Raw genomic sequence first — 961,632 nt, forward strand, 5'->3', positions numbered from 1 at the left:
ACAGGATACCAAGTATATTATTTGCAAAATTGCAGTTTACAAAAAACTTTCAACATTCATTGTACTTGCTTTTGCTTTTAAGATTTTATGCCAGGATGGTTTCCTTGTCTGTGTTTGTTGTTGCTGATTTCCTGCTGGGCTTCATTAATTAGCCTATGTCACCCTTACCTCTGCTGCCCTGGCTGCAGTCTGGCTGATAAGAGAAATCCGTGGGTTTTGCCTCCTTTATCCCCACTGCAGCTTCAGATAGTCTATCAAAAACAGGGATGTGAAGGAGGGTGAAAATTCTGTCCTGGGCTTCTCAGGGTGTCTTCTCTGAGCAGCTTCTGGTTGTTGCTTCTCCAATAGTGCAGACCTTTCCAGCACATCTGCCCTGGAGAGGCAGCTATCAGGTGGAGAGCTGGCCTGGAAATAAGGAGACCTGAACTCCAGTCTCTGCTTTGCTACTGATTTTTGGAGTTACCTTGGGTCATGGACCCTCTAAAAATTAGTAATTTGGACTAAATTAAGGTTCTTTCCTGCTGTCAACAGTTCTAACTCTGGTCAGGTCTGTTTCTCGGTTTTCAACTCCAAAATGAAGGAACAGATTTATACCTCCCTACCTTTTGCCAAAGCCCTGTGTCCCCAAGCAAGTCAACCAGAAATGATAGGTTTCTTCAATCAGAGACCTCTACAGTAGCCCGGGAACCCAGAGAGCAAATAATCCTCATTTGGGAAAAGTCTGAATCCTGTGCCACACAGAGGAACTCAGTTGTTAGGAAGTAGCAACTGTGTAACATGATCTGAACAGGCCCTTGGCAACGGAAAGTCTCTGTCTGCCTCTCACTGGTCCCAGGCCCTGGGACTGGCAGGCTGGCTTCCCGCAGTGTTCTGGTCCCTATCAGCTCTCCCACATGTTGGCAGGATGCCCTATTCCTTATCTCTCAAGCCAGAATGGGAGTTTTTCCAAGACAGCTATCGTCATTCACAGCAGAAAGCTATGACCTGGCCACAAAGCCAGGACCCTAAAAGGCCAACGCCAACCCAAGACTTGGCTGAGGTCCAAGCGGGAGATTCCCAGCAACAAGAATGGCACCAGGTTTTCAGAAAGCCCCAGCCTGCCGAATGCTAGACTCATTCAACAACGGAATAAACTCCAAAGACATTTTTCTCTGGAGTTACTCCCAAGTGTACTTCTAAGAGGACGGGGAGTGGACAACAGTCTTCTCCATTTTTGCTCCAAATGTAAAGCCTAACTAACAGTGTGCCTTTTCAACAACAGTTTCCTTATGTCCTTAGCACCATCACATTAATTCAGTAATAAATGAGAGGTGCCTGGAGTCCAGAAACCAAGCAGCAAATGGGAACTTCTCATCCCCGCCCTCAGAGGCAGCTTCCCACGGTTAGAAGGGGCCTTTCTGCTTGGGTTCGCACAGCTCCTTTGACATCTAGTGCAAAGTTCATTACTGCCCAACAGGGTAAGTCCACAAACAAGGAGCTGTACTTGGGGGCTTGAAAAACCCATTTCTAAATGAGCAATCTCTGAATTGCTTCTACTGTATGAGTCAACTACTGAGTGACAAAACGTAAACAGCTCCTCCTTTGGGAAGACATACAATTACTGAAGATCGCTATGTACTTCTAAAACTTGACATTCAAGTTTAATCAGACACATCACAGCTAACACCTCACAAATGACTAGATTGGACTGTTTTTCTTCACTTAATTAACAAACACTTCAGAACACCAGACACCATATACTTGGGTGGAAGAATAACGGCTAATAAGCGCTCACTATTTACCAGTTGCTACTCCAAGCACTTTACATGTATCTAGTCCTCATCACCGCCCTATGGAGTAGGGACTATTATTGCCATTTTACCAATGAGAAAACTGAAACCACAGGTTAAATAACTTGCCTAAGATCACACAGCTATTACGCAGCAGAAAGCTCTGAAGCCAGGCAGTTGAACTCTAAAGTCCATGCTTTGCTAAACTGCTGGTCAAGCTGTAAAGTGATCCAAGTTGGATCTGACTTATATTCATTCTTGAGCCACACACTGTTAAGGATGGAAAATGTACTGGCTAATCACTCCACACACTAGAAATCCTTGGCTTGGAACACATGGAGCGTGTGTGTGGCACAGTCCCCCCAGGCCACTTGGCATCATGAGGTAGGGATAGGCTTGGACAAAGCCAAAAGAAAAAAGACAACCTTTAAGCAACAGTATTTGCTCATAAAATCAAGGGATGTTGGAGGAAAAGGCATGATCTAATCCCGTTTGATAAGTGGAGTTCCAGTCAGGTACTCCAGAGATGGGAAGTGAAGCCTGAACAGATGCAGAGGCTCAGGCCTGGACTGAGGCTTGAGGGGTAGCAATCCATATGCCAGAAGAGGTTTGGAACATTAGCAAACTGGGAAGCATATGATGCTAAAGGTTCTCAAAGAATTTTAAGTTTAAGCACTTAAAGAGTGCTGGATGGCCAAACACATCAATCTGTGGGTCAGAGTGGTCCATGGGCAAGAAATCTGTCTCCCTGGACTAGAGCAGATTTTCAGACAGCTATCTATGGAAGAGAGGTTGTGAGCAAATTCGTAGTAAGAGAAAAGCCTGATGTACTGAAAATACCACCTTTAAGTTCTATTAATTACATGGGGTGGTGGATAAAAGCAGACTGGATTCCAACTTAGTTTCAAGTACTTCCCCGCTCTGAGGATCAGCTTACTCTTCATACAATAGTGCTAACGCCAACTGCTTCACAGGGTTGCTGAGGATAAAAAGAAATCATAGCTGCTCCTCTAGTATATTAAGTGAATTTATTGGCCCACATACACTGTGGGAAGGCAGTGGTGGATTTGGCCTAGGGGCTGACTAAGGCTTCAGTGCCTTAATTAGGGCTTCCCCACCTTTTGGCTTTGCTCCTGTGTTAGATTTATTCTCTTGAACCGGCTTCTCCGCGTGGCAGGGGTACATGGCAGCTCAGACCTCACAACCTTACAGCTTTGTGACCAGAAGAAAAGGGCTTCTTTTCCCACCTCCAGTATGAAAAATCCCAGATAAGGATTCTGATCAGTGTGGTGTGGCTCAAACGTCCATCCCTTAGACCCGTGGTTCCCCAGATCAGCATCAGATCGTCAGGGAACTTGCTAGAAATGTAAACTATCAGACCCCACCCAGACTGTAGAGGTAGGGCTGAGCACTCGGAATGTTAATAAGCTCTCCAGGTGGAGCTGATGCACACAGAAATTCGAGAACCAGTGCCCAAGAAAGGGAGTGAGGTACTACAATTGGTCCATCTTGGGTCGTAGTTCAATTCGGGGTTATTACTAAAAAAGAAGATGGGGTACTGGGCAGACAAAATCAACACGTATCCACTGCATGTCCTTTCTTTCACGTTGACACACAGGAACTATGACCGGCCGCCCTCCCGGGAGAGGGGCAGGACGAGGACAGGAGGATTTGCAGTACTGGTTAGAGGAGGCTTATCAGAAAGCCGCCCACCCAGGAAGAGCCTTTCCCTTCTTGCCACTCTCAGAAATCTTTATAAGATCCTTATTTTCCAGTGGGAAGCTCCTTGATGGTGGCTCCCTCTCCAGCAGAAATGCTCAGATTCCTCAGGCCCTCTCTTCCCACTTTCTCCCTCCCTTCCCTTAATAAATACCTGTTGAGCACCTAACTGTCCTGCTCTTGTGGAGTTCATTCTGGTAAGGAAGAGGTACAAGTAAACAACCAGAGCCATGAAGTAAATAAACAGCGGATGTGTTTGGTCCAGAGAATAAGCAGCCAGCCATCTGAATAATCTGGGGAAGTGAGCTACAGGCGGAGACTATAGTCCCAAAAGCCCCGAGACAGGAAAGAGCTGGGCATTTCAGGAGGCACAAAAAGAAAGTCTGAGAGGGTAGAAGGTAGAGTACTATGAAAAGAGGGAGGCAGAAAGCCAGTTCTCTCCGTGAAGGAGTTTGGATTTTATTCTCAGCATAATGGGAAGCAATTAAAGTTCTAAGCAGGCGAATGACAGCCTCCAATTTACTCACGATTATTTTAGCTGCTGTGTGAAGAATGGATTATAAGGGTTAAACACGGAAGTTAGGAGGCTGGTGCCATGCCAAAGGCCTCCAGCACCAATTGCTTCTGCTGCTTGTGAACTGCTGATAAAAATACCATATCTTCCCTTCACCAGCTACTAGACTTCGGTAAGAAAGTACTTTCTTTTTTTAAAGATTTTATTTTTTTCCTTTTTCTCCCCAAAGTCCCCTGGTACACAGTTGTATATTCTTAGTTGTGGGTCCTTCTAGTTGTGGCATGTGGGATGCCACCTCAGCGTGGCCTGACGAGCAGTGCCATGTCCACGCCCAGGATTCGAACCGACGAAACACTGGGCTGCCTGCAGCGGAGCGCGTGAACTCAACTACTCGGCTACGGGGCCAGCCCCAAGTACTTTCAATATGCTAGGTGAGAGGCTCTAAGAGCCAATGTGAGTTGGCATTTCATGTTCTTTGCTCTTCGCAGTAAATCAGAAACCCAGTTTATCAAAATCCATACCCACAAATATATCTTGCTTCAAAAACATCTTCAAAACCATTAACTCAAAGTTTAAGAAAGAAAGAGTCCTGAGAAGAGGACTTGCAATAACAGCCCATCTGAAAATACCCACTACAGTAGCCCCTGTCTCACTACCAGAAAGAAGAATGTTCATGAATTCTTCTTCCTCGTGTCAGGATAACATCATGATGATTATCAATGTGAGCAAGGGCCATCAGTGCAAAGGGCTTGTGAAAAACAACCCCCCTTCCCCACACTGGACACTCTAAAATTGTAGCTATTAACTTACCATCTGTCTGCGGAGTTCAGCTACTCTCGTGGACAGAGGTCATTATTCTCACTGTTTCAAAGCTGAAGGGTTGGCTCCGATTCTAGAACCGGCAGAATGTAGCCTATTCCCACACCTTTAGTAGGGACAGTGCTGGAAGCCAATTTCAGTGTCACTGATAGCGTAGTACAGGCTTCCCAATTCACACGGTTCCTAAGACTCGCTTCTGGATCCTAAGTGACTAGATTAACTACGTGGCCCTCAGAAAAAAGCTGGGCTCATCTCTTCTGCCACGCCGACTCATCCAGCAAGCGTTCAGTTCGTCACTATGACCAGGCTCTTGAGGCAAACCCTCAGTTACTTTTTTCAACTTTTTCTGTGCCAAGAAATCTGGAGCCTACAAGCACTGATGTTACTGAAGGGGTTCAAAGCCAACAGGTGCCGCTCCTCCTTTAATTAGAATCAGTTTTAGATGTGTAAAATCCATACCTTATTGATAATGCTGCTTCATTCATATGCAGAGAAAAACTTTCTGTGGAAAGCATCCAAAGATGACTGCATCTTCTAGTGGACAGTAACTTTTCTCAAGAAACAAAAATCTAAAGGATAGTATCTCAAAGTTTCCTTAAATACTTTATGAAATGGTAAATGGTTTTAGTCTATCATTAACATTAATCAGATGGATCCAGTTATTGTCCTGAGCTAATGCCTATTGCACAGAGTGATAAAGCAAACAAGAACAATGTGGACAATTAAAACATGCAGATCAAGCCAAACCCCTTTTGTAAAATTTCACTGATGCCTCTAACAAAAATTTTATGGATCAGGAAATGGGTTGTAAAGGGACTCATCTGGATTTCTGTTTCGATGTAAAGAGCAAGGAAATAGTCAAAGGACAAATGGAAAAGCAAAGTCTGGATACCAGTATGTGGACAACCAAGCTCTGAAGAACCAACGAGCACCTAGCGCTGCTGCTATTTTTAAACCACCCCTGTACGGTGTAGGAAAGGGCTGGGGAGAACTAAGCAGGCTAATCAATTTTTTGTGGGATGTTTTTAGACCCCAAGACTTTCAAAATAGCAACTACAAAGTCTATTTAAATTAATATTCCCAAAATACATGTGCCTCATCCATTTACTAACTTCTATATGTCATTTTAATATCAGCTTTAGTGTGTTGTAATATAACTCTTAGGAGCTAAAAAAGAAAAACGAAGAAAAAGATTGAGGTTATTTTTCTGTAGTTAAAAATGATACTTTAGGGGCAGGCCCGGTGGCACAGTGGTTAAGTGCGCATGTTCTGCTTCAGCGGCCCGGGGTTCGCCAGTTCAGACCCTGCTGCAGACCTACATCCCGCTTGGCAAGCCATGCTGTGGCAGGCGTCCCACATATAAAGCACAGGAAGATGGGCACGGATGTTAGCTCAGGGCCAGTCTTCTTCAGCAAAAAGAGGAGGATTGGCGGCAGACATTAGCTTAGGGCTAATCTTCCTCAGAAAAATAAAAATAAAAATAATACTTTATATGCAGAGCTAACAAATAGTCCAATTAACTTTTCCTAAATACATAGAATTCACTTACTATATCTTTCAAACCACTTAGAAAAAGTACTATTTTAAGATGTTTATATAATGCAATGAAAATTTATAGTTACTCCATCAAACCCTTATGTTTCACTAGAATTACCAAAAACTACAGCCCTGTCTAAATCTGGATTGTGAGCATTAAACCATTGCCTGACCACAGACAAATACCTATTCTGACATACACAGAACTGAGAAAAAATTCTTACCGAGACCATTTTGGATAGGCCTCAGGAAAATCTCACCTAACAGTGGGCCTATCAGTAATTATATTCAATGCAATGGTGGAAATTTTGTAGTTTGGACATTTTTACTCTAAGCTTTTTTATTAAAGAAGCATTTATTAAGGACCTAGGTTTTGTGTGCATCGTCCTAAGGAGGAAAATGTATTTCAAGAGATGAATGAGTGCATCCACTCTTTTAACAGGCCAGCCTATCCAGCCGTGCGTCACTTAATGACGGGGACACGTTCTGAGAAACGTGTCGTTAGGTGATTTTGTCGTCCTGTGAACATCATCGAGTGTACTAAAGGGGAACAAAATTTGCCACCCCAAAATGTGTTTAACATGAGGATTATTTTAAGCTGATTATTTTTAAGAAACAAAAGACAAAGTTTTTGTTAATTCCCCCATTACCGCCTAAAAGAATTCAGATTAAAAAACCTGTCTCAGCTATCACCTTAGCATCTCACGAACTAGGTAGTAGAAAGGGAGGAACCTAGAAAAGCCTGTTTGTTGGGCTCCCTCTGTGTTCTTCTGTTTCTGTGTGGCCAAACACTTGTTTTTCCAAACATTTGCTCCTTTTCACCTCCCTGTGAATTGCCTTCCTTCCCTTTGAAGTCCCTGACTCTCCCCACTCCCAACATCCTCTTTTGTCTTTAACTGAGGGCTTCAGCGATTTTGGCAAGTTACTTGGTTTTCCTGGGTTCCTCTGATGTACACGTTATTAAACTTTTGACTTTCTCCTGTTAATCTGTCTCACGTCAATTTAATTCTTAGACCAGCCAGAAGGACATAGAAGGGTAAAGGAAATTTCTTCCTCTCCTAAAGTACTTACACAAATCTAGATGGTATTAGCCTCCAAAACACCTAGACTATATGGGACTAATCTTATGGGACCCACCATTGTACACACAGCCCGTCACGGAGCAAAACGTTACGTGGCACATGACTGTAATACTGACTCATTTCTGAAGAGAGCAGGAGCATCAAACAGAGGAGGGGCAAGAAGCTGATGGAAACACGAGATCTCAACGGCAAAATTCTTAGAAACTAGGACCAAGAGGGAAGAAATTAAAAGGAATTCAGCTAAGTCTCCAAAGGACTAATATAATGCAGTCAGAAGAAGACTGCTCAGAACTCTGATGGCTCTCACGCCCATGCCTCCCACGATGGGGACAGCTTGAACCAGGCCTGTGTCTTAGAGAAGTCTAGTTGAATGTAAGATTGGAGCAGGGCAGTTGCACAGAGAGGGTACAGAAGGAGTATTTACAAACTATCTTCTCTGACTTTCTCCCCGCTCAGAAAAAAAGAAGATGATCTTTAAATTCAGGTGAGTAAATTTAATATTATTTAAGGAGATACTAACCAAAAATCTATCTTTTCTCATGTTAATTAATTTTAAGATTAAAGGCTTAAAAAATGAGTCAAGGTTATTACATCGGCTATGATGCACTTCCATGCAAGTGTAATCAGTTGACTCTAAGACATCGACAGCTAGCCAAAGCCTCTATAAGCAGAGAATGCCACCAAACTGCCTACATTTCTCAATTATGCCAAGGAAATTTACCTTCTTTACTGTTTACCATTTATAGTCGCAGGACCACAGGCAGCTCTGCATTTGACTATTTTATCGTTATCCCTTTTTAAAAATGCACTTTCTTACGAAGAAGCTTTGTATGCAGAAGATTTCTTACCTCAGTGCTCTCTGTATTCTGGAAAATCACACTGTTGATGTCACATGGCAGGGGAGTCTTCCAACGCCCAGTTTAAGAGATTCCCCCCAGAGAATACTCAGAATTGAAAAGGTTTGTGTGACCCAAACTACAAGTATCTGAAAGTATTTCAGCTTGTTGGGTTTACATTGAAAAGAATAAGATTCTTTCTCTTTTTTTTCCTGGTCAGGCTTTTCAGACATTTCAAATCCTACAACCAAGCTTGAACACATTTTGCCCAAATCTAAATACATTGCACCTATTATTTGGCTTTAGAAAATTTGAAGCTATCAAGCTTCTAAATTTATGATTAGATGGTATTAAATGCCAAGCTATAAGAAATACTTCCCCAAAAGAATACATACCTAGAGGTTTAAAAGTAATTAAATTTAAAACATCTGTTTTAAAGAAAGGATAACTTGGGGAATATTTTTATGTTATCATCTCTAACTTTAGTCCTTTACAACTGTATTATAACTTTATTTAACTTAGTAAAAGCCAAAATTGATGGTTCTTAACATGGTATGTGGAGATTAAAATTAAAGAATACAAAGTACCTAAAAAAAAAGCGCTCAGCTCAATACTGGTTCCTTCAATATTACTGCCAAACTTCTGTGAAAGAAGCCTTGTAATAAAGAAAGACTAAGAGCAACATAGAAGATGATTTTAAAAAAAAAGTTCATTTACCAATTTTAACAATCTAGAAAAAAGAAAGTCTGACTATAATACTTGGTGACATAGACATCATGTTGAAGTAGAAAACACAAGGATAAAAAAAGTAATATCACTGAAAATATTGCACAACTTCAGGTGTTTCCTCCAAATTTACTTTATGTAATTGGGTGGATATAAATTAGAACAAAAACTTAAGCAAGATACATGTAACAATTTAACAGAACCTGATAATCTAATTTCTTTCAATTTTTCTCAAATTCATCTTTGTCTTTCCATCATGGGGCTCATAAGAAATTAACCAACATATGGATACTACAGTCAAATGCTGAATCTTTGAGAAGTACTTATGCCATACTTAAATTCCTCTACAATGCAATTATGAAGAACCTTCAAGATACTTGTGTTCTGTATGTAGAAAAGTGTTAGAGTCAAATATTCAACTCAATATAAAATAATAGGAAACATTTCTGATTTGTTAGGTTGAGATTGCTTCTCCTTTTGCTAATGAATGCTTTCTAGCTGTAATGTCACTGAGCTGAACAATAAGTCGCCTTGGAACACATAAGGAAGATAAACACAGGCTAAACGGAGAAAACACTACAACCAGATCTTTACTAGACCATCTCTACCTCCAACACTTCAAAAGCTTAGAGATTCAGGGTGTTCTTACATCAACTGCAAGAAAAAGAAAAAGGAGAAATTCCTAATTTTTGAGATCACAACTATGAAGTCATGTGGTTATACAAATTCTGCACGTGTGCAAAACATGAGATACATTTATCTTAATTCTCCCTGCTTAGACTTGTCAGTCAGCTAGCAGGACTTTCCATTCCAAGAAGCAGAGACTGAGATGTGTTTTATATAACTTCAATAACCTCAGTACTGTAAGAATGAGAGATGCAGTATCCTTTTGCTATGGTTCAAGACAACAGGGGAGGAGGTCACAGGGAAGAATAAATCAAAATTTTTACAACTGAGAAACCTTTCTCAGTTTCATCATGGTGCCACTTTCATTTTTACATAAGCATGTGGCATAATTCAAGCTCAATAAATCAGAAATCTTAATACTTAAAATTTACCTTGACTTTTAATTATCACCATATTAACAACCAAAATAATTAGATAAAATGTATAGGAAAGGGTAATATTAAACCCCACTTTCCTAGAGTTGGTTTCTTGACACATAAACTCATTTTTTTAATAGAAAAGGGATAGTGCATCTCAGTTTGCTTACAAGCTAGGAGATCACTTTGAATTCTGCATTTCCTAACTGCAAACAGATATAGCACTTATAACAGGTTATAAATAAACTGGTTTTCAAGCATAGAGCCAGCCCCAACGATAATACACTATTTAAAAAGACCTAAGGCAATGAATTCCATTTCCAATGGAAAAAAAGAACTGTGCAAACAAGCTTTAAACTACTTTTTTTTGTGCCAGTGTTATAAAATGTAGCTTTTAATAAAACCTTGACCCAAATGCCAGCAACTTGAGAAAAGAATTTGGGAGGGGGGAAGAAGAAAGTTATTTCATTTAGGAAAAACAACCACTATCTTTTTTCCTAATCTTCAACACACACAATTTAAACATATACAGCTGCTGTAACACTTTACACAATTCCTATGTACTGGAGCAATAACAAGATCTAAATACAATTATATTTTTAAACACTGGGTCAAGGCTTTACATAAAAATACCATCCTACTTTTCCCCCTAAGTTTCTAAAATATCACGTACTTTTCCCCAACATCTGCAGCCATTCAGGAATTTCTAGGAAACTTTTGTGCATGATCTTAATTCCTAATCCCTGGCTCTTTGGGCTCAGTGACAAAAGATCAAAACCACCAAAAACGATGGTTCACTTGAAGTCAGACGAAGAGACCCCGGCTCAGTTAGTCTCGTAGGACGAAAGCAGTGCTGCATCAACGGGCTCCATGCAGGAGGGGCACGTGAAGGACCTCATCAGCCAGTCGTCTATGCAGTCCAGGTGATAGATGTGCATGCACGGCAGAAATCGAATTGGGTCCCCATAAACAAAGTCCATCATACAGATCACGCACCTGTTGAGGGCGAGGGAGAGAAATCAGAAAGCATTTTTAGAGATGTTAATCTGAACAGATGAAAATGGCTTGCCTGTCATCCTTCCACCAAAGCATACAAATTGAACTTTTTCCTAATAATTGTTGATCCATCCACAATCTCTTATTTCAATCCCCTGCGAATTTGCAGAGTTTGAGAGCAACCAACAAAGCAGAGAGAAAAGAACTACGTGGGATCAAGTGCACTGCTAGAACTGTGCTTGTAAAACCGCTACATAATGGAAGACACCTGAAGGAGAAGGTGGCGCTTCAGTGAGGAAAACCATCAGTTAGATCAACTTTGTTTACTTAAACTGAGTTTTTAGTATAAATCCAGGAGTAAGACAGTTTTCATTTTAATAACTATATGTAAAAACAGGACCACTAATTTTAGCCCCCTCACTGGGCTGCTGTAGGCTAAGGGTTCTTTATTAACCCCAGTTTCAAGTTCACTGCACTTTTGTACAGGTTCAAGAAGCAACCCAATTCTGCAGCGTTTCAGAGTCAGTATTCTAGATAGGTTATGATCCCAAATACTAGCACTAAATCGTGCTATGGCTCAAAGAGCCAAACATAAACATAGTAAATCAGATTATGTCTGTGTTAGCAAGACCATTCCCCAACCTAAAAGGAGAACGGCTGTCCTCATCAGGGATTCTCAGACAATAATGGGCTCCGAGGACAAAAACTCCCCAGAAATAAAATTTTATATTCAACTCATCAAGCTTAAAATTATTCCACACGTTAAGAAATGGACAGGTTTTCCTCACATTCCTAAAAATTCTTAGCAAACAATTTTAATGGCTGCATAACCCACCACATATTCTTATACCACAATTAACTATATCTCTATTGTTGTTTTTCAGTAAATTAAAAAAAACTATGGTGAATATCTTTGTGCATAAAGCTCTAGGGATTGAAGTGGGGTACACATTTTGGGATAGATCTCTAGATTTAACTGCCTCCACGGGTTCTTGAAGGTCCTTGACATATTGCTAAACTGTTTTCCCAGCTGACAAGGCCACCAGCAATGTTGTGACTAGTTTGCACTCACACGGGCGAATCATTTTTAACTGACGTCAACCGTCATCTAAACGGACAGGGGTAACATAAAATAGTCAGAATTCATACCATCATTTCTTAGCTATTTTTATATGAAAATTCTTCTTAATTGCCACATTTAAACATTCACTTGCATGAACTGATTATATTAAATATCTGACTTCCAAAATGCAGAAGGGTATTTTTCAAAAGCACATCTATGAAGACAGACCTTTGAAACATGTACAGATTTATTAAAACTTACTCTCGGATCTTTTTTTCTGATCCATCTCTTCCAGGGTCATAAACTCCTTTAGGCAGATGCTGTATAAGGCCTATTCTTTGAGCTATCCTAATTTGTTCCTCTTCAGTCAGCTGAGTTGCTAGGCGAGTCTGGCTAGGCGTTGGATGATAGACTGGAACTGGAACTTGTTCCTAAATTTTAAAAAAAGGAGAAAAGGATTATTTTTAAAAATCTGTTTTCTAGGGTAATGTTTTCCTTTAATTTCTTCTTTTTTTTGGCTGGGGTTGGGGAGGAGGGGGCTCAGGAGAGAGGCAGGCTGGGCTAGTGTGCAGCAGGATGAGCTTCTATTTTACCCTGCCTTAACTTGAGCACGTGACCTACTTTTAAAGGATATAAACACAAATTTCACTGAAAAACTGGTATGGAATGTTATTTGAAGTATTTCCACATGAAGATCACATAACCCATATATTTATTCATTCCTGATACACAAATAGATAAATCAATATAATTAATTAATTAACCAAATCGACTATATTCAATATTCTATAGGCCACAGTGGCGTTTTATGGCCTCAGTATACCATTATTTACATTAGAACTGGCCATTAGAGACTCTTCTTAATTGCAGACTCATTTTTTTCTTTTCATATAGAAAACAACCTTAAAATTAATTTATTATTTTTTGCAAAGTGGAAATTAGTGCAATAAATTTTGTTAAAATTCCTTTTAGGCTTTTGGATACATACTTGGATATGACAACTGAGTGAGCCAAATGAGGCCACCCTTCCTCCCAAATGGAATACATAAGTTTTCAGGGATGTAAATTAATTATAGCCAAATATCTACTTATAACATTTACTTATATAAAATATATTAATTTAGACATATTGCTTTCTTTCAACTCACATTTATGAAATAATCTTCACACTCTTTGTACAATCTTTCAACAGATACTTGTTGAGTATCTATTACGTGCCAGGTGATGGGAAGTTGAGAGTAAACAAAATAAAGTTCCTAGAGTGATGGGGGATGCCACTTTAGATAGGATGTTCAGGGAAAAACCTTTCTGATGAGACACTTTAAGAAGACACCTCAATGAAGTATGAGGAAGACAGTGTGTTTCTGACCTAATGATTTCATTGTGGCTAGAACCATTTTTGAGCCACATAATATGGTTTTCCAGAGAACATCTCTACTGAATAAACTGACTGAGACACAACACTTTGAATCCATGTATGAAGCTTTCATGGGAAATTCTACATCAAATCACAATTACTTATTTACATTACATTAGGAAATGTTATTTCCATTCATTCTGTAGGTTCACTCATGATCTCCACAATTTAAGCGCTTGTTTACAATGACAGGCAACATTTGCAATTGTGAGATTATGCTTCCAGGAATAATTGCTAAATTTGAGTTAAGCTTTAAAAAAAAAATTCTGTGAGATGACCTCCATAATCATCCAGAACTAGCATCAACTGAGGCTGTTTTGAGCTAATGGCTTTCTGTAGTTCAAAATAAAATAACTGAGAAAGTACTCATAATGAGAGACTATCAAAGCTCAAGAATAAATATCCTTTTCAAAGAGAAATTTTAGAAGAAAGTCTCACACATATAAATTACGGTCAAAAACTGAAATATTTAATTCAAGAAGAAAGAAATTACCACAATGTCTCCTAAGGATGCCGTCGTGTCCTTTTAAATTAGCCTATTCTTATAAACCCCTTATCTGACAGTAGTCACCGAGTTTCTTGTCAAAGGCAGTTCCACCTAAGACTTTAAATATTCCTTTTCTCTGAGATTCAGAACAAATGTATAATTACAGATCTCAAAACCCAGTAAATCCTTTATCAAATAATTAAGAGTATATTCTCTGGGACAAGTAAAATGCCAGTAGTTCAAAGTTTCATGTTTTATGAATTTCCACATAAAATCATTATGGTTACTTTAAGTACTTTCATAGTTCTGTCTTAACATTTAGGAAACAATAACCAAGCATATGAATGCTTATCAGAACTATATTCTTCATCCAAATATTTATTTACTGCATGTTACACACAAAGCGCCGACCCTGGTGGTCTAGTGGTTAAGATTCAGCACTCTCACTGTTGTGGTCTGGGTTCGTTTCCTGGTCAGAGAACCATACCATTTGTCTGTTGCTGCTGTTGCTGTGATGCTGAAAGCCATGCCACCAGTATTTCAAATACCAGCAGGGTCACCCATGCTGGACAGGTTTCAGCAGAGCTTCCAGACTAAAACAGACTAGGAAGAAGAACCTGGTCCCACCCACTTCCAAAAATATTGGCCATAAAAACCCCATGAAGAGCAGCATAGCATTGTCTGATACAGAGCTAGAAGGTGAGAGGATGGCACAAAAAGACCAGGCAGGGTTCTGTTCAGCTGTACACAGGGGAGCTAGGAGTCAGAATTGACTCGATGACACTAGCAACAAACAAGCGAAGAAGACATCGTATTACTAAGTGCAGCTCTTGGATCCAGATAACTGTGATCTTAAGCTACTTCTCTGCCACTTAGAGTGACCATGTTTAAGCTATTTAACCTATCTGGCTTAGATCCTACCTTATAGCGTTGCTATAAGGAAGGCTTAAATGAGGAAGCTAGTGAGCCCTGGAATGGCAGGAGCTCAATAAATGGTAGCTATTGTAACTATTAATGTTGCTTTCAAAGAGCTGTATGTATTGCGGCCAAACTAGCTCTTTCCTATAAGTTCCATGCTTTTCCATCTTACTGCCCTTGCTCTTGCTATTCTACCTTTCCATGCAGGTCTATTGGTCCAGATTCTACCTTGTCCAGCAAGTTGTTGACATGAACGAAGCCTTAGCCAATCCTTCTCCCTGCCATCCAATATTGACAGACTCTGCCTCTAGCCTCTGCTTCATTATATAGGTGTTGTCTACCTATAAGCGAATTAGGAAGATTATACAGAATACAGAGAAACTTCAGTTATCAAGTGCAGTCATCAAGTGAGAATTCTTGATGCCAATTCTTCTAGCTTTCACAGAGGAAGGTAAGCGCCAAACTGAGTGCACTTCTCTAGTACAGCTTGAAAACTTTCTTCCAGCCCTGTATACCTACAGCACTATGACTATAGGCCTTTGTTTGTTTTGCTAAGGAAGATTCGCCCAGAGCTAACATCTGTGCCAATCTTCCTCTGTTTTATATGTGGGTTGCTGTCACAGCATGGCTGCCAATGAATAGTGTAGGTCTGCACCCAGGAACCAAACCCGGGCCACAGAAGTGGAGCACGCTGAACTTAACCAACTAGGCCACAGGGCCAGCCCCTATAAGTTATTTATTTATTTTTTTTTTGCTTTATAATGTTATTTTTTAAATAAACATTTCCTTTTAAATGAGCTTTATACATACACAAAATTTTTCAGTTTGTAGCTCAAACTCAGAAAATCTTTTATATGCAACATGTATATTAAAGATCTATTTTACGCACTAGAAAAGTAACTGTTGAACAGGCTTTATAGTGCATATAAAAGTTACATGACCCTTTAGTTATTAATGATCATAAATATGGCTGTTGCATCGCTGGTTTAGCTATTCACCTCTTCAAGGTTTTATAGCTATTAGGCAAATTATCAATGCAGAAAAGTTTCATGGTTCAGACACACACATAAAAGCTCATTAAGTAAATGTTAGCTACTATTGTTACAACTCTACTATATGACTATAGAACAGTATTCCAAAGTTTACTTTAAGAAGTGGGTTCAATTTACAATTTTATATGTCAATTCAACCTCAATAAAGCTGAAATTGAAATAAATAAAATTTAATCAAAAAAGAAGAAAAGGATAGGGGACCGGGCCCGTGGCCGAGTGGTTAAGTTCGTGCACTCCACTGCAGCAGCCCAGGGTTTCACCAGTTTGAATCCTGGGCGTGGACATGGCACCGCTCATCAAGCCATGCTGAGGCGGCATCCCACATGTTACAACTAGAAGGACCCATAACTAAGAATATACAACTATGTACCAGGGGGCTTTGGGGAGAAAAAGGAAAAAAAAAAAAAAAAGAAGAAAAGCATAACCAAAACTTTAAAAAAAAGGAATCTTAGAATTCATCTAAGACCACCTCTCCCATTTTATAGGTCCAAGCTTGCCTACAGTCACATCATAATTAGTGACAATGTTGGAATTAGAATTCTGATCTCCCCCCCTTTTTTTTTTTGAGGAAGATTAGCCCTGAGCTAACTGCTGCCAATCCTCCTCTTTTTGCTGAGGAAGGCTGGCCCTGAGCTAAGATCCGTGCCCATCTTCCTCTACTTTATATGTGGGATGCCTACCACAGCATGGCTTACCAAGCAGTGCCATATCCACACCTGGGATCTGAATTGGTGAACCCTGGGCTGCCGAAGCGTAACGTGCGCACTTAACTGCTGCGCCACCGGGCTGGCCCCTGCTCTCCTTTTTAAGCCAGTAATTTCCACTACATCCTGCTTGGCTGCTGGAAAGCAAGGAGATTCTGTAAGTTAAATGCTTTGGATTTTGTCTATTTACATTACTTTGAAGAACAGTACACTGAAATGACATTTTAAGAAAGCCAACAAAATAAGGCATTTCTTTTTTTTTTTTTTTTTTTTTTAAGATTTTATTTTTTTCCTTTTTTTTCCCAAAGCCCCCTGGTACATAGTTGCATATTCTTCGTTGTGGGTCCTTCCAGTTGCAGCATGTGGGACACTGCCTCAGCGTGGCTTGAGGAGCAGTGCCATGTCCATGCCCGGGATTTGAACCAATGAAACACTGGGCCGCCTGCAGCGGAGCGCGCGAACCCAACCACTCGGCCATGGGGCCAGCCCCAAATAAGGCATTTCTAATAAATGGTTCTATGAAGGTTTTTCACCTGTGATAGAAGTTCTCTAATTTCAATAACTTCTAGAATTTAAAGATTTCAAAGAACATCAAATCCATCTTTTAATTGCCCCTGTAAAACAGATTCTATTACTGACAGAAAAATAAACTCAAAGTCTACTCATACCTTCTCTGTGTGTCCTTTGACTGGAACTCCTGCGAGCTCCTTCAGGTCATTCTGACTGTCAAGCTGGGAGAAGGTCAAATTCCGGTGATACCTATGCTCAGAAAGTTGTTTTAAAACAGCAGAGGACAGTTTCTCCTCTTGCTCACTTCAGGATTTCTGTTATCTGGTGTCACTTTCTTAAACTACCTGGCCTAAAAAGGTAACAGAGCCTACTAATCCAATGGGTTTCTTAAGCAATGAAATGATTTTGTTCACAGGAATCTTATTTGTAATCATAATATTTGAAACTAAGCTACTCCGGTGGGATGGGGCAGGGATGGAATGTGACCAGGGAGGGATGAGGATCACCATTACCACCTCCACCTGGAGTACCTCTGCAGAAGCCTAGGAATCATGGAACACAGTTTTGAAAACACTGCTTTTTAAAAAAATGGGATTTTTCAATCTGAAAATTAAATCATAAGATTTGGGTCTCTGCTATTTTATGGTGACTTCAGCCAAGCCTCTTTTTTTTTTTTTTTTGAGGAAAATTAGCCCTGAGCTAACTGCTGCCAATCCTCCTCTTTTTGCTGAGGAAGAGTGGCCCTGAGCTAACATCCGTGCTCATCTTCTTCTACTTTATATGTGGGACCCCTGCCACAGGATGGCTTGCCAAGTGGTGCCATGTCTGCACCTGGGATCTGAACCCGTGAACCCCGGGCCGCCAAGAATTGGAACCGCTGTGCCACCGGGCTGGCCCCAAGCCAAGTCTCTTAATATCTCTGAATAAAGGAGATAACAGCACACCTTTGCAGGGTGATGATACAATCGTAAGACAACATCAAAGAACTTTGTAAATGCCAATGTTTGTAAGTTATTCTAACCTTTTGTTTTCTCTCCATCATCAAATGACTCTGGTTTGCAGACTTGTAAGCTAACTGCTATTGTCCCTGGCTTTGGTCCTGGCTTTCTGGATTGTCCCTGAATACAAGAAACTCTTGGGCCTCTGTTATGACCCCTGCCAGCTCTGAGTTTTCAACCCCTACCATTCCATTTCCAGTCTAGATCACCTTCCTGATTCTCAGTCCCAGTCCAGCTGACCAGTCTTAATGAGCTGCCATCCACACTAAGATATGATGTATATGAAGTCACACTGGAACAAGTAGTATAAGACTCTGGGTAATAAGTGACTCCAAAATCCTTGAACATACCTACTACAAACAAAAAGAACTAAACTGTCGTAGAAATAACAATCTCTAAGCATGTGCTTTTTAAGAGGCTAGACTTCTTCGGTCTTGTGGTTCACATATGTGTACAGAAAGTAGAAAAGGAAAGCTCTACTTTACGAAGAAACATATTAATAGATATTAAAATAAAAACCCTATTTTTTAATAATTTACATTATGTATATATTTTCTTCTTTGGTGTTTTTTGTGAAACTAAAGGAGTCCTCTAAGTAGCGTCTAGATATTTAAAATGATTCAACGTTCTAACTTCAGTTTACATGCAACTTTTCAGAAAGCCACAGAGGGAAGGAAATGACTAAGAACTCCTGATATTTTAAAGATGGACGTGGCCTCCCCCTTCTTACCACACAAACCTAATTTTAATTTCTATCACACTTGTTAAAAATGGACTGATGTACGGTATGAGTTATTAATTGTTTAGTAACTAGAGATCCACTGGTATTTTCTGGGTGGCAAAATGGAATCTTGTTTCTAATGTCAGCTGAAGGGCACTGAATGGAAGATTAGACAGGGATATAAAACAGCAATTTTAAAAGGTTCAGATTCTGAGACAGTTCTTACCATTCTCTAACTGAAGGCTCGCTGGGCCTAAATTCTTTGTGTAAACAGTATGATTTACGCTGAACACCGGCTTTGCCTCTGGGAGTCTGGAATTCTGGTATGTGCTAGGCAATGGGTGCCTACTCAGTACCGTGGGCTTCCCTGGTAGACAACCCTTCCACATGTCAGCACAATTCCACACGGGAAGAATTAAGCACATTCTGTGTGACTCCACTGGGAGGGGACTCTTGGAAGCTTGTGCCTATCTTCTGTGACCCTATGCAGCTTTTCCCTTCGCTGATTTTGATTTGTATTCTTTTGCTGTAATAAATCATAGCTGTGATTACAACTAGATGCTAAGTCCTGTGTGTCATCCTATGGAATCGATGAACATTCTAGATAATGTTCAGACTGACGGATAGCACCTGCGTTGACTCCTTTGTTTTCAAATAGTTTATGTGGCAATGTTCATTAGAAATGCTCCTTTGAGAAAAGGGTGTGTTTTGACAATGGTGGGTATACAGTACTTGTGTTTTATTCCTTTTCTCAAAGTAAATTTAAAAAGACCCTGTAGGAACTATTATTTTGAACATTTATTATTTAGCAGAGAGAAAAACATTTTTTTTTAAGATTTTTATTTTTTTCTTTTTCTCCCCAAAGCCCCCCAGTACATAGTTGTACATTCTTCGTTGTGGGTCCTTCTAGTTGTGGCATGTGGGACGCTGCCTCAGCATGGTTTGATGAGCAGTGCCATGTCGCCGCCCAGGATTCAAACCAACGAAACACTGGGCCGCCTGCAGTGGAGGGTGCGAACTTAACCACTCGGCCACGGGGCCAGCCCCAGAGAAAAACATTTTTGAGATAGACATGTTGTTATCAGCTGAACTGTGTCCCTCCATATTCCTATGGCGAAGTCCTAACCCCAGTACCTCCAAATGTGACTGCATTTAGAATCATAAATGTGACTAGCTTTGCTCTCCCTGGCCTCCTCTCCTGCCCTATTCGCTTCACCTAATAACCATATCTATGTTGACAGCTACAATTACCACCTAGATATAAATTACCCCCAAATTTATATTCCAGTCTAGATCTCCCTTTTATTTATTATTATTTTTTGTGTGAGGAAGACTGGCCCTGAGCTAACATCTGTTGCCAATCCTCCTCTTTTGGCTTGAGGAAGATTGTCACCAAGCTAACTTCTGTGCCAATCTTCCTCTATTTTGTACGCAGGACGCTGCCACAGCATGGCTTGACTGAGTGGTGCTAGGTCCACGCCTGGGACCCAAAGCTGCAAACCCCGGGCTGCCAAAGCGGAGTGCACCACCTTAACCACGACACCACCAGGCCAGCCCCAGATCTCCCTTTGAAACTCCAGGCTCTACCTGACAGTTCCAATTTGATGTTCCAAAAGTACCTCAAATTCAACATGTCCAGAAATGAACTCCCCTCTAAAATCTGGTCCTCTTTTAGGTTTCCATATCTCAGTGAATGACATAAGCATCTTTCTAGTTCTCCAAGACAGAGACATTGTTGGCACTTCCCTCTCCCTTACTCTCCCATATTCAATACTTCACCAAGTTCCAGCGAATTTATTTTCTATTGAAATACTGACAGAATCTGTTCATTTCTTTCCATGTCTATTTCCAATATGCCAGTCTAAGCTCCCACTTCTTCCCTGGTGTACAATATTAGCTAGCAAAATCCCAATTTGTCCCCTACACAGAAGTCAGAAGAATTCTTTCAAAACAAATCCAATCCTATGCCCTTCTCGCACACACCTAAAAGTCCTTCAGTAGCTTCCCACTGCTTTTAGGATGGAGGCCAAAGTTCTCAACAAGACCCCCAAAGCCTTGCATAGTGTGGTAACCTCCCGCCCTCCCTCATCTTACTACTCGCTCACTGCTGTCCAGCCCCACTGGCCTTCTTTCAGATCCTTCAAAAAACCATGCGTTCTCCTATACGAAGTCTTGGCACCTGCTATACTCGCTGCACGAAACACTCTCCTCCATCACTGCTCTGCTGAAATACCTCCTTTTCTTCCCTCAGGGCTCAGTTCAACTTCTACTTTCTCAGAAACCTTCCCTAACTAACCATTCTCCTCTATTATAGGCTCTTACAACACCAAGTAAGTTTCCTTCACAGCATCTGTCATAGCTGTAATTTTATGTTCAGTTATAATTTGAATGTTTGTCTTCCCTACAAGACTGCAAGATTCATGATAAGAATTATGTCTGTTTTTGCTCCTCACTGAATGGATAGATGAATAAATGGTCTGCTAAAAATATAAATAGCTAAAAATAGCTAAAATAAAAATATAATATAAAGATAGCTAAAAATAGTCACCCATTAACTTATTCCAGTGTTTCTTTTCATTTCAGTGTTTCTTTCAATTTCCTGGAACCCCCAGCCAATTGTTAAATACTTAATAAAGTTAGTCTACACGCCACAACATTGGGATTATAGAGCTGTTTTTGTTTTGCTAAGTATATTCTTTAAGAACGATTGATAATAATTGTATCTACCTCCACCGCTGCCCCCCAAATGTGAACCCTAAATAAGATTTTGAAGACCTATGGAAACTGATATTTACAAATTAATCATTCCCAATGTACAAGGGCACTTAATATAGAAAGGAATACCATGAATCAGTTTGTGAAAATCTAAATCACTAATGTATTAAATTGCTAATTATTATAAATGATGGCACCTTCAAGGGTGGTTCAATTGGCTGCCCTCACCTCTATGTCTATGAATATAATTCATGAGGTATTTTGTGCTTGAGCTAAAAAGGTGTGTGATTATTTGCACAATTATTGGATTAATGTTATTTCCTCACCAGTAGACTATAAACTTGACAAGGGCAGGGACTGTGTCTGTTTTGCTTACCAATGTAAACTCCTTACTCAGCACAGTGTCTGGCAGGTAGTAGGAACTCAATAAACATTACTGGATGACTCAGTAATTTAAATCAAAGCACTTATGTTCTTGTAATCCATATCAGATATTCATATCAGGATTCTGTAACCATGTTATGAAAAAATTGCTAATGATTTGGATTAAGCCACAATTAAAACCAAAAAGGAAAACTCAATATAAATTACAACCAACATTCTTTCTCCAAGTGACAATACCTGGTTTGTTGCCTTTCAAATTTCTACCTATCTATCCCACAAAAACTTCCATACGTCCAAAACCAAACTAATTATCTCTACTTCCACAATCTTTCTCAAACTCAGAATTTTCTATGCACACTATCTAGATTAACGATAGAGAAGTAAGTGGAAAGAACATAGACATTTCATGGAATTTCAGCTCTGAGACCTCAGATGTTCAACCACAGGCAAGTTACTTAATACCTCTAAGCCTAAGGTTCCTCATCAGAAAAATGAATAGAATACCTACCTTAAAAGAGCGTTGTAAGGAATAACTAAGAAAATATAAGTAAAGTACCTACCAAGACAGGGGCTCAATATCTGCGCCTTCCTATAATGACATTACTAGTCATCCAAGGTAGACATCTTGTTCTTCCTGATTCCGCTGACTTTCTCCCTTCCTTTTACCCCATCATCTACTTAAATGTCTTATAATCTTATCTAACTACCATTTCCTCAATGTTGATAGGAGATACACATGTACTTGCCCTGTGAGTTTAAATTTTGAGAAAGGGGGAATTCACAATAAGAAAAGCAAATATATCTCAAACAAATTTAAACAATTTTTTTCTCCTTAATGCTTTAATTCTCCACATAAGTCTTCACACAAAACAGCAACAATCACTCGAGAATCCAAGGAAAAGCATTTATTTGCCTTAAAGGAATAATTTAAAATTAAAATGTGTGTTAGGAAAAGAAACGCAGCATCACGGAAGGGGGTGGAATAGCAAAGGAACAAGGGATTAGGAAATATGCTGAGGCAGAGCAAGGGGAAAAGACAGGGTCAGTCACACAAAAAAGCAAGGTCTGACCTTCTGATGAGAAAAACCTCTGAAGCATTCCAGTTGTTTGTTAATACATAATGAAGCATTTATAAAATGATGAATGTTGTGAAAAATATAATAGGCCCCAATCTTAGGGAGTTTACAAGCCAAGAAAGACAGAAACAGATCAAAGAGTAAACATGTCTATCTGAAAGGCACTGCATTAAAAGTTGGACCCAATTTAGGGAATATGATACAATTTCAGAAACTAAAACAATGCAGTGGGGAAGTGCCTAAATAATGTGCTGAGGCTGGAAATAGTACAAGTCTGGTTTGTGGTGAAGGAAAAATAAAGTCACTGCTAAAGAATGCAGCTTGTCACCAAAAGCTGTATCCTTTCCTCCAGTAGGAACTAAGAGTCAGCTCTTCTGATTTTCTCCTTACAGCCTTACAAGCTGCTGCCGGCACCACCCCCTCCCCAGCTGCAGTCTCCTACTGGGAATGTTTTCTCCGAATTTTGCCAGACTGAAACTGAAGGCCATAAAATGGAGGATTTGGAATCGATGGTTTCAATGCATATTCTAACTCTGATGTTCAATGAATCTTGACCAAAAAACCCAACCCAAACAAACGAAAAACCCAAAGATTAGCATTAATGCAGTTCCTGAAGCATAAAGAATAACAATTATAGAGGGGAAAAAAGTCAGCATCCCATCTTTGATACTGACAAGTGATATGATGTTATGTTTAATGAGAAAGTAACAGAAACCAGAGTGATCTGCATGGAAAAAGAGCACAACTTCTAGGGAGGTGGCTTGGCATTTGTTTGCTTGTTTTTTAAAGAAATGAAAAACTTGGCTCCTTTCATTCATTATTGACTGAGCATTTATTATTACAGGGTTGTATGTTGTTGCTGTTAGTGCCGTCCAGTTGAATCTGACTAGACCTGTGTACAGCAGAGCGGAACCCTGCCCAGTCCTTTTGTTCCTTCCTCTCACCTTCCGGCACTATATCAGACAATGCTATGCTGCTATTCACAGGATTTTCATGGCCAATTTTTCGGAAGTGTGTGACTAGGAAGGACCTGGTCCTGTCTAGTCTGGAAGCTCTGCTGAAACCTCTCCACCATGGGTGACCCTGCTGGTATTTGAAATACTGGTGGCATAGCTTTCAGCATCACAGCAACACACACCTGTCACTGATAGAGAGTGGTGTGGGTCCCTGACCAGGAAATGACCCAGGCCACTGCAGGTGAGAGCACTGAATGTTAACCACTAGACCACCAGGGCTGGCTAGAGGGTTATATACGGTATCCTAACTAGGGGAGGGTTGTCAGGCATTATCACCACAGGCACTCAGCATTAGCAAACCATTAGATAAGCTTCTTCATCCACCTACAGCTCAAGACAACTGAAATCAAGGTCACATTTTGAGCCCAGGCATCAATTTTTTCAACACCCAACCACATTTCAGATGCCGTTTTAGGCAAAGGAGATATAGTGGTGAACAAGACAGATAACGTAAGGTCTCTGTCCCATGAAGCCTAATTCCCTTATAGTAGGGGAATACAGAGAGTAAACAAGAAAAGATAACCACCTCACCCACAGCTCCTACTATTCCTAAATTGCCCAGGACCTGGCAACTTTGACAGGCATGCATTCCAGTGGAGCGATAGGCTAGCCAACATTTGATGACTTGCACCTCCACACTGCTGAAGAGAGGCTGAACCAATCAGAGTCTTTCTTAGAATTAGAACAGGAAAGCTGAATCAATTGACCTGAAAGGTCATCGAGCAGCAAATAAGAGGCATGTGTAAATTGAGCTTATGAGGAAACCGGTAGTATTAAAGACAGATTACAAATGCTGAAGGAAGCAGTCATTACAAGAGTCCACAAATGAAAAACTCTGAAGGCCCTGGGTAAAAGAAATGGGAGAGAGTGGCTGCCTTGGTTCCCTGACAGCTTTCTGATTCTAATCCATGTGTATCATTAAAATAAAGCATTGGAGCCGGCCCTGTGGCCAAGTGGTTAAGTTCACGTGCTCTGCCACAGCGGCCCAGGGTTTTGCTGGTTCAGATCCTGGGCGTGGGCTTGGCACCACTCATCAGGCCACGTTGAGGCGGCATCCCACGTGCCACAACTACAAGGACCCACAACTAAAATATACAGCTATGTACTGGGGGGATTTGGGGAGAAAAAGCAGAAAGGAAAAAAAAAGGAAGATTAGCAACAGTTAGGTGCCAATAAAAATAAATAAAATAAAATAAAGCATCTTTCTTCTGAGTTAATTTTGTCTAAACCCAGAGTCTCCTAAACACCACCACCATTTTCTTTCCTAAATTAGACCTAAATTAGATTACTGTTTCCTTCTCACCAAGCAAACTGGTTTCCAGAAGGGAAATGGCACCCACTTACTGACAAACAATTGCTTACCAGTGGGGCAGATCTCCAGTGTTGTTGTAGGATAAGAGAGAGGCCTCTGACTTAGTGCACGAGTTGTTGGAAACACTTCTTTGCTATAGCCAAAAAATACTAGAATTTTTCTCATTTAAGCATTCTATATTTGAATTTTACGAGCTCAAAGAATAAGAATACACATTTCAAAAACTGTTTTTTATCCTTATACATATACACAGAATATACAGAATATATGTAGCCTTTAAGGAGTTAAAGGATGAAAGTTTTAAAAAAACATATTAATTCCAAAAGGAATATGTCTGTTGCAGCCAAGGATTGGCTTTGGAGCTCAGGAAGTCTGGTATTGCATTTACTGCACTAAGTTCTCTAACAGACACTCTCCCCCCTCTTTTTTTAAAGTTATTTTTTGAAGGACCAGGGCTAACGTCACCAATAAAAATTAATCTCCTCCAAAGACTGGTGAACTTCAGTTCTAAGAATGTTGCAAAAATAACTCTTTAGGAGAAGGTATATTGGCTTCTAACAGTTTTTAAGGCTAAATGGAAAACCAACAGTTTTTAAGGCTAAATTGACGTAACATATCAGTTAAAACATACATTCTGATTTCAAAAAGCATTGAAAAGTTTAAAAAATACATTGTAGCATTGAGGAAATATGATATCACTATAAGGTAAAAGGCCTACATTTATTATTATTATTGTTTTAACTTTTTTTTTTTTAAGTTTGGCACCTGAGCTAATATCTGTTGCTAGTTGTATATTCTAGTTGTAGGTCCTTCTGGCTCTGCTATGTGGGATGCTGCCTAAGCATGGCCTGATGAGCAGTGCTAGGTCCGCGCCCAGGGTCTGAACCAGTGAAACCCTGGGCCACCAAGCAGGCAACTGAACTTAACCACTCGGCCACAGGGCTGGCCCCAGGCCTACATTTAATATAACACCTTTAGTGAGATATAATTCACACAATATAATTAACCCATTTAAAGTATACAATTCAATGGTTTTTAGTATGTTCAGAGAGTTATGCAACGATCATTACAATTTTAGAACATTTTCATTATCCTCCGCCACAAAAACCCATACCCATTAGTAGTCATTTCCCCCATTTCTCCCCCAAATTCCCCAGCCCTAGACAACCATTAATCTGCTTTCTGTCTCTATAGATTTGCCTATTCTGGACACTTCATATAAATGGAATCAAACTAATGTGGTCTTCGGAAGTCTAAAACATGTTTTCAAAGTTCACCCAGGTTGTAGCACATATCAGAACCTCATTCCTTTTTATTGCTGAATAATACTGCATTGTATGTATATACCACATTTGTTTAGCCATCCATCAGCTGATGGACATTTGGGTTGTTTCCACTTTGGGGATGTTATGAATATACTGCTATGAGCATTTGTGCACAAGATTGTGTGGATGTATGTTTTCATTTCTCTAGGATATACACCTAGGAGCAGAATTGCTAGCTCATATGATAGCTCTATGTTCAGTCCTTTGAGGAACTGCCAAACTGGTTTCCAAAGCACTTGTACCATTTTACATTCCCACTAGTAGTATACGAGGGGTTCCTTCCCATTTCTCCACATCATTGCCAAATCTTATTTTCTGTCTTTTTTATTATAGACACCCTGGTGATTTTGATTTGCAATGTTGTTAAGCATTTTCCATGTGCTGATCAGCCATTTGTATATCTTCTTTGGAGAATTGTCTGCTTAGATCCTTTACCCTTTTTAAAATTAGGTTCTGTCTTTATTGAGTTATAAGAGTTCTTTATATATCCTGGACATCGGTCCCTTATCAGATAAATGATTTGTAAATATTTTCTTGCATTCTATGGGTTGTCTTTTTCTTTTTTTTAAAGATTTTATTTTTCCTTTTTCTCCCAAAGCCCTTGGTACAAAGTTGTATATTTTTAGTTGTGGGTCCTTCTAGTTGTGGCATGTGGGATGCCGCCTCAGCATGGCTTGATGAGCAGTGCCATGTCCGCACCCAGGATTTGAACTGGTGAAACCCTGGGCCACCAAAGTGGAGCATTCAAACTTAACCACTCAGCCACAGGGCTGGCCCCTGGCTTGTCTTTTTCTTTTCCTATTGGTGTCCTTGGAAGCACAAGTTTTTAATTCTGAGGACGTCCACCTTATTTTTTTTTTTTTTTGTAAGATTGGCACCTGATTTAACAACTGTTGCCAATCCTTTTTGTTTCCTCTGCTTTATCTCCCCAAATCCCCCCAGTACATAGTTGTGTATCTTAGTTGCAGGTCCTTCTAGTTGTGGCACGTGGGATGCCGCCTCAACGCGGTTTGATGAGCAGTGCCATGTCCGTGTCCAGGACTCGAACCAGCGAAATCCTGGGCCACTGCAGCGGAGCGCGAACTTCACCACTTGGCCACGTGGCCAGCCCCTCCACCTTATTTTTTTTGTCATTTGTGTGTATATGTATCATATCTAGGAATGCTTTACCTAATCCAAGGTCATGAAGACTTAACTCCTATATTTTCTAAGAGTTTTACAGTTTTTGCTCTTATATTTAGGTATATGAACCATTGAGCTAATTTTTGTATATAGTGTAAGAAAGGGGTCCAAATTTATTCTTTGTATGTGGATATGCAGGTGTGCCAGCACCATTTCTTGAAAACTGTTTTGAAAAGGCCTACATTTTAATGTGATATTTTTCCTAGAAGCTTAGTGAAATATTTTGGGGTGAGGGTGAAAGGAATAAGGATCTTACAACACTGCTTATCTGAAGCAACCAGGATCTCTTGAGGAGGCCTAAAATTACTCTGACCAAGCAGGTTTGCGAGATCCTCTGTCAGATCAGCGGTGGCAGCTTCTATATAGGTGGTTCCTATTTTCAAACGCACTATTCATTCAATGCCACATCCCCAATACTTGCTTTCTAATTGTTTATGTTGTTTCATGCAACATACCCTAACAGACGAAACAAGAAAAATTACACTTGTTTTATGATGGTCCTCTTTAAGACACAGATACTGAGAATGCCCTGGGTCTCAACGTTGAGCTGTACTAAATGAAAGGTGAGATGCTGATATTTGTCTACTAGACTACTCAGATTGTGCCAAATGTCAGCACCTACAAGTCTGGAAGTGGAAAACTAGGTTTAGTCTTTAGATCCTTCCTCAAGCTCAATTGCAGGTCAGGTCATCAGGAAACTGTTTTAACTAGTAAGAGAAATGGAGACTAGCATAACATGGAATACAGAGGACTTAAATCCTCTTGGCAATGCACCTCAAAAAAAAAAAAGCTTCCTAACTTGACTTCAGTAGTACAAATGTAAATAAAACAAAACTTAAGATTACTGGAGAGTTATTATCCTTGGAACCCAAATGTAAAGTTGTTCTAAGCAAGGCTATCTACCCACCAGCCAGGTATTTATAAGTTATTTTCAAATTGAAACTGTCAGCACACTACTTTTTCATAAAATGCTCCCTGGCACAATTTCTAGATAAGAAGTACATCTCATCATCTCCTCTACCACCACCAGGAATCAAGAAATTTACCTTGGAATATAAAGAAATAACCTAAATATACAGGAGAATAATACAGACTTAATGGAATTTTTTTTTCTGCTTTTTTCTCCCCAAATACCCCCAGCACATAGTTGTGTATTTTTTTTTAGTTGTGGGTCCTTCTAGTTGTGGCATGTTGGATGCCACCTCAGCGTGGCCTGATGAGCAGTGCCATGTCCGCACCCAGGATCTGAACCAGTGAAACCCTGGGCCGCCGAGGTGGAGAGCATGAACTCAACCACTCGGCCACCGGGCCGGCCCCAAGACTTAATGTAATATTTAATGGCTTTTAAAACTTAGAGCTCTAAAAAACTGCAGCAACATGAGAAAACGCTTATAAAATGACATTAAAAATTAAAAGGATGCAAAAATACTATATAGAGTAGTTTATTACACATACATTTAAAAATATTTACATTTGGAAAAAATCATAAGGAAATATACATTGAAATGTTAACTATGGTTGTATCAGAGTACTGAAAATGTGAGTTATAATATTTATTTCTAGGTAATTATATTTAATTTGCAATTTATTATAAAAAAGGAAAGAAAACTTTATAAAGTTGGTGTCACTAAGTCAACAGCTAATTTTAAAAGTTATTGTTAGAAAATCCAATATATAAGCTGAACAGAAAATGAAAGCAAAATAGAGACAAGTCACAATGCATATTTAATTCTGCTAAAAATATGACTTTTACAGCTGAATCTAACTGCACTTTTTTTAAATTGAGGTGAAATTCACATAACATAAAATTAACCAATTCAAAGAGAACAATTCAGTGGCCTTTAGTATATTCACCATGTTGTGCAACCACTACCTCTATCTACTTCCAAAACCCTTTCATCACTCCAAAATAAAACTCTGTCTCCATTAGGTAGTTACCACCCATTACCCCTTTTCCCCAGCTTCTGGCCACCACCTGTTTCTATGGACTTACCTATCCTGGATATTTCATATAAATGGAATCATATACTACACGACCTTTTGTGTCTGGCTTCTTTCACTTAGCATAATATATTTGAGGTTCATCTGCATTGTAGTATGTGTTAACTTTATTTTTAAGATATGAATAGTGAATCAGTAAAATATATATATATGCTTTTAGTCTAATATTCTTTTGAGAGTCCCTTGCCTGTAGCATTAGCTAAGCAATATTTGGTTTCAACAATGCAGCTTGGAATACAAAGGTATACAAATCAGTGGAAATTAATTTTGTTTTTAATACTTACAAGTTTAAACTAAAGAAAAAGGATAGATTGTTAATGAATTCCAAAACATCTTTTTCCCATTTAGAATTATATACTATTCCCAGTTTAGAATTATATAATGAAATCCAATGACAGAACACGCTATGTACCATAAGTCAAGAAAATTCGGCTCAGTCTGGGGTTACAAAGTAGCTGTGTGACCTTGTCACATCCACTCAAACTTCCAAGAATAGAGGAAAACAAATGTTCTTAAATATTTGGCCTTTATATTAAATAGAAGCTCCTGAGGAATCACTGAAGAGGAATCAAAGAAGCTGTATTTTAACAGGTTACCTGGCAGTGGTACACAAGACAGACTGAAGAAGGCAACGAAAGAAGGTAGGAACGGAAGTTTGAGATGACAGACCAGAGTTTGTTAATGTGAGGTCCAGGGCTTAAGAAAGCACAGTCACACATCCTATTATGACGGGAAACGTTCAGAGAAATGTGTCATTAGTTTATTTCTTCGCTGTGCGATCATAGAGCATACTTACACAAACCTAGATGGGACAGCCTATTACACACCTAGGTTACAGGGCACTAATTTTATGGGACCACTGTCGTACATGCGGTCCATCACTGACTAAAACGTCGTTATGTGGCACATGACTATACATAAATTCCTTAAAATTGCATGCAAAATTCTGTGCATCTTTCTAGGAAGAGGACTTATGGTTTATGGTTTTCAGCTTCTCAAGAGTTATTAAACAAAGAAAGGGTTAAGAAACACCTATGTGAACTTAGATGGTTGCCATAGAAACAGAAAAACCACTGGAAGGAATATAAGGAAAAAATCTAAACAAGGGGATAAGAGAAGTCTTGATTTTGATACTTGAACTTCCAGTCCCTCAAAAAGCCCTCTCAAACAACTCTAACCAAAAGTTAGCTCTCCCACCTCAAGCCTCCTCTAGCCTCCTTGTCATGCCTATGACTTTTTAGTGTTTCATGTGTGTGCATATCTTATACTTGGCCCCTGGTACCTAACAGTGCAAGAGACATCACAGGTCCACTAAAGTTGTTGAAAAAATTATAACCACTTAAAGGTGGCTTAAATCATTCTGCAAACAAATTTATAACTTAGGCTTAATCAATTTTTCTATTTTAGATTAAAATTACAGGTTCTATAATTGACAATGGTAGAAAACTGAAATTCTTTGGAAATTACGCAGAAATGTCTTCTTACAGAGTTTCTGAACCCAAAACACATTCTTTCTCCTAAAGAAGGCTCCTTGACCTCCAGATGGGCTAGATCCATTTAGACTCGAATGGAGGGTCCCAGTTTGAGGCTACCAAAAGTAGTCCTAATTCTTCTTTAATAAAATGTGACTACTGAAAGTGACTACTGACTGACAAAACATGGTTTCAGGAATTTTCCCGGCTGTTAGCTCCAGCTTTGGTCCAGGGACTCCTTACCTCCATCTAGTTTACCAACCTGGCCAGACTTCCCTAGGTAAAGTATAATTTCTGCTCATTTGACTATGTAAGTATCCACATATCAACTCTTTAACCTAAATATTCAATTTCCATCTGCTGGCCCCAAAATGGACCATCAAGGTCCCTGCATCCACATCACTGAACTCCTTAAATTCTAGAGGCAAACATACAGCCCTGCCAGCATGTATAATATCTCCAATTAGTTTTTCCATCTTGTTAAAATAGAGGCACTCTCAAAAGAATGGTAATAACCTAAATGCTCAAATAGGGAACTGGGTAAATAAATAATGGTACATACAATGAATACTATGCAGCTCTAGAGAAGAATGAAACTTTTTATGTACTGATAGGGAAATAGCTTCAAGATATAGTAAGTGAAAAAAAAGCAAGGTCTAGAATTGTGTATAGTGGGCTATTTTTAGGTAAAGGGCTGGGGGAGAACTATTTGTATTTGCTCACGTGTATAAAATCACTTGAAGAATCCAAAAAAACCTTAACATTAGTTGCCTATGGGATGTGGAACTGAGTGGCTGGAGAACAGAAGTAAGATGTTTCATCTGTACCCTTGTAGAGTTTGACCACACAAATGTATTACTTAATAATTATTAAAAAATAATTTTAAAGATTTTATTTCCCTTTATGTAGGCCAATCCTACCACCACTGTTTGGATTCCATCTGTTTCCACCTTGTCAGCATCCTTACACTGTAGATTTTTGCTGCTCTCCCTATTCAACCTCTTCTTTTCACTGGATCCTTCTCATCAGCTTATAAAAATGATCAAGTCTTTCTCATTAAAACAAATTAACCCACCTTCCATTCCTTGTCCTTTTATCGCGCTATTCCTATACCCCTTCACAGCCAATCTTCTCCCAAAAGAATCTCTTCTGGATGTTTCTATCCTAATCTCCTGGATACATTCTTTCCATTCAATCCATTACTAAATTCTGCTGTTTTCCCCTCTTAATTATCAACAGAATTCATAACTCAATCTCTATTGCCAATGCCCTATAAAAATATCTGCTAATGCAGTGGCTTCCTAACTAGTTTTCCCATATCCACTACCCCTTCTAATTTGTCCTCAGAGATTTTTTAAATAAAAATCTAATTTACATAATCTCCCCCCCTCCACCCCACTTAAAATCTTTTAGTGGCTAGCCTTCCACTGCTCTAGGATAAAGTCCAAAATCCTGAAGAAAGATAGTAAATGTAAATGACCTGGCACAAGCATCTTAGGGACTATTCCCATCGTATAAACACGTACCCACTTTTCTAAAATGCTCTTTTTAAGACAGGCAAGTTTGGATTCCTAAGACATCTTGTTTGAGATACCAGACATGCAAAATATTTTAAATGTATTTCACAATCTTATCTTTTTGGCTCTATATCTTGGAATGTTTTCTAAACTGCAGGTCACGACCTATTGGGGGTTGTGAAATTGGTCAAAACTAGGACTTTTTAGAAATGAAATCGAACATACAGAATATACAGTAAGAGTCAACACTCTTATATGAATATCGTTTCCGTTTTTATAAACTGAAGCATGGTGTAGAATTTTTTAGTATGAGTTGCCAAAAAGTGTTTGAAAGCCCATAGTCCTAGCACTTTTTTTGAGATTATGATGCTGCCGTTCTTGTGACACAAAAGTTTTTCATCTAGGACTAACAAATTATACTTCAAGTTCATTTTCTCAATGGATTTTAGAATTTCAGCCATTTTAAAATGGCCCCGTTTCATGCTACCTCATCTTAAACAAGGTCTGACAATTTATCTAACAGTGTTGCAATGGCAAAATTTAACTGAATTCCTATACCACACAGCCATCAGAACTCTGTGGCACAAACCACAAAGGCTTTGTGGTTTTCACAGCAGTGATATGAGCTCATGTCCTGCAACTCAGAGACTGCCTTTGAGACATTCTTAACCTTCTCTGTGGCATGGAAACCTTTGGCAATCTGACCACGGACCCCGAGCTGGCAATGGACCCCTTCTTGGATAGTGTTTTTAAATGAAGACATAAGATTACCAAGGAAATCAGTTATATTGAAATGCAGTTCTATCCCTGACCCTATAGGGATTTGTATACCTAAAGGTAAATATTCAACAGTCTAAAGATTACAGTGAGCTTAGGAACTTAGATCTTAGAAGGAGTCCTAGCTAATTAAAGCATGTATTAAAGGATAAATAAAAAGTATTTTGAGAAAAAAAATCTAGGGACAACATAAAATTCTAGATAATGAAACACAGTAGGGGGAAGAGAGGATGTGCATGTGAAAAACGAAACACTGATAAGGCTTGACTCCAGTACTAAAGAAGGTTCCCTCCCTTTCTCTACTTTTTTTACTCTCATATGCATGTGGACTTCCTGCTAAAATTGACTTTATTTACTTAAGCAAATTTGTGCCAGGGAAATTTTTCAAATAAATTTAAACTTAAGAAAAAATACAAGGTGCCCATGTATCCAAATCCTCAAATAGTTTATTCAGAAAGAAAAATGCTGCTTTACTCATAGGTAGTGCCTTTGGGCTCTCTCTATTGGCAGCTGCTTCCTTAGGAAATATTATGACAAAATTGATTATCTGGTTTTCCAATATGCAGAATATTAGAAGAGGAGTTACTGCAAGGGCAGATGCATTAACAGCAGATGAAGACCATCTGACAGTGGGAAAAGATAAAGAGAAAAAATGATAAAAAGCACGTACAAGAATTAAAAGCAGAATAGACTCACCCAACAACACAAATAGTCCTATGTTAATTCAGACTCTGGAGGCACCGTTCTATTACCTCCACAGTATAATAAACTAATCTTTCTAATAATTTTGAATCAATAAAATGAGATGAAAATCTGCTCAGAAGTCAATATTTCAGTGATTTATGAGGGAAAGAGCGAGAATGAAAGAGGAAGGTTATGAAGTTTGAAAAAGGATACAGTTGAGAATCAGTCTTAGTAAGACACTATTACCAAAGGTAGTATACTGGAACAAAAATTGTTGACAAAAATGTTGTTAAAAATGTATATTTTACAAAGTTTTCTATCCAAAACTTATCTATTTAAAATAAATCCTGTTTAAAATGGAAAATTTCACTTAAATCTAATTGCAGTTGTACTTTCTACAATTGGATCCAGTGGATTCTCCCGTGATTTTAATACCCCATCTTCTTTAAGAGTCCTGTTTTTTGGGACCCCGTTGTTCCTCCATTATCCTGAATAGACCACTTATCAGTATCTATGACTTCAGGGCCCTCTTAGCACCAAGTCTACTTCTGTCACTTGTACATTTTTAAAAATATCACACTAAAAGGCAAGAAACTAAGATCCAGATGACTAGTGGAGGTAATGTTAAATCACACACATCCAAACTATACTACAATTAGCCTTAGTTAATAGATAGGAATTGGTGCCTTACTATCAATGATAAATGTATCATCTCTTATTTTGATTTGGGAGAGAAAGGTTAGAGTGGGAGCCCTGAACGCCTAAGGGAGAAAAGAAAGGTGAAAGGGGAATCACCAATTGAAGATAGAAAGGAGGACACAAAATATCAAAAACATACTTTGTTAACTTCAGCAGTTTTGTCAATTTAGCAGAACACTGTTGTGCTATATGAAATCTACCTTCATATGATTTATGAAATACTTCCAGAAGATCTACTGCATTATAAAGGGGTCTCATTACCTCAACTATCACTGGCCGCCCAGCTCTATGCTAAGCCTGTTTCTTCATCTATAAGATGGGAAGAATAATATTCATTTTCATAGAATTATTATGAAAATTAAGAACTAGTTTCTGGTCTGGCAGGTAAGGAGCTTAGAAGTCACTACACCTCACTAACAAATTAAAAAAAGCTGAACTGAAAAATCAACAACTTTTCTTAGATCTGTTGAAGAAGTAAGGTCACAGGGCAAATGCAGACCCCAAAATTGGAGAGACAGACAGGTGGATAGAGAAAGCCACAACTTACCAGAGCAGAAACCCATAAGCAGAACCAGTGCTGGGGCAGGAAAGCCTGAACTGTAATTGATGGACTGCTGGGGCTCAGTGTGGAGAAGTCTGAGTTACAAACTCCAAGGGAACTCCACATTTTTTAAAGTTTTATCTCCAGGAGCCCCACCAGGTCCTCATAGTGAACATGAGAAAAAAATCATCTCATGCTTCGAACAGGGGGAAGGGGAAAGGAACCATTTTGATATACGCCAGAGCATTCCATTTTTCCTAACAAGGCCTGCCCTCAGGAGAAACTATTTTGACAGAGCCAACCTGCTGGGGTTTTATCAGAGCCTAACCCATCGGAGGAAAGGGAAATACTCAAATCCAGCTGGGCCTAGCCTTCCACATGGGAGAAGGGAAATATCCAACTCCATTCCCCTCTTCCCATCCTGTCCCACCTAAGGGTGGGGGGACACACTGAGAAGCACTGAGAACTGCAAATTCTAACAAACAAACAAACACACACCACTATACGCCTATTAGAATAGTGAAAATCCAAATACTGACAACATCAAATGCTGGAGAGGACATGGAGCAACAGGAACCCTCGCTGACTGCTGGTGGGAATGCAAAATGGCACAGCCACTTTGGAAGACAGTTTGGTGGTTTCTTACAAAACTAAATGTACTCTTACCACATATGATCTAGCAACTATACTCCTTGGTATTTACCCAAAGGAACTAAAAATTTACATCTACCCGAAAACCTGCACACGGATGTTTACAGCAGCTTTATTCAACTGCCAAAACTTGGAAGCAACTAAGACGTCCTTCAGTAGGTGAATGGATAACTAAACCGTGGTACATCAAGACAATGGACTACTAGTCAGCAGTAAAAAGAAACAAGCTATTAGAAGCCATGAAAAGACATGGAGGAACCTCAAATGCATATTACTAAAGGAAACTTAAATGCGTATTAGTAAGTGAAAGAAGCCAGTCTGAAAAGGCTACATACTGCATGATTCCAACTACATGACATTCTGGAAAAGTCAAAACTATGGAGACAGGGGGCCGGCCTCGTGGCCAAATGGTTAAGTTGGCGCACTCCGCTTTGGTGGCCCAGGGATTCACCGGTTTGGATCCTGGGGGCAGACCTGGCACTGCTCATCAGGCCATGCTGAGGTGGTGTCCCACATAGCACAGCCAGGGCGACCTACGACTAGAACATACAACTATGTACCGGGGGGCTTTGGGGAGAAGAAGAAGGAGAAAAAAAAGGAAGCTTGGCAACAGATGTTACCTCAGATGCCAATCATTTTTTTTTTTAAACATTTCATTTTTCCTTTTTCTCCCCAAAGCCCCCTGGTACATAGCTGTATATTTTCAGTTGTGGGTCCTTCTACTTGTGGCACGTGGACGCCGCCCTCAACATGGCCTGACGAGCGGTGCAGTCCGCGCCCAGGATCCGAACCAGCAAAACCCTGGGCCACCGCAACGGAGGGCGCAAACTTAACCACTCAGCCATGGGGCCGGCCCCCAGATGCCAATCTTTAAAACAAAAACAACAACAACTATGGAGACAGCAAAAGAATTAGCAGTTTTCAGGGCTTAGGTGAAGGGACGGATGAAAGGTGGAACACAGGATTTTTAGGGTATGGAAACTATTCTGTATGATGCTATAATGGTGAATCCACGTCATTACACATTCGTCCAAACTCAGAGAGTGTACACTACCAAGAGTGAACCCTAATGTAAACTATGGACTTTGGCTGATAATGATGTTTCAATGTAGGTTCATTAAATTAAAAAAAAAAAAAAAAGTGCCTCTATCAAAATCCCAGCAGGCATATTTGCAGAAATTGACAGCTGACCCTAAAATCCAAATGGAATTATGAGGGACTAAGAAAAGCCAAAACAATGTTGAATAATAAGAAAAAAGTTGAAAAATTCACACTTCCTGATTTCAAAGCTTTTTACAAAGCTAGTGTAGTACCAGCATTAAGGACAGACATATAGATCAACAGACCATACTTGAAGAAGCCAGAAATAATCCCTTACACTTATGGACAATGGATTCTGGGCAGGAATGCCAAGACAATGGGGAAAGAATACTCTTTTAACAAACGGTGCTGTAACAACAGGACAGTCACATGCAAAAGAATAAATATGGGCCTTCCTTACACAACTCATAAAAATTAACTCAAAATGGATCATATACCTAAATATGAGAGCTAAAAATATAACTCTTAGAGGAAAATGCAGAAGTACATCTTTGTGACCTTGGGTTAGACAAAACTTTCAGGAAAATACAATCAAAACCACAGTGAGATACTACTTTATAGCCACTAGGATGGTTATAATAAAAAAAGGCAATAAGTTTTGGTGACAATGTGCAGAATTTGGAACCCTTGTGCACTGCTGGTGGGAATATCAAATGGCACAAGTGCTTTGGAAAACAGTTTGGCAGTTCCTCAAAAGATTAAACATGGAATTATATGACACAGCAATTCCACTAAGTGTACAACCACTTGGTGTATAACCAAGAGAAATGAAAACACATCCATAAAAAACTTGTATACATATGTTCATAGCAGCATTCATGAGAACTAAAAAGTGGAAACCCAAATGTTCATCAACTGATGAATGGCTAAACAAATGTGGTAGATCCATATAACAGAATATTTCACAATAAAAAGGAATGAAGTCCTGATACATGCTACAACATAGATGAATCTTGAGAAAACATTATGCTAAGCGAAAGAGGCCAGCCACAAAAGACCACATATTAGTATGCATATTGGTGTGCATCTCTCATGGGGAAATGCAAATTAAAACCACAAGGAAATACTTCTAAGCACTTATCAGAATGCCTAAAATAAAACAGACCGACAATACCAGGTGCTAGTAAAGATGTAGAGCAAAGAGAATTCTCATACATTGCTGACAGGAGTGCAAATTGGTGAAACCACTTTGGAAAACTATTTGGCAACTTACTTTGAAATGTGTCAAAAAATACAATGTATTGATAGAGGGATGGATATGTGTTAAGCCAAATATAGCAAAATGTTAACTACAGAACCTAAGTGGTAGGAACATGAGTGTTCAAACAATTCTGTTGACTTCCCTTTATTTTTGGAATTTTCTGTAATAAAATGTTGTAGGAAAAACTAAATATATTTCTGCTCCATACCCAGCAATTCCACTTCTGGATATATATCCAAAATAAATAGGTGATTATGTACACAGAAAGAATGTTCATAGGGGCTGGCCCTGTGGTGTAGTGGTTAAATTCAGTGCACTCTGCTTCAGCGGCCTGGGTTCAGATCCCAGACATGGACCTACACTACCCATCAGCCATGCTGAGGCAAAGACCCACATACAAAATAGAGGAAGACTGGCACAGGTGTTAGCTCAGGGCTAATCTTCCTCACCAAAAAAAGAAGAATCTTCATAGATTTATACAGCCAAAAAACTAACACAACCCAAATATATACATCAATAGAAGAATGGATTTTTAAAAATGTACATTTATACAATTGAATACTGCACTGAAAAATAACATGGGCTACTGCTACATATATATATATATATAACAATATAAATGAATTTGACAAACAATGCTGAACAAGTTATTCTATTTAAGTTCAAAACTGGGCAAAACAAATATGTGGTGATAAGAGGTCAGCACAGTGGTTACCTTTGGGGAAGGGGTAATGACTGTTGGAGGGTGTATGAGAGAGCCTTTTGTGGGGTTGGAAATAGGCTATATCTTGATGGTGGTTCTAATATGTAAAAGTTCACTGGGCCATACAGTTAAGATACTATTAATTGTACTGTTAAAGGTATACTCTTCATTGTATATAAACAATAAAAAGGTTTATTTACACACACACACATATATTACACTTTCACTGTACAAGATTATACAACTCTGTCTAAATTCATGCGCACTGCCTACTGATGATTATTCTTTCAGCTCCAAGCTCCGTCACCTAATCAGGGCCGCTCTCCTGCTTACGTTCATTTGTTACAGCAACATTCACGTAAGATTTCATTTGAAGTCTTCAAAAGCTAAAAAGTAAACCTGTGATTCACTGCCCTATCACAAACTGATCCCCCAACTTCAAAAGTCTACAACTGGGGCCAACCTGTGGCCGAGTGGTTAAGTTTGCGTGCTGGGCTTCGGCAGCCTAGGGTTTTGCCAGTTCGGATCCTGGGCACGGACATAGCACTGCTCATCAGGCCATTCTGAGGCAGCCTCCCACATAGGAGAACCAGAGGCACTCACAACTACAATATACCATGATGTACTGGGGGGCTTTGGGGAGAAGAAGAAAAAGAAAAAAAAAGTGTACCTCAAACTATTTAATACTTGATTATATACTATTTCACACTGAACTAATAAATACTTCATGTGTATACATTAATCTTGTCCCCTTAACTAAAATGGTTACTCCTTAGGGGTAAAGGACTCATTTCTCCTTTCCCCTCGGTGCCTAACACATACTTGTTGACTGACAGAAGAAACTAGGTGTCCTGGTTTTTAACCTTAAGCCTTGCTACTTACTCAGTTTACGGTAAAGTGCTTTTTCCCCACAAATATAATAATTAAATTGTTAGATAAAATTAAATGTAATTTTAACTAGTTGGGTCAGTTATTAAAGTCTCACTCTTCCTTAAAGCCATCCAGCTTCATAAGAATTCAGAAAACCTTAATAAATTTAGAAACAAATATATCTGGAATATTGCTTTCTTCATTCCCACTTTCAGATCCCTTAGTTACCTTACTGTATGCTCTCTGGATTAAGTAAGTAACAAGATAATTACTCAACTGGCCCCTGGGAGCACACTCCAGGTTGGCTATTTAATTAAAAGATAGGTATATGTGCGTTCATATTAAACCAAACTCAAAGTATTCTTTAATCAGCTAAAATAAGGAACTCTTCTAAGACTTCAAAAGCAACACACCATAAAGCCAACTTGAATATCAAAATCAAAAGGTCAGGCAGATTCCCCAAGAGCAGAAAATATATTTGGTTCTCCCTTATCACTTTACTTTTCAATTGCATGTAGCAATCTCTTCTGCTATTAAAAACACACATATTGGCTGTCTATAAACCAGCTTTTCCTCACATCTTTCACTCATATTTCCACTCTATGAGTCTCTAGTATCTCTACCACCTCAGTCTTTCTTTCATTTATGTCACAAGTGCAAAAATCCTGAATTCTGATGTTAACAATATCATAAATACTTGATAAATTCACTATGAAAAGTTACCGGTAAGGGATGAACTTCTGGAAATTTCTTACAGCCTATTTTTTAATAACCTATTTGAATACAGGACAGAAATACATCATCCCTAACTCTCTGCTTAAAGGCAGGTTAATACATAGAAGATAACTATATGCAGAAATGGCTTGAGGCAAGACGACAAAGAAATATAACATCTAATTCCAATTGTATTTACAACCATCCTCTTTTCACTCCCCTCCTCATTTCTAGAATTTAACTTGGCTGAGACACAATAAAAACAGAAGACAAAGAGAGAAAGAAGTGGCAAAAGTTGAATAAAAATGGCAGGGAGAACCTACAGTAGCCATTCTGTGACAGTTTTTCTACTTAGAAGAAAAAAATAAAATTAAGATCTTTAAAAGAAGAATCCCATTCTACCTAAAGTATTACATTAAGATTTTAAAAGACCTAAATTTTATAATAGAATATGGAGGTTTCTACAAAGTATTAACTAAAAAATATTTTAAGAAAGTCAAGTTCTCACATCTTTTTTACCAAGTAACTCATCACCCCTACCTTCTCAAGTTACCCTATAATTAGCTCTAGAATTAAACTCTGACACACACACTGTCCTATTCTTAAAGGTGCATACATTCTTAATGACAAAGAATCAGCCTTAATTAAAGGACATCCAGAGTGGGAGATCAGGCATAAACAAATAAATCAAAACTTTGCAAGAATGGTTATAAATAAATAAGCAAAGATATTTGCTTATTTATTAAAAAAAAATATCGAGGCAAGCTGAACAGCAAAGAGCAAAAACCAAACTCAAAAAAGATGTAGATTAACTTTCCCAAAGCTCACGCACTTCAGAAATTAAAAGTGATAGGACAAAACTGAATATGGTCAGATAAAACAGTTAATGTGGGAGAGAAAAACAGCAAAACCCTTTAAAGAACAAAGGCCAAATACCAAAGTGCAGGATTCTGAGAATCAACTTACAGAAGCAAACAACCACAAAAGTTCACACTCTTACAGAAAAACACGATAAGTGATTTTCACATTTACTCAAGTATTTGAGTGCCTGCTTTGTGAAAGGCATAGTTCTAGCAATGCAAAGATGGAATCATCAGACCTGGATTCTAGTAGAGGAGAGGTGACATTGTTATAAATAATTAAAATCAAATAGGAAGGGTGAAGTGTCCTAAGAATAGCAAACAAAGTGCTAAAGAAGTTCAGATTAAGAAGTTATTCATGTTGGGGGAGAACAGAGAAGGATTCATGACATGTGAGCTGGACCTTGAAAGCTAGAATTTACACTGGGAATAATAAGGGGAAGAGCATTCTGGGAAATGGGAACAGAATGAGCAAAGGCAGAGGCTGGAAAGCAGAAGGCATATACAGAATACAGCAAACTGTTAAGTCTGACTAGCATATAGGTTCTATACAAGACTACAAAAAGCTCGAAGAGTTTGTAAGGAGCCAGATCATGACTTCAAATGCTAAGAGAGAGATCTTCAGCGATGAGTCATGAAGAATCATTAAAGTGCAAAGGATCTGATCTGGATAGAATTTATCTTGCAGCAAGGAATGAAATGAATGGGGAGGAGAGGAGACATCAATTAGGTTATCTGGGAGGTAATGAGGACTCCAATTACGGTGGTGGCAGCACAGCAGTCACTGGGTGTCTACAATCTCTAAGGTGCCATTCCACTCCACTGAGAAATTTTTAAAATCTTAACACATCATTCTCATTTTTAAGGAAACTGTAATTGGAAGAATAGTAACTGTTAAAGCACCAAGAGCTAATTATTAAGGTAATATATGATTTCCAGATAAATATCATAAACAAAAAGTAGTGTACTTGTAGAAATCAGGAGTGAGAGAGAAAAAAAATGGTCAGGGAAGGCTTTATTAAACAGGTTGGAGGTGATCCGTCCCTCAATGAAAAGGTAGAACTTCAAGAGGGGAAGGATAAAATTTCACACAAAGGGAACTTTTTTTTACTAAGAACAAGATATGTGAAATACATTTTGAGGCAATTTCCACCTAAATGGTAAACAAAATGCCAACATAGAAAAAAAATCTTCAATTACCTGAATTTAACCTCATAAAGATATCAGAAAAACAAGGTCTTAATATATTATTATAGCTTCAAATGCTTAAAAATATTTTATTATATTCTAGATTTTTAAAGGAGGGGGATTATTTTACTGAGTTCCATGGGGAGACCAAGTCTTTTTTTTTTTTAAAAAAAAACGCATCTTGAAGAAAGCTTTACTCAGTAACAATTTGAAATATCCAAAATTTTATGTTTTGGTATTTGCGAAAGAAGTTCCTCAAAACAAAATATAATCTGATAAACTCTCTTCCTAGTTTACATGTAAGTAACAACCAGGATTTGAACTCAATTCCACCTGACTTCAAAACCAGACCTACATTTGCACTCACTGCTGTATTAAAAATAACTTATTTTCTTCTGATTTTAAAATCTCAAATGTATTCATCACAAAGTGTAGATAGGACAGGAGGAAGAGATTAGTAAACCTCCAACTATATAACTATATAGCTACTGCAAAACTGTAAAGTGACTTTTCTCGTTGTTCAATGAATATTAAGCTCTTTCTAACAGAATGCCACTCATGAATTAGCATACGACAAGTGAGGGTCTTAGAGTGACGGTGGTACCTCAACCTGTTCACGTATACGTTCCAGCCCTGGGCTACCTACCTGGCCCTCCCCTCTTACAGACCTTCATTCTCCAGCCTTTCCTGACTACCCTCCCTCTCACAATCCCTCTGACTGCCATTAGGGAGGATTCCATCGTACTCTTTGTAAACATTCAGGGAGGACAGAGTAGAGGGCATGCCAGATTTCTCTGTTTTTACCTTCTAATTCAAGAAAAGCTCTAACCTCTTCCCTCCCATTTCTTCAAGGACAAGGACTCAAGTACTTCCTCAAAAAAAGACATGTTCGTTATAGAATATATACAGGGTGGAAAAAAATCCTAAATTATTTTATCAATAATTATTTTAAACCAATTCCTATATTTAATATTATCGGGACTTGAATTTTAGGATTGACTTCTTAAAAATGATCCATAATAAAGGAAAAAAGGCACTAGGAATATGCATAGTTCTTATAAGACATTCAACTGCACTTGCGTCAAAACAAATATATTAATTCAATGAAAAGAAATCGATTTATTCAACCAGTAATTGAGCGCTTAACATGTACCAGGCACTATTCTAGGTTCTTGGGAAACCATTTTTTTAAAATTCCCTTTCCTCAAGGTGCTTACCACCTAGTGGAAAGAGATAGATAATAAACAATAAACATTGTAAGTAAACATAGTGTGTCAGAAAGTGATAAATGCCATGGAGAAAAACAGAACAGGGTAAGGGAGAATTCCAGGGTGTTGGGGCAGGTTGCAATTCTAAATAGGGTGGTCAAAGAGGGTTTAAGAAGGTGTCATTTGAGTAATGACTTGAAGGAGGTGAGGAAGTCAGCCACGGTGATATCTGGGGGAAGAGTACCCGGGCACAAAAAACAACCAGGGCAATGGTCCTGGAGTATCCTAGGAACAAGGAGGCCAGAGAGGCTAAAGGGAAGCCAGCTCGGGGAGAGTAATAGGAAAGGTGTCAAGAGAGGTATGTGTGGGGGCAGGGAGTATAGATTATGTAGGGTTTATGCAACACTGTAAGGAATCTGGCTTTCACCCTGAATGAAATGGGAATCGACAAGATGTTGAGCAGAGTGTCATGATCTGTTTTACCAAAACCACTGTGACTGCTGGGTTAAGAACAGACTAGTCATCAGTGGGTTAAGAACAGTCATGTGTTGCTTAATGACGGAGGTATGTTCTGAGAAATGTGTTGTTAGCTGATTTCATCACTGCGTGAACATCACAGATCTAGATCTAGGTCTGTGTAAGTACACACCCCCAGGCTATATGGTACTAATCTTATGGGACACCATCAGGTGTGGTCGGCCGCTGACCAAAGGGCACTGCATGACTGCGTAGGGAGGGCAATGGTGAAAGCAGGGAGACCAGTTAGAAGGCCAGTAAAGAAACCCAGGAGAGAAACATGTACTTCTTATAAACTTTGACCATAACGGTGCAGCACTTACGTTTAAGCACAAATAAATAAATAAAACAAATCTGTCAGATCCTCTTACTAGGAAATATAGAGCTCTCAGCATATATGTACATTGTGCAACACAAACAGAAAGGATATCTTTTAACTAATCATTACAGCAAAACACCAAGTGTTTGCCTTAATAATCAGCCATTCCCTTTATGAAATTTTTTTTAATCCTATTCCAGCTGAGACTATTCTTTAAAGAAATAAGCCAATATTCCTGCAGCTCTGTTATACACTATTTTTGAAGGAAAAAATAAGTTACTTCTGTTCACTGAAAATATAAATCATTTGCCTTGGATTGGTGCTTCTCAGATCATCTAAATTAACCATTCCTAAGAATTTATTTCCTTCAGGGGGACAAATTTTTTTCTACAAAAGTTTCTTTTTCTGCTCCCATCTTTTAAAGAAATTGTTTTCTTCCAACTGATACCAAATAGGCCTATTGGTATGTGGGTCATTCACCTCAGGAAAGGGCAACCACAAAAAACTCCCACTGTCACAAATAACATGTTTCAAAACATGTTCCTTCACGATACCCAAAAAACCCCTCATTATCATGTAGTCCTCCTGGAAAAGACTACTACAACTCTCATAAATTCTAAAGAGTTATCCTTAACACTATATTATCTAAGGATGAGAGAAAGAGGGCAAGAAGTCAAAGATACTCAATTTGCCTTAAAAGGGTCTAGGGAACATGGAAGGAGATTTTGAAAAAGTTCATACTTCTAAAAACATTTGCTCATGAAACTGAAATAAGCACATTATGAGGCAAACGAAGAGTGAAATATAAACAATTTACTTGCTTCAAAGATTCAGAAAGACATCCAGGTTTAGCTTGGATTTTTAAAGAGCCTTCCCCTGTGACGATTCTTTGTAAGAAATGGCTGTGTAAACTTAGAAAACACAATACTGAATTTAAATTCATTAATTCATTCAACATTTAAGTGCTTCTTATGTCTCAGAAATTGCTCGAAGCATTGGGGATACAGACCCTGTTCTCAAGGGCTTATAGTCTTCACTTATCGCAGTTACTGAGTGCCTACTGTAGGCCAGATGCTGGGGATACAACAGCAAGCAGGAGACACAGGTTCCTACCTGCATGCAGCTTACACTGGGGGAGGAGGGAACCGCCCAAGGATGAGACACACATCTAACTAAACGAGGATATTAACACTCAAGTGCTGTATGTGCTGCTTTTGGAAGTGCAGAGGGACGGGTGGTGGGGGAGGACACAAGCAAGGAAGCAATGGGGGGGAGAGAAATATAGGAACTTCAGATACGGGGTGACACAGGAGAGCTGAGTCCTCAAAGAGGATTAGATGTTCACCTGGCCAACCTTGGGGGAAGGGCTCCAAGCAGAGGGGGCAACTGGAGCAAAGGCAGAGAGGTGTGAACAGGCTGGTGTATTGGGAGGCCTGGAATACAGAACGTGAGAGAAGACAGAGAGGCTTCTGTATGACACACTTAAGATTGGACTTTACTGGTATATATGAAAACCCTGAAGGGTTTTATTCAGAAAACCAGCATATGTGATCAGGTTTTTCTGGTGTGATGAGACACTGGTTTACACAAGAATGAGAAAAGAATAACACTAGATAATGATGTCACCACATGAAACAACAAAGGAGACTGCCTAGTTAGAAAACTAAACCCCCTTTAGGAAAAAAATTAAGCCACTTAACCACCCAAGCCCTTTTGGAAAAAGTTTTTAATCAACGTCATGTAAAATCGAAAACATAGAGGAAACATTTTTATATTTATTATGGATTATAACATCTACATGTCTATTTTGAGGTTTCTCAAGAGGTCTTGGCTCTTTATTAATTGTGTAAACACATCTGGGGCTGCTTGACTGTTCAAAAAGCAATGAAACTATTTAGGAGGAAGTCTTTGATACAAAGGGAGACAAACGAGCAACAGAAGGTATTTCTCAAGTCAGGTTTAAAGGTTTCCAAAGTTCAAGATAATCAAGTTTTATTAAGTCAGCGCGATTAAAAGGTGTGTCATAGGGGTGGAGCAAAAGAAGGAGGGGTTAAAAATTAATATACACATATATGTAAACAAGTAACTCTTGATTCGCTGGGACTAAAATCACTTGAAGACCACTTCTTCTCCCAAGTAGAAGCAGAAATGAAGACCTACCAGATCCAATTAACACCGACAGACAGGTGAGGGAGAGAGCAGGGAGGCAGGAGAGGATGACCACATACGAAAATTTAAATGGGTCGGGGGCAACCACCCAACCAGAACTCATAATCCAGTTGGCGGTGCGATGAGAAAATCATCCCCAAACCTCACAGCTTCCACACATTCCACGATTCAGACATAAAGACAGGAAAATGTCACTCCCAAACTCGACAAGCGAACCACCAGCCACTGGCCAAAGCGATACTGATCACATACTCGGATCCCAGACCTCAAGGACAGAGGGTACCATCCCCACATCATGCCTGAGGGAGAGGTGAAGGATCCCCCTTATTTTGGGAGTGGGGCGCAATCACCCTCGGATCCAGCCCTAAGGGGGTCAACCCCCCCCGCCCCGCCAGGCCTTGCCGAGGCCAGGGGCAGTGACAGCCCCGAAGCCCCCTCGATCTCGCCTGGACCTGCTTCCACTCCTCGCACCCCCTCCTCCCCAACACACACCCTCCCCTACCTGATATGGCGGCGGCGGCTCCTGATCCGGCTCCGTCCCCTCGCCAAAACTAGCCCGGTCGGACTGAGACTCGTGAAGGAGGGAGATGTCATCCGAAGTGGGGGATTTGAGGCAGTTCCCCATCTTCCGGGGCTGCGGTGTGTGATCTGGGGGAGTAAGAAAGCAGTGGCGGGGTCGTCGCACGCTCCGCGGTCAGCCTCGGTCGGCGAGGTGGGGTCGGGCGGCAGGCCGGGGCTCAGGCGGCGGCGGCTCCCCCGCCCCCCGGCGCCGCCGAAGGGCCGCTCATGCCAGCCCCCGGGGGTGGGGGCTCAAGGCTGGGCCGCGGGCTCCGCCGGGGTCGCGGCGGTTGCCTCCTGCGAGGCGGAGATGGGGGGGGGGGGGGGCGGGGAGACGAAGCACTTCCCCACCCCGCCCCCCCGCGGGGCGGCGGCGGCCACGGAGCTGCTGGGCCTAATCCAGGTCAGGAGGGGGGGGCGCGGCCGTCGCGGCTGCCTCAGCTGCTGCCTCAGCTGCTGCCCCTGCCGACGCCGGAGCCGCGGCCGCGGGCCTCATCCTACTCCGCCTCAAAGCGGCGGCGGCGGCCAGAACGAGGCCAGCTGCGGCCCTGCGTCACGCCGCTGTGCGTGCTCTGGTCCCGCCCCCGGCCCCGGGAGGCGTGGGCAGCTCCGGCGGCGCGGCCGCACCCCCTGCACCCCCAGCAGCTGTCCCTGGGCTGCGTCAGTCTCTGCTTCTCCGTCTGACAGTTGGCTGGGTGCCTGACTCCGAAACCTCCGTCGGGTCTCCCCTGCCTGCCCACGTACATTTCTCCCTCTCGGCGAGGCTCGGCTCTTACCTGTGCACTGTTCCTACAGTCTTCTCACTACCCTCTGCCAAGTGATCTATTTATAAACGCATATCTGATTGTATAACTCCCATGGTTAAAATGTTAATTGGCTTCCCCTTTATCCCTTCAGAATAAAGTCCAAGCTCACTAATGAACCTTCCCTACCTCTCTAATCACTTCCTTGTCCTCCTACATCACAACCGGACAGATTCTTCCTCCAGCTGTGTACCTCGGAGTGTTCTGTTTCTTTCCCCCCGCCACGGTAGTCCAAGCCACCATCATCTCTCGCCCGCGCTACTGTAATACCCTCAGCTGTTCTCCTTGCAGTCACCATTGCCCCATTCAGTCCGCTATTTGCACAGTTGAATTATCTTTTTAATTGTAAATCTGATCATGTCATTGGCCTGTGTAAAACTTTAATGGCTTCCCAATACTGTTAATGACTATTAATTCTTCAATGGTTTACAAATCTATCTCCCCCAACTCATTAGCAGCATTGTCTCCTCGCCTATTCTAAACTTTAGGCTGTCTAAATAAAGTACTTTCGGTTATCTAGAAGAATGTTCCCTCTGGCTGAGGCCTTTGCCTGTATTGTTTCTCTAACAGAAACTCTCTTCTCTCCGCTCCCAACCTTCTACTTCCCATCAGGCTAACGCTTATTCCCATTTATCCTTCCTGGACTCAACTTCATTTCCCCTGGGAAACCTTTCCTAACTCTCCAGTCTGGGTTAATCACCTCCTCTGTGCTCAGTCCGTGAGCTTTTCTCTGTCACAGCCGATCAAGCTGAATCATCTGTCCTTCCTCTGTGCAAGCCTGGCACATAGCCTAAGGTAGAGTAGGCTCTCTTGGTTGAATGAACAAATAGCTCAAGAAGCAATGTTTGCAAAGGAAGGAAACAAGAAACACGAGAATGCTCCTAATAGTCATTCCTTCAACAAGAAGACAAGTGGGTCTTGACTCCTTTTCTTTTGTTCACCATTTAACTGATTTTTTTTTTCACCACACCCTCTGCTAGGCACTAGGGAAACTGATTTACCAGACCTGGCTTGTTCCTGATGGAGCCTGGAGTTCAGCTGGGAAGACAAGTAAATAGATGAGTCCTTCTCCCACCCCTCATCAGAGGTTTTTAGAGGGCCCAGAGGAGAGTGATTACACCATTTGGGTGAGAATCTGAAAGGATTCTTAGAGGTAGGAGAGCATTAAACTGGTACGGACCTGAGTGCTTTAACTTTGAAGTCCCTATTCTACAAAATAACTATCTTAGGTAGATGCATTCAGATTCCATTTTAAATATAACCTTTTTGCTGTATGCCCTCGTCTCCAAGACTTGTCTTTCCTCCCATTAATAGCTCCCACCTAAATAGGTGTAACCCTAATGCCGTGTTTATATAAGAATCTTTCACACAACCCCAAGAATCATTGCTTCATTCTCTAGCTTGGAAAAGTGAAATTATTGGATCCTTTGGGAGGAAAATTTCAGGTATTTGCATTTTTTCCTGCATTGCTGTTTTGTTTGACTCCTCTGAACTATTGCGATGGCGTTTTAAGGAAGTCCATGCCTCTGCACCATCAATCCATCCTCCACACTACAGCCAGGAAAAATGTGATAAGAGAGCATTCATAGACTTCTGGTTCAGAAATTTAGCATGGCATTAAGGCCTTGCACCATTTGGTCCCGTCCTCATCTCCCATATGACTCTGACTCCAACCAGTCATCCTCCACTCCAGCCACATCACCACTACTTGCCGTGCCCTCAACCTGCACTATGCTTTTCCACGTCTGACCTTTTACCATGCTGTTCCCTTCTATTGAAATCCAGCCATCTTTTAAGACCTTCCTTAAGTATCTCTTTCTTCATGTAGCTGTCACTGATTGCACTTAGTTGGAATATAGGTAACAGTATAAAACAAATGGGATCTGTTATGATGTTGTGTATATCTAAATATCATATGTGACTATTTTAACACAATTTTTAATATATCTAATCATAACTGCTATTTATTAGCTTGATCCAGACACGTAAGTGCCCTGAAAGGATTATATTGATGTTCCTGTTTTACAGAAATAGAAACATGGCTTCACATGGATATTCAGAGGTAAAGCCAGGATTTGAATCATATACCAGTTGTTTTTACTAGGTTGTGGGAAGGGACTACATCTTTTTTCATCCTGGTGGTCTTCCCTGAATGTGTAAAAACAAGGGAATAAAGAAAGACTTCTCTTGAATGCCTTTGGCATCCACATGTACCTTTGTAAGGAAGTAGCTGTTCAGTGATCTATCTTCCCAACCTGGCTTTAGAAAGGAGCCCTTGGGAAATGCCCTATAGACCAGAGAGCGTGACCTACTCACAAAATGTAATTTAAAATCGAGAATAGTAACCAGGACCATTGCAGTGACAAAAACTCTCCTTGACCTACTCTAGTCAGGCTCCTCTAAGCCCTTAAGGCCCCAACCCTGGGCTCTGTCCTTGGCCCACTTATTCCAGTTTTAGCAAGACTCTAGCTGAGTCAGTTTCACCGGAATCCCCCATCCGTGGTATCTGACCACCTTGGCCTGCCTTCAGCAAAAATCCTATCAAGTGGGTTTAGCCAGAATTCCCCTTATCCATGTTGTCTCCTCTTAGTAAGTTTCTATCCACTGACTCCCACCCTGTCCCTTGCCCACAAATCCCCGCTTGTCCTTTTGTATTCAGAATGGAATCCAGTTCTATACTGAGGTCTCTCTTCCCCTATTGCAATAGTTCTTGAATAAAATTTGCCTTTACTGCTTTAACTTCTGTCTGACTCTGGTTTTCTCTGACAGCAGGAGATCTAATCCAGAAGCAGATATGAGAATCCAGTATCTTCTACTGAGCTGTATTTTCTAAAAAATAGACTTTATTGTTTAGACTCATTTTAGGTTTACATCAATATTGAGAAGGTATAGAGATCTATCATATACAGCCTGCCCTCACACGTACCTAGCCTCCCCCATTATCAACATTCTCCACCAGAGAGGTACATTTGTTACAATCGATGAACCTGCAATGACACATCACTATCACAGAAAATCCTTGCTTATCTTAGAGTTCACTCAGTGCCATATATTCTGCGGGTTTGAACAAATTTATAATGACATGTATCCACAACTATAGCATCATACAGAATGGTTTCACCGCCTCCCAAATCTGTGCTCCACCTATTCATCCCTCCCTCACTCCTAACCCCTGGCAACAACTAATTTCTTTTCTGTCCCCATAGCTTTTCCTTTTTCAGAATGTCATATAGTTGGGATCCTACAATATGTAGCCTTTTCAGATTGGCTTGTTTCACTTGGTAATATGCAATGAAGTTTCCTCCAGGTCTATCCATGGCTTGATAGCCCATTTCCTTTTAGCACTGAATAAGGTTCCACTCTCTGGGTGTCCCACAGTTTATTTATCCATTCACCTACTGATGGACATCTTAGTTGCTTCCAAATTTTGCTGGTTATGAATAAAGCTGCTATAAACATCCGTCTACAGGTTTTTTTTTTTTTCCAATTTTTTTAATTGCGGTAAAATACATCACTGTTAACTTAAAAGCAAATTCACCTGTTATTTTACCCTCAAAATGAGTTTATTCAGGAATAGCCAAAAGAATTGCAATTCAGGATGTGTGTGCTGTGACGAACGATAGGCAAATCCAGAAAACAAAGGAGGGAAGCTTACTTTTATAGAGAAAAAGGGAGAGTAGGAGTGGGTTGTTATAAAAGAAAGTCCATAGGGGGAAAGTAACAGTTCAGGGCTGCAATGGCTTTTATTGGCTGAGCTGCAGCATTTGTCATTGGCTGGGCTATTGCCGGATGGAAGGAGAAATCTTCCTTCAGCTGTAGTTTTACTTCCTGAGGAAGATGCAAGTGTATGTCTCTTCCTGTTTGGTGTAATTGATGACATATGATAGAGCATGAGAGCTCCCCCTACATGCCTTCCCAACTCCAATTTAGTTAAGGTTTCTTTTATTAATTTCTACACTTAATATAAAATTTACCCCCTTAACCATTTTTAGGTGTACAGTTCAGTGGTATTAAATACATTCGTAATATTGTGCAACAATCACTATCATCCATCTCCGGAACTCTTCATCTTGTAAAAGTGAAACTACCCATTAAACAATAACTCCCTATTCTCCCCTCCCCTCAGCCCCTGGCAACCACTATTCTATTTTCTATCTCAATGTTTTTGACTACTCGAAGTATCTCGTATAAGTATAGTCATATAGTATTTGCCCTTTTGTGACTGGCTTATTTCATTTAGCTTAATGTCTTCAAGGTTCATCCATGTTGTAGCATATTGCAGAATTTCCTTCCTTTTTAAGACTGAATTCCATTGTCTGCATATACTACATTTTGTTTATCCATTCATCCATTGATGGACACTTGGGTTGCTTCCACGTTTTAGCTATTATGAAAAATGCTGCTATGAATATAGGTATACAAACATCTCTTTGAGACTCTGATTTCAATTATTTGGTTATATACCCCAAAGAGGAACTGCTGGATCATATAGTAATTCTATGCTTAATTTTTTTTTTTAGATTGACACCTGAGCTAACAACTGTTGCCAATCTTCTTTTTGTTTTCCTGCTTTTTCTCCCCAACCCCACCAGTACATAGTTGTATATTTTAGTTATGGGTCCCTCTAGTTGTGGCATGTGGGATGCTGCCTCAGCATGGCCTAATGAGTGGTGCCATATCCATGCCAAGGATCTGAACCAGTGAAACCCTGGGCCGCTGAAGTGGAGCACACGACCTTAACCACTATGCCACAGGCCAGCCCCTCTATGTTTAATGTTTTGAGGAGCAGCCATACTGTTTTCTACAATAGCTGTACCATTTTTACATTCTCACAGTCTGTTTTCAGGTTTCTGTGTGGACATAAATTTTCAGTTAAGTTGGGTATATACCAAGGAGCACAATTTCTGGATGGTATGGTAAGAGTATACTTAATTTTGCAGGAAACTACCAAACTAGCTTCCAAAATGGTTGTGCCATTTTGCATTCCCACCAGTAATGAATGAGAATTCCTGTTGCTCCATATCCTCACCAACATTTGACGTTGTCACTGTTCTGGGGTTTGGTCATACTAATGGTGTGTATCTCATTATTGTTTAATTTCCATTTTCCTGAAATTTTATTTCACATGCTTATTTGACATCTGTATATTTTAATTGATGACATGTCTGTTAAGATGATTGGCCCATTTTTTAAAAAGAATGTTATTTATTTTCTTGTTGTTGAGTTTTAAGAGTTTTTAAAATATCTTTTAGAGAACAGTCCTTTCTCAGATATGTCTTTTGCAAATGTTGGCTCGCAGTCTGCAGCTTCACTTTTCTTTCTTTTGACAACGTCTTTTGCATAGCAGAAAATTTTAATTTTAATGAAATCCAGCTTATCATTTCTTTCTTTCATGGATTGTTTCTAAAAAGTTTTCACCAAACTCAAAGTCATTTGGATTTTCTCCTATGTTATCTTCTAGGAGTTTATATATTTGCATTTTACATTTAGGTGTAATCCATTTTCAGTTAATTTTTGTGAGGGGTGTAAGGTCTGTGTCTAGAGTCATTCTTTTGCATGTGGGCCTCCAGTGTCCTAGTACATTTGTTGAAAAGACTATATTTTCTCCATTGTATTGCCTTTACTCCTTTGTTAAAGATGAGTTGACTATATTTGTGTGGGACTATCTGGGCTGTCTATTCTGTTCCATTGATCTACTTGTCTATTCTTTCTCCAAAACCATACTATCTTGATTACTCTGGCTTTATAGTAAGTCTTGAAGTCGGGTAGCATCAGTTCTATAACTTTGTTCTTCTTCAATAATCTGTTGGTTATTTTGGGTCTTTTGCCTCTCCATAAAAACTTTAGAATCAGTTTGTTGATATCCACAAAATAACTTGCTGGGATTTTGATTGGGATTGCATTGAATCTATAGATCAAGTTGGGAAGAACCGACATCTTGACAATATTGAATCTTCCTATCCAGGAACATGGACTATCTATCCATTTATTTATTTCTTCTTTGATTTCATTCATCAGAATTTCATAGTTTCCCTCATATAGATATTGCACATATTTCATTAGATCTATACATAAATATTTCATTTTTGGTGGGTGCTAACGTAAATGGCATTTCAATTTTGATTTCAAATTCCACTTGTTTATTGCTAATATATAGGAAAACAATAGACTTTTGTATACTAACCTTGTATTCTGCAATCTTGCTATAATCACTTATTAGTTCCAGGAATTTTTCTGTTGATTATTTTGGATTTTCTGCATAGATGATCATGTCGTCTATGAACAAAGTCAGTTTGATTTCTTCCTTCTCAATCTGTATACCTTTGATTTCCTTTTCTTGTCTAATTGCATTAGCTAGAACTTCCAGTATAATGTTGAAAAGCTGTGGTGAGAGGGGATGTCCTTGCCTTGTTCCTTATCTTAGTGGAAAAGCTTCAGTTTCTCACCATTAAGTATGACGCTAGCTGTAGGGTTTTTTTAGATATTCTTTATCAAGTTGAGAAAGTTCCCGTCTATTCCTAGTTTACTGAAAGTATTTACATGTATTGGTGTTGGATTTTGTCAAATGCTTTTTCTGCATCTATTGATATTATCATGTGATTTTTCTTCTTTAGCCTATTGATGTGATGAGTCACATTCATTGATTTTTAAATGTTGAACCAGCCTTGCATACCTCGGATAAATTTCACTTGGTATATAATTTTTTAAATACATTGTTAGATTCTATTTGCTAACGTTTTGTCGAAGGGTTTTTGCATCTATGTTCATGAGAGATATTGATCAGTAGTTTTCTTTTAATGTCTTTGTCTGGTTTTGGTTTTAGGGTAATCCTGGTCTCTTAGATTGAGTTAGGAAATATTCTCTCAGTGCTATCTTCTGAAAGAGATTGTAGAGAATTGGTACAATTTCTTCCTTAAATGTTTGGTAGAATTCTCCAGTAGGGATCTGTCCTGTGGATGAATGGTAAAGTCCATGCACTCCACTTTGGCGGCCCAGGTTTCACTGGTTTGGATCCTGGGTATGGACATGGCACTTCTCATCAAGCCATGCTGAGGTGGTGTCCCACATAGCACAACCAGAAGGACCTACAACTAGAATATACAACTACATACTGGGGGGCTTTGTGGAGAAGAAGAAGAAGAAGGAGAAGAGGAAAGAAGATTGGCAATAGATGTTAGCTCAGGTACCAATCTTCAAAAAAGAAGAATTCTCCAGTGAACCCATCAGGACCTGGTGCTTTTTGTTTTGTAAGGTTATTAATTATTCATTCACTTTTTAAAATAAATATGGGCTTATTCATATTGTCTGTTTCTTCTTGTGTGAGTTTTGGCAGATTGTGTCTTTCAAGGAATTGGTCCATTTCATTTAAGTTATCAAATATATGGGCATAGAGTTGTTCATAGTATTCCTTTATTACCCTGTTAATGTCCATGGGATCTGTAGTGATGTCCCTTTTTTCATTTCTGATGTTAGTTATTTGTGTTCTCTCTCTTTTTTTCTTAGTTAGCCTGGCTAGAGACTTATCCATTTTATTGATCTTTTCAAAGAACCAGCTTTTGGTTTCATTTATTTTCTCTATAGATTTTCTATTTTCAATTTCATTGATTTCTGCTCTAATTTTTATTATTTCTTTTCTTCTGCTTCCTTTGGATTTAATTTGCCTTTCTATTTCTAGTTTCTAGTTTTCTAGTTTCTAGTTTCTAAGGTGGAAACTTTTTTTTTAAAAGATTAGCACCTGAGATAACATCTGTTGCCAATCTTCTTTCTCCCTCTTCTTATTCTTCTTCTCCCCAAAGCCCCCCAGTACATAGTGGAATATCCTAGTTGTGAGTGTCTCTGGTTGTGCTATGCAGGACACCACCTCAGCATGGCCTGAAGAGCAGTGCCATGTCCGCGTCCAGGATCCAAACTGGCGAAACCCTGGGCTGCTGAAGCAGAGCATACAAACTTAACCACTCGGCCATGGAGGCAGCCCGAAGGTGGAAGCTTAAGTGACTGATTTTAGATCTTTTTTCTTTTCTAATATATGCATTCAATGCTATAAATTTCCCTCTAAGCACTACTTTTGCTTATCTCACAAATTTTGATAAGTTCTCTTTTCATTTTCACTTAGTTCAAAATATTGTTTAATTTCTCTTGTGATTTCTTCTTTGACCTGTGTATTATTTAGAAGTGTGTTGTTTAATCTCTAAGTATTTTGGTATTTTCCAGCTATCTTTCTGTTATTGATTTCCAGTTTAATTCCATTGTGGTCTGAGAACAGACATTATATGATTTCTATTCTTTTAAATTTGTTAAGGTATGTTTTATAGCCCAGAATGTAGTCTATCTTGGTCAATGTTTCATGTGAGCTTGAGAAGAATGTGTGTTCTCCTGTTGTTGGATAAGGTGGTCTATAGATTTCCATTATACCCAGTTTATTGGTGATGTTGAGTTCACCTATGTCCTTACAGATTGTCCATATACTGGACTGTCCATTTCTGATAGAATGGAACCAGATATTAAAGAGATATTGCAAAAATGTAGAACATTTTTCTTGAAAATACAGTTATTTTTCATAAAAATGTGTTATTTATTTTAACATGTAATGGGCTTAATATTGTTATTTTTATTTTTTTTTAAGATTTTATTTTTTCCTTTTTCTCCCCAAAGCCCCCCAGTACGTAGTTGTATATTCTTCATTGTGGGTCCTTCTAGTTGTGGCATGTGGGACGCTGCCTCAGCGTGGTTTGATGAGCAGTGCCATGTCGGCGCCCAGGATTCGAACCAATGAAACACTGGGCCGCCTGCAGCGGAGCGCGCGAACTTAACCACTTGGCCACGGGGCCAGCCCCAATATTGTTATTTTTAAATGAATTAAATATAATTTTTATATTTCTCAGTTTTATTTTCTAACATGATATATATTGATAGATATAATTTATGTAAACAAAAGCTTACTGGTATCCTCAATAATTTTTAAGAGTGCATTGGGGTCCTAAGATAAAAAGTTTGAGAATTGTTAGTCTAAAAGCTTTCTTACTCAAAGTGTGGTCCGTGGATCAGCATTATCTGAATCACCTGGGATTGTGAGCTTGTGAGAAATGCAAAGTTTCAGGCCCCACTTGAGACTAAATAAATAAGAATGTACATTTTACTATAATATGCACATTAAAGTTTGAGGTACATTGGTCTAGGAGGGTTAAAAAATCTTCCTGACACTTGAGTTTTGTAGGATGACCAGGAGCAGCTGGGGAAGACTGAAGACAAAGGACTCAGGCAGAAGGATAGCGTGGATGAAGGCAAAGTAGAGACAAATGCCATGACACAGTGGGAAACTGCAAATAGAACACATACAGATTCTTGATGACATTTTTTTCCTAAGTTTTTTTATGATGGTAAAATATGCATAAACAAATCTACCATCTTAACCATTTTGAAGTGTACAGTTCAGTGGTATTAAACACATTCATAATGTTGTGCAATCATCACTGCCATTCATCTCCAGAACTGTTTTTTTCCCTTTTTTAAAATTGTGTTAAAATACACATAACTTTTTTTTTCTTTTTAAAATTTTTTTATTGCTGTAACATTGGTTTATAACATTATATAATTTTGGGTGTACATCATTATATTTTGATTTCTGTGTAGATTACATCATTTTCACCACCCAAAGACTAATTAAAATCCATCACCATACACATGTGCCTAATCACCCCTTTTGTACTCCTTCCTCCCCCCTTCCCCTCTGGTTGCCACCAACCCAATCTCTGTCTCTATGTATTCATTTATTGCTGTTTTTATCTTCTATTTATGAGTGAGATCATATGGTATTTGACTTTATCTCTCTGACTTATTTCACTTAGAATAATACCTTCAAGGTCCATCCATGATGTCACAAATGGCCAGATTTCATCATTTTTTAGGACTGAGTAGTATTTCATTGTGTATATATACCACATCTTCTTTATCCATTCATCTCTTTATAGGCACCTAGGTTGTTTCCAACTCTTGGCTATTGTGAATAATGCTGCAATGAACATAGAGGTGCATATATCTTTATGCATTCATGTTTTCATGTTCTTTGGATAAATTTCAGGAGTAGAATAGTTGGATCATATGGTAGTTGTATTCTTAATTTTTTGAGGAATCTCCATATTGCTTTCCATAATGGCTGCACCAATTTGCACTCCCACCAGCAGTGAATGAGAGTCCCATTTTCTCCACATCTTTTCCAGCACATTATTTCCTGTCTTGTTAGTTATAGCCATTCTGACAGAGCATGAGGCGATATCTCATTGTAGTTTTGGTTTGCATTTCCCTGATATTTAGTGATGTTGAACATCTTTTCACGTGCCTGTTGGCCATCGGTATATCTTCTTTGGAGAAATGTCTGTTCAGATCTTTTGCCCGTTTTTAAATTAGGTTGTTAGTATTTTTGTTGTTGAGATGTATGAGTTCTCTATATATTTTGGATATTAACTCCTTATCAGGTATGCGGTTTGCAAATATCCTCTCCCAATTGTTAGGTTGTCTTTTCATTTTGTTGATGGTTTCCTTTGCTGTGTAGAAGCTTTTTAGTTTGATGTAGTTCCATTTGTTTATTTTTTCTATTGTTTCCCTTGCCTGGTCAGACATGGGACTTGAAAATATGCTGCTAAGACTGATGTTGAAGAACACACTGCCTATGTTTTCTTCTAGAATTTTCATAGTTTCAGGTCTTAAATTGAAGTCTTTAATCCATTCTGAGTTAATTGTTGTGTATGGTGGAAGATAATGGTCTACTTTCATTCTTTTGAATGTGACTGTCCAGGTTTCCCAATAACATTTATTGAAGAGACTTTCTGTTCTCCATTGTATGTTCTTGGCTTCCTTGTCGAAAATTAGCTGTCTACAGATGTGTGGGTTTATTTCTGGGCTCTCAATTCTGTTCCATTGATCTGTGTGTCTGTTTTTGTGCCAGCATCATGCTATTTTGATTACTATAGCATTGTAGTATATTTTGAAATTAGGCGTTTGGAAGGTGGAGCAGGTCCTATGTGTGGCTGTTTGATATGGCCGGGGGCAATAGTTGGCTGTGGCTGTTACACCCCACTGCCGTCAGCCCTGCCCGCATGCACCCCCTGCCAGAGATGGGCCCACTCACCTCACTGCAGAGGTTCCACCCACTCCACCTACAGATGCCCACAAGTTCACCACGGATTGCTGGTGGGCGGGGCTGGTCTCTAGGGTGGGCTGCCTCCCTGGCTGAGCTGGATTAAATTGATGCTCTAGTGGGAAGGGCAAACCCCTGCACTAATAGACCAGAGGAAGAAATCCAATGGTGTCTGCCAGTGTCTGTGTCAGCATGACTGTGCTAAGTCTCAATAATGGCTGCTGCCAGTGTCTTAGTCCCTGGGGAAGTGTCCAACCACCTCCTGCCTCTTTGAGATGAGCTCAGAGCTTACCAAATGAGTCTCTTTCACCAAAGGACTATGCACTTTTCTTTCTGGTGTTTTTGTGTTGGTTTCCAGAATAGGTGAATCTGTGCATGAGCCCTTTAAGAGCAGGCTTTTCTCTCTGAAGTCCAATAGTTTTTCTGGGGATATCCCCCGTTAGTTTTCAAAGCCAGCAAAGCCAGGTATTATGGGATCTCATTTCAACTGTGCTGAATCCAAAGGCTAGGATGCCTATTGTGACATGGATCCCCACTCAGATCCCCCTACTCCTCTGGGAATGGCTTTGTACCTTTGAGGTTGTTCCCGACTGTGAAGGGCCACAGCTAGGATATGTCTTTTTCCTCAGCAGAGGTGAATTTCTGCCTCTTCCACTCCTGTCAGTTTTGTCCCTTGTCATGGGGGTTCCCTTTATCCAATTTCCAGCTCTCTCTCACAGGAAATTGTTGCACAGGTAGTTGTAGATTTGTTGTGTTTGTGGGAGGAGGTGAATTCAGAGGCCTCCTATGCAGACATCTTCCCAGAATCCTCCAGGAGGTACTATTTAGTAAAAAATAAAGAAAATAAAATGAAACGTATTCTCTCATTAAAACAATGAAAAAATACATACTTGTTGACAGAGTTTGGAATTTAGGAACTTGGAGACAATGGTCACCATGGGAAATGAAAATGGCTTATCTGATAGGAGACAGGATTGTTGGCAACGTTCCCTCTCACTCTTTCTCTTTATTCCTGCTATTAGTGTTTCAAAATAGTTTATACAATGAAAAAACAACTTAAAAAGAAGTCATTTTCCTGAGGCAGGTGAGAGTATGGATAGAACATTATGCTTGCCAAACTTATTCCTGACAAAGGAGGCTCTATATCCCAGGATAGGAATGGCTAGTCCTTGGAACTTTCAGTGAGAGAAAAATAAGTACAGAGAAGGAGGATGATTTGCTTGGTGTTTGAACCGTAGATCACAGAATACATTAGAATCAAGGGATATGAGGAGTATGGAATGGAAAATGGCTTCTTTGGTCTGTGTCCACAGGCTCTGTTCTGAATATAACAATGGAACACCAATAATCAGGCAAGGCCAGAACATAGAGATGCACGTTGTGTACATGACAAGCCAGGAAACAAGTGGCAGCTGAAATTAAGACCTTACTTTACTCTTCAAGCCACTGAAACCTGATGTGGGGCTGTATCACCCAGAGAATGTACTTTTGTGATTCTCACAAAGGCATCACAGAGGACAGGTAGTGGAATGGGACACTGACTTAGTGTGTTGAAGTCTGATGCCAAGTAAAATAACCCCTTACTTGCACCACATCAATCCCTACACCAGCAAGTACTAGGGTTAGGCTCACTGTGTAGTCTTCAAATACCCAAATGAAAAGGCATGATTAATATTCATCACACACAGTCCATTATCCATACTTGCACACATAATGAAAGACAGGGGTTTACAGGCTGGATGTAAATATAAATCTCGAAATGACCTTATCTCCCTCTAATCCTATTGCCATGATTTAACGAAGAAATGGGGTGTGGGGGGCTTGCAAATGGAAGCATAGAAAAGAAAGCTTTGGAGTCACAACTCTTAGAATCATCAATAGGAAAAACATGAAGTTGAAATGAAGTCTCCCATCACTTTCTCCCTATGCCTCTGACTGCCTCAGGAAAAAAAATGTCAAAATAATTTCTGAGTGGCTTGTACCCCTTATATCTTCTATATCAATCGTGTGAACTCCTCAATGTTTCCCAAACATACCGTGCTCTTTCACCCCGTCTGCCCTTGGCCAATGACTATAAAGTCTTTCATTGTCTTCTCTTCTCAGCAAATTCTCTTCAGCTTTTAAAACTCAGCTGTGAGTTCATTTCTCTACTGCAGAAATTAGTAAAAGAAACCTTGACTAAACTGGAGTTGGGAAGGCCGGTAGGGGGAGCTCTCACACTCTATCATATCATCAATTACATCAAAGGAGAAGAGATGGATGCTTGCGTCTTGGACAGGAAGTAAAACTATACTACCAAAGGAAGATTTCTCTCCCCACCTGGCAACGGCCCAGCCAGTGAGAAACACGGCAGCTTGGTCAATGAGAAGTCATTGCCACCCTGAACTGTTACTTTCCCTAAACGGACTTTCCCTCAGAACAGCCCCTCACTACTCTCCCTTTTTCTCTATAGGCAGCTCCCCTTCTTTGTTTGTTGGATTTGCCTATAGTTTGCCATAACATGCACATCGTGAATTGCAATTTTTTTGGTTATTCATGAATAAACTCATCTTGAGGCTTTTTCAGTTAACACTGGGAAGCCCTCCCAACACTCCCTCTTCCCCACTGTAGATATTTCCTACCTCTTGTATCTTCCTCCAGTATTTGGCGTACCTCTCTATTAGCATCTAGCATTATGCGTGGATATATCCATTGGCCTCATTAGCTTGTAGGATATCCCAGAATAGAGTTCATATCTTTTTAACGTTTATATCTTGTCTCAGTGTCTAACATGGTACCTAGCAGACATGGGGGCATTCCAGAAATGTTTGTTGAATCATGAATGAATGAATGAGTGCAGTAATGGCACATGCATGCAACTAGAGGCAGAAGATCTGGGTTCAACTCTTGGTTTTTCTGTTAAACTTCTTTATGTGGCAGATTAAATATGGCCACAAATTCTTTGATGCTCCTCCTATCAAGAGATGGTGTCTATGTCCTTTCCTCTTAAATCTGAGCAGACCCTGTGACTGCTTTAACTAATAAAATATTGCAGAAATGACACTATCAGTTTCCAAGCCTGGGATTAAAAACCTGGAAGTTCCATTTCCTATCTTTTGGAACACTGCCTCTCGGAGCCCTTGGGTGTCATGTAGCATGTGTTTGATATCCCTTCTAGAGAGACCTCATGGACAGGCTTTGAGACTACATGCAGAGAAGGGCCTGCTTGAGCCCAGACTTCATGAGAGGGAGAAGTGCTTAGTCGAATCCAGCCTTCCAACTCTTCTTGTCAATGTCTGTCATGTGAGTGAAACTATCTGAGATCCTCCAGACCAACCCAACTACCAGCTGAGTACCATCCACTGACCCTATTTCACTCTTCATGTGGAGTCGAAGAATCAATCATCCATTCTTTACCCCAAATATTGACCCACAAAATCAAGAGATATGATAATTTTCTTTAAGTTACTAGGTTTGGGGATAATTTGTTAGGCAACAACTGGTAACCACAATAGAAGTTGATACCTGGAAATGGTGCACTTCTATTAACACAAAACCCAAGACATGTGACATTGGCTTTGAGACTGCACGATGGATGGAGACTTGAAGGGCATTAAGACATGGAGAAGACTGTTGGTGAGGACTTGCAGAACAGTCAAGGAATTGTTATTGGAAACTGGAGGAAGGTTTGGCAACACGGTCACTTGTGGTAACATGGAAAATTGAAAAGTACCTAACGAACTTGAGCATCTGGCTGGGGAGTTTCTAGGCAGAAAGTACAAAGTGTCAACTGGCTTTTTCTAGCTGTCTATGAGAAGAGAGAGATAAACTAAAGAAGGGCCCAGGATAGCACTTCCAGCCAGCACAAGGATCTCAAAGGAACAGCTGGCCTCATAGTAAAGATCAAATCCAAGGTGTTACCAGAAAAATGAGATCACAGGGTAAAGAGAAGTCAAGGGTGCACTATAAAATCTTTTGTTAAGACCTCAGAAAGATTTAGGGCAGTGTCTCATAGATCCTTTCAAAATTATTCCTAGGAGGGGGAAAATTCTTTTTGAGGATCTTAATGCTGTGCCTCACAGACCCTCTGTGTTAAACAATAGGGTTTTCAAGAGTCTTAAGGGTATCATTCCACAGCAGCTTCACAGGGGGCCCAAGGTTGAGAAAGGCTATCTGAAAGAGATTTGTGGGTGTGTTTTTTGGATAATGGAATAAAGTATAACTTGATACACAGGAAACTCCTCAAATTTTAAAAGGATTACATTAGCTTGGCTGAAACTGACAGAGACAGTACAAAATGAAAAGAGGTCTTTGGATTCCCAATCTACTGTAGGCAGAGAGCAGGCTGAGAAAACTACTCAACTACAAAAATGGACTGTTTCTTATGGAAAAAGAAGGATGACTCAGAGGGCAGAACCAAAAGTCACAGAGACTCATTCCCAGGGAACAGAACTAGGCCTTAATTAAGGAACTGGCAAAAACATGTGCCTGGCTAGATTTCAGAATTTCTATGTACCAATGACTGCTATGTGTTTGCATTCTCCCTACCCACCACTACCACCATCCTCTTTTAAACAGCAGTGTCTATTGCAGTTATCTTATGCCTGTCTCACCATTGTAGTTGGATGTGTAAGGGAAAGATAACTTATTTCTTTAGTTCAGATATGGTCAGGTTGAAAGAAACAATGTTTAAGGAACTACATCTGAGGAGCCTCATCAAGCCCTGGAACTTATTCAGATGATAAGATCATAGACCTTGATCCTGAGTCTGATGCTGTAATGTGCTGAGTTTTGGGGGATAGGTCCTTTGAGGAGGCAAATGTATTTTGCGTGTGGGAAGAATGTAAATAATTTGTGGCCAGTGGGTAAACAGTGACAGATTAACAATGGCTGTAATTTCTTTGATCCTCCTATCATGGATAGATGGGGTCTATGTCTCCTCCTCTGGAGTCTGGGTGGGCTCTACAATTGTTTTGACCAGTAGAATACTTCAGAAAAGACACTGCGTTAGTTTCCAAGCCTAAGTCTTAAGAGACTTGTAACATCCACTTCCTGTCTCCAGGGAACATTGTCTCTTTGAGCCCTGAGCCACCAGGTGCCCTGCTGGAGAGATCACAATGAGACTATCTAGAGGGGGAGAGGGACCCAGATGAAGCCAGCTTTCCAGCCATTTCTGTCAAGGCTCAAGGCATGTGCGTGAAGCCATGTGAATACCACTGAGTGACCTCAGTTGACTCCCTGTGGAGCAGAAGGACTGCCTAGCCTAGCCCTGACTGGATTCTGGACTCATAAAATTGTGAGAAATAATAAAATGGTTGTTGATCTGAGCCATTAAACTTTGGGATAGTTGGTTACACAACAGTAGATAACTAAGATCTCCATGACCTTAGGTCAGCCTCTTCACTCTAGAACTATTTCTTCAGTATGGACACTCTTGGGCTACGTTAGGTGAACTCCAAGGGCTTTAATAGCTCTGATTTTCAGTTCCGATCCAGTTGAAGGCAAGTGAACTACTCTAGATGGCATTTAGACATTTGTTGGGCGACCAGAGGAACATAGAAAATATATAAGTAGGTACTCTATAAATATTTTAATGAGTTTTGAAGGATAAAGATGAACCGAGTAAGTATAAGTGAAGGGAAGGACACTTTTGTTAGAATGAACAGCATGTGCAAAGACTCAAAAACCAGACAGCCTAGGAAATTGCAAGCATTTCAGAATTGTTGAAGTAGCAAGTACCAAGGGTAGTGTGGGAGATGAAGCTGGAAAGGTAGACAAGGGCCAGATGGTAGTGAGACTTGTGTGTCTGGCCGTGTTTTAGGCTTTGTCTGTAGACTCTGGGAAACTTCGAACGGAAAATTATCACTGAATCCTCAGTCAGATAAATGATATTATCCTTCTTTTTATAGACGTAGAAACTGAAGTTTTGTTGCTTGTCCAAGATCACATAATTAGTAGGTATCTGATCCAGGATTTGAACCCGTGTTTAACAGCTTTGAAACTATATTTTAAAAGACTTCAGAAGTGATTATGACTTTATTTTTAAAAAATCATTTTGAAGACATTCTATGTGCCTGAAATTGTATAAAGTAGAAGAGATGTGAAAGTAAACGTCATAAGCAATTTGCTTATGATTAATTTTCCTTGGAGAAATGAGTAAAGCTTCTCAGAAAAGAGAATTTAAAAAAATTTGTTTGTTCACTATCCATTTATTATTATTTTAAGCCAGAGCTAACATTCATTGAGCTCTAAATATATTCTCGACATTGTTCTCCGTGTTTGACATCTATTCTCTTGTTTATGTCTCACAACAGCCCTGTGAAGTGGGTCCCATAATTTTCTACTGTTATTTCCAAAGCAAAGAGAGCTTAGGTAACTTGCTCAAGCCATACATTTAGTAAGCCTGCCTTGGATCCTAGTGGACCAGACATCATGCTTTTGATCGTTAGCAGGGACGTTTAAATTGGGTCTTAAGATAGGGAGGAGATTTGTGGGCCAAAGGGCATTTTAGAGAGAAAAACACATTCGAACGTTTGATGGCATGAAAGTTCGCTGTGTTCTAAAAATAACATTTCAGGGAAGATGAAATTTAGAGAACGAACACTGTGTGTGTGTGGCTGCAGCGGGGTAGAAAGTGGAGAGAGAGGATGAAAAGAAGAATAATAGGAGAGGGTGCTAGAAATGTAGTTTGGGGCCAGGTAATGGAAGGCGTGGAATGAGAGACAAAGGAGATTGGACTTGATCCTGCAGGCTGTGGAGAGGCAGTGAAGTTGTTTTTCTTCTTTTTGTTTTTTTAATCAAAGGACTGCCAATTAGGTCTCTGCTGGCAAGGAGAAATAGATTGAATGGAAGAGTCTGGAAGCATAGAGAAGGTAGTCAGAACTCAGTTGCAATGTCTGATATCGAGGCCTGAACGAGGAGGTGGTGGAGGGGATGGAGGAGAGGGAACTGAAGGATATGTAGACTAGTGTTTATTTTCATAGCTAATATCAATTTTCTATTGGACATAATATTTTGAAAGATAACTGAATGCTGCCTGTTTTTTGCTTGGAGAGGCTTGGATAAAAAGCTTATTTTCATAATTTGGAAAGTCAGGAACTCTGCCTACAACTCTGTGGTCCTCCGTACAGGGCAAATCAGACATACTGAGGCCATTAGAGGACACACAGATCAAAAGAATTCAAATACTTAGTTTTCCCGGCCTTCCCATTTGTGACACTGTGCCGTCTAAAGCTGTTTGCATTATTTCTACCTCAAAGACAGGACCCCAGCTACATTTTAAGAATGCAGGTGATTAAGAACATTTCTGAGATTTTAAAATGTCCACAGAAGGCCACAAAACTTGACCTGACCCAAATAAAACTGAACAAAGGCTGAGGTAAATCCCATGTTCTGCACATCCTGCCTTCTAGCCTTAACAAACATGACAAAGGGAACTTGCTGACACCTCCAACCCTTTTCACATCAATTCCATTTGCCTGGAAAGCTCTCCTTTCCATTATCCTCCTCTATGATGCAGCTCAGTTCCCCACTCCCAAGGCAAGCCAGATATGCACTCCTTTCTGCTCCCATAGCATTGTCCATATTTCTCTATTATAGCACTTGTCATCTGTTTAATGACCACTTGATTACTTATCTTTCTCTCCCACTTGCACCATGAGCTATTTAAGAGTAAATGTTTAATTTTGCACATTTATTCGTCTCTGGTGCCAGGCAAGACCTAATACATACAAAATGTTTGTTAAGTAACTTGCAGTCACCACATAAACACATGATAAAAATCTTCAGTTAAGAAACTTTGAATGAAAATGATATAATGTTAAAAAATTATTTTAAGGTTAAGAAAGTAATCAAAATAATATGTTCTCATTGTTTATAAAGTCAAATTATGCTATAAGGCTTAAGATGAAAAACTGTGATCTCTAGCCACACCCATCCTTAACCTCAAAACTTGTCCTTAAACTAGTTATTTCTTCTGGTATTTACTGCCATTAAAATATAATATGCGTGGGGCTGGCCCCGTGGCTGAGCGGTTAAGTTCAACATGCTCCACTTCCACGGCTCAGGGTTTTGCCGGTTTGAATCCTGGGCACCGACATAGCACTGCTCATCAGGCTATGCTAAGGCTGTGTCCCACATGCCACAACCGGAAGGACCCACAACTAAACATACACAACTATGCACCTGGGGGGCTTTGGGGAGAAAAAGGAAAAATAAAATCTTTAAAATATAATATGCTTATACTGATTCTTTTTGATTTACCAATTTTAGACATTATTTTTTGAATTCCTGTTATAAAAGATGAGGATTCAGCCCCTCTTCCATCACTCTAGGTTTCTATTTCCTCTCCTTAATGTAGTTAAAATATAATTTTTGATGAAACCAAAATTCACTCTTTGAATTATTGTAAATATTGTTTACTGCTAAGCTAAGTACTGTACTATAGATTTCCTTTCTTGTATATGCTTTTCCTACAGGAAATATTAATAATTTTATTTTTTCACTTGCTTAGTTCTCTATATCACTATTTTCTACATTATCAACTTTACCAGGTAATTCATCTGTTCCGTTTATTTTCCTGAAGGGATAGGTCCTAGAGCCCTCCATTCTCCTGTTCCAACCTTTATCCATGCTCAGCAGTTTTCATCCTAGGATTCTCCTTTATAATCACCATGAGGAGTCTCTTTGCCTCTCTCCTGTGTTATATCTCCTGTTCTATGAATCCCGTGTTTCTCTCTCTCTCTCTTTTTTTAATCCCTCATTTTGGTGGCACATGCCTTGTAGTAGCTTCCTCGAAATGGGGTAGGAGAAGTAATTTTTGGGGGGAGATTTTGCAAGTCTCAATGTGTCTTTAATTTTATCTTCACACTTGATAGATGGTTCTCTGGATACAGAATTCTAGGTTGAAAATAATTTTTACAAGGAACTTTTAAAGCATTGCTACTTTGTATTCTAGTTTCCAGTGTTTGTTGTGGAGACATTTAATATCATTTTATTTTTTTTATTGTTATTGTTTTATTGTTTTATTGTGGTAGCATTGGTTTATAATGTTATATAAATTTCAAGTGTACATTATTATATTTTGATTTCTGTGTAGATTGCATCATGTTCACCACTCAAAGACTAATTACAACCATCACCATACACGCATGCCTAATCACCCCTTTTGTCCTCCTTCCGCCTCCTTCCCCTCTGCTAACCACCAGTTCAATCTCTGTTTCTATGTGTTTGTTTGTTGTTATTTTTATCTTCTATTTATGAATGAGATCATACAGGATTTGTTAATGTCATTCAAATTCTCTCTATCCTTGTATGACACCGTTATTTTCTCCTGGAACCTTGAGTATACTTTATCTCCCGGTGTTCTGAAATTTCTTAGCGATGTGCTTTGATGTAGTTTTTAAAATTCATTGTGCTCAGCCCTTGAAAAGCCTGTACAAACTGGAAACATGTGTTCTTTAATTCTGGACATTTTTTCTTGTATCCTTTCTTCAATAGTTTCTTTTTCTTTGTCTCTTTGCTTTCTCTTTTTGAAACTCATATTTGGATGTTGAATCTCCTGAGCTGAGCTTCCAGCTTTGGCATCTCTTCTAACGTTGAACTCTTTGTCTTTTCGTTCTGTTTTGGAGGGAGGTTTCTTCAATTTTAATTTCCAACCCTTCTGTTGATTTTTTAAAAAACTTTCTGCTGCCATGTTTTCAATTTTCGTGAGTTTTATTCTCTTATTATTCCTTTCTTTTAAAGTAAGCATCCTAATCTTGTTCTCAAATACGCTATCTATATTTATCTGTCTAATCTTATCTCTTATCTCTTATCTACATTGATGATCATTTAAAATTTTTCTTCTGTTCCCTAATTTGTCCTTTTCCTTCGAGTTCCATTTTTCTGTTTGTTTCTTTTGGCTTCTTTCATTTTGGAATCTTTTTTCAAATATTTGGTGAATTTTTGCAGCCCTTCATATTTAATAGGTCAATTGGAAGCTCTGTGTGAATAGATGGGACTTGTTGACTGCCGGCTTCCCCACAGGGTAATAGGGAGGTTACCTGACCATTTTGCTGGGGACTCCAAAATATCAGCATTTGCAGTTTTTAAAAAATATTGTTATTAACTAAAGTCCATACTTTATTCAGATTTCCTTAGGTTTTTTGGGGGGTTTTTTTGGCGGGGGGGGGGGTGGAGGAAGATTGGTCCTGAGCTAACATTTATTGTTGTCAATCTTCCTCTTTTTGCTTGAGGAAGATTCACCCTGAGCTAACACCTGTGCCAATCTTCCCCTATTTTGTATGTGGGATGCTGCCACAGCATGGCTTGATCAGTGGTGTGCAGGTCAGCACCTGGGATCTGAACCCATGAGCCCCAGGCTGCTGAAGCAGAGTGCACAAACTTAACCACTACACCACTGGACCAGCTCCTGTAGTTATTTTTTCTGAAGCTAGTCAATTTCTCCAGTCTCTTCCCTTGGGTGGCAGAGGCAGGTATGGCTGCCTGGCTACCCAAGTACTCTAAGCTGAGCAGGGCATGGGAGCTGGAGGCCTCACCATTCAGTAAGTAGACATTCACTTAATTCCCAAGTTTTCAGTTGACTCTTCTCCCCCCCCTACCACAGTGCCTCATTTCTCTGGGCTTCGGCCTCTCAGGTGCACTTTTTCCATAGATAAATCTCTGGTCTCCTGCCAGGGTAGAGGACATAGCAGCCTGGTTGGATGACTTAGGGGAAGAGACCTGCAAGTCTAACATGTCTCTACACAGACTTTCAACCAATCTCCATGCCATCCTGCCTCCCCGAATACTCTGTGCCTCAAATTACCGAGCCTTTCTCAAAAGCAGTACCATGTTGTGGTTAAGAGAATGGACTTTGAACCCAGGTAGCCTGGGCTTGAAAGCTGGCTATGTGACCTTGGACAAGTTATTTGACCTCATGCTTCACTTTCCTCGTTTGTAAAATGGTGAAAATAATAGTGGCTACTTCAAAGGAAGTTGTGAGGATTAAATGTGTTTATATATGTAAAATGCTTAGAACAATGCCGGACATCTACTAAGATCTATAATAGTATAATATGATTCTTATTCTTCTTAGTTTCTATAGCTTCCCACTGAAATCTCCCCTCAGCATACAGTTTAGCTTTCTCTCCTCTGCTAACTTTTCCCTCTTCTAAAAGTGTGTCCACTGACAACTTCTCTTGCAATGTCTTCATCGTGAGTTGATACCTTTAAAACAACCATTTGTTCTTATTTTATTGATACTTGGGGAGAGGAAGAGAGATAAGCACATATATAGATTATAATATATACATATATATATAACATATATGTTACACAATATATAATCCATATTATATATAATACACTATAACATATTATATATATGATATTATGTGAGAAATGGTTCAATTGGCCAAAATTTAAAGCATTGAAATTATAACATCAATGTTAAGATTGTGGTGAAATAGGGAATTCATTCATTGTTTTTGTCAATATAAGTTAATAATCCTCTTGAATATAGAAATCTATATTGACTCATAAAAATACTTTGGCCTTTAAATGGTTATCCTATGGAATTATTTAGAGGAAAAAATCAATAAACAAAACAGTTATTTATTTTAAAATTAGAGGCAACAAAAATTTCCAACTCTCTCAGGATGTTAAAGTTCAGTAGATGTCTAGAGCATCCAGTTGATAATGTTACATAGTAATTATTTTCAAGTATGAATCATGTAAAAATTTAAACCTTGTGATATTACACTAAACGCAAAGAAAAGGACACAAGCGTGTGTTCACTGTGGGTAAGCAATGTAAACTTTATATGCTATAAAGGGAATATGCAAAAATAAAACCAGTTGTCTTAGAGAGGTAGAATTAAGGAGATTTTGTTTTTCTTTTTAAAAAATCTCTTTTATGTTGTCATAAAAATGTTTTTATAATTAAAAAAAAGAAAACCTCAAGCCTAAAGCTGACAAAAATCATAGTGATTGTGTCTACCAGGCCCCTTAGATGAAGATGAAAACTAAACCGGTCAGCCAAACATCTGAAAGTTCCAGAACAGCCAGGTCTTTGATGTTGGGTAGACTAAACAACCAGACGTTTGACTGAAGTTTTCTGTTTTCATCTGAAAGGCTGACATCATGTAACTATAGCCTGAACGCATTACTGATGTCAGTCACCATCAAGTTCAATGAGTTGTTAACATGGCCCCACGCAGCTCTCCTGGCCTTCCTCATTTGGTACTCACACATTTCATCTTGAGCTTGCTCTTTGCTTTAGGTGTTACATAACTCTTTGATTATTCTTCATTATGTAAAGAATAAAGACTAAACTCCTTAACCCTTCATAATGTGGCTCCAATTGGCATCTCTAGCCCTCATCTCTCATCATTTCCCTCCCTCAAAAGGTCCCTACTCTCTAGATGCTAGAAATACAGTCCCTGACCTTCAAGATACTCATAGTTATATTATTATTATTATTGTTGGCTAGAGAATATTAGCGTTATCATTCATTGAGCTATTACATGACAGAGTGCTCAGGCTTAGTACACACTATTGAATTTAATCTTCACCATAACTTTCTACAGCATTTTGCCAGTAGAGAAAGAGAAGCTAGAAAGGTTAAGTAGCTTGCCCAAAGTTATATAACCAGTAAGTTACAGAGCCCAGGCTCAGTTTGCTGGATTCCAAAGCCTATGCTCTTAATCACAATACCACAGAGACATGTCTACTAATAAATTTACTAAGGTATTATGGTGGCTATGGAAGTATGGAGAGAATGAGGACTATAAAATGACAGAAAATAAAGTAGAAATAGGCAAAAGTTTATTCCAAGTACCATTTATAGAGCACCTCGTATGTTCTGGGCACTATCCCAAGTACTAGGGACTCAGAAAAGGCAAATATCATCTTTGCCCTGAAGGAGAAATCAGTCTGATAACGGTGTCAAGCACCTAAAATTAGGGGAAAAGCATAGGTGTTCCAGAAATGGAGTCCACAGGAGTGGTGGTGTCATATATGCCCAGGGCTTGGCAGGGGTACAGGATGTCAGGGTAAAAGTTCCAGGAAAAGCAGAAAGGGAATAGACAGAGCCCAGCTACCAAGCGACTTAGGAAGAGTGCCCAGGGAGATTTCTGTCTCCCCATAGGAATATCTGAAGGATGGAGAAAGAGAAGAAACTGTTACCCATCAGAATCAAGAAAGCACTGAAACACACGACAGGCACAACTATTCAAAACAAGGAAGATTCATTTGTTTTACTAGTTCTTATTCTGTGCCTCTGTTGGGCACCCAGGATTCAGATCAGAGTCAGACACAGTCCCTCCCTGTAGTGGTCATTGTGGTTGACTTATTCTTTCCAAAAATCAGTATGGAGAACCTACTATGTGTGAGGCATTGTTTTAGGTATTGGGCTACAACAATAAACAAAACAGATATGCCTTCAAGGAGCTTACATTCCATTAGAAGGAGATAGACAAATAAATATGTAAAATATATAGTATTTTAGATGGTGATAAGAGCTAAGAAGAAAAATAAAGCAGGGAAGGGGGATAGGAGGTCTCAATGAGATAGAGAGGGGAGGAAAGGCCCCTCTAGGAAGGTGATACTTGAGCAAACACCTTGCATTGTCACAAAAAAGAGAGCATTCCACGTAGAGGGAAGAGCAAGTACAAAGACCCTGAGACTAGAGTGTGCAGATGTGATCCAGGAACAGCAAAGAGGCCAGGGTAACTGGGGCAAAGGAAGCATTATAAGAATTATAAATGTTTGACTTTTATTCTGAGAGAGATGGGTAGCCATTGGAGGATTTTGAACCAAGAAGTGATATGACTTACTTTATGATGTCACATTTTCATTGTGGTTGCTGTGTTGATAATAGACTGATGGAGGATAAGGACGGAAGTAGGGAGACCTGTTGGGAGCTATTGCAATAATCCAGGGGAGAGATGACGGTGGCTAGGGTCAGGATGATAGCAGTAGAGGTAGTAAGCAGTCTGATTCTGGAAATACTGTATTTTAAAGGGAGAGCTTGGTAAGTTTGCTGATGGACCAAATTGGGGTGTGAAAGGGTGAAGCCAAGGACTCACCCTAAGGAAATAGAAGAATAGGATTGTAATTTACTTTGATGAATAAGACTGAAGGAGAAGCAGGTTTTAAGGAAGAGGTCTGGAACTCAGTTTGGACATGCCAAGCTTTATATGCATATTAAATATTCAGGGGGGGATGATGAGTAGGCAACTGGATATATGGGCCTGGAGTTCAAGGGGAGGTCCAGGCTAGAGATAAAACTTTGGGATTCATCAGCATATAGATGATATTTGAAGCCGTGTGAGGCCCCCAAAGAAGTGAGTATATCACTTCTTTGTGAGTGCAGTGGGCACTCCAACATTTAGGTTGAGACATGAGAAACCAGAAAAGGAGACTGATAGGAATTTTTAAAATTAGAAAGAAAACCAGAAGAGGGTGGATTTTAGGAATCAAATGAAGGAAATGCTTCTAAGAAAAGGAATGATCAACTCGATCACGCACAGCTGAGAATTCGATGTTGGACGTAACAATATAGAAGTCATTGGTGACCTTGACAAGAGAAATTCTGTTGGAATGTTGGGGGCATAGCCAGACTGGGAATGTTTAAGTGAGATTTAGAGGAAAAGAAGTGGACACAGTGAGATTAGGTAAGACTTCTGAGGACTTGTGCAGCAAAGAGGAGCAGGAAATAGGTTTGAAGTGGAAGTGGATGTGGAGGCAGGGGAGGGTGATTTTTAAGATGGGAGAAATTTCAGCATTTGTGTGTGCGTGCTTACAGAAATGATCTAGTTCAGGGGTTCTCAACTTTGGCACTATTGACATTCTGAGCAGAATAATGTTTTTGTTGTGGAGTGCCATCCTTTGCATTCTAAGATGTTTAGAAACGTCCCTGGCATTCTATCCACTAGATGCCAGTTATTATCCCCCCACCTCCCCAGTTGTGATAACCATGAAGGTCTCTAGACATTGCCAAGTGTTTCCTGGGAGGTAGAGGGGAGGCGGGCAAAATCATCCCTAGTTGAGAACTGCTGATTTAGTAGGGAAGAAAAGTATTGGTGATGCAAGATAGAGAACAGGAGAATTGCTGGGGCAATATCCTTGACTTGATGAGAAGAGACGAGATCTACTGCACAAGAAGAGGGATGGTTCTGCTAGTTTCATAGGCTGTGAATCCACATTCACAGAGAAAGCAGAGGGGATGGGCACAGACACAGCTACATGGCTAGGTGTGGTGGTAGGAACCTATAGATTCTCTTCTAGTTGCCTTTGTTTTCCCAGGAGAATAAGGAGCTGAGTTAAGCAGCTGAAAGCAAGTATGTGAAAGGAGATGTTGAGGTTTTAGGAGACAGAGATTTGGGGCGAGATCTTCTAAGAGAATGAAAGACAAAATGGACAAGTGAAATGTATCGAGATCACTGAGCAGTCCCATAGGGATTATGTGATGCCTGAAACTTTTGTAGCCATCTTGTTAGTAGCCTGAGGATGCAGTTGACACTGAAGATGGCAGAGAGAGGGAAAGAACGTGGGTTCTTGATGACACTGTTGAACCACTGTATCACCAATCCTGGAGCCTACCTTACCCATACACTTCCTATTTTGAGAAATAATAAATTCTCTCATTGTTGAAGTCAGTTTGCATTAGGTTTCTGTTATGCACAACCAAAAGCATCTGATATCGCTATTCTTGAAGAGTCCCTTGCTTGTGGGAGAGCCAGACAGGGAAACAGACAATCACATTTCAGTATGTCAAGTGCTACCCTGGAGGAAAACCAGGGGGCCACGAGAGCCTTGTGTAGGTGTCTAGACTGAGAGTCAGGGAAACGTTCCCCGGGAAGAGTAGTCCTTAAACATCAGTCAAAGTTTGCTAGGCAAAGGCGGGTTTCCGGGGAGAGAGACCTGAGTATGTGATGTGGCAATGGTAAAAGAAATCTCAGAAGTGTTAGTAGTTTTACAGCCAGCAGGAATTCTAGATGACCTCTGCAAAAATACTAGTAACATTTGCTGATCAAAAAAGTTATATATGTTAGAGTTTCATTAGTTTTGAGAAACAATGCTTTCTCTTCCTGCATGTAAACAAGAAAGCATATAATATCCTTTCTGCTAGCTGCTAATTTGTGTCCATGGGGGAAGCCAGTCCCAGGATACAGGATACATACTTAGAAGGTCAGAGATGAGACAACTGAAGAGCAGTTGGGGAGAAGCCCTGATAGAATTGCCCTGAAGTTTGCCCTATTGCCTGACTTTCAGTTACATTTGCCAGTAAATCCTTTCATTAGTGAAGCTAATTTGGAATTGGATTTTCTATTACTTGAAACTGAATGGATCTCAATTTGAAACACACATACACAGGATCAGAATGTTCATTGATAACCTACATTATATTTTATATTAGCTGGTACATGAGCAATTCATAGCATAACAGCGTATTTCGTGTTTTTTATTTCTTGGACAGATAGATGAAATACAGAATGTCCAGTTCCCCAGCAGACAGCTGTCAACCCTGATGGCTTGGAATGGGATCCATGGATATAACTCTGGAGAAGTGGACATGGCACAGTATTTTATTCCAAAGATAGCGGAGAGCCAAGGGAAGGGTTTAAGCGGGTTAAACAAACAAAAGGTCCATGGTTTTGAGGATAAGCCTTTTAAAAAGGGAAATTCTTTTTCCCTGCCTTTTTCTGTCAGTAAAATTGTTGTTGATTTTAAAATCTACTTCTTAATTTAATGGCTATTTATTAAGCATTTACTATGTGCCAGTCACAGTTGTAGGAACTTAGGATGTAGCAGAGAACAAGACAGACAAAACTTCCTGCCATCAGGGAGCTTATGTCCAAAACGGCCAAATGGTATCTTCTCCAAGATGGCAGCCTAAATTCTCTCAATCATATTTAATATTTCCTTCTGCTTTTACGGCATGTTGTACCACTGTAATTACACTTATGGTCTGCTTCAAGTTAGAGGCATTGCTCAGATGTCAAATATCTCCCTCACTAGACCAGGGGTTCTTGGGATCAGAGTCTACGTTATTAATCTGTCTCCCAAGCACATGGCTGGTTTGGAGCAAGTGCCACTGGGTATTTGTTGAATGAGCAAATGACTCTGTCTACAGTCCTGAGGGGGCGGGCCCGCACGGTTCAGCTCTCCCTGCAGCCTCCGCCAGGCATTCATTCGGAGCAGTTGGGAGCTGACCTGTCATGGATTTAGGCGATCTGAGAGTTGCATAGAAATGACATTCCTAATGAGTGATTATTTCTGATAAGTGGTAATGATAAAGTTCATTTCTATGGCTATGGGCATAATAGGAAATGAAAGTCTGGATAATTCTATTATGAAATTCAAATAGCTGTCCTGTTGAATGAATGTAAATGGCTCTTTGATGAAGAAATGGAACAATGCCAATGAAAATGGTGACTGCAAGTATGTAAATATTTCTTTGGTTAAAAATGAACCAATAACTGTGTCATTTATGCATTTGAATACTTTACAAGTTATTGTAATTTAGGGGCAAAGACCTCTGATTTTCCTAAAAGCAAAAGAGAATTGCTGTAAAGATCCAAAGCAGTTTTTCCTGCGGGATGTCAAGTGGTTGCTGTTATATTGCTACACGGTCAACAGAGGGAGCCCATGCTACAAAACCTAACAACAATTTCTTTACAGAATTTTGTACATTGGTACAAAATCAGGAAAGAAATAGAAAGAAATAGAAGAAACAGAAGAGAAGAGTTAAAGTATTAGACAAATTTGGTTTTAAATTGTATTGGGAATCTGGAGTCCCTTTTATGAAACTAGTTTGGGGGATGATGTTACATTAAAGGTATTTCAAAATAGCATATATGTAATAGACTTTTTTAAAAAGCACCTTACATACTGCCAGAGTGATCCTTTACCTGTTTTTTTTTTTTTTTAAAGATTGTCACCTGAGCTAACAACTGTTGCCAACCTTTTTTTTTTTTTTCTGCTTTTTCTGCCCAAATCCCCCCAGTACATAGTTGTGTATTTTAGTTGTGGGTCCTTTCTAGTTGTGGCATGTAGGACGCCGCCTCAACATGGCCTGATAAGTGATGCCATGTCCACGCCCAGGATCCGAACCTGTGAAACCCTGGGCCGCCAAAGCGGAGTGCGTGAACTTAACCACTCAGCCATAGGGCCGGCCCTTGATCCTTTATCTTTAACGTACACAATTGTACTACTCTTCTGCTTAAAACCCTCCAATGGCATCTTCATCACTCATATGACAAATTCAACTTTGTGAAGATTAAAGGAGATAATAAATAGCATAGTGCCTGGCACTGTAAATTCTTAGTATTATTTTTCAGTACTGCGTCTTTTATTGTAGTGATCTTTCAGACTAGAATCCCTTCTAAACTGCCCCGTTGGTACTCTGGATTTCATCTGGTTAACTCCCTTCTCGTCCTGTAGGTTTCAGGATGCCAGAAGTCTTGCCTCATTCACAGTCCCGGCGCTCTCCTGGTACTTATCACACCATATTGTAATGATCTGTTCACAGAGGTGTCTCTTCCGCTTGAGAGCAGAGACCAGATCTCTTAATTTTCTCTGTCCCTAATGCTTAGCATCAGGGTGACCACCTGTCCAGGTTTGCCTGGGACTGGTCCAGTTTTAGCACTGAAAGTCCCATGTCTCTGGAAGCCCACAGTTCCAGGCAAACTGCACAGTTGTTCACTCTGCCATAGGTCTTCATACATAAGAACAGTTCAATCAATGAATTTGTTTACCTAAGCAAATTATCTTTGGTGAGTCATTTTGCTTTCTGGGCTTAAATTTCTCCAACTATAACTAAAATGTTTAAGCAAAATAATATCTATGGCCCCTGAAATTTTAGAATTGGATGTCATATTTATGGCCTGCCTACATTCATCATTTTACCTTATCTATATTAAGGAAATCTTAACTAGGTACCACTCTATCTAATTTTTTTAAAATGCGCTGCTGAAAATACTCATGATAAATTAAATGAAAAGAGTAAGATACAAATCTTGTGTATATGGCACGATTCCAATTTTGTAAAATACGTATATTTTTATGTTATATAGAAGAAAAGGGAATGGAATTATGAATACATTTTTTATTATGGCTAAATTTTCCCACTTTTCAAGTTTTCAGAAATCTCTACAGTGACCATATTATTTCATAGTCAGAAAACAATACCCACGAAACACCAATGTTTGTGCTGATGTGGCACAAAGTAGGTGTACTTTAAATAATTATTTTTCGGAAAATTGTTACCTTTGCATGAAGTTGTTAACAAAAGTTAAGTAACTGATTATATACACTTCCTTTGGTACAGCGCTTCTCAAACATTAACGTAGGTCTGGGATAAGTCTGTGATTCTGCGTTTCTGACAAACTTCCACGTGATGCCAGTGCTTCTGGTCTGTAAATCACATTTTGAGTAGCAGGCTTTAGCGTATGTGAATCCTAATCCACATTCGACTATTAATCACAAAATCTTTAATCATCCCATCCTGTGGTAGTGCTTCCCCGAATGACACACTGGGGTAAGTGTAGGAGGCTTCTCGATTCAACTTTCTGAGAGCCAAGGGGATCAGTACCTCGGGAAGTTGTGTAAGCTCTTTGAGGCATAGCGGTTGGGGATTCCCGCCTTAGAGTTAGTTGTCTTTTGTAAACAAGAAGTCAGATGCAACAAAACATATCAGACCAACCAAAATTCCAGAACACTATGTTGATAGATGCTCCACTGCTCAAAATAGATTAACTGCCCCCTCCTCCGTGCCCCTCACAGAGCTCCTAGTACAGTTGTGTTCCATAAATAGTGTCTGAATGAAGGAATGAGTTTAATTATATAATAGCTAACATTTGAAAGCACTGGTTCTCAAGTTTCACTGTGTGTGAGACTCATCTGGGGAAGTAGCTGAAATGTAGATTCCTGGACTCTACCATCAGAAATTCTGATTCTGGGCAGCAGAGTTCAAGAATCTATGTTTTTAATAGGCATCCAGATGATTCTAATGTAGGTGTCTGGTCCATATGTTGAGCAACACTGGTTTTAAATGTAAGGGAGAAAATTACCACAGCCTATAGTAAGAAATACATTTTACAGCATGCTCTAGTTCACACACACATTTATATATACATATATCTGAAACAAAACTTTCACAAAATACTAACCCTTACTATGTGTCATACAGTCTATTTTCCATTTTATTCAATTTCATCACAAAAACATTGCCCATGATCAACTACATTGATTTCACGTCATCTATCTCACTTAAGCCTCGCATGAGTGCTACAAGGCCACCACACTTAGTAGTATCTTTCCTATTTGGAAACTTAACCTTGGGAAGCTTAATGTGCCCAATGTTACACATCCAGTAAGTGGCAGAGGTGGAATCAAACTCAGAATGCCTGGGGGCTGGCCCCGTGGCCGAGTGGTTAAGTTCGCGCGCTCCGCTGCAGGCGGCCCAGTGTTTCGTTAGTTCGAATCCTGGGCGCGGACATGGCACTGCTCATCAGACCACGCTGAGGCAGCGTCCCACATGCCACAACTAGAAGAACCCACAACGAAGAATACACAACTATGTACCGGGGGGCTTTGGGGAGAAAAAGGAAAAAATAAAATCTTTAAAAAAAAAAAAAAAAACCTCAGAATGCCTGGCCTTAAATGGCCCTGACATTCCCTTACCCTCGTGCAGACATGTTGAAAAAGCCCAGCAACGCTCCAGTTCTGGAGGACATCCTGACAACCTCTGGTTTCCCCTGTTGAATCCTATCACTCTTGAATACTAGTCTGAAATTTCTAAGAGGAAAAGAATTCAACTCAACCTGGACCAGGTGTGAACTCTGATCCATTCTGTTGTAGTCAAAAGGATGCTGAGGAGGGGTCACCTGGTACAGTCATGGCCACCTAACCCCTACAGCAGAAGCTGAAGCTGGGGGTTGATTTCAAAGAAAAGGCAAAGGGCTTGGAAGTCACGTAGAAACACATTTACTATACTCGCATTTCTTCTCATCGGAGAAGGGGAATTTTCTGTCTTCCCTTCTGGGTAAATACTCACTGTAGCATCATACAAGGAGAAACTAGAACAGTAGAATCCAAGTCTCTTTCATCTCCCAACTCTGCACCAAACTTCTGCCCTCTTCACCTCCCCAAATACACAGCAGGGGTAGTCCTGGAAATTCTCACCTGAGGCAAAGGAGAACGCCCAAAGGAAAGGGGCATCTCTGTCAGTCTTTATGACTGAGGACAGTGACTGACTTTCTGGGTCAATAAAGATCATATGAGATTCAACAGTAGCTGATTCCTCCCTGTGTTTGAGGTCATCACTGTTGTCCCCTTCTTCCTGGGTCCCAGCAGTAGGTTTGGCAGCAGTCAAGTTCTGAAAACTTGACACGGCTTATTACATTATTCAAACTTTTCATCTGAGACACTATCTTAACTTTATGAAAAATGAAAAATTGCAAAATTTCTCTCAAAAGTTGTTGAATAAAGAAAAAAACATTCATAGCTTTCTTAAAAAATATTCAAAATAGAAAATTAATGAAGTAATTCTTTAACACGTTCCCTTCTTCTATGACTGTAGGCACACACCTCTTATGAAGACCCATGATAGAAGTTTCAACTATGCCAGGAAACGTAAGACTAAATAAATTAGAAAGTTATAAAAGCATATGGCATTTTTAAATGCCTAAATCCTTTTTGGACAAATCAAAGAGTGCTTTCATCTAAATCCTTTGTTTTCCTCCCACCTCTGAGGAAGATTGACAATTTTTTTGATTAAAGGAACAGTTTGATTGAAGCGGTTTTTTTTAAAGAATATTTTTAAGATTTTGCTTTCTGTTATTTTCAATATTCTTAAATGTTTAAAAGTATCTTCTTTGTTTAACATGGCAAAACAAAGATGGATTTTTAACTTGCTTCATAAATATAATTTTAATAATGTTTATTTCTAATCAAACTGTAAATTTAAAAAAAAATAAAAGCAATCTCTGAACCCTAACTCAGCAAATATTTTCCTTTTCTTCCCATTCCCTTCAAGTCTTTATACGCTATGGGCCCCCCCGCCCCCACCTCTTTTTCTTTATTGAGGTTGTGATAGTTTACGACATTGTGAATAAGTTGTACCTTATTATTTGTCAGTCAACTTATAGGTGTGCCCCTTCACCCTTTGTGCCCTCCCCTCCCCTCACTCTCCCTGGTAACCACTAAATAGTTCTCTTTGCCCATCTTCCACATATGAGTAAAATCACAGTGTTTATCTTTCCCTATCTGACTTATTTCACTTAACATAATACCCTCAAGTCCATCCATGTTGTTGTGAATGGGACAATTTTGTCATTTTTTATGGCTGAGAAGTATTCCATTGTGTTTGTGTGTGTGTGTGTATATATATATATGCACACATTGTATATATATATATATGTATACACACACATCATATCTTCCTTATCCAATCATCAGTTGATGGACACTTAGGTTGCTTCCACATCTTGGCTATTGTGAATAATGCTCAATGAACATAGGGGTGCATAAGTCTCTTTGAATTGCTGACTTCAAGTTCTTTGGATAGATACCCAGTAGTGGGATGGCTGGGTCATATGGTATTTCTATTTTTAGTTTTTTGAGAAGTCTCCATACTGTTTTCCATAGTGGCTGAACCAGTTTGCATTTCCACCAGCAGTGTATGAGGGTACCTTTTTCTCCACAACTTCTCTAACATTTGTTATTTTTTGTCTTGGTCATTATAGCCATGTTAATGAGTGTAAGGCAATACCTTAGTGTAGTTTTGATTTGCATTTCCCTGATGATCAGTGACGTTGAGCATCTTTTCGTATGCCTATTGGCCATCTGTATATCTTCTTTGGAGAAATGTCTGTTCGTATTTTCTTCCCACTTTTTGATTGGGTTGTTTGATTTTTTGTTGTTGACTTGTGTGAGTTCTTTATATATTATGGAGATTAACCTTTTGTCAGATATATGATTTGCAAATATTTTTTCCCAGTTGATGGGTTGTCTTTTTGTTTCAACCCTTGCTTCCCTTGCCTTGTAGAAGCTCTTTAGTCTGGTGAAATGCCACTTGTTTATTTTTGTTTTTGTTTCCCTTGTCCAAGAAGACATGATGTCCAAAAAGATCTTTTTAAGACCAATGTCAAAGAGTGTACTGCCTGTATTTTCTTCTAGAAGTTTTATGGTTTCAGGTCCTACCTTTAAGTCTTTGATACATTTTGAGTTTATTTTTGTGAATGGCATAAGAAAGTGGTCTACTTTCATTCTTTTACATGTGGCTGTCCAGTGGTTTCCCAGCACCATTTATTGAAGGGACTTTCCTTTCTCCATTGTATGTTCTTGGCACCTTTGTTGAAGATTAGCTGTCCATAGATGTGTGATTTTATTTCTGGGCTTTCAATTCTGTTCTATTGATCTGTGTGCCTGTTTTTGTACGAGTACCATGCTGTTTTGATTACTATGGCTTGGTAGCATATTTTGAAGTCAGGGATTGTGATGCCTCCAGCTTTGTTCTCTTTTCTCAGGAATATATGCTATGTTTTTGTATAATGATAATCCTGGGGAGTACAAAATGTTGTGTTCTCTTTTTTTCCACTTGATGATGACAACAAAAAAACATAGTGCTTTCTTTTGCAGAAGTTTATTTGCTTGTACATAATCATTATAAACATTACTTCTAAGTTCCTTAGGTATTGTTACTATGTCTCATACTCTGTCATCTGGAAGCATTGTGATGTGTATTATTTAAAATGAGTATTATTTAACAAACATTCATTTGTCCATTATTATTCATATTTACCTGAGTGAATATATCATCTAGTCCCCCCAAAGTCATGCCAAAAGTCAACCCAATAAGCATATGAAATGTAACATACATTTCCAGTTCCAATTAGTAAGCACTTAAACTGTATTGTTATTACTTTAATAAATAAACACTGGCATTTCTCTTTATAAAATAAATGCCTCAGGAAACAAATGTTTCACAAAAAATTTAACAAATTAAATGAAAACTCTTTTAGGAAAGAAAGAGGTAAAGATACAATTGAATCCTCTTAGTGGTGAACGAGGAGAGGGAATAATTGTATTAAAGACAGGCCTAAGCCAGAAATTGAATGTGCTCAGAGTTACTCTTTAAAATACTAAATCAAGTACTATACACATGGCTTTTTTTGGGAGCATGCAACTCTGAGGGTATCAATGTAGAAGATATTCATCAAATATGAAGAATATAATTCCAAAAGTACTCAAAAATGAAATCATTTGAGTACTTCACTGCTTGGAACACTGAAAATTAGTGAAGATTCCAACTTGTTTTTCCTATAACTGATTTTATCAATTCCTCCAATTTCTTTTTATGCCTGTCATCATCACCCATGTGCCTGACCAACTAAAGCATCCTTTTAATTTCTCTGTCAATAATTTGAAAAGTCTTAAAACCATTCCTTCACTCTTCGGGCAAGGTATTTAAGGTGTCTGTGCCCCAGTTTCCTCACTAGTAAAATGAGATCATAATAGAGTCCACATCATGGGGTTTTTAGAAAGATTAAATGAGTTAATATATACATATGGTGCTTAAAACAGTGCCTTGTGCATAATAAACACTAAGTTAGTGTTTGTCGATATTGTTATAATTTTCATAGGTTAAGTGCACCAATATTGTTTGCATTGTGTTCATTCCCACTGCTTAAAGTACTTTTCTCTCTCTGTCTCTTTTATTTTTATTTTTAATTGTGGTAAAAAACACATAACATAAAATTTACTATCCTAACCATTTTTTAAGTGTATAGTTCAGTAGCATTGAGTATATTCACGTTGTTGTGTAACAGACCTCCAGGACGTTTTCATCTTGCAAAATTGAAACTCTACCCCCATCAAACAACTCCCATCTCCCCCCAGCCCCTGGCAACCACCATTCTACTTTCTGTCTCTGTGACTCTGACCACTTTAAATACTTCATCTAAGTGGAGTCATGGAGTATTTGTCTTTTTGTGGCTGACTTATTTCACTCAGCATAATGTCCCTAAGGTCCATCCATGTTGTAGGCTGTGACAGGATTTCCTTCCTTTTTAAGACTGAATAACATTCCATTGTACGTATATGCCATATTTTGTTTTCCCATTCGTTCCTTGATAGGCATTTGGGTTGCTTCCACCTTTTGGCTATTGTAAATAATGCTTCTATGAACATGGGAGTGCAAATAGGGCAGGAACACTACATAGGAGTTGCTATGTCCTTCTCAGTGCATCATATCAAGAGGTAAATAATGTCAATTGGTCCCATTGTGGGTGATATAAATTTTATCACTTTTAGATTTTTTCATTGTAAAAGTACTTTCTTCTCCCCCCCCCGCCTTTTTTTTTTTGAGGAAGATTAGCCCTGAGCTAACATCTGCTGCCAATCCTCCTCTTTTTGCTGAGGAAGACTGGCCCTGAGCTAACCTCTGTGCCCATCTTCCTCTACTTTGTATGTGGGACGCCTACCACAGCTTGGCTTGACAAGCGGTGCCATGTCCGCACCCAGGATCCGAACTGGCGAACCCTGGGCCACTGAAGCAGAATGTGCAAACTTAACCGCTGCACCACCGGGCCGGTCCCATTTTCTTCCCTTTTATGCATAATAAGAGTGATTCTTTGAGATTGTGAATACCATGTTCTCAACAATCTTAAACCTAATCTTAAACCTTAAACTGACTTCTTGCATAAATCAATTATTACCAAGGAGGTTGCAAAATGGTGGTCTCCTAATTTTATCATTCTTTCTATATTTATTAGTTAGCTTTCTATTCTCATCTCCTTTAATTTTTAAAAAAATTATCAGTATGGACTCATGGATTCCTTTTTTTTTTATTGAGTTCATAATAGTTTACATCAATGTGAGATTTCAGTTGTACATTATTTCTTGACTGTCACCACATAAGTGCTCCCCTTCACCCCCTGTGCCCACCTCCCACCCCCCCTTCCCCTGGTAACCACTGAACTGTTTTCTTTGTCCAAGTATTTGTTTATATTTCATGTATGAGGGAAATCATCTGGTGTTTGTCTGTCTCAGACTGGCTTATTTCACTTAGCATAATTCCTTCTAGGTCCTTCCATGTTATTGAAAATGGGATGAATTTGTCTTTTTTTCTGGCTGAGTAGTATTCCATTGTATATATGTATATATCACATCTTCTTTATCCAATCATCGGTTGATGGGCACTCGGGTTGCTTCCACGTCTTGGCTATTGTGAATAATGCTGCAACGAACATAGGTGTGCCTATGTTACTGTGGATTGTTGATTTCACATTGTTTGGGTAGATACCCAATAGTGGGATAGCTGGGTCATATGGTAGTTCTATTTTTAGTTTTTTGAGAAATCTCCATACTGTTTTCCATAGTGGCTGTACCAGTTTGCATTCCCACCAGCAGTGTATGAGGGTTCCCTTTTCTCCACATCCTCTCCAGCATTTGTTATTTTTAGTCTTTGTGATTATAGCCATTTTAACAGGTGTAAAGTGATATCTTAGCGTAGTTTTGATTTGCATTTCCCTGATGATTAGTGATGTTGAACATCTTTTCATGTGTTTATTGACCATCTGTATATCTTCTTTGGAAAAATGTCTGTTCATCTCCTCTGCCCACTTTTTGATTGGGTTGTTTGCTTTCTTATTGTTCGGTTGTGTGAGTTCCTTCTATATTATGGAGATTAACCCCTTGTCAGATATATGATTTGCAAATATTTTCTCCCAATTGGTGGGTCCTCTTTGTTTTGATCCTAGTTTCTTTTGCCTTGCAGAAGCTCTTCAGTCTGATGAATTCTCACTTGTTTACTTTTTCTTTTGTTTTCCTTGTCTGAGAGGACATAGTATTTGAAAAGATCCTTTTTAGTTTGATGTCAAAGAGTGTAGTGCCAATACTATCTTCTAGGAGTTTTATAGTTTCAGGATGTGTTTTCAAGTCTTTGATCCATTTTGAGTTTATTTTTGTGTATGACGTGAGATAGTGGTCTACCTTCATTTGGGTTCCTTTTTAATCCATATTTTATAATCTATTATCATTCATTTTGATTTCAAATTTTCCCTAATTTGAACAGTGGGAGCCCCTTCAACCTAGCCCAGGTGCCCTTTTTGTGTGGTCCCTTCAACTTATGAGCACTTCCTTACTTTAGACACAGAAAATGTTCCAGATTCACTTCCTACTCTCCTTGCCCCAGCCCTGAATTGACCATTCCTTCAAGGAATGTTATTTCCTTTGAGTGGGGAATAGTTTTTAGAAACCAAGATCTAGGCATTAACTGTACTCATTGCTCCTGGGATGAGTTATCAATATTAACATATATAGTATGAATATATAGTATTACATATTATATATATATATATTATAGGTATTAGTGTAAGGAAATAAATGCACACACGCATACAATACATATACATACATACTGATACCTCTAATTTCAACCCAACACCATATCACAGCATTTTTCTTTTCTTCTGGTTTCCTACTCTGCACGAAGCTCAGATATTTGAGATGAAATCAGAACAATATTTAGCAGCTGGCCATGCAAAACTCTAGCAGGAGATCATTACAAGCAGAGGGCACAACAGGTACAAAGGCCTAAAGCAGAAATAAGTGTGGTACGTTTGAGAGAGAGAATGGCCAGGGTGGCTGGAATGTACTGGGCTACGGGGAGGTGGTTTGACATGAAGTCAATGAGGCAGGAAGGAGTTGCCTCATCTGAAGCTGCACGGAATATGGAAAGGAGTTATGAATTTATTTTAGTACCATAAAAAGACACTGGAAGTTTTTGGGAAGGGGACTGAAGTAATCTGATTTATGTGTCAAAATATTGCTGTGGATGTTGTATACAGAATGAATTGTTCAAGGGCAAGGGAAAAACCAGGAAAATAGTTATAAGATTTGCAGCAATGTAGGCAAGATAAAATGATGACAGATTAGAGTAACAACAGATGAGATGGAAGAGAATAAGTTTGAGATATATTTTGGAGGTAGAACTAAGTGGACTAATTCTGAATTCTTAATGGTTATTATACATTTACTATGTGCTATGCATTGCGCTGTCCTGGGGATGGAAACATTAAAAAGAGACCAGACCTACTTCTAAGGAGCTCATAACCTAGCAGGGGGGATAGATGTACAAATAATTTTCACACATGGTGATGAATACATAATAATAGAGTTAACAGTAACAACAATTGAATTCAATGCTAGATAAAACGTAGGTACAAAGGAAGAGGGAACTGACTGTGCCTGAATGCAGGGAGTGGTTATAGAATTCTCCATAAAGGATACAGAGAGCTGTCCTTTTTATTTCCAGTTTATTGACATACAATTGACATGTCACATTTTGCAAGTTTAAGGTGTACAACGTGATTTGATGTGCTTACATATTGCCTTACCACCACGGCATTAGCTAATATCTCTGTCACCTCACATATTACCATTTCTTTTTTGTGACGAGACTGTTTAAGATGTACTCTCAGCCACTTTCCAGTGTGTAACACAGTCTTATTGACTGTAATCACCCTGCCCTACTTTAAGTCTTCTTATTTCTTCTCCTTACAACTGCAAGTTTGTACTCTTTGACCGCAGACAGCTGTCCTTTAAAGGATAAAGGAGTGGGGAGTAGAAGAGGCCCAGGTGCACGAGGCCGCCCGCTGAATTTCTGGAACGCTTAGGATGACTGGAACCTAGAGTTCAAGATAGGGATTAGCGTCAGGAGAGGTTTTAAGTGAGAAGAGATAATATTATATTTGCATTCATAAAATATCACTCTGGCTTTATAAGGAAGAAGACAGATTTGTGGAACATAAAACCAGAGGTAGGACGGACTTGCACTTCTGGCTGTGAGGTACTAACAGTGACTAGATTACTTTTCCACTTAACTAGAAAACCAGATAAAATAGATGGAACAACGTTTTCAAATGTTGGGTAACTGGCAGTGCAGGACTAGACCCTGAGAAATGGGAAATAAATTATTTGATTTCTCCAGCTTACACCCTGGAGGAATTTTCCACGCTGCAGAGGAGGAAAGGGAACTTCAGCGTCTGGTGGTCTTGTTGAGTTGAGGAGACAGATGTTGGAGTTTCGGGAGGTGAAGGCAGCTACAGGTGGTGAGGCAGAGTGCCAGAGAGGGGAGGGCACAAAGAGATAGCTTGGAGATCTGCAGGGGGTCCCTGAGTCTTTGGCTGAGTATTGATCTCTGCATGCTTATGAGGAAACTGCCTGTGGCTGGGGAAAGAATGTTAGAAAGCAGTGGGCCAAACAATTCCCATGGCTCACCCAGGGCTGGGAGCATTGTGTGTGCAAAGCCAGAGTGGGACATGGTATATGCAGGCCTTGGATGGAGTTCTCAGAAGAGGGATGCCTTAGGAGTGGAGCTAAAGCAGGCCTAGACTAAGGCTGATCTGGATGCAACCTAACAAATCTTTTTTTCTTTGAGAAAATATCAATGTTTGTTTATTCTAGGAGTTCACATATGACTTTTTACTGTATTTTTCATGGTACTGTTCTGTATTTTAAAATACCAAAACAGGGGCTGGCCTAGTGGCACAGTGGTTAAGTTCGCATGCTCCACTTCGGCAGCCTGGAGATTGTGGGTTTGGATCCCGGGCCCAGACATACACACCGCTCATCAAGCCATGCTGTGGTAGCGTCCCACATACAGAGTAGAGGAAGATGGGCACGGATGTTAGCTCAGGGCCAATATTCCTCAGGAAAAATAAATAAATAAAATAAAATACAAAACCCAGCAAACCAGATAAGATATTTTCCCCAAAGAACACAAGTCTTATCGCTTTCCAGTTTTTGTTGTTGTTGTCTTTTTAACCTCTGGGCTGCTGATGAAGATATTGTCATGGTCCTCAAGAGCATTTGGCAGTTTTCTAAAGCCATAGGATTTAATGCAACATTTTGGGGAGAATTGATTGTTGTTGCTGTTTTACAGCTTTATTGAAGTATAACTGAAAAATAAAGTTGTATGTATTTAAAGTACAAAACATGATAATTTGATATACATGTACGTTGTGAAACATTTACCACAATCAAGTTAATTAACACATCCATCACCTTCCATAGTTACCCTTTTTTTGAGTGTGTTTGGTGAGAACACTTAAGATCTACTCTCTCAGCAAATTTCAAGTATATAATACAGCATTACTAACTATAGTCACCCAGCTGTATGTTAGATCCTCAGAGCTTATTCATCTTATAACTGAAAGTTTGTACCCTTTCACCAACATCTCCCCATTTCCTCCACCCCCTAGCCCCTGGCAACTGCCATTCTACTTTCTGTTTCTATAAATGTGACGTTTTTTAAGATTCCAAATATAAGTGATACCACATAGTATTTATCTTTCTCTGTTTGGCTTATTTCACTTAGCATAGCACCCTCCACTTTCATTCATGTCGCACATGGCAGGATATCCTTCCTTTTTGTGGTTTCTTTTTTTATTCTATTTTGTATACACACACCCACACATCCCATATTTTCTTTATCCATTCATCCATCAATGGGCACTTAGGTTGTTTCCATAACTCGACTACTGTAAATAATGCTGCGGTGAACACGGGGTGCAGATATCTCTTCAAGATACTGGTTTCATTTCCTTTGGATGCATATCCAGAAGTGAGATTGCTGGATCATATGGTAGTTCTATTTTCAGTTTTGTGAGGAACCCTCCAAGTTTTACATAATGGCTATAATAATTTACATTCCCACCAAAAGAAAAGAAAAGTTCTCTTTTCTCCATATCCTTGCCAATATTTATGTGTTGTCTTTTTGATAATAGCTACTCTGACAGGTGTGAGGTGACATCTCATTGTGGTTTTGATTTGGCATTTCCCTGATGATTAGTGATGTTGAGCATCTTTTCATGTACCTGTTGGCCATTTGTATGTCTCCTTTGGGAAAGTCCCTATTCAGGTCCTTTGCTCATATTTTAATATGATTATTATTTTTTGCTATTGAGTTATACGAACTCCTTGTATATTTTAGATATTAATCTCTTCTCAGATATATGGTTTGCAAATATTTTCTCCCATTCCATAGGTTACTTTTTCATTTTGTTGATGGTTTTCTTTGATGTGTAAAAGCTTTTTAGTTGATGTAGTCCCACTTGTTTGTTTTTGCTTTTGTTGCTTGTGCTTTTAGTGTCAAATACAAAAACTCATTGCCAAGACCAATATTAAGGAGTTTTCCCCTAGAAATTTTACAGTTTCAGGTCTTATATTTAAGTCTTTAACCCATTTTGAGTTAATTTTTGTGGATGGTGTAAGATCGGGGTCCAGTTTTGTTTTTTGCGTGTGAATATGCAGTTTTCCCAACACTATTTATTGAAGAGACTATCCTTTCCCCATTGTGTGTCCTTTGTGCCCTTGTCAAAGATCAGCTGTATATGCATGGATTTATTTATGGGATCCCTATTTCATTCCATTGGTCTAAGTGTCTCTTGTTTTTTCGTTTGTTTGTTTGTTTTGAGGAAGATTAGCCCTGAGCTAACTACTGCCAGTCCTCCTCTTTTTGCTGTTCCTGAGCTAACATCCATGCCCATCTTCCTCTACTTTATATGTGGGATGCCTACCATAGCATGCTGTGCCAAGCGGTGCCATGTCCGCACCTGGGATTCGAACCGGAGAACCCCTGGCCGCCAAGAAGCGGAATGTGAAACTTAACTGCTGCGCCACCGGGCTGGCCCGGGTCTAAGTGTCTGTTTTTAATGCCAGTATCGTGGTGTTTTGATTGCTATGGCTTTGTAGTATAGTTTGACATCAGGAATTGTGATGCCTCCAGCTTTGTTCTTCTTTCTCAAGATTGCTTTGGCTATTCAGGGTCTTTTGTAGTTCCATAAAAATTTTAGGATGGCTTTTCCTGTGCTTACGAAAAATGCCATTAGAATTTTAATAGAGATTGCGTTGAATGTGTAGATCACTCTGGGGAGCATGGACATTTTAACAATATTAATTCTTCCAATCCATTTGTGTCTTGTTCAATTTTTTTCACCAATGGCTTATAATTTTCTGTGTACAGGCCTTTCATCTCCTTGATTACATTTATTCCTAAGTCTCTGATTTTTTTAATGGTTCTGTAAATGGGACTGCTTTCTTAATATCTCTTTCAGATTGTTCATTGTTGGTGTATCGAAATGCAACTGATTTTTTTTATGTTGATTTTGTATCCTGCAACTTTACTGAATCTGTTTATTAGTTCTAACAGTTTTCTGATAGAGTCTTAGGGTTTTCTGTACAGGCGTACCTCAGAGATATTTTGGGTTCAGTTTCAGACTGCCAAAATAAAGTTAATACCACAATAAAGCAAGTCGCACAAATTTTTTGGTTTCCTGGTGTGTGTATAAAAGTTATGTTTACACTATACTGTAATCTACTAAGTGTGCAAGAGCACTATGTCTAAAATAACAATGTACATACCATAATTGAAAAATACTTTATTGCTAAAAATGCTAACCATCATCTGAGCCTTCATCACTGACAGACTTACTTGATGCAGGGTTGCCGCAGAGCTTCAATTTGTAAAAAATGCAATATTTGCAAAGTGCAATAAGGTGAAGTACAATAAAATGAGGTATGCCTGTATACAATATCATGTCATCTACAAATAGAGACAGTTTCACGTCTTCCTTTCTGATTTGGATGCCTTTTATTTCTTTTTCTTGCCTAATTGTTCTTGCTAATTGCTCTGTACTGTGGTGAATAAAAGTGATAAGAGTGGGAATCCTTGTCTTGTTATACAAGGAGAAGCTCTCAGCTTTTCACCATTGAGTATAATGTTAGCGGTGGGCTTGTTGTATATGGCCTTTATTATGTTGAGGTACACTCCCTCTACACCTACTTTGTTGACAGTTTTTATCATGAATGGATGTTGAATTTTGTTAAATGCTTTTTCTGCATCTATTGAGATGATCATATGATTTTTATCCTTCATTTTATTAATTGGTGTATCACGTTGACTGATTTGTGGATATTGAACCATCCTTGCATCCCTGGAATAAATCCCACTTGATTATGGTGTATGATCTTTTTAACTTATTGTTGAATTTGATTGGTTAATATTTTGCTGAGGATTTTGAATCTGTGTTCATTGGGGTTATCGGTCTGCAATTTTCTTTTCTTATAGTGTTGTTGTCTAGCTTTGGTATCAGAGTAATGCTGGCCTTGTAAATTGAGTTTGGAAGTGTTCCCTCTACTTCAGATTTTTTGAAAGAGTTTGAGAAAGATTGGCATTAATTTTTCTGTAAATGTTTGGTAGAATTCACCAGTGAAGCCATCTAATTCTGGGCTTTTCTTTGTTGGGAGATTTTTGATTACTGATTCAATCTTCTTGCTAGTTATAGATCTATTTGTATTTTCTATTTCTTCATGATTCAGTCTTGGTAGGTTATGTTTCTGGAGATTTCTGTTTCTGCTAGGTTGTCCAATTTGTTGGCATATAATTGTTCATAATGATCTCTTATGATCCTTCGTATTTCTGCAGTATCAGTTGTAATGTCTCCTCCTTCATTTCTGATTTTATTTATTTGAATCTTCTCTCTTTTTTTCTTAGTCAATCTAAAAGCTTGTCAATTTTGTTTATCTTTTTTAAAAAACTCAGCATTTAGTTTCATTGATCTTTTCTATTGTTTTCCCAGTCTATATTCATTTCTACTCTGATCTTTGTTATTTCCTTCCTTCTGCTAATTTTGCTCTTAATTATTTCTTCTTTTTCTAACTCCTAGAGGTGTATACTTAGGTTGTTTATTTAAGATCTTTTTTTTTCTAGGAAAGATTTGTCCTGAGCTAACATCTGTTGCCAATCTTCCTCTCCCTCTAAGCCCCAGTACACTGTTGTATGTTCTAGTTGTAGGTCCTTCTGGTTCTTCTATGTGAGCCACCACCACAGCATGGCTACTGACAGACAAGTGGTGTGGTGCCGTGCCTGGGAACCAAACCCAGGCTGCTGAAGCAGAGCTCACCAAACTTTAATCACTAGGCCATCAGTGCTGGCTCTCTCTCTTTTTTTAAGTGTAGGCATTTATCACTATAAACTTCCCTCTTGGAACTGCTTTTGCTGCATCTCATTAAGTTTTGCTATGTTGTATTTCCATTTTCATTTTTTTCCAAAAATTTTAAATTTCCCTTTTGATTTCTTCTTTGACCTATTGGTTGTTCAGGAGTGTGTTGTTTAATATCTACATATTTGTGAATATTTCAGCTTTCTTTCTGTTATTGATTTCTAGTTTCATACTATTGTAGTTGGAAAAGAAACTTGGTATGATTTCAATCTTTTAAAATTTATTAAGACTTGTTTGTCTCCCAGTCATAAAATAAATAAGTCATGGGGATGTGATGTACAGCATGGTGACTATAGTTAATACTGTATTGCTTATTTGAAAGTTGCTAAGAGAGAAGATCTTAAAAGTCCTCATCACAGGGAAGAAAATTCTGTAATTATGTATGGTGACAGATATTAACTAGACTTATTGTGATGATCATTTTGCATGTATACAAATATTGAATCATTATGATATACAGCTGAAACAAATATAATGTTACATGCCAATTATAGCTTAATGGAAAAAAAAAGACTTGCTAATGTATGATCTATCCTGGAGAATGTTTCATGTATGCTTGGGAAGAATATGTATTCTGCTGCTGTTGGATGGATAATTTCAAATGACTTGTCTTTGAGTTCACATATTCTGTCTTCTACTTGATCAAATCTGTTGTTGATGCTCTGTATTGCATTTTTTTTTCCATTTCATTCACTGCATTCTTTAGCTGAAGAATTTCTATGTTTTTTTTTTTTAAAGATTTTATTTTTCCTTTTTCTCTCCAAAGCCCACTGGTACACAGTCATCTGTTTTTAGTTGTGGGTCCTTCCAGTTGCAGCATGTGGGATGCTGCCTCAGCATGCCTTGATGAGTGGTGCCATGTCCACGTCCAGGATCTGAACCGATGAAACCCTGGGCAGCCTCAGCAGAGCACAGGAACTTAACCACTTGGCCACGGGGCGAGCCACCTCTATGTTTTTTTTAAAAAATAATTTCTCTCTGTTGATCCTCTTGTATTGTTCATGTATTGTTATCCCAATTTCATTGAGTTGTGTATCTTTGTTCTCTTGTAGCTCACTGAGTTTCCTTAAAACAATTATTTTGAATTCTTTGGGAGGCAATTTGTTGATCTCTGTCTCTTTGGAGTTGGTTACTGGAAAATTATTGTGTCCCTTTGGTGGTGTCGTGTTTCTTTGATTTTTCATATTCCTTGAAGTCTTGCATTGCTGTCTTCACACTTGAAGAAATCATTACCTCCAATATTTACTAACTGGATTCAGGAGAGAGATATCTTTATCTAGGAAGTCAGTTCAGCTAGGAATTCTGAGTGTTTTAAAGATGCCTTATCTGGATGTATCTTGCTCCCTCTTAAGATGGAATTCTTAAGATTGTATGCCTTCTCTCAATCCTGGAAAGACAGACTGGGTGCTAAGAGCCTCCCTTTTTTTCCCCTGGGGCAATATCCTGAAATGCTCAAGCTTATGAGCTTTCTCCCAATCCCACAGAGTTGGGCTGACTTTCTATGCTTGCTCACTAGCTGTCTGCAAAGGCTAGCTCTCACTGATCATGGGAGCTCATGCTGGGAGCCAGCCACAGTGAGATTGGCAGTATGGGTGAGATGCACAGAGAGCAGAGGGTTCCCATGGGCCAGTTAAGCTAAGCCATCCCCAGTGCCTTGTGGATGGGCTTCCTGATGGAATCCACAGATCGGTTGGTAGGAAGAACCATGAAGTGGTTAGTAGTATCCCTTTGATGTATTCCAAACCCTGGCTGCTGTGCTCCCAGCCTCTCTCAACTGCTCAGCCTTGCAGATCACCTCAGTAATCTGGGTGAGGCAAGAAAGAAGTGGACATTTTTGGCAGCATCTCACACAGTTGGAGGAGGTGGGTGCTCACTCATATACTCTCATTTTCCCTGTGGTCAAAATCACGGACTATGGGGGTCTTCCTGGCACCAAGCCCTGATGCCTTGAGAAAGCAGTGACATGTGCAAAGTGAAACTATTCCTCTTACTCTCTTCAATGTATCCATTCTTGGATTTTGTTCTTGTTTCACTGGTGTGCTAGAACTTCCATGCTGGACTCTGGGACTCCCACAAAGGTACCCTCATCCATGGGTAACTGCCAAAATTGATGTAAAGCCCCAAATCTGCGTATAAATGCCCCACCAATCCAGGGCTCAATATCTTTTTAATTTATGTTTTTATTTTAAAAATTTTCCAGGTTTATCAAGATATAATTGACATATAATGTTGTATTAGTTTAAGGTATACAGCAAAATAAATTGATATATGTATATATTACAAAATGATTGCCACAATAAATTTAGTTAATATTCATCACCACACATAGTTACAATCTTTTTTTTGGTGAAGAGAACTTTAAACATTTATTCTCTTAGCAACATTCAAATATACAGTACAGTATTGTTCACTATAGTCACCATGATGTACATTACATCCAGGAACTTATTTCTCTTTTAACCAGAAGTTTCTACCTTTTGACCACCTTCATGTGTTTCCTCTACCCCTCACTTCTCACCTCTGGCAACCACCAATCTGTTCTCTGTTTCTATGAGTTTGATTTTCTTAGATTCCCCATATAAGTGAGACCATATAGTGTTTGTTTTTCTCTGTCTGACTTATCTCATATAGCATAATGTCCTCAAGCTCCATCCTTGTTGCCACAAATGTCAAAATATCCTTCTTTTTATGACCAAATAATATTCTATTGTACATATATATACAATATATACATATATATATAATATAGTTACACACACACCATATTTTCCTCATCCATTCATCTGTCAATGGACACTTCGGTTGTTTCCATGTCTTGGCTATTGTAAATAATGCTGCAATAAACATGGGGGTTCAGATATCTCTTTGAGATGGTGATTTAGTTTCCTTCAGATATATGTTCAGAAGTAGAATTTCTGGATCAATGGTAGTTCTATTTTTAATTTTTTGAGGAATCTCCATATTGTTTTCTATAGTAACTGCACCAATTTACATTTCCACCAACAGTGCACAAAAGTTCCCTTTTCTCCACATCCTTGCCAAAGCTTTGTCATGTCTTGTATTTTTGATGACAACCATTCTAACAGGTGTGAGGTCACATCTCATTGTGGTTTTGATTTGTATTTCTCTGATGATTAGTGATGTTGAGGACCTTTTCATGTGCCATTGGCCATTTGTATGCCTTCTTTGGAAAAATGTCTATTCAGTTCCTCTGCCATGGTTCACTCTTGAACTCTTACATGCACAGGTGAAAATCTAAGGTATCCAGGGGCAAAACAACAGCTGGACACCTGAAAGAGCCAAGCAGACACCTCAGGTGTTGTTTATCACAGTGGAAACAGATTTAATATACAAAGACCAGCTTGATTTGAATAAGAGGAAAAGTTCTAGGTCTGATAAATAGGTCTAACTTGAATCAACACTGTATAGTGTTATGACTCCTCAACCACTGTGCAGATTTGAGCTAGTTCTCAGACCCAGAGCACTTGGGATAAAAGATGGCCTTCAAAGAAGGACTCCGCTGCTCTGCTAAAAATTTACACTGTAAATCTTCCCCCTGAAATATTTGCAGCCATTTGCCAGTGTGACAGTGCAATTAGGCTAAGGGAAATAATCAGATTTTAAAAACAAATTGCTAGATACTGGCTGTGAACTAACACTAATTCCTGAAGGCCTAAAATGTCACAGTGGTCCATTAGTCAAAATGGGGGCTTACAGAGGTCAGGTCATTAATGCAGTTTTGGTTTGGGTCCATCTCAGAGGGCCCAGTGGGATCCAAACCCAACCTACAGTTGTTCCTCCAGTTCCAGAAAGCATAATTGGAATAGATACACCTAGCAAATGGCAAACTCTCCACATTGGTTACCTAATCCATGGAATGAGGGCTATTACGCTAGCAAAAATCAAGTGGAAGATACTAGAACTGCTTCTCCCTACCAAAATAGTAAACCAAAAGCAATACCATATAGAGAGACTGGAGAGATTAATGCCACTTGAAGGATACAGAGGTGGTGATTCTTGCCACATCTCCTTTCAACTTGCCTATTTGGCCTGTGCAGAAGGCAGATAGAGCTTAGAAAATGAAAGTGGATTGTTCCAAACCTACTTAATCAGGTAGTCCCACTAATTACAGCTACTGTTCCAGGTGTTGTTTCATTCCTGGAACCAATCAACACTTTACCTTGTATCTGCTATCCAGCTATTCATCTAGCAAATGCTTTTTAAATTTATTCCTATTAATATGGACCACAGATTCAGTTTTATTTCATCTGGAAAGGTTAGCACTACGTCTTCCCTGTTCTACCCCAGATGTATATTATCTTTCTAACCTTCTGTCATAATCTAGTCCAAATGGGCCTTGATCTTCTTCATTCCACACTAAAAGACACCACGGGATATTTGTGATATCATGCTAGCTGGACCTGCTGAGCAAGAATCAGTAACTACCCTAGATAATTTGGTAAGATATATGCATGCCAGAAGGTGGAAATAAACTCCACAAAAGTCAAGGACCTGTTGCCTCTGTAAAATTACTAGGTTTCTAGCAATCTACAGATTCAATGTAATCCCTATCAAAGTTTCAATAACATTTTTCACAGAAATAGGACAAAGAATCCTAAAATTTGTATGAAACAACAAAAGACCCCAAATAGCCAAAGGATTCCTGAGAAAAAACAACAATGCTGGAGGTATCACACTCCCTGATTTCAAAATATACTACAAAGCCATAGTAACCAAAACAGCATGGTACTGGCACAAAAACAGACACACAGATCAATGGAACGGAATCGAGAGCCCAGAAATAAACCCACACATTTATGGACAACTAACATTCGACAAGGGAACAAGAGCATACCATGGAGAAAGGAGAGTCTCTTCAATAAATGGTGTTGGGAAAACTGGACAGCCACATGCAAAAGAATGAAAGTAGACCATTCCCTTACACCATGCACAAAAATCAACTCAAAATGGATTAAAGACTTCATGTAAGACCCCAAACCATGAAACTTCTGGAAGAAAACATAGGCAGTACGCTCTTTGACATCGGTCTTAGCAGCATATTTTCAAGTACCATGTCTGACCGGGCAAGGGAAACAAAAGAAAAAATGAACAAATGGGACTACATCAAACTCAAAAGCTTCTGCACAGCAAAGGAAACCATCAACAAAACGAAAAGACAACATAACAATTGGGAGAAGATATTTGCAAACCATATATCGGACAAGGGGTTAATATCCAAAATATACAAAGGACTCATACAGCTCAACAACAAAAAAACTAACAACTCAATTAAAAAGTGGGCAAAAGATCTGAACAGAGATTTCTTCAAAGAAGATACACGGATGGCCAACAGGCATATGAAAAGATGCTCAACATCATTAGCTATCAGGGAAATGCAAATGAAAACTACAATGAGGTATCACCTCACTCCTATCAGAATGGCTACAATTAACAAGACAGGAAACAACAAATGTTGGAGAGGATGTGGAGGGACGGGAACCCTTGTTCACTGCTGGTGGGAGTGCAAACTGGTGCAGCCACTATGGAAAGCAGTATGCAGTTTCCTCAGAAAATTAAGAATAGATCTACCATATGATCCAGCTATTCCACTGCTGCATATTTATCCAAAGAACTTGATAACGCAAAGGCATAAAGATACCTGCACCCCTATGTTCATTGCAGCATTATTCACAATAGCCAAGATTTGGAAGCAACCTAGGTACCCATCAAGGGACGAATGGATAAAGAAGATGTGGTATTTATACACAATGGAATACTACTCAGCCATAAGAAATGATGAAATCCGGCCTTTTGTGACAAAATGAATGGACCTTGAGGGTATTATACTGAGTGAAATAAGTCAGAGGGAGAAAGTCAAATACCATATGATCTCACTCATAAGTAGAAGATAAAAACAACGACAATCAAACACATAGCAAGAGAGAATGGATTGGTGGTTACCATGGGGGGTGGAGAGCAAAAGGGGTGATTAGGCTCACATGTGAGGGGATGGACTATAATTTGTTTTTGCCTGGTGAACATGATGTAATCTACACAGAATTTGGAATATATTATGATGTACATCTGAAAGCTATACGATGTTATAATCCAATGTTACTGCAATTAAAAAATTAATTAATTAATTTTAAAAAATTACTAGGTTTCTATTGGTCTGGAGCATGTCTGGATATTTTTTCCAAGGTGAAAGACTAATTGCTGCAACTGACTTCTCCAGCCTCTAAGAAAGAGACACAATGCCTAGTGAGCTCCTTTGGATATTGGAGGCAACATATACCTCATTTGGCTGAGCTGCTCTGACCCATTTGCTGAGTAGCCTGAAAGAGTTCCAGTTCTGAATGTGGCCCAGAAGAACAGAAGACTCTGCAACAGGTCCAGGCTGCCAAATTAGTTGTTCTGCCACTTGTGCCATGTGGCCCAGCAGACCCATCCTATCTGAAGTGTCTGTAGCAGATAGGGATTCAGTATGGAGACGTTAGTAGGCAACTATAGGTTAGTGAAAGACCTTAGGATTCCAAACAAAGCTATGTTATCACCTGCCAATACTTATTATTCTTTTGAAAACACTTTCTGGCTTGCTGTTAGAGTAGTAGAGACTTAACATGTGATCATGGCCACCAAGTTACCTTTGAGTTGAGCTCCTCACCATGAACTGGGTGCTGATTCACTGAGACATAAAGTTAGGCATGTAGATCTGCACTTGATCGCAAATGGCATTAGGACATATACAATTGGATTTGAGCAGATTTTGAAGGCACAAAGAAATTGCATGAGGAAATGGTTAATACAACAGTGGCTCTTATTCCTGCTAGATGGTCTTCTCTCTCTCAACACATATCTATGGCGTCAAGTGGAGTTACCTGTCACCAGTTGACTAAGGAAGAAAATATGTGAGCCCAGTTTAAAGATAGTTCTGCATGATATGCCAGCATCATCTTAAAATTCATAGCTAGAATGCCATGGCCCTGCTCATATATGGCCCTAATGGGGAGTGGTGAAAGTAAGTCTCAGTAGGCATAACTTTGAGCAAGGACCCAGTTGTATAGCCTGGAAGGATAAATGTTCAGAGATATAGGTTTTCACTGATTCATTGGTAGTGGCTAATGGTTTGGCTGGGTGGTTGGGAACTGTAAGGAGTACGATTGGAAAATTAGTGACAAGAGTCTAGGAAAGATATATGTAGGTAAATTTCTCTGAATGGCCACAGAATTTGAAGATAAATTTGAGACCCATGTAAATGCTCCCCAAAGAGCAATATAAGAAGAAGATGTTAATGATCAAGTGGACAAGATGATTTGTTCCATGGATGTCAGTCAGCCTCTTTCGACAGCCGCCTTTCTCCTTGCCCAGTGGACTCATAAACAAAGTGGTCTTGGTGGAAGGGATGAAGGTTACTCATGGGCTGAGCAACATGGATTGCCACTCACTAAGGCTGTTATGCCTACAGCCACTTCTGAAAGTCCAACTTGCCAATAGCAGAGACCAACACTGGCTCTCCATTCCCTGGGGAGAATGAGTCAGCCATCTGGTGACAGGTTGATTATATTGGACCACTTCTACCTTGAGAAAAACATCACCTTTATTCTCACTGGAATATACACTTACTTTGGGTATGGATTTTCTTTTCCAGACCGCAAATGCTTCTCCCATTACTGCTGTCCAAAGGCTTCGGTGTACCTTATTCATCATCATGGTATTCTGAAAGGATTCCTTCTGACCGGGAAATAATTGTACTTCACATCAAATGAGGTGTGTCGGTGGGTTCATTCTCATGGAATTCACTTTTCTTACCATTTTTTCCCATTACTTGAAGCGAGAGCCTGATGCAATGGTGGGAGGCCTTTTTTTTTTTTTGAGATAGTCTAAATTATTTTTGTTTATTTATACTTTTTTATTGAGGCTATGATAGTTTATAACATTGCGAAATTTCAGTTGTACATTATTATTTGTCAGTCATCTTATAGGTGTGCCACTTCACCCTTTGTGCCTAACCCCCACCCCTCTTCCCCCAGTAACCACTAATCTGTTCTCTTTGTCCATGTGTTTGTTTATCGTCCACATATGATTGGAATCATACAGTGTTTGTCTTTCTCTATCTGGCTTATTTCCCTTGACATAATACCCTCAAGTTCCATCCATGTTGTTGTGAATGGGACGATTTTGTCACTTTATGGCTGAGTAGTATTCTATTGTATATACATACCATATCTTCTTTATCCAGTCATCATTTGATGGGCACTTAGGTTCCTTCCATGTCTTGGCTATTGTGAATAATGCTCAATGAACATAGGGCTGCGTAAGTCTCATTGAGTTGCTGATTTCAAGTTCTTTGGATAGGTGCCCAGTAGTGGGATAGCTGGGTCATATGGTATTTCTATTTTTGTTTTTTTGAGAAATCTCCATACTGTTTTCCATAGTGGCTGAACCAGTTTGCGTGCCCACCAGCACTGTATAAGGATTCCTTTTTCTCCACAACCACCCCAACATTTGTTACTTTTTGTCTTGGTTATTATAGCCATTCTAATGGGTGTAAGATGATATCTCATTGTACTTTTGATTTGCATTTCCCTGATGATCAGCAATGATGAGCATCTTTTCATGTGCCTATTGGCCATTTGTATTATCTTCTCTGGAGAAATGTCTGTTCATATTCTCTGGCCATTTTTGGATCAGGTTGTTTGGTTTTTTGTTGTTGACTTGTGTGAGTTCTTTATGTATTATGAAGATTAACTCTTTGTTGGATATATGATTTGCAAATATTTTTTCCCACTTGGTGGGTTGTCTTTTCATTTCAATCCTGGTTTCCCTTCCCTTATAGAAGCTTTTTAGTCTGATGAAGCCTCATTTGTTTATTTTTTCTTTTGTTTCCCTTGTCCTAGAAGACATGGTGTCCAAAAAGATCCTTTTGAGACCAGTGCCAAAGAGTGTACTTCCTATATTTTCTTCTAGAAGTTTTATGGTTTCAGGTCTTATCTTCAAGTCTTTGATGCATTTTGAGTTGATTTTTGTGAATGATGTAAGAGAATGGCCTACTTTCATTCTTTCACATGTGGCTGTCCAGTTTTCCTAACACTGTTTGTTGAAGAGACTTTCCTTTCTTCACCGTATGTTCTCAGCTCCTTTGCTGAAGATTAGCTGTAGATGTGTGGTTTTTATTTCTGGGCTTTCAATTCTGTTCCATTGATCTGTGTGCCTGTTTTTGTACCAGTACCATGCTGTTTTGATTATGATGGCTTTGTAGTATATTTTGAAGTCATGGATTGTGATGCCTCCAGCTTTGTTGTTTTTTTCTCAGGATTACTTTAGCAATTTGGGGTCTTTTGTTGCCCCATATGAATTTTAGGATTCTTTGTTCTGTTTCTGTGAAGAGTGTCATTGGGATTGCACTGAATTTCTAGATTGCTTTAGATAATATGGACCATTTAACTACATTTATTCTTCCAATTCATGTGCATGGAATGTCTTTCTATCTATGTCATCATCAGTTTCTTTCAGGGAAGTCTTGTAGTTTTAATTGTATACATCCTTCACTTCCTTAATTAAATTTATTCCAAGATATTTTATTCTTTTTGTTGTGATTGTAAATGAGATTGTCTTCTTGAGTTCTCTTTCTGTTAGTCTGTTATTAGAATATAGAAATTCAACTGATTTATGTAAGTTGATTTTGTACCCTACAACTTTGTTCTAATTGTTGATTATTTCTAGTAGCTTTCTGATGGATTTTTTTAGGGTTTTCTATGTATAAAATCATGTTGTCTGCAAACAGCAGGAGTTTCACTTCATTTCCTATTTGGATTCCTTTTATTTCTTTTTCTTGCCTAATTGCTCCAGTCAAAACCTCTAGTACTGTGTTTAATAAGAGTGGTGAGAGTGGGCACCCTTGTTTTGTTCCTGTTCTCAGAGAGATGGCTGTCTGTTTTTCCCCACTGTGTGTGATGTTGGCTGTGGATTTCTCATAAATGGCCTTTATTATGTTGAGGTACTTTCCTTCTATACCCATTTTATTGATTGTTTTTATCATAAATGGATGTTGGATCTTGTCAAATGCTTTCTCTGTGTCTATTGAGACGATCATGTGGGTTTTGTTCCTCATTTTGTTACCGTGGTGTATCACATTGATTGACTTGTGGATGTTGAACCATCCCTGTGTCCCTGGTATAAATCCCACTTCATCATGGTGTATGATCTTTTTAATGTGTTGCTATATTCAATTTGCCATTATTTTGTTGAGGATTTTTGCATCTATGTTCATCAGTGATATTGGCCTCTAACTTTCCTTCTTTGTGTTTTCCTTGTCTGGCTTTGGGATCAGGGTCATGTTGGCCTTGTAGAACGTGTTAGAAAGCATTCCATCTTCCTCAATTTTCTGGAATAGTTTGAGAAGCATAGGTATTAACTTTTTCTTTGCAAGTTTGGTAGAATTCTCCCGAGAAGCTGTCTGGTCCTGGACTTTTATTTTTGGGAGGTTTTTGACTGCTGTTTTAATCTCTTTACTTGTGATTGGTCTATTCAGATTCTCTATTCCTTCTTCAGTTTTGGGAGTTTGTAAGAGTCTAGGAATTTATCTCTTTCTTCTAGGTTGTCCAATTTGTTGGCATATCATATAGTTTTCATAGTATTCTCTTATCACCTTTTGTATTTCTGTGGTATCCATTGTAATTTCTGCTTTTTCACTTCTAAATTTTATTTATTTGAGTCTTCTCTCTTTTTTTCTTAGTGAACCTGGCTAAGGGTTTGTCAATTTTGTTTATTTTCTTGAAGAACCAGTTCTGTTTCATTGATCCTTTCTACTGTCTTTTTTGTTTTGATTTATTTCTGCTCTAATTTTTATTATTTCCCTCCTTCTACTGACTTTGGGCTTTGTTTGTCCTTCTTTTTCTAATTCTTTTAGGTGTAGTTTGAGGTTGCTTATTTGAGGTTTATGTTGTTTGTTGAGGTGAGCCTGTATTGCAATGAATTTCCCTCTCAGAACCGCTTTTGCTGCATCCCAAATGAGTTGGTATGGTGTGTTTTCATTTTCACTTGTCTCCAGATAATAATTGATTTCTCCAATGATCCATTTTTTCTTCAGTAGCATGTTGTTTAATCTCCACATCTTTGCCCCTTTCAGTGGGAGACCTTTTGAAGACCCAGTTTTAGTGCTCCCTGGCTAGCAATACTTTGCATGGCCCAGGTAATGTCCTCCAGGGTGAGGTATACACTCAACAACAAAGATATGGTGCTGGTTGTTTCACAGTAAGGATTTTCAAGTCTGAGAAAGAATTGGTAAAAATGTTAGTGACTCTTGTATTACTCCCAGTAATCCAGTAGTGAATTTTCTTTCTTTCTATCTCAGTTGTGACCATGTTACAAGTTATAGAAATGATGGTAGTAGTTATGGGCATTTCACTCTTACTTTGAAATGAGTATATATATCAAGTCTTTTTCTTTTCTTTCCCTATTTCATTCCACTACTATCTAGCATATGTTAACAGTGGCTAACCTTATATTTCATTATTCGGGTTACAGAATAGTCAATAGAAGGCTGTGAATCATAGAAGAGAAACGAACATCACTCAAAGATGGATAAAGTGACATGTGGGACTTTGTATCCTCCTTTGGAGAAAGAGTTGGTGCATTTTTTATTATGGGAGGGATAATGTATCATGTAAGATGGGAACATGATTGCTATCATTTTTATTTGGAAGTTTTAAATATAGTTAAATTGTAAATGAAAGCCAAATTGATGATGAATGATGGTTTGTACTTTGACTCATTAAGCTAGAACTGTTTCCCAGTATCCATTTTCCTGTACAATTCCATATTAAAGTTGACCTAAAGAGGAATTTGTGCAATATTTGGAAGGCATAATTTAAGCAGAAACCATTACTGTGTGAAGGTCATCACGCTTAGATGTGGTAACAGACTGCAGAGAGAACAGTAGGTTCCAAATTGTCCTCACTCTCCTCTGCCATGTGTCCAGCTCTTCTTCCCAATGTCCAGCTCTTCCTCCTAATTGCTGACCCTGTTGACAAACAATGGCCCCAGGGCCACACCAGATGCTTGGCAGCACACTGTCAAGGCAGTTGCTGTCCAGAGGCACAGCTTCCTGTAGACAGTCCCACAAGCCTTTCCACCCCAGTCTTATTGTGGCAGTTGGACAAGGCGGCTTCTTGGATTAACTGGCAACTTCTTCTCTGACTCTCCAACTTCTCTCCTGAACCTTCACTTCCCTACAATTGTGTAAGGTATTCCTATAATAAATCCTTTATCATTTTCCCTCATTGAAGCCTGACTGGTACAAATAGAGAAATCTTGATAGAATTTGAGGCTATTCCTTCTGCTCCTGAGGTCCAGTTATAACCTTGTGCTTCCTGCCTTTAGTTGTTCAACCATTATTTGGATTCTATTTACAAAATAAATTATTTTCTTCCTAAGCTAATTTGAGTTGGTTTTCAGGTATTTGTGATCAAAAGAACTGTAACTAATACCCTATGGCAATGCTAATTATGGATTTTTTTTTTTTTGTATTTCTGCATGCTTGTGAGCAGAGACACAGACTCCCAAACTATCTTTTCAAGGATGTTTATATAGAAAACAGCCTTGAGAGATACAGTGCACCTTCTTATGGTGCAAAGAGTGTGCTTACTGCCCATTATAAAAAACTTGGTTCCCTAAAATCAAGTTCCTTTCCTTTCCTGCTATGAAATCCACTGTGCAGGCATTATTTGGGGCTCTTTGCACTGCCCTGTGGGAACTGGGGCTCATGAAATGATGCAAAAATCATGATATTTTGGGTACTGCTAATGCTATGAATACTAAACTGTTCTTTGTCACTGACCCAAGAGACATGAAATTGTTGCAGGCTAACTTGTCAGCTGGCATGGATGGTGAGATCCTTCGTAGTTCTTAAAAGTAAGGTTATTTTACACTAGTGTAATTTCATATGTACTGCTCATTAGGCTTTTCAAAGAGAACAATGTATACACCAATGATATAGAGTAACATATTAATGAACAAGTAAATGTGTTAGGTTTTGAAGAAATAAATTCAATTTATTATATCATTATATTATAACAATTTCCTTGTAAGCACAGATCTCTTTTATTTCTCATTCATAACAAGAATTTGGTCAGGATGCTTTGGTTGTAGTAACTGAAACGAAACTCTTTCTAATTTATACAAAAAGGATAATTCATTATAAAATTACAAAGGTACCTTACTAAAGCCAACAACAGTTACAAACAGGCCTCAGGGATGGTGGCCAGTAATAGAAATCAAACCTTGCTAACTTAAGCATAAAGGGGAATTTACAACGAGGATACAAAGGTGCCTTACCAAGCCAGGGGTGGCCTTCATGCAGGGCTGGAGCAAGGGAATGGAGCACTGTTAGAAAGTCAGGAATGACATTTTTCCGATCTCTCATCTCTACTTTTCAGTTTGCAAATGCTCCACTGCTCTCTCATTGCAGATTTACTGTTTTTTCTTTCCAAACCACAAGGTGGGACATGGCATCCCACAGCCCCACAGCTCCCCAATTTATGTTTCCTCTTTTCCAGAGACTAGTAAGACCAAAGCTAGACTCTCCATCTCCAACCCCAAATTCCTAGGGAAGTTTTAGGATCTGAACAAAATTAGAGACAACTTTCTTCTCTGGGATAGGCAGTAAGACAGAAGTTGGTAAACAGCAAGAGACAGAGACCAATTAAAATTTTTTTTACTGCTCCTTACAGACCTTGAGCTGAAGTAGCTTATTTAGATTTAGGAGTGGATACAGAGAGATGTTCTCACAACCCATAAGATGTTCTCACAGGCCAACCGGTAGAAATGACCAGGTGCTTGAAAAGAGAGAGGTGTTCTAATCCTTTTTAATATTTCCTCTGGGACAGAAATGATAGGCCTGGGTAATGCTACTATCTCATTTGAGACAAGTTTCTTTCCATTTATTGTAATAGACATGATTTACTTCTTGGGAAGATAAGTACAGGTCGTGGTATGAGTAATTTAAGCACAAAAGGTAATATTATACTTTGTTAATTAATTGTTTTTCCCAAGAGAAAGAAAAAAGGGACTAATTACATGGAGAGTGTTTAGGAGAAAGGGAAAAAAAGGATTAATTATATGGTGAATGTCAAAAATCCCTCAGAACCATGAATAGAAATTTGATCAAGGGTCTCTCAGATTAGAGAGGAGCTCTGATTCACCTAGCTTGAGTCAGGTACCTATGAACACAGCTGCTCACATTTTTATCACAGAGGGCTAAGAGTTGGGGGGCCATTCTGCAAAACAGACATAGAAGAGGGCAAAGAAAAATTCTTTTCTGGGTTCATCACAGTGTTCCAGTTTTTCCTGGAGGAGCAAAATTATATTGCTTACCCAAATCATGACATAACAAGATTTGAATGGTAGGTGATTTATGTATTTAAAACCCAGAAAAGCTGATGGAAGTATTCTGTCCAGCCTGACTCACATTGAAATAAAATTGAAAATGTCAAAAGCATAAGGAAATGCTGTGAATATTTTATTCAAAAATGTGCTGAAGATTTCTTAAAGTATTTCTCCTGTATGTTGAAATCACTTGTATTATATATTATGTCCTTTGATGAGATACAAGGAGTTAAGCTTAATGTTCATATCACTCTAGTTCTTCCTGTAATTTTCTTTCTAGAAATAAGAACCGGCAAGGCAAGTAGGACCACTCCACGGTAAAGAACAGGAAAAGGAATATTAGCATGGACATGTTAAGAGACTCGGAAGCTGGTAATTCAGTTTTAACTTTACATGATTTTAGTGTATACAAAGTTTCAAAAGAAAAGTCATTCAATATTATGTTGAAGGTTTTGTATTTCAACCTCTGCATTTCCTTGTGAAAATACTTCCTTAATGCTGTCATCTTTTTGATTATCATAAAGCGCCATATTCAGTACATTTTCAGGACAGTCTTCTAATGAAATGGTTGACAGGTATGAAAATACTTTTTCCATTAGAGGTTCCCTGAGAAGAGGCATTGGCGAGCTCTTTCTTGCTAGAGAATCATCAGAAAACCAGTCATCAGCTGCTTCTATGCTTTGGCTGTAGTGAGAATCAGATGGTAATGCTGATAAGCCTAAGGTAACACTGCTGCGATTTGTTGCCAAGCTGGACTCTGAGGGGTCACGAGTGACCTTTTTGGTTGTAAGGCAGAATCCATCTTTAGAGTGACCTTTAATTGCTGTAAAAGAAAACCAGATTTACTATGAATATTACATATTCATGAGACAAATCTTAATTATAAGGACAATGTTTCTTTTTAAAATTCAGACTCTTTTTAGGGCTTTGATGGACAGGATGATGCTGTAGTGAAAATTCTGAGTTGCTATCATCATCTGTACAATGCTAAATATGTAACTGGGAATTAGAAATATTTTCATGATAATCAAGAGCAGAAAAGCCTATTCTAAATAAAATCAAACTATATTAACAGGAGAAGATTCTAAACAGGCTAGAAATCTCAGTTCTGGAATGTCTCTTAAAATCAGAAAAGGCGGATAGTTTCTTAACCATTTATAGCTACATAGTGCCTCATTTAAAAAACAAATTTAAAAAATACCTGCCTCCTTAAGTAGGCAGATTACAAAATGTTTGGTTCACAGTGGGAAGGGCCTATGGGTTGGCTTTACACCAATAAAAGTAACAACTAACATTCCTATAGTGCCCTACAATTTACAAAGCAGTTTGGTATACTTCCATATCTCATTCATCCTCTCAATAATTCTTCAAGGTAGTTATTAACACCATTTCACAAAAGAGAAAACTGAGACTTGAGGAAATGACTCATTGCAAATCAGATGCAAAATAGACTTCAGTCTAGATTTTTGTTACTCTAAGTTTCATACTTTTTCCCTTATTTATGCTGCACAGTTAGTACTAGAAAATATCACCTTTATACAATGCCCTAAAATATCTTTTATAATATTTTACATATTAACTTTTGATATTAATGTATAACACTAATTTTTAAAGCTGTTTTAAATATCTTATTACATTTTATATTCAGCATTTCTAAAATTATGTAGGAGGGTAAAGTTTCAAGATATAAGACATAATACGCAGTATCTAAAGGCTTACAAAACACTTATGTCTTTTGACCCTCCGGCATTACTATATGGCAGGGACTGTGACACCTTTGGGTATAAATAAGGGGCAAGAATTAAAATTTCACAATTTAAGATATGACATTGCAAGTTTTGTTTTCTAAAGAATATATGCCCATTCATACACTAATAAATTAATATTTTCCTTGAATTTTCATGGTTTTAAAAAAATTTAGATAACATTTAGGATAGCCTCTTGATTCTTTAAGATGTGAATTGCTATAAGTTAATGACAATTTCTTCTAATAAATTGTTGAGAAAAAGTACCTTTTATGGGTGCTGTTTCTTTTCTTCTTTGCTCCTCCTACATAAAAAAATGTTATTTGTATTTTAAAAACTGAATAGTTTTTATATAATTTTAAGAATATTTTTGACATATAGTAATATTTTAACATCATAATAACATTTTGATGGAATCATGGTTTTTTCTATGATATGAATCTATTTCACCAAACAATATTGACAGAAAATTGTTGAGGTATCATCTGAAAAGAATGTGAACTAATTCAAGAAGGTAGTCTCCAGGATAGGGAATGAAAGTGTGAAATAGAGTTCAACAGGATTGTTTCTCTCCATCCTCACTAACTTAGAGGCACTTGGTTAGAACTAGAAAGGGCTAAAAAAGCAATCAGAATTCCTAGACTTATTTATTTCATTAACCAACAACAATAAAAAGTGAATTCTGGCTGAAGGCTTTTATAAAAATGCAACTATTCTTTTGAAGCAAATAAAACATTTGTTTAAACAATACATTCCAGATGCGTTCTAGGAAGTGGGTGGTGTAGTAGTTCTCAAACTTCAGAGCATCAGAATCACCTGGTGTGCTGGATAAAATGCTGATTCTTGGACATAATATCAGACCCAACCAAAACAGAGTCTCTGAGAGTGGGGGTTGGGAGTATGCATTGTAACACACTCTGCAAGTGATTCTGATTCAGGTTTCCCTTAGATCACTAGACAAACAATGGGCTAGTACATAGGGTGTTGGGATGGAGTAGATGAAGATGAGGCTGGAGAGATAATAACATTGTCTCGTGTTGTGTTCTGGGGGAACAATGTTAGTATTCTGTGCTGATCTGCATTGCCCTGTCCCCCAAAAGGCTAACTTAGGATATACATATATATAGGGTATATATACATATATGATATATTCATATACATCGGGTAACACATAGGCACTTTTTTTTATAACCAACTTTATTTCTTTGTCACTTTCACCTTTTAATAATATAAATGCAAGTATAAGCTCCTGACTGAATTGCCTGGATTTAGAACCAATTCAATTTGTGACTCCCATATAAATTATATTAGAACACTGCCTCTCAGAATTTAATGTGCCTACGTATTACCTGTGGAGCTTGTTAAAATGCAGATTGTGACTTAGTAGTTTGGGGTGGGGTCTAAGATTCTGCATTTCTAACAGGCTCCCAAGTAATGCTGATATTACTGGTCTGGGAATGACAGAGTAAGGCCCTAGATTGATTAAAATTCTACCCCAAATAAGAGAATGACAAAATAGGTATTCTTATGTATTGCTACATATAAATAGGTAGAATTTTTCTGGAGGGCAATTTGACAAATCACTTCTAGAAATTTATTATCAAGTACATAATTTTGAGTTTACCAGAATGTTCATCACACATTGTTTAGCATTTTTAAAACCTGCAATTTAAAATTCTAAGAGTAAAGAAATAGTTAAATGTATGATGCTATATAGATATTAATACAACGAATATTCTTTCAACCATTAAAAATGATGTTATAGTATCAGAAGTAAGTAATGACTCAAAAATTGATGGGGACATATCAAAAAGACAGAGAAATAATCTTGAAGGGGTGCCCACTGGTAAAATTTGGGAAACTTTGAGCATCAAAGTAATGAGAGTAATGGGTTATAATCTGCTGAATAAAATAGAAATCCGTGAGTTTATACTGATAAAAAAATAAATAAAAGAAGGAAGAAGGGAGCTCCTTCCTTACAGCAGAAAGCCAAATGACTAATATGGATAGGAGTGGCGGAATTGAAAAATCATCATTTTGCTACGGTTTTGTAAAGATTGGCTCATGCAAGAAAAATTTATATAGCTGGTAAGTAGAGTTTGATGAAGAGAAGGATATTTACATTGTTTCAAAGTGTCACCACACAAATTGTTTATTAATTGCCAGGGTAAAAATAGGAATAATACAGTGAGGAAAAATAGACATCATCTTGATCAGTGATCAACTAAAATCACTAATGAAGAGCAGATGAACACTGTGTGCCTTCAGATGTGATAAGGTGAATCTGATCACAAGAAAAGCCAAAACCAGGAACAGTCTATGATCTATAACATAACTGGTGTGTATTCTTCAAAAATGTCAATTCATGAAAGACGAAGAAAGGAAATTTTAAAATATTTTGAATGGAATAATGATAAAAACAAAACAAAAATTTGAAGGATGAGGCAAAAGCAGTGCTTAGAAGGAAATTTGAATATTAAATGTTTATATTGTACAAGAAGAAAGGTCTAAGAATAATAAAATTGAAAACTCCTAGGAAGACTGATTTAGGAAAAGAGAAATATAATCAGGAATAAAAAGAGTGACATCTCTAGGGGCTGGCCTGGTGGCACAGCAGTTAAGTTAGCATGTTCTGCTTTGGCAGCCTGGGGTTCACCAGTTCAGATCCCAGGCATGGACCTATGCACTCCTGTTAAACCATGCTGTGGCAGGCATCCCACATATAAAGTAGAGGAAGATGGGCTTGGATGTTAGCTCAGGGTCAGTCTTCCTCAGCAAAAAGAGGAGGATTGGCAGCAGATGTTAGCTCAGGGCTAATCTTCCTCAAAGAAAAAAAAAGAGTGCCATCTGTAAAGATTCTATAGATATTAGAAGGATAATAAGAGGATATTATAAAAACCTTATGCCAATAAATTCAACAACTTAGATAAAAAAGACAAATTCATTGAAAAACACAAATTTCTAAAACATATAAAATGAATGAGATAAAGGAAAATCTAGAATCCTTAAATTATACAGCTGATATTATGGTAGACAAATCATTAATTTAGAGGACAGAAATATAGAAATATTTCAGATGGAGGAGAGAGAACTAAGACTAAAAAGAAATGAAGAAATTCTCTGAGAAATATCCTACTCAGTTAGGAAATGCGACATAAGGATTACAGGGATTCTAGAGGGAGAAGGGAGGGAGAAGGAGCAGAGAGCTTGTTCAAAGAAATAATAACTTAGAACTTCCCAAACCTGGGGAAAGAGCTGGAATTACATGTAAAGTTAATAGAACTCCTAATTACATCAATGTAAAAATACCTTCTCCAAGGCATATAGTAGTAAAACTGGCAAAAAACAATGAGAAGGAAAAAATAAGGGCAGCAAGGCAGAAGGAAATAAGCTACAAAGGAACTCCTACCAGGTTTCCAGTGAATTTCTTGGCAGAAAACTTACAGGCTAGGAGAGAGTGGAATGATATATTCAAATTTCTTAAAGACAAAAATTATCAGCAAAGAATACTCTATCCAGTGGAACTATACTTCAGAAATGATGGAGAAATAAAACTTTCCCAGATAAACAAAAGTTGAGGGAGTTCATCACCACAAGACCCCCCCCAACCAAAGAAATGATCAAGAAGACCCTCACACCTGAAAAAAAGAAAGGATTTACAAAGCCTTGAGCAAGGAGATAAATAGATAGACAAAAATCAGAAAATTGCAGCTCTCTATCAGAACAGGTTAGCAAATACTTAGTTATAACATTAAAGGTAAAGGGAAAGAAAGCATGAAAAATAACTATAATCACTATTTTAATCACAAACTCACAACACAAAATGGAATAAGTTGTGACAACAATAACTTAGATGGGGAAGAGGAAAGGGATGGAACCTGCTTAGACTAAGATAAGAGGCTATCAGAAAATGGACTATCTCATCTACAAGATCTTTTATACAAACTTCACGGTAACCACTAAACAAAAAATCAGAACAAACAGACAAATGATAAACAAAGAGAAAACTGAGAAAACCATCATAGAGAAACATCAAACTGAACTGGCAGTTGGAAATACACATGATGAGAAACAAGGGAAATACAGAATAACCAGAAAACTAGTGATACAATAGCAGTCTTAAGCCCTCATATATCAATAATCACTCTAAATGTAAATGGATTGAATTCTCCAATCAAAAGACATGAAGTGGCTGGATAGATTAAAAAACAAGACCCCACAATGTGCTGCCTCCAGGAAACACATCTCAGCTCTAAATACAAACACGGACTCAGAGTGAAGGGATGGAAGATGATACTCCAGCTAATGGCAAACAAAAGAAAGCAGATGTTGCCATACTTATATCAGACAAAGCATACTTCAAGATAAAAAAGGCAATGAGAGACAAAGAGGGCAGTATATAATGATCAAAGAGACGCTCCACCAGGAGGACATAACAATTATAAATATATATGCACCTAACACAGGAGCCCCAAAGTACATAAAGCATCTATTAACAGACCTAAAAGGAGAAATTAACAGCAACTCAATAATAGTAGGGGACCTCAATACCCCACTTAAGTCAAGGGATAGATCATCTATACAGGAAGTCAACAAGGAAATAGTGGACCTAATTGAAAAACTAGACCAGATGGAGTTAATGGATATATCTAGAACACTCCATCCCAAATCAGCAGAATACACATTCTCCTCAAGTGCACATAGAATATTCTCAAAGATAGACCATATGTTGGGAAACAAGGCCTCAACATATTTAAGACGATTGAAATCATATCAAGCACCTTTTCTGACCATAATGCTTTTACAATCATAATTAAACTACAAGAAAAAAGCTGGGAAAGTGAGAAAGATGTGGAGACTAAACAACATGCTACTGAACAACCAATGGATCAATGTAGAAATTAAAGAAGAAATCAAAAACTATTTGGAGACAAATGAAAATGAAAATACACCATACCAACTCACACGGGATGCAGCAAAAGTGGTCCTAAGAGGGAAATTCATAGCAATACAGGCCCACTTGAATAAACAAGAAAAATCTAAATAAGTAATCTTAAGCAACACCTAACAAAACTAGAAAAAGAAGAACAAACAAAGCCCAAAGTCAGTAGAAGGAGGGAAATAATAAAAATTAGAGCAGAAATAAATGAAATAGAAACCAAAGAGCAGTAGAAAGGATCAATGAAACTAAGAGCTGGTGCTTCGAGAAGATAAACAAAATTGACAAACCCTTAGCCAGATTCACTAAGAAAAAAAGAAAATAAACTCAAATAGATAAAATTAGAAATGAAAGAGGAGAAATTACAACAGATACCACAGAAATACAAAGGATTATAAGAGAATACTATGAAAAACTATATGCCAACAAATTGGACAATCTAGAAGAAATAGATAAATTCTTAGACTCTTACAAACTCCCAAAACTGAATGAAGAAGAAATAGATAATCTGAATAGACCAATCACAAGTAAAGAGATTGGAACCATAATCAAAAACCTTCCCAAAAATAAAAGTCCACAACAAGAAAAATTCTACCAAACATTCAAAGAGGATTTAATACCTATCCCTCTCAAACTACTCTAAAAATTTGCAGAAGACTTCCTAACACATTTCACGAGAGCAACATCACCATGATCCTAAAGCTAGACAGGGAAAACACAAAGAAGGAAAGTTACAGGCCAATATCACTGATGAACAAAACGCAAAACCCTCAACAAAATATTGGCAAACTGAATACAGCAATACATTAAAAGGGTAATACACCATGATCAAGTGGGACTTATACCAGGGATGCAGGGATGATAAAACATCTGCAAATCAATCACTGTGGTACACCACATTAACACAATGAGGAATAAAAACCATATGATCATCTCAATAGATGCAGAGAAAGCATTTGACAAGATCCAACCTCCATTTATGATAAAAAAACTCTCAGTAAAATGGGTACAGAAAGAAAGTATCTCAACGTAATAAGGCCATACATGACAAACCCACAGCCAACATCATACTCAATGGGCAAAAACTGAAAGTCATCCCTCTGAGAACAGGAACAAGACAAGGGTGCCCACTCTCCCCATTCTTATTCAACAAAGTACTGGAGGTTTTGGTCAGAGCAATTAGGCAAGAAAAAGAAATAAAAGGAATCCAAATAGGTAGTGAAGAACTGAAACACTCGCTGTTTGCAGATGACATATTCTTATATATAGAAAACCCTAAAGAATTCATTGGAAAACTATTAGAAATAATCAACAGCTATAGCAAAGATGCAGGGTACAAAATCAACTTACAAAAATCAGTTGCATTTCTTACACTAATAATGAACTAACAGAAAGAGAACTCAAGAATACAATCCCATTTACAACTGCAACAAAAAGAATAAAATATCTTGGAATAAATTTAACCAAAGAGGTGAAAGACCTATACAATGAAAACTATAAAACGTTATTGAAAGAAATCGATGATTACACAAAGAAATGGAATGATATTCTATGCACATGGATTAGAAGAATAAACATAGGTAAAATGTTCATACTACCTAAAGAAATCTACAGATTAAATGCAATCCCAATCAGAATCCCAATGATATTCTTCACGGAAATAGAATAAAGAATGCTAAAATTCATATGGGGCAACAAAAGACCCCAAATAGCTAAAGCAATATTGAGAAAAAAGAACAAAGCTGAAGGCATCAGAATCCCACACTTCAAAATATACTACAAAGCTATGGTAATCAAAACAGCATGGTACTGGTACAAAAACAGGTGCACAGATCAATGGAACAGAAGTGAAAGCCCAGAGATAAAACCACACATCTACGGACGGCTAATCTTCCACAAAGGAGCCAACAACATACCATGGCAAAAGGAAAGTCTCTTCAATAAATGGTGCTGTGTCTCTTCAAAAAATTACTAAATATGATTTCAGTCATCTTAAATATGTTGAGGCTTGCCTTGTTCCCCAACATATGGTCTATCTTTGAGAATACTCTATGTGCACTTGAGGAGAATGTGTATTCTGCTGATTTGGGATGGAGTGTTCTAGATATATCTATTAACTCCATCTGGTCTAGTTTTTCAATTAGTTCCACTATTTCCTTGTTGACTTCCTGTATAGAAAAAGAATGAAAGTAGACAATTATATTTTTCCATACACAAAAATTAACTCAAAATGGATCAAAGACTTGAGGGTAAGAGATGAAACTGTAAAGCTCCTAGAAGAACATATAGACGGTATGCTCTTTGACGTCAGCCTTAGAAACATCTATTCGAATACCATCTCTACTTGGGCAAGGGAAACAAAAGAAAAAAATTAACAAATATGACTTCATCAGACTAAAGAGCTCTGCAAGGCAAAGGAAACCAGGAACAAAACAAAAAGACAACACACCAACTGGGAGAAAATATTTGCAAATCATATATCTGACAATGGGTTAATCTCCATAATATATAAAGACCTCACACAACTCACCAAAAAAAAAATCCAAACAACTTAATCAAAAAATGAGCAGAGGATGGGGCTGGCCCCCTGGCCGAGCTGTTAAGTTCACGCGCTCTGCTGCATGCGGCCCAGTGTTTCGTTGGTTCGAATCCTGGGCGCGGACATGACACTGCTCATCAGACCACGCTGAGGCAGTGTCCCACATGCCACAACTAGAAGGACCCACAACAAAGAATATACAACTATGTACCGGGGGGCTTTGGGGAGAAAAAGGAAAAAATAAAATAAAATAAAATCTTTAAAAAAAAAAAAATGAGCAGAGGATACGAACAGACATTTTTCCAAAGAAGATGTACAGATGGCCAACAGGTACATGAAAAGATGTTCAACGTCACTAATCATTAGGGAAATGCAAATCAAAACTACAATGAGATATCATCTTACACCCATTAGAATGGTTATAATGACCAAGACAAAAAATAACAAATGTTGTAGAAGTTGTTGAGAAAAGGGAACCCTCATCCACTGCTGGTGGGAATGCAAACTGGTGCAGCCACTATGGAAAACAGTGTGGAGATTTCTCAAAAAATTCAAAATAGAAATACCATATGACCCAGCTATCCCACTACTGGGTACTTACCCAAAGAACTTGAAATCAACAATTCAAAGAGACTTATGCACCCCTATGTCCACTGCAGCATTATTCACAATAGCCAAGACTTGGAAGCAACCCAAGTGCCCATTGACTGATGAATGGGTAAAGAAGATGTGGTATATATATATATACAATGGAATACTGCTCAGCCATAAAAAAAGACAAAATCATCCCATTTGCAACAACATGGATGGACCTTGAGGGTATTATGTTAAGCAAAATAAGCCAGAAAGAGAAAGACAAACACCGCATGATTATACTCATATGTGGAAGATGAACTAACACGTGGACAAAGAGAACAGATTAGTATTTACCAGAGGGTGGGTGGGGGGCCATAGGAGGTAATGGGCACACATATGTGTTGACTGACTAATGATAAAGTACAACTGAAATTTTACAATGTTATAAACTATTATGATCTCAATAAAAGAATAATTTTTAAAAATTGCAAAAGTAATCCAATGGAAGAAGGATTGCCTTTTCAGTCAATAGTGCTGGAACAATTAGACATTAGCAGCCCAAAAAATCAACTGGGATCTAAACTTCACACCCTACACAAAAATTAACTAAAAATAGATGAAAGATAGAAATATAAAATGTAAAACTATAATAGGCAAAACAATCTTGAAAAAGAAGAACAAAGTTGGAACACTTTCTGATAAAATTTACTACAAAGCCACAGTAATTAAGACAGAGTGGTACTGGTATAAGGGTAGATATACAGATCAATGGAATCGAACTGAGATTCCAGAAATAAATACTCACATTTACAGTCAATTGATTTTCGACAAGAGTGCCAAGACAATTCAACGAGAAAAGAATAATCTTTTCAACAAATGGTATTGGGACAACTAGATATCTACACGCAAATGAATGAAGTTGGACCAATACCTCACACGGTGTACAAAAACTAACTCAAAATGGATCAAACACTTAAATACAAGAGCTAAAACTCTTAGAAGAAAACATAGGCATAAATCTTTACAATCTTAGATTAGGGAATGGTTTTAGATATGACACCAAAAGCGCAAGCAACAAAAGAAAAAAATGGATAAATGAACTCATGAAAATTAAAAACTTTGGTTCTTCAGACACCACTGTAAGAAAGTGAGAAGACAACCTATGAGAGGGGAGAAAATTTTTACACATCATATGTGTGATATGGGACTTGTGTCTGGAATATATAAAGAAGTCTTAAAACCAAATGGACAAAGGCTCTGTATAGACCTTTCTCCAAAGAAGATATATAAATATCCAATAAGCACATGAAATGATTCTCAACATCATTAGTCTTTGAAATGCCAATCAAAATCACAATGAGATACCACTTGATGTCCACTAGGGTAAATACAAGAAAAAAGAAAGATAACAAGTGTTAACAAAAGTGTGAAAAATTGGAACCTTCATACACTGCCTGTAGGGATATAAGATGGTGCAGGCACTTTGGAAAATAGTCTGGCAGTTCTTCAAAAGTCAAACATAGAGTTACCATATGACCCAGCATTTCCATTCCTAGGTATATACCCAAGAGAAATGAAAACATATGTCCACACAAAAACTTGTACACAAATGTTCATAGCAGCATTATTCATAAAAATCAAAATGTGGAAACAACCCAAATATCCTCCAATAGATAAATGGATACACAAAATGTGATCAATCCATTCAATGGAATATTATTCAGCCATGAAAAAGAACGAATACTGATATATGCAAAAACATGGGTGAACCTTGAAAACATTAGGCTAAATGAAACAAGCCAGATACAAAAGACCATATATTGTATGCTTCTATTTATAAGAAATTTCCGGAATAGGCAAATCTATAGATCAGTGGTTGTCTAGGCCTAGGAGGGTTGGGGGAATATGGAGGGGTGGTGATTGCTAAGGATATGGTATTTCTTTTTGAGGTGATAAAAATGTTCTAAATTGATTGTGAAGATGGTTATACAATTCTGTGAACATCTAAAAACCACTGAATTATACACTTCAAATAGACAAATTGTATGCTGTGTGAACTAACTCCCAATAAAGCTGTTATATATAAAACAAAACAATCCTAAAACTGTAAAACTTTTAGAAGAGGACATAGAAGTGAATCCTTATGACCTAGATTTATGCTAAGAGTTCTTGGACAAGATGCTAAAAGCACAATCCAAAATGAAAAAATAGATAAATTGGAATTTATTGAAATTAAAAACTTATGCTTTGCAAAATTCTCGGTTAAGAGAATGAAAATACGTCACCAAATGAGAGAAAATACTTGTAAATGATATATCTGACAAAAAAAGACTCATATCCAGAATATACAAAGAACTCTCTAAATTCAACAGTAAGAAAATAATCCAAGTAGAAAATGCACAAAATACTTGGACACTTCACCAAAGAAGATATATGGATGGCAAATAAAAATATAAAAAGCTATTCAACATCACTATCCATTAAAGAAATGCAAATTAAAATCACTACACATATTTTAGAATGGATAAAATAAAAAATGCTGATCACACCAAATGATGGTGAGGAGATGGAAAACGTGGTCCTCTTACACATTACTGGTGGGTCATGAAAAATTAAAGAATTTTTTGTTCATCAGAACACATCATAGAAATAGTGAAAAGAAATTCCACAAAATGGATGAAGATATTAAAATTAACATAACTGACAAAGAATTAGGTATTCGGAACAAACAACTCTTTTAAAGTTTTATAATAAAAAGATACACTAATAGAAAAAGAGGTAAAAGCTTTGAACAAATATTTTACATAAGAGAAAACCATAATGGCTGATGAACTTTAGAAAAGACAATGATCTCATTTTTTAGCAGGAAAATACAAATTAAAACTGTAGTGAGATATCAAGAGAATGAGAAGACAAGCTGAGTGAAAATGTTTGCAAAAGACATACGTGATAAAAGACTGTTATTAAATATATACAAAGAACTCTTAAAACTCAACAATAAGAAAACAAACAACCCAAATTAAAAAATGCACACAAGATACAGACAGACACCTCACCAAAGAAGATAATACAGATGGCAAGTAAACACATGAAAAGATGTTCAACATCGTATGTCATTAGGGAAATGTAAATTAAAACAACATAATACCACTACACACCTAACATATTGATGAAAACCAAAACACTGACAACACCAAATGCTGGTGAGGATGTGGAGCAACAGGAGCTCTCACTCACGGCTGGTGGGAATGCAAAATGGTACAGGCACCTGGGCGAACAGTTTGGCAGTTTCTTACAAAACCAAACACCTCTCACTATTTGATCCAGTGATCATGCTGTTAGGTATTTACCCAAATGAACTGAAAACATACGTCCACACAAACACCTGCATGTGGATGTTTGTAGCACCTTTCTTCATAAATGCCCAAACTTGGAAGCAACCAAGATGTCCTTCAGTAAGTGAATGGATAAATACATTGAGATATACAATGAAACAGTATTCAGTGCTAAAAAGAAGAGCGCAGTCAAGCCTTGAAAATATAGGGAGAATTTAAAATGCATATTACTAGGTGAAAGAAGCCAATTGTGAAAAAGCTACATACTGCATGATTCCAAATATATGACATTCTAGAAAACGCAGAACTACGGAAACAATAAAACAATCATTAGCTGCCAGAGGTTGGGGGTGGGGGAGAGAGGGATGAACAGGCAGAGAACAAGATTTTTAGGGTAGTGAAACTATTCTGTATGATACTAAAATGGTAGATACATCTCTCTCTCTTTCTCTCTCTCTCTTTCTATCTCTCTCTCTATTTCACCCTCCCCTCTCTCTGTTCTCTTTCTTTCTCTCTATTTGCCAAACCAGTAGACTGTATGACACCAAGAGTGAATCCCAATGTAAACTATGGACTTTGGGTGATGGTGTGTCAATGTAGGTTCATCAATGGTAACAAATGTACCACTCTGGTGCAGGATGTTGATAGTGGGAGAGGCTGCACACATGTGGGGGTAAGAGGTATATGAGAACTCTGTATTTTCAACTCAGTTTTGCTGTGAACCTAAAACTGCTTGAATAAATAGTCTATTAAGAAAAATCTACCATGAGATACCACTACTGCATCCTTCGAATTGTCAAAAATTTAGGAGCCTAAAAATATCAATATTTGTTGAAGGTATTGAGGAATTCTAGCACTTAATGCATGCCTTGGGGGAATGTATATTGATACAGCCTCTTTGGGAAACAATTTGAAATTATCTAATAATATTAAATGCACACACTCCATGAATCAGCAATTCCACTGTTAGGTATATTCCGAATAGAAATTTCCTTAAATAAAAACAACTGAAAACAACCCAAATGTCCATAACATAAAATGTAATATATTCATACAGTGGAATCCCATATAACAATAAAAATAATGGACTATGGGTACATGCACCAACCTGGATGAAACTCAGAAATGTAAAATTGTACGAAAAGGGAAGAAGATATTAGACATGAAGTTCAAAAACATATAAATTTAATAATACATTGTTTAAGGATCTATGTCATTTGTGGTAAAACCATAAAGAAAAGCAAGGAAATGTGCAATTACAGGATAGTTTGGGTCCTTCAGTGAAGGATCGGGGTGCAGAGTGTAAGAGACAGATGAAGACTCAGGACACCTCAAAGGTACTGGTAATATTCTATTTCTTATTCTGGGTGGTAGGTATAAAAAATTCAATTTATTATTCCTTAAACTATACGTGTGTATTATTTTGTATATACGGTGTATTTCACAATAACAGCTTTTATAGAAACCAAGCTCTAGTTCCATATTATATTAAACCATAAAATTGTTATAATTTTCATCCTCTTGCCTGCCTGTCTGTAGTAGGAGAGGAAGAGGCAGAAATTGAGATGAGAAAAAGAGGGATAATATGAAAAAGAATTCTTTTGTACTGAAACTGATTGTGGCTGAGGTCAGCACTACCTTATTCTTTTTATACTATGGTTTCATACTATGTTTTATACTATCTTTTCTTCTGAATTAGGTTCCTATCACTGACTATCAAGAGTCCTGAGTAATATTTTGTGTTTACTTATAAATTATTTCTCTCTCCCACTAGACTATAAATCTCATGAGAGCAGGGGACTCTTGATTCACTTGTTCATTACCAAATTTCCACTTGCTTAGAACAGGGCCTGGCATGTAGGCACTTGCTACATATTTGTTGAGTGAATAATAAACAACTTAACTAAAATTTAGTACTTCTATATATGTACTTCTTGCACCACAGCACTCATGACATTTTTGTAATTGTCTATTTGTGTGTATCTGCCATAAGATATGAAGACATCGTTATATCAATAGTACCCAACAAAATGCCTAGCATAGTGAAGGGTACTCAGTAAATTCGGTTAATATTAAATGCATACATAGAAACCATTTTTTTCTCTGCAATGCAATCTCTATTTCAAATTATCCTTCATTTGAAAGTTGGAGCTAATAATCTTTAGAACTAATTTGATCATTAAACCTGACTGCCTAAAACCCTCCAGTAATCATAGAAGCATACTTGTATGGTGCTCACTATGTGGCCAGGCACTATTCTGAGTGCTTTTTACGCACTAATTCATTTACTCTGGGTAACAATTCAATGGTGATGAAATCATCCTCATTTTGCAGTTGAGCAAACAGACACAGAGAAGCTATGGAACTTGCCCGAGATTACACAGCTAGTAAGGGTAGAGCCAGGACTCTAACCTGTGTGATCTGGCTCTGCCGTCCACGCTCTTGACCATAATCCCTGAATGCCTCCCGTGCACATGTAAAGCCTGTGGGGTAAAATCCACAATCCTCAGGCTGCAAAGGAGGCCCCTCATGATCTCATCACCAGGATCTTTGTCCACCACTCCTTCTATGAACCCTAAGTGCCAAACATTATAACACTCCTACTGAACATATTAGTTCCTTTTACAGCTGCAAGCCTTTGAACATAGAACGTCCTTTGTCCTCCATCCTCCTGGCAAACTTCTATTCATTTCTCAAAACACAGCTAAAAATGTCTTCTCTGTGAAGCTTTCCTCAATTTATGCTCACTTGTCTGCATTTCTTCACTTTTGTGGCTCCTATCACATTATGTTGTAATTTTTCATTTATAGGTTTTTCTTCACTAGTAACTTTGGGCTCATCTAGGTCTGGACTCATAACTTATTTGTGTAGCCTCAGTGCCAAGCTAGTGTTGCCATAGTTAAGGCACTCAAAAAATGTTTGTTAAACAAGTGAACACTGGATTCAACTTGAGTTCAATGTTCAAGATGTATAAATGAAACTTTGACATCCCATCTATTTATCTGTTAATGCTGTAGGACCACTGAAGTATTTGTTTAGCTATATCATAGTTTTAAATTTCCACTGGTCCCTCCTTTGTTTTACTTTTTCCATATAACCCTGTTTTGACATCATGCAATTGAAGTTGACTATGTGTCTACCTTTCCCACTTGTACTATTCTGGTACCGCGAGTTTAGGGTTCGTATCTTACTATCCTCAATAGCGGGTGCCCCAAGCTTGGAATATAATGAAGCCTTACTAAATCCTTGTTAAATTGTATTTAATTTTAATTAGTTGGTTTGGATAGGTTATTTGATTATCTGAGTATCTTCTTATCTCCAAATCTCTTTCCTCTGATAGGCCTGGCAATTTGGCTTTGTTTTTCTTGTGACGTTTATTTTAATCCCTATAACAATTCCAATATGGGGAATGTAGCTTCTCAGGCTAGAGATATAGAGAAGCAACTGTAGAAAGAAGGAGATATTTTCATTTAGTTTTTCAGTTTTCTATAATATAAGCTCTTTGGGTAGTTTAAATTTAGCTCCATGTTATTATCCCTCAAATTGATAAATAACAGTGGATACCTTGTCTTTCAAATTTAAAGATAACAATCCTAAGGACATGGTGTCAGAAGAAATTACTTGAAAATATTGCTATAAATTATTACACTCTACCTGGGATTGGAATCTTCCAGTATGAAAATTTCGAGAAATGAAAACACACTGAGACTGACATTTACTCTTCGCCTTTGACGGTCGTTGCCTGCATCTCTCATCAGTTGCTTTAAATTGGGAATTTTGAAATATTTCTCTGAAACATATTTTACAGACAATATTATTAAACAGGAATTATATTATAAACCAATGAAAATTATTCTGTTCCCAATAGTTATAAAAGTTTAAAAATAAGCATAAATATACTACTACATATTTATTTTTAAAAGCACAAGTCAATTCATATATTCCCTTCTCGTATGTTATTGATTTCATTACACCTATTTTATTTATAGAATGTAAATTAAGCTACTTTCATGCAGGGTTAGTATTTCCAGTTTGAAGACTGACCACACGTTTTTGATATCCTTTTTTCTGGTTGTGAGATAATCAATCAACTTTTAATATAAATCAGTCTTTTCATAAATTTGGCTTTAATAGCAAAGGAAATTAAATGAAATGAAACTCATTGGTCAATTTTACATTTAATAATATCTCTGGCAAAAGTAAATGGAGGGAAACTGAATTGAACTAACGAGTTACAAGGGAAGAGAACCTGTGATCTTCATCCATGTGACCACAAACAATTTTGAAAGAGGGTTAAAAATAACGAAGCAGCAAGTAAAACCCCAGCTGACCAAAGATAGATAGTTAAATAAAAGGGAAGGTAGCTTCTAACAGTCATTCTAAACTTAACGATTTAAAAAATAATGCTGATTGCCATTTCTTCTTTCAAAGGTACTATAAAATTTCCAAATTTATTCAAGAGATCATGTTATGTTACTTAATGAGGTATTAACAGTTAGGACTCATTCATTCAGTGAATTCAATTTGCTTAACAAATATTTATTGAGTATTTACTATGTGCCAGGCATTATGCTGGGAGTTGTATATAGTTGCAGGGGAGAAAAAGCACAGTCACTATCCTTATGGAACTATCATTGCTCTCATGGAGTGCAAATACTAGTAAAGAAGACAGACATTAATAAAATAATCACAAGAAAATGAAAAATTACAACCATGGAAAGTGTTATCAAGGAAAGCTGCCTGGTACTGTGTGAGTATAAAACAAATGTATATATATTAACCTAGTTAAGAGGTCAGGGAATGCTATTCTGAGGAAGAATGATTGAATTGGACATCTGAAGAAATAGTAGTAGCTATTAGGTAGAGTGTGGTGGAGGAGGGGAGATGAAGGAGTAAGAATATTCTAGTCAGATAGAATATCAAGAACAAAGACCTAGTGGCCAGGTTAGGACAGTGTAGCAGAAGCAAGGGGGAAAGTGGGAGAGGAAATTGGAGAGTACACATAGGCAGACAACATAGGGCCTTAAAAGTCATGTTGTTTTGCCTTTTTCCTAAAAGCAATGGAAAGTCCTTTATAATATAGTCGGGATGGTGGATGGGTGGAGTGACTTGATCGGATTTGCATTTGGAAAACGTGTGGGAGGTGTGGAGAGGAGATTAAATGAGGACCATAGTGAAGGTAGAGGGTCAGTTATAAGTTCTACTGCAGTGGTCTGTGTGGAGGGTAATGATAACTTGGATAAGGTGATGGCAGTGGTAATGGAGAGAAATGGATGATTCGAGTGATTTATAAGGTAAAATAAATAGAACTTGGTGATGGTTCAAATTCAGTGGGGGTGGGAAAGAGAAAGGGAGATATCAAGCATGTCTTCTATCTTTAGAAAGAAAGAGAGGAAAAAAGAAACCCTTCCTTGACCTGACATTCTTCCCCGGCTGCTGCCCCATTTCTCAACTCTGCTTCACAAAAACAGACTTCTTGAAAGAGATGTCTATACTTGTCTCAATTTTCTCACCTCTTGTGTTTTACTCAAAGGTAAGCTTCTGAACCTTTCATTCTCCCAAAAGGTTTCAAGGTCACCAGTAACTTCTATGTTCCCAAATCTAAAAATTATTTCTTTATCCTTATCTTTCTCAACTTCTTAAGCACCTTCAACATAACTGATCTTGAAACATTTTCTAATTTTGACTTCCTTGATGCTACACCTTTATACTTTTCCTTCTCAGATGTTGTTGATTCTTCCTACTCTTTTGCTAGACTTCTGAGCTGAAGGGCACAGACCTGGGCTCTTCCCTTCTCTTTCAACAATCGTTCCCTGGTTAATGTCATCCAGTTCTATGACTTTAGATACCCTCTATACATTGATAACCTAAACCTTCAGCCCTGACTTCTCTCCTGAAGTTCATACATGCATATCCAACTGTCTATTCGACATTTCCACTTGGATATCTAACAGGCTTTCAAACTTACAACCAAAATACAACTCCTAGTTTATCACCACTCTGTCAACTTGCTCCCCTCTTTAATTATCTCCCCATCAGTAAATGGCATGATCAACTACTCAGTTGCTCATGTTTTAACAAAAGGCGTTAGCATTAACATAGGTGTTAACATTAATTCTGCCATCTCACTTATCTTTCCTTTCCTCATCCAAGCCAACAACTAGCCCTGCTAACTTTACCTGCAAAACATATCTCAAATCCAAGCCCTTCTTTTCATCTCCTCTACTTCCATATTAGTCCAAGACACTGTCCTCTCTGACCTGGACTATGCAATAGTCTCCTAAATTGTCTCTCTGCTTTACTCTTGCTCCATTAACATTCAGACTTCACAGAGAAGCAAAAAATTCTTTTAAAAACACGAATCATGACTCTCATACACTGCTGGTGGGAGTGTACACTCACTTTGGAAACTGTTCAGCAGTTTCTTATAAAGTTAATGATATAATCCAGCAATTCCACTCCTAGGTGTTTACCCAAGAGAAGTGAAAGCACATGTACAAAAAGATTTATACAAGAATGTTCACAGCAGACTTATTCCTAGGAGCTAAAAACTGGAAATGACCCAAATGTCCATTAATAGAAGAATGGATAAACAAACTGAGATATAATCATACAATAGAATACTACTCATCAATAACAACAATGAACTACAGATAAATGGAACAGCATAAATGAATCTCAAAAATATTATAAGTGAAAAAAGCATACATAAAAAGTCCATATAATTCCATTTATATGAAGCTCAAGAATAGGCAAAATTAATCTGTGGTGATAAAAATCGGAATAATAATTGCCTCTGGGTGGGAGGTGGGGAGCGATGCCTGGACAGGAGCATGAGGGAACTTTACAGGGTGATGGAAAAGTTCTGTATCTTGACTGGGGTTATGGCTACATGGGAATATATTTGTTGAAATTCATCATCATACATTTAAAATCGACATACTTTATTATATGTAAATTATGTCTCAAATTTTAAAAAGTGTTGTAAAAATGTAAATCATCTAAAGGTGACATTATAGAATCTTTAAAATGGGGATAATATTACTGCTACCTCATGCGGCTGTTCCGAAGTCCAAATGGGATAACACATAAAGCACTTAGAACAGTGCCTAGTATGCAGTAAGCCCTCCGTATTAGCTATGATGATGACGATGATGATAATGTCATTCCCCTGCTTAAAACCTTCTAATGGCACAAATAACAAAATCCAAACTCCATATTCTAGCCTATAAATTCCTATGTGCTCTGGCCCCTATCTCCCTCTTCAATCTCATCACTATTTCCCTCTTTCACTACAGTCTATTCACACTGACCTTCTTTCTGTTTACTGAACAATACCAAGATCATTCCCATTTGGGGTTTCTGTACTTGCTATCCCTTCAGCTTAGAAAGCTCTTCCGTAAGGTTTTCACTCATCTGGTTCCTTCTTTTAACTCAGATCTCAGATTAAATACTGCCTCCTTGAAGAGACACCCCCTGACCACTTTATTTGTTCATTGTCTGTCTCCTCCCAGTGGCACTGAAAGTGTACAAAACAGGAAACTTGTCTGACTTGTTCACAGTTTCCTGTTATCCTTAGTACCTAGAACAATGGCAGGTACTCAATAAATATTTGTTGAAAGAATGAATAAGTGAGTAATTTCTAGTTTCTGATTTGCACAAGCAGATAGGTAGTATGTACTCATGTCCCAGATAGGGAACACTGGAAGAGTGTATGGGAAGATCCTGTTACAATTTACACTTTTTTTAAACATCAGACAAAGCAAATACTGAACTTATTAAATAATTAAAAACACCAAATTTTAGGGTTGAAAGAAACCGAGGTGGCAAGGATATTTTTTTTCTGTCTCTGGCAAAAGACCACATTTACACCATACCAGAGTATTCTGTCAGCAATTAAATATCTCCTAATGGAGTCTTTCCTTCTCAGCAATGTTTTTAACCTCTAAATTAGTAGTCAAAAATTTCTAGCTTTGTAATTCAAACCCATGTCTTCTAGACAATAAAATAGATCTCATTATTCCTTAAAATTTTCATGCAAGAAAATTGCTCTTATATTAGTTGAACTATTATACTTCTAGGACTTCTCTTTTTAGGCTATTTTAAACTTGTCAAGCTTTCCCTCCCCAGTCAAAGGGTCTGCAACCATACTCCAACTTACAGAATCAACACGATTATAGTTATTTAAGTTTAATATCACTTGAAGAAAACCTTTGAATTTTTAAAATAAAAAAAGTTAAAATTCTAATAAACCTTACCTTCGTTTGCAAATCAGGAACCACAAAGCTGATGCCAAAGCAAAGAAACCAATTCCCAAAGTAACAGCACCAGCAGCCAGAAAATAGGTTAAGTGGTTAAAAACACCTATACAAATAAATTATAAAAGATTATTTCATGCATGTTTCTTCATTCTCTAGGTAAAATTAAATGACATAGTATTTCAAATGATATTACATAGTATAGTGTTAAGACATTAACTAGGAGGTTGGGAGGCCTGAATTCTGGTCCTGTGCAATTCTAATAAATTTCAAGACCCTGAGTTTGAGAATTACACAGGGCCTCATGCTGATTAGGGCCTGGGGTGCATTTCTCTGACCCTGCCAGGATTTGAGACCTAGGTTTTGTTTTACACAGCTGTCACCTCTTTTTTTCTTATCTAGTTTTCTCCCTTCCCAATCTAGCTGTGAACTTTTATGTTATTTTTACAGTACTGGTCTTTGCAGTCCTCCAACATAAAACACTTCTCATTTTAAGGTTTCTATTATCAATCACTACAAGGAGGTAGATGAGGGTAATAAAGAACAAAAATGGGAAGTTTTTTTAAGATCTTGGAAATGTTTAAACATTTTATCTCTACTTTATCACAGGAACAGTAAAAGATCATAGCCAAACGCTAAATAAAAGCAATATAAAATAGTAGCATATCATACATTTATAATTGGAAAATATTATAGGAATTATATGGTATAACTCCTCCTTTTTACAGATAATAAACTTAAGGCCCAGATAAGAGAAGTAACTGAATTAAGGTTAGGCAGCAAATTGAAGCTAGTCCTCTGTTTTTTCCTATTATCTTATCCCTGCTACCAATCATCTTAATATTTGTATGTATTAAAGAAAATTAGAATAAAGAAAGCATGAGGTAATTAGAGTCAGGTAGATTCTGAAATCTGCTCCCTAAGCACCAGGCAAACTGTGGAAAGCTTTCACAGAAAGCTGTAAAGAACTCGAAGGGCCTTAACACAACTTAGGAGTATATAATTTGGAAAAAATCAGTTTAAAAGGATAAAACTAATAGAAGATCTAAATGTGTGAACATAAAAGTTCTGCTGAGGATATGACATGATAAAGTTGTTTCCATACTTGTGCTGTTCCCTAAGTAATTTGCAGCTTCCAAGATGGTGCCTCTCAAAACTTAGTTTTCTTTGGGTTCAGAAATGCCTACATTTGGGATTAATTAATAGTACCAAAAAAATTATACAAGGCTATTTATCAAAGCGATACCTATAATGCAAAAAAAAAAAAAAATACACCTCTAAATGCCCCACATTAGGAAGTCAATTAAATAAGTTGTGATGATATATAAAAAAAATGCAGTATTCTTTAATTACTTAGTGCAGGGTTTCTCAATCTCAATACTATTGATCTTTTGCACCAGATAATTTGTTGAGGGGGACTGTCCTGTGTATTGTACCAAAGATGCCTCCAGGCATTACCAAATGTATTCTGGGGGGCAAAATTGCCCCAGTTGAGAATCACTGGGATGGTGGCATAAGGAAATATCAGATAGTGATAAATAATAAAAGCAAAGTAGATAAAACCCAAGTTTTAAAAAAAGTTAAAAAGACATAGGTATACTCAAATATAAAATAAAGATCTCTATGGACAAAAGGAGAAAAGCAACACAGAGAAATAAGTCAGGGCTAAAACCACAGGCATGCTAAACACTGAGACCTAGAGGCAGGAAGAATTAATGAAATGAAAGATAATACTGAGAAATTCACTCAATTACATAAAGAAATAAAAACATATGATAATGAAATGATGAGATGGGAAAAATTGAGAACATATAATATAAAACTAATAGGGGTTCCAAAAGCGAGAATAGAGAAGTAGCAGAGAAACAATATTCAGAGATACAAACTAAGGAGGTTTTACTTTAAAGAAATTTAAATTCACATACAGTAAAATTCACTTTTGTATGTGTGTATGTGTGCAGTTCTATAAGATTTGACAAATACAAAGAGTGTTTAATCACCATCACAATCAAGTTACAGAACACTTCCATCACCCCCCAAAATTTTCTCATACTCCCTCTTGGCAGTCAAACAGTAACTGCCGGCAACCGCTGATTATTTTCCATCCCTATTCTCCATCCTTATACTTTTGCCTTTCCCAGAATTTCATATAAGTGGAACCATACAGTATATGGCCTTTTGAGTTTGGCTTTTTTCACTTAGCTTAATGCATTCGAGATTCATCCATGTTGTTGCATGTACCAATAGTTTGTTTCTTTTTATTGCTGAGCAACATTCCATTTTATAGATGTACCACAATTTGTTTATTCCCCAGCTTCTAAGAGACCTTTGGTTGTTTCCAATTTGGGGTTGTTAGAAATAAGGCTACTATATACTTGAATACAGGTGTTTGTTTGAACATAAGTTTTTATTTCAGTAAGGTCATGTAGCAAGCCTATGTTTTAATTTACAAGAAACTGCCAAACTGCTTTCCAAAGTGGCTGTACTGTCTTGCTTTCCCACCAGCAATACACAAGAGCTCCAGGTGCTCTGTATCATCACCACCACTTGGTATGTCAGGTTTATTTCAGCCATCTTAATAGATGTGCAGTGGTATCTCATTGTGGTTTTATTTTGCATTTCCTTAGTGAATAATGATGTTGAACATCTTTCCATGTGCTTATTTGCCATCCATATATCTTCTTCAGTGGAGTATTTGCTCAAATCTTTGCTGATTTTTCAGAATTCTTTATACATTCTAGATGTAAGTCCTTGGTCAGATATGTGATTTGGAAATATTTTCTCCCAGTCTATGGCTTGTCTTTTCATTCTCTTAACAGTGTCTTTCACAGAACAAAACTTTTTAATTTTGGTAATGTCCAATTTATCAACTTTTTTCTTTTGTGGATTGTGCTATGGGTCTTATCCCAGAACTCTTTACCTAATGCGGGTCACAAAGACTTTCTCCTATGTTTTCCTATGAAGATTTATAGTTTTAGGTTTCAATTTATGATTCATTTTGAATTGATTTTTGCATAAAGTGTGAGGTATGGGTCAAGTTCTTTTTTTTTTTTTTGCATATATGTATATCCAGTGGTTCCAACACAACTTGTTGAAAAGACTATCCTTTGAGTTGCCTTTGCATCCTTGTGAAAAATCAATGAGCTATTTTTATGTCAATCTATTTCTGGGCTCTCTAATCTGTCCCCTTGTTATTTGTTGTCTATTCTTTCACCAATAACAACAATAATAATAATATCTAACATTTATATAGCAAGTACTATATGCCAGGCACTGTTCAAAGTGCTTTATGTATATTAACTCGTTTAATTCTCACAACAACTCTATTAGTTAAGTACTGTTATTTCCCCACTTTACAGATGAGGCAAAATGAGGTTAAATAACTTGCTTAAAGGCATACAACTGGTAAGTGAGGGAGCAGTGGTAAATTAAAAACTGCTAAAGTACTTCCTTACCTAGATTGGGTGAAGAATAGAGACACTGCATATCTTTAGATTTTGTTAGAAAAAATATTTAAGTATGAATGCTAAATATTTATCATAAAAGAGAATATCCAAATGGCTGATAAACATATGAAAACTTCTTTAATTATCAGGGAAATGCAAATTAAACCACAATGAGAAAATACAACAACTCTATATGATGCCTAAAATAAAAAAGACAGAAAACATCAAGTGTTGCCAAGAAGGCAGAGTAAACTGAATTCTCATTCACTGCTGGTGGGAATATAATTTTGTACAATACTTTGGAAAACTGGCACTATTAAACCTGAAAATATGCATACCCTATGACCTAGTAATTCTTAGACATATACTAAACTGAAGTGCATACATATGTTCACACAAATATGTCCTAGAATGTTACAGCATCGCTATTTGAGAGAGCCACAAATTGGAACCTGCTCAAATGTCCATGAACAGTTTAATGAATTAAAAAGTTTGAATTGATTTAAGAAGACGAAATATTCTATAACAATGGGAAAGAATAGACTACAACTATGCACAACAAAATAAGTAAGTTTCATAAATAATGTTGGGCAAAAGAAGGCAGACAAAGTTCAAACACAGACATGAGGGGGAGTTCAGGGATGGCTGGTAATGTTCTGTTTCTTGAACTGGGTGCTGGTTACACAGGTGTGTTCAGTGAAAATTCATCAAGCCTGACACTTACGACTTTTTAATAAACTAGACCTATATGTATCAGCATAAATAGAACCGAACAATATAATGTTCAGTGAAAAAAGCAATTTCCATACATTTATATTCAATTATTCCAATTATGTATTGATTCCATTTGTGCACATTAAAATAAAACACAAAATAATACTATTTTTAAAAATGTTAATGTAATAGTAAAATACACCAAATTCATTATATTAGTTGTGTCTGGGGAGAAAACAAAGAGAATGGGACTATGAATGGAAAATAAACTTAGACTTTATTATAATGCTTTATTTCTTTAAAAAGTTAAGGATCTGAGGCTTATATGACTAAAAAATATTTACTTAGTGAGAGATTCCATGAGTGTTTGTTATTCTTTGCTTTTCTGTTTTCACTTTTCTGGTTTTCTCTTAAATATTTAAAAAAATATTTTAAAAATATAAAAACAAGATGACCTCAACTTTGTAAAAAGAAGAGAAAAGGAGAGAAATATATTTGTATAAGGAAAATAATAAACATTAGCTATTCCTGGGGTAAAGGCTTATATTTATAATTTCCACTCCAGACCTTTCTATATATTCAAATTTTCTACCATAGCATCTTAGAAAAATCAGGAAAAAACATTTTGAAGCTTCATATATAATTCCTGACTCCTTTGCTTGGATGCTGTAAGTCTCTAGTAGCACCTTCCCTGTTGTTATCACAAATTATAACCCAGTTAGCTTTCTCCTCCTTAAGATTCTGCCCTCCTCTCTATACTTTTTTAAAATTCTCTGTTAGGGGAAGAAAATAAGTGTGGTTAGTACACCATTTCAGTCCCTGATTTAAATGGGTCATTTACATCTCAGGGGAATTCCAATGAGGTATAAAGAATCTGAAAGTTTCCAAACCACTTTACCAAGATAAAGACAAATTACAGTTTTGCTAATACCTTCAACAAGTCACACTTTCTCTCTGAATCAGTCTGTGAAATGAAAAGGCTTGACTCTGTGATCACTGAGATCCCCTCTCACTTTGAAGGTTTAGTCAATATATATTATAAAGAAATATTATATACAAAGGTAGTATTTTTACTTTCTTAACTCTGCCCTTAAGTATCATATCTTAAGTAACAAATCCTCACTTTCAACAGTTACTCTATCATTTCACCCTGTTTCTTTGTCTTTAATAATTACTATCATAAATAATCTTCTTTACTTATTAGTTTACTGTCTATTATCTGTCTTCCTCTACTAGATGTCTTTTTCACTGTGGTATTTTCAGAGTTTAGAATAATGATTGGTTACTCAAGAAATGATTGATTATTCAATGAATGAATGATAGGCACTGTGCTAGACACTAGTATTACAAAAACGAATAAGTATGTTGGTTAGTAGGTAGGTCATGTGTAAAAAAGAATAAATGCAATAAAAATTATTATAGGTGTTATAATGAAAGAAATAAATACAAAATACAGATATAGGAAGATCTATAGAAAGGTAGAGGGAAGTTAAAAAAAAAGGCTCCATAGTTTATTTAAACATTGTCTGAGACTTTTTATTGCCAAACGCTTGCCAAGAATTAATGATTCAAAGATAGGTAACACATGATCATTGAGTTCACAATCTGGAGGGGACAAGACATTGAAACAGATATGTTCATCAAAATATTCTAAGTGTTATGATAATGACCTGTTGACAACGATAAGACAACAGAGGCAGTTTGAGCAACTGCAGGAACAGCTTCCTAGAGAGAACACCTGAGTTGAATCTTACAGAATGACTGAGAGATAGCCAGCCAGAGATTAAGTCTTAAACCAGGTAATGACTCTTCCATTTTAAAACAAACAAAAGTCTTTCTCTACCCATAGCACTGTCTAGCTTACAATTGATCCTTTTCTTACCATTTGCAGCCAAAACTCTTAAAATGAGAATGTCTACTTCTTCACAACTTTTATTTCCAAGGTCATTAATAACATCATTAACACTAAATTGAAAGATCACTATTGACCGTTCTCTCTATCTTGCCATGGCATCTATAACCTAAATTCACTTGGTTTTCCTCCCATTTCTCTGTTTATACCCTTATTGCCTTTGTAGGTCCCTCTTCCTCAGTCCACCTATCCTTCAACATATCTATATATTTATATATAGATATAGATATATCCTTTATATGTATATATCTATATAGATATAGCTATAGATATATATCTATACATGTCTATATATTATATAGAGAGGTATGCTATATATCTATACAAAGGATATATCTTTATATATATATCCTTTAACATATCTAGCTAGATCTATATATATAGATCTATATATACGGTAGATATATAGGTATAGATACGGATAGATAAAATATATAGGTAACATATATATCTGTATCTTTAACCAGAATTACTAGGTATTTCTACCAGGAGTGTTTCAGATTATTTTTTGCAGTGCTTCCAGAACTACAAGTCCTATTTTATTTTTTGAACATTCATTCACAAATTACCTGTTTATTATACTCTTTTAGGATTATGCTAGATTTCAGTCTCAGGTTTACTCCAATTCAACAAATATCTATTGAACACCAAATACGTGTGAGATATTGTTGGAAGTACCAAGTGAGAGATAAAAAGCCATTTAAACAAGAAAAAATCCTTGCTCTGAAGGTTTAAAACTCTGTAATGAAATATAAGGAGGGCTCATATGCAACCAATATAAAAAGTTGACCATACTGATTTTTTATACTTGGTACCTGCTCTGCTTGGATAAGACTAACTAGATCTGTGAAATTGGGAAAGTTGCTTATTATGTTGGTTGAATTGCAATGTTCTTAGTTGAGAAATGGGAGTCATAGTATCTATCTAACAGAATGAGAGTAAGGAATAAATAATGTTGCAAGGAATCCATGACATAATAAATGAGAAGACATCTCAAATTTAACATGCATATATCAGGCCATAAAGCAAGACTCAACAAGTTTTATAGAATCCTCATTATACATCCCACATTCTCTGATAATTATGCAATTAATTTTGAAATTAATAACCTAACATATACGCTGGGAAAACCTTATATACTTGGGGAAATTTAAAATCACACTGTAAATAAGTCTTGCCTTAAAGAAGAAATCAGTGGAAATCTGCAGATACATACAACTAACCAGTAATGAATGCACTATGTATAAATACTTGCAGCAACAAAGCTGGAGCCAAACTCAAGGGAAATGTATGGCCCGAAATGCATATATTAGAAAAGAAAGCTGAAAAATAATGAGCTTAGCATCCAAATTACTAGTTGAAAAATGATCAGCAAAATAAACCCAAATAATGTGGAGAAAGGAGGTAAATAAAGAACAGAAATTAATGAAAATAAAAATTAAGATTTTTTGACAAATACTAGTAAGACTGATAAATCTCTAGTAAGATTAACCAAGTGAAAAAAAATCAAAGGCATTAAGTAAACAATATTAAAAATGAAGAAAAACATAATTGTAGTTACAGCAGAAATTAAAGTAAGAAAATACTTTCAACAAATTTATGCTAATATATTTTAAAACTTAAATTATATATACCTAAAAAGTGACTTACAAAACGTGACTCAAGAAGTAATAGAAAATCTAAATGAACGAGTATCCATTAAAGTGAATCAGCAGTTACAACATTTCCCCCAAAGAAAATAGCAGTCCCCAATAGCTTTACAATTTCTTCTGTATACCCATGATTCAAGTATTTCTTATCTTATACACGCTCTTCCAAGAATAGAAAGAGATTTCTGGCTGTTTGTCCAATTACTTTTTCCTCTTCTTCCCAGGCAAAAAGCTAGACTACATGTCCCAGTTTCCCATACCATTAGGTGAAGCCATATGACTGAGTTCTAACCAATGGAATTTGAGTAGAAGTGATGTCACAAAAAAAAACCTCCCAAGCACCTTTCTCCATGTTCTTTCTCCCTTTAGGCTGACTGGGATGGAGATGATCCCTAGGGAACTTTGGAAGCCATGTGTCATCATGGATCTAATTGACATTCATAAAACATTCAACCCAAATAAGGTGAAAACACAACCTATCAGGATTTGTGGGATGCCACTAAAGCAGTACTTAGGGGAAAATCTATACCAAACGACTGCAATATTAGAAAAAAATGAGTGAATAACCTCAAAAACAAGAATAAGTAGAGAAAAATAAGCCCAAAGTAAACCGATGAAAAAAAATGTTAAAAACCAGTGAAACAGAAAAACTAGAGAAAATCAATGAAACCAAAAGCTGGCTCTTTGAGATCTATCAGATTGATAAACTTCTAGCTAGACTGATCAATAAAAAGAAAAGAAGCACAAATTACCAATATCAGAAATGAGAGAGGTGATATTATTACAGATTCTACAGATATTAAAAGAATAATAAGGAAATATTATGAAACAACTTTATGCTAATAAATTTAACAACTTAGACGAAATGGAAAAATTCCTTAAAAGACATATATTTCCAAAGCACACTAGAGAAGAAAGAGGTAACATAAAGAGACCCATATCTATTTTAAAAATTGATATTGCAGTTAAAATTCTTCCTACAAAGAAAATTCCATGTTCAATTGGCTTCACTGGTAAATTCTACCAAACATTTAAGGAAAAAATACCATTTCCACACAATGCTTCCAAAAGTTTGAAGACAAGAGAATACTTTTCAATTCATCCTATGAGGCTGATACCAAAACCAGATCAAAAAAGAGAGACAGAGAGAAGAAATTACAGATTGAACACAGATGCAAAATGCATCTATGTTATCAACCATCAACATAGATGCAAAAATTCCAAACAATATTTTAGCAAATTAAATCCAACATTATATTGAAAGGATAATACATCACGACCAAATAGGGTTTATCCCCAGAATACAAGGTTGGTTTAGCATTAAAAAACCAATCAATGCAATTCACCATATTAACAAGTTAGAAAAGAAAATCCATATGATCAATATGGATCTATGTCAATAAACTTGAAAAAATTTGACAAGATCCAATATCCATTCCTGATTTTAAAAAAACTCTAAGCAAACTAGGATAGAAGGGAAGCTGTATCCTGGTTATCAGCTTCCTCAACCTTACGAAGGTCATTTACAAAAAAAAAAAAAAAAAAGTCAGACTTAATGGTGAAAAACTGAATGCTTTCCTCCTAAAATCGGGAACAATACAGGAATGCCCACTCTCACAACTTCTATTCAATGCTGCACTGAAAGTTCTAGCCAGTGTGACCAGGCATAAAAAAGAAATAAAAGGCATATAGACTAAAAATAAGCGTTTGTATTCTCCTGTTATGATCTGAACAGTTTTGTGCCCCCCAAATTCATATGTTGAAATCCTAGTGCCCAGTGTGATGGTGTTAGGAGGTGGGGCCTTCGGGAGGTGCTTAAGTCACGAGAGTGGAGCTCTCATGAACGGGATTAGTGCTCTTATGAAAAAGATCCTCAGAGCTCCCTAGCCCCTTCCACCATGTGAGGACACAGCAAGAAGCAAAAGAGGTCCCTCACCAGCCACAAAACTTGACCACGCAGGCACCCTGATCTCAGACTTCCAGCCTCCAGAACTGTGAGAAACAAATTTTTGTTGTTTATCAGCCCCTCAGTTTGTGATATTTTGTTATAGCAGCTCGAATAGACTAAGACACATACAGAACATGATCATCCATGTAGAAAATCCCATGGAATTTTATAAACTGGTAGAACAATTAAGCGAGTTTAACAAGATCAGTGTGCAAAGATCAGTTGTCTTCTGAAACTGTAAAACTCCTAGAAGAAAACAAGAAAAAAGTTACATGACATTAGTCTTGGCAATTATTTCATGAATTTGACACCAAAAGCACAGGCAACACAAGCAAAAATAGACAAGTGAGATTATATCAAACTAAAACTTTCCGCACAGCAAAGGAAACAGTCAACAGAGTGAAAAGACAACAGACAGAATGGGAAAAAATATCTGCAAAACCATAGGAGTTAACTTCCAAAATATAAAAGGTACAACCCAATAGCAATAAAACTTAATAACCCAATTGAAAAATGCACTAAAGACTTGAATAGACCTTTCTCCAAAGAAGACATACAAATGGCAAAGAGGCATATGAAACGATGTTCAACATCACTAACCATTAGGGAAATGCAAATCAAAACCACAATGAGATATCCCCTTATACCTGTTAGGATGGCTATTTTCCAAAAACAAAAGACAATTAAGAGTTGGCGAGGATATGGAGAAATTGAAACTCTTGCACGCTGTTGCTGGGAATGCAAAAAGGTGTATCTGCTATGAAAAACACTATGATGATTCCTCAAAAAATTAAAATTAGAACTACCATATAATCCAGCAATTCCATGTATGAATATTTGTTCAGAAGAATTGAAAACAAGATCTAGAAGAGATATTAGCACTCCAATGTTCATTACAGCACTATTCACAATAACTAAGAGGTGGAAAAAACCTAAATGTCCATCAATGGATGAATGGATAAAGAAAATGTGGTATGTATACACAATGGAATATTATTCAGCTTTAAAAAATAAGGAAATCCTGCAATATATGACAACATGGATGAACCTGGAGGACATCATGCTAGGTGAAATAAGCTAGTCACATTAGGACAAACACTGAGTGATTCCACTTACATGAGGTATCTAAAATAGTCAAACTCATAGAGGCAAAGAGTAGAATGGTGGTTGCCAGGGGTTGGGAGAAGGAGGAAAATGGGGAGCAGCTAATCAATGGGCATAAAATTTTAATTATGCAAGACGAATAAGTTCTAGAGATCTTTACAACATTGTGTCTATAGTTAACAGTGCTATATTACACACTTAAAAATTTGTTAAGAGGGTAGGTCTCATGTTAAGTGTTCTTATCACAATAAAATACAAATTTTAAAAACCAAACAAAAGAAAAAAATCATTTTTCTATATACTATCAAAACAATTGGAAATTGAAATGTTCAAATATTACCATTTGCAACAGCATAAAAATATTAAATACTGAGAATTAAGCCTAATAAAAGATCTGAAAGTCCTGTACACTGGCAAATACAAAATAATGCTGAGAGAAATTAAGGAAGACCTAAATAAATAGAGGTATATCTTGCTCATGGATTGAAAGACATACGGCTGTTTTGATGTCTGTTCTCCCTAACTTGGTCTATAGTTTCAATGCAACCCCAATCAAAATCCCAGCAAGCTTTCTTGTGGAAATTGATAAGCTGATTCTAAAATTCATACGGAAATGCAAAGGACCAAGAATAGCCAAAACAATTCTGAAAAAAAAGAAAAAGTTGGAGGGATAACTACTTGATTTCAATAATTGTTATAAGGTTACAGTAATCAAAACAGCATGGTATTGGTTAAAGACAGGCAAATAGATAAACGGAACAGAAATAAACCCAGACATAAGAGGACAACTGAGTTTTGACAAAGTATCAAAGGGAATGCATAGTGATGGACAACTGGATAACCATATGCATAAAATGAACTTAGCTCTCTATACCTCACAAAATATCTCATACAAATTTTAACTCAAAATTGATCCAAAAACTAAATGTACCTAGAACAATAAAACTTCTGGAAGAAAACAGGAGAAAAAAATCTCTGTGACATTGGGGTAGGCAAAGATTTCTTAGATATGACATCAAAAGCACAATCCATAAAAGAATAGATGGGCAAATGAAATTTTAAAACTTCTGTTCTTCAAAAGACACTACTAAGAGAATGAAAAGACAAGCCACAGACTGGGAGAAAATCTTAGAAAGCATATATCTGATTAAGCACTTGTGTCCAGAACATATAAAAAACTCTCAAAACTCAACAGTAAGAAAACAAACGACCCAATTAAAAACGTGCAAATGATATGTACAGACCCTTCAACAAGCAAGATATGTGTACGACAAATAAACATATGAAAAGATTCTCCGCATCATCAGGCATTAGAGAAAGACCATAAAAATCACAATGAGGTACCACTACATACCCATTAGGATGGCTAAAATTCAAAAGACTGACCATACCAAAGTTTGTCAAGGATGGGGAGGAATTGGAACCCTTATACTTTGCTGGTGAGAATGTACAATGATACAATCACTTTGGAAAATAGTTTGAGTTTCATGAAAAGTTAAACATATCTGCCACATGATCCAGCCATTCCATTTTTACATATTAATCCAAGAGAAAAGAAAATATATATCCATACAATTTTTATAGCTTTATTTGTAATAGCCAAAACTGTCAGGTCGGCAGAATTCTAAGATGGCCCCTGGTATACATGACCCTTCTCCCAGTTATTCAAGAAGCGCTAATCTAGGTACTGCTATGAAGGGATTTTGCAGATGTGGTTAAGGTTCCAAATCACTTGAGTTTTAGACAGGGAGATGATCTGAGTGGGCCTGACCTAATCACATGAGCCCTTTAAGTCTGGGTCTAGAGGTCAGAGACTGGGAAAGTCAGAGATTTGAAGCTTGAGGGGGATGTGTATATGAGAAGTTCTCTGTTATTGGCTTGAAGATGGAGGGAGCCATGTGGCAAGCAATGAGAGCAGCTCTTAACTGACAGCCAGCAAGAAAATGGGCACCTTAGTCCTACAACTAGAAGGAACTAAATTCAGTCAACAACCTGAATGATCTTGGAAGTGGATTTTTCCCTAAAGCCACGAAAAAGGAATGCAGCGTGCCTCACACCTTGATTTCAGCCTTATAATACCGTAAGGAGAGAAATCTGGCCGTGCTGTGCCTGGACTTCTGCCCTACATAACTAAAAACTAAGAAATGGTTGTTGTTTTAAGCAGTTAATGTTGTAGTAATTTGTTATGCAGCAATAGAAAACGACTTGAAACTGGAAACAACTCAAGTGTCCACTGAAGACAAATGAGTAACTAAATTGCAGTATATTCATACAATAGAATACTCCCAGCAAAAAGAGAAATAAACTGCTGATACATGCAACAACAGGCATAAATTTAAAAATAATTCTGCTGAGTGAAAGAAGCCCAAAAAAAGGCTACATACTACATGATCCAATTTACGTTAAACTCTAGAAAACGCAAACATGCAAACTAATTGATAGTGACAGAAAGCAGATGAGTGCTGGCTTGAGATGGGTGACAGGGAAGGGTTGGAAGGATGGACTACAAAGGACACACAAAAACTTCTGGGGGTGATGAATATGTTCATTATCTTGATTGTGGTGATGTATGTGTATATGTATGTCAAAACTTTGTCAAAAGTGTCAAAAAATATGTATTTCAATTCTTTCCCAATAAATCAGTTCTAAAAAGTAAAAAATTAAATTATAATATTTTTAAAAAAGAGATGGAAAAGAGAAAAATTTGAACACAATGGAAATGAAATTAAACACTACATAGTAAAAAATTAAAAAGAACAGTCTTTGGGATCTTTTTTGTTTTTGGAACCATTTAAATTCTGCAGTGAGAGAGGCATCTGAAACCTTGCAAAAGTAATTACAGTCAGTCTTCATTATTTGCAGATTCTGTATTTGTGAATTCACCTAATCATTAAAATTTATTTGTAACTCCAAAATCAATACTCCCAGTACTTTTGTAGTCATTTACAGACATGTGTACGGGCAGAGTGGTAAAAAATTTGAATCAAGTGCGTGTTTTCAGCTGAGGTCAAATAAGGCGACGTTCTGCCTTCTTGACATAGCTCTCATACTGTAAACAATTGCCCTTTTTATGATCTATTTAGTGCTGTGGTTTTTTAATGCTGTACTTTTTCTTGAAGATTTCACTGTTTAAAATGGCCCCCAAGATGCCAATCAGGATCTCTGAATTGCCAAGAAAAGAAATTTTCCCGCCCACATGTAGGCCACGGGCAGGGAATTTCTTTTTCCCTCTCACATCGCTTCCATCTCTCTTCCTAAGAAGTGATGGTCCCTCACTCAGGAGGAAGGGGACCAGGCCAGCCTCTCCAAAGAAGGAAATTTCCTGAAAAGATTAAAGAGATTGTATGACATAGTGAAAGAATACCTGGATTTGAATAGAGGCATCTTTATCATCTGTGCGACTTTAGATGTTCCATATGAACTTTCTAAGTCTTCTAGACATTGCAGGTACCTAAGGGGTCAATGCACTTCGAAGTCCTTGACACACACCATTTTAGCTTTGGAAGAAGCCTGAGAGATCGTCTAATTTAATCCTCCACTTGTATAGAAGATGAGTTGGATCATGCTGGTTATAGGATGATTACTCCTTAAGTGTCCATCAGTGGTTCATTCTAGCACCGCTCACCACATGGCAGAGATCTTCCTCCTGTTCTCCCCTCACAGGGCAAAAAATTAGAGTGGATGAGATTCCTTTCCTCTGTTCTTTCAAAGCACACAGTGTAACTCTCTACCATTTCAGCATGCCCTTACCTATTTTTTCCATCCAAGGCCTATCTCATAGTTCTTGGAATATAGTTCTTGTTCAAAAGGGTATTTAAAGCACTGCTTAGTTTAGAAATGGTGGCTCAGTAGGCTGATGGTGGGCTCTGGCCAAATTCTGAAGCACTGAACATTCTTACAAGACACCAACTTGCTGATACACAGCAGAAAATATTGAATTGAAACATGAAGCATGAAGCTCATGACATCAAGTTCTTGATGTGATCAGGAAAAAATTGTTTACCATAGTTCTAGATTTTCTTTATTCTTGAAACTTTCATGGCATATTTAGTATTTATAGTATTGCACAAAGTGTTTTTCAAATGTGTGACACACAGAGACATTAGACATTTGCAATTTCAAATGCCTGGGATAAGATATCCACCCGCCCTATGAACTGAGGAGTTGGCCTTTGTGAGCAGCTGTGGTAGATTGTTTAATGGCCACAAATTCCTCCAGTCTCTGTTCCAGGCCCCTTTGCAATATGACTTTGTTGTTCTTTTCATTCAGAATCGGAGTCTTTTTTCTTTACACCTTGACTCTGGGATGACTTTTTATTTGTTTGACCAATAAAATGTGCCAGAAGTGACATTCTGTGAATTCTAGGGGCTAGGACTTAAGAGGTTTTGCAGTTTCTGCCTTTGCATTCCTGGAATACTACCCCGAGACCTCCACATGAAGAAACTTTTGCTTACTGGAGGATGAGAAGCTGTTTGGTGACCTGAGGCTTCCCAGGTGACAGCCAGAACCAAGTATCATACATGTGAGTAAGGTTACCTTGGACCTTCAATCCCCTTGGCTCGTCCAGCTGATGCAGCCCCATGAGCGAGCCCAGGCAAAACCAGCTCAGGAATTGTTGTTTTAATCCACAAAGTTTTGCAGTAATTGGTGTGCAGCAAAAAGTAACTGAGACACTGAAGACACAGCTTCTCAAGTGAGATTGTTGAGATAGCATATAGAAAGATAGAGAACAGAGATGCATTATTAATTTCCAGATCCTTTTGGGTTTGGGAAGGGTCGCATTCCCTGATATAGAGAGTGACATGAGTAGCTTAGTAGCGAATGACAGATATTTTAATTAGTACAGTGTTTAAATGTGAAAAGCAAATCGCAAGATTAACATCTATACATTATCACTAACTTGTCTATTTTGTTCATGCAAATGTATTTTGTACAACATACTTTTTAAGGGTAGAAATTAAAATAGTTATCTTTGGGAGTTATGAGAATTAAATCGCTCGATGAATGACAATAATAGTGATTGGGATTTCCAGAGGTTCTATAACAGGAATGACCCATCTCAATTTCCCGACTTATACATGTGCTCTTTACTGTGTGTATTTGTTAACCACGGGAGGGTAACGTGCTTGAAATACATTCCTACCTACCCGCACACACACACACACAAATGGCCTCCAGGCATAATGCAGAACACCCATATAGTGTTCCTAAGTGCAAGAAGGTTGTGATGTGCCTTACAGAGAAACTATGTGAGCTAGATGAGCTTTGTTCAGCTATGAGCTATAGAGCTGCTGTTAGCTGTGAGTTCAATGTTAATGAATCAACGCTGTACCCTATAAAGTGTCTTGAGACAAAAATACACATAAAACAAGATTACGTATTGAGTGGTTGATGAAAATGTTATAATCACAGGCTTGCAGGAACCTAACCCTATATTTTCCCCCAGGAACAATGGTTCAGCATTTGTTAATTCAGTGTTCACAGCAACTTTATAGAACATAACTACTATGAATAATGAGAATTTTTATTCTCAATGAACTATGGATCTAGGTCCTATAATCTAATAGCTTGTATGGGTAGTCAGAGGCTTTACAACTGATTCTTTCTCTCATGACTTCTGCTCTGCCTATATTTATTTAAGTAAATTAAATCCAATGAATTATATAGATTTTTAGTCACTTATTCTCCATTGCAGATATTCTAATATTTCTCCTTTTTTGCTCAAGTTTTCAACCCCATCTCCCACAATCCTTAATTTGAGATGACCTCTGTCCACTTCATGCCTTACAGTACAAATTTCCTCTCACTTATAAACATTTTTAAATGTTATAAACCTTACAGTTACAGAAATTGCATAAAATTCCAACCATATGTAAAATAAGGTGATATTCCAACTGTTCTTCTTAAATTTATTTTTAAATAACTTAGATCAGCTTTCGAATGAACTGACAAGAAACATTACTGTATTTGCTATAAGATTTTTTATTGGGGATGCATTTTGCCATAGCACTAAATAGTCTCTAAATGAACTTCTAAATGAGAAATTAAATTTTTTTCAAAGGCAACAAAAGCAAAAATAAATCAGTGGGACTACATCAAATGAAAATCTTCTGCACAGCAAAGGAAATCATCAACAAAATGAAAAGGCAACCTAACGAATGGGAGAAAATATTTGCAAATCATATATCTGATAAGGGGTTAACATCCAAAATATATAAAGAACTTGTACAACTCAACAAGGAAAAAATAAACAATCCAATTAAAAAATGAGCAGCGGATCTAAATAGACATTTTTCCAAAGAAGACATACAGATGGCCAACAAGTATACAAAAAAGTGGACAAAGTCACTCATCATCAAGGCAATGCAAATCAAAACCACAATGAGATATAACCTCACACCTGTTAGAATGCTTTTGATCAAAAAGACAAAAAATAACACGTTGGTGAGGATGTGGAGAAAAAATCGGTAGAGCCACTGTGGGAAACAGTATGGAGATTCCTCAAAAAATTAAAAATAGACCTACCATATTACCCCACAATTCTACTTCTGGGTATTTATCCAAAGGAAATGAAAACACTAACTTAAAAAGATATCTGAACTGCAGTGTTGTTTACAATAGCGAAGACGCGGAAGCAACCTAAGTGTCCATTGATGAATGAGTGGACAAAGAAAATGTGGTGTATATATATATATATATATATATATATATATATATATATATATACAATGTGATATTATTCAGCCATAAAAAGAAGGAAATCTTGCCATTTGTAACAACATGTGTGGACCTTTAGGGCATTATGCTATGTGAGTTAAGCTAGACAGAGAAAGACAAATACCATATAACCTCACTTATATGTGGAACCTTAAAAAAAAAAAAAAAAGAACTCATAGACACAGAGAACAGACTGGTGGCTGCCAGAGGCAAGGGGTGGGTGAAATGGGTGAAGGTGGTCCAAAGCTACAAACTTCCAGTTTTAAAATACATAAGTCCTGGGGATGTAACGTATAGCATACTGACTACAGTTAATAATACTATATTGTATATTTGAAAGTTGCTAGGAGAATAAATCTTAAAAGTTCTCATCACTAAATATTCTTTTTCTTTTAGTCAAGGAGAACAACATAGTTGACCATATTTCCTTTTACATTTTGGCTTCTAGGAAGCTCAGAGGTAAATTTTAGGTTAGATATAATTAATGTGTAGATTTTCTATTTAAAAAAATATTTTGCCAATCCTGAATCTTTACCCCTTATTTCCATTATTTTATTGAAGGTGTTCTGCCTATAAGACCTTGTTGTAAGTTGTGTCGAATTCTTGACATGAAGATTAGAACATGCCTTACAGCTGACGTTCTAGCCTTACCATCACAAACCAGAAAGAAAAGGTTTTTTAAAATCAGTTTATTTATTTATTTAAAAATTTTTTTAAATTTAAATTTTTGTTTTTATGGCAGTAACATTGGATTATAACATTATATAACTTTCAGATGTACATCATAATATATTTTGAATTCTGTGTAGATTACATCATGTTCACCACCCAAAGACTAATTATAATCCATCACCGCACACGTGTGTCTAATCACCCCTTTTGCTCTCCTCCCTTCTCCCTTCCTCTCTGGTAATCACCAATCCAATCTCTGTTGCTATGTGTTTGTTTGTCATTGTTTTTATCTAGAAAGAAAGTTTAATATCAAATATGCCAAAATCAATATTTCTACTTATGGAAAATACTTTTCATTTTCAAATGAATAATACTAACTAATTTCATTCATTAGATCTGTGTTTTCAATTATCGTGGGTAACTTTCACAGGTAACTCATCCCGAAGCGTTTCTCTGGACGTGATATTAAAAATCAGATGGGTACAAATTATCAGCAAGTCTTTAATGATCGATGCCAAATTGCAACAAGGATTCTCTAAAAGAAAATTTCAGGCCAAAGTAATCTATACCACTTTCAATAACAAAAAAAATAGTAATAAACAAACAAAAGTACAAATAGAAACCCTTTGATATTTAAATATGGAAGAAAAGGCAGTTATCACTGCAGATACTTTTGGGACTCATCTATTTCTGAGGACGGGCTAGCCCTAGTGGAGAGGGTACTAGACTTCAAAGCAGAAGATCTGAGCTGAATTCTGATTCTGCCTCTTGACACCGAGCTCAGGGAGTTTTGGAATGGTTAAATTAGTTAATAAATTAAAATATATTAAGAGCTGGAAAAAGTTATCAAATATGTTATTAATCTGATGGGAGTAAAAGCTAACCTCCTTCATTTTCAGAACAGATCATCTACTTTATTATTCGTATACCTACCACATAACATTGATTTTCCTTCAATAAACAATAAATTACTTTGTATCTTTGCCAGATAGTTATCTTGACCTGATTGCTATCTGGCTTCTCACAAAGTCAGCGCAGACAAATGAAATTTCCAATAGTAAGGATACAATAACCAAATATTACTTGTATTAAGTGACACTACTAGAAAATATACCTAAGCCACTATATATTAGTATGTATACAGAAATGCCTTTAATATAATGTTATATTTTAATATTACGTCTTTATATTTTAGCAAGGATATAATAAAGAAAAGATTACATAGGGAATAATTATCTAAACATTAACTATATTATCCATCACGTAATTCTAAGAGTCCCTTTATGTAAGAATTCTGTGACAAACCCCTTTTAGAATTCAATATCAAGAAACATTCTTTTGGGGCTGGCCCACTGGCACAGCAGTTGAGTTCTCACGTTCCACCTCAACAGCCCGGGGTTTGCTGGTTCAGATCCCGGGTGTGGATCTACATACTGCTTGGCAAGCCATGCTGTGGCAGGCTTCCCACATATAAAATAGAGGAAGATGGGCACAGATTTAGCTCAGGGCCAACCTTCCTCAGCAAAGAGAGGAGGATTGGTGGCGGATGTTAGTTCAGGGCTAATCTTCCCCCACCCCTCAAAAAAGAAAAAGAGACATTCTTTTTAGACCAACTGACAATGTGTTCCTTTATCAGATAGTAATTATATACCCAGTGTTTCTTTGCCTTGTATACCAGAAAGTTCAAACTAAAATTCATGCTCAATTATGGGAATTATGTTAACTCAAATTTTAAAAGTATGAGTTTTCCATTTATCCTTCCTAGTGTTCATCTTTTATATTTTTATCAGTTCTATTACATGTGGCTCACTGAAAGCTACTTTAAATCCTTTCTTAAAGTAAGAAAGGTACACATTGTAAAACTTTGCTGGAACTTTGTTAGTAGTTCAAAGAAAAGGGCTACATATAATTCACTTGTGTGCTCCTTGACACTTTTAAATTTATCCTTAAATTTTACTTGCAGCATAGCACACAGTAGGGATTTAACTATGAATGGTTCATACTGCCATTTGAAGAATTGCTGCATGATGGGAGTAGAATTCATTAATTCCACAATTATTTACTGAGCCCCTGACAAGATGTGCCAGACCCTGTTCTGAAGCCAGCGACACTGTGATCCTGAGGCCCATATTTCAGCAGGAGGGTACAAATAATAAAAACAGGAGCAGGGCCAGCTCCGTGGCTGAGCAGTTAAGTTCGTGCACTCCGCTGCGGCGGCCCAGGGTTCGGATCCTGGGCGAGGACATGGCACCGCTCGTCAGGCCACGTTGAGGCAGCATCCCACATCCCACAACTAGAAGGACGTGCAACTAAGATATACAACTGTGTACGGGGGGGGCGGGGGGGAGGAGGGTTGGGGAGATAAAGCAGAAAAAAAAAATTGGCAACAGTTGTTAGCCCAGGTGCCAATCTTTAAAAAAAAAAAAACAGGAGCAAACAAGATACTTTCAGAGAGTGATAAAAGTCTTCAAGAAATCACGTATGAACCAGGTGGAAGTTGGAAAGGATACCTCAAGAAAATGTGTGTTTTCATACTATCATCCATAAAAAGATCTGAATTGTCAATTTGAAAGGGATACTGCCTACATTTGTCACCAATTCAATCATTGGGGGCACTTTTTTTTTTTTGACAGTGCTAGGGACTCTTGATTAAGGATGTAGAAATAGAGGTGTTAAACATTATACTACTGGAGCATCAAATTATCAAAAGCAATTACATTATTTAAGCTCATTATACGAACAACAGAACAGTCTGTTGACTTGCACTAAGGGAGTTCTCTAGTTTTATCCCTTAAGCTTCCTCTGCGTTTTCCTAGATTCTCTTCACTATACCCTTCCTTCCAAAAGGTGAGTGGGTCATAGGCCATAAGATAAACACGCATGATCAGCTAGGATAAGTACTTAAGTATTAGTTTCCCTCACTTGAATCAGACAGACGTGATATCATTGAGGCCATTGTTTGCTTTTCTTCATGCAGCTGCAGCATCCTCTGGTGGGCATTAATTTATTTAATAGCTTTTGAGAAAAGCTTTTATAGTTTTTGAGAAATAGCTTTTATAGCATTTAACATAGGAATAAAAGATATAGTATTTCATTAAGTTAGCAGCTTCACAAAGCATTATGTTAGTGCTTATCACTAGATTTAAACAAACATCTGAGAGATACGCAATTACTCAAGTACAAAGATACTGACACTACTACTAATAAATGGCAATATGTTATTCTGGAAAGTCTTCAATTTGAATTTTAATAGGAAAACAGAAATTTCTCATGCGATTTAAATTCTCTAATTGTGCTTATCCTTCTGTATAATTTGACTTCTATCCCATGTACATTTACTATCCATTCAAAAAAATTAAAAAGCACAACTGGAAAAGGTAAAATGAGATATTTAAATACAATTTTTTGTCCAAGGATCTATAAATTAATTTAACCTCCTCAAAACTGGCAAAAGAACAAAAGGGAAAAAAATGGACTAATCTGTTCCACAACAATCTGAAACTTCAATGCCTTAGAGAATCAGATCAATACAATTAGCAAAACTTTTTGCAAGCAATCTTATAGATGTATCTGCATACATTAAATATGTTTTATATACTTCCTTTCATGAAACTACCCACGTGAAAATTTTCCTTACGTTCAGTGTTGTAATACAGTTTTCATAAATGCTATCTTGACCCAGTTTTGAGGTCCTGGCTAGAGAGCTGTCAGTTTCCCTTTTTGAGCAGCCAATTAAGTTTATACCCCCAACCACTACCCTTATAGAGTTCTCACATTCCAGGTCACTGGACATGCACCTTAATTGCCCCAGTGTACGAGACACACAAGAACAGCCCCTATGTTCCAAAGCCTGCTGAAATTATTCAAACTAGCCGACCTTAAGCCTGCTTTCCCTGTCCCACCCCATTCCTTCCCACAGAAACCAAAGTAGAGGCAGTTACCCACTGTTCCCCTCACTCGCTCTGCTTTATGACTGACTCTCTTGCTTCCCCTGAGGGGGTCTGTGTGGCATGCTGTTTGTCTGCTGGGGGCTGTGAGTAAAACAAACTGTAAAACAGTTTCTGATTTCTCTCTTTTGATCTGCATCTGGTCTCACCACACCTCACTCAAGGTACTATGGTTAAAACGAGCGTCAATAATAGTTGTCAATAAAGTCTATAGTTGCATCTTAGACAACTATTTTCTGTTACTTTGGAGCTGCCACAAATCAGCAAAAGTGACTGGTATGTTACCCAGCAACTTCACTTTTATTACAGCAAAGTTCCAATGAGGCATTCAACTGATATGCTAGAACCGAAACGTTATCATTTGATCTTCTTCTTCTTCTTTTGCTGAGGAAGATTGCCCTGAGCGAACATCCATTGCCAATCCTCGTTTTATTTTTGCTTGAGGAAGATTAGTCATGAGCTAACATCTATGCGAATCTTCCTCTATTTTTTTGTATGTGGGACATCTCCACAGCATGGCTTGTGAGTGGAGTAGGTCTGCACCCAGGATCTGAACTTGCGAACCTGGGCCACTGAAGCAGAGCACATGGAACTTTAACTACTTGTCCACCAGGCCAAGCCTTCATTTGATCTTTTATTATCAACAAAGTTCTATATCTTAAGATTGATTTCTTTTTTTTTTTTTTTTTTTTGCTGAGGAAGATTAACCCTGAGCTAACATTCATTGCCATTCTTCTTATTTTTTCTTTTTTTGTGAGGAAGATTAGCCCTCAGCTAACATCTGTGCCAATCTTCTTCCAATTTATACATAGGATGCCACCCAGCATGGCTGACACATAGTGTAGGTCCACATCCAGGATCCAAACTCATGAATCCCAGGCCACCAAAGCAGAGAATGCTGAACTTAACCACTACACCACAGGGCCCACCTCTTAAGGTTGATTTTTTAAATGACAGCATTAATAAACAAGGAAAAACCTTTCAAAGAATTTAAACTATCCTTTGAAGAGATTATTACAAAGGAGTAACCACTTTGGATAAGCAAGACAACAAGTTAGAAGGACCAACTGCAATCTAACATAAAAGTAAGCACAAATGAAGAAAAGCACTTTTCTCACTTGCTACCATCCCTTGTACTGCAGCAAAAACATTTGGCATTGAGAGATAACCATATGGAGATTATGCAAAAGTTGACCTATATGCAAGAAAACTTAAAATATTGCATATGTCAAGTCAGGAAATGTTAAATTTAACCATTTAATAGAAAGAACCAAGAGTGATGTCAGGACCATGGCAGAATCAGTTGTTCTCTTTGTCTATCCCCCTAAGTTACAACCAATGAGACATCTATTGACCAACAAAGGACTCCCTGCACAGCACACCAGAATACCTGAGAGATCCATACATCCATCCATCTGAAGGTGGGTAGACTGGACCTCTGGGAGGCAGTGGAACTAGGTGAGCAGCCCCCTCTCCTAACTCCTCTGAGGGTAGTGGTCCAAACTATGGATGCTCACAGTGGTGCGCATGCTGGTGACCAGAAGCTGCAGGAGTAGATGTTGGACTCTAGGCTTAGCCCCTGCCCTCTCCAGTGGTAGTGGGTGGTGCATACATCCTGAGGCTTCAAGACACAGAGTGGTGACCCAGCCTCATCTCTCTCCCTCAGAAGTGGCACTGCCAGTCTTTTTAGCAGTGGAGACAGCATCCAAAACAAGGATTTCCCTGGTAGGGGCAGGGTGTCCTGACCTGAGGTTTCAAAAAGTACACTGGCATGTGCCAGTGACCAGAGGCTGCAGGAGCAGCAACAACACTCGTGGCTTAGCCCTGCCACTTCCCTAGCAGTGACACCTGTGACCTAAGGCTTCAGGAACCACAGAAGAACCTGTGACCAAGCCCCCAGTGGCAGCACCCCCAACACCAGCTCTATCAGCAGCAGGGGCTACATACAAGACCTCCAGCAGCAAGAGAGACACTTATGAACCCACTGCCCCTGGTAGCAGTGCTGCCAGCATCCCCAAATAACCTGAACCCATGGAGAGCCTGCAGAGAGCCAGTGGGGAAACAGAAGACCTAGGTGGGGAAACAGCAGAAGTGCTTGCTGCCTGGTGATTCTGGTGGCAACATGTAAGGCTTCAGTGGCATCATAAGCAGCAAGGCACCAGCAACTTAGGAAGCCCAAGCAGCACAAGGAGGGCTCTGACAATGCCTTTGGCACAGGGAGTGGAGGATGAAAAACCCAGTCTCTAAAATAGAACCAGAAGCAGCTCAGAATCAAAGTAAACAAAGCCTTACCCAAATAAGAAAAGTGCTCACTACCACAAATGTGCCAGGAGAGGATCAACTCATCAAGCACCATGAAGAATTACAGCAACACAGCAGAACAGAAAGAAAATGACAACTCTCCAGAAACCAAACTTGAAGTCACAGAAGATTACAAACTAACTAAAAAAGAGAATTCAAATAACCATGATGAAGAAACTCAATGAATTAAAGAAAACTCAGAAAGACAGTTCAATGAGCTCAGAAATAAAATTAATGAACAGAAGAGTACTTCACAAAAGAGATTGAAATTCTAAGAAAAGAAACCAAGCAGAAATTTTAGAGATGAAGGGCACAATTAATGAGATGAAAAAGAAAGTAGAAAGCATTTGGAATAGAGCACACCATATGGAAGAGAGAATTAGCAAGCTCAAAGATAGAAATCTAGAAATGATTCAGATGGAAGAGGAGAGAGAACTAAGATTAAAAAATAATTACAGAAATCCTACGAGAAATATCCAACTCAATTAGGAAAAGCAACATAAGGATAATAGATATCTCAGAAAGAGAAGAGAGATATAAAAGAGCAGAGACCTTACTCAAAGAAGTAACAGCTGAGAACTTCCCAAGCCTTGGGAAAGAACTAAAAATACAAGTATATAAAGCTAGCAGAACTCTTAATTATCTCAACGCAAACAGACCTTCTCCAAGGCATATTACATTAAAATTGTCAAAAGTCAATGACAAAGAAAGAATATTAAGGGTGGCTAGAGAGAAGAAAGTAACTTACAAAGGAACCCCCTCAGGTTATTAGCAGATTTCTTAGCAGAAACTCTACAGGCTAGGAGACAGTGTAATGATATATTCAAAATACTGAAAGATAAAAACTATTAGCCAAGAATACTCTATACAACAAAGTTATCCTTCAGATATGAAGGAGAAATAAAGGCTTTCCCAGACAAACAAAAGCTGAGAGAGTTCATCACCACTACCTACTTTACAAGAAATGGTGAAAGGTGCCTTTCTACCTGAATCAAAGGTTTACAAAGCTTTGAGCAAAGTGATAAATAGAAGCAGAATCAGAAAATTTCAACTCTATATCAGAATAGGTTAGTAAACACTTAATTATAACATAAAGGCTAAAGGGAAACAAAGCATCAAAAATAGCTATAACTATTTCAATTTGATAACAAACTCACAAAACAAAAAGGGATAATTTCTGATAAAAACATGGAAGGGGAAGCAGAGAAAGATGGAATCCACATAGGCTAATGGAGATAAAATGCTATCAGCAGAAAAAGGACAATCTCTTCTATGAGATCTTTTAAACAAACCTCATGGAAACCACAAAACAAAAATTCAAAGCAGAGTCACAAATCATAAATAAAGAGTAAACTGAGAAACACATCACAGAAAACCATGAAATTGAAATGGCAGACGGAAATACAAGGAAAAAGAAACAATGGAAATGTAGAACACACAGAAAACAAAAGATAAAATGGCAACATTAAGTCTTCAAATATCAACAATCACTTTAAATGTAAATGGACTGAATTCACCAATCAAAAGACAGAGTGGCTGAATGGATTGAAAAACAATATCCAACAATATGGTACCTCCAGGAGACTAATCTTAGCTCTAAAGACAAAGATAGGCTCAGAGTGAAGGGATGGAAGATGATTCTCCAAAAAAATGGCAAACAAAACAAAATGAGTGTAGTCATACTTACGTCAGACAAAATAGACTTCAAGCAAAAAAAAAAAAAAGAGAGAGAGAGAGACAAAGATGTATACTATATAATGATAAAAGGGACAGTCCACCAAGAAGACATAACACTTCTTAATATATATGCACACAACATAGGAGCACCAAAGTATATAAGGCAACTACTGACAGACTTAAAGGGAGAAATTGACAGCAACACAATTATAGTAGGGGGCTTTAACACCTCATTTACACCAACAGATATATCATCCAGACAGAAAGCCAACAAGGAAACAGTGGCCTTAAATGAAACACTAGACCAGACAGAATTAATAGAGAGATACAGAGAATATTCCATCCCATAGCAGCAGAATACACATTCTTCTCAAGTGCACATGGGATATTCTCAAAGATAGAGCATATGTTGGGAAGCAACAAGCCGTAATAAATTTAAGAAGACTGAAATAATATCAAGCATCTTGTTGAACCACAATGGTATAAAACTAGAAGTGAACTACAGGAAGAAAGCTGGAAAAGTCACAAATATGTGGAGACCAAACAACAGGCTACCATACAATTATTGGATCAAGGAAGAAATCAAAGGAGAAATTAAAAAATACTTGGAGATAAATGAAAATTAAAACACAACATACCAAAACTTATAGGATGCAGCAAAAGCAGTACTAAGAGGCAAGTTTATAGCAGTTCAGGCCTACCTCAAGAAATAAGAAAAATTTCAAATAAACAATCTAATGCTATACCTAAAAGAGTTAGAATAAGAACAAACAAAGCTAAAACTCAGTAGAAGGAAAGAAATAACAAATATCAGAGCAGAAATAAATGAAATAAAGACATAAAAAACAACAGAAAGGATAAAAGAAACTAAAAGCTGGTTCTCTGACAAGATAAACAAAATTGACAAACCTTTAGCTAGACTCACTAAGAAAAAGAGAAAGAAGGCTCAAATAAATAAAATCAGGATTGAAAGAAGAGAATTCACAATCAATATCACAGAAATACAAAGGATTATAAGAGAATACTATGAAAAGTGATATACCAACAAATTGGATAACCAAAAGGAAATGGATAAATTCTTAGAATCATACAACCTCCCAAAACTGAATCAAGAAGAAATAGAAAATCTGAATAGACAAATCACAAGTAAAGAGATTGAAAGAGTAATCAAAAACATCCCAAAAAACAAAAGCCCAGGACTGGATGGATTTCCTGGTGAATTCTACAAAAACATTCAAAGATTTTATACCTATCACTCTCAAACTCTTCTGAAAAAATTGAAGAGGATGGAATGCTTCCTAGCTTGTTCTGTGAGGCCAATATTACCCTGATATCAAAACCAGACAAGGACAATAAAAAAAAGAAAATTACAGGCCAATGTCACTGATGAACATAGATGAAAAATACTCAACAGAACATTAGTAAACTGAACACAACAATACATTAAAAGAATTATACACCACGATCAAGTGGTATTTATTCCAGGGACACAGGGATGGTAAAAAATCCACAAATCAATCAATATGATACACCACATTAACAAAATGAAGAATAAAGATCACATGACCATCTCAATAGACACAGAGAAAGCATCTGACAAGAGTCAACATCCATTTACGATAAAGACCTTCAATAAAATAAAGACTTTCCTATAGAAGGAAAGTACCTCAACATAATAAAGGACATATAGGAGAAACCCACAGCCAACATCATACTCAACAGTGAAAAACTGAAAGCTATTCCTCTAAGAGTAGGAAAAAGACAAGGATGCCCACTCTCCTTAGTCTTATTCAACATAGTACTGGAAATAGTACTCAGAGCAATTAGGCAAGAAAAAGAAATAAAAGGGATCCAAATAGGAGAGGAAGAAGTAAAACTATCACTCTTTGCAGATGACATGATTCTATATATAAAAAACCCTAAAGAATCCATCAAAAAACTATTAGAAATAATGAATACAGTAAAGTTGCAGGGTACAAAGTCAACACACATAAATCACTGCATTTCTATACACTAATAACAAACTTGCAGAAAGAGAAATGAAGAATACAGTCCCATTTATAATTGCAACAAGAAATAAAATACCTAGGAATAAATTTAACCACTGAAAACTATAAGACATTATTGAAAGAAATTGAAGAAGACATAAGATATTCCATGCTCATGGATTGGAAGAATAAACATGGCTAAAATGTCCATATTACCTAAAGCAATATACAGATTCAATACAATCACAATCAGAATCCCAACAACACTTTTCACAGAAATACAATAAAGAGTCCTAAAATGTATACGGAACAACAAAAGACCCTGAATAGCCAAAGCAAGTTTGAGAAAAAAGAACAAAGCAGTAGGTATCACTCTCCCTGAATTCAAAATATACTACAAAGCTATAGTAATCAAAGCAGCATGGTACTGGTGGGAAAGGAATCACACTGATCAATGGAACAGAATTGAGAGCCCAGAAATAAGCCTACATATCTATGGACAGCTAGTTTTTGACAAAAGAGCCAAGAACATACAATGGAGAAAGGAGAGTCTCTTCAATAAATGGTATTGGGAAAACTGGACAGCCAACATGCAAAAGAAAGAAAGTAGACCGTTATCTTACACCACGCACAAAAATTAACTCAAAATAGATTAAACACTTGAATGTAATACCTGAAACCATAAAACTCCTAGAAGAATACATAAGCAATATGCTCTCTGACATTGGTCTTAGCAGTAACTTTTTGAATACTATGTCTCCTCAAACAAAGGTAAACAAAAGGAAAAATAAACAAATGGGACTACATCAAACTAAAAAGCTTCTGTACTGCAAAGGAAACCATCAACAAAATGAAAAGACAATCCACCAACTGGGAGAAAACATTTTCAAATCATGTATCTGATAAGGGGTTGATTTCCAAAATATATAAAGAATTCATAGAACTCAACAACAAAGAAATGAACAACCTGATTAAAAACTGGGCAGAGGATATGAAGAGACATTTTTACAAAGAAGATATACAGATGGCCAACAGGCACATGAAAAGATGTTTGACATTGCTAATTATTAGGGAAATGCAAATCAAAACTACAATGAGATATTGCCTCACAGCCATCAGAATGGCTATAATTAACAGGACGAGGAATAACAAGTGTTGGAGAGGATGTGGAGAAATAGGAACCCTCATGCACTGCTGGTGGGAATGCAAATTAGTGCAGTCACTATGGAAAAAAGTATTGAGATTTCTCAAAAAATTAAAAAATAGAAATACCATATGATCCCGCTATTCCATTTCTGGGTATTTATCCAAAGAGCATGAAAACACCAATTCTAAAAGATATATGCACCCTGTGTTCATTGCAGCATTATTCACAATAGCCAAGACTTGGAAACAACCTAAGTTCCCATCAATGGATGAATGGATAAAGAAGATGTGATACATACACACAGTGGAACACTACTCAGCCATAAAAAGGGTGAAATGTTGCCACTTGTGACAACATAGATGGTATTATGCTAAGTGAAATAAGTCAGACAGAGAAAGACAAATACCATATGATTTCACTCATATGTGGAAGACAAACAAACACATAGGTAAGGAGAATAGATTGGTGGTTACCAGAGGGGAAGGGGTTGAGGGGAGAGTAAAAGGGGTAAAGGGGCACAGAGGTATGATGACAGATGGAAAATAGGCTTTTGGTGGTGAATATGATGCAATCTACACAGAAGCTGAAATATAATGATGTACACCTGAAATTTACACAGTGTTATAAACCAACGAGACCTCAATAAAATAATTAATAAATAAATAAGTGGAACTGCCAGCATAGTTATAATACCTAATTTTATTTTTCTGGTTATCCTGTGATCTCCATCAGGAAGTGTAATAGTTAATTAGCTGGGCTAGAGCTAGCGTTACTTTTTAAATATTTTTACAAGTATCCTGTTATTTGTCCTGGAAGTAAAGCTAAGGGTAGCGTAAGAAAAATAGTTTGAGAAACACTAAGTAGTGTTGGTGACATACTCACCTAATGGATTCCGCCTGCCGTTGTTGATGTCCTCCATCTTATCCCTAAAGAAGAACTTTAAAATTATTGCAACTTGAAAGGAAAGAGGTTTAAGCCATTATCTTTTCAATGTTTCTGTTAATAATATTCTGCTACCATTCTACTTTATCTTAAAGGTAAAATAAATCCAAGATTGACAGTAAATTGGTGTTTACTTCTTACTCAGAGTCGTAAACGTCTACAACTAGACTATGTTTTATCGTAAAATAGCTTTAGGCAAACTAAGGAAAAGCTTCTATTTGCTGCACATCTTTCTTTTTCCCTCTCTTCATTGTTCTTTTACTCAAAGTTTTTCATCTACTTTGAGCTACCCTTCAAAGCCCCCAGCCTAGTCGCTACAATCTGAGTGCTAGTTTTGTTATCTTATTAATCTCTTTTATTCGTGAAGTTATCCACATGCAAAAATTAAATGTTGTTTCTTGAATGCAATGAGCTGAAGCCAATATTTTTAAAAATAGATGTCTACTTTGAGAAAGATAGAAATTATGGATGGCAAAACTTCTCAAATAATACTAAATTTTTAAAAATTGTGTTAATTTGGATGGTTTAAAATTCAGTCAAAATGTTAAATTTACCAGTTTTCTGGGTTTTATATTTTCATCATAAATTCCACTACAGTTCTTACTGTCTCACCCAGATCTAGGTGGGTTAAGAATAAAGAATGGCCAAAAATGTCCATAGATCACTAACCAAAAACTCTTAAAGATAATTAAATGTTGTAGGAAGTTTCCCCTTTCTTGTACCCCATCACAAAATTGCTGTTGCATAAATCTAATCATGACTCTCACAGCTTACATTACATATAATTGCGAATGATTTTCATCTTATTAAATATATCTACTTATCTGCTTCTAATCAGATGTATTCCTACCTTGAAGTTAAAATAGACTTTATTCACTGGGGGAGTGACATCACCAAAATGGTGAAATAGGGGTTTTCTATCATCTTCCCTTCAAAGAACACCAATTTTGACAATCATCCATAGGTGAGAATGCCTTTGTGGAAGTCTAGAAATCTAGTGGTGAAGTTCCAGTACACCGTTGGTACAGAAAAAAAAAATCTGAGATTGGCTGCATTGAAGAGTGTGTATGAGGAACAGTTTCACTTTATGCATGTCACCCCTCCCCCAAGGTAGCACAGCCCAGTGCCAAGAGAGATCTTCTCAGCAAGTGATTTTTCCCATGGGGGAAGTGAGAGCATGTGAGTGAGCGCCCAGTTTCCCCAGTTGTGCAGGACACTGCCAAAGAGGCCCATTTCTTTCTTGTCCCATCCAAAATACTGAGTTGTGAATTGTACAACTGAGGGGCAGGGAGGGGCTGTAAGAATGGCAGCCAGGGCTCAGAATGGAACATAACAAAGGGACACAGATCCTACTAACTACTCTGGACTCCAACAGAAAGTCCATGCACAAGCCACCGGGGACACCTTGCCTGTGGATACCACAGATAGCCCATGGGCAGCCCAAATGCTCTGCATGCCTCACCCACACCCCTACACCCCATAGCTGACTCCCTGTGCATACCTCAGCCATGAGAGCAAGTCTTTGCAGATGGCTAGTGAGCACATGCAGAAAGCTGGCCCGATTCTGTAGGACTGGGAGAAAGCACAGAAACTTGAGCATTTAGCACTGCCCTAGGGAAAGCAAATGGGAGACTGTCAGCACTGGGCCTGGCTTTGCAGGATTGAGAAAAGGCACACAATCTTACGAACTCCCCCCAAAAGGGAACAAGAAGTGTGGAAAAGCTGTATCCATAGAAAAGGTCTGAGAAAGGCTCAGAATCCCTAATAGAGTTGACAGAAGCCAGTCAGTAAAGACTAGCAGAAGTGACTGCTTCTTCTAATCTGAAGACAGCAAGAAAAACTTCAAGGAACATGAAAAATAAAGGAAATATGACACCAACAGAGGAACACAATAATTTTCCAGTAACCACCTCAAAGAAATGGATATTTGTGATTTACCTGATGAATTCACAATAGCTGTTTTAAGGAAACTCAGTGATCTATAAGAAAATACAGTAAGACAATTCAATGTAATCAGGAAAACAGTACATGAACAAAATGAGATATTTAATGGAGAGATAAAAGTCATAAAAAAAGAACTATTGAGTTGAAAAATACAATGAATGAAATGAAAAATGCAATAGAGAGCACCTGTGTCAGGCTCTATCAAGCAGAAGAAAGAATTTGTTTAGTAGGGGGCCAGCCTCCTGGCCAAGTGACTAAGTTCACACACTCTGCTTCAGCAGCCCAAGGTTTAGCCAGTTCGGATCCTGGTCATGGACGTAGCACCACTCCTCAAGCCATGCTGAGAAGGCATCCCACATGCCACAACTAGCAGGACACACAAGTAAAACATGCAACTATGTACTGGGGTGCTTTGGAGGGAAGAAGGAAAAATTTAAAAATAAATAAATAAATAAATAAATAAAATCTTTCAAAACAAAAAAGAATCTGTGAAGCAGAACACAGATCAGTTGAAATTATCCAGTCAGAGAAGATCAAAGAAAACAAATTAAAAAGAGTGAAGAACACCCACATGAACTATGAGATACTATTAAGAAAGACAATCTACATATTATTGGAGTCACTGAAGAAAAAGAGAGGGAGAAAGGGGCAGAAAATTTATTTAAATAAGTAACAGCTGAGAATTTCCCAAATCTGGAGAAAAATTTGGACATCCTAGTTCATGAAGCTCATAGGTCCCCAATTCAACTCAACTCAAAAAAATCTCCAAGACACATCATAATAAAACTGTCTAAAATCAAAGATAAAGAGAGAATTTTAAAAACAGGAAGAGAAAATTTCATCACATACAAGGGAACCCCCAGAAGGCTTCAGTGAATTTCTCAGAAGAAATCTTGCAGGCCAGGAGAGAGTGAGATGATATATTCAAAGTACTGAGAGAAAAAAACTACGAACCAAGAAAAATTGATTTGGAAAAGTTGTCTTTCAGAAATGAAGGGGAGAAAAAATCTTTTTCAGACAAACAAAACCTGAGGGAATTAATCACCACCAGACTTGCCTTACAAGAAGTGCTGAAAGGAATTCTTCAAGCTGAAACGAAAAGACACTAATGAATAACTTGAAACATATGAAAATATAAGAGACACTGGTAAAGGTAAGTATATAGTCAAATTCAGAATACTCCAATGCTGTAATTTAGTGGGGTGTTAATCGCTTACCTCTAGTATAAAGGTTAAAAGAAAAGTACTAAAACTAATTAATAATAATAATTAATGGATACATAATATAAAAAGATGTAAATTGTGACAACAAAAAAATAAAACGTGGGAAGGGGAGTAAAAGAGTAAAAAGTTTTTGTATGCAATTGAAGTTAAGTTGTTATCAAATTAAAATAAATTGGTATATCTATATTTTTTTAATTGAGATTCATAATAGTTTACATCATTGTGAAATTTCAGTTGTACGTTATTTCTTGTCTGTCACCACACAAGTGCTCCCCTTCACCCCCTGTGCCCACCACCCCCTTCCCCTGGTAACCACTGAACTGTTTTCTTTTCCATGCATTTGTTTATATTCCACATATGAGTGAAATGATAAGGTGTTTGTCTTTCTCAGTCTGGCTTATTTTGCTTAGCATAATACCTTCCAGGTCCATCCATGTTGTTGCAAGTGCGATGATTTTGGGTTTTTTTTTTATGGCTGAGTAGTATTCCATTGTATATATATACCACATCTTCTTTATCCAATCATCAGTCAGTGGGCACTTGGATTGTTTCCCTGTCTTGGCTATTGTGAATAGTGTTGCAATGACCATAGGGGTACATATATTACTTTGGATTGTTGATTTCAAGTTGTTTGGGCAGATACCCAGTAGTGGGATAGCTGGGTTATATGGTATTTCTATTTTTAGTCTTTTGAGGAATCTATATACTGTTTTCCATAGTGGCTGCACAGTTTGCATTCCCACCAGCAGTGCATGAGTGTTCCCTTTTCTCCACAACCTCTCCAACAGTTGTTGTTTTTTGTCTTGGTAATTATACCCATTGTGACTGGTGTAAGGTGATATCTCATTGTAGTTTTGATTTGCATTTCCCTAATGATTAGTGATGTTGAGCATCTTTTCATGTGTCTGTTGGCCATCTGTATATTTTCCTTTGAAAAATGTCTGTTGATATCCTGTGTCCATTTTTTGATCTGGTTGTTTGGTTGTTTGTTTGTTGAGTTGTGTGAGTTCTTTATATACTTTTGATATCAACCCCTTGTCTGATAAATGATTTGCAAATATTTTCTCCCAGTTGGTGGGTTGTCTTCCATTTTGTTGATGGTTTCCTTTGCTTTGCAGAAGATTTTCAGTCTGATGCAGTCCCATTTGTTAACTTTTTATTTTATTTCCCTTACCTAAGTAGACATGGTATTCAAAACGATGTGGCTAAAACCAATGTCAAAGAGTATACTGCTTATATTTTCTCCTAGGATTTTTATGGTTTATGGTTTCAGTTCTTACATTCAAATCTTTAATCCATTTGGAGTTAACTTTTGTGTATGGTGCAACATAATGGTCTGCTTTCATTCTTTTGCATGTAGCTGTCCAGTTTTCCCAAGACCATTCATTGAAGAGATTTTCCTTTCTCCAGTGTGTGTTCTTGGCTCCTTTGTCAAAGATTAACTGTTCATAGATGTGTGGTTTTATTTTTGGGCTTTCAATTCTGATCCATTGATCTGTTTGTCTGTTTTTGTCCCAGTACCATGCTGTTTTGATTACTATAGCTTTACAGTATGTTTTGAAGTCAGAGATTGTGATGCCTCCAGCTTTGTTCTTTTTTCTCAGGATTGATTTGGCTATTCAGGGTCTTTTGTTGTTCTATATAAGATGTTTTACGTAAGTCTCATGGCAACTACAAAGAAAAAATCAACAGTAAATATGCAGAAGAGAGAGAGAAGGGAATCAAAGCATATCACCATGCAAAATCATCAACTCAAAAAGGAAGATAGCAAGAGAGGAAGAAAGAAAAAAGGAAACTAAAACACAACCAGAAAACAATTAATAAGACGGCATTTCTAAGTCCTTACCTATCAATAATTACTTTAAAGTAAATAGATTAACTTCTCCAATCAAAAGGCATGGAGTGGCTCAATGGATTAAAAAAAAAAAAACAAAACAAAACACAAGACCCAACTATATGCTACCTATAGGAGACTCACTTCAGCTTTAAGGATACACATAGGTTCAAAGTGAAGGGATGGAAAAATATGTTCCATGAAAATGCAAACCAAAAGAGATAACTCTTGTTCTCTTTGGTAAGCTATACCTTACATTAGACAAAATAGACTTTATGTAAAAAACTGTAACAAGAGACAAGAAACGTCATTATAAAATGATAAAAAGGTCAATTTGTCAAGAGGATATAACAATTGTATACACATACGCATCCAACACAGCAGCACCTAAATATATTAAGCAAATACTAACTGATCTGAAGGGAGAAATAGACCACACTCATAGAGAGAAAAAACATTGTGATCTAAAGCTTACCAACAGTTATTGTGACAGTATCATCATCTATGGAGCATTTCTTTCTTTTACTTCAGGTACTTGAAGGAGCAGGCTTATGAAAGTTCAATTTTGATGACGAGTATTCCATCTAATTAAGGAGTGTGTAAAATTAACTATTGGTTTTATCATCTCGTTTACCTGGCATAAGACTTCTCAGCCTTCGAGTTTTAAATCCTTCAGAAGAAAATTATACTTTACATTTGTAAAAAACTTTCCTGTGTTTACCCCTGATGCTGCAATTCTGTAGTTAAAAAAAGAGTGTATCTATGAGAAGACTACAGTTTTTATAGCTTTAAGCAATACATTCAACTTGTTAGGAGATTGTCATGAATTTTTCAATAAATGGAGTGATTCCTCTCTTTGATATATTTGCATTATTTGAATGTGATTTAATAACTTAACTGTGATGTTAACTATGGATCACATTCCTAGATTTACATTTTGCTTTTTTTTTCCAGAATGTTTTATTTTAGATACCCATCTATTTTGTGATTCATTCCTGCCACTTATCAATTTAAATATATCACATACAAGTTTTGGTTCTTTTGTGACATCTTCCATTTTGCCTTGGCAACTTATCATTTTACAGTTCTGGGTGAAATTCTTTCAAAATGTTCTGAAGATTCCATGTCATGACCATATTTAAATCTCATATTCTTTGACAATTTAAATGAACATAGGAATCTTAGCTTTTCTTGAATAAATTCTGACGCTGCTGCTCTGCTTTTGCTTTTGGAATAAGTGTTCCAAAATCTGTTATTCACTTTATTCCAACGTTTCCTTGAGTTATCTTGTGTATGCTTTTTCTATCACAATCAAACCTACATTTTCTGTAATTTGGTGACTCTTGAACTTTGGTTGGTTTTGTTTCACAGAAGTTAGGAAGGCTGAAGGACTTTTACTTTCCCTTTTTGGGTAAATCTTGGTAAATGATTTTTCTGAGAATACTTGTTAAATGTTTCTACCATTTATTAAACAACTTAAAAACACTTTAAATAAAACACTCTGGGTTTTCTTTCTTTTATTTCCCTGTTTCACGCATAAAACATTTTTTAAATGCAGTAATTTAAACATAGCATATGGTTTCTGTGTTCTGAAACTGATGAATTATCTTTGAGTTAAGAAATGTTAGCAATGTACTCAAAAAAATTATTTTATTTTTAGTTTCAAATGGTTGTTTTCATCATCCCGAAGAGAGTTGATTAAATTTAATACTGAGATGCTTATTACGTTTTTTTCATTCCCATGAGGTTTTCTCAATGCACTTACCAACCACGTGTCAGATCACATTGTTAATATTTATTAAACTATGTTGGACTGGTATTCTTTCAACTGCCTTCCTTCTTAAAGTAATTTAAAATTCCTTTATAATATGTCATCTGATATCTCTGTGTTTCTTCAGACTTCTTATAATTCCAAAGAATATCGTTATTGCTTTTAAAGTAGAACTGCGTTTCTTTTTCCTTGTTTATCTTTCTTAAATAGATATTTTTATGATTTCACTGATATTCCTGTTGTTTATCTTATACAATGATTCTTAAAATATTTTCAAATAAAAGCTTTTATTGCTAATTCTCGCCTTTGTGTCATATTTTCTGTTGAAACTCTCTGCTTTTCTGACATCTATAAAATCATTTTTCTTCCCAACACTTTAACAAATTAAATTCTTTGAAGGGCGGCCTGCTCTGAGTCTGAAGATGGCAGCTGCCCAATATAAGTAGTTAAGATCAGCAGTGATCTTCATTCCCTTTTATTTGACCTGAAAAACATAATAAAATACAACCATAATTTAATAAATTAGATATTTTAAATCACTTTGTTATTCAATATTAAATCATTATTATGATTACAGTTATTTTGTAATATGCTAAGAACTAGTCAAAAATACCATTGGAAAAAAATCTGCTAAAGAATATAGTAAGAAAATTAACCATAAAATGATGTTGTCTTATGAAGATCTGATTCAATTAGCCTAATTTAAGAAAGTAACTGTCAAAATAACCTCATCTATCAAATGGAAATAATGAGAATATCTACCTTATTAAGGATTGTGAGGATTAGATGAGATAATGCATATAAAGTGTGTAGTATAGAATCCAGCACTCTAAAAGCTTAATAAATGCCTGCTATAATCACTCTCCCCTACTCGCCATGCCCTCCCCAACCTGGGCCCCAAGCTGCTTTACCTCTGAATTTTTAACTCCTATATTCTGCTTTTTGACTATAATATGCTATAATATGCTTTTCTATGGTCATTATTTCAGCTTTTACTACCTTAATCCCTCTATAATTTAATTTTACATCATTGATATTTCCAAACCCTTTATTTTCCATTTCCCTCCAATTCATTACCACTCTCCGGCTTTACTTTCAACCCTACTTCTCTCTGTACCAGCATAAAACCCCATAGTCCACAAGTTTAATTGCCCTCCCTTAGGTTTTTTTAAACCCTAGAGGTGCATAAGTCATAGGATTTGAAGACAGAAAAACTCTGTGTTCAAATTCTGGCTCTGTCATTTCCTAGCTGTGAGAAACGAGCAAGATGTTTAGCCTTTCTCAATATATGTATATCGACGATTGTCAGAAGTAAATGCAATAATGTATATAAAGCATTTACCATAGAGGCTGGTATATAGTAGACGCTCAATAAATCTTAGTTCTTTTCTCTCATTCCCTTCAGTAAGTACTCCAAAATTTCATCTCTTTCTGCAAACTTTCATTTAGTTGCTTATTCCTGCTAGCTCAGCAAAAGACCTAATTTCCTATTTCACAGAGAAAATCGGAGCCATTCGGTCAAAATTCCTCTAATTTCTTCCATGCCACTTGTAAATTAATCTGCGTCAGTACTCATCTTTATCTCATTCTTTCCAGTTTCATGGAGGAATCTCCCTTCTATGGCTTAATGTTCCACCTGAGCTCAGAAACCATTAATCATCACTTCTTTCTTCTGTACTATTCTTTCCCCCTCTCTATTGATCTTTTCCCTTAAGATATAAGCATACTATTCAAAAGCCTCTTCCATCTTAAGAAGGACAAATAAACCCTTTATTATTCTTCATGGCCATGCATCTTGGAAGAGTTATTTACTCTCAATATCTCTGCTTTCTCACCTCCCATTTACTTCCTAACTTACTCTATAACTTCTGCCTATACCATTCTTCCAAAGCTGCTCTCACTAAGCTCAACATTGATCTCCATATTACCATGGCCAGTGGACATTTTTCTGAAGTAACCACACATTTGACCCCTCCATCATTCTTGTAATTCTTCTTTCTCTCCTTTGGCCTCTATGCCATAGTGTTCTCCAGTTTTCCAGTTCTAGTCTTCTTATAAGGCTCATCTTCCAATGCCCATCTCCCAAATGTCATAGTTCCCTAAGACTCTATCTTGAATCTTTGTGTTTTTTTCACATTAGCTGGGTGATCCATATGAATCTATGGCTTTAACTACAACATCTATATGCTAATGAGTCATTAAACTTTATTTTCAGTCTAGATCTCCAGTCCAAGCTCCAGAATCTTTTACTCAACTAGCTATCACTTCTGTCCTCCTAAATGTGCCATAAATACCTCGAATTCAATATACTTAAAACTAAACTCAAATTTGCTTCTACACATACAGGACTCATTTTAGCCAATAATAAGCAAGACTTTCCACAAAATTACCAAAGTCTTTCTCAATCCAGCTTCTTTATTTGAACACAGAAAATTATTTAAGTGACTATTTTATCAAATTCTCCAAGGATTAGTACTATTCCAGATGCACAGGAAATTAATTCATTGCATATAATAGATGCCTTAGGTCACTAGGGCTTAATTCTTTCACAGAACTCAGCTGAGATAGGTGCTCATTTACCTTCTATATCTATGCACCAAGTTATGTAGCTTTTACCTCTTATCTCGGGTATCTTCTACTCCTCGCCCCCTTATCTGTGTTAGTTTATGCTCCCGTGTTTTTCTGTTTGACTACTACAATAGCCTACAAATCTGAGTTGGCCCAAATCTGACTGTCTAATTTGATTTCCTGACACTTCCCTTTAGGCTCATTTTGTGACAGCTATGCTATGCTACATATACCTCCCTGACTATGACGTATTCTCCTGAGTTGAAGTCTCTGTGTCTTTCCCATTTCCTCTCTCTGGTATCCCTGCAACCTCTTTCATCAAGCTAATATTTTTTTCTTTAACTACACAAGCAGGTTTAGAGTACACATTCTTTACAAAGGGTTCACACAACACAAAAGTACACAGAGTAAAAAGTTAAGTATTCCTTTATCTTGACCTTTCTCCTCCAAATTCCACACATACATACACACATACACTTCCCTCTCCACAAATAACTATTATTAACAGTCTGGTTTGTATCATTCCAGACTAAATTCTGCTTATTCATCAACTGCAAGCTTAGGTACATCTCCTCCTAAGCTTTCTCTGACTCTCATAGACAGGATGAGTTAACTCCTCCTATTTGCTTCTATAAAACCTTGCGTTTACCTTTATCAGAGTATCACAATATATTTTAGTTGTTTAACTTTTGGTTTATACCCAGCCTGAATTGTAAAATCCTGAGAGTGGGGCTTTGTTTTTAATCTTTATGTTCCCCAGTTTTTCACAGTGCTTCACGTATTTTTATTGAAGGATAAATTACACTGTATTCTCATTAGGGTCTAGTGGGGAGACATAAATAATCTTAAAAGGAGCAGAGTGTTAAGAAATCAGGCTAGGAACATCTTCCAGGTAACATGATAACCAAATATCCTAAGTGTGAATAGAAGTAGACTAGAGGAAATAGGAATGTGCTCCACGAATAGAGTGGCACCACAATCAAATAGTAATGTATGCTAAAGAAATTACAAAGAGGTTCCTAATTAGTATTATACAATATTATTACATTGACCTATTCAAATAATATCTTTAGTATTTTTTTAAGGGCTAGGGACTTCACATCACTCTACCTATAATCTGTATTATCTCTAGTTTACAGAGAAAGACACTAAGGCTTAATTAACGTATCAGAAATTATCAGTGCCCTGTCCATATCCCCCTGGCCTACCATGGAGGCTATCTGCAGCTTCAGTGGCGATTTCCATTAACGCCATGCCACTGGCTTCCTATGTCAACCATCTCTCTTTCTGTCTGATGGTTTTGTCCAGCAGCAGGAGCATGCTACTCAAGGGAAGTACCAGAGAGTTAACAGTCCCAAGAGTAACCCTCAAGTACTGAGGGAAGGGAACCGATAGATAAATATCCCAGTTCTCCTTGCCTCAGTGGGACAATTCTGAGCTCTGTTCTACATGTCTCTCAGAAGATCTCCAATAGAATGGAGTTCCACTTGCCCTCAGTAGTAACCTGCTCATTAACAAACTTTTTATTGACTTTCCTCCCTTCCTTGTCTCACTTCCTCACCATGCTTCCCAAATAAAGTTCTTTGTACTCCAATCCTTGTCTCCGAGTCTCAGTTGTGGGGGAACCCAATTTAAGATAAAGAAGTTGCTTAAAGTCACATATAGCTAATAAATAGTGAGCTTAGGTCCATCTGACTCCACACAATCCACACTCTATTATATTTATACCACCTCCTAACTTGCTTTCAACTTTCTTTTTCCAATTCAATAGGCACATTAGATAGGCTCACAATTAAATTTATATGCGGCATAAACTCAGAGAAGAGTGGGGATGCAGAGATTCAAGAGTAGAATATTAACTTTGAATACACATTCTTGACAGTGAATAAAAGGAACTGCCTTTTGAAAAATGTATTTGATAGATTAAAATAGAAAATATATTCAAGTCGAATTGGTTGCTTTTCTTATGTTCTATGCTTTATTCTTTTGTAAGGTTAAACAAATTTAATTTTGGAATAAGTTAGTCACAGATATTACTTTGTACCTTGAAAATGTTTATACTTCATTATCGTTACAGCTCCTGCAAAAGTAAGGTCATATATGAAGGAGAGGCTCTCAACCTTTACCTTAATTAGCATGTGATAGGAAATTAGTTTCTTTCCAGAAAGTGTTCAGATGTAAGGAAGGGGAAAAGAGGGTTATGTCATCATTCCAAATGTTATTCTGGAAGGGCCAGAATGGGGCAAGGTTTTTAGTTTAGAGTTAGCACTTTCTTCATCCTTTTAAGATGCAGGCCTTTCCCTTAGAAACAGGGCAGGAGGCTCCTCAATGAAAGCCAGAGAGTCAACTAAAGCACAGGCTCTTCCACGGACTCTAGGTCAGAGGGGGGAGGTCACAGACTGCAAAACTCCAAAGCCCAAGGGATGCCAAAGAAAGAAAGTGCGAGAAAATTAGGGTGAAAATGTGTGGCATGTCTGCAATTCAGACTTGCAGTTGGAGACTCCGCTGAAGTCGCCAATCTCCATAGGAGTGAGAGGAGCGCGGGGCATCTTTTTCCAGAGGGTTCGAAGCTTGCTAGGGCGGCAGTAAGGCAGAAAGAGAGAAGTTCCAGCTAGGCAAGCGAGCAGCAGGAAGACCAACAAAGCCAACTGCCCCTGTGGCAGCCACTATCCCCAAAGCCTGGAGGTAAGATGCGGGATCAACGCTCTTGCGACTGACTGGAAGGTGCCTCTGCAGCTGGCGGGAAGCTGGAGCCTCTCAGGTGGAAAGCCTGGGCCCGGAAGGCAGCGCAAAGCCCAGTGGGGAGGACCGGAAACCTGAGGTTCGGGGGTCGGAAGCTGGGGCCTCAGTCGGAATGGTTGGCTCAATTTGGCACCAGCCCCTGGGCTGATGTATCTAAGGGAAGAGGACTAAGCCTTCTACTGTGCTCCCTGCGGGCTCCTTGGAGTCAATTTCCACAGTCTCCATTCTCGCCTCTGGTTCTTTTGAGATGACCCGCGTCCTCAGCCCACAAACCCTTCTGAGGCCGTGTCCCGGGGAGCTTCGCCTTTGTCCCCCACCCTACACCCCACCACCCTTGTCCCCCGCCGGTGGCGAGAATGAAGATCCTTAATTTAAGCTGGGTCTCCCCAGGGCATGCAGTATGTTTTAGTGACTATGAGTTTTAATTCAGCAGCATGTAGTAGATTTATTTGTGCATCCAAGTCCTGAAAGAAAGTAAAGGTCAAAAGTTTGATTTTTGGTTTTTACCAACTTTCGCATATCAGTTTCAGTAATTTTTTCAACCAACACGTGGCACCGAGCCTCTGTGTCAAATCCTGTGGAAATGAAACACATTTTTTCCTCTCAAGGAGCTTCCAAGATAGGTAAAAATATTCAATTCAAGCATATCAATACTTCTTCATATATATTAAATTCAATGAGAATTTATTAAACATTTATTATGTATTAAGCTCTGCGTTAGGTATTGGTCATAGGAAGTTGAGTCATCTTCATCCTAGTGATCTGAGCTTATAGTTTTGTTGGATAAGATGGAGAGAGCACAAAACAATTATCTTTAAAGATATAAAATGAACATGCGTAAATGATACTGTTCAGATTCAGAACAAGTCGGAGTATAGGAGACAGAGAGCTGGGCTCTATGTCTTGAGGGAATTGGAAAGGCTTTGTGGAGGAGGTAACATGTGAAGAATGCCCCGGAAGAGGAGGGGTTATGTTTACAAGTGGAGTTCTGGCTTAAGGTTTGTACTTTCTAAGAGATCTCACTTCAGGGCTTTGCTCTATTTTTCTCTTGCTTTCTCTGGCTTTCCAGTCCACTTTGCCTTCCACGACACCCACCCAGCCCTTGTTCTGTTTTCTCCCAAGTAGCCTAGGCCGGGTTTATAACTTACGAATGATAATTACCTCTTATTAAGGTACTTATTTCTGCATAGACAGTGCTTGTAAAGAAAGAATTTTCATTTTTTTAGAATTTGTTTTAGCCAGCTCAACAAAGCACAGTTCCTGTGGCCCATCTGCTTGAACACGAAAATAGCCTCACTATGTAGAAACAGATGTTTAAAATGTTATTCATTAAAATGAGATTCCACCTGTAATAGAAAACAGAAAGTGGATGCAAAAGGAATGTTGTAAGCTGGCAGTGCTTGCTATTGCTTTCCATTCCCTGAGGAATGTATATTTGTGGGTAAAATCTTGCTAATAGTAATATGCTTCTGGTTTTAGCCTTTAGTGATATGGGTTATTAGTAATACTGAAACATATCACCCTAGACTCATTAGGAGGGTTGCAGTCATGAAGAAAAATACCTCTAGGGTGAGTGCCTTCTTACCAATGAACAAGGTTATCTCTGGCAAAAAATTAATGGCTATCCTAGTAGTACAGAAATGAACATTTACTGGTTACCTTCATGTCAAGTGCCTTACTGTACGTTTTTACAAGAACACTATGAAGGAGATATCCTCACTTTACAGATGAGGAAATTGAGACAGCAATATATTAAATAACTCGCCCAAAGTCACAACTACATTGGAATCCAAGTTTCTCAGATTCCTAAGCCAATGTACTTTTATAATGTTGTTATACGGCATGTGACTGTACCGTATTTTTTTTTATCCATTCATCTATTGATAGACATTTAGGTTGATTCTTTATCTTGACTATTGTGAATAAGGGTGCCATGAACATGGGTGTACAAATATCTCTTTGAGATCCTGCATTAAATTCTTTGGGGTGTATACCCAGAAGTGGAATTGCTGAGTTATATAGTAACTCTATCTTTAATTTTTTGAGGAAACTTCATACTGTTTTCCACAGCAGCGCTGCCATTTTACATTCCCACTAACAGTGCACAAGAGTTCCAATTTCTCAACATCCTTGTCAACACTTGTTGTTTTCTATTTTTTTGATATTAGCCATCTTATGAATGTGAGGTAATATTTCATTGCGGTTTTGATTTGCATTTCCCTGTCAGTGATGTTGAGATCTTTTCATGTGCTTATTGGTCATTCATATATCTTCTTTGGAGAAGTCCTTTGCCCATTTGTGAGTTGGGTTGTTTGTTTTTTTGTTGTTGAGTTTTAGGAGTTCTTTATATATTCTCAATATTAATCCCCTATCAGATAGATGATTTGCAAATATTTTCGTTCAGTGTGTGAGTTGTCTCTTTACTCTGTGGATAGAGTCTTTTGATGTACCAGAAGGATTTGATGTACAAAAGGATTGGTATTAGTTTTTCTTTAAGTGTTTGGTAGGTTTCACCAATAAAGCCAATAGATCCAGGGTTTTTCTTTGTTGCAAGATTTTTGATAATGGATTCAATCTCCTTACTAGTTATAGGTCTATTCAGATTTTCCGTTTCTTCGTGATTTAGTCCTGGTAGGTTTTATGTTTCTAGGAATTTGTTCATTTCATCTAGTTTATCCAAATTTTTGGTGTATAATTGTTCATAGTACTCTCTTTTTATTTCTGTAGAATCAGTAACAATGTCCCCACTATCATTTCTGATTTTAGTAATTCGAGTGTTCTCTCTTTTTTTCTTAGTATATTTTCCTAAAGGTTTGTGAATTTTGTTGATCTTTTTGAAGGACAAACTTTTGGTTTCATTGATTTCTCTATTGTTTTTCTTTCCCTATTTCATTTATCTCCACTCTCATCTTCATTACTTTCTTCCTTCTGCTGGCTTTGAGTTTACTTTGTTCTACTCCTAGTTCCTTAAGTTGTTTTTTTATCTGCTGAGGAAGATTTGACCTAGGCTAACATCTGTTGCCAATCTTTCTCTCTTTTTTTTTCTTGAGGAAGATTCACCCTGAGCTAACATCCATGCCAATCTTCCTCTATTTTGTATGTAGGTCACTGCCACAGCATGGCCACTGAGTGGTGTGGGTCTGCACCCAGGAACCGAACCCGGGCCACCAAAGTGGAGTGTGCTAAACTTAACACTAGGCCACAGGGCCAGCCCCTCTAGTTCCTTAAGTTTTAAAGTTAGGTTGTTGATTTCAGATCTTTCTTGCTTTTTAATGTAAGCATTTATCACTATAAATTTCCTGCTTAGCACTGCTTTTTCTGTGTCCCCTAAGTTTTGGTATGTTGTGTTCTTGTTTTCATTCATCCTCTAAATATTTGCTTACTTCCCTGGTGATTTCTTCTTTGGTTGTTTAAAAGCTTGTTGTTGGAGAGTGATGTCAGCATTATGGCAGAATGAGTTGTTGTCTTTATCTCTCCCTCTAAGTTACAACCAGTAGGACATCCATAGACCAACAAAGGATTCTCTGCAGAGCACATCAGAATGCTTGAGAGATCTATACATCTATACATCTGAAGATGGGTGGACTGGAGGTCTTGGAGGCAATGGAACCAGGGGAGCAGCAGCAGAAGCTCCTGAGTTGCAGCTCCAGGATCGGTGGTAATGCCCATGAACAGAGGCCCTAGGAACACAGGCAACCCATACTCCCAGAGGCACCAGGAAATGCTGCGGGGCCCATGATTGGAAGCTCTGGGAACTGCAACAATATCTGTGACTCAGCTCCTGGTGGCAGTGCCTTCAATCTTGGCCCTCCCAGCAGTGGGGGCTGCATCCAACACCCTAATATCCCCAGCAGCAGTGCAGTGCCCATGACCTGAGGTTCCAGGAATCACACCAGTGACCAGGATCTAAGACTTCAGGAACAGCAGCGATTCCTGCAATCCAACCTTCTCCTCCTCCCCTGGTGGTGATGCCTCAGACACTGGCCCTTCCAGAAGAGGGGGCTTTATACAAGCAGCAGTAGCTGTGAATATGACCTGAGGAACTACACTGGTGCTCAGCAGCAGTGGCTGTGAATGTAACCTGAGGACCTGCACTCGTGCCCCAAACCAGAGGTTTCAGGAACCCTGGTGGCACTGGTAACCCGGGTACCCCTCGCCCTATGGCAGTGGCAGTGCCGACCATGACCCTGGCATACGTACAGCAGTGGTGACACCCACAAACCCAGTGTCCCTGGCAGTACTGGTCTCAGAACCCAAGAAAATGCAGGAGCATCGGCACAGGTGGCACACATAGCAGCAGCACCTGAGCCTATGGAGAGCCCACAGAGAGCCAGGTAGTATGACAGCAGAGTCCATGACCCCAGTCCTTCCCAGCTGCAGTGGCACCCACAACTTTGGCTCTCCCACCTGTAGCAGCAGTGCCTGAAAACCCAACAAACTGACATGGTGGAGGCTCCTGTGAACATGGCTCCCACACCATTCTACCTCTCCCCCTGCTGGAGAAGGGGAACCTGTGACAGAGGCAGCCCCAGAGGTAGCAGACATGCTTACCAGCCTGGTGACCCCAGTGGCAACACCCATGACTTTGGAGACATCCGAAGGAGCAAGGTACAGGCAACCTTGGAAGCACAAGCAGCACAATGAGGGCACTGATGACATCTCTGGCAGAGGCAGTAGAGGGTGAAAAGTCTAGGCTCTCAAATGCAACCAAAAGCAGCTCAGAATTAAAGTAAACAAAGCCTTACCCAAATAAGAAAGGTGTTTGCTACCACAAATGCACCAGCAGAGCATCAAGCACCATGAAAAACTACATTAACTGGTAATTTCACAAAAAGAAAATGGCAATTATCCAGAAACTAAACTTGGAGTCACAGAGAATTGCTATCTCACTGACAGAGAATTTAAAACAGCTGTCATGAAGAAACTCAACAAGTTACAAGAAAACTCAAAAAGACAGTTCAGTGAGCTCAGGAATAACATTAATGAACAAGAGTACTTCACCAGAGAGATTGAAACTCTGAAAAAGAAACCAAACAGAAATTTTGGAAATGAAGAACACAAGGAGATGAATAAAGTAGAAGGCATTATAAATAGAAAAGGTGATATAGAAGAGAGCATTAGTGAGCTCAAAGATGGAAATTTAGAAATGATTCAGGTAGAAGAGGAGAGAGAACTAAGATTTTTAAAATGCAGAAATTCTATGAGAAATATCCAACTCATTAAGATAAAGCAACGTAAGGATAATGAGTATCCCAGAAGGAGAGGAGAGGGAGAAGGGAGCAGAGAGCTTTTTCAAAGAAGCGATAGCTGAGAACTTCCCAAACCTGGGGAAGGAAGTGGATATACAAGTACATAAAGCTAGTAGAACTCAACACAAAAGACCTTCCCCAAGGCATATTACATTAAAACTGTCAAAAGTCAATGACAAAGAATACTTGCAACTCTACATCAGAAACTTGCAACTCTATATCAGAAACTTGCAACTCTATATCAGAATAGGTTAGTAGATACTTAATTATAAATTGACGCTCATTGAATTTTCTTTTTTCAAGTGTGCCATATATTTCCTGTTGAGACCCTAATGATACATGAATTTTTCAGTTGGACAGCCAATGTCTTAAGTATTAGCATTAAATCAAGCTTGTTAATTATGTTCAAATATCCTATATTACTGCATTAAAAAAAATGTGTGACCTATCAGTTACTGACAGAAGTATGTTCAAATCTCCCAGTATTACTATCATACCTTGTGTCTTTAAGAATCAGGATTCTCAGTATGGAAGAAAGGAAATAGAGAAGTAATATAGAAGATAGAAGAGTCATATAGAAACTCTGTAGTATTAAATTTGAATTGGAAGTATTATTATGAACTTGTGAGATCATATTGGTGTGCGTGTGTATATATACATATGTGTGTATTAGCTCTGTCCCCTAAAAAGGAGTAAAAAAAATGACCAACCCAGTGATAATGAGCAACCCTAACACCCACATTCCCAGATTGTAGTCTAGAATTAACATTTGCCACTCAAAGAAACGAGGGCTTCTTAGAAAAATGGTTCATTCCAGGAAACGTGCAAGATGAGCCTGTAACATCTTGTCATACTAGAAATTAAGGAAGCTGTCAAAGGCTACTAGTATTAAATCAAAAGAATACAGGCCTAAAGTTGAAGAGGTTCCCAATGGCTAGATATGGGACAAATTGAGTTTTAATAAGGATCATAATCACAGTATGTTGAAACCCATAGAATGCATGAGTTCATAATGATTAAAAAAAATTGGTCACATTCAGAAAATGATAGGGAACAAATCTGTTGCTTGAAAACTGACAAAGGGAAAGATCAAGAATTTATCCTGTATTTCCTACATGAACTATATCATTTGCTAACTAAATAATAGACAAGGAGAAGCATAACTTTAATGAAGTATTTCAACTAATAAAAAATATTAGAATTAGAATATCAGCATTTTGGAAGTCTCAGTGAATTAATGGCGATAAGCATTCAGCAGCCATAGTTGTTAAATCACTACCAGACATGAGGTGCCTCTTAATGAAAGACCACAACACTATCTAAGGTCTTGTCAACGCGAATGAACCTGAGTCTGTTCAAGCCTCTGGATCTAGCTGCTACCTTGCAAGAAATACAGGAGTCAGAGGAACACACTGAACTGCATGTTTCTCTGACCTAGTTTCAAATATGTTTGCCTTATAATAGTTCAATAAGCTATATATTCACATATTTCTTTTTATCTGTGTTTTATTTTACAATAAAAAAGAATGAACAAAATCTCCCACTATCCTTGGTAGAATTGCTTATTTTTCCCTGTATTTTTCTCAACTTTTGTCATATATATGTCATATACAGTCATGTGCTGCCTAGCGATGTTTTGGTCAACAATGGACCATGTATACAATGTTGGTCCTATGAGATTAGTATCATATAGCTTAGGTGTGTAGTAGGCTATAGCATCTAGGTTTATGTAAGTACACTCTATGATGTTTGCACAATGGCAAAATTGCCTAAGGATGCATTTCTCAGAACTTATCCCCATCATTAAGCAACATATAACTGTATATGAGAGAGAGAGGCAATTTATTAGGTACATACAAGTTTAGAATTTAAATCTTCTGGTAAATTGTCTTGTGATTCTCTATTTTGTTAATATTTTTTCCCTTAAAGCCTATTTTTATATTAATATAATGATACCAACTTTCTTGTGGTTAATATTTTCCTGGTATATTTTTGTCCACCCATTTAATTTTTAACCTTACTATATACTTTGGTATTAGATGTGTCCCTAGTAAACCAGATATTGCTAGATTTTGTTTTTTTCATCCAGTCCGTCAATATTTGTCTTTTAACTGGAGATTTTATACACCTCTATGTATTGCAATTATTGATAGACTTGGATTTGTTTTATCATCTTATTTTCTGTTATCAATTATTTTATTTTTTATTGTTTCTTTTTTCTGCTTTTTTTGCAACTTTTGAATTTTTTTAATTTTACTTTTCCACCTACCATTATTTTGGAAAGTATATACTCTATTTCCTAATATTTCAGTGGTTACTTTTTATATTTTAATATTACACTTAATATACCAAAGATTAAAATTATTTAATATGTTTATCCTTTTCCCAAACAACATAGGGATGTTAGAATACTTTAATTCAGATTAAAACCTCCTGACTTCTAAACTATTTTTTTCATGTTCTTTTGATCTGCTTTTTTAACCCTTCATGATGTTGTTACTATTTTACAAAATCAATGTTTGTTTAGAATTACCTTTTTAAGTAAGAATTATTTATTATTCTTGTTAAATTTAGAATTATTTATCCCTTCTTGTTTATGATTCATCTCACATCTCACGGGTCTTCCATCTGTGATTACTTTCTTTCTACTTGAAGTTTCTCCTTTAGAATTTCTTTTACTGAGAATCTGTTGATGACAAATTCTCTCAATTCTTGTATGTTTGAAATTACCTTTAGTTTGAATTTGTTCTTAAATGATATTTTCACCAAAATGGCAATTTTAGGTTAAAACTTACTTTCGCTATTCTCATTCAGCTTTTATTGTTATTATTAAGAAGTCATCTGTCAGTTTAATAGCAGGTTTTTTTGTAGGCAGTGTGTTTCATCTCTCTGGCTACTTTGGGGATTTTCTTGGCATTATATTCTACAGTTTCACCATCAGGTATCTAAGTAAAGATTTTCTATTTATCATGCTTGGTATTTGTTGGGATCAGTGTCTTTTATAAGTTATGGAAAATTCTAAGGCATTGTCTTTTAAAATATTGCTGCTTCTGCATTCCCTCTATCATCTCCTTCTGAAACTGATTGGATGTACATTAGACCTTTTCAATCTATCCTCCCTGTGTATTAGTTTCTTTAATTTCTTCCTGTGGCTGGTTTAAATAATTCTTTCAAGTTTATCTTCCTAGTCTTCATTTTGAGTATAACATTTTCCATTTCTAGAAATTCAGTTGTTTTCCATATTGTGTTTGTTATTTAAACAATAATCTCTTGCTCTTTATTACTATTCTCAATCCCTTCTTTTAAAAAAATATACTAAACATGGACATTTTATGATATGTTTGTAATGATTCTGAAGTCTGTGGATCTATTCTGCTAACTGTTTTTACTGTTGGCTCTCATCTATGATATTTTGTTTCCTTGGGTGATTTGTGACTTTTGTTTTTACTGTGAGCTTGTTTTTTTGAACTTTGTGGGAATTCTTTGAAGGCATTCTAAGGAATTAGCATTTGTTCTGGTGAGACATGCAACAGAATTACCAAATGGGACTGTCTTATTTATTTTATTTATTCATTTTGCTTTGCTCTGGAATAAGATTAACTTACAGAAAGACTGCAAGAACAGTAAAAAGAATTCCTGGAAATCCCACTCAAGCTTCACGAACTGTCCCAATAATGCCTTTTATATCAAAAGGATCCTGGTGGTCAGAAATCTTTTCCTCTCCTTCAATCTAGAAGAGTTCCTTGGTTTTCTTTGACTTTCAGGCCTCAACAGTTTCGAATGTTGCAGGAGAATTATCTCATAGATGTTCATCTATTTGGGTTTTTCTGATGTTTCATCACGATTAGATTCAGGTTATGCATCTTTGACAGGAATATAAAAAAAATGGATTTTTAAATTCATCCCACTGGGTGGCATGCAATGGTAACTTGTTACATCATTGATGATATTAACCTTGGTCATTTGATTGGGTTTCTTACCATTATGATTAATAAATAATTTGTTGAGAGATATTTTGAGTACCTCTCAGCCCCAGGTCCACACTTCTTTACCTGCTCTGAAAAATGCAATTGGAGCCTGTGAACATTTATCTTTTGCTGATGATACAATGCTAATCTTTGTCAGGACAGGGTGCTAGAAGGACACTAATGAAAGAACTGGTTTTTCTTCCTGGTTTTAGTATGCTTTTCTTGGTAGGGTTCTGTAGTAAATAGCTTCTGAAGTGTGTGGTGGTCAACAGCATACAGTGATCATCAGCATGTGTCACCTCCCCATGGACATTTTCCCTTGGCCCGCTGGAAGACAGCTTCCTGCACAGTGTGCAGCAACCCCAGTGAGTTCTACTGTTAGGGAACCTTCCTAGATGACTTCATCTGGTACCCCAGGGGGCCACAGCTGCACCATTTCCAATGAGGGCTAGATCACAACCTGAGTGGGGACCTCCTTCAAATTTGTTCTTTCTTTCAATGCTCTGCTCAGCCCTAGAGATAAGTGATGATCCCTGTGTCTACTATTCCTGTATTCTATAGAATTCTCTTTTCTTCTTCTTAAGTAGTCTCTGTTGTAACTCATAATCCTTTATATTAAACTTTCCCTTTTCAAATTACTGTATGGTTTCTTTCTACTGAATAGACCCTAACTAATCCAGATTTGGAACTTGGACTGTTCCCAAGAGATAGACCAGAAAAAATGGAATTTGGGATTTATTTAGTCATATCTTTGGGCTTGAATGCAGTGCTGAGATCCTTGTCACTGGGAAGTGGAGTGCTAGTAGTCCCTGCCATGCAAAATTATCACAAATAATCAGGCTATCATCTGTAGTTGATTGTCAAGAAATAACAACTGAAACAACTCACCTGTAAGCCCAAGTGGCTGCTGCACTTGAACATTACAGTAATGATGACCAAAAGAACTTGTGTAGGATATATTCTACTGAGTGCATTGGAGTGTTTACAGAGTGAAAATGACAAGTTCAAATCATTTATCTCTCAGCTGAAGTCGTAGTCTAAGAACCAGAGAGCTGCCTTGATGATCATAAAATAATCTTTTATTTCTTATGGCCAAAGAGCTAATAGTGCTAGAAATAAAATGTAAAATTTAATTATGCATGTTGCTGAATTATAGTGTCAGTTGAATTCATAGTTCCACCAAGTTTCTGAGAAAAAACTTAGAAAATTGATTGGTGCCTTAGTCTGTTCAGGCTGCTATGACAAAATGCCACAGACTAGGTAGCTTGTAAACAGCATAAATTTACTCCTCACAGTTCTGGAGGCTGGAGGTCTGAGATAAGGGTGCCAACATGGTTGGGTGAGGGCCTTCTTCCAGGTTGCAGACTTCTCATTGTTTCTTCACACAGTGGAAGGGGTTAGGAACTCTGTAAGATTTCTTTCATGAGAGGATAACCCCTTTCATGAGGGCTCCACCTTCAGGACCTAATCACTTCTAAACACCTCGCCTCCTAACACCATCATATTAAGCATTAGGATTCCAATATGTGAATTTTGTGGGGACACAAACCTTCAGACCATATCAATTGGGAAAGACTAGGATCTTGAAACATGGAATGAGGACATTTGGTTGAACCCAAATGAAACAGTCTTGAGCCCTCAACTCACTTTGGGCCTCGTTAGACATGAAAATAATTGCCCTTCTGTTTCTAAGGAGACTAGCCTTCCTTTGCTTGAAAACCTTGCAATAAGCTTATATGGCACAGATGCCTTAAAAGGGGATACTCATTTTTTTGAAGACCCACCACAGCCATTACTTTTTGCCATTAGACTCTTAATTAAGGGTCAATTATCAGCATGCTCCATAGGGTCAAGCACACACTATGACCCAGGAAGAAAAAGCTTATACACCGCAAAAAAGAGTGAAAGACTTTGCTAAAATATATCAGCAGAAAGCTGGGAAAGGTGAGAGTAATTCTAAGGGAATTGGACCAAGGAAAGTGGACTATAACACTGGATTTAATGCGTTAGCTAGTGGCAGCTTAACAGCTTACTTAATTTGTTGACTGAACTTGGACTCAACAGTGGCTGACATTTAATGAGATTGAGATACCAGAACTTCTTTGGCACGATGTGGAAGAGTGTCACCATCAAAGACTTAAAAGAACTTAAACATGGAACATTCACCAAGATAGACCACATTCTGGGTCACAGGACAAACCTCAGGAGAATTAAAATAACACAAAGTATATTTCTGGAACACAGTGGAGTTAAACTAGACATAAACAACATAAAGATATCTGGAGAACACTACTAAATAACCCATAGGTCAAACAGAATATCTCAAGGGAAATTAGAAACTTTCTAAATTGACTAAAAATGAAAACATAGGGCCTGCAGTGGGAATGATGAAATAAGAATGCCAAAAATCCTCCCCTCTTTAAAAGCAAAGAGAACAATGGCAAAAATTGTCAAAATCAACTTTTTCAGAACTCTGGACATTAACCAAATGTTTGCAGCAATCCAGGGAGAAAATTTGTTCGAGAAAAATGGCTGACCCTCATAAGCACAGTGAGCTTTGTGGCATTTTAAGTTGTCCTATTTCCATTTCCCTCTCTGTAGCTCCATCGTAGCCTTGAAAACCAACAGTCTGACAATCATGGTGAAAATCAGAAACCTAGCAATCACTAAAGGGCAGACCAAGTTTGGAGCTCCCCAAATCCCCATTATCAAAGAACTGTCATTATTTGAGCTATCTGACCATTCTCTGGGAAATTCTACTTGGGGGCTTGTCTTTATTTCCCCTTTTTCAGAGCTCACCAAGTTGGAACAGACGTTTCCTTGGGAGCATTTGTCGTAAACAGTCACAGGCAATTATCAAACATCGCAGCTGCCTAGGGTAGCAGTAACATCTGGGACAAACAAGAAGTTGAACAAAAAACTTAAAAGGAAAATCTGGGGAATGAGATGTCCACATGGGGCTTTGAAAGGCTCTGACATATTCCTGGAAATTTAGAAGGCCACACACATGCATAAGGATGTGAACATGACAGAGCTGTGCATGTGCTCAGAAAAGATGTGATAAAGCCCTAAGCTCTCACCTCTGACTGACCTTGAGTCTGCACAAGTAGGAAGTGACAGCTAAAGCAGAGTTGTAAACTGCCTGCCCAATGTGCACAGAGGCCCCCTTGGCAAACACTGAGAGACTTATTGATTCTAAGCATTTAAGAAAATCTCTGCAATCATTAGCTGACCACTAAGGTAACTGAGCAGAACTTTCAGTGACCACACGTGAAAAAGTTTACAGACTTTTGGAATTAGTTAAGGAAAGTAACTGAGCAAATAAAGAGCAACAGTAACAATAAATAAACAACCAGCAATAACAAACCCTGGGGAAGAGTGATCTCAGCATCATGGTGGAGTGAGTTGTTCCCTTTGTCTCTCCCCTCTATGTTACAACCAAATGGACATCCATTCACAAATGGAGGATTCCCTAAATAGCACACAGGATGCCTGAGAGATCCATGCAGCTACACATCTGAATTTGGGTGGACTGGACCTCCAGGAAGCAGTGGAACTAGGGGAGTGTCTCCTCCCCCTTGTGGAAGCTATCCAGGATGCAGATTCTCACACAGTGGCCAGCACAATGGTGAGTGGGGGTGGGGGCATCCTGGCCTGTGTGTGAATGCCCACAGAGCAGTGTGGCCTGGCCCATGAAAGCACCCAATGTGGGGCAGTGGCCCCACCCACACAAACATGGAACAGCCTGACCAGCACAACTATGAGCAGACAGGGCAGGAGCAGAAAGAACAGCCCCTGGCCCCCAAGCAGTGGCAGGTGGAATCTGCTACCAGAAGCATCAGGAACCACAGCAGAACCAGTGACCCAGCCCCAAGTGGCAGCAACCCCAACACCAGCTCCACCAGCAGCAGGGGCGGTTCCCAAGTCCCTGGGCCCCTGCCAGTGACAGTGACACTTCTGAACCCACCACCCTTGACAGCAGTGCAACCAGAACCCCAAGACAACCTGGGAACAGCATTATAGGTAGTGCTTGGGACAGTGGCATCCAAGGCCATGGAGAGCCAGTGGAGGAACATGAGTCCCAGGTAACTAGAACCAAAGCAATATCCAAATAAGAAAAGGTGGTTACTACTACAAATGCACCAGCCAAGGATCAATTCATTAAACACCATGAAGACCATGGTTACACAGCAGAACAGAAGGAAAATGACAACTCTCCAGAAACCAAACTTGAAGTCATAGAAGATTACAATCTGACTGACAGAGAATTTAAAATAACTGTCATAAAGAAACTCAATGAGTTACAAGAAAACTCAGAAAGACAGTTCAATGAGCTCAGGAATAAAATTAATGAACAGAAGGAATATTTCATCAAAGAGATTGAAGCTCCAAAAAACAGAAATTCTGGATATGAAGAACACAATTAATGAGATCAAAAATAATGTAGAAAGCATAAAAAATAGAGCAGACCTTATGGGAGAGAATTAGTGAGCTCAAAGATAGAAACCTAGAAGTGCTTCACTTGGAGGAGAGAGAACTAAGATTTTTTTTTAAAATGAAGAAATTCTTAAGAAATATCCAACTCAATCAGGAAGAGTAACATAAGGATTATAGGTATCCCAGAGAGAAAAAAGGGGAAGAAAGGAGCAGAAAGCTTATTCAAAGAAATAATAGCTGAGAACTTCCCAAACCTGGGGAAAGAACTGGACATGCAAGAACATGAAGCCAATAGGACTCCTAATTACATCAGTGCAAAAAGCCCTTCCCCAAGGCATAAAATATTAAAACTGCCAAAAGTCAATGACAAAAAATATATATTAAAGGCAGCAAAAGAGAAGAAGGTAACCTACAAAGGAACCTCCATCTGACTTTCAGTGGATTTCTCAGCAGAAACGTTACAGAGTAGGAGAGAGTGGAATGATATTTTGAAAAAACTGAAAGACAGAAACTAGCAGCCAAGAATACTCTATCCAGTGAAATTATCCTTTAGATAAGATGGAGAAATAAAAGCTTTCAAAGACAAACAAAAGCTGAGGGAGTTCATTGCCACTAGAGCTGCCTTCCAAGAAATGATGAAGGGAGCCCTCCCACCTGAAACAAAGGTTTACAAAGCTTTGAGCAAGGTGACAAATAGAATCAGAAAATTGCAGCTCTACATCAGAATAGGTTAGCAAACACTTAATTATAACATAAAAGATAAAGGGAAAGAAAGCAAGAACACAACTTTAAAAACTTCAATTTGGTCACAAACTCACAACACAAAAAAGAATAATTTGTGACAACAAAGACAGAAAGGCAAGAGGATGGGGATGGAACCTGCTTAGGCTAATGGAGGTAGGAGGCTATTAGAAAATGGACTATCTTTGGGCCAGCCCTGTGGCTGAGTGGTTACATTTGCATGCTCCTCTTCAGTAGCCCAGGGTTTTGCTGGCTCAGATCCTGGGTGTGGTCATGGCACCACTCATTGGGCTATGCTGAGGTGACATCCCACATGACACAACTAAAAGGACCTACAACTGAAAATATACAACTATGTACCAGGGGACTTCAGGGAGAAAAAGGAAAAATAAAATCTTTTTTTTTAAAAAAATGGACTACCTCATCTATGAAATCTTTTATATAAACCTCATGGTATCCAAAAAACAAAAAAAATCAGAGCAGGGTCACAAATCATAAATAAAGAGAAAACTGAGAAAACCATCACAGAAAACCACAAAACTGACATGGCAGACTGAAGTACAAGTCAAAAGAAACAATGGAAATAGAACAACCAGAAAACAAAAGATAAAATGGCAATAATAAGCCCCTACATATCAATAATCACTCTAAATATAAATGTATTAAATTCACCAATCCAAAGACACAGAGTGGCTGGGTAGGTTAAAAAACAAGACCTGGGGCTGGTCCCATGGTGTAGTGATTAATTTTAGCATGCTCTGCTTCAGTGGCCCAGGTTCATGGGTTTGGATCCTGGGTGCAGACCTACACCACTCGTTAGCCATGCTGTGGTGGTGAGTGAGTACAAAAGAGAGGAAGATTGGCACAGATGTTAGCTCAGGGTGAATCTTCCTTGGCAAAAAGCCCCCTAGAAACAAAAAACAAGACCCAGAAATACGCTGCCTCCAGGAAACACATCTCAGGTCTAAAAACAAACATAGGCTCAGAGTGAAGGGATGGAAGGTGATACTCCAAGCAAATGGCAAGTGAAAGAAAATGAGTGTAGCCATACTTATATCAGACAAAGCAGACTTCAAGATTAAAAAGATAATAAGAGACAAAGATGGGCATTATATAAGGATAAAAGGGACATTCCACCAAGAAGATAAAACACTTATTGATATATATACACCTAAAACAGGAGCAACAAAGTATATAAAGTAAGTATTAACAGACCTAAAGGGAGAAATTGATGGCAATAATAGTGGGGGACTTTAACACCCCACTTACGTCATGGACAGATCATCCAGACAGAAAGTCAACAAGGAAACAGGGGCCTTTAATGAAACACTAGATCAGATGGACTTAATAGATATATTGAGAATATTCCATCCAAAAAGAGCAGAATATACATTCTTCTCAAGTGCACATGGAACATTCTCAAAGATAGACCATATGTTGGGAAACAAGGTGAGACTCAATAAATTTAAGAAGATTGAAGTCACATCAAGTATCTTTTCCAATCACGATGCTACGAAACTAGAAACTGACTACAGGAAAAAAAGAAGTCACAAATACGTGCAGACTAAACAACAGACTACTGTACAATTATTGGATGAATGAATAAAGCAAAGGAGAAATTAAAAAAATACCTGGAGACAAATTAAAATTTAAACACAACATACCAAACCTTATGAGACGAAGCAAAAGTAGTACTAAGATGGAAATTTTTAGCAATACAGACCTACCTCAACAAACAAGAAAAATCTCAAACAAACAAGTTTACCCTATGCCTACAAGAACTAGAAAAAGAAGAACAAAGCCCAAAGTCAGTAGCAGGAAGGAAATAATAAAAATCAGAACAGAAATAAACAAAATAGAGAATTAAAAGAAACAATAGAAAGGATCAGTGAGACTCAGAGCTAGTTCTTTGAGAAGATAAACAAAATTGACAAATCCTTAAGAAAAAAAGACTCACTAAGAAAAAAGAGAAGACTAAAATAAATAAAATCAGAAATGAAACAGGAGAAATTAAAACAGATACCAAAGAAATAAAAAAGGATGAAAAGCTATATGCCAACAAATTGGATAACTTAGAAGAAATGGATAAATTCTTAGAATCATACAACCTCCCAAATCAAGAAGAAATAGAGAACTTGAATAGACCAATCACAAGTAAAGAGATTGAAACAGTATTCAAAAACCTCCCCTCACTCCCTCAAAAAAAGTCCAGGATCAGACAGCTTCCCCAGTGAATTCTACCAAAAATTCAAAGAAGACTTAATACACCTCCTACTGAAACTCTTCCAAAAGAATCTGAAGAATAGGGGAATCTTCCTAACTCATACTACAGGCCAACAGTACCCTGATACCAAAACCAGACAGCAACAATATAAAAAAAGAAAATTACAGGCCAATATCACTGATGAACATAGGTGCAAAAATCCTCAACAAAATATTAGAAAATAGAATACAACCAGACATTAAAAAGATCATACACCATGATCAAGTGGGATTTATTCTAGGGGTGCAGGGATGGTTCAACATCCACAAATCAATCAATGTGATACATCACATTAACAAAATGAAGAATAAAAATCACATGATCATCTCAATAGGTGCAGAGAAAACATTTGACAAATCCAACATCCATTTATGATAAAAAAAAACTCTGTATAAAATGGGTATAGAAGGAAAGTACCTCAACATAATAAAGGCCATATATGAAAAAACCCACAGCTAACATCACACTCAACAGAGAAAAACTGAAAGCTGTTCCTCTGAGAACAGGAAAAAGACAAGTACGCCCACTCTCACCACTCTTATTCAACATAGTGTGGAAGTATTAGACAGGTCAATTAGGCAAGAAAAAGAAATAGAAGGAATCCAAATTGGAAACAAAGGAGTGAAACTCCCACTACTTGTGGATGACATGATTCTATATACAGAAAACCCTAAAAAATCTACCAAAAAACTACTAGAAATAATCAACAAATACACTAAAGTTTCAGGATACAAAATCAACATACAAAAATCCATTGCATTTCTATTCACTAATAATGAACTAGCAGAAAGTGAGGTCAAGAATAGGCCAAGTCCTATTTCCAATTGCAACAAAAAGAATAAAATACCTAGGAATAAATTTAACTGAGGAGGTGAAAGACCTATACAAGGAAAACTATAAGACATTATTGAAAGAAATTGATGAAGACATAATGAAATGGAAAAATATGCCATGTTTATGGAATGGAAGAATAAACATAGTTAAAATGTCCATATTACCTAAAGCAATCTTACAGATTCAATGCAATTCCAATCAGAATCCCAATGACAATCTTCATGGAAGTGGAACAGAGTCCTAAAATTTATATGGAACAAGAAATAGCCAAAACAATCCTGAGAAAATAGAACAAAGCTGGAGACATCACAATCCCTGACATCAAAATATACTACAAATCTATAGTAATCATAACAGCTTGCTACTGGCAGAAAAACAGACACAGATCAATGGAACAGAATTGAGAGCCCAGAAATAAAACCACACATCTATGGACAGCTAATTTGACAAAGGAGCCAAGAACATACAATGGAAAAAGGAAGTCTTTCCAGTAAGTGGTCCTGGGAAAACTTGACAGGCACATGTAAAAGAATGAAAGTAGACCATTATCTTACACCATATATGAACATTAACTCAAAATGGATTAAATACTTTAAGGTAAGACTTGAAACCATAAAACTCTTAGAAGAAAATATAGGCAGTACACTCTTTGACTTCAGTCTTAGTAGTATCTTTTTTAATATGTCTCCACAGGCAAGGGAAACAAAAGTAAAAAATAGGATTACATCAGATTAAAAAGCTTCTGCATAGCAAAGGAAACTAGCAACAAAATGAAAAGACAACCTATCAACTGGGAGAAAATGTTTGCAAATCAAGTATCTGACAAAGGGTTAATTTCCAAAATATGTAAAGAACTCATACAATTCAACAACAAAAAATGAACAATCTGATGAAAAAGTGGGCAGAGGATATGAACAGACATTTTTCCAGAGAAGATATACAGATGGCTAACAGGCACATGAAAAGATGTTCAACATCACTAATTATTAGGGAAATGCAAATCAAAACTACAATGAGACACCACCTCACAGCTGTCACAATGACTATAATTAACAAGACAAGAAATAACAAGTGTTGGAGAGGATGTGGCAAAAAGAGAACACTTATACACTGCTGGTGGGAATGCAAACTGGTGCAGCCACTATGGAAAACAGAATTGAGATTTCTCAAAAACTTAAAAATAGAAATACTATATGATCCAGCTATCCCACTTGAGTATTTATTCAAAGAACATGAAATCAACAATTCAAAGAGATTTATGCATCCCTCTGTTCATCACAGCATTATTCACAATAGCTAAGACATGGAAGAAACCCAAGTGTCCATCAACAGATGAATGGATAAAGAAGATGTGCTGTATAAACACACACACACACACACACACACAAACACACAATGGAATGCTTCTCAGCCATAAAAAAAGACAAAATCATGCCATTTTCAACAACATGGATGGACCTTGAGGGTATCAGACTAAGCGAAATAAGTTGAGCAGAGAAAGACAAATACCATATGATTTCACTGGTATAGGAAAGTAAACAAACACATAGATAAGAAGAACAGATTCATGGCTACCAGAGGAGGAAGAAGTGCAGGGAGGGTGAAAGGGATAAAGGGGCACATATGTGCGGTGACAGATAAAAAGCAGAGTATTGGTGGTGAACACGATGCATTCTATACAGAAACTGAAATATAATAATGTATACCTGAAATTTACACAGTGTTATAAGACAATATGACCTCAACTAAAAAAATTAAAAAGCCCTGGGGAGGGGAAGAATCTGATTTCCATAGTTGTCACATTATATTTTTTTAAATGTCTATTTTCAACATAAAATTATGAGATTCAAAGGAACAAAGTATGGCTCATATACTGGAAAAAAGGTAGTCAATAAAAACTGCCCCTGAGAAAGACCAGACACTAGACTTATTAGACAAATACTTTAAATCAGCTGTATTAAATATGTTTCAAGAACTAAAGGAAACCATGTCTAAAGACCTAAAGGAAGATATGTGAATGATGCCTCACCAAATAGAGAATACCAATAAAGAGATTAAAAATTAGTTAAAAGAGCCAAATACAAATTCTCGAGTTGAAGAGTACTGAAATGAAAAATTCACTGGAGGGGCTCAACAGCAGCTTTGAGCTGGTAAAAAGAAAGAATTAGTGAACTTTAAGATCAATTGAACATGTGTAGTCTGAGGAACAGAAAGAAAAGAAGTATGAACAAAAATAAATAGAATTTCAGAGACTTGTAGGACAAGATCAAGTGTACCAGCACATGTGTAGTGATATTGCAGAAGGAGAGGAGAGAGGAGCAGAAAATATTCTTGAAGAAATAATGGCCAAAAACTTCCCAAATTTAATGAAAAACATTAATCTACACATCAAAGAAGCTCAACAAAATCCAAGTAGGATAAACTCAAAAAGATCCACACCTAGACACAGCATAACCAAACATAGAAAGCCAAAGGCACAGAGAGAATCTTGAAAGCAGCCAGAGAGGAGCAACTCATGATGTAGGAGATATCCTTATAAGATTAACAGCCTATTTATTTCCAGTAACCTTAGGAATATATCCTATCATTATGAATTTCAACTATGAGACTGAATCCACTCACATATAAAAAGGCCTATGCACCATGACTAAGTGAAATTTATCCCAGGAATGCAAGCTCAGTTCAACATACGTTTTACTATACTACATTAATAGAATAATGGACCAAAACCAAAAAATCACTTCATGGATGCAGAAAAAGCATTTCAAAAATCTAATATCCTTTCTTGATAAAACACTTGTTAAACAAGGAATAAAAGGGAACTTCTTCAACCTGATAAAGGGTATCTATGAAAAATCCACAGCTAGCATCATACTTTATGGTGAAAGACTTGAAAGATCTTCCCCTAAGATCAAGAATAAGACAAGAATGTCCACTCTTGCCATTTCTATACAGCATTGTACTGGAGAGCCTAGTCAGTGCAATTAGGCAGGAAAACAAAATAAAAGGTATCCAGATTGGAAAGGAAGAAGTAAAACCATCTCTATTTGAATATGACATGATTTCGTATATAGAAAATCCTATAAAATTCATACACACATGAAAAGACTATTAGAGCTAATAAAAAGGTTTAGCAAGTTTGCAGACACAAGATCAATATACAAAAATCAATTGTATTTCAGGGCTGGCCCAGAGGCGTAGAGGTTAAGCGTGCACGCTCTGCTTCGGCAGCCTGGGGTTTGCTGGTTCGGATCCCAGGCACAGACCTAGCACCGCTTATCAAGCCATGCTGTGGAAGCCTTCCAACATGTAAAGTGGAGGAAGATGAGCACAGATGTTAGCTCAGAGCCAATCTTTCTCAAAATCAATTGTATTTCTACACACTAGCAATAAACAATCTGAAATTGAATTAAGAAAACAATTTCATTTACAATAACATCAAACAGAATACAATACTTAGAAATAAATTTAACAAGGAAAGTGCAAGACTTGTATGCTGAAAACTACAAATCATCATTGAAAAAAAATTTAAAGACCTAAATAAAAGGAAAGACATCCTATATATTTGGATTGGAAGGTTTAATATTGTTAGATGTCTGTACTCTCCAAATTGATCTACAGAATCAAAGCAATCCTTATCAAAACCCAACCTGTCTTTTTTGTAGAAATTGACAAGTTCATACTGAATTTCATATACAAATGCAGGAATCCCAGAATAGTCAAGACAGTCTTGAAAAAGAAGAACAAATTTCAAGTACTCACACTTCCCAATTTAAAAACTTACTGCCCATCCATAGGGAGCTGATTGAAATAAACTATGGTACATATATATGATGGAGTACTATGCAGCCATTAAAAAGTTAAGAAGAGCTGTATGAACTAATGTGCAGCGATGCATGAATAAACAAAATGTAGCATATCCAAACAAGGGAATATTATTCAGCCATAAAAAGGAATGAAGTAGTGATGCATACTACAACATGGAGGAACCTTGAAAACATTACGTAAAAGAAGCCAGACATGAGAAGCCACATATTCTATGATTAAATTTATGTGACATATCCAGAACAGTCAATCCATAGTGACAGACGGTAGATTAGTGGTTGCCTAGGGTGATGTGGGGAGATGAGGAGTGACTGCTCATGAGTACAGGTTTATTCTGAGGGTGATGAAATATCCTAAACTGATGAAATATCCTAAACTTAGATTGTTGTGATGAATACCTGCTCTATGAATACACTAAAAACTATTGAATTCAGCACTTTAAATAAGTGAATTGTATCACTTATGAATTATATTTCAACAAAAAGTTTTTAAAAGCAACCTGAGGAGAAAAAGAAAAGAAAGAAAACACACATACTAGAATTCGTGGGATGCAGATAGAGCGTGGTTAGAGGGAAATTTGTAGGACTAAAGGCCTCTATCAGAAAATAAGAAATGTCACTAGTACATAATATTTGATTCCAACTTAAGAAAAAGCAAATTAAACCCAAAGCATGCAGAAAGAGGAAATAAAGAGAAGAATCAATGAAACTGAAACGAGAAAAATAAGGAAAAGTCAATGAAAACAAAAGCAGATACTTCAAAAGAATCAACAAAATATATAAACTTCTAGCAAGATTGATTAAGAACAATTTATGTAATTTACCGATATTAGGAATGAAGACAAAACATTACCAAAATAGTACAGATGTTAAAGGAGAATATAATGAACGGCTTTATGACAATAAATTTGATCAAATCGACAAATTCCTTGAAAGAACTGACAAAGCTCACTCAGGAAGAAATATGTAATGTGAATGGCTATATATATATTTATAAAAGAAATTATATTTTTAATTTAAAACATTTCCACAAAGAAATCTGTAGGCTTGGATGACTCCACTGGTGAATTCCATCAATTGTTTAAAGAAGAAATAATGCCAATTCTTCACAAATTCTCTCAGAAAGCAGAAGATGAGGAGACACTTCCCAACTCAGTTTATGAGACCAGCATACCCTGACACTAAAACCAGAAAAACATGTTGAAGAAAAGAAAACTACAGACAAATATTTCTTATGAACACCCTTGCAAAAATCCTTAAGATGTTAATAGTAAATCTAATCCAGTGTTATAGAGAAAGGATAGTGCATCACGACCAAGGAAGGCTTATCTCAGAATGCAAGATTGGTTAAACATTTGAAAGTAAATCAGAGTTATTCAGGATATTATGAGAGAAAAATTAAAAACTAATCATCTCAACAGAGGTAATTAAAGCCTCTGCTAAAATTTCCTACCTATAAGAGACATTCTGATAAATATATTTATGAAAAACCTACAACTAACATACCGGATGCTTTTACCCTAAGATTAGGAACAAGGCAAGGATACCCATTCTCATTACTTCTGTCCAACATTGCACTGAAAGACCCATTCACTTCAATAAGATAATAAAAAGAAATAAAAGGCATACAGATTAGAAAGGAAGAAATTAAACTACCCTTATTTAAACACAAAGGCATTGTCTGTGTAGAAAACCCAAAGAATCTATAAAAGGCTATTAAAACTAATAAATGCGTCTAAAAAGGTCACAGGATACAAGATCAATATACAAAACTAAATTGTATTTCTATATATTACCAAAGAAAAATTGGAAATTGAAACTTTAAAAACACCATTTATAATACTATAAAAATAAATACTTAGGGATAAATATAACAAAATATGTATAAGATTTGTAAGCTAAAAAGTATAAAATATTGATGATAGAAAATTTAAAAGAACTAAATAAATGGAGAGAGATACCATTTTCATCAATCATAAGACTCAGTATAGTTAAAATGCCAGTTTTCCTCAAATTGATGTATAGATTCAAAGTAATCTCAGCAAAAATCTCAGTAGGCTTTTTTAAAAAAGATATTGACAAGCTGATTCTAAAATTTATAAGGAAGAGAAATGTAAACATTGATTTAAACAAAGATCTATATGTGGGTATATATAGCAGCTTCATTCATTATAGTATAAAAGTTGGAAACAACCAAATGTCTGTCTACTGATGAATAAACAAATCATACTACATCCGTATCATGGAATACTACCAAGATATAAAAGGAACAAACCACTAATTTTTGTAACAATATGGATGAATCTCTAAAGCATTATGCTAAGAGAAAGGATCCATGTACAAAAGTTTATATACCATATGATTTTTGAAAAAGAATAACAAAGTGGAGGACCCACAGTCTCTGATTTCATGACTTGCTATAAAGCTGTAGCAATTGACAGAGTGGTATTGACCTAAGAATAGACATATAGATCAATGGAACAGAATGGATATTCCAGAAATAGACTCACATGTATGGTTAATTATCAACAAAAGTGCCAAGGTAATTCAATGCGGGAAAAGACAATCTTTTCAGTAAATTTTGGTGCAATTAAACAACTGTGTGAAAAAGAATTAATTTCAACATTTAACTCACGTTGAATACAAAAGTTTACTTGAAGTGAATCATAGACTGAAATGTAAGAGCTAAAACTATTAAAAATTCTAGAAGGAAACTTTTGTGAATTTAAATTAGTCAAGTATTTCTTAGGAAACAAAAAGTATAAACCATAAAAGAAAACTAACGACTTTTTCAAAATTAAAAACTTTTGCTCATTGAAAGATTACGTTAACAAAATTGAAAGATAAGCCACAGATGGTGAGAAAATATTTGCAAAACACATATGTGATAAAGGACTTGTGTCCAAAATATTAATAACTCTTTCAACTCAATAATAAGAAGATGCAAAATCCAATTTTTAAATGTGGGCAAAAGTTTTACACATATATTACAGAGGATATGTGGATGGCAAATGAGCACATACAAATTTGTCTGAAATCCATAGTCACTATGGAAATGCATACTAAAGCCTCAATGACCTACCACTACCCACCTGTATTAAAACGGCTAAAAGTTTTTTTAAAAACGACTAAAAATACCAAATAATGGCAAGGACGGGGGGCCGGCTCCGTGGCTGAGTGGTTAAGTTCGCGGGCTCCGCTGCAGCGGCCCAGGTTTCGTATCATGGGAGCGGACATGGCACCAATCATCAGACCACGTCGAGGCGGCGTCCCACATCCCACAACTATGAGGGTCTGCAACTAAGATATACAGCTATGTTCCGGGGGCGGGGGGGAAATAAAGCTGAGAAAAAAAAAACATTGGCAACAGTTGTTAGCCCAGGTGCCAATCTTTAAAAAAACAAAAAAATGGCAAGGGCACAGAATTCTCCTACTTGCCAATGACAATAGAGAATAGTATATCCACTTTGGAGAATAGTTTTTTTTTTTTTTAAGATTTAAAAAATTTTTCCTTTTTCTCCCCAAAGCCCCCCGGTACATAGTTGTATATTTTTAGTTGTGGATCCTTCTAGCTGTGGCATGTTTGATGCCACCTCAGCGTGGCTTGATGAGTGGTGCCATGTCTGCATCCAGGATCCAAACCGGTGAAACCTTGGGCTGCTGCCTCGGAGCGCGCGAACTTAACCACTGGACCACGGGGCCAGCTCCCGGAGAATAGTTTTGCATTTTCTTGTGGAGTTAGACATATGCTTGCTAGCAACCCTACTCATGGGTATTTGTTTAAGAGAAACACAAATATAGTTCTGCCCAAAATCCTGTACATGCAGCAGTTTTACTCATTATAGTCAAAACTAGAAGTAACCCCATGTCCATCAGTGATGAATCAAATTGTGCTGCATTTATATCATGGCATACTACCCTGCAATAAAAAGGGATGAACTACTAACTTATGCAACAATATGGATTAATCTCTAAGGCATTATGTTTGGGGAAAGAATCCAGATGCAAAGGCTACATGCTATATGGTTTTATTATATGACATTCTGGAAAAGGCTTGTAACCAGACTCCCATTCTTGCTGCTGTCCCTTGTGATGATTCTTCCCTATTCCACTCAGGTTCCAACATCCTAAGCCACGTCACCCTTCCATGCAAATGCCTTTCTCATCCCAATCAGGATCTTACTTCCTTCATACATCTGTCCTTCCACAGTAACACCCTTCCCACTCCATTCAGGATCTTACTTCCTTCATAGGTCTGTCCTTCCGCAGGGATGCCCTTCTCACACTGCTTGGGCTCTAACACCCTGTGTTGAGGTTGCCTCTCTGCAGGGATTCCTTTCTCACTATGCTCAGACTCTGATACCTCATGCTGGGCGCCTCTCCCACATGGAAGTCCTCACCCTGCTTGGGGCCTGATATCCCTTGCCTGGCTGTCCTTCTATATTCCTTGTCATCCTGCTCAAGCTCTGACACTCTACACCTAACAGACCTCCTACAATGATACCCTCTTCACCTCCCATGGGCTTCATCACCTCACTTAGGGATCCTCTCCCCACATGTTCACCAACAGAATTTTCTTCTCTTTGGAACACGGAAAACGAATATCATTATAGAACTACAGCCATCAGGTAATTTATTCAAGATATTACAAATCAAAATCAATTATACTGATTTTTTGACTCTGACTACCTTTCTGAAAGTTAAGTTGTTTCAAGTGTCCAGTATGGTGGGAGTTTATACCAAGGATACACAGGGAAATAAGGAAACATTCCAGCAGTCATAGAGAAAGGCCTTGTGAGAGCTGAAAAAATGCTCAGGATATAACAGCAATTGTGGTGTCTCAGTTGGCAGGTGTTTGTGGAACATGTACGGTACTGTGACAGAGATGAGACTAGAGAAGTATCCTGCACCTTTAAACCCCTATAAGCAGGTGGGGCCATTGAAGGTTTTTGAACAGAGAATAACGTAATTTCACTTTTTAAAGAATGAAACTGATGTTAGGATGGAAGATAAATTGAATTAGAGAGAGTAATGGCAGAAAAATCAGTTAAGAGCCTGTTGTAATTGGTAAAACTAGAATAAAAAAGCACCCAAACTAAGACAGTGGCAGCAGAGCACAGAACAGCGGGATTTGAGAGAAATTTTTGAGTTAGGACTTAAGATAAATCGAGTTGAATAGTTTTTAGGTATCTGCCGGATTTTCAGGCTACGCTGTCCATGAATTGGAAATATGAGTCTGGAACTTTATTTTGGGCAGCAATCAGTGCATAGGCCATAGATGAAGCCTCTGGTATGGATGATATTACTTAGGGAGAGCAAGAAGACTGAGAATGGAACTGTATTAGTTTCTTATTGCTACTTAGCAAATTATCACAAAACTTAGTGGCTTATGGCGTCATAAATTTATGATCTTACAATTCTAGAGGTCAGAAGTCCTAATGGATACCAACAAGGCTGTGTTACTTCTGAGGCTCTAGAAGAGAATTTGTTTCCTTGCTTCTAGAAGCTTTTAGTTACCATCATTCTTTGGCTTCTGGCCCCATATTACATAGCCTTGTGTCCCTCTGTTTTTATAATTACATCGTGATTTCTCTCGCCTGTATCCACACTATTTGGCATGCCAAGGAAATGCAGTTTTCGTGTATGTTGAATGATCAGCTCTGTAGATAGCTGGGGCTTCAGCCACCCTGCTGGAACCTCCTTCCTAAAGGACTGCCTATTGAATAGGAGTACTCCAGCCTCAAGAGGCTTCAGGGTGGACTGCTGGTAAAGAGCCCATGGGTATAAAAAGAAGTGAATAATATATAAGTTAACTGAGGACACTATGCTACTTCTGAGGAAAATCCTAAGGGATGAAATTGTGGTCACAGCTACTACTCAGAGGAGAAGAAAGTTGTGCAACTCAGGGCCTATGACACCAAAAAGAGGGAGTACCTAGGGTGTTAATTTGGTTCTAACAAGGAGACTTTGAACTAAAAGGTCTGTACAAGTGTAATCACTTTTTGACTATTCTTTTTCTTTTTCATACGTTGTTTTTCTGTTGTTAGAGGTGTTGGTAATTAAACTAAACCAATGATTGTCAATAGAGTCTTAGGATTTGTCACTCATATAGAAATGAGGTTATCATATTTGCCACATGATACATCATGGGAAGAATCTGACAAGGTGAGGAACCTATAAAGTTAGTCTTTATTTACCTTGTGATTTAAAATCAGGAGACAATAGTGCCACCTGTCAATGGAGCTCTTTCTGGTTTTCTCCTACCAGCTCATTATCAGTGGATTTTACTGTATTTGTGACTAGGTTTCTAAGAAAACAACTGAAATTACATAAAAACTAATCATTGTTGAATTACTAGTTCTAAAATGTTTTTTCTGAGGAATCTAACACTTCCTTTGCAAACTTTGGAATTATAGAGGGTGGTGTGACATAACGGAAAGAGTGCCAAACTAAAAATCAGATCTGTTGCTGTTCCCAGTTCAACAAGTGTAACTTGTTACACACAGTACTAAATGTTGTCCTGCTACTAGCAACCAAGATAGTATCTGACTTTTCATATGAAACTTCATCTCATTTGGTCTCATTTTACTCATTGGCAGAATGAGAGTCTCTCTCTCTCTCTCAAATATCAAAATAAAATTCTTTAAATGATTTCTAATAGGAAAAAAATGAACATAATAGAATTCTTTATTTTTGTTTGAGTCTACACTTTTAGTGTTAGTTACTTGTGATTCCAATTAATATTCTGAAATAGTCCCAACTCTGAATATTAATTATCCAGAGTTATTAGTTTCAATAATTGAAAGGAAAAAAATTAACAATTCACTTTTCTTTTGACTTACTAGAAAATAAATGATCTCTTAGAAGTAGCCCTCTGTGCTCTCTAAATTCTCTGGGTAACAGCCAGTCTTACACATCAGTTTATGAAGCATAAATTTGAACTCAAGTAGAATAATTTTTTATTTATTCATTCAATACCTTTATTGAAGAACTTCTATCACCAGGAGCATTTCTAGAAATTTTATGTACTAATTCTAATCTTCATAAAATAGGTAGATATTTTACATAGGAGGAAACTCCATCTAAAGTCTATCCTAGGTGCTGAGGCTTCCTATATATACATATATATGTATATATATATGTGTAATATATAAGTTCATATATATAAACTTTATGCATATATCTATATTCTCTCTATATAAATATATGTATATTATATTAATTACAATATAATATCATATAGTATATTAATATATAATAATATGTGTTATATATTATATTATATATTAAATATAATGTCTATTATATCAGTTATAATATAATTAATTATATGTAATATAATTTACATAGGATATAGTGTTATAAAATAAATATAAAAACATATTTTATAGTACATAATACAGAAATCATAAATAGACAATATATTATATAATAATTATAAATTATATATATAATATAACTCCCCCCACAATTTAGATCCTGATTCTCAGACAGACAGGAAGACTGCTTTAATATTTAAAAAATTTTCCAACCTTATACTAATTCCAGAGTCCTCATGCTTCCTCCTTGCCCCATTGCTTCTTAGTAAGAACATTTTAAAACTGTTAAAACAAAACAAAACAGACTTAACTGGTAAGTTTCATGCATTGCTGGTTGACTTCTAAAATGGTAAACCACTTTGAAAATCTGTGTGTCACCTTCTTAAATAATTAATGCATTACCTGATGACCCAGAAATTCCACTCCTAAGGATTTATTCAAGAGAAATGAAAATTTTCATAAAATGAAATGTCCAAAAAAAGACTTGTACAAGAATATTTATATCAGCTTTAATACTTATAGCCAAAAAGTAGCCAACAATACAAACATGTATCAACAAATGAATAGGTAAATTAATTATGGTATATTCGTACCATGGAATGCTACTTGATAGTAAAAAGCAATGAACTACTGATACATGCATCAACACGGATAAATCTCTAAACATTATATTGAGTGCAAGTTGGAAACACAAAAGATTGTGTATATACCGTATGATATGATGTTAAAAACTAATCTATGGTGGTAGAAATGAGAACAGTAGTTGCTTTTGGAGGAGGGAGAACTGACAGGAAAATGACGTGAAGGAACTTTTTAGAGTGTTAGGAGTGTTCTCTATCTTGATTAGAGTTATGGTTTCATGCGTATATGTTTGTTAACTTACTACACTATCCTCTTAAGATCTGTACATTTTACTTCATAAAAGTATACCTCAATAAGAAAAGCATATTGGGGGAACAAACTAATAAGTGGTAGTTCTCCCCAACCTATTTCACTTCATGCCTTTATTTATTCATTCAATAAATATTTATTGAGCACCAAAACTGTTCTAGGTGCTAGGGATACAGTGAATAAAATATAGAAAACCCTGCTCTCATTATATACGCATTGTAATGGGGGGAACAGACAATAACAAGATAATTGCATATATTTAGCATTACATACACACATATATTTAGGATAGTGATAAGTTAAGAATTAAAGCAGGGAAGGAGGATATGAAACATTGGAAAAGAGTTGAAATTGTTGATAACTTGGCCAGGAAAGACCACACCAAGAAGGTAGCTTTCAAGTCAAGACCTAAAGAAAGTGAGGGAGGTAATTATATAAACTTCTTGGGGAAATGTGTTTCAGGAAGAAGGAAAAGCAGATGCAAATGTTGAATACAAGGTCAGAGGATTAAACAGGGGAGGTCCAGATCCTGAAGGCCATCTAGGTCATGGTAGGGACTTAAATTCTACTCTGAGTGAGATGAGAATCCAATGGAGTGTTTTGAAAAAAGAAGTGATTAGCAGATTAACAGGATTACTCTGGCTGGTGTATTAAGAATAGATTCTGGGAGGTGGGAAGATTCTGGGAGGGGGTATAAGAGCAGAAGCAAAGAGATCACTTAAGAGAGGATATTAAAATAGTTTAGATAGAGGCCTGGCCCCATGGCCTAGTGGTTGAGTTTGGTGCACTCCACTTTGGTGGCCTGCATTTGGTACCCAGGTGTGGACCCACACCACTGATCATCAGCCATGCTGTGGCAGCAACTCACATCGAAGACCAAGAAAGATTGGTGCAGATGTTAGCTCAGGGTGAATCTTCTTCAAGCAAAAAGAGGAAGATTGGCAACAGATGTTAGCTCAGGGCAAATCTTCCTCAGGAACAAAAAGTTAGTTGAGATAAGAGATGATGGCAGTTTGGACCAGGGTGGTAACAGCGGGGATTGTAAGAATGATAAAAGGCTGGATGTATTTTAAAGATGGAGTCAATAGTATTTGCTATATAATTGAATATGAGATATGAGAGAAAGGAATCAGAAGATGAGAGCAAGTTTTTTGTCTGTATAAATGAAAGTATGGAGTTGCCAGGAGGAGTTGGTTTGAGGGTGAATATCACACCAAGTTTTTAACACGTTAATTTTGAGATACTATTAAATATCTAAGTGAAGATGCCAAGGAAGCAATCAATCAGGTCTGGAGTTTAAGGGAGCAGTCCAAGCTGGAGTGATTAAAAAAAAAAGTGGTCTGAGAACTGAGTGTTGAAGTACTCCAACATTTAGAGATTTTTAAACATTCATTCATTCATTCCCAAAAGGTAAAAATGGTCAAATGGGGGCCAGAGGAAAGGACCACAGTCTTGGAGGCGGTCGACATAGCTTTTAGACTGTATTGGTTGTGAGACCTTGGGCACACACTTAGGCAAGTCACTGCTCTACTCTGGGTTCATATTAGACTTGAACCAGCATTTTCAATTTGCAGGCTGCAAGTGTGACCCAACCTAGTATACCAGAGCACCCAGAGCTTGGAGAGGCTGATCTTACAAAGAGCTGGGGCAGAGGCATACCAGGGACCAGGGTGCCACTGTGTGGCAGAGATTGTCCACACCATGTAGTTGGATCTCCAGGGTGAGTATATATCGCCCATTTATGGTTTAAGGTCCTTGGGGAACCAGAACAGGTAAGTGCAGAGAACTTGAGGATCAGGGGGTTAACTCTATTATTTATGTATTTATTTATTAAAGATTGGCACCTGAGCTAACAACTGTCACCAATCTTCTTTTTTTTTTCTTCTGCTTTTTCTCCCCAAGTCCCCCCAGTACATAGTTGTATATTTAGCTGTGGGTCTTTCTAGTTGTGATATGTGGGGCACCGCCTCAGTGTGGACTGATGAGTGGTGCCATGTCCACGCCCAGGATCTGAAACAAGGAAAACACAACATATCAAAACTTATGGAATGCAGCAAAAGCAGTACTATGAGGGAAAGTTATAATGATAAATGTTTACATTAAAAAAGAAGAAAAATCTCCAAATGAACAACCTAATTTTACACCTCAAGGAACTAGAAAAAGAACAAACTAAGTCCAAATTTACAGCATAAAGGAAATAAAGATTAGAGTTGAAATAAATGAGGTAAAGAATAGAAAAACAATAGAAAAAATCAACAAAAGTGAGTTGGTTTTTTTGAAAAGATAAACAAAATTGACAAACCCTTGGCTGGACTAAAAAACAGAAAGAAGAATCAAATAAATAAAATCAGAAATGAAAGAGGAAATATTACAACTGATGCCACAGAAGTAAAAAGAATCATAAGAAACTATTATGAACAATCATAAGCCATCAAATTGGATCACCTGGAAGAAATGGATAAATTACTAGAAACATACAACCTACCAAGGTAGAATAGTGAAGAATTGGAACACTTAAACAAACAAATAACAAATAAGGAGATTTTTATCAGCAATAAAAAAACTCCCAACAAAGAAAAGCCTGGACCAGATGGCTTCACTGGTGAATTCTACCAAACATTTAATAATTAACACCAACCCTTTTTACACTTTTCCAAAAAATTGAAGAAGAGGGAACGTTTCCAATCTCATTTTCTAAAGCCAGCATTACTCTAATACCAAAGCCAGAAAAAGACACTACAAGAAATTAAAACTACAGACCAATATCCCTAATGAACATAGATGCAAAAATTCTCAAGAAAATACTAGCAAACTGAGTGCAACAGCACATTAAAAGGATCATACACCATGACCAAGTGGGATTTATCCTTAGGATGTAAGGATAATTCACCATGTGTGAATCAATTAATGTGATACACCATGTTAACAGATTAAAGGATAAAAATCACATGATAATCTCAATAGATGCAGAAAAAAAGCATTTGACAAAATTCAACACCGTTTCATGACAAAAACTCTCAACAAACTAGGTATACAAGGAATTTATCTCAACACAATAAAGGCTAAATATGAGAAGCCCACAGCTAACATCATACTCAACAGTGGAAAACTAAGAGCTTTTCTTCTAAGATCAAGAACAATGCAAGGATGTTTACTCTCTCCACGTCTATTCAACATAGTACTGTAAGTCCTAGCCAGAGTAATTAGGCAAGAAAAAGAAATAAAAGGAATCTAAATCAGAAAGGAAAAAGTAAAATTATCTCTATTCACAAATGACATGATTTTATATACAGAAAACCCTAGACTCCAGAAAACAAAAACTGTTAAAACTTATAAATGAATATAATAAAGTTACAGGATACAAAATCAATATACAAAAGTCAGTTGTGTTTCTATACACCAACAATGAATTATCAGAAAAGGAAATTAAGAGAACAATCCCTTTTAGTTCCAAAAAGAATAAAAGACCTTAAATAAACTTAACCAAGGAGGTGAAAGATTTATACACTGGGAACTATAAGTCATTGATGAAAGAAATTAAAGAACGCACAAATAGGGGCCGGCCCAGTGGTGCAGCAGTTAAGTTCGCATGTTCTGCTTCTTGGTGGCCCGGGGTTTGTCGGTTTGGATCCCGGGTGCGGACATGGCACCGCTTGGCAAAAGCCATGCTGTGGTAGGCATCCCACGTATAAAGTACAGGAAGATGGGCACAGATGTTAGCTCAGGGCCAGGCTTCCTCAGCAAAAAGAGGAGGACTGGCTGTAGTTAGCTCAGGGCTAATCTTCCTCAAAAAAAAAAAAAAAAAAAAGAACACATAAATAAATGGAAACACATCCTGTATTCATGGATTGGAAGACTTGATATTGTTAAAATGTCTGTACTACCCAAAGCAATCTACAGATTCAGTGTAATCCCTATCAAAATCCCAATGACATTTTTTACAGAAATAGAAAAAAAAGTCCTGGAAATTCACATCACCACAAAAGACCCAAATAGCCAAAGGACTCTTGAGAAAGAAGAACAAAACTGGAGTGTCACACTTCCTGATGTTAAAATATACTACAAAGCTATAGTAATTAAAATAGTATGACTGGCATAAAAACAGACTTATAGACCAATGGAATAGAATAGAGAGTCTAGAAATAAACCCACAGATGTATGATCAACTGATGTTCTACATGGGTGCCAAGAATATACAATGGGGAAAGGACAGTCTCCTCAACAAATAATGTTGGGAAAACTGGATATCCCCATGCAAAAGAATGAAATTGAACCATTATCTTAAACCATACTCAAAAATCAACTCAAAATGAGGGCCGGCCCTGTGGTGTAGTGGTTAAGTTTGCATGCTCCACTTTGGCAGCCTGGGGCTCGCAGGTTCAGATTCCAGGTGCTCACCTATACACTGCTCATCAAGCCATGCTGTGGAAGCATCCCACATACAAAATAGAGGAAGATTGGCACAGATGTTAGCTCAGGTACAGACTTCCTCAGCAAAAAGAGGAAGATTGGCAACAGATGTTAGCTCACGGCCAATCTACCTCACCAAAAAAAATCAACTCAAAATGAGTTAAGATCCAGAACTGTAAAACTCTTAGAAGAAAACATAGAGGAAAAGCTTCATAACATTGGGCTTGGCAATAAATGATATGATATGATACTGATATGGGTGTGACACCAAAAGCACAAGCAACAAAAGCAAAATTAGACAAGTGAGACAACATAAAACTAAAAGGTTTCTACACAGCAAGGAAAGAAAACAATCAACAGAGTGAAAAGGCAACCTACAAAATGAGAGAAAATATTTGCAAGCCATTTATTTGATATGAGATTGATATCTAAAATATACAAATAACTTTTACAACTCAACAGAAAAAAAACAAATAACCTATTTTTAGAATGGGCAAAGCACTTGAATAGACATTTCTCCAAAGAAGGCATACAAATGACCAATAGGTGTATGTAGAGATCCTCAATATAACTAATTATCAGGGAAATGCAAATCAAAACCACAATGAGATATCACCTCACACTTGTTGGGATGGCTATTATCAAAAAAAGAAAAGGTAACAAGTGTTGGTGATATCAAAAAAGAAAAGGTAACAAGTGTTGGTGAGGATGTAGACAAATTGGAACCCTTATACACTGTTGGTGGTAACGTAAAATGGTGAAGCCACTATGGAAAACAGTATGCAGATTACTCAAAAAATAAAAATAGAATTACTATATGATCCAGAAATCCTATTTCTAGGCATATATCCAAAAGAATTGAAACCGGGATCTAGAAGGGATATTAGCACTCCAGTGTTCATTACAACACTATTCACAATAACCAATATGTGGAAAAACCCTAAATGTCCATGAACAGATGAATGAATAAAGAGAATGTGGTATGTACATATGATGGAATATTATTCAGCCTTAAAAAAAGAAGAGAATCCTGCCATAGGTGCACAGCATGGATGAACCTAGAGGACATTATGCTAAGTGAAATAAGCCAGTCATGGGACAAATACTGCATGATTCCACTTATACGAGGTCTCTAAAATAGTCAAATCCATAGAAATAGAGAGTACGATGGTGGTAGCCAGGGGATGGAGGGGAGGGGGAAATAGGGAGTTGCTGTTTAATGGGTATCAAGTTTCGGTTACACAAGATGAATGAATTCTAGAGATCTATTGTACAACATTGTGCCTATAGTTAACAATACTGTATTATACACTTCAAAATTTGTTAAGAGGATAGATCTCATGTTAAGTGTTCTTGCCATAATAAATGTTTTTTAATTTTTCAAAGACTTATAAAGGATTTTAAGCTACAGTACTTAAAAAAGAAAATAATGATTAAAAGGATATTAATGCTTAAGAGAGTTACCATAAAGGAAATTTTCTAATTATGTTCTCCTCTTGCTTACAGCTATCTAAAATGTTATAATATACCTAGAATTCCTGTACTTTCATAGTATTGTATTCTGGAAGAATTTTGTCTCAAAATGCAATACTATTAATTTTAGTACACTTAAAGTTTTCGTATGAAAAATTAAACAATTTTAATTTGGCATACCTGTAGGACTTTGAGTAAACAGATCTTTAAATTCTATTTTAATCTCTGGATTAAAATCTCTGAAATTTGTCTGAATTCCTAAGAAGCAGGATTATGTTGTGACAAGAATTTGGACCTTGAAGACCCGAGTTAAAATTACGAGTTCTTACTAGCTGTGTGGCCTTGGTGACTTGTATAACTACTCAGTCTCCATTTTCCTCATCTGCAAAGTAGAAACAATAGTACCAACTCAGAAGATTGTTGGAAGGATTGTATTAGAGAATGTATCTAAATACCTAGCTTAAGTAGGGTCTACAATAAGTACTATTCCCCCTTCCTTTCTCCTTTGTGTAAATATGATAATGAAAAGTTTTAAATGTAATTGTAAACTCTAAATTCTGAATCTTTACAATGAAAGCGTTACAGAAAAAAACACTTTCAGTAATCTTTTTGAAAAATCACATTAATTCACCAATGGTTTTTCTGTATACTCTCTGAAGTCATTAAAACGTTGTATGATTAATACTTTTCTAATTAAAATATCATAATATTTAGTATAATTTCCTATCATAGTCAAGAAATATGTAAATCCTTCATATTAAAATAATATGTACTTTTTTATTTGATGTTGTTAGAGCTTGGCGTATATTGGCGTATCTCCTCTAATATTTAACGATTACCAGTGACGTTTCATTCTACCTCAGAAAAATTAGATTCAAAGTACGTGGCTCATAGCCAGTGAGTAATTAAACTTACATTTCTTAAACATTTCTTTCCTTTTTTTAAAACCTGCTCTATATCAATTTCCCTCTTTTAAAAGATACTGAAGTTAAGTCAATAGACAATTACAGTAGCATACGCACATTTATATTTATATGTGTAAACAAACATACACAAACACTGTACACACTAAAATATATCAGACTAAAATACAATCTATTTGGTGTATTCAGAACCAACTGGCCAGTTTGAAGCTTTATATAAGCAGTTAATGCAGAAAATGCTTTAAAAAGAAAAAGTAACCGTGCTAGAATTTGTTTGAGTTTATTTATATAAAGTTCTTTGAAAGAGATTGAGAAAGATTACTTGCAACGTTTTACTTTATCAACTTAAACTTAATTTTGAAACTTTCATTTTTTTCATAAATACCTTCATTTTCAGTGCTTCCATTTAAATATTTGCACAGTCCAGCTGTTTGATAAAATATCCACAAGATGGTGCCATGGTTAACATGTTAACACGGGAATTTGAGAGCTAGAAGGGAGAAAAGTGTTTGACACACCACTGTATGTCACAAAATTACCACCAAATTTTCTTTAATTTGCTATAATAATACTCACTTATGCATTTCAAATGTTCAAGGTATTACCCTTTAGTATTAAAATTTTTTATTCTTTGTAAACATGTTTCTTCAAAAGGAATATTAAACTATGAAATGATATTCAAATTTGCTAACAGAGCCATAAATTGGATCTTTTATGCTTTATGAATTAATGGATATATATTTTTAAGATTTTGTTTTTCCTTTTTCTCCCCAAATCCCCCCGGTACATAGTTGTATATTTTTAGTTGTGGGTCCTTCTAGTTGTGGGATGCCACCTCAGCATGGTTTGATGAGCAGTGCCATGTCCGTGCCCAGGATCCAAACCCGCAAAAGCCTGGGCCACTGAACGAGAGCTTGCAAACTTAACCTCTTGCCCACGGGGCCAGCCCCCGAATATATTTTTAATGGTCTCTTGCTCTATCTTTACTGTCAAGATTAAGAAGAATATCCAAGCGGCATCCCATTAACTAGTGTAAGTTAAATTTATACATAGGATAGGTCTTTGCTATGGATTGAATTGTGTCCCCACAAAATTAATACGTTGAAGGCTTAACCCCACATGTAGTAGTATTTGGAGGTGGGACCTTTGGAAGGTAATTAGGTTTCGATGAGGTCATGAGGGTGGGCTCTTATGATGGGATTAGTGCCTTTATTAGAAGAGACACCAGAGAGCTCCCTCTCTCCCTACCATGTGAGGACACAGCCAGAAGGTGGCCACCTGCAAGCCAGGAAGTGTTCTCACCAGAAACTTTATACTAACATCCTGATTTTGGACTTTCAGCCTCTACAACTGAGAGAAAATAAATGTCTGTTGTTTACGCCACCCCATCTATGGTGCTTCGTTATGGCAGCCTGAACAAACTAAGACAGTCTTTAACCAAGAAAATTACCAAAATTGCAGAAAACAATTATTAAAAATAAGCTCTGTTTGCATAGTTGATGGAAATTGGTATAGTTAATAATAATTAAGTATTATTTATAGTTAACCATATACAATTGTTAATAATACTTAAAACTGTTGCAATTTGAGTTCACCATAGTTGTGGTAGTAATGGTTATGTTGATGAAATATCTAATACAATCATTTTAAGAGAGTGTTCTGAAGGAAAAATTCAGAGGAGAATTTGATGAGTAGGTGGAGAGAATTTCCAAAATTAGCCAAAGGTGTGTAGCAGGAATGCATTGAAATTTAAGAAAGCACTTAAGAGGGAAGCTAGGAAATGGGTAAAAGCGAAGTGAAAAACTTGGCTGTGGAATAGAGGAAGTGTGACAATGTCTCTGATTGAATTTCCTACAAACACCTAAAGTCATTATTTTTAAAATTTATCACTAAACTATTATCCCTTTGCATTTTGCTATTACAATGTGCAATTATTATTAGTTAGCTCTGCTTGAAACCTTAAAGACTTCTGTGTTCCCAGTTCTTTATTTGACATGACTTATCCATCACAAGATTTTGCCAATTCTTCCTCTGTATAATAGATCTAATATGCTTTCTACATCATTTCTGAATTAGTTATAAAAAACTTATTAGAAACCTGAATTACTTATAAAAAAAACCTTATATACTCTCCCAAGTTTTAATTCAGTAGCTTATTTCCAACATAATCTATTGCTTAAGAATTCAGAAACCTTGCTTCCTATTGGACTCATTCTGAACTTTGCAACCTTTCAATTATTGCCTCTTTTCTCCTATCTTTCAATAGCCATTTCTCATTATTCATCATTAAATCATATGTTCATTTAATGCAGAAACACAAGTAAAAAAACATTTGATGACTATGGGTAATTGATATCTTTTTTAAAAACTTATTTTGAAGTAGTTTCAAACTAAAAAAGAGTAGCAAGAATAGTGCAAAGGGGGCTAGCCCCATGGCCTAGTGGTTAGTTTGGTGTGCTCCACTACAGCGGCCCACGTTCATGGGTTCAGATCCCCAGCATGGACCTACACCTCTCATCAGCCATGCTGTGGCAGCAACTCACATATAAGTGGAGGAAGATTGGCACAGATGTTAGCTCAGGGCCAATCTTCCTCAAGCAAAAAAAAAAGAAGAAGAAGAAGAAGAAAAGAATAGAAAAGAGGAGGATTGGCAACAGATGTTAGCTCAGGGCTAATCTTCCTTAGCAAACAAAACCAAAAAAAGAATAGTACAAAGTTTTGTATAACTTTCACTCAAATTCACTAATTTTTAATGTTTTACTGCTCTATTGTTATCACTCTTTTCTTTCACTCTCTCTACACACACATATATATATATACGTATACACATTTTTTTTCAATTTTTTATTGTGGTAAAATACACTTGACATAAAATTTACCTATCTTAACCATTTTTGAGTGTACAGTTAAGTGGAATTAAATACATTTATAATGTTGTACAACAATCCTATGCTATGGAGATGGAGCTATGAATATGGAGAGCTATCCATCTCCATAGCTCTTTTCATCTTGTAAGACTGAAACTCTATACCCATTAAACAATAACCCCACATTCTCCCCTCCTCCCAGCACCTGGAAACCACCACTTGACTTTCTAGGTCTATAATTTTGAGTACTCTAAGTATTTCATATAAGTATAATCATACAGTATTTGTCTTTTTGTGACTCATTTCAATTAGCATGATGTCATCAAGGTTCATCCATGTTGTAGCATATTGCAGAATTTTTTTCTTTTTAAGGCTGAATAATATTCCATTGTATGTATGTACCATATTTTACTTATTTATCTGTCCATGGACACTTGGATTGCTTCTACATTTTACCTATTGTGAACAATGCTGCTACGAACATGGGTGTACAAATACCTCTTCGAGACCCTGCTCTCAGTTTTTTTGGTTATATACCCAAAGTGGAATTGCTAGATCATATATACATATATATTTAAGATATGTATTTTATTTATATATATATATATATATATATATATATATATATATATATATAGTTTTCTGAGTCATTTGAGAGTGAAAGTTGTAGACATAATGCCCTTAAATATATCTGTGTGTATTTCCTAAGAACAAGAAAATATCTGCTTGTATACCCAGAGTACAATTACCAAATTTAGGAAACTTTACATTGATAAATTAGTATTATCTAATATACAATCTATATTCAGTTTTTGGCAGTTGTCTCAGTGATGTCCTTATGACATTTTCCCCTTGATCCAGGATCCAATCCAGGGTTACACACTGCATTTTGTTGCCGTGTCTCTTTAGTCTCCTTTAATCTGGAATGGTTTTTCAAATTTCCTTTGTCTTTCATGATATTGGTATTTTTGAAGCATTTAGGTCAGTATATCCTCCTCTTTGTGTTTGTCTGATGTTTCCCCATGATTAAATTCAGGTTTTGCGTTTTTGCCAAATACTACATAATGATGATGTCAGTTTGTCCTATTACATTTGTTACATTATCAGTTACATTAGTTTTTGCTTTGTTTTTCCTATGCTACTTTTTGTAAAAATCAACAGATATATGTATATTCTATTTCTCCTTATTTCTTGCATAAAATCATATTATATTTACTCTTCTTACAGTTTGCTTTTTTTCACTTTACAGTATATCCTGGAGATTCTTCTATTTCAGTTTATACAGATCTTCCTCATTCTCTTTTATAGCTGCACACTGTATTGTGTGGATATACCATAATTTATTCAACCAATCTCTTATGTGGAAGCATTTAAGTTGTTTTCAGTATTCTGTAATTACAAATAATGGAGCAATAAATAACCTTGTGCTTGTGTACTTTCATATTATTGGAGATGTATTTTGATGGTGAATTCTCATACATGGGATTGCTGGTCAAAAGATAAATATATGTGTAACTTGTTAGATAATGCCATATTCACCTCTATAAGAAATGTCCTATTTTTCGTTATCATCAGCAATGTATGAGAGTGCTTGTTTCCTAAAAGCCTCACCAATACAGTGTGTTGAAAAGCTTGTGAAGTTTGGCCAATCTGACAGGTAAGAAATGGTATCAGAGTGTATTTTTGAGCCCAAAGTACTCCCTTTAGTATTTCTTCTAGTACAAGTCTGCTGGTGATGAATTCTCCCAGTTTTTGTTTATCTGGGAATGTCTTAAATTCTCCTTTAATTTTGAAGGATAGTTTTCCTGGATATAGAATTCTTGTCTGACAGTCTTGTTTATTGAGGTTTTTGTTTTTAGCACTCTGAATATGTTACCCCACAACTTCTGGCGTAGAAATCAGTTGTTAATCTTATTTAGGATGTCTTTTACCTGATGAGTTATATCTCCCTTGCTGCTTTCAAGATTTTCTCTTTTTCTTTCAACAGTATGATTGTGAAGTGTCTAGGTGTGAATCTCTCTGAGTTTTTTCTACTTTGATTCTATTCTGCTACTTGGATGTATAGATTAATGTTTTTCATCAAATTTGGGGAGATTTTGATCATTGTTTCTTCCAATATTCTCTCTACCTTTTCTATCTCTCCTTTTCTTCTTAGACTCCCATTATGCATATGTTGATATGCTTGATGGTGTCCCACAGGTCTCTGAGACTGTTTGTTTTTGTCAGTTCTTTTGTCTTCCTGTTCCTCAGACTGGATAATCTCAATTATGCATTCTCATATACATAATGGTATGTATGTATAATGCATAATGGTAGTCCCAGAGGGAGAGGAGAGAGAGAAAGGAGCAGAAAAAAATACTTGAAGAAATTATTGCCACAGGCTTCCTAAATTTCATGAAAAACATTAATCTACACATCAGAAAAGCTCAAAAGACTCCACGTAGGATAAACTCAAAGATATCCACACCTAGACACAATCACAGGTGTCTACAAGCCAGGTTTAAAGTTTCTTTGGCAACACAATTTCCTAAAATATTTAGTAGGTTTCCGCTTTACTTCCAGACAGTTCTATGTGCTAATAATCACAGTCCAAGTTATTTTCTTGAGATTAACTTATTTACATTTTTTGTCTGTACAAGACCTATCCTTTTTTCATTTAATAGCACCTATATTGAGTCCATTTAGATTAATAACAGGCTTGGGTGGGAATGCATCACTCTTAATCTAATCTTTGCAGCTGAATTGGCTGCCACTTTCTGGAAGAGAAGTCTTAATTGAAGAAGCTTGAGAAAAATCTGGAGCAATATACTCTCTTATTTGGAGAAATATAGGCAGTTGGGTTTTTCCAACCCTGCTGGGTACGAGTCAACTCTTAACAGAAATGAATTCTCTTTCATCTCTGCTTGAAAATTGGCCAGTTCTTGTCTGAACAGATTTCTTTCTTGTAATATTTTGCTACAAGCAACAAGGAATATCCAGTACACACTACGTGCTGTTATTTGCTAATCCCTTCTTCTAGAGCACCAGGTTCTGTCAGTACATATTTTTACTTCCAAAATATCAAAGATAACAATTTTACCAAATTTTTTTTGCCACAGCATATGAAGATAATTAACTTTTCAGCATGCAATTATTTCCTTTCCATCTATGGCCAGACTACTAAGCAAATGCTGCGTATTTGAGTAATTTTGTTATAGTGTCACCCACTTCTGATACTAAATACTATATTAATGAGAGTTTGGTTCAGATAAAAGAAACAACACTAGATATTTTGAGCAGGAAGAAATTTAATGCAGGGAATTAGGTGCTTATAAAATCTTTGGGGAATTGAAGGAGTATCTTCTTGAATAAACACCCTGGAATTACTACCAGAATAAGTCTGAAGTGATACACTAGGGGACAACTACCACTGAGGCCACTGGACCCATGCTTTAAGAGGCTGCTGCTGCAATGGCCTCTTACACTCAAGAAAGCAAAGAATGAGTATCTAACACAGCAAACTAGAGATTACACAGTATGAATTCAGATGGAGAAGCATTGCCACGACCATTGCTTCTTTACTCACAGGGTGATGGACACTGGGATGTTTTTGTAGAGAGCTGTACATTTACAAAACTTGCTTTCTAGCAGCAACAGACCTGAGCTACACCTAAATAGCATCTGTCTCAATTGCACCTTCCAAATCTCACTTGGGTGTTTTCTACTGGTATAAACTGATTCATATCTAGAACTCTAGCTGCAAAGGAGTCTGGGAGATGTGTTTTCTTAAACTTAACAACCTCTCCAAATATATGAAAAGAGAAATGGAGATTGAGAGAACTATCCAAAATATCTACCATAGTCTATTAATGTGACTAATTTCAATTATGTTTTTTTACATTGCTAAGCTAAGCTTCATTTGACCATGTTGCATTTTCTAAATATACTGTTGGATTCAGTTAGCTAATATTTAGGATTTTTACATGTAATTTTGTAAGTGAAATTGGTTTGAAAGTTTCTTGTACTATCCTTATTTGGATGCCCTGTCAAGGTTATTCTTGCCTCATAAAAAGTACTCCTTCTTTTTCTTGGCTCTGTTCTCTGAAAATTTTGTAGAACTCTACTCTCTGACAGAAGCATTTGGAAAGGGGAATTAGGGAAGGAAAGAGTGAATTTACTCCCATTTTGTCTTCTTTATATGTTATTTGTTTCTGAAAGTTTCCTACCTCCTGTTGTGCTATTTTTTTCCATTTAAAAAATCTTTTCAGGAATTTTTCTTCTCATCTGTGTTTTCAAATATTTTGGCATATAATTTTTCATCATTTCTTACATGAGTTTTAAATATCTGTGATTTTTTTCTGGTTTTAATTCTATATTTTCTTTCTTCCTTTCTTTCTCTCTCTCTTTCTCATTTTATTGATCTCTCTCTTTCCTCTTGATCAGTTCTGCCTGAGTGTACCATTTTATTTATCTCAATGTACTAAAGCAATAGTCAACAGCCAGTAAAAACCCAGTTTCCCAAACTTAGATCACACCTTTGTTGCTGCTATTGTTGGGCTTGTATAAAGCAACACAATATAAAAAAAAATAGTAAAGAGAAAAGAGTGCAATTAGAAATCTCTGTCCATCTGTGGTCTCTAGGCCTCTCTGACTCCAGAACACTTTCTCCTACACTTTGTCCCCAAAACCTTCAATCTCCCTAAAGTTTTCTCACAGTTCTTGAATTAGTTGATGAGAAAGTACCTGAGATCTATCAATCCCCTTTTCCTGTGACCTCTCTCCTAAAGCGTTCAGTGGAGGGAACCAATGGGTCAACCAGAGTCTGTCAACAGGCAGCAACCATACTAGTTATTTGTAAATAAAGAATTTGATATAAATATTTTTAACAGGGCAACTGAAACAGTAAATGGAGAACTGTAAGGTATCCCAGAAGTAGTAACTGCAGAAAGCAGCTATCATCCCTAGGGCTGGGAGAACACAGGGGAGAGACTGCAGTTACTGAAATTTGTGAACTTAAAAAAGTGGTGCCAGAGATGAAACTCAGGCATCTCAGGAGGCAGTGCTTCTTGACCGCTACAGATGGCACTAAGTTTGAATGGGAGCCTTGTGGGCCTGGGACCAACACTTCTTAGGAGGGGACACCACAGGCTGACACTAGTGCTTTTGAAGGGGACTAGGGAACAATGAAGCTGGTTCTACAAGTGTTGGAATAATTGAATCCTGGATTTAGTTGATGTGATAGGAAGGGGGTCTTGCTCTGGGTGAAGAATTGCTGGGATGTCACTTATAGGAACTGTAAGTAGACAGGAAGCCCACAGAAGCCCAACTGGAGCAAGTATAAAAGAGCAAGTTTCTTCTTTCTCCTCAAGCCTTGCAGTCTCTCTCAATTGTCACCGATTGGCAGAGCCACTTTCAGTCTCCTGGAAATTTTCTGACAGTTTCTGTGTTAGTTGCTGTGAATTGTCCCGAAATCTATCAGCTATCCACCCAGGGTTTGCAAAGTCCCAGCAATAGCCTCACAAAGCAGAGTATAGAAGGATGGGTTTAGAGCTCAGGGACAGTAGCACAATAACTGAGATAGCCAGCAACTACTGCTAGTTCACCATTCTGTATGAAATCACAAATCCATAGTCTAAATGTAATGATTAATGCCACCATTAAGATTCTATAGAAAGAAGGATATTACTAAAAGAATAAGAATATTTCAGTTCCTTTGGCTATGTGGCCAGCTTCTTGTATCAATTCATCTTGTAGGCATGGCTTTGCAAATATGATTGGAATAAACAAAGAATGTGGCCACCTAACTTTACCCTTGGACATTGTTTAAATGGGCATTGCTAATATTTATGGTTTTATTCCTCCTTCTCTATGTTCTTGGATTAACATCTCCCTTGTCTAGCTTCCGTCTTCTAAATTCATTAATAAAGTTAATAAGTAATGTCTAACTGATTAACAGCCTTTGTTTTATACCACTGGCTCTACCTGCTGAACAGAAACTTTAAAATCTGCAGAAGTGGTTGCAGAATCTCTATATAGGTAGGAATCAGGGACAGCAACTAGCCTAGAGCAGTACCTCTCAAATTCCCTATGGTGCAAGTTTTTTTAAAAAAATTTCCCTATCTATTACATACCAATACTTTTGAAAAATAAAATAAAAATGTATTACTGTAAAAAAATGAAATAGTTAAAAACAAAGATGTACAAAAAGGAAGCCAAATTTCTTATTATGGGATTCAAAGACATAAAATTACATTTCAATAAAATAATTGGTACAAACATTAAATAGGAATAAAGAAAATAATTTTAACTCCGTACACCTTTAATTTCTTTTTCTTGCCATATTATGCTGGCTGGAATTTCAAGGAAAATGTTAAATAGAAGGTGGTGAGAGACAACTTTGACTTGACTCTGATTTTAGGAGGAAGTATTTAGTGTTGCATCATTAAAATATGATGTTAGATGTATAAGGTTTTGTTAGCTGCTCTTTGTCAAGTTGAGGAAGTTCTCTTTCATTCTTAGTCCCTTAAAAGATTTTATCATGAACAAATGTTGAATTTCATCATTATTTTCTGTATCAACTGAAATTATCATGTTTTCATCCTTTATTCTATTAATATGGTATATTACCTTAGTGTTAAACCAATTCCTGGGATAAGTCTCACTTGGTCATGGTGTATAATCCTTTCTATATGTTGCTGGATTCTGTTTGCTAGTATTTAAGATTTTCTCTCTGTCTTCATGAGGGATATTGGTCTGTAGTTTTATAATCTTGTGATGTGTTTATCTGACTTTGGTATTAGGGTAATACTGCCTCATAAGTTGAGTTGGGGAGTGTTCCTCCTGTTTTCTGAAATGGTTTATACAGAATTGGCATTATTTCTTCTTTAAATATTTGATAGAATTTATCTGTGAAGATATCTGAGACTGGGAACACATGTGCTCATGCATGTGTGTGTGTCTGTGTGTGCAAATGTTTCTTATTACTAATTCAGTTTATTTCCATGTTATATGTATATTCACATTTTCTATTACTTTGAGTAAATTTTGGTAATTTTTGTTTTTCTAGGAATTTGCCCATGTCATTTGAAGTGTCTCATTTGGCATAAGCTTGTTCAAAATAATCCCTGTAATCTTTGTTTTTTCTGTAGGATTGGCAGTGGTAATCATATATCTTGCTTCATTCCTGTTTTTGGTAATTTCTGTCTTCAGTTTTTTCTTTGTCAATCTAGGTAAAGATTTAGCCATTTTATTGATGTTCTTAAAGAATCAGCTTTTAGTTTCATTAATTTTCAAAATGTTCTTCTATTTTCTATTTCATTGATTTCTTCTGTGATCTTTATTACTTCCTTCCTTTTGCTTGCTTTGGGTTTAATTTGCTTTTTTCTTTGTTAGTTAAGGTTACAGCTTATATACACACTAGAAATCTGTATTCTTTTCTAACATATGCATTTAAAGCTACATTTTTTCACTTTGGCCCTGATTTTTTCTCACAAATTTTGGTATGTTGCGTTTTTATTTTCATTCCTTGCAAGATGTTTTCTAATTTCTCTTATGAGTTGTTAATGAAGAAACTCACAGGTTTAATAGCCCATGGGTTATTTAAATTATGTTGTTTAACTTATAAATAGTTGAGGATTTCCCAAATTTCCTTCTGTTTATTTCTAATTTAAATCCACAGATTGGCAAACGTTTTTAATGATGTCAGTCCTTTTGAATTTACTGAGATTTGTTTCATATGACTATATGAATTGGTATATGGTCAGTTCAGGGAAATAGTCTATATATTCCTGCAAAGAACATATATTCTGCTGTTGTTTGGTGGACTGTTCTAAAAATGCCTTAGGACAAGTTGGTTGATGGTGTTGTTCAAGTTTTCTCTTTCCTTGTTGATTTTCTGCCTGGCTGTTCTATAAGTCATTGAGAATGATGTATTGAAGTCTCCACCCCAAACTGTTGAATTGTCAGTTTCTCTTTTTAATTCTGTCAAGTTTTGCTTCATGTATTTTGTGCCTCTGTTTTTAGACATCTGTACATCTTTAATTGCTATATCTGCCTAATGTATTGAGCTTTTTAACATTATGAAATGTGCCTCCTTGTCTTAAAACACATTTTATCTGATATTAACACAGTTGCTCTAAATCTCTTATACTCTTTCAATAATACATCTTTTCCCATTTTACTTTAAATTTATGTGTGTCTTTAAATATAAAGTGAATCCTTTATATATGGCATATAGTTTAATCTTGCCATTTATACAGCCTTAAATTCTTTGCCTTTTAATTGAGGTGTTTAGTCCATTCACATTTAATTATGACATGGTTAGATTTACCTCTGCTATTTTACTATGTATTTTCCAAATGTTTAATGTCTGTTTTCATTCTTCTATTCTTTCTTTACTGCATTCTTGTTTTAAATAAATATATTTTAGTGTACGATTTCAATTCTTCTGTTGATCTTTTTAAGAGGATATTTTGTAATTATTTTCATGATATTTGTTCTATGGATTACAATATGCATCTTAATTTATGACCATCTCACTTAAGGTTAATACTGATTCAATTCCAGTAAAACATACCAATTTCCTTGGTACTACTATTGAGATATATATGAATATATATATGTTATAAATTCAACAAGGTAATGTTATGATTTTTGCTTCATACATTCTTGTCTTTTAAAGAAATTAAAAGAAGAGAAATATAGATATTTACACAGATTTTTATATTTACCCATGTATTTACCATGTCTAGTGCTCTTCATTTCTTCTTATGGATTCAAATTAATGTCTAATATTACTTCATTTCAGCCTGAAGGACTTTTTACTATTTGTTATAAGGTATGTCCACTAGCAGAGAATTCTCTCAATCTTATCTAATATGGGAAAACCTTTATTTTTCCTGAATTTTTATTATAGATTTCTTTGGTGACAGTTTTCCCCCCAGCACTTTGAATATGTTATTCCACTGCCTATTGTCCCCCATCATTGCAGATGAGAAGTCAGCTGTTAATCATATTATTGTTTCCCTATACTTGATGAATCTTTTTTTCTCTTGCAACTTTCAAGATTTTCTCATAGTACCTCTGGTTTTTTTTGAGCTTCCTGAATATCTAAGGTAATGGTTTGTTTTCTTCTAATCAAATTTGGGGAGGATTCAGCAATTATTCTTCAAATAATTTTTCTGCCCCTTTTTCCCTCTCCTCTCCTTCTGAGAGTTCCACTACATGTATGTTGGTATACTTGATGTTGTTCCATAGATCTCCAAGGCACTGTTAATCTTTATTCAATAATTTTACTCTGTGTTCTTAAGTTTGGAGTATTTGTATTGATCTATCTTCAAGTTCACTGATTCCTTTGGGGGAGACACTTAAATATGCAGTTGAGACTACCTAGTGAATTTTTCATTTTATTTACCTTACTTTCCAACTCTAAAATGACCATTTGCTTCCTTTTGATAATTTCTGCTTGTATTCATATTCCTAGTTTGTTTACTCTTTGTCATCATATTTTCCTTTAATCTTTAAACATGGCTGTCTTTAATTTTTTTTGAGGGAGATTAGCCTTGAGCTAACATCTTCCGCCAATCCTCCTCTTTTTGCTGAGGAAGACTGGCCCTGAGCTAACATCCATGCCCATCTTCCTCTACTTTTTTATACGTGGGACGCCAACCACAGCATAGCTTGTCAAGTGGTGCCATGTCAGCACCCGGGATCCGAACTGGTGAACCCTGGGCTGCCGAAGCGGAATCTGCGCACTTAACCGCTGCACCACCAGGCTGGTCCCTAATTTTTTTAACTTATTTATAATACCTGCTTTGAAGTCATTTTATGCTAAATCTGACATCTTGACCCACCTAGATTCACTTTCTCTTACCTGCATTTTTCCTGAGTATGGGTCATACTTTCCTGTTTATGTGTGGATGCAAGCAGCCCCAGGCAAGAACTCCACATACTCCTACTTTTCAGTGGTTTTCACAAAAACTTCTCAATTTGTTGTTTCAATTTCGTCTATTTCCAGAGCTGCGAAAGTTGTTTTTAACAATTTTGTCCAGTTTTATAGTTGTTTTGAGGTGAAGGAATTTGTCAAAATTTTCATTCTGCCATAGCTGGAAGTCCTTTCCCCTTAATTCCATGTTTTTAACACCACAAAGTAAATATTATTGTTGTTGCTATTGTTGCTAACAGGCAATTTTTATTTAGATTTCTCTACGTGTTTATATATACTCATTATTTCTTTATGTATTTTAGACTACCCCATTGGGATCATTTTTTCTATTCCTAAAATTAATCATTTTAGAAGATTTTTAGTTTAGGTTTCTTAGTAGTAAACTCTCATAAATTTTATTAACCTAAAAGCATGGTTTTTAAAAAAAATCATCATTCTTAAAATACGATTTTATAGTTGTTACATTGTATGGTGGTTATTTTTTCTAAGCACTTTGAAGATATTCCATTTCTTCTGCTTCTGTGATTGACTTGGAGAGATCTTCTCTCTGGCCCTACATATTATTCCTTTATAACCAACTTATTGTGTTTTGAGTTTCTCAGCAATATATGTAGGAGTGGATTTTTTGGTTTTGTTTTTGCTTATCTTGCATGGTATGTGTTATGGTTCTGATCTCTGTATATTCATGTCTTTCATCAATTCCAGAAAATTCCAAGCTATAATCTCTTCTTTGAATATTACGTCTCCTCCATTCTTTCTTGGAATCTTCTTAGACATATGTTAACTGTTAAATTCTTTCTCCTGTTTTCTTTCTTACTCTTTTTGTACCTCATTCTTTGAAATGGACTTATATCCATCTTCCTTTCTATTTCAGGTCTATTGCCCACATTTTTCTTTAGCTAATCTATTGTTTAACTCATCAACTAACTTTTTAAAAATTTCTTTTATTTAATTTTTCATTTCTAGAAGTTTTATTTACTTTCAAATTTGTCTAATCATTTTGATTGTCTCTTGTTTATTGATAATTTAAAAATATTATATCAATAATTTACTTATTTTGTTTTCTTATCTGATCTTCTAATATATGGAATTCCTGGAGGCCTAAATTTGATGTCGTTTTGCTGACTTTTACTCATGGTGACCTGTTTCCTTGTGTGTTTGGTATTATGAGTTCATATAACTTATTGAATTCAATATATAGAATCATGATGGTCTAAATTGGGATTGTTTTCCACCAGAGGTGATTTATGCTTCCTTCTAAAAAAACAAGGGGTTCTATAAATATGAGACTACTTTAGCCCCATTCATGAACTCTAGTTAATTATTGGAGTCTCAAATTCAACTCTTTCACTTTGGGGAGGATCCACATTCTGCCTCCCAATATCAGTGTTGGTATTGGCCCTTAACTCCCATGGAATCTCCACTTTAGAATTTACTAACCCTTCACAATTCAGGTTTTATATCACTGTCTTCATCTTGGCTCTTGGAAATTTCTTTCACTTTATTGAATGCTGACCAAAACTTTAAAAAATATGCTTGTTGTATTTCATCCAGGATGTCATAATAATGTAGTAGGAAAGTCCCTTAGAGTTTGTAGTCCAAAATTTTGCTGGAAGTAGATCTTTCATGTATTATTTTTTTAAGATTTTTGAGTGATGTGTTTTGTTCCAAAAAATAAATTTATTTTGATTGTGAATTTATTAAATGTACAAATTAATGAAGGGAGAAATAGCAGTTTTCTATGCTTATATAAGATAGTTTTTCTGTTTAATCAGTTTCCTTTATGCGCATCAGGTTTGTGCTTTTCAATATAAGTTTTGCGTGTTTCTTATCAAGTTCATGACCAGACATTCTTTGGATGGGTTTTTTTGGTGGTAGTTGTCGTCATAATGGTTTTATTTTCGTATATAGTAAAACATTTTGTTTTGCATATTTATTTTATAACCAACTACCTTAGTAAAGTTTCTCATGTTTCCAAAAATCTTCAGTTGATTCTCTTAGATTCTCTAGATATTCAATCATATTACCTACAAATAATAATACTTTTGCCTCTTCCTTTCAAATAAACCTCTTCTTTTCTTTGGAAGATGTCATTAGAAAGTGTTAACAGACCTTTATTAGAAGAAGGAAACCATTATACCTTATGTCTGGATTTCAGCATTCTCTGGATCTGATCTCTTTTGACAGCATATAGTGGATAGCATAGGCATGTTGACTTGATAATGAAGCAACAAGATGAATATTTAACTATGTTAAAAACAATACTCATTGGTGATGAACACAATGTAGACTATACAGAAGTCAAAATATAATGATATTCACACACACAAATGCAATATTCAATAAGTAAGAATCATAGGTATGTTTTAAGCTGGAGGCAGTCTTTGGTCATTAAAAGCTAGTGGTAGGCCTTAGAGAAATGGGTAATTCTATAACTGGGACAAGAAATATGCAATATTATCCAGAAAGTAAGAAGTAGTGACAGAAAGTAAGAGAGTGCTCAAACTAACACCCAAAATGATGGGATATGTCAAAGGGATACAGTAGTCAACTGAAAGAGATCCAAATGGCCAAAGATGGAAAAATTTGAACAACAAAATAAATGAAGTAGCAGTGGATTATAACCCAAAGTCTAAGATAAATATCAACAAGTCCACACTGATAAATAATGATTGAATACATGAATACATGGGGGAGAATAGACAAGTATCTCATGCAGAACAATTCTAAATAATTTGTGTAGATTATTCACCTTAAAGAGATGAATCATAAATCTCCACTTCATAAGAGTGAGCTGCACATACTGACTTTCTTCCAAAGAGTAAATTATGGAAAAAAAATTTTGTGAAAAAGAGAGAGAGAAATGTGATTTCACAGTAGAGAATCCTGACAAACACTATCTCAAGCCAGGTGACGAAGGCTAGCATAAACAGTGATAAGTCATATTGATAGTACGAATAGTAGTCATATTGATATGACTTGATGACAATGGCATTTTACCACTGTGGTCTGCCTCCTAAAAACCCATAACCTCAATCTATTCATAACAAAAACATCAGGCAAATTCCACAAAATACTTGGCCAGTACTCTTCAAAACTGTTAAGGTCATAAAAAACAATCAAAGTCTGAGAAACTGTCACAACCAAGAGGAGCCTAAGGAGACGTGACTACTAAACATAATATAGTATCCTAGATGAGATCCTGGAACAGAAAAAAGACAATAGGGGAAAATGGAGGAAATCTGAGTAAACTGTGGACTTTACTTAATAATAACGTATCGATCTTATCTCATTAATTTTGACAAATATACATACTAACAATGTAAGATGTTAAGAATAAGGGAAACCGGATGTGGGATAGATCTCTCTGTACTATCTTTGTAATAATTCTGTGTGTCTTAAACTGCTGTAAAATAAACAGTTCATTTAATAAATAAATTTTTTAAAAGCTAGTAGTAGGGCTTTGTTTCTTTCATGTTTGATATTTAAATGACTATCTTTGATAAACATTGATAGTGTCCCAATCAAGTTTGGTTGAGAAAAAATGATGAGATAGGTAATTTGTTAAATAAGATAATCAGGATTTAAAAGATCTCAACAGACTGGAATGATATACAGATTTCCAATGAGATGCAATTCCATAAGGTTAAATTATTTTGAATTTATGTCCAAAAATAGATTGCACAGTAAATTATGTTTGTTAGCTACAGCATATGTGAAAAAAACCTGAGAGGCTTTATTTTATGATAAACTTGATGTGAGTCTGCAAGTTTTTGCTGTCTAAAAAGTCAATATTCACCTACATTAGTGGTGTTTAGAATGAGATGATGTTGCTACCCTATGTGGTTAAAATATTCCTTGAATATGGAATTTGGTTTGGGAATGGTGCACTTTAAAAGACACAAGATAGGGGGCCGGCCCAGTGGCACAGCGGTTAATTGTGCATGTTCTGCTTCAGCGGCCCAGGGTTTGCCAGTTCAGATCCCAGGTGCAGACATGGCACCGCTTGGCACACCATGCTGTGGTCGGCGTCCCACATATAAAGTAGAGGAAGATGGGCACGGATGTTAGCTCAGGGCCAGTCTTCCTCAGAAAAAAGAGGAGGATTGGAGGCAGATGTTAGCTCAGGGCTAATCTTCCTCCAAAAAAAAAAACCAAAAAGCCACAAGATAGATTGGAGCATGTTCAGAGGAGAAAAAGTAGAAATGTGAGGAAATTCCACTGTGTACATGAAGAAATTTTGAAGGAAATGAAATGTTTAGCCTGGGTGAGAAGAAATTAGAACATAATTGGCTTCTTCACATATTTGAGGAGCAGCAGTGTAAAAGAAAAATGTGGTTAATTTTGTGTGACTTTAGAAGATATGATAGGAATAGGATGAAACCTTGAAGGAGCCCATTTCAGAAAAAAAATTTAATTTCTGAAAATGATATTTCCTACCTCAATATGAGTTCCCCGTCACTGGAGATGTTCAAGTAAAATCTCTATGATCATTTGTTGAAGATCTTCATGAGGAATTCTAGTATTTATGGGGAGTTTTAGCAGCAAGTAGTTAATGCCCTTAACTTTTATATTTTTTGACATTTCATTCAATTAAAAAATTTCAATATACATTATTATTTCCTGTGACAAAAACCAAACTCTGCATACTAAACAAAGCAGAAAGATGAATTTATTGCAAGGCTTTCAACCTGCAAGCCGGGAAACTCAAGGCTACGGGAGCAATGAGTTCCAAGGTGATCACAGATTAAGGGATTTTCATGGGATAAATACAGATTTTATTTGGCTTTTTTGGCTGATTGGTTGCCTAGTGGTCTTCTTTCTTATTTGGTTCAGGGTAGCTGAGTCGGGGGAACAAGGAAGTCCAGAGATGGAATGAACAGACTTGGCATTTGGGGATTGGCTAGTGTCCTCTGCTGACTTCTGAGAAGATCTGTAAATTCCTGTAAGGCTAGGTTGTTTCCTTTATGCACCTGCATTGACCATCTCCATTTTGTCCTTGACATAAGTGACTTCATTTTAGTTTGGTTCTACATTCTCTCCTTTTGATCAAGTCTCTGTGAGGAGGAGATGATCACCCAATATATTGCTAGGTATTTCTTCTGCTTTTATTTTTTTTTAAGTATATGAGAGTGGGGTTTTTTTAATTGAGATAGCAGCAACAAAGACACCAAATAATCTTATCCTTTCTTGAAAGTCACTGAGAAATCAGTCTATTTTCAATTTATAGTTCTGTCTTTTTTTTTGGCCCTGAGCTAACATCTGTTGCCAATCTTCCTCTTTTTTTTTTTTTCCTCCCTAAATCCCCAGTACATAGTTGGATAGCCTAGTTGTAGGTCATTCTAGTTCTTCTATGGGGATGCCACCACAGCACATCTTGATAAGTAGCGCATAGGTCTGTGCCCTGGATCCAAACTGGTGAACCCTGGGCCGCCAAAGCTGAGCACGCAAACTTAACTACTCAGCCATGGGGCTGGCCCCAAGGACTTTGCTGTTTCACTGATCATCTATTTTGTTTATTTCCCTTTGCCACACCATGATTGAACACCTTTCCTCAGGGTGAGAGAAGCTTTGGGGGTTAGTAGCAGCCAAAGGCCACATTTGAGTAACTCCTTATACTGGGTCAAAGTGGAAGGTCAAGGCAGGGAGACTTTGTCAGGGATATAGGTGTTAGATAGCATTTTGAAGCATTTGGCAAGCACTAGTCTATCAGGTTTGTTATTTTTTACAAAAGCTGAATAGAAAACAACTGAGTACTTTAAAAATCACAATACAAAATACAAGGACAAATAGAATAGAAAGACCAAATTGTGGTATAAATCTAACCCGTGAGTCCAATCCTGTTGGTAACCAGCTGAATAATTAAAAGTTCCAAGATGAGTCAGATGGGACTTGTTATAACCAATGGGCTTGTTCTTGGATTCTGTGTAACTGAGTTTCAACTTCCCCAAAAGTGTTTCTCTAAATGCAGAAAGTGGTGTTGGCTATAGCACAGGTACCTCCTTGCTCAGGTAAAAGATAGCTCAGGGCTGTTCAATTATCAAGAACTACTTTGGCCAGAGGATTTATGGATTTTTGTTGGACAGTTGTTGCTTTAGCAGCAGATTCTGCAATTTCTCCAAGGCTTAAGGAGAGGTTCCTCATCATAGCGTTATTTGCATTTACTCTTATCCAGAGGAGCAGTGACCTACCAAAGGAAGCAAATTTTGAATCACGAGTGCCTTCTAATTCCTGTTTGAGTCTGTGGCTCAGGTAACAGCCATGGAGGCCAATAAAATTTAAAGATCTGTAGACCACACAGATGGTTTTATTCTAGTTACCATTGCCTTGTGTCCCTTTGTTTGTACAGAGCCTGGACATAAGGTTCCCAGGTTTGGGATTATGAACCAGAGACAGGAAAATGGAACCCAAAGGTTAGGCAGTCTGACACAATAGAGAGGGAGCTGAGTTTGTCCCAGAGAAACTGAGGCATTGGAAATTGGGGAGAAGTTTGTGACAGGAAGAACCATGGGATCACCAGCATCATGGCAAATCCAACAGTATTTTGGAGTTTGGATTACCCCCTCTTTGCAACAGCCTGAGATATGTGAACAATAGCATTATCTTTCCAGGCCAAATAAGGCAAAATGTGGACAAGGGAATCACAAAGACCTTCCTGGTGTAAGAATTAGGAAAAGGATGGTCAGAGAGGAAAGGAAGAATGGAAAGAAGCATTCATGATCCAAGGTCTTGGGAGGAAGCAGTCTACCTCAATGTCGGCTACTTCTCTTCCTAACCAATTTGATTTTGAGGTCTCCAGCATTTGCACGGGACCAGATGTCAAGTGGAGCTTTCTTCAGTTGTGAAATATGCACCCAAGTTTCGACACCTTGTAATTTGTAATCTGTCTGAGGTAAAGAGTACTTGATAGGGTCATTTCTATGAATCTCACTTTTGCAAAAGCATCAGAGAAAAACAATAACTGTCTGTAAAATGACAAAAAAATTTTTTTAAAGATTTTATTTTTCCCTCTTCTCTCCAAAGCCCCTCGGTACATAGTTGTATATATTTTTAGTTGTGGGTCCTTCTGGTTGTGGCATGTGGGATGCCACCTCAGCATGGCCTGACGAGTGGTGCCATGTCTGTGCCCAGGATCTGAACCTGCGAAACCCTGGGCTGCCGAGGAAGAGCATGCAAACTTAACCACTCGGCCACCATGCCGGCCCCACGAAAGTTGTTAAAATGTCTATGGTTAGGCATCTGTTGAGAGTTCATTATGATGGAATTGACAAGGAAATTTGGTTATTGCTGTGACACAAATTTTAAGACAACTGGAAATACAACTGAAAGAATTATACCAGGCCATATCAGATTTTTAAGAATTTCATAAAATTTTTAGCAGACTTGTATTAATAACATTCATGCATACATATATAAGCTAGGAAGGTTTAGCATCACTTCTTAATTAATAATGGTTCCCATGTGATTTAACATATCAAGTAAACATAATTAGTTTGATATCTCTCTTTTTATAAGGAGAGGGAACAAATCTTTGAGATGTTCCAGGGTTACTCTGGAAAATCCCAAAGTTAGTTAAAGGCCAAAAAAGAGTACATTCAGAATTTTATTCTGGGAAGTTTGTCAAAAATGTCAAAAGGTGGAGTGATATCAGCAACAGGGTGGAGTGAGCTGTTCCTTTTGTCTCTCTTCCTTCAAATTACAACTAAATGGATATTCATTGATCAGCGGAGGATACTCACACAACACAAGAGGACACCAGAGAGACCCGTGCAACTATACATCTGAAGGTGCTTGGAGTACCCTGGAGCACTGTGATAAACCACATTAACAAAATGAAGAATAAAAAAGCACATGATCATCTCAATAGATACAGAGAAGGCATTTGACAAGATCCAACATCTATTTATGATAAAAATTCTCAATAAAATGATTATTGAAGGAAAGTACTTCAATATAATAAAGGCCATATATGACAAATCTACAGCCAACATCATACTCAATGGGGAAAAAATGAAAGCCATCCCTCCGAGAACAGGAACAAAACAAGGATTCCCACTCTCAGCACTCTTATTCAACATAGTACTGGAGGTATTGGCTAGAGCAATCAGGCAAGGAAAAGAAATAAAAGGTATCCAAAACTGGCAATGAAGAAGTGAAACTCTCACTGTTTGCAGGTGACATGATTTTATATATAGAAAACCCTAAAGAATCCATCGGAAAACTATTAGAAATAATCAACAATCACAGTAAAGTTTCGGGGTATAAAATCAACTTACAAAAATCAGTTGCATTTCTGTACTCTAATAATGAACTAACAGAAAGAGAACTCAAGAATACAATCTCATTTACAACTGCAACAAAAAGAATAAAATATCTGGGAATAAATTTAACCAAGGAGATGAAAAACCTATACAATGAAAACTGTAAGACATCCTTGAAAGAAATCAGTGATTACATAAAGAAATGGAATGATACTGCATGCGCATGGATTGCAAGAATAAACATAGTTAAAATGTCCAAATAGCTAAAGCAATCCTGAGGAAAATAAACAAAGCTGGAGGCATCACAATCCCTGACTTCAAAATATACCGCAAAGCTATAGTAATCAAAACAGCATGATACTGGTACAAAAACAGGCACACAGATCAATGGAACAGAATTGAAAGCCCAGCAATAAACCACACATCTATGGACAGCTAATCTTTGACAAAGGAGCTGAGAACATACATTGGAGAAGGAAAGTCTCTTCAATAAATGGTGTTGGGCAAACTGGACAGCCACATGCAAAAGAGTGAAAGTAGACCATTATCTTTCACCATACACAAAAACTAACTCAAAGTGGATTAAAGACTTGAAGGTAAGACCTGAAACCATAAAACTCCTACAAGAAAATATAGGCAGTACACTCTTTGACATCAGTCTTAGAAGGATTTTTTCGAATACAGTGTCTACTCAGGAAAGGAAAACAAAATTAAAAATAAACATATGGAGCTTCTGAAAGGCAATGGAAATCATGAACAAAATGAAAAGACAACACACCAACTGGGAGAAAATATTTTCAAATCGTATATCTGACAAGGGGTTAATCTCCATAATACATAAAGAACTCACACAACTTAACAACAACAAAACAAACAACCTGTTCAATAAATGGGCAGAGGACATGAATGGACATTTTTCCAAAGATGATGTACAGATGGCCAACAGGCACATGAAAAGATGTTCAACATCACTGATCATCAGGGAAATGCAAATGAAAACTACAATCAGATATTACATTACACCTGTTAGAAAAGTTACAATTACCAAAACAAAAAACTGCAAATGTTGGAGAGGATGTGGAGAAAAGGGAACCCTGATACACTGCTGCTGGGAATGCAAACTGGTGCAGCCACTGTGGAAAACAGTATGGAGATTTCTCAAAAAATTAAAAATAGAAATAACGTATGGCCCAGCTATCTTACTACTGGGTATTTATCCAAAGAACTTGAAATCAGCAATTTAAAAAGCCTTATGCACCCCTATGTTCATTGAAGCATAATTCACAATAGCCAAGATGTGGAAGCAACCCAAGTGCCCATCAACCGATGACTGGATGAAGAAGATGTGGTATATATATACAATGGAATACTAGTCAGTCATAAAAAAGACAAAATCACCCCATTTGCAACAACATGGGTGGAATGTGACAGTATTATGTTAAGTGAAATAAGCCAGATAGAGAAGGACAAATACCATATGATTTTGTTCATTTGTGGAAGGTAAACAAATACATGGACAGAGATAACAGATTAGTGGTTACCAGAGGGGAAGGGAGCTGTGGGATGGGCATAACAGGTAAAGGAGCACATATATATGGTGATTGATAAATAATCATGTACATCTAAAATTACATAATGTTGTAAACTATTATGACCTCAAGTAAAAAAATATATCAAAAGGTTTGGACATTTGACTAAATAAGATCACAGAGCATTATGACACAATACTTAATTATCTATTTGACCAAAGTTACAACAGGAGATTATGGGCAAATACAGAAGCTTACATTGTTTGTGAACAAAACTTATCTCTTTTGATATTGAGAAGACTGAGGTTTCTTAAGTAATCAAAGACCTGGATAGAGACAACATAAGTACAGTAAATTATTTTGGGGAGTCACAAAAATCTTTGCTATCTGGGAAGATCACTTAAAAGATAGAGAAAATCTTTCACAATCTGTCATCAAGAGCAAATCAATAGTCCAAGAAAACTTTGTCCTTTTAACAGAGAGAATCAAATTCTAATTTTGCACCAGTGTACATTTGATTTTACAACTCAATTTTTAAAAAACTTAAATAAATCCATTCCAATCTTAACCAGCTTGACCACACACAAAATTTCCTTCCCAAGATTCCTTTTCCACAAACCTTCTCTAACTTTTTTTAACCATTTAGATTTTGTTCTGTATATATCTATTTTTCTTATTCTCAAAAAACCAATCATTTTGCTTTCCTTGTCTACTTTTCATACACAGTTTTTTTCTTTCACCCTTATTATTTCTTAGTAGTTTTAATTCCATATATTGATTAGAATTCTTAACCCTTAGAGTACTTCATTCCTAGTGAAAACTAAGAAGTAAGCAAGTGTGGACTGGCAAATTTATAAACACGTTTCATAATTTCTAGAAGTATATTCTTCCTCATAGTAAATTTTTCAATGTGACACAAAACGTTTATCAATAGACCCAAATATCTTTAGTTCCTCTGTAAAGAAAGCCAAAGTTGGATAAACCTATATTCAGTAACTAATGTTCCAGAATTTTATCTTATTTGGAAATGGCCTAGATATTCCATAATGAATGTCCTTCATTTAACTTATCTCAGTATAACTTTTAGGTTTCAAGTTACCAAAAAAGACTTTTGGAAACTATTTTTAGGTAGATATACCGTTAAGCATAATTACTGTCGAGAATTTCATTTATAAACTTTTTTCTTACATCTATTTAATTTTTCTTAACGATTATGTTTAGATTACTCATGAAAATTTCATGAGACGTTAAACAGCTATCCATCATCTTAAGTTGTCTTTCTTGCTTTCATATTCTGTAACAGAGATAACACGAGCTTATTTGAGTTTTAGTAAACCTAGGGAAGAATAAAATAATTATATTTAATGCTGATAACTCTAAAGATAGGCCTGTTTTAATTAAACCAACTTAAACTAGCTTTTACTTACCAAAGATTATCCTGGATCACATAACCTTGAAAAACATTTGAGTTAGTTTTTGTATTTCCAAGAGTACACTTAATTTACATAGTGCTTGTTTGTCTTTAAGCCAATTAAGTAGAGCTCTTTACAAATTAATTTTGGCAATATCATCCAAAGGTAGAAAAGTATCATACATTTATAACATACATACATAGACATACATACACATACAGAAAGAGATCAAGGCTTTAATTTTAAAACTTTAGACCCACAAGTGCAGCCATGACAAAACAATGCATCTCCACAACATGCAGAGGGAATTGCTACCAAGAGACTGAGAGGAATAAACTTCAGTGTTCCTCTTGTTAGTCTTTCTCTCCTGGACATCAGCCCTGAAAGTTCAGCAAAGGAAAATCTCCATCTAAATTAAGAATCTATCAAAGTTTTGGCTATCATGGGTTTTAATTAGTCTAATTTGCTTCTATATATTTTTCAATACAGAGCAAACCTAAAGGGCTGTGAAGATTATATAAGTCAAACATAGCAAATATGGAGAAGATAAAAAATTTCACCTCAAAGTGTTTACACCTCATTCATCAACACAACAACAGAATAATACTAAACTATGGCTCTGCTGAAACATAGGAACTACGTGCTTATAATAAAATTTCTTAATAGTAATTTATAAATTTCTGTTTTATAGAGAATATGGCTGTATGTATCCATTTCAACAATATCTATCCTACTGTGTCCCTCACCACCAAGTAATAGACAGGATTAATCAGACTTAAATTCACTCTGCCCTAGTACAACAAAATTTGACAGCATATTCTAAGTTAATATCAACACATCTCTGCCTTCTCTGACAAATGAAAAAGATGAAAAATGCCTATCATGTATTTACCTATTCTCTGCATTGGGATAATATTATGTTAGAATTATGGTCAATTTTTTCTACTCTAAACACAAAGAGAAGCTGAATAATATATTACCAAATATACTAGTAGAATAGATAATTAAAATGTGGCATGTTTGTAAAATGGAAAACCAGAGAGCAATGAAAATAAATGAATGACTGTTAACATACAGCAATGTGAATGAATCTCATGAATATATGTGGAGAGAAAGAGGCCAGACATAAAAGAAAAAAATAACCCTTAAATTTATATGTTTCTCTTCATGGTAAGGTGACAAATAGGGACAATTAATCTATACTTTTAGAAGTCAGGACAGTGAGCTCACTTGCAAGGAATGACCTGAAGACTGATGAAAGGAGATTTAGTGACCTGATAATTTTTGGTGTCTTCATCTGGAAGACGAATACATATGTGTACGTCATGGGAAGATCCTTGAGCTCTAAGCTTGTGTGTCATATTCCAACTAAATAATTCATTTAAAAAATGTTACCAAAAAAAATTTTAGCCATGAGATAGGTACAATAATGCAAAACTCACTAGTTTATAAGACAATAGTTGGATCCAAATCATGTTTCTGGCAGATGGGATAAGTTAGGGTTACCTGCTCAGATGGCCTAAACTTTTAGTAATATTTGTCGAGAAAACCTTTAAGATTTTTCATTTGCCTAGTTTACAAATAACCTGTCCCCCCGCTTTTTTATCTTCTGATAAGAATTACCTTCCTGAAGTTTTCGTTTCAAAGAGATGGCCTAGATAAGAGTTTCTAGAGAAGACAATTTACATCTCAAAGGCACAGGAAAACAATGTAAGTTCCTCCAAGAAGGATTTTTGTTTCTTAAATCCAGAACTTTACAACACTTACAAGCCTTTTGAGCTGAGTAGGGGAGGTTTGGGGATTGGCAAAAAGGATAGGTGGGCTTTTTACCTATCCTTAGAGCCGCATTTTCTGTTTTTGTAAAGACCCAATTTATAAGACAAGGACAATTATTTATTTATTTATTTTCAAGATTGGCACCTGAGCTAACATCTGTTGCCAGTCTTCTTTTTTCTTCTCCTTCTCCTCCTCCCCTCCTCCTCCCTCCTCCTTCTCCTTCTCCTTCTTCTTCTTCTTCTTCTTCCCAAAGCCCCCCAGTACATATTTGTATATTCTAGTTGTGAGTGCCTCTGGTTGTGCTATGTGGGATGCTGCCTCAGCATGACCTGATGAGTGGTGCCATGTCTGTGCCCAGGATCCAAACCAGTAAAACCCTGGGCCACTGAAGCGGAGTGTGCAAACCTAACCACTCGGCCACTGGGCTGGCCCCAAGAACAATTATTTTTGATTCCTCAAAGAATTCTGTTGCAACCTGAACGACATCATAGGCTGACACACCCATCCAACTACATTATCCTCAATTTGCTTCTTTATATAAAGGAGAAGATCTTCAACTAAGATGGAACTCAAAAGATTTCTATGTTCTAGATTTAGAGCTGTGTGTCATTGGAATATTTTAGTAAATCCTTCCACAAAGCCTTCAGAAGGTTTTTCTTTCGCTCTGGGTATATAGTTTCATTTAAGTTTAGGAGAGAAGGTGTAAACAAGAAAGTACTTATCAGGCTCTGAATATCAGCTTTGAATTTGGCCAGCTTCTAACCATAGAGCTACTTAAAAAACTCCTTTTAAATACCTTGTCAGGTTTCAGTTGGAAGAAACAGTAAATATTCCTGGCAGTATCAAAAACCTTGGAACCTAAGAGGCATCCCAAAAGAGAGTGAAAAAGATACTACCCTTCCAAGATTTAGAGCCACTCTCAAAGATTGACTGGGCACTACAGACAAAGATCTGGGAGAGCTGACTCTCATAAGAATTCTCAGCCTTTGCCAGCTTCTGCCAGTTTTCCCAGGATCCCATCTACAGACTCCTGAGCAAGTGGGCTCTAAAGTAGAGAGTAACTCCAGTATCTACCAGAATCTGGCAAGGTTTTCCATTAATTTTAACTTTAGTTTCCCCTTGGCTTTTGAAGGGAATAACTGGTAGCAGTTTACCAGAAAATCCTTCAGAGTCCCATCAACCTTGGAAGGGGCCCGTATGGGGCCCTCCTTTGAGGGTGGATATGGGGGTGTCTATAAGGTCACTAACTTGGCAGACTTTTGTTTATGGTCTTGTAGTCTCTTTAGAGTGGAAAGACAATTCAGACAGAGGATTATTAGACTGTGAGTACTCGGGTAAAGGAGGTGTAGGGGAGGAAGACATTTCCTCTACCCGCTGTGGGTTCTTCTGACCAGAGAACAAATTAAATTCACATGAGACAGAATAGCAGGAGAAAATTAAACAAAGCTTTATAACATGTATACATGGGAGAGGCTCAGGCAAGCTGAGCAACTCACCAAAATGGCTGAAGCCCCCATCTTAAATGTCATCTTCAGCTAATGACAAAGGAGGATGTTGCGGGTGGAGGGGGAGTCGATCATGGGAGATTAACACAAGTACAGTAAACAAATGCAGATTTAAGTCCTTGCCTTTGGCATTGATTAAGAGTTTCTAGACATAAAGTCATCCCTCCTTCTTTCTGGTTCAGAGAGGGAGACACCTTTACAGATAGAGATTTCCTTTACAATGTAAATGTCTCCTAACAAAGGGCAAGCAAGTTCCACTCCTCAGAGCTTCCTTCCCGTCTGCAGTTTATTAAAGTAACCAGCCCCAAATAATACTCATGCCAAAGACATATTTTGGGGTGGCCAATTCTGGGCCCCTACAGAGGATACAGGGGAGAAGTAGGAGTCATCTCAGTCTTAGCCTTTTTGTTTAGGTACTTCTTGTCTCTTTAATTTTTCATCAACTTTCTTCAACGAATCTTTCAATGAAGCTATTTGGGAATTTTGAATCATTTTGGAGGCTTCTATATGCCAATTAAAATAGATATCCCATTCTGTTTGTTTGATTTGGGAGCCCTTGTTTTCAAGTGTACTTCTTAAATGAATAATCTTGTCTATTTGGAACTTTCCTCATAATGGCCATTGTAAAGTCACACGTCCCATAATGATGTTTTGGTCAATGACAAACCATGTATACAATGATAGTCCCATGAGAATAGTACCATATAGCCTCCATGTGTGGTAGGCTATACCATCTAGGTTTCTGTAAGTACTGCAGGGGAGGAAGAAATTTTCCTCTACTCTTCTAGGTTCTTCTGGCTGGTCTAAGAATTAAGTTGACATGAGACAGATTAACAGGAGAAAAACAAAAGATTAATAATGTGATACATGGGAGAAATCCAGGAAAACTGAGTAACTTGCCAGGATGGCCAAAGCCCTCATCTTAAATACCAACCTCAGCTAAAGACAAAAGAGGATGTTGGGGATGGAAAGAGTCAGGGATCTCAAAGGGAGGGAAGGCAATGCACGGGTAGGTGAAAAGGAGAAAATGTTTGGAAAACAAGTATTTGGCCACACAGAAAGAGAAGAACACAGAGGGGAGCCCAAGAAACAGGCTTTTCTATGTTCCTCTGTGTGTATCACCTAGTTCATGTTATGCTATTGTGACAGCTTGCTTCCTGAGACAGGGTTTTTATCTGACTTCTTTCGGGCAGTTAAGGGGCAAGTAACAAGAAAAACTTTCTGAGTCTTTTGTTTCTTAAAAATAGCCTAAAATAATCCCCATGTTAAAGAGACACATTTTGGAGTGGCAAATTTTGTTCCCTTTCATCACTCTCTATGATGTTCACATGATGACGAAATCACCTAATGACATGTTTCTCAGAAGGTATCCCTGTCGTTAAGCAACACGTGACTGTAATTCTAGGTTGTGTTTGTAAAATTTTGCCTTTTTTTGGGTAGATATTTACAGCTTCTTGGACCACAGTTCTTAGGTATAAAATAAGCAGTTTTGCTGGAAGGGGGCATGCTCAATTCTTTGAATCTTAAGGATTCCGTTTCTTTAGCTAGGCCATAGGTCTCTCGGAACCAAGTTAATACCTAGGAGGGATGTGCTGCTAGGTTGGGGATTGTGTGGTGTTTTACAGTGTACTTCATTGCATGGAAATTTTCTCGAGGTTGACAGATGCCCTAGTGTCAATCTAACCCATTATATGACCAACTTATCCTAGCATGGGAGACTTACAGTGAGATGGTGAGTGCTCTAATAGCTTTTAAGTATTCAACCTGTGCTCACCAATTTTGTGGCTTTGGCTTCTGAGATTCCCATTAACAACAGATCTATTATTCCTTTATCTCATGTGCACATTAACAGGAACCAACAGTAACCACGGAAACAGAACTGTGGATACCAGCAGTAACCAAAGAGATGGTACTACAGACTGGCCAAAAGAAGGGCTTAGGCGCACACTACCAGAAGTCCCAAAGTGGTTTTTAAATTTTGGATCCTTCTGATTCTAATTTATTTGCACAAAGAAACTAATTTAATAAGATCAAAAGATCTCCCAAATGGCCATTGTTTTCCAAACTGTCTTTTGTTAGATCATGCCATCTAGAAAAAAAGAAACATGAACAAGACTTGCAGAGGGAATTGCAGCCTCTTTAGATTGGTCAGACCTCATGACATAGAATGTACCAGGCACAAACTTGCAATAAACCTCAGAGGGCTATCAACCCAAGAAAGTGGAGCCTGTAATCTAAGAGAGCTCACCTCCAGCAATTCTGGGTCCCCCAAGGAGACAGAAAGCTTTTAAGGGCTTGACAGGTACCAGTGCCCATGTCCAATATCCAGAGGGATGTCACTGTGGATGCTGCTTCAGACTCTACTTCTGATGCCAAGAAATGTCAAAAACCAAACTGTATACTGAATAAAACAAAGCAGAAAGATGAGTTTATTGCAAGGCTTTCAACCTGCGAGCCAGGAAACTCAAGGCTATGGGAGCAATAAGTTCTGAGTTGCTCACAGACTAAGGAATTTTTATGGGATAAATACAGAAGTTACTTGGCTTTTTCAAATGATTAGTTGCCTAGTGGTCTTCTTTCTTATTTGGTTCAGGGTAGCTGAGTCAGGGGAACAAGGAAGTCCAGAGATGGCATGAACAGAGTTGTCAGCCCGGGGATGGCTTGTGTCCTCTGCTGGTTTCTGAGAAGAGCTGTAAATTCCTGTAAGGTTAGGTTAAGTTTCCTTTATGCACCTGCACTGAGCATCTGCATTTTGTCCTTGACATTAGTGACTCCATTTTAGTTTGGTTCTACACCTGTTATCAGCTAATCTTCCGAAGATTTAATATTAAGCATTGGAGAAGCAGCATGGCATATAGTGGATAAGATCATAGTCTTTGGAGCAATTGTCTGGGTTCAGATCTGGTTCTGCCATTTACCAGTTTTGTGACCTTGGGCAAGTTGCCAAACTTCAGTGTGTTGGAGATTTAACTCAGCCAAAAGCAATGTACTTCCTCATTTGTGAATTGAGAATAATAGTACCTACCCCATGAGCTTAGTATAAGGGTTTAATGACTTCAAATTTATAAAATGCTTAGAACAGCAAATGGTACTTTGTAAGCATTATAAAAGTGTTTAAAAATAATGAGGATTTTTAGTATAAGTTTTAAGAGGCTCTATCGTGAAGACTGAACTCTATATTTTATACGGTGTATTTAAATATTAAAATACATAGTTTTTCTTCTAGTATAGACCTTTTGGTGCTGTTTTGTTATATTTTTAAATAAGAGGGAAACTTTTCATGCCACAATTTTAAATAATAAATCTAATAAGATCTGTAAATTAATAATCCTTTGCTACGTAGTAGTTTGTACATTAAAATCTTAACTATTTTATATTAGATTATTTCCCCCACATTTACTCTACATCAAGTTTAAATTCCAAAGTGTTTCTCCTCTAACTTATTTTAAGGCCTGTCTTTCATCACTTTCTTTTTGCTCACCCCAAATGCAACAATATCCTTGCTTAATCAACTTAACTTATGCATCTGGAATTGCAACATAAAGGTCCCAAAACAGCACTTGAGAAACTGTGATTTATACTTAATGTGTTACAGGTGGCTTTTTAGGAGAAATGCTTATTTCTTGTGTCATTAAAATGATAAATTTCTAAATCCTCAAATTGCATTTCTGTTACAAGTTTACTGTAGTTCATTTTCTTCCAAATTTGGTTTTGCATTCACATTCCCAAATAATACTTTTGACCTTATGTTTACAAGAACAAAATTACCATTAAAAATCCTGGTAGAAATAGATGAATATTAACAAATTCAGCAACAGGATTTCCTGCCATTAAAACATCATAAGTTATTTAGACTAAACTGTACCAGATTTTATAATATCTTGTAGAGATTGGTAAAGAAATTGCGTCAGATCACTATTAAAACCAACAGGAATCTAATGGGTGAGGCAATCTCAAATATAAATTACACCAAAATAAGGAACTACTATAGATTTTAATATGTGATCTCTTACACTGATTTTTGAGAGATTGACTAGCAGACAATTTGAATCTTTCGATAATTTTCACTTCAATTCTAAATAAAAAATAGTTTACAATAAAATAAATGCAATAATCAGGCCTTGAAAACACATTTGACTATATCTTTGCTAAGTTAATGTTTTATAATTTAAAAGTTACTTTAAAAATGAATATAGGAACTAAACACATGGTTTCCAGTAAGCTTTGCTGTGATACTGAAAACATCTTTTGTTGATTTAAAGATAAAGCTTATATTGTGCTGCAATAATACAGCTAGCTTGAATTTTAGGTACACCTGCACAGATTGTCAATCAGACACCCAACATTTCGGTACAAGATAATTAATCTTGTATAACTCTGTATGTTGTATTTTAGGAAAATACTGTTTTGCTAATGATTAAATGAAGACGGTTGTTTTCAAAATTTTAAATACGATAAATGAATTTTAAAAGTCCTATGAAGATAGACGTTTCTATACTTTCTAATGTTAATGCCATTGTATTCCTGATGAATGACTGTATGAACAAACTATGGTAGCCTGATTTTCCCGCTTTTATTTCTCTCATGGTAACTCTTAAGGAAAGATTGTAGATTTACTGATTGTTGGGCCCACCTTGGGCAAAAACATCTACTCCCTATTTAAATTAATTGGTTGCTAAAATTATTTCTAGGAGTATGAACAACTTTCTATATTTGAATGTCTCCCTGAAGGAAGTAAACTTGGTGCCATCAAGTCAGAAATAAGGGAGTTGTGTCTTTTGATTCTGTGGATCATAAAAAAGCCCCAGACTCTGCTGCTAAACATGGAGAAGAAACTCCGTGCAGTAGCTTACCAATGTTTCCCCTACTCTTGTTCAGTCACTTACAAAAACTTTTATTGTGCCTAATTTATGTCAGACTCTATGCTACGTATTAATAATATTTTTTAAAAAAACAAACAATAATGGTTGTTCTCAGGGATTTACAATTTAACAAGAGAGTTAGACAAGTAATAAAAATTTACAATATAATTTGAAAATGCTATGATAGGGTGCTAAAAGAACATAGCAAAGAGGTACCAAATTGTGCCTGAGATGGCTTGGGAAGGTTTTTTGGATGAGACACTGATTGAATTAAGACTTAAAATTTTGTGTAAATTACTAGGGAAAATTCGGGATAAGATAAAAGGATGAAAAGGGAGTTTCAGGCAGAGAACAGCATTTGCGAAGGCAAAGAATTTCAAGAATATGCAGTATATTATTAAAAAGACTAAATATTTAGGCACAGCAAGTGAACAGGAGCCTGTAGGTAGAATGAAGGAATATTTCTGGAAGGCAAGGTCCAGGTCAAGAAGTATCTTCAATGAAATCCTACAACTTAAAATTTGATCCTGAATACGACACATTATCAGACTGTTTAATGGTAACCATACTACCCTTTTTTCATTGAGCTATGATCCATTGTGTACAACTGTATGAATTTTTAATATATAAACATTTTTTTAAACTATCACCCAGATTAAGATCTAGAAGATTTCCAGCCCTCCAGGTTCTCTTTCACCCCTTCCCTGTCTATGGCCACCTCTCACCCAGGTAATTGTTATTCTAACTTATATTACCATGAATTAGTTTTGCCTGTTCTTGTACTCTTTTTAAACCCTCTTCTTTCACTCAACATAATATTCATGAGATTCACCAGTGTTTATACATGTAGTACCACTTTTTCTTCTTACTGCTGTGTAATCTCTGGTATGATTTTATCACAGTTGTTTATCCATTCTACTGTTCACTAACATTTGCATTGTTCCCACTTTTTTGCCACAATAAAAGTACTATAAACATACTTTGCATTTTTTAATATGTTGTTTGCATTCTTTGATAGATACATGCATTCAATTCTGTTGGGTAGATTCTCTTGGAGTGAAATTGGATATTTAGGTTTAGTAGATGCTGCCAAAAGGCTTTCTAAAGTGATAGTACCAATTTACACACTCACCAGAAATGTATAAGAGTTCTGGTTGACCCACATCTTCATCAGCACCTGACATTCTTAGTCTTTTTCATTACTAGCTATTCTGGCGGATGCAAAGGGATATTTTATTGTAGTTTTAAATTGCTTTTCCCTGACGATAATGATGTTGATTCTTCTTGGCCATTTGGAGATCTTCTTTTAGAAGTAGTTGTTCACTTCTTTCATCAGTTTTTAAAGTTATTTTTTCTTTTTATCGTATTTGTAGGAGTTCTTTGTAAACTCAGCATACAAGTCCTTTGCTAGATGTATGTATTGTGAGTCTCTTCTCTGGACTGTAGCCTTCCTTTTCACTCTCTTACTAGTGTTTTTGTTGAACTTAAATTCTTAATGAAGTTCAATTTATTAACTTTTATTTTAGAGTTAGTCTTTCTTTGTGTCCTGTTTAAGTCTTTGCCTATTGTAAGGTCATAAAAATATTCTCTTATATTCCTCTATAAACTTAATTGTTTCAGCCTTCACATTTAGAATCATGATTACCTCAACTAATTCTTATGGATGGTATGAGTTAGGGGTTAAGTTTCATTGTTTCTCAAACAGATATCCACTTTATCTAGCACTATTGTTTAAAAGAATTCTTCCTTTACTTCATTGCAGTTACAACTTTATTGTAAATCAGGTGACTGTATGTATGTGAATCTATTTCTGAACCCTCTTTTCTGCAGCAGTGTTGATCTCTATGTCTATGGTCTTAGTCAGCTCAGACTGTTCTAACAAATTACCATAGACTGCGTGACTTCAACAACAAACATTTTTTCTCACAGTTCTGGAGTCTGCGAATCCGAAAGCGAGATGCCTGCAGATCCAGTGTCTGGTGAGTGCCTGTTTCCTGGTTTGCAGAAGGCTGTCGTTTTATGTCCTCACATAGTGGAGAGCAGAGAGGAAGCAAGCTTCCCTGTCTCTTTTCTTTTTTTGGTGACTTTCTCTCTCTTTTTTTTTTTTTTTTTTGCTGAGGGAGAGTAGCCCTGAGCTAACATCTGTTGCCAGTCTTCCTCTATTTTGTATGTGGGTTGCCACCACAGCGTGCCTCATGAGTGGTGTAAGTCCACGTCCAGGATCCAAACCTGCGAACCCAGAACCCCCCAAAGCTGAGCACACTGAACTGAACCATTAGGCCACGGGGCTGGCTCCTCCTGTCTCTTTTTATAAGGACACTAATCCCATTTTCATGAGGTCTCCATCCTCAAGATCCAAGTACCTCCCACTAGGCCCCACCTCCTAATACTATCACACTGGGGGTTAGGATTTCAATGTATGTATTTCAATATATGTGTACGTTCAACACAAACATCTATTCTTTTGCCAACACTACAATGTACTAATTACTGTACATTTGTAGTGAGTCTTCAAATTTTGTTGTTCTTATTCAGGATTATTGTGGCTATCCTAAGTCCTTCACATTTTTATATAAACTTTAGAATTAGCTTGTCAAAACTCACAAAACTGAAACCTTCTGGGATTTTGATTGGGATTGCATTTAATATATAGATCAAATTGTGGGGATTTGACATCTTAATATTGAGGTGTTTTTCTCCATCAACATGGATTATCTCTCGTCTCATGAAGATCTTTAATTTCTCTAAGCAAGATTTTGTAGTTTTCAGTATAGAGATCTTTCACATCTTTTGTTAGATTTATTCCTAGGTATTGACTTTTTTCATGTTATTGCCCATGGTATAGCTTTATAAATTTCGCTTTCCATTATTTGTAGCTAGCATATAGAAATACAATTAATTTTTATATATTAACCTTGTATCTGGCTACTGCTAAATTCAGCTATTTTTTGTATATTTTTCTTCGGTTTTCTATATACATGATCACATTATCTGCAAATAATGCAACTTTTACAACCTTTCCAATCTTGATACGTTAAAAAATTTTTTTTGTTATTGCACTAGCTAAGACCTCTGGTATAATACTGAAAAGATAGTAGTGAACATTGATGTTATCTTCCCAAATTCAGAGGACATTTAACCCAGGTGTGGGGTTTTTTTTGTTTTTTTGAGGAAGATTACCCCTGAGCTAACATCTACTGCCAATCTTCCTCGTTTTGCTGAGGAAGACTGGCCCTGAGCTAACATCCATGCCCATCTTCCTCTACTTTATATGTGGGATGCCTACCACAGCATGGCTTGCCAAGCTGTGCCACGTCCACACCTGGGATCTGAACCGGCAAACTCTGGGCCACCAAAGCGGAACATGTGAACTTAACCACTGTGCCACCAGGCCGGCCCCCAGGTGTAGGTTTTATGTAGACAACTTTTATCCCAGTTTTAAAGTTCCCTTTTTTTCTTAGTGCGCCAAAAGTTTTTATCATGAATACATGTTGAACTTTATCAGATGCTTTTGCTGCAGCTATTGAGAGAATCATATTGTTTTCCTTCTTATTCTGTTAATGTGACAAATTAAATTAATTGATTTTTCAGATGTTAAACCATGCTTGCTTCCCAGAATACATCTTACTTGGTCATGATGCATTTTCCTTTTTACATATCACAAGGTTTGATTTGTTAATACTTGGTTTAGGATTTTGGCATCTAGGTTCATGGGAGCTATTGGTTTATAATTTTCTTTTCTTATAATGTCTTTGTCAGGTTTTGTAATAAGGGTTATGCTGGCTACATAAAACAAGTCATGAAGTGTTCACTCTTTCACTATAGTCTGAAAGAGGTTGTTAATATAGGTATTATTTCTTTCCTTAAATGTTAGGAATAATTTACCAGTGAAGCCATGTATGCCTGGAGTTTTCTTTGTGGAAAGGGTTTTAATTTTGAACGCACTTTCTTTAACAGATATGAGATCATTCTGATCTTTCTTTGTTCCTTTCTTCCTTTTGTTTATATATTTTGAACTATGTTATTAGATGTGTACAAATATAGGATTGTTGTGTGTTCCTTTGGAATCAATACTTTAATCATTATCAAATGTCTCCCTTTATATCTAACAATACTTCTTGCCTTTACTTTTTCCTACACTAACATAGCCATAATAGTTTTCTTTTGGTTAGGGTTTATTTTCAAGCTTTATCTGTTCTTATCTTTACAGCATGTCTCCTGTAAACAGTATATAATTGGTTCTTGCTTTTTAGTCATCCTGACAATATTTATCTTTTAATCAGAATATCAATACACATTTAAGTACTGATATATTTAGATTTAAATCTATCATCTTGCTATTTGTTTCCTATTTGTCCTATCTAATTTTTGTTTTTTTATTTCTCTTTTCCTATGCTCATCGTCATCTTCTTCTTTTGGACTCGTGAATTTTTAGTTACACATTTTTGGGTATTATTATATTAAGGATCACTTTAGAGCAGGGTTTCCTCCACTTCAGCACTATTGACATTTTGGAGCAGATAATTCTTTGTTGTGGAGCTGTCCTGTGTATTATAGGATATTTACCAGCATCTCTGACCTGTACCCTGTAGCAGCATCTTCCCCTCAAGGTCGTGACATCCAAAAATTTTCAAGACATTGTCAAATCTTCCCTAGGGTGGCCAAGTCAACCCTAGTTGAAAACCACTGCTCTAGATTAGTGCTGTCCAATAGAAATATAATACAAGTCATAAATGTAATTTTAAATTTTCTAGTAGCCACATTAACAAAGTAAAAAGAGAGAGGTAAAATTACTTTAAATAATTTATGTGTGTGTGTGAGGAAGATAAGCCATGAGCTAACATCTGTGCCAGTCTTCCTCTATTTTATGTGGGATGCACCACAGTGTGGCTTGACAAGTGGTGCTAGGTCTGCACCTGGGATCCGAACCCATGAACCCCGGGCTGCTGAAGTGGAGTGCATGAACTTAACCACTATGCCACAGCACTGGCCCCCAATAATGTTTTTATTTAACCAAATATACCTAAGATATTAGCATTTCAACATGTAATAAACATAAAAAATTGTTAATGAAATATTTTATATTCTTTTTTCATACTATGTCTTCCAAATCTGGTGTGTTTTACTCTTATAGTGCATCTCAATTTGAATTGGCCACATCAAGTACTTAATAGCCACATGTAGCTAGTAGCTATCAAATTGGACAATACTCTAGAGATTTCAGTATTTATCCTTGATTTATTATAATTATTAGTAATTAAGTGATAAAATATAAAGTAAATCAGTACTTCCACTACAATAGAAGAATCTTACTATAGTTTAACTCCATTTATGCCCCATCCTCCCTAAATGGCATTGTTGTCATATATTTTATTTCTACCTATGTAATAAACCCCACAAGACTGTATTATTGTTGCTTTTTAAAAAAATCTGTATTCTTTTTGTACCAACTCACATATTTACTCGTCTGATATTCTTCATTCCTTTCTACAGCTCTGTACTTCTGGGATCATTTTCCTTTAGCCTGAAGATCTTTTAGAATTTATTGTTGTGTGGGTCTACTGGCAACAAATTCATTTAGTTTGTTTTCTGTCTTTATTTCACCTCATTTTGAAGAACATTTTTGCTAGGTACAGAATTCTAAGTTGAGTTATTTATTAGCAATATAAGGATGTCATTTCATGATCTTTTCGGCTTCTGCTGAAAGTCAGTTGGAAATCTTACTGTTGCTCTTTTAAAGAGAAGGTTTCCTTTCTCCTTGGATGCTTTTAGGATTTTAGGTTTTTTCTTTGATTGTCAGTAATTTTACTAAATTGTTATCTGAGCAGAGTTATCTTTGCATTTATCCTGAACCTCTAGAATCTGTGTATTACTATCTTTTTTATAAAATATTTTATTTTTTCCTTTTTCTCCCCAAAGCCCCCTGGTACATAGTTGTATATTCTTCTTTGTGGGTCCTTCTAGTTGTGGCATGTGGGATGCTGCTTCAGCCTGGTTTGATGAGCAGTGCCATGTCCGTGCCCAGGATTGGAACCAACGAAACACTGGGCCGCCTGCAGCAGAGTGTGTGAACTTAACCACTCGGCCACGGGGCCAGCCCCATGTGTATTACTATCTTTTTATTAATTTTTGGAAGTCCTTGGTCATTGTCTCTTCAAATATCATTTCGGTTCCATTCTCTTTCTCTTCTCTATTCAAGACTCCAATCATATGCATGTTAGACTACTTAACTGGGAACACATGTCTTTTTTTACTGTTCTGTTTTTCTCACTCTTGTATCTTTCTGTGCTTCAGTTTGGATATTTTCATTGGACCTGTCTTGAGCTCAATAGTCTTTCTAGTCTACTTTAAACCCATTTAATGAGTTCATTATTACAGTTATTGTATTTTTCATTTCTAGATTGTCCATTTGATTACTTTTTATAAATTTTAACTCACACTTGAAGTTCTCCACCTTTTCACCCACTTTTTTAAATCTCTTCTTTGAGTGTTGAAAACATATTTGTAATAGTAACTTTAAAGTCCTTGTCTGCTAATTTCAATGTATAGATCATCTGTGGTTCTGGCTCCAGTTTTGTTTCTTTTTGTATCCTGATTATTGGTGTCATTTTTTTCTCTTTATATGTATTGTAATTTTTAACTATATGTAGACATTGTGTGTCACAGGACCATAGAGAGTACTGGTGATGTTCTTTTCCCCCAGAGATAGATCATTCTTTTCTCTTTTAAGTAAATGGGGTAAGGTGAAGATCACCTGAGTACAATCTGGAATTGAGCTAGGTTGGAGCTGAGTTGGGGGGGGGGGGGGTTGAGGAAGATCAGCCCTGAGCTAACTGCTGCCAGTCCTCTTTTTTCTGAGGAAGACTGGCCCTGAGCTAACATCCATGTCCATCTTCCTCTACTTTATATGTGGGACGCCTGCCACAGCATGGCTTGCCAAGCAGTGCCACGTCCACACCTGGGATCCGAACCAGTGAACCCTGGGCCGCCAAAGCAGAACGTGCGCACTTAATCACTGCGCCACTGGGATGGCCCATGAGTTGTAGTTTTAGTGAAACTCAGTCCAGCTCTGACTTGTCCTGTTCCTTAGAATTGGCCCTTCTGAGCTTTTAAGTGAAAGCTTGGTAGGTCTGCAGTACTGACCTACTGTGAGAAGACTGAAACACCATTGGAGAATCATTCAGAGGTTTGAATACCATGAAACCATAAGAGATTTCACTCTACCTTTCCCACACTAGCCTCAAGTATGACCATCCCAGGCTTTTGATTGAAAGCCTGGTGAGTCTCTGTCTCCTCAGCTCTGAAATATCTTTCGAAACTTTGAAGTTTTGAATTTAATTCTTTTGCTTCTCTCCTTATGCAAGCTTAAAATCTGGCAAATTTCTTGAGAGGGAGATGTGTTGTGTTTTTGTTGCAGGCCCATTCATTGTAGCAAGACCTTTGTCTCCTAAGCACCATGAAATGTCACTCTGACTTCCTGGCCTAGGCACACGTCCACCAACTTCCTGCTCCAGTCCGTCAGAAAATGTCCCATATGATAAACTGGCTGTACATTTGGGGTGCCTCTAAATTCCAATCCCTTATGCCAGCCAACATGGCTGTCAAATGGTTTTCTGTTCCTCTTTATCCCAAGGGAGTCCCTCTGACTAGGCCAAGCCCAATTCCTCAGTCTGTGCCTAGAATCAGCAAGAGTAATGAGGAAAGAAAACAGTTGGCTATTGTCAGCTTACCTGGAAAATGCTCTTCCCTCTGAATTTTAATTCATCTAAATGAACACTGATGTATTTAAAAATAAGATTTTTGTAATTTATCCATTTTTTCTAGTTGTTGCAGCTGAACATTGATCTGTCTTTCTCACTATATCCTATCCACAAGTGGAATTGTCATTATGATTTAAAGTGAATTTTCCTGATTACTAATTAAGTTGAGCTGTTTTCATGTATTTATGGGCATTGGATTTTCCTTTTTGTGAAATATGTTAAGCCTTTTGCCTCTTTTTTCTCCTAGGTTGTCTACATTTTAATGATTTGAAGGAGCTTTTTATATATTCTATTAGAATTGATCCTTTGTAAGTTTTATGTGTTGCAAATATATTCTCTCCCTCTGTGGCTTTTTTTCTTTGACTTTTCTGTGGCTATGTAATGTATCATAATAAAAAAGGTTTGAAAATATTTCAGACATGTTGAGATTGAGATGCCTGTAAGCCATCCAAGTGGGACTGTCTAGGCCACAGTTATAGATTTGGAAGTATATTTGACATTTTTTATTCATCACCTCAGATTTTCCACTAGTATTCCTGGCCCTCGGCTGCTTGCCCAGCCCCAGCTACTGCCTCCATGACCAATTCTACAGACTCCAGTGGATCCAAGTGGTTTCACAACTGAATCTTGAAGTCTCTGACACCTCCCATAAATTCCACGCTAAGATGAAGGATCATGCCACAGAGATCTTGCTCATCCAGAAAGTACAGGAGAGGCCAAGTGACTAGAAAGTATAGGGTAATTAACTCTGTAAGGGGCAAACTTTGACAATGGGGGACAGGCCACAGGAATGGCCAGCCAGTAAATTCCCTGTTCATTCTTCTCCAATAGACTTTTCTGAGGCATGCTCTTTCTGTATAACCTGTCTGGAGATGTCCTGTTCTGGTAAGTTTCTGGATGTGTAACTTTGAGAAGTAATGGCCAGTTTAGTAACGTACCACATTGTATTTGCCACTAACTCTTCCCTACTTCACTGCCCTTTTTCCTCACTCTTACATTAGCACTTCAGCTTTGCCTCAGGATTTGTTTTCTAGGGAACCCAGGCTAATACAGCCTGTTAGTTAGTAGTCTTTCCTTCTCACCTTTAAATTCTGTCTACTCTGAAGTAGCCAATGTTATTTTCGGGTCCTGCTCAAATGCTGCCTCTTCCATTTTACTTCCTGGATTCTTTTTTTCACTCAACTCTCAAAGAACCTCTCCTCTTCCTTTCCTATTATATTTACCATTCTACCTTATAATATAATTGTAGCCTTTTGACTAAACAAGCTGGATCTGGTACTGTGCTAGAAGAAAGTAGCTTTATCCTTTCCCACTGAGTCCTTCAAGATTGCTCTCTCAACTTTTTCTTCCCCATCCCTGGATGATATCTCAGGACGTTCCATAGCTTAAGGAAGTCTCTTTTTTGAAACTAAAAAATGTCCAGTCCAAACTCTCCTGCTTCAAACTCTCATACAACGTAAACTTCTCCTTTACCCAGCTTGACCTGTGTCAGATGTAAAACCCTGTGTTGGGAAGAGTAACATAATTGACTTCTGTTCTACTTTACCGCTTTGCATTCTCACTCCTCCTACCCCATTCACTAAGCTACATTTGGAGAAGGAGGAGAGGTAAGAGGCAGAAAAATCTCACTTAACTGATGTAGTTACAACCTGCCTTCAGGATCTTCTCTATGGTAGTTGCACAATCAGGGCTCTATCTTTCATAGCATTTTTGTGGGCTTTTTCATAGACCCCTCTTTCCAAGTTCTGGGGAATCTCTCTATAATACTCAATGTCTCTTCCAGCTTATTTTTTACAACTCTCCTCAACCTTAGTTTCTGGCAGTCTACCCATCTGTTGAGATCACTTCACCCTCCAAGCAGTCCTTTTATATGAAGTCCCTTTCAAGAAGACCCAATCAGGCTCAATGGCACCCTTTAGAACAGTGGTAGAGATTGAAGCAAGACTTTAGTAAGTTGACCACAACATGTTCGTACATTTATTCTGAGTTCAGTGACATGACATTCAATAAGTGTTAAACTTTTGTTATTCAAGGACCCTTTGAATACCTCAATGCCTTCACCAGAATTCAAGGTGTGGCACAGAACTCTCAGTTTTGGGCAAGATTTCCTCTCTCGTAATACTTACTACTTTACCACATCCTCCTTGGGACCATCAGAATTAATCTTATGATGCCATTTGTCTCTGTTTATATCAATCACTACAAAAGCCCAGATATCATAGGTCATCCCTCTTATGCAAGATGATAATCTCCATTAGATTATGTACATTTCATTACCTGACTCCTTTTCCAACCTACCTCTGCCACTCACTACCATAATAACACCCTTGACTCTGTCTTACCTATAAGTAAAATCTTATAATCTCATTTTCAGGCATCCTACTCTCCAACCATCATCTGTCTTTCCACTCACTCTCTCTAAGATCCTAACTTCAATAATTCTCAAAGCTCCCTGAGACTTATAATCTATTGCTCCTGTGACCTTTTTTTTGTCCTTCATCTCACATGACCTCACACTATTCTTGTCTAATTTAAACTCCATGGCCAATGATTATAATTTTTCCCTTCCACGCATCTTCAATCCACTTGCTTCTCTTTCACTTTTTCATATTCCTGTGGCAAAACTGCTTAAATTCAACTCTCTTTCTACCCTTTGATTACATTCACACGGCTAAATGCGACTGGAGAAAAACACGCAATTATACAGACTACTCTCACTTTAAATTCAGTCACTAATCTTAAGTGGGCCCTTACTGCTATTCAGAACTCATACTATATTACCCTAGTGTTTTTACTCTTCCACTCTCCTAGAAAACTATTCATAACTTGTTTCCTCAGATGTCCAACTTCTCCTCCCGCTTTCGCATTTTCAGCTAATAACTTTACTTCCTATTTTACTGTAAAAGTTGAAGCAATCAGAAAAGAACTTCCACAACTCCCACCACACTCTCCTGGTTTCTCTCTGACTACTTCTACTCAGTGTCCTTTGCTGGTTCCTCTTCATTTCCCTGACCTCTAAATATTGGAAGGTCCCAGAACTCAACCTTTTACTTACTCTTTTTTCTATCCAACCTTATACTCTCTGGCATCTCATCCAATGTAATGGCTTTAACTATGTGCTGACAACCTCCAAATTTATATCTCCAGCTAAGTCTTCTCCCCTGAACTGCAGATTTATGTATATCCATCTGCCTACTCATCTTCTCCATTTGGATATATAACAGACATCTCATATTTTACATCTTACCCCCAAACCTGCTTCTCCTATAGTCTTTCCAATCTCAGTTCTATTTGTTCAAACCTAAAATCTTGTAGGCAAATCCTATTGGTTCTTTCTTTAAAACATATCTAGAATCTGATTATTTATCACTACCTCCACAGGTACCTTCCTTGTCCGAGTTCTCTTAATCTCCTGACCAGATTACTGCAATGGCATCCTAACTGGTCTCTCTGTTTCTGTCCTTGTCTTTGTCCTCTTCCTCAAAGTAGCAACCACAGTCATAGTGTTAAAATAGAAGTCAGATCACATTACTTTCCTGCTCAGAACTTCAATGGCTTCTTCTCATCTCACTCAGGATAAAAGTAAAAGTCCTGAAAATACTCTCCAAGGTCATACATTATCCACCTCACTATCCCCTAGTACCTCTGATGTCATCTCTTCCTATTTTCCCCTCACTCACTTTACTAATCCTACCATACTAGGTTTATTGCTGTTCTTTGAATATGTCCGTGACAAGCATTCTCTTGCCTGAGGGCCTTTGCACCTATTTTTCCCTCTGCCTGAGCACTCTTAACCCAGATATCTATATGGCTCATATCTTTTAGATGTTTTCTCAAATTTCACCTCATTGAGGCCTTCCGTGATCACCCTATTTAAAACTGCAACTCCCTCAACATTCTCTTTTTCCCTTTGCTATTTTATTTTCTTCATAGCACTTACTATCTTTCAGCATACCCCATATTTTATTTGTATATTTTGGGTTTTGTCTTGGTTCTCTCTTCTATAACGTAAGATCCATGAGGGTAGAATTTTTGACTGATTTGTTCTTAACTCTATCCTTAGAGTCTAGAAAACTGCTGGACAAATGATAGGCACTAAGTACATATTTGTTGACTATCCATAGGATGCCAGACATTTTACTAGATGCTGAGCATATTGCCGCGAACAAACATCATATCTGCTCTTGTGAAGCTTACAACCTAATTCAGGAAACCAACTTTAAACACAAAATTATCCAAATAAATATTCAACTGCAGTTATAATAAGTACCACCAAACTAAAAGTACTGGTTGATATAAGGGCATTAAACAAGGGGCCATCTAACTTGCTCTAAGGAGTCAAGAAAAGTTTCCTGAAGAAGTGGTATTTAAGTTGATACCTGACTGATGAGATGGGAAAAAGCATAACAAGTAGAAGGAATAGCATATACAAAAGCCCTGAGGCAAGAAAGAGCTTGCCCTTTCCACAGAACTACAAAATCTCTAATGTTACTGGAATATAGTGTTTGAGAGTACTTTCAATTTGTGTTTCTCTGAAAGCAGAGTCATAGACATGGCCTTGGATGCAGGTAGTTTATTTAGGAGGCAGGTAGTTTATTTAGGAAGTAATCCCAGGAATCAGGAGGGAGGGAGTGAGTAGAGTGAAATAGGGAAAGAGGAAATCAAATAGAAGGATGTGTTACTGAGGTTTCTGTAATCTGCTTTAAAGAGGCTGGAGCATTTATCCACAAACTCTACATCCTATTATTTGAGAGTTGCCCCAGATAGGGGTCAAATCTTCCACTTGTCTGAGCTGTGCTTGCCAAATGGGCTGAGCAAGCTCCCATGATGTATGGAGAAGGCTCCAGGACAGAATGCAGACTTATTTGAGTAGGACACTGGCAACGTGAAGTACATTGGAATGACGTAACACAGATATGGCTGAAATCAGAGATGGGCTGTGAATACATGATATGGGTGGTACCAGAGACATCTGCTACAGAGGGGGAGAGTGCCATTTTTATAATAATGATTATTTTTAATTAAGAATGAAGTTGCCTCAGAACATGAACAACTAAATTTGGAATCATTACATTTCAGGGTTTAATCTTCTTCCTTCTCAAAATCAAATTCAGTTTTTGTTCTAGTTAGGATGCAGTGAGAATATTTATTACATTTTTATTTATTGATTTCCTATTACTTGAACTGTCCTCATGGGATTTACAGTCTCTTTGGGGAGATAAGACAATTTGTGATTTTGTAAGATGTACAAATTGGTGAATGATTCAGAATAAAATATAAAAAATTAAGTGCCATAAATTTGGAGACACGGAGTGTTCAAGAAAGGAGAACATTCTTATCCTCATTCTTAAAATAGTAAATTGTTATTACTATAGGAAGTGGTATATTTAGTGTATTTGACATGAGAATTGGGTCATTTTGTTAACACTTTGCGCCTCTAGATGACAAAATTATTTTTAGTAAAAATCAGAAAATGAAATGAATAATCATAATGGCCAGAAAATAACTGCAGACAGTGAAAATATTTTTTTAAATTAAGATATAATTGACATATAACATTATATTAGTTTCAGGTGTATACCATAATGATTTGATGTCTGTATATAGTGTGAAATGATCACCACAATAAGTCTTAACATCCATCACCACACATAGTTACAAAATTCTTTTTCTTGTGATAAGAAATTTTAAGATCTATTCTCTTAGCAACTTTCAAATATACTGTACAGTATTATTAACTACAGTCAAAATGCTGTATATTACATCCCCAGGACTTATTTTATAAATGGAAGTTTGTACTTTTTGAACAATTTCACCCATTTCACCCACTCCCTAGTCCCCCACCTCTGGCAACCACCAATCTGTTCTGTGCATCTATGGGTGTGGGGGCTTTTGTTGTTGTTGTTGTTTTAGATTCCACATATAAGTGAAATCATCTAGTATTTGTCTTCCTCTTTCTGTCTGACCTATTTCAGTTAGCATAATGCCCTCAAGTTCCATCCACGGTGTTGCAAATGGCAAGATTTCCCTCTTTTTTATGGCTGAATAATATTCTGGTGTATATTCTTTATCCTTTCATCCATTACTGGACACTAGGGTTGTTTCCATATTGTGGCTATTGTAAATTATGCTGCAGTGAACATAGGAGTACATATATCTTTTCAAGTTAGTGTTTTCATTTCCTTCAGATAAATATCTAGAAGTGAAATGGCTGGATCATATGGTATTTCTATTTTTAATTTTTTGAGGAACCTCCATACTGTTTTCCATAGTGGCTGCACCAATTTACAACCCCACCAACAGTGTGTGAGGGTTCCCTTTTCTCTCCATCCTCAACACCTCTTGTCTTTTTGATAATAGCCATTCTAACAGGTGTGAGGTGATATCTCATTGTGGTTTTGATTTACATTCCCCTGATGATTAGTGATGTTGAACACCTTCTCAGATACCACCTGGCCATCTGTATGTCTTCTTTGGAAAAATGTCTGTACAGATTCTTTGGCCATTTTTAAATCAGATTGGTTTTTTGCTATTGATTTGTTTGAGTTCTTTATATATTTTGGAGATTAACCCCTTATTAGATATATGATTTGCAAATATTTTTTCCCATTTAGTAAGCTGTCTTTTCATTTTCTTGATGGTTTCCTTTGCTGTGCAGAAGCTTTTTAGTTTAATGTAGTCCCAATTACTTATTTTTGTTTTGTTGCTTTGCTTTTGGTGTCAGATCCAAAAAATCATCACCAAGACCAGCGTCAAGGAGCTTACAGCCTATGTTCTCTTCCAGGAGTTTTATGGCTTCAGGTCTTACATTCAAGTCTATAATCCATTTTGAGTTGATATTTGTGTATGGTGTAAGATAAGGGTCAAGTTCTATTCTTTTGCATGTGGCTGTCTAGTTTTCCCAACATTATTTATTGAAGAGACTGCCCTCTCTTCATTGTATATTCTTGGCTCCTTTGTCCTAAATTAATTGACTATATATACACGGGTTGAAAATCTTCTTTTGTTGGAAACAAACAAAAAATTAATAAATATTACAGTACAGAAGAAGAAAAATAAAGAGTTAATACTTTTTAAGTAATTTATTTTTTAAAGGAGAAAGAAACATACTTACATATTAGTCTGTTGCAATAATGAATAACATTTTGTTTTTGAGCCTTAACTTCTGCATGTTTGTCAATGACTTCATAAAAATTCTTCTTCACCACATACTCTTATTCAACAGAGAATATAGCCAGATTTGTCAATCTATCTTTACTCACTGTTTGAAGAATTCTTTTTATTGACTTTAATTTTGAAATTTCTTTCAAATGAAGTAAAATATCTACAAATAGTTAGGAAGGTCTTAAACAAAAACGATAAGTTTGGAGCCAGCCCCGATGGCCTAGTGGTTATAGTTCTGCGCTCTCATTGCTTCAGTGGCCCAGGTTCGTTTCCCAGTCATGGAACCACACCACCTGTCTGTCAGTTGCCATGCTGTAGCAGCAGCTCATATAGAAGAATTAGAAGGACTTACAACTAGGATATACAACCACGCACTGGGGCTTGAGGGAGGGGGAAAAAAAAGAGGAAGATTGACAACAGATGTTAGCTCAGGGTGAATCTTTCCCTGCAAAAAAAAAAAGGACAAGCTTGGCAGAAATTCACAAAAATCCCATTTCACTAGAAATTACACACCTCTGTTTCTTTAGGATTGATGTTAGCAGCTTTCAATCGTCTTTGCATTTTAAACTTGAAATTTTAAACATAAATATCTCCATGTAGTCATGTAAACTGACAGAATTGAAGACACTCAAGTTTGTTTCTTCATCTTTACAATCTCTGTTGTCATTATTTATACTAAATGTACTGTTTGAATGCAGAAATATGTAGTAGCACAGAAGCTGGAAACAAGAACAGCGTCTGTAGTGAACTGGAGCAATTCTGAATCGTTAGGAACTTACTCTAAAAACAAATGTGTAGCCGAGTCTGAGTGTGTTGGAGGCTGAGTCCAAATTAACTTCCACATAGAATACAATGTTTAAATGATAAAAATGTACTAATTGGAAACTTGTGTGTATATCATGAAAACTCACAGTGTAACTGCACAATTGTTTTGAACTTAGCTAACAAAAGATTTTGGAGAGGGGGGTATTTTATCACTGACATGGTTTAGAGGTCCTGGTGCTTTGTGATAGTAAAAAGCAGATCTACTTTTAGTCAGTTTTATTACTGTTTTTAATTCTCTACACTTAGTTTACCCCCTTATTGCCTTCATTCAGAGGAGACCAATCCCACTGCCCCATCCCTGGTACACCACTAACTCTAGATAGGTTTCAAGCTTTAGCCTAAATTATATCCCTATTTCTGGGATTTAGACTTAAAAGATCAATGTGATAAGCCAACTAGGAACTTGCATGAACTGATTTGCATGAAGTTTGGGAAGCAGAAAGAAGTCATAAAAGCAATAGGGTGAAAAGAAAAATTGGGATTACAACATGAGGTCTGTCTTAGAAAATGGCTCCAGCTAATGGACTTAAGTTTGAGGCCCTTAGGTACTCTAACCAGAAACAGACCAGGCTATTTTTAGAAATTACTCTGGGGAGACCTTGAGTCACAATCAGCATTGCTTGGTTCCCAGGTATATAAAGTGAGGGAAGAGGGGCATTCTCTCCTCTTCTTCTCTGAATATTGCTCATTGAAGACTCCGAGAAATCCACCACTTACTTCAGCACCTAAAGGATTTTAGCATTATTGGCACTAGCAGCTTTGGGGCATCAGGAAACACTGCCTTTGGAATGGACATCAGAATATGCAAGATGAGCCTCAGGACTAGTGGCAGTACAGAAATATTATTAAATAATTTCATGGGCAGTTGGAAGTCTGGAGATTTCACTGAAGGGAGTCTGGCAGGAGAGTATGACATGACAGACGGTAGCAGGACTTTTCATGATCTCACATGAGATATTCTCAGACTTCCAGGCATAACTGGGTGAGATTTGGGAGGTGGGAGATTGGAGATCGTATAATAATAACAACACAAATAAAACAACAACAGATAATATTTTGGGTACCTAGGTATATGCAAGATTTCTTTCTTTCCATAGGATCATTCCAATCCTACAAACATGCTCTAGTATTCCATCTTTAAAAACCCTCCCTTGACTCTAAACTCATCTTCAGTCACCACCTCATTTCTTTGCTCCTTTTCACAGCAAAATTCTCAAACTTATCACACCTACTGTCCATTCTTTCTCATCTCCCATTTACTCTGCATCCCACTTCATTCTGGCTTCTGCCTTTATCATTTCACTGAAACTACTCTGTCAATGGCATTATCAACCTTACTATTACCAAACACAATGAATAGTTCTCTTTCCTCATTTCACTTGACCTTTCTGCAGCATTCAACACTTTTCTGCTTGAACTTTTCTTGTATCTGTGACATCATTGTCTCCTGATTTTTTTCCTACCTCTCTGGTTCCTCCTGCTAAGGCTTTTTTTGTTGGTTCTTCTTGTACTTGAGCACTAAGTGTTGGAGTGTCCCTCAGGTCAATTTAGTCAGTCATGAAACTGTGAGGCTAAATTTCATCTCCAGCCTTGAACTCTTCCCTGTGTTCGAGACACCAGTATGTAGTCATTTATTTGAATTTTCCACTTGGATATCTAATTAGCATCTCAAATTTAACAGGTCCAAAACAATTTCTACTATTCCCTAAACTTCCTCCCAGAAAAACCTGCCTTTTCTTGGTTTTCCTCATAGTAGGCACTCCATAAAAATTAGTAGAATGAATGAATGAATGAATTGTCTAATTTTATTCTGACAATTGTTGTAGGTGCTATTGTTAGTCTCATCTTAAAAATGAGGACATTAGGGAGGTAAAGTAAATAATTTGCCAAAGTTCATAAAGCATGTAAAGTTTCAGAGCCAGGCTCTTAATCTCAGTCTGCTTCTCTCTAAAGCTCAAATGCTATAGGTGGCTTCTATTGAAACAAGGAAGATAATTATAATAGGATTATATTTGTGACCATAAACTGGTGCAAACTGGAAAAAAATCAGTTATATTATTATTAATTGTAATGGTCATAACAATGATTATACAGACCATTTATTGAACACCTTTCACATACCAGGCATCATGAGAAGCATTTTTTTTATTAATAGACTTCATAATTTAGAACAGTTTTAGCTTTACAGAAAAATTGAACCGATAGTAGACAGTCCCCATATACCCTCTCATCCACACAGTTTCCCCTATTATTAACATTTGATGTTAATAATATGGTACATTGTTATAAGTAATGAACCAATGTGTACATTATTATTAACTAAAGTCTGCAGTTTATTCATATGTCCTTAGTTTTTACCTAGTGTTCCTATTATATTCCAGGATCCCATCCAGGAACCCACGTTACTTGCCTCCTTAGGCTCCTCTTGCCTGTGACATTTTCTCAGGCTTTCTTTGTGTTTGAAAGTCTTGACAGTTGGGGAGTACTGGTCAGGTGTATTGTAGGATGCCCCTTAATTGGAATTTGTCTAATGTTTTCCTCATGATTAGACTGGAGTTATGGTTTATTTTGTTAATTTTTTAAAGACTTTGTTTCTTTAGAGAAGTTTTAGGTTCACAGCAAATTGAGAGAAAAGTACAGAGATTTCTCATATATCCCCTGTCCCCACACATGTAGTTTCAACATCCCTCACAGAGTGGTACTTTTGTTACACTTGATGAACCTACATTGACACATTGTAATCACCCCAAATCCATAGTTTACCATAGGGTTAACTCTTGGTGTTGTACATTCTCTGGGTTTGGACAAACGTATACTGTAATGACATGTATCCATCATCACAGTGTCATACAGAGTATTTCCACTACCCTAAAAGTCCTCAGTGCTCTGCCTGTTCATCCTTCCAAACACCCATCGCCTGGCAACCACTGATGATTTTACTGTTGTCATAGTTTTGCCTTTTCCAGAATGTCATACGGTTGAAATCATACAATATGCAGCCTTTTCAGATCGGCTTCTTTCACTTAGTCCCATACATTTAAGATTCTTCTATGTCTTTTCATGGCTTGATAGCTCACTTCTTTTTAGTGATGAATAATATTCCCTTGTTTGGACATACCACAGTTTATTTATCTATTCATCTCTTGAGGATATCTTGGTTGCTTCCAAGTTTTGGCAATTATGAATAAAGGTGCTATAAAGATCTGTGCGCAGGTTTTTGAGCGAACACAAGTTTTCAGCGCCTTTGGATAAATATCAAGGAATGCAACTGCTGGATCAAATGCTAAGAGTATGTTGAGTTTTATAAGAAACTGCCGAGGTGGCTGTATGGTTTTGCATTCACACCAGCAGTGAAGAGAGTCCCTGTTGATGCACCTCCTTGCCCAGATTTGGTGGTGCCAGTGTTCTGGATTTTGGCCTTTCTAAAACGTGTGTAATGATATGAATTATGGGTTTTTTGGAGGAAGATTACAAATGTAGTTTGCCATTTTCATGATATCACATCAAGGTTACATACCACCAATATGACTTATGATTATTGGTGTTGACCTTGATCACCTGACTGAAACAGTGTTTGTCAGGCTTCTCCACTGGAAAGCTATTCTTTTTCTCCCCCTTTCCATATGATACTCTTTGGAAGAAAGTCACTATGTGCAGCCCACACTTAAGGAGTGGATACTTATGCTCTCCTTCCTTTAGGTTAGAGTATCTACATAATTTATTTGGAATTCTCCATGGGACTATTCTTCCATTTATTAATTTATTCAATCAATCATTTATTTATAGTAGTATGGATTTATGGATGTTTATTTTATACTTTGGGTTATAATCCAATAAACTTTTATTTTCTTGCTCAAATTGTTCCACCTTTGGCCATTAGAAGTTCTTTCAGTTGGCTTCTGTGCCCCTTTGACGTAGCCCACCAATGTGTATGTGTGTGTGTGTTTTGAACAATTCTTTACTCACACCACAAGATGATCCAGGCTCATCTTGTATAGTGCCTACTCCAGTCATAGAATCAGCCATTTCTCCAAGGAGCCCTGATTCCTTTTCATGGAGAGTGGTATTAGAAGCCAAGATCTAGGGGCCAGCCCGGTGGCACAGTGATTGGGTTCACACGTTCTGCTTTAGGGGCCGGGGCTCGCTGGTTTGGATCCCAGGTGCGGACATGGCACCACTTGGCAAGCCATGCTGTGGTAGGCAGAGAAAGATGGGCATGGATGTTAGCTCAGGGCCAGTCTTCCTCAGAAAAAAGAGGAGGATTGGCAACAGATGTTAGCTCAGAGCTAATCTTCCTAAAAAAAAAAAAAAAAGAAGCCAAGATCTAGGTGCTAAGTGTGCTCACTGTATTTGGGGTGTTGTTTCTTCTAACCCTCTCAGCTGATGGAACAAAGAAGTATGTGTGCATATACTAACCCATGTACATACACATATCTATAAATATTTCTAAATTTAACCATATGTATCTATATTAATTAAACATGCATTCTTACTGATGTCTCCATCTCTAGTCCACTACCACATCCATCATTCTAGCCTATTCCTCTAGCTTGTCTGTAATTTCCCACTCATGAGAGGCATTTTATATACATATTATATATTATATTATATACTACACATATTATATATTGTAGTATATAATATAATAATAATAATATCTATTATCTTACTTAATCCTGTGAGTAGCTCTTATTATCTCATTTTATTTTATTTTAAGATTTTATTTTTCCTTTTTCTCGCAAAGCCCCCCGGTACATAGTTGTGTATTTTCAGTTGTGGGTCCTTCTAGTTGTGGCATGTAGGATGCCGCCTCAGCACAGCCTGATGAGCGGTGCCATGTTCGCAGCCAGGATTCGAACCGGTGAAACCCTGGGTCGCCGAAGCAGAGCACACGAACTCAACCACTCGGGCATGGTGCCGGCCCCTATTACCTCATTTTATAGTCAAAGAAACTGAGGTTCAGAGATGATACATTTTTTTTCAAAGACACAGCAATTAAGAGGTGAAACTAGGAGACAGAGAACATTTAAAGCATAGAAATAAGGTGTACAGTTTGGGCAGTAAGCCCCCCTAGTGAATTGGTAAAATGGATTAAGGCTATGTGGGCATGGCCCTGAATTAAACATGGATGAATTTGAAATTATGCCAATTGTTTCAATGTTGTGTGTGCCTCTTTAAGGAGTAAACTATTCTACTGAAGATCTGTTATTAATTATACATCACCCCATTAGTCAACTGCAAAAGTATTTAAATTTATTTTATACCTTCTAAAAGAGGCATGACTTGCTCTTAAATCATAACAATTATTTTGTGTTGCACATTTTAAATTGATTAAAGGGCGATAAATACGAGTGGATTAGATAGGGAAATTGAACCTCTAGTCAAAACTTCCCTGACCTACTTAAATCCAAAGCAACAATCATGCTCCTGCCCCAAATTGTGGCCTACTTTGAAACCTTTATCGTTGACTTTATCATTGGAAAGGGGGCTCTGTGATAAAAGAGCTTGGGAAACACTGCAGATATTTAATCCCCTCTTGCAAATTCATATTTGCTTATTAAAGTAACTGAGAAAACCTGCAAAAAAAAAAAAAATCAAAGTTTTGGGGAATTGTTTCCCAAATTTATTTGTCCATGGAATGCTTTTTTCATGTAAGGGCTATTAATATCCCATGGATCTAGATTTGGAACACATTCATTCATTTCATAAGAGAAGGGACTTGGTTTATTTTTTCTGTTTTCAGAATCTGAAACAGGGCTTGGTGCATAGTAAGTACTCAATATTGCTTAAATAAATGGATGAGCAAATCTTTATTAAACATCTACTATATGCCAGTCACAAGGAATACAATGGTGAAAAAATAAACATGGTCCCTGCCCTAGGTAACTTTCAGTCTTCTGAAGAAGACTATAAATAAGTAAAAAAAAAATTAGATGAAAGTGATTATGGAAACAAACACAATGTTGAGATGGAAAATAAAGGAGGTGACAGGAAGTGTATTTTAGAAGATAAGCAGTTAGCCCTTTAAAGAATTTACCCAAACAAGTCAATGGTTAACCAGAATCTGAATATTTGTAACTTCAACCTTCATTCAGAATGCATGTTGAAATAGGTATATTAATCAAAGTCCTTGCATTAAATGAATGGCATGTTCAAAAGGACTTAAAAGAGTTTTATAAAGGGATTATTTACAGACATGTGGATAAGGTTAAGAGCAGAAATAAGGGAAGAAGAGGATCTCAAGAATTAAAGACAGCCAGAAGTCATGAGCACCCTTATGCCTGAAGGACAAAGGAGTCAGTGGGAACAGAGCATTGAGGGTTGGCTGAAAAAAGTTATATTTAAGCATCTAGACCATATGCAAGCAGTGCAAACAATATCTATGTAAATAGGCCAAAACTGTGACTCCTTGTAGGCAAAAACCAAGTTCACCTTCTTGACTGTCTCAGCACATAACAAAGTCCTCACATGCAGTGCACTCAAATGCGTATTGAATATGTAAATTGCATCCAACAGACATAACTTTCTTGAACAGCAATAATCATATGTGTTTAAATGGAGAGAACTTATCTCCTTTAAAGAGTTATAATTCTTCTGAAATTTTGCATAGAAAGTAGTTACTGCAGTTAAAAAGTCAGGGTAACTTTTATAAGACTTTGAATGCTTCAAGTTTAGAACTATGTCCTATTTGGCAATTATATGTTTCAAATGAAGAAAACTATTCTCTTGTGGGTCTAATGAAGAAACCAGAGAAATCAGCAATAAACTGGACAGAGGTTTAAAAGGATACTGGCACAAAGGTGTAAAATAGGTCTTCTTCTATGCTTACTTTTAATTGTGTGAACAGTGAATTAAAGAGCACCTTAGAAAAAAATACTTTTGCCATATAGAATTTGCCATGAATTTGCATATGTATCATCACATTTTTGCATTCTATGTGGAAAAAGATAGATTAAGCATTAATAGCCTTCTAAAAAGAACACACTGGCTCTAGATAATTAAAAATATCTCTTAAAAAAGGATTTGTTTAGGTCACATAAATTAATTCACATTTGAGAACATGCTACACATGAAAATATTTTATAAAGCATGATAAGCACTAAATGCTTATTTTTCTTCCCTTTTTTCGTACTTAGTGTACTATATATGTATAGAATTATTTAATGTTTAAAATAGAGAACATAAACAATTAAATGATCATGCTGCAACATTATAGCCAAAATTGTCTTTTTGCCAGAATCCATTCATCCAGGTGCTTTGGGTGGAATTCACTCAATGACCCCAGAGATGAGCGTAACTCAGGCTTGGCCAGACAAAGCCACAGTGATTACTTCAGAGATTAGTATACTAGCTGATTAGAACCAATGAGGCTTGATGATGAAGAAAGTAAGAAGTCATCAGATTCATAATATATTTTGGTGATGCAGACAACAGGATTTGCTAATAGTTTGGATGGCGTAAGAGGAAAAGAAGTGTCAAGACTCATTAACCTGAGCATTTGGGTGATGGTGGGCCATGTACTGAGACAGGAAACACAAAAGAAGAAACAGGTTTTATGGTATAAAAGTTAAGGTTTTAGTTTTGGACATAATAAATTTGAGATGCCTATTAGACACACAATAAAAGATGTCAAGTAAACAGTTGTACAGATGGATTTGAGAGAAATTTAGAAGTCCTTAGGGTAGATTCCTAGTAGTACAGTTGCTGGATCAAAGGTTATGTGCATTTTTACAGAGTTGTGCTGGAGCCAGCTCCTGCTGGCTCATGAAAGCTGATTGTTAAATTTTCAAGAATTTTGTGAGCCAGTTGTTAGAAATAGCCATTTAAGAATTTAAATTATATAAGCTTACAATTAAATACATTACATTTTAAAAAGTGATAATGGGGGCAGTGTCAGAGGAGGCTTAGTAGAGAGTCAGCGCTTTCACCACTGCCCAGCAGTAATGAGTCCACTTCCCTGCTCCTCCATAGTGTCAGAAGAGATCACACGGGGAGCAGTAACGAAGCACTCCTATCTTTTCCAGGCAGGGATGTATCAGTTGGAGTGCTAGCGAGGAGCCAGAACTCCCATCCCTGCCCAGCAACAATGAATAGCACCCACCCTGCACGTTAGCAGAGTCAAATTAGAAACCTGGACTTCTGCTCCAACCTGGCAGTAATGAGGTGGTGTGCCCCTCTCCTCCCCTGCCATTACAGTGTCAGAGAAAGCTGGCTAAAATAGAAGATTTAAACAAGACCCAGAGTCTCATAAGACAAAATCCAAAATGTCCAAGTTTCAACAGAAAATCAGGCATCTTACCCAGAACCAGGAAAATTTCAAACTAAATTACCCTTCCCCCCAAAAGACAATCCATAGTTGTCAACCTGAGATGACAGAGATGTTAGACCTATCTGACAAAGATTTAAGGCATCATAAAAATACTTCAATGAGCAATTATAAACATGCTTGAAACAAATGAAAAAAATAGAAAGTCTTGGCAGAGAAATAGAAAATGTAAACATGAAACAAATGAAAATTTTAGAATTGAAAAATATAATTACTAAAATAAAAACTCAATGGTTGGGCTCAACAGCAGAATAGAGGGACCAGAGGAAGGAATCAGTGAACTGCAAGATAAAACAAGAGGAATTAATCTGAACAACAAAGAGAAACTAGACTAAGAAAAAAAAATGAACAGAGCCTCAGGAACCTGTGGGACTACAACAGAAAATCTAATATTTGTATCATCAGAGTCCCAGAAAGAGAAGAAAAAGAGGGTATGGCTAAAAAAGTACTTGAAGAAATAATGGCTGAAAACTTCCCAAATATGGCAAAAGATATAAACCTACATATTCAAGAATGTGAGCAACCCCAGAAAGGATAAACCCAAAGAAATCCAAACCAAAACACATCATAGTCAAACTTTTGAAAATGAAAGACAAATTTAAAATCCTGAAAGCAGGTAGAGAGAGAAACAACACTTTACTTATCAGAGAAAAACAATTCAAATGACAAGGAATTTTCATCAAAAGCCATGGAGACCAGAAAGAAGTGGCATAACACTTTTCAAATGCTGAAAGAAAAGAACTCTGAACCCAGAATCTGATATCTAGCAAAAATATCCTTCAGGAATGAAGGGAAAATCAGATGAAGGAAAACTAAGGATTTCTCACCAGCAGACCTACACTACAAGAATAAAGGGAGTTCTCTAAACAGAAAGGAAGGAACTAATAGAAGCCAACTTGGAGCATCAAAAAGGATGAAACAATATCGTAAGGAAAATAGGATTAAATGTAATAGATTTTCCTTCTTTTTTTGAGGTTTCTAAAATATATTTGATAGCTGAAGCAAAAAATGTAACTGATGTGGTTTTAAATGTATGTAGAGGACATATGGAAGACAGTTATTTTATAAGGGGGGAGGGTAAAGGAACACAAAGGTAAGGTTTCTACTCTCCCCTCAAACTGAGAAGATGCCAACATCAGTAGACTGTGATAAGTTACCTATGTATGATGTAATACCTAGAGCAATCCCTAAAAATCTATACAAAGAGATGCACTCAAAACCCCTATAGATAAATCAAAATAGAATTCTAAAAAGATTCAAGTAACCCACAGGAAGGCAGGCAAGGAAAACAAAAAAATGAAAATCAGAATAGAAAATTTAAAAAAAAAATGGCAACTCGAGCTGTAACACATCAATAATTACCTTAAACATAAATTTGTCTCAGCAAACTTGTTGGTTTATGGCCTTCCAAGTTTGCTATATTAGAGTATGAAATGACTTATTAATAAATATTATTCCTAATTACTACAACTCTGTAAATATTATTATACCCATTTTACAAATGAGAAAATGAGGATCAGAAAGGTTAAGTACCTGTTCCACTATTTCCTCTACATACATAGTAAGTACCAGAGTTAGAAATAAGGTTTATTTGCCTCTAAGGCCATTCATTTACCATCCTACACTGACTACTTGTTATAGGTCCCATTATGTAATGATTGTGAGACTCACAGGTATTTTTCCATTCCCATTTGAATCACAGTATCATTGTCATTTATTCCAAGATAAGGAAAGACACCTTTCAAAACATCTGCTTATATATGCTTTCTGTAATATATTTTATGTCCATGCAGTCACTTTCCATTGTTCACCTGATATACTTGTTGGATAGAGACACCCTCAGAGAGTACATGCTGGAAAAACAGTTAATTATTTAAGGGTGGTTTTTCCTTTTTCTTCTCAGTAAGGGAAGTTTTCCACTGTAGGATATTTAAATCCATATCATAAGCCCTCTAATAAGATTTTCCCTAAAAAGCTGCTTTTTTGGTGCAATCTACACCACATACTACCACACATTTACTCACACCTTGCTTGCTGTCCAGTTGTTATATGCACACCATATGTAAACTTTATTTACCCAAATAGTTTTTAAGTTCCTTGAGGTCAAGAATGGATTTTATGTTACTTTGTACTTCCCATAATAATAGTTGCCATTTATTAAAGGCTTACTGAGTACCAGGAAATTTACACACATTTCATTTGTTATTTACAAACGTGGCAAATTAGGTATTATTACTCCCATTTTACAGATGTGGAAAGCCTCGGATATAATTAGTCCCAAGGTTATAAACCTATTAAGTGACTACAATGATGAGCCCTTAAAACGTGATTGTTGAATTGACTGATTTACGGTAATTTCCCTGCAACATCTTTCCGTCGGCCATAATGAAGTAAAAAAAAGACTGGTTTGTATTCTTACGCTATAAATTACCAGTCTGTGACCATGGGCAAGTTATTCAGCATCATTAAATCTGAGTTTCCTGATTTGCAAAATGGGAGAATAAAGCCCAGTCCATGAGGGGGTTATGAATATTAAATTAGGCAATACAAATACAAAATAATAAGTATTGACTTATTGACTTGCTTGATTTTCTTTTCTCTCTCCTTTTACTGAAATGTAAGCTGAATTAATATATGCATAAATTAAGAAGTACCAAAAAGAAAAGACATCTGTTAAAGTATCTCCTATTTTCCTTGTATACATATAATTTAATAGCCTACTATATGATGACAAAATTCAATGTAATTCAGCACTTTTTATGTGCTAACATATCCATAACTACATTAAAATATCTTCAGGGGATCCTCTCAGATCAATTACTATCACAGTTCCTAAACAGAGACTCATTTGTTTTTTAGGATGTTCATATCCCTTTCCTAAATATTTAGGATTTTATTTCCTACAATATTAGATAAGAAACCAGTAATATTTTAATCTAATGGTAAGAGATTTAAATATTTTTTTCTTACCACTCTTTTTCCCTAAATTAATGGAAGATTTTTGTACAAGACAATTTTTCTGCTGGTTGATTTAATAACATTGCTGTTCTGTAACTTGAATTTTATGTCTGAATTTTATGTTTTGATCTGATTTCTCTTCAGTCTGTTCTGTTGCTGAATATAGAGAAACCTCATAATGGCCACATAGAGTTCTATTGTCTAAATTCTATATATTTAAACTCAAAACAATGATAGAAAATATTACTTTACTATAGAAATTTAAATTAATCTTATGTTGATCCTAAATATAATCTATTTGTTCATAGAAGAAAAAATTTGCTACTAAAAATTCCAAGATCTTCATCCTGGTAATTCAAGACAGAACATTTTCCTTAGAAAGCACTGATCTTTAAAATTCTCTTATGTTAGTAAGCAACAAACCTTTTTTGGGCATCTTAGGGTATGGTCCTTGATCTTTTAATAAGACCTGATGAACTAAAAGGTACTCTGAGGTAATTTTGTGGAAATTTAAAAAATTAGAATATTAAGTTAGTATGTGTTGTGTATTTTATAGATATTAGTCATATGTTTGAAGAACTGTGCATTTTAAATCTTTAAAACATGATAAATAGGCTTTTTTTTAAAAGAAATTGAAAGCAATCATTGATCTTCAGCTGATGTTACAATGTACAGTTCTCTTTTATATTGCTAGATTAATATTTTCCCCATGACATCTGTGATATCCCTCTGGACGCAAAAAATATATGTTCCTTCCTTTAACTGTCTTTGTATAAAGTTATTTGCTTTTCCAGTAAGTACATGGTGTATTTAAACAACTGTAGGCAATTTATACTAGCTCAGAGCCATTTTGATTACTCTTAAGCAAATTAGCCAGCATTCAGTCAGTTCAGTGCTCTCTCCCATGTGGCCCTACTCCGGCTTCACATTAAACAGCCCCTCAGTCTAGTCCAGATGTCCAACTGTGTCCACGCACCCTTTCAGAATGCTGCTGAACTTGTTATTTTTGGATGGAATATGTGTCTGTTGTATTTAAGTAAAACATATTATAGATGTAATTTTAAAATATAACCATAAATAGTAAGTGGTTATTAAGTGTTTTAAAAGCATTATCCAAGTGAAATGGTAGAAAACTTCACTGGAAACTATAAAATTATCCATATCAAGAAAATTAATTTGTTTATATTTCCCATGGTGGTGTAATGAAAAAATTCTTTCTATTCCTGTTTGCCCTGCTTTTGAATTCTTGTGCAAGTATCTTTTACTGGTCTTGTTTTGTCCTTGCTTTTGGATTATTTAGCAAATTGTCCATTATGTAACTGATATTAAATTAACCTACAAGCATGGCTATCTAAAACATTTAAAATATCCATTCTTCCTCTTGTCACTATCACAATTCTATTCCTAATATTTCAAATTTGATTACATTAATTGTAGATGTTAAGTGGCTTTCATATATATTTGCCTCATGACAAGAATTTGAAACAATAACCTAGGTAGAACTAGGACCTGCATCAGTGTTCTCACTTCTAAGATTTTAATTTAAATCTTTCCCTAGCTCATTAATGAAAGTGATCTCACCTATATCTAAAAAATTAACAGTTTATATTTCTGTAGCAGATCATAATTTAACATCTTAAAAATAGTAATGTGAAGTAAATTGGTAGTATTTGTTCAAAATATCTGTTTGCTCAGTATTGAACTTTAGTAAGAACTATCTAAACATACACATATATACATAAAAATACTCATATAGGACAGGACCACAAAGTATTATTTTGATTACCTGCATAATACCAACTACATGCCTATAGATAAACAAAGATAATTTTGGTCCATATGCCAAGTGCAAAATTTGACTATAAAATAATAAACACTACAATTAAAATATACGATTTACCAGTAGGAGTAATTTATTTTTAAAAAACATTGCTTTGGATCTGATATCATAGTTCTCTCTTCATATTTTTCTATTAAGTATCAACATTTTAACTTTTTATTAGTTAAAACAATTAGCCATATCCTAATATAGGAAATTAAAATACATTGCTATTTTCTGAAGACCAGAAATTAACTGTAACATTTTCTAGATCTTGGTTCCACACTGAAAATCTTAGCATATAGTAGCAATAGTTATAAGATTCCAACTAATTTATATTCAATATATAAATACACACTTGCTAAACCTAATGTTCACACTTTTTTCACTTAACTTTATTTTAAATAAAACACAGATTGAATGCTTTTTCACTGAAAGAGCTGTGATAAATTTAAATTAATGGGAATAATAATTTTTAGCATCACAAAACTTGATTTTTAAAGTTGAAGTAATGTTTGTGAATTGAGAAATCTAGATGGCTGAGGAAGCAGGAATAAAGGAGAATTGGAAAGCTCTTTCTACATGCTAGTTTTGCTCACTACCTAAAATGTCGAGGCAAAAAAATAGAACAAGTAAAAAAAGAAAAAGATGAGGACAGCCAAAAATATAGGTGATAGTATAGTGAAGTACTTTTTAAAAAAACATTCTGTATTTTCATTATATTTTACTTAACATTGAAAAAGAGACTCTGGAACAATCAATTACTTTTATATCTTGTGATTATTATATAATATTATCTTTCGCAGTTAAAAATAATAACACAATACACACTATCACTTATTTTAATACAGAGATAGGAAATATTGTACTATTAATCATCACCAAATGCTGTTTAATTTAATAATTTGATCCCATTTATTCTTCTAATATATGTAATTTTAAAAATTTCATCTGGAATCATCACCACACTATAATAACTGATTTACAAATTAATTATTCTAGGCCTTTCAAATGCTAACGTTCATTCAGATCTGTTCTAAACTTTCACAAAAGAAGAAAAGCATGTTCCTTTTCAAATGGCCTGTGTAAGTTTGGTCTGAATTAGCAGAATGGGCATCAGAATGTTACTGCATCATTGAGGACAGTCACTTCTTAGTAAAAATGTCTGAGAGAGAAAACTATGGAACAAGAACTATTTGGGCCCAAATGGCTTTTACAATAGTTCCAAAACGTAAAAGAAAGAGATGCTGTTACATTAGCTGTACACAGAATAGCCAAATTATAGAATAATTATTCCTAAAGAGCATTGAGTTATTTTTTACTTTAGGAAATCATGTTTCCAAGGCATACATTTTAAACTCAGGGCAGATTTCTTTATCAGCAAGTTGTGCAAACTGTACACTTAGAAGAAACAGGGGAGTGGACTGTATTTTAATATGGTTATGACAATTTGGTTGCATGTCTAAATTAAAAATTTAACATTAAAAAATGTCAGTTTTGCTTTATATGTGAACTTTCACTATGTATATAACTAATCTGAAAAACCAAGGCATATAACTAAAATAAAATTCGTCAGCATGACACTGTTTTATATGGTCAAGATAAAGTATCACTTTTTTCCTACATAACTGCTATATTGACAAAATATAAAGAAGAGCAGAAGCTTCCATCTCCAAACATTTCAATGGAGATTTTTGAGCTTTTCACCTATCAGTTCCAGAAAGTGTCCCATTATCTAAATGTTAAAAGATAATTAATATCACTTTAATTATACTAATTGAATGCGTTTGAGGTTGTGAAAAATTATTTTTTCTTTCGTAGTATTAGTTGTATGTAGAATTTCTTTTTAGTGCTCAAAAGAAATGACGGGTAGTTTGGATAAGGATTGGTGGTTTTTTTACTTCCTCCCCAAAAGAGCTGATGCTTTTGGCTGACTGTTTTTCTTTTTTTTTTTTTGGTGGGGGGGGGGTAAGGGAAGAGAAGAAGGCTGTATATAGAATTATTGAATAGGCCTACACTAAAATTCTTCCTTGACCAATGAGGATGGGGGCTGGGACAGAGAGGTGAGGTGGAACAACTGAAGTGTAATAATATCTGTGGAGTTTTCAGAAACGTACAAATTCTCCCGTCCCCCGTCCCCCTCCTCGTATGTGCTGGTACCTCTGGAAGGTTCAGAAGCCATTTTAGAATTCAGAAAGCAAAATATGTGAGTTCCACTTGTGCTTTTGCAGGTGCTGTGGTGGTAAGGATAACCTTTGCTCGCTTGCCGGGTGTGTTACCATGCTGTTATTTAATGTCTTTGAGGATTAAAGACAGCACAGAAAATTCCAAACCCACATCCTAACACCTGAAGTTCGCACAATGTTTCTATGGCAGATGGCAAAACACTGCACTGGAACCTTAATTTGCCAAGCCAATATCTAGATCTGGGGAGGTTTTATTCTTTTGAAGCATCGCTGAAGATCAAAACTCGATTTTCGGATCTATTCCGGGTTGAAAAACCAAGACCCTTTCTAGGCGATTTGCGCACCCCAGCCCCACCCAAAGTCCCGGCGGGCCTGCACTTCTCGGTGTTTCACGCTGAGGGTCTTTCCGAATGAACATCCATTTTCACTCCTGGACGTCTAGTAATTTATGGGGGGAAAGGCAACACCCTAGGGCAACTTCTGGAACAGTCTAAGGGGCTGAGAAGCCCGAGAGGCATTTGCCTCCTCGCAGTTGGACGCGAGGCTCGGAGCCCGGCTGTCCTCAGCTGTCATGGGGGGAGGAGGAGGGAGTGCTGGCATTGGCATTGGGCATGGAGTTGCTCCAGCCACCGCGCCGCGTCCCGCCGCCAGCTCACCTCTGCAGAGAGCTAGGCACTCACCGGCCCACTTGCCCTGCTCCCACGGCGCCCTCCGGCCCTAGTCCTCAGGCACAGGTCGCCGGAACCATCCAGTGGGATGGCCGCCGCCTCTTCGGGGACCGCTGCCTGAGGGCCAGGGCCGGGGGACCCTGGCCGCCCCGGTAGCCTGCAGCTCCCGCGGCGCTGCGGCGGCGGCCGGGAGGCGCCGGGGCCCGCTCCCCCTCCCCGCCCCCAGCTCCCGCCTCCTGCCCGCTGCGCCGTGCGCCCGCTCGCCCCAGCCGGCTGGCGCAGCAGCGCACACACTCACTCCGAGGGCGCCTCCAAGGTTACCCGCGGGGTGGGGGCTGGGGCAGGCTCCGGCCACTGGCCTCCTCCGCTGCTTTCCTATCGCCGCGGCCCTTCTGCCGCTCCAGGGCGCCCGGGATCCAAACCCCAAAGTAGAAGACGCTCCAAAGTCCGGGGAGGGAAGTCGAGCTGGGAGGCAGACAGGCGTCCGGGCGGGGGGCGGCCTGAGTTGGCTCTGGGTGCCCGGGGAGCCAGGTCAGGCGAGGTCGCGGCAAGAGGGGGCTGTGGCTCCGGCGGGCGCGCTCCGGGCGGCGCAGGCTGGGCCGGGGGCAGCGCGCAGGGGCTGCAGGCTGCACCGAGGCGCCCGAGGCGCCCCGGGCCCGCTGGGGGGCAGAGACAAGCGGGCGGCCAAACCTGCCGAGGAAACTAACTAAATAAAAGGAGACTGTTATTTAAGGCGCGGAAATTTGAAATATTTGGACAGGAAGAGAAAAGAAAAGAAACCTTAGCGAGGGAGGGAAAAAAAAAAAAAAAAAAACAACGCGAGCTAACGGTTTTGAAACTCCCCCACCCCCACCCCGGGCTTTTCTGCGCGCCCTGAGGGAGCTCTGGGCTCCAGCTTCCTCACTAGGGAGCCGGGAGCTGCGATTGAAGTCTGGAGAGTTTTCGAAGGGACAGAAAGGATGTCTTCGCAGCCCCTCCATAGAGGGATTGGGTTGGCTATGGACAGAGCTCTACCGCAGGTCTCAGGCTGAAAGATGGTCTTCTGCCTCTCACTAGGTCCCTGCGTGGATCTGTTATTTTGGAACTGTCGTGTAAAATCAAAACATTCTCGAGAGACCAAGACAGGGACTCTCCCCATCCGTAGACTTTGATGAAGGTCACTTAGGGCAGTCAGGAAGGCTGCGAGTACGACCCTTTCTCGCTCCAGCACCGTGATCTTCCAGCGCTTCTGGACTATTACTTCTAACCCCGGCAAAAGCCGAAAACACCTTTTTGGGAACTGAGATTTCGAAACCAGTCCCGGGCCACGGATTCCACAACGTTCGTTTGATCAACATGATAAGGGGAATTTATAATATTACCAATTGAATTGCTTTCCCGGGACAGAATTCTTTTATCTATTTATTAATCCCAGCGTTGTGTGTGTGTACGAGCTCATCACACCATTGCGAGATCCGCAATGTTTATCAGAAAACTATTGATTCACTATTGAAATGTGGTAAAATGCAGTTTGCTTAGTGGCTTGGGGACCAGAACGTGGACTGAGGTCCTGTGAGTGCCTTCCGCCCACCCCCCAGATGTCAGCCCGGATTCAGTTTACTGGGCAAAGGCCGAGCCTGTGTCCCCGACGTGGAAGCGGATGCAGTGAAGAACTGAATTTGAGAGCGCATCCTTCTTAGTATCCTCCATCCTTTCTATAGCGTCCTCCCCTGGGGCTCTGATCACTGTATTAATTAGCACTTGCCTCCCCAGTCTGCATCTGAAAAGTTCAGACCCTTCCCCACCTCAGCTCGCTGCAAACTAGACCCCATCAAACTCAGCAGCTCCGTTTCTTCCATCCTATACATTTCGGCATATTCAAGAGTCTTACTGAATATTGTCGAGGTTTTTGAGAGATTGAATAATGACTTTTCATATTTCCTAGAGGGGACCACATAACTCATTTCTAAAATACTTAGATTAGTAAAGCTATTTCCTGCGAAGAGCGAGAGAAGTGTGGTGATGTTTTAATGCCTAGCAAATTTTAGGCTGATGAGGAGAGAGATAGAGCACCCTCTCCCCTTATTGTGCTCCGACCACTTGAGAACAAAGCAATTGCAGAAATACTTCTCTTTAGCTTTGTGAACGTCCTACGTCTTTATATTTGAAATCTCTAAAGAGAAATTGTAATGCTGAGACTGGGTGGATACTGAAAAGTCCCTTAAACTCGGCTTTAAATTCAGAAACGTCCATTTTTACGGTTGCGATTTGTAAGAAGGATTGTATTTATTTTTTAATAAATCTTGTGTTTAGAAAATATTCACGTTACTCAACCAGTGTATTTTGTATATTGATTGTAGTCTTTAAATCTAAAATGCAGCACTTTTTCCTTCAAATCATCTCAATTTTTACTATTTTCTAAAGTTTAAAATAAATGTTTCAAAGTTAACTTCATGTTGCGGTCAAAAATAAATTTGTTCAGTAACTTGCGGTTAGAGGTGGCAGAAGTGGAAGTTTTGTTGCACTTACGGAAGGTGAACTTTAGTGCCAAATGAAAAGGAATAACCTTTTTCTCCTATATTCTTTTATACTATCATGGAAATTAAATTATTGGAAACCGCTTGCCTGCAACCACTCCAATCCTTGTTAAGGCGGGCATTAGAACCATGTCCTTCAATAAACCTTGAAGTATTTTGTTCTTTTTAGAACAAGGGCAAGGGAGCTTAGGAAGTAGAAGGAGAGAACTTTCACATAAAACATCTTTGTTCATGTGAGAGATGATGAATTAAGTATTTATAAATTTATAAATGGTAACTGCATTGAAATCCCTTGGTGAAAATCTTTAATTAAAATGACAGAGTAAGTAGTACATGCTGGAAAACTCTCTTGGAAGTTTGATGTTTCTATTCCATTCAAAAATTTTTTTCATTTTGACTAAATATATTCTTAAAAAGATTTTATATGCCTTTCCCAAAAAGTTTTGTGGGAATCAGGTACTATATCTAGGAGTGGCCTATGTATTTCTTGTAGAAGTTTCTATTTATTATACTGAAGCCACTAAATTAGTTGTGACCCTTGTTTGTAATTTACATATTTTTTCTTGCTGAGCTTTTTATCCCCTAAACATCGGTATTTACATTATATTTTAATACATAAACAATTTGTAATTTTACATTTCTGACATTCAGAGAGAAAAAGCCAGTGTTACACTTAGTACACTTATGGTATAATTTTAGGAAACATGTTATTTAACCAATTGTCTCATTTTGTGATTTTTTAAAAAACTCAACTAATGAGAAGCACTTTTAAGGTGGCATTTTCTTTTAAAAGTGGCTTTTAGAGCTAACATATATTTCTTTTCAGATCGCTACTTCTGAACCCTGTTTTCCACTATTGAACTTAACTTTGAGAAAAAGGGAAAATTGAACATTAGGATAAATTCACACTGAAATAATTTCAGGTTTGATCTTCAAAAAATGTTCTTATTCTGTTTTAAAGCAGAAATATTAGCCACCAATTAAAATCTTTGGGGGGAGGCATGAGGAGAGGAAGAAAAGAATAACTGAGTCATCAATAGGATATGTCCAGTTTTGCAATTGGTCTACTTTTTCTAATGTCAAGACTTAAAACATCAGGATCTTTTAGTACAGTTCTCCTTAGCCAGTGGCAAATTATGTGGGGGTTATAGATGAGTGGAAATCACAGAAAAACATTGTCCTGTTTTCAAAAAGAGTTTTAATTAGGCAAAAGAAGCATCAGGACAAACCATTTTTAAAACAAAATCTCCAAGTTGGGTATTGAGACGGGCAAAGGGAGAAGCAAGGAAATAGTCAAGGAAAGATAAAATATTCAGAAGAAAGGCAAAGCTATTTGCAATTACATGTTAGAACTCAGAATTTTGCAGGTGAAAAAGATGTTGCTTAAATATATTCGTAATCCTGTAGTAAGATTTCTGCTTAGTAATATCAGAAGCTTTAACTAGGCTTAAAATATGACAAAATTGAATTTTAACAAATGATAATAAAACAGGACAGCAACCAATTAACTGGCAAAATGGAACGTAGTGTGGGAGAGCCCTCCCCACACTCATTGCAGATTCGCAGCTCCCTCCGCCCGGTTTCCCTCCATCAGGCTAACGATCTCGTTCCTCCGGTAGAGCCTGGCCAGGTCGCAAGCGGTGTCCCCCTTATGGTTCCGATGCCCCACTTTGCTGGCCGTGTGCTTCACAAGGAACTCCACCACTGGGAGGTGGCCTTCTTTGGCAGCCAAGTGCAAGGGCAGGTTCCCTTCGTTATCCTCGATGTTAACATCAGCTTGAAACTCCAGCAAAGTCTGTAAAGTGTCCAGGAAACCTGCTCTGGCTGCATCGTGAATGACAGCGAAACCAGTTCGGTCTTTCAAATCGGGATTAGCACCTCTGAGTAGTAGTCTCCTGGCAATCTCGGGATTTCCAAGTTTCATAACCTAGAAAAGAAGAAAAAACGGTAGAATCCTTCAAGTGCTCCTACCACAAGAATATTTTAAAATACCCATTTCTCCTTCTATTTATGTAACTATTTATTTTTGGTGAAGGAGTGCTTGGGGAGGACCCATATGATGAGGTTTGAAGGGCTCATTTGCAGGAAAGAAATTACTAGTAGGTAAAGGTAGGAGAAAGCTTCTAAAAATTGAGCTTCTATGATAGAATATCTTAAACGGGCCCAAAAGTAGGATAAACTATCAATAAAATAGAACTAATCCAACTTGTATAAAATTCACTGACAACTCAGTTCTCTATATCCCATGGAGAGTTGTGTAATTTCATGAATTTATTAAATAAAAGAAACGGAATTTGAGATTTAAGTAAGAGTCTCCTTTTGTTGCTTGTTCATGCTCATAAAATGTGCCTGGGGTATTAATTCTGGAAAATCAAATGTGGGGAAAATTTGTTTTCTAAATAGCTACTGAAAAGAAATAGGAAGAGTGGGTTTCTTTAAATGCCCAAAGAAGTGTTTCCACACATCAGACTACACCTAGTGTAAAAATGATCTATTAAAAATCCAAACCTGATATTTTCTTAAATGATTAATTTTTACAAGTTCTCTCCAAATAGATATAGCCTTAAATTTCTAAATTAAAAAAAATATATATATTTTTTGCAAGTTATTTCATATTGACTACTAGGTGTACTCAGTGCTTAGAATCCTTCACTTGGTATTTTAAAATGTTACTGATTATTAAGGTGTGTAATGAGCCACTGTGTTCTCCATTGCTTATGATATTGATTTATCTAGAACTAAGTTCATGATATGCTGTGTATTAGATAAGAGATGACTGTATGGCAACTGTTCTTGAAAAGAATGAAACAGCCATCACACTATATTACTTATTGTTTCTTAAAGTTCTGACTAGCCTCCTGATTTTCGAGTGAGCAAAAGAAGAGAAAATAAGATATTAAATGTGTATTTTAGGACACAGGCAGCTTTTTCTTGTGGTTTGAGCCCATTTAACAATCAACTGGTGAGCCCATCTTATTTTCTTTTGCAGTTATTAATCAGGCATTTAGGAATAGCTATTTGTAAACTGCCAACATCTTTTAAGCTAGAGTGTGATATTAAAATTTGCTATCAACATACAAATAACTCACATGACAAAGACTTATTTACTATTGTTTAAACATATTTCACTCTAATAAGAGGTCTCTATTAAGCTCTCATAATTAGAAAATATCTTGTTGAGCAGCATACAATTATACAATACATATAATTTAGTTGTGAAAAAATATAGTCTCATTAACATGCCAGAAAATTTCAGCGTTTTAACTGGCTTCATTTATATTTAGGTATACTCATAATAATCTAAATTTATAATAAATAGATTGCAGAGTAGGCACTCAAACGTTTGTGAAATGAAGTATAATCCATTGGAAAATACATACGAAGTTGATCTATCTCTTTAAAATGTTTGTTTAAAAATAATCACAAATTAAGTAATATAATAAAATACATTTAGAATGGATAATATTTTATAAATGCAAACTACATAGATGGCCAAGATATTAAGCTTCCCTGTTGATAAAACCCTGCTGACTTTTAGCCCTTCCTTTGGGGCAGTGGTAAAAATGATACATAATTTATTTTTCAAGAACTTCAGTGAAATATATTCTTTGGTTATTAAAAATTAACACAATCTAATTTTTGCCACAAGCGCCTCTAAAGATTTAGTCACATTTATGGACCTGGACTAGGAAAAATAAGAGACAGACACACCTTGGGTCTTTGTGAAGCAAATGTACGATTAAGGCCTTTGATATTATCCTAATTGAAAAGCTTACACTAGGAAGGGGGGGAAAGCCTTTGCAGTTGAGTTAAATAAACATAATTGTAGAAGAAAATTTGCCATCTTTCACAGAAAATAATAGTAATATTAGCAATTGTTTTGAAAGAAAGTTCTTTCTTGAGTTATGACACAACTTCAGACTCAGGATTATACATACTGAAAATAAGCCTTGAGACTCCTGTGTGTGTGTGTTTCATTATATGTACTAGGACTAAGCCACAATAAGTGGGTGTTAGTATCTTGATAAGTATGTTTAATATAAACAAGATTGCAGAGTTGTGTTAAAAATTTGTCAAAACTTTTTTTTTGCAGTATTAATCTCCCAGTCTTCCTGTTCGTCAAAAGTCCTGTAAGATCTTATTCTGAACATGGGTTAAGTGGCTCCTTCTTTGTGAGATTTGTATAATCTTTTGAGTTTTCAATAGGAAACTTTTCAATATATTTAACTGAATGTGTATTGTGGCATTGCTATCATCACCGAACCTGTTAAAAAGTACTAGGTCGAAAAAGAAAAAAATTCCTTTCCCCACTTAATCTACCTGAAATAACAAGATAAATAACTTAGTATCTATGCATAAACTCCCTTAATACTGAAATTTTTGCAAGGTTGGTGTAATCTGATTTAAAATGTACAGACTGTCCGGACTTCATCTCTTAATAGCATATCTTCTGACACTTAAATTTCTAATTCTTATAACTAAAACAAAGCACTCTAAAAACCCTCTCCCCAATGGATTTTCAAAAACAGCTTCAAGTGTTGCATTTCCGAATAAGAATAGCTCATAAGAATATCATCAGAACTCTGATAAAGCAACTATTCGAGACTACTTTGCCATTTTTCTGTTTCGATGCCTTTCAATTAACTTACATGATAGCATTCAGAGGAGGAAAAAATATTATCAGGTACAATACTTGGCAGCTAGACATGTTTCATTTGTTTCTTGTAAATCTAATTACTGAAAATTAGAACATACCACGGCATGACCGCAGAGACAAAAACACTACAAGCTGAGCTCTGATTAGAAAATTCAACTTTTTATTCCTCCTCAATCCTGAATGGGTGGATGGTATTACATTAACTGTGAAATGTACATCCTGTCCCCGTGCCCAGGCCACCCATTCCAAACGAGGAAAGGTCGTTTGTCAAAACTTGAATCATTTGAAGGAAAAACACCCTCGCCAGTAGTCAAGAAAATTAACGTTAAAGTCAATTATTGGAGCAAAGTACGGAAACCACTAATAGCAGTGTATTTACTTCAAATAATAATCATAATAATGTGTTTACAGAGCTGTCTAAAAAAAAAAAAAACACCAAAAAACTTGGCTCTGCTACGACTACTTTAAAATCCCCACCGTCACAAAAACATTCCAAAAATTAAGACCAAACCTGGAACCCACTTGATATCGAGGATGTTACTGGATTTGACGAGTTTGTTCAAAGTACGTCATTTTAGGGAGTTGGACCCACTTAAAGATATAAAATATGGCAACCAACTAGGTTTAAAAACAGTGAAATTTTGTACCCCTGAAAGCTTAAAAGCTGATATTCTAGAAACCCGGGTCACGTAGGCAACATTGTTGACCTGTTTTCCCCACCTCGCTGGATACCAACCTGCAGCGCAGTCCTTCCAAATCCATTTTGTGCATTGACGTTTACATTATTTTGCAACAAACTAGTAAGTTGCTCTAGGTCCCCCCTGGCAGCTGCGGACGCCAACTCGTTCCCCCAAGGCTCGGCCATTCTTTAGGGTCCTGACGATCGGGAAAAGATGAATTAGTTGTTTTTCTTTTTCCCCTTTCCTTTGCTCCTAACCAGGCTGCATGATGGCATCGGAGACTGACAGAAGGACTGGGATGGTTAATCTGGAGTAGAGCTTGGTAGTAAATACTAGTAAGATCTGCCTGCCAAAAGCCCGCCCCTCGATTCACACGTGATTATTCAGCAAAACTGAGCCATTGGAGAGGGGCTCCGCTCCTCGCTTTTTAGCTTAACCCCTATGAAGAATTCTGGTGATTCAACAGAGAGACACACAGACACACATATATTCCTGGTAAATTACTGTGGACGTAAAATGTAGGCAGAGCTGTCACGTACCTACACTACAGATCTCTGTGAGGAATGTGTGCGGAGACTTAAGGGACTACATCACGGCAGAAAATACCGCGGAAGAAAAGACATTTGGGGGGAGGAAAAGGTATTAACCCACCCTTGTTCACGGTGGTGACTTGAGCCGCGAGAGCCAGAAGTGCAGGGGCAGGTCCTCGGAGGGGCTCGGTGTCCATCCGTCTCGCCCAAGGGGTAGTCCTGAGCCCGCCGCTGCAGGGAGAGCGCCGCAGTGGCTGGATGCTGACGTGCTCCGGGGGTTAAAGACGATCGCCAAAGGCAAACAGGAGTAGCAGTTCCGTGGCCCTCGAGTTACAGGTTGTAACGACTCCTCAGCGGCCTCGGCTTCTCCGGAGGAGCCTGTATTCGCGTCGGGGCCGAGCCGAGGGCTAACGCCGCGCGGGAAGGCTCCGGAGCCCGCCCGCCGGGCTGCCGCAGCCCCGCCGAGCCGCAGAGGCCGTGGGAGCCAGGCTCGGCGCGCGTCTCCGGAGACGGCCGGGCGCGCGGCGGGCCCCCGGCAAGCGGGTCATGCCGGCCCCGCCGGGTCCCGGGACTCCCAGCAGCGTGAGGACGGGGAAGAGCGATGCGGGAAGCGTCTACGGGGCCCGGGCTGCTGCGGCAGCGCGCGGCAGCATCGCGGCTGCACAGGGCAGCCCACCGGTGACTTCCCGCCTACGACCAAGCCGGTTCAGACTTCCTACTGTAGACGCTCATTGAGCTGCCGCCGCCGTCTTTTCCTTCCTCTCCCGGTTTTCTGAGGGCCTCTGGAGATCGGGAGGGTCCTGGGAAGCGCAGGCCAGGCTCTCAGAATGGGGAGTCGCCACAGTCCCAGGGCGCAGCCAGTCGCGCTGCCCTCTCGCAGAGAGCCTAGCGGCTTCGGCGCCCGGTGCCACTTCGCCAACCTCTCGCCGTGCCCCAGCCTGCGCCCCCAGCCTATGCCGCCCGCAGGGTAGCTGCCGCCAGCCAGCTGCGCCCTGGAGCCGAGCGGGGCAGCGCTGCTTCCTCCCGAGCCGCAGCGCTCCCGGTGACAGTTTCTTTTGTAGCTGGTCCCCCCAAATCGCCGGTCCCTGTTCCCTTCAACCCTGCAGGCACTTGCGCGTCGTCCCCCTCTCTGCTCTTTTCCTTTCCTCCCTCCCTTGTTTCTTTTTTCCCTCAAACAATTGCTGCTTCTGTTGTCGCTGCAGAGACGGTGCCGGTTTCTTCTCCCTTTTTTCCGACCTCATCAGCTTTTTTTGAAAAGAAAAAAATTGAGCGCTTTTTGAGTTGAAAAACCCGCCCCCATTTTAACGGCAGAGTTTTAAGGAGGCTCGGCCGAGTTGCAGCGCCGCGGGAGCGGGAAGGCCGGGCACCGCCCACCGCCCGCCCTCCGCCCTGGTGGCGCTCGCGCTCGCCCCGCCCCCGGCCCCGCACCCTCTCTCCCGCCTGCCTGCTCCCGGCCTCGCTCCTTGCGTCTCTTGCGCTGCCTCCCGCCCGCCAACCCCGCGGCCAGGCCCTGGCTGGAGCGGCGTTCGGCCCCGCAGAGCCGGGTTTGGCGTCCTCCGGCTGGCGGGCGGGATGGAATCTGCGAGGCGAAACCCCGGGCTGCCCCGAGCCCGGCGGGGCGGGGGTGAGGGGAAGAGCCTTGCTCATTAAGACGGCTGCGGAGAACCGCAGGGCCTTAGAGGCTCGGCGGCGCTGGCTGCTTGAAGGCGGAGAGCGAGCTGGCGCGGAGCGAGCCTTCCCCCGGGCCTGGCGGGGCAGGCCGGCCCGCCTCCGCGCTCCCCCGCTCGGCTCTCCGAGTTCGGGCGGCCAGGCCTACGCTGCCGCCGCCTCCTCTGGGGCGCGCGCTGTGTACGCTCGGCCTCCTCTCAGCCCCGGGCCTCGGCCTCGCACCTGCCAGACCCACGCCCAGCACCGCGGTGGGCAGAGGTGGCCGTGGGGCTGGAGGGAGAGACCCGGACTGAGCAAGAACAGTGCTCAGAAAAAGCACAGGTCTTTTATAGACTGACTTTTGCGAAAACTAGAGACATGGTTTAGGTAAGAAATCATGACGAACTCTGAAACCTTAATGTTCCATGGACTCGAAACTGTGAAATATTCCATTTCTTTGGGGAAAGGGAGAAAAGCGATTAATTTTAAAGCAAAATTTAAAGTAAGTCTTGGGAAGGGTTTTGCAACAAGGCCATTTCTTTATTGCCAAAGTACTCTCTTTGACTACTTAGATGGGGGCTTTTTTGGTGGGGGAGGAGGGTGTCTAAATGTAAAGGAATAGTCTCTTCCCTAATGGTTTATTTCAATCATCCGAGACACCAGTTCTCTCTGTACTTTTAACTTCCTCTTTTAGCTATGTAAGATTAATTAACTACTGCTTTCTATAGTTTTTGCTCCTAAAAATATCCAGCACGGTTGCATGATGCACCCAGCGGTCAAAATGAAACCAAGCAAAAAAATGACAAAGTCTAATTAGTACCGGCCTCTAGCAAGCACGTTCTCAAACAACATCTGTACCCAGCTCCTTGAAGCATAATGGGAGTACCAGCAACAATACACACCAGAAATATCTGGATAATCATCTAGCAACAGACCTGCTGGTAGGTAAAGGGAGAGTTGAAACTGGGAAGAATCTGGCAGTGTTTTCTTTAACTGAACTGTTGAGGAAAAAAATAACCAGAGCTCTTTTCTTAGGTAACTAAACTTGAATTGTGAATCAAGCGTGAACTGCAACACAAGAAATTAACTCCTCCCTTTTCTTGCATATATTTAGACATTTCAGATAGAACATTTAGGATCCACTTATACCAGTAAATACCATAAATAATACAATTAGACTATTCTTGCAACTTACTCTGTAATTTTTTAGCACAGCTAGAGGGTGTGATGACATAGTAGCACTGTTGGCTGATAAGAGATAACTGGTATTAATCCAATTTATGAGAGTTGTCTTCTAGCATTTATTATGGTTTCTTGGTAAGAGAAGATACTGTAGTGAGGAAGAATCTTGAACTGTACTCATTATGTAAAGTATAGGTATACATGTGTTATAATTTTCATGAAATAAAATACTTTTGCTGGATATTTGAGTAAATAAAACTTATGGTAATTTAAGATGCATGGAGAGCTGGATTAAGATTTTTAGAGGTCCTAAACACTGAAAAGATTTTAATGTCCCACCACCCCACGTCATATGTAAATAAAAATAAAACAAACTAAAAAAATAAGTGTAAAGAAGCCCAACAAAGTTCTGATTTTTCCCATAATGACTACTTCAGTGCTTTGGCTGAAATATTAAATTCTTTAAAGAAGTTTTTGTTTTGTTTACTCTGACATTACTGGTGCTCTAAAGAAGATGCTTAATCTGCTTATTTTGTAAACCAGAGCCAGCAGCACGTTAAGTTACTGTCTTAGTTCAGAGATCATAAGTAAGCCCTACAAAGTACCTCCAGTGAAAAGTTAATATTTACTGAGTGCTAGTTCACTGAAGTAGATTCAAAAGTAGCTCTGCCCTCAATGAGCTTACATTCTAACATGGTGTACAAGAAAGATTCACAGTTAGGCATCTATTGTACTGAAAGTAGTGGTTTCTCTTTTAACATAGCAATGACATGTTTCTCAAACATTGAAATAGAGGCTTTCTAGTTGGATATTAAATACTAGCAGTCATGGAAATTTTTTTTTCAGCAGTTCATACTCATTTTGAAGGGTATAGAAATATAATCAAATTATTTTGTGCTTTTCCCTCATTGACTCAAGTATGCATAGTTTCTGAATGATTAACTTGTGGAAACGTGTATGTAGTATTTACAGTTTCTTTACCTAGTCTCATTGCTGTGTTTACAGATCCAACAGAGGTGGAAAACAGATTGGTACTCTCAGGGGACCTTTTTATCATTTCATACTCGTGGCTTTTGCATTTTATTTCCGAGATTCAGCAGGCTTTTTCATATAGGTACTCACACCACTTATGAAAGGCTTTTTGTGAAGTAAGAAAAAAAAAATGCCCAGTAAGCAACTGAAAAGCTTAAACATAATAGCAACAATATTTGTATGGTGTTTCATGGTTATAATATGTGATGCACACATCATTTAACAACTCTCTGAGGTAAATATAATTATCCCCATTTTTCAGGTAAAGGAATTGAAACATAGAAATTGTGAATTAAAGCCAGGAAGTAGTGGATATAGGATTTGAACTCAGATATTGAGGCCCCAAATCTTATGCCTTTCCATTATTTAAGAGTCCAGGATTAGGCACCAGATTCCTAAAGAACATTAAATCATTAGATGAAATATATTTTTGGTTACTTAAGGGTGGGTCTAACTCTGTAGCAACATTAATCTTTTTATGAATTACTAAAAAGCTTGGTTAACTTAATCAAAGGATCAAGTTAATACCACCAGTAAGAAGTCATGTTGATATCATGTGTCCCTGATATGACATGATGTGGACACATCACTTCTGTGGTGTCCTTACCCCGAATCCATAAACTCAGTATAATTTTGAGAAAACATTAGACAAACCCAAATTGACGGACATTCTGTAAAGTTCCTAACCACTACCCTTCACGTGTCAAGACCAAGAAACTGTCACAGATTGGAAGAGGCTAGGGAAACATAAGGACTAAATGTGATATGGTATTCTGGATTGGCCCTTGAAACAGAAAAAGGACATTAATGTAAAAGCCTAAATAGCGTCTCTAGAATATAGTTAATAGTATTGTACCAATATTAATTTCTTAGTTTTGATAGCTGTACGATGGTTATGTAAGATGGTAGTATTAGAAGAAGCTGGATAAAAGGTAAACTATTTTTTTGCAACTATATAACCTTGCAACTATTCCAAAAATCTAAAGTTACTGCAAATAAAAATTTAGCAAAATACAAATAAGCTTTGGTACATACATTTGAAAGAAAGATGAAATAAAAGTTCCTTTTAAAATAGTAATGGTAAGGTAAATGAACATGAAATTCTAGAAAAAGATCTATATTTGAATTAGGCAGAGCTCCATAAATTAATGCAGTGGACCAACTATGAGAATGGATAGATTACAATTATTTTTATTTGCTCATGCTTATGTACAGAGAATCTCTGTACATTTTTATTCTCTCAATTTGTGACACAGAAATGAAATTGTTTTTCTCAAGGAAGCAATTCTGGGGAAATGAAAAATGAATTATTTTTTTCTCTTAATTATTTATTTTTCTTTTATTCCTTTCTCTGTAGTGGACAATTCCTCTGTATGCTGGGTATCCAACCATGAATAGTTAGGTCTAGAGAAGAACCAGCCTCTTCAGGAACTATATAAGCTTGCAGCATGGAGGGTGAATTGCAGGGAGGCAATAGGGTAAGTGGAAAGAGCACTAATTTTGACCTAGCCTTGAATCCTACTAGGCTGTCACTTTGTAGCATGACTTTGGGCAAATTCTTAGCTTCTCAGAGCATTTTTTTTATTCTGTAAAATGGTTGTTATAAGAATTAAATGAAATAAGGTATGTAAAGTACCTGTGTAGATGAGACACCCAATAAAAATTAATAAATTCAAAAGTATTGATTATTATTATGTACCTAAGACTTTGCTGTGTATGAACTATGGTGAATATAAAAATACCTGGATGAAATGGCTTATTATCTCAAGGAACTTTCAACATTTGGGGAGAAATTAAAACATGCTTAGATGAAACAATTAGAGAAAAAAATTACAGAATTTACCAGCGAACTAAATTGTGTTGTAAAGATAGTCAAAGCAATGATTAGAAGGGAGACAAATCCTTGTTCGCTTAAGTTTTATGAAAAAGGTGGCCCTGAGAAAAGCATTTAGGAATTAGTATAGAGAGTAATAGCAACTAATATGTTTGGAGAGCTTTAAGGTTTCTCAAGAGTTTTCACGAGCATATATCACTCAATATTCACAATCACTATGAGGTAAGTTTTATAAGCTCATTTTAGAAATAAACAAATTGAGACTCCAAGAGGTTTTGTCAAGGGGCAGAGTTAGAACTCAAGCCTAGAAATGCTGACTATGAAATCTATGCTCATTTTGTAAAAATATTTTATATTTTCCATGCATTTTCGTAATTGTTTTCTCATCACCTGAAATAGTCATGTCAGAAGCTAAAGTCAGAGAGACTAAGTGACCCATCCAAGTTCCGCCAGCTAATTAGATGGGAAAGTGGTTCTAGAACCCATATGCCTGAATGTCTAGGGTATTCTTCCCATCTGTCTACATTACCACATTGTTTTAATTTCCAGGTGGAGAGAAGGGAGGGAGAAGGGCAGCAGTAGTGAATTTGAACGGGCTTTGAAGTATATACATGTCATCACAGAGAAAAACCTCAACTTTTCAGGGCTGCGTTAATTCTGGTGACTTAATTATGGACAATAATTTGCCTGCCCTTTGCTGAGAATGACATATATGAATGGAGCAACTGAATTGTCACACTTAAATTGTTGGTACTTTTTCACCTCATGATTCACCTTTGTGCTTTATTTTGGAATTACTTCCTGAGGGATGGCAATTAAATAAGACACTTTAATTAATGTGACTATGGAGGGTTCTATCCCTTATCTAGCTAATTCTGGTCTTAATACAGATTATCACATGAGAGTTGTAGGTCAGACTATTTTAATTTAAAGAAAACACACAGAATAAATCTAGATCTTTAGAACACCATAGTGCTCTTCTTTGTGTGCAGGGAACAAAAAGACCTAGGCCTTGATTCTATATGGTGACTTCACTAGTATTTCTTTTAACTCTGCAGCACAAAAATCAACAATCTTATTTCACACTTTCAGGATTTTGTATACTTTCCAAGGCGAGTAAGTGCTCTATTACAGTCCCGAAGATAGTATTTTCCCAGGTCAAAGTTAAACATATTCCACCGTCACTCTTCTTCCAGCTGGGATGACAAACTGTCACACTTCGTTGTACATAGTCTTTGGCTATTCTTGGCTCAGAGCCTGCCAATTTATGACCATAAGTTGAAACTTTTAGTAATTGGTATTTCAGTATAATTTCTTCACTTACGAAAGTACTTTAAATAGACTGACCATATTCAAAGCTGGACTCAAGTTTTCCCCATTTGTAAGATGTCTCAGGTCTAAAAAGTAAGTGTGCTGCAGGAATAGAAACGTTTTTATTTCTCATAACTAACAAAAAATGCGCATCTTTTTCTTGGGGGTTGAAATTCTCACCTTTTTTAGCTTCCATGTCTCTCCCAAGTGGGAGTCTGGTTACTTCTGTGTTACTGAGAGTCCGAGGCTGCAGGCGTCAGGGGTCTGGGGATCGAGTGTGGCAGCGTGTAAGCGGGTTTTGACAGTGAGGTTGAGCATAGAGACAGTATATGAAGTTGTATTTTGGTGAAATTTTGTTAGAGAAAATGGATATTTATGAAATGCTGTTAGACGGGTTGTGAGAGTGTGTTGAGATCGTTTGTGAGGCTTGATGCGTACGTGTATGACTATGTAACCACGTAAGGCGCAGAACCCGATACCCGCCCCAGCCTGCGGGCGGCGGTACCCCGAGGCCTTTGCTTAATTCCAAACCGGAATAACCTGTTGCGGGACTTCAAGCTCCCGCAGTTGCAGGTTGGCGTTCCGGCCGGCGGCGCGCGGATCTCCGCCCGGTAGTCGCGCGCCCAGAGCTTGACAGGAGGGCAGTCACGTGGCAGCCGCAAAGCGGCGCTTTGCGACCTCGATGACAGGCAAAATGTGCGACAGCCGTGGCGCTGGCCAACCAGGGGCGGAGGCGGCGGCTAGGGAGGAAGCGGAGGAGGCGGAGGCGGCCGTGGCGTTCGCCCGCCTGCTCGTTCGCTCGGTTTCCCCGCCCCCCGGCTCGCAGCCGCTGAAGGGAGCCGGGTCCGCGTTGTCGCAGCCTGCCCTCATCCTGGCCGGCGACAGTAAGATCAGACCCGCATCCCGACCAACATCCCTGTCGTGGCGGCTGCGTCGTGGGCTCCGTGAGGCGCAGGCGGGAGGCCCGGGCGCCTGAAGGTTACCAAGTGCATGAGCGCCTAGCCTCCCGCGCTGCCCCGCCCGCCGGCCCGCCGGCCCGCCCGCCGGCTAGCCCGCCAGCCCCTCGGCGCCCGGCGGCGGCGGCGGCGGCGGCGACGGCCGCAGGAGGCGCCGTCTCCCTCCCAGGTGCGCGCTTCGCTCCCGGAGCCGCGGAACTCGGCGGCCGCCATGGCGTCCAACATGGACCGGGAGATGATCCTGGCGGATTTTCAGGTGAAGTATCTGGCCCTCTTCCCCTCCCACCTCCGACCTCGTGGGTTCCCGGTGCCAGAAGGGTGGTCTCTCCCCAGCGTTTGTTTGAGCACTGCCGTGGTGTGTGGTTTGGGCTTTTATACGGTACGTGGCTTGGGGTGTGTGCGCGTGGGCGCGCGCGCGGGCGCGCGTGTGGTGTGTGTGTGTATGTGTGTGTGTATGTATGTGCGCGCACGCGCGCGTTGTGAGCCATGGGGGAACGTGTAATTCATATGCTATGTTGAGTGTGTGTAGTCTGTGTTAGGCACGGCTTGAATGGGATTTTTAGGGTGAAGGGTGTTTTGCTATTGGTGTTATTATGTGTGTGGACTGTGTAGTGTTTCTTGTATTATATGGGGAATGTGTAGAATTTGGGAGTATTACGTGTGGGGCTATTAAGTATGGGTGTTTTGGGTCGTTCCATGAGGAGAGCGTGTGCTCTATGCAGTGTGGGTATCGAGCGTGTAGTGGTGTGGGTGTGGTGTATTGTGTTAAGGGGAGAGTAAAACAGGATGATGAGGTGGTGAGGGTAGCGGGGCATTGTGGTCGTTTTCAAGAAGAAGTAAACGTTTGAGAGTTTCATGCTTTATTGGAATCTTTGGAGGGTAGGAAGATGAGGAGGAGGTAAATAGATTGTGTATATATATATACCAAAGTATCTTTGCAGAGAATTGACAAATTGCAGCTTGACAAATTACCAATTCAAATTTGCGGATTCCCCTCCCCTACAGATTTGAATTGTGTGGTTGATGTCCTTCTCCAGGAATAATTTAAAGGATAAGCAAAGGTTATTCCCTTACTGAACCCAACTGTAGTGAGACTAGCATACAAGTGTCTTGAAAGTGGAGCTGTATGAATCATGAAGACTTGAAGTTAGAACTAATTCCTTGTGAACACCGCTTTTGCCTTTTGATGTTTGGGGACGAAGATATTGTAGTGATATATTTTTAACCATTCATTTTGGCATTAACTTAGAAGCTATGTTACGTATAGGCAGACTTTTCCCTCTTTTTTAACAGTCACCGTTGCACTAGATCTAGCATAGTAGGCAGTATTTTTCCTTACTGTGTAGTGTTTCTTGTATTACATGGGGAATGTGTAGTATTTGGGGGTATTAAGTGTGGGGCTATTAAGTATGGGTGTTTTGGGTCAGGAGTTTTGGGTCGTTCCATGAGGGTCTCTCCTTACTGAGACTTTGTTGGGCTTTTCTTCTCTCTCTGATTTTTTAAGTTCCTTATTTTTACAACTTAATATTCTGCTGGCCATTTCCAGAGTTTGATCTTCTGGTTACCCACTGGTATCTGATATATTACAAATATGCATATATCTGAATTTGATTATACTGTAATTCCCAACTCAGACAAGAAGAAGGGTTATGAAAATAAAAGTTGACCACAAGATTTTGGTGTTTTGTAGGATTAAGATTGGCATGAGATTTTTTTGTCTGTCTTAAATCGTTCTTCTTTTTCATTCTCCACTTCAATCTTTTATCTAATGTGAAATTCAGTTGTGTGAAAAAGAGCTCTATATTTCTAGGAATAGTTTTATCCTGTTATAAAATTGTTATGTTCTGGTAGGAATGGCTTTAGACAATAACAAAAGGTGTAGTTTAGTTCATTAAAAGCTTTAAGGTAATTATAACTTTGTTTTGATTTCACTAAACTTTTTACTTCCTCTAATAACTTGTAGCTGCTTGCTGTCTTATTTTTTGTGACATTATGCTTACTGTGAACCTTATACTGGCCAAGGACAGGAAATTTAGGATTCTTGTACTCGGAGGCAAAGTAAGATTTTTTGACAAGCATTTGGGCTTTTATTTTGATCATATTAGTACATTCTAATAAGTTTTTCTCTTCAAACCAATAGCAATGCAATGAACAGTTGTTTGCCAAATGGTGAGAGTTAATTTCATGTTGTCACATAGGTAAGAGGACAGTATTGGTAGAATAAAATTATTTAAAAAACTATGCACATGTTAAGCGCATTAGCCTTTTGTGTGTTTAGAAACCTTGTATTCCTCTTACAAATGATGATTCCAGATCCGTTTGCTTTTGTGGACTTAATTTTAAAATTGATTATTCTTCCTATTTTTTAATATTATGCAAAATTTTTATACGATTAAAAATAAGCATTTATCTAGTTATCAGAAACCAGGTAATGTATGTTAAAGATTGCAGCTCAAGACTTGGAATGTAAATACTTGGATGATACTGGTTTCGTCTATAACTGGGCAAATCAGCTTCCCCACCCAAAAATGAATATAGTGACACTGTAGTCTATTTACTTCATATGATTGTGAAAATTAAAAATATTTTTGAGAGCTCAGTGCTGCCTTTGTAGAAAGGGACCTGATTTTTAAATGTGATTAGATTTTAAAAATAAATAAGTTTCAGATTTTGATAATTGCTAGATAGTAGTTTCTTATAAATACAATGTCTAAGCATGGAAAAGGTTTTGGGAAGGATTTTTGTGTTCTCTTTAACTATTTCAACTCAATATATTGAGAAAAGACTTCTGTTGAAATCAGTGGAGGAGTGGATAACTATCATATGAGGTAAATAGAATATTATTTTGCTATGTTCACTTTTGGGTCGGGAAAGTGACTTACACAGTTGTAAAAAAAACCAGTATCGTCCAAGTATTCACATACCAAGTCTTGAAGTATAATTTTAAAAATAAATTACCTGGTTTCTTATAACTGGATAAGTAGTGGATGGAAGATTACAGCTCAGACTTAATGGGATGGGTTGGGGACTTTGTAGATGAGTGAGCTCATTACAAGCAAATATATTCCAAAGGGTCTTCTAAAAGATTTTTCCCTCAAATAAAAGCAGCTCTCAATTAAAAAAATTTTTAAATTGTGGTGAAATACACACAACGTAAAGTTTGCTGTCTTAACTGTTTTTAAGTGTCCAGTTCAGTGGCATTAAGTACCTTCACATTGTTCTTTAGCTATCACCACCATCCATCTCCAGAATTCTTTATCTTGCGAAACTTTAACTTTCTGCCCAGTAAACAATAACTTCCCATTCTTCCCTCTCCATAGTCCCTGGCAACCACCATTCTACTTTCCGTCTATGAAGATGAATATTCTAGGTGCCTCATATGAGTGGAATCATATGGTATTTATCTGTTTGTGATGGGCTGATTTCACTTAGCATAATGTCCCCAATATTCATCCATGTTATAGCATGTGTCAGATTTTCCTTCATTTTTAAGGCTGAATAATATTCCATTTTACTATGTATATAACACGTTTTGTTTATCCATTCCTCTGTTGATGGACACTTTTTTCCCTGTTTTGGCTATTGTGAATCCTTAATGCTGCTATGAACGTGAGTGTACAAATACCTGTTAAGAGTCCCTGCTTTCAATTCTTTTGGGTATATACCCAGAAGTGGGATTACTGGATCATATGAAATTTTTATTTTTCATTTTTTGAGGACTGCCGTACTGTTTTCCGTAGTTGCTGCACTACCAAAATTTTGAAGGGAGAGAATGACAGCATCCTGTTTAATAAACTATTTGCAAATTCAGCTCTGAGCAAATGAGTGTAGAATTTGGAATAGTCCAACAAAAATCAGCTTTAAATGTACATAGTGTTAGCATAGCATGTTACTGGTAGAGGAATGAGTGAATGAGTAGAGTAGTACACCTACAGTTCTGGCTGGCCCGAGCCAGGAGGGGGTGTAAAGGAATTTCCTGGGTATGAAAAACAGGCAGGCATTGATGAATCATGAGAATTCTTTTTCTTTCTTAATGCCTTTTTATAACAAAGAGATGCATTCAGGTGAAAGTTCCAAATCTTGTTCTTTTTATAATTGTAGAATTCTTTAACTCTTTTTTTTTCAGGTTGAGGTGAAGAGCAAAAATCATTTGATCAAAGACACTTTTGAGATCATATTTGGTTTGCTTACAAATGTAAAAATAGTTATCCAAACAGAATTGCAGTTGCTATCAAATAATTTCAGTAATATTAGTTGTCTTTTACTTTGGGTCTAGATGAACGAAAATTGAGTCTTCTCTCTCCCTTAACCTTTCAATTATTGTCGTACCAAAGTCTTTTTCCTCTAAGATACATTTTTATAACATAATCTTTCTTTGGGAACAAAAAAGGTGGTGTAACCATTTTAGATTAGTCTCACTTGTTGGTCTCATATTTTTCTATTTTTTTTTTTTTTTTTTTTTTAAAGATTTTTATTTTTTCCTTTTTCTCCCCAAAGCCCCCCAGTACATAGTTGTATATTCTTCGTTGTGGGTCCTTCTAGTTGTAGCATGTGGGACGCTGCCTCAGCGTGGTTTGATGAGCAGTGCCATGTCTGCGCCCAGGATTCGAACCAACGAAACACTGGGCCGCCTGCAGCGGAGCGCACAGACTTAACCACTCGGCCACGGGGCCAGCCCCCTTATATTTTTCTATTTTTATCTCTCTGTTACTGATAATATAGAGACATAGATCATAGTTCTATTCAAGTGAAGAAAAAAAAGGAACAGCCCTCACTAGTAGTAATATTTTCCTTCAGACTTTTTCAGAAACAAAACCTTATCTACCTTGCTAAAAAAGTATTCTTTCTGAACCTAGTTCCAGTGGCCACAGATTGAGTCCTTTTATTTCTTCTCTAATTTGGCATTGATTTTGAGGTTACTTCCAGTTATGTTTCCCAGACAACACAATTGTGCTTTTGTTTTTTACTCCTGGTCTTTCCAGCTAGGAATACCTTTGCTGCCTAAACTGCTTTATACAATTTCATATATATTGAATTATCGCTATGGGACTTTTAAGTTTCCATTTGCCTATCAACTCCTCTGTGAAGCAGGGACTCTTCCATACACTACTGGTAAGTTACTTGTAAGTAGTTTCCGCCCCTTCATAACACTTTTTCCTTCTAAATGAGGCTGTGAATCCCTCCTCCTCCTCTTCTTTTTTTCTTCCTGATTTGACACGAAGAGAGATCTTCTACAAGAGAAGATGCCAGACCCCGGGGGTAGAAATGGTATAGATCCAAATGGATATCCTTTGTGGTATCCTTTGTGATGTTGTGAGGGACCAAACTAAATACCCATGAAATATCGTGTTTGTTTCTTGGGTGGGAGATTGAATACTGTGGCTGAAAGTAATTTTGTTAACACCCTTTCTTTCCTTTTTCCACTATCCTCTTTATTCATTAGAGGGACAGATCAGGTTGTTTTAGTGTTTGGATTGTTGGTCATTGGGAAAATAAAGTTTTGGCACGTGGAATAAACTTTAGTAGTGAGTGGTTAAGTGCGTGGACTTTGAGCTCAGATCACTTGGATTTAAATTACAGTTCTGCCATTCACTCATCTTGTGATCTTTGGCCATTCACTTCACAGCTCTTTGCCTCAGTTTCCCCATATGAAAAATGAGTTAATGCATGTAAAGTGATTAGAAGAGGTTTCTAACATAGAAAGTGTTCAATAAATTTTAGCTGTTATTTTCATTTTTGACAATTTTAAGGTACATACTTGTTCTCTGCAGGGGACTTCAGAGGTCATCTATTTCCAGCTTCTCATTTTTCCTTTTATGGAAATTGAGACCCAGAAAAAGGAAGTGACTTGTCTAAGGTCGTGAGTTGGTTTGAAACAAAGATTTTGTCCAGGTACACGTAAGAATGTTCATTTTTTAGCTTGTTTTGTCAGATAGCTGGAATTCTAGAGGAAAACAAGACCCATCATTCAGAAATATCTCCAAATGATAAAACTTACACATAAAATAAATGAACAGTGCCTGGTGTATAGCAGACATGCTAGAAAGAAGGAAGTTGGGGGGTGGGTAGTGGTGGTGATGGCTGGCACTTTGTCTGGTCATTCCTAGTCTACCATTCACCCTAGTCTAGTGCCATGCTTCTAAGCTCATGAAAAGTGTTTAGCTTCGTTGAGTGTGGCGGGGTTGATGCCTGATTCCCAGACGTTTTATGGATTCTGTAGGTCAAGGGTCAGGAAACTATAGCCTGGAAGCTGGCTGCCTGTTTAGCACATAAAGATTTGTTGGAACGCAGCCACACCCATTCATTTACCTGTTGTCTGTGATTGCTTTCTTGCTGCAGTGACAGAGGTGAGTAGTTGAGACAGAGACTTTATGGACCACAGGCCTAAAATATCTGCTATCTGGGCCTTTAAGATATAGTTATTTCCTCCCTGCCCCCCAGTGAATCCAGTACTTTTCTTTCTAGATTTTAGTAACTGCAAAGTGCTAAAACATTTGGATGCCTCACAGGTAGCATTATATGATTACACCTCCATAGGAGGCAGTTGTTAGAGCATTGCGCTTAGGCAGACTAGAGCTCTGTTTTTTTTTGTTTTCCCTGTGGTTCTCAGAGCAAGTCATTTTATCCTTTCTGGGTTTCAGTTTTTCAGTCTATAAAATGCAGATCTGCCTAGAGCCATATCTTCTGAAAACAGAAGACTGGGCTAGATAAGGTATTCAGAGTCTGGATAATCACTTGGCAGCAATGGGGTTGAGTACATTCAGTTATAATTTAGGTAATTGATCTAGACTAGGGTTCTGCAAACTACATCCTGAGAGCCAAACTACTGTCTGTTTTTGTCAATAAAGGCTTATTGGAAGACAGTCATGCATATTTATTTACATATTGTCTCTGGCCATTTTTGCCCTCAATAGCAGAATTGAGTAGTTGATTGCATGGCCTGCAAAGCCTAAAGTGTTTACTCTGCCCCTTATAGGGAGGTTTGCTGGTCCCTGATCTAGATCAGTGGTTTTCACTTGTGGGTGATTTCTGTTCTCCGGGGGACATTAGGCAATGTCTAGAGACATTTTTGGCTCACACAACAGGGGGGTGCTACTGGCATTTAGTTGGTTCAGGCCAGGGATGCTGCTAACCGTTCTATAATGCCCAAGATATCCCCCTATAATGAAGAATTATCCACCCCAAAATGTCAAGAGTGCTGAAAAACCCTGATCTAAATCAATGGATCTCAGGGGCTGGCCCCGTGGCCAAGTGGTTAAGTTTGTGTGCTCCGCTTTGGCTGCCTGGGTTTTACTGATTTCGGATCCTGGGTGCAGACATGGCACCGCTCGTCAGGCCATGTTGAGGCGGCGTCCCGCATGCCACAACTAGGATGACCCACAACTAGAATATACAACTACCTACTGAGGGGATTTGGGGAGAAGAAGCAGAAAAAAAAAAAAGATTGGCAAAGTTTTAGCTCAGGTGTTAATCTTTAAAAAAAAAAATCAATCAATCAATGGATCTCAGACTTTAGCTTACATAAGAATAATCTGGAGGGTTGCCTAGTGGTTAAGTTCAGAGTGCTCTGCTTCACTGGCCTGGGTTTGGTTCTCAGGTGCACACCTAACTGCTCTGTTAGTGGCCATGCTGTGCTGGTGGCCCACATACTAAAAAATAGAAGAAGGTTGGCATGGATGTTAGCTCAAGGCACATCTTCTTCAGCCAAAAAGAAAAAAAAAAACAACAAAAAAACCTGGAGGGCTTGTTGAACCACAGGTTGCTGGATCCCACCCCAGAGTTTCCGATTCAGTGGATCTTGTGTGGGGTCTGCAAGTTTGCCTTTCTACTAGGTTCCCAGGTTATGCTAATGATGCTGATCCAAGGACTGCACTGGAGAACAGTTGATCTAGATGACTTTTGAAGTTACATCCATTCCAGTGGTTCTTTGATTTTGTGATCTTAAGTACTGTTAACATTTGTATGACTTAGGAAGATTAGTATATGAGTATAGACATGATGTTCAGTAGAATGTGCTGTTTCATGACTCTGTGCCTTTGAACTCTTATTTTTCGTGTCCCTTTGGAAAACTTCATTTATCTTCCAAAACCTGAAGCCCACCTTTTGCTTATAATTTCAGTACTCTGTGCCCAGTTAGAGTTAATCATTTCTTCTTATATATCTTTTACATGTTTCTCTTCAAGTCTTATGTCAGATTGTCAATAATCACTTTACATGTTTCTTTCACCTACTATCAGCAATTTGAGTGAACAACTGCCTGTGTCTTAACCATCTGTTCCTACAGTATCTAGTAAGAGGTGCTCAGTGAATATTTTTTGAAGGAATATTATGAGTATTGGCTGTTATGGTACAAATAAATAGAATAAAATTGTAAATTTTAATGTATTTTTCAAGCATCTACCATTTGCTGACATAGGATTTTGAATATTAAAATCTATTATTGAGAGAATAAAAATTGGAGTATTTTATTGAAATGAGGGTTATAACCTCAAAGTGACCCATCTGTAGAGAAGTGCACAACACTTCCCCTCTGGTTTAGCTTTTATGGAGCACTCAGTAAGGTAATGTGGCAAAATATAGGACTTGAGCCTCTGGGGGATCAGAATTTGCCACCCCAAAATATGTCTCTTTGGCTTGATTATTTTTAAGGGCAAAGACTCTGAAAGAAACTTTGACCTTTCCTCTAACTGCCTGAAAGAATTTAAGATAAAAGGCCTGTCTCCCAGGACAGGCCATGACCATAGATAACTATGGTAGACTGGGAGGATCCTTGCTAAGCCTGTTTTTATCAAAGTTCTCTCTCTGGTCACAACGTCTGTGGATGGCCCAGCAAACATTTGTTTATCAGACGTTTGCTTTTCCATCTCCATGTGAATTGCCTTCCTCCCCTTTGAAGTCCCAAACCATTACCCCCAAACTCCTCCTTTGTCTTTAGCTGAAGATGATATTTAAGGTGTTGGCTTTGGCCGTTTTGTCGAGTTACTCAGTTTTCCTGGGTTTCTCCCATGTATACATGTTATTAAACTTTGTTTGATTTTCTTCTGTTATTCTGTCTCATGTCAATTTAATTCTTAGACCGGCCAGAAGGACTTGGAGGGTAGAGAATAGTTTTTCTTTCCCTACAGTCTGGCGATGAGGATGGGATAAAACTTTACTGGCTGGACCCTGCTCACTCCTGGACTACTGCAGCTAAGAGATCCTGGATCCCTGACAAGAGCCGGCAAGAGGTAAGAGTTCTTACCACGTCAGTCTCCTGGATCTCTGTGTGCAGGGTCCAATGGAAGTGAGTGGTGAGTTTTTTTCCTTTTCTAAATTTAGATTAGCAGGAGAAAATATTGGTGAAGCTAGCTTCTTGGAAACATTGTTTTATTTTTTTCCTGTTAGTCTGTCTCATGTCAGTTTAATTCTTAGACCAGTCAGAAGGACCTAGAGGGTAGAGGAATAATTCTTTCTCCCCTCCAAGGCCCAGAACTTCGTAAAATTTGAATGCTATTACTGAATTGCTATGCGTCAATCACTCTTCCTTTTATAGTTTCACTCTCACTTTTTTAAGGCAGAAGTTTTAATTTCAAATCAAAATTGTTTGCCATGTTAAATCATTAGTCATAGATTTTTTTTTTAAAAGATTTTATTTTTCCTTTTTCTCCCCAAAGTCCCCTGGTACATAGTTGTATATTTTTAGTTGTGGGTCCTTCTAGTTTTGGCATGTGGGATGCCGCCTCAGCATGGCTTGATGAGCGGTGCCATGTCTGTGCCCAGGATCCAAACCAGCAAAAACCCTGGGCTGCTGAAGTGGAGCGCATGAACCCAACCACTTGGGTATGGGGCCGAGTCATTGATTTTAGGGTGAGTTTGAGATAACTTCCAGAAGCAGTCTGGCAAAAATAATAGGGTAATTGCACCTGCCTTTATACTTATTTGTGGTTATAGAGGAATAATTGAGATAGAAAGAATGAGATGTCAAGTTGTGGTAAAGAAAAGCACAAAGATTTGCAGGCTATGTGCACCTTAATGGCTTTAAAATTAGGTTCCAGTCACCTGGTTTTTTTTTGCCTCTGCAGTTCACCCTGGTTCCTGGGATTCTTTAATGATCGAGCTGTAATAGAAGAGTGTTAGTGAGAGGAAAGCTTTGTCTCTTGTGCCCTCCTGGCTCGCCCCCCCCCCCCCCCGCCCTCTTTCTCCCAAGGGAAAAGTAGTGGTTGGACTTGTTTCTTTTAAAGTCAGTTTTAGTTGTATTCTTTGGCATCTAGTTAAAGTGAGGTGGAGACACAATTGAGCATTCTTATTTTAGGTTTAATGGTGGGGAATAATAACATTAGCATCTGTCCTTTGATTGCTTTGTATGTGCCAGGTACTGTGCTAGGCTCTTAACATCTAAGTTTTACAGTGACCTGTATATCCAGTGATAGAATTCTCCATGGTTTCTGTGTGTCTTGTGAGCAGAGGCACTGACTGCTTTGGTTTTTGACTATCTTTTCAAGGATGCTTTTATAGTGAGCAGCCTTGGAAGACAGAGATAGTGTCTCTATCCCGAGCAAAGGGCAGGCATGCATAGTATCCATTTGAATAGATTTAGGTTCTCTAGGCTCCTTCCTCTTCTGGAACACAATCCACTGCCTGCGCAGGTGTCACTTGGCCTACTTTGCATCACCCTGTGGAAAATGGGACTGGGGAACTGCATAAGGAAATGCTAATATTCTGACTACTGATATTACTATGAGTCATAATGTTCATTGTCTCCAACCCAGGAGTCTCGGTTTTCTGCCAGCACGCATGAAACTGGCAGGCTAACTTGTCAGCTTGCAAGTAGGATAAAATCTCAGATCCTTCACTGCTCTTAACAGTTTTGGCAACAAGGATGGGATGTTGACAGACACATGGCTTGCTGGAAGAGGAAGGGTGAGGGCCTCATGGGCTGGGTAACAGAATTTGAGGGAAGTTCATGGAAATTGGTAGCAACTGGAACATGTTTACCAAATTGTTAAGTGATTCTCTACTTTATTGCCTGTTAATAAGGAGGAATTAGGGAGGTGGTTGTAGACTGAATACGAGGAAGTAGGTTCAAAGACAGCTGCCTGAACATTCCTCTGGGTGTTGCTAAGTCTCAACAACCCTCAAATTTCCTTTCTGGTAGAGGGAATTTTTTTTTACCAGTTTGCCAGTCAGACTCAGGTTCAGACTCCCCAATGAACGACAAGTGCTAAGATTTGTCCTGGCTGGGCAGAAGGTTCTGCCTCCTTTGAGACAACATTTACACGTGTGTGCACCTGCACTTGAGTGTGAGAGGAGACAAATTTGCAAAGCTGTTAGAACTTTCACTGGTTTGTCTGGGAGATAAGATCATGGGAGTACATAACGTCTTAGGGCTCAGCCCCTCCTTTGGAGGAAGCGTTATTCCCCACTTCAGTGTCTGAAGCAAAACTACTGACTCACTGAGGTCCTCAATTCGTAGAGGTTTTCCTAACTTGGGCTTGGTTCACCAGTGGTTCAGCTAAGCTGAAACTGATTGTTTCCACTCTTCTTCTGGGGCTGTTCAGCCTTGCACCAGCTATGCAGACTGATAATGGATGTGATTGCTCTGTTCAGTGGACAGAACTCAAGACTCTTCTTATAGCTCTTGCCAGAATTCTTTTTCATGAAACTTGTATTTCTACTGACCCTTGGTCTGTTGCCAATGGCCTAGCTATTTGGTCTGCCACTTGGAAACTATAGACTGGCAGATTAAAGAGCAGTTCTCTTTGAAGCTGTGAACTATGGAAACAAATTATAGCTGCTGATCAAACTGTCTGGATCACTCATGTAGATGCTCACAATAAGGGCCTGTTCTCTCATGAAACCCACTGGAATCAAGCTTCTGATTGAGCCTGCACTGCCTAGCGCCAGCATTGTTGCCTGGATCCATCATCATATAAGATGTGACAGCGCATCAGCTATCATAAACTGAATGCAAAGTAAAGGACTCTATGATGTGGAAGGTACCACTGCATGCAGACTTGTGACTCCTGCCAAAAGTTGACCTGTTTGTCACACAGTGAGAGAAGCCACGTTGCATGGGATGCAGCTCCTGCCTGGTTGGCAGATTGAATACATTAGACCTTTGACCTCTCTCTCTGAGGTATCAGTGGTGCCTTATTGCTGTTGACATGTTTTCTGGTTATGGTGTTACTGTTTCAGTCCAGTTAGCTGACTGGCCACACCACTGTAGCCCTTGAAACTAATCTGTATTATGCTTTTGGGCTCTCTGGAGCATTTGCAGTCTGATGGTGGTACACTTTTTATCACAGAGGCCACTCAACAGTAAGCTGATAGTCAGGATATCTGAGGGACCTTCCATGCTTTCTACCGTCCACAGGCATCTGGTATATGGATGAATGTTGAATGTTGGAACAGCTTCCTCCTTAGTAAGTTTGGTCACTGAATGTGGCTATCCCCAGAAAGGGATCATCTCATCTAGGTCGTTTCCTGGGTAATGATCAGGATGGAAGGGGTGGGATATAGCCCTTATACAGCCCTGTTTTGAAAATTCAGGTTTCTACCATGACCATTTCTAGGCATGATGTATCTTTTTTTCTCCTAGCAGCAACCCAGGCCTGTTGGTGTACCTTCTATGTGGTGACTTGCCGAAAGGTGGCCTAAGGGATTCGAACTTAATTCTGGTTCAGCCACCTGGATTCTCTTGTTGGGTTGAAATGGTCCTAGATCAGAAGGATAATGACCACTTAATTGAGTATGCTGCTTACTGAGTCCCCCTGCAGTGGCCCATGTGGGTCAGTGGGGACCATAAATGGGTTTCTGTAGGTTTTATAAAAATTCTCCTGGGGTGAATGCCCCCATGGCCGAGTGGTTAAGTCCATATGCTCCACTTTGGTGGTCCAGGGTTTCACTGGTTTGGACCCTGGGCGTGGACATGGCACCACTCATCAAGCCATGCTGAGGCGGCATCCCACATAGCACAACCAGAGGCGCTCACAACTAGAGTATACAACTATGTGCTGGGAGTATTTGGGGAGAAGGAAAAAAAAAAAAAGAAGATTCCAACCGTTGTTAGCTCAGGTGCCAATCTTTAAAAAATGAAAAAAATTCCCTTGACCCTATTGCACCTGACATTTCCAGATGAAAGGCCTGATTGTGAGTAGGAGATGATTGGAAACAAGATGAAGTCATAGCTGCTGGAATGGGACATATTGATGTCATGGCAGTGCACGGAAAACAACAATCTCGACACCTGAGGAGGGAACACCTTAAACCCCAGAAGTTTTGGGGAAGGGAAAGACATTAATGTTCTTTGTCTTTCGGAACCACACTTGGAGCGTTCCTCATGGAGGAAAACACCCTGCTGTAGCTCTTCTAAACTGTTGCAGTCACATTAAATTTAATTGACTGCTGGGTCTGCCATCCTCCATTAGATAGCTATGATTGCCATTTGATTCTCATTCCCCTTAACCTTACTCAGAAGTCTATTGGAAACAGCAGGGGTTGGCCTCAGCTCCTGTACCTTCCTTGCAAAACACCAGTCAATGCCTCCTGATGCCTACTCCACCCCCATCCCATACCCTTCATGCAGAGATTCTGTGGGGAAGATTACTGGTGGCCTGGACACATGGAACAGTTTGGACTGACAGTCCTCTTCAGTCCTTTCAAAAACAAGGACTAGACTCAATTATTTGAAATGGACTGAAAACCCTAAGGCCTACCACTTGGCTGGGAGGCCATGTTGGGACACAGGTTGACAGTGTCTTCTAGACTGCTGTTGGTCCCACTTGGAAGGACCCAACAATTGTAAACAATCCTCTCTTTCTAGGTGCACTATCTCTGCCCTTAGGATTGTTTTTCTTATGTGGAAGCCAGTCATTACCTTGCCTACCTCTTGCACCTTTCAGTGTTTAAGGAAACACCACCAGTAGATCTTGTAGCCCTCAGATGACTGTCAAGATGTCTCCAAAATGAGGCTATCCTTGGTTTCTTAGGGAAGCTTCCCAGACTGATGACTGATTTGTTATTTATGTGCACCCTGTGGACCGTTATCTCCATGAGGGAAGTCATTCAGTTAGAATAGGTGGTTCAAAATTTATTCCTGACATTTTAGCTTAAGTGATCAATGATACACCTTGGCCCTGGAAAGCATTCAGGTCAACCTCAACTCATTGACCAGAGTTGTTAGGGATGATAAATTGCTTTGGACTTTTTCCTTGTGGGCCAAGGCAGAGTCTGTTTAAGTGTTAATACATCCTGTTGTTCTTGGATTATTGCCTTGGGCCAAGTAGAAAGGTTAATACAGAAATTTAGGGAGAAAGCCACCAGACTTTCTGAAGTAGACCTCGATGACTGGTGGAATTTCTTTATCTTATTTGGGTGTTGAACCCTGAGAAATATGGTTGAAATCAATGCTGAAGGTTAGCCTCATCCTGCTGCCTGTTGATAGCTGCCTTAATTAAATGCTGTTTGAGACAAATTGAATGGATTTAGTCCCAGCGTCTGTTAGATTAATCAGAGTGGCCTTTGGAGTGACATACTCCTGAGAAACTGTCAACAGCTGGGATAGTTAGAAGTGAGGGGTGGATATGTTGGGAGATAATTCTCTTTGTGTCTTATATTTCTGCACATCTTATGAATAGAGGCATTGATTGTTCCAGACTGTCTTTTCAAAGGCCTTGTATTGTGACCAGCCTAGATAATGTCTCCTTCCAGACCAGAGGGCGAGTTTGCTTACAGCCTGAAAGATAAGATAAAGATTCTTTCTCCCTCCAAAGCAAAGGGTAGGCATGCTTACTGTCCATTATAAAAGATTCAAGTTCCCTAAGCTCAGGGTTCCTCTCAATGTAATGTAATCCACTGTGTGTGTAGATGTCATCTGGCCCACTCTGTATTACCCTGTGGCAAATGCGACTTGGGAACTGGTGCAAAAAAAAAATGCTATACTCTGGTTACTGCTATTGCTGTGAATAATAAAGTACTTTCTCCTTGACCTGGGAGTCGTGTGTCTTCGTCCAGCGTCCATGAAATTGTAACAAGTTAAATTATTAGCTTGCAAGTAAATAGAGTGAAATATTAGATCCTTCATAGTTCCTACCCCCCTGTAAGGTGAGTAATCCTTCATTTTACAGATTGATTTTGGAGATGGTAATTATAACTAGTACTACTAATGTTTACTGAGCATTACTTTCTGCTGGCTTCTGTGATAAGTGTTTTATTTGCATTATCTAACCTAATGGATATATACCATCTAATCTGATAGCCAGTCTTCTTATTTGCATTTTAAAGATGAAAATTGGAGGTGTAAAGAGGTTAAGTAATTATCTAATGACAGGTAGTCGTAGCAGGGCTGGGTTTGCAACTCATGTGTGCTCTACCCCAAAGTCAAGTCTCTGATCTTATGTATCCACACTTCTCAAATGGGTGTGCTAGGGAGTACTGAAAGCTAGAGAAGAAATATGCATGTCTTCTTGTAGCACCATTTACTGGAGTAACTTAAAAAGAAATATGTGGTTTTTTAAAGTTAAAAACAATTATGAAGTATATAAAATTTGCATGAATGTTAAATAGAAAATTCAATTTCAAAGAAATTGTAAGGATGTGGCTTGCTTTTCTTTGGATCATCTCCTCCCCTCCTCCAATGGCGGAACGTGTTTCCTTTCCTCTATCATTATGACTGCAGTAGTGGAAAAAATTAGTAAGTATTGCACTTTACAAGGTTGCCTTTTAAAATGCTGTTAGGTATTTTTTGATTCCTTCATCCTATTGTAGCTTTGTGGAAAACAAAAAGAAAGAACGAAGTTTTTCTGGTGTCCCTAGATTTTTCCTAAGGTCCTAGTTGTGGGACTTGAAACAAAAGGAATGATATTCTGGCAGAAGTAATAGAATTGATTCCAGCTAAGGCAAGCTCACCCCAAGTTGATACACATGAACTTTGTTTTAAACTATGTTGTATTTTAGAACAGGAAAACATTACTTAGTGATTAATTTGGAATAAGGTAGTAAAGTATTTTGTGAATACTTTAAATAATGTAAAAAAGTATTTTGCCAAAGCTGACTGGATATTTGATATAATTAAATAGTTATGTTTTTAACTGTGATAATGTATTGGGTTATATTGAAAAAAGAATTCTTATCCTTTAGAGATATATACTGAAATATTTATGATGTCCGGAATTTACTTCAGAACAGTCTGAGAGGGGTTTAGGGGTGAGGTTGATGGGGAGTGAAATAAGATTGGCTTTGACTTGGTAATTGTTGAGGATGCTATGTTCATTTTTCTATTGTCTCTACTCTTGTATATGCTTGAAATTTTCTGTAATAAGTAGTAAAAAAGATGTTCTGCCAAAATAAAAATGACTTCGGGGTGATTGTAAGCTTTCATGTAGTATCTTCATGTTCTAATGGACTATAGGATTAGAGAGGTGGTGATGAGACTATTACAGGAAAGTAATAACACAGCAATCATAGTAATGCTATGTAATCATAGCATTTTACCAAAATAGTTGGTAAATTTTTGCCTATATTTATTGTCCCTTCAAAATTTAAAGTAGTTTACTAGTTAAATTTTATTTGTAAAAACCTTAGCCGTACTCTTGGAATAAAGGTTTCCTAAAACTAGTCAATTGTCTAACCAAGATAACAGGTAGAAGCTTCTAAGGAATTAACTTAATGTGTTAAATTTGAATAAGTGAAGACAGGTGTTATTTTGTCAAAGGGGTACTAACAGCTTTTTCCTTCTTTTAACCAATATTTAAGCAAAATCAGAAACCTAAAAGGATGCAAAAGACCTGTTAAGCAAAAAGAAAAGGCCAGTGAGATGATGTCATTTTCTGTGTGTATTCGTAAAGTCTGTTTTTGCAATGGTTTTTTTTACTTTTTATTCTGCCTTTATTGTCCCCATAGAACAGCATGTGATGATAATGTTTAATATGGCTTTAAGAACTGAGAAATACTGCATAAGTTATTACTCTTCCCACTTATATATGCATGGAGAGTATGTAAAGTTAAAGTGTGGATTATGCCAAAATGAAGTATATTTTTATTGTTAAGATTAAAGATTTTGTTAGATCATAAATCCTACCTATAGTTCAGGAGTAATTTATCAAGATAAAAATATTAATATGCTAAGAAACAACCACATCCTTTCCTGGCATGTCTACTAAATGATTTTTCTTTTCTTTCTTTCTTTTTTAAATCAGTGCATATTTTGTGTGTGTGTGTGTGTGTGTGTGAGATTATAGCAGAACCTTGGCATTTCCAGGGGATGGATCCTGAAGGTACACTGACTTAGCATGGATATAGAGTCATCCTTTGATGAAAGGGCAGTGGTGACATACATAGCTGGCCCTAGGATTTGGTTCCCTATGCAGTCCTTCCGAGTTTTTAAGGAGAGCTTCACGAAGATACCTGCAAGGAACTCCCTGCTTGCCAGGGCACATCTTATAGTTGCAGCTGCTGTTTGTTACCCATGGGGAAAGTATGAAACTGTAAAGTTATGGATCTAGGTTGGTTTTCCGCCATTGCTTTAGCAATCCCAGATAGGATGCTCTGAGCTTGCCCAACAAAACATTTACTCAGCAATACCTCTCTTCTCATTGGTATTGTGGTCAGATAAGTGAGATAAAAGAGATGGGAATATCATGGGGTTTTGGTGATATTGGTGATAGTGCTTGATAAATGAACAGCATCCTTAATTCTTATTGCTTTAAATCTGTAAATATGTACCGAGAGTGTACCAGACATTCATTTGTTCAACAGATAATTGAATGACCTGACATGTATTATGATGTGAGGATGTGAGGAATACAGAGAAATATATATTACCTGACAATGTTTTCATTCATATTTTCACAGACCTGACAAAAATTTATTGAATAACTGCTCTGTGTGAGGCATTGTACTATGTAATTGGGAGATCACTAGTTTATAAGGCAGCTAATATAGCTAATAAAAGTTTACCTCCTTGTAACTTATTGATTATCTTTAGACATACAGTTTTTCTTCCCCCATCCTCCACTATGTGAAGGCAACTATGTTACCATTAACTTTTATTATCTGAGCCCTAATTTTCCAGTTTTTTCCACCATTGTTATCACTTGGTTGCTTTCCTCTAGATGTGTTTACTTATTAATGGCGCACTTCAAAGGAGGAGCTTGGGAGTGAACACAGTTTTCCAAAAGAGGTTTAAAGTAGAGTAAAACAGCCTCCCCCTCTAGTTTTGCACATTGTATTACTATTAATGCAGTCACCTTACAATTTTGAGACCTATTTAATAGTTACTTAAAATACTGCACAAGCAGGGAAGGCATATCTCCCTCATCCTAAATTTAATTATTTGAATTTCTCAAGCTGAGTGGAGAACTTTATATTTCTCTTCATTAACTTCTGTCCCCTCTACTTGCTGTTAATCATTTACCTGGGAATTTGTCCCTCATCAGTTTTTCCTCATATTTCCTTTGGCTTCTGCGTCTCCCTTTCTTCTGGCTCCCTCTTCTCAACCTATTTCCAGTTTAAGAACTTTCCAGTCTTCCCTCAGTTTAAAAATGCCTTTCACTGATCTAGTGTCTTATTCTGAATGCTTCCAGATTTTTCTTAAGGGTCTGTCCTTGTTCCCTTCTCCTTTCCATTCTACCCCATCACATATTGTGTTTCTTTGGATAATCATCTTTTCTTTGGTTTTAAGTATGCGTTATATATGTGCTATTGACTCCCAAAGCAGCAGCCTCATTCCTGTCTTCTCTTGAACTCCATATTCAATTGCTTATGTAGGATGAAAGTCAAGTTCATTGGCATGGCTAACAAAGCTCTTTGTGATTTGATCTTGTGTAGCCTATACTTTTCCTGCAACCTTGTTCTATAATGATACTTTGATGCTTGTAATTTTCTTGAACTTATATCGTTTCATGTCTCTCTGCCTTTGTGAGTTCTCCCATTGCCTTTACCCCTTAGACTTTTGCATAGGCATTGTCTCTATAAAGGCTTCCCTAACAGTTCCTTACTCCCTCCTCTGTATTTCTCATTCTTATGTGTACGTCTGTCATTGCAGCTATCACATTACTTTGTAAATATTTGTTTACTTGTCTTTCTTGCTAATTTGTGAGTTCCTTACAGCCAGGAACTGGAACTTATTCATTTTAGTATTCCTAATGCCTAGCACACTTTCTAGCACATAGTGTTTTCTCACTGAGTATTAATTGAACCGAATTAATTAGTTTTGAGCTTGTTAAAATAAGATGAAGTAAGATAAGAAGGATATGATTGAGTTTTGGGATCCTGATTTTGTCATCAGAATATTAGCTGTTTTAGCTTTGTGTTGTTTGCATATGTAATGAACATCAGTCTGTTAATGCTCTCTGAGTGTGCTGAGATTTGAAATTGTGTCATATTGATCTCTCTGTTGCTAGTATCTAACGGTGCCTGCCAAATGTCAGGCTACCAATGTTTATTGAAATGACATAAATTAGATTGAAATTAGATGAAGACATTCATACTGCAAAGATATTATATGACTGGTAGCATTTTATCTTTATTTCTGTATTATATCTTTAAGAATAAATAAGAGAAATTTTGTCAGTTGCTTTATTGAAATCCAGATTTAGGAAGTATATGTTATATTCTGGACATGCAAGTCGAGTTATATATCAAAAAATGTTTTGGCATTGTTTATTCGTAATGATCACACTCTTCTCCTTCAAAGGATTTATAGGCCAACATCTCTTTAAGAAATTGTTCTAAAATTTGGCATGAATTGATGGCAAAGTAATAGGTTTGTTATTCTCTTAATTTTTCTGTTTTCTCTCATCTTTTGAAGTGCTCCTAACATTCTTCCTATTAAAAAAGAATCCCCAAATATGTCTTATGGTTGTGTGGATCTTATTTGGCAAGATTTTTCAGTATCTTTGCACGTACTTGGTGCAAGACATAAATTTACAGATTCAAGAAGCTCCATGAACACCACGTAGGGTTAATACAAAGAAAGTCACACATAGGCACTTCATAGCCAAACTGCTGAAAACCAGAGATAAAGAGAAAAGTCTTAAAAACATCCAGAGGCAGGGGCTGGCCCCGTGGCCGAGTGGTTAAGTTCGCGCGCTCCGCTGCAGGCGGCCCAGTGTTTCGTTGGTTCGAATCCTGGGCGCGGACATGGCACTGCTCATCGGACCACGCTGAGGCAGCGTCCCACATGCCACAACTAGAAGGACCCACAATGAAGAATATACAACTATGTACGGGGGGCTTTGGGGAGAAAAAGGAAAAAATAAAATCTTTAAAAAAAAAAAACAAAAAAAAAAAACAAAAAAAACATCCAGAGGCAAAAAAAGACATTCCATGAAGAGAACAATGACAAGAATGGTAGTTAACTTCTCATCAGAAACAATGGAATATAGGGGTCAATGGAATGATGACTTTAAGTGCTGGAAGAAAAAAATTATCAAACTAGAATTTTATATCTAGCAAAATTATCCTTCAAAAGTGAAAGTGAAGACGTTTTTAGAACATAAAACCTGAGAGAATTTGTTGCCAACACTCCTGCACATTATAAGAAATGCTAATGGAAGTTCTTTAGGCTGAAGAGAAATGATACCAGATGGAAATGTGGATCTATGGAAGAAGTGAAGAGCACTGAAAATGGCATATTACGTGGGTAAATATAAAAAATTATATTTCTGTTTTCATAATTTCTTTAAAAAGCAATTGACTAACAAAAAATATATATGACAACAGCTGAAAGAAAACAGTAAATGGACTCTCTTACATTATATGGGATGTGGTAATAATGTTAACGCAAGGTAAACTAAGTTATGAATGCATACCATAATTCCTGAACAACCGCTAATAAATGGAAGAATGATAGTTAAAAAGTCAATAGAGGAGATAAAATGGAATACTACAAATAGGCTCAACCTTAAATAATTCAGATAAGGAAGAGTGACTGAAGAGAAACAATTGAGACAGATTACAAACAAAAAAAAGATGGCAGACTTAAACTCAGGCATATCAGTAATTACATTAAATGTAAATAGACTAAAAGAATAATCAAAAGTAGGGAGTGTCACGTTGGATAAAAAAGAAAAACTGAACTATGTTGCTTACAAAAGGGATGTTTGACATATAAATATACTGCTTGATTGGAAATAAAAGGAAGAAAAAAGTTATACCATGTAGATACTAATCATAACAAAGCTGGTGTGATTAATTAATATTAAATTAAATAGACTTTAAGATAAAGAGCATACTAGAAATAAAGAAGTTCTGGCCCACTATTTTTCTATTTTCTGATCCTGGGTAAAGCATGTGGCTTTCTTTTGTTTTCTCATCTATAAATTTCAGTTAATATTTGAGCTCTTATCTTAGGCACTCTATCATCAATCCTTGTACTAGCCTTGAAAGATTATTATTATTCCCATTGTATGAGTGAGAATACTTAGGCTCAGAGAGGTTAATAACTTTCCTAGCATCACAGGGCTAGTAAATGGCAAAGCTTGGATTTGAAGCCAGTTCTGCTTTGATTCAGACTTGCATTTTTTCACTACACATTGTTTCCTGCACAGTCTACCTTCTTGAAAAGGACCATACCCTTTGCTTTGCTTCTGTGTAGATACAACTAATTGAAAGAGCTCTCCTGAAGTCACCTGCCTGGTTCATCATGCCCTTTTGAAATCCATTCTTTAAGTCATATAAAATTAGCTGTATTCAAATGTTATTAATAGGCTGTGATTGAGATTTTTCCAATGTTTGGCATTGTGATTTTACTATTCATCAGTATGTTTCAAAGATGTTCCTGTCCTGAAATATTTTGTTGTCTACACATCCAAATTCCCCTAAGTCAATGTTAATTTGCTTACATTTTGATTAAGGTAAATGAAAAAGATGAAGTGGCTTAGATCATTTGAGTCCACTTGGGAAAAAAGTTACATCTTAGGGCCTACTGTGAATTCTTTATATAATAAATTACATAATCCATGTTATTTGCCTCTTAGAGTTGTAGACTATAAATTACTGATATTTGTTTAGTCTTTTTCATCACATTTGTAGTGTCTGGTCAGACTGAATACTTATAAATTATAGTTTTCAGTCTATTAAAAAGCTAAGTTTGATTTGTTTGTGTTTGTTAAAGAATCTTACAAATCTCTAGATATACTTTGTTGCCTGAAATACTGTGAAGCCTGAGAGTAGGAGCTATATCTTTTACCCACTGTATTTCCAGACATTGCCGGGCACATGGTAGACACTCAATTAATTACTTTTTGGTAGTTGCTTTCTTATTATTTTTCCAATTATTGTCCCCTAAAAGTCTTGTGTAAAAATTAGTATGTAACGACATTCCTATAAAGGTGTGTTAAGTGTTTGCTCCCTCTTGTGGGTATAAAGGAGAATGTAAGCTCTTATAATGAATCTGTTCTCTAGTTACTCTTCTTAAAAGATGTCCTGTAAGTACTCTGTAAAATTTACCAAAACTTTTCTCTTTTTGGAGGGCTGTTAGTCTGTGCAACTTTATTAACTCAGTACATTTTTTAGTTCACATACACTCATAAAACATACAGAATTCATACTCAAGTATCATTTTTTAATGTCCAGGATAAAATTTGTGTACTGTTATTCAAGTCAGAACTTAACAGCACTTTTTGAGCACCGTCTTTCTGCTTTCTTGCATATAAATTAACTGAATCATGAAATAATTTTTTTGTTTTAATTCTAAAACTATATTAGATATTTCAGGATGTATGTGAGAGTATTATTGAGATTATTATTTCCTAATGGTGTTAATCATTTCTTATTTTGATCAAAGTAAAAATAAAAATGTAATCATTTTGTTTGCCTTCACAGCTTTTAAAGTTAGAACACCTGACCAGTTTTTTTTAATGTATAATATTTTTATTCTAAAAAATTAATGCAGCTGAGACTATAAGCAGCTAGGCCTTGGGAATGTTTTAACGTATAGAAAAATCTTTTTAACACACGTATATATCCTTGATATTCTTTGCTCTGTATACTTAGAGACTTTCGTATTACTTTCTTAGACCTCTTCATTTTATATTTACTTCTGTCATTAATAGTAGAAGTTGACTTTCATTTTGAGACTATTTTTGGGATAGAAACAGTGTTTTCACCATTTCGGAAGAATTGTACTCTATGTGCCAAAGACAAATAGCACGCAGTAAATGTGCACCGTAGTGTGGATGTTGGACTCTCAATAGGGCTCATTTACTAGACAGGTGACTTGCACCTGAAACCAGTCTCTAGCTGTGAGCATGATCGAAATCCTCACTTCAGCAAAATCTGAGTTTATCTGTCACTAAAGCAAACAAAAAAAAGAACAAAACTTTGTGGTGGTATAGTAGTCATATATAGCAAATATATAGTGAAGAGAGTCTAGTTTCATGAACTTGCACAAAATGAACACTCCGTGAAAGCAACACTCAGGTTAAGAAAACAGAATGTAAGTAGAACTCCAAAAGCCGCCTTCTAAAGTCAGTCTCCCTCCATGCTCTAGGATAACCCAGTACTTTGAATCTAACATTGTATATATTAGTTTTGCCTGTTTTTAAACTTTGTATGCATGAAACCATACAGTAGGCTTTTTTAAAAATTGTGGTAAAATATACATAATGTAAGATTTACCATTTTAACTATTTTTTTTTGGTGAGGAAGATTGTCCCTGAGGTAACATCTGTACCAGTCTTCCTCTATTTTTTGTGTGGGATGCCATCATAGCATGGCTTGATGTGTGTTGTGTAGGTCTGCACCTGGGATCCAAACCTGCGAACCTGGGCTGCTGAAGTGGAGCACGTGAACGTAACAACTACGCCACGAGGCTGGCCCTTTTTAAACTATTTTTAAGTGTACAATTCAGTGGCATTAAGTACGCTCACGTTGTTGTGCTCTATCACCGTCTATCTCCAGAATTTTTTTATTCCCCAAACTGAAACTCTATACTGATTAAACATGAACTCTTCATTCCCCTCTCCCTCCAGCCTCTGGCAACCCCCATTATACTTTCGGTTTCTATGGATTTGGCTATTCTAGGTACCTCGTGTAAGTGGAATTATACACTATTTGTCCTTTTGTGTCTGGCCTATTTCACTTAGCATAATGACTTCAAAGTTCTTCTGTGTTATAGCATGTGTCAGAATTTTCTTCCTTTTCAAGACTGAATAATACTCTGTTGTATGTATATACCCCATTTTGTTTATCCATTCATCCATCAATGGACATTTGGGTTGTTTCTACCTTTTAGCTATTGTGAACAGTGCTGCTGTGAACATGAGTGTACAAATAGCTGTTGAAGCTCCTGCTTTCAATTCTTTTGGTTGTATACCCAGAAGTGGAATTGCTGGATCAAATGCTAATCCTATGTTTAATTTCCTGAAGATATACTAGGCTTTGGTCATATATTTATTTTGTATCCTGTAACCTTATTAGTTTCCTTATCACTCTAGAAGATTTTTCTTTTTAAAGAATGCAGAGGATTTTCTATATATAGTCATTTGTCTGTAATAAAAGATATTTTTACTTCTTTCCAGTCCTTTTGACTTTTTTCTTTCTTCATCTTGCTTCATTGCATTGGCTGGGATCTCCCATACAATGTTGAATAGAAGTAGTGACAACAAACATCCTTGCCTTATTCCCAATCTTAGGGAGAAATTCTTCAGTCTTTCACTATTAAGTATGGTGTTAGTGTAGATTTTTCATAGATTTCTTCCATCAAGTTGAAAAAATTTCATCAAGTTGCTAAAAATTTTTATCATGAATGAGTGTTAAATTTTGTCAGACACATTTTTTCTTCTAGTGAGATGATCATATAGATTCTCTCCATTGGTCTGTTAATATGGTTAATTTCACTGATTTCTTAACGTTAAATCGCCTTTGCATTGCTAGAAGAAACCCCACTTGGTCATGACGTGTTGTCCTTTTTATGTATTCCTGGATTTGATTTTGTTAAGGATTTTTGCATCTAAGTTCGTGAGGAAAATTAGTCTGATCTGGAGAAACTGTGCTCTTCTGCTCCATGTTAGTGAGGCCAGCAGATCAGTGACAATGTGTATGAGCTACCTTAGCACCTTGAGCCATATCATAGCTAGACTTTTTGAGGGCAGTAATACCGGCTGCTTCTCTTCTGCCTTCTGAATTGTGCACACATTTTTCTTAGGGCTATTCCTGACTCTACTCAGGAAACCAATTTTCAGAAATTAATTTCAGCTTAGCTAAGTCTGAGACCAACAGATATCATCTTGGCCATCCCTCCTATGCCTCTTTGTTTTTCCCCTTGTTGTTCTAGGGATTACAATATATGTAACTTACTTAGCATAGTCTATGTTGAATTATATTATACCACTTCATGTATTGTGTGAGAATTTTATGAGTATACTTCCATTTACCCCCTTCCAGCCTTTGTTTTATTCTTGTCATGTATTTTACTTCTATACATGTTATAAACTTCAGAATTCTTTGCTATTATTTTTGCTTTAAAGAGTTGTCTTATAAAGAATATAAGAAACAAGAAAAAAATGTCTTATATTTACCCACATATTTGCCATTTTTGGCACTCTTTGTAGATTAGAGGTCCCACCTGGTATCATTTCCCCTCTGCGTGAAAAACTTTTTACTATTTTTGTATGCAAGAAAGATCTGTTGATGAGACATTCTCTCAGCTCTTGTTTATCTGAAAATTTCTTTATTTTGCTTCTCATTATATATTATTTTTTTTTATTCAGGATTTAGATGCAGTGGTAAACTTAACTGTGTTGGATATGTAAAACATTTTGTCAAAGAATCTTAAAGAAAATTATTTGGAAGATCAAGTCTCTGCCACTTCATAATTTTCTTACTTTGTTTTTTTTTTTTTTGATAGTAAAAGTCCATTTATTTTGCTTTTTATAACTAAAAATATTTAATTTATATGAAATTGACAATGAAATGCACTTACCTTAGGCAGACAATTTGATGAGTTTTAATAACTGCGTATACCCCTCTGTCACCCTAATAAAGATATAGAATATTCCCATTGTTTCAGAATGATTCCCTCATTGTTTTATTCTAGTCAATCCCCACATCTCATAGGAAAGCACTGTTCTGATTTCTATCATGGTAATTTTGCCTCTTACTGGACTTCATATAAATGAAGTCATACAGCATTCAGTCTTTTGTATCTTCTTTCCCTCAATATAATGCTTTTGTGTTTCATCCAAATATGAGTGTATATGTAGTTTTTCATTGCTGAGTAGTAGTTCTTTATCCAGATAAAGATGTAGAGCATTTTCATTGCTCCAGAAAGTTGCTCTCAAGACCTCTTCCAGTCAGTCTCCATGCCTTATAGGAAACCACAGCTCTGATTTCTATCACCGTGTATTAGTTTTGTCTGTGTTGGGCTTCATTTAAATGAAATCATGTAGCATGAAGACCTGTGCTCTCTGTGATAGTGACTTGTCTTGTTGCTGCTCAAACCCTTCTGTCTCTATCTTCCTGAAGTCGGTGGCCTTCTTGAAATCATATTGTCCTTAGCACTGCAACAGTGACGATGATGGTCTGCTTTGTGTTCTGCTCAGCTCTTCTAAGTGTTCTGTTTTTGAATATCCCTTGGATATATCTGAATTTTCTCATAATGTAGGGATGGCTCCTCTATCACTCTTTTCTTTCATTTTCCCCAACAATTCTTAAATTAAAAATTTTTCTCTGACATAAACTTGTTTTAATAAAAGTTAATTATTTTTAGTTTCCTAACTGAATGCTCTTTCCCTGTCTTTGTCTCCTCTTTCCACTTCGTATCTTCCTCTCTACCCCTTCCTTCCTCCCACCATTCCTGTTTATGTTTCTCTTACCAAACTATGAGCTTCTTAAGCCTGGAATAGAATAGGCGCTTAATAAATATAATGAATAAGTGAATAATAAGTCTTGAATTTTCTAAATAATATTAGTCAAGTTTAAGATTCATGGCTGTTTTACCCATTCATGGAGAGAGATTTTTCTTAAGAAAAACAAGATAATAATAAAGGCAAAATTCTGAAGAGTAGTTAACTTAGTGGGAAAAGGACGGTGATTAGGAAGTAGCACTTGGAAGGCTTCAAAGATACTGATAATGATATACTCTTATAGTCAGGTGGTAAGTGTAGTAGTATCAGTATTCATTTGGAAACTGGCTGTTCATCTTTATTCAAAATAGGGAGAAGTGAAATATAACTGACTATTATTAGGACCACCTGTAATTTAAGTAGGAAGATCTCTGAACTTGGGGTAAATCCCAAAATGAAATTCACTCGTGGCCGAGTGGTTAAGTTCGCGCGCTCCGCTTCGGCAGCCCAGGGTTTCTCCTGTTTGGATCCTAGGCGCGGACATGACACTGCTCATCAAGCCTTGCTGAGGCAGCATCCCACATGGCACAAGTAGAAGGACCCACAACTAAAAATATACAACTATGTACCAGGGGGCTTTGGGGAGAAAAAGGAAAAATAAAATCTTAAAAAAAAATGCAGTAGGAGATATTTCAAAACTTGGCTTCGATGACATTGGTAGGAAGCTCTCAGCATAACTAAGCATTACTAAGGGCTTATAAGGTCTATAAAGAATGGCGTAGAGGCTATTCCTTAGTTCTTGTTCTAGGAAACCAGGGAGAATTAAACTCTGTGGTAGTTAGTATCTGTTGCTGCTTCTGGGTTTGTTTCCAGGGGTATATTACCATATAACAAACATGGTTGGTTAGTAAATGGAGTCCTTTCAAATATTCTATTCTCCTCCTTCCTTTAAATCCTCTGTTAGACCTAGAGTCCTGTATTTATTGCAATTTCTATTAAATGTCTAAATGTTCCAACATATTTTTTGTTATAAAACCAGAATTTTTGCTAGTGTATGCACAGTGATTTAATTCATGCATATACTAAAGATGCACTGTTTAATTCCTTTGTAAGGCATTTGTTACCCCCAGTTATACTAGACATAGTTATAGGTGATGGAGCTACAAAAATAAACAAGACGCTGTTTATATCTTTGAGGAGGAAATATACACTTGTCCCTCGGTATCCACAGGGATTGGTTCCAGGACTCCCCTCAGATAGCAAAATCTTTGGATGCCCAAGTCCTTTAGTTGGCCATCCGTATCTGAGGGTTCCTGCATGTAAACATTGTACACGATCAGCAGTTGGTTGAATCTGCGGATGCAGAGTCTGAGGGTATGGAGGGCTGACTGTATAAGCAAATGATTAGGGTATACAGTCACATGATGCATAAGGATGTTTCAGTCAATGATGGACTACATATACCACAGTGGTCCCATAAGATTAGTACTGTATAGCCTAGATGTGTAGTAGACTCTACCATCTAGGTTTGTGTAAGTACACTCTGGTGTTCGCACAAAGCGAAATTGCCTTATGACGCATTTCTTAGAACATATTCCTGTCCTTAAGCAATACATGACTGTAGTGTGCTAATGGGTATATATATTGCAGGAACTTTGAGATATACACACACACACACACACACAAGTCTAAGAAAATACAAGTAAGTAATTCTTTCATGGGTTAGAGGCTAGGGGTGGTTAGAGAAGGGAAGGCTTTACAAAATAAGCTGTCTTGAGTAGTAGAAAAGACGTCAAGGAGCTTTAAAGAGGAAATAACTTGAGCAAAAGGTGGGGGTAATTTGAAAATGCGTTAGATATGAGCCAATATTATTTGGCCATGCACTTGGGATAAAAAGATGACTAAGACATAGTTCCCACATTTCAGGATGTTGGCCTCTAGTAAGGGAGGCAGAAGAGAGATTTGTAAAGAAATAATTATAATATAGTCTGATAAATGCCCAGGTTTCTTTGGAGAGTAGTAGGGAGAAAGACCTAGATTACTAGAAGTAACCACTAGAGTTTAGTTTAGTTGGATAACTGAGGTGGCTGGAACTCTCTTGTCACATATTTTGTCTGATTTTTAAATTTGCTTCAGACAGGAGAGTAAATCCATTCACTGTTACTCTATCTTTGAGATTCCTTAAAAATTTTTTTTTGTTGAATAATAATATAAAATATTTACATGGTTACAAAGTGAAATCTATAAATCAAAGTATATTCAAAGCAGCCTAGCTCCTTTTCTTTTCCCTTCTGCCCATTCTCTCCCTTTTTTTAACATTTAAAAAATTATTCTTTATTTTGTCATTGTAAAAAAAAATAGAGGTGAATATGTTTATATTTTCATATTATAAATCTTAAATGATAGCATAGTATATAAACTTTCCTACAACTTTTTTTTCCACTCAAGGATGTATTCTGGAGGTCTCTTCACTGTAATATATAGAACAATTACTCATTCCTGTTTATAATTATGTAGTACTGATAGAGTATTTTTTAAAATGTAAATCTCAGATGTAGTATTTCACTCCAAACTACTGCTGTTGCTGAGCAGCAAACTACCCTATAACTCAGTGGCTTAAAAACAACAATTATTTACTCTCATTCAGGCATTTGCTTTGAGTTGACTGATGTAGGCTCTTTGTCTGGGTGGCCGTTCTTCAAGTTATAGGTCTAGTTGGACTTGGCTCCTGAGCAGGTTGGGCTCAGATACGTTCCATGCATATTCATGCTAAGATCCTCTTAAGGGACTGCAGATAACCCAATGATTATCTGGGTTCACATCTGTGATGATGACACAGATGTAAGAGAGCAAGCTGAGACTCATGATAGCTCTAAAGTCCTAGGCTCAAAATTTTCATAATGCTACATCCAAGCATATTCCATTTACAGAATCAAGTCATAGATACAAGCCTCTTAGTGTAGTTAGCTTCTTGGTGTAGTCTTTCCTGGCCAACCTATCAAAAATTTCAGTCCCTTCCCAATGTTTCATATCCCCCTTACCTGCTTTAATTCTCCGTATATCACTATCTTAAATATATGTGTGTATTTAAACTATTTATCTTGTTTATTGTCTGTATCCGCCTTTATAATGCATGTGTAATGAGAGCAAGGTTTTCTATATTTTCATTCACTGTATCCCCAGCACCTAGAAAAGTGCCTAGAACATAGTCAATGCTCAGTAAGTATTTGTTGAATGAATAAATGAAGGCATGAAGTGAAATAGGATTCGAGAGACTTATTGCTCATTAGTTTTTTCCCCCAATACCCTTTTTTTGTTGTTGTTGAGGTATACTTTTATAAAATAAAATGCACATATCTTAAGAATACAGATTGATAAATTTCAACATAAGAATACTCTTGAGACCATACCTCCAATTAAGATAGAGAAAACTCCTATCACCCTAAAAAGTTCCCTCATGTCCCTTTCCTGTCAGTTCTACCACCTCCACAAGCAATTGCTGTTCTCATTTCTGTTGCCACAGATTAGTTTTTCCTATTTTTGAATGTCATGTATATGAATCATATAGCATATACTCTTTTGTATTTCCTGTTTGCACTCAACATGTTTTTAGGTTTATCCATGTTGATGCATGAATCAGAAATTCACTTCTTTTTACTACTGAGTAGTATTCTCTTGTACAGATATATCACAGTTCATTTATCTGTTCATTTTTTGATGGATATTTGGGTTGTTGGTTGCTTTTTGCTATTATGGATAAAGGTGATAGTAACATTTTTGTACAAATTTTTTTGTGGACATTTCATTTTATGAGAATTTTTATTTCTCTTGTATAAATACTTAAGAGTGGAATTGCTGGATCGTAAGGTAATGTTTTAACTATTTAAGAAAGTGCCCAACAGTTATTCAAAGAGTTTATCATTTTAGAATTCCTCAAACAATATATAAAACTTACCAGTTGAGTTTTTTTAATTTAATTTTTTTGAAAGTTAGTTTATGTGTTTTTACTAAGAGGCATTATGATAGGGAGAAAGAGTGAGGATGCTGGAATTAGTCCAAGGTTGGAAAAATGTTTTAAATATTAAAGCAGTCTTGTTCTTTGAGAAACAGGCTCCAAACTAGGGGGAATATACATGCATACGTATGTGTATATGTGTATGCATATGTTATATGTGTATGTGTGTATACACATGCATATATATATGTATATGCTTCAATATCTAAGGACAGAACTGTAGAATTTCTTCCTCTATGCAATATTTAACTATTTTATGAAGATTAGAATTGGTATTTAGACCACTTGTTCAATATGGTGATGTAGGAGGCTCCTGAATCACCTCCTCCCATGGATACATCCAGTCTACAGCTACGTACAGTACACTTCCCTCTGAAAGAAATCCAGAAACTAACTGAGCAACTCCTACACATTGGATGAACAAGATAATATCCACTTTGAAAGGGTTAGGAAAGGCTGAGACACAATATTGCCATAAAACCCACCCCAGAAACACACAACTGGGAGGGAACCAACAGCTCCCAGCTTCTCCCTGACATGTGAAGGGTTTGGATCCCACATCTGATGCCCCAACTTTTAAGACTTCCACCTAAGAGTTGGGCCCCCAAATCATCTAGCTTTTGAAAGGCAGTGGGACTTATGTCCATAGACCCACAAGGCTATAGTGAACTCAGAAACAGTTCTTAAAGGGCTCAGGTGGACTCACTGTGGCTCAGCCCCCAGGGCCCAGCACGTAGGCAGCAGACTGAAATGCTGCCAGCCTCTCTGTGAAACAGGCCTGTTTGCTTATCTTAAAAACTTTGGTCTGAGGGCAGGCTTCTAATTTAAAACCCATCTAGGGGCTGACTGGAATAGTCTCCAGAGACCATTGAGGCCAGCAGGCACCATCTTCCCACTCTCTGCCTTGCTTCAGGTCACCAGTCTTGCAGAAAGAAACTCATGCATACATCTGGCACTCTGATTGTTGTGGCTGCTGACAAGGGGATACCTCTTGATTGCCTGGCTCTGGTGACCAGCATGGCTTACATTCGTGAGTCCCACAGGACTGTAACAAACAGAAACAATTCTTAACCAGCTATCTTCCAGGGCACTGTGCAGAGGCAGCAGACAGAAACGCCTAGACTTTCTGTCAGAGAGGCCTATTTGCTTATCTCAATGCCTGTGGCCTGAGGGGGAGGCTTTTGTTTTAACGTACATCAAGGGGCTGACTGCAATACTTCCCAGAGAATGGGGAGGCCAGCAGTTGCCATCTTGATGCTCACCCTCTGCCCTGCTTAAGATCACTGGTGGCTCATGTCTTGTGAGCTTTTGTATATATCTGGCACCTTGGCTTTTGTGGTTGCTACCCAGAGGACACATATACTGATAGCCTGGCTCTGGTAGTCAGCAGGGCTTACTTAATGTTCATGGGTTCAACCGGATGGTAGCAAACAAAGAAACAGTTGTTAACTTGCTGTGACCCCCAGAGCTCAGCGCAGCAGGAGCAGACAGATGAACCCATCTCCCAGTCTTCCCTTGAAAGAAGTATATTTGCATACTTTAATACCTGCTGCCCCAGGATCCAGTTTCCAGTGAGCCTGCATGTAAGTCTGACTGAGATCCTCCTCTTTTGGACACTCGCAGGTCTTGGCACACCCTTAACTACTGGGAGCCTCAACTACTACTAAACAAAGAAGGCTTCTTTGATAATTACAAAGGTTTGGGAGACAACCAAGAGCTGGGGCAGGGTTAAATGATGAGGTTCATCTCATTTGCAAGACTACTACTGCAAGACTGAGAGGAGTGGCTGCTTTATCTAATGCACAGAAACCAACACAGAGGGTCAAGGAAACTGAAGAAACCGGAGTATATTTCAAATGAAAGAACGTGATAAAACCTCAGGAAAAGATCTTAAAAAAATAGAGACAAGTGATTTACCTGAAAAAGAGTTCAAAATAATGGTCGTAAAGATGCTCGCTGAAGTCAGAAGAATGCATGAACAAAGTGAGGATTTCAACAAAGAGTCAGAAAATAGAGGAAAGTACCAAAGAGAAATCAAAGAGCTGACGAATACAATAACTGAAATGATAAATTCAATAGAGGGGTTCAGAAGCGGACCAGGTGAAGTAGAAGAAAGGAGCAGTGGACTTGAAGACAGAGCAGTGGATTCATTCAGTCAGAGAGCAAAAAGAACAAAGAATGAAAAAGAGTGAAGATACCTTAAGGAACTTATGGGACAATATCACATGGACCAATATTCACATTATAGGGGTCCCAGAAGGAGAAGAGAGAAAGGGGCAGACATCTTATTTGAAGAAATAATGCCTGAAAACTTCCTTAACCTGGGGAACGAAACAGACATTCAGATCTGGGAATCCCAGAGAGTTCCAGATAAGATAATCTAAAGACATCTAATCTAATTACATTGTCAGAGTTAAAGACAAGGAGAGAATCTGAAAAGCAGCAAAACAACTTCTTGCGTACAAGAGAGTCCCCATAGGACTGTAAGCAGATTTTTCAGCAGACACTGCAGGCCAGAAGGGAGTGGCTAAATATATTCATAGTACTGAAAGAAAACAAATTGCCAACCAGGAATACTCTACCTGACACAGTTGTCTTTCAGAATTGAAGGAAAGATAAAGAGTTTTCCAGACAACAAAAGCTGAAGGAGTTCATCACTGATAGATAGGCTCTAAAAAATGTGGAAAGAACTTCTTTAAGCTGAAACAATAGAGTGCTAGTTAGTAATAGGAAAACATATGAATGTATAAATCTCACTGGTAAAGGTAAGTATATAGTTAAATTCAGGATGATCTGATGTTGTAATGGTGGTGGGTTGGTCAGTTATAAATTTAGTATGAAGATTAAAAGACAAAAATAGTAAAAATAACTATAACTACAGTAGTTTGTTAATGCATACACATGATAAAAAGATGTAAATTGTGACATCAGAAACATAAAATGTGTGTATGTGGGGAAGAGTGAAAATATAGAGCTTTAGAATACATTCAAACTTAAGTCGTTAGCAACTTAAAATAGACTGTTACAAATATGAGACGTTTTATGTACGCCTGATGGTAACCAGAAAACAAAAACCTATGGTGGATACACAAAAGATAAAGAGAAAGGAATGTAAGGATACCACTACAGAAAATCATCAAATCACAAAGGAAGAGAACAAGAGAAGAAGAAAGGAACAAAGGAACTACAAAACAGCCAGAAGACACTTAACAAATTGGCAGTAAGTCCATACCTATGAATAATTATTTTAAATGCAAGTGGACCAAATTCTCCAATCAAAAGATGTAGAGTGGCTGAATGAATACGAAAACAAGACCCAACTATATACTGCCTATAAGAGACTCACTTAAGCTTTAAGGAAGACACACAGACTGAAAGTGAAGGGATGGAAAAAGATATTCCATGCAAATGGAAACCAGAAGAAAGCTAGATTAGCTATACACAAAGTCATTATATAATGATAAAGGTGTCAATCCAGCAATAGGATGTAACATTTGTAAATATTTCTGTGCCCAACATAGGAACACCTAAATATATAAAGCAAATATTAACATAGCTAAAGGGAGAAATAAATAGCAATACAATAATGGTAGGAGACGTTAATACCCCACTTTATCATTGGACAGATTATTCAGACGGTAAACCAATTAGGAAATATTGGCCTTAAACAACATGTTAGACTAGATGGACTTAACAGACATATGCAGAATATTCCATCTGAAAGCAACAGAGTATACATCTTTCTCAAGTAGATATGGAATATTCTTCAGGATAGATCACTTGGTTACAAATGTGTAGTAATTTTTTTCCTTCTGACACATTCATCAGAGTAGTAGGAAAAACCAAAAAGAGCTCCATTGAAAAGTGGCACTTTTATCTCCTAATTCTAAATCGGTAGGTAAAGACTAACTTTGTAAGTTCCTCACCTTGTCAGATTCTTCCCACAACACGTGGCAAATATGATAGCTTCATTGCTCTGTGACTGACAAATAATAAGATTCTTTTGATTATTGTTTTAATATAATTACAAACTCATCCAACAAAAACAACAGAGAAACAATATGTGAAAAAGACAAAGAATAGCCAAAGTATGATTACACTTGTATAGCCTTTTAGTTCAGTCTTTGTGGCAAAACCAAAGTAACAGGGGCAGCCTCGTGGCTGAGTGGTTAAGTTTGCATGCTCTGCTTCACTAGCCCAGGGTTTCGCCACGTTGGATCCTGGGCATGGACATGGCACTGCTCATCAAACCATGCTGAGGTGGCATCTCACGTAGCACAGCCAGAAGAACCTACAACTAGGATATATAACTATGTTTTGGAGGGGCTTTGGGGAGAAGAAAAAGGAAAAACAAAAATTATTGGCAACGGGGTCAGCGCCATGGCCAAGAGGTTAAGTTTGTGTGTTCTGCTTTGGTGGCCTGGGATTTCGCTGTTTTGGATCCTGGCCACAGACATGGCACCGCTCATCAGGCCGCCTTGAGCTGTGGTGTCCCATACGCCACAACTAGAAGGACCCACAACTAAAATACACAACCGTGTACTGGGGAGATTTGGGGAGAAAAAGCAGGAAAAAAAACCCCAAGAAGATGGGCAACAGTTGTTAGCTCAGGTGCCAATCTTTAAAAAAAATTAAACATATTGGCAACAGATGTTAGCTCAGGTGCCAATCTTTAAAAAAAGAACCCAAACACCAAACTAACTCTCTAGATGCTCCCTCTCTTTGGTTTCATAGGCCTTAAGATGTGGCCAACTTTCTTCTCTGAGTAGTTGCTATAAGTATAATCTCATCTCGTAAGATTTTCCTCAGAAGTAGGACAGTGTCCTCAGTTACCTTATATATTATCCATGTCTTTTTATAGCCCAGGGGCTGTTACCAGCAGTCCAGTCTGAAGCCTCTTTAGGCTAGAGTACTCATGTTCATTGGGTAGACTTTAGGAGGGGGATTCCAGTATGGTGGCAGAAGACATAACTATCTACAGAGATGGTCATTCAATATACATGAAAATTGCGTTTCCTTGCCATGCCAAAGAGTGAATTCAGACTATCCCCATGCTTTTTTTTCAGGTCCACCATCTTTTTCCTCCTTTCTTTTTCATTCTTTAGCTGTACCACACCTGCAGATTAATGAAGATCTCTATCTCTTGAGTAGCTTAATAATACTCAAACAAGATAATCTCAGTTGACAATTTAAAGGAGAAAGACAACTGGTTGGGAAAACTTAATTCAGGAAAATAGCATCTGAAACCACCATTATATACATAGAAGCAAATTTATAATGTCGTATATACTGTCAAGTAGTGACATGTATATTCTAAATGCTATAGAAGCTAAGAAGAGAGTTACATAATGATGGAATGATAACCTTGGAAGATTTTTAAATAGAAGAGATGAAGTGGCCAAAGCAGAACGTACAAAGATGAGTCTGACATCGGTAGGTGGAGTGGACCCAAAGAGGAAAAATACGAAACACACAGAGAGCAATGACACTATCATAATAATTCAGGGGTTCTAAACAAGTGTAGTGACATGTGGAGTGGAAAGGAGTGACTTAAATACAACACTAGGAAAGAGTGAACAAAATTAGGTGACTGAATGGGAATGGGAGTAGAAGTTACTTAAGAAGTCATTCAAAGATGATTAAAGTTTATATCTGAATGATTGGGAGAATATTTCCATTACTGTAAACAAAAAAGCCTTTGAAGGGTCTTTCTCCTTACAATATTCCTCAGGGTTCTGGCAATAGGAAGATTAATGGCTCCCTAAAGGTGTTCACATCCTAATCTCAAGAACTTTTGAATATGTTTCCTTATATGACAAAAATTACTTTGAAGATGATTAAGTTAAGGATAGTTAGATGGAGAGATTATGCTGTGTTATCAGGATGGGCCCAATGTAATCACAAGGGTCCTAATAAGAGTTTGGCAAGAGGGTCAAATTTAGAGAGAAGGTGATTTGACAATAAAAGCAGAGAGAGAAAAAGGGTATGCAATGCAAGGCTGGGAGCCAAAGATTGAGGATAGCCTCCAGAAGCTGGAAGCTTCTAGAAGCAAGTAAACATTTTCTTCAAGAGTCTCCATAGGTAAAACATCACCATTGACACCCATTTTAAGACATCTGGCCTCCTTTATGTTGCTGTAAACTGGTCAGTTTTGTGGTAATTTGTTACGGTAGCAGTAGGAAACTAATACAGTACTATTCTCAGTCTTTTACTTGCTCTCCCTGGGTAATAAATATCATCCATACCAGTGGCTTCAGTCAGACCAATACACTAATGACTACCAGAAATATAGTTCCAGACCCACATTTCTAACTCATGGACAGCACATTCTGAAAATCCTACAGATGCCTCAAAAGTATTGGATTCAATTTGTATAAAGTTTAGCTAAAATTTTTCTCTCAAATCTGACCTGTGCACCATTGCCATGATCCTTGTTTTTTTCCCTAATATTTTTTTTATTATGATAAAGAACACATAATGTAAAATTAACTATCTTAACCATTTTAAAATGTACAGTTCAGTGGTGTCTCAAGTACATTCATATTGCTGTGCAAACATCACCACCATTTGCATAACTTTTTGTCATGTACAAGTGAAACTCTGTCCATTAAACAATAACTCCCCCATTACCTTAGTGCCTGGTAACCACCATTTTACTTTGTCTCTTTGATTTTGGCTACTCAAATGACATCATGTAAGTGGAATTTTTGTGTCTTTTTTCACTTAGCATAATGTTCTCAGTATTCATTCATATTATCTTTTCTGTGTTTAGATGATTTTTGTATTGAAACATTTAAATTCCTCTGTCATTTCCTTTATGTATATTCTTTAGATATTTTCTTTGTGGTTATCAAAGGGATTATATTTAACATCCTAAAGTTATAACACACTAATTTGAATTTATGTCAGGTTAACTTCAACATCATTCAAAATTTTGCTCCTTTAACAGCTCTAACCTGCTTGTTTCAGGTGTTGATATCCTAAAATTAATCTTTATGTATTGTCCCAAAACCTAAACTAATAATGTTTTTAATTGTTAATCTCTTAAATTATGTAGAAAACTAAGTAATGTAAGAGCTGCAAACCAAAGTTACAGTAGTTCTAGGTTTTGCACAAATATAGTCATGTGCTGCATAATGGTTTGGTCAGTGACAGACTGCATATGTGATTGTGCTCCCATAACATGAGCACCATATAGCCTAGGTGTATAGTATTCTATACCATCTAGGTTTTTATGAGTATGCCCTATGATGTTTGTACAGTGACAAAATTGCCTAACAATGCATTTCTCAGAATATATCCCCATCGTTAAGTGACACATGACTCTAATGATTTTTTAAAAAATATATTAGTTTTTGAAATCATGTAGAAAACAAAAAGTGGAGTTACACACCATTGTTACAATAATAGTAGCCTTTATAATTGCCAACATCTTTGTTTCATCATATATTTTTGAGTTACTGTCTGGTGTTCTTTCATTTCAATCTGCAGGACATCTTAGCACTTCTTAAAAGGGCAAGTCTAATGGAAAACTCTTAGTAATGTCTTAATTTCTTCTTTAAGTTTTGAAGGACGTTTTGGTACATAAAGGATTCTTTGTTGGCTGTTTTGTTCTTTCAGAACTTTGACTATACCGGCCCACTGCCTCTGCCCTCCAAAGGTTCTGATAAAAAATCTGCTGATAATCTTGTTGAGGAATGTATGTGACAAGTTGCTTCTCTCTTCATGCTTTCAAGATTCTATCTTTGTCTTTAGACAGTTTGGCTATGTGTCTCTGTGTAAATCTCTTTGAGTTCATCCTATGTGGAGTTCATTGAGCTTTCTGGATGTTTATATACATGTGTTTCATCAAATTTGGGAACTTTTTGGCCATTATTTCTTCAAATAATTTTTCTCCTCCCCCCTCTCTTTCTCTTGTCCTTCTGGGATTTTCACAATGCTTATATTAGTCTTCTTCTGGTGTCCCACAGGTCGTTTAGGCTCTATTCACTTTTCTTCCATCTGTTTTCTTCCTGTTCCTCATACTTGATAATTTCCATTGTTCTATCTTCAAGTTTTCTGATTCTTTCTTTTGCTTACTCAAATATGCCTTTGAATTCATCTAGTAAATTTTTTAGTTATTATACTTTTTTGTCTAGATTTTTTTGTGCTTTATTTTTAGCTTTATTCTCTTTATTGATATTTCTACTTTGTTCTTATGTTATCTTTTTGACTTTTTCCGTATTTTCTTTTAGTTCTTTGAGCATCTTTAAGATAGTTGTTTTAAAGTCTTTGTCTAGTAGATTTAACATCTTGTCTTTCTCAGGTGTGGTTTCTGTTGGTTCATTTTTTTCCTTTTGAATGGACCCTACTTTCTTGTTTCTTTCTATGCCCTGTGACTTTTTGTTGAAAATTGGGTGTTTGAATCTAATAATGTGGTAACTCTTGAAATGATTCCCTTCCCTTCCCTAGGGTTTGCTGTTTTGTTTGTTCATTGTTTTTGTTTCTTTGATTTTTAAATTGTTGTAGGCTGTCTCTGTTCCAGAGATTGGGCTAAGGTTTATACTTAAGATCTTCTCTGGGGCCTGCCCGGTGGTGCAGCAGTTAAGTGCGCATGTTCTGCCTTGGCGGCCCAGGCTTCGCCGGTTTGGATCCTGGGTGTGTACATGGCACTGCTTGGCACGCCATGCTGTGGTAGGTGTCCCATGTATAAAGTAGAGGAAGATGGGCACAGATGTTAGCTCAGGGCCAGGCTTCCTCAGCAAAATGAGGAGGATTAGCAGTAGTTAGCTCAGGGCTAATCTTCCTCAAAAAAAAAAAAAAGAGAAAAAGAAAAAAGATCTTCTTGGGTCTCTTCTGAACCTTCACTTTTCCTTGGTTAAGCCCAGTGACATCCTTAATTCTGTATTTGTGTTTGCTTTTGAATTTCCTTGTTCTTAAATATCTGGTTCCCAAAAGAGGAAAGAGAGAAAAATGAAGAGGAGGAAGGAAAAAGGCGATGAGCCCTTTAAATATCCTGGAAGTCACTTTAGCTGGAGGGCTAAATGCAGAAATGGCTGCTCACCTCTGTGCCTCTGTGGTCAAAAGTGATAATCAGTGATTACTGTAGCACAGATTCCCTGATATTTGGAGGAGAGCATCCTTACTGCCCACCATGGCTCCCACAAGCTATGTCAACATGCTCCTTGAACACTTGCCTGGCTGCTTGCATTGGAGTGTGGGGGTAGGGCACAGGTAGCTGCTACTGCGCTAAGAACTGAAATTAATGGAAATTAAATGCAATTTACAGGCCACTACTTGCCCTGGATGTTGCAAGCCTTTGAATAGACTCCAGAGCTCCAAGATAATTACAGACAGATTCTGCCAGTACACCTGTGGTCTAGGTATGGAGACCAGGTCTGGGTGCTTCATTTTCTGCTGTCTTCCCAGAATCCTTTTTTCGAAAGCAATTTACTTTTGAATATTAACCTTGTATTCTGTAATCTAAATCTCTAATCACTTAGTAGTTCCAGAAGTTTTCTGTTATTGTTGTTGATTCTTTGTGATTTTTTAATATAAATAATCTTGACATCTGTTAACAATGACAGTTTTATTTTTTCCTTTCCAGTTTGTCTATCTTTTATTTCCTTTTCTTGTCTGATTACATTAGCTACAACTTCCAGTGTCATGTTGAATAGGTGTGGTGAGAAGGAACATTCTTGTCTAATTCTTGATATTAGAGGAAAAGCATCTAGTTTTTCACTCTTAAGTGTTAGGCTAGTTGTGGTTTTTTTTTGTATAGCTGTTGTTTATCAAGTTGTAGAAGTTTTTCTCTATTCCTAGTTTCCTGTGAGTTTTTATCATGAGTAGATGTTGGATGTTATTAAATCTAGTGTTTTTTCTTATTTTTTTGGTGAGAATTCATGGACATTTAGTTTGAAATCTGACAGACTTCATTGTTTTGCTTTTTAGTTTATTTACTGAAAGTCTTTTTCAAGTGAAATTTTTCAAGATTTTAAGATGAGAAGAAATTTTCTCCTCAGCTTTTCGTTATGAAAATTGTCAAACATACAGAAAAGTTGAAATAGCACAGTGAATACTTGTATACCTTCTACCTAAAGATTCAATAATTAATGTCTTAGTGTATTTGCTTTGTTTCTCTCTCTAAACAGTCATGGGTTGCTTAACAATGGGGATATGTTCCGAGAAATGCATCGTTAGGCAATTCCATCATTGTGTGAATGTCATAGGGTGTACTTACATAAACTTAGATGTCATAGCCTACTACACACCTAGGCTATCTGATAGTAAACTTATGGGACCACTGTCATATATACAGTCCATCGTTGACTGAAACATTGTTATGCAGTGCATGACTGTATACATATGTTGCTTTAACTTGTAGACATCATTATACTTCATTGTTAAATACTTCTGCCTGCAACTCCTAAGAATGGGGATAATTTTCTGTAAACACAATACCATACTTACATATAAGAAAATTAATAATTCTGTAATTTTGTCCAAAATCCTGTCAACACTGAAATTTTCCCAATTATGCCAAGAATTTTTAAAATCATGGTCCAATTGCAGTTCATATATTGCATGTGATAGTTGTGTCTCTAGTATCTTAGTTTGGAAGAGTTCCCTTAACTCTTTTCTTGGGGTATTGGGTGGGAGTGACATTGACTTGTTGAAAAGTCAAGATAGTCTTGTAGAATGTTGCACATTCTGGATTTATACATTTGTTGCTTCATGATGTCATTTGACTTGTTCCTCTATCTCCTGTAGGTCTAGAGGCTTAATTAGACTTAAATGGAACATTCTGGCAGAAGTATTTGATGGGTGATGTGATATTGTAAACTGCATATTTTATCACATCAGAAAGCTTATAGCAATATGTTGTCTCACTGTTTGTGATGTTTAGGTCGATCATTTGGTTCGGGTGATGCGTGTTTGGCAAATTAGCAAGTAATCTGGGGGTGATACTTTTGTTGTTGTTAATTGCCATCAAGTCCTCTCTGCCTTCTGGTGACACTATGAATGAGTGATGTCCACAATACCCTGTCCTCAACAGCCCTACTCAGCTTCTGTCGACTCATGCTTGTGGTTTCCTTTATGGAGTCAGTCCATCTCATACTTGGTTTTCCTCTTTTCCTGCTGCCTTCTACTTTTCCCAGCATTATCTTTTCCAAAGAATCCTGCCTTCTCATGATGTGCCCAAAGAAGGACAGCCTCTGTTTTATGATTTTTGCCTCCAGCCATAGTTCAGGTTTAATTTTGTCTAGGACCCACTTGTTTGTCTTTCTGGCAGTCCAGTGTATCTGTAGAGCTCTCTTCCAACACCATATTTCAAATAAATCAGTTTTTTTCCTGTCAACCTTCTTCACTCTCCAGCTTTCTCACCCATATGTAGTAATTGGGAATACAAGGGTGTGGATCATCTTAGCATTTTAGAAACATTCTGATCCCCAGCAACCTTTTGCATAATGGTTTTAGCCTCCATTCATGATCTTTCCCTGAATTAGGTATTACATTGGGAATGGCAAAATAGTAGTTTCCTCATTCAGGTATTTCTTCTATTCAATATGTTACAATCAAGTATAGCCATTTTTATTTTTGATATTCAAATTGCCCTATGCAGTGATTAGTTGGCCCAATATTTTATACACTATGAAGGTATTTGAATTGCCTTAACAAGGTAAATAAGGTTTTCCAGGGGTAGCTAACGATGCTCTTCTAATTGTCAAATCTAGTGGGCATTTGTGAGTCCTGATGATAAATCTCTTAATTGCATTTCAAAGTCGATGCATTAATCTAGTATTTTAGTACTTTTTTTAATGCAAGAATCCAATCTTCCATTTTAGACCTTTTTTTACATTATAAATTTGCCATTCTTGTTTTGTTGGCCAAATATTGTTTTCCAGTATATTCTTTCTGGGATTAATTTAGGACTTAGGCTTAATTAATATAGGACATGATTTCTTTTAAAAATATATGGGTTAATATGCATATATTTATTTATTTTTGTCCATTAATCATTGCTCAATATAATGACTTGCACATTTTAGATACTTACTGTTTCTTACCCATTATTACCTTTAATGGCTCTGGGAACTATGCCTTTTGTGGGAAGTCATCATTTAAATACACTTAAAATCATAGATGGTCTCCAAATACATCAACTGAATATCAAAAACCTTACCAATTTCAGTGTTTATAGCTTAAAAAGTTATGCTTTGTTTGTATATGTTTTCGATGTATATCTTCTCATAAATGTTCTTTTTCTGTAGCCATGAAAGAGTTGCTCAGTTCAGAAATGAAATTCCTTACAGGTATTGAATATGTTCCTCTGTGGTAGATGAAATTATTTAGATATTCTAGAAACTACTCATATAAGTGGGAAAGATGATAACAGTGATGAGCTTGTTTCTTATCTTGTGGAGAGCAACCCCAGCTCTGGAAAAGTACAGTAGGTGTGGCCAAGAATTTTTTGGAGTGTTGCTTTCAATTTATTGATATGTTTTAGTAAATATTTACTCAAAACTTGTGTTCTGTTTGGCATTGTGTGGGAATGGAAGGAAGAGAAGATAGGCAGATTTTTGGAATAATTAACTCAGGCATTACCATTAAAACTTAAGTTGGGACGGTATTTAAGCTCTCAGGCTTCCAAGATGATTTTACCAGCTGGAGAAGTTTGGAAGCAGTCTTCCAAATAGAGTAAACAGCATGTGCACAAGAACAAAACTGTTCTTGTAGTTGGTTGTATGACAGGATCACCTTTGGAACTTTTTAACATGCAGATTCTTGGGTCCTCCATAAATTATCTGAAAATGCATCTCTGGGAATGGGGCCTAGGAATTTTCATTTTTCTCTCATTTTTAAGTTTTACCAAATGAAGCTTGTAGGTTCTCCAGAGCAGTGGTTCTCACGCTGGTTTCACATTAGGATCACCTGGGGACCTTTTTAAACAATATGAATGCTTGAATCCCACTTGGATTAATTGTGTCAGAATCTCTGAGTGTGTGGGCTAGTGGCAATGATATTTTAAAAAAGATATCCAGATAATTCTCTTAGGTAGCCAGGATTGAGAATCTCTGGTCCAGAAGGTGATTCCAAAGCTGAAAAAGCAATAAATGTAATTTCCCTTATTGAGATTGCAGAGCCAAGTAGTGTGCTAGAATTTCATTTATTCCCCATCTAAGATGGTAATTCCATAACTGGATGGTTCATTTGAGATTTATCACAGTTTACAAGTCAAATTTATCCTTTTTCTTCCTTGCCACATTGGTTGCTCTTAAATTATGCCACATTTTAGCTTGCCTCACATATTAATCAGTTTGCACTGCCATAACAAAATACCACAGAGTAGGTGTCTTAAACACAGAAATTTATTTTCTCACAGTTCTGGAGGCTGCACGTCCAAGATAAAGGTTTGGCTAGTTTGGTCTGGTGAGAGCTCTCTTCTTGGCTTGTAGATGAAAGTGGAGGCAGCCTTGCTTCCTGGACCCGTGGCATCCCTGAAGATGTCTAAATCACCTTTGGGGTCATTCTTCCCTTTTGTTGAAGGATATTGAATTTTCGTAGCAGAATAGCTCTATGGTTAGTCCTGTAAATTCCCAGCAATCTGATAACCTTCTTTCTTTCTGTCCTGTTTTTTTTTTCTGTCCTCTTTAGTCTCAGCTGGCAATGTTTCTGCTAGTATAATCACATTCCTTTTCAGGCTTCTGCTGAGGTGGCTGATTAAATTTGTGGTTCACACCCATACTAATCTCTTTATCAAATGCTTGTTCAGCCACACCTTCAGTGTTCTTTTAGAGCAAGCTTTCTCATTTTTTGCAATATGGATAGGCTGAGAATATTCCAAATCTTCAAGTTCTGGTTCCTTTTTGTTTAACAATTTCTTCTTCAATTCATCTCTCTCATCTCACATTTTATTGTAAGCATTAAGGAGGACCCAACCTGTGCGCCCTCAGTACTCTCCTTAGAAATCTCCTCTGCTGAATATCGTTTCATTGTTCATAAGTTCTATCTTCCACAAAATACTAGAACACAATTCAGCCAAGTTCTTTGCTACTTTATAATAAGGATCACCTTTCCTTTAGTTTCTAATAACCTATTCCTAAGTTCTGAGACTTCACCAGAATGGCCTTCAATATCCATATTTCTACCAACACACTGTTCATAATTATTTATGTATTCTCAGATAAGGTGGAGGCTTTCTTCCCATCTCTTGTTTTTCCTTTCTGAGCTCTCACCAGAATCATCTTTAACAGCCATATTTCTACCAACAGCCCCTTCATAGCAATCTAGTTTTCTCATAGCACACACCTCAAAACTCTTCAGCATCCATCCATCACCCAGTTCCAAAGCCGCTTCCACATTTTTAGGTATTTATTAGAGCAGAACCCCACTTCTTGTTAGCAAATATATAGTAGTTAGCTAGGGCTGCCATAACAAATACCAGGGACTGGGGGGCTTAAACAGCAGAAATGTGTTTTCTCGCAGTTATGGAGACTGGAAGTCTAAGGTTAATGTTCCTCTGGTTTGGTTTCTCCTGAGGATGCTCTTCCTGGCTTGCAGATAGCTGCTATCTTGCTATTTGCTCTCATGGCTTTTCCTTGGCGTGTGTTTGGAGATAGAGCCAGTGAACTCTCTAGTGTCCCCTCTTATAAGGACACTAATCCTATGGTATCAGGGCCTCCTCCCTTATGACCTCATTTAATCTTAATTACTTCCTTACTTCAAATATAGCCATAATAGGGGTTAGGGCTTTAACATACAGATTTTGGGGAGTATATAAACATTCAGCCTAAATCTCATATTTTGGGACATGGCATTCTTACACAATCCTTTCCTGTTTTTTTTTTTTTTTTCTGACAGAAAAGCAATCTGCTTTATTATCCATGACTTGACTATCAGCCAGCTCCTTGGTTGATCTCTTCCTTGCTAGACATCCATTTCTTTCTTCTTCATGAAAGCATTCTTCTAAGAGGCCACTGGATGGAAATCAGTAGCATCCTTTGTTGTTAGCATGCTAGAAAGGAGTGTGTTTATCAGAAGTTATCTCTTGGCCAAAATTGAAGTTTTAACCCAGACTGTCTTGTGTTTACTTTTATATGAATAATAGAGAAGATAAAGTGGTGTGTTCTTCTCTCTTGTGTCAGGGCCCATGTTCTTTTTGTTGTTGGCATAGTGTTTTTAGAAATTTGAATTTCTTAGGCAGATTCCTCCATAGTCCATTTCACATCTTATCAAGTTACGAAACCTGTCTACCTCAGGCATTTAAGGAAGTGGTTCTCAAACTTTAGCATGAATCAGAATCATCTGTCGTCTTGTTAAAACACAGGTTGCTGGGCCCTAGCCCCAGAGTTTGTTATTCAGGGGTTTGGAGTCAGGCCTGAGAAATTAGATTTTAAACAAGTTCTCAGGTGATGTCTTCTTAGGCTCCTCTTGATGTGATAGTTTCTCAGACATTCCTTGTGTTTGATGACTTTCAGCAATTTTCAAGAGAATTGTCAGGTATTTTGTAGGATGTCCTTCAGCTGGGATTTGTCTGATGTTTTTGTCATCATTAGACTTGGGTTATGTTTTTTGGGGAGGAAGACCACAGAGGTAAATTACCGTTTTTGTTATAACGTATCATAACATGACTTAGCATTGCTGATACTGACCTTGATCACCTGGCTGAGATAGTGTTTATTAATTTTCTTCACTGTAAAGTTACTGTTTCCCCTCCATATTCTTTGGAAGGAAGTCACTGTGTGCATTCCACACTGAGGGAGTGAGGAGTTATACTCCACCTTAATGAAGACTGAGTACATAAATTATTTGGAATTCTCCTGGGAGATTTGTCTCTTCTTATTTACTTATTTGTGTGTGTGTGTGTATGTATATGTGTGTGTGTATATATATATGTCAGTCTGGACTCATGGATAGTTCTTTTATACTTTGGATTATAATTCAGTACTACTTTATTTATTTTGTTGCTCAAATTTTACAGCTTTGACTATGGGGAGCTGTGTCAGTTAGCTATTGAATCCCTTTGACATATTCCTACCATTGTGTGTTTGTGTGTTTTGTATTTGAGCACTTACTTACTTTCTGGCATTGCAAGTTGTTGCAGGCTCATGTTGTATATTGCCTGGCCCAATCTTAGAATTAGCCGTTTCTCCAAGGAATTCTGGTTCCTTTTATTGGAGAATGGTATTAGAAACCAAGATCTGGGTGCTAGGTGTTCTTGATTTTGACCTGCTTTTACTTCCCCAAACATACCATGATTTCATGCATTACATCTTTGGCCATGATATTTTCTCTGTACAGAATGGTCTCCACCTTTTTTATCTGCCTGGTAAACTCCATTTTATTTTTCAGTAGTCTGCTCAAGTACTACTTTTGCTGGAATGCATTCCTTAATTCTCTCTAAGTCATTTACTCTCTCTCTTTAATCTTTTTGTACATTTTGCATAGTGTTATAGCACATACCCTGCAGTAGTACTGTTTTTTACATATTTGCCCTCCTAGGCATTGAGCTTCTTCAGGGCAGTGTTTGGGGCATTCTTATTTGTTTAAAAAAATGCACAAAACAAAACAAAAACACTTGTCTTTCAGAGGAAAAGAGATGGTGGTGGTAGTAATTAAAGGGGAATTTGGATGAATGGTTTTATCAAAACTAGAGTCTGAAAGATTGCATACTACTACTGTGCTTAACTTGTTTTACTTTTAATGTAATTATTACTCAATGGAGGGCATTTGAAAAGGAAGATCATTTTGTATCAGAGTTTGGTACAAAACAAAAATAATAAATAGACCTGTAGGCACTTTAAGCAAGAAGGTATTTAATACAGGGAAACCTTTGGCTTGGTAAGAGAAGAAAGGTTTTTGCTCTCAGGAAATAAGTGATTATAGGAATAGCTTGAAACTACTGCCTATGTTCTCAGCTATTTGCAGTTCTGAAGCCAGTGATTTGTAAGAGCTCACTTGGAGGGCATGGCAAACTTCATGTCTTCAGTCTGATCAAGGTTTTCTTTTGCTGTAAGGCAGGATTATTTTATTTTGTTTCTTTGGTCCTTATCTGGGATTAACTGAATCTGCTGGATTTTTCAAATACATGACAACTCATGTGACTGTCTTTCTCTCATGTCCTATTTTTATCATTTTCTTTTAAAGCTATGTTTAATGCTGAGGATGGGTGCCGTTGCTAAAGATGTTGGATGAGTGGGAGATGTGTACTAAATATATAGAAATATATGTATGTGTCAGTGTGTATTTATGAGTTTGAAGGAAATTCTGTTTATTTTCAGGGAAAATCGTATTTAGTGTTCACTTTGACATCTTGTTAAACTTTTGCTTTTTAATCACTTCTAACAGATGTAAAAAGTTGTTTATATTCCTAGTACTTGCGTTCTTGGCAAATAGTGCTTATTAAATATTGGTTTGATTTTTTTTTTTTTACCTCCTAGTTGTATTTGCAACACTGATGGAAAATCAGGGAGTTGAGGGTCTAGTTTCACATTTTGAATTTCTTTAAAGAATCTCGACCACATTTTAATGGCATTTCCTTGTAAACTAAAATTTTGAGTCTGGAATTTTAATTTTGTGTGGTCTCATTGATAGCTCAGTCTTGTTCAATATTTGTTTAACTACGTGACTACTGTATTAGTTTCCTATTGCTGCTGTAAAAAATTATCACAAATTTAGTGGCTTGAAACAACAGAAATGTTTTCTCTCACAGTTCCAGATACTGCAAGTCCAAAATTATGATGTCAGCAGGGCCCACTTGCTATGGAGGCATTAAGGGACAATCCCTACCTTGCCTCTTCCAACTTCTGGTAGCTGTCAGCATTTCTTGGGTTGTGGACACATAGCTCTAATCTCTGCCTTGGTATTCATATCATCTTTTCCTCTCTCTGTGTGTTTATCTCAAAACTCCCTCTGCCTCTTATAAGAATCACATTTAGGTCCACCCTCCTCCCCCGATGATTCAAGATAAGCCTCTCCTGTCAACACCCTTAATTTAATCACATATTTTGCCTTATAAGGTAATATTCATAGATACTAGGCCATTTTTTTCAGTTCACCATACCTACAGTTAAGTCAGCATTCTTTAGCACAGTGCTACAGTGTGCATCCGAAAGCTTGCATGTGGTGATGGTGCTTGTGCTTGAGAGTTGGGCCCTCACTGCTTTGTAAATAGTACCTGTGGTACTTGCAGGCTGCTCCAGGTCTGGAAGGGCTTGAAATAGCTGTCACCACTTACTTTTTGTCTGCTTTCAAGGCTGAGTTGGTGACTTTGTTACCCTGGCCTTGATGACCCCAGTAGCCACTGTTTGCCTGTGTCATGCATAGCAAAGTGACTAAGGGGCAGATATTCTGAGAATTTTCCAACCACATGGGCTTGCCTGAGATCATCTGGGTGATGGCCAAGTCCCTGGACTTCAGGGCATTGGGTTGTCGTCAAGCTTCTTGCCTGAACTGCAGTTATTCTTCTCCTACAACTCAACAAACTTGCAGGTGATATGGGTGTGGAATTCTGGTACTAGTGAGTAGCAGTTTGTGATGTGACTGGAGTGGTTGAGAAGGATTACCTGAGAGACAAAGCTACCCATTTCTGAGGGCAGGTCGTTTTTGCTGCATATTGTCCTGCCTGATGTCCTTCACGTTGATGCCCATACTCTAGTTGGGCAGGGGCTTGTGGTACATCTCTACAAACTTGACCTCCATAGTGATATTGCAGGGGGCAAAGGTCACCACCATGCTGGGCTTGAGGAAGCCTGATTCCACCCAGCCCACAGGCATGGTGCTGATGTTCCCGATCTTGTAGACAATATACAAGGGTTTGTTGGTAGGGCAGACAGCAGGAATGATGGAGTCCAGCACAGCTAGAAGTATCATGCCTGCCAAATTCTCTTCCTTTCTTAGTAATCTTCCAGTCTTTGAACCAGTGCATCTTGCTGCTAGTAGCCAGCATGTTGTCCCTATGTCAGCCTGAGGTGGTCATGAAGGGCACAGCCTCAGAGTTGTAGTCAATCTTCTTGATAATAGGCTTTCACCTCCTTGATGATCTCCTCAAAGCAATCTTTTGAAGAAGATAATTAAAACCATAATTTAAAAATACATAATTTAAAAATACATAATTTAAAATACATTAAGATGAGAGAAAAATAATATAGGGAGAGAGCCTGTTTCAATATCTTAAACAGAGTAGGCTATTTCAATGTATGTGTTGTGTTAGGAATCTGTCTATAGCCGGTTGCTAAGGAAACTTTTGACCTCTGTTTGACATTCTTTCTTTAAAAGAAAAATGAACCCCTGAGATTAAGTAGAATACACCTTAGTAATGTTTAAAATCTCTCCTTACCACTTGCCTTTTTTCTTTTTTAAAAAATTGACTTTGATTTTTCAAAATCTTAGTGCTGTATAAAATTTGAAGTTTTTCCTCATTTTATTTCTGGTGTTCCTGAGCTTATGGCTTTGGATGCACTACTGTAGTTCTTCTTGGTCACTTAGGCATCAACCCTAGTTTTTGCCTCTTAACAATGTTTTTGGTTTAATCTCAGTTTTGTCCTAAGGAGACTGTGAGTGAAATGGGGAATGGTTCTGTCCATCTTTAAAATTCTCAAGGGATTATCTCATGTAATAACATGTGGCCACACAGTTGAATTTACACAAAATTATAAAACTGTTTATCCTTGTCTTTGTATGCTTTAACTTTCCCTTTGTGCCTCTTCTCCCAATCCTTCTCCTTTTTTTCCTTTTTGCTCCTTTTTTCTGTTCCCTCTCCAAGCCATTATGTTTATAGGTTACATTTATGGTGCTTTCTGGCTTGCATTTCTTACTCACCACATCTCACTGCCATCTCTTTCTCCCATCCACTGATTCTGAGATGTTTGGTACTGTTTTCCAGGGTTTCCCTGTCGGATTAAACTCTAGTTGTTCACTGTAGTAGCTGGTTTAATAGCACCCATTTATAGGCTGCCTTCCTTTCCCTCTATAATAAGTCTTCATTTCTCTACCAGAGATTCCTGTACCTCTGAAGTAAACTACTTGCATTGAAATCTTGTTTCAGAGTCTGTTTCTGGAGGAACTCTAACTGACGCTTACATAAATAGACATATAATTACTCATCACAGTTGAGGAGAAATACTTAACCTTACTAATAGGAAATGAAATGCAAATTAAAACAATTACACACCACTTTTTACCTTTTAAATTAAGAAAATAATTTTATTTTACAATGAAAATATTCAATCCTATGAGACTATACTAAATTAAACATTCCAGCATTTTCCTGGAAGGAATGTAAATCTACACTGTACTTTTGGAAAACGTTTTATCAGCATGAATGTGAACACCAGTTAAAATATCCATAATTTGTAATCTACCAATTCCAATTCTAAAACTATATCATAGTGAAAACTTCTTAAATACAGAGAAATATTATGCAGAGATATTCCTCACATTATTTATAGTAGCTAACACATAGGAACAACTAAAAAGAATTATAAAAATAAACTCTCACACAGTCACATAATGGAGAGAAAGGAAAGCAATTAAAAAGCAATAAAGCAAGTCCATTTTTAAATTAGAATTTAAAAATTTAAAAATGAAAAACGGAGAATTTATAATAAAAGTATATACATTTGATACATATATCTTCTAAAATAGACCCCATTGTGTCGAATCAAACCTGATGTGATGGTATAGATATAATGACAGTGTAATAGATGAAATGAAAAGATATGTGGAAGCAAAAGCCAAAATTTTTTTTTCTCTTCATTAATTTCTTCTTTTATTTAAAGTAAACATCTATGAGCTAGGCACCCTACTGAGCAGATAGGGGCACATTCTCAGTGATATCTGGTGGACATATAAATTAATGTGAGGATTTGGAAAAAAAATCTGGTAAACCAGGAAAAATTAGAGGTGTTTGTATCCTACACCCCATTAAGTTCACTTTTAGATGTCTACTCAAGAAAAACTCTTGAACATGTGCACAAGAGGACATACAAGGATGTTTACTGCAGCATTGTTCTCTGCTTTTGCTATTGCAAACATTCTTTCTCATGAAAGCCAAAATAAACAAACTGTGTGATAGTCATACAATGTAATATTCTACCACAGTTTAAATGAACTAGATCTACATGTGCAAAATGTGTCCATATTCAAAATTTGTCCATATTTGAAAACATACCATTGTTTTTTAAAAATGTAATGAAAGAATAGATTCAGCTTGGTAAGATTTATATAAGACTTAAAAAATGCAATGTTCTTTATTATATCTGAATTCATATATATAATGTAAAAATGTAAAAACGTATTTGTGTAACTCTCAAACTTCTGGGGAGGAAAGAAGGAAAGGATATGGAATGAAGAACGATTGGGGACTTAAACCATCTGTAAACTTTTCTCACTTAAAAAATGGATTTGAAATATATGTGGCAAATAATAAAATTGTTAAATGTAGGTGAAGGAGTACACCAGGGCATGGGATGTTTTTCTTTTAATGTTTAAGAAATTGCTTTTATCATAAAACGAAAAGTAAAAGAGTGAATGATAGACTTTCTAATAGTACGGCAGGTTGAGCTGAAGACCCTCTCTTACACTAAATAAAATCAACCAACAAAATAAAATAAAACAGCAGCAATGACAAAAAATTAAATTTGGCAAGCAAGAAAGAACAGTTCTCAGATCCTAGAACCTGAAAGGGAAATCAATGCCAGTGCAATGACCGGTTGCTGAAGGCAAATGGCCTTTTAAACTGGATATAGATATTAGGGGCTAGAGACTGGTCTCATGCCTGGAGATGAAGCCTACGACCTTAGGCCTTTATGAGCAAGGAACTATAAAAGCCTGGTGTCTACCTCTGAAATAATGTCTAGTAAAATTCTACCCGTAGGTTCAGGGAAGCAGTAAAGAAAGTGAGCATTCACGTAGGAACATAAGGGAAAAGGCATCATCCTGAAAAAACTGGACCTATACGAGTATATCAAAAGGTTAAGATTCTGAATTCATACAAATAAGAAGATAGATGAGAAAGGAACATGTCCATATTCCTTATACATTCTTTAAGGCCAGCGTTACTCTGGTACTCAAATGAGATAAAGACATTTCAAGAAAAGAAGACTGTAGACCAAAATCCTCATAAATGAAGATGTGAAAGTCCTTAAAATATTAGCAAATTAAATCCAGGAATATAGAAAGAAGATAATACAGCATGACCAAATGGAGTTTATCTGAGAAATGTAAGGTTGACTTATCATTTTAAAGTAATCAATGAAATTTACCATGTTAATAGATTAAAAGAGGAAATTCATATCACCTCAATAAATACAGAAAGATTTTTGGCAAAATACAATGCCAAGTCATGGTAAAAACTCTTGGGAAACTATGAAGAGAGGGGAACCATAACCTGATAAAGATTATCTATGCAAAACCAACAGCTAATATGTAGTTAGATTGAATGCTTTCCCCTTAAGATAGGGATAAAGGCAAGAATGTCTGCTCTTATCACTTTTATTGAACATTTTACTGGAACTTCTGTCCAGTACAATAAGACAAACAAAAGAAATGAGGACTTCAATTTGTAAATTTGAAAAGGAAGAAGGAAAAAAGTACCTTTATCCATATATGACATGGTTATGTGCAGTTAAAATCATAAGGTATCTACAGAAAAGCTACTTAAAGTAACAAATTGATATACAAAGTCACTATACAAAAACGAGTTGTATTTTTATGTACCAGCCATTTAAAAAAAATTTAAAAATACCATTTACAGTAGCATTAAAAAAAACCACTTGGGTAAATTAATAAAGCATGTGCAAGGTGAATAGTTCTAAGGAAACTAAAACCTAAGTTAAGTGGACAGATTTTTATGCATCAGAAGTCTTAATATTGTTATCAGTTCTCCCCAAGTTGATTCTAGAGTCACTGCAATCCCAACCAAAATCCTAGCTGACTTTTTTGGTAGAAATTGACAAACTGACCCTAAATTTATATGGACAAGAAAAGACCTAAAATAAAATAGCCAAAATAATTTTGAAAAACAAAGTTGGAGTACTTACACTATCTCTTTTAAAGATTTGGTGTAAAGCTATAGTATCCTTATTGGCAGAAGATGAGACATATAGATTAATGGAACAGAATAGAGTCCATAAATGGATTCACACATATGTTAAATTAATGACTTGCGACAAAAGTGCCAAGATAATTCAGTGGGGAAAGGACTTGTTAAAAATTTGTGGTAAAATATGCATAACATAAAATTTGCCATTTTAACCAATCTTGAGTGTACGGGGCATTTGGTACATTCACAGTGTCAACCATCACCACTATTTAATTCCTAAACTTTTTCATCATCCCAAACAGAATGCTGTACTCATTAAACAATAATTCCTCATTTTCCTCTCCCACTAGCTTCTGGTAACCTCTATTCTATTTTCTGGCTCTGTGAATTTGCCTATTCTGGGTACCTCATGTAAGTGGAATCATACAATATTTGTCCTTTTGTGTCTGGCTTATTTCATTTTGTATGATGTTTTCCGAGTTAATCTATGTTGTAGCATGTATTAGAATTTCATTCCTTTTTAAGGCTGAGTAATATTTCATTGTATATATATATATATACACCACATTTTGGGATATTTCACTGGGAGTGAATGTTTCTACTGTGAAATAATAATCAGTAGGAATTCTGATACTTGGTTAAATTTGCTAGTTAAAACAATTTTAAAGTATTAGAAAGCACCAATGAAACAAACAAAAATTTGTAAATGTAATAAAAGCCCAATATTGTCAAAGCTTTGGGAAATAGGTATACTCACAGATGGTTGATGGCATTCACTGTGAATTGGTTCAGTTTTTCTTATATGTTCAAGAACTGTGTTAGGTTGGATTTCTTAGATGCAAAGTCTCAGACAGGGATTTTTGTACAAGTAATTTACTGAGAAAGTGACTTCGGAAAAACCTGTAAGGGAGTGGGGTCAGAGGAAGAAACTAGGTAGAGATACGGTTTCAGAAGTCTATCTCAGTTTGTTCACATGGGGAGCTCTGGAACCTAGAATTGCACTACAGAATTATAACCACCCAGGGTTAAGGAGGCGGCACTGGTATACCTCTGCATAGGTATAACAGTTATACCCACTCTTGGGGAAGGGCATGTAACCTCTCGGGCATCTCTGGTTCCGTGGCTCCTGTAAGCCAAGGGCAATCCTCCCGAGAAGAGCACAGGTGTTTTGTTTTTTTTTTAAATTGTGGTTGTAATAGCTTATAACATAGTGAGATTTCAGTTGTACATTATTATTTGTACAGTTGTACATATAATTATCCCCCTTCACCCCTTGTGCCCACCCTCCACCCCCTTTCTCCCAGTAACCACTAATTTGTTCTCTTTGTAAGTACGTTTATATTCCACATATGAGTGAAATCATATGGTGTTTGTCTTTCTCTGTCTGGCTCATTTTGCTTAACATGATGCCGTCAAGGTCCATCCATGTGGTTGCAACTGGGATGATTTTGTCATTTTTTTATGGCTGAGTAGTATTCCATCATATATATATATACCACATCATCTTTATCCAATCATCAGTCAGTGGGTACTTGGGTTGCTTCCACGTCTTGGCTATTGTGAATAATGCTGCAATGAACATAGGGGTGCGTATGTTTCTTTCAATTGTTGATTTCAAGTTCTTTGGGTAAATACCCAGTAGTGAAATAGCTAGGTTATATGGTATTTCTATTTTTAATTTTTTGAGAAATCTCCATACTGTTTTCCACAGTGGCTACGCCAGTTTGCATTCCCACCAGCAGTGGATGAGAGTTCCCTTTTCTCCACAACTTCTCCAACATTTGTTGTTTTTTGTCTTGGTGATTATAGCCATTCTAATGGGCATAAGATGATATCTAAGTGTAGTTTTGATTTGCATTTCTGTGATGGTTAGTGATGTTGAGCATCTTTTCATGTGCCTATTGGCCATCTGTATATCTTCTTTGGAAAAATGTTCGTTATCTTCTGCCCACTTTTTGATTGGGTTGTTTGTTTTTCTGTGCTTCATTTCTGTGAGTTCTTAGTATATTATGGAGATTAACTGCTTATCAGGTATATGATTTGCAAATATTTTCTCCCAGTTGGTGGGTTGTTTTTTCATTTTGATCTTAGTTTCCTTTGCCTTCCAGAAGCTCTTCAGTCTGATGAAGTCCACTTGTTTATTTTTTTCTTTTGTTTTCCTTGTCTGAGTAGACATGGTGTTTGAAAAGATCCTTTTAAGTCTGATGTCAAAGAGTGTATGGCCTATATTCCCTTCCAGAAGTTTTATGGTTTCAGGTCTTATTTTCAAGTCTTTGGTCCATTTTGAGTCTACTTTTGTGCATGGGGAAAGATAATGGTCTACCTTCATTCTTTTGCATGTGGCTGTCCAGTTTTCCCAGCACTATTTATTGAAGAGGCTTTCCTTTCTCCATTGTATGTTCTTGGCTCCTTTGTCGAAGATTAGCTGTGCATAGATGTGTAGTTTTATTTCTGGGCTTTTAGTTCTGTTCCATTGATCTGTGTGTCTGTTCTTGTACCAGTATCATGCTGTTTTGATTACTATAGTTTCGTAATATATTTTGAAGTCAGGCATTGTGATACCACCAGCTTTGTTCTTGTTTCTCAGGATTGCTTTGGCAATTCTGGGTCTTTTGTTGCTGCATATGAATTTTAAGATTCTTTGTTCTATTTCGAGCACAGATTTTTTGAGCCTTTGGCAGCTGATACCTGTAGCAAGTGGGAAATGGGTTCGAAGGGTTCCACGGCCAAGGAAAGAAACTTCGGGTGGGGCAGTTTATGCATCTGCAACTGGACCTATAAAACTCTTGTCATTTGTTTTCACTTTTGGTTCATTGTATCGTTAGGGTTAGATTGGGGAAGGTGGACCACTATGAGTATGGAAAAAAGGGTTTATTATGGGGATTATTCTTTACTCAATTGTGGAAAAAGCTGAGAGGAAGTAAAGATCCAGACAAACAGTCCGAAGATGAGAGAAAAGTCACTAACTAGAAGTCACAAAGGGAAGCTGGTGAAGAAGTTTATGAAAGGCTGCTGCCCCAGTGTATGGTATTGGGCCTGAAGTCATTGTAGGTTGTTAGGGCAGGCAGCTGGGAAGAAAAACTGAAATTCAGAAGGACAAGCTGAAACCATGTTTATATCTGATGCCACATCTAACCCTGATGATGTAGGTGGTGTATAGAAGAAGCTGGTACCTTTTGCTTTGTCCATGGCTGGAGCTTCAGAGAAGCTAAAGGATGAGAGCTGGTGAGAACTGAAGGAGCTTACAGGCCTCACTGTTAGTTAGATCATTTCCAGTTTTTCCTATTATAAATAATGCTGTAATGAATAACTCTGTACATTTATCGTTCTGCAAGTGTACAAATGAACAAGTTCCCAGAAGTGGGACTGCTGGGTCAAAGGATGTTTGCATTTGTAATTTTGATAGCTAATTTCCAATAATTGTCCTTCAGGGCTGTATCAACTTACAGTTCCCTTAGGAACGTAGAACACTGTCTGTTGGTACAAATCCTCACCAATAGAATGTCTGTGAAACCTGCAGAATTTTGCAAACTTACCATTTTCTTTCAAGTGTTTTTACTTTATCTTTTAATGTAAAGTTCATTTTGTTCTCTCTTCCAGATCTCCTACAGAATGTTTCGCGTGGTTTATTCTCCTCTTTGTTTTTGCCATTTAGTCTTCTTTTTTGTTTGTTTTGTTTTTTCCCCCTCAAATTCTTTTCTGAATTTTGCTACCTTGTGCTTTCTTTCTTTCTGTTTTTAAATCGTCTCATCCTTGAGTTTTGATGTCTATCCTTACGGTCTTTATTCATAGAGTTCATCGCTTTGTTAAATATGCCACATTTATGGCAGAATGTTTGGTTACAAATCTGCTCCTTAATGTCATTTTTGTTGCTGTATTTTGGTGCCCTTTTCTGCCCTCATTATCGTGTTTGGTCTATTGGTATCTTTGTATTGATGCAGTGCCCCTTCCTTTTTCATTTCTTATCATTGCACATGTTGGATTTTTCTGGATCAGTTCCCCCATCCCCCCTACCCCCAGGAGATTCCTTTGGTGAGAAGGACCCAGAATATCTCTAGGTTCTGCAAACTAAAGTTTCTTTCTTTCTCTGCTACAAAGACAGATCAGTTCCTTCAATATGTTTCCTTTGTATGGTTCTTTTTGTAGTTCTAAGCTGCTACAAATGAGTGCATCGCTCTCTTGCTCAAAATCGACCGTTAGTCATTAGGAAGTATGTTTATTTTTTTGGCTGGTATTTTCCGACATCTGCCTGTACTGGGATCCTCATTTTCCAAGTGTGTTGTCTACACCTCTTCTTGCACACCTTCTGTCTGATCCTACCCTTGCTTTCCCAGATTGATTACTGATTTTTGAAAACAAGGAATATTATTTTGCGTCTTAGGTGAACTCCTTACCTTGAGGAAATATATTTTTTTCAAATTGAGGTGAAATTCACGTAACATAAAATTAACCATTTTAAAGTATACAATTCAGTAGTATTTAGTACATTTATAGTGTTGTACAACCAGCACCTTTATCCAATTCCAAAGCATTTTTATCATCCTGAAAAGAAAACCTTGTGCCTGTTACACAGTTGCTTCCCAATTCTTTCCTCCCTCCCAGCCTTTGGCAACTACCAGTCTGCTTTCTGTTTCTATGGATTTACTCCTTAGTTTTATATATGTTTTATATACATGGAATATACATTTTATATACATGGAATCATACAATATGTCATGTTTTGTATATGTGGAATCACACAATATGTGACCTTTTGTGTCTTTTTTCACTTAGAATGTTTTTGAGGTCATTCATGTTGTAGCGTGTATCAGTTCTTAATTGCTTTTATGTATGTATATAGCACATTGTTTGGACATCCATTGATGGACAGTTGGGCTGTCTCTGTATTTTGACTGTTATGAATAATACTGCTATGAACATTCGTGTACATATTTTTGTTTGGATAGATGTTTTCAGTTCTCTTAGGTAATATATATCTAGGAGTAGAATTGCTGGGTCATATGGTAACTACATTTACCTTTTACATTTTACAGTTTTAGCCATCAAAGTGTTTTCCACAGCAGCTGAACCATTTTACCTTCCCATCAGCACTGTCCGAGGGTTCCAGTTTCTCCATATCCTTGCCAATGTTTGTTATTTTCTGTTTTTTTTTTTGTTTTTTTTAAAAATTATAACCATCCTGGTAAGTGTGAGGTGTAATCTCATGTGATTTTGATTTGCATTTCCCTGACGATTAGTGATATTGAGTATCTTTTCATGTGCTTGTCAGCCATTTGTATATCTTTGGAGAAATATCTATTCAAGTCTTTTCTCCATTTTTAATTTGAGTTGTTTGTTTTGTGTTGTTGAATTGTAAGAGTTCCTTATCTAATCTTGATACCAGACCTTTATCAGACACATGATTTGCAAATATTTTCTCCTATTATATAGGTTGCCTTTTCATTTTCTTGATAGGGTTGTTTGGTGCACAAATATTTTTAATTTTGATGAAATCCAGTGTATGTATTTTTTCTTTTGTTGCTCATACTTTTGATGTCATATCTAAGAATCTGTTACCAAATTCAAGGTCATAAAGATTTACCCTTTTTTTCCTAAGAGTTTTATGACTTTAGCTCTTACATTTAGGTTGTTAATCTGTTTTGAGCTAATAGTTATATATGGTGTAAGATAGGGGTCCAGCTTTGTTATATTGCATGTGGATATCCAGTTGTCTCAGCACCATTTGTTGAATGGACTGTTCTTTCCCCATTGAATTGTTTGGGCACTCTTCAGAAATCAATTGGCCATAGATGTACGGCCTTATTTCTGGACTCTCAATCTTATTATGTTGGTCTCTATGTCTGTCCTACATCACTAGCACACTGTTTGGATTACTGTAGCTTTGCAGTAAGTTTCGAAATAGGGAAGTGTGAGTCTTCCAACTTTGATCCCTGCCCCAAGATTATTTTCACTATTCTGGGCCTCTTGCAATTCTGTGTGAATTTGATGATCAGCTTTTCCATTTCTACAAAAAAGGCTATTGGATTTTTGATAGGAGTTTCATTGAATCTATAGATTACTTTGGATAGTATTGTCCTCTTAGTGATGTTAAGTCCTCCAATCCGTGAACATTGGACGTCTTTTCACTTATTTGGATCTTTTAAAATTTCTTCTAGCAGTGTCTTATAGATTTCAGTTTACAAGTCTTCTGCTTTCTTGCTTAAATTTATCCCTAAATATTTTATCCTTTTAGACTATATCACAGAGGGAATTATTTTCTTAATTTCCTTTTCATATTCTTCATTGCTAGTGTATAGAAATACAACTGAGTTTTGTGTGTTGATCTTTTATCCTGAAACTTTGCTGAATTTATTAGCTCTAATAGTTTTTTAATGCATGAATTCATTAGGATTTTCTATATATAACATGTCATCTGGGAATAGGGATAGTTTTACCTCTTCTATTCTAATTTTTTTTTTTTTTAAGATTGGCACCTGAGCTAACAACTGTTGCCAATCTTCCCCCCCCCCCCCCCCGCCTTATCTCCCCAAATCCCCCTGGTACATAGTTGTATGTCTTAGTTGCACATCCTTCTAGTTGTGTCATGTGGGATGCTGCCTCAGTGTGGCCTGATGAGCAGTGCCATGTCCGCACCCAGGATCCAAACCGGCGAAGCTCTGGGCTACCACAGCGGAGTGCACCGACTTAACCACTCGGCCACGGGGCCACCCCCTCTATTCCAATTTTTATCGTATTTTATTTCTTTTTCTTGCCTAATTGATCTGGCTAGAATTTCCAATATAATGTTTCATAGAAGTGGCAAAAATGGGCATTCTTATCTTGTTCCTGATCTTAGGGTAAAGGCTTTTAGTCTTTCATCATTGATAATGATGTTAGTTCTGGGTTTTTCATGAATGTCTTTTATCATGTTAAAGAATTTCTCTTTTATTCATAGTTTAAGTGTAGTTATCATGAAAAGTTGTCGGATTTTATTTCTTCTACATCATTTGAACTGATTGTGGTTTTTTTGTTTTGTTTTTCCTTCAGCCTATGAATGTGGGCTAATTATTTCTCTGTATTTAACCACCGTTGCGATCCTGGAATAAATCCCACTTCATCATGGTGTATACCCTTTTAATATGCAGCTGGTTCCAGTTTGCTAGTGTTTTGTTGAGGATTTTTGCATCTATATCCGTAGTGGATATTGGTCTGTAGTTTTTTTCTTCTTGTGCCCTCTTTTTCTGACTTTGTTATTATGGTGATGCTGGCCTCATAGAATGACTTAGGAAGTGTTCCCTCTTCAGGTTTTTGGAAGAGTTATAGAAGGATTGATGTTAATTTTTCTTTAAATGATTGATATAATTCAACAGTGAAGCGATCTGGTCCGTGGCTTTGCTTTGATGCAAGGCTTTTGATGCAGTCTCTTTACATGTTATAAGTCAATTTGGACTTTTTGTTTCTTCTTGAGTCATTTTTGGTAGTTTGTGTGTTTTTAGGAATTTTTCCATTTCATCTGGGTTATCTAATTTGTTGTCATATAATTGTTTATAGTATTATTTTTATATTTTTATTTCTATAAGGTCAGTAGTAACATCTCCACTTTCACTTCTGATTTTAGTAATTTGAGTCTTCTCTCTTTTTTTTCTTAGTCTAGCTAAAGTTTGTCAATTTTGTTAATATTTTCAAAGAACCAACTTTTGGTCTTGTTGATTTTCTCTACTGTTTTTCTGTCTCAATTTCATTAATTTGTATTCTAATCTTTATTATTTCCTCCCTTTTGCTGGCTTTGGATTTAGTTCTTTTTCTATTCCTTAAGGTGTATTGTTAGATTATTGATTTTAGATTTTTCTTATTTTTTTTCACTTTTTTTTAAAAAACGTTTTTTTTATTAAGATTATGATAGATTACAACCTTGTGAGATTTCAGTTGTACATTATTGTTAGTGATGTTGTGGGTACACCACTTCCCCCTTTGTGCCCTCCTCCCACCCCCCCTTTTCCCTGGTAACCACCGATCAGTTCTCCTTGTCTATATGTTAACTTCCACCTATGAGTGGAGTCATATAGAGTTCGTCTTTCTCTGTCTGGCTTATTTCGCTTAACATAATACCCTCAAGGTCCATCCATGTTGATGCGAATGGAGCAATTTGGTCCTTTCTTATGGCTGAGTAGTATTCCATTGTGTATATATACCATATCTTCTTTATCCAGTCATCAGTTTCTGGGCATTTAGATTGCTTCCACGTCTTGGCTATTGTAAATAATGCTGCGATGAACGTAGGGGTGCATGGGACTCTTGGGATTGCTGATTTCAGGTTCTTAGGATAGATACCCAGTAGTGGGATGGCTGGGTCATAGGGTATTTCTATTTTTAACTTTTTGAGAAATCTCCATACTGTTTTCCATAGTGGCTGCACTTTCTCACCAGCAGTCTATGAGGGTTCCTTTTTCTCCACAACCTCTCCAACGTTTGTCACTCTTGGTTTTGGATATTTTTGCCAATCTAACGGGTGTAAGGTGATATCTTAGTGTAGTTTTGATTTGCATTTCCCTGATGATTAGTGATGATGAACATCTTTTCATGTGTCTGTTGGCCATACTTATATCTGCTTTGGAGAAATGTCTGTTCATGTCCTCTGCCCATTTTTTCATTGGGTTGGTTTTTTGGTGTTAAGCTGTGTGAGTTCTTTGTATATTATGGAGATTAATCCTTTGTCGGATAATAGCTTGTAAATATTTTTTCCCAGTTAGTGGGCTGTTTTTTTGTTTCACTCCTGTTTTCCCTTGCCTTGAAGAAACTCTTTAGTCTGATGAAGTCCCGTTTGTTTATTCTTTCTATTGTTTCCCTCATCTGAGGAGTTATAGTGTCCGAAAAGATTCTTTTGAAACTGATGTCAAAGAGTGTACTGCCTATATTCTCTTCTAGAAGACTTATTGTTTCAGGCCTAATCTTTAGGTCTTTGATCCATTTTGAGTTTATTTTTGTGAATGGTGAAAAAGAGTGGTCAATTTTCATTCTTTTACATGTGGGTGTCCAGTTTTCCCAGCACCATTTGTTGAAGAGACTTTCTTTTCTCCATTGTAGGCCCTCAGCTCCTTTGTCAAAGATTAGCTGTCCATAGATGTGTGGTTTTTTCTCTGGGCTTTCAATTCTGTTCCATTGATCTGTGCACCTGTTTTTGTACCAGTACCGTGCTGTTTTGATCACTGTAGCTTTGTAGTATGTTTTGAAATCGGGGATTGTGATTCCTCCGGCTTTGTTTTTCTTACTCAGGATTGCTTTAGCAATTTGCAGTCTTTTGCTGCCCCATATGAATTTTAGGATTCTTTGTTCAATTTCTGTAAAGAATGTCCTTGGGATTCTGATTGGGATAGCTTTGAATCTGTAGATTGATTTAGGTAGTATGGACATTTTAACTATGTTTATTCTTCCAATCCATGTGCATGGAATGTCTTTCCATCTCTTTATGTCATCAGTTTCTTTCAAGAAAGTCTTGTAGTTTTCATTGTATAGATCTTTCACTTCCTTGGTTAAATTTATCCCAAGGTATTTTATTCTTTTCATTGGGATTGTGAAAGGGATTGAGTTCTTGAGTTCTTTTTCTGTTGGTTCATTGTTAGTGTATAGAAATGCTACTGATTTGTGTATGTTGATTTTATACCCTGCAACTTTGCTGTAGCTGTTGATTGTTTCTAATAGTTTTCCTGTGGATTCTTTGGGGTTTTCTATATATAAGATCATGTCGTCTGCAAACAGCGAGAGTTTCGCTTCTTCATTGCCTATATGGATTCCTTTTATTTCTTTTTCTTGCCGAATTGCTCTGGCCAACACCTCCAGTACTATGTTGAATAGGAGTGGTGAAAGTGGGCACCCTTGTCTTGTTCCTGTCCTCAGAGGGATGGCTTTCAGTTTTTGTCTGTTGAGTATGATGTTGGCTGCGGGTTTGTCATATACGGCCTTTATTATGTTGTGGTACTTTCCTTCTGTACCCATTTTATTGAGGGTTTTTATCATAAATGGGTGTTGGATCTTGTCGAACGCTTTCTCTGCATCTGTTGAGATGATCATGTGGTTTTTGTTTCTCATTTTGTTAATGTAGTGTATCACGTTGGTTGACTTGCGGATGTTGAACCATCCCTGTGTCCCTGGTATAAATCCCACTTGATCATGGTGTATAATCTTTTTGATGTATTGCTGTATTCTGTTTGCCAGAATTTTGTTGAGGATTTTTGCATCTATGATCATCAGTGATATCGGCCTGTAGTTCTCCTTCTTTGTGTTGTCCTTGTCAGGTTTGGGGATCAGAGTGATGTTGGCTTCATAGAATGTGTTAGGGAGTACTCCATCTTCGTCAATTTTCTGGAATAGTTTGAGAAGGATAGGTATTAAATCTTCTTTAAATGTTTGGTAGAATTCTCCAGAGAAGCCGTCTGGTCCTGGACTCTTATTTTTGGGGAGGTTTTTGATTACTGTTTCTATTTCTTTACTTGTGATTGGCCTATTCAGATTCTCCATTTCTTCCTGGTTCAGTTTGGGGAGATTGTAAGAGTCCAGGAATTTGTCCATTTCTTCTAGGTTGTTCAATTTGTTGGCATATAGTTTTCCATAGTATTCTCTTATGATCCCTTGTATTTCTTTGGTATCTGTTGTGATTTCTCCTCTCTCGTTCCTAATTTTATTTATTTGAGATTTCTCTCTTCTTTTCTTGGTGAGTCTGGCTAAGGGTTTGTCAATTTTGTCAATTTTTTCGAAGAACCAACTCTTTGTTTCATTGATCCTTTCTACTGTCTTTTTTGTTTCAATATCATTTACTTCTGCTCTTATTTTTATTATTTCCCTCCTTCTACTGACTCTGGGCTTTGTTTGTTCTTCTTTTTCTAATTCTCTTAGGTGTCGTTTGAGGTTGCTTATGTGAGCTTTTTCTTGTTTAGTGAGGTGAGCCTGTATTGCAATGAATTTCCCTCTTAGGACTGCTTTTGCTGCATCCCAAATGATTTGGTATGACGTGTTCTCATTTTCATTTGTCTCCAGATAATATTTGATTTCTTCTTTAATTTCTTCAATAATCCATTGTTTGTTCAGTAGCGTGTTGTTTAGTCTTCACATTTTTGCACCTTTCTCTGCTTTATTCTTGTAGTTGATTTCTAGTTTCATAGCATTGTGATCAGAAAAGATGCTTGATATTATTTCAACTGTCTTGTACTTATTGATGCTTGCTTTGTTTCCCAAAATATGGTCTATTCTTGAGAATGTTCCATGCGCACTGGAGAAGAATGTGTAGCCTGCTGTTTTTGGATGAAGTGTTCTATATATATCTATTAAGTCCATCTGGTCTAATTTTTCATTTAATTCTATAATTTCCTTGTTGATTTTCTGTCTGGATGTTCTATCCACTGGTGGTAATGGGGTGTTGAGGTCCCCTACTATTATTGTATTGTTGTTGATGTCTTCTTTTAGTTCTGTTAAGAGTTGCTTTACAAATTTTGGTGCTCCTGTGTTGGGTGTGTATATATTTATAAGTGTTATGTCTTCTTGGTGGAGAGGCCCTTTTACCATTATATACTGTCCCTCTTTGTCTTTCTTTATCTGTTTTGCTTTGAAGTCGACTTTGTCTGATATTAGTATAGCGACACCTGCTTTCTTTTGTTCATTATTAGCTTGGAGTATTGTCTTCCATCCCTTCACTCTGAGTCTGTGTTTGTCTTTGGGGCTGAGGTGTGTTTCCTGGAGGCAGCATATTGTTAGGTCTTGTTCTTTGATCCATCCTGCCACTCTGTGTCTTTTGATTGGAGAGTTCAATTTATTTACATTTAGAGTGAGTATTGAAATGTGGGGGCCTACCACTGCCATTTTATGTCTTGTTTTCTGGTTCTCTTCAATTTCCTTTGTTTCCTGTCCCATGGTTTAGTCTGTTCTGATGGAGAGCTACTACTCTCTGTTGTTGTCCTTCTACTTATCTCCTTTGCTGTTGGTTTTGTAGCCCCTTTCCTTTTTTGTTTTCAGGAATGAGGGTTTTCCTGAGCATTTCTTGAAGAGGAGGTTTTGTGGCAATGAACTCCCTTAATTTTTGTTTATCTGGGCAAGTTTTTATTTCTCCATCGTATTTGAAGGATATTTTCGCTGGGTAGAGAGTTCTCGGCTGCAGGTTTTTGTCCTTCAGATTTTTGAGTATATCATTCCACTCTATTCCAGCCTGTAAAGTTTCTGCTGAGAAATCTGCGGATAGTCTGATGGAGGTTCCTTTGTAGGTTAATTTCTTCTGCCTGGCTGCCCTTAGTATTCTCTCCTTGTCATTGACTTTTTCTAGCTTCACTACTATATGCTTTGGGGTCAGTCTACTTGCATTGATAAAGTTTGGAGATCTATTGGCTTCTGTCACATGAAGTTCCATCTCTCTCCCCAGGTTTGGGAAGTTCTCAGCCATTATTTCTTTGAATAGGCTTTCTGCCCCCTTCTCCCTCTCTTCTCCTTCTGGTATACCTATAATCCTTAGGTTGCATCTCCTAATTGCGTCGGATAATTCTCGGAGAGTTTCTTCATTTCTTTTTAGTCTTAGTTCTCTCTCCTCTGCCTGCAGCATTTCTATATTCCTATCTTCCAAATTTCTGATTCTTTCCTCCATATTATCGGCCCTACTGTTCAGTGTGTCTAGATTTTTCTTAATCTCCTCTATTGTGTTCTTCATTTCCAGTATTTCTGTTTGGTTCTTCTTTATAGTATCGAACTCTTTTGTGACATAGCTCCTAAACTCGTTGAGTTGTCTATCTGAATTCTCTCAACTCACTGAGTTTTTTAATGATGGCTGTTTTGAAGGCATCATCATTTAGGTTATATATTTCATTGTCTTTGGGATTGTTTTCCGTGTGTTTGTCATTTTCCTTCTGTTCTGGAGATTTAATATATTTTTTCATATTGCTTGATGGTGTAGATTTGTGCCTCCGTATAGAGACAGAGTTTAGTTACTGCTTCCACTTGTTTCTGTTGGTGTGGTGGGGGGACAGCTGTTTATACTGCACCAACCAGGAACCCTATCAGCTGTTGCTAACTGGGCCTGGGCCCATCCTCGCAGTCACAGTGATCCTGTGGGTTCCCTCTTCCGCTGTGGGGGCCGTCAGAAGGGGGCTTCAGGCTGCTGGTGCCTACTGTTGCAGACCACCTAGACGTGCTCCCTCCTTAGGGTCTGCAGCGGTGTTTTGGGCTTTCCCAGCGGCCAGGGGCAGGATCACTTATATTTGCAGTGCTGTCACTGTCGGTGCCCACAAAATCTCACTTGTCCACTATAGGTCACAGCAGAGCTACGGACATCTTCTGCAGTCTGTGGTTAGCTCACCTAGCTATGCTACTTTTGTCCCAGGGTCTTCCAGCCTTATGGTTGCCAGGTGGGTGCTCTCTACTAGTGCTGTGCATAGGCTATTGCTGAGGCTGCTGTGAGACTGTAGAGTTTTCCCCTGGGCCACGGAGCCGGGTCGCTGGAACTCCACCCAGCCCCAGTCCTCTTGCCTAGGATCTCGGGGAGCCCCCTGCCCTGTCTGGGGGATAGCCGGAGACCTTGAGTTCAGTGGCAGCTGGCCGGCTGCTGCCTTGCCTGGGATTCTCCTCTTCGGGACCCTCACGGCGTTTTGGATGCTGGGAGAGACCTCTCTGCTAATGGCAGGTAGAGACTTTGCCTGCTGCCTGGATGGAACTCTGGAGTTTCCCCCCCAGGCCGCGAAGCCGGCCGCTGGAGCTCCACCCAGCCCCAGTCCTCTCCCAGGAGATCTCCGGTAGTCCCGAGCCCCTCCCGGGTGAAAGCCTGGTCAGTGGAGTCGGTGGCGGCAGCTGGCTGGCCACCGCGCCATTTGGGATTCTCTCTGGGAGCCTCCTGGCATTGTGGATGCTAGGCCGGGCCTCTCCGCTAATGGCGGGTAGGGGTTTTCCCCGCCGCCTCAGGTGTGTAACTCTGGAGCTTCCCTCTGGGCTTAGGTGTAATTGCGGGGGGCTTAGGTAGGGCTCTGGTCAACTGTTTCCACCGTTGCTCCTCTGGTGTGCGCTCCCTCCTGCCCTTGGTGTGTGGCGATGTTCTGGGGGCGTCCGCTGGAAGAAAGCCGCTTGCAGGTACTAGGCTGTTCGGGGGTCGGGGTAGGATAGTTTTTACCTATCTCCACCTCCTCCCGGAGGGAAGTCCATCCGCCTTCCGATGTATAGCAGCGTGGGTCTCTCAGGCATCCTGAGATGCTATATGGATATCCTTTGTTAAGCGATGAATGTCCAATTAGTTGTAGATTCGAAGGGGGAGAGACAAAGAAGACTACTCACGCCACCATCTTGGATCTTCCCTGATTTTTCTTATTTTTGAATGAAGATGTTTACAGCTATAAATTCCTTTTTGGTCTTAAAGGTATTTTGTATGATTTCACTCTTTTAAAATTCATTGAAACTTGTTTTATCACCTAACATATGTTCTGTCCTAGAGAATGTTCCGTGTTTGCTTGAGAAAAATATGTATTTCTGTTGTTTTGGGATGGAGTGTTCTGTCCTCTATTTCCTTCTCTCTAATTGTTCTGTCCTGTATTGAAAGTAGGGTTTTGACATCTCCAACTATTATTGTAGAACTCTCTAATTCTCCCTTCAATTCTGTCAGTATTTTCTTCATATATTTTGGAGGCTCTCTTATTAGGTGTGTATGTGTTTATTATTTTTTATATCTTCTTGATGGATTGTCCCTTTTATCAATATATAATGCCCTTTTTATTCTCATAAAAATTTTTGACTTAAAGTTTCTTTTATCTGATATTAGATAGCCACTGAAACCTCTCTTTTGTTTATGAATTGCATGCATATTTTTCCATCCTTTCACTTTTCACCTTTTTGTGTCTTTGGATCTGAATTGAGTCTCTTGTAGACAGCATATAGTTGGATCATGTCTTTTTATCCATCCAGCTAATCTCTGCCTTTTAATTGAAGAATTTGATCCATTTACACTTAAAGTAATTACTGATAAGAAAGTATTTAGTTCTGCCATTTTGCTATCTGTTTTCTATGTCATCTCTTTTTCCCCTCAAATTTTTCATTACTGCCTTCTTTTGTGTTTAACTGACTTTTTTTTATTGTACTGTTTTGATTACTTTCTCATTTCTTTTTCTGTATATTTTTAGTTATTTTATGTGTATTATTTAGTTATTTTAGTTATTTTCTGTGTATATTTTAGTTATTTCTAAGAACCTATTCAATTTATAAAAATTTATTTTGAATTAATACCAGCTTAGCTTCAGTAGTGTACAAAAACTCTGCTCCTATACAGCTCTCTCTCTCCAACTTTATGTTGTTGTTATCATGACTTACATCTTTATACATTATGTGCCCATCAACATCAATTTATAGTTATTGTTTTATGCATTTGTCTGTTAAATCATATAGAAAAGAAAGAGGAGTTACAAACTAAAAGTGCAATACTGGCTTTTGTATTTACCTATGTAGTTACTTTTACCAGTGTTCTCTATTTCTTCATGTGGCTTCCAGTTACTGTCTCATGTCCTTTAATTTCCCTTGATGAACTCCCTTTAACATTTCTTGTAGCATAGGTCTAATAGTGATGACCTGCTTCTGTTTTTGTTTATCTAGGTATGTCTTAATTTCTCCTTTAGTTTTGAAGGACAGTTTTTTTGGCTCACTGTTTTTTTCTTTTAGCGCTTCAAATATATCATCCCACTGACTTCTGGCCTTTGTGGTTTCTGATGAGAAATTAGCTGTTAATCTTATTGAAGATCCCTTGTACGTGAACTACTTTTCTCTTGCTACTTTCATGGTTCCTTTTGGCTTTTGATAGCTTGATTATAATGTGTTTTGGTATGGATGTCTTTGCATTTATCCTTCTTGGAACTTGTTGAACTTCTTGAATGTGTAGTTTCTTGTCTTTTTTCAAATTTGAGAAATTTTAGCCATTATTTCTTCAAATTTCTTCTTTCTGCTCCTTTCTTTGCCTTCTGGGACTCCCTGTTATGTGTATGTTGGTACACTTGGTGGGCTCCCACATATCCCTTAGGCTCTATTCGTTTTTCTTCATTTTTCTTTGTGCTTTTCAGACTGGATAATTTCAAGTGACCTCTCCTCAAGTTCTCTGATCTTTCTTCTGCCTGCCCAAAGTTGCTATTGAAACTCTATAGATAATTTTTATTTCAGTTATTGTAGTTTTCAGTTCCATAATTTCTTTTTGGTTCTTTTTAAAATAATTATCTCTTTATTGATATTCTATTTATTGACACATTGTCCTGGTTTCCATTAGCTCTTTGTCCATGGTTTCTTTGAGCTTTTTGAGCATATTTAAGATAGTGATTGACAGTCTTTGTCTAGTAAATCTAATGTGTGTTCTTCCTCATGGACATCATTTTTCCTTTGAATGGGACATCCTTTCTTTTTGTTTCTGCATGCTTCACAATTTTTTTGAAAAGTGGACATTTTAAACATTAAAATGTGATAACTCTGGAAATTAGATCCTTCCCCTTCCTCACGTTGCCCTCTCCCCACAAGGAAGATTAGCCCTGAGCTAACATCTGTTGCCAATATTCTTCTTTTGTTTTGCTTGAGAAAGATTAGCCCTGAGCTAACATTTGTGCCAGTCTTCCTCCACTTTATATGTGGGTCGCCTCCTCAGCATGGCTAATGAGTGGTGTAGGTCTGTGATGGGGATGTGAGCCATGAACCCAGGCCACCAAAGTGGAGCACGTTGAACTTAACCACTACACCACGAGGCTGGTCCCCTCAGTGGTTTGTTTTTGTTGCTTCTGTGGGTTATAGATTTTTGTTTGTTTAGTGACTTTTCTAAACTATTTTTGTAATTTTTTTTTTGGTCTTAAGTGGTCTCTGTCTCAGTCTGCTCGGGCTACCATAACAAAATATCATGGAACAGAAATTTATTTTCTCACAGTTCCTGAAGGCTGGAAGTCTGAGATCAGGGTCCCAGCATGGTTTGCTTCTGTTCAGAACTCTCTTCCTGACTTTCAGATGGCCACCTTCTCACTTTGTTCTCACATGGCAGACAGAGAGAGAGATCAAGCTCTCTGATATCTCTTCCTTTATAAGGGGCACTAATACCATCATGAGAGCCCCACCTTGATGACCTCATCCAAACCTAATTACCTCCTAAAGGCCACATCTCCAAGTACCATCACACTGGTGCTTAGGGCTTCAACATATGAATTCTGCAGAGAGGGGCGACACAACATTCAGTACATAACAGTCTCTGAAATCTCTTTTTTTCTTTTATCTGTGGTCTACTGGTGTTATCAGAGAGATTTCCTTGAACATCTGGAGTGAAAAAGAAAATACAAAGAAAGAAGAGGAAAAAAGAAGAGTAGAAAGAAAATTGTTTCCCAATCTTTGCAGCCTGGCTCTGTGTTGGGCGCTCTAACCCTTAGCAGGCTCTTTACAACTCTGTCTTAGCCTTCACTTCCTGCTTGTGCTGAGTCTAGAGATGAGCCAGTAGTTTTCTGAGATCTTCTCTAAGTAGGTGTCCTGCCTTGGACATGTGCGTGGCTTTCTAAATTCTCAAATTGTTTTTCAGTGCCCTAATTTCCCAAAGAAACTCTCTTTCCAGCTTTTCCTCCAGGTTTTTGACATGTCTATTGTTTGCCTCAACTGTAATATTTTGTCCCACGTGACAGTGGGTTTTTCTTTCACCTTAAAATGTTTTAGAAGAATGTCCTCTATATAGCTGCTTTTTTGCCCTAAGAGAGTTCCAAGTTGATGAAACAAAGGAGAATGTCTTGAGTCAGTCCTTCAGGTATTCTCACACAGGTCACAACAAACGCAAATTCTTTGAGAACAAAGTCTACTCTGTTCCCTGTAGAACCAGGGACCAGGGTCCAACTGTTGGAATGTGGGCTAGTGTATTCAAGACTGCCACTGAGCCAAGAGTGGGGAAAGGGAAATAAAAATGCCACAAATCTTTCATACTGTTTTTATGTCACCTTGTTTCAACATTTGCTTGATTGTTGTAAGCCATTGACTATTTTCCAGAGTTCTGACAAATTTGATTCTGATAGTTTTTGCTCACTTTTTTGGTGTTTCTGTAGAGGAATGCATTCTTGGAACTAGCTTCTACAGCTGTCATTGAGGAAGTGTGTTTTTGCTTGCACTTTTTGATATTTGCTGCTGTGGGTCCACTCTGCGCTCCCTGTAGTTTTTCTCTCTAGTTCCTCCTGTGCAACTTCTGCCCTATCTTAACTGTTCAAAGCAACTTTTTTTTTTTTTTAAAGATTTTATTTTTTCCTTTTTCCCCCCAAAGACCCCCGGTACGTAGTTGTATATTCTTCGTTGTGGGTCCTTCTAGTTGTGGCACGTGGGACGCTGCCTCATCGTGGTTTTATGAGCAGTGCCATGTCCGTGCCCAGGATTTGAACCAATGAAACACTGGGCCGCCTGCAGCGGAGCACACGGACTTAACCACTCGGCCACGGGGCCAGCCCCTGTTCTAAGCAACTTTTATTAGTGTTTTTGAGTTTTTGGATTATCCCTGTCTTTTCATTTAGCTTAAAATGAAGATTGCATTTTTTAATGTTCTCTCATTTGTTTGCCTTTGTTGCTTTTTCTGGTATCCAGGATTCAAACTGTTCTCTTACCCCCTAAAATTCCTGCTTGATGTTTGTAGTCAAGCCTAATTTCACCCCAAATCCCTGGTAATCATTTATATGTTTTCTATTCTTATAGCTTTGCCTTTTCTAGAGTGTCATATAAATAGTATAGTATATAGTATGTAGCCTTTTGAGTCTGGCTTTCACGTAGCATAATGCGTTTGAGATTTATCTACATTGTTTTGTGTTATCAATAATTGGTTGATTTTTGTTGCTGAGTAGTTTTATCTTGTGTGAATGTACAGTTGAAGGACATTTGCGGTGTCTTATGTTTTCAGTGCTTGTGTATAAAGCTGTTATATACATTCACGTATAATTTTCATGTGAACATGTTTTCATTTCTTTTGGGTAAGTCCTAGGAGTAGGATTACTATGTCCTAACTTTCTAAGAAACTGCTAACCTGTTTTCCAAAGTGGCTATATCCTTTTGCATCCTCACTAGTAATGTCTTAGGGTTCCAGTTCTTCTATATCCTTACCATCTCTTGATATTGTCAATATTTGTCTCTCTCTCTTTGTTGCATTTCCCTAATGACTGATGATGTTGAAGATTTTTTCATGTGCTTATTCTCATCTGTATATCTTCTTTGATGAAATTTCTTTTAAAATCTTTTGCTGTTTATAATTTATTTGAATTGAGTTTTGAGAATTCTTCTTATGTTTTGGTTATTAGTCCTCTGTTAGACCTATTTGGCAGATATTTTCTCCCAGTCTGTGGCTTGCCTTTTCATTCTATTGACAGTGTCATTCAAAGAACAGTAGTTCTTCATTTTAATGAAAGCCATTTTACCAATTTTTTTGGGTTGTGCTTTTGCTGTTGTATCTAAAGGTCACAAAAATTTCTTTCTATGTTTTCTCCTAGAACAGCACTAAAAATAGACTGAAAGTAATATATATAATTAAAAATTTTTTAGTATCCATATTAAAAAATTAAAAAGAAACTGGTGAAATTAATGTAAATGTCATGTTTTCTTTAAGCCAGTATATTCAAAATGATCATTTCAACGTGTATTCAACAGAAAGATTATTAATGAGATACTTTATGTTTTAATTTTTGCACTAAGCCCTACCCTGGTGTGTATTTAGCACAGCACATCTTAGTTGAGCCACATTTCAAGGGCTCACTAGTGATGTGTGTCTAGTGGCTACCATATCAGATGGCACAGATCTAGAAGTTCTATAGTTTTAGGTTTTATTTTAGATCTGTTATTTATTTTGAGTTAATTTTTGTATAAGGTGCAAGGTATGGATTGAAGTTCATTTTTTTAAATATGGTTGTTCATCAGAACTTTTTAATAGAAGTTTGTTCTGGGAAGTTAGAGGTTTAAAGATCATTCTGGGCTCTAAAGCTCAATGTTTAAACATGCTTTCTTTTGCTGCCTTATTTTATTGTTTTATATTTGAGTGAAATGTATATTATTTTGTAATTAACAGTTTTCAAGCTATTTTTGTAAAATGCTCAGAAATATTAGGCATTTAGTGTCTTGGCTTTATTTATTCAAGCTTCAATTACACATTATGCTATTTACCTCTTTAAGACTAATTAACCTCTGCATTCCCAAAGTTATATCTAAAGTTCTTATTTACTTTGTTTCCAGGCATGTACTGGCATTGAAAACATTGATGAAGCTATTACATTGCTTGAACAAAATAATTGGGACTTAGTGGTAAGTGTTTGTTTCTTTTTTCAGCTTTATTAAGATATCATTGACATATAACCTTGTGTAAGTTTAAGGTGTTCAGTGTGATGATTTGATATATGTATATACTGTGAAATGATTGCTACAATGTTAGTTAACACATCCATCACCTCACATAGTTACTTTCTTTTGTGGTGAGAGCTTTTAAGATTTACTCTCTTAGCAACTTTCCAGGATATGGTACAGTATTGTTAACTGTAGTTACCATGCTGTACATTATATTCCCCAGAACGTATTCATCTTATAACTGGAAGTTTGCAGCCTTTGACCACCTTTGCTCATTCTCCCCCCGGCCCCTGGCAACCACTAATCTAAACTACTCTGTTTCTGAGTTTGGTTTTCTTTCTAGATTTCACATATAAGTGAGGTCATACAATAGTTATCTTTCTCTGTCTGACTTACTTCAAGTACTTTTTTCTTTATTTGACCAGTAATCAAATTTTACAAATTCTTGAATGTCTTTAGCATTCCTTATAGACGGTTCAGCATACCATTGTGCATCTATAACTCTAATCTGAATGAATAAAATCTAAATGTTATGTCTTTAATGTGAAGTTCATATTTAGTTCAGTGTTAAATTGCTAAATTATTATGAATTCTTAGATAATTTAAATAATTTTAAAAGTTATTCTCTTATCTTATTGTGTATTATGGTTCGTCTTCCCCTGTAGTATTGAGATGGAGATGCTTGGAAGGAGAGAAAAGTCAGGCTTGTTTGAATGTCTAAACAACTCTGTTTGATGTTTTCCCCTCATTTCTTGGGGCCATCACTGATGATTACTCCTTTTTAAAACTGTTGAAGAAGTGGCATTCTGCTGTGGTTTTCCTTATGAGCTTTAGACATTTTAATGTAGAAGTGGTTTAGTTATTTTTGTAGGGGGCAGGGGGGAGTAACTCAAAAGGCAAGGCCCAGCACAGACTACACATTTACAAGATTGTAATTTATTTACAGTTGCAAAGCAGGCTAAAAAGGAATTGTACAGCAGTATAGGAGCAATATTGGTTGTATTGGGATGACACAGATGTCCCTTAATGCATTTGAAATCCTTAAAAAGCCTAAATTACAATTTTGAAGAAGTGCTGATTTTCAAAAGTCAAAACTAGAGATGTGTATTTCTAGAGCTGAGATTAGATATGTAGGTATATTCAGGTTCATACGTGGACTTACATAATCAACTATCAATTATCTATATGCTTTGTGTAGATTTACTACTATTAAATTTTTCTTTTCTTGTGAGGAAGATTTGCCCTGAACTGACATCTTTGCTGGTATTCCTCTATTTTGTATGTGGAATACCTCCGCTGCATGGCTGTTGAGTGGAGGAGGTCTGTGCCTGGGACATGAACCCATGAACCTAGGCCGCTGAAGCGGAGTACGTGGAACTTTAATCACTCAGCCACAGAGGCAGCACCTACTACTATTAATTTTTTTACTCAAACTATAAAAAGCCTTTATTTTCAATTTGTAAAAGTAATAATGCTCATTGTAATGAAATGAGAAGCTATAGAAATTTACAAAGAAGAAATTAATAACAACCTTTAATCTCATCACTTAGAGATAGTAATTGTTTAACTTTTTTTTTTTTTTTCCTGAAGAATGTTCACCCTGAGCTAACATCTATGGCCATGGCCAATCTTCTTCTTTTTGCTTGAGGAAGATTTGCCCTGAGCTAACATTTGTGCCATTCCTCCTCTATTTTATATGTGGGTTGCTGCCACAACATGGCTCCTGATGAGCGGTGTGGGTCTGTGCCCGGGAACCACACCGGGGCCTCCAAAGTGGAGCATGCCGAACTTAACCACTAGGCTATGGGGCCAGCCCCTGTTTAACATTTTTGAGTATGTTTTTCCAGGGTGTTTTCTCTTCATTATGTGATTAATTTCTTTTTATACAAATAAGATCATTCTATTTCTACCATTTTGTAATCTGCATTTTTCACTTAACCTATCATGAATGTCTTTCTAGCCATGTAAATGTGACTGTTCATCATTCTTTTTAATGTGTTTTAATGTTTACATGCTATTTCATGGTGTGGTTGTAGCCTAATAATTTTACCAGTCAGTCCTAGACTTTTAGACATTTAGGATTTTTGCAATATTTCCTATTATGCACATTACTGTAGAGAACATTCTTGTACGTGCATCCTTGCATACTTAACCTATTATTTTCCTAGATGATATTGAATAAATTCAATTCATAATTGAATTTCTGGGTCAAATTGTATACATATTTTTAGGTTTTTGGATACTTATGGTTAAATTGCCTTCCGGGAAGGTTATACTAAATTTAATTTCTACCAACTGTATACACTTTGAGATTGCCTATTTCATTAAGCCAGTGCTTCGTTATTTTTTTAATATTCTGGCACTTGTCAAAATTTACAGATAGGTTCATATGGCCTGACTCCAAATCCAGATTTTTATCGCTGTGCTATACTCTTAAGAAAGCATGGTGTAGATGACATGTCCATGATTTCTATGTGTGTATGGGTGGGGGAAGGGGCAGCAACTTATTTGAAATGATGTCCCCAGATTTCTAGACTGGCAGCTTCTTTTGCAATAGCAAGTGCATTGCTTTATTTAGTTTGTGTATGTTTAGGGTATCTTTTGGAGAGGCTGATGTAAATTATTGGTTGAGGTTAAAAAATCCCACCAAGCCACTCTTGCGCAGTACTGATGAGAGGGATATGAGGTGGAGTAAAGGGAGATTGTGGGCTGAAAGTAACTGACTCTAAGTCTCTGGTGTGAGAATTACCATTTGAGGGGGATGGATATAAGTTCTTTCCTTATCTGCTTCCTATTGGTCCATGTTCATTAGTTTTGAAGGTTAAAACCTTTGTTGGTTCTGGGTGTTTTTTCAATCCAATCCATGTAGAGTATTGCAAAAGGAAAATTTTCCCAGATAGTGTTAAATAATTGAATGGTACAGGTGTTCTCTAAGTATTTCTGTTATTTGATTTTGGAAAATATTATAATGGCAGTTGGGTTAGAAACACTGATGTTATGTTTCTGCAGAAATGCAATCTCACGCTGTACTGGACCCAAGCAAAAGCATCAGGCTATCTTTTGCAAGCTTAAACTTTGGCTTTCTTTTGATATATATGTCCTGGTTGGCTTTCCTTTGCAATTAATCCACTTTTGTCAAGTGAAGATTTTCTGTGTTTTGTAGCTATCTTGCTCTATAAATTTTCTCAGTTCTCCTATTTTTATATATCAGTCACTTGTCATTTTTTTCTTTCTCTCTCTCTCTCTTTATTTTTTTTGGTGAGTAAGATTGGCCCTGAGCTAACATCTGTTGCCAATCTTCCTCTTTCTGCTTGAGGAAGATGGTCACTGAGCTAACATCTTTGCCAGTCTTCCTCTTCTTTGTGTATAGGATGCCGCCACAGCATGGCTTCATGAGCAGTGTGTAGATCCACGCCTGGGATCTGAACCTGTGAACCCCAGGCCACCAAAGTGGAGCGTGTAAACTTAACCACTATGCCACTGGGTTGACCCCTACGTTGTGTTTTTTTAAAAATGAAACTTAAGTATTTTGAACAACCCAAACTTCTCATTAGGATCATGGAACTTTTTATATGTTGTTTTCTGTATTTTGCTTGTGTGTTATATTTTGTGTTTCTAAATTATGCTTATCCCTGCTCTGTGTTTTATGGGCCTTGTGGAACAGTTTGCATAATTTGAATCTTTAACCTAGGACATGTCTGTATTTTAACTTTCCTGTATATAGCAGTTAGACCTCTCCTTCAGGGTTTTTGTGCGCATTTTGCTAGAGAAGAGTAGAGGAATGTGAGTTAGGCATCACAATCTGGAATTGTGATGAATTTAAGAAAATCCAATAACAAGAAAACTCATTCTGTCAGTACTGAGTGCTTACAGTATATCCAAATTTATGCTAGATGCAGTGGGAGCTTAAAAAACACGTAACAATATGTGGTGTATGACTTTGAGAAGTGTACTGAAAAATTGATAAGACCTGGTCTTTTATACATGTATGTTATACTCAGAAATGGGAATAGTGTTGTGAAAAAATGGTTGCAAATAGACTATCTACTTTATAGATTTAGACACACAAAAACTATTCTATATGGAAATATAGCCCAGTCCCAGGAATTTTACTCATTAGCCACTTTCCTTGATCTGCACACTATTTTCATTATATAGCTATCCACAAAACAGTGCTTCCAAACCCTATGTTTTAAGTACCCCACAGTTGACTCTTCTTATTTTGGGACAACTACAGGTTGGGTTATATACTCTAAAATTCTGAAAACAAAATAACATGAACTTTAAGACTATTGGGAAGCATCTTGGGCTACTGTTTTACTTAACATGAAGCGTATTGTACTCTCCCTACCTCCATCTACCTCAGACTTTCATTTTTCACATTGTCTTGCACTTACAGTTAAGAGAAGATTAATGTCATTACAGTTGATTGCTTCCACACAGATGAATATTTTCTGTCTATGTCTGGAAAGGTGAATACGTAAGGAAGAATTATTGGCAATGAATAAAAATCTTTTACCAAAGGATTACCTTCTTACATGGAAGTGTACTGCATGATCACTATAAATTGTGATCTGGGCTCCAGAATTGACCCACTGCTCATTTTCTGTTTTCAGTATAGAAGAATATGGGCCAGTGGAGAATAGAAATCTGTATTGTTTGTTTTAATTTTGAGTAATCAAAATGTGAGACAGCTAACTATAGTGGTAAACCCATTGCATTAGTCTTGAATCAGGAGCCGTGGCTTGTCAAACCGCTTGTTGTTATTTTATTGAGTATGGCCTAGGCCAAGTTATTTCTCTGAACTTCTGAACATCTGCATATAAAATAAGGGATTTGGACTAGATCATGCTCAAGATCCTTTGATACATGAGATATTTGTGAAGAATCTGTGTCCTAATTTCTGTCAAGATTCCACAAGAAGCAGTCAATTATTAAGAGTAGTATAAGCAAGCATTTTAATAGAACTTTATAAGTTTGAAACACTTGTACACATACCATTTGTTTAATCCTTTTAACAGCTTTATCATGTAGGTAATGACAGGACAAGATGCTATGCCAGTTGTTTCACAGAAGGTCTGTATTTATGAAACTCCTTCAATAAATTAAAATTTCTAGTGAGCTCTTGGTGATCCAGGGAAGATATTTGGCATATACTTGATAACCCAATGCTAAGTGAAATAAAGTAAAAGTAAACATTAACCTAGCCATACTACATTTTAAGTACTCTATGCTCTTAGGAAATGACTTTTGAACTTTGCACTCAATTTCTGCTCTAGTGTGCTGCCTGTGCTGACATAGCTGTTTTGTTGAAGAAAGACTCTATTCAGAGTACTTGTATTTATCTTTAACTATGTGTTTCAACTTAAGGCAAAAATCAAATGAATCAGCCTATCTATTTTTGGATCGTCACTGAGTTTCTGGTCTTCAAAGATAATTTTGTATTAATAGAAGCTTATAATAAAGTCATAAACACTGAAGAGTCAAACCCAAGGAAAATTATCATGCACATAACCTGTCTCATTTTAAGATTCATTGAGGTGTTTTGAGACAATTCCATTCCACCAATTTTCACTTTTGAAGAAATGTGCCTTGATGATTATCCTAAAATTCCTTAGAATAATATTTCCTACTACCCTAGTCAGGATGTGACTATAGAGTTCCTCGAATGTGCGCTGCTTTTCTACTTTATGCAGTGTTATGAACACCTGCAGTTCTATGAATGAACTAGTCTAACTAGTGACATAATGAGTCTCTGTCGTTGTCAGAAAGCAGCCAAGCATTGAGCTTGGCTTCATCAATGGCCATTAGACACTGTCTTATATTTGCACAGATCTTTGCTATGAGAGAAGAGAAGTTGCTACGAAGGAATATCTCATCATGTCAATTTCTCCTTTGCTATGGCCTTCTTTGTTTCCCTTGTTTTTAAGGGACTGTAAGTCCATTATTTACAGAATTTTTCAATTTCTCAGTTTGTAATTTGACTACCATTCTACTCCTATTGTCTCTTCTTTTATTGAGGGTCTACTTTGTGCTAGGTATCGTGTCAAGTGATTTACCCTGGATTGTTTCATTTACTCTTCACGGCAGTCTCAAAAGGTGGATAGATAGGTATTATCTGTATTTTATAGATGGGAAACTGAGGCCCAGTGAAGTTAAGTAAACTGTCCATGCTCACACGTCTGATAGAGGGTAAAATTGTGATTTTGAACCCAGGTCTGTCAGCCCATAAAAATTTTCATAGCTTTAAAGTCATGGTTTAAGGTTATTAGATTTTCTGTACCCAGTGTTATTCTTTTCTGAACTCCTGTAGTCTTCTACCACTCACAACTAATTTCACATTGTCAAGTAAAAGACTTTTTGCTATACTTACTTAGTGGTATTTTTTTTTTTTATTAAGATTTTATTTTTTTCCTTTTTCTCCCCAAAGCCCCCTGGTACATAGTTGTATATTCTTCGTTGTGGGTCCTTCTAGTTGTGGCAGGTGAGATGCTGCCTCCGCGTGGTCTGATGAGCAGTGCCATGTCCGCGCCCAGGATTCGAACCAACAAAACACTGGGCCGCCTGCAGCGGAGCGCGCGAACTTAACCACTCGGCCACGGGGCCAGCCCCCTTACTTAGTGGTATTTTACTCCAAATATGTTTATGCTTTGTTTTCAAATAGATTCTAGAGGGAAAGAATTGTGTTTCTTATTAATTTTGTCTTGGCACATGGTAGTTGCTTAATAAATGCTTATTTGACTGATTTTTGTCTCTAGCACACATTTTTAAGTCTATTTTCCATCTCTCATTTGGATATTTGAAAAGTCTTTGCTGTTAAGACTTCTGACTCTTACTGCTATTACTCTTCCTTACCTGGCAAACATAGGATTGGAGGAGAGAGGGAGGATAACTCAGATACCCAAGGAGTAGGATTGGGCTGATTTCATTTTCTCACTAGTAAAATTTAGATGGTCTCTACCTGTTGTAGCTTTTTGAGAAATATTTTTCACAAATAAATTCTTTCCTTTCCAGTTTTTTCCTGAGCATCTCATAAAAATCTTTTCCCCCCCTTCTGTTTATTTCTGGTTGTGCCGTTCTAACATAATGAAAGCGCATCATATAACCCAGTTTATTTGAAACTTTTTGTCATTCTGCTTCAGGAGAAAACTTAGTGTGATAAAAAACTTCTGCTTCTTAAAGTGTAACTAAGTGGATATGAAAGAATTGTTTTTTACCTTTCAAAGGAAAAGTTAAGTTTTTATAAACATGAAATTCCAGTTTACTAAACTCGTGGTGGTTCACATTATCAAATCAAAGCTGTCTGAGGTCCACATTTTTTTCCCCTGACTGCAACTTGACTTTCTGCTTATTTTTTTACTGGATTTTGCTCATGTTTTATTACTTTTCCTTTAAATGTAATCTAGTTCTAGAATTACTTTATTGCATGAACCAAACATCTTCTCTTTTATCAAACCTATGGTAGATAAAAGTTGAGAGGCTTTAGGACCTAGTAAAAATGTGGTGTGTTCATCACGTAGCAGGAAGGGATGTGCCCACTGTTAAAGGAAGTTGGAAATGTGGCTAATATTTATTGCTTTCTGATTTCTAGTACAACTTATCTAACCTATGTTTCAGAGCACAAACCATTTAAATGAAATAGTAAGGCGTCATCTCACTGCTGTGAAACTAAACTAAAGGCTTTATGCTAATTCTGAAAGAAGTAGTATATGCTACCTATGATTTGAACATTTAAAAGAAAATAAAAATTTAAATGGTTTTTGTTTTTAAATTTGTTCAGTTCAATCAGATGCACTTTGATCTTGATATTTTATAAAGCTTGCTAACCTACAAGTTAGCTTGAGTTTAAAAATGAGGTTATTTTCAACAAGCTGCCTTGCTGTGATATTTAACTAATTTATTTCTATTTCTGGAAGTGGTTTAAACAAAATCTCGTTGTAGCGAAGTCGGTGGTTTAGCGCACCTGTAATGTGAGGACTTGCAGTTCCTCCTGCTGGTTTCAAGGACCAGCCGACGAAAAGCAGAGTGTGCTTAGAAAAGAGAAAATAATACGGCAGTTAAGATATCTGTTTTTATAATTCTTTATATTTATAATGACAGTTTTTTAAAAGTTTGCTATTTACTGGTAATACAATTTGTTAAAAATTTTAGTTATACTTCTGTCTTTAAGTAAAATGGTAATTAAACTGTTCACATACAAAAATTTATACTTCCTACTTATATCTCCCTAGGTTCTCATTTTCTTTTATTTACTTTCTATTAAAATTTTTTTTTTTGAGGTAATGCTTAAGATCTACTCTACAGTTCAGTGGCATTCAGTGTATTCAGTGTTGTGCAACCACCAGCTCTCTTTAGTTGGTTTTGAAAATTCTTGGTATTTTTTTTCTGCTCTTTTCTTGCTCTTTTGTCCTTCTTTGTTTCTGGCTATGCATATATTAGTTTGATTTTGTCATTTAGCTTTTGGATGCTCTCTGTTCTGCTTTTTCCCCATCTTTTTTTTTTTGTATGTGTTTTCAGTTTGAGTAATTTCTATATTCCTATCTTCAAGTTCACTGATTCTTTCCTTGACTATGCCAATTCTGTTAATAAGTGTGTTGAAGAAATTCTTCATCTCTGTTACTATGTTTTTTTATTTCTAGCATAGTTTCTCCCTCTGCTGAAATTACCCATCTGGTCTTCTGTGTTGTCCATTTTTTTCAATAAGGCCTTTAACATATTAATCACAGTCATTTAAAATTCCCTGTCAGTTTTAACATCTGTATCCTACCTGAATCTGTTTCTGATGATTGCTTGTCACTTGCAAATGTACCTTTTCTGGACTTTTGGTATGCTTTGCAATTTTTGTTGAAAACTGGATATTTTATGTAGGATAGTAGAGACTAAGATAAATGACTTTTATCTCTGGAAATAGCAATGGCTTGCTTTATGCTAAGACTTTAGTCTAGGTGTTTGAATTGATCTAATTTTTTGAGTTGGGTTGTGTTTGAGATTTATTTTTCCTATGGCTTTGCTCAATACACCAAAGCCTTCAAATTCCTCTTTGATACTTTGTGTTTAGGATGTTGACTGGTTTGCTAGAGATTCTTTTTCCCCTCCCCAAATACCCCCAGTACATAGTTGTACATCTTTTTAGTTGTGGGTCCTTCTAGTTGTAGCATGTGGGATGCCGCCTCAACATGGCCTAACGAGCAGTGCCATATCCGTGCCCAGGATCTGAACCCTGGGCTGCTGAAGCAGAGCGCACGAACTGAACCACTCGGCCATGGGGCCGGCCCCCAGAGATTTTTTTTTTAATGCTCACTTCACCTTCAACTTTTGATTTTCTCTTTGTGGTTCAGAGACGATGTGTCTCCTGCAAGTTACTGTTACTCTGCTAACTAGCCTGGCCATGGGGACTCGAGGGCATTCTGTTTTTCTGATAATACTTCAGCCTTCTGCCATCATTGAGTCCCTGGGTCTTGGGTTTGTGGCCTTCTCAAAGCTCCTGTCTCCCTCCAGTTATAAATCTGAGACCAGTATGTTTTCCTTCCCTTCTTCCTGGGGTAGAGGGTTTTTTCCTCTCTTTTCTCTCCTTCTGGTTGCTGTGGATATCACCAGTGCCCTCAGGTGACAATGTTTGTTCTTCTCCCCTCAGATTAAAGCTTTTGTTTTGTGAGGGAGATGGAAGGGTCCTGGCAGAGTTTTGTGCTGCTCTCACAGTGTCTGCTGCTCTTCTCCCTTTGTTCTGCACCTTGGTAGAGACTCTCAGGATTCTGCCAATTTTTTTTCTCTGAGCACTTGGTGGTGTTCGTGGAGAAAAAGCCTGTAAGAATTGCAGACCCCCTATATTTGGGACTCTTTCTCACCAGTGCACTGTTAGACTCCACCAATTTGTCAGTCATCCTAGTGTAGCTCTTAGCCTAGTAAAAGTGCTCACATCTTGTCTCTCTCTTCTTGCACCTGTCTTAGGTTTTGGGCCAGTTATTTGCCCTATGACCTTATCATTCCAGTGGGTTCCAGAGACGTCATGAACTCAGGCTTTCTCTCTCTCTCCATTATAAGGTTGGAAGCAATACTCTTTCCAATTCTCTAATGATCCATTGTCATTATTTTGAAAAACCACTGTAGGTTCAGATTGTATTTCTTCTTTCCCCAATAAGTGTTTTGTAGATGGTTTTAAAATTTCCAGAACCCGGGTGCTTTCTATTTTCTTGTTTTTGTTGTAACTTCTAGTTCCGTTGTATTGCATTTAGAGAGTATTGTTTACAACATCTGCTTTGTGGAAATTATGTTTCTTTGTGACCTAACATATGATTCATTTTTGTGCATATGTCATGGGCTTTTGAAAGGTGTGTTCTCTATTATCAAAATGCTAGAGTTTAGTGTATATACATAAGATCTTCTACCTCCTGTCTTATTTTCGTTTGATCAAGTTTTGTCCACTTGGTCTGTCTTGTATTGAGAGTTGTGTATGTAGTCTCCTACTATTAGTGTATTTCTGTGTCTTTAAATCTCCTGTAGGTTGTCCTTCATGAAGTGGTTGCTGTATTATTTCATGCATACATATTCCTAAGTGTAATATCTTCATTGTGAATTGTGGCTTTTATCATTAAAAAGTAGCCTTTGTCACATTTAATGCTTTAGTCTTGAATTCTACTTTGTCTAATATCAGATGGCTACCCCTACTCTTTTTTTTGTTTTTATTATCCTGATATATTTTTTTTATTTTTAGTCATTTTGAATTACTCTGTCGTAGGTGTATCTCTTGTGTATATATATAGCATGTAGTTGAGTCTTGTTTCATGAGCTCCTGAGCTGAATTGAAAATGTTTTTCTTTTAGTAGTTGAGTCCATTCATTCTCTAATATGATTGATGTGTTTGGTCTCAATGCTGTCATATTTTTTAATTATGCGTGTTTTGCTGTATTTACTATACTTTCTATGAGATGTATTTTCTTTGCTTTTTTATAGTTTTATTTCATTTATAAAATAAATAGTATTGTTTAATTTATAAAATAAATAGCATTTTATTTACTATTTTACTTATAGTTCTTATTTGTAGTTATTGCTTTTATTTATAACTTATATTTTTGTTCTTGTGGTTACTTTTATACTTAAACATTTTTTAATGTTCTTAGTCTCATGTTTTCTTTTTAGTCTTTTATTGTGTGATTTATGAATTTTTAAGTATTCTTTAACCCTACTTTTGCCTATATAGCAACCAGCGTGCTTATTCTGTTTTCCTTTTTCCTCTTCTTTCTTGCATAAAATACTCATCATATCTTCTTTCACTAAAGTTTTCTTAGTTATCAGTGTTGGATGAAGCTCTTTCACTAGTAGATTTCTCAAAAAGGGCTAATACGTGCAAAATTTCACAAGTTCTTATATGTTGAAAACTATTTTTCTGTCACCCTGATATTTTAAGGACAACTTGGCTGCATATAAAATCTTTGGTTCATACTTTCTTTAACTGCGTTTTAAAAAACGACTGCTTCATTGTTGCCTTTACAGATTGGTTTGGAAATGCTGATGCCAGTCTCATTCTTTTGCTTTTGTAAGTTATTGATCTTTGCCTGGAGGCCTTGAGGATTTTATCTTTATATTTCAAATTTAGTAGTTTTAGTAGAATATGTATCAGAGTTGCTCATTCTAGATTAATTTTCCTCAGGCATTCAGTGAGCTATTCAATGTATATAGATTCTTGTCTTTTTGTATTTCTGGAAAGCCTTCTTAGGTTATTGTTTTAAATTTTAGTTCTGTTCCATTGCTTTTTTTTTCCCCAGGGACTTGACAATATAAATATAATTAATTAGTCTCTTTTCTGACCCTTTTAGTTTTTTCATTATGTTATTTTCATTCTCTTGGTTGTTTTTCTGCCTTTCCTCAATGCCCTTCATTAAATTTTGTTGCCATCCATTTTCCTTTGGACACCTTGTGATTTATTCTTCATTTCTGAGAGAATTTTGTCTTTTTCTTTGTTTTCCTGAGTACCATCAACTTTCTTTCATTTCTCCCTGCCTTTTTTTATTGTTCTTCTTCATAAATTTTGAATTTTCTGATTCAAGGTGGTTTTTCATATCCTCAGATGCTTATTTAAGTATATTTAAGTATACTCTTTGGAATATTGATTTACAGTTTTTTCCTGCTTCATGATTGTTTTTTGGGAGGGAGTTTTCCTTGTAAGTATTTATAAAATTTCATTTCCTCATTTTTGTACTAGCTCTCTACAAATTTGTTGAATGTGTGCCTATATTATTCATTTTTATGAAAATAGTGTGATTTACAAGATTTTTATTTAATGGCGCCCTCTTCTGTCAGTCTAGCAAAAAAGTTCAGGTATATTAGCCAGTTTTTTGGTTGTTTTGTTTTGGTGCCTGTGGTGGGGATAGAGGAGTGTTGAGGAGTAATGAGTGCTTTGACTTTATGGTTTTCTTTTGTCTTATAAGATCATAAATTTTCCTATTTTGCCTCTTTTCCCCTTTACCATTTGATTGCCAAAGGGAGCTTCTCACTTTTGTTTTGCTTTTTTGCTCTTTGTAGAAGCTATGTTTCTTAGACTGCCCCTTTCAGTCATCCCTGCCCCTTTCAATTGTACTTTTTTTGAAGTCCCTTTCCTGTAATCTTTGCTCTGATCTGTTTATACACTTTTTAGTGTTCTCAGACATATAGGGCTTAGGCTTTGAGGCGGTAGTTTTAGAGCAGTTTTAATCTTCTCTAGCTTCCCTCTTCTGTCTTCCCCTCAGTTTTTCTGGGTCTGTCTTTGTCGGGTAGCAGTGGGACTAGGAACATGAGAGATCATGTGCTGGGATTTGGTAATTTTTCTCTTTTTATTCACCGTTATTTTGAAGTTTCAATATTCTCTTTCTGCAACTCATGATGAGGGCATGGTTTTCATTTAGCATTATTTTCCCCTTGTTGTTAAGTATTGTTTTGGATGGTGTAACAGTCTGGATTCAATCAGGACATAGATAAACACACAGTAGGTTAAACAGGTAAAGTGTAATATAATGAATTATTAACTATGATAAACAAGTAAGTATAAAATATGAGGAAACTGTATTATACCCTAGGGCTGAGGGAGGGTAGGCCAGGAAGGACAAACTTAGAAGGGATTCAGACCTTGTTGGAGAAGTCATTCAGCCCACTGAATAGAAGAGAAGTTCACTGTTTGGCCAGGCCAGAACTGGTTTGAAGTCATTGGCAAATAATTGGCACCCTCTGGTGTGCAGATGGGGGAGCAAATCAGCAATCAGTAGTGTGGCTGTGTGGTGGGCTTGCATGGAGTTGGAGATCGTCTGGGCACAGGCTGCATGTGGAGGGTGAGGGACTTGCAGAAGGTGCAGCAGTGTGGTGTGAGCCCTCTGGCCACAGGCAGGCTGTGCAGAGGGGTTTGCAGAGGGAGTCAGGGTACAGGTATGTGGGCAGGAAACCTTTGGACACTGGTTTTCATGTTGAGAAGCCCGTGGAAAGATTTATCACTAGGCCAAGACTGCAAGGTTGCAGAGGGACCATGTTCTGGCCCATGGCTGGGGCAGAACTCCGTTGGGTGTCCTCACTCCCACGCTGCCGGCTCCCGTGCTGCAGCCAGAATTTGCAGGAGAGCCTTTTCCCTCTGCAGTGTCCTTCCACTGCCCTCTACTGAGAAAACTTAACATTGTGTTCACTTTCAGAGAGTGAAGTTTAAGGAATTCCTTTTTTTTGTTTTTAAATCACAGAACATAATTGAAGTGTGTCTTCAGACCTGAGAGTCAATAAATTGACAAATGACATAGATGGAAATATTGGATGACAGATAGTTAGGCAGCCTCTGTTGACTTCAGTTACCTGGAAGCCCCATCAAATTTTATATATCTGTACCTTTTTTCTTATTAAACCTTTCGTTTGGAATGCCACCCCTTGGCACTTCAAACCTTTCCTTCCTCCCAGCCTGTCACACATTTATCGTGCCTCAGGTACTGTACTTCTGTTATAATCTTGACCTTAAACTTTTCATTAGCAATCACAGCCACCTCTTTCATAATCTTAATTTCAAGCATCCCTCTTTTCCACCCCCATCTCATATCCTTTAATAACCTGAGTTGGAAAATCCTTCAAGCATACGAAGATTCGTAATTCATTGATCCTGCCACCACTACACTGTCTTTCCATGTAAAGACTAGATTTTTTGGTTCCATCATGTTAACACTGCTGTAGGGCCAAAACTTGAAGCCTGGGTCTTCTGACTCTAGATTCTGTTCAAGAAATAGCAAACAGTTTTAACGTGGAAGCCAACTCTGTTCAATGTTTTTGTTTCACTGTGTGTGAAGGCAGTTGATAGTGTCTGCCTCAAGAAGTGTATTAAGGTTTATGGGATCATGTCTAGAAGCAGGAAAAAGCAACATAATTGCTTCCACCATGGATGTATATTTCTTTTTGTAAACAGCTCTTTTTTGAATTGTCTTAAAAGTCAGTTGTTATCACTAGTATGTTCAAGTAGCAAATTTAGGTTTTGGTTTTAGACAAGCATAAATGGCGTTGGTAACATCTCTACTCTTACCACCTGCCATGATGTTCTGTAAAGCTAATATCATGAGTTTATCTCCTTCACTTATTAATTAATTAATTAATTCAGATATTATGTTGAGTCAGTACTATGTGCCAGCACTTTTCTAGGCACTGGGAAATATAGCAGTGAACAAGACAAACAAGGTCTGTGTTCTTATTGGAACTTAGAGTCTTGGGTGGGTGGGAGCCAGCTTATCTGCAAGTAGATTTATAAATATACAATATAATTTTAGAAAAATATAAATACCATGAAGAAAACCAAACGGGACTTAAGATATAGAGAGATGGTTATTTTGTGTTGTGGATTCAGGTAAGGTTATTTTATGGGTTAGAATTTTAGCTGACACCTGGGAGTGAGGAGACAGCCATGAAGAGTTATGAGGAAAAAGCATTGTCGAGATAGAGGGACGAGGAAATGCAAAAGCCCTGAAGTGAGAGCCAGTGTGTGTTTGAGGAAGAGATAGAAGTCTGATGTGGCTACAGTATAGTGAGCAAAGGAGACAGAACGGTAACAGTAGTAAGAACAAGAGATAGGGGCTGATTTTATAGGACTCTGTAGATGAGAATTTTGTGTGTATAAAGAACATTTCAATTTGATAACTCATAATCCAAAAACAATTTTTCTCATTAATGCATGGAACATTAAATACATGCTTAAGAATGATATAAAATTGTATTGGTTTGGAATACAAAGAAGTATTCTTTTAAAAGACCTCGAATGGCAAGCTATATAATAGCTATCAATGAAGAAACCATGGAAGAGCTCTTTATTGTTCTGAAGAAGTCATTTCGCAGACCTTCAGTTCTTTTTGTATCTACCTGTCTTTCACCATTTGGATTGCATTGATCTAGGAGCTCAAAATCTAGAATTTTACATCAGAATGAGAGTATTGGTTCTGCTCACTCAGTGTGAATGGGTTAAGTACGCTTATTGAGTGTAATAAGTAATAAGGGTCAGTGCAATTAGTCAGTGTATCTGGACCCAGCACTCCTATTTAGGGTGACAAGACTCAATATACTTAGACAAAGTATAACAGGATCTTACATTTTTGGTCAGTAAGTGAAATGAAGTTCAGAATTCCAAGTAAGTTAGAAAGTATAATGAGGCCCTTGCATTCCTAGTCAGTCAGGAAATGTAACAGAGTCCAAATCTCTTACTTAGTCTGGAAATGTAATGCTCCAGCATTCCTAGTTAGTCAGGAAGTATAATAGTCCACTGCTTAGCCAGATATTGCTTAGCAACTGGTATGAAAGTTTGATGGAAAGGAAACAGAAACTATTGGTCAAAGTGAAGTTTTTGGAATTATGAATTTATTCAGGCCATGCTTTTGATTGATCTCCTTAAATTTATGTCTCATATTTGGCTTTTTCTTTTTACCTTAATAACTTCCTCAAAAAAATCCTTTACTGTCTGGCTTTTCATTGTCTCCAGGTATTTCTCTCTCTTATCATATTAATTGATTGGCTAATTCAAAATGTTGCTTTTCAAATAGCTTTGTTTCTTTTTTGTCTGCTAGTCAAAGGCCTAAAGTTCCTACCCATATCTTTCTAAAACCTTCAAGGCAAAGAAACAAATGAAAAACATAGTTAGGTTTAACCTATTTCTTCTGAATTTACTGCTATTAATTATATATTTAAAATATAATTATTTGTGTTTTAATACATGAACAATACATAGATAAAGTAAAAACTACATAAAAGTAACAAAGGAGAAAGTCACTTGTAATTATACAACTTTTGTTTGACATTTTGGTGTATTTCCTTCTGGTCTTTTTTTTTTTTTCCTGCTATGCTTGTATATAAGCATGCATACATATATATCACTTTTTCTTAAACTATATCTTAAAAATTTTTGAAATCTATGGATGAGAGAAAAATACATAAAAATTAAAGACAGAATTTTGTATGTATTTTCAGGAGGACTCAGGATTCAGTGTATCAACACGAGTCTTTTTCATTCACTGTCATATGTGGTTGCTGAAACTTGTTCTTTTAGATCTTGTTCTTACTGCTGCAGTAGAGCCATTGCTGCCCCAGATGTTTGCGCCCTGGTAATGCTATAGTTGGAATAAAAGTTTACAGTGACCAATGTGATAGTTCCTGTTCACTGTTAGTTATTTTTGTCAAAGTATACCACCCCTGTACCAAGGGGCTGTCCTGAGGGACTTCCAGTTTCAGCAATCTCTAGTGTCAGTACCAGTCTGTAAAACCATCCTGTTGTAATACAGCAAAGAATGTTTAGAAGTTGAGCATGACTTCATGATTTGATCTTTTTTGAGGGGTATTGGGAGGCACTTGATAGGATTTTGTTTTTTTAAAGTTGGCACCTGTGCTAACGTCTGTTGCCAATCCTTTTTTAATTTTTTTATTCTCCTCAAAGTTGCCCAGTACATTGTTGTGTATTCTAGTTGTGAGTGCCTCTGGTTGTGCTGTATGGGATGCTGCCTCAGCATGACCTGATGAGCAGTGCCATGTCCACGCCCAGGATCCGAACTGGCAAAACCCTGGGCCACCGAAGTAGAGTGTGCAAATTTAACCACTTGGCCTTGGGGCCAGCCCTGATTTTTTTATTTTTGCTTTTTAAAAATTTTGTTGAGGTCATAAAATAGTTTATAACATTGTGAAATTTCAGTTGTATATTATTATTTGTCAGTCACCCTATAAATGTTCCCTTTTACCCCTTGTGTCCATCTCCCAACCCCCTTCCCCTCTGATAATGACTAATCACTAATCTATTCTCTTTGTCTGTGTGTTAGTTTATCTTCCACATATGAGTCAAATCATGGGGTGTTAGTCTTTGTCTGATTTACTTCGCTTAACATAATACCCTTAAAGTCCATCCATATTGTTCTGATTGGGACGATTTTGTCTTTTTATATGGCTGAGTGGTATTCCATTGTATATATATATATATATACACTGCATCTTTGTCCAATCATCAGTCGATGGGCACTTGGTCACTTCCATCTCTTGGCTATTGTGAATAATGCTGCAATGAATATAGGGGTGTGTAAGTCTCTTTGAATTGTTGATTTCAGGTTCTTTGGATAAATACCCAGTAGTGGGAAAGCTGAATCGTATGGTATTTCTATGTGTAATTTTGAGAAATCTCCATACTGTTTTCCATAGTGGCTGCACCAGTTTGCATTCCCACCAGCAGTGTATGAAGTTTCCCTTTTCTCCGCATCCTATCCAACATTTCTTATTTTTTGTCTTGTTGATTATAGCCATTCTAATGGGTATAAGGTGATATCTTAGTGTAGTTTTGGTTTGCATTTCCCTGATGATTAGTGATGTTGAACGTCTTTTCATATGCCTCTTGGCCATCTGTATATCTTATTTGGAAAAATGTCTGTTCATATCCTGTGCCCAGTTTCTTTGTGTGTGTGTGTGTGTGTGTGTGTGTGTGTGTGAGGAAGATTGGCCCTGAGCTAACATCCATTGCCAATGCTCCTCGTTTTTTGTTTTTCACTTGAGGAAGATTAGCTCTGAGCTAACATCTGTGCCAGTCTTCCTCTATTTTGTATGTAGGATACCTTAACAGTTTGGCTAATGAGTGGAGCTGCTGTGTGCCAGGATCTGAACCCATGAACCTGGGTTGCTAAAGCTGAGCGTGTGGAACTTTAACCACTTGGCCACAGGGCCAGCACCCACCCCCATCCATCTTTTGATCGGGTTGTTTGTTTATTTGTTGTTGAATTGTGTGAGTTCTTTAGATATTTTGTAGATTAACCCCTTGTTGGATATCCGATTTGCAAATATTTTCTCCCAGTGGGTAGGTTTTCTTTTTGTTTTGTTCCTGGATTCCTTTACCTTGCAGAAGCTCATTAGTCTGATGAAGTCCCACATCTTTTTTCTTTTGTTCCCTTGTCAAAGTAGACATTGTATTTGAAAAGATGCTTCTAAGCCCAATGTCAAAGAATGTTCTGCTTCTCTTTTCTTCTAGGAGTTTTATGGTTTCACGTCTTACCTTCAAGTCTTTGATCCATTTTGAGTTAATTTTTATGTATGGCAAAAAGATAATGGTCTACTTTCATTCTTTTGCATGTCGCTGTCCCGTTTTCCCAACACCATTTATTGAAAAGACTTTCCTTTCACCATTGTATGTTCTTAGCCCTTTGTTAAAGATTAGCTGTCCATAGATGTGTGGTTTTATTTCTGGGCTCTCAATTCTGTTCCATTGATCTGTGTGTCGGTTTTTGTACCACTACCGTGCTGTTTTGATTACTATGGCTTTGTAGTATGTTTTGAAGTCAAGGATTATGATGCCTCCAGCTTTGTTCTTTTTTCTCAGGATTGTTTTAGCAATTGGGGGTCTTTTGTTGCCCCATACGAATTTTAGGATTCTTTGTTCTGTTTCCATGAGGAACATCATGAGGACTCTGATTGGGATTGGATTGAATCTGTAGATTGCTTTAGGTAGTATGGACATTTAACTATGTTTATTTTTCCAATCCATGTACATGCAATACCTTTCCATTTCCTAATGTAATCATCGATTTCTTTCAGTAATGTCTTATGGTTTTCATTGTACAGGTCTTTCACCTCCTTGGTTAAATTTATTCCTAGATATTTTATTTTTTTGCGATTGTAATTTGGATTGTATTCTTGAGTTCTCTTTCTGTTAGTTTGTTATTAGAGTATAGAAATGCAACTGATTTTTGTAAGTTGATTTTGCAGCCTGCAACTTTGCTGTAGTTGTTGATTATTTCTAATAGTTTTGTGATGGATTCTTTAGGATTTTCTCTATATGAAATCATGTCATCTGCAAACAATGAGAGTTTCATTTCTTCATTGCCAATTTGGATACCTTTTACTTCTTTTTCTTGCCAGAATTGCTCTAGCCAAAACCTCCAGTACTATGTTGAATAAGAGTGGCAAGAGCGGGCACCCTTCTCTCATTCCTGTTCTCGGAGGGATGGCTTTCGATTTTCTCCATTGAGTATGTTGTTGGCTGTGGGTTTGTCATATGTGACCTTTATTGTGTTGAGGTACTTTCCTTTTCTACCCATTTTATTGAGAGTTTTTATCTTAAGTGGATGTTGGATCTTGTTAAATGCTTTCTCTGCATCTATTGAGATGATCATGTGGTTTTTATTCCTCATTTTGTTAATGTGGTGTATCATATTGATTGATTTGTGGATGTTGAACCATCCCTGTGTCCCTGGTAAAAGTTCCACTTGATCATGGTGTGTGATCTTTTTAATGTATTTCTGTATTCGGTTTGCCAATATTTTGTTGATGATTTTTGCATCTGTGTTCATCAGCAATATTGGCCTGTAATTTTTCTTTTTTGTGTGTGTCCTTGACTGGCTTTGGGATCAGGATGATGTTGGCATCACAGAATGTATTAGGAAGTGTTCCATCTTCTTCAGTCTTTTGAAATAGTTTGAGAAGGATAGGTATTAAATCTTCTTTGAATGTTTGGTAGAATTCTCCTGGGAAGCTATCTGGTCCTGGGCTTTTATTTTTTGGGAGTTTTTCTTCTCTTTTTTAGGAAGATTAGCCCTGAGCTAACATCTGCTGCCAATCCTCCTCTTTTTGCTGAGGAAGACTGGCTCTGAGCTAACATGCATGCCCATCTTCCTCTACTTTATATGTGGGATGCCTGCCACTCCATGGCTTGCCAAGCAGTGCCATATCCGCGCCCAGCATCCGCACCAGCGAACCCCGGGCCACTGAAGTGGAGTGTGTGAACTTAACCACTGCGCCAGAGGGCTGGCCCTAATTTTTTGGGAGTTTTTGATTACTGTTTCAATCTCTTTACTTGTGATTGGTCTATTCAATTTGTCTATTTCTTCTTGATTCAGTTTTGGGAGATTGTATGAGTCTAAGAATTTTTCCATTTTTTCTAGATTGTCCAATTTGTTGGCATAAAGTTTTTCATACTATTCTCTTATAATCCTTTGTATTTCTGTGGTGTCTGTTGTAATTTCTCCTTTTTCCTTTCTAATTTTATTTATTTGAGGCTTCTCTCTTTTTCTTAATGAATCTGGCTAAGGGTTTGTCAATTTTGTTTATCTTCTCAAAGAAGCAGCTCTTTGTTTCATTGATCCCTTCTGCTGTTTCTTTTTTTTTGGTTTCTATTTCATTTATTTCTGCTCTAATTTTTATTATTTTCCTCCTCCTGCTGACTTTCATCTTTGTTTGTACTTCTTTTTCTAATTCTGTTTGGTGTCAGCTAAGATTGCTTATTTGAGATTTTTCTTGTTCGTGCAGACGGGTCTATATTGCTATTAATTTCCCTCTTATGACCATTTTTGCTGCATCCCATGTGAGTTGGTATGGTGTATTTTCATTTTCATTTTTCTCTGGATATTTTTTGATTTCTCCTTTATTTTACTCCGTGATCCATTGGTTGTTCAGTAGTGTGTTCTTCAGTCTCCATACATGTGTCACTTTCCTAGCTTTTTTCTTGTAGTTGATTTCTAGTTTCATAGCATTATGGTCAGAAAAGATATTGATATGGTTTCAATCTTCTTAAATTTACTGAGGCTTGCCTTGTTTCCCAACATATGATCTCTACTTGAGAATGTTCCTGGTGTGCTTGAGAAGAATGTGTATTCTGCTCTTTTGGGATGGTGTGTCCTATGTATATATCTTTTAAGTCCATCTGGTCTAGTTTTTTCTTTAAATCTGCTATTTCTTGTTGACTTTCTGTCTGGATGATCTATTGATTGATGTGACTGGGGTGTTGAGGTCCCCTACTATTATTGTGTTCTTGTTAATGTCTCCTTTTAGGTCTGTTTATAGTTGCTTTATGTACTTTGGTGCTCCTATGTTGGGTACATATGTGTTTATAAATGTTATGTTCTCTTGGTAGAGTGTCCCTTTGATCATTATATATTGCCCCTCTTTGTCTCTCATTGCTTGTTTTATCTTGAAGTCTACTTTGTCTAATATAAGTATTGCTACACCTGCTTTCTTTTGTTTCCCATTAGTTTGGAGTATTGTCTTCCATCCCTTCACTCTGAGCCTGTGTTTGTACAGCTAAGATATGTTTCCTGGAGGCAGCATATTGTTGGGTCTTGTTTTTTAATCCATCCAGTCAGTCTGCTTCTTTGATTGGAGAATTCAATCTATTTGCATTTAGAGTGATTATTGATATAGGAGGCCTTAATGCTGCTATTTTATTACTCATTTTCCAGTTGTTCTGTATTTCCTTTATTTCTTGTCCCATATATTTTGGACTACCAATTCAGTTTGGTAGTTCTCTATGATGATTTTTTCTTTATTTATCATTTGTGTCTCTGCTCTGATTTTTTGTTTGGTGTATACCATGTGATTTGTATAAAATATCTTGTAGATATTCCATTTCATCGTCACTCTTGAGGTAGTCCATTTTCTGATAGTCCTTTATTTCCTTAGTCTAAGCTGATTCCATCCCTCTTCTCTTCCCCTTCTAAGTTGTTGTCACAACTTATTCCATCTTGTGTTGTGAGTTTGTGATTAAAATGATGAGATTATATTTATTTTCGATGTTTTCCTTCTCTTTATTTTTAATGTTATAATTAAGTGTTTACTATCCTGTTGTGATAGACAGCTGCAGTTTTCTGATTTTGTCTGTCTATTTATCTCCTTACTCAAGGCTTTGTAAACCCTTTCTTTTTTTTCAAGTATGGGAGCCTTCTTCATGAATTCTTGTAGGGGGAGTCTTGTGGCAATGAACTCCCTCAGCTTTTGTCTATCTGGGAAAGTTTATATTTCTCATAAAAACTATTTTTTATCATATCTGATGGATATTTTCACTAGATGAAGGATTCTTGGCTGAAATTTTTTGTCTTTCAGAATTTTGAATGTATCATTCCACTCTCTCCTTGCCTGTAAGATTTTTGCTGAGAAGTTCACTGAAAGCCTGATGGGGTTCCTTTGTAAGTTGTATCTGCCTAGCTGCCCTTGATATTTTTTCTTTGTCATTGACTTTTGCCAATTTTACTACTATATGCCTTGGAGAGGTCTTTTCACATTGATATAATTAGGAGTTCTACTAGCTTCTTTTGCTTATAATTCCAGCTCCTTCACCAGGTTTGGGAAGTTCCCAGCTATCATTTCTGTGAACAAACTTTCTGCTCCATTCTCACTCCCTTCTCCCTCCGGAATACCTATAATCCTTATGATGCATTTCCTAATTGAGTCAGATATTTCTCGGAAATTTTCTTCATTTCTTTTTAGTCTTAGTTCTCTCTCCTCCATCTGAAGTATTTGTGTATTTCTGTCCTCCTGACTGTCAGTTCTCTCCTCTATAATATCAGCTCTGTTATTGACGGAGTCCAGATTTTTCTTTACGTCATCCATTGTGTTTTTCATCTCCAACATTTCTGATTGGTTTTTCTTTATAGTTTCAGTCTGTTTGTGATGAATTTCCTCTATTCATTAATTTTGTTCCTGATTTCATTGAACTTTATTTTCTTGTAACTCGTTGTGTGTTTTTATGATAGCTATTGTGAATTCTGTGTCATTGAGATTGTAAACTGCTGTCCCTTCAGGGTTTATTTCTGGGTTCTTGTCATTTTCCTTCTGTTCTGGAGTATTAATATATTTCTTCATACTGTTGGATGGGGTGGATTTGTACCTTTGCATAGTAATAGTATCTTATCACAGCTTCCACCTGTCACCACTGGGTGGGAGGGGTCAGGAGCTGTGTATTCTAAGCCTGCCACAATCCCTGGCATCTATGCCTGTCCGTATAATCTATGGTGATAGGGAATATGCTGTGGTTGCCCGCTAGCTCTCTCACAACTGCTGCTGTTCTAACATATGCATGGACGTTCTAGCCAACTGGCTGAGCTGGAGTGCCGGGTGGGCAGAAGGGCACTTTCTTTCTGTGAGCGATCCTGGGGGCATTCTTGCTCTGCCCTTGCTGTCTGCTCTCCTGTTTTGCTGGCTTGATGAGGGCTCCACCCTGCAATAGCTTAGCTACCTCTGTGTGGGGCTTTCCCACAGCGTATGAGCAAATTTGGAGAGTGAAGGTGTTCCTGTGGAGAGCTGCCCCTCCTCCCTCTTTTCTCAGAGCTGCATGTGGTCCTGTGCTGTGGGTTGCTGACATTTGAGGAAGGAGAGGAGATCCCCTTACCTCCTTCCACTCCTTCCAAGGGTATCCAGCACCTCTACCTTCTGACATATGGCTGTGGGTCTCTCAGATGTCTTGTATTGTGTGAATGTCCTCTGTTCGTTTATGAATGTCTTTTTCGTTCTATCGTAGGGGTGAACATTTAAGGGAAGAGCTCACTCTGCCATGATGCTCCACTTTATGGTTTTTGGTTTTTGGTTTTTTTTTTTGTACTTTTTATTAAGATTATGATAGTTTACAATCTTGTGGAATTTCAGTTGTACATTATTGTCAGTCATGTTGTAGGTGCACCACTTCACCCTTTGTGCCCGCCCCCCCACCCGCCTTTTCCCCTGGTAACCACCAGTCAGTTCTCTTTGTCTACATGTTTAACTTCCACCTATGAGTGGAGTCATACAGAGTTCATCTTTCACCATCTGGCTTATTTCACTTAACATAATACCCTCAAGGTCTATCCATGTTGTTGTGAATGGGACTGTTTTATTCTTTTTGTTATGGCTGAGTGGTATTCCATTGTATATATATACCATATCTTCTTTATCCAGTCATTAGTTGATGGGCACTTAGGTTACTTCCATGTCTTGGCTATTGTAAATAATGCTGCAATGAACATAGGGGTGCATGGGACTTTTGGAATTGCTGATTTCAAGTTCTTTGGATAGATACCCAGTAGTGGCGTGGCTGGGTCATATGGTATTTCTATTTTTAATTTTTTGAGAAATCTCCATACTGTTTTTTGTAGTGACTGCACCAGTTTGCATTCCCACCAACAACATATGAGGGTTCCTTTTTTTCAAGAACCTCTCCAACATTTGTCACTTTTTGTCTTGTTTATTTTTGCCATTCTAACAGGTGTAATGTGATATCTTAGTGTAGTTTTGATTTGAATTTCCCTGATGATTAGTGATAATGAGCATCTTTTCATGTGTCTATTGGCCTCCGTATATCTTCGTTGGAGAAACGTCTAGTCATGTCCCCTGCCCATTTTTTGATTGGGTTGTTTGATTTTTTTGTTGTTCAGTTGTGTGAGTTCTTTATATATTATGGAGATTAAACTTTTGTTGGATATATAACTTGTGAATATTTTTTCCCAATTAGTGGGTGGTTTTCTTGTTTCAATCCTGTTTTCCCTTGCCTTGAAGAAGGTCTTTAGTCTGATGAAGTCCCATTTGTTTATTCTTTCTCTTATGTCCCGTGTCTAAGAAGACATGGTGTCCAAAAGGATCTTTTTGATACTGATGTCAAAGAATGTACTGCCTATATTTTCTTCGAGAAGCCTTTTGGTTTCAGGTCTAATCTTTAGGTCTGTGATCCATTTTGAATTTATTTTTGTGAATGGTGAAAAAGAATGGTCAATTTTCATTCTTTTACGTGTGGCTGTCCAGTTTTCCCAGCACCATTTGTTGAAGAGACTTCCTGTTCTCCATTGTAGGCCCTCAGCTCCTTTGTCGAAGATTAGCTATCCATAGATGTGTGGTTTTATCTCTGGGCTTTCAATTCTGTTCCATTGATCTGTGCACCTGTTTTTGTACCAGTACCATGCTGTTTTGATTACTGTCGCTTTGTAATATGTTTTGAAGTGGGGATTGTGATGCCTCCAGCTGTGTTCTTTTTTCTCAGGATTGCTGTAGCAATTGGGGGTCTCTTTTTTCCCCATATGAATTTTAGGATTCTTTGTTCTATTTCTGTAAAGAATGTCCTTGGGATTCTGATTGGGATAGCGTTGAATCTGTAGATTGCTTTAGGTAGTATGGACATTTTAACTACATTTATTCTTCCAATCCATGTGGATGGAATGTCTTTCCATCTCTTTATGTTGTCATCCATTTCTTTGAGGAAAGTCCTGTAGTCTTGTGCTATAGGTCTTTCACTTCCTTGGTTAAATTTACCTCAAGGTATTTTATTCTTTTTGTTGCAATTGTGAATGGGATGTTGTTCTTCAGATCTTTTTCTGTTAGTTCCTTGTTAGAGTATACAATTGCTACTGATTTATGTATGTTGATTTTATACCCTGCAACTTTACTGTAGTTGTTGATTATTTACAATAGTTTTCCAATGGATTCTTTGGGGTTTTCTATATATAAGACCATGTTGTCTGCAAACAGCGAGAGTTTCACTTCTTCATTGCCTATTTGGATTCCTTTTATTTCTTTTTCTTGCCGAATTGCTCTGGCCAAAACCTCCAGTACCATGTCGAATAAGAGTGTTGAGAGTGGACACCCTTGTCTTGTTCCTGTTCTCAGAGGAATGGCTTTCAGTTTTTGCCCATTGAGTATGATGTTGGCTGTGGGTTTGTCATATAGGGCCTTTATTATGTTGAGATACTTTCTTTCTCTACCCATTTTATTGAGAGTTTTTATCACAAATGGATGTTGGATCTTGTGAAATGCTTTCTCTGCATCTATTGAGATGGTCATATGGTTTTGTTTCCCATTTTGTTAATGTGGTGTATCACATTGATTGACTTGCGGATGTTGAACTGTCCCTGTGTCCCTGGTATAAATTCCACTTGATCATGGCGTATAATCTTTTTAATGTATTGCTGTATTCAGTTTGCCAAAATCTTTTTGAGGATTTTTGCATCTATGTTCATTAGTGTTATTGACCTGTAGTTTTCCTTCTTTGTGTTGTCCTTGTCTGGTTCTGGGATCAGGGTGATTTTGGCTTCATAGAATGCGTTAGGGAGTGCTCCATCTGCCTCAATTTTCTGCAATAGTTTGAGAAGGATAGATATTAAATCTTCTTTAAATGTTTGGTAGAATTCTCCAGAGAAACTGTCTGGTCCTGCACTTTTATCTTTGGGGAGGTTTTTGATTACTGTTTCTGTTTCTTTACTTGTGATTGGGCTCTTCAGAATCTCTATTTTATTCTGCTTCAGTTTTTGGAGGTTGTAAGAGTCTAAGAATTTATCCATTTCTTCTAGGTTGTCCAATTTGTTGGCATATAGTTTTCATCGTATTCTCTTATGGTCTTTTCTATTTCTGTGGTATCCGTTGTGATTTCTCCTCTCTCATTTCTAATTTTATTTATTTGAGTCATCTCTCTTTTTTTCTTAGTGAGGGTTGGTCTTTTTATTTTTTCAAAGAACCAACTCTTTGTTTCATTGATCCTTTCTACTGTCTTTTTTGTTTCAATTTCATTTCTTTCTGCCCTAATTTTCATTATTTCCCTCCTTCTCTTGACTTTGGGCTTTGTTTGTTCTTCTTTTTCTAATTCTGTTAGGTGTCGTTTGAGATTGCTATCTGAGATTTTTCTTGTTTATTGAGGGGAGCCTATATTGCAATGAATTTCCCTCTTAGGACTGCTTTTGCTGCGTCCCAAGTGAGTTGGTATGGCGTGTTTTCATTTTCATTTGTCTCCAGATAATATTTGATTTCTTCTTTAATTTCTTCAATGATCCCTTGTTTGTTCAGTAGCATGTTGTTTAGTCTCCACATTTTTTCCCCCTTCCCAGCTTTATTTTTGTAGTTGATTTATAGTTTCATAGCATTATGGTCAGGAAAGATGCTTGATATTATTTCAACCCTCTTGAATTTGTTGAGGCTTGCTTTGTTTCCCAAGATATGGTCTATCCTTGAGAATGTTCCACGTGCACTGCAGAAGAATGTGTAACCTTCCTTTCTTGGATGGAGTGTTCTATATATATTTATTAAGTCCATCTTATTTAGTTTTTATTTAATTCTATAATTCCCTTGTTGCCTTTCTGTCTGGACGATCTGTCCATTGGTGTTAGTGGGGTGTTGAGGTCCCCTACTATTATTGTGTTATTGTTGATCTCTCCTTTTAGTTTTGGTACTAGTTGCTTTACATACTCTGGTGCTCCTGTGTTGGGTGCATATACATTTATAAATGTTATATCTTCTTGGTGGAGTGTCCCTTTTATCGTTATAAACTGCCCTTTTTTGTCTCCCTTTGTCTGTTTTGCTTTCAAGTCTACCTTGTCTGATACAAGAATGGTGACACCTGCTTTCTTACGTTCATTATTAGCTTGGAATATTGTCTTCCGTCGTTTCACCCTGAGTTTGTGTCTGTCTTTGGGGCTGAGGTGTGCTTCCTGGACGCAGCATATTGTTGGGTCTTGTTCTTTAATCCATCCTGCTACTCTGTGTCTTTTGATTGGAGAGTTCAATCCAGTTACATTTAGAGTGATTATTGAAATGTGGGGGCCTAATCCTGCCATTCTATTGCTTGTTTTCTGGTTCTCTTGCATTTCCTTTGTTTTTCACCACATAATTTTTTGACTACCAATTCAGGTAGGTAGTTTTCTTTATTGGCTTTCTTCTTATTTGTAATTTGTGTCTTTATTCTTGATATTTGTTTAGTGGTTGCCATGTGGTTTGTATAAAACATGTCATAGATGAGATAGTCCATTTTCTGATAGCCTCTTATTTCCTTAGATTAAGCCATTCCATCCCTTTCCTCCTCACCTTCTAGGTTGTTATTGTCAGATTTTTTTTTTCCTTCTTGTGTTGTGAGTTTGTGGTTAAAATGACAAGATTATATTTATTCTTGGTGTTTCCCTTCCTTTTATCTTTAATGTTATAGTTAACCTTTGCTAACTTGTTCTGATGGAAAGTTGCAACTTTCTGATTTTTTCTTTCTACTTTTGTCGTTTGCTCGGTTTTGTAACTCCTTTTCTTTTTTTGTTTTTTTCAGGTATGAGGGTTTTCCTGAGCATTTCTTGTAGGGTAGATCTTGTGGCGATGAACTCCCTTAACGTTTGTTTATCTGGGAAAGTTTTTATTTCTCCATCATAGTTGAAGGATATTTTTGCTGGATAGAGTGTTCTTGGCTGCAAGTTTTTGTCCTTCCTAGTTTTGAATATATCATTTCACTCTCTTCTAGCCTGTAGGGTGTCTGCTGAGAAATCTGCCAATGGCCTTATGCAGGTTCCTTTGTGGGTTATTTTCTTCTGCCTTGCTGCCCTTAGTATTTTCTCTTTGTCATTGACTTTTGCAAGCTTCACTACTATCTGCCTTGGGGTTGGTCTTCTTACATTGATAAAGTTTGGAGATCTATTTGCTCCTGTCACCTGGAGTTCCATCTCTCTCCCCAGGTTTGGGAAGTTGTCAGACATTATTTCTTTGAACAGGCTTTCTGCTCCCTTCTCCTTCTCTTCCGCCTCTGGGATACCTATAATCCTTATCTTGCATTTCCTAATTGAGTTGGATATTTCTCGGAGAGTTTCTTCATTTCTTTATAGTCTTTGTTCTCTTTCCTCCTCTATCTGCAGCGTTTCTATATTCCTGTCTTCCAAATTGCTAATTCCATCTTCCATATTATCGACCCCATTGTTCAGAGAGTCCAGATTTTTCTTAATCTCCTCCATTGTGTTCTTCATCTCCAACATTTCTCATTGGTTCTTCCTTATAGTATCAAGCTCTTTTGTGACATAGTTCCTGAACTCGTTGAATTGTGTATCTGTATTCTCTTTTATCTCATTGTTTTTTAATGATGGCTATTTTGAATTCATTGTCATTTAGGTTATAGATTTCAGTGTCTTTGGGGTTTTTTTCTCTGTACTTGTCATTTTCCTTCTGTTCTCGAGATTTAATATATGTTTTTCATACTGCTCAAGGCGTAGATTTGTGCCTCTGCGCATAGATAGAGTTTTGTTACTGCTTCCAGTTGCTTCTACTCGGGAGGTGGGGTGCAGCAGCTGTGTAATCTGCACTGACCAGGATCCCTGTCAGCTGTTGCTGACCAGACCTGGGCCCCTCCTCATGATCACAGTGGCCCTGTGGGGTCTCTCGTTAGCTGTGAGTACACTTGCAAGGGAGCCTTGGGTTGCTGGTGCCTACTGTCACAGACCACCTAGACATGCTCCCTCCTTAGAGTCTGCAGTGGTGTTGTGGGCTTTCACAGTGTCTGGGAGCAGGTTGACCTAGACTCGCAGCTCTGCTACCATCAGGGCCTGCAAGACCTCACTTGTTCATATGGGCCACAGCAGGGCTATGGCTATCTACTGCAGTCTGTGGTTAGCTCACCCAGCTGTGCTACTTCTGCCCCAGTGCCTTCCAGCCTTGTGATTGCTGCGTGTGGCCTCTCCAGTAACGCTGTGCAGAGGCTTTTCCTGCAGTTGCAGTGGGATTGTGATTTTCTCCCCTGGACTGTGGTGAAGACTCAGTGGGACTCCAACCTGCCACCACCCATTCACATGGTCTCTCTGGGTCTCCCTTGCCCCCTTGGGGCCACAGCAGGACTTTGAGTGTTAGAGGCCACCAGCTGGTGGGTTGCTGCTCGGGCTGGGCTCCTTTTGTTCCCGGGGCCTCCTAGCATTCTGAATGCTGGGTGGAGCCTCTCTGCTAATGCTGAGTAGAGGCTTTCCATGCAGCTGCTGTGGGACCGTGGATTTTCCCACTGGGGTATGGAGCAATTGCAGGGGGCTTAGGTAGGGCTGTAGTCACCTGTTTCCACTGTCGCACCGCTGATGAGCACAGACGCCCACCCTTGGTGCCATGGCAATGCTATGAGTGTGTCAGCTGGTAGAAAGTTGCTTGCAGGTACTGGGCTGTCCAGGGGTCGGAGAGTTTTCACCTATCTCCACTTCCTCCTGGGGGGAAGTCCTCCCACCTTCCGATGTATAGCAGCATGGGTCTCTCAGGTGTCCTGAGATGCTGTGTGGATATCCTTAGTTGACTGATGAGTGTCCAATTAGTTGTAGTTTGAAGGGGGAGAGACGAAGAAAACTGCTCACTCCACCATGTTGCTGACGTCCTTCACTTTATAGTTTTAGAGGACACATAGTACAAAGGAGTTTTCCCTTTCCCAGCCCTGTTTTCTACTATTTTCGTAAAGCTGATGACTTAATTGAGTCTCTGGATTGGGTATATGTTTGACACAAATTGTTATGGGTAAGTGTTAAAGCATAGAATTATGATTTATTTGTTGTCTTTGAACTTACATAATGGAAATTATGTGACTAGCTTTTTACCTCTTTTGTAGGAAACAGATTCTACATTAAAATCAATGCATGTAATATGTTATGAATTTCATTAACAACATCACCTATATAGTATTCTTGCTAAAAATGTTTAAATAAATCTAATCATGAGAAAACAATCACACAAATCCAAACTGTGGATCTTTGTATGAAATATCTGGTTAAAATTGTTAATGACATGTAAAGCCAAAAAAAGGGAAAAAATGTGGGAAAACTCTTTTAGATTAAAGGAGAATACAGCTAACTGCAATGCATGACTTAACTGGATCCAGATCCAAAACAGTAACAACTGGAACTACCGAAACAACATATACTTATAAAGGGACAACTGGAGAAACTTTATGCATCTTAGATGCAATATAGTGTCAATATTCAACTTTTTGAATGTCCTTATGCTATTGTGGTTATGTAGGAGAATGTCCTTGTTCTTAAGGGTAAATGTTGGGATAGAGTTTCATAATGTTTGTAGTTTACTTTCAGATGTTTCAAAAAGAAAAGATATTTGCATATGGTCAGACAGAATGAAAGTAAAGTTGACAGTGTTAACAATTATTGAATCAATGTGAAAGGTATGTTGGTTTTCATTGTACTATTCTTTCAGCTTTTCTCTAGGTTGGAATTTTTCAAAACAAAAATGCTGGGGACAAAATCTCCACAAGGAGTAAACTCTGGCATTAGGATCTTGCAACTTTATTTTGGTTTGATTCTTATCTCTAATCATATCTTTTGCAAGAGCTTATTGAATACATTATATGGATATGCTCAGTAATTATTAATTGATTTCCTGCATTTTAATAATGGTGCTCCATGATTTTAGAATGTTTTACAGTTTAAAGAACGTATATACAGTATCATATACACTCTGTTCCCATTTTTTGAAATAGATAAGATAGGTGGTGTTTCTTTATCTTAGAAATGATCAATGTGAGGTTTAGGAGAATGTGCCCAAGGTCATAGCAAGCTACCTTCATGCCCAGCTTTCTCTCCGTAGCCTTTGAGTCTTCTATCTAATCACTCATTAGACATTTCCACCTGGATATTCCACAGGTATCTTAAACAGAATGTGCCACAAGCTTCTTCCCTGTCTATATTCTGTGGTGTCTTGATCTACTTACACGGACCAGTCAGGCACCTGGGTATCATCCTACAATTCCTATCGTCTTATCTAATTGGCTACAAGGGGAGAAAAAATATGGAAAGAGAACTAATGTTTTTCATGTACCCATTCAATAACATTTTTGCTGGTTTCCATAAATCTTCTTAGATCCTCTCAGCCACCATTGTGTTTAGATGATGTCTCCATTTTTACAGTTCCATAGTAGAGATTAGGAAATAGACTCAAAGAAGTTAAGTGTTTGTCCTAAGTTATAGAGCTTGTAGGGAGCGACTCTGAGATTTGAACTTAGGTCTTCTAGTTTCTAAAGTCTGCATTCCCTCCAATGTTCCTAGCAAACTTCTCTGAAATCTTTCTCTTACTCTTTAGGATACTGCCATTGCTTAAGTCTCAGTTTGCATTACTGAATGATTCTACTTCGTCAGTCTTTCTGCTGTCAACCTTGTTTACTTTAGTTAGGCCTCCATACTGTTGACAGAGGAATCTTTCTGAAAAGCAAATCTGATTATATTGGTCTTCTCATTGCTGGGATGAAAACAGCAAACAAAGCACTTCATCTGATCTAGTCTTTACGTACTTCTCTTTCCTCTTCTTTACATGCCTCCTCACGTCTCCCCTACTCTTCACCCACACTGAAAAACTGAATCACAGCTGCTGTAGTTTGTCAAGACTGCATGACCTCATATTTGTTATTACCCTAGGTCTTTCACTCTGCCACATTATCTGTTATACTTCTTAAGATTCTAAAGTGTAAGTTCCTACTGGAACTTCATAACACCTTAACTAGTTGAATTACGTGCTTTTTCTTTGCCCTTTGTGTATTCCTTTTTACAGATCTACATTTTAACTATAAAATTGTGAACTCCTTGAGGGTCATAGCTCACACATATTAGGTGTTCGGTAAAGGTTAATGGACCTCCATCTAATTGTAACACTATGAAAATACTTTTCCTTAGGGAAGGTGGTATATATCACTTTTTCATAGAGTTGTTGTAACTTTTATATTTATTTGTTTTATTCATCCCCAGTATTGGAATGGTGATTGGGGAACTCGATTTCTACTTTTGGCTCTGCCCTTAATTTGGTATACTCCCTTAGGCAAGTCACTGTAACTTTCTAGGCCTCAGTTACCTTATCCAGTTAATGACAGGTTGAATTGAAGTAAATGTTTTATGACCCCCCCCCCACCCCCATCTCTCCCAGTGACTCTTATTTTATGATTGCATTTGGGAGGTTTTTGAGCAGAGATGTGACACATTGACAGTGGTGTTGTAAGAGTTTTACTTTGATAGAATGTGTGGGGTGGACTGGAAGGGGGATAGACTGGATAGATGCAGAGAGACCAGTTAAGAGAATAATGTGGTATGATGAGCATCTGGGATAGGATCAGTATTTGGGAAAGGAGAAATAATTATGAGAGAAGCTTTACAGTTTAAAATGGTCAAGGTAGAGTAGAGGATGTTGTCTTCTACCCTCCCTCCTCCCCCCCAAATGGATTCCAACTTTCAAAGCCTATGTTGACTTCTGTAAGGAGCTAGATTTTCTATTTTGAGAGAAATGAAACTAGATAAGTAAATAGCTTGAATTTCTTTCTAATTTCTGCCTTAGCTTCAAAAGAGAATAAGAAATGGAACTTCATAACCAGAGACATAGTCATTTCCAAATATACACAGAAAATGTTATTTTCCAACTTGAGGAAACAGCTCCCTAAAAGCATAGAGAGAGGGTTATCAGTCAAAAGCAGCAGAAAGACAGGAAAAAGAGGTTTAAAAAAAAAGAAACTCAACTATCTGAACATGCTCATTGAGTTCACAGGCTTGTGAAGTTTGGGTTTTGGGATTTTCCTCACTGGGACATGCACTGTGGAGAAGGTCTCCTTGTTAGTATTATGGCAGTTGAACACTTAAATTTAGTATTTGTTGAGCTTTCATACTTGTTCTGCAGGGAGCTTTAGAAAACACCTTTACTGTACTGTGAGGATGCTACTGGTGCTTATTACCCCAGACAGTCAAGAAATCCAGAAAACTCTCTGGTATCAAAATTGAGAAGTCTGAGAAGTGCCGTGAGTGATCATTTTGTTCCTGTTGCTGCTGCTGGATTCTGTGCCAGTATAGGACAATGGTAGCAACTGTTGAGGCAGCTGTTGCTAATGTCTCTACCACTCTAAAAGCTCTAAATAATTGTTCTACTGGATTTGCAGGTATGTTGAGAGGATATGTGTTGGTTTCTCCCATTTGACTCTTCATATTTTCCCTGCCATACTGCACATTCATGTTTCTGATAGCAAGTGTATTAGTTTCGTAGGGCTGCTGTAACAAATTACTTCTACAAGCTTGGTGTCTTAAAACAAGAGAAATTTACTTAAACAATTTACAGCACTTGCTTAAAACAAGAGAAATTACTCTCTCAGAGTTCTGGAGGCCAGAAATCTAAAATCAAGGTGTTGCCAGGGCCACTCTCCTGACGGATCTAGGGGAGAATCCTTTCTTGCCTCTTCCAGCTTCTTGTGGCTCCTCATGTTCTTTGGCTTGTGGCAGCATAACTCCAATCTCTGTCTCCATCTTCACATGGCCTTCTTCCCTGTATGTCCTCTTTTTGTTTCTGATAAGGATACTCTCATTGAATTTAGGACTTACCCTAGTCCAGTATTATCTCATCTCAATCCTTACCTTAATCCCATCTGCAAAGACCCTGTTTCCAAATAAGGTCACGTTTTTAGGTTACACGTAGACATGAATTTTTTTGGCATGCTGTTCAACCCACTACAGGAAAGTGCTGGCAATTTGAGATAACTCTTATCAGTGGAAGCCTTGTTTCCTTTTGATCGTATTCATTCATTTGCTCAACAAACATTCAGTGAACCCCAACACTGTACCAGGGGCAGGTTTAGAGAAAGATGGACCAATAGATTCTTTGCTTTTAGGGAGCTCCCAATGTAGTTGGAAGACAGATACAGGCCTCAGTATCTGCAATACAATATGACAAGCTCGTTAATAGGGGCTTATACCAGGTGCTGAATACACTTATGTATTCTTCCTGTATTTGTTGTGGAGGGACCCAGGGAGGAGGAGGTAAGAGGAAAGTCAGGAAAGACTTAACAAAAGAAGTGGCATTTGAATCTTCAAGGAAGACAAGGAAGATGCTGAGACAAAAGTAATATCAGGTGTAAAGACACTGTGAATTGAAAGAGAGCGGCTTAGGAAATTGCAAGTTCTAAAGTGCCACTGGATCGTAGAATGTATCTGGAGGAATGAGAATAAATAATAAGTTTCTGTTTTCTTACAACATTGACTCCTTGATACTGAGTTGCAATAATTCTGTGAACACTGGCAAAGACAATATTATAAAAACTTCTCCAAATCTCTTTTCGTGTTACTCCTTCCTGGGCAAACAGAAAAGTTGGTATTTCTAACCCTTTTGAAGTTAGGTGGGGCATCCCTCCCTCCTTCCTTCCCTTCTTCTCTCCTTCCCTCCCTTTTTCCTCCTAAGCTATGGCCAATGATGGAAGCTGTGTTCATGTGGTGGAGCTGTATGATACTGGAGCAGCCTGAGTCACTGAGTTACCACCTGGAGGACAGTTATCCAGGAGAGTTGCCCCTACTTTCAGCAGGTTCTGCATGAGTGAGAAACTTTTTGATTTGCTAAACCACTAAAACTATTATTGGTTACTGCAACTTCTATTATTTCTTAAAACTTCCTGTAAGCAAGCTCCCAAATTAAGAGTAAAAATGGCAGAGGAGGCTAGTTGCTAGTTTTACACTGAAAATATATTTCAAATATAATTATATATTTCAAACTCACTCCATTTTGTAATTATAAAAGTCATATGGGTTCATTTTTATAAAATTTAGAAAAATAAATAGAGTAGCTATTTTACCACTCAGTTACAAATAAATGTTATTGGTAATTTGGCTTAAATAAGTCTCTCTTCCAAATGATTCTTTTATAAATTATTTTAAGATTTTTAAATGTCATAAAATATTTTTATAAAGCATAGTTTTTATTGGCCCCACCATATCCTATCATGGAATGTAGTATTTAACCAGTCTCCAATTATTATTCGTTTGGTTTGTTCTAGTTTTTTTTACAATATAAATATAATACAATATAAATACCACAGAGAATATCCTGTAGAAAAATCATGTGAAAAACCCCTAATTGTTTCCTTAAACCAAATACCTAAGGATAGAGTTGCTGGTTTAAAGGGATCCCCCTCCTTGACCCTTTTTAATGCTTTTGATACTATACCAAATTAACCTCCAGAAAGGTTGCATCTATTTGCAATGCCACCAACGGTCTACATAAAAGAAAACCTTTTCATTGTATCCTTAGCCACACTAGATATTTTCATGTGTATATATGTATACATACGTACATATATATACACACATATATATATTTGCCAGTCTGATAAGTAAGCATGTTCTCTTGTTTTAATTTTTATTTCTTTGGATGAGATTTTGTCCTTCCCAGATGTTGTGTTGGTCATTTATATTTATTCCCTGTGAGGTTTGCATCCTTTGTCCATTTTTTCATTTATTTAAAAAATGTTTTTAGTGAATTTCTACAACTCTATTAAAGACGTGGACTTTTTTTTTTTAATGATCACGTATGTGCACCTGTTTTTTCCTATTTTTGTCATTTGTTTAAATTTATGCTGTTCTGAGATGTCACATTTTTATTTTTGTGGGTCAAGTCTGTCAACTTCTTTTTGATTTTTTCCTTCGTTAGTATGCTTAGATAGGGCTTCTTTACTACCGGATCAGATGAAACATGCACATATATTTCTCCTAGCACGGCTGTGTTTTCACAGTTTTTCACATTTACTCTTTAATCCACATAGGTTCTGTTATTGTGTAAATGGTAATTTAACTTACTTTTTTCTCAATCAGTTGTTAATTTCAATTAACTAGGAACATTTTTTTACAGCCCCTGTTTTCTCCATGACTTGAAATGTCACCTTTTGCATATGTCGAATTTTTCTATATACTAGGGTTTCTTTTGGTCCCTTTGATTTTTAAAATCTGCTCTTGAACTAGCTTCAAGTGATTTTCCTTAAGGTGACTTTAGAAGATACGCTTACATAAGATGCAAAAATGTGTTTTCGTTACACTTCTTTTATGAAAATATGTTGCCTGTTTTCAACTGTTTTTTTCCTGCCAGATAGGCTTTAGAATTATTTTGTTTAAGTTACAAAAACAAAATACTGGTATTACTATTGGAACTTCTTTATTCTTATAAAGTAACTTGGGAGGAATTGGCAACATTCCTGTAGTCTTTTCTGTTCAGCGATAGCTTCCCATTTCTTCAAATGTTCTTCAGTAAAGTTTTAGATGTGTTTATTTTTTATTGTAAAGTGAGATGGGAAGCTATTGGAGTTAATAAATAAGACTTTGAGCTCTGGAGGAAGCCACAATATAGAATAGCTTATCTTTGTGATAAACTAGTAAGAAATTCTATTCAGATTATGAAATGTAGGTTGGCAAAACTTGGAAACGTTTTATGAAAGATGTACTGCTTGCCAAAGTGGTCACTCTGAATTAATCCTAGTGGTCAATCTGAGTGGATGTAATGATTGTCACAGAAAATTTATAAGGACAACCTTTTTTTCAATGTCTGTGTGTCTTACATGACAACCCCCAGACATCACGAGGAGAGGGTTAAGCAGACTGTGTTTACTCTAGATCTCTGTGATGTGGGTGCAGATATCTTCCATCAGCCTACCTGACCCGAAGAGACGTAGGAAGGCACCAAGGTTTGGGTGGTGTGTGCATGCCAGATTCTAATGACCAAACTATTATTTTTTTTGTAAGCTCACAATTCCTTCCAAGCTGCTAATAATGCTTTTTTATTTAGAATGATATTTTTCTTATTTTACTCACTTGCAAAAGCATTTTGGCCCATGCGGTTTAAACAACTGAAATGCTGGCCCTTGGTGTGTCAATAATTGGCAGCTCAGTTACAGGCAGTTACAGTTACAGTTACAGCTGCCCAGATGTAGGAGAGACAAGTGGAATTGGAAAAAAGAAAAGGGTGTGTGGGTAGTTTCTTGGTTTCCTGATATTTCCACTCAGTAGTACAAAATGCTCTGAAAGAGGAATGGACTTTTGGGAATGGGTGTTGTCTTTGACTGCCTTTAATCCTGAGCAGCAGTTGCAGTTTCCTACTTAGCCTGGCACTCATGCCTGTTTTCCTCTGGTGGAATGTGTTGAGGAAGGCAGCAGATGGGTGTCAGCAGTGTTGAGGTTAGGCTCAAATGAGAGGCTGCTTAGTTGAGGGTGAGTCAATTTGTGGTTTCCAGTACATATGTTAGTATTTCATAGTAGGTAACACTGTGAAAGCCAAATTGTGAGACTTTATTGAACAAGTAATTAAAGGATAGTGCCTTTTTTGTGTATTCTGCCCCACCAAACAACAGATCCTTCAGACTGACCTGGTTCCATTTTTCACCTTTATGCTAGAGTATAGCTCCTTGCAGTAATGTACCTTTCCACCTCACTGCCCTCCACATAATGATTGTATCACACTACCTCTTTCACAGAAGTGGTTGTATGTTGCTGATGTTTTATTTGGGAATTTTATGTCTGAGCTCATAAGAGAAACTGGTATATGATTTTCTTTTCTTGTAATGTTGTTAACATATTTTGGTTTCAAGGTTATCTGGCTTCATAAAAGGGTTGCCAGATTTAGCCAATAAAAATCCCATGCATACTTAATACTAAAAAATATTTATCATTTGTCTGAAATTCAGATTTAATTTCTTGTCCTGTATTTTATCTAGTAACACTGCTCATAAGTAAAGTTCAGAAATGTGCCTCTCTCTTTTTTTTTGGAAGAGTTTGTGTTAGGTTGGTATTTTCTTCCTTAAGTGTTTGGTACCATTTATCAGTGAAGCTATCTCTGCCTGAATTTTGTTAGATTTAGGCCTAAATCTTTCATTTTTGGGGTGCTAATGTAACTGCTATTGTGTTTTTAATTTCAAATTCTAATTGTTCATTGTTGGTATATAGGAAAATAATTAACTTTTATATATTAACCTTGTATCCTCTAAGGATATACAATTCTTATTATATTTTCTATTATTATTATTATTTTCTTTTGAGGAAGATTGGCCCTGAGCCAACATCCGTTGCCAATCTTCCTCTTTTTGCTTGAGGAAGATGGTCCCTGAGCTAACATCTATACCAGTCTTCCTCTATTTTTTGTTCATGGGATGCTGCCCACAGTGCGGCTTGATGAGTGGTGTGGAGGTCTGAGCCTGGGATCCGAACCTGAGAATCCTGGGCTGCTGAAGCAGAGCACACAAACTTAACCACTACACCACTGGGCCGGCCCATATTCTATTGTTATTTTTAGTGTGATTATGATAGAAGTTAAACATGTACCCCTGGTCTTTTAAAACCCAATATAAATGAAGAGTTTTATCACTTTCCAGACAAAGCAAGGACGTTGGAACAACACTTTGTATCCAGTTAATTGCTTCTTATGTTTTATATATTTTGTTATATATTCTAATTCTACATACATTTTAAGTCTTAAAAGACATCGTTTTGTACTATCAATATACATTTAGATTACCTTCTGTTTACTCTTTCTGTTGCTTTTTATTCCTTTTGTATTTCCTTCCATCTAGTACCATTTTCCTTTGGCTTGAAGAATGTGTTTTAAATTTTGCTTTATTGTGGGTCTATTAACAATTCTTTCTTTTGTATTTTTATGTTACTGAGGTCGTAATAGTTTATGACATTGTGAAATTTCAGTTGTACGTTATTATTTTTCAGTCACCATATAAATGTTCCTCTTTACTCCTTATGCCCTTCCCTCTGGTAACCATTAATCTGTTCTCTTTATTTGTGTGTTAGTTTATCTTCCACACATGAGTGAAATCATACAGTGTTTGTCTTTCTCTGTCTGGCTTATTTCGCTTAAGATAATACCTTCAAGGTCCATCCATGTGGTTGCGAGTGGGACAATTTTGTCTTTTTTTATGCCTGAGTAGTAGTCCGTTTATATATATACCACATCTTTATCCATTCATCAGTTTAGGGGCACTTGGATTGCTTCCACGTCTTGGCTGTTGTGAATAATGCTGCAGTGTGTGTGTCTGTTTTTGTACCAGTACCATGCCCTTTTGATTACTATAGCTTTGTAGTATATTTTGAAGTCAGGGATTGCAGTGCCTCCGGCTTTGTTCTTTTTTCTCAGGATTGCTTTAGCTATTCAGGGTCTTTCATTGCCTGCTATGAATTTTAGGATGCTTTGTTCTGTTTCCATGAAGAATGTCATTAGTATTCTGATTGGGATTGTGTTGAATCTGTAGATTGCTTTAGGTAGTATGGACATTTTAACTATGTTTATTTTTCCAATCCCTGTGCATGGAATATCTTTCCATTTCTTTAAGTCATCATGAATTTGTTTCAATAATGTCATATGGTTTTCATTGTATAGGTCTTTCACCTCCTTGGTTAAATTTATTCCTAGATATTTTATTCTTTTGCGATTGTATTCTTGAGTTCTCTTTGTGTTAGCTCGTTATTACAGTATTGTATAGAAATGCAACTGATTTTTGTAAGTTGATTTCGTACACTGCAACTTTTCTGTAGTTGTTGATTATTTCTAATAGTTTTGTGATGGATTCTTTAGGGTTTTCTCTATATAAAATTATGTCATCTGTAAACAGTGAGAGTTTCATTTCTTCATTGCCAATTTGGATACCTTTTACTACTTTTTTCCTTGCCAGAATTGCTCTGGCCAAAACCTCCAGTACTATGTGAATAAGAGTGGTGAGAGTGGGCACCCTTCTCTCATTCCTGTTCTTGGAGGGATGGCTCTCATTTTTTTCCCCATTGAGTGTGATGTTGGCTGTGGGTTTGTTATACATGGCCTTTATTATGTTCAGGTACTTTCCTTCTCTACCTATTTTATTGAGCGTTTTTATCATAAATGGATGTTGGATCTTGTTAAATGCTTTCTCTGCATCTATTGAGATGATCACGTGGTTTTTATTTCTCATTTTGTTAATGTGGTGTATCACCTTGATTGATTTGCTGATGTTGAACCATCCCTGTGTCCCTGGTAAAAGTTCCACTTGATCATGGTGTGTGATCTTTTTAATGTATTTCTGTATTTGGTTTGCCAATATTTTGTTGACGATTTTTGCATCTGTGTTCATCAGCAATATTGGCCTGTAATTTTCCTTCCTTGTGTTATCTTTGTCTGGCTTTGGGATCAGGGCCTCAGAGAATGTGTTCTGTTCCATCTTCGTCAATCTTTTGAATTAGTTTGAGAAGGATAGGTATTAAATCTTCTTTGACTGTTTGGTAGAATTCTCCTGAGAAGCCATCTGGTTGAATTAGTTTGAGAAGGATAGGTATTAAATCTTCTTTGACTGTTTGGTAGAATTCTCCTGAGAAGCCATCTGGTCCTGGGCTTTTATTTTTTGGGAGTTTTTGATTACTGTTTCAATCTCTGTACTTGTGATGGGTCTATTCAATTTCTCTGGGAGATTGTGTGAGTCTAAGAATTTATCCATTTCTCCTAGATTGTCTAATTTGTTGGCATATAGTTTTTCATAGTATTCTCTTATAATCCTTTATTTCTGTGGTATCTGTTGTAGTTTCCCCTCTTTCCTTTCTAATTTTATTTTTGGGCCTTTTCACTTTTTTTTCTTAGTGAGTATGGCTAAGGATTTGTTGATTTTGTTTAGCTTCTCAAAGAAGCAGCTCTTTGTTTCATTGATCCTTTCTACTGTTTTTTTGGTTTCTATTTCATTTATTTCTGCTCTAATTTTTATTACTTCCCTCCTTCTTCTGACTTTGGACTTTGTTTGTTTGTCTTTTTCTAGTTCTGTTAGGTGTAGTTAAGATTGCATATTTGAGATTTTGCTTATTTGTCCAGGTAGGCCCGTATTGCTATGAGTTTCCCTCTGCGGACTGCTTTTGGTGCATCCTATATTAATTGGTATGGTGTATTTTCAGTTTCATTTGTCTGCTGATATATTTTCTTTTAAAGATTGCCACCTGAGCTAACATCTGTTGTCAGTCTTCTTTTTTTTCTTGTTCTTCTTCTCCTCCCCAAAGCCCCCCAGTACATAGTTGTATATTACAGCTGCAGATCCTTCTGATTGTGCTGTGTGGGATGCCGCATGAGCAGTGCCATGTCTGTGCCCAGGATCTGAACTGGTGAAACCCTGGGCTGCTGAAGTGGAGCATGTGAACTTAACAACTCGGCTACAGGGCTGGCCCCCATCTCCAGATATTTTTTGATTTCTCCTTTAAATTCTTCTGTGATCCATTGGTTGTTTAGTAGCATGTTGTTTAGTCTCCACCTGTTTGTCTCTTTCCTAACATTTTTCTTGTAGTTGATTTCTAGTTTCTTAGCATTATGGTCCAAAAAGATGTTTGATATGATTTTAATCTTCTTAAATTTATTGAGGCTTGCTTTGTTTCCCAACATGTAGTCTGTCTTTGAGAATGTTCCTTGTGCACTGGAGAAGAATGTGTATTCTGCTGTGTTTGGATGGAGAGTTCTATATTTATCTCTTAAGTCTTTCTGGTCTCATTTTTCATTTAATTCCACCATTTTCTTGTTGACTTTCTGTCTGAATGATCTATCCATTGATGTGAGTGGGGTGTTAAAGTACCCTACTATTGTCTTATTTTAAATATCTCCTTTTAGGTCTGTCAATAATTGCTTTATGTATTTTGCTGCTCCTGTATTGGGTGTATGTATAAGTGTTATGTCCTCTTGGGTAGAGTGTCCTTTTGATCATTATATACTACCCCTTTTTGTCTCTCATTGCCTGTTTTATCTTGAAGTCTGCTTCCTCTGATACAAGTATGGCAACATCTGCTTACTTTCGTTTGCCTTTAGCTTTGAGTATCATCTTCCATGCCTTCACTGTGAGCCTGTATTTGTCTTTAGAGCTGAGATGTGATTCCTGGAGACAGCATATTGTTTGGTCTTGTTTTTAATCCATCCTACCAGTCTGCTTCTTTGATTGGAGAATTCAGACCATTTGCATTTAGAGTGATTATTGATATATGAGGACTTAATGCGACCATTTTATCACTTGTTTCCCAGTTGTTCTGTATTTCCCTTGTTTCTCATCCCATGTATTTCAGACTGCCAATTCAGTTTGGTGGTTCTTCATGATAGTTTTCTCAATTTTCTCTTTATTTATTGTTTATGTGTCTGTTCTGATTTCTTGTTTAGTGGTTACCATGAGGTTTGTATAAAAGATCTTGTAGAGGAGATAGTCCATTTTCTGATAACTCTTATTTCCTTAGTCTAAGCAGGTTCCATCCCTATCCTCCTCCCTGTCTAAGTTATTGTTGTCACAACTTTTTCTTGTTTTGGTTATGAGTTTGTGGTTAAAATGAACTGATTCTGGTTATTTTTGATGTTTTCCTCCTCTTTAAGTTTAATGTTATAATTAAGCTTTAGCTAACCTGTTCTGAAAGAGAGCTGCAGTTTTCTGATTTTGTCTATTTATCTCATTGCTCAAGCCTTCATAAACCTTTTTTTTTTCTTTTTTCAGGTATGAGGGCCTTTTTGATCATTTCTTGGGGGGGCAGGTCTTATGATGATGAACTCCCTCAGCTTTTGTTTATCTGAGAAAGTTTTTATTTCTCCATTGTATCTGAAGGATTGTTTTGCTAGATAGAGTATTCTTGGCTAACAGTTTTTGTCTTTCAGAATTTTGAATATATCATTTCACTCTCTCCTAGCCTGTAAGGTTTCTGCTGAGAAATTTGCTGAAAGTCTGAGAGGGGTTCCTTTTAGGTTATTTTCTTCTGCCTAGCTACCCTTGGTATTTTCTCTTTGTCATTGACTTTTACCAATTTTACTAGTATATGCCTTGGAGAAGATCTTTTTACAATGATATAATTAGGAGTTCTATTAGCTTCTTTTACTTAAAATTCCAGCACCTTCACCAGGTTTGGGAACTTCTTAGCTATTATTTTTTTGAACCACCTTTCTTCTTCTTTCTCTCTCCTTCTCCCTCTTGAATGCCTGTAATTCTTTTCTTGCATTTCCTAAATGACTTGGATGTTTCTCAGAGAATTTCTCCATTTCTTTTTAGTTCTTTCTCTTTTTCCATCTGAAGCATTTGTATGTTTCTGTTCTCCAGACTGCTAATTCTCTCCTCCATGATATCCCCTCTTATTCAAGGACACCAGATTTTTCTTTCTCTCTTCATAATGTTTTTCATCTCCAACATTTCTGATTGGTTTTTCTTTATAGTTTCAATCTCTTTTGTGAAGAATTCCTCTGTTCATTAATTTTATTCCTGATTTCCTTGAACTGTCTATCTGAATTTTCTTGTAACCTGTTGAGTTTTTTATGATAGATATTTTGAATTCTCTCTCATTTAGATTGTAAATTTCCTTGCCTTCAGGATTGATTTCTAGGTGCTTGTTATTTTCCTTCTGGAGTATTAATATATTTCTTCACAATATTTGATTGGGTGGATTTGTACCTTTGTGATAGTATCTGGTAACAGATTTTCATGGCTAATTTTGTGTGTCAACTTGGCTGGGGCCATAGTGTACAGATATTTGGTCAAACATTATTCTAGGTATATCTGTGAGGGTGTTTTTGGATGAGATTTATATTTAAATTGTTGAACTTTGGGTAAAGCAGATTGCCCTCCATAATGTGGGTGGGCCTAATCTAGACTGTTGAAGGCCTGAATAGAACAAAAGATGGATCCCTCCTCAACATGGGGGAATTTTGTAGTAGATGGCCTTCATAGTTGAAGTGTGACATTGGCTCTTCCCTAGGTTTCCAGCCTGCTGTCCCACCCTGCAGATTTTAGACTTTCCAGCCTCCTTAATTTCATGAGCCAATTCCTTAAAATAAATCTCTCTCTCTCTCTCTCTCTTCACATCCTATTAGTTCTGTTTCTCTGGAGAACCCTTACTAGTACAAGATCATTTAGCCTAGCCCCCTGATTTTTTCAGATTTGATAGCATAAAGGTTCCAAGAGAGAAAGCAGTTGGTCAAGGTCAAAGAACAAGTTATTGAGAAAGCCAGGGCATGAACCCAAGGCTCCTGATTTCCAATTCAGCACACTTATTACTTGAAATTGCCTTGCCCAGAGCAACAAAACCAAATGCATAAGCTCACCGTCTCCAACTTCAAATAAAAAATAAGCTTACTAATTGCTTTCTGTACATCAGGTCTTGTCCTAAGTAGTAGTCTCCATTTTTTCTCGTTAATTTTCACAACAGCCCTAGGAAGTAACTAGTATTATTGCCTTCTGTTTTGCGTATTGGGAGGTCAAATGATTTACTTAAGATGACACATTCAGTCAGTGATAGACCTGTTATCTGCACTAGATTTCTAACTCTGGTACTGGAATTATTAATTACTATTCTGCATTCTTTATATCTATTTCTTTTATTCCTGTCCCCTGATAATATTAAGTAGTGACAAAGAGATTTGGGTTTACTGAACGTATGAACTCACTTGCTATTTATGAGTTTTACAGTGAAACGCTTTTAAGTGATGTTTAACAGGCTTAGATATAACAGCAGCTAAAATTTTTAATTGTGAGCTTATATAAGCCCCCTCCCCACACCAAATAATTATGAATCATGAAATCTTTGTTAAATTTCTTTGCCATCCTTTTGAACCGATTCCTTCAGGTAACTTGTTTTCAGTGTCTGGTATTGCCTGAAGCTGTATAGGCTCTTTGTCTTTCCTAACCAGTTTTTTCTTCTTCAAAAATAAACTAATTGTAACAACTCAAGTATAGTGTAATTTTTTCTTTTCTTTGGGACAGTTTTAGGAAAATAACTTTGCCCTGCATTCAGTGTTATCTAAAATAGACCAAAGTATTGCAAGTGAGCTAGTGAATGAGGTGAAGGAGATGGCTCGAGTGGAATAATGAAGAATCTAGAACAGTGCTATCCAATACAGAAGCTACTAACCCAGTGTAGACATCTGAATTTAAATTAAATGATTAATAGTTATGTTACTCATTAAATTAAAATTCAGTTCCTCAGTTACACTGGCCATACTTCAAGTGATCAATAGCCACATGGGGCTAGTGGCTACAATATTATACAGTGTAGATATAGAATATTTTCAACATTGCAGAAAGTTCTGTTGGATAGTGCTAGCCTGGAAGGTGTTCTGTAGTCTCACGAATTCATTGCAGTTCAGAGATTTCTAGAAATGATCATATTGATGGTAGTAGTCAGCCCCCCTCATTGCCCCCCAAACTCCCACACCAGCCAGCACCTTCCCTTCTTCCACAGAGGCACAGATCAAAAATGGGTTGATTTGTCAGTTTCTGAGATAGATTTAGTGACCCAAGGAACTACAGTAAATATTAGTATTGCCTAGTATATTCCAGAGATTCATACTATGTTGATCTGAAACTCAATGTGCAGCCTCTTCTCTGTGTCATTGTCAAGAAATAAACCCCCTAAATTGCTTTATGATGAAAAGAGCAAGACTTTTTGGAGTCAGAGAAGCCCGAGTTTGAATGCTACTGTGTGTGATCTTGGATGAATCACTTAATCTCTCAGAATGTCATTTTTCTCCTCTGCAACATGCTTGCTTTATAGAGTGAGGATTAAATGAGACAGGTAAAGATGTATAATTATTTTATATAGTGCCTTGCACATGACAGATGCTTCCTTTCCTCTTCATTCCTCTTAAAGTCCGAAAAGATATCTAATAATGAAGATTAATTCACTTAACACTTTCAGAAGTTCACTAGAAAATATTTATTGAGCATTTACCATATGCAAGCTCTCTTCTCTGTGTTGGGAATATAGCAGTGAACCAAAAGAAATAATCCCTTCCCTGATGGAGCTTACATTTTCAAAGGAGGAGATAGATGATAAATGATATAAATAATTAACGTTATTATATAGTGGGTCACAGAATGCTGATTCCTAAGGGAAAAAATAAAACAAGGAAGAAGGTTATAAAGTATTTTGGGTGGAGATCTGCAGTTTTTTGGAAAAAGTCCACAGGTGATAATTGAATAAAGACCTGGAGGAAGGGAATTAGCAAGTGAGCCATATATCTGGGAGCAAGAACATTTCAGGCAGGGGGTATAGTAACCACAAAGACCCTTAAGTGGGAAATCAGGTCTGGTGTTTTACAGGAACATCAAGGAGATAGAAGTATGGCTTAGGAAAGGAGGAGGAGGTGAAATTAAAGAGATTACAGGAGTGAGGGAGAGTAAGGCATCTTAAAGGTGTTGTCTTTTTATCTCAGAATAAGTCAGTGGAAGATTTTGAGTAGAGGACTAACACGAGCTGACATATATTTTGATAGCTTTACTCTGGCCACTGTGATGAGAAAACACTGAAGGTGAGCAAGGAAATCTGTTAGGAAGCTATTACAATAATGGAGGAGAGAGAAGATAGAGGCTTGGACCAGAGTGGTAGCAGTGAAATGTGTTCAGATTCTGGATGTGTTTAAACATTTCAGTAATCAGTATTTGCTAATGAATGGGGAAGGAGGGAGTAGTGAGAGAAAGAGGGAATCAAGGATAACTCCAAACTGTTTTGGCCGGGCCTGCTTGGAAGAATGGAATTGCCATTTATTGAGATAAAGACACTTTCTATATTCTGCTTAATGTTGTATTATCTTATTTTTCCTCCTGATTTTCGAAGGTTTGGGGCTGTCTTGTCCATGTGTTATCTACAAAACCTGGCACAATTTTTTGCACAGAGTAATTGCAACCTACCCTCCTGAATTAAATTGATTTTAGGTGTTCATCAGCCTCAAAATGGAGACAGTTATATTCAGGACTGCTAGTAACAAGGAGGAGTGTTTTCCTTAATGTTCCTGCTTATAATATAAAGCAGATCTGGCTTTTTGGCTTTGCCTAACCATCCAAAAGTCTTCCTTTGAATGTTGCAGGATGTCTACCTCCCTAGATCCCTAAAACTGTTAACCTTCAGCCATTTCTGTCTCTTTCAGGTTTTAGCTAACAAATTGAATCTAGAAAAGGCAAATTAGTTGACATTCTCCCTTGCCTCTTCCCACATTCATTGAACGGAGCAGAAGGCAATTATTTTATACTAGGTGGAAGAGAGAGAAAATGGTAGGCCTTTATGTGATTCTGACCGACATCTAAGTACCATCATGTTGCCTGAGGAGGGGCAAAAACCAAGGGAAGAGAAGTAAGTGATTGTCACAGAAACCACATTTCTTGCATTTTGGTTTTAGTAAATGGGATCTCGGTTGTCAATTCCTTTTGATCCCAAGTATGGGGTTCTCCCAGTTTGCTATTTGGTTTTTTATTCACAGATGTTTATTTGACAAGAGTAAGTCTCCCAGGTACCATTATTAGTCTTAGGATGTGCCTTGTATTCCTTTGTGTTTGATTTGGTTTGCACCAGTCTTGAATCAGCATGTTGGGCTATTTTGATAGTGATATCTACTTGGAAGGATTCAGAGAACATTTTTTGCATTTGACTAAAAACAGATTGTGGAATGGTTGCATTTCTTAAATTGTTCTGCTTTCTGTTTTCTTTCTCTGAAAAAAAATCAAATTAGAAATTATTAAAACCAAATATTTGGCTGTTAGGAGCTGTTTTAGGATCGCCAATTGAAATTATTTTCTATTGCAGAAATAAACAGCAGGGTTAATGAAAAGAAACTTAAATTTAGAGTTAGTTGTAGGACTGTTAAAGTACTCACTTGTCTTCTCCTTTGGCCTCATCATCTAATCTGTAACTGATAGAGTATTTTGATGATGATATACCATTATTTAAATAGTGAAGAGAGGAAACATCTTCAGAAATAAGTTGTTTGCCATAGGGAAGTATTATGTGTGGAAAAATTTCTTTTTTTAGTGTCTATTCCTTGCCTTCAAATTTTGTGATTAAGAACTATTTGTAATTTTCAAACAAGGGTAAGTCTTAGTATGACAGTAGTTACAATAAAAGCAGCTCACCTTTAATTTAGTATTTTACTATGTATCAAACACCATTTAAACACTTTATGTGTTAAGTTTCATAAAAACCCAATGAACAAGTACTCTTATCACCCTCATTCTCCTGATGAGAGAACTGAGGCAGAGAGAAATTAAGTAACTTTCTCAAGATTACACAACTAGTAAATGATGGAGCTGGGATACAGCGGCTTTCTTGTTTGAGAGCCCTCGCTTTGAGCATATTTAATAACTTGTCAGTTTATGAAGGATCTATGCCTTTTGACATTAAGTAACTTCTGAAATAGTGAAAGGTTTAGGGGCAAATAATAGCTTCTGTATGTAATGGCAGAGTAGAAGATATGGGTCTTTAAAATATATACTATAAACTATTTATAGTTGCTCCCGAATATGGTTGTGCATCAGGATCACTTGAAGAGTTTGTTGGGGTGGGGGTGAGTGGCGGGGGGAAGATTTCTAGGCCTCATTCCAGACTACCTGAATTTGAATCATTGGGAACAGGACTTCAATATATCTGGATTTCTAGCCCAGCATGAGGTAGACGTTTATGCACCACTGGTGTATAACACATAGCAAAATAGATTAAAACAAAAACACTAGGTAATGGGATGGATAATTATGGTAACATTTTCAGAGCACTTTATGTCATTTAATCCTTATAACAACCTTGTAAAATAAGTTGGTATTATTACCTCCATTTTATAGGTGAGGAAACTAAATCTCAGAGTAGTCAAGGTAATATGACCAAAGTCACACAGGTAATACATACATGATAGAACTAAGATTTGAAAACAGATCTGTCAGACTACAGGATATAGAACATCCCATAATTGACCTGGTTAAATTATAATAGATCACAGGTCATAGAAAACTAAATACTGAATATGAATAGTTACTGTAGTTTTTTTCTTTGCCTAAAAAATGAAGATATAGGGGGCCGGCCTGCTGGCACAGCGGTTAAGTTCGCACGTTCCGCTTCTTGGCGGCCCGGGTTTCGCTGGTTCAGATCCCGGGTGCAGACATGGCACTGCTTGGCATGCCATGCTGTGGTAGGCATCCCATATATAAAGTAAAGGAAGATGGGCATGGATGTTAGTTCAGGGCCAGTCTTCCTCAGCAAAAAGAGGAAGATTGGCAGTAGTTAGCTCAGGGCTAATCTTCCTCAAAAAAAAAAAAAAAATGAACATATAAAAAGAATATATAATAAGAACATATAATAAGAATTAGTGTTTGTGTGCCATCTTTTCTTTTTATCCATTTTCTATTAATCAGTAGATTATCATACGTGGTGAATTCTCCAGGGCCAACATTTCATTATTAATAATTGGGTTAATATATATATGTAACTGTAACTGAGGTTTGTATTGAAACTCAAATATCTGTATATATCTCCTCCTAGTTCTATGAGTACTTCTGCTTAATATTTTCCCTGATTTTATTTTTCCTACATACTCCTTAAATGTTGGCATTCCAAAGGTTCCATCACAAGGCACTTTGTTTTTCTTCTTTCATTGTGGGGAAGATTAGCCCTGAGCTAACATCTGTGCCAATCTTCCCCTACTTTCTGTGTAGGATGCCTCCACAGCATGGCTGATGAGTGGAGTAGATCTACGCCCAGGATCCAAACCTGAGAACATGGGCTGCTGAAGCGGAGTACGCAGAACTTTAATAACCACTTGGCTACGGGGCCTGCTCCTATGAGGCCTTTTTTTGGTTCACACTACCCCTCATTTCGGGTAAAACTTAATCCACTCCTAAGATTTTTGCAAATACTTAAAAAAAAATTGTGTTGGAAAACACATAAAATATAGACCATCTTAACCATTTTTAGGTATACAGTTCAATAGTCTTAAATATATTCTCATTGTTGTGAAACAGAGCTCCAGAACTTTTTCATCCTGCAAAACCAAAATTCTATACCCTTTGAACTACAACTCCCCTTTTTTTCTCCTTCCCCTAGCTCCTGGTAACCACCATTCTACTTTCTGTTTCCATGAATTTGACTACTCTAGGTACCTCATATAAGTGGAATCATATAGTATTTGTCATTTTTTGACTGACTTGTTTCACTTAGCATAATGTCATTGAGATTTATCCATGTTGTAACCTGTGAAAGTATTTCCTTCCTTTTTAAGGCTAAATAATATTCCATTGTGTATTCCATTGTGTATGTATACACCACATTTTCTTTATCCATTACCATGGATGGGCATTTCGGTTGTTTCTACCTCTTGGTTGTTGTGAATGGTGCTGTTAGGAACATGGATGTACATGTATCTTTTTGAGACCTTGCTTTCAATTATTTTGGCTATATATCCAGAACTGAGATTGCTAGATCATTTGGTAGTTCTGTTTTTTTCCAGATGCTTTTAAAGTGGATGACTCATGACTCCAAAATGAGTTTCTCCAACTCATACACCTTAGACTCTTAACAATCTGGTGGACATCTCTATGTGACTGTCTCATGTGTACTGTAAAATCAACACGCCTAAAATTGAAAGCCTCGAATCTCCCTATCCTCAACAGCTTGTTCCTTTGCTCATTTCTTGGGTTTATAGCATTCATTCATTTATTCATTCATGTATTCAATGTATGTTAACTCACCACCTACTTACCAGGTGCTGTTGTTGGTGTTGAGGACACGTAAGTGAACAAAATAAAGTCATTTGGAGCTTTCACTCTAGTGAGGGAAGACAGATAAACAAGGAGACAAATAAATACATAATTTGTTAGGTAGAGTGTCTTGGCTAGAAGGATTTCTTTTTTAGATGAGATGGTTAAGGGCGGCCTCTCTGACATGACCTTTGAGTAGAAACCTGACTGAAGTAAGTGAGGTATGTGGATATCTAAAGGAAGAGCTTCTAGGCAGAGGGAAGAATAAGTATAAGGGATTTATTGTGGGAGCGTGCTTGGCTTATTCAAGAAATGGTGAGGAAACCAGAGCAACTGGAGTAAGTGAACTCGGGGTTAGTGAAAGAAGATGATGTCAGAGAGACAGCCAGAGCCAGAATATGTAGATTACTATTATTTTTTTTTATTGAGTTCATCATAGTTTATGTCAATGTGAGATTTCAGTTGTACATTATTTCTTGACTGTCACCACGTAAGTGCTCCCTTTCACCCCCTATGCCCATCCCACAATCCCCTTCCCCTGGTAACCAGTGAACTGTTTTCTTTGTTCATGTATTTGTTCATATTCCACATATGAGTGAAATCATCTGATGTTTGTCTTTCTCAGTCTGGCTTATTTCTCTTAGCGTAATTCCCTCCAGGTCCTTCTATGTTGTTGGAAATGGGATGAATTTGGTTTTTTTTTATGGCTGAGTAGTACTCCATTGTGTATATATGTATACCACATCTTTATCCAATCATCAGTTGATGGGCACTTGGATTGTTTCCATGTCTTGGCTATTGTGAATAGTGCTGCAAGGAACATAGGGGTGCATATGTTACTTTGGATTGTTGATTTCAAGTTGTTGGGGTAGATACCTGGTGGTGGGATAGCTGGGTCATATGGTAGTTCTATTTTTAGTTTTTTGAGGAATCTCTGTACTGTTTTCCATAGTGGCTGTACCAGTTTGCATTCCTACCAGCAGTGTATGAGGGTTCCCATCTCTCCACACCCTCTCCAACATTTGTTATTTTTAGTCTTAGTGATTATAGCCATTTTAACCAGCATAAGGTGGTATCTTAGTGTGGTTTTGATTTGCATTTCCCTGATGATTAGTGATGTTGAACATCTTTTCATGTTTATTGGGCATCTGTATATCTTCTTTGGAAAAATGTGTGTTCATCTCCTCTGCCCCTTTTTTGATTGGGCTGTTTGTTTTTATTTATTGTTCAGTTGTGTGAGTTCCTTATATATTATGGAGGTAAAACTCCTTGTCAGATATATGATCTGCAAATATTTTCTCCCAATTGGTGGGTTGTCTTTTTGTTTTGATCCTAGTTTCTTTTGCCTTGCAGAAACTCTTTAGTCTGATGAATTCCCACTTGTTTATTTTTTCTTTTGTTTCCCTTGTCTGAGAAGACATGGTATTCGAAAAGATCCTTTTAAGTTCTGTGTCAAAGAGTGTACTACCTATATTATCTTCCAGGAGTTTTATGGTTTCAGTACTTATCTTCAAGCCTTTGATTTATTTTGAGTTTATTTTTTTGTATGGCGTGAGATAATGGTCCACTTTCATTCTTTTGCACATGGCTGTCCAGTTTTCCCAACACCATTTATTGAAGAGCCTATCTTTTCTCCACTGTATGTTCTTGGCACCTTTGTCAAAGATTAGCTATCTGTAATGGGCACTTTTATTTCTGGGCTTTCAGTTCTGTTCCATTGATCTGTGTGCCTGGTTTTGTACCAGTATCATGCTGTTTTGATCACTGTGGCTTTGTAGTACATTTTGAAGTCAGGGATTGTGAGGCCTCCAGCTTTGTTCTTTTTTCTCAGGATTGCCTTAGCAATTGGGGGTCTTTGATTGCCCCATATGAAATTTTAGGATTCTTTGTTCTACTTCCATGAAGAATGTCATTGGGATTCTAACTGAGATTGTGTTGAACCTGTAGATTGCTTTGGGTAGTATGGAGATTTTAACTATGTTTATTCTTCTAATCCATGTGCATGGAATCTATTTCCATCTCTTTATGTCTTTATCAATTTGTTTCAGTAATGTCTCATAATTTTCATTGTATAAGTCCTTCACCTCCTTGGTTAAATTTATTCCTAGGTACTATATTCTTTTAGTTGTGATTGTAAATGGAATTATATTCTTGAGTTCCCTTTCTGTGAGTTTGTTATTAGAGTATAGAAAAGCAACTGATTTTTGTAAGTTGATTTTCTACCCTTCAACTTTACCATAGTTGTTAATTATTTCTATTAGTTTTCCGATGGATTCTTTGGGATTTTCTATATATAAGATCATGTCATCTGCAAACAGTGAGAGTTTCACTTTTTCACTCCCTATTTGGATTCCTTTTATTTCTTTCTCTTGCCTAATTGCTCTGGCCAAAACCTCCACTACTCTGTTGGATAAGAGTGGTGATAGTGGGCATCCTTGTCTTGTTCCTGTTCTCGGAGGGATGGTGTTCAGTTTTTGCCCATTGAGTATGATGTTGGCTGTGGGTTTGTCATATATGGCCTTTATTATGTTGAGGTAATTTCCTTCTATCCCCATTTTGTTAAGAGTTTTTATCATAAATGGCTGTTGGATCTTGTTCAATGCTTTCTCTGCATCTATTGAGATGATCATGTGGTTTTTATTCCTCAATTTGTTGATGTAGTGTATCATGTTGATTAATTTGCAGATGTTGAACCATCCCTGTGTCCCTGGTATAAATCCCACTTGATCATGATGTATGATCCTTTTGGTGTATTGCTGAATTTGGGTTGCCAAAATTTTGTTGAGGCTTTTTGCATCTGTGTTCATCAGTGATATTGGTCTGTAGTTTTCCTTTTTTGTGTTTTGCTTGTCAGTCTTTGGTATGAATGTGTTAGGAAGTTTTCCATCTTCTCTAATTTTTTGGAATAGCTTGAGAAGGATAAGTATTAAATCCTTTCTGAAAGTTTGGTAGAATTCCCCAGGGAAGCCATTTGGTCCTGGGGTTTTATTCTTGGGGATGCTTTTGATTACTCTTTCAATCTCTTTCCTTGTGATTGGTCTATTCACATTGTCTGTTTCTTCTTGTTTCAGCTTAGGGAGGTTGTAAAAGTCTAAGAATTTATCCATTTTGTTGGCATATAATGTTTCATAGTATTCTCTTTTAATCCGTTCTATTTCTGTGGTGTCCGTTGTTATTTCTCTTCTTTCATTTCTAATTTTGTTTATCTGAGCTGTCTCTCTTTTTGTCTTTGTAAGTCTGGCCAGGGGTTTGTCAATTTTATTTATCTTCTCAAAGAACAAGCTCTTTGTTTCATTGATACTTTCTAGTGCCTTTTTTTGTTTCAGTAGCATTTATTTCTGTTCTGATTTTTATTATTTCTCTCCTTCTGCTGACTTTGGGCTTTGTTTGTTTTCTTTTTCTAATTCAGTTAGTTGTAATTTGAGATTGCTTATTTGGGATTTTTCTTGTTTGTTAAGGTGTGCCTGTATTGCAATGAATTTCCCTCTTAATACAGCTTTTGCTGCATCCCATGTGAGTTGGTATGGTATGTTTTCAGTTCATTTTTCTCCAGATATTTTTTGATTTCTCCTTTAATTTCTTCAATGATCCATTGGTTGTTCAATAGCATGTTGTTGAGTCTCCACATCTTTGTCCCTTTCTCAGCTTTTTTCTTGTAATTAATTTCTAGCTTTATAGCATTGTGATCAGAAAAGATGCTTGTTATTATTTTAGTCTTCTTAAATTTATTGAGGCTTCCCTTCTTTCACAGCATATCGCTATCCTTGAGAATGTGCTGTGTGCACTTGAGAATAATGTGTATTCTGTTGTTTTTGGATTGAGTGTTCTGTGTATGTCTAAGTCCATTTGGTTTAGCTTTTCATTTAATTCCACTGCTTCCTTATTGATTTTGTGTCTGGATGATATATCCATTGATGTGAGTGGAGTGTTGAGATCCCCTACTATTATTGCGTTATTATTAATGTCTTCTTTTAGTTTGTTAATAGTTGCTTTATGAACTTTGGTGCTCCTGTGTTGGGTGCATAGATATTTATAAGCGTTATTTCTTCTTGATGGAGTGTCCCTTTGATCATTATATACTGCCCCTCTTTGACTCTCTTTACCTGCCTTATCTTCAAGTCTACTTTGTCTGATGTAAGTATTGCAACACCTGTTTTCTTTTGTTTGCCATTAGCTTGGAGTATCGTCTTCCATCCCTTTGGTCTGAGCCTGTGTTTGTCATTGGAGCTGAGCTGTGTTTCCTGGAGGCAGCATATTCTTGGGTCTTATTCTTTAATCCCTCTTGCCACTCTGTGTCTTTTTATTGGAGAATTCAATCTATTTAAGTTTAGGGTGATTATTGGTATATGAGGGCTTAATGCTGTCATTTTATCACTCGTTTTCTGGTTTCCCTGCATTTCCTTTGTTTCTTGTCCTGTGTGTTTTGGTCTACCCATATAATTATGTTGTTTTTTATGATGTGTTTCTTTGTTTTCTTCTTATTTATTATTTGTGTCTCTGTTCTGCTTTTTCGTTCAGTGGTTACCATGAGGTTAGTATTCAGAATCTCGTGTATAAGATAGTCCTGTTTCTGATGGCCTCTTATGTCCTTAGTCTAAGCCGATTCAGTCCTTTTCCTCCTCCCCTCCAAAGTTGTTTTTCTCACATCTTATTCCATCTTGTGTTATGAGTTTGAGTTTAAACTGACAAGATTATCTTTGTTTTTGGTGTTTTCCTTCCCTGTTATCTTTAATGCTATACTTGAGTATTTGCTCTTCTATTCTAACTCTGTCTACCTGTTTATCTCCTTACTCCATGCTTTATAACCCCTTTCTCCCCCCGCCCCCTTTTTCTTTCAGGTATGAAGGCCTTCTTGAGGATTCCTTGTGGAGGGGGGGTGTCTTGTGGCTACAAACTCCCTTAGCTTTTGTTTGTCTGGGAAAGTTTTTATTTGTCCATCATATCTGAAGGATATTTTTGCTGCATAAGAGTGTTCTTGGCTGTAAATTTTTGTCCTTTAAAGATTTGAATATGTCATTCCATTCTCTCCTACCCTGTATGGTTTCTACAGAGAAATCCACTGAAAGCCTGATAGGAGTTCCTTTGAGGGTTATTTTCTTCTCCCTTGCTGCCCTTAATATTCTTTCTTTGTCATTCATTTTTTTGTCAGTTTTACCACTGTATACCTTGCAGTAGGTCTTTTTACATTGACATATCTAGGAGATGTAGAAGGCTCTTCCACATGGATTTCCCTCTCTTTCCCTTGCTTTGGGAAGTTCTCTGCTATTATTTATTTGAACACGCTTTCTGCTTCATTCTCCTCCTCTTTCCTTCTGGAATACCTATAATTCTTATGTTGCATTTCCTAGTTGAGTTGGATATTTCTCGGAGACTTTCTTCATTTCTTTTTAGTCTTAGTTCTCCCTCCTCCTCTGTCTGGAGCCTTTCAAAATGTCTATCTTCAGTTATGCTGATATGCTCCTCTATGATGTCCACTCGAGCATTCAGGGAATCCATATTTTGTTTTATCTCTTCCATTATGTCTTTTATTTCTAATATTTCAGAGTGATTCTTCTTTATAGTTGCAATCTCTTTTGTGAAGTAGCTCCTGAACTCGTTGAATTGTTTCTCTACATTCTGTTCTATCTTGTTGAGTTTTTTGATGATAGCTGTTTTGAATTCATTTTCATTTAGATTACATATTTCTGTGTCCTCAGGGCTGAATTCTGGGTACTTGTTGCTGTCTCTCTGGCCTGGAGATTTGATATTGCTAGAGGGGGTGGTTCAGTTCCTACGCGTCCTGATATTATTTAGTTGCAGTTACTGCCTATTGCCACTTGGTGGGGGGTCAAGACCAGCATCTTCTAAGCCCTCTGCCTTCAGCCGAGATCCCAGGCAGTGGGAGTGGGGGGCCAGGTCAGGGATGGGGTGCTTTCTCCTGCGTGCACTCTAGTCTTTCTCACTCTGCTCTCACTACCTGCTTTCCTGGGGTGTTGGCTTGATGAGGTCACCCCCCACGAAAGCTCTCGCCCAGGTAGAGGTCTTCCCTCTAGGCCGTACGGGCCCTTGGGGGTCCTTGGTGTTCCTGCGAATGAACATCTGCTCACCCCTTCCTTCCCTCTTCGAGCCTCCTGTAGTTGTGGTTTGCAGTTTTTAGGGGAGGGAGTGAAGTTCTCTCTTACCATGTTCTAGCTCCTCTGAGTGGTGCTACAAACTCTCCACCCTCCATCCTATGGCTGTGTGTGTCTCTGACATTTTTTGTGTTGTGTTAGGATGTCCTCTGTTGGAGTATGTATTTCCCTTTTCATTGTATGTTGGAGGGGAGAGAGTCCTGCGAAAGTTTACTCTGCCATGATGTTGACATCACTTGATTATTTAAGGTCAGAATAAGGACTTTAATGCCTTTCTATATCATCAGAGTATTTTGAGTGGGAAAAGGGTTTTATTTGACTTACTGACATACTGGCTGCTGTGTGAATAGGCAGTAAGTGTGGTGGGGCAATGATGCAAGCAGGGGGACTGGGGATCAGTTTGGAGGTTGTTGAAATACTAATCCAGAGGAAAGATGGTGCTTTAGATCAGGGTGGTAGCAGAGAACGTCGGTCAGATTCTACATTTTGGAGATAGAATAAAGGTGTGAGAAAGAAAAGAATTGAGGATGACTACACAGTTTTTGACTTGAACAACAGAATCATAAGAATTGCTTGCATTTTTGGTGATTGGGAGGACTGGAGCAGGAGCAGTCTACTCCGTCACTCAAGCCAGAAGCCTGGGCATCATTCTCAGCAATTTCCTCTTTTTCAATTCTTAACTAGCAACCCTGCCCAAATGATCTTCCTAAAGGGCAACTTTGAGGTGCAGTAGTTGCTTCTCCATTATCTTCAGGTTAAGTAAAACTTTTAATGCCTTTATACTGGCTCTCATAATCTAACTCTTGCTTACCTTTCCAACTAGCCTCTCACTGCTTCCTGACTCAAACCTTTGCTGAAGCCACACAGAACTACTTTCAGTTTCCTGGATAGATTAAGTAGATTCATACTTTTGCACTTAAAAAAAAAAAAATCTCTCCCTGAATTCTCTCACTCAAGTCTCTTTTACCTAGAAGAGCCCTGCTTTAGCACTTGGTTTAGATACCATCCCTTCTTCCCAGCTGTTCTCCTGACTTTCAAATTACTTGCACTGGTTTGCCTTCATAGTATCTTAAATATATTCCTCTATTGAATTCCACAAGAATGGAGGAAAGACTCATCAGCTTCGGAGTCATACAGTAGAGTACTTGATGAAAGTTTAGAGGCTGGTATCATAGTGATTAAAATATTTGAAAAGTAGGAATTTGAAGGAAAATTTAGGAGAATTTAAATATAGTAGATGTTGGAAATAATCTGTTACAGATACTTAATGGAAAACTAAATAATTATTTATGAAAGATGATTTTCCTTTCTGCCCAGAAGGAAAGAGGAGAAAATGGTGTTAAGCATCTTTTTGAGGCCTCATTGACTTCCAACCATAATCTCATAGTCTTTCTTTAGAACTCCAATTTAGTGTGGACACTTAAATCTACTACTCTTGTTTCGTTGGCCTCTCACATCCATAGCTAGGAAAATTTTCAACCCCAAATAGACCCTTTTCTCATAGCTCACTTGATTAGCATAATACTAATGAGGTCTGTGAAATAATAGAAAATATATATATTGGTCTCTGCCCCCAATTCCTGGCACAGAGCTTCTAAAACCCTTGTAATTTCCTAAGTGATAAGAGCACTAGTAGTGTCATTTGTTCTAATATTTGGTCTTTGACCCTGGTTCCTGACACAGCTCTCCTAAATTCCCTGGAATTCCCCAGGTGATAGGAGTGTCTTTTGTTCTAATGAGGAGACTCTTGGGTTCCTGGCTAGCTTCATGATGGGGGCTGGTCACCAGAAAGACAGAGCCTTGATTAGAAGTCTGGAACTTTCAGTCCCATCCCCTTCCTCTGGGAAGGGGAGAGGGACTGGAGATTGAGTTAATGATTGATCATGCTTATGTAATGAAGCTTCCATAAAAATCCTAATGGTAGGATTTGGGGAGCTTCTGGGTTGGTGAACACCTGGAGATATGGGGAGGCTGGTATGCCTGGAGAGAGCATGGAAGCTCTGTGTCCCTTCCCACATACCTCACCCTATGCATCTCTTCCATCTGGCTGTTCCTGAGTTATATCCTTTTATAAGAAGCTGGTAATCTAGTAAGTAAAATGTTTTCCTGAGTTCTGTGAGCAGCTCTACCAAATTAGTGGAATCGAGGAGAGGGTCGTGAGAACCTCCAACTTAAAGCTGGTTGGTCACAAGCACAGATAACAACCTGGACTTGTTGTTAGTATCTGCAGTAGGAGTAGTCTTGTGGGATTGAGCCCTTAACTTGTTGGATCTGATGCTATCTCCAGGTAGATAGTGTCAGAATTGAGTTAAATTGTAGGGCACCTAGTTGGTGTCATAGAATTGATTGATGTGTGGAAAACCCTCAGATCTGGTGTCAGAAATGAAGTAGTGTTGTAGTAGAGTATTGAGAGTAGAGCAGACACACAGGAGAAAGTGATTTTTTTTCCTCATACAAGGTCAAAGGGGAAAATCCCGCAACTCATAGCTGTACAATGATGGACTCTGTCAGAACTTCTCAGTGATCCTACTCAAGGCAAAAACATGAGAGAATGATTCTGTTTTGTTCACAGCCGTTGTTTCCTCAGTACTCAGAATAGTTCCAGGTTAGTAATTATCAGATGGGTTAATGGTGGAATGAATTAATGAAATATTCAAATGAACGAATAAAATGAATGAGTGCTATGTACGTAAAACACAATGGAAAAATCATTAAGTAATAGGTGGTATGAGTCAGTTAAATTTTCTTGAAGAAAATGATTCAAATCTGGGTCTTGAGTTCCGTTAAGCAACAATAGGCATGCCTTCCTTTGTGATGGCATATTGTTTCTCACATTACATTGCAATTATTTCTGTAACCGCTTGTTCTGGGAGGAACATGTCGTGTCATCTTGTATTCCTTCCAGTGCCTAAAACGCTGCCTTGATCATATGAGGTGCTCATTGAATAAAAGAGTGAATGAATTTGGGTTGGTGGAAAGGAGAAAGGTTATTCTGTATAAAGCATCAGTATGAACGGAGGAGAGAAAGTCTGGGTTTGTTGGAAGAATTTGCTTGATAGCAAGATCAGAATTGTGAATGCTAAAATACCAAAACTTTGTGGGTCCAATACTTATTTAGGCATTTTGAAAATATTTGAAATCTGACAAACCATAGAGTCATAACTTCAAGTTGAACAAAAGTACACTAATTTAGAAAGTAATTTTTTATACTTTAAATATTTTCAAGAGATAGAAAAAAATGGATAATGGACAAAACCAAGCTCATATTGCAATAGTAATTATTATCCTAGTTCACAGTCTTTCCAAACATGTGGAATATGCAGAGTTGCCTAAATTGGTAATTCTGATTGTCTGCTAATAATATATGTGTGATTGTATATATAATGAAAATGTATTTATCACTTTTATTTTCATAAATTTTAAAATTTGATAGGTTTTCTTTTTCTGCTTGTTCATAAGTTCTTATATTTGAAATATACTTAGTATGTAGTTTCATTAATTACTGCAATCAGTAATTTGGAGATCAGCTAAGAAGGCTGCTAATAAGAATAAAGCTAATGATAATGGTATGATGTAATTGTTGAAGCCTGGAAAAATAGTGGTCTGTTAGTAACTTAATGTGTATTATATTGTTTATCATGTAACCTCATCTAATCTCTCTTTATTATTCTTTGAATACAAAGTGGAATTTTGGAGTGGATGGGAAGCAGGATTTATTGAAAGGATGCTGAGAAGCTCACACAGTTGAAGGAAAACTTGACCAACCAAGTCTTAGGAAGATCAGTAAACAGTGTTGCTCCATCAGAAACTCATCATGAGCCTGCCTCTTGAGCGCTGTTGTCAGAAGCACACAGCTTCAATCAGTCACTCATTCAAGATCCATATTCCAAGTAGAATCTGATTGGCCTAAGTTGGGTCATCATGATTAACACATTTCCACCACCACATGGGATGAGGCAAGAGTAATTCTCCAAAGGAAACACAGGATCTGTATCAAAAGAAAAGAGGGAAGGGATGATAGGCAGGTACACACCACAGATGGGTCATAATAATAGCTAATTGGGCAATGTGTACATCTGAGATTGCATTTTTCTAGCATTCTATGAAACTGAATTAAAGTAAAGTTTTAATATTCTTTTGTTAAATCAACTTTGTCAATGACTAATTTGCATACTTATACTGATTTTAAGTATATACAGCTCTATGAGTTTTCATGAATGTATACATTTTGTATCCACCTCCCTCCCATCAAGATTTCCATCATGTTAGGAAATTTGTTCTCTTTTCCAGTCAGTAACCCCCAATCCTGCTCCAGGCAACTACTAATCTGGTTTTTATTACCACACTTTAGTAGTTTTGTCTGTTCTATAACTTCGTATAAAGGGAGTCATACAGTATGCACTCTTTTGTGTTTGCCTTTGTTCACTCAACGTAATGTATATGAGATTTATCCATATTGTTGCATGTATCAGAAGTTCATTTTTATTATTGAATAACGTTTGTTTATGTGAATATGCCACAATCTGTATGTCTGTTCATTGACTGATGGACACTTTGGTTAGATTATTGTTTTGGTATTATGAATAAAGCTGCTATGAATAGTTGTGTACTCGTCTCTGGTGAACGTATGTTTTTATTTCTCTTGGTTAGATTCCTAAGAGTGGAATTGTGGGATTGTATGGTAAACGTTTAACTGTATATATAACTCTCAAACTGTTTCTAAAGTAGTTGTACCATTTTACATTCCTATGAGCAATGTATGAGAGTCCCAGTCCTCCAAATCCTCACCATCAGTTGGTGGTGTTAGTCTTTTTAATTTCAGCCATTTTACTGTTTTTGAAGTAGATTTCTTTGTGGTCCTCTTTTTAAAAATTAACTTTATTGGGAGCCAGCCCAGTGGTGTAGCAGTTAAGTTCACGTGCTTTGCTTCGGCAGCCCGGGGTTCGCCCGTTTGGATTCCAGGTGCGGACCTGTGCCCCGCTTATCAAACCATGCTGTGCCAGGTGTCCCATGTATAAAATAGAGGAGGGTGGGCACAGACATTAGCTCAGGGCCACTCTTCCTCAGCAAAATGAGGAGGATTGGTGGCGGATGTTAGCTCAGGGCTAATCTTTCTAAAAAAAAGAAAGTAACTATTGAAGGTTAAATGAACCCATTTTAAGTGTACGCTTTGATGAGTTTTGACAGATGTATGCACTCTGTAACGTCCACCAGCACAGTCATCATCCCTAAATTTCCCTGTTGTCCCTTCGCTATCATTCCCCGCTCACTCCAAGCAACCCTTGATCTGCCTTGTTTGGAGATTAAATTAGTCTTTTCTAGAGTTTCATATACATGAAATCATATACTATTTTCTCCTATGTGTCTGACTTCATTCCTCTATTGTAATATTTTCGAGATGCACTTATGTAGTTGAATGTATCTGTAGTCTGTTCCTTTTTATTGCTAAGAAGTATTCTGTTGTACCCAGACAGTGTGGTATACCCCAAGAAACATTTGCCTCTTGGGCATTTGAGTTGCTTCTGGTTATTGGGTATTATGAATAAAGCTGCTGTGAGAATTAGTATACAATTCTTTGTTTTGGGCATATGTTTTCATTTCTTTTAGATAAATACTTAAGAATAGCATTGCTAGGTTATATGTTCACTTTTATACAAAACTAACCAAACAATTTTGAAAATGATTGTGTAGTGTATGAGACTTCCTATTACTCGACATTATTGCCAAAACTTGTATCATCTGAATTGATTTTAGCCATTTTAATAGGTATGTATCTTATCATGGTTTTAATTTGCATTTCTCTGGTGGCTGCTTAATTTGAACATCTTTTTATATGCTTATTGGCCATTCATACATTTTCTTTTCAGAAGTGTCTCTTCAAATCTTTTGCTGTTTTCTTATTGACTTGTCTTATTATTAAGTTAGAAGAATTCTTTATGTATTCTGAATACAAGTCGTTTCTCAGATATATGTGTTGCTAGTGCTTTTCCCAGTTCGTGACTTACCTTTTCATTTTCTTAATGGTGTCTTTTAAAGAGCAGACATTTAAAATTTTGAAATCTAATTTATCAGTCTTTTTCTTTCATCTTTTGCCTCCCCAATGTTGTTACAGTTTTCTATTATGTTTTCTTATTATCCTCATCTGTAAAATGGGTGCAGTCTGAGAATTAAATGAATTAATATACATAATCACTTAGAGAATGTGTGGCACCTGGTAAGAACTATATACTGTTAGCTTCCCTTTTTGTTACTACAACTCCTTCACTCAGAAGTTATCATTAAGGCTTTTGGATGCTGTCTGTACATCCCTGTCTCATCTCCTGCCTTCTCAAGAAATCTCTTTGGCATTTTCTTTAGGGGTCATTCATTAAAAAAAAATTAAAAGACCAAAGCCAAGATTTGCTATATGTGTAGGAGATGATTTGTATAAGCTACTGCAGTTTTATAATGCACCAATTTACCAGTGGCTTGGTTTCCATTCATATCTGATGTTTTAAGGAGATCTACAGGAATTTTTTCCATTTCCCTTTACCAAAAGGTCTAAAGCCCACCATGAGTCTGGTCATTTTCGTCTTCTGTTAAGGCTGAAGATAAGAATATTCTTACTCTCCTATGGCCACCTCTGACCTTGGCTTTCACTATGCTTTAAACATACCTCACGTGTCTTCAAGTGGATTCTGGGAAATGACATTCCAGAGTATTGTTCATATCAAATTTTGCTAAAGAGAACTTAGAAGGTAGATTCTCATTGTAGTATATTAACTGCAGACACGTGCCACATAACGACCTTTCAGTCAATGATGGACTGTATATACGATGGTGGTCCCATAAGATTAGTACCATATAGCCTAGGTGTGTAGTAGGCTATACCATCTAGGTTTGTGCAAGTGCATTGTATGATGTTCGCACAATGATGACATCACCTAATGATGCATTTCTCAGAACGTATCCTCACTGTTAAGTGACGAATGACTGTCCATTAAAAATGTCATGGACATAATTAGCATGAAAGCAATAATAATTATGCCAGAGTGGATTTTCAAACTTCTGTAAACTTGGTCAAGGCAAGATACTTTTCTTAAAATACACTGCAGTCTGATTAATATCCACTGTAGTGGTTTGAGTCGGTCACAGAAATAGAAATGTTGTCTTTGTTCTCTGTTACTTTGGCCAAATATTCAATCAGTCCCTATCATCATTTTCCTCTTTATAGAATGAGAGATATAATATCTTCCTAGCAAAAAAACATTAGCAATGGGATAATTAGCATTTAGCAAATGATATGTGGTTCCTCTAAGTATTTAGTATCATTTCTACTGTATAATCCAGGTTTTTATCCATCTTTTTTCTAGAGGTATCCCCTCTGTCTGTGCTCTCCTGAGTCCTAGATCAGGTACCAGGCATCCTCAAAGTCTAGCTTAGTATCTGGCAATGAATAGGCATTTGGTAAGTTTGTTGAACCAAACTTTTAGTTTTACCCTTTGTGTCTTGAGTCTTTATTGTTTCCCTTTCCAATGAATTCTGTTTAAGCTCAAGAAATCACTATTCTTAAAAAAAGAAAAAGCAAACAAAAACTTACTCCAGCTGTTCTTCTCCTTGTAGTTCCTATCTTTATACTTTTCACACTGTTTCAAGAGTCAATTATACTTACCTTCTTATTTCACATGTATTTCTGAGCTTTTTAAAATCTAGCTCTTACTAAAATTGTTTTCACATATTTTTAATAATCTCTTCTCAGGCCTCATATATTAGACTATTTTCATTTTTCCATTTTATCTAATCCCTCCTTGTAGTCCCTTCTTTGCTCCCTCTATGACACATTCCTGACCTTTTGCCTCCTAGCACGTCCATTTTTGTTGTTTTGTTTTTGTTTCTCTTCTCTTTTTCTTATACATGTGAATTCCCCAAGATTCTATTTTTGTCCCACTTCTCTTTGTCAAAGAAGAAAACTTAGGGAGAGAATGAAAATATTTTGGGGCTTCATTTATTTGCCTTTAAACAGATGTTGTTTCACTTAACGTAGCTTTGACTTTTTAAATTACATTTTTTCTCCATTTGGATATTACCTGAACTTCTCATAGTAAAATTAATTGTTGAATATATTTTTGTCCCTGCAAGAAGGCAAGCTGTGTTATGTCCATCAGTATATCTCCGTTGCCTAGCACAGAGCTTGGTACATAGTTGGCAAGTAATACATATTTGTTAAGTGAACAAGTAATATCCTACTATCACCTCAAAGTTAACATGTTCAAAATTGAACTCATCTGAGATTTTCTTTTGCTTCTATATCTACCGATTGTTTGGTGTCCAGATTAAATGCTTCTTTTTCTGAAACTTTCCTTAATCCTCACAGACAAAAATTCTCTCCCTGTTCTATATTCCTTTAGCAAATTATACTTTTACTGTACCTTCATTCTGGATTACATTTTACTTATTTATGTGCAAAGTTTATGTATATAACGTTGAGGTCAGGGATTATCTTCCTACCCCAAAACAAATATATTGTTTAAAATGATCTGAGATCTTGGAAGAGGAAAAGGATTGAAGGTAGAGATGTGTGACTGTTCCTTCTGCATAGTATTGTCCCCTCTCCCATCTTGCTACTTTTCACTTATCCTTCAGTCATAGTTGGGACGTTATTTCATCCAGGAAGCTTTCTCTGAACCTTAATGAAGTCTTGAATATGTGGCTTTTCTTTGTACTCCTCTAGCATCATTCACTTAACAAATAATTATTGAGTGCCTTTTATGTACTGGCACTGCGCTTGGCAACGGGGATAAAGTGGTGAACAAAATTGATATTGTCTTTTCCATGATGGAGCCTACAGTCTAGTGAGCAAGGCAGACATAAACCAAGTAATCACCCAATAAGTAATTATCAGATGCTTTGAAGGAAAAGTATAGGATTCTTTGTGAGAGCAAACCTACTTAGATGGGGGATTGATCAGAGAAGAGTTTTTTGAAAAAGTGTATCTCACAGAAACCTCAATTATGATGATTAAGATTTGGCCATACAAAGAATGGGGAAAGGGCATTCCAAACAGATAGAGTATCTCCAAAGGCCCTAGGAAATAGAAGAACTTGATGCCTTTGAGGAACAAAAAGGCAGGCCCATTTTGGCTGAAATATAGTACTAGGTCATTATACAGATGAGGAAACTGAGGCTCGAGGAGGTTGAATGAATACAGAATATATTAAGGATCAGATTAGTAAATGGGAGAGTCTAGATTCAAACTTGGGACTTTATAAATCTTTAGTGTTCTTTCCGTTATACCTTGGCATTCCCTAGTGAAAATTTGAACAAAATCTTTCCAAACTCTGGTATTTTGTTTCTTTTCCAACATCACAGAACATTCTCATACCATTTTCTATTTTTTAGCAAAGGAGATATTTGTATGTGGAACCATTCCTGTCAACACAAAAGGGGTAGTTGACCTGGCGCACTAGGCAGAGATGCTTCCATTGAATTTGTGGCTTTGAAAACTGATGTTAGCATTTCCTTGACTCAAAGGATTTATGAGCCTCCAGAGTTGTCAGGGTTCTATGGTATCCACTGTCTATATTAATCTGTGTATTTCTTTGTTTTTTTGTTTTGCCAGTGGAACATTACAACTCTCAAAATTCATAGCAAGCATCTTACATTCTACTTTATTTCTGTTCAACAGTCTAACATTGTAAACTTGACCCACCTCTGGCAAATATTCAAGTTAATGTTTCACAAAATACACAAACTCCTTTTGGCAATTGATTTGCAGGCAACTGATAAAACATGGAAGTGTTAGCTTTTTTTTTCCTTTTTCATTTTGTTGTGGACGTTGATGGGGAAGGGGAGGTAAGAAGTTGTTGTGGTGCAGGGGCAAAGTTGAAAAGGTCGTTTTTTTCCTCTAGAGAATCTTCATTATTACTCTGCAGTGAACTGCTCACAATCCAGGATGTAATAGCCTGCTTGCTTAGTAGTCTTCAAAAATGTGCATATGATGTCACACGTTGCTATGTTCTGAGTAAATGGTGACTTGTTAACGTAAAGTTCAATTTCAGGAATGTTTTGTATCAGGAAACTTCCCCTGTGATGCTCCTGCCTCCTTTTGTAACCTGATATAATCATGGTGCTGTGTTTATCAAAGAACTTTTGCCCCTACATTTTTTCCTTCTGAATGTTCTTTTCATTAAGAATAATGATTATAACATGAAAGAAGGAATTTAATTCCTGAACTAGTTTTTAATTCTTATTGGAGTTTTTCATTTGTGATTTTCTATCTTACTCCTCTCAATGTGAGGAAGGAAATAATGTTAAAAAGTTTGCTTTAAGGTACTGATTTTACTTATTCTGACATCCTTAAGCATTGGTTTTGTGGGTGTTTTGCTTGAATGAAGACTGCGGAATTAAATTACTTTTTATGACTCAAGATTTGGGAAATATTATATGCCAAATGCATGTTTTTAAAATTTTCTAAAATACAGTTTTATTATAGGTAGTAGAGAAACGTTTAATAGAAAATATTTTGTATCATTAAGAAAACAATTAGTATTATGTTTAAATTTTCAAAGTATACTTATTACCCTTTACGGTGTCCCCGCCCCTGCCTCCCCCCAGCAGTTTTCTGTTACTTTAAATGATCATCTGTTTTTTTGTTTGCAGGCAGCTATCAATGGTGTAATACCCCAGGAAAATGGCATTCTACAAAGGTATGTTATAAAGTGCTTAATGGTAAGATGGGGATTTAGCAAAGCAAAAAAAGACAATTATTAATTTTTTCTTTTAATTTTTGATAGAGCATTTGATCTTTGGTCTATAAGTTCATTAATATAGTTACTGTTCTTTCAGACATGTTAATTATATTAATGTCTTAAAGTCTCCATCCAACTTTTAACTGTATAGTGTTATTTCAGATTGGGTGCTACCATTTTTAAAGGTGGTTTTATTTTAAGAAAGCTTTTTACGGTCGTCTTTTAATTCATAAGACAGAAGGAACCGAATCTTTAAACTGTTAGTAGTGAGAAAATGAGATGTGGCTCAGTAGCCCGAGAGCTAATCTAACTATCCAGACTTTATCTCCAACCTGACTACATTCTTTTTTTCCCTCCCTTTTGTTTTTTAAATTAAGTATATGATAACTTGGCAAATTTGAGTAAGTCCTTAATATTGAAACTTCCCAGAGCACGGAACTATTTTACCTGAAGAATCCAATGTTAACATGTGGAATGGTCTGTGTGGTTTTGTGTCATTGCCAGAAGGTAAAATTGGAAGATGGTGCCAAGAGAGCTACGATAGTTACAAAATAATTCCTTAAATTAAAAATAAATTTATAACTTTTCTGTCCTTAAAATTGGACACTGGTTCTGGATTAAAAGAGCACACTATAAAGTCATAGGAGGTAAAACTATTTGTCCTTCCAACTGTAGTTTAGTTACTTGACTTTTTCCCCCCTCCCCTCTCAATTCAAATTTTGGCTTGAATTTTGGTGGCTGAGATTTCTAAGTCACTGAAGCATGATCTGCTAAGTGCGGATGAAACAAACAGAAACAGCAGAGTAAGAATGAGGTTGTTTTGGAGAGGAAGAAAAATTACTGTTGCAAAAACATAAAAAATTGCAAAATGTGCTGTACTTTATAGGAAACTGTGTATATTTAGAAAGGAAGCAGAATTTTATTTGGTACCTGTACCATCCTTAATGATTAACAGTTTTTAGGTGAAAGCAATGATAAACAGACCTATTCTCCACCCTTTTTTCTAAACTGTCAGCAAGAGTTTCATTCAGAGTAAGTGTGGCTGATTTCCAGAGTCTGTACCAAATTTTTGTGGTGGTGTTTGTTTTTTTCATTCAAAAGCGTTCAATTCTATTGCAACCCTTGTCTAGAAAGCAAACCAGATGATTACAGGAGCTTCCTTCATGATCATTTTTTTCTTGGTTTAAAAAGTTTTAGACTGCTAAATATGGCTCCAGTTTTATTCTTGAGTAAATGTTATTCCACTTTTTGTGCCAAAATTTTTGCTCGCTAAACCCTTGTGGATTCAGCTGCTAGGTTCTGAGTACATATTGGATATATCTTACAATTAATAGTATTTGCTCTGAGTGAATTCTAGAAATTCTCTCATCCTTGGAAACATCCCATCTCTCCTGTCACAGATGATACTTTTTGCTTAATACATTTTATAACTAGAAATTCAGCACTGAATTGATTTCTCATAAGGTTACTTTAGTATTTTGGGTTTATCCTTCATCAGAATGGGTTTTGGTTTATTTTATTTGCTTAAGTTAAAGAAATGAATAATATATCTACAGAAGAAAGTCAGTTGTATCTAGTAATAGTCTTCAATCGTTTTCCTTCCTCACTTTGGTGTTTAGCTTTGAAATCACTGTGGATTTGACATAACTGAAAACTCCTCTTTTATGTCTGCTGACCAGAGGAAAATGAAAGAGGGCTTTTTGTACTTTGTTGTAGGCTTAACACTGAAAGTGGAAGACAATAGTAGGAATTGTGTATGTAGGCAGTTAAAAGGATGTTCGTTTTGTGTTTGGTTTCTGTAGTAAAGTTGAATACAGTCTGTGAATTCAACTGACTCTCAATTTGTCAGTTTATACCTTAACAGAGAAAAGAGTTGCCAAAAAGAATCTTTTAAAAATATGAATCATTTTTGGAATGAGAAGAGCCCAATCCCTTTGCGTTTTAGCTTTTCTTGAAATCAGATTTTAGCATGACTTCAAAAGTAAGAATATAGTTTTAAATACACCCACTAAGTTCAAGGCAAAGAAACTAACATTTTTTTAATGTGTAAGGCACTGTGCTGGGTAGTTGACATAGTTTTCCTTACTCAATACTCGTTACAACCCTTAAGAGATAAATGTTCATATTTCATAGATGAGGAAACTCCACATTAGAGAGTTTACATAGACTCGCCCAAGGTCACAAGTGTAGTAGGTGGTGGAGTCTGGTTTGTCTCGTTTTGAAAGTCATGCTCTTTCTTTTATACCACTCTGTTCTCTTCAAGGTCAGTAAGCCAGGCATGTCACAACTTTTGTTTTAATACTTTTTTCTTTAGATAAAGGAGGTGAAATTTAATATGTGTATATAACCTCCTTCTCCCACAGTTTTGTTTTTACACTTATTATTTTAGTTGTAAGTGAGTAAAGGCAGATATTATTATCCCTCATTTTACAGGTAGAAAGAATAAGGCCTGAAGTCACTTGGCTCGGATTATACAGCATGATGTTGATGGAGTCAGGCGTATAAGCAAGTCCTCTGCCTCATCCTCCAAACCTTATTTCACTAGACAATATATTGCTAATACAACATATTTATAAAGTGTGTAACTTATGCAGTCATAAACGTAAACCATTCATTCAGTCATAAACATCTAGTGTGTGCATGTATTTTTACTATATCTTAGTATAATATTTTATTTATTCAGCATATTGTCCAGAGCCTTTTTAAAAATTATTTTTGGAGATAGTTATTGTTAGAAAGAAGTGTTAATGAATTGCTTGTATCAGTAGAGAGCAGATTCTATGTTTTCTAAAAATTTTATGAATTAATAGTATAATTTTAGTCATTGACTAAGGGGTGGTATTTATCAGACATTTATTTTATGACCCAGACAGATGTACTATATGTTTCTTTGTCCATTGTTTAATTCATTGAGGAAACCTAGAGAAGACAAAGCTTGTTTTCAAACCTTGACCATTATGCTTTCAGAATGTATAAATGCTGGTTTTCTGATTTAGAAGATAGCCGTTTTGGCTGATTAGTTTTTATTTATTGTCTTCTGTGATGCCCATATTAAAAATCTGCTTTTTTCTAAAGATAAATTTATCTTTAAAACACGTGTTGTTTTTTTAACCTAAAGATTTTACCATGGGATGGACGTTTAAAAATTGAAATAAACAAGTGCAGAGTTTGTTTACTTTGCTTTGTTCACTGCCTTCCAAGGACCTGTGTGGTTTGTAAAGGAAAGTTGAGTAAGGATAAAAACACTCCTGTATAGAACTAAAGTAGATTTCTCCATAGAGTTTCCCTTCCCAATCAGTGTCTTTTTCTGTTGTTGAATTATTGATTAACTAGAAAAAAATAGTGATAAGGTCATATTATATGATGGCAGTCTTCATAGATGAAAAATCTTAAAAATAGTTTTTTTGGTTAACAATACTGGATGCCTTTGCAGTCTTTGGATGTCATTGAACGTTAGTCAGAACTGATAGGACCATTCATCAACTGGTAGTCTCTCTTTGTCTAATTTTTTTGGGATGCTTGTGAAAAACTATAATGTAATTTCGTTGTTTTTTATTGATCCTGAAATAGAGTAATTATAGCCAATAAGAAAATTTTCAAGTGATAACTTGAAAAAAAATTTTCTTTGTGGCTGACAGACATACCAAAAAGCTTGCTCTGATTAGAAGTGTTAAACTGTCTCCTAGTGTTAGAGTTAAGAAAAGAAAAAAAAAGCACGCTAAGAATTTTGAAGACAGGGAATTTCATATAGGCAATCAGAGACACAGATGTGGAGCATGTTGAGAGTAAAATCCAGATATAATGACTGCAGGAAACATCTGGACCACCAGTCTCAGGTGGAAGGGCACGAGGGAGCCTAGGGGGTGAGCAGACTTATAGCAGCAGCATCCTCTGAGAAGATGGGCAGAGCCTGGACTGTGTGGACCAGGTCCAAGGCACGCCATTTCAGGAGGCCTGCTTCAGGACCAGCCTGCCCAGGAGAACCCCCTGCTGACCACCGAAAAGCACAGTGACTGCTAATACTAGAAGAAAAAAGGGAGAGGTTGGGAGAGGTTTAGGTTAATACAAGTTTGATTCTCAGAGGAAAACCCTAGGAACATGGCCCCAGACATATGAGAAAGAAGTCCTCTCAGCTGATACTGGTACCTCTGACAGAAGGCAGAGACTTGTTTTGAAGTATCAAAAGAAGCTAGAAGCTTGCACTAAAGGGTGGTGCTGAAACAAAGTGGGTGCCATTGTTACAGTGATGTCATTGCTAGGGTAATGTTGATAGGATCAGTGTGCAAATTGAAAAAGAAAATTTTTTGTCTGTGCATGCACATGTGTACTGCTGCAGTGCTTGTTTCTGTTACTGGTCATAAGGCCATGGTTGATATTTACCTGTTTATTCCACTATTTATTCTATATTCCCTCTGCCAGTGCTTCAGATAGTCAAGGTTCTTTACCTCTTGGGATATCTCAAATGTTCATTCTGTAAGAGTTGGAATCCTCAGTGGACCTGCCCTTTTTTTTTTATTGGTTGTAGTTTTCCATTAACCTTATTATTGGACATGCCCCAGAAAATAATCCATTGTGTAGCAGAAACCCAATTTTTTCCTTGGTAATCAGGACCAGTCACTTCAGTTAGTACCTCCACCTTTGCTAGTTGATTCAGTAGCATGAGGAATACAAAATGACTGAGTGGCATTCTCAAGTTCTAATTCAGTGGACAGATTGTGGAAACATTACATCTCTGGGACCTATGATCTCTGAACCACCAGATCCAAAAATTGCAGGAAGCAAAAATTCAATAAGTTATTAGGCGTAATAAGAGGAACCACTACCACCACTTATTCCCATACCTGTGTTTTCTTGCAATATATGAAGTGTCACTGTGTTTTGGCCGCTGATATAAAGCATATACCACATCCTTTAAGGTGGATCTCCAAGCTTTGAGGGTGTTGTCTTCCAACCTGTGCCTAACTGTCTTCAGCAGGCCATTCCACTGTTCTGTCATGCTAACTGTTTCTGGGTAGTAGTATACACAAATGATGCCAGTGTTGTACTTCTTTTGCTGTGAAATGAGTTTCTTGGTTAGAACCAGTGTTGTGTGGGAAGCCATAGATCAATAAGGCATTCCCTAAATCCATCAATGATGGTGCTGGAGGAAGGACTGCTGTCAGGGAAGTCAATATCGTATCCAAAAAAGTGTCTTTTTAAGTGAGAACAGATCGTTGCCCTCTTCATAATAGAAGCTGTCCCTTACCAGATTCCGGAGGAATGGTGCCATATTGGAGGCTCAGTAGTAGACTCTGTTGTTTTCAGTTTAGGCACTCAGTAGTTTCCCTAGCCAGATTCAGACTTGATGAGGGGAAATTGATGTTGTTGTGCCTATGCCTAACCCCCTTCCCTATTGGTGTGGACACATTGTCCCTTACTGCACTGAGTAGCTCTGGAGTAGCAAGGGAAGAAAGCTGACTGACATCAACAGAACAATGTCATCTTATCCACGTTGAGAGCCTTTTTGTTCAGTGGATAGCCTATAGGCAGCATTCACCTTGGAAACACATATGTCCATTCAGAAAGATCCATTTCCATATCTCTTCCCTAGACTTCTCTGTCACCCAGTTTTCCTTTTATTCTTTCCAAGTCCTGATCAGCTGGCCAACCCATTAACTATTGCCCATGCTTCAATGTAGATTTGTACCTCAGGCTCTCCTTCTAAATGAAGTAGTCAACCTGTGGTACAACCTTAAGTTCTCCCCACTGAGAGGCTTTTCTTTCACTACTGTCTTTCAGGTATGTCTTTGATTAGGGCTGTAATGTTTCAGCAGTCTATTTTTGGTTGGTGCCAGCATGTTATACATAATCATTTTTTACTTTCCCAGTCTGACTTTTTCTTCCTCACTTAGCTTGGTTATCTCTTATGTATTGATGGGAAGTGCAAGATAACAGCAACTGACCTTTTGCTGTGACATGCTTCTGACTACTGGACCCCAGAAAATTTGCCGAAGTGACAGGTGCCTGCATTTTTGTGGTGCATATCGTCTAATCTCTAGCGTGCATGTGTCTTACCAAAGCATCCAAGTACTTAAGACTTTTGCTCTTAAGGACTAGTGTACCTTGTCATCAGTAATGTTGTTTTGTGAAATGTTTAGGTGATCAAGATTTCTCCAGACTAGATTATTATGACAGAGAGCAGAAGAGTTGACATAATCCTCAGGAAAAGACATTGAAGGTATATTGTTGACCCTACTGTGTGAAAGCAAAATCCTTGTTGTGGTGCTTACAAATTAAAGAAAAAAATCTATGTGCAAGATCAATTGCTTTTTCTATTGTCCCTTTCTATGTAATAACCCTAACTCCATGGATCAGGAAGCCAATATGGAATGTATACCTGTTATTGAGTGTGTTTCTCCCAATTATATATTCAGGATCTGGGGGAAAAACTGCAGCGTAGGTTGACAGATTCTTTGAACCTAGTGTGAGTGGATTTGGGCGAAAACTTCATCTACCACTGTAGTCTTCCACTTTTATATCCCCAGGAATTAGTATAACTTTAGAGTTAGCATCTAGTAATCCCCTAAAGATCCAAATATTTTCCTTTTATCAATACAAAAATGCTCTAGTAAGTGGCTACAGGTCTCTTAGGGGAAGTCTTAGAGGAGAATTTACAATATATACATGTGGCTCTGTTGCATTGTCTTTGAGGGGACTAGGGACTTTATGTCTGTGAATCAACTTGTGTTTGGAAACTTGGTGTGGCTGTGACTCTGCATTGTGGTTATGGAAGTCAGGATTTAGGCTGCCAGGTCTAGGATTTCTACTGTTTATAGATCAAGTAGTATTTTAGTCAACTGACTTTTAATTTTTTTCCTTAGAAATACCATGTTCAATTAAGCACTATTAAAGATCTCTGCAGATCGAAATCTTCTGATTGCCACTTTTTGTCCAGGCTGTTCATTAACATAATTGCTCCCATTTTTTTCTTGTTAAATTCTGCCTTTTGACCTCTGTACTCTGGGATCTCATCATGTCCATTAGGGAGTCTTTTTCAGTGGTGACATCTCCCCATGTCATTCCTAACTCATGGAAGATAGCCACTGCAGAGTTTTTCAAGAATGCAGATTCTTTTACTACTATATTTCTCAGTGCTTTAGTGCAGTGTCCCCTGGGGCCTCATGGATGCTGTAGTAGGAGGAGGTGTGTATACTCAGGTTGTATGTGGTAAATCCACTCGAGCATACCTGTTTTTCTCAGCACATGGATTTCTTCTATGTTTTGCCAGGAAAGTTCAGGGATTTCATCCTTGTTAAATGTAGACTCCTTTGGGACTTAAGTTTCATTCAGTCAACAAGCAAATGATTAGAGGTACTTATAGCTGCTTAAGCAAACATGTTATATTTGGCTCTATCCAACCTCTTTAGGTTAAACTCACTTCAAGTTTATTTCCATACCTATTCCCTAGGTTTTTGCTGATATAATTTATCAAAATCTTATAATTAGTTTTGTATATAAACTGTCTTCTCTCAGTTAAGACATTGTACGTGTCTTCTTGGAGCATACCTAGATCTGATTTTGGAGACAATAAGGAGTGTTGGGGACAGGTTTTGAGAATAAGCATTCCCTTTCAAGGTAATTGTCTCAGGTGAGAGTATTAAATCTTCGAGCAAGAGGAGGCTGACCTTCTCAGTCCGGGGGGAGGAGCTATTTCTGCTTACGAAAGAGGCTCAGAGAGAGACTCCAGGTGTTCAAGATTTTAATCTTCATTTGAGTCCACTTAGGTATCCTTCTTCTGCACCTTAGGTCCCACCCTCAGCAAGACAGTGTCTTAACTTTCACAAAAGAGACTTCAAAAGTATATATATTCAACTTTCATTGTAATTCTGCAAGCTGCAAAGTTAAATTTTGGGTCTAATTCTTAGCAGGATAATACCTGTGGTTACAAAAATAAGAAACTCTTTTTAAAGGGCCACTTCAAAAGCTCTGTAGCTTTCTTTCTCTTCCTCCCTCCCTCCCTCCCTCCCTCTATTTGAGAAGAATTAGCCCTGAGCTAACATCTGTTGCTAGTCCTCCTCCTTTTGCTGAGGAGGATTGGCCCTCAGCTAACATCTGTGCCCATCTTCCTCTATTTTATATGTGGGACGCCTGCCACAGAATGGCTTGATAAGCTGTGCGTGGGTCCGTGCCCAGGATCCAAACTGGTGAACCCCAGGCCACTGAAGTGGAGCACGCTAACTTAACTGCTATGTCACCAGGCTGGCCCCAAAAGCTCTGTAGCTTTCTTATCCTGGATTGAACTGAAAGTTAAAAACCCTCAGTGTGTCATTTTCTTTTGTAAGTTCTCCATTAGAATCGGAAGCAGCTAGCCCATAGTCCTTGTTGTCATCATTATCACCATAATGGTCAAGTCAAACAGCTGTTTGGTCCCTTTAGGCACTTGTTTCAATAGGCATGTGATCATAATTGACTACAAGTGATAATTTAATTAATCATTATGCTAATACATGGCTTAGATCAGTAGTATCCCATTTTCCATTGGCAAGGAGCTCAGCAGTGCATTGAAGGTCAAGGACATAATCGAGCTAATTCCTGAATCCTGTTTCCTGGGACGTCCATTATCAAGAAAATGAAACCACACAAGGGTATTTCATCAGAGGGAATTTAATGTAGGATTGGTTACACAAGTATGGAAGACTGAAAGAGCAAAAAGGTAAAACTGAAGTAACCTTGATATAATAACTTCTTCAGGAAGTTACCACTCTTAGGTCTAGGGAACAAAGGGATTAACAGAACTTTGAAGCTCAGAGAGGCCACTTGGAGCTGAGGATCAGACTTCTGTGGAATGCATACTGTCCAGCTGCTACTGGTATCTCTGGGTATGTCAAGAAACTGGTTTAATAATGAAGCTGGTTATAGGCTGAAAAAAGCAGAAACTGAAAGCTAGAGGGTGATGCTGATGGAAATTCATGCAAGCAGAAGGAAGTCTTTACTCCTGTCCTCCTAACTACTAATCTCTTTCTGGGATCCCCTAATGGCAACATCTATCAGGAAACCATATGCCAAAGGAAAAACATAATTTTGCAGAATCCTAGCCCCAGCATCACAGAATAGACTATAGAAGGGTGTATTTGGAGTTAAGAAAACAGTAAGTCAGTGACCAGCCTCCTAACTTTAGCTATTTTTTTAAGTATGGAGAAGTTGTGACAAAATTTAGAGATGTGAAGTATCATTGCCCAGATTCTGTTCATAGCTACTTAGGAGCTCACTCTGAATTCCAATAGTGATGTTCTTTCCTGCTTTGGACATTTTCTCTGTTCCCATGTCTTCCTTCCGAGATTACTTTTCTTGAATCTAACAACTGCGAGAAAGGGTAGGTTTTTGTCTTTGGATCAGTGATTGCTAGAGTATCTGAACTCTGGTGAGATCTAAGCTAGTCACTTTCAGACTTTTTTGACTATGACCTATAATGAGAAATCCTTGGAATCCGAAACACACGTATACAAAAATGTACTAGAATCAAAAGTTTTGTGAAACAATATGTGGTCCTAACTATTAAGTGACATACACTGATAATTTGAATTCTATTCTATTCTTTAAAAGACTGATCACAACTCGTTAAATCAATTATGTAATTTATGATTTGATAAACACTGATCAAAGCAATAGTGTGAAGTAAATATAAATACTTTCTCCTGCTCAATTGTATGAACAGTGCTTAATTTGCCATGTCTTTTCAATCTTGTTGTTTCTGTTCAGGTTCCCAGTCCATTGTTTATCCTTAAATTCAGGAAGAAAAGATGTTTTTGAACTGAGCTTGTAGTTCTCGTGGGTGGAAGATATACACAAAAATGATGTTTCAGTGGAAGCATTCCTCATGTTCCCTCCCTCTCTACTTCTCCCAGTGAAGGAAAAAAGTGACAATCTGTATGGTATATTAAGTCAGAGAAAAACCAAATTATTTAATAATTATTCCTTTATCCATTAGTTTGTCAAATATTTGAGTACCTTCTATGGATAAAATCTTGAGCTCAGTGCAGAGGATATAGCTGTTAAAAACACAAATATGAGCTTTGTCCTTGTGGAACTTATATGCTAGTGGGGAACTTAAGTGTCAAATGATTAATTATACCACTAAATAAATAATTATTGATAGTGGCAAGGAATTAGAACTAGTCTGAGGTAGTAAAACATGCTCTGAGTTGAAAAACATCCAATCTGAGATATAAAGGATAAATATAGTTAGCTAGAGCAAAGACGGACTTTTCGGATGGGATGGGAAGGAAAGAATATTCTTAGAAGTAGTTTATGTTCCCCCATGAAATGAGAAGGATCAAGGTGAGACAGAAGAAATGAAAGGCTGTTGTGGCTATTAGCATAGAGAGATGGAGATAGCATAGCACAAGGTAAGGATGGGAAGACAGGATTAAGATCATACAGGGCCTAGTATGCCACTTTATTTATACGAAGAGCAGAGTATTGAAGTATTGGATCAATTGGAGTATTGAAGAAAATGATATGAAGATATTTCTGTCTTTAATTTCACTCTAGTGGTGGAATGGAATGAAATGCAGGAAAGCAACGGCACGCATGGCAAGATTAGTTAGGAGGCTGTTGCATTAGTCCATACAAGAGGTGATTGTGGCTTGGACTAGAATGGCAGCTTCAGAGGAGAAAGATGGATGACTTATCTAAAAGATATTTAGGAGGTAGAATTGAAAGGACTAATTAGATGTGGGAGTTGAGAAAGAAGAAGGAGTCACAGATAATGCCAGAGGTTTCTAGCTTTAGTAGCTGATATGAGGAATAATGGAGGAGAATCAGGCTTGGGAAAACATTAGTAAGTTAAACTTTGGGTGTTCTGAGTTTGAGGTTTGAGATCTTACTAGGAACCAGGCACTGTGCTAGCTTTTCATACACAGTTTCTGATTTAATCCTCACACGTATTTTCCATTTTACAACTGAGATAGCTATTAAGTGGACTGAGCCAGGGTTTCATTTTTATTTTTTAAGAAGGGAGAAATTTGAACATGTCTAAATGTTATTGAGAAAAATCCAGAAGCAAAGGCCGTGTTGAAGATACTGGAAAGAAAAGGGACAATCCATAATGTAGAGCTAATGAGAAGATGATTTTAGATTTTGCATAGATAGAATGATGTCATCTCTATTTTATGGGAAGAGAGAAAAAGAGTACATTTGCAAGTTAATTTGTGGATTTGATGTCAGAGAGGTAAGGGAATTTCCTCTTGATGGCGTCTATTTTCTCTGCAAAGTAGAAAAAAAGATATCTTTTAAGACTGAAAAGTGAGATAGGGAGAAGGGAGGTTTAAGAATGGTAAAGTTTTGAAATAGTTTTTACGGAAAGTAGAAATAATAATAATTCAGTGAGTAAATGAGAGTGAATGTAGATGCTGTTCTTAATTCAGAGTTTAAAATGTTATTTTAGCAACATCGTAACAACATAAGGCAAAAATCTAATTAAATGCTAAATGATGTACATGGTACTGATAATAAACATAGAAAGGCAAGGATAGGAGGGAGAGTAATGTGGCCTTTAGTCACTCGGAAAGATTTCATGGAGCAGGTAGAACTTAAGTTAGGCCTTGATGCACAGGTTGGTAAATTTGATAGGAAGAAAAATACAAGCCAAGTATGGAGTGGGTCCTTAATGGTCATCTGTAATGATTTGGTTGATAATAATCCTTCTTTTGTGTCAATATTTCAGTGACTATGGAGGCGAGACTATTCCAGGACCTGCATTTGATCCAGCAAATCGCCCAGCTCCAGCTCCTCCTTCCTCTTCCTCTTCCGCGTTTCGACCTGTAATGCCATCTAGGCAAATTGTTGAAAGGCAACCTCGGATGCTGGACTTCAGGGTTGAGTACAGAGACAGAAATGTTGATGTGGTACTTGAAGACAGCTGTACCGTTGGTAAGGTTTTTCCTATCATAAAGCCTTCACCAATAAACAATTCATTAGGTATACGTTCAGTTCATATTCTTTTCTTTTGAGTTGACTGCCAACAAGAAGGGGAAAAGGAAAATTGAAACTGATATTTTTTTTGTACAGATTATTGTGCTCTATTTTGTGTTGAGATTTGTGTTGAGATTGACGTAAGTTTGAGAGTACGTTTTTTTTTTCCACATAAATGGAATGGTATATGATACTGTTTTAGGGCAGATGCACATCAAACATCTAAGAGCTTAAAAAATACCATATTTTTAAGTACATTGCTTATCGGATTTTATAGTTGAAGCTCACTGATTTTTCATTCTATGGTTAATGAAAGATCAGAAATAAGACACATTCCCATCATTCCTTCTCCCTGCCAACTGAATAAATGCTTCAGTACTATCCTGTCAAAGGAAAATCCAAGTGTTGTATGCCTGCCATTTTTGGACAGACTTTACCAAATTTCTATAGAGAAACTATGTTGAACTCATATGTGATTCAGATTATTTGATTCATGTTTGTTGTAGAACCAGAAGTTATATTAATTTCTGTTTTAATGTAGTTTTTCCTTAAATCTAAATTCCAGATATTTCAAAAATTTTGTCTTTGTTCCTTTAGGGTAGATTCTTTCTTAATTTTATTAATTGAGGTACATTGCAGAGAAAAGCAAGGCTGTTAAAAGTGATCATTCCCAAACGCTAATCAGATTGTTATTCCGTTATTTAAAGCCATTTAGAAACTTTCTATTGTTTTCAGGATAAAATTCAAATATTTTAACATGGCCTGTAAGTCCCTGCTTGTTCAGGCCTCTACTGTATTTCTGGTTTTCATCTATTACCACTCTCCTCCTTGCTCACCATGCCTAAGTTGTAATGGACTTCTTTCAGTTCCTTGAATAGGTTATTAGCCCACTCAGGGCCTTTGTACCTGTGGCTCCTTCCACCTGGATTCCTCTTCTAGTCCAGCCATGACTCCCTGTGCCCATCCTCATGCCACAAAATAGTCTCCTGTACATTCCTTTTTTCTTTTTGTTAAAAAAAAAAAACACATGATATGAGATCTACCCTCTTAACAACTTTTTCAGGGTACAGTATAGTTTTATTAACTATATGCACATTGTTATACAGCAGATCTCTAGAACTTTTTCATCTTTTTCTTTTTTTTTTTAAGATTTATTTTTCCTTTTTCTCCCAAAGCCCCCCGGTACATAGTTGTGTATTTTTAGTTGTTGGTCCTTCTAGTTGTGGCATGTGGGATGCTGCCTCAGCATGGCCTGATGAGCGGTGCCATGTCCGCACCCAAGATTCGAACTAGCGAAACCCTGGGCCGCCGAAGTGGAGCGCGTGAACTTAACCACTTGGCCACGGGGCCGGCTCCCAAACTTTTTCATCACAGAACCTTTTTAATGTAGTCCCACTTGTGTATTTGTACGTTTGTTTTCTGTGCTTCTGATGTCATATCCAAGAAATCACTGGGAATGTTACGGAGCTTTTTCTTTGTGTTTTCTTTTAGGAGTTTTATAGTTTCAGATCTTATGTTTAAGTCTTTAGTCCATTTTGAGTTAATTTTTGTGAGTGGTGTAAGATAAAGGTCCAGTCTCATTCTTTTGCTTGTGGATATCCAGTTTTTCCTGCACCAGTTGTTGAAGAGACCATCTTTCCCCATGGTATAGACTTGGCACCTTGTCAAAGATCGTTTGACCTATATGTGTGGGTTATTTCTGGGCTCTCTTCTGTTCCATTGGTCTATATGCCTTTATACCAGTACCATACTGTTTTATTTTGTAAAATGTTTTGAAGTCAGGAAGTACAAGGCCTCCAGCTTTATTCTTCTTTCTCAAGATTGTTTTGGCTAATCAAGGTCCTTTGTGGTTCCATATGAATTTTAGCATCATTTTTTCTATTTCTGCAAAAAATGCCATTGGGATTTTGCTAGGGATCATATTCAATCTCTAGGTTGCTTTGGGTAGTATGGACATTTTAGCAACATTAAGTCTTTAATCCATGAATGCATAATGTTTTTCCACTTATTTATTCTTTAATTTTTTAATCAATATTTTATAGTTTTCGTTGTACAAGTGTTTCGCCTCCTTGGTTAAATTTATTCTTATGTATTTTAGTCTTTTTGTTCTGTTGTAAATGGGATTATTTTCTTAGTTTCCCTTTTGGATTATTTGTTGTTAGTGTATAGAAACATAACTAATTTTTCTGTGTTGATTTTGTATCCTGCAACTTTGCTGAATTCCCTTATTAGTTCTAGTAGAGGGTGTGTGTGTATAATCTTTAGGATTTTGTACATGTAAGATTATATCATCTGCGAACAGAGAGAATTTTATTTCTTCCTTTCTGATTTGGGCACCTTTTATTTCTTTCTGTTGCCTAATTGCTCTGGCTAGGACTTTGAATACTGTGTTGAATAGAAGTGGCAAGAATGGGCATCCTTGCATTGTTTATGATCTTTAGAGGAATAGTTTTTAGTTTTCACCATTGAGTGTGATATTAGCTGTGGGCTTTTCATATATGGCCTTTATTATGTTGAGGTAATTTCCTTCCATTCCTAGTTTGTTGAGTGTTTTTATGATGAAATGGTGTTGAATTTTGTCAAATGCTTTTTCTCCATCTGTTGAGATGATCATGTGATGTTTTTCCCATTATTCTGTTAATATGGTGTATCACATTGATTGATTTTCACATGTTGAACCATCCTTACATTCCATGGATAAATTCCACTTAGTCTTGATGTATGATTCTTTTAATGTGCAGTTGAATTTGGTTTAGTGTTTTGTTGAGGATTTTGCATCCATATTCATCAGGGATATTGGCCTGTAGGGTTTTTTGTTACTGTTGTTCTTGTAGTGTCTTTTTCTGGCTTTGGCATCAAGGTAATGTTGGCCTCATAAAATGAGTTTGGAAGTGTTTCCTCCTCTTCAATTTTTGGAGAAAGTTTGAGAAAGATTGATGTTAATTTTTGTTTACAATCCTTGATAGAATTCTCCAATGAAGCCACTTTGTGCTGAACTTCTTTTTTTTGTTGGGAGATTTTTGATTACCGATTCAATCTCTTTCTAGTTATAGGTCTGTTCAGATTTTCTATTTCTTCATGATTCAGTCTGGGTAGGTTATATGTTTCTAGGAATTTACTTATTTCTTCTAGCTTATACCATTTGTTAGCATATAATTGTTCATAATGGTTTCTATGATCCTTTTTATTTTTGTGGCATCAGTTGTAATGTCTCCTCTTTCATTTCTGGTTTCTTTTTTCTTAGTTTAAGCTAAAAGTTGTCGATTTTGTTGATCTTTTCAAATATCAACTCTTTTGTTGATTTTTTCCTATTGTTTTTTCTATTCTCTTTTTATTTCTTTTTGCTCTAATCTTTATTTTCTCCCTTCTGCTAACTTTGGGCTTAGTTTGTTTCTCTTTTTCTGGTTACTTAAGGTGTAAATTTAAGTTGTTTATTGGAGATCTTTCTTCTCTTTTAATGTAGGTGTTTACTGCTATAAACTTTCCTCTTAGTACTGCTTTTCCTGCATCCCATAAGTTTTGATATAAGTTGTGTTTTTGTTTTTGTTTATCTCAAGATATTTTCCAACTTCTCATTAGATTTCTACTTTGCCCCATTGGTTGTTCAAGTGTAAGTTGTTTAATTTTCACATATTTATGAATTTTCCAGCATAAATGACATGTTAGGTTACAGACAAGTCTTAACAAATTTAAGAAGATTGAAATCATACCAAGTATGTTTTCCAACCACAATATAATAAAACAAAATATCAATAGCAGTTTTCCTTCTACCCCTTTCTTCTTAAATTTATCAAAACTTGTTTGTGACTTAAATGTCATCTGCCCTGGAGAATGTGTGCTTGAGAAGAATCTGTATTCTGCTGCTGTTGGGTGTAATGTTTTGTATATGTCTCTTAGGTCCATTTTGTCTACAGTGGTGTTCAAGTCCTCTTTTTCTTACTGACCTTCTGTCTGAAAGTTTGTGTTGTTGTGTATTTCTCCCCTCAGTTCTGTCATTGTTTGTTTCATGTTTTGGGTGCTTTGATGTTGATGTATATATGTTTATAATTGTTACATCTTCCTGGTGAATTGACTCTTTTATCATTAAATAATATCCTTCTTTCTCTCTTGAGACAGTTTTTGACTTACAAACTATTTAGTCTGATGTAAATATGGCCACCCTACTCGCTTTTGGTTACCAATTGCATACAATATCTTTTTCCATCCTTTAACTTTCAGCCTGTATGTGTCCATGAATCTAAAATGAGTCTCTTGTAGTTAGCATATGTTTGGATTTTGTTTCTTTAATCCATTTACTCATTCTGTCTTTTGACTGGGGAATTTTAGCCATTTACATTTAAAGTAATTACTGAAAGGGGAGGACTTACTATTGTCATCTTGTTAATTATTTTCTTTCTGTCTTGTAGCTTTTTTGTGCCTCTTTCTCTCTTGCTGTCTTCCTTTGTGTTGGTTTCTTTTGTAGTCTCATGCTTTGATTCTTTTCTCATTTTCTTTTGAGTATCTTCTAAAGGTATTTTCTTTTTAGTTACCATGAGGCCTACATAAGACATCTTATAGTTATAACAATCTATTTTAACCTGATCACTTCAATCATATACAAAAACTCTACTCTTTTACTCTCCCTCCCTTTTTATTATTGATGTCACAAATTACATCTTTTCATATTATGCATCCATTAACATATTTTATAGTTATAATTATTTTTTATACTTTTGCTTTTTGACTTCTCTACCAGCACCACTCTTACAGTAATTTGTATTTGCATACAGTATTCTGTAGTTGTCTATTTACCTCTACTAGCAAGCTTTATAGACTTATGTTGCTGTCTAGTGTCCTTTTGTTGCAATTTGAGTACTCTATTTAGCATTCTGCCTTCCTTTCTTTCTTTGGTGAGGAAGATTGGCCCTGAGCTGACATCTGTGCCAGTCTTCCTCTATTTTGTATGTGGGTCACCGCCACAGCATGGTTGATGAATGATGTGTACGTCTGGGCCAGGATCCAAACCAGCAAACACTAGGCTGCTGAAGTGGAGTGCACATGAACTTAACCACTACACTACAGGTCAGCCCCTATTTAGCATTTCTTATAAGGCAGGTCTAGCATTGATGAAGTCTGTTGGCTTTTGTTTGTCTGGGAAGATCTTTATTTCTCCTTAATATTTGAAGGACAGGTTTGTTGGACATAGCATTCTTGTTTGGCAGGTCCCCGCCCCCCCCCCAGCACTTGGAATATATTATTTTACTCCCATCTGGCCTGCAAGATTTCTGCTGAGAAATCTGCTGATAATCTGATGATTGTTCCCTGTGTATGACAAGCTTTTCTCCTGCTGCTTTCAGATTTGACAATTTGATTTTAACATGGTTTGGTGTGGGCTCGGGATTCATTTTTGGGAGGATCCTTTGTACTTCATGAATTTGCATGTCTGTTTCCTTCCACAGATTTGGAAAGTGTTTGGCCATTATTTCTTCAAATAAGCTATCTTCCTCTATTTTTCTCTTCTCTGTAACCTCTGTAATGCATGTATTGGTCCTTGAATGGTGTCCCATAAGTCTTTTCAGCTTTCTTCACTCTTTTTCATGCTTTTTTCCTCCTCTGATGGGGGTAATTTCAAATGACATGTCTTCAGGTTCAAGATTCTTTCTTCTGGTTTATTAAGTCTGTTGTTGAGCCTCTTTAGTGAGTTTTTCAATTCAATTATTATATTCTTTAGCTCCAAAATTTCTGTTTGGTTCTGTTCTATCTCTTTGTTGATATTTAGAGTGAATTTGTGTTTTTAAGGTCACCAAAACCCATCTACTGATATTTGAAAAATAGATTTATTTATGTTTACAATAGAAATTAGTCAGAATTGACTGTGCTTATTACTCCTGTGGATTTTCAGTAATATTCCTAAGGCATTCTTGGTGTATTAGTAGGGAATACTTAAGTAGGGTGGTATCAGTTCTTTGCTTTCTTAGTTGTTAGTTTAGAGTATTTTTATTATCATAGGGGAAGGAATGCAGTGCCATATCACAGTTTTTCTTTTAAATCTTAAAATTATCCAAGATTTTTATCTGTTTTAAGAAAACTGGAATGCAGTCTAGTTAAAGTTAAATAAATTTTAACTGATATTTATGTAGCATGTGACTGAGTAGTTAACAGTGTCTTATTTCAAAGTGGCCTGGTTCTTATTGTTGATGGAATATTTGATGTATGGTGGAAGTTCATGGATATTTTGATCACTCTGAGTCACTTTTTCATTGGTTCACTCAGTTGGAGTGAAATCCCCTGCTCGTTTCAAGGATAGTGATCACAAATGCTGGCTTCTCTGGATTATGTATATTAATGTTACACTTTATTCTATCTTAATTTGGAGAAAATGACTGTGGAACTACTTTAAAGCTTTGTTATAGAAATTTGTGATAGAATTTCCAGGGATCACATCTTGTAAACTGTTGGGTTTATAATTCACTGTAAAAGCAGTGAATTTGGTTCATTGTGTCCAAGTATGGTAGAATAGAAGCAAACAAGTCATCATTCTGTTTGAAAACGAATACAGTTACAGATAGGGCCTGGCCCCATGGTCGAGTGCTTAGGTTTGTGTGCTCCGCTTCAGCCACTCAGGGTTTTGCTGGTTTGGATCCTGGGTGCGGACATGGCACCACTCATCAGGCCACGCTGATGTAGCATCCCACATGGCACAACCAGAGGCATCCACAACTAGAACCTACAACTATGTACTGGGGGACTTTGAGGCAGAAGAATAAAAACAGAAAAAAAAGAAATAAAAAGAAGATTGGCAACAGTTGTTAGCTTAGGTGCCAATCTTTAAAAAAGTTACAAACATGTTGTAAGTAAGATTTGATTCAAAGTGAATTGTAAACCAGATGTTGTTAGTGTATGATATGCACTTTCTCCTGCTTCTCCTACCTGTTCCAACTTTTTATTTGTTCTAGATTATAGTTATTCTCTTATTATGAATTACATGCCAGTCAGAGAATCATGTCATGCACCTTCTTTGTGTTCACTGTTGATTTGTTGATGTGCATCACTATGGAAGGCATACTCAGGATATTTGGGACTTGATAGAGGTGTTTTTCCTCTTTCACTTCTTCCCTTGTATTTGATTAATGAAGTTCTGTTAGTTTTATCACAGTTATCACTTGAATCCCTCTTTTATTTTGATCCCCTCTGTTACAGTTCAGGAATTAATTTCTTTCATGAGTTATTCAAATCATTTCTCTAATTTCCATTCTTTCAGTTCCTTTCTAACCATAGTATTTTATATAGTTGCCCTATAGTGATCTTTCTAGAATATAGATTTCCTCATGTGTCTTTCAGTAGTTCCCTATTTCCTACATTCTGTTTGATTTGCCTGTTCGTGTTTTAGTTTTCTGGAAAACTCATACTCATCTTTCAATACCCCACATAAATATTTCCCCTTTATGAAGCCTTTCCTAACCTCCATGGACATAGTTAAGTTGATTCATCTCCTGTGATCCCATAAAATGTTGTGTATACTTTTAAAATGGGTTTGAAAACATTTTAGTCCTTCTTTGTGTTTCCTATTGCCCTTCTGAATGTTAACTTCTCACACTCAGAGACCAGGTCTTATTCTTCTCTAAATTCTTTCTTCAAGCCAATGTTTAGCACAGAGTAGTATCTGTTGAGAAAATAAATGGCTCAATAAATGAGCATATGTATATTAATTCATCTACTATAGGAAATTTAAATAATATACTCATTAAAGTTTATATGATCTGCAATGTAATTGTTAGCTTATAGACCATCTTATTGTTATTAAGGAATTGGATAAATACTAACTTTTATGTATACGTATACATATTAAAATGCAAAGGGATGCTAAATAAGATAGTGTGGCTTTTTATGTTACTACCAGGAATACAAACAAAGTATAGAAAAGCAAGCCTAAAGGCAGCCAAGAACTTTATATCACAGTGACACCTAGTGGTAATTACATTTATCTGTTAATGTTTTTAGTGTTCTATTTATTACTGCAGTTTCATTTTAGTACAAAATCCTTCTGGATTTTCTCATCTTGAATAAATTTAAAGAATTATTTTAAAGTCTTAGTTATTCTATAAAATACTATCTAGTCTGAAGTAGTGGGATCCTGAGGGTAGGAGTTACTGTGTATTATTATGTCTGTAATATCTAACAGTGGATTTAACATAACATACAGGCATTTGTTCAATAAAGTTTGTTGAACCAGTGCTGTCAGCAAACCTTGCTTGGCCTATTCAGTGTAGCCTTAGTTCCATTTCTGGAATGTATCAGAAAAATAGGTATGTTATTTGAACCATTTGCCTTATTTTCTTCTCTGTTTTTAATCTACTTTCTTAAAACTACTTTTATTATATTGGATACCATTTTAGTTTTAAAAAATTAGATGAGTATGGAAAGAGTTAAAACATTCAGCGAGTGCATTTTGAGCCTGAAAAAGTAGTTCAGGATATTTCAAACCAGTTTTTGTCTTGAATCTATAAACTTAGTGTTTGGTGTTAACTCCGCAACTCAGATTAACTATGTAATTTTTGGCACATACCTTAACCCCTCTGTGTCTCAGCCACTCTTTATGAATAGTAAACACTATATAAGTAGGGGTTTTTTGGTTATTAGTACATGCGAAAAGAAGGAAAGAGTAGCAATCTTATGTTCTTTGCGCAGATGTTGTGAGCATGAAATGACAAGAGAACTGATCATAGCTTGTACTTTTGGGGGAGAAAAACAGCAAATGTTGTGTATTAATAGCATTATTCTTTAGTTCTTCTGCAAACTGGTGTCTGTTGCCTGCATGCCAACAATTGTGCACTCCCCAAATTATTTATAAAATCATTTTAAAATCTAAATAAGCAGCATCTCAAATTGTGGTCTTAATGTGCATAGTTTATTTTAATTTATGCATTAGAAATGGTTCTTTAGTGTAGATTCACATTTTTAAATACTGTACTTTCCGTAAAAATTTTTTGAAATAGAGAACTATATGAAGAATGAAATGAATATCTTCCCTTTCTTTCATCCTTACTCCTTGCTGTTATCAGTTTGGTATATAGGTTAAGGTTGCCATTTTATAAAAGCCTTTAAACTTTACTTTATTTAAAATGATTGTTTCCCCAACTACTTTCATCCGTCACATCACTTTTGTTGTCTTATCTTCAAAGCAGCGCAATAAAGATCATAAGCATAGACTTATGTTTCCTAACATCTCTATTTTCTGCCATCCATCTTTCAGTGTCCTCTTCTCTGATACTTCCTTATCATCTTACTTTGAAAGATTCTAAGATAAGCTCTTTCTTTTTAAAGGAATAAACATACATAATGTAATGGCTATAATAGTAAATAACACTTTACTTTCCCAAGGTCATATTTAGCAATTACTCCTGCAAATTAGGAAGTAAATTCCAAAAGACTTTTGTGTGATCAGAATAATTCATTTTATTATAGATGTTTGTTGATTACTTGGGGCTTAATATGCTAAATTCTTGGGCTATGCTTAAATAAGGCAGTCTTTATCCTAGAGGACTCCACAGTCTATGTTTGGATAGGAGGAGGGAAGAAGACATGGAAATAAGGGGCATTTATCCATTCATTCACTTATTCATTCATTCATTTATTCACACATACACATACACACATTACGTACTGTACACCAGCCACTATGTTCACTGTGCTTACTTCCTATAATACAACCCTTACAACAACACTGTGAGGCAGATATTACTTCCCTTGTTTCAAAGATGAATAAACTGAGGCTCGGAGAATTCTTGAACCACGAATTCAGTCTTAAACTGAATCTAGAACTCATGATCTTTCCAATGAAATAATTTCTATTATGAAAGTATATACAGAGTGCTATGAAGATATTGAAAAGGAAGTAGTTAATTCAATTTTAGCTAGTGTCTTGAGAGTACGAGAAGGGAATATACAGGGTTGTGGGGGTGGTCAGGGAAGATTTCAGAGAGGGACCAGGCTATGAATATGAGTCAAAATATGACATGTGGAAAAAGTAGGGGGAAAGTTTATTCTAGGCTAGGACAAGCACAGAGGCAGGAATGATAATGGTGTGTCTGGAGAAATAATGAGGAATATGCACTCCTGAGCATAAAGTTAGTGTTGTGGTCTTCAGTTAGCTAAAAAGTACGCTTAAACAGAACCTCTCCTTTTCCACCGGTAACAGATTCATGCTACCCTTCTTTTGATCCTCAGTCCCTGCCTCTGCCCTTTTATACTCATTGACTTACTTATTTTCACATTACCTTGAGATAGCCAGAACCAGTATCCCCATTTTTTAGATGTGAGAACTGACAAAAGAGAGTAAGTGACTTGTTTCATGGAGATTAATGGGTTTGGAGGGATCTGTAAAAACTATTTGGTCTAACTGGCCATGAACTAAGCAGTCTTTTCCACATTTTTGTCTTAGGGCCATCTGGTATGTGTTTAAATACTTTTAGCAATGGGATGCTCATTCATTTTAAGGCAGTAATACCATTGTTCAGCAAGTCTTGACTAAAATTTTATAAATAAAAACACTTTTTACACCAATCACATGCAAAAAAAGAGGTGCCAGTTGTTTGTGTTCGTTTTTCCTTATGGTGAGCTGCCACCTGTAAGCTCCATTCCTTTGACCTCACTTTGCTTTCAGAGACAGATTATACAAGGTAAATACATTTTCTCTCTTGACAGTGCTTTAGATATTAAAAGATGGTACTATTTCTCCTCATTTCTTTAGGATAAACATCTTCAATTCATTCAACCGTTGCACAGAGTTGTGTTGAAATTAAAATGCATACTATATGGGGATATAATGTACAGCATGGTGATTATAGTTAATAAAGTCATGCATTGCTTAACAACGGGGATGTGTTCTGAGAAATGCATCATTAGGTGATTTTGTCATTGTGCAAACATCATAGAGTGTACTCACACAAACCTGAATGGTGTAGCCTACTGTACACTAGGCTATATGGTACTAATCTTATGGGACCACTGTCATAAATGCACTCGGTCGTTGACCAAAATGTTTTTATACAGCACGTGACTCTACTGTATTGTGTATTTGAAATTTGCTGAGAGTAGATCTTTTTTTTTTTTAAAGATTTTATTTTTTCCCTTTTTCTCCCCAAAGCTCCCCGGTACATAGTTGTATATTCTTCGTTGTGGGTCCTTCATAGTTGTGGCATGTGGGACGCCGCCTCAGCGTGGTTTGATGAGCAGTGCCATGTCCACGCCCAGGATTTGAACCAACGAAACACTGGGCTTCCTGCAGCAGAGCCTGCAAACTTAACCACTCGGCCACGGGGCCAGCCCCTGAGAGTAGATCTTAAAAGTTCTCATCACAAGAAGAAAATTGTAACTATGTGAGGTGATTGATGTTAACTAAACTTATTGTGGTAATCATTTCACAATATATACATATATCAAATCATTATACTGTAACCTTGGACTAATGCAATGTTATATATCAATTATATCTCAATAAAATGGGAATAAATGCGTACTCTAGGTGCTAGTTGTTGTTACAGTCATTTTTTTCTGAGGCATCACTTTCAGGTACTTTTTTTTTAAAGATTGGCACCTGAGCTAACAAATGTTGCCAATCTTCTTTGTTTTTTTTCTTCTTCTCCCAAAGCGCCCCAGTACATAGTTATATATTCTAGTTGTGAGTTCCTGTGCTTGTGCTATGTGGGACACCACCTCAACATGGCCTGATGAGCGATGTCATGTCCACGCCCAGGATCTGAACTGGTGAAACCCTGGGCCGCCGAAGCAGAGCGCACGCACTTAACCACTTGGCCACGGGGCTGGTCCCCAGATAGTTTTTCTCTTTAGAACCATGATTCATTTTAGGATGCCAGTGCTGCATGTACGATGTGACACTTACATTAGTGTCCAACTTGGGTTGAGAGAGTACAGTTGATCTATTCTCTTCCTTGATTGAGACATGTCATTTCTATTAATTTAACCTAAATTAACTTTTGGAACCACGTTTTCATGATGTTTCAGAGTCTCACAATGAAATGGTGATTGATGTTACTTCTCGCCCTGTGTGCTTTCTCTATACTTTATATATCTTTGTATGACAATTGTTCCATAGTTTCTTAACAAGTCTGTCTTTCTGTTAGACTGCGAGTTCTTTAAAAATGGACATAATTTCTTCTTATCTTTATATCATGCTTGGAATTTGGCAGTAGTAGGTGTTAATGAAATATTTGTCGAATGCATTTATTGAATAATGGGATGGAAACTTTTAGAGTTAAAAAGTATCTTCTCCTTTGCTTTTTCCTTTCTTATAGTTTGCAATATTTTCTTGCTGAGGACTTCCTTTCCTACAGTCCCAATTCCTGTACAGCGTGAATTTATGATTAATTCAGAGCATTTTACTTGCCTTTCTAAGGCCAGCTTGTTTGCCATCATAGTGAGCTGAAGTCTGGAGAAGAGAAAGCAATAGGAAGATGCACTTAATGTACGGCATGGCTAGTTATTACCTCTTCTGTCAGCTCAGCAATCTCTTGTAAAAACTTAGTGCATCTTGGTATTTTAGGATTGCTGTACTTTTGAGCTGATCCTCCTTCCTCCTTTTCTCACCCAACCCTCTCCCCTTTTAGTCATTTGTGCCATTATAGGATATTAGACTGTTCCACAAACAGATTTGGTTTGGGAACTCCTTTATAAGCTTGGAAAATAGATTTTAGTTTGGATAAGACCAAGGAGACCTACCCATACATTATTTAATTCTTAGTCTAAAGATATAAAGATTTACATTAATTCAAGGGTATGTGATAACCCAGGAAAAATAGAACAAATTGCCTGGCCCTTATTTCCTGGCTTGGTCATAACAATAACTCAAACACTGATATAGACTTATATCAGCCTGCGTTTCTCCAGGATTCTTAGGCATGTAGAAACCTTGAAATTTTTGTCTGTTTTTTTTTGTTTTCTCTACTCAGATTAGATCCTTTGCCCCTTAACTGTTCTGTCTCAGAAATACCAACTCTCAATCAGATAGCCTCCTAATTATTTTCTCTACCTGTAGTCTTTCTCCATTCTAGTTTTTCATAGTGCTTCCTGCTCTCCTTGTATTTGTTTACACACGTTTATTTATTCAATAAGTATTTTCTACTCTGATCCAGGTACATTATTTGGTCCGAGTTATAGCATGGAGAAGAAAACAGGCATGGTATTTGTCGTCATAGAACTTACAGTCTAGTAATGGATATAGGCATAACCAATTTATAAAGAATAAATTGAAACTTATGATAAGTGATCTCTCAAGAATACAAATATAATCATGTCACTCCTGTGATTGAAAAAAATTTCATGTACCCTATTAACAGGCTAAAAAAGAAAAACCATACAATCATCTCAGCAGATATAGAAAAAGCATTTAACAAATTCAATATCCATTTGAAAAAAAACTCTCTAAAATTAGGAATAGAAGATAGACTCCTCAACCTGATAAAGGACATTTGAAAAAATCTAACACCTAGCGTACTTAATGGTGAAAGATTGAATGCTTTCACCCTAAGATTGAGAACATGGCAAGGATGTTCACTCCTGCTGCTTCTGTTCAGCATTCTTCTGGAGATCCTAGACAATGCAATAAGGCAAGTAAAAGAAAGAAAATACAGATTTAAAAGGAAGATTTAAAACAAGTTTTTTCAAAGTGATATAATAATCTATCTATAAAACCCCCAAAGAATCTACAATAAAGCTGTTAGAACTAATAATTGAGTTTAGCGTGGTCTCAAGATACAAAGTCAATACGAAAATCAATTGTATTTCTTTATATTAGTGACAAACAATTGGAAAATAAAACTTAAAAATAATACCTTTTTATAGTATTATTTAAAAAAGGACTTAGGGATAAATTTAGCAAAAAGTATGCAGGGCATTATACTGGAAAGTACACAACATTGCTGAGAAATGTTAAAGACCTAAATAAATGGAGAGATATATCTCCATCTCCATTTATGTTTATGAATTAGAAGACTCAATACTGTTAACATGTCATTTTTACTCATGTTGATCCATAGAATGAGTGCAATTTCAATAAAAATTCCAGCTTTTTTTAAAAAAAAATAGATGTTGATGAATTGATTCTAGTATATATTTATTTATATATTTATTTTTTGAGGAAGATTAGCTCTGATCTAACATCTGCTGCCAATCCTCCTCTTTTTGCTGAGGAAGATTGGCCCTGAACTAACATCTCTGACCGTTTTCCTCTACTTTATATGTGGGATGCTGCCACAGTGAGGCTTGATGAGCAGTGCTAGGTCTGCTCTGAGGTCTGAACCTCTGGACCCGGCCACTGAAGCAGAGCGCACAAACTTAACCTCTATGCCACCTGGCAGCCCCTGGTACTGACACTTTTGAAGACAGTTTGCTATAGGATCTGTTAAATTAAAACATGTATTTACCATATGACCCAGCAATTCTCTTTCTAAGTATTTACTCAAGAGAAATGAAAATATGTCCCCTCAAAGACTTGTACATGATCTTCATTGCAGCTTTATTCATAGTGACCCCAAACTGGAAACATTTCAGTGTCTATCAACTGGTGAGTGGATAAACAACTTCTGGGACAGTCGTGCAATGGAATACTACTTATCAATAAGAAGGAACAAAACTGCTGTTTTAATACCCTCTGCTAATAGGTTTCATCTTTTCTGTTCCCCATTCAATTCTTTGCTCTACTGCTAGATTTTGTTAGTTAAAATCTGTAATGAATTCCCCATTTACTCAGTATACATGGTTAAAATCTGTCACTTGGAAGAACGTCTTGCAATAGTTATTAGTTGCTTTGTTCACCCTTTCTTTCTTGACTTCTGGGATGGAAATTGCCTCCCTTTGTTTTTAAATACTTCATTTCCACCCACATTCCTGCTCCAGTGTTCACTGTAGAAAATTAATGCAAAGTATGAAAAAAAGTAAAAATTGCCAGTAATTCTGCTTCTAACTACGGTTAAACATTTTGCTGCATTTATTTCCAGTTTCATTCTATTGTATTAAATCTATATTTTACAAAATTGAGATAGACTATATTCGATGTTTTATCATCTGCTTTTTTCACTTGTACTGTTACATCATGATCATTTTCCATATTTTAAAATACGCTTGAAGTTTTTAAAGCCTGTACCATGATTTATTGAACCATTCTCTTTTTGCTGGTTATTTTAAGTTCCTCTCCCTTCCTGATCTTTCACTAGAATATACAGCAGTGAACTTTGTTGAACCTCAGTGATTATTTTTCTTTTTCCTTCTTTTTTTTTTTGGAAGATTAGCCCTGAGCTAACTACTGCCAGTCCTCCTCTTTTTTGCTGAGGAAGCCTGGCCCTGAGCTAACATCTGTGCCCATCTTCCTCCACTTTATATGTGGGACGCCTACCACAGCATGGGGTGCCAAGTGGTGCCATGTCCGCACCCAGGATCCGAACCTGCGAACCCTGGGCCGCTGAGAGGCGGAACGTGCGACTTTAACCACTGTGCCACCGGCCAGCCCCTATTTTTCTTAATACAAATGCATAGATGTGCAATTCCACTTGAGAGGACATGTGCAGTTTTGAAGTTTAGGTGTATTCTACCAAATTATTCTTCAGAGGAGCCTTATTAGTTTAAGTTGCTGTCAAGAGTATGCTAATTTATACTCTTGCCAACAGTTTGTGATATTTAAAAAACAAACCTCAAAGACCTAAACATAAGGGACAAAATGATAAAAAAATTTAGAAGACAATATTAGGGAAAATCTTAATAACATTAGTTTTGGCAATGATTTCTTGTATATGACATCAGAAACAGAGGGACAAGAGAAAAAGTAAGTGAATTGGACTTCATCAAAATTAGACTTTCGTACATCAAAGGACAGTATCTACAGAGTGAAAAGCAACCTATGGAGTGGTAGAAAATATTTGCAAATCATATGTCTGATAAGGGAGTAATATCCAGACTATCTGAAGAACTATAACTCAACAACAAAAAAAACCCCAATTAAAATCATTCCCATCACAAAAAAGAAATGATAATTATGTGACATGATAGAGGTGTTAGCTAATGGTACAGTGGTACACCTTAAACTTACATAATGTTATATGTCTATAAAAAATAATTTTTTTAGAAAAATGGGCAAAGGACTTGAATAGATATTTCTTCAAAAAAGATATACAAATGGCCAATATAGCACATGAAAAGATGCTGAACATCATGGATCATTAGAGAAATGCAAATCAAAACCGGAATGAGATATCACTTCAGACGCATTAGGATGACCATTATCAAAAAACCAAAAAGTAGCAAATATTGGTGAGGATATGGAGAAATTGAAATCCTTGTGCATTGCTAGTGGGAATATAATATGGTGCAGCTGCTGGGAAAACAGTATGGTGGTTCCTTAAAAGATTAAACATAGAATTACCATATAATCCATCAATTCCACTTTTGAGTAGATACCCAAAAGAATGAAAAACAGGACTTTTACAGAAAAACAAAACAAAAAGTGGAAGCAACCCAAGTGGCCATTGACTGATTAATGGATAAGCCAAAGTGTTATAAATGCATACTGTACAATATTATTCAGCCTTAAAAAGGAATGAAATTCTGCAATATGCTATAATATGAATGAACCTTGAAGACATTATGCTAAAAGAAGTAAGCCAGACAGAAAAGGACAATGTGTGTTATTCTACTTATAAGAGGTACCTAAAATAGTCATATTCCAGCAAGTATAATACTGATTCCCAGGGACTTGGGGAGATGGGAATGAGGAGTTATTGTTCAGTGGGTACAGAGTGCAGTGTGGGGTGATAAAAAGTTCTGGTCATGGTTATTGGTGCTGGTTACACAGTGTGAACGTACATTATGCCACTGAACTGTACACTTAAAAATGGTTAAAAGGGTGCATTTTATAGTATGTGTATTTTGCCACAACAAAAAAGGGAAAAAAGCTTTGCCAGTTTGGAAATAAATTTTATCCTATGTTTTCAATTTACTTTTCTTTTACTACTAATAAGTTAATACTCTGCTATGTTTAGTGACTGTTTTGTATGCAAGTTTATTTTTTCTATTGTGGCTTTCTTTTTTTAATTTATAAGAACTTTTCATATATTAATGAGATTATCCTTTCATCTGTCACTTGTTTTGCAAGTATTTTCCCCATTTACATTTTCGTTTGCTTTTCATTCATTGTGCTTTTGGAGATAAGGAAGTTTTAAAATTTTTTCACTGCTCGACTTTTCCTTCACAGTTTTCCCCTTTATGTTTGTGATTAGGAAGTCCTTCCCATCCTGACATATGACTCCAGTTTTGTATTCTACAAAGTACTTAAACTTAGTACCCTCCACATAGTGGATATAACATGGACAGGAGGATTTAGGACTGGAAGAGCCCTTAGAGGCTATTTAGTCTAGCTGCTTTATTTTACAGATGTGAAAACTTAAAACTCAGGAAGGTTGCCCTGCCATGGCCCCACAAATAGTTAGTAGCACACCCCAGAACAGCCAGTGACTGTCTTTTAACTTTCAGCCCAATATGCTTTTCATTAACCTTAAAATAATCTTGTTGTATGAATGGTGAGCACAAGAGTGTCTTTATTTGGGCAAAGGCTCTGCAGTACAAGAAGCAAAGAGGTAAATAAAAAACACAGTTGCTAATGAAAATTATTTGATAATCTTTATTGATCATTATGGTTCATAAATGACAGGAACTTTTGCTCCCTGTAGAGTTATTTTAAATACTTTCCTTATCTATTAATTGTAATCTTTAGGTTTCTTTCAATATAAAGAGAACATTAATGTTTGGGAAAAAGACTTCTGTCTTTTAATCTCACAGACACAGTGAAACATCAACCTTTAGAGCAATCTGATAGAGTGTATGCATTGTTGGGTATAATCTCAAGTCCTGTAAGACCCAGTGACACACTGTAAAGAACCTTGTAAAAATGAGCAGTATTTTCTGGAATCCTTTTGTTTCAGATCCCCCAAATATTTACATATTTATGACTCTTTGATAATTATAGGTATTATGATCTTTTTGTTTAAATTTACATGCAGCAAGATATGCAGGGGCTGCTCTTTGAATCTGTGAGGTCAGAATGGTATACAGGGAAAAGCAATGGAGCATTGCCTTGTTGTCTTTGCCGTTAAATCACTACCTGTTCTTGGGTAAGTCAGATCCCAGAGCAGTTTTAAAGAGCCTCTGAGATTAGTCCTTTATAGCCCTGAAGGTCTAATATGCCTTTTCTGATACAGAACTTTAATCTGATTTTTCTCAAAAGAATAGCTTTCTTAGTTGAAAGAAGTATCTGTAGGGGCTGGTGGTTTATAATGTTTAAAATAAGGAAATGAACGGAGGCAGTAAAAGATTCTGATACTACAAAAAATGTTAATGGAAAAGGGGGAAGAAATTCACTGTTGAGAATTGTGCTTTGGAAGAATCCACATGAGATATTATTGCACATTTTGTTTCTTTTAGGTGACAGGTTTGATTTCTTTATTGTGTCTGCTGAGACGGGCTATCTCTTTTGGTGACAGTTTTGACATTTTGGCACCACCTCGTGTTGACATTTTTTAATTTTAAAAAATGGTTAACTGATGACATTCATGTGAAATGTATTCATAGCTTTTTTTTTAAAAATTAATGTGGAATTTGAGGCCCAGCGAGGGCCTCTAATTTGGCTAAGTCATTTAGTGATAAAACTAGGATAATGCTTTTCATCCTAGTGATTATAACATTGCAACAATGTGCTGTATTCTGCTTGGAAATTATTAGTACAGCCCCACTATCCAATTTTCACTACACATTTTCCTCTCTAAAAGGAAATAATTGGAATGTATTAATTTTGTTTTTTTAATTTAATTTAAATCGCAGATTCCTTCCAAATGACCTTGAAAGAAAGTAGTAAATTATATAGACAGTGTGTTTGTTAAAATTTGGGAATCTGAAGGAAAATAAAAACAACTATATAAAATTATTTGTTTCTCAGGCATTTAAATGGCAGATAAAGTGCTTGTAAATCTGTTTTCACTTTATTGGAGTGTAGCAGACTAAACAGAATGACCTTTTGCCAATTATTTCTTTGTTGGGCGGGCCAAAATCCCTTTAGAGTAACTGCTGACTAAGATTTGAGGCAGGCTTTTTCCTTTGTTTTTTTTTTAGCTTTCTTGTCACTAAAAACTGGAAAGTTCAAGATAAAAGTTGCTGTTAAAAACAAAAAAGCAAAGACAATTATTATGCTCAGTAACATTTAAAATATCCATATTAATCTATAAAATAAATTGTTAAATGAAATAATTTATGATTCATGTTAACATAAAACCATGTGAATGTAAAACACCATAATTTCCAATGTAAGGGTAGGCATTATCATGTAAAATAGACTTAATATGCCTAATAATGGCCAAATATGCTTTCATGAGCTACATCTCTAACTGGTTAGTTTTTTTGAAACTGTTCAAACCTGGGAAAACATTGGCATTTTTGTTGGCAAAAACTTTGTATGAGAAAGAAGAAATTATAAGAATTTCTGTTTCTGCCCTCAGATGAGTAACTGGTGTGGTACCTGCTGTAAGCACCTAGAAGACTCGACAAAATGTATAAAACAGCTGTTTTTAGGTATTAGACAACAGGCAGCATAATAGGCCTGTGAGCTCTGAGAAAAGGGAAACAAAAAGGTGAACTTTGTAGTTGCCTCTGATTTCTGCCTGGAGGACATTTCTAGACCACCGTTCAGGGAAGGGGAACCCAAACAAGGCCTAATAGTCTTGCCAAAGTTGAGAAAAAGAGCTAGGAGATCCACGAGGCTGAGATGATTGGAATCTATAGGGCAGAGTATTAGAGAAAAGAGAGCTACAGAGAGAAAAACTACAGAAATCTGGATTATGCTCCCCTCAAATCTTCGGCTCAGTAGTGATCTGTGTAGCGTAGGGTAAGTCAAACAATTCCTTCAGCTCACAGGTAGGGTTAGGAAATTGTTAAATTCCTTCCAGCCAAAGGAAAGAGACTGTTGAACATGTGGGACAATTAGTATAGACTCCAGTGGAATATTTTCCATATTAGCAATTAAAACTGAGAAATTTTAAAAAATTATTAATTAATAACATAAGTGAACCCTTATTACATATTAACATAAATAGGATTCTTAATGAGAAATAACTAATTTATAGTCTTATTTGATATTCTAATTTGATACTGTACCAAAACTTGGCAAGTAAGTTTCTTAAAGATTAGTTGCATTGTAAAATCTGAAACCACATCAATGAAAGTTTAGTATTCTGTTATATTAAAATTCACTGAAATATCTTTACTTTCAATGCATGATTTTGTAATACGAAATCGTCATTTGGAAAATATTGGTTCATTAGTTCGCAGCTCAACCAAATGTTGAGACATTACATTATATGATGTCAATGAATCATATTTGTTAATATCACCACTCATCTCACAGGAAAATATTTTAAGTATTGAGAAGCTATCAGGCTTATAGTGGCATATACAAAATTTTCAAAATTAAATTTTAGTTTGAAGGCTCAAATTTCATCATTGACAAAAAATTTTGTCAGTTGTTTTCCCTAAATTGAGAGGTTTATTTTGTTCATTTTTGAGAAAATAGCAAATCTGAAGAACATAGTGTGCAGTTGTTTGTTCAAGTAAAAATGGTGTTCTGTGGAAAAAAAATCAGTTCATCTCACAACCCTAGCAAGTGCTTTTCTTCAAGACAACCATTGTTCTTTAGTATGTAGCAGAAATGCTGTAATGGGTACTTCCTGTTTCATCACACACAGTATTAAAAGCATCAAGATTTAATAAGTAATAATTTTTGTACTTCATGGCTTTTTTTTTTTTTAATGCAAGTATTTGGTGATGAAGAATAAATGACTACTAGATCAGTTTAGTACCACTACTTTGATTTGTGGTAATGCACCAGCAGTTTCTTAGCATTACTTTTGTAAAGTCAGTCTCAAGGAATCCCATGCATTGGTGAAGCATGCTTTTGAGAATTACTGCTCTAGATCCAGCCAAAAAAAAGGTTGTAAAGAAATCTTAAAAGGATCAATTTGATGTGCATGAGATTTAAGGGCCTGTCAATATAAACCTTTACACTTTTTAAAGGCAAACCACTAAATGCAGGCACTCATTAGTGTAATTTTCATAATGTCTGGCAATAAGTAAAAAACTACTAGATATAAGAAGTAGCAAAATGTGACTCACAACCTGAAGAAAAATTAGAAAATAAAAGTACATTTATAAGTGGGAAAAATAATGGAATTAGCAGGTGAGGACTTAAAAACAGCTATTATAAACATTCTTAAGGATTTAAAGGAAATCAGGAACTTAATGAGAAAAGAAATGAAAAGTATTGAAAAATAACCAAATGAAGATTCTAGAACTAAAATATAAGATCTGCAATAAAAAATTTACCCAAAATCATTTAACAGTCTAGATACTGTTGAAGAAAAGATCAATGAATTTGAAGATTCAGCAATAAAAACAGTGCAAAGTGATGTACACACAGCAGAAATACAGGTTGAGGGGAGTGGAGAATGGAGCCTGAGTGACCTGTGAGGAAATATAAAGTGGTCTAATGTATCTGTGATTAGAATCTCTGAAATAGAAGGGCTAGTATAAAAGGGGAAATTTTAAAGAAATAATAGTGCAAAACTGCCCTAATGTGATGAAAACTATAAATTCATAGATCTAAGAAACTTAGTAACTCCAAGCAGGAGTAATTCAAAATTGCTGAAAATCAGTAGAAGAAAAAATTTCAAAGTAGCCAGACTTGAGGAAACAAAGACTCATTCCATGTAGGGAAAGAGAGATTTGAAAATAATGACCACAGACTTCTTATCAGAAGCAATACCAGCCAGGAGACAATTTGGGGATATTTTTAGGTGCTGAAGGAGTAAAATGTCAACCTGGAATGCTTTATTCAACAAAGATATCTTTCAGAAATGAAGGCTAAATAAAGATAATTTTTCACACAAACAAAAGCTCAAGAAAGGTTAAAAGATGTTCCTCAGGCTGAAAGAAAATGATAGTTGGATGGAAAATTAGAGTAACACAAATAAATGAAGAGCACCAGAAATGATAAATATTTGGATAAACTTGAAAATTTTTCTTATTTTTTAATTTCCTTAAGATAATTGACATTTTAAAGTAAAAGTAATAGCAATAGATTGTGGGGTTTATCAGTTATGTAGAAGTAAAGGTATGAAAATAATAACAGGAAAGGGGAATGTTGTAAGACAAGTCCTATATTATTTGAAGGTGGACTATGTTAAGTTAAAAATGCATACTGTAAATCCTAGAGCAATCACTAAAACAATGGAACACAGATAGTTGTTATTAAATCAAGGGTTGAAATGGGAAGGAGTACCTAAAAATGCTCAATAAATTCAAATGAAGGTGCAAAAAGATGATAAAAGAAATAAAAAATCAGGACAAATATAAAACCAAGAGTAAGACTTTATAGGTAATTACAATACATATAAATGACCTCAAATTCTTGTTAGAAAGTAGAGATTGTGAGACTGGATAAAAAAGGAAAACCGTTTGTATATGTACAAGAAACTCACTTTAAACATAAAGCATAAGATTGAAATATGTATATATAAGAAAATAATCAGTATATAAATGTTATGTTAACATGATATTATATTGTGTTATTTGATGAAATAGACTTCTGGACAAGGAATATTATGAGGGCTAAATGGGGACATACCATGATGATGAAAATGTCAGATCATCATGAAGATGTTGTATTGTAAATGTGTACATATCTAATAACAGACTTTGAAGGTATGTGAAGCAAAAACTGATAGAACTGAAATGAGAAGTGGACAAATCTGCAATTATAATTAAAGAAGACAACATTCTTTTCTCATAGTAATGTTTAGAACAATAGACAGAAAATGTTAACACCATATCAACCAGTTTGATCTACTTGAAATGTATAAAATGCTTCTTTTAACCATAGGAAAATAAATGTTCTTTTCATATACAGTTGCTGCATTCATTAAGGTAGGAAATATGCTTGGTGATAAAGGTCACAAGCAGTTTAAAAATATGAGGTGTGATTTCTGGCATTGGAATTAAAATAGAAATCAGAAGAAGCTGGAAAACCCTGATATATTTGGAAATTAAACAGCATATTTCTAAATAAACCATAGGTCAAAGAAGAAATCACAAACGAAACTAGAAAATATTTTAAACTGAATTATGATGGAAACAGTGCATATCAACATTTGTATGATGCTGACAAAGTGGTATTGAGAGGGAAATTTTTTTTTTTTTTTTTTTAAAGATTTTTATTTTTTTCCTTTTTCTCCCCAAAGCCCCTGGTACATAGTTGTATATTCTTCGTTGTGGGTCCTTCTAGTTGTGGCATGTGGGATGCTGCCTCAGCGTGGTTTGATGAGCAGTGCCATGTCTGCGCCCAGGATTCGAACCAATGAAACACTGGGCCGCCTGCAGCGGAGCGCGCGAACTTAACCACTCGGCCACGGGGCCAGCCCCTTGAGAGGGAAATTTATGGTTCAAATGCTTAATTACAAAAGAAGAAAGTTCTAAAAGTAATGATCAAGGCTTCCATCTAAGAAATAGGAAAAATGTCCCCCACTCCCACCCCCCATTTTTACTTACGGGAACAGGCTTTACCTTTACTCCTAAAACAACTAAAAATAAACTACCCCAAAACTTAGAGGGAACAAGGTCAGGAATAGTGTCTGTGCCCTCCTGCTAGATTGGAAAACCTCATAATTCATGAGGCACTGGAAAGAGTACTCAGAAGGCTCTTGTCTCAGTAGTGGGGAATAATTAGCCCTAGATTGAATACTGCTCAGGTGGTACCAACTAACGTCTTAAAAATAAGACTTGAAAGCATTGAATTGTTTACAAGTGACTTAACTGTATTCCAGAACACAGCTCAAGAATAATGATAGGAATAAAAAATATTCAGCACCCATCAAGGTAAAATTCACAATGTCTGGCATCCAAATAAAAATTCCCAGGCGTATAAACATGCATAAAAACCTGGCCTGGGTGGCGCAGTGGTTAAATTCGCACATTCAACTTCGGTGGCCTGGGGTTCGTGGGTTCAGATCCTGGGTGTGGACATGGCACTGCTTGTCAAGCCATGCTGTGGTAGGCGCCCCACATATAAAGTAGAGGAAGATGGGCATGAAAGTTAGCTCAGGGCCAGTCTTCCTCAGCAAAAAGAGGAGGATTGGCAGCAGATGTTAGCTCAGAGCTAATCTTCCTCAAAAAAAAGGGGAGAAAGATTTAAAATCTTAAATCATTAAAAATGTAAAAGTGACCCAAATACCATCTCAGACCCCTCTGGTATGTCAGAGATGAAAGAAATACCAGATGAGATTAACAGAAGATTAGACATTAAAGAAGAAAAGATTAGTGAACTTGAAGACATCACAATAGAAAATACTTTGGAAAAGAGTTTTTCAGTTTCCTACAAAGATAAAAAAACACTGGCCATTCCTCTCCTAGGTATTTACCCAAGAGCAATGAAAGCATATGTCCATTAAAGACATGTACATTATTGTTCATAGAAATTTATTTATAATAGCCTCAAACTGTAGAAAACCCCAATGTTGATAAACCAGTGGATAGATGGATAAATTGTTGTATGTCCATACAATGGAATACTACTTAGTAATAAAAGAAATGGATTTTTGATCCATGCAAAATGTGGAAGAATCTCAGACAATTTATTTTGAACTGGATTTTAAAAGTGTGTTCTGCATTTCCATATTTGTAAAATTTTAGAAAATTCAAGCGAATCTATAGTCACAGAAATCAAATCAGTGATTCCCTGGGGATGAAGTGGGGGTAATGAGCAGGAAATACCCATGGGCATAAGAAAAATTTTCAGGGTGATTGTGATGATGTATTCACTGTTTGGATATATTGTCAATACTTATCAAATGGTAGATTTTAAATATGGGCAGTTATTTTATGTCATACTCAATAAAGCTATTAAGAAAACTTTTTAAAATTTATTTTATTGAGGTCCTAGTAGTTTATAACTGTGCAGTTTCAGTTGTACATTATTATTTGCAGTCACCATATATATGTTCCCCTTTACCCTTTATGCCCGCTCCCCAACTCCCTTCCCCTCTGGTAACCACTCATCTGTTCTCTTGTCCATATGTTTGTTTATTTTCCACATATGAGTGAAATCATGCAGTGTTTGTCTTTCTCTGTACCAAAGGCCCATCCAGGTTGTGGCAATTAGGATGATTTTGTCCTTTTTTATGGCTTAGTAGTATTCCATTGTATATGTATACCAAATCTTCTTTATCCATTCATGAGTTGATGGGCACTTAGGTTGCTTCTACTTCTTGGCTTTTGTGAATAATGCTGCAATGATCATAGGGGTGCATAAGTCTCTTTGAATTGTTGATTTTAAGTTCTTTGGATAAATACTGAGTGGTGGGATAGCTGGATTGTATGGTATTTCTATTTTGATTTTTTGAGAAATCTCTATACTGTTTTCAATAGTGGCTGCAGCTGTTTGCTCATTAGCAGTGTAGGAGGGTTGCCTTTTCTCCACATCCTCTTCAGCATTTCTTGTTTTTTTGTCTTGGTAAGTATAGCCATTCTAACAGGTGTAAGGTCATGTCTCGTAGTTTTGATTTGCATTTTCCTAATAATTAGTGATGATGAACATCTTTTCATGTGCCTATTGGCCATCTGTATATCTTTGGAAAATGTCCATTTCTATATTTGGAAAAATGTCTGTTCATATCCTCTGCCCATTTTTTGATTGGGTTGTTTGTATTTTGTTGTTGAGTTGTATGAGTTCTTTATATATTTTGGATGTACGATTTGCAAATATTTTCTCCCATTGAGTGAGTTGTCTTTTCATTTTGTTCCTAGTTTCCTTTCCCTCGCAGAAGCTCTTTAGTCTGATGAAGTCCCATTAGTTTATTTTTTCTTTTGTTTTCCTTGCCTGAGTAGACGTGGTATTCGAAAAGATCCTTCTAAGACCAATGTCAAAGAGTGTACTGCCTCTATTTTCTTCTAGGAGTTTTATGGTTTCATGTCTTACCTTCAAGTCTGTGATCCATTTTGAGTTAATTTTTGTGTGTGGCAAAAGATAATGGTTTACTTCCATTTTTTGCATGTGACTCTTTAGTTTTCTCAACACCATTTATTGAAGAGACTTTCCTTTCTCCATTGTATATTCTTGGCTCCTGTGTCGAAGATTAACTGTCCATAGATGTGTGATTTTATTTAAAGGCTTTCAATTCTCTTCCATTGATCTGGTTTTGTACCAATACCATGCTGTTTTGATTACCGTAGCTTTGTAATATATTTTGAAGTCAGGGATTGTGATGCCTCCAGCTTTGTTCTTTTTCCTCAGGATTACTTTAGCTATTTGGTATCTTTTGTTGCCCCATATGAATTTTTAGGATTGTTTCTTCTATAACAATGAAGGGTGTCATTGGGATTCCTATTGAGGTTGCTTTGAATCTGTAGATTGCTTTAGGTAGTATGGATATTTTAACTATGTATATTCTTCCAATCCATATGCATGGAATCTCTTTCCATCTCTTTGTCTTCTGTGATTTCTTCCAGTAATGTCTTAAGTTTTCATTGTATAGGTCCTTTACCTCCTTTGTTAAATTTGTTCCTAGATAGTTTATTCTTTTTGTTGCAATTGTAATTGGGATTGTATTCTTGAGTTCTCTTTGTGTTACTTCATTATTAGTGTATAGAAATGCACTGATTTTTTTAAGTTCATTTTGTACCCTGCAACTTTGCTGTGGTTGTTGATTATTTCTAATATTTTTCTGGTGCATTCTTTAGGGTTTTCTATATATAGAACCATGTCATCTGTAAACAGTGAGAGTTTCACTTCTTCCTTTCCAGTTTGCTTTTATTTTTTTTTTCTTGCCTAATTGCCCTCGCCAAAACTTTCAATACTATGTTGAATAAGAGTGGTGAGAATGGGCACCCTTGTCTTGTTCCTGTTCCCAGAGGGATAGCTTTCGGGTTTTCACCATTGAGTACGATGTTGGCTGTGGGTTTGTCATGTATAGCTGTTATTATGTGGAGGTACTTTCCTTCTCTACCCATTTTTTTGAGTGTTTTTAACATAAATGGATGTTGGATCTTGTCAGATGCTTTCTTTGCATCTATTGACATGATCATATGGTTTTTATTCCACAGTTTGTTAATGTGTTATATCACAGTGAATCATTTGCAGATATTTAACCATCTCTACATCCCTGGTATAAGTCCCACTTGATCATGGTGTATGATCCTCTTAATGCATTTCTGTATTCAATTTGCCAGCATTTTGTAGAGGATTTTTGCACCTATGTTCATCAGCAATACTGGCCTGTAAGTCTCCTTTTTTGTGTTGTCCTTCTCTGGGTTTTGGGTCAGGGTAATGTTGGCTTCATAGAATGAATTAGGAAATGTTCCATCTTCTTCAATATTTTGCAATAGTTTGAGAAGGGTAGGTGTTAAATCTTCTTTGAATGTTTGGTAGAATTCTCCAGAGAAGCCCTCTGGTCCTGGAATTTTATTTTTTGGGAGGTTTTTGATTACTGTTTCAATCTCTTTACGTGTGATTGGTCTATTTAGATTCTCTATATCATCTTGATTCAGTTTGGGAGGTTGTACGAGTCTAAGAATTTATCCTTTTCTTCTTGATTGTCCAATTTGTTGGCATAAAGTTCTTCATAGTACTCATAATCCTTTGTGTTTCTGCAGTATGTGTTGTAATTTCTCTTCTTTCAGTTGTAATTTTATTTATTTGAACCTTCTCTTTTTTTTTTTAATTAGTGAGGCTGATTAAAAGAATTTTTTAAAAACCCTGGGTGAAGGTTTATTGATTTTGTCTTCTCATAGAAGCAGCTATTAGTTTCATTGACCCTTTCTGTTGTTTTTTACTCTCTATTTCATTTATTTCTGCTCTAATTTTTGTTATTTCCCTCCTTCTGCTGACTTTCGGCTTAGTTGTTCTTTTTCTGGGTCTGTTAGGTGCAAATTAAGATTAAGTATTTGATATTTTTCATGTTTGTTATGGTCGGCCAGTATAGCTATGAATTCCCATCTTAGGACTTTAAAGCATCCCATATGAGTTGGTGTGATGTATTTTCATTTTCATTTGTCTCTGTATTTTTTTATTTCTCCCTTAATTTCCTCATTGATCCATTGATTGTTCAATAGCATGTTGTTTAGTCTCCACCTTTTTGTCACTTTTCTAGCTTTTTTCTTGTAGTTGGTTTCTAGTTTCCTAGCATTATGGTCAGAAAAGTTGCTTGATATGATTTCTATATCCTGAAATTTATTGAGGCTTGCCTTACTTCCCAACTTGTGTATATTTGAGAATGTTCCATGTACACTTGAGAAGAATGTATATTCTGCTGTTTTTGGATGGAGGAAATAGTAAATAATAATAAATGGAGGAAAAAATATTTGACAATATTTAATATCCATTTCATGTTTTTTTAAAAAATTAAGGTTGCAGCAAAGTAAGAATAGACAGAAACTTTGTCAACTTGATAAAGGACATTGCTGAAGAACATACCACTAATAGAATGTTTTATTATTAAAGATTAAATACTTCCCTCCTAAGATCAGAGCAATGCAAGGTCCACTTATAGCACGTCTGTTTGGCTCTTTATAGATGACACACAAATGGCCACTAAGGACTGGAAAAGATTCTCAGTGTCATTAATTATTATTAATAATCAGGGAATACAAATAGAGACCACAGTGAGACACCACTTCACACCCACTGGAATGATTAAAATTAAGAAGACAGAAAATTCTTATTGTTGGTAGTGATATGGAACAACTAGAACTTTGGTGGATTGCAAAATGGTACAATCGTTTTGGAAAACAGTTTTGCAGTTTTTTATAAAATTAATCATATATTTATAATCTAGCAATTCCATATTTAGGTATTTACTCAGGTGAAATCAACACATACGTTTACAAAAGTGTTTACACAGTAATGTTCATAACAGCTTTATTTGCAGTAGGGAAAACTAGAAACAACCCAAATGTTCATCCACTAGTGAATGGATAAACAAATTGTGCTATATCCATATGTATTTGTTATTTGTTGCTGTGTAACAAATTTCTAAAAATACAGTGGTTCAAAAAAGCAACATTTGTTCTCTCACTGTTTATGTGGGTCAAGCATCTTAGCTGCTCTCTTATGGACTTCAATCAATATGTCATCTCAAGGCTCAACTAAGGAAGGGCCCACTTCCTTGGATCACTGATAGGGTTGCTGGCAGGATTTGTTTCCATGTGGGCCATTGAAGTGGAGCCTCAGTTCCTACTTACTCTTGGTGGGAGGCTGCCCTCAGTTCCTTGCTGTGTCTGCCTCTACGTAGAACAGTTCGCAACAAGGCAGCTGGTTTCCTCAGACTGAGCGAGTAAGAGGGCAAGAGAGGGTGTGCTAGCAAGATGGAAGTCAGTCTTTTGTAACCTAACTCAGAAGTGACGTCCCATCACCATTATTGTATTCTCTTCTTCAGAAGTAACTTGGTACAGCCCACACCCAAGGTGGAGGGGATTACGAAGGGCATGAATACCACGAGCTAGGGAGCTTTGCAAGTCATTTCAGAAGCTGCCTGCTGCACCATATAATAGAATACTACTAAGCAATGAAAAGGAACTATTTATTGGTACACACAACAATATGGATGAATCTCAAAAACATTATGCAGAGCAAAAGAATCCAGACATAAAAGAGAACAGACAAAACTAATCTTTAGAGTGAGAAGGAGGATCAGTGGTTGGGGTGGGTGCAGGCTTTTGTTTCAAAGGGCTATCAGCAAACTTTTTGTGATATAGGAAGTGTTCTTTATCTTGAGTGTGCTCATGGTTATAATGGGGTATATATTTGTCAAAACTCATGAATGAATTTTATTATAGGTAAATCATAATCCAATTAAGTTTTTTTAAAGTATGCTGTTGGATTCAATGGACTATTCTTTATTTCTTTTTTTTAATCTTTTTTCCTAGTTTTATTGAGATGTAATTGATGTAAAATAGTGTGTAAGATTAAGGTTATAGTGTAATGACTTACATATATTGTGAAATGATTACCACAATAAGTTTAGTTAACATTCATCATCTCATATAGATTAAAAAAAAGGAAAAAAAAATGTCTTTTTCCCTGTGATGAGAACTCTTAGGATTTACTCTATTAACAGCTTCCAAATATACCATACAGCAGTGTTAACTATAGTCATCATGTTATACGTTATATCCCCAGTACGTATTTACCACTTTCATCCAATTTCCCTACCCCCGACTCCCTTCCTCTGATTACCACAAATCTGATCCCTTTTTCAATGAGCTTGCTTTTGCTTTTTAAGATTACACATGTAGATGAGATACACAGTATTTGATTTTCTGTCTGACTTCTTTCTCTTAGCATGATGCCCTTAGGGTCCATCCATGTTGTTGCACATAGCAAGATTTCCTTCTTTTTTATAGCTGAATAATATTCCGTTGTGTGTGTGTATATATATACTGCATTTTCTTTATCCGTTTACTTATCAATTTGGTTGATAGATGTTGTTTTGGCTATTGTAGATAATGCTGCTATGAATTTGGCAGTGCATTCTCTCTGCGACATAGTATTTCTATTTCCTTCACATATATTCTCAGAAGTGGAATTGCTGGATCTTTTGGTAGTTCTGTTGTCGTTTTGGGGAGGACCCTCCGTACTGTTTTCTGTAGTGGCTATACCAATTTACAATCACACCAGCAGTGCACAAGGATTCCCTTTTCTCTACATACTCTCCAGCATTTGTTGTCTCTTGTCTTTTTGATGATAATCATTCTGTAAGGTGATTCTCATTGTGGTTTTGATTTGAATTTTCCTAATGATTAGTGATGTTGAGCACGTTTTCATGTACCTGTTGGCCATTTGTATATCTTCTTTGGAAAAATGTCTATTCGAGTCCTTTGCCCATTTTTAAGTTGGAGTATTTGTTTTTTTACTATTGAATTGTATAAGTTCTTTTTATATTTTGGATATTAACCCCTTATCAGATGCATGGTTTGCAAATTCAATCAGCTGTTCTTGATGACAGCTGCATGTCTTCACAATTTACGAGGTAGCATTTGGGGTTACTATAGTGTCAGTGCCATCTTGTGTTAAGATCTTTGGAGTTAGGCAGACCCAGATATGAATACTGGTTCTGAAACTTGCTGCATTCTAGCACTTCACTGCCATAAATTATTTTGGATATCATTGAAACAATAACTCCTGTTTATTGAGAAGCCCTACTGACCAGGTACTACACTAGACACTTATGTGTATATTACCTTAATGTAACTCAAAATAATCAACATTTTTTGAGTCCCTTGTGTGTATTGGACACATACTAATACAAAATATTTTTCCATGCCCTATGTCATTTATTACAGCAACTCAGTGATGTTTTGGGTTATCATCCACATTTTACAAAAGGAGAAACTGAGACGAACAGAGAATAATTTTTAAAATATGAAGAACTCAAGTTGCTGTCATGGTTCTGGTTTCGTTTTCTGTTCTTCTCTACCTGTGGAATAAAAGACTGATTGTTTTATGTGTTACCCAAGCTTGCTGCAAAGAGTAACTGGGACTTTAACTTAAAATCTCTTTTTGTTTTTCTTTTAAGAAACTTCTTTTAGCTTATGAATACTGAGTGCCTCCAACAGACTAAGTAGGAGGTGTCAGGTGAAGATAAGTTTCTAAGAGGAAGCACTGGGCAGACTTGCAAGAGCATAAGTCCAGTTCCCGTCAAGTACAGCCCTAGAAATAGGAACCTTAGTCACAAACGAAAAGGCATCGTTTAGATGTATTTGTTATAAAAAGTATGGCTCATCTTTCTACCATTTCCGTAAACAGAACAACTTTTTGTCTATAGTGACATTTTTTAAGGTCAAAGTTGATAAAAGTTTGTGCTTCTAAAATATAATGTTGAACCAGAATTCTTTTTATGATGTTTAATCACTATCCAAAGCACCCAGCTAGGAATTTTCTTTAGGAAAGTAAAAAAAATATCACTAAGGCCATGAGGGGTTTGATTGTAGCATTGCTTACTTAGGCAGCTGTGTTTCCCTGGAACTTGTGTGGCATTATCTTTTTTTCCCCCTTCTTTTCCTTTATCAGCACAGAATTATTTTTCCTCTTTTAATATGGAACATAATTACTTTCTTCAGTATTCAGTTACTTATAAATGGACTTGAATTGTGCTAATCTAAAATTATAGACTAGCACCAACCTAGTAAAAGCAAATATATGAAATTTTCATACATGCTGATTCAGCAATCAGTGTAATATACTGTAGTAACAGAAATTAGCTGAATGATTTATAAGTAGACTTGATTCCTAAAAAATAATTTGTGGATCACTGGGAAAATTGTGATTCCTCACTGTTTCTCATTAGCATCATGTTCATTTTTACCTTTTTACCCTTTAGTCTTTTATCTTCACTGAGTAGAATGTTCTTACCTTTGGTTTGGCTCTCCTTCACAACCAACTGTACTTCAAGCTGGGTTTAAGTCTCATCTCTTTCACAAAGCCTTCTCTGACTCTTTGATCCAACACAATGTTTTTCTTTTCTGATATTCTGTTGCTTTTCTCTTTAGCGCAATTTAAATCGTCTTCTAGGTTATATATGTTGGCTTTATTTTTCAACTACTTTCATGGATGTTATCTCCTTTTATGCTTGGACCCTAGAGGTAGATAAGATAAGCAATCTCACTTCCCATTTTATGGATGCAAAAACTAAGAATAGATGAATTATTTCCTTTCTTCTGGATAAGGCTTAAACCCAAATTTTCATTCTAAAATCTGCTTTCTCTATACTATAATGCCTCTGGTTTTGTACTTTACTGCTCCTACGATATACTGAGCACATATAGATATTGTCAGTTGATTGGTTTAAAATAGATTATTTCTGTTCAGATCCCCAATCACTGATACCTATTTCTTTTGAAAAGCTGTGCAATTAATTAACTAATTGTGGAGTTTCCATCATAGTTAATGTTGAAGCCTGAGTTCTTCAAAGGGGCAACATGTTGTTTGATCAAGATTTGAATTTTAGACTACTGAAATTTTTCTTGTTCATTCCTTAGACAAATGTCATTGACTGTGCACCATGTGCCTAATAGTAATGCTAGCTCTGGATATGGCCAAATGTTGTTTGCATTATTTTGTTAGTAATATTCGGTCTCTTCTTATTTATACAGGAGAGATTAAACAGATTCTAGAAAATGAACTTCAAATACCTGTGTCTAAAATGCTGTTAAAAGGCTGGAAGACTGGAGATGTGGAAGACAGTGTGAGTTTCTTAATTGCCTAGAAATAAAAGAAAATTACATTATGTAATTGACTAAATGATATATAAAAACTGGTTTTTATTAATGTTGTTACATATGACAGAAGTAGATTTGGTAATACTAACTTAGTTTAAGGAATCAGCAAACAATGTTTTTCAAGCTAAAGCATTTTCATGGAAAACCAACAACAATTTTAAATGAGTTAGGTATGTAAGTGAAAACACTATATGGCATATTTTTTCTCTTTCTAACTATTTTATAGGAGTTAGTTTGGCACTCTTTTTGAGAGATTTTACCTTTTCCTCAAACCTCATAGGGTGTTGATAAGTGCTCTGGAATAATAGTTTACTGAACGATTACTTATTGGCCTAAAAAAGTCGTATACAGTGTATACATTTATACCAAGTATTGTTTATGGGACAAAGATAATAGGAAATTTTTTAAACTTGGAAAATTTAATTGATAAGAATATTTATTTCTTTGTTCACTTAGATAGTGGCAGGTACATGGAATGAATTTTATTTTAAGAATTTGCACAAAGTTTTGCAACTTTAAGGGTAGTCGTTGCCATTCCAAGGACCCAGTAGCGGCTTCTGGTATAAACTATTTCACACCCCTTTTCTTTTCATGGCAGAGGGAGTGGGGAAGGAGGGAAAGAAATGAGTTAACTCTAAAATTTTAAGTGTTTGAGGTGGAAACAATTATCAAATCTTTTCCCACCAGTTACTGAGTCAGTATTTCAATATCCAGGAGTAAATTTAGAATCTTCCACTTTCGCTTTAGTTCTTCTTTGTCAACGGCTTCTGGTAGACATTGTGCTTATAAACATCTATGTGTGGGTTCATTTGATAAATGGAAATGTTCCGGTTATGTCAATAAGATATTTACAGGAATTTTAGGTTGGCAAGATATTTGCAGATTTAGCTGCCAGTTAGTGATGTGCTATATTAGGTATCAGCAAACTTTTTCTGTATAGAACCAGGTAGTAACATTTTAGGCTTTATGGGCCATACAGTCTCTGTTGTAGCTACTCAATTCTGCTGTCATAGCATGAAAGCAGCAATAGACAATATGTGAAAGAGTGAGCATGACTATGTTCCAGTAAATCTTTACTTATGGACACAAATTTTAATTTTATATAATTTTACATATCATGAAATACTCTTCTTTTGACTTTTTTCCATGGTTCAATGCTAAAAATGTAAAACCGTTCTTAACTCATAGGGCATACAAAAATAAGCAGTAGGCTGGATTTGTCCCATGGGCCATAGTTTGCTGACCCCTCGTGCTGTATGGCTGTTCTAATAGAAACATGGATTGAAAAATAAAAAGAAGTGCTAAATGAGTGAATCAACAACCTTGGCAGAAGTGAAACATCAAAATGCGTTAGTTTACATAGCTATGTCATTTATTCATTCATTTATTGAAAAACCTGTGGATATGAATCAGTCTTGCATGGTGTTTTCAGTAGTTTGTTAAGAGAAAGGCGATCATTTTTTTAAATATTCTTAAAGCTATGTGTTCTAATATTTGAACATAGTCTTTGTTACCAGTAATATTTCAGTTACTTATTTCTATGTACTCTTCCCTAGGTGATTCTGCTATTCCTATGCCATTAATTTTCTGATTGTTACCAAATTTATGTTTCCAGGTTATACTTCTGTGAATTCACATATCCAAATTGGTAGTTCACTTTTGTACTTGCATACCTTATTGGCATTTTTAACTTAAATGTTAACTTAAATGTTTAAAATAGAACTCTTGATTTTTCTTCCCCTGCCATTTCTCCACCAGTCTTTCCTAATAAATGTAAACACTATATAGCCACTGATAAATCCAAAAATATGGGCATCAATCTTTTCCCATTTCAAACATCACCTAATCCTTTGGTAAATCCTACGGATTCTATCTTCAAAATCTATCTCAACCATGGCCACTTTTTAGTATTTTTGTTGTACTACCTACTCCAGGCCATTGACATCTCGTGCCTGGATCAGTGTGATAGCTTCATCTTTGTTTTCCCCAATTCCTTTCTTGGGTTCTTCCAATGCATTCTCCACACAGCAGCCAGAGTGATCTTTAAAAGACATAAATCGAATTATGTCACTCTCCTGTTAAAACATAGCTTTTTATTGCACTTTGAATAAAATTCAAGCTATTCACCATGGTTTAAAGGGCATTGTATTATTTACCCTCTATTTACTTCTGCAACCACATCTTCAGCCTTTCTTACCTCACTCTCCATGCTGCAGCCATAGAAACCTCCTTTTAATTTTTCTAATGGGTTCAAGCTCCTTACATCTTTACCTGACAGATGCTATGTAACTGCCTGGAATGCTTTCCCCCAGTTTTTCACACGGGTGGCTTTTTTTCATCCTTCAAGTCTCAGCTTAAATGTTACTTTCTGTAATAGGCCTCTGTATAAAAGTTGGCTCATCCCAGCATTCTCCATCACAGTGCTGTGGATAGAGGGGCCTTATCTGTTTCTTTCACCATTGTATATCAAATGCCTAGTATAAGAGGCATCAAATAAGGGTTTGAGAAATGAATAAATGAATTAAAGAAAGTATTCATTTATTTAATCATGCCATATGTGATTTGAGAGGGAAAATTTATTGGAAAATCTTTGGATGATGGCATGGCAAAAGGACAGTAATGATTTGACCAAGTGGTAAGACTAAGCATTTATCAGTAATCCACAAAGTAAAATAATGAAAGATTAAAAGGTAAAAATAACTTACCTATGTGTATGTGCATGTGTTTTGTTTATTTGCATGTTAACTCTATAGAAGTAACACAGATCAGTTTCAAAAGGACTTACACATATTTGACAAAGATTCAGAACTTCAAGGTCTCCTGGTAGATTGTGAAGTTACAAGTAATTGCCTACTACAGTGTTTTTTTCAAATCGTGAGTCACAAACCATTTGAAGGCTGTGAAGTTACTTGAGTGGGTTATAGCCAACATTTTTTTAAAAAGGAAAGAAATAGAATAGAAGATATCAGAATGCATTGAAAATAATAAGGGTGAGTATTTTTTTTTTTATTTAACACATAACTAATGCAAGTCAAGAGTTAAGTCCCAGTGCCCTTGGAGTAAGACTAGGACCTCTCATGGAGGGGTCAAGAATGAGTTCCTCATGTTCTGTGCCTGGCTAAGGTCAGCCCTCCCCAGGTGTCCCTACTTCCATCTGCAGGGTTAAGAGGGATTCCTAGACATTCACTCACCTTACTTTCCAACACTTTCTGCCTTGACATTGTTGTTTGCTTTGATTCAGCCAGGACTAATTTTATTATACCTTTTTCTACTGTTTATGTCAGTCACTGCAAGCAGTCTAAGATTCCCACATCACCCCTTGTTCAAATGTCCGTAGTCCCCGCACAGCTCATTTCTGTCTCTATCCTTTTTCCCCTTCAGTGTCTGAAACCTTTTTGCTATGCCCTGTGGAACTAATTCATCACTAGCAAAATTCCTTCTTTCGTCAGCCTCTTCCCTGCACATTCCCTTTACCATCTTCCTGTGCTACAATCTGTCTTCCTGAGGACATTGTTTCTGTGTACCTTCTCAATGTTCATTGCTTTTCTCTAGCAGCCATCATTACCATTGGACTAACTGGTAAAAATGTGTGTCCTCATTGTTCCTCATTCCCACTTGCAGACCTTTTTCAGTCCTTTCTCTCTAAAAATCTTGAGCTTTGACTTTCATGTCAAAAGATATCACCTGCTCGTCGAAGTCATCTCCCCTCGGTTCGTGATGATTTTTAGTTCCTAGTTTATAATTGCTCTCTATCGTAATTCTTAGTAATTTAAATATCTTTGTGAATGATTCTTCTAATTCCTTGGCTTCTTAGTTCCTTGAACTTCTTTCCTACAAAGATCTTTATTTTCACCCTATGTCAGCCATGTCTTCCCAGGGTCTTATCATTGTAATTATGACAGTTGTCAAATCTTAATTTCAGGCTTTCATTTTCTGCTCACCATCTCTCAGCTTTCTACCTCACTTCCTTTAGTGTCCTAACAACAAGAATCCCTCAGCCCTATTCACACCTCCAATCCATTGTCTCTACCATCTTTTCATGATCATTACCTCTTTCATATCCTCTCTTCCTTCCTTAGAGTGGGTTAAATCCCATGGTCAGTCATTATGATCACTTTCTTGCATTGCTTCATGGATCTTGCTAGACAAAAATCCTTCCCTTGGGTAAATTCAGCTCTGTCTATTCTGTACCTCACAACTAAATGTGGCTGGAGACAAACAAAATCATGCTGACTGGTCTATCTTTAAATTCATGACCATAATGTTGTTAGAAAATCAAAGTATGTTTACCTGGTTTATCCATACTCTCCTGCATGGTTATTTTCTACTTAACCTCCTCAGACCTTTAAAGTACCTCTCCTCCATTCTCCCTCTCAGCTGGTGACTTTGCTTCCTATTTTGTTTCACTGATGAAATAAAGGCAATCACAAGAGAATTTCCACAAGCTCCCAGCTTGTTCTCTGTTTACTTACCTGCATCTTACACACATACTCTCCTTTTTCTCCCATTACTCTAGATGGCCTGTCCAATCTCCTGTCTAAAACCAAACCTCTGTGTTTGCTTTGGATTACATTCTCTATCCCCTCTGGCCTATTCAAGGACTTCTCTCTAATTCTTCCCTGTCTTTCCTACATCATCAGTATTTTGCTCTGGTAGAGCATTACCATTAACATTCAAACATGATGTTATTTCTTCTTTCTCTTGATCCCACCTCCCCTTCCAGAAATTGCTCCTTTTCTCTAGTCCCCTTGATAACAAAACTTCCCCCAAAGAGTTGTCTATATTTGTTGTCTCTAATTCCTTTCCTACCATTTCTCTTGAGCTCAATCTAAGCAGGGAACTGCTAATACTCTTGTCAAAGTCATCAATGACCACATTACTAAATTCACTGGTGATCTTACCAGTGTAATGGCTTTTAAGTGTCATCTGTATGCACTGTCAATTTTATATCTCTAATTTATTTCTATACCTCAGACCTGTTCCCTCAATTCCAGATTGATGTATCCAGCTGCTTTTACTTGTCTCCTGCACTTGAATGTCTAATACACATTTCATACTTAATGTGTCCAAAATGGAAGTCCTCATCTGTAGTCTTCCCCATTTCAGTTGATGGCAACTTCATTCTTCTAATTCTTGAGTCTAAAGTCTTTAGGGTCATCATTGACTCCTTTCTGTTGTAACACATAGCAGTTTGTCAGGAAGTCTTTTTGGTGCTGTCTTCAAAATGTATTCAAAATTCAGCTATTTCGCACTACTTCTGCTACCATCACACGGGTATAATCCATCATCAGCTTTAGATTAGTATATTTTATTAGCCTCCTGTATGCTTCTGCCCTCCTCTGTCAGCCCCTTTCCCATCCATTTTCAACACAGCTGACAAAGTGATCTTTTAAAAGCGTGAATCTAATCATGTCACCCCAATAGCTTCCCCTCTCATTCAGAGTAAAAGTCAAAGCCCTTACGTTAGCCTAAAGGGCTGAACCACATATCCTGCCCCTCCCATCACTATTACTTCTCTGACCTATGTCCTACCAGTGGTCATTTGGCTTCAGTTATGTTGGACTTCTTGTTGTTCATTAAGCATTTTGCACTGGCTGTTCCATTTGCCTGAAATACTCTTTTTCTGTATATTCTCATGATTTGTGTCCTCACTACTTTTAAGTCTTTGCTCAAATGTCACATTCTCCAAGTGAGAACCATCCTGATCACTCAGTTTAAAATTGCATGACTCTCCAACCCTAATTTTTTCACCACCCCACCTGCTTTATGTTTAGTCAAAAAAATTATTGCTTTCTAATATTCAACTAAAAGGTTACTTATTTTATTTATTCCTACTAAAATGTAAGCTCCATAAAATCAGGGCTTTTAGACCATTCTGTTCACTGCTGTACCCTGAGTATTTAGAATAGTCTTGGCAGAGAGTTGGTGCCTCAGTAAATATCTGTTGAATAAATATGTATGTCCTGGGTTATGATGTAAAGATGTAAAAATGTGTTTCTTAGTGTGTATTGCTGTCAAAAAAAAAAGGTTTGAAATGTGTTAGCAAGTAGTTGCCATCAAGTTGGGAGTTTGAAAGCTACGTAGGAGTTTTATGGCAAGGAAATTTAGTGAAATTTGTATGGTTATCAAGATAGTAGGTCAGATATCGCCCAAGAGTAGTTTATTCACCCCAGACAGAATGCTTACCCCAAAAATTCTCTGGAGTAAGAGTTAAGTGACCTAAGTAGCACTTAACTAGAGGCCTCATTCAAGTCATTTCACCTCTCAGGCTGCAGCGTCTCATGTGTAAAGTCATTGGATTGAGGTGCTCTCTATGATCTTTTCCAGGTCTGATGATCTCTGAAAAGCTACATTGCTAATTTTTTGCTATAATGATCCTGAAATGAAGTGCATATTAGTTGCACGAATATATTTCTTCAATGAAGAAATTAATGAATCTCAACTGTGTTCTTATGTTTTTATGTCTCTTCATGAGGCAAAGAATTTGCATTTTAATATGCATATTTATGCTAATTTATGATATATATGGGAGAAACAAGGTTATTTGAATTTAATAGTTCTTCTGCATTACCCTGTTTACGAAATTGTCAAAAGATAAAAAGTCAAACTACAATATTGATAATCTTTCAAGAACCATAGGAAAAAAATCAACAGTCGATTTTTTTGTTTTTATGTCTTCTTTTTCAGACGGTCTTAAAATCGCTACACTTGCCAAAAAACAACAGTCTTTATGTCCTTACACCAGACTTGCCACCACCATCATCATCTAGTCATGCTGGGTAAGCTGTTTACTTTTCCTGGGAATCTGAAATGAAAAGTTTAAGTTGTTTTAAGCTGTTGTATAAACATCAAAATCAAATCAAATCAAAATCTTGTTGAGACTTTAGCTTAGTAACAACTATTAACTATATAAAATTTCAAATTATTTGGTTTGGATAGTTTATTTGTTTGATTTTAGTGGTGTAATTTTTTTCCAAAGGTAATCTTTATCAAAACTTCATTTTGTAAAAAAGTAGTCAAAATGGGCACTTTTTTGTTTGAAGGGGAAGGACTAGAGTTGGAGGAAAGAGAATGAATGGCTGGAACTCCAGCCTCTGCCATGGCTAAAGAAGACTAATTTCCTTTGAGGAAAATTCACTGGGCTCTGGAGAATACAGCTTGAAAAACACTGATATAAAATTTTTATTAAGATATTCTCTCTATTTGGGGGCCGGCCCCGTAGCCGAGTGGTTAAGTTCACACGCTCTGCTGCAGGCGGCCCAGTGTTTCGTTGGTTCGAATCCTGGGCACGGACATGGCACTGCTCATCAAACCACGCTGAGGCAGTGTCCCACATACCACAACTAGAAGGACCCACAACGAAGAATATACAACTATGTACCGGGGGGCTTTGGGGAGAAAAAGGAAAAAAATAAAATCATCTTTAAACAAACAAAAGATAGTCCCTCTATTTGGAATAGAGGATCTCATTCTTTTTGTAGTTTTCACAGTAAAACTCAGTACATTTATAGAATGATCAAATGATTTTAATATTATATATTGTTATTGCTAGGTGAAGCAAACTGATATAAAGTAATTATGCTAGTAATAGAGTAATAATTTTTTTGAATATAGTGTCATTCCAGAACTATGTTAAAGTTATTTTCAGATTTTCACAATTTTTGTGCAAGTTTTCTTCGTTTTTAATACAGCTCTTTGATTTTGTGTGGTAGAGACCTGTGTCCCTAAACTTTGAATATTGTTAAACTTCTCCCCAGCCCCCCCCCCACCACCTACCAGATTTTTAAAAATTATGTAATGAAAGGAAAAAAATTCCTGTTTTTCTCTACCACACTGCTCATAGAACACTTCTGGCCATCAAATGTGTGGATATTTTTTCCCACACCGGGCAATTCTTCAACAGCTGGATGTTCTACAATTTAAATTCTGATACCATCTACCTGGAAATAGCATTAGATCCCATAGGTTCAGGATCAGTCTCACAAGACTGCCCCCACATCAGACACCAATTTCAAGTTCAGGTTGTTACTTGTGCTTCTGACCAACTGGTGCTAAATTGGACATTCCCACAACCTCCTTCTTGGATTCGATAATTTGTTAGAGTGGCTCACAGAACTCAGAAAAGTGCTCTACTTACTATCGTCAATTTATTACTAAGCATATTTTAAAGGATATAAATGAAGAGCCAGATGAAGAGATCCATAGGGCGAGATCCAGAAGGGTCTTGAGCACAGGAACTTCTGTGCCTGTAAAGTTTGGGGTGTGCCGTGCTCCTAGTACATGGATTCTTTCTTGTTCTCCTACAGAAGCTCTCCAAAACCCTCCAGCCAGGACTTTTTTATGGAGGCTTCATTACAAACATGATTGATTAAATCATTGTCTATTAGTGATTAACTCAATCTCCAACCCTTCTGTCTTGCCAAGAGGTTGGGGGGGGAATGGGATGCAGGTATCTGGAAGTTCCAACCCTCTAATCGCGTGGTTGTTTCCCCTGGTAACTAGCCCCCATCCTGAGGGGTTTTCCAAAAGTCACCTCATTAGCAAACTCAGATGTACTTGAATGGGACTTGTTATGAATAACAAAAGATTCCTTCCCCCTTTCATCTTTATCACTTAGAAAATTTCAGGGGTTTTAGGAGCTCTCTGGGGAAGAAAACCAAATATATATATCTTTTATTGTTGTTGTTGTTGAAGAAGATTCACCCTGAAATAACATGTGTTGCCAATCTTCCTCTTTTTGCTTGAGGAAGATTCACCCTGACCTAACATCTGGGCCAATCTTCCTCTATTTTGTATGTGGGTCCCTGCCACATCATGGCCGCCAATGAGGGGTATAGGTCCAAGCCAGGGAACTGAATCCCAGGCTGCCGAAGCAAAGCACGCTGAACTTAACCATTAGGCCATGGAGCCAGCTCTCTCTCTCTACTTTTTTGGTTAATGTTCTTGAAAACCTTTTGTTTTGTTTTATTTTACTTGTTAATTTTATTGAGGTGATACTGGCTTTTAACTGTGCAAATGTCAGGTGTACGTTATTATATGTCAGTTTCTCTGTAGACTGCATTGGGTTCGCCACCAATAGTCTAGTCTTTATCCATCACCATACGTATGTGCCCCTTTACCCCTTTTGTCCTCCGCCCACCCCATTTTCCTCTGATAATCACTAATCTCTTTTCCTTATCTATGTGTTTGTTTATCTTTCACATGAGTGAAATCATACTGTATTTGTTTTTCTCTATCTGACTTACTTCACATAGCATAATACCCTCAAGGTACATCCATTTTGTCGCAAATGGGACGATTTTGTCTTTTTTTTTATGGCTGGGTAGTATTCCATCATATATATATACCACATCTTCTTAATCCATTCATCCATTCATGGGCACTTGAGTTGCTTCCACGTCTTGGCTATTGTGAATAATGCTGTGGTGAACATAGGGGTGCATAAATCTCTTTGAATTGTTGATTTCATGTTCTTTGGATAAATACCCAGTAGAGGGATAGCTGGGTCATATGTTATTTCTATTTTTAACTTTTTTGGGAAATCTCTGTACTGTTCTCCATAGTGGCTGCACCAGTTTGCATTCCCACCAGCAGTGTATAAGGGTTCCCTTTTCTCCACATCCTCTCCAACACTTATTTCTTGTCTTGTTAATTATAGGCATTCTGATGAGTGTGAGGTGATATCTCATTATAGTTTTGATTTTCATTTTCCTAATAATTAGTGAGGTTGAACATCTTTGTGTTTGCCTCTTGGCCATCTGTATATCTTCCTTTGAAAAATGTCTCTTCATATCCTCTGCCCATTTTTTTGATCAGGTTGTTCATTTTTTTGTTCTTGAGCTGTAGGAGTTCTTTATATGTTTCGGAAATTAACCCCTTGTCAGACATGTGATTTGCAAATATTTTCTCACAGTTGGTGGATTGTCTTTGTGTTTTGTTGATGGTTTCCTTTGCTGTGCAGAAGCTTTCAAATCTGATGTAGTCCCATTTATTTATTTTTTCTTTTGTTTCCCTTGCCTGAGTAGACATGGTATTCGAAAAGATGCTGCTAAGACCCATGTCAAAGAGCGTACTGCCTGTATTTTCTTTTAAGAGTTTGATGGTTTCAGGTCTCACATTCAAGTCTTTAGTCCAGTTGGAGTTAATTTTTGTGTATGATGTAAGATAATAGTCTACTTTCATTCTTTTGCATGTGGCTGTCCAGTTTTCCCAACACCATTTATTGAAGAGACTTTCCTTTCTTCATTGTATATTCTTGGTCTTGAGTCAAAGATTAGCTGTCAGTGGATGTGTGGTTTTATTTCTGGGCTCTCAATTCTGTTCCATTGATCTCTGTGTCTGTTTTTTCTGCCAGTATGATGCTGTTTTGATTACCATAGCTTTGTGTAATATATTCTGACGTCAGGGATTGTGATGCCTCCAGCTTTGTTTTTTTTCCTCAGGATTGCTTTAGCTATTTGGGGTCTTTTGTTGCCCCATATGAATTTTAGGATTCTTTGTTCTATTTCCATGAAGAATGTCATTGGGATTCTGATTGGGATTGCATTGAATTTGTAGATTGCTTTAGGTAGTATGGATATATTAACTGTGTTTATTCTTCCAATCCATATGCACGGAATCTCTTTCCATCTCTTTATGTCTTCTGTGATTTCTTTCAATAACGTCTTATAGTTTTCATTGTATAGGTCTTTCACCTCCTTGGTTAAATTTATTCCTAGACGTTTTGTTCTTTTTGTTGTGATTGTAATTAGGATTGAGTTCTTGAGTTCTCTTTGTGTTACTTCATTATTAGTGTATAGAAATGCAACTGATTTTTGAAAGTTCATTTTGTACGTTGCAACTTTGCTGTGGTTGTTGATTATTTTTAATAGCTTTCTTGTGTATTCTTTAGGGTTTTCTATGTATAGAATCATGTCATCTGCAAACAGTGAGAATTTCACTTCTTCCTTTTCTTTTTCTTGTCTAATTGCTCTGGCCAAAACCTCCAGTACTGTATTGAATAATAGTGGCAAGACTGGGCACCCTTGTCTTGTTCCATTCTCAGAGCATGGCTTTTAGTTTTTCACATTGAGTATGATGTTGGCTGTGGGTTTGACATGTATGTCCTTTATTGTGTGGAGGTACTTTCCTTCTATACCCTTTTTTTTGAGAGTTTTTATTGTAAATGAATATTGGATCTTGTCAGATACTTTCTTTGTATCTATTGAGATGGTCCTGTAGTTTTTATTTCTAATATTGTTAATGTGCTGTATCACATTGATTGATTTGTGGATGTTGAAATTTCTCTGTGTCAGTGACATAATTCCCACTTGATCATGGTATGTGATCCTCTTAATGTATTTCTTTATTTGATTTGACAATATTTTGTTGAGGATTTTTGTGTATGTGTTCATCAGTGATATTGGCCTGTAATTTTTCTTCTTTGTATTGTCTGTCTGGTTTTGGTATCACGGTAATGTTGACCACATAGAATGAGTTTGGAAGCATTCCATCTTCTTCAATTTTTTGGAATAGTTTGGGAAGGATAGGCATTAAATCTTTGAATCTTTGATAGAATTCTCCTGAGGAGCCATCTGTCCTGGACTTTTGTTTTTTGGGAGGGTTTTTCTTTTCTTTTCTTGTTTTTTGGGGTTTTTTGTGTGTGTGAGGAAGATTGGCCCCAGGGTAACGTTTGTTGCCAACTGTCCTCATTTTGCTTGAGGAAGGTTGTCCCTGAGCTAACATCTCTACCAATCTTCCTCCATTTTATATGTGGGATGCCACCACAGGATATCTTGATGAACCCTATGTAGGTTCCAAACCTGCAAACCCCAGGCTGCTGATCCAGAGTGTGCAAACTTAACCACTAACCACCAGGCCAGCCCCTGGGAGATTTTTGATTACTATTTCAATCTCGTTACTTGTGATTGGTCTATTCTGATTCTCTGTATCTTCTTGCTTCAGTTTTGGGAGGTTGTGTGAGTCTTAGAATTTATCCATTTCTCCTAGGTTTTCCAGTTTGTTGACATATAGTTTTTCATAGTATTCTCTTATAATCCTTTGTATTTCTGTGGTATCTATTGTAATTTCTCCTCTTTCATTTCTAATTTTATTTATTTGAGGCTTCTTTCTTTTTTTCTTAGTGAGTATGGCTAAGGGTTTGTTAATTTTGTTATCTTCTCAAAGAACCAGCTCTTAGTTTCATTGAGCCTTTCTGTTGTTTTTTAGTCTTTATTTCATTTACTTCTGCTCTAATTTTTATTATTTCCTTCCTTCTGCTGATTTTGGGCTTTGTTCTTCTTTTTCTAGTTCTGTTAGGGGTAGTTTAAGATTATTTATTTGAGATTTTTCTTGTTTGTTGAGGTCGGCCTTTATTGCTGTAAATTTCCTTCTTAAGACTGTTTTTGCTGCATCCCATAAAAGTTGGTACATTGTGTTTTTATTTTCATTTGTCTCCAGGTACTTTTTATTTCTCCTTTGATTTCTTCATTGGCCCACTGTTGGTTCAGTAGCATGTTGTTCAGTCTCCACATATTTGTGACTTTTCCAGCTTTGTTCTTGTGGTTGATTTCTAGTTTCATAGCATTATGGTCAGAAAAGATCCTGATATGATTTCAATCTTCTTAAATTTATTGAGGCTTGCCTTGTTTCCCAACATATGATCTATCTTTGAGAATGTCCCATGTGCACTTGAGAAGCATGTGTATTCCGTTTTTGGATGGAATGTATTATATATATCTATTAAGTCTATCTGGTCTAGTTTTTGGTTTAAGACCATTGTGTCCTTGTTGACTTTCTGTCTGGATGATCTATCCACTGATGTAAGTGGGGTGTTGAGGTCCCCTACTATTACTGTATTGCTGTCAATTTCTCCCTTCAGTTCTGTTAATAGTTATTTTATCCACTTTAGTGCTCCTGTGTTAGGTGCATATATATTCATAAGTGTTATATCTTCTTGGTGGAATGTCCCTTTTATCATTATATACTGCCCTTCTTTGTCTCTAATGTCTTTTTTTATCTTGAAGTCTGCTTTGTCTGATGTAAGTGTGGCAATACCTGCTTTCTTTTACTTTCCATTTGCTTGGAGTACTGTCTTCCATCCCTTCACTCTGAGACTGTGTTTGTCTTTAGAGCTGAGATGTGTTTCCTGGAGGCAGCATATTGTTGGGTCTTGTTTTTTAATCCATCCTGCCACTATGTGTCTTTTGTTTGAGAATTCAGTCCATTACATTTAGTGTGATTATTGATATAGGATGGCTTAATATTGCCATTTTATCTCTTGCTTTCCAGTTGTTATGTATTTCCATTGTTTCTTTTCGCTTGTATTTCTGACTGCCATTTCAGTTTGATGGTTTTCTGTGATGATTTTTTCAGTTTTCTCTTTATTTGTGAATTGTGGCTCTGCTATGATTTTTTTGTATAGTGGTTACCATGAGGTTTGAATAAAAGATCTCTTATATGAGATATTCCATTTTCTGATAGCCTTTTATATCCGTTAGCCTATGTAGGTTCTGTCCTTTTTCCCTTCGCTAAGTTATTTTTGTCACCAATTATTCATTTTTGTGTTGTGAGTTTGTGACCAAATTGAAGTGGTTATAGTTATTTTTGATACTTTCTTTCCCTTCATCCTTTATTTAATGATTGTTTCCTAACCTATTGTGATAGAAAGCTGAAATTTTCTGATTTTGTCTATCTGCTTGTTCAAAGCTTTGTAAATCTTTGCCTTTTTTTTCCAGGTAGGAGAGCTCCCTTCATCTTTTCTTGTTAAGGCAGGTCTAATGGCAATGAACTCCCTCAGCTTTTCTTTGGAAAAGGTTTTATTTCTCCATTGTATTATTTTGCTGGATAATTTCCCTGGATAGAATATTCTTGGCTGCATAATTTTTCTGGATAGAGTGTTCTTGACTGATAGTTTTTGTCTCTCAGCATTTTGAATATATCATTCCACTCTCTCCTAGCCTGTGAGGTTTCTGCTGAGAAATCTGCTGAAGCGTGATGGCGATTCCTCTGTTGGTTATTTTCTTCTCTCTTGCTGCCCTTAATATTTTTCTTTGTCATTAACTTTTGACAGTTTTAATATTATATGCCTTGAAGAGGGTCTTTTTGCATTGATGTAAATAGGAGTTCTGTTTTCTTCATGTAGTTGCTTGTCCAGTGTCTTCCCCAGATTTGGGAAGTTCTCAGCTATTATTTCTTTGAATAAGCTCTCTGCTCCTTTCTCCCGCCCTTCTCCCTCTGGGATACCTGTAATCCTTATGTTACTTTTCCTAATTCAGTTGAATATTTCTCAAAGAATTTCTTCATTTTTTAAAAATCTTAATTCTCTCTGCTCCTCCATGTGATATATTGTTTTTTATCTCATTAATTGTGTTCTTCATATGCAGAATTTCTGTTTGGTTCTTTTTTTAGAGCTTCAGTCTATTTGATGAAGTATTCCTTCTGTACATTAATTTTGTTCTTGACCTTGTTGAAGTGTCTTTCTGAGTTTTCTTGTAGCTCACTGAGTTTCTTTATGATGGCTATTTAGAGTTTTCTGTCAGTCAGATTATAATCTTCTATGACTTCAAGTTTGGAGAGTTTGGTTTCTGGAGAGCTGTCATTCTCCTTCTCTTCTACCGTGTTACTGTAGTTCTTAATGGAGTTTGATGAGTTGATCCTCTGCCGGTTCATTTGTGGTAGTAATCACCTTTCCACAGCTTTGGTTACTTTGGTTCTGAGCTGCTTCTGGTTATATTTGAGAGCCTGCGTTTTCCACCCTCCACTGCCTCTGCTAGAAGTGTCATCAGTGTCCTCCTTGTGCTGCTTATGCCTCTGAGATTGCTGATGCCTTGCTACTTTTGATATCGCTGCAGTCTTAGGTGTTGCCACTGGGGTCACCACGCTGTGAGCACTTCTACTGCTTCCAGGGTTCCTGTGTCTCGTGTTCTCCCACTTCCTCTCTGTGGGCTCTCCACGGGCTCGGGTGCTTCTGCCCCATGTACCACTTGCGCTGCTGCTCCTGGGTTATCTGGAAGTGCTGGCAGCATTGTTGCCAGGGACGCTGGGTTCTCAGATGTTACTCTTGATGTCGGGGGCCCAGGTTCTTGTATGCAGCCCCTGCTGCTGGTAGAGCTGGTGTCAGGGCTGCTGTTACTAGAGGCTTGGTCTCAGGTTCTGCTGTGGTTCCTGAAGCCTCAGGTTGCAGGTGTCATCTGCCAGTGCTGGAGGAAGAGTAGGGCTTGAGCTGCAAGTGCTGTTGCTGGCCCTGCAGTCTCTGGTCACTGGCGCCTGCCAGTATTCTTTTTGAGACCTCCTGTCAGGGCATCCTGTTCCTGCCAGTGAAATCCACATTTTGGTTGTTGTCGCCACTGCTGGAGCAACTGTACCACTGCCAGGGGTGGATGAGGGGCCTGGGTTGCCGGCACCGCTCTGTGTCCTGAAGCCTCAAGATGTGTGTGCCATCTGCCTCTGCTGAGGGAGGCAGGGGCTGCAGCCTCTGGTTTCCTGTGTTGGCACGCATTGGTGATCTGCTCTGAAACTTCGTTTCAGGACACCCTGCCCCTGCTGGGAAAATTTATGCCTTGTGGTCCCCGCTGCCCCGGGAGGGAATGGGAGCCAGGTCACTGTCTCTGATCTGTGTCCTGAAGCCTTAGGATGTGCACACCTCCCTCTGCCACTGCTAGGGACAGGAGCTGCAGCCTCTGATAGTTGGTGCTATGCGTGCACTAGTAACCTGCTTTGAGACCTTGCATCAGGGCACTGCACCCCTGCCAGGGAAATTTACGCCTCGGATGTAGTCCCCACTGCTGGAAAGAGCAGCGCCACTCCCAGTGGAGGGGGGAGGGTGGTCCTGACTCTGCTGTGTCTGGAGCCTCAGGACATGTGCACCACCCACTACCCCTGGTGGTGGGCAGGGACCAAGCCATGAGTGCTGTGTTTGCCTTTGTAGCCTGTGGTTGTTGGTGTGTGTGCTGGTGTGATGATCCGCATTTTGGATGCCCGCTGCGGGGGAGGGGGAGAGGGTTTCTCCCCTGTTCTGCTGCCGCCCTGACATCCACTCCACCCCCTTCAGATGTGTAGGTGCTTGGATCACTCAGGCATTCTGGTGTGCTGTGCAGGGAGTGCCTTTTTGGTCATTGGATGTAGACTGGTTGTAACTTAGAGGGGAGAGAGAAAGGGAGTGACTCACTCCACCATGATTCTGGCGTCACTCCTTATGTATTTCTTATTGTGGATCATCTTGTCATAGGTAGACTGTAGCAAAAAGAATATTAAATTTGGCTCTACCAAAGTAGAAATCACTGAATTGAAAAAAGTTAAATCTAATGTATTTGTATTTGATAGTCTGTTAATAATTTGTTTTAGTTTAAGCATTTAAAAATTTCTTGGGTTTCTCTCTATCCTCTATGTTCAGATCGCTTATTAATGGAAGTTGAATTTACACACAATTGTAAACAGCCAAACAGTACATGTAGTCCTCATGTTTATAGTAATGTTGATATAAACACTACATGAGATTAAGTTAAACAAAGAGTTATAGGTACGGTTCTGTATCTAGTCAGAACATTATTTTGTAGGTTACTTAACAGAGTGTAACCACTGTCATCCAACATGTGATCAATATAACTACAAGCAGATAGGAGACATCATTGGTTATAATCTGTTGCTTTCTAGTAGCATGATTAAATAGATTTATTAAAACATCTTCCTGGGCTAATGGAAATGTCCTTCATTGCCGTGTGGCTGACCTTAATTGATTGCCAGTTGCTCAGTCTCTAGGTGAGCAGGGACCTACAGAGCTTCTGAAATGCAATGTTTGTTGGAGAATGAGTACTTCATATAGCACTAAAGTAGTCTTCCCTATTTGGCTTTATGGATTTTTCCTAAGTTATAATGATACTATTGTTACCACACAAAATTGGGGTTCTCTGCCTGATGCACATAAAAAGCCAATTATTACAGCTTCAGCTTTTGAGAAAAGAAAACACTTTATTGCAGGGTCAACAAGCAAGGAGACAAAAGGGAAAAGCTCTTAAGTCTGTCTCCCCTATCCAGGGCTTAGGGCAAAATTTGTGGGATAAGTGGGCAGGGTGGTCTGAAATTTGGAGATACCTGATTGGAGGTAAGGAGAAGTGAGGTAAATGATGACCTGCGCAAGTGTAGTGAAGTTTCATGGCTTTTCAGGGGACATATGTTCACAAAGTGGTGGCATTAGCATATCTGAGGGTTAGATTTTCGGCCCCCTGACATCAAAAGGGTCACCTATCAAGCATTGGTGGAAGCCCAGTTGATGGGTTGGTGGTCCCAACTGGCCTGAACTGGACAAGGGGTCGACGTTCAATTTCTGAGAAACAGCTCTTAATTACTCTGTTGATAAGATGGGGTCAGTTCAGATTGGTTCTAGTGGGCCCATGGTTAGACTATTTCCTGTGTTGGAACAATAAGAAAGACAGAAAAATTCAAAGTCAAACAAAAGACATAAAGCATAGAGTATCTAGGTGGTGGGAGAAGAGGCATGTGGAGGCTCCTGCTAGTGAAAAAGTCATATTAAAGCACTTTTTATTAGAATCTAACTAAAAAGCCAAGGTGTATTTCTTTTAGTGTGTTAATCTTTCTATAAAAATAGAGATTATTTTTCTTTTTGCTGTGATTTCATGGGATGCAAACAAAACAAAAACAAAATTCATGTAGAACCTTAAAAGCTAGTGGTAATAATTATTTTTAACTTGTGATTTTCATTTTGTGTTTCACGAAATAAAAATAATTTTTCTACTTCTTAACTATATGGTGGAGTCCACAAAACAATTTCCTGTTGTGTTATATAGCACATCATATTATCAAATGTGGTAGACAGATAAAATTTCTCTGTACGAAATTCCGTGAGTCAAATTGATTTTTTTTAATTTTTATTTTTTTTTTAAAGATTGACACCTGAGCTAACTTGTGTTGCCAATCTTCTTTTCTTTTCTGCTTTCTCCCCTAAAGTCTCCCAGTACATAGTTGTATATTCTGGTTGTAGATCCTTCTGGTTATGCTGTGTGGGGTGCGGCCTCAACATGGCTTGATAAGCAGTGCTATGTCCGCACCCAGGATCTGAACCAGCGAAACCCTAGGTCACCAAAGTGGAGCGCATGAACTTATCCTCTTGGCCATGGGGCTGGCCCACCAAATTGGTCTGTTTTTGCAGAATTTTGTTATAGTTGGTGTATTCATAGACATCTTATTTGTAATTTGTAACCTAATTTATAATCTAAAATGGAGAAAATAAAAGATAATTCTGATTTTTAGTGTTATATTTGAGAATTGGCAAATAAATAGCTCTGAAACTGGTAGAGGAAAATAGGAAGTTTATGAGCCAGCCCTGATGGCCTAGTGGTTAAGGTTTGGCACTCTCACCACTTTGATGACCTGAGTTTGGTTCCTGGTCGTAGAATCACACCACTCATTTATCAGTAGCCATGCTGTGGTGGCGGCTCACATAGAAGAACTAGAAGGACTTTCAGTTAGAATATACAACTATGCACTGGGACTTTAGGGAGGGAAAAAAAAAAGGAAAGTTTATGTACATCTTATCCCCTTCCCTTGCTTCATCTCAGATTTGGGATCTTTTTAAATGGCATATTTTATTTAGGTGGTTGGTTTGATGTTTAACTAATTTTACGTTTTATTTCTCTGAGGTGAGTGAGTGGATGTTGGAAGATGGAGGGGAGTTGGATAATAAGCTGCCTATTAATTGCAGTGCAGAACTATGACAAGGTCCTGCTGCTGGCTTCCACTGTTTCAATTCCAGGTCAATGCCCAATGTTAGGTTCTTTCTTTATAAAGTATCCATTTTCTCTAACCAGACTAGAGAACATTGGTATTATAGTGTCACTCTTAAACAAAATTTATTATAACCAAATCAGGAAAGTAAGATGATTATAATCTATCTCTCCAGAGCAAAGACATCAAGGTATAATGAGGAAAATCCTGGATTTCAGTCCCAAATTGGCTGGGGCCCTAGATTTTTCATTTATAAAATGAGAAGCATTGTTTTAGTTGCCAGGGTAGTTGTAAAATTTCAGTAAGCAGGAGTAGTACATTATATGCAAGAGCACTAATTACAAAGCACAATAATCAAAATGATTTACTTATGCTAATAAATACCAATAATAATCTTTTTCATTCAACTCTTACTTGATTCTTACAACAATCCTTCAAGGACACAGGCCAATTTTGATACCTCTGTTTTATGGGTGAGGAAATTGAGGTGTTTAAAAGAGTTTTGTGGATTGTTTAAAGTTAACAGTAAATACTTCTGAATCTGAAGTCTCCATATCACTCTGCATTACTATAGGTTTTAGATTGTTGACGGAAATATACAAAGCTTTATCTTACCATCTTCTTTGGAGGCTGTTCTCTAGAATGAGATTTTTTTCTTCAATCTTGTGTAGGGGCAGAAAATTTTCCCTTCTTCCCTTCTAGGGTCTTTGGCTGGTCTAATAATTAAATTAACATAAGATAGATTACAAAAGAAAAACAAATTTAATTTCGTATGTATGGGAATGCTGTATGGTATAGGGGCCTGGGGCTTCAAAGGGGAGGAGGGTAATTCCTAGGACAACAAGAAGAGCAGATGTTTGGTAATTAGATGTTTGCCCGGCCATACAGATAGGTCATTCAGATAACAAGTTATCTCTGGTAGTAGCTCTTTTTCTGGGCCAGCCCCTCCCTGTATCTGAATTATTTTAGGTAGTTAAATGAGAGGTAAAACTTTTTTTTTAATCTGCTGGGTCTGGATTGCTTTCAGCTCAAAATAGTCCACGTGCCAAAGTGGCACATTTTGGGGCAGCCTATTCTGCTCCCCTTCATTTGTAATTTGTCATTATATAGTCTTTGAAGGGCGTTTATATACCTTATTTCACTTATTGTAATTCTTCTCAAGAATATTTATGAAATTGCAGTGTGTGAATTCACTTTTAGTTATAGTACATTATAATATATAATCATTTAATAAAATGTAGATATAAAACAACATGCTGTTAAATTCTTTACTGACAAACCATTTTATTCTCAAGGTTTGGTGAGAACTATAGGTAGAGAGAACTATATCTTAAACCATGTGCTATAAAAATTTTTTTCTTAACTTGATTTTACTGCCACTAGGGGGTGCCTGGTAATTGAGTCTTATTTTGTATTTACAACTTCTTTCTAAAAAAAATAAAAAAAAAAAGCTAAGCACCTGTGATTATGATATGAGCACCTATGATTGAATTCTGTTTAGAATTATTTTAAAGTAAATTATGTTCTTCAGCAAACAGAATTTCAAGCTTTCTGAGAATTTGAGTGAACTCTTTAATCATAATCTCCATAATAGTTGAAAAGCATTTTAAAACCTTTTTTAATAAATCAGATTTAATAAATCACTAATTAATTGAAAGGTGAAGCAGTGCCCCTATGGCACAACTTCAAATTATACTGTAAATCATAGTAAAGTTAAAAGGGAAAAAAACCTGTTAATTATACATGTTTTATATTATTATAGGAAAGATTCAGTCCATCAAAGATTTATTGATTTCCTACTAGATAAAAACAAGCTCTATCTTCAAGGAGCTTATAACCTATTCATTAAAGGTATTAGGTTTTTTCTTAATTCATCTCTTTACAGAAATTTTCCTTCATTCTTGGTGTTCTTCTGCCACTCAGGTTGATTCACCCAATAAGCTCCTCTTTTCTTCATCTACTCTAAAGGTTGGTGTCCTGAGAGTTCTATTCTCAGCATTCCCTTTTACTGTATCTTCTCCCTGACATCTACTCTCAACCCTTCAATTTCCAAATATGTATAGATGACTCACAAATCTCTGTTTATAAACCCATATGTCCAAGTGCCAGTGGAGCTTTTCACTGGTCTGTGTCCCACATGTAATTCAAAATCATATGTCTAGATCTGAGACAAGCCTGAGAAATCTGTACTACTGCCTATATTTTTTGTCTCAAATGTACAGTGCTGCAAAATACTGCAGTGTATTCCAGGTAGGATGATAATTATTTAAAAGTCCATTGAGTTTGGCATATAAGTAACTGATGACTTTATTAAGATCATTTTTGGTAGAAAGATGAGAATGAGAATCAGATTCTAATAGATTTTAAGGGATAAGTGAGAAATGAGGAATCAGTTATTGTTACTTTCAGAAAACTCAGCTGTGAAGGGAAGAAGAAGTTGAGCAAGGAGTAGTGTCAAGAAACTGGAGAATTATCAGAAGTATGAGGAAAAAGAGACAGCAAATAGGAAAAATTTGAAAAAGTGAAACCAGAAAAGGGCTAGTGGCCAAAAAGGGTATGGGAGTGTCTTAGCTCGAGTTGCTATAACATAATACCAAAGATTGGGTAGCTTAAATAGCAGACATGTATTTCTCGCAGTTCTAGAGTCTGGAAAGTGCAAGATCAGGGTTCTGGCAAGATTTGGTTTCTGGCGAGAGCTCTTTTCCTCACTTGCAGACAGCCGCCTTCTTGCAGTGCCCTCACACGGCAGAGAAAAACAGAGCTGTGGTTTCTCTTCCTCTTCTTATAAAGACACCAATCCTATCAGATTAGGACCCCAACTGTATCACCTCATTTATCCTTAACACCTCCTAAAGATTGTCTCCAAATACAGTCATATTGGGGGTTAGGGCTTCAACATAAGAATTCTAGGAGGGATGCAGTTGAGTCCAAAGCAGGGATGCAGGGTGAAGTCCAGGTGTTACGTGTTGAAATGAAATTAGCTAGCAGGTTAGAGACTGTAGGAACTGTAGAAGAATAGAAAGTTGGAGCAAATGGAGAACATTTCTGGGTTTAGGATTTCAGAGCTGTTGTAGTAATAGTTGATGACAAAGTGCAAATTATAGATAATACTGAAATAGAAGATAGGTAATAGTTACAAGGATTTAAGGAAGTATGAATTGAAAGTATCTGGTACAGATAGTGACACGACAGTTATCATTTATGAAGACAGGCTTTTTGCTAAGCTCTTTATGTATGTTATTAAATCTTCACAGTAAATCATAAATAGGTATTATTGCCCACAGTTTGCAGATGGGGAAACTGAGTTAGTGATAGTGGTGAGGTGATGACAGAGAGTAGTTATTGGGAGTTTGTTTAGGTTCTTGTTTGAAGAAGGCTAGAGATACTGATTAACTTTAATCTGTGATAGAAAACATAAACCTAGGTACAAATGCTATAGCTAAAAGGGATAAACACTAAAGAAAAATAACCTGCATACTACTAGAAGAAAAAAGAATGAGAAAGCGTAGTCAGTACATCAGCAAACAGTGATATGAAAAAGAAGCACAAGAAAACAAGGAGAGTAGAAAACAGAAAAAAAAATCAATCTCACTATAGAATTAAATTCTCCTATTAAAGACAGAAGCTCCCTGATAGGATTTTGAAAATAGTCAGCTCTATGTTGTTTACCAGAGAAACATCTTTTAAAGAAATGACATAGAAAAAATAAAGGGACAGAAAATTATATTCTAGATGCTCCAGCTAAATATTAATTAAAAGAATGTAGTATAGCAATAATCACATAAAATTGAATTTAAGGCAAATATAGCATTGAGGGACAGTTTACCAAAAGGATATGCCAATTGTGAACTTGTGTATACAAATCAACAAAAATTGACAGAACTACAAGGAGAAATAGATCAGCCACAATCATACACAAACATTTTTCACAAACTAATGAATTAAGCAATAAATCTTTGTAGGCTATAGAAGATTTGAATAACTGAATTGAGCACATGTGGAATACTTATGAAAATTTAGCATGTTCTAGAACACAAAGTCAGTATCAAAGAATCTCTGTCATACTGACCCCATTCTCTGACCATTATGCCATAAAATTAGACGTGAAGTAATAATAAAAGATACCTCTGAGATCCTCCATACATTTGGATACTACAAATAATTTACATGAAAACAATTTGGCATGGGGAAAAATGAAGTCATAATAGCAACCACTAGATACTTAGATAACATAAATGGGAGTGCTAGATAAGAAAACTGAATACAGCAAAACTGGTCCTTATAGGGAAATTTTAAGGTGGTTAATTAGAAGACAAGAAAGAAAATTGAATTATGTGTTTAACATAAGGAAAATAGAGAAATAACAATGGAGTAAGTCTGAAGAAAAGAGAAAGATTAAAAAGCAGAAATTAATGGTAGAGGTAATCAATAAGAGTAATAACTGTTTGCTTGAAAAGTCAAGCCAAGAAAAAATGAGAGTAAGCACAAATAAAAATATTAGGTATGAAAAAGGGGACTTAACTATAGATTCAGAAGAGATTTTTTTAATTAATAAAATAATTATCAAATTAATACTAAATTTATCAATTGTTTTAAAACAAATATACATAAATAATAATAAAATATGCATATCTTTATGCCAGTAAAATCTGAAATTTAGATGAAATGGAGATTTCTTTTTTTAATGAAGATTAGCCCTGAGCTAACATCTGCTCCCAATCCTCCTCTTTTTGCTGAGGAAGGCTGGCCCTGAGCTAACATCCGTGCCCATCTTCGTCCTCTTTATATGTGGGACGCCTGCCACAGCATGGCTTGCCAAGCAGTGCCATGTCCACACCCGGGATCTCAACCAGCGAACCATGGGCTGCCAAAGCAGAACGTGCGCACTTAACCGCTGCGTCACTGGGCTGGCCCTGAAATGGAGTATTTTATATAAAATATAGAATATTAAAATAAGTACAAGAGGAAATAGATAACCTAAAAGAAATAATAACCATTAAAGAAACTGAATTAATAATCAAAAATTTTGCATGCCGCTCCTTCCCCCTCCTCCACCCCGGAGGATTTCCGTAAAGAAATCTTACCAAATTCTGATGGAACAGATTGTCCTAGTTTTATACAAATTCTTCTCAGAGGGATTGCTACGTATCTTATTTTATAATACTCATATAATCTTGATACCAAAACCAGAAAAAGATAATACAAGAAAAAGTTATGGCTAAATCTCATTTATAATCACAGATAATAAAAATTAGTGGGTAAACTTTTTTTGTCCTCTCTAAGCCTCACCATTTAATGACCTCTTCTTTTTCCCTGTTCCTTTTCCACTGCATTCAAACTGCACCTCACCCCATGTTCAAATAGTCTCATTAAGATGAAAATGAACCAATAGCTCTCTTTTAAAAAACATAACTTGATTATGTCTCTCCCCTGCTCAGACGCCTCCACTATCTTTCCATCACACTTAGAATAAAACGCAAGTTCCTTACTATGGCCTGTAGAGAACTACCATAATCTTGTCCCTGATTCTCTCCATCTTTTATTACTCTCCCTCCGGCTCATAGCTTGCCAGCCACACGGGGCTTCTTAGACTTCTTTAAACATTCTAAGTGTGCTTCCACTTCCGGGCATTTGCACTTTGCTGTTCCTCTGCCAGGAATGATCTTCCACCAGTTAGCAACCTGGCTCATTCCTTCACTTTCTTCAGCCTCTACTCAAATGTAGAGTTTCTTGATTCCCCAATCTAAAACAGGCCCTCTGTTGTTCTCTCTTACTTTGTCTTGGTTTATCACGACAATGCAGTATATTAGTAACATTAGTAATATATTCATTTTCATATTTGTTGTCCATCTCCCTCGTCACAACATAAAGCTACAAGAAATCAGGGACTTTTTTTTGTTCACTGTAATATCTTCAGCAGCTAGAAGAGTGCCTGAACCATAGTAGGTAATTAGAAGTATTTGTGGAATAAATATTGTAAGGTGACACTTTCCTAAGGATATTTGCTCTTAAGAGAGACTAAAGCTTAAGAGTAAAGTTCTTATGGTGGAATACTAAACATCATGCAGAACAGAGATTAGATATTATATAGAAGATCTTACAGATGTCCCATAAATGTAAAGAGCTAGACAATCTCCACTCCTTGGCATGAGCTTAGCCTTTATTTTTGTCCAGTGTTCCTTTTGGCCTTTCCCATCATACTGTGGAGTAATGGAAGAAGCTCTGGCTTTATACTCAGACTCTTCAGTCCTCTATCTGTCCTATACAGGTTTTGTGGTCTCGGGCAACATCTTTCCTCTATGAGTCTTAGTTTTCCTAGTATTATTTCATGTATGGCTGTCCTCTCTCCAACCAGATCCTGAGCTTTTGAAGAGCAAGAGCATTCTTACTCAGCATCTCCCTCAGCTCATGAAAGTGTCATCTACATAAGAGGGCCTTTAATGAACAAACATTTGTTGTAATGAATGTGAAAAGTTTTATTACCAATTGAGGAACGTGATTTTTGGTCCATGCATCTGTAGTCTGTCCATTGGCTGTTTTTCTGTCAAACTTATCATAAAATGTTTTTCAGATAAATGGAGAGTTCATCTATCATATTATTCGTGCAGGATATCAATTATTTACTCATTTACCAGGTATAGATTGAGTATTATCTTACCCAATACGTTCAGTCCTTGTTCTAGGTGCTAGGGATACAGTGAGGAATAAGACAACAAGGTGCCTGCTTGCATGGAGTTTACAATGTAATATGTATAGAGGTAAGGGTAGGGTGGGGGACCAGGCAACAAACTATAAACAAGATAAACAAGAAAAAATATCAGATGATAATAAGCGCTTTGCAGAAAACTAAAATTAAGTGACATGATAAGCAGTATTTGGGTGACTGCTATAGGTTGTAAGGTCAGGAAAAGGTCTTTCTGAAGATGTACCATTTAAGGTGAGACCTGAATGATGGAGGAGCCATTCAAGTGAAGGGCAGATTGAAGAGTATTCTAGGCAAGGGAAAGAGCTAGTGCTAAAGCACTCAGACCACGTATAAATACAGTTGGAGAAGGTGTAATATTTCTGGATTTGGACTTACTAATGATCATCTTGCTAGAAAAGGTAATAAAAAACAGTCTTTTCAACTTGCTTTGGTTTCCTTTTAATTAGTGATTAAAATGTCAAGCTCCATTTTAATTATATAGATTTTCTTCCTTTTTATAGCAAGGTGACAGAAAATAAGGTATCTGTTGTGTGTAGTTGTCCCTTTTACAAGTAGTAACTGAGTCTTGCTGCTGAATTTTGACCTTTTTATACTGGGAGGATGATTCCAGTTAATATTTCAGTAACTTCTATGAGGGTATGGTTGAGCTCTGGTCATGTAGTCAAGCATGTGGTCTTCTTGTGTGGCCTCTGAGTTGTCAAGTTCCTTTTAACTATGGCTTTGAATTAGTTGCTATTTGTGCAAGCATGACTAAATTCAGGGTGCTAATTGAGACTCCTGTGATAGTTGAGTAAACCACTAAAGTTAAAATGTATGGCATTTTTTTGTCCTTTGAAAACCATTGGTGTGAAAGTAGGTGACAATAGCCTTGAATTAAGTGAGAGTAAGGTGTTGTATTTTCCAGTGGCTGCTATGGAAGGAATCAAGGAATATTGAGTCAAGATATCTGAGTCTTAGCCTCTGCTCTGCCACAGAATCACTGTATGACATTGGGCAGGTCATTCCTCTGTTCTGGGCCTCAGCTGCTACCAGAAAATAATGAGGCTTTTCTAGATTCTTGGGGATCCATGATGCGACTCATTCTTCCTTTCTTCTAAGGTTCTTATCAGTGGATTATACACATAAAAATCGTTATCCATATTAGGAAACAAGCTGCTTTAATAGCCAGACAGGACCCAATGGAGCATGTGGCTTAGACTTGAGTCCTAAGTGGGGTCTTTTACCTCTCACTTCAGATCTAAATCTTAGGATCCACATGCTTAGGTGGCTTATCGAAAGTTATGACTGGGTCTTCAGAGCCTGATGGACTGATGCAGTAGGCCTGCCTCATCAACCTGTTCACAGTAGGAAAGAGAGCTTAGAGAGCTCATGGCAAGCCTTGTCTAGGGTGTATCTACCACAGAGGGTAAGAAGTGGAAGAGAATTTAGTGCACTAGGGCATAGGAAGTGAAAGAGGAAGCTGCTGGTCTCATCCCTGCCTTCTCTGAAATTTAATTTAGTACAATGTGACCTTGTGAATAATTGCAATAGTCTCTTACTCTGAGAGAAGCAACTCTAGAATGGGGAAAAATTGCTGCAAGTGTTCTCACTAAAACTCTTCCTTTGTGGGGAGAAGTAGCCTGGGCAGAATTCTCCCTATAGATATCTGCAGAAGCTTGAAGAAAAGCAAATGAAACATTCTCATGATCTTTGAAGTCTCTTCTAATTCTGTGTTTGATATGTACTTCACTAGATCCATTAAGCGTGGTATAATAAGAGGAAAGACTAAAGTATTCCTACTCTCTCTCTGCTTCTTGTAATCATCCAGCAGCTGTGGTAATAGGTTCGCCTGTGCTTCTAGCCTTGGTCCTACCTAAGAGGTGCCACCCTCTGGGTGGTATGTATCTTGATACTCACACAAATCCAGTATACCTTTTGCCTCTCTTTTTCTCATTCGTATTGCTTTCATCCTGTACAGAGGCCATTCTAGACGCTCGTCTGCCCCCATTATCCCAACTAAGAAGGATAAGAGAGAAGTATCATGGAACTGTTGTGGGATTCAGTTACTAGAAGGGCATTCTGTGGATGCTTTCAAATAGTTGTTATCCTACTTCTGTTTTCCCAGCACCTCACAATCTCTGCACAAATGTTAATACTTGTAATATTTTTCACTCTTTTGTCTGTATCCTGCTGTTTCAGTTCTTGATGGACTCCCTTAACCTAAGAAGAGTCACATCCACAAGAGCTCTGACTTAGACTTAAGAGGAAAGCTCTAGGATATCGTCTGTAAAGGAGTTAAAGCAGTCATCTAATCCACTCCCATTTTATGAGTGGAGGAACTGAGGTCCTGAAGGGGGAAGTTAAATAGTCTATTAGGACTTAGCTTCTTCACCCAGAATTATCAGGATGATAATTTCTGCCTCCCAGGGCTTTGGAGAGGGGCACTGTGATTAAATAAGATGGCATATGGGAACATCAGACCTGGCACAGTGCAGGTGCTCAGTAGTTTCTCTTTCCCAGGTTACAGAGCCAGTTAACAGATGAGCTTGGACTTGTCTCTCATAGTACTCTTAACTTCAAACCACTCATCATAGTGCCTTTGAGCATTTCTCGAAAGGTCAGAGTCAGTAAGGTCCTCAACATAAAGTCTCATTTCAACCTAGTTCGTTTGTAAAGTAAACCAGGAGCAGTGCCTGTTGGCCCATAGTAAATACTCAGTAAATCCTTTAAGTGGATGAACGATGTGATGCAGCTCCTTCAGGAAGAGGTGAACAACTTCCAATGGGGGACTCCTTTGGCTTATATTTTTATTTTCAAACTGGGAAAAAAACCAGTAGGTTTTAACCTCTGAATAATTTGCTGAAATGTCATTTGAAATGGTTTTTCTATGAGTGTGTCTTCGTCATGGTGGCTTTTTAATTAATTAATATTTATGAGGTTTTAGCAGTGTGGCAGAGACCTTAAATGGCCTACAAATGACAGTTTTCTGAAAACTTTATATACAATTAAGTGTTCTGATTGGATCAAATTTTTCTTCCAAAATCCTTTCAAAACAACTTTTTTTTTGTTTTCACAAAGGATATTCATCTGTGAAAATGCTTTACCAGAGTTGTAATCAGTACAATATTTGATAATTTGATATATCATTCTTAAAGTAACTCATCATTTCTCAAGAATAAATTGATATAATGTTTCAAGTACATTATTGTGATTACTGTTCAACTTTAATTTTAGTGAGCATTAATATTAGATTTTGCAAAAGTGAAATTAGGAAGTATTTGGTTGGTAAATGTTTCTTAATATGGGGCTACTGAAAAGTGGCTCATTTTAAGAAGAAAACATTTCCCTAAAGTTATGCATTCTGAATGAAAGAAGAAACTTGTCCCCAATTAAAGCATTGTGGAGATCACAACACATCTAATTGGATTGATGTACCAAACCCATTTGTACAGTTTATTGCCTATTGATAGGTCGGTGACTGCTGAGATTAGCTTGTTAACGTCACTCTTTGAAAAAGAGCCGCAGGTATTTTCTATGGTTGATTTAATGGACAGTCAGAAACTTGGTCACTAATTCATGAAACAAAAATCAATTTGTCTATAAATGTAATTTTTTTTGTTTTCTTCATATTTTGTCTAGATGGATAGAATTATGTTTTGACAGTTTTGTTATGAACTACTTGATGGATCACAATATATCACTATCACCATTAATTACCACATTTTGATTAATCTTACATACTTTGGTTAATACTGTTTGCTGCATCCAATATATCACTATATTGATAAACAGTAATTATAGACATAAGGACACCTGAACTTTGAAATCATCATGAAAAATGTTAAGAATTATGTGAAACCAAATGTTTGTTTATTTAGACATATTTAATTGCCAGCAAAGAAAGCAATTAAAAGTAGCTGCAGAGTAAAAGGCCAACCTTCGTTAAACGTGGTTTTAAGATTGTTACAGAACTTGTGGTGATGATAACATGGTGTCTTGGAGGATGTTAACAACTGTAGCAGAGTGTTAATTAAGAATGATGTAATCTGCAGCTCTGAATTATTAGCATCATATGTTAGTTTAGCTGGACAGGAGCAAAATCTAGTTTCAGTTATGTTCAGGGTTCAGGTTGTATTTATAGTGGAAAGATTAACATTTTATTTTTATGCTGTTCCTGAGACAATTTAAAAATCCTGAATGAAATACAGTCAAATGTAAACATCAAGTCCCTAGCTCATTTACATATGTGCCAGATTTTCAAACTGATTGCTATTTGAACCTAATCTGTCATTGCTGGCTGCATTAGCTACAACAAACATTACATTTACATATTGATTTCTTATTTTGTTTTAGTGTAAATAATCCATAATTATAGTAAATTTGATCTTTTGTTGACAAGAGCTCATATGACTCTGCAAGTTTAGAATGGAAATTTAAATTGCCATGTGTCATGCTTTTTAATTCAAAATCTTGATGTATCTGAAAAGATGATAAGATCATTGTAGATCATAAAGTATTCCCAAAGAGAGAAACTTTTGTAGTGCCTTTTGGAGAGATATAAATTGTAAAGTATTAATAAAAAATTCAATAACACATTCCAAGATTATTTACATTTTTATAATAAAAAGTCACAGTAATTTGAAAGAAACTGCTGTTTTTGCTTTAAGATCAGGTCATCTTTACAAAATAAAACCTATTGTAAATGAACCTTCTAAGCCTATTATTTTACATTGATATTTTTGTTTAAAATATCTAGTGCAAGAAAAGAAATAGCGTACGCACACAGCAGGAATGAAACAGGAGATTTCAATCCCTGTATTGGTGTTAATACTTTCCCTGTCTTAACTACATATACAGCATTGATTTGAGAAGTATAATTTCGCTGACAACAGCCCATATGTGTCAGTGGATATGTATTATTATTATTATTAAGTAACAATGGCAGCAAATTCATGGTTCCCATTTACATTGCTTAAAAGTGTGTTGTATTTTTGAAGTTAAAAATATGGGGCCCATTTCATTGCAAAAAAATGGTAGCTATCAGATTCTTCAAGTATTTTTTTATAGTTTACAATTTTTTTTTTCTGCTTTATCCCCCCAACCCCCCCGTACACAGTTGTATATCTTAGTTGCAGGTCCTTCTAGTTGTGGGATATGGGACACCGCCTCAACGTGGCCTGACGAGTGGTGCCATGTTCACGCCCAGGATCTGAACCCTGGGCCGCCGCAGTGGAGCACACTAACTTAATCACTCGGCCATGGAGCTGGCCCCCTATAGTTTACAATTTTTTATGGAGATAAAATTTACATACAATAAATGCACAATTCTTAACCATCCCCTAGTTACATGACTTTTGACAAAAGCATATTGTTTTCTGCTATGGATTTTAATGAGTGAGATTTTAATTTGGATGTGTATATACAGGTGTTTAAAAGAGAGCCGTTTAGAAGCCTGTGCTGAACTGGTGGCAGCTGTTTACCTGAGTGCTAGGAATACGGTACACCTAAAAGCCCTTATATTAGTCAACTCAGGCTGCTAAAACAAAATACCGTAGACTATGTGGCTTAAACAAAAGCTATTTCTCACAGTTCTGGAGGCTGAGAAGTCCATGAACAAGGGGCTGGAAGATTTGGTTCCTGGTGAGAACCCTCTTCCTGGCTGGCAGATGGCTGCCTTCTCTCTGTGCCCTCACTTGGCAGAGAGAGAGAAGAGAAAAAGCTCTGGTCTCTCTTCCTCTTCTTATAAGGACACTAATCCCATTATAGGGGCCCCAACCTCCTGGCTTCGTCTAAACTTAATCACTTTCCTAAGGCCCTACCTCCAGATGCCATCACATTGGGAGTTAGGCTGTCAGCATGTGAATTCGTGGGGAGACAGAAACCTTCAGTCCCTAACAACCCTGAAGCCCACGTCCGAATTTGCTGTTTTTCCTAGTCTGGTTGTTTAATGTCGATGGATTTATACTTTCTAACAATGAGTGCTTCCTCTAGAAGTGTTGCTGTTTTGATAGGAAGGCTATGGTTTAGTCTGGCCAAATCTTTTGCCCCCTGAAGACTTTAAGAGGACTTCTTGATTCAAGAATTGCTGGGAAGGAAATCCTTAAATTGCTGTTATTATTCTTTATGCAAGACACCCTGCCTGCTACTGTGCTACCCTATGAAATAGGGTGCTGCTGTTTGGCAGGAGTGAAGCCATTCCTCTTCTTAATCAGGAATTAGTGACAGGTGTATAGCTACATGATGATCAAATGATTGTTCCACTACCATAATGCAGCCTTAAGTTAACCTTGAAAGATCGCCACATCATACGTATTAAAATAGCTATGTGCTTTCTGCATTAAGTGGATCACTAAAGTGCTCTCTCAAAGTGAAATAGACTCAGTCAAGATAGTAAATAAAGACTGTTACATTCATTTTCTTAATGTTGTTGCTTTTATCAGTACTTGACCCATGGAGGCTAATAATTTATGACTTTTGGTGTTCACATGTATAAAAGTGTCTATAGCTTCAGATTGATTTATTGGGGCCTGTGTGTTAAAATATGCTGTGCATTGTTTTTCTTTTATTAAAAAAACTGGAGGGGAGTATAAAATGTATTAAACTAAGCCAATGAATTAAAATGAAATTGATACTCATTAGAAGGCAGATATTTTACAGATGTTTCTGATAAATGTTCATAGTTAAATTGGAATGGGATCTCCCCAGGCAGAGGTGGACATTTTGCTAATCAAGAACACTGGGAACCCAAGACTTGTGGACAAAAAAGAAAGCAGAAAGAGGATGTCATACTAAAACTGTTTCTAGAATTGTGTTGCTGGCTTAGATATTAACGCTTAGTTTTAAAACTGAAAATCTTAGAGGAGTGGATATCTATCATCTAATCTGTTGTTTTATAGTTACCTTATATCTTTACTCCCTGCCCCCCAATTTTAAAATTAAGAAATTGGCTAGGAGAATTATGAGATATTACTTGTGAAAATGTCTAGCACTTTGCTTACTCATTGCTTAAAAATTTTAACATTCATTGTATTCTATTATACTTTTTGCCAATAGCCAATAGCTCAAAGCTTGGGGACAAATGTATATGATTCTCATTACATTTTGAACATTAATTTCAGTCTGTATTTGAGGGTAGAGCAGAAGTAGGTTTTAATGGCCCTTGTATGTTTGTAGAAACAAAACTATCCCCTTGGTGGTAAATGCAAATATTCGAACTGAAAGGAAAATCATAATGGAGAATAAAAAATTAAAAAACAGTGAGGGGAGAATAGATATTCTATGAAAACCATTTCTTGCATTGAGTTAAAATTCAAACTGCTTTTAAAAATTTTCTACGTTTGCTTACACCTTTACTTCTTCCTTTAATTGAAGCAAAAACATACCATTAAAAACAAAACAAAACAAAACTGGGGCCAGCCCAGTGACGTAGTGGTTACATTCGCGGGCTCCACTTTGGTGTACCAAGGTTCACAGGTTTGGGTTCCGGGCGCAGACCTAGTGCTGCTCGTCAAGCCATGCTGTGGCAGCATCCCACATAAGATGGAGGAAGATTAGCACAGATGTTAGCTCAGCAACAATTTTCACCAAGCAAAAAGAAGTAGATGGGCAACAGGTGTTAGCTCAGGGCCAATTTGCCTCACACACAAAAAAACTGTTTCATATTATTTCTCAACTACTGCTTTGGTTGGCAGTCATCCTCAGAGTACTCTAAAGGTCAAAAGTTGAAGTAGCATGAATTACTTTGCATTTTGAAAGTAAAAGACCGACAGCTTGAAGGTGGATTAACCATGGCTAACTATCCTCACCAACCGTTAGAAGACACTTGGAGAAAATTGCTCCTAGATGCCGCAACTTGAAGACTCAACTCATTCTGCTAAGCAGCAGCTGGAATCAGTTTGCCTAGATAATATTTTAGCAATAAAGTCTTTGCAAATTATGCAAATCACCACAATAAATTCTTTACAGCCTTGGGTCCCCCTGCTCCCCCCCCCCCAAAAAGCATCTCACAAAACAAAGAAAACTCACTTAGTTCACATGTCAGATTCTGTGAAAAGCCTCTTTGGTTTAATTTAGGTATTCTTCCTCTGTATTTCCATAGCACCTTAGGAAAACTGGTATTAGAGTTCTTAGCAAATGGTACCATATGTGAATTGTAAGTTTGCTTGTCTGCCCATCCCACAATAAACTCCAAACAGAAATATGATCTTACTGGGTTCCCTTCTTGAGTACGTGAAGGGCGAATCATAAGAGTTAGACCTGGTCACTGCTCCTTATTTTGTGTGTGACGTTAAGCAAGTAAGTAACCTAACATCAGTTTCCTCATCTGTAAAATGAAAATGATAATAACTTCATAAAGTTGACAGGAAGCTCTTAATGCCTGATACATAGTAGCACTCATATAACGTTAGCCATTATTATTAATGGCTAAGTGAATGAATCAGGCCGGAGTCTAAGGTCATATATAATACCCTCAGCTTACTCCTCCAAACACATCATTCTCACAAGGAACAGGAATGTGGTATATCAACCCCCAAAAAGACCTGTGTGAAAAAGAACACCCTGAGTCTGGATAATATTAGGCTTAATATACAATTATGTTCAGTGCATCAAAAAAGATTTTACTCTCTGAACTCTCGCAGAGGAATGGCACTAAAACATGAAAAGTAACTGTCGCAAAATCACCACAAATCCTTTTGTTAATGTTTCACTGTAACCTTGTAAGGTTTTAAAGTATGGGTACCCCTCGAAAGTGTTCTGTTTTCAATAAGTTATAACAGATCACCTTAAAACTTATATGTAATAAAAATTCCCACTTGGCTTTCTAAAATTTAATATTCATAGTTTTATGAAGTAAGGATTATTATCCTTTTCCTGAAGAGGAAACTGAGAATTTACAGAGTAATTAAGTGCTTAAAGTAGCACCTTATGTATGGTAGACACTCCATAAATACTCTTGAACGAATGAATCATTGACTTTTCAAGGTCAAATAACTAGCAAGTGATGGAACAGGGATTCAAATCTGGTGGCTGTGTGACTCCCAAGCAGTTTAAAGCCATAGGCATTTTTCTTGCGCTCTTACCCTATGCTAGGACCATTGAGGAATTGTAGAACTAGACTAAGTTGATCTTCTAAAGTAGTTTGGCAGTCAGTGCTGGTCCTGGCAAACCTTTCTGCAAAGTTAGTGCACAAGTCTGCGAGTCAAGATCAAGAAACACATTTAAGGAATTGCATAAAGGCAAGCACTAAAAGTATTAAAAGTGTGTAGATTCGTATGTAAAGATAAAGGAGGATCTATGTAATAATCCAGACTTCCAGAATTCTGAGCTCCTTAGCCTAGCATTTGAAGCCCCCATAATGTATGTCCTTAAGGTTCAAGTTTTCTCTTTCACAATTCTTCTTCACCTCCCCATAACACTTTTTCCTCCTTGCTTTCTGCACCTTTCCCTATGTTCTCCCATTTCCATCTCTGCTCAAATTAGTCTCTGTCTAAAATCATCCTACATATCTCCTGGTCAAATTATTGTCCATTCTTCTTCATAGTACTTCATAGTACTCTTTTCTTTCTCTACAATCCTCACATCTGTTTTAACCTCTCTGAATAGTCTGTCTTGAGGTCAGTGATTGTCTTTTAGTCCTATATTATTGCAAATATTAGGAATTGAATAATTATAGAAAGAACAAATGGTGAACTGCTAACAAGCAGGAGTCTTATTCATCTCTATATCTCCAAAGCAGCCCAGCCATTTGGGAGGTAGGATGCCGACATGTAAAGAATATAGAATCAAAGACAGTTTAGAAACTGGGTTCCATCTTTTTATAGCTGCATAACCTTGGGCAATTACTTAACTTTTCTAAACCACAATTTTTTGAATAAAATGGCATTTCATAGGTAGGCTCAAAAATTGAGAATTAGTAGTTCTTTATATGCAGTTCAGAATATGCAGAACTATTTCTTAAATATTTATAGGATTGAGTTGAATCACCTTTTAGTATGCTAGTTGCCAAGGGAAATATGGATGAATACTAAGATATTTGCCCTGAAAATGCTTATCATCTTGAATTCAGGACTTCTACACATGAAACAAAGCAAACTGTACAAAACATGCTATAATTAAGTATTTAATGAAGTGTATGATATAGAAATTCAGAGAAGAGGAGATCTTTAATAAATACAAATGGTAGACCATGAGGTATTCTGAAAGGTCTGCAGTATTTTGGAGTGGAGAGATAGGAAGGAGAATGAGAACAACGTGAACAGAGATTGAAGTGAGTATGGAGTGATGTTTTTGACATGAGGGGAAGTCAGCCAAGCTCTAGAGCAAAAGTAAAATTTTGGAAAATGGTTGTGAAATAGGTCTACCTATGAAAGCCTTTGAACTCCAAGTAGACTTTCCATTACTTGCATCTTCTGACCCCAAATTCTTTTAACATAGGTATGTTGAACATTGACCCAGCCTACTGTTTGAGCCTCACCGCGCTCCTTGCACGCACCCTTCGTTGTGATCACACTGAGCTTTTCACAATTGCCTGAACATGGTCATTTTTCTGCCCTTACTGCACTTAATGTCTTGCCATCATTTGGCATAATTGCTCATGTCCTCCTAATTCAAACAGTTACTTCTTGGCTCCTGTATAATAGACTTTCTTGGTTTTCTTCTTTTCTTACTGACCATTTATCAGTCTTCTTTACACTGACTTCTCTTCCTCTGCTTGATTTTCAGTTATTGGAATGCTCCAGGGCTCCATCTTGGCCTCTCTCATTTTCTTTAAGTGACCTGTTTCCCTAGGTGATTTCTTTTGGCCACAGAATTTAAATACTATGTATATGCTGTCAACTCTCCTGCTCTGAACTCTCTTTCTTGACCTTTAACTCTTGTATACAACTGTACGTGGATGTCTAATAGGCATCTTAAACTTAATATATCCAAAACTTTACTCTCAACTTCCCCACCCAACCTGGCCCAGTTTTCTCTTGTTAAATACAATTCCATCCTTCCATTTGCTCAGGCCAGAAACCTTGGGGGTTACATTTTTTCTCACACACCATCAGTAAATTGTCTGGCATCTACCTCTAAAATACATCTGAACCTGGCAGCTCTTTACTGTCTCCACCTCTACCACCCTAGTTCAAGCCACCATCACTTTTTGCCTGGAGTAGCCTCCTATCTGCTCTCCCTGCCTCCACTCTTTCCTCACTGTAGCCAGAGCAGCTAGAATAATATTGTATAAATGTAAGTCAGATCTTAAGCATTTTCCTGTGTAAAACCCTCCAATGACTTTCCTTTGTAATTACTATAAATACCAAGTTCTTTACTAAGGTCTGCAAGGACCTACATGATCAGACTCCTACTATCTCTTTCTTATCATACCAGCCTCAACTTAAATGTCACTTCCTCAGAGATGGCTTCCTCAACTATTCTGTTGAAAATAATTCCATTCACCTCCCCCCATTACCTTTTATATTATAATCCTGTTTTATTTTCTTCACAGCACTTAGCATTCTCTAAAATTATTTATTTACTTGATTATCGTTTGTCTCCTTTACTAGAATGTAAGTTTCATGAAAGCAGGAATCTTTTTTTTCTTGTTCACCACTGTATCCTTAGCAACTAGAACGGTGTCATAAACATAGGTAGGTGTTCAATAAACTCTAAGGTCCTGCTTATCCTTCATATTTCAAGTTATATTTTTCTTCTCTTCTGTGCTTTCCCCCAATCCTTTTCCCCTCTCACTGAGGCAGAGTTAAGCACTTCCCTCTCAGTTTTCATTGTACTTTTTTTTTTCAATTTCTCAATTGTACCTATTGCGTTATACTGTGGCTGTTTCTATGTCTGTTTATTAGATTATGAAGCTTTTCATGGACAGGAACTATATATCATTTGCGCTGGTTTCCTTAGCGCCTGGAATAATGTGAGATTTTTGTTTTCAGTGCTAATAGTGCTTCTTGATATTGTTAAAAATGAATAAAACCGTGATTTATGTTTCTTAATTTACGTGGCTCATTTCATTTACTCTTCATGGTTCTGACACATTTCTAACATTTTGAAACTTTGGTGTAGAGTTTAATGTTCCTCTAAATTATCCAATTTCTGGTTTCTATGGATTACTGAGTCCTAAGTGAAAGCACACTTATTTTGAAGGAATTTTGGTATAGCAATTAAAGGTTTGTAGACGTCAATATCCTCTGAATTTTGGCTGAAATAATATTTTTATTCTTATACAGCATGCATGAACATAAACAATAGTTTCATATTTCTGTTTTTCTAGAACAGCTATTTCACTTGGAATTGAACCAGAGCCTTTGAGTATACATTTTAGTAGCGTATTTGGAATTTGATATAATTGACAAATTTGGTTCTCTTGGAAGAAATACGTATGCGGGCAATAGCATATGACTTGTAGAAAATTCTTATACGTGCAAAGTATGTAGAATTGAAGTTTAAAAACACCTTGGTAGAGAAGGAGTTAACAGGTTAGCTCCCCTTGGTTGTTCTCAGCATGCTCTCTTGCCTTTAGGAGCTGAAAAGATGCTAACATTGGGCCCAGACATGCCTGTGTGGAGGTTATGGTACTCCTGGGGTTTTTGCAGCTAGCTGTAAAGCAAGTTAGAACTTGTTCATCTCAGAGTTCCTTGTTTTTCTTTCAACCCTTTCAGTGCCCTGCAGGAGTCATTAAATCAAAACTTCATGCTGATCATCACCCACCGAGAAGTCCAGCGGGAGTACAACCTGAACTTCTCAGGAAGCAGTACCATTCAAGAGGTGAGTTATGTCTCACAGCTAGGGAATAAAGATAGCTCATTATAGCTAATGTTGACCCTGTTATAGAGGGCTTATCTGGTCTGGTTGGAATTTCTCTTTATGTTTCATTATTGGGTTCCTAATTTTAATTAACTAGAGCATCAATGATTACTGTAGATATATTAAATGACTTGACCTAGCAAGATAGATGTGGTAAATGAGAGCTCTTGATAATTCTTAAAATAGTCAACTTAAAACCTGCTTAAAAATAACTCATTATTATGTGATGTATTTCATTGTTGTATAGTAATTATTTAAAATATTAATTCGGAAATTGTTGACAGCATGCATTTTCGAACATGCTTATATTTTATTTGAAAGGATGTTCTCAAATATATTATTTATAATGTGTACCCTGCCTATTTCCAAAAGGAGTTTGAGGAGGCTTTTCTTAAACAGCTCCATCCCAGCCTTGGGGAGCATCCGTGAGATGCTGTTGGAGATCGTCAGTCATTTAGCTCAGAATATCTGAGAAGAGTCTATTTATAGTGTCAATATTTTCTTCAGCCTGGCCAACCAGGGCCACTGTTTCAAAAAAGAACCTCCCCCAAGAGAGAAGAGGTACCTTCTTGCCTGTGGCCCTACCCACCTAAAAGCCAGTAATTTATTTCCGTAAGGGGGAAAAATGTGTAGGGCTATGACAAGACTTATGTTTTGAATCACTGAAATGACAACTGTGTCACATTGTCTCTTGTAAGTTGTGAATACAGCAGTCATTTATCTACTAATGTTTTTATAAAGAGAATTAATCATGCTTAATCTTGGATTATTTCATAAATGTTTTCTTGGACTACATTGCTTAAAATAATTACTAATGTCATATTGAAAAACAAGCTGTTTTCACCTTAATCAGTTTTCAGAAGTGTATGAATTGTTTCAGTAATGGCTAGACTCTTCATGGTTTCCTTTCTTTTTGTTTTGTCAGTGAATTTCAACTTCTGAATTTGGCATAAATAACTCATTGCTTGAAGTTTATTTTTTCTGTTTATCACTTGAATAGTTTGTTGACTAGAAACTAAAATCTTAAAAATTATTCTTGGCCCCTAATTTGAATCATAGATTTGAGTTATTTGATATTTTTCCAGGTTTTAAATATATAAATTGACATTTCATTTTTAACCTATATAATATGTGTTCTATTCTGTAAATTAAAATTTTTAATTCCTTGAAGAATCGTTGTTTTTACATTAGAAATAATGTTTAACTATGGTTCTATCACAGAGTTATTCTGGGAACTTCATGGTAGTAAAACTTAAACTGTATATTAAAATATATAAATTTAGTTTCAAATAAATAACTCCAATTTAATCAAGAAAAGCAAAGATAATGAGTTAAATTTCATTCTGTTGATTTACTTTTTGTAATTGAAGATGAGTATAATGCAGGATGGATAAACATAGACAGCTTTATTTTTCTTTCTGAATGAAATTTTTATAGCTAAAATTTTACCTTTTTTTTCTTTTACAATTCCAGTTTCTATAGTTTGAGTGTGTTTCAACTTTCTCCCACAAGAGGGCAGAAAGGACTATTAAACTGATAGTCTAAAAATGCCATTCAATGTTTTCAAATTAGCTTCTCTTATATTAACAAAAAGGAGCATAATGGCCAAGTTATTGTTTGATTTACAGATAATTGGCATATTGCAGGGAGGAGACTTAATTTCACCCTTTTAAATTAAACAGGGAGATTTAAAAAGACATAAAATATTCATTAATGTTCGGTGATTATAAAGTAGTGGCATATATTTATTTTGCCTTTATTACTGTTTCGATGGGAAAATACTGCAAATATTTCCGAAATCGAGTTGGCCATACTGACAAGTTGAAATGTTTAAGCAGCGTTAATGCAATCTGCTCACACCTGATATCCTATGCAGAATGATTCAAAACGACTACATCAATTATTAAAAGAAATATTTAAAATTCTGCAAATGTGCCATTGTGTGCCACAGTTGGCTGAAACTGTTCTCCATGGCCTGCTATTTAGATTATCAAATTTATTTTAAGCTTCAAGGACTTGAAAACAGTAAATCTTTTTCATACCATTTTCTAAATCAAAAATATCCGAGAAATATTTTTGCAAAAACAGATGTTCTTATGTATTTCTTGGCAACAGTTTGATTTCTTCTTTTTCTTTTTTTCCTTTTTATAGTTGATTTAAAATAATGTTTTGAAATGCTAGTTACCAGGAAAAAATAAATGCAGTTGTTTCTAGTATCAGTTGCTTTTCCGTGAGTAGACGGGTACACATAGGCTCTTTTATTCTGTACAACTTAGAAAAAAATGTGGATTATACTGTCTACGCCTAGGATCGCACTCTAGGTCTAGTTCTAAGACTTTTCTCCTTCACCTTGTGGAATACCTGGGGGGTGGGGTGGGGGGGATTCAGGGGAACAAGAAGCTCTTATGCTGTAGTCATGCAACCCACAGTGACACTTAAGTATGTGCATTAATTTTTGTTGCATGATTGAAAATCAGCTTGGAACACAACAAAAATGTAATCTTGAAATGATTTTGCAGTATTACTTTATAAATGCCAGAATTTTTGCTGTTAATGTGGAAGCTTAATGATGCTGTATATCCTAAATTGTAAATTATTTTCTGTCACCAGTTTCAGAAATTTCTTTTCGATGTTGTTTAATAGGTCCAGGAATGAATTTTGACCAGTAGATAAAGGAAAGGAAGAAATGTAAAAAAACCAAAAACCTGATTTTTTCCCCAGTATAGTAATGTATTATTTTTGTTGTAGGTGGAAAAAATTACCAGTTATTGGTATTTTTAATTTTTGAAAGCCTTGTATTTTTAAAAGAAAGCTTTTGTAATATTTTCCCCCCGAGGGAAATTTCTATTAAATGAAATAGGATTGAAAAAGGCACTATGATTTCAACTTTTAATTAGACAAAATGTATTTTTAAAAATAGTGAATTAGAAAACAAAACTTAGAAGCAGTTTGTGTTTCAGATGAACTCTTCTGTGACCATATGTTCACGCAAGCTAGTGGTGATGAACCCACAGTTGTACAAATGTTTGTTCACTCTGGCTCTGTGGTGTTTTGCCTCACAATGCGTGACTTATGTCCTTTGGGTGCTCTAGATTTTAATTTAAGATAGTTAGATATTGAGGTTATTTTTTTTTAAGCTCTTTACAAATCCTTCCACTTACGTTATCCTCCTACTTGAGGAAAAGGCAATGATAGTATAAAAAGGTCAGAATGAAGAGTTGCAAGTTGTCATAAGAATAAAAATCTTTTCTCTTTTTCCATTATGACAAAATAGTTTATGAAAATTATCAAATAATAATTATAATAACTTTGTGACAATCTGTCCACCTTTTTGGGTCCTAAATTAGCTACCTGCCACACTTGAAACGAGTGAATTTTGTTGAAAATTTGAATACGCTTACCTTATTTTAATGAATTTTCTACACTGAGAATTCAGATTTTTAAACAGTTAATTTTACATACTTTGGTAATTCTGTCTAATACTATTAAAGATCTGTGGTTACAAATGTACTTGGGAACGGTTAAATTAAAGGAAAGAAAAGATTGATTTGCCTACTGCAAATCCTAAACCCAGGTGTGGAAAAGGATATAAAGTCCCTGAAATGAAGCCAACTTTTCTTGGAAACTAATTCTTTGTTGTCCATCTTTCTATTGCAAAACCTTCTATTAGGCAAAATATCCACTTTTCTTTATAGGTGTCATACAAACTTAAGGAATACACACATGATCCAGAATAACAATGATAAGAAACCTAAGTATTTTTGGTGTGGAATCATGGAGTATTACTTATCTATTATAGTGAGAAGCACGATGAATAGCTATTGGAATTATTTAAATCCTCTTCCAAGTTTCACTTTACCCTAGAATTCTCACTGTTCTTATTAATGTTGATTTAGTTCTTAATGGAAATGAAAGGGAAAAATCGACAACCGGTAAAGATGTAGCTTACATGGGATGGTAAAGCATTTCAATACTAATACAAGTGGTTGTCAAGTGGGAAGCCAATAGTTTAAATTAGCAACAAGAAATGAATTGTATACATAAATCATACCAGTCCTCAAAAGTAATCTTGCCTAAATAATTGTGAAATCGTGAGGCTGATTCTGATTCTGCAAATTTGAAACTTGTGTCGAGTTTTGTGTCTATTTTTCTGCTTGATGTTTTCTCAACTTGCTTGACTAACATGTATTTCGAATTATTCTCCTTTAATTCTCGAGATCATTAACAGTAATTAAATATGTAGTCGTTTACAGATTGTACTAATGAGCAATTTTTTAGTAGTGGGTTGACTATAACTTCTTAACTAAGATGCTTATTCTGTAAATGTTTTAAGTATAGTTGCTTTTGTTTGTTTGTTTGTTTTCCAGTATGGAGAGGGTAGGGGATGATGGCACAGAACTGAAGAGTAGGGTAGGAGAGAATGTGCATATACAAGAGGGTAAAATAAATTGTGCTTATTTAATTAAAAGTTTAGGTGGTTTATTTTTACTGCAAGATAAACAGCATCTGTAAGCTCAGTTTGAATGAACCCATTTTAATTAGTGTATATCATAATTTGATTTTTAAAATTTGAAACCACAAATGACATCTTAGCAAGAATGAAAGAGATATAATTTCTTAAGCAACTGGGCAATGAATTCAAGCCTTTATTCAGCTTTCAGAAAGGGAGATCATGAGTTTCTTTTAAATATGCATATATATTATTAGTTTCAAGTTGGATTTTATAACCGAGATCTGTTGAAGTCATACCACTTCAAATGAACAAAGTAATGATCATTTTATAAATATTGAGAATTTCTATGTTTCTTGATAAATTAACCCCTTAGGAAATAAATTTAAGTAATATTTACAATGCAGCTATTTAAATCTGACTAGTCTTTTTCTCCCTCTGAAAGTGTTTTGAAATAATCTCTATGGGAAATTTTTTTTTAGCCCATGTAAGTATTTCTTAACCTACATTTTAAGAAGATAAAAACAATGAAATTGTGTTAATAAATAAGGACAATGCTTTGTCCTTTGTTACTTAAGATATGTGTATCCTAACATCTTGGCCAACCACATTTCATAATCTGTAATTTGTATGTTGGTAGTTTTGAAATGCTTGGGTTAAGAGAAATTATGTTCAGTTATCAGAAACTAATAAACATAAGACATTTTTATATGCAAGAAAAGGCAGAGAGTAAATAATTGCACTGGTGACCAATACTGTAATAATCCTGTTTTACAATATGCACTTGACAGGTTGTAATAGTGCTAATTGAAGAGACTAATTCACACTTGCTTCATTCTATTCAAAGGCAAAATCAGCAGCTTGTTTTGCTTTTGACCAGATGGTCCTCATGAACACCTACTGTGCACTTTAAGTGCTTTACTAGAATTACAAAGGCTGGGGGCTGCGTTCAACTCCAAATGATTTGAGGAGAGAGAGAGAGAGAGAGAGAGGGAGAGAGGGGAAAAAAAACCCCTCTGTGCTCAATGGATTTGGTGCAAGTAAATTAATTCTAGTGGACCCATTACACACTGAGCCCCCTTTTCAAAGCTCTGAGCCTCCTCGCTTGCTCTGTAGCAATGAGAAAGAGAAAGAGAAAGGCAGATTACTGCAAACAGAAATAAAAAAAAGCGGTATGAAAGGGAGAAAAGAGGCCTTGAAGCCTTTCATATCATTTGAGTTTTTCAAGTGCGTTATTTTTGGGGAGGGTGGATATATGAAAAGCCAATTGGAGTTTTTTTTGTTTTAAAGTGCGCTATTTAAGCACCATGAATATAGGCGTAAGAGCAACAGTTGACTGAGTTTACTGTGGTGATGCTTTGTGTCCGAGGATGAATCAAATTCATTATATTCAACTCTTTGTGTTTTAACATGAATGTAGGGTTAGTTTCACAAGACTGTGTCTGTTTAGGATAATTATAATTTAATATTTTCCTTTCATAAAGTTATCACTGTAGATGTCTAAAATTTTAATCAAAGCAGATTTTGTACATTGACTTTGAAGCACCCTGACAGTTTAAAATTCAAAGGAAAGCTTTTTTAGTTTTCAAAGGAAAAGAAAGGCTCATTCTAATAGCATTGAAGCAGAGATTATTATAACTAATTAGAAGTCACACATCTGTTAGCTTTTGGTTTGTGACTTACATATGTATTTTGTGAGTAAAATATATACTTTAAAAATATATTGCAGTTGTTGAATGAACTTAAAGGGATAAAATCCACTTAAAAGAGAACCATTTATTTGAGCCAACCATTTTTGCAAATCTCTACATGGTCCCATAAAAATATGTAATGTATTAAAGTACATTAAATGTGAATTGGAATTGTATAATTAATAATCCTAAATTGGAATATACTTCTAAACAAAATATTTTCACATAGTTCTTGTTAGCGTAATTCTGATTATTAACCAAAGGTATTATGAAACAAAAATATAAGCAAACCCAGTCTGTACAAATTTATACTTATTCCTTATCCTTAAAGCTGTTAGTGTACAATATTTTAATTTGGAATATTGACACTATAAAATAATTAATTCTTATTCTGAGCTACATAGATTAAGATACAAGGGATAGCATCTTAGAATACATGTCAGTTATTTTGTGTGTTTTTATATTTTGAAGTTTAATTCTCTTGTGATATATTTTTGTTGCATGGTTTAGTTTTGTTTGATAGCACATATTACTGACACCATATTTCAAGTTTATTTTAATTATAGCTATTAGCAAAGAATGCAACAAAATCATACCTATAATATATAACTTAATAATTGTAAATATTTCATAGAAAAGCTCATTTCTAAGTTTGGCCTGTATCTTTAAATAAATGTCTAGAGTTTATATTTAAAAAGGCATAACTAACCAATATGCTTTTTGTCAATACATTTTAATTACATTCTTAGAAAATAAAATATAGAAATGCAGAAACAACTGGAAAAATATTTTAGGTTTTATTTCTCAAAGACTTAATGAAGAAGTTAGCATGCCTTCTTTGATATTTAAAATAAAATTGGATTAATTTCCTGTTAATGTGGTATTGCTTTGAGACTTGCTCATTGAAATATAAGTTGTGGGGTGGGGAGGAATGTAAGGGGAATCCCCAAACCTTCAACCAACAAACCAGCCAATGAAATTTATAAGCAATGAGCTGTTAATTAATTGATATCCATAGGGAAAAAAGAATTTCAAGAAAAAATTTGAATGATTAGGAAAAACTTGCTGAAAAAAATTTTTTGCTATAGACTATTTAAAATAAAAGTAAGACTACAAGATTCTTTCTAGTTAGGTACCATAAAAAGTTATCTTTAAAGCCAGAACATCAGTTAGCGGAAGTGGATTGATCATGACCATGCAATCGCTTACTTCTATGGGGCTGGTTCTTTGGTTTCACAGACACAGTAGTTGGAATCTTTCTCCTCTTGCAGAAGAGTTTGTTTCAGTATTAAAATATTAACCCCTAGATTTCTGAATGTCAGAGATGAGGTTCTCTCCTGTAGGGTAAGGATTGCAAAAGACTACAGTTTCTTTATAGACCTCGGTAAGTACCACGTTCCTTAAGCTGAGACATAATTTAACATTTATGTATCCTTCAGCCATAAAATAAGAATAATAAGCTCCTCATTATTCTCCCCACTCCACCCCAGCAAAAAACAAAAAACAAGGAAGTAAATCAAAGGATGGATAAGTGAATATAAAGTGCGCATAAACATAAGATAGACCAAGATAAAGCCTGCATGTAGAAAATTATTTACATGTTTATCCCTATATACCAAAGGTTATTTGGCCAAAACATCTTAAAACATCTGTTTGTGGTCATTTTTTTCTTGTCTAATGTATTTTGTGTATGACTTAGATTATCTAATCAAGGCATTATTCTTTTTCAAACATAGTGTGGCAAATATACTTTAAAAATCCTGTTGCTTAATTTAGGGCTAAATTACTTGTTATCCTAAATATATTCTTCTTATTAATTTTTAAAACATTTTCTTAAAGAAAAAAAAGACTTTAAAAGCTCGTAGCAAACATTTTCTATAAATGACAAAATGTATTCCTTGCTTTGCGGTCATTGCGTGACCAGACGCTGGAGTACTGGATTGTTTTAAGGTTTTTACAGCTGCAAGGCAAAAGCATCTGCTCATTGCAAAGCCGGCATTGTTTAATTTTGACACTGACTTTTCCATGCGTCTTGTACCAAGCACTGGATTAGATGCCACTAAGATGAAATTTGTTTTAAGTTGCTCCCAAAGTGCAGCTGTCCTCATATATGGCCTTGTAGCTTAACCAAAACAGACAGATAGATCAATCAGAATCTTTGTACAGGGTCACCTCACTGGGCTAGGGAGGCTCAGAGGAAGAATGTTAATGATATTATTTATCGTGAATAAGTGCAAAGTTAGTTTCCAGGCTGATTTAGTCTATGTAGAAGGACACCCCCTCCTCCCTTTTTTAGGGCAGTAGGACCGTTATTAAATATTTAGCTTTTAAACTGGAGTCTAACGGTCAAACCTTAAGGTGCCTCTGTGTGCATTAGGCACTATTCTTCCATAGTCAGTTGCAAGAAAAACGATCAGTTAATTGGTCACTAAAGTAGTAATTGACTGAAAATAAAATTCAATCTGAAATGGCTCTGCTGAATTCTTGAAAAGTGGACATTTTTATAGAATGATAATTTTTCTTTAATGTTTCAAGTGAATGAAAAATGAAAGAGCACCTCACTTCCCGGGTTTCCTGGGATTGTGTGAATTTCTACCCAGCTGGTCCAAATTGATTGATACAGGGCCAAATATTTGTCTGCCTACATTTCAAAGTCTATAATTTGCTAATGAATTGTGGTAATAATCTTTCATCATACATGAAAGATTTAGCCAAACAATTTGCTAAGTATGTATTTTGATCATAAAATTTTTGGACTTACACCAAGCTTTACATCTATTTTACAGCTAATGCATGAGGGTGGAGGGAGAGCAAGGGGAGAAATAATACTGAACATGGACACTTGATGGAAGGGGATGAAGGAAACAAGAGGGAAGAAGGTACTTTGGAAATGAGTAATGCTGGGAAAGTCCTATGAGTGACAGTGGAAAACAAATTAGATTTGCACTTCGAGTGCAAAATAGAATTTTTTAAATGCCAGCAGAGTTTTAGCCTGTCGTGTTCAGAAGTATGGTATCCATGTAGATGAAGGCATGGAAGGAATCTTTTCCCTTTTTGACTATAGCTATTCCACACATTGATTATGGGATAATTTCCTAGGAACTCTATGCTAGAAAAGTCAAATGCTCACAAATTGGAAGTAATTGAAAGCATAAGAATAAAAGCCAGATGTTTGTCAGGGTTGATTTAGAGACTTAAAAAAAAAAGAACAATGAAGAAACAATTGTGATTTGACTAGTTCTAGAAGAAGATGAGAGGAACCTTTTAGATAAGCTTTTGAAATTACTATGGGCATCCAGAGAATATTTTCTCCTGATCCAAAACAAAGACTGTACCAAAAAGAAATGAGGCTTATATTTGTGTGGGGATATTTAGGATTAAATAACCTCCATCTGGGAAACTGCAAACCTTATTTATTTATTTTGGGAGAGCAGCATAAGATACACTCCAGAGGAAGTCCAGGATTAGCCTATGGAGTGAGAGGACAAGAAAATGTTCTAAATAAGACTCTATCTTGTACATTGTAATTTCTCTTTCATTGTTGGAGATCAAGGTGCCATGACTTCCTAATTGACTGGTATAATCTGAGTTGTTTTCAAGTTGATCATGAGAATATTTAATATTGATACATTTTTTCTTTGCCTTGCAAGCAGATAGTTAAAAAAAAAAAAGCACGTAGCTAAAATGAGAGAGAAACCATCTTATAAAACAGACTGAACCTTTCATTTTATAGATTTTAAAGATAAGCAGCTCTAGAATTTTTACACATCTGCTGGACCTCGTGAATATGTCCCATTTCCAGAGCATTAATTTGTGTCCATTTATGTAATTCTCTCGTTGTTCTCTCATAGAGCTAAGCTTATTCTAAATGTTAGTATAGTGAATATCTATCCAAGATGGTACCATTGGAAACTCTTAAAGTATTTAGGAAAGTTAGAGATCTATATGGCAAAATACAGCTTTATTTCAGATGAACTGGAATCTTGTTTTACACGTTGACTTTCTCAGCCTCTTTCCTTGTATTTTGCTGGCTTTTTTTTTTTCTATTTTATTGATTTCATACTTGTCATAATTTTTTTGTAGGTGTATTGTTATCACATTATGATAGTTACTGCAGTAAATATAGAAGAGATTCCATAATCGTTGTGAAGGAAAACATCACCAAAATCACATTTAAATAAAATCAATTATATGTGAGATTAGTGAGATTCCTGATTCTGTGGTTAACAGTTTTATTAAAAAACCATTTCAAAAAGAAATGCTAGAGTTATAGATTATGTATGTTAAATTCAAAATATGCTGTTGTCATTTGTTTCTAGTCCTTTTAGTATTCTGTTATCAAAAGTGCTTTACATTTACATACCTGCCTTTGCTGGCTGAAAATGTGCGATATTTCCTCCTAAGAGATATATTGATAATGTCTAATAATAATACTAATAGAATATTAGTTAAACATCAGTTCATTTCTGTTGAATTGGGAGATGTTTTCCTTATTCCTCACATTGTAAAAAAGGGAATTTTAAGATGTTTTTAAAGGCTGCTGTTTTCTTGCAGGTGAAAATTTTTGTTCATGAGAACAGATATGCGCATAGATCACTTGGAATTTGAAATTTGAGAAATAACAAAATGTCTTAAGAGTCTTGGTTTCTATTGGTAATTGTAATTTCAAATATTGTAACCAATTTTTGTGTGTAATGCATGGAGCAATGTGTAAAGCATGACTCTGAAGTAAATGTGATTGATATATTAACATGTATACATCATAAATTTAAAGGAATGCTGACTCCTTAAATTAGTCATCTTTGTTGTTGATATACATATCCTTTATTGCTCAAAAGTTATTCTAGATTTCCAGGAAATGGTTTTAGAGACTATGATGCCATCTTTTTCTTTTTTCTTTTTCTTTTTCTTTTTCTGTGTTTTTGAATGACCTCACTTATAGCCAGGCTTTGTCATCTGAAGGGAGGAAATTGATTTGTTGAAATTGTCAAAGTAATCTGAAGCCAAATGCTGTGAGCTAGGTGGTTATTCAATCTGGGTAATCAAATTTGTGGTTATTCAGGTTAGGTGTCTCTTTCCTGAGCTCCTCTTCTCCCCGTGAACATGTATCTCTCATAGCATTTACCACACTCATTTGTAATTGCTTGTTTACTTATTTATTTCCCCTCTTAGACTACGAGCCCCTTACGAACAGGAAAGGTGTCAAATTCACCTCTTTATTTCTGGGCCTACCACTGAATTTGTCACAGAGTAGGTGTACTTAATGAATGACTGAATTAAAAAAGAAGATTCTATAAATTGCTGAGATTATTTATAACTGAAGGCATTTGCAAAAGTGAAGTTATCCAACTATTTCTGTTTCAAGTATTAATGTTGACATGAATATGTACTTTCTCAAGGGGATTATTAGGAGAGGATCTCTCTGATTTGGCTATGAATTCTCACTTATTTGTTAAAAACGAGACTCAGAATAGATAGTTTGCACTAAAAGTATAACATAGAACTCCTGCTTTAAAACAGATTTATGTCATCCTTAATTTGTAGTATCTGCCACGTATTTTCTTGGTGTTTTCTTTCTAAATGAAGTTAAAGCTCATTTTTAAAAAATGTTTTCTGAATCTAGCGATATAGTGTTACAGATTCTAATGACTCTAAGAGTTATTTCTCAGTTGGCAGTTAGTTAGCTGTGAGAGTGGAAAGATCACTGCACTATGATGTAGGGAATCTGAGTTCTAATCCTCTTGCCACTAATAAACTGCATGCTCAACTAGCCCTGAGTGGCCTGATATTTCTTTTTCATTTGTTTGGCTTTTTCATAATATAGAACTGTAGAAACTCAAAAGTTTTTGCTAGTGCAAATAGAAATGTCTTGGAACCTTAAAATATGCATAAAATCCCTGTGTCCTGTTGAACCTAGTATACGCTTCTGTTGCAGTGCTGCTGTCCTGTTATTTGTTTTGTGTTTGTTTTTCTTCTCGTGGTAGGCTCCTTGAGGGCAGGATCTCTGTCATTTAATCTTCACATTTGTAGCACCAAGTATAGTGCCTAGTGCCTTTTAAATGATTGTTGAATGAGCTAATATTTGCTTAGGTCGGCATCCAGTGATTGAAAAGAAATTTGGAAACTTGGATTCTAATAGCTGATATTTTGCTTTCTAGCTATATGAGTTTGGGCAGTTCATTTAACTATGCTGAGTCTGGGGCTTATATGAAAAATAGGAAATGCTTTCAAAGGATTTTTCTGGTTCTAAAATTTGGTGATAAAATGTGAATTTAGAAATTTCATATGTGCTTCAAGTTAGCATGGGGAGTGGGGCGAGAAAACTGGTCAGTAGGCAGTCACGGTGTGTGTAAATATGTGTATGTTTTACTATGGAATGTAAATATCCCTTTAATCCCTAAGGTGTTATTTAAGAGGTTACAGGTTGAAATAGAGGCCTCTGTTGCCATGATGTTTGAATTTCTGTAATTGGAGATTTTTTTTCCTGAATAATAAAGAATTTTTTGTCTTAAAGTAGACTTTTACCTCAAATACGTATTATGCAGTAAGACTTTAAAAGTGAATTGCGTAAACATAAGACTTCCTAATACATAAGATTTTTTAATACTGAGATGCAATGAAAATAAATGGTATTAATTTGATGTTATTAGCTTCGCTTGTGGTAAGTGAATTAAAATTCTATGTGAATATCAAGGCTATGATACTGCCATAAGGATAGACATACAGATCAGTTAAATAGAATTGGAAGTTCAGAAATAAACCCCTTACGCTTGAGGTCAATTAATTTTCAGCAAGTTTGCCAAGACAATTCCACATGGAAAGAATAGTCTTTTCAAGAAATGATGCTAGGACAACTAGATAGCTACATGCAAAAGAATGAAGTCAGACTACTCGGCATCATATATAAAAATTAACTCAATTGGATTAAAGACCTGAATGTAAAAGCTGAAGCTATAAAACTCTTAGAATAAAACATAGGAATGGGCTAGGCAATGGTTTCTTAGATATGACACCAAAAACACAAGCAACAAAAGGAAAAATAGGTAAAGTGGACTTCATCAAAATTAACATTTGTGCCTCAAAGGGCACCTTCATTAAAGTGAAAAGACAGCTTACAGAATGGGAGAAAATATTTCCAAATCATATATGGATAAGAGACTGGTATCTGGAATCTGTAAAGAACTCTTACACCTCAATAAGAAGAAGACAAATAACGTAATTTAAAAATGGGCAAAGGATTTGAATAGATATTTCTCAAGAAAAGGTAGACAGTAAGCACGTGAAAAGTTACTCAACATCTTTAGTCATTAGGGAATTGCAAAATAAAATCAGAACAAGATACCACTTCACACCAGTAGGATGGCTAGAATAAAAAAGATGACAATAACAAGTGTTGAGAAATTAGAACCCTCAGACATGCTGGTGGGACTGTGACATGATACAGTAGTTTGGAATAAAATTTGGCAGTTTCTCAAAAACTTAAACATAGAGTTACCGTATGACCCAGCAATTTCACTCCTAGATGTATACCCAGAGAAGTGAAAACATATGTCCACAGAAAAATCTGTCCATGAATATTCATAGCAGCATTATTCTCAATAGCCAAAACATAGAAACAATCCAAATGTCCATCAACTGATGAATGGATAAATAAAATATGGTATATCCATAAGTGGAATATTATCATAAAAAGGAATAAAGTACTGATACATCTATCACATAGATGAATCTTCAAAAAATTATGCTAAGTGAAAGAAGCCAGACACAAAAGACCACATATTTGTATGATTCCATTTTATGAAATACCCAGGATAGACAGATGTATAGAGACAAAAAGTAGATTACTTTTCAAAAAGTAGATTACTTTTTGTCTCTACTTTTGTCACTACTCAGGGCAGTGAAACTACTCTGTGTGATAGTGTAATGGTGGATACATGTCTTTATAGATTTGTCTAAACCCATAGAATGTACAACACCAAGAGTGAACCCTAATGTAAGTTACAGACTTTGGATGATAATGATGTGTCAGTGTAGATTAATCAATTGTCATAAATATACCACTCTGGTGGGGGATGTTGATAATGGGGACGCCTGTGCATATTTGGGGACATGGGATATAGGAGAAATCTCTATACCTTCTCAGTTTTGCTGTGAACCTAAAACTGCTCTAAAAAAATAAAGTCTAGGGGCCAGCCCCCTGGCAAAGTGGTTAAATTCGCGCCCTCTCCTTCAGGGGCTCAGGGTTTCGCTGCTTTGGATCCTGGGCATGGACACGGCACTGCTTGTCAGGCCATGCTGAGGCAGTGTCCCATGTGCCACAACTCGAAGGACCTACAACTAGAATATACAACTATATAGTGGGGGGCTTTGGGAGAAGAAGAAAAAGAAGAGGAAGAAGAAGAAGAAGAAGAAGAAGAAAAAGATTGGCAACAGGTGTTAACTCAGGTGCCAATCTTTAAAAAGATAAATAAACAAACTCTATTAAAAAAAAATTAAAAAGTAGATTAGTGGTTGCCTGGGGCACCTGGCTGAGAGGGAAGGGCAGTAGGTCATGGCTGCTAACGAGTGCAGGTTTTTTGTTGTTATTTTGCTTTTGTTTTGTCATTTGTTTCTGTTTTTTACATTTCATTAGTAATAAACCACCAGTTATACAACACAATGCATTCAAAATATTAAATATATTTAAATAATTGTTTATTTATATGCAACAATTTTACATAATGAGAAATATAATGTAATTTACACACAGCACAGTGGTCTTCATGTGTACTCGTAGAATGTTTAATAAATTTAAAAAGTCAATTTAAATCTTCATATTTATGTGTGTACAAATTTGTTTTTGTGCACCTCTCTCCCTACTTAAGCTAATTTTCAGAGTTCTAAAATAATATAACAAAATAAATAGCATACTTGGCTTTCCAAAAAATATCTACATTTGCCATATATATGATTTTTCCTTTTTTTAAGATTGGCTTTGAGCTAACATCTGTTGCCAATCTTTTTTTTTTTCCTTCTTCTCTCCAAAGCCCCCCAGTATGTAGTTGTATATTCTAGTTGTAGGTCCTTCTTCTGCCATGTGGGACGCCGCCTCAGCATGGCCTGATGAGCGGGCCTAGGTCCACGCCCAGGATCCAAACTGGCCAACCCCGAGCAGCTGAAGCGAAGCGCGCAAACTTAACCGCTCAGCCATGGGGCCAGCCTTCCGTGGTTTTTATCATAGTAAAATTTACCGAACATAAAGTTTACCATTTTAACCATTTTTTAATGTAAATTCAGTGGAATCAAGTACATTGACATTGTTGTGCAAGCCATCACCACTACCCATCTCCAGAAATCTCTTCTTCTCAAATTGAAACTCCATACCCATTAAACAATAACTCCCCATTTCTCTCTTCCTCCCAGCCACTGCAGCCGTCATTTTACTTTGTATCTCTGCATTTGACTGCTCTGGGAACCTCATAAATGGATTAGTATTTGTCCTTTTGTGACTGACTCATTTCACTTAGTATAATGTCTTCAAGGTTCATTCATATTACATCATGTCTTCCTTTTAAGACTGAATAATATCCATTGTATGTATATACCGTGTTTTGTTTTGTTTATTAACCCATTGAGGGGATATTTGGGTTACTTCCACCTTTTGGCTATTGTGAATAATGCTGCTGTGAACCTGGGTATACAAATATCTATTTAAGCCTCTGCTTTCAGTTCTTTTGGATATATACCCACAAGTTAAATGCTAGATCATATGATAATTCTATGTAAAAGTTTTTGAGGAACCGTCATACTGTTTTTCACAGTGGATGCACCGTTTTACATTTCCACAGCAATGCAAAAGAGTTCAATTTCTCCATATCCTCAACAACACTTGTTATTTTCAGTCTTTTTGATATAGCCATCCTAGTGGATGTGAAATGGTATTTCATTTTGGTTTTGGTTTGTGTTTTCCTAAAGGCTAATGATGTTGAGCAAGCATCATTTCATGTGCTTATTGGACATTGTATATCTTCTTTGGAAAAACGTCCAAGTCTTTTGCCCATTTGGGGCAGAGGGGTGGTGTTTCTTTAGGGAGTGCTGGAAATATTCTGGAATTTATTACTGATGATGGTTGCACAAGTTTGTGAATATACTAAAAACCACTGAATTGTACACTTAATAAAGAAACAAACGAAAACAAAAAATGGATATGGAGACCTGAGAGGTACACCTACAAATTGAATAATTGTATCAAAAAGGAAGATTAAAGAACTAGGGATAATGCCACCAGGATAAAGTATATAAGAACACCACGTTTCAATTACCAATGTTTGCCAAGAATTTAAAGATCTCTTTTTGAGATAGTAACTAGATATCTTCCCTTTCTGTTAAGTTAAAGCAAGAGAAAATGGACCTTGTAATGTTAGAGGGAATTTCTCTTGAGTGTGATATTATTAAACATTGGAATTTTTATGGAATCATGCTCTGTAAGCATTTCTGTTAACTGTTTAGAAGGGGACAGATTCTTACTTTGTCTTTGACTATTTGATAGCAAGTCTGTTATACAACTAGAATAACATCCCAAACATTTTAATACCAACTTTTCTACATGGTGGTAACATGGACAGAGGTACTATTAAAGGGTGCTGATTACATCATCATACAGAGCTTCAGTAGCTAATTTTCATAGTGCTTCCATCAGTATTGTTCTGTTACTGTGAATTTAGTAGAATTGTATTTGAGTGTAGAATGAATACTTTGTATGGAGAAAAAAGATATTAATTATTCTGCTAGAAAAATGTGTTATCTGTGGGGAAATTACATCTATCACCTATAGTCCATTAGAAATCCATTAAAAAGAGGAATGGTTTTTATTTCACAATAATTTGTATGAACTTTTATGGAGATTCTTCTAGTTGGTGATATTCTGGTTGTTGACCTTAAAGTTGTTGATAACTTCATTGAGGGGAAGGAGGAGGAATCGTCACATCGGGTTAGTGTTTTATACTTTTCAACTCCCTTCCGCTGCCTTAGTTCATCTACTAGTGTCAGGCCTGCTTGATATATGGCAATGCAGGTTGAAAATGCCACGTCCTGAAGCTGTACAACACAATGGTCTTGATGAGGATGTAAATGGAGGACTTGATGGTCACTCTCCCTGCTATATAAATAGAGACTGGTGCAGATTATACGTATGTGATATCTAAGAGTCCCCAATAAAGTCATTGCTTTTTCTCTTTGTATGATTTGTAGTGGCTTCAGTGATTACATTTCCTAAATCTTTAATCCATTAACATGGTCTATACTGAACAGTAACCTACCTCACCCTCCTTCCGTCTGACTATATAGACTCTTTCCTCATGTGTAAAATTAGTATAGTGGTATTCTACTTCCCTGGCAGGTATAATTTAATTGTGAGGATGAAAGTGAGACCATATAGGTGAATGTAACTTCATTAACTCTAAAATACATTTTTTAATGAAGTATAATTGACATATAATATCTTGTTAGTTTGAGGTGTATATCATAGTGATTCGATATTTGTATACATTACAAGTCTAGTTACCATCTCCTGCCATACAAAATTATTACAATATTATTGACTGTATTCCTTATGCTGTACATTACATCCCTGTGATTTATTAATTTTGTCGTTTGAAGTTTGTACCTCTTAATTCCCTTCACCTATTTTGCCTGCCCCCGCAACTCCTCCTTGCTCTGGTAACTGCCAGTTTGTTCCCTGTATCTGAGTCTGTTTCTGGTTTGTTTGTTTTGTTTTTAGATTTCACATGTAAGTGAAATCATACGGCATTTGTCTTTCTCTGTCTGACATTTCAGATAGCATAATACTGTCTAGGCAATCCATGAGTCATTCTTACTTCTTTCCATGTACCTCAGGATTTACTATATGGTGTTACTTACTTGTCTCTGAACATGCCTCACTATTTCTTAAAAGGTTCATTTAACTCTTTGCCTTCTCTTTGACCACTTCTCTTCACACTGCTCAAAGACCCCTCTATATTTCAGGAAGACCATACTCAGCTGATATATCTTTTGGGATATCCTCTATATTCCTCTGTCCTGTTATAAATATAACCTCTCCTTACCTCTTGATTTTGCCCTCACATGCCTCAAAGTAGCATTGTGCCTCATACTCTCGTACACTCATTTGTGTAATTGTCTTAGCCCTTCATTCAGCCTATGTGCTCTTTCAGGACAGAGGGACTATGTCTTACTGATCTTTATATTCTCTACAGAACCCAACAGAATGCTTTAAGAATAGTAGAAGAAGAAAAAAGTATTTGCTGGGGGCCGGCCCAGTGGTGCAGCAGTTAAGTTTGCACGTTCCACTTCTCGGTGGCCTGGGGTTCACTGGTTCGGATCCTGGGTGCAGACATGGCACCACTTGGCAAAAGCCATGCTGTGGTAGGCGTCCCACATATAAAGTAGAGGAAGGTGGGCAAGGATGTTAGCTCAGGGCCAGTTTTCCTCAGCAAAAAGAGGAGGATTGGCAGTAGTTAGCTCAGGGCTAATCTTCCTCGGGGAAAAAAAAAAGTATTTGTTGAAATTGAGTTCCATTAAACCATTCTGACTTCAGCGCTTACGTGTACATCTATTATAGTGCTTATTGGTGTTAACTTGCAAAGATTTGATTGAAGTTGTTAGTTGTATAGTGCTGGAGCTAACTCCTGTCAATACAAGAAAGGTGATTGTTAGATATTCAGAAATTTTGTGAACCTGATAAACTGTTGGTAACTTCAAAGCAGCCACAGTGAGGGTATTTACACCTTGGAAATCGGCAGACTCTTCAAATCATGCTTTTTGTTTTGGGAGAGCCAATTTACCAGCACACCACTGGTTGTGTGTCTCTAACCCCCAGAAGACTCTGAACTCCTTCTCATTGATTTCTGCCTCAGTGCCTGGCCTGTGATAGGAACAGTCTTTGCTGAATTAATGAATAAATAAGTGATTGAATATATCAGCTGTCTTATTCCTCTTCTCTCTGACTCCTGCTGGCAGAGACTAAATTTCAGAATCTAGTGTATTTTTTGAAACCAAGTTCTGAAATGGCCCATTGTTATGGGCTGCAGTTTTCTTTCTGCTTCAGAGTTTGAACCAAAAAAAGTGGCTATTGGATATTAAAGCTTTTAAATGTACATGTTTCAATAGCACAGTACGGATGGCATTTCTGTCCATTATCACCTTGTTAAGCTACTCCTGCTATGACTTTGCTGCCTACTAAGTTTTTGGCATCTATTGCTTAACTGACTGACTCACCTTTCAGTTTCCACGTTGGAAGCCAATAGTGTGAACCATCTCAAATTAGCTGAAAGATTTCCTTTCACATTCTAAGAGGTAACTAACTGATTACTTCTCTCTAGTCATAGATGATATAAATACTGACAAATGAAAATATAATGTCTTGGGACCTTAAAATATTGCTTTAAAAATTACTGAATTGAAACAACTTGTATTGTTCTTTCTCTTAATGTTCCTGTCAGTTTTATCAAAAGTAATGTTTATATAAAATTAAAGATAATGTTGAGTTGTTTGGATTTTTTAGTTTTTCTAAAATGTCCTCCATAGTCATGATGCATATGTTTAAAAAAAATAATTCTGTGTTTTCTAAACATTCTATGTGCCATCTATTGCCATCTAAACTTGAAACCATTTTTAATTTCTTTTAAATTTTGAAGAAGGTAAACACTATGTTCAGATCTCACCACTATTAAAAGAATAGGAATAGCAACTCTACAGTCTGAAGCTCTCAGTTTTATATTCTATACAGCATATTTATGTAACTTTTAGTACTTTAAATTCCTTTCAAAATGACTGAGATGTACAAGTATTTATTAAAAAGACTGAGATGTACCAGTGTGTATTAAATATGTATCAGATTCACTCTTGTAACCAAGGAGGTAAGTAGGCTAATTACTTACCAACATAATTTTTTATGTCTGAAGTTCTGCTCTCACTTTATACAACAGGTTAAATATTTTGTTGGTAAAATTGAGACAGACAGAAAGCGACATTAGACAACATGCATATTTGTTGGTTTTTTGAAAGTGCGAAAAATTTCAAACAGTTCTAATTAGGTGCAAGTGCACTCTGTCTCTAGAGGTACATCTTTCAGCATCAGCCACTCAGTTGCACATTGAAATTCTGTGCTGTGTGGATAATGTACCACAGATACTGAAGATGTTTGATTCAACAATAATAATAATGGAGTGATGACATTTTAATAAAACCTTGCCTCTTCTCTGGAAAAGTTAACAGAGAGAAGCTATTCAGAAAAATGGAAGATTCCTGTTGAGGTTAAAAATTTATAATGTGCTAGTATTTGTTTTCAAGTGTGTGTATACAAGAATACTATTGAATCATTTCGAGAGACTAATAAGCATTTAAAATTTACAATAAAACAGAAAAAATTAACTACACTTTGTTTTTCTGACAAAATCAAAATCATCACAGATTTTGGTAGAAAAGAAACATGCAACCAAGAAAGAATTTTCTTATGTCAGGCATTTTATAAAAATAATTAGAGTTCTGAATGTAATATCTGTAATCTATAGTGTATGGTCAGTTTGTATTTGTAGAAGCAGCTGTTTAGGTTACCATACAAAGTGACTTTCTGTAGACTCTGTATATAATTGATTTGCTTAAATTCTGTGCTTAAGAGTTCTAACTATAAGAATGGGAGACTCAGGACTACTTTAAGCTGATCTGAGCATCTTGGAGAGGGTTAGAAATTCTCTCAAAATTCTGACCCCTTCTGAGAGATTTTTGTTAGAGACTACTGCAGTGAGTAGTTGTTGTGACCAGATGATCCCATAGATAACTTTTGGCTCTAAAGTTCCTAGAATCTGTTTTGGATTTTCAAAGTATTTCCTTAATGAGATAAAGCATTTTAACTTCTGTTTGAAGGTATCCTTTCTATAAAATGCCTCTTACCTAAGTAGCAGAAAGAAGAAAACAAAGCAAAAATATTATCATTAACATTTAGTGACGAAGCTAATTGTCAACAACACTTGAACTCTAGTTTTACAGAACATTAATTAGATATTCCTGTTATCAGCATGTTACAGACTATCAGAGCTTAACATTTCTTGAACTTGGAAAACATTATTTTAGTCTTTTAAGATCCCCTAATTCTGTGTCATAATTAATTCAATGCGAAACAAAAGTGATTTCTTGAATACCTATTGTGTGTACTGGATAAATCACAGTGAAAGTGATTTTCCTTTTTTAGCCAGATTTTATCTCAAGGCAAAATATTACTTATTTTAAAGCAAAAGTGTAAGTTCCAGGCTCTAGAACTTATTCCTATTTAGGTCATTTATCAGAAATCGAATATATTGTCAGTCTGTGTGGTGGTGTTATTAGATGTTATTAACTGCCAAGATGTGTGGTTCGGACTCTACTTAAATGCATGTACAGAAACTATTTAGTTTTTAGTACCTACATTTAGAATATCTGTGACATACAAATTCATGTGGAAGTACATGCAATTACCAATATTTTTATATTTACTATATCTTTACATTTTAACTGCATAGTTATGATTTTATTAATCAGTAAAAATGTGTTTTCAGCAATACTAAGTAGTATTGGTAGAAATAAAATAGAATTTACTGAGAAATTATTTGCTAAGAATTATCACATTGGTTCCTTTATTTAAATGCAGAAGGCTCTTGCCTGCCTCTTATCCCTCTATCTGGAACATCCTTTGCATGATTGGCTCATTATTTAGGTCTCAGCTGAAATGTCATCTTAGAAAGACCTTCTCTGCCACCATCCCCCAAGTGTAATTAGGTGTCCACTCCCTTGTTAGTTTCCATCATTAAACACAGTTTATTTCTTTCTTAGGACTGATGACCAGTTGTAATTATGTTTTTGCTTACTTGTCTTTTCTATTAGACTATAGACTTCATGGAAGCAAAACTATGTCTCATTCCCTGGCATAACCTAAGCACCTAGTTCAACAGCTATAATAAAATTTTACTGCCTCTAAGAAACTTTTCCAGTCAAACTCACTGTATTCCTCTCCTGTACTGACACAGCACTGATACAGCACTGATCTACCACTTACTAACTCTGACCTTGGGAAGTTATTTAGCCTCTTCATGTTTCAGTTTCCCCATCTCTGAGAAGATGACATATCTCAGCGGTTTGTTTTGAAGATTAACTTTATTAGTGCATTTAAAGCTCATAACCACAATGCCTAAAATATAATAAGCACTTAAGTACATGTTTTAAATATTATTTTAAGGTGTATTATTGCCTGGATTGTGTCACAATCGTTTATCATTGTGTGCAGTGCTCCCTTTTTGTTGAAGGCATCAGGAGGAGAGTGGGTGGGTCTTACCTATTTTTCTATACTTCTGTATCTAGTACAATGTTCTGTAGCAAGTTAAGATCTAATTCAACACCCATTTGATGCTTGATTCTATTCCCTAGATATCTACAGAGTAATAATAATTCCTTTTTTTTTTATGTCTGAGTATTATTATGAGCTGGAAACAAACAACCTCATCTTTAGTCTTCCTTGTTCAGCAGAAGCTCCAGCCACTCAGGGCTGCTCTGCATTCTTCAGACACACACCCCTGCAACTTCTGCCTTTACTTGTTCATGCTGTTCTGCTCTGACTGCTTTTGCATTCCGTGACCATATCTAGAAAGTTTTTAAGGTCCATACTCAAAGATGCCACCTCCATAAAGCTTTCTCTAATCTTGCATAGAAGTAGAATCACCTTTTTCCTCTTGCTTCTTTGTTTATGACTTTCTTTTGATGCCTAATATAATGTAATATCTTAAATTTGGGACGTTTGTATGAAGATCTGCCTTTGTAAAAGAAATATAGACTTCTGCATTCAATAGGTATTCATGGTACTCCTGCCATGTGCTAAGCACCATGCTGGCAGCTTACAGCACAAGGATAATTTGCATTTGGACTTTCTGTCTAAGGAAATAAACCCATACGTATTAAGATATTTTGTAAGTGCTGTAATAGAAGTCCGTTGGAAGGTTGTAGGGCCTGGAATTAGCATTACCTACAGGGTTGAAGAAGGCCTTTCTCAGGAGGCAACATTTGAAGTGGACATTTAAAAATGAGGAAGAGCCACAACTAGAAGGACCTACAACTAAAAATACACAACTATGTACCGGGGGTCTTTGGGGAGAAAAAGGAAAAATAAAGTCTTAAAAAAAAAAAAAAAGAAAAATGACTAAGAATTTTCCAAGTGGACAAGAGGAAAAAGCACGGAGTCATGAAAATAACACATTTTAAGAAAACATCATTTTTCTGATATAACTAGAAAAAAGATTTCTTTCATCTTCAAGTCCGGTCAGGGTCTTCCTAGCATAGTGCTTGACATATAGTAAATTTTTAGTGTTTGAATGATAAATGCAAGTGATATATGTCTAGCACAAACTAGCAAAATCTACTGTGTCCATCTCATGCTTCTGCTGTCTTCTAAAGTATCTTTCATCTCAGTCAATGTCTTCCCAAGTGGGAATATATTGGTGATATATTCACAATATCTTCCCCATGGCTACTACATAAAGCACTGAGTTTCTTCTGCCAGTTTAGTAACTTTAGTAAAATTTGTCTCTCTCGTAGTTACAGCAGAGTTCTTGCTGCTGATTTAACTGGCTCAGCTTGGGTCACATGTTCATCTTTAAATAACTTGGTGGGTGAGAGGATAATAATAATAAGTTATTAATTTGGAGAATTGGTGGGGGCCAAATCATTCTAAGTCCAATGGGATGCTTTTAGATTCTTTAAATTGAGAAATGAAATGTTTTTTATGATCCTATTTTTGCTGCTGTGTCTAAAATGGACTGCAGAAGGCAAAAGTGAAAACACCTACACCGGTGAGGTAATTCCTGTAAATAGTCCAGCTGAGGGATGATGGTGGTCCTGTTTTGGTTATGAATTAAAAGGAATGGATGGTGAGATTCAGGGGAAAATGAAAGATGATTCCTATATTGTGACTTGAGTAACTGAGAGACTTGGTGGTACCATTTATTGAAATTGGGAGGACCAGGTGTGAGGATAGTTTTGTTTTGTCCAGGTTACGTTTTCATTGTCTGTTAAATGTCTGTGTGGAGAAGTAGGTATCATTTTCTCATCTGTAAAGTGGAAATAATGCCATCTATTTAATAGGGATACTGAGAAGTGTGTTAATGTATAAAGCACATAGCATTTAATAGTTAGTTGAATGAGTGAAGTTGATATTCAAAGCCTAATAACTATACCCTTTAAAAATTGGAACTGGCTTCCTTTCCCTTGGTAATTTTGTTGCCATATTTAGCCATTACAAAACAATGTACTGTCTGTTGATTATCATATTTGGTGGATAAAGAATGTACTGTGTGTTGTTGATTATCATATTTGATAGATAAAGAATCTGGCATAGGAAAATTTATTTTTAAAAATCAATTAGTTGTACTTTATTAGATTATCCAGTTCTTGCCTTCTTCCTTATGTTTTACTCATAAAAACGGTGAGTTTTATGAAATGTGTAGTCTAGAGGAAAAAAGAATTCCCTATAGTACCCTGGTCAAACACTAATGAACTTACCCTTAGATATATGCTTGACATTGCCTGACCCGTGAGTTAAATAAAAATGACGTTGTAGTTTCAATAGCGTACACTTGCCTGGTTACTCAATCGCTATACTTGCCTAGGAGGCTAATGCTATTTGCACTTATGAGAGATTGGGGAAATTTCTGATGCAGTTTTTAGATTTTGCATTTTGGGATATCTTAAAGGCGGGGTTGGTGGGGAGGGAGTTGGTTAAAGCTGCATGGAGCAGGGGAAGAGCCTGATGTCAATTGTTAATTTTGAATGGGTGATGGCTATATCAAATAGTCTTTAATTATCCAAAAAATACAAAATAATTATTTTCCTTTTGTAGTCTACATATGTGGCCTAGATTTGCTTCACAATTCATACTTTTCTAAACTTAGTAATGTGAAATAAAATGAAGAAATTATCCTATACATTCAAGTTGACATTGAAAATTCTAACAATTTTTCCATCATGGTGCTATTTTTTTTAATTAGTCAGAAAGTACATGAATAATACTTTCATTGTAAATGACTCAGTAACTCAGAAGTCTAAAAAATAAAAACATGACAGTCTGTCTTTGTGAGTTGTGTGGTTTCTCTAAAAGAGCCACTTAGAAATGGAATGGCTGAGTTGAAGGTTACATTCATTATATTTTGGTACACATGGCCAAATTTCCCCCCTCAAAAGAACTTTACCTGCTTCTTCACCAGCATGCATGCATGTTACATTGTATTCTTACCTACAATGGATTATGTCAGTACTTTTGTTTCCCAATTGAAAGATGTGAATGGCATTTTGTTTTAATTTGCATTTCCATAATTAGTAGTGAACTTAAACAGTTTTCTTTGTGTATTGGTTTATCTTAATTATATTATGATTTCCCAAACCAAGTTACTTTACTTATTTATTTTTATTTATTGATTGATTTTGGGGAAGAAGATTGGCCCTGAGCTAACATCTGTAACCAATTTTCCTCTATTTTGTATGTGGGACGCTACCACAGCATGGCTTAATGAGCAGTGTGTAGGTCTTGCCCAAGATCCAAACCCACTGAAGCGGAGCATGCGAACTTAACCACTACACCACAGGGCCAGCCCCCCAAGTACTTTTTTATTCATTCAGTTAGAAAGTGATTAGTTAATTGCAGATAGTAATGGTTGAACTATAACAAGACTGAAACACTTAATTCACAGTGTTAATTGTAGTATAGACCAAGTATATGTTGTAGTGTGTAATTTATTGCACTTTTTTATGTATATCACAATTGGAATAAAATGTAGAGAGGCTGAATAGCATAGTGGTCAAAAGTATGGACTCTTGAGCCAAACCGCCTGGATCAGAATGCTGCTTCCATCCCTTATTATTATGTGACCTTGGTTACGTTATATATCCTCTCTGTGCCTCAGATGCTTCATCTACGGAGGAATGGATAAAGAAAATATGATTTATACATACAATGGAACATTATTCAGCCTTAAAAAAGAAGGGAATCCTGCCATTTGTAAGAACACGATGGACCTGGAAGACATTATGCTAGGAGAAATAGACACAGAAGAACAAATACTACATGATACCACTTATATGAGGAATGTAAAATAGTCAAATTCCTAGAAGCAGAAAGTAGAATGGTGGTTGCCAGATGTTTGGGAAGGAGGAAATGAGAAGGTATTAGTGAAAGGGTACAGAGTTTCACTAACACAAGATGAATAAGTCCTAGAGATCTACTGTGAAGCATAATGTCTACAGTTAACGACAATGTGTATGTAAAAATTTGTTAAGAGGGTAGACCTTGTATTAAGTATTCTTATCACAAAATAATAGTAATGATAATAAATAAAGAGGGCAGGAGGAAACTTGGAGGTAATGGATAGATTTATGGCATAGATTATGGTGATGGTTTCACAGCTGTATACTTGTCCACAACTCATCAATTAAATATGTACAGCTTTTTGTATTTTAATCATACCTCAATAAAATACTTTAAAAAAAGAAAAGTTTTGAAAATAGTTAAGACGTGTAAAGTGCTTAGAATAGTGCCTGGTCATAGTAAGTGCTATTTGAATGTATGCTAAAGAAATTAAAGTAACAAATTTTATTGCAAATTGAGTACATGTAATTCTTTAACCCATGAAGATCTCAGCTTTGTGTGTGTGTGTGAAGAAATTGGCCCTGAGGTAACATCTCTTGCCAATCTTCTTCTTTTTGCTTGAGGAAGATTGTTGCTGTGCTGACCTCTGTGCCATCTTCCTCTACTTTATGTGGGATGCCACCACAGCATGGCTTGATGAGTGGTGCTAGGTCTGCACCCAAGATTGGAACCTGTGAACCCCGGCCCACAGAAGCCTGGCATGTGAACTTAACCACCATGCCACGGGGCCGGCCCCCCTCAGCATTTTTAATAAAACTTCATGAGGCAAAGATAGTTTTAATGATAAGACAACTATTCATGGTACATGTGATAATCATTATGATAAAGATATCAATAAAACATTAGGAGGGCACAGAGAAGAGACCATTATAACAGCTGCAACTACCTTTTATTGAGGGCCAGAGCACTTGATCTACACACTCTGCATATGTACTACATTTTATGCTCATGTCAATCCTGTGGGTACAGAAATGGCCTTATTCTGTGGTAGAGCTAGACTTGAACACTATTCTTTCTAACTTCAAATATCTGTGGGTTTTTCCTGCCGTATCACACTACTACCCACTGGGAGGCTTTGCATTTAAAAAAGCAAAACAAAAGAGGATTCCTTGCTTCTGGCTTCTCTAGAAAAATCAGAAAATTCTGGCAACACCAAACCACAGATTTTCCATAGCAGCAACCAGCTGTTCTGGAGTAGAAGCTGCCTCCTTGGCTGGAGCATGCTCTCCGATTTGCCCTAGTCCCCAACACCCCAATATTGATTCCTCAAAACTAAAGCTGAATGCCATTTGCCCACCCCATTTGACTCATTTATGTTACCTATCTGGCTGCTCTAGACACCTGCCTTTGAGAAAGCTGCTGTAGTGGCTATCAGAGAGTCTGCAACTTAGGAAGTGCTCAACAAATGTTTGTTGAATGGATGAATGAAAGAACCATAAACATGTACAAATACAGAAGAAGGTTTATCAGACTTACTTTAAAATGTACACGGTGATAGGAGTCTAGCTGTGCGTTAGCAACAGCTATTCCCGTCATCTCTTTCAATATACAGCATGAAGGAGGAGTGGTAATGTTGGGGTGTCAAAGAATGATGCTCTCAAATACCTGGCTTTCGTTGGATGATCGCCAGGCTGCTGCCACAATTTTCAAGAAAAGACACCCTCAAATTTGTTTAACTGGCACAATGCAGTGAAACATGACAAAAAATAAAATATGATCAAATGCACTTGCCATTTATTTTGGAATGCATGACAATATCTGTTCACTTGAGTGAAAACATAACAACACTCAACTGCATTTGAAGACAGGGTATCTTTGATCAAAATCTCTGAAATATCCCTTTGAGTTAGCTATTAGTATAATAAACTCTATTAATTTGTACCTGACAGTAATTTGGGGTTTATGATTATTTTGTCTAGTTGAACTAATGCATGTCCCAAGACTGTGAAGGAAGAGTTAGTCAAGTAAGTGAACAGTGTGGGTAACATTTCTTTGGCAAGGAATGTAAGGGGGAGGGATAGTGATCTACTGAAAAAGAAGAAACTTTTCTAGTTTTAGTTTTTAAGGAAGTATCGTGATACAGTAAAAAAGAGAAAGTGCCTCAAAGTCCCATAGATTTCCTTTTGAATTGTGCTTTTGCTGCTTGCTTGGAGAGTTTGGACCCCCAGTTGCTTTTTCTATAAAGAAAGAGTAAAAGCTGCATTGAACTTGATAGTAAGAATTAGAGAATATATACATGTATGTAAATCACCTGACAGAACCCTCGCATTTCATGTTTTCTCTGCCTGGAACACTCTGGGATTTGTACCTTCTCATTCAGGATTCAACCCGTCTAAAGTAGAGAATGACTGGTAGGAGTCTAATGTCGCCTTTCATAGAACTTACCTCATTCTGAAATTCTCTTGTTTCTATATTCACTTCTTTCTTTTCTGTCCCTATCCCCCCAGCCCTGCGCCATGCACATGCTATAGAGTGAATATGAGCTTTGTGAAGGCAGAGACTGTCTCTTAGTGACGACTACAGTATAGTACCGTCCTCATAGTAGGCACTCCATAGTTATTTGTTGACTGACTGACAACTGAATGAATGCTCATGAATTATTAGCACTCAGTGAATGTGCTTGTTAAACTTAGAACAAGTTTGTCTGTTGCTTTTAAGTCCAGTGAGAAATTCTCCTAGCACTTTGTTAGCAGTACATTATGTATTTTCTTTAAAAGTTTTTTTTTTTGGTGAGAAAGATTAGCTCTGAGCTAACATCTGCCTCCAGTCTTCCTCTTTTTGCTGAGGAAGATTGGCCCTGAGCTAACATCCATGCCCATCTTCCTCTATTTTATATGTGGGATGCCTGCCACAGCATGGTTTGACAAGCCGTGCATCGGTCTGCACCCGGGATCCCAACTGGTGAACCCCAGGCTGCCAAAGTGGAATGTGCGAACTTAACTGCTGTGCCACCAGGCTGGCCCCCAAAAACATTTTTTAATGTCACCCTAATTTTTAACAGTAATAAAAAGATGATCTGTTATTTGTAAGGAGACAGAAGTGTTTTATATTTAATTCTTAACTCTTCTCTGGTCCCATCTGCATTTTTTTTCATTCATTTATTCAGTCGTTTTACCTCCCTTTAAAAAAGGAATCCTATAACAAGTGTATTTGTATTGTAGATAACTAGTCACATATTTTCTTACCAACAAAATTTAGTTCCTTAAGAGAATATAGAGGTCTGCATCTTGTCTACCCATCACTTTCTTTGCTGTATTGTAATGAGCAAAGATTACAAGTGATAGATAAGTATAGATGCTCAATAAGAACTTACTGAATCAATAAGGGACTGAGTTTTAAACTGATAGTGGTTATTATAGCTCCATTATACCCATCTCTCTCCAGCTCTGCTCATATGAATGCTTTAGGGATCTTGACCCAAAAAGAATGAATTAATTTTAAATCATCACTCTCTTAAATAGAAAACAGCTAGGTATACAGTTATTATAGTTATTATAGTAACACCTAAATCATTGTAATTGTTCCCAGGTAACCATTTTGTGAATGAATGAATGAATTGACAAATAATTAGACCCACATAATGTGGCAGCTCTGTAAGTCAAATTTACATTTTTAACTGAAGAATGTTTGAGTATCATGGATATTTAATGATCATAAAGTAGCCCATTATTGCTCTGTTTCCTTTCAAGTAATGTACCATGTACATGTATTCTATCACTATTCCTTCAATTTCGGCGTGCTAAAGCATATAGTTCCTATTGCTACTAACCAGGCTGCCTTAAAATAACCATTACAAACAATAAAAGTATAAGTGAAAAATTAATTTAGCACAATATTTCTGTGTCTATGTCCCAAGGACTATAAAGAAATAAGAAAGAGATGAAGCACGTAAGTAGATAGTTTTATTATCAATGGTATGATTACATGTTGCACTGTGTTCTCTACTTTCTTAAGTAATCTTACCACACTGTCCAGTAGGGTAGCTGCTAACCACCTGTGGCAATTTAAATTTAATTAAGATTAAGTAAAGTTTAAACTTATGTTCCTTAGTCACACTAGCTACGTTTTAAGTGCTCGGTAGCCACGTGGGGCTAGTGGCCACCCTTTTGAACAGTGCAGATATAGAACATTTCTGTCATTACAAGAAGTTCTCTTAGCAGCGATGGACCGTCATATACACAATTCCTTACCCTTTATTTTGCCACATTGTACATTAGATTTTTTATTTATAATTTGAAAATGAAGTTTAATATGTCCTAGAAATACTACCTTGCTAACCTCTTGAAATCTCTTTTCCCCAAAATGGTTGTTTTATCAACTGCATATTTAAATCAACATGTTCTCTTTTTCATTTGCTTTTCCATTTATTAAGATAGTCGATACCTGACATTTTCACCATTATTTAAAACTCTAAATTCTGTGATGAATACAGTTGAAGTAACGCTTCTAGGTATTATTCACTTTTAAGACAACACAGCATATGACAGTGTCTCCATGTGCCTCTTTTACCATATACAATGAAAAAATACTTATTAAATGGTGATTTTTCCCCCTTTATCTTATTAAGTAAATTATATGGTCCTTTTTTATGGAAGCCTCCGTGGTTAGAGATGTAAAACAGCAATTTCTTGGTTCTATAGCATGACATAGTTCAGAGCTGAGATTAGAGAAACCCCGTAGAGTTGTTAATACTTGAGGGCATCCCCAACTAGAAAAGTATGTGAATTTAGGCATGGGAGGAAGGAAGGATCTGCTTTAAATTTAGTGTAGGGTCACTGAATCTTAATGATAGATTAAACAAGGGAGGTGGAATAATGAATAGGGGTATGCAGTGTGTAGCACTAATACCAGAAGTCCATGGTTTGTGGCGGTTTTTTAATGTCCTTTCCCATATGGTTTTGAATAGAGTAGGTTATGGCAGGGATGAGCTAAGGAATAGCTTTGTTAATGAATAAATAGGAGTAATTTTTTTAACAGGAGACTTCAGGCAGTTTATTTAGAATGCCTGCTTATTTGATGAATCATGTGATTAAAAAATTTTTTTCTGATCTTAGTAATACACTAAGTGGGGATGCTAAGGTATTCCTGTTATTTTCTTTATAAAATAGCTATATTTACATTTCAGAGCCAGCCCTAACAGTGAAATCCGTGGGGTGGGATTTTAAATGCCTTAATTAAAAGCCAGTTGTAAGGTACTTCTGAGCGCTGGCAGCATCAGTCCTTTGGTTAGGGTTGGGTGTGCAGTATTAGACTTTCGTTCATAGTGTCAGTTCAGTTTGATAACCTTTAATTAAATTGTCATTTGGAACCGGTTTCCAACTCTACCTCATTCACCTAAAATTAAGTAGGTATGTAATTTTGGTGCCTGTCCTCTTATTGTAAGAGCTGCTCTTGGCCAAGGCAGCTACTTTCCTTAAGATATCCTTCCTGCCCTCCCACCCACATATCTCTCAGAGAGAGTTATGCTGAAAGCTGATCTTGGAAAGTAGCAAGTTAGAATCAGAAAACCTGATCAACACACTTTTAAATATCTCTCAGGGCTGTTCTTTGGAAGAGATTACTTAATATTTCCAAAGGAGAGGTTAAATAGGTTGTCTCTGGTGCCTGGGTTAAGCAGAGTAAAGGGAAATGTAACTCTCCTGACTCCAGGGCCCCAAATGCAAACACTAGCCTAGTTGTTCCCAAACTTTCTCCTTGATGTGGGTGACTTGAATGGTTTATTTTCACTTGATGAGCCACACCCCCAGGCCACTTTAGTATTCATGGCAGACTCCAACACTAAGTCCTTTTGTTGTCTTTGTTTTTTGCATTTTTTTGTTAACAAGAAAAGATAAAATTATAAGAGTCCTGATTATATACTGATGTTCCATTGCTGATGGTTCCCACCACTTTTTTTCAGCATCTCAGAGAAAGGCAAAGGCTTGGATGAGCAACAGAAAGCCGCAAAGCAAATGTAAACATCATGTCTGAGCATCAGTGTGGTGCTATCAGAGTGGGAAAGGATACACAGTCTTTATCAAAAGATAAAGATGGATCTTTGCCCAAAACAAGATTGTTAGCATTTAAAAAGCATTTGAAGCTTGCTGTAGAAGCGATGGTCTTTCCTTTAAGAAAAACATTTTTAAAGAAGAAATGGATTAAGAATTTTTAAAATCTGCATTATCATCCTGACGTAGACATTAACTAACTGAATGACATTGGGGCAAGCAGTTTAATTTGTCTGTGTGTGCCTGTGTGTATGAAATTTTAAAGAAAATGCTATTCTATAAAAAACAAATTAGCAGAGTAGATTAATGGCATTGCCCCACATCTTCTTCCTTATAGATGCAATTTTATTTTAGAACATACAGAGGTTGCAAATAAAACAAATATCCTATCAGAGTTTCACTTGTCCTAATCAAAAGCATAGAAGAGGGGTTGGCAGGAGTACCCAACTGTTGAGAGAGAAAAAACTGGAATAACAAGACAGGGCATAATTGATTTACTGTATATTTACAAAGTGGAAGAAACAGACCCATAGTGTGAATGTCTTCATATTCTTTTATTCCAGACAAAACTCTCACGTTAGTATGGGATGGAGACTCAGAAGGCATTGAGCAAAAGTTTATAAGAGAAGAGCCCTTGCTAACTGTTACATGATAAAGTTTATTTACTGTTTTAATTGTCTTCTTTTGCCTTGATCTGTTTTCCTTGAAAATTTTTCATCTTGCTGTTTCTTTCCCAGCTGTGTGCCATCAGGAACTGCCCTCTTACTGTGAAGGCAGCATTCAGTTGTTGAAACAGTAAGTGGCTATTTGATCTGGCAGTTGTCCTTCCTCTGCAGCACTTAGAAGTACAAACTTGACAGCCTGTAACTGCTCTGCATTGCCTCTTGCAGCACAACCGGTGTGAAAAGGCTCTCCTGACAGAGGTTTCACCCATAATTGGTCACTCTTACTTGTTACCACTTAATGCCCACCATTCAGAGTAAGTGTAAATAATCTCAGAGAATTCTTACACATTACAATTATAAAAGTGTCAGGTGGAAAAGAATTTTAAAGATAATTTATTGTAACCTTTTGTTTTACAAAAGAGGAAATTCAGGCTAAGAGAAGATATGTCATAGTCATGAAAGAATCTAGACTTTAGAGTCTCATAGAACCAAATTAAATACTAATCTCAGCATTTACTGACTGGAGTAAAATAGGCAAATTATTTATTGTCTTTGAGCCTCAGTTTCCTCATTTGTAAAATGAAGATAATAATATATGTAAAAGGTTGTTGTGAAGATGATATATAAACATAAAACCTTTTTATGGTTTATGGAAGATACTTAAATATTCAGTTGCTTTTGTCTTTTCTTCCGCTTTCCTTTTCTCAGGTCACTCAGATAATTAGTGGCACAGCTGAAGTGAAAACCAGGTTGTTCTGACTCCAAGTGCATGTCTTTACTTTGAATAAAAACAAAAATTAAAAAAAAAATTCTTATTACAGAAGTAATAGAAATTTAGAAAAGATAGATATACAGAAAATAAGAGTCATAATCCTATGATACAGAGGCAACAAGTTTTAACCTTTCTTGTATATCTCTTTTATGTGCATACATATAGTATACATACATATGTACATATACATGTGTGTATATATATATAACAATAACAAGCGTAAGTGTATATAATTTTGTAACCTAGTTTTTCTTTAATGCACAACTTTTAATCTTATTTAATATTCTTCTACACTGGGGTCAGCAAACTTTTTCTGTAAAGAGGTAGACTATAAATATTTTAGGCTTTGCAGGCCATACAGTCTCCGGGTTGCATCAACTCTGCCATCATGGTAATGCAAAAGCAGCCACAGACAGTATATAAACATATGGAAGTAGTGGTGTTCCAATACAGCTTTATTTGCCAAAACAGACAGGAGACTGGATTTGGCCTCTGGGCTGTACTTTGCTAACCCTGGTTATACATCCTCATTATAATGGCTGCATGATATTTCGTTTATTTATTTAACCTATTACTGGATATTAAGACTGTGTGAATTTTGTGTGTGTGTGATGATAAACAAGGGTGTAATGAATATCCTTGTAGCTAAATATATAGTGCACATGTATGATAATGTCCTTAAGATTAACTTATACACTGTTTCTTGCATTATATCAAATTGTCTACTAAAATTCAGACTTAAAAATCAAAACATTTCTGGTATACATGTATTTCTTGGTTTATGTGACCAATCTTTGAAGTAGTACACAAAGTTGAACTTTATAAAATGGTTTTAGGTTAAAGTAAAACTCGTTAAAATATTCTTATAATTGTTCCAATTATTTCTATTTAACTTAATTGGTGTTTACCTTTGTAGCAGGAATTATAAATTGGTTTATTTACTTGATTTTAAAAGGGGAAATTTGAAGGGCATTTATTGTGTGACTGATGTTTTATTCATTGCAGGCAGTAAAACATTTGCTTCTATGGTATCTGTAAGGCCATTAAATAGCTGGAAAAACTTTGCTCTCTCACTGTTTCCATAAAGTATTAAGAGGAAATATTGCCCTCCAGGACAAGGTCTTGACTGACTGATATGAGATTAACCTCTCACTGTTTTTCCTTTGGATCTTGTTTTAGCTAGCGTATGAGAGAGGAAAAAAACAAACAAAAACACTGTTTAGTCTTTCATTTGCTTCAAACATAGGTCTCTGGTGTTGAGGGATGTTTCTTCAATTCTGCTGATGTGTACAAGTGTTTCCAAGTTTATTTAGTGTGACCAATAGATCATTTGTTATAGATTTGCAGTTTTATTGCAATGTCCAAATATACATTATAGACAGAAAGCAATCACACTCAAGCTTAAGGCAGAAATACTGAAGATTAACACAGATTTTCAATGATAAAGATTATTACTTATCAATTATTAATTTCAATGCTATGAAATCTGTAGTAAAGAAAAGAGATAATGTCATCTCTCATTGATTTCTTGGATTAAAAATGATCACTTTGTCATCCAAACAAAATTGTAGCATTTCTAGAATTTCCTTCCTTAACAAATTATTATCAATCATGTTGATTCTCAAAAGGAGTAGCCATCTTACAGAAGAGTTCGAAGAACTTCAGAATCAATAACCTAGAGAGGCATGGCTACAGAGGAGAGCCTATAATTCACACATCTTATAACAGTGCTTCGGAAACTTTGGCTTAGTAAGAATTACCTAGAGGGCTTGTGAAAACACAGATTGCTGGGCCCCAGAGGTTCCAATACACTAAGTCTGGGTGGGTGCCCGAATTTTCATTTCGAACAGTTTCCAGGTGATAGCTAATACTGCTTGTCCAGGCACCACACTTAGAGAACCACTATTATTGAAAAATAGCTGTTCCATTTTTTGTTGTTGTTTGTGATTCTGACTTCTACAACTTCACAATTTCTCTAAACCTTTTTTTTCCCAGAAAGCTCTTAAAATTGAGCATCTTTTCTTTTTGTGAAATATACTCAGCCTTGCTCATCTGTAAACATTTTCTTAGCACTTTAGGAATTCTCTTTCGAAGTCCAGGCTTAACCTTTAACTAAAAATATGAATTCATTTTAATAAATTTATGATCATTAGTTCAGTCACTTTAAATGTGATCTAACTTTGCAATTTTTATGTCATTTTCACTGACACCAGAGTTTTAGGATACGAGATTATGAATATAACCGTGTTTCTAGTAAAAGTGTTACGTCTTATCCTTGGTATTTTTTCAGGATGGCTAAAATCCATTTCCAACTATATGCATTCAAACTTGTTTCCATATCTGATTAGCTTTACTGTCATTCCCAGTATTCTCTTAAGATGCCGATTGCCAAATTTCTTTAAAGACAAGTAAGAGTTATAAAAGTTTTTAAAGTATGGTATACAAAGCAAAATTTAGTTACAGTAGTTGGAATGAAGAACTCAGAGGCTAAAGATGTTTTAAAAGAGCAGAATACAGTCAGTTCAAAGCCTGATTGAAAGCAACTTCAGTTTTATAGTTTTCTTCAAACAACATCTTCATTGTTTTCTGGAAAGATGGTATTTCAGAAAAAGAAGTGTCTTGAGTTACTGTTTTTATGAGGAGAGAATTGCTGAGTCTTTTAAATGGTTAATGAGAAGAAGTAATAGTTAAACACTTGGAGCATTGATTTCTGATTTGAATTCTCCAACACAGGCCAGCCCTGAGGGAAAGGGGAAAAAGAAAGCTTGCTAATTAACATTTGATTACTGATGCCACCTTCTCATTCCCCTTGCACCATCCGGTTTCAAGTGTTTTTGTTCAGGAAGGAGTTTTCGAAGAGTTTTAACTTGCATCTTAGTAAAACAAATCCATGTGCAATTGCCGCAAGTGTACAATGTTAAAAAAGGAGAAGAAGAAGAAAAATCCTTAGATAGGAAGTGTGTGTTCCAACCCAGTCTGGATCAGAAGTGATTGGTTTCTTAACTATAAGCCTTTCAGAGCACCAATGATTGCTAGGAAACTGGAGCTAAGCCTAGTCTCTCTGCCTTATTTTGATTTAAACACACACACACAAATACTTACTTGTTCAGTGCAGTTACTGTTGAGCAAACTCTTAACCAGAGCGTCATTTGATAATGTGAAATACTTGGAGGTCAAAATTTGATATATTTAAAATTTGGATACACTCAGGCTATAACATGACCAAAGGCCTTTTTCTTCTAAGATTGATAAGAGAATGAGACAAATGCCTGTAGTTTCAGGGTGCTTTTTTGTAAGGGCTGTAATTTGCCATAGTAGTCTTAATTCAGAAAATCTAGAAATGAGAGTGCTAACAAATAGATAGCTGTTGTAAACCCGTGGCAGTTAAATATTTTGTTTCTATTTTTTGCTATATTAAAATGTTTGATATGTGAAGAATCATGGGCCAGATTTCAAAATTTTAAAGATGTTCAAATAAATTAATAGAACTTTACAACTGTATCACTTAGCTAGACATATTCTGTCAAAACCATAGCCTCACTGATTAACATGTGGTTGATGGAATAGTTATTTCGGAAACCAGTGTGACAAGCTTTATTTTTAAACGAGGTCTTATGAGGGGAAAATATTATATAGCTCTTTTTTTTTAAATCTAGACTTTTTAGTGTAATAAAAGCAAAAGCTAAGATTTTTCTTCATCCAAGAAAAAGAACCACCTAAAATGCTTATTGTATCTTGATTTCTTACCTGAACTTCCTAGCACTTTTCCTTTTTGATGTGTTGTATTTATTAACTCTTTGCTATTTTTCTGCCATTTTCTAGCCTTAATGGTTTTAAACTTTCCCTCATTACTTGCTTACAGCATTAACTCCAATATTTTCATAAAATCATAGGATTTTAGAGCTTTGAAAATCAGAAGTGAGCTTGTATTCTCTTCTAACCTTGAGTAAACTCTCAGAGAGGTTCGGCCAACTTGCCCACAGTAACAGCTGGGCAGAATTAAGACTGGAAATCTAGTTCTCTGCCTCTCATTATGCCACAGTACCTCAGACTTTGTGACTTTCCTTTCTATTTTCAGAATCTACCTTCACTTAGGATATCCCTGAATGATATTTAAAATTCTCTGAAATGTTTTTCAATAGTTTGACCAACACTTAGCTCACAAGGAATGACTTTATTATAGCTGACAAAGTTATCCAAGTTTTATAGTTTTCTACTTGAATAGCTACAAACAACTTATTTGAAGCTAATTCTGAGCCTCAAAATTTAGCCTTTAGCAGAATAACTTTCTAAGAATTTTTTCCTGAGAAATTCTGATAAAATTTAACTAAAAAATAAAACCGTTTGAAAATTTATGGAACTCAAAAGAAAACTTTGTGGGAGATGAATATCTTACATAATTTTATATTGAGCAGGTCATAATAAAATGATCTTTTCCCTAATGCTGTGTTTGTTGTTGAAATTTCCACCATGAGGAAATACGAAGTTTCATGTGGAGATCACTGCTTGCTTTTTACATTAATTGTGGTTTATAAATAGATGTTTATTAAAAACGAAAAGCAGAATAGTAAGAAACAAACTAGTGGCATATTCTGTACCATTTCAAGTTAATCTGACTTATATTTTGTTTCTTAGTCACAGATTGTCTTATCTGAAGCAATGGGGAAGAAATGAAATTGTCCTTTGAGAATATCTAGAAAACAAACTGGAAAATCTATTGTCAATCTAGAACACTTGATCCAAATACAGTACAGTTTGTAACAATTTTAATGTTCAGCTAGTAATCAAAGCATTTATTAAATTTCTTCAGGACTAACTGAAACATTTGCATAGTTTAGCAGCCTGAAATCTCATAGATTTAGAGCTTAATCCATAACAAGAATTGAAAAGATTATAAAGGTTCAACATGATCTTGAGCCAATGCTCATCAAAGAAAATGTGTAAGACAAAAAGGCCCTTAGGAAGTGTTACCCTGTGAAGTGCCACTTGTCCTTAACCGAAATTTAAGACAAATCTCTAAAGATAAAACTCCATCAGAGGTAGCCCAATAATGGCAGCTGGGCGTGCCAGCTACAGCAACCCAGCCTTGTGTATGTGCTTTCTGCCTCTCTCAAGTGCTCTCAGGTCTTTGGGAGCAATCTCTTTCTTCTCCCCGCCACCACCCCCGCCCTTCCACCCCGTGCTCTCTCCTTCTCCCTTTCCCTTTAGTCCTTCCTCCCTCTCCCTCCTCTTTTCTTCCATCTTTCTTCCCTCTCTGAGAGAACTCTGTGTTCTTCATCTGTTTCATGATAACCTGAAATTTATCTGCATCATTTTATACATAGCTGTGTTTTGTCATTCAGGTTTCCCAGAATACTAATTTTTTAAAAGAATCATTTTTATTTTTGCTTTGTGTACATGTCAGATTTTTTCCTTCCCTGCTGAATTGTGACTTAAAATTTTAATTGAAGAAAACCATCAATAAAGGTAATGGAATTTTTATAACTCCATTAGTAATAAAACCATCGCTTATTTTGTACTTTTGCTATTTTATCACTTGTGTTTCTTCCACATGATGGTGAAACTTGCCTATGGTTACAGCGTTGATAAACATGGAATTACTTTTTAAAAACTAATTTGTTTTCACTTAAATTCTTGCTTAGTGATTGTGGTCTAACATCAGATTCTTTTGGCTTAATCTCAGAAACTCTGTGAATTTAGCTTTTTCATTGGAACAATCAAACATTAACCTAATATGCTTTACGTTGTACCCTCTCAGCCAAGTTCTGTCTGTATTAACCAGTTTATTCTATGACAAGTTGCTTAACAGATGTCATTCTAGGGAGAACAATGAAGCCAAATACTTGTGCAATGGCTAACATTACTCTAACTTTGATCACTTTTGTTCAGCACATCAGTCTGGCGTTGTGCTTTATACCAACATAACACTATAGCCAGAACATGCTTTTCAGGCTTAGAATAGCAAAGGAATGTTATTCAATTCAGTGCCGTTACAGATGAGTTAATGAAAGAAGAAAAATACTGTTTATTTCATAATACCATATTGTTGTGTTTTGGAATTAAGGTGGAATTTAAGGAATCCCAGTCCAAAGTTATTTGTTTATATAATCAACTCATAGTATTTGTGTATATTCTCCAGTGCTGGGGTGCTTGCCACCTTTCCAACAGAAGTAAATATTTGTCCTGATTTTTTTGCCAAAATAGCTGATAAAGCTTGGTGTATCTCGATGATATAATCGAAAAATTACTTTAAGAAACGAATCTTTTTGGCCTTGCGGCCTAAAATCTCCTCATACTCCCCTCTTCTGTCCTTTCCCTTTCTTTTATTAACAACGCTTTGGGTTCATGGAACACCTTTCTCCTTAAAAGCACTAATGTTTAAGCATGGCAAAATAGTCTTAGCTAGTGGAAGTGGTCAGAAATTAGTCCAGTTGCATTTGGTTAAATTGCTGGGTTGGTTGACTAATGAAAATTTCCAAACTTGATGTCATTGACCATAAACAAAATGCTGCATGGTAGACTGGCCATTGCTAAGAACCTCTGAAGAAAAGCTGTTTGTTTGAATTGAGTGGGGATCAAGCCATGCCCCCAAGCTCCTCAGTTCTCATTTACTAAGTCTTTTTTCACAGGTGTACATGAGAGATAAAAATAGATTGAGTTCCATGTTTTGTGTTTCTTTCTCTTTCCCCAGCGAATGTATATCTCTATTTCACTGGAAGGGTAACTTAGATGTGTTTATGTATAATAAACAGTAATATGATACAAAATGCTGTAATTGGACAACACGATACTTTAGGCTTCTGCATTTTTAAAACATGAATGAATCCTGCTTGTTTTCCACGTTGAAGTCACGTTATAGAACATATTATGTACAACATTTCAATACTAGCTTCGTTTGTTACAGTAGGGTAATCCCATAATTAACTGAAGAGTTAATTAAGATGAATGATCTCTCCATTCTTACAATTTGATAATTTATTTTATTTATAAATACAGAATGAAATAGAATTTTTTAACCTATTTAGAAAAAAGCTGAAGAAAGATATGATACTTCTTAATTACTGGATAACATAGCATTTAACTTTCCAACATTTATTCTGATAAATTACTTACCTTCTCTCCTTTTAAAGTGAAAGGTATAATTTCGTATTGAGAAAAACAGTTTTTCATCTTTAACAATATTTAAAATGAAAAGTATCTTTACTGTATTTTCTTTGCAGGAGGGGCCTAAATAGTGTATTGATAGGTGGCTCTCAGTTAATAAATATTCTATTGAAATAGTTTTTAATTTGGGGCGACTTCAAAGAAATAACCTGTGCTGCTTGATTAGTAAGTTTTCATATCTTTGAAACTTACTTTGAACAATAATGAAAACTTCAGGTATTTCCCCCTGCCCCCTCCAAAAGAAGACTACCATCCTTCTCTCTCCCACATAGAAACTTGAAATATATCTTTTGTTTAAATCGTTGCACATCTTGAGTCATTTTAAAAATTAAATAGATTATAGAAATTTATAATTATAGTGTGTCCTAGGTGAGTGGTGTCCCTGAAGTTTCTTGACTGATAAGAAACTTAAAGCTGTCAAAGAATATAACAACGATTGGCAGAGGGGGAATGTTTCTTGAATTATTGTTTCATCTAGGCTTCATTGAGAATGTGCATTTAAATTTGAGATTTTTTTACAAAATTTTTCTGACTTGTGTTTTCCTGGTTTTAAATTCTTGTTTTGAATCCAGAAGACAACAGAGGGAATATAGTGTATATGACATAAATTGACTGGCAACTATGGTAAGTCATATGGGAACTCTATTTTAACTGTACTGTCCATTTCTTTTTATAGGTAAAGAGAAATGTGTATGACCTTACAAGCATCCCTGTTCGCCATCAGTTATGGGAGGGCTGGCCAACTACTGCCACAGATGACTCAGTAAGTGACAGTTAAGTTATCAGTTTTATTTCCTCTTCTCTCTTTTGCCACTTTCAGTCTAATTGGCTATTGATAATAAGCAGAATCAAATGCTTTGAATGTTCTATTGAAAGAATTTTATAAATCATATAGTGTGAAAATAAAAAGAATTATAATAATTTTAATTCACTTGCAAAAGAGACATCATAAGCCAAGTGTGTGAGCATTCAGTTGGTAATGTTACAATATCTCTATCTGGAACTTGATTTTTTTTTTTTTAAGATAAAGATTTGACTCTAAAATTTATTTCCTCACCTGTAATATGGAATAATAATGGCTCTATAATGGGTTAAAAGGAAAAAAAATGCTGAAAAGTAAATTGAATGTAAAAATCAGATCCCTAGTCACACCAGCCACATTTCAAGTGCTCGATGGCATCATGTGGCCAATGGCTGCCGTATTGGATGCTGCTTGATTTGATTTAAACTTTTCCTTGATGAATAGAATATATTCAGACATTACTTATGAAATATCCTAAGCACAAAAAAATTTTTGCCTAAATTACAGATGTCTCAAAATCAACTTAATCATTATATTTAATTCTGAAACTTTGTTTCCTGTAGTAGACTGGTACTTTAAAAAATAGTTAATTTTTACAGTTAATATTAATAGCACTCTATTCTTAAATAGACCCATAATTTTCATTACAATAAAAAACTGGAAGAAATGCCTTTGGAAAACACTTTGTGGATTACGGAACTTTAAAAAGAATTGGAAAATAGCAAAACTTTTTTTAAGTGAAGCCATCCAGAAAAACAATTGTTTATGTTTAGCCACTTACATGTATTTCTAAACAACTGATTTTAACATTGATATTATAGTATATCATTATATACTATATATGTATAGTATATCATTAGAATTATTGACTGATTGTCCATGGCTAAAGAGTAGGGTTGTGGTGGTTGATTTTAGTTTGGTTTTTTTCCCCTGTTGGAGTGAGAAATTTGACAGAAAATGTGCTACATTTATCTTTACAAAAATAGAGTAATATTCATAAATGATAGCCTTCTGTTTACTTGAGGAGACATGAAGAAACTAGAAATGTTCTTAACATTGTCTAATAGCCTGCTACAAGAAATAATAACATTAATCGAAGAAAATAAGATCTAAGCATATCACTTAAATTCTCTGAGCTTCAGTTACCTCACTAATTTGCAGCACTGTTGTGAAAATTAGCAATTTTATGTATATAGATATACACACACAGAGTACTTGGCTCATAATAGACACTCAATAAATGAGTCAGTATTGTGATTAATATTAATATAACTCAGAAAATGATCACAGGCAAAGACTGGCTGGTTTAAGTAAATGAAATGGTATCTGAGATTTGCTTCAGAATAATCTGTGGGGTTGGGGGAGTTAGTGGGGATATAGAAGAATCCAAATTAGCCATCTGTTGATAATTGTTGAAGCTGGGCGATGCATATATTGTGTTTATTATACTATTGTCTCAACTTTTGTATATATTTGAAATTTTCTATAATAAAAAGTTTAAAGTAAAAATAATTGTCTAGGTTAAGAGCATGAGCATAAGGTAATAAAGTCTAGAAATGTGGGACTTCATAGGTTGGAAAAGCCAATTGCTCTTGGACCCCACCCTCGTAGAAACCAGATTGAAGTAGGCTTATCAGATACAAGTTTCAAGAGTGATAGGCAAATTCATTGAAATGTGGTAAATTCCTCTGTAGCATAATACTTTATACATTTTAGGTGTTAAATCATCAAACTGAGTTGACACAGTCTTTAATGAAGCCCATGTTTTAATGATTGTTGTAACATTCAATTTTTTAGCAAAGAGTTCTAATGCAGTGTCATCATTATAGGAAAATAGAGAAAGCAGCTAAAACTTACCATATCTGAGACTGAACTGCTACTTGGTGCTCTAAGTCACAGCAAATAGAAGAGGGAATCTCTATCAAGAGGCTTGATTCTTTTTGCCTCATTATTCACATTTGCACCTTGTCCCAGAACCTATGAAGTGATGCCTGCCCACACCTCCCCAGAGCAAATGTTGCCACATTGGCAGGACGTTGCCTTGAGCTGAATGATTTGATACAACAAAGATGTTTAGGGCCAGGCTGCTTTTAACTGGTGCCATAACAGATCCACTAGCTCCAGTGCTTGAGTTTTGGCAAAAATGGCTTATAACTGTAGTCTTCTAAGGAGATCCTAGCCAAAGAAATGTCATGAAACCTTTCTTTCATTAGGACTGTAAAAACTCATAACGCTGTGCTTGTAATCTATATTGTTGCAGGCAGTGGTGTTTTTATACTTATTTAAATCACTCAAGTGGAGGCATCTGCTACAAAACAAGGTTGTCTTCGCAGCTTAGGGCATGAATTGGGTACAGCTGAGAAATGTCAGCTGTGTAAACAGCCTGAAATGTGTTACCAACAAAAATATAATTAATTTCTTTCCAAGACAGTGTGCCATAACTTAATACTTAGAATGGTTTAACTTTCAGAGAAAGCACCTGAACATTTTCTTTCCAGTCCCAGGGCAGGATTGGTTATAAAGGCCATTAAAAGTGAGGTTAGTTTGCACTTTTCCTGCTCAGTTGCAGAAATTTGTTCAGCTTTGAATATATAGTAGCTTTAGATACCAGTGGCTGCCATGAATTTATGGAAATATCTTAGATCAAGAATTTAATGGATTTGGGATGATGGAAATGTTCTAAGATTAAATAGTGGCGATGGTTGCACAACTCTGTAAATTTGCTAAAAATCATTGAATTGAACACTTAAAAAATGAGTAAATTTTATGGCATATAAATTATACCTCAAGAAAGCTATTTTTTTTTTAAAAGAAGTTAATGAAGAACTAGATTAAAATACTTTTTCATTTACATTTTTATGTTGCATGAGAAATACTTTGCAATAATAACAGGAGATGTTGTCTTAAGTGTACTTCTCATTAACCTTCGACTTAGCAAACAGGACAAAGAAACAGACTTCTTATAATTAGAGTCTTGTATAATCTTGAGTCTCTTACAAACCTGATAGACTATAGTCTTCTGACGTTTTCAACACTACTCAGTGAAGTCAACAATCATTTAAAACTTTGTTGCCCCATCTCCCTTCAGAGTTAAAATATTTTCTTTGCTTGTAGTTGTACTCTAGTCGGGTATGGGATACTGTATGAATTGTCAATAACTCTTTCAGTTCCTTTGCACTCCTTCACCAGGGAAATAGGTATCTAAAGCTTCACCAGTAGGGGAATGTTTTCATGCTGTGACAGTTCAGCTGTGAGAACAAGGAGTTGCAAGAAGGCAAAAATCTCATTTTACAGTTTAACAAGGACACTCTTGGTTTCTGGAGAAATAATTTTAACACTGTGAACTATGTCTAGACCCCTTATTATAATGCCGACAATTTGAATATATGTAGTTTTAAAAATTCCTGGTTTTAATAATGCTTATACAAAGGAGGAAAAAACCTTCATATTTTCATACATTTTTGTTGTGCACCATTTTTTCTTTAGAGATTACTAATGGCCCTCTTCTTTCCATCATTGGCTAAGAAATGTCAACTCACAATTTGAGAAATTAAGAATTTTAGAATCAGAGGTCTTTAGACATGTGTTAGGAGTCAGAAATGTACTTATTAAATATTTTCACGTTGAAAATGAGATCGTTTATAAGCAGAACCATTACACAATGGCTTTATAGAAAAAACCACACAGTCCTCCTTTTTATTTTTTTAAATAAAAAAGAATTTCTGATTGAGAGTGTGTCATCTACTTTGATCTTTCTGATGGTGACCATTTTCTTCTCCCTGATGCATTGTGTTTGGCAGGTGTCAAATTAAAGACATTCCCCTGACACTGGATCCCCCACCCTTCACTTAATAGGAGCTGCTGTCTGAATACAGACTCTCACAATTACCACATACTTACCACATGGTGTTACCTACCAAGTAAACTCATAAGCCTCCGCTATAGTCATTCCATCCATTGCTGCAAGGTTAATATTTTTAAAGTGCAGAATGAATCACATTCAGCCTTGCTTACTTATCTTCAATGGCAACCCAATACTTGCTGATTTATGTACAGATTTTTATGCTGGCATTCACACGCCTTCATTCTGTGTGTAACACTTCCCTTCCAGGTTTATTTTCCCATACAGGCCCAGAGTAAATGCTCAATAAATATTCCTTGAATAAATTATTGAATTTGATACCATATATCTCTCAGCTTTAGCTAAATGCTCATTTTGCTGTTCCTCAAATATACTTGGTACTCTCTCCCACTTTATCATTTAATCATACTATTTCTTCCACCTAGAATACCTACAGCAATTATCACCTTCCTTCAAGACCTTTCTTTAAGAAACTTTGCCTATATCCCTCTTCCTGTGCCACCTTCTCCCACCCTCATAAAAATTAGTTCATATTTCTATTCTTCTATTCAAATTCTTTTCATTTTTCCTTTTTTCTTCTTTCTTTCCTTTGTTCCTCCCACGTGGCTCTATCACTCACCATCTGAGTAACCACAGACAACTTAATTAACCTCTTTGCATCTTAGTCTCTACAACTGTAGAACACAGATAATTACTCCTAGAGTTATTGTGAAGACTAAAAGAGTTAGTGGTTACAAAAATAATTACTCCTAGGTTTATTTTGAAGATTGAAGTAGTCATAGTACTAGATAATGTCTAGCATATGGTTAACCTTTGGCTAATACTACTTTTTTAATCAATCTATCTATTCATTCACTTGACATTTGTCAAACAACACTTACAGGCCTGTAACTATGCTGGCCCTTAAAGTTGCAAGGATAACGTCCTGTTCCTTGGGGATTGCAAAGTATAGTGTAAGACAGATATGTAAACAATGACAATTGAAGTTTATGTAAATACAATGGAGTCACAGACGAGGGAGAAACCAATTTTGCTAACAAATGGGGGTAGTGAAAAAATGGCTTCCCAGAGGCAGGGACATTTGGTTACACTTTAATTTGTATGCTTGTGTTCCTCCCTTTTGTAAATTCTAAGAATTGGGAGTAAGAACTGTCTTCCTCATCTTTGTATGCTCTGCAGGAGCAAACATAGTGTTTTATACATTCACTCATTTGAACTGTTCAGAGCTCCACTAAGTTGACACCTATGACAATAAGCAACTAAATGGTGAAGTTTTATGATTATGGTAACTTGATAAACTGAGAAGCAGATTTCTTTTCTTTCTAATAAAAATTAAATTATCAAAACTCAGTATTTCTTTAGTGGCAAATGGAATAACAGATTTAAGAGGGGAGGCTACACTGAGCTGATTTGTACCAGTGTGTGTTGGTGTGTGTATGTGTGTCAGAGAGAGAGAGAGAAATAAGTGAGCAGACCAATCCAAGTTCATTGAATCCCAATAATTGCTATTATTTGATAAGTTACTTAATTAATGAATTTCAGTTTCCTCATCTGCAAAATGAGGGCAGTGTTAACACTCTTGAAAGTCTGTTGTGAAGATTAAGTGGATTAACATAATAGGTAGAACCATATGAAAAGTGCCATTTTTTAAGGGGCAAAATGGTTGACTGTTATCAGTTTTATATGGTTTTACCTAATATGTAAAGCACATAATATAATACAGAGTTTGGCGATTGTGATTGTCATCCCAAATCCCACTCACCATCTGTTTTTGTAAATAACATTTTATTGGAACACAGTCACACCCATTTATTTATGCATTCTATACAGGTGCTTTTACACTATAACTAACGGCATGGATATATAACTGACAAAACCACATGGCCCACAGCCTACTGTTTGGCCCTTTACAGAAAAAGTTTGCCAACCCCTGGTGTAATGTCTGGCATTTAGTAGGCATTCAACAAACGTTAGCTCCTTTTCCCTTGGGTAAGCACCTTCTTTATATTGCATACACATACAGAATCAGAAGCATTCTTTGAGTAGCTTCAGGGTCATCTTATGCTATTTAAATTACTTTGTTAGCCTGTGCTAGGTCAGGCAGATTGAGGCAGTCTTTGGACATTTTCACTGGCTTTTTCTTTATTTGGCAAGGTCACGGATAATGTTGCTTCTGATGGTGGTGAGACTCAGTTGCTTCAGAGGGTTTATTGCCCTTGTCAACATATAGAGCCTTTTACAAATAACACAGGCAAAAACTAAACAGACGGAAAGAGCATCTTTGAAAGCAATAGAAGAAAGTTTGAGTTTAAAAAAAATGAAAAGTTGTGAAATGGACTATACCCTGAACAGAGAGAGTGAGAAGTTCGGGAGGGTGGATGAAGCACTCAAGGGACATATTTTCTCAGTAAATATGAGGGAGAACGCATGGAAGTGAGACAGTCCCCAAAAAGACATTTATAAGCACTAAGATCTGCTGCTGTGAATCTTAGTTTCAGTTTATTAAAATCCTAAACCTCTAGACTACTGCTTCTGCCTGTGAAGGGGTAACTGCTACAGGAATTGTTTTTCCTTTATAAACAACTAGAAGACTGGGTAAAATATGTGAAAAAACTGTTTTCAGATACCAGACAACAAGTAGTGCAGGACTCTGAAGAAGGAAACAAATGAGTCCTATAGTAGTCTTAGATTCAGCCTGGAAGCAATTTCTGGATCGCAGAGCAGAGCAAAGAAACCAAAACAAAACCTCGTGATTTTATTGAGTTTGAAGAGACAGAGAGTGATGTTTAGGGAGGTCAGGGCAGCTAGACTTTGCAAGGCAGAGTACTAGCAGAGAACAAGCTCCAGAAATCTGCGTAGGGGTCCCCTGGTCTTTAACTGAATGCTAATCTGTGCATGCATAGGGTGAAATTCCAGGAGACTGGGCAAAGAACAACTGCCAGGTAAAAGAACAATTCACTGGGAGCTTAAGGCAAACAATTCCCAGAGCTCACACAGAACTGGAAGTAGTTTGTTCCCACTAGCTATAGAAGAGACACTTCAGTGAATACGTGAGGCATTCAGGAAACACCCCCACAATACTCATACCTTAGTGGAGTAGATAAACTAGCCCTAGAGTGAAGGCTGCTCTCGGACTGCCCTTTTACATGCCTGAAAACAACCTTCAAAAGGAATAAGCTGGTTGACAGATAACTGCCTCTAAGAACAGAGTCCAGCATCCAATCAAAAGTTACTGTATATACAAACAAGCAAGAAAAGCTAACCCATAACCAGGAGCAAAATCAGTCAAAAGAAATAAACATAGAAGTGACTTAGGTAATGAAATTAGCAGATAAGGACTTTAGCTATTATGATGTGAAGGAAAACATGAATTTAATGAGGAGAGAATAGAATATATAAAATAGAATAATGTCACCTTCTGGAGATAAACAATATAATATCTGAAATGAAAATTTCACTGGATGAGCTTTGACAGCAGCTTAGAAACTGCCAAAGAAATAACAATGAACTTGAAACTATTATAATAGAAAATATATAAACTGAAGCACGTAGAGAAAAAAAGACAAGAATAAATGAACAAAGTATCAGTGACCTCTGGGACAAAATCAAGCAATCTACATACATGCAATTAGAGTCTATAAGGAGAGAAAAGATGGGGGAAGGAGGTCAAAGATAAAAAACATTTTGAAGAAATAATTGCTGAAATTTTTCCGTATTTGATGAAAACTATTAAACTTACAGATCCAAGAAGCTCAATGAATCCCATGAAGGATGAACACAAAGAATTATACATTAAGGAGTATCATAATCAAATTGCTGAAAACAAGTGATAAAGAGAAAAATTTGAAAGCAGAAGGAATAAAAAAATACACATTACACAGAGGAACAAACGTAGATTTTTAAAAGTACTGAAAAGTTAAAAAAAGTGACAACTTATAATTCCATATCAGGTGAAAATAATCTTTCAAAACCAAAGGCAAAATAAAGACTTTCTTTCAGACGAACAGAAACTAAGAGAATTTGGTGCCAGCAAACCTGCACTACAGGAAATGTTAAAGGAAGTTCTTTAGGCAAAAGGAAAATTATACCAGAATAAACTGGGATCTATACAGAAGTATGAAGAGTGCTAGTAATGGTAAAAATGTGGTTTAAATATAAAAGGCATTTTTCTTTATGTTTTTAATTTCTTTAAAAGATAACTATTGAAAGAAAAAATAACAAGCAATGTGGAGTTTTGAACATATTTACAAGTAAAATGTATGATAATAATAGCATAAAAGAATGGAATTGTACTATTGTAGGGTTCCTACATTATACACGAAGTGGTATAATATTAATTGAAGATAGTCTGTTATATTAAAGATGCATATTGTAAACCTTAGAGAAACCACCAAAGAAATAACAAAAAAGAATAGCTAATAAGCCATTAAAAGAGATAAAATAGAATACTAAAAAAACAGTAGAAAATAAAGCAGGAATAAAGAAAAAAGGAACAAAGAAAAGATGGAATACGTACAAAACAAATAGCAAGATGGTAGGTTTAAATTCAACCATATTGATAATTACAGTAAATATAAATGGTGCACAAAAGACAGAGATTGTCAAAATGAATTTTCAAAAGCAAGATTCAACTATGTGCTACCTTCAAGAAACATACTTTAAATATAATGACAATGATAAGTTAAACATAAATGAGTGGAAAAATATTTACTAGGCAAAAACTAAACATAGGAAACCTGTAATGGCTATATTAACATGAGACAAGATACAGAACAAAGACTATTACCAGGACTAAAGAAAGACATTTCATGATTAAAAGGATAATTTGTCAAAAAGACATAGTAATCTTAAATGTGTGTGTACCTAATAACAGTTTCAAAATATGTGAAGTAAAACTTGACAAGACTGAAAGAATAGGCAGGTCCACAATTATATGAGATTTTATATTCTTGTCTTAGCAATTTACAGGAAAATGACAGATAAAGATACAGAAGATTTGAGCCACACTCTTAACCAACTTGACCTAATTGAAATTTATAGACACTTCGCTGAATGATAGCAGAATGCATGTTCTTTTCAAATGTACATGGTACATTCATCAAGATAAACCGTAGCCTGGACCATAAATGAAATCTCAGTAAATTTTAGAGGATTGAAATGAAGAGTATTATCTCTGACCAAAACAAAATTAAATTACATAATTTATAATTTATGTAAATAGTCTTTATTCTTTTTTTCTTTTTAAGATTTTCTTTTTCCTTTTTCTCCCCAAAGTCCCCCGGTACATAGTTGTATATTTTTAGTTGTGAGTCCTTCTAGTTGTGGCATGTGGGACACCGCCTCAGTATGGCCTGACGAGCGGTGCCATGTCCGTGCCCAGGATCTGAACTGGTGAAACCCTGGGCTGCCAAAGTGGAGTGTGCGAACTTAACCACTCAGCCACAGGGCCAGCCCCATAATGGTCTGTATTGTTATACAAAATGTTTAGTAGTTTGTTTTCTTGTATATCTACATAATCAACAAAAAAGCTACTAAAAGTGACAAGTGAAATTAACAAGGTCATCACAGGCTACAAGATTAATATATAAAGAAAAAAATGTGTTCCTCTATAACACCAAATAACATTTTGAAAACGGAATTTTAAAAATGTTGTACCATTCATAATTCCATCCAAATCCATGAAAATACTTAGGGATATATAACAAAATATGTGTAAGATCTTTACATTGAAAACTACAAATTATCACTGAAAGAAATAAAGTCCTTAAAAATGGAGAGCTCTATCATGGTCATGGAACACTCACTATTTTTAAGGTGGTGGTTCTCCTCACACTAATCTGTAGATTCACTGCAATCCCAGTCAACGTATCAATAGCCTTTCTATGTAGAAATTGTTGAGTTAATTCTAAAATTTATATGGAATTGTGAAGGAACTAGAATTCCCAAAATAATTTTGAAAAAGAACAAAGTTGAAAGACTTACATTGCCTAATTTAAAAAAATGATACAGTGACCCAGCAATCCCACTACTGGGTATCTATCCTAAGAACCTGAAAGCAGCAATTCCAAAAGTCCCATGCACCCCTATGTTCATCACAGCATTATTCACAATAGGCAAGTCATGGAACCAACCTAAGTGCCCAGCAACTGATGATTGGATAAAGAAGATATGGTATACACACACACACACACACACACACACACACACAAAATGGAATACTACTCAGCCATAAAAAGGACAAAGTCGTCCCATTCACAACAACATGGATAGACCTTGAGGGTATTATGTTGAGTGAAATAAGCCAGACAGAGAAAGACAAACTCTGTATGACTCCACTCATAGGTAGTAGTTAACATATAGACAAAGAGAACTGATCAGTGGTTACCAGGGGAAAGGGGGGGTGGGGGGAGGGCACTAAGGGTGAAGTGGTGTACCTACAACATGACTAATAATAATGTACAACTGTAACTTCACAAGGTTGTTAACTATCATAATCTTAATTAAAAAAATGATACAGTATTCAAGGCAATGTGGTATTTGTGTAAAGGTAGACGTATAGATCAATGGATAAAATAGAGCATTCAGAAATAGATCTAGATATATGTTGTCTATTGATTTAGTTCAAAGATACTAAAGTAATACAATGGAGAAAGGAAGGTCTTTTTTTTAACAAGTGATGATGGAACAACTGGATATTAATAAGGACAACTTCAACCTTTGCCTTGTGCTATACACAAAAATTATCTTGAAATGGATCATAGACCTAACTGCAAAAGCTACAACTGTAAAACTGGTAGAAGAAAATACAGGACAAAGTCTAAGATCTTAGGGTAGGAAAAAATAGAGGGGAGGCTAAAAGCCCTTACCATAAAAGGAAAAAAAAGCTGATAATTGGACTTCATCACAATTTGCAACTTTTGCTCTTCAAAAGACACCATTTAGAAAAAAAAGGGAGGAGGCAAGCCACAGACTAAGAAAAAATACTTGTAAAACATATTTGGCAAAGGGTCTGTATCCAGATTATATAAAGAAGACTTAAAACTAAATAACATAACACAAGGGAATTTTGGAAGGTAATAGAAATTTTTGATATTTTGATTGTGGTGATGGTGGTTGCAGGAGTATATATATATATGTCAAAACTCCTTGAACTGTACACTTAAAATGCACCCATTTTGTATAGGTAACTGGACCTCAGTAAATTTTATTTTTAACTTGTGGGATAGGGTGAATATGTTGATCTGAGATTATAACTGGTAAATGAGAAGGTGAAATGCAGAACAAGCTTTCAACTCCAAGTCTGCCCCCTCCCTGATGCCAGGGTTCTTTTTCTTGTACCATGGTATTTCCTGTGTGTTCCATGTTTCTCAAAATAGTCCGACTTGTAAAATATTCAGTCTAGATTTTTCCAGAATTGCACTCATACCAGTTTGAAGTTTTACAATTATTTAATAAAAGGCAGAAACAGAGAAACAAAATTTGCCTTTATTTTCCTTTCTTAGGTTAACACTTATCTTTGAATATAAGTGAATTTTAAATTTTCACTATAGCACTTTGGGGTGTGTGTGTTTGTTCTTCTAGCCATATTATTAATGTGGCAGAGAATGAGCAGCAATACTCTCTTTTGATACCCACAGTTACTGAACATAGTGATAGGTGAGTATATTAAGAGAGATTTATATGTGATTTTTTTATTACAAAGCATATTTGGTGTACATGATCTCATTTGAGCCAAGTAGTAGATTATAAGTAAATTAGTCATGATAGAAACAGTATACTGTGGAATACAGTTAATATCTATTATTGCAAATTTTCCTCAGGGTTACTTCAAACCACCTTTTCCTTCTAGCTAGTTCTTAGGAGAGTACTTGTAGTAACTTGCTTGTTTCCATACACTTCCCTCTATGAGACTGTGAACTCCTTGAGGGCAGGAAGCAGATCGTGTTTATCTTTGTGTCTCAAGTGCCTAGCATAGCCCCTGGTTCAAAAGAAACAATCGTTTATGTTAAATGTAACACTGAAAAGTCAAGTGATTGGCTCTAAATTGCAATAAATAACTGCTAGCCCAGTACTCCAAAACATATTACTGCTTTATCCTGAGGCACCCCTGTGCTTTTTCAAGAAACCAGGGTTTTTTCTTTTGTTACTGAGAAAGGTCTTACTGGAACCCTTGTACCTGGCCCTATTCTGTAAGGGAGAAATGGAAAGTTGTTTATAATACTTATGTGCACTGCTTAATCTCTGGCATTTGTGTTTGCAAGTTAACATGCTGTCTATTGCATTTGAACAGCTGTAACATATGTGATAAGATTTCTTAATAAGTCATTTTCTTGAGCAATGGAAATATGAATCTGAAGAGTAGTGTTCCCAGCTTGTTAAGTTGTGTTTTTAGACCCTTGGGTTTTAGATATAATCAATTGCTTATAATTCTCTATTTGAGAAAGATAGTTAAGATACCTTATAGCTTGATTTGGAGAGAACAGAGATTCCATGACATTTTTTAATGTGCAAAAAAAAGGGATGTTTGCAACTGTGTCTAATTTGCTAAATTCTTATAAATTTTCTAACCCAAAGAGAAGGCTTAAAATGGAAATTTATGCATGATATGTAGCCTTTTGAGCTGAAAGTGACTTAATCAATAGTGAAAGCAATTGCTACCCCACATCGTGACGTTGTTTAATATTCTACATGTAGAATATATAAGGGTTTTTTTTTGATGAACATGCACAAGAGATTGTTGGTACTGATCGTTCCCACAGCCAATGAAAGTCTTTTTGTTCTTTTATTGTATGTTTGTTGACAATTGTGATCAACATGGAATGAACTGCTTTACAGTTTATTACTTTCAAACTACAAATTTGAATGCTGTGGATTCAGATGTATAAAAGAGATAAAATTACAGACAGCTTTGAGTGGCAGTTACATATCAAACCTCACGGGGGTTTGACAGGCAACGAATATCGTTATTAGACGCTTTTTCCATAATTGCTGACATTTATCCAGTGTTTCACAGTATTTGCTAATGTATTAATGCAGTCAATCTCTGAGAGGCTGCACATGCCTTTTTAGCCCTGGCTTTTATGGGATTCTGAAATTCATAGACCCACAGATACTTATTCCCTGCTGGTTGCCGTAGTGACAGAGCTCAGAGATAAGCCAAGACAGAGCCCTTTTGTGATTGCTTTTCAGGTGACATTCAGCGGCAGCTTGAGTAGAGTGTCCTTTTATAGTTCCTGTAATTCAGAAAATGATAACAGCTTTTTGCTGCTTAGAAGAGAAGTCTGTGGGCTGCTCCCGGTGGGATTTCAGTTTGCTGTGCCACTTCATACCAACACCAGCCTGATAAAGTTCTTATTATTGTGGAGATTTCAAAGTGCAAGGGGACTGAATTAATTATGACGGGTTAGAAAATACAGGACTGGTAGTACAAATAAAACTTTAAAGAACCAATACGTGTTCCCCAACTATATGTAACAAATTAATTTGAACATTTTAAGCTATTAGTGATGATACAGTTAGGTGATGATAAGTAAATGCACCTGACTTCTAAACTGCTGGTGAGCCGTGCTAGCTGTTCCATCTCAAAAGTTAGAAGTTATCTTTCATTTCTATGTATCAGTTTTCCATTTTGAACTATCGATTCAACATTTTGTTGTTTAGAGACAGATAGCTGTATTTGGACACTTTCTTAGTCGTGGTTATTATGATTTCAGTACGCTCAGCAGTGGAATAATTAAAAATGAATATTTTATAAATAGCAGCTTATATAAAGTGCCTCAGATTCGGAACAAAACGCTGTTGATAGAACATGGTGACTGGCGGCAGGGGAGAGGACAGTTCATGAAATAACAGGAGAAAATAGAATCTTACCTGGAAAGAACATAGACATCCTAAGAAGCCATGTTTTGCCCTAGATTCTTGAAGCAAGGAGAGTTAATAGTCTTAATTCTGGAAGAAGAACTCCAGTAACAATGGATAAGTATGGGAAACCTTGAGAGCTGGAAACCAATGTCTGTGTAGTTGATGTTATTAAAGAGAGGCACAAAAAAGAACACCAAGAAGAAGCAGGAACACTAACCCAAATCAAACCATGCAAATCTGAAGGGAAGTATGAAGCGCCTAAATATCTTACCCCTGAAATTTAAATGTAATTCACAGTTAAACAGGAAGCAAGTAGAATGAGCTCAATAGAGAAGTAACTTGAGAATCTGAAGAAATCAAAAAGAATAGATGTGTTCGCTGACTTCTAAATTTCTGGTGAACCATGCTAAATGAACAGTATATGGATAGCACATGAATGAGGGCTCAGAAGAGAAATTTGGCCTAAAAAATCGAATTGGTTATCTTGGATTAGGTGTGCAGTTAAAAAGCTGGAGATCTGATTGGTTTTACTTGTTTCTAACCTTTCAGTCTCATTTAGAGCAGATGTAAACTCAACTCTCATAAAATTCAAATATTTGTAAATCAGATAAAAAAGGGTAACCTTCAGACTAGTGACAAACAAATATGACATTTTCAAATGATACTTAGTAGACCTTATTAACACTGTGTTACCCCGCGGGCTTTGTTGCACTCCTTACTTCTTATGGTTAACTTAATCATCATTTAACTACTTTGATATACTAAATAAGAGAGAGACAAAGAAGAGAAATTTGTAGTTGTATTATTCTATGGTGTGCTTTTCTGTGCTGTGGTTATCCACTTAGGATTCTCTCTCAAAATATAGTCATCCACTGAGATAGTCTTTAAGACCATATTCCACAATGTTTTAGAGGTGATAAATATCAGTTTATAATAGTTACTAAAACAAAACACAAAACAAGCAAGCAAACAAATCAAAAAAATGAAACCTATAGGATAGGGGAAAAGGGCATATTGTCTCAAAAAATGTAGACACTCCGTGTTAAGAAATGGTTATTATATTCAGAGAATTGGTTCTTTTTACTAATGTGACAACTTGTCCCCTGAATTTAGAAACTCAAAAACTTCATCATAGTTCTTGCCTATGTATAATGTTTATCTATTTTCAGATGATTATAAAGTCAAAATTAGTTTAATGAAAATTAACCTTTTGCAGTGTGACATCAGAGTTTTTGCAGAGAACATTAAAATAATTTTCAAAAACTGAAGTTTAGTTAATTTAATACAAAGTATGTTACAATTAAATATGGAATACTTTTGTCACTTGACCCTAAGAAGTAAAAAAAAGAAGTCTAGATGAAATGTAACCATTTCTCTTGACCTCAATAATTACTGTTTTTGTTGTTAATAGTAATAACAGGAACAATATCCATTTATCCTACTTTCTGCTAGGCATTTTCTGAGCCTTTGTATGTTTTATCCCTAATCTTCCCGTTAGTCGGTCCTGAAGGGTAGATGTTGCGATCTCCACATTTCTACACGAAGGCACTGCAGCTTGGAGTGGTTTGGTAACTTGTCCTACAATGCACTGATAAGCAGTGGTGTAAAAGGGGATCCTGGCCCCGGTTTGATTCTAGGGCCACCTCTTTCCACTCTCCCATAGAGATCTCCTTATGAACCTTAAATCCCAAGTTCTTATTTTTCCTTCCCGAGCATAGTTCCCCAACTTTACTTACTGTGAACATTCAGATATTTTCCTTAAAGAATCTGTCTTGTCCCCATAAGATTGCTCCCTTTGCCTTCAGCTCATCTTAGACTTGTCTGTCTGGGAATAATGATAACATTAGATAACACTTAAAAAATACTTAGTATATACAAGGTACTAATCTTAGCAATATACATATGATGGTATAACTCAGTTAATCTTCCTGACAACTCTATGAGGTAAAGGTTATTGCCCCATTTTACACATGAGCAAACTGAGGCATATTCATATGACCTCATAATTAATTAGTGGCAGTGGTCTTTGAACCCAAGTAGAATACAGTTCATGATCTTACCACACCATTTGCCTCTCATAGCAGATGACAGGACATCTGTGAAAGCCTATCCATCATCTGTGTTCTTCATCATGCTCTAATGTTCACTGTGGAACAACTCAAGGATGAGCATGCCACATTCATTGTGGCCATAATTCCACTTTCACGGAATGTGAGATGAAAGTGGAAACTAGGTTTTTCTATAATTTACTGTGAAGTGTGACCACTGTGTGCACCACATCTGCCAATTTTCTTTTCCTTTCTTTTAGTTTCCTTGGTCTAGAGACAGTTGGCAAGTTTGATTATTCATATGCTTTTAACATCCAAGAAGGAGAAGGTATTGTCATTCTAGCCTTTTTCATCTCTAAAGCTGTTAGCTGAGGGTCTACGGATTGATCCATAAAACTCCAGAAATGGTATTAAATGTTATCATCATTTTAAACATGCAAGATACTATGGCTAGTTATATAAAAACTTGTCCAAAGCCACAGAGATAGGATTAAAACTGGGAAGCTCCTTTATACTGAACATTAGAATATTGCTACCAGCCCAGTCTCACACTTTCAAATCAGATAATTGTGTGTAGAAAAAGAGCACTGGATTTAGGGGTCAGAAAACCTTGTTTCTAGTCCAAGCTGAGTAAGATCATCCCTTTACCTGTGCTCTGTACCCCATCCCCTTTTGTATTTTCAGAACTATACGTTATCGGTGATCTCTTCTTTGGTATTTTTACTAAAATGTCTTTGTATTAAATATTCTATCCACATTTAAACATGAAAAGCCTTTTTTCTTAAAAGAAACACCCATAAACATACCATAAAAATAAAGACAAAAAATCCTCTGATTCTAGCTACTACTTTCTGTCCTCTTTGCAGCCAAAATTCAGAACAAGCTATCCTGTAGTTACCATCTCCATTTTTTCTCTTCCACTTATTCTTCAACTTAGGCCACTCTGGCCTTCAACCCATTTCTCCAGAATAGCTTTTCTTCAGGTGCCAATGACTGCCATGTTGCTAAACTACGTAGGCCTTTCAGTCCTCATTGTACTTGACTTCTTAGCAGCATTTTTAAAAACTTTTTATTGAAATACATTCATTCAGAAAAGAGTACAAATCATAGGTGTACTTAACAAATTCTCATATATACCCTCATGTAACCAGTATCCAGATTAAGAGAGAACATTCCCCGCATCCCAAAAGCCCCTTTCCTGCCCCTTTCATCCAAGACATAAGACCGTAGATTAATTTTGCCTGAATTTAAATACATAATGGAATCATATAGTTGTCCTATTTGTCTAGCTCCTTCCTCCCTTGCTCTCTTTCTCCCATCCTGTTTTTTCAACCTTAGTTTATGAGATTGACCCATATTCTTATATCTATTCATTCTCACTGCTTTATAATATTCCATTATGTGGATATTCCACATTATTCGCCTATTCCACTGTTGATGGGGCAGGCATTTGGGTAGTTTCCACTGGTGGGCTATACTTCTCAGCAGCTTTTGACCCTGTTGAAAACTTGTCCTTCCTGAAATGCTCTTCCCTTGGCTCCCAGGATACCACACTTTCCTGGTTTTTTCCCTTCCTTCATGGTGCTCCTTTCTTTTCTGTCTCTTTTGGAAGCTCATCCTTCTCTACCCAGTCATTAAATATTGGAGTTCCTTAGGGCTTGGTTCCATGTACTCATTTTGTTTCTTTGTATCTTCTCCCTAGGCATTCTCATCACACCTGTAACTTAAATGATCACCCAAGTTATGGTAATTAACAAATTTATATTTCTAGCCCAGTCCTGCCATGTCAGCTCCAGATTCTTATCATCTCCACTTAGAAGTCCCAAAGTACCTTAAATTCAGCATATTCAAATTGAATTCATGTTCTTCCCTGGCCATACTTGGTCCCCTTCTAAAGTTACCTAATTCTGTGAATGGCATCACCATCCATCCAGATCCACAAGCCAGAAAGGAGCCACTCTTGATACTTCTCTCCCTTGCTGACCTTATCCAAATCATCAATTCCTGTCAATTTTAGCTCCTGTATATATCTCATTCATTCAATTCTTTCCATTTCCACTGCCAGTTCCCTAATAGAAGCTACCAACTTCTTGAATCTGGAGTATTACAAAAGCCTCCAAACTGGGCTCCCATATCCACCCTCACTTTCCTTCAATTCATTCTCCATGTTACATCAGGATAATCCTTTTCTAAAAAAAGACAATCTGCTCAAGTAATCTGTCTGTTTAAATCTTCCCAAATAAATACCAAAATCCTTAACATAACCCACCAGGCCATGCATAGTCTGATTCCTGCTTGCTTCTTTACCATTGTCTTATGTTATAGTGCCTCCTGTTCTCTAGCTACACTGGTCTTCTTTCAGTTCTTCTAACGTAGCATCACTAGGCCTTTGCAGAGGCTGTTCACTCTACGTGGAACAGCCATCCTACCCCCAGTCTCTCCTGTATAATTCTTACTCATTCTTCCAACTCAGCCATTTCTTCATGGGAGCTGTTCTTTCATTGCATTTACTACGGTTGTGATTTTATATTTTATTTAAGTGATTATTTCCCACTTTAAGCTGTAAGTTCCACAAGGGCAGATGTCTATTTTTGTTCACTATTGCATATCTAATCCCTTCTGATAGTAGGTGCTCAATAAATATTGATTGAATGAGTAGACCTTTCTGAGCCTCAGTTTCCAATTCTTACTACTATCCAACATTGTTGTAAGGTTCAAATAAGACAGTATATGTGGAAATGCACCTTAAAATATAACACACTAAGGAAATGTAAGAAATTAATATCATCATACCCAAGCAGATAGATTCTTGCTACTGAAGATTATAATTATTAAATTTTGTTGTGTATTGGAGTTATGCAAACAAACGGCAAAGTTACTGTGGTTTCAGTTCTCCTTTTGGTCTATTGATCTGTCTCTCCTGTCGTTCTGCCATTGCTGCCATGCTGCAAGCTCTAATCATTTTCTCCTGGTTTCCCTGTTTTAGGTCTCCCTCTCTCGCTTCCCCCAGTCTATCCTCCCTTCTGCAGTATAGTTACCTTTGTTAAATACATTCGCATCGTTTTACTCCCTTGCTTTAAATCTCTCCGTGGTGTCTCATTGTCTTCAGGATAATGTTTAAGCTCCTTAATGGGAAATAAATTGACCCTTCATGATCTGATCTATGCCTCTCCTTCTACCTGTGTCTCTCACCTGTTTGCACCTTACCTGCCCTCCAACAACACTAAACTACTTGTTTCTTAGATGTATTACCTTTTTTCTTGCCATTTTGCCGTTGCTTATGTCATTTCCTTCTCTTCTAAGATGTTTGCACTCCTCCTGGCCTATTCTTTAATCATATCATGATTTTAAGATTCAGCTGGTAGTCTTTTATGACATTTTTCCCTTGAAGTCTTCAGGCAAAGTTAAACATTTCCTCTTCTTGTGTTCTCAGAGCATCTATTAGGGGACTTACCACTTTAGTACTATTAGTTGCTTACACTTCTTATATATACATACACTTCACTGTTTTTTTTGTGAACCCCTCAAAGGCAGAGATACTGTTCTATTTATCTTTTTATCCATAGACACATAGTAGGTACTTGATATTTATTGACAGGGTGATTAAAGAAGGGTGACCAGGAGAAATGAGGAATAGTCAGACCTTAAAAGTGTGAAAAGATATGTGTGGTCAAATTCATGTTGTATATTGGATTCCTTCTATTATTGTTGTGACTGAGGTCAGCTGCAGAATCTTGATGCTGTATCGAGGGAGGAGTTACAGTGCGTTTGACTTTGGCTATAATAATAAGGCTGCTTATTGTGTCCTCAAGATCAGCTTAGCAGTCAGATGTTTTTATTGCACATCTTCTTACTATATGACACTTGAGTTGTACTTTGAGGTCTTATAAGGCAAGCAAGGTAAATACATATGAAAAGTTAAAGATATGATAATACTGATGTTATATAGTACGTAGGGTGAGCCTAGTAAATGTTCACAGAATAAGACCATTCATCTGTTTTTCAGTTGTAAACTCATTTTGTGTGGACTAACTCATTTTTCTTTCATAATCTTTTTAATCAGGCAGAAGAGTTACTGTTTTTCTCTCACAAATAATGAAACTGAGGTTCAGAGAGGTAAATGACTTTGGCAAGAACACCAGAAAGTTAGAAAGTTGTAGAATCTGGACTAGAACCCCGTTCTTCTGACTTGTCTACCAGAATGCCTCCCATGTAACCATGTGGCCTTTCTGGTTGGCTACACCAGCACAATGCCATTAGTGCATTGATCTGTGAGAAATTTTTTAACCTGGGCGAAAATTTCCACACTACAGTCAAAGCAGAACATTGTCCCTCAAATGCCACTGTTAAAATGAATGACTATAATCTAGCAGAGTCTTCAAGTGCTCTTTACTTGTTTGGGGTGGTTCAAGCTTGGTACTTGAGCTAGTTGATACTTGAGGCTCTGAGGAGATGAAACTCAATACAGATAAGGTCCACTATAGTTGGGAGATGGTGAGAACAGTAGGATTGTGGTGTAGGAGATCATGTTAATGAGCCTAGGGTGTGGAGACAAGGGTACAGTATGGAGTTACCAAATCTAGGATGATGAAGGAGAGAACCAGGTCCTAGAAGAGGATTTGGGAACAAGGATAGTCTAAAAAAAACTCCAGGCTGCCTCCCAGTTGTGCCCAATATTGACTCCACTGCTCCCAGATATACACAGCTATACCATCAAAGGTTCCCCAGGAGAGCCAGATTCCCTTCTCATACTTTCCCCAAGGACATCCCACTCTAGTAGAGGGTCAATTCTAGAGTCAGTTATTGCTGCTTGCCCCTTAGTTGCCTGTATGTGTCCAAAATGGACGCATACTGGTTCTTAAGCCTCAAGGAACCAACCTTGGTGAATACCTCCTGAGTTGGCAAAGCAAGAGGATGCTTTCGTTATCCTCCTTCCCTAGCAGAGTTCACACAGCACTGGCCATAGTAAGGTATTTTTTTTCTCCCAGGTCATAACGGAGTAAAGGTTTTAGTGTTGGGAGATTGGAGAAGGTCAAGTTTGGGTAATATTATTTTGGCTCTGTCAAATAGATTCGAATGTCATTTTAGCTAGGGATGAGTTCATATGATATCATTTAGGAGGCCCTTGAATTAAGTGGTGGTGAAATTTGTGAGTATGTTGAATGACAGAGTGTAGAAAAAGTGTGTGATGCATTGAAGCCTACAGGCCCAGCTCATATCTCCCCTCTGTAACTTGCCACCTGTTTGACCTCGGGCAAGTCATATAAGTCCTTTGGACTTTGGTATCCTTACCAGACAAATGAGTTATATTAGAAAATATGCATGTGACCATGTAATAGAAGATCTTATAGTTTTAGACAGATTTACTAATTTTGCTAAGCCTGTGTTTCCTCACCTGTCACATGGGAATATTAGCAGCTTTAGGATTAAATTAGTTAATTAGTGTGGATTGCCTGGCTAAACAAAAGTTAGTTTCTTTCATATGGGTGAACAGATGTAAATCTGGAATCAGAACAACTTGAATTAGAATTAAATTTCAACCCACCAGCAGCAAATAGTCTCTTAGGACTTCTGTTTCCTGAAACAAGAGTAATGATACCTACCTCATAAAGCCTTTGTATTAATGAGGAGTCAGGGGATGAATTTAAAGTGTTTGGCATGAATAGGTGCTCAATAAATACTGGGATCCTCTCCCTTTCTCTCTACCATCTTTCCTACCCCTGACTCCAAAGTTTTCCCCTAACTCTAAAATTCTCTGATTCTACACAATTCTAATACATGAGTCGGATGAAATGAAACGGATCAACTAAAACTTGGTAAATTTCAAATAAAATATGAGTCCTGAATGGCAGCCTTACTAGTGTCCTTTAAAAAAATAAAGCATTCCTTAAGTCTCAAATCATTTCTTGCTCTCATTTTGCTGTGAGATCTCCAGAGATTTTGTTTTGTTGTGTTTTTGAAGGAATATTTCCAACATTATTACTGTATGTCGATCAAAATAATGTTGTATAAATGACTTATTCCTAGCCTCTGGAAAAAATTTTTCACTTTTTAAAAAAGTTTTGTTACACTCACATTAAAGTTTTCTCTCTCTCTTTTTTTTTAAACTGTAGTACTTTTCAGTAAATTTATTCAGCTCAGAGTTACAGGTTGATTAGTTTTTTGAAAAATAGAACTTATAATTAGCACACAAAAGTGATTACTGCCTGTTTTGGAGAGTTAACACTGTAGCACAGCTTTTATTTTACAATAATTTTTTTTGCATTGCCCTAAATAAGTGCTGCAAGTATGAATCTGCCCACAAGACATGCTTGGCCCGGCATTATTTTATCGTGTCACAATATTTTGCAAAGGATTATTGAATTTGAAGATTTTCCTCGTTATTTTAAATACAAAAGATTGTTCCTCGGGGTGGGGCTGTGTATATACATGCAAGAACCAGTGAACCAGTAAGTAAACATATACACGTGCGTATAGAGGGATTACTTACTGGTTGTTGTATTTACCTGAGTGTGAGTCGTAAAAACTACAATAGTAAAATAATACTGGTGTATTATTATTATTCTTATGTGAGACATTATTTAAAATGTGTTAGGATCTTTTTATGTATACTGTATATTACTTGATAGTTTCTATACCAATTTGAAAATGTTTTCATTAGACACATTAAGCATCCTCATGAGTTTGAGAGCTGTCATATAAGTAGAGTTGAAATGACATTTGAATTACTCTAATTTTTGTGAAGTCCACAGAGGTGAAACATATTGGAATGCAAAAATAATTATACATAAACGTTAAATATGAAATGAAACTAGTGTGCCTTTATCAAAAAATGAAAATCTGTAAGTTCAAATTATGTTGATGTTGAATTTGAGTATTCTATATTTTGCTTGTTTTGACTGGTGGTTTCAAGTCATCAGTGACTACTGAATTAAATTTATCCTGCTATCTTAGGTGAGAATCCTTTTAAGCCTTATACTTTTCATTCAGACCCAGAGGTCAATCAGACAGTACTCTGATGAAAGCTTTTAGTATTTCTTATCTCACTTTGGAGTGGTTTCCAGGGTTTTTTTTTTTTCTTCCGTAGGTAGATTATGTTTTTCTCTAAAACATTACAGGTATCTTTCATATTTTATCTTGGCAAGGAAAATGCCCATTTAAATTAAAGCAATAGACATTTATTATGTGCCTGCCTTAACAAAGCAACCTACCAAGACCTGTGGGGGCTAAAAATGAGAATATGAAACCCAGGCTGTGTCCTCAAGGACTTGAGGGTTCAATACCTAAACACAGAGAGGCAGGTTAAAAGAACCACAAACCAAGAATTCTGGAGATTCACAATAAGGGTACGGGACTTGAGCAGAAGGAGAAAAATCACTTGGCTGGAATAGGCCTGGCATGAATTAACCAGAAAGGTGAAATTCTTTGTTCTAGTTTCTAGATAGCACCCATTTATGCCGCTGTGCCTAACTTGGTAGAGTTAATTCAGATTCTATTTTTTCCAAGAGAAAAAGCCACAACAAGATACCCAGCAGCACTATGTTCATGTGCCGAGACCAAAACTGTTAGCATATCTGCCTGAGTTTTGACAAGGAATTAGTTGCTGCTGGAAAAATATCCAGAGCTCCTATGTTTGCTATCCAAAGAGTTCCACAGTGTTGTGGGGTAAATGGCATTCCGCTATTGACTAGACATGTGCCAAATGACTGGTGGGTACTCTCTATGCATACAAAGCAGGCTTGAGATGTATCCTTGCATATTTGAAGATTCTCTGGTCGTGATGAGCTGAAGTCACCACTGATTAATAGCTCTCTAAAATAATGAGGTTTTTCCACTAACAGAACCTCCTTATCAGACTTAAAATGAGGAGCCAGCTTGAGGTAAAAGCACCTTTCTAACCAAAGTTTTTGTCTTGATTTTCTGTGAATATGTTGTGATTATAGAATAAGGCAAAGGGCTTGTTTTGATAAGATCCTGGATTCTTATAATCAGTATTTCCTGTGTTGACTTTATATGCTTTTGTTAATAAATGACTTTCTAAATGTTGGAAAAAATAAGAAAAATAGCTTGAGATTTTTTTTTCCATAAGACACCCCTTCTGTATTTTGGCTTGAGAAAAATTCTGCATTTCTAATCCTCCATTTGTGTATATGATGATTTTAAAATTTGTGGAACTGTTAAGATACTGAAATTATGTTGTTATACCAAAATTACCATGGATTTACCACCAATGGATGTGATTTCCTGTGAACAAGCAATTAATTTCTTCTTTTGAATTCCTGCTCATTGTCATTATCTTGTCCTTTGCTTTTCATGTGTGTTTACTACTTCTAGATTTTGTTTCAGAGCTATTCTCCAGAAGCCCTACATTGCATCCTTCAGCCAGTTTGCTGATATGTGTGTGTGTGTGTGTTTTTGAGAGAGAGAGAAACAACATTGAACTCCTTTTAACTCTGACCAGGTAATGGACACTGAGTATTTGTGAATCAAATCATGCACGTTGTGGCAAATACAGATAACATTCACTGTTGTTTTGTTAGTGCACATTAGCATTGATTATCATGTGGACGTATTTATTTCCCAGACTTTGCAGATCTTTGTCTAAATAACAGCAGCAAATAGTGAAGTGTCCAGAGTTTAGCAATCATCATTTGGTGTTTCCTTGAGTTCAAATTGAAGTAAAAGTGGAATAAAAGATCATTTTATTTATTTTTTAAATTCCCTATCAGGAGAGAGTAATTAACTCAAGATCCACAATTAGCCTCACAGCAGTCCATATTAACTACCTCCAACCATCCCAGGTCTTTCAGAGGTGGCATAATTCTGAAATTATTTTGTACTTGAAACAGAGAGGCTTATAATAACTAGCTTAAAATACATGTGAGAGTGTGAGGTTTTTCCTTTTTCTTTTTGTGTTAATGTGTGTCCTTTATAATGATAATTTTCTTGTTTGCAAATGGAAAAAAGAATAAATATTAGGAGAGAATGCTTCCTTTCTGCCTAGCTATAAATCTATGCCTTTCCTTTAATAAATCTAGAAATAGCTGCTTTAGCTGGAAATTTCATTATTGATTTAGTTATATGACACAAAAGAATTAACAAAATGAATCAAATATTCAAGCTTGGGAGAGAAGCATGACGAAAACTTAGTGAGGCCCGCTCATCACCATTGCCTGCTGGTAAAGTATAATTGTCGGCTCTTTCTCGTTTGCCTTTTTGGTTTTGTTTGGATTTGAAGGAAAATGTTCAGTTGCAGACTATTCCTGCATAATTTAGATGTGGCACAAAGCTCGACCCTGAAAACCTTTTCTGTGGTTCTCTGAATGTTTTTTATGCAACCTGCTTTTACAGGTTTAAATTACATTCTGTGACACAGTTTTTGTGGTTGAATTAGAAACTTTTTTTTTTTTAGTTAAACCTGTGATAAGTAATTGTCACAGTTAGCGCCCTGGTACAATGCTAATTTGAAGTGACATGTCCATACTGGCCCTCCGTAACATGAAGAAGCCTAACAGGTGTGAGGGGTGTGGCTTCCCATGGGCTCTGTTGAACTTCTAACCAGAGAAAAATAGCAGAAAAAGTGAAATGAACCTTGAATAAAGCTGTCAGCAGTAATTATCTCAGCAACACTTTGTGGGGAGAAAAAATAATCACTGGTGCTTTTATAACCTGAACACACTGCACCCAAGATAGATTTTTCACCCATTTAACATAAACCGCTGAATACCTTTCAAGAGGTGTTTTCATAGAGCCTAATTAAACAATAACAGCAATAACAATTATCATCAAATAGAAATTGTTGGAAGGCATGCATTTGTTTTTATTTTAACATAGTTTCTCTTTGGTATTTGTTTAAGTAGTTTTGGTAACAGAAAATTTTTTTCCATGCTTCTTGTTTTGGTAAGCCATTATGGTGTGAGATCTCAAGTAGTAAATGGAAAATTTTATCATTTTCTGGGAAAGGACATGTTCACAATTAGAAAAATGCTTGGAAGTTTGGTTTTCGCTGACTTTGGGAGGTGTTCAGTGTATTGGACTGGCCCATATGAAATAGGATACTATATGTGAATGCGCTGAATGAACTGCAAGTCTTCATATCAGCACTGCTGCATACTCTTTTTGGAGAGGGAGAAAAAAACACTATACTTCTTGAGTGGAGTAGGATCCGATCTGTTCTCCTAGCACCATCCATTGTCATTCTCCTTGACAGCAGTATACTGTCTGTATATACTGTATAAAGTATACTTTAATTTGCTTACAAAATAATTCAAATGACATAATGACTATGTTTGCCTTACCTGAGAAGTATAGAAAAGTTAAAGTCTAATTTTTCTTTACAAATTTCCAGGCTATAGAAGCTTACTGTGCTAAAAAACAGATGAGATTTTGCAACATAAATTTCTCCCTCTCTTTCTTTTGTTGCCTTTCTATGTCTGAAAATAGAGTTATGGTTCAGGCACTCTAATGACATTTAGAGACATAAAATTTTTTCATAATTCAACTTTTCCATGTTCCTGTACCCAATAAATCAGAGGCTTAGCAAGCTAGCCAGGTTGGCTTACATTTAAAGTGGAAAGGATGTCATTAAAAAAACAAAACAAACTAAGAATCAATATATGTTAATCCTGACTCTGTTCTATTTATTAGCTCTGCGATCTTGGGTGAAAATGTGACCCTTCTATTTTGTGGAATGGGACTGTGGCCAACTATGCCAGGTGCATTCTCACTAAGCGGGTAACAAGGTTTAGGTGTAGCACAGTAAAATAGAACTAACATCGTCTACACTTCATTCACAAGCCTATATCTTAGAAAACTGTTAACTTCATCAAATCAGAAACTGTTCACCATTGGCTATATCCCTAGCATTCAGCTGAGTTCTCAGCGCAAAGTAGATGCTCAGTAAAGGTTAGTTAAGTGAACGAATAAAACTATTTTGCACTCTACTTAAAACAAGTTTAGTACTATTTATTTGTCTGTTCCCCAGAGTTACGTAGCAAAATCCCTACAACCACACACACACACACGCACGTATATATAAACTCTGAAACCCTCACAACAATCTTTTGACTTAGAAACTTTACAGAGGAGGGAATTGAGGTACTGAGAAGATAAGAGAGTAGTCCGAAGTCATACTGCTATTAGCTGGCAGTGCTGGGATTTCAAACACTGGCAGTATGTCTTTGAAGTCTGAGTTGATAATCACTCTGCTTATTTAGCTCTCCAAGGAAGTATAGTTACCCCTGATTACCAAAGAAATTGCCTTACTGTGACACATGTTTTTCCAGAGACTTCCCTGTCACAGGTGCAAATGATCCAGGTGACATCGGGGTGAGATTCCTTCTTTATTCGATGGGACACTCCCTCTCCCCTTCGCCTTCTACAACAGCAGGTCTGCTGATCCATTGTACCTGTTGAAGCAGTGTCACTGCCTTTCTTGGGACTATCTCTTCCCCAGTGACAGAAATGTCATACAGGGTTGTGGCTTGGGCAGACTTCCACAAATGTAGGATGACAGAGTTTTGATCCCTAGGTATTTGGCTTTCCCCTCAATTGGGTCCAGTTCCTGGGCCAGGCTTTAGTCACTTAACCCCGACCCTGACTCACCCATGAAAGTCCTCTGTCTCTAAAATCCCCACTACCTCTTTCTTCCCAGCTCCTACCTGGGATTCTGGTCCTCCCCTCAGGAACTAGTTTACTAAAAGATGTTTATTTCTAGGAGACTTTTCCAAGTGTTACTAGGTATGATAGACTACAAAAAGATACCAGATGTTTTAGAAAACAGAAAATTTTGAGGTTAGGGAGTTTGTAGAAGGCTTTCAGGGGGAGATCAAGCTGAGTTTTGAAGAAATGCTTTCACTTACTTTTCTCTTATGATCCTAACATACCTATGAAGTGGGCAGATGGGAAAGAATGGGGAGGGAAACCAAGGCAAGAGTAACAGCAGGAGGAAGAACCTAGGAGTAGGCAAGTGCGAGGCATATTTTTGGATCAATGAGCAAAGAAGCCTGTATACAGTATACACAAGTAGTTGGGAATAATAGCGAGAAATGTGAGCCAGGTGTGGCCTTGAAAAATTTGTTCAGAGTGAAAGAGAAGAACTTGGAAATCACCTAGCCCAGTTTTTTTTTTCGTTTTACAAGTGATAAAACCGAGAGACGAGAGTTGATCAGGGTCACACAATGAATAAGAGGCAGATTTCGGATTTTAATCCAGGTCCTTTTCTCTATGTACAGTGTTCTTTCCATGTATTAGCCTATCAATATTTTTATACACATGGAATCATATCACAAGCAGTGTTGATGGGAGAAAGTCATAAAAGAGCACCATGCAGCCTAAGACATAAAAGAACAGTACCTGCTTTGCTTTAATGGTGGTGACAAAAGAAAAGTAGTTTATAGTCTGGTTAAATGTATTTAAGCTGAAAATTCTCAGTAGACTTAACTGGTCCCCCACAGTCACTGCAGCAGGTAGGAATACCCCTTTCTTGTGCCCCCAATAACCTATTTTCCTCTCTCTCAATCTTGGTTAAGTTCATCTCATAGGAATTAAATGGGAAACCTGTAGCAAGTTCCACTTTTGGATATCACTTGTAATATACCCTTTTAAAAATCTCAGTCATAAGGGGCTGGCCCCGTGGCCGAGTGGTTAAGTTCGCGCGCTCCGCTGCAGGCGGCCCAGTGTTTCGTCGGTTCGAATCCTGGGCGCGGACATGGCACTGCTCGTCAGACCACGCTGAGGCAGCGTCCCACATGCCACAACTAGAGGAACCCACAACGAAGAATACACAACTATGTACCGGGGGGCTTTGGGGAGAAAAAGGAAAAAATAAAATCTTTAAAAAAAAAAAAAAAAAAAAAAATCTCAGTCATAAGCAGATAGTGAATGTCAAAGTTGGGCTCTTAGATGCACTCAGAGCCAAAATATATCTAAACTCTTCACTGGGTGGCACTTAGAAGAATGTCATACAAACTCTTGAGAAGAGATAAGAAACCTGCTAAATAAACTTACTTTGTTCACCTAGGAAGAAAATATTTTACTAAACATTGGTCAACATTTTCTGGATATCTTTGGTGTGGAAAAGATTAAGTAATGTATTTGGTTGTTCTATGTATGTTTCAGAACACATACTAATTAAGTTAAATGTAGTTGACATAAGGTGTTATAAAACACCTAACTTATACCAATAAACACTTAACCAATACCAATACCGTCATCTAGGCTTAAATTCTTAAAGACAGTAATTTAGGCATTGCATCTGAAAACACATATGTGATAATCCTTCCTTCTGATAAAGAGCCAAAGATATGAAGTGTTGTGTGGTTTTTGCTTTTTTTCAAAGTTGCAAAATTAATTAAGTCCACTATACTAGGCACTTTTTCACTTATCTTTTTAATGCTGTCAACAAAGATATTATTCCAGTTTCTCAGATGAGGCAACTGAGGTCTTTATGAGGTCAAGCAATTTCCTTGAGAAATGACATTAAATATCAAAACCAAGATCCAAGGCCAGGTTATCTCCCTCTAAGTGCCTGACATACAATAGAAACTTAAATGTTTATTGAATGATTAAGTTTTAGACTCTCGGTAACTATATGGTTAATATAACTTACTAAGCAACTATCTCTAAATTATGAAGTAATTATGGAGAAGAAGGGCAAGGTCAAGAAAAATCTGCGCATATTTAAGATTACTTTTTCCTCCTCACCAGTCAGTGGATTAGAAGCAATATACTTAATATATTCATTCCCTCTTCTGCCCTCCGCCAGAGGGTGCTCATAAGCAATTAAATGACAAAGCAGTAGAGACAGAAACTGAGAAACAAGTGCCATTTTAATTCACAGCATGGATTATTGGCCTCTGTGCAAAAGATTTGACTTTAAAACAGAATTCTTGATTCGATTGAAATAGCTTCTTTGGTTGAAAGTTGCCTTGCAAATAACAACTTGTTTGCCTTCCTGAGCTAGTATCTTTACACAGGTTAAACCTAACCATTCTCACTAAATAGATGTTAGAGACTGCCACTGGGCAGCGTTAGACTGCTGTAATAGGGCTATATTTCTTATATAACTTATGCTCTAAAAAAAGTACTCTAGTATTCTGAAGTACTTCAGAAGCTTTTCTAGTGCACTCACTAGAATCAATAAATAATAAAATCCAAGAATGTTATTATCGTCTATATATTTAGTTTATAAAAGTACATCTGTTTAGAAATTTTGCCAATTTTGTTGCAGTGGGCAACTCTTTATCTCCTTATGGTATAATCTGGTTTTAGGAGCTGGGCTGCAATGGAAGGTTAAAAAACAAAAAATTCTGCATGAGCAACCTTTTTTTGATAGAAAGAACTTAAGATAATGTTGGACCAGTGCAGGGAAGCATGAAGGTGGGTAATTATAATACGGAAAAGTAGCATCAGGTGATTCTCTTTGTTTTCAAGAATTCCAGCAGGTTAAAAGAAACAAAACAAACAGAAAAAACAGGTCAAGAGCATTTTAAATTATTTTGATATTTATTTCCCCAAATTTTCTTTTTAGAAATTTGAGATAATTAAACCAAGATAGTTACTAGTATTTTGCAGCTATCACATAGCTGCAAGAACATAGATAAGGTTATTTAGTATAAGAAGAACATAGATAAGGTTATTTAGTATAAAGACCTAGCTTAAGAGTTAAGGGAACATGCTTGTGTTATCATTAAGCAGATGTGTGACCTGGGACAAGCAACTTTACCTCTCTACATCTCAGTTTCTCCCCCTGTTAAATGGGAGGATTAAACTAGGTCTTCTTGTGAGGAGAAACTGTCTTTCATGTGAAATCTGTTGGGAATGATGGGGCTACCGATAGAAGTTTAAGACTAGGCTGCTGACAAGCTTCTCTCTGGAGATTCTCATTACTAGCTTGGAATGGAGCAGGTGGTGCTTGAGGGGGAGGGTATGGCAGCAGCACTTAAACCCAGCTAAGGCTTCAAGATCTGTGGTCTCCTGGCTTAAAATTTGTACCAGCAGATACCAGCAACTAATGAATTCTAAAGACTCTTCCAACTGTAATATCTTATGAGTCTAAAATGAAGCCATGTATAGCAGGCATCCTTGTTTCTTCCAGCTCTGCTTGCTTGCGTGATAACATTCTTGTTTATGTACATAGCAAAAAGCCTAAGAATTTGTTACTGTTGATGTTTATTTCACTAAACCATACCAACTTGCCAAATCAATTGAGGACTGTAACACAGCAAGGCCAGGTGGAGAAGACAGTTTTTGAACTGTTAACACAGGAGTTTTGTAGATAATTGATGTTGACCTGCACATCTCTTATAATATTCCATTGGTTCCAGATTATTGTTAGTCACTTCCCTTTTAACAGTGTGCTTTTTTATGAGGTGACTAAACTGCTGTTTAACCCTGTTACAAGAATGTGGCAGTGGGCTAGTCCAGACAAGTGAATGTGCACTTGGTAACTAACATTCTTAATAAGCTTGCTTCAACCTGCCACAAATTAAAGCTCTGTGCCTTTTCTACCACATAAGTGATTTAAAAAAAAAAAATTTGCATTGTGAATAAATAAGCTTTTTTGATTTGCACTGCAGTTGGCAGTAAATTAAACTTCAGCCTCATGATTTGGTTTGACTTAAAACTACCTTAATAATCGGTCTAGCTGAACAGTGAGCATTGAAAATTTTAAAGGGGTGATCCAGCAGTCATCTTCAGGGCTCCTTACTCATAAAAAGCTTTTTATCAGTCAGAAATGTGATCTAGTTGAAAACTCCGTGTCTTTTGGAGTCAAATCTGGTTTGCCACTTAGTAGTTGATTGATCTTAGACAAGTTGTTCTACCTCTCTAAGGTTGTTTAGTGATCTGTGCAATCATGATTATCTTTAGTTTGCAGGATTGTCATGTATAGACATATATTATGTTAAACACTTAATATGTAGTGCCTGACAAATTGATGGTATGCAGGAGTAGCTGTTTTAATTAAGCCAAAGAAAGTAATTATTTATCACACCTTAAGACAACATATAGTAGGGCCTTAATAGTTGTTTGAATTATTTTTAAATGGCTCTGAGATAAAACTGCTGGAGTTGGAATTTTAGCTCACTACTTGGTACGTGTGTGACCTTGGGTAATCTTCTTAATCTATTTAAGCCTTAGTATCCTCCTCTTTAAAAAATGGGGATTATAGTAATACCTATCTGTCAGGGTTATTTGTGAGATAAGTGGGGTAATGTATATAAAGCACTTTGTATGATGCCAATACATATTAAACTCTCAGTAATAGCAGTTATTTTTAAAATATTTTAAAAACTACTGAGTGGTTTCATGGGGATTTGTATACATATTTCAAAACTTATCAAATTGTACACTTAAAAATGTGTATAGCTTGTTGAAGGTCATTTATACCTCAATTAAGCAATAATCAATGATGTGTGTGTGTATACCTTCTTTATATTGTGATGATTATATTCAATGTTGGTGCCCAGTACCATTCCCAAACCTGGCTGAAATTAATTATGCTGGTACCTTGTCATGATGATGACAAGCTTGAAATGTGGTTTTAAAAAACTCTTTCTTATATTAATATTCTTTTTAAAACACCAAGAAATTGTATTTTACCAACTGAATTTTAAAAGATACAAATAGTAAAGCTATAGTTTCAGAAATGTTAGGTTGTGTTCCTGAGTATATCACATACAGAACAAGGATCCTGCAGGTGACAGAACTGAATCTTCTTAGTGATGTATTAAGATCACAGTCCGTTAGAGCTGGAAGGGATCTGAGAGGTCATTAATGTGGGTTGCTCCCACATCTTACAAAACAGATTAAGGCTCCTGATGACTAACTCAGAGTCTCATAACTCATTCTCCTAAATTCCAGTCCACTACTCTTAAAATGTCTCAGTCTCTGTCATTAACAGTGAGGAGGTATGCAGGCTGCAAGTGTGTGTTTGGGAGAGCACTAAAATTTGGCTACAAAATAAAAAATAGTTTCAAGAACTAATTCATATTTTTTTTTAAAAGATTTTATTTCTTTTCCTTTTTCTCCCCAAAGCTCCCCAGTACATGGTTGTATATTCTTCGTTGTGGGTCCTTCTAGTTGTGGCATGTGGGACGCTGCCTTAGCATGGCTTGATGAGTGGTGCCATGTCCGCGCCCAGGATTCGAACCACGAAACACTGGGCCGCCTGCAGTGGAGTGCGCAAACTTAACCACTCGGCCATGGGGCCAGCCCCTAATTCATATTTTTAAAGAAAGCGTTATTAAGAAGGGCCATATAAACACCCTGAGAGCCAAGCCTAAAATAATAATTCTCTGTTAATGACTTGTCAGAGATTGCCAGTCATCACTTATGATGATTTACAGGAATTATCTTTTGTACATTGTCTTAATATTTCATTTTAATTTGTTTATAAGGAAAACATTGTATACTTTCTTAATTACATAAAGGGAAACATTGAGAAGATTCTAAACCTTCACCAAAGAGTGTGCTTTTTAGTCTTGCCATTATTATTTATGAAAATTAATTTCACCTGTACACATTGCATAGTTCAGTGTTTCACAACTTTTTGGCCTCAGGATCCTTTTGTGCTCTTTAAAAAAATCATCAGAGACCCCAAAGAGCTTTTGATTGTATGGATTATATCTATTGATATTTGTTGTACTCAAATTAATATTGAGAAAAAATTGTGTTTTTTAAGATAATAATAAATTCATTACGTTTATATAAATAGCATTTGTTATGAAGATTAATTGTATTTTCCAAAAAATAAAATTACTGAGTAGAGTGATGTTTTACACTTTTGCAAATCTACTGAATGTCTGGCTTAATAGAAGACAACTGGATTCTCATATCTTCTGCATTCAGCCCGTTGTTATATATTGTTTTGATTGAAGTATATGAAGAAAATCTGACCTCACGCAGATCTGTTGCTGGAAAAGGGAGGACTATTTTGGTCTTTTCAGATAATTGTGGATATTCTTCTTTGATACTAAACCAGAACTCGATAAGTGATAGTTTTCTAATGGTTAGTTTCAATGTGGAATCTGGAGCCATGTCAGTGTACTTTTTGTACTTTGTTACAGCAAAATCCATTGCTGATTCTCATACTTTGATTAGATCCTTTACCCATGCACAATTTTATAACATCCTTCATTCATTGTTCATTTGGAGAGTATTGGTTCTCTGAGTTATGGAGATTTTCTAATGATGGCAGATTTTATTATATGATATCAAAAAATCACATCTGTTAATATCACCACTGATCTCGTTAGAAAAGTTTTTAAGCATTGGGAAGCTGTTGAGTTCATGATGACTGGTAGATTTCCAAAATTTTAACTTTTACTTGAAAATTCAAATTTTGTCATTGGCACTTAATACTGTCAGACTTATTCCTTGAAGTAACAGTCTTGCTTCATTCATTTTGGAGGAAAATCCTGATATATACCTAAATCCGAATAACCATAGTTTCTCTGCCAGTTGTTTAAGTAATAATAGTGTTCCATGAAAAAAGTACCTGGTTCAGCACACAACTCAGACAATTAACCAAGTGCTTTCTTCTCAACACAACCATCATACTCTGCTGTGCAGCAGGAGTGTTTAATGCATACTTCCCATTTGTCACATAGAATATTAAAAGACAGGTACTCAAGAGTCAAATTTAATTAAAAGTAGTAATTTTTACTGACTCAGTAGGGGCATTCTGAAGTGAAACTGGCATTTTTATCGTGAGAACATGACTGGAGACTTTAGCACAGTTAGGTACCACTACCTTAATTTGTGATAAGGTACCACAGTTTCACCCACCATTGCTTTGTTGGGTCTGCCCTCCTAGGCAGGAGGATTATGTACTTGGCGCATTCCACTTATTTCGCACCTCAAATTTTCCAACATAGAAGGAGAGCCTACTACTTGTACCTAATGAAGTCAATGGTGCCTTTCTGTACTTATTCCAAAAAGGGTACCTTGATCTCCACATTGTTAAAATATCATATAAGAAGTAGTTTCCATTTTTAAAAAGCTAGATGATTGCAAAATTTATCATCAGGGTAAAAACAAAATGAAAAGGTCAAATACCATCTAAGTATTATTATGAAAATTATATTGGCCTTGTGGAACCCCTAAAAGGATCTCAAGAACCCTATGTCTATAGACCACACTTTGGGAATCCCATGGCTTACGAAAAATACTAAGAAATTACTAAAGAAAAGTACTAAATACCTTTTATAAGAAGAAAATACTTCAGTTAGACTTTGAGTATTCACTAACTGATAGAATATCTACTGTTTGGCAAATGTATTCACCTTTAGGCCATCCTCATGGAAAGCCTGTTAGGAAAGGTAATATTATCCAATTTTGTGGAAGAAACTGAAGTCTGAGATAAAAAGTATTGATTTGAGTAAATAATAGAACAGTGACTAGCAGAAGTGAGCTTGAACTCAGAACACTCTGACTTTAGAAGTCCTTGCTTTCAAGAGAATCAGGAGACAAGCCAAGAAGATAAAGATGTGGAGCAACAGGAACTCTCACTCGCTGCTGGTGGGAATGCAAAATGCTACAGCCACTTTGGAAGACAGTTTGGCAGTTTCTTAAAAAGCTAAACATACTCTTACCATATGGTCTAGCAGTTGCATTCCTTGGTATTTACCCAAAGGAGTTGAAAACTTATGTCCACACAAAAACCTATACCCAAATGTTTATAGCACCTTTATTCATAATTGCCAAAACTTGGAAGCAACCGAGATGTCCTTCAGTAGGTGAATGGGTAAATAAACTGTGTACATCCGGACAATGGAATATCATTGAGCACTGAAAGGAAATGAGCTTTCAAGCCATGAAAAGACATAGATGAACTTCAAATACATGTTACTGATTGAAAGAAGTCAATTTGGAAAGGCTATATATTGTGTGATTACAACTAGATGACGTTCTGGAAAAGTCAAAACTATGGAGACAATAAAAAGATCAGTGGTTGCCAGAGGGGTGGGGGGATAGGGGGTGTGAGATGAATAAGCAGAGCACAGAGGATGTTCAGGGCAGTGAAAATACTCTGTATTATATTATAATGATGAATAAATGTCATTATACCTTTTACCAAACACATAAAAGGTACAACGCCAAGAATGAACCCTAATGTAAACCGTGGACTTTGGGTAATGACAATGTGTCAGTGTAAGCTCATCCTTGGTAAAAAATGCACCATTCTGGTGAGTGATGTTGATAATGGGAGAAATTATGCGTATGGGGGCGCAGGGAGTATAGGAGAAATCTCTGTGCTTTCCTCTCAATTTTGTTGTAAACCTAAAATTACTCATAAAAATAAAGTCTTAATGTATACAACAAAATCCTGTGCCATTCAACAGCATTACCCATTATGTATATATTATATATAATTATATATATATAAAATATGATCAATTGTAGGATCAATTAGCCAGTGAAATTTTAGACGTGAAAATTCCATTTTTTCCACAAACCTCTCCTCATTCCTAAGCATCCAGAAGATTATACCCTGAGATATGTGGCGTTTGTTTAAGTGTATAGAATTAAATACTAAAAGAAATCTTGACTTAACTTTATTTTGAATTTGTGAACCTGTTTTGAAGCTCTGCATCTGTGATGTAAGTCAGAGAATTGCAGTCTAACATGGCCAGAAGAAAAAAACGAATAAAGCCTTGAAAGATATTTTGAAAATGAGTCACAGTTCTTCACTATATTGGGCTAAAACAATCTTGTGATTGAAAGATTACCATTACGTATAGGTTAATTAATTAATGTAATGTACGTAAATCTAAATTTTTAAAAGTAACCCTCTTCAGCTATAAAGTCAAACAAAACTGCAGTCCTAACCTTTTTCTATTTCCAATTTCTTGCAAAATAAATACCCCAATGATAATAGCATCAATCCTTTACAATTACATAGCAATTTGGTTTGACATACATTATCTCATTGAATCTTCATAACGACTCTGTAAGGGAGATAGAACAGATTGTATTACCCTATTTTGTAAATTAAGGACAGATTGTATTACACCATTTTGTAAGTCAGAAAACTGAAGTAGAGAAGTTCTAAGTGATTTTGCCCATAGTCATTGGGCAATTGAGTGATTTAGCTAGCCTGGAACCTCAGCCTTTTGACTTCACATCTTTTATGTAAATTTAGGTTACGAGCCCCAGCAAACATTTACTTTAGCCCTAACTTCTTGAAATCACTGTCTGAGTAATTTTTGTCCCTTCCAAGAGGTCCCCAGCCCTACAGAGACTACCCGGTGGAGAAGTAACCCCATCTTTACTCACTCGTATTCTTTTTTCTCTACGTGTTCTTACATGCATCTCTGCCAGTTGGTATATATGTTCCCTGAGGACAGACACTATGCTTTATATTTAATCAGTGCTGGGCACATAGTAACTCAGAAATTCCTGACCTTTTAATTTCCTCAGTGCGTTGTGACCAATAGGATCTGAAATAGGGTGATGCAGACGCCCACTTGGTCAGAAAGTGCTAGCCACTCTCTTCTTATCTTCAGGAATTTTTAGGAGCTATGGGGAAGGTTAATGTTGATAACTGTGGAGACAAGCCCGTGGAGGAGCTAGCCCATTTGTATTATCAGGTACTTTTAGTGAGTACTTTCCTTCAGCTTCTCCTAAAATATGCCCTCCTTTAACATACACATGACTGGGCTGTATGCAAATGTACTCACAGTGGAAGTTAATCATAACATTTCTCTTCTCTCAGTCCTAAAGATAATAATCATTGGAATGATAAGAGCTCTTATGCCTGTTTCAGTATCGTTTCAAAGCCAGATTTTACTTACCTTATCACATTTAAACCCTTTCAGAAGTCCATTGAGGTAGTTAGAGCAGAGTTTACTCACTTCAGTTATTCAATGAGGAAACTCTGGCTTAGAATAGATAATGACTTTTCTAAGATCAGGAGGCTAGACAGTACTTGAATCAAGATTGTTCTGGCTCTTGGTTCAGGTCTCTTTTTATTACACTACATTGCTTCTGATTGTCAGTGACATTTACCATCATTACTATTTCATTACCAGAGGGTTTCAGGGTGGGGGAGGAGGACTTTTTTCAAATGAAAAATATTGTGGAGGTAACATGGCTTGAAATTTAGCCTATACTTCTTATCCAGCTTAGCTTTGCTTTTGTTTGTACTAAAATGAAATAAATTGAGCTAGTTGTGACAATTATGTTGATGAATATTATTGAATAGAAATGACAAAATCGATGCAATTTTGCTTTTATTTATTTTTTTATTAATCAAGTCTTCTAGCATTTGTAAAGTACAATACAAAAACAAACAAAAAGCTTTAAACAGACTAAAGGAAAAATAATAATCAAACATGAGGTTTTTATCAGTATAATCTATATGACAGCACACACCTCACATGATTAGAAATACCTGGATATTGTGTCACAGTTTGAAATTCCATTCCAAAATTTGTCTTCAGATAATTAGTTTGATTATAACCCATGTTTGAGTTGTAGTAATGTCCAAACTATTGTGTATTTGGTTGGTCCCAATGAAATTAGAGATATTTGTCAGTTTAATTCACACCTCTCCAAAAGTCACTAGTGGATGTTTTCATTGTGCTAGTGGATACCCTATTTTATTTCTAATAATAAAGGAAACTTCACTTTATATCATTACGTTACATACACGTATGTGTCATTTCATGAACACCAAAAAACCCTCTTTTGACTGTTTAATATTGTTTTTAATTCTTTTATCTAGACAAAAGTGACATGCACTCATATTTGCTCATATTTGCCCAAATTTAATTTCAACCTCAAAATAGTTATTTAATATCTGACCCACTATGAACTTCAGTAAAAGCAAATGTATGTTGCTCTCATTATTTTGGCAAAACTAGACAGATTTTGGGGTAGTGTTTTAGATCATAACGGTAATAAAAGCAGTAAACTGAATGTGTACCAGGCACTGTGCTAGGTGCTTTGCATCCACTACAGATTCATAAGCTGCAGTAATCATCTGAAGCTGTGGATTAATTTTCATTAAAGCATAAATGACGTTGTTACCATGTGTGGAAACTTTATTTTTAAATGCATCCAGCAAACACTCTTCCAAGTACCCTCCAATAAAGATTTATAGAGACTGCCCTGGGAATTAGGAAACAGAAGTATTATTATACTAATCAGAAAAGTAACAGACACGCTGGGGACGGGGTGAATGTATATGATTAGCTTTATTTTAGGCTTGCTACAGTTTCCTGGAGCCCCAGTCTATTGTCTAATGAAAAATGGCCTTGGCTATTGTAATATCCCATATATGGAAAAATTTCAAATTCTCAAAGCCTTCCTGGTAATTTAATGCCTAGGCTACTGGAGTGAGCTTTCTAATTTAGCTTCAAAAATAATAGAAAATATCCAAAAAGTAGAATCCTTTTGTGAAATGTGGCCTCATTTTGTTTACACGTGATGGATTCATCTTTTTGCAGATGTGTCTAGCTGAATCAGGGCTCTCTTATCCCTGCCATCGACTTACAGTGGGAAGAAGATCTTCACCTGCACAGACCCGGGAGCAGTCCGAAGAGGTAAGCCTGTTTGCCAGCTTTTCACTGAACAGAAGGCCTGTCCTCCACCCACCTGCCCACTTCCTGTCCCTTTTTTATCTGCCACAGCAATGAATAGATAAAGTTAATGTAGCGTGAATAAAGTCTCAGTAAATTCTTGAAGACAGAAACTTTGCATGCAAGGTTATTGCTAATGTGCTCCTTCTTGTTCTATAAGTTTCATGTTTCAGCAGACAGAATTTGGGTGGATTGGTTGAAATCATTTTTAGTTAGAACTGTCAGGTTAACAAAGGGATTTTCTTTGCTGCTAACTGTATAGTTGAGTATATTTATTAGGATTGATCGTGAAGTTCCTTTAACTCATTGAGTTGGAGCACCTTGCGTGAGCCAGGCATTGTGCTTGATACTAGGTACCTATACCAAGGTACTCAAAGTCAAAGGTAATAGATTAGGAAACTAACAATAATGGCATAATGTAATAAATGCAGTGATCACTGCACACAGGGTGCTATAGAAACAAAGAAGGGGGCAGATAAGATTGAACATGTTTGTATATGTGATGTGCCTCTGTGTGTCTTTGTGGGTCTGAAGGATGTTAAAAGGCAATTATCTTTTCCCTGGCTACAAATAGCACTCTGTATAACTATGACTTTGGTTATAAGGGAATGGGAAAGAGAGCCTGGATGTTACAATTTATCTACTTAAAAAGTATTTATCAAGTTCCTACTGTGTGCTAGGAAGAGTCATCACCATGACTTAAAAGGTATATGCAACAGAGGTCATAACTAAATAGCACAGAGAATATTTACAACAGCATTTTCGGGCTAGAGCATGATCCAAGTGATTGAAAGCTTGGGCTGGTCCAGTAAAACCTTTTCCACTTACATTCTATTCAAAATATGATTGCAAATTTTTATTTAAATTGACTCTATGTTTTGGACACTCATTCTGGAAGTTGCTGCAGGATGTCTCCAGCCATCCTGAGTATGTATTTATATCAAATATGTGAAAGGGACATGGGACTGCATAAGTGAAGTTCTAGTCTGTGATCATCCTCGGAAAATGATAATTTCCTACTTTGATTTTTAACATTTTTAAGAAATCCACAAAGAAGGAAGGTTTTTCCACTGCTACAAATAATACTGTACTGTTTTCTTGGGCCTCTAAAAATATTAATTTCCTTTAAAGAGCCCACACCATTTTTTCTAGCACTTTATCTCACTAATCCTCATGAAAGAAAAAATGATATTGAGTTTCACTGCTTGGCAGAAATTACCAGAAATAACTTATTGAAATAATTTCTTTCTAGTGCTTGAGTATATTTTTAATGGCTAAAAGTAGATTATGCTTCAACTCTTTAATGGATAAATCCAGTAATACTAAAAGGTGGCCAACTAACTCCACTCAAAATTATTAATTATTCTATGCTCTGAGAGGTGACAGATGCCTGTTTCACTTTCCTTCTTTCTCTCACCCTCACCATTATATGTGTTATTTGGGCGGTCCCTTCAGCAGAAAGAAGTTAGTGTCATACAGCGAGGAGTAGTGTTTGTGGGGCTGGTACACTCTTTAGGTTAATTAGAGAAGAAGGTAGAGTGGGGTCAGGAGGCTTTGCCAAACTAAAACAGCCACAGCCTTGGGAATATCTTAAAATCTGATTACCTGGCCTCAGTCCATTATTTTTCCTTTCCTGGCAAACTGTAAATACCTCCTCCAGGGGGCTGGTAAGAAATGGGAAAGAAGCTCTCTTGGTTTTTATCTTGTCATAGAATTATAAAACTGGAAGAGATTTTTTATTTGGTTTCCGCTCTTCCGTCCATTCATTCCTTATTCATTTACAGATTTATGTCATGTCTTCTAGATTCCAAACGTTAGGACCACAGTCTGTATGCTGAACGAGCTCACTCCAAATCTCCCCTCAGAATATACCTGTATTTTATATCCAATGACAGGGTTCTGTCCTCATGAGGCAACCAGTTTCATTGTTAAGCAGCTCTGTCTGTTGATATCTTCCTTGTATTAAACTGGAACCTGTGTCCTTTAGCTTCTACCCAGTGGTTCTGCTTCTTTCTTCTGGTTTTAACCCTTCTCCTATGTGACTTCATGCATGTCAAGACAGTTACCATTTTGCAGTTGACTGTCTTAAGCCTGAGGTTAGGAAAACAATATTGAAACCAGTAGTTAAATTCAAGTTTTGAATTTTATGGATTATAGTTATGTGTTCTCTAGCTAGGGGAATTTTATTTTTTACGTCCTCCTTCTGGCTCTACAAATAGATTTTCTTTATGATAATTCAACATTTTCTCTTTCCTTCCCATCCTCCTCTTGTTCCTGAGCCTCCTTTTAGTGATCTTCCCATTATCTCTGGGTACCTAGCTAGGTACTTATCTATCCTCTTCCCAGCTGGTGGGTGGGACAGTGTAGGGACCTCCTGGACGCAGGCTTCTTGGGAATTATCCAGTCCTCAGTTGACAGTGAAGAAGGAGGAGGGGTACCCCAAGAATAACAAAAAACAAATTTCAAATGTAGTTAATGTTAAAATTATTAGGTTATAAGTTCAGTTAAGGAAACATCTATTGAATGCTCACTATGTGCTAGTCAGATAAATATAAATTGACAATTTCATATTGTATAATTAAGGAGAAAATTGAGGCAAGTACAAGATACTAGGGGAACACAAATAAGGCAGGGAGTGTAACCTTCAAGAGTGTTTGTGAGCCAGCCCTGATAACCTAGCAGTTAAAGTTCAGTATGCTCAGCTTCGGCAGCCTGGGTTTGGTTCCCAGGCACAGAACCACACCACTCTTCCGTCAGTAGCCATGCTGTGGCAGCGGCTCACATAGAAGAACCAGAAGAATTTACAACTATACACAACTATGTACTGGGGCTTTTGGGGGAAAAAAGGAGGAAGAATGGCAGCAGATGTTAGCTTAGGGCAAACCTTCCCCTGCAAAAAAAAAAAAAACACAAGAAACTGTGTTCCTATAAATCTCAGGGTTCCTGAGATGAAATAGGGTCCCTTGAAAGAAAGTTAAGGCCACAATGCATTCATTTAAAAAAATTTTTAAAAGGATATTTGCAGACAAAAAGCATTGTCCACCTCTGTAGCCCTAACAACTAGTGTAGTGCCTGGCACATACCAACCAGAGAATAAATATTTGTGAATGAATATTCTTTTAAAAAGCAGAAGAAAGACTAGAGGAGTTGACATCCAAGTTGAATTACAAAGAATGAGTCACAGTCAGCTAAATGAAGAAATGTGGAAATAATATTCCATTCAGAGGAACAGCATGATCTGATACAGTATATAGGGAGAGATGAGTGCAGTTTGGTGTTCATGCACAAGAAAGTGGGAAACAAAGAAAGAAAAGAGATGAGGCGAAGGTGAGTAGGTCTTACATGTTAAATTGGGAAGTTGAACTCTGGGGAGTTATAGAAGGCTTCTAAGGAGGGAATGATTTTTTTTACCCCCAAATAGAGTTTTTAGAGAAGAGTACTTTGGCTGCTGTGAAGAGGCTAGCTAAAGGGAAGTAAGACTGGAGACAGGGAAATCAGATATATATGCTAGTACAGGAAAAGATAATGAGATCCTGAACTAGAACATCATTAGTAAAAAGAGAGAAGGACATGAATTCAGGAAATATTTTGGAAGGAAAATCTGTAGGACTGGTGACTGATATGATATGTGGGAGAAAAGAGAGAGGGAAGAGATAAGAGTGATACCTAGGTTTTGGCTTCAATGACAGAAAAGATTCATTCAGTATTACATACCTTCTATATGCCTGGTCTGGTCCAGTTGCTTGAGATATAGCCATGAACAAAGCAAAGTTTTTCTGTAAGAGAGCTTGTACCTAACAAAACGAAATTGAACTCAGATAATTGCCCAAAATCTGTATTTCAATTTGTTTTTATTGAGTTCATAATAGTTTACATCAATGTGAGATTTCAGTTGTACATTGTTTCTTGACTGCCATCACATAAGTGCTCCCCTTCACCTGCTGTGCTCCCCCCACCCCCCTTCCCCTGGTAACCACTGAACTGTTTTCATTGTCCCAGTACTTGTTTATATTCCACATATGGGTGAAATCATCTGGTGTTTGTCTTTCTCAGACTGGCGTATTTCGCTTAGCATAATTCTCTCTAGGTCCTTCCATGTCATTGCAAATGAGATGAATTTGTCTTTTTTTCTGGCTGAGTAGTATTCCATTGTACATATAGCCCACATCTTCTTTATCCACTCATCCGTTGTTGGGCACTTAGGTTGCTTCCATGTCTTGGCTATCGTGAATAGCGCTGCAATGAACATAGGGGTGCATATGTTACTTTGGATTGTTGATTTCAAATTGTTTGGGTAAATACCCAGTAGTGGGATAGCTGGGTCATATGGTAGTTCAGTTTTTAGTTTTTTGAGGAATCTCCATACTGTTTCCCATAGTGGTTGTACCAGTTTGCATTCCCACCAGCAGTGTGTGAGGAGGGTTCCCTTCTCTCCACACCCTCTCCAACATTTGTTATTTTTAGTCTTAGTGATTATAGCCATTTTCAGAGGTGTAAAGTGATTTGCATTGCCTGCTGATTAGTGGTGTTGAACATCTTTTCATGTGTTTATTGGCCATCTGTATATCTTCTTTGGAAAAATGTCTGTTCATCTCCTCTGCCCACTTTTTGATCGGGTTGTTTGCTTTCTTATTGTTCATTTGTGTGAGTTCCTTATATATTATGGAGATTAACCCCCTGTCAGATATATGATTTGCAAATATTTTTTCCCAGTTGGTGGGTTGTCTCTGTTTTGATCCTAGTTTCTTTACGTTGTAGAAGCTCTTTAGTCTGATGAATTCCCACTTGTTTATTTTTTCTTTTGTTTCCCTTGTCTGAGAGGACATAGTATTTGAAAAGATCCTTTTTAGTTCGATGTCAAAGAGTGTACTGCCAATATTATCTTCCAGGAGTTTTATAGTTTCAGGACGTATCTTCAAGTCTTTGATCCATTTTGAGTTTATTTTTGTGTATGGTGTGAGATAGTGGTTTACCTTCATTCTTTTACATGTGGCTGTCCAGTTTTCCCAACACCATTTATTGAAGAGAGTGTCTTTTCTCCATTGTATGTTCTTGGCACCTTTGTCGAAGATTAGCTGACTGTAGATGTGTGGTTTTATTTCTGGGCTCTCAGTTCTGTTCCATTGATCTGTGTGCCTGTTTTTGTACGAGTACCATTGCCATTTTGGTCACTATGGCTTTGTAGTACATTTTGAAGTCAAGGATTGTGATACCTCCAGCTTTGTTCTTTTTTCTCAGGATTGCCTTAGTAATTCAGGGTCTTTGATTGCCCCATATGAATTTTAGTATTCTTTGCTCTGTTTCCATGAAGAATATCATTGGAATTCTGAGAGGGATTGCATTGAATCTGTAGATTGCTTTGGGTAGTATGGACATTTTAGCTATGTTTATTCTTCCAGTCCATGAGCAAGGAATCTCTTTCCATCTCTTTAAGTCGTTATCAGTTTCTCTCAGTAATGTCTTAGAGTTTTCATCGTATAAGTCCTTCACCTCCTTGGTTAAATTTATTCCTAGGTACTTTACTTTTTTAGTTGCGATTGCAATTGGAATTATATTCTTGAGTTCTCTTTCTGTAAGTTCGTTATTGGAGTATAGGAAAGCAACTGATTTTTGTAAATTGAGTCTGTACCCTGCAACTTTACTGTAGATGTTAATTATTTCTATTAGTTGTCTAATGGATTTTTTTGGGTTTTCTATATACAAGATCATGTCATCTGCAAATAGCGAGAGTTTCACTTCTTCACTCCCTATTTGGATTCCTTTTGTTCCTTTCTCTTGCCTAATTGCCCTAATTGCTCTGGCCAAAACCTCCAGTACTGTGTTGAATAAGAGTGGTGATAGAGGGCATCCTTCTCTCGTTCCTGTTCTCATGGGGATGGCACTCAGTTTTTGGCCACTGAGTGTATTGTTGGCTGTGGGTTTGTCATATATGGCCTTTATTATTTGAGGTAATTTCCTTCTATCCCCATTTTGTTAAGAATTTTTATCATAAATGGCTCTTGGATCTTGTCAGATGCTTTCTCTGCATCTATTGAGATGATCATGTGGTTTTTATTCCTCAATTTGTTGATGTGGTGTATCACATTGATTGATTTGCGGATGTTGAACCATCCCTGTGTCCCTGGTATGAATCCCAGTTGATCGTGGTGTGTGATCCTTTTGATGTGTAGCTGAATTCGTATTACCAAAATTTTGTTGAGAATTTTTACATCTCTGTTCATCAGCGATATTGGCCTGTAGTTCTCCCTTTTTGTGCTGTCCTTGTCATGCTTTGGTATCAGAGTGATGTTGGCCTCGTAGAATGTGTTAGGCAGTGTTCCATCCTCCCTAATTTTCTGGAATAGCTTGAAAAGGATAGGTATTAAATCCTCTCTGAAAGTTTGGTAGAATTCCCCAGGAAAGCCGTCTGGTTCTGGGGTTTTATTGTTTGGATGCTTATAATTGCTGTTTCAATCTCTTTCCTTGTTATTGGTCTATTCAGATTGTCTGTTTCTTCTTGACTCAGCTTTGGGAGGTTGTAAGAGTCTAAGAATTTATCCATTTCCTCTAGGGTATCCATTTTGTTGGCATAGTTTTTCATAGTATTCTCTTATTATCTGTTGTGTTTCTGTGGAGTCTGTTGTTATTTCTCCTCTTTCACTTCTGGTTTTGTTTATTTGAGCTTTTTCTCTTGTTTCTTTGTCAGTCTGGCTAGGGGTTGTCAATTTTATTTATCTTCTCAACGAACCAGCTCTTTGTTTTGTTGATCCTTTCTACTGCCTTTTTTGTTTCAATAGCATTTGTTTCTGCTCTGATTTTTATTATTTCTCTCCTTCTGCTGACTTTGGGCTTTGTTTGTTCTTTTTCTAATTCAGTTAGTTGTAATTTGAGATTGCTTATTTGGGATTTTTCTTGTTTATTAAGGTGAGTCTGTATTGTGATGAATTTCCCTCTTAATACATCTTTTGCTGCATCCCGTATGTGTTGGTATGGCATGTTATCATTTTCATTTGTCTCCAGATATTTTTTGATTTCTCCTTTAATTTCTTCAATGATCCATTGCTTGTTCAATAGCATATTGTTTAGTTTCCACATCTTTGTCCCTTTCTCAGCTTTTTTCTTAGAATTAATTTCTAGCTTTATAGCATTATGACCAGAGAAGACGCTTGTCATTATTTCAATGTTTTGAAATTTATAGAGGCTTGCCTTGTTTCCCAACATATGGTCTATCCTTGAGAATGTTCCGTGCACACTTGAGACAAATGTGTATTCTGCTGTTTTTGGATGGAGTGTTCTATATATGTCTGTTAAGTCCAACTGTTTTAGCTTTTCATTTAATTCCACTGTTTCCTTGTAGATTTTCTGTCTGGATGATCTGTCCAATGATGTGAGTGGGGTGTTGAGGTCCCCTACCATTATTGTCTTATTTTTAATATCTTCTTTTAGATTTGTTAATAGTTGCTTTATGTAGTTTGGTGCTCCTGTGTTGGGTGCATAGATATTTATAAGGGTTATTTCTTCTTGATGGGATGTCCCTTTGATCATTGTATACTGCCCCTCTTTGTCTCTCTTTACCTGCCTTATCTTGAAGTCTACTTTGTCTGATATAAGTATTGTGACACCTGCTTTCTTTTATTTGCCATTAACTTGTAGTATCATCTTCCACCTCTTCACTCAGAGCCTGTATTTGTCATTGGAGCTGAGATCTGTTTCCTGGAGGCAACAAACTGTTGGATCTTGTTCTTTAATCCATCTTGCCACTCTGTGTCTTTTTATTGGAGAATTCAATCCGTTTACATTGAGGGTGATTATTGATGTATGAGGGCTTAATGCTGTCATTCTGTCACTTGTTTTCCAGTTTCCTGCATTTCCTTTGTTTCTCATCCTGTGTGTTTTGGTCTACCCATTGAATTATGCGGTTTTTTTATGATCTGTTTCTTTGTTTTTTCCTTATTTATTTTTTATGTCCCTGTTCTGTTTTTTAGTTTAGTGGCTACCCTGAAGTTTGTATTCAGAATCTCGTGTGTAACATAGTCCATTTTCTGATGGCCTCTTATTTCTTTAGTCTAAACTGATTCAGTCCCTTTCCTCCTCTCCTTCTAAGTTATTATTCTCATATCTTATTCCAACTTGTGTTGTGAGTTTGTGCTTAAAGTGACAAGATTGTTTTTGTTCTTGGTGTTTTCCTTTCCTTTAGCCTAATGCTATACTTGAATATCTGCTATCTTATTCTGATTCTGTCTATTTGTCTCCTTACTCTGTGTTTTGTAACCACTTTCTCCCTTTTTTCTTTTTTCAGATATGAGGGCCTTCTTGAGATTTCTTTTAGGAGGGGTCTTGTGGCTACGAAGTCCTTCAGCGTTTGTTTGTCTGGGAAAAGATTTAATTTCTCCCTCATATCTGAAGGATATTTTTGCTGGATAGAGTATTCTGGGCTGATGATTTTTATCTTTTAAACTTTTGAATATTTCATTCCATTCTCTCTTAGCTTGTAAGGTTTCTGCAGAGAAATCTGCTGAAAGTCTGATAGAGGTTCCTTTGTAGGTTATTTTCTTCTGCCTTGCTGCTCTGAGTATTCTTTCTTTGTCATTCATTTTTGCCAGTTTTACTACTAGATGCCTTGCAGTAGGTCTTTTTACATTGACAAATCTAGGAGATCTGGAAGCTTCCTCCACACATATTTCACTCTCATTCCATAGATTTGGGATGTTCTCTGCTATTATTTCTTGGAACACACTTTCTCCTCCATTCTCCTTCTCTTCACCTTCGTGAATACCTATAATTCTTATGTTTCCTCATTGAGTCGGATATTTCTTGGAGACTTTATTCATTTGTTTTTAGTCTTAGTTCTCTCTCCTCCTCTATCTGGAGCACTTCGACATGTCTGTCTTCGCTTATGCTGATTTGCTCCTCTATGGTGTCCACACAAGCAATCACGGAATCCATATTTTGTTGTATCTCTTCCATTGTGTCTTTCATCTGTAATATTTCTGATTGATTCTTCTTTATAGTTTCAATCTCTTTTGTGAAGTAGCTCCTGAACTCATTGAATTGTTTGTCTATATTCTCTTTTACCTCATTGAGTTTTTTGACGGTAGCTATTTTGACTTCATTGTCATTATTTTGCTTATTTCTCTGTCCTCAGGACTGAATTCTGGGTGCTTGTTGTTTTCTTTCTGGTCTGGAGATTTGATGAAGTGCCTGATGCTGGAAGGATGGGTCTTCCCCATTGTGATATTATTTGATTCCAGTTACAGCCTATCGCCACTGGGTGGGGGTCAAGAGACGCATATTCTGAGCCTTCTGCCTTCAGCCAAGATGGTGCGGTGTGGGTTGGGGGAGGGGCACTGTCTCCTGCGTGCAGTCCTGGTTTCCCTGTGCTATCTGATCTCCTGGCGTCTTGGTTTGATGAGGTCACCCTGCCCAAAAGCTTTCACCCCATTAGAGGGCCTCCCTCTAGGCTGCAGGGGCCCTAGGGAGTCCTGGGTGATCCTGCGGATGCAGGACCCCTCCCCCACTTCTTCCATCTCAGAGCCTCCCGCAGCAGCAACCACAGTCTTTAGAAAGGGAGGGAGTGAAGAGTTCTCTTACCCTGTTCCAGCTCCTCCAAGTGGGGCTCCAGCCTTTCTGCCCTCCATCCTGTGGCTGCTGTGACTCTCCGAGGATTTTTGTGCTTTTAGGGTATTTTCTGTTGGAATATGATTGCTCCTTTTTGATGTATGTTGGAGGGGAGAGATTCCCAGGCAAATTCACTCCTCCATGACACTCACATCACCTGTATTTCAATTTTTAAAACTTGATGAGACAAGTATTTAACTTGTCTGCCTGTGGTGCAATGCTGCATACTGTTTTCTTCTTCCACCATACTGTGGCATTGCACCACAGGCAGACAAGCCTAAATAGTAATCCTATTCCTCCTGAACATCTCCATCTGAATGCCCACTGCAGATTCACTCTGTTTAAAACTGAACTTAGCGTGTCTTCCAAAAACCCATGTCCTTGCCCATGCTAATGGTCATCATCAACACAAGCCTAAAACTGTTCATTCCAGTCACTGAACGACTTGTTGTTCTTTGAAACTGTCGATTCAATTGATCTGATACGTGGAGATTTTTACAACTCTTTCCTTTTTGACTATTCAAATGAGGGTATTTTTGTATCAGCATCAAATTGTTATCCTAATTTGTTAGTTGAGAAGTTTCTTCCTGTTGGAGTTTATGTTCTGCCCATTTTCTTGATTCTACCCATGCTAACCTCTCCCACAGGATGGGAAGGATAAGAGATGTCTCTTGCATTTTTATCCTCTTCCTCACTGTTGGTTCCTTCTCTTCATCTTAAAAACAAGTTCAAATCTCATCCTAAAGAAGAAATATTCATTCAAGCCTGGCTCCCACCTGATTGGCTCCATCTATCCTTTCCTTCACAGCCAGGCTTCTTAGAGTAATGTATAAAGGATGACTCTATTCTTTATCTTCTATTCACTTAACTCACTATAACTTGGCTTCTTTCTCCCATGTAACTAAATTCATTTTAACTATTAGAGTCAGACAATAGTCTTTGTAAGATATCATGCTTTGCCATCTGTTTTCATTTCCACAGCCACCTTCGTAGGTCATTATTAGTCACATTCTGCAGTGGAGATGCAAAGACACATGGTCAGAGTCATACAGAAAATGGTAGAGCATTCAACACTGGGTCTTTTGATTATAAACTCAGGTTTCTTTGTCATTTTTTTTTTTGTCCTAATACTATAGCTGTCTCTTCCTTAATTCTCATCCTACTGAACCTGTTTACAGTTCTTGTCTCCATTGAAATTTTCTCAGACCTTGCTTCTAAGATTCTTTCTCTCAGTTGACTTTCTAATCTTTGACAGCTGTGTTTTTGTCTCTTTTACTGTTTCTCTTCCTTTACCAATTGAAATATTTATTTATATATTTACATATATATGATATATATTATATGTATATATATATATTCTATAAACTCTTATTCTTATCACTCTTCCTTTATTTTTTAACTGAGTGATCTTATTCATTCCTATAACCTCAACTATTATCTATATACTAATTACTTCCAAATCTAAATCTTTTCTGGGCCTCTTTCGTGGGCTCCTAAGAAGATTTTTTTCCAACTGCCTATTACATGTTTTAACCTGTTTGTCCTACAGCTTCCTCAAATTTATTCTGTGTGAGAACTGACCTCAATATCCTCCCTCACCAGACCTACCTTCTCTTCCCACTCAGTTACCCAAACTAGAAAACTTGGTGTCATATTTGCCTCTTCCATTTTTTCATCCTCAAATCAAATTGGTCACCAATTCCTATCATTTCTGCTCAAGTGTATTTTAAGTCTGTCTCCTTCATTCAGTTCCCACTGCTATGCTCAAGAATAGGCCCTCCAGGTCTCTCATTTGGAACTTTGAAATAAGTCTCCCTTGTCATATCTTCCAGTCCAGTCTGCCATATGCTACCACACTACCCAAACATACACACACACAGCCATCAGAGTTGTTCCCTTGAACAGTCCTCTGCCTAGAAACATTCGCTGATTTCCCTGTTGCCATCAGTAAAGTCCAAATACCTTAGCATGCCAATTTAAGGACTGACACAATCTAGTTCCATCAGACCTTTTGCCCTTAGTCCACATTCCTCTCCCAAACATAAAGCAGATGATTCGGTTTGCTTTTCTGAATTCTTCATTGATTTTTTAAGTATCCAGTTCTTTGCTTGAGTCTTTTCTCTGTCTAGAGTACAGTTCCCTCCCCATCAGCCTCCCATTGCACACACTCCATAACGTTGATATCTTTTTTAAAGGTATGGGTTAAATATTCATACTTGTGTGAAGCCTTGCGCGGTCGTCTTCACTGGTCCTAGAGTAACTTATCATTCTCTCCTTTATTCTCCAACAGCCTTTGCTTATACTTTTGTTGTATCTCTTATCACACTGAAAAAGACATATTTGCAACTAAATATATCTTCTTTTAGAATGGAAATTTCTTGAAGGCCAGAACCCATGTTTTATCTCTGTATACCTAGTTTTTAACCTGGTGCTTCATCATAAGTACTAGTTGGTGAAAGGAGCATCTGCTTCAATTATAGGCTTGCCTTGGTGCCAAATATGTATGATTTCTAAATTTTCAGGTAATTTTATTGAGATCATTATGGTTTATATCATTGTAGAGTTTCAAGTGTACATTATTATTTATCAACTTCTGAATACACTTCATTGTGCTCACCCCCAGTAGGCTAATTTTTATCCATCACCATAGATATGTGCCCCTTTATCCCTTTTGCTTACCCTGCAATCCACTTCCCCTATGGTAACCACTAATCTGTTCTCTTTATCTATGTATTTGTTATTTTCCACATGAGTGAAAGTATTTGTATTTCTCTGTCTGGCTTATTTCACTTAACATCATATCCTCAAGGTCCATCCATGTTCTTGAAAATGGGATGATTTTGTCCTTTTTTATGCCTGAGTGGTATTCCATTGTATATATATACCATATCTTCTTTATCCATTCATCCGTAGATGGGCACTTGGGTTGCTTCCACATCTTGGCTATTGTGAATAATGCTACAATGAACATAGGGGTGCATAATAAATCTCTTGAGATCATTCTAAATTTCTGTCTCAAAGAGTTTGGTTAACATGTCCTTTAGGAAGTTTGCCCCGATCCCTCCCACTTCCAGTGTCTTTAGTGGTCTCCTCTGAACATATCTGTCCTAATACTTATCACTAGGTATTATAATTATCTGTATATATTATATGATGTTGCTCGAGAGAGCATAGACTACGTCTTTCACACAGGTCCAGGCAGTGTGGCACTTAGTAGGGGTTCATGAAAGTTTGGTAAATGATAAAGGGAATAAATGAATGCAATAAACAGCCAAAATAGAATCACAGATTTTTTTAGCTGTTTTTAAAATCTGAATAAGTAGCTTCTCTGGATTCAAAGAATTTTAGGGCAGCAATGACTGAAGCAAGAGATTATCTTGCTCATTATCTCATCAGCAAACATTAATGAAAAAAAGATTATTTATCTCATTTTTTGGGAAAAGCTTTTCCTAACCTGTTAGATGGCTGATAAGAAAAGGTGAAAGGATTGGGAGTTCTTTATACATAATTAAGTAGTTCATTCTTGCAGATACTTCAATAATTCATGTTTGAAATATACTTTTTTCAACAAAATCTGCTTTTTGGATACCTCCCTTTGAAGATGTTGTTGTGGTAGGATTTCACTTTTCAGGATCTTAAGAGATTTGGGAATTCTATACTTTGTGAAGACACAGTGAATAATGGGTTACACAGGTACAAAATTAAAATCCCTATCCTAGTATGAGGTAAACTCCTATGGCTAAACCTACTGAGTCAAACGGAGTAAATATCTTGGCTTCTTCATTTGGAGCTGTTAGACGTACTAGATCAGTAGTTTTAAAAGTTGTTCCATAACGTCCTGAGATCCTTCAGAGGTACCTGAGCTGTCAAAGGGTGATGAGGAAGAAAAGGCCAAGCCCAGGGCATTAGGCTCCTCATGCTCTCTCCTTGCATCACCACAAGTGGCCTTACTTTTATCTATTGTATGCGCTTGTTATTTTACATAATATTTTGCCTGGGGCCAGAGGAACAATGTAACCTTGTGAAAAGAAGTTTGAGAACCATTGATGAGAGATCTTTAAAATCCCTACCAGCTTTAAAATCTATGATTCTATGACTAGCTGAACTCTTAACATTCCCTCTAGTCAAGTTTTAGGAGTCTTTGATTGTAAGTTTCTCTCGGTGCTCTCTGAAACATTGTTATCTCTAAGTTAGGTCCTTCTGCATAGACTAAAGGATCAAATAGTTTCTCCACTTTCCTAACTTAAGTACGTAGCGACATATTTTAAAAGGTAGGAATTTCATTTGTTAAATAGTCTTTATAGACTGTATTTATTAAACATAGTACAGACAGGCATTTAGCCAGATACCTTGCTGGGATCCCCCTTCACAGTACCACAACTCAGTTCGAATGTTTTAAATCTCAGAATATTTTAGATCCCATTTTAACCTGGAGACCAGCAGCCTGGTTTATATTTTGAAGCTGATGTTTTTAATTGTAATACCTTAAGCCTCAACTGATGTTGCTGAAAACGAAATAAACAGAGCATGTTTATCAGTGCCCAGCATGTGGTAAATTCTCAATAAATATTTATTAAGTTGAAGCATCATATTACATATCATATTCAATAGCCTTTGGTTTACAAAGAGCTGTCATATGTAGTGTATTTCACGTTATCTTCCAATAACACTGTGAGGATAATATACCATATTGCACTAAGAAATTTGAGAAGTGCAGTAAGGAAGTGGCAAGTCTGAGATTGTTACCATTGCTTCTGCCTAGCAAATATAGATTAGTGTGAGCTTTTTGAAAGACTCATATACTAGCTTACTTCATCTCTGACCTCTCCAATTGTACCCATCTCCTCTTTTATTGAGCAAATATTTATTGAGTGCTTAATTGTGTACTATAGGGTAGAGATAAAACACACAAAAATCCCTGAAACTAATCAGGACTTTCCTTCAATAGCAAAGCACCGATGTTCATATGGTTAGTGATAGTGATGGAGATGACTTTGAAGATGCTTCTGAATTTGGGGTGGATGATGGAGAAGTATTCGGCATGGCATCATCTGCTCTGAGAAAATCTCCAATGAGTGAGTATTAATAGCTCTTTGGGTCCAGCTTTATAATTCTCCCTGCTAGTACAGAAACTTATGAAGAACAGTAAACTTAAAAATCTCATACTGACTTCCAGGTTTGGAAAGATAAAATATAGCAATTAGGCATTATTTATTAGAACCAGAACCTCTTAAGTTCGATTTTATTAAGGCAAGCAATTCCCAGTGCTTTAGTAAAATTCATTAAAAATACATGGAAATGTGACTTTTGCTTCATGTGTATAATTAATTATGTCTGTCTCTTTACTTTAAACCTAGAGGTTGGTAAACAAATAGCTTTACTTTCTGTGAATGTACTTGTTTCCCCAGATCTTATTGGAGATATCAGTTTTAAGAGCAGTAATATTACTTTTCTATTTACTGGCACCCATCTTTGGAAGGAAAAAAGTAAACTAAATGTGCCATATCTCTCACTTCCACTTTACAAGATGATATTGTAGAATCTCAAGCAGTGCTACATGCAAAATGGCTGTTAAGTCCTTAAATGGCTCAATTACTGTGTGAAATTAGGGAATTCCTGTGGGCAGAAACAGATGTGATATTTACGTAAAATTGACCATTTTCTTGATTAGTAGGTCTTTAAAATAATTCCAGATCCTTTTATATAATTTAATCACAAAAGTGTCATTTTAAGAAAACATTGAAATCCTAATTGATGACTGACATATCTAAAATGCTTAGCAGATTGTGTCAGTTGCTTTTCCAAAATTTATGAGCTTGGAATTTTTTTAAGGTTCTTACTTAAGGTCTGATGAAATCTTCTGATGTGTGTGAAGTTAAAACGTCTCCTCAGATATATCACAGAAGCTAAAATTTAATTTTATTTCCTCTTTATTGATTGAATATATTTCTTATATGTGAAATTAGATGTTATGTGGTTTGTTTTTTGTGTCTATTTGTTTTGGGTTTTTGTTTTTGTTTTTTCTTTTGTTTATTTTTTAGTGCCAGAAAATGCAGAAAATGAAGAAGAAGCCTTATTACAATTTGCAGCAGAATTTTCTTCAAGGTAGGATTAGTACATTAATATATAAAATTGATGTTCTTATAATGCTACTGTGATCTTTCTGGAACAATTTTAATCATAGATTGATTGGTTGTTTTCTTTTTTTTTTTGAGGAAGATTAGCTCTGAGCTAACATCTGCTGCCAATCTCCTCTATTTTCTGAGGAAGACTGGCCCTGAGCTAACATCCGTGCCCACCTTCCTCTACTTTATATGTGGGATGCCTACCACAGCATGACTTGCCAAGTGGTGCCATGTCCGCACCCGGGATCCAAACTGGCGAACCCTGGGCCACCGAAGCAGAACGTGCGAACTTAACCACTGCGCCACTGGGCCGGCCCCTGTTTTGTTTTTAAAGATTGGCACCTGAGCTAACATCTCTTGCCAATCTGCTTTTTCCTTCTTCTTCTTTTTCTGCTCCCCAAAACCACCCAGTGCATAGTTGTATATTCTAGTTGTAGGTCCTTCTGGCTCTGCTATGTGGGACGCTGCCTCAGCATGGCTTCATGAGCAGTGCTAGGTCCGCGACCAGGATCTGAACTGGTGAAACCCTGGGCCACCGAAGTGGAGTATGTGAACTTAACCACTCAGCCACAGGGCTGGCCCCAGATTGATTGTTTTTAATTTTTCCTTAAAGTATTCAAACTATTCATTTAACAATTTATATACTCTTGGTAGTGAAACACATAGTATTTAATGTCAGATAACTAGTAGACCATTTAATGCCACTTTAGAGATGTATTTATCTTATCTCCATATCTTTATAGAAATACAATAAATGAATCACTAATTTCTTGACTATGTTCTTGAAATATCTTGAAGATATTTCTTGACTATATTCCCCAAAGGATTGGGTTATACATTTCTAATTTTTAGTATATCCTAGGACAAAATATCCTTTAAAATAATATTAAATTGAAAGATAATTAAAAAATTTTAAATATAAGTTAATTAGTTAATTTTTTTCTTTTAATTTTTGTTTTGGAATCATGTAACATTTCTTCTCTTAAGAGTCTAATATAGGCCCAGCTTGGTGGCATAGTGGTTAAGTTTGCATGCTTTGTGTCAGCAGCCCGGGGTCACAGATTTGGATCCCAGGTGCAGACCTACACACCACTTGTCAACCCACACTGTGGTGACGTCCCCATACCAAATAGAGGAAGATTGGCTGATGTTAGCTCTGTGACAATCTTCCTCAAGCAAAAAGAGGAAGATTGGCAACAGATGTTACCTCAGGGCCAGTCTTCCTCACCCAAAAAAAGAGCCTAATATAAAATGTTTTATATGCATTTGAGATTCCCCTAAGGTGTCTAAGCAAAGAGGATTTAAATATTTAACCCTAAATTTTCATGTAAATAATATTTCTGTTTTCCAATGTAATATCATTTGGAAACTTTGCAAGATACCATTTTTTCCCTCTCTGTTGGACTTTTGGAATAAATGAACTAAAATGGAAAGTTAAGGCTACTGAAATTAGGAAAATCTTGTGAAAGTGGGTAGCAAGGAATTGCTACTTGTAAATGGCATAAGGTTTCATAGCACTTATTAAATCCATTCACTAGATGTACTTAAAATTACAACGTTCTAATATATCAGTATAAGCCAAGAAGAATTCTAAAAACCAGTGAAGCTCATTCTCAAGCCTTTAAAGAAATGTTTTAATGTTTGGTCTGTGCTTAAGAGACATTAGCCTCAACATTTGCTTAAAAGTTATTGGTTAGACTTGTGAAACTTTGAAGTGAATTTGAAGTGTATTTGAATTAATAGATGCAATTTTTCCTATAGATATGGTGACTGCCATCCTGTATTTTTCATTGGCTCATTAGAAGCTGCTTTCCAAGAGGCCTTCTATGTGAAAGCCCGAGATGTAAGTGCAGTCTTACCTTTTCTGATTACAAAGTGCGTCCCATAGGTTTACCACCAGGCCTGAGTCAGTGCTTAATGTTTTCTGTTTTTTTCAGATTGAAGACTTGATTTTGTTTCTGGTTCATCTACCAACCTAATCATCACCAAGATGCCCATTTCAGAGGGGCAGTAGTATAAATAGGATACTGCTGGCCTTGCAGAAGGCCTTTTTAAGCTCTGAAACAGGATATTTTTGTAGGGAAAAAAAAAGATGGGTATTCTTAGAAGAGACCCAGCTACATTTTTGTATTCTGTTCAGTTACATGATTGACAGGTTCTTGCTAAAGGATTTGTCCTTCAGTCTTTTCCCAAAATGATTATTCTATCTAATAGCATATATCTAATAACTGTAATATTTTTCCCAAAAGTCACTTTAGACAACAAAAAAGATTCTTCCTTAAATATAGAAATGGGCTTTGTGATCTTGAAATCAGGTAGATTAAAGTTTATAACAAGGATTCAGAAGGCACATTTTGAGCAAGAAGATTCTATGCAGTCGCTCTATTTCTATGTTAACACAGCAGTCAAGACTTCAGTAATCTGGCTCCTGCTTATCTATCCAGCTTCAGCTCTTCCCATTCCCTGCCTTACACTTAATACATCTAGCCATAGTGTACTATTTATGTTTCCCCATAATCTTGCTCTTTTTTCATGTTTCCCCACTATCTATAATGCCTTTCATTCTGCTCTTTACCATGTTGAGTCCTACTCTTCCTCTGAGACTTAACCTTTCCTGACTCTTCCAGTACTCTCACATTGACCACACTCACCCCTTTAGTGCTTTACAATGATACCCTCTGTTCATCTTATTGTTACACTTACATTGCATATAATTATCCATTCTCTCTTTATATATATATGTGTGTGTGTGTGTGTGTATGTCTTCTCAAGAGATTTAATTTTTCTCTTTGGCAGTGACTGTGTACCTTACATCCCTATGCATAGTAAATATTTTGTATATTTAATGAATGAAGGAAAAAGAGAGGAAGGAAAGAATAGTGTGTAGAGTAGAAGGAAAGTTATTTGAATTAAAGAGGGCAAGGAATTTTGAGAATGGAGTTCAGGGATGCCTCTGAAATTTCTATTTTCTAGTTTATGTTAAACTCTGACCTAAAGAAAATTTCATTTGAAACAAATTTAAAAAATTGAATTCCAAGACAATAATTAGTGATCAAACTTAGAGCTATGGCTGATGGTTTAATGAAGTAGATTAAGAAATATAAACATGAACTGTTCTTTATCCTCAGAATAGTAGAACAGCCCATTGTAGAGGCTGTTTTAAGCATCTGTTTTTTAACTATTAAATCTATATAAAATGGACATTATTTTTGAGGAAATACATATTTATGGTAATACACCTTGTAATTTCCATAAATATAAGTTTATGGAAAATACTGAAAAACAAAAAGAAAATATTCTAACACAGGTTAATGGTTAATTTTATGATATATGCTTTTCCATATTTTTTATTATATGTTTCAATAATACATTTATGCTTATTTAATATGAAATTGAGTCATGTTATAATCCTGTTAAAACAGCTTATTTTTACCTTTTAATAGTATCTGGTAATTTCCTTAATTATATTTTATAATATTTTATCTTTTTATTACAACAACTTTTAATACAGAAAAAGTAAAAAGAATAAGAAAGAATAAACACCCAAATCCCTTATACCCATATTTAATAATTACTAAAATTTTGCCATATTTCCTTCTTCTGTATACAGAGCATCCCAAAGTTTTAATGGAATTTTAGGGCTTAAAAAGTTTAACTGCTACACATTTATAAAAGAGCAGCATTTGAAATTTAATTATTTACATTTCTGTACTTACTTGGATTTGTGATTTTGATGAGTAAAGTTTTTATGACAAATTTTTCTTTCAGTTCCTCTCTGGTTGGAAATGGCAAACATTGACTGAAACCAAAAATATATTTCAAATTTATTTTTCAGAATTCACAAAAACAAACAAATGTAAAAGAAATATAAATAAGGTTTCTGATGATTTTTTGAAGTTTGTAGCAGTTAAACTTTTGAAATTATTAAAGCTTGAACTGCACAAAACCATTTGGGATACCCTTGTACATTCATTATTTTTTGCTGAACCATTTCAAAGGAAATTACAGATATCATATTATAGCCCTAAAAACATCTGCATGCGTTTTCCAAAAATAATGCTATTCTCCAACATGATCACAATACCATTATCACATGTAACAAAATTAACAGTAATTCCCTAATATCATCTAATATCCAGTACATATTCAAACTTCACCAGTTGTCCCCAAAATGTCTTTTTAACTACTTTTCTGGAACCACGATCCACTCAAGGATCACGAATTATATTTGGTTGTTAGATTTCTTAAATCTCTTTTAAGCAAGCACCCACCCCCTCTCTTTTTTTTCCATGATGTTTACTTTGTGAAGAGATCATGCATAGATGATTTATAGATAGAGATTGTTCCAAATTCTGGATTTGTGTGATTGCCTTCTTGTGATGTTATTTGACTTTTTCCTCTATCTGTATTTCCTGAGAAATGGATATTAGGTCTAAAAGCTTTGTTAGATTCAGGTCAAACTGTTTTTGCAAGAATGTTCTGGAAGTAATGCTGAATACTTTATTATAATGGGATTTTTATTGGTTATAGAGTCTCTCATTGTATGGCCATGTTATTATATTGAAACAGTCACTTATTGTTGGATATAAATATGTTTGAGAGATTATCTAATTATAGCTGTAAAATAATCTGTTTTTCAATTCATTCCTTGATAAGAATGTATTTGGGATCTCTCTGTCTCTGCTTTCCAGCAAGATCGCTAAGCAGTTGAAGTCACCAGAAAATGTCAGGGCCTTTTGTAATGTAAACTTTAGTTCCCCAAATAGGCATAGACATCTTTTAAATCCATGTAAAAGCTACTGAGAGAAATACTGTGTATACTTTAAGCATTATAACTTTAGACGAAGATACTTATTTAAATATACAGTATACAATAGACAAAAGAACTTTTACTAAGTGTCTAACAATAAATTGGCATTTGGATTTATTCAGACTGTTGATCCCCAGCGAAGCATAAACTCTTGCTTATTGATTTCTGGATATTTCTAGTGAAACAATTGATTGTTTGCTTTTGATTAGTATTTTGATGTTTTAACACATGAAAAATCATTGGTTCATGTAATTCAGTGTTTTGCTTCATATTAGATTTATACCAAAATCCACTGACCTTTTTGGACTCCTAAACTGTCTTTATCTTTCTCCCCTTGTCCAGGGCTTTTTTCTTTCCTCATTTCTCTTTTCAAGTTAAAGATCAACAGTTTATGCATCATTTATTACTTACTCTAAATTTAAGTAAAATTTATCCACATAATGGATAAGTTACTCAAAATTAAATCTAAGCAGGTACATTTATTATGGTCATCAACCAAATGATATACATCTCCTTTTAATTAAAGAGGATCATGTAAGTATAGAAATAGTACTGCTCCTTCGGATTTTTATGGTGCTCTGTGGTTTATAAAACATTTTCCTATACATATCTCATTTGAATCCCACAACAAACCAGTGAGATAGGGACATAATATCAATATTCCCATTGTACAGATGAGGAAGCTCAGAAAAGCAATATGACTTGCCCAAAGACACATCCATAGTAAGTAGTAGAAGCCAAATAAGAACTCAGGTGTTCCGACACAGGTAAGTGTGATTTACCCTGTACTTCACTTTTCAGTGCTAACTTCTGTACTGCAGGATTCAGTTATCAAACTTCATCTCTCCTTTTCAGATTTCATATTTGAGAGTTAAAACAAATCTTTTTCAATATTATTTTTTAAGACTTCTGAATGAATCATTTTTAAGAAAATTTGCTCATGTTGAGATATTTTAAGGCGAGTGTGACCGATACTGTGGCATTCTTACTAAATTTCTTCCATCTTAAATATCACATGTTTAATTTAAACTGTGGGAGGCACATTAATTTTACCAGGGCAACAGATGAGCCTCAAGCACCAGGATTCTTCACTTGAAGTGAGAAATTGAGTTCCAAGAGTAAATAAAAACAAGATTGAAGGTTTAAATCCTCTGCCAGGCTTTTTGAACTTATATACTCATTAAATGTTTATTGGAGTGGTGGGATTACAAAGGATTTGGGGAGCTTCATCAACTGGTATATAGTTAATCACTAAGTAAAACACTACATTTGATAAAGTGTTTCTCACGATGCCACATTCAATCCATCTTAATGAAAATTGCTTCAAACTGATTTCATTTGAGAACATTTGGTGGTGAGAGTGTTCAAAGTTCTTTCTGCCTTTTTCATGAGGAATTTATAATACTGTCCAAAGCAGAGCTCCAACTTCAGTAAAACAGGTATTCTAAGTTCTTCTGTTTATGTTATGACAAAGTTTTGACTTCTGATAATGGATTGATCTGTTTTGTGACCTCTTTCTTTTCCCTTAACTATTAAGGTTGTTCATTCAGTTGAAGGCCATAAATATTTATCACATGCCTACTAAGGACCTGGAATATAGAGGTTTCCTGCCCTTGAGATGCTCACAGTCTATGGAGAAGATAAAACAATATAAACAGATCCACATAATATAATATGTTATAGAAGCAAAGAGGAGAGGTACTTCGTCCACCTTAGAAGTTCAGGGAGATTTCTTGAGGGGGTACCTCTGACCTGAATCTTATACAATGAGTAATACTTAGGCAAATAACAGAATTCTAAACAGAAGAAAAGTCAAAAGCAAAGACAAAAAGATCAAAATGAGGGGATTACAACCAAAAATTTAAGACAGAAAGCAAAAAATGCAAGACAGAGAGTTGGATTGCAAGGCATGTGGCTGGGAAGATCAGCAGGGGCCAAGGCATAGAGGGGGCTATGATTCCTTGACATTTAAAAGATAGTTGTTGAATGAAGTTTATATTTTATCTTTATCTAAATGAGAGCCAATGGTTAGCCTCCTTAATTAAGGTTGCTGAAGAGTTGCCACTGGCCGCACCCTGATTCCCTGGGAGTTTCTTTCTTTCTTTTTTTTTTTTTTTTGAGGAGATTGGCCCTGAACTAACATTTGTTGGCAATGTTCCTCTTTTTTTGGTCTCCCCAAAGCCCCGGTACGTAGTTGTATATCCTAGTTGTAGGTCATTCTAGTTCCTCTACATGGGAATCCACCACATCATGGCTTGATGAGCTGTGCGTAGGTCTGCACCTAGGATCTGAACCGGCAAACCCCTGGCTGCCAAAGCTGAGCACGCGAACTTAACCACTAGGCCATGGGGCCGGTCCCCGCTGGGAGTTTCTTAAAGGTTTTTCTCCTTATAGCCTCTTCACCTCTCATTCCTGCTACCCCTGAATTTTCCTCACAACAAAAAGTACCCTAGAGAATGATTAGACATTTGTAGTAACTAAAAGTCAACAGCCTTAAAGATCCCAGTGCCAGGGTTTATCTCCCAAGTGAAGGATTGTTTCTTTCCCAGCATTCCTTTGGAGACTGGGCTTTGATACCAGTAATCCTTTTCCACCTCCTTAGATCTTGACTTCAGACCCATGCTGTTTCCAAATATCGCACACAAATAAGTTAAGGAAATCAGTGCTCAGTTCTTGATTTCCCACTTAGTAACTCTGTGGCCCCAAACAAGTAATGAGCCTGTTTCCAAACTGGGAAAAAAAGGGAAATGATGATGATATCTACTTTATATGGTTGTTTTGAGGATTAAATGGGATGCTATCCATAAATGCACCCAACCCCGTGGCCCAAGTGCTGTTAAGCAGTTTTGGACAAATTTGACAAATGTTTGTAAAGTAGCAAAACTGATTTTCACGTGCAGTTCATGAACTAGCTCTAAGAACGATTCTAGAAAGGAATGTTGAGACTGCCTCTTAGCATTTACAGCAATTAATGAGTGCTTTGCTATAACAGTGCTTGTTAGTTATCAAATTTTATTACATTTATTTTTAAAAGTCAGCCCATTTTAAAGTAGTGCTGTTTCTACATGCTCATGTTAAAAGAAATGTAAGTACCATGACTGATGAATTTTTTTAAGAAAAATAAGTTCTACACAAATCTGAAACCATAGCTGTAGTTAATGAGTTTCTAGCACTCCATCATCCAGAAAAACCAGGCAAACAAACTTATTTGTGCTTTGGAAAATATGCCCAGTCTGTTCATCTTGCCTTTGTTTTCTTTTCAATTTAAATTCCTTAAATGCAGATGATGTCTTTAGAGTAATTTTATATGACAGCTAGAACAGCATCCTGCACATGTGTGAGATAAGAACTATGATGATAATATAGTTTTTTAAGTATGTTTTCGTTATACAAATAAAATGTTTGCTGTAAAAAAAAAAATACATATGCCTTTAAAGTAGAAAATGAGTTACCACATAATCCCAAATCTAAAAATAACCACCATTAAATGTTTTTACTTTTAAATGCAATTTTTAAAAAATCTCCAAACATGTATGTCAGTAAAAAGTTGATAGATTTTTCATAAATGCAACCATACCAAATACACTATTCTGCAATTAGATGTTTCCACTAAACGGTATATTGTTAGTATGATATTTAGAATTTGCCTCCAATTCTCTGAGTTATGAGATCTAAATAAAATTGTAAAAATCTTTAGTGTGCATATTAAAGTTATTTTTTAAGTTAGTTAAAAATTTATTAAATTAGTTTTAAGATATGCTGCTATGGGGGCCAGCCCCGTGGTGCAGCGGTTACGTTTCCTCATTCCGCTTCAGCAGCCCGGGGTTCGGCAGTTTGGATCCCAGGTGCAGACCTATGCACCACTTGTCAAGCCATGCTGTGGCAAGCCCACATACAAAGTAGAGGAAGATGGGCACAGATGTTAGCCCAGGGCCAGTCTTCCTCAGCAAAAAAGAGGAGGATTGGCGGCAGATGTTAGCTCAGGGCTGATCTTCCTCAAAAAGAAAAAGGATATGCTGCTGTGTAAAATGTTCTCGGTCTACTTCTGTTCACCATCTTTTTGAGAACTTTTTAACTATATTTGAAAAGCAATACAGGTAAAATTTATTAAAATATCAAAAGCAAGGCTGATTTCCGTTAATAGACTTTATCCATATTTTTATCATTTGTCCCAAAGGGCCCTCCCTGGCCCTAGAAGGTATTTCTTATTCATATTACCTATTTTAAAAGGGTAAAAAGTTAAATTTGTTTTCTAAGTATTTCACTTATAAATTCAAGAAATCCGTTTCATGTCTAATCTTAAACATTTTCAGTTAAAAATAAGAGATATAGGAGAGCTGGCCCTGTGGCCGAGTGGTTAAGTTCAGGTGCTCTGCTTCGGCGGCGCAGGGTTTCACTGGTTCAGACCCTGGGTGCAGACCTTGCACTGCTCATCAAGCCATGCTGAGGTGGCATCCCACGTAGCAGAGCCAGAAGGACCCACATCTAGAATATACAACTATGTACTGGGGGGCTTTGGGGAGAAGAAAGGATAAAAAAGATTGGCAAGAGATGTGAGCTCAGGTACCAACCTTTAAAAAATAAATAAATAGGAGGGTGGCAGAAAGAGTACTAATCAGAATTCTGGTTCCCTGAGCATCAGTTTCTACATTTAAAAATTTGCATTGTAATACATACCTCTCAAAGTTGATTAACAAAAAGTTAATATACATAAAACATCTTTGAAATGTATGTGAAACATCTTTAAGATTATGTGCTTGTAGTAGGTGGACATTGAATAAATCAGGCAGATTTGGATTTGAAACTAAGCCCTGATACTGGCTAGCTATATATGCCTGCACTTTATTTTCTCTGAAATGGGGATAAAATTATCTTGGCAATGAACCCACCTTGGAATAATGCATCTCACCTTAACAGTAACCAAGTTGTTCAGATGCATATGTTAGAGAAGATGAATAGGCCTGTTGAACTGCTATGTATGGTACGTGTCAGGGAGCAGGATGAGATAGGGCTAAAGTAGAGAAGTAGACTGGGGTTTCACCTTTGGAAACCCCTGAATGCCAGCTAAAGACTTGTTGTTCGGCATTGGTCTTTTTTGAAAGTTTTGAAGAGGGTGACACTGTCAGAGCTGTACCATAGGAATAAGTAATATGGTAGCAGTTTGTAGGATGGATTGGAGGGGAGAAATTGGTGGCAGTGAGACTGCGCAACTGTGTACATTTGTGTATGTGTAGTTGTGGAGTGTCAGGCAATGATTAGAAAATCATAGTATAGTAATAACACAATGTAGTTTACAAACTTTTTGGCTTCTAAATTTCACAACCTGTTAGCTTTTGTGTACCTTTTTATATATAAGGGTGTTCTAGTATCCTGTTTCTCCCACACCCTCCTTCAAGTGCCTAACAAAACAGGAGAGAATAATACTGCTTTCACTAATGTGTTCTGGCCTTTCTTTCTTCTGTGGAGCATTTCAATAGAATCTGTTGGTTCTGTATTTGCCTTGTCATTTGCTGTCTTTTATAAATAACTATATTAAGAAAATCAAAGTATTTTTGATACTAAGTAGTGTATAATATCTTTATTAAAGATATTTGAAACTTAACTTCTCTAGTATATATATTTATGAAGAACTCCAAAAATCACTAAGACAACAACCCAGAATGGGCAAGCAATATAAGCAGGTATTTCACAGAAAGAGAAATAAAAATGACTCATGAAATATGAAAAGATGCTTCATATTTTCCCTAATATAAGAAATACAGATGAAAACTACACTAATATATCATTTTCACCTATTATAATAGCAAAGTTTTTTCCACATATATTCTTAAGCATATGAGAAATAAGATAAATATATAGATATTTATTATAGCATTGTTTATAACAGCAAAAAATTGGAAACATCTTATATGTCATTCATACAGTGGAGTACTATGTAACCATTAAAAAGAATGAAGCCACTTCATATATATTGATATGGAATGATGTTCAAGATATATTTTTAAGTGAAAAAAGTAAGATGCATAATAGTGTGTACAATATGCCTCCTTTTGTGTTGTAAACATTATGTATGTGCATGGATAGGTAGATAAATAAGCAAAAAATAAAAAATACCTGGACCAAACGTTTGCTTTGACTTCAGCCATCCTATTGGGTCTCAAATATGTATAATATGGCACACATGGAATTTCAAGTAGATGTACACTTCACTATTACACTATTGTAAATCCTAGTAGGCTATCCTGTCTGAGTCAAATGGACTGGACTGCATGTTATCGGAAGGCTCTCCCTTATCTCTGCATGAAGACTAGACTAGGTGGCCACCAAGCAGCAACCTCCATGTCTTCTTTTGCCTTCGTTCAACCATGGTTCCTACTTGGCCTTCTGAGAATAGGGTCCCTCCTTTCTTATTAACCAGATGTACAAGATGGAGCTTTCTAAATGACAGTCATGTCATTTGCCTTGGGCCAGTGGTAGTTGTAATCCCTTAAAGTATAATTCAGGGCCCATTAGAGGCTGTGAGTCTTTCTGATGGGCCGAGAATTAATCCATAAATGTATATCTTTTCTTCAGATCTTATGGGTTGATGATACAGTTCAATAGGCTTGTCATTTTTAGGTACGACTAAGGCTTTCTTATAGTTAGCCTATTGTAGGAGTTAGGATTGGGTTTGGTTGCTTATAACATAAAAATTAAGATTAATAATGACTTAAACAAAAGAGAAGTTAATTTCTCTCTTCTTTTCAAAAAGTCCAGAGGTAGTCTGTCCAGCCCTTGTATGGCACATCATAGAGTCAGAAACTCAGCTTCCTTCTATCATGTTGCTCCACAGTATGGTACAGTTCAGGTTATGTCATGATTCAGGATGACTGTTGGAACTCGAACTAGCTCTTCTGCTTACATTGGCCAGAACTTAGTTACATAGCTACACTTGTGTAAAAGGGAGGATGAGAAATTATTCTTTATTTCAGTCAGCCATTAATCCAACTTAAAAAAATAAATAAGAGATTTCCTCACTAAAGTAGAAATGGAAAATATTTAGGGACTACTAACAGTCTCTGCCACTCCTATTAAGTGGATGGTTAGGAGTTACTACAGGTCTATATGCTTAAACTCCACTTAGCTTGTTCATGTAATTTACAGTATTCTACTTTGAAATCTACCAGACAGTACTAGACAGTAAAAGGTTACTGAACATGTGCACCGACAAATCAGTGAAATTCTGTGATTTTCAGCAAGAATGCATTATTATCAATACACTTTTATTGAAAAATTACTGTTAATTTATCTTCAATTCTTTGTTACTGTGGTTTCTCAACCTCCTGGAATGTGGAAACAGATGAGATAGGTAGGCTGTGGGTTCTTTTTCTCTTGCTCAGTGGACTAAAAGTGGGAGAGGGGAGTATTTGTTTACCAGTGCCTTTCAAAATGTGTACTTCACATTTCACACTCATACTGTTCTGCCTGTTTAACAGGCCTCTGGTTAACTAGGGGTAGTGTTATCCCTCTCAGAAGAGAAGAATGGAAGATCTGAAAAATGCTGCCTTCACTTTTATGAGGCCAGTTTTCCAGTCCTTAGTACTGCTCCTAAGTGTTCGCCTGGAAAACCAATGAGATGAGATCCTTGGTCTGGCCTGAAACTGTCTACTTTCTTGCCTCTGCACTCTCTCTCCTAGCCTCCCCAAAGAGCCTGCCTGACTCTCTACAGTTTGTTATAATGGCCAGTCACTTGAGCTTCTTATTCCTTATTCGTGAAAACTTCAGTCACATGTTGGTCTTCCTCAAATATATTTCATTACCTGAGTATTATAGACCGAACAATGAAAACTGCTAAAGCTCTGTACCCAATGGACATTTTTGAGCTTATTTTATGAAGACAGTTTGCTTTTACTTTAGGCTTGCTTTGTTTGTTTGTTTAACCTGTGACTCCCATATGAGAGTTCTCCCTACGTGAGACTCAAATACATCCGTGTCTTCAAAACTTCAGAGTGCTATCCCAGCATCTGCTTCAGGAAGTGAGAGGAAAAAGACACCATCCTGGCATCTCCTCAATTTCAGGAGCTGGCTCTTTCCTTTTGGAACCTCTCCAGTAGGTTGCTGCCTCTTGGTCCCAGAACTCAGCTTCGGGAGCCAAAAAAGGCAAAGTGTCATGATTCGTTCCATAGATCAATCTGCACTCTGTTTCTTTAAAAAGTACTAGCTTCAAGTTCTTTGAGCACAGTAGGACATTGACATCTCTGGACCTTTTCCAAACTTTTCTCTTTGCTTTTTTTTGTTTTCACTCTTCTTTTCCTCACTATCACCTAAATTTAAATTTTAGCTCAAGTCACAGAGAAGTCAGTTACTATATCCTGCTTTTAAAATTCAGCTCAAGGATTACTTTCATAAAGAAGCAGCCAATCTGATGTTCATGCCTAGACCCCAGGACCAACTCTATTATAGCACTCAATCACCACTCCTATCTAGACAGAGTGTTGGACTTATGACCTCCAGAGCCATTATATGGTACTCAAGGCACAGAAAAGTGAAGTAGCTTTCCCAAGGTCACACAGCTGGAATTTGAACCCAGGTAGTGTGGCTTCATGCTGCCCTGCCTCTATTCTCACCGTATACTTTTCCTGAGGCACAGTTGGATGCTGGGCTGGACCTGTGAACATCCATATACAGGAACAGGGTTGTGGAAGTGATCAGTGTATTGGAATGATCCCAGTTAGAGACTAGATTTAAAACAATAAATAACACAGCTACAAAGGATATTTTGAGGTACTTGGGGAAATTTGAATATGGACCCTATATTAGATGATATTATTGTAACAATATTATCATCTGGGGTGTGCTAAAGATACTATGGTTTTGTAAGGGAATGTCCTTGTTTCTTAGGAGACAAACACTAAACTATGTAGAGTGGAGGAGTCATGATGTGTGCAACTTTAAATGTTCCAGGGAAGGAAGCATAAAAAGAATGATAGAGCAAATATGGCAAAATGTTAATAATTGATACATCTAGGTAAAGGATGAATGATTGTTTATTGTTATAGCAGTGTATCAGTTGTTTGTATCAATAAACCTTCCCAAACTTAAAACAAAAACAAAAAAATAATAATAGTGATAATGATGCTGATTATTATGGTGATAATAATGGTGATAGAAAAGAGGAAGAGGAGAAATAAAGTCAGGTCCCAGTTTACACAAAGGAAATTATTTTATTTTAACTTTATTTTTAATTCTTATACTGAAAAACTGAGCTACCATTTCTAGAAATAATTTGTCATATCAACTTTAAAATCATTGAACACACAGATTATGGATATTCTAGTACTCAAAAAGAAACTGGACAACTTTCTTTTCAGTCCCTCAGCAGATGTTTTCTGAGTGTCTGCTCTGTGCCTGGCTTATTTTGAGACACAGCCAACTCATTTCTTCCAGCTTTAATGTTCTATAGTTCTGTGATGCTAAATGTCTAAATACAACAGCTACTGTAGCTCAAGGCCAAGTCACATTGGTTGCTGTCAGCTTGGCATTTCGTTAGCATCAACTTAGTACCTTAGCTCCTGGATTTGAAAGTGAAGATTAGTGAAGCCTTGAAGGCAAGGACACAGTTACACATCCCAAACCCTGCTGCCAGTAGGAGAAATGAAGGAGCTGCATAATCTTTAATACATTTTCATGGCTATCATTTCTCTTGAAATTGTTTTCAAATCCTTTATTTTGCATGAATAGTTCCGGAATTTTCATCCTAATAGCTACATTTCATTCAGCACATACTACGGGCCAGACATTGTAAATAGGTACTTTACCTACTTCATCCACAATCCTTACAACACTCATCTTGCCCCATGGTCACACAGCTGGTAAGTGGCAAAACTGAGTTCAGCACAGAGCTTTCTGTTACTTTAAAGCTTGGAGACTTTCCTTTACACTGTGTAACCAAAACCTAAAGCACAAAGAGGGAGTCTTGAGGAGAGTGTAGCTGGGCTGCTTGCCTTTGTCATCTGCCGGACTTACCTCTAACAAATTAAAAAAAACAAATAAAAGATAGGGTTTTTTAAAATTCTCCAATCTTATCACTTATCATATGGTACTGCAATTAAATCTTTGCCTACCCATAGGCCAGTCCACCCTTCCACCTCTTTGAGGGCAAGGGGACTTTGTTTGATTCACCTTTATATTCTCAATGTCTAACGCATAGGCACTCCGTAAATGTTACTGAACTAAATTATTAATAGGCCAAAGGGAAAAATGGTTATAGTAATGGAAAACAAAACATTTTCTTATGCTTTTTCTATGTACTAGACACCCTTTCTTCACAAAAGCGATTTTCTGATGTGCTCAACCAAGTTCTCACTGATTCTGCTTGTGTTTAATTGAGCTCAATAAAATAATCAGAAATCTGAGTCGGGGGCTCATTTAGCTGTGCCTATAATTGAATCAGAGATTTATGTAGCCCAAATTTAATAGCATTGGCATATTAATAGGAGTCTATATTTTGCTTATTATGGTTGTCATAATAGAAGAAGAAAATTTTTGTTGAAAGCTTGTTATGTTAGAGAAAAAGATTATTTCAAGATTATTCAGTTTTCCTTTTGAAAGCGACTGTGGGAGTACCCCTAGCCTGAAGATCTTCTTCTGATACTCTTTTTATCATCTCCTTTCTCACAGTTTAGAGCTTAAAGTGAGAATTTTTTTTTTAAGTGTGTTTTCCTGGCATCTCATGTTTAACAGTGTCAGGGGTTTGTGTCCCTGGAACGAAAACTGTTTCTCCAGAGCCTTTTTTCTCTCAGCTTCCAGTGAAAAGAGGGGCGAGGCGAGCCAGTCGCTTACCACAAAGCAATGCCACCACAAAGGAAAGATTAAGGGTTTAGAGAGAGGTCAATGTGGGTTTTTCTCTAACTAAACACTTTCCTAAAGTTTCCTTGTGGAAAAATAATGAAGTCATCTCAGAGTTTTTAAAGAATTTTTATTTCTTTTTCACCGTCTGCATTCGCTTGTCTTCTCAGCATGGATGTTTAATCTTCCTAGGCTTTGTGAATTGGCCCAAATGAATAAGTGGTGAGCTGTCTCTCTAGGAGCTAGAGGCTTATTCTAAGGGCCTAATCACTGAGTAAACACATCTTTGCCCTCCCTCTCACAACTGCGATATAATAGTCGAGATTCTAGCACAGTAACCTGGATATTGCAGGGACCAATGCTTTGAAATGCAGAATGGTTGATCCTCCAAAACAGACAGTGCCTGATCTTCGCCTGCCTCTTTCTTCTTTTTTAAATTAAATATTGCCAAAGAGATGCTGTTTTATTGCTTGATATTGTGCATTAGTGCCCTGGATTTCCAAGTTTAGTTTCAGTCAACACTGTCGGCTGCACTTATAGAGAACTCTGCATGTCGGGTTTCTTAGTAGCCTCTTCGGCACATGTGTGTTTGGTTTGGAAGAGCATTTAAATTAAATCAGTGAGATAGCAATGTAAATCACTAATCTCTTTCCCAAAGTCTAAATGTTCCATTGCAGTGTTCTTGAGAGAAAAAGGCATTTTAAAGATTTAGCCATTGCCATTGTTTGGTTAGAAATATGCTGATTTAAAAGTGGACAGCTCTCTTGTTCCCAGTGTCTCATTAAATGTAGTTGCTGAGATACGATCAAGCAGAATTAGAGGTTGACATCCCTCTGTCTATTCAGCTGGAGAGCTCTTAAGAGGAGCTCTGAATTTGTTAGTGCCAGGTTCACGTTCCTTTGCCTAAAGCAGCAGATTTCTAGATTTGTTTACTGAGAGTGATTGGTCGTCACTGCTGCATTTGGTGTCCTTTTTTGCCAGAGGGCTGTGGTTGATATCAGCATTCAGGTTTCTTTCATCAAACATGCTGAGACCTCTTCTAGTTTAGGGATGCAAAGAAGGATGAAAGAGACCCACTCCTTACCCTAGAGAGATTTTGTCTAGAGGGGAAACTGGTAAACAGTTATAATACTAGTGGAGAAAGATAGGGGCCCAGAAAAGGAAGCTCTTACTGCCTGAGGGAATCAGGGGAGGTTTCATAGAGGCATTTGCTTTGAGCCTTAAAGGATGAGTAGGAATTTACCAGGTAAGTATTTCTCCAACAACGTATCTGATTACAAACATCCTAGAAGCCATCTACTGGTATCTGCAGACCACAACATAGATGAAGAAACCCTGTGTCTTCTTCTCCATTTTATCACCATTGCTTCCTGCTGGGCCCAACACAAAGAGTATTTCAACAGGTGCTTGCTGAAGGAATGAATAAATAAATTGACACATGGAAGCAGCTACTGTTGGAGTAGCTGAGCTACTTATACTCAGGAATCTTGTCCTTACTCCCATTACATGCTGTCTCTGAGGCCCCAGAAGCACTGATGTATGAGTGGCCAGTCTGGCATCTTCATATTCTCTGAGCATTCCAAGCCTTGACTACACTGTGGTTGATTTCCTGCTGCTGCTGTGTTATCAAAGAAACAACTAGGCTGGAGTCAGTCAATCTGAGTTCCAATCCCAGTTGTGGAATTTAGGGCAAGTCAGCTTTCTAAATCTCCCTTTCCCCTTATGCTAATAAAGTTAAGAATACTGTTTTACAGGTTTATTTTGGGGATTCAAGTAAATAATGGGTATGTAACTAACAGTGCCTCCTGTTCATAGTAGATGTTTTTGGAGTCTTAATCTACGTATGTTCTTCTGGCTAGCCTCATCTAGTATAAAATTTACCTTTGAAGAAAATATTTTAATGAGTACTTTTTTATTGTTATTATAATTTGGATTATTTATCAAGACGATTCCAAGCATCAGACTTCATTAACCCTTCATCAACATGAGCCTTATATTTTTCTTTAAATATCCTTCTTTTGTTTAGAATCCCATACAGCAAGTCTTTCTTTATTATCATCACATCCTTATTTAATGTGAAGGGAAAGACCCTAAGCTTCCTTGAAATTTTCTTTTGCCAGAATTTCACAGATTGGTTTGTGTATTGTCTTTACCGTAAAATTTTATCTTTCCATTTCCTGGTAACTGACTATTCTTAAACTCAGTTATTCTACAAGGCAGCACCAAGAGGTTAGTCAGCTGCAGTTTAGGCTCTTTAGTTGTCATTATTATTGTTGTTAAAGCTGACATGTTGCAAATTATGTTGCTCAATTTCAGTTTTTAGTTTAAATTATTTTATTGAATATCCAACTATGACAGAATTTTTAAGAGAGCAAATGTCATTTCTTGAAAACAAGTTTTATCTGGCAAAAGAGGAAGAATAATTTTCCCTATTGGAAACTACATTGGACATTTTCTGAAATATAAACGAGAAAGAATTCATGTGAAGTGAGCATTTTCCTATCCTCATTTCAAATAGCAATTAGATGTTACATGCTCTTAAATAAGGACTTTAATATGGGAACACATTAAGAGCTTTGATGTTACCTGTGGAACGAAAGCAAAACTTCATTTTAGACCTTTTCCTTTCAAGTAGAAGAGACTATTCACTGTTCAGATTAAAAACATAAAAAATATGTAAGAGAGATTTTGGCATTCAGTCTTAATCAGTATTTTTTCTCTGTATAGTTGAATAGTTTGAAGTTAATTTTCCCTTTACATATGAAGTATGTATTAAATATGAAGAATGGTAAATCCATTTTATATAAAGAAAACGCAATTCTACTGCGATTTCTGCTTGAGATAGGCTTGCACATGTTAACAGGCATCTGTGACAGCAGTCTGGAAAACGGAATGTAATCATCCTAGCCTCTTTAGAGGGTAAGGAAGCAAAATTTATTCCTATTAATAAATGCTTTAGGAACTCCAAGTGTCAGATACTCTTTTAGGGAATAGCATTTAATTTTTGTCTTTGCTGTTTGTATTGACTGATTATGCCTTTCCAAAATTCAGGAAATCTTACATTAATGGATATTTTAATTCATCAGTCTTTTCTCCTCTTTTCAGAGAAAGCTTCTTGCTATCTACCTCCATCATGATGAAAGTGTATTAACCAACGTGTTCTGCTCACAAATGCTTTGTGCTGAATCTATTGTCTCTTATCTGAGTCAAAATTTTATAACCTGGGCTTGGGATCTGACAAAGGACGCCAACAGAGCAAGGTAATACTCTTGTTCACAGGTTATAAGTTGGGCTTCTGTTTTTTAAAAAAAAAAGTTGTCATTGTGTTTGGTTTCTTATCTTAAACATTTTCAGCCTCAGCATGAAATTCTATACCATTACATTTAATTAGATAAAAGTTATTTCTTGTAGTAAACATGCAGTCATTTACAATTGTGAAAATATACCTTAACTTAGAAAAGATTTCTTCAAGAATAACCTGAAAGCCAAAACCAAAATCCATTGTTCTTGTCTTTTTGTAGTAAGACATGGTACATTTCTGTGTACTGTGTGTTCTAATGTTCTAATATGTTGTTGAATATTTAGAGAAAATCTGTGTTTTTAATGATGTTTAGAAAAGGCAAAGCAAGTCTAACATATAATCCTAGTAGTAAGTTTATTTTTTAATACTTCCAGTGAAGAAAGCAGGACATTCTGGACCAGTCCAGTGGAGTTGGTAATAGCTTAACTCTAGCATATGCTAATTGATGTAATCGCTTTATTGCACACATTCTTTTGCACACATCTGTATTCTCAATAGGAAAAAAAAAAATCTCTTTCCTAGCTGTCAGGATAAATTTACTTAGTTTGTTAATCGTAATATCTGTAAGTGATGACTAAGTCTTCATATTTTGCCTGAGTTTCCCATCTGAAATATATTTCATCATGTTTTTACACATGTAGCCATAACATCCTGTGATGCTACTTTGGGTGTGTTAACACAATCATAATCACAGGCTGCTGGTTTATGAACAGGGAGATTAAATTAATTCATTTCAAGGCAAGCCTATTGTGTTACCTAATTTAAACAATTATAGAACAATTAGATATCATCTGATTTGTCTTTTTATTATTTTATGGCTCACTGATTTTTGCTCATCATTCAGACTTTGTTTTATGTAATCTGAGTCTGAAAAGAAAGATGATTCTTCCCTTAAATGTGAAGCAAAAGAATGTTGAAGCAATTTCTCCATCTAATACTTCATTTCTTTAAGCAAATGGTTAGGAAATTTCATAGGATGACTTCGTTCTGCCTTGGAAATGTTCCCTGTTATACATAAATAAAGAACCTTTAGCACCTGTATTTGTTTAAATTAAATCAGGTTATTATTCACACTCAGTTAAAGGTGATGAAAAGCAGTGCCAAAAACAGATAAAAATGCAGCATCGAAGGTCTTTCATGAGGCAAAATACATAGACTGGAGACTTGGCTAAATCTTTTGCCATTCACTGGCAGTAAGGAATCTCCTCCTTTCCTTTTATCCACAACTTGATGGAGAAGGAAACACTATTTCTAAACCATCTGTAGTGGCTAAGTTCAGTGGACTACCTGCTGTTATTTTGTTCTATCCTCCATTTAATTCCTTAGTTCCTTTTATTTTACAATGACAAAAAATTGCGGTGTAGTTTCTTTTGAAAAACAGTGTTTGAGGGGTTTTTTTTATGACTGGCAATCAACAGCCATGTAATTGCTTTGTTATGTTTTACTAAAGAAGTCTGTTAAGTAGCACAACTTTGATACACTAGTAATAAGAGTTTGCAGGTTACAGAGACACCTGTGGTGACCAAAGCGACAGAAGCTGCTTATTAGAAAGAGCCAGTACAGCTGTGTCCTATTAACTCCTTATGACACTTTTTTAAAACACAAAATAAAGGCCTTGTTTAAGGCTTTAGAGCTATTTCTCAGTGAATTACAGGGCTATGAAGTATGATAGGATATTTCAATCTACATTTTTTAAAATGTGGCATCCTATTATTAAGTTACTGTCATGAAAATAAAAAGAAGTGATATTAAAGACTGAAAATAGAAACATCCAGGAATTCAATTTAATAATCATTTATAGGAGCAAGAAACAGGGCAATGGGGAGAGAGAGAATGTAGCGATTTCTAGAATTTAAGATACTTGGCATCCTTATTCAAAATCAAATTCTATCCATATTACAAATTAAAAACTAAAGTATTACATTTCTCTCTATAAAGCAAAAAATAAAATTATGTAGCTACCTTTCTTATACACCTCCTTATTAGTACTGTTAAGGCAAATGGGAAAATACATTCATGCATCGTTAGGTGATTTCATCATTGTGCAAACATCACAGAGTGTACTTAACACAAACCTAGATGGTACAACCTACTACACCCTAGGCTATATGGTACTAATATGGTACTAGGCTTATGGGACCACTATTATATATATGGTCCTTTCTTGACTGCAGTGTTATTATGTAGCGACTGTACACAGTTTACAAATACAAGATGAAAACTCATTGTAATGCTATATTCCTAAAAGAGAGTAAAGGTAGATTTCCTTTTGATATATGAAATTGTGAGATAATTAATTAATTAGGCTGATTTATTGCCCCCAAAAGGGCTTAGCTTAGCCACAATTTCCTTACCACCTATCATAGATTCATCTAAATAAAATTGTCTAATTGAGTTTCCATTTCTATAATCTTTCTTGGATTTTTATCACCACATTTATTGTTTGTCATGAAAATTGGTGGCATCATCCATTTGATGCTATTAACACCAGGTAACAAAACGTCCAACTTACTCAATTTGATAGAAGACTGCTACACTAATATTTATTCATCAGTGGGCAATATATCAAAAGTTGTGCCACCGTTTGCCTATTACCAGACAGTTAAAATGAGACAGATTAATATGTGGAAATACAGAAGAGATTTCTAGGCATCACAAATAAGGTTGTTGCTGTGGGTTTCCTTTTAACTGTGATTTCTTTATTTCAAATGTAAAAATTTGGAAATAAATTTCTGATGGATGGCTTGTCTGGTCCTATATCTGGCTATCCTAGTTCAGGCTAATCATATAAATTTTGAGCCTGTAAGCCGTTATAGTCTGGATGCTTTCTTAGTGGTTTTCTGGGACTATTCCCTGATATGATAGCTGGGGACATTGATGCCCAAGATCTGAAGGGACTCGCTAAGTAAATTTACTTTTGCTCGAGAAATACTCTGATTAAGCCTACAGAAACATTAGTCCTCCACAATTTATTGTGAATCTCTCATGTGTGTAGAAGATAAGTGAAGGATATTGAACTAAGTGAATGCTTTGGTAAAGTTAACAGAATATGAATGTCAATTGTTATTTTAAGTTAAATTTGCTGATTTCTCTAACAAACCAAAATAAAAAAAGACAGATTTCTATAGAATGTTGCTGTTATACACCCCTGTGATGATGATGATGACTTGGATTTCCCACCTCCAAAATGATTCTCATAACTTTGTTTCTGAGTCGAATACTTAAGGTAACCAACCTATATCTGGATAAAACGGATTAGAATAATTTCTAGATTGATCTTGGAATATTCCAAATATGAACTGAGACAGGACACTTTAGCAACAATGATTATGTGCTTGGCTTCTCTCTCACTAAATTGTCATCTTCTGGAAAGGCTTATTCATTTTATTTGTCTCATTTAGCAGGGCACTTTACAAAATTTTAGGACAAAGAAACTCAAGCCTTTGGCAAATGAATTCCACCTAAGAATGTTGCTTATGATTTTGTTACTGTATATCTAAATAGAGGTTTCTTTCTTGGAAAACTCTGTACAGTCTTGTTGGCTGCCATGTCTAGTCAGATTTCAGGGCCATTCTTTCTTAAAGGAGTAGGCAGAAAGCCCTTGTTAGTTTTGAGAGGTGCTAGAATGTATAATTTCTTAAATATCCATCTGAAAATTGATCCTGATAGCAACTGGAGGATTTACCTGTAAATGAAAGAGCTAAAAACAGATAGATAATAGTAAACAAGGAGATCCTGCAAATCACTTCTGGAATTGGCTAAAAAGTATCTTAGGAAAGGTAAATTTCCTTCATGTTTATTCTTTGAGTAAACATTTACAGAATTTTTAATATGAACCAGGAAAGATGCTATGCACTGAGGATAAAAAGTTGGAAAAGATACAGTGCAAATGCTCAAAACACTCATAGTCTAGTGAACAAGACAGACATAAGAGCTAATATGTGATGTGAAGCACGTGCCAGGTCCTTTGGAAGGGAGTGTGGATGGACTTCTTACTGAGTTACTCTACCTGAGGGGCCAGGGAAGGGCTTGAAAGAGGGAGCACATGGGAAGATGGAATTAGGACTTTACTCTTTCTATTAGGGACTTTTGTATTAGCAGCATCCTTAGTTTATTGGGTTGCAAATACTTGCTATTTTTACAAAAGAATATTGATATTTTTAAACCTCATAATTAGGTATCTGAAATGAAATGTCAGTGATTTACATAATTGTGGAAGAGAGAACAAATAGAAGCTGGCCAGCTGATGTAATGCTATGGTGGTCTGAACTGGATTGAGGATTGAAGTCAACCAGTCAGGATAGACAGATCCCAAGAAGTTATTTTGTTAATGATTCTTCCCAGTGTTGGCGTACACTTACAGATAGACAATGGAGCAGAGATCAGATAGTCTTTTGGATGTGTAACACAGAGAACACCATCATGGATTTAACTGATACAATAAAAATATTTTTAGTACAATATAGTCTTAGTGAATGAATGCTTGGGCTGTGAAAGAATAATTTCTTAAAATTCAGGGCAGATATCACCTCTGGGAAGTCTTGCCTCTCTCCATCCTTCTCTTGCCTCAGTCTAGGTTAAAATGCACATTCTGTATGCTCCCATAATATCCCTATACTGACTTGTGTGATGGCACTCATTACATTGTATGATTATTGTCTGTCTCCCTGCTAGGTTGTCAGCTCCCCAAGGGAGCTATCTGTAATCTCAATGAGTTACACAGTGCCTTTAAAAAGTAAGTGTTATATTGGTAAATAAACAAATAATCTCTAGTAGGCTTATTGAAAAATAAAAGAGAACAGCTTGGGTAATGGAAAGAGCCTTGGAAATGCTGCTATCTCCCTCCAATTGTGTGGTCTTCCCCCACAGCCATTAATAGGACTACTAAAGCAAAAGCCTTCCTTCTCCTTACAGAATGAACTAAAAATGGCTAGACTGGGTACCTTGTGTTTTGCTGGCTTTGTAGTACCCCAGAATGTTTTGGTCTATGCTCATGTGCCCCAGGCACCCACAGGCCGTCTGGCAAGAGGCTTGAATTCAAACCTAGATGAGTTCATTCAGTCGTTCCAGACTTTCTTTCCCAGACTCACCAAGTCTCTATGATATCTCTGAAGCAGTTGACCTCTCAAACTGGGCCATTGTGGATGATACTCTGAGACTTCTGCAATGGTGGTGGCATTGATTAAAGTAAACATGTCCATGGGACCATAGTGAGATATGCCCAGCAGCCGGGAAAGTTCCATTTGGGCACCAGCGGAACTAAATATAGATAGCACTGTATAAAGCGCTTGCACAATAAGCGTTAGTTTTCTTCCCTCTATCAGAGCTATTTGGACACCTACTACATGCATGGGAACATTGGCACATAAGTCCCCTCAATGCTAAGCTGTTATCTCTTGGCTGAAGTTGCTTCATCAAGGAAAGCCACATAACATAAGTGGCACAGTAAACCACCAACATTAACGAGTAATACGTGGGTTAATGGGTATCTCTTGTTCTGACCAGGAGGGCCCACAAAGCAAATGTCTCACTTAGTCCATCCAGTATAGGTACTGATTTTGATTATCTAATTCTAGAAAACTTAAACATTGAATTTGATTATGATAGTGCCAACCGGGTTATCAGCCAGCTATGAGTGCTGAAGAATGAGTTGCTTGCATGGAAGTTCCTGAGGTGAAAATGTTTCACATATCAGTGTACATGCTACAAAGTGTTAAATTAGGCATTGCACACTATTTCTTAGCAGTATTCAGAGTAACTGCAAACAGTTCCCTAGGAATTACTGACAGTGCCTGAGTTACACAGGTTGCATGTAACATATACATAGCATTGTATTAAGTTTTGCATACACAGTACCAGTGTTCACAGACAGAATTCTATTTTCTGTCAATATTAGCTTTTGAACTTAATGCCCTTGCATGCAGTATTGCAGGTCACTGTAAACTGCTGCTGCTGTGCTGACAGGTACTTGTTAACCTTAATATTCAAGTGATAGTTTTCCACATTACTTAATCTTTGGCAAGAGTTAATTGACTTAAAGCTCTTATTATCTGTGCAGGCTGTCTTCACCTGCACTTTCCATCTCAGTAATTAGCCATATTCACAGTGGCTTACTCTTAATTCTAAACTACTTGGTGGTTCATGCCTGGCTGAAGCCTAGCTGACCATGTTACTCTAACCCTACACTTCCATTTGATCCAGTAAGTACAGCCCAGGTGTGGGGTCTGCATCGGAGACACAAGCAGTGTTAATTTCCAGCTGCTCCCCTAGGAGCAGATATGGATTCTGCAGAAGTACCTGCTAAAACAGATGGACATGTAGTGGTCAGGGTACTAAGACTTCCAGAGGGCCTTCATGCCAGATTTCTGTATAATTTTCTCCAAACTTCTTTATGCCCTTAGTGCTACATTTTCCTTCCAGTATTTTTAAAGGAAATGTATTGCCATCCTAAACATCCCAGGTCAAGGGCTTAATTAAGGCTTTAAAATAAAGGTTCCAAAACACCAGGAGAGTTTGTCATTTTCTCCCTGGTTTGTTTTGTGAAGAGGGAGGAGAGAAGGTGAGGAGGAACCCCTCCTGTTCCATGATTACATCCTACCCACTCATTTTCTCCTTTTCTCCTCTGCTTTTGATTTTTAGTGGCGGTCTTAACAGAATGTCAAGATCAATTTGCAGCATGGTTTAACTCAAGGTTTGCGTTCTGCCAGCAGCAATTGTCCCTGCAAACAATGCCGTGTGTTCTTGTAACTTCAGAAGCTTTTAGAAGGATCATGGCAAGGGCAGCATCTAATGACTTTATTAGTGTAGGATTTCAAAATGGGCTCAGTAATTGTTCATATCTCTTTGTCAGCAAGTCATAATTACTGCTCAGCATTGTCCAAGGGTTCACTTGTGAATAGTTTCCTAATAGCACTGAAAGGAAGGGAAAGAGGGGAAGGATAAAAGGTGATGGCCTCTTAGGATTGAGAACAAGGCAGTCTGTATATAGAGGATGGCTAAACTGTTTATAATGTAATACGTATTTTACTCTTTTTAAAAAATATATTATCTTTGTAAAAATGTTCTTTGAGGTACTTTTAAATTACCAGTTTACAAGCCTTTTTTACTTTGATTTGGGTACTCGCCACACTGCTGCCTAGTACTACAATCATAGCTGCTTGGTGGTGCATGCATTGTGTCTGAATCAAGCATTTGCGTAAAAACTACAAATACTTTTCCTGGATGTTAATCTAATTAATGCTATTCAGGAAATAATACATTTAACTCAGATACAGTTATCTATGTGTTTTCACAGTCTCTGTGAAAACTATTGTTAGAAAAGAGTAATACAAAGGGGATACTGTTGACAAGACAATCCAAAAGAACAACATTGCAAGTTTGTATCAGATATCATTTTTCTCATGGCTAGACCTTTCTTGTTACTCTACTAGTGTTCTCCTTGGTCTTTCTTGTAAACACTCTCTGTTTCAAGTATTCCAGGAATCTTGATTGTGAGAGCCGCAGAATTAAAAGAATCATTGCCTTCTCAATATATATGAGTTTGAGCCTAACGCCAAGCCTTTGCTGCTTCATTTGTTCTGTTGCCAAGTGTTTTCCTGTCCTGTGACTCCTTGTACTCATGTATAGTTATGGGCAAATATTCACTCTCAATGGCTAGTTATCCTAGTACTTTAGAATATACAGATTCAAATAAATATGACTGTCAGAGGTACTTGATCCAGTGTTTATATAGATGACAAAACATGAGTTATCTAGGGAAACAAATTCTAAAAATAAGACATTTCCAAAATGAAATATCTTTTTTCTAAAAAAGTAATATACCCCATTGTGTGTTTTGCTTTTCTTTTTGCCTGAAATTGAAAATATCTCAAGAGATTTATTTATTTTCTTAACTGCCTTGTCAGTGTTAATAATTTTTATATTCATGGCTGTTTCTAAAGAATTTTCACTATCATATCACCTATGCCATTTAAATTGGTAGCACATTGCTCCTCTTTCATAAATACTGGCGGTAAATCACTCAGAGAAATTATAAAAGTAACATTAGTTCAGTTGTATAAAACTGCCTATGGAAACTGGTTCCTCTGACATTTGTCCAGTATTTGTCTGTCAGCCTACATAAATACTCATAGAGGATTTAGTGCCCAATAATGATCTAATCTGCTAAATATACCACCAAAAATTGAAAGAGGAAATAACTGTTAGTCTGGAATTGGAGAGTAAGGCAGACTCCTGTTTCTTACATGTTTAGGTAATTGATTAGGGAATAGATTTGGTGTCTTCTCCTCAAGCATATGTTTGTATCTTTGAACTTGACTCCGTTATAGTAATAGAGAAAAATGACAGTTTTATGTTATTCACAAGTAAAGGGTTAACTATAGGAATTTTTAAAAAGCCATCTGTTAATTTATCTACTGTTGGCTGACTCAGTCCATAGCCACAGCAACAATTTAAAGAATCCTCCTCAATGGTCTCCTTCCGTGATCTTTCCTTTCTTCCATACATGATCAGCACCAAGAAAGTCCTCTTTAATGTACTTTTCTACGCCTCGACTAAGGAAAGAGTGAGGCAGGTTTACATGAACAGTAAAGTAGCTCAATCTGAGGAATTATCTTGCCCAGTCCCGGTATCGAATAAGGTTTTGGAGGCTCTGAGTAGCTCCCACATAAGTTACTCAACAACCACAGCAGCAAAAATTTATTATTTGGCTATTATGAAAGCTATGTAAGTATTAACTTATTATTCTTAAAGCAAAATCTACACTCATTTAAATATGTCAGTTGCTGTTGTTAAAAGACTGTGCCTTTCTATACAACTATTTCCTGTGTGTGCAGTTAGATGTCAGTCATAAAATTTAGAGCACTTAAGAAATGAGACTCAGTCAGTCCCGGAGTATGAAGAACAGACGTTATTAGGCGAGTGTTATAACATTTCTAGATCTTTTTCTCCTCTATAAAACTGGAGGGGGGTGGCTGACCTATTTGACCTTAGACTTTTGATCTTTTATCTCTAAAATTCTGTGGCTTTCTGATAACTTGGACACAACTGTTTTCAATAGAAAAACGAGAGGTAAGCAAGAATAGTTTTAAAAATAAATGTTAGTAAAGTTTGTAAGTAGATTATAGCATACTGCCCTTACCAGCTTATGATGATCTAGTCGGAGTGACCTTTGAGTGTAGCAAGGAGGCTACAATCATTTTCTGCCTCTTACACCAATAAAGGCAGTTTCCTTACCCTTAGAACTGTCCTCCAGGCTCATGCCGTTTGTGACAGGAGCTTCTCCTGAGAAAGTATCAATAGCTAAGAGCAAGACAATCACTATTGCTGTAAAAAAAAACTAAACATGTAATAACAACTGCAGCCATTAATTAGACACCTACTATGTGCCAGGCACTATATGTATAAGCTTATTTAATCCTCACTCTATGTACGTTATGCATTTAACCACACTTCTGCAAAGTAAATAGCAAAGGTCCAATTTCACATATGAGGAAACTATTTTTGGCTCAGAGAGGTTGTGTAACTTACCCAAGATCATGCAAATGGTTGTATGAGATATAAATCCCAAATCTACCTAAGCTTTTCTGCTACATAATGCTTCTTGTCCCATGACCTTGTCAAGCTGGATTATTCAACAACAAAAATGTACTGAATAACTGTGTGCAAAGCCCTGTGGGGGATATAAGAGAAGTATAAGGCATGGACCTTTTGCTCAGGAAACAAACGTAAGAATCACCAAATCTTAGAGTCAGGGGTTAGAAGCGTTCTTAGTCAGCATCCAATTTGCAGCCATGCAGGCATTTTCCCTTAAAATGCTTAACAAATATTACTACAGTCTGTACCTGAATACTGCTAGGGAGAGAGTAATGGAAGATTCAAAAGACAGTATGTTTTTGAGGTGCTCTAAAAGCTGGAAAAGGTTGTTACTACAATGTTTCTTCCTATAGAGAACTGCTGCAACTTTCTCTCTTTTGGTTCTGGTTTTGCCCTTGGAATTCCCTGAAATAAGCCTAACTTCTCTTCTGCATTACAGTCCCTTTGTCAATTTAACCACAGCTATCTTGTTGCCCTAATTTTCTTGCCTTTTCTTACCAGACAAATTTATTTCTTTCCGTTGTTCCTCATATGATAGGGTGTCTAGAGCCAGCCCATTCTAAAGGTGCCAGGAATCAAGCATAGTACTCCGGAGGCTTGTCTGGTGCTATGCTATGCTCAATTCTGTTCTGTAATTTTCTTATTGACTCCTGTTGAACTGAGGGTGTCAACTACACCCTCTACCAGTTTTTCAGGTATGAGGCTGCTCAGAATGTGCTGGGTCTGAGTTGTTATTAAACCAGATCTCTGCTATTCTCTACTAACGCAATTGATTGACAAGATCTTTTTAAGTTTGGATTCTATTGAGTCTCCCAGGTTTTATCCCTCATAAATGATACCTTAACTCCTTATCATCTCTACTCCTGTTATCATTCTTGATAATCCTCTCAGTTCTTATACATGTCTAACTCCAGAAAAATTTTCTTCTTCTCCTTATTTACCACATTTAGATGTGGTCATCGATAGAAACTATATCACCTCATGTATTTTGATTTCAAACATCTGGCTCTGACCAGCACTTCCTATCCTACTTACTTGCTCAAGTATCATCATTGCTAAAGTTTTTTGATCTCATCATGCCCTCCAGTCTATTGACCCCACCACTTCACTCCATCCATCCTTTTCTGTCTCCAATATTCACTTCCCTCCTTGTCCTGTTTAGATGTCAAGGTCCATCATTATCACTTCCTTGTAATTTCTTAAACTCCCTCCCCTCTGTCTCCTCACATTGTAATCACTTTGTTGAACCCATGTATCCACCTTCTCTATGCCTGTGCCGTTAAGGTTGAACACTGCTAAAGACGGTCACACTGACTGATTCTTTTTTCTTTTTTTTTAAAGATTTTATTTTTTTCCTTTTTCTCCTCAAAGCCCCCAGTACATAGTTGTATATTCTTCGTTGTGGGTCCTTCTAGTTGTGGCATGTGGGATGCTGCCTCAGCGTGGTTTGATGAGCAGTGCCATGTCCGTGCCCAGGATTCGAACCAACAAAACACTGGGCCGCCTGCAGCAGAGCACGCGAACTTAACCACTCGGCCACGGGTCCAGCCCCCTGATTCTTTTTCTAAATAAACACAAACTTCAAATGAGTACACAGTAATGTTGAGCAAGCCTACTGTGATTCTCTAGTTAGTTCTCTTTCTCAGGTGAGATGTTTATTTCATACTGCTCCTTGTGCACTAAACATCTCATGTCCCTCTCTACTCCCATTCCCAGCTGCCCTCACTAGTTAATTGAGAAAACAGAAATCATCAGATAGAAATGATCCTAAGTTTTTGTTCTTCAGGTCTCAGTTTAAATGTCTCCTCTTCAAAAAGTCCTGATGAACCTTTCTAGAGAAGGTTTCTCTACCATCATTCTCTTTCACAGTATTCTCCTAGAACTCTTTATAATAAGCCGTTACTTTTCCTTATTTTTAAATTTTTTTCTAATTCTTCCACTAGAATATAAGCTTCGTAAGGGCAAGAATTGCATTGTTCTTTTTCACTTTTGTTTCTGACCATGATACTCAACAATTATTTGTTAGATGTTATAAGAATGCAGGCTCTCATAGTTAGTTGGCCTTGTTGTATTTTTAATAACCCATGCTGCCTCCCAGTCATCACTACTATATTCTTTCTTTTTTTAAAATTTAATTAATTTTTATTGAGGTAACATTGGTTTATATAACATTATATAGATTTCAGGTGTAGGTCATTATATTTCCATTTCTATGTAGACTACATCATATTCACCACCCAAAGACCTTTTGTCATCTGTCACTGTACACATGTGCCCTTTTACCCCATTTTATATTCTTTTTAAGTGTTCATAAACCATTTGTCTGAGTGACTTTTCTAGATTTTTGTAGGGGACTGAGGTTGAGTTTATTGCTCTGTGCTTTTTGAAAATCAAGGTACTTACTTGTCTTTAGGGACGCAGATTGCTCAGGTGATAGTCATTTCTATCATCATTTATTCTAACCTTTACTGTCCCGTTTATTCTTCCTATCCATTTCTTATCCGGTAAAGTATATATTAAGCATTTATTGTACCATATATTGGCTTGAATTGGGAAAACATTCTTACTCCCCTTATTTTCTCTCCTATATATATGTCTAAGTTTTTCCATTTAGCATTTATAATTTGCCTACTTAAAAATGGATATACTAGTTATATAAGAATAAATACAATATAAAACAGGAAAATAAAAAATAAAATCAGATGAAAATCAATTAAAAGTGGCAAATAATAAGTGTTTATAAACACCTGGGTTGACTTACATTTTGTACATAAACACTGAATTCAGCTCTGTAATTCTAGCAGCTGAAAGAGAAAAAGGAAATGTGATAAGCATATCCTCATTTATTCATCTACCCGTACAATATGTATTTGTTGAGTTTCTATTATGTACCAGGTACTGTGCCCTAAAGTTTACAGTTTACTATTTCCAGTTCTCATCATCTGATTAAAGGAAGCCTAATAGTTCATCTCAAGATTTCCTGGCACTGAATTTTGTTGCGTCATTTTCTATTTGAGAGCCATTAGAAAACATAGTAGACAATAACTTTTACTGTTGTTTTGCATAAGACAGATTATTTTAAATAGTTGTTTCTTAAATCAATCCCCTGTAAAAGCAGAGGGCTTTGTATTAAATCTCTTTTCAGTATTGGTGATTCTGTAGGGAGCTTAGGTGATGTGGTCCTTAAATATTCATTTTTGATGACCTAACTCATAAGAGGTATAGAGCTTAGAAGAAAAGCCTGCATAGTCAACCTGTCCATTCAACTCTCTGTCAAACATCAGCCGTCTCAGGTGAGCCTTTGTCAAGTGCTGGGTTGTAATTGATTCTTGCTTGAAAGCTTTGATGAGTGACTGAAGTGCTAATATTCCATGCTGTTGGTCATTTATCTTTTAAACACTTTCCTCCTGTGTGTGAGATTTTTTACTAACGCTCTCCCACATTTTTTTATCCAGTAGAATGATAGTTCTGTTCAAATACATAAGGAGATTATGTATAAATATCAAGGTTCAAGAGAAACTAACTCTGAAATCATGCTGGAAAGTATTTGTATAATAATAAAATCTCCAAATTTTGCAGTGGAAAAAATTGGAGAACATGACAACATGAAAAAATATATACCTTTACTTCAAATCTCTACCCTAGAATAGGGCATGATCTTATCTTATGGTGATGCTAATGGATACTATAGAAGTTCCATAGCAATATAATACAGTGCCAAGCATGCTGCTAAGCATAATTCCTTGTTTAGTAATATGAGTCTGAGATTGCTGTTATAACTTATTTTAGAAAACATTTTGCCATATCCTTAATTTGGGGCGGAGGGGAGAAAGGAAAAACCAATTTTGACCCTGAAGCACATAAGAGGGAGTAAAAAAAAATTTATTAATCCACAGACCAATTCTAAAAGCAAGTATCATTATCTTAATTTTATATATGAGAAAGCTAAGGCTTCGAAAGATTTGGTTATCCAGAGAAACAACTAGTAAGTGACAAAATCAGGTTTGTTTGACTCCAGAGTCTTTGTTCTTCCCACAGTGTTGTGCTGCTTGCAATAATTCCTACTTCGTACTTTCAGTCAGTGGGTGGTGACAGGATGAAATTATGTAAAAACTGCAGTATGCTCAAAATCAGGAGGGAAGCTTAGAGTCATGAACTTGTGGACCAATACCTGCTTATTTTGAGGGCCCAAATGACCTGTGGATGTGGAAGCACAGTGAAAGAGGTCTTGGAGACCATGATAATTCATGCCAACTGTCTTAATTAAACTGATTTCAGAAGTAGTTGGAAGAGGAAAAGGAAGGTTTTATGGTCAACATTGTCATCGTGAAGATAAAGGTTACTGAAGCATGAATTGGCCCAGTCATGCAACAAATACACATTAGTCACTAGGTGCTAGGAATGAGGAGGTGAGTAAGAGATGACTCCTGTTCTCCTAATAGCTGTCTAGGAGCACCATCTTGAAACACACAGTTCTTCCTGACTTCTAAGTACCCATTCCCTTCTCTGATTCTCTACAGCAGTTAGTCTGAACCACTAATCCTAGGCCCTGGTTGTATACCAGATTATGTTTCCTGTTTGGGGGCCTTGATTTATCAAACCCAAAATATCCTTAGTATCTTAAGGACAGAAACTATGTCTTATCTTGTCATATATTTAGTAGGCCCTCATAAATATTGATTGGTAAAAGGCAAAATGCAGAAGAAATATTGTCTGGCATTTAACATAAACTTGCTCTCTTACACAGCTCCTGGAAAATGCATCTACCCTTTACATTGCTAGAGAAGGAATTTCTGCATTTGATAAGAGATTGGATTAGGTGTTCTCTATTATCCCTATACAGGGTACTTAAAATAAATGTTTATGTTCTTACCAGTGGTAAGAAAAAAGATAGCCAATTATCTATTTATGATTATTGTCCCTCCAAAAACTTACTATAAATTAGTCCATGTAGATTAGCTACAGCCCTGCCATTAAACAGGCCTGTCAGTGCCTCAAAGCCTTTTCACTTGAGTGATTTATAAATGACAACAAGGAGCTAGATTAAGAAGTTATTTCGTTCTTTCAAACTCTGGCTCCTAATCTATTGAGACAATTTAACAGTTTACTGTTACTGGGAAGTCTAAGCCTCAGACAGGTGAGAGAGAGATGCTTTTTATATTAAATCTTCCCAAAAATCTCATCGTGTGTTTTCTTAAATTTGCCTTTAGTTTGACTGTGTTCTCTAACATGCCTATGATATTTGCATTTGTGTGGAGAGGCATATATCATCCTTTTAGAAAACAATTTGATAATATGTATCAATAGTCATTAAGTGATTCTGCCCTTTTACCCTGAAATTTCATTTCACACTTTTTTTCTTGAGGAAGTACTTCAGAATATTTATCACAATATTATTTATAATGATTAAAAAAAGAAAGAAAAATCTAATTTTAGGTGAATAGTTATGAATATGGCAATGCATACATCTACTCAGTGGAATATTATTCAGCCATTTAGAATGCTGGTTCATTGCTATTGTGTAGAAGGCTAAAAAACTGTATCCGCCCAGACAATGATTACCACACAAAGGAAAAGATATATTTGAACATAAGACTGATAAGAAATAGGCAAATGTGATTAACATTGTGTTAAAAGTTTATGGAATTGATATTACATGTAATTTTTCTTTATTTTTGTAAGGGAGTTACTGTCTTTCAAACCTGATATTTATTTCATGATTGGCTGTTACATTCACGTTAATGAAAACTCAAAAGGCATAAAACAATATGTAATAAAAAGTCTCCTACTTCGTCCTGTCTCTAAGTTATGCTCCCCAGAGGCAGTGTTATAAGTTTCTTATTTATCTATCCATAAATTATTCTAATATTTAAAAACCTGATATATGGGCTGGCCCAGTGGCACAGTGGTTAAGTTTGCATGCTCTGCTTCAGTGGCCCGGGGTTCACGGATTCAGATCCCAGGTGTGAACCTATGCACTGCTTGTCAAGCCATGCTGTGGCAGGTGTCCCACGTATAAAGTAGAGGAAGATGGGCACAGATGTTAGCTCAGGGCTAATCTTCCTCAAAAAGATAAAATAAATTTGAAAAGAAACTAGTGTATTTTTATTTTCCCAAATTTTACACAAGTGGTAAACACTATTTAACACCTTGCTTTTTCCATAACATTATACACTCCTGTGTCACTTAATGACAGGGACACATTCTGAGAAATGTGTCATTAAGCAATTTGGTCATTGTTTGAACATCATAGAGTGTACTTACACAGATATAGATGGTATAGCCTACTACACACCTAGGCTATATGGTACTAATCTGGGAGCCCCGTCGTGTATGCGGTCCCTCATTGACCGAAATGTCATTATGTGGAGCATGACTGTATCTTAAAGATATTCTGTGTCAGTTCATAAAGAACTCTTTCTGTTTTATGGCTGCATAGTATTCCTTTAAATTCTATAAAATGATGTAATTTACTTAACAAGATTCTATTGGTGAACGTTTGAGTTATGCCCAATATTCTATTACAAACCTACAGTAATTACCTGTGCATAGAAGAGATTTCCACATGAAAATATATCTCTAGAATAAATTCCCAGTTGTAGGAGTGCTAGGTTAAGAGTATGTGTGCGTTTTTAATTTTAATAAATATTGGAAAATTGCCCACAAGGGAGTTGGTACCAATTTCACTCCTACTAACTGTACAATAGTGCCTGTTTTCCTGTAACCTGTATTACCAAGTTTTTTTCTCTCTCCTAATCTGACAGATGAAAAATCGTTTCTTAGTGTAGCTTTAATAGGAGTTAACTCACTATGAGTTATTTTGACTATCTTTTCACATGTTTATGAGCCATTACGGTTTCCATTTCTGGGAGCTTTTATATATTGTTGGTTGATCTTTTTCTTATTGTTTTGTAAGAGTTCTTTATATATTAGGGAAGTTAGTCCTTTTTCTGTGGTTTGAAATTCAGATTTTTTTCCCCTGTTCATCATTTATCTTTTGGTCTTGTTGTGGTGTTTTTTGCCATGTAAAAATAGTCAAAATTATCAATTTTGTCTTCTATGCTTCATTCTGCCCCAGGTATACTAACCCGTATTTGCTGTTCTCTCTGCCTGGAATTCTCTTCCCAGAGATGTGTGTTTCACTTCCTCCTTCACCTTTTGAGTCTTTGATCAAATATCAACTTCTCAGTGAGACTTTTCGTGACTATTTCATACTGTAACCTCCCCTTCCCTGCATCATTTTTCCTCCATCACCTGGAGTTCACAGCCTTTAGAGGTATTTGTTGGTCTCACATCAGATTGCAGCTCACCTATACAAATGAAGTAAGTGAGAATTAACATCTTCAACATGGTCATCACATCAGGAGACTAGACACTGGATCCAGTGAAGCCACCATTGCCCCAAACATTTTGGGGACGACTTCTTTAAGAATTGCCTTCAGAGACAGTTTAAAGCCCTACAAGGAAAGCAGTCTTGTGTCCTCAAAGCAGTGTTTCTCAAAGTGTTGTTTATTAACCACTTGCATCAGAATCACATTGGCAGCTTATTAAAAAGGCAGTTTCTTGGGCCTTACCCCAGATGAGAATCAGAATCTCCAGGGGATAGAGCTGGGAACTTGCCTTTTAAATAAACTCCCTAGGTGATTTCTAGGCCATTAAAACTTGAAGGTCACTGCCTGTATAGTCAGTGTCCCCCAGCTTAGTCATATCTCTTGTTTACCTCAGTTTGAACCAAAGTCTTTGAACTCTTTCCAAAATTCAAAGCCACCCTCAAAGGACAAAGGGGCATGTGCCAGGGGTACTGAAGATCATTCCCAATGGGAACTCCAGAAATGAGCCGAACAATAGGATGGGCATGCAGACTTGTGGAAATGATGTTGTGGTAGGAGAGAAAACTCTTTGGCTGGCCTGGTTGTGGTATGCTTAACAGTGCTAGTCTCACTTCACACATTAAAAAACCTCTGCTTAAATTTCCCTATTAAAGGAAAAAGGAGAAGAAAGGAGCATTGTGTGCTGGTTAGATAGGTAGATGATCTGTAAGGTCCTTTCTCTATCTTATATTCTGGTTTTTCTACCAATTTACATAAATGTGATTGAACAAACTCTAGACACATGAATGAATGTGTGTAAGTAATGAGGCTTTTTGCTATAGCAAAAACTGCTAGTTTGGTCTGTTTTAAAGGGAAGAGCCTCCTTAGACCAAAATGGCTTTAAAAGTAGTAGCATAAGGTTAACAGCTGTAGTGTGTACAAACAACTTGCCCCAAACTCTTGAGTAATACTGGACAAGTCCTGTAGCTCAGTAACCTGAAGTTCTTTTGCTCAGTAACCTCCCATTTTGGAGAAATGTTTTACACATTCTCAGAATGACATTTAATGTGTTCAATGGCTCAAGGGTAAGCAGCCAGAAGTTTTGATATCGATTCTTGGTTTTAAATTAATTAACATTACTAAACATAAATATATTAAAAAGAAAATAGTTATTTTAGTTTCATATCCACTTTTAAATGTTTTTTAGAATTGCACAGCTGCAGCATCTATAATTGTGTTTTCTTATTTTCCAAAGATTAATATCTGCACCTTCATTCTCTGAATGAAAATAAAACCAGTGACTGTTTCTGTGTAATTAACAATTCTTTGATGCTATATCTTGCTATGCAAAAGATCTTCACTTTAATCCTGAAAGTAATTATGATAAAATGTTAAATATCATTATATAATTAATAAAATAGCTACCACTTTTAAGGGCCTACCATATTCTCGGCGCAATTCTGAGCGCCTTTTGTATCTTCTAGGAATATAAGTGTTTTAACGATAAGTGTTAGTCCCACTTTACGTCTGAGGCTCCTTTAAACTCATGGAAGTCACGTTGAAATGTAATAATCAGGAAGCCTCGGCAAAGCAGTTGGCAGCCTTGTGCCCTCCATTTTTTATAAAATGTGCCTCCTTTTACGTTACCTGGTATATAGTATGTAGACTGTAAATGTTTGTGGAATTTCATTGCCCTCCTCCTAAATTGCTGTGTTTCTTTTAGTATGTATTTTATTTTGGAGTACAACTTAGTAAAAGTCAGTGGCATGCAGTTATGACTTTAATAGAAAGAAACTAAACTATGTCCTGATTTGAATTAGAATGAGATTATTTTTTCCCATATCTGATTTATTAGTAATCCTGCTTTCTATTAGCAAGATAGAAAAGATGTATGCTTCAGAGACTGGAAATTTTACTAATGATTAATATATGCTAGCCATTAGATGTTCTGTTATTTTTATCCCCAAACTTTAGATTAAAAGATAAGATTTTGTCTTACCTTTCAATTTTGGATTCTAATAGCAAGAACTGGTGAATATGAACTACTAATTATATTTTGTTTCTTCACCAAGGCCAAAGTTTGAGACTTCCCCCTCCCTAACCACCCCTCCCCAACCCACCTCCCTCCACCCCCAGGGACCAATGAGTTGTTTTGTCCTACCTGATTTGTGAATAACCATCTTCTTTCATTCACTTTCTTTTCCCTTCCTTTTTCTTTCCCTTCCTCCCTCCCTCATTTTACCCCCTTAGTGAGGGCATTTATTCCTGGTCTTTTCAAATCTGTCACTTTAGCTTTTGGCTTTGGGAGTTGGTCTGGCAGCTTGTTATTTCCCCTCCTCAAATAGGTCTATGATGAGTAGGTTATTTGATTTATTAAAATCTTTTATAATTAAAAAACAAAGCCATTTCTCCTTGCCACAGAACACTTGCCATTGCTTCTCCCATTGGGTTTGAAACTGCAGGAATCCAATTGCTGTGGAAACCATTTATCCCTTCATGACGCCTGGCTGTGATGAACACCATATGTAGTTAGGTTGGCAACTTTGGTGCTGCCACTAGATGCAATGGCACATTTTTATCTCTTCAGAAGGAAGAAAATACCACACTTAGGAGAATCACATTTTTCTCTTAAAATAACTTGTTTTTCCTGTGTCTGTTTTGATTCTAATGTTTTGAACTGGATTTTTGCTGCAAATAGTGTGCTGCGAGTGATCTGGAGAGGAAGAAGTAGAGCCTCCCAGCCATGAGACAGATTGATATCTGTGAAGTTCTTGTAAATGTAATGGAAGGTACTGACAAATAGGAATTTTGTAATTTGGGGCTGTCTGTTGGCTCTATAGGCTTGTGATGATTGCAATTTGAAAGTCTCAAAGTAAACATGATTCAGATCTTAAGAAGATTAATCAGATTAATTAAAATTTTAACAAAGTCTCTCTTTGATTAGAACAAATTGTTAGTTAAGGCCACTAGAAAACATCAAGTGACTGCGTGGTCCCTGTATTATATCTTAACTGCTTCCAAAATATTAGAATGATTTGCCAATACCTGGTAGAAAATTGACCACTTTGTTGTTTTTCGTAGTTAATTGAATGGCTAATGTGCCTTTGAAGCCTGTACCTCTCTTGAATATGTTTTGTTTAGTTTTGAAATTTGTGTTATATATTAATGTAAACCAAATAAGATTCCTACATTTTCATAATTATTTTCCTTTCTAACTCATTTTCACAAAAAGAAAATTTGGGAATACACAATTTACAGGCAAAATTGTCTTGAAATTGAATTCTTCAAACCACTAAGCCAGCCAGCCTGCTTGTCTGCCTGCCTGTCTGCCTGCCTGCCTTTCTTTCCTTCCTTCCTTTTTTGGGGGTGCCCTGTTTAGTTAGTACTTAATATCTCTTGTGAGGCTAGTGCTGTGATGGCATCTACTGTGTGATATCCACTTAATCCATTGGTGTGAAAGCAACAAGGACTTATTTTCTCCCTTTTGTAGGAAATGGCATTCCAACTGTTTTTTGACATCTTTAATTTCAGAGGTTGCCAGTGATCAGATCAGGGTCAAGATTGACTTCAAATATTTTAGTGAGAAGCGGAAAGAAAAATGAGATCCTGACTTTCTAGTCTCCTGATCTACACATCTCCATTGATGAATTAAAGCTATATGGGTGTGAAATTTGGTAGGGAGGCTTAGGCTGCTTGAGCACCTTTTATCCCATAATAGTTGTGGAATGTGAAGATCTGAATTTTCATGGGGGCACTGATATTTCATGGCCAACAATGGGTTTCTTAAGGACTTGTCATTTCAAATTGCCGTGAGGTCTGGTTATTGCTGCTCTAAATGTGTGTATGAACCTGCCTCCCGATGAACTTACTGTAGTGGTGCTAACTTGTCTTGACACTCTTGCCCACAGTTCTAGTGGCCCTTAACACGGTCTATTTCTGTAGTGACAGCACAAGTTTTGTGGAGAATTCAACCTAAATTTCTGGGATGAATTTCTATAGACAAGAAATATATTGGCTTTAAAAATTAAGAGGTTTGATTCTGTTTTGAATTTGGATATCCAATGAATCTGAGCACATGACATTTCAATGCCGTTTGTCTTTTCAAATAGATTTACCTTCTAATGCACGTGACGACAGGACTTTGCTCATCGGCTAGAACATACATTTCAGAGGAGTTGTTACCTAAAATATTATCATAAGGCATAAGAAAACACGCGATTTAAGTTGCCTTTCATGAACATAATTAAGAATTAATAAGCCAGTACCAGTGGCTAGTCCCCAGAATTTCCACTGTTTTGCCTTTGTGACCTATGTTATTAAAAGTCCATTATTTTTACAGACTTTATTAAATTGGATCTTATTAAAGCATTCTATATTTGCATTTGGTCTTTCATAATTCATTATTATTATGACATTTACTTTTTACCATCAGATCTGAAAACATATCATAAGCTACCCTTTTCTCTTGAAAGAAATGCTAATTTCAAACAGTCCTCTAATAGAAGAGAAAAGCTTTATCAGTTTTTTCATTTATTCCAGATCGTGTTAAGAATACTAATGCTAGACTTCGGTATGCTAATATCTCTGAGCTTTTTTTGGTCAAAAGCTTAGAATTATATTTATCCCATACTAAGTATGAAACTAAAAGACCTGCTACTACTGAAGAAAACGCAATCTAAAGTACAGTACTTGATTCTAAAAACTTATCAAAATGTTGCCAAATTCTGTTTAGACTAGGATGATACTAGTCAATTTAACTTTGTACCATGCAATATTTGTCCTATTTAAGAAATTCTTTCCTCTTAAAATTCATTTTGTTTGTTTTTCATATAGTTTAGGGTAGTACAGCTTGCAGTGTTTAAGACTAAAAATCCTATGCTGTCGGCCCCAACATTTAGGGTGTGCTTTTCTATATGATAATCATTTCTGTATCATTTATGATGTAATTGAAATCTCAATCTAGCAAGATTTTACATACTGAGATCAGGAGGCATCTAATTTTAGCATAACTAATAAAACATTTAATGGGTTTTTTGTTAGAGTACTGGTAAATTTATTAATCTCTGAAATGAAACTTACTTTGGATTTTGTCTCATTTTAGATTTCTGACAATGTGCAATAGACACTTTGGCAGTGTGGTTGCACAAACCATTCGGACTCAAAAAACAGATCAGTTTCCACTTTTTCTGATTATTATGGGAAAGCGATCTTCTAATGAAGTATTAAATGTGATACAAGGTAAAGTACATGTCACAAGGGGAGTAGAGTGTCTTCTTGTGTATTTAATAACTTATAATAGTTACCATCAAAGCTGACAGTGACTCTTTGTATTGCTGAATATCTTTGCATTTTAAAATATAGAACATCCTGCAAAAGAGCATTTTCAGAAAGTATAGGGGCTATGAAAAATGAAATATGCTACGTGAAAATCCCAACAGAAATATCTTAATAAAATTGCACAGCCCTTGGGACTTAGGATAATCATGTTAAATGTTTAGAATTGCTAAATTCTCTAAACTAGCAATTAAGTCATAATCAGTTGTCAAATATGACATTTCTTATATATTCATTGTTTTCCTGCTGTAATGTTGATTAGTTGAAATAATTGCTTATTTTTAGTTATCTAGAAAAACCAGTGACTAGATATTGTGAGTTGAATTGTTCACAGTGGCGCTTGTTTCCCCTTATTTGTATGAATTCATGTTTAAGATGCAACCCTGAGGCGTGAGGCTAGGATGCCTGTGAATTTAATCACAGTGCACATTCTTTACCAAAAAAATAAGTGATTTTTTTTTTTTACTGTTACTAATGTATCCCAGGGATTAGTATATAAAATATTACCTTATTTGTGGCCAAACCTAAGATGAAAGCAGCACATCTTCTCTGTGCCATAGGGGAAAAGATGTTTCAAGTGCCCCAAGCTAAAGCTTGTGTGTGAATTACTTAACTTTTGTCCCTATTTAAATCAAAAGTTCGATAGCAGATAGTGTGATGGAAGTGGAGTGTAAATTCTAGTGCCTTTAAAACTCAAGTAAAACAAAACCTCTAGTATATTGTGTTTTCTCTATAACTAGAACACTCAGTTTCGTAAACAACGTTAAAGAAGACCTGCTGGGGGAACACATTGCACGGGGTAAATGGATAATGAAGACAATATTTCATGCCTGTTTTCCCTGTCAGAGGCAATATTACAATAGCTGGTGGTTCTCAAAGTGTGGTCCCTGGATCCTAGAGGTCCCCTAGACCCTTTCATGGGCTCCACAAGGTCAAATTTTTCAAGGTATTATTTTCATCATAGTAGTAAGACTTTTTATTTGCCTTTTTTACTGATTTGACATTTGCACTGGTGGCACAAAATCAATGTTGTGTAAAACTGCTGGCACCTTAGCACGAATCAAGGCCATGACACAAAACTGTACTAGTAGTCATTTTTCTTCACCTCCATGTATGTGCAGTTAAAAAAAGTATTACTTTTATTAAATTTTAACCCTTTTTATAGTTTGTGTGACACAAGGGGAGGTATGAAGAAAGCACTTCTGCTGCATTTTAAAGTACACTTTGGAGTCTCAAAGAAAAGCACTTGTGTGGTTGCCTGAGCAGTTGAACTCATCATTTTTTTTTAACAGAACATCATTTTTACTTGAAAATGACTGACAAACTATACTTATATAGCCTGAGTATTTGGCATACATTTTCTCTAGAATGAACAAGATGAGTTTGTCACTTCAAGTAAAAGAACTGATAATATTTGTCGCCAATGCTAAAATTTGAGCCTTTAAACAAGAAGTTACATCCTCCACCATAAGATTGACAGCTTAAATACCTTTCGATGACATCAGTGTTGATGTTAACAGATGTGATTTTTTGATATCATATAATTAGGTGTGTCAACATTCAGAAGAAATGCATAACTCAGTGAATCAGTATTTTCCAAGTGACCAATGCATGATGTTGCAAAATCAGGCATGGGTAAAAGATCCATTCAAAGGGCAAGATAGACCAAGTGGATTTTAATGTAACAAAGTACAAAAACTTCATGGATATGGTTTCAAATTCCTCATGAACCCAACCTTGAAGAGACTGCCACTTGTCAGTTTGGGTGTATTAAAGAAGGAGTCCTCCCTTTTCCAACTACATATCTGTGGGAGGCCAGATTTGCATCATAAATTTCAACCAAGACAACACTGTAACTGGTTTACTGTAGAAGTAGATGTGAGAAACCAGTTGTGTTCTGTTAAGCCAGACATTAAAGAGATTTGCAAAAGTGTTAAAACAATGCCATTCTACTTACCAAACTTTTTCTTTTGGAACATAGAGTCATTTCTCATAAAAATGTGATATTTATATTAACATGTAATGGGTTTATTATTGTTACTTTTAAGTGAATTGATAAATATGTTTTAAATATTTGTTTTAATTTCTAACACAGTCAATGTTTGTAACTATAACCCACATAAATAAAAATTCTTTGGGGATCTCAGTAGTTTTTAAGAGTGTAGAGAGGTTTTGAAACCAAAAAGTTTGAAAACCCTTGCAATTGGCTCTAAAGGATAAATTTACCCTGAACTGCATTAATTGGTACGTTTTCTCTGTCTTGGATCATTTAGGGCTTAAGTATAAAGTATCTACAAGTCCACTTTGGCAGTGAGTCCTTACAGTTGGGGCTGAAGCATAGTTGATAAGCAGTTGCTTAAACCTGAAAATTAGTGGCCAGTAGGTAGTCAAGTATACAACTATAGTATTTTCCCGTTGATGATTCCAGTACCCTCCATAAAGTATTCATGCCCCACACCCTGAGTTTTAGTCACTACAGTTTGCAAATAAGAAATGGAAACCCAAAGATTTGCCCAGTAACAAAATCTACTTTGAAGGTGCTCCTAAACTTTTTTTTGCCATTTGTCATATCTATTAATAATAACTACCAGTGATTGTGTGTGTACTATGTACCAGGCACTTTGCATTATCTCTAAGCTTTCTAAGAATCCTACAGAGGTAGTGTTATCTTCATTTTGCAGATAAGGAAATTGATCTTTAGAAAGCTACAATCATTCGCTCATTCACTCATTCATTCATTTCCTGAGTGAATCTTTATTAAGCCCTTGTCATGTGCTAGGCACTTTTTGGCACTAGGTCATATAGTTTGTAAGTAGTGGAACTAGGGTTAAAACTATGACTACAAAATCAGTTCTGCTTTCTCAATACCGTGGTACCACACCAAGGTAGTATTTGTTCTCTAGCTCATTTATTGAGAGAATAGTGCTGATGTGACCAAATTAGATCATTTCTTTTGCTGAGGACCACAGATACTGGCTAACCCCATGCTGCCAGTGGTCATAAGGAAAAGTGGGAAAAGGACCATTGAAAGATCATATTAGTCAAGCCCTCCTCTGGAAGAACACCAGCAAGGATGCTTACTATTTGTTGTCCTGTTGGTGTCCATTTCATTAATGAGACAACAAGACCCCTTCTCGGGCCCTGGAGAAGGACAGACTTTTTTGCCTCTAGGGTTGAAAGAAGGAAAGAATTGCTATATTTTTGTATATCCTTATGAATTTCTCTCTTGTAGATGCATCCAAAGCAAATAACAGAACTTAATGCATTGAGGAAATGGCATATATGTGCTGTATGTTTGTTATGGACTTGGACAGGGAATAAAATAGCATTAGGTAAAATCAAACATTTTAAAGACTTTCTTCATAAAGATTATAGCATTGTTATTTGAAAGCAGATGACAGGGGAAAATACCAATTGGGCAAAAAAAGAAATTAATTTTTTTCAGAAATTGAATTACTGTTTGTTTCACCAAAGAATTTTTAGTAATAGAAGATAATTCTAAGTAAACGGTGTATTAAGGTGGCAAAGAGGGATAGCCTTTTGAGTCAGACTCATTTGGTTTCAAATCCTCGCCCCACCGGCTTGACCAGCTTGACCTTGGTTGACAGATTACTTGAGCTCTCTAAGCCTCATTTTCCTTCCCTTTAAAATCAAAATCATATCGACACCTTTACAACACTGTTGTACAGGTTAAATGAGGTAACATATATAAAGTGCTTAGCCTAATCACTGGCATATGAACGAATGGTAGTTGTTGCTAGTGTGATTAAATAGATAAGTTTTCATAACTTGAAAGAACTTTTTATCCTCATAACTTGAACATTCTTCTTTATAGTGTTAAAAATTCTTCTTATTAAGAAACTGCTCCCTCAAATCTGAATATTCTGAAATTTCAACTGCTAGTGTATTGCTTTACTCTTTCTTATTGAACATATGAAACTTTTCAATTAAAACATGAAAGTATTTTAACTAGATATTAGCATACTAGTCTGTAACTTTTTTAGACTGTAATTATTCCTTACTGATTAATTGTAGAATGACTTTCGTTTTATAATAGCTTTAATAATGTGAAGTTTGACCATCTCCGTGTGTTGCTAGGTAACACAACAGTGGATGAGTTAATGATGAGACTCATGGCGGCAATGGAGATCTTCACAGCTCAACAACAGGAAGATATAAAGGATGAGGTAAGGTGAAAGGTTAAGTAGACCTTTAATAGGATTTTGATGAGATAATTTGTCAAATGGTGATCTTGCCTATGTCATGATTGGTAAGTAAGGATGATGAAGATGCATTTCCAGATTAACCAAGGAATTTTATGCCATTGAGTTTACCTTTCACTCCATTCTTTTTATGACCCCAAGACCCAACAATTTGTTTGACTTTATGGACATTTATACTTTGCCAGATTTGGAGTGGTGGCAGGAGGTCAACTTGCAGGAAATGATTTCCGAAGCATGTTTACAGAAGAAAATACAGCCCAGGAAATCCTGTCTACTATATGGAGTTTTCACTCACTTTTAAGGTCTTCATACTCTTTTTAAATATTGAGGTTGGTTAGCAATAAACACATTTTACATTTGAACATATTTTTGAAGCACTGTAAGAATTAGTAAAAGATCTCCAGAATTCTGGATTTTTCAGTCTCCCAAACATACTTAGATGGTATAGGTGACCTGAGCATGGACTCTCAAATAAAATAATAGAAACAGCAATATTGATAATGACAATAGTAGTCAATACTTACAGAATATTTGTAATGTGCTAGGCACTATGCTAAGCACTTTACATTTATCATCTCACGTGATCCTCGAAACAACCCCGTGAGGTTGTATATGAGTCAGACAGAGTTCTGGCAAGAAACAGAAGGCACTTTCAAACTGGGTTATTTGAGAAGAGTTTAATAAGGGAACTGTTTGTAAAGATATGGGCAGGGTTTGTGGAAGTCAACAATGGCTAGTACCAACTCTAAGGCTCAAGGGACCATTTCCACCCCTAGACATAAAGGCCTAGGAGAGAGTGGTATGTGGAGAGAACTGCCTCTGATAGAGGAATATGGCCAGCCCTTAGTGACCTGGTTGGGAGCAAACCAGAGAATAGCTTCACTTTCCTTCCACACTCTCATCTCCTGCCAGTACCTCCTATTGACCTCACCTAACTAGAAGCTGAAAGGCAAGAGAACCTTGCTGTTCCTAGGTGGAGCATGGATACTCAGGGGCAAATGGAAGACAATCTAACACAGATTGGTATTACAATCTCCACTTTTCAGATGAGAAAACTGAAGATAAAAAAGGGTAAGTTAATTTACCCAAGGTCACACAGCTGGTAGGACCTATAATAATCTCAAGCAATCATTACTGCTTTATTAGTCAAGAAATTTCTGGCTTTGGAAAATAGCCTTAAGATAAAATATGAAACAAATACTAGCATTTCTTAATTTGAGGTACTAAATTCACAGATATTTATAAAATTATCCTTTTTAATTTTGTTTGATTGTAATTAAAAAAAAAAAAGATTTCCATAGAACAGTTAAGGGAGAGTTTGATTTCTGAGCAATGATGAAAAGTTTCCAGGTATAGTGAGTGTTTTCAATAGAATACCCTTGAGCTATTGCAAATGGGAAACATGCACAATTTTATTATAACCTTGTACTATTCTATTTCACTTTATTTACTTATCTCTGTCATCCATTAGACTGTGAGTTTGTTAATATCTTTGTGAGCAAAGGTCATATTGTATTCATGTTTGTAACTCTATCCCCTAACAGTGTACCTAGGACAAAGTAGGCACTCAATAAATGTTTGTTAAATGATTGAATAAATGAAAACTTGGAAGAATTTATATGAAATAATGTGACTTGAAAAAATGATACTTGATTACAAGGATATAAAACCTGGTGTATCCACATTAACAAATAGGAAAATTTGGAGTGCTGTAACTAGTTTAGAGTTTTAATGCTCATTAGGTTTCCTTTATTGCTGTAAAAATGTTAAGTTTGTAATTTTTCTTAATAGTCAGTGTTTCATTTACTCTGAAGGAAAGGTAATCAGGTATATGGTAGAAAGGTGTTTATCTGTTACTCTATAAATTGACAGTGACATTTTGAAATAATGAAGTACTGTACTTAGGAATTTGTAATAATAGATGTGTTGCCACTCAAGATTACATTTATCCTGAAACAGGCATTGATTGACAATAATTCACTAAACACATTCTTCACCCATTTAAATCTTGAGTCTCATTAGTACTAGATCTACAGATTATGCTGTATAATAATATGAATGCACAATATTTGCATGCATATTCCCAGTTCATTCTTTCATCTTAATTTGTGTTCCTCATAATTCATTGGTAAAGAAATTGACTTTAATTCCTTTAATACTGAGCACAAAATTTAATATGAGGGTTACAGGAAAAAATCCAAGGCTCCATTAATTGAAATTTTTATTGAAATTTAACTACAAGAGGTAAGGCTTTCTCTTTGTTTTTAGAGTGTCTGCATGAAAGTTATCATTCAGGTCAAAAGTAGAGTTCCTAAGAAAAGCTTTTCTAAGTTTAAAGACTTCTTTTGGACTATGCAGAGATCATAATGATTTGGTATCTGCTCAGTATATGACGAGAAACACTGTCCCTTGTAATTGAGAATTTGCCTTTACTTTTTAAAAAATTTCAAATAAGACTTTATCTTAAGCTTGCAATTCAAATCATATTCTTGAACAGATTTGAAGGATGGCTTCCTAGGCCTGAGTTTATTTAAACTTAACTTTGGTTTACTTATACCCATCACTTCGATGATTCTATCATATTAAGGCAACCAAAGATGTCTATACTATACAAAGCTTTTATTAAAAGCTTTAATGAAACCAAGCCCAAACCATGTTCATACCCTGAATCATTCTTCAGTGGCCCAGAATGGACTAACCTTTATATCACTAATTATTCTATCTCTAACCAAGAAGTATACATTATATGAATCTCTGCTTTGACAAGACTGCCTATAGCTTTATTCGTAGACATTTTCATCAGTGGTATTAGTTTGGTTTTGTGTTTACTGAGCATCTATCAAGTATGTTAGCTCTGGACTAGGTCCTGAGAACAAAGAGGTGCCTTCCTCCAATGAAGGGCTGTTGGCAAAGAAGGGATGAGGAGAAAAGCAAATATTACTACATGGCTGTAGCCACATTTTAGAAGCTGTTTTTGCTTACAGCTTGGTTCCAAACAATAGATGCTTTCTAACATGTAAATAGATTCCATTTTTTTCATATGCACTAATTTTTTAGCCATGAGTAACCTAGAAACCTCTGATTATCCAGAGTTTATGGTACTTGGTTCCTGATCTATTTATTGTTTCATTCATTTGTTTGTTCATCCATTCAACACTAATTTATTTAGGATCCTCTATCAGAGGTGCAAGGATTACTCCTTTCCAGCCTAACCTCTCTAGTTAACTTGTATCTGAGCAGTAAGTAGCTCAGTAACTGTCATAATACGGATGGTAGAGATCAGGGCAGACTTCAAGGGCAGTTACATCATTTTCGTTTCTTTGGTAATTCTACGAATACACTAGGAGAACATGGGCAAAATATGCCAGAGGGGCACTGTGGGCTTATCTTAAAGGGTTCTGATTTGGACTCAAAAATAGTACTGCCACAGCACAGGGAAGCTATGCTTGTTGGCTCATGGCAGCTTTTTGAGTTGCCAAAGGAAGTTGCTGGCTCTGTGGTTTGCTCCATGGAATGTGTAGCTTTTTTGTCCTAACCTTTGTCTTCTATCTTAGTGTTTTAAGCACTCCACTCCTTTTCCTTTCTGCTGTCTAAAATCTCACCTTTGTCATACCTATTCTCTGTCTAGAGCTAACAATGGTAAACAAGATACAGATTCTGGCTTCTCTTGATGTTTTCTTTAAAATAGGAATAAGTCATCACAAGACAGAGAATAAAAACAATATATTTGTGCAAAAACTAAAGTGAAACTTATAAGACAGACCAACTTGTAAAAGGATCTTTTGCTATTAGTCTATTAAAAAATATATCTGGACTACTTCCTGAAGCTACCAAGAATACTCATTGGTCAATAGTTCTGTTAGGAGAGTTTTCCCTGATAGAGCTGTATATAAACTTTTATGTGAGATACAAAAAAAAAAAAAAAAAGCAGTATTTTTAAACATCAGAATTCCACTGAAAATGCAAAAGTCATAGAAGACCTAATACCCGACAGTGACTGAGGAGGAACGGCTGAGTTAACTGTTAATGATTAGGGCACTAAATGGATATCTGAGTATACCATAGATGCCCTTCTTTAGGTCATTGCTTTTTTATTTTTATTTTTGAGATATAATTTACATATAATATTAGTTTCAAGTGGACAACATAGTGATTCAGTTTTTGTATATATTGCCAAACAATCCACCATAAGTCTAGTTAACATCCATCACTACACATAGTTACAGTTTTTTTTCTTGTGATGAGAACTTTTACGATCTACTCTCTTAGCAGCTTTCAAATATATAATATAGCATTGTTAACTATAGTCACCATGTTATACATTATATCTCCATGACTTATTTATTTGATAACTGAAAGTTTATACCTTTTGACCACCTTCACTTATTTTACTCACCCTCTACCCACTCCACCCCGCAACCCGCATCTCTCACAACCATTGATTGTTCTCTGCATCTACGAGCTCAATATCTTTTTCTAGGTGCCACATATAAGTGAGATCATATAGTATTTGTCTTTCTCTGTCTGACTGGTTTCACTTAGCATAATGCCATCAAAGTCCATCCATGTTCTTGGAGATGGCAAGATTTTCTGCTTTTTTATAGCCGAATAATATTCCAGTGTGTGTGTGTGTGTGTGTATACACACCACATTTTCTTTACCCATTCATCCATTGATGGACAGGTTGCTTCCATATCTGGGCTATTGTAAATAACGCTGCAATGAATACGGGAATGCAAATGTCTTTTCGAGTTAGTGTTTTCATTTCCTTCAGTTAAACACCCGGGAGTGGAATTACTGCATCAAATGGTAGTTCTATTTTTAATCTTTTAAGGAACCTCCATATTGTTTTTCATAGTGGCTGCACCAATTTCATCCCCACTAACAGCGCACAAGGCTTCCCTTTTCTCCACATCCTTGCCAACACTTGTTGTTTTTTGTCTTTAGCCATTCTAACAGGTGTGAGGTGGTATCTCATTGTGGCTTTGATGCATTTCCATGATAATTAGTGGTGTTGAGCACCTTTTCATATACCAGTTGGCCATCTATATGTCATCTTTGGAAAAATGTCTCTTCAGATCCTCTGCCCTTCTTTTTTTTGAGTTCATAATAGTTTACATCATTATGAAATTTCAGTGGTATATTATTTCTTGTCTGGCACCACGTAGGTGCTCCCCTTTGCCCCCTGTGCCCACTCCCCACCCCCCTTCTCCTGGTAACCACTGAACTGTTTTCTTTATCCATGTGCTTGTTTATATTCCACATATGAGTGAAATCATCTGATGCTTGTCTTTCTCAGTCTGGCTTATTTCACTAAGCATAATTCCCTCCAGGTCTTTCCATGTTGTTGCAAATGGGATGAATTTGTCTGTTTTTCTGGCTGAGTAGTATTCTGTGTGTGTGTGTGTGTGTGTGTATATACACACTCCACATCTTGTTTATCCGATTGTCAGTCCATGGGCACTCAGATAGTTTCCATGCCTTGGCTATTGTGAATAATGCTGCGATGAACATAGGGGTACATATGCTACTTTGGATTGTTGATTTCAAGTTGTTTGGGTAGCTACCCATTAGTGGGATAGCTGGGTCATAGGGTAGTTCTATTTTTAGTTTTTCAAGGACTCTCCATACTGTTTTCCATAGTGGCTGCACCAGTTTGCAACCAGCAGTGTATGAGGGTTCCCTTCTCTCCACAACCTCTCCAACATTTGTTGTTTTTAGTCTTAGTGATTATAGCCATTTTAACTGGCACAAGTTGGTATCTTAGTGTAGCTTTGATTTGCATTTCCCTGATGATTAGTGATGTTGAACATCTTTTCATGTGTTTATTGGCCATCCGTATATCTTCTTTGGAAAAATTTCTGTTCATATCCTCTGCCCATTTTTTGATCAGGCTGTTTGTTTTTTTGTTGTTCAGTTGTGTGAGTTCCTTGTATATTATGGAGATTAACCCCTTATCAGATATATGATTTGCAAAAATTTTCTCCCGATTGGTGGGTTGTCTTTTGGTTTTGATCCTAGTTTCTTTTGCCTTGCAGAAGCTCTTAAGTCTAATGAATTCCCATTTGTTTATTTTTTCTTTTGTTTCCCTTGTCTGAGAAGACATGGTATTCGAAAAGATCCTTTTAAGTTCCGTGTCAAAGAGTGTACTACCTATATTATCTTCCAGGAGTATTATGGTTTCAGGACTTATCGTCAAGTCTTTGATTCATTTTGAGTTTATTTTTGTGTATGGCATGAAATAATGGTCTACCTTCATTCTTTTGCATGTGGCTGTCCAGTTTTCCCAACACTATTTATTGAAGAGAGTATCTTTTCTCCATTTTATGTTCTTGGCACCTTTGTTGAAGATTAGCTGTCCATATATGTGCGATTTTATTTCTGGACTTTCAGGTCTGTTGCACTGATCTATGTGCCTGTTTTTGTACCAGTACTGTGCTGTTTTGATCACTATGGCTTTGTAGTACATTTTGAAGTCAGGGATTTGTGATACCTCCAGCTTTGTTCTTTTTTCTCAGGATTGCTTTAGCAATTCAGGGTCTTTGGTTGACCCATATGAATTTTAGGATTCTTTGCTCTATTTCCGTGAAGAATGTCATTGGGATTCTGATTGGGATTGCATTGAATCTGTAGATTGGTTTGAGTAGTATGGACGTTTTAATTATGTTTATTCTTCCAATCCATGTGCGTGGAATCTCTTTCTATCTCTTTATGTCATTATCAACTTCTTTCAATAATGTCTTATAGTTTTCATTGTGTAAGTCCTTCACCTCCTTAGTTAAATTTATTCCTAGATACTTTATTCTTTTCTTTGTGATTGTAAATGGAATTGTATTCTTGAGTTCTCTTTCTGTAAGTTCATTATTAGAGTACAGAAATGCAACTGATTTTTGCAAGTTGATTTTGTACCCCGCAAATTTACTGTAGTTGTTCATTATTTCTAATAGTTTTCCAATGGATTCTTTAGGGTTTTCTATATATAAGATCATGTCGTCTGCAAACAGCGAGAGTTTCACTTCTTCACTCCCTATTTGGATTCCTTTTATTCCTTTCTCTTGCCTAACTGCTCTGGCTAAAACTTCCAGTACTGTATTGAATAAAAGTGGTGATAGTGGGCATCCTTGTCTTGTGCCTGTTTTCAGAGGGATAGCGTTCAGTTTTTGCCCATTGAGTATGATGTTGGCTGTGGGTTTGTCATATATGGCCTTTATTATGTTGAGGTGATTTCCTTCTATCCCCATTTTGTTAAGAGTTTTTATCATAAATGGCTGTTGGATCTTGTCAGATGCTTTCCCTGCATCTATTGAGATGATCATGTGGTTTTCATTCCTCATTTTGTTAATGCGGAGTATCACATTGATTGATTTGCAGATGTTGAACCGTCCCTGTGTCCCTGGAATAAATCCCACTTGGTCATGATGTATGATCTTTTTGATGTATTGCTGTATTTGGGTTGCCAAAATTTTGTTGAGGATTTTTGCATCTGTGTTCATCAGCAATACTGGCCTGTGGTTTTCCTTTTTTGTGCTGTCCTTGTCAGGCTTTGGTATCAGAGTGATTTTGGCCTCATACAATGTGTTAGGAAGCATTCCATCTTCCCTAATTTTTTGGAGTAGCTTGAGAAGGATAGGTATTAAATCCTCTCCGAAAGTTTCGTAGAATTCCTCGGGGAAGCCGTCTGGTCCTGAGGTTTTATTCTTTGGGATGCTTTTGATTACTGTTTCAATCTCTTTCCTTGTTATTGGTCTATTCAGATCTCTACTTCTTGATTCAGCTTTAGGAGGTTGTAAGAGTCTAAAAATTTATCCGTTTCCTCTAGATTGTCCAATTTTTAGCATATAGTTTTTCATAGTATTCTCTTATATCCTGTTGCTATTTCTGTGGTGTCCCTTGTTATTTCTCCTATTTCATTTCTAACTTTATTTATGTGAGCTTTCTCTCTTTTTTTCTTTGTAAGTGTGGCTAGGGGTTTGTCAATTTTATTTATCTTCTCAAAGAACCAGCTCTTTGTTTTGTTGATCCTTTCTACTACCTTTTTTGTTTCAATAGCATTTATTTCTCCTCTGATTTTTATTATTTCTCTCTGCTGACTTTGGGCTTTGTTCTTCTTTTTCTAATTCAGTTAGGTGTAGTTTGAGATCGCTTATTTGGGCTTTTCTTGTTTGTTAAGGTGAGTCTGTATTGTGATGAACTTCCCTCTTAATACAGCTTTGCTGTATCCCACGTGAGTTGGTATGGTATGTTATCATTTTCATTTGTCTCCAGATATTTTTTGATTTCTCCTTTAATTTCTTCAGTGATCCACTGGTTGTTCAATAGCATGTTGTGTAGTTTCCACCTCTTTGTCCTTTTCTCAGCTTTTTTCTTGTAATTAATTTCTAGCTTTATAGCATTGTGATCAGAAAAGAATCTTGTTATTATTTCAATCTTCTTAAATTTATAGAGACTTGCCTTTTGTCCCAATTTATGGTCTGTTCTTGAGAATGTTCTGTGCGCACTTGAGAAGAATGTGTATTCTGCTGTTTTTGGATGGAGTGTTCTATATATGTCTATTAAGTCCATCTGGGCTAGCTTTTCATTTAATTCCACTGTTTCCTTGTTGATTTTCTCTCTGGATGATCTGTCCATTGATGTGAATGGAATGTTGAGGTCCCCTACCATTATTGTGTTATTGTTAATGTCTTCTTTTAGGTTTGTTAATAGTTGCTTTATGTACTTTGGTGCTCCTGTGTTGGGTGCATAGATATTTATAAGTGTTATTTCTTCTTGATGGGACGTCCCTTTGATTATTATATACTGCCCCTCCTTGTTTCTCTTTACCTGTCTTATCTTGACGTCTGCTTTGTCTAATATAAGCATTGCAACACCTGCTTTCTTTTCTTTGCCGTTAGCTTGTAGTATTGTCTTCCATCCCTTCGCTCTGAGCCTGTGTTTGTCATTGGAGCTGAGATGTGTTTCCTGAAGGGTGCATGTTTTTGGGTCTTGTTCTTTAATCCATCTCACCATTCTGTGTCTTTTTATTGGAGAATTCAATTCATTTAGGTTTAAGGTGATTATTGATATATGAGGGCTTAGTGCTGCCATTTTCTCACTCGTTTTCCAGTTTCCCTGCATTTCCTTTGTTTCTCATCCTGTGTATTTTGGTCTACCAATTGAGTTCTGTAGTTTTTTATGCTGTGTTTCTTTATTTTCTCATTTATTCTTTGTGTTTCTATTCTGCTTTTTTGTTTAGCGGTTACCCTGAGGTTTATATTCAAGATCTCATGGATAAGATCGTCCCTTTTCTGATGGCCTCTAATTTCCTTAGATTAAACTGGTTCAGTCCCTTTCTAAGCTGTTTTTCTCACATCTTATTCCATCTTGTGTTATGAGTTTGTGGTTAAAATGACAAGATTATCTTTGTTTTTGGTGCTTTCTTTCCCTTTGTCTTTAATGCTATACTTGAGTATTTGCTATCCTGCTCTGATTCTATCTGCCTATTTAACTCCTTGCTCCATGCTTTGTAACCCCTTTCTCCCTTTTTTTTCTTTTTGTTTCAGGTATGAACACCTTCTTGAGGATTTCTTATGGGGGGGAGTCTCCTGGCAACATACTCCCTTAGCTTGTGTTTGTCTGGGAAAGTTTTTATTTCTCTGTCATATCTGAAGGATATTTTCACTGGATAGAGTATTCTTGGCTGAAAGTTTTTGTCCTTCAATGATTTGACTATGTCATGCCAGTCTCTCCTAGCCTGTAAGGTTTCTGTAGAGAAATCTGCTGAAAGCCTGATGGGAGTTCCTTTGTAGGTTATTTTCCTCTACCTTCCTGCCCTTAGTATTCTTTCTCTGGCATTCATTTTTGCCAGTTTCACTGCTATATGCCTTGCAGTGGGTCTTTTTATATTGACATGTTTAAGAGAGCTGGCAGCCTCTTCCACATGGATTTTCTTCCCTGGGTTTGGAAAGTTCTCTGCTATTATTTCTTTAAACAAACTTTCTCCTCCATTCTCCTTCTGTTCTCCTTCTTCAATACCTATAATTCTTAGGTTGCATTTCCTCATTGAGTTGGATATTTCTCGGAGACTTTCTTAATTTCCTTTTAGTCTTAGTTCTCTCTCCTCCTCTATCTGGAACATTTCAACATGTCTGTCTTCAGTTATGCTGATACGTTCCTCTGTGGTGTCCAACGCTCAAGCGTTCAGGGAATCCATATTTTGCTTTATTTCTTCCATTGTGTCTTTCATCTCTAATATTTCTTTTTTTTCTTTTCTTTTCTTTTTTTTTTTTTTTTTAGGAAGATTAGCCCTGAGCTAACTACTGCCAATCCTCCTCTTTTTTCTGAGAAAGGCTGGCCCTGAGCTAACATCTGTGCCCATCTTCCTCTACTTTATATGTGGGACGCCTACCACAGCATGGCTTTTCCCAAGCGGTGCCATGTCTGCACCTGGGATCCAAACTGGCAAACCGCGGGCCGCCGAGAAGCGGAACGTGGGAACTTAACCACTGCGCCACCAGGCCGGCCCCTCTAATATTTCTGATTGATTCTTTATAGTTTAAATCTATTTTGTGAAGTAGCTCCTGAACTCATTGAATTGTTTCTCTACATTCTCTTTTACCTCGTTGAGTTTTTGATGATAGCTGTTTTGAATTCTTTGTCATTTAGATTACATATTTCTGTGTCCTCAGGACTCATTTCTGGGTACTTGTCGTTTTCTCTCTGGTCTGGAGATCTAATATAGTGTTTGATATTGCTAGAGGGAGTTCTATTCTTTCTCATCCTGTCGTTATTTGGTCACAGTTACCGCCTATCGCCACTGAGGAGGGGTCAAGAGCCACATATTCTGAGCCCTCTGCTTTCAGCTGAAATCTCAGGGGCTGGAGCTGCACTGAGCAGGTGGAGGGAGGGGTACTTTCTCCTGCATGCTGTCGGGGTTTTCTCCCTCTGCTCTCCTGGTGTGTTGGCTTGATAAGGTCACCCCCTGCAAAAGCTTTCACCCCGGTAGAGGGCTTCCCTCTAGGCTGCAAGGGCCCTTGGGGAGTCCTTGATGTTCCCACGAATGAACATCCCCTCCCCTGTTCCTTCCCTCTCGGAGGCCTCCCACTATCCTGGATCACAGTCTTTAAGGGAGGGAGCAAAAATTTCCTTACCATGTTCCACCTTCTCCGAGGGGGGGCTTCAGTCTCTCCACCCTCCGTCATATGGCTGCGTGAGTCTCTCTGACATTTTTTGTGTTGTGTTTGGATGTCCTCTGTTGGAAGATGGATTTTTTTGTTGTTGTATATTGGAATGGAAAGATTTCTGAGAGACCTCACTCTGCCATGATGCTGACGTCACTCCTCTGTCCATTTTTTAATCAGTTTTTTTTTGCTGGTTAGTTGTATGAGCTCTTTAAACATTTTGGATATTAATCCCTTATCAGATGTATGATTTGCAAATATTTTCTCCCATTCAGTAGGTTGCCTTTTCATTTTGTTGATGATTTCCTTTGCCGTGCAGAAGCTTTTTAGTTTCATGTAGTCCCACTTGTTTATTTTTGCTTTTGTTATATTTACTTTTGGTGTCAGATCCAAAAAATTATCACTAAGCCTGATGTTAAGGGGCATACCGCCTATGTTTTCTTCTCAGAGTTTTATGGTTTCAGGTTTTACATTCAAGTCTTTAATCCATTGTGAACTGATTTTTGTGTATGGTGCAAGATAATGGTTCAGTTTCATCCTTTTGCATGTGGCTGTCCAATTTTCCCAGCACCGTTTATTGAAGAGACTGTCCTTTCCCCGTTGTATATTCTTAGCTTCTTTGTCGTAAATTAGTTGACCATATAAATGTGAGTTTATTTCTGGGTTCTCTATTCTATTTCATTGATCTATGTCTCCCTTTTTATGCTAATCATACAGTTTTGATTACTATAGTTTTGTAATGTAGTTTGAAATCAGGAAAAGTGATGCCTCTAGCTTTATTCTTCTTTCTGTATGATTGCTTTGGCTATTCACGATCTTTTGTTGTTTCATACAAATTTTACAGTTGTTCTATTTCAGTGAAAAATGGCGTTGGAATTTTGATAGGGATTGCATTGAATCTGTAGATTGCTTTGTGTAGTACAGATATTTTAACAATACTAATTCTTCCAATCTGTGAGCACAGAATATCTTTCCATTTGTTTATGTCTTCTTCAGTTTTTTTCATCAGTGTCTTACAGTTTTCAGTATACAGATGTTTCACTTTTGTGATTAAATTTATTCCTAGGTATTTTATTCATTTGATGAAATCGTAAGTGGGACTGGTTTATTAATTTCTCTTTCTGATAGTTTCTTATTAGTGTATAGAAATGTAACTGATTTTTGTATATTGATTTTATATCCTACAATTTTTCTGAATTCGTTGATTAGTTCTAACAGTTTTTTGGTGGAGTTTTTAGGGTTTTCTATATATAATATCATGTCACCTGCAAATAGTGACAGTTTTACTTCTTCTTTTCTAATTTGGATGCCTTTTATTTCTTTTTCTTGCCTAACTGCTCTGGCTTAGGGCTTCCAATACTATGTTGAATAAAAGTGGCATGAGTAGGCATCATTGTCTTATTCTTGATCTTAGAGGAAAAGCTTTCAGCTTTTCACCATTGAGTATGATGCCAGCTGTGGGCTTGTCATATATGGTCTTTATTATGTTCAGGTACATTCCTCTACACCCAGTTTGCTGAGAGTTTTTATCTTAAATAGATGTTGAATTTTGTCAAATGCTTTTTCTGCATCTATTTAGATGATTATATGATTTTTATCCTTCATTTTGTTAATGTGGTGTACACTGGTGTACAAATCGCATTGATTTGAAAATATTGAACCATCTTTGCATCCCTGGAATAAATCCCTCATGATCATGGTGTATGTTCCTTTTAAAGTATTTTTGAATTTGAATTGCTGATACTATGTTGAGGATTTCTCCATTTATGTTCATCAGGGATATTGGCCTGTACTTTACTTTTCTGGTAGCATCCTTGTCTAGTTTTGCTATCAAGATAGTGCTAGCCTTATAAAAAGAGTTTGAAAGTGTTCCCTCTTCTGTTTTTTGGAAGAGTCTGAGAAGGATTGGTGTTAATTCTTCTTTAAATGTTGGTAGACTTCTCCAGTAAGGCCATCTGGTCTTGGACTTTTGTGTTTTTTTTTTGTTTGTTCTTAACTTTTGGTTATTGATTCAGTCTTCTTACTAGTAATTGGTTTGTTCAGATTTTCTCTTTCTTCATGATTCAGTCTTGATAGATTGTATGTTTCTGGAATTTATCCATTTCTTCTAGGTGATCTCATTTGTTGGTTATAATTGTTCATAGTGGTCTCTTATGATCCTTTGTATTTCTGTGGTATCAGTTGTAATGTCTCCTCTTTCATTTCTGATTTCGAGTCCTTTCTTTTTGCTTGGCGAGTCTAACTAACAGTTTGTCAAATTTTATCTTTTCAAAAGAACAGCTCTTACGGCTAGCCCTGTGGCTGAGTGGTTAAGTTCACATGCTCTGCTTCAGTGGCCCAGGGTTTCACCAGTGCAGATCTGGGGCGCAGACCTAGCACTGCTCATCAGGCCATGCTGAGGCAGCGTCCCACATGCCACAACTAGAATGACCCATACTAAAATATACAACTATGAACTGGGGTGCTTTGGGGAGAAGAAGGAAAACAAACCAGCTCTTAGCTTCATTGATCTTTTCTGTTGTCCTTTTAGTCTGTGTTTCATTTATTTCTGCTCTGATCTTTGTTATTTCCTTCCTTCTGCTAACTTTGGGCTTTGTTCTGTCTTCTTTTTCTAGATCCTTAAAATGTAAAGTTAGGTTGTTTATTTGAGGTCTTTCTTGCTATGAACTTCCCTCTTAGAACTGCTTTTGCTGCATCCCATAAGTTTTGGTATATTGTATTTCCATTTTTATTTGTCTCAAGGTATTTTGTGATTTCTCTTTTGATTTCTTCTTTGACCCATTGATTGTTTATTAACATATTGTTTAATCTCCACATATTTGTGAATTTTTCAGTTTTGTTCTTGTGATTGATTTCTAGTTTCCTACCATTTTGGTTGAAAAAGATGCTTCATATTATTTCATTCTTCTTAAATTTATTAAGATTTCTTTTGTGGCCTAACGTAATGTATCCTGGAGAATGTTCTAGGTGCACTTAAGAAGAATATGTATTCTGTTGCTTTTAGATGGAATATTCTGTATATGTCAGTTAAGTCAAATGTTTCCTTATTGATTTTATATCTGGATGATCTATCCATTAATGAAAGTGTGGTATTAAAGTTCCCTACTATTATTGTATTGCTGTCCCTTTCTCCCTTTAGGTCCCTTAATATTTGCTTTATATATTTAGGTTCTCCTATATTGGGCGCATAAATATTTAAAAAGGACTTTTTTTATCCAGTGATTTTCTCCATAGTTAGACCTAGATCACAGAATATAATAATGTCTCTCATCTGGATTTCTATATTCATTTCAGAAATAGTTACTGACCTTTTCCTATGTACCAGATACTATGTAGGGCACCAATAACACACCTGTGAGCAAGATAGACAGGGTCCTTACACTTACAACCCAGCAGTTCCAATAAAGTCTATGAAGTGATTAGGTAACTGGATGAAGCCTTGGGAATACCTAGCCAAGGTGAGCTAGACATAATGTTTAGGCAGCCTGACATGGAGTACACAGAAGGGCTTTTGCATACGCCCAATGAAAGCTATAAGGCAGGTAGAACAAGTGAGAATGAAGATAATAAGTCACTCTTCAGGTTCCTGCTATATGCAAGACTTAGGTCTGGTCTCTAGGGCAGTGTTTGTCAGTGCGATTCCTAATCTAAAAGAGTACTCAGTTGTCTACCAAGGATTCCAGGCAGTTAGGTGTGAATAAGCAATGTAATCAGTTTTGTTCACATTTATTTCACATTTTGAATTGTAAAATAAATTATGATATCTTTCCAAATCCCATTTCATTATCACATCTGTTACAATTTATTAGACTCCGCTTGTATGACAAGGATTGCATTGGTTGTTTTGTGTTGACAAACATTCATTTAACTGGGGAAGTTGACTTTGGCTTCTGAACTCTCATATCCTTCACATGTTATTGTTAGTTTTACGTTCATTTTTCCTTCCTTACTTTAGTCATATTATATTCTTAGTTTCCCAAAATTGATCATGGCTCAAATGTAGTTCATTGAAGCATAAAAGTAATGATGAAAATAGTCTAATACATGCTGTAAATCAGTATAATATAGTTCAAACTAGTTCAGCATGAGTGTAAACATAATTCAGAGAACTCTAGTGCTAGGATAGAGGATACCAAGGCATCTGACTCTGATTGTGATGCTGTAGCTGCCATGAAAGAAAATTTTGATTCTGAAGTGAATATATGAAAACTGATTGTGTAGGAGAAGCAATCTATTTACCCCTACTGCCAGTGTTTCTCTGTTATTAAGTTTTTCATAAAAGAATGAAGCCTTCAAAGTTTTCATTTCCTTATTAAGTAAAGCCCAATGACATACCTCTCTATTAAACCAATAGATTTTATTCATAACAATAGAAAAATAATGCTTACCACTAAAAATAAAAATAAAACTCTTATTGTTTAAGGCAGAGCAGTGACCAAATCACAGAGGAGAAATTGTTTACAAATTTCACTCCTTGAGGTAGAAAGGATGCAAATCCTACTACTGCCAACAAACTTTTAAATACAGCTACAACGTTAACAATTAAAAAATGTTCAAATGAGACAGCAGAGTGAGTTCCCTAGAAAGTACTTGATCAAATGGCACTGTTGGATGGCATGCAGTGGCAATAGCATGGTCTGTGGAAGAGCAATGGCAACATTGTACGCAGTATACTGCTTTACATTTAGATAAAACTACTAATGTGTGCAAGGTAAGAATTAGTTCTTGGCATATTGCTATATGTATGTATATGAGGTAGAAGTAGTCATGGCTCTTCATTCCCTTTATTAATGAGAACTGTATATTACAAGAGAGGTTTTAAGGTGAGGTAGAATAAGTACTGATGACAAATTAACTATACTTCAAAGGACACCATCCGGAAAGTGAAAAGACAACCCAGAGACTGGGAGAAAATCTTTGCAAATCCTGTCTCTGATAAGGAACTTGTATCTAGAATATATAAAGAACTCTTACAACGTAATAATAACAAGACAGCTTACCCCCATTAAAAAATGGGCAAAGGATACGAATAGACATTTTTCCAAGGAAGATATACAAATGGCCATAAGCAGGCACAAAGATGTTCCACATCATTAGTCACCAGGCAAATGCAAATCAAAACCACAGTGAGATACAATTTCAGTCCAACTACAATGGCCAGAATCGAAAAGTCAGATAACAAGTGTTGGTGAGGATGTGGAGCAATCTGAATCCTCATACACTGCTGGTGGGAATATAAGTTGGTACAGCTGCTTTAGAAAATAGTCTGGCAGTTCCTTGAGTGATTAAACATGATTACCGTATGATCCAGCAATTTCACTCTTAGTTGTATATCTAAAAGAAGTGAAAAGATATGTCCATACAAAAATTTGTACATGAATGTTTATAGCAACATTATTCAATAATAGCCAAAAGGTAGAAACAACCCAAATGTCCATCAAGGGATGAATGGGACAAGCAAAATGTGGTGTATACATACAAGAGCATATTATTCAGCCATAAAAGGAATGAAGTTCTGTTACATGCTACAATACTAGATAAATCTCAAAAACATGCTAGGTGAAATAAGGTAGTCACAAACCCCACATATTATATGATTCCACTCATGTGAAAGTTCAGAATAGAGAAATTAATAGAGACAGAAAGAATAGTGGTAGCTTAGGGTTGGGTGGGGGGAGTTAGTGGGTTTGTAGGATAGAAGAGTGATGGCTAAAGGGTATGTGGGGGATTTGTGAGGTGATGAAAATGTTCTAAAATTGACTGTGGTGATGGTTGCACATGTCTATAAGTATATCAAAAACCATTGAATTATATACTTTAAAAGTGTAAATTCTATATGTGAATTGCACTTTAATAAACCTGTTTAAGAAAAAAAACCTAACTGTAAGTTTAGCAAGGAAGATCATGGCTATTCAAATGACAAGCATTGCAGCTGAATGTCAATGCACACACACTAATTTACTAAAATGAATTTGTTGTTAGTGCCATCAAGTTGATTCCAACTCCTAGCGCCCCTGTGGACAGCAGAGTGGAACCCTGCCTAGTCTTTTTGCTCCGTCCTCTCACCTTCTAGCCCTTTATCAGACAGTGCTCTGCTGCTCTTCATAGGGTTTTCGCGGCCAGTTTTTTCAGAAGTGGGTGGCCAGGTTCTTCTTCCTAGTCTGTCTTAGCCTGGAACCTCTACTGAAGCATGTCCACCACGGGTGACTCTACTGGTATTTGAAATACTGGTGGCATAGCTTTTATCATCACAGCGACATGCGGCCGCCACAGTATGGAAACCAACAGACAGGTGATGTGGTTCCCTGAGGGAAACAAACCCAGGCTGCAGCGGTGAGGGCACCAATCTTAACCACAAGACCAACACTAAAATGAATGGCTGGTAATTAATAATATGTCCCACAAATATTGATATAGTATTGAGTAAAACAGTGAAAATTGCTAATATCTTACGCAGCTTCAAGTGGACATCTTTCTAATAGACTGTTTAAAATAGTGAAAAGGGATATAAGATAGTCCTCAGATAAATATACTGGTTATCTAAGTCAGTGGTCTCAGAGTAAATGTCACCTGAGAACTTGTTAGAAATACAGTTTCTCAGGCCCCACCCGAGACCTGCTGAATCAGAATGATGAGGATGGGACCCAGCACTCTGTCTTTTAACAAGCCCTCCAGTTGGCTCTGCTGCACACTAAAGTTTGAGATCATCTGATCTATAAGAAAGGCGTGAGCATAAGTTTTTGTAATGAGACATGAGATAAAAACTTATGACACATAATAAAGGTAAAAGTGCAAGGGCTTTTTGTTCAAATTTTCTATCTCATCAATCTACTCTTGTGGTATCCTAAAAATATTTTTTAGGGCTAAAAATATTGTAGTTTTAAATTTTGACAACAAAATATCAAGTTATCTTAAGAAAAAATGAACTGTGCTACACATGGCTTTAATCATCAAGAGTTTGATTCTTTCCATAAACTTGATAATTTTCTTCATTCTTCAGTGAAAGAAATTGATTATACATAATAGAGGATATTTCAAATCCCCAAACAAAAGCTTCAACAGAACATAAAGACATACTTTTTAGAGCAAATGCAACCAAGGAACGAATTAGGAATCTACTTACCACTGTCTGCCAGGGTTAGAGAGTCAACTTTTCATCTTTTGAGTGTGATAAACTCATTGACTTAAGACTGACAGAGCTTAAAGTAGCCCTGTCTGAGAAATCTCTCCATAATTTGAGTCTTTGTTTGATCAAAATATTTAGACGTAACTAAAAGAGCCAACAAGCATTTGCTTCTATTCTTAATAATCTCTAATTGGAATTTCTAAGTTATTGGAAATAAAGAAAAGAAATGCGATATAAAAGCTGTCCTATAGCTGAAATTAGGAGTCATCAAACTGGATATAAATAGCCTTGGTGAAATATTGCAAACAAAATCAATTACCTTCTAAATGATTAAAATAACTTTTATTAGTATTAATTAAATATTATGGCTTATTTTTCTTATCTAAAAATTATGATCTTAGATATCTTCCTAAAATTGGTGGTTTGCACATAGGCCAATATCATGTGCTCAGTATTAAGGTCCATTTTTTTACCAGTGAATTATGGGGAACACAAAATAAGATGAAAGAATGAACTGGGACTATGCATTCAAATATCGTGCATTCATATTATTAGACAACATAATCTGTAAATGTGATATTAATGAGACTCGATGAAGAAAAAATATTTTGACAAAATCCAACACACTTTCATGAAAAACACACAATAAACTAGGAATAGAAGGAAACTTCCTCAACATAATAAAGACCATATATGAGAAACTCACAACTAACATTTATACTCAATGGTAAAACACTGGAAAGCTTTTCTCCTAAATCAAGAACAAGACAAGATACCTGCTTTCACCACTGCTGTTCAGCATAGTAGTGGAAGTTCTATACAGAGCAATTAGGCAAGAAAAATAAATGAGCATCCAAATTAGAAAGGAAGAAGTGAAATTATCTTTATTTACAGATGACATGATCGTATATGTAGAAAACTCTAAAGATTCCACACAAAGAAAGTGTTAGAGCTGATAAATTTGGCAGTTGCAGGATATAAAATAAAAATCAGTTATATTTCTATACACTAGCAATGAAGAATTTGAAAAGGAAATTTAGAAGACAATTCCATTTACAGTAGCATCAAGAATAATAAAATTAACCAAGGATACCCAAGCCTTGTATACTGAAAACCACAAAATATTGCTGAAAGAAATTAAGACGACCTAAATAAATGAAAGTACCTCCCTGTTCATGGGATTGGAAGACTTCATCATGTTTAGATGACAACATTATCCAAAGCGTTCTACAGATGCAATGCAGTCCTTATCAAAATCCTAAGGGTGTTTCAGAAATAGAAAAACTCTTTCTAAAATTCATATGAAATTTCAAGGAACACCAAATAGCCAAAACAATCTTGAAAAAGAAAAACAAAGTTGGAGGATTCACCCTTCTCAATTTCAAAACTTACTACAAACATACAGTATCAAAACAGCGTTGGTACAAGCACAGGGACAGAAATATAGACCGGGGGCTGGCCTGGTGGTACAGCGATTGAGTTTGCACGTTCTGCTTAGGTGGCGTGGGGTTCGCTGGTTTGGATCCCAGGTACGAACCTACGCACTGCTTGTCAAACCATGCTGTGGTAGGCATCCCACATGTAGGGTGGAGGAAGATGGGCACGGATGTTGCCTCAGGACCAGTCTTCCTCAGCCAAAAGGAGGATGGTGGCAGATGTTAGCTCAGGGCTAATCTTCCTCAAAAAAAAGAGAAAGAAATATAGACCAAAAGAATAGAAAAGAGAACCCAGAAATATACCTTCATATGTATGGTCAGTTGGTTTTCAACAAGGATGCCAAGACTATTCAATAGGGAAGGAAGAGTCTCTTCAACAAATGGTGCTGGGAAAACTGGATACCCAGATGCAAAAGAGTGAAATGGAACTCTTAGCTAACACCATATATAAAAACTCAAAATGGATCAAAGACCTAAGTTTAAGAGCTAAAACTGTAAAACTCTTGGAATAAAATTTAGGGGAAAATCTTCATGACCTTGGATTTGGCAGTGGTTTCTTAGATATGACACGAAAAGCACAGACAATGAAAGAAAAAGTAGATAAATTGGATTTCATAAAAATTAAAAACTTTTATGCATCAAAGGACACTACTAAGAGAGTGAAAAGGCAACCCACAGAATGGAAGAAAATATTTGCAAAGCATATATGATAAGGGTTTAATGTCCAGAATATATGAAGAACTCCCACAACTCAATAATAAAAAGCCAAACAACACAATTCAAAAATGAACAAAAAACTTGAGTAGACATTTCTCCAAAGAAGACGTACAAATGGCCAACAGGCATGTGAAAAGATGCTCAACATCATTAGTCATTAGGGAAATGCAAATCAAAACCACAATGAGATACCACTTCACACCTGCTAGAATGACTATTATTGAAAAGACAAAGAATAACAGGTATTGGCAAGGATGTGGAGAAATTAGAACCCTTGTACCTTGCTGGTTAGAATGTAAAATGGTACAGATGCTGTGGAAAACAGTTTGGCAGTTCCTCAAAAAATTTAATATAGAATTACCACCTAACCCAGCAATCTCTTAGGTATATACCCAAAAAGAGTTGAAAACAGGGACTCGGATACTTGTACACCAATGTTCATCTCAGCGTTATTCACAATAGCCAAAAGGAGGAAATAATTGAAATGTCCATCAACAGGTGAATGGGTAAACAAAATGTGGTATCTCAATGCAAGGAATTTTATTCAGTAATAATAAAGATTGAAGTACTTATACATGCTGCAACGTGGATAAGCCTTGAAGACCTTGAAATGAAAGATGCCAGACACAAGGGCAAATATTCTTTGATTCCACCTATATGACATATCTTGAATAGGCAAATTCATAAGAAGAGAAAGTAGATTAGAGCTTATCAAGGACTGGAAGTATAGGGTGGGTTGGGGTATTGTTGTTTAATGGGTATAGAGTTTCTGTTTGGGGTGATGAAAAAGTTAAGGAAGTAGATAGCAGTGATGGTTTGCACAACATTGTGAATGTACTTAATGCCACTAAATTGTATACTTCAAATAGTAAATTGTATATTATGTATATTTTTCCATAGTGAAAAAAAGAAAACACATACAATACGCATGGATGTTTATTACTTTTGAGTGCAGAGAAGTGAGAGTTTGCTGTGGGCTGGCAATATGTATTGTTGATTCTTGGGCTCAGTGGTTGCTGGATACTACTGGGAACTGACATAAAGTGGGAAAGATTCAAGCACTGCCATCATGAGCTTTAATCCTGAGCAGTTTATTACTCTGTATTAAATTCCCAACTTTTACCTCTTAGGGAAGCAAGGATGTCAATTGAAGTATCTTAAAGAAGGGAACAAGCATATGTTGAGTTTCTGCTGATGTCAAGCACTATGTTAGATACTTTCTGTGAATAATCTCTTTTAGTTTTTATGATAGTCTTAGGAGATAGTTATTATCCCCATTTTGAGGAGGAAACTGAGGCTTATGGAAATTAAATAATTTGCCCAAAGTCACACAACTGTGTCAAAACCAGAATACACACTTATGTGCTTTTCATACATCATGATCCCTTGTAAAGCTGAGTTATATTTACATTAAAGATTCGTGGGATAAACGAAGCAGCGCTCTTACCCAGATTAGGTAGACTCTGAAGTGGGCTGACCTGAAGGGTAGGGCAGACATTCCCAGATCCCAAATATCATATTCGCTTGAGTAGAATAAGAAGGTTTGTCATAACTGTCTACTCATGTGCATGGAATAATGCTCACTGTTAAAAACTTATATCCACACCCTGTTTCTTTACATTTGTTGCTCTTAAAGTGTCTGCTGATAGATCTGTTCATCCATGCTTGACACCTCAGAGTAGAAGTTAATAATTTGTCATATATGAAACTAATATAAAGAGATTTATGACAACATTGGCATTACAGTTCAACACACCTGTTCAGAGCCAGCTCTCCACATTTTTCCTTTCTTTGCCTGAGGTGGAGACTTCTTCATGGATTACAGTAACACTTTTTGACAAGCTTAGACTGGGTTGAGCTGCCTTGTAAAGACAGAACACCATTGATGATATCTCAGTAATGCATTCTTTTTTGATTTGGGCTGTCAACATTTATTACTGTAAAGGCACTCATTGTTAAATATCTGGCCCAACCTGTCCGCTTTTTGTTTTTAGTGACAGTAGAGTCTAACAAAGTATGTTATTTTTGTAGTTATGCAATATTAGCTAGTTCTGGGGTAAATATATCTAGTTATTCTATTTTCTTTTGTGTACCATTATTTTAAAAGTAGCTGTCTTAGTGTTCTCCAAATAAAAGTTAAAAGCTTCTTCTTCTTCTAAAGTCTTTTCAAGTGGCTATTGAGACCTTCCCAATGTCATAAACCTGACAGATACCACCTAAAGAAGTTGTTAACTGAAGCTCTCTTAAGGCAAATCCTTTAAAAAGATTCAGAAGAAACTTTTTGTGTCTTAAATGTTACACTACCTAAATCCCTATCTTTGGAGACAGTCATAAGTGTGATGAATTTTTCTTTCCCGCTAGGCAATATATGGCTATGTTTGTGAGGAGGAATTTGGGAGCTGAAAGTACATGTGCATTCTACCTTGACTTTTCATTTGTTTGCTACCAGAGGGCCTACCACTGGTTGTTTCTGGGGAGGGTTTTGTTTTGTTTCGTTTTGTTTTGTTTTGAAGATTTTCTTTTTCCTTTTTCTCCCCAAAGCCCCCCGGTACATAGTTGTATATTTTTAATTGTGAGTCCTTCTAGTTATGGTGTGTAGGATACTGCCTCAGCATGGCTTGATGAGCAGGACCATGTCCGCGCCCAGGATCCGAACCTGTGAAACCCTGGACCCCCGAAGCAGAGTGCATGAACTTAACCACTTGGCCACGGGGCCAGCCCCTCTGAGGAGGTTTTTAAAAGAAAAGTGTGAGGGGCAGTACTTTTCTTTAAGGAACTTACTATTTACAGTTGGAAAGCTAAAGCATATCCTTACGAAAATAGTTATATAACCTAGAACAATTCAGAAGGAGCAATCCTTATAGTCAAGAGAGACCTCTGAAGAGGTACGATTTGATCTGATGATGCTGGAAAGGACAAAATAATTTGCATGTGCCGAGGTAAGAGAAGAGAGCATTACAATGTGGAGAAAGTATGACCAAAATAATAGTGTAAGGAAGTTGGTCATGTTGGTCCAGTTTATATAAAGCAGAGAATTTGTATGGAAAAATAACAGAGAAGAAATTCAATTGCTTATCATTAGTATATTTTTGACTTTCCAAATCACTTTTCTCTGATTTTTATGCCTCTCATAGGGGATCCTGAGAATTCTTTGGCACTTTTCTTCTAGTTACAAATTTGCCTTAACTCCAGTTACCCTATCCAACTATCTATCATGCCAGCAAACAGGTAATTGCAGTATAGTATGAAAACACAGCAATGGCAATAAGTACAAAGTACAGAGGTGACACAAAAAAGATACCTTAGAGGAGTAAACATTTGAGTCTTAAAAGATGATACGTAGACATTCACCAGGTAAACCACCATTAATTCATTTCTTTGGCCCCTAAACCAACACATTTTTATTAAGGACCGTCTATATGCCCGCATTGTGCTAAGCACTAGTAGATATAAGGATGACACAGTCCTTTAGCTGTTCAGTGACATGCAAACAAAGGATTCCAGTATAATGATATAATTTCCATGATGGAGATATATGTAGGATGTTAAATCTGCCTATCAGAGTTAGAAATAAAGGCCTCATCAGGGGAAATGCTTTTAATCTGAAACCAAAAAATTAGCAACATTGTAGTAGGTAGACTTGTGGAGAAGAGTCTCCTGCAAGAAAGAAGGGTAATTTTCCAGTAGATGGTTGGATTGGAAAACCACATCATCAGGCAAAGGAGACACATATAATTAAATGGGGTCTACTTGGTTAATTAGGAGGAAAGATTTAATTTCAGATTAGATATTTCATATCAACAATAGCCATATATACCTCCCATTTCCTATTATAATCATCTTGTCTTTGCAGACCATTTTTACCGTAAAGCACACCAAAGTTAGTCACGGCAAAGAAGAAATGTTTCTCCACACTCCACACTTCTGAATTTTTGTTGTTGTTAGAGGTGTGTGTGTGTGTTTTACTCTCTGAACATATATAGGAAAACATCCTAGAGAAAATTTTAGCAGGGAGAACTATTTTAGCAGCAGAACTGTTCTTACTATTTAAAATAAGAATACTTTTGGAATTCTTAGCTGTGCACTATCATTTTATTGAAGTAATTCACTGCTTATGTGCTAAAATGCTCATCACAGCTTTGCACAGCTTTGGCGACTGGAACAAAGGATGCTTATGTACCCTTAAGTTAGAAGAGAGAACACTAAGGTGCTTGATGGAGAACAGCTGGAACTCTCATTCACTGCTGATGGGAATAAAAAATGGTTCAGGCACTCTGAAAACTGTGTGACAGTTTCTCAGAAAATTAAGTGTATACCAAACACACAACTCAGCAGTCTCATTCCTAGGTATTTATTAGCCCTAGAAAAATGAAAACTTATATTCACACAAAAACCTCTACATGTATGTTCATAAAAGCTCTAGTCATAATTACCAAAGCTGGAAACAACTCTAATGTCTTTCATTGCCCTTCAGTGGGTGAATGGATAAATATACTGTGTTACATCCATGCAATGGAATACTACTCAGCAATAAAAAAGAGCAAACTATTGATACGTACAACAACTTGGATGTAACAAAAGGCATTATGCTTAGTAAAACCAGTCAGTCTCTAAGCTTACATACCATGTGTAGTTCCATTGTATGATATTTTTGAAAAGACAAAATTGTAGGGATGGAGAACCAGTCAGTGTGTGCTAGGAGTTAGGACTCAGGAGAGCATATCACTACAAAGGGATAGCACCAGAGATTTTTTTGGAATAATGGGATTGTTCTGTATCCTATTTTGGTGGTGGTTACATGAATCTATACATGTGTTAAAATTCATAGAACTATACACTCAAAAAATCCCTTTTACTGTATGTTACTTAAAAAATAAGATTAAAAGCAAGGAAAATAAACATTCTTGGAACTGACTTTAAAATGGGCTTTAGCAAAATTTTATTGTGCTTTTATTTGTATTACTAGCTTTATTTGGATGCCTCTGATAATAGCTAACATTTATGTAATCCCTACTCTTGGGCGTAGGACTGGGCCATTTGCATCCTATAGTAAATTCTTCAATACAGGTGTTATTATATTTATTTTATGAAAGAGGAAACTGTGGCACAGAGCATTAAATGACTTTCCCAAGTCAGATACTAACTGGAAAAAAAATTTTATTTTATGCACAGCAGTTGGGAATGCACTAACTTCACCAGTATAGACTGCAGCCATTGGAGTAGTGGTTCTCGAAAGTGTGGTGCAGTGGTTACAAGCATCACAATCACCTGCAGACCTTGTTTAAAATGCCTGTTCCTGGGCCCCTGACCAAGTGAGTCAGTTTCTAGTTTGCTCTTGTATAAAATGGGGGTAGTAATAGTACCTACCTGATACGCATGTTCTGAAGGTTAAAGAAGATAATACATGTAAAGTATGCACTAGTGCCTAGTATTTAGTAAGCAGTATATAGATAAATATTATCTTTTGTTGTTATTTACTCTAGGCTGAGCTGAAAGGAAATTTAGAAATCATTTAAACTTAACTTCCTTCTACAGTTGAGGGAACTGAGTGTTGTATAAGTTATTTGCCCAAGGTAACTTACAGACTCAGGCCTTTTTGTTGATTGTTATTTTCTCTCCTTTTAGTGTTATATTTTCTTAATTGAAATTAAACATTTCTCTTGTCATGGGATATACAGTAGGTGTGTGGGAGTTGGGGAGTATTTTCAAGTGATTTTGAATTCTAGCTTTTTGTTTTTAAATAACAGTTTCTTTTTTTAATTGAGGGATAATTGACATATTATATTAGTTTCAGGTGTACAACTTAATTATTCATATTTTTATCTATTATGAAATGATCACTACAATAAATCCAGTTAACATCTATCACCATAGATAGTTACGGATTTTCTTTCTTGTGATGAGAACTTTTAAGATCTACTTTCTTGGCAACTTTCAAGTATGCAATACAGTATTATTAACTATAGTTTCCATGCTATACATTCCATCCCCACGACTTATTTATTTTATAAGTGGAAGTTTGTACCTTTTGATTCCCTTCACCCATTTAACCAACCCCCACCTTCTGCCTCTGGCAGCCACCTGTCTGTTCTCTGTATCTATGAGCTTGCTTTTTTTTCTTTGGGATTCCACATATAAGTGAGATCATATGGTATTTGTCTTTCTCTATCTGACTTATTTCACTTAGCATGATGCCTTCAGGGTCCATCCATGTTGTTGCAAATGGCAAGATTTCATTCTTTGTTATGGCTGAATGCTATTCCATTTATATATATACACCACATTTTCTTTATCCACTCATCCATCGATGGACACTTAGATTGTTTCCATATCTTGCCTATTATAAAAAATGCTGCAATGAACATGAAGGTGCATATATCTTTTCGAGTTAGTGTTTTCATTTTCTTCAGATAAATACCCAGAAGTGGAATTGCTTGATCATATGGTAGTTCTATTTTTAATTATTTGAGGAAACTCCATACTGTTTTCCATAGTGGCTACACCAATTTACACATTTTCCTTTTAAAAATAAATTATCCTATATGCTTTTGCTAGAAAAATGCTTCCTTAAACTCTTTTTCATAAAGCTCTTAAATGCATATGTATATATTTGATTATACTAATTTAGCAGTTGTAAAGGGTTGACCATGAGGAAAAGATGAACTAGAATAACTATGTAAAGTGCAAAGAATACAACCTATGGGATCTATTCACTGCATATATTCCAGGTGTAATTGAGACAAAGAATATACACGTTGTAGTCTTGAACTAGTTTATTCATGCAAAGCAATAGAAAGATTCACCTTTGCAACCAACCCAGAGTGTTTGTGAACATCTCTTATTTGGGAAGGAGGTGAAACCTTCTATCCAGCTTTTAAATCCAAATACCAATTTAAGTGTATAGCTGTAGCTATCTAATTACTGTTTACTTGGAGGCTGAACTAGAGAATTTCACTTTGAAAGTCTAGACCAGCCAACTATGGAGAACAATCCTTCATATGCTTAAGAGCCCTTTCATATTTGCTTCTCAAAATGACAGCCTTCTGTCAAGAAAGGAACTGTCTAACAAATAGCTGCCCACTCACTCCCCCCACCCTATTCCACTTTGGAAGAACCACCCATTCCCCATTATGATCTTTCTTTTTAACCACTGAAACAGTTTAGCTGGTAAAATGCTTGCTCTGCATTTCAGTGCAACAAAAGTTCTTTCAATGCCTGCCATGTGCCAAGCTGTACTGGGTGATGTGGTTTCTGGCCTAAGAGAGCTTGCCGCTTATCTCTAAAAACAAAACCTCAGTACATGAAGCAATTAAAGAACAGTAAGTTTCAAAACAACGAGACATAGTCCACATACGAGTGGAATGGAAAGAAGTTAGTTCAGAAGGTTGAGAGATGAGAGTAGGCTAGAGGAGTCTGAAGAGAGATGTGGTTTGAATTAGGTCCTGGGTAACTGGAAGTCCTTGCCTGAGAGTACCTCATGCTCATGAATTTGAATCCTAGCTCTGCCACTTAACAGCTGTATAACCTTGAGAAAAATCTCTTAATCTCTTTGTGCCTCAGTTTCCTCAATTAGTAGTTACTTGATAGGATTAAATCCGTTGATACATGTAAAGTGCCTAAATTGGTAGCTGGCATCTAGTAAGTACTTAGGAAATATTTTCTGTATTATTATATAAACTGAGTTTGGAAGAATAAATAGGAAGTAATCATTTGGATTAAAGAGGAAATATATTGAAAAAATGTGGAAATATACCAGCTTGGATATGTGAAATGGCTTGGGACATGTGGGAAATGAGAAGCATTTCAGTAAGGCAAGAAGGAGGTGTTGGTACAGGGAAGGGAGGAGAGAGGAGGTTGAGAATGTGCATTAGGGCCACTTCTTGAAAGCACTTCACTGCTCTGCTATAGAGTTTGAACTGTAAAGTGTGGACAGTGAGTATTCAACACTTCTTTTAAGTAGGAAATTGACATGGTTAGATTGTAATTTAGGAAACCAGTGTGGATAGCTAGGCTATTTGCTTATCACTTTGTTCATATCTTTATGATGGTACTTACGTTGTTGTATTATTATGTTTTGTTTTCTTTTTAAGGTACAGTGCTTTTCAAAGTGTGGTCCACTGAGCACACATTTGTTACAAACACAGATTTTTGAGCTTCCATGCTAGACCTACTCAATCAGAATCTCTGCTCATGGGCCAGAGAATCTGTATTTTCACAAGTTTCCTATCTTAAAACTTGAGAACCTGTGGTTTAGCAAAAAGAGCATAGGCTTCAGAAGCAGATAGACCTAAGAATAAAACTTGGTTCAGTCCCTTACGAGCTACACGCCACGGGCAAATTATGTAGCTAACTCAAGTCTCAGTTCCCCCGTATGTCAAGTGAAATAATAATACTTGCCCCACTGCAGTATTTTAGGGATGAAGAGAAACAGCATATGTAAAATAACTAACCAATAATAGACCCTCATCTATATTGCCTTCCTTTCCAAGCTTATACATCTATCTCCCACAACTGGTGAGAGAAGGAAACTATGTCTTACTCATCTTATTGTTTCTAGTTCCTAATACAAAGCCTAACACATAGTAGATGTGCATAAATGTTTTATAAATGTGTAAATGAATGAGTGAGTCTTATGGGTGGGGACTAGAAGTTGGAAGACCTATTAAGAGACTAATGCCATAGTTTAAGCAAGAGCCAACAGGGGTCTGAACTGAGGCATCATGCTTGAAAAATGTGCAAGTTTCATCCTAGGTTACCAGGCAGATATGTAGCTTCTCTCTGGACTGGTTTAGCCTTAACATAAACTCTCACAAGTTAGCCCACTTCCTCTAAAGCAGACACTGAGACGGCAGTCCATCGTTTGAAATCCTGCCACTAAAGAAATTAGTAAACCAGTCTTAAATCCAGCTTTTCAGCTCACTCCCACATACCACTTCTATCCAGATGAAAAAGAATCTTTTCTAAACATCTCCACCGGAAATTCCAGAGACTTACATTCTAGCAAAGCAAGACAGTCTCAGTTAGGACTTGGAATTACTTGCTACTTGTGAATTCATCTCTCTGTTTTCATAGTCCTACAAAGGACTATCTTGAAATTTCTCTGTTTAAAACTTTTGATAACTGGAGTTTAAAAAACAGTCAGTCTAATATTTAGGCTCAGTCTTTCAGGTATGTTACCTGAAAGAATGTTGAGTGTCAGGTTTGCCATAATCCTTATTTCACTATTTTTGAGCACTAGCAGCTCATTAATGATTTTACAGCAAATCCGTTTAACAAATATAAAGTTATAATTCAGACGTCTGTGGAGCCAAATGCTCCTTCTTTGTTCAATTCTTAAGGATCTACAAAGTACCAGGCACTGTTGGGACTAGGAATATAGAGATAAACAAGAAAAAGTCTCTTCAATTTATTTAGGGCCTGAAGAGAGAAAGAGGCATGTAAATAGATGATGACAACTCTACAGGACAATACAAGGCTGGCTGTACATATCCATTCCTTACCATCTTGCTCTTCTCTATGGAGAGTCCATTGGTAATGAAATAAAGTAAACGTGTTAGTTTTTCCTATTCAGTTATTCAGCAAGTGGAAACAGTTTATTCCTGGGAAAATCATTCCATGACTATCCCCTACATTGATTCAAGGATTATATTTGCAATGTTTGAAAGAAAGAAAATTTAGAGGAGGAGAAACACAATAAGCATGTAGTTGAAGAGGAGTGAAATGGCAGAAAGAGCTCTAGATGAGGTCCCATGTGGCCTGCGTTCTAACAAGCTGTGTGACCCTGGGAAAATCACTTAAACTTTCTGAGTCTCAGTTTCCTCATCTCTAAATGGGGATAAAAGTCACTTCCTAGCCAACCTAATTATTGTGAGTATCACATGTGAAAGTGCTTTGTAAACTTTGAAATATAAAACTTTAAAGGATTAAAAGTCTTAGACAAAAATATAGATGGAGGATATTCATTAATACTTCCTCCATTTTCCTTTGCAAATACTTAGTTAATGATAGCTTTCATTAACAAGGAAATGAGAGCTTTTTGCAGAATGGAAACCACAGTGATAAATTAGGCCTTGGGCCAAGGAATTCATTTTTATCACAGAATGGATGTGGCCTTCTAAGTCATTCCTGATTCCATTAACAAAATGATAATTCCTTTCAGTCTGGAACCATAGTACATTTCAGAGCACTGTCCCACCATGTGTTCCTCTGTTTAATCCTCACAGCCTGGGTCACCCAAAAGTAGAGCAAACTTAGGGGCTTTTCCTGGGCCTTCATACTAAAGAGCCCCCCTCCTCTGTCAGCCCCTACAACCTGCAATTTAGAATGTGGTTACCTAAAGACAAACTAAGCTCTTATGGAATAAGCAGAGTAGGTTCACCAAGTAAAAAGACAGACAGGAAAAATAGAGAGAGATACCTTTTTAAAATTTAATATTGCAGAAGAATCAAAATAGTCATGAGAAAAATCAGAATTTTGTTAGACTTCTGAAACTTATTTTATAGTTTAGTATTGCTTGTCTTCTAAATTACATATGGTGCATAATCTGTGCGTAGGAGCTCTGATGTTCTTGTTTTTGGCCCTGGGACACCTATTAGAGCCCTGGTACATAGAGAGTGACTTGGATGGGGTATAGCAGTCAGCCAGGGAACAGTGGGAAGATGCTTCAGAGACCTGAGGCTCATGATCATACCATTTACCTATAGTAAAATGATGCTATCAATGAACAGTAATTTGCTCCAGGTCCTCTCCCGGGCAGTCCCTAGAAGAAATTCAGAGAAATTAACTGTTTGGCCTGAAGTTACACATCTAGTTATTAGAAGGAAGAGGATTAGTATTATTAGAATGATGATGATGATGATGATGATAATTATTAGGTATAGTAATTTATCAAATTTATCTTTTATCAAATGCCCACTTCAGTCCCAGATACTGCGCTAGGTGATATGTATTTATCATTTCATTTCATCTTTCCAATAATCTAGCAAGGAGGTATTTTTCAAAATTGATCAGTGTTGAAAGAGGTCAAGGAGCTTGCTCAAGGACACAGAAATTAAATAGCAGACCTAGAATTCAAGTCTGTCTGTGTTGAAAGCCCATGACCTTTTCCCTGTACTGTTCTGCCATCAGGATGGAACGAGGACTAGAGTTCAAGTTGTTTGGCTGGAAGATGAATGTCCTGACTGCAGTATACCATGGAGCACTTCACTACGAGGCAGCACTTCATTTGAAGGCCAATTTAACACATCTTTTCAAGCAGTGCCCTCATCATTTATACTTCAAGTGCAGAAAAATAAAAATATTCCTCTCTCTTTTTCCACTTTAGAGAGCTTTGCTGTTGCTTAGTTCTTGGCTATGTAGCTATCAAGACAGCAGCTCATGTGACTCCTCTCTGTAATTTTGACATTTGGCATTTTGGGGGGAAAAATTCACATAACATAAAATTAACCTTTTTAAGATGTACAATGCAGTGGCATTTTGTAAATTTACATAACATAAAGTTAACCTTTTTAAGGTGTACAATGCAGTGGCATTTTATACATTCACAATGTTATGCAACCATTACCTCTACCTAGTTCCTAAACATTTTCATCACCCCCATACCCATTAAACAGTCACTTCCCCAACCCCTTCTGACCCCTACCAGCCCCTGGCAACCACTGTTCCACTTTCCGTCCCTATGGATTTGCCTCTTCTAGATATTTCATACGAATGGAATCATACAATATATGACTTTTGTATCTGGCTTCTTTCATTTAGGTCCCTTCACATTGTAGCATATATCAGTACTTCATTCATTTTTATGGCTGAATAATATTCCATTGTGTGGATATACCATTTTATTTATCCATTCATCTGTTGATGGACATTTGGATTGTTTCTACCTTTTGGCTATTGTGAATAATGATGCAATGAACATTTGTATCCAAATATCTGTTTGAGTCCCTGTTTTCAATTCTTTTGGGTATATACCTAGAAGTAGATTGCTGAGTCATGTGGTAATTCTGTTTAATTTTTTCAGGAACCACCAAACTGTTTTCACAGTGTCTGGACTATTTACATTCCTACCAGCAATGTACAAGGGTTCTAATATCTTCATATCTTTGCCAATACTTGTTATTCTCTCTCTCTACTCTTTTTTTTAAATTAAATAATAGCCATCCTAGTGGATGTGTTTTGATTTGCATTTCCCTGATGACTGATGACATCGAACATATTTTTATGTGCTTGCTGGCCATTTTTATATCTTCTTTGGAGAAATGTCTAATTCTGATACTTTAAAAATATGACATACTGTTTAAATATGTTGTTCTGTAAACAAGATTATCAAAATATCCCATGGCCTGAGAAATTTTCAAAAATAAGGTCTTAGGGGGCCAGCCCTGTGGCCAAGTGGTTAAAGTTCCTCATGCTCTGCTTCGGCAGCCTGTTCGGATCCTGGGCGCAAACCTACTCCACTCATCAGCCATGCTGTGGGGGCCTCCCACATGCAAAATAAAGGAAGAATGGCACAGATGTTAGCTCAGGGCTAATCTTCCTCAAGCAAAAAAAGAGGAAGACTGCCAACGGATGTTAGCTCAGTGCAAATCTTCCTCACCAAAAAAATAAATAAGATCTTAAATATGTGAACTCCAGTTCTATCCCAATTACACCATAAGGTGAGATTCAAAAAAAAAAAAAAGGCTTCACCTCCTAAACACTAAAGAAGAAGTGGAGGCAGATTCTTACATCTTTCTGGTGCCTAATGAATTAGTCTGCTTACAAATAATTTAATTACTAAAATCTCTGCAACCACTGATCTTTCTGTCTATATAGATTTGTTTGCGTTTTCTCAAATTTTATGAAAAATTGAATCAGACAGTTTATACTCTTTAGTCTGGCTTCTTTCACTCAGCATAATTATTTTGAGATTCATCCATGTTGTTGCATGTATCAATAATTCATTCCTTTTAATTACTGAGTAGTATTCCACTATATGGATATACAGCAATTTTACAATTTGTTTTTGGTTTTAGTAATATTTTTTAATAGAAGTGGAATTTGCATAACACACCGTTAATTATTATAATGTCTATCATTCAGTGGCATTTGGTGTCTTCACAATGTTGTGCAGCCACCATCTAGCAATATTGACACTGCTACCTTTAAGAATAATTTAATTTATATTTAAAAATTTTGCATAAATGCCTTTTTTAAAACAACTTTAAAAAGGCACAGCAAAACAGGTCAAAATACGCTATATTTTTCTTTCTGATTAGCTCACTCACACACACAAGAATGCTTGAACATTCAGCTATACTAAAATGCAATATTCAAACAGATCCAGTGCTTCATTCATTGTTAGCCTCCTGGAACCTAAAACCGGCTGCCAACATACAGGACAAACGTACAAATGTAGTCTCCAGTAGCCACTGAGCAATATCACAGCTATAACATTTCCACATGCAAGGTAATTGCCTGAGCTTAGTACCTGTCAGTCACTGAAATAAACACTGCAAATTTTACTTGTCTCACTCTAAATACTGATGTGCCTTTTAAGTCTCCAGTGGAAAGACTGTCAATCTGCACTTTGATTCAACCCTGTATGTGACCACTGTCGTCATCATAATCACTTTCATTTAGTAAAATCAAGTGGTCAAAGCTAAGAATGAGTAGTCTCATTTCTCACTAAATTGTTTCTTCTGTTTCTTGTTTTCACTGTTTTGAAAATGAAGCTGGGCAGTCTCATTTAATCTTACATTCCGGTGCTGTCTTCTTGGGTCTTGAGAGGAACCCACTTTGTGTTGGTTGCCTTCAGTAACTGACCCTAAGCCACTCAGTTCTGAGCACACCTCTTCTTTTGAGTCTCTGACTGAGATTTAGTCTCCATCAGAGATCGCAGTTCTCCAGACCTAGTCGTGATTGCTTTAAAATTGATGTAAAAACCACCGACAAATAGCTTACCATTCTCATCCTCCGAAATCCTATGAAGGAGAAATGTCACATTATGACAGAGGTTCCAGTAGCTGTCTGCTCTGAACAAGGAATGGTTTGACGAAAGCCCCTACTCCTGCTTTCAATAGTGTTGGGTTTTTGGGTTTTTTAATCTATTCAGCTGTTGACAGACATTTGGATTGTTTATTTCTAGTTTGGGGCTATTACAAATAAACCTGCTATGAACATTTGTATACAAGTTTTTCTATGGGCAGATGCTCTCATTTGTCTTAGGTAACTACCTAGGACTAGAATGACTAAATCATATGGTAGGTATATGTTTCATTTAAGAAACCGCCAAAGTGTTTTCCAGAGCGGTTGTACCATTTTCCATTCCTACCGGCAGTGTATGAGAGATGTGGAGCTAGTGGCTCCACATCTTTGTCAGTGCTTGGTATGGTTAGTCTTTTTTAATTTTAGACATTCTAATTGGTATATAATGGCGCCTCATTGTGGTTTTAATTTGTGTTTTCCTAATGACTAATGAGATTAAGCATCTTTTTATGTGCTTGCTATCCAATATGTCTTTTTTGGTGAAGTATCTACAAATCTTTTGCCCATTTTTTAAATTGGCTTCTTTGTTATTTTTGCATTTTAAGAGTTCTTTATATATTCTAGACACAAGTCCTTTATTTTATAAGTAATTTGCAAAGATTTTTCTCCCAGTTTGTGGCTTAGTTTTCATTAGCATTTTCAATTGTCTTTAGGAGAGCAGATGGTGTTAATTTTGATGAAGTCCAATTTAGATATTTTTTTATCTGTCATGCTTTTGGGTCATATCTCAGAAGTATTGGCTATTGGCTAACCCAAGATCACTGTTTTCTCTTATGTTTCTTCCAAAAGTATTACACTTTTAGATTATGTACTTAGGTCTATGATCCGTTTGAGTTAAATTTTATGTAAATATGAACTATGGATTGAAGTTCTTTTCCTTGGGGAGTAGAGGGAGATATGGATATCAAGTAGTTCTGGCACTATTTGTTGAAAAGACTATCCCTTTTCCACTGAATTGCCTTTGCATCTTTGTCAGAAGTCAGTTGATCATATGTGCATAGGTCTATCTCTGGACTCCATTCTGTTCCGTTGTTCTTTTGTCTATCTTTACACCAATACCACACACAATTACTTTGGCTTCATAATAGATCTTGAGATCAAGTAGTGTAAGTCCTCTAATGTTCTTCTTTTCATAGCTGTTTTGGCTATTTTATAATTGATTGATTTCTACAAAAAATACTACTGGTATTTTTATTAGAATTGCATTGAATCTGTACATCATTTGGAGTGAACTGACATATAAAATACTGACTTTTCTAATCCATGAAAATAATATGTATCTTCATTTAGTTAGGTCTTCTTTAATTTCTCTCAGCAATGTTTTATAATTTTCAGTGTACCATTTTTTTGTCAAATTTATTCCTAAGTATTTCATATATTTTATGCTGTTATAAGTAGTATTTTAAAAATTATAAGTTCTGATAATTTGTTGCTAGTTTTTAGAATTACAGTTGCTTGTTGTATATCAATTTTAGATCCTGCAACCTTATCAAAATCACTTATTAGTTCTAATAGCTTTTTGGTTGAATCTGTAGAATTTTCCACATCTCTAATCATTTTATCTGTGAGTAAAGAGAGTTTTTCTTCTTCCTTTTCATTCTGGATACCTTTTATGTATTTTTCTTGCCTTATATTTGATGTGACTCATCATACAGTCATCTCAATGGATGCCAAAAAAGCATTAGACAAAAGCTAAGCCATTCCTGATAGAAACTTTCAGTAAAATAGGAATAGAGTAGAACATGAAAAAGGACATCTATAAAAAACCTACAAGCTAATATTTTATTTACTGGTGAAAGACTGAATGTTTTCCTGCTAAGATGAGGAAAAAGGCAGGAATGTCTGTTCACATCACTTCTCTTCACCATTGAAGTGGAGATTCCAGCCAGTCTGTTAAGCAGTAACTCTCCATTCCCCCTCCCTTCAGCCTCTGTAATCTCTAATCCACTTTCCATCTCTATGAATCTGCCTATTCTAGGTACCTCATATAAGTGGAAACATACAGTATTTGTCCTTTTGTGTCTTACTTCTTTTACTTAGCAGAATGTCTTTAAGGTTTATCCATGTTATAGTATGTATCAGAACTTCGTTCCTTTTTATGGCGGAATAATATTCCATTGTATGTATATGCCACATTTTGTGTATTCATTCATCTGTTGATGGAGACTTGGGTAGTTTCCACCTTGTAGCTATTGTGAATAATGCTACTATGAACATGTACTTATTGGCCATTTATATATCTTCTTTAGAGAAATGTCTGTTGAAATCCTTTGTCCATTTTTTAATTAGATTGCTTGTTTTGTTGTTGTTGAGTTTGAGTTGTTGAGTAGGAATTCTAGATATTAAACTCTTAACAGATACATGATTTGCAAATATTGTCTTCCATTCTGTGGGTTGTCTTCACTCTGTTGATCGTGTCCTTTGATGTGCAAAAGTTTTTAATTTTGATGAAGCCTCACTTATCTGTTTTTTCTTTTTTAATGCCTGTGCTTTCAGTGTCATACTGAAGAAATCATTGACTAATCTAGAGTTATGAAGATTTTTGCCTATATTTCCTTCTAAGAGTTTTATATTTTAACTCTTAATTTTAGGGTTTTGATCCATTTTGAGTTGATTTTTTTATGTATATGGTATAGAGTGAGGGTCCACCTTCATTATTTTGCATCTGGGTATCCAGCTTTCCCAGCACTATTTGTTGAAAAAACTGTTCTTTCTCCATTGAATGGTCTTGACACCTTTATTGAAAATCAATTACCATATTTGTGAGAGTTTATTTCTGGACTCTATTCTGTTGCGTCAGTCATGATGTCTGTCCTTGTGCCAGTACCACAATATTTTGATTACTCTAACTTTGTAGTAAGTTTTGGAATCAGGAAATGTGAATCCTCCAACTTTGTTCTCCTTTTTCAAGATTGTTCTGGCTATTTGGGATCCCTTGAGTTTCCATATGAATTTTAGAATGGGTTTTTCTATTTCTGCAAAACTTCCACTGGGATACACTCAACTGTTTCTTAAAGAGATTTAAATAGTAAGAAAAAAGATTTATTAATTTACCCACAAAGCTCCCGTCTCCAGTTCTCTTCGGTTCTTTGTGTAAACCCAGGTTTCTATCTGGTATTATTTTCCTTCCACCTGAAGGACTTCCTTTAAGTTTTACTGTAGTACACATGCTGGTAATTAATTCTTTCAGCTTTTGTATATCTGAAAAAGTCTTTATTTCACCTTGAAAGATACTTTTACTGGGTATAGAATTCTAGGTTGACAAGTATTTTTTTCTGTCAGTGCTTTAAATGTTGTTCCACTGTCTTCTCACTTATACTGTTTCTGATGAGAAGTCTGCTGTCATTCTTACTTTGTGCCCTTGTACATATTTTGTCTTTTCTTCTCTCTGACTGCTTTTGAGATTTTTCTTTTTATTATTAATATACAATTTGGCTATGATGTGCCTTGGTGTAGCTTTCTTCATGTTTCTTTCACTGGTGTTCATTTAGATTCTTGGATCTGTGGCTTTATAGTTTTCATCAAATTCTAAAAGATTTTGGCCATTACTTCTTTGATTTTTTAGTTTTTTTATTGTGGTCTAAATAGTTTATAACACTGTGAAATTTCAGTTGTACATTAATATTTTGTCAAACACCATATAAATGTGCCCCTGCACCCCTTGTGCCCACCCTCCCTCCTCCTTCCCCCTGGTAACCACTAATCTGTTCTCTTTGTCCATAAATTTGTTCATATTCCACATATGAGTGAAATCATATGTTGTTTGTCTTTCTCTCTCTCTGGCTTATTTCACTTAACATGATGCCCTCAAGGTCCATCCATGTGGTTGCAAATGGGACAATTATGTCTTTTTTTATGGCTGAGTAGTATTCCATTATACACACACACACACACACACACACACACACATACACACATACCACATCTTCTTTATCCACTCATCAGTCATTGGGCACTTGGGTTGCTTCCACATCTTAGCTATTGTGAATAATGCTGCAGTGAGCATAGGGGTGCATAAGTCTCTTTGGATCATTGATTTCAAGTTCTTTGGATAAATACCCAGTAGTGGCATAGCTGGGTCATATGGTAATTCTATTTTTAATTTTTGGGGAAGTCTCCATACTGTTTTCCAAAGTGGCTGCACCAGTTTGCATTCCCACCAGCAATGGATGAGGGTTCCCTTTTCTTCACAACCTCTCCAACGTTTATTATTCTTTGTCTTGGTGATTATAGCCATTCTACTGGGCATAAGATGATATCTAAATGTAGTTTTGATTTGCATCTCCCTGATGATTAGTGATGTTGAGCATCTTTTCATGTACCTATTGGCCAACTATATATCTTCTTTGGAAAAATGTTCATATCCTCTGCCCACTTTTTGATTGGGTTATTTTTTTGTAGTTTAGTTATGTGAGCTCTTTATATATTATGGAGCTTAACCGCTTATCAGATATATGATTTGCAGATATTTTCTCCCAGTTGGTGGGTTGTTTTTTCGTTTTGATCTTGGTTTCCTTTGCATTCCAGAAGCTCTTTAGTCTGATGAAGTCTCAGTTGTTTATTTTTTCTTTTGTTTCCCTTGTCTTAGTGGACATCCTATTTGTAAAGATCCTTTCAAGGCTGATGTCAAAGAGTATACTGCCTATATTTTCTTCCAGAAGTTTTATGGTTTCAGGTCTTGTCATCAAGTCTTAGATCCATTTTGAGTCTATTTTTGTGTATGGAGAAAGATAATGATCTACTTTCATTCTTTCGCATGTGGCTGTCCAGTTTTCCCAACACCATTTATTGAAGAAGCTTTCCTTTCTCCATTGTATGTTCTTGGCTCCTTTGTCAAAGATTAGCTGTCCATTGATGTGTGGTTTTATTTCAATTCTGTTCCATTGATTTGTGTGACTGTTTTTGTATGCTGTTTTGATTACCATAGCTTTGTCATATGTTTTGAAGTCAGGGATTGCGATGCTACCAGCTTTGTTCTTGTTTCTCAGGACTGCTTTGGCAATTCAGGGTCTTTTTTTTGCCCCAAATAATTTTAAGATTCTTTGTTCTAAATTTTCTATGAAGAATGTCATTGGGATTCTGATTGGGAGTGCATTGAATCTGTAGATTGCTTTGGTAGTATGGCCATTTTAACTATGTTTATTTTTCCAGTACATGTACATGGAATATCTTTCCATTTCTTTATGTCATTATTGATTTCTTTTAGTAGTGTCTTACAGTTTTCCTTGTATAGCTCTTTTACCTCCTTGATTAAATTTATTCCTAGATATTTTATTCTTTTTGTTGTGATTGTAAATGGGGTTTTATTCTTGAGTTCTTGTTCTGTTAGTTCAGTATTAGAGTATAGAAATGCCACTTATTTTTGTACATTGACTTTGTGTCCTGCAACTTTGCTGTAGTTGTTGATTATTTCTAATAGTTTTCCAATGGACTCTTTAGGGTTTTCTATATATAAAATCATGTCATCTGCAAAGAGCAAGAGTTTCATTTCTTCCATGCCTGTCTGGATTCCTTTTATTTCTTTTTCCTGCCTAATTGCTCTGGTCAAAACCTCTAGTACTACATTGAATAAGAGTGGTGAGAGTGGGCACCCTTGTCTTGTTCCTATTCTCAGCAGAATGGCTTTCAGTTTTTCCCCATTGGGTATGATGTTGGCTGTGGGTTTGTCATATATGTCCTTTATATGTTGAGGTATTTTCCTCCTATACCCATTTTATTGAGTGTTTTTATCATGAACAGATATTGGATCTTGTCAAATGCTTTCTCTGCATCTATGAAGATTATCATGTGGTTTTTCTTCCGCTTTTTCTTAATATGGTGTATCACATTGACTGATTTGTGGATGTTGAGCCATCCCTGTGTCCCTGATATAAATCCCACTTGATCATGATGTATGATCTTTTCAATGTATTGTTGTATTTGGTTTGCCAATATTTTGTTGAGGATTTTTGCGTTTTGTTCATCAGCAATATTGGCCTGTAACTTTCCTTCTTTGTGTTGTCCTTGTCTGGTTTTGAGATAAGGGTGATGTTGGCCTTGTAGAATGTATTAGGAATATTTCTGTCTTCATCAATTTTTTGGAATAGTTTGAGAAGAATAGGTAATGAATTGTCTGTGAATGTTTGGTAGAATTCTCCCAAGAAGCTGTCTGGTCCTGGACTTTTATTTTGGGGGAGGTTTTTTTATTACTGTTTCAATCTGTTTACTTGTGATTGGTCTATTCTGATTCTCTGTTTCTTCTTGATTCAGTTTTGGAAGGTTGTAAGAGGCTAAGAATTTATCCATTTCTTCTAGCTTGTCCAGTTTGTTGGCATATAGTTTTTCATAATATTCTCTTATAGCCTTTTGTATTTCTGTGGTATCCATTGTAATTTCTCCTCTTTCATTTCTAATTTTCTTTATTTGACCCTTCTCTCTTTTTTTTTTTTTTTGTGAGTCTGGCTAAGAGTTTGTCGATTTTCTTTATTCTCTCAAAGAACCAGCTCCTTGTTTCATTAATCCTCTTTACAGTCTTTTTTGTTTCATTTATTTTTGCTCTAATTTTTATTATTTCCCTCCTGTTGAGTTTGGACTTTGTCTTCTTTTTCTAATTCTGTTAGGCGTAGTTTAAGATTGTTTATTTGAGCTTTTTCTTGTTGTTAATGTGGGCCTGTATTGCTATAAATTTCCTCTTAGGAGCACTTTTGCTGCATCCTATAAGAGTTGCTAGGCTGTGTTTTCATTCTCATTTGTCTCCAAAATTTTCTGATTTTTCCCTTTATTTCTTCAACAACCTGTTGCTTGTTCTGTAGCATGTTGTTTAGTCTCCACATTTTTGTTCCTTTTCCAGTTTTTTTCTTGTAATTGATTTCTAGTTTCATGGCTTTATGGTTGGAAAAGATAGTGGATATGATTTCAATCTTCTTAAATTTGTTGAGGTTTGCCTTGTTTCCCAATATGTGGTCTATCCTCGAGAATGTTCCATGTGTGCTTGAGAAGAATGTATATTCTGCTGTTTTGGGGTGGAATGCTCCATGTATATATCTTTTAAGTTCATCTGGTCTAGTGTTTCGTTTAAGTCCACTATCTCCTTGTTGACTTTTTGTCTGGATGATCTATCCATTGATGTAAGTGGGGTGTTGAGGTCCCCTACTATTACTGTGTTGTTCTTGTTGATATCTCCTTTTAGGTGTGTGAATAGTTGCTTTATGTACTTTGGTGCTCCTGTGTTGGGTACATACATGTTTATAAGTGTTATATCTTCTTGGTGGAGAGTCCCTTTTATCATTACATACTGCCCCTCTATATCTCTCTTTACCAGTTTTATCTTGAAGTCAACTTTGTCTGATATAAGTATGGCAACACCTTCTTTCTTTTGTTTGCCCTTAGCTTGGAGTATTGTATTCCATCCTTTCATTCTGAGCCCATGTTGTCTCTAGAGTTGAGATGTGTTTCCTGGAGGCAGCATATTGTTGGGCCTTGTTCTTTAATCCATCCTGCCACTCTGTGTCTTTTAATTGGAGAATTCAGTCCATTTACATTTAGAGTGATTATTGATATATGAGGGTTTAATACTGCCGTCTTATTGCACGTTTCCCAGTTCTTCTGCATTTCCTTTGTTTCTCATCCCATGTATTTCGGACTAGCAATTTGATTAGGTAATTTTCTCTGTTGGTTTTCTTCGTTTTCTCCTTGTTTATCATAAATGTCTCTGTTCTAATTATTTGTTTAGTGGTTACCCTTAGGTTCATGTAAAAAATCTCATAGTTGAATAAGTCCATTTTCTGATAGCCTCTTATTTCCTTAGACTATACTGATTCCATCCCTATCCTCTTCCCCTTCTAAGTTATTTGTGTCAAAGCGTTTTACATCTTGTGGTGTGAGTTTGTGGTTAAAATGATGAGATCTTTTTTTTTTTTTTTTTTTTTTTGGTGTTTTCCTTTTCTTTATCCTTGATGTTAAAGGTAAGTGTTTACCCACCTGATCTGATAGAGAGCTGCCGTTTTCTGATTATTGCCTGCCTGTTCATCTCCTTGCTCAGGGCTTTGTAGCCTTTTTCCTTTTTTTTTTTTTTTTATTTTCAGGTATGAGGGCCTTCTTGAGGATTTCTTGTAGCTGTGGTCGTGTGGCAACAAACTCCCTTAGCTTTTGCTTACCTGGGAAAGTTTTTATTTCTCTGTCATATCTGAAGGAGATTTTCACTGGATGGAGTATTCTTGGCTGAAAGTTTTTTGTCTTTCAGGATTTTGAATATATCGTTCCACTCCCTCCTAGCCTGTAAGATTTCTGCTGAGAAATCCACTGAAAGCCTGACAGGAGTTCCTTTGTAAGTTATTTTCTTCTGCCTTACTGCCCTTAGTATATTTTCTTTGTCCTTGACTTTTGCCAGCTTCACTGCTATATACCTTGCAGTGGGTCTTTTCACATTGACAAAGTTAGGAGATCTGGAGGCTTCTTTCACATGGGTTTCCAGCTCCCTCCCCAGGTTTTGGAAGTTCTCATCTATTATTTCTTTGAACAAGCTTTCTGCTCCATTCTCCTTCTCTTCCCCCTATAGAATACCTATAATCCTTATGTTGCATTTCCTGATTGAGTCAGATATTTCTCTGAGAGCTTCTTTTCTTTTTAGTCTTAGTTCTCTCCTCTCCTCCCTCTGAAACATTTCTCTAGTACTGTCCTATAATTGGCTGATTCTCCCCTCCATATTGTCAGCTTTGTTGTTTAGGGAGTCCAGATTTTTCTTTATTTCATCCATGTGGGTTTTCATCTCCAACAATTCTGATTGGTTCTTTACGGTTTCAGTCTTCTTTGTGAAGAAGCTCCTTAATTCATTAATTTGTCTTTCTGTGTTTTCTTGTAACTCGTTGAATTCTTGTTTTTTTTTATTTTGAGGAAGATTAGCCCTGAGCTAACCTCTACCACCAATCTTCCTCTTTTTGCCAAGGAAGACTGGCCCTGAGCTAACATCCTCTTCTTTATATGTGGGAGGCCTGCCACAGCATTTCTTCAGCTTGGTTTCTGGGTACTTGTCACTTTCCTTCTGGTCTTGAGCTTTACTATACCTACTCATACTGCTTCATGGAGTAGATTTTTGCTTCCTCATGGTGCTCGTATCTGCTCACAGCTGTCAAATACTGCCACAGGATGGGGATCAGGTGCTGTGTATTCTGGGTCCAGCATAAGCATGGGCTCCCAAGCTCCAGCCACTGACTGATTTTCTCTCTGAGCGACTGATCGATGGCCAATCTAGAGCACTAGGCATGGGGGGCGGGGCGGGACTACTATCCTTCCCCAGCACTTCTCCCAGCTCCTGCTTGTCTCTCTGTACCGAGCTCTGGGTGATTTCAGGACTGTGTGCTTTCCCTTTACCCACCACCGCTGCCAAGCTCTCTGCACCATGCTCTGGACAGTTCTGGGGCTGGAATACCGGGCGGAGGCACGGCACCTCTCTCACCTGCACACTTCCCCTCCACGGCTGCCACACTCTTTGTGCCAGGCTCCAGATGATTCTCGGGCTGAAATACTGTGCACTTTCCCCTCCACGGCTGCTACACTCTCCATGCCATGCTCTGGACAACTCTGGGGCTGTGCGCTTTCTCCACCACCACCAAGCTCTCTGCACCTTGCTCCAGACAATCCTGGGGCTGCACACTTCCTGTCACCGCAGCCCATCTCTCTCCACAGAGCTCCTGCAGATCAGCTTCTACTTCCTCCTGAGGATCCAACCCTTCCACTGCCTTCAGGCATATGACTGCTTGGGTCTCCCAGATGTCTTTTGTGATGTGTATGTGTCCTCTGTTGTTGTATGAATGTTCTTTTGGTTGTATCTTAGAGGGGAGAGTCCAAGAGAAGAGTTCCCTCCACCATGATGCTGACATCATCTCTTGGCCATTACTTCTTAAAATAAGTTTTCTCCCCCTCTTCCCCTACACCCTATTTTCAGGCTCCAAATACCCTTATATTAGACTGCCAAAAGTTATCTCATAGATAACTTTTCCAACTTCCTACCTTGCTGGGGTCCAAAATAAAATCTTCTGGTTCCAATTGGGCCTCTAGCTTACCAAGATGGGTAATCTACCTTGTCAGCTCTGATTTTCACTTTCCCTTTTATTTCTGGGACCTAGGAATTTCTCTTTCTTTCTTTTCTTCCTTTCTTTCTTTCTTCCTCACATGCTGAATAATACTTTTTAACATTTTTTCTATGTTTTATCTACTGTTTATATTGAAAGAATTTCAAATTATCTTGGTCCATACCTCTTTAGGGATAGATACCAGGGCTATTTCCCTGTTTACAAGGTCCTGCTTATTAGACCAAAGAGCAGGGTGTACATTCAAACCTGAGCATTCAGAACAAATAAATACCATTTGTATGTATGTATGTTTATATTTGTGTATGCATTTGGTTAGGTACTTGAAACAAGCCTAACTGCTATAGCCTGCTTCAACTTGACATTCAGAATTTTGCATTAGTCTTTTGGGAATTAACTGATAATTACTAATTTTAAACACCACTGAGATGTAACAAGCTACACTTAAATTCCATTTCAGGTTAACTTTCTCATTTAGGAACCATTTGACAGCTCATAAAATGTTTTCATTATTTTTAATGGACATTATTTTTAAGGAGTGGTGGTAAAATCTGACTCAGTGGCTACTGTCTCAAAGATAGAGAACTATACTGAGTCACTTAGTGTGCCACAGTGGGTTCATAGGTTTGAATTTTAAGTCATTGTAATACTCAGAATAGGAAATATACATAAATAAAAATTACTAGTCTGAGGAATACTTAGAGGCTCCAGAATTTCAGGTATATAACTGTTGGGCAGTGACCATTCCAAACAGTCATCTAACAAATATGTATCGAATGCTTGCCATATGGAAGATAGTACCCTAGATGCTATAGGACATACAGAGTCCTTTCCTTCTGGGAGCTTACAGCTCAGGTAGGGAGCAGTGAGACAAATACACAAATGAGTGTAGCACAAAGCATTATGAGAGCAATGACAAGTTTGCTACAGATGAAAGGTTCCAGTAGAGGCTATCACTTAGTTCTGAGCAATCCAGCTTCTCACTGTGGGGTAAGAAGGAGTTTTTTCATACCAAGTAGCCCAAGCCGGAGGCCTGGCAGCATCTGAGACCTATTCCTGAACCTGATCACCCAGCTGTTCCACGTCCACACAGTAAACACTTATTTCTAGTCACTTTATTTTATGTGTCCTCTCAGATTTAGCAAAGGGAACCTCCACAAGGACAGCGTTTGTAGGACACAGGAGAAGTTCAAGAGGCACATCTGTAGGTTATGAGAGCAAATTTATGCATGATATATTAATCACACCATCTAAAATATCCTTAAAAATATAATCATATAGAATAATATGGGAAAAAGGCCTAAGCAGTGTTCTCTAAAATCCGAAAATTGGAGATGACTGTGAACAGGACAGTTGGAGAGGCCAGTATAAAATCTACAAGACAAAAAAGAAGAAATGATAGTCATTCTCAAGCAACTGCCAGACACACAGAAAGCTATGAGCATGGTGAAGTTTAGGAAAATTCATCGTGAGTGACATGCCTAAGCCAGCCCTTCTACTTGTGACGGTCAGGGAGAGCTGCAGGCAAGGGAAAGAACGTTGGACTGTGGTGGAGAAGAGAGAGGAAGCTTTCAAGACACCTGGATTCAAGTCTAAACTTTGCCACTGACTTAATGGGTAGTCTTGTGTCAGTCATTTACCCCCATAGGATTTCAGTTTCTTCACCTGTATAATGGCTTTTTTGGACATGTTGGTCTCTTATATTTCTAAAAGTATTTGAAAAGCTGGTAGGATTTTGAGTGAGAGAGCTGATGGAGCAGAAAGTCTTCAGGTGGAAAGAGTGACGTTATTTAAAGAACAAAAGGAAAATCTTGTAGAACTTCAACACTGAACTCTTGACAGTAAATCAGTAGACTCCATAAAATAATGATGAAGGGGATCCAAGCATGATTGTGTATGTCTTCCCCTTTTAAACTGCGGCCTGCCTCTGGACCCCCAGTGCTAGCATGATGCCTACTATAAAATGGGTGCTTCATGAATATTTGTGAGAGGAAAGGGAGGGAGGAGAAATGGAAAGGAGAGAATAGGGGAGGGAAGAAAGCAAGTTAGCTGGTTCAGGAAGTCCTCTCACAACAGGTGCCACATCTTGTGGCAGGGATCCCTGTATTTAATGGCCTTTCATATCTGCCACAGTCTGTTTTAAAACAGGGCTGTTTATTTAGAATGCTTTTATTATAAACTATGTTTGTGCTCAAAGGGCTTCCAGCTGTGATAGCTTTTAGAAGGTCCCTTTGTTGTGTGTACATAGTGTCATAAAAGGTCATTTCTGCCCAGCCAGTCAATTTCACTGACTCAGATGGGGCTGCTTTGTGGATGAGCTATATCTTTTTCTTCCTTAATTTTTACTGCAAATAATAAACATTTTATGCCTGGAAAGACAGTTCATTTATTCAACAGATGATTATTCAAGACCTCCCAAAAGCTAGGCATTGTGTGAAACACTTGGAATACAGAGGTGTATAATATAAACAAGGTCCGGGTGCAGGCCCAGTGGCACAGTGGTTGGGTTCATGCACTCTGCTTCGGCGGCCTGGGGTTTGCTGGTTCAGATCCTGGGCATGGACCTACACACCACTCATCAAGCCATGCTGAGGCAGCATCCCATTTAGAAGAACTGGAAAGACATACAACTAGGATATACAACTATGTACCGGGGCTTCAGGCAGGAAAAAAAATGAGAGAGGAAGATTGGCAACAGATGTTAGCTCAGGGCCAATCTTCCTCACCAAAAAGAGTGCTGCAAATTAAAGAGAGAGAGAGAGAGAGAGAGACAAGGTCCCTGCCTTTACAGTGCTTATAGTGTCATGGGGAAATCTCAGTTCAATAAGTAATTGTATGATAATTAATTAATGCAATTGTGATAAATGTTTTAAAAGGAAAGTCCAGAATGTTACGAGAAAAACCTAAACTAATTAGGAGGAATTGGCCCAAGAAAGTAAGATAAAAATTAAAATTTTAAACATCTTAAATATTTCCCCATTTGAAATATAAAAAGATAAGATTACTCCTATAGGTTGTTGATTACATTAGGCATATCTAAATTTGGCAAAAGAGACTTGTCCACAGAGGCATAGAATCCTTAGAAATTCAATCTTTTAATTTAATAAATGACTGAAAAGGGAGAGATTATTTACCCAAGAACACACAGCTTGCTCGTGGCAGGCTAGGACTTGAACACAGGTCTGCTAATCCTCCCATTACCTCTCCTCAGTGAATTAAAAATCAAAGACATTATATATCAAATATAGAGCAGTCATGACCAAATGAACTATTAAGTTATTCTGTATAAACTTGTATATTGAGTGGGAGAAGGAGTTTACAGAGTAATGAATTAGGCAAATACAAATATAAACAGAAATACACAAACTATGTCTTATCAAGCTGATTGTATCTGGTCATAGAAAAACTGTAATTTATAGACCAAAGTGGGAAATACGCAGTCAGAATTAGTGAAAATAAATTTAAAGGAATATGCTTGTATTTCTTTAAGATACAAATACTAATGGTTAAGTACAAGTCTCCAAGTAGAAGTTTATAAAACCCATTTTTATTCATGTGTAATATTATATGACATGTAAGTTATTATGACTGCTTTGCAGCTTGAGCGGTTTATAGGTTAGGTTAAACATTGTTCCTGGTATTTTGTTCTAACATATAATTTCCCTAGCGTACCCTTTCATCATAGATAGTATAGCAGTTAGCTTCAGGCCAGGAACATCTGATTCTTCCTAATTTTTTATTTGAAAGATTGGGAATCAGTGAAATGTTACTGTTCATATAAGAGATTATGGAATTAGTTGAATCACTGAAACTAAAAAGAGTGTGAGGCTTCAGGGAGAAGGCCAGTCTTCAATAGGTATCAGAGAGAGCACCCACGACTGTGCCTCAGCCTCGAGTGAACATAGGTTGAATTGGGAAGACAAAAAGTTAGAAAGTATTAAGTTAAACCATATGAAATTTCCATTTTTATATGTCCAAACGGTGCAATATTGGTGACTTTATATGATTCAGCCTGTTACACAAAATGACCAGAAAGGGAACCTGTACTCTAATGTCAACAAGTCTGGGTATTTATTAAATATAAGTACATGTGTATTGGCCATCATCCAGAATTTAACAAATGAGAAATTGTAGTCGTTGAATTAACTTTTAATCTCATATGAAATCACAATTTAAATGTAGGCAGATGGCATAATCATTTCAGAGGCTAAAAATATTCTAAAAGATCTTTCAATTGCTAAGTTAGCCACACTTCTTGAGTATGAATGTTATTTGATAACCAAGCTTTAGTGGTGTGGTGGGGACTGAAGTTAACCAGGGTATTTTGCTGTCACCCTCTTTCTGCGCTGACCAGGGGATTACTTCCTGGTCCTTTACTCTCTCAGTTCTTAGTCCCAGTGCTGAATCTCCAAGTTTACCTTTAAAAAAATCAGGAGAAAAGGGCAAGGGAACTAATCATTGTGAAAATGCACTAAGTATCAGGTGCTTTGCTAGACAGTTTATATATTATTGTGTTTAATTCTCACAACAACATAATGAGACAAATATTTCTTTTTTACACTTGGAGAAACCGAGACCTAGAGAGGTTAAATAACTTGCCCAAGGTCACACAGTTTGTAAGTGGTAAAGCTAGGCTTCAAACATCCTTATTTTCACTATATACCATGCTACTCATCTTATTGTTTATTTGTATTCTTATACACTTTAAAAGTGCTTTGTTTATTTTTTTTTATTTATTGTTTGCTGAGTAAGATTCACCCTGAGTTAACATCTGTGCCAATCTTCCTCTATTTTGTATGTGGGTCACCACCTCAACATGGCCGCCAACAAGTGGTGTAGGTCCATGCCCAGGAATCAAACCCGGGCCACCAAAGCAGAGCGTGCCGAACTTGACCACTAGGCTATGGGGCCAGGCCCAAAGAAGTACCTTGTTTAATTACAATAAATTCACACAGGAGTAAGACAAGGGGATTATCACTGTTTTTTTTCTCTTTAAAAAAAACTAATACAGAAAAATGCATTTGAATCTTTTCCTTTCTTTTAAGGACGAACGTGAAGCCAGAGAAAATGTAAAGAGAGAGCAAGATGAGGCCTATCGCCTTTCACTTGAGGCTGACAGAGCAAAGGTAGGTTTGGTCGAGGGACTTCTGAGATAAATAACTCAATCTTAAATAGTCTTTCATTATTTAAGTGCCAGCCCTTTTATCACTGTGATCCCCAAGAATATTGGGTTTGCAATGGAGAAAGCTAGATTCACTTAACAGAAAGAATATAATTCTACCCCGGTTCTTAAAGCATGGTTCATTTTGACAAGATAAAGTTTTTCAAGAATAATGAAAACTGAAAACAAAAATGGGCCACTAGTATCTATTTTATGTTTTTTAGTCAGTCTATGATAAAACCGAGCAATTTTTAAAAACCTCTTCAGGTGATGCTAATGTGCAGTCAGGGTTGAGAACCACTGGTTTATATAATGTTTCTTGAACACCTGCTTCTGTACTGGGCATTGAAGGAGGGGAAAATGAATAAGCCACAGTTTCTGCCCTGAAAAGAAGGCTCACAGGGGCTGACCCCGTGGCAGAGTGGTTAAGTTCACGCACTCTGCTTTGGCGGCCCAGGGTTCTGCCAGTTTGGATCCTGGATGTGGACGTAGCACCGCTCATCAAGGCATGCTGAGGCGGCGTCCCACATGCCACAACCAGAGGCATTTGCAACTAAAATATACAACTATCTACAGGGTAGGGGGTGCTCTGGGGAGAAGAAGGAGGGGAAATAAAGGAAGATTGGCAACAGATGTTAGCTCAGGTGCCTATCTTTAGGGGAAAAAAAGAAAGCTCACAATGTGGTGTAGAGTAGATTAAGTTAAGAACAGACAGCTGTAAGTAACACTTAGGCAAGGATCCTAAATGTCTAAGGAAAGCACTGAGTTCTATGAAGAGAGTGAACAGGAGTTTCATTGGGAAGTTTTCTAGCTTTTTGGAGAGCCAAGAAGTAGGAATGTGAACTGGCTAGAGAATAAGTGGTAGGGGAGAAGAAATAAAATATATTAGCAGCAACGGGCCAGAAAGCATGAGCGCATGACAGAGGTGATATGAATACAGCTGAATATTTAAGTAAAGGGGAGGTAGCAGAAAAGACCAGAAAGGAAGACCAGAGAAAGATTCTGAAGGATATTGAATGCCACACTACCCAGAGCTACCCAGGTGTTTGAATAGGAACCCAACATGATTAGGAGCTATGCTTTGTCGTTCCTTTTGTTTTCATTCTTGTTCCAGAGAGGGACTTCCATTACCAGCGTGTATCTCTGCGCCATGCTAGGAATGAGGTCTTTTTTTTAAGTAAACCAGTGTTTATTGAGTGCTGGCTCTCTTTCTCTTTTATTGACAGAGAGAAGCTCATGAGAGAGAGATGGCAGAACAGTTTCGTTTGGAGCAGATTCGCAAAGAACAAGAAGAGGAACGTGAGGTAGAGTATACCTTTTAGAAAAGTTATTCGAAAGCTAGGTTTATCTCCACTGCATTTGATACTGAGGCTGTTACTATTTCTTACAACTTACTTCTTTCCACTTTTCCCAGACTCATTTTAGTACAGAAGACCTAAGCTTCCTTAAAAGAATCATTCCTGATATGTTGTACGGGACTCTTAGAAAACTTGACCTTGTACTGTATTCATGGCTTTCCATTCCTTTTGGTTCCTTTCCCCTTTTCTTGCCTGACACATACTTCCATCCTTCCTGGATAGTGTCTCAACCCAAGGAAGCATACACTGTATTTTCTGCCCTTGTCCCAGGCTTCACTTTACCCACCAAAAGACCCTGTGAGTTACTTCTGCAACATCTTGCACTAGGCCTCTAAACATGAGAAATCCATTATAGAGATTTACCTAAAGTACAATGAGAACAAAGAGAAGGGGTGTCAAATGACTTCCTAGGATGGGTTTGCAAAATAGGACTTTTAGAATTTTTTTCTAGGCATGGGATTTATAGCAAGATTCACTTATAAAAAGAGGAGGCCATCTAACAAGGCATGAAGAGGCCTGGAGGGCCCTAAGTTGAGCTGAGGAAAACTCCGTTAGTCATCGTTCTTGGTCAGAGGATGCCACCTCATACTTATTCAACAGATGTTTTTTGAACAAGAATGGCGCTGAGCACTGAAACAAAGGATAATAAAACATTTTCTGCCTACAAGAAGAGATTACATCCTGTAGGGAAGATACAACATGTCTACCAGTAACAGCAAATCAAGGAAAAACACGCTAAATGACATAGGAGAAGTCAAAGCAAAATACTTAGGGAGTTCGGGAGCAAAGTACAAATCTTTTACAGCTTTGAGAATCAGATGACACTGTAGAAGTGATATTTGAACCAGGTCTTGAAAGATGTGTAATATTTCACTGTTTGCAAATCAAAGTTTATTCATGTTCAGACACTTATTGAGTGCCTGTCACACATGTACAAGATACTATGCCTGACAAATCGTAGTCTCTGTATGCTGAGGACTCTCAATAATGGAATGTAGAAAATATTTTGTTGCCCATCTTCTGTGTCTCAGGTACTCTGCTCGCTGCTTTATATATGCTTCCTCACTGACCGCTGAAACAAGCTACAGGGTTAGAGATTTCTCTTTACAGGTGAGGAAAAACTCATTGAGAAGTCACACATAGAAATGGGAACAGGTGCCAGCCCCGTGGTTGAGTGGTTAAGTTCGCGTGCTCCGCTGTGGCGGCCCAGGGTTTCGCCAGTTCAAATCCTGGGTGCGGACTTGGCACCACTCATCAGGCCATGCTGAGGCGGCGTTCCACATGCCACAACTAGAAGGACCCACAACTAAGAATATATAACTATATACCGGGGACTTTGGGGAGAAAAAGTAAAACATTTAAAAATCTCAAAAAAAGAAATGGGAACAGCTGAGATTCTCACCTAGGTCTTTATGACAATAAAGCTCATGCTCTTTCACTTCATTCCAGTACAAGGCCATATATTATTGTATGTGTCTATAGAATTCATGTATGCAGAGTTTCACAAAAGTTTAGATAAGAAAGAGATTTGTCACTATGCTTTTAGGCTATTTCAAGAAATATAGTGTAAAAATTTAGGACTCTCACTCTTTCATGCTCTCTCTCACACAAGCTCGCTCTCTCTGTTAATAGTCTATCTTCAGCCGTATACCTGCTAAATGTCAAGTGTAGACAATGAACTGCATGTTCTGGAACTAGAACTTGGTAGCATATGTACTTTCTTCTGATGATTTACCTTATTTGCCCTGAGCTAAAATTTTCTCTCTTTCCAAATGTAGAAAAAGCCTATCCTCTCATATAAGACCCCATCAACGTCCTTTAGCATAGCTCCATATATATATTCCAGCTTTACACATGGGAGAGAATGGGGCACAAGGGGAGGGAGGACAACTCGTATTTTGCAGCTAGTCATTGCTTGCACTTGCATTGATGTGCTCTCAAAAACGAAGTTCAGGTGATGTTGTGAATGCTACCTGCCCTCCCCCAGAGAATCACAATTAAAGGCTCTTATAAATACCACCGTTAAGAAACTGTTTAGAGGCTGTCCCTGTGGCCAAGTGGTTAAGTTCGTGCGCTCCCCTTCAGTGGCCCAGGGTTTTGCTGATTCGGATCCTGGGCGTGGACATGGCACCACTCATCAAGCCATTGAGGCAGCGCCCCATGTGACACAACCAGAGTGACCTGCAACTAGAATATACAACTATGTACTGGGGGGCGCTCTGGGGAGAAGAAGAAGGAAAAAAATAAGAAAACTGGCAACAGATTTTAGCTCAGGTGCCAATCTTAAAAAAAAAAAATTATCTTCTGTTTATCTTAATTTAATTCAGTCTTATCCAAACTTACTTGACTCTTTTTTTCATGGAGCACTGATTAACATATTTCAGCTCATTAGCGTACAACAAACGACTCTGGGAAAAGCTGGTATTGTGCAACCTCTGAAGAAACTGAGACCCGGAGAGACTATGCAGTTTGCCTATGGTCACCAAACTGGTTGGACACATAATTTAGACTAGAAGCCAGGTCACCTGACTTTTCACAGTAACACTGCCTCCCCTTCTAACCAGAAATCCTAATCCATGTAATTGCACTGAGAAACAAGAGTGGTTTTATTATTTTGATTATCTCTAGTATTTCAAAATCCTTTAGAAAAATGAAGTATTGAATAGGCAAATCACCTTGGTTACAGGGAAATTCCTTAGTGGTTGGCCTCATTTTGCTGTGTGGTAACTGTTGGAGTGCAGTCAGTAAAATCTCGGAGGCATTTTGATCTAGTCCTTGGCTGTGATAAGGAGAAGGGCTTTAAGACTATTCCGAAGGACAGAGAAAGAAATGACAGCAAAAATCTCTCCTGTTTTACTAATTCATCTATTATTCTTTCCAAAATGAGTTTCAAGTAGCTTACATAAATACATGTGATTCAAATGGATTTAAAAAGAAAGAAAAGATAGAGTAATCAGAAACTAAGTGCAAATAAAGGAAGATAAAACCAAAGGTAAGATTAACATGTTGACAACAAATAATCCAGCAGAAGCACTCAATGCATGTGATAGGGTTCTGAACATTTGCGCAAGATGAGCCACAAATTTTGTTCTATACTTTTCTTGGGCTAAAATAAAGGAAAATATGATTTTTTTACAAGTTTCAGTCTGTCTATAACATCAGATAAAGGCCAGTCTCTCAAAAGCTGTCCAGATTTTTCAAGCGCTAAGACCTTAGAGCACTGTTTCCTGTGGTTCCCCTTCAAGAGGAATCTGTGCAGTACGGTGAAGACTACCCCAACCATATCCAGTAGCTATAATGGCAATAGCAAGTCATGTATAACAGCTTCTTATCACTTTATGTAATTCAAAGTCATAAGGCCAAAGTACAATTTAGTAAAAGGATTTCTGCAAAGGTCCAGATAATGTATTTATCTGGTAGTCCAGTTTAAAGGATGGATTTTATAGTAACTAGAAAAATGTATGAATTACATGTCCTTTAAGAAATCCTTCCTCAATATTGTTTTTTGCCACTGAACTTTTGATAAGTAGAGAAAGCTTCAACTAAGACTTTTTACTCCCAGGTCTTTTTAATCAATCAATATTCAGCAAATATTTGTTAATCTCTTTCTGTGTGCAAATCACTAAATCAGGTGCTGTGGATACTATATTGTTTGTGTGAGATACTGCCCCTGGCCTGAGGGAGCTCACTGTCTAATACAGGAGGATGGGTGAAGATAAAATAACTATAGGAAAAGATACTATACGTTATAAAAACCATTAAAATAACACAGAGTGCTGAAGATATTTGGAGAAAGATGACTTATAGGACTAGGAAGGCAACAAGCAGGACTTCACGGAGGGAGCAGGCTTTGGAGAACTGGTAAGACTTTGATGGTTAAACGTGAAGTTAGAAGAGCATTTTGGATGGAGTAATGAGTAAATGGATGGTTGGGTGGCTGGAGAAGGGTAGGACTGGGTAATAATAAACAAAGGGAAAAAGGAACGGGGCTTCCTCAAAGAACAATAAATGGACAAATTTAGAACACAGTCTAATAATTAGAGAGAAGACTAAAAGGGCCAAGTTTTGGAGAATCATGGGTGGGAGAGAATGGGCACAAACCTATTCCCTTCTGCTGGTTCCCTCAAACAGAAAAGAAAAAGTTACATTTTTCCCCGTCTACCCAGAGTTGTTTCCTTTTACATCTTGGTGCCTTCTCAAGTAGAAAATATTAAGTAATAGTAAAGGCCATGAAATGAGAGAACAGAAGAGCATGGAATTAGAAGGCTTGGTCCTTCTCTTCCGTTTTCTAATTTGATCTTCACAACCTTCCTACAAAATGGGTAAAGGAGATAGTATTATTACCATCTTACAGATGAAGAAAGTAAGATCATAACAGGATTAAAAAGCCTGTTTTAAAGTTTTTACCTAATATTTGCCTGGTAAAAGCAGAACCAGAGCTCCTATCCAGTATTCTTTCTACCTGTTACCTCACAATGGATGAGTGAAGGTGGGACCATGAATAGGTTATTAAAGTAAAACTACTCTTTATATTTTATGTTTTTATCTTATGTAAATTGCTTCTTGTCACTCATGATCTTGAGTTAAGCAAAGATTTCTTAGATCTGACACCAAAAGCACAATCCATAAAATAACAAATATCTAAATTAGACTTCTTCTAAATTAAGAACTAATACTGTTCAAAAGACACTGTTAAGAAATTGAAAAGACAAGCCACAGACTGAGAGAAAATCATATATGTAATGTCCAGAATACAGAATGAACTTTCAAAATTCAATAATAAAACAAATAACCCAAGTTTAAAAATGGGCAAAATATTTGAACAAACACTTATCAAGGGGAAATAAGCATGTGAAAAGATGCTCAACATTATTAGTTATTAGGGGAATGCAAATTAAAACCCACAATATATATGCACCAATTAGAATGGCTTCTTAGAAGAAAAAGAGATAGTAACAGGCAAAGATGAAGAGCAACTAGAACTCTTAAACGTTAATGATGGGAATCATTGATGATAGCTTGTCCACTTTGGAAAATAATTTGGCACTTTCTTATATAGTTAATATACACATACCATATGGCCCAGCAGTCACACTCCTAGGTTTTTACACAAGTGAAATGAAAGTAAAAGTAAAATTTATGTTCATGCAAAACTGTACACAAATGTTTATAGTGGCTTCATTTGTAGTCACCAAAAACTAGAAACAAGTGTCCATCAACTAGAGGAGTACTCAGCAATAAAATAGGAACAAACTACTAATATATTCAACAACATGGGTGAATCTCAAATGCATTACATTAAAGGAAGGAAGCCATTTACATGATATTTATAATTACATTTATGTAACATTCTATAAAAGGCAAAACTAGGGACAGAAAACAGATTTGAGGTTGCCAGGGCCTAGGGCTAGGGGAATTTAGGGGCAGCGGGTGATAGAACTGTTCCTTTCTTCATTAGCGACGATGGTTATACAAATGTGTGCATTTGTCAAAACACTCAGGTGTATACATTTAAAAGGATGCATTTTTACTGTATATAAATTATACCTTAATTTACTGTATATAAATTATACCTTAATTTAAAAATGGGGGAAAAATCATTGAGTGGGCTACTCAAGGCCATCTGTAAGTTAATCTTCAACTCCTACCCCTTTCCCCCTGATCATTCTGCTCCAGCCACATAGGCCGCCTTGCTATTCCTCAGTCAAGCCAGGCACCAGTTGCTATGACTTCTGCCTGTAACACTTCTCTCAGATCTAAGTGTCCATGTGACTCCCTCTCTGCTTTCGGCCTTTGCTCATGGAGGCCTACACTATTTGGTTATTGAGGCTTACAGTATTTAAAGTTGTACCCCTCCCTCCCTTTACCAGCACTCCCTGCACTCTCTCCAGAGTGCTCATCACTATGTGACAAACTGTATGTTCTTCCTATGTGTGTATTTGCTACCTTTCTCCCACCTTACTAGGCTCCATGTGAGCAGAATTTTTTCATCTATTTTGTTCAGTGCTGTTTTCCCATCATCTAAAACAGGAGGTGCTCAGTAAGAGTTCATGGAATTAATGAATGTTAGCTTTAGCCTATTTCACACTCTGCTTCAACTGGCTATAAACAGTTATTTGGTAGGTACTCATAGAAGCCTAGAAGATAATGTGTATACACATGTATTTATGTATGCATGTATGGGTGTAAATCAAGCCAGTCTTTAATTCTTACTGTAGGAGATTGGTATAAGTGTATATTATCCTTCCTCTTTAAAAATGTAATTGTGTAGAAACAGTCTTTTCTGGCTAGCTATCTTCACTGCCTAATTTCTCTTTGAAAAATCCCCGTTTCTCATCCCTCAGATGTGAATGCTTTGAATATTCATATATTTTTAGTAAAACAAAAAGTCCAAGATCAGTTAATATTTCCAACTTATATTAGGTTTCCTTGTTTTATTACAAACCTAAAATAATGCAAATAAAAACTCTATTTGTTGAGCAAGCCAAATTGAATTTTAACAATGGTGTTTACTATGACTGCTGTTCGACTGTAGGTGTCCTTTATATCATCGTTTTACAACAATGCTTACTTATACAAGCCCTTTGTTTCCAGCCAGTATGTTTGAAACTGAGCTACTGATGTATTTTTGTGCTTTTTTGCCAGTAGAACTTGGGTTTTCAGATCCCAAGGTTGCCGACTTACCTAATATTTCCTCATTGTTTTCCACATTGGACCACGGATGTGGGCTCTCTGAGGTCGGTTTTCATTCTAGGGAAAAGCCCTAGAGACTGGGGGCGTTGAGGAGCAGACAATGTCTGCACAATGAATGGAGTAACGAGCTACTGTTGTTTATTCTTCTGTAGTATAATTGGTTGAGTTCAGACAATAATGTAGCATCTGTTATTATACTGTGCAGGGAAACGTCAAAATAGAACGCAAGCAGATCGCTGGATTAAAGGGAGAACAGGAGGAGAAACCAGGAAATATCACAATAGGTTCTGATTTAAAGTAGGTGCAAGGGGAATAATGATAATAATAACACACCAACACAGGCTGTCATCTGTGGAGCACAGTGTTACAGTGTGAAGGTCGATGCTGGGCACTTATCATTTGAGCGCTGGCCATGTGTCAGCACTCGCTAAGTGTTTCATAAACATTACTGCATTTTATACAAGAACCTTTGTGAGGAAGATGTGGTCAGTCCTACTTCTTATATGAGGTAACTGAAGTTCTTAGACAGTCATGCCTAATGGCCAGGATTTGAACCTCTTGTCTGTCGTACCCAAAGCCTATTTCCGAACCACACATTACATTTAAAGATTACAGTTTTTCAAACCACAGTGTTAGAAGTCAGGATAGCGATTTAACTTTGAGGAAGGAAGTTCTCAGGAAGGGGCAAAAGGACTTCTGCGATGCTTGATCAGGGTGCTAGTTATATAGATGTTTGCTTTCTGAAAATTTAGCAAGTTGTACACTTAAGATTTGTGTACTTTTTAAACTATGTTATATGTCAATAAAATCTTTAAAACAATGACAAAATACATGACTTTGAACAAAAGATAAAGCTTTGTACGATATAACACTGATTCAAATTTTGTAATCCCCCTTAGGGTAAGTGGTATTATCTAACGCCTCCAGAAGGAAAATGACCTCAGAGTCATCGGAAAGACTAGCTCTCTCTATACACTGTAGAAATTTTTAATGCTTTTTTGGGTAATACTTCAGTATTAGAACCAACCAAATTCTCCTGAATGACATAGAAATTAATTTCTTATCCCTACGGGTGTCTGAGCAAACCTTGTTTTCCTGTTAGTTATTTTAAACACATTTTTTAACAGATAATACATTTAAACAACTCAGAAGTCAAAAATATAAAAAGCATATTCAGAAAATACTCACTGTGACTTCTTCCACCCTGTTTCCCCCACCCTCTTTAGATTACCATTCTTATGTTTCTTTCTATTTGTATAAGTTTACTGATTTTCTCCAAAGAACTAGCTTATTTATTAGTTAACTAGTTATGTTTTTCTTTTCTTTTTTTTGTAATAGGTACCTTTATACTTTTAGCTTTAGTAATTATTTTCTTCTCAGCTTTCTTTCCATTTGTTTTATTGGGGTTTTTCCCTAGCTTTTTAAGTCTAAGTCTTAATTAACTTATTTTTATTCTTTCTTTTTGAATGATATAAGACTTTTAAGGCTATGAATTTCCTCTAAGCACTGCTTTAGGTGAATCCCATAGATTCCAATATAAAGCGTTTTAACAATCCTTGTTGTCTACATATTTTATAGTTTTGATTTATATTTCCCCTTTAACTCAAGAGTTAATAGAGTCTTTTATGTTTTTCCTTCAGTTGGAAGAGTGACACCAACTTTGAAAATTGCTGTTGAGGATTTAGAAAACATAAATCCCAATTTCTCTCCCTCACATTACTTGATTATAATAGTTATAGATTAATTGGGGGAAAAAGTTTGTTTTTCTGTTGATGACAAATTGGGAACATGGAAATGTCAAAGTAACTAGGAAAAGAATATAACTGTGAAGCTGAACATGCTAATACCAGGTTTACTTAGCACTCGGAGTGCTAGAGATAAAAGGTTTTAGTGAATGTCTGCCATAGATTCTCACATCAGAGACCTTCTAACCTCTTCCAGTGGAGTATCATGAATGTGAAACAACAAAATAATGTAGGTGGAGAACTAGGAAACCTGGATTTGAGCCCAGCTCTAGCCATGAGCTCTCCCCACAGTTTCCCTATTTGAGTCTGTGTTCTTACCTGTAAAATGAAGGGTTTGAGTCATCTCTAGGTCCAGAAATCTAGACTTGGTCAAGTCCCACAGCAAGTTAGTAGCAAGGCTAGAACTAGGACTGTGGTCTCCTGCTTCCAATAAACCTGGTATTTTAATTTCATTCCATTCTATTTTATATATTGTAGCAAAATATGTGTAACAGAAATTTGCCTTTTTCACCATTTTTAAGTGTACAATTCAGTGGCACTAATTACATTCGCAATGTTATACAACCATCACCACTATCTATTTCCAAAATTTTTTATCACCCCAAACAGAATCTTTCCATTCCATTTTAATGCCAATATATTATCCACTGTTCTACAAACTCTTCAGTCATTTCTGCTTGGGAAATGTGTGTTTTTCAAATATAATATATGTATATTTATGTGTGCATATATATATGTGTGTGTCTTTTGTCAATGCTATTAATAGCCTTAATTCATACCCTAGAAAGGAAACAATTGGGTATTTGATATCTATTTCCTCAATCACAAATACTTGAGCCCTTCAGTAAAAAAAAAAATTAAATTTACCCTTTTTTTCTATGTAGTTACCTATCGATTTAATAATGTGTGTCATCAAGGTAGGATTTATTTTAATTCATTGCCTATTGAGCTAATATTAAGAAAATGAAAAACACATGCTTCTATTGTTCAGGCATTAGTCTTGGTTAATAAATGGGCAATAACTTTTTGATGAGTTTCTAGAAAGCAACAGCTTTTTTCTCATCCCTCCCTCCCCTGTTTGCCACAGCCCCATCCATCACACGGTTTAACACCTGGTTTTTGCCCTCCTTAGGCCATCCGGCTCTCCTTAGAGCAGGCCCTGCCTCCAGAGCCAAAGGAAGAAAATGCTGAGCCCGTGAGCAAACTGCGGATCCGGACCCCCAGTGGCGAGTTCCTCGAGCGGCGTTTCCTGGCCAGCAATAAGCTCCAGATTGTCTTTGATTTTGTAGCTTCCAAAGGATTTCCATGGGATGAGTTCAAGTTACTGAGTACCTTTCCTAGGAGAGACGTAAGTTCCCATGCCTATCTTGGGAAGTGTGTCCAAATGGGAGATATCCCATCATTAGGGCTGGACAAAGTAGTCCAAAAAATGTCCCATGTTGTAGCCTACCGCAAGACCACACACCCAGGAGGCCTTTTTTGTTCTGCACACCATTCTCTCCTCAGCCTTTAGAGAAAGTATGACTTCTCAGTCCAGCAGATGTGTACCCAGTAGCCTATGTAAGAAATTAAGTACTAGGTCTTTCTCCCTTCCTAGCTATTTCCCCTATTCCAGCATTCATACAGGGTTTCCCAAGATATCATCTCTGTATACTTCAGAGTAGATCTGAGAAGTGTGTGCTTAACAGCTTAACAGTTAGATCAGGGCCAAAGATTATAGGTTCACTAAGTCATGCTAAACCAAGAGTATTTTGTGATTTGATAGTTCTTATTAGCCTGGACAGTCAGGGAGTGTGACGTGTATTTACTGTGTATCTATATTCCAGCAAGGTATTTGATAGTCTCTCGTAGTATTTTGGGCCAAAGTAGAAAAATATAAATCTACAGTTAGGTAGATTCATTGCTGATTAAATGGTAATGTCCAGAAAGTGTTGACTAAGAGACTGCTCTCTTCCTAGAGGGAACCAAGGGGTTCTGTATTTAATCCTTTATTACTCACCATGCTTCTTGGCAACTTAAATGAAGACTTTATCAGATTTATGGATTATGAAAAATAAGATTCAAGAAAACCTTAAAATAAACAATCAACAAAAACAAACCCAGAAAAACCTTATAGAAATTATATATAAAGACAGAAAGAGGAGGTATAGGTTTAGGTTTAGACCTAACCTGCGCTTAGGTTTAGAAAATCAGTTGTTCAAGTTTGGAATGGAAAGACCATGCTTTAGCAGAGGTTATGGTTGAATTAAGCTGAATATACATTCATAATGTGTTGTGGCTACCAAGAAAAAGCCTGCTGCATTTTTAGAGATATAATCCCAACAAGAGGATAACTTGATGGTCCTATTCAACTCTGTACTAGGATAAACTACTCCTGAAAGAGTCCTCTGACTCCATGCTGGAACTCCATGCTGAAGCCTAAAGAAACAGGAGCATGTCTAGAGCAGGACTGATACGAAGGTGAGGGAACTGGAAAGCATGTCATTGGAGGAACGTTTCCTCTAGAGAAGGAAAGGCCGTGAGAGACATGATTGTTGTCTTCAGCTACTTGAAAGCCTACCGTGAGAAAGGGGGATCTGACATTGCAAGGCTCCAAGGACAGAACTGGAACCAATGAGTTGAAAGTTACAGGAGGCAAATTTGGCCCAATGTAAGGAAGAATTTTCTAAGAAATGGATATCGTGTGTTGTGAAATAGTGATTTTCTAGTCATTGGAGACAGACAAGCACTACTGAATGATCCATTTTCAGCAATAATGGGTATGTACGGAATAGGATTCATTCCTGATGTTCCTACTTTATATTGGATGGGGCTCGAACTAACTTACCTCTGAGATACATAGGAAATCTTAATATTCTGTGATTCCATTATGATCTAGTAATATGAGGTCTGGTAACCTAGACCTCATCTAATACACCAAAACCCAAGAATTTGGATAAGGTTCACCTTAGTTCCTCACATTGGCTATCAGGTTTGCAGGACAGAGACAGAAACTTGTGGTATATGTTTAGCTTTACCACTCAGCCCCAAATCCTCAAGGTGGGATAAGGACCCCACCACTATGTCTAAGCCAAGGAGACTCAAGTGGACTCCAGGTGCTGGCCATTGGTCCCTCTCTCACTAGCCCTGTCTCCTGCTCTGAGCTCTTCTCTTTTTTCATATATAAGACATACAAACATGCAAAAGGGAACACATGGATGCACATGCTCTGTGGACACAGCACATGGCCAGGTAAGAAACTACCTTAAATTCTGACACTGAAGTTGAACTCTAAATGTGTGAGCACTTAGAAAAGAGCCACTATCAAGGGGTTCAAGAACAGCCTGGTTCTCATACTTATGTTCTGTGTTGAACATCTCACCTTGGAGAACTTGTAAAACTTAGGAGCTAAATTAGTCCCTCCCAACCCTTGGGTTTTGGGTTTTTTTTTAATTGAGGTATAATTGACACATAACTTTATATTAGTTTCAGGTATACCACCTAATGATTTGATATTTGTGTACACTGTGAAATGATCACAACAGTAAGTCTGGTTAACGTTTATCACCACATCACCACACATGATTATAAATTGTTTTTTTCCTGTGATAAGAACTTTTAAGACCCCAACCTTTGGTTTTAAGTCCCCTCCTGGGCCTCATCTGTAAAATAAAAGTACTAGAAGAGATGGAGACTAAGGACCTTCTTGGCTTTTAAAATTGAACATTATTTTCCTTCAAATTAATTTTTAAACCTCATTACTGGAGAGTAAGGTGGAGAGAACAGTCTGTTAAAAGGAGCTGGGTGACCTCTTCCCACAGAGTGACAATGTGGGCCATGGAAAGTTGCTGTTGTAAATACGCAGGGGAACTGAGAAGTGAAATGTAGAGGGTTCTTGGGGCTGCTACCTGACTGCCTTGAGCCCTACTGACTAAGCAGCCTTTTTAGTGCAGACTATGTTACGTGTCAGTATGGATGAGCCCTAAATGGAGGGGCAGTCACTTAGTCTTAGAAAAAGTTTCCTCTTGATTTAGAGCCCAATTAGTCACCCTTTGTTTTATACTGCTGAAGAACTCTATTAAATCTGGTTAACCATCTCTTCTGTCGGTGTTCCTTCCACACCTGACCCCATTTCGACCTCCCAAGGCCAATTTAGACAAAGTTTGGCCCAGTTCCCCAGAGAAGAAGTCCAACCAGAGGTTTGCTCCTATAGGAGAAATCAAGAGCTTCCCAATATCCATCACAGACCCATTTTATGGTCCTTGGTCAACCTGAAATTATCTGCCACAAAGTGACTTTTCTAAAACCCCACTCTGATCATTCCCTTTCTTGTAAAAACTCTTTAATAGCTCCCTACTGCCCTAGGATAAGTACAGACACCTAGAATGTTTTCAAAAACTTCACAATCTGTTCCATACCCACCTTTCTGCCTTAAATCCTGCCACTCATTACTTATTTCCATCACCAAGAGATATGAAATTGCTCACTATTCACTAAAGACACAAGACACCCTCATGCCTCTTGTGCTCTGTTCTCTCTTCCTTTAATATCTGCCCTCCCCACTTTTCCTGGCCTGTTTGAACTCATCTTTTAATGCCCAGTTCAAATGTCATCCCCTGTGGGAAGCCCTCCCTTCTCCCAAGCTCCTCACCCATGTTGTCATTGCACTTTGTACATGCCTCTCTCATAGCACTTGTCCCATTGTTCTATAATTATTTACAGAGACTGTCCATGTCGTGTTCATGTCTGTCTCCCCTCAAGTTCCCAGCATGGTGCCTCACCCATACGCATTCACCTATTGTTGTTGAATGTTAATGACCTTAGGTTTGATCCTAAATCTCTGATTCCAGAGTGAACTAGAGAGGCTTTTCCAAATGAGAACAGATGCCCTAGGCCCACCCAGATTCCGGACCCAGACCTAAACCCAGAAAGCCCACCCAAGATTCGCTAGACCTCCTAGAGCCCGGGGTAGGGTGAGAGTTAATGGCCCTTCATCCTTCTCTGAATGCTCTTTCAAGTCAAATGACTAGTGTTTTTGCAAGGCTATTCTGTAACAGCCATCTGTGTCTGCAAGGATTAGGATCTAATTTGTAAAAGTCATATTAAATTACAGCCGAACTAAAGACTGTTAAAAAGCACATCTTAAGACCTTGCCCCTTTAATAACAAATAACATAAGACTTAATTCTAGGAGTCTTATTGTGTCTTCAGCCTTTTTTCCACAAAGCAAAGACTGGTTAAATGATCTTCTGTGCCCCCGCATCCCAACCAAAACAATACTTCATGTTAAGATTTCCCAGCTGTCCAACTATTTACTAAATGTCTGTGGGTGTACCACTGGACTGAGCACTGTGCGACCACCAAACTAGTGGCACTCACAGGCCTTCCCCAGGAAAGCTGACTGTCAACATGCTGAGAACGTTAAGTTGTTTGTTTTTGTTATTTTGTTCTCCATTTTGCTAATAACAGTTACCAAGAGAAGTTGTCTTCACTTCCATAGCTTTGGCCATTAAGCTCTACCTCTTGGCTATGTTAGAGCCATGAGAACATCAGTGGCCCATTTGCCTTACTTGGGCATTGCGAGGTAGTTGATATTGAGATGGTTGAGTCCTGAAAGCTGAGGAATGACACTGATCCCCACTGCTACTCACCCTGCCTGGGAGTCAGAGGGAGGGCCCTGCCAGTCCCCTAGTTCCCCTCTGGACCTACAGTGGCCCCACGCCACTCAGTGTGAGGTTGTCAATATCCCCCAACCTTCCTCTTCCCTTTTTCTCTCCTTCTTTTCCCACTCCTCCCCTCTTCTTTCTAATCCTGTTTTACCCTTTTATCCTCTCCCCCTTCTTTCCACTCTTGCCTCCTCCTTATTTGTTTATCCCAAATTCTTCCCCTTCCTGCTGCCTATTTTCCTTCTTTTGCCTACTCATCTCTGCATCACTCAAAGAAGCTCCACGTGCAGCTGGAAGTTGAGGTCTTTCTATTTATAAAATGACTGGAGTGTGCTAGGAAAGGAGGATGGGAGTGCAGGTTAGCTTCAGGACTAGTGGCTTGTGTGCCTTGTCACTTAGGTAAGCACATGGCCCCCATTCTTGCCCCAAGAACTTTTTATAGATGTGAACCCCTAAAACAGACAAACATGCATTCAAAAATATGGCATCAGACATTTTATATTCTAAAACAAAGGAATGAATGTATTTGTATTTTCCACCAGCTTTCTAGTGTTTTTTTTCAGTAACTATAACTCATAATTTTTTTCTTTCTCCCTCTAATGTTTAAAGGAACAGGAGAGTAAGTATAAACAAGCTTCTACCAGGGTTTTTTGACAGAGCAGGCCCTAAGTAAAAGTTTGTTTAAATGAACTGTGGGTAAAACCTTACAAATTTAGTAATACAAATTCCTTCCTCTGTCACCCATCCACCTTTATTACTAAGCACTAAGCTCAGCACTGAGAACACAGTGCTGAAAATGACATAGTTCCTACTGTTGTAGAACTTACAGTCTGTATCCAGAAGCTCCTGCTGGATGACGTTTGACTTCATCAATAACACAAGGATATCCTATTTGCCACCCTAAGGAAATATAAGTAGTTTAATTTGCATTTCATTTATGTATTTGTTCTTTCATATAACAAAACATTTGCTGAGCAAACTCTCTGCCAGCCTACATACCAGATGCTAATGATACGAAATAAAAGAAATTGTTACTGACCTTGAAGAGTTCACATTCTAGTGAAAACACACATAAAGCAAATTGCGCTATGAGTTCTACTCACAGCTGGAAAGATAGGTAATTTCAGCCTGCGGTGGTAAGGGAAGGCATTAGAAAGGAATTGAATTTGAGCCTTGCACAGGGAGAATGGAAACAGAATAGCATGGTTAAAAGTAAAAGTCTTGGTCATAATTAGACCTATATCTGAATCCTACTCCATCACATACCTGCTGTATGACATTGGACAACATACTTGCTCCTGCCGAGCTGTTATTTCTTCGCCTTTGAAAGATATGATAATATATAGCTCAGAGAGTTGTAAGAGTTAAATAGTGAATGTAAACTACTGTGTCCCTACCACATAATAATAATATTATTATTATCATATAGATAACCAATAGTATCTGCTGTAACTATCCTAACTGAAGAAAAGCAGAAATGGTGGGGAAGGCTTAAAGCTAGACAGCAGAGTACCTAGGAACTCTCTAGAACAACGGTGGATATTTGTGTTCAAGAGCTAACACGAAAACCCAAGTTTTCTAATGGCCATTGCTTTTTAAGATCATTGGGTAGTTTTCAAAATCTGTTAATAGATTTTAGAGTCTACTTTAAAATTAGAGTCATAGAACAGTAGCTCTAGAAAATCAGCATTAGAGACCACCTAGTAAATGCAACAAATTACAGCTCCAAGCACCAATATTTAGAAATATTCTGTACTTAGTGAATTTCATATGTTAATACCTCTAATACTGCAGTGGGATTGACTTTCAATTTATATTAGACTGAGTTTGACTAAAAAAAAAAAAGAAGAAGAACCAGAAAGAAAAACACTAATGCCATCAAACTACTGATATCTTAATAGCTTTGTTTTCAAGCTAAAGCAAGATGAAGCATCTAATCAGTAAACACATGTTAGAGTTACTCCTGCTGAGCGTGCTCCATGCCCCTCAGGTGTTTTATAGCACCATGTGTAATTATTTGAGATTTTCAATATCCCGAAATGATCAAGATTTAGAGAATAAGAACTATGACTGTGGAATGGAATGCAATTAATATCTAGCTGGTCACAAAATAAATCCTGCCTCTCCCCTTCCCTAAGTCTGTTCTTTTGCTCTGCTTCCCTCCATACCACTGCCTAAGTCTTCATAGCCCAGCTGAAACCTGTAGTTTCCTGTTCATCTCCCTGACTCCAGTCTTGCCTACCCCACCTGCCATCTGTCGATCCTCCCCGCTGACTCTAGGTATTTTTCATAGATTTGATGATATATCATCTCTCTCCTGCATAAAAGCCTCCAGTGCTTTAATGGCCTACAGGAAAAAGTCTGAACTCCTTACCAAAGCTTTTAGTGCCATTCAGCAGATGGGGATCGTGAGGGCCTGAGGTGAAGTGACTTGCTTGAGAACATTCATTCGGTTAATGACTACTCAGGACTGCAGCCCAGGCCTCTCAATTGCTTTATTTTCAAAAGTGATGTTGTGAGGACAAATGCTCCTGGAGTGTTTTGGCCACAGGACATTTGAGTTTATAGGTTGAAACCAATTGGTAAACTGTTTACATAATATTTATAACAAAAGAAACTAAATAGCAAAAGGTTTAAAAGAATAATATAGCTGCTTCTTTTTTTCTAAAGATTGGCACCTGAGCTAACATCTCTCGCCTATCTTCTTTTTTTTCCCTTCTTCTTCTTCTTCTCCCGAAATTCCCCCAGTACATAGTTGTGTATTCTAGTTGGAGGACCTTCTGGTTGTGCCATGTGGGATGCCACCTCAGCGTGGCCTGATGAGCGGTGCCATGTCTGCGCCCAGGATCTGAACCCGTGAAACCCTGGGCTGCCGAAGCAGAGCGTGTGAACTTAACCACTCTGCCGTGGGGCTGGCCCCCAGCTGCTTCTTAAAGAGGTCTATATATGAAACTCTGATCTGGCATAACAGCAGTCTAATTAAAGGGAAAAATACTCTTTCTAGCAAGGGTGGTTTATATTTCTTCAGGTTATTCATTTTGTTTAAGAAATGACAACAATGCCTTACACATTGAATCAATCTGAAAATTCCTAGATTTTAGGGGTCCCTAGTTCATCGTTGGAATGATTAAAGAGATGGAATAGAGGGAAAGCAATGGTATAGAGAAAGGAGCATTGGACTGGGAATCAGAAGATCATTTATTAGCTCTGCAACCCTGAACAAGGCACAAGCCCTCTCTAAATCTCAGTTTTCTTCTCTATAAAATAGAAGCAATAAATTCTGCTTCTCCCATGGCTCAAATAAGGCAGTGTATATAAAAGTGCTTTTGTAAACTGACAGATACTGTCCAAACACAAAAAGTGATCGTGATTACCCAATAGCCAAATGTTCAGGGTAAAATTTTTTTCCTTTTTTTTTCTTTTTGTGAGGAAGATTGGCCCTGAGCTAACATCTGTTGCCAATCTTCCTCTTTTTGCTTGAGGAAGATTGTCACTGAGCTAACATCTGTGCCAATCCTCCTCTATTGTAAGTGGGATGCCACCACAGCAGGGCTTGACAAGGGGTGATAGGTCCACACCTGGTATCTGAACCTGTGAACCCCAGGCCACCAAAGCAGAGCACGTGAACTTAACCACTATGCCACCGGGCCAGCCCCTAAAAATTTTTTTAAATAATAGTATTTATCAAGGGCCTACTATACTAGGCAGTATTCTAAGTGCCCTGCATGCATTATCTCATTTAATGCTAAAAAGTACTCAAAAGGTAAAAATTCATACTGTCCTCACTGAGTTGGGGAAACTCAGGCACAAAAGAAGTAACTTGCCAGTGTCATAGTAAATATCAGATCAGAATCAGATACAAGCCTAAGTGTGTGACTCTAGAGTCTGCTCTTAATTCCTCTGCCATATGCCTCCTGAGCCAAGTAAGGAATAAATTAGTGAGGTAGTTTGTCATCTAGGAAAATACTTTCCATGTGAAAATGAAGTTCAGTTTTATACATTTGGAAAGATTTCATTATCTTTAATTTATTCATATTGTCTTTGTAATTCCTATTCCTAAGTCTGTTTCCACACTGTTTATCCAACAAACTTTTATTTTGCCAGGTACTGTGTGCTAAGTGCTAAGGAATAAAGCATATGGTCCTCGCCTTCAAGAATACCCTGGCCTCTCATACAAATAATCCTCAGTGTCTACGTCCTAAGTGTAGTCAGACAAAAAGGGCAATAGAAGTCAGAGTTGGCTAAGATCTCTGCTTGCCTGGGTAACCAGGAAAGGCTTTGTACAGGAGGTAGCAGGTGAACAAAACTTTGAAATGGATAGGATTTTGGTGGGCTGAAAAAGGGAGAACATTCTCCGGCAGCCAGGAGAGCTTGAGGAAAGAAGCTAATGGCAAGTGCAAGGTATGGCTAGACGGTGGAGTGTAGACCAGATTGATTGAAATATGGAGTTTGTATAGTAAAGTTCTGAGAAAAGGCTGAAGGAAGAGTGTATAAAACCTAGGATACCTGGCAAGGGAGCTTGGCTTTATTCCATGTAAAGTTTGTTGAGCAAGGGAATGGCATGGTCATCATGGTTATCACCAAAGTAAGAATAATTACCCATACATTGCTCCATAATTTACACATTCACATTGCCTGGCACACAGTAGGTGTTCAATAGATGTCAGTCCTCTGATTTCTTCTCTTTCTACCCTTATTATCTAAAGGATCTTATTCAGTCTTGTGGCTTTAAATGTCACACATATAGTTAAAACTCCAAAGTGCGTATCTCCAGCGCAAGCTCTCTCCTGGACTCCAGATGCTTATACATACGACTGCCTACTCAACGTCTTCACTTGATGTCTAATTGGCACCTCATAGTCAAAACTGAACTCCTGATTCCTGCCCTCCCTGAAACCTGCTCCTCCCATAGTCTTCCTCATCTCATTAAATGGTAACTTGACTCTTTTTGTTCAAGCCAGAAAGCTTGTAGTCATCCTTGATTCCTCTTTCTCTTATTTCTTCATCCAACTTATAAGCAAATTCTGTTGGTTTTACCTTCAAAATATATCCAGAATCTACCTCTCACTGCCTCCACAGCTAAACTCTAGTCCAAGCCACTGTAATCTCTTGTCCAGATTATTGTAATGGCATCCTGACTGGCTTCCCTGCCTCCACCCGTGCCCTCCCCTTTCAGTCTATTTTCTAAAAAACAGCTATTTTTATTTTTTTGGTGAGGAAGATTCACCCTGAGCTAACATCTGTTGCCAGTCTTCCACGTTTTTTTTTTCTGCTTGAGAAAGATTAACCCTGATCTAACATCTGTGCCAGTCTTCCTCCACTTTGTATGTGGGATGCCTCCACAGCACGGCTGATCTGTGGAGTAGGTCCATGCCTGGGATCCAGACCCACGAACCTGGGCTGCTAAAGCAGAGTGCTTGGAACTTTAACCACTTGACCATGAGGCTGGCCCCCAAAATGATGGTTTTTTGGGGGTTTTCTTGTTTTAATATAAGGCAGATCATTTCACTTTTCCTCTCAAAACCCTATAATGGCTGCACATCTAGTTTAGAGTTTTTGAAAGGCTGTCCCTGATGTGACTCCCTAGCATTTCTCTGACCCCACTCCATCTTTTCCAGTCACCCTGGCATCCTTGCTATTTGTGAAACACCATGAAACATTTCCCTACTTCAGGGCCTTTCACTTGCACTTCCTTCCTCTGCTACACATACTGCTCAGGCCCTTACTTCCTTCAGGTCTCTGCTCATTTCATTGAGGCCTTTTCTGAACAACCCATATAAAATAACCATCTTCCTTCCCTCCTCTCCACTCCCTCCTTCCCTACCCTGCCAGACTGGCAACCCCTCTGCCTCTTCCCCTGCTTTCTCTTTCTCCACTGAACTGATCACCATCTGACATAATAGATATTTAGTTGTTTATTGTCTCCTCCCTCCTAGAATGAAAGCTTTTTGAAGGCAGAAACTTTACTTTTTCACTGCTGTATACCTGGCACCTAGAACAGTACCTGGAACCTATTTGATGCTCAGTACATATCTGCTGAATGAAGCAAGCAAATAAACAAACAACCTGTGAAGTAATAATAATGCTTTATACCATTTCTTGAGTTCCCCACTGTGTGTCAGGCAACAGTGTTCCACTCTTTACAGGTATCGTCTAATTGAATCCTTGCAACAACCCTTTGAGATTGGTATTATCCTACTTTATAGTTGAAAAAATCAAAAGCACAAAGAAACAGATTTCAAACCCATGTCCAAAATCTATTATACAGGGCAAATATTATTTCCATTTTACAGATACTGAAACTGTAAGTTAAGTATTTTGATCACATAGCCAAGAAGTGGAAATTAAATATGAAGATGCTGATTCTTTCTGTTATATCTCACTGGCAGCCTGGAAAGATGAATTGACATGGAGGAAAGACTGAAGGCAGAAGAATAGTCAAGAATGTTGCAGTACTTAAAATGAGATTGATAAGAATGCAGCCAAGCAGGGGAGGATTAGAGAGATGTTTGTATATAGTCTACTAAGGCCTGGACTAAGTATTTTGATAAATGGTCTATATAGTCTACTAAGGCCTGGACTAAGTATTTTGATAAATGGTCCATAGCTTCTCCGGTCCTCTCTATACTCAGAGTTGGACAGATCTTTGTTCTAACACTGGCACTTCCATCTATTGGCTAAGTTACACTGAGTACATTATTTCTCTTTTCTATATTTCAGTTACTTCATCTTTCCAATGAGGATACTGTCCTGTGTCCTCACAGATGTATTGTGATGATAAGACCAAAAGTGATAATGAAAACACTTGGTAAACGGCAGACAGCCATACCATTTGATTTGGTAAGGCTGAGTTTCTTTCATCCGTCTCCAGCAAGTCACTGCTTTTGACCTGTCTCTAGCCTTTAAAAAATAAGTTTTTAGACACATTCCTCATTCTTAATATGAAGGTGACCTGTACTTTGTCACTTGTGTTATAACAGCCTCTTCCCTGGAAGAAAGTCCACTATTTATTCCAGTCCCCCTAGTGCAGGAAAAATGTGTTCTGAGTATTGGCAGTCATGACAGGGAGACAGCGTGATGATATAAAGAACCAGTTGGCAGGTGGACCTTGGAGAGTCACGTAACCTCTTAAACTGGTTCCTTCACCTGTAAAAGCAGATGATAATAGCCGCGTATGAGGTGGTTGTAAGAATTAAGTGAGGTGATTTGAGGCCATGACAGGTACTCAGGACATGTAGAACTTGTGCCGGGAAGGAATAACACAGCTCAGCAACTGGACTTGCCCCTGGGCAGGGCACTGTGTATAGGATGAAACCGTACCATCTCACTTTCAAGTCAGACTTTCCTTTAAGGAAGTGTGTTCTCTCCTCCTCCCTCCACATCGCTGTTTCCACAGAGCTGAACCCTCTAAGTTGGGATTGCATGGAAATGTGACCAAACACGAGAGAGGTTTTCAGTGAAGTGTGTTAGTACAATTTTCTGCTTAGTTTCAAAATGAGTTGGGTCTGAGCCTTCCAAAAGTGGGTGGATCTCTGAGGTGAAAGTTTTCTGTGAAATTTTTGTGGCTGATTTGGTGACCTCTTTGGTTCTTACCGCCTTTTCCAGCTCTCAGTCAGACAGGGGAATCAACTATTATTCATGTCTTACTCTGTGCCAGGGCCTGGGCCAGGCACTTCAGAAAGTAATCTCTCGTTTACTCTTTATACCAACCTTAAGGCATAGATACTAGCCCTGTTTTACAAATAAGACAGTTGGGTCTAAAAGACATTAAGTAATGTTTCCAAGATCACATACATAGTAACTGACATAATTGTGATTGAACCTCCAATGCCTATGCTTTTATCCTAAACAGAAAACTTTTCCATGTAATGTGTTGGGGGGTCGCCATACCTCCAGGTTCGATGATTTCCTAGGAGGACTCACAGGACTGAGCATGTAGTCACTCTCATGGCTATGATTTACTGCAGCAAAAGGATACGAAGCAAAATCGGCAAAGAGAAAAGGCAGATGGAGTGAAGCCCAGGGGAAACCAGGCAAAGTTTCCAAGGGTCCTCTCCCAGTAGAGTTACACGGGATGAGCTGAATGCCCCCAGCAATGATTTGAGACAACACATGTGAAATGTCACCAAGCAAGGAAGCTTATTAGGGACTCAGTACCCAGGGTTTTTACTGCGGGCTGATCGCACCTCTACCTGGGTACCAAAGTCCAAAATCCCAGAAGGAAAGCAGGGGTTCAGCATAAATGTTGTCATTTGTACGAACAGTTTAGGCACAGTGAGCCACTCTTACCAGTTCGGGAATGGTGGGAACCCTCCCAAAAACCAAGTTCGCAGATGCCAGCCAAAGGCCAAACTTGTAAGCAAGCCTTTCCAAGAATAGTAGTCAGGCCTGCTATGTTAACTCTTGTCTGCACAGATCACCCCTCTTTGCTCTTGACCAAGGCATCTTTACAGAAAAATTATGATCAGTAGGACTCTACACACAGATGAGAACAAACTGCAGTATTGATCTCAGTTATGCTTTTTAGGGGTCCTGGACTTAGCCAGTTAAAACAAAGCCCATTAACTGTAAAGGTCTATCTTAGAAAGCCAGTGGCTTCCTCTTTAAGTTTCTGTATTAACAATTTTTTTTACGTGGCCCAAGGTATCAATTCAGGTACAGCACAATTCTGGCTAAGTTGAAGGTGACCTGAATTCCTTCTAGAGCTCAGGCAGTGTCATGATGTCAGGGTACACACAAGAAGTACAACCCCAGAGGGCACACGTGATACCCCTGGAAACAAAGTTTACAATTAGCACTTCAAGCTGGACATACATTAGTCAGGTCCACTGCGGTACCTCCCACCCTTGGGTTCTCAGTCAGTCCAAATAATTTAGTTCAGCCATTGGTTTCAGAGAGACTATCCACAGCGGTCAGTCTCAAACACTTTCCCTTATCCATGACACCAGTTCATCCGCCTCAGGAGTGCAGGCGACATCTGGAAGTGTTCTCTGTGGAAGTATATGAGCTGGGGCCACCCCTGCTGTCTCATAGTCACCACTGTCATGTGTGATGGTAGACAGCACTCGCAGCAGCTTGGAAAGGTGACATGGGAATTTTCCTTCAGGAAGGGGGAAAGTTTCCAGGAAGTTTTGAAGAGCAGAGATTTTTAATGCCTTCCTCCTTCCCCCCCAGGTATCAGGGTTTTATTTTGTTTGTTTGTTTTTGTTTTTTCTCCTTTGTTACAAATTCAGTGCATTCCATTTAGCAATCATAATTTTACCTTTTTTTTTTTTAATCATCCCCTGTTCTCATCCAAACCTTTCCTCTGAAAGGATTGTGGTATGCAAGAGGGACAAAAGAGTTTTATAGAAAAGTATTTTTATACAACTTAACCAGAAAAACACATCATGTTTAGGAATTGGTCAGGACAAAATCCTGAATTATAAAAAATTTTCAAAATGAGTTTGCATAGCCTCCTACCCCTTTCATCCTGTTCATTTATCCAGTGAACAGCTAGAAAAGATGAATCCCTTTTGGAGAACAGCAGTATTTAATCAAACTGTCTTTCTAAGGTGTGTGTACCAGGAAAAAGATGAGAGAAGTCGAGTCAAGTTATGTATTAGTTCATTGTTGCAAACTACAACTTACCTGGGAAGTCAGACGCAAGTCAACAGCAGCGAGCATCTCCCAAAGGAAGTCAGGAGTCTGACCTGTCAGGAGTGGGCACAGGCGTCATGCTCCTTGTGATGTGCCCTCCCCTGACTTGCAGCTTTTGGCAGGAGTAACAATTTAGGAATGCAATCAGTCTCTGTATCAAAATATGAGCCAATTAGCAGCTTGATTTTAGACGGTCTCATCAAAAAACAAACCTTTTCCTGTGGGCATTTGTATGTGACCCAGACCATGCAGACAACATCCATGATGTTTTCAGTTTCAGGCTCCACAGAGAGATGTCCTGTATCCACAGTGGTCCCCGAGTCAAAGTCCTGTTTATCGAGCCTCTGCCTGCTTTCAGTTCAGCATAGCACATTGTGATGCTGAAACAGCTCACAGCAGACGATATCAGGTTTTTGTTTAGAGTCAGGTCCAGATAACTAGGATCTGTGGATTCAGGATTCCAAAAGAAGAAGCCAGCAACTTCTCTTCAGCAGCAGCAAAGCCAAGATGCTGCAGGGCCAGACAACTGTGTTCCAAGTTCAGGTGACAAGCAAGGCTTTCCTAAGCCCTTTTGGTCTTGTCCAAATTTTACCTACTCAAAAATACGCACATCACACTGGAGAATCATCAGCCTCTAAACATCAGGCATCTGATTTTATAAGAACTCCTTAGCAAACTAAAAACTGCTTTTTAAGACTCCCAAGATGTATCTCCATCTGGAGATTGCCTCTCTTTTCCATGTTGTTTCCCTTTTTCCAGAGGCTCCAATGAGCAAAAGTCATTAATTCTGGAGACTTGTTTCCAATCCACAAAGAGTTTAAATTCTAACCCACTCACCAGTGGCAAAAAGCAGGGAAATTATGTTCTACTAACACTTTTTCTTTGCAGATTTCCCTGGTTGGGATGATTCCTCTGCGTTTATGAAATTAGAAGAATATAATGCTTTATATCAGTTTTTACCGTATATCCAGATGCAATAGCCACAAAATAGAAGCCAATTATTTTTTTTTAATTCCCTCCTGTTTTTCTCATTGCCAATTTTCTCAAACACCTAGTAGTAAATTTAGTGTTTAAAGGGTTAATATTAAAGTTTCTGGGGGAAGATCCCTGCTGGCATGCATGGGAAGTGGGGAAGGGAGCAGTACTTGGCAGTTGCAGGAGAGGTGACAACAGCTAAGCTGAAGAAATGGCTAAAATGTTTTTCTCCCTTTTTTCCCTCTGGTTTATCTGAAATTGTGCTCCAGCCCTGGATCTAGTTTAATTTTTTTTCCTCCGACTTCAAGGAGAGAACAATACAACCTTTAAACATTTTTTAGCCCATCCAAAGCTCACCTTGGGGAATTTTGTGCCCCTTTCTCTTGCCACCTGAAAGAGAGAATAGAAACCACAGGTGTTACAAACCTGCATCTTTTTCCCCTCACAGAACAGTCAGAAGCAGTCAGGGGAGCCAGCAAGTCAACTCTCCTGGAATTGGATCTTTCATTTTTAAATTCCGTAGGTAACTTCTACCTCTCACAACAGACAGCAGCTCAGCTGCTGTTTCATACCATGGATGAATGATTGCATGTCCTCCCAGGCACCAAAGGTTCATCATTCCCTGCCCCTTCATCTTTTCTTTTCCCAAACAGTGCTTTCCCCATATTTTGATGAGCTGAGTCAGTCTTTTGAATCCCACTTCTGACACCAGCTGTGAGGGGGGTAAGGGAGTGTCCAAGATCACTCCAAGATTTGATGATTCCCTAGCAGATCTCATAGAACTCAGCCTATAGTCATACTCATGGCTATGATTTATAACAATAAAAGGATACAAAGCAAAATCAGCAAAGAGAAATAGCACATGGGGCTAAGTCCAGGGGAAAGCAGGCAAAGTTTGCAAGGGTCCTTTCCCAGTGGAGTCACACATGACGCACTTAATTTCCCCAGCAATGATTTGAGACAACACGTGAAATGTTGTCAAGCAAGGAATCTTATTAGGCACTCAGTACTGAGGATTTTTATTGGAGGCTGGTCACATAGGTGTCCTCTGCCTGGCATGTACCAAAATTCCAGAATCCCAGAAGGAAAGCAGATGTTCAGCATAAACTGTGTTGTTTGTACAAACAGTTTAGGCACAGTGACCTACTCCTACCAGTTCTAGGAATGGTGGGAACCCTCCCAAAACCCAAGTTCCCAAATGCCAGCCAAGAGCCAACTTTATAAGCTACACTTTTAAAAGAAAAGCCATCAGACCTGTTAGGTTAACTCTTCTCTGCACATGTAATTTCATTTTTTAAGATATTCACATTTCAAATTCACTCCTGGGGTTTACTACTGGATACGTAGTAGAATTCTGTAAACTGGGAAACTCCTAACCATTTGACTTTGCCTCTCACCTTCACTTGTAACAGAATTTAGTCCTGTAGCGAAGGATAAAAGTAGTCTGAGAAGAATACCAATAAGCACCAGTTAACTCCCTGTATTTTCTGCTGAAAATCTTGAGGAGAACCTGAGGGAAGCACAATCCCTGGAGATGGCCATCTCCTTGTTTCTAAGATGCCAACAAATTCGATGTAAACTTGCCCAGAAATCTTAATGGTCTGCTCAGAGCCGCTACGGTTGTCCTTGAGGCTGCAGCCACTTTCCCTCACTGCAGAGGGACAACACTTTTTTCAAACTGACTACTTAAAATAAAGGGGGAGTTGTTGGTATTTATTTTTCCTTGCTTGTTTTACAAGCAAATACAAATCAACACTGTAAGGATGATTTATTTAACACTGCCTCTTCTTTTCAATCACCTTTTAGAGGCATTGTAGCCTGAAACAAGAGCATATACAGGCTGTGGAGTCAAATGAACCTGGCCTTGAATTCTGGATCAACTCTTCATTGCGTGATCTTAAAGAGGTTATTTAATCTCTTGGTAAAATGGGAGTAACAGTACCTACTTCAAAGGGTTGTTGTGAACACTAAATGAAAGAATGAATGGCGCCAGCCCAGTGGCATAGCGGTTAAGTTTGCATGCTCCACTTCAGCAGCCCGGGGTTCACAGGTTCAGATCCTGGTGCTCATCACACCATGCTGTGGTGGCATCGCACGTAAAAAAATAGACGAAGATTGCCACAGATGTTAGCTCAGGGCCAATCTCCCTCACCAAAAAAAAAAGAAATGTAAAATGTTTGATACGTATAGTATTTAACAGAGTAAGAATCTAGTAATAGTAACTGGTATGTTGGTAATGGTGATTATTTCTCTCGCCAACCCCATTCCCTCCTACCTATCCTTATTTTTTTCTTTTATGTTTTGGTTTCAAGAGGATAAAGAATCTTTGTCCAATATTAACTGTTTGGAAACTACCAGCTTTCAAGTAAGGATATCAAACAGTCTGCCTTACATGTGTAATAACAAAAGGTTGAGAGTGGTGTTCAACTACAAGTAGCTAGGGTTTAATATCTGCCTTCTGTTTTACCAAACTAGCAGATTTCTCTCATAGTTGGAAACGTTCCTGAGTTAGTTTACAGTCTTTTTCCTAAGGTGAGAGACAAGCTTATTTCCTCATGGAGATTTTTACCTCATTTATGTCAGGGTCCTCCAGGCCTGCTCTCTGTATGCTCATTTAGGGCAGTAGCTATACTGTGTCTTATTTGCCTTTGCACCCGCAGTCTCCAGCACAGGGCCTGCACAGGCCTACCACAGAGTAGGTGCTCACTGAACTGTGGGTGGATGGAGGAGGGATGGAAGGATGGATGGATGGCGCACACTGTGGAAGGTGTGATGATGATTATGACACAGTCTTGGTCTACAAGGCCAAGTCTGATACGGGCAGGAGATCACTCTAGCAGGGACAAGGCACATACTGCCAAGCTAGCAACATGAAGAATACACAGATTTGGGTGAACAAAAAGATCTGTGTCAGTGGAGCAAATTGTGATGAGCAAAGTACGTACCTGAGGTTAAGAAATGACTGTATTCTTATTCTCTTCTGTAGGCTGTGGGAAACTGTTGGGTTTAGAACTGAGAAGTATAGTCAGTTCTCATTTTTGCAGTAGTTATGTTGTATAAAGTTGCTGCAAACACTGAATTAGCAAATACTCAACCATTGCTCCTAGGGGAAATATAAGGTTAAGTTCCTAAGAGTCTCTAATCACAAATTTTCATCAACCAATCAATACATAACCTTGTTTTATGTGTGTTTCTGTTTAAAGACACCTTATTTAATATATAATGTTGATTCATTAACAATGAACTCATGGCCAACAACACTATAACTCGTGCCCAAATGAAGCTTATCTAACACACAGTTTTCTCCATAAGGCACATCACAGCCTTCTTGCACTTAGGGAAAGCACTTCAGCATTTTGTTTGGAGGCCATTTTAAACAGCAAAATCACCAACAGAAAGCAGAAGCATGCAAAAATCGTGACACTAAATATCCCATGAGAAGAAGATTTGTTAACACTATGAAAGCTAAAACAATAAGGCAGAATATTGCCTTGTTTGACCTCAACTGGGAACATGTGCATCAGGCAACTCAAATTTTTCACCACTCTGCACACGTTCTCAAATGGCCTTGAAAGTGCTGCAAGTATTGACTTAGGGGTTACAGATAAATTTTAACAAGTAGGCAAATTCACAAATATGAAATCTGGAATAATGAGGATTGATGATAATATGTGAGCTATGCAGCCTTTTAGGAACATTTGCATAGCATTTTGCCATTTTCAAGACACTTTTACATGTAATTTGTAAGTTAGCTATATTCATTAATTTGATAAACATTTAATACATAGTTAGTTTTACCAGGTACTTGCTAGGCACTAAAGATACAAAGATATGACCAAAGGCCTTATAAATGAGCAAACCAATCAAGATATTCAAAGGTCAAAAGTGCTGTGACAGTCTCTGCCAGCTATAGTGGGAACCCAAGGATAGCAGAGGGTTTAGTTCTACTTGGAGGTCTGTAAAACTTCACAGAAGAAACAGGGTTTGAGCCAGTATTTTTAAAAAAGGAGTAGTGGAGTACTTCTCAGCAATAAAAAGGAATGAACTCTTTCTGGGTTTTTTTTGAGGTTTTGGGGTTTTTTTTGCTTTTTCTCCCCAAATCCCCCCAGTACGTGGTTGTATATTTTTTTAGTTGTGGGTCCTTCTAGTTGTGGCATGTGGGATGCCGCCTCACCGTGGCCTGATGAGCGGTGCCACATCCACGCCCAGGCTCCAAACTGGTGAAACCCTGGGCCACCGGAGTGGAGCACGTGAACCCAACCACTCGGCCACGGGGCCGGCCCCAGGAATGAACTCTTGATACGTGCAACAACTTGGATGGATCTCTAAGGGCATTATGCTGAGCGAAAAAAGTTAATCTCAAAAGGTTATATACTGTATGATTCCATTTATATGACATTCTTGAAGTGTCAAAATTATAAAGAGGGAAAACAAATTAGTGGTTGCCAGGGAATAAGGAGAAAGAGGGTATAGTTATAGGGGGTGGGTATGACTAAATTTTGTGGTCTCATTCTGCATCTTGATTGTGGGGGTGGTTACGCAAATCTGCACATGAGATAAAATTGCATGTAACTATTCACATGCACACACTCAAATGAATACGCATAAAAACTGATGAAATGTGAATAAGGCCTATAGCCTAGTTAATAGTATCATACCAATGTCAATTTCCTGGTTTTGATGTTATACTATAGTTATATAAGATGGTACCATTGGGGGAAGCTAGGTGAAAAATACAAGGGACTTTACTATTTTTGCAACATCCTGTGAGTTTATAATTTTTTCAAAGCAAAAAGCTTTAAAAAAATAGGAATGACCATTTGCTGAGCAGACGTATGAACAAAACCCTAGGAATATAAACCAGCATGATGTTTGGGGAATTGCACACAGTTTGCTCTGTTGGAATTTAGGATATGAAGTTGGGCATGGAGGGAAATGAGATAGGAAATGAAAAAATACTGAAGAATCTTCTATGCATTAATCCAACAAATATTATTTGAGCATTTCTTATGCACAAGACATTGGGGATATGGTAGTGAATAGGCTAGACAAAATTTTTGCCCTCACAAAACCAATTCCAGTGGAAATTCACACTAGTTAAAGTAGATGTTAACCCTGTATTAAAGATAAGAAATTTAGGCTTAGAGCTGCCAAATGGCTAACACAAATTGACAAAGCTAATAAGTTGCAGAGCAATGGCTCCACCTAGGTCTTTTGATTCCACATTTCTGCCTTTTCCCTACTGTCTCAAACTTGTTGACTATCTTTATCTGGAAGGATTAGAGTAGGGAGAGCCTGGGAAAGGGAGACCAGATAGAATTATTGCAATAGACAAGACAACAAGCTGTGGGAGTCTGAACTAAGATGGCAGCAGTGGGGATGAAGAAAAGGTGGTGGAACCAGGATGAAGGAAGAATCTATGGGATTTGGTGATTGTGTAGCTATGTCAGGGTGGGGAGGGTAGGAAGAAGAAGTTGTCAGAGATGACTTAAAGGTTCCCAGCCTGAATGACTAGAAAGATGGTAGTTACCAAGTGCAGACACCAAGAAAGGCAGAGGAGGCAGATTCACTGGGATTTGTTGAGTCTGAGGTACCAGGAGAAAGTCTAGGTGTTTTCTAACAGAGAGTAAAGAGATTTAAACTGTGAGACTGGCTCAACACCAGAAAATGCCCCTGGCAGTGACTGGAGCGGATTTGAACGAGATGAGTGTTAGAGAGACAGTATAGGGTAGTGGTTAAAAGATTGGTTTCTGGAATCCCAGGCTGAATTCAACTCTGCCGTTTCCTAGCTGTTTGATCTTGAGCAAATTACTTAACCTCTGTGTAGCTCAGTTTCCTCATCTATAAGATTAGGATAATAGTGATATTATCTACTTCACGGGGCTGTTGTAAAAATGAAATGAAGTGATATTTCTAAAGCACTAGCACATAGTAATGCTCAGTAGTCTAAGCTGTTATGATGCAGTTGATGGGAAAGAGAGGAGAGGATCTTGCTAACCCACCGAGGTACTGAGAGAACCAGTGGTATTATAGAAGAACACCCACCATTGCATGCCCCTGACCCGATCAAGGAATACACAGGAGTTTTTAAAATATGTTTGAGGCAATTACAGCCATTTCAAGGGAGCTGAGTGAAATTCAGAGCCTTAATGAAATCTGCTTTTGCCCCTTTCTGAAGGACTTGGAGTAGTAGGGAGTGATGACAATGAATAAAGCCTTTTTGTGTGTGCCTTTTATATGCACAATCAACTGTATTCGTTCTCTGAAAGATAGATATTCTCCCCATTTTACAGATGAAGACATAGAAGCTTAGAGAGCGTATATTTCTCAAGGTTGCACTAAATGTCATTACCAGTATTTGATTCCCAAAACCCAGGTCCTTTCCCCATGCCATGCTGAATGTAATATGGAGTTACTGTTACTGATTATGTATAGGTATGTTGATGTATTTAAACCTTTACAAAATTATTTACTTTGCCCTAGAACTTAATTTTCTAAGGTGTTTATAAAGCACTGTCCCATTCAAAATTGCTATATCAGAAATCAAATAAACTTTTGAAGGCCTACATACAATCCAATCTAACTCCATCCAGCCATAAATAAAAAATCATTAGTTCTGTGCTCAGTATTCCAGGTGCTTCTGCAGACACGCTTTGCTCGCTTAACGTCTGTATAATAACCCATTGTAAATACAAACAACTGCCAACGTGTATATGCGCAGATTAACCTTTTCTAGACACTCCTTGTAATTTTCAAAGCCAGTACTAGAGTTGGAGAAAGCGTTAGCACATGCATCGACAGGTCATATCCCCCGGGCCTCGCTGCAGTGCCAGCTCCACTCCAGCTCCAGCCCCAGTTTACCCAGACCACACCCTGCTCTTCACCCAGAAGCAGGACCTCAAGGCTTCAGGTTTAATGTCCATAACTGATCCCAAACCTGAAGATTTTTTTGACATTTCCCAGTTTATTTCACTTTCCTTCTTCTGATTGACTTTATGTAAGAGCCTTGTGTGAACAGGCCTTCCTCATGCCTGCACTTTAGATTATGATGACTAAAAAAGACGATGTCGTATAGGTGAAAAAACCAAGAGGCAAAGAAGTGAGTAACTTGACCAAGGCCTAGGGAAAGCAAAAGACACCAAAGGCAGAAATGGTTGACCCAGGTTTACATAGCCACAAAGTGAGTTAGATAGACATTTTTTAAACAAAAGAAGACCTGTACACATCACGTCTGAATTATTTGGGATTATGTGTAACTCATCTCAGTGTGCCCTAGTACAGTGCCTGGCACGTATAAGCAACTAATGCTGGTTTATTGTATATGAAAGTGTAAGTCAGTAAAGTGGGTAATTATACTGTAGGAAACAGTTGTGCATATTAGAATGAGACAAGAAAGAAAGATAAATATGAAGCTAATTGACCCCCGGGACTGAGTTAGTTGTTTACCTTCCTCGTGCTCCCTTGCTGCCCTCTCCCCTTTTGTAGCCTTTACTGTTCTGAATTGCAATGGGCTGATTTCTTGTCTGCATCCTGCCCTAAACTCTCCACTCCTTGAGAGCAGAGATAGTGCCTTGTTCAGTGTTATATCCTGTGCCAGCATGGTTTCTGACACTGTAGTAAACACTCAGGAAATATTTGTTTAGTAAATAAATAAGAAGAAATAAAATATCCCTACCCACTCATGTAGCCACTGTTTTCATTTAGTTTTGGGTTTTGTATTTTCCATCTCACCAAGCGGAAACTCATGTTACCCTAGTGGCTTGAGGATAGGCAAGAGAGGGGCTATCACATTGTAGTGACATTCACCCTCACTTATTCCGGGTTTCACCCTCCCTCCCCCCAACCCTGGCACATGGTCGTGGCAGGGAATTCCAGAGTCTGGAGAACAAACCGTGGAGTCCCTGGAATTTAAGCTCCAGAAGTCACCCATGTAGTTAAAATTTTCAGGTGTTTTTTAACAGCCAATTGTCAGCCTCTCATTTTGACATCTCTAACGGGACATTCTCAGAAGAATATGATGTAGTAGGAAGGGGACTAAGCTAGGAGCCGTGCATCCTGGGGCAGAATTTTGATTCTTCCAGCCATTTGTTGTGTGATCTCAAGCAAGATACATCCTCCTCTGGGTCTTATTTTCCTCATCTGAAATATGAAGAGATTAAAATAAGTGCTTTCTTAATCTTCTTTCAGCCCTTATACTGTGTGATTCTATGATTAAATGACCTGGATACAGATAACACCTGCCCCTTTGACAACTGTCTTCTGAAAACTAGAGCAAAACCACGACTTCCTGGTCCTACTGGCTTTATTTAAGATCATCTTCTCTCGCTCTTTTTCTATGAGAATGTCTCTGTCCCTGGCAGTTTATGGGGACTTAAGCTTTTATCTACTGTAGCTGGAGGCTCCTATAAGCTGGAGCTTTGACAATATTTCACATTTATTTATCTGAGCCAGAGCTTAGGATCAGGTGGCAGCTAAGTCACTTAAGGTTATTCAAATGCATTGAAAATGTCGCTTAATAATTCAGAACCAGTTTTCTCTGTTTAGAGTATTAAGATTTTTTAAATCCTTCTAATTAGCTAATTCCAACAGCAGTTTAAATAGGGAAAAATCTGTCCCTTCTGAAAGGGCAACTGATGCAAACTTATTGTCAGTCCCTATGTCTTTGCAGCAGGACTGACTGAGGCAAGGACCAGAGAGAGCAGAGCCCGGGGAACCTGCTGGCGCGAGCTGCTAATGGTGTCACTGACAGGCTCTGCCTGCTGTGGGAGTGAGGCTAGGGGAGGAGGTCTGGGGGAAGCAGCTCCTCTTGACTCCTTTCCTGGGATTGGTGGATGCTCTAGGGAGGAGTGGGGAGCCTCCATTCAGCCATTCAGTAGGTCAGTCTTTCAGCAAACATTTATTGAATCCACACTGTTTCCTGCCGTGGACTAGGCCCTGGGGATAGATAGCCAGTGAGACCTCATTATATGCCCTCAGAATTCAACCTAACTGAAGAGACAACTCACAGACATCTGCAGAATTACCTGAGAGGCACAATACATAGATAACCCAGTGTGAGACTGCAGCTGATCCTCTGAGCTAGAGCCTCAGAAATGGGTTGCTTTTCCTGGTCAAAGTATAGGAGTGCTGTTTTAGCAAAGGACAAGGTTGGCATTGCCAATGTCTACATTTCACTTTAAACACTGACCTTGAGTCTGCCAGCAGACCTTGGCAGCACTTTGTCTGGGGAGCCCAAGGTGAAACAAAGGTATCAGCACAACAGACGTTGATTGACCACATGCGGGGCAGTGGCATAGGCACATGAGGGTGAGACCACAATGAACATGTATGGCCCAGGGAATGGAAGAAGATGCCACCTATGATTAACTCTGTTACAAGGAACAGGAGAAAGATTAATTTAGGTTCTGTCACTTAAGCCTAGTTTTGTGGATGAAGTAACATTTGAGCTGATCCTTGAAGGATATGTAAGTTTTCACCAGGTGAAATTGGGGAAGAAGGACAGTCCAATAGAGGAAACAACATAAACAAAGGTTCAGGGAGGAAAAGACATATTTGGGGAATAGCAAACTGCTGTAATTGGCTGGAGCATAGGGTCTGAGGGGATAGTATTTAGAGAAAGAATGTAGGTACCAAGTCACCACTACCCTTTCAAAAAGTTTAGGCCCAGATATCACTATTTGATGTATTTTTTCACAATAAAATAGAATAAACATCTATTTTGCTACTTAACTCTTAAAATGTTGTTAATAAAGGCTTGCTCTGTGTTTTTCTGTGTTCCATGATGTGCATTCTCTGATTTGATCGTTTATTCAACAAGCATTTATTGAGAGCATGTAATACACCAGGTTTTTTGCTGGAAGCTGGAAACACAGAAACAGGAAACATACAGTTTCTGTCTCTAAGTGGCTCAGTCTTATCCAGGAGACATTCGCATTAAGTACAGTGGAAGACAAGCTGTCTTGATGCTCATAGCAGGCGTATGAGGTGGTGCATCAGATGCAATGTCCTTATTTAACAGACAAGGAAACTCAGGAGGAAAAGTGACTTGTCCAAGGTCATACAGGGAGTCAGAAGCAGTATGGTAGGGTTAGTGGCCAGGTTCACAGTCTCCCAGAGGGTGTTGTTCGCCTTCTTTCCTCTTCTACTCTGAGCCCTGAATATATCCAGCCACCTTCAAGTACTACTTCCTCAGCATCTTCTCTCCTAAATACTTTTGCTTCTCCTGGTGGTACTTTTCCTTAACTCCAGGAGAGAGTTTGGGAGTTTCTGGTAAGTTTGGTATTATACAGGTGCCTGCTGGACCAATCTTCAAAGAAAACACCTGCTCTGTTCATGGTTCTTGCCTTCCAGTTTCATAAGCTTTTGGGCAGATGAAATGTAATATCAAAATAGCTCAGAGAGCGCCTTGGTAACATTTAAGATATTGAACGTGCTGCATCTGGTAACTAGAAAATTTAATGATCTCCTGCTGTTTTGGTAATTGGATAAGTAAATACATCAGAATAAATCACACCGGCAAGTCTTTTGTATGTCGTTAGGGACTCAACTCTTTTAACTCCTGTTCAAAGCGCCAACTCTTGAGCGGTGTTCGCATGCAGAGTTACGCACGCACGCACGCACCAGCTCGCATGGTCCTGCTTGAGTATTAAAATGCATTCAAAATGCTCACTTTCTCCCTAGCCGCTCTACCTAAAGAACACATCGAGCATGCCACTCTAGATCTCTCCAAAGCCAGGGAGAAAAGGTTTTTTTTTCAGAAGTTTAAACTAAACCTAAGAAGACATTCAAGCCTTTCACGATCTATCTCCAAACTATCTTTCCAGCCATGTGGTCCATTAGACATGTGCTATGAGCCTTGCCGGAATACCACCCATTTACAAATTGGGAAAATGGGGCCAAAGCAAGAGGGGACCATCCTGTCGCAGTTAGAAATCCTGTAAGAATTTTAAGTAGGAGAGAGACAGGATCAGATATTTTTTTCAACTCTCTCTCTCTCTCTCTCTCTCTCTGTCTCTGTCTCTCTTGGCAGTGCGAAGGAGAGACCCAGAGGGAAAGGGTCTTTTGGAGTCTATTAGGTGTTAGGTGATGTTCTCACCAGCTTACAGATGAGAAATTTGAGTCTTCTAGAGGTTAAACGACTTGCTCAAGAGCATACATGCAGAACTAGGATTCAAAACCCAGCAGTGCTTTGTCTTCCTGCCTCCTAATTATCACTTAATCCACAGCTAGGGGTGAAACTCTGGGGCAAACAATGATCAGGGTTTCTCAAAAGGTTTTTAAGCTGAGGTAACCGTTCTGAACCTAAGGGGTTAACAAGTTTTTCTCCAAACACGTGGTTAACGTGGTTAACGTTGTGGACCAATCTTTTCTCAGAGGCATCTTAGGAACCTCTTAGTCAAGGACCTGGCTGCCCTCCATGCTATCAGCCTCCAAAAGTGAGGCATGTCCCCTAGATCGGTGCTTCCAGGCTTTTTCAAATCAATGGCTATGTTGAAAATGTTTGTGTGCCTCATTGGGGGAACCATACTAGGATGCTGCGGGTCAGAAGCAATCCAGCCTTGAGGATTGTGGCTGCCTTGGGGGGTGAGGAGGCCAGCATCTTGGCTCACCTGTGCCCTGGCACACTGCTGGGGCTAAGGTGCACTAGATTTCTCTTGCCGCACACCAGACTCCTCATTCGTGAATTGGCCTCTGCCCCGTGTATTAAGCTTTCAGGCTCAGCAAGCCTGCAAACTGCTCGGTAAAGCAGGACTTTTATTTACTTGAAATCGTTTTTCCAGAACCCGAGAGGGAATAGTCTTGGGAATTGGCTCCCCAGGATGAGGAGACGTGCCTATTCTTACTCTCTTTGTGCTCTTTATTCTTTTATTCTTTTTATGTTCACTCTTCTGTTTCTAGACTAAAGAAGCTTTCTCCTCCCCACCCCACCCCACCCCTCTTGATAGAAGCCCCTCTATTCCCTCTGGGCCTCCCCCACTGCTGTTGTTTAGTAGTATAGTGACCAAAGCCACCATAGGGATACCAATGCAAAGAGAGGGTCACATCTTTTGTTTGGTGTTCAGGGTCTCCCTGACAGTGTGCCAAGTTTGAGGCCATTTTGACATTAGTAACACTTTAGAGTTGGTGTCCTCATTAAACAGCCTGTCTAAAAGCACAGGCTGGGAATGAAGAATCCAGATTTGGTCCCAGATCTGCCATGAATGCTGAGTAGCCTAGGGTAAGTTCTTTCCTCTCACTGGGGGTTTTCTGTCCCCATCTGTTACAGAGATGACCTCTAAAGACCCCTCCAGCTCTAATAGTCACTAGGTCTGTGATAATTGAGGAGCGAGATGAGTGAAATTTGCCCAAATGCCTGAGGTAGTAATATACTCTGTTATGAAGAGACATGTGCTTCAGTTACACGAAGGGAACAGTCCTTCCAAGCAAGAGACTTAGAATAGTCTAATATGTGACTATAGTACTAAAATTATCTAATGTAGTGGGTAAGAACAGACTTTGGAGCCAGACCTAGTTTTAAATCCTTGCTACACCACTTCCTGCCTGTGCAATCTTAGACAGGTTATATAATCTCTCTGAGCTGCTATTCCTCATTTTTAAAGTGGAGGTAATAGTACCTCCCTCTTGGGGTTGTGTAGTGCTTATAAAGCACTTAGAACATTAGCACCTAGCACGCTCCCAATAAATGTTAACTGTTGTTATTATTATCATGTGATAAAACAAAGAACAGATAGGGCAGCCCACAAGATACAATTTCCATCCCTTTGTCACGTTAGTCTTCTCTCCCTTTGTTCTTCCGTTAACTTTTCTTTCATTCTCCCTTCTCACCTAAAAAAAAAGTCAAGGAAAGAAAATGTCCTGTAGGCACCCTATGGTCTACAGCTACAGAAACCCACCCAACCTTACTCTCTAGCACCCTAGTTGTTCTACTACAGTTTAGTAATGGAAAGAGGAGCATCCGTCACTGTTTCCTGGAAACCCTCCACCCAGTGCCACTTCTTTCATGTGATCCAATGAGACATATTGGTCCAGAAACTACACAGGAATCCAGGATGGAAATAAGCCATAAGGTAGTCCCACAGTGGGACCCTTCCAGGTTAGAAGTTCCTTTGGGGGTTGCATTACCACCTGCAGCAAATGTAGAGAAGTTGCTAGAAGCCACAACTGGCATTGTTGTGGTTGATGATGATGATTATGGAGATGATGATGATAATGATTGGCAATCCCTTAATGTTTGCAAAAGACTTTACAGTTACCACAGACTTTTCACACCCTCATCAGATCAAGATTAAGTTCTCCCTCTGATACTTTGTGGGTGTAACGGCCCTCTTCAGGGATTCCCAGCTCATCAAAAGGTGTTTAAAGAAAGTGGACAATTAGCTGTTAGGACCAAATTAGTAACAAAAGATAGCCTGTGTGCCTGTGGGAAACGACAAAGCCCGTACCACAACAGGGACCTGAGCCATGACACAGCTGCAGAGTGCTCGCTTTCATTATGCCCAAGGGAAAGTCAGTCAGTCACATTAACTGTCCCCTGTTTAGAAGTCAGATGAGGGGTCGGCCTGTTCCACTTTGGCGGCTTGGGGTTCATCAGTTCGGATCCCAGGTGTGGACATGGCACTGCTTGGCACGCCATGCTGTGGTAGGCATCCTACATATAAAGTAGAGGAAGATGGGCATGGATGTTAGCTCAGGGCCAGTCTTCCTCAAAAAAAAAAAAGTTGGATCAGAGGTTAAGAGGCAACGAAGATACAGTCTGGAAGCTCACAAACCTGAGTGCAAATTCTTGCCTTCTCTTTCCTAGCTATGTAATCTTAGGCAAGTCCTTTAACCATTTTTGACCTCAGAGAATCCATTTATAACATAGGAATAATAGGAACACTTAGCTCATAGGATCGTTGTGACCATTTAATTAGATACTATATAGAACAACTAGTATAGGGCCCAACACTTCTAAATGCCAAATAAATGGTAACTTTTTTGGTGGTGGTGACATTTATAATTATTTTTTAAACTTTTGATATTTAATATGCATGTTTTTTCTCATAGAGTAGCTAACAGAATAGGTTTCTCATAGCATATCAAATTGATCAGTTGTTCTCCCAAGTTCAAAGTAAACGCTAATTTTGAACAAAACCAAAAGCAGATATATTCAGCTTCACTATAATCTGGGAACGTACATTTGCAGCCTTGTGCTGCCTCAGAGTAGAAGGAACTCGGGATTTGAAGTGAGAAGACCTGGGTTCAAATGTGAGCTCCACCAATTTCTAGTTGTGTGGTTGTGTATAAGTAATGTCCCTATTTGAGTTTTGGTGTCCTCATCTGTAAAAATGAGGATAAATTAGTCCAGTCTCTTAGGATGACTCTGAGGTTTAGGTAATGTATGTGAAAGTGCTTTGAGAGCTGTAAAATAGTAGTCATTACTATTATTTATGCATTCTTCAGAAGGAAGCACATTCATTTGGTGTTCAAATAACTTCGTTTTAAAGAAGCATCTCTTTAAGAATAAGCTTTGTTGTAGCTTTATGTTACAGGTGGGAAATGCATTTTAGAATTGATTTATGCCCTGACTCGGCGACTCTGTCATCTTCTAATGAAGGCTGAACAGACTTTGGGAAAAAGGAGCTGTGACCCTTGCATCAAGTTACATCAAATCATAATTGTTAAGCACTTGCTTAGTGCTGTGGGGATATTTGGGGTTTAAGGGCCCTTAGATAATACCCTCCCACTTAACTAGTTCGAGACTAATTGAAAGACATAAGACCAATTGAAAAATAGACATAGGACTCAAGGGGGGATAAAAATATCACCTTTGATACTGAAAAAGTTGATTATAGATTGTAATTTGGGATCTGCAGCCAAGGGGTTGATATGTTCTTTGTCCCTAAGTTAGAGACTTGCCTTCTCTTGTACCCAAGAGTCCTTGGCACAGCTGGACACTGCAGGCCCTTGTACCTTGTAGCTGGAGAGCAGGTTGGCTCTGGAAAAGGAAGAAGAAGGGGCTGAGCTCAGATTCTTCTCTCATACTCACCAAGCAGATAGCTCTCTTCTCACCTGTGTGAGAGAGAGGGAGAGCATCCAAGAGTCCCTTCTTGGGGAAGCATGAATGTGAAATAATTCCTTCATGGGTTATGGCAAAAAAAGGTCTCAGTTTTATAAATAAAGAAAACAGTGAACCAGAAAGTTAAGTAACTTACCCAAGATCATCAGATAGTTAGGAGGTTATAGCATTGGGGATCCAACCCAGGTCTCTGTCCCTAGACCACACTTCAACCACTCCAGCCATTAGGGAGCTCACACCATACAGGTGGCATCTACTAAGACATGAAGAAGGCATTGAATCGTAATAGTTTCCGTGTCTCAGGTTCTGTGATGGCTGTTTTAATCCCTACAACCCTTTCACCCAGTGGAGAAGGAAGCTGGAGCTCTAAGCATCTTCCTGACATGGCTAAGAGATGAAATTTGAACCCAAGTGTTTCTATTTCCAAAGCCCAACTGCAGCCCAGTTTACTCCATTGAATCACTAATGCCCACATTTTTTTAAATGCAAAAATTAAAGTTAGAGAAGACATGTGGCTTATCCAAACTTGTACCACTAGAGCCAGAACTGGAACCTATACATTCTGGCCCTTTACATCCAGACAACATTAGACAGTGCACAGCCTTGGCAGTCGGTATAGAGGACTGTGAAGGAGGGAGAGCTTGCTGACGGCTGCGAGGGGAGGGAGGACTTTCAGGAGGTGATCCATAACTAAGGGGAGGATTTCCTTATACTTGGGGAAGTTTTTTTGTGGTGTGTCTGTGTGGCTGTCTGTGTGGTCTGTCTGTCTGTATCTGATGTAGAGGATGGAACCTGGCTGTCCTTCACATCACTCAGGGGAGAGGAAGGAGAAGGGACATGGGTGAAATTCCAGTGTTTGCTCTCTGTGTGAGCTACAAAAGGCTTGTAAATTTTCTGCTGGTGTGGCACGTTGCTCCTAGGGGTCAGGCTGCACAGGGCTCCCCCTGCTCACACTACTGCTAGCACACAGTCCCAAAAATGGTTGGTGGTTGTTCGTCATCAGAGGGGAGCAGGCAAATACTAGAGAAAATCTGAGAACAGAGCTTTTCTCCCCTTGAAGATGCTAGAACTTTCTGAAATGCAAATTCTACTCTAAAAGCAAGAATACATTTTGAGAAACTGTTGGTGGTTTATTGCTTCCCAATTTCACACACTGAACCTGAGGGCTGTAACTCATGGAGTGAGAGGGAACTCTGATAGGCCACTTGTGGGAGGTGGGAGAGGCAAGGAAACAAGACAGAAGGCTTGGGTTCTGGTTCCGCCTCAACCACTTATGATGTGTGATCATAGGCAAACCCTATCTCTGGGTCTAGTTTCTGAATCCACAGAGTGGGGCTTATTCCCAAGGCATGATTTCCAAGTCCTACTGCAGTGCGTTTCCCCATAAGCTGTTAAAATACTTTGGGAACCTTAAAAAGTTCAACCTAGTGGTTCTTTTTAAAGACTAATTTTTTAGAGCAGTTTTAGGTTCATAGCAAAATCGAGCAGAAAGTACAGAGATTTCCCATATACTCCCTGCACCGACACATGCATAACCTCCCCCATTATCAGCATGCCCCACCAGAGTGGCACACTTGTTAAGATCTATGAACCTACATTGATATCATAATCACCCAAAGTCCATACTTTACATCAGGGTTCACTCTTGGTGTTGTACATTCTATTGGTTTGGACAAATGAATGACGTATGTCTCTCATTACAGTATCATACAGAGTATTTCCACTGCCCTAAGAATCCCCTGTGCTCTGCCTATCCATCCCTCTCCCCCCAACCCCTGGCAACTAGTGGTCTTTTTACTGTCTCCATGGTTTTGCCTTTTCCAAAATGTCACGTAGTTGGAATCATACAGTATGTAGCCTTTTCAAATTGGCTTTTTTCACTTAGTAATATGCATTTAAGAGTCCTCCATGTCTTTTCATGGCTTGACAGCTCATTTCTTTTTAGCAGTGAATAATATTCCATTGTCTGGATGTACATAGTTTGTTTATCCATTCATCTAAGGAAGGACATCGTGGTGGCTTTCAAGTTTTGGCAATTATGAATAAAGGTGCTATAAACATCTGTATGCAGGTTTTTGTGTGGACATAGGTTTTGAGCTGTTTAAGGTAAATACCAAGGAGTGCAATTACTGGATTGTGTAGTAAGAGTGTGTTTAGTTCTATAAGAAACCACCAAACTGTCTTCCACAGTGGCTGGGGCCATTTTTCGTTCCCACCAGCAGTGAGTGAGCATTCCTGTTGCTCCACATCCTCACCAGCATTTGGTGGTGTCCATGTTCTGGATTTTGGCCGTTGTAATAGGTGTATAATAATATCTCATTGATGTTTTAATTTGCGTCTTCCTGATGACATATGGTAGAGCGTCTTTTCACATGCTTATTTGCCATCTGTATATCTTCTTTGGTGAGGTATCTTTAAGATCTTTGGCCCATTTTTTAATTGGGTTGTTCATTTTCTTATTGTTGAGTTTTAAGAGTTCTTTGTATATTTTGGATAATAGTTCTTTATCAGATGTGCCTTTTGCAAATATTTTCCCCCAGTCTCTAGCTTGTTTTCTCATTCTCTTGACAGTGTCTTTTGCAGAGCAGAAGTTTTTAATTTTAATGAAGTCCAGCTTATCAATTATTTCTTTCATGGATTGTGCCTTCAGTGTTGTATCTAAAAGTCATTGCCATACCCAAGGTCATCTAGATTTTCTCCTATGTTGTCTCCTAACAATTTTATAGTTCTGTGGTTTACATTTAAGTCTGTGATCCATTTTGAGTTAATTTTTGTGAAGGGTGTAAGGTCTGCATCTAGATTCACTTTTTTGCATGTGAATGTTCAATTGTTCCAGCACCATTTGCTGAACCTAGCATTTTTTCTAAATGTGAAAATATTAGATCCAGACTTTCCTTTATTCAATTTTAAAATAAAATTAATTAGCAAGATTAAATTAAAAGGCTTGATAATAATACCTGCCCTACATGATTGTGAATTAATGTTTATGTAAATACCTTGCAAACTATAAGTTTCTATGCATAATTACTGATACTATTATTTTTAGTATTATTCAGCTCCTGCCCTCGAGTAACTCCCAGCCTAGTAATAGTATTATATTTATGGTTAAGTGTTAAAAAAAAAAAAGTAAGAAGCAGAATGGTGTGGCTAGAAAGTGCCCCAAAAGAGAAGTCAGAAACTCTGGGGTACAGTACTGCATCTGCACCTTATGAACTGTGTGACCAGGGCCAAGTCACTTGACTTCTCTGAGCCTCAGGTTGCCCACCTGTGAGATGAAGGAGTTGGACTGTTTGGCATTTAAAGAGCTTTCCCACCTCAGCATTCTGGGGCTCACTCAGTGGGGCCAAGACGGAAATCTGTCACGTTGGTTCACATCTTTCTCAGCAGCAATGTTATACTTTTTCAGAAAAGTAATAAAAATAAGATGTATATGAAAGTTCAAACTGCTGAGAAAATTAACCTAGAAAAGAATGGCTCTGTTTGGTGGAAAACATGTCCCATTTTTGCTACCATAAACATGTTTCACAAAGCCAATTTGCTAAAACATTAAATTAGTTAGAAAATATATCCATTCAAGTTTCCTAAGTATAATGAATAAAATGTCAAGATGGTTGACTTTCCTTTTCTAACATACACAGGCCATACTTATCTGAGAATACTCCCCCTCCCCCAAGGAGTCCCAAAGGATGGGTTTCTCTGTTGATTTAGAGAGTCAATAATTCAGTAAAGTCCCAAGTAAATGGCAGAACACAAGCTCAGATTGGGTTTTTGTATTCGTATTTTATAAACATTTCAGGATTTTTTTACTGACCCTTGACCTTTTGCCATTCTTAAAGTGAAGATCTTATATCCTGGAAGCTTGGTTAGAAACAACCTCAGGGTCATCTCATCCCACTTCTTTTTCTGTGTGGATCCTAGTACTCTTAGCAACACCTCTGGCGGAATAGTCTAGAGTTAAACATATGTATTCCAAAGCTAGATTGCCTTGATTCATATACTGGCTCTGCCCTTAATAACTTTGAGACCTTGGGCAAGTTACTTAATCTGCACCATGACTCAGTTTCGTCATCTGTAAAATGGGAATAATAGTTGTACCTACCTCAGATAACCTACCTCAGAGGGTTATTATAAAAATTAAATTATTTTATAAATATGAAGTGAGTGGAATATGCCTGGTACAAAATAAATCATCATCTCCAAGTAAGCCATTATTTGAATGCTTCTAGGGACAATAGAGCGTGCACTCACCTCTCCCCGCCCTACCCCTCCATTTGTCCAAGGCAACCCATTGACTTCTTGGCCAGAAGCTTTCTGGTTATCCTGAGCTTTGGAGTCAGACAGACTTGACTTTCAAATCTTATTCCACCTGCAACCTTGGGCAAGATAACCCATGGTGTCTTCAACTGTAAAATGGCAGCAATCATACCTACTTCACTTGGCTGTTTTGAGGACTAGTTAAGGTATTATATATGAAGTACTTAGCATGGTTCCGGCTACATGGTAGGCATTCAATAAATGATAATTGCTGCTATGATGATGATGATGATGATGAGCAAAAAGAAAATAAAGAACAGAAGGAGGAGAAAGAAACAGTAGTAGCCATACCAGCAGTTGCTGCTTTGATAAAACAGTTCTTTCCACCAGCTGAGTTCTGCTTCCCTGGGATTTTACCTCACCAGTCCCAGCTCCACCCACTGGAGCTGCACTGGACACACCTACTCTGTCTACTTGTCAGCCCTTCAGATATTGACAGAGGGCTGACACAGCCCATCCCTGGGCCTGTAGCAGCACCACACCACCACTGCTCCGTGCTCTCTCTCCGGGAGACATCTCCCCTTCTTCAGCTCTTTTTCAGAGAACGTGGTTTTTAGGCTCCTGCTTACCAGCAGTTCCCTCCTGGCATGCTCCACATCCTTCTTGAATGAGGTCCAGAGCACTGCAGGATGGTTTCACAATATGGCCCCTCTCTTGCTGGGGAGAAGCATGGTGTCGGGTATACCCCTAGGTTCCCCACAGTCTCTTTGTCCACACCAGGCAAATCAGAATGGAAACAGATTGTCCTTGTTCACTTTGAAATTTCTGTCTGCAGTGACCTTCAGAGCAAAAAATTTCTTGTTATCTGGGGCACCAGAGGGAGTAGCCCCAACACAGCCATATTTGCTGTGAAGCAGTCCATTGGTGGCAAAGCCCCTCTAAACTATAAAAGGGGGTCTCCAGATCTTGAGGCATTACCCTATCAGGGAAAAGGGGGCACTTCTACTGGCAGCAGGTTAGAAATAAGAAGGGCAACGTGGTGCAGACCTGGGTTTCAGGAGGCTTCAAGGAAGAGCTCCAGCTTTGAGGCTAGACAGACTGGGGCCCTTACCCTAGGCAGCACTCCAGCCAGTAATGGCTCCCACCCATTGAGCCCTTACTGGCTCAGGCACTGTACCAGAGGCTTCACCAACATTATTCCATTTAACCATCACAACAACCCATAAAGGAGAAACGGTGATTATTGCCATCTTACAGCTGTGGGAAAACTGAGGCTCTCTGGTTGTGTAACTTCTTTAAGGTCGTATAGGCAGTAAGCAAGACAGCTGGGATTTGAATCTAAGTTCGCTTCACTTTTTTAACCATTATTCTGAGTAGTCATACCCTTACTTTCCACGTAGCCTTAAACAAATGGCAACCACTTTGAGCCTCAATTTTGTCATCTCCCCCTACCTTGCGTGGTTGTTATAGGGATTAAATAAAATAACATATGTAAAGGGCCTGGCATGTAATAGGCGTTCAAGAAATTTTAGTTTCCTCCTTCTCAAGTCCTAGCTCTCCCACTTAAAGTGACTGAAAAAAGCACTTAACTTTTCTTGAACACAGTTTTCTCGTGTGAAAACTGGGTGTGGTTTCTGAACCTCTAACCTTGCAAGTTGACAACTCAGGCAGGGTATGCACAGCTCTGACACTGTTAAGATTATGGCTTCTCCCACAAACATCAAATTTCCAGTTATAAAATTAATAAGTCATGGATATGTAATGTACAGCACAGGGAATATAGTCAATAATATAATAACTTTGTATGGTCAGAAACGGTAACTAGACTTATTGTGATGATCATTTTGTAATGTATATAAATATCGAATCACTATGATGTAAACTTGAAACTAATAGGATATTATATGTCAATTACACTTCAATACAAAAAAAATCATATTTACAAACCACAAATAACACAGTAGAAGATGCCGGAAGAGCTCTGGCATGTTAATTAAGAACAATAGCGGAAGCAGCTGGGCAGAAAATGCCAACGAGTCAGAAGCAGAGGCAGCCTAGCTCTGTTTGTTGACAGAAGCCAGCGCAGTATTGTACGTTAATTGGGGAAGTGGGTAAACATTTGCCAGCAGCTTGCCCCCCAGTGCATTGGAAGACAGACAGCAGGCTGGGCCCTCCCCACCGCCTTGCCTGCCCATCTGCCCACAGCCCGAGAGATACCAGTAGAGCTGCTGTGCTCTGGGTTCCTTATAAGCAGAGAGGATTCTGGAGGCGGATGTGTCTCCTTAATGACCCTCCTGGGCATATCAGGTTTCCATCTGGATACAGTCGAAGAAAGTGTTCCTCCTTCAGCTCGCCAGCCTGCCTATGACACTCAGCCCCCCAGGGCCTCCACTCCCCCTCGGCTAGGAGAAGACAGTGGAGCCATCTCATTAGGTGTGGCTTCAGTTGAGCAGAGGACAAGATTGCCTGCCTCAGATGCTGTAGTCTCTGCGCATGGGCCCAGAGCTTCTGTATCAAACAGAGCAGACTGCTTGGCCTCCCATCACACACACTCGGAGCTGCCCAGTCATCTGTGTGTCTGTCCATCCCTACAGTTACTCACAGGTACAGCAGCCGTCATTGAACACCTGTTCAGTGCCAAACACGGTGCTAATTACATATTTTTTCTCATTCAATCCTCACATCAGTCCTACAAGATTGAGACTAACTCCAAAACCATAAAGCTAATAATAGCCAACACAGCTGTGATTGAAATCAGACTCTTTCTGTTTCCAAAGCCCATTGTCCTTTCCACTAAACCAGTCAGTATTTGTCAATTTTTTTAAATTCATGTTCCCTTTCGATAAACAGGAAAGTTTTGTTTCTCTCTCACTCTCAGATTCAGAAGTCCTCCACATCCCATCTCTGCCCCTGGCCTAGGAGGTTATAAAAGTTAAATAAATTAGGTAATTTGGGATCCCTGTATGATTAGCATATCCCAACTGAGCCAAGATTTTGTCTAGCTTCCCTTTCTATAGTTTATATTATGAAATGATGCTTTTTTACTTCTAAAATAGAAAGTCATATTATGACATTGACTCATTTTTTCAAACTAAATATCCCCACCACCAACAACAACAAGGAGATTGGGCTATGCCTCCCTGGGGAGCCTCTCCGCAGCACAGGAGACAGCACCTTTGGGCATGGTGGCGTGGGCATTCTACAGTGTATACAGGTAGGGTTAGTAGAAACATCAGCACCAAAGGCTTCTCTCTTTTCTCACTGAGCAGAAAAGGCCCTCCCTGCGGTCAAGAGTTAAGCAAGCAGAAGTCCCTGGGAATACCAGTCATTGTTTAACCCGAACCATTTCCTGAGGGGCCTCCTCTTCTGCTGGCCAAGCTGAGCTGTGCGGGTGGCAAGGGACCTCCACCTGCCCAAGAAGAGGTCCAGTCTCCTGAAGCTATGCCCTGAGATCAAATGCCAGTTCTTCCACTAAACTCTGAGACTTGACCTCTCTGAGCCCTGGTTTCCTCAGTTATAAAATGAGAATGACAACATCTGCATTACAGGGTTATTTAGAGCATCAAATAAGATGATAGATGTGAAAATGCCCATGCCAGTGCATAGTAGGCTCAAAATCAATGTGCATGGGTAGGATCTGAATGCCATGTGGAAAAAATAGTGCTTGTTCCAGTCTTTTGAATATGTGTTTTCTTTCTTTTTAGGTAACCCAGCTGGACCCAAATAAGTCATTATTGGAGGTAAAGTTGTTCCCTCAAGAAACCCTTTTCCTTGAAGCAAAAGAGTAAACATGGCCCAGCAGTGGAACCAGCCCTTCCTGGACAAGCCGGAGGCTGCGTCAAGAGAAGGCTCCTCACCAACCCACCTACGCTCTCGTCTCACTCAATTCAGTGTCACACTTCTGCCTCTTGCAAGATTGCTGGAAAAAAGTAATAATAAACATAGCTACTTAAAATTGCCCATCCACGAGTATATGTTCCCAACCTCGTTATAGAGAATTACAACTCTGCCACCCTCCCCTACCCCCTTCACCTCACCCTCATTCACTGACTTATGCACCGTTCAAGTGTGAGTGATCACAGAGTAGAATTGTTACCTCTCCAATGCCCTTCTTCTCTCCACAGTGTCTAGGACAGTTCTGTGACACCAGGATGTTCTGTGACACCAGGATGCTGTGTATTTGCTATGTCTCATTGAGCCAGGGCTTATATGCCTCTGCCTTTTTATTTTCATGACTGGATTTCTACTTTGTCACCTAATTTTAAAAGGCAGGGGTAAAAAGTCTAATGGGATTTCTTGGTATGGAGATTAAACATTGTTGTAGGAAAAAAAGCATATCATTTTTGTTGGTACTTTCTGACTTCTTTACTAAGATATAAGGTTGAGTTTGAGGACTGCATTTGACATATATGCAAGATATTTACTACTGCTGCCTTGAGTCTCCAGGTTCCATCTAGGAGGTATCTGCTGTTCTTTACAGCGTGAGAAACTGTTGAAGTGCACGATATTAGTGATGAGATAATGTGAAGAGGACCAGTACCAGGACTTCGGTATCTGGCCCGGCTGCAGGAAGCTGCTGATAGGTTTGCATTTGGGCAGTTAGAACCTCACGGACACCAGCTCCCAGGTTGCTGGTCCATCAGTGTGTACGCTGAACACAATTTTCCCGTGTTTCTCTCCCTCTTCATCACGCGTTTGGACCTTCTCACTTGGTGTCTTAAGCACCTTGTCTATCGCCAAAATCTGATCAGCTGCCTCATGGACTCTGAGCCCAACTGTAATAAGGAACTTGATCCACTATTTCATTCTTTTAATGTTTTAATATTAAATATTGAACTCCTATCTCAAATGAAGGGGTGTCATTCTATGGCTAAGCATTCTGACTTCATATATTTGAGAGAGCAAACAGGGGCTCAGCTCAGAAGACATGTGTTGCATGAACCTACATATAATAATTTTGGGGTGATTTAGTAAATGTGGATTTTTGTTCATCTCTGGATTTGGGGTTTAGAGTTTAGTTCATGGAAGCGCTGTTTATGTCTTCACGGCCAATGATTTCTTTTCAGTCTTGGAATGTTTCTCCATATCTATTTTGTGTCACCTGTGGTCTCTATCCTGGGGTTGGGATCCTGATTTGACATTTTGTACTTGTCCAAAAGAGAGTATGAGTGCTGGATTTTTTCCCCCAGCCCAAGCCAAGGGGTTCTCATAAGACTCTAACTGAAGCCCGAGATATGCCTGGTCACTTTTCCCTCTGCCCAGAAGTGGGCACTGGCCGGGAAAATTCCTCCTTGTGTCTTTTCTCTGATACTCCAGCCAGGGACCTCCCCTGAACACTCTCTTAAAAGAAATGTGTTCCTAACAGACTAGTGCTGTGTGTGTGTAGGTGCAGGCTTTCTCTGGCCCCAGTGGTCTCTCCGGGGAGGCTGAAAGGAAGAGACCCACTGTGGCCAAGTTCAACCTGAGCACTTCCTCTCCAGCTCCACTCCTACCTTCCTAACCTAATGGCCCACAAGACAGTCATGTCCAATGCTAAGATAGACTAGAGCATGGGGTCTTCTTTTTCCAGGTAGACCCTGTTCTGGAGCTGCCCTGGAGAAGCTTCTGCCCTGAACTCAGGCCACAGTCAGGAACAGCAGCAAGGGTGGGGGCAGAGATTGGAGAAATGAGACTCTGAATTCACTTTCACGTTTAACCTATTCCATCTGATTTGGGTTTGACTTTATCATACTATTCCCCCCATCACCTTCACTTCTGTATTCCAATAACATACATTTTACTCTGAAACCAATTTCATCAAAGTTATTAAATGCTACTTGAATGTGTATGAAGTTTACCCTCCCTTTTTCAGCCTTGTCTTGGAAGGTTCTTCTTGCTCAGTACCATGAAAGGCTATCCTATAGGCCCCATTGCTGGGAAAGGCCTCAGCTAATTATCACTGTTCCCTCATGTCATTCTGCTCTACGAAGCTCTAGAACAGGAGGCCAAACAATTTTGTGTCTTTTCTTACAACATTAAAATGACTTGCATAAAGTTAGATTCCAAGAAAAACAGTAAGGACTTGCTATCACCACAGAAATAGCAATGTCCTTTGCAATTCTTCCTCCTACCCTTAATCTTCCTTGGGCTTTACATTCCAGCCATCAGACACAGTCAGTGACTCAGTCCAAATATTTGCTTGGTCTTCTTATGCCCAGCTGTTTATAGTGAAGTTCCAGGGCTCCTTATCATTCCCACCCCCGTTCCAGTTCACTCCTTTGTGTTTCTTGGATTAGCGGTTGTACGTTTGAAGCATTCGTTTGAAGGTTTAAGGAAGCATTGCCAGTTTCCCACTGCTCTCAGAAGGTGCAGGTGGGGGCAGTGTCTGGTTGGCCGTGTTGCCATGCTCTGGCACCACTGGTTCTATGGGACACACAGGTGATCATCTCTGAATTGTAAGCCTGAGTTGGATGAGAGCATCTTTTATGGAATCTTTCTTTTTTAATGTAGAAGAATAGGTTTAGGCTTTCATAAATTTTCCTTGGTGACATTAGAGACATAAAATAAGTTTGCAGTTTCATTAAAATTGCTACTACCAAAGACATCCTGACCTGGATGTGCTGGTCAATGGGGTAAGTTTTAAAGAGATTGCAGAGCTCTGCAGATTTCCCCAAAGCTTGGAACTTATTCATTTGGATGTGGGAGAGGGTGTTGATTGTCTCCATGAGCAGCATCACTGATTGATACACTTCCACCGTCCCTCTCAGTCCCTCATCCACCCAGTCTTGGATCCCACAGGTAGATGGGATGTGGAATCCTAAACTCAATCCAGGAGTAACTCACATAGGCATTGCACTTAACAATCTATGTGACCCTTTCACATGCATTATCTCATTTAATCTTTTATAAAATTCTTGGAGGGTGATCTCACATATATCACACATTCCAGAGACTTCAGGGTCTTCAGTTTGAACGTTGGTTCTCCCACTTAATAGCTGCATGACTTTAAATGAGTAACCTCCCTGAACTTCAGTGTCCTGATAACATTCAGATAGCACTCTGAAGCTTACCACACCTTCCACACACATCCTCACAGTCCACTGCAGTGAGGGAAGCAGGGCAGAGGTGATCAGTCCGTTTTTGCACATGAGGCTCAGAGGGCAGTGGCTTGCCTAAAGTCACACAGAATGTTGGTAGACATGTTAGGGCTCAAGCCCTGGGCTCTGATTTTCTGGTCCACAGCTCTTTTATAAAGAATCTCTAAATTTCATGCCCAAGAATGAATCTTGGAATCCCCTACAATTGTGTCCAAAAAGTTAAATGTGTACCTTTCTGTATTCTTCAGATTCTCAGTGGGCTCTATTGACCCCAAAAAAGTAAGAACCACCATTTACATCATGCAAACATCATCAGACTATTTGCTTATTTTCTTCAAGCCATATTTTTATTTAAAATCCCCAAAGAGGCTGGGATGCAACAGGTAGGCTTTCTTGCCTTGAACCTCCCTCTGCATTTAGTGCTTCTTCCTCATCTCAAATAATTTACTTTGGAAGATGGCCCTTAACAACCCCAACTGGCCATACAGCTCCTCTCTGCTGCATTTTGAAAGTTTGGTCTGAAAGGAAACACCAATAAAAGACACTGCTCTCCAGTCTTCAGTATGGTAACTCTTAATGTGTACACTATGAGTTGTGGTTCTCGGTTTCAAGAGGTGATATAATATGTGGTTAAGAGAAGAGCCTCTGGAGCCAAATTGCCTGGGTCCAAGCCGCTCCTGCACTTACTAGTAGTGTGCCCTTGGGTAGTCACTTCACCTTCCTGTGCCTCAGCTTGTTAGCTATAACATGGAGATAATCACAGTACCTGGTTGACAAGGTTGTGAAGATTAAAGGAATTAACACAAAAGTTAGTTAACATGTAAAGCAGTTAGAACAGCTATTATCTGGTCTACAAACTCATATGGGATCATAAAAAGGAGAGTGGGTGATGACAACAGTGAGAAGTGTCAGATTATGGGGGAGGACACACAAAATGTGAAAAGCAGACATCAGAAGTCCAGGAGCACTGCTCCAGGGCCCTTCAGGGAAGGTCACTGTGTTACTAGTATCCTTAAGGATGAGCCTGGGGCATGGTGGGGAGCAGGGGAGAGGACTAACTTGCTGAGTGCTTAGAATGTGCCGGGTACTGGGCTTGGAGCATGACATACATGAGCTCATGTAACCCCACAACAACCCTGCTGGTGGGTGGTCTTGACCCCCTTCAGAAGAAGCAACAGGCTTGAAGAAGTGAAATGACTTGGGCCCGAGCTCCACAGCTAATAAAGAGGAGAGCAGAGCTTATGACCCAGCCCTGTGACTCCAAAGTCCCTGCTCTGTTTATCACAATGTGGTACCTTCAAGGAAAGTATGACATAATACCAAGGCACTTCAAATCATAATATTTTTTAAATGTTGGTTGATGCAAAAAGGGGTAAAGGAACATTTTTATAGAAAACTCAGCTTTTCAGAGTGACTCATTCCCCAGTGTGTCAGGAGCCAGAATGTAAGCAATGCCTTTTATTTTTAAGCACATGCAGTGATTTGAAAAGGATCCTGTAAGTTTCTGCCTCTTTGATGTCTCCAGAATCCATTCCCTGCTCCTTCCTCCGTTATCCCACTGACATCTCTTCCCTTTGGACCTTTATCATCTCTCACCTGGGTTACAAAAGCTCATCCTAATTGATCTCCCTTTCTCCTGTCCCTTCTCTTCTAGAGCAGTCTCCACACAGCTGCCAGAAAGAGCTTTCTAAATACCTGCCTCCCTGTGCCACACCCCTGCTTTGATCCCCTCAAAGGCTTCCCACTGCCCTCTGAATAAAACCCAAACTCTTGGCTTGGATTTACAACTCCTGTCATCTGGCCCCTGTCTCCCTCCCCATCTCTATCTCCAGCCATGCCCTTAACACACATCCTGAGCTACTTGCACTCTCCTGAAAGCAGCAGCTTTCTACCACCCCTGCCCTTGCACACTATTCCCTCTGCTCTGCATGCCCTTCCATCACCACTAGACTCCTACCACCATCCATCCTTCACTTTCAGTTTAGCCTTCACTTCCTCCAAGATGGTTTCCCTAGCCATTGCCTCACCCTCAGGTTAGGCGCCTGTGCTGTGACTCTTCAGCCCTGTGCCACCCTTTTCCTAGCACTGGGTCACTCTGAACTGTAACTCTTAGCTCACATGTCCTTCCTCCCCCTACCCCCAGACCGTGAGCCCCTAGAAGGGTCTGAGTCACTTCATATCTTCAAGGCCTAGTGAAATAACTAGTACATAGTAAGCACACAGTAAATTTGGACTTATTGACTGAATTTAAACAAATAATGATGTCCTTGTATTAATAAGGTGGTCACTTCATCTCTAACATCCAACTCATCTGGGAACATTGTAAGGGCAGAGACCAGGTCACAATCGTCTGTTATTTCCAGAGCCAGACTGGGGTCTGGCATGAAGCAGTCGTGCACCCAGTGGTTACTAAAACACTTAATTAATTGGAACTGGAGCAAAATCAACTGGAGCTGCTGAGAAGAGATGAAGAGTGAAGGAATTGGTGTTGAGTGAAGGCCTCGGTAAGGCCTGCACAATGCCAGGGGCTTAATACACTCTGTCCTCCCACACCATCCTCAGAATCTCTCTGAGGTCACCGCTATTAGTGTCTTTATTTTACAATTACGAAAACTGAAGCTGAGAGAAATTATGTCCCTGTCCCAGAGACACACAGCTAGTAGGGAGGGGAGCTGAGCTTTCCCTCTGAGTCTCAGCCCAAAGCTCATGCCTACAGTGTTTTCTCTCCGCGATGAGGCCCCCCTCTCTGAGCTGCTTCAGTAGCTGTACCCTCTAACCCGCAGATGACAGAGTATAATAAAAATCCTCAAATGCTTCTCCGCTTGCCTTCTAGGATGCTGCACTTCGCTAGTATCCTCCAACCTCTCTGAAAGGTCCTGCTCTGTCTCCTCTGCAGACTTTCCCTGCTCTGCTTGCCTGCAAAATGTCAGCAGCCCCTGACTTTGCCATCTGCTCTTCTCAAACTCTTCTTAAAGAAGAGGCAGTTTTTACTTCAAGACTCAGCTCAGATTTTGCCTAAGGTGTAAACTCCACGAAGGTGGAGTCCATGTCAGTCTGATGTGTTGTTTTATCCCTTGCCATTGGCCTGGCACCGTGTAGGTGCTTGGTAGATAGCTGTTGATAATAGTGAACATTGACGACATGTTTATTGCATGCCAGGCACTAAGTGCTTTACTTGTATTAACTTATTTACTCCTCATAACAACCCTATGAAGTAGGAGCTATCAGTAGCCCCACTTTATTGGTGAGCAAACTGAGGCACAAGTGATTAAGTAATTTGCACAAAGTCACACAGCTAGTAAACCGAGGAACCAGGAGTCAAATGCAGGCACGTTGGCTCCAGAGTTCAGGCTATTACCGCTCCACTCTACTCCTCCTCCTCCAGGAAGCCGCCTGGAGTCCCCAAGACAAGTTAGGGGCCTCTTCTAATCCCCAGGTTTGACCCTAGCAGAGCACTTATCACATGATTGTGATTATTTGCACAGAAGTCTCCCCGTGTGGCCTGTGACATATCTTTCCCCCTCCTGGCACAGGGCACAGACAGTAAATGTTATACGAATGAATGAACTACAAAACCACGCTGTGAGGGGGAACACACTGTCCATTTCATATGTTGATAAACAGACTTACAGAGGTTAAATCATTTGCCCAAAGTCTCATAGCTGCTATATAACACATTGTCTATCTCCAAAGCAAATATTTTGTCCACCATGCATTTTCATCAAACGAGCATTCAACTTAAGTACTGTTAAAGGCCCTTTGCCTTATGGAGACCAAGTCAGTTTTGACTCTTTCGTTCATCATGTAGGCTTTTCGTTAAATACTGGGTTCTCAGCCTCTACCCTTGGCCCAGAACTCCTAGGCTGGGGTGGGGCCACCAGTTTCAGAGCAGTGTGGTCAATGCTAGAGGAGTTGCAGAAGCTGTGGGGACCCAGAGGAGGCTCCCGGTGCAGGCGGTCAGATAGGCTTCTGGGGAGAAGTGAACCCCACCTAGGAGCTCTGGCCAGAGTCCACTCTGTGCTAAATGGCCTGCCCAAGTCTGACAGTCTGAGATCCCAGAGTTAGAAAATAGGAGCCTCCTACAGGATCAGAATGGAGGCTGCCCCTCTGGGATCAGGGCTCTAGGCCCCTGGAAATGTTATCTGCCTTACTTGCACACACACTGGTAACATTTGCATAGGATTCTTCTGAGGAGTTGGCAACAAGAAGAGTCTTACTGAATCTTTTCTCTGTGTTTTTGGGGGTTGGGTGGAAGCCCATGTAAGAGGAACCAGGTGTAGAGGCCAGGAACTTTGCTGTATTTCCAGAGGTGGGTGCCAAGGCCTAAGCTGGATGGAGCATGCCACGTGGGAATCATCTAGCTGGGTCTGCATAGTCCCTTTCTCATTTCAGAACATTTCCAGACACAGCAGGTCTACCTTTCCTCTTGCTACAGATGGAGAAACTGAGGCACAGAGCAGTGAAGTGACTTGGCCAAGGCCTCCATTCTGGCATACTTTCAACTACACCAAGCATTAGGGAGGAACTGGCTTGTGCAGCTGATGCCTACATTCTTCCGTTTCCTCTTATAAAAAATGGGGTGCATTTTATGAGGTTTTTACATGCTATGGGAGGTCATGGACACACAAGAATGTGTTCTCTGGAATAAAGGTGGTACTGTGCCACGGTGGCGCAGAGCCCAGCTCCTGCCTTTGGGGAGCCCTACCAGGAACAAGCAGTGCCAGGGTGTGCCCCAAATAATGGAGGCTCTGAGAGGAGACAGGTAGGGGGTGCTTCCAGAGGCAGGGGAGGCCTGGGCTGCGCTGCTCCATCCTTACTGGGCAGTACCACTTTGTGCTTCACGGCAAACACGCTCTGGTTAGTGGAGCCCCCAGAGAGGGTGGCGAGTGGAGTGGGTGAGGTGACCCAGGGAGGGCGATGGCCCAGAGTCCTCTGCGACCTTGAGCAACCCAGGCCTGCCAGAAGGTCTCTGAGCCTTGCAAATCCATCGGAATTCTGATTCTGGAGAGAGTTTTCAGATTATGGTTCAAGAGCAGAGGCAGCTCCTGTCACCAGCTCCCAGCTCCCCAGTCTTCCTGCTAATGGAGGCAACAAAGGTACTGAAAGGGAACAATTTCCCTCTCTGGAGTGAAAGCAAAGAGAGGAAATCATTCATTCAGGAACTGTCTAACAAATAATAATACCCAATATACCTTGAGTGTTTACCTTGAGTGTCAGACACTGAGAAGGACTTTACATGACTTGTGTTACTGAATCCTCACAATGACCCCATGAAAGCATTATTTTTACTCCCATCTTACCTAGAAGGAAAGGTGACAAATGCAGGACTCCAGCCCACGTCAGGCTCTACACTGGCAGCTCTGCTCAGCCAGGTCCTGTGACCAAAGGTGCTGAGGATACGTGAAGGGTGGGGCCAGCCTCTTGACCAGCAGTGACAGCATATGGGTTGGTCCTTGGGGGCAAAGGGTGCACAGAAAGGAGTCAAGAAGCCCCCAAGGGAAGAGGTTCCAAACACTAAAGGAAGTGATTCCTTCCTCCACCCCTCCTACACCCATCCCCACGGGGTCAGTTCTAGGGGTGGAGAAAGTGGTCTCCACTCAGCCTCCTATCTCCAGCCAGTCTCCTCTGTAGATGCAAAGAGCAGCTTTCATTCCCTCCCCCACCCAGCTGTGTGACCCTGGGAGAGTCACCTACTCTCTGTGCCTCGGCTTCCTCTGAGATGAACTGGAGATAAAGATGGGTGGCTGTGTGGTCTCAGAGAGGGCACATGCACAGGAATTGGAGAGCTTGCAGGATCAGGATGTGCCTATTGTGCCCCCGACAAGAGACAGTGGGGGCATCCTGGGGGCTGGGTCCTAAAGGGTGAGTAGTTTCCAGGGGGGACTCAGAACCTGCAGGAGGTATCTGTGCTTCTGTGCCACCTCAAGCCTGGAGTCTGAACCACCCATTAGGGCCAAAAAACATACTTGTGAGCCAGCTTTCCGACCTCAACACAGACCCTGCCAGGAAAGAGAGTTAACATATTGGGCTCCAAGCCAACCAGTATCAGCACTGAGCCAGTCATGCAGCTTGGAACTCGCCCACCATACACAGCCTGGAGGGAGACTGCGCTGTCCCCTGTCCCAGTGGGAAATGCGAAGTGGAGGGAGTAGGAGGTGGGGTGGTGGTGTTGGTGGTGGAGGAACCCAGAGCAGAATTCTTTGAGGGAAAGATGCCAAGGGTGAGGAGGTAGGGGCTGGGGGATAGATTAGGTCTCTGCCTCCTAGCCCTTCCCTCTCTCATAGCTTCATTTTCATCAGTGACCTGGGGGTTACAGGCTGGGAGTATGCAGTCTGTCGAGGCACTTCCCAGGAATGGTCGGGACTCAACCCCAGGCTGACCCGGCCCAGGAGCCTAGCCGTAGTGCCCTTCCTCTTCACAATCTCCTCCCCCAACATGTGGTGGCCCGGCTGCTGCTGTTCTCCAAGCAATCCGATTCTGGAGTGGCCAGCAGACAAGCCCAGAGAGGGCTGGCGACTCACCCGTGGTCACACAGCACAGCAAAGCTCCCAGTCTGGGTGGCATGGGGCCCCCAGGGCTGATTCTCGGAATCGCTGTTTCCAGAGGCCCTCTTGGGAGATGGGGACCAGGAGGAGGAAGGTCGGAAGAAGGCCGCTCTGTGGGTGCACACTGTCCCCAAAGCCCCGGGAGGACCTGCAGCTCACTTGGGCCTTTGCACAGTATCGTCTGTGCAGAATCACTCTCTCTCCCTCCCTTGCTGGGCTTGGTCAATGCAGGGTCCTTCCAAACTCAGCTTCCGGGAAACTGTGAGAACTAAGGTAAAATGGGGGAGGGGTCAGGAAGGAGGCCAGTCTCCTGAGCAATATACTATAATCAGTGACTTTCTTATGCTCCTGCCATAACCAGTTAGACGCTGTGAGGGGTGAAAAGATTCCATTCACAAGAGCCGTATAAAACACCAAGGAACATGCTTAAGAAACAGAACCATAGGAACAAAACAACAAAATTTACAAAAGGACATAAAAGTCATGAATAAATGAAAGTCCTACGGTGTCCTAGATGGAAGGAAATATTGCAAATTGGGAAGATGCACGATCTCCCTCAAATTAATTTCTAAAGGCAGTTAAATCAAATTTCCAAAGAGTTTTTTAAATTTTACTTTCTTTTGGGACCTAGCTTTAAAAATTCTAAAATACTCATTCAGAAGACTGTCTTTCCACAATAGCCATGAGAAGTTTGAAAAAGAAGATCAGGAATCAGAAAGATGACTTGCCCACCCAAGTATTACAGAACTACAGTAATTAAAAGAGTGAGGCTGGTGCAAAAGGGAACAGCGCCCTAGAGGGGAAAGTGCTGAACCGCCTAGAGCCATCTGGGAACTTAGGACGTGGTCTACGGTGGGGGGAAGTGTGGCTCATTGGGTAGTGCTGTGCTAACTGGCTAATCCCTTGGGGAAAAATTAAGTTACAGCCTTACTTCACATCTTCCGCCAAATTTAATTTCAAATGAACTAAAGATATAAATCCTGACTATCATGAAGAGGTGTTACTATAAAATAGAGGTGAACGCTCTTAGAAAGTTAGATTTGAAAAACCCTTGTTAAGTATGATACTGTAAGCAGAATCTATAAAGAAAAGATGACAGACGGCTACATTAAAAAAAATTTAACTTCATTATAGCAATAACAAAACAGGATAAAAACAAAAATGGAGAAATGCAGCAGATGTTACAGATAGGAGGGCACTACCCTCTTTAATATATAAACAGCTATCATAAATTAAGGAAAGGAGAAGCTCTATGATAGAAAAATAAGCAAAGGATACACACAGTTTTTTTTAAGGCATGAGTGACTAACACACAGGAAAAACTAACGCATAACTAAGGAAATGCAAATTACGATGGCAAAAAAATCTTTTTTCCTGCTTGAATTGGCAAAGATTTACAAAATCAGCAAGATGCACTACTGTTGTGTTCGTCAAGACAGCCTTTCCTGAGGACTGACAGGTAGCTATCAAAATCCTTAAAAAACAAAACTAAACAAAACAAGCCTCTGACCCATCAATCTTATTTCCAGGAATTTATCCTAGGGAAATAATTAAGCAAATTCACAAAGAATATTCATTGTAGCAATGTGTATGATAGCAAAAATTGGAAGTAAACTAAATACCTATTGATAGGGAATTCGCTAAATAAATTAAGGTATATCCATACAATAAAATATTAAACAATTCTTTACAAAGATTATGTAGATATGAATATGAAATATGAAAAATCTTCATTTGTAAATTAGAAAGCAGGTAGCAAAAAGTGTATTTTTGTAAATGTAGGTACACAGGAAAAATATTCCAAATATGCTTTGCTAAATTGTCTAAAATGTTTTATAATGTTTTACTTTCTCAGAACAAGCGTAATAATGTTTCCATTCGGGAAACCTAACGTCGTCAGGAAGTCTCCTTTGACCCTCTTTTCCACACTTCCATCTCTGCCTGTTCTCAACCGTGAGGTCACGATAGGTGACTGTGTTCCCAGTTGGCCAAGAGCTCTTTAAGGGCCCATCATGGTTGATTAGTCTCTGATCCTCAGGGCCTGGCACTTACTAGGTGCTCAACAGGATGAAATGAATGACTCGTTTTCTCCTGTTGCCGTGAAAGATCGGTGAACCGAATGGAATCCAACCGATTAAAGCCGCTAGCTCTGACCCTACTATCTCGGAACCGAAGGTGAGAAGAAAAAAGCCTGAGAGTGAAAGTCGGATCTGGGTTCCTATCTTCCCGGAGGCTCAGCAGCAGCGGGGCAAGTTACGTCGTGTAGCTGAATCTTGGCGGACTTGAGTCTGAAACCTGGAACGTCACAACCACCCCCACCAGCAGGATTGCGTACCAAGCAAGACAGCACACATCAAGCGTTTAGCAGAGTGGTAGTACACAGTAGGCACTCAAAAATAGAAGCGAATCATTGAGCGATGAACAAGTTTGTCTCGGGCTCAGAGGCGCCCAACCAGAAGGTTGTGGAGATAGGAAGCCCGGCAACGCCGCGTGGCCGCCTCTCCTGCACGCGCCCTGCAGACGCCCGGGCTTGCTGCAAAGGGCGGCTGCAGCCGCTGGGGCTCTGCGCGGGGGTTTCCGCCGCGCTGTCAGCACCGCTGCCCTCGCTCCGCGCCTGCAGCCCGTTGGGGGTCGAGGACCAGGGAAGAGGCTGATCACCGGCGGGGCCCGCAGCCCCGAGGGCGAGGGTGCAGAGAGGGCCAGGCCAGACATCCTTCCACCGCGCCCAGCCCGAGCCCGCGCCTGGAACCGTGCAGAATTTGGGCCTTGGATCAGGCTCTCCCCTGGTACTCCTGAGTTCGAATTCTGCTCTGTCCCATTACTAGTTGTGAGATGTGGGACAAGTCACCTCACCTCTCTTGAGTCTGTTTTCTCACCCAAGTGGGATAATAGGACTTACCTCGCAGAGGGTGGTGAGACTTAAGTAAGACCCTGTAGGGGAAGCGCGAGGCGCAGGGCCCCTCGCAGAAGAGCGCCCGAGAAATCAAGCGCCACGGTGGGAGAGGTTCTTTCTGGCCGCAAAATTGTGCCCTGCTCCCTGGCCCTGGCCTAGGCCGTGTTCGTGGCTTTGACCACGTAAATGGGCCATTTTACCGGGGTCGAGAGCGAGGACAGCAAACGAGGCTGCGCTTCTCCCTGTCCACCAGGAGCACACGCAGCTGAGAGTCTTAATTCACGTGGCTCGACAGTTGATCCGGAGGAATATGTCGTGCTGTGTCTGTGTGTATACAGGTGTGTGTGTATCCCCGCGCGTGTTCGTGCGTACGAGAGTGCCTGTGGTTGTGCGGGAAACAGCGTGTACCGGGCGGCCCGCGAAGATTCTTCTCCCAAAGGCACCTTCCGGCTTTTCTCCGCGCCCCCTTCGCGGTAAAGAGTTTCAGCCAAACTAAGGGAATCTGGCGTGGCCAGGGGAGGGGTGGGTACGGGAGGGGCCACTCCATCCCGGAGCCACTGGTTTGGGGATAATTACTTTTAATGTCAGAAAGATTTAGTTTAATATCATCTCTATTAGGCTGCCGGGAGGGTAATTAAACGGGACGCGCCGCAGCCGGCGAACAGATGGCGTCTGCTTGCTCCGAGGCCGCCGGCAAACAGCGCAAAAGTCAATGCCTCCCGGGTCCCCCGTCAGCGCCCCTGGCCCGGCTCCTACTCAGCGCCACCAAGCCATGCCTCCAGCCCCCTGTGCACCCTCAGCCTCTGACTCCAGCCTCACTCCGGGTCTCCACCACGGCCATCCCTTTGGACCCCACCTTCGCCTGGGCGAAAGCATCGGGGATGGGGCCAGCCGCGAACACTGGTGGGTGGACTTCCGTGCGTGGCTGGGAGCGCTCACCCGGGGCTCCCAGCCCCTTGCACAGCAGAGGCATCAGCAAATGATTCTGAGCTAAGAGGACCTGCGTGAGTGAGTGTGTCCGTGTGTGATTGTGAAGACGGGCTTTCTGTCCTCCGCTGCCTCATTTGTACGGGAGGTCTGGCTTTCTCTGCCCAGAGTCCAGCCGCCTGCAGGGGCCAGACCTGGAGCAGGGTTAGGTCCGTGCAGGAGCGAAGGCACATGTGCGTGAGCATATGCTATTGGTGTTCCGTCTGTCACCCAGGTAGGAGTCTGGGTGTCTGGGTGAAAGGTCACACACCAACTGCATGTTCCAGGATGAGGATATGCTTATGAGAGCGCTGTGAAGTTAATCGAACTTTCTGAAGGGATCCTCTTGGGTGGGAGGGTGGCCGGGTCAGAGGTGAGTGCACCCTGTGCGTGGTCACTGCATGCAGGTGTGAGGATGTGTCCAAGACTTTTGCAGAATGAGGTCACACATACCAGTTGTGTGTCCAGGTATGATGCCACACTCTGGTGTATGGGCAGCCCCTGCTGCCTCAGTCTGGGCATGCTCCCTCACTCCTGGCCGCTCAGCCAGGCCACCCCCTTCCGGGCTGCTCCCCTCTGTGAGCTCAATTCAAACCAGGACTAGCCCGGGAGTGGCCTGTGGAGGTGTGAGTGCACGCCTCCCTCCATGACACATTCACTCACATGAGCACCTGGGGCATCAGAAGAAAGGGTGTGGGTCTCGAACCTGTTGGGCTGTGAACAGGAGGGAGAAGGATCCACCGAAGAGAGAGGCACCTGTCCTAAGGGTGGGCAGATTCCCTCTGATTGGGCTGGGTTCCAGGATGTGCCGTCTTCCTCTCCTAAGAAAATGAGGTCCCTTACATACTAGCAAGAGAGCTCGGGGTTCCCAAGTCCTGGTGGCTGGACCCTTGGCTCCCACAGGTTTACTGGACCGAAGTGAGGGACTCTCACAGTGGCCTGGCACGAAGAGGGGTCTCTGGCCCACCGCCCTCCCGAAAGCTAGGCAAACTTTTGTAGTTCATTTCGTTTGGCCTTAAAAATAACTTCTCGAAAACTTTGTCCGAGGTAGCTCCGGAAGGAGGCGCCCGGCCTGGCGACCCTGCGCAGAATCCGGCCGCGGTCCTCTCTCCCCCACTCACCCCGTGCCAGGGGGGCAGTCAACGCACAGATTTCCTTGACCTCATAACCTCAAGGTGTTGGAAGGTGGGGTCCGGGTCCTACGCTCCTGCAGGACATACTATCCCAGACTCACTTTCTTACCATCACTGCACAGCGGGAGACCCTACAGGGGCGGACCCCTTTCTCTCCCCCAAACACCTTCGCAGGCCCCAGCGAGTGGAATTTGCTAGGGGCGAATGACCTGGTTTCTAACACTGCCACAATCTCTGTCCTGGTCGAAGAGCGCTCGCGCACGGGCCGGGTCAACTTTCTGGAAGCTCTCCGCCGAGCTCTTCCGCATACCACTCTCCCCACTCTCCCTCCTCCCCCCTAGCCTGGCCCTCCAGGTCGGCTTCCAGGAGGAAGCCGCGCGAAGTTCCGCGGTCTGCGGTGGGGCTCCGCTCCCTGTGCCTTCCTTCCCCAGCCCCAGCCCCCGGCGTCAGAGGCGGCTGGGCTGGCAGGGCGCGGCCAGCACTCGTGCCAGGCGGAAGGGCTTGCGTCCGGAGACCCCAGGGCCGAGTCTGCACGCCCAGTACGCCCGCGCCCCAGACCGCGCAGGCCAGAACCCCGCGGCCCTGGAAGTTTGAAAGAGCAACGTGGAAACGCATGGTCGGGAGTGGAGGGAAAACTCATTTTTCTCATTAAACGAATTTTCTTTACTCTGAAGGAGATAAAGAAAAGTAGAGAATAAAAATGTGAAAGAACATTAGAAGGACATTAGAATGAGGAAAAGACCTGGGGTGGGGGGGTGGGGTGGGGGGAGAGGCACAGAGAATCACAGCCAGAGAAACCCAAGGCGATCCCGCCCGAGGACCGCGGCATTAATTCCAGATGTTGCCATTCAAAAGGGAAAGAAAATCCGAAACCTGTTACCTCCTCTGCAGACCGAGCTGTACCTCAGGCCGTGACGTCAGGACGGGCGAGTAAGGCGAAAGTTAAAAGTACTCCTGGGGGCCCGCGGCGACCTTGTCTGCAGCCCGGAAGGACCGACAGATGGATGCGCACCCTGCGTCCAAAAGGATCTGGGGAGACAGAGAGGCCACTTTTAACTTTCGTTTAAAAAAGAAAATTAAACTGTTCGTTAATTTAAAACAATAACGATGAAAAGAATCCCACCACCACGAAAAGGAAATCGAGATGCTGCAGAAGTGAGGAAAGGAAAGAGCAAGAGGGGGCAGAGGGATGGGGCTGGGGGGAGGGGAGAAGAAAGGCGCAGAGCGCAGGGGACGCGGCGGGCGTGGACGGGAAGCGCGACCTCATTCCTTCTCTCCCGACTTCCTTAAGAACGAAAATCCTCGTAAACCACACTTACCCTCCGTGCTGCCTATCGTATCAGGACTTGAAAATAAAGGACCTGCGTTTTAAGGGCAGTAGGGGAAAAAACAAAATAGCCTCCAACTACTCCAAACGCGTCGGACTTGGGAGCGCGCCGAAACGGAGCCGGAAGGAGGCAGGAAAAATCGTCTTGGCATTTATGCCATATGCACCCTCCTCTCTCCACCCCCACCCCGACCACAGTAATTGAATTGACACCTGCCCCCATCCCGCCCCCGGGCCGCCAGGGCCACTTGGGAAGGTCGGCCTTGCCAAGCGCCCCGGGCCAGTGAGAGCGGCCCAGCCGAGCCCGCGCCCCAGAAGCCGAGGGGTTACACACGTCTACGTAGAGGCACCGGACACGGTAATTAGGCGCAATTCACACGCTCTTGGGCGCACGGAAACTACTTGTCACGATATTTTCAACGCTCCTCCTTGCCCACTTTTTTCCACTCCTTCCCTGGCGCGCCCCCTCCCCTCCCGGAGGCACTCGGTGGAGCTTTTGGAGTTTCGAATCTTTCGGACACTGTAGAATGCGGGGCTCCCCGGGCGCGGGCCCCGCCAATCAGAGCGCCGTCTGCCTCCCCTGGCCAATGGCAGGCGCCACATTGTTGTCCAATTCTGTCTAATGGAGCCCTAAGGAGCAACAATAGAGCGGGCGAGCGGCTCATTGAGAGTCTGGCAGCGCCGGGCAGCTGGGGCCCGGCTGGACGCAGCGTGCGGCGCGCTCGGCGAGGGGACCCTGCGCGGCGAGGGCCAGGTCGCGGGTTCCAGCCAGCCGGTCCCTAAACGGTCCCCCGGCTCCGATTTCCGACGGAAGGGCTGGACTGCGCAGCGTTCTGAGGGGGTCCGGAAGTTCGGACATGGTGACTGGAGGAGGGTGACGTGGTCACATAAGGGGCCGGGGGGCAAGGGGAAGAGGCCGAGAGCGCCAGCGTCGCGAGCGGAGCTGGGAGGCGCGTGCAGCGCCAGCGGAGGAGGAGGACCCCCGAGCCCAAGGCAGGTAGTTGAGGGCCACAGGGAGGGCGGGGGAGGCGGCCCGGCCAGGCCGGCCGTAGGGAGTGCGCGGCCTCAGGGAAGAGGCAGCGCGCATAGGGAGGGGGCTAGGATCCCCGGGCGGAGACACCAGGGTTGGGGCCCGGGCTCCGGCGGGGACCGGCGGACCCAGAGGAGGCCGCGGCGGAAGCGCTGAGCTGGGCCTGCTTGGGCCTTCAGGGGCCTCGGCGCAGGTGGGACTCCGGTGTTCGCTCAGGGCCGGTTCCAGAGGCGACTCCCTTGCCTCGGTACTGCCTGCTGGGCCATCTGAGTCCCAGGAACCCAACTCCGAGACCAGAACGCGGGAATGTGCGCCCGAGCGGGGTCCCGCGGGGCCCCAGGATGGGGAGGGCGTGTCTGACGACTTGGTCCCTAAACCGGGAGGGGAGGGGAAGGCCCCAAGAGACGAGCAGCAAAAAGGATCTCCTTCCTGCAGCGCCTAACTTTTGCAAGATACTTTTTCCTCCTCGACTCCTCCTCCAGACTCCAAGGCTAAAAACCGTGCCGCAGGTTTCACCCCATCCCCACCCCCAGCCTGCAGGCCTGCGGGGCTTTCCCTCACGCACACTTCTTGGCCCCGCGTGGGCCCTGCGACCCAGACAGCCTATCAGCTGTTCTCGCTGTTTTCCTCGTCCCTCAAGCTTATCTTTGGGCAGGCTTTGCCTATCTAAAGAAAGTTTCTCTGACTGAATTTTCACTTTTCTCCTCCCCAGGCCTCCTAAACTCAGCTCCACTCGCGTTTTCTCTCCCACTTTCTGGAGGCCGCCCCGTGGAACTTGTAGCCCCCACCTCTCCCCGGGTCCCCGGCCTCGGCCTAACTTTGCTCCCGAGTCGTTTGTTTCCCTGCTCTCACGCCACTTGCTAGAGCTCTTCCTTCTGTTCCTGATTTTTCTCTCGAAATCTCCTGCTCCCACCAGCCAAAAAACCCCCTCCGCCCACCCAGCAGAACTCCATGCCTCGCTCGCTCTCTCCTCTTCCACAAAACTGAACATTTCGCCTCAGGTTTTCCTGTTTTGCTCTCGGCATCGGTCTAACTGTTGGGTCAAAATTTTCTCTCTAATCCGAGTCCCATGAAACAAACCTTTCTACCTGTCTCACCCCAGTTAAGCTACACTTTGGGGGATTATATTTTCTCTTCCGAACCCTCGTTCCATCCATCTGAACCAGTGACTTTCAGTCTTTTTTTATTTTTTCCAGAGGAACCACTGATTCAAACGAAATCTTACACCCTGAGCATAAATCAGATAGAAGAAGAGCTCTGGTGGGGGTGGGGGTGGAGGAGCTCGGCCTTGCAGGGGGCTCCGAGGGCACCTGCTGCCAGCAATCCGACAGTCGCTAGCCACACTCCCGGGGCCGCGATTTCCCCGTCTAAGCCTGGGCTCCAGGAGAGCGCGCTTGAGCTTAGCGCCCCAAGACGCCTCACCGCACGTCTCCCCCTCCCGCCGTCTTCCACGCCAGGTCCTGCCATGGAGCTGCGCTCGGAGCTGCCCAGCGTGCCAGGCGCGGCGACGGCGGCGGCGACAGGGACGGGGCCGCCCGTGGCGTCGGTGGCATCGGTGGCAGCGGCGGCGGCGGCGGCCGCTTCGCTGCCGGTGAGCGTGGCGGGCGGCTTGCTACGGGCGCCGCCGCTGTTGTTGCGGGCGGCGGAGAAGTACCCGCGGACCCCCAAGTGCGCGCGCTGTCGCAACCACGGCGTGGTGTCGGCGCTCAAGGGCCACAAGCGCTACTGCCGCTGGAAGGACTGCCTGTGCGCCAAGTGCACGCTCATCGCCGAGCGCCAGCGCGTCATGGCGGCGCAGGTGGCGCTGCGCAGGCAGCAGGCGCAGGAGGAGAACGAGGCGCGCGAGCTGCAGCTGCTCTACGGCACGGCCGAGGGCCTGGCGCTGGCCGCCGCCAACGGCATCATCCCGCCGCGACCCGCCTACGAGGTCTTCGGCTCTGTGTGCGCCGCCGACGGCGGGGGGCCGGCAGCCGGAGCGCCCGCGGGGACCGGAGGCGGCGCAGCGGGCGCCGGGAGCTCAGGTGAGGACGCGGCCCGGCGGGGAGGAGATGGGGGCAGGGACGCGGCCCGGGGACTTGTCTCGGGACTTCTCCAAACGCCCCGACTTTGAGACGCCCCGCACCTCGCACCCAGCCCCAGAGTTTGGGCATAAACACAGAAACTCTTCTTTCATCCCCTTCTCAAGCATTTGCACTTTACTCCTTCTTTCACTGCGGGCCCAAATGTAAACGCTTTGATCTTATCTCCTCTCGGCAAACGCAGGCAGGTCCCAGCTCCCCGGCCCGCTTGGCTCGGTCTTCTCCCCAGAGCGGAAACCCGCGCGTCTTCTCTTTTCCTTGGGTCTGTGCTTCTCCAGGCGCCGTGGTTCCCTCCGCTCTGTCCCAGTTCTCTCCAGAAATCAGACCCTCTCCGCGCCCCCGCCCCCGCCCCGCATCGCTTTCTTTAGGCGTTGAAGACACCGCATTCCTTTACCCGGGTGTGACTCCTTCTCCGTTGTTCCTAATGCTCCCTGACAACCGCAAGCTGCGCCCTGCTCCTCCTTTCTAGCTTCTTCCCCACTCGTCCCCGTTTGCTCGGAGTACGCGCTGTCTCACTTCCCTCAATCCCCTTTCCTCTTCTCCGTCTGCTCCCTTGCCTGGCCCCACCCTCTTCTTCAAGACTCCTTGGCTTTTTCCAGGGAGGGAGAAAATTAGGCAGGGCACATTCTGGGGCCCTCTCAGCTTGGGAGGAAGGAATTCCTTAGGTCTTAATTTTGGAAAGGGTGCATTAGAAACAGAGGCTCTACTTTTGCCTGTAGAGAGGCTTGGGATCTCATGGATGCCCAAGGCGCCGTCCTTTACAGGCTGTGCTGCCCAGGGCCAGAGGGGCACCCAGGCCTGGGCTTGCTCTCGGAATCACGGAGGTGGAGTGGGGTCTTCTATACAGTGTGTGGTGTAGGTGGAAGATACTTTGGCTCCTGCTTGAACCCTGGGCCAGACCACTTCTCCAGGGCAGGGCAGGACTAGAAGAGGGATAAGGGTGGAGGCGTTGGGGCGCAGATGTAGGAAGAGGGGCACTGGACCTTGTGTTTACAGGGCACAGGTGATTGAGGTGCTGGGAACAGAAAGGGAGCGCGCCCTGAGAGCAGGGGGAGAGACTGGGCTGTAGGGGCTCCGAGAGGAAGTAATGCCATGCCGGAGCAAAAGGAAAGAGGGCACTGGAGCCCAGTGAATGAGGGTCGTGGGGCTCAGAGGGAAACTGGGATCCAAAGAGCTGGGTTGCTGTGGTGCGGTCGGCTGCCCACTCCTAACCTCTCCTAACATGCCCTTTTCTCCCCTCCCAGAAGCCAAGTTACAGAAGTTTGACCTGTTCCCCAAGACGCTGCTTCAGTCAGGCCGCCCGGGCAGTCCGCAGCCGCCGCCAGGCAAGCCCTTATCACCCGACGGCGCGGACTCGGGTCCGGGGGCATCGTCCCCGGAGGTGCGGCCGGGCTCGGGTTCGGAGAACGGCGACGGCGAGTCCTTTTCAGGGTCGCCCCTGGCCCGGGCCTCCAAGGAGGCAGGTGGGAGCTGCCCGGGCAGCGCTGGCCCCGGAGGCGGCGGCGAGGAGGACAGCCCGGGCTCCGCCAGCCCTCTGGGCTCGGAATCCGGTTCCGAGGCCGACAAAGAAGAAGCAGAGGCCGCGCCCGCGCCGGGGCTGGGCGGGGGCCCGGGTCCACGGCAGCGGACGCCGCTGGACATCTTGACGCGCGTCTTCCCGGGCCACCGGCGAGGCGTCCTGGAGCTGGTGTTGCAGGGCTGCGGCGGCGACGTGGTGCAGGCCATCGAGCAGGTGCTGAACCACCACCGCGGGGGCCTGGCGGCCGGCCTTGGCCCCGCCGTGCCTCCCGAGAAGGCCGCGGTGGGTGCCGTCGCAGCAGCGGACGACGCGTGGCCGGGCCGCGTGGACGCCGCCGCCGCGGCCGGGGGTCCCGGGCTGCCCGCGCCCCTGCAGGCCGGCCCCGCCGTCCCGCCGCACCACAGACCTTTGCTGGCCGGCGCCATGGCGCCCGGGGCGCTGGGCTCGCTGAGCAGCCGCTCGGCCTTCTCGCCGCTGCAGCCCAACGCCAGCCACTTCGGCGCCGACGCGGGCGCCTACCCGCTGGGCGCGCCGCTCGGCCTCAGCCCCCTGCGCCTGGCCTACTCGGCGGCGGCGGCGCACAGCCGCGGCCTGGCCTTCATGGCTCCCTACTCCACCGCCGGCCTCGTGCCCACCCTCGGCTTCCGCCCGCCCATGGACTACGCCTTCAGCGACCTCATGCGCGACCGCTCGGCCGCCGCCGCGGCTGTGCACAAGGAGCCGACCTACGGCGGCGGCCTCTACGGGCCGATGGTCAACGGCGCCCCGGAGAAGCAGTAGGGCGAGGGGCCCGGCAGCCGGGCTGCCGCCGGACAGGCGCCCCAGCCTGGTCCCCGCGGGCGCCGGCCCCCCGTCGTCGGCGCGCTCTCTGCGCCCCAGCTGGGGTCCTTTCGCTCCAAGGTGGCTTTCGGTTTTGGTGGGGGTGGGGGGGGGGGTGGGGAGAGCCGAGCAAGGAGAGCAGCTACAGATACAGATGTTCTCGGAGGTGTGCGGGGCCCGGACCCTCACCCCCGTCCCCCTCCTCAAGGCCCGCCGCCCTTCAGAAGGCCGGGAATTCTGGAGAATTCAGAGGCTGTGGCCGCCTCGCGCGCCCCTGCCTCCGCTTTTGCTCTGCTCCTCCCGCCCGCCGCGCCCTCAGACGGATGGCAGGATAGTCCCGGAGTCTGTCTTCTGTGTCTCCTCCCCCCTTTAAAAAAATTTTTAAATATCCTCTCTAACAAATATAAATTTAGGATGTATAAATCTCTTGGCACTGAGTCGAGTCTTTGGGACACACATATATATCGATATCAATTGTAAAAAAAAAAAAGGAAACAAGTTCTAAGGTGCACTTTTCTCGTTGCGGTATTTGTCGCTCTCTTTGTTGCTTATGCCGATAAGCATGGGTTTCCTTGGTGCAGTGTGAGTTTTTATATATGTATAAATCTATATATAATCTATACATATATATACAAGCCAGTGTATAATGTTATAAAATGGAATTCTAAGTTATTAATTGTAACTTGTAGGTGACCTCGGTATTAACGTGAAAAACATTCAAAAACGAGCAAAAAAAATGGACATAATGGAAAAAAATTAGACTATGCGCGCATTGTACTTATCAGGTTTTATAGATTAAATATATTGTAAACTCGGGACGAATCCCGCCCCCCACCCCCACCCCTCGCCTGCGGCCGGTCTCTCCCTAAGGAGCGGTCAAGGTGCGCGCTGAAGCAGGAGCAGAGCAACGCGTGACTGAGCCAGAGCCGCCGCGCGAGGGCCCATCCCGCCGCCCGGGACCCGCCAAGCGCCCGGGCCGATGGGCCGGCAGCCGGAAACGCTGCTGCAGAGAATGGCTCACTTTGTGCTTTCCTTTGCATAGACATGAGCTAGAAATAAATGTTATTTTCTAAGAAAACGCCGATCCCGTCCGGCTCCTCGGGCGGCCGGATTCAAAAGGTCTTAATTTCCCGTCGGGCCGCGGGGCCAGGGAGAAGCCTGACCGAGGTCCAGCTGGCGCTCTGACCCTCGGGGATGCGGGGCTCGGAAACTTCCCGGGGCGCCTGGGAGGGCCGGCCGACGCGAGCGGCGCGCGGCTCAGACCTCCGGGAGCACGGCGCCCGCGGCGCGGCTGGGACCCCGGGTCTCTCCCGCTCCCGGCTCGGGCGCGCGGGCGGCGGCGGGGTCGCCTTGCTAGTGCTCTCGGCCCCGGAACCTGAGGGGCTGGCTGCCGGGTTCCCCTTCTCCCCGGGGCGCAGATTTGGGCGCAGCCGGGTCGCACACCGCGCGCCTCCCTTCTCAGAGAGGTTTGGAACCAACGGCTGCGGCGGCGGCGCCCGGGGAGGGAAGGCTGGGACCGTTCTCCCACCCGGGCTCGCGGCCCGGGAGTTATTTTGGGGTGGGGGGATGGGGTGCTGCCCTCGCCCGAGGCAGCGTAACCCAGAGTGGCGGTGAGGACGCACCTTCCAGCCGGATCTTACCCCGAACCCCTTTCCTTTCCCTCCTCACGAGGAACAGAGGAAATTCGCCGCTCGGTCCGACCCCTCCCGCGCCCTCCCGCTGTCCGTCCCGCTCCCGGCAGGGAGACGCCCCCTCACAGGCCGCCCCCTCCCCTCGGCTGGGCCCGGCGACATCCCAAGGTAAACTTCTGGGGCCGGCTCGAGTTCCGCCGGGCGGTGAAACTTAATAGCAGGACAAGAAAACGGTTTAATAAAGAAGGGCTTTAATAGGGAACTAATTTGATTGAGTTGCCTAATTCCACTTTAATTGGAAAGGGGTTTGGCTGTTTGGTTATAAAGTGCGAGGGTGACGATGAGATGGAAGTGGGGGGAGAAGGAGCGAGAGAAAAAAGATGGGGGCAAGAGAGAGATGGGGCGAGAAAGGGGATGAGGTAGGAAGGAAAGCAGAAGGAGAGGGGAGAGAAAATAGGGAAGAATTACTTAGAAGGAGAGGAAGGCGGGAGAAAGCGCGCGGGAGCTTCTAGAAGTGTGAACTTCCTGGCCCTTCGCCGCCGCTCCCTCTCCAGCGCCCCGCGCCCTCCTCCCACTCCAGGTTTTCCGGGGCCTCGGGGCCTCTCCCGGCCCGGTTCCAGCCGCCCCCTTCCCGGTCTGTGCCCTCATCCCCACCCAGGGTGAACCTAAGATGGGTCTGGGTCTCCTGGTTTCAGGAGGGACCTACACGGGGTCTCCCGGAGCTCCTTGGTTCCCGCTTGTGCTCAAGCCAGACCCGAGGGGGCGGCCTGTGGGCCCGCGTTACCCACTCTCAACACCAGGAGCTTCGTAGATTTCAACATTATTATTTTAGTTCGTCCTCGCAGCAAACCCGGAAGAATCCAGTGAGTTGTTTATTATCGGCTCTGTTTTACAGAGAAGGAAACTGAGGTCCAGAGTGATTTAGGGACGTGTCCAACCGTCTGGGGACCCTGGATCGCTTCTCGTCTCCACTGTCCCCCTGGGCCGCCTCCTCCTCCTCTCGTGAAGCCATCGCTGCTGGCCAATGGTAGGGGCTCTGCGGAAACCCCCCTCCCATGGACGCAGGCGGCCCAGAGAGGGGAAGCAGCTTGTCTTTAGCGCCCAGGAAGGCTGCGGCCTCAGCGGGGCCGGGAGCATCTTCAGTAGAGCTCATAACGGGAGTGGCGGAAGTTGCAGCGTGCGGAGTAGTGGGGCTCCCGGGTTCCTTGCTTCCGCCGGGCGCACAGCCGCGGCCCAGGCCCCGCGACGGAAACCCAGGGCGTTCAGTCACAGCCTTGACGCCCGGCAAAGTCCTGCGCCCACGCGCGCCCCTGACCCCACTGCCCACTGCGCAGTCAGGAAGACTGAGGCTCAGAGACCGACAGTGACTGGCCCAGGGTCGCACATCCAGGCTCTGAGGAGCCGGAATCAGAACCCGGGACGCTCAAGCCGGGTTGCTAGCTGACAGTGGTGGGAGTGGGAGTGGGAGTGGGGGTGGGGCGGGGGAGTAGGCGCCTAGGGTTCAAAGCATCCGCAGCGGTGGGAGGGATCCTGGCTGGGAGGAGCAAGGGGTTCCCCGGGGGGTCGCGGTCGCGGGCAGCGCTCACACGCACCCCTGACAGAGGACAGAGGCGGCAGCTTCGCCTCTTTTCTGCGGGGAGGTGCAGGTGGGGTGGGAGTTCTCTTCCTGACCTCTACTGTCCACGTTTATTCCCAAACTCTCCCCTAAGTCTGCTGGAGGCGACCCCGGCCTGGGCACTGGAAGGACCTGGGCGTGGACATCCGTGCGCAAGCTCCGACTCACCGAAGTACTAGTCGTTTTAAAATTATTTTTGTCCTCTTCCTCCTCCCCGCTTCCCTTTCTTCATAATAGCAGCAGGTACACACTATTGAGTGCCTACTGTGTGCCAGGCTCTGTTCTAAGCACGTACGCCTCAGGATCCTGCTCAGTGGGTGAGAAAAAGCCAAGAGCTGGGATCCAGGCTCTGTCGCGGGCTGGGTTTTTTCATCCACGGATTACTTCAGTCAGCAAATATTTACTAAGTACTTACTGTGTGCCAAACCCCGTTCCAGGAGCTTGGGACACAGGTGTGCAAGACAGGCATCATTCCTTCCCTCTAAAAACTCACAGCGTGTTGGGGGTAGGGGGAGGCAACTGAACAGGGAAGGATGGTTGATCCCGTGCGCCAGGGGTCAGGGAGGTCTGCCCGGGACAGGCGAGTCAGAGTACTTCACCTCATTTCCCTTAATTAAATGGAGCTAATAGTTGTGTCTGCCTTGCTGAGTACTGTGAGGATTAAATGAGATAAGGTGTAAAAAGCTCTTAGCCCAGTGCCTACTCACTAGGCCTTCATAATTGTAATTCTCAGATCAGTTGGTGTGCATTGTCCCATTTCTCAGAGGAGTAAACAGCTCAGAGGAACCAATGACTAGAGCAAGTTCCACATATAAATGTTCCCAAGTGTCACAGAGACGGGTCATCTGATGGGAGAGTGTGGGTTCCAGAGGTGGGAGCTTCTGAGAGATGAGGCTGCAGCTGAGTCCCGAGGGCATTGGTGAGGGGCAGCGTTGTGACCCATGGCAGGAAGTTGGTGAGGGAGTGAAGGGTCCCTCTGGAGGAGCAGGTGGAGAGGGAGGAGGTGGGGACAGGTTGTGATGTTGGACAGAAGTCAGAGATCAGATCATGGAGAACCTTGAGTGCCAGGGTAAGGAGCTTGGGTTTCAGAGTAAGGGTCCTGGGAGCCACCGACAGCACTGTCTGGTGAGGTTTGCATTTGGATTGAATAGATTGTTAGAAGAAGCCCTCTGAGGAGGAGCCGTAAGAGAAGGTGGCACTAAAAAATGACCAGTGGGAGCAGGGACAGGGAGAGAAGAGGCCTCAAGAACTGCTGGGAGCCGGACTCTCCACTGTTGGTCCAATGTAGGGGTAAACCAGGAGGAGGGCTCTTGGCTGATTCCCAGGTGTCCGTGCTGGGTGACTCATTGTGGGTGACACTCAGAGTTCTGGGCACCTGGAACAGAGACAAGATCGGAGGGTGAGGAAAAAAGTTCAGTATTTAACCTACAGAGTTTGAGGGGCTTATGGGGCCTCTAGAGGTGGACACCAAGTGGTAGAAAGAGCCAGCATGTGCGTGGCAGCAGGGCCTCGGGAGAGATAAAGCAGCCCAGCACCACCCCTTCCCCCCACAGGACACAGGACTCCCTTCGCAGAGGCCTGGGGAGGGCAGTGTTGAGAATGCAGACACTGCGCTTCTTTCAACCTTTCTGTTCATGCCAAGAAGGCTGGCCTCTTACAATCATTCTCTTAAAATTTTGCACCCTGTTAAAAGTCATTCTTCTGGGGCAGGACCCTGGGCAGCCTGTGCCTGGATTTATTGTGACACCAATGAAGCTTGAACTTTAGGGCTCCCCACCTGTACAGGTCCCTTTCAACCTGTCCCCGCCCGCTCCTCCCTGAAGCTGTAGCTTCAGCGGCTTTTCTGCCCTCTCCCCGCTTGTCCACCCCACCTCCCGTGCCCCTGCACTCTAGCCACACGGAGCTCCTCAGAGGCACCTAGCAGACCATGAACTTTCCTGCTTCTTTGCCTGGAAAGCCCCTCCCTTTTTCCTCTCCTTTGGGGACCGTCCTTACCTTCCCCAAGGCCCAGTGACACCCATGGAGCTTAAAGTTCAGGACTCCTCACCTGTACAGGTTCCTTTCAAGGTCTCGCACTTTGTGCATATAGTCAAGTGACTTCTTTTCCTTCAAGTTTCAGGCCCCATTAAAAACTGCATCTGCCACTGCCCAGCCTAGGTTGCACCTTCTGGCTTCTTATTGCTGTTAACTATTGATGCATAACAGGTGGCCCCAAAATTTAGTGACTTAAAACAGTAACCGTTTTATTATCTCATGATTTTGTGGCAGGGAGTGGCTGGGTCATTCTTCTCTGTCCATGTGATGTTGATGGAGATCTCGTGGTGGTATTCAGCTGGTGGATGTGTTGGTCTGGAGGGTGACAGCTTCAGTCACATGTCTGACACCTTTGCACAGATAGCTGGAAGGCTGGGCTCAGCTGGACCATTGATCCGAGCGCCTACACGTAGTTCTTCTGTCACGGTGGCCTCAGGTATCAGACCGCTTACGTGTCAACTCAAGGTTCCAAGAGCAGATGTTCCAGTGAACAAAGTGAAAGCTACGTGGCCTTTTATGACCCAGCCTTAGAGGTCAAGGAATGTGACAAAACTCTACTATTTGCACGTGACTGACACCCAAGTCATACTGACTTAAAAAGGGAGTTGATGTGCTCCCTGCAGCCAGTCCTCAGGCTTCGGCAGGGAAGAGGTCAGCCTGCTGGAAAACCAAGCTTTTTGGAAAACCAGGAAAACCAGGATAGCTGAATGTTTGCCCATTTTAGCCCTATAGTGGCTTTGTTTTAGCATTTTAAGGAAGAAGACTTTATAAGGCATGCTACTTGCTTTTCTGTGCTCTTTTCTAAGGAACTCTGAGATGCCCCACGCTTCCTTCGATTCCAGTTCATCTCGGACGTACCGTGATAGGGCTGTGGGATATTCTCAGAGTGAGGGTTCATTGGCCTTGCCACAAAAAGACTCAATATTTCTGGGATTTTCTGATGCATTTTTTTTTATTTTGGAAAACTTTCAGCATATAAGGAGAGAGTATAATAAATCCTAGTATATTCATCACAAAACTTTAATTATTAACATTTAGCCATATTTGTTTTGCCTAATTTTTTTCTTTGGAGAATTAAAAGTAAATTACAGACATTGTGAAATTCCACTGTGAAATGCCTCACTATGCATCTCTAAAACATGAGACATTTTCTTAGAAAACCACAATATCATTAATACACTATCAATATTAAAACTAATCTTTATATTGCCTAGTACCCAATATATATTAAGATTTACCCAGTTACCTCCACTGGGGACATCAATACATACATAGATACATATAATTGATTTCTTCAAACCAGGATTTGGTTGTCTCTCACAGACACTCTCAGAGCCCCACTCAGATCTCTTGCACCTTTAGGTCCACTGATTTTCAGCTTCCAGGACCAGTTTCTTCATGTCTAAGGGCTTTTGTTCCAGAACCACAGTCTTCTGGAATACTGGCATAGCAGAGTTGGGGTGGTGCTAGAGAATTTAAAACAATAATAATACTGACTACAAGTCAGTCTGCTTTTTAAATTATCACCGCAGCCCAGCAGTTCTAAACAATCTCAGAGATAAAATATTACTCACCTCAAAAAACTTTTGCTAATGGTCAAAGTTCTAAACAATCCTTGAAGTGAAGAGCGTAAATGAGGTGCGGGCACGTGTATGTGTGCGCCTGCATGCGGATACACACACACACACACATAAAGTATGTCTATATATTTCTTTATATGTATCTCAAAGTTACTTTATTGTTTTTTGTGTTTACATGCAGTAAAATTGACCTTTTCATAGTATCTTCCTAAAAGTATGATGACGTATAGATTTGTGAAAGCACCATCACAATCAAGATTCAGAACTTTTCCATTACCCCAGAAACTTCCCTGTGCTGGTGCTTTATAATCAAGCCTTCTCTCCAACCCCTTACCTTGGCAATCACTGTCCTGTTCTCTGTCTTTACACTTTCTTCTTTTCCAGAATGTTCTATAAAGGGAAGCAAACAGTATGCAGCCTTCTGAATCTGGCTTCTGTTGCTCAGGGTAATGCCTTTGAAGTTCATCCAAGGTGTTGCCTGTGTCAATAGTTGATTCCTATTTATTGCTGTTTAGTGTTCGATTGTATAGCTGTAGCACAGTTTGTTAATCCATTTACCATTGAAAGACCTTTGTGTTGTCTCCATTTTTGGTTACTATGAATGGAGCTGCTGTAAACATTCACAAGCAGGCTTTTGTGTTATCCTAAGTTTTCATTTGTCCAGGGTAAATACTTAGGAGTATGATGGCCAGGTCATATGGTAAGTGCGTGTTTAACTTTATAAAATAATGCCAAATTGTTTTCCAGAGGAGCTGTACCATTTTGCATTCTCACCAGCAATGTATGAGAGTTGCTGCATCAGTGCACTTGGTTTGTCTTGCTCTTTTTTTAAGCCATTCTAATAGTAGTGTGGTGGCATCTGATTGTGGTGTGTTTTTTATTTTAAAGATTGGCACCTGAGCTAACATCTGTTGCCAATCTTTTTTTCTTCTTCTTCTTCTTCTCCCCAAAGTGGCCCCCCGCCCCGGTACATAGTTGTATATTCTAGTTGTTGGTCCTTCTGGTTGTGCTACGTGGGACGCCACCTCAGCATGGCTTGATGAGCGGTGCTAGGTCTGTGCCCAGGATCCAAACCAGTGACACCCTGGGCTGCTGAAGTGGAGCATGCGAACTTAACCACTGGGCCACGGGGCCGGCCCCTGATTGTGGTTTTGATTTGCATTTCTCTAATGGCTAATAATCTTAAGCACCTTTTCATGTATTTATTTTCCATCTGTATATCTTCTTTGTTGAATTGTCTGTTCAAATATTTTGCCCATTTTTTAAAAATTTAGTTGTTTGTTTTCTTACAGTTGAGTATTTTTAAATAACAGCTTTATTGACATATAATTCACATACCATACAATTTACCTATTATTAAAATGTACAATTCAGTGATTTCTAGTATATTTCCACATCTGTGAAACCATCACCATAATCAATTTTAAAACATTTTCATCACCCCCCAAAAAATTCTGTGCCCGTTAGCAGTCACTACTCATTTGTCCCAAATTCTCCAACCCTACACAGCCACTCATTTACTTTCTGTCTATAAATTTGTCTATTTTGGAAAATTCATATAAATGGAAACACACAACATGTAGTCTTTTGTGTCTGGCTTTTTTCACTTAGTGTAATGTTTACAGGGTTCATCCATGTTGTGGCATGGATCAGTACTTATTTCTTTTTATTGCTGAATAATATTCCATTGAATGGATATACCACATTTTATTTATCCATTCATCTGTAGATGAATATTTGAGTTATTTCCACTTTGTGGCTAATATGCATAATGCTGCTGTGAACATTTATGTACAAGTTTTTGTGTGAACATATATTTTCATTTCTCTTGGGTATATACCTAGGAGTAGGCTTTGCTAGATGATATTATAACTCTATGTTTAACCTTTTGAGGAACTGCCAATCTGTTTTCCATAGCAGCTTCACCATTTTACAATCCCACCAGCAGTGTAACAATAGGGTTACAATTTCTCCACGTCCTTGTCAATACTTGTTATTATCAAGTAATTGATTGTTGTCTTTTCACTTTCTTGATAGTGTCTTTTGCAGCACAAGTTTTTAAATTTTGATGAAGTACAATTTATCTATTTTTTCCTTTGTTGTTTGTATTTTTGGTGTTATATCTAAGAAACCACCACCTAAACTAAGGTCATGAAGATTTACACCTATATTTTCTTCAAAGAATTTTATAGTTTTAGCTCTTATACTAAGCCTTTGATCCATTTTGAGTTATTTTTTGTATATGGGAGAAGTAATGGTCCTAGTTCATTCTTTTGCATGTGGATATCCAGTTGTCCAGGCACCATTTGTTGAAAAGGCTATTCTTTCCCCCATTGAATTGTCTTGGCACCCTTGTCAAAACTCAATTAACCATAAATGTGAGGGCTTGTTTCTGGACTCTCAGTTCTACTCTATTCATCTTTGTCCATCTTTATGCCAGTACCATGCTGTCTTGATTACCATAGCTTTGTAGTAAGTTTTGAAATAGCAAAGCGTGAGTCCTTTAACTTTGTTCATCTTTCTCAAGATTGTTTTTGCTATTTTGTGTCCCTTGAATTTCCATATGAATTTTGTGATTAGCTTGTCAATTTCTACAAGGAAGTCAATTAGAAAATTCACGTGGATTGTGTTGAATCTGTAGATTAATTTGAGAAGTATTCTCATCATAACAATATTAAGTCTTCTGATCCATGAACTTGGGATGTCTTTCTATTTATTTGGGTCTTCTTTAATTTCTTTCAACAATGTTTTGTAGTTTTCAGAGTATAAGTTTTGTACTTATTTTGCCAAATTTATTCATAAGTATTTTATTCTTTTTGATGTTATTGTAAATGGGATTGCTTTCTCAATTTCATTTTCTGATTGTTCATTGTAAGTATATAGAAATACAGTTGATTTTTGTATATTGATCTTGCATCCGGCACCTTTGCTGAACTCATTTATTAGTTTTAACGGATTTTTTTGTGGGTTTCTTAGGGTATTCTATACAAGATTATGTCATCCGTAAGCAGAAATAGTTTTACTTCTTCATTTCTAATCTAAATGCCTTTTATTTCACTTTGTTACTTAATTTTCCTGGCTAGAATCTCCAGTAAAATGTTGAATAGAACAGTAGGACTGGACATCCTTGTTTTGTTCTTGATCTTAGAGTGAAAACATTCAGTCTTTCACCATAAAATATGATGTTAGCTGTCATTTTTTGTAGATGCCCTTTATTAGGTTGAGGAAGTTCCCTTCCATTCCTAGTTTGTTGAGTGTTTCTATCATGAAAGGGTGTTGAATTTTGTCAAAAGCTTTTTCTGCAACAATTGAGATAATCACATGGCTTTATCCTTTATTCTACTGATATGGTGTATTATATTAATTGATTTTTGGATTTTAAACCAACCTTATATTCCATGACCACTTGGTCATGGTGTGTAATCCTTTTTGTATGTTAATACTGCTAGTATTTTGTTGAGAATTTTTGCTTGTATCTTCATAAAGGATATTGGTCTGTAGTTTTCTTGTGATGTCTTTATCTGGTTTTGGTATCAAGGTAATACTAGTTTCATAGAATGAATTGGGAAATACTGTTCCCCCTTCTATTTTTTTGGAAGGGTGTGAAGAATTAGTATTGATTCTTCTTTAAATGTTTGGTAAAATTCACCACTGAAACCGTTTGGGCCTCAATTTTTCTTGTGGGTATTTTTTTGATTACTACTTTGATCTCTTAACTTGTAATAGATCTATTCAGATTTTCTATTACTTCTTGAGTCAGTTTCAGCAGTCTGCATCTGTCTAGGAATTTGTGCATTTCATCTAAGTTATCTAATTTGTTGGCATATAGTTGTTCACAATGTTCCCTTACAATCCTTTTATAAATTTCTGTAAGTCCATTAGTAATGGCCCCTCTTTCATTTCTGATTTTAGTAATTTGAGCCTTCAGTCTTTTTTCTTGGTCAATCTAGCTAAAGGTTTGACAATTTTGTTAATCTTTTAAAAAACCCAAGTTCTTTTTTAACTTTCTCTATTGTTTTTCTATGCTCTATTTCAGTAATTTCCACCCTAATCTTTGTTATTTCCTTCCTTCTATTTGCCTTGGATTTAGTTTGTTCTTCTTTTTATTGAGTGTTGAGCATTCTTTCTATATTTTGGATACAAGTTCTTTGTTAGATATGCGATTTGCAAACATTTTCTCCCAATCTGTAGCTTGTTTTTTCATTCTCTTAGCAGTATCCTTCACAGAGAAAAAGTTTTAAATTTATTTTAAGTCAAATTTATCAGTTTTTAAAGGATTGTGCTTTTGATATCATATCTACATACTCTTTGCCTATGTCAGAGTTACAAAGATTTTCTCCAATCTTTTCATGTAAAATTTTAATAGATTTACATTTACCTTTAGATCTATGATCCATTTTGGATTAGTTTTTGTATAAAGCATGAAGTTTAGGTTGAAGGTCATTCTTTGTCATATGGATGACCAAATGTTCCAACACTATTTGTTGAAAAGACTATCCTTTCTTTATTAAATTGTCTTTGCACCATTGTCAAAAGATCTATTGGCCACGTTTGTGTGTGTCTATTTCTGGACTCTATTTTGTCCATTGATTTATGTATCTAGCCCTTTGCTAATACCACACTGTTTTCATTACAGTAGCTTCATAGCAAATATTGAAATTGAGTGCCACAAATCTTGCAGATTTATTCTTTTTTTCAAAATTGTTTTGACTATTCTAATTCCCTTGGCTCTCCGTATAAATTTTAGAATATGTTTGTCTATATCTACAAAAGCTCCTTCTGGAATTTTGATTGGAATTGTGTTGAATCTATAGATCAATTTCAATTTCAAGGGAGAATTGAAATTTTAGCTATATCGAGTATTCCAACCCATGAACATGATATGTCTCTCCCTCAGTTTAGATCTTCTGTTATTTCTGTCATCAGCACTTCATGGTTTTCAGCATACGGATTCTGAACATATTGTGTTAGGTGTATACCTAACTATTTCATTCTTCGGGAGGAGCCATTGTAAGTGGTATTTAAAAAATTTTATTTCCAATTGTTCATTGCTATTTTACGGATATATATTGATATCTGAATGCAGACATTTTATCTTGTAACTTTGCTAAACTCACATATTAGTTATAGGAATTTTTTGTATACTCCTTGGGGTTTTTTACATAGGTAATCATGTCATTGTAAATTGGGATAGTTTTACTTCCGTACAATGTTGAATGGGAGTGATGAGAGTAGAGATCCTTGCCTTGTCCCAGTCTTAAGGGGAAAGATTCAGTCTTTCACCATTAAATATAATATCAGTTCTGAGTGTTCTGTTCTGGGTTCCAGATGGCCTTTATGTCCAGGCTGGGAGATATGGGAGGAGTAAAAAACAAGGAAACTCTCCACTGGGCTAGGGGTTCTTCACATTCTGGTTTTCTTCCCCAACTCTCCTGCTATTATTTACTTTTCAGAGTTCTCAGATGGCTGGTCCCTGTGTTCTTTCTGGGGTTTGGTTGCATACAGTGGGAGAGACAGGGTGAAAAGTGCTTATTCCATCTTAACTGGAATCAGAACCGAATGATCACTTTTTAATTACTTATCCTTTGACAAGCTCTGTATTCTACATGGAAGTTAATTTAGAGGAATCCAAGCTATACAGTCAACCCCTAACATGTGCAGACTCAGCTACATGCATTTGTTCCAAGAGTAAGTCTGTAAACGTTTGGAATTGCTGGAGCTTGCTTAGGACCCAGTTCATTTCTCCAACCTCTGTAGAACTACTTATTCTTGTGTTTTAATAGCAGATTTGAAACAAATGATAATAGCATAGTCTGTATAAAAATGAGGAATCAGAACTTGAGTTACTTAATTCTGTTACTGTATGTGACCTCTTGGAGATTTTATTTGTGTTTCAGTTTTAAAACTGTGAAATTTGAGGTGCAACATTTTTGTTTGGTAAGCATGGTGTAGTTCAGGTAAAAATCAAAAAATATTAATCCCAAATCCTTGTTTGTGCCTTGTACAATCTTTCTCTGAAACTTTATGGAGTTCAAACTTTTGGAAGTTGTTTTTTGTTTTATTTTATTTCTTTATTTATCTTTTTGCTGAGGAAAATGAGCCCTGAGCTAACTTCCGTGCCAATCTTCCTCCACTTTATATGTGAGTTGCTGCCTCAGCATGGCTGATGAGTGGTGTAGGTCCGCACCTGGGATCTGAACCCACAAACACAGGCCATCCAAGCAGAGTGTGCAGAACTCAACCACTACACCCCAGGCCATCCCCAGAAGTGCTTTTTAATGTGTGACTTTTAACTTTGGGAAAAAATTATACATTCTTTTTAGTATCACCTCATCTTTAAAAATGCTGCTGGATGTAAGTATGTCAGTGAAACAGGTTATCACAGGCAAATGAAGCTGTGTGCACAATAAGGACAACATTTTAGAGTTAATGTTAACTTTTGAAATACTGTGCAATCTAAAAGAAAGCATGGACATAAGAGGATCAACTCATAATCTGTTCTTTGCTCCACACAATTTGTTTTCTGAATTGTATTTTATTAATTGGTGTGAAATTTTAGATGAGGTTAAGTCACAAAAATATTTGCAAAGAGCCAGAATCAGTGTTGAACAATGTGTGGTAAAACTTGCGCTTGAAGAACAGCACATAAAAATTGTGGAGAAGGCCACTGACCATGCAATACAAAAGGCAGGGAACAGATATTTATAAGGGAAAAAAAGAGTCAAATTTTGAAGAAGAATGCCAGGATAAATGACAAAGGATGCCAGAAGAAATGCAAAGACAATGTTTGAATGCTTTGATCATTTCTACCAAGAACCAGACACTCATTCTAAGGCAATGACTCAAATAATGTCAATATTTGCTATCATTCAGCCATTTTATCTCATTTAGCAGGATAAAAAAAGAGGTGTTTACCAGCATAGTGGAATGGTGAAGATACTCTAGTGGAAGTTTTTGACTTTGGAGACAGTTGAAATCCACTAGAATTCACCCCTCAATACAAAGTACAGTCGGCCCTCAGTATCCCCAGGTTTGGCATCCTCAGAGTCAACCCAGCCCACGTGGAAAGGCCTATGATGGTTGTGTGTGCACTGAACATGTACAGACTTTTTTCCCTTGTCATTATTCCCTAAACAATACAGTATAACAAATACTTACCTACTATTTACATTGTATTAGGTATTATAAGTAATCTAGAGATGATTTAAAGCATACAGGAGGATATGCATCGGTTATACGCAAATACTACATTTTCTATAAGGGACTTGAGCATCCAAGGATCTTGGTATCCACATTCTGGGGAAGGGGATCCTGGAACCAATCCCTCAAGGATACCAAGGGACAACTGTAATATACAATATTATAATTTCTGGAATTTGCTGTGAAATGAGTTTTAAAGAATCTCTGCCAAACTATTTATAGGTTGCTTCATGTAAAAGAAACTTTTCAAAATTAGAACTAACAGAAAGAAATAAAGATAAGTTGATAGGTTATACTGTCTATTTAATATGAATTTGTGAAGAAGATAATTTTGATGATGTCACTGGCAAATTTGCGAAAGGTAAGGCTTGAAAACAAATTATATTGTTATTATTCCTTATTGCAATAGATCAACAGGGGGTATGTTTCCCCCTTTTTTCAAAAACTATGCTGATGTATTTAGAAAGCATTTGTCTTCTTTTTTCTTTTTTGATATTGCAATACTTATTTTATTTATTATTATTATTTTTTATTTTAATGGCATGATTATACATTCAAAGTTCAACAGAAGAAACTTTTCACTGTCTGTATTTCTTTTCTATCCATGATTATTTTTTCATTTTATATCATACTAATTATTGAAAATAATTTTTTCATGTAGAGAAAGGGGCTGTTAAAATGTGACCCATCGCAGGTGTCAAATACGTTAGGTATACCACTGGTAGAAGGTTGCTTTACCTGCTTGCCACATGCCAAAAGTGCCAAGGAATTAACACTCCCAGGGACTGGTCCTCTACAAATGACTTTTAGGAGTTGGTATGTAACTATTTCAGCTCCCTTGCCCTCTGGGTGGGATAATTCTGAGTCTTGGGTTTTGTGCTATTTCCCCGAGTTTCCTTGTGAGATTGAAGTCCAGTTGCCCACTGTAGTGGCTGGCTTAACAGTAAACCCTGATTAGCTCCTTTCCTTCCCTGGATCACTTTCTCACTTCCTTTTTGGTTCTCCAGTGCCCCCAGTAACACGTGACAAATTCACGCGTGAGAGTCTGCTTCTGGGGGACCTATTATCACTTAATCTAAAACAGCCCTTCAGCTTTTTTTTTTTTTAATGCCAGTGATTTACTGAAGAAACCGAGGCAATTGCCCTCTTCAATGACCCATCTTCAGGATTTGTCTGATTGCTTCTTCATGGTGTCATTTAACTTCTTCCCTTATCCCCTGTATTTATGGTAAACTGGAAGTTAGACCCAAAAGCTTGTTTAAAGTTATGTAAAATGTTTTTGGAAAAAAATATTTCGTAGATGATGCTGTTTATTTCATACTACATAGCATCAGAATGCATACCATGTCTCATTGTCCCACCAATAGTGATATTACAATTGATTAGTGAGTTCAGGTGGTAACAATCTGACTCCTTCATTATTAAGGTGCCCCTCTTATGACCTCTAAGTAATCTGTGAGTTGATAATTTGACACTTTGCAAATATCTAGTTCCCCATTGTGGTAGGCAGAATAATGCTCCTCCCCCAAAGATGTCCATGTCCTATTATCTAGAACTTGTGAATATATTGTTATGTAACAAGAGGGAAGAAAGCTTGAAGATGGCTATAACTAAGGGTGGTGACCAGCTGACCTTAAAATAAGGAGATTATTTTGTATTATCCAGTTGGGTCCATTGTAATCACAAGGAGCCTTTAAAGTGAAAGATGGAGGCATAGAAGGGGTCAGAATCAGAAGGAGATCTAAAGATGCTACATTGCTGGCTTTGAAGAAGGAGAAGAAGGCAACTAGCCAGAAAATGCAGGCAACCTCTAGAACCTAGAATAGGCTAGGAATTGGATTCGCCCCTAGGGCCTCCATCAAGAACACAGCCCTTGTGACACCCTGATTTTAGCCCATTGAGACCCATTTCAGACTCTTGTCATCTAGAACTGTAAGATAAGTTTATATTGTTTTAAGGCACTGAGTTTGTAGTACTTTGTTACAGTAACAATAGAAAACTCATACACATTTCATCAAATGTGTTTTGCATCCATTGCTCATCATTACCTAGAACATTATTCCATGAGGGGTTGCAAAGAAGTGTTTTTCTAATTCCATCATCATTTTCTAGTTGAAATTCTTTTGTGAGGAAAAATCTTTCCTTATCAAACAAGGCTATTTGGTTACAAGAAATTTGACATGCAGTTTGAATAGGAAAGGTAAGCTAGATGCTTCACAATTTTCCAATAATTGCCAATATTCAGAGTTAGGAGTGGGTATAGGACCTACGCCCAATGGTGATAAATGCGTTTTCTAATAGTATCGTTATGATATGTGTTGACCTTGGTCAAGACACTTAGTTTCTCTAAGCCTTATTTTCCTCATCTGCAAAAGGAAGATAATAACAGTCTTGCCTCATAGTGTACTGTGAGGATTAAATAACAATAACAATAACAACAATAATAATAATAATTTATGCACCTAATAACAGATCCTCAAAATACATGAAGCAAAAATTGACAGAGTCGAAGAGAGAAACAGACACTTCTACAATAATGGAGACTACAACACCCTGACTTTCAATAATGGATAGAACAACCAGACAGAATATAAGTAAGGCAGCCTTAAAAAGGAATGAAATTTTTTTTTAAATTTTTTTATTGAGTTAATGATAGGTAACAATCTTGTGAAATTTTAGTTATATATTATTGTCTGTCAGTCGTGTTGTATGTGCAACCCTTCACCCTTTGTGCCCACCCCCACCCTTTCCGCTGGTAGCCACTAATCTGTTCTCTTTGTCCACAGGTTTAAAGTCGTCATATGAGTGGAGTCATACAGAGATTGTCCTTTTCTATCTGGCTTATTTCACTTAACATAATTCCCTCAAGGTCCATCCATGTGGTTGCAAATGGGACGATTTTGTTCTTTTTTACGGCTGAGTAGTATTCCATTGTATATATATACCACATCTTCTTTATCCAATCATCTGTTGATGGGCACTTAGGTTGCTTCCACATCTTGGTGATTGTAAATAATGCTGCAATAAACATTGGGGTGCATAGGACTTTTGGAATTGCTGACTTCAAGCTCTCTGGATAGATACCCAGTAGTGGAATAGCTGGATCATATGGTAGTTCTATTTTTAATTTTTTGAGGAATCTCCATACTGTTTTCCATAGTGGCTGCACCAGTTTGCATTCCCACCAGCAGTGTATGAGGGTTCCTTTTTCTCCACAACCTCTCCAACATTTGTTACTATTTGTTTTAGTTATTTTTGTCGTTCTAATGGGTGTAGGGTGATATCTTAGTGTAGTTTTGATTTGCATTTCCAAAAAGGAATGAAATTTTGATACATGCTACAACATGGATGAACCCTGAGGATATTATACTAAGTGAAGTAAGCCAGACACAAAGGGACAAATACTGTATGATTCCACTTATATGAGGTATCTGGAATAGACAAATTTATAGGGACAGAAAGAAGAACAGCAGTTGTCAGGGGCTGAGGGGAGGGGAGAATGAGGAATTGGTGTTTAATGGGTACTGGGTTTCAGTATGGGGTGATGAAAACATTCTGGAGATGGATAGTGGTGATGTTTGTACAACAACGTGAATATTCTTAATGCTGCTGAACTGTACACTTGAAAATGGTTAAAATGGTAAAATTTATGTATATTTTACTGCAATAAAATACATTAAAAAATATAATACTAATACTTATATAGAGCTTGCTATGTTCTAGGCACTGTTCTAAGCATTTTACATAATATAAACACATTTACTTAGCATGTAAGTAATGCATTTAGCATAAAGCCTGGCACATAGGAGCTGCTTGATAAATGGGAGCTAATAATAATAATTACTGTTTGTTGATGATGACAATCCCCATTTGGAAAATAAGAGACTGAGGCTTGGGGAGTTTAATGGACTTGCCCAAGATCACTCAGCCTGAAAGCGATGGTTCAGGGTCTCCCTTTGACTTCCAGACTTGAAAACCCTCACTCTCTCACTTTTCTGCTTCCCATGAATTACTGAGTTTTATAGCCAGCAACTGACAGCAAAGGTAGAGAGGAAAAAATTCATCAGTGCAAACAAATAGTTGTTAGCAACCAAGATTTTTAATGCAAGAGAAAATTATAAAATCAGAAGATTTGTACATGAAAAGATGCTCAGTATTACTGTCATCAGGGAAATACAAATGAAAGCTAAAATGAGATGCCAGTACCCAACCATTAAAGTGACTAAAGTGAAAAAGAGTGATAACATCAATTGTTGGCAAGTTTGTGGAACAATTAGAACTTTCATACATTGTTGGTGGAATGCAAAATAGTTCAGCGACTTTGGAAAACAGTTTGGCAGTATCTAATAAAGTTAAAAACACAAGTATCATGTTTCCCCCAAATCCTACTTTTAGGTATTTATTCAGGAGAAATAAAAACATATGTCCACATAAAGACTTGTACAGGAATGTTTATAGCAGCTTTATTCATAATAGCCAAAAGCTGGAAACAACCCAACTGTCCATCAACTGGTGAATGGATAAACAGATGGTGGTATATCCATATGCTGGAATACTAATTCAGCAACAAAAATAAATGCAATATTAATATATGCAAAAATATGGATGAATCTCAAAAACATTATGCTAAGAGGTCAAACGCAAAAGACTATATCATATGATACTACTTATATGACATTTTAGAAAAGGCAAAACTAAAGTGACAGAGAGCAGATTGGTAGTTACCAGGGACTGAGGGTCAGGAGAGGGGATCAACTGCAAAGGGGCATGAGGGAATATTTTAGGGCATTGGATGTTAGACAATTGTATCCAAAATGAGTGAATTTTATTGTATGTAAATTATGCATCCATAAAGTTCTTAAGAAATCAAATGAGTTAATTAAAACTCTGATAATGTTAATTTTTTCCTTGTGTTTTATGATTTTTTTAAATTTTTTTATTAAGGTTATGAAAGTTAACATCCTTGTGAAATTACAGTTGTACATCATTATTAGTCATGTTGTAGGTACACCACTTCACCCCTAGTTCCCTCCCCCCACCCCCCTTTCCCCTGGCAACCACCGATCAGTTCTCTTTGTCCATATGTTAACTACCACCTATGAGTGGAGTCATACAGAGTTCGTCTTTCTCTGTCTGGCTTATTTCACTCAACATAATACCCTCAAGGTCTATCCATGTTGTTGTGAATGGGACGACTTTGTCCTTTTTTATGGCTGAGTAGTATTCCATTGTATATATATATATATGTACCACATCTTCTTTATCCAATCGTTGGATAAGTTGCTGGGCACTTAGGTTGGTTCCATGAGTTGGCTATTGTGAATAATGCTGCGATGAACATAGGGGTGCATGGAACTTTTGGAATTGCTGATTTCAGGTTCTTAGGATAGATACCCAGTAGTGGGATGGCTGGGTCATAACGTATTTCTATTCTTAACTTTTTGAGGAATCTCCATACTGTTTTCCATAGTGGCTGCACCAGTTTGCATTCCCACCAACAGTGTATGAAGATTCCCTTTTCTCCACAGCCTCTCCAACATTTGTTACTCTTGGTTTTGGATATTTTTGCCATTCTAACAGGTGTAAGGTGATATCTTAGTGTAGTTTTGATTTGCATTTCCCTGATGATTAGTGATGATGAGCATCTTTTCATGTGTCTATTGGCCATCCGCGTATCTTCTTTGGAGAAATGTCTGTTCATGTCCCCTGCCTATTTTGTAATTGGGTTGTTTGATTTTTTATTGTTGAGTTGTGTGAGTTCTTTGTATATTATGGAGATTAACCCTTTGTCGGATAAATAACTTGTGAATATTTTTTCCCAATTAGTGGGCTGTTTTTTTGTTTCAATCCTGTTTTCCCTTGCCTTGAAGAAGCTCTTTAGTCTGATGAAGCCCCATTTGTTTATTCTTTCTATTGTTTCCCTCATGTGAGGGGTTATGGTGTCCGAAAAGATTCTTTTGAAGCTGATGTCAAAGAGCGTACTGCCAATATTCTCTTCTAGAAGACTTATTGTTTCAGGCCTAATCTTTAGGTCTTTGATCCATTTTGAGTTTATTTTAGTAAATGGTGAAAAAGAATGGTTGATTTTCATTCTTTTACATGTGGCTGTTCAGTTTTACCAGCACCATTTGTTGAAGAGACTTTCTTTCCTCCATTGTAGGCCCTCAGCTCCTTTGTCAAAGATTAGCTGTCCATAGATGTGTGGTTTTATTTCTGGGCTTTCAATTCTGTTCCATTGATCTGTGCATCTGTTTTTGTGCCAGTACCATCCTGTTTTGATTACTGTAGCTTTGTAGTATGTTTTGAAGTCAGGGATTGTGATGCCTCCGGCTTTGCTCTTCTTTCTCAGGATTGCTTTAGCAATTCGGGGTCTTTTGTTGCCCCATATGAATTTTAGGATTCTTTGTTCAATTTCTGTAAAGAATGACCTTGGAATTCTGATTGGGATAGCGCTGAATCTGTAGATTGCTTTAGGTAGTCTGGACATTTTAACTATGTTTATTCTTCCAATCCATGTGCATGGAATGTCTTTCCATCTCTTTATGTCATCGTCAATTTCTTTCAAGAAGGTCTTGTAGTTTTCGTTGTATAGATCTTTCACTTCCTTGGTTAAATTTATCCCAAGGTATTTTATTCTTTTTGTTGCGATCGTGAATGGGATTCAGTTCTTGAGATCTTTTTCTGTTAGTTCATTGTTAGCATATAGAAATGCTACTGATTTATGTATGTTGATTTTATACCCTGCAACTTTGCTGTAGTTGTTGATTGTTTCTAATAGTTTTTCTATGGATTCTTTGTGGTTTTCTATATATAAGATCATGTCGTCTGCAAACAGCGAGAGTTTTACTTCTTTGTTGCCCATTTGGATTCCTTTTATTTCTTTTTCCTGCTGAATTGCTCTGGCCAAAACCTCCAGTACTATGTTGAATAAGAGTGGTGAAAGTGGGCACCCTTGTCTTGTTCCTGTTCTGAGAGGGATGGGTTTCAGTTTTTGTCCGTTGAGTATGATGTTGGCTGTGGGTCTGTCATATATGGGCTTTATTATGTTGAGGTACTTTCCTTCTATACGTATTTTATTGAGGGTTTTTATCATAAATGGATGTTGGATCTTGTCAAATGCTTTCTCTGCATCTATTGAGATGATCATGTGGTTTTTGTTTCTCATTTTGTTAATGTAGTGAATCATGTTGATTGACTTGTGGATGTTGAACCATCCCTGTGTCCCTGGTATAAATCCCACTTGATCATGGTGTATAATCTTTTTGATATATTGCTGTATTCAGTTTGCCAAAATTTTGTTGAGGATTTTTGCATCTATGTTCATCAGTGATACTGGCCTGTAGTTTTCCTTCTTTGTGTTGTCCTTGTCAGGTTTGGGGATCAGGGTGATGTTGGCTTCATAGAATGTATTCGGGAGTGCTCCATCTTCCTCTATTTTCTGGAATAGTTTGAGAAGGATAGGTATTAAATCTTCCTTGAATGTTTGGTAGAATTCTCCAGAGAATCCGTCTGGTCCTGGACTCTTATTTTTGGGGAGGTTTTTGATTACTGTTTTTATTTCTTTACTTGTGATTGGTCTATTCAGATTCTCTATTTCTTCCTGATTCAGTTTGGGTAGGTTGTATGATTCTAGGAATTTATCCATTTCTTCTAGGTTGTTCAATTTGTTGGCATATAGTTTTTCATAGTATTCTCTTATGACCCTTTGTATTTCTTTGGTATCTGTTGTGATTTCTCCTCTCTCGTTTCTAATTTTATTTATTTGAGACTTCTCTCTTTTTTTGTTAGTGAGTCTGGCTAAGGGTTTGTCGATTTTGTTAATTTTTTCAAAGAACCAACTCTTTGTTTCATCGATCCTTTCTACTGTCTTTTTTGTTTCAATATCATTTATTTCTGCTCTAATTTTTATTATTTCCCTCCTTCTACTGTCTTTGGGCTTTGTTTGTTCTTCTTTTTCTAATTCCTTTAGGTGTCGTTTGAGGTTATTTATGTAAGGTTTTTCTTGCTTATTGAGGTGAGCCTGTATTGCAATGAATTTCCCTCTTAGGACTGCCTTTGCTGCGTCCCAAATCATTTGGTACAGTGTGTTTTCATTTTCATTTGTCTCCAAATAATATTTGATTTCTTCTTTAATTTCTTCAATAATCCATTGTTTGTTCAGTAGCATGTTGTTTAGTCTCCACATTTTTGGCCCTTTCCAAGCTTTATTCTTGTAGTTGATTTCTAGTTTCATAGCATTATGATCAGAAAAGATGCTTGATATTATTTCAACTCTCTTGTATTTATTAATGTTTGCTTTGTTTCCCAAAATATGGTCAATCCTTGAGAATGTTCCATGTGCACTTGAGAAGAATGTGTAACATACTGTTTTTGGATGAAGTGTTCTATATATATCTATTAAGTCCATCTGGTCTAATTTTTCATTTAATTCTATTATTTCCTTGTTGATTTTCTGTCTGGATGTTCTGTCCATTGGTGTTAATGGTGTGTTGAGGTCCCCTACTATTATTGTATTGTTGTTGATGTCTTCTTTTAGTTCTGTTAAGAGTTGCTTTACAAATTTTGGTGCTCCTGTGTTGGGTGCATATATATTTATAAGTGTTATGTCATCTTGGTGGAGCGTCCCTTTTATCATTATATACTGCCCCTCTTTGTCTTTCTTTATCTGTTTTGCTTTGAAGTCTACTTTGTCTGATATAAGTATGGCAACACCTGCTTTCTTTTGTTCATTATTAGCTTGGAGTATTGTCTTCCATCCCTTCACTTTGAGTCTGTGTTTGTCTTTGGGGCTGAGGTGTGTTTCCTGGAGGCAGCATATTGTTGGATCTTGTTCTTTGATCCATCCTGCCACTCTGTGCCTTTTGATTGGAGAGTTCGATCCATTCATGTTTAGAGTGATTATTGAAACATGGGGGCCTACTGTTGCCATTTTATCACTTGTTTTCTGGTTCTTTTGCATTTTGTCCTGATGGAGAGCTATTACTTTGTGTTATTGTCCTTCTGCTTATCTCCTTTGTTCTGGATTTTGTAACCCCCTTTCCTTTTTTTGATTTTTCAGGAATGAGGTTCTTCCTGAGCATTTCTTGAAGAGGAGGTTTTGTGGCAATGAACTCCCTTAACTTTTGTTTATCTGGGAAAGTTTTTATTTCTCCATCGTATTTGAAGGATATTTTTGCTGGGTAGAGTATTCTTGGCTGCAGGTTTTTCTCCTTCAGAGTTTTGAATATTTCATTCCAATCTCTTCTAGCCTGTAAGGTCTCTCCTGAGAAATCTGCTGATAGCCTTATGGGGTTTCCTTTGTAAGTTATTTTCTTCTGCCTGGCTGCCCTTAGTATTTTCTCTTTGTCATTGAGTTTTGCTAGTTTCACTACTATATGCCTTGGGGTTGGTCTTCTTGAGTTAATAAAGTTTGGAGATCTGTTGGCTTCTGTCACATGAAGTTCCATCTCTCTTCCCAAGTTTGGAAAGTTCTCAGCTATTGTTTCTTTGAACAGGCCTTCTGCCCCCTTCTTCTCTTCTCCTTCTGGTACACCTATAATCCTTATGTTGCATCTCCTAATTGAGTCGGATAATTCTCGGAGAGTTTCTTCATTTCTTTTTAGTCTTAGTTCTCTCTCCACCTCTGTCTGCAGCATTTCTATATTCTTATCCTCCAAATTGCTAATTCTGTCCTCCATATTATCGACCCTACTGTTCAGAGAGTCCAGATTTTTCTTAATCTCCATTATGTTCTTCATCTCCAGTATTTCTAATTGGTTCTTCTTTATAGTGTCAAGCTCTTTTGTGACATAGCTCCTGAACTCATTGAGTTGTCTATCTGAATTCTCTTTTAACTCGTTGAGTTTTTTAATAATGGCAGTTTTGAAATCATCGTCATTTAGGTTATAGATTTCATTGTCTTTGGGATTGTTTTCTGGGTGCTTATCATTTTCCTTCTGTTCTGGAGATTTAATATATTTTTTCATACTGCTTGATGGCGTGGATTTGTGCCTCCGCATAGAGATAGCGTTTAGTCGCTGCTTCCACTTGTTGCGACTGGTGTAGGGGGGGCAGCTGTTTAGACTGCACCAACCAGGAACCCTGTCAGCTGTTACTGATGGACCTGGACCCCTCCTCGTAGTCACAGTCGTCCTGTGGGGTCCCTTGTCAGTTGTGGGGGCAATCGCAAGGGGGCCTCAGGCTGCTGATGCCTACTGTTGCAGCCCACTTAGACACGCTCCCTCCTTGTGGTCTGCAGCAGTGTTGTGGGCTTTCCCAGCAGCCAGGAGCAGGATCACCTATAATCGCCACTTTGTCCCTAACGGAGTCCACAAGATCACACTTGTTCACTATAGGTCCAAGCAGAGCTATGGGTATCTTATGCAGTCTGTTGTTAGCTCACCTAGCTGTGGTACTTTTGCCCCAGGGCCTTCCCGCCTTGTGATTGCCAGTCGGGACCTCTCCACTAGTGCTGTGCAGAGGCTTTCGCTGAGGCTGCTGTAAGAACCTGGAGATCCCCCCTGGGCTACATAGCCGTTTCACCAGAGCTCCACTCTCACGGGATCTCTGGGAGCCCCTTGCCTCGTCTGGGACATGCCAGAGTCTGTGGGCCTGGCGGTGGATTGTAAGCTGCTGCCTTGTGGGGAATTGTGCCCTAGGGAGCTTCCTGGTGTTCCGAATGCTGGGCAGAGCCTCCCTGCAAATGGCGAGGAGAGGCCCTCCCTGCTGGGGGGATGCGGGAGCCTGGAGCATCTCCCCTGCTGCAGAGCTGGGTGTTGGAGCTCCACCCAGTCCCCAAGCACGTCCATGGGAAGTCTGGGCACCCCCTGCACCGACCCGTGCACCGGAGACTGTGGGCCCAGCAGCAGCTGGCAGTCTGGTGCTGTGCCAGGGAATCCACCCGCTGGGAGCTTCCCTTTGTTCTGGATTCTGGGCGGTGCCTCCCTGCTAATGGCGAGCAGAGGCTTTCCCTGCCGGGGAGGTGCGAGACCCCGGAGCCTCCCCCTGGGCCACAGAGCCAGGTGCTGGACCTAGAATTGTGTCCCCAAGCACGTCCACAGGAAGTCTGGACGCCCCCTGCACTGACCCGTGCGCCAGAGACCGTGGGCCCAGCAGCAGCTTGTGGTCTGGTGCTGTGCCGGGGAATCCACCCACCAGGAGCTTCCCTTTGTTCTGGATTCTGGGAAGGGCCTCCCTGCTAATGGCGAGCAGAGGCTTTCCCTGCCCGTGGGTGCGGGACCCTGGGGATTCCCCCTGGGCTTAGGTGTAATCGCGGGGGGCTTGAGTAGGGCTGTTGTCATCTGTTTCCACCATTGCTCCACTAGTGAGTGCACACTCCTGCCCTTGGTGTGTGGCGATGCTATGGGGGAGTCCACTGGAAGAGAGCCTCCTGCAGGAACTAGGCTGTCTGGGGGTTGGGGGTCGGGGGTCGGAGAGTTTTCACCTATTTCCACCTCCTCCCAGGGGGGAAGTCCGTCTGCCTTCCGACGTATAGTAGTACGAGACTCTTAGGCATCTTGAGATGCTATCTGGATATCCTTTGTTAATCAGTGAATGTCCAATTAGTTGTAGATTTGACGGGGGAGAGGCAAAGAAGACCACTCATTCCGCCATGTTGGTCCCGCCTATTAGCGCACTCTTATTGCAATTGTCCTCTTAATTGGGTTGGTACCCAGTGTAGCTGGTTGCTAGGCTCAGGGGCGTACAGTTGTGATAGGCCTGAGGCCAACAAGGCTGATGTCAGTTCTCTTAGGAGTGCAGCTGAGTAGGGCTAGCCCTTGGCATGGAGGCACTCAGTTGTTTCAGGCTTTGGAAGGTGGGGCTGATCCTTTTTATGGCCATTTGTGAAACACAAGTCTTCTGCTGCTGATAAGCCTCACCCCCCTCTGGACCACATACACTGTCAGCACAGTCCTGGTCCGTGCACACTTCTCAACCCCCTGGAGTGTACCCCACCGCCACACTGTAGAGGCCCCCACCTCTGCCCCATTGCCCCCCAAAGTTCACCAGGTCCTCACACAAGCCCTGCCCCACAGAGGCAGACACGTTTGCCTGCCTGTAGAGGATCAAGGCATTCAGTCAATGCAGGCTGAAAAGTAGCCTGAGGGCTTGCTGTTAGGTGGGGCCAGTCCCTAGGGCGGGTTGCCTGCCCTGGCTGAACTGGATTAAATCTGTGCTCTAGTGGGTGTGGCAGACCCCTGGGCTAACAGCCTCACGCACCTCAATGGCCCCCACCAGTGTCCGTAGCAGCACGCCTGGACCAGCTCAGAACAACGGCCCCCACCAATGTCTCAGTCTCCGGAGAGGATCCTCCTCTCACTAAGATGCCCCCAGAGCCCACAAGGTGAGTCTCATTTCACTAAAGGACAGTTAGCCTTCTCTCTGGTGATTTCAGGTTGCTGCAATGAGTGAGTTTGTGCGTGGGCCCTTTAAGACCCGGATCTTTTCAGCTTTCGGCCGGTAGCTTTTCTGGGGTGTCCTTGCTGCAGTTAATAGCCAGCAAAGCCAGACAGTAAGACCCCCCCTCAGTTGGGCTGAGTACAAAGGATGGTTATAGCAGTATTGCCCCCGCTCTGGACCTCACTCCTCCAGGGAGGGCTGCGTACCTTAGGTTGGCTCCCGCCTGGCCAGCTGAGAAGCTCTGCTGCTCCCAAAGGTGGCTTTTTTCCTCTCTGGCCGGAGTTGCTGCCTCTTCTGCTTTTGTCAGGACTGTCCCTTGTTGTGGGGGTTCTTTTTATCCAGTTTTCAGTTTTCAATCCAGGGAGATTCTTCCTAAAATTGTTGTAACCTGGTTGTGTTTGTGGGAGGAGGTGAGTTCAACCTGATAATGTTAATTTTAATTAGAAATATTAGTATAAACTCATGATTTAAAAGAATATTCAACTTTCTTCATTCTGTCCAATGAGAAGGCCTAGAACCAATGACAACCTAGAGCAAAGAACACTCCTATCACCCAGAATTTGGTCTCTAGTATTATTCCCTCACCATAGCACCATGGGGAACCAGGGCTTTTTGGAAAAATGGCTGATTCCAAGTCACAGGCTGGGAATGTACAAGATAAACCTGGGACACTCTCTTTTACTAGAAAGTAATGACATTATCAAAAAAAAAGTAAGTGGGGCCGTGTCAAAAGCACACAGAAGCCAGCAGGGGCTTCTCTTGGCCAAAGATGAGATAATGAGCGTCAGAATTAATGTTGACTGCAATTGATTGAAGCACAGATATGGCTCTGCCCTCATGAAACACACAATTTAGTAGGGAGACATACAGTAATCATGCAAATAGGCATGTTGAATTAGGCAGGCTAGGCTAGGCTATGCCTTGGTAACACCCCCAAATCTGCTTAACATAATAAAGAAAAGAATAAGACACTATGAAATAGAAAAAAACAGTCTTGAAAAAGAACCAGATAGAATTTATAGAAATGAAGAATATAATCATTGAAATTAAAAACTCAGTGACCAGACTACACATCAGATTAGACACAGCCAAAGAGAAAATTAGTGAACTGGTAGATAGATCTGAAAAAATTACCCAGAATGTATACATAGATATAGAAATGGAAAATATAAAAGACAGGTTAAGAAAAATGGAGGATAAAAGAAAGAGTTCAACATTCAGCTAAGAAAAGCTCCAGAAGATTAGAAGAGAGAGAATGGACAGACAATATCTAAAGCAATTTTGAATAAGAATTATCCAGAATTCATGAAAGACATAAAATCTTCAGGTTTGGGAAGCCTAAATATCTTAAGCAGGATAAATAAAACAATCTATACATACACACTTTGAAGTGAAACTGAAGAACCCTAAAATCAAAGACAGCATCTTAAAACAATAGAGAGAATAAAGAGATTAACCACAGAGAATGACAATTAGACTAACTTTAGACTTATCAAGAACAACAATAGAAATGGTGGACAATAGAACAACAATACAAGACGGATGGTATTACATCGTGAAAGTGCCTACAGAAAATAAGTATCTACCTAGAATTTTATTCCCAGGTAAACTAGCATTCAAGAGAAAGGGCAAAATAAAGATATTTTCAGAAAAATACTGAAATATTTATTAGTAACTAAACTGTGTTGAAAAAATAACTAAAGGGTATATTTCTAGAAGAAGGAAATCTAACTCAGGAGTAAATGTACAATACAATAATAAAAAATATATAAATACATGGGTTTACTAGAAAAGAACTTATATACAGTGATAATAAAAATTAATTTTTAGTGGAATGGTCTAAATAGAAGTTGGAACACAACAGTATAAAATGATAACATGTATATTGGAGTTAAAGATTTAAGTCATTTTATTGTATAAAGGATGGTAGAGATATTATTTAACTTTAGACCTTGTTAAGTCAAATATCTGTATTAAAATTAAGGGTAGCTTTAAGAACAGAAATAGAGTGTATAATTTTAAAACAATTAGAGAAAAAGGAATAAAAAAACAGTCAACCTATTAGAAGGCAACAGAGGAGAAAACAGAAGCATTAACAAAGCAGGAAATATAGGAAGCCCCAAGTTAGACGGTAGAAATAAATTCAAGCATATCAGAAATCACAAAAATGTGATGGACTAAACACATTCAGTTACAGACGGAAATTACCAGATTGGATTGAAAAAATACAGTCATATGCTTTTTAGAAGAGAGGTTTTTAAAACATAAGGACATAGGTGAGGCATGTCCAGAATTTGCTGCACTCTCCCCTTGCACTGCTCAGATCCACTCTGTCCCCACGTTAAGTCACTCTTATGACTGCCCCCATAGGTTGATCTAAATGCCTCTTCCAGACCTCTTTGTCGCTGATCTTCCACTGTTCCTTCCTGACGATACATCCAAGCCTTTCATCACTTCCCAGGAGTCTCTCTCTCTCTATGTATATATTTACATATATATATCTCCTTACCTCTGACCCTGCCACACAAAATTGTGCTGTGTACTGCTTGAAGCTCTCCCCAGTAGGATGCTTTCTCCTCACTCCTGTCTCTTGGAGCCACCCCTGAACGGGCTGTAGTGTAGAAGTCTATTTTCAATTTGCACAAACATGTTAAGTCTACCCATTTATGAACCAGGACCAGGTTTTTTCCTTCCCATCAGCTGCTTGTTGCAAATCTCCTAAGAAGCCATAGGTGAAACTGATGGAGAGGCTGTAATGCAATAAAGGTGGGAGACATGGGATTTGGGTCATGTATTTGTACCTTCTGGAACTTCTTAAGCCCAATACCAAATGTATCATTTCTGTTGTATGATAGAATTGTTGGTGGATCTGATGATGCCTAGCTCTTTTTTTGAGTGTGAGGAAGATTGTCGCTGGGCTAACATCTGTGCCAATCTTCCTCTATTCCATGTGGGATGTGCCAGAGTGTGGCTTGATGAATGGTGCTAGGTCTGTGCCCAGGATACGAACCTGTGAACCCTGGGCTGCCAAAGCAGAGTGTGCGAACTTAACCACTCCACCACCGGGCCAGCCCTGATGATGCCTAGCTCTTGATAAGCATCTCTGGTTTCATAGTCATCTGATGTTCTAGGTCAGGTGCTCAGTTTCCCCTAAGGCCCAGTAGCACGTCAGGAGCTTGTCTTTGAATAATGAATACTTCTCTGCTGCAGAAATATGAACATCATTCCTCCAGAGTCCTAGAAGTCTACATTTTAACCTTTATTTTGGGCTTGTCAGAGATTCCACGTGGTCTTCTATCTACTGTGGACACTTCTAATACCTACGGGTCTATTGGGTCATATGGCCCATGTGTCAGGGCAGCTTTTACATCAGCCTGAACCAGCTGTAAAGCTCTCTCAAAATAGGTAAACTTCTAAGTCACCCAATAAATAGATTAGAACATATTCCTAAATGTGGGCTGTCTCCAGAATCCACAGGGTCTACCAAGGGCTGAGCCTTTTTCTTAGTTGTAGGAGATAAAAGGTGTGATAACGTATCCTTTACTTTGGGGTGGTGGGATGTCCGAGAGTGCCCTATGCCATCGGCCTACTAAAACTGTTATTGATGTGGCAAGCCCCTTAATCTTTGTGGGGTTAATCTACTCTCTGGCACACGTGTTTCTTTGCAAGGCATCCAGAGTACTTCTGCTCATGAGATCTGATTACGATGATGTCATCAGTATAGTGGACCAGTATGATGATGTTCTCCGGAAACGTCAAAATGATCAACGTTCCTTTGACTTATATTGAGACAGAAAGAAGAAGAATTATAGCCCAGGGGCTAGAAGGTTGATGTGTATTGCTGTTCATTCTAGGTGAATATGGAATGAGAACTGCAAACTGCTTTTGATCTTACTTTCTGATGGGAATTGAAAAGAATACATTTGCCCCATCACTAGCTCCATACCAGGTGTTGGTTGATTCTGGTAGAGATATCATATCTGGCATAATGGCTGTGGTTGGATCTACCAGTTGGTTAAGTTTCTGGTAGTCCACTATTGTCCACCATGATCTATTTTTTTGCAGGGGATACAATGGTATATTAAAGAGGAATGTGGTAAAAAATCACCACCCCGGCATCCTTTAAATCATTGAGGGTGGCACTGATTTCTGCCATTCCACCCATGATGCAGCTCTGCTTCTGATTCCTTCTCTTGGCCAGGGCAGGGGACAGTTTCAGGTGCTCTCACCTGATCTTTTCTCACACGAAGAATTCCACTGTAGGTTGGACTTGGGCCAAGACTTCATGTATCATCTGGCCTTCGTGTAACCCCAATCCAGCAAGGGAGCCATGATGGCATGTTGGGTTTCCTGGTAAGAGTGCTGGTTCAGGCGCTTCATTCAATGGCTCCCAAGAGACTTGGATGTTTCCCTTTCTCCAGTATGTAATTAGTCTGGTAATTGGTGATAGGGCTTTTGGTGAAAGGGGATAATATGTATTGTAATACTTTCTATGGCATTGCTGGACCCTTCCTCAAGGGGACCTGGCCTCTCCTTCAATTAACAGACACTGGATCTGAGAACTGGCTCAAGTCTGGAAACTGAGCAAGGGATCATTATTTTCCATTGTGGCAACTGATTAATAGTCTTCTGATTCCATACTCCTAATATCTTTTGGTTTGTAGGTCAACACTCTAAATGGCTGCCAATCTATCTCCTCTTTGGAAAGACTATGGTCTATTAGCCACCACATATCCCTGTGGGTTGATGTCTCTGGTTACCATTCCAGTTTTGTTGCCCATAACACCCACCTTGCCACTAATGTTTAAGTGCCATTACCTGGACTCTGATAGTTCAGAATTCTATCTTCTCATTGACATTAGGTAGCCCAGTTCCATAGCTGCATCTTTACCATCAACTTGGCTCACAGAGGAAAGCTACCACCGAGTTTCTTTTTTTCCTAAAGATTGGCACCTGAGCTAACATCTGTTGCCAATCTTCTCTTTCTTCTTCTTCTTCTTCCCAAAGCCCCCCAGTACATAGTTGCATACTCTAGTTGTAGGTCCTTCTGGCTGTGCTATGTGGGACAACACCTCATCATGGCTTGATGAGCAGTGCTAGGTCCATGCCCAGGATCCGAACCAGTGAAATCCTGGGCCGCCAAAGCAGAGTGGGCAGACTTAACCACTTGGCTGCAGGGCTGGCCCCCTTCCACTGAGTTTCTCATAGTGCGTTCCTTATTATTCCATGGTGCATGTCCACTTAGTATGGTGAGTGTCCTTTTTGCCCTCTTAGAGAACTTAGTCAGTTGTCTTACTGCCTAAGAACTTAGCTGTCTGGTCTTATATCATAAATCCATTCTAGCATGCCCACTACGAGGAGCCTTCTGACCTCTTCCATAATACTCTGTCAAGGCGGTTATGGTATTTCTACCTCATTTACTATAGGCCATTGTCATCTCCAAGTCTCAAGGAACCATCCCAGCAACGTGTTAAGACTGGCTTTGAACATCCTTGTTGGGATGTGTAGTCTTGAGTGATAGGAGCACCCACTTCAGTAAACTCTCTCCTATCCAGCTTTATATTCTCCCTCCACCATGGCCCAATGCCCTCAAGACACACTCTCACATGTAATCTTCCAGTTCCTTCCGGTATATATTAGTTAGTTCCTGCAGTTTTGATGGTGAATAATGTCTTACCTCCCATACAAGAAGCAGTACTTCCCCATCAAACCGTGCTGAGATCAGACCATAGTTTTTGGCCTACATGTCATGGGCATTGGGGTAGGATAAGGGGAGGCAGGAGGACAACCATTGTCTTCGAAGGCATTTGCCTTAGGGGAGGACTTTGCATGGTCTCTTGGCTACTCAGCCACGGGGCCAGCCCCTCCAGCGTCAATTCTGTTACCAACTGCTTAGTTTGGGTTTCCCTAAAAGTAGATCCTGAGACAAGAATTTGGGTGTAAGTAGTTTATTTGGGAGGTGGTCCTAGGAGGCATCGAGAGGGTGTGGGAAGTGAGACAGGAAATGGAGAAAAGCCAATGAAAGGTATGCTAATGAGTGGGTTACCTCTGGTGTCACTTGGAGCTCAGTCCAATTGGGGACCCTCTGAGAGGCTATGTGGAGCACTCCTTGCAACTCTCCCGCTGAGGGGTGGGAAGCAGGAGGTTTTATCCAGCCACTTGCAAACCTTCTTGGCTGAGGGTTGCTCCTGGGGCATTAACTCCTCAGCATTTCTGGCCTGCCCCGCATGTGGCTGAGAAGACTCCAATACTAGAGGAAGTGCTCAGGCAGAGAGACGCAAGAAGCTGCTGCCATCCTTGGAAACCATGCAGGTGACCTCTAGGGTGGGCCAAGGGGATGTGGGCTCCAGACAGCCAACATCTGCCTTCTGATCACAGCCACCTCCTCACTGGCATCTCCCAAGGCTCCAAGCTGACCGTGCCATTGTGCTGTTTCATATCCTGTAGTGACTTCCTGTAGTTCCCAGAATAAAGTAGCTACTGTTTCCTGAGGGCAGTGACATGCCAGATGTTGGATGAAGATCTTCTCTGGCATTAGTACGTTTTACTTTACAAGAGCCTCATTACGTTCATTCCACTGAGGAGAAAACTGAGTCCAAGGAGGTGTGATGCCTCAGACTGGCACAGCAGCTCCTTCATAATGCTGCCCCTGCCTGCTCCTCCTCCCCTCCGAGCCCTCTCCTTTGTCCCAGCCACACCAGCCACTTGCAGTTCCCCAAACTACCCCATCTTCACACCTCCCTCCCTTTCTATGTGCAGTTTCCTTGGTCTAGAACACTTTTCCTTTTCTAAGTCTTGCAAAGACTTTCCTGTAATGCAAGACTCAGCTCAGATGCACCTCCTCCAGGGAGTCCTCTTGGCCCTGCCAGGCTGGGTTAGCCCCTCCTTGGTGCTGCCACAGTGTCTGTGCTCTCCATCGGAAGACTGACCTCTTGACCTTCTGTTTGCCTGTTGACATGTTCCTGGCCCTGCCAGGAGAGCCTGAAGAAATACTTGGTGGATATCTGACAGGTAAATGATCAGCCCACGCATTTTAGTTCTCACTCTTTGCTAGCTCGTGCCGTTTCCCCACTTTTTTACATTCCTAAGTTTTCCCAAGGCCAAGCTGTGGGCTTCTAGGGGGGCAGAAATCTCTGTTTTTTTGAGAGTCAGTCTTCCCCGGAGTGGAAGCTTCAGGAGGGCAGGAAACAGTGGCTCTGCTGGATGAAGTGCACCCCAGCACCTCGCCCAGGCCTGGCCTGAAGTGGAGCTGAATGAAGGAAGGAAGGGATCATGAGTACTCTCTATGGCGAGCTCACTCACTGTGCTGTGTGCTGAGGAGGGGAGATGAATAAAGCAAACCACATCTCTGTCCTCGAGTCTGGGTTCCTCCAGAGGCCGACCCTGAGATAAGGGCTCTTGTGCAAATAGCTTACCTGAAAGGTGGTCCCACAGAGCACTTCCTCAGGAGAGAGGGAGGTGAGACAGGCAGGCAGTGAGCCACCGGAAGTCCTGTCATGGAAGCAGTTACCACAGCGAGCAGCTGGAGCTTCATCCCACCAGGACACTCTGGGAACCCCAGGGGGGAGAACAATGCCTTAGATTTATCCCACCGAGGGTGAGGGAGCTGGGGTGTTTATACACCAACTCCTGTCGGTCAGTGGTTGAGGGCTGGCACGTGGGTGGGAAAAACCGGCTGTGGTAGCCAGAGCAGGCCATTAGGTAAAGCAGTGCAGATGCTGGCAGCTGGAAGGTGGGAAGGAACAGGAAGGACAAGGCTGTGGGTGGGGCATGGAGAGTGACTGCTCCATCTAGTGAGTGACAGTCACCTAAATATGTCGCTACTGTACAGCTAGGCTCCAGATCAAAACTCAGACAGGGACCAGGGAGGTAACATAAATGAGAGAAATGCCTGGTTGAGGGCTGTTGCCTCTCTGAAAGTTGCGTACATGCTCCACTTTGTCACTCCCTCTTACTCCAACAGAAAGTCACTAGGAGTTTGGAGGAGGATAAGCGTGGGAGCCATCTTTAATCCTAGCCTGCCACTGCGGCTGTCACCCACCTTGAGGAAGGGGCTGTGGTGAGTGGAGAGCGTGTGTCTTCTGGAAGTGGGAATGAGGGGCTTCTCAGCTCCAGCCGCTCGGCACCAGGTGGAAATCTGGGCTGCCGGGTGATGTGGGGTCAGATCTGGTTTTTTAAAAGAGAAGTGGTAACCCAGATATTTATGTGAAATTTCCTGGTTTCAAATGTGCTGGGTTGAATAGCATCCCCTCAAAATCCATGTTCATCTGGAACCTCAGAATGTGCCCTTATTTGGAAATAGGGTCTCGGCAGATAGAAGATGGGGTCTTATGGTTTAGGGTGGACCCTAATCCAATGATTGGTGTCCTTATAAGAAGAGAAAACAGGGACTTAGACACACAGAGGAAAGACGCCCATGAGAAGACAGAGGCAGAGATTGGACTTATTGGGTCACAAGCCAAGGAAGGCCGAGGACTGCCAGCATCCACCGGAGGCTAGGAGGAGTAAGCAAGGATTCTTCCCTAGAGGCTTTGCAGGGAGAATGACCCTTGAGTTTGGACTTCTAGCCTCCAGAACTGCGAGAGAATAAATTCCTGTTGTTTTAAGCCAACCAGTTTGTGGTACTCTTACAGCAGCCCTGGGGAACTAATACAGTTGGCAGTGTTTATTTTTAACAGCTTAGTGCTGGCCCCACGGTGAGGGGAAAACACCGCATAGGTGGAGGCCGAGCCTGGTCCCTGAGTGGTCAGTTTACGCCCTTGGCATTGGGACCTGCTGTGGACAGAGGGCAGGGGAGCTCCAAGGAGGGAGCCTGTAATGGTGCCTGGGGCAGGCAGGGAAGGCTTCCCAGAGGAGGTGGGTTGGAGGAATGTAGCCTGAAGTGTCCCTAGGCTGTCAAGGGGGAGGTGGACCTGAGGGAGTTTGGAAGAGCAGGGTTCACAGGATATGGAGGTGGCTCAAGTGTGGCGTGAGAGAGAAAAGCGCTGGGTCATGCTAAGGTTTCAGGCTTGGTGGGCTGAGGGCGTGGAGACAGCAATGTCCAATGTGGGGAGGAGGAGCACTTTGAGGGGAAGTCAGCTCAGTTTTTGATGTTGTGAGCTAGAGGTTTCTACACACAAGTGGAGATGGGGAGGAGGCAGTCAGGCATGTGGGTCCGTGCTTAGGAGACGTCTCTAGGATGGAGACAGAGATTTCAGGAATTGCCAGCAGGGAAGGAGAGGAGGCTGCCAAGTGGAGATGTGCTCAGAGAGGTAGGAGGGAAACCTGGAGCAACTGGCGTTGAAGGAGCATGGGAGGTTCTCGAATGCTGGAAGGTCAACATGGCCCCAGGCTGCTGAGGGGTTGCTTTGGCAAATAGAGAAGATTTTCTTTCATTTGCCTCTTTGAGAAACTCACAAGGCTTCTTTGGAGAAGGTCAGAAACAGGGGGGACAGGGGTCCCCTTTTTTTAAGAGGAGTGGGGTAGGGATAGGAGCCAGGGGACAGAGGAAAGGAGTGTATGGGCTGGAGGGGAGGAAGCAAAGACTGTGGGAGGGCAACCCTCTGGTGAGGGGGGCAAGCTCAAATGCTGGTGGGCACGTGCCATGAGAGGGAGGAGGTGATGGGTGAAGAGGTGCATGGGGTGGGGGGCGCTTTGGGCTGGAGGAAGGATCCTGCTTTCCAGAGGGACAGAAGGTAGGGGCAAGGATGGCGGAGGATGCTGGCAACTGGTGAAGGGGAAAAACTGGTGAAGGGGAAAGCTGGGGGGGCATTTGCTTTGGGGCCACAGCTGACTATGAGGCAGGGCCTGGGCTCACCTGCTGAGGGTGAGGGCTGGAGGTGAGGGCGATGCACGAGGAGAGAGGACCATTCAGCTCCCAGTGGGCACAGCAGGGGCTGCCCAGGGGCTCCTTGAAGGAGGCCCCACAACTCACCGTTCCAGGAAGGCCTCATGGCCTCATGCATACTTTCTTCTTGAGGTGCACGGTTGGGGAGTTCTAGGGGCTTCATTCTCAAGTTGTTGGATGAAAAGACCAACCTGTATCTGGGTGTGTCCTCATGGGAGACTCCAAGGCTACAAAGCACAGTGGCAGATCCCATTTTAGGCTCGATTATTGAGTATCTGCTGTGTCTGAGGTATTGGAACACCCATTATTTCTTTTGCTCTTTGAAATAACCCTGTGAGAGTATTATTATTCCTCTTTTAGAAATAATATTAGAACTCCTTGCTTGGAGCACCCTGTGCACCAGGCTGGCCGTTTGTAATGGTCACTTCATTCCATCCTCCTGCCCCACCCCGCTCAGGAAGAAAGGATGGTTGTTATCCCCATTTTGCAGATGAAGAAGGTGTGGCACACACACACAAAAAGATTGTCAGGGGCTGGCCCCCTGGCCGAGTGGTTAAGTTCTCGCACTCCGCTGGGGCGGTCCAGGGTTTCCTGGGTTGGGATCCTGGGCGTGGACATGGCGCCGCTCACTGGGCCATGTTGAGGCGGCGTCCCATATACCACAACTAGAAGGACCCACAACTAAAAGTATACAACTCTCTACTTGGGGGATTTGGGGAGAAAAAGCAAAAAAAAAAAAAAAAAAATTGGCAAGTTGTTAGCTCAGGTGCCTATCTAAAAATAAAGAAAAAAAAAGAGGGTGGGGCAGAGGAGAGAGTTAAGATCCTGACCCAGGGGCGCCCCAGGCAGCTGGGGCCAGGCTTTTGGAGACTAGGTGAGCCCTCCTCCTGTGCCACCGAGTGCCTCAACTGTGCCATCTGTTTTGTGTGCTCACTGTCCAGATGTTTGTCCCTACCAGGCTGGAAGATGTGGGCGTGGGGCATGAGCAGGACCAGGATCTCCTCCTTTTGTCCCTAAGAGGGACAGTGAGCACGTCCAGCAGACCTCCCACCACTGTCTAGCTCTGTCCTTTCATTCCTGTCAGTAAGCTCCTTGAGAGCAAAACATGGTGTTGACCCACCGCCGAGCCCCCAGCCCAGGGCCTGGCATCAGGCTGTGCTCAGCAGGAAAGTGTGGAACCAAGTTTTAGTTAATTGGGCTGAGCAGGCCCTTCTCTCTGCTGCTAAGGCAGTGGGCTTGGTGGAAGAAAGAGTCAAACGACCTGGTTTTGAATCCTGGCCCTGGTATTCGCTGGCTTTAGATCCACGTGCTAAGTCATGCAATCTTCCTGAGCCTCAGTTTCCCCATCTGTAACAAGCGGGGAATATTTTTCAGTAGCACTCCACAATCCTGGAAACCGAGGGCCCCTCTCCATGTTATGAGGATTTCACAACAAAAGATAATAATAGTTGGCGTTCCTTGAGTATTTACTATGTGTTGAGTGCTATTACAGGGCTTATGCGTGTTACCTCATTTAATCCTCACAACAACCCGGGGAGGCAGGTAAGGAAAGAGAGGCACAGAGAAGTTAACCCAGCCAGTAAACCAGCTAGTGCCAATTCTGGGACTTCACAGTTGCCCACGTCATCTCTCATCCTCAGTGTCCTCGTCTCTGTGACGGGCTCAGGATACTCTCTCACACATGAGCCAGCAGCACTTTGCACGTGGGAGGACTCACTGTGAGTCGTGCTTCCTCCCTTTATCGCTCTGCGGCTTCCAGGCTTGCCCTTCCCGAGTGTCTGTCTGTCTCCTCTCCCTTGATTTTTCTCTGTCGCTTTTTTGTGTATTTTCTATCCCTCTCTAGGTCTTTCTAGCAGTCTCCTACCCTCTCCCGCCCCCATCCCCAAGACCCTCTTGGTTTTCTCCGCCTGTCCTCTGCTGCCCCCGTGTGGCTCAAGGTGGAGAGGCCGCTCCCGGCGGAGCCCACCCCTCCCAGGGCCGCCGCGCGCCGCAGCACGCAGCTGGAGGTGAGAGCTGGTGCGTCCAGATGTGGTGCCACCGCTGCAGGCTCCTCCTCTGCATCCATCCGCCCAAGGGTGTGGGTTTGGCGCCGAGCTTCGACTTGCCTCACTCCTGGATCTATTCTGACCTCGTCTGGTGTAGGGGACAGAGTTCTGCGTGAACCTCCTGCCCCCGCCCAAGTAGCCTTGATACCGACCCTGGTATCAGTTTCCCCACATTAAACCCAGCATATATGGGGTTAAAACCAAAACACTCATTCCCTGCTTACTCTCTGGCTTCCTGCCTCCAGAATCCGCTATCCTCCATGGAGACAGACACCATCAAGGACAAGCACCTGGACTATCTCCTCCCCACAAAGAGATACAGACTGGTGGGAAAGCTGCTGACCAGCAAGGTCACAGGCTTCCTCCTCTCTGCAAGTGTCTCAAGGCCGAAGACAGGCTGGTGGGAAAGCTCCGACCAGCAAGGCCATATGCTCCCCCTCCCCTACCTAAAACCCCAAATAAAAACCCTTCCTTTTAGCTTTTTCGGAGAGTTTGGGATTTCAGCGTTAGCTGCCCTCTCTCCTTGCTCAGCGCTGTGCAAAAATAAAGTTCCTACTTTCTTCCACCACCCCCGGTGTCAGAGATTGGCTTGCTGCGCAACGGGTAAGCGAACTCACTTCAGGTTCGGTAACAGCCATGGGAGCTGCCCAGCTCCCTCCTGAGACTCAACCCCTTTGGCCTGGGTGCACGAGTGTCCCTGCCACCTCTAGAATTCGGTGAGATTTGAACTCAAGAGTTATGATGGTCTTTCGCTAACCTCGTTCACCCTACGGACACTGCCCCCCCCCCCCCCCGCCCCCTGCCCAACACCCAGGGCTTTCCCTTTTAGTAGTTGCTGTTGTTGTAACCGAAAGTTGAAATGCATTCCCAGAGGAATTTATTCGCCTCATGGCACATTGCCAGTGAGCGACAGCATACGGATTCGAACTCACGGCATCTCCAAATACTTTTCTTACACTACCCAGCCCCTTCTCAGAGCTTAGTTATTCCTCCCGTCAGAAACCTGACCGACAGCCTATCCTTAAATTGCTTTATACGGTTTCACAATATCTAACTCTTTCATGTGCTTAAATATATTTTAAAATTGCACAAGAAATGTGTGGTAGTTGTAGAAAGATCAGGAAACATAGCAAAGGACTTCCACTTGACAGGTTGACAACAGGTTGGACACATCCGGTCTTTCCTGAAACGCCACTAAAATGACAGCAAAGAGATGTTATTAAAATATTTAAAGCCACAAGGACAAAGAGAACAGGAGAGGACGTGACAGCAGCAGCATTTTGGAAGCTGGGAGCAGACAGCAGACCTTTGACTCAACCGGCCTCGGAAAGCTGCATCTTACGGCCCCATGGGTCTATGCAAGCAAGTGGTTTACACTGGGAGCCCTGAAAGGGCTCAGGTACTTCTAGAAGTAGGTGGGGCTGAAAACAGAGAGCAGTTGGAATCCTCGAATCCTTCCCCCTGGGGCCAGATGACCCCCTCCCCCAACTTGGGCAGAAGACTAGAGGTTTACTCTTTGGAGCGGGTAAAACAGGGTCTCTGGCTTGGGGAGGGGAGAGGTGAGGGTGGGAAAATGGCGGATTAAATGAATGTTTGTATCCTGAATATTGATTCCCCAGCACAAAACTCCTTTGCCTGCCCCTCAACTCTTGGCACCTGGCAACCAGGCAGATGCCTTCATCAAGGCAGGAGACTGCAAGATGGCACAGGGCAGGTGGGGCGGGGTGGAGCGTGCTTAATGAACTGGCCCAGACTCTCCTGCAAGATCCACTGTCAACGAGCCCGACCCATGTGCACACGGCTCCAATCGGCCTTTAAAAATTTTTTCTTTTAACTATTTTTTGGCCTAATTTCAGACTTAAAGAAAAATCACAAGAATTCCTGTCTACTCGTCACCAAATTCCTCTAATATGTACATATTATTTTTGACTGAACATGATGACCCTTTACCCCTGAATAATTCAGTACCGGTTTCTCAAAACCAAGGACGGTCCTTTTAACATGGAAATTAACGTAGATTCAGGGCTGTTATAGATTGTATCAACAGACCTTATTCAGATTTCACCAATTGTGCCAATAATGTCCCTTAGAGCAGAAAATCCCAGCTCATGTGCCGCATTTAGTTGTCATGTCTCTTTAGTCTCTTTTAATCTGAAGCGGTTTCTCAGTCTTTCTTTGCCTTCATGATGCTGACATTTTTTCCAGAGTACGGGACAGGTATTTTGCAGACTGTCCCTCAGTTTGGGTTTCTCTGATGCTTCCTCCTGGTTTATGTGCTCCTGGCAGGAACATCACAGAAATGAGGCATGTTCTTCTCCGTGCATCATATCAGGAGGCACTTGGTGTCTATTTATCCCACTGCTGGTGAAATTAACTTTAATCACCTGTTTAAGGAGATGTCGGCTGGATTTCACCAGTGTAAAGTTATTGTTTTTCCCTTTATAGTTAATAAGTATCTATCACTCACTAGTTTTCGCGTCACTGATGATTCTTGCCTGAATCAAGTGTTATCAGGTAGTAATTTTCTAATTTCACCATTCCTTTTATATTTGTCAGTTTTCTGGTATAAGGAAGAGTTTCTCTTCTTCCTATATATTTTTTATAAAGTTATATTAATATGGACTCAAGGGTTTTATTCCAATCAGTGAGTTATAGTCTGTTACTATGGAGATATCTATCTTTATGTCTACCCAATTTGTTCTGGATTTTTACAGTGAGAGCTCCTCCAGGCTGGTTCTCGTGTCCATCATTATGTCATTCTTTGAGCACTTTCTGTCACAAAGAGGTCTTCTGGACTCATCTACCACTTTCTCTGCCCTAGCTCAGGAATCAGCCATTTCTTCAAGGAGCCTTGGTTCTTTGGTAAGGCCTCACATAAAGACCACAACGGAGCACTGAAGAGTCAAGGAAAGCGCCTAGTAGAAAACATGGAGACAAAACAAAATAAAACCAGTGAATAAGCAAACAAACAGATAAAATCTCCCTGGCAGAAACAGAGACCATGTAGGGAGATAAAAACTTAAGAAAAATCCAATACTATCATAAATATTTTCAGCTTCAAGAGAAGCTATTGCATCCATTAAAGAAGGACAGGATGCCATAAAAAGAATGATCAGGGAGGAAAAAACTCTTGGATGTTAAATATTTGGGAGCATAAATGAAAAACTCAATTGAGGGGTTCTGGGATAAAGCTGAGGAGATATCATGAAAGGTGAAGCAAAAAGACAGAGACGGGAAATGTAAGCGCAAAAATAAAACAGAGGTCCAAATTCTGAAAGGTAGGGGTTCCAGAAATAGAGGAGAGAGAAAATGGAGGCAAGGTCTGTGTTAAGAGGGGCCTGGGTGTTGGTGGACATGGGCAAACTCAGCCTTTTAACAAAACAAGGGAGACGGCCACTGTTTCGAGGGATGTGAAGGCTGGTGGGCAGTGATGTGCTGGCAAATTTTTAGCAACCAGCTCTCCAAAAATGTGCGCATATATATGCATCCGTGAGTCTATTAGAAATTTTACTGATATGAGTAATGCAAAATTTACAGTAATAAAATATACAATATTCTTTACTGTAAATTCTGTATAGCAAATTGATTCTCACAGAATACTTTCACTAATTTTTGCCAAACTCTTATATCTGGAGCTAACTGGTGGTCGTGATGCAACCAGAATTTGACAAACAGATTTGCATTTCAACCTGCTCTTTTTCCATGTAAATTTATTGTCATTAAACGTGATATATGTTCTTCAGTAAAACTGTTTTCCAAATCTCATACAAATTGTGGTCATTAAATTTAAACCTCTTTCAGCTTCAGCACCACATATTTTGCAATTTCACCTGTTTGTTAATGATGTGAATAACTTCTTTGCTGCATTAGGTAATAGTTTTCAAATGCTGGAAAAATATTTCCTCACTACTTTGTGTGATTTATAGTGTAACAGCTACAGACCTGACGTGTTAATAATCTGCATTATTAACATTTCCCCCATCACTTTCGGATGTCTGGACAAGAGGCCAGCGAACTCTTTCTGTAAAGGGACAGAGTAAATATTTTAGGCTTTGTGAGCCTCATACGGTCCCTGTTGCGTATTCTCCTTTGTTATGTTTTTTCAGCATTTAAAAAATGTAAAAATCATTCTCAGATCACCAAACCAAAATAGCGTGTTGGCTGTGATTTGCTGATTCTTGGTGTAGACAATTAACAAAACAACTCGAGCCTGACTTTGTGGTGTTTGCCAATTTCTGTTGCGTAAATACTCTCACCAGAGCTGATTTCGGGTTACCCATGTGACGTCCCTGAGAACAGAGTTGGGGAGAGATGTGCACACCATTATATGGTACTTGTGCCACACGGGTACAGTAGATTTAAATACCTCAAGAGCATAGACAGTAGTAAAATGTAATAAAATAATTAAGAAGTAATACCTTTTGAATATCACCTCTGTTTTTCCATACAGCTTATTTAATTGTAAATGTATACAATTTACTTTTTAATAATAACAGTATTTAACAACTGGGGAGCAGGCGAGGAGCATGGCAGATGTCTGGTGGGGTCTGAAGATGGGTTTAGTCTCTAATCAAGGTCAGAACTCAGTCTATAGATAAGGCCAGGCTCAGGGTGTGACCTTCATCACAGCTCAGTCTTTGCGGGGCTCCGTCTGGGGTTAATTTTGGGGCTTAAATATGGCCTGGGAAAAGTTGAGTGTCTCTCTGGTGAAGCAGACTGACCCCTCCTCAAACCCAGGCATCTTCATTTACAAGCCGGGGAACCAGCTCACAGATCCCAGGCTAAGCAGAGGCGCAGCTAAGGAGGATTTTCCCAGTCTTCCGGGTGAAGCCTCCCCTCCTGTCATCTCTGTACTTCCCACTAGAGGGCAGCAGAGACTTGACTAAAAAGGAAAATGCTAGCAGACCCTTTACCCAGGAACAGGGATGAAATCTGTACCAGGCTTCACCCCAAGACCTGAGGGCTGGGAGAAGGGTTCCCCCTCTACTCACATGACCGTGATGGTTCCAGGCACAGCCTTCTTGCCGAGGCTCAGCTTCCAGGGTCAGGGAGCCAGATTCTGGAAACCTGACTAACCCTGATCCCAACCTCTTCCCCAGCCTCAGCCCTTGGCATTGTCTCTTTGGCCAAATCATACACTCCTGGAGGTTGGGGGTGGGGTGACTGCATTTGCACTCCCAGTGCCTGGCATAGCCCAGCACCGAGTGCTGCTTAGGAAGTGTTCATTGAATCAGTACTTGGATGGTGGGGCAGTGCCATATGTGGGAAAGACCCTGGCTTTGAAATCAGGTAGATGTGATTTAAAGTCTAGCTCTAGCTGTGTGACCTTAAGCAAGTCACTTAGCTTCTCTGAGCCTTTAATTTGCCATTTGTAAGAGGAAATAGTCTTACCTAACTTGAAAGGCTATTGGAAGGATTAAAGGAAATGACATGGGGATGGACTCAATACATACTAGTTGCTTAATAAAGGGAACAATTATTATGGTGCAGTTTTGAGGAATAGTGAGTAATCATGTGGGGATAGAGGAATAGGTGGGAGATGGAAGATGTGGGAGTCAGAGAAGGAGCCTGAATGCCACGTTGAGGACACAGGGTTTTCTTCTGTCTACCATGGGGGGCCCCTGTGGAGCTCTCCATCTACTTGGTGAGATGGAACCAAGACACAGGAAACCTCTTAGCTCAGCTCTTCCACAATCTCACTTACTGAGAATCCAGCATGCACTCGCGAGCACGCACGCGCGCGCGCACACACACGCTTTTAATTTGGAAATTATTTCAAATATACGGAAGAGTTGCAAGTATACTAGAAAAAACATCATATCCTTTTAATCCGGAATCACTATGTAAACTATCGCATTTGCTTTATCATTTCCAGCCTCGCTCTTCCTCTCTATTATTCATTGTTCCCGAAGCACCTGAGAGTGAGGTGCACACGTGTGATCCTTGGCCTCTCAGCACTTCAGTGTGCGCTTTCAAAGGACAAGGATATTTTCTTATATGGGCACAGGACAGTTATCAATTTCAGCACATTTTTCATTGATTCAATACTTTGATCAGTTATTGACTGTGTAGGCAGAATAATGGCCCCACAAAGAGGTTCACGTCCTAAATAAATTTGTGTTGTTTTAAGCCACGAAATTTATGATAATTTGTTACAGCAGCAACAGAAAACTAATCCTAATACTTCCATCAACTCCGCCTGTCTTGCAGTTTTGTCAGTTGACCTACTAACGTCCTTTCTGGCATTTTCTCCCTCGAGCACACGATCGCACGTTGTATATTTAGTTGCCCTAGTGCTTTAGTCTTCTATGACTTGGGACAGGTCCTCAGTGTTTCTTTGTCTTTTATGACAGTGACGTCTTTGAGATCCAGTCTGCCCCTGCTCCTTCAGTGGAATGTTTCTCATGTGGGCTTTGTCTGATGTTTCCTTGTGATTAGATCCAGGGGCCACAGCAGCGGCTGCAACACTGCAAAAGTGATGCTGTGTCCTCAGGGTCACCTCAGGAGGCACTCGATGCCCATCTACCTCTCCTTTGCGATGTTAATTCTGATCCCCTGGTTGAGGTGTTTTTGATACAGGGCGCCACTGAGAAGCATCCCCTGTGGTGGGAACCGGGGCACTTTGCATCGGGTTTGTCATCGCTCTGCTGGGAACTGGGCAAGAGGAGATAAGTGATACCTAATGCTTGCCCTGGAGGACTCCACAGCCTCCCAAGGAGCTCCCAGACTAGCGGGAGCCAAACAAGTAGGCTCATTGATTCATGCATTCATTCCGCACGTATTTCCCGAGCACCTGTGTGGGCCAGGGCCGGGATACAAAGGGGAGCAAGAGCGAGCTGGCACCTGCCTTCGTGATGCTTATCCTCTAGCAGAGAGGATGACTGGTGAACAGACTGCTGTGTCCCCGGCGTCTAGGCCTGTGTCTGTCCCATAATAGCCGCTCAGGAAATAGGGGTTGACTGACTGAATGAATTGCTGGGCGTCAGAGCAGCATCGGCCCTTCCTAGAGGCAATGTTTTGCCCCTGCTCCCTTAGGTGAAGAAGCTCAGGCTCTGAGAGGGGAAACGGCCCTCCAGGGCCAAACCAGGTGGCTTTGGGGGTTGTAAGCCCCGACCCTCCCGAGCAGAGTGGGCCGGCAAGTTGGCGTTTCCTCTCCAAGGGCAGCTGGGGGTTGGTTCATCTCGGAAGGAGCTTTCTCCCCCGCCTTCCTGGCGCGCTGCCTCCTCTCCCCATCCTGCTCTGGGGCCTGGGGCCCCTGATTGGGCCTGTGGTTATTTAGTCAGCGATAATATTGGATTTACTTTCATCTCTGAATTGCATCAAATGTCGCCAGTGACATTTAGCTGACACACAAGGAGGAGGCTGGCATTTTTAGATTGTCAGCGTGTTACAGACGTGGAAGCGGAGTGTGTCGGGGCGTCTGCTTTATTGTTAATTAGACGGAGCCGCGAGGCCTCCTCAGTGAGCTGGTGGAGAAGCGCTCTCACGTCCCACGCCTCAACCCGATTTCAACGCCCTCCCAGAAATCAACGAGGCCCTGCCAGTTTTCCCATCGCAAAGGGGAATTTTTTCAGAAGTTTGGGAAGCAAATGACAGAGTGAGTTGTTCTCCATCGGTGGGTGTCTTTTATATTTCAATTATGCCCTGACAACTTACTCTCTGTCTACTTTGCAACTGAGAGAGAAATTGAAAGGAAACAGTCAGGATTGGATAGCAATTTATATTAGTTCAACACTACACGTCAACAAACTGTCTGACCCCAGGTTAATTCCTTGGCCTCTTTGCCTCGGTTTTCTCATCTGTTAATTGGGGGTAATAATAGCTTACCTCATAGGGCTGTTGTGAGATGTAAATGGACTGAAATATTCAAAGTGCTTAGAATAGTGCCTGGCATGTAGCTGGAACTGTGTCCCTTTCTGCAACCAGTACTAGCAGTACTATTACCATGGCTAGTGTGGGGGGTGCTGAGGAGATTCAGAGCCGTGGAAGATTTGCCCCGCCCCTCAAGAAACATACTCTGATGGAGGAGATGGACATACCAACTCCTCAGAGTCTAGGATTGTGTTATTTCAAGATTCTAGGATTATGGGACTTAAAAGTTCTATGATTGCATATTTTTAAGATTCTTTGAATTCATGGTTCTAACATTCTATGGGTCTGTGATTCTAAGGTTCTGTGATTCTATGTGTCAAGAGGTGATCTGAAGTGACAAGCACCAGCTTGTTGTTTACCAAACCCATTTCCATCTCCTCCTGGGCACACAGGCTGTTTTTCCAGCCTCCCTTGTAGTTAGGTGTGGCTGAGGGGCTGAGTTCTGGCCAAGGAAGGTGGGTGGAAGTGATGGAGGCCAGCGCTGCCAGGCTCGGCCTCTGAAACCTCCTATGGAATCCTCAACACGCTTTCTTTCTCCACCTCCTGACTGAGCGGAAAACATACCAAGGACCTATCAGTGGGCAGAGCCACAATGTGGAAGGAGCCTGGGTCCCTGAATTAGCATGTGGAAGGTTATCCAACCAGGAATGGGAATAGGAACTAAACTTCTGTTGTGTTAAGTCACTGAGATTTCAGGACTTATCTAATTTGGCAGCTGATAAAACTTGAATACATTCAGGCATTCTTTAGGGGTTATGAGAAGTCAGCGGTCATAGAAGTTTGGGCAGATGAGAAGGCAGGTGGGAACATTTCCTGACAGAACTTCCTTCCCATCCTTTCCCCATTGTTTCCCATCTGCACCAGTTCTCTCTCACGCCTTCTCCACCCCTGCAGCTGGGTTGAGACATCCCCAATATGCAGGTCCAGGCCCAACCCGTCTTGAGCCAAGCTCGGCTTTTAGCAGGAGGGGCGTATGTCCGTCTGCCATGGTCATACCCTGTGGCCAAGGTCCCTGCCTCTTCTCACCTTGCAACAAGCATGGAAACCCAGCTGGAGCTGATGTTGTCATTGCTCTGACTGTGGGGCCAAGGACTCCATCCTGCAGGCAGCCTGGGTCTCTCCTGCTGGCCCTCCTTCCATTTCTTTGTTGGAAGGAGCCGGGCACAGCACTTTCCCTGGGGGGGGGGAGCAGGAAGTGGGGCCTCTGCCTGTGCTCTCACCTCCCTCCTCTGTTGCTCGTACCTGTGCGACTCTCCCCCCATCCCCAGCTCCTCTCCTCTGACAGTGCCTGCCAGGCCGGGCGGGCTGCTTCTCCCTCTGCAGTAAAGCAGCCTCCGGCTCAGCCGGAACTGTGGTCTGAGGACACGCAGCACCCCCAGGAGAGGACAGAAGTTGCTTCAACAGAACTAGGAACATAGTCTGTTCCTTGTAGGAGGAAACCTTCTATAATTTATGTGTAAACTGCCCCGGGAGAGACTGTGTTTTCAGCTTGTACTAACTCAGTAAGGAAGTGGGCACACAGATAAGAACCTTAGCTTCTGCCAGGGCCTGGCTTACAACCTGGCATCTGAACTTTAAAAACAACCTTATGAACTTCAGCCACTCAACTACAAAGGCCGTGGAGGTCCGGGGAGAGGGACACGTGGAACCCTGTCCTCTCTGCCTGGAAGACCCCCCCCCCCTTCTTCTCTGTCTGGTGAGCTGGAGCTCCCAAGCCACCTCCTCCAGGATGTCTTCCTTCATTCCCTCAGACAGAGTTAGCCACTCCTTCCTCTATGCCTCGGTTTCCTCATCTGTTAAAGGCAGCTGCCTCTTCTCAGGGGCACACTAAGGATTAAATGAGATATTACATGTCACAGGGCCAGTCCAGGGCCAGGCCCTAGTGAACACCCAGTTCTATTAGCTGTGGCTCTTGGGGTGGGAGTTGGGGTGGGTGTTAGGATGGCTCACTAGGATTCCAGTTTTCATGGAGATGCACTGGGGTTTTTCCCAATAAAGAAAACTTTGACTTCAGGACACTAATATTAAGGACTTGAATTGAGGAAAAGGGGACCAAGGCTGTCCTTGAAGTCTGGGAAGGGTATCCAGGAGAGGCAGGAGCTGGGCTCAGTCATCTATCTTCACTGGAGGAAAGCATTTCTGAGTAGGGACCCTGAAATGTCTCCCAACCCAGCCCTCCAGCAAACACCTGTCCCAGGCTCCTAAAGAGAATGGCACCTGTGCTCAGTGGAAACCCATTAATGAGAACTGGAGCAATCTGGAAACCCACCAGTTTACATGTAATGAAGCTGAAGTTTGGAAAGGGTAAGTCAGCTCCCCAAGGTCACACAGCCATTAACTAGCAGAGCTGGGGCTGGAACTTCAGACCCTAGGTCTTTCCTTTGGTCTGGTCCAGGGTCCACATGGGTGAGGGCAGCAGCTGTAGGGCAGAGAACTCAAGAGTGGCCTCCTAGCTGGCAGTACTCACAGGCGCAGCCAGAAAACTCTGAGTGCCACCAAACAGAAACCATGAGCCTCCCCGGGGGCCAAGAGAAGGAGGCTAGGGTCTTCTGGACTCATCATTCCTCATCCCCAGGATGGCCTTCTCCTCCAGTTGGCGTGGCAGGGAAGCCAGCAACATCGCATGTGATGCCTGCTCCCTGCAGATTAGCGCTGTTTGCAAGGGCCACGTACACTGTGCATTTGCTCTCTGTAAATAACAAAATAAAAAGGCAAGGTCTGTCACTGTGCAATTCCACAGTCCCCATACAATTCTGCTGCCCCATGCAATTCTGCTGTCCCCGTGCAATTCCGCAGTCCCTTGGAGCAGGAGGCTTCCAACTGAAAGATGTTTAGATACTAACGGATTCTACCCGAGTTGCCATCTAAACAGCAAACACCTTTGCAGCTCCATAAAATCTTTGCCATTTCAGGTGGGTGTGGGGAGAGACGGCGAGCTGGGCGGAGGTGGGCTTTCTGTGCTGTAATTTTTAGAGCTGGGAGGGAGGCCTTAGAGATCTGGGAGAGGTTTTTCAGGTTGGATATCATCTCAAAAAATGGAAAGAGGTGATGATTCTTTAATGGCAGAGCAGAGATAAAAGGCTAAAATATTGACGTCCCCTTTTTAACCTGAGTTTTACAGGGACGAAATTTAGCGTCCATCTTCCGTTCCATGCTGTCAACCTTATGGCGGCACCCGGTTACAGACGGAGCTGCTGTAATGTGCAGCAGACATTTTATTTCTCTTGTTCACATGAGTCCTCTCTCGAGTGTCACTGAATCCCTGACCAGTAACTGGCTCCATCGCCCGTGTAGCAGAGGTGGCCTAAGTGACGTAGAGCTTTGAATATGTGGAAGGCCTTTTTTTTCCCCCTTCTTTGTGGCTGCTGCAAAGTCATAAGATACGTGGACTGATAAACTGATCTCTGATTAATGTGAGCTCATAAATAACCTCGGGATGTGAATGTGTCCTGAGAATAGGGAAAGAAAGTCGGGAAGAGGCCAACTCAACGCAAGGGAGGGGAGATTATGGGATGGCCCCCAGTCACGTGATTGGAGGCAGCCGCAGAAAGAAAGGCACAGGTCTTCCCTGAGACACCACTGGGCTGTGGTCTCAGATCTGCCGCTTTTGACTGTGGGGCTGGGACGGTCACCTCACCCCTCTGAGCTTCAGTTTTCTTATTGGGGAGCAGGTAACAGTGCCTGCCTGCTAGGGATGACATGAAATAAGGAATGCAAAGTTCCAGCAACCAATGGATGCTCAGTAAATGCTGGTTTTTATCCCCTCTGGTGGCAGGTGGGTTTCGTCCAGCTTGGGTTTGCTGTGTTTCTGTATTTTCTTTCTCTGTGTGTGTCTCCTGACTTAGAAGCTGGGCAGAGCAGAATAAAGACACTCCAGGGGTAAGGACATTGTGTGTCCTGTTTTCTATCAAACATCCAACATTTTTGAGGTTTGGAATGTTGTGGTACAGACTATTTCTTAATATAAGTAATTCATCAGCTGGAGATTAAAACTTAAAGGACTCAGCCCTTGGTTCCTGGCTTGACGACTGTTGGTCATCGGTAACTACCTGTGGTGGAATGTTGGCTCAGTCGACACTCAATGCCCACCCTCTAGCGGCCTCAGGTCTGAGTTCCTCACAGGAAACACGTATTGGCCACCTGCCTTGGAAGTGGCTGAGCAGTTACTAAAATACCTTGGACTCGGAGAGCCCTTCAATTTCCTCAAGTAAAGGATCTGCACAACACGCGAGGGGTACACCGAACAGAGAGGAGGTAATGGTCTGGGGAGTCAGGAAGTCTTCACAGAGGAGGTGACATTTGCACTGGGTCTTGGAGATGCACGGGAGTTCTCCAAAAGGAGAAAGAGGAGGAAAAGAGTGCTCTGGGCAAACAGGACGTATAAAACCCAGAGGCAGGAAAAGTGAGCTGCAATTGTGACCCAAGGGAACCTCAGAATGACAGCAGCTCTGCAAACCCCAGGGGACAGGGCTCTGGTGGAGCTGCAGCTGGGGCTGCTGCTCATCACGATAACATCAGTTAGCGTTTCTGGTGCACGTAGGCTGTGCCTGGCACTGGAGGTGCTTTACACACATGAACTCCTTTCATCTCCATCAGGGGTATGAGGTAGCTACTGTCTATCCCCACTTTAGAGATGAGGAAACTGATGCCCACAGAGGCTAAATAACTTACCGAAGATCACGAAGCTAAGGTGACACACACCCCTCACCTCCCTTTCCTTCATTTCAGTGCTCTGCCTTATTTGCTGTCTCTCATCAGAGAAGTGTGCTGCCCACAGATTTATTATATGATAAGGCCAGAGTGAGCCACTAATTTGGACGTCATTATTCAGCTGGGAATGGGGAGGGGAGGGAAGAAGAAATTACATGTGATGACAAGATGGAAAATTAGAGGTGGCTAAAATTAAGTGATATTACTCACATCCCTCAGACCTACTCCCACAGCTGTGTTTCCTTCTGCTTTCTTCCTTTTTCTCTCTTCTGGTTTTCAGTAGGGCTGGTCACAAGTCGCTGGTGATAAGAAACAGAGATTTACAGCGTCCAGAGTGGCCTTCCTGCAGGCGCTGATCTGGGGGCAGCACAAACACCCTGGTGCAGGAGCCACGTTAATTTCTGCCTGCCTTCTTTGTCTTTGTCTTCTGAGGCTTGATTTTAAATTAATTTTTTTTCCCCTCACTCGTTGGAGACACCGGGGATCCGGATGGGGAAGTTTGTCAATAGGGATGGTGGGTGGGGGCGGCTGTGGGATGGAGGGGGAGGAAAGGAGGAGAGAGGGGAAGAAGGAGGAAGGGGAAAGAAATAGGAGAGGGAGAGAGAAGGTGGGGACTGAAGGGGAAGAGAGGGGGAGAGAGGAGGGGATGGTGCGGAGGGGAAAAGGAGGAGGAGGAACTGGGAGGGGAAGGAAGGCGACGTGGAGGAGGAAGGGAGGTGTCGGATAGATGGTGCTCTGGGGACCCTCTTCTTCCTGCCTCTCTGCCTGCCTCTGGGGTTCAATACACTAACAATGAACCTTTGGAAAGAGCAATTAAGAAACAATCCCATTTACAATAGCATCAAAAAGAATAAGATAATTAGGAATAAATTTAACCAAGGAGGCGAAAGATCTGTAAACTGAAAACTATAAAACATTGGTGAGAGAAACTAAAGAAGACACAATAAACAGAAAGATATTCTGTGTTCATGGATTGGAAGAATTAATATTGCTAAAATGTCCATACTACTCAAAGTGATAGACAAATTCAATGCAATCCCTATAAAATTCCAATGGTATTTCTCACAGAAAAAGAAAAGAAAATCCTAAAATTCATATGGTACCACACACACACAAAAAAAACCCAAATAGCCAAAGGAATCTTGAGAAAGAAGAACAAAGCTGAAGGCATCACACTTCCTGATTTCAAACTATATTACAAAGCCATAGTCATCAAAACAATATGGTATTGGTATAAAAACAGACACATAGATCGATGGGACAGAATAGACTCCAGAAATAAACCCACACGTACAGTCAAATTAATTTTCAACAAAGGAGCCAAGAATATACAATGGGGAAAGGACAGTGTCTTCAATAAATGGTGATGGGGAAACTGGACAGCCACATGCAAAAAAAAAAAAAGGAACTGGACCACCATCTTACACCATACACAAAACTCAAGTCAAATGGATCAGAGACTTGAACATAAGACCCGAAACCATAAAACTCCTAGAAGGAAACAGGGGGTAAGCTTTTTGGCATTGTCTTGGCGATGATATTTTGGATTTGAAACCAAAAGCAGAGGCAACAAAAGCAAAAATAAACAAGTGGCTCTATTTCAAAGTAAAAAGCTTCTGCACAGCAAAGGAAACCATCAATAAAATGAATAGGCAACCAATAGAATGGGAGAAAATATTTGCAAATCACATATCTGATAAGGGGTTAATGCCCAAAATATACAAGGAACTCGTAGAACTCAACAGCAAAAAACCCCAAATAACCCAATTAAAAAATGGGCAAAGGATCTGAAGAGAGAACTTTCCAAAGAACACATACAGATGCCAACAGGTACAAGAACAGGTGCTCAACATCACCAATCATCAGGGAAATGCAAACCAAAACCACAACGAGATATCACCTCACACCTGTTAGGCTGGCTGTTATCAAAGAGACAAGAGGTAAGTGGCAGCCGTGATGTGGAGAAAAGGGAACCCTTTCACATTTGGCGGGAACATAAACTGGTACAGCCACCATGGAAAACAGTATGGAGGCTCCTCGAGAAATTAATACTAGAACTACAATATGATCAAGCAATTCTGCTTCTGGGTATATATCCAAAGGAAATGAAATCAGGATCTCAAAGAGCTATCAGCACTTCCGTGTTCACCGCAGCATTTTTTGCAATAGCCAAGGTATGGAAACCACCTAGGTGTCCATCAGTGGATGAATGTGTGAAGAAAATGTGGTATAAACATACAATGGAATACTCAGCCTTAAAAAGGGAATCCTGCCATTTGTGACAACATTGGCAGGGCATTACGCTAAGTGAAACAAGCCAGACAGAGAAAGACAAATACTACACGGCATCACTTCTATGTGGAATCTAAAAAAAAGAGTCAAACTCAAAGAGACAGAGAGTATGGCGGTGCTTGTCAGGGGCTGGGGCGGGAAACAGGGAGAGGCTGGTGAACTTTCAGTCATCAGATGAATAAGGCCTGAGGATCTAACGTAGAACATGGTGACTATAGTTGATACTACTGTATTGCGCAACTGAAATTTGCCAACAGAAGCAGCTAAGTGTTCTTACCAAAAAAAAAAAAAAAAGGTAAACGTGAGGTGATGAATATGTCAACTAACTTGACGGAGTGACTCCTTTCACAAGGTGAACACATGTCAGATCACCATGTTGGACACTTTACATATATTCCACTTTGTCAATTCTACCTCCATAAAGCTGAAAAAATTAATCTTAAAAAATTTAAGAAAAAAAAAAAGACAGTATATGTGATGTACCCAGAACTGCTCTGGGCTCAAAAACATTAGTTAGAAGAGACGATGGTGAAGTGGTTGAAGGCTTAAGCTCTGTAGCCAGACTTCCTGGGGTCAGTTCTGGCTTTGTCACTTGTAACCTATGTAAGCTTGGGCAAGATCCTGACCCTCTCTGGATGCCTCGCTGGTTTAACCCAACGGTGCAGACTGGGGATATCAAGCCTCAGGACCTGCGAGCCAGCCCGCTCGCCTGGACTGTTCTGCAGGGGGGCAGGGGCCCTACCCCATTCCTCATGAGAGAGTAAGGAGGCAAGAGAAGCAGGTGAGGAGGGGAGGGAGAAAGCTAGCATTTCTCGAGACTCACTGTGTTTCACACTCAGTCACTTATTCAACAAGAATTTCGTTGAGCACCTATCCTACGCTGGGGGGCACTCTAGCTGCAAACAAGACGGAGGAGGGCCCTCATGAGCTTACATGCTCACAGGGAAGACAGAAAGGAGGCGAGTGAACAGACAGACGGGGTGACCTCAGACTGCGGTTTCACCCTGGATATGAGCCAGATGGTGAGATGGAAGAGACCGGAACACCTCCTCTGGGCTGGGTGGTCGGGGAAGGCCTCTGAGAAGGTCACATCTGAGATCTGAAGGGTGACAAGCAGAAGTGGCCATGTGAAGTTCTGGGGAATGTCATTCCAGGCCCCGGGCTAGGATTCGGTTATGAGATCTCACGTACTCCTCACGATAGCCTCAGATGTAATTACCCCCTTGGACAGATGAGGAAACTGAGGCTGAGAGCTTACTCGCCTGGGGAAGTGGGAGAGACAAGTTGAGCCCAGGTCGTGAGACACAAAGTGCCCTCTGGGGAGTGTTTTTGTGAAGAAAATAAAGGTAAAAGCCCAGCATTTTATCTTGTAGAAATAAAGGATTAAATGGGGAATGCTCATGAATGATGCATTCTTAAACACAATTCTCTCCTTAAGAGGGTCCTCAGGGCAGGTTTCCCCCTTCCACATCTTTGCCAGGCCAGCTTCTCAGGCTGGAACGTCTTCCTGCTCCTCTGTGCCCATCCACATCCTCCCATCTCTCAGGGCCCAGCTCCAGCTCCACTCCTCAGGAAACCCTGCGGGAGGACCCCAGGCCCTGGCATATCCATAAAATGCCTTCCAAAGGGGGAGTTTCATCCAGGATCAGCCAGCTGCATAGGGGAGCCAGAGGCAGGAGTCTGGACTCAAATCCAGTCCCCCGGGTGACCCCCTCCTCTCTCCCTCATGGGCACCATCCGGAGCCGCCTGGCCTCGTTCACCCGTGCCCAGGGGCAGCTGTGCACTGCCTGCTGCTGGCTGTGGTTCCTGCCCCCTCCCTCTCCCCACCGCCCCGATTGCCTTCTGGAAGGAAAGAGTTTTTTTTTTTTTTTTGCAGAGATGACTCTATTCTTGTGGCCATAGATTACTCCTGACACCTAATTACTGTATATCATCGTGCCATAAAATGATGATTGGAGGTGTCACTGTCCCAAATTTGTGCTCATAAAATACGTGTTCTTTTTGTTTTCCTCCTCTGCATTTGTCTGGGAGAAAAGACAGGCAAATTTATTCCAACTTTTCAGAGGAACTTTAAAGCGCAGGAACAGAGGCGTTTTAGAGGTGGGTGGTTTTAAAAATACCCTGCAGAGGCAGGAGGCCCCAGCTCTGCTGATTCTGGGTGGCCCAGAGGGAAAATGAAGACCTTGGTGAAGACGTTGACTCCTTCCAACCTGCATTTCTCTGCCTTTGCTGGTCTGGCAAAAACCCTTCCTCCATCCTTTCTTCCCTCCCTGTCCCCCACCCCTGCCTCACCCCCACACCTCCCCATCGGGCCTTTCTAAGGAAGCATTGGAATGTGGTGGAAAAGGTTCCCATTCTAATGTCACTCAGACTTGGGTTCAAATCTTGCCTCTGCTGCTCCCTAACCCTGTGACCTTAGGTAAGCCATGCCACCTCTGGACTCTTGGTTCCGTCACACGTAAAATGGGGAATAACAAATACTCCCTCTGCCTCACACAGCTGCTGTGAGGATGAAGAATAAAACAGCCGTAGAGGTAAAGCACCTGCTGAGGGGCCTGACACGAAAGCAGCTCAGCCCCTTACCTTGCCTTGGAACGTTCTCCAGCCTGTTCTCCCTAAGAGGGCCCTGGAGTCCTAGAACCACTCCTAACCTGACCAGAATTCCCCTCTCCTACCAGCTCAGGCTGCCGTCAGCAGCCAGTAGGAGAGCGAGCTGATTACGCTGGTTGGCACTGGGGGAGAGTGCGACTGCGCTCTGCTTAGCCTGCTGGGAGAGCGAGGCCATTCTGAAAGAGCAACACTTGCCTATCAGTGGGAGGACCCAGAAAAGTCAGCCTGTCCCGCCTCCTCCCTGCACGCAAGCTCCCTGCGGGGGGCTCTCCAGCCTCTTTGCCCATCTCTGAGGGATGACCTGCCTGCCTCCTGAGGTAGCCTGCTAGGTTCACCTCCCTGAGGCCTCACGCTGGCCCCCAGCCCTCGCAGAGCTAATATTTCCCCTGGGCGATGGGAGTGGTGCTTTAAACCAGATGACTGTCTCATGAATCCAAACCAACCTGCAGGTGACTCCCAGCCTTAGGTGGGGGGGGGGGGGGGGGGGGCTTGAGGACGTCTGGTGGGGGTGGAGAGGACGGCTGCCACAGGGGCCCTTACCGCATCTCCCCTCTGCCTGGCACACACCTCCCCTCTCAGGCGCAGCCCAGGAGCCACCTGTCTGAGAGCCGTCCTCAGCCCTGGCTCCGGGCACTCGTCTCCACCCCGGGATCTCTCTGTTCTGGACTCCTGCCTCTGTTTCACTCTCTCCTCAGTCACCCTGGGTCAGCAGCCCTGTCTGGGTCTAGGCCACCTTCTGGCCTGGGGTGCTGACTCTCAGAGCACCCTGCACATTCCTCAGGCTTGTTCAAAGGCTGCCTCTCTAGGCAGGCAGCTTCACGGGGGCAGTGGCTGGGTCAGCCTGCTCACTGCTGTATCCAAGGCACCTGGTACAGTGCCTGGCACACAGTAGGTGCTCAGTGAACCATCAGAGTAACGCTTACCTAGCAGTTAGTATGTACCAGGCACCGTTCTGAGCACTTTACATGTATCAAATCATAAAATTCTCACCACAATCTTATAATGTGGGTACTGTTGTCATGCCAGTCAGCATGGCGATTAAGAGCAGTGATCCTGGAGCTAGATTACCTGGATTTTTGTCCTAGCTCCACCACTTACTTCCTGTGTGACTTTGGTTGAATTACTTAACCTTTCTGTGCCTTGTTGTTAAATAGGGATAATAACTGTACCTACTTCATAAATGGGTTGCTAGATGGTTTAATGAGTTCACACAAAGTGTTTACATACTAGGTATCATCCCCAATTTGTGGTGGCAAAACCTGAGACGGAGGATTTTGGTAACTTGCTCAAGGTCACACAGCTGAGAAGGGCCAAAGGTACGACTCAAACCCAGGCGGTCGGGTTCCGGAGTCAAGGCTCTTCAGCTCGGCGCTGTGGCTCTTGTTGGGGAGGAATGGAAGGCCTGGCTCCCCGGTGGCGGCACGGGGCCAGCTCTCTCCTCGGACGCTGCCGCGGAGCAGGTGTCGGGCCTCCGAGGCGCTCCCGGCCCCCGGCGGTGCGAGCGCAGCGCGAGGAGCTCCTGCGGGCGAGGCTCACGCCGGGCGGGTGGTCGGGCGCGGCCGGGGGCGTCGCAGCCTGTCCCCGCGCAGCGACTCTCCCTCGGCCGGCCGGGGTGAGCGGCGGCGACGCGCGCAACTCCGCTCGGGACTTGGAGGTCACGCGCCCACGGGCTGGCGCGAGGCCCCGGGGTCGGGGGGTCACGCACGGGTCCGGGCCAGGGGGCGGGACCCCAGCTCCCTGCCCTTGTCCCTCGCTCTTCCCCAAAGCCCGAGGCCAGAGTTCGAAAGGCTCTAGAAACCAGCAAGTTTGGGCCCCTAGAAGCTTCCACGGGAGGCCTGGGTCCCAGTCCCGGTCGTCCCACGGACGTAGTGTGTGACCTGGGGCAGGTCGTCCCCCTCTCTAGCCCTAGCGTCTTGTCCAAGGAGGGGGCTCCCGCGGCCGACACGTCCTGAGATTCTGGAGCGGGCCCCCGTGTCACTGCAGCGTCCCCCGGCCGGGTCGCAGCCCGCCCTTAAAAGCCACGCGCGCGGGGTCCCATCCCCTCCGCCGGGCGGGCGACCGGCAGGGGGCGCTGCGGCACCGCGCTGCTGCCCGCGCGTCCGCCCAAGGACAGTGGGGACGCGGCGGCGGCGGCGCAGGGGCAGTGGCGGGCTGAGTCCGGCCGCGCCCACACTGCCGTTGCGAGACCCGGTCCGGGGCGTCCGGGGTGGGGGCGAGTCGTCTGGCGCCCCACCGGCCCTTAGCCGGTTTCTGAAGTTCGGTGTGTGGGTGGGGGCGGAGCGGGAGCAGACCTCGCTGTGTGACCTTGACCGGTCACTGCCCCTGTCTCGGCCTTGGTTTCCTGTTTCTGCAAGAGAGTTTCTTAAGGAGCCGATGAGACGTTGCGTCTGAAAATGCCTTAGGAAATCTGAGGCCCAGCCTGGATGCAAATCGACAGGCTTTTACTGAAAAATGGCTGTACCTGCTCACCGTATCTGTCCTTTCAGTTCCGCACCCTGCCAGCAACCATTTTAGCTGTTTTTACCTGTGTTTTTTGTTTACCCACAAATTTCGAAGTAATATGCTTGTAGTGCTATTTCTTAATTTACCAACTTCAGACATTATCTGTTGTTTTCCTGTTGGAATAACTAAGGAATTAGCTGTGTTCCGGCCCCATCCGTCTGCCCCATGTATCTGGAGCACTATTTTTAGGTAACTCAGTGATCAGCGTTCCTGTTAAGAAAATATGGCTCTTCATTTCCCCAAATGCTCTGTCAGAACTGCACTCCATGTTTCTCCCCGGACTGTCTCCCACAAAAGCTGTGTCAGGTTCTGTATTCTGTCCTGGGCTCCCTTTCCCAGAGGTCTTCCCGCCAAGCTGTCTGCAGGCGTGGTCTCCCCATGCCGTTTCCTGGTCCTGTCTCTGTTGATTTCCTCCCTTCTTTTGGAAACTATAGTTGCTTCCTAAGGAATCGGGCAGGGGTGGGAAATTTTCATATACCTGGACTTATCTGTGTTCTGTCTTGCCCTCGATGGATAATTTAGCCAAGCATAGAATTCCGCCTTGGAAATTCTCCTTCAGACTGTCGGTGATCTGCTCCACTGTCTTCTGCACCTAGATTTACTGTTCAGAAACTTCATGCCTTCTGACTCCTTTTTATATATAATTTTTTTTTCTCTGTCTCTCTGGACTTTTTTTTAGGATTTTCTCTTTATCCTTGGAATTCTGGGATTTCATGTGACACGTCAGTGACTTTTGTAATTCATTGTGCTCAGCCCTCGGTGGCCCATTTCAGTCTGGAGATTTGTGTCCTTCAGTTCCATGAAACTTTCTTTTGCTTTCTCTTTCATGATCTCTTTCTGTTTCCTTTCGGGAGCTACCATGAGTCCTGAACCCCCAGGACTGATCCTCAGGTCTCTTTTCTCTTCTCTCATATTTCCCTTGTCCTTGTCTTTCTCTTCTACCTTCTAGATTATTTCCTTGAATTGGCATCCCGATCCTTCTATTGAATTTTCTATTTCAGCTATCATAGTTTTAATTTCCAAGAGTTCTTATTTATTCTGTTCTTTCCTCCCCCTGCCCCAACATAGAAACAGCCTCCTTATTTATCTCTCTGAGGACATTACTTAGTGAACTTTTCCTCCTGTTCCCTGACTTATCTCTGTCTCCTTCATTTTCCCCATTTTGTTTGGTTGGTTTGTTGTGGTCTCTCTCGGCTCTGTGTCCCTCCTGTTGGAGATTTCTCTGACATTTTGTGGTCCTAGGCTTTTGTCCATAGTTAAGGATAAGGGTCTGAGAAGTTGACGGTATTGGATGTCCTGTGAAGGCAGGTGGCCAGTTTCCCTTTCGGTGGACCAGGCCTTTTGGTTGGGGGACACATAAATATCAACACGGGGAGTTCTTTTCTCTGGGACTGCTCTGCTTCTCCAGTAAGGCAGGATGGATGTGGTTAAGAGCGTGGTTTCTGGAGCCAGACTACCTGGGTTTGAATCCCAGCTCTGCTGTTTACTAGCTGTATGACCCTGGACAAGTCACCGGATCCTCTGTGCCTCAGTTGCCTATCCGCAGATTAGGCATTGTAAGAATACTGGCCCATGGGCTGTTGAGTTCATCTGCGTAAAGCTCTTAGCCTGGCGCTAGTGATAGGTCTGGGGTTACTGCCTGCAGCCACATTCTCTGCAGAGTAGGGGGGGGAAGGCCTGTGGGGTCTCATTATTCCCCTAGGGAAATTCTCAGTTAATCCTCCTGTTTTCAGCCCTTTCCAGCCTCAAAATCTTGTCTCCTACTCCTCTACCCCCTTCTGGGCCCTGCAGTTGGCGTTCTTTTCATCGGTACAGCTTCTGCAGGTCTCATCTGACTCAGTAGAAACTGGGGCAAATTTGATTAATCAAAAAATTGTTTCAAGTGAGAAATCATTAAAAAAAGAAACACATATTGTAAACATTTTGTTTTAACCTAAAACATACAAATGCCTATTCTCTTATTTTTGAGTGTGGGGCCATTAACTGGAGTTCTATAAGGTCTTCCTTGCACAAACCTCAATGCCTAAAGCAGGGTCTACCATTTCCTGATTTGGCTTCTTTATAGCGCAGCTAAAGCTTAAAGGAACTTAAGGAAGTTATCCGAATGCAGATTCCTTCTAGATTTGTATAATTTCCTCCCAGTTTGTTACAATTTATTGTCTGTAACTCATCTGAGCATTTTTTTTAATAGCACTCTGCCTTCACTGAGTCTTTCAAGGCATTCAGCTTAGTTTCATAAAACAACTCTGCTTTCACAGCCGTATTTTATTGGTTTATTAATATTAAATTGAATCACAGAATTACAAAACCGAGTATCACTGCCATAAATAGGTTTGGGAATAAGCACTTGTTTCTGGGAAAGCAGATGGGTTAACTGGAAGCTATGTATGTGGGTATTCTAAGGAACATCCTGCCAGACAGGGGTGTTCAGCCCACAGTTTATGGAGAGCATGGCAAGCGTGGCTGTTCCGAGAGGGCTCGTTCGGTGCTGGTGGAGCAGAGAGCTCAGGCTGTGGTGTGGCTTCCACCACCCTGCAAACTAAGTCCCATTCACTCCTCCATCCCCTTTCAACCTTACAGAAATGTGCTGAACTCTCTCATCCGTCAATGACCCCTGCCTCTCTTCCTGTCCTCTGGGTTTATATCTTCTCTTTTCCTTACTGTCATTTTAAGGGGAGGGGGTGTCGAGAGGGAGAAAAGATGAGCATTAAAGTTCAAGCTGCCATTTGTATCCAGACAATTCTCTCTTATTTAAGACTCCCAACAGCCAGTGAGTGTCAGAGCCTATTATTATCCCCACAAAGGTCACACAGCTGTAAGTGACAGAAGCAAGTTTCAAACTCAGGTCTGTCAGAGGCTGTAGTGGATGCTGTGGTGCTTTGCCCAGATCCCCTCTCAGGGTCAACACACCATCGGCCAGCTGCTGGGGCGTTGGTTGCTGGTGGCTCCCTGGAAATTGCCCTTGGCTGTAGGAACTGCCTCGCCCTGGCGGAAGTCTTTCCTCTGGAGATCACCGTGGCCCGTGACTGGCTGATGCAGGGATATGAAAGCCCAACCCTACTCCCTCAATTTGGGACAATTCTCAGGGGCCCTCCCAGCTCCAAAGCTCCTTGTGGGGTGAGTTGAGACATCAGTTGCAGTTTGATGTGGGTCAGCTTGACCCTCTACCCAGTTACAGGTGTGACACCAGAGCACACTCTCCGATAAGCCCTTGGCACACAACTCCTCGCTTCAGAGTCTGTTTCTAGGAAGCCCAGTGAAAGGCAGAGGCCACGGTCCCTGATCTTTCGCTGCCTCTTCAGCTAGTGGAGACCCTGAGATCCCAGGGGCGGGATTTATCAGCAGGGAGAAGACAACTGCGCTGAGGTGGTTGTTGCAGACTTCAGGACCCAGCAGGGGCTGACATCCCCCTGGAGGGGCAGGGGTGGCACATTCCCTGGTGTGGTTGGAGGGCAGGGGGTGGGTGATGAGGCTGAGCCGGCAGGCGCCGTGCAGGTCCAGGTCCTCGAGTATTTGCAGTCAGTGGAAGTTGTCCGAGGGTTTGACACAAGGAATAACGTGGTCAGATTGGTGGTTGAGCAAGATGATCTTGACTCCAAGAAGGGTAGTAGGGGGCCAGGTCGGGACAGGGAGGGTAGCGAGGAGGCTACTATAGCGGTCCAGGAGGGAGAGGATGAGGCCTGGGCCAGCGCCCTGAGGATGCAGAGATGGTTCTCAGACTGATCGCTACCCACCAGCACCCGCAGTTCCTACTATCTGCTCTTTGTCTGTACTTTCTAACCTGCCACATGATGAACTTACTTGTCACAGTTATTATGTGTCTCCCTCTCCTATAAGGTAAGCTCCAGAAGGGCAGGGATTTTGTCTGTTTTGTTCATTGACAGTGATAGAAGAGTACCTGGCACGTGGCAGGTGTTCAGTGAGTAATAACAGTTGGATGGATGGATTGTTGTGAGGTGTGGGGGACCAGGACATGGCATCAGGGATGCTCCTTTGGCTTCTGCTTGGGTGCCTGGATGGCTGGTGGGGCCCCCTGAAACAAGGTCGGGAAGAGGGGCTCCATTTTGCATGAGCTGAGGGGCAGGGATGGGAAGCAGGGTGAGTCCCAAGTGCTGATGTCCAGCAGGTCTCAGTCCCCGTAGATTTGAATTTTCTATAGGGTGACCAGAGGGCTCGGGGTAAAAAGGGACTTCAGTAGGTTCCTAGTTTAAAATGCTACTTATCTATTGCCTTCCTGGCCGAGTCCCTTTCAGCTGAGAACCATGAGCCCTGAGCCCTGCTGGTGGCTCTCCCAAGAATGAGCTCCGTGTGTGGTGGGGTCCTTCAGCTCTCTGAGCTTCAGTTTCCCTCTGTCAGGTGAGGTGAAGCTGTTCACGCTGAGAAGACCTCCTGGCTCCCTGCCAAGGTCTCCTCCCTTCTTGGATGGTTTCCAAGGCACCGAATGGTGCATCGCATTTGAGTCACTATGGGCCTGGGGAAGCTGTTTGTCACAGATAGGGAACTGGCTTATGGACAGGAAGCACGGAGAGAGCTAAACAACTGCTTTCACGGGTAGGAAGCATAGAGGATGGGGTATCCACGGTGTGTTGGAACTTGTTTATTTGTTTGTTTAGTTTTGATGTTTTTCTTAAATGACCCAGAGAGGATCTTTCCAAGTTGCCCTGGTTTCTGCTTGGATGTTTAAACGCAGGAGTTTGGCCTCACAGAGTCAACATGTGCAAAACCCAGCTCGTCCCCGCTCCTCCCAAACTGCTTCTGGTCTCTCGATGCTGCCGCCATGCTCCATCTGAACGCTTGTAATCTCCTCCTCCTTCTTTATTAGCTTTCTTTTGTTGTTGTTGTTGCATGGAAATACCTTTATTTTGCCTTTGCTCTTTACAAAAAGTTTTATTATGGAAAATCCAAACTTGTGCGAAAGTAGAGAAAAGAATATATGAGAGAATAATGAACCCACATGTACTTATCATCCAACTTCAACAGTTATCCCCCCCGTGGCCTATCTTGTTTCATCTGCTCCTGCCCACTGTCCTCACCCTACCATGCCCTCGGGTTATTTTGAAGCAAAGCCCAGACAGCATATCATCACATCTATAAATATAAGGATGCATTAAAATATGTAACTGTAGAAATAAGCGAGTCACAAAAAGACAAATACTGTATGATTCCACTTATATGAGGTACTTGAGTAGTCAAAATCAGAGAGACAGAAAGTAGAATGGTGGTTGCCAGGGGCTGGGGAAAGGGGAGAATGAGGACTTGTCTGATGGGTACAGAGTTTCAGTTTTACAAGATGAACTGAGTTATGGAGATGGATGGCGGCAATGGTGACACAGCATTGTGAATGTATTTAGTACCACTGAGCTGTTAAAACTGGTTAAGCTGGTAAATTTTATGTGAATTTTGCCACAATAAAAAAACAGGAAGAATACATAACTACGAGGTCATTACCATATCTAAAAAAGCGATTAAAAAACTCCTTCATGTCATCAAATATGCAGTTCATTTCAAATTTCCTAGCTTAACTCATCATTTTATTTCCTTTGTGGTTTGTTTGATTCAGCATCTGAGTGAGTCCCATATGTTGCAATTGGCTTATAGTTTTTTTAAGTCTCTTTTAGTCTGTAGGTTACCCCTCCTCTTATTTTGCCCCAGCTATTTATCTGTGGAAGAAACTGGGTTGTTCGTCCTGTTCCCACGTCTGGGCTTTGCTGATTGTGTCCCATGGTGTCATTTGATATGTTCTTCTGTCCCTTGCGTTTCCTGTATGTCAGTAGTTAAATCTCGAGGCTTCATCAGATTTGACTTTTGACAAAGAACACTTCAGAGGTGGTGGGGTGAACATCTGTCAGGAGTCACACAAATGTCTAATTGTCGTGTCTCTTTGTTGTTAGCAGCCATTGTTGACTGTTGCCTAGATCCATTGTTTCTTCAGAGTTTGCATAATAGTAATATTCTATTATGTTTTTCTTTGTGTAGCTGGACTTCTGTAAAGAGAAACATCCTCTCGTAAACGATTTGGATCCTCTAAGGTACGGTTTATACAGGAAAGCAGGATAAATGCTTGATTGTTTCCCTTTATTTTCAGTTTTTAAAATAATGAGTTGGTTTTCTAGCATTCTCCAAAGGTGGCCAATGAGATTATTTTGTATCGTTATGAACTCATGGATTTGAATAAGTGTGATGTGTTTCAATCCATTTCAGTTTTTATTTATTGATGCTCAAATGATCCCATCCTTGGTTAATGGGAGCCTCTTCAACTTGGTTTCTGAGTCCTTTTGATATTGGCCTCAGGAGCCTCTGCTAGCTTCCTTGCTGTCTAGAATAAGACATTCCGTTTTGTACATTTCCTGCCCCAGACCTGCAATCATTTTTCCAAGGGCTTGGGGTGAAAAGGGCCTTCAATAGGTTCCTAGTTTAAAATGCCACTTATCTATTGCCTCCCTTTCTTTTTAGTGGGAAATGGTATTTAGAGGCCACAGCCTGGGTTCTACGGATTATGTTATTTTTTAATATTATATTTGATACCTAAAAGAGTGTATGTACCATATATATAATTATACAGCATCACAATAAAGTAGCTACCCAGCATCCAACACCCAAGTTGAGGACTGGAACGCTATCAAAACAGTTCATGTTGTGTGTGCTCCTCCTTTATCTCAGTGCTCAGCCTCCATCTAAGAGGGCTGATTGTGCATTTATCATTCTCTTGCTTAAAAAAAGTTTTATAGATATGTATGTGTCCTTAAATATACATGTTAGTTTATAGTTGTTTTTGAGCTTTATAAGAATGATATCAGGAAGTATGTTCTTCTGTGACCTGGCTTGTCTTTGCTCAGTGTAAATTACCATAAGTCTTAGAAATATCCTGCTGTGTTTTTTAATCTGTAGTTCATTTATTTTCAATCTGTATAATATTCCATTGTGTGACTATACCATAATTTGTTTTATCTGTTCTCCTGTTTGTGGACATTTGAGTTATCTCCAGTTTTTATTACAAATATTTTGCTAGGATAATGCTATTACAGATAGTCTTGTTCATGCCCCTGTGCACATGTGCCAGAATTTGTCTAGGGCAGCGCTTATGAAACATTAGTCTCAGGATCCGAAAGAATTTTTGCTTATGTGAATTATAGTTGTAGATATTTATTATATTGGAAATTAAAACAGAAAAATATAACCATTTTATTTATTAGTTCATTTTAAGATGACAATAACAAGTTCAATATATGTTAACATAAATCATATATTTTAGATGAAAAATAACTATATATATATATATATATATTTTTTTTTTTGGAATATTAGCTCTGAGCTAACATCCACCGCCAATCCTCCTCTTTTTGCTGAGGAAGACTGGCCCTGAGCTAACATTCATGCCCATCTTCCTCTACTTTATATGTGGGATGCCTACCGCAGCATGGCTTGCCAAGCAGTGCCATGTCCACACCTGGGATCGGAACCGGCAAACTAAGGGCTGACGAAGCAGAACGTGCTAAGTTAACTGCTGTGCCACCGGGCCGGCGCCAGTATATTTTCTAAGACAAATTAAATGAGAAGAGTGGCATTGTTTAAATTTTTGCAAATTTCTTTGCTATCCGGCTTAGGAGAAGACAGCTGAATTCTCATATCTGCTTCTGTGCTCAGTCTACTGCCGTATTATAATCATGCAGCTTTTGAAAAACTCCACTGTATATTCATGAGATGGGGGTGAAAAAGTCAAATAATGTCTTTTGAATGCATTTTGAAAATAGTTTTGACCCCATGGATCTCCTGAAAAAGTCTCAGGGTCCCTGGACCACACTTTGCGAACTCCTGCTCTAGGGAATATCGGTCTCGGAGTGAAACTGTGGGTCATAGGGTTGCATAGAACATATGCAAATGTTCAGCTGTATACGATAATGCCAAATTGTTTCCCAAAATGGTTTTAGCAATTAACACTCCCACCACCAGCGTCTGAGAATTCACATTGATCCGTATTTTCCTCAACGCTTGGTGCCATCAGACGTTCTAACTTTCACCTATCTGATGAATATGAAGTGGTATTTCATTGTGGTCTCTGTGCCCCAGTTTCTTCCCACTTCAGTCCATCCTTCTCACGCTGCCAGATTAATCTTCTGTGATGATGTTTTTGATCGTGTTATGTTTGTGTCTCCTCAAAGACTCTCAAAGGCTTTTACTTTTCTTTCTTTCTTTCCTCAACTGAACTAGGAACAACTGTATCGTTCCTCCCTTCAGCGCTCCTTCTCCAGAGGCTGAAGCAATCAGCTGGGGCTTCCTCTACATCATTACTAGCTCTACGCCTTCCAGGCAGATGCAAATACTTGCTGTTCGCAAATAGGCCCGGAAATTTCCCCCTCCAAGTTTTTGCCCACAATATCCTTCTGCCTCAAACACCCTCTCTGTTCCACTCTGCCTGTTGGAATCCAGTCATCTCTGATGATGTTTGGCTCAAATGCTGCTTCTCCCAAGAGGCTGCCCACATCTTTCCCTCCTCTGAACCCCGCCACACAAGGCTTGTCTGTCTCTTGTTCCTTTAGCATACTGCCGTGGGTTCTAGTTAGGAGTGGATGTGTTTGTCACCCCCACTAGTCCAGGAGCTTCTTGAGGTCAGAGACTATGTATTCCCCACAACCTCTAACGTTGGACCCGGAATAGAGTAGGTGCTAAAAATCTACTTGTTGTCAATGTCTCTGTTTTACATCTGAGGAAATGAGGCTCAGCTGGATTAAGAGTTCTAGGGGCTTTCTGTATAGCTGGGGAGTCAGGACCCTATATAAAGATACAGCAATACAAGGTGCTCTCTGACAAGGGGTTTTATGGGGCCACTCTGTCAAATGAGGGAGCAGAGAGAAAGGGCTATGGGAGCTCAAAAGAGCCAGTAGGACTTGGAGTGCGCTTGGAAAGATGATGCTGTGGATGAGTGAAGTGGAGGCACACTGGGCCTCAGTTTCCTCTTCTGTTAACTAATACCAGGACTATCTCTGCTTCTTTATCGGGAATTTTATGAGGAAGAAACAGTGCTAAACAACAACTCTCATTTATTTAATGCCTGTATGTCAGGCACGATGCCAGGCTCTATACATTATCTCATTTAATCCTCACAACAGTGCTGTACATTAGGTATTATTATCCCCATGTTCCAGATGATGAAACTGAGCTTTAGAGAGGCTACATGACTTGACCAAGACCTTTGTGCTAGGGAGTAGTAGGGCTGGGGTTTGAACCCAGGTCTCTTTGGGCTGCTAAGGGTTTCTTAGTGACAATGGTGGCAGTGTGTAATGGTGTGTGCTGTGATTTCACATGAGTATGGGCTCTGGGCAATGCTGGTCTGCAATGAGCCAGGCCGTTTTCAGGAGACAGATCAGGGAGGGTCAGACCAGCTGGTGATGTTACATTTGCCAAAAGATGTGACGGAGAAGAGAAATAAAAGGTGGGTTCTCAGGAGGGGTGGGGAGTGGCAGCAGAGGCAGCACACAGCGAACAGCCATTGGCACCTGCTGCGTGCCAGGCTCTGTGCCACTCTCTGAGGTCTCAGCAATGGAGCTGACCTGATCTTGCCCTCAAGGAGCTGAATCAGGGGAGATAGACATCCTGACAGACACCAGTCCTGTGCTGTGTTCTATTAGGATGCCGAGGCTGCATTCCTAAGAAATCTTGTGTTATAAAAAATGGAATAATAGTGACAATTGCTTCAAAGGGGAGAAGGAGGTTAAGGGCTAGATAGTTTCAGACTCGCTGTAACAAAGTCATTTTTCCTTCAGGAATGTCAATAATAAAGGTGTTTTTACAGCTATAACTGTATGGTTGCAAAACCTGAACATCACAGAGCAAATCCAGCCTTAGACGTCCTCACACTTTTGCTCAAGAGGAACAGCCTTTCTTTTTCTGTCACCCAGCACTGTCGCTAGGGCAGACTTCTCCCACCTTCCATTTGCCTTGACCATCTTCTGCTGGAGTAACAAAGGGCCAAGCCCCTCCAAGGAAGCATCCTAAAGACATGGGGACACTGCCTTCCCCTGCCCCACCCATCTCCTCCACTAGTTCCCCTGTCGCAGCTTCTTCCTCTCCACCGTGTCACAACCAACCGTGATCTGCTCAGTGTAAATCATGCTCTCTAATTAAAGGATCACATTATATTTAATTTGCATTTAAAAATCTCACCATAGGAGAAATTCTTACTGGCTGTAAGAAGAGTAGTGGGGATATGTAGAGGCAGTGTCCTGTCACCATAAAGAGTGGGGCCCCTGGAGCCAGTCTATGTGAGTTGAAATCTTAACTTTGCCACTTAATAGCTGTGTGACCTTGGACAAGTCACTTAATCCTCTGTACTTCTCTAAAATGGGGAGAACGGTAGCATCTGCTTCACATGGTTGCGAGAATTCAAAGAGACATGGTTGTGAAGTCTTAGCACATGGTCAGTGCTTAATAAATGTTAGCTATTCTGCAATGCAGAGAGAGGCAGTAGCCTGGGGAGTGAGCGAAGTCGTTGTGGAGGAGGAGAGCCTGGGGCTGGACTTGTAGAGTGAACAGTGTTGGACAGGAGGATGAGGCAGAGGGAGCAGAGAGACACAGCAAGGCTCTTTTGAGGTCCCCAAAGGGGTCTGGAATGACCAAAGCCATGATGTCTGCTTAACCCTAGCTACGCTAACAGATGAAACTTTGACAGGTCAATGGCTTAACATAATAGATGTTAATTTCTTGCTCACATAAAGTTCAATCAGTGGCAGTAGGGGAGGAGGGGTACTCTGTGCCTGACCTTTATTAACCCAGGCTCACAGAAGCTCTGCAACCTCCCATGTGGCTTCCAAGGCCACACTGGGCATTGACTTCCAGCTGGCAGACAGGGGAAAGGAGTATAGAGGATCATGCAGGAAGGTTTTATGGCCAGGCTTGGAAATGGCACACATCACTTCCTCTTATATTTCATTGGCTAGAACTTAACACATGGACACATCTAACTGTAAGGGAGTTTGGGTGATATATTCTAAATGTGTTCCCAGAAGGAAAGTAAAATGGATTTGGTGACTAACCAACTGGTCTCTGCCCAAGGTTCTAGCGCTAAGAGGTGCACCAGCCCCTGGGAGCAGGGGTTCAATGGGAAGGACTCAGGAGATGAGCTGATGAGCTTGATTTTGGTCTGAGGACAGTGATGAGCCATTGGAGGGTGTTCATCAGGGGAGCGACGTGGTCAGAAAGTACCAGGGGATTAATTGGTTCATTCCACTGCAAGGTGGAAGGATGTGGGAAGGCAAGGAGGAGAGTTGGATGGGGAAGGCCAGTTAAGGCCTGTTGCAGGCATCTAGGCAAGAGTTGGTGAGGCCAGCACTCAGCCATGACCATGGGATGGGCAGCAGGAGTGGCTTTGCGAGAGTTCAACGGGCAACAGTTACTTAGAAGACGCCTGTTATTTCATGATCATAGTGCTCAGTGCTGTGGAACATATAAGGAAAATGAACCAGACCTTATCTGTTGGGAGCATACACTTATTTACAAACTGACAAAGATGGCTTTCAAGTGTCAAAACTTTGGAGTGAACTGGCCAGAGTTATCCTGGAGTGGCCTTCTATGCACTTAACACTGTCATCTACTTCAGTCTATCTCTGCGCTCGCCTTCTCTCTCACTCTCTCTTGCTCTTGCTCTTTCTTTCCCTCTCCATATTTCATCTTTGCTTCTCTTTGTGTTTGACTTCATTCTCTCAGGCAGGCTTCCTCTACCAGCCTAGAACCATAGCTGAGGCGAGGTCCAGGCTCACATTCCCACAGCCTAGCAACAAAGAGGCGTAAATATCTGATTATGGCTTAGAGCAGTGGTTCTCACACTTTAGTGTGCATCTGAGTCACCTGGAGGGCTTGTTAAAACACCAACTGCTGGCCCCAGAATTTCTGATTTAGTAGGTGTATTATTTCGCTAGAGCTGCCATAACAAAGTACCACAAACTGGAGTGGCTTAAACAAGAGATATTGATTTCCTTACACTTCTGGAAGCTGAAAGGCTGAGATCAAGGTGTTGGCAGCGTTGGCTCCTCTGAGGGCCCTCTCCTTGGCTTGTAGCTGGCCATATGCATATGATGTCTTCACATCATCTTCCCCCTGTGTGTCTGTGTCCTAACCTCCTCTTCTTATAGGGACACCAGTCATGTTAGGTTAGGGCCCACTCCAGTGACCTCACTTAACCTTAACTATCTCTTTAAAGATTCTATCTACAAATAGAGTCATATTCTGAGGTCCTGAGAGTTAGGACTTCAACATATAAACTTGAGGAGGACACAGTTCAACCCGTAACAGTAGGTTTGGGGTGGGGCCACAGAATGTGTGCATTTCTAACAGTTCCCCAGGGGCGCCAATGCTGCCGGTCCAGGGACCACACTTGGAGAACCGCTGGCTTAGAGTGGTTCTCTCCCCTGGTATATATGCACTTGAACAGGAGTAGACTTGGGTTCACATAATTATAATATTAATTGGAAGAAATGCCATATATTTGTAACTGGCAAATGGGGGAGAGGGTTTTTAAGTGAGGAACTTTTGGCATGTCACAAATTAAATGGCACTGATTCATGGCCCTTCAGGAGCATAGAGCAGAAGAAAGGGCTCAGGCTTTCACACTGGAGATGTCATGGATCTAATCCTGGCATGGCCCTTCTGAGCTAATTTTGAGCAAGCCACATAATAATTCTGAGTTTCAAATTATCATCCATAAAATGGGAGTGAAAATAATACCTGTACGGTAGTTGTAGGAATTAAATATAATAATTTATGTAAAGGGTGTGGCGCTTAGTAAATGGGAGCTAGTACTGTTGTTTTTTATTTATCCATTTGCACGTTAAATATGTGACTGGGGGTCAGAAGACATGAGGTCTAGTCCCAGCCCTGGAACCCAGCTGTGTGCCCTTGGGCCCCACTTAATCTCTTTGAGCCTCAGTGCTTTTATCTGTTAAACAGGGAGGAATGTCTCTCTCCTACCGTCTCCAATCACGGTTGTTTTAAGGACCAAATAAGATAATGTGAAAATGCAAAATTGACTAGACTGTGCTCCACAATGGAAAGCACTTATATAGTTTCTTTTTGTAATAGTCACCAATAGGAGTAACTACCTGACTCCTCACAGTTCCTTCTTCTCTAGAAATAGTGTCTGTGCTACAAAATCTCACCCACCTGGCCAGAGGCGAGCCCCTTACTTAGCTGGGCCAATCAAAGGGCTTCTTTGGAATTTTTCAAAATGGAGCGAAGGTAAGAAAGTTCTAGGGCCTTTCTGATAGTTGGAGTTGTGAGATGTGAGGCTTTGGAGGTATATAGGTCGTAACATTTCATGCCATATGGGGAAAGCCGTGCCTTTCTTGGCTGGAATGATGCCAATACGCAGAGAGAGGCCAGGCGGCACTTGAGGCCCTGGCTCTTGTGGTTCCGGACACCCAGCTGTGCCTCAGTCATAAGAGATACCCTAGTATCCTATCCTTTTTATCTAGGAAAGTTTCCACTGGGTGTCTGACACTTGTAACCCTGACAAATGCATTATTCACTCAACAAGTATTTATTGAACACCTATGCGATGCCAGCCACTGAGCCAGATGGTAGTCAAATGACACAACAGATTGGCAAGGCCGTTTTCACTTCCCCCAGGCCCGATCTGCCTGCCTCCTCTTCACTCCTTAGCAGGAACCTGCAGAGTCCGCCTCCATCCTCTGCTTAGCCAGGTCTCTGGGCAGAATCACAAAATCTTAGTCTCTTAGAATTGGTGAGCCAAAGAATAGTTAAATTGTAATTCTCACAGACTTTGGGGAAAACTTGCATGGAGGATACAAAGCCCTCTCAACTCATAGTCCATAGGGCAGGACCTGGGGTCAGTATTTTTATAAAGCTTCAGAAGTGTACCTCATGCAGCCAGTCCCTAGGCTTCTGTGGTGGAGGCCCACGTGCTCCTTCTTCTCCTCTTCCAAGAACGAGAGAAACTGGGCAAGGAGGGGCCAAGGGACAAGACTCCCAGGGGCAAGAACTACATGGCTCAGCTTCGCTATCAGCATGACTTGTTTCCTCATCTGACAATCAGGATTGGTGGAAACTTCTGCCCTGGGGGATTGTTCTGAAGAAGAATTTATTTCCTTCTCCAGTGGTTAGGTCTCCTCCAGGAGGGCAGGCCTTCAGGCATTTTCCTTGTTTTCCCCAAAGGGTTGAGCACGTGGATGGTGTCCTGTAGATGCTTGTTGATGGCCCAGCCCCTCCTCTCCACCTCCACAGCCACCAGGTGAGGCCTCATCCTCACCCACCTGGGCTGTGGTCCCAGTCTCCTCTGGCGTCTTGTCTGTCCCTCCCAGAGATCACACATGGAGGAAGCCTGGCCCTTCCCAACCGCTCCTTCTAAAAACTCCATCAGGTTGCTCAGGCACTCTGTCTGGGCCACCCACGTGCACCTGGGCCTCTGTTATGCAGGAGCTCTGGGTCAGTCCTCAATGGGCTGATTGCGGTTTCCTCCTGGGTTGGTTTCTTCCAGTCTTTAATCTCAGTCCTCCAAAAGGGCTGGTGCTGGATGATAGAGACCCTGGCCTGGGCCTCAATTCCAGAGCTTCTTGAAGCCTGCCTTGTAACAGAGTGAGCTGAGAGGAAGCACTTGGAATCTTGGGGTCAAATTCCTAGTTAGGTGGCCTGGGGCAAGTTGCTTTTCCTTTTTGGGTGCCTCGGCTTCCTCAGGTATCAAATGGGGGATGCTAGGACTTGTCTTGTAGGATTCTGTGAAGGTTAGAAATGCCACAGTTGCAGTGCCTGGAAAAAAGGAGTTGTGCAAGAAGTGGTAGCAAATAGTATTACTTGGCTGTGCCTGCCTCCCTCACTAAGCTGGCAGCTCTTTGAGGGTGAGGACTGTGCTTTCGTGTCAGGTCATAGTTCCAGTCTATTGAGTACTCCCTGGGAACTGGGCAGAACTGTCATGGGGTAAACAATGATACTTACTTCATAGGGTTGTGTGTGGATTCAATGAGGAGGTTTGCCCCCATTTTCAGATGAGGAAACTGAGGCTCAACTAGGTTAACTTCCTTTCTTCACAGCTTTGTGTCTCTCTGTCCCTGCACAGGGCCTCACACAGGGCAGACGCTTGAATGACTGTGAAATTGCAGCTCCTGGCATAGCGGTGACGTGGCCCTGCTCACAGCGTGTGGGAGAGACACAGGCTTCCCAGCCCCTGTCCTTTCCTTTCCTGGCCTCCCTGGCAAGAAGGGAGGGTATAAGTCTGTTGCTGGGCAGGCAGTGAGGGCCTCAAAAGTCTGGGGGCCAAGTGCAGGGCGGGGGAAGCCCATCAGAGGCCCCACCCTTGGTGGGGGGACATTCCAAGGAGACAAAAAGCGATCTGTGAGGGCTTGAGTCAGATTAAAGTGGAGGGTGGGGTGGGGGATGGTAATAGAAAGGTACAAAAATCCACCTCTGCTCTGATTGGCAGTTTTCCGTTGATGACAGAGGGGCTTGGTGCTCCCTTGTCTCCTTCCGGTTGTTCCTCTTACCCTATTTTTTCGTTAGATCTTTCCGACGATGGAGCTATACTTGTTTCATTTTATACACGGGGCCGCTGAGGCCCACTGAGGGAAAAGACCCATTCAAGGGCACATAGCCTGTGCATGAGGAGAGCTGGGTATAATGGTGCTGTACTTGGGGTCAGACAGACTGATCCCTTCCACCATGGGCAGCACCATGACCTTGGACAGATTACTTTAACCTCTGTGAGCCTCAATTTACTCACCTTTAAAGTGGGGATGTTAATAATCTTCACCCCCTAGTGTTGGCGTGAAGGTTAAAGAGGGGCATGAACGCACCTTGCCTAGCACAGTGCCTGGCCAGAGCACATGTTCAAAAATGTGGGTTCATTGCTTCCTTTGACCTTTGGCTCCACTTTTCTGTTTTTCAACTGCCCCAGCTTCCTTTCCACTCACCTTTTCTTGTTCTTTGGGCTCTTTACACCACACTGTCAGCATGTGGTTCTGCTGCATGGTTCTTTCTTTCAGCAGCAAATGAGTGGAGGGAGAGCTCAGAACCTCAGGAATCAAACCACACAGAATCCATCCCAAAGGAAACAGTGAATTGACCCACAAGAGTGACCTGCATGTGATTTCTGATTTCATTTAGAGGGTTCAAGGGCTGTGGGAGGAGAACTGAGTGGGGAGCTGGGAGACCGGGGTTCAAGTCCGAGCTCTGTAACTGAGTAGCTGTGTGACTCTGGGCTGGTCCTTTCTCCTCTCTGGCCCTCAGTTTCCCCATCTGACAATAAGGGGGCAGGAAAGGGGAAACTCTGACTCTTTGAATTTCTAATTTTATTCTAATTGTATGTTTCAGGGAGGAATAACTGGGCCCTGGATGTGATGTGATGAGTGAATATTCCTGATGAGAAGTGGAAATAATTCATGGTTGAGAGCTGTGCCTCAGATCAGAGTGACAGGATACATGGCCAGGCTATATTTTCCAGCAGATTACGTTAAAAGCTGTGGCCTAAGACTCTAAAGTATGAAGACAAAAGGAGAAGATGACACAATATCTTTCTAAAGAAATATTTTCCAGCCAAACGGTGCAGCAGATGACTTCTAGGAATTTGTTCTTGTTCTCTATTGAAGGTGAAGAGTTCACAGCCTTCAAGGAAGCAAGAAGACGTGGGATGGAGTGAGGAAGCCAGCTGCTGGAACTCTCTGAGCCCCAGTTTGCTCGTCTCTAAAATGGGGCTGATCTGTCTTCCCAGGGTGGTCATTTCAGGTTAAATGAGGTGTTGAGTGTAAAGGCAACCCTCACACAGCATATGATTCCTAGCTAGGGGGATCTGAGTTCTGGTTCTGGTCCTGCTAGGGTATGGCTGGTTGGGAGGATCAAAGAGATAATTAGAGGGATTGCCAGTTTCCTAATGGGGAGCCAAAATTGCCATTTTAGACCAAGCATGTGGCCAAGGTGACAACCTCACCATTTCATTTCTTCACGTTTATTTATTGAGCAAGATTGGGGGGCATGTGTGTTCTGTGGAGCCAAAGGAGGAGCTTGGTGGTTAGAGAAGGAGAGACGGAAGGCTGAGACAATCAAGGATGAGAAAGGAAGGGTTTTAGTGACCTGGGGTGAGGGCAAGGAGAGAGGAACAGCCTGTGCAAGGATGTGGAGGCAGGACCAAGTGTGAAGATGCAGGCTGGGCTATGGAGAGGGGGTGGGTAAGGAGGAGGATGGTGTACTCAGCCTGCCTTGACCTTGGGAGGGAGTGGAGAGCAGGTCTCCTTGTCTGCAGAGCATGCGGTCACTAAAGGCTGCGACTCACTGTGAGAACTCAGCACCTCTCGTCTAGTCCTCACATCACCCTCCAACCCTGCAATGTAGGGGTGCACACCCCAGTTTCTGGGAAGTGGTCAAACCACTTGCCTAAGTTAATTGTCTGGCAAGTAGCAGAGCCAGGATTTGAACTCAGGGCTCCTGATCCCCAGTCTGGGGAATTTTCTCAGCTCAGGGTCAGGACTAGGGTAACTCAAGCGAGGTGGTTGGGGTGCAAAATTTAGGGAGGCACTTGCACAATCCTGAGAGTGAGTGCCTCCTTTCTTTCTCACATTTGTCACATCTAAGTCCGGCCTCCTCCTCTGCGGGGACCCCTCTCTTCTCTCTAACCTTCTTGGCAGCAGAGGCAGCAGGCTGCAAGGACCTGCAGCCGGGCTTGGCTTTGCTCCTGACCAAGTGGGAGGCATTAAGTTAATGGCCCTACAGGTGAAATCAATCCAGTTAAAATGATGGCCTGCTCCTTCCCTGTCCCCTTAGAAGCTAGCCATGCAAGATTTTCTGTTCTCACTCATCTCCTCAATTCATATGTCCCCTAGGTCCACTTTCAACCACTGGAGTGCCTGGCACAGAACTGGGTGGGACTGGTAGAGAGGGGCAGGAGCCTCTCTCTCCTTGCTCTGCTCTGCAGCCTAGGCCAGCTGTTGTCAGAGGCCGGGAGGAGCTCAGAAGTCAAGTTTTGGCTCTGCCATCTCCTGACTCTGTGACCTGGGCAAGTCTCTAGGCCTCTCTGAGCCTCCTGTTCTCCTCTATGAGGTTGGTAAAATGATTTTTGCCCTCCAAACTTCCAGGCCACAAAGAAAGGTTGATGTGAAAATTCTTTAAAAGTTGAACAGGAGTGAAGCAATATTGGAAATAATTGCTAGCACCTTTATAGTACTTACTGTGTGCATCCATAACTCTATGATATGTCTACTATCACCACCACCATCATCATCCCCATCTGGAAGAGGAAGGGAGCTGAGGCTCAAGGAGTTAAGTAGCTTGCCTGAGGACGCACAGCTAATAAAGAGGAGAGCTGGGTTCAAAGTCCGACAATCCAGCTCTAGATCTAGGCTCTTAATCACAATGCTATTTTTTCTTCTGGGACCTTTCCAACTTATTTTTATTTTTTATTTATAGTTATTTAAAAAAATTTTTTGCTGAGGAAGATTCACCCTGAGCTAACAACATCCATTTGCCAATCTTCCTCTTTTTGCTTGAGGAAGATTCACCCTGAGCTAACATCTGTGCCAGTCTTCCTCTATTGTGTATGTGGGTCGCTGCCACAGCATGGCCGCCAACGAGTGGTATAGGTCTGCACCAGCCACCAAAGCGGAGTGTGCTGAACTTAACTACTAGGCCACAGGGCTGGCATCTCCCACTTATTTTTAAATGTTAATTGAGAAGGATCAGTTGCTTATTAAAGGCCATGCACTTTGCATATATTTTTTTCATTTGATCTTCCTGAGATGATAGAAATTATTCCCCCATTTTGCAGATGAGAAAATTGAGACTTAAAGAGGGACATATAGCTAGTGAGTGGAGAGTCAAGATTCAAACCAAGGTCTGTCTCTTCTAAAATAATAACAATAGTAATGACAACATGATAACATTCATATTAGTAATAGTTAGCAGCTGGACACTGCCATCAGTGTCAAGATAACCTGCATTCTCGTCTTGGCCCTGCCTCTGATCTACGTGTGACCTTTTTCAAGTCCCTCCCCTCTTGAGGTCTCACATTGCAATGTCTGGTTCTCAGGTCCCTCCAGCCCTGGCAGGCAGTGATTCACCAGGGTTGGCAGTCTGAGGGCAGCTGATTCCCTCAGATGGAGCATTTGTTATCTGTACATTGGAAATATTTATGTGTCTCAACTTAATTAGTGAACAAGCATAATAATAATAATAATAAAGCCATCCTGGAAAGGGAATTGCTCTTGGAAACAATTGTTTAGACAAAACACCATTTGTTCCCAGCTCTTGCTCCCTGCTGGAATGGTAGGCCACTTGTTTTGGTGACAGATGCCTTTTGACTGGGGTTTTGGATCATGAGCAGCTTGTGGGCTGGGAGTGGGAGTGGGAGTCGGGGATGGAGCTGGCCCACTCTCAGCTGGCCTTGGAGGGGATTCCCAAAGTCTCCTGAAAGTGGGGGTACTCTCCAGCCACCCTACACCACGGGGGCCCCAGAACTCTAGGACAGGGCTAACCCCTCAGTCCTGATGTTACTGAGGTCCTGAGAGTCACAGTGACTTGCCCAAAGTCACTCAGCAAGATGGTGGCATCAGAACTAGAGTCCACATCTAGTTCTTTTCATGTGGCATGTGGTCTTTGAGGGTATGATAAAGTCACTTAACCTGGCCTATTTGGTATCTTGTCTGCCTGCCCGTGCATGAACCTTGTCAGGAATTACTATCTCTTTGTGTCCTGCCACTGACCCTAAGTTTACTATCACCCTCTGGCCTAGACAGATATCAGGGGGGCTGGCACTGGTTATGTGGCCCAGTAGAACATGTTTCTGGGGTCAGGCAGGGTAAGAGGGGCTTGAGTCAAGCGTAATGGTTTTGGTCTTGGTCATGTGACTTCTTTGCTTGTATGTGATTAGTGGGTACCTCCATTCACCAGCGTGTATAATCTCAGATTCCTCATTTATAAAATGGAGCAGTAATCTTGGTTCTCTACACCCCATGCACAAGGGCACTGTGAGGATCAGTTACATGAAGAAAGAAAGAGTGCTTGTAAACTAAAGAGTGATATAAAAATATTATTGACAATAATGGCCAACATTTATCATGCACTCTCCATGTGTGTATTGGTTGAGGTAATTAACACTTGCTGCTGGAACACACAACTTTCCAATCTCAGAGGATTAAACAACGAAAGTTTGTTTCTTCTCTAATAGTCAGAGGTTGGCCAGGTGGCTCTTGGGAGAGCTTTTTTCTAACTTTATTTTTCTGGAGTCTTTCCCTTTCAGCCTCACTGACAGGGTAAGAGAGGCACGGAAGGTGCATGGTGGGTTTGGAGCCAAGGCTGAAAGTAGCATGTCTCACTTTTGTCCACATTCCATTGGCCAGAATTCAGTCCCATGGTTCCTCATGGGAACCGGGAAATGAAGTTGCGCCCAGGAGGAAAATAAACCTATTTGCTGGACACATTGCATTTTCTCAGCTACGATGTGCCATGCACCTTGTTAATCCTCATAACAATCCTCTAAACGGCTTTATTATCCTTTTTTTTTCCAGGTGAGGAAATGAGGACATAGAGGCTCAGAGGGTCAGATGACTTACTGAAGATGTCAAATTAACGAGAGTGTGGTGATCTGCATTCAGTCTGTCTGGCTATTTTTTTTCTCAGAGAGAGAGAACTTCCAGCTGCAGTGGATCAGTTTAATTCATGTTATTTGTTGAGTGCCCTCTGTGTGCTGAGTGCTGTGCTGTCTCCTATAAAACGTCTCCAACATTCCTCTTCCTCTTCCCCAGGCTGAGACTACCTTTATTTCCCCAGCAATTCCAATTCTGTCTAGTCTTTAAGGTTCAGCTTTAGCCTGCTCCCTTCAGGAAGTTTGCCCTGATTACCCCAGGAATCCCTTCTTTCTGAACCTCTCTTGAGTGCCCCTCAATTCCAGGAAAGAGTGTGCAGGAAAGAGTGAGAGGCAGAGTGGATCCTTTTGTTTACCCCCAGGAATTGACAATAAGTTTATAGCTTAGAAAAAGGACACAAAGTCCCCACATTTTAAAGAGACTGACCAGGAGTCAGGGTGGCCTTCTTCTGGCTGAGAGGCTCCTGGTTAAAAAAACCAGCCCCACTCTGACCTCTTCCCCCTAGAAGAGGAGGATTGCGAGAGGGAAAAGCTGTTTTTCATCTCGTTTCCTTGGGGGAGACAAAGGATTTACCCTCCCTGAGACAAGGCCCCAAGGAAAGGACGGATTGACATTTTGTTTCTCCGTTTAACTACCTGGCCTTGCTCTGGTGTAGCAGCAGAAACGCAGAGGAGACAGGGAGTTATTTGGCCAGATAAATGGGGCAAGGACAGCCCTCATACCAGTTCAGGTCTTGAATTCCTCACAGTCCTCTGAGTAGAGATGCATAGAGATTAGGGACCTCATGCAGTGACGGGCATCAGGAGAATGAGTTGTGAGACCATGATGGGGGTGTCAGCCCAGGATGAGGCAAATCTCAGTGGGGATCACCAGTATGTAGTGGAGCTGCTTGGAGAGGGCCCTCATCAGCAGAGTTTGTGAGAGCCTCTCCACCACCCATAAGGAGCCCATAGACAACAAACCAGATCCATGGTGAGGCACAATTCGAACACCACCTCACTGTGAGCTGTCACACTAAGAGTCTGCTACCTCCTGCCTTCCTCCTCACACTCCAATACTAGAGCAGTGAAAGAGGGAAGAGGAGCTGAGTGAGAGCAGACCCTGCCCCATCGACTCGACCAAGATCCTTGAAGTGGGTTAGAGATGGTGTGGGAAGGAGGCATGGAATGACAGGGGTGGGGTAGGAAGAGCTTTGAATCAAACATAAGAATAAAAAAAAATAACTAAATAGGATTGAGTCCTAAAGAACCCAAATGAGACTAGTCTAATAACTGAAAGTGACTGAAAACTTATGGCCTCAGACCGAGAGTTTGTTAAGGCAGCCTGCTACCCAGCAGGACAAGGGAGGGTTCAACAGAACACAGTTGGTAGCAGTTATTGGAAAAATAAAACTTTCCCAGGTTTATACCCCAATGAACTGAAACTCACAGTAAATCAGTTTCATACTCATCCATTTAGCTACTGTTTGCTGAGCTTCTAGTCTTTGCCAGACAATGCTCTTGGCACTGGCGATTCCAAGGAGCTTATCCTGGTGGGGAGACAGACACGTGAAAAAGGAACTGTTCGGTGTGATAAATGCTATGAGATAGGATGGTGGAGTACAGTGGGGCATGGAGGAGAGAGGAACTTAGCTATGGTTGTGTGTTTCAGGGGAAAGAGTAGGGACATTTTTCTGGGGTCTTGAAGAATGAACAGGAGTTGACTAGGTAGCTGCACTGGGGAAAGATATCCATGTACAAAGGCACAAAAACATGAAATAATGGGACACATTGGGGGAACTGTGAAGAATGTGTTTGAGAAATGCATAAGGGGTATTTATTACTACCATTTTGCTTCTTATTTTCCTTGTATCTCCTTTGCTCAACTGGACTGTAGGCTCCTTCAAAGAAGAGCAATGTCAAATCTCAATTTTATCCCCTTACTACAACTAGCACAGCTGTTCAATTACAACACTGAGCTGCTTGTCACTGGAGGTAATCCAGCAGAAGTTGCATGATTCTCAGGGCTTGAGGAATCCTGCAATGGGAGGGACGTAGATGGGCCTGGATGTGGCTTAGGGGTAACCAGCCCGCTGTCTAGGCTTTGGTTTCCCCCTCTGTGTGCAAGAAAGTTGACCAAATGATCTCTAGAGTTACCTTGAAACTAGTCTAAATTTAGAATTTGGGAGATAAGAACAGTGGATTGGAAGTCAGGAGACTTGGTCACTAGTTCTAGCTGTGCCATTGGCTAAGGGTGTGACCTGCCGTTTCCCCTCCAGGCCTCAGTTTCCCTAATTGTAAAATGCACACTGTGTCAGTAAAGTCTCTTTTAGCTCCAACATTCCATGCCCTCCTCACTGAATTCAGTTGACCTTGTCCTAGCCTGGTGTCCTTGCTCAGGAAGGCCTCACTTTCCTCAATATTATTCAGACACATTTTCAAACTCTATGGGGTAAGGGAGGGAGATTAGGGCCAGGAGAGGGTATTTGAGTGAGGCAATGAATATTTATAACAGACGCACCCACCAGAGGACACATTAAGTCTTGCAGCATAACAAAACTGAATTACCATGAAATAAACTTTCTTAATTAAACCAATTAAATTTTTTCCCAGTATGTAATTTAGAAACTCTGATAAACCCTGGTTGAAAAGGTTTGTTTTAGCCTTAAGCTGGCTGAGAAAGCAGGAACATCTGGTAAGTGGTGGAAAGGCCTGTTTAGGCTCCAGGCCATGGGGGCAGCACTGTGGAGCTATCCGTGGTGCTGAAGCAGCCTCTGCCTCACGGCCCCTGTAAAGGACACAGGCAGGCCAGGGCTCAGTGGTGCTTAGGAGATGCCCTATTTGAGGACAATGCCTTTCACTCTAGGCATGGTGCACTTTTCTATTCCTGTGCTTGACAGTAGCCACTCAGAAGTTAACCATGTGTTCTCCTCACCCTCACAGATCCACTAGAGTTTGAAAAGATGCCATGAATTTTCTCAAGTTTATGGAATCCCAGACTCTTATAGCTGGGGGGCATGGCCTGGTCTAACTTCCTCATTACAAATAAAGGAAATTGGTCTTCAAAGAGTTCAAATGACTTGACCCACGTTCACGTAACTTGTCAGTGACAGAATTGAGATTCAAGTGCAAGTCTCTGACTCTAAATTCTTTTTTCACTAGGATGTTCCCGCAGTCAGAGAAACCTTTGGAGCCAGGGGCTGTATCTTATTCACCTTTATTCTCATCTGGAACCTATCTTAGTGACTGGAAAACTTTTTGAATAAATGAATACATGTATGCTCTTTCTATTTCTCCAAATACATTCAGTAGCAACCTAACCATTATACCAATCACACTAACACAAACCTTAACACTTGTAAGATTATTACATTTGACAAAGTGCTTTTTGTCTGTTATCTAATTTGATTCTCACAACAATTCTGGAGGTACAATGTTAGTCTCATTTTATGCCAAAGGAAACTGAGGCTTAGAGGTCTAGTGTCTTGTTCAAGGTCGCATGGAGAGTCAGTGAAGAAGCTTGGAGTAGGATCCAACTCTCCTGATTCCTAGTCGTGAACCAAGAGCTGCACTTAGCACATCAGGGGACAAAAACAGAAAGGTGGTGCGTGGCTCCTGCTCTCAAACTATGATCTAATTGTAGAGGTAAGTTATACCATCCAATGTGTGGAAACAAGGTACAGGTACTCAGGAAATAGGTAATGGATGAGGTGGTATGGGCTAATGTCGCCATTTGTGACTGCTCTGGCATTTCAGGAAAGGAAGTGATCCCAAAGGCCTGTGGGAGATTAGAGAAGTCCTCAGAGAGCAGGTGGGAGCCAAACTGGCACTGGAGGGTGAGTGTGATTTTGGTAGGTAGCAAAAACACCATTATTGTGAAGTCAAGCAATTTTAACGCTGGAAGAAACTTACAGGTGATCACCTCCTACCCCTTCATTTTATAGACAAGGAAACTGAAATGGAAAGAAATGAGGGACTGGTTCAATATTGTAAAGCCATTTACAGTACTTTTGTGTAGATACTAGGGACACAAGGCAGGTAAGACAGAGTCCCTGCCCTCAGAAGATCCCCAAGCTAGTAGGAGGGACATGGGAATGAGTAGGTGCATTCAAGTGTCACAGAGGTAATGGTAGAGTCTATGTGGAGCCTATTGCAGTTGCAAAAGAGAGGGCACTCATTTTATAGAGTAACACACTCAAAGCTCAAAAGATTTCCTTTGAACTGGTCAAGGTCAATCAAGTTCAGGTAGAAAATGCCAAAATCTATCTCCTAACTTCTGAAACCACTGACTAGAACTTCTGCCTAGGAATGGATTAAACTGGAACAATGAGAGAGGCAGACACTGAATCTGGAGTCTGAAGGCTGAGGTCTAGTTCTGGCTCTGCCTCTTTCTGGCTGTGTGGCCTTGGGCTTGCTACTCTCACTTCTAGGAGCATCAGTTCTTTCATTATAAAACGGAGCAAGGGGCAACTTTGCCCCTTTTCAGGATGGGGATGATCAGAGGAAACATCTAAGCATAAGAGCTTAGTTAATTATAAAGGGATAAAGCAATATATATGTTAATTGTTGTTATTCCTTCTGTGTAGAGCTTGATGCAGAAGAAAAAGTTCTGGATTGTAGTTGAGTCTCCTCTCTGGGCCCTTGCTTTCTTGTCTATGGAACGATGTGATACCTGTCCCATCTACCTTACAGAAATGGTGTAAAGTGAAAAATACCCACGATAATAAAATGATTGATGTAAACAAACAAAAATGACTGCGTTCCTGGATGAAGATCAATGACTGAGCAGAAGGCCAACTGGGCATTGTTACTGTAAACTCATATTTGTACCTTGAATCCGTTTACAAAGAGAATTCACAGCCATTATCCCATCCAATTCCCTCTACATCTCTGTGAGATGAGCCTATAGGGATGAGCCTATCACAGATGATTAGTTTCATCTCACAGAGGAGAAAACTGAGAGTCAGAAGAAGTGATGAGCCCAGAGGCTGAATCTCAGTATAGCCTCAGCATCACCTCCTCTCCTTCCTTTGCAGCAAATCCCCAGTTTCCTGGTGTCCAGAACTCTTCATGGAAGTCCGTTTGGAAGACAGGCCAAAGTCATGTTCTCTTGGACCTTCCCCTTTCCTTGGGCAGCAGTACTGGTGTTTTCCCCCATTGAGTACTTAGCCCTAGGGGTGCTTGATAAAATCTCTTTTCCAGAAATGGGTTGGTAGCCTCACCTTCATAGGGTGCCCCTGCAAACTAATAAATGGAGCCACCTGTACCTTTTCCTTTGTTCAAAAGCTTCCAGATGGGAGGCTGGCACAGCTGGCACACTCCTTAGGATGCTTTCAGCTGCTCAGGCTGTCTCAGCCAAGACATACTCTCCTTTGTTCCTGATCTCAGTTGAGGACTGTGCTCCCCATTATGCAGGCAGGAACCTAGGGGTTGTTGTCCACTTCTCTGTTCATGTCCGTCTTTTGCTGAAACCCCCCAGTGGCTGGATTAAGCCAGTCCCCATGTGTATTCCCTTCCCCTTAGAGATCCTAAAGAGAGGGGAATTATTCTATTTTGGGGGTTTGTGGACATGATTTAATTGTGTTTTGTTAGGTTTACTGCAAAGAATTTCTTCCATACTGTGGCTATGGAAGTTTGGGAGACTGTTAAGCCGGATCCTTCAATGGGGCTTGAATATACAGAATCCAGGAAGTGGGGCTTGGCTGAGTCTTCTCTCATCAGATGCAGGATTTGGGTGTGAAGTATATAGATCCAATTAGCAAGGGAAGGGATTATCAGGACCGGAGCTGGTCCAGGCACAGGAAACACTAATGCCTGCCTCCTGGGGAGCAATTATTGGTAGATGATTATCTTTCAAGGGTAGTCCAGGCACCTTTCTTTCAGGATGCTTCCCTGATCTCCAGGCTGAGTTAGGGGGCTTTTCTCTGGGCTCCTGGATGCCTGGGCTTCTCTCTGCCCCAGCCCTTATCACATTGTGCTGCTGTTGTCTGTGTTAGTGACTATCTCCCTGCACTAGGCTGTTAGCTCCCCTAATGCTCAGTCTGGTTCATCTTTCTATCCAGCTCTCAGCACAGGGCTCGGCACACAGTGGGTTTAGCATTGTGATTAGGAGCATGGGCTCTGGAGCCAGACTACATGTGTTTGATTTCCAGCTTGAGCACTTACTAGCCTGAAGACCCAGGACCAGTTACTTATCCTTTCTGGGTCTTCATTTCCTCATCTCTAAAGTGAGAGTAATGATGGTAATTATCTCATAGGGTTGTTACACGGGTTAAAAATGTAAAGCATTTTGAACAGTGCCTAGCACAGAGTAAGTGCTGTATGAGGGTTGGATATTATTATTTGAATCCTGATTCTGTATTTTGGGTCTTCACTTTATGTAAAGCAGGCCCACCTGCATTAGGAGGTATGATTCCATTCCTCCCGTCGCCCCAGCCCTGCTGTGGGAATGAGTTCCAAATGTCTGGGGTTAGAGGGTAGGGCAGGTAGAGGAAGACTGCACAGGAGAAGTTATAATTGTTTTGCAAAATTTTACCCTTAATAGAGTTTCTGTGTTCTGTAACATGAGATGCAATTAGACTGACTCCTCCTTTCTCTGCCCCTAATCTGCTCATGTGACACCCATTACCTGGGTCCAGCGGATGCTGAGAGGCATTAGTGTTCTAGGTAGCAACAGGAAGGCCTTCTGAGGGATGATCCAAACCAGCCTTGACTGGTCTGTGTTGAGTGGCCTGGGAGGGCGGGGAGGTTGGAGGGCAGCCTGTGGAGAAGGGTGAGCAGAAAGTACCAGAAAGTTTCCTCCTGGGGAGGCTATGGGTAGGATAGTCCTACCGGATGTGTCTGAAGAACACAGCATCTGGCACTATAGGGATGTTTGTTAAATAAAATAAAATGCGCCCCCAATCAATCTGACGAGGGAAGAGTCCTTGAATGGCCTTTGGAGTCTGGCAGTCTTGGCTCTGCCACTTACTGGTTGTACGACCTTTGGGAAATTCATTTGCCATTTAAATCTCAGTTTCCTTTTCCAGAAAATGAGGGGCTTAAAATCAGTATTCTCAAACAAAAGTAAAGTCAGCATTCTTAATCTAAAGCAGATTCCTGGGCCTCACCCAAGAGACCTTAATTAATTGGACTAGGAATGGGGCCAGGAATCTGTACTTCTGATAAGCAACCAGGTGATTGTAACAGGTGGACTACGCTCCATGTGAGCAAATTGCTTCTTCCTGGATTTAATGTTATAGGTCTACAATTTTCTTAAAATTAAGTTACACATCTGACAATATCAGGCCCCCGCTTAAAACTCTTCAATGACTCCTGTCCTTTTTAGGTTAAAGTCCTACTTTCCTCACCTGGCTTTGGTGCTGACCCCCAACTCCGTGTCTGGACTTATCTCACGCCGTTATCCTCTTCCACTCCAAGTCTAGCCATACAAGGACTGTTTGCAGGGTGTATGTTTCCCACCTCCACCCCTCTACTCAAGCCATTCTCCCTTTCTGGTACATTCTCCTCTTTTCTTTCTTTTAAGGCCTTGCCCAGTCTTACTTCTTCCTGGAAGTATTGCATAACCACTCCAGCCACAGAGATCCCGTTTACCTCTGAACTACAGAAGCACTGACACTTGGTACCACTCACTGGTCATGGGCAGACTGCTTTGTATGGTTATTTATTTGTGTTTTGGATTTATCCTGCCCTCCCCGCTCGCCCCCCCCCCCCCCCCCCCGCCATTAGACTATAAGGTCCTGGAGAGCAAGGATTCATTCATGTTGTCTTACCCCTGTTTTCAGTTAGCGGAACATCATAGACATTCAGCCAATGTCTGAAGATCAGTGATCCCTCTCTCTCAGAGTGTGGGGCCCCAGACTCTGAGTTTGCTAGTTGGTTGTCCATCTTGGAGTGAACGAGTTTGTTAGCTGGGAAACATACTGTAACTGCCAATTACAGAATAAAAGAAAATTCCATGGCTAGCAATATTATTTTCACTTCTGAACTTGCCATCCTGAAATTATCACCCATTAATGAGAACAATGGACTGGTCTTTTTGCAGGTTTTTTTTGAGGAAGATTAGCCCTGAGCTAACTACTGCCAATCCTCCTCTTTTTGCTGAGGAAGACTGGCCCTGAGCTAACATCCATGCCCATCTTCCTCTACTTTATATGTGGGACGCCGACCACAGCATGGCTTTTGCCAAGTGGTGCCATGTCTGCACCCAGGATCTGAACCAGCGAACCCCAGGCTGCCGAGAAGCAGAACGTGCGTACTTAACCGCTGCAGCACTGGGCCGGCCCCCGGGCTGTTTTATAATTTGTTAAAATTGGGAACAATCTATAGCCATTATTTAATAATATTATAAATGATTACATAATTTAGTAATAATATTTTTTTCCCCTAGCTGTTTAAGGAAAGTGTGCCTATACTCACGTGTGTCTGCTTAACAGACATTACACAGCTAAGGGGCATCTGTGGGAGATGAGTTTACTGAGCACTTCTGGTCTCTCAAAGCCCCACCAAGGACTCCTTTGTCCTCCCCTTCTGCCTCGCTTAACCTAGGCCACATGGCTGTCACTAATTCTACATGCTAACAGCATTGCACCTAAATAAATAATTATGATTTTCAATTAAGGAGCCCAGGACCTCTGGGAGCCAAGCTGACCCAGACACTGGGAGGTCCTGTGGCCCCAAGAGGCTACAGAGGCAGCTGCAGATTTTCCCTTAGCTAGAGCAGCCAGACCCATCCCAGATTAGAGGGGCTTTCCAGACCTGAGGCTGTGGGCTGTAATTTGCCCACTACTCTCACCGCCAATCATTGTGACTTGGAGAAAGCGGCTCTGGCCTGGGAGTCAGATGACTTAGCACTAGACCCACCTTCACCTCTCGCCTGCCAGACCATTGTTTCTCAAACTTGAATGTGCCCATGAAGCAACTGGGGATCTTGCTAACATGTAGATTCTGATTCAGAAGGTTTGGGGTGGGGCCCGGGATCTGCATTTCTAATACGCTCTCAGGTGACACTGATCTGCTGATTCATGGGCTGCACTTTCAGTAGCAAGGAGCCAAACCATGAGCATTCCCCTCTGAGCCTCGTTTTCTTTGTCTTCAAGATGAAGGTGCTGGATGTGGTAGTCTCTGAGAACCTGTCCAGCTCTGATTTTCAGTGATTCCATGATAAATAATAACCATGACTTTTGTGGTCAATGTTTATAGCAACTTTATTCATAACAGCGAAAATATAGAAACAACCTGTACCTCCATCAAACTGGTAAGAGAATAAATAAATTGTGGCATACCCATACGATGGAAAATTATTCATCAATAAAAAGGAATGAAATGCTGATACAACACGTGGATGAATCTCAAATGTATTATGCTAAATAATGAAAGAAGCAAGACACAAAAGACAACATAAGGTATTATTCCATTTATATGCAATTCTAGAAAAAGAAAGCTATGAGGACAGAAATCAGATCAGTGGTTGGTAGGGCCATGAATGGGGGGAGGGTAATGATTGAAAAGTGACATGAGGAAAATGAGATGAAAATGTTCCATGTCATGAATGTGGTGGTGGTTACATGACTGGATACCTTTGTCAAAGCTCCTTGATCTGTACACTTAGAATTGGTGAATTTTATGATATGTAAATTATATCTCAAGAAAGTGGACCAAACCCATCCCCCCAAAAAAACCCCACAGCTACTGTGTATTGAGTACCTACTATGTGCCAGGTATTTTACAGAGATTGTTTCCCTTCCTTTTAATACCCCATTCAAGGCAGGATTATCCCCAGGTGAGAAATCTAAGTTCAGAGGGGAACTGACAGCTTTCAAAGAGGAGGCAGGATTTGAACCCATGTCTGCTGACTCCAGGATCTGGACTACTTCTGGATGGCTGCCTTGGCTCCCACACCCCTCAGTCCTTTCTTGCAGCCTAATGAGTTCTAAAAGTTATCCCAGGGTCACGCCTGGCTCCTGGCCTCTCTATCAAGGACTTTCATTTGAACAGATATTATTCTTATGCATCTCGTTGTTGAACACGGAACACACCTTATTTAGAACGTACCCCTAAAGTGACCTCGGCAGCCTGGTGGGTACGGTAAATCATTGATACACACCTTGTTTTATATCATTTTTAATTAGGGAAAAAAGGTTCTTCTGGAAAAAAAAGTTATTAGGGGGAGTGGAGGGAACGGGCCCAGTGGGGAAGGTGGAGCTCCTGGTTAGGAGGTGTGGACAGCACAACCCCATTGGCTTGTCACAATTTACCTGGGAGGCTGGGATTATTTTCTTCTCCATTTTGCAGATTGAGAACATACGGCTCAGAGGGGTTGAGCAACTTCTCTGAGGTCACACAGCTTGTGTGGCCACACAGCAAAGGCCAGGCTTGAACTCTGTTCTTGTGACTCCCAGTTCCATGCCTTTCCCCTTTTCCCATAGCAAGGAGAAGACAGCCCTGCCCTTGTAAAGTTAATAGGGATACGGCAGCTGAGCCACAGCTGTAAAAGAACTCTGAAAAATAGGCTGTAATCCTGTTGACTCCATGGAGTAGCTCAGAGTAAAATGAATTCAGAGGAGAACTGAGCCACAGAAGGCAGAAGCAGTCAGGGAAGACGTCCTGGAGGAGGTGAGGCTTGGGTAGGTTAGCCATGGAGGTTGGGCACAGCTAGGGCAGGCAGAGGTTGGGGAGTTATATTTGTGTCTCCACCCTCAGCTCCCTAGGAAGACCTTGATCTGAACCATGGGGAGAAGACTTGAACCATTGAGAGAAAACTTGGGAGGTGCTGGGCCGGAAGCTGGCCAGGATGGCTGGAAAAGCTCTCCGCTGTTCTTTTCCTTCCGGTTCAGTCCAAAGGGCGTGTTTGGGAAGGGGAGGCAGCAGGAAGGGCATCAGTCACAGATGGGCAGAAGGGAAGTAGAAGGGTGTCCTCAGCCTTCCAAAAGGCCCACCTCTCGGTATTGCCAAGATGGCCAGCAGGTCTCCCCACTCAGGCCAGGCACCAGATCCTGCTGCCCTAATGGCTCCAGATGTGGCCTAGGAGCTGCTGTATATTACTCAGCCACCCCCTACCCTGACCCCACCCTCACCTGGGACCAGACCACTCTTCTGGGCACCCAGGAGGCCTGTTGGCTCCAGCAGCTGGTGCAGGATTAATAATTGAGGCTCTCCCCTGAGCCCCAAGTCCATCAGAGACTATCTTCCTGCTGTCTGCTATTATGGTGCTCTGATCAATTAGTGGGAAGAAATGAGGTCGGAGAGAGCAGGTGTGGGCTTGGCTTTGTTTCTGGGGAAGGGCTCGGCTGGGCTGGGGCTGGGGCCAGGGTGGGGTAGCGACGATGAGGAGATAGTTGTCAGGGCTTTAGGCCGTGGGCAGCAGAAAGGCGAGTAGACCACAGCAAGTACAGGGCTGTTAGCTCAGAGGGCTCGGCCTCACTGTTGCCAAGAGATAAAAACAGCATTTGGAAAACATTTGTGCTCCAGGCTGCACAGGGCACTGGGATGGGCCCATTAGCCACTTAATGTCCTGGATAATGACCCTCGGCTTCTGAGAATGTCAGCTGGAAACCCAGACTCCACCAATGGTGTGGAAACAGGCCAGCGTTCTTGGCCTCATGTTCAAAGCCCTCCCCATCTAGCCACCAACCTCGCCTGCTCCGTCTATAACCTTCCTCTCAGGTGGCTCTGTGCTCCAGGAACCTGAGCATGTCCTAGGCTCTCTTATTTCCCTTCCTTTGCTTAAAATGTTGCCCCCTTCTGCCCCACTCTGTTCCATCGTTGCCTGGTGAAACCCTCCTCATCTTTCAGGCACCGCGTCGTATGCCTGCTTCTTCATGAAGCCTTCTCTTACAGCCCCGTCAGAAGTTGTCTCTTGCCCCTGACCTCCAGGATGTCAACGACATTACCTTGTATTAAGAGAATCTGAGTCATTCTCATCTTCTTTTCCTGCCTGAGAGCACTGGAATCACACAAAGTCATGACATGTCCATCTCTGGACAGCTGTGTTTGACTTGTTCAGAAGACCATGACTTGTCCAGCATGACTTCTGGCACACAGTCAGACTGAGGAACTGTTTGTTAAATCTAATACCCCTCTGCACACATGCAGTCTATTTCTCTATTACTCTGAACACCTACTGAGTGTGCAACTTCGTTCACCCATCGATGCCTTTGCACCTGCTCTTCCCTTTGGCTTAAGTACCTTTCCTTGCTTTTCTCTCTGGCAAGATCCAGCTCCAAGTCAGGTTAATCTCTGCTCTCTCTGTATCTTTTTCTCTTGTTTTTGAGGATGTGATTCACACTGTGCTGTGAATAAGGCAGGCTTTCCCCCCTCAAAAGACTTACAGCCTGGCAAGTAGCAAACAGCCATAGTGCAATCTTCAAATCAATCTAGGGTTGACTCTCAGGCTCCAGGCTTTGGTGTTGCAAAAATTCAAATAGCATAAAAGGGTAGGTAATAAAAGATTTATTTTCTCCAAAATCAGAGCTGCTGCTGTATGGCAAAACTCGAGGGGACTCCGTTGCCATTGTGGTCTAGGTATGTGGCTCCAGCTGGGCTTGCACAGTGCACAGGCTTACAACCATACCGGCAGCCTGGCTTTAAACCTTCAACTGCAGTTCCATTCCCCAGAGGTAACCACTGTCACATTTCTTGTGTATCATTTTAGATGCTCTATGCAAATGAAGCATTTGTGTATGCATCCTGTTTTACTCAAATGGGATCACATCATACACAGTCTTTTACATCTTGCTTTCTTAATGTATCTTGAAAATAACTTCCTTTCAGAACATCTGGATCTACTCGATTATTTTTAATAGCAGCATACTATTCGTTACATGCATGTACCTTAATTTAATCACTCCTCTATTGATGAACATTTAGGTCGTATCTAATTTATTTTAATGCTCTAAACAATACTGCAACAAACATCCTTGCAAGTATGTCTTTGAACACTTGTAGGTGAGTTTATCTGTGGGACAAATTCCTAGAAGTTGAATTGCTGAGCCAAATTGAAAGAGGTTTCAAATTTTGATGGACATTACCAAATTTCCCTTCAAAGACTGAGCTGAGTCTCCCAAGATGAGTAGGAACTACTGTGGTAAAGTCTCAGGCATAAGCAACAGCATGAGATGAGGCGTGGGGGCTTGTTTGGAGGAACTGAGTTGTGTGGCTGGATTGTAAAACAAACATCACTGCATGGTGAACGACGAGGCTAACCTCTGTGAGGCAGCGGCCAAGCCACTCAGGGCATTGTGGGCTGGTCTGAATCACAGAGGTTGGCAAACTGGCTTGCTGTCCACATTGGGCTCACCACCTGTTTTTGTAAATAGAATTTTATTTTTTATTTTGCCTGAGGAAGATTTGCCCTGAGCTAACATCTGTGTCAATCTTCCTCTATTTTGTATGTGGGTCGCTGCCACAGCATGGCTGCTGACGAGTGGTGTAGGTCCGTACCTGAGAGCAGAACCCCGGCTGCTGAAGTGGAGCATGCTGAACTTAACCACAGGGCTGGCCCTAAGGAGAATTTTATTGAGATGTGTCATACCCATTTGTTTACTTACTGTCAACGGCTGCCTTCCTGTAATAGCCCAGTTGAGTGGTTGCAACAGAGTACATATAGCCCACAAAGCCTAAAATATTTACTACCTGACTCTTCACAGAAAACGTTTGCTGTTCTAACCAGTCATATTGGCCCAAGAACAGTAGCAGGCATTGGAGAGTTTCAAGGAGTAGAGGGACGAGGTGAGATTCACATTGTGGAACACGGTTGCTATGTGGAAAGGATTCTGGGTAGGGCGATTGAAAGAGCAGGAAGGAGGCTGGTACAGTGACCCGGGTGAGAGATGATGGGGCCTGGAATAAGGCAGAGGCGGTGTGAATGGAGAGAGGAGGGTGGGTTTGGTGGTGCTTGAAGAATAGCTGGGTGTCTGAGTGGGAAAGGTCCACTGGAGAAATCAGGGATGTTTGGAAGACGCTGTGTCCTGGCGTTGACATGTGTGACAGATGAGTCAGACACCTCAGAGCCTCTAAGTCTGTTCTGGTTGCTGGTGCCAGTGCTCGGGATATGGTTGCCCTTGACCTAGTGTCTCTGGTCTCTCTCGACTTGAAGGACCGACTTCCTCTAACCTTTAAGCTGGCATCAGCAAAAGGAGATGCAGGGATGTCTTACCTGCTGTGCTCAGTTTTTATCTTTTCTTACAGCACTAATTAAGCTTTGATTTTATATTTAAGCCATATTCTTGATTTTCTGACCATTTAAAAGTTCTTCATCAAGATGACTCGAATGACCCATGAAGTGGTGGGGAACTTGGGCTCATGGGATGGATCAGGCTGCTATTTTGCTTTTACCCAGATTCATGAAGATAATCTTCTGGACACTTCCCACAAGAGAATACTTTCCTCCCTCTTTGAGGTGGTGGGGGTATCCCATTCAAATCAGAAGAGTTAAGTATAAAGAGCAGATGAAGAGCTGGGAATAATGATTCACTAGGCTCTAAAAGGGTAGCAATAAGAGATCTTAAGAGTACATTGGAATCAGCCTTTCCAGAAGTCAGTGACAGTCTCAGAATCACTGTTGTCTGAGTCATAAGGATTATGTCTTAATGACAACAGAAGACAGACCATGGTTGTCCAGATAAAGGCAGAAAATAACAAGCTGAGTTCAAAGAGGCCTGTGGTACTAATTGCTCTGACTTTTAAAACAGAGCAGTCTGGGACATCCTCTGTAAATTTTAAGATTGACATGAACTGCAGTGAAGCAGAGAAGAGAAGAGGGAGAAGGAGGGAGAGCAGAGGACAGAGAGAATGAAGAGCAAGTGACTAAGAATGGAGATGGAGAAGGGGAAAGTGAATGAGTTCCTTGCATAGTAGGTGCAGGTGAGTTCATTCCTGTGCCAGGAACTCCACACTCATGACTTATTTATGCCTTGTAATAACTCTGGAGTGTGGGTAGTATCGCCATCATTTTATGCACGAGGAAACTGAGGTTCAGGGAGGGCGAGTAACTTGTGCAAAATCTCCCAGAGAATAAGTGGCAGAAGTGGGGCTCGAACCCAGGACTATCTGACTCCAAAATCTGTGCTCTTTCTTCTACACTCTACAGGGCTGAGGCTGGGTCATGTGTAGACTAGGGCAAAGGGAAGAGAATTTGGGGAGGCAACAGGGCTGCAGGAGGCTCACAAAATCCAAGTGCTTGCCAAACTCAGCCCCTCATGCCTGAGCAGCCGGATGATTTTTCATAAAATAAAAGAAGTCCCTGAATTGAGAAATATGTGTGTCTCCTAGATTGGATTGTGCAGTGAACAGTAGCCAGAGCAAGCAGCAATCCATCACGGCCTGGCGTTGGCGGGTGCTGCCAGCCGGGGCCCTGGTGGAACTGTTGTGAAGGTGACCTTGGGAGAAAGCCAGGGTCCAACCTCCAGCTGCCTCCCAGGAGTCTGGGCATGGGGTGGAAGGGAGTGGGTGACAACTTTCTTCCTTCCTACTGCTGAGCTGTTTTCCTCCATTTTCTTTTGAGCGTTTTGCATGCTGTGCCAATGCTGGTCTGGCAGCAGCTGGCCGGGTCCCAGGAGCTGAGGATGGGACTGAGCCTGGAGAGATGGATTGAGCCAGCAAGACCCAAAAATCTTACACTGAGACTCAACTTATAGGCCCTTGTGACCCCAGACCTAACTGTCCTCCCTTGTTGGCTGAGGGTCCTGGTGTGGGGCCAGTCAGCCTGAGGTGACTCTGGAGGGCATCCCCTCACCCAGGGAAGGCCAGTGGTTAGGGATTCTGGCTCTGTAGTCAACCAGACCCTGAGGTCAAGTTCTGATTTGATTGCTTACCTACTATCTGTGTGATTGGGCAAGTTACTTCACTTCCTAGCCTCAGTTTCTCCATCTGTAAAATGAGGATTCTTAGTGTCCACGGGAGAAAGAAACAAGATAATGTAGGTAAAGCCATTAGTAAATGCCTCATGCACGGTACGTATACTGACAAAATGGTAGTTATTTTAATTATGTCCTTTATTCCTCAGGGCCACCCTGTCAGATGGGGATTATTTATTCTATTTTACAGAGACCCAGAGAAAGACCTCTCTGTGCTTTTGTGGGCTTAGAAAAGACAGAGAACAAGGCCCACTTTCTGGAACCAATGTAAGCTTTGATATCTTATTATCTCCTGCACCACTGTTCTCTCTGGCCTCCTGAATTCTTAGCTACCTCAAACTGAGTGCCCACCCTGTTCCAGGCAGTGCCTTAAGCTCTTTGCAAACACCAGCATGAGTTAGGCTACCACTAGCTGCTGTAACAAAGAAATCCATGAAAGCATAACAGTTCAAACACTGTAGAAGTTTATTTCATCCTCCAGTAAAGTCCAGAGTGTGTGTTCCTGATTGATGGAAGCTCTCCTCCAACTAGTGAGTCAGAGACAATCGTCATTGTCCTCACTTTACGCATGAGGAGCTCAAGGTTCAAAGGGGTTAAGTGACCTGCCCAAGGTCACATAGCTAGTAAGTGACACGTCTGAATGACACCAAAGCCTAAACTGTTAACCACTAAACTCTAAGAACTGTAAAGAGATGGTGTCATAATCATATTTTTACTTTCCACTGGGAAGTAGAAGGACTTATTTTAAAGGATGAGAGGGCAGAAGGTTAGCGTGCTATTTCAGGCGTTTTGTGTATATTTCAGAGAGGGAGAGCAAGCGCTAAGGGAGTGGAAGCGCCCTCCAATCTGCTGACTATGACCAGGAACCTTGAGTCTTTCTGAGTCCCAGTCACATTCTTGTACCCAGGAGCCTGCATGGTCTTGCAGAAAACTTGTACATGTTAGCGTGTTTAAGTCCCAGATTTGCCCTTGATCTTGAACAAGACTGAACCTCTCTGAGTCTTATTTTCTTATTTCTAAAATGGTAATAATAGTGTCTGTCTGCACTGTAGGAGTGTGTGTGTGTGTGTGTGTGTGTGTGCGCGCGGCACACAGTAGGTGCTTAATAAGGGTGCCTTATTATTTTGTTGGGTGCCAGCTGAGGGGTGGGGTAGTGGGCCATTATCACAGAGCAGAGGATGAGTGGAGGGCAGAGGAGCCCTCCTCAGCTGAGGTGCAGAACGGTGTTCCTCTAAGGATGTGGAAATTGAGGCTAAGGGGCGGGGGACTGCCTTTCCCAAGGTCACACAGCCAATTAGTGGCGGCAGCAGCAGGACTCCTGGCCCAGAAATCTTTCCATGGCTCAGCCTCAAACAACAGCCTTTGGATTCCACACTGCAGCTCTTCTCTGATGGGTGGAATGACAATCCAAGGGGCCCAAGAGCCGCTCTGACCCAGAGTCCCTTGTTGAAAGATGAAGAGCGACTGAATCTTCAGCAGTGGGTTGGAGCTGCTTCTCCCTTTCCTTTTCAAGATCATCCCATAGATAGCCAGGGCCTGAGAGCTATACTGTGGGCACCCACCAACGACCTTGCCCAATTCGTTGGCTAAATGCATGAGGATTAAACTCACCTGTCAAGTTCTCCATGGCTCTCAGATGCCTTCGAAGTTCCCTGGATCGAGGAGTTGAACTATTCCGAGTCTGGCCTAACGTGCCTGAGGGTCTCCTGAGAAGGTGCTGCCCACTCACACCCCCAGCTTCCCTACTCCCTATCTCACTGGCCACTCCACGCCCTGGCCCAGCCCTCATCCTCCCTGATGGGGGCCCTGCAGCAGCCTCTGCTGGGTCTCCCTGCCCCCCATCTGCCCCCTCCAACTCACTCTCCAACGGAAGCCAGAATCGGTTTTCTTGCCTTGTCACTCACCTGTCTGAAAAACACTTTTGGTTTTTCTCTGCCAACTGGATGAAATTCCAAACTTGCTGGCTGAGGATATCATTCTCACCCTTTACAGTCCGAGCCCTGCCTGTCCCTCTTCTGTCATCTCCCACATTCTCTGCTGGCCTCATTCCCTCAACATGCTCCGCACATTCCCAGTTCCAGGCCTTTGCCTCTGCTGTCCCCACTGCCTGCACGGCCAGTTCTCCCTCATCTACCTGGCCAAAGCTCTAAGGCCTAATCGAAACACCTTTCCCTTCCTAAACAGTCCAGGTCCTCCTTCACTGGGCTCCCATCACGCTTTGCATGCTGTTCTTTCATAGCACTTCTCTCATCGGGTGGTTACTGGTGTTTACCTCTCTGCCGGGCCCCTTAGCTCCCCATTGGGCAGTAAACTCCTGGAGGACAAGGCCTTAGGTCTCCTTGGTTGGTGTGTCCAGGTCTAATGGCTGCGCTGTACCAATAAAGCCCTGCTGATTGCCAAAATATTGAAATATTTTTATACTGATTGGCAATCGCTGTCCTGGCCTTTCCCTCAAGATGCTCAGCCCTCCTACAGGCCAGCAAGTAAAGACTTAATAGTGGGCACAGCAGGGGGCTCCTGATGCTACATCTCTCTTCTCACAGGGAATGAGCCCAGTCCCCTCCTTCTCTACCAGACAACACGCTGGTTCCTCTCAGGTCTTGACTTCCAGCTCGTGAACAGTCTCAGTGGCTTTGGAGGCCCTGATCTTTGGCAAGCAGCAGAAGGCTTCCCTTCAAGATGCCCAGGTCTGAGAACATGGCAAAGTGTGGCCCTTCCCTGGGGGCCTAGCTTGGAGGCAGGCACTGAAAGCTTTAGATTTCAGACCACAGGCTATAGGTTGGGGAGGTCTTGATAGCTCTGCTCAGTTATGGAACCCATACTGAGTGCTTGGCACCAAGCAAGGCACTGGGTCTCCAGAGCTGCGTCAGGGTGCACCTAGCCCTTCAGAGTTCACAGCCTTGATGGGGAGACAGGCAGGTAAACAGACAATACCAGCCTGGGGTCATGATAGCTGTGGGGGTTGCGACGGGACCTCCAGAGGCCCAGACTCAGGAGGGCTCATTGGAGAATGGAGAAGGTAGGCTGGAGCTGAGTCCTGAAGGACTACACAGAGGAGCCCTGCCCCAGGGTGCCCCAGTGCAGGCCACCACCCTCCTGAAGGAGCAACGTTCTGTCTCATGGCTGCTCTTCTCCTGCCAGACCGCAGTGTGAATAAAGGCAGCGATAACCAAAACGTAAATAGTGCTTACCATGTTTTAAGTGCTTTATATATGATAACCCATTTAATCCTCACGATGACCCTATGAGGTAGTTGTAATCAATATTCTCATTTTATAGATGGGGAAATTGAAGCGAAGAATGTTTTTATAACTTGTCCAAATTCTCAGAGGTAGGATGTGGCAGAGCAGCCAGGCAGTGTAGTTCTAGGGTCTCTGTGGGCTTAACCACCACACCACACTGTCTCAAACCAGCTCCAGATATCACTGTTGGGGCCTCATCTTTGTGGTCAGCAGGAGGAGGGGATGCCTGAGGCGTCTGGAAGACCTTTTCCTCTGGAGTGTATCACGCGGCTGGTAGTCCCATGGTCTCAGGCATCAGGCACCTTCTGACACAAGCTCCAGAGAGCCCAGGTGCTACGTGTCTGTTGGGGGTCACAGTGAGGGCCCCAGCCACGGGCAATCACACGCCATCCCCTTGAAGCCAGTGTAAACTCACCACTTACAGGAGCTTCCAGGAGCCCAGCCTTGAGAGAAGGTCCTTGAGAGTCATTGTTCCCCAAACTGGCCTCATCCTTTCTTGTGTCTGCGTCCTCACAATGCTCCCCCTCTCCTCTCAGGGAAGGCTGCATGGAGGAGGTGACATCTAAGTTGGATTGTGAAGAGCGAGGAGGAGTCTTTCATGCGGAGGAGAGGAGCACAGGCATTTCAGGGGGAGGGAGTTGCCCGAGCACAGCATGGGAGTGTGAAACAGCACTGTGTGAATGGGGAATAGGGAGGGCCAAGGTCAGTGATGAGGCTGGGAAGCTGAGTAGAGGCTATGACCTTGGCCTTTAGTCATGGGCAATGGGGAGTCACTGAAGAATATGGAGCAGTGGAGTTTCATGGATGTGCTGGTGTTTTAGAAATAGAAATACCACAGAGCATGGTTTCATAGGTGGGACTGGTGGTGGGGTGGCCATAGTCCTCCTACAATAACGGCCTGAATTAAGGTGGCAACAGAGAAGGGGCAGCCAAGAAATGCCTTTAAGGACTTGAGACTGTTGATTATGGGGCAAAGGAGGGGAGGAGTTGAGGCTGACCCTCAAGTTCCTGGCTCGGGTGGCTGGGGGATGAGTTCTCAGGAGGAGGGGCGCATCTGGGTAGAAGGCAGTGAGATCTCTTTTTGGACTCTGCCTCTGGCAGGGCCCACGTGGAGCTGTCCCCTGGGTTGTTGCCTATACAGGTGAGCTCAGGAGTGGGCTCTGGTCTAGAGATAGAGATCCAAGAGTCCTCAGAGGAGGGAAGAACCTGAAGCATGAAATCCCTCAGGGAGAGTATGGCGATGACACCAGGAAGGAGGACCAGAAACTGTGCCCCGAGGAAGACCAGCAGTTCAGGGGCGGGCTGCAGAGGTGCTGTCCTCAGACTGCAAGGTGTAATTCGTTCATTCAGCAAACTGAGCACCTTCTATGTGCCAGGCTTGCTCTTCATGCAGTGAATGCAGCAGAAAACAAGACAGAAAAACCCCTCCCCTGCAGAGGGGGAGGTGGACATGAACAAAAGTAAAATATGTATTATGGCAGCTGGTGGTAAACACTCCAAGGCCAATTAGACAAAGGAGGTAGGGAGGGGCAGGTGTGGGCTGCAACTGTAAACGGGGGAGGTCTCCCTGAAAGGGTGACATTTGAATGAAGATTTGGAGGAGGTGAGTGAGATGGATATCCAGGGGAAGACTGTTCTAGGAGGAGGAAACAGCAAGTACAAAGGCCCTGATGTAGGAGTATGCCTGGCATGGGGGAGAAATATCTGGAGCCCATGTGGCTGTCATCAAAAAATGTTTAAGTATTATTATTATTATTTAATGATTATGCCGTTTTTGGTATCTATTCCTGCTCTGTATTGCAATGATTTTTATAGAGGTGATCTTGGGCAAGTCCCTTAACTTCTCTGTGCCTCAGTTTCCTCATCAGTAAAATGAGGATAGTAATAGTATCTACTTGTTGGTTGGAGCAAATGAATTTGTACATATAAAGTACCTTGCACAGTGGCTGGCACAGAGTGTTTGCTGCTACTCCTATTATTACCATTATTATTTTTATCAGCAGCATCTCCTTTCTCTAGACTGTGAACCCTTGAGTACCACGACTGTGTATGGTTCTTCCCTGCAGCCTAGGGCTAGCCCAGGGCAAGGCTTACAGTGTGGGCTCTATAAGGGGAGTTTTTGGACAGAACAAATGAAAAAATTAAATGGCAGGACACTTGAAGGAGCCAGGTCCCTGCTTGCCCCTCCCCCCAGCTCCCCAGCCCGTGGAGCCGCCGCTGAGCCTGGGCCTTGAAGCAGTCTCCTCCTCAACGTCGGCGCGTGCAGAGCCTGCAGGCCTGACAATCTATTTGTTATTAGGATAATAAATAAACAAGTTGCTTGTCAGCACAGGGACTGGCACGAGCGCCTTAGAAGATAAATGTGACTCTGAAATAGACAAATATTTACCATCCTCCAGACGAAGTTGTCAGCCCTGCTAAAGGCCTCCGGGGCTTAGAATTAAAGTGAACGTTAGATTTTTTCACCCTAATGGAAATGTATCAGTGTACTTCTTCAACACAAAGAGTGTGAAATTGCCTGTCCTTGAGCACCTACTATGTGCTGGGGCTTTCCCTCATGCTCACCACACCCTTTGGGGTAGGGATTGTGATCACCATATGGAACGAGGAAACTGAGACTTGAATGAGTGAAATGACTTGCTAAAGGCCAGGAGTTGGTGGTGGTTGAGTGGGATCTGAACCTCACCCTCCCACCCAGGCTCTGAGTTGGAGTTTCCTGTGGCCAGTATGTCAGGATCCTTAGCCTTGCGGGAGCAGTGGAAGCCAGGAGGACAAGCTGCTCTCCTTGATGACCCTGGGGTCACTTTTGCTCCATGGAATAGACAAATGGGGCCCATGTGGGACTGTGCACCTGAGTGGGGTGGTCACAGCAGGATGGAGAAAGTTGTTCGAGTTATAAGACTGCAGAGCATCAGAGCTTGGAGAGACCTTAGAATTCATTGTACAGATGGAGACCAAGTTCTGGCCCAGCCCTAATACATTAGCTTCTGCTGTGTGTGCAGGAATCAGGCGACATGGTCCTCATTTTACAGATGAGGAGACTAAGGCTTGGATGACTGGTGACTTGTCCAAGACTACATGGCCATGAAATGGCAGCCCCAGGGTTCCAAAGTGGAGCATCGCCAGACTGCGCAGGTAGAGTGAGTGGGGTACCTACCTGCCAGATGCCAAGGTTCAAGTTCTGTCAGTTATTGCTGTGTGACCTTGGGCAAGTTACTTAGCTCTCTATGCTTGTTTCCTCATCTCTAAAATGGACATAACAATAACTTGCCTTGTAGGTTTGTTAGGAAGAAGAAAAAAGTATGTGTAAAGTACTCAGACTGTGCCTGATACGTAGCAAAATATTAGTAATTATTATATAACAATTATTATAAATATTAGTAATTATTATCTTTATTGAGTTGTGTGTCAGTCACTCATTGAGCAAAATTTATAAGTGTCTGAAGCAGATGCTGTTAGTGCCCACCCTCATGCCCCCAGTGTTGACCATTTCTGAGCACATAGGGGAGGTGAGAAGTACCAGGGTGTTAACATCCGGCCTCCCCCAGAGCGGCTCTCAGCCAATGAGTGATGGAAGTTGGTAGATAAATACCCCACCTCCCTGCCCCTCAGGTGGGATAACTCTGAGACAGGAGTTCTACACTGCCTCCCACAGTTAGGTTCTACTTACTCATGGAGGTAACTTGCCTAAAAATGCTCCATTTATTGGTGCATTCTCCTCCCTGCCTCACTTGCCAAAAAGTCCCTTCCAGTGTTTCCTGGGGCCATTTTTCAAATACACTACCTGAACTTGAATCCTTGTTTTAGAACCTGCTTCTGGGAAAACCCAAACTAAGACAGTTGCTAATGTGTACCAGATCCGATGCTTGGGACTGATTGGGTAGATGAAGTGGGGATGGGGAGTTGGGGAAGAAATTTCTGGCAAAGGGAACAGCATCAGCAGAGGCACAGGGATGTGAGCAAAGTGTGCTTGGCAAAGGGTGAGGAGAGCAGTATCGCCGCGCAGAGGGCTTACTGCCTTACAATTTGACTTTCGGTTTGGCCACGATGGGGACAGGCTTAGGAAAGTTCCCTCAGATGGCCACAAGGAAGACTCTGCCCAGACACTGGTCTCAATTTAATATTTGAGGACCTCTCTGCAAAGGGTGAGGTGTCCACCTGCCTTTTTTCTGGATGTCTCCAAATGTGTTCATCAGCTTAAGGTTGGTTTTAAGCAGTTGAATTTCATTAGAAAATACCAGTACTTGCTGATGAACCCACTGCAGAAGGTTCAACTCAGAAGCTGTGAAGCCAGCTGAACATTCTGTGGACCTGTGCTGGCAGGAGGCTCAACTCAGTCCTAGAAACGACCTCTGCTCCGCTCAAAGGGCGGGGCAGAGTCTGCCCTCTTCCTCTCCCTGAACGAAGCTTTCCTTTCCTCAGTCCCTCCCCCAGGAAGTGCCCGTTCCACACACACACTACTGCTCTTCTCAGGCCCCTGCAGTTCTTTTTGGATGTGCATTCTCTTTGTTATCCAGTAGGGTGAACAGTCCCTGAGCTCCAGCATACTTGAGCATGTCTCGGCGTAGGCCCTGGGGACCCAAGGATGCCTCAGAAGTAGGTCTGTGCCCCCAGAAAATCTCTCATTCTGGACAAGGCAATGGACGCATAAACTGACATTGGCTTATATGGTGAGGAAGATGTCACAGCAGAAAGTCAGAGGGAGGGGTTAATGAAATCTAGGGAATAGGCCATGAAAACATCTCCGAGCTGATGAAGTCTAAGCAGGGTTTTGAAGGATGCAGAATTGGGTACTGCTCTTACTCGATCAGGTGTGTGCCTTCCTAAGAGGATGAGCATCAGGCTCTGCCAAACTTTCGGCTTCTTCCCCTAGCTCAGACCCCCCACAAAGCCAGGTACACTCAGGCTCTACCCCCATACTCAGCCACACCTGGAGTCTCACCTCCTCCTGGTGGGGAGCAGGAAGTAGCTGAGAACCTGGACCTGGAGCTAGCATTGCCCCTCCCCACCCCCACTTTGCTTTTGAATCCTGAGCCAGAGTTCGCTTCCCAAACTTGTGAGCCCTGGGGCTCCTTTAGTTTTGCCAATGAGACTCTCACATTTCAACTTTCTTCTACCTCAAATGAACTTCTGCCTTAATCCTCTGTCCTGGGTTTAGACAGTCTTTATTTCCTTTTGTAGTTTGGGACTCTTACACGAGCATCAGTCCCAAAGTTCCCCTTACCATTTCCCCCAAGCTTCTTGGAGCGCCACCGTAGAGAGACTCCTGCTATCCCAGGATTCCAAGGTGGACGTGCAGATTAGGTTTCCATGGTGACACCCACCGGGCAGCAAGTGGAAGGCGACATAACTTACAGATGGAGCACACAGGCTTTACCCTTAGAGAAGCAATGGTTTTGAATCTGGATCTGCCATTTCTTTGCCATTTGACCTTAGGCAAGTAATTAACCTCTCTGAGCTTCAGTCTCCTCTTATGTAAAATGGAGACATAATAACCTATCTCACAGCAATAAGAAATAACTTACATAAAAGGCCAAACTTAGTGTCTCTCAAGGAGGCAAGAGGAAAAGGTGGTCTCACGCCTTCTGTCAACACACAAATAGCTATCCTCCTCTGGGCTGGAACCCTCTCTGCAGGGCTGGGACATCCTATTCCACCGGTTTTGTTTCTTTGCTGTCTTTCCTCTCTAGGCTAGGAGATCGTTGACAGATTCCAAATCTATTATCTGATTTATTTTATCCTCAAAGTATGAGGTGGTCCCAGAGAAGTGGAGTGAAGGTCTCAGGGTCACACAGCCAGGCAGTGTCCGAGCGGGTCCTTGGACCTGGGTCTGGCTGAGCCCATGCTGCCATTCTGCTAAGTTGATTTTTTAGAGTCTGAGAGATGCTGGAACATTCTGATAGAACATTCTAAAGTGGTGGAATATTTCAATCAACCAGCTTGGTTCCAGTCTCAGCTTCTTTCTACTAATAAATTCACAATTAGTGACCTGGCTTGAAATTTACCTTTGCATTTTCCATGAAAAGTCTTAGTAAATGTAAATATTCCTGAAGGAAAAAACCTGCCATGTGGATGTTTAATTGATACTAAATATATTAATATGATGTGCCCATGGCAAAGATTCATATTCATTCATAGAAATGAGTTATTCCAAGCACGGCTTTGATGGGCAGTAAAATATGCTACTTGTAGAGACGTGGGTCAGACTGTATTTCCCTGCTTTCATTCTGTCATTCTCATTCGTCTTGTCAAAATCTCTGAGTCCCTGCCCCACAACCAGCTACACTAACTCTGATTACATTCATGCATCTCTTAACAATGGGAATATGTTCTGAGAAATGTGATGTTGGGCAATTTTGTCATTGTACAAACATCAGCGTGTACTTACACAAACCTAGATGGTATAGCCTACTACTCACCTAGGCTACATGGTACTAATCTTATGATACTGTCATATATATGGTCCCTCGTTGACTGAAACATGGTCATGTGGTGCATGACTGTATTTCTTTTTCACATGCTTTCACAATGGGACAGCTCCTTGTCCCTGCCAAGCCCTGTACCATTACTCATGTTGAAGATGAGGGCAAAGTGGTGAAGGGGAAGAGTCCTGGAGTCCAGTGGTGGATACTCCACTGACTCTGTGTGTCCTTGGACAAGTTATTTAGCATCTCTGAGTATTTAAATGGCATGCAAGTCTCTCTTTCGTTGTCCCAACTCACTTTTATAGCCTCAGCTCCCATTTATATTCCACATATCCCCTAAATCTTCTAGTCACACCTGCTGACTTCCAGTTCCAGGAACACGCTCCATGTGCTCCTGCTTCCTCCTTCACCAGGAATGTTCTTGCTTTCTTCACCACTAAAATCCCATGCACCTTTCAAGACTCAGACAAGAGGCTCTTTTCTCCATAAAGCTTTCCTCCCAGTTGGCTGTGAGCCTCCCCTATCATCTCTTTAGGGGCTTTTAATCAAATTCTACCTGGCATTAGAGTTCTTGTAGACATGCCTTGTTCCTGTTACTAGATCACAAGCTCCTTGAAGGCAAAGCTAATACATTCTATATTCTTGTAAATCCATACTGTAGACTTGGGGTGTACAGCTACAAGTGGAGAAGCTGGAATTCACACTTTGGGGTTCTGACTGCAAAGCTCTGCTTCCATATCCCTATGGAATGGAAGAAAGAACGTCAATTTCCTTGGCTTTCAAAGGCAGATAATATTCTGTGCTTTGTGTTACCTGTAAGGACGAATTACAAACTCTGAAGTTCTGTCATTCTCAGGAGGTTATGGGATGACTCTGGTTTTCTTGGGTGAACAGGCTGGAAGTTTAGCAAGAATTCAGCAGCAGATCTATGTCAGGGACTTCATCATGGAGCCCAAGGCTGGATCTTGGGGACATCCAGGCCTAAGAGTGACAATCCCTCATTCTTGGTCTCTGGAGCTGGGTGGGGCTTTGAGGTTGGGTGGGATTCTGAGCTGGTTCCAAATCAGCCTTTTTACACCTCACCACCCACTCTCCCAATCTCTTAAGCATCCAGTGTCTCTTCAAGAAACATTGATTGATCTCTTCTGTATATCATGCACTGAGCTAGACCTGGAAGTGCAAAGATTAACCAGACAGTATCTTTGCACTCAAGGATAGACAGACATGTGAACAGACAATGATAACCCAAGGAGACATATGTTATGGTAGAGGAAAGCCAAGGGATCACGGTGGCCCAGAGCAGGGGGCCCAGGGAATCTGAGAGATCACACTTTCTGCTACTTGCTCTCTTTGGACTATGGAGGATATTAACTCACAGTGAGATCTTAGACAGATCATACTTAGTCTCTGGCCTTGGTTTTCATTCTCTACACAGGAAGGCATTTGGGCAGAATGACCCCTCCAGATCTTATCCCACAATTCTTATCTCTTGATGACTCTGTGCTCATGCTGCTGGGCACCACGCTAGTCCTCATCATACCCTCCAAGTTTCTCAAGAGGGCAGAGGCCTTCTCAGAGCTCCAAGCTCCATCAGGCAGAAGCTCTGGAATTGGAGGATTGACTCTAGGTCTTCAGAGAGGTTCCAGGCCTTCTGTTGGTGTCTCAGTGCTGGACATGGCCAGACCTGCTCTGGGTACATTGCCTGACTTCTTGCTATTTCATGGGAGAGGGTGCTCTGTGTGAGCATTGCGCTGGGACCTGGGAGTGCAATGGTAAGCAAAAATAGATGCATTTCCTAACCTCATGGAGTTCACAGTATAGTTGGGAGGGCAAGTATTAATAAAATAGTCACATAAATGAGTGTATAATTACATCCTGAGATAAGTGTTTGAGAGCAAGAAACATGGCCCTAGGAAAGTAAGTATAATAAGGATTGAAAAATGCCAATGGATTTAGCAGCACAAGGTATTATTGAGAGCTGTTTTGTAAGAGTGATGGGTCCAGAAGCCACACTGGAGTGGACTGAGGAGCAAATTGGAGGTAAGGAAGCGGAGGCGGTCAGTGTAGATAACTCTTGATCAGCGAGCGCTAAAAGAGCTGGAAGGAACATTAGTCCTTTCATGACAGGATCTTTAGAATGGCTACAAAGAGATTAACAGGTGTCATACTTGTAACCCTTAGAACAATTTTGTGACATGCAAAGGTCATGTTTTGTTTCCATTTGACAGATGAGAAAAAGGGAGATCTAGAAAGATTTTGTGTCTTGAGTACAGTATTCATAGCAGAGCCAGGACTGGAATTTCAGTCCCTAGAATCCCTGCCCTCCTTCTTCTCTCCAAAGGCTGGCTGTTTAGAGGTTATCTGAATGAAGGTGGATTGTTTTCTTCACACTCAAGATTTCTTTATTACTTCTTCCCTCAGCCTTAAAGATTCAGGACCATGGCCAGCACCCAAACACCTTTCTACAAATGCTGAAAAAACCCTAGAGCCTTAGCCAATGAGATCAGAACTACCTTTGCAAGCTGATTTTCCCAACAAACACCAACTGAACATCTACTAAGTATCAGGTAGTGTGAGAGATGCCAAGGACACAGAACTGGAAAACTGCCCTTAGGGGGCCCCCTGTCCATGATGGGAAAGACACGGACATGGATAATCACAACAGGGTGTGAGATGTGCAAGGGTTATGCGGTCAAAGAAGGCTTCCTGGATGAGGCCCAGCCTGAGATGAATCTTGAAGAGAGCAGATGGCAGTGAGGACCCACCGAAGGGTTTTATGCAGGGCGTGATAAGGTCACATGTGTGTTTTAGAAAGTTCCCTCTGGTGCAATGTGTGAATAGAGAAGAGGGTGAAAGAAGACAAGGATGACTCAGGAGACTGAATTAGAGGAAGGAGTCTCTCCAAGCACATCCTAAAATGTATAGCCAGGTTTTCCTCTCACTTGCAAGAGCAGAGGAAACATCCTGGGTGTTGTATGTTTCCTTTTGGCTCTGGAAAGCTTCACCACCTTGACTGGCTGAAGCTGACACTGTGAGAGAATTGTGCTCCTGGTGGACAGGAGGGAAACGAAATCCAAAGAAAAGGGAAGGGAGGAGAGTTTAACTTGTTGAACAGTGACTCTGCATCAGCACCATGCTAAGTGCTTTTCACATATTCTCATTGAATTCTCCCAACACCAGTTTTCAAAAAGAGAAACTGAGGATCAGAAAGGTAAATTAACTGTGGCCCATGGCTACACACAAAATAAAAGGAAGAGCCAGAATTTGAACCCAGGTCTGTGTGGCTCCAAACTCCTCACATTCCCTGCTCGTGCGTATGCTATTTCGGTGTGAAAAGAATGAAGTGGAGACCCAGCTGACAAGGGAGCAGAACAACTGCTCCTGGGCCCCCACTCCTGCAGCTCCTGTTCACACACAAAAGAATAATCACCACAGGCATTCTTTTCTCAGCTCCTAAATCCAGGAGCTTCAGAAGGCCACAAATGGACTCAGAATCTGTGACACGGTCCCTCCTGGGCTGGGCAGGCTTTGCTTGCTCTTTACCACTCCACAGTACCCTGTCTTGCCGAAAAGAGTGCTTCTGTGTTCAGGGCTGAGTAGATGAGGGATTTCATAGTGGTGCCAATTACCTGTTTTGACATCCCTGGGGTGCCCTTGGCCCCCAAGTTTTGGAGGCTGTGCCTTTCTCTCTGGGCCTTTTGCGGCAGCCGTGGTGGCATCTGCCGCAGAGCCCGAGGAAGCTTTATGGAGATGGTCACACTCCAGTGCCCAGCCTACTTGTTGGAACTTTCCAGAAATATTGCACTGCAGACATTTTCCACGCTGTTATGCTAATGGAATCAGGGAAAATCAATTGTCCTTAAGGAACAGGGGAATGAGACGTGCTGTAAATGCCACAGGAAGAGTGATTGGTTGATTGCTTGCCGGCGATCGGAGCGCGTCTCATCCCTACATTATTCTGATGAATTTTTATGGCATGCCTCCTCTCTTGCCTGCTCCCTCCCTCCACCCCTGGCCCCCCCCCCCCCCAGCTGGGGAAGAAGGTTTATGGCTTGCAGCTTCTCAGTTGATTGAATGCAGCTGGCATTGTTGCAGCAGAGGACAAATAGGTACATTTGCTTTACAGGCTGAGAAAAGTGGGTCTGGAGAAATTGCACCACCACGTCCCTCTGCAACAAAGGCGCCCTTAAAAATGCAGATATTTTTTATGAAATGACTTTACTCTCCTTCTTGGCTGTCCCTAATCTTCCTATCAGAGGAAAGGGCACAAAAAAAAAAAAAAAAGGTTGGGGGAAAGAAATCTATGGCTTTCAATTCTGCGGAAATCCGATTTTTCATTCTTATCACAAAGGAAGCTAACGAAGGCATTTCATTAGTATTCATTTTAGGCCGATGTGATTTTCTCCTCTTTGCTAACACAAAAATAAATAAATAAACAGTCGAGCCATGTCTGGGAAACTGCCGACAAGGCGGCTTGGAGCAGAGGTCAGCATTTTCTGGAATGAGTCTGTACCGCATTGAGCAAGGTGGCCAAGAAAATGGATCCGGCTCAAATAAGGGCCATCTAGGGCAAGGAAGAGAGAAGATGTGGGTGGAGATAGGTCCCTTGGGTTTCAGAGCTGGTGTCCAGCTTGGCCGTGGCAGTTTGTGGACTGGAGAAAGCAAATAGGCTGTGACTGTTGTTTTCCACAGAGAGTTTGCTGTGGTTCTGGCTGCGGTCCTGAGGCACGGGGTGTTTCACATCTGGTCAGGGCACTAGTGAGTTCTTTCTATTGTTTGTCCTTTCCGGTTTCTTCCTCAAGGGCAGCTAAACCCTATTGAGGGCTGGGAAATCATACTGGGTGAAAATCTGGGAGTGTTTGCCTGGGAAGAGGAGATGTGGGGGCTGCTGTCTTAATCCATCCAAAGAAGGTGCAGTGGACAGAAGAGCTGGCTTATTGCACTGGGCTCCAGAGGGCTAAAAGAGGATCTGTGGGTGGAAGTGACAGAGAGGCAGAGGAATCCACCAGATTTGAGATCAACCTTCAGATCAAGCGTTTTGTGGGTACGTCCACAGGCAAGTTATTAATGTCTCTGAGCCTCAGCATCCACACTTGTAAAATGAAGTTTATTGCTTTCAGATTACTGTCAGGTACAGTAACATGCAGTGCTGGGAAGCTGGTATCAGTGGCCTCTTTGTAGAGAAGGGGAAACCCAGGTTCAGAGAGGTGGTAAGTCGCATGACCTCTGGGAAGCAGACCCCCGGTCTCTGAGGCCAAAGTGCTTCCCCTCCCTCAGCCAAGGGCCTCCTGGATCAGCTGCTTCTCGGGCTGCTGTGAGGAGGAGGTGAGATACACAAGCAGAAAGCTCTTTGTTCTCAGATAAAAATTCTTACTCAGTTTGCCACAAATGCAAGTCATTCAGCAATTCCTGACTTGTCCTTTGACTCTTCCTGGCCCTGGCCTGCGTATCGCTCCTTCGTGGAACTTTCTCCCCTGCCTTTTCTATTTGGCCAAGTCTCACTCCTCCTTCAACTCAGATGCCACTGCTTCTGGGAAAACCTCCTGGAGACTCATGCAGGCCTTTATTCTTTCTGTGTTCTTGTGGACTCACTGTGCAGTTGTTTGTAGAACCATAACTGTAATGTTAACAAAAAGCAGTGGAATCACGGAGTCAAGCTGACCTGGGTTCAAATCCCACCATTGATGTGTAATCATGAGTGAGTTACCTAAACTCCATGAGCCTCATCCTCCTTGGTCAGTGGGGACAGTCATAGTAACTACTTCAAAAGGCTCTTTCAAGAAGTCAGTGAAAACTGCTTGTAAAGTACTTTCCTCTGTGTCTGGAACATAGGCGAACTTAAGCAATTCAAAATGAATGAATGATTGAATGAACAAATGAATGAAATTTCTTTCTGATTGGCTAGAAATCTTGATAGAGAAGACTAATGACACTTTTTTTTTTCCCAGTTCCCTCACTCCTATCCATTTTCCCTGGGCCTTAGCCCTCCTTGCATGTCCCAAAATAATAGCTAAGCCAATAATGTGCCAGACAGTTAGTGGCAGGCCCAGGATAGAGCTAGGGTCTCTGAAGCCCTGGTCTAGGCTCTATTTCATTGGCCCCCCTTCTCCCAATCAGTACTGGTAGCTCGTCAAGGGGGTGGGGGGGTGTCCCATGTTTCTCACCTGTCTCCCCTGCCATGCCTCCCACAGGTCAGTCCCCACTGTGGGTGGCCCCTGAAGTGGTGTGACAGGAGGGTCATGGGGCTCACTGGCAGGGGGAATCCAGAGCCCAGTTCGACCCCTGCCTGCCTGTGTGACCTCGAGGCTGTCAGTTTTCTCGTCCATCACGGGGTGAGAATACTTTCTGCCACACCTACTGCACTGGGCTATTGTTGAGGAGAGAGAGGAAGAGGAGGAACGGAGGGTTCTTTGTCAGCGCGTATTCATCTAGGAGTTGAAATGATTGCTGCCGTTGCTGTTGTCCTTGTTGTTGCCTCCCACAGTAAAAACTCCCCACAGTCAGGGTCCTGGAGCCAGTCCTTAGAGGAGATGGCTCTGCCCTTGAAAGCCACTCTCTCAGTCTGGCAGTTCCTGTGGGTAATTTGAAACTGGGGCTCAGAGAACTGAACTCCAGTTAATGGTTTTCAATAAAGAATTAAGTGCTGCTCGTCAGGCTGGCGCTGGGGCCGGCTTCCCGGAAGGGGGGAGAGGGCTGGTGGAGGGGCAGTCGCACGCGTTTGGGGATGAGTTTGCATTTTCCGGTCAGTTAGGCAGCCTGATGAAAAAGGGATAAGATCGGCCGCAGCAGCCAGAGGGCGGAGTGGAGGAGGGGCAAGAGAGACCCGACCCGTACCGCGCGGGCTGAAGGGAGGGAGCAGTGGTCACCGCCATTAGAGCCACATCAGCTGTTTCCACAAAAAGCCCGTCTGTCAGGCACCTGCTAGTGCCCGCTCCCCTCAGGGCAGCCCCTATAGGAAGGAATGCTGAAGGTTTTTCTGTTGGTGCTGCCTCCCGCATCAGACATGGCCTTTGTAACAACCACAGCACTTGCCTCATACTTTCTGCATAAAATAACTCCTTAAAGTCTGATGCACAACCCGAAGGGCTTGCATCACTCTTGTTTTGCAGCTGAGGAAACTGAGGTACAGAGAAGTTAAGTAGCTTGCCCAAAGTCACACAGCTTCTGAGTGGCAGATCTGGGCTTCAGACCCACGTAGACTGGTGCCAAAGGTTATGCTATATAACCACTGTGCTGGATAGTGTAACCTGCTGTTCTCTGTTGGGGTCCTCAAGTCACTTTTATCTCCAGCCCGTGAGGTTGGCAGGGTAGGGTCATTAGCTCCACCTCACAGAGAAGGAGCCTGAGACTCTGGGAGGTGTTGTTCTCAAGCAAGGGAGACTGGAGCGAGGGCGGGGAGGCGCCCGGACACGGGGAGTGAAGTAGAAGGGCCCCATTTGCAGCAGGTATTGAAAGCCTTAAAAATGCTCATACCTTCTGACCTGGTATTTCTGTTTCTGGGAGTCTGCTCCAAGGAAATAATCCTGCTAAAAGAAGACAGTTCTAAATGAAAGAAAAGATTGATTATTTGTCATATCAAATGATTGGAAACAATTTAAGTACCCAATTGTGGGAAATGGTTAAATAAAGTCCGGTGTTTGCACCTGATTTGACAGACCGCAGTTGTGAAAAAATAATGGTTCTGAAGGTGATGCAGTAACCTGGAAAAAATGCTTATGATATAATGTTAAATAAGGAAAAAAGTAAGACAAAATTTTATGAATAATAAAATCTCAAGTATGTACCAACCATACAGGAGCTATGCGAAATAATAGCTGTTGTGTTAGGACCAGGAAATTGTCAGCACTTTTCCTGTTTTTCCAACTTTCTATAATGGGTGCTTTAATTCTAGATAAATTGATGGACTTGGTCCAGGGTATCATTGGATGACCTATCTCTCTATGCCTCAGTTTCCTAATTGGTAAAATGTGGCTAAAATCCGCTTCTTTTCAGGATTGCTATATTTAATGAGATAATAGGTAAAATGCATCTAGCACAGAGCCCGTGAATCAGAGGAGTAAGTGATGTCAGCTACTCTCCTGAGACTTCTTCCATTTCTCACATGTTGTCTTCTGACTTACTGAGGTTTACGTAGTGAGGTTGGGACAGCCAGGTCCAAACCTGTATTCCAGAAATGGAGGCTCCTCAGAGTCAGGTGTAGACATGTCACTCTTCCATCACCTGACACCAGCCAACAGAATGAAGGCTAGACCCTCCAAGGAGGGTCAGATGGACCCCAGGGCCCAAGGCTGCCCCTGAGATTTACTCTCCCCCAGGGCCTCTCTAAGCAACACATATCACTAAGCTAGCCTTCTGGATAGCATCTCCCCAGAGCTTCTGGTGGGGCACAAAGACTTGTGTGTTTCTGAGGCTGCCTGCTGGGGGCCCACAGGTCATCAATTCCCTCATCCATTTGTTCACTCACTACTCATTCACTTACTCACTCTCTGAGTCATGTAGAAAGTCAGCTACAGTAGATCTTTACTGAGTGTTGACTGCATGTTTCCTGGGTGTAGGGGTGGGGGTGTCTGTACCAGGGGCTTTCACTTACTGTCCTGCAGAAGAGGTTCACTCAGCAGAGCTTGACAATTTTAAAAAGCGGGATGCGAATGAATATCTTCTCCCATAGTCAGCCAGTCAGTCCCCTGGCTCTGCCAAGCTTGCCTCTTAGTGCCTTCAGATCCAGTTCTTCTGCTTCAGCCTTAGCTTCGGCCACTCCCTCTGTGCCGGAGTCATCTTTATGAAACCCAAACCTGACCTAGGAGAGCATCCCAGCTCTTCAGCCTGGCAAAACTTGTCTCTCGTGGTCTGATCCCCCACCACGTACTTCAACACACAGCTATTACCTGCTTCTCCCTGCTCCTCAATGTCCTTTTGTGATTTATGCTTTATACACTCTTCCTGCTTCCTCGAATGCCTTTTTCTGCATGGCAAACTCTTACCCATCCTCTAAAATCTAGCTCAAACCTCCTCTCCTCTTTGGCTCCCATATGAGATTTGCTGTCCCCCCTCTGTGCCCACCTCCCACTGCACTGCAATAATTTCCCAGTCTGTACCCCTCTGGCTCCCTTCCTCCCAGGACTGTGCAGGCTTCAAGGACAGGGACCATGTCTTTTTATTTCTGCACCCCCTGGAGCTTAGCTCAGAGCCTGGCACAGGCAGGAGGCTCAGTGAGTGTTTGTTGAGTGAATTATGGATGACAGTGTGATCTCAGGGCCTCCACGAGGGAGGAACAACAGGGCCCCTTGACCTCTTGGGAATGGAGAGTGTTCACAGCTGAATTCTCCTGGCAGACACTTTTCAGCATCACCAGCTGCTCACTCCCCAGAGGCCCTGTCTCTGCTTGGCTCCTCGGCGGGTATAAGGACATTCAGCCATAAACCCACCTAGCCGTGGGATTGCAGCCACTGCCTCGTAGGGAGCTCACTCTGACAAAGCCTTGCCCTGGACAGCTGTGTTCAGGAAGTCTCTGGATCTGGCCCTGCCTCTTGCCAGCCCCAGGCCTGCCTCTCTGCACCCTCGTGCTCTATCCTGCAGCCAGGCTGAAAAGTTTCCTGAAGACATCTTGTGATTTCTCTTTTCTTTATGATTCCTTCTGCCTGGAATATTCTCCACCTACCCACCCCTCCACCTTTGCCCAGTGAACTCCTGCTGGCTCCTCTGCTTGGTTCTCCTCTGGGCCGGGGGCCTGCCCTGTATACCTCCCGGGCTCTCTGGCACCTCCCTCACTGCACTGTTCACTTGGTGTTGTCGTTATCTGTTTATTTTCTCAACAAGCCTGGGGGCTCCCTGCGGGCGGGGACTTGGTCTCATTCACCTTGGAGCCCCTAGTACCTGGATCGTGATAGGTGCTCAAGCATATGCAGCACAAGGATGTGCTGGCTGGCTGGCTGGTGGGACGGCTGTGGGGGTGCACTGTGCCAAGACCCTTCCCTGTTGCTCGGAGTCCAACTGTAGTGTGCACGGGGTGGGAGTTACAGTGTATAAGAAGACACACCCAACCCTCGGGCTTGCAGAATAAGTAAAACACACTGGCAGTGAGGGGGAGCTGAGAACACTCCCAGGTACAGCCATAGGTTCAAGAAAGACCTGGGCTTCAGGACCCACCCTGCTTCAAACTGCCTCTGCTATCTCCCCACCTGTCCAAACTTGTTTTCTGATCTCTAAAATGGGAACCACAGTGGGTTCCCTGAACGCTTGCTCAGCCTGCCTAACAGAGTTATTGTGAGGATCAAGCACAACGATGTCTCTGAAATTACTGTGTAAACTATGAAGTGCCGGGCCTGTGTTTTCACTCGCTCTGAAGGGGAAAGCTCAGTGTGCTGTAATGTGGCAGTGCCCACTAGAGGGAGTGGCAGAGCAGGCCAGGCCCTCCTCGGTGGAGCCATGTAGGCAGGAGGGGCCAGTTCTGGGCTAGAACCTGGACTGGCCCAGAAGGAAGGGACACAGGGTCCAAGACACATCATGTGAGGCCCCAGGCTCCCCTCTCCTCAGCGTTTTTCTCCAGATTCAAATGACATCTGGGTTATCTCTGAAGTGCTAGAAAAGAAAGACATCAGAAAAGCCCAGCCTGATGGCACAGGAAACAGCCCTAACTCTCCACCTTATTAATATGGGTGGCTATGGGCAGGGTATCGGGTTCTTTTCTTTGAGCTCTGTTTTCTCTGTTTAGCTCAGGAGCCAGGATTTCAGGACTCTGAGGCCATTGTCTGGCTGGCATAGGGCACAGCTACTGAATTATGGAATGCCACTTCAGTGGGACTGGGCTGAGGTCTGTGCCGACCTCCCTCCACGGATGCCTGAAACCCACAGGCGCGGCCTCACAGTTGATCAGCTCCCTCTTTGCTGGGGGCGGCGGCGGGGGGGGGGGGACGGGCGGTGCGGGGACCAGACAAGGAGGCCAGCTGGAGCAGAGCTCTGTAACCCAATTTGCCGTGCAGAGAAGCCAGTCTGTCTGGCAAGAGCTAATTGGAAAGCTGCTTCCTCTAAGCCTGGACCCAGGAGGGCACTAGGCCTGGCTGGGCGGGGCCCCCTGGCTAGGCCCACATCACTTAGTGCTTTGTGGGAGCCGCTCCCAGCAGGAAAGCACTTAGCCCTGGTAATTGGCCAGGCAGGCTCATCATTAATTCATACCAAATTGTATTTCTTCTTTTGAGAGAGAGAGAGAGACACACACACGGGGAGAAGAGTGGGGATAGGTGGGAATAAATGGGTTTCTGAAGGGAGGAGTCTGTGTCAGGGCTTGGTTGGAGCAGTTTCCACTTGGGGAGAAGGAGCTCGGGGAGTCATTTGCTAACTTGCTGTTGACCTGAGAAAGTCACCTTCCCACAGGAGGTCTCAGTTTCCTAATCTGTGGTAGAAGACAATAACCATGATCTATCTACCTCAGAGATGGCTTTGGAATTAAATACAGATATGAGAGATGAGCGCTTTTCACACGGTTATTTCAACAGGCCCAGGGAGGCAGGGAGCCATTTACATTTCATGTAATTATTGATATAGAGTGGTTTATCTCTATCATCTTTTGGATAGACAGTATTTTTTAATTACTCCATTTTCTCTCTTTTGTTGGCTTATTAACTCTTTGGTATGTTATTTTAGTGATTACTCTAGGTTGATGGTATACATTTTTAACATCACAGTCTGCCTTCAGGTGACATTGTAACACTTCACGTAGAGTATTAAGACCCTTACGATAGTCTACTTCCATTTCTCCCCTCTAGACATTTATGCTAACTTCTTTGTCATACATTATACTTATAAACTCTACAATACATTGTTGTTATTTTTGTTTAAGTAGTTGTCTTAAAAGTTTCTTATTGTGGTAAAATGCACATAACATAAAATTAACCGTCTAGCCATTTTAAGTGTACATTTCAGTGGTATTAAGTACTTTCATAATGCTGTGCAAGCATCACCACACGTCCATCTCCATAACTCTTTCACCTTGTAAAACTGAAACTCCATACCCACTAAAGTCAATTATCTTTTTAGAGATTTAAACAGTAATTTAATAATCTTGCACATTTACCCATGTAGTTGCCATTTCTGGTATTTCTCATTCCATTGTGAGGATCCATATTTCCATCTGGTTTCATTTTCCTTCTGGCTGCAGGACTTCCCGTAATATTTCTCATAGTGATGACTTCTGGTGATGAATTCTTTCAGCTTTTGTTTGTCTGAAAAAGATTTATTTTGCCTTCTTTGAAAGATATTTTCACTAGGTATAGAATTCTAGGTTGGCAGCTTTCTTTCTATACTTTACAGATGCTCCTCTACCATCTTTGGCTTTCATTGTTTTTGATGAGAAATCTGTCACCTTATCTTTCTTCCACTATACATAAGATTTCTTGTTTCTATGATTGCTTTTAAGGTTTTCTTTTATTACTAGCTTTTAAAAATCTCATTATGATGTGTCAGTGTAGCTTCCTTCATTTTTCTTGTGTTTGGGGTTCATCGAGCTTCTCAGATCTGTGAGTTTACAGTTTTCCTCAAATTTGGAAAAAGTTTCAGCCATTATTTCATTAGATAATTTTTCTGTCCCCACTCCTCCTTCATGGACTCTAATTACACATATATCAGGTTGCTTGAAGTTGTCCCGCAGGTCACTGATGATCTCGTTTTGAAATTCCTTTTTTTGCTGTTTCATTTTAAATAGTTTCTATTTCTTTAAGTTCACTAATATTTTTTTGGTGAGGTCTAATCTGCCCTTAATCCAATCCAATGTATTTTTCATCTCAGACATTATAGTTTTCATCTCTAGAAGTTTAATTTTGGTCTTTTTTATATCTTCTATGACTCTATTTGACTTTTCGAACATAGGTAACATGATCATAATATCTGTTTAGTGTTCTTGCTTCCTAATTCTGATATCTGTGTCAGATCTGGGTCAGTTCTGATTTGATTGATGTTTCTTTTCAGTGTGGGTCATATTTTCCTGTCTTTTTGCATGCCTGGTAATCTTTTATTAGATTCCAGACACAGTGCATTTTACCTTGTTGGGGGCTGGATATTTTTTGTGGTCCTTTAAATATTCTTGAACTTTGTTCTGGGATGCAGTTAAGTTACTTGGAAGCAGTTTGATCCTTTTGGGTCTTGATTTTAAGATTTTTTTAGGCAGGACCAGAGAAGGTTCTAGTCTAGAGCTAACTATTCCTTATTATTGAAGTGAGATCCTTCTGAATGCTCTACTCAAAGTTCTGTGGATTACGAGTTGTTTTCTTAAGTTGGCTTGTGGGAACAGGCACTATTTCCGACCCTACATGAGTGCTGGGCACTCACACACACGCATTCAGTACTCGAGGGAAACCTCCCTGGAGCTCTGGATTTCTCTCTCTATGTAGCGCTCTCTCTCTCTCAGTACACTGTCTTGTGAACTCTTGTTGTCTTGCTCTCCCTGGGCTATCAGCTCTGACTCTTCACCAGATTCTTCTTGGGTTCTCCCTCCCTGTTCTGAGACCTAGAAACTCTCTCAAGGCAGTCAGCTGAGGCAATTGTAGGCTCCACCTTGCTTGTTTTTCTTGCTTCTAGGGGCTGTTGTCTTTCACTGCCTTATGTCCACCATCTTGAAAAGCATTATTTCATATATTTTGTCTGGGTTTTTTTTTTTTTTTTGGCTGTTTCTGGTGGCAAGATAAACCCTATCCATGCCACTTCATATTGCCAACAAACGGAAGTTCCAAGGAGGGAGGAAATGGGGACATTTTAAAGAAAATGTGCTCCTACCTCTAAGTCTTGATAAGATGGGATTTCCAGGGCAGGCTACAACAGGGTTTGTTAGACAGAGTGGAAGATAGCAATGAAGAGGCCAAGATTCCAAGTCCTGGAATCTGTTCCTGACTCTCCTGCTTCTCATAATCTTTAGGACAAAGTTAAAAATTCTTATCGTATTGTTCAAGATCCTTCCCAATGCAAGCCTCCAAAAGGGCCCCTCAGAGAAGAGAAAGGAGCCCAGGAAGGAAGAAGGTTGATAAGTGAAAGTTAAAATTTGTGTAGCATTCCATTTAATCTGAGGGGAAGAGGGACCAATTTATTAAGCATCTCACCAAATCAAGTATTGGTACAGGCACTCTGTGTATGTTACTTAATTTAATGGTTTTAGTTGATTTGGAGCCACTCCCTGAACTCTGATTCCAGCCACACACCTAACCCCTGTTCTCAGACTGAGATGCCTCTGTTCAGACATGAATCCTAAGTGTGGTTCCAGATTAAGTTCTGATGCCAGGATGCATTGGGTCACATGAGAAAGAGTAGAGCTCATTCAGTGCATCCTATTCCTACCATAGTAAACTCCTTAAAAGGTTTTGTGACTAACAAGTGGGGGTCTCTTCCTTCCTCTTGGTCTCAGTTCTCCTTTTTAAAAGCTGAGAGTCTCAATGATATCAACACTGAAGACTGTAACCATGTTCTTCTGAGATTGACTTGTGGAGATGAACAATAGCACATTATTCCCTCAAACCCTTGTAACCAGCTCTGACCTCTATCCAGGCTGACTCTGACATTTCAGCTCTCTCAGAGCCTACTGTGAGTTTGGATCTGAAAAGGACAGGAAACACCCATTAGAAGTAATTTTGCCCAAGCCCTTAAATAGGAAATGCAATCATGATGCTTTCTTTATGTTATTTTGTTGTTTGTCTATACCTTGGTAAATCATTTAATCATTCAACAATTATTTTTTGCCTGCCTACTATGTGCTAGGTGGTTTTGTAGTTGCTGGGGATAAATTAGTGGATAGACAATAATCCCTTCCCTTGTGGGCCTTATATTCTAGTGGTGGAGGAGAGAGAATAAATTATAAATGCAATAAATAAGTAAATTGTGTAGTATGTTAGTACGTAATAAGTGGTCTTGCCTATGAAAGTCATCACCACAGTGCCTGATACACAGTAGGTACCCAAGAACCCTTTCTGAGGAAGCCAAGGTGGCTTCTTCACATTGGGAAGCCATGGGACCTGAGAGGAGAGTATCTGGCATCGGAAAAAGTACGGTTAAGGGTTGAAGACGGGGACATGCTTGGGAAATGGCTGAGGTGCTACCCCTAACAAACCTACGTGGTTCCTACGGGGAGAACGCGCCAAGCTTTCAGCACCAGCAGATGGAAGTCATGTCAGTACCACGGAGAGCTCCAAGGGAAGCCAACCTCTGAAGCAAGGGATTGCCCTGGCTGCTGATCAGCTGATTTGCCTGGCCAACTCGACCCGAAGCCAGGGTAACTCTGTCCTAAATTCAGGCCAGGATGTTATTTGAGTCTGAGTCTCAGAATTGGAAGCTAGTCCATCCCAGCCTCACATTTCTTGTTGTTGGAGTAATTGGCAGAATCTTGTAGCAATAAAATCTCTGGAATTGTTTTCTGAACACCTGGATTTGAATCCTAGTTCTACCACAAACTATCAGCATGACTTTGGACAGGTTAGTTAGTTTTTCTTCTGTAAAGTGAGGATAATGATGCTTCCAGTGGTGTTGTGAGGACTAAGTAGGATAGAGCTAGCAAAGCACCTTGTGCAGCGCCTGGAACGTAGAAACCAGCTTGCAGCACTTTGTTGAAGGGTGAGCGAAATCTCAAGCAATGTTAGAGCCTCTCTGGAGGTGATGCATAGGATCTCACAGGTGGATATGGAGGAGAGGACATTCTAGGCAGAGAAAACAGCAGGAGCAAAGGCAGGGGGCATGAGAGTGGATGGCTTGGCCAGGAAATGGAGAGAAGTTTAATAAGATTGAAGCTATTCAGCTGTCACTTTTATTCTGAAGCCTCCTAAACCACTATTTTCAGCACAGAGCACTCTGTTGAACCTCTGGACTTTATTTCCAGCTAGCCTATTGTGCATCTCAGTTGAAAGATCTACATGCACCTCTGACCCAACTTTCCAAAACAGAATTTATCACTTTCCTCCAATGTGCTCTCCTCAGATGGTATGTTAGAAGGAAGAAGTGTGCCTTATGAATGGCCTTAAATTGGGTGAAAGTTTTCGTAAAGGAAATGGTGACCTTATTCTACTTTCCAAGTGAGCAGAAAATGAGAATGGCTTAACCTAAAGCATGAGATAATTGGGTTAGAGAAGGAAGAACTTCCAATATTATAGATTGTTAGGAGCTCAGGAGGCATGATCAAGGGAAGCCATGCAATCCTCTTCCCTGAAGAGGAGACATTATCGTCTAGCTGGAATATTGTTCTTCATCACTACTTAGTTGTTATTATAATAATTGAATTATTAATATCCATTTAACAGCAGTTTACATTTGTATAGAGCTTTACAGCTTGAAAAAGGTCTAATTTGATCTTAATCGCCACCCTGTGAGGTTATCAAGACAAGGATTATTAACTCATTCCCCCTCTGCCCTCATTTTATACCGAAACTACAAGCCACAGAAGTGATGCAATTGGCAAGAAATCAAGTAGCAGTCAGGAACAAAGGGATGGCTCCCAGCTCACACCCAGACCTATGTTTTTTTCTAAAACAGTACTCAGACTGTCAAATGAAAACAATAAGAATGACAGTTGAATATATGGCTAAAGATCCATACGGTCCTTCTTCCTGGTGTTAGTTGCTGCAAAGAGTGGGAGAACGAAAACCTTACCTCAAGTAATCCAGGAGTTTTGGTTCAAAGCTCCAGAGCTAGGTTACCAGGAGGGAGGGAGGGCCCGATGCCATGTTAGCTTTAACCAAGAGACTTAGCAATGACTTATTCCTCACGTGGTCTAGGACGTGACAGTTTACGCAGCATTTTTACGCCCTCTACCTCATTTGATGTGCTCCCACCACCCCCTGAAAGATGTGTCATGGTTATTACCCATTTTCCAGACGAGGATGAGGAGGCTCAAAGAGGTGACTGGTTTTGCCTGAGGCCCCTGGTCAGCGACTGAGCTGGAATCTGAATTTGCCTTCTCTGGCCTCTTGGTTTAAACTCTTTCTCTCACTCTTTCTGCCGCATCCCAGCTGCCTCTGGTCAGACCCGAAAAACAAATCCTGTAATTGAGTTGGAATGTGGGTGCTGGGGCCTGGGAGACAATGTTTCCTGCTTTTCAATCTGTTCTTAATTTATTAAAGTGATGAAATAAGGAAGAGGCCCAGAAGGGGTGGATGTTTTCCGTCAGTGAGTCACGGGAACGTGCAGAGGCAGAGGTCAGGAGGAAGGCGCTGTTGCTCTGGCAGCTCCTCTCCCCTGGCAAAGCCCACACAGCCGTGTTGGGGGCGGGGCATCTGCTCAGAGCCACCTCTAAGAGCAGCTCCCACAGAGGACTCTCTCCCTCCCCATAATGTTACTTCTGACCACCTGAGCACTTTCCCTCTCATCTGACAAACTCCTAGTGTCCTAGGAGAGAGACCTAGGGAAGACAGAAGGAGGCCTAGCCCAGCCTAAGGGGGATCAAGAGAGGCTTCCTAGAGGAGGTGACCGTGAAGCTGAGACTTGAAAGGTGAAGAGATATTATCTGGGTAAAGGGGAGCTGAGGAAGAGAAAGCATTTTCCAGGCATAAGAAACAGCAGATGAAGGGCTGGAGGTGAGAGAAAGAATGGCTGGAGCCAGCAGGCTTGAGAAATGAGGTTGGAGTGGCAGAGGGGTTGGCAGCACCCATATCCTGGAGGGCCTTCCATGTCAGGCTGAGAAGTTAGAGTTCCTTCTGAGGTAGAGTTTTGTTGTTAGCTCAATTTCTTTGGCCGTGCATAGAGAATGGATTGCAGGGGGGCCTGGGAGTGGCAGCCAAGGCAGGAAGAGTTGTGGGGCCTGAGCTGGGGCAGTGGGAATGGGGATAGAGGAGGCAAAAAGGATGGAGGGATGGAATGGAATCTTATTAGACAATAGGACCCTTTTGTGGATGATGATTGGATGGTGAGTGGAGGGAGGGAGAGGAAGAAGCTGGCTTAGCCCAGCCTTGGTGACTTGGCCCATGTGGCCACTATTGGCACCTGTCTATGTACAGTGGCTTTGAGAACCACATTCTCTAATTGCCATGCCTACCAGGCTGCCTTCCATGCACTAGGCAAAAGATTATCTGTGCCAGGCTCTGTGCTGGGCACTGGGTGTGCAGTGATGATTCAGAAGCAGGCCTTGCCTTCCAAGTGAAAAGACAGGCCTACAAACTGTGATGACCACATGGTGTGATGCGGCTGAGACAGAAGACTTGCAGGAGCCCAGAGGGGACACCAGAGGGAGGTTGGGAATCAGAGGAGGCTTCCTGAAAGAGGCTAGTCTAGAACTACTTCTTGAAGCCTTGGTAGGAGGTAGCTGGGTGACTGAGGGAGAACAGACTATTCTGAGAACATAAAAGGGGTTGTGAGAGAGCGTGGTATGTTCAGGGAGATGAATGAGTGGAACCAGCTGTGGGGAGAAGGAGACAGGCGAGGCTGGGCTTTCCTGGCCTGGCTCTTTGTGCACTCTGCCCTTTCAACTTAAGATACTTTTCTCTTCGGCCCACCTCACACCACTCTTCAAGGTTCACTTCAAATTCAAACTCTCTCTTGAAGGCTTCTTTGATACCCTCCCTGGTCACAAGTAATTTATTGAGTAGCTACTAAATGTTCTTTACATGTTTTATTTTTTTATTCATTACAACATCCATGTGAGGTCAGCAATTCAGTTCAGTTCAACATCTATCTACTCCCTACTATGTGCTATGCCCTGAATATACCGAGTAAATCAGACATTGTACCTGCCCTCAGGTAGCTCGCATTCTAGTGAGAAGACACATCTGTTAACAGACAATTTCAATAAAAATGATATTGGGTTATATTGTCTCAGTTTTGCAGATGAGGAACTCAGACTCATATTTATTTATTAATTGACTTTTCTCAGGGTGATAATGATAGTAAGTGGAACCCAGCTGTGGGTAGTATTGAAGTCAATGCTCTTTCCCCTGCTCCAGACCACTTACCATGGTCTATCTGCCTTGAGGAAAGGATAGATAAATGAAGAGATACTGGGAGATTTGACTTATCCCCATACTTGGTTTTTTAGCTCATTGAAAGCAGGATCCAGTGTTGTAAAGTGGTCCTGCAGAGAGAGATCTTGAGAAGGGGGATGGGAACTAGCACTTAGAAAGTGCTGACTGGGGCCAGTCCTGTGGTGTAGTGGTTACATTCAGCACTTTCCACTTCGGTGGCCCAGGTTCATGGGTTCCAATCTCAGGTATGGACACACACCACTCATCAAGCCATGCTGTGGCAGCGACCCACATACAAAATAGAGGAAAGATTGGCACAGATGTTAGCTCAGGGCCAATCTTCCTCAAGCAAAACGAGGACGATTGGCAACAGATGTTAGCTCAGAGTCAATCTCCCTCACTCCCCCTGCTAAATAATAAAGTGCCTACTGTCCCCTTGGTGTACTCATGCTGGTCCCACTTCCCACTCATGTGCCCCTTCCTCTGTGCATCTGGCACCCTCCCACCCTCATCGACCCTGGTTCTTATCTCATGGTGAATGACTCTTGGTCACTTCCCATTCACTTGTTTATTTTCTCTACTTGATCAGTTTGGAATCTTCAGAGGCCAGGATAGTATGTGGGCTGTTGTCAGAGTTTGGGTGGTAATCTTGAATTGGATTGACTTGAATTCTCCTTATTGATTTTCATATTCTGTTACAGAGTCTGCACGTGTCCCTGTGAGTATTTGTGTGCGTTGAGTCTGTGGATTTCTCTGTGGCCTCAGCCATAGTTTGCATTGTGTGTGCACGGCTCCTATGTGGGGCCTTGCATTGACTCTGCATGTTTCCTGCAAAGGCATCCACAACCCCTTCTGAACCCTATGGCTCCTCGCCTACATCAGTGTCTTATGCTGACCAGCCCTAAATGTCCCTCTCTTCCAGAAACAAATTTCAGGGTAACTTGTGTCTGCTAGCCCTGACTGAAATACTTCTGAACACCCTGGGGTTTAAAGCCTGGCTTCTTGGAATGTATCAAGAGCCTGCACTTGCCAGCTGAGCTCCCCAGCTCTGTGACTGCTGACAATGAGAGTGGTCCCGCTTGGTTCTGAAGGGGAGTGAGCAGTAAGCGATAACACTGAACTCAACCCCCTGCACTGTCTGCTGCTCGCAAAGCACCCCAGCTGGTTTACAGCTTCTCTAGGGTGCTGAGCTTTTGGGGGGAGGGATAGAAAGGTAGGAATTCAGAAATTTTTGTCTTCAGACAGTTTGTGTTCCTGGGTGTATAAGAAAGTCCTCCACCCCCAGCTGATCATAGTGTTTTAATGACTCAAAATCATGAATATTAAACCGAGGGAAAGTTGACAGTATTTAAATGAGCATCATTAAGAGACACATAAATTAACAGGGTTTTTAGTTCTTGTGGAACTGCCATTTCAATGTTAATTAAACAACCAGAGTGCTCGGGCGCTTTTGCAGAAAACTGTCCCCAAAGTGTGCTGCAGAATATCATTATGGGTGGCTGCCTTGCTGTTTAATTATTTCCAAGTTGATTCTTTTTTTGTTCATTGCTGCAGTGGTTTTATGCTTGTCTTGCATTTGGAAAAGGTGAGGGGGCTGAACCTCCAAGAAAGCTACGGTGTGATCCGTCAGCCCCATGGAGAAGACCTGAGCTGAGCAGTGCTTGTCCTTTCACACCGGCCCTCTGTGAAGGAAACCCCAGATGACCCTTTGGGCCTCCTGGTGGACTGGTCCATGCCTGAGTCTAGGAGGAACCTGGATCCTTAGTTGGAGATAATCTCCCTCTTAGAAAGTTCTTTTCCCGAGATGGGGAAGGAAAGGCCTGGGCGATGGTGAGAGAGGAGGTATAAAGGGTCCCATGGCTGTGTTTGAGGCAGTGTGGAGTGGAGGAGCCAGGAACCATGGGGTCTGCTCTTGAATCCATGGGTCTGAGCTAAGTCCAGTCTCTTCAACTGTAAAATGAGCAAGTTAGAGTAGATCATGTGTTCTCAAAGAGGACTATATTGCCCCCAAGAGGGCGAAAAGTGGTTCTTGGGGGTTGAAAAAAGTTTACTTTTTTTTTAAATGTGTAAAACACAGATATACATAGAGCACATCAACAGATATACAGTATACCTGTGGTATTAAAGTTTCACGGCGGGAGGGAGAATTAGGAGAAAAAAGCTTAAACAAACTTTTTAGGTAGGCAATAATGGAGAAAAGATTGAGGATAGCGGACTGGATGAACCTTAGGAGCTTCATCTATGAAGAAAATAAAGTCCTTTGTGAGGTGGCCAGATGGCCACATGCTCTGGGATACAGAAGTGATCTCTGTTAATACCTATGTGAACTTGGCTGGCCCTTACCTCCCCTGGGCCTCAGGGGCCTAGTGTGTCAAATGAGGACATTCATATCTTCCCAGTCCAAAGACAGGGGGCTGGACCAAATGAACTTTTGGCCTTTAGAAACCAAGGAAGCAGCTGGTGGAGTAGAAGGATGCAGTTCTGGGTCCTGAGTGGGCTGCAAAGGCAGTGTGTGGCTTCCGGAACCAGTCTGCTGGCATCAATGCTCAACTCTACCACTTAAAAGCTGTGTAACCTTGAGTGAGTTCTTAACCCCACTAGTAAAATGGGGTTAGGAACAGGACATACTTTATAGGAACAGTACATGCTTTATAAGGTTGTTGTGAGGATTAAGGCGATCAACACAAAGAAAGAATTTAACTGGGCCTGACCCACAGTAAGAGCTCACTAAGTGTTGACTCTACTCACCACCATTAACATTGACTTGTTTTATTGTTATTACTAAGTGGCCTTGAGTGAGTCACTGAGCCCCTTTGGGTCTAGGTTTCATGTTTCTCCCTGAAACATGTTTCATGTCTTCATGATGTTTTTGCACACAATTTTTCTCTGCTGGAATGTCTGCCTGTGCCTGTGGGGCAAACTCCCACTCATCCCTAAGTCCCCTCCCAGCCATCACCTTCTTGAGAAACCTTCCCTGGCCTCCTGAGACAGGCTTTGATGTTCTCTCCTGGGCTCCTTAAGGTGTGCTTCCCTCGCCATGGGCTGCCTCCTTCTTCATTTCTGCTGTTTATTTATGTGTTGCCCCTACACCCTTCTCTCTTTTACCTCTCCAAGTCTTTGCTGAAATGTCACTTTCTCCATGAGACCTTCTTTCACCACCCCATTTCCAGCTACCTCCCCCAAGACATTCTTCATGCCCTCCTCACTTTATTTGTCTTCTTATGCATTTCCATTCTGTCTACCCCCTCACAGGAATGTTCACTCCCTAAAGACATAGATTCAGGTCTGTTTTGGTCACGGCTGTAACCCCAACATTTAGAAGAGGGCGTAGCACATAGGAGACAAAATTTATTGAACAAATAAATGGATCAAGTGGGCCTCCTACTTATAGCATTCCATGCTGAGTGTTGGCAATATTGATGAGACCAGACTGCTACTAGACGGTGCTATGACTGAGGGACTCAGGACCACCTGAACCACACTGTGCTGAAGGCTCCCTTTCCCCGCTTCCTCCCCTCCACATTTCCAGGGATATACTTGCAGAGGGTGGGGAGGAGCAAATTTACTGGAAGGCCCAGACATGCTTTATTATTAAAGGTTTCCACCCCAAGCCTCAACACTAAGAATCTCAGGGAGGTGAGCTGGGCCATGGGGTAAGCTTCCTTCTCCTAAGCTCATCAGGGCTGCATTTCCCGGGATCACAGCAGGTCACTGAAGCTAAAATCCAGGTCTCATATCTTACCACTATGATCAAGGAAATACTAATCCAATGCCCAGAAGAGTGGAGGGAGGGAGTAACAGAGAGAGTGGGTGCTTGTCCTTATGCCTGATGATGCCTGGTTGCAATGGGAAGTTAGGGGTGGAGAAACCCCCCAAGGAGAGGTGCTTGGACAAAAAACTACTCTTTTATGGTACTTTAATATTCATTTTTTCCTTCTATATCACCCAGGGTAAGTTTATTTAATGGCACAGGGCAATTTTCTCAATACATTGTTAAATGGAAAAAAGAAAAAACTATCATCTATCTATCTATCCAACTATCTATCTATCTATCTACCACTATGTAGGTATGTACACATTTTAATGAAATCCAGTCAAATGCTGCTGAGAGGTCCAAGTATCCATCAAGCTGTGCATTAAAACATCTGTGAGAGGGGCTCAACAGGAGATCTGATAACAGAAAACAACCTGGAGTTGGGTTGACATCAAGTCTAGGCTGATTTAAGTAGGGTCTCTAAACTCCCTCTAATGGTGTCCGCCTGGGACAGTGACACAGTGTGAAGGGAGCAGAGCATCAGTATTTTCTAGCAGGGGCCAAGACCTGGGTCTGGAGATGAACCTCTTTTGGTCTTGGCCTTCTAGTTGGGCCTCAGTTTGCTCACTGTGGACCTCAAGCTAAGAGGGCCTCCAGCTGCAGGTCCACTTTCCTTCTTTCAAAAACTCACTTGGACAAGTGAATATTTGTTTAATCTTGGGGTTATGGAAGGCTGTAAAAGACAAGACTCCAAAGACAAAAATCATAAAGGAAAAGACTAATAAAGCTATAAAACTTTTAGACATAATATTTATCAAATTATTATAGTTACTTGTTGAAGATGTTTTCTTTATTAGACTGTAAACTCCATGGGAACAAGTACTGTGTATGCCTTTTCCATTGTTATTTGACTGGTCTTTGGCACCTAGGAGGTGCTCAATAAATAGTAATAGTATGTAATATTTAATAAACAATGAGGAGTTCACCATGCTCTCAGTACATGTTATCGTTATAGGGAATCATTTAATCAACAACAATAACGAAATCTTTCTCTCAAGTGTTCTCCATTCTTTCTTCCTTGCAAATGCCAGGACTAATAGAAAAAAAGTTCATAAACCTTAGGGTAGATTGCAAAAATGGCCACAATACTTTGCAAATTCTCCCAACAAGAGGTGAAATGCATTTCAGGCTGGCTTTGTGTCTTGCTTTGGCCAATAGAATAAACGACATTGGGAGAGTTCTAAGTCTAGGCTTCAAGAGGCCTCACAGCTTGTTCTCTTGCTGTTCTTGGAACACTGAGACTACCACCATGTGACCAAGCCCAGGCTAGTCTGCTAAATGATGAAAGACACATAGCTTAGTTGACTCCATTACCCTCAACTGACAGCCAGCTGACCCCCAGAAACAGAGCTTCCCCGCTGACCCACAGTATACATGGACAAATGAGTAAACCCAGCCAAGACCAGCAGGAGAACCGCCCACTTGAGGATAGCCCAACTTGCCAACCCACAGAATCATGAGCTAAATAAATGGTTGTGTTAAGCCACTAAGTTTTGGATGGTTTGTTACATAGCTATGGATAACTGGTAAATATCTTCAGGGGGATGTTCAAGACTAATTAGAAGGTGTTTCATCTTATACACTGCCAATAGAAACACAGTTAAAATAACCAAACAGATCCCGTTGGGAGGTAGTGTATAATGACTGTCATGATATAGAGCAACATTTTTAGGAAGAACCATGCTGAGCAGGTATTTCCATAATGGATAGCTGTCTAAGGGAGAGATTGTTGAAGCTTGGTGATGGCAGTTGGTAGTGTTTGGTGGTAATAATTGTGAAGGTCCAGAATTTTCTCCAGTTCTTGAGGTACTGGTTCCCACAACTCTTCTTCCTGGTCGCCAAACAGGCTTTGCTCACCTATTCCTCTCATCTCAGTGTCACATCAACTCTCATGCCAAAGAAGTTACCTGTAGAAAAGTATTCAAATTCCCTCTATATTATTTGACCTCAAGAGACTTAGCTATTCCCTCTCATGTCCCAACACCATCCCATGTACACAATGCCATCCAGACCCATCCTGCTGGTCTAAACACATTTCTCTTTCATGCCTCCGTGTCTTCAAATATGATCCCCCTTCTTAATCTGGCAAAACCCCACTTATCCTTCAGAGCACAAATGCACAAGTTTTACCTTCTTTGGGAAATCTTCCTCACTGGATGACAATCGTCAACCTGTCTCAGCTCCTAGATCTCAAATATAGCATCTTGTCTCATTATGACCTGAACTTTTCTTGTCTCCTTGTCTCCTCTCCTAAACTTTTCTCCTCTCTGCTTGCAAGTAGAGTACTCATCTCATTTCTATTTAGGTCGAATTCCAGCACATGGCCTGGCATAGTGTAGAAATGCAAAAATATTCTTTGAATGAATGAATGAATGACTGAAAACTAATATTTGAACAGGGTTTTGCAGTATACAAGTATTTTTACATCCATTGTCTCATTTTCTAAATGAGGAAACCGAGGCTCAGAGCAGTTAAATGACTTGTTGGCTATTTCTTGGTAAGTGAGCAAAGGAGACAAGAATCAAGTCTTCTAAGTTCCCAAACCCAGGCTGTGTGATGCCTGTATAGTCATTCATTCATTTATCCATTCCATAAATATTTAATTTATGACCACTCTCTGCCAGATCTGCTCCTGCACATCTTCCCATCTTCCCTGAATGCTGCAAATCCTGCCAGGATCACTCTTCTCCACTTTCCTATCTATACCCTTCACATTCATCCCCCTGGGAAATCTTCACTGCACCCAGGCTGGGTTATGTACCTCGTCTCTAGTCCCACAAATTCCTGGATTTTCCTGTTGTATCCCTGTGTTCCCTACTGGGCTATGAGAAGCTTGAAGGCTCCCCGAAACCCCATTCTGATCCCTATAACCAGCAAGTTCTTGGTTGGGGTAGAGTGAGGGCGCCATGTGAGTGATGAGGCTTGGGGTGGTCAGCAGAGGACAGATCATGAAGGGGCTTCTTAATCACGTGAAGGGACTTGGACTTTATCCCTCAGGCAGTCAGGAGCCAGGCAAGGGTTTTAAGCAGGTGAAATGTCATCATTTAAGGGATAGAGAAAGTGGAGCTCTTACAGGAAAATGAGAAAGGATAGCCAGAGAGGCTGGGAAACCAACACACAGGTCTTGGGAAACCAACACAAATGGGAACCTTCTAGCAGATAATGTTGGTGCTCTACACAGATCCCCTTGGGTCCTCAACTTCTCACTTCATGTGCTTTCCATGGTACTTGTGGCTTTTCTTCAGTGGCCTGCCTGCAAGCCACTGGACAATAGCACCAGTCCACTATGACAGACAGCCAGAAGTGTCTGGGAGTCGACCAATGATGGTTGGGTTGTTGGAAGGGAGACAGTGAAAGGCTAGCTCCACTCTTGAGTTGGGATGACTTACACTCCAGAGTTCCCCTGTAGGATCAGGCTAAAATCTACTCTGCAGGACTTTCCCTGAGATCCCACCTTGTTTGGCTTCTTCTCCTTCCTGTCCTGCTTTCTCTACTCCCTTACTGGTTTCTCTTGGAAGAATTTCCTTAATAAATCACTTGCACATGAATCCCCATCTCATAGTCTGCTCTGAAGAAGCCAACCTAAGGCACACACATAGGCACATACATTGATATAGAAATGGGCACAAACTGTGCTCATGCCCCAAAGCAGTGACTCAGAAGCACATACTGTCCCCCCCCCCCCCACACACACACACACACACACTCCTGGGCTGTGAACAGACACAGGGGACCATGGATCCTACCTCCTCCCCAGTGAGGATCGAACAATCCTGTGAAGCTGAAATGAAATTCTGCCTCTCTCATCCACGAGAGCTTTGTTGTAATCCTCCCCATCTGCAGAGCTTTTTTTACATCAGTTCTCTCAGTGAGTGTCCAAAATGCCCTGCAACATAGGCAAGGCATGCTTCAGCCCCACTCAGCAGATGAGGAAACTGAAGCTCAGAGTGATTAGGTGACTTGCTTGAAGTCACAGAGCTCCCTGGTTTCCTTGATTTCATTGTGTGATTTCCTTAATCATTCTGTTCCTCTGAGGGCTAGTGGATCTAAACCTAGGGAAAAGGCTCACACCTTTGTACTACAAGATGAGGATGAGCAGCACAAGGGAGTAAAAGGATCCTCGCATAGAAATCCAGTGCATCCAACCAAACCAAAGAGACAAAGGTGTCTGGGACTTAGTGTCAGGGCCAGACAGAGTACTTGAATGGGAAGTACGGAGGTTGAAAAAAACTTTGTGTCTTCAGGAATTTGTTGGCCAGTGGAAGAGCAAGAGTGTGCCCCAAAACAAACATGGGTGCAACTGGAAAACCACAAAGTGAATGAGGCTGCATGCTCAAAACCGTGATACAAAAAAGGACATTATGAAATAAGGCTGCTCAGCTTCTTCTGGCATCACAGTTCTAGCGTCACCTTCTCTAGAAGGTATTCCCTGGCCTCCTAGACTGGATGATCTGAGCCTCTCTTATGTTCTTATTATTTCCTTTTCCCCTCTCTCGCAACTCTTAATAGTTAGCAGAGTAATTTCAGTTTAGTATCTCCCTGACTAGACTGTGAAATCCATGAGCAGAGACTAGGTCTAAATCACTTATGAATCCTATTGCCACGTCACAAACTGAGCCATGATCCTGACCACAGTTTAGCCTCGCTCTGGCCAGAGAATGGCCTTGGACCTCAGGTCTCATTTGGACTGTAATCTTGGCCACAGACCGAGCCCTAATCTTGGTCATAGTCTGAGCCTTGATCTTGGTCACAATCTGAGCCCTAACCTTGGTCCCAGCCTGAGGTCTGATCCTGGCCATATATTGAGGCATAAACCCAGCCCCAGACTGAGTTCTGATCTTGGTCATAGACTAGACCTTGGATCCATTTAATATGCCCATCCTTTCACGAGGAGCTCAGTCCAGCCAACCGCCTTGCTATTTAAACAATTCCTTGCATACTTGTTTGCCCCTCCTTATTTCACCTGTTTCAGCCTCACACCTCTGTTAGATCTTGAGCACCCCCAGGGCATGTCTGCCCCAAGGGCTGGCGCAGGGTGGGGCCTCTGTAGGCTGCTGACCAGGGCTGGTTCGCTGAGTGACCAGGCCCTGATGAAGATGTATTTACCATGGCTGCACTGGGCAAGAAGCAGGAACCAAAAAGGTCAGATCATAAAGGAACTTCTTGGCTTCGCCTACCCTGGCCATCCTGTGATCAAAGGACATTGGAGAAAAGATTTATCCTTTTACATACAACAGAATCCCAGGTAACAGAATCTGCTTTTCCTTACCCAAGAGCCTGCCGGAAGTGGGAGAATAGTCAGGAACTTGAGGACAAAGTGGGAAGGGGAACTTTCACCTTCCTGCGTAGAAAATTAATTATAAAATCAGATTGTGTTACCAGAATTGTTTCTATCTGTGTTTAAGGAACTTTCCATCTTCTGAATCTAATAGATGGAGCAGTCAGAGCTTGACTGCTACAACAGTTTTTAATTTGTTTGGAAATTAGTCCAAATAATGAAGAAATGCTTTTCAATACAACATGAAGGCAATACAATTGGCACGTCTCCTTTTAAACAACAACAACAACACAGTTCTCAACATTGAATAATTAAAGGAATGCATAAGTCAGAAACAGGTTGCAAACCTCTGGTTTGGAGGAATGCCACTTCTAAGTGGGTGCTAATACCTAATAAGACTTCATAGTTTAGCACTTTGGTGTCTGCATCATTTTTGTCCTTCAGAAGAGATGTGAGAGGAGGGTAGGTAACCTTACCTTCCATTTCAGAGAGAGGAAACTCAGGCTTGAGCAATGGAGTCATTTGCCCAGAGGCACACAGCTAAGCTAAGTGCTCTCTGCACCCTCCAGGCTGTCTCTTTCTGGGTTTGGTAAAGGCTTTGCCTTAATAAGACACAGGTAAATGGCTTTCCCTGGTAATTTGTGGGTTTTATAAATGGGCGAATCAGGCAAGTGTTAAGGACGACTGGGGATATAGACAAAGTCTGTACATTACAGCCTCATAGCCCATTTCATGTAAAGCTGCATACCTGCCCCAGTCTTACCTTTACCAACCCACTGTGTGATCTTATGCATGTCACTTTTCCTCTCTGAGCCTCAGTTTCTTCCTCAGCAAATGGGGATAATATCTACCCCACTGATTTGTATGAAAATTAAGGATATTGTTACTATGTCAACAAATAGTTGTGAATTAGTTAATCAGTGGTTGTGAAGTCTTAAACATTGGTCAAAACCAAGGTGTTGGGGCTGGTCCCATGGCCGAGTGGTTAAGTTCACATGCTCCACTTTGGCGGCCCAGGGTTTTGCCTGTTTGGATCCTAGGAGTGGACCTGGCACCGCTCATCAGGCCATGCTGAGGCAGCATCCCACATAGCACAACCAGAGGAACTCACAACTAGAATATACAACTATGTACTGGGGGCCTTTGGGGAGAAGAAGAAGAAGGGGGGAAAAAAAGAAGATTGGCAACAGATGTTAGCTCAGGTGCCAATCTTTAAAAAAAATAACCCAAGGTGTTATGGCGACTAGAGCCATACCTGGCTCCCAGTGAGTCGCTGAGCTGTGATGTCTCAGGGTGTGCCCATCTTCAGGGTGAGGGGTAGCCCCGAGGTTTCAGGAGCCACGGAATGGCATTCCTCAGTGGGATCCTGAGCTTTGAGAGATCTCGTCCTAAAGCTTGGGAAAGTTTCCAAACTCATCACTGAAGAAGGGAGGGCACTTCTTGGTTCCCTGCTGCTTCTTCCACTGGGAAATTTCAGCGGATTAGGGGATGGTCTGCCGGGGCAGGCTTGCCTACTGGAGCTGAATTTTATTCTCTTTTTTCTGGATCCTGAGAAGTAGACCAGATTTCAACAAGCAAACAGCTGGATAACAGGTTTACCAGACAGAAGTGGCAGCCCCAGCAAATGTGCAGAAGTGCAGAGAGGGAGAGAGGGAGAGGCTGGGAGGGTGAGTGGGGCCCAGGTGGGACTAAGGAAGCAGACTCGTTCTTCTGACAATTAGGAGCCGTTGAAGAGTTTGGAGGAGAAGAGGGCATTTACTGATTTTCTGTTAGGCACTTTGCATATGTCAGCCATTTAACCCTGTAAGGTAGGTATCATCATGTCCATTTTACAGACTGTGAAACTGAAATTCAAAAGGCAGAAGTAACTTGCTGCAGTCATACAGTTCAGAAGGCTGAGAGCCAGGATTTGAGGATTTGAGGTTAGTTCTAATCAATTCCAAAGCTCTTGCTCTTTCCAGCACAACTTCCTGCCTCTCAGTGCAAAATGATGTATATTCAAGTGGGAAATTGTGAGGTCAAGTTCCTGGGAGTAGGGGCCATGAGAAGTTGGGCAGAAGGGGAGACCACAACTGCCAGCTCTTAATTTCCTCTGTTCCTCCCAACAGGAAGCACAGAGGCCTTCAATACTAGGTGTGCAAGACAGTACCCTCCCCTCCTTCCTTTCTCTCATCTTCTCACCCCTGCTGTCTGCTGGCTTCCCTCCCCCTCCAGCCCATTATCCAGGCTTTTTCGCCCTCTGAGATGTCTGAGGACAGCCTCTTTCAATGGCTGGGTCTAAGTCCTGATAAATGATTTGCATGCACAACACACAGCTGAGAAACGGTGGAGCTAGGCTGGAATCCAGGAAGTTAGAGCTTTCTGCATTGTACTGTTCTTACCGTGGCTAGCACATAGTAAGCGCTCAATGAACAGTAGCTCTTTTCCCTCCCTGCAGGAGCCAGTGTCCATCCCACTGGAGATTCAGAATTTCAGAGCCTGAAGGTACAATGGCACCCTCATTTCCTTTTGGAGGTGGCTCTTGTCACTGGCCAGATTTCAGCCTTTTCTGGAGAAGTAGGAGTGCCAGTGTCCGCAGCTTAGGCTGGGGAGGCTGTGGTCCAAGGGTTTGGCCCTGGATAGAAAGACGGTGGCTTGGGAGGCCCTGGCTGCTTTGCATGCGGGATGAGGGCTCCTCTGGTCAATTTGCTTTCACTAATGTCAGGCCCCCGTGGCGCCGTAGTCGGTTGCATAGCAACTGGCCGAGCAGCGCGGCAGAGGTGGCCATGCATAAAAGATGACACATGATGGTGGGGCGCAGGGTGATGATTTGCAAATTTAGATACAGTCACAGCAGGAATATGAACTGGGCACTTGACAGGCTTGGGATGGGTGGCTCTCTTTGTCCCCTCCCACCTCATTCAGAAAGCTGGGTTCCTACCATACTTACAGAGGTCTGGGGAAAGGGAGCAGAAGGGGACTTCAGCTCCCAGAAAGCCAGGGGCTGGGGTGGGGGGTGAGAAGCAAACAAGGTGGGCAGCAATGCCAGCATAGACAGAGGCTTAGGGTATCCTGAGGATCCATTTCAGGCAGCCTGGCTCCTGGAGACCACCCACTCCCCAGGCTCCCCTCCCGTGGAGGGGTGGTGAGAGCAGCTGGTCTGGACACCGCTCCTCTGCCAGGGTCTCCTCCTGACAGTTGCAGGAAGATGAGGTGTGCTGGACTTGGCATCCCCAGGTCTGGGTTCTGCTCCTAGTCCTGCCAGTTCCTGATACTGGGAACTTTAGCAGTTGACTTTAAAACACATTCAATTCAATCCATCCAATACCAATTGAGCACCTGCTATGAGCTGCACGCTTCCCTAGGGCCTGGGGACAATATTATAAAATACAGTCCCTGCCCTTCACAAGGAGCAATCATTGTGGTGGGAGAAACAGATGTTCAAATCAATAAATTATACTCTAGTGCACTGAGTGAAAACACAGACAGACTAGAGAGGAAGCAACTTCTGCTCTGAGTTTTAAAGGTAATATAGGGACTGGCCAGGAAGGCAAGGAATGGAGGGGAGCCATGATCTCAGCAGTAGGTGAAGGGAACCTGAAGGTACTTGATGTGGTCAGGGAGTAAAACTTAGTGTCTCGGGGTCAATGAGGACCTGCCTGGTAATCTCAAAAGGTCCTCCTGGGTGTGTGGGTTCATCTTGCCCAGCCATCACCTCACCATGCAAGGGAGGAGTCCACTCTACGAAGGAGTAACAAACCATTCAATCATTGATGACCACTTGGAAGTTCCTGGAAATCCCTCTCCCTAACCCCAGTTCCTTATGTTAGGAGGAAGCAGAGCCAGAGAAGGAGAGGGACTGGCAGAAGCCACCCCCTGACCTAGGTGGGTGCAGAGGAAGGAGAAGAGGGAGAGCAGTGAGTGGCAGGGAGTTGGGTACCTGTCAGAGACGATCCTGAGGTTCTGACGTGATGGGGAACTTGGTGGTTTCACAAATAGAGACAGGCTCCTTCAGGAAGAGCTGGTCCGGCAAATAACTCCAGTGCAAATGCCCCCTTCGAATGGAAACTCCAAGAGGGCGGGTCCTTTTTTCGTCCTGTTTGACAGCAACAGTGCCAGGTGCTTCCTGAGTAGCTGTTGAAGGAATTACTTCTCGCTTCCTCGGGGCTATGACACCTCTTATTTTATTCGATCCCCTCCCCATCTCAGAGGTAGGTATTGCAACCTCATTTTTCAGATGAGGAACCAGCTCCGAGAGGAGTGGGAACTTGTCCAAAATCACACAGAGTGTCGGATGTCGACCCCAGGTGTTCTGACAGCTCTGCCATGCCTCCACACCTAGGACTTCTGTTTGTGTCGATGGCAACAGACAGATTATGATGTCATGGGTTCGGCCCAGAAAGTTGGATTTGGGGTCAAGACTGAGGAATAAAATAGTCCAGAAAAAAAGATGTAGTTTGGCTAAAAATTTTGTGTGGGCTTCCCTGAATGGAATCATAAATCAAAACGGAAACTCTGACCAGGCAAGGTGGCTTCCCTCCTGCCCATCACAATTTTTCATCACTCATGAGAACCATGCAGGAGTTCAAACTCCAGCTCTGCCACTTATTTGCCAGGTGACCTTGGGTATTTCATTTTGCCTCTATTTCTTGGTTTCCTTGTCTGTAAAATAAGGACACTAGTAGCATCCACCTTATGAAGTTGTGATAACTGAATAAATCAATATATGTAACCTGCTTAGAACAGTGCCAGGTATGTGGTAAGTGCTTAATAAAGGTTTGAAGTTATACTGAAAATGTAGTAATTATTATTATTGCTGTGGAAGAACGCAGTTCAGCTTGGACAGAAGTTAGAAGATGGAAGGTGGGAAAAGGCCTCCAAGGGATCTAACAACATGAGTTGAACCTAGAAAGACATAGGAGTTGGCAAGATCAAGTAGCGGAGGCAGGGTTTTCCAGACAGGGGGAATAGTAGGTGCTAAACCTCAGAAGCTCCAACCCTTTACGCAGCAGATGAGGACACTGAGGTGCAGAGAGGGTAACTTCCCTGTTGAAGGCCATGCAACAAACAGCAGCAGAGCCAGGCTGGCGTCCAGGCCCAGACCTGAGGGGAGAGGAGAGCTCTGGGAACCCCAGGAGTAGGGCCTGCAGATGAACAGGGCCTCACCCCTCTCTGCTGGGGCTGTGTCTGGAGGGTGCAAGGCAGGGGGAAGGTGGAGGGGTGAGGTGTGCCTTCCTCAATGTTCAAGGAGTCAAAGAAGGAAAGCTAGGTCCTGCTTGACCTTTGAGCTGCCCCCTGGGGAGAGGGGAATGGCAACTCTTACACGGGCTGCAGGGGCTGGTGCTTGGAGCCTCTGGCAGCTGAGGGGCTCTCTGAACTGCCAAATAAACAGTCAAGCACTGGCCCCCTGTGAGGATGTGTGATGCGTTATTTGCAGATCCAGAATCTGAGCAGGGGCCTTATCAGTCTAAGGTGCCCAGACAAGGCAGGTGCCTCCACAGTCCACATCCCCCTGTGTGGTGCCTGTGCATTTCCAATCACCCTTACAACCTTTACAGGCTCTGGCACCTGTGAGGGGCTGGACAGAGAGTCTCACCTGGAAGGTCCCTAGGTGAGTCCTTGACTGACATGAGCCCAAGAATTTTGGTCTTAGAGACAGACTCTCTCCTAAGATGTGCTCTGGCTGCTCCTGGGGAGTGAGTCATGGTTGCCAAGGGGACTGGTAGCTTCTTGGGGACAATTGTTGCAGTCTAGAATAATGCACCAAGGGTTCAAATCTCTGCTCTAACCCCTCCTGGATGTCTGATCTTGACTTACCCTTCCTCCCTTTCCTCATCCATAAAATGGGGATAATAATAGCTCCAACCTCAGGACTTCAGAAGAGTAAATGAGGCTGTGCATGTAAAACACTCGGCAAGTGAACGACCTGACACAAAGGAGGTTCTCAGCCAGTGTTAGCTATCAGAGTAGGATCTCAAACTTCAGTCACACTCCAACGCAACTCGGCAAAAAGATGGCATTATTTTTTCTACTGATGATCTGACCTTCCTTTTGAGCCTCCCCTCTCTGTCTCTCTGCTAGTTAGTGGGGAAAAAATATAGCTTTTAGTTCCAGCCAAGATAAAATTCTGGCTATTTTTTTAGTGTCAGAGGCTACATATTACTTCATCTTTCTCTTGGAATTCCTTCTGGAAGATTCTCAACTTCACATTAGTCAAACTGGGCAAGGCTCATGTACTTGGAGAAGCAAAAGAGAATAACGCATTAGCAATTTTGAAAATATTGCCTCTGCTACCCTTTTATTATGATGATAGTGATGCAGATCTCCCTGCAGCCGCTTCAGGCTGTGGTTAGGGCTGCAGCCCATCTTATACCCCAAGGCCACGAGGCACAGGCTATGCAGTGCAGAACCGCTGGAGTAGCCCCTCAAGGGCACCTGGCTGCACTTGCAGAGGCAGCTCGTCACAGAAGCCCTCAGCAGACGGCCCCTAGTCCCTACACAGGCTCCATCTGCACCCACCACTGCTGCTCCCTGTGCCAAGGGAACCCACTGCCTCCTCAGATCCAGCCACCTGATCTCCAACTGCCACCCTGGTCTCATTCTCAGAGCACTATTCAGAGACTTCTTTTAGGAATAGTTAACAGACAACAGCAGCAGCTCCAGGGGCTTGTGTTATATTTCGTTATTTTTTTAAAAACCAAAAAGGCAAAAAAAAACCCACTTCCTTCTCTCCTTCTGGAAACTCTTCTCTAGGTCAGCATCCACTGTCTCTCACCTGCCAGCCATAGAAGCCAGACTCACAGTCAGCTGGAGAGTACCGAAGGGCCCTGGAGGAGCTAACTGATGGGGGCCTCCCCACGGATGCTGCTGCTGGCTGAGGCTGGACCCTGAGGAAGCAGCCTGCAGCTACCTGGAACTCCATGTCTGAACAGTGTCCCGTGCCATGTGCCTGCAGTTCCAGCCCGGACAGTGGCTGGAGGAGCTCCGGGCCACTCTGACTCACGTGATTTTAGGTGGTATGTAAAATGGTTTGAGGTGACCTTTAGCAAGCTACTGGCCCTCTCTGTGCCTCAGTTTCCTCTTTCTAAAATGGGAATAATGTTACACCACATGGGGTTATGATACAAATTAAATGGATGGAATGAGTTAATTTTTTGAAAAGCCTTTAGAACAGCCTCTGACACATAGTACGTGCTATGTAAATATTTGTTAAACAAATAAACTGCAAAGGTCATAGCATTAAACAGCACTGAGTCATATACTGAGAAAGAAAGTGATTCCATTTAACTCCTCTTTCAGTCTGTCTGATTACATCAAGAGGTACGTTCACGTCGGTTTTGCATTAATATGTCCTGAGCATATCTCTAATACTTGCTTTTTTCCTAAATAAGGGCCAGGCTTCAGACTCTGGCGGACAAGGACTCCTCTAGAATGTAATAATTTTGTTTTGTTTTCAATGTAATTAATTTTATGTTTACTTTCTACTCCTGGTAAGTAATATTAGTTTTCTACTTACGTTAGTGATATAAAATTTATTTAAGATAAAAGTGAATAAATTTAAAGAAAAAAAAAGTAAATAATGTTATTGGTGACTTATGGACATGGCAAAAATAGTGATACTGGGAAGTAAATCCTGGAAGTTAGGGAAACACAGCAATGAAAAATTTGTCATCTATCTATCTATCTATCTATCTATCTGTTATTTATCTATTTATACTATCTATCTATCATCTATCTATAATGTCTTTGTATTATCTATCATGTATCTATCATCTGTCTCTATTATCTATCAATTATCTATCTATCTATCTATCTACTTATCTATCTATCTTATCTTTTCTCTCCCTCTTATTCTCTCTTTAAAATCCCTAAAAGGAAGAGGGGTAGGGATGTGGATTTTCAGATCCACTTTGAGGAGTGCCTTTCTCTGCTCGTGTTCCACATAGACACAGCCTGGCACTAGCTACCCAACTGTACTAGTGTGTGTGGCCCAGCACTCCAGACACGCCTTAGGCTGCTGCCTTGTAAGCCTCCGCCACTGCAGGTCTCGCTCCCCTCGCTCGCTCTCCCTCTCTTTAAATCTTCCTGCCTGGAAGAGTGGCTGTAAATTGCCACATTAATTTCCGAATCAAGCCAAGTTCCATAGTAACGGAGCAGCTTCCAACCCGACCTGAAAAGATTCATTAGGAAGTTGATTTGCTAAGTGCCCTCAACTTACTCCTTCAAAACAACAGCTGCATTTACCCAATTCTGATAGCTCTCCAGGGGCTGGGGCTCTGAGTAGCTGTGAGCCTGACACCCGGGTTCCCAGTGTGTGCTTGAGCTGTTGGGGTGAGGAAGTTGGGGATTGTTCAGGAGCAGTGGAATGTAGACCTCAGGTGGACATTGGAAATTCGGGTACGTTAGTGAGGGGGCTGCTGATCTGCCCGCCCCCTTCGAGAACTCCTGGGTGTCTCCAAGTTCTATTTGCGGGCAGACTTGCTAGTCTTGCTGGGAAAGGTGCCTGGGAAATGCTTCAGGACTGACAGTCAGGTCCCAGGATGCTGGGATTGTGACTTTGGGGCAAAAGTTGGGGCACAGGACACCTCAACCTCTGTATGTCCGGGGAGTGACTGAGTAGCCAGGGCACATATTTCCTGGTTAAAAAGGGCTGGTAAAATATTTGTTTTGTAAGGTTCAAAGTCATTTTCAGTGTAAACTGTCCCCAATAGACTATTGTTTGGAAGCCTCCATATTCTCATCTAAAAATGGGGACAATAATACCTTCTCACAGGGTTGCTGTGAGACCTGAATGAGATGGTGTGTGTGGAGCACTGAGCACAGCGCCTGGCATGAAATTACTTCTAGCTGTGATGATGACGATGATGAGATGATGAAGGTCCGCATTTCTGACAGCAGCACCACCATCTACCCCTCCCTCCCCCTCCCTCAGCACTCCCTCACTCAGCAAGGGAACACATCCTGAAGGTGCCCCTTCCTGGGCATCTCTGCATTCCACCGCCTGCTCTCCTTCCCCCTGCCCTGCTGAGGCTGTGGTCAATTTCATTTGCATGCTGGGAACAGCTTCCCAAACAATGTCTCTGCCCCCGTCAAAGCTGAGAGGGGCAAGTGGAGCAATTTCTTCTCCCTCCCCACTCCTTTCCCTCTAAGCAGTAGTGGTTAAGTTTAGGCTCTGGAGTGGCTAAAGCTCCAGGGAACACAGATAGAGTCGGATCAGGATCCACCACTCACTAGCTGTGTGAATTTGGGCAAGGGACTTGACTCCTCTGAGCCTACGTAAAACTGCGCGATGCTTCTTCTTACCATATGAAGTACCGTGAGATTCAATGAGCTAGCGTTTATGAACTGGTTAGTCCAGAGCCTGGCCCAGAGCAAATGCTGAGTAAGTGTTAGCTACTCCCGTTCATTTTCCTGGGCTGGGTCTTGTGCTAGGCCCTGGGGCCCAGCGCTGGGTGAGACTCAGGCACTGCCCTCCAGGCACTCACTCTCCAGTAGGGGAGATGGACCTCTGTAGGAACAACAATAACTCAAGGTCCCAGAGGTGGCTGTAGGGGCCGTTCCAAAAGGCTTCCTGGAAGGGGCCACGCTGAGAGGTGGGCGGGATGGGAGTGTGGCACCGCGGGATGGGAACTGCACACACGAGCAGAGATACTTAAGCCCGTTCCAAACATACCGTGATGCCAAGGCCCAGAGCCCAAGTTTCCCGCAGGAATCAGAGACAGAGCATAGTCAGAGGTCAGCTAGACTCGTCAATGTATCTGCAAGGTCTTCTTGGCGGAGTAAGTTTAGAGCCAGTTTTTTGTTCTTTGTTTTTGTTTTGAGAAAATATTTTGAGGAGACATTGTGTTTATTGCTTTCACACACTTTATGTGATTTAATTTAACTGTGAGAAAGGCAACAATAACAACAATAGCTGACAAATTATTGAAGATCTACTATGTAGCCAAGCTCTGGCTAGGTGCTATTCATGTATTATCTTATTTGAGCCTCAGACAGACCCATAAGTTTACAAGACTGTTATTTCCCCGTGTAACTGATGAAATGGAGGCTCAGAAAGGTTGCACAGCTCAGGATCACACAGCTAGAAGGTGGCATCTGCCTGACTCCAGAGTCACAGCTTTCACCGTCATTCTCAGTCTCCTGGGACCAGGAGATCCAGTCTGCAGATGGGAAAACTAAGTCATGGGGGTGGGGTGAGGTGGGAATAATTCTGGAATGGAGGTGCGGGGTTGTGATGCTATGTGGGGGACTCAAGGACTGGTCCTGGAGAGAAGAGAGGGAGTGGCAGGTGGGGAGGGCCACCTTCCAGGAACAAAACCAAGGTGCCACCCATCCTGGCAGACGACCCCCACGCCCTGCAGTGACCAGTTTCGGGCCAGCAGTTTCCTGTGTGTGCTGAAACAACTTCAGGCTTTTGTGCAGGCTCCCCCGGCAGTCTTCCTAATGGCATTCATATTTGCATTACATAGTCCTGTGGCCTGTGGTGGGGAGGGTGCCCTTGTTTTAATTTGGCAAAAATTAATAAGTCTGAGTGGAGAGAGATCATATATCGGGCTGAACATGGCATTGTCACCCCCTCTAATTTGTTAGACAATACAGCCCTGCTGCAGCTTCCAGTGTAGCTGTGGAAAAATAAACATATGTATATTAATGACTTTAAAAGATTTCCGTTTATCCAAGCGTGTCTCTTTCTTTTTATTCTGCATATCATCATATCAATAATTAGTCCCCATACATTTTAATAACTGGAGTTTTCACTTATGGTTGTTTTTCATAATTTTTTTTTTTTTTTTTTATTAATGTTATGATAGATTACAACCTTGTGAGATTTCAGTTGTACATTTTTGTTAGTCATGTTGTGGGTACACCACTTCCCCCTCCGTACCCTCCCCCCACCCCCCCTTTTCCCTGGTAACCACCAATCAGATCTCCTTCTCAATATACTAATTTCCACCTATGAGTGGAGTCATATAGAGTTCGTCTTTCTCTGACTGACTTATTTCGCTTAACATAATACCCTCGAGGTCCATCCACATTGTTGTGAATGGGCCAATTTCGTCTTTTTTTATGGCTGAGTAGTATTCCATTGTGTATATATACCACATCTTCTTTATCCAATCATTAGTTTCTGGGCATGTAGGCTGGTTCCACGTCTTGGCTATTGTAAATAATGCTGCAATGAACATAGGGGTGCAACGGACTCTTGAGATATCTGATATCAGGTTCTTAGGATAGATACCCAGTAATGGGATGGCTGGGTCATAGGGTATTTCTATTTTTAACTTTTTGAGAAATCTCCATACTGTTTTCCATAGTGGCTGTACCAGTTTGCATTCCCACCAACAGTGTATGAGGGTTCCGCTTTCTCCACAACCTCTCCAACATTTGTCGTTCTTGGTTTTGGATGTTTTTGCCAATCTAACGGGGGTAAGGTGATATCTTAGTGTAGTTTTGCTTTGCATTTCCCTGATGATTAGCGATGATGAACATCTTTTCATGTGTCTATTGGCCATATTCATATCTTCTTTTGAGAAATGTCTGTTCATGTCCTCTGCCCATTTTTTGATCGGGTTGTTTGTTTTTTTGTTGTTAAGTAGTGTGAGTTCTTTGTATATTATGGAGATTAACCCTTTGTCGGATAAGTGGCTTGTAAATATTTTTTCCCAATTAGTGAGCTGTTTTTTTGTTTCAATCCTGTTTTCCCTTGCCTTGAAGAAGCTCTTTAGTCTGATGAAGTCCCATTTGTTTATTCTTTCTATTGTTTCCCTCAACTGAGGAGTTACAGTGTCCGAAAAGATTCTTTTGAAACTGATGTCAAAGAGTGTACTGCCTATATTCTCTTCCAAAAGACTTATTGTCTCAGGCCTAATCTTTAGGTCTTTGATCCATTTTGAGTTTATTTTGGTGTGTGGTGAAAAAGAATGGTCAATTTTCAATCTTTTGCATGTGGCTGTCCAGTTTTCCCAGCACCATTTGTTGAAGAGACTTTCTTTTCTCCATTGTAGGCCCTCTGCTCCTTTGTCGAAGATTAGCTGTCCATAGATGTGTGGTTTTATCTCTGGGCTTTCAATTCTGTTCCATTGATCTGTGGACCTGTTTTTGTACCAGTACCATGCTGTTTTGATCACTGTAGCTTTGTAGTATGTTTTGAAATCGGGGATTGTGATTCCGCCGGCTTTGTTTTTCTTGCTCAGGATTGCTTTAGCAATTCGCGGTCTTTTGTTGCCCCATATGAATTTTAGGATTGTTTGTTCAATTTCTGTGAAGAATGTTCTTGGGATTCTGATTGGGATAGCATTGAATCTGTATATTGCTTTAGGTAGTATGGACATTTTAACTATGTTTATTCTTCCAATCCATGTGCAAGGGATGTCTTTCCATCTCTTTATGTCATCGCCTATTTCTTTCAAGAGAGTCTTGTAGTTTTCATTGTATAGATCCTTCACTTCCTTGGTTAAGTTTATCCCAAGGTATTTTATTCTTTTCGTTGCGATTGTGAATGGGATAGAGTTCTTGAGTTCTTTTTCTGTTAGTTTATTGTTAGTGTATAGAAATGCTACTGATTTATGCACGTTAATTTTATACCCTGCTACTTTGCTGTAGTTGTTGATTATTTCTAATAGTTTTTCTGTGGATTCTTTGGGGTTTTCTATGTATAAGATCATGTCGTCTGCAAACAACGAGAGTTTTACTTCTTCGTTACCTATTTGGATTCCTTTTATTTCTTTTTCCTGCCGAATTGCTCTGGCCAGCACCTCCAGAACTATGTTGAATAGGAGTGGTGAAAGTGGGCACCCTTGTCTTGTTCCTGTCCTCAGAGGGATGGCTTTCAGCTTTTGTCCATTGAGTATGATGTTGGCTGTGGGTCTATCATATATGGCCTTTATTATGTTGAGGTACTTTCCATCTATACCCATTTTACTGAGGGTTTTTATCATAAATGGGTGTTGGATCTTGTCGAATGCTTTCTCTGCATCTATTGAGATGATCATGTGGTTTTTGGTTTTCATTTTGTTAATGTAGTGTATCACGTTGATTGACTTGCGGATGTTGAACCATCCCTGTGTCCCTGGTATAAATCCCACTTGATCATGGTGTATAATCTTTTTGATGTATTGCTGTAATCGGTTTGCCAAAATTTTGTTGAGGATTTTTGCATCTATGTTCATCAGTGATATCGGCCTGTAGTTCTCCTTTGTGTTGTCCTTGTCAGGTTTGGGGATCAGAGTGATGTTGGCTTCATAGAATGTGTTAGGGAGTTCTCCATCTTTCTCAATTTTCTGGAACAGTTTGAGGAGAATAGGTATTAAGTCTTCTTTGAATGTTTGGTAGAATTCTCCAGAGAAGCCGTCTGGTCCTGGACTCTTGTTTTTGGGGAGGTTTTTGATTACCGTTTCTATTTCCTTACTTGTGATTGGTCTATTCAGATTCTCCATTTCTTCCTGATTCAGTTTGGGGAGATTGTAGGAGTCTAGGAATTTGTCCATTTCTTCCAGGTTGTTCAATTTGTTGGCATATAGTTTTTCATAGTATTCTCTTATGATCTCTTGTATTTCATTGGTATCTGTTGTGATTTCTCCTCTGTCATTCCTGATTTTATTAATTTGCGATTTCTCTCTTCTTTTCTTGGTGAGTCTGGCTAGGGGTTTGTCAATTTTGTTAATTCTTTCGAAGAACCAACTCTTTGTTTCATTGATCCTTTCTATTGTCTTTTTTGTTTCAATATCGTTTATTTCTGCTCTTATTTTTATTATTTCCCTCCTTCTACTGACTCTGGGCCTTGTTTGTTCTTCTTTTTCTAGTTCTGTTAGGTGTCGTTTGAGGTTGCTTACGTGAGCTTTTTCTTGTTTAGTGAGGTGAGCCTGTATTGCGATGAATTTCCCTCTTAGGACTGCTTTTGCTGCATCCCAAATGATTTGGTATGTCGTGTTCTCATTTTCATTTGTCTCCAGATAATATTTGATTTCTTCTTTAATTTCTTCAATGATCCATTGTTTGTTGAGAAGCGTGTTGTTTAGTCTCCACATTTTTGCACCTTTCTCTGCTTTTTTCTTGTAGTTGATTTCTAGTTTAATAGCGTTATGATCAGAAAAGATGCTTGATATTATTTCAACTCTCTTGTATTTATTGATGTTTGCTTTGGTTCCCAAAATATGGTCAATCCTTGAGAATGTTCCATGTGCGCTTGAGAAGAATGTGTAACCTGCTGTTTTTGGATGAAGTGTTCTATATATATCTATTAAGTCCATCTGGTCTAATTTTTCATTTAATTCTATTATTTCCTTGTTGATTTTCTGTCTGGATGTTCTGTCCATTGGTGTTAATGGTGTGTTGAGGTCCCCTACTATTATTGTATTGTTGTTGATGTCTTCTTTTAGTTCTATTAAGAGTTGCTTTACAAATTTTGGTGCTCCTGTGTTGGGTGCGTATATATTTATAAGTGTTATGTCTTCTTGGTGGAGAGTCCCTTTTATCATTATATACTGTCCCTCTTTGTCTTTCTTTATCTGTTTTGCTTTGAAATCTACCTTGTCTGATATTAGTATAGCGACACCTGCTTTCTTTTGTTCATTATTAGCTTGGAGTATTGTTCTCCATCCCTTCACTCTGAGTCTGTGTTTGTCTTTGGGGCTGAGGTGTGTTTCCTGGAGGCAGCATATTGTTGGATCTTGTTCTTTGATCCATCCTGCCACTCTGTGTCTTTTGATTGGGGAGTTCAATCCGTTTACATTTAGAGTGATTATTGAGACGTGGGGGCCTACCACTACCATTTTGTGTCTTGTTTTCTGGTTTTCTTCAGTTTCCTTTGTTTCTCGTCCCATGGTTTAATCTGTTCTGATGTAGAGCTGCTACTCTCTGTTGTTGTCCTTCTACTTATCTCCTCTGCTCTTGGTTTTGTAGCCCCTTTCCTTTTTTGGATTTTTCAGGAATGAGGGTTTTCCTGAGGATTTCCTGAAGAGGAGGTTTTGTGGCAATGAACTCCCTTAATTTTTGTTTATCTGGGAAAGTTTTTATTTCTCCATCGTATTTGAAGGATATTTTCGCTGGGTAGAGAATTCTCGGCTGTAGGTTTTTGTCCTTCAGATTTTTGAATATATCATTCCACTCTCTTCTAGCCTGTAAAGTTTCTGCTGAGAAATCTGCTGATAGCCTGATGGGGGTTCCTTTGTAGGTTAGTTTCTTTTGCCTGGCTGTCCTTAATATTTTCTCCTTGTCGTTGACTTTTGCTAGCTTCACTACTATATGCCGTGGAGTTGGTCTTCTTGCATTGATAAAGTTTGGAGATCTATTGGCTTCTGTCACCTGAAGATCCATCTCCCTCACCAGATTTGGGAAGTTCTCAGCCATTATTTCTTTGAATAGGTTTTCTGCCCCTTTCTCCTTCTCTTCTCCCTCTGGTATACCTATAATCCTTACGTTGCATCTCCTAATTGTGTCTGATAATTCTCGGAGAGTTTCTTCATTTCTTTTAAGTCTTGCTTCTCTCTCCTCCTCTGCCTGCAACAATTCTATATTGCCATCTTCCAAATTGCTAATTCTTTCCTCCATATTATCGGCCCTACTGTTCAGAGCATCTAGATTTTTCTTAATCTCCTCTATTGTGTTCTTCATTTCCAGTATTTCTGTTTGGTTCTTCTTTATCGTATCAAACTCTTTTGTGACATAGCTCCTGAACTCGTTGAGTTGTCGGTCAGAATTCTCTCTTAACTCAGTGAGTATTTTAATGATGGCTGTTTTGAAGTCATCATCATTTAGGTTATATATCTCATTTTCTTTGGGATTGTTTTCTGTGTATTTGTTACTTTCTTTCTGTTCTGGAGATTTAATGTATTTTTTCATATTGCTTGATGATGTTGATTTGTGCCTCCGCATGGAGATAGAGTTTAGTTGCTCCTTTCACTTGTTTCAGCTGCTGCGGTGGGGGGAGCAGCTGTTTATACTTCACCAACCAGGAACCCTGTCCGTAGTTGCCAACTGGGCCTGGGCCCCTCTTCGTAGCCACAGTGGCCCTTTGGATTCCCTCCTCTGCCGTGGGGGCCGTCACGGGGGGCTTCAGGCTGCAGGTGCCTACTGTTGTTGCCCACCTAGATGCGCTCTCTCCTTGGGGTCTGCAACGGTGTTATGGGCTTTTCCAGCGGCCAGGGGTGGGATCACTTTTATTTGTCGCTCGGTTGCTGTCGGCACCCCCCAAATCTCACTTGTCCTCTATGGGTCGCAGGAGAGCTATTGGCATCTTCTACAGTCTGTGGTTAGTACACCTAGCTATGCTGCTTTTGCCCTGGGGTCTTCCAGCCTTGTGGCTGGCGGCTGGGTGCCTTCTACTGGTGCTGTGCAGAGGCTTTCCCTAAGGCTTCTGTGAGCCTGTAGGGTTTCCCCCTAGGCTACTAAGCTGGGTCTCTGGAACTCTCTCCAGCCCCAGTCCTCTCCGAGATCTCCGGCAATCCCTAGCCTCACCGGGTGGGCAACGGCAGCTGGGGGTCGCCCCGCCCTCTGGGCTTCTCTCCGGGCCTCTGCCGGGAGCTCTGAATGCTCAGCGTGGCCCCTCTGCTACCGGCAGACAGAGAGTTTTGTCTGCTGCCTGGCGGAGCTCCGGCGCTTCCCCTCCGGGTCGCCGGACCCGCCTTTGAAAGTTCCCCCGCCCCGGTCCTCTCCGAGATCTCCGGCAATCCCTAGTCCCACGGGGTGGGCAACGGCAGCTGGGGGACGCCCCGCCCTCTGGGCTTCTGTCCGAGCCTCTGCCGGGAGCCCTGAATGCTGGGCGTGGCCCCTCTGCTACCGGCAGACAGAGAGTTTTGTCTGCTGCCTGGCGGAGCTCCGGCGCTTCCCCTCCGGGTCGCCGGACCCGCCTTTGAAAGTTCCCCCGCCCCGGTCCTCTCCGAGATCTCCGGCAATCCCTAGTCCCACGGGGCGGGCGTCTCTCTGGGACCCTCCGGGCGCCCCGAGCACCAGGCCGGGTCTCCCCGCCAATGGCGGGGAGAGACTCTCCCCGCGGGCTCAGGTGTGCAACTCCAAAGTTTCCCTCTGCGTTTAGGAGTAATTGCGGGGGGTTTAAGTAGGGTTCTGGTCACCTGTTTCCACCGTCGCTCCTCTGTTGTGTTCTCGCTCCTGCCCTAGATGTGTGTGGATCCTCTGGGGGCGTCCGTTGGAAGAAAGCCGCTTGCGGGTACTAGGCTGCCCGTCGGGGTCGGAGAGTTTTCACCTATTTCCACATCCTCCCGGAGGAAAGTCCGTCCGCCTTCCGATGTATAGTCGCGTGGGTGTCTCAGACGTCCTGAGATGCTGTCTGGATATCCTTTGTCAAGCGATAAGTGTCCAAATAATTGTAGACTCGAAGGGCGAGAGACAAAGAGGACTACTCACGGCGCCATCTTGGAATTCCTCCCCTGTTTTTCATAATTTTGCAATGATGTTTGACAAGTTCAGGAGCTTGTTCAGTTTGAAAAGGGAGAAAGAAAGTCAGGGATGGTTTCTTCTCGTGCTGTGGTGTCCCAGATCTAAAAAAGCAATGGAGATGTTGGCTGAGAGGGGCTCACTGAAGTTTAGTGAGTCTCTTGGCCTGATTGCGTTCGGGGGGGTTCTAACCCCAGGGACGTGTGCGTTGGAGCAGAGGGGGGACTAGATTTTTCATTATTCACTGTTTCTTGCTTCGTAACTGGCAATAAGCCCTGTTCACAAAGGAACCCTGTGAGGAAAGTGAAGAGCCGTTCTACCTGCAGAGGCCAGCAAAGCGTCTTCAAGAGGTGACCTGGCCCCACGCACTTCTAACTTTGAGTTCCCCTTTCCTTCAGGAAAAGCCATCGTTCATTGTTATAATGGTGGTGGGAGGGACCTGATATCTGTTGACATCTACTTTATGTCAGGTCTTTTCTGTATTGCCATCAAACCCATGACAACCTTGCCCAGCAGGTATTATTATCCCACTTCACAGAAGAGACTGAGCTCCATAGAGGATACATGAAGCACCCCGGGCCACATAACTGAGAAGGCCCTGGACCGCAGTTTGCCTGACTCCTTTCTTCCCGCTCCTGGTCTGGCATGTTGTTCCTTTCCGCTTTTCTGTTCTGACCCAGCACATGAGTAAGCTCTTCCAGGAAGCCTCCCCTTGGTCCTCAGGGGTCCTCTCAGGCCCCCACAGCACTGTGCTTCCCCCTGTCATGGCTCTGGTCTCTGCTGAGCACGTGTATGTCAATGCCCCATAAATGCATGCATGGGGTGTAGACAGCTATCTACGTGATGTCTTCCCCATTTGCACCTGGGCTCCTCTGGGTAAGGACTGTACTTTATTTATCTTTATGTTTCCAGGCTTGGAAAATAAATATTTGTGGGCAAAAGAAGGAAGGAGAAAGGTAGAGAAAGAGGAATGCATTATACTAAAATGAACTGAGCAGATTCTAAAGCCGCAGTCTTTCTCAGTGCACCATATTTAGACTGAATGGAGAAGCCTCATTTCTCTTTTCCCATCTTCTTCATTTTACTTTTTTTATGAATGTGAACATTTATTTATTATTAAAGGCATAGTATTATTTTTAAATGAACTAGGTGCTCTGAGTAAAGCAAAGAAGGCTAGACACAATCTTTACTTTCCCAGACCTTATAATGGAGTTTGAGAGACACACGTACAGGACATGTTAAATAACTAAATAAGGGAGCTTATGATTCAGAAGGAGCGGGGAGAGTGGGAATGCACAGTTATTAAGTGTCTGCAGTGGGCCAGGAGCTGAGCTGGGGACTTTACATACATTATCTCACTCAGTCCTCACACTTGTGCAGTAGGCATGACAGCATTCATTCTATAAACAAAGAGTGGAGGGGCTAAGACAGAAGCAGCTGGCAAGGAAGGTGGACTCAGGTTTGTCAAATTTCCAAAGCTTGTTCTCAGTTGAGTTCCCAAATGAAGAGAACAGTCAAAACCAAGTATATGGGTTTATAGGGGTAGTGGAGGCAGGGAAAAGATATTCTGTTGGCCTTGCTTCTCCTAGCCTGCTCTTGCATCACCCAAGCCCTGCGCCATCCTGATGCTGGCGGACGGCCTTTGGGCTCAGGCTAAATAGTGGGTGGATTCCGGAATTAGGCTCACAGCCCGAGCCCAGCATGTTGGATACCTGCTGGGAGCCCTCTGACCTGCATCCTCCTTTCTTGGTGTCAGCCCAATGGATGCTTTCTTTGGTTTCCTTGATAGATCTCCAGTGTCTGACAGAGGCCTCAGCCTTGCCCTCAGTCTGCTTGGCTGACATCTTGATCTTACAACTGGCTTTGCCTCTGACTGAAGGAGTAGGAAGAGCAATACTGTGTCAGCCAGTTTCCAGTGGAGAAGCAAACCTCTCTATGTATTTCAAGCAGAGACTTTGTTACAAAGCTATTGGATGGGCTGGAGAGCAAAAGGGGGAGTAAAGGGAGGGAGTGCTCCCCAGAAATCAGTTACTTAAAGGAAGCCGTTGCTGCTGCTTGGTGTGGAGAAGTCAAGAGGAAGAGTGGAGGCTGCACCCCTGCAGACATTCCTGGAACTGAGGTCAGCACAGCTCCTGGAATCCAAGAGTCCACACCCTCAAAGATGCCAGAACTCGAAAATGGCTTTAATTTTCCTCCTTCCTTCTCACAGCCCATTTGTACCTTCCAATTGCAGAACTGACTGGAAGCCGCTGACATGGGAGCCTGAGAAATGTAGTCCTCAGGTTTCCAGCCCTAATGGTGCACAGAAGAGTATGGAACAGCAGATGTTGGCTACAGACCAGTGACAACGTCCAGTACAGGATGGAAAGAGCAAGGGCTTGGGAATCAGATAGCTTTGGGGTCAAATCCTGGCTCTGCACTAATGGATCTTTGGGAAAATTACTTAATTCCCTCTGAGCTAGTTTTCTCATCTGTAAAGTGGGAGTAATGATACCTTCCTTTTAGGGCTGTGGTGAGGCTTAAATATATGCAAAGCACTTAACATAGTCCCTGTCCGTAGAAAGTCCTCTCTCTAAAGGTTGGCTCTTGTTGGCAGTAGTGTATTTCAGTTCAATTCCCTTCCACATACACACAATCCTATGTTTCTTGAACTGCTTAACTCTGTTTCCCAACCATTGCAAATCAGTGCCCAGGTTCACCACCATGAGGGCTATTAAAAATGAGCCAGATCCTCAGAAGATATTGTACGTTTGCAGAGAGGCTTCTCATCGGCGCTGCTCCGAAGTGTGACCACACCCAAAGTTGTGCTTTCCCTCGCTCTTTTCCCCTCAGTTTCCCTGGTGAGGATAAGAAAGTTAACAGGGGTCAAGCAGGAGCAGAAAGTGCCCGCTACGTGTCCACATCTGTGATCTGCTTGACTCTCCATGACAACCCTTAAGGTAGGGATTATTAACTCCATTTCATAGAGGAGAAGACTGAGGCTCAGGGATATTGTAGATTCAGGTGACATACCTTCTGCTTGCCACCTACTCCTGTCTCCAACGCCCCATAGTAGGAATTGGAGGGCTGCACTGCTGGGGTGGTGCTCAGCTTCTTTCAGCAAGTGTTTCCTGGGCGCCCACGGGTGTTGGGCACACAGCCAGCAGCCACCACCAAGCCCATCCCATCTGGAGTCGACTCACGAGACTGACGCGGCCAGGAGGGGGGTGGCAGCAGGAAGAGAACGGTGTGAGAAAAGAACATCTCATGTTCCTCTTGCCCACGCATGAGCCTCTCCTGGAGAAGTTGGATCCAGCCGCATTATTCTGCTTTCTGGCTTTTAAAATGCAATATTGGGCTCATTCCAAATCGGTCCCATTTCATACAGGTTTATCCAGCATCTGCACAGATGGGTCAGGCCCAGGGTCTGCCCTGGAGGAGCTCACAGTCTGGGGAGGCAGATTTGTAATATCAGAGACAACACCGTGTGGTCAATGCTATGTCGAGGAGGCACAGAGCTTGCGAGAATGCAGAAAATGGGCTCCTAATTCTGCCTGGGGAGTCAGGGAAGGCATCTCAGACAGAGTGACTACTGAGCTGAGACTTTGAGTGGGCAGGGGAGCTGGTGTGACAAAGGAGTTGAGGAGGGAGGCCCGGGCAGAGGGATCAGAATATGCGAAAGCCGTTTGGGGAACTGAGGAGGGCTCATGGGGCTGACACGTGAAGAGCGAAGGCAATTGTGGTCAATGCTGAGGCTGTCAGAGGCAGGAAAGGACTGGGTCACGAAGGGCCTTGTGAGTTATGCCTGCACACTTAGACTTCATTCTGGGGACAGTGGACATCCACTGATGGGTTTTAAACAAGGAAGTGACACGGTCACATTCGTGGTTCAAAAAGAGCACTCTGGGGCCAGAGCGGCATAAGGGACAACCCAATGCAAGACACAGAGGCTACTGAGAAAGAGGTTGTTGCTGTGCCTGGGGAGAAATGGTGGTGGCCTAGCCTGGTACGATGGCACAAGGCACAGAGAGAGGAGCAGGTTTGTTCAGGAGGTACTTCGTAAGTAGAAGCAACCAATATAATAACAGCAACCGTAACGGCAAACACATAGAACACTCACTATGTGCCAAACACTGGCCCAAGCACTTGACATATAACACATTTAGTTCTCCCAATAACCCAAAGAAACAGGCCCAGAGGGGTATATATCATATTCAAGGTTATGTACCTAGTAAATGGTAGAATCAGGATTCGAACTCAGGCAGTTTGGCTCCAGAGTCCATGCTCTCCACCCCACACCATACTGCCTCTTGAGATGACAGTGCTTGGTGCCTGATTAAATGTGGGGGGTGAAGGACAGGGAGGAGTCCATCATGACTCCCAGTTTCCACAGAAGCTCATACCATGCTGTGCCCTCAAGCAGAGCAAGGGCACAGCTGGAGGAAGATGGAGAGGGAAGCACAGCTGCACTCCTCAGTGGCTCATGAGCACCTCGGCTCAGACTCCATTTTCTTTCGGGATCCATCTTTTTGTCCTCACTTTTTGATATAGATTGAATGCTTGTGTCCTCCCAAAATTCGTATTTTGAAAACTAACCCCCAATGTAATGATATTTGGAAGTGGGGCCTTTGGGAGGTGATTAGGTCATGAGAGCCGAGCCCTCATGAATGGGATTAGTGCCCTTATAAGAGACCCCAGAGGGTCCCTTGCCCCTTCCTCCGTGTGAAGACATAGTGTGAAGATGGATGAGGACTTCTGTGAACCAGGAAGTGGGCTCTCACTGAACACCAAGTCTGCTGGTGCCTTGATCTTGAACTTCCAGTCTCCAGAATTGTGAGAAATAATTTTTTGGTTCTTTAAGCCAACCAGTGTGTGGTATTTTGTTATAGCAGCCCGAGCAGACTAAGATACCTTTCCTGGCATCCTGTGGGAGCCTTGACATTGTTCAGGACCATCAGGTCCTGACAAAACCTCTGAGTTCTAACCTTTCCTCCTCAAGGAGTCTTGAGGACACAGAGATGATTCAGACACAGTCCTTGTCATTGACAATCTGGCTGGGGGCACCCACACCTCCTCTGCCTCTCTCTCCCCCCAACATACTCCATTCATTAGCATGTCCTCTAAACTATCTGTGGGGAAGGACCTTTTATTTTTCCATTTCCATTGTGTTCTGGACCAATACTTTTGTAAAATATAATAAAAACTTCTCAGCAATGTCAAATTGCTCTACAGTTTTCTAAGTCCTTACCCTCACCTTTCCCTTTTCGCGCTTTTCTTGTTTGGACTAGTTGGAGTTCACGGATCAGCCCCAGTCCGCAGATCATACTTTGTGGAGTACTGCTCAAGCCTCTGTTTTCAAGTCCACTGCCACACCTCTGGACTGATCCACCCCCATCACCTTGCCTGGACTTGCACAGTAGTCTCCTAAATGGTCCACCCTCATCCATTCTGGTCCTCTCCACACCTTCTCCACCTCCTAGCTAGAGGAATAACTCTAGTCCATAAATCTGACCACGTGATGGCCTTGCTTAAACCCATCTGGGACTTCCCATTGCCTTCAGGATGGTTCACTAAGGCCCATTCCCACTTCTTGCTTCCTATTTGAATTCTCACTTTCCTCCTCATCCACACACACTAGGCTTCAAGTCATACCAAACTGCTGCAGTTTTTGAAAATGAATGCACCCTGAGGTATGGCTTTTGCACAGGCTGTTCTCTCTATGTGGAATGTCTTCTATTAGAAATTCATTTATTCTTTTAACTAGCACTTAACAGGACACCCACTATAAACTAAACATCATGCTAAGCTCTGGGACTGCAAAGGTGAAGAAGATACAGCCCCTGGTCTTTAAGAACTCCTGATCTAGCAGGGAGAGAGACAAGTAGGTTGACAATGACAGCACAGTGGGGCAGGGCAATGACAAAAGAAAGCACAGGGTCAATGGAAGTCCAGAGGAGGGTCTTGTAACCCAGCCTGGGGTCTGGAAAGGCTGCCTGGAGTGGATAACATTTGGACAGATTACTGAGGAATCATTCAGAGTTCATCCGGCAACAGCAGAGGTTGGTGTGAGGAAAGGCGATCTGGGCTGAGGAACAGCCTATGCAAAGCCTCAGAGGTGCCAGGGAAGGACAAGGCTGGAGGAATGGCAAGAGAAGTTTTCCTCAGTGCCCAGCTGTTCTTTGTCAGGCCTTGGCTAGGTTCCAGGAACACAGTGGTGGTACCAAACATCCCACACATAAATACACACATACAGACTTAATACACACAGACTTGAAAACATATACGGAGAACCTCGGAAATATTATGCTACGTGAACTGAGCTAGACACAAAAAGTCACACATTGTGTGATTGTATTTACGTGCAATATTCAGAATAGGTAAATCCATAGAGATAGAAAACAGATTGGTGGTTGCTCGGGGCTGGGGGGAGGGGGAATGTGAAGTGACTGCTTAATGAGTGTAAGGTTTCTTTTTGGGGTGATGAAAATGTTTTGGAACTAGATGGAGGTGACAGTTGCACAACATTGTGAATGTACTAAGTGCCACTGAACTGTATGCATAAAAATGCTAATTTTATGATATGTAAATTTTACCTTGATTGAAAAAAGCATATATACAAATCCATAGAACATATTCACTCAACAAATACTTACCTACATGTGCCAGGCACTGCAGGAAGCTCGAGAGATCCAGGGATAGCTCCCGCCCTGGAGGCCCCACGCATGTGAATAGAAACACACAGATGTGAACTCAAACAGGCAAAAATGCGTGCTTCATGAAGACATGCAGACAATTCACTTAACAAATGTTTATTGAGGGCCTGCCATGTGTCAGGCAATAGGCCAGATGCTGGGCCTTCAGTGAGGAACAAATAGACGTAATTACTGTCCTCATGGCTTAAGGACACAAACAAATAATGACCTGCAGAGGCACACTCAGACCAAAGTACACAAATACACACATGCCTAAAAAGGACACAGCCAAAGTCTATCAGCCAAATATACGTTGGGTGAAAGTGATGAGCAATAACACACACACAGGCAGGCATAACCCCCCACCCTCCCCGACATGCACACATCCCTCACGCAATCAATGAAAGTTCCATTAAAAGTCAGATTAAAGCTGGTTTGGGATTTCAGAGCCTTCTCGGGAGAGGGGAATAAACAGGCCTCAGTAGAAGGGCCTGGAGCGTTGAGAAAAAAAAATCCCCAAGTCTCACTTAAGTGATTTTTGGCAGAAATCAAATTAACGGCGGGACTATGGACTGCTGACAAGGTGCTCCATCATGCTCTGCTGTGTGAACGTGTTTCTTATACATGTTGTTTTCATTAGCACTTCATTTGATAATGATAAATGGCATTTTCATTTGAAAGGAAAATATTAAAAAGTTCTGATTTGCAAGAGCAAGTTAGAATAAATGATATTATTATGTCCTGTCACTTGTTCGGCTCAGAGAAAAATAATAATAATGATAATAAAAAACCCCAACAGCTTTCCCTGCTGAAGAAACACAAGCATTTTATTTCTCCAGTGGGCCAATTTGCTCGTCATCAAATCTGTCCTTGGCACAGAACCTGATGAAAGGCAAAGATTTCCAAGGGTGGGGGAGAAATGCTGGCGACATCAAAGGCCGTCAGGAAAAGAGTGACCTTGGGAAGCCCTGGGCCCCTTGCAGGCTAGCAGCGGGAGGGATTGCTCACTGGCTGAAGCTCTGTTGGGGCCTGGAATTCACTTTCTTGCCTTTGGGTCAGATTTCAGCTTTCTCTCCACCAGTTTTTGGAAGCCTGGCCTCTTCTGAACTTACTTCAAGGACCCTGGTGTCATTATGGTGGTTGACCAAGTCGCTATCCTGCTTACAACCCATAAAGGGTCCCCCATCACCTACAGGATAAAGTCCTAACTCCTTAGCCTGGCATCCAAGGCCCTTGGGCACCCTGCCCCTGCCCCAGCCTCAACTCCCACCTTCCCCCACGCTCACCTGATGCTCCAATTACACTGAACTCTGTACCATTCCCTGCACATGCTTTCTTTTCTACCCGCATGGCATGCGGAGCCCCTGGATAGCTGCTTGGGTGAACTCCTACTCATTCTAAGAGCCAGCTTAAGTGTCTCCCTATGAGACTTTGTCTGAACCCTCTTCCAGGAAGGGGTTTCACTCATTGGTTCCCAAGCCTTATTTGTACGTACCTTATCATGGGTGTGAATGCATGAAATAGCCTGGTGCGGATGAAAGCCGGCAAGTCATTGACACGGTGGTGCAGATAGTGTGAGCAGGTGTGGAGAAAGGGAGCACGAGCCTTTAGCTGGACCCAGCCTGTACAGGATCTGGTATCTTCCAAACCTCTATGGCCTTGCCTATCTCAAGCTAGTGAATGCTCCCTTCTCTGGCTCCCACAGCACTCTGAGCTACCCACTCCCGTTACCCATCGCACCTTAATGTCTGCTGTTGTCTGGGTCCATGGTTCTGCCCCTTTCTTGCCCCTAGACAGGGAGCTTCGTTAGCACAGGGTCTGCTCTGTGTTCTCCTGGTGCTCTCAGGGTCTGGCTCAGGGTCTGCTGAAAGTGAGCATTTGTTAGATAATCAAGTGAGTAGATGATGGCATGATGGCCTCAGTAAGAAGAGCATGTCACCTAAACATAAACAGAAGTTGTGAAAGTTGAAGCCTGGGGAGAACATTTGTTGTTTGGATGACTTTGTTCCTAGTTTTTCTTCATATCAATAATATCACCTTTCTTTTCTCCAGAGGTGAATCATAGTCAAATAAGCTTGTTTGAAAACCCAGCACATCTCAATGAGGGTCGATGGCATTAGCATGCATTAGGAAATTTCCAATGTCTGGCATCAACTCAGAAGATTGATGAATCTCTCTCCTTTCCCCTTTGCAGCAGAGGGAGCCTTGCACGACAGGAGAGGGCTGAGAATCTGCTGCCTCTGGATGGAGTGAGAACTGCTCGAGGTCAGTGAGCATGGCAATAATGCAGGACTTTGAGGCTCTCTTTGGTCCTTCTTCCTAATCACTTGATTATCTAACACCTCATTTGACACCCTCCAAGGGCCCAGTTCAACTAACATGAGATGAGCTCCCACTAAGTGCCAAACACCCTATTGGGTACTATTGTGGGGAGAAATATGACCATTCCCCTTATATAGACGAAGAGACTGAGGTTCAGAGAGGTGAAGGGTCTTGCCCAAGGTCATACAGCTGGATAGTAGATGAATCAGGATTAGAATTCAAGTCTGTCTTGCTTCTACTTAGGTTAAGGGTCTCTCTCTCCCAAAGCATCCACAGGTATGCAGCCCTGGAATGGGTGCTGGATAAGAGAAAAGGTTGAATGGGTTGTGGAAACTGGGACAGAGAGGAGATCTCTGATACTGAAGGTCTCCATAGCAAAGCCCAACATCTGTCTTCAGCCTCCTCTCTACTCACCCTACACCTTGGCCTGTACTCTAGTCACACCTAAGCATTCTCTAAGCAGGCTCTGCCACTGTCTCCACTCCAAGTCTTTGCTCAAGACATCCCTCCTGCCTGACAGGCCCTTCTATCATCTTCACCTGTTAAGAGTCCTAGCATCCTTTCGAACTCTGCTCATATCCCACCTCCTCCAAGAAACCTGCCAGCTACATGTGGTTTGCTGTCCCCACAGTACTATGAGCCCTTTGGGGACATGGACTTCTCTAACTCACATTCAAATTATACCTCATACATAGTAGGTGCTCAGTAAATGTGTATGTAATGAGAATCAACATAGCATGTTCATCATTAATAACTTTGTAATACTTGCAATATTTGTCTAGAATAGTGCTTCCCAACCAACTTTGCGTGACTTTCTCCTTTGAGAATCTACTGCCAGGAGTCACAGATGGTCCTGCCACAGATGCACAAACAGAGGAGTCACATCTTATGCAGGGGTTGGATTCCTAAGACAGTCTGTGAGGTAAAAATCACATGTAATTGAAATTACCCTCAAAAATTCCTTGAATTGCCCCTAAAGTCCAGAGTACATAGTCTGCACTGTAGTTAGTTGGCTTACATTTGGAAGCCATGTTGTATGAAAAAGCCTTTTAAATAATAGAATCGCCATCTACATAGCAAGATGCTTACCTATAAAAGAGGCATGAAGAAAGTCAGATTTTTTGCAGGATCAGCAGGTCTATGCCTGTACATGCAAATTTTAGCATCGTCTTCAAGGGGTTCATGGACCTCAAAGTTCAGGCATGGACCCAGGTTAAGAACTTTTGGTATAGAACTTTAAAATGTACAAAGTCCTTATCATGCAGTAGCTTACTTTAACCCTCAAAACCCTCCTTTGAAATGAATATCATGGATATTATTACTACTTTATAGATGAGGAAATTGAGACTCAGAGAGGCAAAATGACTTTAGTCCAAAGACTTGGCCTCTTGTCCAACAATTTTGCCTCAAGATTCCCCCATTCCACTGCCTTGAGGGCCACCTTGAGGGGTTCAACTGATCCTTGATCCACTTGTCAATGGAATAGGAGGACATGTGACCTTAGACTGGTTACCCAAACTCTCTGAAACTCGGAAGCTCTGTTTGCAAAATAAAGATAGTAATATCCACTGAGTACTGTCCTTGTAGGATTAAATGAGCCATTGGATATGAAATTACCTGGCAGGGTGCCTAGGATATTGCAAGGGCTCCCTCAGGGTTAGCTTTTCTTCTCCACCTCTGCAGGCATTCCTGGGAAATCAACAGAGAAGAACCTTCCTCTGTGCAGTGTCACCTCTCCTCCTGACCTCCAAAGGTCTTCAAAGAGTTGGAGTCTTGTGCAAAACTACTTAAGAATATACAAATACCTTTTCTTGTTTTTGAAATTCCTGTGTCCTCAATGCCATTTATTGAACACTGAGTGGAGAGCAGGGGAACAAGACCAGGAGTCTGCCTGTTCCATCACAAATTTTGTGTGATTTTGGACAGGTGTCTTCAATTCAAGAAATGCTTATGGAAACACAGATGTCTCATCCAAGTACTTAAGGCCCTTCATGAACCTCTGCTCAAACCTTCCAACGGCTGCCCATTTCACTTAGAGTAAAATCTCAAGTCTTACAGGGCCTCTGGAGCCTATATCAGTCAGGGTCCAGCTGAGAGAACACAACACACACCAGGTAATTTAGTAGAGATCATTTAATACAGGGAGTCAGTGACAAAGGTGTTAGAAGAGCTGAAAGAGTGTAACCAAGGGAACGTGAGGCAATTCTGAGATTGGCAAATGCAGAGGCCTGTCACTGCCTCTAGACATGAAGGAATCAAGGGAGGAGGCCGTGTTACCAGAGCCCAAGGGCTGGAGCTGCCCCACCAGACCCGGAACCATGGTGGGCCTGTCTGGTGGAAGCTGGAACCGTGGGGATTTGTGGCCCTTGCTAGATATATCGCTTGAAACCAGAGTAGGTTTTATTATACCTGGCTTTTATTCCCTCCTCCTCTCTAATCTCCTGCCAGTGCCTCCCATTGGCCAAGCCTAGCCAGAAGCCAGACGGTAAGGCAGAAGTACAGAGAAGGATGAATATGAGAGGAAACCAGCCACTGATGGCACAGGACCTTCAGGATATGGTGCAACCCTCCCCAACCCCCCGTTGTCTCTCTGGATTCCTATCCATATTCTTATACTTCACTCACCATGATGCAGCCACAATGGCCTTCTCAATGCTCTTTGAATACACCACGCCTTTATGTTTGCTGTTCCTTTTGTCTGGATTTTGTCCACCGGATAGCCACATGGCTCCCTTCCATGCTTTTGTCACTTTCTAAGTGAGGCCTTCTTTGACTATCCTACTTAGGTTTCCACTCCCTCCCCTACTGACCCTCTTTATCCCCTTCCTGTTTTATTCTTCCCTCTAGCTTTTATGACCATTGAACAGTCTATGAAACTTATGTTAAGGATGGATATATTTTTGGCATATACCTCCTCTCTCTAGAATGTAAGCTTCATGAAGACAGAGATTTTTGTCTGCTTAGTTTACTGCTCTATCCCCAGTGCCTAGAACAGTACCTATCAAATGGTGAATACTCAATAAATAACTGTTGAGTAAATGAAAGGATGGATCAAGATTCAAACACCCCTTTCACTCTTATTCATTTGTTCATTCAATAAACTCTAGTGTGGAGGACGGATTGGAGCAGGGAGTATAAGGAGGCAGTCTGAGCAATTAGGATGCACTTCTGATCCTGGGCCTGTTTCCCCATCCATAAGGCAAAGGGGCTGAGCGGAAGATCTGAAAGGACCCCTCCAGCCTCACCATTCTACAAATCTAAGGGTATTTCCCTGGCAGAAAGACTTGGAAGATTAAATTAATCCTCTCCTTAATCAGCAGTTCCCATCTCTGCATGTGACTTGTCAAGGGAACTTTTCTCTGATGCTCACACGATGCGGGAACTTGTCACATCTTCCATCTCTGGGAACATCCTCACCTGAAATTGAAAGGTAAATATTTCAGTTGTGAGTCTCTCTGTCATGACTCAAATAATTTTAAAATTGCTTAGATGTCTCTGCCTAACAATGTTCAGATTGTTCTAATGCAGGGGAAAGCGGTAGTTTTAGACACAGTAATATTGATAGCAGCTAGTAATTTCCATGTATTTCTCACGGTTATTGGCGCTGTGAGGATTACCAAGGAGAATGTTTTACTTATTAAGAAGAAGTTCTATGTCAAGGGCCTAGTATGGTACCTGACAATAGAAGGTGCTCACTAGATGATGACTTTTGCAATAATTGTTTTCATGGAGTTGGGTTGGGAAACAGCCATGCTTTTGTCCAGGATGCTATAATGTCATCAGGGATCTCAGCTCAAAAGGATTTTATTCCCAATAGACCCCCTATTACAAACTAGGAGGGGCCCTCTGCAAAAGTAGCAGAATTTTTGTAGGGCAGAAAAGAATTGAAAGATTAAAAAGTGTTGAGAAGGGTTTACAACTAGGGGTAAGTGGACAGACAGCCCAGAGATGGCACAATCCTTCCCTCCTTCATTCAGTAGATAGTCTCTATTGTGTTCTTGAGAATTCAAATCTGTCCCCACCCTCAAGCACCTCCCTGTCTAGTCGGAAGGACAATATAAGGTGCTGTAAATAGTTAATGGATTTCAGTGCAATGGTAGGGGAAGGCACAGGATGTTTCCGAGTCTTTAGAATATCCAAGAAAGATGTTTCAAAAACTATACATTGAATTAAGCACAAATTTTGTTTGCCACCTTTGCTCACCAGTCCTAGCAAAAAGTGAAAAGAAACTCATATAGTAAGCTTTTATCACCACTTAAAAGACTATATCGTTTATTTATGTAGTAATTTTTATCGTCTGTTTCCTCCTTGAGGCCAGGAAATTTTATCTGTTCTGTTAACTGCTTTATCCCAGCATCTAGAACCATGTTGGGTGCACAGTAAGTCCCAAGTAAATGTTTGTTGGCTGATGGACTAGACCAGCCCACTCTAGGCCACTGCACAGGAGAAGAAATAAAACTGGGCCCTGGTTAAGAGAGAAACTGGAAGAATGCCCGAGGTCCATATAGTCAATGGGGCGTACAATGGTGGGGGTGACCGTTGGAAGGAGGAGACAAGGTTGCAGAGGTTGGAGACATGGCCAGATCCCGGAAGGCTTAAATGCCAGGCCAAGGGTCTTTAGGGTCTCTGCAGAGGCCCTGGAGAAACACTGAAGGACTTTTAGCTGGAATGAGGCCTTCTCAGACCCCTGCTCCATCACCTTCTCTTTCTTTCCAAAGAGGTTTCCAAGTTTCTTTTGTGTCGCTTGCTTTATTTGACTGGCCCAGTCTTACTCGGGAGTTCTCTGACCAGCAACAGTCTTTCAGTGAATGCAAAGGATCCAGTTATCTGCTCCTCCCTTCCCCAAATCCAACTCAACCCCACATTCTTCTTATAATTAAACCCAAAATCCAGCTAAATTAGGTAAATATTTTAAAATGGCAACTCAAGAAGGATGTTTTAGTAACTGTGTGATGAAGATGTCAGATCTTCGTCATCTCACTGCAGCCTGAAGGACAGCTGGGAGGAAAGTCACTTTGAGAGGTTTTAATAATGTACCTAATTCTTGATGTCTATAGGGATTATAACATCTGGATGCCAGTTTCAGAGAGCATGGGTCAAACTTTGGTTTGGTGTGTCCATGCTATCTGCCTTGTATTAATCTTTTTTTTATATATATTAACAAAACTCTTTATTTTCATTGACAAATATTTCTTAAGCATCTACCAGATTCCAGACACTGCCTTAGATGCAGGGGCTGGGGAGCCAGTGTTCACAAGAAGCCATGTCCTTGCCATCGAGGACCTTTTATTTTAGTAGGGATTTGACACATGGCCACAACAAAAACAGCTTTGTTTATTTACTATGTGTGATTTTACATACATTTTCTCATTTAACTTTCACAGCAAACCATTGAGGTTGATACATTCATTTCTATTTTATTAGAGAAGGAAGCCAACTGTTGCATGGTCAGTAAGTGGTGTAGTCAGGATTCGAACTTAGGTCTGACCCCAAATCCATGCTCTTTCCACAGTGCCCATGCCTTACTTTAGAGGAGAGCTAGTGCATGTGTTTGGGGTGGGGCTGAGAGAAGGACAGCCATGCAGAATGTCAAGAGTTCTTAGAAAAGAGGAGTAAAGGTAAACTGCCTAGGATGGGGACTAGGGAAGCTGAAAGGGATAGAATTTCTGGTCTGCTATGGAGGTGGAAAGTCATCAAGTTCTAGGGGTCCAGGGGCATCTATTTTAATCAAAGCAAGGCCAAACATTCTAGAGGTCCTGTCAAGAGAGGCAGACACCAGTGTGGACATTGCAGAGCCCTAGCCTGTCTATCCCTAGTACGGAGAGTATTCCAAGAAGGGGATTGACCCAGGGGAAGGCCTTGGGGAACGAGGCCAGATGTCAGGAAAGTCTTAGCAAGATGGGGAGAGAACGTAAACAATGACTGACTCACATAACCCTGACGTACTTACTTGTTTCCACTGGAGTTGTGCACAGATTCATTCGTTCCAATGTCCGTGACTCTAGCTGTGTTTCACACACATATCTCTCCAGGATGTAACATACATTCTCTGTGGTAGCCATTAGGTTGTCTTCAGAGCTTCCAATTATCTTCTCCTATCAGGTACTTCCCAGCTCCCTTGCACTTAGGCATGGCCGTGTGACTTAATTTAATTAGTAATGTGAGCGGAAGTAACACATGCAGAAGGAAGCTTTAAGAGCCAGGGCGTGAGTTACCGCATTCTCTTTCCCCTCCTGTGGTGAAAGTCAAGATAGAGCCTCCATAATCCAGGGCTCCTGAGTGGCTACGATGATCAAAGCCTCCCTGGTGATCCACATGGATATCTCAAGAGAAAGAAACCTTTCTTGTTTTAAGTCATCAAAACTTTGGAGTTGTTTGTAACTGCAGCATAACCTACTTATTCTGACTGATTATACATTTCAATTTACATACAAACTCACTCTCATATCATAGACAATCTCTCTGATTCATTCAGTCATCCATCCATCCATCTAGTCATTTATCCATTCATTTATTTAGTAAAAATTTATTAAGCCTCAACCACGTATCAAACTTTTTTTCCTGGTTAACGGGGATACGGTGGTGAACAAGGTCAAAGTCCTACTCTAATGGAGCTTCTTTCTAGTGTGGCTGGCAGACAGATAGAGAGAGAGAGATTAGATATAGATATATAACTCCTATCTATGTATTTATATCTAGATAAATAGAGATTATATACAGACATCTATATGTATGTATGTATGTATGTATATATCTATCCATATTGGACAATGTAGCAGTGGGAAGGGTAAACCATCTGCTCCACATGATTTTCTGGTTTCTGGGTATCTCACATCTACCTTTGCCTCCCCCCAGGTCTTGTGAACTTCCTCACATCTTTCCCAAGAAATAATTTCACGGGGGCTTCTGACCAGAGCCTCTGCTGGCAGGTGGGGAGGGATTATAGAGGTGCCACCATGATGCACTGTCCTAGAGAGAATTTCTGAGGAGGCTCCTAGCAGGGACCAAGTGCTGCTGGGCCACTAGACTCTTCCACTCCTCAGGCTCTCAGGAACTTCTGAATGATCTCTCTATCCTTCACAGAGTTTGGGGCCACCTTTGATGACAATGCCTCCAACAGCAAGAATTCAAAAGGAACTGATATTTAGGATGCTACTAATTCTAGGGACTAGATTTAGAATCTAGAGATTCTCACTATTTGGTTGGATGTGTGCAGGAAGGGAGAAGTGGGGAGTCAAGGGCAACACCCAGATAAATGGAAGTGATTGGAGATATCGGTCTTTGAAAGGGGAACACCAAAAAAGGTGCAGATTTTAGGGGGAAGATATTGAGTTCTGTTTTGGAGATGCTGAGTTTGAAAAGTACCTGTGGTCATTCAGTTGAAGAGGTCCAATGGGTACCTGGATACACTGGTTCAAATGTCTAGGTTGGGGATATAGATTTATCCATCATCAGAATATAAATTGTACTTAAAGTCATGGGATTTGGTAAAGTCCCCCAGGGAGAGTGAGAACAGACACCCAATAATTTGTCTCTAAAAGGAACTTGAAAGAGGAGGGATGTCTAGGAGATGTCTAGAGTGAAGAGGATGGTGATCCAGGGAGGTCATGTTTGTTTTGTTTTGTTTTGTTTTGTTTTGTTTTTAAGGTGGAAGAGGCTTGAGCATGCTACAGGAAGAAAGAAGAAGGGGAGAGGCTGAAGGATTTCATTCATGCATGCACTCAGCCACCCATCCAGCTCTCACTGATGTTGAGTTTATTTCTTCTTTTTATTTAGTTGAGCAGACATTTTTGAGCACCCATGGCAATCTTTTGGGGGCTTGGTTGACAACAGTGAGTCTTACCAGATTTGGAGTAGGAGAGCCTAGGACTGTGGTTGGTAGAGGAAAGACAGTCCCTGCCCTCTTGGGTACCCATAGAGATAGTCACACTGATTGACATGAGGCCAAGTACAAGCAGTTACTAGATTCATAGTTAGACGGGTTAGAATGACCCATTCATTCTCATTTTCAGTTGGTTGTTTTGTCTGAGTAAAACCCTGGATTGGACCAAGAGACTGGGCCACTCTAGTCCTTGGCTTCCAATATAGCAGGAGGTGAAGACCTTGGAATCTGGAGGAGTCTCTGGTGCCCAGAAATATGAACCTCCCCACAGTCATTCTTGTCAAGTCTGCTCAGCTTCTTGAAGCCTGAAAACAGGCACAAAGTGGGGAGCTCCAGCATCACCTACCTTCCAAAGCCTTAATTCAGAACCATTCACAACAATCCATTCCACTCATCTGATTCTGATCCACTTGGCCACTAGTTTATTTTCCTTTTCCAGTGTTCATCTTGAGTCTTCCCATGTGCTGCTCCCCATCATTTCTCCATCTGAGCAGGCTTGGGCCACCTCACTCTATGCCCCTCAACTGGTTCTCTGCATACCTGGGAACCCTCATCCCCTGTTGCCATCATGGATGGCATTCTCCCCAGTTCCAGCCTGTTCCCAAAAGAGGAAATAGGTGGCCTGTGAGAGAAGGAATTAGGCATGAGGTCAGAGACATATTCAGTAGTTTGAGGACTGAAAAAGATCTGATTTAGACTTTTCTTATTAGAGTGAGATTTAAAAATTATACTTTCTTTGTAGGGTTTTCAATTCCTTATTGCCAGTTCCTGGCATAGTAACAGTCACATGGTTAGAGTTCAATTAATCTTAATCCCCTTTCCCTTTCCTTGATCTCTTTTCAATTCCCAGAACCAATTCGCACTTATGAGAAAACCAACTTGAGATAGTTCATCCATCCATCTTGCAGGGGAGGAAGACTTTTCCTCTACCTTTTGTGGGTTCGTCTGGCCGGAGAACGAATTAAATTCACATGAGACAGAATAGCAAGAGAAAATTAAACAAAGCTTTATGAGGACCATGGCCTGGGGCCTTTCTTCCCAAAGGAAGAAAAGGCACCGAAGAAGTGGGGTGCACAGAGTGGTTATATACCCCCTAACAGGATGTTTCACATATGATTGAATGTCCCTCCCACAATAGTCACAGGATTGCCCTGTCGGCACAGTGCTTGATGGACACAGCAGGTAGTGGGTCTGCTATCTTGGAGGGCACAGCAGGAGGCAAGTCTATTGTCTTGAGCTGGGCGGTCACAGGCGAGCGCAGCAATCAGTTCCTAGCCTAAGGAAAGATGCTTAATCCTTAAAGAAATGCCAGCGTTGGGAGGGGGAGGGAAGTCAGTTACAGGAGGTTACCAGACAAGCACAATAAACAATGCAGATTTAAGTCCTTGCCTTCCCCATTGATTAAGAGTTTCTAGAGATAAGGTCATCTCCCCTTCTTCCTGGTAGAGAGGGAGATATCTTTACAGATGGAGAGTTCCTTTACAATGTAAATGTCTCTTACAAAGGGTAAGTAAATTCTACTTTTTAGTTACTTTCCTGTCTGCAAAGGAACCAGCCTCAAATAATCATCATGCCAAAGAGGCACATCTTGGCGTGGCCAAGACCAGTCCCCCACAATCTATCTATCCATCCATCCATTCATTTACCAAATTTTTTTTGAGGACCTACTATGTGCCTATCACATTTCTTGGTTTTAAGCAATAAATAAGGTAGACACTGCTTCTGTCCTCGTGGAGCTTAGAGTTTAGAGAAGATAGAGGCTTAAATGACACCTCCTCTGTGGCAGGCACTCCTGCCTGGCTGCTCTGACTCCACATAATCTGGGATTAAGTGTCCCTCGTTGAGAGAGAAGTCCTGAACCAAATGACCAGCACTGGTAACCAGGCTTCAGCATGGGGCCTTGTTTGGCCAGTCCTGTCTGGTGACCATCCTTATGTACCAGACCCCTCCCAGCCTTGGGCCCTGCCTTGTTCTTTTCTCTCTCCTGCCAGACTCATCCTGATTTTCAACCCAAGGCTCAGGGTCCTATTTCCAGCTGCCAGTCCTCCCAGATGGCCAAGTCCTACCATGGGAGATATTCTGACCCCTCCCAGTAGTTATACCTCACATTTCTGACTCTCACTATGTGCTAGCCTGTGGTCTCAGTCCTGAATCCTCCCAAGAATCTGATAAGTAACTATTCTTAAGATCCTATCTGTGAAGGGCAAAGGCTCCTGCTGCAAAGATGCCTTAGCTGTCCTCTCCCTCAGGCTCTGTAAGAGGAGGGAGGAGGCAAATATCCCTGGGAGAGGTAGTCAGACTTAGCAGAAAGAATTCGTAAGCTTTGGAGTCAGACAGACTGGGCTAGAATCCCAACTTCCCCACGGACAAGCTGTAGATGCTGGGAAAGTCACATGACTCCCCTACATCTCAGATTCCTCACCTGTAAAGTGGGAAAAATACTATGTACTTCAAAGGAGTGCTAGGAGGACTATGGAGAATGTATTAAAGCCCCTGGCTCCTGGTCTGTACTCACGAAAAAGCAGTTACTAATATTATCCCTGCTCCGAGCTCCCAGACCTCATGTGTGGGCCAGGCCTGGCCATATTGGTGTGTGGAAATCTTTTTCTTTTCCCTGAACTGCCTCACTTTCCCTTGAGCAGCCCTGGGCAACTGTGTGAAGATGGAGAAGGAGCTGCAGCCAACTGTAGCCACCACCCTGCCCAGCCGGCTCTGACCTGGAACTCCAGCCTGGCTCTCTCAGGTCATCAAGGCACAGAGGACTGGCCAGCCTGATTCAGATGTCCTACTCTTTTGCAATTCTTCTTGGGGATGTCCTGATCTCAAGGCAGCAGTGGCTACAAAATAGACGTTTATATTCAACTCTCCCTAAGCACAGAGATATGGCCCAGCAAGCCTTAGCAGAGGAGAAGACAGGGTGAAGGTTAATGGCCAAGGCAGGGGTTGGGGAAGGCAAAGCGAGACCTGACTTTGTGGCCTTAACAGGACAGAATTCAGCCTCCAGGTACTTTCCTGGCAGCAGGGCACTTCTCAACCTGCCTTCTCAAAGGCTGGGAACTTAGCTGGAATCTTGGCTGGAACCCCTCAGCATTGCTAGGAAGTGCCTTTTAACCTTTACCCTAGCCAAACAGCCCTTGCTGATTTTCACCACATCAAACCTCTTTAAATACAAACCTTTTCTATCTTTCCCTTTTGTTTGGTCTGTATCTTTAACAATCTGGTTAAAATGTCCTTCAAGTTCTGGCGATGACACCTCTGAAGACGCCTGGCTAATCTCACTTGAACCTGAAGACAATGGTACAAGGTAAGCAGGTCATAAGTGGTTATCCCTAGATTATAGATGTGGGGTTCAGAGAGGGAAAGATACTTGCTAGAGGTTGCATAGTTTAGGCCTGGCAGAACAGGGATCCAAATCCTCAGGTCTCAACATTACTCCACACTGTTGATTTCAAAAGGTGACCAGACAAATGAAATCAGTGACCTTGGAATAAAATCCACATTCCTTGCTAGAGTCTGAAAAAGCCTGTGGGATCTGGCCTTGCTCACCTCTCCAGTGTTTACAGGCACCTCTGTCCCTTCCCTCACTTCTGCCCCTCTGGCCACCTGTTGTTTCCTAGAACCCATTAAGTGCTTACCCACCTCCAGGCCTGTGTACTGATGTTGTTTGCCTGGCTCTTCCACGACTCCTTATCTTTCAGGTCCCATTTCAAAGTCATTTTCTCAGAGAAAAGAACTCTACCCTGTCTAAGGAAAATCCCTCTGTTATTTTCTTCCATTGCACCTTCCTTCCCAGCCCTTATCACAATCTGTAATTATTTATGGAATGAATTTATTTATTTATTGAATTATTCATTTATTGAATTGGGTACCCAAGTCATTCAATTCAATTAATTTAATTATTCATTTATTTAGCCAATATTTATCGAGCACCTACTAAGGGCCGTTCTTTCAGGAGCTGAGGTTACAATAGTGAACAAAACAGACACAGATCTCTGTATGATGGGGCAACTTCCCAGGCAATAGAAGAAAGACAAAAGGAGTTAAGTGTCACTCCAAGGGTTTTGGCTCAAGCAACAGGAAGATGGTGCCGTCATTTGCTGAAATGCAGAAGAGAGCATGTTGGGTGGAGGGGGGTAAAAAGGAATTGTTTTTTTGTTATAAGTTTGAGAGAGTCAGGTGGAGACATCAAATTCGTGGTAGTATATCCATCCCCAGAGTTCAGGCAAGAGATCTGGGCTGGAAATACACCTGGGAGTCATCGGAGCACTGATTATAGTAAAAGCCACAACCCTGGATGAGTGGTTTTGGAGAGTGACTGTAGTTAGAGAAAAGGTCCAAGAACTCAGCCTTCAACATTTAGAGGTCAAAGAGACAAGGAAGACATTGAGAGACGGCCAGAAAGGTCGGAACAGGAAGCAGAGTCTTCACTCGAGAATGAAGATGAGGTAAGAGGCATTGGATATTTGAAGAAAGAGGAGAAAGCAGGAAAACATGTCCTGTGAGAGTGAGTGAACTAGAGAAATAGAGTGACCTTCAGGCAGTTCTAGGGCCCACATGAGGCTAGTGGTCTAATTTAAAGGGAGCCTGGTCAGCATTAATTCGAGTTTTTTCTCTTGCTATGTTCAGCTGTGAAGGTGCAGGTGCAGAGCGGATGGAGAGCTTCGGTTGAGCCAAAAGAGAAGAAGGAAATGAGGGAGGGGCAAGGAAAATGAGAATGTGGGCAAGGACAGTGAGAACGTGGGTAAGGAAAAGGACAGTGTGGGCCAGGCCGGGATTAGGTGTTTGGCCGTGGGAGTTAAACTCCATAGGAAGGGAAGTGAGGACATTGCCGGGTAGGGAGGAGGGGACAGTAAAAAGTGAGTTGAAGGTCCCAGTGGGGTTGAAGGGCTATTTTGAGTCAGTTTATTAAAGGAAATGGGAGAGGACGTATTTCAAGGAGATGCTTGAAATTGAAATTAAGGTATTAAGGCCTAAGGAATGAGCGGGGAGGGAGTAATGAAGTGGAAGGAGAAGCAGAGGGTGAGGAACTGAGAAGCCAGGATATTGGAAGGATCATCTATGTGCATATTGAAATCATCCAGAATTATGACAGATTAGTTTTGGAGAGAGTCTTAGTGTGGTTTGGGGGAGTATTTATGGGAGATAAGGTATGTGCCTGGCACACACTTGGTTCTCAATCAATGCAGTTTAGTTACTTATTTGCTTAATATTTTTTCAGGGCGCTGGGTCTTCTCCCTCAGTTACTTCCAAAGCAGAGCTTCGTGGAGGGTTGTGGCATTGCATTGTGGGTGGCGATGGGGTTGGGAGACACACTGGGGCCTGAGCCTGGCCTCAAGGGAATGTGTGGGTCCCTGTTGCTGAGGCTGCCCCATAGTCTGGAGTCCAGGCCCTTCTGCTGCCTTCAGGCTGGACTCCCACCAGAGCCGCGCGTCGTCGGCTCAGCGGCAGCAGCAGCAGATGGCGCGGAGTGGGTGGGCTGGGGTATCTGCAACTGATCCCACAGTTGCCGGATTAATGAGGCCTCGTGTCCGCCTTCTCTTCTGCAGTGTGCCAGCCGACAGTAGCTTCCTTTGCTGGGGTGGGTTTGTTTGCGGGAAATTTTTTGGCAGTGAAAGCTCAGCACCTGATTGAAAACTTCCTCTCCCCCTCATTTCTCCCCCTCCCCCGGCTTCTTTACTGGCTCTGGTGAATTCTGGGGCCTCAAGCCTGCCCTGTGTGTTTCCCGTGTCAAACCGATGAAGCTGAGATCAGGCAGTCCTGCTCCTGTGTTTATAGATGGGGAAACTGAGGCCTACCTAGAGAATTTAATCATTTATTCTAAAGCAGGAGGCTCAGCACTCTACATATGTCCCATGCCTTTCTGGTGTCCAGCTAAATACCTGGGTCAGCGTAGACTCCATGAGTGAGAACCTAGATTGTTCATATTTGAGGTTCAGGCCTATATAAGCATACCTGATGGGCATTGAGGTCACGGGTGCTAGAAGACAATTGGAAGCCAGATGAGAATGGGGTCCTGAAGAGAAAATGTCACTGTAAGTGAGGAGGGAGTCTGGCACAGAGGACCAGGCTAGCAAACAGGTTCAAAGATAAGAAGCATTAGTTGTGGGCATAGTATAAAGTTCTTCTTGGTCCACTCTGACCCGGCTTTCCTGGTAAATCCCCAAAACAATGTCACTAAGTTATTAGGTGGTCCAAGCAACTCTGTGGTATAACTGTTCCTTCCCCAGCAAAAGGGAAAAGAGAAAAGGAGGGTGCGTTCTTAATGATGGATGAGAGGGAGAGAGCAAGCAAGAGAGAGAGAGACAAGCCCCGGAGATCTGGAGGGGAGTAAAGATGCTGAGATATTCCAGTAGGTGGGGTGGCAGGAACTGAGGCCCCCAAGGAGCATTGGAGGTCAAAGACAGGTCCGTGCCATCAATGGGTAGCCCAAGAGGGGCCTTAGATTCATGGCAAACTAATGCAGGCAACAATACAGCGAGGACAATCTGGAGGCGGATGGGGATGGAACTCCTAGCAATGGGGCGGCAGGCATTTGGAGGGGCGTTGGGGATCTGGGGTGGGTCTAAAGACCAGTATAGGCCTCATTAACGTGGTCAAACTGAGGGGCACAGGCAATGGGCCAGTGGGAGAGAAAAATTATCAAAATTAAACCAGTGAGACAAAGTTGTCTAATCTTTCTCACATAGTGGCACACATACAAAAATACTCGTTTGTCCCAATAGGGTAGAGGGACAGGTTGGAGCCAGAGATGAATGACCTGGGGGCTCTAACTGCCCAGGGCCCCACCTGGCTGCTCAGAGGTTCAGGAAATAAAATGAGCACGTCAATAAGAATGCGTTCACAGATTGGGAAGTTCTGCAGTGAGGAGTGTATTTTTCTCAAGTAAAAAGAAGTACAAGGGAGATAATCCAGGGCTGCTGTAGCAGCTTAGAGATGCCGTTGTGGACCTAGGTCCCTCATGTGTTTCTAATCTGCCATCCATGGCTTTTGGTTGTTGCCTTCATGGTTGCAACATGGCACCTGCAGCTCCAGACATCACTTCAGCATTCCAAGTGAGGAGAAGAAAGGGAGGAGGAGGGCAATGGCAGAGAGAAAAGAGTGTGCCAGCTGAGTTTGCTCTCTTTTAAAGAGCTTTCCTGGAAAGCTCTTGGTGAGGACCAGGCACTTGTTATATCCCATTGGCCAGATCTGGGTGATGTGGCCACTTCCAGCTGTAAGGAAAACGGAAAGATGTTTTGTAGCTAGGCATTTTGTTGCATTAATAAAATCAGAGTTCTTTTAGAAAGGAAGAAGAAAATTAATATGAGTAGGGCTCTGACAAAGACTACATTGTATTCAGGGAGTAGTTAATAGTTTTGCACAGCTGGACCACAAACTGTGAGGCAGGAAGAGGAGAGAGACGAGGCTAGTTCAGCAGTCAGAGCCTAGATGATGCGGGGCCTTGGAAGTCATTCTCCGGCATCTGAACTGTATCACCTGGGTGACGGGACTCCACTGACAGGATTTAGGCAGAGGAGTGATTTGGTCAGATTAGTGTTTTAGGCAGATCATTCTGGCTGGGGGGGATGGGAGAGTACAGATGGTGAGGAGGGAAGATCTCCTATGAGGTTAGTGCCAGAATCCACGTACGTACATAGAAGGTATCCAGTTAATTGTCTCTAAATGAGATGATAAGACTTAAGCCAGGATAGCAGCAATGAGGAGGGGCGGAAGGGGATGAATTTGAGAAATTTCCAGGAGGTAAAATTGATAGGGTTTGGTAATTGACTAGGTAATTGAATGGTTGGGGGAAGGGAAGTGGAGTTTAGAAATATTCCTGGGTTTCCCACTATTAATTGGGATGTAGAACACAAGAGAAGGAGAAGGTCTGGCGTATAAAATTTGTTCAAAATCACACAAGAAATTGGTGGCAGAGCTGGGAATTGAACCCGGTTATCCTGGGCCAGTGTTCCTTCCATTACTCTGTGCTCCAACTTCTATTCCCTGGAGCCCAGAAAAACAAGCCATTGATGTCTTTGCACCGACTGATTCTTCTCCCCTTTCTCCACCCACCAGGTCATGAGAGCCCAGGGATGAAGTTAATATGGTGATGGCGTCTTGCTCCTGGAGGACCCAGCTTACTGAGGGTATGCTAAGAGAGTGAGCAGAGGGGCCGCCATAAACACCACCTCTCTCACTGATGCTAGGGGGTCAGGAAGCACCTGGACGGAGCATTAGCTTCTCCCCACAACTATTCTTTCTGTAATTCTTGCTTCCTGAAGCTTGGCTGGTATGTTAATTTCCTATCGCTGCTCTAACAAATTATCACAAATTCAGTGGTTTAAAATAATACAGATTTATTCTCTTACAGTTCTAGAGGTCAAAAGTCTAAAATTAAGGTGTTGGCTGGGCTGTATTCTTTCTGGAGGCTTCAGGGGAGAATCAATTTCCTTACCTTTTTCAGCTTGTAGAAGCCACCTGCATTCCTTGGCTCCTGGGCCCCACCTTTTGTTTTCATCATCACCTCTCCTATTACTGACTGATCCCTCTACCTCCTGCTTATAAACACCCTTGTGATCACATCGGGCCCACCCAGATAACCCAGGATTATCTCCCCATCTCAAAATCTGTAACTGCATCACATTTGCACAGTCCTGTTTGCCATGTAAGGCAACATATTCTCAAGGTCCAGGGATCCGGACATGGACACCTTTGCAGGGGGACATTATTCAGCCCACCACAGCTGAGCACCTTCACAGGCATTCTTTTCATGCCCAGTTTTGGCACAGTCCTTCCCCTTGATGAGCTCACAGTTCAGGGACGTAGGCAGAGAAGTAAAGAGCAAATTACTCTGCAGGGTGAGAGAGGCAAGCACGGGGACTATGGGAGCCCAGAGGAGTGGTACAAATCTGGTCTGGGAGGTCAGAGAAGGAGCTTCAGAAGAGTCAATGTCCATGCTGAATTTTCAGGAATGTGTAGGAAGTAGCCAGATGAATAATAATGATAATAATAATAACAGCAAACAGGAGCCAGCCTGGTGGCACAGTGGTTAAGTTCGCACACTTTGTTTGGGTGGCCTGGGGGGGTGTTTGCGAGTTTGGATCCCAGGCACAGACCTACACACCACTTATCAAGCCATGCTGTGGCAGCATCCCACATACAAAATAGAGGAGGACTGGCACAGATGTTAGCTCAGGGCCAATCTTCCTCACCAATAATAATAATAATAATAATAATAGCAAACATTTGTATAATTATTGCTATCTGCCAGGTTGTGTTTTAAGCACTTGACATATATTAATGCATTTGATCCTCTCAATACCGTATAAGGTGGGTACTTTATCGCTCCTATTTTATAGATGAGTAAACTGAGGCTGAGAGAAGGTGATCCATTGGCTGGAGTGTAGGTCCTTCCCACCACTCTTATAGTAAAGATCAAAATCCTTTCTGTGGCTTTTGAGGCCCGTGGTGATCAAGTCCCTGCTCCCACTCCCACTCCCATGCCAGCCCTGTTCCCACCTCCACCTCTGAGTCACTGGGCTCCTTTCAGCTGAGCCTCACTCCTCTCCACCTCTGGTCCTTCGTACATGTATTTCCCCTCTTCCTAGGATGGGACACGACCTCCTCATCCTTCAGATCTCAGTTCAAATGCCACAGTAGCAGGGTATTCCTTGTCCTTAGCTGGGCAAATGTCCTTGTTACTCACGGTCAGAGCAGCATGTACTTGACCTTGACAGCACTCACCCCCAGCCGTATACAAACATCTCTTTTGTCCCCTCATTGTGTCTTCAGTGCCACATAGTAGGTGGTCAATAAATATTTGCTCACTCAGCAAAAAACATTGGGGAAGATGGGAGTCTAGGAGTAAGCAGGAGCAGGCCCATCAGAGATCACCCAGTTTAACACCGTCCTTTAACTTCTGGGAAACTGAGGCCCAGTCAGGTGCAGTCACTTGCCCAATGTCACACAGTAGGTAGGGCAGAGCTGAGGATTCTGACTCCTGGTCCTGGGTCTCTTCCATCATTCCCATTGTGATGCTCCTGACCTTGCCCTAGTGCCTGGGGCACGACCCTGCCCAGGTTCGTTTTTGCCCACCACCCTGAAAGCCAAACCACCAAGAGGACAAGATCGCAGCAGAGAGTTTACTCACAAGGCAACCACATGAGGAAGCGAGAACATGCGTCTCAAATCTGCTTCGCTGAAAATAGGGACTCAGGGATATTTATGGGGTACGGGGGCAAGGTGATCTGAAATGTGAAGATAGGTGATTGGAGGTGAGGAGAGGTGAGGTAATTGATGATGTGTGCAAGCGTAGTCAGCCTTCATGCCTCTTCATAGGATCCATGTTCGCAAAATGGCAGCATTAGCATGATCTGAGGGTGGGGTTTTTAGCCTCTTGACATCTAAAGGTCACCTACCGGACATCAGCACGGGCCCAGTTGATGAGCTGGTGGTCTCGACTGGCCTGGAGTGGACAAAGGGGTTCTAATTCCTGAGAAACAGCTCACACACCCATTACCATGGTGACCCAGGCTCCAGGGAGATGTTATCTATAGGAGCCTAGTGGGAGTCAGATAGCATATTGCCTAAACAGCACAGTTAACAATGGGTCGGGGAATAGCTAAAAGTTATAACCAGTAATTGCAAAAAGAAAAAAACCTTTAGTTCCTAGCTACTTAATCATCAATGGCTAAATCTTTGCCAGTTTCACCTGCCTGTCCAAGTCTGATTCATCTTTCAAGATACAGTTGATTCCCAGGCATCTCTAGGATGCATTTCTTGTTACACCTCAACTTCCCCCGACTCTGCCACAGTTAGAATTGACTGCTCTTTTCTTTGTGCTCCCCAAACTTCCTCTAGCTTTGATCTTGCCATTCAGTGCTTACATTGGAGCTCCTACAAGGCAGGCACTGTGTCTGATTCCTCTGTCAGGGAGGCATGCATGCAGCAGAAAGATGTGGTGTGGGACCAGTACTGTGATACAGGAAGGCAGAGGGATGTGGGATTGTCTAGGAATCCCCAGCCCAGCCTGGGTGTCAGGGAAGGTTCTCAGGAGGCAGTGAACCATGAGCTGAACAAATCAGGATTTGCCACATGGATGGTGCATGCGTGTTTGTGTGTGTGTTGAGTGAAATGGGGCCTGGCGATGGAGGAAAGGACATTCTAAAGTTTGCAGAATGGAATAATGAGCTAGTCACATGGGGTGAGGTGGGGGTTGGGCAACCCGAAGCCCTTTTGTTCCCAAGGATTTAAATGAAGAGGTTGAACTGACTTCCAAGGCCTTTCCCTCACCGCCTAAGCAGGCAATGATGAGGCCAACGGTGTGACAAGTTGGGGAGGGCTGCCCTTTACAAATGGTCCAATGGATCCGTTTTCCCATTTGGGGTGAGACAGAATTTACAACTCTTTTCTTGTGCCTAAAGCCAAGAGGAGTATGGCTTGGGAATGTCATCTCTTCCCAGGAATTTGTTTATGAATGAAAGGCCCTCACTTCCCTGCTCAAAAGCCTTCTGGGACCCTGCTTTCTGAAAGAAGTCCCCTGCCTCAGCCTGAATGTCTGACCCTTCTTCCCTTATTCCTCTGCTGTCCTCCCACTGCTGCCTGCCTAAGATCCTTAGCATCTTTCTCCATCCCTTCCCCAACGCCAGGAAGGCCTCCTCAGCTCCACCTTGCCTAGCCACTCCCTACTGTCCTGCATGGGCTGTTCAAGCCACCCCGAACCCCTTCCTCAGGGCAACTCCCCCAAGCCTTTCTTTACCAGCAGGCCATATTGTAGAGCACATGGCCCCCCTGGTTTCAGCTGTTTGGACCATTTGGTCTGTGTGAAGGAAAATTACTGGTGCCAGCGGCCTGTAAACAAAGACCAATCAGGGCCAACATGGTTTTCTCTCTGAAAATTTGAACCATTCTTTCAGGGACAATTGGACCTGTTCTTGGTAAAGGTAGCGTCATTGAAGAGTCACAGGGAGGGGGCAGAATGGCTGAGTCACTGTAGTGGTTGGGCACAAGAGGAGGGATCAGTGGGGTCTCTGGTTGCTGAGGGGCATTCAGAGCCTCTGACCACGTGTGGCTGGAGTTGTTTTATTTCAAAAGCAGCTCAAGTTCCATGAGGCCGAGCGAGATTTCCAAGAGCTTATTCCCACACGTACCCCTACTGTCTCCTCCCTCCTTTCCTGGAGTCTTTCTCTGTTCTTCACATCCAGAGGTACCCACCAAACCATGTCCCCCTGCCAGGGGGCCAGGCCCAAGCTCTTTTCCTCTGAGAACTCTTTCTGGCTGCTGTTTCATTCCTACTACTCTTCATCACCAGGAACTTGAAGTATTTTATCTCTAATCCTTCCTTCTCTGACCAGGAATCTGTGAGACGTTGAACGATTCGCCCAGGGATCTAAACCCAGAGCTTTCACCAGAGCTTGTCCTCTTCCCACCAGGCCACACTCTCTCCTTTCTGGGCCCCAGAATATTCCTTTCATTCTCCACAGATTTTCAAAATTTCCTGTAACTCTCCTTCCAGCACAGAAACTACCTGGCATGGCTAAATAATTTTTTCCTATGTCTTGTCTTTGTAACAAAACTCTAAATTTCCATTCCTGGTGGGTTTTTTTGTTTTTCGGTTTTTTTTGGTTTCCTGTCATAACTCACTATGCACAAAACAGGTGGTGAAAGAAAAAAAAAAAGCTGAATATGCTTCTTCATTCTTGTGCCCCTTCCTCAATGCCTGGCATATGGTAGATGTTCAGAGTAAGGATTCTAGTGTAGACAAGACTTAGGCTGGTTCCTACACCCCTACCCCACCGTACCTCACAGGTAGGTGGGTGTTCAACCAATGATGGTGTCACATTGAAAGACAGTCAATGTGGTTTAGTGGAAAGACATTGGATTGGAGCCAGACGGCATGGGTGTAATTCTGCTACATGCTGTACAACCTTGGGCAAGATTCCTAACTTCTCTGAGCCTGTTTTTCTCAGATGTAAAGTGGGGATTATACTATGTGCCTCCCAGTACTGTTCTGAGGATTCAGGGGCAATACAGATGGTGAAAGGAGCTCTCATGAAGGTGACATTTGTTCACGCAATGCCTTCATCTCTTAGGGAGAGCCATGCGGTCAGCTCCAAGGGCAGCTAAGTTGACTTGTAGAGATTCTTACCTTCTTCTGGTTCTATCCTCAACTCCTCTCTACCTCGATGACTTTGGTGGTTTACACAGATCTGTCAACAAATAGTTTCATTTTTAAACATTGCTGAGGAACACTGTTTAAAAGCTATCACTTTTAGTTTTTCTTTATCAATTTGCTTGTAAACCAATGTTGTTGGATCTGTTTTTCCGTTAACGGTCTGGGGAGGGGGTTAGCCCTAGGCAGTGCATTAATGCCATTTCCCTTGTTCCTTACATAGCAGGACTCATCTCCACCTTTAACTGAAGCTGGAACCATTTGTTAATTGTTTTGGCTCTAATTATGACAGAATTGGCTCTAGCTTGGGTGATATAGCTGGGGGGGCTTCAAGGTCAAACAGGTCTGGGTTTGAATTCTGCCTTCACTACCTGCTTGCTTGTACAAGATACCAAATCTCTCTGAGTCTCTTTTTGCTCAATGTGAAAAGGAGATGATACCCCTCACTCACTCACTTGGGAGAAGAACTAAGTGCTAACTGTTAGTGCCTGGCATATTGGAAAGATAGTAAAGTGCTCTCTCTAGAAACAATTTCTTAAACCTTAAGGACTTTGCTGGACACTTGTAAAATGATTACATGGCATCCTGGGGTGGCATGTGGGTCCTTGCATTTGAACCACTAGTAGATTAAGCTGGACTTGCATAGGGAAGCCTTCGGGTAATTAACCTGGGGTTGGTAATTTTAAGCCAGTTTTCATTCTGTTGCAGAAACAAAAAAGATGAGACTGGAGAAATGCTATTCCTTTAATTGAAGGAACACTTTTATGTTCTCAGGTCTATTTTAATCTTAAGTGCCGATTATGCATCATTCTCTCCTGTTAACAGACACTTCTGTAAGTGATCTGCACAGAGAGAAATATGATTCTTACATAAATACTGTACCATGAGAAATTATCTTATTACCTAATGTGCCAAAAAGCTAATAAGATAAAGGAACGGTACGAGTCATTTTTGGACAATATTAAAACTTGATTTTAGCTCATGGAAATAAAACGTAATTTCCTTTTATTATTCTCTTTCCCAGGTAGAACAAAGGCAGTGAAGGGTGTAAGGATATTACACAGCTGTGTTCCGTGAGCTCTTATGAAGGCTGTGGAAGGGATCCAGGCAGGATGGCCTCAAATTAAGATTTTAATGACTCTTCCATTTAGAAAACACACTCTTGCTGTTAATGCTGTCTTGTCAGGTATGATTTTTGAATCTGCAGGTGAAAGTAAAAAACCCCATCTCCTATTCAGTTGTGCAAATGCTTGCTTCTGGGTGTTTCCATTTGTATGTCCATTACGCAACAAACATATAGTACCTACAGAAAGTAAGGGCAAAACAATTTCAAGAACTGGGAGTTTCCTGAATCGACTCTGGCAATAGGTGATTAAGTGCTGAATTTTGACAAGGTTAAGATAGCTAGACCCAAACACTGACTGAGTGTGGGCCCCACGAGACTTTGTGAGTTTCAAATGTACTTTTAAATGTTGTTCTTTGGGGTTTAAATGTTTTATTTACAAATGAACAAATAACAATTGATCTTGATGAAAGAAATTTGAACAGGACTGGAGTTGATAAAAATTTATGGCTGTGACTATCATTTGGCCGGTGTTTGAGCTTCGGTCATAGACGTAAGTAGTTTGATGCTGGTGGCGATGATGTAGGATGGGTTACAGACACAAACACATTTTTGCTGTCTTCCCTTGCTATCATTCTGACAGAAATAGCACTAAGTAAATGCCTTCAGCCTTCTCTGGCATGCAATTTTTCATCCAAGCAAAACATAATGTACCTAGGACCTAAAAGAAATTTAATAATCTCTACATTCTTGTGATTTGTTAGACCTTTCCCACAAACACCTACAGAAACTATATAATGTTTGCCTGGAGATTTAAGGTAACAGGCTTACACTTGCAGCAAGATGAATTTTTTATTAGATGTTAGGCAGACTCGTTGTGCTGATGTTGGGAAGTGTAGCCAAGAGAGTGTATGGAGAATGTCCTTCTATGGATATTTTAAAGACCTATTTAAACACCCACAGCTATCCGTGAAACTTCCAGGATAGATCAGTTGGAAGCTAGAGAATGAACTCTATGAACCGTATGATTTCACCAACTTCCAATATTCCAAAATAATGTATCCACTAATTCAAAGAGCACTGAAATGACACCTGTAAGGAGCAGGGCTGGTAATGACTGGTAATAACTATCATAGACCTGCCAGCAACGTTTTTAGACCTTCTACACACGTTTGTGAAGCTGTTATTCCTGAGGGCAACTACTAGTTTGAAAGGCCATTTTTCTTCAGAAGGGAAACACAGGGGCTTGTCTTTAAGATAAAACTAAAATAAGAACCTTTAAGTTCAACTATGTGAAGTTCAGCCTGACAGAGTTTTAATATTTAGCTTGGTTAATTAAATCCCATTTTTTGCCCTGAATTTAATTATCCCAATGATTGAGGTAATTTACTATAATAATAAAAAGGGGGCTAAGAGGAATGGAAGAGAATCTGACTGTTCCTTCATCTGGCTCACTGGGGGCATTTCTTCTTCAATTGTCAGTTTATGGATGGCGGTGTTTTACGGGGTATTATGAATTTTCAATTAGCGAGGAAATGAAAATGACAGACAGACCAGTAGATCATCAATGAGTGACTGTATCAGGCAATCACTAAAAAGCTCATGTGTAAGTTCAGGACATATTTTGCTATGAATTCATGGGACCTTAGGCAGTTCCTCTCCCTTAGCTGGAGCTTCTATCATGTTCTTTATATACTGTATGGATAAGCCCTTGTGTAGGGTTTCTATTCAAAGGTAAGAAAGTCAAATATTTGCCACTTCTAAGCAAAAATGAGTGCTCAAACAAAAACATGACCTTTCTTGTTTAGCTGTCACTTCCAATATACAAATGGTCTGTTGGCTTAATATTGCTCACGCTCTGCAGTCTCAACACTGAGGTGCCGTGCAGTAGAATCAGAGTCAGATTCAAATCCCAGCTGGAAACTTGCTGTTTCCAGTTACTTAATCTCACTGAGCCTCAGTCTTGTCATCTGTGAAATGAGGATGGTACTATCTACTTCTCTCAGACTGCTGGAGACTGCTGGAGAGGAAGTAGGGGACACCACACAGCCCGTCTGACAACAATAGATGCTCTGCAAATAGTGACTCTTTCTCTTCTGAACAAGTCACAAGTATGCTTATAAATGAATAACAGGCACTGATATATCCTAAAGCTAAACACAATGGCAAATATGCCGGTTTGGTATCAACCAGGGCAGTGTTCCTCACACTTTAAAGAAGCCGTGATTTACCTGGGGATCTGGTTAAATATAGATTTGCATTCGGCCTGAGAGTCTGCATTTTAACAAGCTCCCAGGTGATGCTGATACTGCCAACTGGAGACCACAATTTTAGTAGCATGGAACTAGGGCAATGACTTTTGAATACTGAGTTGACTTTGAGAGACTGGGCTAAGTTGCAAAACAGAATTTTACTCTACCCTTTTTGGTTTGTTTGCTTAACGATAAAAATATTGGGGAAATCTGAAGATGCTATAGAAAAAAAAGTTTGCATGAACACATTTAAAAATCTGGGAAGCTCAAATCCATTCTACACACTTTCATTTATTGTCTGGACAGATAAAGTACAAATAATTCAAACACAACAAGATTATGGAAAAAAAAACATTTACAATACTTTCCCTCAGAAATCATCTAAACTAGCAAGATTAACATGAAGTCATTCATTATAACTAAAGTATACAACTGCCTGGTCCTAAGATTTTTTTTCCTTTTTTTTCCCCCAAGAGTGAACACATTATAGAGAAGAGATTTTGGCATGCCTTTCCCACTAATGCTTAGCAAATGCATCGGAACTTTGCCAGCAAACTGCATTCATTCATAGCAGGTGATGTAAAAAGGTTTCCCTGAATGTCCAACGAGTGTTCTCTGAACTGAAATCTGATGTTTTTGTCCAAAACCGAAAAGAGGAAAAAAAACAGAAAAAAAATTTAAAGGAGGAGTCTATGATGCAGCCTTGGTTTTCGTTATCTGTCTACCACTATGACTACTACGACCAAGTTTGCCTCTTCAGTGTGAGAACAACAGTTCTGTCTACATGCACTTAGTGGGTTCAGCATGGGAAAAAACGCACAAAATAAGCACAAGTTATAAATAACCATAACGTTTTATTACCATTAAGACTAAACTTGTATTGAAAAGATTTTATATAACAAGACAAGAAAAGCAATAGCAAATTTAACTATCAACTAGATTATGCATAGCGAGTAACTGTTTCTATTACCCAGGGAAGAGCAGGAATCCTTGTATTTTTTTGTTTTGTTTTTGTTTAAATATATAACCGTACAAAGCACAAACATACTAAAATGCTCAGTGCACTGGACGTGGGAGAATGCTCCCTCAGTCATTTTGTTCCCTTAGCTCTGTTTTGTTTTCCCCAATCTGAATTACATTAAAATAAAGACCCAGTTGTTTTTATTTTTCTACTGTGCAGTAAGAAAAAATATTCACAACAAACATGACAATATATCAAACAATAGTTCTACACAAGTTACCTTGATACCTCTTGAACTGTCACTTAAATATCATAAGAAAACATTTTAAGACATATACAAACGAAACTAGCCAAGTGTTACAACTTATAATAAATTAACCCAAAGAAAAAAATAACTTTATATATATATATTTATATTGTATATACACATACACACACAACAGAATGACACAATAATATGCTTCTTCCCATAGTTTAAGTAAACAAATAAGTAGTCTAGCCAATCTAGCTATATTTGATCTCGGCCATAGGCATCATCACGTCGATTAAATAAATAAGTGTTTCAAGCAACATAAACAGTGTTTCAAATGTACCAACACAGCCCAATTCTATCAGCATGGGCTACAAAGTGAATTTGAAAATTCCTTAATGAATTTAAAGCAAACGTATCTTTTGTTTTCCTCTCCTAAACACATTACATTTAACTATGATACTAAGATATGTAAATAATTTCGTAGCACCTACTGCTCAAACTAAGGAAGTTTTAGATCAAAAGGAAAATTAATCTTTTTAATTTTTGTTCTGCTGACATCCCATACTGATGACTTAAAGAAAAACTGTCTTTCAACTCATCTCCTTGCTTTTGGGTTTTGACTGTGGGGAACTGTGGTACCCTGGGTAGAACGAACACTCCTTTCCCCTAGTAATTAATAATTTTTTAATTATTATTACATGCTATGAAAAGATATGAAGATCATCTGTTTATAGCCCATCCTTCAAAAAACAGTCTACGAATCCAGTTTAAAACACACATCTTGATCTCTAAAAAGTTACCAGTGCAGTATGAACGCGACAAAGTTGTCAATTTCCCCTAAATTAGCCAGTCAAAATATTTTTTTCTCAAATCCAGATT

General features: G+C 39.2%; 5 protein-coding genes and 6 long non-coding RNA genes across 22 annotated transcripts; 4 read left to right on the plus strand and 7 right to left on the minus strand.

Annotated features, from left to right (window-relative positions):
* Positions 1-9,116: 9,116 nt before the first annotated feature.
* On the minus strand, positions 9,117-48,347 carry RNF11 (ring finger protein 11). The gene is made up of 3 exons (XM_070609686.1): positions 47,614-48,347; positions 12,365-12,534; positions 9,117-11,040 (listed from the first exon to the last, which is right to left on the minus strand). Exons 1-3 carry the CDS (start codon positions 47,734-47,736, stop codon positions 10,869-10,871), a joined length of 465 nt encoding a protein of 154 aa, XP_070465787.1. The 5' UTR covers positions 47,737-48,347; the 3' UTR covers positions 9,117-10,868.
* Positions 48,348-106,663: 58,316 nt separating this feature from the next.
* On the minus strand, positions 106,664-137,672 carry C2H1orf185 (chromosome 2 C1orf185 homolog). Of its 3 annotated transcripts, none has more exons than XM_070609697.1 (5): positions 137,398-137,447; positions 129,417-129,522; positions 124,813-124,948; positions 110,037-110,073; positions 106,664-108,847 (listed from the first exon to the last, which is right to left on the minus strand). In XM_070609697.1, exons 1-5 carry the CDS (start codon positions 137,411-137,413, stop codon positions 108,453-108,455), a joined length of 690 nt encoding a protein of 229 aa, XP_070465798.1. In that variant the 5' UTR covers positions 137,414-137,447; the 3' UTR covers positions 106,664-108,452. The 3 variants fall into 3 exon arrangements, with proteins under 3 accessions (XP_070465798.1, XP_070465799.1, XP_070465800.1); XM_070609698.1 differs by having other exon boundaries at positions 137,266-137,401; XM_070609699.1 differs by lacking the exon at positions 110,037-110,073 and having other exon boundaries at positions 108,137-108,847; positions 137,398-137,672.
* A 25,958-nt stretch (positions 137,673-163,630) lies between these two features.
* LOC139081899 (uncharacterized) lies at positions 163,631-272,560 on the minus strand. Its single transcript, XR_011537372.1, has 4 exons — positions 272,133-272,560; positions 166,347-166,836; positions 165,057-165,165; positions 163,631-164,418 (listed from the first exon to the last, which is right to left on the minus strand). It is a non-coding gene; the product is annotated as an uncharacterized lncRNA (long non-coding RNA).
* A 2,965-nt stretch (positions 272,561-275,525) lies between these two features.
* Positions 275,526-280,538, minus strand: CDKN2C (cyclin dependent kinase inhibitor 2C). The gene is made up of 3 exons (XM_008519638.2): positions 280,339-280,538; positions 279,744-279,883; positions 275,526-276,277 (listed from the first exon to the last, which is right to left on the minus strand). The coding sequence occupies exons 2-3, from the start codon at positions 279,870-279,872 to the stop codon at positions 275,900-275,902; spliced, it is 507 nt and encodes a 168-aa protein (XP_008517860.1). The 5' UTR covers positions 279,873-279,883; positions 280,339-280,538; the 3' UTR covers positions 275,526-275,899.
* A 1,076-nt stretch (positions 280,539-281,614) lies between these two features.
* FAF1 (Fas associated factor 1) lies at positions 281,615-755,024 on the plus strand. Of its 7 annotated transcripts, XM_070609689.1 has the most exons (21): positions 281,615-282,251; positions 282,593-282,805; positions 285,436-285,556; positions 362,167-362,235; positions 430,213-430,259; positions 442,006-442,211; positions 475,479-475,570; positions 482,292-482,383; positions 513,666-513,771; positions 555,413-555,499; positions 594,763-594,858; positions 609,440-609,566; positions 610,533-610,596; positions 612,378-612,459; positions 629,359-629,513; positions 651,560-651,696; positions 655,891-655,979; positions 705,588-705,668; positions 706,930-707,007; positions 716,632-716,847; positions 754,774-755,024. In XM_070609689.1, the coding sequence occupies exons 3-21, from the start codon at positions 285,527-285,529 to the stop codon at positions 754,855-754,857; spliced, it is 1,938 nt and encodes a 645-aa protein (XP_070465790.1). In that variant the 5' UTR covers positions 281,615-282,251; positions 282,593-282,805; positions 285,436-285,526; the 3' UTR covers positions 754,858-755,024. The 7 variants fall into 7 exon arrangements, with proteins under 7 accessions (XP_070465790.1, XP_070465792.1, XP_070465794.1 ...); XM_070609687.1 differs by lacking the exons at positions 281,615-282,251; positions 282,593-282,805; positions 285,436-285,556 and adding exons at positions 287,971-288,435; positions 297,305-297,406; XM_070609693.1 differs by lacking the exons at positions 282,593-282,805; positions 285,436-285,556 and having other exon boundaries at positions 281,644-282,251.
* LOC139081901 (uncharacterized) lies at positions 701,811-730,887 on the minus strand. Its single transcript, XR_011537373.1, has 3 exons — positions 730,774-730,887; positions 721,971-722,043; positions 701,811-701,916 (listed from the first exon to the last, which is right to left on the minus strand). It is a non-coding gene; the product is annotated as an uncharacterized lncRNA (long non-coding RNA).
* A 10,770-nt stretch (positions 755,025-765,794) lies between the features above and the next one.
* LOC139081898 (uncharacterized) lies at positions 765,795-771,346 on the minus strand. Its single transcript, XR_011537371.1, has 3 exons — positions 771,002-771,346; positions 770,563-770,711; positions 765,795-769,370 (listed from the first exon to the last, which is right to left on the minus strand). It is a non-coding gene; the product is annotated as an uncharacterized lncRNA (long non-coding RNA).
* A 326-nt stretch (positions 771,347-771,672) lies between these two features.
* DMRTA2 (DMRT like family A2) lies at positions 771,673-777,277 on the plus strand. Of its 2 annotated transcripts, XM_070609696.1 has the most exons (3): positions 771,673-772,002; positions 773,497-774,060; positions 775,362-777,277. In XM_070609696.1, exons 2-3 carry the CDS (start codon positions 773,505-773,507, stop codon positions 776,414-776,416), a joined length of 1,611 nt encoding a protein of 536 aa, XP_070465797.1. In that variant the 5' UTR covers positions 771,673-772,002; positions 773,497-773,504; the 3' UTR covers positions 776,417-777,277. The 2 variants fall into 2 exon arrangements, with proteins under 2 accessions (XP_070465797.1, XP_070465796.1); XM_070609695.1 differs by lacking the exon at positions 771,673-772,002 and having other exon boundaries at positions 772,999-774,060.
* Positions 777,278-839,254: 61,977 nt separating this feature from the next.
* On the plus strand, positions 839,255-855,474 carry LOC103567997 (uncharacterized). 2 transcript variants are annotated; one of them, XR_011532511.1, is made up of 5 exons: positions 839,255-839,332; positions 840,728-840,780; positions 851,063-851,473; positions 852,565-852,781; positions 855,244-855,474. It is a non-coding gene; the product is annotated as an uncharacterized lncRNA (long non-coding RNA). The 2 variants fall into 2 exon arrangements; XR_548825.2 differs by lacking the exon at positions 852,565-852,781 and having other exon boundaries at positions 851,063-851,337.
* Positions 855,475-905,169: 49,695 nt separating this feature from the next.
* On the minus strand, positions 905,170-913,157 carry LOC139079172 (uncharacterized). The gene is made up of 3 exons (XR_011532535.1): positions 912,749-913,157; positions 907,298-907,437; positions 905,170-905,458 (listed from the first exon to the last, which is right to left on the minus strand). It is a non-coding gene; the product is annotated as an uncharacterized lncRNA (long non-coding RNA).
* LOC103557378 (uncharacterized) lies at positions 908,449-960,703 on the plus strand. Of its 2 annotated transcripts, XR_011532526.1 has the most exons (9): positions 908,449-908,796; positions 915,562-915,824; positions 935,065-935,135; positions 938,513-938,622; positions 942,840-942,940; positions 945,717-946,378; positions 951,130-951,200; positions 957,249-957,410; positions 960,014-960,703. It is a non-coding gene; the product is annotated as an uncharacterized lncRNA (long non-coding RNA). The 2 variants fall into 2 exon arrangements; XR_546453.2 differs by lacking the exons at positions 908,449-908,796; positions 915,562-915,824; positions 935,065-935,135; positions 938,513-938,622; positions 942,840-942,940 and adding an exon at positions 947,701-947,815 and having other exon boundaries at positions 944,750-946,378.
* The last annotated feature ends 929 nt before the right edge of the window (positions 960,704-961,632 follow it).

The sequence above is a fragment of the Equus przewalskii genome, chromosome 2, assembly GCF_037783145.1.
Source record: "Equus przewalskii isolate Varuska chromosome 2, EquPr2, whole genome shotgun sequence".
Lineage (NCBI taxonomy): Eukaryota > Metazoa > Chordata > Mammalia > Perissodactyla > Equidae > Equus > Equus przewalskii.

Excerpts from the sequence above, each read along its gene's own strand:
- RNF11 (XM_070609686.1), bottom strand. The coding sequence starts at position 47,736 with ATGGGGAACTGCCTCAAATCCCCCACTTCGGATGACATCTCCCTCCTT. Across the intron at positions 12,535-47,613 it reads AGCCGCCGCCGCCATATCAG|GAACAAGTTCCAGTTCCAGT; the intron begins GTAGGGGAGGGT and ends TTTAAAATTTAG. Across the intron at positions 11,041-12,364 it reads TCAGAAAAAAAGATCCGAGA|GTGCGTGATCTGTATGATGG; the intron begins GTAAGTTTTAAT and ends CGCCCTCAACAG.
- DMRTA2 (XM_070609695.1), top strand. The coding sequence starts at position 773,109 with ATGAAACAAACCTTTCTACCTGTCTCACCCCAGTTAAGCTACACTTTG. Across the intron at positions 774,061-775,361 it reads AGCGGGCGCCGGGAGCTCAG|AAGCCAAGTTACAGAAGTTT; the intron begins GTGAGGACGCGG and ends CTCCCCTCCCAG.
- FAF1 (XM_070609687.1), top strand. The coding sequence starts at position 288,391 with ATGGCGTCCAACATGGACCGGGAGATGATCCTGGCGGATTTTCAG. Across the intron at positions 482,384-513,665 it reads TCATCATCTAGTCATGCTGG|TGCCCTGCAGGAGTCATTAA; the intron begins GTAAGCTGTTTA and ends CAACCCTTTCAG. Across the intron at positions 609,567-610,532 it reads TCTGAGAAAATCTCCAATGA|TGCCAGAAAATGCAGAAAAT; the intron begins GTGAGTATTAAT and ends TTTATTTTTTAG.
- C2H1orf185 (XM_070609697.1), bottom strand. Across the intron at positions 110,074-124,812 it reads CTGGAAGATTCCAATCCCAG|GAGGAGCAAAGAAGAAAAGA; the intron begins GTAGAGTGTAAT and ends TTTTTTATGTAG. Across the intron at positions 108,848-110,036 it reads AGAAACAGCACCCATAAAAG|CAATTAAAGGTCACTCTAAA; the intron begins GTACTTTTTCTC and ends TTTCTTTTACAG.
- CDKN2C (XM_008519638.2), bottom strand. The coding sequence starts at position 279,872 with ATGGCCGAGCCTTGGGGGAACGAGTTGGCGTCCGCAGCTGCCAGGGGG. Across the intron at positions 276,278-279,743 it reads TTGGAAGGACTGCGCTGCAG|GTTATGAAACTTGGAAATCC; the intron begins GTTGGTATCCAG and ends CTTCTTTTCTAG.